Source organism: Pseudorca crassidens, chromosome 12, assembly GCF_039906515.1.
Source record: "Pseudorca crassidens isolate mPseCra1 chromosome 12, mPseCra1.hap1, whole genome shotgun sequence".
In the NCBI taxonomy this organism is placed as follows: Eukaryota; Metazoa; Chordata; class Mammalia; order Artiodactyla; family Delphinidae; genus Pseudorca; species Pseudorca crassidens.
This window is the reverse complement of record NC_090307.1, coordinates 23,322,483-24,415,774: the sequence shown is the minus strand read 5'-3', so window position 1 is coordinate 24,415,774 and position 1,093,292 is coordinate 23,322,483. Positions and strand designations below refer to the sequence as shown.

The window sequence follows — 1,093,292 nt, the reverse complement described above, 5'->3', positions numbered from 1 at the left end:
AAATCCTCACTAACTCCGGGTTCCCACAGTCCAAAGTCTAGAGTGCAGAACACTCTGTCATCTGCGCCCAGCTGTCCTGTCCAGCCTCATCTGCCTCTTTGCCCTCACTTGGATCTTCTGCCCACTCTCTGCCACTCTCTGCCCACCTCCCCTACCCCCCGGCCCCTGCCCCCAGCTCACCCGGGTGTTCCACAGGCCATCAGTCCCAGGTGCCGATCTTGCCACAGGTGTACCTGCTTCCTCCTCAGACACCTATCACATCCTACCAGCCCACCCAGGTCCAGCTCTGGGAGACCTTCCTCAGCCGGAGGTGATTTCTATGCATTTCCCAGGAATGGTGCACTGTATCATTCATCTCTGCATCCCTAATACTTAGCCCGGTGTGAGGATTAAACACAGTAAGATTTAGCTGAGGAAACAAGTGCACGGATGATGTATGTCAGGAATTGGGCACTCCACCTTCTGAGTGTTTTTCTTTATGGACGCACATTATCAAGCTAACTTATGAGTTCACAGAAAGCGCTGACACTGCATTTCTCACCTTTCCATACCTCACAGCATACAGCCCGGAACCTTGTATGTGGAGGTGTTCAGTGACAGATGTGTTTTGATAATGAGGAGGACAGACACTTTCCACTCTCTAATTGGGACCATATACTCCAGCCAAGCCCGTTTCTTCACTGTCTGCCGCCCACTCCCTGCTCACCTGGGCTGTCACACCTGTGCTCACCCCAACCCCTACCTGTTGTTCTCAAGGTGAGATTGAACCCCACCTCATCCATAATACCTACCTCTAAATCTCATATAAGTGGGAAGACTCTCAGTTCGCCAACTCACGTATGCAGGTAATAGCATAGTTCTTTACTTTCTGCCAAACTGTTTGTGACAGTGAATTATATATGTCAACTTGACTGTGCTAAGGGACGCTCAGAAAGCTGGTAAAATATTATTTCTGGGTGTGTCTGAGGTGGTGCTGGAAGAGATTAGCATTTGAATCAATAGGTCAAGTAAAGATGATGCCCCTCGCCAATTTGCGGGGCACCATCCAATCCACTGAGGGCTTGAATAGAACGGAAAGGTGGAGGAAACATGAGTTCACTCTCTCTGCTTGAATAGACACTCCTGGTTCTCTGGGCTCCATATCTGAAGTGAATTGCACAACCAGCTTTCTTATTTCTCCAGCTTACAGAAGGCAAATCCCGGGACTTCTTGGCCTCCACAATTGTGTGAGCTAATTCTTATAATAAATCTTTATCTACTTATCTATCTATCTATTTATCTATCTATCTATCTGTCTCCTACTGGCTATGTTTTTCTGGGGAACCCTGACCAAACACAACTTAATGTTGACTTCACATTCCCGTCCTACTGGGATATCAGGAAATTCAACCGAAATCTTTCTCTGGTCACTACCCGATCCGCCACTGGATTGGGTAAAGTGTTTAGGCCCCCTTGCCATGGGTCCGTATTGATCACAGGGGAGAAGTCCCTACCCCAGGTGTGGTCTCTGCAGGTTTTTCATCTTGCTAGTCACCTTTGGGTCATGGGCTTCTATGGTGATCCCAGAGCCCAGGATACCCCAAACCACTATTCCTTCTGAGGGTCTCTCATTATGGGGTGCCTTTAGTGAGCAGGTTGCAAGTTCCAATTGATCTTGTGACCCATAGACCACGCCCCACCCCTGGTTTTAGTCTAGGAAATATCCCTCTCCTCAAACTCTATTCTCTTCAATTGATCTGTGTATTTTCCCTGTCTCCAATACCACGTATGTGTATTTTTAATTTTAATAAACATGTTTATAGTATATTGCTAGATTGTTTTCCAGTCTGCCCAGTTTATTTTTTCAACAACAGTGTGCGAGAGTGTCCTTTTTCTGCGTCTTTACTAGCAAAGAGTATTATCATACTTTATTTTTTGCCAATCTCCTGGGTTAGAAGTGATTTCTCAGTGTTACTTCAATTTTAATTATTTTCTCTTGATTAGTTCTCTTTATTATATGGGGGAAGTGGGAGGTGGAAGGAAAGGGCAGAGGGGAAGTGAGCTAACATAATCCTGCTACGATTCAGAATTTCAGCTAGGTAATTCTTTTTCTATGTTAAAAAATTAATACACAATGTACCCTTTTAACCATTTTAAGTGTACATTCAGCAGATACTAAGGACATTTATAATGTCATGCAACCATCACCACTTTCCATTTCCAGAACATTTTCATCATCCAGAATAGAGACTCTGCACCAATTAAATAATACCTTCCCCACCCTCTCCCCAGTCCCTGGTACCCTCTACTCCACTTTCTGTAAATAGCGCAGGTATAACAGTGGGATTTGGGCAGGCTGAGAAATACGACCCTCAGCGGGTCATTGTGGAGCAGTGGGAACGCCCATTTTTGCTTAGAATCTCTCTGAGTCTCCCTTTCCTCACCTGAAAGGTAGAAATAATGATACCAGCCCTGCCTAAATCAAGTTTTTATACTGAGAATCGAAAAATAACACAAATACATTTATAGCCAAACGTACGCGCCTTTTTAGGTTTATACCCCCCAAAATTGTGAATACATTGATGCTAAGTAAAAATTGTACCTTATACGCCCTAGGAAAGTTGTCTCTTCAAAGAAGTTCCATAATTAATTCTTTTGTTAAGTGGAGGACTGTCGGCAATGTGCTTTGAACACTTGTTTCTTTCTTAGGACCAACTGTGTAGAGCACTGACCGGCTGACTTTAGGAAGAGTGGATGGGCCACTGAGCTCGGAGAGTAACTGCTCAGACAGGGCAGGTTGGTGAGAAGCCCTGTGAGAGGCTGGAACTTGTCCTTTCGCTCTCCCCACCCTTCTTCTATAAACAGGATGAGTGGACTGGCCTTCCACCTGTCTGGGTGGAGACAGTGTGGAGCTTTGCCAAGATGAGGAACCAAGGGAAGGGAAGGCACATTTTCTGGAGGCTCTGTGCCTTGTGAGCCCTTCTAATGGGCTCTAGAAATTTCCTGGGGAAGCTCAATCTTTGTGATCACACAGCTTAAGCACACTTCTCATGCACCTCTGGGGACCCCGGGGCCAACTTGGAGGAGCTGGGAAGGCATGTGGGGTACATGCTGGCTAAGCCTGGGTTTACTTTTTCTTCCCTGGAGATTTGTCTCCTCCCGCTCCCCCCTGTTCTTCCCCAAGACCCTGGGTCACAGGGGAGAGCTGGGAACAAGCAAGGAATAGCAAGCCCCAGACACCAAGGCGGTGGGCAGGGCCGCCAGATGAAATGAGGCGGCGTCCCTTTAAGCAGTCGCTCACTCGCTTGGGCCCTGCCAGCCAGACCCCTCGGCCAGCCTAACTTGGCTGCGGTTCCCTCAGTCACATTGCTCCCGTGTCTGGGCTGCAGCTGTGCTGGTGGGTGCAGTCAGCTTCCCATGCTGAGCCTGGGCCTGGAAAATGTCAGCCCGTGACCTACCGTACATGAACAGCCAGCCGCTCCTGGGCCGAGGACAGCTTTCCACTCACCTTGCTCCAGATTTCCAGGGCCTGTGTCTGTGTGTGTTTATGTCTCAGCCTTGTGAGTGAAGTCTCCTTCCTGAGAAAGCCTGTCCCTGGGGGCCAGAACCTGTGACCACCTACTCCCCGCAAGATGAGGGGCTGGACAGTCACACCTGAGCCCTTCAGAACATTCCAACCCTTTTTAAGGAGGCAGCCAGGATCTGTCCCCTTGGGCTAGATCAGTGCTGGGTGGGGGCCAATACTATGGGCCCAGTGACGATGTGATTCAAACGGTGGTAGAATCGTCCTGCCCAAATACATTTGCCCTCTCCTACGTTGCTTAGATTTCTACCAAAATGTGACTCCGATTACAGTTACAGTAACAGTACAGTTACAGTAACAGTAATGACGATGCTTCTTGTTTGAATTGTGCTTTCCAGGTTTCATTAGCTCTTTCAGTCTCCATGTCAGCTTCACAGTAGGTGGGCCAGGAATTGTTTCTACTCTTTCACAGATGGGGGCACGGGGAGGGTCAAGGAGAGGAAGCAGGCTCGGACTGGAATCAGTTGGCCTCAGTCTGTCACTGTCGCCGTCAAGGAGAACAAGTGACTCCTTCCTTGAACTTAGTTTCCTGATTTAAATGTATTTTGTAATTTATGAAAGTCTGTTCAGTTAAATATGACATAGTTAAACGCAGACCTTTATGTACTGATATGAAGGGTCTCCAAGATAAGGTGCTAAGTACAAAGAGTAACATGTGGAATATGGGTGCAACCTACTGCTATTTGAGATTTTTGAAAAATGACCATATATCCACACGCATGTTTGACTGTGTTTGTGCATCACCATCACTAGGGGGATATACAGAGCATGCTGTTGGCAGGGGTGGAGGGTGGCAGGAGGGAGCAAATCAGGGGTAGGTGGGAAGTTGACTTTCTATTTCTTTGTACCTTTTAATTTTCTGCCGTGTATAAACAAATTTTTAAATGAAAATATCTTACGTTGGAAGTCTTAAGGTTTTCTTTTGGAACAGGTGGGATGATGTAAGTGATATAAGACATTTTATGTGCATAAAGGGATTATTATTATTATATCTAAGGGGGTTCCTTAGAAACTATTACCACTATTAGACTTGACAACATTGTGTATTGGACAAATTATGGGTTTAGGAATTGAGTAGACATGAGTTAAATTTGCCCTCTGGTTTTCTCATTTAAAAAGTTAGGGGAGGGCTTCCCTGGTGGCGCAGTGGTTGAGAGTCCGCCTGCTGATGCAGGGGACACGGGTTCATGCCCCAGTCCAGGAAGATCCCACATGCTGCGGAGCGGCTGGGACCGTGAGCCATGGCCGCTGAGCCTGTGTGTCCGGAGCCTGTGCTCTGCAGTGGGAGAGGCCACAGCAGTGAGAGGCCCGCGTACCGCAAAAAAAAAAAAAAAAAAGTTAGGGGAGAGACGGGGAATCACATGAGTTACGAGAAATAAAATGTGAATGTGAAAAACCAGGTGCAACATACAGCATGCTGTTCTCCCTTCCCATGACCTGTGCCAGCCAGACTCTGGGGAGATGCAAAACTGTTCTGTGTTTCAGGTAAGTTTTGATATCAAAGAAGGTCTTAGGGCAGTACTACCCAAAAGAAATATAATGCAAGTCACATATGTAATTTTAGATTTAAAAAAACTACAAAGAAACAGGTGACATTAATCTTAATAATATATTTTAATTAACCTGCATTTAATTGAATTAATATTAAATCAAATTTAATATTAATATATTAAATATATTAATATATTTAATATTTTAATTAATATTAATATAATTTAATTAAAATAATATATTTCAATTAACCTGCATTTAACCTGCATCTGCATTTAATTAATTTAATATATACTTAATTAATATATTTAATAGAATATATTTAATTAATTTAATTAATAATTACATATATTGAAATGTAATTTTTGCATGTAATCAATATACAATTATTCCTGGGATATTTTACATTTATTTTCCGAGTGAGTCTTTGAAATTCACATGTAATTTACACTTACTGCACATCTCCATTCCGACCAGCCCCATCTCAGGTGATCAACATTAGCCCACATGGGTCTGACAGCTGCCTTTTGGAGACAGCAGATGGAGGGTGTGGGCTCTTTGCCAGAGATGACTGGACAGAAGGCTCCAGATTACCCAGGGGTGTGGGGCTGGAGGAGGGTGATGGAAGGGAAACCAGGGTTGCCCAGTCCAGGCTGTGATGAGGTAACAGAAGCACAGAACATGCTTGAGTAAATAAATAGGGAGCTTTACTGTTGGCCCTGTGAGGCTGTCCTCCCATCACCCCAAGAAGGTCAAGTACTTTCACTGTAGCAAACTGGAAAGGGAAGTGGACAGGAGGCGAGGACAGGGACAGGGAAAGCGCTGGGTGCTGTCTCTTTGTGTGACTGCCCGTTGTCCGCTCCCCTGGCCTCTCGTCCCTCCTCCTTAGTCTTTGTCGTGAGCTCTTCGTCTGCCCGAGCCCTTAATATTGGTGCTCCTCTGGTCTGTTCTGAGCCTCTGTTTCCCCCCACACTACACATCACTCTCCTCCCATGGTGCCAGGTCCTTCCCTGGGCTCACTCTCCAGCCTTGAGAGCTCCCCTGACCTTGAGCCTCCTGCATCGAGTCCAGAGTCTCCTTAGCATCTCTGCTTGGGTCTCCTATCTCCTTCCTTCCCACCTTGCCACGTGCCCTCATTCAGTTCCCTTACTCAGAAACCTGAGAACACAATGTGGCTCCTTTCCTTCTCCCTACTTCCAAATCACCACCACACCTTGTCAGTTCTGTCTCCCAAATACCTATTAACTGTCAAGAGATACATCTCACTGAATTACTGTAAAGCATCCGACTTTGTTCTTCTCTATCTGCCCTCCATCCCGCAGGCAGCATATCTTTCGAAAGCTTACATTCTAAAACGCCTCCACCTCTCACCAGTGTCCCTGGATGAAGTCTGTGTGTGTCCTCAGCCTACCTCTGGGAATCTCATCTCTCTCCACTTCCACCCTTGCCCTCTGTGGTGGGTTGAATCATGACCCCCAAATTCCCATCCCAGGGAACCTCAGCGTGTGACTTTATTTGGAGCTAGGGTCTTTGCAAATGTAATTAAAGATGGAGATGAGCTCATTCTGGGTTAGGTGGGCCCTAAATCCAATGCTAAGTGTCCTCATGGGAAGAAGAGACACAGAGAGAAGAGGCAGAGATTGGAGTCATGTAGCTACAGACATCAAGGATTGCCGGGACCCCACAGAAGCTAGGAAGAAGCAAGGAAGGATTCTGCCCGAGAGCCTTCAGAGGGGAGTTTGGCTCTGATGATACCTTGATTTGGACTTATAGCTGGCAGAACTGTGAGAGGATAAATTTCTGTCATTTTAATCCACCATGTTTATGGTAGTTTGTTATGGCAGCCCTAGGAAACCAAAGCACGACTTCTGTTTCAGCTGGAACGCGGTTACTTGGATTTCCTTGTACTCGCCTTTCCTTCAGGGCTACCCTGACTCCCTTCCCCTTCAGCCTGACTCATGGGAACCTCTTGATGTGTGTTCTCAGATGGGTTACTTGTGTTCCTTCTGTGTCCCCGGAGCACACGGCTCTCTGCGTACTAACTGCCTCTCTACTTGCTTGAATCCCTCCTCTACTGGGAGCCCTGAGACAGGGGCATCTTAGGGACACAAACGTTCTCCCCTCACGCTCAGATAATGCCTCGTCTGCACCAGATTCTGAGCAAACATTTGTGGGAGGACTGAGTGCCAGTTCCTCTGTCAGGCATTATTCTCTGTGGATATCATTTCCAGTTACCTTTGCAAAAGCCTTGTGAGTTAAATAGTACTAGTATTTATTCTCTATTCAAGACATGGAAACCAAGGCTAAGGGCCTCCAGGGGCTGACCTGAGGGGCATCAAAGTCTGTTTACAGGCCTTGTAGCCAACAGGAGTTTGGAAACTGATTTTGGGCTCTACACGGCCTGGCTGTCAAAGCTGTATTTTTCACTGTCCAAAGTCCAAAACTCAGACTTCGCTGAGGAACGTGCTTCTGACATCAAGTGGGAAACGGCAGTGGTCATTGCTGGGGGTGGACTGGGGCAGAGCGAGGCCGAGGGAGGAACGCCAGCCTGGGACCCCAACACTAGGAGACACGCATGGGCAAGTGCTTGGGCGCCCGTCCTCCACAGGCACGTGGTTGCTATGGGGAGGAACTGAACTCCAAGTTAGGAAGACTTAGGGGAATCCAGGCCTCCCTGCTAGCGGCTTTGTGACCCAGAAAAGTCCTTTCATCTCTCAGGCCATTGTCGGTCTTCTTCACCCCTTCCAGACTAACTGAAATGGAATTTCTCGAGGAGGGTCCACGTCTGTTTTTAAGGGTCCCCTAGGAGATTCTAGTGCTCAGGAGGGGTTGAGAATCAGTGGACGGACAAGGGCACCTCGGAGTCTTGAGTGCTTAGATAGAAGGGAACCCGCAAGGGGATAGAGGGTGAAGATGGGGAAGCTGCAGGAGATGAAAGGCAAACTTGGCTGAGCTGTAATTGTGCCCTGAGTTGGGGGTGGGGAGAGGGGCTGTCACAGCTTCTAGAAGGAGAATATTCTCAGAGACTTGCCCCCTGGGCCTCTGTAAACCATTGCGCCTACCCAGCCCCCTTCACCCCCCCTCTCCAAGAGGAGCCCTTTCGCAGCTCCTCTCTCTCACCCAGCCCTCACCTTGGCCCTAGGGAGCTCCAGGCTCACCTGACACTGGGCCCTGGTTTCTGCTCACCTGTCTCTCCCTGGAGGCTGAACTCCTTCAGCCTGAGTCTACACCTTACCCTAATTGTTCCACCCACGTGCGTCCTGTCTCTTGTGCACGTTTTCTGCCCTGGAGAGCTGGGTTAGAGTCCTACAGTGCAAAGAGCATGGGCTTTGGAGGCCGCCCGTCTGCAAGAATTGTCACTTATTGGCAACATAACTCTGAGCAAATGATTAACCTCCCTGCCCAGCCTCCACTTCCTTGTCCATGAAACGGGAATAACAATACCTTCCTCTTAGGGCTGTCGTGAAGATAAGATGAGGCGATGTGTAGAATGTCCTTGGCGTATAGTAGGTGATCAATAAACTCATGTTGATTAACCAAGCCACGGGATAATCACTGGCATAATCATAACTAAGGTCAGGGAGCACTTGTTTATTTTCTCTTTTAGTACAGTCAGCCTGTGGGGTTTTATTAGCCTCATTTTGCAGATATGGCAAACGAGGTTCAGACAAGTTATCAAGTCCTCAAGGCCCACTCCTTCTAAGAGGCACGTCTGGGGCTGCCCTGAGGACAGAGCCCCGTAGATCCTCCACTTTCTCTACTCCATTGCTCCTTGGATGGATATGACAGGCTGTTTTGGCTCTGCTCTTGCGCTGAGAGCACAGTCTGTGGTTCAGGCCCCCTCCAGAGTCTTTTTGACAGAACTCAAGCTTGGCAAGCTTGGCCGATGCTTCCATCTGCCGGGCAGCTGGGAAGGCTCTGTCATGTTTGGCTGCAGGCTCTGGTCATTTGCAAAGGTACAGGGCTGTGTTGTGTTTTGGTGTGTTCTCCTGCGTGGAGGGCATGTGCAGCCCTCCAGCTGATGTCCCGGGGTGTGGCTGGGGCCAGGCCCACACCCTGTCTCTTCTTCCTCTTGGTCCTTTCCACGACTGGCATCAGGGCTGCCAGCGTGGTCTGGAACATCTTTTTTTTTTGCAGCAGTGCACATAGTCACATTGGCTTAGTGCAGGAGTGGAGAACAGGAGGGAGGCCAAGGAGGGGGAATGATGGGGTTGGGACTTTTCTGACACGAGGAGACTGGAGCCACATGTGCTTCTGCTGGGACTGGTCTGAGGCCCCATTGATGGGAGGCCAAATGGAGGATCCAATTCAGAGTCTGGGAAAGATTGCAGTGGGGCCTCCAGGCCAGGAGGCAGGGCTGGTGCTGGGGTCTTGGCCTCCCTTGCCTGCAGGCCCTGGTGAGAAGCATGTGGAGTTGCCAAGCTGCCATGTCCAGGCTGGGGCCTGGCTTCCTGGGTCGGGAATTTAGTGACACTCTTTCACCATTCCCTGACCTGGCTCCCCAGGTTTTGGTCATAGCTACAGAAATGATCTGATGTGGGTTTTTTTTTTCCTTCAGATTTTCTTTAGACCTAATTGATGGCTCTACCTTGGCAACCCCACCAATGTCACCCACCTCTTTTTCCCCCACACGCCCCAGCTGTGTTCTTAGGAAAGCGGGTGCCCCAGCTCTGTTCTTAGGAGCCTTAAAGTTGCTGACACACTTAACAGAGTGTCGGCCCAGAGCTGTGTGAATATTAGCTCCCAGTGTGATAAACCCCAGGTGTGTGAAGCCAGGGAACCCAGAGGTGTTTGAAATGACTAAGAACCAGGCCACATTCTTCACTATAAATTTTATCTGCACAGATAGAGTGTTTTTAAAGCAACTTTATCTCAGTCATCTCTTCTGTTCTCGTCCCATTCGTTTTCCCAGGGTTGTCTTGTTTATTCTTTTTTTTTTTTTTTTTGCATTTTTAATTGATTTTTACTGTGATAAAATATACATAATACAAAATTTATAATTTTAGCTGGTTTAAGTGTATGGTTTTGTGACATGAGGAACATTCACATTGTTGCATCACCATCGCTACCAGCCATCTCCAGAACATTTTTAAAAATTGATGTATAGTTGATACAAAGTGATTCAGTTTTATATGTATATATATTCTTTTTCAGATTCTTTACAATTATAGGTTGTTACAAGATATTGATTCAGAACATTTAAAAAAACTGAGGTATAGTTGATGTATAATATTATATAAGTTACAGGTGTACAATACAGTGATTCACAATTTTTAAAGGTTGTACTCCATTTATAGTTATTATAAAATATTGATTATATTCTCTGTGTTGTACAATATGTCTTGTAGCTTATTTTATACATAATTATTTGTACCTCTTAATCCCCTACCCCTATGTTGCCCCTCCCTGCTTCCCTCTCCCTACTGGTAACCACTAGTTTGTTTTCTCTGTCAGTTTGCTTCTTTTTTGTTATATTCACTAGTAGTATTTTTTAGATTCCACACATAAGTGATATCACACAGTATTTGTCTTTCTCTGACTTATTTCACTTGGCATGGTGCCCTCCAAGTCCATCCATGTTGCTGTAAATGGAAAAATTTTGTTCTTTATTATGGCCGAGTAGTATTCCATTGTGTGTGTGTGTGTGTCTGTGTGTATATACACACACATTATATATATATATACGTATATATAAATGTGTATATATATATATATACATATATATATATATATATACACATCTACTTTACCCATTCATCTGTTGATGGACATCTGAGTTGCTTCCATATCTTGGCAATTGTAAATAATGCTGCTATGAACATTGGGGTGCATGTACCTTTTCAAATTAATGTTTTTGTTTTTTTCAGGTATATACTCAGAGTGGAATTGCTGGGTCATATGGTAGTTCTATTTTTAGTTTTTTGAGGAACCTCCATACTATTTTCCACAGTAGCTGCACCAATGTACATCCCTACCAAAGTGCACGAGGGCTCCCTTTTCTCTGTGTCTTCACCAACATTTGTTATTTGTGCTCTTTTTGATGATAGCCATTCTGACAGGTGTGAGGTGATATCTCATTGTGGTTTTGATTTGCATTTCCCTGATAATTAGTGATGTTGAGGTTCTTTTCATGTGCCTGTTGGCCATCTGCATTTCCTCTTCGGGAAAATGTGTATTCAGTTCTTCTGCCCGTTTTTAAATTGGGTTGTTTGGTTTTCTGATGTTGAGTTGTATGAGTTATTTATATATTTTGGATATTAACCCCTTAGTCATATCATTTGCAAATATTTTCTCGCATTCAGTAGGTTGTCTTCTTATTTTGTTGATGGTTTCCTCTGCAATGCAAAAGCTTTTAAGCTTAATTAGGTCCCACTCTTTTTTAAAAATATTTATATATATATTTATTTATTTGGCTGTGCTGGGTCTTAGTTGCGGCACACAGGATCTTCATTGCAGCGTGCAGGATCTTCGTTACGGCATGCAGGATCTTCAGTTGTGACATGTGAACTCAGTTGTGGCATGTGGGATCTAGTTCCCTTACCAGGGGTCAACCCTGGGCCCCCTGCTTTGGGAGTGCACAGTCTTAGCCACTGGACCACCAGAGAAGTCCTCCATTTGTTTATTTTTACTTTTATTTCCTTTGCTTTAGGAGAAGGATCCAAAAAAATATTGCTACAATTTATGTCAAAGAGTGTTGCATCTGCAGAACATTTTTATCTTCCCAAAGGGAAATTCTACATCCATTAAACAATAACTCCACATTCCCCCCTTCCCCCCAGCCCCAGGCAACTACCATTCCACTTTCTATCTCTATGAATTTGACAACTCCAGGTACCTTATATAAGTGAAATTATACAGTATTTTTCCTTTTTGTCTCATCAGCTCTTCCTGTTGGTTTTAGTTACGTTTATTCAGTCCTGGTCTCATCCAATATCTATTAGTCGCCTACAGAAATAACCCCAGCTGCTGTTCACTGGGCACCAGCTTGTGCCAGGCTGGGCACTGAAAGCTCCGCCGTGTGTTATCCTTTAATCCTCAGCACCACCCTGGGCAGGAGGTCTTAGTGTTAAGCCCATTTCACAGATGATGGGCATGAGACCCAGAGCTGTGGCACAGCTGAGGATGGTGGGCTGCGGGTGGAACCCTGGTGGTCCGACTCCCACTTCCTCCTCTCCAGCCAGGTCCTGGATTCTGGGCAGGAAGCTGAGCCGTCTAGCCCGGTGCCTGCTTCATGGCATCCTGACTGTTTCATAGGACCCTAATTGACCTGACCCCCTTCTTTTCCAAAAATGCTGTTCCTGCGTGTTTCAGTGCGGACAACATCCCAGTCCCTCCCATCACTTCCCGGAGTCAGGAAACGGGAGATCTTTTTTTTTTTTTTTAACATCTTTATTGGAGTATAATAATTGCTTTACAATGGTGTGTTAGTTTCTGCTGTATAACAAAGTGAATCAGTTATACATATACATATATCCCCAGATCTCCTCCCTCTTGCGTCTCCCTCCTACCCTCCCTATCCCACCCCTCTAGGTGGTCACAAAACACCGAGCTGATCTCCCTGTGCTATGCGGCTGCTTCCCACTAGCTATCTATTTTACATGTGGTAGTGTATATATGTCCATGCCACTCTCTCACTCCGTCCCAGCTTCCCCTTCCTTGAGCCTCTCCTCCAACCATCCATCTTGCTCCTGGGATGTTTTCTCCTCAATGACTTGCAAATTGAAAACTCCCCCCCACCCCACCCCCCAACCCCCTCCCCACCCAAGACTAGCTTCTTTTCTTCGGCCTGAATTAATGTGGTAGCCTCTGAACTGGCCTGGCTGCTCCCAGCTGACACCCTTCCAGTCCGCCCTGATGAGGAAGCCGGGAGCAGCTGGGTCCACAGTCTCCCAAGGGAGCCCCACTCATACGGGCTTCAGGCAGAGTGCATTCTCGCTCCTGGGCGGAGGCAGAGCCTTGACTGTGTGGAGTCCAAAAAGCAAATCTGATCATTTTATTCCCTTGCCTGATATCGTGCTGTGGCTCCTCAGAGCAAAAGGCCACAGTTCTCTGCCTGCCTTTGCAAAATCATCTACTGATGCTCCCACCTCATCCCTGACATCTCAGCCAACCCAACTCTCTGCAGTTCCCAATGCCTGTTGCCTTACTCATCCTGTTCCTTCTTTCTGGAGTGTTCCTGTTCTTGGCTTGTTGAGCTCCCATGAAGCCTCCAAGACTAACTGACTCACAAGTGAGGATTCCTCCATTCTGAATTAATCACCTCTTCTGGAACTTCACTGCCTGTCCTTTGTTTAACAGTGAATTCCACGTTGTATCATCTTTATATCCTGGTGCCCAGCAAGGGAGTCGGCACACAGTGGTACTCTAAGCACTCCAACCCATGGGGTCCATCCTTGTGGACTCCAGGCAAACATACAGCCCTCCCCTGTGACCCTAGTCAGCTCCCCTCTGACTGCCTAAAACAAGGGCATCATTTCCTTCATTCTAAGACTCACTCTTAAAAAATATTTTAAAGAACCTTAATTAAGATGTGTCTTATAACCTATGTGTACATTTTTAATATGACAGTGCTCCCTGGCAATAACCTGCTATTAGATTGATGGCATTTCTTCTAATTCGTGTCATCTTAGAATCAAGGAAACATTTTAGCTCAAACTTTACCTTTTCCTCAAGCTCTCAACCCACTATTTCCAAGTCATTTTAGCAGAATTTGCATCATCTTATTTCTCAGACAAAAAGAGGGCTTTCAGAAACTCCTTCAGGGGCTTCCCTGATGGCACAGTGGTTAAGAATCCGCCTGCCAATGCAGGAGACATGGGTTCGAGTCCTGATCCGGGAAGATCCCTCATGCCGTGGAGCAACTAAGCCCATGCGCCACAACTACTGAGCCTGTGCTCTGGTGCCCGTGAGTCACAACTACTGAGCCCGCGTGCCACAACTACTGGAGCCCACGTGCCACAACTCCTGAAGCCCGCATGCCTAGAGCCCGTGCTCTGCAACAAGAGAAGACACCGCAATGAGAAGCCCACGCACGGCAACCAAGAGTAGCCCCTGCTCACCGCAACTAGAGAAAAGCCCACGCACAGCAACGAAGACCCAAAACAGCCAAAGATAAATAAATAAATTTATTAAAAAAAAAAACTCCTTCAATTTCTTGCCATACCTGCACCCCCATTCTCTGCACCCCACAGCTTCTTCACTCCTTCACTGCTCTAAGTGGATCAGATTCAAATCCTGGCTCTGGCCACTTACCTGCAATGAGACTGTGGGCAAGATGGAATGTCCTTATCTGAAGTATGTGAGTGAATAGTATCTACCTTAGAGGTGCCAAGAAAGTAAACAAGCCATGTAGTTTCCAGGATCAGGTCATTAGGTGTATTCATTTCCTGTTGTTGTAGTAGACAATTTCCATAAACTTGATGGCTTAAAACAACACACATTTATTGTCTTATGGTTCCGTAGGTTAGAAATCTGACACGGGGCTCACTGAGCTAAGATCAGGGTGTCAGCAGGGCTGTGTTCCTTCCTGGAGCCTGTAGGGGAGAATCTGTGCACCTGCTTTTTCCAGCTGCTAGAAGCTGCCCGCATTCCTTGGCTCACGGCCCCTTCCTCCAGTAACCTAATCATGGAAGTGACATTCCTTCATTTTTGCTGTATTCTATTCATAAGAAGGGGGTCTCTAGGTCCATCCCACACCCAAGACCCCACCTGAGCTCTGCCAATGTTTGCTGAGTGGATTGATTGCAGAAAAAGGCCCTCGAGACTTCCCTGGCGGTCCAGTGGTTGAGACTTCCCTGGTGGTCCAGTGGTTAAGACTCCGTGCTTCCACTGCAGGGGGCGCGGGCTGGATCCCTGGTCAGGGAACTAAGATCCTACATGCCACGTGGTGTGGGAAGAAAAAAGAAAAAGGCCCTCGAGTGAGAACCTTAGCAAGGAAGAACAGTGCCTCTAAGATTCTCATGGGAAGTATGATTATCCAATGAAAACTCATATCTGATCTGGGCTCTTGCCCTGAAATACAAATGACGTCAAAAGTAAACGCATCTAAGGCAGCGGAAATATTTTGCCACATGTTGATGGGAACCGATGCCTGAAAACAGGCATAAAACCTTTATCCACATGAGATAAAGAATAGAGTTGACTCTAAGATCATAATCTGGTCCTAATACATGAATCTGCTAATGATTTTCCTTGCTATAGGCTTGCCCGAAATATTAGGTGTGCCGTAAACGTTTTTCCCTACCATGTGACACTTTGCTTCTATCTTCATGTCTCTTTCAGCTTCAGGAAGTAGGTTAAAAGTGAGAAATCAGGTCAGAAAGAAAGAGTGTGAGGTGTTAGCTAGAAAGTGAAGGGTATGTTTGCAGGAGAGCTTCACTAGCAGGAATTTCTACCTGAGGCCCCTCCTCTTCCCCCACAGGTGTGGGCCACGCTCCAGGGGAGCCTGAGAGACGGCACCTTAATCGGGGAGAGCTGTGTCCTGAGAAGCGGGAGGGAGGGTGCCTGGGTGTGTGGTTTCCTGGAGCCTGGGTGCGCAGACACTTTCACTTGGATGACTCATTAGCCCAGGTGGGGCTGGGGCAGCCGGCAGCCAAGGTTCACTTCCTTCCGGAGAAATGTGCTTGCCCGGGGCTCACAGGCCTCCCTGAGACTGATAGGCAGAGTCGATTACATAGCGCTCTTTAAGAAGGCAAACAATCTCCCCTTTACACAAACACTCAAGCAAACCAAACCTGGGGCTTCTTTTTTTTAAAACCAAAACATTCCGTTTTTTTGTTTTTTTTAAATTTTATTTATTGATTGATTTTTGGCTGCGTTGGGTCTTCATTGCTGCATGCAAGCAGGAGCTACGCTTCGTTGTGGTGCGCGGGCTTCTTATTGTTGTGGCTTCTCTTGTTGCAGAGCACGGGCTCTAGGCGCACGGGCTCTAGGCATGTGGGCTTCAGTAGTTGCAGAACGTGGGCTCAGTAGTTGTGGCTCACAGGCTCTAGAGAGCAGGCTCAGTAGTTGTGGCGCACGGCTTTAGTTGCTCCGCGGCATGTGGGATCTTCCTGGACCAGGGCTCAAACCCGTGTCCCCTGCATTGGCAGGCGGATTCTTCTTTTTTGCAGTATGCGGGCCTCTCACTGTTGTGGCCTCTCCCGTTGCGGAGCACGGTCTCCGGACGCGCAGGCTCAGCGGCCATGGCTCACGGGCCCAGCCGCTCCGTGGCATGTGGGATCTTCCCGGATCGGGGCACGAACCCGTGTCCCCTGCATTGGCAGGCGGACTCTCAACCACTGCGCCACCAGGGAAGTCCCAATCTGGGGCTTCTAATTGTCCCCCTGGCTTGGATCCAAGGCAGCAGTTTGGGCTTATCTTTTTCTTGGATTAATCTGGAATAACTCCCCCTATATCTCCTCTTACCCTCAATCCCCCAACATACTCTAGAAGCTAGAGCCCCACCACTACTCCCACCAACACTCCCCCCACCACTACTGGATGACTCTTTGCTGTGGGGCTGTCTGTGCCTTGTAAGTTGTTGAGCAGCACCCCTGACCACTACTCACTAGATGCCCACGCCACTAGCACCTCCCGAGTTGTGACAACTAAAAACATCTGTCGACATTGCCAAATGTCTCCTGGGAAACAAAACCACCCCAACCGAGAACCACTGATCTCCTTAAAGCCTTTAATGCCATGTGTCAGCGTCTCAGAGTTCAAACTAGTGGCCTGAATTTGATTAAAGATCAATTCAGAATGAGGAAAGAGTGACAGGGTCTAGCAAACTGTGTGTCGAGCAGAGCACGATGAGACCAGCTCTACAGTGAACTAGTCCCACAGGCTAGGGCAGGCTAGCTGTCCTTCTGGAACCTTCAACGTGCTAACCCCCAATACAGCAAAATAGCAGTCTTTTCCTAACCGTGCAGGTGAAGATAAGGGCCATAAAATACCAGCCAGAGCTGGGAGCTCTTTGGAGAAATTTGCATGGCGATAAGACCAGCATTACGCATTTTTACTATCCTTCTGCTGGAACCACCATTGGGTCAAGCTGTTGGCCTAGAGACTTATGGAGACTATATAGACAGGTCTCCATGAGAAACCTGATTTCAAATATTCTGTCCCACAGTCCCCACGTACCTTTGAAATATCCCAGGAATCCCACAGTTGTGTTTCTCAGCCTGCCTCTGACCCCCTGGGGAGTGGGAAGCAAGGGGAGAGCTTTGGTTGGACCTCGTGAGCTGCTTTTGGTCACTTTCCTCATGAGGTACGGCCCAGCATGGAGGCTGACTGGGGCCCTGCTGCCCTCTTGAGTTGAGGGACTATGTGACATGGATTGAAAATGGGCAAGAGGCAAATCCTGTGTCCTCCAAAGACGCAGACAGGCCTTGCTCACGTAGACATTCCTTACATTGTAGACATTCTTGCCTTAAATGGATCAAGAGTGAAGGGAAAAGTGCTTTACTGTGAGTCAGGAACCTGGAATTCTGGTCCCAACTTTGCTGCTTCCTCTTTCTGGGTCTTGCTTTTATTATGTGTAACGTGAGAGAGCTGGACTAGATACCTCTAAGTTTACTTCGAGCTATGACATTATCTAGTTCCTGATAACATCTGCCTGCAGAAAGCAGTATAGGCAGAGGGTGTCCTCCAGGAGTTCAGATTCTGATTCTGGGTGCTTGAACCATTTAATCCTTAAACCATTAAGGATTTGGGGCCAGGCTCCAAGCAACTGAATCCTTACAGGTTGTGTGATCTTTCTAAAGTTATTTAAACACTTAGTTTCTTCATCTATAAAATGGGCCTAATCCCAGTAGCTAGTCATAGGATGGGTAATGTTCTTAGAACAATGCCTGCCATATAATAAATTCTCAGTATGTGTTAGCTATTAATCTTATCACAATACAGTGTGATCAAACCATAGTAAAGATGTCAGCAGAATGCTGGAAATGCCTAAGTGAGGAATGTTATCCAAAGCAATCCAGGGAGGCTTGTCTGTGTGCATCTCTGCGGGTTTAACAAGTCTCAGAAACCAGGAATATCCAAGTAAATCCAGTTATCCAGCATCCTATGTGGCTTTTCCCAAGCCTGTGGGCTGTCTCCCAGAAGTGGGGAACTTGGCTCCTCAAATATGGCCTGGGCCCAAGTTCTCTTGAGGTCACTCCAGACTTACGGAGCTGGGAACAGCTGCTTTCAGGGTAAAGTCAGTGGTATGTTGAACTGATGGAATTTTCGATCATTTTAATTGTTTATGGAAAACAAATGGCCAGTGATTCAGAGAAATAATATTTGGTCCTGGTGCTGAAAAAAACCTGAAATTTCTGGACAACCTTGGTGAATACAAAGCCATAATTGTCTTTTACACCCAGGTACAACTCAAAAACATCAAGTCTGGAGAACAGACAGAAATGACCCCAATGATAGGACACCACTGGATATGTAAGTCCCCGAGAAGAAGTATTGGTACCGTGGGCATGGTTATTAATGAATCCTACATTTCACTTGGCTCTTAGCATTTTTGGGGGGTCTTTCTGGCAGTTATATTGAATGTAACTATCAAGTGCCAAGACAATTCAATGGAGGAAATGGATAGTTTTTTCAACAAATGGTGCCGGGACAACTGAATATCACATGCGACAGAATGAAGTTGGACCCTACCTCACACCATATACAAAAATTAACTCAAAATGGATCAGAGATCTAAATGTATGAGCTAAAACTGTAAAACAGAAGAAAACATGGGAGTAAATCTTTGTGGCCTTGGAATAGACAATGGTTTCTTTGATATGACACCAAAAGCACAACTGAAAAAAGAAAAAATAGATAAATTGGACATCATCCAAATTAAAAAAATTTTGTGCTTCAAAGGACACTATCAAGAAAATAAAATGACAAATCATTGAAAAGGAGAAAATATATATATATATTTTTTTTGCGGTACGCGGGCCTCTCACTGTTGTGGCCTCTCCCGTTGCGGAGCACAGGCTCCAGATGCGCAGGCTAAGTGGCCATGGCTCATGGGCCCAGCCACTCCGCGGCATGTGGGATCTTCCCGGACCGGGGCACGAACCCGTGTCCCCTGCATCGGCAGGCGGACTCTCAACCACTGCACCACCAGCGAAGCCCAGGGGAAAATATTTTCACTCAAGAACTTGTTCACAAATATTCATAGTGGGATTATTCATAACAGCCAAAAAGTAGAAATAAACCAAATGCCCATCAGCTGAAGAATGGATGGATAAACAAAACATGGACCATGTAAACAATGGGATGCTTTTCACCTACAAAAAATGAAATGACACATTGTTCCATGCTACAATGTGGATGAACCTTGAAAACATCATGCTAAGTGTAAGAAGCCAGACTCAAAAGGCCACATATTGTGTGATTTCACTTATATGTAATGTCCAGAATAGGCCAGTCCACAGAGACAGAAAGTAGCTTAGTGGTGGCAGAAGCTGGGAAGAGGAGGGAATGTGGAGTGACTGCCAATGCATATAGGATTTCTTTTCTGGGCTGATGAAAATGTTCTGGTACTAGAGAGTGGTGATGGTTGCACAACGTGGTGAATAAGCTAAAAATTGCTGAATTGTACACTTTAGAAGGGTGAATTTTGTGGTTTGTGAATTATACCTAAAAAAAAATAATAATGTAGCTATCAAGTGACACCTCTCTCTCCCTGCCTGTCACATCTCTCCACTCATTTCTTCACCTGGATTACTTCAGTCCAAGTATTTCTGTTCTGTATTTTGCAGCTGATAATTTTTAATATGGCAGAAATTTATTTTTTCCCTGTTACATTTCATCTTGTTGTTTTAGCCCATCGTTTTATCTTTCCAAAATCTTGCTGAACATGTAATTCTGGCATATGAAAGATCTGTGATATCTTCAAGTTATGTATTATCTATACATTTGACAAATGTGTATCTTTCACTAAGACTTTGATTAAAAAGCTTTGAACGGGAATTGGTCTTTGACAGAATGAGGCATTTTACCTTAACAAAATGTTTCTTGGAAATTAAAACAACCCTATGGTATATATGTGACAATTCTATTATCTGAAGTGATTGGGAGTTCGTCTGCTGATTTTCACTCATGGTGGCTTATTTCCTTGCATATTTTGAATTTTGGATTGTGAATTCATGTTTTGCAGGGTTTCATCTGTGAAATTCCTCTGTGGTCTCTGGAGAGCAGTATTGCATTTAAATCTCACAGTGCTTTCAGCCTGAGATGTTAATCTCTTACCTGGGGCGAGGTGAGGGCTTACTGAATCATACAGATAGTATAAATGTGAATCCCTGATCTAGATAAAGGTGGGTCCCTCATTATAAATTATTAGGGGAGATATATTTTCTATTAGAGCTCTGGACAAGATAGACAAGCCACCTTATTATCTCTCTTTGTAAGTGAGCAGATTCCTCACTCCCCACCCCCCACCCCCGTCATTGTTTTATGGAGGGTAAAAGCTTTAAAAGGGCTTGGCTCTATGTGGGAATTATAGTTCCAGTGCATGCTGGCCTCAGGCCCTGTTCCTGTCTCTGTTAATGGCCATTAAATCTGAAGCTCTTTGGGTCTCAAGACTGGCAGTCTCCACTGCCCCCACCACCATCCCACCTCCACCCCACCCAGAACAGCCACAGTATCACTCCTACCTTCTTCTTTGGCTTCACTTTTCTTCTCTTTCTTTTTGGCTGCAGGATTTTCTTTTATTTATTTATTAAAAATATTTTTTTAGGGCTTCCCTGGTGGCGCAGTGGTTGACAGTCTGCCTGCCGATGCAGGAGACACGGGTTCGTGCCCCGGTCCGGGAAGATCCCACATGCCGCGGAGCGGCTGGGCTGGTGAGCCATGGCCGCTGGGCCTGTGCGTCCGGAGCCTGTGCTCCGCAACGGGAGAGGCCACAACAGTGAGAGGCCCATGTACTGCAAAAAAAAAAAAAAAAAAAAAATATATATATATATATATATATATATTTAACATCTTTATTGGAGTATAATTGTTTTACAATGGTGTTTTAGTTTCTGCTGTATAACAGAGTGAATCAGCTATACGTATACATATATCCCCATATCTCCTCCCTCTTGCATCTCCCTCCCTCCCACCCTCCCTATTCCACCCCTCTAGGTGGTCACAAAGCACCAAGCTGATCTCCCTGTGCTATGCGGCTGCTTCCCACTAGCTAACTAGTTTACATTTGGTAGTGTATATATGTCCATGCCACTCTCTCACTTTGTCACAGCTTACCCTTCCCCCTCCCCGTGTCCTCAAGTCCATTTGCATCTGTGTCTTTATTCCTGTCCTGCCCCTAGGTTCAGAACCGTTTTGTTTTTTTTTTTTTTAGATTCCATATATATGTGTTAGAATACGGTATTTGTTCTTCTCTTTCTGACTCACTTCACTCTGTATGACAGTCTCTAGGTCCATCCACCTCACTACAAATAACTCAATTTCATTTCTTTTTATGGCTGAGTAATATTCCATTGTATGTGTGTGCCACATCTTCTTTATCCATTCATCTGTCGATGGACACTTAGGTTGCTTCCATGTCCTGGCTATTGTAAGTAGAGCTGCAATGAACATTGTGGTACATGACTCTGTTTGATTTATGGTTTTCTCAGTGTATATACCCAGTAGTGGGATTGCTGGGTCATATGGTAGTTCTATTTTTAGTTTTTTAAGGAACCTCCATACTGTTCTCCACAGTGGCTATATCAATTTACATTCCCACCAACAGTGCAAGAGGGTTCCCTTTTCTCCACACCCTCTCCAGCATTTATTGTTTGTAGATTTTTTGATGATGGCCATTCTGACTGGTGTGAGGTGATACCTCATTGTAGTTTTGACTTGCATTTCTCTAATGGTTAGTGATGTTGAGCATCCTTTCATGTGTTTGTTGGCAATCTGTATATCTTCTTTGGAGAAATGTCTATTTAGGTCTTCTGCCCAACTTTCGATTGGGTTGTTTGTTTTTTTAATATTGAGCTGCATGAGCTGTTTATATATTTTGGAGATTAATCCTTTGTCCATTGATTCAGCAAATAATCTTTTAAAACATGATTTTTAATGACTACAGAGTATTCCATTGATAAGTTATTTAATCAATTCCATATTAATGGTTACCTGGTTGCTGTCAGTTTTTCGAAATATAAATAATGTGTTGATGGCATTCAGGTATATACATATCTATGCATGCCTCTGATTATTTCTTAGGGATAAATTTCTAGAAGCAGAATTACTTGGTCAAAGGTTCTGCTGATTTCAAAAGCCTTTGGTGCCCTGGGTCCTAGGGAAGTTTTTGAGTAGAAGAGTGATCTGGGAAAGTCTTTCTTTCCACTTTTGCTGATCACTTTTAACTTTTTTGTGGAAGACGATCCCTGGGCACCCTGCCCAGCCTCCACTCCTTTCCTGAGAATGATCCAGGGTCCACTGTCTCTGATGAAGAGGGACTCTCTCCTTCATGATCCTGCCGCACACGTCCTCTCTCTCTCCTCCCCATCCCTGGCCAAGACCTATGGGGCCTGGGGTTGGTCAGTGCTTGGCAGGAGCTGCGGTCACAGAGAACTGAGCATGGGACGGGGGGAGTGGGGCATGTGCCTGCTAAACAGAGCTCCCCAGCCCCTTGACAAAATAAGTAAGTTACAAGGATGTAACGTACAGCACAGGGAATATAGCCAATATTTTATTTATTTATCTGCTCCAGGTCTTAGTTGTGGCACGAGGGGTCTTGGTTGTGATATGCGGAATCTAGTTCCCTGACCAGGGATCGAACCCCAGCCCCCTGCATTTGGAGCGTGGAGTCTTAACCACTGGACCACCAGGGAGGTCCCTAGCCAATATTTTATAATAATTTTATAGTGTAATCTATAAAAATATCAAGTCACTATCCTGTACACCTGAAACTAATATAACATTGAAGGCAACAATACCTCAATAAGAGGGTCTACTCAACACTCACTCCACATCCCGAGGATGGCTGATGCCCTCCCCATGATTTCTGCCAATTCCAGGGCTTATGTATCCTTGAGTCACCTCTGACTCCAACTTCCTGCTTCTTCTGAGCATTCCAAATCTTCCTTTGCCTCTGCCCCTTCCCTTTGACCCCTCACGATCTACTCTACCCCCTCAGGGAAGCTAAATGTCTTGCTCTAGAAAATGTAACTGGCCCTCCAGGGATTTATATAGGGGGAGTTTTATTGCAGCATCACATAGTGGATAAATTAAGACAGAACATTCCTGTCTTCACAGCCCACACCCCGACCCTCCTCCCCACTCCCATAGTCCCAGACACCCACACTTCTGCTCAGCTCAGCACTTGCCACCCCCTCCTTCTTCCACCTTAGAGTCTCGGGCTATTTTCCTGAGAGGAAGTTGGGTGGCAGCAAGGTAACATTTACACTCACCCTTCTACCTTCTGTTCCATTAAGAGTTTCACACAATGCTGCCCACAGCCTTGGGGCTCCATCCGTATTAGGTGGCCTCTGAGGGGCCCAGGACAAAGTTGGGGGAGAAGGGAGAGGAAATATTCAGACCAGGAAGGAGCAGTCATCTTAGTGTGACACCCTGCCCCGTCATGGAAATCCTTCCCGGAATCTGAGTGTTCATGGGAACTGGCACAGAGACCCCGTCCCAATAAAGGATGTTTCAGGACTGGCTTGAGATTGAAGGTGATGTGGTACCTCTCCTCTTTACCTCACAGGGCTATTGAGGGGTCGAATGACATCATGGAAAAGAAAATGCCTTCTAAAACACCACATAGGGCTTCCCTGGTGGCGCAGTGGTTGAGAGTCCGCCTGCCGATGCAGGGGACAAGGGTTCGTGCCCCGGTCCAGGAAGATCCCACATGCCGCGGAGCGGCTGGGCCCGTGAGCCATGGCTGCTGAGCCTGCGCGTCCGGAGCCTGTGCTTCGCAATGGGAGAGGCCACAACAGTGAGAGGCCCGCGTACCGCAAAAAAACCCCAAAACACCACATAAATACAAGAGCTTGTTATAAGATGGTTTTTATAGGGAAATATAATTTGAGTTCCAAACAACCACTTTCAAATGAATTCTCGGAACATAATTGTAGGGGCCATCTGTTGTTTTTGGTCTGCCCAAAGACCTTTTCGCCTTCTTCTGATAACAATACCACCCACCCCTCTTCCTCTGCAGAAGTGGTCCTCCTCAACTCCAAACGTGTGATACTGCTGGGGCTGCCATTGCATTATCCCACTGCCAGGGCACAGGGATGGACATGTGACGCAGGCTTGGCCAATCATAGTGGTCACCCCACTCCACTCACACAATGATTGGTCCATGAGATCCATGATCCTTAAAGTCTGGCCAATCACTGTCCTACCTGGACATTTTGACATGCTTAAGCATAGCGAAAGGTTCTTTCCTTCTGCTGGGGGCTCCTGAGCAGGGGTGACATGGGCTGTTGACAGTCTTGTCTTACCCCTGTCCTGCTTCCCACGCCACTCAGAAAAAGCTTTCCACAGTAGGAGAGAATCAGGCTGACCTGGGGGTTGATGCTGGGAAGCTGAGTCAAGAGTAGGAGGGAAAAAAAAAAAAAAAAAAAAGAGTAGGAGGGAGACTCCTGGTGCATCATTGGAGCCCCTAGTCTCCATCCCTGAGACAGTTACTTTCCTGTCTCCAGACCAACACATCTCCTTCCCTTCTGCCACAGCAGACGTTGTGTCTCTGGTATCTGAAAAAATCCTGATCAACACAAGTTAACCTATTGTGAGTGGGAGGGGACTGTTCATGAGCCTCAGGCTACTTCGTGTGTGAATATCTTCCTTGTCCAAAGAAATGTGAAAGGTCTCACAGGCAGGAGACGGGTTTGAGGCAGGGTAGTCAGCCAACAGTAAAGACATAGCTATTGAATTAAACTGAAATGAACTAGTGATCTTTACAAAGAAAGCCTGCATCTGCCTTACTTCCTTTTCAGAGCACAGTGGGGTATAAAAAGTAACATCTAATAGACTCTAAGTATATACAGTTTGGTGAGTCAATGAATAGATTCACAATTAAATTAAGGAAAGCTCCTCGTTCACTTTATCTCTAACTAGAGGCAATTCTGTTCACTACACAGGCTCAAGAGGCAAGGCCTGTGTGCTGTGGGGAAGAGGCAAGGGAAATTGGAACTCTTTTTTCTGTTCTGGGATCTTGTTTTGAACATTGCTTAAAAGACTGGTTCTTATCCAGGTACTGGTAATCATTTCTTGAGATTTCTGCCCAGAGAAGATGTGAACTGTAGATTGGCCCCGTTGACTGGAATGTGGAGTTTGAGGACACACAGCGATATGTAAAGGGGTGCAGTTTCTGGGTAGAGGTGAGAGCACCAGCTGGCAGGCAGCCCAGCACAGCTCACTTTTTTGAAAAATCAAAACAGAACAGCGTCGCCCACAGCATAACATAACTTCAGCAAGGAAGTGCAGCAAGGAGCCAGAAGGAGCCTGATGAAGCAATTCAGGAGCTAGGACGATGCTTGGGAATTTTAGATTGCTTCACTCTAGTAGCAAAAGTTAAATGAATAGGTTTCAATTAAAGTCTGGCCTTATGAACCTAGATTTATCCTCCCGTTGAAGGTTAATAAAATGTTTCATATAATAGGCTCGGGAATAAGTATTCTGTCATCACAGAAGCTGCAGAGGCCCTGAGGTCTGAACAAGAGCTAAGTGGTGGCCAGAGGTAGCAGACAGAGCTGGCGTGCACAGCACTCCGAGGCTGCCAGTTCTGGCTCTAACCACTTGCCTGGCCAGGGACCTCGTTCTCCATTTTTCTCATCTGCAAAGTGCCCTTCTTGCCTTATAGAGTTGTTTTAAAGATCAGATGAAATAGTGGATGAAAATATATTTTGAAAACTGTAAATAACTACAGAAATATAAGATCTACATAGGGAGAGGGGAAATCGACTCCAAGAAGAAAAACTATAGAGTCTAATAGGAAACTAAAACCAGGGTCTGAACAATAGAGAAAAGAGAGAAGGACTTTAGAGGACCGGTATTGCCCACCCAGGAGGATGCTACTTTTTGCTGACCTGTTGGAATACAGGTTGTTATTAGGATCCAGGCAGAGTGTTGCAAGGGTTAACGGCCTGGACAGACCCTAGAGCCAGACTGTCTGGGTTCAAACCCCAGCTTCACTCCTTATCAGCCACATGACTTTGGTTGGGACACAGCTGCTCTGTCTCAATTTCTTTATCTGTAAAATGGGTATAACTACACCCAACTCAGAGGATGGTTGTGAGACGTAAGTGAATTCATTCATGTAAAGTACTTGGAACAGTGTCTGGTACACAATAAGTGCTCAGTAAATGGGCTATCATTATTTATTATCAGGTAGTAGTCCTGGCCTTGCTAATAATTACTTGTGTGATCTTAGGTGGATTACTGGACATGTCTATGATAAGATGATGCAGCAGGATTCTCGACACTGGCACTATTGACATTTGGGGCCAGACAACACTTTGCTGTGGGTCGTGGTCCTGTGCACTTAGGATGTTTGACAGCACCCCTGGCCTCTGCCCACTAGATGCAGGGGCAAAATTACCCTCAGCTGAGGACACAGGACCACAGGACTAGAGGCAGAGTTCCTCAGCTAGGAATCTATAGACCTTGGGGTTCCCAAAGATAAGTTGAGAGGTCCGTGAACCTCCTGAAATGGTATGTGAACTTTGTGTGTGTGTGTGCGCACGTGCACGTGTGAGAGGTACAGGTGAGTGAGCTCAGATGCATTTTTCTCAGGGGAGAGCTCCAGTTTTATCAGGATCCCAAGGCAGTTTGTGACCCCCAAAAGTCTTCAACCACTGTCCCTGAATCCCTTCTAGCTCTGATGTAAAGCTCATTTACCTTTCAGTCACTGTGGGAAGTTCCCTGGTCTTTCTCTCTGAGCCTTTCTGATAACTCTCTGCCTCCAACCCCCCTTTCTCCTCCACCCAGCCCCTCCCTTCTCTCCCATGTCCATGACTTCCGGGGATTTTCTTGGGAAGTCTGAGTTCACTCTCCAAACGGCCAGCTGCTCTGTGCCTGCTCCCCCCCGGGCGCCCTCTCAGCTGTGAGTAGATGGCAGTGGAAGGTAGCAGGCTGGAGAAGTGTGGCTGGGGAGACACAGGATGGGGGGGTCATAGGACCCCCCTTTCTGGGTAGCTTCAGTCCTGTGCTGGCTTTGCTCATGCCCCTTCCTTGCAGGTGTTCTGGTCCTTGTCACCTTGGGCAGAGCCAGCAGCTTCTTGCCCAGCGTCACCCTGCTGGAGAGCTAATCTATATTTTTAAAATTTTATTGAAGTATAGTTGATTTACAGTGCTGTGTTTAATTGCTGCTATACGGCCCAGTGATTCAGTTATACATATATATATTCTTTTTCATATTCTTTTCCTTTATGGTTTATCACAGGATATTGAATATGGCTCCCTGTGCTACACAGTAGGACCTTGTTGTTTATCCATTCCCTATGTAATAGTTTGCATCTGCCAATCCCAAACTCCCAATCCTCCCCCACCTCTGCAGCCGCAAGTCTGTTCCCTATGTCTGCGAGTCTGTTTTTGTTTCGTAGATATGTTCATTTGTGTTATATTTTAGATTCCACATATAAGGGATAGCATATGGTATTTGTCTTTCTCTTTCTGACTTACATCACTTAGTATGATAATGTCTAGGTCCATCCATGTTGCTGCTATTGGCATTATTTCATTCCTTTTAGTGGCTGAGTAATATTCCATTGCGTGTGTGTGTGTGTGTGTGTGTGTGTGTGTGTGTGTGTGTGTGTGTGTATACATACACCCCCCCCACACATCTTCTTTATCCATTCATGTTGATGGACATTTAGGTTGTTTCCATGTCTTGGCTATCGTAAACAGTGCTGCTATGAACACAGGGGTGTACGTATCTTTTCAAATTACAGCTTTGTCTGGATATATGCCCAGGAGTGGGATTGCTGGGTCATATGGCAACTCTATTTTTAGTTTTCTGAGGACACTCTATACTGTTTTCCATAGTGGCTGCACCACCAACAGTGTGGGAGTGGAGAACTAGTCTTTCTGCTGCTGTTGGTGTGGGAGAGTAGCCTATCGCATCTGTGGCGGCAGTGAGGCTCAGCCCAGGAGCTCTTCATGCCACGCAATCGGATCGACTCCTGAGTCTCCCATTAAGAACTTGGCTCTTGACTAAAGAAATCTATTCTCCTTCCAAATCGAATCGGAACCTTCAGTTAGACTGGATCAGGAGTGGAGAGAAGGGAAAGGAGGCCAAGGCACTAGAAAGGTTTCTGATCATGTCATAGTTTAAATAAATGAAGGAGGATCTGGATGAGACAAGCAACTATTCAAACACTATCAGCCCATGCAGGTCGCCCTCTAAGGAGCTAGGCATCCATATGGGGGTGTGTCCACTCTCTGCTCCTAAAGTTAGAGTTCGGAAGGAAAGCACCCACCGAAGACAAATCCCGTCCCCTTCCCTGCCCTCCCACTTCTGCTTGAAGGAATGGATTAGAAAGACTCATCCTGCTCCAGTGTGAGTCTCGACCTGAAGTATTTGTGAGAGATCAAGACTGAAGAGAGACAGATGTAGACTGGAAAACCATCTGGGTATTTGTCCAAGTCAGCTGGCCTTGTGATTCCCTGCGTCCACTTTGGCTTCAACAATCTGGGTTTTTCTCTTCGTGATGCCCTTGGATCACGTGGGCATGGGGCAATCTAGACTGGCAAAATAGATAACATTGGGCTAGTTATTCACTTCCCAATTTAATCTTTACTAGGAAAAAAAGGAGTCACTGAAAGGTTTTTAAAGGCAAATTCCCTGTGAACATTTAAAAGGATTTGATTTGTACCTAACTTCTCTAATTCACTACATTCTTTACAATTTGAAGAGTCAGGCCACTTAAGTTTCCAACAGCATCACCATCATCAACCAATACTTATCAAAATTGCCCAAAGGATTTTGCAGTCTGGCTCTTCTCCCAGTCTTCTGGATCCATGTAATGTATGTATACACCCTACATAGGAGAAAGAAAAGAGCTGTGAGATGCATGTCAAGCTCCCTTTCCACTCCTGGTAAATTAGGACAGACTGACTGAGCACCCTCAGAAGGTCATCAGGGTCAAAAGAGACCCTAAATGTAAGAAGGCACTTTTTTTTATGGTGACACTAAAAGTGTAGCTAGAATAATACAGAGATCAGATTGCACATTGTGTTAACTTATTTTGACAACTTCAATACTACAGAAGAGATGAAGGGAAAAAAAAGTAATAATTCTACAGCAGTCAAAATAAGAAGATTAAAGCTACCATTTACTAAATGTTTTTTATGTGTAAAGTGCTATACATATAATATAAATATGTAAGTACATATTTACATATGACAGGTTTTTTACACATATTATCTCCCTTAATTCCCGCCCATGAGGTAGTAATTATTATCATCATTTATAAGGGAGGAAATGAAGGCTTGAATCCAGGTTACAAATGGACCTTCCAGAGGCCAAGTATGAAGTGTATAACAGTTACAGGGACGCCCCTACACAACAGCGCCGCCTCCCTCAGGACCTACTTCCACGGCTCTTGGAAGTTGGGTACTGGGTCTCCAACCTACAGCAAACCAGATGGTGGGTGATGCTGAGAGGGCAGGTTTTATGGTAAGGAGAAAAGATGGTAGACAGCCCAACAGTGGGGCAGTGGCAGCAAGTCTAAGAAAACAGGCCTAATAACCAAAAAAGCAGAGTGAGCTGGGCTAGTCAACATAGGGAAAGGTACCACCTTGTTCATGATATCAACTCTGAGGGCAGCCCTCTGTCACAGGGCAGGATGCAAACACATGTTCAACAGAATGGTCCTTACCCAAGAACATGTTTCATTTTTAAAAAATGGAAAAGTGTGTACGTTCATTGAGGAGAGTTTCCGGAAAACTGGTTTGAACACAGAGGATTTGGAAGAGGATTCTGGAATCAGAATGAAACCATCTACCTCCTTGGGTGGTGGGAACATGGAGTGGCTGGGAACCAAGGGCTTGACGATCCAAGGGGAGATTTGTAGACTATGTGTCTCCTCTTGTCTTGTCCACGACTAGCCTACACTTGACCTAAGATCTGTGAACGAAGAAGAGTCTACGTTCTGTAACCAGCAGAGGTCTGAAAAAGTACATGGGATGCCAGGATTTGGGGTGAAAGAGACTTCGTATCAGACCGAGCAGTGGTTTTGAATTAAATGGTGAATCAGAGGCCTTGGGGACTTAGGAGCTCAGATAACACTTTAGGAAAACCACCACCACAAAATACCTGGGAGCCTTCCAATGAAAACAGGAGTTAAATAAATTGGTCAGAGTATTCCAGAGAAATAGGACCCGTAGGATGTCTATGTCTGTATCTATTTCTATCATCTATCTCTCTATCTTTATCGAGAGAGACTTATTTTAAGGAATTGGCTCATGCAATTGTGGAGGCTGGCAAGTCCAAAATCCGCAGGGCAGGCCGGCAGGCTGGAGACCCAAGGAAGAGCTGCAGCCCAAAGGCCATCTGTTGGCAGAATTCCTGCTTGCCTGGGGAGGTGAGGCCTCTTTCTATTAAGTAAGACCTTCAACTGATTGGATGAGGCCCACCCACATTATGGAGTGTCATCTACTTTACTCAAAGTCCACCAGTTTAAATGTTAATCTCATTAAAGAAAAACACACTTTCACAGAAGCATCCAGAGTAATGTTTGACAAACTATCTGGACTTTGTGCCCCAGCCAAGTTGCCACATAAAATTAATCACCACAAAGTGAAAATGCACTACCGGCCTGTGGAAAGACTCTATTGGCTGTGTAAGGCTTGGGAACATGAGAGTAGCCTCTGATGGACTCCAGGTGGCCTCGTGTTCAGCCTCTCACTGGGTGGGAGATAGGAGCAATTTCCTTCGTCTGCCTCTTGCATGTCCAAGTTCATATTCTTTCCTCTTGATTGAGGATGGTAAAAGAAGCCTGAATTTGCTCAGTAAGTTGTCTGTAAAGTTCCCATCTCTGGCCTGAGCTTGAAAGTACAGTCCTAATGAGGTAACTTGGCCACTTGATATCAAGGTATTTGGAACTGACTTTCTTTGCCAGTGTAACACATGGCAACCATTGGACAATAATTTTATGCTTATGTGCAGCCCAACTGTGAACAATGTGGGCAGTGTTATGAATTCATGAATAGAAGCCCTGGCGCTATGACTGCCCAGTGCCTATCCCCCAGGCATGGAAAAAGGAGCCCTTCTTTGGAGCAGAAGTGGCGGAACAGTCTTAGCAATTCTACTCACAGGGTTGAGGGTGGAAACGTTGTCAATAGATGGCAACACCATGTGAACTGTTCAGCAGGTTCTCATGACCTTGTAACTCCTGAAATCAGGCTTGGAATGACTTCCCAGTGTCGCCTGAGAGCTCTGGGGAGTGGGGCAGACAATTTCATAGTGGGCAGGTTCCTGGCTAATCAAAAAGTCCCCCAAGAAGGGTAAAACCTGCATGTGAGAGACACTGACATAATAAACATCCAATCACTTCAAGACCCCGTCATGTGGCTGAGAGAACAGCGTCAGGCTGATGGTTTCACCAAATGGTCATTTAAACGACCACAGAGTCCCAGCTCTGAGCTGGGTCCTTCAGCCTGAAATTCACCAGGCAGTGAAAGGAACAACCCCTCTCCCACCAACCCTTCCACCAAAGCCCACCAAACAGACTTGGTCTGGCCACTGGGAAGCCCTTCTTTAAGGCTGGTATGAAGGGCAGACCTGCCCCCTGCGTTGATGGACAGTTCCATTTGATCAGGCATTTATGGGGCAGGGTTATATTTCAAGAGTGATAGGGTGACCTGAAAACCAGGGGATTGTTTTAACATGATGTGTGGAAACAAAGATGTACTGAGCACCCCTCATGCCCACCTGCCGTTGTTTTCCTCTTTAAACCAGCATTTACAGTCCTGCAGTGTTACCTTCCAAAGGCCGTTTTTTCACGTGGAGCTCCAGGGAAATGCTTCTGCCCCCTACACATAGCCCACCAGGACAAAGGTCCCCTGCCCGCTTTGTAAATATTAACACAATTTACAATTAGCCAGCTAATTCCTTGATTATGAACATTGATCAGACAAATTGGCTAGTGAGACCTGCCAAAGAAGAGATAGGGATTAGATATTTTTGGTCATGAAAAGAACAGACTTAGCATTTGGTCCAGAGAGTGACAGAAGCCTTCAGTTTTGTGCATTGATTACAGTAAAATTATATATTGGTCATGAAATAAAATTGCTCATTTGCTCTTGGGAAATAGCATGGTTTAAAGAATTGATCCAGATCTATCTGGATTTCTTTTCTGTTCTGTTTGAATTTGATCTTCTGATTCTGTTCAGTTCAATGAATTGAATTGTTGGATATGTGTTATTTGGAAAGGGAAAAAAAGAAGAAAAGATGATCTCCTTCCTTAAGGAGCAGATAGAATTATAAGAGCTACCCTAGTGAAACAGTCAACAGCAACATAAGCGTCAGTTTGGATAATGCAGTCACTTGGTGTTATAGAAGTTATAAAAAAGAGAGAGAGAGAAAGAGGAACGTGGAGTGGGGGATGCTTCATTAAAGAGATGAGTCTTGAGCTGGTCGTTGGAAAACAGGCAGGACTTGGCTGGAGGAAAGACATGTGTAAGACACTGCGGGTTTAGCAAATAATGCAAAAGCCAGAATATGGAGGGGGGTGAACCAGGCCTGCGTGGGCGAGGGGAGGCTCAGACCCAGGCCAGCGTGTCCAGAGTTGCACGTGGACTTTCTGGAGAAGCAGCAAAACTGGATGTTAAAAGTGACATTGACACAAGATTCCATAGTGATATAAATAAATGATCAAATAAGTGAATAAATGCAGGGGAACTTCTTCCTTACAGAAGTTCAAACAATATATGTCAATATTCCCACCTCCAGGAGACGGGGCCTTAATCTACTGGAGTCCCTACCCCATGTGTGGGCCAGACTTAGAGACTTCCCTCCAGAGGACAGACATAGAAAGGGGAGAGTGGTAGCCTCACACAGTGGGGAATCTGGCAATCACCATCTTAACCAGGTTATTAGGGCTGGTGATATGGATGTCATGTAGCCCCTTCTATGAATCAGGGTTCTCCAGAGAAACAGAACCAGTAGGATACATAGAGAGAGAAGGAGGAGATTTATTACAGGAATTGACTCACATGGTCATGGAGGCCGAGCAATCCCGCAGTCTGTAGTCCACAAGTTGGAGAACGGGGAAGCTGATGGTATAATTCAGTCCGAGTCTGAAGGACTGAGAATAGGGGGCAGATGTTGTAAGTCCCAGTCTGATTCCAACAGCTCTAGAACCACATGCACTGATGTCTGAGAGCAGGGGAAGGTAGATGTCACAGCTCAAGCAAAAGGCAAATGCACCCTCCTCCAACTTTTTGTTCCATTTGAGCTCTCACGGATTGGGTGATGCCCACCCGCGTTGGTGAGGGCAAACTGCTTTACTCACAGATTCAAATACTTGTCTCTTCTGGAAATACACAGAAGCAATGCTTTACCAGCTATCTGAGCATCGCTGAGCCAAGTCAAGTTGACGCAAAAAATTAACCATCACACCTGATATGTGATGAGGACACTTCATTTCCATGATATTCTTTTCAGAAGGTCTGTAACCTCATGTCTAATCATGAAAAAACATCAGACAAAATCCCAAACTGAGGGCATTCTGCCAAAAACCTGAACAGCACTCTTTAAGACTGTCAAGGTCACAAAAAACAAGGAAAATCTGAGAAACCGTCTCAGCTCAGAGGAGGCTAAGGAGACATGAGGACTAAATGGAATGTGAGGTCTTGGATAGGGTCCTGGAACACAAAAGAAGAACACTGATCGGAAAACTGGAAGATTCCAAGCAAAATTTGGAGTTTAGTTAATAATAACGTACCAATGTTTGTTTCTTAGTTTTGACAAATGTATCCGTGAAAGATGATAACACCAGGGAGAACTAAAACTATGAGGAGTGTGCAGGAACTGTTTGTACTATCTTTGCAACCCTTCTGTAAATCTAGTACAATTCCCAAACAAAAGCGTTTTATTAAGAAAAATAGGACATCTACCATAGAGCTAAGGTTTTGTAACTTTTTAGGTTTGTTGGCTTTTTCCCATCCACGTGATAACGGGATGAGATGAATGTTTGTAGTATCCATTGGTTGAGCACAGAGCAGCATGGTGCAATGGTTCAGAGCCCATATACTGTGGTCAAGTCCTGACTGTGCCACTCATTAACTATGTGGCCTTGGGCAAGTTACTTAGCCTCTCTGTGTCTCAGTTTCCTCATAAATAAAATAGGGATAATTATAATAATTGTACTTTTCTCCTAGGCTATTGTGAGGATTAAATGAGTTGATACATGTAAAGTGCTTAGGATAGAGCCCAGTAAAGAGTAAATGCTATGAAAATATTATCATCACCAAAAATCACCCAGGTTTTTCAATGAATTTGCCTTTTGATGACAGCAATATCTCTATACATTTAAAATATATGTGTGAGATATACTATTTATTTAGTTTGTAAGAATTATGGTTCAAGGATTTATACATTGAATAGTAGAACCAGGTTTACATATGGATTTTCAAGTCCTTTACAGTAAAGCTTTGCCTCACCTTACCCCTGCCCCAGGGGTTGTCTGCACAGCAACATGATGACATCAGGCAGGGGACACTGACACCCTGGTTCAGGTGTTAGGGAAGCAAGGACTTCAGAGAGCATGGGTCTCAGTGGAGAAGAGAATTACAGTAGCATTTGCCCATAGTGGCCTCCAAAGCCATACTTGGCAAATAGAGTCCTAAGGACTCTCAGTGAACTGAGAAAGGGAAGGGAAGACCAGGACTCCAGGATGAAGATTTTTTTTACTAGAAGGGAGGACATGGCCTCATGAGTCATACATTTCATCCCACCATGAAATGAACCAAGATCCACCAAGAAACTCTTTAAAACAATATCAGCCTTGCACATGTGGACACACATTACGCCACCCTCACCCCCCAAAAACTTGCCTTTCTTTTTTTTTTTTAATTTTAGGATTTTATTTATTTTTTTATACAGCAGGTTCTTATTAGTTATCCATTTTATACATATTAGTGTATATATGTCAATCCCAACAAAACTTGCCTTTCAAAGACTGCATCAAAGACCTAAATACATTTCCCTCTTTCTGGGAAGGTCAAGGAGAACATTTAGGTCAAGGTCAAGGAGAACATACCTCTCTGGAGGTAAATGCCCAAGTCTAATTTCTAGCTCCACCACATCCTGTGTGCCCTTGGGCAAGATTCTCAGCCTCTCTGTGCCTCCATTTCCTCCTTTGTTAAGTTTGGGCAAATAACAGCACCTTCCTCATAGGGTTCTTTTGATGATACATTGAGATAAAAACTGAAAAGACCTTGGAAGGCTGCCTAGTGTAATAAACTTAGGATAAATATTAGCTAGTATGAGTGTAACCAAGAGCGTTCAGTCTTTCAAAGAATTCAAGGGAAAGTACAATGGAGATGTGGTCATGGGATTTGTCCTATACAGGTCCAACCTAGGCAGCAGTTTTAAAAAAATATTTATTATTTATTTATTTGGCTGCGTCAGGTCTTAGCTGTGGCACGTGGGATCATTGTTGAGGCATGCGGGATCTTTTGTTGCAACACACAGAGTCTTCGTTGCAGCACACGGGCTTCTCTCTAGTGGCGTGCGGGGTTTTTTTCTCTTCTCTAGTTGTGGCGCACTGGCTCCAGGGCGTGTGGGCTCTGTAGTTTGCGGCACGCAGGCTCTAGTTGAGGCGCGTGAGCTCAGTAGTTGTGGTAAGCGGGCTTAGCTGCCACGTGGCATGTGGGATCTTAGTTCCCTGACCAGGGATTGAACCCCCGTCCCCTGCATTGGAAGGCGGATTCTTTACCACTGGACCACCAGGGAAGTCCCTAGGCAACAGTTTTGCGGGCTGGTGGTGGATGGGGCTAGAGAGCCAGATTGTGGGAGATGAGCAGTGAGTGAACACACTTGTTCCCTCCTGCCTCTGTGGTTTCATTCCTGCCTCTTGGATGCCTTGATTAATCCCCCTTTGAAGTTTGATGGAGTGCTGCATTTGTGCCTCAGGCCACATGCACACATGATATTTTGATTTTCTGGTTGATACTGTAAATCCTTGGTTCAACAAACATTAGGTTTTTTGCAGTTACTGCCCCAGTTAGAGATACCAGGGGCCATAGCAGACGTGAATGTGGGGCCCTGAGGATCAGAAACTTCATCTCTGCCTCTCTTCCTGCCTTTCTGGCTGTCCCCCCTCCCCGGCAACCAGTAGTGGCCACATGAGCTTGGCCACATGGGTAATAGGGAAGGTAAACTGAACCAGAGGGGGCAGCAGGTAGCAAAAGTGGTTCAATGATGAAAGAAGAAGGGAAAGAGAAGGGCCGAGCTGCTTTAGTGCCCCCCAAAGAAAGCACAGGCCATTTCCAGCTCTTGGTAAGTTTTCCCTCAGAATTCCTCCAGGTTTTGGGGAGAGTACTAGATCTTTCCTGGAGTATTGTAACCTCCAGGGTCTGATATATCCTCCCCTTGAATGTGACTGGGTGGTGAACTAAAAACATGGCTCCTGACCTGATTATAAAGATTTTCAATATTATTTAAAAATAAAAGAACACATTTTTGAAAAACAAGTTCAGGTGGAGAAGGGGATGGGCAAGTGGTCCTGTAGGTCTGGGTCCCTGGATAGATCATCTGGGTCAAGTACCAGAGGGAGCTGCAGCCCGACCTTAGAGCATCTGTAGCTCCAGGAAGAGACGGTGGAGAGGACGAGAGTGGGGTGTACCACCTGGACCCTGAGAGCTAAGGAGACGGACACTGAGCTCTACCAGCTGCTGCCCGAAGCCTCAGATGCCAGCCGGACAAGCAGAATCAGGAAGAGAAGGGACATTGCCTTGAAGGGAAAGTAACTTAGGCCATCATGCCAGAAGATGCGACTCTTCCTGCAGCCATAAGGTGGCTTAAGCACCTTCTTCTGCCACAAACCCATCTGTCACCTTAGGATGGAGCAGGGAGGAGTGACTTCAGAGACACAGTCATTTTCTTTTTTCTAGAGAGGTACACATTTCTGGAGAGGTCGTTTGAATTCTTTTACTGGATTGCACTATATATATGCCTCTAATATCCCCCGGCCCCTCCACACCACACACTGTGCAGAAAATTTGAGTTCATGAAGAGGACCAGATCAACTATACTATAGTGTTCCGGGTTAAACTGTGCCCCCCCTCAATTCGTACATTGAAGTCCTAACCCCCAATACCTCAAAATGTGACCTGATTTGGAAGTATGATCATTAGAGATATAAGTAGTTCAATTAAGATGAGGTCATACTGCAGTAAGTGGGCCCCTAACCTAATATGACTGGTGTTCTTACAAAGAAAAGGGACATTTGGACACAGGCACACCCGTATACAGGGAGAACGCCATGTGAAGATGAACGCAGACTTTGGGGTGGTGCTTCCATAAGCCAAGGAACAGCAAAGAGAGCCAGCAAACCACCAGAAGCTAGAGGAGAGGCCTGGGACAGAATTTCGCTCACAGCCCTCAGAAGTAACCGGCCCTGCTGGCAATCTCAGACTTGTAGCTCCCAGAACCATGAGAGACTACATTTCTGTTGTTTAAGCCACCCGGTTTGTGGTGCTTTGAAATGGCAGCTCTGGCAAACTAACACATTTAGAAGACAAAGAGACTGCATTTTCCACGTGTTCCGTGAAGCAGTGACTGACCTGATCTGCAAGTCCAAAGTATCCCAAGACAGTCCCGCTGCAAGAAAGTCCCCCCTCAGTGAAGCTACCAGTGATTTGGGTGGCAGCACTGAGAGGGCACAGTGCCCCACCGCCAGCAGGAGCCCCACAGAGAAACCAGGAGTGGGCAGCAGGGCAGCTGCATCTGAGGAAGCCTGCTTTCTGTCCCGTCTCTGGGTGCTTCTCGCCTTTGCTCTCTGGGACCTGCTCTGCTTTTAACAACAGCTTCATCTGCTTTGGGCTGTTTGTCTTTCTGGCAAAAACTGGGAAGGAAGAAGACAGCTAAATTATGAAAGAAGCAAAGTTTGCATCTGTAAACGTGACTCTTCTATTCTTATCATGAATTAGTGGAGGGTTGTTGACATCAGCTGGGAGTCCTTTTGCATTTTTCCTAGAGGAAGTGGGGCCACATTTGTCAGGTTAACCATTCAAGCTCCATCTGTGGAAGCCCTAGCGGGCTTCTCTCTCAATAAACGCCTACAAACATCAATCAGTTCTTTCCTCTGGGTCTCTCAGGCACTCATTCGCATGTACTGTTTGTTTCAAAGCCTTCCAGAAAAAGCCAACCTGTCAAATAGTCTTGGCCAGCTCGGGCTGCTGTGACAGAACATCACTGACCAAGTAGCTTATCAAGAGCAGAGGCTGGGCGTCTGAGGTCGGCGTGCCAGACTGGTTGAGCTCTGGTGAGAACCTGCTTCCAGGTGGCACACTGCTGACTTCTCAGTGTGTCCTCACATGGTAGGAGGGCTGAGATTCCCTTTTATAAGGGCACTAATCCCATTCATGAAGGCTCCACCTTCATGACCTTATCACCTCCCAAAGCCCCACCTTCTGATACTATTACACTGGGGGTTAGAATTTCAACACATGAATTTTCAGGGGACACAAGCATTCAGGCCATAACACAAACAAACAACACCTCACCCGCCAGGTACTGGAAGGAGATCCATTGAGCCAGACTGGCCCAGGCTGAGATGGGGTTGCTCAGCAGACAGAAGCAGGAGGGCATTGGGATAGGTTGGTGAGATTTACCAAAGGCCAATCTTCACATACAAAAGTCATGGAGTGAAGGAAAAGCCACAGGACCTGGAGAAAAAGAGGGTGGGGCAAAGGTGTGAGCACGGAGGGATGAGAACAATTGAGGTTATCAGCAGAAGCAGCAAGGAGTCTGGTGCTCGGGTGGTGAGCAGCAAACAGTCCCAAGGTGAAGTTGGTGGTACATGGTGATCATGAAACAGAAAACATTCTGACTCCACTGACTTGGAGAGAAGAGGGATGAACAGCTGCCCATGCTACCCCTCACCTGGGCAAGGGGAGAAATATGTTTGATTTCGATACATAAGTATAGCTTCTTGAAACATCAGAATCACCCAGGGTGTTTTAGTCAGATGATGCCTGGGTTGTGCCCCAACCCACTGACCCACGGAATCTCTATGGAGTGGGTGTTTTGGGGTTAGGGCATTTCTGCTACACAGGACATTGTCCACATGTCCACTTGCAGCTGTAGCGAAAGAACACTGTGATGGTTGATGTTTGCAATAATGGTCTTAAATGATCAGGAACAGATTGTTTTCTGTGTTGATCCTGTACACAGGAGGATAGGATGGCAACTGTACATAGTACTTTTCAGTTTGCAAAGAGCTTCTGCATAATTGCCTCATTTCCTTCTCATCACAACCCTGTGAGATACAGATTATTATATCTTTGGTCTGCAGAGGAAGTCATGCACCTTGCACAAGTTCGTAGACTAACAGCTACCGTGTTCCCTGGAGCCAGATCTTTCTATAAAACGCTATGTGCAAAGAAGTATCACTATAGGAAAGTCTGCATTAAAATGTGTTAAATTAAAATCATATTTCCTAAAGGGCTTACTCATTCATTCACTCCACAGATATCACTGAGGGTCCACTGTGAGTCAGGCACTGTACCAGGCGCTGGGCTGCCCCTCAGCTATCTGGTAGACCCGGTTATCCCGAATGTCACTCCCCGTATGCAACAACTTCTCAACAGCTACAGCTGCTGCAGATTTATTGATAAAGTCTCACTGGGAAGTGGGTGGAGGTCATTTCCCTCTCTCTAATCAACAGTAGCCTCCATTAGAACAGAGACGTGTCTTCGAGTTCTGGTCTGTTCTCTCCAGCCCTGAACACAGCTCCTGACTGATCTGAAGATTCATGGGGATGTGTTAACCCTCAGATGCTCTCTTCACAGGGAAACTTACCAGGAAATTTCCTCAACTCTGGTATTTAATTAGTCTGGAGAAGGCCTGTTTATTTCCTACTTCTCAGAGCTCTTAGGGAATCCCAGGGAGTCTTTGAGATGAGGTTTACCCTATGATGGTGTTTGTATTTGGGTCAGAGGGTGACATTACCAGGGGGAAGGGGACGTGCCTAAGGCAACAGCAAGTCAGTGAGTGAACTCACGACTCCTCTTACCTGGAGTCCAGAGCATGTTCCTGTGTTTGGGGTACATCCCAGTGTGCTGGGTTACAGTTTCCTCCTTTTCAGATCTCAGAAGCACAAAATGTCTGAGCCAGAAGGAAATTCAGGGGTTATCAATTCCAGTTTTATTACTTCATTCTTCGGGAGATTGAAGCCTGGAGAAAGGAAGGACTTTTCCAAGGTCTTACTGGTGGTTTCAAGGCAGGACTAGAGCTAGAATTCAGATCTTCCCAAGGCAGGTTCCATGTAGCTCACCTACACTGGTTTCCACCATCTCTACCTCACTGCTTGTTTGCTTAAACTTTGATGAGGTAAAAACACTGTCATCAGGAGCCTTTGGATGGGAAAAGAGAGAAGATCCAGTCTGGGCATGCCGTCCTGAATTAACCTTTAGCTGAGCTGTCCGAGAATCATCCTCAGACCTTATCTAATTAACAATGTTGATTTATATGGGACCAAAGAACAATAACCACTTGAAATTCAAAACCACACATAAGGCAGTGCCATGTGCTGGTTTGTGCCTGGATTACTCTGGTCAACAGTCTACTTCTGAGATGTGTATATGTGTGTAGATATTCACCATGTTCCAGGCTGGGGCAACCTTTACAAAACAGCTGGGCAAATTGTTGGGCTGTTGACCTGCTCAGAATTTTCCAGGTGTAGGTGCCTCTCTCATTTGGAACCATCCAACAGAGCAGGCAGACTTCCAGGCAGATAGTCTGAGGCTGCCCCACACTCCCTGCCAGAGTCTACAATGCCTGGGCTGCGTGGTCTAAGGCTAGTCACATGACCTCTCTGGGCCAGTGTTCTTCTTCTCTGAACACTGGGGCTTATGATACTTATGGCTGTTGGGAGGACCAAGTGAGGAAATGATGGAGAAATGTTAGAAAAGAGTAAGTGTCAGCAAGTTGGATGGGCGGACAGCCCTCCTGTTCATTTTGATGTTCTGCCCACTGTTAGATGATTAGCTGTGGGCAGAGATAAGTCCTGCTAGCTCTTACCAAGAGTCATTTCTCAAGTCAAAGTTTGTTGTCCTTCCTGAAAACTTTACAACGTGGAGGAGGAAGGTCCCATTGGAATCTGGATCCCTGGGCACTGGGGGTAGTAGGTTAAAGGTCAGAGACCAGGGCCTGCCAGTCTCCAGGGCAGGACACTGGGGCAGCTTGGTCTCAGGTCCTGGCTGGTGCTGTTTCTCCTGAGAGGCTGGGGACCCTGAAAAGAATGTGAGTTGGGTAGGAGCGATTTCAGGGACACAGGGGAAAATATACCCGCAATATGGGTCTCCTACCTGACTTGATATACTTTGAAAATGCTCACTTACAAATGTGGTTCTTAGCAACAAGGATATATTGTACAGCACCAGGAAATAGAGTCACTAAATTTTTTTAATTTTTAAAAATTGAAGTATACTTGATTTACAATGTTGTATTAATTTCTGCTGTACAGCAAAGTTAAACAGTTATACATATATATATATATATATATATATATATATATACATTCTTTTTACATATTCTTTTCCATTATGGTTTATCATAGGATATTGAATATAGTTCCCTGTGCTATACAGTAGGACCTTGTTGTTTATCCATTCTATATATAAAAGCTTACATCTACTAACCCTAACCTCCCACTCCATCCCTCCCCCAACCCCCTCCCCCCAGCACCCGGTCTGTTCTCTATGTCTGTGATTCTGTTTCTGTTTCCTAGTTAGGTTCATTTGTGTCATATTTTAGATTCCACATATAAGTGATATCATATGGTATTTGTCTTTCTCTTTCTGACTTACTTCACTTAGTATGATAATTTCTATTTGCATCCATGTTGCTGCAAATGGCATTATTTCGTTCTTTTTTATGTAGAGCCATTATTCTATAACTTTAAGTGGAGTGTAATCTATTAGAATATTGAATCACTATGTTATACACCTGAAACTAATATAATATTGTAACTCAACTATACTTCAATATAAAAAAAAGCACCTTACTATGCTAAAAACAGTGTGGTTCCTGGCTCCCATTAAAGCTTAAATCCCCTTGGAAGCAGGAATCCCAGATACTAGTATGAGTTGCACACATTTCAAAGTTAATGAGTTTGTCAGCTTCCTTTTGGAGTAAGAGCTTAATAGTTGGGGAGGAGAGAGGGAAGGTAGGAAGAGCGAGTAAGGGAGAGGGGAGAGAGGAGAGGGCTGGGGTATGAAACTTAGACCAAGGACAGAATTGTGCACTTACAAAAGGTTAGTAAGTTTCTGGCCTAAAATAAGACTTGGGGATTATTTATGACCTGAAAATGGCCAAGCTCTCCTTTCGCCTTTGGATCTAACAATTTAGAGTTGATTGAATTTATCCTGATATTTTGCTGTGTCCATTAATTTTTTTTTTTTTTTTCCGGTACGTGGGCCTCTCACTGTTGTGGCCTCTTCCGCTGCGGAGCACAGGCTCCGGACGTGCAGGCTCAGCAGCCACGGGCCCAGCCGCTCCGCGGCATGTAGGATCCTCCCAGACCGGGGCACGAATCCGTGTCCCCCGCATCGGCAGGCGGACTCTCAACCACTGCGCCACCAGGGAAGCCCGTGTCCATTAATTTAATTTCCAAGACATACTTTTTTCCATTTTGAGGAAACATCAAATTCATTTCTTCCTACTAAATGATCTGTGCATTCAGTGCATGCATGCTATTTTAGACAGTGTTAGCATACTGATTCATGTTATCACACATTCTGAAAAAACTCCCAAATGATTTTTCTCCTTGAGATTCTTGCTTCATTACATAATACATATTCTATAATTTTTAAGGTGATACCCATGATGATGATGATGATGACTATGATGTTGCTTTACTTAGCCAACTTCCTAATTCATTTCTTTTTAATTGATCTTTATTGGAGTATAATTGCTTCACAATACCGTGTTAGTTTTCGTCGCACAACAAAGTGAATCAGCCATATGGATACACATGTCCCCATATCCCCTCCTTCTTGAGACTCCCTCCCAACCTCCCTATCCCACCCCGCCAAGTCATCACAAAGCACTGAGCCGATCTCCCTGTGCTATGCTGCTGCTTCCCACCAGCCAACTATTTTACAGTCGGTAGTGTATATATGTCAAGGCTATTCTCACATTGCCCCAGCTTCACCCTCCCACCCCACATCCTCAAGTCCATTCTCTATGTCTACCTCTTTATTCCTGCCCTGCAACTAGGTTCATCAGCACCTTTTTGTTTGTTTGTTTTTTAGATTACACATATATGTGTTAGCATACGGTATTTGTCTTTCTCTTTCTGACTTCACTCTGTATGACAGACTCTAAGTCCATCCACCTCACTACAAATAACTCATTTTCGTTTTTTTCATGGCTGAGTAATATTCCATTGTATATATGTGCCACATCTTCTTTATCCATTCATCTGTCAATGGACATTTACATTGGTTCCATGTCCTGGCTATTGTAAACAGTGCTGCAATGAACATTGTGGTACATGTCTCATTTTGAATTATGATTTTCTAAGGGTATATGCCCAGTAGTGGGATTGCTGGGTCATATGGTAGCTCTATTTTTAGTTTTTTAAGGAACCTCCATACTGTTCTTCATAGTGGTTGTATCAATTTACATTCCCATCAACAGTGCAGGAGGGTTCCCTTTTCACCACACCCTTTCCAGCATTTACTGTTTCCAGATTTTTTGATAATGGCCATTCTGACCAGTGTGAAGTGATACTCATTGTAGTTTTGATTTGCATTTCTTTAGTAATTAGTGATGTTAAGCGTCTTTTCATGTGCCTCTTGGCCATGTGTATGTCTTCCTTAGAATTTTCCAGGTGTAGGTGCCTCTCTCATTTGGAACCATCCAACAGAGCAGGCAGGCTCCTGATTTCTTCCTTTTGTACCCTGCAACCTTACCAAATTCATTGATTAGTTCTAGTAGTTTTCTTGTGGCATCTTTAGGATTTTCTATGTATAGTATCATGTCATTGGCAAACAGTGACAGCTTTACTTCTTCTTTTCCAAATTGTATTCCTTTTATTTCTTTTTCTTTTCTGATTGCTGTGGCTAGGACTTCCAAAACTACGTTGAATAAGAGTGGACATCCTTGTCTTGTTCCTGATCTTAGTGGAGATACTTTCAGTTTTTCACCATCGAGTATGATGCTTGCTGTGGGTTTGTCATATATGGCCTTTATTATGTTGAGGTAGATTCCCTCTATGCCCATTTTCTGGAGAGTTTTTTTTTTTTATCATAAATGGGTGTTGAATTTTGTCAGAAGCTTTTTCTGCATCTATTGAGATGATCATATGGTTTTTTTTCCTTAATTTGTTAATGTGGTGTATCACATTGATTGATTTTTGTATATTGAAGAATCCTTGCATCCCTGGGATAAATCCCACTTGATCATGCTGTATGATCCTCTTTTTTTTTTTTTTTTTTTTTTTTTGCGGTACGCGAGCCTCTCACTGGTGTGGCCTCTCCCATTGCGAAGCACAGGCTCTGGACGTGCAGGTTCAGCGGCCATGGCTCACGGGGCCAGCCGCTCCGTGGCATGTGGGATCTTCCCGGACTGGGGCATGAACCCGTGTCCCCTGCATCAGCAGGCGGACTCTCAACCACTGCGCCACCAGAGAAGCCCTGTATGATCCTTTTAATGTGCTGTTGGACTCTGTATGCCAGTATTTTGTTCAGAATTTTTGCATCTGTGTTCATCAGTTATATTAGTCTATAATTTTCTTTTTTTGTGATAACTTTTTCTGGTTTTGGTATCAGGGTGATGGTGGCTTCATAGAATGAATTTGGGAGTGTTTCTCCCTCTGCAATTTTTTGGAAGAGTTTGAGAAGGATAGGTGCTAGCTCATCTCTAAATATTTGATAGAATTTGTCTGTGAAGCCATCTGGTCCTGGACTTTTGTTTGTTGGAAGATTTTTAATTATGGTTTCAATTTCATTACTTGTGATAGGTCTGTTTATATTTTCTAATTCTTCCTGGTTCAGTCTTGGAAAATTGCACCTTTCTAAGAATTTGTCCATTTCTTCATGGTTGTCCATTTTATTGGCATATAGTTGTTTGTAGTAGTCTCTTATAATCCTTTGTTTTTCTGCTGTGTCAGTTGTGATTTTTCCTTTTTCATTTCTAATTTTATTGACTTGCGTCCTCTCCCTTTTTTTCTTGATGAGTCTGGCTAAGGGTGTATCAATTTTGTTTATCTTCTCAAAGAACCAGCTTTTAGTTTTATTGGTCTTTGCTATTGTTTTCTTCATTTCTATTTCATTTATTTATGCTCTGATCTTTATGATTTCTTTCCTTCTACTGACATTGGGTTTTCTTTGTTCTTCTTTCTCTAGTTCCTTTAGGTGTAAGGTTAGATTGTTTATTTGAGATTTTTCTTCTTTCTTGAGGTAGGTTTGTATTGCTATAAACTTCTGTCTTAGAACTGCTTTTGCTGCATTCCATAGGTTTTGAGTCTTCGTGTTTTCATTGTCATTTGTTTCTATGTATTTTTTAATTTCTTCTTTGATTTCTTCAGTGACCTCTTGGTTATTTAGTAGCACACTGTTTAGCCTCCATGTATTTGTGTTTTTTACAGTTTTTTTCCTGTAAGTGATTTCCAATCTCATAGCATTGTGGTCAGAAAAGACGCTTGATATTATTTCAATTTTCTTAAATTTTCTGAGGCTTCATTTATGACCCAAGATGTGATCTATCCTGGAGAATGTTCCATGTGCACTTGAGAAGAAAGTGTATTCTGCCACTTTTGGATGGAATGTTCTATAAATATCAATTAAATCTATCTGGTCTATCATGTCATTTAAAGCTTGTGTTTCCTTATTTATTTTCTGTTTGGATAATCTGTCCATGAGTGTTACTGGGGTGTTAAAGTCCCCTACTGTGATTGTGTTACTGTTGATTTCTCCTTTCATGGTTGTTAGCATTTGCCTTATGTATTGAGGTGTTCTTATGTTGGGTGCATAAATATTTACAATTGTTATATCTTTTTCTTGGATCATATCTTCTTGGATCATATCTTCTTTGATCATTATGTAGTGTTCCTCCTTATCTCTTGTAGCAGTCTTTATTTTAAAGTCTATTTTATCTGATATGAGTATTGCTACTCCAGCTTTCTTTTGATTTCCATTTGCATGGAATATCTTTTTCCATCCCTTCACTTTCAGTCTGTATGTGTCCCTAGGTCTGAAGTGGGTCTCTTGTAGACAGCATATATATGGGTCTTGTTTTTGTATCCATTCAGCCAGTCAGTGTGTTTTAGTTGGGGCATTTAATCCATTTACATTCAAGGTTATTATCGATATGTATGTTCCTATTACCATTTTCTTATTTGTTTTGGGTTTGTTTTTGTGGGTCTTTTTCTTCACTTGTGTTTCCCACTTAGAGAAGTTTCTTTAGCATTTGTTGTAAAACTGGTTTGGTGGTGCTGAATTCTCTTAGCTTTGGCTTGTCTGAAAAGCTTTTGACTTCTCCATCAAATCTGAATGAGATCCTTGCTGGGTAGAGTAATCTTGGTTGTAGGTTTTGCTCCTTCATCACTTTAAGTATATCCTGCCACTCTGTTTTGGCCTGCAGAATTTCTGCTGAAAAGTCAGCTGATAACCTTATGGGGATTCCTTTATATGTTATTTTTTGTTTTTCCCTTGTTGCTTTTAATATTTTTTCTTTGAATTTAATTTTTGTTAGTTTGGTTAATATGTGTCTTGGTGTGTTTTTCCTAGGGTTTATCCTGTATGGGACTCTGTGCTTCCTGGACTTGGGTGACTATTTCCTTTCCCATGTTAGGGAAGTTTTCAACTATAATCTCTTCAAATATTTTCTCAGACCGTTTCTTTTTCCCTTGTTCTTCTGGCACCCCTATAATTCAAATGTTGATGCATGTAGTGTTGTCCCCGAGGTCTCCGAGATTCTTCAATTCTTTTCATTCTTTTCTCTTTATTCTGCTCCTCGGCAGTTATTTCCACCATTCTGTCTTCCAGTCACTTATTCGTTTTTCTGCCTCAGTTTTTCTGTTATTGATTCCTTCTAATGAATTTTTCATTTCAGTTATGGTGTTGTTCGTCTCTGTTTGTTCTTTAGTTCTTCTGGATCTTTGTTAAACGTTTCTTGTATTTTCTCAGTCCCTGCCTCCGTTCTATTTGTGAGATTCTGGATCGTCTTTACTATCATTACTCTGAATTCTCTTTCAGGTAGATTGCCTATTTCCTCTTCATTTATTTGCTCTTGTAGGTTTTTACTTTGCTCCTTCACCTGTGACATATTTTTTTGCTGTCTCATTTTTTTAATGAGTGGGATTGTGTTCCTGTCTTACTGGTTGTTTGGCCTGAGGCTTCCAACACTGGAGTTTGTAGGCTATTGGGTAGAGCTGGGTCTTGGTTCTGAGATGAGGAACTCTGTGAGACCTCATTCTGATAAATTTTCCCTGGGGTCTGGGGTTCTCTGTTAGTCCAGTGGATCATACTCAGAGCTCCCACTGCAGGAGCTTCGACCCAACCCAGGGCTCGTGAACCAAGATCCCTCAAGCCATGTGGGGCAGCAAAAAAAAAAAAAACAATAACAAAGTAAAAAATAAAATTAGACTAGGAAACTAACAGATATGTTAGAAAGAATACAAAAATAAAAATACAGATGAATCAACAACTGGAAGGTACATCAGTACCACAATAGTGAAAAAGAGGAGGAGGGAAAAGAAAAAAAAAAAAGAGAGGGGGAAAAGGCCTTGGCTGTGGAGGGCGAGGTCTAAGCAAGGGCAAGGTTTGGTGGTGGGCGGGGCCTATGCTCAGGACCCACAGGGCTGGAAAAGGCCCTGGGGGCTGTGGGGAGTGGGGCTTAGGCTCAAGGAACAGAAGGGACCCAGACGGGCCCCCCACCGCTGGTCTTAGAGGGCAGGGGACCTCACCTGGGAGCACAGCAGGCTTCCTGGACTCGAGTGGGTGGGGCAAACACCCTCCTCTCCTCTCCTGCTCCTCCCCTCTGGGAGGGCCCCTCCCGCCTGCCTCTGCTGTTCGCCTCTCGGCCTCCTTCCTATGCCCCCAGGACCCACACAACGTGGAGGGGTTTTGGAGGGCAGGTGATCACCTGGGAGCTCAGCAGGCTCCCTGTGCCCGAGTGGGCAGGGCAATCACCCTCTGCTCCTCTCCCGCTCTTCCCGGAGGGCTCCTACCGCCTGCCACTCCTATTCTCCCCTCAGCCTCCCTCCTATGTCCCCAGGACCCACGTGGCCTGGAGGGGGCTTTGGAGTACAGGGGGGACTGGCCTGGGAGCTCAGCAGGCTCCCTGGCCTGATTGGGCCAGCCGATCGCCCTCTGCTCTTCTCCCTTTCCTCCAGGAGGCCCCTCCCAAGTTCCTCTCCTAATCTCCCCAGCCTCAGGGGCTCCAATCCTGTCTGGCCTCCACTTCTCCTCCCCCTTCAGTCCCCCTACATCCTACCGGTTCACTTTGGGGTTCCTCCCATCTCCTTGGGCGTCAGAGTTCCCCACCAGAGGCCGGCAGATGCCCTAGTTGTGGGGAGACGCTAACTCTGCATCTTCCCACACTGCCATCTTGACTCTGCCTCTCGCTAATTCATTTTTAAACAAGCTTTGGAAAATAAATATTTTAGTTATTTATTTATTTTGGCCATGCTGTGCGGCTGGCAGTGAAAGTGCTGAGTCCTAGCCACTGGACCGCCAAGGAATTCCCGAAAGGCTTTTGTTTTTTTTTTTTGGCCGCATTGCGTGGCTTGTGGGACCTCAGTTACCCAACCACGGATCAAATCCGGGCCATGCAGTGAAAACCCGGAATCCTAATCACTAAGCCACCAGGAACTCCAAAGTTTTTGATCTCAGTCTCCTTCACCTACTTTGATGGTTAACATGAAGCAGGGAAACTGTGGGTACACCTGGCCCTGCCCTTCGCTAACGGCCTGAATCCATCCAAATGACTTCCTCTCTTTGGGTCTCTGATCCCTTATGTTAAAATGATGGGATGGGTTGTGATGCAATGGACACCATCTCAGATGGCTACAAGGGCCAAGAGGCAAAGGGAATGAGTGAAACAGGACCAGTGGGGACTGTGGCCAACTGGAGAGGGGTGGTGGCTACTGGATTCCAGATAGTTCCTTTTAGGAGTAAGGGCCCAGGAACTTCCCTGGCGGTCCAGTGGTTAAGACGCTACGCTTCCAATGCAGGGGGTGTGGGTGCGATTCCTGGTCAGGGAACTAAGATCCCACATGCTGCATGGCCAAAAAAAAAAAAAAAGGAATAAATCAGATCTCTCTTTCTTTCTCTTTTGTTTTCCCAACAAAATTCAGAATTCATATTTTAAAAACTCATCTGATTTTTAAGTGTTGGTGACTAATTCAGATTTTTTAAAAGTACTGCAGGCCAAACAAAACTCAGACTGAGAGTTGACGGCTTATCATGTCTGAATGGGTGAACCAGAAGGCCCCTCTCAGTAGGCAGGCGGTGGGTCTTTGGATAATATTAACTCAAGGTAAGAAGGGAGATTCTGATCCCCTTCTTAGTCTCAAAGCTAAAAGCTCAGCACCTGCAAGGCCAGGAGAAAGGGCTGAAGGCTCCATCCTTGCTGATTGTCAGTTACCGAAGGAGTCTGACAAATTATAGATTATGAAGCCCTACTGCAGACCTACTGAGCAGGAATCTCCAGGAGTGGCACTGAGTCATCTCTTTTTAAAAAGGTTTTCCAGAGGATTGTGATACAAGAGGTTCATGGTCTACACTTTGAGAAAGACTGCTTGTGGACACTCAATACTCTAAACACTCACTACTAACCCATGGGACAATTGATGACATTTAAAAATCATCCATATATCCACCCATCCATCCCTTCATCCATCCATTTGTCAGTCCATTGTCAATGTATACATCCAACCACCTGCCATCCAAAAAAATCTTTGTTAAGCACCCACTGTGTGTGCCAGGCACTGCTGTAGCCATGGTGGTAGAAGCCTCCAGGGGCAAGGTCAGGATTGGCTATTCCCGTGTGACCCAGAGGCACTCCTAGTTGGCCATTTACCAACAGGCTGTGGACTCTGGTTCTTGTAAATTTTGATACCCACTAGGCAGGCCCTAGATAAAATTGTGAAACAAGAGAGGTTCAGAATATTTAGATTCTGGCCACTGGCTCATCTCCAGGAAGTATGTGCAGAGAGCAAGTTACAACCAATTACCAGTCCTCTCTAGGAAGACTTTGTCATGTTAGGCAGGAAGAAAGCTGTCTCCACACCAAGACTGGCTGCCTGGAATTGAAGCAACAGGGGCATGATTTTGGAAGGGCAAACAGGAAATACCCTTTTGTTTCTAAGACATGTCTGTGGAGTAACATTTGGGGTCAGACACGGAGGCTTCATATCATTTCACCAATTAGTCATAGAGACAATCTCAACCAAGTGAAGTAGGGGACACAAGAGGAGGAAAATATAAATTTAGGTCCCTGCTCATGAGACAGCTAAGGTCTTACTGAGGCCCCACATTTTTATGGAGAGAATGATGCAAGGAAGGATACAGTCAAGTATGCAGTGTATGTGCAGACAGCAATGCTAGAAACTTGGAAAACTTCATTTATAACTGTATGAGGAAAATGAAATACTTTAGGATAAACCTTGTTAAGTTTATTCTTGTTAGAAACATGCAAAATCTAAAAGAGGAAAATTTAAAATTACTTCTGAAAAACACAAAGATAGACTTTAACAAATGGAAAAGACATTTGTTGTTGTTGGATAGGATGACTCAACATTATAAAGATGTTAGTTCTCCCTATGTTAATTTATAAGTTTAATGAAATGACAACAAAAACACCAACAAGTTTTTTATAGAATTAGACAGGTTGATAAAGTAAAATTCATGTAGAAAAACAAGAATACAAGAGCAAACAGGAAAACATTAAAAAAGAAAAGAAAACTCCTGAGGGGAGTAGCTCCACTGGGCATTAAAACATATCACAAAGTGGCCATAATTGAAACATCATGGTATTGGTGCTGGAATAGACAAATAGACTAGTGGAAGAGAATAGAATAGATCCAAGTACACGTGGAAACTTAGTATATGAGAGAGGTAGCATCTCAAATTACTAGAGCTAAGATGATCTTTTAAATAAAAGGTGCTGAAACAACTGGAAAAAGATAAAAGTAGATCCATACCTCACTCCATACACAGGAATAAATTCCAAATGGATTAGCAATAAATGAAAATTAGGAAACCAAAAAAGTATTGGAAAAAAAAGCACAGTTGAATCCCTCTTAACCTCAGTTAAAAGGTTAACTCAGTTAACTCTGACTCAAAACCCAGAGACAACAAAAGAAAACGCTGATCAATTTGACTAAATTAAAACAAAACAAATGACCAAAAACCCCAACCAACCACACAGCAAAAATTCACCATAAACAACTCTAAAGTCAGCTAACGGGGAGAAAATATTTGCACAATATACTACAGACAACATCAATATTCCTAATACACAAAGAACTCCTAAAGGAACAAAGAACAAAAAACCTTAAAAAAAATTGGGGAAAACTTGCAAACACACACACACACATATATATCTGTATGCAAATGCTGTACTCTAGTTAGTAAATTTGTTTCTCATGGGGTATGGGTTAGCAATTCTGAAACTACTTTATGTCTATACTAAGGCTGAACAAATAGGCAAAAATACTGTGGATAATGAAAGCCAGGTTTTTTACTGTTCAAGAAAAGTAACAAATAAGGAAAGGTGGAAGGTTAGAATGAAACACCCATGCACAGATTGATGGATACAGAAATATAGATGTGTGTGTGTGTGTGTATGTGTGTGTGTGTGTGGTTTCCTAGGTGTATGTGTATGTGTGTGTGTGTGCTGAGGGGCCCTAGAAGAACCAACACCTCATTAACAGTGAGTACATCAAGTGTCCAGATCTTGGTTTCTAAACATTATTCTCAAATAAAAGGAACCAGAGCTCATTGGAGCAATGGTTGATTCCAGGGCTGGGGATGAAAAGATACATTAGCCTGAAATATCTTATGGTACCAGAAAGTAAAGAAGTGCTTAAAGAAAATAGGGTGTCAAAGGACACAGGAGCCAGCCTGAAGGAGTTTCTAATGCCAAAGGTAGAATAAGTTTAGTAACAATATAAATAATGATAGTGATATATTATAACTGATGGAATAAAATAAATATCCATTAGTTCATACTGTTATAAATAAATAACTAAATACAGAAATATTGGCGAAGGGATAGCTCTGTCGGACAGAATTCCAGTCAGTAAATGTAGAGTAAATGAAGAAAATAGAAACTGAACACGGGGCAAAATCACACTAAGAATGGTTACAAGCAATAAAAGAACCACTGATGGGTACTAAAATCAGTGGACAAAAGTATGATGAGAAACAGAATGTTTGCAGAGTCTCAAAATACCTTCCCATATGATATTAATTACAGAGGAAAAAAATGGTAAGTTTATAGTGGAGCGACTTTACCACCTTAACTAAGTGGTCAGGGTTAACATCACCAGTGATAATACATATTGACATCATATACTCCTGATATGATGCATGGAGAAAGGCACGGCATCACTTCTGTGGCATTCTTGCCAAAATGCATAATCACAATCTAATCACAAGACAACACCAGACGAACCCCTAAACTGAGAAACTCTGCAGACCAGAGTAGACTAACCAGACATGATGACTAAACGCAGTGTGGAATTCTGGATTGGATCCTGAACAGGAAAAAGGACATTAGTGGGAAAACTGTTGAAATTCACCTAAGATCTGTGGTTCAGTTAATATTGTATCAATGTCAATTTCCTGCTTTTGATAATAGGAGTGTTTGTGTTATGTAAAATTTAACATCAGGGGAAGCTGGGTGATGGGTTTATGGACACGTATATTATTTTTACAATTTATTCATAATCTAAAATTACATTTTAAAAAAAGTTTTGAAAAATACCACCTACGTATTTGCTGCACCAAAGATCCAAAGTCAAATATAGGTAAATCCCCCATGGCTTCCCGACCTCCTCCTAGCACACCCTTGCTGAGCTACTACACAGAACTCATTTTTGCATTATATGTCCAGTTTGTACCCTCTGTGTACTCAATCCTAGAAGACAGAAGTTAAAATACAATCATGCATTAAACGTTTTCATTCCCCAGCGGTGAAAAGACTCTAAAGGAAAGCAGAATAAAAAATTTGGAGGCAAAACTTAAAGTGGCTATTGGTTTAACTTCTTCAGAGATAGCATAAAAAGAGAAATTGCTTCTGCATTCCAAGGCCACAGTGACTCAGAAAACTAAAAGCACTGGAGTGAGAAGAAATGAATCCCATCTGAGTCATCTGAATCAGCTTGGTTTCCCGAAACGTTTTGTGTAACAGACCCCTGCTTCCTGATGTTCTAGCTAAATAATTACTCCACTCCGACCCCGACCCCCCAGTGAATTTGCTATCCACACCAAACAGGAAGCAGCTTTGTCAGAATTAGTTGGTTGTAGCTACGGTGAGGGATAAAGTGGGGGAAAAGCCTGCAAAGGGGAGGAAGGTGTGGGGATAGAAGACCAGAAGGACCTTGGCGGAGAGCTAGTGGTGTCTTCAGACCTACCCGTAGGAGACTTCTGCAGAAGTTCTATGTAAAGGAGGCATGGTAGGGGTGGGGGTGGGGGATGGGATGGAGGGCCGCTACAAGCTGGCCAAGGGTCTCTTTGAGGGAAACAGAAGTTAGGGAATTCATGAGCCTGTTTTTCTGGAGCATGGTCAGAGTTACATATACTTTTGCTAGTGGCCCTATAGCCAGAAAAACAGAGGGTGTCAGTGTCCTGTCTGGGGTGGGGCCTGCTAGGAAATGGACCAGGAGCCCCACTGGGAAAAGATGCCAGTGGCTGGACCGTTAAATGAGCTCCAACCTGAGGGACACCTCTGTTCTGCTCCTGCAGGCAGGTCATGGCAGCCCAGCCTCAAGTCCATCACTTAAGACAAGTCAGGTCCACCAGCCTTATGCCCAGGGGCTCTGAAGGTCACCGACTTCAGAGCTTGCCCATGAAGGTCACAAGCTTCGTGGTATTTTGTTCATCAGAAGGCATGAAATACCTACCACCTTATGGCTTTGTTCCATTGGATTAGTGCTGAATGGGTGTATGATGGGTGATCAACTTTTAGGCTTATGAGGTGGCTGAGTTACCGCTCCCAATAGGTCAGTTTCAGTGGGAAAAGAGGTCAAGGAGTTCAGAGGAGCACAGGCACTGTCCAGGATGGGCATCCCGGGTGGACACTGAAGGGGGTCCCTGGGCAGCCTGCAGGCAAGAGGGCTTCAAGAAGGAGCCAGGCATCCCTGGACAGGGAGGGAGGATGCTGACAAGGACAAACCTGGCCCAGGGCAGTGACCGTTCAGGGCGGACTTTGGCAGCATCTTCCAGTGGGAGGCCTCTGCGGGGGCTGTGGAGTGGCCCAACACAGCCAGAGCACCAGTCTGGGCAAAGGCAGGAGAAAATCTGTCCACTACAGGGGAGACCTCAAGCTTCTGGAATTGGCCCAGGGCGGGTGTTGCCAAACTAAAGCCCATGGACCTCTTCTGGCTCACTGCCTGGATTGTAAATAAAGTTTCAGTGGAATATAGCCACCCTGTGTCCAACTTTTGGTGTATCGTCCATGGCTACTTTCATGCTTAAATGGCAGAGTGATTAGCTATGACAGAAGCCATATGGCCTGCAGAAGATAAGATATTTATTGTACGCCCTGGTCTAGGGCATGTTGGGTTCTGTCTGTGCTTTCTAAAAAGATAAACCCCCTCTCAAAAAATAAACTCCTTTACAAGGTTCCCCAAATTCTGCTTCGACTGTTCTACCAAACATTTTAGCGGCCAATCCTCCTCATTTCCCTCCAGCACCTAAGGAATTACGTCATTTCTGTGAGCACTGACCCCTTCATGTAGGGGCCAGACAGAGAGCCGTCTCTCAGGGCACTTCAGTGAACAAGAGTCAGCAAAGGAGGGAGGAGCCAGGAATAAGAGGAATTGTGTTCCATGGTGTGAATTCTGTGAAGCTGCCGGTAGATATGCACCATTTTAATCTTGAACTAATTGTGCTTTCCTCCCAAAGTGACAGCCTTTGCTAACAACAGTAGCGCACTGCAGACAGACCCTCAGTGCAAGTTAACTTGTTTGATTCTGGGGATGCCCAGGGTCCCAGACAAGAGGCAGAGCCTTTGGAAGGGAAGGTGTGAGTTAGAGTGGAGAACAGCAGACTTGTGAATAGAGTTTCTGACAGCGCCCAGCTGTGTAAGAGTCTCCAAAAGAAATTAGGCTTCCAGACAGTCCGAGCTCTTTCTAAATTTAGACCTGCAGTCTTTGATTGGCACAGGTGAGAGATTCCAGTCCTATGGTAACCACTGGAGACTAATACAAATACTTAGTCTCTAGAATTTTTACAAAGCCAACACATACTCACCAGGCCTTGGTCCTAGACTGGGCCATTGTGAAAGCCAGTCACAAAGCTACATATTAAGTGGGATACCAAGAAGTTCTTAGCCACCACTTTCCTCCTCAAGGGACATCTAATCCCACTAAGAAAGAGATATGTGAGCATAAAAAGATAACATAGCATCAGTGTATATAACTGAGATTAGTTTAGCTGTAACTAAATACCTCAAGAAAAGATAGAAAGTCCACAGATGTACATTGTCAGGCTGGTTGGGGAGCTCTGTCCCATGGAGCCCTCAGGGACTCGGACTCTTTCCCCTTAGCCCTCCACCATCTCTAGGTCCAAAGCGTAGATGCATTCTAAGCAGCAAATAGGAGGAAGAAACTAGGAAGGACAATTATCAGAAAGACAAGAAATAACAAGTGCTGGCAAGGATGCGGAGCAAAGGGAACCCTTGTGCACTATAGGTGGGTACGTATCAGTGCAGTCATTGTGGAAAACAGTATGGAGGTTCTTCAGAAATTAAAAATAGAGCTACCGGGCTTCCCTGGTGGCGCAGTGGTTGAGAGTCCGCCTGCTGATGCAGGGGACACGGGTTCGTGCCCTGGTCCGGGAAAATCCCACATGCCGCGGAGCGGCTGGGCCCGTGAGCCATGGCCGCTGAGCCTGCGCATCCGGAGCCTGTGCTCCGCAATGGGAGAGGCCACAACCGTGAGAGGCCCGCGTACTGCAAAATAAATAAATAAATAAATAAAAATAGAGCTACCATATGATCTAGAAATTCTACTTCTGGGTATTTATATGAAGGAAACAAAACGCTAACTCAAAAAGGTATCTGCACCCCCATGTTCACTGCAGCTTTATTTACAGTGGCCAAGAAATGGAAACCATCTGTGTCCAGTGATGGAAAATGGATACAGAAAACTTGGAGATATATATATATATATATATCCTGTTGTTTGTGACACATGAATCGACCTTGAGGGCATTATGTTAAGTGAAATTAAGTAAAGCAGAGAAAGACAAATGCTGTATGATCTCACTTATATGTGGAATCTAAAATAAGTAAGTAAGTAAAAACCAAACTAATAGATACAGAGAACAGACTGGTGGTTGCCAGAGGTGGAGGCTGGGGGTGGTCCAAAGGTACAACCTTCCAGTTATAAGTCCTAGGGTACAACGTACAGCATGGCAACTACAGTTGATAGCACTGTATTCTATATTTAAAAGTTGCTAAGAGAGTAGATCTTAAAAGTTCTCATCACAAGGAAAAAAGGTGTTAACTCTGTGTGGTGACGGATGTTAATTAGACTTATTGTGGTGATCATTTTGCAGTACATACACTGTCGTGCACCTGAAACTAATATAACATTATATGTCAATTATATCTCAATGAAAAAATCCGGTACAATATTGAATCGCATTGAAGGATGCTCACAGTGTTCATGAAAAAATGAAACAGATATAAGATCCTAAAAAAGAGTCTGAAATAATTTTCATTGAATATTTTGAAGAAAACTTGTATTTAGTCTACAATTATAGCATGTATAGTCTACTTCGCTAGTCCTCAATCAAAATATTATGAGATATATTATAAGTTAGTTATAACTAATAATAAGGAACTGATTATGTTGAATACTTTCCTTTACAAAATTAGAGAGGATTCATGTTATTCCTCTGTGATGTCACTCTTGCTCATTTAATTCAACATCCTTTTTTTATTTATTGGGGTATAATTGTTTTATAATGTTGTGTTAATTTCTACTGTAGGGTGAAGTTAACCAGCTATATGTTTACACTTACCCCCTCTGTTTTTGGATTCCCTTCCCATTTGGGTCACCACGGAGCACTGAGTAGACTTCCCTGTGCTATACAGCAGGTTCTCATTAGTTATCCATTTTATACATATCGGTGTATATATGTCAATCCCAATGTCCCAATTCATCCCCCTCCCCCTTTCCCACCATAGTGTCTATATGTTTGTTCTCTGCATCTGTGTGTCTATTTCTGCCTTGCAAACAGGTTCATCTGTACCATTTTTCTAGATTCCACATATATGAGTTAATATACGATATTTGTTTTTCTCTTTCTGACTTCACTCTGTATGACAGACTCTAGGTCCATCCACGTCTCTACAAATGATCAATTTCGTTCCTTTTTATGGCTGAGTAATATTCCATTGTATATATGTACCATATCTTCTTTATCCATTCATCTGTTGATGAGTATTTGGGTTGTTTCCATGACCTGGCTATTGTAAATAATGCTGCAATGGACATTGGGGTGCATGTGTCTTTTTCAATTATGGTTTTCTCAGGGTATATGTCAGTAGTGGGATTGCTGGGTCATATGGTAATTCTATTTTTGGTTCTTTAAGGAATCTGCATACTGTTCCCCATAGTGGCTGCATCAATTTACATTCCCACCAACAGTGCAAGAGTGTTCTCTTTTCTCCTCTCCAGGATTTATTGTTTGTAGATTTTTTTGATGATGGCTATTCTGACCCTTGTGAGATGATACATCAATACCTAGGAATAAACCTACATAAGGAGGTAAAAGACCTGTACTCAGAAAAATATAAGACACTGATGAAAGAAATCAAAGATGACACAAACAGATGGAGAGACATACCACGTTCTTGGATTGGAAGAATCAATATTTTGAAAATGACTATACTACCCAAAGCAATCTACAGATTCAATGCAATCCCTATCAAATCACCAATGGCATTTTTCACAGAACTAGAACAAAAAATCTTACAATTTGTATGGAGACACAAAAGACCCCAAATAACCAAAGCAATCTTGAGAAAGAAAAACAGAGCTGGAGGAATCAGGCTCCTGACTTCAGACTATACTACAAAGCTACAGTAATCAAGACAGTATGGTACTGGCACAAAAGAGAAATATAGATCAATGCAACAGGATAGAAAGCCCAGAGATAAACCCACGCAACTATGGTCAACTAGTTTTTGACAAAGGAGGCAAGAATATACAATGGAGAAAAGACAGTCTCTTCAATAAGTGATACTGGGAAAACTGGACAGCTACATGTAAAAGAATGAAACTTGAACACTCCCTAACACCATACACAAAAATAAACTCCAAATGGATTAAAGACCTAAATGTAAGTCTGGACACTATAAAACTCTTAGAGGAAAATATAGGAAGAACACACTTTGACATAAATCACAGTAAGATCTTTTTTGACCCACCTCCTAGAGTAATGAAAATAAAAATAAACAGATGGGACCTAATGAAACTAAAACCTTTTGCAGAGCAAAGGAAACTGTAAACAAGATGAAGAGACAACCCACAGAATGGGAGAAAATATTTGCAAACAAAGAAACTGACAAGGTATTTATCTCCAAAATATACAAGCAGCTCATGCAGCTCAATATTAAAAGCCAAAACAAAACAAACAACCCAATCAAAAAATGGGCAGAAGACCTAAATAGACATTTCTCCAAAGAAGACATACAGATGGCCAAGACGCACAGGAAAACATGCTCAACATCACTAATTATTAGAGAAATGCAAATCAACATCCTTTTTTAGGTGTCAGTGAATGTGTAAGGCAAATAGCTTGAGCACTAGACATTGTACATAATGGACTGCCTAACTTCTTTATGACAAAGCTCTTTCAGTACATTATAATGATAATTATCAGTTAGTTTAGTGTTTTCTGTCATTGCTACATGGCTGTAGGTTGGATTTACCAACAGTATTAATTTGTATATTCAAGAAATATTTACTGTGCTTCTACTATGCAGAAATATAGATCAATGGAACAGGATAGAAAGCCCAGAGATAAAGCCATGCAAATATGGTCAACTAGTTTTTGACAAAGGAGGATTGGACAAAGGATTGTCCAATGATGAATAAAAGAGACATAGACCTGGCCTCATAAAAATTAACTTATAGCAAGGATAATGGACATTTTAAAAAGGTTAATATCTATGGCACATTGACCGCACCTGTTTCTGTAGCAGTCATCACAGAAACTGGACCCTTTTGTGGGCTAATGCTCTGAGGGCAACAGAAGAATAAAATCTAACTTAAATATTCAGCAGGTTATTTTTTCCAGAAGAAACCAACTGCACAACATTTGATGGACAAGTAGCTGCTACTTGTGTGTTCTTTGCTTTGGATATGAAGCAGAGAATTTCACAAGAGGAGAAAAATTCAGACCAGAGGATTCTTGCATTTGGGTGTAACTTTTTTGAAGTGGCCCTGACTAATACTGTGACTTTCCTAATTTTGGTGAATTTCCCGGTTCAGTTCAGAGCTACTGATTCAGCAGATATTTGCTGTCATGTCAGACCTTAGAGGAAATCAACATGTGATTGGTGCTGGGCAATTTCCTACACTCAACAAGGGATTTGTACAAGAGATGAATGCATGAATATTCACACTAATCAATTCTTTTTCTGTCCTTACCTCCTCCTTCCTTCCTTCCTTCCTTCCTTCTTTCTTTCTTTCTTTCCTTCCTTCTTTCTTTCTTTCTTTCTTTCTTTCTTTCTTTCTTTCTTTCTTTCTTTCTTTCTTTCTTTCTTTCTTTCTTTCTTTCCTTTCTTTCTTTCTCTCTCTCTTCTCTCTCTCTTTCTTTCTTTCTTTCTTCCCCTATTCCCTTTCTCACTCTTTTAATTTCTTCCCCACTCATGCCCCAGTGCTTCTCTCAGACACATGGGAATTTTATGGTCCTGCTGGGCTTGAAAGATTGCTGACCCCCCAAAGTCCAATGACGTGGTATCAGAAGATCTATGTTTTTTTCCCTTTTCTCTACCTTTTAAAGAATTGTGTCGTAATTTCCGCAGCAGAAGTGAAAGCAGTTAGCAGCTACTCAAATGTTTGCACAGGCACAAGAATGAGAATGAGGGGGGAAAGGGAGCAAGAGACGAGGAAGAGGGAATTTTTGAAGGTGACAGAGCAAACATTCACATTAGTTCTGACCACTCAGTAGAAGGAAATGAAAGCTTGTGTTCAAGGACATTTTGCCACTGATTAGAATTCTCTCATCAAGTAGGGTGCCGCAAAAAAAAGTTCATTCTGACTTGTATACAGGCTTATCTCATTTTATTGTGTTTCACCTTTATCACGTTTTGCAGATATTATGTTTTTTACAAATTGTAGGTTTGTGGCAACTTCGTGTCGAGCAGGTCTATTGGTGCCATTTTCCAACAGCATTTATTCACTTTGTGTCTCTGTGTCACATTTGGTAATTCTCACAATATTTCCAGATTTTTCATGATTATTATATTTGTTAAGGTGATTGTGACCAGTGATCTTTGATGTTACTGCTCTAACTGTTTTTTGGGGGCCACGAACCACACCCATATAAGATGGCGAACTTAATCAATAAATGTGTGTGTTCCGACTGCTCCATTGATGGTTGTTCCCCCATCTCTCTCCCTCCCCTTGGGCTTCCCTATTCCCTGAGACACAACAGTATTGAAATTAGGCCGGGGACTTCCCTGGTGGCGCAGTGGTTAAGAATCCATCTGCCAACGCAGGGGACACGGGTCTATTATCTGGTCTGGGAAGATCCCACATGCTGTGGAGCAACTAAGCCCATGTGCCACAACTACTGAGCCTGTGTTCTAGAGCCCACAAGCCATAACTACTGAGCCTGCGTGCCACAACTACTGAAGCCCGCTAGAGCTCATACTCCGCAACAAGAGAAGCCACCGCAATAAGAAGCCTGCGCACCACAACAAAGAGTAGCCCCTGCTCACCACAACTAGAGAAAGCCTGTGCGCAGCAACAAAGACCCAACACAGCCAAAGATAAAAAATTAATTAATTTTTAGAAAAGAAATTAAGCTGATTAAAAATCGTACACTGGCCTCTAATTGTTCAAGTGAAAGGACTTCACACATCCCTCACTTTAAATCAAAAGCCAGAAATGACTAGGCTTAGTGAGGAAGGATGTCAAGAGCAAAGACAGACCAAAAGCTAGGCCTCCTGGCCAAACAGTTAGCCAAGCTGTGAATGCGAAGGGAACGCTCTTGAAAGAAATGAAAAGTGTTACTCAGTGAACACACAATGATAAGAAAGCGAAACAGCCTTATTGCTGAAATGGAGAAAGTTTTCATGGTCTGGATAGAAATCAAACCAACCACAACATTCCCTTAAGCCAAAGCCTAATCCGGAACAAGACCTTAACTCTCTTCAATTCTATGAAGGCTGAGAGAGGTGAGGAAGCTGCAGAACAGAAGTTTGAAGCTAGCAGAGGTTGGTCCATGAGGTTTAAGGGAAGAAGCTGTCTCCATAACATCAAAGTGCAAGGCGAAGCAGCAAGTGCTGATACAGAGGCTGCAGCAAGTTATCCAGAAGATCTAGCTAAGATAAATAATGCAGGGGCTTCCCTGGTGGCGCAGTGGTTGAGAGTCCGCCTGCCAATGCAGGGGATGCGGGTTCGTGCCCTGGTCCGGGAAGATCCCACATTCCGCGGAGCAGCTAGGTCCGTGAGCCATGGCCGCTCACCCTGCGCGTCCGGAGCCTGTGCTCCGCAATGGGAGAGGCCACAACAGTGAGAGGCCCGTGTACCGCAATAATAATAATAATAATAATAATAATAATAATAATGCAGGAGGCTACACTGAACGGCAGATTTTCAGTGTAGACAGAACTGCCTTCTATTGGAAGAAGATGCCATCCAGGACTTTCATAGCTAAAGAGGAGAACTTAAAGCTTGGTTTCAAAGCTTCAAAGACAGGCTGACTCCCATGTTAGGGGCTAATGCAGCTGGTGACTCTCAGTTGAAACCAATCCTCATTTACCATTCTGAAAATCCAAGAGCCCTTAAGAATTATGCTAAATCTACTCTGCCTGTGCTCTATAAATGGAAAAATGAAGCCTAGATGACAGTTTATAACATGGTACACTGAATATTATAAGCCCACGGTTGAGACCTCCTGCTCAGAAAAAAAGATTCCTTTCAAAATATGACTGCTCATTGACAATGCACCTGGTCACCCAAGAGCTCTGACGGAGATGTACAACGAGGTTTATGTTGTTTCCATGCCTGCTAACACAACATCCATTCTGTACCCCCTGGATCAAGGAGTCATTTTGACTTTCAAGTCTTATTAGTTAAGAAATACATTTCTTTCTTTAGGAAAAATCACCTTTAGTATCTAAGGACCTTCATAGTAAGAGAAAAATGAAACAGTCTTATGTTTTATTGTCACCAGCATTAAGCTTTAATTTTCTACACTTCCTAATTCTCTAATTATAGTACCAGTGTGCCCCAAAAGTCAATTATGGCTATTGGGCTCATGCAGCAAATTAATTGGAGAAACTGACTACAGAGAAATATTCTATGAGGAAACACTACAAGGTCCTGCTTTGGGTCTGATCTGCTTGCCGGGTACCATAAATCTAACTGCAGCTCTGACGGCACAGGGAGAATGCATGTAGGTGACATGCTTGTCAGCTTCAGCAACACTTATGTTCATAACACACATTAGGTGAACAGATAGGTCCCATAAAATATTAAAAACACAAGTTGTTTAATCTATAAAAATTTGATTCTCAAGTCATCTTTAAAATGCTACTAATGTTTCAAAAGACAGATCAAAACTCCACCATGATGTTATGTCAAACATGAAAATTCTTCCTGAAATAACAGGAGCACATTTCAGAGAACTGATAACTTAGTAACTACACATAGTGAGGATATGGGGATACAAGTGTATGTATAGCTGATTCACTTTGTTATAAAGCAGAAACTAACACACCATTGTAAAGCAATTATACTCCAATAAAGATGTTAAAAATAATAATAATAAAATAAAATAAAGAGGGACTTCCCTGGTGGCGCAGTGGTTAAGAATCTGCCTACCAGTGCAGGGGTCACAGGTTCGAGCCCTGGTCTGGGAAGATCCCACATGCCACAAAGCAACTAAGCCCATGCACCACAACTACTGAGCCTGTGCTCTAGAGCCTGCAAGCCACAGCTACTAAAGCCCATGCTCCCCAACAAGAGAAGCCACTGCAATGAGAAGCCTGAGTGCCGCAACAAAGAGTAGACCCCGATCACTGCAACTAGAGAAAGCCTGCACGCAGCAACAAAGACCCAACGCAGCCATAAGTAAAGAAATAAAGAAAGATCTCTGGTGCAGAATTCAAACCTTTATGCTGAATTGTTATTTCAGTTAAAAGTCATTATTGATTTCATGAAGTTGGAAAATGATTTGAACTGACTTTTAAAAAAATGTAAAGAAGGAAAATGCTAACAAAAGATTGGTTATTAAAGATGCTTCTTCCAGTCTCCAAGTGTTACATTAAATATGGCAGATCTAAACATTAAGTAACTGATTACTGTATTCCTTTATTCCTGGTGTCTATAAAAGAGTACTTGTTTTTTAAGTTTATATAGATTAAGTACAGCTCCAGTGAAATACCTTTACCTTCGGAAGAGGAGAACTAAACCTGCATTTCTTAGGCTAAGTAGAGGACTATTCACAAGGTTCCCCCACCCCATTTATTCTACGTGCTGAGCTTTTATTCAGTGAGTCCTTGGCACCCAGTGATTAACCAGTGACAGCAGAGGGAGTAACCCAGAGGGATGGAGAGAATGAGGGTGTAAGACAGCACGTAGGACAGGAAGCCGTTGCATTTATGGAATCACTGCTTTTTACACTCCTTAGCACTCTAACAAGGCATTTTTGGTTCTCGAAGATTAAGAACAGGCCTTACATGAAGCCAAGTTTTAAACTAAAGTGCAGTAAAAAGCAAGTTACACATAATAAACAAGTTTAAAAAGAGGCAGCCACGGACTCAACTGGTTTAGACTGGCCTTCCAAAGCTAGTCAGCATGTGGGTTGTTGAAGGGTGTGGTCAGGGATGTCATATCATGTAACTCTAGCTGGGAAGGAAGGGAAAGGCACAGCTCTGCGTGGACACCTAAGAGAAGCCGGGACGTGCAACGTGGAGGTCGAGGGGATCATGCCGACGACTTGGGTGGGGACGTGCTGGGCAGCGGTCTTCGCCCGGGGGCTGTGCCTCGTCCTGCCCAGCGGGCGAGGAGAGCTCCGCGCACAGGATTGTTTAGGGCTCAGAGTGTGTTGTGTTTCCAAGAGCCTTTTAAGCTGAGAGGCTGAGTAAGAGAAGGTGGCGGGGTATGGGGGCTCTACTTGTACTCTGTGGAGAAATTTTTTCTTCTTGATGCAACATAGAGGCTCTTCTATGATTTGCAAACACCATCTGTTCCTGTCATGGGAGCAGCATACTGTTACCATCTACCACTGGGCCACGATGATAATCCAGTTTCACTCATTGTTCTATCTCCATCCCCATCCCCTCCACTTCCCAACAGATTTTACATAGGTTCTGGGGTCTTAGGCTGCACCAAGACATCAGGGAAGGCCCTGCCCTCATTAGTAGCCTATCCCCATTGAAGACTGCCCAGACCCCCCTGTCATAGCTGACATCTTGCTTTAGGTCCAGCAGCTCTCATTCAACTGGGTGAAAAAAATTCTGGAAAGACTGAAGCTCTCCATGCCTGCACACCCACCTCCCTAGAGCTCCACATTGCCACACAGATGAGGCCTGAACTCCTCCGTCCCTGAACTCTGCCACTGAGGGGGTGTGGCTCTGCTCTTAGATTCACTTCCACTCTCATCGCTGACTTCTCTTACTCTGCGTGAAATCCCTCCCTCCGTTGCTCAATCTCAAAGGCACCCTCTCCTTTCTCTTTGTCTTTTGCCACCATTTCTACGGCCCATTAAATTCTAAATCAGAATAATGAACAATGGAAAAAATTAATTTCCCTCCCTTGAGGGCAAGGAGCTATTAATCTTCCAATTTTTCAAGGATGTGAGAGAATATTAATTATATTATATTATTTATATATATATTATTATAATATTAATTATATTTCCTCTACAGATTAAGGCTTTTGTCCCATAGTGGGGATGGGGGAGAAACATCTGGGTGGGGTTTCGTGTCCCTTCCATGGTGGCAGATGTTCACTGCCCCCAGGCCTGGATCACAAGAGATGCTTTCTCAAGGACTCTCCCTCACCCTGGGGTCTGGAGAGAAAAGCAAATTTCCCCCTTGGGCTTCACATATTCTTGGCAGCCCACACTCTGTCTCTACTAGTCTGTTATGCGTTCCAGCTGAATTCTTACTGCTGTCCAGCTGTGTCTACCCCAGGTAAGCCAGTACTCATTCCCTGTCTCTCCCTGAGGGCACCTGTTTCTTCTTGGATTTCATTCTACTTGGTTGCCCTCAGCTCTCTCATGGGTTCAATAAAAGTTGTCAACTTGCCATTTTTCCAGCTTAAAAAAAAAATCTTTGCAGTGGTGGAAACAATACGCTTTCCAGGTTGCTGCCTCTAGGACAGAAACTGGGAGACAGAGTTGCGTTACTTTTTAAAGGGAAAGAAAAATAAATCATTTTGCTCACTCATGTGTGTAGACTGAAGGGTAATCACTTCTCATATAGTAAATTGCCATTTTGTTCTATTTTTTTAAGTTTTTTTCCCTCCATTTAAAAAAATTGAAGTATGGTTGACTTACAATGTTTCGGGCATATAGCAAAGTGATTCAGTTATATATTATATATATATATATTCTTTTTCAGATTCTTTTCCAGTATACGTTACTACAAGATATTGAATATAGTTCCCTGTGCTATACAGTAGGACCTTGTTGTTTATCTATTTTATATATAGTAGTGTGTATCTATTAATCCCAAATTCCTAATTTATCCGTCCCTCCCCCTTTCCCCTTTGGTTGGTTTGTTTTCTATGTCCATGACTCTGCTTCTCTTTTGTAAATAATTCATATCATATTTTTTAGATTCCACGTATAAGCAATATCATATGACATTTGTCTTTCTTTGTCTGACTTACTTCACTTAGCATATCATCTCTAGCTCCAACCATGTTGCTGCAAATGGCATTATTTCATTCTTTTTTATGGCTGAGTAATAGTCCATTGTATATATGTACCATATCATCTTTACCCATTCATCTGTTGATGGACATTAAGTTGCTTCCATGTCTTGGCTATTGTACGTAGTGCTGCTATGAATATTGGGGTGCATGTATCTTTTTGAATTAGAGTTTTCTCTGAATATATGCCCAGGGTGGGATCGCTGGATCATATGGTAGCTCTATTTTTAGTTTTCTAAGGAACCTCCATCCTGTTCTCTGTAGTGGCTGTACCAATTTACATTCCCACCAACAGTGCAGGAGGATTCCCTTTCCTTCACACCCTTTCTGGCATTTATTATTTGGCCATTTGGTTCTTATAATCCTGTGAGGTAAGTAATTACTATTCCCATTTACAGATGAGGTTTGGAGAAGCCATGAGAAGCAGCTGGGATTCCATTCGGTCCTGCCCGATTGCCCAGGCACCACTGCTCTGTGCTGCTTTCTGAGATCACGAGGTGCAAGGGTGAGATTAAGCAGGAAGCTGGTGTACTCAGGTGAGGTTTAAGGACTGAGCTGGGGAATGACAAAGGTGTTTAGGGTAAGGAGAAAGCATGGCATGGCTTGGGGTGGGCTGACGCTTTAGCTGGTGGGCTTCACACGTGGACTCAGTAGGAAGAAGATGCTGGCAGAAAGAGTACTATTGGTTGGAGAAATGTGGAAGGCTTTCTCCTGAGCTTTTTGCTGCCTGCAAGAGAGAGCGTGGAGTCCTCACAATCTTGGCATCTGGGCCCAGTACCAGGGTAGGGGTGGAGTTTCTGCCAGTGTTGGGGAATTTAGGCCTTGGCCCTGTGTGTGGAGCCTGGGGGTGGAGGAGTGTGTATGGGAAATCCATGATGGGGATGGAGCTGCAGGATAAGAACCCTGAAGCTTCTGCTCAGAAGCACTCCCGCCCCCATGACCCCAAGACAAAGTGTGGGCTTTAACACAGAGACACACACAGACACACACACACCGTATTTTTGTGAGTTCCCTTAGAAGGTTTTGATTACATATTTATCCGCTCATTCACTCATTTGTTCATTCATTTATTCATCAGTAAATATTCATTATTTCCAGGCCCCGTACCCTGTAACCTGATCTCTCTGAATAAAGGGATGGGGGTGGGGAAAACATGCAGCTGAGTGGCCCTTGCTTCTCTGCTCAGAGATGAACCCAAGTCAGGACCTGCATATGAGACATTAGTGAGGCTCTGTTTTCCAGAACCCCCCACAGATGAGTAACACCCTGGTGTTACCTGGGCAGCTAGCCTGGCCCCAGATCCCTGCTCGAAAGCCCCCTCTCCCCACACAAAAAGCCACAGATCCTCTGCGTCCTATTTAGGACACTGTGCTGTTCTGTCCTAACCTGCTTCTCAGCAGGCCACTCTGATGGACCACCTGGTCCTGAGACAAGCTTTCCACTTCCAGACCTCTAAGTCTTCCTTTCATCCCTCTGCCCAGCCAAACCACCACACCCTTCAAGGCCCTGCTTAAATGCCACCTCTTCCAGGGAGCCTGCTGTGAATCCTCCAGTTGGGACTAACCTCTTGGCTTTCACATCAGGTTGCTTGTACCTCTGTTTCATACTTGACCTCCTTTGGTCTTGTTTCACCAGAGGCTGATCCTGGAGAGCTGGATTATCACAGTCCTCCCTAACTCCCAGGTGTGCTCAACTATGTTGAAATATGACCAGGCCTTTCCGGTGGAAACCCCTCTGGCCTCCCTTGGCACTGGAGACCAAGTCTGAGCCTGCCTGCAAGACTCTGCATGATCCGGCCTCTCTCTCCCACCTCAACTGTAAACTGCTTGAGAGTAGGGACCAGAGGAAAACACACTGTATGCAAATCATCTCAAACAGCTGGGCAAACAGAGGTGAAAGGGCTCAGCTCTCGTCCTCAGGCTTGGTGCTTACGGGGTCTGCCAGGCTGGAGTGGCCTAGAGGAAAGGACTTTCATTTTCCTTGCAGGAGGAGTGAAGTAAAGAAATCAACAAGGACCTACTGTATAGCACAAGGAAACCTACTCAGTACTCTGTAATGACCTATATAGGAGAAGAATCTGAAAAAGAATGGATATATGTATATGTACAACAGAATCACTTTGCTGTACACCAGAAACTAACACAACATTGTAAATCAACTATACTCCAATATAAAATAAAAATTAAAAAAAAAATAATATGAGCCCCCAGAGAAGCCTCCCCTCTCTCCTACGGGAGGGTGAAAGACACACAGGAACAATAAGCCCTTCCCCTCTGACACTGTCTGGCTCAGATTGACTCAAGGGCCTCTAAGTATAATTCTCTGGAAGAGTGCTCTGCAGTTGTGGAAAGTCTCCACAGTCATGACCCCTTGGCCTAAATTGTCTGCTATATCCGGCTTCACAGGCTTTTAAAGGAAATGTCCACGTATTTGAGATATGATTCTCTCTGATGCCAACCTGATACTACTAGCAGCTCCCACACTCCCCAGGGAGGTGGAAGTCATGAATGGGAAGAAGCCAAGGTCACTGACCTAGAGTCCCAGGCCTAGGAAGGTGCAGAGACATCCAGTCTACCAACCTTGGCCGTGGGCTTTTTGCAAACTCAGTTTTCCTTATCTATAAAATAATGGGGTGGGGTAGTTAGAAAGAGTTGGATTCTCAAACTTTTTTCTTCTTGGCTATGGAAACATTTCTTCAACGAAAAGCTGACAGGGGTAGCCAACCATGTGAGGATGCCCTTGGAACTTCTGCTGTGTTTGAAATGGAAACTGGAACCCTGGGACCCTGCTCCTCCCTCAGCTTAAGCAGAAACCCCAGGGCTCCTTTGGGGTCTGTTTAAAAACCCATGAATATAATAGCTAGGTCATGGAAGCAACCCAAATGCCCATCGACAGATGAATGGATAAAGAAGATGTGGCACATATATACAATGGAATATTACTCAGCCACAAAAAGGAACAAAACTGATCATTTGTAGAGACGGGGATGGACCTAGAGTCTGTCATACAGAGTGAAGTAAGTCAAAAAGAGAAAAACCAATATCGTATATTAGCGCATATATGTGGAATCTAGAAAAATGGTACAGATGAACCTGTTTGTAAGGCAGAAATAGAGACACAGATGTAGAGAACAAACGTATGGACACCAAGGGGGGAAAAGGGGGGGTGGGATGAACTGGGAGATTGGGGTTGACATATATACACTAATGTGTATAAAATAGATAACTAATGAGAACCTCCTATGTGGTGACCTAAATGGGAAGGAAATCCAAAAAAGAGGGGATATATGTATACATATGGCTAATTCACTTTCCTGTATGGTAGAAACTAACACAACATTGTAAAACAACTATACACCGATAAAAATTTTAAAAATAACAAAAATTAAAAAGAAAAAAACCACGAATATGACCCAGCCATTGTACTCCTGGGTATTTACCAAAGAGAAATGCAAACAGGTTCATACAAAAACTTGTACACAAATATTCATTGCAGCCTTTTTGGTAATAACCTCAAACTGGAAGCAACCACCATGTCCATCAACTGAAGAATGGAAAAACAAATTATGTGTTTGTACAATGGAACACTGCCAGGCGATGAAAAGAGTGAATGAATTATTGATATGTGCAACAAAATGAATGGATCTCAAATCGTGATGCTGAGCTGAAGGAAGTCAAACCAACAAAAGTATACGCTATACAACTCCATTTGTGTGAAACTCTAGGAAACGCAAACTAACCTATAGTGACTAAAAGCAGATCAGCGGTTGCCTGGGAAGGAAGGCAATGATTCCAAAGGGCACTAGTAAACTTTGAGGGTGTTGGAAATGTTCCACATCTTGATTGAGGTGACGGTTTATAAGCGTGTATGTATACCAAAACATATCAAACTGTAAACTGTAAATTTATTGTATGTTAATTATACCTCAATAAAGTTGTAAAAGAAAGAAAAAAAAAAGGCCACCAGATTGTTCTATCTTGGAGAGCTAACTTACAAAAGCACAAAAATTCTCACCAAAACTAGTCCTGGGACCTTGTTCTCGCCAGAGCCTTGTGACCAATGTTGGACCCAACCCCTGTCCTGCTGGCATTCAATGACCCAGCTGGCGAGAGTCTGCAGAGTTTCCAGGAGGCCACCGGAGAAAACCTCTTTTGCCTTTTGCTGGCAAAAAACATTAGAATCCACACTTTTCTATTTTCAAGTGACTGCCAGCAAGAGTTCCATAGTCTAACTTGCTGGGTCCTCACCAGCAGGCCTGGTCATGCTCCCATTAATGAGCCTTTCAAAAAGTACTCGACTCTCACCTCCACCCTCGTAGAGTTTTATTTCTGATTAAGGTTTAAATCGTCTTCTTGAAAGGGCTTGTTCCCACCTGGGGCTCGCTGAAGACAGTATCAGAGGACCTGTGCCCTGGAACCGCTTCTCCAGAGAGGGGGTCATCATGCGGTCAGCAGATGGAGCTGGGTTCTGGCTCATGGATTTTCCAAACTGTGGAATGAAATGGAAAATACACACTTGTGCTGTCAGGTGGAAAACAGAAGCAAGGCAGACATTACTTCCTTCTCTGCCGCGAGCCTCCAAGTCCCCAGCAGGACTCAGATTCACCAGGAAAGTACTCAACACGCAGCAAGGTGTTGGTCTGATTGCTTTAATCTTTGCTTTTGTATCCTTTCTCAGGAACTTTAGTGCCTGGTGCTGTGCTGGGCGCTGGGAAACACACAGGAAGCTCATGATTGAGTGAGATGATGATCCAATCAGAGGCAAGACGGGGGTAATGAAGTTCAGTGCTGGGGCAGGGCAGTCAGTGCTACTTCAAGCCCACACCAAAGACATTCTAAGTCTCCTTATGCCTCTAAAATGTTAGGAATTAAAGAAAGGGGAGAGGGACTTCCCTGGTGGTCCAGTGGCTAAGACTCAGTGCTCCCAATGCAGGGGTCCCAGGTTTGATCCCTGGTCAGGGAACTAGATCCCACATGCCGCAACAAAGACCCCCTCGCCACAACTAAGACACGGCACAGCCAAATAAATAAATATTTTTTTAAATAAAGAAACGGGGAGACCCTCTGGCCTAGAATCATCAGGCAGGGAGGAGAAGGCTAAGCCTTAGAAAACATGAAGGAGAGGAAGAAATGGTAAGAAAGTCCAATGATAAAGGCAGAAATAAAGGTAGTAAGACAAATAGAGTGGAATTTAATTTGATTGGACACAATGCTGAGTGTGACAATAATTATGTGAAAATTGAAAAAAAAAAAAAAACGGAAATATGTTAATTCTATAAGTAAATGTACCCCACTGGAAATATACATAAACTACCTGCAGGGAAATTCCTCAGACTGAAAACAAGGGTAGTGTCTGATGAGAGCGTGGTATAATCAAGCAGAACTTTGGCTTTATCTATATTGTTTAAATATTTTATAATTAACTCATTCTAAGATATCTGTGAAATTTTCCTTTATTATTTATTTTTCAATCTTTTTTATCGTGGTAAAATATATGTGACATAAAATTTACTGTCGTAGCCATTTGTAAGTGTACATTTCAGTAGCATTAAGTACATTCACATTGTTATACTACCATGGCCACCACCTACCTCCCAAAGGTTTTCATCATCGCAAACAGAAATTCTGTACAAAATTAAACAATTACATCTCCCAGCCCTGGTAACCAGCATTCCACTTTCTGTCTCTTTGAATTTGACTACTCCACCTCATATAAATGGAATTATACTATATCTCTCCTTTTTTGCCTGGCTTATTTCACTTAGCATAATATTTTCAAGACTCACCCATGTTGTGCCATGGGCCAGAATTTCATTCCCTTTTAAGATGGAATCATATTCTGTTGTATAAACAACACATTTTATTTATCCATTCATCCATCCATGGACTTTTGAGTTGTTGTTACCTTTTGGCTATTGTGAATAATGCTTCTATGCACACTGGTGTACAAATATCTTTTCAAGACCTTGCTTTCAATTCTTGTGGGTATGTACCCAGAAGTGGAACTGCTGGATGATATGGTAATCTATGTTTAATTTTTTAAGGAACCACCCTATGTTTTCCACCGCAGCTGCAGCCCTTTACCCACCAGCAATGCACAAGTGTTCCAATTTCTCCACTTCCTCACCAGCTTTTGTTATTTTCTCCTTATTTTGGGGCTAACAGCCATCCTAATGGATGTGAAGTGCTATCTCATTAAAGTTTTGATTTGCATTTCACTAATGATCGGTAATGATGAACATCATTTTATGTGGCTCTGTGAATTTTTAAGTAATAAAATATTTAGAAGATTTCAGCAATGAAAAGGGGAAAATATAATGGAATACCAGGAGAACCTCATACATATATCTTATCTCTTCAAATATTTCCAATTTTCAACAGACATGATGTTTGCATTTTTGTCTTTCGCCACATGGAGTAGTTCTGGATGGTGGTGAGACAAATACTGCCACGTCCATCTCTGAAATGTGATCTTTCTGCGCAGGCGTCAGTCTCCAGAGAAACTTTGAAGCTGTACTGCTTCTCTGTGTTGGTGGTCAGACAGAGGTGTAGGGGTCAGGGATTTGAGAAGGTAGAGGAGAGGTGAGAGAGAAGGAACGTCCTATCAATGAACATATTAGATAAGGAAGTTAGAACCCCCCTGAGCAATTCACAGCTGTTTTCCTTCTAGGTGGGTCTGAATAGACCTAGATGAGGCTGGTCAGCTGCCTCGTGCCTGGAAAGCAGCCTCTGCACAGGTTAAGGGCAGTTTGCAGGTGGGGGACCTGCTTGTTTCTAAGTAGTGGTGAAGACACAGTTTGGGCTGAGTTCAGACTTGCTTGGTTTCCGGAGAGTTTCTAGAAATGCCCCTAAACAGCTGTTAATTAATCCACAGAGTTTAAAGAGACTTTCTAACAGGGTGTGGGCAGTCTGGCTGTCTTCACTTTATTACGCTTGCCATTTGCAGAGTGGGTTCAATAGCTTTTTCTCCATATGCCCACTCACCTCCATCTCCGGTCAGTCCTGTTACCAGGCTTCTGACTCAGGGAGGAGCTATATGTGAGATGCAACCAAAGTCAAAGTCAGCACTAAGACTTCTTGGCTATCTCTGTGAGCAAAAGTTCAAGGTATTTCAGTAAAACGACTCTCTCTTGATATAACACATTCTTTACTAATTTTGTTCCAACTGGAAGTTGAGCTGGAAAACTCAGCTTCGCTGACTTCAAAACCTAATTTCAGCCTCCTGGGGTATTGTAGTGTTTATTAGTTTTAAAATAAACGAAATCCCCTTTAAGTTCCCAGAAAGAGCATGTTACTGTACTGGGAGATTTCCAGTTGAGGAAAGTGACCTCAGAGTCATTTACTCAAAATCTTGGCATGATTGCAATTCAGTTAAAGAAGTTTGAAGAGCCCGCCTTTGAGGGCCTTCACCCCACCATTCCTTCTGAGGGGACGGTCATCTTCTCTCTGGCAAATCTGCCTTTCAAGATCTGGCTCAGGCATCATCTCTTTGTAAAGCCTTTCTTGGCTCCCCTGCACAGTGAGAAACTCCCTCCTCTCGGCTCATACAATCACCTTGAGAGCGCTTAGAATATCCAAGTCTGTTCCGGTGGAGACCTTTCCTCTCTCCCACTAGCCTAGAACCTTGCAAAGTGTCTGGCACATAATAGACCTTCAGAAATGTGTTTGTGAAGAGTTTTCACTTCATGCCATGGTTTCTGATTGGGTATGAACCAGGCTGGACCAGGCTCCATATTTTTCGATCCTGGTTTCCTTTGAGGACAGGAGACTGGGAAGAGGCCACCAGCAACACCGTTGCTGGGATCCACCGTGTCCCTGTGCCCTGTCCTCATAGGATGCTGCTTCCACAGTCAGCTCCTTTCACTCCCATAGTCAGAAGGGGGAGGTGGGGGTTATATACTGAGAAAAACCACAGCCTATAGTTCTAGGCACTTTGCCAGAAACTTGATCCCAGGACAGCATCCTGCCTGTCCAGCTCCTCTGGACCAGGGCGACTCTCGGCACTTCCTGGGGGCTTCCTGACTCTGGGAAAACATGAGCTCCCTGGTGCCAGGGCCAGAAAAGGGCTGGAGACTGCCAAGGGGCTGCCGGGAAGCTGCTGTGCAAGCTCCTTCTCTGCTCAGATTGTGGAGGGGAAGGCATGTCAAGGACACAGCTATTTATGGGATGCTTGCTGGCTGCCTGCCCCCTGCTCTGTCCGTTTAGAACCATCAGCCTGTTGCCTGACTCACTGTAGCCAGCTGATCCTACCATCAGAATATTAGTTTATCCACCTCCAAATGAACATCTCATGCAAGGTGCTAGATGTGTGCCTGTGCGTGGAAACAGCCTGATTTTACGACAAAAGGTTGTATAGATTGCTTTTACGCAGGCTGCTCTTGGCAGAATCTGGCCTAAGACTTGCTTGTGTTGTAACATGCCACCACGGGGAGAAATTGGGGGAAGGGACCGATGGCCTCTATCTACTTCCCATTCTTAGAGGTTACTGAGAGAACATGCTGGAAGACCAACCAAATTAGCTTAGGTCATTCCGGCAATCATGGAGTCATAGCTTATCCTAACGTCAGAACGAAAGTAGAAATTAAAAATTGCCTTTGAAAATCCCTTAAATTTCCCCACAATTACACCACACATAGTTTTGTGTATGTAGGCCGTCATCAGTTCCTGTCATTGTTAGTCAAGGCGTCTCTAGGACCTGTAATTTATTATTTCATTTCTTCTTCAAGGACCTTGGCAAAACCATCACCCATCTGCTTGGCCACTTGCAGACAGGCTCCACTCTCTTGGCCACTGGTCAGGAACCACTCTAAATGACCCATGCTTTCATTTCCCAGGCCTTGCAACACTGTTCCAGACCCGACGGCATCCACTGCTGTCGACAATAAACGCTGCAAGAGGAGTGATGTCTAGAGGTCAGGTTTAAAGGAACAACTTCTGTGCCCTCCCTGTGGAGTAGCTAAAAGGAAGAGCCCTGAAGAAGCAGGGACTCTCTAGAGACCTAGATACCAAAAGCCAAGATGAAGACAGCTAAACGGGACATTCAAAACTGGGCACAGGGAGACAAAACCAACACTTTTTTTTAATGAATAGCTCTCCTGAAAGTAAAAGTTTAAAACAAAGTAAGGAACAGTGTTAAAGATATTCATCTTTTAATATTCTACAAACACTAGAATGATTGATGGTGACCACAGAGTTCCAGGGAGAATCTGTTAATGGCACAATGTGAAAGGGAAAAAGCCACAACGGAGCCCACGGTATTTTACCTTCACTCTGACATGAGCTAAGTAGAGCAACAAAACTAGGAGAGAATACACCTGAATGGTTGTGTTACAATGATGGGATTATGAGTGAACGATCTTACCTCTTCTCTGTTTTCCCACTGTCTGCAATATGGTTATATTATTTTAATCATTCTTTAACATTACAAACATAGGAAAGGTATACAAAGAAGTTAGAGGAAAACAATAATAATGGTTAAATCCAAATTACTGAAAGCAGCCACTGGATTTTGTTAAAAGTTTTTGATAAATACTGTTCCAAATGCAGAGAGAGACAGAGAGAGAGAGAGAGAGAGAGAGAGAGAGAGAGGAACTTGGTCCTTCAAAGCTGATGTATCTTGCAAGGGTTGCTCTAGACCTAGGCAGTACTCCAGAGGGGCTAGGTCTGGTCTTGCAAGGGTGGTGGGTATTGTAGTATTTTTCTGGCTAACCACATTCATTTCCCCAATAAAAAATTGTTTTCCAAAATTTCTCTGTTAATTATTGAACCATTTAGATTGCCAAGACATCTGAATCTTGCTTTCACCACCTCTGGAATGTGGACTGCTTCAAATGCTAACTGGCCACGCCTAGGATGTGCATTAAAGTTAGCTTACAACTGGAAATAACAAAATGTGCACCGATGGGATTCCTTAAATAAAATGTGGTACCATTGTGTAATGAAACACTCTGCTGTTGAAATGAAAGCATTAAGCTGGTCTGGGAACTGGTGCGGAAAGACCTCCAGGATGCAGGATTCGGTGAAATGAGCAAGGTGCAGCTGTGGAGGTGAGGAATATGTTTCGTTTTGTGTATGTGGAGGTGGAGGGGAATGAGAATTTATATTTGTTTTTGCTTATAATTGCGAAAAGAGTCTCTGGAAGGATACACAAGAAACTAATAAGTTCCCTCTGAGGATAGGGTGGGAAAGGGGATTGGAAATAGGACCAATAAGTGTAGGAGTGGAATCAAGACTTTTCGCTGTAATACGTTTTATACTTTGATTTTTTTTAACCATGTGAATGTATTACCTATTCTAAGCATAAAAATATGTAAGCTGATTTTCACATACCTACATCCTACTGTTTATACCAAAATATCATAAACAAATTCCAACACAGGCACTATGAGAGTGGCCCTCAATCCTGGTGTCACTTTTAAGACAGTTCTTCTCGAACCAGGGGGGCCAGGTACACAAACTCACAGGACAAACATCTTGCTGGAAGGACAACAGATGTAGGCATCATTGCAGAGTAGAATGTAGCTTTGCTAAAAGCCCTCCTGGCAATCTGCATACAACCAACCGTTGGCCTTTGGTCCTGTGGGGTGGAATGAGCAATGATCAGGGGGTCTCTCTGTGCCCAACATGATGTGAGGGGCAGTTCCCTGTGAGTTTCATCTGTGTGGGGTTTATGGACTTCCTAAAGCCAATTCCATTTGGTCTCCACAGCACCTCTGGGAAGTAGTAAACATTATCCCCACTGACACAAGAAGAGACTAGGACTCAAAGCCCACATGATTGGATTAAAGTTATTTGACTGAGGTAACTCCTGGATCAGTCTTTTTATTTTGATCCACGACAATGCCTATGTTCTGCTGCGAATTTGTGTATTTCTGCATTTAGTCATTTAAGACAAGAGCTATATTGTCTTGCTCTTGACCTTTGTTGGGTTTTTGCTTTTATTTACACGGTGAATTTTCCTGACGGTTACGAGGAAAGTCTAAATACACAGGAAATCTGGGGGAAATGAAAGAAGAAAAGATAAATCGGAGCCAAGAGTCTTCACTCCCTGCAACCCGGGAGCCCACAAATGTGACTCTGACCTTTCTCACAGCCATTGCTAAGTTCCTCCTGCCTCGAGGAATGCTGGTAGAATGGCAGGAGGGCAGCACTACGACAGCTGAGGGAGCTAACGTCGCCATCTATAAGGAGAGATTGAAAGAAAGTCCGGAAGTTGAGAGGCTCTTCCTTTCTTATAGTGACTCACAAAGGAGAAACCCTGGACTCTTTCCAGGAGCGAGGCAGGGGTTGAGCTGTTGATTGTTGCTCCTTATCAGTATTTCCGCTCTGACTCACCCACCTGCAACACTCGGTCCAGAGCAGTTGACACCCTGTAAAGGGTGGGAGCACACAGGACCACCTCCCTGTGCCATTTGCCCCCTGATCTCAGTGGCTCACATTTGAATCACCCTGATGCTCACCCAGGAATCAGGACATGGCTTTTTCTCATTAGACTCTTCTTTTTTTAAAAAATAATTAATTAATTTATTTGGCTGTGCCGGGTCTTAGCTGCGGCACGTAGGATCTTCGTTGCAGAGCACAGGCTTCTCTCTAGTTGTGGCCCGTGGGCTCAGTAGTTGCGGTTCATGGGCTTCGTTGCCCCGCAGCATATGGGATCTTAGTTCCCCGACCAGCAATAGAACCTGCATCCCCTGCATTGGAACTCAGATTCTTAACCACTGGACCACCAGGAAAGTCCCTCGTTTGACTCTTACATTAACAGGAAGAAAGGTAAGACAGGTGAAAAGCATTGCTTTCACTGGAGGGAAATCAAGACCTAAAGCAGGAGACGGAAAGGACCTCGCTTGGCTTAAGGCTCTGTCACCATCTTGAAATCCTTAATAATTTTACCTTTAAAAAGTTATGGTGGTAAAATATACATAAAATTGACCATTTTCACCATTTAAGTTTACAGTTCAGTAGCATTAAGTACATTCACAATGTTGTATAATTATTGTCACTATCCATTTCCAGAACTTTTCCATCACCCCAAACAGAAACTCTGCATCCAATGACTCCCCATCCTTCCCTGTCCCCAGCCCCTGGTAACCTATATATCACCTTGTATCTCTGTGAAGTTGACTGTGCTAAGAACCTCATCTAAGTGAAATCATACGGTATTTGTCCTTTTGCGTCTGGCTTATTTCATTGGGCACAGTGTCTTCAAGGTTCATCTATGCTGTAGCATGTGTCAGAATGTCCTTCCTTTTTAAGCCTGAATGATATTGCATTGCATGGAATATATACTAAAGTGCATTTAGTTTATCCATTCACCCCTCAGTGGACACTTAGGTTGCTCTCACCTTTTGGCTATTGTGTATAATGCTGCTAATTACTTTGGTGTACAAGTTGCTATTCGTTTTTAATTATTTTTAAAAATGGGGTTATTTAATAATAACCGGAATTTGATAGATAAAAACCTTCAAAACCCAAGGCCAATTGACAGAAAATAGCAAAAAAGATCGTGGGTGATAAAAATGTAAGGAAATTTGCTCAAGGGCAAGGTTGTTTCCTGTTTGATTTTCTTCCTTGTTCATTTGTGTCAACCTGTTCCTCCTTAACCAGTTGTTAGACACCTTGTTAATTTAATAATAGCTTTGGCCGGGGAAGGAAACACTGTATTAAATATACCCACTGACTATAAATGTATCCCAATTTCAGAAATGCTCTGTGTGGATAATTGTTAAAGCTGGGTGGTGGATTAATGGAGATTCACTATATTATTCTACTTTTTAATGTTTAATATTTTAATAAGAAAATAAAGAATAATTTGAAAAACATAAAAAATGTATCTTGAAGTAGAGGAAAGAGGGTTCATTCTACTTCCTGACTTAACCCACCTTTCCTGGCTCAGTCTCCATCCCAGAGGTTGGAGGTTGGAGACTGGTTTGCGTCCCCGGGTCCTAACAGAGTGCTAGGTGCCCCCAGGAGGCCTCCCGGGGACCCGGAGGGGTACAAGCAAGTTGTTCCAGACTTATTCCCCTCCTCCTCAACCTCTGGCCCCATTTACTGTAGTGAAAAGAATTCCAGTAAAATTAACATCCTGGATGGAGAAGCAAGGAGAAGTGGAGGGGGAAGCACCCCTAGCTCAGCACCTGAGGGGGCCAGCAAGAACCGAGCTGCCAGGGAGAAGGGGCAGGGCTGTACCACAATGCTTCCTTCAATCCCCAACCTCCACTTCCTTATATTAGGAATGTGGACAAAAGAAGGAACATTAAACCCTATAGTAATACTCTGCCAGCCTTTCATGTGGTCTGGGAACATCTGCTTGAGAAACCACACTCTGCGGGGTGAGTCACTGGGGTCTGGCCTCGCATTGGCTGAGAGGATCTCCTGATGCCGGAGGAAAACTGGCCTTTCTCCTATTGGAAGGGAGCAGCCCCAGAGCCTCCAGCGATGCCTTGGCTCGGGTGATGCTGCAGCTCATCGCCACCACCGTGGCCTCCCAGCTTCTCCTCAGCCCCTGGCAGTGTGCACGGCTTCCCAAAACTGTCTGCGGAGTTCAGAAGAGGTTGGAAAAATGATAAAGACAGCCGCAGGGTGGTCAGCAAAATCTGAGTGTGAGGGTCTGACCCTGAAACACTGAAACACCGACCACTACCCCACACCTCGTTTAAATGAGCTGACTGGTCACTCCTGGGGGTGTCGGTCCTGATGTGATTGAAAATGTGTGGTGGCTTCTTGATCCCACAGTAAAAATCTCATTTTCCATAGTAGCAGCTCATTCCTGGTTTGTATGTTAAGATTTGGGCCTGGCAGGCAGGTCCCAAAGCGGCCCAACAAGGGCAGGGTCCTATGTGAAAACGTGTGGCCTCGGTTCTCTGAAATCCTAGACGGTGGATTCACGGGTTCTCCCGTGACAGCTGTCTAGAAGGGGCTGGCCGTGGTTACAACAGGCTCCCATTTTCAGGACCAGTTCTGAGCCAATGCTTCTCCCCTCCATCTCTGCTGGCCACCTCCCTCTAGTTACCATGGATACAACTTTTCCATTTTCTGGAAACATATTTGAGAAAAAGAGTAAAGAAGTCGTCTCTAATACCTTTGCATACAATGTGTTTGGGACAATATCGAAGTTCTACAGGCTTCGTGAAAAGTGCTTGGAGAAACCACAGCAGGAACAATAACAACTGTTTTGTTTTTAGGTCAGTATATAAAAGTCTCGGTGCTGAACTTCCATGGACTATTCCATTTAACCCTTTCCACAAACTGCCTAAGATAGTATTCTAATTGTACAGGTGGAAGCCGGTCCAGCAACTTGTCCGAGGCCACACGTGTTGTAAGCGGCAGACCTGACCTTCACACTCAGCCCTGACTGAGCCCAGACCCCTGAAAGACCTCGAGAGCACCAGCTTAGAGCTCACTGTTCAGCGAGGCTGAGGTTCCCAGTTCTAAAGCATTTGCTTGAGGTCACACAATTAGTTAACCAAAGAGCTGGGATGAGAATCAGGTGTCCTGCCTCCTAGGCCAGGGTGACATGGTTGAAAAAGCTTGTACTGACAGGTAACCGTGGGCTGACTAGCATCTCCAAACTCCAAGTTCCCCTCTGCAGAATCAGCGTGGAAATCCCTACCTCATAGTTTGGAGCGAAGAGCAAATGCCATAGTAAATGCCATACAAAGCCCCAGTGTTGACCCTGGCACTCGTTAGGACTGAATCATACTACAATTACTAATATTATTATTTACCCTGGCAACGGTGCTGCCCTGTTTCACTCACAAAGTTCCTCCTCGTCTGCTGAAATAATAAGCAGGCCTTGTTTCCTTAACCGGACAGGGACACAGCTGGGAACAGCGCAGGCCCTTGTAGATCCTTAGTCTTACCTACCCTGGTTTTTTTTGTTGTTGTTTTTTAATCTTGGCTGTGCCACGTGGCTTGTGGGATCTCAGTTCCCCAACCGGGGATTGAATCCAGGCCACGGCAGTGAAAGCCTGAATCCTAGCCACTAGACCACGAGGGAACTCCCTCAGCTGGCCTATTGTTCGGAGTAATCATCCAAACCCAAGGTTGGGTTCTGAGAACTGGGCTGAGATCTGGCCCAGAGCTGACTGACCTCTGTGAGTGAGGAGGTGGGAGTAAAGTGACCAATGTCTTGGTTTGCTCAGGACTGAGGGGTTTTCTTGGACATGGAACTTTCAGTCCTAAAGCCAGGACTGTCCTGGAAATGGCTGGCCACACAAGATGGCAGCAAGTCTAGGCCAGAGTGCATATCCTTGGGGAGCTCTGGGCATTTTGGGGGGCGCTGATCTGTTGGCACTCACAAGGGTGGCGAGGGATTTCCTCAGCCAGTTGGCAGAGGTCCTCTCTCTCTGGCCAAGAGTAAAGAGAATCCACCTTACTGTTGAATGAGGCTTGATATCAGGTAACTTAAGTATGAAACAATCGCAGCAGCTATTGGAGGACACGAAGGACTCCTCGCCCCTCGCTAGGCCTTCGGGGTGCCCTCAGCTGCTCTGCTCCTTCCACTAGGAGCACCAACCAGCCACTCCCTAGAGAGAGGCAGCTGCAGAGAGGACCCCAGTCTGCTGGGACCAGGGGTGCAGGCTCCTCATTGGCAGGGCCCCTCCTAGAGGCTTGGGGGCATTTTGTACGTGTGATTTTGCATTATTTTTCTTAAAGAAGGTCCTCAAACTGCATAAGCTTCCGGGTCCCTCAAAGCCTGGATCCACCCCTGGCTGAAGGCAGTGGCTATCAGGGCTGAACTTGGACCTCAGCAGGGCAGGAAATTGCTCCCAGAAGAGAGTTTAGGGCATCTCCAGCCTCAGAACCTGAAGCCACCCTTGCAGAGTCATTGCCCAGTGAAGGTGAAGGAATTTGGGTAATGAAGACATCCCTGGGGAAAATAGCTATGATCCAAAACTCCCACAGGGCAGGGCCCATGGGATGGAGGGGTTACAGAGAGCTAAGGGAACAATGCCTTGAAAAGAGGGAGACTGGCCCCTTACTGCCCCTGGACTTCTGGTGGGTAGCATCTTCCTGGAAGCTTTGTTCTCAGCACTGGAGTCCTGGAAAGGTGAGGCTAGCTGGCGTCCCCTAGGGCTCAAAGGCTGGAGTGTGGCCGCTGAGGAAAAGGCACTGTGGGCCCTGAGCTGTGCGGCCCTGGGCAGGATGCTTCCTCCCCCATCTGCAAAATGCCTGACTCTTAAGAACCCGCCCAGCTGAGAAATTTGATGAGACAAACTAGAAACCCAGCCTGCTACTCTCTCTCCAACCTCTGCAAGAACTGCCCCATTCCATCCAAAAAAAAAAAAAAAAAGGAGCAAAGTTGTCCAAGGTCATGGGGTGAATCTTTTGTCAGTCTGTGCATCTGTGCAAAGCAGGAAACCCAGGCAGGAAAGAACAGTCTTGACCTACAGCTGCTCCCCTAGCGGTGTGGCAAATAGAATGGGCAGGAGTTTGGGAGACCAGATCTCAGTCCTGGCTATCACTGTCCTCTGTCCCCACGTCTGTCTATGCCCTTAAATGCTGGTGGCAGGGGGAGGAATGCCACTAACATTCTTATTCTGATTTTTTCGGAGGGTGTTGTAAGAATCAAGTATGAAAGGATAAAGTTCCACTCATACTTAAAGGGTTATTGTTTACTTAATTCCTTGAAAGAAAATCACAGTGAGAACTTTCTCCATCCCAGGGGGGCTTAGTTTATTGAGAATGATTTCAACACCCTCCAGAGTGGCTTTCACACCTGGCCTAGCCTGCTGGTAAATGCTCAGCCCGGAGACCTTTCAGCTGGATCTCACTGTTATGTCAAGGGACCAAATACGGCCTTAGTGTATTGGCCTAAAATGTTCCCGTGTTTATTGATGGGTCCCCATGTTTATTTAATGTTCCCATATTTATCACAGCAGGCTAGGGCCAGTAGTCCAAAGCCTGTCAGCGCCAAGCTCCAATTGTGACACATCTAACTGCTTTAAATATACTCCAAAGAGACATTTGTAGCTATTTAGAGCCTACCTACATTGCATACGCTATGAAACTGCACAGAACATCTGCCAACCAGAGATGATCTGACCCAGAGAACTGCCCCCCCCCCCAAACCTTGCTTCTGAGCGACACCACCTAAATATGTCAGCACCCTCTCCGCCCTCCGCACCCGCCCTGCCCCGGAGTTCTCTTGCCTCACGCCCCTTCTGGGTGGTGGCCTTTTGCCAGGGTCTCTAGAAGGTCTCTTGCTGGCAGGGCCTTCACCTCCTATTGTCCAAGTGTCACCCAATAAAGCTTACGTGTGGCTGCCTCTCATGGTCCCGTCTCTTCCTCGATCAACCCTAAAGTCCTCGAACTTACCACGCTCACTCAGCCCCAACCCGAATCAGAAAACCTCAGACATTTCCCCAGGGGTCACCTTAGGTGTTTGTACAGACATCAGCAAGCCTCCTAAGGCTGAAAGTTCTCCACACAGGACTTCACTGCTCAGCACTCAGGGCCTTTGGGGTGGCAGCAGCTCCTGGAAGCCAGAGGGGCAAAGCCCTAGCACTCCAGGTGTCAGGCTTGTAAGGAAACCTGGAGGTGGGGATGGCTCCAGGGTCCACCAGGTGTGTGCCTGGGATAGGATCCAGGCAGACAGGGCTCCAGGGTGCTGTCGCTGTAGGTTAGAACTTGGCCGGTAATTTACCCAAGAGACATCACTGAAGAGTGAGCACTGAAGCTGGAGGGATCTCTCGTGGAGACCAAGTGCAGCTTCATTTTACAGAGAAGGAAATTGAAGTCTGGGAAGTTGTGGGAAGTGACTTGCCTGATCACATACTAATTACTGACGGGGCTGGGGAGCCTAGTCCATTACTTTTCAACCACAATACCCTACTTAAACATGCACAGGGCCAAATTGTACCAGTGAGCTACTTACGTGATGTGCTATGAGAACAGTACCTGCAGATTGGCCGTTCACGTTATCTGACAGCTGTAAGATCAGAACATCTCATTTCCCAGCTACAGTGACTGGTTCAGGGTGAGAATTATGTCAGTCGGGGTATGTCCTCTCTAGCTACACACAGACCTGGGCAGTGTGGGTCTAAACCTGCCGTGGATCCCTTGCCTCACGTAGAGAATGAGAATGAAGACTGGAGATAGAGACTGAATCCTGGCAACATTGTTTGAGCTTCTGGATCAAGCCTCACCTGAAGTTGTCCCAGGACTTTTCAGTCATGAAAGACCTGGAATATCCCTTCCCTACATAACAAATCTGAGTCAGATTTTCTATCATTTGCGGCATACCCTGGAGTGGCAAATCGGCCGTCTCCCTGTGGTTATTTTCTACCATCATTCTTTGGCTACGGTCCTTCTGATCACTCGTGTGGATGCAGATCAACCTCCTGCAGTTCCCTCTTGTGATGCTCTCAAAGTTCAGCTCCGTTTGACAGACATTTACTGGACTTCTACTGTATGCCAGGCCCTGTGTTATGCTTTGGGAAAGAAACAAAATTTTTAGGACACAGTTCCTGCTTTCAAGGAATTTATAGACTCAGAATATATTATTAAATGAACTGCAACACGCAGTGATATGTGCACTTTTGCAAGTCCCGAGCAAGACCCAGAAAGAGTACCTAGGAGGAAGAAATTCAGTGTCAGGAGCTGAGGCAGTTATACTGAACGATAAAGTGAGAGTGACTTGGAAGCAAGAGACTCTTGGATGATGACAGCTTTTTCCTAACCTTAGCTGGCCTGGCTTTAAGCGGTTGTGGGTCCTTAGTACCCCTCCTCCAAGACTAGTTCTTTCCAATGTGTGATGCCTTCCGGAAAGAAGTTTAGATTAAGTACCTCAGGGTCTGAGCTAAGGGCCATTTGGCCATATGGGCTACTCCGGGGTTTTCAGGTTGGAGAAGAGATGAATATTTTCAAATGTATATTTTGATGTTTATGTTCATATACTTGAGGATATATGGAGAATAAGAAAGCATTGCATTTATTTTATGAGGTCTTAGTAAACTGAGACAGGACCAATATGGGCAGATGTTACGAGACCCTTTATAAAACCCTGGCTGAGCTGTCTAGCCTTTCCTCCTGCCATTCCTGTCCCCCTCCTCCCCCCCCTACCCCATACCTGCCACAGGGGACCCCTGAGCAAAACTGAACTACTTCTTGTTCCCAAGACACACTGGGAACTATGTGTTCCCAGTATCTCTCCACGTCTTCTTCTTCCAGGAAGGCCTCCTTTTTCACCAACACAGGGCCTCTTCATCCTCTGCACTTCACCTAAAACCTTCCCACCCCTTCCTGGGAGACCCACGTTTTCCTTTCCACATCTGTCCCACATCCTTTGTACACACCCTGTGGAGGGAGGGGAAGAGAGCAACAGACCTAAAGACAGGAAAGTGTGAAATTGAGAAAACAGGAAGCTCTGCAGGGCCCAGGCCAGCAAAGCTCAGTCAGACAGGTCGTCCTTTTCTCTGCCGCCACTGAGGGCCACAGTTAACAGTGGTCAGCTCTGTCACCCATTGGGACTTCTATTTAGAATGACATCCTCTGTGCCCCAAGATGCTTTCAAGGCCCTTCTGGAAGGATCTAGCCCAGCTGGACAACCCCCACCCAACCGCTGAAACCACCCATAAGCCACCTGCTACCCCAAAAGCACAGCTGTCCTCAGATTGTTATTGGTGGCAGGGATGCCTCCTCTCTAGGTTGGATGTTTTTTGGAACAGCAGCTGTATATTCTCATTTTTCTGTCTTCGATGCCTAGCACACTACCTTACTTATAGAAGATACTCAATAAATGTATGTTGAATGAGTCAGTGATGAATAAATGCAAGAATGAATGAATGAACACTTCCCATGGATGAAGACTTGTGATTTAAAAAAAAAAAAAACCCACTGAGTTCTGATTATGCTAACTACGGGCTTTGGAAGCCTTATCTTTCTCACCTGAATAATGAGGACAGTGGGCACCTGTGTTCAGGCTCAAAACTGTGGATTCTACAAAAAATGGACAGAAGATCTAAGGAGACATTTCTCCAAAGAAGACATACAGATGGCCAAAAAGCACATGAAAATATGCTCAACATCACTAATTATTAGAGAAACGCAAATTAAAACTACAATGAGGTATTACCTCACACTGGTCAGAATGGCCATCATCAAAAAGTCTACAAACAATAAATGCTGGAGAGGGTGTAGAGAAAAGGGAACCCTCTTGCATTGTTGGTGGGAATGTAGATTGATACAGCCACTATGGAGAACAGTATGCAGGTTCCTTCAAAAAACTAAAAATAGAACTAGCATATGATCCAGCAGTCCCACTCCTGGGCATATATCCAGAAAAGATGAAAACTCTGATTCAAAAAGTTACACACACCCCAATGTTAATAGCAGCACTATTTACAAGACATGGAAGCAACCTAAATGTCCATTGATAGAGGAATGGATAAAGATGTGGTACATATATGAAATGGACTATTACTCAGCCATAAAAAAGAATGAAATAATGCCTCTTGCAGCAACATGGATAGACTTAGAGATTATCCTACCAAGTGAAGTAAGTCAGACAGAGAAAGACAAATATCATATATCACATAAATATGGAATCTGAAAACATGATACAAATGAACTTATTAATATTTACAAAACAGAAACAGACTCACAGACTTTGAAAACAAACTTATGGTTACCAAAGGGGGAAGGTGGGGGAAGGGATAAATTAGGAGTCTGGAATTAACCCATACACACTACTATAAATAAAACAGATAATCAACAAGGACCTACTGTAGAGCACAAGGAACTCTACTCAATATTCTGTAATAACCTATATGGGAAAAGAATCTGAGAAAGAATGGATATATGTATATGTATGACTGAGTCACTGCTGTATAACTGATACTAATGCAACACTGTAAATCAACTATGCTCCAATATAAAATGAAAATTAAATGGAAACAAATGTGGATTCTAAGAGTACTGAACTTTCTTACAATGACAAGCTTCCCCGAGTGAAATCTGCTGCAAGAGCTCTTAAAATGCTCTTTCAGTCTGATGATTCCCATTGGAATCCTGCACGGGCTGGAGGACCAGGTGCCACCACCGCAGCCCCTTCTTAACGCAAAGGCTCTTGTGCTAACTTGCCCAGGGTGCCATGCTAGTTAGGGTAGAGCTGGATACCGCATCCAGTTCTCTTTCTACAAGACCACCTGCCCCATCACACTGATGACAGCTAGAGGGCTGCAGACATTTAAATATGTCAAGTGCACGCCAGAGAAATCAGTGCAGTTGCTAACTGAAACCTGGGGCCGTAACTGGAGGGGATAAAGGGACGTTGGTCTCATCGGAAATGTGAAACCAAGAAAGAGACTGGCGAGACTTCTTGGCACCCAATTTGGGTTAGAAGAAGTGAAAGAGAAACTGGGAAACGGAAATGAAGGGAAGAAAGAGTTTGAAAGGAGGTTATTATAAGACACTGGCCAGTTGGACTAGGGGCCAGTTTCCTTCTAGTAGCTCTGTGCCATTCCCAGCAACAAGGGGTGGCTCTTGGCTGGGGTGCCTTGCTTGGCTGTGGTACAGGAAGAAGAGGGCTATGGGCTTGGGGTCACTGTGCTTCAAAGTTAAGGGGGCAGAAGGTTATAAAGCCCTAATCCCACCTGACTCTCTTGAAGAACTGGTGGAAAAGGAAGGTTCGCGTTCCTGGCAAGAAGATTTTAGAATATGGCAGCGGTAGCTGATGCATGATACGTTTCAGCATCCAGGAAGCCTGCTCTTCACCCCGCGGTTGAGACCAGAAGCTGTTCTTCAGAGCGGGGAGAAACAGAGAAGACTTTAGTGTCAGATGTCTATGCTAAAAATGTAGGAGTTTAATTTTCCTGGTTCTGTTACCCCAAGAGATTTTGGCTTCACCGGGATTTTTGGAGGCGTGTTTCTGTGGTTAGATGTTAGAAGCCCAGGTGGAAAAGTTAAGCACATTTCTTTCAGGCTGCATGCGGCGGACACTGTTTCTTGGCTACCCCCCAAAGTCTCTCTCAACTCCCTTCTGCCTTGCCATTTCTCACTCTCAAGGTTAGAATTTGTCACATATTCACTTCCACACTCTTCCTTGAAGATAGGGGTGAGCATATGACCCTGTTCTAACCCATGAGATATAAATGGAAGCCTAAGAGGGTAGAACTTAGGGGATTCTGAGAAAGTTTATGCCTTCATAATAAACATAATTATCTATCCAATCATAACATAATCATCAAAGTGATAGCCTATCACCTTTGCTATATTCTAGTCCCACAAAAATTGCTTTTGAAAAAAATCACACCTCAGTTTTACAAGTTTGGAATCGCTACATATTCGCTTCCCTTCTTAGAGATTCAAAATACACACAAGCATATTAAATGTACTGAGAAGTCTTGGTTATCAGTTATGAAGACATTCACCTGCAAAAGCAGAAAATTCAGCTGCTTTTTTAATAGGGCTTTTTTTTTTTTTTTTTTTAAAGACAAGAAGCATGGAGAGACCTTGGTTCAATGAACTAGTTGTGCCAGAGCAGATGTCACTGCAATTTTCTTGGTCTTCCCTCACAGTGATGTGATGGCTGCTGTAGTTCCAGCTATCACGTTTGTATTTACAGTAGGTAAGAGGAGGAAGGGAAAATCCCAAGTTGGCCCTCTATTTTGTTTATTATGAAGGCAAAAATGTACCTTATTTTACTGTGCTTTGCAGATATGACATTTTTTATGAATTGAAGATTCAGGGCAACCCTGCATTATCAGATGATGATTAGTATTTTTTAACAATAAAGTTATTTAAATTAAGGTATGTACACTAATCATTAGAGAAATGCAAATCAAAACCACAATGAGGGGGCTTCCCTGGTGGTGCAGTGGTTGAGAGTCTGCCTGCCGATGCAGGGGACACAGGTTCGTGCCCCGGTCTGGGAAGATCCCACATGCCGCAGAGCGGCTGGGCCCGTGAGCCATGGCCACTGAGCCAGTGCGTCCGGAGCTCTGCAACAGGAGAGGCCACAATAGTGAGAGGCCCCAATAGTGAGAGGCCCGAGTATGGCTAAAAAAAAAAATCCACAATGAGGTATCACCTCACATCAGTCAGAATGGCCATCATCAAAGAATCTACAAAAAATAAATGCTGGAGAGGGTGTGGAGAAAAGGGAACACTCTTGCACTGCTGGTGGGAATGTAAATTGGTACAGCCACTATGGAGAACAGTATGGAGGTTCCTTAAAAAACTAAAAATAGAACTACCATATGACCCAGCAATGCCACTGCTGGGCATATACCCTAAGAAAACCATAATTCAAAAAGAGTCATGTACCACAGTGTTCATTGCAGCACTATTTACAATAGCCAGGACATGGAAGCAACCTAAGTGTCCATCAACAGATGAATGGATAAAGAAGATGTGGCACATATATACAATGGAATATTACTCAGCCATAAAAGAAATGAAATTGAGTTATTTGTAATGAGGTGGATGGACTAGAGTCTGTCATACAGAGTGAAGTAAGTCAGAAAGAGAAAAACAAATACCGTATGCTAACACACATATATGGAATCTAAAAAAAAAAATGGTTCTGGGCTTCCCTGGTGGCGCAGTGGTTGAGAGTCCACCTGCCGATGCAGGGGACGCGGGTTCGTGCCCCGGTCCGGGAAGATCCCACATGCCGCGGAGCGGCTAGGCCCGTGAGCCATGGTCGCTGAGCCTGCGCATCCAGAACCTGTGCTCCGCAACGGGAGAGGCCACAACAGTGAGAGGCCCGTGTACCACACACACAAAACAATGGTTCTGATGAACCTAGGAGCAGGACAGGAATAAAGACACAGATGTAGAGAATGAACTTGAGGACACTGGGAGGGGGAAGCAGAAGCTGGAAAGAAGTGTGAGAGTAGAATTGACATATATACACTACCAAATATAAAATAGATAGCTACTGGGAAGCAGCTGCATAGCACAGAGAGATCAGCTCGGTGCTTTGTGACCACCTAGAGGGGTGGGATAGGGAGGGTGGGAGGGAGACGCAAGAGGGAGGAGATATGGGGATATATGTATACGTATAGCTGATTCACTTTGTTACACAGCAGAAACTAACACAACACTGTAAAACAATTATACTCCAATAAAAATGTTTAAAAAAAAGTAAAGTATGTACATTGTGTTTTTAGATATGATGCTATTGCATACATAATAGATTACAGTGTAGTGTAAACAACATTTTTAAAATAAATTTATTTATTTATTTATTTTTGGCTGCATTGGGTCTTTGTTGCTGTGCGGGCTTTCTCCAGTTGCGGTGAGTGGGAGCTACTCTTGGTTATGGTGCACGGACTTCTCACTGCGGTGGCTTCTCTTGTTGTGGAGCACAGGCTCTAGGCGCGTGGGCTTCAGTAGTTGCGGTACACAGGTCCAGTAGTTGTGGCTCGCAGGCTCTAGAGCACAAGCTCAGTAGTTATGTGGCACACGGGCCTAGTTGCTCCGTGGCATGTGGGATCTTCCCAGACCAGGGCTCGAACCTGTGTACCTTGTATTGGCAGGTGGATTCTTAACCACTGTGCCACCAGGGAAGCCCAGTGTAAACAACTTTTATATGACCTGGGAAACCAAGAAATTCATGTGACTCAATTTATTGAGGTATTTGCATTATCGTGGTGGTCTGGAACCAAACCCCAAATATCTCTGAGGTATGCCTACACTGATTTCTGACTCACAGATACTGTGAGGTAATAAATGTGAGTGTCATTTTAAATGCTAATTTTTACACCACAATAGGAGACCCCTGGGAAGGTGCCAGCTCTCAATATAAGACTCTAGCTTGTAGGTTGGTTCTGGTACACGGTGTCTGGGGCTAATGGTTTTCCCATGTGGCCCACTTACTTTTCTTGGGTACTTTTCCTCCAGCAAAGGTGTTCTAATCTAGCAAGCTCTTTTACATATAAAACGCTCAAAAAATGAAACAGTTCCAAACACATGATGTTCTTCCATGAGTTTCATCACCTCTTATTGGTCTTTGAGTCTTTAGAAATACCTCGTATGGAGCGTTCATTCCAGGTTTCATCGACTTGCAGAGAAATTGGCTGACCTCACTGGGGGTTCTGGGTTTCTATGGAGGGTTCATTCATAGGCAATGATCAAATCATTGGTCACTGGCTACAGATTCAACCTCTAGCCCCTCTCCCCTCCCTGGAGGTCTAAGGGTGGGACTGAAAGTTCTAACCCTCCAATCACAGGGTTGGTTCCCCTGGCAACCAGCCCCCATCCTTAGGTGACCTAGGGACAATCCCAATTCATTCATTCACATAACAAAAGACACTTTGATCCGTCTTACCACTTAGGAAATGCCAAGGGTTTTAGAAGCTCTGTGCTAGAAATGGAGATGAAGACCAAATATATACTTACTATAAATCACAATATCCCAGTCTACTCCCTGCTCTTCATACATTCATCCCTTATAGCAAAACAATCATAAAGGTCTCAAAAGACACTGGCACATTACCAGAATCTCATTCAGTCATTAATAACTATCCAGCCCGTCATCATATCGCATGAAAGTGTCTCCCCGGGCAAGGCCACTTGGGTTTCCAGGCTCCCATTCTACCTTGTCAGCTTCCCAAGGCAGGAGCATTGTCTGCTAACACAGCTGCACGCTTTCAGGCACCGGATATGACTGAACTATGAGTCAATATCATCTCTTCTCTGAACCTCTCTCAAGGTGTTAATGTTGGATTTCCCTTATTAAATAACCCATCCATTCATTCCCTCACCTTCAGCTACTCTTTTCCCTTTTCTCCATTTATACCCAAACCATTCCACCTTCAGAAGGGACAACAGGTGGGGTCACTACACTGGTCTACACTGTAGGCAGCAACACTAGTCTAGCAAGTGCCTTCCCCTCCGCTCATGCCTGTTACACAGGCCAAGAACCTTTACCATCTGGCAATATGACTGCATTCACTGTTCAACCCAATTTTGCCAGGTGGGGTGAAGGCACATCCCACCCCATCAGGCCCTTAGAAATTCTGTCTGACATAAAGGTTAAAAACATACTTACAGTCTCTTGCTGAGGAATCATCCCCGCTTCCAGCCCTTGTAGGTGTAGCCCTGGTCCTGCCACCACAGCATCAAGTAAGAAAGAAAAATTTGAGGTGATGGGGGGGCTAGAAAGAATACCCACATTTTTCCTCACCCCATCCCCAGATCCACCAGAAAAACAGAGAAACCTGTCCAGTGGGGACACTCCTTTAGCGCCACTCATGTTCACGTTGAGTGTGAGCATAGGCTCGTGAAGGCATCTGAGCCAGTCCTTCATGCTTTAAACTCCCGGCTTTAGACAGCCAACGTTTGAATTGCCTGTTCCAATTCTCTAGCAAACCAGTACTCTGAGGACGATCTTGCTCTGTGTGTTTGTTGGATATCGTGGACCATAAAGTGTGTTCCTTGGTCTGAAGACACGGAGGTTCAGCCATCCACCTTGGTGCAATAATACCTGTTCCGGTTCTTTTATAAGACCCTGAGCATTTGTATCTCCCACTGGGTGAGAAAACCTCAGTCTAGCGTCAGTGTCTATTCCTGTCAGGACCTATTTGCAGCGCCCACACCCCTCCCCCTCCGCCTCCCCAGGGCTACCAGCATCAGTCTCACTTGCCAGCTATGTTCAGAGCCTTCCCACCAGGGAAATCGGCCACACAGCCATCTGCAGCCTCTGTCTCTTCTCAACTGAAAGAAGATACACAATGTGAGAATTTTGAGTTAAGCTTTAGTCAGCGTCTTCCTGAGGACTATAGCCTGGGAGACAGCCTCTCAGTAGCTCTGAGAAACTGCTCCTAAGAGGTCAGGGCTGGTGGCGGGGGGGAAGCTAGTTTATAAGTGATTTTAAAAATTTTGAGGGGGTCGCTACAGAGTACATGCAGGCAAGCATACTTCTTGGTAAGAGATGACTGCTGGTCGCAAAGAACAGATATTTCAAGTTAATGATTGTAGTGCTTTTCTATGTGTGGGAAAATGCAAGAAGCTGGGTTCATTAAAATTCTTCCTGAGATACATGTAACTCTCTAAGGGGCCTGTTGGTCCAAAGCACAGAGCATCCTGTCCTTAACTTCCTCTGTCTGAATCACAGAGTGCACTGTGGGTCAGTGACTGAAGTGGGTTCATCTTTGTAGACTTGCTCTCTTGCAAACTCTCTTTGCTCTTCTTTCTTGTTTGCAGTCTCTTGTTGGCAGACAGAACGGTTCTCATTGACATTGTGTGCCTTAGAGTGTATGGGAGAACTACATCCAGACTCAGCCCATTCCTGCATTGCTGAGGTGCCCACGACCCACTTTCAAGGGCGCAGGTAGCCACCTTAAGTGAGCACATGGGGAGATTTTCTTGTTGACTGCAACTGCCTTCCAAACCTGGGCACCAACGTCCCCTTCTTTAATGTACCCCTCAAATTTCTATAGTGATTTCCACAGGGCTGTGTGCCGTACAGACACCCCTTTAATAGGCCAAGTTTCTGTTGCCCTTCTGCCTGACCGTACGGCCAGGCCATTGGCCACTGACCATGCGTCAGTAAAAACCCAAACATTGGGGCTTTTACCGCTACTCAATTCGTACCGCTGCTAGGAAAGCATCATGCAGTTCAGTGCACTGAGCTGATTTGGTTTTACCTTCTTCAACCAGAGTGGTGGCCTTCCAAACCGGATGTTGTCCCTTTACCCTGGAACTGCCATCCCTAAACCAAGCTGCAGTTTGCTGTTCAGTCAATAACCACTCATAGGGCTCTGTCCACATGGAAGTTGGTTCCAGCAGCTCCTCAGGTGGCTCCAAAGTCAGCCCTAGAGCCCTAGAGGCTCCCTGATAGTATCTCCTCTTTGTCTTGCCTAGACAGCATGATCTTGTATTAACCATTTACATATTATTATGGAACTCTTCGGAATGCTGCCATCCCCATTAGAGCACTTCTCCAACATCACCCTAGACATTGTGGGTATTTCAGATTTCAAGATCATTTTCTGTCCTCCAGTCATAGGAGTAGCTTCAATTAATAATGTCCAGTAGCAAGGTAGTAACTGCCCCTCAAAGGGAAATTCTCTAGTCCAGAGCCCCAGTGGTCCTCACCGTAAGCCCCAGTCTATGCTCCATGTAGGGCTATGGCACAGAGGATTGGTCCCTCCCAGCTCTCTAGCTTCTGTCCTACACTGTGTGGGCAATTCTCATTTAGCATATCTAATTAATACTTCTTGAAGGGAGGATTTACATGTCTGCTGCTTTACAATATTAGGTAGGGGAAACGACCACTTCACATAAAACCTGTTCAAACATACCCGTTCTCCTACAACCTTTTACCTTAATTGCATCAACACTTATGTTTCTACCTGTAGCCTCCATTAGGACTCTATCAACAAGTTTTGGCATTATAATACTAAGTAGGGAACGTGTTCCCTGACTAGACATGATATCCATTCCCATCAAACATCCAGGTAAAGGAGCCATAACTGCTTTACATCATACCTGCTTAAACATTACAACTTTCACAATCCTATCCATGCTTACATTTTTATGTTCTGTCAGTCTAATTGTAGCCTGAACCTGGGCTTCACCAATGGGTTTTGGTACCATAGTGTCTGGGGCTCCGGTATCAGGGAGTCCTGGAAATGTCTCTTTTTTACCTGCTGACCACTTTATCCACTTTTGTGCAAAAGGCTTTGGATCCCAGGTGAGGGGTTGAGTCAAGGGACCCTGGCCCTTTCATCAATCTTTATCTTGATGACTCAGCCTAACTGTTGCCACAAGCAATCGCTGGTCAGGTTTTTCACTGGAATCTCTGCCTTCCAGACTTTCAAATTTCTCTGTAAATAGAGCAGACTTGTTTGGGGCCCTTAAAGTTGGGGGACCAGAAGGGGGTCTCTTTGGTAGTGCTGTATTAAAAACTGTTTTAATCCCATCAATGTCCGTTTCATTCTTTCCATTTCATGATAACCCTCTAAAGATTGCCATGCTGCGGGGATGAGTCCCATGACACTCCCCTTTTTGTTTCATTCCTATCAAAAGTTGCTTAATTCACCTTATTTCTTAATAACTGTTTAAAAGTTTCCACCTCCTGGGGAAGAGTCTCTTGAAGGTACCTTTGGCTTCTTCTCATTCTCTTTTTATTTAACCTGTCTTCATTAGCATCTGTAAGACCCATGAGGGGAAATTGAGACAACACATTTGATAAGGCTTCCTGGACTGTTATTCAGTTTTGCAACAATAAGGTTACATGGGGCGTCCACGTGAAAGGGGTCTCCTTAACCACAGTATTTGCCATGACTGTTGCCAAAATCTTGGCTTTCTGTGCACCGATGCCAAACAGAAATTTGGAGACAGAGTTATGGAGGAAAAAGGAAAAGTGGCTTTATTTCTTTGCCAGGCAGAGAGGGAACACAGTAGGCTACCACCTCAAGAACTGTGCCCCCCTCCCTGGGGAATAGGGAGAAGTTAGATAGTCAGGACTCGTGATCAGAGGTGTGTGATAAGGATCAAGGTAGTAACAGTCTTGCATTCTTTCTTTGGCAAAGCTTCCCAAGGATGGCGCTGCTGACAAGATGAGGGTGTGTGCAGGGTCTCCTAATCTTGATGAGTTTCTCTGGTCCCTTTAATCTTGCCTCAGGTGGCTGCTCCTCTCTTGATTAGCAACTGCTCGAATCTGCCCTTTGGAACTTAGGGAAGGTCATGGAGGCTGGAGTCTTGCCTACAAGAAATGGGGGACAAGACCTCCATGCCCGGAAGCCCCACAGGGCCCTGCTCGGCATCATGAGCTGGGTAAAGGGCATATTCAGGGGGTGAACATCGCAGTCGGTCATTTTAAAGCCAGTTCTAGGAGGCTAGCATCTCAGCTGCTTCGGGTGCTCTCCTTTGGCATTCATAGGGGGAAATGGAGAGTCCCTCTTCTCAGGGTAAATAGACCCTACAGTGGCTTTTATCCAGTCTACCAGGCTGGCTGTTCCCCTGGGAATAACCTCGTGTTCACCTGAATTTTGTATCACCATCTGGGGTTGTTCAACAGTGCCTTGTGTGTCCTGAATCAACCCAAACATGCTCTTACCCTCCACAGCATTCAAAACCGAAGACACAGCCCTCAAATTAGTTACTCCCACAATCCATTTCAGTAACAGTTCTTCAGGAAGCTGATAATATCTATGATCAATGTTATGACTCTTTCACACTGATGAAATCAAATTCACATTTTATGGCAAGACAAGAAAAATTTAAACATAAAATTTTTCTTTGCCCATTGGGACCTCCTCCCTCCCCTTTAGTGTGTGTTGTGCATCTGCATTAACCAGACCTCCTTAGGAGATAACATTCTTTCTAATCTTGTAAAGGGTCACATCTCCTTAGGAGATAAACGTCCTCCTTAATCTTGCAAGGGGCTGCGATGACCCATGACCCACTACTCGCTTTGTACATGTAGATATGGATTGTGTAAACTGTCAATAATACATGGTGATTTAATGTACAGCCCTCTGTCTCAAAGACATATATAACTGTGCTTTGACCTCTAATGGGCGGAACGGTTCTGATTCTCGGAGCTTTCCGAGAGGATGCTCCCAGGTTATGACCCTCCGTTTGGCTTGAATAAAAATTTCCATTTCTTTCTTAGATCAACTGATTAGTTTTTTTGTCAACAGCCCTATACCCCCTGGTTTCAATAGTTTTTTGGTTTTGTCCTTCCCCCACAACCGACTACCTTCCTGGAGACCAGAAGTCTTTGAGGTCCTTTCTGTTTCCCTGCAAAACTTTTACCTTAGAGGGTGGCTGTGAGGCTAGTGACCAGCTCAGACTGACCAAATTCCGAGCTTGGTCTAGTACCAGGATCTGAATCAGCTCTCTCTTTCAGTTTCATTTAGGCACTGCAGAGTAACTGATTGCAGTACAGCAGCTACTCCATACCACCGGTGACCATGTGGTCACCCAGCAATCAAAGGTTCTTCATCCCTTGCCCCGTCATCCTTTCTCTTTCCAGACCACATATTTCCACGAGCCAAGGCCATTCTAGCAAATTCCACTTCTCTGACACCAACTAAAGATCTGGTCACCAATTTCACTATGCGTGTGTTGGGGGGTGGTCCCCACACCAACAAGCAATTCTTCAACACCAGCTGGGTGTCCTGCAATTTAACTTAATTCTGATGCCATCTGCCTGAGATGGTGTCAGATCCCATAGGTTAAAGGCTCAGTTGTACAAGAGGCTCTCCACCCCCTTTTCCCAACACACTTCAGAGGCCCGTTGTAAGTCCAGGTTGTTACTTGTCCTTCTGACCGACTTGATATAGATTGGAAGCTCCAATGACTTCCTCCTTGGGCTCAATTAATTTGCTAGAGCAGTTCACAGAACTGAGAAAAGCATTTACTCGCTAGATTACCTGTTTATGATAAAAGGATATATACTCAGGAACAGCCAGCTGGAAGAGATGCTTACGGCAAGGTATGGGAAAGGGCGTGGAGCTTCCATGCTCTCTGAGGGTGCCCCTCTTCTGGAATTTCCACTGGTCTACCAATCCAGAAACTGTCTGGATCCTGTCCTTCTGGGATTTTATGGAGGCTTCATTACGTAGGCAACGATCAAATCATTGGCCATTGGCTATAGATTCAACTTCTAGCCTCTCTCCCCTCCCTGGAGGTCAAAGGGTAGTACTGAAAGTTCCAGTTCTCCAATCACGGAGTTGGTTCCCCTGGCAACCAGCCCCCCACCCCCACCCCCGTTCTTAGTTGATTTGGGGGCATTCCAAATGTCATTCAATTAACATAACAAAAGACACCTTGATCTGTCTCACCATTTAGGAAATTCCAAGGTTTGGGAACCAGGGACAAAGACCAAATATACATTTCTTATTATAAATCAATATCACAGCATCCCATTAGAAAAACTGACAGAGGACAAGATCATGTAAATCATGGAAGAAGAGATACAACTGACTAATACTATGAAAAGATAATGATAGTTAACTGTTAATCAGAGAAAGGCAAATCTAATTTCAATTTTAGAATCCATTTTGTAAGTTTTAGGTTGGCAAAGATTAAATAGAACAATAAAACCTAGTGTGGTCAAGGTCTAGGAAAGTCGGGCAATTTTATACTCTGTTGTTAGGATTGTAAAGGGATAAAACTAAACAGGAAGCCAATGATTTAAATCATGCCTATGTTCAGTGCCACCATTTATGCAGATCTTTATCTATACATTCTTTTCATTGAGAGATATTCACCAGATATTGCTGAGTGGAAAACAGAATGATCCTTTATCTCGAACTGCATGTTGTAGATGGATGATTGTATAAAGTGTACAGTTCTGCCTGTACAATATACAGACTAACAGAAGGGTTTAGAAAGTCGGTCATACGCAGACCTACTAGAGAATGGACTTGAGGATATGGGGAGGGGGAAGGGTAAGCTGTGACAAAGTGAGAGATTGGCATGGACATATATACACTACCAAACGTAAAATAGATAGCTAGTGGGAAGCAGCCGCATAGCACAGGGAGATCAGCTCGGGGCTTTGTGTCCACCTAGAGGGGTGGGATAGGGAGGGTGGGAGGGAGGGAGATGCAAGAGGGAAGAGATATGGGGACATATGTATATGTGTAACTGAGTCACTTTGTTATAAAGCAGAAACTAACACACCATTGTAAAGCAATTATCCTCCAATAAAGATGTTAAGAAAAGAAAAGAAAAGAAAGAACGACGGTCAGGGCTTCCCTGGTGGCACAGTGGTTGAGGGTCCACCTGCCGATGCAGGGGATGCGAGTTCGTGCCCCGGTCTGGGAGGATCCCACAGGCCGCGGAGCGGCTGGGCCCGTGAGCCATGGCTGCTGAGCCTGCGCTTCCGGAGCCTGTGCTCCGCAACGGGAGAGACCGCGGCAGTGAGAGGCCCGCGTACAGCAAAAAAAAAAAAAAAAAAAGAAAGACGGTCATAGTAGTTCTGATCTCGGGTGGCCTTGGCCTGCGTCGGCTTGAAGCAGGACTCTGGTTCCCAGACAGAGATTGAAGTCAGGCCGCGGCAGTCAGAGTGCTGAATCAGAGTCAGTGGCCAGTGACAAGGTCCTGGCCCTTCGGCTTTGCAGAAATTAATTCCCATAAAGACAGAAAGTAGTGAAACAAGTAAAGTATTTATTAGGAGGAAAAAGAGTATGTGTGGATAGACACAGGGGCTGACTCAGAGAGAGAGTCGCACCCTTGTCATAGTTTGAATCACTTATATGGGGTATTTCTTCCAGGTTTCCTTTGGCCAATCATTTCTATTTGCCTGGTTCTGAGTCTGTATTTGGTATATCTCAGGATCCTCCCACGTGTGTGTGCGCATCTCTCACCCAAGATGGATTCCAGAGAAGAGGTCTATGGGTAGGTTGACGTCACTCCCATTTTGATCTCCAAGGAGCTTTTCTGCGCATGTATAGTCGGGAAGGTCTCCTTGACCTCAAGAATGAGAAATATGCGGTCTCTATCTTTTATCTAAGTGGGGCTCAGCCTCCTCCCTCACTCCTGCTATCTTGGAGTATCTGTCCACAGGGGACAAACTCCAACTACTCAGCCTGGGCCCATCTATCTCCTGCCTCAGTTCTTTCCGGAGGGTGGGATTTGGGGTTATCTTTCCTCACTTATCAAGTTTGAGAGACCAGCATGTTCCCACGCATCTTCACACACCTCTGTGACAATAGGCCCAGGTCCTTGGCCCCTTTCCAGGCACTTGGCCAAACTGGATGCCCAGGGCACAGCCACCATGAGAAAGGAGGCCCTGGTAGTTGGGAATGCAAAGGAAATTGTAAAGGAAATTTTGGCCCACCGAGAGGAGAAAAGAAAAGTAATTCATTTTAATACTGAAGAACATCGCCTTTGAATCTGGGAGAAGCTTCCTGGACTAGGCTGCCCTAAGAAGACCACATATAGTTGCTTATGTAAATTTTCAGTACCTTTTTCTGGAGCGTTCGTCTATACCTCCCACTCCCTTATATTGTGAAAGAATGTAACTCAGCCAAACCGTGAAGTCCTCTACCAGATGGTGTTTCACAGCCCAGCCACCCTAAACAATGTTGACTCAGACTGACAAGGAGAGGTTTGGTGCCTGTAACCATAACTTGTACATCTGGGGATGGGGAGAGTTTCTCCAACTTTTCATCCTGTTTTCTTGGAAACAGTTGGACCTATTTAAACTGTGTCTGGATGGAAATTTTTACAAAAAACAAAAATGAAGATTTCCTTTCAAAAATCCTTTTTAGGTTTTGTTTTCCCCAGGCCCAATAGTCACTATAACGGGAAGACTAAAAAAGGAAAAAAACATGTGAACCTTGGGTTTTCTCTGGAGAAGGTGACAACTGATATTCTGCAGCTCTTCTGCTCAGAGGCTGGAAACCCCAAAGTGATGGCGCCAGGCTGATGTGGGGGAAGATGGTAGACCGAGAGTGTCCCCCCTTCTAAAGGGCTGGCCTAAACCCAGAGTCCAGAGTGTCACCTAATCCTCTGGTGTTTAAAAAAGGCAGAAATTGGATTTTCATGTCGACTCTCCCAACATGTAAACATGAGCAACTGATTGGAACAGTGAAAAACTATTTTATGAAACAGCAGGAGAGACCCTAGGGATCATCTTGTTGAATCCATCATTTTGGAGATAGACGTCTGAGGTCCAGAGGAACAAATGACTTGCCAGGATGATACCAGAGTCTAGACCTACTTCTTCCTGCTGTGATTTTATTAACTGGCATTCAACTGATGGCTCTTTTAAATAACCAGACATATTTAGTTAGGTGAGTTCTTTCCCTCCCTCTTCTTTTCTCTCTCTCTCCTTCCCGCCCTCTTGGTTCTTTCAAGTACTCATTCATTCACATATATCTCCTTTCCATTATTTTCTAGACAATTTAAGTTTTGAATTCCTCTGATTCAGGAGGTATTTACGAGAGTGCTTCTTAATTCTAAGTACTTAAGAGTTTAAAAAAAATGTTTATTTATTATTTATTTTTGGCTGCTCTGTGTCTTAGTTGTGGCACGTGGGATCTTTGCTGCAGAATGCAGACTCTTAGTTGCAGCGTGCATGCGGAATCTAGTTCCCCATCCAGGGATTGAAACTGGACGCCCTGCATTGCGAGCGGGGAGTCTTACCCACTGAACCACCAGGGAAGTCCCAAAGTACTTAAGACTTTTTAGGGTGTGCTTTTACCATGTATTTCTAATTTTATTGCCCTACGCTCAGGACATTCGGCTTGTAAATCTCCACTTTTATATTTCGTTGATAGGTTTTCTTTGGAGCCAAATATATGATCAATTTTTATAAAGATTCCAAGAGCAAAATAAAATAATGTCTATTTTTCATCAGTTAAGGCACAGAATTCTGTGTATGTACCAGATCAAACTTGTTGATTGTAATATTCAGATTCTCTAGTCATTTATTTCTGTTTTACTAGATCTGTCAAATTCAGAAGAAGTACATTAAAGTATTTCAATATGTATATATAGCGTGTGTGCACATGATTTAAATTAAGTCCTCGTATTTTTGGTAGTTTTTGTTTTACGTATCTTGTAACTATGCTGTTGGGAATATCAAAACTTATAGTTTTCTTCAAACTGTAGCTTTTACCATACTATAATGTTTCTCATAACTCTAATACTTTTGACTTTAAATTCTACTTTATCTGATGTTAGTAAATCTATCTGCTTTCTTTCTGAATGTCTCTGTTTGATATCTCTTTGTTTATCCCTTTATTTTCTTTAAGTATATCATTATTTTAATATAATCTACCCATGCTTATTATTAAAAATATAAGAAATACAGGAAAGTATAAGGAAGAAACACATTACCAAAAATTCTACTATCTAAAGGTAACTGATGGTAACATTTGGTTGACATCATTCCAGACAGCTCTTTATGCATATATAGAAAGAAGGATCCCGATAACGACAAAGATAGAGATATAAAAACAATTGTGTATTACTCAGCCATAAAAAGAAACGAAAATGAGTTTTTTGTAGTGAGGTGGATGGATCTAGAGTCTGTCACACAGAGTGAAGTAAGTCAAAAAGGGAAAAACAAATACCGTATGCTAACACATATATATGGAATCAAAAAAAAAAAAAAGGTTATGAAGAACCTAGGGGCAGGACAGGAATAAGGACACAGACGTAGAGAATGAACTTGGAGACACGGGAAGGATGAAGGGGAAGCTGGGACAAAGTGAGAGAGTGGCATGGACATATATACACTACCAAATGTAAAATAGATAGCTAGTGGGTAGCAGCCACATAGCACAGGGAGATCAGCTCTGCGCTCTGTGACCACCTAGAGGGGTGGGATAGGGAGGGTGGGAGGGAGACGCAAGAGGGAAGAGATATGGGGATATATGTATATGTATAGCTGATTCATTTTGTTATAAAGCAGATACTAACGTCCCATTGTAAAGCAATTATACTCCAATAAAGATGTTAAAAAAAATTCTGTAAGGATGGTATCATTCCATATGTGACATATTTTTAAAAATAAATGCTACACTTAACTTTGAATGAGTTTAATAGAAACAAATGCTTAGATCAAACTACTTAAGGTAATTGTTTGTTTGTTTTTTCTCTACAAGGGAAAAAATTTCCTAAAAGATGCCACAAAATGTAAGGAAATTTAAGAAGTTGGAGTCATTGTGGGTTTTTTAAAAATGTTAGTTTCCATATAGAGAGGATTGGTTGATTACTTGCTAGGAAAGATAGGGGATTAACAAATAGATATATCCTTTATCCTGACCTCTCCTTCCTCCGAATTTTGATGCTTATATTATTTTAACTTTGTCAATTTTGTCAGAGTTGTAACAATTTCATTCTGCATTCTGAAGCCATAATTATCTCAGATGTTTAATAGTGCTCCTATATCTAAGTGGATTCTGTGTTCCCCACCAGACCCATTTCTATGGCTTCAGAATAACAGGGCTCTTTATTTCAATTCATAGTTTAGTGAGTGAGATTTCGCCATCAAGTAGATTTCTCAAAAGGGCTCATAGATGCTGTATTTTCCGAGTCATGTCTGAAAATGTGAGCTTTTGCCTTTATATTGATACTTAAGCTCCAACCTGGCTGAGAAGAATCCACTTGGATCATATTCTTTTTCCTTGTAGACGTTTCTCCTTTGTTCTGGCACTGATTGCTACTGGAAAGACATGTGAAACCTGCACACTTTTTCTCTTTGCAAGCGAATTTCTTTTTGTCCTGGATGTGAAAAATATATACTTTTTTATTTTCTAAGTTTAATAGTTTAGCCAGAATGTGTCTGAAGGTTTACTATTATTGATTTTTCCTAGTAAATGGTGTGTGATTTCAATCTTGCAGATTTAGTCTTTATTCTAATGTTTATATGATTTCACTTTTTAAATATAGATTTGTAATCTATTTGGAATTTATTCTGGTGTATGGTATGAGGGATGGGTCCAATGTTATCTTTTTCTTAATGACTATCCAGGTGCTGTTTGTGGTGTGTTGAACGTTAAGTACTGGTGGAGCATGCAGATGGTGCTGTCAGTGGGCCATCGTGGCTGGAGGGGGAGGGGTCAGGGACAGAGGTACTGATTTAGGGTCATAGTGGGGATGTGCAAACAAGGAGACAAATGGGATTGACAGGTGTCAAAAATCCAGAAATGGCTAAATTAAACCCATCATCAATAAACAGTAATTGGTAAGAATTTATTGTGCATATAAGAGCTTTTAAATTCAAAGACTTAAATGGAGCTCAGGGTCATGACATTATAGGTTAGCTAATAAAGTGAAAGTGAGGAAGTTATTTAACCTTTACAATGACTGGTTATTTATGACGAGGGTTTCCAGACGGCAGGGGATTGGTTAAAAGTGATTAACTCGTATCATTTTTGGAAAGCTGACTTAAGTTTCCTTTATGATTATCAGGCATTTACAAGAAGTGGCCCAAGTTAAGTTCCGCTTGTTTTGCTGAATAAACTAAATTAAGTTTCACTTATGTGGCCTAAGTGGTTTTGTCTGCTCATGGAATTTTCAAGTCCAGTCTCCATTTTGTATTTAATTTTAACAATCCCCTCCTTTGGTCATTCTTTCAGCAGGTTAAGAGTATGAACAACTAGTATAGCATCACTCTCACTTACCACTGTTGATGGAGCTGGGTGGACGAATCACATAGTCACTGTTTCTGCTAGTTGAGTCTTCAGGACAGATGGTCATGAGTCACTGTTGCATTGCTATCATAGACAGGGAGGTCAGATCACTGAGTTCTTCCAGTTGTCTGATCCTGAGGGATTCCATTTGGGATGTAAGTGGCTGCCAAAATGTATTTAAAACCCTGGAGAGAATACAGTGCACTAGAGAGGTTCATATGATGACTATAAGAAAATAATAGCCAAGGACTGAAAAGTTCCCCAGAGCAGAGATTCCCAGGAGTCAAGATTTAACCAACTGAATAAATCAAAAAGTTACAATCTGATTCAGATTTTATCTTTCTAAGTCAATCTACATTTTTTTTGGGATAATTTGTAATTGGGTTTCCTTTTTTTTTTTCTGAATTATTTACATAGGAACACATGATAGGTGAGCAGTCACATGTCCTCATGATTACTTGGGACGGGATGAACATGAGAATGTTAATTTCAGGAGGCGGTGTTACAGGTGAGCTTCCACCTAAATTAGGCCTCTACTCGGAGTGAGCAAGCAGGTAATTTATAAGAAGCATTTCTATGGAAACAAAAGAAAAACAGAGGTCAGTAGTTGGAGCAAATTATAAACACAGTTTCTGAATTTGGAGAGCAGCAGTTGAGAAAATTTCTATATTTGAGTTTTGAGTTAGGATCATCTTTAAATAATGGGAAGAGGATGATAGTTTCAATCTGATGGATTGTCTTGGTTTGCAGTTGGACTGTCATTTTTTTTTTTTTTTTTTTTTTTTTTTGTAGTACGCGGGCCTCTCACTGCTGTGACCTCTCCTGTTGGCGGAGCACAGGTTCTGGACGCGCAGGCTCAGTGGCCATGGCTCACAGGCCTAGCCGCTCTGCGGCATGTGAGATCTTCGCGGACCGGGGCACGAACCCGTGTCTCCTGCATTGGCAGGCGGACTCTCAACCACTGCGCCACCAGGGAAGTCCTGGATTGTCTTTTATGATGAACTCTCTTGAGTGTCCCACACAGCAACAGGCATAAGGTTGTCCATATATAACCCATTGTGGTGGTTTCTCCGAGGTCTGCAGGTAGATGTCAAAACCTCAAAGACAACCAACAGAACTAGAATCTAATAACAGGTACACTATAGTTTTCTACTGAAACACAATTTTTATAGTCACCCTGTTTTTATCAAAGGTCATTACAGTGAAACTAATTTGTTTATAAAGTAAATCTAGTCTTACTAAACTTGGCTAGATTATTTATACAGTTATAGCAAGAATAGTAATTCTATGTATAGCCTCAAATATGACACTCCAGTCAAAGCTTTGGTAATATCCAAGGGGCTTTATTGGTTCCATAAAGTCAACCTTAGTTCCTTAAAATTGGTAACAAGGAATCTCATATTAGACCTTTAAAAGTCTCTTTAGGCTAAGAAGCCAGCCAAAGACTTGTCCAATTGTATCCTGTTACAAAGAGAACAGATTCTTTTTGGACTTATGTAAATACACATATTGTCTTGAGAAATAATAATATTTGATAAGAGTTTCTGAATTCTGGAGGGATCAGGCAGGGAGAAAAAGATAAATGTTTCAACTTTGGTTTACAAAAGTATACCAAATTGCAGTAAGTTATAGATAGATTAAAAGAGAAGAGAAAAAAGGGTTCTTTAATTCTGGAAAACAAACCATTAAAGAACCAGCAATGTTTTAAATTGTCATAAAAATTATAATCATTTTCATCAGTTCATTCTTTCCCATGTAATTAATTCCTGCTTGATTTTTCAGTTAGCAGTTTTATGAATCAGTCAGTTTTCCATTAGAATTTTAGAAATACCCAATTCAGTGTTATGATTTAAAACCTACAAGAAACCTGTATTCTAAAATACCTGTCAGGGTCATTTCCATGAATCTCTTTGAAGATTAAGCATTTTGACTGTAGTTGATTGTAAATGCTTTCAGAGAAGAATCAAGAGGAAAACAGGGGCTTCCCTGGTGGCACAGTGGTTGAGAGTCCGCTTGCCGATGCACGGGATAAGGGTTCGTGCCTCGATCTGGGAAGATCCCACATGCCGTGGAGCGGCTGGGTCCGTGGGTCATGGCCGCTGAACCGGCGCATCCGGAGCCTGTGTTCCGCAACGGGAGCGGCCACAACAGTGAGAGGCCCGCATACGGGGGGAAAAAAAAAAAAAAAAAAGTAAAATAATAACTGTCTGTGAATGACAAAAGATTAAAATTAGCCATAGTTAAAGACCTGGTGAGAATTTATTTTAAAAAATTATGCAATTGACAAGTAAATTTGATTAATTTTATGATATACAACATTTTAAGATAATAGGTAGAATTATGACTGATAACATTATACCAGGATAAAAAAGATTTTTAGAAATTTCATGTAATTTTTGAATTATAATATATACCCTTGTAAATATAAGCTAAGAAAGTTAAGCGTTACTTTTTATTTGACAATATTTCCCATGCAATTTAACATAGCAAATAAAACTAAATAAATTAACATTTCCCTTTTTATAAGGAGAGAGAGCACATCTTTTGAGATCTTCCAGGGGCCCTCTGAAAAATCCCAAAATTAGTTTGAGGTAAAAAAGACTTCATTTAGAATTTGGTTTTGGACAGTTTATCAAAAATGTCCAAAGATTTAAAGCACTTGATCAACTAGGAGCACAAGTCCGTATGAAACAATACATAGTTATTCATTCAACCAAATGACAATTAAAAGATTTTAAAGGTAAATGCAGAAAATTACATAGTTGTAAAAAAAAAAAAAAAAAACCCCAAACCTTAGCTTTTTTAATCTTGAAAAAACTCAGTTTTTCTAAGTAATCAAAGACTTAATAAAGACAATGTGAAGTGCAGGAAATATTTTCATAGGACACAATTCTTTGTTTCTTAGGCAGATTACATTAAAGGTAAAAAAAAATCTTTTTATAATCTTTTACCAAGAATAGATCAATAATCTAAGAAATTTTGTGACTTTAACAGAGAGAAAATTAAACTCTAGTTTTTTATCCGTACATTACTGAGTTCATTTAAAAAACCTTTTTAAATAAATTTATTCACTTTTAACCAGTTTTGATGTCACAACATAAAATTTCTTTTCCTCAAACTTTCTGCAATATTTTGTATCCATTTAGGCTTCGTCTTCTTCCTTTTCTTTTCTTATTCTGGAAAAACTAGTCATTTTATTTTAGGATAAAATTACTCTCTTTTTTCCTTAACAAAAATACATCCTATATTTCTTGTATACTCTTCATATAAAAATACATCCCATTTTCTTCCTAGAGTTGTTTCCCTTCACTCTTTGTGTCTAGTAGTTTTATTTTTATATATTGATTATAAATTTTAACTATCAGTAACCTTTACTTTTCAGTGAAAACTAGGAAGCAGACATTTGTGAACTGTCTATCATATCCTGTAGTATCCTATAGTAAATTAATGAATTTATAAAAATACAATTATAAAAACTTATAATTTTTTAGAGACATATGATTTTTATAGTGCAATTTTAAGGTGGCAAAGACATATTTATTAATGGATCTAAATATCTTTTGTCTCTCTGTAAAAACTTAAGAAGTCAAAAGTATATAAATTTATGTTTAGCAATGAATGTCTCAGCGTGTTATCTTATTTGCAAGTTATCTAGATATTCAAAGAACATCCATTATTTAGCTTAACTTAGTACAAACTTTTATTTGCACCTATTTAAATTACTTGTTTTAAACAATTATGCTTGGATTAAATATTAAACAGCTAATCATCATCTTAAGTTATTTTTCTCATTGACAAATTTTGTAACAGAGATAGCATGAGCTTATTTGTCTGGTAAACACAAGTAGAAAAAGTTGTATGATTGCATTACCTTTAATGCTAACAATTCTGAAGACATACCTGTTTTTATTAAATCAACAAACTTAAACTAGTTTTTATTTATCCAATATTATTGCAGATTATGTGAACCTGAAAAACATTTGGGTTAGTTTCTACAATTCTGAGGGTTTTAGTGGTAGTTAATTCATATAAGCTCTTATTTTGCTTTAAGCCAATTCAATAGAATTCTTTAAAAAAAATTTCATATATATAATATACATACATACATAGATATACAAAAACATAGACAGACACAAAAAGAAATCTTATAGCTTTCATTTAAAAAATTTAACCATGTCTCAGGTACAATAATGCAAAATTCACATGAGTAGCTGGGGCTTCCCTGGTGGCGCAGTGGTTGAGAGTCTGTCTGCCGATGCAGGGGACGTGGGTTCGTGCCCCAGTCCGGGAAGATCCCACATGTCACGGGGCAGCTAGGCCCATGAGCCATGACAAAAAAACAAAAAAGAATAGCTGGATCCAAAGTGTATTTCTGGCAGATGGACTAAGATTACCTGCTCAGATGACCGAAGTATTTTACTAAAATTTTTAAAGTTGTGCACTGTAAGGAATCTTTCAGATAAGCTATTTTTGGAGTCATTTTTGTCTATCAGAAGCTTCTTCACACCAATCAAAGAATGCATTCCACTGTGTCTGAGAGGTTTGGGACCCTCTCTTCTCAAGGGTGCCCCTTAAGGTGGATTATCTTATCTAAGTTAAAGATTCCTCAAAGTGGCCACTATAATTCCAAATTATCCAAAATTTCACCTGTTTTCCAAAAAGACACAAGATCCTGGTTTATAGAGGGTATACATATAGGAAGCAGGAGTTTTTGAAGGTGGAGAAAAAGCTTTAGACCAGGTAGACCCCCATCTTTACCTTTAGATTTCCCAAGATAACTTAACTATGAGCGGCCTTTTTTTTCAATAGCTGTTCCAAAATACAGGAAATAGCATGAACTCTCCACCCCCTTTGGAACAGATGAGGGTGACTTAACAAACAAAAGCTTCAACAAACAAAATACAGGTATGCACAATTAAGTCAGAGAGCTCAAAATGCAAAAAGGGCTCAGATCCAGGAGAGACCTGACCATGCACTCCACTGTTGTTGAGAAATCAGTGAGCTCAAAGGATTCTGTGGATACAGCACCTGGTTTGCTCACCAACCTCAGAGTTGCTGGAGTCGGGGTGGGAGAGTCTTTGGATCCCACCTCTGACACCAGAAACTGTCAAAAATCCAGAAATAGCAAAATTAAACCCACCAAGTCAAAAATAGTGTTTAGGAAGAAATTATTATGCATATAAGAGCAGTTCATGGACTGGGAGCTTTAAATTCAAAGACTGATATGAAGCTCGGGGTCATGACCTTACAGGATGGCTTATAAAGGGAAAGTGAAGAGCTGTTTAATCTTTACAATGAATGATTAGTTATTACAGTGGGGGTTTCCATATGGCAGGGGATGGGTTAAAAGCAATTATCTCATATCATTTTAAGGAAGATGACTTAATTTTCTTTTATGATTATCAGGCATTTATAAGAAGTAGCCCCAATTAAGTTTTGCTTGCCTTGCAGAATAAACTAAATTAAATTTTGCTTATGTGGCTTAAATGGTTTTGTCTGCTCAGGGAATTTGCAAGTCCTGTCTCTATTCTGTATTTAATTTTTAACACAGGAAAGGACATGTCAACGCCAATGTGAGCCAAGATCCAAATCTTAAGAAGCTTATTCACTTAGGGAATGCAAAGAAGGAAAGAGAGGAAGGGGGGGTTGAGGACGTAGGAAAAATATCAAGCAATGTTAAGGAAGCCAAGGCAAGAGGATTTCAAGGAGGAGGGAATCAACAGGGCCAAATGTTCCACAGAGGTTAAAGGGATGAAGATTGAGAAAAGACCACTGCATTTGGTCTTGAAAGACTGGCCTCCACGGGAAGGTAAGGGCAGGAGCCTGGTGCAAGGGGAAAAGGAATAAGCAGATGATATACTTGTGACAGCTCTTTCCAGAACAGTATGGAAGAAGAGGGAAAGATGAAGATGTTCAAGACTTAGCAGGGTAGAGGGGATGTTTCTTTTAGGCAGAGGGAGACTTTAGTACTTTAGCAGACTCATGAAAGGGGTCAGGGAAAGGAGAGGTGGAAGATAAAGGGGAGAAAAGCAAGGATAGAAAGGTAGGTGGCGGGAGATGGGATTGCAAGGCAGAGTGCAAGCAACAGAGACTCATTTTGGACCATTTTAGGAAAACAGATCAGTTATTGCCTCATGTAGCTGAAACGAGAGATGGGGAAAGAAGCAAAGGAAGCAGAACGAAGAACCCAAATGTTTCCAGATGACTACTTCCATCTTTCCTATCTGCTTTTCTCTGTAGGCTTTCCTCTGCAGGGGAACATAGCTACCAACCTCTGCCGGCCGTGTGTTACAGTTTCACTGTGAGAGAGGCATGAAGGGGAGGTGCCCAAGAATGCTGTTTCTGGAGTCAGACTGTCTGGGTTCGAATCCTTGCTCTGCCTTTATTTGGGCAAATTGCTTAACTTTCTGAGTCTCAGATTCCTTATCGGAAAAAGGGGGTAATCACAGAATCTACTTCATATGAACTAAAGGAGATAATACAACACAGTGCTGACATTTTAAAGTGTTAATCGTTAAAGCTGCTGTTATTATCAGTATCATCATCATTATTATCATGGTGCTGAGCCTCTCCCCCGACTCCAACATGAAAAACTTCAGGAAAGAATTCTGATTGACCCAGCTTGAGTCACATGCTCACTCCTGTGGTTATAAGCGGATGGGGAACCCTGATGGGTGGCTCCACTGGAGCCACATGGATGGTTGGAGATGGGGTGTTGGCACCTGAACGCAGGAAATTCTGCCTCCAGGAGAGGGACGTGTAATGAGTACTAACAGGAGCTGTCCACTCCTGGGAGTGAAGTTAGCCTGGAGAAAGGAAGGGACTGTCCTTTTGGAGTCTTCCCTATCTGTTCCTCTCATTTTGACAGCTGCATACATCCCTACTTCCCACTCAAGTGAATTTGACATGAGGTTTTCCTAAAGGCAGGGATCTGGTGTCTGCAGAATGTATTGCAGGTTTTTTTGATGATCTAGTTGCCACTTGGAGAGGAAGCAGGATCCCAGGGAGGTCAGTGATGTTGGGGCTGGTTGGCTGGGCGGAGAGCAGAGCCAGCATCATAGGGCAGGCTGGGCTTAGCCCCACTGCCAGCTGCTTGATGCCGCTCTTCTTCGCAGCACGCACAGAAAAGATGTCTTAGCAGCCAAAGTCCACAGTCCTCTGTCTCACCTGTGAACGTGGCACAGTGGAGAGGCCAATTTCATGCTGTTCCTACTCTAATGATGATTGCACCACCTCTTCTGGAATAAGGCCCATCTCAAGAGCTCTCTCTGACACACAGCACATTTGCTTTCCCTTCCCACCAATCTCAGTCCAGCTGTGTGTGATTTCACATCTCTGCAGACAGTCACACTTACACGCCCCACCCTTGAACAAAGATCAGGTAATAGCAAAGAGCGCTGTAGTCTTCACCATATGCCAGGCACTCTGATGCAGAGAGCAGTCACTGAGGAGAGACTTGCCAAGTCTGAGCCTCGCTTTTCTCATTTATGTGGAATACCTGAGACCCGAAGGGGGGAGATCACATGTTTACTGTCATACAGAAGCCAGGAGCTGAAGAGGACTGGTTTGTAAGTAGCTCACAGTGTAGCAGGGAACACACAGGCCCATGAACAGCTCGTTAGAGGGCGTTGTGACAGATGCTGCAAGAGGGATGGGAGTCAACCTGTGGCTGAACAGAAAAGGGAGGTGTTCGTTTTGTCCCTAGGAAAGAGCCAGCTGGAATGAGGGGACGAGCTGGAAATTGTAGACACAATGAAGAGGGCCTCAAGTTTGAGTAGGATTCTGCCACATGTTATGGGCTAAACTGTAACTTCATATATTGAAGTCCTCATCTCCAGTACCTCAGAATTTGCCTATATTTGGAGATAAGATCTTTAAAGAGGGAATTAAACTAGAATGAGGTCATTGGGGTGGGTCCTTATCCCATATAACTGGTGTCCTAATAGGAAGAGCAGATTAGGACACAGACACATATAGCGGGAAGACCTTGGGAAGACACAGGGAGAAGACGGTCATCTACAATCAAGGAGCGAGGCCTCAGAAGAAGCCTACCCTGCTGGCACCTTGATCTTGGATTTCCAGCCTCAAGAACTGTGAGAATTTTCTGTTGTTTAGCTACCCAGTCTGTGCTACCTTGCTGGGGCAGCCAGAGCAGACTAACAACTAAGTGGAGGAGGATGTACCTGGCGGAGGGCTCAGTTCAAATACGGTCCCAGAGAGCAGGGACCCCACGGCCTTTTTAGGGATTCAGCAGTGAGACTCAGGCACTGAGACAGTGAGCTGGGGCCGGAACACTAAGGGGCTTGAATCCCAGCAGGCAGACGTGTGATATAATTAGACTCATGTTCTAGAAAGATCGGGGACGGATGGGTGGTGCAGGAAGGGGCAGACGTGGCGCAAGGGGTACATTCCCGACACCCAGTTCATCTTTCAAAGTGTCTTTTTGATTCCCCCTTTTCTGCGCCCCCACCCACCCTGCTCCGGGCCTGTGTCAGCAGCACCTGGGTTAGCGCTTCCCCACCCCCGCCCGCAAGTGGTCCCCAGGCTCCAGGCCTTCCGGCCCCACTTGGAGAAGTACCTGGTTCTTGAGCTGGGTAGCAACATGTTTTTGTTTTGTTTTGTTTGTAAAAATGAATAGTAATGACAGGAACATTTTCACAGGCTGGGCAGTTTTAAAATTGCTCTTACAAGAAGCCCTGCTCTTAGGAAAAAAAAAGTGTAATCTATAATGGGGAAGACACACACTTGGGGTAGTACATTTTGGGATGCTTGTTTCAAAATTCAGTATCATGATAAGTTTATTCTGAGTCTTGTGAAAAGATGAATGCTTAGTAATAGCAGTCAATCTACAGACAGGACAGTGAGCCACGAAGACATTAAAATATAAAAGAAAAGGTATTTTATTGGTCCAGGAAAAGACAATTGGATCAATGGAACAGAATAGAAAGTCCAGAAACAAACTCATGCACATACGGGAATTTAATATTTGCTAAAAATATCATTTCAAATCAGTAGGTAGGGAAATACGATTCAGGGTCGAGATAGTTGGTTATCCTATAAGAAAAAAAAAAGCTGTCACCCTATTTCATATCAATCACAAAAATATATAAATGGGAGATGGATTCAAGACCAAAATCATTTTAGAATGCTTTAAATACTTTAGGAGAAAATGTAGAATATATTGATGATCTTGGGGAAGAGAAGGCTTCTACATAAGACACACACACACGTACACACACATAAGTGAGTCAAAAAAGAGAAGTGTGAAGTCTCATAATTTGATTACAACATTAAAAAAATCAAACACTTGTAAATGACAAATGCATGCAGGTGCGTATGTGTGCGTATGACAACAAATAACATTAAATAACAAGTGACAGTGAAGAGAACAGGAAAATGACAGGTTTTGTCTTGGAGGATAAGAAAGAAGCTGGTCTCATTTGACTGTGTCCAACCCTGCTAAACAATTCCCCACCAGTGATGGCAGCGTCGAGTTTCAACCCCAAGCAGTCATGCATTGAGCATGATTAGACTTTTGATGGTGGATCCCTCTGGTATAATTTTAAGAGGCCCTGCCAGAGCCTCCTGTCCACTCCACCCCTAAAGAATTCTCCTGCCTATTAGCTGATGCCCCAAACTCTCCTTCAAAAGCTACATCCTTACGTCGAGGCTTTGATTCCTGGCCACAGCCTCCTACAGTTGAAGAGGGCTTTACACTCAAGCAGGTGCTTTTCTGCCCACTGGCACATCAAATCCTCCCTTCCACCCCCGATAACTCTGTGATACAGAGTTATCCAAAGGTGGATACAGAGAGGTAGCTGGAGATATAGAGAGGTTAAGTGACCTGCCCAGGGTCAGATGAGGGATCCTTGGCAGAGGTGGGGGGAAAACCATAGCCAGAACAGTGGATGCCTCATTGGACGCCTGGTCTCTGGACACCTGGCCCCCCAGGGAGCCAAAGATGCAGGAAGACAAGATGAAGCCTCCAGAGCTGACTTCACTGACAGCGGAGTTCTGCCTTGGACTGGCTTCCAGGCATCAGTTGACTTCGAAGAACCAATGTCAGCTTGGTCTGAAACTCTAGCCTGCTCACTCAGGGACTATTCAGTGGAGGTGGGGTTCAAGGACGGACAGAGTCATTTCAAGGGCACAACCTTGCTCAGATACGTAGGCTCCCAGCCAGGCCTCAGAGCAGCATGGACAGCCCGGTGTTTGTTACTGAGTCGGCTCTCTCCTGATGACTGTCACTAAGTTGATGCCACACTGCCCCAATCACTATAGCTTTTCAGTAATTCTTGAGATGCAATAGGGCAAGTTGTTCTTCAAAACTGTCTTGGCTTACCTTGGCCCTTTGCTCTACATACACATTTTAGCAATAATATATCAAGTCAGGACTTTGATTAACATTAAATAAACTCATAAATTAATTTAGGCAGAATTGACATTTTTTATAATATTGAATCATCCTACCCGTGAGCTTGGCATATCTCTCTATTTAATTTCTTCCATCGTTCTCAATATTAAGTTTTATACATTTCTCCTTTAAAATTTCACACACCTTCAGTTAGATTTATTCATTCTTTACATTTTTGTTGCTACTGGAAAAAGTATCCTTTTTTCCAATACTCTTTTTTACTGAGGTAGAGTTACATATGTTACATATACAGACTACAGTTGTACAGTTTGATGAGTTTCCACAATTGCACTTAGCTGTGTAATAATCACCACCTCTAACAAAATGTAGAACATTTTCATTAACTCCAAATGTTCCCTCATGTCCTTTTCTAGTCAATTTCCCCCTGCCCCGAGACAATCACTCTTCTAATTTCTATCCAAAAATTTCCTTTTAAAATAGTTTTTAATTGTTTGTGGTTGTTCAATACATATTTTTGTAGAGTCCTAATCCTACCCTTTCATTTCCGTGAAGCACACATTTCCCCCAGTGCACGTGCTCATACGTATTATTGATGTTTCATGTGAGTTTCAGACACTCTCCTGAGAGTGTCTGGGGACTGGGGCAGAGAAGGCCTGTGTAGATGCTGGGTCTGCGGTGGAGATCTACACTCACGCTCTCGGCAAAGGCCCATGAAGGTTTTCCTTAGCTTTCTGATACTTAGAAAATCAGTGATAAGTATTGGTAAACTCATGCCATTACCCTTAATTCATGACCTCAGAGGAAGATAGGAATTTGGTATTATCATCCTAACATCAGGCTTATCTGCATGTAGCCACTGACTCAGACATCTGGATCAAGACTGTTCACGGGTGAATGAACACTCTTGTGGGTACAGACATCTAGTCATAACATACACTTGACTCACTAGCCCCCATTCTCTGGGCTGCAAGAAGGGGAGCAACTGTGGGCACTTGAGCTCAAGCTTCAGTTTCATGATCTGTGAAATGGAGATAATTTCAATTTAGATTTGGTTAGTGTTCAAGGTGCTTCTGTGGGAGTGGGTATTCGCCCCATTTTACAGATGATGAAACTGAGGCTTGTGGAGGTTAAGCAACGAATGCGAATGGCATCACAACTCCCTGCCCACTTACCGCACGGGGTTGCCCTAAAGACCAGGAGAAAGCACGGATGGGAAAGTGCCCTGAGCGGAGTTGAGTTTGCACAACTATTGAAGAGAGTCCTGGTGGGTTGTCTCACACCTGCCGTCCCTGCCGGCTCCCAGCCAAGCACGTAAGAAGAGAGGGAAGCATCTGCCAAGCAGATGTGCTTGTCAGCATCCGCATCACCCTTGCTGCCTCTGCCCTTGTTTGTTGCGTGCCAGCATTGTGCAAGGCCTGATCACGCGTTTGCTCAACTGGGAGCTGGAAGCCCTTTGCCCATGGCCGGTAAGGCCTGTAATCTGGCCACTGGCTGCTGCCAGTGGCCTCACTGACCCCAGCCTCTTCCATCCTCTCACTATCCAGCCTCAGAGCCTTCCGCTGGGCTGGGAATGTCAGGCAGGTCTGCGCCTCCCCCCCAATCCCGTGCTCCTCTTCCCGCCTGGGACTCTGCCCCCCAGGAGTTCCTGTGTCCTGCACTCTCACTGGTCTTTACTCAAAGAGGCTCTCCTGACCCCGTCTCTGAACCAGTGCTGTCCCCCGAGTTCCAGCTACTTTCCACCTCCTCACCCAGCTTTAATTTTCTTTACTAAACTTCCCACTGCCTGGCACGATAGTATATCCCCACCTGTGACTGTCTACTCCCCGCATAGAATGTAAGCTCCGTGAGGGCGGGGAACCAGCTGCATTTGTTCACTGTTGCTTCCCACACCTAGAACAGGGCCTGACATTGCAGGACCTCGATAAGTATGTGTTGTTGGTGAATAATAGCGAAATCACCACTGTCACTGAACACTATGGAATGAGTTCAGCCTCCATAACTACCAAATCACTGGCCCCGTGAATCTTATTTCCACTTACGCATCTTTGGGGGCTCTCAGTCCAGGGGGCCCCATGGAGACCCTCTAACGCAGGGAGAGCAGGGGACCCAGTGAATGATCTTTTTGGAGAGAACCGTGGCCAGCCCCTCACATAGGCTCTACTCCAGAGCCCAGCTAGGGTTGGAGGTGGTCCCATGCTAGACGTGGCACCTTGGTGGAAAAACTCAGAAAACTCCAGTATTTCTATCAGGACAGTTCATGGACCAGTCAAGTGCAGACAGCTGAACCAAAGAAAAACCAGTAAAATCAAGTAAGCCAGTAGGAAAGCAAGAAGTCATGTGAGTCAGTCCTGAGGTAGCCCTGAGAGAAACTGGCGACCTTTGGAGGGAGAAAGAAGCATTAAAAAAAAATTAAACTCAAATTCAAATCAAACATAAATATAATGGCTTTAATTCACCTTCTGGGTCAAGTGTCATCTGAGCCAGAAGAAAGCGTTTCAGGAGAGTTTCCCAGAACAGCCTGCTGACGTCATGAGGCTGGGGGGCGGGGCTGGATCGGTGTGTGTGTGTGTGCGCGCGTGCGCGTACCTGTATCAACTGCTTTCGGCTCCGGGGTCTCCAGGGCTCAGCAGACTCACCGTGGGCTTTATTTCGTGCATTGCGCCCCCCTGACAAATACTAAGGAATTGCAGTGGGGGAGGTGCAGGGGTGTCTGCTGCCTCCCCCTTCTCAGAGCCCTCCTGCTGTCTAGGGTCTGCCCTCTGCGCCCCCTCACTGAAGGCGGGGGAAGTGGCGGGTGTCCAAGGTCACTGTAACCCCTACTGGCATCACCTTTGCCTAGGCCTGTCCTCTGTAACCCGAGTCTCGGGACGGACTAGAAATCCCAATCTTCCTTCTCCTCCCCCACTACTAACAATTTCCAGAATCTACAGGATTGGAGAGTGGGCCTCTCTAGGAGTATATTGGGGCCTCTTCCCCTGCCTTTTATTTTGTGATTTTTTTAATCTGGTGAAATGGGGTTAAAATCAGTGTGACTCTGTGCTCCAGTTTGCCGGGAACAGGCCTGATTTATGCCTGTTGATAGCTCCCGTTTTACTTTCAGAGTGTTCCTGTTTCAGCAATATGGTCACCTTGGTTAAAAGGATTATCAAAGGCCACCTGGAAGGGGGAAGAACTTAGCCAAGGGCAGCCTTGGATGAGAGGGAAGTTTGTCCCACCCTTGGCCTTGGCCTGGCAGAGGGACAGGGTCTGATTTCTATGAGCTTCCTGTCCTTCGTGGAAAGAGCTAGGCGGGCCCACCTATTCCCATCCTGCTGCCCGCCTGTCACTGAGCAGCCCTGACGGTTCTGACTTGGAATCATGTTGCAGCCTGTGTGAGAGCCCGGGTCAGGAAACGCCCCACTGGTTCCTGGAATCAGAAGGTCCTCCTTTCTGAGAGCTTTGCCTCTTTGGCATTTTCTGGGGATCATTTTCTCCTCCATCCCATCTCCCTTCTGCCCTGAACTGCTGTGAAAATGAAACAGGAGAGCTGGGGACTGACTTGGGGATCCTCTTGGGACCCATTTTCAGACCAGGAGGTGAGGTTGGGAGAGGTCACTGACCAATGTCCCTCTGCCGAGTGTCCGCTGTGTGCCAGGCCCTGCTATCAGCACGGGCAGGGTGTTGAGTGGTGGTAAAGACAGACGCCCCTGCCCCACGGGACTGTCATTCTGGTGAGGCGGACAAACAAAACCAGATGCAAATAAGAAAACTGGCATCAGGATAAATGCCGTGGCGATCAGTCACATGGTGTGAAGTGGAGTGGTTGGTAGCAGGAGGGTGAGTTGAGGATGGTCTTGACCTTCCAGCTGAGACCTGAATGAGGAGAAACAGCTGAACGACAAGGGGGAGCTTGCTAGCAAGGGCAAGGGAGCAGCCTGGTCGAGGTCTGCGCCGGGACAAGCTTGATGTGCTTGGTGAGTAGAAAGAAAGACCTGTGTGGCTGACGTGACAGGTAGCAGGGTGGAGATGAGCGGGTAAGGGATGCAGCTGTCAGGTAGGCAGGGCTAGGGCAGGCAGAGCGTTTTAAGCCAGGGAAGTTTGGGATGTTTCTCTGGATGTGATGAAGAGTCTGGAGCAGGGGTTTGACTTGACCTCTAGGGCCACAGGAGCGGAAGCTAGGAGACCACCTTGGGAGGCTGCTGCGTGTCCAGGTGGCTTGGACTATGGTGACAGTGAGGGGACGGAAGAGGTCTGGCCTGGGATATGATATGGAGGTATGGCCAATGGGACTTAGAGCTGGTGGGCTGGGGCAGTAAAGAGTGAGAGGAATCCAGAGAGGCCCTGCACCTCTGCCTTGCAGATTCACCCTGTGGAGTAAAGCTACACGCATCACCATCACACCAGCCATACTGCAGTCAGCACTGGCCCGAGCCAGGACTGTGACACCCCTTGACCATCTGTCTTCTTTTTTTTTTTTTTAACCCACATTTGTTTATTTATTTATTTTTGGCTGTGTTGGGTCTTCGTTTCTGTGTGAGGGCTTTCTCTAGTTGTGGCAAGTGGGGGCCACTCTTCATCGCGGTGCACGGGCCTCTCATTATCGCGGCCTCTCTTGTGGCGGAGCACAGGCTCCAGACGCACAGACTCAGCGGCCATGGCTCACAGGCCCAGCTGCTCCACGGCATGTGGGATCTTCCCAGACCAGGGCTCAAACCCGTGTCCCCTGCATTGGCAGGCGAACTCTCAACCACTGTGCCACCAGGGAAGCCCACCATCTGTCTTCTTGCTCCTGCCCTCCAGGACTCTGCTGGCCTTCCCTTAAGTGGAAGCTCCATAATAGAAGAAACTAGTCCAGGATCCTGCACTAATAAGAACGGGCAACTTGGAGGGAATGTGTGTGTAGTTTTATTTGTGGCCTTTGGTAAATTTACCTTTTCCTAAAGTATTTTCCAGATGACAGTGATACTGTGAGATGCTCTGCAGTTACACCTGCACACTACTCCCTCCTCGTCGAGCCCATGAACATGTATCATCATATTCAAGGCTCTGAGAAGTTCTGCAGCAAGCGTGCCTATTTCTCTTTCCCAAACTCCATTTACCATGGAACCCCTTTTATTAACCGTGTATTGGCATCCTGAGGACCTGGTGCTCTGCAGACGATGCTCGGGAACACTGAACTAACCCATCGTTGCCCCAAACAGTCAAGCCCAAGGCAGAGTGGAGGCAGGCTGGTCCCCCAAACCATGCCTCCTACCGCAGGCTCGAGTACAGAGCCACGCTGTTGTCCTGAGTGGGGAGGGGAGATGTGCTCCTCCCCACCCTGAATCTGTCAGGTCAGCCCTGCAGCTCAAGCCCCTCAGGGCTGCTTGGAGAAAGTTCCGTTGGCTTCTGTCTGCACCATCTCCTCACAGGCTCACTTGTTGTAAGGGAGGCTGGAGAGCCAGCATCATCTCTGACTCTGCCCCTAAACTGCCTTGAGCAGGCATCCTCACCTGCTAGGAAATCTAAACTGTGCAAATAGACATATTGGGGTGCAGGGTGCTCACAGCCCTTCAGGAGCAGCCAGGACCCCTGCGTCGTGCATTCGGGATGCATCCGGCACCTGCACGTGTTATCCAGGAAGGACGAGGTGGCGACAGTGGGATTGGTGTCCTCTAGGCGGGTTGTGTGAGCCAGGTGGGGCGGCTGAGGGCTGAGCGGCAGTGGGCAGCCCTTCCTGCTGGCCTCTAATTCTTGCATTGCGTTCACATTCCTCCCCTGAAGCCCCTCTGGGCCCTGTCTGGTGGCGTGTGAGGGCACAGAGGAGATGCTTCTTGGGGTGGAGTCAGTCCCCGCCCATCCAGCTGGCCTTGAGTCCCACATCCAGGGCTGTATTCCAGGTCCAGTACTAGGGAAAGGCAGCTCAAAGTCCCTTGGGCCTGCCATTGCTGGTTGTGAGATGTCAGTTAGAGAAATCTGCAGTTATGCCCTCCGAGAAGCCAGGAGGAAGCTGTCCTGAGGCTCAGAACCCTGGGAGCAGCGGCAGCAAAGAGGACACTTCGGTAGCCCTGGGCAGCTCTGGACAGTCTGTCTCCGGTGCACTCCCGCCACACACCTGCCAAGCAGGCAGGAGGCGCTTACTTCCTGGTCTCGGCCCGAGGAAGTGGAAATTCAGGGAGTGACGATGAGGCTCGTGCAGGGCTGGAGCGGGGTCAGACCCGGGCTCTCTCACCCCGACCCAGAGCGCTCCCTCGCAGCCGTGCAAGCAGGAGGTTTGGCTAACAGGGGGACTGTGGGGTACCGTGGCCTCACGCAGCTGAGCAGGCAGCTCCTGGAGGAGGTCATGGGCTTGCGCAGTGGGTGCAGGGAACACCCTTATGCCTGACTGAGCATTACCCACAGCCCCCGTCCTCAACAAGAGCACATTTGCTTGGACCCCCTTGAAGGAAATAACACTGCAGAAAAACTGGAAATGGGGCCAATGAATGAGCCCTGGACCCAGCTTCTAAATGCTTCTGGGTATACCCACAAATAGGTGTGTGAGCTCGGAGAGATCACTTACTCTCTCTGGGCCTCGGTTTCTAGAACCAGCAAATGGCAGTAATATTTGTCCTAATTACGACACAGAACTATTGTGAGGATCAGAGAAAGCAATGGGTGTGAAGGCAAACTTCACAAGGTTCAGCATTTTCTCATTATTCAGGAGCCAGATGGCATTAAGCCAGTGTTTTCACAGCTTCCCCCACTACTATCCCCCCTTCCGGTTCCATTAAAATCAACTCAAAAGTTCCCAAGGGATGATTTCACTTCTTGATTGTCCAGAAACTTGACTTTATCTTTTCTCCTACTGGCTGATCTGGGGTGGTTTTCCAGAATGTAAACTTGCCCACAAATTGTAAACAAGTTCAAGTAGATCAACTCCAGGGCACAAGGTGGGGAACAGAGAGTGCGAGGGATTGGGTTGAACTTGCTGGGGACACGAGGATATGAAGTCTCAGGAGGTTTACGCCATCTTTGCAGCACTTCCTTCTGCTACTATACGTGGATGACGATACGTAGAGCCTCTGTGTAGGAACAGGACTCATTACAGTGCTCTAGGAAGTGTTTCTCAAAGCGGACTCCTTTGAAATACTCAGTGATAAAGGGTTTGTTCCCTGGTCACATCCCTTTGGGAAGCTTCTGAATCAGCATACTACCTCATCCTCTTACAAATGACCAGTGAGCATTTATCTTTTTAAAGCTCTGAGAAGTCCCATAGTTAAGAAACCTACACCTTTAACTTGGTATCTGCCAAACGTACTTTGCTAGGAAACCCCAGCCCATGCTTCAGCCCAGGAGCATCTGCGGAGGCGCTGGGGACCAACTGCGTGCACAGGATTTAACACCAGTCCAGCTAATTTGGGGTTAGGTTTGTCTGGGAATTCCAGACCGTAAATAGGCTCCTTACAGCTGGAGGCATCACATGCTCTGAGACCCAGAGACGGAGCTGACCTTACGTCAACTGTGTGGGCTGCTTCTGGGGGCTGGGAGGCTCCTGGGGTGGAGAGAGTGCTCTCGGGTGGCCTTGGCCTGCAGCTGCTTGAAGCAGGATTTAGGTTCCCAGCCAGAGTTTGAAGTCAGGTCGCGGCAGTGAGGGCGCTGAATCCTAGCCACTAGACCACCAGGGACCAGTGGCCACTGACAAGGCCCTGTGTAGGTCAGCTGTGTAGAAATGAATTTCCACACAGAGGTGGAAAGTAGTGAAACAAGTACAGGGTTTATTAGGAGGAAAAAGAGTACTGGGGGTAGACACACGGGCAGGCTCAGAGAGAGAGGTGCCTCGTGGTAGTTTGAATCACTTTTACGGGGCGTTTCTTCCGGATTTCCTTTGGCCAGTCATCTTGCTTTGCATGGTTCTGAGTCCGTATTTGGTTTGTCTCAGGGTCCTCCCATGTGTGCATGCGTCTCTTAGCCAAGACTGATTCTAGTGAAGAGGCCTATGGGTAGGTTGACATCACCTAATATGCGGTGGCGCCCCCTCTCTTTTTGACCTTCAAGGAGGCTTTCTGCACATGTGTAGTCGGGAAAGTCTCCCTGACTTCGAGAATGAGGAATATGTGGTCTTTTATCTCTTATCGGGGCAGGGCTCAGCTTCTCTTCCCGCCTGCTATTTTGGAGTACCTGTCCACAGGGGACGAACTCCAGCTACTCAGCCTGGGGCCCATCTATCTCCTGCCTCAGGAGGTTTTGGACTCCTGCAGTAGACAGTCCGTCTGGGACAGAGACAGGGGCTGAAGGGTGAGGGGGGGCAGGTGCAAGGGTCTGGTGGCAATGGTAGCTTGGTGGTGGGTCTGGCCGCGTGTTTAAATCCTGCCTCCGCTACAAGTGAGCTCTGTGAGTTTGGGCAAGTCCCTTCCACTCTCTGTGCCTCTTGTTCTTTATCTGAAAAGGGGGATGATGATAATAATAGTTCCTGCCCTACTGGGTGCTGGGAGCTCTGAGGGCCTGCCGAGCAAGGCTTCAATAGACGCAAGAAGGAAGAGATGTGGGAACATGTGTATATGTATAACTGATTCACTTTGTTATAAAGCAGAAACTAACACATCATTGTAAAGGAATTATCCTCCAATAAAGATGTTAAAAAATAAATACATAAATGCCAGCTATTCTCTTTGTGCAAATCCTTTTTTACTTTCTCTCCCACCTTTCAAGCAGCTTCCTCCTCAGGTGCCTCACTGGAATACCGGAGTCGGCCCATTTGGGGCAGCTGAGGGAGATGCCACTTTAGAAACCAGGATACGAAGTGGTCGGGAGGCGAGTGCCAGGCGAGGGCTAATCCCATCTCCCGCTGTCCCTTGTGAGGCCTCGCGCTTCAGGTCTAGCTCAGGTCGTCTGTGTTGCTGCCTAAGAGTGTTTTGTTGTTGAAAGAGCTTCTCACAGGCTTTCTGAGGTGCAGGTGCAGGCGATGTAGCAGCATCCCCAGGACGGCCGGCAGGCTCTCAGCCCAGGCCAAACAGCCTCCCTGCAACGCCCCACCACTCACATCATGGGGGACCCTTCACTGTCCTGTTGACCAGTGGCCCATGGAGAAGGACACCAGAAGAGAGGTGACAGGCTCTGCTCTTGTGGCTTCTGGTAGCTGGGACAGCCCTGAGCTGAGGTAGGAGGATCTGAAGGGGCCCAAAGGCTCTGTTAACTAAAACGTAGCCATCTAAGTGCCCAGAATTCCTCCGTTAGAAAGAATCTTTGGATTAAGGCCATTGGGCCTCCAAACAGGTCCTCGATGTGCGTACATGCACCAGGGCAGACAGCAGGTGCAGCAAAATATCACTACAGCTTCTGGGGCTGGACCAATGGGACACCGGCGGATAAATGCTGAGAACACTGCACAAGAATCAGAGGCGGAAGAGGCCTCAGAGGACAAGGCCAGGTGGAACGGCCCCGGTGGGGAGCAGGGGGCACCCAGAGGCCAGGGAAGGGGCTAGGAGGCCAGCTTTCCAGTTCCAGCTGTGCCATTATCTTGAGGGTGAAAAACTGACCCTGTGGGTCAAAGATGGGAGCCCCTCCTGGGTAAAGCAAGGCAGCAGTTCAGACCATCCCTAAGGTTAGACCTGGGGGGGACTCGGTTAACTCTCAGGTTTTCTGGTTCTCTGCGGCCAGAAGCACTGGGACAATGAAGCACCAGGGTGGCCGGAGGGGACAAGGGTGGGAGTGTGAAGAGGCTGCCACTGGGAGGTGATGGAGGCGATCATGGTCCGAGGGAAGCTCAAGGCCAGGCAGAGCCCTGGCAGGCAGGGCGCGGGGAGGCTCCGGGAGGCCCTGGCTGCGGCCCAGCGTCGCCTCTGCCCTGCCTACCCTGCTCCGGGCTTCCCTGGTGGCGTAGTTGTTGAGAGTCCGCCTGCCGATGCAGGGGACACGGGTTCGTGCCCCGGTCCGGGAAGATCCCCCATGCCACAGAGCGGCTAGGCTGGTGAGCCATGGCCGCTGAGCCTGCACTTCCGGAGCCTGTGGAGCAAAAAAATTTTATTAATAAGTTTTATAAAAAAAAATATAGATAGATATGTGTCACACTGTATAAAAGGCATTGAAAGCATGTGTATGGTTGTAGGTTCTATTTTCTCTACCAGATTAACCAGCCACGATGGAGTTAAGAGAGTCAGTATCATTCATATTTTTTTGGAATACTTCAAAGTACAAAAAGCAGTATTAATATTTTGAGTGCAAAGAAAGCTTATAATAAAATAGACTTTAAAAATCTGTACATCAAGGATATTTTTCAGGCCTTCCTGTGTGCATAGCACGGATATAGAAAGAGAAGGGGAACTGCCTAGAGAGGACCCATCACATCAGGTGTTACAGGTCTGGCCCATTTCAGCTTGCAGGACCATCTCCTCTGTTCTCAAGGGGAAAGTGTGGATCAAGTTGAAGAGGGCCACAGGCGTCACCAGGGAGACATAGCGCTACTTGCCCATGCCGCGCTTATCCACTAGCACCATACTGAAGGAGTAGAGTGGGATTCTCAGCGACAGCCTGAGCTGCAGAGCTAGGGCTGGAGGCATCATCTTTGCTCCCATCCTGCCGACGAGGGTCGGGAACACACCTGCCAGCTCCACTACGGTGATGTGTGGCAGATCCAGGGCACACTGTGCTTGCTGCAGCAGCCCCAGCTGCAGCCGGTAGAGGAGGTTTTGGGCTGTGGGCGTGGACGCAACGAGCAGTCTTCTTTTCTCATAAAACTGATCCAGAAGCGCAGCTGCTGTTCTGACGCCGACATTGACATTCGTGGCTTCAAAGCCAGCAGCATAGCATCTTCCAGCCTCTCTCCGGGCCCCTCCCGTGGCGGTGGAGGCCGGGCTCAGGTTTCCCGGGGTGAGCGGTGGCCCGAGGCCCACCGGCCAATCTCCGCTCGGCTCCCTTCGCGCGCGCCTCGGGGGCCTCTCCTTGCCCCGCCCGGCTCGGCCTGCTTCCCTCTCTCCCTTCCCTGCGCCCTCCCCAGCCCGTCCGCACCTCCTTTTCTCCGCATCTCTCTTCCTCCCCCATCTCCAGCGAGGAAACCTAAGACCCCATGTTTCCTGTCGTGGTTTTGTCCTCGCGGAGGGCAGATCTCCCACGTCCCTGTCCCTCCTGAACTCTCTCCCCTCCGCCCCACAAGCGATGGCCTGGCGATACAGGCAACCGCTCTCTCCTGACTGGGGGCCCGGCAGCCTGATGGGGCTGGGGGCTGCTGCTGAGCGGCCCTTAACACAGCTGTTCAGGACACCCCCAGGTGACGGGAAGGTGACGCACCCTGAGTTAGCCACCACAAAGAGAAACCCACGTAAGCTGAGGTTCTCCTGGGCTTGACAGAAATCGGGCTGACTTCCGGGAGGAGGAGGATCAGGCTTGGGCGGAACTAGACAGACCTTGTTGAAGTTCTTATACCAAACCTGGAGTCCGGATGTTTTGGGAGAGAGGTGTCCAAGGTTGGAACTTTTTGGGAGGAGAGTCTTGGGAGGTTTTAGAAGTGAGGTCCTGGGGCTCCCCTGGTGGCGCAGTGGGTGAGAGTCCGCCTGCCAATGCAGGGGACACGGGTTCGTGCCCCGGTCCGGGAAGATCCCACATGCCGCGGAGCGGCTGGGCCCGTGAGCCCTGGCCACTGAGCCTGTGCGTCCGGAGCCTGTGCTCCACAACGGGAGAGGCCACAACAGCGAGAGGACCGCGTACCGCAGAGTAAAAAAGAAGTGAGGTCCCTGTAGATTCCTTTTAGGAACGTCTGGGGCTATATTTCAGCTTATTTTGCTCAGCTATAAAAGGCATTCTGGGAGGTCAGCAGATGAGCTTTGAGAATTTACAAAACAGCAAGAGAAAGATAAAATACCACCCTACGAGGGGCGTGACCTCTGGAATGGCACCCCGTGCTGGAGAGACCACTCTGCCTACAGCCTGCAAGCCAGGGCAGATGCTTTCTGCCAGCTCAGCTGTTGATGGGAGCCATGATCTTGGGCGAACGATTTCCCTCTCTGGGTCTCAGGGTTCCAGGTGGAGAAGGGGTTAGGCCTTCCAGGCTTCCAAGGATGGAATTTCCTGTGGACCGCAAAGGGGGGTCTCTAACACGCCCCTCCTGGCCGATCACAGCCTCTGCATCTGTGCGCTGTTTATTTTTTCTTCCTTTAGAATGAACTTAACTCATAGGAATGTTGCTGATAATTGCCCCCCTTCTCCTGGGTTTTATTGTTACTTGAAGATGCTCATTAAGTATCTGGGGAATGAGGCCTGGCAGATGTGCAGGACTTGGAGGGTTGGATTCAGTGTTGGAGAAAGAGCCCTGGATGGAGCACAGAGCTGGCTCCTCAAGGGTTCTGGGTGCCCGCTGTGGGCCCTGGGCCTTCCATCACCTGGCCTGTGTGTGCCCGAGCTTCTGCCGCCTTCCCTGGTTCTCTCCAGGGCAGGCACCTGAGCCATGGGAGAGTCCGCTGGCCTGGAGCAGGGAGGGGGCGGCTGCTGAGACCTGCACCCCGTCTGCAGGTGGGGCAGCCTGGAGGCAGTGTGGGGAGCCTCAGAATGAGCCCTTGCCTGGAGCAGGGGTGTGGTGCAGGGCTCGGCTGGGAAGCCTGCAGCTGCAGTGTTGGGCACAGCATCCCAAGCAGGAGATAAAGATTTAATGACCATGGGCATCAGGCACCACTCTGATCCTCTGAGGCCCATCTCAGAGCCCATCTCCTCTATGCAAACCTCTTTTCAAGCAAAAGAAGAAGAGGAAGAGGAAGAGGAGGAAGGAGAAGAAGAAGAAGGAGGAGAAAGGCAACCCTTCCTTAGTTCTCAGCGTGACCGCAACTCTTCTCTGACTCCCATAGTCCAGACCAGATAGCATATAATTCTGTACCGTCTTGCATTTAATCATTTCAGGGCTTTTCCCATGGGTTCCCAGATAGGATATGATCACTCCAGGCACCTTCATGTCCTCTACCTGTATGAGAAGCAAAGGAGCCCCTTTCAGAAGTACTGGGGGGTATGCCTGCGGATTTGATGCTTCCACACGCGCACTCCCCACCGCCGCGCACCCCACTCCTCAGCCCCGGGCCTGCCCGCATGTCGCCCTCCTCTCCCTGTTCAGTTGTTCTCAGTACTCGTATTTTCCTTGTGCCATTTGCTTTTTCTGTCCTCTGCCGGTCTCTGGATGGAAATTAAACACACAGAGGAATTCCCTTCGTTGAATCTCTTCAAGGAGAAAACTACTGTCTCTGCTTCCTGCCTGCATTGCTGTCCACCGCTTGTCGTAAGGACACCGATAGCCCTGGAAGACCCCAGGGGCCGCCGATGGTCAGACATAGTCAGAGACACTCAAGCAATTTTAATCTTCGGTACATTTTATCGCTTTCTGATGCTTCATAAAATTAGAGCCATCCCAGTTCGCTGATTCTCTGATGCTCATGCTGTTAACATCTCTGAAGCTGGGATGCATCTCACTTAAATTGAAGGTAGGCTCTTCCAGAGAGGGCCGCAGTCACTCCTGCTGGGCACCTGAGTACCACTTTAGAGTCTTGGCTTCGGGGTGGTTTTTTGGACCGCATGGGAAGTGTGAATTCAGACCGCAAGCCTGTGTGAGGAGGAGCCTGCAGTTCAAATTTTCAGAGACTTCCTTCCCTTCCCTTCACTCAGTACCGGGATGAACACGAAGTCTCCTTGCTGTTCCCACCGTGAGGCGGGGTCATCACTTGTTACTGGTACACCGAGCCCTCTGCTGTCTCTAAGAGACTCTCCGTGTGGGTTTATTTTCTTTCTCAGGGGTGTGTGAAATAATGTTCATCTTACAGTTCCTGATAACTCTGATTTGAAAAAATATGGCTTGTGGTTTCTCTATTAATCAGAACCCCCATCCTCTGGCCATTCCGGGGAGCAGGACAGCTGCTCTGTTAGTAAATTCCAGCATGGCTGTGGTCACTGAGAATTCTGTGGACCAGCACGCGGGTCTACAGATCTCAAGGGGCAGCGCCCGGCAGCCCAGGTGTTCTGAGTCTCCCCAGCACATGTGGGCTGGGCGGTTAGGACCGAGCCCGGCCAGACGGGACACACAGGCACTTGCCAGACCTAGGCTGGGGGTGAGAGTCTGGAATCCCTGCAAGCCCAGCCCCACCCAGAGGTGGCTCAGGGTGAGGTGAACAGGATGGGTGGGAAGGGAACGCGTGTATTGGTTGCATTCTTTCAGGGAGAGACTCGTAGCTCAGCTCAGGTGATGGGGTTTGACCAGGGTGGTGAGAAAGCCCTGGGAGTGACCTCAGTAGCCATGTAGTCATCGGCCCAGTGGTGACCCTCCTGCTTTCACTTCTCCTTCTTGGCTTCCACTGCCATAACCTGCCTCCAGGAATGACTGACAACCCAGCGCCTCAGAGCAAGAAGCCGACTGCCAGGTCAGTTAGTCACTGTAAGTGCATAGCGTCCCAGCTGGGCAGGGTTCCCACCCCCTGCCACCCTGAGGGCCACTGGTTAGCCTACAAATGCCTGCTTTGGCTGTGGCACCAATTTCTGGCCAATCAGCTGTGGCCTGGGTCACATGATACATAGCATGGAACCTCCTGGAACCACTTTTTCTCAGGAAGGGGCAGTATTACTGCTCAGGCAGTGTGTTCACCCTAAGGTGTAAGTACAAGACCCTGGCAGTTTTGCATGTCATCCTTCCTTGGAGCTTTGAACTTTAGCGAGGGATGTGGAGTTCAGCATGCCGACTTAAAAAATTTATCTTTTACTTTTTAAAGAATGGAGATGTAATTGATATATCACATTATATTAGTTTCAGGTGTACAACGTGATTCAATATTTGTATATACTGCGAAAACGCTATCGTTGTTCCACTCTCCTTTTCTTAGATTTCTTAAGGCCCCTCAGTTGTGACCCGACACTTCTACAAATCCCATGGTTCCCACTTCCAAGGGCATCTTCATCGTTTTGAAAAATGGCACAATGGCTCTGTCATGAGTCCACCATATCAGGCCCATGATCTGTCCAGAAACAGTTCTATTCAAATGAGGGATACTGACATATGTGCCATGGAGAGGCCTGGTTAGCCACGGGTGTCAACCCACAATCTCCTCAAATATACTTCAGATACCCTTGGTTTACTTTAATAACCTATGCTGATTCTATCAGATATACACTTTGCTATATATTTCTTGAACATATCTCTTTTAAAATATGGCATTTAAAAAATAATGCAGGGCTTCCCTGGTGGCACAGTGGGGGCTTCCCTGGTGGCACAGTGGTTGAGAATCCACCTGCCAATGCGGGGGACACGGGTTCGTGTCCCGGTCCGGGAAGATCCCACATGCCGCGGAGCAGCTGGGCCCGTGAGCCATGGCCGCTGAGCCTTTGCGTCCGGAGCCTGTGCTCTGTAACGGGAGAGGCCACAACAGTGAGAGGCCCACATACCGCAAAAAAAAAAAAAAAAAAATGCAAAAAACAGAAACATGTTATAAATATTTGTACAATAAGAGAAAAATCACCTACCTCACCACTTATAGACAACCACTGATGGTATTTTTTTAAGTACATACAACAAGTACAGTAAAGTACACAAGCCATTAAGTATAGAGCTCAGTGAACCTTTACATATGTGCACATCTGTGTTACCGCCACCCCGATAACAATGTGGACGTTCCCAGCAGCCCAGTACACACCCTCATGGCCCTCTCAGGAGACACTCCTTCCAAAGCTAACCACATTCTGACCTCTGTCATCATGGATTAGTTTTGCCCATTTTTTGAACATCATATACATGGAATCATATAGTATGTAGTTTGATGTCTTTTTTCAAGAACACAATAGCTGTGAGATTCATCCATATGCCTATAGTAGTTTGTTTTCACTGCTGGGTAGTACTCCATGTATGTATTTCATAATCCCACCATCTTAATATGAACACCATTAGCATTTTAATGGCATTAGTTATCTTTCTTCTGCATGTGTATTTTTAAACAGTTATAAAGCAGTGTACTACAGCTTACAGTGTTTTTTGTCTCTTTATGCTTAACATTTCTGGTCTTAAGAATATTTTATTTTATTTTATTACTTTTAAAATTTTATTTATTTATTTTTGGCTGCGTTGGGTCTTCATTGCTGTGTGAAGGCTTTCTCTAGTTGTGGCGAGCAGGGGCTACTCTTTGTTGTGGTGTGTGGGCTTCTCACTGCGGTGGCTTCTCTTGTTGCAAAGCATGGGCTCTAGGCATGTGGGCTTCAGTAGTTGTGGCACGCAGGCTCAGTAGTTGTGTCTCGCGGGCTCTAGAGCGCAGGCTCAGTAGTTGTGGCGCATGGGCTTAGCTGCTCCGCGGCATGTGGGATCTTCCCGGTCCAGGGCTCGAACCTGTGTCCCCTGCATCGGCAGGCGGATTCTTAACCACTGCACCACCAGGAAAGCCCAAGAATATTTCTATTTTAACCCTGTACTGTGTCTTGAAGAAAAGTTGCTGGAGTTGCTTTACACCCATGTGAAGACTTCCTCCTATTTGTTGCAAAACAGCCATTTAGAAAGCTCAAAGGGGCTAAACACCACAGTATCCTTCATAACTTGGTCTGTCCTCACTCAGCCATTGTCTTTACACTTGGAGGTCTCGTTTCCTCCCCAGACTGATGGACCCAGGCCCACATCTGGGAGCTCACGTTCATATGGACACACAGAAGCCTGCGGAACAGAGTTCCTCCCACTTGGCAGATTGCCTCGTCTCAGGGCTGGGCGAATCCACAGTCTTAGGCTCTGAGCTGCCTGTGAGGACCAGACAGCAGGCTTGGTAATGACCGAGATGCTGTTGGTCCAGGGCAAGCCTGGGATGCTGCTTAATTGCTGGATGCTGCTGGCTGTCCCTGAAGATGCAGCCTTAGAGCCCTGGAGGATGGTATGACTGTGGTCCCAGCTCCCACGTCCCCTTCTTTCCCAGCACCAGGCACATGGCAGACCAGGCACAAATCTAAAGGCTGGCTGGGCTCTGAGTCCTATTTCATCTGCTGTGGGCCTCAGCTCCTGGGGACTTGGCTTCTCTTTGCAGCCTAGAAATGCAGTGTGAGGAACAACGTGTGTGTGTGTGCGTGTGCGTGTGCGTGTGCGTGTGCGTGTGTGTGTGTGTCAATAGTCAGCATAGCTTGCTCTTTGCTCTTAGTATCAGCATTTTCCCTCATCATGTAATTTCTGATTTTATCTTGTCTTGTGTTTCTAAAAGACTCCAGAGGAACTGCATGTTCAAAGCACAAGTCTGGCTTTTACTTCCCCGCCAGAACCCCTTGTCCTACAACAGCTTTAGGCCTCCTAGATGTGTCTGCATGTCGACTGTGCCAAGACCGGCCAGAGGATGGCTTTGGAGGACCCCATCACATTACTTTCCTTTGCTCTCACTTGCTGGAACACGGCAGAACTCTGGGGAGAGCGGATGCTGCCGAGCACAGGTAGAAGGGCCTCGTCTTCCTCTGGCCATGTTCCTGAGAAGTATTACATCCATCTTGTTTCCTTACCGAGGCTCTCAGAGCAGAGGCGCTGGGGTGTATGCGGAGTCTAAAACAGCGTGCCTATCCCTGGGGAAGTAAGGCCAGGGCACAGGACACAGATCTCCCCACTTGTCTTTGCTCTATGTGTCTGAGCTGCACCCCACAGCCCTCAGACCTCACTGGTTATGTCCATGAAAGTGTGGAGGGGAGACTAGAAGCAGCTCCCGGCAGCCCTTGTTCTGTCAGCCGGGAAAGGTTGGGGGCAGCTGGGCACTCTCGAATAAATACAGGGTCCACAGTGAAAAAGAGGAGCCCCCAGGCTCCAGGTGTCCACGACGGCGAAGCACAGGGAGTACGAATGTTGCCCCACCTTCTCTCTGCTCCAGACTGTGTCCCAGCCTCTCTCCCCGTGCCCTCACCTGGTAGGGCCCAGCGCTCACCACCTCAGTGGGGCCTGTGGTCTGTTACCAGCAGCTCAGAGACTGTGTAACACTGGACGCCCTAGGCCCTGCGCCTCTGCATCTGCCATGTTTTCACTGAGGAGAAATAAAGGGCGGTGTCCTTGGCCAGAGGGACCTGGAGCATTGGCTAGCAGGTGGGACAGATTTTTGGTCCCCCAGCTGCTGCCCTAGGTTTCTTTACCGCTGGCTCCTTCTCTCCTTTCAATTCCCAGGAAGTGAGAAAGACCAAGAGTTCGGCCAACTCTGCTGAGAGAAGCATCTTGGAGATGCTGCTGAGAAAGGGACCGAGGCAGCACAGGCCTGTAGCACCACCTAGGGGAAGAAACGCCCCTGGGCTCGCCGCTGGCGCAAGCAGACTCCTCATTGCAAATCGACGCAATTTATGAAAATGCAGGATTCACTTGAAGAATAAAAAATGAGATGGACAGAAAGGAAAAGGAGAGTCGTTGTTCATTTCATAAAAATTATTTCAATTATTTCTCAATTACAAAGGCATTCCTTTTCGGTTAGGGTACCTTTAAAAATGTATGTTCCCATCCTTCATTTTAAGTTATTCGATTTAGTAAGGAATTTACATTTTTTTTCCATGAAGGTTTAAGAGATGACACTTATATAAAATTATAAAACTGTGAAAGAACTGGATCACTCTCCAAAAGGGCAGTATAGATATACCTGGTTTTATAGATTATTCTTATTCTCATTAAAATTTTTAAGTCATAAAAATGAAAACCTCAGTGTTAATAGAAGGAAAATTTTCTTGTTTGAATCTATCTAGGATGGAGGCCACTAGTTCTTTTTTTTAACTTTTTAAATTGAGGTAGAGTTGACGTACAATATTATATGTTTCAGGTGTACAGTATAGTGATTCACACTTTTTAAAGGTTATTCTCCATTTATAGTTATTATAAACTATTGGATATATTCCCTGTGTTGTACAATATATCCTTGTAGCTTACTTATTTTATACATAGTAGTTTGTACCTATTAATCCCCGACCCCGTTTGCCCCTCCCCCCTTCCCCCTCCCTACTGGCAACCACTAGTTTTGTTCTCTGTATCCATGAGTCTGTTTCTTTTTTGTTATATTCACTAGTTTGTTGTATTTTTTAGATTCCACATATAAGTGATATCATATAGTATTTGTCTTCTGTCTGACTCATTTCACTTAACATAATCCCATCCAAGTCCATGCATGTTGTTGCAAATGGCAAAGTTTCATTCTTTTTCTGTCTGAGTAATATTCCATTGTGTGTGTGTGTGTATATATATATATACCACTTCTTTATCCATTCATCTGTTGATAGACACTTAGGTTGCTTCCATATCTTGGCAGTTGTAAATAATGCTGCTATGAACATTGGGGTACATGTATCTTTTCAAATTAGTGTTTTTGGTTTTTATGGATAGATACCCAAGTGTGGAATTGCTGGGTCATGTGGTAGTTCTTTTTTTTTTTAAATTAATTTATTTTTGCCTGCGTTGGGTCTTCATTGCTGCACGCAAGCTTTCTCTAGTTGTGGTGAGCAGGTGCTACTCTTTGTTGTGGTGCGCGGGCTTCTCACTGCGGTGCACGGGCTTCTCGTTGTGGTGGCTTCTCTTGTTGCGGAGCACGGGCTCTAGGTGCGCGGGCTTCAGTAGTTGTGGCACGTGGGCTTAGTTGCTCCGTGGCATGTGGGATCTTCCCAGACCAGGGCTCGAACCTGTGTCCCCTGCATTGGCAGGCGGATTCTTAACCACTGCGCCACCAGGGACGTCCTGACAGTTCTATCTTTAGTTTTTTGAGAACTGTTTTCCATAGTGGCTGCATCAATTTACATTCCCACCAACAGTATAGGAGGGCTCCCTTTTCTCCACATACTCGCCAACGTTTGTTATTTGTGTTCTTTTTGATAATAGCCTGACAAGTGTGAGGTGATATCTCATTGTGGTTTTAATTTGTACTTCTCTGATGATTAACAACATTGAGCATCTTTTCATGTGCCCGTTGGCCATCTGTATGTCTTCTTTGGAAAAATGTCTATTCAGGTCTTCTGCCCATTTTTAAATTGGGTTATTTTTTTGATGTTGAGTCATATGAGCTATTTATATATTTTGGATATTAACCCCTTACTGGTCATATCATTTGGAAATATTTTCTCCCATTCTATAGGCTGTCTTTTCGTTTTGTCTATGGTGAGGCCCCTAGTTCGTGATCACTTCCCGTTTATATGTCAATGGCTCTCTGATCTAGCTCCTTCCTAAAGCCAGATGGACGCTCAGCATCTCTGCTTGGATGTCTGAACTGAATTCCTGAACCTCCCCCCAGACCTGCTCCACGTGCAGCCTTCCTGCATCTCAGTGGCTGAGATGAAAGGCCCAGGAGTCATCCTTGACTCCTTTTTCTACCAAGCAGCAGCCAATCCATGAGGAAATAAGCTTCTATCTTCAGAACATAACCAGACTGACAACTTCTCACCACTCTATTGCTGACTGTAGAGCCGAGATGCCTGGATTACTGCAGTAGCATCCTAACCCAACTTCGTCCCTTTACAGTTCACTTTAATAGAACAGACTGAGGTGTCCTTCAAATGTGTCAGATGAAGTCTCTCTTCTACTCAGAAGGCTGCAGTGGCTTCCGTTTACTCAGAATAAAAGCCAAAGTGCCTGCAATGTCGTCTAAGGCCCTATATGGTACACACCCAGGGTGCTTCTCTGACTGCAACCCCTGTCCTCTTGCTTATTCTGCTCCCACCATGCTGGCCTCCTTGCACAGCAGGCGCGCTTCTCTCTCAGGGCCGTGCACTGGCTGTTTCTCCTACTCTTCTCGGGTACCTGTCACCTCCTTCAAGTGTTTGCTCATCTCCCAAGTGCTCAACAAGTCTACCCTGACTTAATAATCTTCAAATCCAACAATCACACTCAAACAGTATTTGTTCAGCTCTCTTGAATTGAACAAACACTGTTTGTTTATTCTTGGCCAGAATAATTCCAGTTTATACTCGTTGCTGCAGGGTAATTATTAACAGTGTCCCCTTTCACTTCCCAAAAATGACCTGGCTTGCATGTCACCAGGCTCCTCAGGAGCTGGGACCGTGCCTGGTTCATCTCTTCCAGTGTCTGGCATGTGAATGGTGACTGAACTGGACCGTGTCACACAAAACTACTCTTCTGGAATTGACTTCAAAGCCTACATCTTAGTCTTATAAATAAACAATCTCATGATGTTAAGTACCTGTCCTTTGAAAAAGTCAATGTTTTCGCTGCTTCCAGAAAGATACTGAGAAACGTGACAACAACCAGTGTGGACCCACAAAGGGGCAGCTTCGTACGTTCCTGGTGGAAACGTTATTTATACAAACTTTCTGTGGAGCAATTTGTTAGACATGGAAGACCTTTAAAATGCGGTTAATCTTTGATCTGTTGATCCCATTTCTAGGAATTTATCCCAGAGAAATAACTGCGGACATACAAGGATTTCCCTACAATGACGTTATTCTTGGTGTTATTTTAAGAAGTAAAAATGATAAACCACTGATTCTTCCAGTAATGGGGAACAGGTTACACCAACTACAGTGGAACAGCAAACAGACGTGACAAAGAACACGGAAAAACAGAAAGCATTTTCTGTAGCAAGTTTGAGAGGCAGGTTCTATGAGAGTATGTAGGGTAACCTACTTTGCTTTTTAAATAAACACAGGAACAATGAAGAATCTGGAGACACAGAGATATGTTCACAGCAGTTGGAGGCAATTCTCAGTGTAAAAATCCTGGAAGAGCACGTACAGGGCAGTGTGCATATTACACTGTCACTGAGGTAAAATGGGGCGGCATACATAAATGAGTTAACCAACAGGTACATGCCCATTTGCTTGTACACGTACAAGACATCCACAGAGGTGGACTCAAAATCAACGGGACCAGATGCCTGTGGGGAGGAACCATGACTTCACACTTTTATACTCTGAAGTTTGAACCACACGAACTTACCACTGCTCCAAAAAATAAAAACTGGAGATAAAAAAATAATGTTGAACAACAGTAGCATCATTTCAATTAGTGTGTGGTCTCTCAAGGAATTATTCTGAATGAATCCTAACTGATTTAGGGGGATGCTAGTTTTTAAATGATGCATTTCAGTAATGGTTAACTTTTATGTATGCAATGAACCACACGTTAGTATTACAACCAGAAAAGAAGTTTAAAATATAGAGTAATTTTAAAAAACTTAATTGTATCCTTTGACTTTTTTTTATTAGAAAATCTCTTTTTGGAAATGTATTCAGTTCACATTTTAAGCCACTTTTTGACGCTTTTAAAAACAGTAAAATTTGTCAACAATAAATTTTCATGTAAATACAACTAAAAAAAAAAAAAAAACACCTGGCTTGGATGGTAAGTTCTATGGTCGTCCTAGGGGCAACCTCATGCATTTGGGTTTCTCTCCCAACTCTTCTCTACCACATGTAGTTGGTTAGGTTCAAAGTAAACGGCCCAAGATCACTCTAGTGTTTCTATTGATCCTTAGTGCCAGGCAGCAAGCACCGTTAGAATCTCCCCGTTTTCTACCCCTTCTCTCTTGAAAACACACGGGCACACAGGTGTGTATGACCAGGCACACAGCCACTTCCATGATCATCTGTGGAGACAGAAGAGGTAAATTGTATGTGAGCAGCTACTTGCTGCTTGCTCTATTTCTCTGTGACTCTGAGAAAAATCTCTCATGCTTCAGTTTCTTCAATCATCACCCATCCATTTATCCATCCCCACAACATTACTGTGCGCCTATTTTGTGCCAGGCACTGTGCTGGGCACATGAAGTCCTTGCCTTCTTGGAATTTACAATTTAACAAGGGAGACGGACGATAAACAATCTAATAACGGAATACAAGCTCAGAAGAGTTCCATAAAGGTCTGGGGAGAGGAACTTAGGGGGAACAGAGAACACCTGCCTAAAGAGAGAGCATCTGAGACTTGATGGACGAGTAGGGAAGGTCCTGTCCTGGGAAGGCAGAGGAAACAGCATTGCAGGCAGAGGGGAGATCTGGCACAGTCCTAAAGGATGAGCAAGCATGGCATGTGAGGAGCCCAAAGAAAGGCAACATCTGTGAAGCACGGGGAGCCAGAGGAACAGTCTGAGCTCGGGTTAGAGGCAAGTGGAGGCCAGACCTCCTCAGGGGTTGGGGGTCACCATGAGCAGGCCACGGTGGGAAAAGGGTCTGGATTTTATTCCAAGCGTGATATAAACCTGTTTCAGGGCTTTAGAGAAGGGTGACCTAAAATAATTCGTGTTTTTAAAAGATGCCCCTGGCAGCTATCTAGAGAATGATGGAAGAGGGGCAAGAATGGAGGTGGGCTCTTGTAATCCAGGCAAGTGATTCTGGTAGCTTGGAGCAAAGTGGTGGAGGTGGAGAGAAGAAGTGGGTGGATTTGAGCTACATTCTGAAAGAATTGATAAATCTTGCTGATGGGCTGGATATGAGGGGTGAGGGAGAGGGTGGAATCAAGGAAACGCCCAGATTTCTGACCTGAAGTACTGGAACTGAGGAAGAAAGGACTTGAAGGAGGAGAGGGTTTCGTGAGAGAAATAAATGTCTAGAGGGCAGTTAGGTACAGGAGTCTGCAGCTAGCTAGACTCGGGATGGCATCACCAGGGAGAGCACACCCCCCCCCGCCAAGGACCAATTCTGAAAAACTCACGAGCAGAGGTTTAGTAGAGGAACAGCTGCAAAAACAGACCAAAGGGACGGTTACCTGTGTCATGTTTGGGAGAGGTCAAAGAAGATGAGGACAGAAAAGTTTCACTAGATTTGGCAATGTGAAGGCGGTTGGTGACATTCACAAGAACAGTGAAGTGGTGGAGGCGGAGCCAGGTTAGCGTGGTTTGAAGAATGAGTCAACTATTCGTGAATTTCTTAGCAACATTTGGAATACAAGGAAACTTCCTGACTTTGATAAAGTGCATCTATCTGCCACCTATTGTAAGGATCACACTGAATGGTGAACTAATATGAACATTTCTAGGTTTGTTTTTTTCCCCTCCCAACATTGCATTAGAGGTCCCAGCCTAATGCAAAAGGGTGATAAAAATAAATGAGATATCGTCTACATGATTAGAACTAATAAAAGGTTTGGGCAAGCTGCCTAGATACATAATACCCCAAAGCTATTCATTAGCAATACCCAAGTAGAAAATAAAATAGAAAAAAATCTCATAAAATAAATCCTACTCAAGACTTTCATGGGGAAAAGCGATAAACCTTTACCAAAACTGTGCTGGGAGATTCCCTAGGAGGGGGCTCTTTTCGGCTACTTGCTCAGTGACAATCTCTGTTGACGTGACCTAGGGAGCAGGTATCTGATACAGAATGAAGAAAAAGTTATTGGTATTCTGGTCATGGAACCATGAGGTCCTTGGCCAACTAGATGCTAAAGTTTCCGAGAATCAAGACATGATCTAATGATTTTTTAAAAGGTGACAGAGGCAGTGGTAATACAGTCACTGGAGGAAGGACCCGAGCATGAAGCCGGTAGACAGAAATAAAGAGAGCAGCAGGGTGGTATCATTAATCAACACGAACCTCAAAAGAGCACAGGGTTCTGCAAAAGGGAGGGGATGACTGCTCTGGGGGCAGCATGGAGGGCAGCAAGGCCGCTGACCCACACCCAGACCTGAGACTGTGGGGCAGGAGAGAGACGAGGCTTATCCTTGAGGTGTGCTGAAGACATCCCTGTTTATGAGGAGCTTATGCTTTGAAGAATTAGTAGCAGTCACATTTGTACTACTACATTTATCTCACCTTCCCAGCCTCTCCCCCGATCCTCAATATTGGTCTATATATAATCTCAGCAGGAGAATTTAGAAAGCTGAATACTTTCATATTAAAATGTGTGTGTGTCTGTGTGTGTGTGTGTGTGTGTGTGTGTGTATACATGTACCCATGTATGTGTATGAACAAACAGAACGGGGAGGTGACGTGAGAAGGGGATGGTTGGATTTAGGGTTAAAGGAGGATTTTTTAACAGTAGCACTCCTGACTTTTGGGGCCTGCTAATCCTTGGCTGCAGGGGCTGTCCTGTGTGTTGCAGGAGGTTTAGCAGCAGCCCTGGCCTCTACCCACCAGGTGTCAGTCGCAGCCCCTCCCCAGTCATGACAACCAACGAACCTCCAGATATTGCCAAATGTCCCCTGGGGAGAGGTGTGCAGAACAGGACGTAATTTAGGTAAACTGGGAAAGTTTAAGGAGAGGGATGAAATCCAGGCAAAACTTTGTTGTCTTCAGTCTGTGGCTTCTCTAAATTTTAGCATAAACCCATTGGTTTATAATAGCTACTTTCTACTGACTCACTTTCCCCATTTTAGTTGGCTAGTGTAATAAACATTAATGACAACATTCCTTTCTGACTGCTGGGAAGTGCTGGTGGTGGGGGAGAAGGGGTGACACAGGCCTTCTTCTGAGACTTGACTTGTAGCCTTTCTCAACTCCACATTTTCCATGTACAGATATGGTCCTTAAAATAAACATAAATCTTCCTTAAGGAAGCTATGCTCCGATTCAAATGTATTTGAGGAGTTATAATACATAACCAGCACTGTCTTTATTCAAGGGAAAAATTAATCTAATATGATATTGTTTATTAATATCAAGACTAAATTCAGTAATTTTGCTCCTTGGGCATTTATCTCAGAATGAATTATGAAACGTCACTCAATACACAAATTGAACTGGTTTCAAAATATTTTTATAAAATACAGGACAACTCAACAACAAAAAATAAAAAATTCAATTTAAAAAATGGGCAAAGGACTTAGATATTTCTCCAAAAAAGATATATGAATGGCCAGAAATCATAGGAAAAGATGCTCAACATCACTAATAATTAGGAAAAGCAACTCAAGACCACAGTGAGATATCACTTCATACTAATTTTTTTGAATTTTATTTATTTTTTTATACAGCAGGTTCTTATTAGTTATCTGTTTTATACATATTAGTGTATATATGTCCATCCCAGTCTCCCAATTCATTCCACCACCACCCCTCCCCCACCACTTTCCCCCATCCGTGTCCATACGTTTGTTCTCTACATCTGTGTCTCTATTTCTGCCCTGCAAACCAGTTCATCTGTACCATTTTTCTAGGTTCCACATATATGAGTTAGTATACGACATTTGTTTTTCTCTTTCTGACTTACTTCACTCTGTATGACAGTCTCTAGATCCATCCACGTCTCTACAAATGACCCAATTTCATTCCTTTTTATGGCTGAGTAATATTCCATTGTATATATGTACCACAACTTCTTTATCCATTTATCTGTCGATGGGCATTTAGGTTGCTTTCATGATCTGGCTATTGTAAATAGTGCTGCAAGGAACAATGGGGTGCATGTGTCTTTTTGAATTATGGTTTTCTCTGGGCATATGTCCAGTAATGTGATTGCTGGGTCATATGGTAATTCTAGTTTAATTTTTTTAAGGAACCTCCATACTGTTCTCCATAGTGGCTGTATCAATTTACATTCCCACTAACAGTGCAAGAGGGTTCCCTTTTCTCCACACCCTCTCCAGCACTTGTTGTTTGTAGATTTTCTGATGACGGCCATTCTAACTGGTATGAGGTGATACCTCACTGTAGTTTTTTTTTTTTTACGGTATGCGGGCCTCTCACTGTTGTGGCCTTTCCCATTGTGGAGCACAGGCTCCGGACACGCAGGCTCAGCGGCCATGGCTCATGGGCCTAGCCGCTCCGCGGCATGTGGGATCTTCCCGGGCCGGGGCATGAACCCGTGTCCCCTACATCGGCAGGCGGACTCTCAACCACTGCGCCACCAGGGAAGCCCCACGTAGTTGTTTTTCTGGGGTTTTATCTTGTTCCTTCATCTGATACATAACCCTACGCCTTTTCATTTTGTCTCTCTGTAAATGTGGTTTTTGTTCCATAGGCTGCAGGACTGCAGTTCTTCTTGCTTCTGCTGTCTGCCCTCTGGTGGATGAGGCTATCTAAGAGGCTTGTGCAAGTTTCCTGATGGGAGGGACTGGTGGTGGGTAGTGCTGGCTGTTGCTCTGGTGGGAAGAGCTCAGTAAAACTTTAATCCGCTTGTCTGCTAATGGGTGGGGCTGGGTTCCCTCCCTGTTGGTTGTTTGGCCTGAGGTGACCCAACACTGGAGCCCACCTGGCTCTTTGGTGGGGCTAATGGCGGACTCTGGGAGGACTCACGCTGAGGAGTACTTCTCAGAACTTCTGCTGCCAGTGTCCTTGTCCTCACGGTGAGACACAGCCACTTCCTGCCTCTGCAGGAGACCCTCCAACAATAGTAGGTATGTCTGGTTTAGTCTCCTATGGGGTCACTGCTCCTTCCTCTGGGGCCCGATGCGCACACTACTTTGTGTGTGCCCTCCAAGAGAGGAATCTCTGTTTCCCCCAGTCCTGTCGAAGTCCTGCAATCAAATCCCACTAGCCTTCAAAGTCTGATTCTCTAGGAATTCCTCCTCCCGTTGCCAGACCTCCAGGTTGGGAAGCCTGATGTGGGGCTCAGGACCTTCACTCCGGTGGGTGGACTTCTGTGGTATAAGTGTTCTCCAGTCTGTGAGTCGCCCACCCAGCAGGTATGGGATTTGATTTTATTGTGATTGCACCCCTCCTACCGTCTCATTGTGGCTTCTCCTTTGTCTTTGGATGTGGGGTATTATTTTTGGTGAGTTCCAGTGTCTCCCTGTCGATGATTGTTCAGCAGTTAGTTGTGATTCCAGTGCTCTCGCAAGAGGGAGTGAGTGCACGTCCTTCTACTCCACCATCTTGAACCAATCCTCCCACCTCATACTAATTAAGATGGCTATTATAAAAAAGAAACAGAAAACAGCAAGTATTGGTGAGGATGTGGAAAAATTTAAACGCTTGTGCGATAATGGTGGGAGTGTAAAATAGTATAGCTGCTATGGAAAACAGTACGGCAATTCCTTTAAATATTAAAAACAGAATCATCATATGATTCAGGAATTCCACTTCTCAGCATACACCTGAAAGAACTGAAAGCAAGGCCATGAATACATATCTGTACACCCATGTTTAAAGCAGCATTACTCACAATAGCCAAGAGGTGGTAGCAACCCAAATGTCCATCAACAGATGAGAGAAAAAACAAAATGTGGTTATCCATCTATCTATCTATAATGCAATATTATTCAGCCTTAAAAAAGAAGAAAATTCTGACACATGATACAACATGGCTGAACTTGAGAACATTATGCTATGTGCAATAAGCCAGGCACAAAAGGACAAGTGCTGTATGATTCCACTTATATGAGGGACCTGTTGGAGTCAGCTGCATAGAGACAGAAAGCAGAAGGTGGTTGCCAAGGGCTGCAGAGAGGGAGGAATGGGGAGTTGTTTAATGGGTGTAGAGTTTCAGTTCTCCAAGATGAAAAGAATTCTGGAGATGCATTGTGGTGATGGTTGCATAACAATGTGAATGTATTTAATGCCACTGAACTATAGGTTTAAAAATCATTAAGATGGTAACTTTCATGTTATGTGTATTTTACGTCAATTAAAAATTTAGAAAAATACAAGAAACGATAGGAAAGGATTAGCTGAAGTTAAGGCAGAATTTATTCAATTTCCCTGCAATCATATTATCTAAGACATAAGCGGTGGTTATTTGGCAAGGATACAATTCCGTTTAAGGCCTTCTATAGTTGGATTTTAGTTCAGAAATGCAGCATATTTGGTACAAATTTGAGAGAATTTATTCTGGCATGGGCTCTTGTTCATGATAAATGCATCTTTGCCTCACCATTCCTTGACCAAACTCAATCACTCTCAGTGCAGGGCATGGCATGACCTTCACAGCTTCGCTGAAGGTCACCTGGCGTACTGTGGCCTGGCCAAGTCATGTGAGCGTGGACGAGGGCAGGCTCCCTGCTCTCCTCAAGCTGTGTTCTCAATGATGACCGCAATTCCTTGGCCCCCTCCAATGCAGGCCGATCCTACAGCGTATTTTCCACCCCGACGCCTAAGAAAGAAAGCAGTGGCTGAAATCTACTTGAATAAAGAATGGACAGAATTAGATAATTAAGTAAATAGTATTTATAATGGTCACATTTGCATTATTCATTCTTGTTCAGCTCATCAGCTCAATCTTTTTTCCAGTCCTCAATATTGAAGAAAAGAGGAGAAAGAATTTGGAAAGCTGGATAGTCTTATTTTTTAAAAAAAAGTAGTAACAAAGAAGAGGGAGGCTGAAACAAATATAAAAGCTTAGGCTGCTGTGAGGAAGGAGTGACGACAGGAGGTAATTGGGATAAACTGGAAGTTGAAGAAGGGGGAGTAAATACTCAGTCCCTTTGGTTTATTTGTTTTAGATTTTTATGAACCTTAGAATAAGTATAATTACTGAAGTTCATCCATATGAAAGGTCAGATAATTTAGAAACATTTCATGTCCCTTTCATAAAAATCAGACACCTTTAAAGTACCATCTGCTCTAATTCTTCAGTCCTGATAGAATAACCTTGAGAAACCATCAAGGAATTATTTTTTGTGCACATCAATCACTCATTTCATCTCAATCATTAAGTGAAACAGGAGTCCCATTTACCTTAACTTCCCAGGGGGGCAGAGTGATTTTCTGCCCTGACATATTTGGTTTTGTTTGCAATTTCCCTACTAACAGAGCAAAATGATCCAAATTACACAGTACAGAAGGAGGAGCTCTTCCATTAAAACTGAAAAGTATCAAACACACAGAAGGCTCCTCCTGGAACCCTGGAAACAATGAAGGAAAAACTTAGCTCAGACCCAAATTGTCAGTTTGCTTAGGTTTCTTGAATGACAGCACCTAGATCAGTATTTTGTTTTCTTAAATAATTGTGTCTCAGTCCTATAACTGGCACTAGAATGCAAGTGCTATGAGAACCAGGGCCTCATCACGGGCTCGCTGCTCTGCACCAGCACCAGGGATGGGGCCAGATGTACACTAGGCCCTCAGTGAACATGTGCTGAGTGGCTGCACTGCGAATGTGAGTAAGAGCGAGCATCCCAAGAGCAGAGGCACCAACAAGTCAACTGAGTCATCTATAAGGTCTACTGAAAAAGGGGTCTCCAAATAACCTGTTCCTGGTGAGAAGTAGTGCGAGGCGGTACGAAGAAGAATGAAAAATGTTGGATTGTTCTGGGGAAACCCAAATTCGTGCCTTTACACAAAAGATGGCAAATCTGAAAAGCAACAATTTCTAGCACGTACCTTAATTCATGAACCAGGTGTGCAGTAATCCTTGATCCAGATCCCCCTAATGGGTGACCCAAAGCAATGGCCCCTCCATTCACGTTGGTTTTACTTCGGTCAAGATCCAAACTCTTTTCAACTGCCAAGTACTGGGGAGCAAAAGCTTCATTCACCTTAAAACAATCAAAACACTAATAAAAATGCTTATTCACAAACTTATTTCTGAGAACTGTCCAGTCCTGTCAATGGCTAATCATCCTGTTTTTTTTCCTACTTAAATTACATTGCAAGGTTATTTTAATTTATCTTCAATCATTCTTTGTAAAGATAACAGGTTTGAAAACGGGTATATTTACTAAGTGATACTTGAAGTGTAATATATCCCTTAGAGAAAAGAAATCCTCAGTGATACTATAAACGGATACTGGACTAGAGGCAGTAGGATACTGTAGAAAGCCCACAGGTTCTCCAGCTAGATGGACAGTTCAAATCTTGGCTATATGGATGTTCTTTAAACTCTCTTGACACTCAAATTTCTTCAGTGGTAAAATGTGACTGTCGTATCATCTTAAGAGTTATTGTTAAGGTTAAGTGAAATCATGGGTATTAAGTGTTTAGTGTATTATCTGACACAAGCAAGTATTCAATAAATAGTTGCTATTATTATTACTACTACTCAGTACTACTAGCCACACTTCCAAGAAACTGATAGACAATAAAGAATAAACCGTCGGGGGGGACAGCTTCAAGATGGCGGAAGAGTAAGACGTGGAGCTCACCTTCATCTCCACAAATACATCAAAGATACATCTACATGTGGAACAGCTCCTACAGAACACCCACTGAACGCTGGCAGAAGACCTCAGACCTCCCAAAAGGCAAGAAAATCCCCATGTACTGGGTAGGGTAAAAGCAAAAAGAAAAAACAGAGACAAAAGAATAGGGATGGGACCTGCACCTCTGGGAGGGAGCTGTGAAGGAGCAAAAGTTTCCACACACTAGGAAGCCCCTTCACTGGTGGAGACAGGGGGTGGCGGAGGGGAAGCTTCAGAGCCACGGAGGAGAGCACAGCAACAGGGGTGCAGAGGGCAAAGCGGAGAGATTCCCGCACAGAGGATCGGTACTGACCAGCTCTCACCAGCCTGAGAGGCTTGTCTGCTCACCCACCGGGACGGGTGGTGGCTGGGAGCTGAGGCTCAGGCTTCAGAGGTCAGATCCCAGGGAGAGGACTGGGGTTGGCTGCGTGAACACAGCCTGAAGGGGGCTAGTGCGCCACAGCTAGATGGGAGGGAGTCCAGGAAAATGTCTGGAACTGCCTAAGAGGCAAGAGAGCATTGTTTCAGGGTGTGCGAGGAGAGGGGATTCAGAGCACCGCCTAAACAAGCTCCAGAGATGGGCATGAGCCGTGGCTATCAGCGTGGACTGCAGAGACGGGCATGAGATGCTAAGGCTGCTGCTGCAGCCACGAAGAAGCCTGTGTGAAAGCACGGGTCACTCTACACACCTCCCCACCTGGGAGCCTGTGCAGCCTGCCACTCCCAGGGTCCTGTGATCCAGGGACAACGTCTCCAGGAGAACACAGGTCGTGCCTCAGGCTATGACAATGTCATGCTGGCCTCTGCCACTGCAGGCTCGCCCCGCATTCTGTACCCCTCCCTTCCCTTGGCCTCAGTGAGCCAGAGCCCCCTAATCAGTTGCTAGGTTAACCCCGTCCTGTCTGGGCGGGGAACAGATGCCCTCAGGTGACCTACACGCAGAGGTGGGGCCAAATCCAAAGCTGAACCCTGGGAGCTGTGCGAACAAAGAAGAGAAAGGGAAGTCTATCCCAGCAGCCTCAGGAGCAGCAGATTAAATCTCCACAATTAAATTGATGTACGCTTCATCTATGGAATACCTGAATAGACAACGAAACATCCCAAAATTGAGGCGGTGTACTTTGGGATCAACTGTAGACTTGGGGGTTTGCTTTCTGCATCTAATTTGTTTCTGGTTTTATGTTTATCTTAGTTTAGTATTTAGAGCACATTACCATTTGGAGATTTGCTTATTGATTGGGTTGCTCTTTTCCTTTTTTTTAAATATATATTTTTTTCCTTTTTTTCCTTGTGTTAGTGTGTATGTATATGCTCCTTTGTGTGATTTTGTCTGTATAGCTTTGCTTCTACCATTTGTCCTAGGGTTCTTTCTGTCTGTCCATTTTGTTTGTTTTGTATAGTTTTTAGCGCTTGTTATCATTGGTGGATTTGTTTTTTGGTTTGGTTGCTCTCTGTTTCTTTTTAAACTACTTTTAAATTTTTTTATTTTTAATAATTAAAAAAATTTTATTTTATTGTATTCTTTCTTTCTTTCGTTATTCCTTTCTTTCTCTCTCTCTCTTTCTCTCTCTCTCTCTCTCTCTCTCTCTCTCTCTCTCTCGTTCTCTTTCTTTCTTTTTTTCCTCCATTTTCTTCTGAGCTGGGTGGCTGACAGAGTCTTGGTGCTCCAGCCGGGCGTCACGTCTGAGCCTCTGAGGTGGGAGAGCCGAGTTCAGGACATTGGGCCACCAGAGACCTCCCAGCTCCATGTAATATCAAACGGCAAAAGCTCTCCCAGAGATCTCCATCTCAATGTTAAGACCCAGCTCCACTCAACGACCAGCAAGCTAGAGTGCTGGACACACTAGGCCAAACAGCTAGCAAGAGAGGAACAAAACCCTGCCCATTAGCAGAGAGGCTGCCTAAAATCATAAGTCCACAGACACCCCAAAACACACCACCAGACGCGTCCTGCCCACCAGAAAGACAAGATCGAGCCTCATCCACCAGAACAAAGGCACCAGTCCCCTCCACCAGGAAGCCTACACAACCCGCTGAACCAACGTTAGCCACTGGGGGCAGACACCAAAAACAACGGGAACTAAGAACCTGCAGCCTATGAAAAGGAGACCCCAAAACACAGTAAAATAAGCAAAATGCGAAGACAGAGAAATATGCAGCAGGTGAAGGAGCAAAGTAAAAACCCACCACGCCAAAGAAATGAAGAGAAAATAGGCAGTCTACCTGAAAAAGAATTCAGAGTAATGATAGTAAAGACGATCTAAAATCTTGGAAATAGAATGGAGAAAATACAAGAAATGTTTAACAAGGACCTAGAAGAACTAAAGAGCAAACAAACAATGATGAAGAACACAATAAATGAAATTAAAAATTCTCTAGAAGGAATCAATAGCAGAATAACTGAGGCAGAAGAATGGATAAGTGACCTGGAAGATAAAATAGTGGAAATAACTGCCTCAGGGCAGAATAAACAAAAAAGAATGAAAAGAATTGAGGACAGTCTCAGAGACCTCTAGGATAACATTAAACACACCAACATTCAAATTATAGGGGTTCCAGAAGAAGGAGAGAAAAAGAAAGGGACTGAGAAAATATTTGAAGAGATTATAGTTGAAAACTTCCCTAATGTGGGAAAGGAAATAGTCAATCAAGTCCAGAAGCACAGAGAGTCCCATACAGGATAAATCCAAGGAGAAACACACCAAGACACATATCAATCAACTAACAAACAAAAATTAAATACAAAGAAAAAATATTAAAAGCAGCAAGGGAAAAGGAACAAATAACATTCAAGAGAATCCCCATAAGATTAACATCTGATCTTTCAGCAGAACCTCTGCAAGCCACAAGGGAGGGGCAGGACATATTTAAAGTGATGAAAGGGAAAAACCTACAACCAAGATTACTCTACCCAGCAATGATCTCATTCAGATTCGATGGAGAAATTTAAACCTTTACAGACAAGCAAAAGCTAAGAGAATTTGGCAACATCAAACCAGCTCTACAACAAATCCTTAAGGAACTTCTCTAGGCAGGAAACACAAGAGAAGGAAAAGACCTACAATAACAAACCCAAAGTAATTAAGAAAATGGTAATAGGAACACACATATCGATAATTACCTTAAATGTAAATGGATTAAATGCTCCAACCAAAAGACATAGATTGGCTGAATGGATACAAAACCAAGACCTGTATATTTGGTGTCTACAAGAGACCCACTTTAGACCTAGGGACACATACAGACTGAAAGTGAAGGGATGGAAAAAGATATTACATGCAAATGGAAATCAAAAGAAAGCTGCAGTAGCAATCTTCATGTCAGGCAAAATAGACTTTAAAATAAACTCTATTACAAGAGACAAAGAAGGACACTACATAATGATCAAGGGATCAATCCAAGAAGAAGATATAACAATTGTAAATATTTATGCACCCAACATAGGAGCACCTCAATACTTAAGGCAAATGCTAACAGCCATAAAAGGGGAAATCGACAGTAATACAATCATACTAGGGGACTTTAACACCCCACTTTCACGAAGAGACAGATCATCCAAAATGAAAATAAATAAGGAAACACAAGTTTTAAATGATACATTAAACAAGATGGACTTAATTGATATTTATAGGACATTCCATCCAAAAACAACAGAATACACTTTCTTCTCAAGTGCTCATGGAACATTCTCCAGGATAGATCATATCTTGGGTCACAAATAAAGCCTTGGTAAACTTAAGAAAATTGAAATCGTATCAAGTATCTTTCAGAGTTTTTTTGTTTTTTTTTTTGCGGTACGCGGGCCTCTCACTATTGTGGCCTCTCCCATTGTGGAGCACAGGCTCCAGATGCGCAGGCTCAGCGGCCATGGCTCACAGGCCCAGCTGCTCCGTGGCATGTGGGATCCTCCTGGACTGGGGCACGAACCTGTGTCCCCTGCATCGGCAGGCAGACTCTCAACCACTGTGCCACCTGGGAAGCCCTCAAGTATCTTTTCCAACCACAACGCTGAGACTAGATATCAATTACAGGAAAAAATCTGTAAAAAATACAAACACATGTAGGCTAAACAATACACTACTAAATAACCAAGAGATCACCGAAGAAATCAGAGGAAGTCAAAAAATACCTAGGAACAAATGACAATGAAAACATGACGACCTAAAACCTATGGGATGCAGCAAAAGCAGTTCTAAGAGGGAACTATAGCACTACAATCCTACCTCAAGGAACAAGAAACATCTCAAATAAACAACCTAACCTTATACCTAAAGCAATTAGAGAAAGAAAAACAAAAAAACCCCAAAGTTAGCAGAAGGAAAGAAATCATAAAGATCAGATCAGAAATAAATGAAAAAGAAAAGAAGGAAACAATAGCTAAGATCAATAAAACTAAACGCTGGTTCTTTGAGAAGATAAACAAAATTGATAAACCACTAGTCAGACTCACCAAGAAAAAAGGAAGAAGACTCAAGTCAATAGAATTAGAAATGAAAAAGGAGAAGTAACAACTGCCACTGCAGAAATACAAGGATCATGAGAGATTACTACAAGCAACTATATGCCAATAAAATGGACAACCTGGAAGAAATGGACACATTCTTAGAAATGCACAATCTCCCGAGACTGAACCAGGAAGAAATAGAAAATATAAACAGACCAATCACAAGCACTGAAATTGAAACTGTGATTAAAAATCTTCCAGCAAACAAACGCCCAGGACCAGATGGCTTCACAGGCGAATTCTATCAAACATTTACAGAAGAGCTAACCCCTATCCTTCTCAAATGCTTCCAAAATATAGCAGAGGGAGGAACACTCCCAAACTTATTCTATGAGGCCACCATCACCCTGATACCAAAACAGACAAAGATGTTACAAAAAAATAAAACTACAGACCAGTATCACTGATGAACATACATGCAAAAATCCTGAACAAAATACTGGCAAACAGAATCCAACAGCACATTAAAAGGATCATACACCATGATCAAGTGGGGTTTACCCCAGGAATGCAAGGATTCTTCAATATATACAAATCAATCAATGTGATACACCATATTAACAAGTTGAAGCAGAAAAATCATATGATCCTCTCAATAAATGTAGAAAAAACTTTAGACAAAATTCAATACCCATGTATGATAAAAACCTTCCAGAAAGTAGGCATAGAGGGAACTTACCTCAACATAATAAAGGTCATATATGACAAACCCACAGCCAACATCGTTCTCAATGGTGAGAAACTGAAACCATTTCCTCTAAGATCAGGAACAAGACAAGGTTGCTCACTCCGCTATAATTCAACATAGTTTTGGAAGTTTTAGTCACAGAGATGAGAGAAGAAAAAGAAATAAAACAAATCCAAATCGAAAAGAAGAAGTAAAACTGTCACTGTTTGCTGATGTCATGATACTATACATAGAGAATCCCAAAGATGCTACTAGAAAACTACTAGAGTTAATCAATGAATCTGGTAAAGTAGCAGCACACAAAATTAATGCATAGGAATCTCTTGCATTTCTATACACTAACGCCAAAAAATCTTAAAGAGAAAGAAATTAAGGAAACACTCCCATTTACCATTGCAACAAAAAGAATAAAATACCTAGGAATAAACCTACCTAAGGAGACAAAAGACCTGTATGCAGAAAACTGTAAGACACTGCTGAAAGAAATTAAAGATGATACAAACAGATGGAAAGATATACCATGTTCTTGGATTGGCAGAATCAACATTGTGAAAATGACTATAGTACCCAAAGCTATTCACAGATTCAATGCAATCCCTATCAAACTACCAATGGCATTCATCACAGAACTAGAAGAAAAATTTCACAATTTGTATGGAAACACAAAAGACCCTGAACAGCCAAAGCATTCTTGAGAAAGAAAACTGGAGTTGGAGGAATCAGGCTTCCTGACTTCAGACTATACTACAAAGCTACAGTAATCAAGACAGTATGGTACTGGCACAAAAACAGAAATATAGATCAACGGAACAGGATAGAAAGCCCAGAGATAAATCCACACACATATGGTTACCTTATCTTTGATAAAGGAGGCAAGAATATACAATGGAGAAAAGACAGCCTCTTCAATAAGTGGTGCTGGGAAAACTGGATAGCTACATGTAAAAGAATGAAATTAGAACACTCCCTAACACGATACACAAAAATAAACTCAAAATGGAGTAAACACCTAAATGTAAGGCCAGACACTATCAAACTCTCAGAGGAAAACATAGGCAGAACATTCTATGACATACATCACAGCAAGATCCTTTTTGACCCACCTCCCAGACAAATGGAAATAAAAACAAAAATAAACAAATGGGACCTAATGAAACTTAAAAGCTTTTGCACAGCAAAGGAAACCATAAACAAGACCAAAAGACAACCCTCAGAATGGGAGAAAATTTTTGCAGATGAAGCAACTGACAAAGGATTAATCTCCAAAATATACAAGGAGCTTATGCAGCTCAATATCAAAAGAACAAACAACCCAATCTAAAAATGGGCGGAAGACCTGAATAGAGCTTTCTCCAAAGAAGATATACAGATTGCCAACAAACACATGACTGCTCAACATCACTAATCATTAGAGAAATGCAAATCAAAACTACAATGAGGTATCACCTCACACCACTCAGAATGGCCATCATCAAAAAATCTACAAAGAATAAATGCTGGAGAGTGTGTGGAGGTAAGGGAACCCTCTTGCTCTGTTGGCAGGAATGTAAATTGATATTGCCACTATGGAGAACAGTATGGAGGTTCTTTAAAAAACTAAAAATAGAACTAGTATATGACCCAGCAATCCCACTACTGGGCATATACCCTGAGAAAACCATGTTTCAAAAAGAGTCATGTACCACAATGTTCACTGCAGCTCTATTTACAGTAGCCAGGACATGGAAGCAACCTAAGTGTCCGGCAACAGATGAATGGATAAAGAAGATGTGGCACATATATACAATGGAATATTACTCAGCCATAAGAAGAAATGAAATTGAGTTATTTGTAGTGAGGTGGATGGACCAAGAGACTGTCATACAGAGTGCATTAAGTCAGAAACAGAAAAACAAATACTGTACGCTAACACATATACATGGAATCTAAAAAAAAAATTGCTTCTGAAGAACATAGGGGCAGGACAGGAATAAAGACGCAGGAAAAGGGGCAGGACAGGAATAAAGACCTAGGAAAAATGACCTCAGGATCATCAGAAGTCCCAAAGACAATCATGTCAGGGTTGTTGAGAGCTATGTCTTTGAGTGTTTATACATCTATAAATGGCGATGAACAGCTCTGCGGAGCTGACATATTTCAAGAGTTTTAAGTGTGAAATCTAAAGTCAGAAATTTAATGGTACTTATTTGCTAATACAAATATGGTAATTAAGCAGCCCCCTTTGAAGCTCTGAGCTATGACCACCAAAGAATGGAAGAAGAGATTTAAGGATAAACCATTCATCTGAAACCACAGTTACTTGGTGAGAGATTACCACAGAGGACGTCACACATGTGCCTAGAGTGAAAAGGCCCTTTCTCTATCAGTTTCAATAGAGAGATTTCCTTTGTTATATTAGTTATTTCCCAATATCAAGTAGCTTAATTACCTAAAATTTTCAAATACTCCCCAAATGTAGAATGTATATAATCCATTTTTAAGCATTTTCTTTATCCTTTCTTTTAATTGTACTAAATATTTAAGATGCCTTTGTTTTAAATTAACATTAAACAAATCACTCTTGCAATAAATTTAAGTTTCCAATGCCAAAAATTATGATAGGTGCATTCCAAATCAAGCCCCACTATGGTGTAAAAGCCAAAGGTAAGTCTGGGGGATGGGGGTGGTTGTGAACTTGGCAGAAGTGCAAGAATCTTTTAGATTTGGGATCAGATTATTATCAGATTTTTCTATTAGGTCAATTTTTTACCTGTATTTTTTCACTTTAATCCATAAAATAAGGGTAAAGTTACTTATTTCTCACCCACCTTATATAACATTCAATTCAATTCAACAGGAACATTAGTAGTCTAAAATGTAGTAGAATCTTACGACGTCATAAAAAGTTTCTAAGAGTTTATACTTTAGTAGAAGAAATCAGGCTCTTTTAATTAATTTAATTTTAATTAAGGCATTTTAATCAGGTATGGCCTGATTATATGCCAATACAGGCATGTAATGAAAGTAATATTTATTTAGATTCACATCATTTGGAAAGTTTAATGGTACTAAAACAAAAAGAGCTATAAAAATCAAACTAAAGCCATTTATGCAATAGAAGTTGGTGGTTTATCTGTGCTGTAAAAAACGTAGAACACTTACTTCTACCAAATCCATATCCTTAAGACTTAGTCCTGTTTTCTTCAGGGCCCCATTGATAGCAGGGACAGGACCTATATAAGAACAAAACCCAATTTCATCTTATAAGTATCAAATTTCTCCTTCTTTACTAATCAGGTAAGTAAGGAGGAAATAAAGTGACAGCTAGTAGCTGAAAATCTTGCCACCCTGATAGCACACAATACTAAATGATATGACAATAAAGAAACAGGAAATGGGACCAGGGTGAAAAGCTGTTTATGCAAGTTGTAGATGAGAGACTTAACATGAAAAGTTCTACCATAAGTGACTTTAAGAGTTCAAACAGCCAAAGGAGTCATATGGGGTTTTGTATAGATCATTCTTTTTTTTTTCTACAAAGTCTTCCTTTATTAATGAACTCCTATTTCCCTCATGGTAATATTGAGAGATCGAAGCTCATTGGTTCCACAAATTTATATACACATCTATGTACATACACACATAGGTGTTTTTTTGCTCTTTTTTTAATGTTTGTTTTTTTATTTTAGTTTTTATTTTAAAAAAATTTTGGCCTCTTTGTGCAGCTTGTGGGATCTTAGTTCCCCAACCAGGGATTGAACTGGGGCCACAGCAGCGAAAGCGCCAAGTCCTAACCACAGGAGCACCAGGGAATTCCCGTGTATACATCATTCTTAATACCAAATGGTAAGGCAGACTGAGCGCTCTCCTGGGATACAAATCATATGTATTCCCAGTACAGAAGTGACTGTGGCTGCACTGAATTTTCAGGCCCATTTGGACAAAAGGCAAGAAACAGCAGTAGTATCTCCATATGGGCATAGTAAGATAGGAAGCTACCAGGCACTTTAGGGAAAAGATATCTGAAGCAAGGAGACGTTTATAACTCCAATGGTAAGCAGAGATTTGAAGTAAAACATAACCCCCACTGAAGAAATGCAAATCCACCTTAAAAAACTTTTGAAATAAACTTTAGCTCCCAGATTTCTGATGATCACTAATGACAGTTTAATACTGCTCATAATTTTTAAGTAAATTGATATTTCTTTCCAAAAAAAAAAAATCTGGCTAGGGATGATTATCTACTTCTCTGTCGGTTCTTAGAGAATGAAATTGCCATAAATGTCTAAAAAGAAAAATATGTGGTTGTGTTTTGTTGAATTCAAGGAGTCAAATATTCTGTATCAAGTTTCACAAACATACCTAAGGTAAAATGGGAAATCAGTCTTTATAAGAAAAGCAAAACACAATCTAAATGCAATGTAATTAATTTTGTCACCTAGTTAAAAAGTTTCTTGGACAACAGCCTGCTGATTGGCAGGGCCATCCAATTAACACTTTTCGATTTAAAGCATCAGTTCTATACTGGCTACTGATTTAATACAGAATCTAATTCCAGATTCTTTTTGTATCTCTAAGACATGAAAATGGGATGGGTAGTCGATAGAAGAGCATCAGTTATCCAGCATGGTCAGGGGGTGAAGTATCCTACAGGGGTGAAAGATACATAGAACTAAAAGCTGAGGGTATAAAACCATTGTACATACTTCCATGTCTTCATAACCACAGTCAGCATGGCTAAATGTGTTCATATTAACTTAGAATCATTACACTCGATTGTAACAATATGCTAGGCCACAAGCTAATTTTTAAAGGACTGTTTCCATACCACTCTGCTATTTACTGGGACTCAGGAAGGTAGAGCATTCTTGTTGGGAAAAGGACACTTTACTCCTAGTGCTAGCTCCTACCACTAACAGCTGTGTAACCTTGGGTACCTTTGGGGGCTATAAGCGTCTCATCAGAAGTGCTTTGAGCTGGTTTTTAACTCATTTCTTTTGAAGCACTGGAATCCTTTCTACAGATGAAACCCTATAACAGATAAAGCAAGAGCTGCCCTGGCTGAAGAGGCATTTCAATGGCATTTATTGTACTACGGGGCAAATATTCAGGCCCTGAAATAGAAGGAAGAAAAACTACATTTTCTCGCTAACTATGTCAAAATGTATCAGAACCTCTTAAATGAAGCTAAACTGAAAACTATAAAATAACTACTTATCTATATCAAATAAATATGGTTGATCATTAAAACAATCAAGGTACACTGAAAAAAACCCACATTCCTAGGCTCTACCCTGGACCTACTGAAACAAAACCTTGGGGTGGAGTAGGGTTATGGGTAGATTCTGATCATCATTTGGGGTTGGGAACCCTAGATACCCTGCCCTAGATACCAAAATGACAAATGCCATACCAACATACAGATATTTAACTTTTCAAGCTACCTTCCATTTCTAAGATGAAAGTTATATTTTGCTGACAGCGGGTAGCTGAAAGCTAGTAAGCTTTTAAGACTGTAATAAAGAAAAAAAAAGACTCACATAGCAGTTACTAGAGTTGTGGGAAGATTAAATGAGATATATTAAGGACCATGTGTAAAACAGCCCGTGGGGTATCTTCTCTATTTCACCCCATGATTTTTCCATCTCACGTTTTCTTCTGTCTTATCAGTACCTCGTAATCCTTCTATGTTGTTTACCGTGTGTTAATTTTATGTATCTTAAGCGGACAACGGGACACGATTACTGCCCAGAAGGAGTTTACATGGTCTTGATCTTCCTATTATGCCTGGCACAGTTTTTCATAAAGATAAGTTGTTTAAATGATCGATTAACAATCTCCTTTTCTCTACAAGTGCCCTTGATTTGGCTACTGTTTCAGGAATCTGAATGCCAAAGAAGCCTTATCTTCAGAAATGTAACAGAACCAGTTTGTTTCACTACAAACTTACCAATACCCATGATAGCGGGATCACATCCAGACACAAAATAGCCCACAATTCTTGCCAGTGGTGTGAAGTTATGCTTTTTAACAGCATCTTCACTAGCTATGATAACAGCTCCAGCACCATCAGAAATCCCCTTGGAAACAAAAACAGATGTTAACTAGAGGGTAAAAGAATAGGGTTAATCAAGGTTTGAACTAATGGAGTGGTATTAGGATTATGGCAATACACAGGAAGCAGTGCCATAATTTGGGATACAAGTAGCATTAGTGGCACACTGCTGGGTTAAAGAGATTGTTTTAGGCACAGAATACAACCTCACTAAGGGAAAATAGGAAAGAATGTCAAGAAAAAGCTTATAACCAGATGTGGGTAGATGTAAGAAGAAATCTGATGAGTTGTATACATGAGGAAGAAAAACTAAAATAATAAGCCAGGTAGATTTCCTTCTAACATTCTGAAAAGACTAAGAAATTGGAAAAGTATTATATAAGGGCTCCTGGCTAAAATATTTTATTTTGGACTATGAAAACCCAAATTAATAGAATATGAACACTACTAGCTTAAGCTAGATAAGCAAAGACTAGCATGAAAGGTATCTAAAAGGTACTGCATGATTATTTTGCATTGAACACATCAGGAAGAGTTCAAGAGAATCCGTGGCGCTACCTACCGATGCGTTCCCTGCAGTGACGGTTCCTTCTTTCTTGAACACTGGAGGAAGTTTACTTAACTGCTCCAGGGTTGTTTGGGGCCGAGCGTGTTCATCTACCTGCACTGTCTGCTTTCCTTTCTTTGTCTTCACCTCAATTGGTACCATCTCATTATTAAAGCAACCAGCATCATTAGCTGAAATAGTAGAAAGACCATTCATAAGACAGGGGAAAAAACAACAGAAAGCAGAAAAATGAAATCAAATATACCCTTCAATTTATTAATTTAGGCTGCACCACACAGCTTGCAGGATCTTAGTTCCCCAACCAGGTGTGGAACCTGTGCCCCTTGCAGTGGAAGCACAGAGTCCTAACCACTGGACTGCCAGGGAAGTCCCTATATTTCAGTTTAATTTAATATTTCAGTTTAATTTCAGTCCCTATATTTCAGCATATCTCAGTCTATTTTAATATAAACCTTTATTACTTACATAACTTACCTTGCCTATTGGAGGATTTAATATACTATCATCCTTGCAGATGCGTTCTGTACCTTTTTAAAATTACAATTTCCGATTTTTTTTACAAGGTACTGCTAGACTATTAGTGTTTGTTACCTACAGGTGTAATGGCACTGAATGGATTTCATGCCCTTTTTTAACTTCTCTGGGTGAGACATGAAGTAATTAAAAAGTTACCAAGCTGCACCTACAGTCAACAATAATGTATTGTAAACTTAAAATTTTATTAAGAGGATAGATCCCACGTTAAGTGTTCTTACCACAATAAGAAAAAAAGTTACCAAGTTGTCTATGTCACCAAGTAATCTATGACTGAAATTTAATGACAGGCAACCTGAAGAAATTATACGTGCTATTACTGACACAATTCTAAGTAAAACAGCTTACCTACTTCCACCTCCACTGAGTGGACTGGACAATAGTAATAGAAAGCTTCAGAAATAGAATAAGCCAGGAATAATATGACCTTAATTTTGATATCACTTTATAGCAGGCTAACACTTTCCTTATTTGGTTCTCACAACAACTCTGTTAGGAAAAAAGGGAAGGCAAATATTTTTATCTCTGTTATTAGCTCAGTGAATAAATACTTGGTGAACAAATGACTTGACTGAAGTCAGGAAAACTGTATGTGGCAAAATTAGAAATAGGCTGATAACGCTTCACCTCTACACCAATACCCTTTCACTTAAATGTGTAACCAAAAAACAGAGGATGAGTTGGATTGGCTCCATTAGACTTATCCCTCTTGAAATGCTAAAATGAACTTTATCCTCACTATTCCAAGTATTTAATACCCCTAAATAAGAGTTTCTGCTCATTTATAATAGTTTAGTTTTCAAAACCCTTTCAGAGGACTAACAAATTTCTTCAACTCACCATACTGATAAAAGAATGGCTGTCATCTTGCTCGTTTTGGACTGGCTCACCAGCAGTGCGCAATGTTACACAAGGGCACCACGGCACCACATTTAGGGCCTTGGACTAGTTCTGGGTCTCTGAATCAGGCGCAAGGATTCTCAATTAGGAATGGGAGAGAGAAGTCATAAAAGGATACCCAATGGGTCTTTCCCAAACATATCATCCCCTTCTTGTGCATATGATATGCCTCTCGGGGGAGGACATCCTCTCTGTCCCAGCTGTCCCAGTGAGCCATCGTCTCTGATGGAGTGTATCATAGCCCTCAGAGTCTTCTGCTGACCAGTTTGGGGCAAAATTCAAGTGTTCAGATAGGGCCAATTAACCATGCTACTTTTTTTTTTTTTTTTTGCAGTTCACGGGCCTCTCATTGTTGTGGCCTTTCCCGCTGTGGAGCACAGGCTCCAGACGCGCAGGCTCAGCGGCCATGGCTCACGGGCCCAGCCGCTCCGCAGCATGTGGGATCTTCCCGGATCGGGGCACGAACCCGTGTCCCCTGCATCGGCAGGCGGACTCTCAACCACTGCGCCACCAGGGAAGCCCCAAAGTACTTTAAGTAGTATTCACATACTTCAAAAGAGAAACACCCAGTTAATTTGCAATTATAGAATATTTAATCATTAAAAAAAAAGGAATAATGAAAAACTGTGGTTTTCTAAAGGTATACTTTTAAACTAATATTATTATATGACCTTTATAATCTAAAATGATAAAAATCTTTCCTAGTTTTCTTTCTGTAGATATTTATAATAAATAATTTCACCGACCAGCTTTCCACCTCTGCTGTGACTGCAGGGCATATTTGTCGCTGTCTTCTCTGCTTATTTTATGTTTTGCAGCAAGATTCTCTGCAGTAATTGCCATTGGGATTTGGATATGCTGATCTGTTAATCCTGTCCACAAAGAGTCTTCCAGCTATTAAAAGAAATTAATAAAATGATCCGTAAAGCGTATCTTTTGAAAGTAATATGCTGTCATTTCTTTAAATTTAAATAATCAACAGTTCCAATAAAAATAGTAAAATTAGATTTTCTGATAAGCATTTAGTATTATGATTCATATTCGGTTCTGAGACATTTTTTTAAAACCATCCAACACCATAATAAAATGCACACACCCTCCTCTCTAAATGCAGGGCTCTAAAGAGAGCCAACAGTGCTAAACGTGCAGGGTGACACACACAGGAACTCACCCCACAATCAAAACTTAAACCCTTGTGGTTCCATTTTGTAAGACACTTCACAGAGTCCTCATGCAACACTTCCCTGCAGCCACCTTTGTAAAGCAGTTACAAGCCCCTTACAAAAGCATACGGCTCTGCTCTTTTTCCATCCCATGCCTTCTGTGGTAGGAACAGCTGGTTCAATCAGCTGTTACTACAAGGTTGAAAAGAGCCTGGAATAGGCTCCTTGAGTAACAGTTGGTATTTGTTATCCAATTAGTTAAGTCTCTGATAAACGTACTCCACCTGTTTCTTCTAGACTGCCTTGTCACCTTTTGAGTCACTGACCTGTCTTCCCAAAGGTTTTCTTAAACATATTAGGTATCTTAAATATTACCTCATATTTTCTAAGTCTTACTCCTTTCAACTTTCAAAAAGGCAAGGTGAGAACCTGGGTGAACGGGATAAATCAATGATTACAACTGGGAAATCCTAAGAATATACAATGTCATCAGTCCTTTGATGTGGGAAGGACAGCATACTATCACTCTTTTTTAAAAAATATTTATTTATTTGGTTGCACCAGGTCTTAGTTGAGGCAGGTGGGCTCCTTAGCTGTGGCACGTGAACTCTTAGTTGCGGCATGCGTGTGGGATCTAGTTCCCTGACCAGGGATCGAACCTGGGCCCCCTGCATTGGGGGCGTGGAGTCTTAATCACTGTCCCACGAGGGAAGTCCCTATCACTTTTTTTCAGTACTACTCAGGCAGTTCTCAAAGGGTCATTTTTTATCTGACTGATTTGGGACACTATAAACTATATTTGAGGAGAATGTTTTCTGTGATAAAGAAGAAATCTATTCAATGGAGATGGCTCCAGAAATAAAATTTCCATAAATCTTGGCAAAGATTTAATTATTTGGTTTACCAGTTATTCAGTAGAGAGATTAATTCAACCTTTGCCCATCTTTTTAATCCACTCCTTCCCTTCCTCTATCTCCCCGGGTGTTAATGCCACTACCAAAGATGTGCCGAGATAAAGTCTAATTTTATGTGAGTTAAAATGTCAAAATTAACAACTACGAAATAGTTTACAAATTTCAAATCATTCATATTTTGCCAATCCCCTATTAACAAAATTGGTTTAAAAATTTTTCTCTACCCCAAAATACTGTTATTGAAATTATAGTACAATAGCATAAGAAATAATCTTTAAAAATTTTAATGGTTCCAACCTTGAGATCTGATCCAAACGTAGTTCCAAAACGAATATTTCTGACATAGAAGGGAGCCTGGCTCATGCTTTCAGTTCCTCCACACAAGACAATTTCAGAGTCTTTAACACAAATTTCCTATTTAAAAACAAATGAATGACAACAATGAAACCTTTTATTGTGATAGAAGTATGACTTAAAAGTATGTATTAAGCAGTAAACCAATAGTAAAGCTAATAAGCAACATACCCTCGCTTAACAGTAAAACTTCCCCATTACAGTGTCTCAAAGGGAAATATTTGTAAAGTAATTGCAAAGCAAATGCTAAAATATCCATTCCCAAGATACAAGGAGAAAAAAAAAAACGAACAGACTTCAATCATTTGTGCAGAAGTAACAAATCCTACCTACATTTTGACAAGGAATGGTAATTCTTAACTCAATACAAATATTGAAAATTAGCATAGATATTAACGTCTGATATAAATGTACAGATTGCCAGCAGATAATAAAGAATAAATCCTTTAAAAAGGCAAAAGTAAAATTTACCCTATTAATGGATGAATCTGAAGGAGACCACAGATTTATAAGAACTAGGTTAACCTAGAGGACTCATAAAGAGGAACCTGTTTCATTCTTCCAAATTTTTCTACTATTTGCATTTCTCAGAAAAACAGCAAAGAACAACCCTCCAGGAGAGAGACCTTCAAGATGGCAGAGGAGTAAGACGTGGAGATCACCTTCCTCCCCAGAAGTACATCAAAAATACATCTACATGTGGAACAGCTCCTACAGAACACCTACAGAATGCTGGCAGAAGACCTCAGACTTTCCAAAAGGCAAGAAAATCCTGACGTACCTGGGTAGGGCAAAAGAAAAAAGAAAAAACAGAGCCAAAAGAATAAGGATGGGACCTGCACCACGGGGAGGGAGCTGTGAAGAAGGAAAAGTTTCCACACACTCTAGAAGCCCCTTTGCAGGCAGAGACTGCGGGTGGCGGAGTGGGGGAAGCTTTGGAGCCACGGAGGACAGTGCAGCAACAGAGGTACGGAGGGCAAAGAGGAGAGAGTCCCGCACAGAGGATCGGTGCCGATTGGCACTCACCAGCCTGAGAGGCTTGTCTGCTCACCCGCCGGAGCGGGCAGGGCTGGGAGCTGAGGCTCAGGCTTCGGTCGGAGCGCTGGGAGAGGACTGGGGTTGGCGGCGTGAACACAGCCTTAAGGGGCTAGTGCACCACGGCTAGCCCGGCGGGAGTCTGGGAAAAAGTCTGGAATTGCCTAAGACAGAAGATACCATTGTTTCAGGGTGTGCGAGCAGAGGGGATTCCTTCCCCATGTGCCCACAGAAGGCAGAGCACTGCCTAAGCGAGCTCCAGAGAAGGGCATGAGCCACGGCTATCAGCTCAGATCCCAGAGACGGACATGAACTGTGAACGCTGCTGCCGCTGCCACCAAGAATCCTGTGTGCAAGCACAAGTCACTACTCACACCCCCCCCCAGAAGCCTGTGCAGCACGCCACTGACAGGGTCCTGAGATCCAGGGACAACTTCCCCAGGAGAACATACAGCGTGCCTCAGGCTGTTACAATGTCATGCCAGACTCTGCTGCCATGGGCTCGCCTGGCATTCCAATTATGACTACCATACCCCTTCCTCTCCCCGGCCTGAGTGAGCAAGAGAGCCCTAATTAGCTGCTGCTTTAACCCCGCCCCCGTCTGGGCGGGGAACAGATGCCTGAGGGTGACCTACATGCAGAGGTGGGGCCAAAACCAAAGCTGAACCCCAGGAACTGTGCGAACAAAGAAGAGAAAGGGAAATCTCTCCCAGCAGCCTCAGGAGCAGCAGATTAAATCTCCACAATCAACTTGATGAACCCTGCATCTGTGGAATACCTGAATAGACAACAAATGTTCCCAAAACTGAGGCAGTGGACTTTGGGAGCAACCGTAGACTTGGGGTTTACTTTCTGCAACTGATTTATTTCTGATTTTTATGTTTATCTTAGTTTAGCTTTTAGTGCTTGTTATCATTGGTGGATTTGTTTATTGGTTTGGTTGCTCTCTTCTTTTTTTTTTAATTTTTAAAAATTTTTATTTGTTTGTATATATATATATATTTTTTTTTTTTTTTTCTTCCCTTTTTTTCCTTCCTTTTCTTCTGAGCCGTGTGGCTGGCAGGGACTCAGTGCTCTGGCCAGGTGTCAGGCCTGAGCCTCTGAGGTGGGAGAGCTGAGTCCAGGACATTGGACCACCAGAGACCTCCCAGTCCCACATGATATCAATCAGCGAGAGTTCTCCCAGAGATCTCCATCTCAACACTAAGACCCAGCTCCATCCAATGGTCAGCAAGCTCCAGTGCTGGATGCTCCATGCTAAACAACTAGCAAGACAGGAACACAACCTCACCCATTAGCAGAAAGGCTGCCTAAAGTCATACTAAGTTCACAGACACCCCAAAACACACCACCAGATGTGGCCCTGCCCACCAGAGAGACAAGATCCAGCCCCACCCACCAGAACACAGGCATCAGTCCCCTCCACCAGGAAGCCTACACAAGCCACTGAACCAACCTCACCCAATGGGGAGAGACACCAAAAACAATGGGAACTATGAACCTGCAGCCTGAAAAAAGGAGACCGCAAACACAGTAAGTTAAACAAAATGAGAAAACAGAGAAATATGCAGCAGACGAAGAAGCAAGGTAAAAACCCACCAGACCAAACAAATGAAGAGGAAATAGGCAGCCTACCTGAAAAAGAATTCAGAGTAATGATAGTAAAGATGATCCAAAATCTTGGAAATACAATGGAGAAAATACAAGATACATTTAACAAGGACGTAGAAGAACTAAAGAGCAAATGAAAAATGATGACCAACACAATAAATGAGATTTAAAATTCTCTAGAAGGAATCAATAGCAGAATAACTGAGGCAGAAGAACGGATAAGGGACCAGGAAGATAAAATGGTGGAAATAACTGCCTCAGGGCAGAATAAACAAAAAAGAATGAAAGGAATTGAGGACAGTCTCAGAGACCTCTGGGACAACATTAAAAGCACCAACATTTGAGTTATAGGGGTCCCAGAAGAAGAATAGAAAAATAAAGCGTCTGAGAAAATACTTGAAGAGATTATAGTTGAAAGCTTCCCTAACATGGGAAAGGAAATAGTCAATCAAGTAGAGGAAGCACAGAGAGTCCCATACAGGATAAATCCAAGGAGAAACATGCCAAGACACTATTCAATCAAGGTGTCAAAAATTAAATACAAAGAAAAAATATTAAAAGTAGCAAGGGAAAAGCAACAAATAACATAAAACAGAATTCCCATAAGGTTAACAGCTGATCTTTCAGCATAAACTCTGTAAACCAGAAGGGAGTGGCAGGACATACTTAAAGTGATGAAAGGGAAAAACCTACAATCAAGAGTACTCTACCCAGCAAGGATCTCATTCAGATTCGATGGAGAAATTAAAACCTTTACAGATAAGCAAAAGTTAAGAGAATTCAGCACCATCAAACCAGCTTTAAAACAAATGCTAAAGTAATTTCTCTAGGCAGGAAACATAAGAGAAGGAAAAGACCTACAAAACAAATCCAAAACAAGAAAGTGGTAATAGGAACATACATATCGGTAATTACCTTAAATGTAAATGGATTAAAAGCTCCAACCAAAAGACAGAGACTGGCTGAATGGATACAAAAACAAGACCCGTATATATGTTGTCTACAAGAGACCCACTTCAGACCTAGGGACACATACAGACTGAAAGTGAGGGGATGGAAAAAGATACTCCATGCAAATGGAAGTCAGAAGAAAGCTGGAGTAGCAATACTCATACCAGACAAAATAGACTTTAAATTAAAGGCTATTACAAGAGAAAAAGAAGGACACTACATAATGATCAAGGGATCAATCCAAGAAGAAGATATAACAATTGTAAATATTTATGCACCCAACATTGGAGCATCTCAAGGCAAATGCTAACAACCATAAAATGGGAAATCAACAGTAACACAAAAATAGTAGGGGACTTTAACACCCCACTTTCACCAATCATCCAAAATGAAAATAAATAAGGAAACACAAGCTTTAAATGACACATTAGACCAGATGGACTTAATTGATACTTAGGACATTCCTTCCAAAATCAACAGAATACACTTTCTTCTCAAGTGCTCATGGAACATTCTCCAGGATAGATCATATCTTGGGTCACAAATTAATCCTCAGTAAATTTAAGAAAACTGAAATAGTCTCAAGTATCTTTTCCGACCACAATGCTATACTAGATACCAACTACAGGAAAAAAACTGTAAAAAATACAAACACATGGAGGCTAAACAATACTAAATACTAAATACTAAATAACCAATAACTAAATACTAAATAACCAAGATATCACTGAAGAAATCAAAGAGGAAATCAAAAAATACCTAGAAACAAATGACAATGAAAACATGATGACCCAAAACCTATGGGATGCAGCAAAAGCAGTTCTAAGAGGGAAGTTTATAGCAATACAATCCTACCTCAAGAAACAAGGAGAGGGCTTCCCTGGTGGCGCAGTGATTGAGAGTCCACCTGCCAATGTAGGGGACACGGGTTCGTGGCCCGGTCCAGGAAATTCCCACATGCTACAGAGCGGCTGGGCCCATGAGCCATGGTCACTGGGCCTGCGCGTCCGGAGCCTGTGCTCCACAACGGCAAGAGGCCACAACAGTGAGAGGCCTGCGTACCGCAAAAAAAAAAAAAAAAGAAACAAGGAGAGTTTCAAATAAACAACCTAACCTTACACCTAAAGCAATTAGAGAAAGCAGAACAAAGAAGAACCCAAAGTTTTTTGTTCCTCAAACCAAAGAAGGAAAGAAATCATAAAGATCAGATCAGAAATTAATGAAAAAGACATGAAGGAAACAATAGTAAAGATCAATAAAACTAAAAGCTGGTTCTTTGATAAGATAAACAAAATTGATAAACCATTAGCCAGACTCATCAAGAAAAAATGGGAGAGGACTCAGATCAACAAAATTAGAAATGAAAAAGGAGAAGTAACAACTGACACTGCAGAAATACAAAAGATCATGAGAGACTGCTACAAGCAACTACTGTATGTCACTTAAATGGACAACCTGGAAGAAATGGACACATTCTTAGAAATGCACAACCTCCCGAAACTGAACCAGGAAGAAATAGAAAATATGAAGAGACCAATCACAAGCACTGAAATTGAAACTGTGATTAAAAATCTTCCAACAAACAAAAGCCCAGGATCAGATGGCTTCACAGGCGAATTCTATCAAACATTTAGAGAAGGGCTTCCCTGGTGGCGCAGTGGTTGGGAGTCCGCCTGCCGATGCAGGGGACGCGGGTTCGTGCCCCGGTCCGGGAAGATCCCACATGCTGTGAAGCGGCTGGGCCCGTGAGCCGTGGCCGCTGGGCCTGCACGTCCGGAGCCTGTGCTCCACAACGGGAGAGGCCACAACAGTGAGAGGCCCGCGTACCGCAAAAAAAAAAAAAAACATTTAGAGAAGAGCTAACCCCTATCCTTCTCAAACTCTTCCAAAATATAGCAGAGGGAGGAACACTCCCAAACTCATTCTATGAGGCCACCATCACCCTGATACCAAACCCAGATAAAGATATCACAAAGAGAGAAAACTACAGGCCAATATCACTGATGAACATAGATGCAAAAATCCTGAACAAAATACTAGCAAACAGAATCCAACAGCACATTAAAAGGATCATACACCATGATCAAGTAGGGTTTATCCCAGGAATGCAAGATTCTTCAATATATGCAAATCAATCAATGTGATACACCATATTAACAAACTGAAGGCAAAAACCATATGATCATCTCAATCGATGCAGAGAAAGCTTTTGACAAAATTCAACACTGATTTATGATAAAAACCATGCAGAAAGTAGGCAGAGGGAACTTTCCTCAACATAATAAAGGCCATATATGACAAACCCACAGCCAACATCGTCCTCAATGGTGAAAAACTGAAACCATTCCCACTAAGATCAGGAACAAGACAAGGTTGCCCACTCTCACCACTCTTATTCAACATAGTTTGGGAAGTTTTAGCCACAGCAATCAGAGAAGAAAAAGAAATAAAAGGAATCCAAATTGGAAAAGAAGAAGTAAAGCTGTCACTGTTTGCAGATGACATGATACTATATATAGAGAATCCTAAAGATGCTACCAGAAAACTACTAGAGCTAATCAATGAATTTGGTAAAGTGGCAGGATACAAAATTAATGCACAAAAATCTCTTGCATTCCTATACACTAATGATGAAAAATCTGAAAGTGAAATTAAGAAAACACTCCCATTTACCACTGCAACAAAAAGAATAAAATATCTAGGAATAAACCTACCTAAGGAGACAAAAGACCTGTATGCAGAAAATTATAAGACACTGATGAAAGAAATTAAAGATGATACAAATAGATGGAGAGATATACCATGTTCTTGGATTGGAAGAATCAACATTGTGAAAATGACTATACTACCCAAAGCAATCTACAGATTCAGTGCAATCCCTATCAAACTACCACTGGCATTTTTCACAGAACTGGAACACAAAATTTCAGAATTTGTATGGAAACACAAAAGACCCCGAATAGCCAAAGCACTCTTGAGAATGAAAAATGGAGCTGGAGGAATCAGGCTCCCTGACTTCAGACTATACTACAAAGCTATAGTAATCAAGACAGTACGGTACTGGCACAAAAACAGAAATATAGATCAATGGAACAGGATAGAAAGCCCAGAGATAAAGCCATACACATATGGTCACCTTATCTTTGATAAAGGAGACAAGAATATACAGTGGAGAAAAAACAGCCTCTTCAATAAGTGGTGCTGGGAAAACTGGATAGCTACATGTAAAAGTATGAAATTAGAACACTCCCTAACATCATACACAAAAATAAACTCAAAGTGGATTAAAGACCTAAATGTAAGGCCAGACACTATCAAACTCTTAGAGGAAAACATAGGCAGAACACTCTATGACATACATCACAGCAAGATCCTTTCTGACCCACCTCCTAGAGAAATGGAAATAAAAACAAAAATAAACAAATGGGACCTAATGACACTTCAAAGCTTTTGCACAGCAAAGGAAACCATAAACAAGACCAAAAGACAACCCTCACAATGGAAGAAAATATTTGCAAATGAAGCAACTGACAAAGGATTAATCTCCAAAATTTACAAGCAGCTCATGCAGCTCAATATCAAAAAAACAAACAACTCAATCCAAAAATGGGCTGAAGACCTAAATAGACATTTCTCCAAAGAAGATATACAGATTGTCAACAAACACATGAAAGAATGCTCAACATCGTTAATCATTAGGAAATGCAAATCAAAACTACAATGAGATATCATTTCACACTGGTCAGAATGGCCATCATCAAAAAATCTAGAAACAGTAAATGCTCGAGAGGGTGTGGAGAAAAGGGAACACTCTTGCACTGTTGGTGGGAATGTAAATGGATACAGCCACTATGGAGAACAGTATGGAGGTTCCTTAAAAAACTAAAAATAGAACTACCATACGACTCAGCAATCGCACTACTGGGAATATACCCTGAGAAAACCATAATTCAAAAAGAGTCATGTACCAAAATATTCATTGCAGCTCTATTTACAGTAGCCAGGACATGAAAGCAACCTAAGTGTCCATCAACAGATGAATGGATAAAGAAGATGTGGCACATATATACAATGGAATATTAGCCATAAAAAAAAACGAAATTGAGTTATTTGTAGTGAGGTGGATGGACCTAGAGTCTGTCATACAGAGTGAAGTCAGTAAGAGAAAAACAAATACCGTATTCTAACACATATATATGGAATCTAAGAAAAAAAAAAAAAGGAAGGTCATGAAGAACCTAGGAGCAAGACAGGAATAAAGACACAGACCTACTAGAGAATGGACTTGAGGATATGGGGAGGGGGAAGGGTAAGCTGTGACAAAGTGAGAGAGTGGCATGGACATATATACACTACCAAACTTAAAATAGATAGCTAGTGGGAAGCAGCTGCATAGCACAGGGATATCAGCTCGGTGCTTTGTGACCATCTAGAGGGGTGGGAGGGAGGGAGACGCAAGGGGGAAGAGATATGGTAACATATGTATATGTATAACTGATTCACTTTGTTATGAAGCAGAAACTAACACACCATTGTAAAGCAATTATACTCCAATAAAGAGGTTTAAATAAATAAATAAATTACTATCTTGAATACACCCATTTTATAAAGCAAAATGGACTCCAACCCAAGAATGTGAATATAAAATATTTTGTCCCATTGTAGTAATGAAAATCACGTAAGGTCTCAAAATTTATAGCTGTGATAAAATATAGACAGTAGCAAAGGAAAACTCTGTCTGATCTGTAATAATGTCAACCTCATTTAAGGAGGGATATAGTTATCAATATATAAGCACCACTTTCATTCTCTATTATGCCAATCTCTTTTCTTATATACTTTTTCCCTCTCTTGTCTTACCAGTCCTGCAATCACATAGATGATAATTGGCCAAGCAATTCATCTTTGCTATAAGCTTGGTGAAAAAGCAAAACATATGAGCTAAGTACGCTAAAGAAAGGGTAAAATTGATAGCAACAAAAGCCTAAAAACATGATTTCCTTGGTGGAAAGTTGTTCAAAGTCAATTTCACACAAATTTTCTTTCCAACCACAAAGGATTCAAGAGTAATAATCATTATTAGTGTTGTTGTTTCCCAATATTTAGTAAGACAGTGTATAAAATCTAAGTGCCTTGAAGAAACCACCAGAAATTTAAGACTTAAGGGCTCAGGAACAATAGTATTAAAACAAGTCAGAGCAATATTCTTCTTAGAGTCATACTTTAATATGAATATAACATTAATGATGAAACTGCATTTAGCCTAGTCCCTTAGAAAATTTAGTAATAACAATATTCCTGTGTTTTAAAGGGAAGAATTTAGTAGTGTTAGGCAGAGGAGTAAAATCTTACCTTGAGGTTACAGAAACATTTAATCATCTTGATTCTCTCCTACTCCGCTATAATATATATTACATTAATTAGATTTATATTCCTATCTATTTTTGAAAATGCGATTTTTAAGACATTTTCCACATTTTGTTATATCAAAACAAGCAGACCATTCATTTATATGGATTCAGAATAGGACAAGCCTAGTTATCATCCATAGCATTATGTTACTATATTTGACAATGATGGAAGCTTGTGTATGTAGTATGCCTATACCTGTAATAAAAGTAGATTAGATTAATTTGTTCCTAATTCAAATTTGATTCCATCTGAACAAAATTCCAAGTCATATGGCTCAGAACAAAGTCTATATTTGACTTCCACAATTTAAAAAGACATTGACAAAATGAAAAGTAGTTGAGGAAATCCCCAACTGTATATTTAGACCTAGTTCATTTTCATCAAGATCAAGATGTTATTTTCCAGACCGAGTTAAAGAATGAGTTTTCACCAGGGTCCAGCTAATATTTATTTTCTCTAAGGACTAAAAGAGAAAAAATTGGAACCTGATTCATGATGATTCAGATTAGAAAAAATAGAAAATGTTTTGAAATTTCAGTTATTAACTATCACAGTGAATATTATTGAGGCTGTGAATTTCCTTTGCATATGTTAAGATTGGCCTCCTTCTATCATCCGTGTGGGATAACATATACAGCTTTAGCTGCCAAAAGTTGTGCAGTGAAAATAGCTCCATTTAACATTGTGGTGTGATAATACACACTATAGTTGAGGATTCTGCATGGACCTTTGTTTTTTTGTTAATAAAGTAGATTCAAATTTTATTTTTAGTGTGAAATAATTAGAGAGATTTATGGAGTCATCTATCCTAGTCAGTTTGTTCTCTTTATTATATAATGGGTTAAAAAGAAAGTTTAATCTTTAAAAAAAATCCTCTAAGAATTCAAGATTTGCATGCAGCTCGTTGTGGTGATCTGTAGCTTTTGTGTACCCGGCTGTCTATGGTTATAATTTAAAAAAAAAAAAAAAAAAAAAAGCAGTATACAGATGAACCTGAACCATAAATTATTTAACATATTGTAAAGTTTGTAAATGTATGTTTTAGGAATGTTCTGTATAAGTTCTCAAAGAAAATCAAAGGTGAACTCATATAACTAGTTTTTGTACATTTACACGAAAAATAGCACGTTACACTTTGCAGCTTATCAATCACTTGTCTGCAGTTACACTCAACATGCTCCTGGATATTTCATTGCACTGGTTGTACATGTAATTGCTGTTATTTTTACAACAGCCATGCAGCACCCCAGAGGCTGAATTCAGGAAATGAAATTGAAGCTTATTGAAATTTGAGGAATGACTGTCCAGTAATAAAAAGAAACAAGAAAATAAGTTGATTTTGCCCCGTATAAATGAACAAAATTGATTAGTAAATGAGCCAAGTTGTCCTTCAATTCTGTATCAAATGTCCAGTGAAATTTCTGATTACTAAAATCTATGCAATTAAAATATTATAAACCCCTTGTTACATGGGTACACTATCAAAATATTTACCTCAATGTTATTTCAACAATAAGCATAATTAACAATTTTATAGCTCTGAGGTTTTACGTAGACATTAAAAATGCCTATAACAAAAATTAAAAAAAAACAAGGACTTTTTCAGTACCAATAATTAACCAAGTTTTTGCAAGTTAAAGATAAATGTACAATTTTAAATTAAATGGCAAACTAATATGGCTACTGATTCTCTTCCTCAAAGCTTAACCTGAGAGAGGTTCTAGAAACAAGAGAGGTTTATGAATCTTGTAACCTAACAGAAAAACTCTGATAACACAGTTATAAAATGAGTGTAAGTGTGTTCCGATAAAACTTCATTTATGGACATTTGCATTTAAATTTCATATAATTTTCATGTGTCATAAAATACTATTCTTCACTTAATTTTTTAACTATTTAAAAATGTAAAAAATATTCTTAACTTGTAGGCTGTAGAAGAACAAGCAGCAGGCAAGATTTGCCAATGGGCTGTAGTTTGCTCATCCCTAAGCCAAAAGGAAAAAGACCGGGTCTAAGGAGTCTTCCAAAAGTCATCAGGAATGACTGAGGAAGAAAGAATTAGAAAAAAGTTGAGATATGAAGTAAAAAATTATGTAATCTAAGTACCCAATTATTTATTTAAATATATATCTAAAATTCACACAGTGACCTTCTCTAGAGGTAGGAATTTAGGGTACTTTTATTTTTTTTCTTCTCTATTTTTCTAAAATCCCCATAATGAACATGTTATGTTTTTATTATTAGAAAATAAATCACTTTAAATCTGGAGGGAAAAAAGAAAACCAAAAAATCCTCCAAGAGCCTGATGTTTAAAATGATTGCTAGGAAAATCAGGGTCACTACCTGATATATTGTTACAGAAATAAATTAACCTGAAAGTGATTTATTCATTACAAAGTTTTATCTTTTATTTTGTAATAACATGAAGACGTTGACAACTTAGATTTTACTATATCCCTTTTCCTTATGCTCAAGGGAACAAATGTATTTGCCCAACTATCCCTTGAAGAGATTATGCTAGTTTGTACTTCTACCAACAGTATCATTCAGTTCCTTTGTAATAAAATACATTTCTTATCATCCTCTAAATTCTCCAGCTCCCTTCCTCATCTTAGAGTCTTTATTCAGTGTTTCAAACTACCTTGCCCGGCACTCTCACAGACCTGGGTTCAGATTCTTCCTCTATAACTTAGTAACCTTAATGCCTTTAATAATCAGTTTCCTTGCCTGTAAAATGGGAATAATAGTTCTTGCCTCATAGGACAATTGTGAAGATTAAATGAGATATTGAATGTAAATCTATGTGCACAGTGTCTGGCACATAGGAAGCACTCAATAAGAATGACAGTCATGACTAGCTTTTTAAAAATTGTGATAAAATACACATAACATAAAATTTACCATTCTAACCAATTTAAAATATACAGGTCATTAAGTACATTCACACTGTTATGCAACCAACCACCATCCATCTCCAGAAGTCTTTTTCAATTTCCAAACTGAAACCCCATACCCACTAAACACTAACTCCCCATTCTCTCTTCCCCACCAGCCCCAACAATCCCCATTCTACTTTCTGTCTCTATGAATCTGACCACTTGAGTGGTCACTCATATAAGTGGTCCACTCATATAAGTGGACTCATACAGTATTTGTCCTTTTGTGACTGGCTTATTCCATTTAGCATATGTTTTCAAGGTTCATTACTAGCTTTCAAGAAACTATTTTCTATGAATATTTTTCCAAGAAAAATTAAATATTGACCTCTCCTAATAAGTACTATAAAATTAAAGACCTACAGTGTTATATTGAAGTGAGGCATTTCCTCTAATAACTATTAATATTTTCAGAGAATTAAATGTTACCTATACCTGACATCCATTCACAATGGACTGGAAACCGGAGCCACAGAGCCTATTAACAGTGACAGCTGGGGTCTCTTTTGGGATTCCCACACGCAAACCAACATGTCTTGCCAAGTATATAGCATCTGAAGAAGTCTGGAACAGAGGGAAAGAAAAAGAATTTCCTCTATATATCTAGGAATTAAGAAGAAGGACACAATATAGTAAAATGTTTACAATTTTTCAAAAATTATAAATTATACGGCTCTAAGGTAGGACACAATGCATACAGGTACAGCATATTTTATATAATACGTGTTAATGATTTGAATAAAAACTGTAATTCGGCCAACTCGATTTTAAACAAAGTATGAGAAATCCTTATATTAAAATCTCAGTAGAACACAGAATTTCATAACAATTAGAACTGTTTAAAAATGGAATACGCTATCTCGAAGTAGTATGTTCTTTAACAGAGGAAGCATTAGAGGCTATGGTTCTCAACCTTGGCTGCACAGTGGAATAACCGAGGAAGCTTTATTAACACAGTGATGCTCAAGCTCCTAACCAAACCAATTAAACCAGAAAGGCTGGAGGTGGCCACAGGCATCAGTAGTTACTTTTAATAGCACCCAGGTGATTGTAATGTGTAACCAAGGCTGAGGCTGGCTGACCTAGGAAGGGGAAAGATGAACAATGGTCAGGAGAATAAGAGGTGGGACTAGACTACTGCTTCCCAAACTTTAAAATGCATACTGGGGCATCTTGTTAAAATGTAGGTTCTCAGTAAATAGGTCTAGGACTACCTGAGATTCTGCATTTCTAACCACTGCCCTGGTGAGGCCAATGTTGCTGGTCCAAGGACCACACACTTTGAGTAAGAAGGGATGAAACAACTTTTTTTTCTTTTTAACAATAACAACAGCTTCTATTGTAGAGAAAGCTAAAGCAAATTTGATAAAATGTAAAGTTACAAGAATAGTACAATGAACACCCTAAAGTTACCTTGATGGACCAATTCTTTACGTTTTATCAAATTTGCTTTAGCTCTCTCTACAATAAAGGTACATTAGTGCCTTTAACACCAAGAACCTTAACACCTCTCAAAATAGGCAGGACATAAATATATAAGTTCAAAGTATAGTCGATTCTTATTATGTGTAGATTATATACTTGCAAATTCACCTACTTGCTAAAATTTATTTGTAATCCCCAAAATCAATACTTGCAGCACTTTTGTGGTCATTTGCAGACATGTGCAGAGTGGAGAAAAATTTTAGCTGCCTGATATGCACGTTCCTAGCTAAGGATGAACAAGGGGACACTCTGCCTTCTTGCTTCAGCTCTCATCCTAGAAATAGTGATCTTCCTGCAGTCTATTTAGTTTTATGCATTTTTGTGCTTCTTGTGGGTGATTTTACTGTTTAAAATGGCCCCCAAGTATATAATGCTGAAGTCCTTGCTCTCCAGTACCCCTAAGTGCAAGAAGGCAGTGACGTGCCTCACAGAGAAAATATCTGTTAGATAAACTTCATTCAGGCATGAGTGATAGTGCTGTTGGCTGTGAGTTTAATGCTAATGAATCAACAATATATATTAAATACGGTGTCCTTAAATAGAAACATATATAGAACAAGGTTATGTACTGATCAGTTAACAAAAATGTTGTGACCGGAGGCTCACAGGAACCTCACCCTGTCGTTTCCCCTGGGAGCAGTGGTTCAATAGTTGCTAATTCGGTGTACACGGCAACTATATAAAACATAACTACTGTGAATAACGAGAATTGACTACCATGAACAGTTGTGTGCCAATAAATTAGATAATTTAGGTAAAGAGGACAAGTGCCTAGAAAGACACAAACTACCAAACCCAACTCAAAGAAAAATAGACAATATGAATAGACCTATAACAAGTGAAGACTGAATTAATTAGTAATCAAAACACTACTCACCAAAAAAGCCCAGACTGGCTTCATTACTGAATTCTACCAAACATTTAAAGAAGCATTAATACCAATTATTCACAAACTCTTCCTAAAAAATAGAAAAGGATCACTTCCCAACTCATCATGAAGCCAGAATTATCCTGATATCAAAACCAGACAAAGACATCACAAAAAAGTACAGATTAATATCTCTTATGAATATGGATATAAAAATCTCCAACAAAATACTAGCAAACAGAATTCAGCAATGTACAAAAAGAATTATATGCCATGACCAGTGTAAGGGTCATCCAGAAATGTAAGGTTGTTTCATCACCTGAAAGTCAATTAATATATCACGTTGTATCAACAGAATAAAAAACAAAACTCATACGATCATCTCAATTGACATAGAAAAAGCACTTGACAAAATCCAACACCTTTTCATGATAAAAACATTCAATAACCTAGGAAAAGAAGAGAACTTCCTCAACCTGATAAAGGGCATCTAGAAAAACCCATATAATCATACTTAATGGTGAAAGACTGGATGCTTTCCCCACAATATCAGGAACAAGACAGGGATATCCATGTTTTGTCTCTTTCATTCAACATCAGAGGTTCTAGACAGAGCAATTAGGTAAGAAAAATAAATACATAAATAAAAGAAATCCAGATTGGAAAGAAAGAAACATAACTATTTCTACTCTCAGATGACATAATGTTATATATAAAAAATCCTAAGTAATCAACTAGAAAACGATTAGAAGTAATAAATGAGTTCAAGGTTTCAGGATATAAAATTAATATATAGAAATCAATTGCATTTCTTTTTTTGAAAAATCAGCTGCATTTCTATACACTTGCAATGAACAATCAGAAAATGAAATAAGAAAACAATTCCATTCACAATAGCATCTAAAAGAATAAAATACTTAAGAATAAATTTAACAAAAGAAGTGCAAAACATATTCTGACAACTCTAAGACATTGTTGAAAAATTAAAGAGGATTTATACAAGTGAAAAAACATGCCATGTTCATGGCAATATTCCTTCAATTGACCTACAGATTCAAAACAATCTCTATCAGAATCTTAGCTGACTTATTTGTAGAAATGGGTAAACAGATTCTAAAATTATCAAACTGCAGGAGACCCAGAATAGCCAAAACAACTTTGAAATGAATAACTAAGTAGGAGGACTCACATTTCTTGATTTCAAAACTTACAAAGAAGCAATGATGATCAAGACAGTGTGGAACTGACATAAAAAGGACAGACATATAGATCAGTGGAAGAGAACTGGGAGTCCAAAAATAAAATCATGTGTCTATGGTCAACTGATTTTCCATAACAGTGCCAAGACCATCCAATGGGAGAAAGAATAGTCTTTTCAACAAATAGTGCTAGAACAACTGGATAGCCACATGCAGAAGAATGAATTTGGACCTGTACCTCAAAATATATATAAAAATTAAATCAAAATAAATCAAAGGCCTAAATGTAAGAGCTAAAACTATAAAACTTAGAAGAAAACATAGGGATAAGTCTTCATGACCTTAGATATGGAAATGGATTCTTAGATAATGACACCAAAAGCCTGAGCAACAACAACTGAAATTGGGCTTCATCAAAATTAAAAATTTTCATACTCCAAAAGATACTATTAAGAAATGAAAAGATAGCAAAGTATAGAAAAATATTTACAAATCATGTATCTGTTAAGGGACTCATATCTAGGATATATAAAGAACACTTATGACTCAATAATAAAAAGACAAATAACCCAATTAAAAAATGAGAAAAGGATATGAATTAGACACTCTCCAAGAAGATACGGCAATGGCAACAAGCTAATGAAAAGTTGTTCACATCATCAGTCATCAGGGAAAGGCAAATTAAAACCACAATGAGATACTACTTCATATTCACTAGAATGGCTATAATAAAAAGACACACAATATAACAAGTGTTGACAAGGATGTGGCAAAAATGGAACCTTCATACACTGTAGGTATGAATGTAAAATGTTTCAGCTGCTTTGGAAAACAGTCTGAAAGTTTCTGAAACAATTAAATGTAGAGATACCATATAGCCTAGCAAGGTATACACCCAAGGGAAATAAAAACCTATGTCCACACAAAAACTTGTACTTGATGTTCAAAGCAGCATTATTCACAAGGGACAACTGTGCACCTTTTTCTGAGCCTTATCCCAGCTCTAAGAGCTGAAAGCGCTCAGCACAGGAGGTGGCAGTAGCCTCAAGTCTTCTCAGCCTGCCTCACACCCTTCTCAGTCTGGAACCACCTTAACGAGTCAGGAGAACAGTGATTAGGGCCTCAGTACTGTCAGTGGCAATGCACTCAGTGTAGAGCCTCCGTCCCACCAATGAGGTCTGGGAAGAGTAAGACAGTCCCCACTTCATGGCCACACTTTGAAGGAATATTCAGCTTTCAATTACTGCAAATGAATCATCTATTTTGTACACCATACATAGCAAGGTAGAGGGTAAAGGAGCTTCTCATTTCCCACAAAACACTGACCAAGCTCCTACTGTGTGTAAGAAATGATGGGAGATGTGTTGCATTGCTTGGGTTTGCTACCCTCCTTAGTGGCACACAGAGAGAACCAATTTACTTCAAATAAGTCAAGGAGATTAATTTGCTATTTAAGAAGCAATAAAATGTATCCCAAGTCCCAGACAGATCCCAGATAGATATATAGTTTCTGAATATATGTTCTTTTGAATTATATACATCCTTTTGAATTATATATGCCATTGCTTCTGGAGTCAGAGGACTCCTCAAATTATGAATACCTTCAACTATTATTAACTAGTACACCATTACAACACGTTAAAGGAATTATTTTTAGAAACTGATAAAAGAAAGCAATAGGAATGAAATGTCCCTTCAGCCCTACTAACCTGTATGACGTTGCCTACAACGACACTGTCGATAGTTTCAGGCGAGACTTTGCCAGCAGACAAGGCAGCCCTGGCAGCAGATTCAGCCAAGTCAGTAGCTGTGAAGTCTTTCAGAAGACCTCCATAAGCCCCAAAGGGTGTCCGCTTAGCAGCAACGATGAACACACCTATTGCAAAGAGGAGAGATTTATGAGCAACTACAGGTTAGTCAGTGTCCCTAACATGCTTTAAATAATTTCATTGTGAACCTTATTGTCAAGTACAATTTTCAATTAAACAACTAAAAATCTTTGTCACATAATAATACATAGAATGGGTCACCCTCACAGAAGCAGTACTAAAAGTTATCATTTTGATCAACACCTACATGCTGGTACCAAGAACTGCACTGCAGGCTACGATGTAAATCCATTTTGGCTAGATGACATTCTTATAATCTGATGATTTGCAATGCTAGAAACATTTGTTTAAAACGAAAGGCTTCTTCTATTTGCTGGAGTATATTGCCTAGTCATAGAATCAAAGAATCTCCCACTAGAAGGTACCTTAAGGTTGTTTGAGGCCAACCACTCATCCTATAAGAACATCCTCTAGAATATTCCTGACAAGAGGTCCTCTCTAACTTCTGCTAAAGAACTTTCAGTAAGAAGGCATGCTCCATTGTGTGAAGCAGTGTGCCCGTGAACAGGCAACATAACCTAACGATTTTTTTTCTCGTACTGAGCTGGGCTTGGCTTACCAAGTGTTCCATCTACCAATCGTAGTTCTATCCAAATGCATGCCAAACTCAGACAGATTATATAGCTTCTAGAACATACACTGCTTTGAATTTGTATTACATATGTCACTGCTTCTAGAGTCAGAGGATGACTCAAATTACAAATTTCAAATAATGTGAACTATTATCTTTTACTCTTAGAATAAAATGAGCATAACAGATAAAACAGATGACCTTTATCATGGGTAGCCCCTCCAGTATCTGGAGTCAGCTAACCTGTAAAATTCCCCAGACCTAATGACTCTTTTCCCAAATACACAAAAAGCGTTCTTTCAACAGTTCTTTATTTAACATTAATTCTGGTTGTTTTTCCCTAAAGACACTCTCATTTGCTAATATCCTATTATAACGTGTCAGTTAGAATGTAACAAAGTTTCCTACATCTGACCTAACCACAAAGGATAGAGAGGAATTATCTATACATCTATTATTGCAAAGACTACAAATTTGCAGTATCACTATTGGTTCGATTGGTGTCCCTGTACAGATAAATACAAATTGTCCCTTCCCAAGGCACTCTACTGCCACCTGCCAATATATATATATATATATATATATATATATATATATATATGGTTAACAAATCTACAATGACTATGATATGAGTGGCACCCACTAGAGTTGTGAAATGCAAAGCCTGCATACTGGGGAACTACATCGGTTACAGCAGCTTCATCACACTAACATTTATTAGGCACCTACTGAGTACTAGACATCTCATCACTTGTCATATAGTATCTAATCTTCCCAACAACTCTGCAAGGTAAATATTACAGTTAACATACAGGGGCACTTCCTGTATGATGGACTTCATGCTTGATGCTTCGTATACACTAACTACATTTTCCCAAAGACAATCTGAGCACACATTTCCACATCTTGCCAAGAAACTGAGGGACTTTTAACAATGGGTTTGTACCCAGATATTGACCTATAATTGAGACCATGCAAACATTATACCACTATTGTTATCTGCGTACAATTCTCCTGTTTATGTCAGAGATCTCTTTCCATGGAACAAACTAAATCTATCCTAAAAAAAATTCCAGCTTCTTCTTTCATTCCTACTTTGAGAAATTTACAGTCTAAAAGAATGTTAGGAGCAACATATATAACTATACTTTAGAACAGATCCAATCAGTTTTTTACAGATAAAATATTCAGATACTTACAAAATGCCATAAATATTGGTTTGGTGCACTACAAATGTTTTCCTCTGAGATGGGTTATTCTGGGCCACTATGCCTTCCTGTAAACATCCTCTAATCCTCCTTGATTAATAGTCTCTGCCTATTTTTATACTGGTGTTTGCTTTATTTCATTTTTCTTTCCCCTTTGCTTGCCTTCTTCCTGATTTTGGTACAGTCCTGCTCTGGTCATCGCCTAGTATGCTCCTATTTGACCAACTCTCCGGTAGACACTGACGATATATAAGAATGGCTTCCTCAAGTCCTTGGAGAATGAACAAAAGTAGGCAGATGTAGAGTAGATATGGGAAAAGGGAATAACACAGGGTGAGTGTCCAAGTTATTTATAACCTCTAACTTGAAGGCCAGCAGCCCACGCTAAATAGAATGGCGAGAATTCAGAAACTCAAAGTCTTGCTGGCTTGAAGAATCAGAGAACTGAATTTATCGCAATCACAGATACTGGAAACTGAGGGGGGGATCTGTGAAAGAAAAGCGCTACAGTGGGGAGCCCAAATATCTGGCTGAATCCTTTATCATGAACCTGTGGGGACAACTACAACCACCTCAGCTAAGCCTAAATGAATTAGTTAGATCTGAGCTACTGCCCTCTACAGGGGAGACAGAGTGTGCAGTTTGAGTTCAGCCAAATTAACTGCCTGCAAAAATAGTTAACTAAATAATCGGTAAGTCAATACTTTTTGGAAAGTACCAGAATCCAGTCCCTACAATGGCTCACCTGCACTGTCCACCACACAATCCAAAATTTATTCACCTATGAAGAAACAAGAAAATACAGGCATATCTCAAGAGTTATTACAGGTTTGGTTCCACACTACTGCAATTAAGCAAGTCGCACGAATTTTTTTGTCTTCCAGTGACTATAAAAGTTACGCTTCTACTGTAGCCTGTTAAGTGTGCAATAACATTATGTCTAAAAAAATGTGCATACTTTAATTTAAAGAAGACTTTATTGCTAATAAATACTAACCATCATCTGAGCCTTCAGTGAGTTGTAATCTTTTTGCTGATGGAGGGTTTGAAACATTGCGAGAATCACCAAAATGTAACACGGACACAAAGTGAGCAAACGTTGTAGGAAAAATGTCACCAATAAACTTGCTCAGCTGCAGGGTTGTCACAAACCTTCAATTTGTAAAAAACTGCAGTATTTGCAAAGTGCAATAAAATGCCATATGTCTGTGTGACTCATTCTTGAGATAAAAGAAAATCAACAGCAACCAACCCCAAGATGACCCAGATGTTAGCATTAGCAGACAAGGATTTTAAAGCAGCTGTCTATCATAACTATGCTCAAGGATGTATAGAAAACTTTGTTCATAATAAAGGATAGGACATCTCCACAAAGAAAAAAAAAGCTTAAAAAAAAGAACCAAAGTGAAAATTCTAAAACTGAAAAATATCTGAAATAAAATATACACCAAATGGGAAAAAGCAAGTGTGAAAAAAAGAAGTGTAAAAGCAGAATGGAAGTGAAAGGAGTAAGATTCAGTGACCTTGAAAGAGATAAATAGACATTACCTGATCTGAAGAACAGAGGAAAAAGATGATTGGGCAAAACAAAACAAAACAAAAAACATGGGCAAAGTCTGACAAAGGAACAAAGGCAATTCAATGGAGAAAGGATAGTCTTTTCAATAACTGGTGCTGGAACAACTGGACATCCACACGCAAACAACAACAACAACAAAGTAGACAGACCTTACACCTTTCATAAAAATTAGCTCAAACTGGAACACAGACTTAAATCAAAAATTCAAAGACTATAAAACTCCTAGAAGATACCAAAGGAGAAAATCTAGACGACCTTTGGTTTGGCTTGGTGATAACTTTTTAGATACAACACTAAAAGCACAATCCATGAAAGAAAAATTTGGACTTTATTAAAATTGAAAACTTCTGCTCTTCAAAAGACATTACTAAAAGCACAAAAAGACAAGCCACGGACTGGGAGAAAATACTTGCAAAACACTTATCTGATAAAGGGCTGGTATCTAACATATACAAAGAGTTCTTCAAACTCAATAATAAGAAAACAAACAACCCAGTTAAAAATGCATAAAAAATGTGAACAGACACCTTACCAAAGATACTATACAAATGGCAAATAGCCATATGAAAAGATGTTTGACATCATGTTGTTAGGTAACTGCAAATTAAACTAACAATGAGATACTATCCCACAACTATTAGAATGGCTAAAATCCAAAAAACACTGGCAATACAAAACGTTGGTGAGGATGTGGAACAAAAGAAACTCACCCACTGCTTCTGGGAATGCAACATGGTACAGCCACTCTGGAAGACAATGTGGCAGTTGCTTCCAAAACTAAAACTAACCATACTCCACTCATAGGATCTAGTAGTCACACTCCTTTGTATTTACCCCAGTGAGTTGAAAACTTAGGTCCACACAAAAACCTGTATACAAATGTTTATAGTGGCTTTATTCATAATTGTTAAAACTTGGAAGCAACCAAGATGTTCTTCAGTAGGTGAATGGATGAACTGTGGTACACTCATACAATGGAATATTCTTCAGCACTAAAAAGAAATGTGGTATCAAGTCATGAAAAGACATGAAAGAAACTTAAATGCATATTGCTGGTGAAAGAAGCCAATCTGAAAAGGCTACACACTGTATGAGTCCAAATATTTGACACCTAGAAATGGCAAAATTATGGAGACAGTAAAAAGACCAGCGGTTATCAGGGGTTGGGGGTGGTAGGGAAGGAGAAATGAATGGGTAGAGCACAGGGACATTTTAGGGCAGTGAAACTACTCTTTATGATACTAAAATGGTAGATACATGCCATTATACATTTGTCAAAACCTATAGAACTATACAACACAACAAATGAACCTTAATGTAAACTGTGGACTTTAGTTAAAAATAATATATCAGTATTGGTTCATCAATTGTAACAAATGTACCACATTAATGCTGTTAATAATAGGGGATAACGGAGTGAGGCGAGGAAGTATATGGGAATGCTCTGTACTTTCTGTTCAATTTTTCTATAAAACTAAAAGATAAATTTACAGATTCAAGCTCAGTAAACTCCAAAGTGAATAAATGCAAAATACACGCACACACTCACTCATCTTGGCACATCACTGTCAAACTTCTCAAAACGAAAGACAGAATCTCAAAAGCCAGATAAAATGATATATTGCATACATGAAAATGATTCGAATTGAACGTTGACTTTTCAGAAACAATGAAGGCACGTTTCATTTGCTTCTCCATAAATTTCCTGTCATGAGTTTTTTCCTTGTATTTCATAACCTAAGAAAGCATTTTTGTGTGGGAAGTGCGTATGGTGAAATATGAGAAATCTACAAAAGAGTGTGCGGGTGTGAAAATGAAAATGAAAGCAAGAACTTCCCCTTTCCTTACATCACGTCTGCTTACTTGAAGCTCCCAGGCTGTAAAGGTTAGCATGAGCAAGGCTAAAACTGAACTAATACAATTATTTTGAGTGGGGAAAAAGCTATTAAGTGTATTTTTTAAAATAATCTGGCATGTGCAGGTACAAAGACTAGACAATCTAAAGGATTTTTTCCTGTAATTTCATAAACTGGATACCATGGCAATAATTATTTGATCTGATGTCGATTTTATGTGGAAGTTGAAAGGTCTAAAACTTAACAATCGGTAACACCCAGCTAAGATCTTGTGTATTTTAAAAGGCTCTGAAAATTCAGAGGTTAAAGATTTTTACTGAAAGACAATGAAAAGACATATTAATCCAGAGCATAGTGAGTCAGAAACACCAGGAAAGGGTCTGGCAATGTGGCAGATGTGACCACAGAGGCAATGTGGCAGGCAATGTGGCAGATGTGACCACAGAGGGAAAATAACACTAGAAGAGAAAGAGGAATTCTGCCTTCCTTTCTATTACATTGTTACGCAAATATTTACTCATTTAATTACAGCAACTGCAGACAGCAACCAAAGCTAACAAGGAAAACTGCTGCTTCTGTATCCACTTCAGTTTCAGGATTCATCTGGCAGCTCCCTGACCCCCGCCCCCGCCTGCCCACCTCACCTGCCTTGAAGGGTTGCACAAACATTCCCAGCAAAGCTAAGGAGCAGTAAGAGAGTTAATATTTGTTGAGTGCAACCCTTCTACCAAGTCCTGGGATTGGTGCTAATAAAAACCCGGGATATTGGTTCTACAGAAATCTGATAAATTAATGACAATCTTTACCAAAGTCAATTATGCTCCCATTCAAATGTGTCCTTTTCCCCACAAGAGTCAGTCGCACGTTCTCTCTTACCCACTAGTCCTGCAAGCACCTAGTATGCTACTTGAGAGAAGTATGTATCTGTAATGTATTCTAACCAACCAATAACAATCAAGACACTAACTACCATTAGAGACAAGCCATTCTACCTTTCTGGACATCAGTAAAACAGGGAAACATTCCCTGTAAAACAGTTTACAGTTTCCCTGTAAAACAGGGAAATGGATAAAAATACGATCACTAACTTTTAACACCATAGTGAATGGTATCCCAAATTTATAAACTTCATACTTCCTTAATGCAGGTGTTGATGTACATCCTTTCCCCTTCCTGGGTTCATAGTTTTCATCAAATTTTCAAAGGGGTCTGTATTAAAATAAAGTGGTCAGAACCCCTGATAAATTCTTATACAGAGAAATCAATAAAAATATAATTTCTTTTAAAGATGATAGCTCATGACCATGCAGCTTTTAAATAATTTGGGTTTTCTGAATACCTCATCTAAAAAAACTCAATATGCTGCTTTATTAAATTCAGAATTGTAAAGAGCGCTGACAAATTAAATTACATCCTCTTATCTCAGAATACCTATTTCTCACGTGAACTGTTCACATGTCATTTTGGCTCTTCTGAGCTCCAGATCCCCCTAACCAACTGCCTACCTGATATCTGCACTTGAGCACCTCAGTATTCTCTTACAAATCTGTCCCTTCCCCAGTTTTCCTCACTCCATAAGGAGTATCATCATGATACTCATGATATCATCAAACCAGAAACCTGGTCATTCTTGACATTTCCTTCTCATTGACCTGCCACATCCAACCTATCACCAAGTTCTGTGAAGTCCAACTCCAAATCTATCTCAAATCATTCCTCCCCCTTTTCCCCAACTCCACTGTCCCTCACTTGAGTCAAAACCATCATCTGATGTTGCCTGGGCCTTTGCAATAGATTCTTAAATTCTCCTTGCTACATGGACAGCCTCATAGCCCTGAGGAAATGGGGGCAGATTGGATATCAGATCCTGTTATTCTACTTTAAGGTAGGAGATTGCCTTCTTTTGAATTTAGAATAAAACCCCACCTCCTTCACAGAGCCCACAGGGCCCTGGACCACCAGAATAATGGTTCTCAGTTCCTGCCAAGTGTTCTTCTGCCCGGGGCCTTGATATATAAAGTGTTCCATTTGAAGGTTCGTCAAAGGACACATAAAGTAAGGATGAGCTTTCATCCTTATTCCACTGACTGCGACCATCTGTTATGAAAAGGGAGTTTACATTTTTTTTTTAAGTTAATAACTGTAGAATTTATGTACTCAATGACTGCACTCTTCTGGACTCACTCGAAAGAATAGAAGGGAAAAGGATTAAGGAAAGTCCTCCAACAGATCGCCACCAAGCATTGTGGGGGGGAACGGAAATCCATTGCCGACTGCAAGACAACATTCCTTCCTTTCCCCCAAGCCCCGCCCACCCTCTGACCAAGTCCGAGGCCGCCGGGCTCCTGGGAAAGGCACACCTCCGCCCCAGGCCGCCTCGTGCTTATGGCGCCGCCCCAGTCTTCCAAATAGCTAACCTCGAACTAGGTGGGTCACTACCGCGCGAAGGCAAATGACCTTCAAGGTCAGAAGCAAGTAAACCGTGGTCTCAACTCTCAGCTGGAAGTTGCCGGGAGATCACTGTCGCTAGTGCCTGACAAGTATGTTTTCTCCTAAACCCAAACAGTGCTTTCGGGTTGGGGTTTTATCAAGTCCCCTTTACTGCCTAGGAGGCCTCGACTCCCCGCCGGGACCGGGCCCTTCCCCACCCCCCACCAACCAGGGGCGAGAGAGGCGAGGCTGTAGGGGTCACCTCGGAGCAGGGCCATGGCGGCGGGCGGCAGCGCAGGGGTCCTCCTCGGCGACGCTGACGTACCGCCCCGGGCACCCGGACTTTAAGCGCGCGGGGCGGCGCCAGCGTGGCTTCGGCCGCGCCTTTTTACCTACTTCGCGCCGCTCGGCCAGGGCTCGCTCTCTCTTTTGGCACGACGCGGCCCTCTGCGCCACCCCGTGGGAACCAAGGGTACCAAAACCTCCCGGGGAGACCGGCCTTGGACAAGAGAACGTTCCTCGCAAGCGGATTTTTTTCCTCATATCGCTCTTTTTAAAGACTTTGTCTCTCTTGTCTCCCAATCAAGAGAATGATTTGACTCTACCCTGTCCATCCTATCTACGCCCCGCTACCCCAACAGGTAATTAACGTGCCTCTTCACCCCCACTCCTGACTTTTCTTAAACGTGTGACCAGGCGGCCGAAAGTGTGGAACTGCTTTTAAGGAGGTGGGGTGCGGCCGGGCGCTGCCTGCGGACCGGAAGTCGAGTGGGCGAGGCTCGGAAGACGGCGGGAGGGGATTGGCTGAGCGACTCCCGCAGGCTGGGGAGAGCGGCTGCGCAGACCAGGGGCAGAGGCCTAGACTGCGGGGCAGGCGAGGGGGACAGGCCCGGGGAGGTTGGCAGGCGTGGAGTGTAGCGAGTGGCGTAGGGCAGGGGCGCCCCCGGGTCCACGATGCAGCTCCGGATGAAGCCGCTGTATTTTCCTTATATGATCGGGCCCCATGGCTGGCGGCGCCGCTGGCGGAGCCTGAGAGGATTATGAAAACTTGTCAGGCGAAATGGGGCCAGGGAACCGGGGGCTGGGAGATTAGGGTGAGCCGGTTAGGCTACGGATGAGGGAGGTTAGGGATGCCTCTGCCGCTGTAACTGTGAGCCCTGGTCGATGATGACGTGACCACTGCGCAATCTGAGTTCTGGGAACCAGGTGATGAGTGTGTGCTGAGAACGGACTGAGACCGGGCGAGCAGGAGGCGACCCGGGCAGAGAAGGGGCAGATCCCCAGCGCCAGGGCTCGGAGGCTGGCCAGGCTGCCTCAGGCTTGATTCGCGTGGTCGGTGTGGTGTGCTGCAAGGACAATGAACAAGATAAACTAAAAGGGCCAACATCGCCGGAACAGTTACCAGACCCTTAATCACTCTGTCATGCAGCAACCATTGCAACATCTCTGAGCTTTCCCAAGCAGCATGCCTTGCTCCTTTTCCATACCATATACAGAAAGGTATTCATCCCACTGGAAACATGCAGATCCTACCCAATCAGCGGGTGACTCAGAAGTCCCTTTGTTCTCTGGCTATAAAAACAGACAAGCAGGGTATATGCCCAGTAGTGGGATTGCTGGCTCGGATCAGCTCACTGCCTTGTGACCACCTAGAGGGGTGGGATAGGGAGGGTGGGAGGGACGGAGACGCAAGAGGGAGGGGATATGGGGATATATGTATATGTATAACTGATTCACTTTGTTATAAAGCAGAAACTAACACACCATTGTAAAGCAGTTATACTCCAATAAAGATGTTAAAACAAACAAACAAACAAACCAGAGAAGGAACCCACGCTCAGGGTAGGCTTTCCCTGGCTACCAGGAAGTCGGCCAGCTGTTCTTGCAGCGACCCTTCTCTTTAATAAACTCTGTCTTCCTCACATTCTGCCTTGTGTCTGGAAATTCTTTTCCAGCCTGCGCTGGGACCACACAGTTGGGAAGGGGTGGTGGGAGGCACTGAGGTGTTCTGTGAGCTGTCAGGCAATGCCTGCCCTAGAATCCTGCTTTTCAAATGCCTTTGTGGCCCTCTCACATTGTGTTTGTTTGTTTAATTTTATTAATTTATTTTTGTCTGCGTTGGGTCTTCGTTGCTGCGCGCAGGCTTTCTCTAGTTGCGGCGAGCAGGGGCTACGCTTCGTCGCGGTGCGCGGGCTTCTCACTGCAGTGGCTTCTCTTGTTGGAGAGCATGGGCTCTAGGAGCGTGGGCTCAGTAGTTGTGGTTCGTGGGCTCAGTAGTTGTGGCTTGTGGGCTCTAGAGCACAGGCTCAGTAGTTGTGGTGCATGGGCTTAGTTGCTTTGCAGCATGTGGGATCTTCCCGGACCAGGGCTCGAACCCATGTCCTCTGCATTGGCAGGCGGATTCTTAACCACTGCACCACCAGGGAAGTCCCTATTTGTTTGTTTTATAGTCCAAAGTTTTTATTATGAAAACTTTTGAACATACAGGAAAGTGGAAAGACTTCTACAGTGAACACCCATATATTCACCACCTGTATTCTACAGTTGTTAACATTTTGCCATATTTGCTGTATCACTTCCCTCCATCTGTTCTTCCATCAAACCATCTTTTTTTTTTTTTTTTTTTTTTTTTTTAATGCAGATCTTAGTACACTTCACCCAGAAATACTATGACTCATGTTAGGAGGTCAGTATTTGTTTACAGTTCTTTTAAGGCAAAATCTCCATGGGGTCAAATGTACAAATCTTAAATTGGATGAGTTTCACAAGTGCATATACTCTTTTAACCCAAACTACTCTCAGCTTTCAAAATATAATTTAGAACATGTCCATCGTTACAGAAAATTCCTTCATTTCCCATTTGTTCTCCCAGTTATCCACAGTTCCCTTTTACTCACCATCTTTTGTAATTTGACCCTCTGGTTTATTCCTTTTCTTTCTTCTGTTGCTTTGATTTGAGCAAATCCAGGAAATTGACAGTCGTCAATTCAATACATGAATTCTGAGGCTATTGACTTTAAAAAGTATGTATGCTCCTTTTTCACAAGAAGTGTATATAGTCAGTGGAATTTGGACTTTGAATAAATCAAAACTTCCCACATACCTGATGATTTTTTTTCACCTTCATATTCTGGATGATGAGCAAAGAGCATAGAAAAATAAAAGCTACCATCTATGAGCACTGTGTGCCCACCATGCACCAGGCACTTATGTATGCTGTTTATAATTCATATACTCAGGCAATATGATAATTGTTATATAAAACTGAATAACATACAATTCATATAACAGACAAACCCAAATTAAGGCACCTTCTGCAACCCCATGAAATAGGTAAGAGTTTTTTCTTTCTCATTTTATAAATGAGGAAGCTTAGACCCAGAGAAACCAAAGAATTTGCCAAGGCCTCAAATCTAGATTTGCTGAATTATAGGTTTGAACTCTTGATTCTCAGAAGCCCAAGGCCCATGTTGTTTGTCCAGGGCTTATGGCATGTGGAACGTAGAAGCGGAGGTAGAAAAAGAGACAGGTATCATTAACTAAGGTATATGTTATAGAAAACAGGAAAGGAGGTGAATGTTAAGTTAATCTTCCTCGGTGGAAGAAATAAAGTAGTTGAAACCTTGGTAAAAGTAACATACTTGCATATGGTGGCTTGGATTAGAAGATTTATTTGCTTTTTTGGCAGGGGAAGGATCTAGGGGTATGAGGTTAAGTGTGGTTTCAGGTAGGTGGAGAAGTGAGGCAACGTGTCACTACTAGATGCTCTGCCTTTCTCAACCACGGCTCCTACAGAAAATGATTTGAATGATTATTTTCTTAATCCTTCCAAGGATGGTACAGAGCTGGTACCATTAGAGCATTAGAACTTGATTTATGTTTGAAAGCTAGTAACATAATAAAATTGAAACCAAAATGGAATTCATTAGGTGAGCCAAAACCAACACATTTTATCTCAAGCCGACACTCAGTAAACTTAAGCCAGTCAAATGTGTGTTTTGCAATGAAGAAAATAAAAATCAGAAAACATGTGCAGTGAATTATCTGTAAGTGTGAGATACAGTGGTGGAGGAAATAAACAGATCTTTAAAAGTTATGGGTTTTTCCATAAAAACTTTCTAATAGTCCAAATGCAGAGTAATTGCATCTGGTCTGTAGAACTATTGATAAGGGTATTAGCGTTCTTCAATAAGAGAAAAAGTCAGGTTCTATTCAATTTGCCCCCCCCATATATTTATTAAGAAAAGTTAAGATACCATCACTCTAAGTATCACGGTTTCCCACTCAATACCTTACAGATCACCAGCAGCAAGTCTTTCCAAATTTCCTAAGTTTTTTGTAACTAAAAATGTTATGAAAATGGATGGATTTTGAAAACCATTGGGTAAAAGTTTTACATATATAAAAAACATGTAAATCTATGTAAAGATATTTACGTAATCTCAAAGTATCATGAAGAGGAAAAGTTATCCATACACTAGAGAAATCTTGTATTACCATGACCAAGTGACCAAGCTTAACATTACCAGTAATGGGACAAACTGACATCATGCACCCTCTGGATACACTGAGGACACAACCTCACTTATGTAGGATCTCTCCAAAAAAAGTCTGACTTGAATCTAATCATAAGGAAACAATCAGACAAATCCAGATTGAGGGACATTCTGCAAAATAACTGACCTGAACTCTTAAAAAAATGTCAATGTTGTGAAAAACAAAACAGGCCAGGAATTGTATTAGATAGAGGAGATATGTGACATTTGAATGTAACATAGGATCTTTAATTGGAAACTGGATTTAAAAACAACAACTCTAAAGATCAGAATTGGGACAGTTGGGGGAACTTTCTATAAATTGCATGAGACGGTAGCATTGACATTACTTTTCCTGATTATGTTAATTATATTGTAGATATGGCAGAGATTGTCCTTTGTTCTTAGGAGGTACACACTGAAATATTTAGAGGTGAAGAGTCATGATGCTGCAACTAATTACCAAATAACTCAAAAAATGCATACATATACAGTGGCAGAGAAAGAGAGATAGCAGATGCGGCAAAGTATTACCAATTAGGGAACCTAAAGGTAGAGTATACGGTTGTTCATTGCTCTATTTTGACAACTCTTCAGTAGTTATTTAACTTTTCAAAATAGAAATTGGGAGGAAAAGTATCTTTCAATAAAGATGCAAAATTACCAGAAATAAATTATAATTAGTTCTTTTCATGTTTAACCATATATAACCAAGTATATATTGTATAACACTAAATATCTATATCAAAATTAGTTATTTTATAATTCTTAAAATCTAGACATGGGCCCTCATGAGATGTAAATGTTCTAAGACATTTAGCTCTCAGTATTTTTAGAAATGCCCTGTTATCATTTCTTTCTGTAATTATTTTTTTGAAAAAAAAAAAGGAGTAGATCAGCGTTAAGACTGGAAATCAGTGAATCTATTGTAAATCTGTAAATTCTAATGTGAAGATTTCATTAGGATTTCAGAAATAACCAGCCTCAGCCCTATCTTCTACATTTTGTGGATAATTTTCCTGTGCTTAAACTTCCTATAATACTCAAAATTAATGGTAGCTTATGCAGCAATGGCTTTAGAAGATTCAGTAACAGAAACTGGGAAAATTGGTGGAGTTGGTAGGGGCTAGGACAATGTTAACAAATGTGTAATGTAACAAATTTGTTACAAATGTAACGAATGAGTTTTCCCTCTGTATCTTAGGGAATGGTTACAGGAGGATACCAAAATCAAGTCCCTTATCTAAAATGACATGGTATTTGGATATAACCTACACACATTCTCCTTTAAGCAATCTCTGGATTAGTTATAGTACCTTATACAATGTAAATTCTATGTAAATAGTTGCTGGTACATGGAAAATTCAAGTTTTGCTTTTGGAACTTTCTGGAAAAAAATTTTTTTCAAATATTTTTGATTTGCAGTTGATTGCATCCATGGACACAGAGCCCAAGGATACAGAGGGCCTTGACTTTGAATAAATGAGACAGGTGAGTTTGCTAATCTTGAGTAGTTGGGCAAGTTATGTATGTGCACATTGTTAATCTAACTGCTTTGGTGATAACTTCAAATTTTGTTAATTAAGAAGAAGTTATTACCTTGGATGTAGTTTTGTCCTTATAACAAATACCTACTCTACAGAAAGTTCGAGTTGCCAAACAAGAACATCAGAAATGAAATGTAGACAGAAAATCGTAAATACAGACACTGATTTACCAAACTTATTTTAAGTTTACCCCAGGTCTAGGTGTGTTCCAAATAGCTTAAGATGTTGTCACAGACCTAAGTGAAGGATATATACAGTTGACCCTTGAACAGCATGAGTTTGAGCTGCACGAGTTCATTTATACGCAGAATTTTTTCAGTAGTAAATACTACTGTACTGCATGAGCAGAGGTTGGTTGGAACCTCCCATATGGAGGGCTGTCTATAAATTATATAGAGACTTTTGACTGTATGGAGGGTGGGCTCTCCTACCCCCCATTCAAGGGTCCAGTGTATTTGTCTTTGTTCCTCTACCTGTTTGAAGGTTATTTGCAGTGTCTATTTCCTTACCAAGCCTTAGAATTTCATTTAGTAATACAGGCATACCTCATTTTATTCTGCTTCACTTTATTGCATTTTGTTTTGTTTTGTTTTGGTTTGTTTTTCATTGAGTATGTGGCAGCCCTGCTTGGAGCAAGTCTACTGGTGCTGTTTTTCCAACAGCATTTGCTCACTTTGTGTCTCTGCGTCACATTTTGGCAATTCTTACAATATTTCAAATTTTTTCACAATTATTATATTTGTTATGGTGATCTGTGATCAGTGATCTTTGCTGGTACTACTGTAATTGTTTTGGGGTGCCACAAACCGCGCCCATATAAGATGGCAAACTTAATCGATTATCTTGTGTGTGTTCTGACTGCTCCACTGGCTGGCTGTTTCCCTGTCCTTTCCCTGTCCTCAGGTCTCCCTATTCCCTGAGACACAACAGTATTGAAATTAGGCCAACTCATAATCCTGCAGTGGCCTCTTAAGTGCTCAAGTGAAAGGAAGAGTCACACATCTCTCACATTATATCAAAAGCTAGAAATGATGAAACTTAGTGAGGAAGGCATGTGGAAAGCCAAGATAGGCTGAAAGCTAGGCCTTTTGCAAACATTTAGCGAAGTTGTGAATGAAAAGGAAAAGTTCTTGAAGGAAATTGAAAGTGGTACTCCAGTGAACGCACAATAATAAGAAAGCAAAACAGCCTATCGCTGATACAGAAGTTTTCATGGTCTGGATAGAAGATCAAGCCCATCACAACATTCCCTTAGGCCAAACCCTGGTCCAGAGCAAGGCCCTAACTCTCTTCAGTTCTGGGAAGGCTGAGAGAGGTGAGGAAGCAGTGGAAGAAAAGTTTGAAGCTAGCAGAGGTTGGTCCATGAGGTTTAAGGAAAGAAGCCATCTCTATAGCATCAAAATACAAGGTGAAACAGCAAGTGCTGATGTAGTAGCTAAAGCAAGTTATCCAGAATCTAGCTAAGATAATTAATGAGGGTGGTTAGACTAAACAACACATTTTCAATGCAGACAAAACAGCTGTCTATTGGAAGAGGATGCCATCTAGGACTTTCATAGCCAGAGAGGAGAAGTCAATGCCTTACTTCAAAGCTTCAAAGGACAGGCTGACTATCTTGTTAGGGGCTAATGGAGCTGGTGACTTGAAGTTGAAGCCAATCCTCACTTACCTTTCTGAAAATCTTAGGATCCTTAAGAATTATGCTAAATCTACTTTGCCTGTGCTCTATAAATGGAACAACAAGCCTGGATTACAGCATATCTGTTTACCACATGGTTTTCTGAATATTTTAAGCCCATTGTTGAGATCTCCTGCTCAGAAGAAAAGATTGCTTTCAAAATATGACTGCTTATTGTCAAAGCACCTGGTCACCCAAGAGCTCTGATGGAGAGGTACAGTGAGATTTATGTTGTTTTCATGCCTGCTAACACAGCATCCATTGTGCAGCCCATGGATCAGGGAGTCATTTTGACTTTCAAGTCTTATTGTTTAAGATATACATTTTGTAAGGCTATAGCTGCCATACATAGTGATTTGAGAAGATTAATTTTGAAAGATGTTCTACTGTGGGTAAAATGCTATCAAACACCATTGCATGCTACGAGAAATCGTTCATGAAAGGAAGAGTCAATAGATGTGGCAACTTCATTGCTGACTTTTTTTTTCTTTAATTTTATTTATTTATTTATTTTTATACAGCACATTCTTATTAGTTCTCTATTTTATACATATTAGTGTATAGATGTCAATCAGAATTGCTGCAGCCACCCAACTTTCAGCAACTACCACGCTGATCAGTCAGTAGCCATCAACAGAGGCAAGACCCTCCACCAGCAAAAAGATTAAGACTTGAAGGTTCAGATGATGGTTAGCATTTTTAAGCAATAAAGTATTTTTAGATTAAGATATGTATATTTTTTTTAGACATAATGCTATTGCATACTTCAGTATAGTGGAAACATAACTTTTATATGCACTGGGAAACCAACAAATTCATGTTACTCACTTTATTGTGATATTCACTTTATTGCAGTGGTCTGCAACCAAACTGGCAGTATTTCCAAGGTACCTGCCATAACCTGTATAACCTGAGGTGTAACCATGCAGGCCCCTATTGGTCCTTCCCTGGACAGGCCCGCCCCCTACCCCCACCCCCACGTCCTCCACCTGCCTCTTGTTGGTAGAAAAACTTTAACCGCCTAGGCCTTCCCTGAGTTCCAAAGAGCAAACTTAATCAGAGAATGAGAAAATGCAGAAACAAAAGAAAACAGTCAAGACAAAAATAATAACAGTTTAGCCACTGAACAAAGTCAAGGACCTTTAGTTCCTCCTCAAGGGCTATAGATAATATTCTGAGCCAAGTCCTTTGAGCTGTTTTGCAGATACTGAAACTGCCACCAGGTGGGAGAAGTTAACTTCGTGCTGCCCACAAGCACATAGACCCCAGACCAGCTGGAACCAGAAGGTTGGTGATGTTGACTCCTGATTACTTCACCACCAACCAGTCAGAAGAATGTCTAGGAGCGGATCAGGTACCCTGAGACCCTCTGCCTCACCCTGTCTTTCAAAGCCTTTCCCTGAAATCCATCTGGAGTTCAGGTTTTTTGAGCATTAGCCACCCATACTCCTTGCTTAGCCCTGCAGTACACTGCACTTTCCTTCCCCACGGCCCCATGTTGGTAGATTGGCTTTACTGTGTGCAGGCGAGCAGACCCAAGTTTGGTTCAGTAACGGTACCTCCTTGGTTCTAAGTTTACCCTGCAAAATGCTAATATTGGTGGAAGGGGACAACACTGTGTTGATGCCCTTCAGCCAAACGCCTCCTGGCACACACCTGTCTGTGAACAGGCTGGGTTTAACGCTGTTGCAACAGGAAGTCTGCACATCACGGGCACACCTTGGGGAAGTGAGGGGCAGCTCAGTGAGAGGGTGTTGGACGTTGGGCTTTGGTTAGGTGATTTGGGGAGTCCAGAGATGCAGAGGTTCACTCTGGATTGTGTGCTGTTCAGAAGTAGGGTCAAGTCTTTGATTAGCTATTTCAGCATGATCCTATCTAGAAGGAGGGAAGATTGGAGCTAGACTAAAGCTGCAACTGGTGAAGAAGCTGCAGTCACCCATTAGCCAGGAGAGGGGTGTTTGGTATCGTGTGGTTTGCACAGAGATCTTGTGTTTGTGTTTAGACAAAACTGTGACGTAGTCTTGTGTTGTCTCCCTTCATTAGTCAGAGTGAGCTTGTCTGATGTGGTTTTGTAAGATTGTGTGCAGAAGGAGATCACCAGGGCCTAGCTGGGAGCACCAGGCCAGCTTCTGCCACCACCCAGACCTACCTCTAAGTGTCAGACCAGGACCCAGATGTCGGCTGCTTTGTTCTTTCTCTACTGTTACTACATAAGTGTATGCTGTCTGAAATTTGGCTCTTGGCACACAGTTTTCCTGTTGAGGTCCTGAAGCTAGGCGCTTACCTTGCTGGGAATGAGGTGGAGGCTTTCCTGAAGAGAGGTTATTCTTCCACCAGCCACCCAGAAGTTTGTCCATCCTTAAGTTGGAAGTTGGGCTCCAGAGGTAACTTTTCAGCTGATCAGTATGTTGTGAACACATTTCTGTATCATGAAATATTTCAATAGGGTTCCCTAATGATGGGTGTTTAAGGGCACCTTCCCTGGAGATGTCTTATCCTGTACATTTGGGTGAGGTTGGTTATGTGAGTTCTTATAAAGATTTCCAGGTGATTTTTGTGTGTGCTCCTCTAGGTAATAAACAGTCTACCAACGTTTCCATACAAATGTTCAGTTTCTAGGCTGTCTGTTCTGCTCCAATGGTCAAATTTTCTATCTCTGTGCCAGTTTCCCTCATCTGAAGTTTTATAGGAAGTCTTGGTACGTACTAGGGAAAGCTTCCCCGCTTTGCTTCAGGAGCCTCTTCCTTATCCTTGGGCCTCTGCTCTTCCATATAAATTTTAGAATTAGCTTGTCAGTTTTCACCAAAAAAAACTGTAGTGAGATGGATTTTAATCTACGGACCAACTTGGGGACAACTGACATTTCTGTGGTATGGAGTCTTCTTATCTGTGAAATATATTTCTCCAATTTTTAAATGTTACTGTTAATGTTTTTCACTTATATATAAGATCCTCCATACAGATCTTGTAAATATTTTCCCCACTGATTTGTAATGCCACCTCTACCATTTACAAAGTTATACATATGAGTCTATCTCTGGGCTCTCTGTCCTATTCCGTTGATCCACTACACCAAAACTGCCTTGTTTGAGTTGTGTAGCTCAGTAAGTCTTATTTTATAGGGAAAGTCTCTCTCTACCCCAACTTGCAGGCTGTAGTTTGCCAAACCCTGGTTTAAATGATCATGAAGCATCTCTGAATATAGGCCCCTGAATAGTTTCTTAAGCATTAAAAATTAACTTTTCAGCCAATGTGTAGTTACAGAGTTTTAAATTTCATTTAAATTTGTCACACCACTTTTTTCAAAAGTATTTATTTCCACAAATTTTTATTCACAGCTGAATATTACAGTAACTAATACAAGCAATTTTTATAAACAAAGGTGTAGTTTACAGATTTGGTCAAAGTGGAAAAATATTTTTATTAGTAGTATTTCTTCTCCATTGTTAGATTCACCCATGAATATGATGGGATCCCCTTCAGTGAAGAAGTCCTTCATCCAAACATCAGTTGGGAGCAAAATGTTATAGTCAAATCTGGATTATTCTGATACGGTATCACTTTAGAAAGTAGTTTAAATTCATTTTTGATTGACCCCCTTTATTAAAATTAGAAATTTTTTCAGGAAAAGCAATCTTGAGTATCTATCTAATGACCTTTATAATAAGAAAAAGTCCTATGGTATTGGCATCCACCTCTAATTTCCTATACTCCCCAACTCTCTATGGTACCGATGTGTACAAAAAGTGAATTATGGCTATTTGGGTCATGCAGCAAATAATTTGAGAAACTGCAGAGAAATATACTATGAGGACAATCTACAGTGTCCTGCCCCATGCTGTCATACTTTAGTAACTGTTGAGTCATTGGGCATTATACAAGTGCTTCAACTTAGGATGCCCTTGGCGCCTCAGAATGAATGAAAACAGATTTACTGTATGTAAAAGAAATGGATTCTAATGCATTTGTTACTATAATCTTAATGCATTAAGTGAAGCTCTAAGTAAATATTTGATGAACTGATGGTAGCAGTGTTAATTTTTTTTAAGTTTTCCAAGTTCCTCGTTTTGTCTGTTTTGTTTTGTTTTTACAAAAGCTTTAAAATTTAGTACAGGAAAGGGAAGAAAGTCGTATTGATATGCTTCATAAAAAGGGGGGAAAAGCCTATTTTCCTTTGGGTCTGATCTGCTTGCTGGGTACCATAAGTCTAACTGCAGCTGTGATGGCACAGGGAGAATGTAGGTGATATGCATGTAGGTGATATGCTTGTCAGCCTCGCAACGAACACACATTACTCTAGGTAGACAGATAGGTCCCATATAATACTTAAAATACAAATTGTTTACTCTAAGTATTTGATTCTTAAGTAGTCTTTAAAATGCTTCTCATGTTTCAAAAGACAGATCAAAACACCACCAGGACGTTATGCTGAACATGAAAATTCCTCCCACAGAAACACTTATTTCAGAGAATTGATGTCAGTTACCTTAGTAACTGCCAAAGGCACATAGTGAGAAAAGTGACAACTAAATTTAAAATATTAAAATATAAAGACAGATATTTGGTTTAGAATTCAAAACTTTACGTTGAATTAAGTTATTTAAATTAAGTCATTATTGATTTCACGAAGTTGGAAAATGAATTGAACTGACTTTAAAAAAAATGCAAGGAAGAAAAATGCTAACATATTAAAGATGCTTCTTCCAGTTGCCAAGTGTTACATTAAATAGGGCAGATCTAAACATTAAGTAACTGATTACTGTATTCCTTTATTCCTGGTGTCTATAAAAGAGTACTTGTTTTTTAAGTATATATAGATCAAGTACAGCTCCAGTGAAATACCTTTACCTTCGGAAGAGGAGAACTAAACCTGCATTTCTTAGGCTAAGTAGAGGACTATTCACGAGGTTCCCCCACCCCATTTATTCTACGTGCCAAGCGTTTATTCAGTGAGTCCTTGGCACCCAGTGATTAACCAGTGACAGCAGAGGGAGTAACCCAGAGGGATGGAGAGGATGAGGGTGTAAGACAGCACGTAGGACAGGAAGCCGTTGCATTTATGGAATCACTGCTTTTTACACTCCTTAGCACTCTAACAAGGCATTTTTGGTTCTCGAAGATTAAGAACAGGCCTTACATGAAGCCAAGTTTTAAACTAAAGTGCAGTAAAAAGCAAGTTACACATAATAAACAACTTTAAAAAGAGGCAGCCACGGACTCAACTGGTTTAGACTGGCCTTCCAAAGCTAGTCAGCATGTGGGTTGTTGAAGGGTGTGGTCAGGGATGTCATATCATGTAACTCTAGCTGGGAAGGAAGGGAAAGGCACAGCTCTGCGTGGACACCTAAGAGAAGCCGGGACGTGCAACGTGGAGGTCGAGGGGATCATGCCGACAACTTGGGTTGGGACGTGCTGGGCAGCGGTCTTCGCCCGGGGGCTGTGCCTCGTCCTGCCCAGCGGGCGAGGAGAGCTCCGCGCACAGGATTGTTTAGGGCTCGGAGTGTGTTGTGTTTCCAAGAGCCTTTTAAGCTGAGAGGCTGAGTAAGAGAAGGTGGCGGGGTGTGGGGGCTCTACTTGTACTCTGTGGAGAAATTTTTTCTTCTTGATGCAACATAGAGGCTCTTCTATGATTTGCAAACACCATCTGTTCCTGTCATGGGAGCAGCATACTGTTATCTACCAGAAATATGAAAAAAATAGTAGAAGACTGTAAACAACATGTAGGATTTTCTAATTGAATGCTTGCTTTAGAAGAGACAAAAAATTATAAAAGTAGCAAACAAATAAATTCATTGTAATATTATCATTGAATATTCTTTAAATTTCCCCATAAACCCATTGAATATTCTTTATTCTTTACAATTCATTGTAAAATTCATTGTAATATTATCATTGAAACTTCTTTAAACCCTTATTTCAAAGCAGAGATATTTACAGTTTTTTGTGGTAAATTTGAAAAGTGTTGAAAATAACCTGAAAAGGGAAAGTTGACATAAGCTTCTCTCCCTTTAAAAAGAACACACACACCCACAAACACCCAAAAGTTTTGGATAATAATTTAATAATACCTGAACTGATTTTTAAAAAAGGCTTTTCAAATAGTCTGATCCTCAAGATGAAGTTTGTTTTCCTTACTCTTTTAGTTATCTGGAATTACTAGCGCATTATGTAATGTTCTTTTTGGAGGTATAATGGCAATAAGGGATTAAAGGCTTTTATCCTGACTTGTTTGGTTTTTAATCTGTAAATAAGACTTGTTATTCTTTTCTAACATTTAGCTTACACAGACTTTTGTGAAAGTTTTGTTGACTCAGGAAGTGCATGGATTAGCATCGGAAACGTAAAGAATATCTTTCTGTTTGCTCACATTTTTCGTTTGGGACTGCAGCATTTTTAGCGTAATTCTTCCGTAAATTCATGACTACACAAGTGGGTTTGAGTACGTTAGGGACTGAGTCTTCTAATTTTATTTCAGAAACCAATAATCAAACTTTTAGTCTGGAGGTCAATTACACCATTGTCTCTGCATCACCAGGCATTAAAAAATATCTTTGGGAAACTTCTCAGAAGGCCCAGGTCTGTATATTTGTCCTCAAGACATCTCCCCATAAACCCATCCACACCTACGGTTTGTTGACGGGGGGAAATGTCACTCACTATATGACAGTGTCATGGTTATTAGTACCATTATTTGTTAAAAGTCCTCTGAAGGCAGTTTATGTGACTTACATATGTTTAATATCATTTTACTTTGGGCATTCTCCAGCTATGTGCAAAGATCAAAACTAGGCAGTTTCCATTTTATAGACTGGCATCTTTTATATGGCCCATGGGGACTGCTTGGTGGCTGTAGATCATGATGTATATTTGTTTAGACCGAAATCATACTTTAAAAAAATCTTCCATATTTCAAGTGTTTTTATTCTGAGCAGTAGGTACAAAATAAAATAACAGATGTGTCTTATTCTGTATAGTTCACTCTGCACAGGTTCTCAACCTCTGATCTGATCTACTTTTATAGATTTAACAGATCCTTAAATTCACTTTACTGTACTGTATACTTCCTTCTGGCAATCGAGCTTTGGCACATGCGTTTTCAGACTTCATTGAGGAACTCCAGATTGAGACACGCTGGAATGTGGATTGAGTCCATGGTCAGAGAAGATGGATTAAATGGGAACAAAACGGGAAACGTGTGCTTGAAGTCTAACAGCAGGTGCTGAGGGTCATTCCGCTCTTGCAGTTGTGCCTGTGGGGAAGAATAAGATGACGTAAAATATTTCCTATGCCTAAAAATGGCCAGTTTTGGTGAACTCACAAAAATGAATCACAGGAATATTTATGTTACAATAACTGGGTAGGACTTCAGGAGAATGTGGTCTCCCTCTCCCTGAGGTATTTAGCAAGGAGCGAAGATCTGGTTTAGGCTTGTTGGAGATCATATGACTTTAACTCCTCTCCCAATTCTAGCATTCTTTAAAAATTTTCCATCTAAGGGAGAACAGAAAAATATAGTTCAGGTGCAAATCATATGGCGAGGCAGTATGGTGAAGTGGTTAAGGCCATGGGCTCTGGAGGCGGATAACCTGAGCTCTAATCCTGGCACCACCCTGGGTGAGTTCCTGAACCTCTCTCTGCCTCAGTTTCCTCATCTGTAAAAAGGAATGGGGAGACTGACATCACACAAAATGACAGAGCAGGAACCTCCAGGGGTCAGTCCCTCCACTGAAGCAACCACTGAGCTAGAAAAAGCAACTGGCATCAACTATCTTGTAACTCTGTAACCTGGCTGGACACTTACAACAACCAGGAGAGTGCCTGATGAAGGGAGAGCCTGCTCATCTTTGCTAAGAGATCAGTGTGCATCAGCTACCATCCCCCATTCTCCAGCCCCACTGCAGCTGTAGGGATAGTAACCCACAGTCCTGGAGCAGCTGGCTGGTGCCAGGGTAGGCAGTGAGATCTTGTCTTTCAAAAATCTGGGGTTGTGCACTTTGGTTGGTCTGGCAGTTCCCTGAAGGACTGGCACAGATGCCTGCCTTGATTTTGGCTCTCTTGGGATGCAGTAGCTCCCTCCAGCAGCATCAATTGGAAGATTTAAAGGGATAGAGCCCATCTCCTTTTCCCTTTATTTGGAGCCAGATATAGGAAAAGTATAATAACTAAAATGAAAATTTTCATTTAGTTCACTAAAGGGGTCTAACAGCAGACTTGAGCAGGCAGAAGAAATGACCAGTGAAACAGAAGATAAAGCAACTGAAATTCTTCAGTTTGAGGAGTGGACAGAAAAAAGGGTGAATAAAAATGAACAGAGCCTGAGGGACCTGTGGGACACCATAAAGTGTACCAATATATACATCCTAAGAGTCCCAGAAAGAAAGGGACAGCAAACTACTGGAAGAAATAGTGGCTGGATTCCCAAATCTGATGAAAGATATATTTCTCTCTATATATATCTCCAAGAAGCTCAACAAACTCCAAGCAGAAAAACCTCAAAGAGATTCACACTGAGACACATCATAGTCAAAATTTCAAACCCCAATGACAAAGAAAGAATCCTGAGAGCAGCAAGAGAGAAGTGACTTATCACATAACAAGGTATCCTCAATAAGAGTAAAAGTGGGTTTCTTATCAGAAACCATGGAAGCCAGAAGGCAGAGGTGATATATTTGAAGTCCTGAAATTTCTTCTTTCTGTCAACCAAGAATTCTATATCTGGCAAAACTATCTTTCAAGATTGAAGAATTACAGTCAGCCCTCTGTGTCCATGGGTTCTGCATTTGTAGATTCAACCAACCATGGATCAAAAATATTTTTAAAAACTGCAGGGCTTCCCTGGTGGCACAGTGGTTGAGAATCTGCCTGCCAATGCAGGGGACACGGGTTCGAGCCCTGGTCTGGGAAGATCCCACATGCCGCGGAGCAACTAGGCCCGTGAGCCACAACTACTGAGCCTGTGCGTCTGGAGCTTGTGCTCCGCAACGAGAGGCCGCGACAGTGAGAGGCCCGCACACCGCGATGAAGAGTGGCCCCTGCTCACCACAACTAGAGAAAGCCCTCGCACAGAAACGAAGACCCAACACAGCAAAAATAATAAATAAATAAATAAATAAATTTTAAAAAATTTGCAGAAAGTTCCCAAAAGTAAAACTTGGATTTGATACATGCTGGCAACTATTTACATAGCATTTACATTGTATTCGGTACTATAAGTAAGCTAGAGATGATTTAAAGTGTACAGAGGATGTGCATAGCTTACATGCAAATACTATGTCATTTTATATAAATGGCTTGAGCATCCACAGGTTTTGGTACCCACGGAGGTTCTAGAACCAATCCCCCCCAGGTACTGAGGGACAACTAAGTCATTTCCAGATAAACAAAAGCAGAAGGATCTGGTTACCAGTAACTAAAGTAAGTCCTTAGGCTGAAATGAAAGGACGTTAGACAGTAGCTCAAAGCCATAAGAAATCAAGCCATAAGAAGAAATAAAGAACACTCACTGTAAAGCTAACAACATAGGTAAATGTAAAAGCCAGCATTATACTTTTGGTTTGTAGCACCTTTTCTTGTATGATTTATACAAATGCAGAAAATAATTATAAATCTCTGTTAATGGGTACACATGTATAACAGATGTGATCTGTGACAATAACAATATAAGGGCAGAGGGATGGAGATGTATAGCAGCAGAGTATTTGTGTACTATTGACACTAAGTTGGTATTACTTAAACTAGGTCGTTATAAGTTGAAGATGTGAATAGTGATCACCACAGTAACCACTAAGAAAATAACTAAAAAATATACAGAAAAGGAAAGTAGGGAATCAAAATGATACACTCGCTACAAGAAATAAACACACAAAAAGGCAGTGATGGAAGAATTGAAAAACACAAAACATATTAAGACATCCAGGAAACAAGTAGCTAAATGGCAGAAGTAAATCCTTTATCAGTAATACTTTAAATGCAAATTTAAAGGCAATTAAAAGGCAGAGGTTGGCAGAATGGATTGAAAAAACATGATCCATCTACATGCTATCTACAAGAGACAGTTTAGACACACAAAAAGTTTGAAAGTAAAAGTTTGATAAAAGACATTCCAAATAATCAGAAAAGAGCTGAAATGGCTATATTATTGTCATACAAAATATACTTTAAATTAAACAAGTTTACAAAAGACAAAGGAGGACATTATATATCTGTAAAAGGCTCAATCTATCCAGAATATATAAGAGTTACAAATATACATGCACCTAGCAACAGAGCTCAAAATACATGAAACAAGAATAGACAGAATTAAAGGGAGAAACAGTTCTATAATAATAGTTGGACACTTCAATACCCCATTTTCAATAATGGATAGAACCACCATATGGAAGATCAACAGCAAACAGAGGCCAAAGAACACCACTATAAACCAGTTAGACTTAACAAACATATACATGACCAATTTGGAGTTATCCCCAGAATGCAAGGGTGGTTCAACATACAAAAATACAAGACTGATATTCCTGTGTATGTATATACCTCATGCATTGCTGGTGGGAATCCTTTGGTGTGTTTAACAATCCCCTTAAATTTACATTCTTATAGGTCAGCATATTCTGTCCTCACCACCCAAGTAAATGGTTTGCTTTAATAAGCAACTTGTATTTATCCTACATAAGGTTCAAGTACAGGAGGATGGCATGGATTGTCCGAGCCTTTCCTCTGAGCACTGTCTAGGGAGAAACAGAACATAGAACTCTAGCAAGAAAAACAAAACAAAACCAAAAAACCATTTTTTGAAAGAATTGCTGGACATGGGAATTGACTGCTAAGGAAGACTCAGAATCTGACTGTACATGTCTCCAGAGAATATCTGACCAACTTCCATTGTCTTTTTCCTACTTCCTTAATTCAAACCCAAGTCTGACTTGGCTCATATTCTTTGACCTTTGGCCTGAACTCTTCTGTAAACAGTGCCAATTTATAAGCAGTTATAGCTCTCCCTCTAATGTATGTTTCAGGTATTTAAAGACAGAAAAGACTTTCTAAATCTGCACTTTGCTTTGTGTAAATTCTCAACTCTCCATAAAAACAGTAGCGGGTCAGAGAACTCAATGGCTTCTGTCGTCAGTCTTTTCAGCAGCTGACTATACAATATCCGTGTTGGTGGCTCTCCGCCTGCTTCTCTGTGATCCCAGTCTTTAATAAACCACTGCATTTCCCCCACTGCCTTTAAGAGAACACCCTCCCTTGATCTTCAGCCTCTATTCTCTACTTATACATGATGCTCAAGTTAATTTATTCTTTTTCTGCCTCTTCCTCTGATTACTTTTCCCCATTTCATTTTATCCTTGTTTCATATTGACAATTACTTCACAGGCTAAAGAGGTTGTTTAAAAGTTTGAGAAAGTATTAGGTCTCCTCAAAATGTTACCCACATATACTAATGGGAGAAATGCTCCTCGTGTTTTGGGTAATCTTGATGTGACTCAACATTTACATGCTGTCTGCTACAGCGCCCACAAAGGTTAGGCACTCAGCCCAGATCACCTAGGGCTCAGCTTAGGCAGCTCATCTTCTTTTCTTTTTGAAATAGTGATCTTGGGGTCTTCTTATTTAGTTATTTATTTATTTTTGGCTCTGCTGGGTCTTCGTTTCTGTGCGAGGGCTTTCTCTAATTGTGGCAAGTGGGGGCCACTCTTCATCGCGGCGCGCGGGCCTCTCACTATTGCGGCCTCTCTTGTTGTGGAGCACAGGCTCCAGACGCGCAGGCTCAGTAGTTGTGGCTCACGGACCTAGTTGCTCCACGGCATGTGGGATCTTCCCAGACCAGGGCTCGAACCCGTGTCCCCTGCATTGGCAGGCAGATTCTCAACCACTGTGCCACCAGGGAAGCCCAGGCAGCTCATCTTTATGTAAAAATTCCCATACTCTTAAGACAGATTTAAATCATCATTTCCCGGAAATGTTTTCTTTCAAGCATATTCCTAAGGGCAAATATTGTAAGCCTTAAGAGTCAAGATTTAAGAGCTCAAGTTGTTTTCCGAAAAGAGTATTTCTTAGTTCCATTTGTGGGTAGGGTTGATATTCCTCTTACTTTGTTAATTTCATTTTGTGCTATAGTTTAGTAACATGCTAGTGGCAAATGAACTACTTAGACAATGTCTAAGATCTGAGAGGCAGAGGTGATTGACGTTCAGTCTTCTGTGCGTATATGATAAGCAATTCATGGGTGGTGTGGCTCATATTTACCTAAAGAGAACACCTAAAAATGTAAGGTCTTCTAGAATGTAACGTTATTTCATTAGTAAAGAGAAGCAAGGTTAAAATCTAAACTACCAATTCTTTTATTTGTTGTTCACTAGGACTTTATAAAATTGATTAATATTTTAAAACTCACCTGGATTGTTCGTATAAAGGCCACTGTTACCCGTTCTTCAAATTCATTCAGGGGAGTATAAAGGTTCAAAATTTTGACAATCTGTTGGAATAAAAACAAAAGTTCAGCACAGAGCTAAGTGAACATAAGACAACTTTTGAATTTTAAAGAACATATGACATTGGCACAGGAGGACACTTCTCTTTAGGCAAGATCCACAGTTTAGATACAGCTGGCCTGATGTTTAGGGGCCTACATTTAGTAAACTAGAGTCCGGAAGCTCTGCCTGGAAGATCTGAGCTCTCTTACCCCATTCCTCTCTCCCGTATACCTGCCCACCCCGCCCTCTATGCTCCATGGCTTATAAAGTAATGAGGATTTTAGGGAACTGCTGCCTGAAGCACTCAGCCTCTTATCCACGAGTAATTGAAAGGTTTCATTAAAAGAGTCCTGGGTATCTTACCTTATATAACAAAGGTCTTAACAAAGCCTTCCTACCTCCCCCCCCACCCCCAAAATCACTTACGAAGGAACAGATTTTACTCCTGTCTAAGTGGAAGCTAATCCTTTATCTGCTACCAACTGTCTGGGGGAAGTAGCCAGCCCAGGGGCAGAGCGAAGCCAGTTGCAGTCTAGGAGTAAACTTGTGAAAGCAACATTTTAAAAAGTTTCAAAACTTTCAGTGCACTTGTAGAAGGAAGCAGTTTTCCTAAGAGTTTGGGATCTCATCTCTTAGTAGTTAGTGAAGGAGGTAAGGGAATGTATGTTTACTTTGCAATGCTGAGTTTGGATTTTGCTGTTCTCTAGGTGCTGGGCAGGGAGAAGGTGCATGATTTAATTTGGAAAATCTGATTTCCTCATGCTGGTCTCATTCTGCACTACCACCCTGTGGAGGGCCCATTTCTAAACAGACACATTCATGACGGAGGGCAAGGTCACCTGTGTGTGGACAAGATTTATCTTTTTACAGACTGGTAATATCTCTGCAACCGAGTCCTAGTACAAATACAATTTTGAGGGGAAAAGGAAAGGAACATTTAAATGCCTCTAGCTAGATTCTCACTGACTTTATTTAAAATAATGTAAATGGATGCTAAGTGAAAACAGGACCATAATGGAATCATAGCTGTAAAGAAAACAATTTAATGCCAAATGCCAGATGCTTAAGTTTCTAGGTGAGAGACATTCCAGAATTCACTGTAAGCATTTAAAAAAGTGTGTGCCTAAGCTTGACGTTTTGTGGGTTGACTACCTTATCTTTCTACGTAAGCAAGAGACACCAGAGAGTTACTGGGAAACCGTGTCATCTTGTTTCACAGACCAAAGTAGCCTTTGGTTCATCCAGAACATCCCATCCTCTGGACCTTCAGGACTGTATCATTGGGAGCAGAAAGGGCCAGGAGTGCCACACTAAGAAACAACCACCGGCAGGAACAGACTTGAAATGGAAGCTGGGTTTGCTCTGAGGCCCTCGGCTGACAGTGACCACACCTGCTGGGTGCTGAGGGCGGTGCACAGGGAACAGATGGCCTCTGCATCTTCGGGGCTTTTCTTCTTTAACTGCAGGAGCTGGGCTGCTTGGATCAGAGGTTCCATGGTCTCAGCAACTTCCCTCTGGTGCAGGTTTCTTCCCCGAAGCCACTCCTCCAGCTGACTTATATTGTACCTTAGACACAGGAAAAGTGAGTTCTGTTAAACCTGGCCGCCTACTTCACTGGGAAGAGCTCACCTCTTGTGTTTATTTTGCAGGCCAGCTGCCGTTAGTGTTATCATTCTCCTCATCTTAACTGTCCCACATGGGCAAAAGCGTGAAAAGTACCTGGCACTCGATAACTTTTTGTGAAATGAGTGGGTGCTTAAAATCAAGCCAAGATGAAGTATCTAAAGTGTCTGTACTAAGTTAATGAGAAAAAAAGGCATTAACTATATTGAATTAAAACAACTTACCATTTAACATTCGCAAACATGTTTGTACTTCCCTGCGAGCCTTCGTGCCTCTTGGGTCATTCATTTTTCTCTATGACCTATCCACCTCATATTTACAACCTTCATATCAAAGTATGTAAGTGTGTTTAAGCGCTGAACTAACTTGTTTACCGGGTCACCATCTCAGTGTGTGATGAATTTCACCAACCGATAAGAAGGTGATGGATCTGAGTCTCATACTGACTGTGACAAGGACGCTCAGTTGCATTTGGATTTCAGTTTCAGAGACAAGTGTCCCGTGCCCGACTGGGGCTGGTGCGTGCCGGGCCAAGGCGCCTCTCGTACCTGAGCTGCATGCCTGTGCTCCAGGAGCAGACGTCCTTCCTCAGAAGCAGGTTGTTGAGCGTCACCGCGTTGATCATGTAGAAGAGCTGTTTGAACACCTGCAGGATGATCTCGGGGTCCAGGCCCTGGTCGCACATGACTGTGTGGAAGGAATTCATCTGGCGGATGACGGCTTCCAGGCAGTAGGAGTTATCTCCATCCGCCAGGCTGGAGGTGCGCTTCCGGTAGCCCGTGGGCTTCACCCCAGACAGACCCTGAATGCTCTCGTTCTCCAACATGGCAGACACTGAAAGAAAAGCATGATTAGAGAAGCTGCATGTTCCCAAAGAAGATCTGTTTTCGGGTCACTGAGATCACACAGTACTCAGGGCTTTGGCAGTGATCCCACCCAGAGGTGAACAAGGTCGACGTGCTCAGGAACTTACAGCATTTGGCATGGAATTTCTAAACTGTTGATTTCTACACAGAATAGGACTTCCACATAGAAATCTTGGACTAAACCTGTGGACCAAATTTTTGCGTAAATTTATTGGTGATGGGATAGAGGTAAAAGGCACGTACCGACTTAATTCTGTTCTGGCTTCTGTGCTGAGAGACCAAAATGGAGCAACTTGGGTGTAGTCATGGCCCAGCCACTGCCCTGGGCCTGGACCCTGAGATCAGCCTATAGGTGTTCAAATAGCTTTTCTCCATCAGCCACCGACCATGTAAATCCTAGGTGAGCTGGTCTGTCATACTTACTGCCCAGCACTTAACTACAGGTCAGGCACTTTATATTCAGTATTCCTTTTAGTCTTCCAACAACCCATTTCCTAATGAGGAAACTGAGGCATAAAGAGGTTAAATAACTTGCCCAAGGTCACCCTGCTAGGAAGTGGCAGGGCCAGGATTTGAACCCAGGTATGTCTGATTCCAGAACTGATGCTGCTAACCATCATCTTACCTGAGTCATGAAACATCCCCAGTTCTCCCTGTCTGGTGAGAATAAACTGGCGCCTCATAAGAGTCTCAGACAGGAAGAAGGATTTGGAATGAATCTTATCCCAAGGGGTATATTTCTGGATGGCATGTAGGACTCTGTCCTACTTGGAATTCACTTGTAACCTACTTGTGTTGTAAGAACCTGGGGAAAGAATTACTTACATGGTCCAGGAGACTATTTCCTCAACAGCCTGTAAGGAGCACAGTGAGCAATGCATATACGTGTCACTTTTCTCGTGACTTAAAAAATAACTGCTCTGATTTTCAAATCTGATTTCATGTTAAGTGCCCAAGTGTACTGCTTTGGACAGAATGTTTAATAAATATTTATTGCACGAGCGTTTACTACTGTGTTCATTTATATGAACATACTTAATGCGTTCCTTTCTCCATGAATAAAGTATATATATGGGCAAGCGGATTATATCTTTTCACTGTACATGCATTTACACTTTCTGAATTTATATTTATTACTTATGGAAATTAGTTTCTTTTGGGAAAAAAAAATACAGTATATTACAGAAAAAGAGATAAAGGAAAAGTGATCTATACTCTCACTACCCAAGCACCACGTGCTTTGACGGGCTGGCGCTGAAAAGTTCATAACTGCTTTTGAGCAGGTGGCACACACCTCTCCTCAGCTTCCTTCACTGGGAAGTCCTGGCTTTCTGGAGGCCGCACCTAAGATACCTGGTTCCCTAAATGTAGGGAGTGCTTACCCTCACTTCGGATCCAGTGATGAGCGCAGGAGATCTCCCGTGCCAGCTTACCTATCATTGGCTGCAACAGGCCCTCGGAGATTTTAATGAGCTGCTGGTAGATCTGAATGGAAAGGTCGCTCAGCACCTGGCGGTATTCAGTGAGGTCAAAATTCTTAAGACAGTGCTCATTCTGCTTCGCTGTATTCTGAGTCATGAAGCCCTGCAGAGGCAGATGGGTGCTGTGCTGAGGCTCTGTGGCCTGCCGTGCTCAGCAGGCCTTCTGGGCCTCCAGTCACTTTCTCAGAACCCTATTTGTGGGGCCCGATCAGGCTCTGTCTGCTAATATGATGTTCTACCAGACCCTGTCGGTTCTTTGAGGTCTCAGTGATGGCTCTTAGATTTGAAGGCAGTGTCAAAACTAAGCAGATAGAGGACTCGAAACTGCTTAATGAAAAAGGCCGCAGTCGTTTAGTCCAAATCCCTGAAGTTTCCCTAAGGTAGCAAAGTGAAGTTTGGTAGCAGGTCCAGGGAAAGAGGGAATCCATGCTTTCTGACTCTTTACCCAATTCTCTTCCCAATATACCAAGTTACCCTAAAATATTAGATTATACACAGTCCCTAAAGAAGTACCCGGGTCAGAGTATATGTTTTTTTTTTTTTGCAGTAGGCGGGCCTCTCACTGTTGTGGCCTCTCCCGTTGCGGAGCACAGGCTCCGGACACGCAGGCTCAGCTCCCATGGCTCACGGGCCCAGCCGCTCCGCGGCATGCGGGATCTTCCCGGACCGGAGCACGAACTCGTGTCCCCTGCATTGGCAGGCGGACTCTCAACCACTGCGCCACCAGGGAAGCCCACAGAGTATATGTTTTTAAAATGAGAAATTTATGTGGATTCTATCACTGAGTATCAGAATTAATGGATGAACTGAAACGATTCCACAGCTACAGCACTATGTCTTCTTAGCTTTCTATGTTAACAAGATGAAGTAACAGGCAAGTTCAGAGTTGCTAATATCAAAAGGACTCATGTGACCAACGTCTCTCTGTATTCAGGCCAAGGGGAACCAAGAGCATCCAGAAGGTCAGTGTTTTCAAAAGGGTAACTACCCCCGGCAAAGCCTCTCATACTGTGTCAAATCAGAAATCCATTTTTAAAGAAAACAAGAGCAGGCAGAAGGGACTACCCTGGTGGCGCAGTGGTTAAGAATCCACCTGCCAGTGCAGGGGTCACGGGTTTGAGCCCTGGTCCGAGAAGATCCCACATGCTGCAGAGCCCGTGTGCCAGAACTTCTGAGCCTGCGCTCTAGAGCCCGCAAGCCACAACTACTGAGCCCGTGTGCCACAACTACTGAAGCCCACATGCCTAGAGCCCGTGTTCCGCAACAAAGAGAAGCCACCACAATGAGAAGCCTGCACACCGTAAGGAAGAGTAGCCCCCGCTCACCCCAACTAGAGGAAGCCTGCACGCAGCAATGAAGACCCAACACAGCCAAAAAAAAAAAAAAAAGAAAAAAAAGCAGGCAGAAGAGGGGATAACAAGATAGCTGTTATTTAGGCTACATAGATATGGTTATGCTGTGGTTCAAGTCTTGTCCCTGGGAATATAAGCACGTGAAACAATAGCCTAACGTAATGGAGTTCTTGGTCCTCCCTAGCCCTATGTAATGTTCCCTGCAGGGTACAGACAACATTGGGTCAAGTGATGATTCTCAACGAGATAACCTTAAATGCAGTTCTCTGCTTAAAGTGAAAGCTTGTATATAATATTAGGGTTATGGAATAGAGGACATCTGGTTTGAAATGAAGCCCATTTCTTCCAATAATACAGTAAACACTATTTCTTTAATATTTAACCCACTCCCTCTCATAATAAAAGCAGCTGTATCAAAGTTCTGATTCTAGGAGGCAGATGGAGTCAAGTTCCATTCCAAGGGTGGCAACACTGACTGGCACGGCATATACCCTTTTACTCTCGCAGGGAGAAGAGTCTGTGAAAACTTGTTCTGGCACAAAAGATGGAATAAAGCTTTCAAAATTGTTGCACTATATTGATTTACACTGTCTTGGCCTTGGGGAGGGAGGGTGGAGAGTGAGATATGTGAAAGGAAGGGGAGAAGGAAAGTCAAGGAGGCCTGCAAGGCACTGGGAGTGGGCAGCGCCTGGGACGAGTTGGGATTCTCACCGGAGAAATTAGGGTGAAAATGGGCCGTATGTTACTAGGTCACTGGGCTGAATGCAGAGCATGGGAAAAGTTCTTTCGAGGACCAGCAGTGGGAATGGTGAGTTCTAGATAAAGCTGGACCCTAGAGGTCCAGAGCAGAACATTAAGTGATAGGGTGAGCTGGGCCTCAGGCCAAGAAACTGAATTTGGTGAGAAGCTCGAAGCTGGGCCTCAGGGTCAGTTTGCACAGATGTAGTTCAATTACATTGCGCCTCTTCTCTTGGACCATCTCTGTCTGTCTTAAAATGGACAAACTAATTGGTTGGCTTAGGAGACAGTCTGACATCCCAGACAGTTGAGCTTTCTGCATTCACAGAAATGGGGCTCTTCTAGGACTGCTTCAGAAAATTAAGGTCACAGCGTTTTCAGGGGGAGTCCCGAGGGCTCTCAGATGATGGATGGGTTTTGCAAATTCATTTCCCTACAAATCCACTTATTCATTCAGGGTGCTTTCCAGGGGCCCTTGGGGTCATCGAGGCCTGCCTTATTCCTGCTTCCAGTGAACAGGTGCCGAAGGCACGCCCAGAGCCTGAGGTCCCAGAGGGGCCCCAAAGGTCTCACACCCTCTCTTCAAGGGATACAGAGCAGCTCAGAATGACATTTGGACAAAACAGAGATGCCTTCTATGACCGAAACCTCTGCCCTCCTTCTGACCTGAGATCTGAGGTGCTCTGAAGTGGAACACGTGTTGCTGTGCCCAAGGAAACGAGGGCCTAACTGCTGAAGAACACAGGGCACCCTGACGGAGTTTAAGTGCACTTTAGGGGACTGGGTTTATCTTACACTCACCTCATCCCCGCTGTACTGCTTCAAGCAATGCAGGAGGCGGCAGGTATTGGACAACCAGAACGATGTCATCTCAAAGTCATCATTGTGCTTCTGTGAAAAGAAAAAGAGGTTCCTGGTTATGAGTCAGTGGTTCCCATCTGGTCAAATGCTTACCTGGTCCCTCCATGTCCACGTTTCCTTCTCTTACCCAGTAGGCCCCAAGCAGATCCGATGGCAAGCGGGCCCTTACTAATCACAGTCTCACAGAAGACAGCCATCCCCACGAGGCTGCGTGACTGCTCTTCCACTACCGGGGATGATTACGACCCAGCCCTGGTCCCCGATCAGTGGTCCACACACGTCAGCTGCCTCTACAGCTGACGACTACAAAGCCAAGTGACACAGACGAGCTTGACTCCAGCAGCCCCGGGCTCTGCTGTGAGCACTGGGCCAGCTGGCCTGGCAGGTTCTCACCATCAGTGATCCAACATAAGGGGTGTTGGGGAGCACGTGGTGAAAGATTCTGGTACCCTGTTTATCTAGAGGTCAGGTGTCACTTACCTTCAGACCTGGAGATTTTGGAGAACTTGTGATCACAAAACCCAGACAGAGAGAAGCAGCGGTGAGCTGTTGTCTTCTCCGAGTTCCCCACACACCACCCCCTTCGGCCTGGACACTGACCTTGAGGACCTTCTTAATGCCGTTGATGGTGGAGGTCAGCAGGGAGTGCACCTTGAGGTCGTCGTTCACGTAGTCCGCGTGCCTGATGCACATGTAGAGGATGTAGGCAGGGAGGCAAGGCACGGTGCCCGCCAGCGCCTGGGGCTTCAGGTCTACCGGCAACAAACAGCAAGAATTAGATGTATAGCCGATGCCTGGGGCTGCAAGAATCCTGGCCTGCAATGCCAATAATTTTAACATTTTCCTGTAGCTCCTCATGGGGGTTGGGAGAGGAGCAGGGGAGAAGCTGCCCTGATACACAGATTCCCTCTGACCTTGACTACCGGTAGTTTCAGAAACTAGTTAAAAACCCCAAACAAACAAAAATCATGTTCCTAATTGTTTAAAACAGCCTCCTCACTCCTCGTCCTTGCAACATGGGGAAAAGAATCCACAGGTGGCTCCCTGCCCGAGTTTACACACAGTAAGAAGGGCCCGCGGCCAGAGGCCAGCTGGAGACAGGAGCTGGCTCCCTCACCAGGCGGCCGGGGCGAGAACTTCCCACCCCTCTGCACCAGCACTTCCCGTGGGGGACACACGGGCCCTGCAGCTGCAAGAAGGCGAGGCCGGCTCCCGCAGACAGAGCCCGCGTGCCAGGGGCTGGGAGAGCTGCAGCAACTTCCAGCGCGTCCGGCGCTCGGTTCGGCAACTGCACGGCAGCGCCCGCCGCCCAGACAGCCTCGGAGGCAGCAGGTGAAGCAGGCCACTGACTGGCCACAGCCGCTCTCCCCTCCCCACGCCGCCGCCTCCCTCTTGGCCAGCGGTAGCCTGGCCACACTCAGGGACAGCTGCTCCCCCCTCCCCTCCCCCCAACTCCTCTCCTCTAAACGGCTACCCCGTGTGCTCTGGCAGGACCAGAAGCGGCTGGTGGGCCTCCCCGTGAACTGCAGACTCCTGCTCAGCCTTTTGGTCCTTTCCTGCCAAAGCCCCTGGAGGGCCAGGGAGAAGCTGTCAGACTGCTTTCCGTGCCAGAGGGGGCCCGGGGAGGCACAGACCAGGCCGAGAGCAGCAGTGCTTGGTGGGGGCCCAGAGCAGGAGGAGAAAAGGCCCAGGGACAGGCAAGATGAAAGGCGAGCACGAGGCCCGGGCACAAGGCTACGGGCCTCAGACTCCAGGCGTGCTCACTGCACCCCCAGGCCTCACCCCACACCCTCATGACCGCCACCCCCAAGCTCCACCCAGCCCAGGCCTCAGGAGCCACCTCTAGGCTTGGAAAGGCAGTGAAGGAGGCCACCTCCCCTCCACCTGCAGGGCGGCTGGGGGAGGGGAAGGGGCAACTCCTCAGATCTTCCGCCAGGGCGGTCTAGGGCCAGGGCGGTCTAGGGCCAGGGCCGTCTAGGGCCAGGGCCGTCTAGGGCCAGGGCCGTCTAGGGTTGGGGCTGTGCATGTGCTGCCAGCTTCTCCAGTGGGTACCCGGCCTCAAATACACCTACAGGCCATAATACTCTGGGTACCTGGTTAACATCTGGGCATCTCATAGGTTTAACAGATGACTGCGGATTGGCCTTTGGCTCTAATTAGAATGCCAATAACATTTATACAGAAAAATGTGTTTTAAGGCCCAGACTTCCAACCTACAGCTTCTTGCTTCGAGGCTGACCCGTATGCAGATTGCAGATAGCTCGTCCTGCCTTGGAACTTTCTATTGTGATTTGAGTCCCGTAGCAGCTAAAGGGTAGCGTCTTGGGGGCAGGGACCATGGCTCTACTTTTCTCCATCGTCCACAGTAACCAGCCAACACTGGGCCGTGATCAGTGGAATCCCGGTGTTCGTGTGGAAGGGTCTTTTGGAGGGAAGGTGACCAGTGCTGTGTGCAGGCGGCTTAGCAGGTGAGCTGGCCTGGGGCCACCTGAGCGATGACCGTGGGAGGGAGCCACCCACTGGCTGGCACAAGCAGCCTGCACCATTATTATTCTTTTTGCTCTGAAGCTCTGAACTTTGAGTTTCATTCATCAGAGATTAAAGGCTCATTCCTAACGGTGTTTGAACAAGATGCAGCCTGGTTAAGGAAATCTGAGGTGAACTTACATCACATTTAGTAGTCAGGCAATTGTGGGGAAATTAACCTTTATAAAAAGAGCAAAATACTCAGCTACTAAAAATACCCAAAACAAAGAGCTGAAGCAAAATCTGTGCTAGGCTGAAGCCATGCTCCATTCTTCCCGCAGCCCTTGGCCCAGTACTCAGCAGACTGGGACTTCGATAAACGTACACTTCTCTTAAGTAACGTTTACCTCTTACTTGAACTCCAGACACCCCTGCAGAAGCTACCACCTCTTTGAATTCCTCACACTCGAGAAGGGTTTCGCAGCTTTAACACAGCACTTTCACACTTTGTCAAGTGTGGGGTGGGCGGGGTCAGTATCCTCATCCCCATTTTACAGATGGGAAAACTAAGAGACTGGAGAATGGAGCTAGGAGCTCAGGGGCCAGAGGACCAGACCACCGAAGATCCCTCCTTTTTTGGTCCAGGACTCTTCCTGCCGGCTCTGCAGGCAGCTGATGAACTGGGCTGAACACAGAGCAGGAAGGCTGGCATGTTGCAGCCAGATGGGATGTAAGACCAGAGGGGTCGGAGCTGGTACAACTGGCAAACCAGGCCCGGGGCTGGCAAGGAAAGCAGCTCCCCAGAGCCCTGCATGAGGCCCCGGGGGCAGCCCACACACTAACCCCAGCATCACTATCACCTGGGAGCTGGTCAGAAGTGCAGCAGCTCGTGGTGGTGGCTGAGAGTGGCTGGGGGATGGAGGATGGGGGAGGAGGAAGAGGGCGGGGGTGTCTGTGGGATGGGGGGTGTGCAGGAGGTGCAGGAGGAGGGGCTGGGGGTGGGATGCCACAGAGGGCCTGACCTGTCACCAGATTCCGAATGAGCAGGGCCTCGTCCTCCTTGTGGTACTCCAGCATGCCCTGGAAGTCCTTCTCTTTCCGCTGCACGGTGACCTGCCTGGTGAGCTCGTGGCGCCTCCTCTCACTCTGGGCCAGTGCCTGGGCAGCTGAACAGGAGAGAGGGACGCAGGATGAACTGGGACCTCCAGGCTCAGGCTCGGGGGCGGGGTCATTTCAGGTGGGTGGGGTTGGGGCCTGGGGCCCCAGGGTTCTGGGTTCTCTGGGCTGTCACACTCCTTACATGGTCTGTCCCTGCAGCCTGGGCCACACTCCAAGTGTGACCAGAGGAGCTTAGCATCAGGCACTGGGGGCCACTCAGGACAGGGGCTGGGGAAACACCCAAAATGGCAACGGGCAGGTTTTGGACCAGAGAAAACTCGGGCAGGATGTGAGGCGCAGGATGTACAACCATCCGGCTGGGGAGCTGTTTCTTTTTCTCCACCCAGCTGTAAGAAAGGGAAGGAAGGAGGGAGAGGGAGGGAGGGGGAAGGAAGGAGGGAGAGGGAAGGAAGGAGGGAGGGAAGGGGAGGAGGGAGGGGGAGGGAAGGAAGGAGGGATGGAGAGAGGGAGGAAGGGGACAGGACAGAAGGAGGGAGGGGGAAAGAGGGAGGGGAGGAGGTGGGGGAGAAGAAAAAGCCTGAGTGACCAGGACTTTGAGAACTCTAGGAACAGAAAAGAGAAATCCAAAGATAGAGAAGGGCATGTGGGGTATGGGGGCAACGGCCCAAGCCTGAACAGGACACAGCCCTGCCCTCCTACAGCCTCGTCCAGAGCAGCAGGTGGACATAAGCAGGTGATTAAACAATACCTATGATGGGAACTGTGACGTAGCTGTGTGGTGTCAGGACAGCAAAAGAGGGGACTGGAACCCTGAGGACGTAACTCCTGAGCTGAGGTGGAAGGATGGGGGTGTATCCCAGGTGGTGAGGGGACAAGGAAAGGTTTCCTAGCAAGGCAGGCTGTTTAAAGGGTGGGGAGTGACATGATTAGATCTACAGCGGGGAGTCAAGGAAAGAAAACATTCTGGGGGTTTCTGGGAGACTGAGTTAAATCTCTGCCTGACCTCTCTGGGCCAGATTCCAGCTGGGAAGTTCAACCACAGAACTGACCTCTCTCCCTGACTACTGCAGCGTGGAGAAGGGCCCCCGTGGTTTGGGGCTTTATATCATGGAGCATTCTTTCGAACCAGAAGGTACTGTCTCCCAGCTCTCAGCCCTCTGAACGCAGGACCACAGGGCCACTGTCTCAGCTGCCCCTCCCCGCAGAGCTTGAGTCAGCACCCAAACACCTGCTAGGTTTGTGGGTCATCAGTGCAGGTTCCGGCAAACTGAGACTGGGGGAGCTCCCGGGGTCTGTGTGATTGTGTCACGTGACTGCCCTGGGCAGGGGCAGTAGCAGGTGGGGGAAGTGGAAGTGTCGGGCGGGTAGGCAGTCTCCTCCATGAGGGCGGCCGAGCACACCTGTGCCTCACGACACCCGCACTCACACCCTACCTTCCAGGTCCTGGACTTTCTTCATGTAAATCTTCAGTTGCTTTTTGAGCTTCTTCTCGTTCTTCTCCAGCTTTTCCACCAGTTCTTTAAGGTCCTAAAAGCAGAAGGAAGCAGTGTGAGAACAGATCTAATCCTGCCCTGGAGGGCAGGGGTGGGATCCGGGGCCCAGCCTGGCTCACAGGCAGCTATCGAGGAGGCCAGGCCCCGGGTCCAGCAGGAGGTCCGCCCCAAGCAGCCCGCCGCTCCCCAGGTCTGGACCCATGAAGTGGGAGATGGGTCACAGTGTTCTCTCAGCCCAGACGGCAGACTCCTCTGGGCTCAGGCTGCCTGGTGCCCTACCCAACCCACAGTTCTCTAGGCCGAGCCTCCTCAGGTTGCCATGCCAACCCCCAGAGACCCTCAGCCTCAGGGTCCTCAGGTGGCTGGGAGGTGCCCTGGGAAGGAATGGACAGGTGAAGGCATGAGAGCGCAGCGGGGAGGTGTCAGCTGGATGAGCCTGCAGGCCAGCGAGGTTACCTGGGGCCCAGGAGCAAAACAGGCTCTTGGCCCGGGCCCCCCAGTGGCTGCCTAACTCCTAGCAGCCACCACCACAGGGAGAAAATCAGCCCCCGGGACCTGAACAGCATTACTGTCGCCCTGACCCAGCTGGGCAGTGGAGGCAGGAAGCGCCACGACCGTCAGGGACACTGTGACTAGGAGTGACGCAGGAGACAGAAGCGAACATGCCCCTGTGGAACCTCGGAAAACATCCGGACCCCCTTTCTCCTTCCTCCTCTGCACGGGTGACGTCCCTTTCGTGCCTCCTGCCTCAGGTCAAGCCTCCCCTACAATTCTTTTTCTGTAATACTTGTTAATTCCATGTAGAATCATGCTTTTGGAAACACCATCTTCTTTCTCTTCTTTTTTTTAACATGTCTTGCTTCCCCTACTAGCCTGTTAGCTCTCTGAGGACACAGACTGTCTTTCATTTCTCTGGCATCTGCGCGGCTCCTTTGGTTACTGCCAGGATGGCTACCAACCATTCCTCCCCTCCAGCAAGAGGAAGAGTCCATCCCCATCACTCAATCTGCCCAGATTTGTCTTAATCAACAGAATGTGGCAGAAGCGACCCTGGGCCAGTTCTGGGACTAGACTTGAAGAGGCCTCCCAGCTCATCCTGTTGGAAGTCAGCTGCCGTGTAAAGCAGCCCATGGTGGTCCAATGAAAGACGGCCACGTGTGCAGAGAGCAGATCGCGTGGAGGGGAACTGAGGCCCCAGACACAGGACTGGGGCTGTCTGTGTCCTCCAGCCCCCTCCAACCACAGTAGAGCAGAGGTAAGTCACCCCCACTGAGCCCTGCCAGAATTCCTGACCCACAAAATGTGGTTGCTATTGCAGGCTGCTAAGTTTTGGGGAGGTTAGTTATACGTTAACAGATAAATAAAATAGCTCCACAAACACTTGCTGACTGTAGATTTCTAGACTCTCTACTCCTACCACAGGGCCAAGCACATGAACCTTGTCCATTTGGCGAAAGGCCACTCCTGGTCCCCTTTGCTTCTAGAACGTGACCTCCCAGAGCTGGGCTCCACGGGGCATGGCAACTCACCAGGTTCTCATTGGTCAGCCGGGACAGCTCCTGCTGGATGCCGAATTCCAGCTGGGCCTCTGGGGACAGCAGTAGCGTCTGGCAGAAGGTCTGCTGCTGCTCGTCCATCTCTTCCTTCAGGGCTTGCACCTGGGCCTTGAGACCCTCCACCTCCTCCCCGTGCTCACGGCTCTGAGCCTGCAGCTGGGCCTCCAGCAACCTGCACCCGGGAAGGAGGGCAGGTAACCGTGTGGCTTGCATCTGTGCCCCCAAGTAGGGGCCACACGTGGACACGCAACAGGGGAGCAGCCGAGCAGGGACACAGCAGCAGCAGCAACTGCATGAAACCAACAGGGGACGGACACGGAGGGGAGCAGATCCACGGGGCTGGGCGGGCAAGCAGGCCAGCCTTCCTCTGGGAGGACAGGGGATCAAGGCCAAACACGGCACCCCTTGCCTTAGGCCTTTTTCTCAACCACCCTCATCCCTTTGTTCTTTGTTCCTGAGCACAGTCTATTGGTCTGGGATTGAGAGACTGTCTCCATGTCAAAATATCATCAGCAGAAATAAACTTCTTACAGCATCTTTTCAGTAAAAGCGTCCACATCTGCCCAAAGTTCACAAGAAGCTCCTTGCTAAGACAGAACTCTGGTAGACTGAACTAGCTATATTACTTGCATATTTTCCCTTCAGTAGATTCTCTGCAAGTTTTAGAAAGATCCTTTCTTTTTACTTTTTTTAATTTTTGAATTTTATTCATTTTTTATACAGCAGGTTCTTATTAGTTATCTATTGTATATATATTAGTGTATACATGTCAATCCCAATCTCCCAGTTCATCACACCACCACCTCCAACTCCCTGCCGCTTTCCCCCCTTGGTGTCCACACATTTGTTCGCTATAGAAAGATCCCTTCTTTTTATTTACCTTATACCCACTTTATCTCTGGCCTTTTATATACATTTTTTCCCCAGTCAAAACAGAAACTAAGACTAATTGCAGATGATCTGGGGGGAGGTTTAAGATCAACTGATGTCATGACAAGAAGCAGAGAGACCTAGAGAAGATCTGGAGAAGGTTGGGGAGAAGCTTCGGGAGACTCTGGGCAATTCTGGGAGACACCTTCTATTATGAGGGAATGGGTAAGGAACTAAGGAAGGTTCCGAAGCAGCCTCCTCTTCAGGAAGTTAATTACTGATGTGACTATGATGCTGTCTTCTTGGGCGTAACTACTTGAACAAACTTTCATCAAAAGCCTCCTGACTTGGTCACCCCACCCTCTCCCTGGGATGCAGACAAAGACTGTGACCAGAGCTCAGCAGAGTCAGGACCATGGAAGTGCCTAGGAGACAGCTCCATGTTTCTGCAGTTCTGCTAGTTCTGCTGTCATTCTGGGAGGAGATAATTCCCACAAGACAGGAAGGAGCAAATCTACAAGGGAGCAAGAGAGAGGGGAAAGTCTACACCGGGAAGTCCCGGATGGAAGCAACCCCGTGTTCAGTCAGCTCCACGGCGGCACCAGGTGCAGTGCTTGGCCCCAGGGACTTCTCAGCAAAGTGACACAAATGAATGAAGAAATGACGGAGGGAGGACTGATTCACCCATTCATCACAGGCAGCATTACCAAAGGAAAACAACAATGCGAGGACTGTGCAAAGTAATTTGGTAATTGAATCAGCATTTTTAGGGGACACACAATATTTAGATAACATCCGATCTTGGCTACAATAAACTAAAAGTAATCACCAGTAAGTTATAAATTTAATGAGAGAAATAGACTGGAATGCTTGGGCTCTAGGAACTCTGACCGAAGGATTAGCTCCCGGGTTGAACTGTGAGTTTGCTGCTCACATCTTTCTTATCCTCCATGTAGACTGTAGTTGGGTGACTTAGTCCAGGGTTCTGTGCAAAGTCGGAGAACCCCTGACTTAGCAGGTGAGAAAACTAAACGTGAGAGAGGTTTGAGGCCACTGCCAGTGGCAGATTTGGTTCTGGATCTCCTGAGGCATTGGGCTGTGCCTTCTTTGTTTTATTAATGCATTCATTTCTTTATGTATTAAAGCACATCCTATTCCCCCTCCCACCCCAAAATAAAACAAACTTCTAGATGGGACAGGAATTTGACCTTACTCCAAAATAGCCACTATAATACAAGTAGCAGCTAATATTTATTCCATGCTTTCTGTGTGGCAGGCACGTGCAAAGTGCTTCACCTTCATCTATTCCTTGCAATGACCCGAGGAGGCAGGTCTGATTCTGATCCACATTCTACCAGAGAGGAAATGAAGCCAGATGTCATGTTGCTCACAGGTGGGGCCATGTTTGAACCCACAGCCGGGAGACATGCTGCCTCGAGAACCAGCTGACCTCAACTTTCTTCTGCCAAGTAGAGAGGCTCTTGATACTGTAATGGGACCTCCATGACGTCATCAGCAGGCAGAACTCGGGAGACGATGCGAGAGGCACCGGGCTCCCGCTCCAGCCCGCCGGCATCAGGCCGAGGGTGCTGGGCACAGCACTCACGCCACCTCGCCCAGCCTGTTTCCTCTTCTGGGAAACAAGCCTATTGTTGCGAATCTCAAGTGCACGAAGCTATGCCACAGCCCTGAAAAGCCACGCGCTGGCAGGAAACGTGCGATGTGATCGTCAGGTTGTGTTAATTCTGCGCACATCTAACTTCCTTTGCTAAGCTGATCACCCAGGGCTGATGGCCACAAGGGTTACGGATTCAGGCTCCAGTAGCAAATGGAACCAGGTTCACATTCTGGATCTTCTGCTCAAGCAGCAACTTCCTCACACCCTGCAAGCCCCAGTGTCTTTGCCCCGTGAGCGCGCGGTGAGGGTCAGACATGGCGACCCTGGAGCACACTGGGCGCTGGGCTGGTCAGCTCTTCGGAGGTCCAGGCAGTCACTGCAATGGCGACTGGCACACGTGCTGGAGGGCAGGCTGCCAGGACCCCTGGGCTTGGAGCACGGCCAGCAGCACAAATGCAGCCGATGCTCTTGACGGACCCTGCAGTCAGGATGGTCAGTGTGTAGCACGGAAGCGGCACAGACTCAGAAACCCACAGAATGAAACTCCCCCCATTCTGGAGAGCTGTGCACCTGCTGCCACGTTACCTCCCGCTGGTCTATTCCTTCAGCTGCAGAGTGAGTGAGCTGCAGCCGGTGGTCTCTGAGGTCCCGGCGAGCCATCTAGTGCTACCACCTTGACCCAAACAAGCAGCCTTCACACAAAGTGACAGACGACGACGCAAGGGGCTACCCGCCAACACCCCTCCCCGTCTCCCCCCCGCGAACTGTGCCCTTGCATCCACTCCAGCTGAAAAACAATTAAGCATAGACACAAGCGGACAGAACAGAGCAGACACAGGAAGAAAGGCACACATTTGACCTGGCAACTTGCTTTAGGCCTTGGTAGGCCAAGCCGAGCTCTCCATCTTCATTCAAGTATCCCCAATCCTCAGTCTTGCTAGAAATAAAGGACAGAAAAACAGGGCGTCCAGTGTAGAGGGAGAGAGAGGGCAGCAGAGAGCCCGGGGAAGAGATACTACAGCCAAGGTGTGGAAAGGCAGGAGGGAAGGCTCCAGAACACCCAGCTCCCCTCCTTTCCCTCCCATCACCAGCACCTCCTCCTGTGGGATCACTGATCACCCCAGGCCGGAAAGCATGCTCCTGAAGACAGAGCAGAGGGTGGCGCTTTTTCTGCTTATCTGCAGCACGGGCAGGGCAGAGGCATTTACCTGTGCTCGCTCATGGTCCTTCCCACTAGCAGGAGGATTGGGAAAAGAAAGGGAGAATCAGGAGAGATGCAAACAGGACAGGGAGGAGAGGACCTGCGCAGGGTGGAAGGTGCAGACACTGAGCAGGGGCTAACTGTACAGGGCGGGGTCGGCGGCCTCCCAGATGCCGGATCTGGGGAGCAGCAGGGCGGCACCTTGGGGACACCTGGCTCTGAGAGAACAGGGAAGGAGACCACATGTTTTGCCTGCTTTGTAATGTGTGTTTCCTTCTTGACACTTCTTAAGGGCAGAAAAGTATTAATTCATCTCAACTCCTGTCCTCACTGCAGTCTTGCATGAAGAAACAGTTAATAACAACTGTGCTAATAATAACCAGCATGATGAGCTGAGCTTTCTCCCCTTAACCTTGGCACCCAACTGCATTACTCCTATTTACTCAGCTGGGAAAGCAGGAGGCCAGATGCCTCCTATTTGCGAGTTATTTTATCCTCTCCATGTGCCCTGTGTTTGCCCAATGCCAGCAGCGCAGCTCCAGGAGACCAGGCACATGTCACATACTCCCCCAGCACGGACCTCCCCCAACCCTACACAGCCCCGGGCACACGTGAGGCCCTCGAAGGCCAGCGGGACTGAGTGGTGGGCGGCAGGCAGAGCCCTGCTGTCCCCACTAGATTTTGGCCCCTCAGTCCCTGCTCCCAGAGGCCTCTGCTCCTGCCAGTTGGATCCCAGTTTTCCTGGCAGGAATCACGAAGCAGGAGCTGCGTTCCCACTGCTTGCTATCAGGACCAGTAACCCCTTCCTATGCCCTGCTGTCAGGCTGTGTGGGAGGTCTGGGGGGTGCAGCCACCCATTACACCTCCCCCCAGCTCTGCCTCATGAGGAAGGGCCCAGCCCTTGTGGGGCTCATCCAGGCCGCTTCTTGGGCACAGCTGGCCACACAGACAGCAGGCCCGACTCTGGAGTCAATGAAAAGGAGCAGAGGGAAAGCTAGTGAGGAGGATGCTTTGGGAGCCAGTCCGTGGCCTCTGCTTCCTGGTAATGCTTGTTCTCCCTCCGGCTGGGTGCTTGCCCTGGGACCTCACACAGGCCTGGCTTCTCCAGATACTGCCTTTGCTTGTAGACTCTGCCGGCCCTGCCCTGCTTAGCTCTCAGCTGGTCTGTGTGTCCCATTATCCTTGCCAATCCACACGTGGCCTGGGCTGTGCGAAGCGGGGAGCCGATAGCTTAGGCCTTTCCCTTCCCAGCTGTTAACACTTATATTGAACTCAGGGCCTTTTAGCATCTACTGAGCTAGTGCTTTAACCCAGAGGGCGGGTCACTGGGAATAACTTCTGGCACAGTTGGGGTCATCCTTGGGTCGGGCCCAGAGGTGGGTGTGTCGTTGCTGAAGGGGCCCTCGGGGATCCCTTCCTCCAACTATGTCATTTCCACGTGTGCAGGGACACCAACGGGTAGATGACCTGCCTGACACTGACACCTAGGCTAGAACGCAGGTGCCCTGTCTCCCGGCCTTGGTCTCAAGCCCTTTCCTGCCTCACGCTGGCTGGCCCCCCAGACCACGAGGAGGGGCTGCCAGCCTCTGAGGGTCCCCGCACTCCTACGGCTCCCAGCAGACTCCCTCTGCAGGGGGGCACGCGGGTACTGCTGAGCCTTGCGGTGAGAAAGTTAGCATTCCTAATTCTGTAATAACATCCAGGCATGGTGCACAAAGATTAGAGTGCCGTGCAGCCCAGTTGTCCCATGGGGCTCAGGACGTCAGGCGCACTTGAGGACACGGGGAGGGGGAAGGGTAAGCTGGGACGAAGTGAGAGAGTGGCATGGACATATATACACTACCAAACGTAAAATAGACAGCTAGTGGGAAGCAGCCGCATAGCACAGGGAGATCAGCTCGGTGCTTTGTGTCCACCTAGAGGGGTGGGATAGGGAGGGTGGGAGGGAGGGAGACGCAAGGGGGAAGAGATATGGGGATATATGTATATGTATAACTGATTCACTTTGTTATAAAGCAGAAACTAACACACCATTGTAAAGCAATTATACTCCAATAAAGATGTTAAAAAAAAAGAAAAGAAGAAGAAGAAGAAGAAAAAAAACCCAGTCAACCAACTCCTGGCCCATCTTTTGTTCCCGTTGAAGGGGTCTCCCTCTGCCTCCTCCACACCACTGGGGGCCAGGGCCGGCGCGGGAGCGCCCCCTAGTGGTTTGAGAAGGAAACCCCCAAACAAGCTCACGGGAAATTACTTTTTAAAATAAAGCTAAGTCCTTGATGTAACTTAATACCAACCCATATTCATGGAGAACCTCCCGTGCATGTGCCCCTGTGCTGAGCCCTGTTCCCAAAGAGGCCAGAGACACACACAAGAGTAAGCAGCGGGCAGAGCCTCTGACAGCACCCAGGCAACGGCTCCCCTCGGCTAGGGAGCTCCTGCCTGGGCCAATCACCCACGCGGCCCTGGCCTCCGCCTTCACTGTGAGGGAAAGTGCTCAGCTGTGTCATGGGAGAGGTTTCTTCCAGATCGGCAGTATACAACCTAAAACTGGAAATGGCGTGCACCAGAAAAGGCCTGGGATAATATTACTTTCTCTCTGTGGAGACTGTGAAACCTAGGACCCAACCACCGGCCCTCTGCCCAGCGGAAGGACCTGCCGCCGCATGGACAGACACAGGCAAAGTTCCAGCCAGCTCGGTGTCCCATTTCTACAAAGACCGCTTTGTGCTCCATGGATGTTCTCATTTCTTTACTTCCCACCCAGACTTTCTACCCAACTGCCCAAGAGATTCGGATTCTCTGAGAAGTGGGAGGCAGCAACCCCAATACCAGGAGCAAGAGGAATGTTGAGACCACAGGCCTGGCCACAGAGGAGGGAGCTGTTCATGGATAAATATGGTTATGCCATGGAATTACAGGAGACAGAAGTTGTGCTGATGGCTCAGGACCAACAGAATTTGGGGGAAGATAAGGGAATGATCACCCCCTAGGAGAAAGCTGAGAGCTTCTAGGAGCAGCTGAGCTGGGTCTGTGAGAGAAGCTGAGCAGAGTCTAGCTGCCTCTCCTTCGCCCTGCCCAGCAGGACAGCCTGCAGCAGCTGGGGCTCAAGGCCAAAGGAACCGTAAACTCCAAGCCACCCTAAGGCGGCTGCACGTACCCCTTCCTGGTGAGACCAGGTCTCCATCCTCCTGCGCAGGCCCGTCAGGGGGTGAGTAATAACCCCAGGGTCAGCTGCCCAAGCCCAGGTGGCAACAGCAAACCTGTTCTCTGTGCCCTGGGCCTCGTGTAGTTTCCCAGCACCTGCTGGATGGAGAGGGCCTGCAAGGCGGTTTCTTGGGACCTGAGAAAAGGTCCAAGAATGCACCCTAAGTCTTGCTCTGGAGTTCCACAGACTTGGGAAGGCTTGGGTGGAACGGGCCAGCAGCGAAAGGAACATGTTCCTGGAGCCAGACCTGAGCCCCGGCAACACCCCTGCCCCCACGCAGCTCTGTGACCTGGGCGCATGCCCAGAGGCGAGGCCAGCCCGAGAGCAGCAGGAACCTCTGTCTCCCAGCCCACCTGCCCGTCTCTCCCGGAAAGACCCTGATGCACTTGGTTCCAGACAGCCCTGAGAAGACGGCCTCTCCAAACACCCAGCCTGTCTGCTGCAGCCCAGCTCTGGGGCATGGACCAGCCTTCTCTTTACCCTAGTTCTGCGTTGCTGGCTTCTCTTAGTTCCCCAGATGTGAAAACGAGAGAGTGTTTGGAAGCAGAAGTGCTCTACATATTCCTGTGGCTACTCTCAGAGCAGGCCCTCAACACTGGCTTCTTGCTCCAAATTTGAAAACAAAAGACACAGTTGCAAAGGTCAAAAAAGAACTCTATAAACTATGAAAGTTAGCAAGTGAAAAAGTTCCGAACTTGGAAACCAGTACTCTTATAGAGGGGCTGTGATTGGATGGGGGTGTGTGTCTGTACTCCTTCCAGAAATCAAAGCAAAATTCAGTGTATACGTTTTTCTAGGGAGACCACAGATTCTCCAATCGCCCCAACTCCAAAATCATCCCTGCATAATACAATTTACATTTCAACCAGAACACTCTCCATTACAGGAAAAGCAACTCTGTCTTCAAAGCACCTTTGCAGGGAGCAGTCCTTGTTGGAAAGGACGCCCTCGCTGTCTGGGCTCCAGGAATCACATCCTAATCCTCCTGCCCTGCCAGCCTGCCCACTGCTGTCCTTCCTTGCTGCTGGGATTCAAGGAATTGGAAGAGAGACAAACCCACCAATGTCATTTCCAGGTGCGGGGCAACTGGGGCACTGGTTCCTCTGGCTTCCCTTCCCCGAGGCAGAGGCTCCTTTCTATACTTAACTCGGTTTCACAGGCTCTTAATTCCCTATTGTACCCTGGGTTTGCTGGGAACTGAATTATTTTAAGACATAAGAAAAGCTATTTTTATTTTATCACCATCATCATTATTGCTGCAAAGGAAGACAAACCCAGGGTATTAAGCATCCCCTGGGAAACCTATACTTAGGTCTGGAGGCCTAACAACCATCTGGATGAACAAAAAGGGGGCTGATAACAGCCACGGCCCATGAAGATCAGAAAGCTAAGCACACTCGCTTGTCAGGACCAAGTTCCCAGTTTCCTTCTTCCTCTTAAAAAATTTTAAAATATCGCCTGTGTTCCTTTTTCTTATTCACCTCATTTCTTATCTTCACCCAAGGTGATTTAAAATGACTACATCTTGACTCAGTTTTGGCATTCAGAGATTCACCTTCATTTCCTTCTTTCCCTCCTCTTGAAAGACACTGAATTTCCTCCCGGGAAATTCAGGCCTGGGGGCCTGCTAAAATACCCTCACCTCCCGATCACCTACACAGTGGGCTGGGGGCAGCCCAGCCTGGGAGTCTGGCCTTCGGATTCTACCTGGACTCAGTTACAGGCCCGTCGTGTGCCTGAGTAGCTCGGTTTTCTCATCCGCAGAAAGAGGGGCCAGATGAGAAGATCTGGGAATCAAAGCCCTGGGAAGTCCTCACGTCGTTTGGTGACGCTCCTGCAAACAGGTTCATGCTGCACTCCCAGTGCCCCCTACTGACGACTTTCTGGGTGCACTTGCTGCTTTTAGCAATTTTAAACAAATGCTTAATGATGGATCAACATTCAGGAAGAGAGACAGGTAGCCAGGGAAAAGGCCAGCTCCGGTTTTACAAGTGCCCACAGAGGCACAGGTAATAAGAGGGGCTGTAACAACACTGATGTTTACTGCGTGCTTATCATGGGCAGGCACTGCTCTGAGGGCTTTGCACGGACTAACTCGCCTAACCTCAGTCACCCTATGTGGTAGGTAGGCTGCGGTGACCGTCCCCAGTTCACAGGGGAGGAAACCAAGCACTGAGCGGTTTGAAGTGTCCCTAAATAGCTGGTAAGCGAATGGAACCCCAGCGCACACTCGCAAGTGCTCGGCTGCACTACCTCGGGGGCCCTGCTCTGTCCTGTGTCTCGGGGCCCTGCTGCCTCCCTCAGTCACTCTCTTTTGCCTTAACCCTGCGTAGCTCCTCCTTGAGGGGGGACCAGAAGTGGGAAAGTTCTGGAATTTAGTCCAGGCTGAAGTCCAGGGAAATCTCCTTTTAGCCAATATGGTAGTGGTCACATTCTCCCATCCAGTCTCTGCAGTGCCTGGCTTGGGTTCCATGTCTTAAATGCCAGGGCCAGTGTCGCGTGCGTCCACCAGCTGGGCTGAGTAAAGCTGGTAGACGGGGCACACAGCTGGAGCAGCCCCTCCGATACTACTCAGATGGGCTCACTTGGCACCTGCTTCCGTTTCAACGAGCAAAGTTGCTCCCAGCCAGTCCTTCCCTCTCGTCCTGCCAAACTTCCCAGGGAAGCTCCCTTCCCTGGTGCTTTTCAGAGGATCTGGGTTCGGGATGTTCCAGGGGTGCTCGCTGGAGTCCCGCTGATGCTAACAGCAGGCTTCCTTAGCGCATGGGACTCACCGAGTCCTCTCCTCCTCATTTATCTCCTATAAAAACCAACACCCTGATGCTGAGCGCGAGGTCAGTGCCTGAGGAATGGCCCTCACATACCAGGCTGGGCAGGGCTCCTTCCCTGTCGCCCCCTCCAGGCACAGTGACTGCAAGGTGGGGCTTACCTGTTCGTCTGGCAGACCCCGTGATAGGCCTCGATGGCGTCTTCCTGATCCACGTGCTTTTCACTGTTAGGCCAACTCGTCCTGGCATTGATGTTTGGCTCCTAGAATGTCCCAGATTAAAAAATAAATAACTCTGGTTATACAAACAATTGTCAGGAAATGACTATACACAGAGGGAGAAAAACGAGCCTTTGGGAAAAGATAAAGGCAGCAGAAGGCTTCAGATAACAGCGGTTAATCCCCGGCAGGAACCGTGACTTTTAAAAATCACACTGGGGGCTTCCCTGGTGGCGCAGTGGTTGAGCGTCCGCCTGCCGATGCAGGGGACACGGGTTCGTGCCCCGGTCCGGGAAGATCCCACATGCCACGGAGCGGCTGGGCCTGTGAGCCATGGCCGCTAAGCCTGCGCGTCCGGAGCCTGTGCTCCGCAACGGGAGAGGCCACAGCAGTGAGAGGCCCGCGTACCGCAAAAAAAAAAAAAAAAAAAAAATCACATTGGGAGAGTCAGGGAGAATCACAGTCACAGTCAGAGGCCTGGCTATGAAAGGCAGAGAGGGTGGAGGGGAGGCTGGAGGAGGGAGAGGCAAGGATGGTGTCCCTGGAGGAGAAAGCTCCCTGAAGGCGGAGGAGATGACTGAAATCTGTCTTAGTTTGGAATCCTGCACACTCAGTGCTGCCCACCTGCCCCAGCTCCCCCGCCCCCTGGGCCCACGCCCAGAGCAGCCCAGGTGGCCTCTGGCCCCTCCCACCCGCTCCTCAATCTGTGCAGGAGAGGGAAACATTAGGAACAAACGCTAAGTTGCACTTGTCACCCTGGGAGAGCTGAGAGAGAAGGAAGGCTTTCTTTACCTGGGAAACAAAGTAAATAGCAAGGAGCAAGACCTGAGGTGAAAAAACCAGGCCAAGGGGGCTGCTCAGGCCGTGGCCCAGGTTTACTCTAATTCTGAGCCTCGTTCCTTTTGAGCTTGTTCCTACTGGGTAACTTCAGAAGATCCTAGAAACTTCCAGCAGCCTCCTGTGAAAAGGCATGCTGGGAGGACAGCTGGCACCTTGCTCTACTTTTAGAGGAGACTCTAAAGGACTCTGCTATTTTAGGTTGAAGGCCCTCCTGTGTAAAGAAACGTAAGAAAAACACCTCTCCCCCCAGCGTGGCCCCAGTGCCCCGCCCGCGGCCCCCTCTCCTCACCGAGCCCTTGCCAGCCAGGCGGCGCTGGTCGGCGCTCACGATCTGGGTCCTCAGGATGAGCACCTCCTCCTTGCGCACCTCCAGCTCCTCGTGGGCCAGCTTGAGCTGGTTCAGCAGGAGGCAGTAGCTGTCAGGGGTGCCGTGGGCGGCGCTGTGCTCTGAGGCTTGGTCGGCCACGGCTTTCCTCAGCTCGTTCAGCTCATTCTTCAGCTTCTTGTTCTCCGACTCCAGCTCCTGCCTCTGGAAGGCAGCCCGGCAACATACTCATCACTCCCTGGAGACCGGGCAGCGTACCCGGGGGGCTTCCTCCTCCACCTTCCTGAACCACCTGCCCCGTCCACCTGGGAAGCTAAGAGCAACCTTCCCGTGTTAACGACGGGACACACAGTATACGTTCTGACTATGTCAGCAAGTGGTCAAAGCTGGGGCCTGAACTTGAACCCAGACCCCCAAGTTATCGGTGTCAAGGATCTGACATGATGCCTGTATGGTCGCAATCCTCTAAGTGATTCAGTGGGGTTCGTATTTCTAGGTGTATCTGGCTATGAAACCCTTCTTTGTGGAAGTGCTGGGTTAACAATTTTAAACATGTTGTTAACACAGGACTTCCTGGAACCCTAATATGTGAATGTATCTTTTGACTTTCCAAGAGAAAACATAAAATGCCTGATATCCTAAACTTATTTGTCTAGAGAGGCCTCCTTGCCATTTTCTTCTAAGGAGCATCACATGGACTAGTGTTTTGGAGAACAGACCAAGAACATTGTTTTGGTCATACGGAAAGCCGTCAATCGCAAGTGCTAGCAGAGAAAACACTGCCTGTAGACAGAGTCAAAAATACCATTGAAACTCAGTTTTGGAATGTATTTAAAATTTTCTAGGTAAAATATTTAACTGTGTGTTTGAGATGAAATCAGATAATTTAAAGTCTGATAATTACACATAAATTGCTGATAAGGCTCTGGAATACATGGGATTCAAACTTTCCCACAGAAAACCAAGAACGTGGATAACTGGGCACTGGTTACACGTTCATCACAGAGCCACAGGATCGCAAAGCTAGGAGGTCATTGGGTAGAACCCTGTTACTTAATGAACGAGGAAGCTGAGGATGGAGCAGAGAAGGCTCACAGTGAGTTTACAGGCTGGTCCAGGGTCCTTCCCACTACTGCACCACACACGTGGTCATTGCTGGGAGATTTGGGACCAGGCATGGAGACAAGTGATTCTGCAGAAATGAGAAGGGCCCTGGGGTGTGGTGATTACTGGTGTGTCTAGTTATTAAGTTCAGGAGTTAAGACTCCACTCAGAGCCTGGGTGATTTTCCTTCTGCTAGCAGTGTGCACTCCCAGGACAAGCCAGCACTGCCTGATGAAGGTGCACTGGCTTGGAGGCAGGAGCCCTGGGTCCTCACTCTGGCTCGACGTACAACTTTGTACCCCTGGAACCTTTGCTTTCTCAGGTGTGGTTCAAGGGACTGAGACCAGATGGTGGATGAAGTTTCCTCTGGCTCTGACCAGAGTTGAGTGGGCATCAGAATCCCCAGAGGGTGTGTTAAAACCCAGATTGCTGGACCCACCACAGAGCTGCTGATTCAGCAGGTCTGGGCTGAAGCCCAAGAATCTGCATTTCTGGCTTGATCCCAGTGACACCGCTGGTCCCAGGACCCCTCTTAAGAGAACCACTGGGATAGACCATTTTATCATCTTTAAAATGAGGGGTGAGACTGATGTCCCGAAAGCCTAACAAGATCCCGTGTTCCTTTCCTTCCTCTGGGGCTAAGCCTCCCTCAGGAAAGGAAGCTGAAGGATGGTGTACAGAAAGCCCTGTAACAGGCGTTTGTCACAGCAAGAGGCTCCCCTGCCCCTGGGAAGGTGTTAAACCTTTTAACTATCACATGAGAAAGTAAGTCTAATCAATAATTGAAAAGAGAAAAACCTACCTAGCACCCTCTTCTTATACCATTAGTGTGGCCCTAGTTGTTCAAAAAGCTGTGGGAATGACTCAGGGCTGTTCTGAGCAATATGGCTGTTACCAGAGTTATCTGCAGTCCTGTAAGTGGGACGAGGCTGAGTGGCCCTGGCAGACTGCATAAATGCCCAACTCCCAAGTCTCTGGGAAAGAGGACAGGGGAGGGGGAATGCCCCATCTAACGCCCCTTTTCTGTACCTCCCACCCACCCCCACCCACACGCCGCATCGCTGCAGTAAATGCAGGCCGGCCTGTCCTCAGACCCGAGCGCTTCCACCCTCCACCTGGCCACCTCCTGCTGGGCACGCTGGGAGAGCCCTCGGTCTTACATATCTCCATCCTGGTCTGGATTGTTTTTCAGAGTGAGTCCACTCCACTGGCACATTTTACTCTAACTGAAACTGTATCAGGTAGGTAAGATACATGTGACATAATAATAAATACATATTTGGTCTCTGGCTCTGGTTCCTGGAAGAGCTTCTTAAACTCTTGTAACCTCCTGTGTTAGAGGTGAGAGGAACATCTTCTATTGTATTTGGTCTTAGCCCCTGGTTCCTGGCACAGAGCTCCTAAACCCTTGGAATTTCCTGAGTGATGAGGTGAGGGAAGTGTCTTCTGTTATTCATCGTAAGCCCCTTTCAACCACGCTGGAGTTTATGCTGAGGTAACTCTCGGAGGATGGGGGCTTCCGGAGGCCCCAAGCCTGGGGTTAGAGCTCCGCAGCCTTCCGCCCACCCATCGACCTTAGGAAAGGGGAGGAGGAGGGCAGGAGATGGAGTTAAACACCAACGGCCAATGATTTAACCCCATCATGCCTGTGTTAACGGAACCTCCACAAAACCTCTCAGGGACAGGGTTTGGGAGCTTCCGTTTGATGCACACGTGGAGGTGTCTGGAGAGGGCTGGACACTCCGAGTCCCCTCCCACACGCGTCACACCCCTTCCATCTGGCCTTTCCTGAGTTGTACCCTTCACAGTAAACCAGTAATAGTAAGTAAAATGCTTTCCTGAGTTCTGTGAACCGTTGTAACAAATTATCAAACGTGAGGAGGGGGGCATGGGAACTCATGATCGTAGCAGAGTCCTGGGGACCCACCGATGTGACTGGCATCTGAAGAGGGGGCAGTCCTGTGGGGCTGAGCCCCTAACCAGCAGGGTCTGTGTTAACCCTCGGAAGTTTGTGCCACAGTTGAATTTAATTGTAGGACTCCTAGTTGGTGTCCACAGAGAACTGGAGAATTGCTTGATGTGGAAAACTCATACATTTTGTCTCAGGGGTGTTTGGAGTAAATACAAATTTTCCTTCACTTCAAAGATGAAGAAACTCAAGTGCGGGAAGGGGAAACTGTGGGCTTACGGCTCCACTTATGCGTAGACGGAAGCTCAGGACTGGACTTGCCGTTGCCCAGCACCATCATCCGTCCTCCGTAGGGTGAGTTATGGAAGCCTGTCTTCCAAGAATCTTACCTTCAGACTATTGTAGGCTAGATCTGCATCCTGGTCCACATCTAAGTCACTGCTTGGCAGTTCCGCCTGCATGGATGAAGAGGCAAGGAGGTGAGCACGGGCTGCAAGGCAGCTGTTCCACAGGACGATTTCCCACCACGGTCAGGACGAGCTTGTTTTGCCCTTGCTTGTGCCCGGCACTCCCACCCTCTGTATGTCCGCCTCCTTCCTGCCAAGATGCAGCTCACTACCTCAGGCCACCACGGAGCTCCCTCCTGCCTGCCCACATCCCCTACGTAACTTTATTCACACGATCTTCACAAGCACCTACAGGTTGAACACAAATAACACTGTGTTATGGGTTGAGCCATGTCCCCAAAAAGATACACCGAAGTCCTAAGACCTGGTACCTGTGAATGTCACCCAGTTTGGAAATAGGGCCTTTGCAGATATAATCAAGTCAAGATGAGGGCATTAGGACGGTCCCTTGTCTGATGTGACTGGTGTCCTTAGAGGAAGGGGAGAAGGCCCCCCACCACCACCACGTGAACTGAAGATGGAGGCAGAGCTTGGAGTCACGCAGCTGCAGGTCGAGGAATGCCAAGGGCCGCCAGCAGCCCAGACACTCAAAGAGAGGCATGGAGCAGATCCTCCCCAAAAGCCTTTAGGAGAGCATGGCCCTGTTGACACCTTAACTGTTGGCTCCTGGTCTCCAGAACTATGAGAGAATAAAGTTATGTTGTTTTAAGCCATCTAGTTCGTGGTACTTTGTTTCAGTAGTCCTAGGAAACCAGCACCGTTAGACCTGTGTGCTTATTAGGAAGGTTAACATATAACAATGATGTACTTATTATGAGGTTTAAGAGCCCCTCTTCGGTTTTTTTTGGGTGGCTGGGGGGAAGTGTGTGTGTGCACATGTGTACTGTTTTCCCAACTAGGTCACTCAAGGCGCCTTGTGGAGAAGCCTGCTTCCCCTGTGTGGCTCCACAATAGGCAGTGTGACAGCGGGCCCGCCACGGAGCACCGTGAATGCTGTCTGGCTTCACAGCTCCACAGCGGGCGGGTGTGGACAGCAACAACGGGAGCACCAGCCCGTTAGGACTCAGCTGGGCCGATGACTCCTCTCACTGTTCGGCAGCTACTGGACTTGACCTTGACCTGTCCAATGAGAAGGGGTAGAAACACCTTCACAAATGGTTCACTGCTAGGCGTGATTTCAAGTAGTGAGTGATAGCCCCTGAATAAGATGGGTTTCTGGAGCTAAAACCTGACCGTGCTTAATCAGATATCCACAGTGCTAGCAACCTGAAGTCCAGCTGTGGCTGGATTAGGTGGGCCCCAGGCTTGGAGACTGGGGCTGGATCTGAGCAGCCCTTTCCAGGTCAAGGTCTGCGACACTGGCTGCACTGTTTCCAGTCTGCAACCTGGGAAAGCGACGCTCCAGGCTACCAGTCTCTGCGTCGTCTCCCACTATCCCCAGTGGTAGGGGATGTGACTGCTCAGGGCCGGCTCATGACCCGCCGGCCCGGGGAGAGGCCTGCACCTGTGTTCTACGTAGCACGGGCTTGCCACACGACCATGGGTTATTGTTAAGTGCGTTAGGTTCTTGGAAAATGGAGACCATCTATCCAAATCTGAGGAGCTGTACTAGGGTGGACCAGCAGTTATGTTTCTAAGTGGACAGCCCACTGGAATCCCCCTGATAGCCATGGTGACTTTGCCAGGCCCGGGGAAAGGGAGCCAGCTGGATGGGAAGTCAAACACACGGATGGGCTGTCCCAGAGGCCCCACCTCATGGCAGGCTTGGTGCCTCCCTCACTGACAGGCTCCCTACGGACCTCCCTGTCATCCCTCATCCAGAGCCTGGCCTCTCTCTATAGCCAAGACCTGGGCCATATCACTCCAGACCAAAGACCTAGGTGGCTCAGAATTTCTCTTGGGACCCAGGGCAGAACTAGAACAGGATCTCTGAAAGCTCAGTTTCAGGGTTTCTGCAGAGGGATTCCATACTCTGCCTTTCTTACCAAACTCTGGCAGGAACAAGGTCATTCTTCCTAAACAGAGATCCTCGATGCACGTTACAGGGCTGCGAGCCAAGCCTGCGGTTCTAACTTTTGCTCAGTGATTATTTTTTAGTGAAAGATATACCCCTTTTTATCTGGTTTCGAGACAAGCAGAAGTCCTAAAGCCAAGATTCCAAAATTATTTGGCATTTCTGCAGTGGGGAGCCTGGCGAGTGAGCCTTCAGGGACAGCTGGGCGGCCAGGAACTTTCACGTCAGGCATTGTCTGACGTCTGTGCAGCTTTTCATCTATTTGATTTGTGCTTGCCTGTCAGGGCAGATTCTCTTCTAATTGAATGAGTCATTTATAAACCTAATCCTTTCACCCTCCATTCTGAATCTAATCCACCTGAAAGATTTAAATCCATCAGCAAGATTTACCTCCCCACTTACTGCTCAGGAAAAACCCCAAGAATTTACCAGTAATACCGATCAACATCTGTATCACATTTGATTGGAAAGGGAAGTCGGCTGTTACAAAAGGAGAAAGTGTGTAGGGGTGGGGTGGGGGTAGGGCTGAGGATGCAGGGAGGGGGTCGAACCCCGCAAGGGGCAACTCAAGCCTGAGAACAGACCCAAGGCCTTTCACAAACCCACAGTGAGGTCAGCTAATGATGTGATCCATGTCTGAAACGGCCTCATATCCCATTAGAAGCGGTCCTCATAGCAAGTGGAGGACCACTCGCTCTCTATTCCTACAGCACCAACCTGTTTGTACTCAACCTGGCATTTATTTGAGCACTACCAATGTGATTTTTTATTCTTCACCCGTGTTATGTCTGGTCCTCCTGACCTAGATTACACATTGCTCGAATTTATAATCTAGTCAATGGGGGGATTTCTCCTCTGTTTGTATCTCCCTCATTTAATAAACACTTTGAACACCTACTGTGAGTCCGGCACCAGCACAGTGCTGAGCGCAGCACAGGTGCCCAATGGCTCCTTGGGATGGAGTGATACATCTGGAGACACTAAGGTTTCAAAAAATATCTTTTCAAGACCCAAGATACTGATGATAATTTAGATTGAGGTGAGGCTGCAGTCCTGGGTGACTGCAAACTTGGTCTGCCCCTGACCCAATGGGACTAAACTCAAGTCCACACCAGATTCCAGGTACAAACAGGCATCGGTTTTCTCTAAGATTTGACTTTCGCCTATATAGTCGACCCTTGGATCACATGGGTTTGAACTGCACAGGTCCACTTATTCGTGCATTTTTTCAATAGTAAACACTACAGCACTACACAATCTGTGATTGGTTGAATCCTCAGATGCAGAACCAGGGCCGACTATACGTCACAGGTGAGCTTCCAACTGTGCAGAGGGTTGGGCGTCCCTAGCCCGAGTTGTTCGAAGGTCAACTGTGTTTATACTCTAATTACGCCCTGGTTCTCTTTGCAAGTGGGTGACAATGACACAGGCTCCCTGCTGGCCTCAACACTGGAAATCCTTTACCCTGAAGGTACTGGGGAAGCTGACTCCTGTCCGACTGGCGTGGTGTGGGCACTTGCAGAGAAGATTCAATACGTCATCAAGACAAGATGACGCTCTTCCCTGAAACCCAGCCCCAGCACGACCTCTCGTGGTCACACCTGACCCCGTGAGCCCTGGCAGGAGTGAGCTGGGTCATTCTGACGCCAGCACCCTCAGGGTGCGGCCCTGCGGGCTCGCAGCTCCTTCACGCACCGGGATTTTCTTGCTGTCCTGCTGTTCTTTCTTCTCCAGTTGCACCTGCAGTTTCTTCCTCTCCTGCTCAAGCTCTCGCACCCTCTTCTGCAGCTTCAGGAACACTGTCAGGTCCATGGCCGCCTTCTCCAGGCCAATTTCCTTCCGAGGAAGACAGGGAGCAGGAAGAAGAGGTTTTAATAGCACAGATGCCTTAGGAGCGCACGGCACCCCCCGGGTCAGCTGTCTCCGTCGGCCGTCTGTCCTCCCTCTCCCTCCCAAACATCAATCCACGCCTCTGAGACAAAGCCAATGCCAACGAACTATCATTCTCATATTAAAGTTGGTGCTCCAGGCTCATTTTCTGTCACGTAACATCTGAGTCTCAGCCACTTATATTCCTCCTGTGTGAGCCACTTAAGATGACCAATCATATACTCTAGGAACAAATGGATAAGGACACAGCCTTTTTATTTGGAAGTTAAAAAAGAGCTCATTTCTGGAAAATGGTCTCACACAGAGAAGTTGTAAAACTCAGGATATAATGCTTCCTGATGAAGGATCAACGTGCTTACTAATCACTGTTAAACGTGCTGTCGAATACCACTGACTGCACCTTGAATCAAAATCAATGCTTGCTCTGCCAGGGAACCCGTTTATCCAACAGATCCTGCAGCATCAATTTCCCAGTAGATTTCTTCCTTCAGATTCATGCCTGGGTCTGTCCTCCAGGGTCTGTCACGTGTGGGTGTGCATGGAAAATTTGTATCGGCACAAGCATATCCACATGGATCTTAAAAGTACATGTTTGTACATAAGGGACAACATAATGTGGTTCAGCCAGCACTTAATGAATGCTGCTCTGGCCAATCCCAAGAACCAGCCTCAGCTTCCCGGAAGACCATAAGTCCACTGATGGAAGTGCTTATGCCTGCAGGTAAACCGTCACATATACAAACACCTGGGTGGTGCATCTGGAGTTCAGGCTGACCAAAGCCTCTGGGACCCAGACTCAGGAGACTGCAAAGCAAGACCAAGGGCCTTAAGCCAGCATTTATTAAATGCTTACTAAGCACATACAGCAGGCAGCAAACCACAGCAAACTGTGCAGCAGACAGACCTTTACCTGGAGGACCTCCTTTTCTATCCTTCCACCCTTTACTCCATCACTCGCCATCTCTCACCATCCTTCACTTTCCTTTACAGCACTTAACGGTACTCGCAATTGTATTATAAGCTTCTTCCGTCAACTGATTAGTGTCTAACTCTCCATCAGACAAGCTCCATGAGGGCAGGGACCTTCTCTGGCTCGATCACCTGTTTCTCCAGTACCCGCCAGCAGCGCCTGGCACCAGGATGTGATCAAAGCACATTTGTTTTTATAACCGTCCCTCTTCCACATCTATCTTCATGTGTTTCATACGGTTTTACGTGCTTGTGATTTTCTGCTTTTCAAATGCCAGAGGAAAAACTGTGTGTCTATGTACCTTTAATAAAATTACACACAGACTATAAAGACCACTGTGTGACTCTAAGAGGCTATTACTGACAAAGATACATTTCGTTCAGCAAATATCTGTTGTTTCAAATATTTGTTGCTGTCCTCTGAGTTTTAGCCAGATTTCGAAGTCAGGGAGGGAAATTTTCCTGTTGATATTACTATATGTGCTGTGATACTGAATGGGGTGATAAATTATATCCCTTTTAATGACTCAGCTGTTCCAGCTATTTCACCTCTCTGCAACAGGTCCTCAGTTTTGCAAGAGGAATCAGGGATCTTCCTTTATGGAGAGTGGGAACAATAATATATTGCCTTGCACAGTAAACATTAACTCCAGAGAACCGTCTATAAGTCCGCCGCAGTTCGAGTGACCCTGCTGTCAGGAATGAGCCCGGGGAACTGTGGTCCCAGAAACAGAACAGCGCTGGTGGGAGAAGCTCCACACAGGTCACAGACCCTCCCACTGGAGCACGGACAAAGAGCCAAGAGCCTGTCTTACTCACCTCCACCTGTTGGAGGGCATCTTCTGCGTCTCCGACCTCAGATGTCGAGATGGAGGGGTAATTAGAGTCAGATTCTAAGCTACTCTGGTTTGATGGGTTCCGCCTGTGGCCTGGGGTTTGCTGTTTAGGGAGAAACATGTGAAAACACATAATGAACTAATGTTAACAAGAACCATTATTTTTCAAATAACAGTAGATTCTAGAATTGGACTTTTGCCTCCTTTGTCAACAAGAATAGGTACCACTGTTTCTTGGAACGACGGCTAAGCAACAAAATGACACTTGGAAGAGAACACAGCTCTACAGCGGGTCTGTGCTCCCTGTAAATGAAATGCAAACCCCTAACATTGGGCCAATTTCTCTGAAAAGTCCTGGGGAAAAGACCCTTCACCCCCAAACAGCCTGAAGTACACAGACAGTCCTGTCACTGCCTCCCTCTTGAAGAGAACACTGCACACCGGCCCCTCAAGGCCCCTGCTTCAACCTACACTCCACCAATTCTGTTTCTGAAAATAGTAAGCATATTAGAAATAGAGCTTATCATCTATACTGTTCACTTAAAAATGACTCTTTTCCCCCCTTGCATCTGATTGGGCGCTGAGAGTAAAAACTGATCTTGGTAGGAAAATTTTAGATTTCTATATATGTTCCTACTCAGCTTCTCTTCCTGGTTCCGATACAATTAACTTATTCAGTCTCGTTTGAATACGCCTTTTTGGAGGGAATAGTTACATGGGGTAAAAGAGAATGACAAATCGTGAAACATGAAAACGTTCCCCTGTATCTGCGTGGCATCGAGGGTTAGGAGAAACCGTCAGACCCTTGCAGGCCCCCCCGCAGCTTGTGCTCCCCACGCCATTCCTGTTTCCACACAGGGATTCTCCCAGAGTAGGAAACAAGAAAGAGAACACATTTACATGGGTGGAATTTTCCTTCAAGTCCTAACCGAGATCTTCATAAGACCCCAAAGTTGGGAAAGGAGCTGCCCTTGGGAAGGACTCACTGCCCAGCTACTTGCTCGTGTGAGATCTACCCGCGGGAGGGGTGAGAACTGACACGGGGAGGCGACACTGTTCGTGCAGCACCGATCACCGGGCATCGCTGTGCCAGACGGCACTGCAGGGGCAGCGGCGCGAGAACAAGGGCTGCGAAGTCGGTGGGCGGGAGGACTGCCCTCCTTGCCTTTATGATGGTCATCTCGTCCCGGAGGTTGTCGTATCTCTGCTCCAGCCGGGAATATTCCTTCACGAGGTTCTGGTACCGGGAGCGTTCCTCCTCCAGCTCCTTCTTCATCAGGAGGTTTTCCTCGACGGAGGTCTGGGCAAGTTCATCTGGAAAGCAAGTGCACGGAGCTGCACGTCTGCTTGGCATGGCTTCCCCTCGAGCGTGACCGCTCATGCCTGCCGACTAAACTCTTGTTAAAAGGCTGCCCACAACAAGCTCACGACACAGATACTCGGCGAGTTTATTCAGCGACCTCACCCTCTGCAGAGCCCAGGGAGGAGTGCTCCCAAGGCTCGGCTGCAGTCTTCGGAGCGGGGGAGAGCCCACTCTGCCCCTAGGGGCTGGGGAGAGAAGCCAGCTGCACGCACAACTCGCTCGGCTAACATGCCAGACTCTCTCTTACAACAACTGTCACAGCAACCGCTGGCAGCAATGCTGGAAGAACCCAGGCTCTGTTCCAGAGTTTCTTCCTTATTCCTGGTCTTTCAGGTTCTTGTGCAGAGAGATTAAAGGAGATGCGAGGAGATATGGCCGCAGGTTAGGTGGGGGGAAGGAGGGAAGGCAAAAAGGTAACATGGGTGGGCTTTTCTCCCACCAAAACTTCTGATTCGTATCAGTGGAAAGAAACAATTTTTAAAGGGAAATTTAAAACAGTTAAAGACCATGCTAGGTGAGTCTGTGCGCTCAGGTGATTAAAACTCCTGAAACCAAATGTCGCGGGATCTTAAAGATCACCCTTCTTTTTCATCTCTCTCCTGATGAAACCCTTTCCCCACTGCAGCATCCGGACTAACTACACGCTTCGTAGAAATCTTTGGGGGAAAATTCGTGTGGAAAAGAACTTAAAATCCAAAATGAAAAGTCCTGCCCTCTGGTACCTACCTTTAGATTGGCACAGGATTTGGTTGTTAAGCTGTGCCTTCTCATCTTTCAGGAGGGCATTTTCTTGCTCCAGGTCGGCAACTCGCTGAAAGAGAGAGCAGGGGGAAGAATATTTGCCTGTGAAGCCGGGCAGAGGAAAGGCTCCTTTTGTGAGGTCTGAACTTCAGCTGGTTAAGTTTAAATGCTCTTTTTACTAAAGAAAATTGAATCGGCCAAAGCTGCTTTCATTTGGGGATTAAAATTGTACACTGAAAGAAAAACCCCATTAGAACAAGGCAGATGAGTTTACCACTGTTTGTGGTTTTGCAATGCCCACAGAAACCTCATGAAAAGTCTACGCCAAGGTCATATGCTGTGTTCAGGATCTTACAGTGATAACTGGCCTTCTTGTATTTAGTTCCGTGTCTTGGTAAATTCTGAGCTCTCATGTTTGAGTCTCAGGAAAGCCTAAAGCTCACAATGAAGAATTACCCCTGGTCTTCACCCGCCCCTGCCCATGTGTGTCTCACTGGACCCGCACAGCTCAGATGCTGGGGAAGGGAAGGAGCCTTGCTATTGACTTTCAACTAGAGGATGTGAATTATGTTCAGTGAAGCTGCTGTTTTCCTAAGCACAGTACCTTGTGCTAGGTGTGGCAAAAGACAAAAAAATGAGTGTAAGACAGGCTCCCAGGTTTTGGTCTGAGTGATAAGCATAAACAACCTCGCTCCCTTTGGTTGAAGAAATCGGTTCTGGCTATCTGTGGTACATTTTATGACCTACTGGGGAGAAGCTTCTTCCCAGCCTGGGTAGAAAGAGCCTCAAAATGCCATCCTCAGTACAATAACAGAACACGTGATGACCAGCCTGTTCAGAGTAGCTGAGACTAGATGGTGACCTACCAGAATTGCTACCTAGGAGATTGTGGCATGGAATCCAGGGGGAGAGAGGATCACACAGATCCCAGAGGACCCACCTGCACTCCCTTGAAATGCTGCTAGACCCCGTGGCAGGAAAAGCAGGAAAGGAGGCCCCAGGGATGCTGGCTAAAGGGCAGAAGCCTTGGAGAGGTTTGAGTTCCAACTAGTTATGTTTCAATGCCATCTTCCCTTCCTCCTGGCTTTAAAGATAAGCTTAAGGTACGAAGAGGTGAGTTAAGAGAACTGCTCCCCCCAAGCCCCAGCATCACGTAGAAAGGGTCAGGAGAGAACCGCAACGAGGCTGGAGTCCAGGACTGAGGTCTGCTGTTCTCCTCTTCGGAATTCAGACGGCAGTGGCTCCACTTAGGTGCCTTGGCCCCTCTGGGGAGCTGCTGACAGTCTGCAGGCGGCGTGCTCTCTAAGGATCCTTACAGAGAAGAGCAGACACACAGTACTGGCAGAGGCTTGCAAAAGGTCCAAGCCATTTGTTAACCCTCCATTAACATGACCCAACTCCTTCAAACTTCAAGGAGGTTTCAATCTCCTTCAAAATGTGGCTCAAAACTACCTTCCAGGACACTGTCCCATCCTGGCAACGGGACACTGCAGCTCCTTTGCAATCTCAGTTCAGATGGACTCAGTTTCCCTCGTCAGCTCATCTGCGGATGTGCTGGTGAGAGTTACAGGAATGAGGCTCTGACTAGTGAGTGCAATGCTGACACTACTCTAGGTCGAGAACCGCTGGCATTACGTCTTTATGTTCAGCAGACCCGTTCCCACCAAGTAGATTATTACCCCCTTCATGGTCAGGAACTCTCTCTATGGAGGATCAGGCAAAGGACCATGCTCTGCCCCCCCACAGGATATCAAATGAGATAAGGCTGGTAAATATGTATACACTCATGTAACTAATTATACCAAACTGTTATCTTCGTCGACAATTTATTTTTTATTATAATGAACACAACTGATGTTTCGTGTCCACAGAGAGCAAACCTGACTTGGCGGTGAGGGCAAAGTATAAAAGAAAAAGCATCGGGATGGACGCTGTTTTATCATCAAAGGCTCCCACTTGCGAAGCCTAGTTCTGGCCCAGGGGGTGACACAGGGCAAGGCTGTCACTCATCCATCACACACTTCCTGATGCGCTTCTCTGTACCAGGAGCCCTGCCAGGGGCTAGGGGATGCAAAATGAACAAGACTCAAGGTAGCTGCCCACAGAGAGGGCCCAGCCTAGCAGGGCTGAGGAACAGGTGGGTAACAGTGAGAAAGCAGGTAAGGGCCATAGCAGGTTTCCGTAAAGCAGGGTTTCTCAGTCTTGGCGCTACGGCCCTGCCCCCTGGCAGACACGCGCCTGCTCAGCCTGGACCAGAGGCCTCAGCAGGACCCAGGGGCCACGTTCCAGGCTGTCACATCATCAGTACCCGGCCCGACGCGGGCACCTAACGCTTGTTGAACGAATGAATTGCCCTGCAGATCCAGTTAAGGAGTCCAAGCTTTCCTCATGCAAAAATCAGGACTCCTTTAAAGGGTTTTTTGTTTTTTTAAATGTGTTTATCGTTGACTGAAACATCTAGAAGACATGAGCTTGTTTAATCAAATAATTCAATTCGGCTCAGGAGGCCAGGAAAAAAGCACTCTTTAAATTCATCTAATTTGCTGTTATTGGACGCAGTTCACCACCCAATGACCTCACGTGTGCCTTTAAATTAGCTTGGCAAATACTCAAAATAGCTTTCCCTTTTCTAGGTGTACAAGTAAAGTCAAACTGAAAACGACCAACAGAAGAAACCGCGTGGTGTGAACCTCTACAACAAAAAGCCCACGCAGGGTGCAGCCAGAGTGAAGCTCCACCTGGTGCCACAGTCAGGAGGGCAGGACTCCAGTCCCCCTCGGAGAAGCAAGACCGCAACCCCTGAACCAGTGGACCAGGGTGAGTGGCTGCTCAGATCAGGCTGTGAGGTAACCAGACCCTCCGTGGAACTAGGCCTTCCATTCCCTAAACCACCTTCTGTATACACGGGCAGCTCACAGAGCAGGTGGGCACCTGAGACGGCTTCCAGGATCACTCAGTGCTCATGACTGTCCTCTGAGCATCCTACAGGCCGGCAACGTCCCTCTGAAGTGGAGCGTGTCGTCTGCCCAGTAGAGGGCGCATGCCACCACCACGAGGCTGGACCTGAAACCTCCATTCCTCCGAATGCAGGCGAAGATCATGAAGCTTCTTCACAACCACCTGTGATCTAAAATCTCAGCCAAGACTCCAGCTGGCGGGGCAGCCACGGTTACGAGCGTGTACCCACTAAAAGCTGTTGTGCGGGCGCCTCATTTCTTTCCTCCGTCTCCCTCCAAGGCTTTGATTCCAAAAGACAGGCCTCTGATGAACTCAGCTTTGTTATTCTAAGCCATTCATCAAAGTGGCATTGGGGAGCTTTGCTTTTCTTCCTGCCTGAGCAGTTCTGGAGGTAGGCGCACAGCAGGAGGGATGGGCCCCATCTCAGCTCCACATCCCAGGCGGGGGCAGAGAGCGCTCCCCCAATCACACTTCCCCAGGTGCTGGCCATCCCCAGTCTCCCCAACCAGCTAGCATATGGAGAGTTTGTTGGCCGCCGCCGTTGTGGTGGGTGACAAACTTCTGCAGCCAAATGGCCTTGCTTTTGTTGTCAGGGACGCAGGCTGCAGGGGGAGACGCTAACACAGAGTCAGGCAGGTGTGTCCTCTCCGGTGATAAATAGCTCCCTCGCCAGCTGTGGCGGCTCATTAAACATCATTCAGCAGCTCCTTTTTTTTTTTTTTTTTGGTGGAGGGGTCTTTTAACTCTTGCAAGGCAATATTTTTGGGAGTGTTTCTTACCTCTAAAAGGTGACTGGGGACAGATCATCAGAACCAACACTGGTGTAAATCAGGCTAGTTTAGTCCCTGGTAAGTTAAATGAAACAAATGCCTCAGCTAAGTAACTGCCTTTACTAGTGATAATGTTTGGGGATACAATGTAGCTCTGGGCTTTTGGTTTTGTTTTGACTTAGTTTTTTCAAGTTGGGTTCTTGCACAAATGCAAGTCTTCTAGTAGAAAACCACAGCTGGCTGTGGCCCTGAGCAGACCGGGTCCAGCTCGTAACCACTAGGCCACCCTGCATCCTGACAGGTCAGAAGGCTGACACATGAAGGACAGGGATGTCGAAGCCTGGAGCAGGCCTCAAACACCTGGTTCCGACAGCAGAGTTCCAGGAAGGCGTTCGGGGCGGGAGGGACCTGGTGTGTGCTGCAGGGACCAAGTGCACCAGACAGACTTGCTCATCTCTCTGGAGGGTTCACGGCCAATGTTGCCTTCAAGGTCAGAAGATCCTTCCTGATGTGATCCCACCACCTTCCTACCCTTCTCCTTGCTCTGTCCACCTCAGCCCGATGGCCTCCTTGTTGGTCCTTGAACCCACCCAGCCTACTCCCACCGCAGGGCTGACGCACCTGCTGTGACATTTGTCACCTGTTCCCTAGAAGTCCCCATGGCTCATTCCTCACCTCACTCAGGTATCTTCTCAGCGGGAGTCTGAATGAAACACACCTGCCCTGGCCCCAAAGGTTCCCCTCTATCCCTTTACTCTGCTTTATTTCTCTTTATTGCACATGAGGGATAATTTGTATGATTCCCATCTGTATACTCTCCAATAACCCCCAAATATTTACACTCCCTAAGAATGAGAAGGACCTTTTCTTTTTTTTTTTGCGGTACACGGGCCTCTCACTGTTGTGGCCTCTCCCATTGCGGAGCACAGGCTCCGGACGCGCAGGCTCAGCGGCCATGGCTCACGGGCCCAGCCGCCCCACGGCATGTAGGATCCTCCCAGACAAGGGCACGAACTCGTGTCCCCTGCATCAGCAGGCGGACTCTCAACCACTGCGCCACCAGGGAAGCCCAAGAGAAGGACCTTTAAAATTGCTTACTTTTGCACCAGTGTGCAGAACAGTGCCTAACAAATACACTCAATAAATTACTGAATAAACGAAGGGCTGTGAGCTTCCATGATTTCTGCAGTGAGATAACGTCCTTCCATGAGACGCATGGGGTCCTCTTTCTAACAATCATCAGCCTCCTTATGAACCATGAAGCCCGCTGACAGCACAACTCTGAGTCTTAATGGGCCAAAGAAGTCCTGTTCTGTATCATTGGGGGGGGAAGGCTCAAAACATTCCACTGTGAGAACCCCCCTACCCCCAAAGGCAGATCTTTTTACCTCTATTTGGAAAAACAGAACACCTTTACATTGGAACTATCCAAGGTAACTATCTGCTGGTGGTTCGGTGGCCGATGACACAATGCAACACAGAACCCCAACTGCACCAGCCTGAACACTTGAGGCCTGCGGGGCTCACAGGTGTCAAGGACCCTCGCTCAGAGCCAGGGACCTAGCTGTGGGCTGCTCTTTCTTACCCACCCACAGCCCTGCTCTGAGCCAGGCCGTGCTGGCCTCACCAGCAGAGCAGATTCTGGATAATGAGCCATTGCCTCTGTGTCAAGGGCAGCCCTGGGACTCACGTCTCTCTCATCAGGGATAGGAAACAGCACAGCTGCACAAGTCTGTCAGCGCAGGGATCACTGATAGCTTTAAGAAGGAACAAAATACACATCCCACAGCTAAAAGGAAAGGAGGCTCCAGGCCGAGGTGCGGACCACTCTGGGGAGAGGCCCCAACAAAGACACCTTTAATAGAACGACTGTCAGCTAACTTCTGCAGCTGATGGGGGTGGGTCATGCCCAGGCTCTGCCCCCAGGGAGGCCTGGCCTCCCACAGTCCAAGGCAGCATGGCCACGTGGCCTGACAATGAGAATGCCGTCAGAAGCGGGGAGCCCCGAGTTTACCGGGTTGCCAGTTCCAATACAACATTTGCTGACAGAAATATCAAATCCATTAATTACACATCTACCAGCAGGCAGCTCCCTCCCTGCTTCGCCCACCTCACCTATCTTGTTCAGCAAGGAGCAGGCTGCTGGACAAGCCCGAGAAGAAACCCACTGTCTGATTATTCAGCGTTTGTTAAGACTGGACGTGGTACCTTTGATAAATATTAAACCCAGACTCGGCAGAGAAGAACCAGAGGGGGAAAAAGCCAGCCCCTACCTGCCCTACCCCACAGCCACCAGAATAAACGTTTGGAAGACCTTAGAGAAAGAGAAAAATTTGCTTCCACTTTTTCTCCTCCTGGAAGAAGATGGACATCGCACTTAATCATTTCACGCCAGTTTCTTAAGTTACCAGCTTGGGACTTGCTCATATTTGGAGTCAGGGAAGGTGCTTTCCTCGTTCTGCCTCTGTGCCTGCTGTTCCCTTTTTGGCAGTGTCCTTGAATTTTTCTTTTTTCTTGCCAGGACCAAGCTCTCATTGTATTGATATTTAAGACCCAGGTCCAGACTTCAATAGTAACAATTTTTCCAAAGGAGAGGAGGAGGCAGCCCGCTTCCTTATTTGGCTCATGGGATATTATAAACCCTTAGGCTCCCTGGACGGAGACATGGATACTTTAAAAGTACTGAGTCCCCAAATCACAGTGCCCCAGGGGAGGCAGAGAAGGAGCCTAGGGAGTCCATGAGTCAAGTGCCCTCTGTGGAGGCGGAGACCGCAGACCCCGGTTTTATGATCTGCTGGGTTAACTTCCCAGCGTCTCATGTAACCAGCACCCATGTGCAGGGAACCTGCTTTTCTTTTTCTCCCAGGGTCACCAATCTCAAGAGTCTCCAGTTCTGATCTTGGCCTCTTCTCTCTGCCTGTGGATTTCACTATCTTGTCTCTTATTCCCATACAACGGTTACTGTCTATCTGTTAGCAAGGATCCATCAACTACAAGTTTGGAATTCCACACTTTATAGGTTACAGGCTTGTAGCTACATTGTAACGGGGGTTTCCTTAAGCATGTGCTTTACCCCGAAGAATGAAGTCCACTCCAGGCGTGGTGGGTGAGCTGGCAGGTTTATCTGGGCAACAGGCTGCAGGGTGGCCTCTTTTGTGCCAGGCTGCCTGCACCGGTAAGTCCTATGTCTCAATTTCCTCGTCGCCTAATCCCCGTGTGGATCCCCCTTCTGACTCTGGGAAACCCCCTGGAATCTGGGGAAAGCAGTGGCTGACGGTGGGGAAGTTCTGCCCGGGACAGGAAGTGACATAGGCAAGCCCAGCAGGAGCTGGGTCCGCAGGTGGATGGCAGCCCCCCTATTTCCCGGTTGTGCCTGAGGGCTCAGCCCAGGAGAAAGTAACTGGGCACAGGAAGAGAGAGGCACTACAGAGCAGGGTTGGGGGAGGTTCTTTTTCCTTCTAGAAACCATCAAATACCATCTCATGGAGCTGACTAGCTGCAAGTAGAAGGGGCCTAAAAAATGATCTGAACCAACCTTTCTTCTTCTTCTTTTCTTTTTTTTTTTTTTAAATAGATGAGGGAACTAAGGCCAGTGAGACTTCCTGCATGCACTTGGTAATGGCAATGCAGGGAAGAGAATCTGGAAACTCCTGTGTCTACCTCAGGATGCTTTCTGTGGCAGCACTCAGCTTGCCCCAGTTTTTAAACACTGAAAATTGTTGTTTCAATGTTAGGAACACTGAGTCCTTCCCTCTTAGATTCTTAACCCATCGTGACTCTCCAGTGATGGACAGGAACTAAATAAGTGGGCAGTGGGCCATCTTCCCTGTGGCCTGTGGGTTGCCATAAAGATGGGGGAGAGAAGCAGCGTCCTGAGACCGTGGAAGGCTCCGCAGGGGCACGTGGGACTTCCCTGGTTTGAACAGCTATCTTGGCAGTGGAGAAGGGAATCTCTGTATCCTGACATTTGAGATGGGAGAGTGGGGTCCAATCCCGTTTTATGGGGTGGAGAGAAAACCTACAGAGCACACCAAACAGAGATTAGTCAACACTTAAACTTCAGGCAAATTCCCCAAAGCACCATGATTATGGGTAGGGATGCCTAGAGGTTGCCCCTAGTCCCTGCAGGCAACGTTAAGAAGAAAGGCCACTACCTCTGTACCGTCTCTCCTGCCAACAGGAACTCGGACTGCAGAGTGGACTCAGTGGCTAGTTCTAGACTATAAGGAACATGCCCAAAGGCACATGTGTGTAACCTTTCAGGGGATGCCATCATGTCCAGGTAATGGCAGAAACTCAATCAGCACTTGCCAGGTGAATGGACACGTGCTTGTGTGGGTTCCCCCAAAGCAGTGGCACTTTACATCTGAACGCAGAGGGACGGTCAGTCTTGGGCACAAGCCCCAGTAAAGTCCATGCCAGTGTAACAGCTGGAAGAAGAAACCACTTCGGAGGGGTGCTCTGTTAGCCAGCCACCACCCAGCTGCCCCTCTGGCCCCGACATACCTTTCTCAGCTCGTCCTTCTCCCGGGTGTGGGCGTCCTCCAGGACCTTACGCTCCGAGTGGGCCCTCTGCAGTTCTGTCCGCAGGCTCTTGACCTCCTCCTGCAGCTGCGGGCTGCTGTCCCCACCCTGGCTCTGCTGGTAGCAGGCCAGCTCCTCCTTCAGCTTCTCTACCTCCGTGGCGTGTGTGGAGGTGATGGCTGACAGCTGCTCCGACAGCATCTTGAACTCTTTGTTCTGGGAGAGCACCAGCAAACAGGGAGGGAGGAAACAGAGGTGGAGAGCAAGGTTAGTGGGACAGGAACAAACATGAAGGCAATTAAAAAAGGGACTTCCAAGGTGGAATTAAACCTCACAATCACCGAACGCTTGAGTGCTTTCTTGGCATCTCCCTAACAAAACTCTACTGTGAACCTCGGAGAAATAAAGGAAAAGTAAAAACACCAGTACTGACATTCAAGGAGTGTTTAGGAGCTGTGACAGAGCTGGAAGCTGGCCGACAGTGGTTAGCCTTCTGTGTCTGGCTGGAGAGATCTCACGCCCGGTTTTTAAGTTGCAGGAACAATGTTTTTGGCTTCTTGGAACTGCAGCCTTTGCTTTTCAGGATTCCCTGCTCCTTCACGCAGGGCCCTCCTGTCCTTGGACTCACTGGCACAAAGAGCTGCAACCTAATCGCTGGCTCTGAGACAAAGGACCTCTTCAGCATCCCCTCTTCCAAGGAGGTCCTCCATGGGGCCTAGGGATCCCTCCCACCACCTGTCAGCTTATCCTGTAAGACTCTGACTCCAGAAACGGATGCCCTGGCAGAACCCGTCCCTGCCGACGAGGTACCCAATCATGTACCCACTCAAGCAATAGGTAAGTGAGAAGCATTCTCCCGGGTGCCTGGCAGAGGTACGGAGGGGGGACTCGGAGGCAGACTGTGGATGAGCTCACACAGAGGAAGCCCTGAGGACCCAGGGCCAGTGTCAAGTGCTAGTGTAAACATGGGCAGGAAGTGGTGCTGCAGTTGAGCATATCAGCTCAAAGTGGTTAGCAGGGAAAGTGCAGTGGAAGAAGCAGGGTTCTCCCAGTAACCAAGCAAGCAAGCAACAGTCAGTGACAATTCTTCATTGCTGTTCTCTGCAGGAGCTCCAAGTAGAACAGAGCTATTGGCTAAGCTACCAACAAGCTGGGGCGTCAGGAACCAATGACTAATTCACACCAGCAGTGAAGCTTCATGGGAAGCAGCGAGGGGCGGCAAAAGAACAGCTGTGGGACCCAGCACAACACCATGAATGCCGTGGGACCTTAAGGCTGAGACCCACTGTTGGTGTCCAAGCGGTACATTTCCCTCATTGATACAGCACAGAAAGATCCTCCCACAGTCTGTGGAAACCTCCCAGTTATTACCTGACATGCCCTCATGTCTGGTCTGACAGTCAGCCTTGCTCTAAGTAATCACAAATAAAAAATCCAATTAGGCAGCATCTGTTTAAAAACCCCAGTGCCATCTGCACTGCCCACCCAGCTCTGGGTCTCCCAGGAAGCTGAAGAGTCTCTGTACAAGGGGGGTGGGGTTCAGGGAGGGAACACGTGTTGGACTAGCCACCTTGACTTTGTTCTGCTCTGGGCGGGAAGCAAGGTTCCTCCAGGTGCTGCAGCCTGGGTCAGATCCCCGGAAACGTGGGAAGGAGGACGGGGCTGCGGAGGCCTCTAGATGGAGCAGGTGTGGGGTGTGGAGAGGTACACAAAGTGATGGCGACATCCTGCTATGGGCAGTGATGACACCCCAGGACCCTCATGCAAAGATAACATGTCTAGGAGGCCAGCTCTTTGCTTTCATTGACACGCACGCTGAGGCGGGGCTCTGGGAAGTTGGGGAGTTAAGAGACTGGACCCAGACAGACCTGTGCTCAGACCGCAGCTCTATCCTGATCAGCTGCGAACGTGTGGTCAGGTCATTCCTCCTCCCTGTGCCTGGCTTCCTCATGTGTGAAAGACAGATAACTGTAACTCCTTCCTCACAGGGTTTTATCAAGGCTCAGGGAGATTAAGGGCTTCCCTGGGGCCCGGCACCAGGGGCACAGTTAGTGCTTGATAAAGGGCAGCTTCTTCATCATTCAGTTCTCTAGGGACCCCCTGGGAGAGATGCTACGAACTCTTTGCCGGCCGCCTGGGGAGTGGGTGGGAGATTCCTAACAGCGGCACATTTCCTGTTCCGGAGGCATGGTTTTAGAAAGGAGGACCCCAGAAGGGCCCAGCAGTTTCCTGCCTCATCCTCATGCCATGGAACCCATGGCCGTGCAGCCAAGCCTGGCACAGGGAGTGGTGAGGGGCACTTGCCCCTCATAGACCCCGGAAACCCTCCCTGTGACGGCAGGCCAGGCTCCCTGGAGCTGCCTTTGTCAGTGTGACTCGAGACCCGGCCAGCTCTGTCCTCCAGCGAGGGCCTTTTCCTAACAGCAGCGGGCTGGGGATTTCCATATGGACCCCTGTTCTCCTCGAGCTCCCCAGACATCCCGAGAGGATGCTTACTCTGCACCACTGCTCAAGGGCACTGTACTACATGATTCACATCTATTAACTCATTCTCTAGTCACAAAAATCCTATGTAGTAAGGCTGATTAATATCTCCATTTCACAGTTGAGAAAACTGAGGCACAGAGGACATAAAACTGTAACTTGTCACATACGATATTTCAAATGTACATGGATGAAAAATAAAATATTAACTAATGTTTACCGAGTGTGTACTAAGTACACTGAATCAAACTGATTGAAAAGGTTACTGACTTGTAAATAAGTTCATCTGTCCCTTTTTTTTTTAAGTTTCCACATGTAAGTGATATCATATGATATTTGTCTTAGAAATAGAGTCACAAATGTAGAAAACAAACTTATGTTTACCAGGGGGGAAAGAGGGGAAGGAGAAATTGGGAGATTGGGATTGACACATACACACTACTGTATATAAAATAGAAAACTAATAAGAACTACTGTATAGCACGGGGATCTCTACTGGATACTCTGTAATGACCTATGTGGGAAAAGAATCTAAAAAAGAGTGGATATGTGTGTATGTATAACTTACCCACTTTACTGTATATCTGAAACAAACACAACATTGTAAATCAACTACACTCCAATAAAAAATTTTTTAAAAATAGGAAAAAAAAGAATCTTAATATGTTGTAAAATAAATAAATAAATGAATAAATAAATAAACAAATAAATAAATAGAGGTTACTGACTGAATCCATACATTTGCATCATATTTTCATATATCAAATAAAATATATTTAAATATAGCCTTATACTCATAAAGGTCTAAGCAACTTGACCCTCATTGTAAAAATATTGTTAGCTCAACTGGCCTTCTCACTCTCCACGCTGTGCTTGAATAAAGCCAGATGGATAGAGCCAAGTTCATAGGTTACATCATTTTGGCTGAAAAATGTCACACCACAGGCCTACACCAGGAACACTGCAAGAAATCATCCCAGGAACTGTCACTGAACTTACTGCTGAAGGATACTGTGAAGGATGTGGTTTATTACATCAGATTCTGAAAACCCACAGGATACCTGTCTCAGCACCACGGACAGCTCCAAACCCTCCTCAACTCTTTCAACAGCTCTCAAGGGATCCTGTTCCCTTCTTTCTGTTTGCTTGGGAGCTTCGTGCTAAACTTGCATCTTGTCTCTTCAGTTGGGTGCACAAAACCTTAAACATGAATTTGGGGCACTAACCTTACCCTGCTTTTATCTTTCAGTTTCCTCCTTTGCTGACTTCTTGGCAGTGGGGATACTTTTTAAAAAAAGCTTCCCCTCGTGATTCTTCATTGCAGTCTGGAGCTGGAAACCACTTTATTAGCCACTTTATGGCATCAGTGAATTTTTGAGCTAGAAGTTAGAGATCTTAGGCCAATTGTCTCTGAGGAACTCAAGGCCTAATCAGAGATTCGGCCATAACCCCAAACTGTCAGCTCTGGTTGCAGGTATAACTGAGACAGAACTCAAACCTCCATCCAGCTGGGACTTTGTCCACCACACCTCATGCTGCTCTGACAAATACTCTGGGATGCCTTCGCCTATGTTGTTCCTGGCACACGTGTATCCTTTCCTCCTGGCTAAGAACCCTGCGTGTCAGGGGAGCAGCTGCCTGAGCTGTCTCCAGCCATAAAGAAAGAACAGAAACCCATTCATTTACAAAGGCCAGCCTTGCCTGCTAAGAGACTGCAATAAAACAAGTCCTGGTGCCACGGATTACGCTGCTGACTCCTCTCGTGACACAGCACCACACGTGTTCTTTGACACTGGGTCACACACCCCACTGTCCAAGGACGACGCTGTCTATGAGAATGAACCCCAAACAAAGCTAAGGGTCTTCCTTGTTCTGAGGAATTCTCACATGTCTGAAGAATCCCGTAATATGCAGATATCCTAAAATTTGGTTGGAGGCAGCAGAACATTCTTTGGAACCAAACTGCCAAGTTTCAATCCTAGCCATGCTACTTACTAGCTGTGTGGCCTTGCGGGCTACTTAACCTCTCTGTGCCTGTTTAAAATGGGAATAATGTTAAATCTCATAGGGTTGTGGTAAGGATCAAATGAGTTGACACATGAGAACAGCGCCTAGCACACAGTCAGGCAACATGGGGAGGGACACAAGAAAGCAAGATCTAACCCACCCCCTCCTGCCTCTTCTCCTTACCCTCTGCACACAGGGTAACACCTGCCACTACTCACAGATGTTTGCCAAGCAGGAAGCTGAAGGCAAAAAGCTCTTTAAAAATAGGCCTTTTAAATCTGCTTCTCTTTGATGTTCCAGCACATGGAGTATAAAATACCAGATTTATTCTTAACCTCTCAAGTCAACTTGAGAAATCAGCAATGCCAATGTAGGGCCCTATGGCTGGAACCTAGGGCCGAGGCGGCAGGGCAGTACATGGGGCTCCTGGCAGGGTGCAGCAGTGCCAACAAAATCTGCTTGTCCCTCTGACTATACCTTGCTCAGAAGGTTAATTGGCACAATGTCTTTCCTGGCCAGTCATCAACAGCCATAATAATAATAATAATAATAATGGCAATGATAATAATAATACAACCCTAGGTCCTCCTTGTGATTGTGTTTTCCAAATGGCTGATCCCAGAGTACAGACCTTTTCTTATCCACTCCTGATGCTCTGGGTAGATATGTCTTCCTCCCTGACCTGACCTATCACTGTAGGCCAACCAGGGCCAGGTATGTATTGAGTGTCCTCCACCCTGCACTGAGCTTTCTGTCTTGCTTCCCCACTAGGGAGCCAAGCCAAAGAAGACACCTGTAGAACTCACATAGAGACAGACACCCAGGGCCACAATTTCTTCTCCAGAAGCCGTCTTTTGCAAGAACAGAAAGGCAGGAACATTTAACCACTTTTGGGCTCCTGTTTAGGGCAGCTGGTTTAGGTGTAAAATGGCTCATTTATTTTCTTGCCCTATTGGGATCATGAGAAGCTTAAAAAAGTGCCTAGCATAGAATAGGTACAATAAAACCACTGACTGCCAAAGCCCTGCCTGGTGGCCCAACTCCAACTGTCTTCCTCCACACCACATACCACACGCCTTCAGCATGTTTCCCCCCTTCCTTTGCTCCATCTTCTTCTTTCCTTTCTCAGGAGGCACCTGAAACCCTCCAGGGCATTGCAAGAGCCTGGTCCTGAGGCCATTAATACCTTACACGAGCAAGGTACCAGTGAGCCTGCTTTCAACTCTGGAAGCCCATCTTAAGCCACGACACAGGAAAGGACCGACACTTTAGTGACATTTGGGGTTAAAAACACCAGCATCACCCTCATTATGGCTGTGGGATCAGAAGACCTGGGCTGGAGTGCTGGTTCTGGCACTTTCTAATTCTGTGACCTTGGCCAAGTGCTTGATGCCCCCGATCCACAATTTGCTTGTCTGTAAAATGGCCTCACGAAGTCTTGTGGGGATCAAATGAGAGCTCCCTGGGGAAGCCATGGGTCTCTCTCAAACATGCCCGTGGAGTCTCCCCACAGCCCCACCCCCTGGGTGGGAGCTCAAGACACCAACCTGGTCGTCGATCTTCCGCTGCAGCTGGACCACCTTGTTCTCCATGCCCACGTTGAGGCGTTTTAGGTGCTCTGCTGAGCGGGCCTCAATCTTGAGGGCCTTCAGCTCCCGCTTGGCCTTGAGCCTCCGGAAGCCGCACTGGATGACAACGGCCGCGCCCCGAAGCCGCTGGAAGCACCTGCGAGCCAGCCAGCTCCGCACGTGCTTCTGGATGATGGTGGCCTTGTGCTCCCTGAGGACCTGGCAGGGGACAAGCACACACCTGTGGGTTTGCACTGCAGGACGGGAGGAAGGGGCTCATGTACTGCTCTGGGGAGAGAGCCAAGGTCAGCGAGAGACAGCCTCCCTATGGCTTAGGGCTCTGGTGGCCATTTATTTTATGAACAACTTGTAACTAAGTTGGCAGCCTGTGTACCTACAGGAAATGAGCTGTCAAACTCTCCTTTCTAGTTTTTTGTTTTGTTTTTTAACTTTTTATTGGTTAGGAAACCACAGTCTAAAAACCTCAAAGTTGGAGGGGCTTAAACATTATCCAGCTGATAAGCCCCCCGTTCAACAGATGTGGATCCCCTCCTGGTGACGGTGAGCGGGAGAGATGAAGTGACACTGTCGAGTGAGGTTGCTGAGTGGGTTAAATGGCTTGCAGTTACAAACCTGGCTTGCAATTCACTGTTTGTGTTTTTTCCTATCCAGTTAAAAAACCACTCAGAAAATCAAAGCATCATCAGTGTTCTCACGCTAATGCCCTGCAAATAAGTATTTGTGGAATGAATAAATAAACATGTTGAAAGACTAACATGCCCAGTATCACAGCTCTGAGATGAGCTGGGTTCAAACCCTAGTGCCTCCGAAATGCCACCTGTCCCATCCATGGTGACACCACACAGATGTCACCAATCTCCCAGGAATATTCACAGCAGCTTTTCCCACGGGCCCGGGGGTGCTCCATCTGGTGCCTAACCACGTTTGCTTTTTCATTATCAATGTAACACTTTATAGTTTTATTACCGAGAAAATCACACCTTCTCTGATCATACATGAGGTAGACGTTCATTTTAGGAAAACAAAAGACCATTTTAGACATTTCGTTCCAACCCATCTTTCATCTTAGCATTGAGCTTCAGTTATGCGGGGGTGATCTGGTGGATGGGGTGTGTCCTGACGTGGGGCTACCTAACTGGGTCTTTCAGCTTCATTGGATAATGGCCCGGCAGGCAGGAGGTCAGGGTCCTTCTCCTGACCTCACCTCACTGGGCTTCGGGCTGCTAATCAGTTAAATGGAGGAGCTAGCCTGATGACTCCCAATACTTCCCCCTTCTCTCAAGTCTGTGTGAGCCCCAGATAGGTCACCAGACTCTGCCGTGGGCTGACCGAGTGCCCTTGGGCAGGTGAGTCAGCTGCTCCAAGCATCTCACAGCTCTTGAAGGGGTACAATGATACGCACCCTTTCTACCTGTGATACTTAATATGTGTCAACTTGACTGGCCACGGGATGCTCAGGTTAAAGACTGTTTCTGGGTGTGCCTGCGAGGATGTTTCCAGAGAGAGAAGTATTTGAGCCGGTGGGCTCAGTGAAGAGGACTGCCCTCCCCTGTGTAGTGGGCATCATGCCATCCACGGTGGGACTAAATAGAACAAAAGGTGGAGGAAGGAGGAATTCGCCTTCTTCCTGCCTCACTGTTGAGCTGGGACATTTCGTCTCATCTTCTCCTGCCCTCAGACTGGATGTGTACCATCAGCTCCCTTGTCCTGAGGCCTTCAGACTTGGGCTGAATTACACCCCTGACTTTCCTGGGTCTTCCAGCTTGTAGACAGCAGATGGGGGGACTGCTCAGCCTCCATGACTGCACGAGCCACTTCCTCATAATAAACACACACACACACACACACACACACACACACACAGAGATACACGCATGTCCTATCGGTTCTGTCTCTCTGGAGAACTTTTGAGACACTACACCTCATGAGACTTTGGTTAGGATTCAGTGAGAGCAGACTTGTGAAATTACTTAGAAAAAAGTTAGAAGCGCCCAAGAAACCTTTATGTTGGTGCCAACCCATTTGCTGCTGTTTAGTTCTGAGTTTACAGCCTGAGTCCCTCAGGGTGGCTACACACCTGGTGGTAGATTCTCCGTACAAACATGCCCCGAGCGAAGGCCTGGATGACGACGGTGGCCCTGCGGACCCTCTGGTAGGCCTGGTGAGCCCTCCGCATGCGGTACTGCTTCTGGAGCACCACGGCCGCCCGGGTCCTCCGCAGATGCTCGGCCAGCCTGGGGAGGGAGAGAGTGGTGGGCCAGACTGACGGAGGCCTCTGGGTCACTCTTGAATGCGAGCCCCTCCCCCCCGGCCCTGCCTGGACTCCACAAGGACAAGCCAACCCTCATCACCGTTACCGACTGTAGCAAGGCCTTGGGGACTTGAGGCTCAGCTCAGAACAGCAGAATTGGCTTCCTCCGTCTTGTGCAAAACATCTTTCCACATATTTACAACGCAGTCTAAGTCTGATCAACTCTGATCCTCATCTGTCCACTCCCCCACCCGCAAGCCCCTCCTGCGACCTGGGCAGTCCTCAACATCACATGTTCACACCCCTGTCTGGTCCCTGGAGCTCATCGGGTGTGGAGAGGTCAGGAGCCATGTCTCAAGCATCCTTGTACCCCTACATCCAGTACAGGGCCTGGCATAGTGGCACATGGTTAAGTATTTGCTGAATGAATAAAACCTTCTCAGACCTGCAGCGACCCCTCTTTGTTTTCTCATTTCCCAGCCCGTTCTGCTGGGGATACACTGCACATGGGCATCTACTTTCCTCTGTTTCATTTCTGCATTCTCCATCTCACCCCTCAAGACAGACATAAAGTCAGTCCAACACTTTTTACCCTCCTTCAGGGCTTTGTTTGGTATCAGCCTCATAGCGAATGCTCAACTAGAGAGTCAGAATATTAAAAGCTAGAAAGGACCTTGGAAATCATCTAGCGCAGCTCCAGAGTGGGAGGTGACCCACTCAGCCCTGCTCTACCTGCTGAAATGAGTCCGATTCCTGGTCCAGCTCTCCCTGAGCAGTCTCTCTAGAATACAAACACCCTGCAGGGAGAATGCAGGCCAGCTTGCTGCCCAAGTCAGAGCCCCCGGCACAAGGGTGCTCAGTGATGCCCTGACTGTGGATGATGACTTAGTGTTGATACTACTGACAACCTTCTCATTTCCATAGCTTTTGTTCCAGAGACCATCTCTCAGCTCTTCACAGGTAAATTAATGGCGTTCATCATCTCCAGTTCTGCTCGGATAAACAGCTAAACAGCAAGGACAGGAGGGGGAGCTGGAGTAATCTTCTAACTTTATGGTACAAAGGGTGCCTGCTCTGGGCTTGTTTTATATATTCAAGCAGAGATGCCTGAGCAGCCGCTTGTGAAACTTTGGCTTCCAAATGTCAGGCTTCCTGGCAATGACCGTCATTTCTCCGAGGAAATCCGGATCTGCAGAGGTCACTGATTTTGAACTAGGGCTGGGTCCAAAATCTGATGAGCTGTGTAAAGGTCCGGGGATGGGTCTGGTGGCGGGGGTGTCCTCCACGCCCATCCCTCTGCTCTCCGGAGATGCTTATACCGCTTTAGCGTTTCGTCACCAATGACATCACTGAGGAGGGGACGTTTACAGTAAAGTAGCTTCTTCTACACGGTGCTGGGCTGGGTCAGGGCAGCCGACTGGCTTCAGGCTCTGCCCTGAGGTAGCTGCTTGTGGTCAGACAAGGCTCGCCCTCTCTGTGCTGGCTGAGTGCAACGACTCATAGAAGGGACCTCCCCGGGTCTCGCCAGCCCTACTTACCAAACTCCCAAGGGATTGTGAAATTGGTGGCGTAAATCACAAAGCTGGGTGTATGTTGACTGTGACAGAAAGGCTGAAATTATCTCTTTTTCTAAAAGAAGATTGTTTTACTTAAGAGTTTAAGCAAAGGGCAAATGGAGGTTCTGTGGGAAAACCAGCCAGTGCTAGCCTAGGACAGGGACAGACTGGGGGAGGCAAGAGACCTGGGAACTAGACCTACATGCTCAGGTGAGAAGGGCAGGAGAGAGAGAGGCCCAGCTGCTGGGGGAAAGCCGGATGCAGACAGGGCCCAGCAGGAACCACTCGAACTACCGGGGCTGAGAGAGGCCAGCCAGCTCGGAGCTGGTCCCAGCCCCCTGCCCCTCCACCCTCACCGCCAATCTGCTACCTTAGATGTGCCCCGGCTCAGCTCACCTGCGGGCCAGGTGTCCTCGGCAGTACCTCTGCAGAGTTAAGGTAGCTGCCTTCAACCTGCGGTATTTCACCTTCTGCAGCCAGCCCCGGACGGTTTTCTGGATCATGATGGTGGCTGCCCGGAACTTGTCAGCCCGAAGCTTCTCCAGGTAGGCCACCTGGCCTGCCCGGAAGAAGATCTTGGTGCGGCCAAACTGGAACTTGTCAGGATCCTTTACAAGGCAGGGAGGGGAGCTGGTTCACCATCCGTGAGCAGTAAGGGAAAGCACCCTACCACCCCAGGTCCTCTGACGCACAATTCCCTTGCCAGGTGTCACATGCCCCTGCTCCTTAAACAAATGCTGAGAGTTAGTGTGTTAACAGACCCCGAGCCTGTCCCTACTACTGGTCAGACACTGAATGCAGCAGTGAAAAAGATCCCTGCCCGCCAGCAACTGACATCGCCGTGAGGGCAGCCGGACAAGCAAACAAGGACACAGTACATTTCAGGCAGTGCTGAAGATTACGGAGACAATAAACTGAGGGCTGGAGGACGGGATGGAGATGTTGAAATAGGCTAATCGAGGAAGGCATTTCTATGGAGGTGATGTTTAAGCAAAGGCCTGAACGAAGTGAAAGGAGGCAGGTGTGGGGAATTACGAATATATTGCAAATAACCCCCAAATACATTTTATTTGGTTTCTAACTATGTTGTGAGGTTTTTTCAGACATATAATTACTATCTTTAATTACATCTATTCAGGTTGAAGTTAACTGCCCTTCCCTGCGCTCACCCTGGTGGATAAGGGAAGATGACCCAGCCACGTGTATGCGGACGAGCCTGGGCTACAATATTCGATAGGTAACTCACGATAATTTTGCTCCCTTGGCATGCAGACCATAAGGAGGAGATAATGAGCCAAGGTCTAAGGAGAACACACACACGAGAATACACTTCACGTTGACAAATGGCTCTGAAATAATGCTGAGTCACCACTCTTCACGGCCAAGCCCTGGACGGCTAACGGGAACCTGGCTCCACGCACAGGAAAGCCAGGCTGCCTGAGCCATGGCTGAGCTGGGACACAGCATCTGGCTAGACCGTCACTGACTGTCCCCTCCATGGTCGGGCTGCCGGTGAAGCTGGGAGGAGCGAGCTGCGAGGCCCTGGTTCTCATCCCTGCATCTGCTCAGGGCCCTCAGCTCACGCCGGGAGGAACAGGGGCTCGGCTGGGCGGGGAAGCTCTGAGGCGGCCGAGGCCTTGCCTGCATCACTGCCCTGCTGGGGAGACTCCTCTTCGGTGAGCAGGGCTCCAGAAGCAAAAGGTGGGCGGCTCAGCCCTCAGTCGGGGGACAAGCCTGGCTACTGGGCCTTTAGCAGAGCTAGGGCCTGGGGGGTGCCTGCTGCATCTCAGGAACCACAGTACACAGGCTCCGTTTCCTATTCTGGAAAAAACCACCATGGAAAGGGCAGTCTGGTTCACAGAGCCACAATTTTTACAAATGAGGATCTCTCTGAAGGTCCTGCCTGCTACAGCCATCACCACTGCCCTGATGGCTGCACTCCCCTTCCCCCAGGTGTCTTGAGAACTTCTACCCCAGGCCTGCTTTCTGTAACCCCTAGAACTGGCTATACTCTTCACATACCAATCAGAGGTTATCTTTTGAGAACCCTTCTCCAGTAATCAGAGACTGAGGGAGTAGAAAGGAATCTTAGCAATCTACCCCAAGCCACTGCTTTTATTTTTACAGATGCCTAGAATGTTGAGGTGACTTGCCAAAGGTCTCACTGAAAATATCAAGGAATAGAACCCGAGACCCAGGACTCCCAGACCAGAGGTCTCTTACTACACCACGCTGCTTCTGTAATACCACCTCCTTCTCATACTCCTCACATACATATTTCCTCACGCTCTCTGGGTCTCAGGAGATGCTTGTTAATATGCTCCTTCACTGTCAGGATGAAGGTTCAGGTTTGCATGACGGCCAGTGATGTCTATAACCACACTAGATGACCATCTGTCCTGGAGGGCAGGGCCCACCTAGTACACTCTTTCAATAACCCTCACACTGACCACTCCAGGTTAGTACATAGGAAGAACTCAATAAACATTTGAGGAGTTAAAGAAAAAAAAATTCAGGCTAAAGATGGAGGTATTCCTACAATCCTTGCAGGACGAGACTATCAATCGTGAGCAACCTCATGATGCAGCCCCTGGCCCGTGGCTGCCGGCCAATGGATGTGGCCGGTGAGCGCCTACTGCCTGGCCTACAGGCCGCCTTCGTCACTGCTTCTCTCCTAATCACTCTGCTCTAAAATGTACTATGACATAAATCACAGCAAGATCCTTTCTGACCCACCTCCTAGAGAAATGGAAATAAAAACAAAAATAAACAAATGGGACCTAATGAAACTTCAAAGCTTTTGCACAGCAAAGGAAACCATAAACAAGATGAAAGACAACCCTCAGAATGGGAGAAAATATTTGCAAATGAAGCAACTGACAAAGGATTAATCTCCAAAATTTACAAGCAGTTCATGCAGCTCAATAACCAAAAAACAAACAACCCAATCCAAAAATGGGCAGAAGACCTAAATAGACATTTCTCCAAAGAACAAATACAGATTGCCAACAAACACATGAAAGAATGCTCAACATCGTTAATCATTAGAGAAATGCAAATCAAAACTACAATGAGGTATCATCTCACACCAGTCAGAATGGCCATCTTCAAAAAATCTAGAAACAATAAATGCTGGAGAGGGTGTGGAGAAAAGGGAACACTCTTGCACTGCTGGTGGGAATGTGAATTGGTTCAGCCACTATGGAGAACAGTATGGAGGTTCCTTAAAAAACTACAAATAGCACTACCATACGACCTAGCAATCCCACTACTGGGCATATACCCTGAGAAAACCATAATTCAAAAAGTCATGTACCAAAATGTTCATCGCAGCTCTATTTACAATAGCCAGGACATGGAAGCAACCTAAGTGTCCATCAACAGATGAATGGATAAAGAAGATGTGGCGCATATATACAATGGAATATTACTCAGCCATAAAAAGAAACGAAATTTAGTTATTTGTTGTGAGGTGGATGGACCTAGAGTCTGTCATACAGAGTGAAGTAAGTCAGAAAGAGAAAAACAAATACCATATGCTAACACATATATATGGAATCTAAGAAAAAAAGATAGTCATGAAGAACCTAGGGGTAAGATGGGAATGGAGATGCAGACCTACTAGAGAATGGACTTGAGGATGTGGGGAGGGGGAAGGGTAGGCTGTGACAAAGTGAGAGAGTGGCATAGACATATATACACTACCGAACATAAAATAGATAGCTAGTGGGAAGCAGCCCCATAGCACAGGGAGATCAGCTCAGTGCTTTGTGATCACCTAGAGGGGTGGGATAGGGAGGGTGGGAGGGAGGGAGACGCAAGAGGGAAGAGATATGGGAACATGTGTATATGTATAACTGATTCACTTTGTTATAAAGCAGAAACTAACACACCATTGTAAAGCAATTATACTCCAATAAAGGTGTTAAAATAAATAAATAAAATAAAATAAAATAAAATAAAATGTACTAAGCACGTTCCTGGAGAGGGCAGGGAGCTGGAATGTGCCATTTTAGTCTAACGTGTGGCTTTGCCGAGTCTCAGTTGCTTGAAGTCCCAAGTCACTTAGCATTGGTGACCAGAAGATGTGGTCCCCAAAAAAGGGAAAAAACAAACCAAAAAAGGAAATAGAAGGTCTCTAGGTAAGTCTTAAAGCACTGATCCTTATTCCATCTCTAAGAAGGGTAATTATACAGTGACATTAATTAATCAGTCAGACTCAGCGGGTGATGTGGTTTAGACTGTGGGGGCTCCTGAGTCGCCTTGGGCAATTTATATCAGCTGCCCGTGCCTCAGTTTTCCTCAGCTGTGAAATGGGCATCATGTTGTATCTTTCTCGTGAGGAAATGTTAGGATGAGATGAAGCGTGTGAAGCAGTTAGAAAAGTGTCTGACTCCTAGTAAGTGCTTAATAACCGTGAGCCACTGGTGGCAGGTTTCATCAGGACAAGCTCATGTCACCCATGCAGCCACCTGCACAAAGAGCAAAAGAGCTCACAAAGAGCTCACATCAGAGCTCCTGTGATGACCAGTTATTGTGCTAGGAACAAATGACAGTGGGGCCCTTGCCATTTAGTTGTTCAGAGTCTGGTGAAATGAAAAAGAAGCCCTTAACTACAATACAAGGGGAGAAATGCAAAAATGGAAGACAGAAATTGAGAAGTGTTAGCCAGTGACTAACTCCGACTGGGAGGCTAGGAACAGGCTTCAAAGATCAGAAAGCATTTTAGAGCTCAATCTAGAGGGAAAGTAAAACCTGGCCGGACAGGTAAAAGAAGGAAAAAGCACTTCAGGCAGAGGAAACAGTACGTATTCACATACTTTAGGGAATTCACCTGTTCACTCATTCCACAAATGTTTGGTGAGTTACTTCTGTGTGTCAGGCTCAGTACTCATAACTAGGGGAGAGTGTCAATACAAAGACCATCCTCTGAAAGAAAGGAGACACATCTGGAGCACAGGACAGCATGGTATGGGCTCAGAGAGCGCTGGATTGAGGAAACCAGGAGGGCAGAGTCGGCATGGAAGCTGGGCATTAACAAGCCAGCGGCCTGAGCGTATCACGAGCAGGACAGAGCAGTGGCACTCGGTCCTGCCAGCTGGAGGGAAGCAGAGTGGCGTAAGCTGAGTTAGCCAGTCGGACCTGGGCCCCCTCCAGAGTACCCTCTGTTTGGGAAGCAGCAGTTCTGCTGGAAACTTGGAGAAATCCAGGGAAGGCAGAGGAAGTGTGGAACTACAGTCTGGAGAAAGGAGAAGGCAGCCCCACGGCAGAGCAGGCTACTTGTGAGCCTTGATTACACGAAGAGGCTCCTGGTACCAGTAGAGAAGGAAGACTCCCGACGCTCCACGGCAACCAGAATCAGCTGACCCTGAACACATTTTTCTCACCCGTTGAAAGAGGACACGTTGAAATGTAAACACCGACAGATACACCACAGCAAAAACCTCAATTAACCAGAGTCCAGAGAACCAACTGCAACCTTCAATTAACGAGATTGTCATCCTTTTACTCTATGGAATATTTAGCACAGTACTCTGCACTGTCTGCAGCTACAGACTTGAGCTGCTAAGACAACGCTGAGGGTGACTGTGTCACTGTCACAGAATAACATATGACCTTAAAAGCGGATCACCTGGCAATGAGCTATACTCCAGACGAATAGATTTTCCTAGCAAAACAATACTTAGAAATTAAAAAATTTAGATGTAATTCTCTTACCTTCTTAAAGGAAGATTTTTGATATAATTTAGCCCTTTATTGAGACCATTAAGTACCATACTCTGCTGTAATCCCTGGATACTCTGGAACTAAGAAATATTCAAGGATCTGTCCCTCACTAAAGGCCCCCAAGAGCTCTGCTATAGTTCTCCAGTCCCAAGCGTCAGCTGTTGAGTTCAGATTGTTTCAAATAAAATGAAATCCCCTGCCTTATTTAAAACAAGCATCTGGGGGTGGGCCTGAGGCCGGCTCTGCAGTGAGGAAGCTACCAGAAGCACAGCTATCTTCCCCTTCGCTGGCTCCCAGGCTGTGTCCGGGCTCCAGAGCAGAGCCCCCGGGGGGGTGCACTGGTGCCGGCAGGCTGCGCTGTGGAGCCCCAGGCTTTGGGGAAGCCAGAGATCCCGGCCAGCAGCTTGTAGCCAGGAGCAGCCTCATCGTGACCCCCAGCGTGCTGTATAAACAATTTCATTTTCTATGTGAGCTGTGATGTGGGAAAGGCTAGAAAGTTCTCCAGGCAGGTGAAGGGGCTTCTCCTTTACAGTTGCTGACACAGGCAAATGGATTAATATCTCAGGAACAGTTTCAATACGAGGGGTGAAGACCAGAAAGGCAGTTAACAGCTCCCCCACGCCCCTAATCCCAGGGCACCGCGCTGAGCCTCCCCTGGCGCCCAGCAGTCGGGCCGTGCGCGACTCACCTTAATGAGGCTCTCCAGCACGGACTTGCAGATGGCCTTTTTGTCTGTGTTGGCTAGCTCTTTCTTCTTGACCAGCACCCGATACCGGTTGTAGAAGTCATGGTAGGCCCACCTGGAGGGAAAACCGGTGCATCAGGGGACACATCCTGCCTCTCGGCCACACGAGGGCCATGGGTGATCTCAGACAGCGCCCCATGGGGTCAATACGCCTGGCACAAAGCCCTTCTTAGAGCAGCAAAACACGTTCCGGGGCATTCTGTTCTCCCTTGATGCCTTCTGAGAATTTCAGTGTGTAGTTAAGTTATAGAATCATGGCTGGAAGACTGAAAGAAAAAGGAAGCATTGGAGGCTCCCCTGGGAGGGCTGACCAGAGGCAGAACCACTCAGAGGGGGTTTCTGCCCCAAAACGTGGAGCTCCACTCCACTGCTGCTGGAATGGGGGAGCCTTACCTGGAATGCAGCTTGATTTTTCTTCTTATAAAACTAAAACTAATATAGCTCATTGAAAACTTTCTAATGCAGGAAAGCATATGTTAGCAAATAAAGAGAGGCCATATTCTAACCCCTGGAGATACACTGTTCACACATGTTGGTATAGTTTAGAAGGAGCCATTTTTCTCCCGCAAGTAGACTTTATGATTCCACACCACCCCCGCTGTTTATTAGAGTAATGCAGGCCCACTGTAAAGAAAATGTCCATCAACGCACATAAAATAAAGAGCACTTATAATTTCACTACCTTTTTTTTTTTTTTTTTTTGCGGTACGCAGGCCTCTCACTGTTGTGGCCTCTCCCGTTGCAGAGCACAGGCTCCTGACGCACAGGCTCAGCGGCCATGGCTCACGGGCCCAGCCCCTCTGCGGCATGTGGGATCTTCCCAGACCGGGGCACGAACCCGTGTCCCCTGCATCGGCAGGCGGACTCTCAACCACTGCGCCACCAGGGAAGCCCTAATTTCACTACCTTTTAAGTAAGTGCTGTTCTGGTACATTCTGGAAGGAAATCTTTAAGAGAGCCTTGAGTTTATCCCTTGGCCTCTGAGGAGATCTCTACTTAAACAAATGCAGTCTTTTCAATGACCAAAGACGTCATTTTCCAGGCGGGCTCTGACCCTTTCTCCTGAAAGTGACCTCAGTTCACACGGACGCTCATATTCTCCTCGCTTCTCATCTCAGTTTTCAGGGGACGCTCACAGCCTTTGCGTGGAACTCACGTTCTGTTGCAGCACAATCCTACTCTATGGAGACTTTGAATTTGCAGTCTAAGTCCCTCTGAAGGTGAATTCGGCCCATCTGTCCCCACTCCTTCCGAGTCCTCGGAGGCATCAGGAGATGCTACACACACACTCTGTCTTGAGGTCCACATGCTGTCCACGGTGCCCATTTGGAAATCATGTAGGTGCTGCCTTGAGATCGTGTGTTACCATTTACCATCACCTGTGGCCTTGCTGAGTGACTGTCCAGTTACTCAATCTCCCTCATTCTAAAGTATTAATGCAGAATAAACGGATTGCATCCCTTCTCCTGGAGCACATTCGCTTTTAAAAGGGATCCTTTAGAAATTTTATCCAAAGAAATGAGTACTGTGGAATATCAGGGGCCACTGCGAGCTGCTCCCCTTGCCCTCCACAGTCGCATGCCAGTGTGGTCCTTGGGTTCCCCCTCCCTCCCAGGCCACCCATCTCCACTCCCTGGGACGAGAAGGAAAACAGACTGAGCTCAGAGCCTCTCCATGCCTTTGAAGACACTCGCCTGGTTTGGTGGAAGACTTCTAACCAGCCATGGGTGTCAGAGAAGGTGCAAATAACAAAATGGCTTTTTTTTCCATCTTTTTTTTTCTCTACATAAAATGGCTTGTGCCTTACCTTTTTTTAAATAACAGCTTGAGATATAACACACATACTGTAAAGATGTACCTTTTTAAAAGTATACAATTCAATAGTTTTTTAGTACCTTCACAAAGTCGTGCAACTATCCCCAATGTTGAATTCCAGAACATTTCCATCACCCCCAAACGAAACCCGACACCTAGTATCAGTCACTCCCTGTTCTCCCCTCCCCCCAGACCGTGACATCCACTAATATACTTTGTTTCCATGCCCTTTACCTTTTCAATGTGTCCTGTCTGTCACAAATGCAAGGTCACAGGGGAAAGACAGCATCTGTTCTGCTCGGAGCTGACCAGGTGTGCGCATGGCCCTGCTCCGCAGGCTCACAATGTGTGGGTTCCCCCCTTCGGGAGGGGGCGGCAGAGGGTGCTGGGATCGGGCCCAGGTAGTGTTTCTGCTGCTCTGTGCCCTTTGGGACCGTGAACCAAACCCACCTAATTACTGGAAATCTCTACCAGGAGGCTTTAAAAATGGAAACACTTATTATTTGCCCAGCTAAACGTTACTTCAATGATTTCAGTCAGGCACAGTAAATGTCAAGAAAACTCCGAAGCCCTGACCGACCTAATACTGGCGGCCCAGGAACAGAGAGCTGGATGGATAAGCTGCAAATTAGACGTGCATTTTTTTTTTTTTTTGGTACGTGGGCCTTCCACTGTTGTGGCCTCTCCCGTTGCGGAGCACAGGCTCCGGACACGCAGGCTCAGCGGCCATGGCTCATGGGCCCAGCCGCTCCGCAGCATGTGGGATCCTCCCGGACCAGGACACGAATCCATGTCCCCTGCATCGGCAGGCGGACTCTCAACCACTGAGCCACCAGGGAAGCCCCATTTTGTTTTTAATACATGCAAAGGCTGTTGAATTTTTTCTAGGCTCTTTCTGCACCAGCCCCCAAGTTTTAAACATAGACCATTCCGTTTGCTGATACTTCCACGTGGGGCAAGATGGATCTGGGCAAGAATCCAAGAGAATGAAAAGTGTCCTTACTCCCCACGCCCACCATCAGTGTTTCACCCAGGTCATGCACTCCTTCCTGCCCGCCCAGCGGGGTGTGGGCTCTCCCTTCAAGGTGGCTCAGCACTTTCGGCGTGGCTTTCTGAGGCCACTTTCCACCTCCTGCAGTTCGGTTAGCCATGTCCTCATCTGTCTGGTTTCTCACTATGAGTTTGCAATTTCTCTGGGGAAATAATTAGAGCAGCGTTTCACTGGGCTAAAAACCTTCAATGCTTCTAATTTGAAAACCACTTACTGTTGACAGTTCTATAACTCGGGGAGGTTACAGGCTCCAGGAGATGACGAGGGAGTAGGGAGATGTGACCGCAATACAGAAAAAACTTGGAGGACGGGAGCAGAGAAGCCCGCTCTGACACTGACTGGCAGTGTGACCTTAGGCAAGTCACAGACTGAACACCTCACCTCCCCTGTCTGCAAGTGGAGAGAACATCACCCACCTCACGAGTACCTCCCAGGACTTCAGTAGCCAGTGAGTTCACGGATGTGGAGGGTTTGGAAAGCTGCAACGCTTCCTAAAGACCTAAGTGACTCTCCCTTCCCATCCAAGCCCTGCCCCATTTCTCTGAAAGGCTTCCTCAGATGCCTGCATCAAGGTGACACCCATGGGGGAGGAGGATGCTGCAGAGCGCAGCCCTTCCACAGAGAAGGGCTTGGGTGGGCGCTCCCTCATGGGGTACCACAACAGGGTCCAGGCAGGTAAGTGTCCTTCACCAAAGGACCCAGAATCAAACGTGGATTCCGTTTTCTGTGGACCTCTGTGCTCTTAGAAATGAAATCTTCACAGGAAAGGCTCCCTCATCCGTAAGAGGAAAACCTTCCAAGGGAATCTAAATAGAATATGTGATTCTTTTTCCAAAAGTAGAATTTCTTAACAAGACTTTCTGTTTTGGCCGGAACATCTGGATGGAGGTTTTCTGTGCCCATGTAAAAGTTAGGGAAGACCGCTTATTATCACCACAGGTACCCAAGGTTTCCCCTGGAGCTTACGTACCACGAAACCTCTCTCTCTCATAGCATTTGAAGTATTCCCGTTTCCCTGGGGGACACAGAGCTTTCTGCGTTGTACTGTGGATATTCTTTTGTACATGCTAGGTTCTCTGCTGGATTTGTGCCTCCGGCCAAGCTCGGATACGTCTTCCCATACTTTTTTTAAACCTCCCAGCGCCTATCATGCATGGTATCTTTACCTGCAGTCACTTACTACATCTTAAAAACTCGGTATTTTCTGAGCTTTAAAATGGCTGGAACCCAGTGTTAAACTTTTCTCTCTACCAGAGTTTCTCAAGGAGGGCAGGAATGGCTCTGGGGCAGACACTTCCTCAGTGTGTGGGACAGTTCCCCAGGACACAGAGCATCTTTCCACCCTTACCCACCACCCCTTCATTAAGATATGCAAAAATGTTCCCAAACATGTGTGGAATGTGTATAACAGAACACAGTCCTAGTCCAAGGAACCTTAAGAACAATGGACCATGACTGCCATCCGTCCCGTGCCCCCCTCGTTGGGTGGCCCTGGAGACACCCTCTCCCAGGCATCTCTGTGGCCGATGGCCTGGGGGTGTCTTTTAAGCCCACCCTGGGCCCAGCTGCTCTTCCATTCTATTCCATATTAGCAGTGGGAGAAGAGCTCCCATCCTAAGTGTATTCCAGGCCTCAACTGTGGCCCCAACCCTGGGCTATGTGGAGTCGTAGGGGCCTCAGAGACAGGACTCACTCAGCCCTGTTCTCTCTGGATTCAGACTCGCATGCCAAGGGTCTGGCTGAATATCCCAGACTTTAATATTGTGTTTTCTCCGAAATTGAGGCCTACTTCACCCTATGTGTCTCTGGTCTGCTGGGGAGCAGGCATGCCAACCGGTAGAGCGGTCACAGCTGGGTGTGGGGAAAGCCCAGGACCTGTGACGGCTCCTGGGAAGAAGTGGGAGCAGGCATGGTGGATGAGCTGCCCCAGGTCAAGGGTTCAGCAGAGCCCACCAGTCTGGAAAGGTGCTTCCCCGTTACAAGCTCCTCAGGCCTCAAGACAGTGTGTGGTGGAGCACATGCAGTGGGGGGATGTTTGCTTGACTGAGTTCCCATCTGGAGCCTGATACTGTACCTAACATCTACACGTGGGGACGCCCCACAGAACACGCCTGCCTGCAGGGCCCCAGTGGACCAGTGTGTAAAATGGGGTGGATCTGCCAAGGTGGCCGCACTTTGCTTCCTTCTCTTGGACAGGCTTCCTCATGCGGGGACTGGCTGGTATAGACAAGCTCTGAATCTCTCCAGTAAGACCAGAGTATGAGGCTAAGTCCCACAACTTCTCTGACATCAGGCCACAAGAGGAATCCCTGAAGATGGCATGTCAGGTTATCACAAGGACCCCTAAGAAAAAGGTGACGAATCCATCAGGGCTTTTCAGGTCAGGATTAGGTGGGTTAACCTGTACTTTGACATACCTCACGGCCCTGTGACATTCAACTTAGGCAAAGATCCTGGTCATGCCGACACGGAACATAAGGGGTTATGCTTCTCTTCTAGTTTGAGAACCTTCAGGAGCCTGTGAGCTCCAGGGGCCGGGGGTGGGGGGCTGGTCCCCTCCAGTGTTTCACACACAGGCCAACAGACATTTGCGGGGCAGAGGTGTTTAGCCATGCTGAGATGCCCGTTAACCAGGACCAACAGAGTCTGTCTAGATACGAGTTGCAGAAACAATTTTCATGATAGACACCAAGCACCATACTCTTCTCTTGTTCTCTCTTTTGAGGAAACAACCTAGCGGAGAAATAAATGATGTTGCATGCAGGAGTTTTCCTTGGAACTGTATCAAGGATGGACCAAATTTTCCAAGGAACACAAGAGACCGAAGTCTGAGGAGAGGGCACTTTGTAGGAGACTCACAAGTGAAGGCATCCTTAACCCCTGGCCGTGTGGTATGACGACTCCACCCTTGCTATCTGTGAGGATTTAATCTGATCACTTAACTCTTAAGGGATCTGTTTTGTCATCCTAAAATGGGGTGATACCCCCTTATCTTGCCTACCAAGAGTCAATATGGTCTTTTCAACAAATGGTGCTGGCACAACTGGTATCTGTATGCAAAAGGATGAGGTTGGACCTCTACTTCACATTACACATAGATTAACCCAAAATGGATTAAAAACCTAAACCTATAAAACTCTTAGAAGAAAACATAGGTGTAAATCTCTGTGACCTTGGATTGGGCAAACAATCTCAGAGAAAAAAATAGATACATTGGACGCTTGCTAAATGAAAAGCTTTTATGCTTCAAAGGACACCATCAAGAAAGTGAAAAGACACCCCACAGACTGCGAGAAAATATTTGCCAGGCATATATCTGATAAGGATCTAGTATCTAGAATAAGTAAAGAACTCCTACAACTCAACACCAAAGAGACAACTAACCCAATTTAAAAATGGGCAGGTGATTAGCATACCATTTCTCCAAAGAAGATATATGAATGGCCAATAAGTACATGGAAAGATGCTCAACTTCATTAATCATCAAAGAAATGCAAATCAAATCACAGTGGGATGCCACTTGACACCCATTAGGATGGCTATAACAAAAAAAGACAGACAATTATAAGTGTTGGCAAGAATGTATAGATATGGGAAGCCCCATCCATTGCTGGTGAGAATGTAGAATGGTGCAGCCATGCTGGAAAACATTGGCAGTTTCTTGGAAGAGTAAAGAGTTATCATATTACCCAGCAATCCTACCTCTAGGTATAAATAGGAGAAATAAAATATACATGCATACAAAACTATGTGCATGAATATTCAGAGCAGTATTATTCATACTTGTTAAGAAGTGGAAATAATCCAAATGTCCATACAAAAACAAGACCCATATATATGCTGTCTACCAGAGACCCATTTCAGACCTAGGGACACATACAGACTGAAAGTGAGGGGATGGAAAAAGATATTCCATGCAAATGGAAATCAAAAGAAAGCTGGAGTAGCAATTCTCATATCAGACAAAATAGGCTTTAAAACAAAGACTATTACAAGAGACAAAGAGGGACACTACATAATGATCAAGGGATAGATCCAAGAAGAAGATATAACAATTGTAAATACTTATGCACCCAACAAAGAAGCAGCTCAATACATAAGGCAAATACTAACAGCCATAAAAGGGGAAGTCGACAGTAACACAATCACAGTAGGGGACTTTAACACCCCACTTTCACCAATGGACAGATCATCCAAAATGAAAATAAATAAAAAACACAAGCTTTAAATGATACATTAAACAAGATGGACTTAATTGATACTTATAGGACATTCCATCGAAAAACAACAGAATACACATTCTTCTCAAGTGCTCATGGAAGATTCTCCAGGATAGATCATATCTTGGGTCACAAATCAAGCCTTCGTAAACTTAGGAAAATTGAAATTGTATCAAGTATCTTTTCCGACCACAACGCTACGAGACTAGATATCAATTACAGGAAAAACTGTAAGAAATACAAACACATGGAGGCTAAACAACACACTACTTAATAACTAAGAGATCACTGAAGAAATCAAAAAGGAAATCAAAAATACCTAGAAACAAATGACAATGAACACACAACAACCCAAAAGCTATGGGATGCAGCAAAAGCAGTTCCAAGAGGGAAGTTTATAGCTATACAAGCCTACCTTAAGAAATAAGAAACACCTCAAATAAACAACCTAACCTTACACCTAAAACAATTAGAGAAAGAAGAACAAAAAACCCCCAAAGTTAGCAGGAGGAAAGAAATCATAAAGATCAGACAGAAATAAATGAAAAAGAAATGAAGGAAACGGTAGCAAAGATCAATAAAACTAAAAGCTGGTTCTTTGAGAAGATAAACAAAATTGATAAAACATTAGCCAGACGCATCAAGAAAAAAAGGGAGAAGACTCAAATCAACAGAATTAGAAATGAAAAAGGAGAAGTAACAACTGACACTGCAGAAATACAAAGGATCATGAGAGATTACTACAAGCAACTCTATGCCAATAAAATGGACAACCTGGAATAAATGGACAAATTCTTAGAAAAGCACAACCTTCTGAGAATGAACCAGGAAGAAACAGAAAATATGAACAGACAATAACAAGCACTGAAATTGAAACTGTGATTAAAAATCTTCCAACAAACAAAAGCCCAGGACCACATGGCTTCACAGGCGAATTCCATCAAACATTTAGAGAAGAGCTAACACCTATCCTTCTCAAACTCTTCCAAAATATATTAGAGGGAGGAACTCTCCCAAACTCATTCTACAAGGCCACCATCACTCTGATACCAAAACCAGACAAAGATGTCACAAAGAAAGAAAACTACAGGCCAATATCACTGATGAACATAGATGCAAAAATCCTCAACAAAGTACTAGCAAACAGAATCCAACAGCACATTAAAAGGATCATACACCATGATCAAGTGGGGTTTATCCCAGGAATGCAAGGATTCTTCAATATATGCAAATCAATCAACGTGATACACCATTTACACAAATTGAAGGAGAAAAACCATATGATCAACTCAATCAATGCAGAGTAAGCTTTTGACAAAATTCAACAACGATTTATGATAAAAACCCGCCAGAAAGCAGGCATAGAGGGAACTTTCCTCAATATAATAAAGGCCATATATGAAAAACACACAGCCAACATTGTCCTCAATGGTTAAAAACTGAAACCATTTCTACAAAGATCAGGAAGAAGACAAGGTTGCCCACTCTCACCACTATTATTCAACATAGTTTGGGAAGTTTTAGCCACAGCAATCAGAGAAGAAAAAGAAATAAAAGAATCCAAATTGGAAAAGAAGAAGTAAAGTTGTCACTGTTTGCAGATGACATGATACTATATATAGAGAATCCTAAAGATGCTACCAGAAAACTACTAGAGCTAATCAATGAATTTGGTAAAGTAGCAGGATACAAAATTAATTCACAGAAATCTCTGGCATTCCTATACACGATGAAAAATCTGAAAGTAAAATTAAGAAAGCACTCCCATTTACCATTGCAACAAAAATAAAAAAATATCTAGGAATAAACCTACCTAAGGAGACAAAAGACCTGTATGCAGAAAATTATAAGACACTGATGAAAGAAATTAAAGATGATACTAATAGACGGAGAGATATACCATGTTCTTGGATTGGAAGAATCAACATTGTGAAAATGACTCTACTACCCAAAGCAATCTACAGATTCAATGCAATCCCTATCAAACTACCACTGGCATTTTTCACAGAACTAGAACGAAAAATTTCAGAATTTGTATGGAAACACAAAAGACCCCGAATAGCCAAAGCAGTCTTGAGAAAGAAAAACGGAGCTGGAGGAATCAGGCTCCCTGACTTCAGACTATACTATAAAGCTACAGTAATCAAGACAGTATGGTAATGGCACAAAAACAGAAATATAGATCAATGGAACAGGATAGAAAGCCCAGAGATAAACCCACACACATATGGTCACCTTCTCTTTGATAAAGGAGGCAAGAATATACCGTGGAGAAAAGACAGACTCTTCGATACGTGGTGCTGGGAAAACTGGACAGCAACATGTAGAAGAATGAAATTAGAACACTCCCTAACACCATACACAAAAATAAACTCAAAATGGATTAAAGACCTAAATGTAAGGCCAGACACCATCAAACTCTTAGAAGAAAACATAAGAAGAACACTCTATGACATAAACCACAGCAAGATCCTTTTGACCCACCCCCTAGAGAAATGGAAATAAAAACAAAAATAACAAATGGGACCTAATGAAACTTAAAAGCTTTTGCACAGCAAGGGAAACCATAAACAAGATGAAAAGACAACCCTCAGAATGGGGGATAATATTTGCCAATGAAGCAACTGACAAAGGATTAATCTCCAAAACATAAAAGCAGCTCATGCAGCTCAATATCAAAAAAACAAACAACCCAATCGAAAAGTGGGCAGAAAACCTAAACAGACATTTCTCCAAAGAAGATATACAGATTGCCAACAAACACATGAAAGAATGCTCAACATCACTAATCATTAGAGAAATGCAAATCAAAACCACAATGAGGTATCATCTCACACCAGTCAGAATGGCCATCTTCAAAAAATCTAGAAACAATAAATGCTGGAGTGGATGTGGAGAAAAGGGAACCCTCTTGCACTGTTTGTGGGAATGTAAATGGATACAGTCACTAAGGAGAACAGTATGGAGGTTCCTTAAAGAACTAAAAATAGAACTACCATATGACCCAGCAATCCAACTACTGGGCATATACCCTGAGAAAACCACAATTCAAAAAGTCATGTACCAAAATGTTCATTGCAGCTCTATTTACAATAGCCAGGACATGGAAGCAACCTAAGTGTCCATCAACAGATGAATGGATAAAGAAGATGTGGCACATATATACAATGGAATATTACTCAGCCATAAAAAGGAACAAAACTGAGTTATTTGTAGTGAGGTGGATGGACCTAGAGACTGTCATACAGAGTGAAGTAAGTCAGAAAGAGAAAAAAAAGAAAATGGTCAGAAGAACCTAGGGGCAAGACGGGAATAAAGACACAGACCTACTAGAGCATGGACTTGAGGATATGGGGAGGGGGAAGGGTAAGCTGGGACAAAGTGAGAGAGTGGCATGGACATATATACACTACCAAATGTAGAATAGATAGCTAGTGGGAAGCAGCTGCATAGCACAGGGAGATCAGCTCGGTGCTTTGTGACCACCTAGAGGAGTGGGATAGGGATGGTGGGAGGGAGGGAGACGCAAGAGGGAAGAGATATGGGGACATATGTATAACTGATGCACTTTGTTATAAAGCAGAAACTGACACACCGTTGTAAAACGATTATACCCTAACAAAGATGTTAAAAAATTTTAAAAAAATCCAAATGCCCATCAACTGATGAATGGGTAAGATAATAAGTGGTGTATTCTTACAATAAAATAGTGTTATTTTAGCATTATAAAGGAATAACGTTCTGATGCATGCTACAAGATGGATGAACCTTGAAAATATTCTCCTAAGTGTAAGAAACCTGACATAAAAGGCCACATGTTGATCACATGTGTGATTCCATTTAGGTGAAATATCCGGAATTGGCCAATTTATAGGAAGATGATACTCATGCATGGGTTCCCAGTGCAAAGGTGACAGGGTGCTCACCCCGCCACGGATACCCCGTATTTGCCTCTCCCTTTATCCCCCACGTACGTCCTGGGCCTCTCAGGGGAACACAGGCTGAGACCCCAAGGTGGCCCTGGGTCTGAAGGTCGCTAAGCCCTACTGCAGGGGAAGGGAGACACAGGCCTTCCCCACTGGCTCCATGCTGGAGCCGAGACGCCAGGTGAGGACAGAGGCAAATCTAGGCGTCTCGCACTGCCCTCAGTCAGTCAAGTGGCTGCGGTTTACCAGGGGCCAACACTTCCCTCTGGGCGACAGCTGCAGGGCAGGATGCATCTAAAAATCACCTGGGAAATCTTGTCGAAGGCAGGCTCTGAGTCTGAGGCGGCTCCTGGCTTCTGGGAACGCTTCCACGTGACTGTGATGTGCAGCCGTGGTCAAGAACCCTGTGTCAGACCCTGGTGCCCGGAAATGAGCACAGCGCTCAGGGGAGAAAGGGCCAGAACTAAGGGCAGGAAGAGCCGAGATAAAAAATTATTTTGCTGCAAAATAAGTTCTACATTCTTCTTTCTCGGTAGGATTTTTAAAAGCAAGGCGAGTAACTATGTGTCCGTTTGTTTAATCATGATTAAATAGGAAGGTGAACCAAGCAAGTTCTCAAGCCTCCATCCAGTTCTCCAATCCTATGCTACTTAGTCCCTATGGGGCAGGGGGGTGAAGCTGGGGAAGGAGTGGAAGTCTTTTCGGAAAGCACCAATGAGTTTTTCTGACGTGACTGTGAGGTAGAGTGAAGAGTTACGGTGAGTTTTTTTCCTAGGATATAAATACTGCATATTCAAGCAGCTCCCCTCTCCGCCACCCCCTCCACACGCTTGTTTTGCTTAAGTGGAATTTGCTTCACAATTTCTCCAGGACACAAAGCTGCTCTGAAGCCCCCCGAGGAGGGAGACAGGTGACTGCACAGGCGTAAGACACCTCCTGGGGGGCGGGGCTGGGAGTCAGGTGCTGGGGGACGAGCTTGTCTTCCTGGACAGCGCATTTATCACGGCGCTTTATGGACGTGATCATGGACATTTTTCTTAGCCACTGTTGCATTTCAACTTGAGTGATACATTTTCATTTTAAATCAGACTCACAGAGGGCCATAGTTCTTAGGGAGGATAAAAACAGACAGGTATACTGAAGCCTGAGACCGGGGTGAGGGAGCGCCAGAGGCCGCGGCTGGCCAGCGACTCTGCCTTCATCCTCTCTGGCTTGGTGGACTGTGTGGGCACTGGCATCTATTAATTTCGGAACAGGGCTAAGAGCTCCACACCCAGGGCATCGGTAGGCTGGATGCAGGGACCTGGCCTGAGATCCCAGCTGAAAAGGGCTGCTTTTGGCTCGGGCTCCTTGGGGAAGAGCCCTCTGGACATTTCATCACACGTCCCTGCCACCCTGGACCATGCGTTCCCTTTCCCTTTGCCATGTTCTTCCCTGTAAAGTGATACCTGCCCTGTGGTCACAGAAGGAGAAATGTAGGCAAATGTTATAAGTTGTAATCCCCGTAATCAAAGAAGCCATTCAAGTTTCCTTTGGAGACAGCTGTGCAAAGCTACGGCTGCCTGACGAGCTCACGCACGTGGCATCACCTGGCTGCATGCGTCTCAGCAGCCACGGAAGCTGAAGGCTTTTTGTGATGACCCTCTGGTCCCACGAAGGCTCCTCGAGTCAGGTCAACAAAACGACTGCTCACCTCTACACTGAGGAGGGACACGTGACACCTGTGTGTTTCCCTCAGTGGCAAACACCTTGACAGGCACACAGTATCCGTTAAACCTCGCTCACTTCACCCCCAGACACAGCAGACACACACCAGGCTTCTGGATGAAGCAGTTAGGTAGCATTTTGTTTTCAACCAGCGAGGTCACTCCACGTGGCTACCAAGGCTGGCAGGTACCCAAAATCAGGCCACGTGCAGAGCCAGAGACTCCAGGTGTGGCGGTTTGCCCCGCAGCCCTTCCCTCTCACCACTCACCTTCCAAAGAAATGCCACCCGAGGTGCTGTGACTTGGCGGTGGGGAGAAGTTAGGATCCAACTGAAATAATATGGAGGATTCAACTCCGTCTCAACCCTAACAAAGGTGGCACAACACCATGGTGCCTCTTTCCAAAAGTTAGTATTTCAAATGGCAGTTTGGGGAGGAAATCCTCTCTTTGACCCTTCAGCAAAATCTGCTAAGATAGCAAACAGGAGGAGGATATGGAACGCAGTGTTCTGGATCTAATCCCAAACATTTAAATCACAGCATTAAGTAACATCTTCTGTGATACCAGAAAATACCAGGCTTTCTTTCCTTCCCTACAATACCTTTCCATCATCCAACTGTGTTTTGCAATTACAAAAGCAAGATGCCCTTGTAATTATCTGCTGGGAATAAGTCTGAAACAATTAGGGAGGAAGGGAAAGACACCCATCAGCTGCCGCGTAAGAGGCCAGCAAGTCTGTGGGCGTCTCCACTTCACTGGCAACTCTGTCTGCAGCCAGGTGGAATGAACAGCAGAAGTGGTTCTCCATATGAATGGAAAGACTCGGAGGGAATGCGTTCTCTTGGCTGCCAAGGAAGGGGCTGTCTGCATGACACCCTGGCACGCTAAGACTGGAGGACTGAGCAGGGGGAACAGGCACTGAGCTGATCTCCCCCATCACTGGACAGGAAGAGCAACCTACCACCCCTTCCAGACCTGGACCACACGCCGCGCCCTGACTGGCCGTAACCTCCCGCTGCCTCCGCATCAATCCGAATACTCCTCACCCTTCAAGGTCCAGCTCACGTCTTACCTCCTCCATGAAGACATGTTTCCTCCTAAACTTGCACCTACAACAGTCAGTTGTTCTCTAACTGCTTTAGGCGTGTAGCACTCACTCCTCCTAGACTGTGAGCTCCTGGTGGGCAGAGGCCATGCCTTACATCCTGAATCCCCTCAGAGCAATCAGCATGGAGCTAGATGCTCGATACAGGATGAGACATGCTGTGGAAGGACAGATTAACAGGAGAAAGGGATACCATGAAGGCAAGAAAACCTTCTCATGCTACAAAAACTCATGGGAGACCACAGGAGTAAAACGCTCTCCCCTTCCTCTTCCACCTCCAAAACAGATGGTTTTGTACTGTGTCAGCAAAACCAGCGGGTGGCACACGCTGTCACTCCGATTGCTTTCACAGTGAGGCTGCGAGGAAGCTCCATGGGTGGATCGGAGGTGACAGAGATGAGCAGGGGCCTCTGCCTGAAGCATGGTCTACAGTTCAGCATGTCAGACTCAAAGACTTCTAGCCTTTCCTTGACGTTCTCCAAGAAAAGAGGGTCATGCCCACTGCAAGTCATTTGTCCTACTATTAAACAATTCATTCTGTTAGAAAGTTCTTGGCGAAACAGGGGGCTCCTTGTATACTGAGACGGGTCCCCAAGCTTCCATCTACCTTAGACTATCTCATTTTCAGAGGGTCCCAATGTTCACGCCTCCCATTGGACAGGCCCAGCATTAGCACCCATTATATGTTACACAAAAAGATGAGCGCCTGGGTTTCTCTGCTTACCTCCAGACCTCTGCACTGTACAGCACAGGTATGCTTGTGAGGACCCATGATCCCTAAGTTTTCTGCACAGGGACCCTCAACAGTTTAACATGGGACATCTCAGCTCTACTCTGTTTTGACATAGACAATTCTTAGACTGACCTTTTCAATTGCTTGGAGAGTTTTGAGAACTCCAGAATGCTCTTTTGAGGCGACCAGGCACATCAGGATTTCACAAAAACAAAGCTAGAAATGTCTGATATAGACATGTCCTACCCTGATAATTACCCCAGAAGGATGCAGCTTCTCGCTCATATCTGGATGAGGAATAAATATGTTATTAAATGCTTATGTGCCTGGCACTGTGCTGAGGACTTCAGATGCATTACCTCATTTATCACAACAGTCTATGAAGTAAGTATGATCATTCTACTAAATAATGAGGGAACCCAGGCTCAGAGAGATTAATTTACTCGCCTGTGGTCACCCAGCCTAGGAGTCTGGGAGCTGACACTGAAATCTAGGCCTGACACCGAAGCCCAAGGCCCAACCACCAGGTTCTGATGGCTCCAGTCCAGGCTGCGCTTCCGCAGTCTGGTCTTTTATTTACAAGCTGGCGAGGGCAGGGAGCAGCTCCACACCAGGCCTCCAGCCGGGGCCCAACCCACAGGACCCTACCTGCCCCCTCACTCCTCCTGTTTGGAAGAAGAGTGAAGAAACGCTTCACTGACGTAAGCAGTTAAGATGTTTGCCAACCACCACCCGGCAGAGCAGGGCAGGGTGATTCTAGTCCAGCCCGAGCACAGCCAGCTGGTGACCCTGGGCAGCTCACTTCCTTCTCGGGGCCTCCCTCGTGAAGGTGCATGTTATATCAGGAAGCACCCACACCTGCACGTACAGCTAAAGTGAGCTCAGGCCACAACACACTTTCTGCCGCAAACTGCCACCTTCTATTTTCCATCTGAAGTTATTTCGTTAAACAAACAAGATGTTGGCCACAGCCCATTAAATTGCTTTCCTGAACCCCTAGTGGCTTGCGATGCAGTTTTGAGAGACACTGGACTCAAGATGGGGGATTAAAGAAACCTTTCCTGGAGCCCAGCAGATAGAAGAGCCAGGAGCCGGAGTGGGGCCCGGCTGCCAGTAGAACACGGTTTGAAAACCAGTGGCTCGACAGCTCCCTAGCGTCCTTGTCAAGTTCTTAAGTGGAACAAACTATGCCTGGTCTGAACCCTGTGCTTGGACCATCACTGAAAGGCCATCCAATCAGCCAGGCTACAATACTTGAACTCAAGATTGAGCCACTGTGCCCGCAGCCTGAGCCCCTTCCGCTAAATCAAAAGGCTGATGTGGACGCTGCAGGGCAGGAAGAAGGAGCACAGAGCCTTCACCTAAGAAGGGCAAGTGCGGCCCACCTCATGAATCGTGGAGTTGTCAGCCAGATGTGTTCAGACCCCAAGGTCCAAAAATGAGATGGAGCCCCAGGACACTCCTTGTCTGTTTTCTAAGAAGAGAGATGTGGGTGAAAGACAGTAATAGCAGCCTTCTACCTCCGGCTGGAGCAGATCATTCTGAGCAATGCTTGAACCTGCTGGGTTTTGAGAAGCTGCATGGGTGCTGCAGATTAGTGACAGTTCTTTGCACCTTCCAGGTCAAATGCAAATTCCTAATTCCATCAGCAACTTCGTTCCCAGGTGCAACATCTGGGAGCCGTTGATGGTTAAGTTGTTTCTGGGTAACTGACCACTGCATATGGATGTCTCCTCAGCTGCAGTGGGAAAGTGCCAGGTGGAGATGGCAGGAGGGGGGCTGGGCTGCCTCTCCTCCTCCCCATTTCTGGCTCCTTCCTCCTTCTGACACTTAGAGGACCTTCTTCAGACAGGTGGGTCCCTGTGGAAAATACCACAGGCTCTGGGTTGCTACAGTGCCCTGTTCAGCTCCAGTTCCTGGCAGAAGATGTTTGGCTTACGTGATTTCACGGGGGCTAGTTGGGCGTTATCTGCACCCCGCCCCTATTTCAGGCCAGTGTCCAGCAGAGGGGATCCACGGTCTTGGCACAGCTTAACAGACACTGGGGTGGCCCAACGGCCTATCCACAATGCAAATCAGATCGTGATAGCGGTCTTTTAGCTCAAAGAAATGACATTTTCCGTCATATATCTGATTCTATATTAAAAGGCAAAGGGGTCCATTGACAGATGAATAGATAAACAAAATGTGGTCTCTACATATAAGGGAATATTATTCAGCCTTAGAAAAGGAAGTTCTGACACATGCTACAACACGGATGAATTTTAAAGACATTATGAGAAGTGAAATAGGCCACGCACTAACAGACAAGTACTGCATGATTCCACTTACACGAATCATCAGTGTAGAGTCATCAAAATCACAGAGACAGAAAGTAGCATCTGGCTGCCAACGGAGGCAATGGTGAGTAGTGCTTAATGGGTACAGTTTCAGTTTTGCAAGATGGAAGAGTTCTGTGGATGAACAGTGTTGATGCTTGTACAAGTATGAATGGACTTAGTACCACTGAACTGTACACTTAAAAATGATCAAGATGGTAAATGTTAGTGTATTTTGCCACAATAAAGAACAAACAAGCAAAAGATAAAGAGGACAAGGTAGGACTTGGGCACAGGAGAAATCCCCTTGGCAACTCCAGCCAGCCTGACACCCAGACCAATGCCAAGTTGAAATCTGAAAAGCTGTCCAGGAGGATGTTACCGTTGACACCCATATTTCTCAGCCCAAACTGAAATTCTTTTGTCTGTCAGCGCCCTGCTTGAGCCCTCAGTGTTGGGGAACATTTCTGGAGGCTCTGTCTTGGGGGACAGCACATAAGAGGGTTCCCTGGGGAGCCAGGCTCCAGGGGCCGCGGTACCTGGACGGGTAGCCAGCCGCGCTGATCCGAATGGTCTCCAACACCCCGCACGCTCGGAGCTGCTGCACTGCTCTCTTCGGGTCAAAGCTGAAAAACACAAGACAAGCAGTGAGTGCCACACGGCAAAGGAGTGGAACAGGGGAGGGGGAGAGCCCACCCCCTCCTGCACAGGCACCCTGGAGCTCAAGGTCAGAGGCCAAGCACAGACTAAGGAACAGTGACTGGCAGCACACGAGCCATCTCAGCATCTTCAGTTCTGTGCATTCTTATTCGCACCTGGGATACTCCTCTTCTCTGCCCGCCACATTCTGTCCACCCACCAAGGCTCATTCCTGCTTCCTCTGCAGAGCCTTCCCTCATTATTTCCATACACAGGGGCATCTGTCTTAATTCAACGGCCAAATCACATACACTCGGCACCACAAGCATTATTTGGCTCCAGAGTTAAAAGGGGGAGTGTCTCAGGCCACGCAGACCTGGGTTTCAATCATGACGTGATCACTTATAGCTGCATGTGTGATTTGGGGCAAGTAACATAAACTTGCACGGCAGTATCTTCATCTGTCAAGTGGGGATCATAGAAGTATCCCTTTTAGAGGGTTAGTGTGAAGACGAAATGTAATGGCCCATGAGAGCAGTGAGAACAGCGCCTGGCAGAACATAAGGGCACACGTGTTGTTAGCTACTATCATGATAGCTGCCCAGTTAAGAATCATATAGATGAAGAACTTTATCTTCCTGTCTTTAGAGATATGAGCCATGACTTCAACAACTCACCCACCCTAAAATGCTACATCTAGCACTGAACACCCAGTTTTTATTCTGGGTATATGTGTATGTGTATGTCTGGGTATACGTGTATGTCCTACACATATACTGAGCGGGACACTGGAATAAAAAGTCAGACGTGGTCTGGATTTTCTAAGAGCATCCACACTTGAAGAGGAGAGAAGTGTACAGAAGAAGTAAACCACACGGCAGTATGTGATAAAGGTGGTAAACATGCTGAAAGAAACTGGAGGGAAAGATGTTGAGGTTGGCTGGGGTAATCAGGGAGTCTTCGTGGAGAAAGAATTAAGCTGAACTAGAATTAATCATTTATATTTGGGATGAGGAATAAGTGTTTCCATTTCTTTCTGGCTGTTCTGAAGCCTGGCTACAAGCCGAGGGCCTCTTGCTCCTTGCACTCTGGGAAGAGGGAGGGCAGGGGTGAGGCCCCCCCAGACTCAGTCCGGGATCCTGCGGATTGTACTGGCCTCAGCGCACGCCTGGCCGGGCAGTCGGGCAGCCTACTTGCCCTGTTGGGTAAATGCAGATGGCAGCTTCCTTACTCCTAGGACCCGGGAGGGCTCAGCAGGCAACCTCTCACCACATTTTTCTGCCACGCTCCCGGACAGCCCCAGATGCTCTTCTCCCAGCAGCTGGACCCACTCAGGATTCTGGAATTCTGCAGGAAGGACCTGGCCTGGGGTTGACTGCCCTCGATTCACATCTCTCCATGGGACACACCCTCTCTGTCCTCCCATCTCTACGACCTGCTCGGCCCCTGGTCACGTTGCTCTCTTATGCTGAGTTGCACGTAGGCCAGGGGCCCAGGAGTCCACTGAGGCAGATGGTGCCCTGCAGTGGCCTGGGCTCAGCGGGCACTTGGTGGTGGGGAAACAGCAGGCATTTTCCAAGTGACTGAAGACCGCGAGCTGACCTTCCCCGGGCACTCTCTTGGTTCCAATGCGCAGGGCTCGGCGTCCCAGGAGACGCCCTCGTCCTCCTCCAGGCCTCGGCTCACTCTGACTTCCTCCCGCCTCCCCCTGCCTGCCCCAGTCCTCCCCTCTTTGGACACCCAGCTTATCCATACAGTCTTCCTGATGACTCCAGCCCCAGGGTGCACATGGCACTTTGAGTGTGTAAGGCACAACTAAGCGCTGAACTCTGCAGAGTCCTGAACACCAACAGTTACTTCAGAGGAGTTAATTTCATCTTTTTTAGGCAGAGAAGAAGCTCCTTAGTGGAAGGGTCTTACAGGACGAAAGGAAACACTCGTGCCGAGACTAGACCGTAGGCTGAACCTCTTACTATGCCACCTACTTTGTAATTTTGCTGAGGCCGCCCCAGGATTCGGCTCAGTTCTGGGATCCGAGGAGGACCTTCATACGGGTGGTGGTGATCAGTTTCATAAGAAGCTGTACGTCCGAGGGACATAAAGGCTGCCTGTGACCTCGAGAAATCCAAGGCGGCCTTTGGGAGGCAGGCTCTGCCGTTTACAGGTTCTGCTCCTCTCGCCTCTCAAGTGGTCAGCTGGGCCCTGAGTCAGGAACGCAACGTGGACGTGCTTGTCCTTGGGAAAGGTTTTCTGCTCACAGCAGCCTCTCCCTCGAGGCACCCTGCAGCCGGGATCTCAACTGGCCATCGGCTTCTTCCCTTTGCTTGGCACAACTACGGGGTCAAGTTCAACCTGCTGCACATGGTGGGGACGGGCAGCATGCTTGGCGAGCATCTGTGACCTCTAGTCCTTTGTGAGCTGTGGGTCTAGCTGGGGTCCCTACTTCCTCCAGGACCTCCTGCTGCTTCCTGGGTGGAAAAATGAGCTAACTGTCACTGAGAGGCCCTTCCCTCCTTCAAAGGACTATTACTCTTCCCCAGCACCCCCATCTCCTCCTGCTCTGGACCCCGGTATCATGTCTGTGAAAACTGGGCATGCCAGCTCTGGGCCAGGTCCTGTCTGATGGCTGGGGAGCGGCTTGGGAACGTGACCCCCGCTCCCACGCAGTGCTGTGGAAGCTCTTTGGGGGAAACGTCTTCTCTTGGGGCCCACACACCGAGTTGGTCCCATGAAAGCATGCGGCAAATAATTTTTGAACTCAGCTTTAACATTCTTCCCTGCTTCTTGATGACCTCAGCAAAATCCCGTCCTTCTTCACACATCCTCTTCCCCGTGGTGGGGGAAACGAGCAAGGCTGAAGGGGAACTTGGACTGGCCTTAGCTCTGCCACCAGCAGCTAATGTCACCTTGTGCAAAACACTCTCTCTGGACCTCGTCTTCCTCACTCATTCAATGAGAGCTGAGAATATCTGCCCAACTCTAATCTACTGGTTTGTTGTAATGATCGAGTGACGTAAAAGAGAGGAAGCTGTTAGAAAAAACCCGAGAAGACAGTATAACAAGAAGATACTGCCATGCCCCTCCCCTGTCCACACCCCCCAGGGGACACGTAAAGCCTGCCAGCCTTCTGTACCTTAATCTTATCTCCCTGAGAGTAAAGAAAACTCACTGCTAAACTCTCTCAGTCTGCCTCCCTGCATTAGTTACCAGTAACTGGGAGTGAAGACCAGCCCTTCCACCTATTAAATTTGGGAGGGCCACAGTGCAGACAAGCAACACCTAAGTCTGGACTGAAAAATTACCAAAGATATGTAAGGGTCCAACTGCTGAAATGCAGGGTTATACTCTCCTCTCTCAGTAAACTGTGCAGGTTCAGCAGAGCCGGAAGCTTGCTGGACGCAGAGTGAGACCTCCTCCCGTGGCGCCGCCTGGCTGAGTTCCGCACAGGCTGCCTGGGGCTCTGCAGTGCTGTGCACGCAACACGCAGGACTCCGAGGTGCTCAGGACCGCCCGCTTCTAAGATCAGTGGACTGGCCTTCAGGAAACCTGGCCAGTTCCTCCGACGAGCCACCCCAGATGATCACACACACCCTAGGCCACCTCCTTCCTGGACACTTCATGCCCTCTCGCCTCTATGCTGCTGTGGCTTCTACAGACCCACTGACAGTCACTCCTTCCACGTGGTCAACAGTTATTTGTGGCTAGCAACTCCTTAAGGATGAAGGCTACGTCTTATTCACTGTCATTCCACCTGTCCTAGCCCAGTGCTCAGGACGGATGGTTTCTGAATACAGGAAGAGGTAGAGAGAAAGACTTTTATAAAAGAGAGGCAACAAAGCATTCAGTACAGGACAGCGGCGCTCCACTGGGGGAATTCTGCCCTCCAAGGAACATGTGGAGATGCTTTAAAACGTTTTTAGTTGTCACAATAGTAGGGATGTTCCCATCTAGTGGGCAGAGGCCAGGGGTGCTGCTAAGCTTCTTCCAGCGCACAGGACACCCCACAGCAAAGAATTCCCTGGGCCAAAATGCCAAGAGTGCTGAGGTTGAGAAAGCCTAGTTTTAGGGGATGGGAGGAGGGATATAGCACTTTCCTTCCAGAATATCAACATCACATATATATATATATATATATATATATATATATATATATTTTTTTTTTTTTGGCGGTACGTGGGCCTCTCACTGTTGTGGCCTTTCCCGTTGCGGAGCACAGGCTCCGGACGCGCAGGCTCAGCGGCCATGGCTCACGGGCCCAGCCACTCTGCGGCATGTGGGATCTTCCCGGACCCGGGCACGAACCCGTGTCCCCTGCATCGGCAGGCGGACCCTCAACCACTGCGCCACCAGGGAAGCCCAACGTCATATATTTTAATGGCATACATTTTTATGCGTGTCACAAATAATCCCCATTACCTCCTTGAATTCTTCCATCAGGATAATTATTTCTTTAACCACAATGAACAGATGAGGAAATGAGACTAAGAGGGTAAAGGACTAGTTCGGGATTCGCCAAATAACTGGTAGCAGAGAATCCAGGCTTTCTGACTTGGTTCTGTATTTCCCCCATTTTCTTTATTGGGAGGAAGATTTTGGTCCCGAAGGAAAAGGAGGGCCTTAGAAAAATGGGATATTAGGACTAGAAAGTCCCTTTGAAAGTCCCTAGTGTCTTCTCTCACTTGGGAGGGGAGACCCAGCATGAGAACTCGGCACATGGCGGGCGTCTGGTCTGACGAATGAACTGCCCAAGGTCGCGCTGGCTGGGGGGCAGAGCTGGTGCCAGCCCTGGACTCTCCTCTCCCGGGCCCAGCACTCCGCTCCTGCCCTTCACACATAATCTAAGTCTTCCGCACATGCTGTGTTTCTAACAGGCTCTTTTCTTCTGGAGGCAGCTGGTAAACAGATGCCACACGGCGGGGGGAATTCCTAAGCGTGTCTCGGAAACTTGGAGGAAGGGAGAAGAATGAACCGTCAGCACGCTTCAAAGAAGGCTGATTTGACGCTGTCTTCCTAACCTTTCTCAGCACAAGGTTCCTGTGAGTGGAATTCAAGCTTTATTAACTGATACAAATTGCAGAAGGCAGTTCAGATATTCATTCTGAGAGTCAGAGGTGCCAAAATAAATTATTTCACAGAAAGAAATTACGCCAGGACCAAAAAGGAAATCAGAAAGATGGGAGGAAAGTGCTTGAAAAATGTAAAAACATCCCTTCTCCGGCCAGAGGGAATAGCACATGTGGAGGCTCGGGGTAACAGAAGAAGAGGCTGCAGAGGTGAGTGAGAGACCATTCTAAAGGCGCAGGGCAGTATTCCAGGCAAGAGATGAAGAGAGTCTGAAACAAGGCCGAAGTGGAAGGGAGAGACGAGGGAGACCAGTGTGAGAAATTTTCAAGTGACTCCGTGGGACTTTGACAATGACTGGACCCTGGGGAGTAAGGGAGAGGGAAGAATCAAGGGTCACGCTGTCCAGTATGGTAGCCACTAGCCACTTGTAAGTAATTAAAATGAAATTAAGAATTCACTTTCTCAGTCACACCAGCCACACTGCAAGAACTCAATGGTCACATGTGACTAGCGGCTACCATGTTGGTCAAGGCAGATTACAGAAGAGTTCCATCATCACAGAAAGTTCTACTGGACAGCACCGGTCCAGAGAGACCTCAGGTTTCTGGTTTGGAAGAACGAACTTTGGCGGGTGGATGAGATGTCAGGAAATCATTATGCCATTTACTACAACAGAGACCAAGTAAACAGGAAACATTCAAGGGGGAAAGGATGAGTTTGGTGTCAGACACGCTGAATGTGAGGGGGCCAAGGAAGCTGCAGCAGGCCTGCAGAAAGGCTGGCTGGAACCTGGCACAACCCAGAAATGACAAAGGTACTGAAGAGTCACTGCTCCCCAGATTTGGGTGAAGTCAACCATGGGAGTGGTGTCAGAAATGGAAGAAAAATTTTAAGGTAGGAGTAGTGGCAGCATTTGGGTTAGAGTGAGGGGAAGGTGAGCAAATGTGGGTAACTCCGGAAGCCCAGCAGGAGAGGGGATGTGAGAAATGGGACCATCTGCATCGACACACTGCTTGAGGTTATGCTTCCTCCATCAAGAAGCCTTCCCTGACCACTCCGGACATGCTCCGGTCTCTGAACTGAGCAGTCACTGTGAGACGCACTATGTCTGCATTTAATGGCACACTTCTAAGTGGTTCTCGGATTCGTGGGCACATTTGACACCACTGTAAGCAACAGGGGATCGGGCAACTGGATCTTCTCATCCCCCTGAATCCTCCGGACAGCAGACAGGTGTAACCTGTATTCGGCATATAAACCATTGGGGAGTGCAGGACCAGCTACTCATCCTGCTGAAGACTGCAGACCTCTGAGAGGCTGTGCCTGCCCCTGAACTTGTAAGGCCACGTGAAGAGGCCAGCACTCACCGGAAGGGGAGCTTCTCGTCGTTGGGCTTGATGCAGCGGACGTAGTGCGGCGTTGTGGTGTTCAGGGTCTCCATGAGCAGGTGCAGGGAGGTGCGGAACTGGGGAGACAAAGATCAGTGACTGGTGATTTATTTGTCTTCAGCTTTGTGGCTGAATAAGGAACAAAAAGGAGCACACACAGACTGGTGGTAGTATCTGTCAATACTCTTATTGTTTAGATCATTCCTGTTTAACCCAGGACAGGGGGACACCCAGGGACCTGGTGTCAGACTCCAGCTCTGACAGCTGCCTGGCTGCATGACCAAAACCAAGGCCCTCCCACATCCCCGGCACCGGGGATCCTCAAAGCACGTGGGGAGAGACCGCCCGGATGCGTCTCATTCAGTGCCCTGATCAGATGAGATAAGGTGAGCAAGTGCTAAGAGTGTGAGAGGGACCATCGCTGTGAATGGAGGCCCATGAGTCCTAAACGTGAGGCCCTGGAGCCCTGACACGTGGTGCCCGGGCATCCCGGGAATTACTGCCTTATAGGAAATGCTCAGAGCCGGGAATCCATCGAAGTATTAAGGTCAGTGGCTGCCAGGGGCTCAGCAGGCACTCTCTTCTCTTGGGAGACACACTGCACATAACATCCCACAGCAAACCCACGGCAGGAGCTGTTTCTCAGTTTCTGGGTCCCCAGGCTATTGACCCCTCCCTCAACAACTGCACTTCTAGACTTCTGGCCTCGCCCACAGGTGTCTGTGGTCCGGCAACATCTACAATCCCCACAAGGATTAGACGCATCGTGTGGGGCTGGAGTCATCCTCGTTCTCTCTCCTGCCAGTTCCCTCAAGAGAAGGTTTCGCAGTTTCCTTCTTCAAAGGGCACAGAAAGACCGGGCTGGGCGCTGGGGATGCGGATGCCGAGGCCACTCTGGCCTCCCTCTGACTCTGCACCTACATCCTTCGTCTCCAGAGAGGCAGCCCCGCTACACGTGCCAGGGCCCACAGCTCCCGCCATGAGGCCTGGGGCTGACCTGGTGGCCCACGGTTTTCTTGTGCTCCTTGTTGGAGGCTTTCAGAGGGGGTCTGGCAGAGCGAACGCTGATCTTTGAAGATGTGGCGGCAGCAGGAGCAGAGTCTTTGCCGTCGTGGAACAAGTCAGCCACCAGGGGGAGCTAGAAACAAACACAGAGAACGAGTTCTTGGACTTTATGCTGCTTACACTCTTTCCAAGTAGCTTTCCAATACACGCCTGAGAGAACTGGAAACACACGTCCACATTATTCCTAATAGCGTTACACATGTACAGCATTGTTCCTAATGCCCACAAAGCAGGGACAACCCAAATGCCCATCAACTGATGGACAGATGAGCAGAATATGGTGAATACACGCGATGCAATATTACTCAACAAAAAACATAAAGGAATGACGTCCTCATTCATGCCACAACCTGCGTGAACCCTGGAAACACGCCAAGTGAAAGAAGCCGGACCGAGAGGACCACACAGTGTGTGATTCCACTTACAGGAAATGTCCAGGGGACAGCAGGTCGTACACGGTCTGCCAGGGGCGGGGGGACGGGCAAAGTGAAATGCCTGCTGACGGGGACAGCTTCTTTTTGGAGTGATGAAAGTATTCTGGAATTTAGCGCGGCGGTAGTTGCACAACTTGGTGAATACACTAAAACCACTGAAGTACACAATTTAAAAGGGTGAACGTTGGGTACAAGAATTATATCTCAATTTAAAGAAAGGAAAAAAGTAATTTTCCCAGACAATCTCACTTAACCTTTACGTACAAAGATGGGCAAAACTTCTTTCCCTTCTGGTGTGGTAGAAGGTAGCTATGTTCTAAGAAAACTGTTTAAATTTTTCCATACTTATTATTACTGGGTCTTGTAAAGTTATTTAACTTCCTTAAGCCTTATTTTCTTCATCAGTAAAATAGGGATAAGAATGTAGCCATTATGTGGAGTTGTTATGAGACTAAGTAAGAATACCTCTCTGTTAATGCACTGTGTGTACCAGGGTGAAGATCAGACCATGCGTGAGGGGCAGGTGGGACAGAGAGTCCCAGCTCTCCCCCGTCCCCTACAAAACTAGTCCTGCCAGCATCCCTTGGGGAAGTGGATGCTGGGGATAGAATCAAGTGTTGTAAGGCCACTACCACATGCCTGCATGTGGGGAGGGAACAAAAGGAGCCCCAGGCCCCACTCTCCAGCCCTGAGCCACTCCCAATCCCAACAGAAGAGAGGCTCAAATGCTTGTGCCTCCGTGTCCAGGCTCCGGTCCGTCACATCCCCTGCACCTTTCTTCCCACAGCCCCCGTAACGATGCTGTCTCCCATCTCCTCCCGCCAGTTCTGAATGCCCTGAGTCTGTCTTCCGGGGGCTCTGCAATCGGATCCCACTCACCCCCTCTCAGATAATACCTTTTTTCTTTAAATTAATTTTTATTGGCGTATAGTTGCTTTACAATGCTGTGTTAGTTCCTGCTGTGCAGCAAAGCGAATCAGTTATACGCATACATGTATCCACTCTTTTTAGATTTCCTTCCCACTTAGGTCACCGCAGAGCAGTGAGTAGAGCTCCCTGTGCTACACAGTAGGTTCTCATTAGTTACCTATTTTATACATAGTAGTGTACATGCATCAATCCCAATCTCCCAGTTCATCCCACCCCTGCTTCCCCCCTTGGTAACCGTAAGTTTGTTCTCTATAGCTGTGTCTCTATTTCGGCTTTGCAAATAAGTTCATCTCTACCATTTTTCTAGATTCCACATATAAGCGATATTATATGCCATTTGTTTTCCTCTTTCTGATTTACTTCACTCTGTATGACAGTCTCTAGATGAAGCTGATCAGTTTACTGTCACATAAACCAACACGCTTGTTATTCCCACCTTTGCTCACCATTATTCTTATCTGAAACACCCACCCCCTTCTCCTACCTTCTCTCGTCCCGAGAGCCCCATCTCTCAGGGTCTGGCCCTGCCTCCTCCACGACCCTTTCCCAGATCACTTCATCCACTCATTTCTGCCTCTCCCAGGCTCAGCCTGTGCCACCTGGGTACCACCTGAGTCTGTGCTGGGCCCTGAGCCCTAGGTTTGCTGAACCTACAGCCTCCTAGCCTTCCCCATTGATGGAGGATGAGAGCTGAAGAGAAGACTAAAGGAGAAAATCCACGTGAGTACAGAGAAGAGTGCCCGGCATAGAATAAGCACTCATACATGATCTAGTTTTATTATTTTTATTGGGGATATATATATATATATATATATATATATATATAAAATCTGTCTACATTGTGAAAGTACAGATGCCTGAGAAAGTTATATTTTTGAGCTGAAGAGGAAACAGAATCATAGAATTTAAATCTGGAAGAACCATAAAGATCAACCCTCAACTTCCTGTGGCAGGTGAGGAAAGAGCAGCTCTGGGAGGAGGGACCTACCAGACCCTGCTTCAACCCCCAGTCGCCCCACAGCAACCACGGCGGGCGGCATCAGCTCGACCAGGGCTGTTGGTTAATGGATGAGCCAGGGCTGGAAGCACTGACCTGGGCCTCCTCTCTGAAGACCTCTTCCCTGAGATTCAGCAGGTCCACATTCCTCCGACTTTCTGCCTACTTTTCCCAATGTGTTCTTTCCCAACACCTTTCGCTGGTCCATCTTCTGCACTTCTCTCCTTTGAGTTGCTGATCCCCAAAACTGCATCCTCACCACTTAATTTTTCTAACACTCATTCCCTGGACTGTATCCTTCATGCCTATGGCTTCAACTATCACCTTCAAGCCCGTCTCTCCATCTTGATTTTCTTCCACTACCACGGTCCATAGTTCCAACCATCTGCTGAATATCCTGCTTCTCCTCCCTCTGGGTGTTCCACTGGAAACTCCAAATTCAACATGGCCCAAACCACCGCCACTGCTGTCTTCCCAGATTTAGGTTAGAGATCCTGCCATCACCCTACTTCTCATCCCCATCAATCACCAAGTTCTGTCCATGGTTAAGTCTCAGCAGTCCTTTCTCGATCAACCAGAACATCGTTGCCCTGGTTCAGGTCTACCTGAGCTCTCTCCTGGGTCACTAACAGTCACCTACAAAACTCGAGTGCCCTACCTCCAGGCATACGTTCATACAAACACATTCTACCCCACAGCCAGTTTTCTCTAAATCCAAACCATACCCAGTAACCCCCTGTTTACAGACCTGCTGGTCCTCACTGACCATGGCAGAGAGCCACCATCACACATATTAACTGAGAACAGGGGTAGGGGCTGGAGGGGTGGGGGGAGAGGACAGCCCAGGCATGGGGACTCTGTAAACTGGTGCCAGAGAGCCAAGGCACACGTGAGAAAAGGTCAGGTGCCCAGGCAGAGTGGCGCCTAGAAATTTCCATAGGGAAATAATTAATGGGAGGCTGAAGCCAGGTTCACATTCTAAAGACATCAGTGATTCAGTCTGCCAAGTCTAAACAATATATAAACTGATTAAATTATTCTAATTCATATACTTTCAGAAACAGATTTCCAAGATGTTTGAGTCTTGGGTAGAAGTTACCAACTGCACGACTACACTGTTTAAGGGTCTAATGTACTGAAATCGTTAGTAGTGGCTTTTTCTGTGAAAAATCTGTTAACTTCTAAGGTCACGAGCATGTATCGGAACCACAGGGGGAACTTTGAAATCGGATTCAATTATAAGAGTATTTTAAAACGTAAGCCCCTTTCTCTTGCTTCAATCAGAAAAGCTGTGCCTTTTTTTTTTTAATTTGACATATTAAAGGATTTACAACTTAAGAACAAAAAAGGAAAACTTTTGTTCAAGGCAGATTTTAATCTACACTGGCACTGTGCTATAATTTGGGAACAACCAAGGTTTAGTCTGGAGAATCTGAACTTTATTTTAAAAGTTATGTTTTAGGGCTTCCCTGGTGGCGCAGTGGTTGAGAGTCCACCTGCTGATGCAGGGGACACGGGTTCGTGCCCCGGTCCGGGAAGATCCCACATGCCGCGGAGCGGCTGGGCCCGTGAGCCATGGCCGCTCACCCTGCGCGTCCGGAGCCTGTGCTCTGCAACGGGAGAGGCCACAACAGTGAGAGGCCCGCGTACCAAAAAAAAAAAAAAAAGTTATGTTTTAATTGTAGGTCCCTGCTATTGAGACCGCATTTGGAAGTGGTAGGGTCCCTGGGATGGAGAAGAAGATGAGTTTGTTGGGACTTTAGGGAGGAGGGGCAGGCTTTACATTCCATACAGAATTTGTATGATAAACTCAGTAAACGTACAGAGACATCTAATTTGACCACAGGACTGAAAGACGGACGGGCACCATGTCCAACCTCAGGCTGCAGGCAGCAGTAGAAGACCAGGACAAGGGGGCTGGGCCAGACACGGACCTCCTTGCCCCAGGAGTGTCCCAGCTGTAAATTAACCCCAAGTCCCAATGAAAAGTAGTTACCAAGTTCCTGTTTGAAAAAGGATTCATGCAAAGGAACACATTTCTGAGTGAGAGGAAAAAAAAAATTTTTTTTAATTGACTAACTCCAGTTCTGCTATTAGAGTGACTGGAAAGTCTATTTACCAGATGACCAACCAGTAATAGAAGTACTACAATTCATCTTAGGGCAGCCCTCAGAAACACGATCCACCTGGGCCTTTCTAAAAATTTACTCCCTTCAGTCTTGAAAACACTTAGATAAAACTTTCAAACAAACCAAGTACTTCCCTGATACTACTTGTCACTTATTTCAAAGTGTCCACAGGTACTGGCTTTCGTGTTCTCTGCTATTCAAGTCTATATATAGATTTTAAAAGCCTGAGGCAGACCTATTTGAAAAGGGATTAAAAGAAGTATAAAAACACTTTCTAAAGACCACTTGACAGTTTAAGAAAAATGTCAGTTACAGGTATATACATAGCTGTTACCTTGGAAATCACACCTATTCACTTCCATTTATATGAACATAAAATATCTTTTCTTTAAAACAGACATGTGAAACTAAAATAAGACACACTATAATAACCATTTGATTGGAATCTCTTGTCTAGAATCTTATCTTTAAAAGCTACGGCTGTAAACAAAGTAACAAACACATTCTCTTTTCAATCAATTCTTTTACATGGTAAATGCTACCCTCTGGGGGGAAAAAATATCAAACTTTTAGGTAAGAAATATTCTGTTTAAAGGGGTTTTGAAGAGGATTTGGAGGAAAAGTCTCAGTACTTCATTTGTTTAAAGAAGGAAAGGGGGACCTTCCTGGACTGCAGAGAATGATTATATTGCTTTACTGACTAAAGTTCTCTCTTACATAGTTACCTATTTATTCTAAATGTTGGTAGAGGCGTTTTAACTACCAGTACAAACTGATTTTAAACAGGAAGCATTCCAAAAACACTTAAAAGCAAATGTTATATAGTATGTTGACTCAAAGGTTATTATATAAAAAATAAATTAAAATTTAAAGCAAATGCGTTTGCTCCAAATGAAATGTGTGTATAACCTGTAAGGAAGCTAGCAGCACGGAAAGCAATGGAACGCATGCATTGTCACCCTTGATGAGCTGAAGTTGAGGGAGAACAGAGATGGGGGGAGATGGAGTTTGGGCCTTGTTGGAGCTACTCCATCCTGACTCCTGGACCTCCGGGATTGTCATGGCCCAGGGTAGGCAGCTTTGGGCTAATATGGTCTACTTGGCCTCTGGACCACATTGATCTCGAGATCCCTTCCGCTAGGATGGCGTGGAGAGATGGCATCAGGGCTGCCTGCCTAGGAACACGGCCCAGCGTGGCCCTCACTGCCCAGCACCTGCTGGCATAAACTCTGGACCCACTGCCTATCTCTCTGACTTACACTCAGCACTGCCCCAGAAGAGGAAATCTCCAGAAGAAAAAAATTCTCCTTTCGAGATTATTTTTTCAGATTGATAAAATATTGCTTTTTACAATAAACACTAAGAAGGAAAACCCTCCACCTTTAGCATCTAAAACAAATCAGTCTGTTAACCTGAAATCATGTTTTAAAGAGGCATCTCTTAAGTCTCTATTTATAGCTCTCTGACAGCTGAGAAAGCAATTAGCTATATTATAGCCTCTTAGGCAATGTAACTGGCTTTACTAATTACATTCTCACTAACACCGTTTTATCTCGCTGCTCTTAGTGGGAGCTCTTCAAACATCCTTTTGGCTGATAGGGTATATGGTAGTCTTCCATCCCATACTGCTTAATTTTTCACAGTAATTTGTTAATTTCTTATCAGGAATGCCACACAAAAGAAAAAAGCTAATAGGTCTCCCCCCAGATAAAAATACTTTAAGTAAAACTATGGGTTTACCTACAGGATCTAAGATCTAGCTGTGCTTAGTGAGAAGAAAACCAATAAAAAAATTGGGCATTAACTGGATACCATAGGCTTGCATCTTTCCAGGTCTTTATTTTTCTCTCTGCTTTTAAGTGCGCCTTAGAAACATAAACCTTGTGGGACTACTGTGAAAAAAATTAAAGAAAACAATAGAGGCTCATTTTAAACTATGAGTTTTAAAAATGCCACAATGACAGATGTCGCCAGAGGTGTCCATCTGTCCAAATGATTTAAAGCACATTTCTGATCACTCTGATTCGTAGCTGCAGTCTGTGGAAATCCCATCTGTAGGTTTATAGTGACCTAGTGTCGATCTCTGCTTTCCCTCCTCTGGGATGTCTGAAATGGGTCCAGGGTGGAGAGTTCTCAGCGCTCCCTCCTCCTGTTGGGGTCTGGTGGGCCTAGAAGCCTCTCTCGGTTCATCTCTGAGTACTGCTGGTCACCATCACAGCACCTCTGAGGGTTTGCTGGGATGGGGGTGCAAGGGTCTGACAACAAGGTCATTGGTTCTTTAGAAATGTTAGTTGGTGAAGGGGGAGGCTAGAGTTGTGGCAGGTGGACAGGGAACAGAAAGGAGTTGGTACCATTTAAGAGTAGATCACAGACCTATTTTACACTCCAACTTAGCAATACCTCTAGACTTTTGAAGTGCATATTCTTTGAACTGTCAATTCCATTTCTAAACTTTTACAGACATAACTATACAAGTAAGCAAAGATATATGTAAAGGGCATTCCATGCAGTATTAGTTGAATTAGCAAAATACCAATAGCTGTTTAAAAAAAGAAAAGAAGTGGATATGTACTCATGTGGAAAGATGGCCAAGATACAATGGTAAGTGAAAAATTAGAGAGGACAATATATAATGCAATTCATTTCAATCTTTTTTTTTTTTTTTTTTTTTTTGGCTGTGTTGGGTCTTAGGTGCTGCGTGCGGGCTTTCTCTAGTTGTGGTGAGCGGGGGCTACACTTCGTTGCAGTGCGCGGGCTTCTCATTGCAGTGGCTTCTTTTTGTTGCGGAGCACGGGCTCTAGGCGCATGGGCTTCAGTAGTTGTGGCTCGCGGGCTCTAGAGCGCAGCCTCAGTAGTTGTGGCACATGGGCTTAGTTGCTCCGCGTCACGTGGGATCTTCCCGGACCAGGGATCAAACCCGTGTGCCCTGCATTGGCGGGCGGACCCTTATCCACTGCGCCACCAGGGAAGTCCCCATTTCAATCTTAAAAAGATGTACCAGTATGTTTGTATCATCAGAATGGGTATTCATCAAAAGGGAGGTCAGGAATGGGAGAGAATACTTTCATTTTACATATTTCTATACTATGTGAATTTTTATAAGCCTACATTTCATTTCTAATGAAAACTCAATCTACAATGATACCCCTATTTAGAAAAGAGCTAACATGGCAGGCCTGAGACTGCCATCCTAGAAAGGCCTGCTTACAAGGTTGACCCTTGGCTGGTGTCTGGAAATGTGGATTTTGAGAGGGTTTTCAGCAGTCCCTGATAAGAATGGTTTACTGAGCCTAAACTGTTTATGCAAACAATATGGTTTATGCTGAATGAACTGCTTTCCTTCTGGGAGTCTGGACTTTCTGTATGTGCTAGGCAAAGGGTGCCCACGTCACTGACTCTCAGTAGGGGACACTAAATGCCCAGGCTCAGGTGAGCTGCTCTGGTAGACAGGTCACAGGCATCATCACAACTCAGTGCTGTGGGAATTAAGTATATTCAGTGCGACTCCAGCGGAAAAGGACTCTGGAAGCTTGCACCTGGTTTCCCCTGGACTTCACCCCATGCACCTTCTCCCTTTGCTGATTCGCTTTGTATCCTTTCGCGGTAATAAATCATAGCCATGAGGACTACAATATGCTGAGTTCTGTGAGTCTTCCTAGCAAATGGTTCAATTTGGGGGTGACCTTGGGGACTCCCAGCACATTCCTATTACTCTCTTCCATAGAACCTTCTTCTTGACCTTCACAGCATTACCAAAATTTTTGATTAAACTCTATATCTTTTCACTAGACTGTAAGTTCTGTGAGGTTAACTACATACATTTGTTACTACTACATACCACACAAATATTCAATAAAGTTTGTTAAATAAAAATAAGAAAAAAAATCTCACTGACTAATAACAGATGATCTGCTGGAGACAGAGTGTGAGAGATTCCCTTCTAGATTCTGGGATCCCTAAGAGACACTCAAATTAAGACAAAAATTAATGGCAGAACCAGATGCTGCATGCCCCTCACTTGTGCTCCCACCTGAAAGGAGAAACTTGTAACAAAAGTTTCTCAGCCCTCTAAGGCCAGTGTCACAGTAACAGGAGGTCACAGCCGTCTAACTTCTAAGACGCACACAGTGAGGACACGTGCTCCTCAGGGCTCAAACCATCCACTTCTACTCCCTCCCTGTGGCTTTTCTCCCGTTCCCCACCTCCCTTGCAAAGAATGGAAAAAGTCACGTCAACCACCATGGACTAGAGGGCTGGACACCTGGCAAGCCGAGGGGTTAATCTTGCACTGACATGCACATTTACCCAAAGCAAATTTGTCTTAGTGACGACTAATTCCCTGATGCTCCAGATATCGGGAGACGGCATGGGGCCGGGGTCTGCCCCGGGCCGCCCACATCGCTGGTACTGACTCAAATCCTCCCTACAACCCTGGCCTCGGGGCCACGTGATTTACTTGCCTTTAGGTGCCTGGGTCCATTTTGCGGGGTGTATTTTCTCCATTCCATCATCTCACCCTAACTGCATTCATCTAAAGCTTACCACAAAGAGAAATTAATCTGCCATTTCTAGTGTTATCAGGCCTCTGCAGTGAGTTCAGTACCATGTGGTCTGGTAGAAAGCCTCCTAAATCCTAGAGAGTCCTTTTCTGGGTTCCCTCTGAAAGGCTGAAGCCAGCAACGGCACCTGCATCGGCGGGGTGGCTTTCTGGAACAGCGGGGCTCACGCTCCCTGCGCCCCCACCCCAGCCAAACCTCCTCTCTTTTCAGGTACTGTATGCTTGTTTTTCTGCCCACTCACAGCCCACCAGAATGTAAACACCTAGAGAGTAGAATCTATCTTATTCACCTTTGTACACGGTGCATTTAGGGGCAGTGCCTCACAAGGTATGTGCTTAACAAATATTTGTTTAGGTGAATCAGTGCCTTGTTCCCTCTACCTGTAGAATGGACACAATATTGGCTATCTTTTTGTCATGCTCCTGAGAAGGAAATAACTGGAATTCTGGAGATAACAGAAAGTAACATTCCAAAATTGTAGATTTAAGTGTCCCTTGAATCCTATTATTCCATTTAAGTTTCTGGCCATAGGGAAGTTCCACTGACTGCTAAGCAGAAATTAAACACACTGATACTAGGATTTGAAGGGGTTTCAGTACTTTTACATCTGCACGTAGGAGGCGGAGGACAAATGACCCGATGAATGCCAGCAATGTTTTCACAGTTATACCTACCATCGTCTCTCCGATTGTCACTTCTCCTGTTCCCCCCGCTCCCCTGTCCTTCCATTAGCTGGCATCTTTCCCAGTCACCTCTGCCATCCCTTGCTTTCTTCCCTCCATCAGGCCGTTCTCAAATTCTCAGACTGAAATAACCTACAGACCCCTCACCTCCCCCTGCCCCACACCTCTGCCTCGGCCCCTCCAGAGTGGGGACGGCACCAACCACACCCTGTCTGGCTCTGGCCGTGGACACTCCGCCTCTGTCTCCCTGCTTCCGACGCTCTTTACCTTGCTGGCCTTCAGAATGTTGATCTGCTCTTCGTACACCGTGTCTCTGTTTTTCTCCAGAAAACTATCTGAAAGGTACTCCACCTGGAGCCACGGCAGGAAACAGAAACGGTAGTTAGTGCTCCAGCCTGACCTGGGACCCTCAGCAGCTTCTCCAGTAGTTTCAGCTCATACACAGCGTTTTCTGAAAAGAGCTGTGCGTACATGGGAAACCCACAGATGTTCTCATCCAAACTGCAAACCCAAGATGTGATCAGGGTTTACAAAGAGGGAGTTGAATGTTCATTTTGCGGAAAACCAAATTGTTTTTAAAAAGGAGTTCCTGGAAGATGGCCTTTAATAGAAGGCTTCCTTTGGGTGCTCTAAACGCAGCTGGTCAGCCTCACCCCAGATCAACTGAATTAGAACTTGCCTTTGAGCAATACCCCAGGTGACCTGCACACACATGAAAACTTGAGAAGCACTGGGCTAGCGCACACAGAACACAACCCACGTAGAGAAATTCTAAGTTTACGCCAGCTGCCAGGAAAGGAGCCACCTGAAGAAGAATCACTCTTTCTGCTTCTCTCTCAGGCTCCAGGAGAGTAGACAAGGCCCCACCCAAGAGACTCCAGGCCCTCTGAATTCAAAGGTCAGCTCCCTCTTAGCCCAGGAACCCCGAGTCCACCTTGGACAGGGCTCACGGAGCACCGGGCCCACCAAGAGGAGACCCACCTTATCTGCAAAGTGGACGACAATGAAGGCCGTGTTGGACATGCGGGGTTTCTGGAAGTGCTGGCTGCCGGAGTGCCGGTCGTAGAGCTTCTGAGCCCAGTTCTGGTCAGTTCCTTTGGGGACCTGTGGATCCACAAAATCAGGTGCTTTGTGAAGAGGGAAAAGGAAGCCAAGAGTCAAGGCAGAGTGATGGAGTCCGCCAGGAAGCTGACCTCATGAGGCTGGATTCAGCTCTGAGACCTGGATCCTAACTGGACGTGGAAAGCAGATTCAACCGTGAACACCTGGGACCCCACATGGCATCCCTCAACATGCCCTGTACGCTGGCACCCTGAAGGGGTGCGCTGAGCCTCAAAGAGCCTGCTGTCTGGCAGACGCTGGAAGAGTTGGGAGAGGAAGAGGGTGGAGGCCAAGGTCACAGGAGTAGAATCATAACCCACAGGATGAATCTGAAGATGCTTCTTTGCCCTGGTGGGGCCAGTGACTTCAGGGTCATGAACACACCACATCCGCCTCCAATGCCAAGTTCCTGCTCACTCAGGTCAAGGCCTGCAGCAGGAAAGCCCACTGTCTCTCTCTAGGGCCATCTGAATACCAGCGTCCAGGCTCAGCTCAAGTCTGTCCTTTTCTCTGGAGCCTTTCCTGACCACCCTTGATCTCGCTTTGGAATTCTTCCAATTTAGCTCTTACACATGCACTGCCTAATATTGTTCATCATTTGTTTTTTGTGTATTGTCTTGTCTCTATAAACTGTAAAGTAAGTTTGTTGGGTTCAGGAAGTATGACTTACTGTTTTTTTTCCTGTCCCTCAAAGAACTTAAAATTGGATTCCAGGGCTTCCCTGGTGGTGCAGTGGTTGAGAGTCCGCCTGCCGATGCGGGGACACGGGTTCGTGCCCCGGTCTGGGAAGATCCCACATGCCGCGGAGCGGCTGGGCCCGTGAGCCATGGCCGCTCAGCCTGCGCGTCTGGAGCCTGTGCTCTGCAACGGGAGAGGCCACAGCAGTGAGAGGCCCGCGTACCGCAAAAAAAAAAAAAAAAATTGGATTCCAGCCATGCACTGGGTGCTAAGTACCTGGTGATTGAGCTACGCAGTACTAACCTCTACCTCCCACAAATTTAAAGTTAGAGATTTACTACATTAATAATTCTGAAGGGCAGCCTCTTTTAATACCTTTAGAGATGGCTTCAGAAGTGAAAAAGCATCTTGCTTTGTTGAAAGCACAACACGAAGTCACTGTAACCACCACTCAAATTATCAAGAAAGATGGTGCCTCTGCTGATGGGAAGGTGCTCCCCACCACCTGTCATCCCTGAGCATCGCTGCACACGCACCTTCCTCAGCTATGGGCCACCAACTGCCTTTTGCCCTTTTCATTAGTTTAGATTGTATATTTGGATCAGGCAGGGTTGAAGGTGACCCTTGAACTAGCCATTTAAAAAGGGCTTTGTTTAGTAAATTAATAAAACCTGTGCCATAAGAAAAATGCTTACACACTTGAGAAGAAATTTCTCAAATACTTTGTAAGCAAACAGATTTTTCTCAATATCCAACTTGGTGTAACTAGGATTGAATATCCAGTGCTAAGTGCCACAGGATTTTTAAGGAAACTCCTTCTTGAAGGAGACTATTAATTGTGTTGGGCAGACAAAATAAAATCTATTTAATTGAGCATTTAAAAATATATTGTTTTATATTTGTCTCCAAGCATCCCGTGTTTAGAAACACCAGGTACGGGGGGAAGCAAGAGGGCAGCCTGGCGGAGCTGTCAGGAGGCGAGGCTGGAGAACAGGAACACAATGGACCCAGCACTGGCAGAACCGGGCAAGACAGAACAGAAAGGGTAGGGCTATGATGAGAAGCCCCGCCTGGTCAACACTTGTATTTGCCAGTATCAAAATCGTCTTGTCTTGACAATGAAATTGGACTTCTGTTAGCAGACTCCATAATTCCACATAGTCTCTAATTCAGACTTGCATAAATCAATGAGTGAGGGAGGCCAGGAGTCAAGGTCATAGGTATACATGTTTCCTGACAAGCGTCAGTCTCTCTTCTCACCCCCACCCTTGACTAAAAATAAGGGCCAGCAGGAATTCACAACCATTAAGAATCTCAGATAATAATCAAAGCAAATGCCCAAAGAACTTACTGCCAGGCAGTTCTCTATACATTTTCGATGTATTAACTATTCAATCCTCACAATAATCCCATGAGCTAGGTACTACGGCTGTATACATTTTACAGATGAAGAAACTGAGACAGAGAGGTTAGGTAACTTGCCCAAGGTCACACAGCTGGGAAATAGCAGAACTGGGGTTCAAACCAGGACAGGCTCTAGGGTATGTGCTCCTCACTATCATGCTTTCCTGCCTAACGAGAGAGTTTTAAAGGTAACCACAAAGGCACGGTTAGGCAAGATGTAGTTATTTCCAAAAATCCTTCCAAAAAGTAGATTTAGAACAGGCGTAGGAGACAGAAAGCAAATTTTGTATTTTGATAAAAGCTACAATAGATTGTGGTTATCAGTAGGTCTGGAATATGCAGCAAATCAAATCCTTTAAAAAAGAATCTGCCAGCAGCTTCATGCGAGCTTCCTTACTCTCCTCCCCAAAGGCACTGGACCAGGAGCCTGGACCCCAGCTCTGTCCTCATCTAGGTGGGTACTGTCCCTCAGAGGGCAAGTCCCCCTGACCTGCTCTGTTGGCCACTGGTCACAGCAAAAAGTGAAGGCCCCGGTCCCACACAGGCAAATCTCCAGAGATAGGAAGTAGATTAGTGGCTGCCTAGGGCTGTGGGGGAATGGAGAGTGACTGCTAAGGGGTTTCTTTAGGGGATGAAAATGTTCTAAAATTGATTGTGGTGGTGACGGCTGCATGACTCTGAATATACTAAAAAACACTGAATTGTGTATTTTAAACAGGTGAATTGTACGGTTCACTAATTCTATCTTAATAAAGCTGTTAAAAATGCATTAAACCTGACTTTACTCTTTGTTATTGAAATAAAACAGAGAAAACATGGGGGTGGGGGGAGGGGAATGAAAGTCCTCAGACTTACTAAGCCCCTCAACAGCTTGGGGTATAAACCCTGTGGCCCAGGACAACTTTTCACCAAGGTGCTCTCAGAACCTTGTCGGAAACCGTACTCTCCCCTGAAGATGTCTGGCTGCCATCACTGGCCTGGGACATCGCCAGGGGCCAAAGCCTGCCCCAGCCCAACAGTTGACAAGAGCTGACTGATAAGGACCCCAAAGCCAGTTATTCCATCTCCGCTCCTTGTCCCGCTTTCCGGGGCCACTGCCACGACGGCCGCCTCCCTGGTCACTATCTCACTCCATCCCATACCTCCGTGGGCTCCCTGATGCCCTCTCAAATGACCCTGCCCCCATCAACCCCGAATCCTCCTGCGATAGCTGGGCCTCCAGGACTCTGCTGTCCTAACAGCTCTGGGCGGAGGTGGCTCCTCCCTCCCCACCTGGCAGCCATCTTCTCCAAGGCCAGCTCCGGGCCTTTACTTTTCCACCCTCACAAAACAGCCTTTCCGCGTGCTCAGCGAGACGCTAATTCTAGAGCAACTCAACGACCCATCCTGTCCCTTCCCACACCTGGGTGGCTGGCTAAGATCACACGTCAGCTCCTCTTCCCTTAATCGACTCCTGCTCTTAAGTTAATATAATTTAGTATTGCCGCCAGAAAATAAAATCAAATTTCACTGTGAGCGTCACTGCCATGGAGTAAGACACTGTGCCCAGATTGAAGGGGAGAGTTGACTCCGACGACTCCCACATCTCACTTTATGGTCTCTGACCTCAGTAAACACATCTCTGCACTCGGTATTGCTCGTCCCTGTTTGTAGGACACCTTGTCCCCTCCTCCTCTGTTCTCTTCAGCTTCTAACCCTGCTGCGTCTTAGCAGATGCCTCGTTTCCTCCCTCATAGGGAAGCCAGCTGTCAAGCAGGAAACTTCAAATTCCTGCTCTACATCCAGAAACTCAGCTGCATCCACAGCCCTTCGATCCTTTGGGCCCTTCTCACGGAAGGGAGCGCTTCTTCCCCTAGCCGGCATCCTGCACACGCACCCCTGCCTCCTGGAGACCTGGATCCACCCAGCTTCCCTCTCCCGGAAGACTCTCCCACCTCTCCTCTCTCTCACCTCCTCCTTTTCACAGCTAAGCTTCCGGAAAGGAATTCAGACTTGCCATCTCCACGGCCTCACCTCCTATTCTCTCCTCAAGTTACTGAAATCAGGCTTCTGCCCAGACAACTTCCTTGAAACTGCTCTAAGCAACAACTCGCTGCCAGATGCAGGGCCTCCGAGGCCCTCACCACGGCTGCCCTCCCTCCTCAGCCCCTCTGCTCCTCGCCCAGAGCCCTCGGCATCTCCTCCCGGCTGGACAAGCGCAGCGCTGCCAGGGCACTGCTGACTCCTCCAGTCTCTCTGCAGCTTACGTTTCACACAGTTGCCAGGGAGACCTGTCGAAAAGTGAGTCACATCTGATCACACCTCTCCCCCGCTTCACACCCTTCCACCCCCAGAGCCTCCAGAGTCAAGTCCAAACACCTTTGCCCGGGCAGGCAAGGCCGAGCCTCATATTCTTGGACGGTTCCTCCTCCCGCCCTCGCCTGCCACCACCATGGGCTCTCTCTGGACAGACAGGACCATTTCCTATTCTGTGAACGTGACATTCCCTTTGCTCAGAACCCCTCTCCCCTCATGTGACCCCTGCTTACACAGCTGCCCTGGGCACGCTTTCCCCCTGAAACTTTCTTCTCAGTGTTTCCATTTCCCTGTCATCCGGGGAGATGATCTCAGTGCTTGCTCGACCCCCTCTGATGTGTGTTGAAGGGAACATGGGGTTCGCAGGGTGGATGAATGTGGGAAAGGCACTTCCCCCGCCTCCACCACAGGCTTCGAAGCTGCGCACAAGCCGTAGCCTCTGGGGTGACGTCCTAGGAAACCACAAGCCCTTGGCCTTGATCCACAGTAAACGCTCATGAGAGCAGCCCTGCCCAGGTCAGGAAACCGAAGGGTATTCACCTCCCCGTCTGCAGGCTGCTTTCCTTCTACTGCCTCAACAATAATACATTGATTAGGAAGGTCCATCCTCGTCGGCTCCGCAGGCTGGGTTCCATGAAACAGAGAATCCTAGTCAACAGGGCAGAGCTTGCCTCCCCGACCCAGGCCTTCCTTCGTGGGTCCCTAACACAGTCTCCTCAACCTGAGACGGTGTCTGTATCTTCATTCACTAGAATTGCTTCCAGGGGTCAAAGTATCATTTTCACAAAATCCCTGCTAAAATGCAAGTATGTGATTTATGAGGAAACACGCACTGACATCTCAAATCCTATCAGCCCTAAGCAGTTTGTTCCTCCAAGAAGGAGGGACTGATGACAGAGACATGGGGAGGGCAGGGAACTCGGGGTCTGAATTCGGCGTAGACGCACTTATGTCCACAGCACCCACAGCAGCCTTAGCGCCGGGGGAGGAGAGTTTTGTTACGAGCAGCCCGGAAGCTATCATTTTCCACAAGCAAACACCCCCTCCCCTGGCCGTGGTTACTGAGGAGCAGCTGTAGTTTGCGGCTCCGTCTGGGTCTGACGATAAAGTCATGACTGTAGCGAAGCTTTCCCACCCAGAGGAATCCGGAGCACTTTGCTGTCCTGGTCCCCACGCCTCCTCTGCAGCTTCCGGCACCCAGCACAGGCTGAGGAGACCCACCCTGTGTGCTGCCCCTTTCAGTCCATGGCTACCCCGTCTCCACGTTTCTCATTTAAATCTCAGCTCACTGGTCCCACCTGCCACTAGGTGTCTTCTCCAGGAGAAGTGGTTTTCCCGACGGCTGCTTCTTACTTCATGTGGCTTCGTGGCCTGTCGCATGGGGGTCGCAGAACCCACTTCTTCACAGCACGATCTCCTGATTCTTTCTCACCCTGCAGAGTGTATCTGAGGCAGCTCCACATCCAACAGGATGGCTCCCGAGAGACGCAAGCTGCCCAGGTGTGACCAATTCCATGGGGATCCCTAACCTGCTTAGGTCAGAGCCACGGGTGCTGCTAGAAGGGTGCAGCAGGCTGCCCTGTTTTCTAAAGTCAGATTTACAGTATGATTTCCAAACAGCCAAATGCACCCTCTTTAAGTGTACAGTTTCATGACTTGACAAAAATAATAACTGTTGGTTAAAACTCCATCTGTTACTAGAAGCTGAATCAGATTATGCTGAATGACCCTGAATTCCCAGAGCGGTTAAACCTGGTGGAAGATGGCGACCACACTGTGGGGTTTTGTTTTATTCCTTAACTTGGTGTTCAGCTTGCCTCCCCTGCTATACTTGTGACTGGCGGCTAGTGAGTTTGAAAGTGTCACATTCACAGTACTACCCCCAATCCAACGGGACACTCTAGTCCCCACCAGCTTGACTAGCAAGAAACCCAGGCTTATCCTCAGACCTTCCCTTCTAAGGAGCCGCAGGGATGGGGAAGCAAGGACCTAACAGAACTGCCGGGGCTGCGTGCAGCTCAGCACTCTTTCTGACTTGGTGTGCCCTGCCCTTGAGGTCACTCGGCTGTCACTCCGCTGCCCCTGCTGGGCTCTGGTCCCTGCCCACAGCCCTCTGCGGGCCCCTCGCCCTCACTCAGGCCAAGCTCTTCCCCAGCACCATCCTGTCCCTCTTCACCCTTTGCTGGCCGGCAGGGAGATCCCTGCCTCCACTCCTGAGGGTTTGCCCCTCAAGACCAGACATACAGTAGGGGCATCATACATTCTGGGTGTCTGGCAGGAGTTTGAGTTGGATACAGTCTTCGACTTAAATCACCTAATTTTACAAATCCAAACAGAAGGCACCACAGAGCATAAGGCAGAGACCATCCCTATAAACACAGCCGGATTTTACTTCCCCTTAGCTTCTTGAAAGTAATATAGGCAGCGTGCATTCTGTAGGAAGACTGAACAGAAACGTCTGGGGACCCCTACTGCCCCGGGAATACCCAAGGCTTCAAAGTCGAGGGATTTGGGGAAGTTACTTTCAAAACTGCTGAATACTTGCACCTTGGTCCTCCCTGCAACCACTGCCTACTTTTCGGCTGCACTGCTAAGCACTCCTCCACCACTCCCGGAACCACCTGCTGCCCGGCCCAGTGCTGCACTGAGTGCCCCCCACTCCCTCACCCAGAGGCCTGGGTCCCACTCTCTGGACAGCAGTCTGAGGTCTCCCACCTTGCACTGGGACCCGTGTTCCCACCGCTGTGACCTGACATTCCTGGGACGCGTTCCCTAGGGTAGTGGCACCTCTGAGAACCTCAAACTGTGAGCCAAAACAAACGCACAAGTAGTCCTGGATTGCCTGCCAAAGGCAGGAGAAATCAGGGACAACTGATTAGACAGCTGCTGAATTCACAGACTCAGTCACCCTGAGGCACTGGGCTGTTCCTATGAGAGGTGTGTGTAAGGCGCAAGGAGAGGCCAGGCCCCTGGGGCCGTGGTTTTGGTGTAGTCAGCGCTTCAGCACAGAGCCAGGTAGAGCAATGCAGAACAAGCCGCCTGCCTCAGAGCCCTGTATGACCTTGGACTTCACAACTGGGTAGGGGAAAGAAGAGCTGGAGCCCTCCTGGAGCCAGGGCCTGGGGGGCTGCGCTGGCTCAGCGGCCAGAACGGGACCGAGGACATGGGTTGGGGGTGTGGAGCTGGGGAAGGTTATGGAGAGGATCACAGAGGGTCACAAGGGGGAGGGGAGCGTGTTCCCCGAGGGTCAGAAGGGAGCTATTGGCCAAGAATATGAGTGAGTGGTGAACACCGGGAGGGGAGACTGGAAGGCCTGGGCTGTGACTTCTGTCATTGAGCCAGTGCCACTCGAGGCAGGGACAACTTCTTATCACCTTTACCACAACCTCACAGGTGGAGCAAGACAAGGCTCACCTCTGCCACACTGAGGAATTACCTGTTCCTGAACCTGACTCCAGATGAAGTCCCCAGCTTTGAAAATGTGCTGAAAACCATCAGATAAAAATGCGGGGGGGAGGACCTTCAAGACGGCAGAGGAGTAAGACGTGAAGATGAGCTTCCTCCCCACAAATACATCAGAACTACACCTACATGTGGAACAACTCCTACAGAACACCTACTGAACGCTGGCAGGGGAACTCAGATTTCCAAAAAGGCAAGAAAATCCCCACGTAACTGGGTAGGGCAAAAGGAAAAAGGAAAAAAAAAAAAGAGACAAAGGAAAAAAGAGACAGGACCTGCCCTTCTGGGAGGGAGCTGGGAAGGAGGAAAAGGTCCCACACACTAGGAAGTCCCCTCACTGGCAGGGCTGGGGGAAGCTTTGGAGCCACGGAGGAGAGCGCAGCAACAGGGGTGCAGAGGGCAAAGCGGAGAGATTCCCGCACAGAGGATCGGTGCCGACCAGCACTCACCAGCCCGAGAGGCTTGTCTGCTCACCCGCCGGGGTGGGCGGGGCTGGGAGCTGAGGCTCGGGCTTCAGTCGGAGTGCAGGGAGAGGACTGGGGTTGGCGGCGTGAACACAGCCTGAAGGGGTCAGTGTGCCACAGCTAGCCGGGAGGGAGTCCAGGAAAAAACCTGGGCCTGCTGGACAGCAAGAATCCACTGTGGCGGGCTGCGGGAGAAGAGGGGTAGGCCCACCAGAGGAGCTTCCTGCTCTGTGCGCCCACAGACGGCAGGGCAACGCCTACACAAGTGTGAGCGTGAGCCGCAGCTCTCATCTCGGAACCCAGAGGCTGCTGCCGCTGCCACCAAGGGTCCTGTGTGCAAGGCAGGTCACTGCCCACACACTCCCGGCAGCCTGTACAGCCTGCCCTGCCGAGGGTCCCGCGATGCGGGACTAACTTCCCCGGGAGAAGGCACAGCACACCTCAGGCTCTTGCAACTTCGTGCCAGCCTCTGCTGCTGCAGGCACACCTGCACGTTCCAATTGTGACTGCGGTATCCCTCCCTCCCCCCGGCCTGAGTGAGCAAGTGAGCATTTACAGCCGCTGCTTTCACTCCCTCTTGCCTGGGAGGGGAACAGACACCTGAGGGCAGCTCACACGCAGAGGCGGGGCCAAAGGCAAAGCTGAACCCCAGGGGCTCTGCGACCAGAGAAGAGAAAGGGAAATCTCTCTGTGCAGCTGCAGAAGCAGGGGGTTAAAATCCCTGCAATTGGCTTGGTAAACCCCGCATGTGTGGAATACGTGAATAGACAACAAGTGTTCCCACAATTGAGGCTGTGAACTTTGGGGACAAGTACACACAGGAGGAAAGCCAGATGAGAGGCTCAGCTGGCCCAAAAATGCCCACAGCAGAGACCTACCGAGAAGTATAAGAAGACTTCCTGGATGGGGAGGGACTGGCTGCGGCTCACTGGGGGGAAACGGACACTGACAGCTGAGGCCCCAGGAAAACACCACTACTTTTTTTTCTTTGTTTTGTTTTGTTCCATTGTTCTTTTTTTATGATTATTCTTTTAATTTTTATTTACTTTTTATTTTCTTTCTTATGCTTTTATTTCTAATATATTTTTAATTTTTTTCTTCTTTCTACTGTACTTTTTTGTTATATTGTGTTTTTTTCTTGTGTTTGTTTCTTTCTTTGTTTTGCTTTGTTTTCATTTTATTTTAAACTATATTATCTATTTTTACTTTACTACTTTGTTTTGTATTTTTTCCTTTTGTTTTCATGTTTCGTCTTTACATTTTTTTATCGTTTTTGTGTGTTTGCTTTATGCTTTCATTGCCTTTTTTTAGTTTGCTTTCTGCATTTGATTTGTTCCTGGTTCTGTGTATTTATTAGTTTACTTTTTAGTGTTTGTTTTAGTTTTTGAGATTGTTTATTGGTTTGGTTGCTCTCCTCTTCTTCATCTCTTTTTTTCTTTTCTTTTCGTGAGTGCGTGTGTGTATGTTTCTTCATGTGATTTTGTCTGTTTAGTTTTGCTTTTACCATTTGTCTTGGGGTTTTGTCTCTTTGTCTGTTTGTTTCTTCTTCCTTTTCTTCCATGCCGTGTGGCTTGCAAGGTCTTGGTGCTCCAGCTGGGGGACAGGCCTGAGCCTCTGAGGTGGGAGAGCTGAGTCCAGGACATTGGACCACCAGAGAACTCCTGGGCCCATGTAATATTAATCGGTGAGAGCTCTCCCAGAGGTCTCCATCCCAACACTAAAACCCAGCTCCACCCAAGGGCCAGCATATTCCAGTGCTGGACCCCTCATGCAAACAACTAGCAAGACAGGAACACAACCCCACCCATTAGCAGTCAGGCTGCCTGAAGTCATACTAAGCTCACAGACACCTGAAAACACACCACCTGACGTGGCCCTGACCATCAGAGGGACAAGATCCATCCCCACCCCCCAGAACACAGGAACCAGTCCCCTCCACCAGGAAGCCTACACAAGCCACTGGACCAACCTCACCCACCGGGTGAGAGAAGTAAGAGGAACTATGATCCTGCAGCCTGCTTTCTGACCTCAAACACAGTACATTAAATAAAATGAGAAGACAGAGAAATATGCAGCAGATGAAGAAGCAAGGTAAAATCCAACAAGACCAAACAAATAAAGAGCAGACAGGCAGCCGACCTGAAAAAGACTTCAGAGTCATGATAGTAAAGATGATCCACAATCTCAGAAACAGATGGAGAAAACACAAGAAACGTTTAACAAGGACGCAAAGGAACTAAAGAGCAAACAAACAGGGATGAACAGCACAATAAATGAAATTAAAAATTCACTAGAAGGGATCAATAGCAGAATAACTGAGGCAGAAGAACGGATAAGTGACCTGGAAGATAAAATATTGTAAATAAATACCACTGAGCAGAATAAAGAAAAAAAGATGAAAAGAACTGAAGACAGTCTCAGAGATCCCTGGGACAACATTAAACACACCAACATTCGAATTATAGTGGTCCCAGAAGAAGAAGAGAAAAAAAAAGGGTTTGAGAAAATATTTGAAGAGATTATAGCGGAAAATTTCCCTAATATGGGAACGGAAATAGTCAATCAAGTCTGGAGAATGCAGAGACTCTCATATAGGATAAACCCAAGGAGAAACACACCGAGACACTCATTAATGGAACTATCTACAAAAAAATATGAAAATCAGCAAGGGAAAACCAATAAATAACATACAAGAGAATCCCCATAAGGTTAACAGCTGCTCTTTCAGCAGAAACTCTGCAGGCCAGAATGGAGTGGCAGGACATATTTAAAATGATGAAAGGGAAAAACCTACAACCAAGATTACTCTACCCAGCAAGGATCTCATTCAGATTCAATGGAGAAATCAAAAGCTTTACAGACAAGCAAAAGCTACGTGAATTCAGCACCACCAAACCAGCTCTACAACAGATGCTAAAGGAACTTCTCTAAGTAGGAAACACAAGCGAAGAAAAGGACCTACAAAAACAAACCCAAAACAATTAAGAAAATGGTCATAGGAACATACATATTGATAATTACCTTAAATGTGAACGGATAAAATGCTCCAACCAAAAGACACAGACTGGCTGAATGGATACACAAACAAGACCCATATATATGCTGTCTACAAGAGATCCACTTCAGACCTAGGGAAACATACAGACTGAAAGTGAGGGGATGGAAAAAGATATTCCATGCAAATGGAAATCAAAAGAAAGCTGGAGTAGCAATACTCGTATCAGACAAAATACACTTTAAAATAAAGACTCACATGAGACAAGGAAGGACAGTACATAATGATCAAGGGATCAATCCAAGAAGACATAACAACTATAAATACTTATGCACCCAACATAGGAGCACCTCAATACATAAGGCAAACGCTAACAGCCATAAAAGCAGAAATCAACATTAACACAATAATAGTGGGAGACTTTAACACCCCACTTACACCAAAGGACAGATCATCCAAACAGAAAATAAATAAGGAAACACAAGCTTTAAATGACACATTAGACCAGATGGACTTAATTGATATTTACAGGACATTCCATTCAACTACAACAGAATACACTTTCTTCTCAAGTGCACATGGAACATTCTCCAGGATAGATCACATCTTGGGTCACATATCAAGCCTTGGGAAATTTAAGAAAATTGAAATCGTATAAGCAACTTTTCCGACCACAGCATTATGAGACTAGATATCAATTACAGGAAAAAAAAACTGTAAAAAATACAAACACATTGAGGCTAAACAATACACTACTAAATAACCAAGAGATCACTGAGAAATTAAAGAGGAAATCAAAAAATACCCAGAAACAAATGACAATGAAAACATGACAACCAAAAACCTATGGGATGCAGCAAAAGCAGTCTAAGAGGGAAGTTTATAGCAACCCAATCCTACCTCAAGAAACAAGAAAAATCTCAAATAACCTAACCTTACACCTAAAGCAATTAGAGAAAAAAGAACAAAAAAACCCAAAGCTAGCAGAAGGAAAGAAATCATAAAGATCAGATTGGAAATAAATGAAAAAGAAATGAAGGAAACAATAGCAAGGATCAATAAAACTAATAGCTGGTTCTTTGAGAAGATTAAAAAAATTGATAAACCATTAGCCAGACTCATCAGGAAAAAAAAGGGAGAGGACTCAAATCAACAGAATTAGAAATGAAAAAGTAGAACTAACAAGTGACACATCATAAATACAAAGGATCATGAGAGACTACTATAAGCAGCTATATGCCAGTAAAATGGACAACCTGGAAGAAACAAATTCTTAGAAATGCACAACCTTCTGAGAATGAACCAGGAAGAAACAGAAAATATGAACAGATCAATCACAAGCAGTTAAGTTGAAACTGGGATTAAAAATCTTCCAACAAACAAAAGCCCAGGGCCAGATGGCTTCACGGGAAAATTCTATCAAGCATTTATAGAAGAGCTAACAACTATCCTTCTCAAACTCTTCCAAAATACAGCAGAGGCAGGAACACTCCCAAACTCATTGCATGAGGCCACCATCACCGATACCAAAACCAGACAAAGATGTCACAAAAAAAGAAATTTACAGGCCAATACCACTGATGAACATAGATACAAAAATCCTCAACAAAATACTAGCAAGCAGAATCCAACAGCACATTAAAAGGATCATACACCATGATCCAGTGGGGTTTATCCCAGGAATGCAAGGATTCTTCAATATATGCAAATCAATTAATGGGATACACCATACTAACAAGCTGAAGGATAAAAACCATATGATAATCTCAATAGGTGCAGAAACAGCTTTTGACAAAATTCAACACCCATTTATGATAAAAACTCTCCAGAAAGTGGGCATAGAGGGAACCTACCTCAACATAATAGAGAACACATATGACAAACCCACAGCCAACATCATTCTTTTTTTTAAAACTTTTAAGTTTAATTTAATTAATTTTTTTATACAGCAGGCTCTTATTAGTCATCAATTTTATACACATCAGTGTATACATGTCAATCCCAATCGCCCAATTCATCACACCACCATCCCCACCCCCCAACGGCTTTCCCCCCTTGGTGTCCATACGTTTGTTCTCTACATCTGTGTCTCAACTTCTGCCCTGCAAACTGGTTCATCTGTACCATTTTTCTAGGTTCACATACATGCGTTAATATACGATATTTGTTTTTCTCTTTCTGACTTACTTCACTCTGTATGACAGTCTCCAGAGCCATCCACGTCTAAACAAATGACCCAATTTCGTTCCTTTTTATGGCTCAGTAATATTCCATTGTATATAGGTACCACAACTTCTTTATCCATTCGTCTGTCAGTGGGCATTTAGGTTGCTTTCATGACCTGGCTATTGTAAATAGTGCTGCAGTGAACACTGGGGTGCATGAGTCTTTTTGAATTACGGTTTTATCTGGGTATATGCCCAGTAGTGGGATTGCTGGATCACATGGTAATTCTATTTTTAGTTTTTTAAGGAACCTACGTACTGTTCTCCATAGTGGCTGTATCCATTTACATTCCCACCAACAGTGCAAGAGGGTTCCCTTTTCTCCACAACCTCTCCAGCATTTGTTGTTTGTAGATTTTCTGAGGACGCCCATTCTAACTGGTGGATGTGATACCTCACTGTACTTTTGATTTGCATTTCTCTAATGATTAGTGATGTTGAGCAGCTTTTCATGTGCTTCTTGGCCACCTGTATGTCTTCTTTGGAGAAATGTCTATTTAGGTCTTTTACCCATTTTGGATTGGGTTGTTTGTTTTTTTTAATATTGAGTTGCATGACCTGTTTATATATTTTGGAGATTAATCCCTTGCCCATTGATTCATTTGCAAATATTTTATCCCATCCTGAGAGTTGTCTTTTCATCTTGTTTATGGTTTCCTATGCTGTGCAAAAGCTTTTAAGTTTCATTAGGTCCCATTTGTTTATTTTTGTTTTTATTTCCATTATGCTAGGAGGTGGATCAAAAAAGATCTTGCTGTGATTTATGTCAAAGAGGGTTCTTCCTATGTTTTCCTCTAAGAGTTTTATACTGTCCGGTCTTACATTTAAGTATCGAATCCATTTTGAGTTTATTTTTGTGTATGGTGTTAGGGAGGGTTCTAATTTCATTCTTTTACATGCAGCTGTCCAGTTTTCCCAGCACCACTTATTGAAGAGACTGTCTTTTCTCCATTGTATAACCTTGCCTCCTTTGTCATAGATTAGTTGACCATAGGTGTGTGGGTTTATCTCTGGGCTTTCTATCTTGTTCCATTGATCTATGTTTCTGTTTTTCTGCCAGTACCATATTGTCTTGATTACTGTAGCTTTGTAGCATAGTCTGAAGCCAGGGAATCTGATTCCTCCAGCTCCGTTTTTTTCCCTAAAGACTGCTTTGGCTATTCGGGGTCTTTTGTGTCTCCATACAAATTTAAAGATTTTTTGTTCTAGCTCTGTAAAAAATGCCATTGGTAATTTTATAGGGATTGCATTGTATCTGCAGAGTGCTTTGGGTAGTATAGTCATTTTCAAAGTATTGATTCTTCCAAACCAAGAACATGGTATATCTTTCCATCTGTTGGTATCACCTTTAATTTCTTTCAACAGTGTCTTATAGTTTTCTGCATACAGGTCTTTTGTCTCCCTAGGTAGGTTTATTCCTAGATATTTTATTCTTTTTGTTGCAATGGTAAATGGGAGTGTTTCCTTAATTTCTCTTTCAGATTTTTAATCATTAGTGTATAGGAATGCAAGAGATTTCTGTGCATTAAATTTGTACCCTGCCACTTTACCAAATTCATTGATTAGCTCTAGTAGTTTTCTGGTGGCATTTTTAGGATCTCTATGTATAGTATCATGTCATCTGCAAGCAGTGACAGTTTTACTTCTTCTTTTCCAATTTGTATTTCTTTTATTTCTTTTTATTCTCTGATTGCTGTGGCTAGGACTTCCAAAACTATGTTGAATAATGGTGGTGTGAGTGGACATCCTTGTCTTTTTCCTGATCTTAGAGGAAATGCTTTCAGCTTTTCACCATTGAGAATGATGTTTGCTGTGGGTTTGTCAGATATGGCCTTTATTATGTTGAGGTAGGTTCCCTCTATGCCCACTTTCTGGAGAGTTTTTAACATAAATCGGTGCTGAATTTTGTCAAAAGCTTTTTCTGCATCTATTGAGATGATCATACGGTTTTTATTCTTCAATCTGTGAATATGGTGTATCACATTGACTGATTTGCGTATACTGAAGAATCCTTGCATCCCTGGAATAAATCCCACTTGATCATGGTGTATGATCCTTTTAATGTATTGTTGGATTCTGTTTGCCAGTATTTTGTTGAAGATTTTTGCATCTATGTTCATCAGTGATATTGGTCTGTAATGTTCTTTTTTTGTAGTATCTTTGTCTGGTTTTGCTATCAGGGTGATGGTGGCCTCACAGAATGTGTTTGGGAGTGTTCCTTCCTCTGCAATTTTTTGGAAGAGTTTGAGAAGGATCAGTGTTAGCTCTTCTCTAAATGTTTAATTCACCTGTGAAGCCCTCTGGTCCTGGACTTTTGTTTGTTGGAAGATTTTTAATCACAGTTTCAATTTCATTACTTGTGATTGGTCTGTTCATATTTTGTATTTCTTCCTGGTTCAGTCTTGGAAGGTTATACCTATCTAAGAATTTGTCCATTTCTTCCACCTTGTTCAGTTTATTGGCATAGAGTTGCTTGTAGCAGTCTCTTAGGATGCTTTCTATTTCTGCGGTGTCTGTTGTAACTTCTCCTTTTACATTTCTAATTTTATTGATTTGAGTCCTCTCCCACTTTCTCTTGATGAGTCTGGCTAATCAATTTTCTTTATCTTCTTAAAGAACCAGCTTTTAGTTTTATTGATCTTTGCTACTGTTTTCTTTGTTTCTATTTCATTTATTTCTGCTCTGATCTTTATGATTTCTTTCCTTCTGCTAACTTTGGGTTTTGTTTGTTCTCTTTTCTCTAGTTCCTTTAGGTCTAAGGTTAGACTGTTTTGAGATTTTTCTTGTTTCTTGAGGTAGGCTTGTATAGCTATAAACTTCCCTCTTAAACTTCCCTCTTAAAACTGCTGCATCCCATAGGTTTTGGATCGTCGTGTTTTCATTGTCATTTGTCTCTAGGTGTTTTTTGATTTCCTCTTTGATTTCTTCAGTGATCTCTTGGTTATTTAGTAACGTATTGTTCAGCCTCCATGTGTTTGTCTTTTTTACGTTTTTTTCCCTGTAATTCACTTCTAATCTCATAGCGTTGTGGTCAGAAAAGATGCTTGATATGATTTCAACTTTCTTAAATTTGCTGAGGCTTGATTTGTGACCCAAGATGTGATCTATCCTGGAGGATGTTCCATGCACACTTGAGAAGAAAGTGTAGTCTGCTGTTTTTGGATGGAATGTCCTATAAATATCAATTAAATCTATCTGGTCTATTGTGTCATTTAAAGCTTCTATTTCCTTATTTATTTTCATTTTGGATGATCTGTCCATTGGTGTAAGTGAGGTGTTAAAGTCCCCAACTATCACTGTGTTACTGTCGATTTCCTCTTTAATAGCTGTTAGCAGTTGCCTTATGTATTGAGGTGCTCCTATGTTGGTTGCATATATATTTATGATTGTTATATCTTCTTCTTGGATTGATCCCTTGATCATTATGCAGTGTCCTTCCTTGTCTCTTGTAACATTCTTTATTTTAGAGTCTATTTTATCTGATATGAGTATTGCTACTCCAGCTTTCTTTTGATTTCTATTTGGATGGAATATCTTTTTCCATCCCCTCACTTTCAGTCTGTATGTGTCCCTAGGTCTGAAGTGGGTCTCTTGTAGACAGCATATATATGGGTCTTGATTTTGTATCCATTCAGCAAGCCTCTGTCTTTTGGTTGGAGCATTTAATCTATTCACATTTAAGGTAATTATTGATATGTATGTTCCTATGACCATTTTCTTAATTGTTTTGGGTTTGTTTTTGTAGGTCCTTTTCTTCTCTTGTGTTTCCCACTTAGAGAAGTTCCCTTAGCATTTGTTGTAGAGCTGATTTGGTGGTGCTGAATTCTCTTAGCTTTTGCTTGTCTGTAAAGCTTTTGATTTCTCCATTGAATCTGAATGAGATCCTTGCCGGGTAGAGTCATCTTGGTTGTAAGTTCTTCCCTTTCATCACTTTAAGTATGTCATGCCACTCCCTTCTGGCTTGTAGAGTTTCTGCTGAGAAATCAGCTGTTAACCTTATGAAAGTTGCCTTGTATGTTATTTGTCATTTTTCCCTTGCTGCTTTCAATAATTTTTCTTTGTCTTTAATTTTTCTCAGTTTGATTACTATGTGTCTCGTCGTGTTTCTCCCTGGGTTTATCCTGTATGGGACTCTCTGGGCTTCCTGGACTTGGGTGGCCATTTCCTTTCCCATGTTAAGGAAGTTTTCCACTATAATCTCTTCAAATATTTTCTCCGGTCCTTTCTCTCTCTCTTCTCCTTCTGGGACCCGTATAATGCGAATGTTATTGTGTTTAATGTTGTCCCAGAGGTCGCTTAGGCTGCCTTCATTTCTTTTCATTCTTTTTTCTTTATTCTGTTCTGCAGCAGTGAATTCCACCATTCTCTCTTCCAGGTCACTTATCTGTTCTTCTGTCTCAGTTATTCTGCTATTGATTCTTTCTAGTGTAGTTTTCATTTCAGTTATTGTATTGTTCATCTCTGTTTGTTTGTATTTTATTCTTTTAGGTCTTTGCTAAACATTTCTTGCATCTTCTCGATCTTTGCCTCCATTCTTTTTCCGAGGTCCTGGATCATCTTCACTATCATTATTCTGAATTCTTTTTCTGGAAGGTTGCCTATCTCCACTTCATTTAGTTGGTTTTCTGGGGTTTTATCTTGTTCCTTTATCTAGTACCTAGCCTTCTGCCTTTTCATCTTGTCTTTCTGTGAATGTGGTTTTTGTTCCACAGGCTGCAGGATTGTAGTTCTTCTTGCTTCTGCTGTCTGCCCTCTGGTGGATGAGGCTATCTAAGAGGCTTGTGTAAGTTTCCTGATGGGAGGGACTGGTGGTGGGCAGAGCAGACTGTTGCTCTGGTGGGCAGACCTCAGTAAAACTTTAATCCGCTTGACTATTGATGGGTGCGGCTGGGTTCCCTCCCTGTTGGTTGTTTGGCCTGAGGCAACCGAACACTGGAGGCTACCTGGGCTCTTTGGTGGGGCTAATGACAGACTCTGGGAGGGCTCACTCCAAGGATTACTTCCCAGAACGTCTGTTGCCAGTGTCCTTGTCCCCATGGTGAGCCACAGCCACCCCCCACCCGTCTCTGCAGGAGACTCTCCAACACTAGCAGGTAGGTCTGGTTCAGTCTCCTATGGGGTCACTGCTCCTTCCCCTGGGTCCTGATGCACACACTACTTTTGTGTGCCCTCCAAGAGTACAGTCTCTGTTTCCCCCAGTCCTGTCAAAGTCCTGCAGTCAATTCCCACCAGTCTTCAAAGTCTGATTCTCTAGGAATTCCTCCTCCTGTTGCCGGACCTCCAGGTTGGGAAGCCCGACGTGGGGTTCAGAACCTTCAGTCCAGTGGGTGGATTTCTGTGGTATAAGTGTTCTCCAGTCTGTGAGTCACCCATCCAGCAGTTATGGGAACTGATTTTACTGTGATTGCGCCCCTCCTACCATCTCATTGTGGCTTCTCCTTTGCCTTTGGATGTGGGGCATCTTTTTTGGTGAGTTCCAGTGTCTTCCTGTCGATGATTGTCCAGCAGCTAGTTGTGATCCTGGTGTTCTCGTAAGACGTAGTGAGAGCACGTCCTTCTACTCCGCCATCTTGGTTCCTCTCCAATATCATTCTTAGTTGTGAAAAACTGAAAGCATTTCCTCTAAGATCAGGAACAAGACAAGGGTGCCCACTCTCATCACTAAAAAAAACGTGCTGTGGATTTCAGTGTATTTTCATTCTGTCTTCCACTGTCTTATTAATTGTTCCTTCTCACTTTCAAAGGCAATGAAACTTGGAGAGTCCTTCTGGAAGGGAAACATCTGCTCCTCCTAAACCATCAAGTCACAAGCCACCCTTTAGAGGGAAGACATGGGAGACCAGAAAGTAAACTCAACTGGGCTCTTTCGTTTCAATACTGAGAACCACGTGGCTTCTACACCTTTTAATTAGAGTTTCCATCACTGGAGGAGCTGGCAAACATTTACCCCCTGATCACCAAACACCAAACCAGGAGAAGTTTTGAAGATCATCAGATCCAACCCCCCTCAATTTACAGAGCAGAAAACCAAAGGCCAAAGTAGTTAGGTGATTGATAACACCCAGTTCCCCTGCCCCACATTTCCAAGGCTGCCTGTTTCTCTCCATGTTGGCAACTCAGGGCTCTTCCTGTTATAGCAGGTAGCATCCCTGACAGGCTACATGGGGGAAATCTACAGCTTTCACCTGCTACCAAGCACGTGGCTCTTATCGCTCCCAAGCCATCTGGCACGGTAAAGATGACCCTGTGCTCTTGACTCACACTCTGTGGGATGCCTGTCTACAAGTCGGGGTCCTTCTCTCAGCACCTAGGTGATGTGGGGCACCAAATCCATACCACCATCACATCATGCCAATCCGTAACACCCAGTCTCTGCCAGAAGAGGCACACGTTCACCAATGCAGCAATACCTGCCAGTCATACTCAACGTGTTACCTTCTGGTATCTTCTAGTATGCAGAACAGACACCAGCGCTTCTCCCAGCAAACTAAAGGCCAGCTAATCACAGATGAAATTCCAGCTTTGAGATCTCACATGTTCCCCTGCACCACAGAGCAGTCCTCTGCCCCACACCCCAAGCCTAGAATTGAACTGATTCAATGATAGCATCATCGGTTTTACCTTACATTCTTCATCCAACAGGTCCAAGATGCCCAGCTTAGCTTCTATGAGGTCAATACAAGGTTGGTTATCATAAAAATCAATCAAGGTCCAAGGGATCTGCTCCTTCATGTATTCCTCTTGCTCCAACTTGAATACATGCTGGTGTAAGAAGTGAAAGGTCAAGGTTAGTGAACTATAGACACACCTTAACTTTCAACTCCCCTGAGCTTCAACCACATGGGTTCTGAGCCCTGGAGGATGGTGCATACTCGCTAGAAAAGGTTTAGGCACAAGTCACAGTCATGAATGCAGAAGAAAAAAGCTCAGTTAGGTGATCCTCACTCCCAAGTGAACCCTTCCCTAGGACACTCCAATAATCACCTGTAATGTCATACCTCAACCAGTAGCGAGAAGCCTCATAGCTGGCTTTCAATTGCTCAAATACCATAGAAGCTCGGGGTCAAAAGAGTGGGAGTCAAAGCCAAGGAGAGGATCACTGACCTTCTTCTGAGCAGTGGGGAGCACCTGCCTAGAGCTGGGGCACCACCAGGAAACCAAGGGCAGGTCAGGGCGGAGCTAGAGCCCACTGACCCTGGACAGAAGAGAAGTAGGCCGGGCTGTCTGCCACTCCCTGGTGGGGAGAGAGGTCTCCCCCACCCGACATGTCCGGGTCCAGAAAAACATACCAAGTTGAACTGTTGCTGGAGCTTCTCATTCGCATAGTTGATACAAAACTGCTCAAAGCTGTTCACGTCAAATGTCTCAAACCTGCAGAATGGAAAGAGCAGAGGATAAAGTAAGAGACATCTACTTTTATCGAAGGAATCACTGGGACTTCAGCAAGGCAGCCCTCGTCCTCTGCTCCCACCCAGCTCTAGCCTTAACTCCAGCACACAATTCCCATCTGCTCTTGTGCCCAAAGAGACCACTGTTGCCGGCATTAGCACGACAGAGTCCTATTAAATAGGAAAGTAAGAACGTACATCTTTTTCGCAATTAGAAAAAGTACTGACAGCAGGACATTCGGAAAAAGCAGGTGTAAAAAAGAGAAAGTCACCCGTGATTCTATCACTCATGTTAACCACCAGTTACACTTTGGTATGTTTCCGTCTAGTGATTTTACATTTTTGAGAAAAGTAGAATTATATGTAAAATTATACCTATATTTGTCATTTAACTCCCCATTCGTTATTCAACATTTTCCCATGCCATTGTTCTTCAAAGGCATCAGTTTTATTTATTTATTTATTGGTTTTTGGCTGCGTTGAGTCTGTTTTTTGGCTGCACTGAGTCTTTGTTGCTGCCCGCAGCCTTTCTTTAGTTGCGGTGAGCAGGGGCTACTCTTCACTGCATTCTCTTGTTGCAGAGTACAGGCTCTAGGCAGGTGGACTTCAGTGGTTGCAGCATGCGGGCTCAGTAGTTGCGGCACGTGGACCCTAGAGTGCACGGGCTTCAGTAGTTGCCGCATGTGGGCTCAGTAGTTGCGGTGCATGGGCTCTAGATGCGTGGGCCTCAGTAGTTGTGGCTTGCGGGCTCTAGGGTGCAGGTTCAGTAGTTGTGGTGCACGGGCTTAGTTGCTCCGCAGCACGTGGGATCTTCCCGGACCAGGGATCGAACCCGTGTCCCGTGCACTGGCAGGCAGATTCTTAACCACTGAGCCACCAGGGAAGTCCCGAACGACATCAGTTTTAATGTCTGCCTCATGGACCCTCGTATGGATCACAGATGCTGCTTTAGGCCTGAGGATTGTACAGGTGCCCAGGTGAGGGGTCCAGTGGGGCCAGAATTTAGCTGATGCCCCCCTCAAGTCTGGGAGGGAGCATTTGCCCCAGAAGGGATGCCTTTTTCCAATTCACACAAAGGCTTCTCCTGGGCTGGCAGTGGTCCCCATGCAGATGAATCATAATTTAACCAATCACCTATTGTAGAACATTTTGGTTCTTTTTCCAGTTTTTAGCTGCTATCATTGCTGTGACAAATATTGGATATACATCTTTGAATTCGTGATCTTTAAGATGCTATTCTAGAAGGAAAATTACCATGTTGGAGTTTGTTTTCTTAAATAGAAGAAAATCACCTTCCAGAAAGATGGAGCCCATTGATGTTATCACCCTACCCCCACCCCAGCCTCCCAACGTATGAAAGCATCTTGTTCACCTAATCCTGGTTAATCAAGTTGTCTTTAAATTCATGTTTGACTTAGAGTTTATGTACGATAAGATGCACCAATTTGAAAGATATATTTCAATGAGTTTCTGATAAATATTATACTACCTGTGTCCACCATCACAATCCAGATATAGAACAATTTTTATCACCACAATCACCCCAAAAGTTCCCTTGTGCTCCAATCAGGTACGTTCTCATTGCCCCTCACTGGGAGTATTAATGCATCAGAGATCTTTGGTCAGTAACGTAGATTAACTTTTAAAAATCTTTGGTTAATTATTATACGAAAAATGTTGTTCTTTGATTTTTAATATCTTTATTGATAGAGCTCAACATTTTTCTGTGTGTGTGTGTGTGTGTGTGTGTGTACTAGTTGTCTGTACCTTGTGAACTGTCTGTGATTGGTGAAGTATTTTTTGGGTTTTAACTTTAAAAATGGACTTATTTGAGCTCTTTATACTTCAGATCATCAATACTGACATCAACTACTCAACTGAAATGTTTGCAATATGGCTCGATCACTGCTGGGGAAGGGAGTTGGAGAAGAGGTGGAGCCTGCAGAGAGGAGGGCAGGTAAGGAGACGAGACACGGCACGGCACAGCACAGCCGGGCACAGTCCCACCTGCAGGCCTTGTATGCTACACTTGAGGGGTTTGGATTTCACCAGGAGAAATGGGGAAAATTTGAAGGATTTTAAATTAAGAAATGACAACCAGGGCTTCCCTGGTGGTGCAGTAGCTAAGAATCTGCCTGCCAATGCAGGGGACATGGGTTCAAGCCCTGGTCCGGGAAGATCCCACATGCCACAGAGCGACTAAGCCTGTGTGCCACAACTACTGAGCTTGCACTCTAAAGCCTGCGAGCCACCACTACTGAGCCCGTGTGCCGCAACTATGAAGCCTACACACCTAGAGCCCAGGCACCGCAACAAGAGAAGCCACAGCAATGAGAAGCCTGCGCACCACTGTGAAGAGTAGCCCCCACTCACCTCAACTAGAGAAAGCCGCACACAGCAATGACCCAATGCAGCCAAGAATAAATAAAATCAATTTATTTTTTTAAAAAAAGAAAAGAAATGACAACCATACTTGCATCTTAGAAACACTGTGATTTGTGGGAAGGTGTGCGAGACTGAATGCAGGAGGTCGAGTAAGGCAGTTACTACTGGAGCAGTAATTCAGGAAAGATCCAATCAGGTCATGGCTTAGGCTGGTGGTGGCCAAGTAATGGGGATGTTCTAAAGACATTAAGGAAGGTGGAAATGAGAGGACTTCAAATGACCGATGGCGTGTGGAGATGAGATTCACTTGTACAACTGAACGGATGTGATCACCCCCCAAGCTGGGAGCATCATTATAGCATCAGCAGCTTGAGCTACAAATGAGTGGGGCCACCGTGTTCGCAGAGCAAAGGCATCAGGCTGAGGGGGTAAGAAGGGGAAGACATCGAGGAGGAAGAGGTACCTTCTTCTCATTCACGCACCGTGCTGAATGAGCTGGCAGGGACCCTGTAAATGAGCACCTATAGAGCACCAAGCCCCAGATGCTTCATGAGCTCCCTGAACACCCACAACAAACAAGAGCTCGGGTCTATTACTAATCCCATCCTACTGTTGAAGAAACTAAATAACCTGTCTGAAGTCAGAGAGTCAGTAGACAGAAGAGCCAATATTTGAATCCAGAGAGAGTGATTTCTGAGACCGCATTAACTCAGAAAGGAATAAAAGTTCCATTTAAGAAAGAATGAAAAATAAATAAGTCAAAAAAAATGGAAGGAGGAAGGAAGGAAGGAAGGAAGGAAGGAAGGAAGGAAGGAAGGGAGGGAGGAAGGAAGGGAGGGAGGGAGGGAGGGAGGGAGGGAGGGAGGAAGGGAGGAAGGAAGGAAGGAAGGAAGGAAGGAAGGAAGGAAGGAAGGAAGGAAGGAAGGAAGGAAGGAAGGGGAGGACGCCATGTGCCCAGGTGCTGCTGCTTTGGACAGGCTGGGCTTGAGAAAGCCTCAACATGCCTTTGGCTAGAGATTTACTGCATCCTTCCTTGGAAGAAGAAAAGAAAAAACATTAAAAAAAAAAACTGGCTGGTTCAAAGTCCAAATTCTTTATGGATGTAAAATGTCCAGGTTGCTACAGGATTACCACAGTTTTCAGCCACGCTCAGACAGTGGGGCTTTGTGTTGGTTGTTCAACAGTGTTGTGCCAGCTGATGGGAGGAAAGGCCAGACTCACAGAAGGGTGTTCATGTAGAAGACAGCACCACTAATGACCCACGCAGCTTCCTGAATTGTGTTCTATCACAGAAAGCCTTATCTGTTCAGTGATTCTAGTTCATCTACCAAGATGATGGAATTATGTTTAATTCTGTAAGGTATACGACAATGCTCTCCTATTTTGATGTCAGTTTTTCAATAAAGTTTTGATTATGAGCATAAATAAATAAATACATAAAGAAGGAAGAGATGACTAGGAAGGGCTGTGGAGGAGAGGAAAACTTCCCAGGGGAGGAAGTGTTTGAGCACGTGGAGAGCGGGAGAGGGGTGACACCGAGGGACCCCAGGCTGGGGACACAGGCTTCAGCCTTCATAACCTCACATCGCTAGCCCTCTCACTCTTTGTATGGGTGACTGAATTTTCTCAGTCTTACATAAATTTATGCCAGCGCTTCCAAACAGGCTGAACTACCACTCCCTAATAGAAATGTTGGAGCTGCCCCTGGTGGGGTTGGGGACGGTAGTGGTGGTGGAAAGGCAGCACCATAAGCAGCAGAACCAGCAAAAATAAATGCATCAGATGCCCAACAGGGTTGGCTCAGTGCCCAGAAAACATCAGGCTTCTCCTCCTCTGTGCCCACCTCCCCCACCAAGGTATAAGACGCGGAGAAGTGGGAAATCATCTTGAGATCAGAGGAATCAACTGCTTGGAGACAACCACATTAAAGCACAGCCTTTGGTCATGCCCACAGAAGAGAAGTAATTCTAGGTCAATAAAACACGATCAGAGGTGGAGGCACCCCAGACCATGCAGGAGGGAGGCACTGGCTCTTCCAGTCCTTACCCTGGATGAGGGTCCTCCCAGCCCAGAGGATGGTCCTATAGCCCGAGTTATGCCTCCTAGGACCGCATTTCCTCTCCCTATAATCCCGTCACACCCCAAGGAAGGTTGCTGGTGACAGCCAAGTCCCAGAGGAAATTTCATTAATAAAACCTAGAAGGAAGATAAAAGAGCTACCCTAGCAACCGGCCAGATAACAGCACACGGGTGTGCTTGCTGAGCTTGGACTGGGCTCCACAGATAAAGGATTTAAATATCTCCCACTTGTCATTTTTTAAAGGTTTACATTGGTAGCACTCCACAAGGAACATTCTCATTAATTTGAGAGGACCTGAAATTAGCTCATAATTTCTCTATTTCTAAGATATTATCTCGTAACAATTCCTCTGCCGTCTAGTGTAATTACTGTAATGCTGGAGGGCCAGACATGAATGAGGGGTTTGGGTAGCTTGGAAAATGTCTAAGAAAACCACAGATAGGGAGATAGGGCAACTTCTCTAAATTAAATTGTATTTGTAGTAATTCTTGCCATCAATAGAGATGACTTTTAAAATAAACACAATGGATCAATTTATAGTTCACAAGATTAAAATATCACAAAGAAATTTATATATGAGAGGGAATTGGATTTCTCTTCTAAAATCAATGTTGGGAATATTTAGAGTAGAATCCTTGGGTGGGAGGAAGGTCAAAACATGAAATAGGATTCGATCCTGGGACCTGAGATCTGTACTCATGGTGGTACAATTATCACCCCTACTTCAATGTTCCCCTATCTTCAAAAACGTAGTAGAAAAGTAGAAAATTCCCTTCTCATTCTACCTGACTTCAGGATGGGGTAAGGGATACAAGCACCTCTATAAAAATAAGGCAGTGTCTGTGGGAAAGTGAAACTGCAATAAAAAGAAGTCAACCTGTCACTCTGAGTTAATTATTAACCTCCACGAACCATTCATTCCAGAGCAGAGAGGCAATGAGATGCTTTGAAGGTTGGGAAACAGTTCTTCCCCTGGAGCACAGGTCAAAGGAACTAGACTTTCTTAGCTCAGGCTTGTCTTTCTATTTCACCAAGACCTCTCTCTATCCTTCTACCAAAGGTCAAAAGAAAAGATATGTGATATAGGTTAGACATAGAGGGGGGCTTCTAGGGAATGAGTACTAAAAGTCAAACAAGTCCTCTCAAGGTCTCTTTCCCTCCTGAAGCCCACGAAACCTCACAAGGGCACCTTGCAGTCTGTTAGGGAGGCCAATCCTTCTTATCTCTTTACTAAACAATCCTGGGGTGCCAGCTGCACCTAAGAATGGCAGGACTTGAATTCTGCTCACGTGCTTCTCTCTGTGCCCAGATGTCCCCACATAGGACTTGTCCTTCAGGGACAGCACAGTTCTAGGCACTGCTCACATCCCAAGGTCAAGAATAGTTCTTCTGGAGGACCTAAGTCCATTCAGTTTGCAGTGTGCTCCAATTCCCGGCTATTCTCCATGTCTGAAAATCTAATGTGGGACAGAAAGATGCCCACCATATGGTAACCCTCTTCCAATCCATCAGTCAACTGTCCCAGGAACTGTAAGGGCTGCAGAGAAGAGCAAGTCATGGACCCTGCCCAACAGAGCTATTAGGAGGATAACATGAAACCAGTATATGAAACCTTCCAACTAGTAGAGATTTTATGTGTTACAAGAATTTAAAGGAGGGTGAATTCATGGGGGTGCTGGCATGGACAGAGAGAAACGGGAATTTATCCAAGCTTTAAGACTATGTAGTGGTGTTTGGTTCCAGGAATGCTCCAAAGGGCTGTGTCAGAGCAATTCTGGAAGGTTGAGCTTGACTTTCAAGCACTCTGAGTTACATGGCTCTCCTGGGAGACTCAGAGATTCCAGGGAGAACCCAGTTGCTTCGGGTGATCTGCTGGATCTGAGAACACTGGGGCCAGCTATGCATGTCTACCCTGAAGAAGACATGTCCAGGAATCTTCTGGGCTGTCCAAGGTTGGGTCACTGTTCACAGGCTGCAGGGTAAATGCAATCACTGACTTCTCCCCCTCCATTCGCCATGAAACCTTTCCATACTAGACAGAGAGGGGATGGGTAGTCTTCTCCGAATAAATAACTTAGGATTGTGAAATTATCTGTAAGTCTATTTTGAAGAGTGAGACCAAGAAAACAAAACATAACAAAGACACAAAGAATTTCCATCAAAAAAAAGAAAGAATTTCCATCAAAATGATGAAGGCAAATGGTGAGCCTAAGAAATTTACTTAAAATATATCATTAAAGGCAACTTACAGAACTGTAGAACATGTTTGCAAATCATATTTCTGAAAAGGGGTTAATATCCAGAATATATAAAGAAATCCTACAACTCAAAAAAAAGTAAATAACTTGATTTAAAAATGGTCAAAGAACTTAAAACATTTCTCCAAGAAGATATATGAATGGCCAAGAAGCATATGAAAAGACCATCATAAATCATTAGAGAAATGCATATCAAAACCACGAGATACCACCTCATACCTATTGGGATGTCCACTATCAAAAAAACAGAAAACAACAAGTGTTGGCAAGGACGTGGAGAAACTGGAACCCCTGGGCACTACTGGTAAAAAGGTAAATTGGTGCAGCTACTATAAAAAACAACATGGATGTTCCTCAAATAATTAAAAATAGAATTACTATATGATCCAGCAATCCTACTTCTGGTTATATATCCAAGAAGTCTAAAAGAAGAGATATTTGCACACCCTTCCTTGGTCATTGCAGCATTTTCACAATAGCCAAGAGGCAGAAGCAGCCCAAATGTCCATCAATGGATAGATAAAATGTGGTACATGCATAAAATGCAGTATTATTCACCTTTTAAAAAAAAGGAAATCCTGTCACATGCTACAACATGGTTGAATCTTGAGGACGTTATGCTAAGTGAAATAAGATGGTCCCAGAAGATAGATACTATGATTCCATTTACACGAAGTCTGTGGAAGTATCAAAATCATAGAGACAAGGGCCTCCCTGGTGGCGCAGTGGTTAAGAGTCCGCCTGCCAATGCAGGGGACACGGGTTCACACCCTGGTCCGGGAAGATCCCACATGCCGTGAAGCGGCTGGGCCCGTGAGCCATGGCCGCTGAGCCTGCGCGTCCAGAGCCTGTGCTCTGCAAAGGGCGATGCCACAACAATGAGAGGCCCGCGTACCGCAAAAAAAAAAAAAAAAATCATAGAGACAGAACGTAGAATGGTGGTTGCCAGGGGCTGGGTGAGGGAAGATGGGAGTTGTTTAATGTATAGAGTTTCAGTTTTCCAAGATGAAAAAGTTCTAGAGATCTATTGCACATCAATGTGAATATACTTAACATTACTGCACTGTATACGTAAAAACGGTTAAGATGGTAAATTTTATATTGTGTGTTTTTTTTAAACTACAATTTAAAAATACTTTTTAAATCATTAAAAAGCACTGAGTAGAGCTGGATGCAAATTTAAAGTTAGGAAATACCATAAGAGACACAGAAAGTAACACAAGAACCGAGGAAGATATAAAATCCCAGCAAACCCCATTTCCTGCTCCTGGGGCCCAAACGTCCCTCGGCATCCTCTCCCTCACCATTCCTCGGCATTAGGCATGAATCTATCCCTGCCTTGCTCCCAAAGTCCCCTAGGCCAACTGTCCTCTTCAAGAATGAGCTGGCCATAGCCAAAGCCTCCTGCTGTCTCGGCATTTTGAAGGCTCAGGTCAAAGACAAATAAATGTGTATTCTTCCCAAATTGGAACCATTTATTTTGTCGTTGCCTCGAGGAGGAGAGAGGAATAAAGGGTTACGATTGTAATTAACCAAGCCTGTAGAGGCAAATGCTGGTTAATGCAACACGAGAAGGAAACCCCAGCCAAAAGCTGCCTGGCTCTCTCCGATTAATTCCATCCCCTGCCTGGTAAGAAATACCCTGCAGGCAGCTTCACAGATCCTTAGTTAAGGAACAGAGCTTGGCTTGGGTTGGCTAAATTGCCCTGGGTGTTGCTTGCTCTGCACTTTTTGGAGCTGGCGCAGGGGAGCGAGATGTAGGGAAGCCGTGCTTCTACCAGCACACTGGGTATCTGGAACTGTTCAGGAGAGCCTGAGAGCAGGGCCTATGAGCAGGGGGCTCACCACAGCTGCGGTGCAGGCAGCTGTGGCCCAAGCAATTTACGTAGGCGCTCACAGCCTTTTCTACCATCTGAACTAACTACCCTTCAGAAGATCATGATAAGGGGAGGTATGTATGTATGATGCTGGCTCACACACTGCTTGCTTATGTCTACAGAAGTGACTGTTTATTCACTCTAGCTGCTGATTCTATAGTGACATATTAAACATTTATACAAAAATCTGGAGTGGCTCATTTATACTATGAAACTCCTTCCAGCTGTCTCTAGAATGAGCCTGACTGGTGACCCAGTAACACTCTAGCTAGGTGCTACAGTTTATCTACGGACAGTCATCCCAGCTGAAGGAATCAGTACCTACTTGCAGGGGAGGGGGCAGCAATCCCACTCTCATTTGCTTGTTGCACATTCCCAACCTAATTCAGAGAGGAAGATAACTCCTTCTTCCTTTCCTCTTAATCAGTGGGCTTTAATGTATTCAGAAACCTAGCCCCACCCTCCTTCCCGCTCTCTGCAGCTGCCACACGCTCTCCTTTGCTCACAGGTGACAAGGAGGAGTAAGAACATTAAAAACGTTAGGTCATCCCAAGGGCACCTTCTATGTGCATCAAGGTATCCCCACATCTAGGGCTGAGAAACAACGAGCGAGACATTGGGATAGATGGTCTCCTCCCTCTCCAGAGTTTGGTGGTCAGGGATTTGGGTAGGAAACTCAAAATATTTAAAAAATGCTGGAGTTTTCAGATGCCATGGAAGAATCACTTCCCATAGTCATATTGTTTGTAAATAAAGCCTAAAAACAGGAATTAGTTTGAAATGAGAGGAGGTCGTTAGACAGGGTCACAGAGGTGGAGTATCAAGCATGACACCCACTTTCAAGTAACTGAAAACAAAAGATCCAGTGGGTTTCCGAAAGGTATCTTTTCTGAAGGTTTCTGAAAGATAGCTGGAAGGTGTCTGAAGCCCACAGGAAACAGGGCGGAAGAACACCATGATTGGGAAAGGGAGATGACAGTAAATAGTTCAATGTAAATCCCAGTTTCCACCAAATGTTGCCACTTTCTCCCGGATTAAGAAATAGTGTCATTAACCTGATGGATCAGAAAGAGTACTTCCAGATTCAAGTCACCTGCTTTCCTGTGAAGTTTTTGGTTTTAGTCTCCTAAGCGTTCATTACATACCTTCTTACCAGAAAAGAAAGAGAATGACTTCTCAGCAGACCAGAACGGTTGAGGAGCAGGTGTATGTACCTTCAGGGTGGTCTGTAAGTGCTTTTACTTGGCCACAAACGGCCCAGTTAGACAGCAGCTGGTTCACGCTGAGCCCACCTTATCTAACTTGCCATCCTGAACTCTGCCCACAGCATGTGAAGCCGGCACTGACTGGTCAGACGGAGGAGGAACCGTGCATGGCATTTCTCTCTCCCCAGGAGGAGATGAATCGCTTTCTAAGTATGACCGCTTTATGACAAGGTTTGAAAAAGTAAATTAGCTTCTGAGAAGGAACAAGGATTTAAAAAAAGAGAAAACAGCATAGCGCACCTGGAAGGAAGCAGAAGGGGAGGAGACTCCCCGAGAGTGCTTGTCTAGGGCCCCAGGTTGCACAGCCCCCCTGCGATGGGACCTGTCCTCGCTGAAAAGCTGTCAGATGTTCTCAAAGGAACCCACGGCCGCACGGGGAGGAAGGAGACACACAGGTCAGGCGCTGGCACCAGAAATAGGAGATGGAGTCCTACGGATCCCCACCCACCCACGGACAAGTGCACCTTCACACCAAAGACAAGTCTCCCCTGTGATCTATTTCTCCCCTTTGGGCGGGCACAGGATCTTAGAGCAAATAAACTCAATTATAAAAATTAAATGGCAAATATGAACACAAAATCCCAGCTTGCAGGGGCTCAGCTAACACCTCCAGACTCAGCAGCACCAGCAGCCCAACCCACAGAGGCCTTCCTCTTGCTGGGGATCCCTTAGAAGGGAGGAGCTACCTATTTAATCTCAAGGCACTGCTAAGACAGTATGTACCTATAGCAGAACTAAGGCATGATACTGTACGTATCAGCAGCACTGCAGTCATACTGCTTTTACGTGCCATTAACAATGGGGAGACCTTCAACGTGGCGGAGGAGTAAGACATGGAGTTCACCTTCCTCCCCACAAATACATCAGAAACACATCTACACGTGGAACAGCTCCTACAGAACACCTACTGAACGCTGGCAGAAGACCTCAGACCTCCCAAAAGGCAAGAAACTCCCCACGTACCTGGGTGGGGCAAAAGAAAAAAGGAAAAACAGAGACAAAAGAATAGGGACAGGGCCTGCCCCACTGGGAGGGAGCTGTGAAGGAGCAAAAGTTTCCACACACTAGGAAGCCCCTTCACTGGTGGAGACAGGGGGTGGCGGAGGGGAAGCTTCGGAGCCACGGAGGAGAGCACAGCAACAGGGGTGCAGGGGGCAAAGCGGAGAGATTCCCGCACAGAGGATCGGTGCCGACCAGCACTCACCAGCCCGAGGGGCTTGTCTGCTCACCCGCTGGGGTGGGCGGGGCTGCAAGCTGAGGCTCGGCTTCAGTCGGAGCGCAGGGAGAGGACTGGGGTTGGCAGCGTGAACACAGACTGAAGGGGGCTAGTGCGCCACAGCTAGTAGGGAGGGAGTCCGGGAAAAAGTCTGGAGCTGCCAAAGAGGCAAGAGACCATTGTTTTGGGGTGTGCGAGGAGACGGGATTCCTGCTCTGTGTGCCCACAGAAGGCAGGGAACCGTCTAAGTGAGCTCCAGAGACAGGCGTGAGCCGCGGCTATCAGCTCAGACTCCAGAGACGGACATGAACTGCTAACGCTGCTGCTGCTGCTGCAATTAAGAAGCCTGTGTGCAAGCACAGGTCACTACCCACACCGGCCGCCGGGAGCCTGTGCAGCCTGCCACTGGCAGGGTCCCATGATCCAGGTGCAACATCCCTGGGAGAACACACTGCACACCTCAGGCTGTTGCGATGTTAAGGTGGCCTCAGTTGCCACAGGCGTGGCCCACATTCCAGTTGTGACTACCATACCCCGCCCTGTCCCCAGCCTGAGTGAGCAAGAGAGTCCTAATGAGCTGCTGCTTTAACCTCCTCCTGTCTGGGTGGGAAACAGACACCCCTGTCCCCAGCCTGAGTGAGCAAGAGAGTCCTAATGAGCTGCTGCTTTAACCTCCTCCTGTCTGGGTGGGAAACAGACACCTGAGGGCAACCTACACGCAGAGGACAGACCCAAACCAAAGCTGAACCCCAGGAGCTGTGTGAACAAAGAAGAGAAAGGGAAATTTCTCTATTCACCCTAATGAGTAGCAGATTAAATCCCACAATCAACTTGATAAACCCAGCATCTGTGGAATACCTGAATAGACAATGAATGTTCCCAAAGTTCAGGTGGTGGACTTTGGGAGCAACTGTAGACTTGGGGTTTGCTTTCTGCGTCTGATTTGTTTCTGGTGTTACATTTATCTTAGTTTAGTTTTTAGTGCTTGCTATCATTGGTGGATTTGTTTACTGATTGGGCTGCTCTCTTTCTTTTTTCTAAATTTTTATTTTCTTACTATTTACAAAAATTTTTTTCCCTTTTTTTTCTTTTTGTGAGTGTGTATGTGTATGTTCCTTTATGTGATTTTGTCTGTTTAGTTTTGCTTTTACCATTTGGTTTTGGGTAGTATCTGTTCGTTCTTTTTTCTTCTTCTTCTTCCTTTTCTTCCAAGCCGTGTGGCTGGCAGGGTCTTCGTGCTCTGGTCGCGTGTCAGGTCTGAGCTTCCAAGGTGGGAGAGACGAGTCCAGGACAATGGACCACCAGAGAACTACCGGCCCCAAGTAATATCAATTGGCGAGAGCTCTCCCAGAGATCTCCACCTGAACACTAAGACCCAGCTCCACCCAACGCTCAGCAAGCTCCAGTGCTGGACACCCCATGCCATACAACTAGCAAGACAGGAACACAACCCCACCCCTTAGCAGTCATGCTGCCTAGAGTCATACTAAGTTCACAGACACCCCAAAACACACCACCAGACACAGCCCTGCCCACCCGAAGGACAAGATCCAGGTCCACCCACCAGAACAAAGGCACCAGTCCCTCCACCAGGAAGTCTACACAACCCACTGAACCAACCTCACCCACTGTGGGCAGACACCAAACATAACAGGAACTATGAACCTTCAGACTGTGAAAAGGAGACCCCAAACACAGTAAGTTAAACAAAATGAGAAGACAGAGAAATATGCAGCAGATGAAGGAACAAGGGAAAAACCCACAAGACCAAACAAATGAAGAGGAAATCGGCAGTCTACCTGAAAAAGAATTCAGAGTAATGATAGTAAAGATGATCCAAAATCTTGGAAATAGAACGGAGAAAATACAAGAAACGTTTAACAAGGACCTAGAAGAACTAAAGAGCAAACAAACAATGATGAACAACACAAAAAATGGAATTAAAAATACTGTAGAAGGAATCAATAGAAGAATAACTGAGGTAGAATAATGGATAAGTGACCTGGAAGATAAAGTAGTGGAAATAACAGCCACAGAGCAGAATAAAGAGAAAAGAATGAAAAGAATTGAGGACAGTCTCAAGAGACCTCTGGGACAACATTAAAGAATTTGAATTATAGGGGTCCCAGAAGAAGAAGAGAAAAAGAAAGTGTCTGAGAAAATATTTGAAGAGATTATAGTCAAAAGCTTCCCCAACATGGGAAAGGAAACAGTCAATCAAGACCAGGAAGTGCAGAGAGTCCCATACAGGATAAATCCAAGGAGAAACACACTAAGATCCATATTAATCAAACTATCAAAAATTAATTACAAAGAAAAAATATTAAAAGCAGCAAGGGAAAAGCAACAAATAACATACAAGGGAATCCCCATAAGTTTAACAGCTGACATTTAGCAGAAACTCAGAAAGACAGAAGGGAGTGGCAGGACATATTTAAAGTGATGAAAGAGAAAAACCTATAACCAAGTAAAGACCCACAAAAAAAGCCCCCAAACAATTAAGAAAATGGTAACAGGAACGTACATATCGATAATTACCTTGAATGTAAATGGATTAAATGCTCCAACCACAAGACACAGACTGGCTGAATGGATACAAAAACAAGACCCATATATATGCTGTCTAGAAGATACCCATTTCAGACCTAGGGACACATACGGACTGAAAGTGAGGGGGTGGAAAAAGATATTCCACGCAAATGGAAATCAAAAGAAAGCTGGAGTAGCAATACTCATATCAGACAAAACAGACTTGAAAACAAAGACTATTACAAGAGACAAAGAAGGACACTACATAATGATCAAGGGATCAATCCAAGAAGAAGATATAACAATTGTAAATATTTATGCACCCAACACAGGAGCACCTCAATACATAAGGCAAATGCTAACAGGAATAAAAGGGGAAATAGACATTAACACAATAAGAGTAGGGGACTTTAACACGCCACGTTCACCAATGGACAGATCCTCCAAAACGAAAATAAATGAGGAAACACAAGCTTTAAATGACATATTACACCAGGTGGACTTAACTGATATTTATAGGAAATTCCATCCAAAAACAACAGAATCCACTTTCTTCTCAAGTGCTCATGGAACATTCTCCAGGACAGATCATATCTTGGGTCATATATCAAGCCTTGGTAAATTTAAGAAAATTGAAATCGTATCAAGCATCTTTTCTGACCACAATGCTATGAGACTAGGTATCAATTACAGGAAAAAAACTGTAAAATATACAAACACATGGAGGTTAAACAATACACCACTAAATAACCAAGAGATCACTGAAGAAATCACAGAGGAAATCAAAAAATACCTAGAGACAAATGACAATGAAAACACGATAACCTAAAACCGATGGGATGCAGCAAAAGCAGCTCTAAGAGGGACGTTTATAGTAATACAATCCTACTTCAAGAAACAAGAAAAATCTCAAATAAACAACCTAACCTTACACCTAAAGCAATTAGAGAAAGAAGAACCAAAAAACCCCAAAGTTAGCAGAAGGAAAGAAATCATAAAGATCAGATCAGAAATAAATGAAAAAGAAATGAAGGAAACAATAGCAACGATCAATGAAAGTAAAAGCTGGTTCTTTGAGAAGATAAACAAAATTGATAAAACATTAGCCAGACTCATCAAGAAAAAAAGGGAGAAGACTCAAATCAACAGAATTAGAAGGCTTCCCTGGTGGTGCAGTGGTTAAGAATCCGCCTGCCAATGCAGGGGACACGGGTTCAAGCCCTGGTCTGGGAAGATCCCAACCCATATGCTGCAGAGCAACTAAGCCCATGCACCACAACTACTGAGCCTGCGCTCTACAGCCCACCAGCCACAACTACTGAAGTCCATGCGCCACAACTACTGAAGCCCACACGTCCTAGAGCCTGTGCTCCACAACAGAGAGGCCACTGCAGTGAGAGGACCATGCACCACAACAAAGAGTATCCCCCACTCACCGCAACTAGAGAAAGCCTGCGTGAAGCAACGAAGACCCAATACAGCCAAAGTAAATAAATCAAAAAAAGAAAGTTTATAAAAACTAAAAAAATTTTAAAAAAAGAATTAGAAATGAAAAAGGAGAAGTAACAACTGACACTGCAGAAATACAAAGGATCAGGAGAGACTGCTACAAACAATCATATACCAATAAAATGGACAACCTGGAAAAAGTAAACAATTTCTTAGAAAAGTACAACCTTCAAAGACTGAATCAGGAAGAAACAGAAAATATGAACAAACCAATCACAAGCATTGAAATTGAAAATGTGATTGAAAAACTCCCAAGAAACAAAAGCCCAGGACCAGATGGCTTCACAGGTGAATTCTACCAAACATTTAGAAAAGGGCTAACACCTACCCTTCTCAAACTCTTCCAAAATATAGCAGAGGGAGGAACACTCCCAAACTCATTCTACAAGGCCACCATCACCCTGATACCAAAACCAGACAAAGATGTCACAAAGAAAGAAAACTACAGGCCAATATCACTGATGAACACAGATGCAAAAATCCTCAACAAAATACTAGCAAGCAGAATCCAACAGCACATTAAAAGGATCACACATCATGATGAAGTGGGGTTTATCCCAGGAATGCAAGGATTCTTCAATATATGCAAATCAATCAATGGGATACACCATATTAACAAACTGAAGGATATAAACCATTTGATAATCTCAACAGACGCAGAAAAAGCTTTTGACAAAATTCAACACCCATTTATGATAAAACTCCCCAGAACGTGGGCATAGAGGGAACCTACCTCAACCTAATAAAGGCCATATATGACAAATATCACAGCCAACATTGTTCTCAATGGTGAAAAACTGAAACCATTTTCTCTAAGATCAGGAACAAGACAAGGTTGCCCACTCTCACCACTATTATTCAAAATAGTTTTGGAAGTTTTAGCCACAGCAGTCAGAGAAGAAAAAGAAATAAAAGGAATCCAAATTGAAAAAGAAGTAAAACTGTCACTGTTTGCAGATGACATGATACTAGACATAGAGAGTCATAAGGATGCTACCAGAAAACAACTAGAGCTATTCAATGAATTTGGTAAAGTAGCAGGATACAAAATTAATGCACAGAAATCTCTGGCATTCCTGTACACTAACGATGAAAAACCTGATAGAGAAATTAAGGAAACAATCCCATTTACCACTGCAACAAAAAGAATAAAATACCTAAGAATGAAACCTACGTAAGGAGACAAAAGCCCTGTATGCAGAAAACTATAAGACAATGATGAAAGAAATTAAAGGCAATACAAACAGATGGAGAGATATACCATGTTCTTGGATTGGAAGAATCAACATTGTGAAAATGACTATACTACCCAAAGCAACCTACAGATTCAACGCAAGCCCTATCAAACTACCAATGGCATCTTTCACAGAACTAGAACAAAAAATTTTACAATTTGTATGGAAACACAAAAGACCCCGAATAGCCAAAGCAATCTTGTGAAGAAAAATGGAGCTGGAGGAATCCTGACTTCAGACTATACTACAAAGCTACAGTAATCAAGACAGTATGGTACTGGCATAGAAACAGAAATATAGATCAATGGAACAGGATAGAAAGCCCAGAGATAAACCCATGCACATACGGTCACCTTATTTTTGATAAAGGAGGCAAGAATATACAATGGAGAAAAGACAGCCTCTTCAATAAGTGGTGCTGGGAAAACTGGACAGCTACATGTAAAAGAATGAAATTAGAACACTCCCTAACACTATATACAAAAATAAACTCAAAATGGATTAAAGACCTAAATATAAGGCCAGACACTATAAAACTGTTAGAGGAAAACATAGGCAGAACACTCTGTGACATAAATCACAGCAAGATCCTTTTTGACCCACCTCCTAGAGAAATGGAAATAACAAAAATAAACAAATGGGACCTAATGAAAGTTAAAAGCTTTTGCACAGCAAACGAAAACATAAACAAGAGGAAAAGACAACCCTCAGAATGGGAGAAAATATTTGCAAATGAAGCAACTGACAGAGGATTAATCTCCAAAATTTACAAGCAGCTCATGCAGCTCAATAACAAAAAAACAAACAACCCAATCCAAAAATGGGCAGGAGACCTAAATAGATATTTCTCCAAAGAAGATATACAGATTGCCAACAAACACATGAAAGGATGCTCAACATCACTAATCATTAGAGAAATGCAAATCAAAACCTCAATGAGGTATCACCTCACACTGGTCAGAATGGCCATCATCAAAGAATCTAAAGACAATAAATGCTGGAGAGGGTGTGGAGAAAAGGGAACCCTCTTGCACTGTTGGTGGGAATGTGAATTGATACAGGCGCTATGGAGAACAGTATGGAGGTTCCTTAAAAAACTAAAAATAGAATTACCATATGACCCAGCAATCCCACTACGGGGCGTATACCCTGAGAAAACTGTGATTCAAAAAGAAACATGTACCACAATGTTCATTGCAGCACTATTTACAACAGCCAGGAGATGGAAGCAACCTGAGTATCCATTGACAGACAAATGGATAAAGAAGATGTGGCACATATATACAATGGAATATTACTCAGCCATAAAAAGAAACAAAATTGAGTTATTTGTAGTGAGGTGGATCGACGCAGAGTCTGTCATACTGAGTGAAGTAAGTCAGAAAGAGAAAAACAAATACCGTATGCTAACACATATATATGGAATCGAAAAAAACAAATGGTTCTGATGAACCTAGGGGCAGGGTAGTAATAAAGACACAGATGTAGAGAATGGACTTAAGGACACGGGGAGGGGGAAGGAGAAGCTGGGACGAAGTGAGAGTAGCATCGACATATATACACTACCAAATGTAAAATAGATAGCTAGTGGGAAGCAGCCACATAGCACAGGGAGATCAACTCGGGGCTTTGTGTCCACCTAGAGGGGTGGGATAGGGAGGGTGGGAAGGAGGGAGACGCAAGAGAGAAGAGATATGGGGATACAGGTATGCATAGAGCTGATTCACTTTGTTATACAGCAGAAACTAACACAATGTTGTAAAGCAATTATACTCCAATAAAGATGTTAAAAAACAAGAACAGTGAGTCTCCACATTAATCTTCCCACACCGAAAACTCAGTAAAAATAGAAACTTGCCCAAGTAGATTAAGGGAACCAGGTCAGATGCTGCATCCTGACTTTCTCTAGCTCTTACATCAGAATGTGACACTAAAGGTCAGTTTTTTTGAAACCCAATTACCTGAAAATACTCATGGCAGAGGAATGAATGACACAGAATTAATTACTGACAGCTCGGTAGTATGTTTCCAGGGTGCACAGACTGTTCTATGTTGCTCTCCCCAGAGCAACTGGAAGGGCTGAGTCAAAAAGCAGGCACTCAATGGAGCAGAAGAGAAGTGGCATGCCCACAGTCACTCGGCTAGAACCCTGGAGAGCCCGGGGAGGATGCATTCTCCTGCCTCCCCCCAGGTCATCCTCCACTGTGCTCCGCATCACCTAGGAGGTGGCTTTTTTCCTACCATCTGGACTGTGCTCCTGTCCCAAAGGGTCTCCCCCCCCCCCCCGCCCGTGTTCTACTCTCTCCTTGAAAGATCGATTTCAAGCCTCACCTTCCACGTGAAGCTTTTCCTGACTGTGCCAACAAGCGTGCACTCTTCTGCCTTGAAACTCGTACAGCACCAAGTTTCCAAACCCTCAAACCGACCCTGTTACAATTTCTTCTGTTGTCTCTTGTATTATGTAGCTCGTGCATGTGACTTAACTCTTCAGCATGTTCTGGAAGCCTCTGTGATGCCAGAAATCAAGTTTACTGCCACAGCATGTGACATGATTTGATTCAAAGCCCAGTGATGAACAAGCGCATCAGAGATGGAGCTGAGCCTATCTTTGCACGGGAAAGCGGCCGCTTCTAGAGGAGGTTTTCCTTTACTACAGCCTCAACATGAGGCGAGCACCAGCTTGTCAGCCCACTGAGCAGTCGTTTCTACCAGAGTGTCGTGGCTGTTACAACTCTGCACTTCTAAGCGTCCAAAGTTCTATTTTAAGACAGAAACCATGACCTCTGTGATACAAAGATCCAGGAGGATTTCATCTATTATTAGCTTAAAGAGGGCAGGACATTGATCATAAAAGAAGTGCAGGTAAGGTTTCAGCCCAGTGCATATAATTTCAAGCAATTCTGGAAGGACCTGGAATGCACCTAAGAGAGACTTGTGGCTCAAAACTTCCTTTCAAGCTGTAGAAACTAAAGAATAGAAGGGCTGTGATCTGTAGAGGTCATTCAGCTAGCAGGGGACAGCAATGAGTCAGAAAGCCAGTCTCCCAGTGCCTAGTGAAGTACACTCTCTACATGCCAGGTTGCCTCTCCCTGTAAGTTACACTGTCATGAGTAACTGTCTTTTCCACTAGGCTAGAATTCTAAAATGCAGAGAAACTTCAGGAATGACCACACACAGTATCAATCTGTATCACAGCCCTGGGCACAGTTACGGTATTAAAACAATCACCTTGATTGGTAACATCGTGAATGAGGTCGGATGATAGTTTTAAATAAAACATAACTGAAGTAGAAAACCTGAATTTAAGTTCACAGAAACCTCCAGTCTGATGTTGAACAAGACACTGCCATCTCTGGGCCTCAGTTTCCCACGAGGACAAAGGGGTGTCTGTGGGGTTTCTCAGTGGGGGAGCTACTGGTGTTTGATAGGGTCCATTCTTCCTCGGGACTGTCCTCTGTATTGTAGGACACCTAGCATCTCTGGCCTTGGGCCACCAAGTGCCGGCAGAGACCCAGCCAAAAATGCTCCCTTCCCCCATATTTCACACTCCCCTGGTTGAGAACCACCAGGAAGGTCTGCAAGGTCCCCGCTGGCTCTAAAATGCCAGCAGGAAGACACCAGTGATCGGCAGCAGGAGGTACCGTCCTACCCGTAGATGTCCAGGACCCCGATGAAGGAGTGCTGCTTGAGCGAGGTGTGCAGGGCCTTGTTGACATGCCCCACGATCCAGCCAAACAGCTGGGCGTAGATGTGCTTGGCCAGGGCGTTGCGTGCGTTGACCACCTGCTGCAGGGACATGGTCTTGACGTAGGTCTCCGAGGTGGTGACCAGCTTGCGATGGCACAGCCAATGCTCCATCTGACTGTGCTCCACCCCCAGCAGCTGGCAGAAGTTGCTCAGGTGTTCATCCTTGGGCTGGAAGAGACATGGGAGAAGGGTTCAGGAGGGGCGTGGAGGACAGCCCACCACCATGCTCTAGGGAGGGAAGGAACCCAACTCTAGGCCCCCCAGAACCCCATTTCATCCCTAGCCACTGCCCCAGCCATCTCATGCACTCTCACACCACTAGGTGACAATAGGGGCCCAAAGAGTGTTGCTCAAACTGATAATACCTGCTCATGAACACATCAGCAGCAGGGCTTTAAAAAACAACTCTCCACTTTCCCTGTCCCCTCCTCCCCTGCCAGGGCCTGAAGGGTAACTGGAGGAGAGGGCTCCGGAGTGAAGGGTGCAGGATGAGAACTGATAACTTAGGAACAGATAATCTGTTAAGAATAAGGAGCCAGCGGCAAAATCCCAGTGAACGTAGCTTCCAGCTGCAGAGTTCCACGTGCAGTGCTCAATCCACAGCCCCGGAAAGGTCCTCGCTTTTGAGTGTTACCTTGGGCTCGCACGCGGTCTAGAGCAGTGCGCTCGGGACGAGCCCTGAGCTGACCCCCTTGGACGATGACAGCACACTGACATCACACCGTCCTAAGCTTCCAAGCAGATTTGCTTTCATCTTAGCCCCGGTCATACTAAACACATGACGGAACTTATTTACATTCTTTAAGCACTTGCCACTTGGAAAGAAAGCGAATCTAGGTGGAGAGCTAGGACAAATGGCAAAAAATAAGGAACAGATTTTGACTTGGGAAGATCACTTGGAACACTGTAACTGATATTCATGTTTAGAGCTGGGAAAAACTAGGGGTGCCTCCAGCATAAGTCCCTTCACCTACAGGTAAGAAACTGAGCCCCAGAGAAGTGTAAGAACGCACCCAGGTAGCCAGCTGCATTTCATCTTGACCCTCAATTACCCAAAGTACCAATCACATCACCTTGCCCTTGAGTCCCTGATAACCAAGTCACCCACACAGTTTTATTTCCCAAGTGTGTAGGTGTCCTGGGTCCCCCTTGCTGCCCATTCACAACACCCCACAGAAAACCTGCTTTTCCTCTAGAGGTTCTTCTCGCCCATTATTCATTCCCTCATCTAAATCCCCCAGGGGAAGTTGATAACCCAGCCATGAGCCTGCTGGAGAGCTTAATAACTCCGAGGCTGAAAGGGAATCCTTTAGAATGCCATGTGCCACCTCCTAATGGCCCTGAATTGCTTGTGGGAATCATTTTCTGATGACGCTGCCACCGCGTAAATGCAGGCTTGTTCAATGAAAATTAACACAGATAACTGTGCCATTTCCCCAGCCCATTTTTTCTCCCTCCTACAGATACTTAAAATCCATCTACCCAAATACACACAATTACAAAATAATAAAATGTCAGAGTAGGAAAGAACCTCCAAAAGTCATTAAGGCCAGTTTTTCCAGAGTGTGGTTTGTGGAGTTGGAGTAATAGTTACAAAGGCCATTAACTGGCTTTACTCAACAAAAGTGGGGGGGCCGGGAGAGGGACAGTAGGTTGAATGTGGTGGAACCGGCTTGCTAACGTACTCTGTAAACACACACACATACACACACACACACACACACACACGCACACACGCGCGCGCACACACACACACACACACACACACAGTTCCACAAGTGCTGGTACTTTTCAATCATCACCACAGGGCGGGTTCCCATCGGCTGCAGCAGGGAGTGGCCTGCCCATCTATTACCCACTCCTGACTGTTGATTAAAGACAGCCAGCATCATAGGCAGCTGATGAGTTTCGTGGGCCCATATTGCCAAGTTCAAGAAACAAGTTGCCTCTGGTGTCCAAGTAATCGCATGCTAATGCATCTCCAAGGTAACTCTGGCAGTTACGGGACATATATTCACACTTTAATTAAAAGTAACAACTACCAAGCAGAAGGCACACTGGACCTGGACAGACACCCCTCCACAGCAGGAGGTCCACCCTACGTACCCAAGGCATAACCCAAAATCCGTGCACCAGCACCCACTTAGCAAAGCATTTCTCGAGCGAGCACACACTGCGTGCCCGGCAGCGTGCTGGGCATGGATGGGGAACATCAGGCTAGTGGAAGACAGCCCGTCCAGAGGAAGGCGCAGGGCCGGCGGTGGCGTGGAGCAAGAACGCTGGCTGGGCTTTGCCATTAACTGTCATTGTGGCCTTAGAGAGAGAGTTTCCTCTCTCTGGGCCTTAGTCTTTCCAACCCTGTGAAGGGAGACGGATGCTCAGAAGGTCCATTCTGGCTCTGCCAACAATGATGATAACAGTCGAGAACTCAAGCCCTTGAGCCCTGTGCCAAGGTGGGTAATATCACCCCTGCCCGCAGATAAGGAAACAGGTAAGAAACTACCAGTAAGTGGCAGAACCAGGATTTGAACCCTGGCAGCCCCGACTCCAATTTCTCACTCTCAATTAGCTCTCGACACAGCCTTTAACTGGAGAACAATATGAGACCAGCCTAGACCACGTACCTGTGCTCAGAAACCTCTGACTTCCTGTCGTCTCTGAGAGTAAGGGCCTGGTGTCCAAGCCTCCACCTGTCAGGCATCCTCCCCTCCCTCCAGCACCATTTGTGTCCTCCGTTCCCCCCCCCTTTCCCCAAGTGTGCCCTGATAGCCCTCCTTCACACAGTCTTTACACACACACTCAGTGGGTGCCAGTGTGTGTCAGGGCTAGAAGAGTGAGCACAGGAGACACTGTCCTGGAGTTTAGTGGGGGAAACGGGCATCGATCAAATACCACCAGTAAACGTTCACTCTCCTTCTCACCTGAAGGTACCTGCAGAGGCTGGTGCGGAAGATCAGCTCTAAGATCAGAGAGACACTTCCCTGATAAGCCCAAGTCCTAGCTCTCCAAAGACGCCCTGGCCTCACTCAACCCACAGCCACCGGCGCCCAGGAACTCGCTGGCCCTGGTCCTCGGGCCTCACCGTCAGCCCCGCCCAGTGTTCATCTATTTGCTCACTTGCGTCACCCCTGAGCCTTTGGAGCCTCCATCATCCATCCATCTGCTTACTGGGCATCTACCAAGTCCTGGGCACCGTGCTGGGTGCTGGTGATACAACAGTGAGCAAACAGTCCCCATTCTCATAGACTTTGGAGTCTCATGAGGGAGAGAGACACACAGCAAATCATCCCATAATAAATGTAAAATTACAGGCATGCTGAGAGATACGGAGGAGAGGCATGAACGCTGTAAGAACCCACGACGGGGGATGTGACCAGGATGTGACCTTGAGAAGGAGGAGACTGGGGGAGGGGAGGGGGGAGGCCAAGGGAAATCTGTCAGCTTCCCTGCATTTGGCCAGCCTAAATCAGGAGTTCTTCAATGCCAGTGTTCCTAATCTCACCTGTCCCCGACACTAGGCAGCGTACGGTTGCCCTAAGGAACCGGGGGACATTTATGGGGACGTGCTGGGAAGGGAGGCACAGACCCTCTGTGCCCTTCTCAAGAGGGACAATGCTTCACTGGCCCTAAAGAGTGTCTGGCCTGCACTAGCGGCCCATCCGCCACCCCACCAAGGCACCAGGTTCTCCTCTGCCCACCTCGATCCGTCTCCCAGCATCACCACGGCCAGCCACACTGCCCCGCCACACACACACACACACACACACACACACACACACACGCAGACAGGCGCACACACACGCCGATGTCCCGGGGCACCGAGCGCTGCCCAGCTCCAGCATTCCCTGCTTTCACACTGGGCCCAGCGGGCGATCCTCTCACGAGGCTGCAGACTCCGTGCGGAGGATGGCGGCAGGCCTGATGGGGCCAGGGGTCCCAAATCCAAGGCTATTTCTCTTGTAGGTGTATGGGGGTGATGAGCTCGGCCAAATGCCAGCTACCATTCAGGACTTCCTCTCCCTCAAGGCAGGGCCAGGTTTAACTGGGTTAAAAAATGTCTGCACAATTGAAAGAAGATCAGCTTGTGCGTGGCCTGGACACATGCCCACATTCCTATTCTGTAACACTGTCTTCTGTATTTCCCCAGTTATTTAAATTCTAAGACCTTGGTAGCAAGAATCATACTTTGTACCTCCCAGGACTTGGCCATAAATGGACAGAGAAGAGGCCTAAAAGAAAGAAACAATTGCAGATTCCGTACTCAAGTTCAGAAGATCAGTTTTTTAGCCCAGCCCCACACCATCACATACCAGAGAGCACACAACATGCTGTCTATACTACTTGTAACCGGCAGTGTTCCCCCACCCACCCACTTAGACATTTTTTATCTCCCACATAGAAGGTACTACGCTGGGCACCAAGAAAGTAACAGTCATTAAGAGCATTTATGGAGCACTTCATAGTTTGCAATACTGTCATATAGATGTCTCAGTATTCTCTCCTTTGTACTGTCAAAATCTTGGCAACTGTGGTTATCTGTCCTGTCCACCCAATTAGATTGTAAGCTCCTTGGACACAGTGTCCAACACTCCCTCATATCCCTGCAAGCAGACCGGAAGTACTCATGAGCTGATAGCACTGTAGAATTCCATGGACCTCGGGTACTTGGGAAATCAAACCATCAGAAATAATTTATTGAGTAACCACTAAATTCCCTGCCCTCAGTGACAGAAACTGATGGCAGCTGATTTGAAAAGAATTTGTTGATTCCCCTTAAGAATAAATAACCTATGAATGTGCTCTAAGCGTAAAGGTATTTCAGTTGTATAAAGCTCTACGGACAGAGTAAACTGTGTACGTGTTATCTCCGGTGCCGGTGGGCAACTTACTGATATACTACAGGATTCACCATCGCGCTCGGCTTGAATCTCCACATTTCCAAGGTGTAGGATGGAAGCAATTATCTTAAAAATGTTTATCTGATGGGACTCTCTCACTCCTGGGGAAAAAAAAAATGAATGAATGGCACTCAGTATCCACGGTAGGATAGAAAGGATGTTTTCCCCTCTTTTTAAGGACTTAAGGAAAAATGTTTCATTTTCCTTTCTGGGCCAGTGACTCCTAAAACGATCCAGGCTCCTCACCAAGTAATTACCACTCACAGTAACAGCTCAGAGGGCAAAGGGGCTCCTTGGACTAAAAGAGAAATATCTTCACGGTGATTGTCCCGATCAGACCAGATGGGTCACACTACCATTTTCACTCCTCCAAGAGCAGAGGAGAGGCGGCAATCAAGCAGACCCACTTTGGACTTCATTGCAACCAACACTTTATGGATGTTTTTATGAGTTTAGTAAGAATGGTCATCTATCTGCAGTCATTTTTCTCCCAACATAATATCCTGCAAACATCTGTGACACACATCTGAAGCGCCAACGGAGAAAGAGGAGAAATTTCTCCTGGGGGCGCCGTTACGGGGCTGGACGGCCAGCCGGCCCCTGGCTGTTCCCCCGGGGGCTGTTGCTTACCACACTATATGCTCCGTCAGTTACAGACACACACACCTACACTGGCGGCAGATATCTACTGTCGATTTTATTATTTATGCATGTAAGTTATCAAAGACATGGATACTCTCTGAAAATTTATATTTAGCTTTAAGGCATTACCATTTCTTTTTGAATTACCAAATACTTCAGACTTAAAAAAAGGCTACAGACCAATATAGTGAACACCAGTTGACCTACCATTCAGTTTAAGAGATAATACAGTTGTTCTCCAAAGTCTTCCCCAGATGCAGTTACTTATTTTTAAGGCAATATTTTACTCAGGCTTAAAAAAAAAAAAAGTCAGTAACACCTTTATAAATGGGAGTAAAGATGTGTCATGTTAGGATTAAAAACTTTACTCAGATAATCAACAAAGTGGACAACCCAAGCATGAACTAGACAAATTAACTCTACACTTTCACAGTGTTAGATGACCACTACTGTGTAAACTTCATAGGGTCAGGGATTTACTTTTTAATTTTTATTATACAACATCTTCAAAATATACAAACTTAAAAAAAATTACAACGAATCCCTGTTCTTCCTTCATCATTATATCCCCAGTGCCTGGCACACAGTAGGTGCTCAGAAACATGAGTGACAGAAAGACTGTATTGATACTTGTTACGCAGACGGAAGTCCTTGCAAATGTCTACAGAAATGCATGCATTGTTCAAACATCTGGTTTTACTTAAACTAATAATCCAAAGAACAGCCAGAGGGTGAACAATTTAGGCACATGTCCTGAGTGTAACTGCGTAAGAGTGGCAAAAGAAAGACCAGTTAAAGCCAGAGGCTGAAACCCAGGACAAGACAGGAGGCTGGACGGTTATGCACCTGTATGGGGAGTAAAGCACTGTAGAGTGCTCTCAGATACGTCCCACAGAACTAGTCAGGAAGTGGGTGCTGGGCCCATCACAGGATGAGAGGGATAGATCACTTCCCTCTCCCCTTCTCTTATTCTTAGGAAACAATGCTTTGTCAATTTCCAAAGACCTAACCACCCTGTCATAGTAGGAATTTAAGTAGTAGATACTGGATGACTGACTACTGAATCCTAACAATAGTTAAGATTCCTATGCTATACTGACCAGAAAGTACCTTTTTAATACAGGATTCTCCGAATAAGCAGTACCTCTTTACAGGAAGCAACAAAACAAAACAAAACAAAAATCAAACACTAAATCTGAAAGGCTCGTAGCCCACAGCCTGTTTTTGTAAATAAAGTTTTATTAGAACAGTCATGTCTTTCCTTTCACATTTTGTCTATGGTTACTTTTGCACTACAATGGCAAAGTTAAGTAGTTGCTACAGAAATCGTACGGCCAAGAGGGCCCAAAATATTTACTATCATGTCCTTTAAGAAAAAGTTTGCCAACCTCTGGAATTTAAAAAATGGACATGTTTATTAAAGAGTAGGGAAGAATGGCTTATTAAATAATTAATTTTAAAAATTCCATTTGCTTTGAGAATTAAAGTACCTAGTCTCCTTAGGGCCTTGGAGGGAACAACCATCTCTTTGGACCAGCTTATGCCCACTGCTCACACCAGCACTACCTTCTCCTTTCTTAGCCGACTGCTATCCTCCTCAACATCGAGTCTCCTCTATACCTGCTCCCCAGCGCTGGAGAACAGAACAGCTCCGTGGTGCTGGGGAACTCAGGGACACCTGTACCCGGTTTATCATCTCTCAGCTTCAAATCTGCCCTCCTTTGCCCTGCTGTGTCACACCGGTGCTAGACCCTGTAAACGTTTCCCCTTGGCCTGCGGGTGGCACGTCACACTTGGTCAAGAGAGGGCACTGCAAGGACTTCACAAGGCGAGAGCAGCAGGAAGCCATTTCCATCCCTGGCTCTGGTCCTCCACAGTCATCAGTATTCATCTTGGGAGCCCAGCCACCCGCCAGGTGAGCTCCAGCTGTGTCTTCAGGCCACACTCCCCCATTAGCAGCTGCGTCTGAGAAGTTCTGGCTCCACCACACCCCAGGGCGCTACAGGCTGCTTACACGGACCAGGGATGGCCCGCACCCTCTGGCAGGTTCCTTTACCGCCAGAGGGCTTCCTGACCTTGGGGCAGCCACATCCTCCTAGCAGTGTTCGCAATCTCAGCCTGGCGTGGGCGGCTCTCCTAGTCAGCAGCTCCTGTACTGGCTGTTCCTCCTCTCCCTCGAGACAGCTCTTTTACACCCACTATTTCTAGACCCCTAAAATCCTCTTATTTATAGTTAATTATCTACTACTGCTCTTGTTAACAATTATAGTATTTTTTCTCTTTTGGAATAACCAGTGCAGTTTCTGTCTCATGGGTACAAAAGGCAAACCACATCTATCCACCAGTTATCCAGAGAAGTGAACAGCACTCAGACTGCAGCACATGCAGTCCTGACTTTCTCCCCATACGGAGATCAGGGCGTGTCCTGTTTGGCCATGCTTTATTTGGACATTGGATGAAACCTCCCTGATTCCCAAAGAACCTAAGAAATGCTGCTCTGGGTTGGTCACATGACTCAGAAGCCAAATGTCTGTCAGGGAAGGGCTGGGGAAAGCACCAGGTCCCCCGGAGCCACTTTGCGGATTTCAGGCTAACTTCCCAAGCTTCCCCTTTTCTGGCTGCAGGTCCCAGGAATTTACCACTTCAATTTGCCAGTTAAGCACAGACTGCCTTCCACTTTACCACTTGGGGGCTCTTTTCCCCCAAAACTGGCCGGGGAAAGGGGCAGTTTTCTCCAGCTCTACTATAAGGTGACCCAGAAGGACAGAGAGATCTTGATTTATAGATTCCACTGCTAAGTTCTATATGGAAACAGCAACAACAGAAATAACTCTGCATGTATGGCAGAGCTACTAGACCTCTGCAGTCTGTTTCCCACTTGGAGACCCTGACTGTGGAACGTGGGTGGTTTCGGTCCCTAAGGCATGTTCCTTCTGCTAGAACACACTGCCTCAGACCCTCAACACATAAAGACACGGCTCTTCTTGGCTTTCATCCATTGGTGTCAATGCCCTGAGGGAGTGAAAAGGAGTACTTGGCAATGCCTCAGAGATCAACTCTCAAATCCTATTGTTAAGAAAGGGCACCAAAGTTCCATGCCATAAGCTTTGGAGCCCAAGGGTTGGGATGGAATAAGAGTATGAAGATATTCACCAAGAGCAAGAGGGCTTCCCCACCAGCTCACGAAGGTTGGCAAGCAGAGCGGGACACTGCCATGCTTCTTCTCCACGCGATCAACCCTCTGGGCCTTTCTCCCCATCCCCAAGTTCCTTACCAAGGAGCGTGAAGGCTTGTCGCGTCTTCTCAAAGTCCTCAGCATCATCAACACCCTCGATGGACGTGTCTCCTCCCTGTGACGTATAGAAGAAGTCCTCGGCACGGGCTGCGGTGGGAAAGGAGGTGAGGCATCAGGCATGGGAGGGACGCTTCATCCCCAGGTTCACCACAGACCATGCCCCACGAGGATGTCCACCCCCTGAGCAAGCTGACCCGGGCCAGAGTTTATTCCCAGCTGGATGTGGAACTCTTTCAAATATCATCTTTACCGACAAAGGCAAGTGGGAGAGAAAACTGAGTAACAAAAGACAGAAAAGTACAGCACAGTGACAGAGCCTGTTGTTGCATTTGTGTTAAAACTGATATCTGAAAAACCAGGGAACATAAAAGTCACGGCAAGTTCAAGTCACAGGAGCATTCACCACAGACTTGTTTTATAAAAGGCTCTGGTAGACACAGTAAAATGTACACCCACCCTAGAACCAGACTTCCATGACCATCGATAATCTTAGTCTGACAACCTCGTTTGACACATGAGGGGCAACGACGTGCCCAGAGAGACACGATTTGTTTGTTTTAAACGTTGGGGCACCTTGAGCTATTTAAGCACGTGTACAAACATAGGCTGAGACTCTCATCCCCTGGCTTACTTCCTCTTCAGTCAGGCCTCTGCTAACAGCCTGGGGATGACTAGCGAGGAGGGGCCCAGGTTCCGTCATAGAATTCAGAGCCACCCTCAGCAGAGGGCAAAAGTGCAACGAGCCCTGGGGAGTATCTGAACTACAAGGCTTGAGAGCCAGCATTTCAGGTAACAATTGTACGTCATCAAAATCACCCTCGAAAATCACTTCAACTTTCCACAAACTATAATGCCTTTGTGTGGTACAATTCTGTCCAATGCTTGGCATTTCTAAGTGTAAAATGTTTGATTTTGATAAGATGCCAAAACTGGACACTAGCTGTTCTCCCTCCTCCCCTGAAAACACCAGTTAAATGATTTTCTCTTGACCTGGGCACATACGGTTGTGATCATGATGGGTCTCTTGTCCTCCAGTTTGGGTCTCTCTCTTTACTTTCAGCTACACATGCTTAGATGCAGCTTCATTGCAACTCCCAGCCCTCCTTCAACACTTTGTCCTCACAATTTGGTCTCCGAAGAATTTCTTGAGTCTCTTTCCTTCCTCCATCCTGACTGCCACTATCCAGGGTCTGACCTGTCCAGCATCTGTTGTCTGGGGACTGTTGCGAAAGACTCTAAGCCTTTCTCCCTGCTTCTGCTCCTGTCCTTTCTAAATCCTCCTTTAAACTTCTGGTAACTCTGATCGCACCACTCCCTACTTAAAGCCCTTTGGAGACACCCTCCTGTTCCACTGCCCTCAAGGCAAAAGTCAAACACCCTAGAAGGGCCTCCCGGACCTTTTGTGAAGCGGCCTCCTCCGACTACTCCAGACTCACACCTAGTCCTTCCATCCCCACCTCTATGTCCCAGATACACCGGCTTCCTTCCTGTCATTCCTCAGCTCTACCCCTGTTCATGCCGTCAATGGCCCTGCAGACGTCTCCTTCCTGGTCTCTCCCACTTCTCACCTTGATCCTATGCTCCAAGCCACACTGCACTGTTCCGCTAATTCCTCCCACCGCTCAAGTCCACGATACCAGGCCCAGCTAGGAAGTGGCAGAACTCAGCCCCAAACCGCAGTCTCACACACAACCAACAGGCAACACTGCACATGGGAATGAACAGCAGAATACTGGTCACGTTTTATGAGGGAAGGCTTCCTGGAGGAGTGACTTCAACCCACTCTGATGACTGCAGGCAGCTGAACTGGGAGACGAAGGACTTTGGCCCTGAGCTCACTCCCAGCCACAGCAGAAGCGAATTCTGATGAAGCAAGTCACATCAGGTCTTTGTGGAAGATGGCATGTTTGGATCTTCCATATCTAATCACCCTGGAAGCTCTGGCACGGAGTAATGTGACAACTTCAAGCGTTTAATAAAAGCATCAATTCTTTTTTCCCCTTTACACTCACCCTTCAAAACACCTCATCTGATGATTTTTTACTGTGTCCACATGAAGACGACTGAATACAGTCGTCCCTCTGTATGCACAGGGAGTTGGGTCTAGGACACCCCCCCCCCCAACAGATACCAACATTCACAGATGCTCAAGTCTCTTGTATAAAATGGTATAGTACAGTCAGCCCTCCACAACCATGGATCGAATTTCAGTTGGTTGAATCCACAGATGCAGAACCTGCAGATATGAAGGGCCAAGTGTGTATTTACTCCCATTTTTCAGACAGGCAAACTGAGCACCATAGGGCTTTAAGGGGTTTCCCAGGCTCACCCAGGGTTTGGCCAGGCCTGTGAGCCCATTCCTTGATCACCCAATTAAGGAGATGGTTATCTATGACATCCCATGACTTAGCCATAAGTACAACCTACATCATAATCAAAAGTATCAGTTGATACATTAGAGTCACCTGAGACTCCAAAAAGAACACAGCTTTCATATTGGAGGGAAGGAGGCATTTTCAGCATCAAAGACCTTTCATTGTCAAAGGCCAGGGCCCCAATGCCTGATGTTCTGAGTGAAACAGACCTCCCCACCCTTCCCTGCTTTGAGTTCCCAAACGCACATGCCCAGCAGAGTAACTTCTTCCTGCTCGGGTTCATCACTGCAGGGGCCACCCCAGCCAATCACAGCATTCTCTACTGAATGATATGAATCCAATCAAAATAATCATCTCCTTTCCATCTGCTTTAAGGCTACAATCACCTCTGTTAACGTCACTCCCAGACCCTCTTAATCAGACAGACATCCCAACAGGGTGCAGTCACTCTTCCCCTATTTGCTTTGCCTGCCTGGATCTCAGCTCTCCTTTTAGGCCCATGAAGCCAATCATCCCATCCCAGAGAGGGGTCTCTTGTCCTCCAGTTTGGGTCTCTCTCTTTACTTAGAATTCCCAAGGAGATATACATCACAAAATCCCCTGTTAACTGGCTCACTGGATCAGACTAGTGTACAGAAGGGTCGTGAAGCCAGTGATTAGAGCAATGGACCATCAGGGCCACGGCCCAGGGTTTGCACTTCACCTGGGGAGGCTGTACTCTGACTTGTGCAAGGCAAGAGAGGGTGGTTATAAAACTGTATCTATGCAGCTACGGAAATGAAAAAGAAGAAAGGATTTATTCCTCATTACGTGAAGGCTGCATTTAAGGGAATATGGTCCATTACACCTCTTTTTACCACCATTTATTCACACTCTAACACACTATTCACTGTATTATTTTGTTAAATCTCAGCCCGAGGTCATTTTAATGCAACAGACCACCAACCACAGGGCAGAGGCAAGTGGGGCTGTATGCACATCTGTCCACTTCATTCTCAAGACAAGTGCACAAAATTCCTGCAGGGCCAAGGGGTCCTACAGAGATTTCTGTGCATTTGAACAGCACAGTTTAGGTGAAGAAAAGAGGGAAGGAGGGGAGGCAGGTCTGAATATTCACTAGAAGTCGCTGGCTAGTCCTTCATTTATTTGATGTTTCCATCCATTCAACCAGGGTTATCTGTGGAACTAAAAATGTCAAGCTTCAGGGCTCACAGCCCATCCACCCACAAGGCAGAAGACAGCCTCATGCCTGAGCACGAGAGCTTATCAAAGGCTCTTCACTTCACTCCAAGATGCTCTCAGAGGGCACACGCAGGTAAGAATGCAAGAAATGGATCCAATCGGGTAGTTTTCAACGGCTCCAGCCAGGGGCCCAAGGAGCCTGCACCTTGCTGAAACACGGAGTAAGGAAAAGTCATTTTTCTCCTCAATGCACTCCTGTAAGTGGGGGAGTGGGGAGGAGGATTTCTTTCCTATTACCTGAAAGTTACATTTGGGATAAAATAGTCCAAATACAGCCAGATGGATCTTACCAGCATTCGTTCATTTTCTATAAAACTGACCCTAAGAAAAAAGTTTTCAACTCCCGCAGGTTGGCCCTGAGAAGTCCAGCTGGGCCTGTGGAAGGAGCGGGGAGGATGGCAGTGGCCCTTAACGTGGCCTGCCTTCCTGGTCCCTTGGGACTGTAAGCCAGCACGAGAGCCCCAAGCTGCCAGCTCAGGGCAGTGCCCATCAAACAAGGCTTGTAACATTCGCTCCTTGTCCGAGGAGTTTACGACTTCACTGGGGAGAATCAGACCTGCGAGCACGGAACAGCTGGAGGACAGCACAAAACCAGCCTAACGTGTACCATCCCAGGCTTCCTCCTTTGGGACCCCATTTAACACGACTTCCCTGAGCAGCTTCTGACCCACCACAACAGCGCTTCGCCTCAGCACAGCCTTCTCACTCCGTACTGTAACTGTAAGCGAAGCAAGGGCAGGACGCACATCTGGGTCAACACGACATCCCCAGGGCCTAATTGGCCTGCATGAGGCTTAATGAATGAACGGAGGAGCCAGTACTAAGCTGCATGGCACAGGCACTGAGTGCTGCCAGACTCCATATGCAAGTCAAGCGGACAGTGAGGAGGGCAGACCAAGGTTTGAACCACCTGATGTATTTTACCTACTGGGAGCACAGGCTGGAGTGGGCAGAGCTGGATCTGGTGATGGGTCCTTAAGATGGTGAGGATTTGGCTCTGGGACAGTAAAGCCTCAGAAGTCTACTTCTCTTACAGTTGCACAAAAGCCAACTAACCTCTGTCTAGACACCCAGCTCTGTACGCCATCTGCTAGTACTGGACCTACCCACACCTCCCCAAAATACAGATGACAGGCCAGAGACGGGAGCTGCACGGCCCCGAGGCGTGCCCTCACCACACGCACCCACCAGCAGGTGGCTTGGAGGACTCAGCAGCAGGACTCAGTCAATATTCCAAGATAGGGCTGCGCACAGAGAATGGGGAAGGCTCCAGGCCCAAGGGGCGGGGCTACTACGCTACGGTGTCAGGAACTAAAGCCTGCTCGTCCTTCTTGCTCTGTCCTGGCTCTCAACTCCACTAGCTCCAAGTCAACAGTCTCCAGGCACCTTAGCAGACAACAATAACAGAAACGGAGGGTGACTGGGACCCACTGAAAGGCTGTCTTCCTACCTGATGGCAGCAAAAAGCTGACGCATGCCCCTGGCACCCCACTCTGGCTGCTCCGCTCTGGCCTCCAGGCTGCAGGGTGGATGTGGGCAAGCTGCCCGCCTGCTTGCAAGGAACTGGAGCACTCCTGCCCAGCTGAGGCTCAGCGGTCCAGTTAAACTCTTTAAGTTCCTCTCTCACCTTCTGTGGGGCCTCCCAGGATTATCAACATGCCCCTTGAGCCAACCCCACATTACCCCTGCTTTATCCTCACCCCCTTCCTTCTTTTTCTTTGTCTCAGTCCTTAAATATGACTTAAAACACGTCGACCACAATTAAGTGATGCGCACTAGCTAAACCTCCAGATCCTCGTGGTTGAGACACATTTCTCAGGGCGTCTAGAATGAAAACATATTTTTCAAAACAATAATGCATGTCAATTCACCTGTGCTCTGCAAAACACTGTTCCACCCCCAGCCTCTTATCCTCTCATGTCCTGTGGGCATGAAACTCACAGAGGGGTGGGACTGTGCCCACAGGTGAGGCAGAGCTAAGAACCCGCGACAGAGGTCACCGAGCCGCGCACACCTTCTCCCTCAGAGCCCCCAGATGCGCCACCTGCGGCAGCAGCAGCCCAGCTCCAGAATGGGCACGCAGCCCGTTTACTTACTTAGTGCGAGCTCTTTAAATTCCGGAAGATTGGCAGCCGCACAGAGCTGGTAAAAGATGTGGTAATTCCTCTCATCATCTGCCTGGAGGAGGAAAACAGTTAAGCAGTGTTAGGGGCAGGGACCCCAAAGATTGTCCCCTCGCCCTTTCTAATTCCAGGGTGACAGAGGTCAAGGCTTTTCCTCCACGCCTCTGCCGCCTTCAATTCCCACCTCCAGGTTTTGCATTCACCGTTACGGGGCCTTCTGCCAACCAGAGGACTTTTACCTCTTGATTTATGCAGAACACAGGGGTTTCTTTTTCCTCCTCTATAGGGCATCACTGCTACCCCACAAGTGACGTCTTGGCGGATCAGCTCTTGTTCAGATAACCGAGCTGCCTGGCTCATGGTGGGCTGACCGTCACTTCCCTGCTGCAGCTCCCTTTCTCCTCTGGGAGGCTTGGAACTAAGTAAAAGCTATGCCCTTGCCCATCATGTCAGGCTGGGGTGGTCAGGAAAGGTCCACGACTGAGACAGGATTTCCAGGGGACAATGGGGCCAGACCTGCCTTAAACTGGCGGAGTGGTCATGGTGGTGGTGGGTGGGACGGGGGCTTCAGGAGGCCTGAGCAAGGGCAGCAAGGAAGAGGAAAGCCCACAGGGAGGCTGGCCAGAGCCGTGGCCAGCACAGCAGGCTGCTTGCTCTGATGCAGTGAAATGAAGGATGTGGGGTAGTCCAACCGAACCTGGGAGGTGGAGAGAACCGCTCTGGGGGTTGTGAACTGCAACGACCACCACCGAAGGCCAGGGTGGAGGAGGAAGAGGGTCACCAAGAGGCCAAAGAGTAGTTGGGAAGGAGGGAACAAAAGGCGAGCAAAGAAGAACTGAGTCACATGAGAAGCGAGAACTCCATTTATTTGAAAAGGAAATGAAGTAAGTGGTCAAGTAGGTTTTTTGTTTTTTTAATATAACTTACCAAATAAGATTCCTGGTGAAAGTTGAAATCCACAGACCCTACATGACATTCCCCTGATCACAAGACTCCGAAGTCCACAAAGAACACAACAGTCTTATTCTTCACTGTATCTCTGGTGACTAGCACAGGGCTAGCACATAACAAACAATATATGTTTGTTGACTGAATCTAAAATCAATGCCCTGGGACTTCCCTGGTGATCCAGTGGTTAAGAATCCACCTTTTAATGCAGGGGACGTGGGTTCACTCCCTAGTCAGGGAGTGAACTAAGATCCCACATGCCTCAGGGCAACTAAGCCCACACACCTCAACTACTGAACCCGCAGGCCACAACTAGAGAAGCCTACGTGCCGCAACAAAGACCCAGCACAGCCAATAAATAAATTAATAAATAGATAGATAAATATTGTGCTTGCATGGTATATGCATGGTATTTATTTATTTAAAAATAAAAAAAATAAAAAAATAAAAACAATGCTCACTGAAACATATCAATACTGAGTAAAAATTTTTCAGGTCTGATGCCTATAAATGAATACTTCTTAATGGAAAAAAAAAGAAAACCAAAAGAACAAGTCTATCCAAATCCAGGTTCAAGCAAGGAGATGTTCTTTGGGCATAGGGAGCAGAACATGGAGCGAGTAAAAATCCATGGGAAAAAATACAAGAAGGTCCAGTCACAGGGCTCACCTGAAAGACCACTCTGGACTTCTCCAAAAGGTAGGTCCTCATGTTGGCCCCAATGATGCGGTACCTCTTGTCAAAGCCAATCTGAATGTACTTTCCGAAACGGCTACTGTTGTCATTGCGAGTGGTTTTAGCATTCCCAATGGCCTGTGCAGAAAAAACAAACAGAAAGTGTGCACAACATGGCGGGTTTTCTTAAATTTCAGGACTGTATGCTCATGGCGGCACCTCTATTCCCTCCCTCTTCCTTCCTTCTAGAACCTCTCTACTATTAGGATGACAATGGGTCGAGCTAAAAGAAAACAAAACAACTTCATTTTCCTGCTTCCCTTACTCCTAACGATGGCCAATGAGAGTGATGAGTTGACTGATGGTCCCTCTAAAGGGGACTAAACAGCTGGAAGGTGCACCCCACTGACCTTCCTCTCTTCTTCCTATTCCTACCTGGAATGTGCATGTGATGACTACAGCTGCAGCAGTCACCTTGGGACCATGAGGGAAAGGTCTAGAGAATCACAGAAACCACTGCTCTGACCTCCTCGAGCCACTAAATCAATGCCAGCACCCAAGAGCTCTAGACTTTCTGTGAGAAAAATGAATCTTCTGGGGCTTAATCCACTTCGATCAGGTCTCCACTGATCAAATGTCAAATGTCATTCCCAACTGTTAAATGGTACTTCCTAGAAAGAGACCAAATGTCAAACGCCCCCCTCCCCCCAACACACACATCATCACTAGGACATATCAGGGAGCCATCAACCTCTTGGTACTATTTCTTACAAGGCAGCAGGGACACAGTTCAAAACACGAGACGATAATCTAAAAGACAAGTGGCCAAGTGACTGGCCTCACTGTGTGATTACTCCCTTTCTATAAAGCTTCACACTGCCGACGGGTTGCTAATGAACACACTAACACGGAAACCCCTTTCACAGGTTTACTTTTTAGGTGGTTACAACACTTGAAAAATATCCACTGTAACTTTTCAGCTGTCCAGGAAATTTGAGGCACAAAGAGGCTAAAAGCAGATCACGATTTCGGAGGCCCTGAGGGACCCAGCCCAGCCTGGCTTCTCATCACTCTTGCCCTCTGTCTCCAGCCTCTTATGATCCTGAACTTGCTTTTCTTTCTCAAAAGACCTGTGTTCTCTCTGCCTCCTCCCCCACCCCCCAAGTTTCACAGACATGGTTCCCTCTGCTGGGAACACTCTCTGCCCATGCTCCCTCCACCTCTTCTTTCTGGTCTCAGCTCAAATGTGGCTTCTTCAGGAAGGCCTACCCTGGCCTCATAAGCGAGGGGACCTCCCTCGCCACGTGCTCTCCCAGGCCTCACTCTGCACGTCCCCTTGTTTCCCTAACCCCCATCTCCACGAGACACCACCCTGGCTCCGTGAGAGCGGGGTCCGCACGTGTGCTTCCCCATGGGACCTCCCGCACTCACCCCAGTGCCTAGCACACAGCAGGTATTCAAAACATCTGAGTGAATGGAAGCATAGATGAACTTGGGTTTTGGTTTTCTTTCCTGTGAAATAAGAATTTTAAGTCCTTGTCCTCGAAGGTCACTTGCCTCTTTAGGTCCCTAAAATCTCATGTTAGGGTCATGAATACATATTTTTTCTTTTAGGGTTTAAAGTGTATACAGCAACCTACACCTCACATATACAGCGTGTACCTCTGCAGGAAAGTGGGGAAAGCGTAACCTCAGTACCCTGCGTTGCTCTGAAGGGAACCATGGAGCATGGAACATGCCCCTAAGGTCAGGGCGAGGCTGGAGCCTGGCCAAGCTGAAACGACCGTCAAGAGATGACTAATCCGAGGAGTTTATGTCATCACTCACGCCCCTCTGCATCCACCAACCTCAACGTCTCAGCAGAGGCTTCACCGCACCCACTTCCGAGGGGGCCCTGATCCTTCAAGGCACCATGTGACAAGCCACTGTCAGACTTCAGGGAGCCTATTCTGTTTGAAAAGTGGCAAGGAGTGCTGTATTCCCTAAAATGCAGGTAAAAATGATGGTTTCCCAGGCCTCCATCACAAGCTAGGTCCTGGGCTGGGATCCCGTTAGTTTCCCCGAATCCAGACAAGAATCCCAGGGGAGAGGCATTATCAAGTTTCCTCATACCTACGGGGAAACTGAGGCTCAGAAAGGGTAAGCAGTGTGCCCAGGGTCACTCGGCTGGGAAGCGCCAACACCAAGATATAAATTCAGATACAACTGAGTCCGGAGTCTGTGTTCATTCCCCTTGGTTTCGCAGTCCTTTTCCAGCTCTCCAAACTACTCACCACCAGACAGGAGCTGCCGCCCATGTGGGTAACTTCTTACATCTCAAAGAGCCAGGTCAAATCAAAGGATAAAGACAAAGACATGAATCCTCGCTTTTACCTTTTCATAAGAAAGGGGAGAAAAGCCTTTCAGAGGGTGGCAGGGAACCAACTCATTACTCTGACAACCAGTAGATAAGGAATCAGACATCCATCCTAACCTCCCTGTGTAAACTCTATCAGCGTAACTAGCTGGCCAGGAGAAGTTTCTCTTCCTAAACTTATTCCAGCTGAAAAATGCAAGAGGAAAAATAGAATGAGAACGTCACCATTTTGTAACTCCTGATGAATTAATAGATCTAGGCATAAGCTATGGCTGCTGACGTCACCAAAAGACACCTAAATATTCTGTGCGTCTTGACGGGAATACATACCACCACCAATAAAGGGTTCTTGGATTTTAAGAACAAACAAGCAAACAAACCAACCTAAATCTAATCAAGCCTCTGAATTTTACTACCCTTTCAAAGGATGCACAGAGGCCAAAGGAACACGTTAACAACATCAGGACGGTGCAACCAGCAAAGGCCAGTTTGTGTAAAATTCTAAAGGATTATCTAGTTTCAAACAAAAAAATCTCGATTCCAAAAGTTCAAATTCTGTCATTTCTAAAATGGCAACAAGAACCGTTACCATATCTGAGATCACTCCTTGTGGTAGCTTAGGGGAAGCTTGTCAACATTCTAAAGACCACTGCCAAAAGGTCTACCCTCCTTACCTCACTGGGCTGCGTTAAGAAGTGATGTAACGGATCTACAAGTACTTTGAAAGTATATAACGGTACCCACAAAGGGAAGGGGTTGCTTGTATATTACTACCAAACCCATAAACTCCACTCTGGGCATGAAGAACTTCCAACTTCTACACGTGTGTGAAGGACCTGCACGTTGTTCTTTATCTTTTAATCCCTTGCTAGGTTTTTTGTTGTTGTTGCTTATTGACTTAGAAAACATTTTGACGCATGAGGAAAACAAATCCAGTTGTTATAGATGATAAAAACCAAGGCTTTGACTCTGAGTCCACAGTCCAACAAAAGACACAGTTATGATACAAATAGTTAAAATTTGGAAAATGAACAAATGATGTATGCAGGGAATGCATGGAAGAAACTCACATGACCAATAAACATAAGATACCCAACCTCAGTGGAAATCAGAGAAATGTAGACAAAAATGACAGTCCAGAGTGGCAATAACTTTGATACTATGAAATAATGATGAGGATGTGAGGAAAAAGGAACTCTCATACACTGCTGTGATGTAAATGTAAACTGCAACAGCCATCCTTAAGAAGAATTTGGCATATCTAGTAAAATTGAACATGTATGGACCTAACAATCCAGCAACTGTACTTCTAGGTATTACCTAGAGAAACTCACACAAGTGTACAAGTAGGTGTGCAAAAGAATGTTTAATGCAGGCTGTATTTAATAATGAAAAATACAATCTAAATGTCTACCGGTAGGAGGAAGAGATAAATAAAATGTGGAATATTCATAAATGGGATGCTGAAAAGCTGTTAAACTAAACTAGAGCATGATGCATGGATAAATAAAAAAACAATCAGTGAAAAGCAAGTTGCAAAGTGGTTAACAGAATATGATACCATTTGTATGTGATATAAAAGAACTACCTTTTCTCTGGTTTATACATGTACAAATATGTAGCAAAGTAAAAATGGACTAGAACAAATCATTTCAATATGATTGGGATTATACAGTACCGAGATGCATATCAACCAGTGTGGAAACAGAGAAGGGAGAAATTCGCCAATGCTGGCAGAACAGGAAACGCTTTAAGAAGTGTAAGATGAAGTGGATCTTAAAGGGTGAGTAGAATTTTACCAGTGGGGAAGGAAAAGGAATTTTATTTATAAACATAGTGTAGGCAAAGGGACAGGGGTATGTGAGAGCTCCAACAAGTGAGGAATGGCTAGAGTGTGTTGAAACATGAGAGAAAGCAAGAGAAGAAGGTAAGGTATGTTGGGGGCAGATTCTTGTATGAGTAGGTTAATAGTTGTAGGCCTACTTGCTTCTTCAGCTTAAAAAAAAAAAGTCACACCCCGAAAATTACATAGTAACTGGTCTTAGTTTCTGTCAATTTTGCTCACTGTACCCCTAGCCCCCTTTCTTTCTCCCAGGTTGGGGGGAGTCTCTGGGGCTCCTAGAGTTGTATGCCTGCACACTCCAGTCAGCCCAAGAAGCCACGTGACCCCTCTGGGCTGGGCCTGGGTTCTGTCCCTGCTCTATCAGTCTCTTGACTAGCAATACCTTTTTAATCAGTGCAGACTTGTGAACAAATCACTCCCAGGATGCTGACAAGCTCTTGAACAGAATGGGGCCAGAGAGCTCTGGCGCTGACGATAAATCATCCCAATCCACCCCAGCCAACCCCAATCCACCCTCAAGTCACCTTCAATTCACACAACTGCCACTTAGCGCAGCCCACTGGGAATTCCGCCTCCTCAGACGGCCCTCAACTCTCCGACTCCCTAGGAGGCATCTGCAGCTGCTGGCCTGGAGAAATAATGAGGTGATGACGTGACCATAACTGATTGCTTCGCTGGGAGGTGCCAACCTTCCCCGGGACAGGACTGGAGTCATCAGTAATCAGCTGTGCCCTGATTAAAACATGACTTGCACTGGTTGTAACCCTCTGAGGAGCCACAAAGCTGACTGGGCTTCCTGACACAAGGGCCCAAGTAAGACTCTGAACTTGTGAAAAGTTGGCTTTGGGCAGAGCAGAAGCTGCTCTTTCTCTGCTTGGCAACACTCTAATTCCACCTAGAATTCTTGCTGGCAATAATTCTTCCTTCCCATGTTCACGTCCAGTGTTTCTCTCAAATGTAACACTCAATAACAGCTCAACGGATAGTCTCTATGATAACAAAACTCTGTATTTGACAGAATGAACCCTCTGGACTTACCCACATAATTTCCAAAGTACCAATTTGCACAACTTTAGAAATTTAATGTTTTGAGCTCAAACCACTGTAGCATTTGTTTACATGACATCATGCAAGAATAGGCTGGTTCATGTACACACTCCTCCTTCTCTAGGGGTGTGCCTGTTGCTCTCACACTTCTTCCATGCCTCCCCAGCAGTCCACCAGCCTACTCAAGCTATAACAGATACTGAAAACATTAGATCATTTCAGATCACGGTCATTTGAAAAACATTCCCAAAGCAGTGACCCAAACAGGTGCCCGCCAATGTTCACAGCAGCATTACTCACACTGGCCAAAAGGTGGACACAACCCAACTCTCAGCGCAGGAATGGATAAACAAAACGTGGTGCATACAAGCAACAAAATGTTATGCAGCCATTAAAAAACACACAAAGTACTGATGCGTGCTACAACACGGATGAACCTTGGAAACATTATGCTAAGCGAAATCAGCCTGACACAAGAGGACTGATGTCGTATGATTCCACTTGTATGAGAGACACCAAAGAGGCAAATTCACAGGGACAGAAATTAGGATAGAGGTTACCAGAGGCTGAGTAGAGGGGAGAATAGGACGTTACTGCTGAATGGGTACAGAGTTTCTGTTTGGATGATTAAAAAAACTTCCGGAAATGGATGGTGGTGATGGTTGCACAACATTGTGAACGTACTTAATACCACTCGACGGCACACTTAAAGTGGTTAAGGTGATAAATTTTATATTACGTATGTTTTATTACAACAAAACAATAAAATTAAAAAAATTAATTCCCCTTGTGTCTTGTACCTGCTTAATGTGGTGATCTGTCTTCACTAAATTCCTATCTTGTCTAACAAGAACTGTGTTCAGTCACCAGAGAGCAAACAGGTTTCTTCCCTTCCCTGTTTTGTCCAGAATAAGTACATACTTTACCTCCAAAAGAAGAGGCACTCTGTGTCTTTGCAATTTTGCTACCTAAAAGATGAACTGAATTTTGAAACTCAGAGGCAAAGGAAAAGCTGAAATCCTGGTCTCACTCCCACCTAAGATGAAACGTGATGCTAATCGCAGAGTGCTGTCTTAGCTGCCTCCATTTAAGTGCAGTAGACGGCCCAAGGGGGGTGTGGACTCAAGTCCATGATCGTCTCCTGAATCCAGGCCATGGCCAGGCCGCCACCTTGGGGCTTAGAATAAATGCTATGAGCAAAGAGGCTACCAACTAAATGTCTGACAAAAGGAAGTTAAATTACGGTAAAACCATCTATTAATGTATGTTTGCAGCCAATAAGTTTGTAAAAAGCTTAATGATATGGGGACAAGGCATATACTATAATCTTCAGTGAAAAAGCTGGAAGGAAATATACCAAAATATGGAACAATTATTAGCAGGCTGTAGGATCATGGGGGATTATTCCCTTTTCTTCCATATTTTCCAGTGACTCCTTCCTATTTTTTAAAATATTTATTCAACAAATGGTTCTCAAACAGGTGTGGGACCCAGATCCGCAGCATCAGGATCACCTAGGAACTTGTGAGAAATGCAGATTCTCAGGCCCTTCTGAATCAGAAACTCTGGGGGTGGTGCCCAGCTACCTGCTTTCACAAGGCCTCCAGGCACAGTTAAGTTTAAGAACAACTGTAATCTAATATAAGTGTTTTTTTGTTTGTTTTTATCTGTTTGGTAAAAATGCCTTCAACTGCATTGACCACTTCCCAATTCATATAAGAACAGATACCCAAGCTTGCTTTTGTCTAATTCTTAGTGAACACAGTGTGTCTGATTACTCAGCAGAGAGTAAAACCTCTCTGGATAATGCAACCCTGTAGGCAGGAGAGTTTGCCTGGATAATCAACGAGCTCCCATGAACTGACACTCAATTTACTCCTGCACTTGGTAAAGGAAGAGGGAGAGAGAGGGGACCTGGGAAGGTCCAGGCAGGTTCTTGTTCCCCCAGCCCCCAAATGATCTGAAGGACCAACCACACCGGTGCTTTGTGTCTTACTCGGCGGGGCTCACGGCTGTGCAGAGAAACCTGATGCTGTTCTGGCAGCTTTTGGCCTCAACTGAATTTCTTCTTCCTAAAACAAGGGAGCTGTTCGGGGCTGGCAGAAGGGCCAACTCCTACCAGACTGCAGCCCAGACAGTAATGAGGAGCCTCAGCTTCAAAAGCAGGAAATCAAAGCTGGCCCAGGGACTGTGCAGCCATTGAGCTCAACTCCATGAGAATGAAGCATTTACAAGGAGCGGAAGAAAAAGAGAGATGGAGTTCTGACCCTCTAACATGGTCTACTATAGCTAGACCCAAGGTTTTGGAAATATCTCTGGCCCTGCACTTGCATCGGCCGCTCTGAGGCCACCCAGCCGGGAGGTCGGGGTGGTGAAGAGACAGGCAAGACCTGTCCATGCCAACAAAGGTAACGTTTTCTGAGGATCTCAACAGATTCTGTGTCGTCACGTAGCTTTGGACTCTATCTCCCCCCAAAAGAGTCACATAGCTTTGGACTCCATCTCCCCGCAAAAGAGAAAACGTCCAAATATCTTTTGGGAAAAAGGGGAATCTTTTAGCTAGGCCTCCTCACCGCCATGAAGACGGCCCTCCCGACTCAGCGGACCTTCAGAGCATCAAATGGTTTTGGTGGGACACTGATTAGCTGACACAGGATGGCAGCAGTGGGGAGGAACACAGCAGAGACGGCGGTAGATGGGGGAGGACTGTCACAACAGTATTCAGCAGAGTCAAGGAACAAGGAAAACATGAAGAGGCCGCTGTATCCAATACTGGGGACCTGGGCTACCAGGTCAGAATATTCCCAGATCTGTGGTTTTAGGGGCACCTTTGAAATTCTCCCCTCAGCAGTGGACAATGGGTTCTCGGGGAGAGGCATGAATGCTGACTGTGTGAGTGGCTTCCAAGAACTCTGTGATCCGCCACGCAAGGCTGGACACTCAAGCAGTCTTAATGCCAGCAGAAGGGACTCCAGACAAGAAGGCCAAGGACATTTGGATGGCTTTACCTCCATGATGGGACTGGACGCCAGGACCTTCTCTTCGATGTTGGTGTCACTGGCCGAGCCACTAACCGTGGCGAAATAGCGCATGGCGTACTTGGCCGACACGGTCTTGCCGGCTCCAGACTCCCCGCTGACTATGATGGACTGGTTCTTCTCGTCTCTGCAAAGGAAGAAGCCTTGGTCAGTCGCTGGCCGTGGAAGGGCATGGTCGCCTTCCAATGACACTGTCGCCTTCCAGTGACACTGTTGACAAGGGCCCGAACCCAACCAGGAGCACCCCTCCCTCATTTAGGAGTAAATGTGAGGGGCAGCGTAAAAACAGCCCACCTTCCTTCACACGCTTGCTTGCACAAGCTGAAAGTGGGAGAAAGAAGCTCTGAGAAGGGCTTACAAATCCTATTTTATGACCTGAGGGAATGGGGATGTAGCCGTCGGGTCACTCTCCCAAGTTCTCTCTGGAGGCAGTACCCCATAGACCACTCCCTTCCAAAGACATCCCCTGAGAACTTACAGAAATATACACTTTCAGTTACATAATCTCGCCTTTCTGTTACATGCTCATCTTGTGCCACTTTCTTCAAGAGCAAGGTTCTTTTCTTCTCCTCTTGTATTTGAGCCTAGCATGCCAGCAGACACAGTTCTGAACATTTTTATTCATGTAGATCTACCACAAAGGGCATGCTACTAGCCACCAGGCTAATCTTGCCTCAAGCTTCCCAGAAATTAGATAAACAGCTATGGATTGCAATAAGAGGGAGTTCAACCAGACTACATGGGAGGCAGAGAGCAGATACTCTACATCAGATAAAATGTATCTGTATGTATCCCTTTGAGACAGATATGAGACAGACAAGTAATGGAAAACGCAGCCTATCTGGTCTCCAAGGAACATGGATGTTCAAGCAGGGAGTAAGAACAAACATCTGCGCCACGAGTCTGGGGAACGAATTGCTTGTAAGAGCTATGCTCAGCCATCTACCTTCAGCCACAAATCCACTGCCAGGAGGAGGGCAGGCACTTTGCTTTCAAACTGCAGTACCTTTAACAGTGCCTGGCATAGAGAATACACCCGAGATAAAATATTACGTTGGAGGAGAAGCCAACTTAGGGATCAACCAGCCCTCTTCCTTTCCAGGTGAAGAAACCGAGGAGTGTGAAGTCAGGTTTAGAACACAGGTCTCCTGGCACCAGCCCAGTACTCCTAACACCAGCTCCTGTGGCTTCCTGGGCAGGGCTGGCTACAGAAAGAACGGCCTGCCCCACCTTGGCAATTATCAGCACAGGTAGATTGTACCTGATCAGCACAGGTGAATGAATGTTGGCCCTGCTTCTGGGCCAACAGCTGAGAAGCTGAAAAAGTGGTGTGATGACACTGATGTTAACTAGAGGGGAACTAGAAAGACAGACAAAAACCGGCTTGAAAGGGGGGCCCCGGGGGAGAGTCAGGTGTGGTAGCCGGGCTGAAGAAACCTTAACCTTCAGCTGCTCTTCAAGGTCAGCGAAGAGCTGAGCAGTCTCAGCTCACACACCATCACTAAGTGGGGAGGGACTTGAGTGAATACAGATGGCGAGTAGATGCTATTGAGAAGATGAAGCTGAAAAAACCTCATCTTTCAAACTGGCTATACAACCAATTACCTGAAAAGCTACCTAGAATCTCACCTAGTATCTGGAGGATGGAACAAGAAGTGGCTTCCGGAGAGCCCTTGTACTTCCAGGATACCACTGTCGTGAGAGTGTTTCTCCTCTCCTTGGTTCTGTGAAATCTTCATACTGAAAGGGGGCCTCTAAGGAAGCCTGTGGATGCTCACAGTTCCCATTCTCATCTGTTGTTTAAATTTCATATGACATCCACTGGACCCTGGGGACCAGGACAGGTGTCACCCTTCCTCTTCTCAACACCATCAAAATCAACTCCTTAGAGAACTGCTCAGAAGCACAACCATCCCAAGGGACTAGGTGTCTAACAACCTGGGCTTTAGACCTATGAAAGAGAACCAAGTTTGATGCCACCTTTAAAACTACCTGAATCTGCAACAAGGAGAACTAAATTGCAGGAGCCATACCCAAACGTTTGGAGTTTTGCTCAAAGTCTGTATGTTTAACCTAAAAAGGATGAGCACAGGTTGTGTCTAAGACTTAGTCCTCCACAGAGAACCACATCGAATGGGGAGGTATATACTGTCCAAATAACTTAATAAGGATCCCTGGGAGCAATATGTGGATGCCAGGAGAGAATTAATCAGATTGGTGGGGGGCTGGGGGTCGTGAGTGCTGCCAGGCTCCCTGCGGCAACACAGCACACAGAGGGAACTGAACTGCGAAGAGACCCAGATAACATACTACATCTGGCACAAAAAAGGTGGCAGGCTTCCCTGGTGGCGCAGTGGTTGAGAGACCGCCTGCCAATGCAGGGGACGTGGGTTCGTGCCCCGGTCCGGGAAGATCCCACATGCCGCGGAGCGGCTGGGCCCGTGAGCCATGGCCGTTGAGCCTGCGCATCCGGAGCCTGTGCTCCGCAACGGGAGAGGCCACAACAGTGAGAGGTCCGCGTACCGCAAAAAAAAAAAAAAAAAAAAGGTGGCACAGACCAGTGACACCTGTCACTTTTCACTTGCTGTGTCAAGATAGGCATTGCCCTGCACATCACTGGGAAATGACTGAAAAGTCACATACTGCTCAGGAAAGAGAATGACCCACACAAGAGGCAGAAAACTTTGAGGGCCAAGCAGCCTATTCCAAGTGTAAGTGGCCAGAAAGGCAAAAAGGCAGGGCTACTTCACGTGACAACAAAGTGTCAGGACCTCACAAAAAGAGGGAATCAAAGGCAGGGAAACAAAACACTGGCAGGACATGGAAGCTAACTTTGGTGTTTTGATGAAAACGCATATATGTGGCCAAACTATTATCAGAGCTTATAAACATCCCCAAGTGTTTCAAATCTTTACACTCGAGGCTCTTGGGCATGAGGGAGTCTGGGCAACGACCATTAGTGCTAACTCCCAGCTAATATGGTGGATAGTCAAACTGATGCCGATAAGACTAAAGTTAGGGAAATTCAACTCTTCTTAGACCAACAAGGACCGTTCAACAGCTTCCCTTACTGAGACCAACTTAAAATATTTTTATAACTTGATGATTTTTATTTAGTTCTACTGCACTTCTGCACACCCTACCTCCTCCCATTCTTAGTCTACTATGTGGCTGGGTGCACACTACATATCTGTACACTATTTGTAACGGGATGATGTGCAAAAGCATCCTCAGTCCGTTCTACCCACATTAGCTTTGCTTCCAACTCAACTAGAGAACACAAGACCAGAATACGGGCAGTAAAAACAAACTTGATTTTGAACCTCACGTGCACTGGTTAGCTGTCTGACTTCAAGCAAGGGAGTTGCCTTCCTGACCCTCAGATTATCTCAGTCCAGTCTCTTATGACTTTGATCCCCAACCATGCTCATGCTCTTCTAGGTGGTCACCTTGACTTAGGGTCCTAGGTCTCTAATTCATCCTAACATTCCTGCCAGATTAAATGTCTAAAGCACAGCTCTAATCATGCTCTCCCCGCTCAAAAAAAGTTAACTACTCATCGCTTACCGAATCAAGTCCAAACTCCTTAGCTGAACTCCTCCGCAATGCACATCCCAACGCTAAAACCCTTGACAAGCGTCGGCATATTATGGTGCTAAGAACAGAACACCAGGCTTTTGGTCTAAGGCTCTTGTCTGAGTCCTGGTTCAGCCATCAGCAGGCTCTTTGTAAGCCTTAACCACATGACAGAGGATACCCCCATCTTACAGATTTGCTGCGAGATTATACGAAACGATCTCTACGCTTTGTATAAGATGAGGGTATTATAGTCCAGACAAAATGAGCTACGCGCCAGTCTCTGAAACTGCACACTTTCCCGGCGCTGCCATTTATGGTTTTCCCCCACCTGAAATCGCCTTCGACATACACCCTTCTGCTGAAGTCCAACCTGTCTCCGGCAGCCCGGCAGGCCATGATTTCTCTGCCTTCTAAAGTCTCACGTCATTTGCTCTGTGCCACTTGTGAGGCATTGTCACCTCTCATCCCACATTGATGTCAGGCCCTGTGTGGTCACTTTACTTGCTGTGTGACCTTGGGTCACTTCTTTTCTCTGGGCCTCTGTCTTTGCATCTTGTAAAGTACAAGGTTGTGACATGGACTCCCCCAGTGATTTAATCTGTCTCTGACATTCGATGACTCTGTGATCAAAATTGTAACAGAAGCGTGGGTGGGGAAAAGCTCTCAGTTTCAAACTTCCATTACTTAGGGCTGGTCGTGGGGGAGACATTTATGAGTGTGGAATTCTACCCAGTGTCCTTCAGAAACACAGCCAAGGTATGGCTCCATCCGTTCGGCCGAGTTACAGACATGACTTAGCTGACAACTTGGGTCCATGTGCTTTTCAGTCAGTCCTTTTCTCCTGAGCCCAGTGAGGTTCCCTTTACAGGCATTCCCTGGAGATATTGCAGGTTCGTTTCCAGACCACCACAATAAGGCAAATATCCCAATAAAGAGAATATCCCAATAAAGCATCACATGAATTTTTTGGTTTCCCAGTACATGCAAGTTATGTTTACACTATACTGTAGTCTATTAAGTGCACAATAGCACTATGTCTAAAAAAAAAAAATGTACATGCCTTCATTTAAAAATACTTTATTGCAAAAAAAAAGTGCTAACCACCATCTGAGCCTTCGGCCAGCTGTAATCTCTTTGCTTGGGGGGGCGTCCTGCTCCTGACTGATCAGAGTGGTGGTGCTGAAGCCTGGGACGGCTGGGACCGTTTCTTAAAACAAGACCACAGTGCAGTTTGCTGCAGCGACTGACTCCTCCTTTCACTTGAACACTTAGAGCCACTGTAGGGTTATTAATTGGCCTAAGTTCAATATTGTGTCTCGGGAAATAGGGAGGCCCGAGGAGAGGGGGAGAGATGTGGGAAGGGCCGGTTGGAGGAACAGGCAGAACACACAAAACATTTATCAATTAACTTCACCCTCTTACGCGGGTGTGGTTCGTAGCACCCCAAAATAATTACAATGTTCACATCAAAGATCATTGATCGCAGATCACGGTAACAAATAGAATAATTGTGGAAAAGTTTGAAATACTGCAAGAATTACCAAAATGTGACACAGAGACTTGAAGTGAGTAAAAATGGTGCCGACAGACGTGCTTGACACAGGGTTGCCACGAACCTTCAGTTTGTAAAAAAAGAAAAAAGGCATTATCTGTGAAGCACAATACAGCAAAGGGCAATAAAACAAGGTCTGCCTGTATTTAGAAAAATTAACCCACGGCCATGGCATTTCATGCCGTGAAATACCAGCCGTTACTCAGGCCCAGGCTGTCTTCAGGAAGGCAGCACCACCCTAAGCAGGAAAAGCCCCTTGAAGGCCTCTGCGTCAGGCAAAAGCACAGGATTCCCGGTCAGGTACCAGCCACTCTCCAGCGTCCAACACGTGCACCACAGACTTTCCCTGGTTCACACTGGAATCCCTGTCTTTGACATCTGAGAGGCAGGATTTAATCGCTGCTAAGCCACCTGCTCTTCTGGTAAAAGTTTCCCACCAAATCACTGCAGCACTTGAAGCTCCCTGAGCAAGGCCAACCTCTCTCCCCGTCCCCATTTTTGGAGAGTGGAAAAGGAGGCTGTCCAGGCACCTGAGGTCCACACTGCAGAGCACTGATCAGCCAGGGAGACACTGCGGGAACTGCGGGGACACCCCGCTGAAGGGCTGCCTTGCTCAGGTTTCCTGCAGAGAATAACGCATCACCCGTGGCCTCCCCATCAGCAATGTGCACACAGAACCATCAGGAAAGCACTGCTTCAGCCGATTCTGACTGAGAGAAGCCCTGGCTGTGACAAAGAGGCCAGGCCCTCCACCTGCGGACGGGTGCGGCACCACCATCCTCCCACCTGGAACCCCCTGTTCTAACTGCCACAGTGCGTCCACACGTCAGTCACTGAACTGAGAGCTCCCGGAGGGCGGGCACTTGCTTCAACCTTGAACCTGCAGGGCTCCTGGGGCCGAAGCCTCACCGTCACTTCCCGTGCCCCGACCCAGGCCTTCTCTGTGTAAGTGGCACCAGCCTCCACTCACCCACTTCAGCCAGAAACCTGGAGTCACTGTGGATTCCTCCCTTTCCCTCCAGACAGCATGCCCTATTGAATTCACCTCCCAGTACAGACCGCTCTCGTCTCTGGACCTCCTTGTCCCAGCCATCATCATCTCTGACAAGCATTGCAATAGCAGCTTTCTAATCCTCACTGTCATCCTGCTGTAAGGCAACCTTTTTTTTTTTTTTGCGGTACGCGGGCCTCTCACTGCTGTGGCCTCTCCCGTTGCGGAGCACAGGCTCCGGACATGCAGGCTCAGCGGCCATGGCTCACGGGCCCAGCCGCTCCGCGGCATGTGGGATCTTCCCAGACCGGGGCACGAACCCGTGTCCCCTGCATCGGCAGGCGGACTCTCAACCACTGCGCCACCAGGAAAGCCCTGTAAGGCAACCTTTTCATATGACATTTTGTCGTGAATATTGGATCAAACCTCTCCCCCTGCTTTAAGCCGTCCAATGGCACCCCTCTGCCTCCAAGCTCCCAGCTCTGGGATCATGTTCAATACCCCCCGTGAAGCAGCACCTCTCTTTCCAGCTTTATCACGCGCCACTCTTCTCTTTGTTCATGACGCTCAAGCCACACAGGGCTTGTTTCTTTATTCCTTCCTACTGCACAGCTGTCTGAAGCTATTCCAGTTCAAACTTCTTTTCCCTCTTTGACCTCACAACTCTTAATGCCTGGTACTCAATCCTACTCTGATGGCGGCTCACGCCTTACTACTTTTCACGGTAATTCATGACCACCACCTACTCACATCATGCTCGAATGGTGTACAAAACTCTTGGCCATGTTATCTCTCGCTTAGGACTCATGAGACTACTGGTGCCAGACTTCTCATTTTATTTATTTATTTATTTATTTTTTGCGGTACGCGGGCCTCTCACTGTTGTGGCCTCTCACTGTTGTGTCCTCTCCCGTTGCGGAGCACAGGCTCCGGACGCGCAGGCTCAGCGGCCATGGCTCACGGGCCCAGCCGCTCCGCGGCATGTGGGATCCTCCCGGACCGGGGCACGAACCCGCGTCCCCCGCATCGGCAGGCGAACTCTCAACCACTGCGCCACCAGGGAAGCCCAGACTTCTCATTTTAAAGAGGATAAAACTGAAGTTTGGAAAGGCCGAGTGATCTTCCCAGAGTTCTCAGCTAGTAAGACACCAAGTGCAAATTTGAACACAGGCTTCCTCACCCCTGTACAATTTCCCACTGGGTTATGCTGTGACATCTCTGTATCACCACTACAGCCCCTTCATGTATAATCAAGCATCCATTAGTGAAGCCCCCTAACAAATCTAGCCTCGGTTAAGACATTAGACATGAAGCAGGTGTCCTCAGTGCTGGCTGGCGTAGCATCACCTCCTCAGCTGAAACATCACTTCTTCAGAAGCCCTCCCCTGACCACCCTACTTTCATAGCATTCAGCATACAATTTACTAATACTTTACTGATCTACTTCGTAGTCCTTCTACCGTTGTCTTCCCCACTAGATGGTAAGTTCCATCATGGCCAATCTCAGATGCAGGGCTTGGATGGGCAGGCCAGCACCTGGATTGTGTCAAGAAAAGAGCCCTCGTAAGGGCTGTCATGTATGGTGGTCTATACAGGCTGAGGCCAGGGTCTGGTGCCCCCTAGAGATGTGCAACTTACCGCCTGCAAACCAAACTTGGTGGTTCCTGCCCTGAGTTCAGTTTCCCCAGCTCGCCCATGGGAAGGGGGCTGACAGCAGGGGCCTCAAGCCTCAGGCAGGTGCGACTCTCTTTCCCTGGATTGGGCACTCCCTGAGAGAGGTGAAGAGGTGGGAACAAAACCCGGACACACAGTGGAGGTGCGAAACAGGAGGGAGGGAAAGCCTGGCTCAGACACAGTAGGAAGGATGCCCTGTCTCTGAACACATCATTAAGTCCCTCCATCGTTTCTTCCTCCAGTAACAAATCATCTGAAAATTTAGGTGCGTCAGTAGAATATGTTCTATTCACTAATGGGATAATCAATCTACTGTCTCTTGCCTGTCTATATCTGTCTGGTCTCTAATGATATTTTCAACACCATCATCACAATGCAGGCCATCTACTATGGTTAAAAAAGAAAAAGAACTGCACCAGAGAATGGGGATACAAAGAATTTTTAATCAAGAATTTCTGGTGAACAAAGATATTTGTGTCAGTACCAGGGACAGAGTTAATAACTGGGAGACAGACTAAGAAAACAATGGAAATGAACCTTAGAAGCAATGCCAGCTAAAAAAAAATGACGGTACTATATACGGTATGACACTCTTAGAAACTCAACAAGAAAAAAGAAACAGGATGCTTAGGGATACAAACACAACTATATTAATACAAAATGATATCAAAACCCCATTAGAATGGGGGAAGTCATGTAACGCCAGGTAGAAGGCAGAATCAGATTGGCGGAAATAAAACTGGGTTCTGTGGGGAGGGAAAAGTAAGATCTGGGGACAGAGATAGGTGAGGATGGAGGTAAAGTTAGGTGAGAAGGATACAGAAAATTACAGTGAGGCAGTTTGGGGCTCAAAACAGAGTCATACAGTTACAGTGAGTCTAAAGTTAAAGATTTCCTCTCAAGGTTGGGGCACTAGAAAGAACAGTCCTGCTGTGAGAAGGGGCTGGGCAAGAAAGCTCCAAGCTAGAGATTCTATGAAGCCTGCCAACAAGAAAGCCTGGCTCAAAGTGGGAAGGAGGACATAGGTCCTGGCCAGCTAGAGGGAGGGCACCTATGTGAGGGGTCCTCCAGGCTCACGGCCCAAGCAGGCCCTGGGCTCTAGGTGTGAGGGAGGCAGACAAGCATCCCTGAGCACCTCTGCCATCAGGCACTAATGTCCTACATTGCCAACCTCCCAGGGAGCGTTGTGTGCTCACAGCCCAGAACTCAAGCCATTCAAGAAGGCGGCCATAAATATTCATGGAAAACTGCTTAACGGGTAGTGAACAGTCCGAGTCCTAAGTGTCTACTAAGATGAAATTGAACCTTCTTACAGTGCAGGAGCTAAGTACTTAGTGCATTTCATGCCCAAGTATCATTCTTCCTCTTCAATATCAATTTCACAGTGGCCTTCCGAGTGTTAAGTTCTGTTTATAAACCTCCTAGGTGTAGTGTGATACAGGTGGTAGCAAAATGAACGCATCCCCTTCCACTTACTCGCTGTTCCCAGGAGGGGCTGTCTCCTCTCAGATGTGAACGCACCACAGAAAGAGCCTCTGGGAACTCAGTCAAGCCCACCCCTCACTGGAAGATACGCAGGGCAGAGTGAGGCAAACTGGGCGGGGGGCTCCTGGGTGTGAACGGGGATGTGCCAACTTCTCCGCTTTTAAACGAAAGGGCTGGAAGATGATCCTTAAGACCTCCTGCTATTCCTGAACTCTGATTCTAGATCCAGGTTATAGCTGAGCTGTGCGACACTCCACATCAACTGCAGCTACCCGCTAATTTTGAAGATATACCTTGAAACTCAGAAATCTGTGGGTTTAGATGAAGGTGAGCAACAGAGGCAAATGTTTCCTGTGATTTTAAACTTTACAGAATTATTTTGTTTAATGTTATCATTAGCTGGGGGTAAACTATGATATACACATATTTGTACCCTACAGAACCAAATATGCGCTTTTCAAGCTCTATTGCATTGGGTGCTGGAAACTATTTTGCAGTGAAGGAACACATTCAAGCAATACTCAGGTAAAAAAGGCTTCTCGTTGGTCAGTAGTCCAGCTAGTTAGTATCTGAAGCCAGGTGCATCTGAGCACCTCAGTCTAAAGCTCATCCTCTTTCTCTACACTGCACTCTCTCTGCCAAGCTACCAGTAAGATACAAGGTCTTTTACGATTTCTCCTATAAATACTGCCTCATCCATTCATCTTTTAAATATTAGGGCATCCCTGCAAGTCAATTTCAGCATCTCCTCTCATTTCTCCAGGTTGCCTCTAACGTGATCTCAGCTTTCCTCATGACTACAACTGCCACCCAAAAGCTGTCCACACTCAGATATACCTCCCCAACCCAGCTGTCTCCCAAGAGCCAAGCACATCCGCACAACTGCCCTCTGGACAATGATACTCATCCTTTCTCTCCGGGATTCTTCCACAGCATCATAGCTGGTCCCCCTGTGCCTATTTTAGCCCCTACTCAATCCATTCTCCTCATTGCCATTGGAAAGATACTTCCAAAACACTCATTTGACTGTATGTACGTCCCGCTAAGCACCCTCTCATGAGACACTGTGGCCTGTGGGATGCCTTTAGCGTCTTCAGCATTCCAGGCCCTTGGTGATCTATTCCAAGAGGCCATTCCAGGCAGAGGTGTCAGGCTGTGCAAAGGGTGGGAAAGCACAAGCAGTGCTCAGGGAAGAGGGTGAAGTTTAGGGCACTAAGACCCCAACAGGCAAGTCACGGCCTCTGGCAACAATGTGACTGCAAAGAACCATCATTTGTTCATCAGCCCTGGCTGTATGTATATTAGAAACACCTGTGGAACTTACGAAACTCCCCCTCCTGGATTCCACAGCAGACCAACTGGATCACAGTCTCTGGAGGTGGGGCCCAGATATTTGTTTTTTTTTTTAATTCCACAAGTGATTCTGATGTTCTGCTACAACATTAGTTCTGCTACAACATTAGTTCTGCTAGGGTTAAGAACCACCGCTCAACAGCTTAATTAAATGGGTCACTATATAAATATGTTCAGGTACTCGTTGAAATTCAAATACCTTGTGAATTATTCATGGTTGATATCAGCCTAATACCATGTAACACTGAACGTAAAACAACGATTAGCTACACAGAGGCTCAGGGGCTACACAGTCCTTAATGTGTGAATTTATTAACCATTTTTCCTGGCTGCAAACGATAGGAGCCTTTACATTTAAGTCTACGCTCCAGCTAATGGCTTATGATAAATCACCTAGAAATCAAAGCAGAGTCTCCTCATTAACTGGATTTACATTGTTGATGCCCACAGAGTTGAAATATTAGTGGAGACTGGTTAGAAGCACGCAGATGCACACACACTGCAAGGGGTGTGCTGCTGCCTGCTAATGCCTATAGCTGGGGAAAGGAGACAGCTCTGCCCTATCCCTGCTTCAGGTGTTCTTTACCTGGGGCCCACACATTCCCAACAGGCCCATGAACACAATTCAGGGGGACCTGTGAACTTAAATGGAATAAAAAAAGCACATCTTTATTTAGTTTTTACTAAATTTTAACAACTTTAACATTTTCTTCAGTTAAGAATATAGCCAAAAATTATACAAGTGAATTTATAAAACAGAAACAGACTCACAGACATAGAAGACAAACTTATGGTTACCAAAGGGGAAAGCAGGGGGAGGGATAAATTAGGAGTTTGGGATTAACAGATACACACTACTATATATAAAATAGATAAACAACAAGGTCCTACTGTATGGTACAGGGAACTATATTCAATACCTTGTAATAACCTATAATGGTAAAGAATCTGAAAAAGAGAATTATATATATATAAAATGGAATCACTTTGCTGTACACCAGAAACTAACACAACATTGTAAATCAACTATACTTCAATTTAAAAAAATAAAGAAAACAAAAGAATATAGTCAAAAACAGAGAGAATAGGAAGAACCTGTGACTCTGACACCATATTACAGTTGCTGCAGATACCATTAAATATTTACACTCACCACTACTTCAAAATGATGGTTATTATTAGATCTGCCACTAATGCATTAACCATGCCTTATATTTATCACAAACTCCTAAAATATTTTGATAATTTCAATATAATCAGTCCTTTGTAATTGTGCATATTATATTTGATACATTTAAATGTTTTAAATGGAACAAAAATGGTGAAGAACCCCTGAACCTCTTTTCAAAGTGTTCTTCTTTTCTTTTCTTTTCCTGATTGCAAAATCCTGCCTCTTTACACAGCATTAATGACGACTTTCAAGGAAACCATGCTTACATTTCACCAGTCCTGCTGCATTTTCCAAGAGCCAATCAGAAACACCACTAAGTGTACTTGGTAGAGGTGGGAGGCAGATTTCAGAGACCCCCTAGGGTATGGGGCAAGGCTCTCTCCACTGGAAAACACTGTAGCTTAAGCCATAAAGTTGATATATAAAGTTTCAGGCCTTAAAACTGAAGCTTACTAGAAGACTAAGTGGCACTCTCACACTGTCTGCATCTTACCGCCCTTAACAGTCCAACACCGCCCTTTGGGAATGCAAGGATTTTGAGATGTACTTTCTAATAAGTTCCTGGGTGATGCGGATGCTGCTGGTCTGGGCACCCTGAGAATCATTATCCCTTTGCTGGTTTGAAATTTCATGATTCTCTTATGTGGCCATGAAATTATATCGCACCTGGGCCTGAAGCTGCATCTGCCTTGGTTATTTTGGGGAGCCTACTCCAGTGTGTAAGGAGCTGGCTCAAAAGGCAGCGTTTGTGCGCCCGTCTCCCCGCCTCCAGTTGCCAAAAGGGTCTCACAGGCCTCCGTTCGGAGGCACTCTTCACTGAGTTCAGCTCTCTCTGGACCCTTCCTCTCCTGAATGCAGCCACACCAGCCTCGTGGCCCAGAAACCGCTTGTCCAACCTTTCAAGTATGAAACGCTCAGCACCGGGTGGGGATGGGAAAGGAGGAGGACAGGTGCTCAGCACTGGGTAGTGTCAGGAACTGCCAAGCCCTAGGGCAGACGGTGGACATACCAGAGTCTGGTGCCGAGAAGGCATTCAATATTTCACGATGAAGGAACAGATACTGTAGGTGGAAAAAGAGAATGCGAAAGACAGTTTGGCTACAGAAAGGTACTGCTAATTGCCGTCATTTGTGTCAGCTATTTAATATTTATGCCCAAATTATCATGTAGCACAATGATTATGAACATCATTAAACATGTTAGACTAATTCTGCTGTAGGCTTTACTCAGCTACAAAAATAAATGCTCCACCTTCACAGTGTTTTCCCTATACAGCTTAAAAAAATGAGACCACTACTGCCAGGCACAAACCCACAGACCTGAGCCACGAGGAAGCTGACTGCCTTAGGAATCTCACTTATGACCCACTAGCCATAAACCAGAGCACCAAAGGCAAGTAAAGTAAGGGGGACCGTGCAGGTGTGGGTTTGACTACAATGCACTGGAGCCTGAGCATCAGTTAAGCAGGGCAGTAAAGCCTTTAAGAAAAAGACGTGATAAAGGAACCAGGGAAACTCAGGGCAAAGCAAGTCTCTGCAACTTGCAGATAAAGGCAGTGGAAACTACGGTTCCAAGACACACTGGATAGGGGGGTTGATACAGGATAGAGAAGTCATGCTTCTTGAGGGCAAAGGTCAGCGGGGGGCGGTCGGTGGCACAAGTGGGAAGCTAGCAGGAGAAGTTCCAGGGTCGATATCCATGTTCTGCTAACAGATCTATAAGGGAAGAGCTTTTCCATTCTTCGCCCTTCAACGGGGGCTCTAAGCAGGCAAGGAGTATGTGTATAGGATTCTTAGACAACACAGAACTGGAGAATAAAGGGCACCATTTGCTTTTCTATGTAGTTTCCTTTGATATGAAATGCAGTCTCCTATGACAAAGTAGCCAAGAACGTGGAGCACTTCAGTTACCTGTTTCCATAATGAGCTCTAGTTTATAAAAGAGCTTGGCTGTTGTTTACTTTGCTGTGTCTCCACCCTCACCATCCTCTTTCTTAGTGTAAACACACCCACGCTCCTTCCACTTCCTGCTTTTAGTCACTTCATAGCATCACCCAAAGAGGGTACAGAGTAGAACGCCAGGGAATATGGCACAGGGAAGGGCTTCACTTGACCGGACCAAAGGTTCTCCTCGGCTGCCTCCATCCCAGGTGGCCCAGGGAGCTGCCCCGGCACCAGGTTTGAGGTGGAATTCCCACCACCTTCTGCACTCTCCAGCCTCACCAGGGACCCCATGTCCAGCGGACCACACTGAGACAGACTGACACACAGGACTATGAAGAGCGGGAGACTAGGAAAACACAGCAGTCAGAGTACAGCAGCCAAGCTGTGAGAAATCTGAGCCGGGGCTGGGGCTGGGGCCAGCAGAGGAATCAGCCCGACCCCATGAGCTTCACCCTCCACCGGCAGAACCAGCACCACAATTACAAGTTGTAAGGAAGCTGCCGTCAGCTCCAAGAAACACAAAGCCTTTGTAGGTGCAGTCAAATGGCACTATTCATGCTCTCCCACATTCAGCCACACTTTCTTTTTACCTCTTTCTCACTGTATTTTTCTTTAGGGGGAATTCTCTCTCAGTCTCCTTCCCCCAGTTTCTTTTCTTTTTAAATGTATTTGTTTATTTATTTATTTTTGGCTGCATTGGGTCTTTGTTGCCGCGTGTGGGCTTTCTCTAGTTGTGGCGAGCGGGGGCTACTCTTCGTTGCAGTGCCCGGGCTTCTCTCGTTGCAGAGCACAGGCTCTAGGCGTGTGGGCTTCAGTAGTTGTGGCACACGGGCTCAGTAGTTGTGGTGCATGGGCTTAGGTGCTCCGTGGCATGTGGGATCTTACCGGCCCAGGGATTGAACCCGTGTCCCCTGCATTGGCAGGCGGATTCTTAACCACTGCACCACGAGCGAAGTCCCTCCTTCCCTCAGTTTCATACTCAAATCTTATCTATCCCTCCAGGACGAATGAAAAGGCCATCTTCCAGGAAACCTGCCCTGAAAATCCAGCTGGAAGTAGGTGCTGCTACTTTCCTCTCCCCCCATGGAGGAAACAGAGGCAAAAAAAGCTGCATGATTTGTTGGAAGCCACTCTAGGTTAAGTTGCAGAGCCCCAGCTGGACATCCAGCCCAGCATTCTTTCTACCACACCAGGTGTTCAACCACATGAGAGGCTGCTTCATAAAACAATCTGTTTCAGACTGAAGGCGTTCAAGCAAACACAGAACCAAACTCATGGCGTAGTAGATAATGTTGGTATTATCTACATGTAACTGCTGGGCTCAGAGCAAACACACAATGAATGGTCGCTCTGGTTATTTACCAAGAGCACGCTCATTCATGGGTCTCTTTAGTACAACGTCCCAAGTCTGTGCATCCTGGGATACCCACTGGGTCCCTAGACAGTTCTGAGTCCTCAAAAGAAAAGACTCACTTTAATGGGCTGAAGAAAACCTAATAATGGAAAGCAAGTCAATTATTCATTACGCTGTCAGGAAAACTCGCCAGCTCTCAGAAATGTCTCTAACAAAACAAAAATTGAGAAATGCTACTCCACTCTCTCGGCCCACATAGGCTTTTGATATGGTCTTAGATTTGTCTCATCTGGGAAATCCTCCCTGAAGGTCTAAATGTGCCAGCCCCACTCCTCAGGCTTCTACGGTCAGCCAAGGCATCTTCCCTACCTGCACTCCTTGAGATTTTAAGATGGCAGATGAAACCATTTTAATAGGTGGAAAGACTATAGCTGACCTCTGAGCAACAGGCTTGAACTGCGTGGGAACGCTAACATGCAGATATTTTTCAGTAGTAAATGCACAACTCATGGTAGGTTAAATGGGAGGAGCCGCGGGTGGGGAGGGCCAGCTCTAAGTTACATGCGGACGTTCAAACGCGCAGAGTTGGTGCCCCTAAACCCCATGTTGTTCAAGAGTCAACTGTACACTTATATTGAACTTCTGCAATAGCAGCTTCAGGCCGAAAATCTGCTACCTTCTGGAGAAGATCACTGGATCCTTCTGCTAGTGTGCTGGGTCAGGGAGTAACCAAGATCTTATTCTAACAGTTCCTATTGACTACTCACCCCCTGCCCTCTCTCAAGACCTTTTAATATAGCACAGATATAAATGGCCAAGAGGTAACAAAATAGGAAACCTATGTCACAGGGATAATCAAAATTCACAATAGTCAATATCAGTTCTATCTTACCACGTGATCACATCTAAAACTTCAGTCTACCCTTCTGCTGACAACATGAGGCAGATCAGGTAACACTCCTTCACCCACTTTACAGGCACAATAACGGGTACAAAGCAGAAGTAATTTATCCAAAGCCAGCGTTTCCTTGGCAAAGTCCCACGTTGCTCCTTCCCCCTCCACTGCCAAGCCCAGCAGAGGGTGTGGCACTGAACACTTCCCCCAGGTTAGAGCCCACGTGCCCTTCAACAGGGGTGGCGCGTCAACGTGGGCAAGAACCCAAGAATTAGAGTTCAACTTCCGAGTCGGGAATCTTTAACCCTTACTTGAGTGCCTACAAACCTCTCAGCATCAAGAAGGGGAGGGAAAAACCATGATGATTGGCATATAAGTACATGAAAACAGCTCCCTTGAGGGGCTGACACTCAGGGGGACACCCAGCACACCAAGAACAAAGGGCAGCGTTTGTGCTGGAATGTGTGGAAGAGACCGCCACTAGTCTGAAACTTCAGAGAAGGGAAAGATCCAAGAGGGCTGAGACCTTAGAGAAAGACCCCCAGAGAATCTTGTCAAATGTCAATGTTGACAGCCTTAAGGTGGATCTTGACCAAGAGCTGGAAGTTTGCAGCAACAGAAGAGAAGCGCAGAGACAGGAATTAGCTGTGCAATGGGTTCAGGGGACGGGGACTGGAGAGCTGAACCAAAGACAATTTTGAGGGTACAAGGTAATTATGTGAAAACCTTGCCCTCTGAGGGAAAAGAACCTCCGTCAGAACAAACTTCCTTTTTTTGTCAAAAATTCAAAACAGCGTCTCCCCACGAGCAAAGGGACTGTTTTAATGCAAACAACTGACTTTGGGGAGATTTTGGGTTCTGAATATTTGCAGGCTTTGGGGGATTGGGTAACGTAATTAAAGCAATACTCAAATATTCCCAGCACCAGAATTGGCTTGCTGTTTTACTCTTCAAAAAAATACATTCCAGGGCTTCCCTGGTGGCGCAGTGGTTGAGAGTCCGCCTGCCAATGAAGGGGACACGGGTTCGTGCCCCGGTCCGGGAAGATCCCACATGCCGCGGAGCGGCTGGGCCCGTGAGCCATGGCCACTGAGCCTGCGCATCCGGAGCCTGTGGTCCGCAACGGGAGAGGCCACAACAGTGAGAGGCCCGCGTACCACACACACACACAAAAAACAAAAAATACATTCCAGGATTTCCTTTAGTAATCTTAAATGCTGAAATCTGGCTCTTTTCAGTAATGGTTGTGAGAAGTCCCTCATCGGTTGCACAAATCCCAAATGGTTAAGTATTTTTAGAGCTATTTTTAGTGTCCTTTATCAAGATCCACACGCGTTCTAAATTTTAAGTTAAATACTGTACTGGAGCAGCAGGTGTGCCCAGGGAGAGGGAAGCCCAGCTTCCTGGGAGTAAGTTGCCAGTTATCTTTGAGGGCACGTGCAGCCACACCGTGTTCTCTCTCAACTACTAGAGCCCTCCTCCCTGCGCCCCCCCGCCATAAGCAAGCCCTGTCTACAGAAGGAAATGCTCCCGTTGGAAGCAGCACATTTTCCTTCTCTGGTCTGAGTGCCATGACTGTGCTCCATCCCATATTCGTCAAACGCTGATCTGGAGCATATTAACATTCTTGTTGATACCATGGTCACCTCCAGTCCGGGAAGCACTACAGGCTCCACGACTGGGGAGCTTACCTGGCCAACCTGCTCAGCAACCACAACTTGGTGCATTTTGCTGAGCCATGTTCAGGCTTCTTGACTAGTGGAGAAGGGACATAGGGAAAGGGCCAAAGGTGGGAGGCATCAGGCAGTGGGCAAGGCCTTCAGAGCCCAGGAAAGCAAGATCAGAGAGCGGGGCAACCTTGAGCTTGAGATGGGCCCTACTGCCCAGCTGCTGAAATGTTTCTTCTTCAATCCCCTTCTCTTCTTGCTTCATTTCTTTGCTGTCCCTGACTCTCAGTTCCTAGCCCGGGATCTAGTCCTATATGAACTCAAGTCCTAAACGCTTTCTTTTTAAATCCTTGTTTTATATTCAATGAAGCTTAAATTTATAAATCTAGCTTACGACTTGGAGAAACCCTCTCTTTTAAATAAAAACGTAGATTTATATGCATATTGGTTAGCCTGTGCGATACTGAATTCTTCTCCAGGTGGTGCGTACCTATTGAAATACAAACAAACCTTGCTGGACAGGATTCTTCGCAACATAACATTATTCACAGCTGCCCCCCTGTCCTCATGCCACCTGTCTCAACCTCATTTTATCAGGTCTAGTATGATAGTATCAAATGATATCACCTAAGAAATGTAGTTCCTTGTTCACCTTCTTCTCTAAAATAACATCTCTAAATCTGCTTTCCACCTTTTATTAATTCGGGGTGGGGGGTAACAGACAGCTTTACTGAGATATAATTCAAATACCATACGATTCTCCCATTTAAAGTGTACAATTCAATGGTTTTTAGTATGTTCACAGAGTTGTGTAAGCATCACCGAAATAAACTTTAGGATTCTGTCGTCACTCCATAAAGAAGCTCCCTGCCCGTTATCAGGCACCTCCCACCAGTCCCCCTAACTCTAGGCGTTCACTAATCTACTCTCTGTCTCTACGGGTCTCCCTGTTCTGAACTTTCATGTGACTGGGAACCATATATGACCTTTTGACTGGCTTCTTTCATTTAGCGTAATGTTTTCAAAGTTCATCCATGTTGCAGCACATGTCACTCCCTTTTATGGCCACACAATATTCTGCTACATGGATCCACCACTTTTGTTTATTCATTTTTCGGCTGGAGGACATCTGGGTTGTTGCTACTTTCTGGCCATCATGGGTAAATAGAAATATTCATGTACAGTGTTTAGTGTGGACATGTTTTAATTTTTCTTGGATTATAACAGTAGTTTTGTGGGTTTGTCTGAAGGATAGGCACTGAAAATCCCCTTTACTCAGAGCTGATCAGAATCTAACTGTTGTGTCAAAAGATGAGACATAGCATACTATTGAGGAACAATCCCAATCGCTTTATTCCCCAGTGAGTTATGTTTAGTGACTTTTTTAATCAGCTAAAATGGAGTAAAAATCCCTTAATTCTGAGGTGTTTTATCTGACAAATAAAACAGTACAACTTTTACTTCAAATATTTATCAAATAAAACACTAAAAAAACTGATACCCCTTGCAGTCGACTGATTTGCAGTCTAGCTCCTAAAAAATACCAAAACATTGAATTTTCAATTTTGGAAAATTCAAGTATCTCTTAACAGAGCATTCGATCTGGGGAGTTTAGTATGACTATTTAGGTAGTGCCTTTGTTTTGGTTTTTTGCATCTGACCTCAAATACGAGTTCAAGTGGGCTGCTTTAAGAGTGTTTTCCTTCAGTCACTCACATCCTTTTGCTTGATGATACTTCTACCCTTTTTAGTCTACCTTCCTAATGCCAGGAAGAACTTTACATTTCCATGTAGCATCTTCCTTTAAAAGTTACATTGATTGAAAACTTATGTCCACACAAAAACCTGCACAAGGATATTTCTAGCAGCTTTATTCATAATTGCCAAAACTTGGAAGCAACCAAGATGTCCTTCGGCAGGTGAATGCATAAACTGTAGTACAACCAGAAAATGGAATATTAATCAGCGCTAAAAGGAAATGAACTATCAAGCCATGAAAAGACACGGAGGAAATTAAATGCATATTACTAAGCGAAGGAAGCCCATCTGAAAAGCCTTCATACTGTATGATTCCAACTCTATGACATTCTGGAAAAGATAAAACTATGGAGATAGTCAGAAGATCAGTGGTTGACAGGGTTGGGGGGGATGAGTAGATGAAGCAGAGAGGTCTACTTAGGACAGTGAAACTACTCTATACAACACCATAATGACGGATACATGTTATTATACATTTGTTCAAACCCACAGAGTACACAACACCAAGCATGAACGCCAAGTGTGAACCTTAAAGTAAACTATGAACTTTGATTATGTAGTTATGACAAGTCAATATAGGTTCATCAGTTGTAACAAATGGACCACTCTGGTGGGTGATGTGGATAAAGAGGGAGGCCATACATGTGTGGGGACAGAGGATATATGGGAAATCTCTGTACCTTCCTTTCAATCTTGTTGTGAAACTAAAATTGTTCTTTAAAAAAGTCTTAAAAATAAAAGACGTTAATATTTTAATTTCTTAGATTGTTCATTCCTTGTACAGTTTAGAACTCATTTCTTTGAGAAGAGTCTCACATTCATCATATGACTCAATCTGATGTCCACCTTGGTCAAGCACAAGGAACGGTGGGCCTGAGGTCATCCTTAGTTCATATCAACACACACACACACACACACACACACACCCTGGGCAGATCTGCGGGTCTGACTGTGGCCGAGGGAGCTGGCCTTTCCACTGAAGCTTAGAAGGAGCCCTGGGCTTGGGGTCTGGTGCCATGGGGCCTCAGCACAAATTCAATGCAGGGCTTAACAAGTCCCCTCTCCTCCTTGGCACTCAATTTCATCTTCTGTAAAATAAACGAGTTAGACGGAAAAATATCTAAGCATCCTTGCAGCTGTCAAAGTCTGATTCTCTCTCTCTCTCCGGGTCTCTCTATCCCACCTACGACAAGTGCAAGGGAACCTGGGTGAGTGAGAGTCTGTGGCCACCGGCCAGGTGGAGGTGTCAGGTCCACAGAGATGTGACACCAATGACTGTCTTCAACACCACATGCCAGATCACCAAGTGCACCTGCCGCGGTGCCCTTGGAAAATGCTGCAGGGTTGTCGCCACCCCCTTATTCATCGGTCCCTTGAGAGACAGTCATCTCATCTGGCCGCCCACCTGCCTTTGCAGCAACTGGACATCAGTTAGCTGACGGCACACACGGCAGATTCCGGTACATGCGACTTATTCCTGTCCCAGGGATTCCCCCAGGCACATCTACATTATGAGAGATACTACAAAATCCACATGTAATTCATCTAACATGTCAGTACCTATCATGTGCTAGGACAAAAGGAGTCTTAGCAATCAAGGGAAAAGGCCTCGAACAGTTCAACTTCCTGCTACCACATCTACCAACCTTCCCGCCGCATCAGCACCCAGCTCTTCTCCTCCCTTTCCCTAACAACTGGAAAATCCTACCTTCTTGGTGGTAAATTTCATCATCTGAGCTCTAGATCCCAGCCCCATGTCCAGAATTCCACTCTACCGGTTATCCCCCTTCTCTGTCTCCCAAACCCCTCCCAGCTGGCAACCTCTCTCCCCCAACTAGCTCCTTCCCATCAGCATTTTAACATTCTGAAATCATTTACCAGAAAACACAAACACATACCACACACACACACACACACACACACACACACACACACACACACACACACACGCTCCTCTTCAGCAGCGTGGAGGATGGACTTGGGAGTTAAAAAAAAGAAACACAGGCAAGACTGAGGCCCATTCAGAGACTGCAGCAGTGACCCAAATGGCATATGAGGCCCTGAACTCAAGCTGTGGTGGCAGAAATCGAAGGCATTAGACTCGAGTTACATTTGAAAGTTGTGACATATATGACGTTTTCTCTCTCCGATACTAAGTATATTTTAATAGTTTTTTGAGTCATAGCTGAGAAGTAGGGTAACACTTTAAATAAAGTGATAGGCCACGGAGATAGATATTTTTAGGCAGGAGAATCTTTGGTCAGCCATCTAATCAATATTACATAGTTACTTGTCTACTCTGAGAATTTAGAGGGCTGCTGTCATCTCCAGGGCTGAAAACTTTGGTACCCAGAGCATTCCTGTAGGTCCACCTAGAAGTTGCCCACATACGCAGAGATGGGGCACGTCAAGCGCGCAGAGACATGACGAGAACAGGGAAGAGCAAAGAATATATTTGCCTGAAACCCACTGCTGGCTCCGCACTCATAGTACATACATGGGAATCCACCAAGGATGAATTATCACCTGCTCTACGGTCATCCACAGAGAGCAGTCCAGGTGTCCAACAGGTCTCCCGGCAGACACTGTCATTCAGCAACCATGAAAACTTCCCATGAGATGGAGCAAATTCATTAGTACAAGCCCAGCATCCCTGCAGAAGTTCAGCTAGATACCCAGGTCCTCCAGATTCAGTCATAGAAGGAGACACAGAAGGAGAAGAGAACAGCAGGAGCCCTGGAGCAGCAGCAAGAGAACTGGTTCCAGCACTAGTTCTGCCACTCATGAGCTTGGTGACTCTGGCCAAGCCCCTCAAGGTCTCAGCTCTCAACAGCCCATCCTTCCACACTCCTTGAGTTTCAAGTGAGGAGCCATGAGATAGGGAGGTTTTTAAAAGGCCTGAAAACTAAAGGGCAACATAAATGTGAGTGTCAGAAAGAATGTTAAAGATCATTTTGAGCATTTGGGGCAGAGCAATGGAAAGCAAGTCTTAGATGCACAGGACTGCCCCGCCTGTTTCAGGTTGTTCCAGACTCCTAACCAACATCTGGTCAAGGCAGTAACCCACTCAGTGCATTGCCCAATCAGCACAGTACTGCACACCCCCAGCCCAGCTGTGCCAAACAAAACTCCTACACACATTTCCAACTGCCCCCAAGAAGGAGGCATAAACCCATCACCTGTAAGAAGGGGTGATCATCACACTCTACAGGTTCTTCTTCAGACCAGATCTTCAAATGCTCAGTTTCCTCGGGGTTAGATCTGAGAACTTTTCTCAACAATCTCTCCCACGATGACATCATCCACTCCCAAGGCTTTAAGTCCCACCTATAGGCAAAGACCTCTCACCTCCATCATAGACTCAATAACTAGATAGCTTTATTTGGATGTCAGGGGTGGGGGATCCTGAATGAAACAGTTCCCAAATAAACTCATTTTCAACCCTTCAGAGTGTCTCTCCTAACTCCCTTCCCCCATCTTCCTGGTCTCATCAGATAGAACTTCTATCTACCCAGTTTCCCAAGCCAGAAACCCAAGAATCATCTTTTCCGGGGACGCAGGGTATCAAAGTGGTCAAGAGCACAGGGTTTGGAATTCGGGGGCCCAGGTTCATATCATCTCTGCCAACTGCCTGCTATGTGCCTTAGGCAAGATGCATGACTTCTGTGGTTCCGCTGACAAACCTATGAAATTTAGTTAGTGCTGCAATAATGATTAAGTAGTGCTCATACATCACTTACGATCTTAAGGAACATTCCATGTTATCATGCCTATCAATAAAGTAGGGAAATATTTTTGAGATACACTAATAAACTTTTTTCTCTTTTACATTTCTTTTACATGGCATTCTCCTTCCTCAACTCAAAGGATTAATTTGTCTCGGGAGGATTAGGATTGTTATAACAGGTAGGCGAAGACAAAGGAAAAGTGCCCAAGTTCACCTTCTGACTGTCAGAACATGATTTACGATTATGTTAATTGTCTTGGTAGCATGGTAATTGTCTTGAAGTTCCCTCTGCGGCTGTGGAGAAATGAACTAAAAGTGTGTTAAATTTCCATTCCAAAATCAAGAGCCAGGCCTGGGGGGAAGTGAACATCAGTTTCAATGTAAATCACAGACAAAGAAAACTCAGGATGTGAAGTGAGGGGAACCGGGAGAGGCTTCTGATGCGACGAGAAGAGCCTGGAGGAAGGCACACAGTGGCACCAAGGGAGGCAGGCAGTGTCATTTCTAACCTGGGCTCTTTACCCCCCACTTCCGGCCTTAGGGGAACCCTGGGCCAGCCTAAGGAAGAAGCCAAGCCTCAAGGGGAAAGCCCAGGTTCAGCTTTGGTATCCTTCATTTAAGACTGACAGCATGCCAGGACTGGTGGAAGAGGAAAGGGGTGAATCATAGGATGATGATGACGGAAAGCAGAATTTGCTTCTTATTCCTCAAAACTTAGAAGTGTCTTCCAGACGACTTCTTCAAGAGCAAACCACTCATTCTCTTCTTACAGACTTCCTAAGTGAGAAACTCTGCAGTGTTTTGTGAAACAGTCACTTTGGCTTAGTACCATGATAGCAAGGACATCTTTGATTAGTTCTAAAAACAATGCATCATCAGCCCAACTCAGAGAGAGAGAGGAAAGAGCACAGGAGAACAGGAAAACCTGGATGCTAAAATGGACACTGCCACCTAGCAATGTGATCTGGACAGGGTCTACAACCACGGTGGGTGGGTCTGCAACATACTTCACAATGGTTGTACCTAACTGTGATCATCGTCCAGGCCACAGTGTGGATGTATTTTGGTTGACTCATCAGTCATCGCAGCAAGAAACTATTAGTAAATTTCTATTAATGCAGCCCCCAAGTATTTATATCCCAGGAGAACAGGAGATGGCCACGGACTCCTTCTCTGGTCACTCTGGATCTACACTCTTGTCTTAATTACGGATGCCACATTTCATGGGGTTCACTGAAAAACTGGAATATACTCAAAGGAAGTCAATCAGAATTCTGAACCGTCACATGAGGAACACTAGCCAGACCAGGAAGAGTCTAACTTAGAGGAGAAAAGACTAAAGTGCATTCCCAGACCAATCTGTTCTGGTGGCTGCTCCAAAACGAGGGTGGGAGTAAGTGACAGCAGGATATCTGCTCACCTCTGAGTTTCAAACAGTGCAATGAGGGAGACTAGAAGTTTCCAGAAAGACTGGGTACCATAACATTGAAGATGCTGAAAAGGAACCCCTATCCCAGAAGATCTGACCTCAAAAGCCTTCCAGCTCCAAGAAGGGAACTCTTAGTTATTCTATGCATTTCATGAAATATACTCTGCAAAATAAAATAAGAATATCTACAAATACAAGGAAGTAAAATGAACAGCATTGTAGAAATGACAACCTCATGCAACTGGGAAGAAAAATCTCTGCTTTGGATTACTGAGCTAGAATTCCTACACATCAGGCAATTATGATGGACCAATATGTGCAATGATAAATGGAATAAAACTCTAGGAGCCCAACGACCCAGTGGGGAAGCAAAACCACGTGGAGTGAGCATATATCGATCCCCAATATCTTAACTGAAGACTGGTACTCCACATTTAAGCTAAACGCAGCGAGACTCCACACAGTTCACACACCTATATTAACAGGTCCCCAGTAACCTCTCAGTAACCACACCGTTAGGGGTACAGTACTGCTAGCTACTAAGTATAACTAATCGGAAGCCGCTGGATACTAGGATGTCCCCCTGCTCTTCATCCCTCTCTTACTAGGTACAAGGCATTTTCTTCTTCTTCTTTTTCTAAAATTTATTTATTTTATTTATTTTATTTTTGGCTGCATTGGGTCTTCATTGCTGCATGTGGGCTTTCTCTAGTTGCCACGAGCAGGGGCTACTCTTCGTTGAGGTGCGCAGGCTTCTCATTGTGGTGGCTTCTCTTGTTGTGGAGCACGGGCTCTAGGCACGTGGGCTTCAGTAGTTGTGGCAGGGGGGCTCAGTAGTTGTGGCTCGCGGGCTCTAGAGGGCAGGCTCAGTAGTTGTGGCGCACAGGCTTACTTGCTCCATGGCATGTGGGATCTTCCGGGACCAGGGCTCGAATCCATGTGCCCTGCCTTGGCAGGCGGATTCTTAACCACTGTGCCACCGGGGAAGCCCTACACAGCATTTTCTAAAAAAACATCCCACACTTCTAAGTACTCTTGGTACTTGCTCTTCTGAAGAACGTTAATTCCCCTTTTAAACAAAAGGGACACCTTTTTAAAAGCAAGTCATTGACCATGAGGCATCTTCTTCTGTAGTTCTGGGAATACAGAGGACCGAATTAATTTCCATCACCTTTTGGTGTAGGTGCCCCTCCTCTGGCTTCCAAAATCATTGATCTATGATGGGGACAGGAGCCAGGCGGACTCAAAAAGCATTTGCTTTTAAATCTGCCCACTGTGCTTCTAAAGGACATAAACACAGGGCCTTCTCCTGGACGTGCTGCATGGCCTGCAGGCTTTCTACAACGTTACCTGTGCACAGAAGAGTCCCTTCACTTCCCAACACTCTGCTGTTGACAAAGACCAGGTGGATCGCCTGAGTTACACAGGCGGTTTCAGCAAAGTTCTCAACACTGCTTCACTAAGACAGCACGTGGAAGTGTTTAGATCACCACCTGAGCACCATCTGATTAACTCAACCTCTGGGGGTGAGGCCTGGCCATGGCTAGTTTGGAACCTCCCTCGTGATTCTCCTGTGCAGCCAGGGTTGAGAATCACGGCAGGAAAAGCTAGGCATCTGCTACATTTGGAGGATCCTCTACCTTCTAACAGGCTTTCAAATTCTGTAACTTCTTTCCTTGATCAAAGTTCACTCTCAGAGCCTTAAGTCATACTGAGATGCTGAAAGCAACCAAGCAGAGCTTAAAGGCTAAGGAGACAATTAAAGCTTGTGACACGGATTCTTCTTGTGAGCACCAGCTCTGAATCCCCCAAATCATAGAGACTCATCTATTCTAAAAATTTCCCAAACGCCTGTCAAAGACTTACTCCTTTCTGAATCAGTTGTAGAGCTTTTTAAAGAGATAATTTGGTTTCACCCCTGAAATTCTGGTTCAGTAAAGCAGGTGTGTGTGTGTCTGGCGGGGGCGGGGGGGGGGGGAATTCTCTCCATGGTTCTGAAATGGAGTCATCTGGGGTAACCTCTGCTTACTCCCTCCATGGGCAAGGCCAGTACTAAAATTCAATTCTAACAATTTATCTCCATTATAAAGGACCTCCCCAAGGCTTTCTTCTTTTTCTTTTTTGAGACAAAACACTGTCCACTGTTATATGAGAACCTATGTTCTGATGTAATCAGAAAGCTACTAAAAGAGCAGTGCTCTTTAACTCAGTCTAGGAAAGTGACACTGATAGAGGAATAATGGCCATGTTTTCCTTATATGTCTCCTATGATGGGGATGGCTTGCACTGAGCCAGCCACCTTCTCTCACCTTCTTTCCACGGTAGCACACCAATAAGAACTATGGGGCCAGGGGACAGATTTCCTCTGGGGACCATGAACTAGTCCACAAAGACAACTGCATTTATGGGTGTAGACACTGCCCTGGACACGAAACTAGTCCTCTTTCCCCTATTAGGAAAACTGTGAGCAAGCTGCCCCTGAAGTATGTATTCATAAATTACTTTCTGTGCTACTGTACTAATACACTGTGCATATTATAAGAGATACACCAACAGAATTTTAAACCTTAAAAGATTGTGAAAAATAAAGTTCTAATATTTTCTTCCCACATGCCAGTGAATCTTCCAAAAACCAATGTGCCCCAGCAGACCGTTGCTCTAACCAACTGATGCACCACCGCAGGGACCAGAAGTGACCGAGTCTCACTTCCATCCACTTGGGAAAACCTGTGTTTTGTTTTTGTTTTTGTTTTTGTTTTTTTAACATCTTTATTGGAGTATAATTGCTTTACAATGGTGTGTTAGTTTCTACTTTATAACAAAGTGAATCAGTTATACATATGTTCCCATATTTCTTCCCTCTTGAGTCTCCCTCCCTCCCACCCTCCCTATCCCACCCCTCCAGGCAGTCACAAAGCACCGAGCTGATCTCCCTGTGCTATGCGGCTGCTTCCCACTAGCTATCTACCTTACGCTTGGTAGTGTATATATGTCCATGCCTCTCTCTCGCTTTGTCACAGCTCACCCTTCCCCCCCCCCATATCCTCAAGTCCATTCTCCAGTAGGTCTGTGTCTTTACTCCTGTCTTACCCCTAGGTTCTTCATGACATTTATTTTTCTTAAATTCCATATCTATGTGTTAGCATATGGTATTTGTCTTTCTCTTTGTGACTTACTTCACTCTGTATGACAGACTCTAGGTCTATCCACCTCATTACAAATAGCTCAATTTCGTTTCTTTTTATGGCTGAGTAATATTGCATTGTATATATGTGCCACAACTTCTTTATCCATTCATCCGATGATGTTTCCATCTCCGGGCTATTGTACATAGAGCTGCAATGAACATTTTGGTACATGACTCTTTTTGAATTATGGTTTTCTCAGGGTATATGCCCAGTACCGGGATTGCTGGGTTATATGGTAGTTCTATTTGTAGTTTTTTAAGGAACCTCCATACTGTTCTCCATAGTGGCTGTACCAATTCACATTCCCACCAGCAGTGCAGGAGTGTTCCCTTTTCTCCACACCCTCTCCAGCATTTATTGTTTCTAGATTTTTTGAAGATGGCCATGCTGACTGGTGTGAGATGATACCTCATTGTAGTTTTGATTTGCATTTCCCTAATGATTAACGATGTTGAGCATTCTTTCATGTGTTTGTTGGCAGTCTGTATATCTTCTTTGGAGAAATGTCTATTTAGGTCTTCTGCCCATTTTTGGATTGGGTTGTTTGTTTTGTTGTTATTGAGCTGCCAGAAACTATAAAACTCTTAGAGGAAAACACAGGCAGAACACTCTATGACATAAATCACAGCAAGATCCTTTTTGACCCACCTCCTAGAGAAATGGAAATAGAAACAAAAATAAACAAATGGGACCTAATAAACTTCAAAGCTTTTGCACAGCCAAGGAAACCATAAACAAGACCAAAAGACAACCCTCAGAATGGGAGAAAATATTTGCAAATGAAGCAACCGACAAAGGATTAATTTCCAAAATTTACAAGCAGCTCATGTAGCTCAAAAACAAAAAAACAAACAACCCAATCCAAAAATGGGGAAAACTGTTTTTCCGGCCTCCACCACACGCTCAGTTAGTGATATCAGGCAGGCTGTCTCTCAAGCAACTGCCTATAAAAGCAATCGAATAATCACTTGGTTCCTGCAGTGTATTGTATTACTTTCCTTTTGCTTAAGCTTACAGATTCCATCACCGAAGGGCAGTGGTGTCCACATTCTAACACTGTTCTAGGAGCTGCTGAGCGAGTAACAAACAGTGCAACTTCACTTTAAGTTCAAAACTCAAAGCTGTTGGTTTTCTGTATATGACAAAAAATAGGTTTAGACATAGTGCCACTGATGCTGTATTTCCTCTAGACAGATGAGCAACAACCTATAAACTTCTTTAATTCTAATTTCAAACACAAGCCTATAAATCCAAAAGAACATTGCTAATCACGTGGAATGGCCAGCCTTCTACTATTCCCTTGGGCCTGAAGGACCATCTGTTCTCTGAGGGCGACCTATAAAGGGAATCCAGCTCAGCCCTGATGTCTCCTTCCAGCACTTCTTTCCTTTGGACACTATGAAATGATAATGACATTACTTATCAAATCATCAGTATTATTTATCACCAGATTATCACAACCACCACTGTATCAGACACTTACTGAACACTTACTCTGTGCCAGAAATCATTCTAAGCACTTTTCATTTATCAACTAATTTAATTCTAACAATCTGGTGATTTAGACACTATTTATCCCCATGTTAAAGACGCAGGCACTGATGCAAAATAAGGTTAAGTGGCTTGCCAAGGTCACACGGCTCCTCTGTTCTGAGAGCCAAGGCAGTCCTGTCCCTGGATGCCGAGCTGCTGCGCTTTACGGCACCTTCCTCTCCTACTAAACTTGGGCACGTGAGCACATGAGGTCCACGGCCACTCTGTCTTTCGGGAAATAAATGTAAAGACACGCAGTTAAAAAAAGAGTAGCTAACGTGGTGTGAAGGCATTAGCATGATGTAAACAGAAATGTCATTTCATCCTGCTAGGCTTCATATTTTACCAGCTTTTTTTCACTGAAAATTATTTCAGACACCGTGTAAAACGAAATCTTATTCACATGTCAGCACCACTATGAATTCTGAAAGCAGCCCGTGTGAGGTGACGAGTGTGACTCTGACAGCAGAACCAGGCTGGGTAACGACAACGCGGGGGGAAGCTCGAGAGCGTGTCCACTGGGTCCTGCCCGGCGCGGGACAGCTGCTCAGGGGCCGGTTATCTCTTACAATAACCCGAGGACGGAAGTACACACGACGATCCTCTTGCTTCAGCTGAGGAAATGGAGGAACTCAGGTGAAAGAACATGACCAGGTGAAACACGGGAAGGAAGCAGTGAGGCTGGGCTGCTAACTGGGGTCTGGCGTGCCCACCTCCTCAGACATGAGCCCCTGAAAATCACGCCTGACCAACCTGGTGCGCACAGGTTTTAACACAATTTAAAATACAGGTAAGGACCTAAGTTTTTATTTCTATTAGATTAAATTATCAGTTCTTAGTCAAAGAACTGCTCCCAGCATGTTATAGCAATCCAGCCGGGTTAACATCTCCTCATCTATAGATAAGGACGGAAGCAAAAGATCTGTTAAATTTGCACATGCATCAAGCCAAGGAGACTTAAAATATCAAATGCAATAATCAAGACTCAAAGAGATATCCTGGAATATTGGAACACAGGGACAAAAGGTGAAATTTAATACAGGTAACTCTGAATCCTGCTCAGCATATAAAAAATCAATTGTGCAAGCTGCAGAATGAGGGAAACATATCTTAGAAGGAGAAACTTTTCGAAGTTAAGGGAATATTCATTACCTGGATCATGGTGATGGTTTCGTGGGTGTACGCATATGTCAAAATCTGTCAGACTGTACGTGCAATTTAATGTAACTGCACTTTCAATAGGTGCAGCTTATTGCTAGTCAATTAAACCTCGTTACAGTGGTAATAAAATAATTCTTGTGCATATGTGGGCAGGGGGAGGGGAAATAGGAATTTGACAGCTTGCAAACTTAGTAAAAATCAGCAATATGAAATGCCTGCCAAGTCAGTGCAATTGTCGGCTCTGTAACAGAAACTCTCTGTAAGGAGGAACTCTTCGCCTCTCCTGGCAGACCGCATTCAGAGACCACGGACATCAGAGAGAAAGACCGGATGGTGTTCAGGGGCGACCCACAGTGGGAGAGGGACTGAAAGCTATGCTCAGAAGGAATGGCTGTGGGAGCCAGGATGCTCAGCCAGAGTCGGGAGGGGGCTGCCACGTGTAAGGAAGTGCTCACTGTCCTGTGCGGCTGCTCAGGACAGAGCTCAGAGCCACAGGTGAAGGCGACTGGAGACGAGTGGAGTGCTGCGTGATGGAGAAATTCCCGACGATGAAAGCTGTTAAAAATGGAACACGCTTGAGAGACAGAGCTACGTGGACTAGGAATGGTCAAGCAGCACCCAAAGGACCAGTGGCGGGGATGCGGTCTCCAGTGTCCCTACAGCTTAGCCAGTTCCTACCAAATGACTGCAGGCCCTTTCCTAACATGACGTCATTCCCCAGGTAAGATAAAAAGTGGTTACTAACAAAATGAAGTATCTTTCAGCTCTATGATTTTTGATATGGGACTTGACTATTAGTAACATTCATGACCTCTGCAGTGTCACAGAAGTGATCCAGTCCTATTCTTTTCTAAACTCACAATTTTAAAAGGAGATGACAATATACACTTACCATCAATTTCTTTTAACACAGGGATGTCATAATTAGCCACATTCACTGCATACTTAACTTTCCCCTACACTCAAATCTAAATAATATAACTAGAATTTTAAACAGGGTAGGTAGAAATATAAAGAAACTATACAGTCTAAGAGATTATAAAGGATCAAATGATGCTATCGACCTCGGTGCTGGGGCATCCCGTGGGGAGGGAGAGGGGTGTACAGGCATGGCTGAGCAGGGGGGCATGGAGAGGAGATGAGGGAAGCAGGGAGGAGTAAGTGCAGGAGAAGAGCCTGGGGAAGACAGCACCCTGGGAAGAATCTGAACAAAGGGAACTAACTACCCAGGGCATGTTCGAGAAATGAGATAATGGCAGAGAGGAGACAAAGTCATTCCTGTGTTCAGACATCTTGAACATCTCCTATACCTTGTCCTAAAGCAACCTAGCCCTGACCCGAAATCATAAGGAATGGGAAGGAAAGCAAAACTGCAGCCAAAAGTCAGGGCTGAATGAAGTCACAGCTTCAGACTTTACTGTAAAAATCCAGGAAGTCACTGCTCCCTAACCACTGACCTCCCCAGCGATGCCGTCACTTGTGTTCAACGACAGCCAAGGAAGCTGTCCGTCAGCTTTAACATCAGCTCCCCCAATTTTTATAGCACTCAACGGGTTTTAAAGGTTCCTCATGACCTCTCGCAGGTCCAAATCCCTCTCTGAGGTGATGCCACTATTCTCCTTAAAGGGTGGACTCACTGAGAACCACAGGCCCCGAAGGGTTTGTGCATGGACACACAGTAGGTGGGAGAGACATCGCCAGGGACAGACCCCTGGACACTCCCATACAGCAAACATCTTACAGAGAAACAAAACCTGGCTCTGCTCTCAACACTGAAAACATGAGGCTCAATCAGAAAGTACTTCACATCCCAAACTTCCCCAAACTATACAACCCAGAATAATAAACTACCTTACATCAAAAAGGAAGAAAGAAACTGACATCATTCTAGTTAAAACTTGATCTCAAAGCAAAGTGTGAATTTCGGTCACTTACGTGCAGTTCTTTTTTTTTTTTTTTGTGGTACACGGGCCTCTCACTGTTGTGGCCTCTCCCGTTGCGGGGCACAGGCTCCGGACGCGCAGGCTCAGCGGCCATGGGTCACGGGCCCATGTGGGATCCTCCCGGACCGGGGCACGAACCCGTGTCCCCTGCATCGGCAGGCGGACTCTCAACTACTGCGCCACCAGGGAAGTCCCTGCAGTTCTTTTAAAAAATTATTTTCCCAAAGATCCAAATTCCACAGAGTCTGCAGCCCAAAAGAGATGCTGAAATCTCCTGAGTCCGTTCTTGTCTATCCCAGAGTATGCCACCCCAACGACCAGGAAGATAAAGTTGTCAATTCTATTTTTTCTTTTTTGACCTCTGAAGATGGAAAATGTAGAACTTTCTCATTACCTCTCTCCCTCTGCAACACATCTCCACAGTCAGGATTTCTCTTGGAGCACTCCCACAGGTGGGGGCAGGTTTCAATCGGCTGCCACAGGTGGGCCGAGCTGCACTTCCCCTCCCCGGGACCCCAAACAGGAGCGGTCCCATCTTTCACTATTAGTCACAGCTCAGCAGCACCGCAGAGCCAGATGGAAATGTGTGTGTTCTATTACCCTGGCTACCCGAGCAAATGAATTTGCTCTACAGTGTCCCCACTCTCTTTCAGGAAAGAACACAAAAGGTAAAAAAAAAAAAAAAAAAAAAAAAAAGGATCAGACCTGGGGAGCACAAGAAGGTGGCCCACTCCTACCAGCAGAGCTACAAAATACACCGAAACTCTAATCTCACTCTGGAATTTAGACACTTTTGAAACATTAAGGCAAAAGGTCTGTCCTTCGGTCCTCATGGTCCTGAGGACCAGAGTTTGCTCTGTTTTGGGAAGACTACCTGGGGCCAGTCGACAGGCACCAGTGATGGAGGGAGTACAGCTTCTCAGCAGGTACAAAGGGCTTCGGGGCAGAGACCGGGTCTGAATTCCAGCTTCAGCATCTACCATCAATCATTACACAGAGGTCATTGAAACAGGCAAGGTATTTCCGCAAGAATCTAAACTACTCATGAGAAGGTGTTCTCATCCTTGGAAATGGTATAGGAATATGGAGAGAAGGAAGCGATTTTGAAATAGGGCCCATCAGAGAAAAATTGGTCTTTGAACATCCCTTGTGTCATATTATCTCTTTATCTAACAGGCTCTAAAATGTATCCATTGCTCTAGGCCATCATTTCCCAAAGAGTCCTTGAAGACAGTTTTGTGTCTAAATATGATTTGCAAACCCAGCATAATGCATCCCCATCGTGGAGACTGGAGACTCCAGAATGCATGTCAACATAACTACCCTGAGAAGCCCCCTGCCTTGAAGGTTCACTTGATTAATCCAGGGTTTCCAAGAGTCGTCTGACCATCTCTGTACCCTTTGATAACAGAACACGCTTTTCTCCCAAAGTTCACTCCGGCCTTCAGAGGCCTCCACCGTCTGGCCACCCTGCCTCTAACTGTACCGTCCACACACCCCCGACGCAGACGCACTTACCACATAGGTTAAGCTTTCCTGGGTGCTGGTTCCCTAACCATGCCTTTTGTGAATAATAGCTTTTTTGAGATATAGTTCACTGAACACACGATTCACCCATTTAAAGTACACAATTCAGTGGGTTTCAGGGCATCTGCAGAGCTGTGCACCCACCCACACAATCAGCTGCAGAAAATTTTCATCACCCGCCCCCCACCGTCGCCACCACTTAAAAAAAACAAGACATCCTCATCAGCAGTCACTCCCCATTCCCCTCAAACCTCCAGCCCTAGGCAAATACTAACCTACCTCTCTCTACATATTTGTCTACTCTGGACATTTCATGTAAGGGGAATCGCACAGTACGGCTTCTTTTATGTCTGGCTTCTTTCACTTAGCATATTTTCAAGGTTCATCCCTGTATCAGTATTTTGCTCCTTTTCATGTACCAAATAATATTCCACTGTATGGCTATAACCACACTTTATCCATTGGTCAGCTGATGGATATTTAGTTTTTTCCCCACCTTTTGGCTACTGTGAATAATTCTGCTATGAATGTTTGTGGATGAGGTTCTGGGTGAACACGTTTTCATTTCTCTTGGGTACATACATAAGAGTAGAATTGCTGACTCCCGTGGTAACTCTGTCTAACCTTCTGAAGAACTGCTGGGACTATTTTACAAAGCAGCTGCACCATTTTACATTCCCACCAGCAGCGTATGAGGATTCTAATTTCTCCACATCTTTGCCAATTCTTGTTGTTATGTCTTTCTGATGACAAACATCCTAGGGGGTGTGAAGCACTATGTCACTGTGGTTTTGTGACCGCACTTGTTGATGCCCCACTGTTAGGGTATTGATCACTCTACTCCACCCACCTAGAGTTCTGCTTCTCACTCTACACATCCTACCAATTCATCAAGATCCAGCTTAAATGCTACAGTTTTCTTGGCCCAGGTGTGACAATCATCTCCAAACTCAATTCAAACAACGCCGAGCATGGCTTCAATTTACACTTCCTGCAGTTACAGGCTTTTTGGCCTACTGTGTCCTCTCTCTCCAACCAGACTAGACTGTTGGCGCCTTAAGAAGTGGGGAGTGGTCTCACATTTCTTAGTGTTCATTCGGGAAGCAGCCTATCAAATAATTGATACTTCACAAACGTTGGCTGATATGACTTAACACAGGAGCTGAGGCTGGAATCAGGGGAGGTATAAATGAGGGAATGGGCATTTCGGATCCTGAACAAGGGAGGAGCAGAAATAAAGCCGCGGTCAGTCTCCTTTCTCACGGGAACTATAGTCTCTTATGTGGAAGACAGAATTCACGAATTTGATGTTTTATACTAGCTTAGCCTTTTTATTCACTGTGAATCTCCGCTTACTCTCAAGCCTAGTCTTGAAGTCAACAGGGATATAGGGACAATGAACCAATCATCTTGTTATTGTGTCTCCTCAACCTTTCCATCCAGCACAAGATTCTGGGTGGAAACCTCAGGATGGGGATGAAGGTCTGGATTTATCCCTTCGAGCTTTGACAGACTCCTCCCACACACTCAAAGCATCAAGAATTGGAGTGTCCCAGTGTGAACGACATGAAGAAAGAAAATCCAGTCCCCAGTGAATCAAGAGAAAGAACTGCTGAGTCCAAGGCCAACTGACTCAGAGTCACAGAAGACTGGGAGTCATTAACTTCAGTTTCTTGTACCTTTATTTTGCCCAGCGGTTATGGAGGCTCAGATTCAAAGCAAACTGTGTTAGACTGTGGCTACTTGATCCACAGAACAATTATTTCAAAAACTGCTGACGAGTCAGGAAGAGCACAGTACAGTTGGCAAGTATTGTTAAATGAACGTGTTCTAGTATTCAAAGTTGACAGAGAAGGCCCATAATGGAAATGCAGCAAAAAACCGTCCCTGCATCTGACCAGTGGGTCTCCCTCTTTCCCTGCAAAGATTCTGCTGGGGCTTCTAATATGCCTCTCAGATCAATAGCAGGAACCATGAGCTGCTGACAACAGAACTTATACAAAAATAGCTCCTCTCTCCTGTGGCCACGTGTGCTGGCCTTATGCTTCTAATGCACGTTCATGAGCAAAAACTGCACAAGAATTTCAGCAAAATTATTTGGCTACCCTAGGACTCAGTGGGTAAAACGAATAAACCTTAGCACTTTAAAGAAAATCCTTGAGGAAGCAACTCCTTGTCCAACTTTAACATCCAAACCCCTTAATCATCAAATGCATTACCATAGGCAAGATCATATCACCACACCCTGGATGCCCACACCTGCCCTTTCCCTCTAACAGGTGTGAACAAGGACCCAAACAAGTGAAATAACCCAAGAGCACAGCTTCCGGCACAGAAAGGAAGGGAGGTATTTAATCAAAAGGATCTATGGTATGGATAAAAGTGGAGGCTAGATGTTTCTCAAAGCTGTAGGGGAGCCTCAAGAAGTCTGATAAAGAACAGCAACTTCTGATACATCTAAGTGCAACTGGCTAGAAAAGGAGAATGGAATGAAAAACAAACATCAATGACATCCATGAAAGGACAAGTCTCAGGGAGCTGGCGGAACTTTTAGCATGGAAGGAAGTCGTCAGAACCAGGCCATACTCACCTTCCATTTTAGAGCCATAAAGAAACCATCCATAAAGGAGGAAGGATAATCTTCTTCACATGAAGCAAATGATGACTTGGTTTAAGTGATCCTCCCAAGATGTAGAAGCCTGTCCAGACCCCAGGTCCCCCTCCACTGTGCATACACCTGAGCGAGGCCGTGTGCTGCATCACGCTACCCCTCATCCTTCTCCACACGTGATCTGACCTTGAACTTACACTTCAGTCCAGAGGTGTGTGCCTCAACAGCTTACCAAGCTAAGCGACTCCAGGTCAAGCCCTGATAGCAGATGAACATAGTGTGCGGTCGCTTTATGGCATCAGAGAGATCAAAGGTCATGACCATTTTAGCTCCACAATCTATAACATTTGGGAGAAATAAAATGGTTTTAGATCATTCTACTTATTATATTGCTGTTTTCCAATCACTGCTTATATTGAATACGGTCACTGTGTATCCATAAGGAAACAGACCTTTTACATACTGATCTCCACAGCCAGCAATAAAACATTATAAATTAGTAAGGAAACTTATATAACAGTCTTTCCTCATGGAAATTTTCATTGGGCTGAAAATTACACCCTGATATCCACCGAAGCACAGACCACCTTGAGTGGGATTCTTTCTCAGTCCTCTCACTAAATTAGCCTAAGCAGCCCTCCTCCCCACAAAGGACTCCTACCTTTCCTGCTAGCTCTGTAAGATATTCTCTAGAGGTGGCAAAAAAGATTTAGCTGAAAGGATCCAGCATTTTTCTGTTAATTGGAAAAATGCATTTCCACCAAAACTTTGGTAAAACTCTCTTTCCCTATACTATATGTTGACAGTTCAAGACCAACACTGTGGTGGTTAATTTTATGTGTCAACTTGGTTAGGCCACAGTTCCCAGACATTTGGTCAAACATTAGTCTGTTTGACTATGTTTACTGCTATGAAGGTGCTCTTTTCTAGATGAAATGAACATTTACATCAGTGGACTTGGGTGGGCCTCACCCAAGCAGTTGAAGATCATAAGAGAAAAACATTTGACATCCCCACCGAAGAGAATTCTGCTAGTAGAAAGCCTTCAGACTCAAAATGCAGTATTTTTCCCCTGGATCTCCAGCCTGCCAGCCTACCCTGCAGATTTTGGACATGCCAAGCCTCCACGATTGCATGAGCCAATTCCTTAAGATAAAAATCCCTCTCTTTACATACACACACACGCACGTGCGCGCACACACACACTCCATATTGGTTCCGTTGCCCTGTAGAACCCTGACCAATACACTCACCTAGCCCACCTTCTGACGAAACAGACCTGGACCTATCTTTCAGAGTTCGAAAATCAGACCTGCTTAAGTGCCTAAACAGAACTCCACTTCCAGGCTAAAAACCCGAAACCACGATGCATAACTGCTAATTTGAAATTTCTGTATCTGCCCCGAATGCCTGGCATCTCAAGAAGTTGTCAGAGTCCTGGTTCCTTCAAAAGGGAGCCTTCGGTGAGATCTGCAAAATGAATGGTGACGGTATAAAATGGATTCATTACACCTGGAGGGGAGGAGAGAAGGCCAAAAGAAAGTCAAGGAGAGATGACACACTAGGCATTAACTGCATTGCTCAAAACTGAAATAAGTCTAAGGAGCCACTGTTCTCCAAGCCAAGGCTCAGGTTCACAAGAAGACGACGAAGACATGAGGAAACGTGGTAAAAAAAGAACCTGAGCTGGTTTGGCTCCCAAGACTCTTCCTCAATCCCAGAATCACCACTCCACCACTGAGAAAAGGCAGCCGAAGAAGGCAGAAACTCCCTTTTCTTCCCTCTGACTCTACCCAGGAGGACTTCCGGGCTGAGGTTATTCTTACCTGGCCATCTGCTTGTAGGCTTCCTCGGCCACAGCGAAGATGTGAGGGTCCATATCCCCCATGTTTTGGCCACTGTAGGCATAGATGACATCTTGGCCATAGATTGGCAGCTGTTCGTAAGGATTAATGGCAACAAGCACGATCCCTGCAAACAGAAAATGCAGTCAGTTCTGAGAGCACGACGGCCTCGTGACAAGAGCTTTACAGGCCCCTGTTCATGTACATCAGAACTAAAGAAGGAAAGAGAACAGAATGAGTCTTAACCAATCACTCAACTAAATCTAGATGTATGTGTTTATCAGGCACTCTGCTAGGCCCTGATGGAGAAAAGAATGACAGGCTGGGCCTCCAAATGCCCTAGAGCATGGAATAAGCATAATATGCACGGGGACGTGCACACACACACACAAACACGCATGCACAAATGCTCAACAAATTGAATTCATAAAATACACATGTACAGAGTGTTGCAGGATCAGAAAGAAGAGGGTACTTAACCCGGCCAACAGGTGTTAGGCTTAAAAAAAAAATCTCAGAATTAAAATCTAAAAGAGGGACTATTAATTTCTCATTTGTATGTGGGCTGTCTTAACTAAAATACAAACAACTTGTGAACAGGAAATACGATTTACACATCGTAATGGCAAATCTCGGCTCAGCCGGTTACTTTTTATTTATTTATTTTTTAACATCTTTATTGGAGTATAAATGCTTTACAATGTTGTGTTGGTTTCTGCTGTATGACAAAGTGAATCAGCTATACGTGTACATATATCCCCATATCCCCTCCCTCTTGCGTCTCCCTCCCACCCTCCCTATCTCACCCCTCTAGGTGGTCACAAAGCACCAAGCTGATCTCCCTGTGCCGTGCGTCAGCTGATTATTAATTGTGTGACTTTGCCAAATTACTTAACCTCTGAGTGCCTTAGTTTCCCAGACTGCAAAATGGGGATAATAATTGCATTTCCCTGGTTATCCTGAGGGTAAAATGATTAATAGAGAGAACATTCACACCATTCAGACTTGCACAGTAAGCACTGAGTGTTGGCTATTTTTTATTGTCTCACATCACACTATATCATGCATTATCTTTCACTCCACTGTTTTTCCCATCTTGTGTGCCCAAAAGGACATATTGCAATGGTGGACTCAATAACTACATGTTGAATGAAGAGTTAGCAAATCCTCTCACCCTGAAGATCTTTTACGGAAGGGCAAGGTAAATTGATATTTGAGAATGTGAAGAGCGAGAAAAAAAACAAATTCAGTATTCAAGATAAGACAAATTCATGCCTTTTTCTTTCACATAAACATATTCTGGATCTCAAGGGAACCACTGATGGGTACAAAAAATGTGAGCTTTTCCAGTCGTCTGGGGAAGAGAAGGCAAGAATGCAAAGGGTCCCTGCCAAGATGGGAGAGCACCTACATTGTGCTCCCTTCTGGTGTGTGAAAAGAAGCACAGTCAAGAGAATGAGAAGACAAGCCACAGACATATCTGATAAAGGACTGTTACCCAAAATACACAAAGAACTCTTAAAACCCAACAGTAAGGGAATAAACCATCTAATTAAAAAACAGGCAAAAGACCTAAACAAACACCTCACCAAAGAAGATACAGAGATGGCAAATAAGCATGGGAAAAGATGCTCCACATCGTAAGTCATTAGGGAAATGCAGACTGAAACACCAATGAGATACCACTATACACCTAATAGCATGGCCCAAATCCAGAACACCGGCAAGGTCAAATGCTGGAGAGGATGTGGAGCAAAGGGAACTCTTATTTCATCACTGGTGGTAATGCAAAAGGGCACAGCCACTTTGGAAGCTCCTTATGAAACTAAACATAATCTTACCATATGATCCAATAATCACACTCCTTGGTATTTAGCTAAAGGAGTCGAACACATATCCACACAGAAACCTGCACGTGGATGTTTATAACAGCTATATTCATAATTGCCAAAACTCAGAAGCAACGATGTTCTACAGTAGGTGAATGGACAAACTGTGGTACATTGAATAATGGAATATCAGTGTTATAAAGAAATGATTTATCAAGATATGAAAAGACATGGAGAAAACTTAAATACATATTACTAGGTGAAAGAAGCCAATTCGAAAAGGCTATACACTGTGACTACACCATATGATATTCTCTAAAGGCAAAATTATAGAGACAGTAGAAAAACTCAGTTGTTGCCAGGGGTTTAGTGGGGAGAGAGGGACGAACAGGCAGAGCACAGATGACTTTTAGGGCAGTGAAACTACTGTTATGATACCATAACGGTGGCTACATGTCATTATACATTTGTCTAAACCCGCAGAACACACAACACCAAGAGTGGCCTAATGTGAACTATGGACTTTGGGTGATAGCGATGTGTCATTGTGGGTTCATCGATTTTAACAAATGTTTCACTCTTGAGCAGAATGGTGATAGTGGGGAAGGCTCTGCATGTGTTGGGAAAGGGGTTATATGGGAAGTCTGTGTACCTTCCACTCAGTTTTGCTCTCAGCCTAAAATTGCTGTAAAACGTAAAGTCTATTAAAAAGGGAAAAAATACGAGAGAGAAGGAGAGAGAGAGAAAGAAACGTGAAACTTAATAAACCACATTGCCCAAGTAAAGAAGAAAGGGCAAGGAGAGGAAAAAGATAAAGACAAAGTCCTCTCCAGATGAAAGTTTTCCTGAAAATACAACCTGGAATGAAAAATAAGGCCCAGAACTGAGAAAAACTCCAATTAATAAGAGAATTCTCCAAGTCATTCGCCGTAAAAACAGCCTCTCATGTTCTACTGGTTATTGAGAGTTGTCTAAAACCCTAATTCATCCCATTCAAATTTTGATATTTTACTCTGAGGTCACACATTTTCCTAAAATGTCTCAGCCCCCTCCACAGCAGGTAAGAGTGCTTCTTGATGACTTAGAATTCTGCGCTACATCAGTCACTCTGAAGGCTGAAGCTGGAAGAGCCAAGGTACGCTTGGATAGATGCATGCAGACACCCGGACCTCTCTTAGAAGGGATGCCTGTAAAAAGCGAAGCTGGTGGTCATTTATCCCTTTCTCCAAAAAGGGAGATTTTCAAAAATCTTTTTGAAAAAAAAAAAAAACCCCACTTACTGAGGGCTTCTTTCAAATAAAACTCTCACTAACAACTGGGGGAAAGGAGCTTTGGGAAACTCCCTCAAGCACTGAAATCAACATGGTATTTCCAGCTCCCGAAATCTGGCATAGAAGCTCACCCTAACTTAGCAGCCAGCTGGCCAATTCCAAACCAAAGTGGGATATCACAATGAAAAGAACCCTGACCCCCTGAGGGCTCACCTAGGATCACAGATAAGACCAAGGCACTGAAGGACAAATGGGACAACCCCCCACAAAGAAGCCCTCAGCTGCCTCTGCAAACAGATCCTAAAATGCTTTGCCCCTCAAACTAGGGTTCTTGTTTTCACCATAGCACTTAACAATAGTCTAAAAAAGAGAAGCCAAAATGTGGGATGGGGGAAATTGAGAAATTTCAAGAAAAATGTGAGAGAAGTTTTAGGACATTTCTTTAAAGCATCTGTCATGGCACATAAATCATACCAATGTTTTCTTGGGTCAGTCTCCCAAGACAATAGAAATAAAAACAAAAATAAACAAATGGGACCTAATCAAACTCACAAGCTTTTGCACAGCAAAGGAAACCATAAAAAAGAAAAGACAAGACAACCTACAGAATGGGAGAAAATACTTGCAAACAATGCAATCAACAAGGGCTTAATTTCCAAAATATACATAGAGCTCATACAACTCAACAACAGAAAAACAGACAACCCAATCAAAAAATGGGCAGAAGACCTAAATAGGCATTTCACCAAAGAAGACATACAGATGACCAACAGGCACATGAAAAGCTGCTCAACATCGCTAATTATGAGAGAAATGCAAATCAAAACTACAGTGAGGCACCACCTCATACCAGTCAGAATGGCCACCATTAAAAAGTCTACTAATAACAAATGCTGGAGATGTATGGAGAAAAGGGAACCCTCCTACACTGTTGGTGGGAATGTAAGTTGGTGCAGCCACTATGGAGAACAGTATGCAGGTTCCTCAGAAAACTAAAAATAGAATTACCACATGATCCAGCAACCCCACTCCTGGGCATATATACAGACAAAACTGCAAGTCAAAAAGATACATGCACCCCTATGTTCATAGAAGCACTATTTACAATAGCCAAGACATGGAAACAACCTAAATGTCCATCAACAGATGAATGGATAAAGATGATGTGGGGTGTGTCTGTGTGTATGTGTGTTTATGTATTTGTGTGTGTGTGTATGTGCGTGTGTATATATATGAATACTACTCAGCCATAAAAAAGAACGAAATAATGCCATTTGCAGCAACATAGATGCAAACAGAGATTATCATACTAAGTGAAGTCAGAAAGACAAATACCATATGATATCACTTATATGTGGAATCTAAAATATGGCACAAATGAACCTACCTATGAAACAGAAAAAGACTCACATATGTAGAGGACAGACTTGTGGTTGCCAAGGGGGAGTGGGGTGGGGGAGGGATGGAATGGGAATTTGGGGTTAGTAGATGCAAACGACTACATATAGAATGGATAAATAACAAGGTCCTACTGCATAGCACAGGGAACTATATTCAATATCCTGGGATAAACCAGGATATAGAAATTAACACAACATTGTAAATCAATTATATTTCAATTAAAAAGTAAATTTAAAAAAGCATTTGTCATGGTTTCTGATCATGAATTCAACAAATATTCATCAGGCACATGTTTGCACGTGGGCAAGTGAGAGGGTCAGACAGAAAGGCAACCCTTTCTCAAGCAGAAAACAAAAACATGCACCCGAATGTTCACTGCAGTTTATGATAGCCAAGACATGGAAGCAACCTAAATGTCCATCGATAGAAGAATGGGTAAAGAAGATGTGGTACATATATACAATGGAATATTACTCAGCCATAAAAAGAATGAAATAATGCCATGTGCAGCAACATGGATGGACACAGAGACTGTCATACTGAATGAAGTAAGTCAGACAGAGAAAGACAAATATCATGATATCGCTTATACACAGAATCTTAAAAAAAAAAGGGTACAAATGAAGTTATTTACAAAACAGAAACAGACTCACAGACTTGGAGAATCAACTCACAGTTACCAGAAGGAAGTGTGGTGGGGAGAGATAGGGGGTCTGGGACTGACACGTACACAATGCTATATTTAAAATGGATAACAAACAAGGACCTACTTATAGCACAGGGAACTCTGCTCAATACTATGTAACAACCTAAAGGGGAAAAGAATTTGAAAAAGAAGAGATACACATATATGTATAACTAAATCACTTCGCTGTACACCTGAAACTAACACATTATTAATCACCTATACTCCAATATAAAATAAAAAGTCAATAAAAAACAAAAACAAGCCAGCTGTACATTTGCATCAGTGCGCTCCACAGTGAGAGCAAACGCCTGAGCTGGCACATTGGGGTGGATTTACTGCTTTCCTACTGACTCCAGGAATGTGCCTGACCATCAAGCCACAAGGTGTGGCCCAATTCTTCCCTGCTTGAGCTGTGATTAACACCAGTCCTCCCACAGAGAGGTATGGCAGCCTAATTAAGCCACATTCACTGACTGCAAACATTTCAAGGGTCTCAGATGAGAGGCACTTATAATGAGAGTGAAAGTAGGATTCTTAACCACTGGAGTTTAACAGGTAAAGTCTAAAGACTGTAAGCACTTTCAAACACACACAGCCAATAGATACCCCACTTACCACAGTAAGTGTAGATATGGTTGGACTCCAGGAAACGGACCTTTAAGTTATGCAAAACTGCAGGCTCATGTAGATAGCTAAGGGCAGTTAGGTCATTTTCTCCCACCAGGATATCTGGATTCCGCAGGAAGGGAAGCTGGTTGCTTTGGACATCAATGGGGTATTCCCGAATCTAAGGAAAGGCAAGTGACAAACACAAAAAGGCACAGTTATGAAGCATTTAGCCGGTATTCAATGTCCTGTCTTGTTGGCTAGGATGGCTACCCTAACATGATCGTAAGTGAAGATAAATAACACGTTTTAAACAAAGCGAGTTGAACAAAATACCTGTGTTGCCATAAGTGACAAGCTCAGGTAGAAAATTTGCTGATAACATAATCCCAGTGTATCAAGGTAAAAGACTGAATGACATGAGAAATTCAGGAAGCACAGGTAGATTTAATAAAGTGTTCTTCTGCTTCTCAATGCAAATTACTGAGTCTTTAATTCTAGCTGCCGTACTGTTCTTTCTCCCATCCAGGAAAGCTTCTTTGGTTTGCCCAATGTGATGCTGCTGTTTCTTTACTCTCTCTCCCATCATCCAACGCACTCACTTTTTTTTTTGGATTACCTTACAACTAGCAAACTGCTCTCCATAATTCCATTCAAGTTGTCCACATATTTTTCCCCAACCTAACTGCGAGCAGTAATTTTACTTTAACCTAGAGTATAATAGGAGCTTGAGGGTGTGTGTGTGTGTGTGTGTGTGTGTGTGTGTGTGTGTGTGTGTAATTAGGGCCTATGACCACACATCGTAAAGTCAAATCTCAAATACAAGGTGTTATCCTTGTACTCTCAGCATACATAGCACTTGGACTACATAAATATTCAAAATATGTTTAGTGACAGGATATATAACTGACACCTGTACACATGTAATTAACACAAAGATGTAATTAAGAACAGTCAGCTCTACCCACCACCAGTCCCTCCCATCAAGCCTCTTAGACAGCCTCATCCACAAGAGGGCAGACAGCAGAAGCAAGAAGAACTACAATCCTGCAGCCTGTGGAACAAAAAACCACATTCACAGAAAGATAGACAAGATCAAAAGGCAGAAGGCTATGTACCAGATGAAGGAACAAGATAAAACCCCAGAAAAACAACTAAATGAAGTGGTGATAGGCAACCTTCCAGAAAAAGAATTAAGAATACTGATAGTGAAGATGATCCAGGACCTCGAAAGAGAATGGAGGCAAAGATCGAGAAGATGCAAGAAATGTTTAACAAAGACCTAGAAGATTTAAAGAACAAACAAACAGAGATGAACAGTACAATAACTGAAATGAAAACTACACTAGAAGGAATCAATAGCAGAATACCTGAGGCAAAAGCACGGATAAGTGACCTGGAAGACAGAATGGTGGAATTCACTGCAGCGGAACAGAATAAAGAAGAAAGAATGAAAAGAAATGAAGACAGCCTAAGAGACCTCTGGGACAACATTAAACGCAACAACATTCACATTATAGGGGTCCCAGAAGGAGAAGAGACACAGAAAGAACCAGAGAAAATATTTGGAGATTATAGTTGAAAACTTCCCTAACATGCAAAGGAAATAGCCACCCAAGTCCAAGAAGCGCAGCGAGTCCCATACAGGATAAACCCAAAGGGAAACATGCCGAGACACACAGTAATTAAACTGAGAAAAATTAAAGACAAAGAAAAATTACTGAAAGCAGCAAGGGAAAAACGACAAATAACACACAAGGAAACTCCCATAAGGTTAACAGCTGATTTCTCAGCAGAAACTCTACAAGCCAGAAGGGAGTGATATGATATACTTAAAGTGATGAAAGGGAAGAAACTACAACCAAGATTACTCTATCCAGCAAGGATCTCATTCAGATTTGATGGAGAAATCAAAAGCTTTACAGACAAGCAAAAGCTAAGAGAATTCAGCACCACCAAATCAGCTCTACAACAAATGCTAAGGGAACTTCTCTAAGTGGGAAACACAAGAGAAGAAAAGGACCTACAAAAACAAACCCAAAACAATTAAGAAAATGATCACAGAAACATACATATCGATAATTACCTTAAACATGAATGGATTAAATGCTCCAACCAAAAGACACAGGCTTGCTGAATGGATACAGAAACAAGACCCATCTATATGCTGTCTACAAGAGACCCACTTCAGACCTACAGACACATACAGACTGAAAGTGAGGGGACGGAAAAAGATATTCCATACAAATGGAAATCAAAAGAAAGCTGGAGTAGCTATACTCATATCAGATGAAATAGACTTTAAAATAAAGAATGTTACAAGAGACAAGGAAGGACACTACATAATGATCAAGGGATCAATCCAAGAAGAATATATAACAATTATAAATATATATGCACCCAACATAGGAGGACCTCAATACATAAGGCAACTGCTAACAGCTATAAAAGACAAAATTGACAGTAACACAATAATAGTGGGGGACTTCAACACCTCACTTAAACCAATGGACAGATCATCCAGAATGAAAATAAATAAGGAAACAGAAGCTTTAAATGACACAATAGACCAGGTAGATTTAATTGATATTTATAGGACATTCCATCCAAAAACAGCAGATTACACTTTCTTCTCAAGTGCACATAGAACATTCTCCAGGATAGATCACATCTTGGGTCACAAATCAAGCCTCAGCAAATTTAAAAAAATTGAAATCATATCAAGCATCTTTTCTGACCATAATGCTATGAGGTTAGAAATGAATTACGGGGTAAAAAGCACAAACATATGGAGGCTGAACAATACGTTACTAAATAACCAAGAGATCACTGAAGAAAGCAAAGAGGAAATCAAAAAACACCTAGAGACAAATGACAATGAAAACACGACGATCCAAAACCTATGGGATGCAGCAAAAGCAGTTCTAAGAGGGAAGTTTATAGCTATACAAGCCTACCTCAAGAAACAAGAAAAATCTCAAACAATCTAACCTTACACCTAAAGAAACTAGAGAAAGAAGAACAAACAGAACCCAAAGTTAGCAGAAGGAAAGAAATCATAAAGATCAGAGCAGAAATAAATGAAATAGAAACAAAGAAAACAATAGCAAAGATCAATACAACTAAAAGCTGGTTCTTTCAGAAGAAAAACAAAATTGATAAACCATTAGCCAGACTCATCAAGAAAAAGAGAGAGAGGACTCAAATCAATAAAATTAGAAATGAAAAAGGAGAAGTTACAACAGACACCGCAGAAATACAAAGCACCCTAAGAGACTACTACAAGCAACTCTAGGCCAATAAAATGGACAACCTGGAAGAAATGGACAAATTCTTAGATAGGTATAACCTTCCAGGACTGAACCAGGAAGAAACAGAAAATATGAACAGACCAATCACAAGTAATGAAATTGAAACTGTGATTAAAAATCTTCCAACAAGGGCTTCCCTGGCGGCGCAGTGGTTGAGAGTCCGCCTGCCGATGCAGGGGACACGAGTTCGTTCCCCGGTCTGGGAAGATCCCACATGCCAAGGAGCGGCTGGGCCCGTGAGCCACGGCCGCTGAGCCTGTGCGTCCAGAGCCTGTGCTCTGCAACGGGAGAGTCCACAACAGTGAGAGGCCCGCATACCGCAAAAAAACAAAAACAAAAAAATAAATAAAATAAAATAAAATAAAAATCTTCCAACGAAGAAAAGTTCAGGATCAGATGGCTTCACAGGTGAATGCTATCAAACATTTAGAGAAGAGTTAACACCCACCCTTCTCAAACTCTTCCAAACAACTGCAGAGGAAGGAGCACTCCCAAACTCATTCTATGAGGTCACCATCACCCTAATACCAAAACCAGATAAAGATACTACAAAAAAAGGAAATTACAGACCAATATCACTGATGAATATAGATGCAAAAATCCTCAACAAAATACTAGCAAACAGAATCCAACAATACATTAAAAGGATCATACACCATGATCAAGTGGGATTTATCCCAGGGATGCAAGGATTCTTCAATATATGCAAATCAATCAATGTGATACACCACATTAACAAATTAAGGGATAAATACTATATGATCATCTCAATAGATGCAGAAAAGGCTTTTGACAAAATTCAACACCTATTTATGATAAAAACTCTCCAGAAAGTGGGCACAGAAGGAACCTACCTCAACATAATAAAGGCCATATATGACAAACCCACAGCAAACATCATTCTCAATGGTGAAAAACTGAAAGCATTTCCTCTAAGATCAGGAACAAGACAAGGATGTCCACTCTCACCACCATTATTCAACATAGTTTTGGAAGTCCTAGCCATGGCAATCAGAGAAGAAAAAGAAATAAAAGGAATACAAATTGAAAAAGAAGAAGTAAAACTGTCCCTGTTTGCAGATCACATGATACTATACATAGAGAATCCTAAAGATGCCACCAGAAAACTACTAGAACTAATCAATGAATTTGGTAAAGTTGCAGGATACAAAATTAATGCACAGAAATCTCTTGCATTCCTATACACTAATGATGAAAAATCTGAAAGAGAAATTATGGAAACACTCGCATTTACCATTGCAACAAAAAGAATAAAATATCTAGGAATAAACCTACCTAGGGAAACAAAAGACCTGTATGCAGAAAACTATAAGACACTGATGAAAGAAATTAAAGATGATACCAACAGATGGAGAGATATACCATGTTCTTGGATTGGAAGAATCAATATTGTGAAAATGACTATACTACCCAGAGCAATCTACAGATTCAATGAAATCCCTGTCAAATTACCAATGGCATTTTTTACGGAACTATAACAAATCATCTTAAAGTTTGTATGGAGACAGAAAAGACCCCGCATAGCTGAAGCAGTCTTGAGGGAAAAAAACGGAGCTGGAGTAAGCAGACTCCCTGACTTCAGAATATACTAAAAGCTACCGTAATCAAGACAATATGGTACTGGCAGAAAAACAGAAACACACATCAATGGAACAAGATAGAAAGCCCAGAGATAAATCCACGCACCTATATATATGGTCAACTAATCTATGACAAAGGAGGCAAAGATATACAATGGAGAAAAGACAGTCTCTTCAATAAGTGGTGCTGGGAAAACTGGACAGCTACATGTAAAAGAATGAAATTAGAACACCCCCTAACACCATACACAAAAATAAACTCAAAATGGATTCAATACCTAAATATAAGACCAGACACTATAAAACTCTTAGAGGAAAACATAGGAAGAACACTCTTTGACATAATCACAGCAAGATCTTTTTTGATCCACCTCCTAGAGTAATGGAAATAAAAACAAAAATAAATGGGACCTAATGGAACTTAAAAGCTTTTGCACAGCAAAGGAAACCATAAACAAGATGAAAAGACAACTCTCAGAGTGGGAGAAAATATTTGCAAAGGAATCAACGGACAAAGGATTAATCTCCAATATATATAAACACCTCATGCAGTGCAATATTAAAAAAACAACCCAATCCAAAAATGGGCAGAAGACCTAAATTGACATTTCTCCAAAGAAGATATACAGATGGCCAAGAATCACATGAAAAGCTGCTCAACATCACTAATTATTAGAGAAATGCAAGTCAAAACTGCAATGAGGTGTCACCTCACACCAGTTAGAATGGGCATCCTCAGAATATCTACAAACAACAAATGCTAGAGAGGTTGTGGAGAAAAGGCAACCCTCTTGCACTGTTGGTGGGAATGTAAATGGATACAGCCACTATGGAGAACAGTACGGAGTTCCTTAAAAAACTAAAAATAGAATTACCATATGATCCAGTAATCCCACTACTAGGCATATACCCAGAGAAAACCATAATTCCAAAACACACATGCACCCCAATGTTCATTGCAGCACTCTTTGCAATAGCCAGGTCATGGAAGCAACCTAGATGCCCATCGACAGACAAATGGATAAAGAAGTTGTGGTACATATATACAATGGAATACTACTCAGTCATAAAAAGGAACAAAATTGAGTCATTTGTTGAGACGTGGATGGATCTAGAGACTGTCATGCAGCGTGAAGTCAGAAAGAGAAAAACAAATATCGTATATTAATGCATGTATGTGGAACCTAGAAAAATGGTACAGATGAACCAGTTTGCAGGGCAGAAGTCGAGACACAGATGTAGAGAACAAACATATGGACACCAAGGGGGGAAAACCATGGTGGGGTGGGGATGGTGGTGTGCTGAATTGGGCGATTGGGATTGACATGTATACACTGATGTGTATAAAACTGATGACTAATAAGAACCTATAGTATAAACAAACAAACAAGAAAAACACAACTAATACTAAACTTTCTTTGGGTTATTTGTATGGAAATATGTTAATATAAATGTTTCAGACATTACATGAAATTTCTAAAAATCTTATATGTTCTGGTATAATGTTATAAGTCCTAATTCTAGTTATTACTTTAAAATGTATATCTCAGAAATAACTAAATTTCCTTGTCAATTGCATTATTATGAACTTTCATCAAATCTTTAACCATGGTCATTTTTAAGTCTTTTGTCATTTACAGACAGTTCTGGGTGTACTCTGATGCTTCTGCAAATATGTTCCTATAAAAGGGTTTCATCTTCAAGGAATTCATGGAAAAGAATCTGACAAGTACACGTTTCTGGTAACTGACTATACTGCTGAACTGAATGAATAAGCATTTTTAGAACTCTAATGGAAAACTGATGAATTCATAAAAGTGCTAACAAAAGATCACGATGAAAAAAATAATTAATTACGTGGAACTGAGTGAACTGATGAGGATGATTATAATTTTTGTGACTTTCTGTTTGAATAAAAAAAAAATCCCACAAGGACTCAGATGTAAAAAGTATACAAATCAATTTTCACTGCAAAGTAAAGGAGCTGTTGCAGTGGAGGATTACTGGACTGAATGTCAATATTATGACATAGTATGAGTGTGTTTCGTGTTTGGTAATTATAATCATTGTTGCTTTTGTTGTGGTCATCTATTTACAATGCTTGGTGTCAGTTTATCTCTTGTAAAAATAAAATACAGTGTGTGTGTGTGTGAAAAAAGATGTAATGAATAAAAAGGTAGTGTTCTTTAATATTTAAACAGAAGGAACTTGACTGTTGTTTACCGTGTTGTATCTGAGTGTTAAGTTTCTTATGGTGTTCTTAAAAATCATCTGAGAGCTTGTAAGAAGAGTTTCCTTGGGACTTCCCTGGTGGTCTAGTGGCTAAGACTCTGCACTCCCAATACAGGGGGCCCAGGTTTGATCCCTGGTCAGGGAACTAGATCCCACATGCCGCAGCTAAGAGTTCACATGCCGCAACTAAAGATCCCACATGCCACAAGTAAGACCCAGCGCAGCTAACTAGCTAGCTAGCTAGCTAGGTAAGTAAATAAATAAATAAGTTTCCTCAACACAACTTATGTTCAGGAGCTCTTGGGCAGGGACCAGGAATATCAGTTGTTAAAAATCCCCATGTAGTTCTGTACTGGTGGCCTATGGATCATTTTTTTAAAATTAATTATTTATTTCTGGCTGTGTTGCGTCTTCACTGCTGCATGCAGGCTTTCTCTAGTTACAGCGAGCGGGGGCTACTCTTCCTTGCCATGCACGGGTTTCTCATTGTGGTGGCTTCTCTCGTGGTGGAGCACAGGCTCTAGGCGCATGGGCGTCAGTAGTTGTGGCACAGGCTCAGTATTCGTGGCTCGTGGACTCTAGAGCACAGGCTCAGTAGTTGTGGCGCACGGGCTTAGTTGCTCCGCGGCATGTGGGATCTTCCCGGACCAGGGATCAAACCCGTGTCTCCTGCATTGGCAGGCAGATTCTTAACCACTGCACCACCAGGGAAGTCCCTATGGATCATATTTTAAGAATCACTATTCTATACAAGTCTTTCAGTGCTCTCTCCTGTCCCACATTTAGAGGGACTTGTACTACCAGATATTAAGGTATATTATTAAAGCTACTACGGCATTGGTTTAAATTAAAGTACTGTGGTAATGGTTTTAAAATAGACAGATAAATGAAACATAATAGCAGGTCCAGAAATAAATGCAAGCACGTATGGGTAATTTATTCGTGATGACATCAAAATAGCAAATTAATGTTAAAAGGGATTTTTCAGTAGTGGTAGGTAAACTTGCAGCCATTTAGGAAAAAAAAATTGAGTCCATGTTCTATTCTCCCTCATATTAAAATAAATTTTAGATGAAAAAAAATAAAAATTAAATGAAAAAAGAAAAATAAAACCAACCAATAAGAAAATAGAAATTAAATGGGAAAAGAAAAATAAAACCAATAAGAAAATGTGGGCAAATCTTCGTAAAAGCTTTGAAAGGAAGTACCTTTAAGGGGTGAGACAAAAGCCAGAACAATGTAGGGAAATACTCATTAATTTGACTATAACCTAAAACTTTAAAACCATCATAAAACACACCATATGTAGAGTAAATTGAGAGAAGGGAACAGTTATTCTGCATTATTTAATAGAATACTCTTAACATCCAAACAGTTGTAAGAAATCAAAAAGAAAACCAATACCCTCACAGAAAACTGTGCACGGAATACAAGTCACAAAGTAAGAACTACAAATGGACGATATGTGAAAAACTATTCAACTTCACCAGTAACAAAAGAGACGCAAATAAAAGATTATTAGCACCACTATCCATCAGCTAAGCAAAAGTACATAAAACTACTGACACCCAGGATGGGTGTGAGCAAAAAGGGTTCAGACTGATTTAACTTTTCTGGAGGGCAGGTGGCAACACCTTGTCAGAATTTTTCATAAATATATTTGTCCTTGGCCCCAGGAGACAATCTTACAAATGAGCAAATGTATCAACTCCCGAAGCTGTAAATACAGAAGTAAAGCACGACACAGCCCGATATTTACGGTCAGGCAGCTACCCACGGCATTCTGCTGCATCTAACAAAAGGCATGTTACAGTATGAAATCTATGATAGGATTCCATTTATTTAAAACTGTATATTAAAGTCTGACTGGAATAACGTCCCGACAAAATATCAATGGCTACCTGTGTTAGTGAGGTTTTCTTTTGTACAGTTTTCTGTTGTTGGGATTTTTAAAATATTAATCAAGGCTCTTTTCTTTCTGTGAAAAAGCTCTTTTATTCTTATCAAACTTACTTCATACAGGAGACCAGCAAACAACTACCATGAAGATGCAGATAAAATTTCCAAGAGGTGGGAAACAAGTGGGAAATGGAGACTGATGAGAGTTGATTTTTATCTCATTAAACTCTAGAATTGCTCCCTCATCCCCTTCATCTCCAGCAGAGTGGGTGGTGTCACTGGGACTCTAACCAGATGTTCCTCCCTGAGTCCTCTGAAAGACTTCCCAATGCGGATGTCCCTCTGCCCAGCAGGAGCGCGTCTGCTCTGGTCTCCCACATGGCTCTCCACCCTGCCTCCCTGGTAAGCAGCACAGAGACAGCCAGGTGCAGAGCCACAGAGCTCCCCCAGACAACCCCTCATTTTTCAGATCAGAAAGCTGGGACCTGAGCCTGGTATCTTTAAACCCTGAGGCAGAAATGCTGGCATTCCATATTTTCTCAGATGAATCTCCCCTCAAAAGACTCTCCCCCCAAGCGTATGGAGGGAAAGGCATAGGCAGTTTTGTGAAAACATGGTCCAAAAATAAGTCAATGGTATTGGTTACAGTAAAATTGATAAGGAATAAAAATGCCCAGAGCAGCAGCAAAGAAGTGAGAGCTGCAAGCTCAGCATCCTAAAACTACAGACTTCTGGGGTTGTGTATATCCAGGGCGAGGGAGGGAGGGAATGAGAGCCTTAAGAACACATTGCTTTCTCTAACAGGTATTTGATTCTAACAGTGCTGCTAGGGTTGAACACTTACGGTTAATATGGTTTTATTTGAAATTAAAGGGTTTATGACACGATCAGAGACATTGAACTTTCTGCACAAAAGACTTCACTACATAATAACTGGGTCTTTGGAGGTAAAGAGGAGGCTGAATGTTAACACCCTTCACAAAATTAATGCTCGGTCACACACCTGGAGTGGACCTTCTCCTCTCCAAGGCCAGGAGCTGGGAATCAGGAACAGGTGGGGGTCTCCGATTGGTCACCATCTATCTAGAAAATGATACTGGACAACACTTGAGAATATAGAGGGTGGCATAAGGTAGAGGATTGGTCTAGACCTGCACTTGCCAATACATGGTTATTTAAATTGAATTCATTAAAGTTAAATACGATTAAAACTTCACTTTCTCATGTAGCCACATTTCAAGGGCCCAATAGCCACATGTGGCTAGTGACTGACATACTGGACAATACAGATAGAGAACATCCAACTGTAGCACAGTGTTCTCTTGGAGAGTGCTGGTCTAGATTGCTCTAAACTCAGTAGATCTGTGATTCTATAATGCTTAGTAGGTGCTTAAAAATACCAGTTGAATGAAATGTCTGATCTTTTCATGACCTCTCCCACACCTCAACTCATGTCCATGTTACATGGTACCACAGCAAGAGAACGTAATCATAAAAACATCGTCAAATGACAAATCCCAACACAAAGATTTGGAGCTACTAATCAGCATATATGGTAGAGTAGGAGAAACAAGTTTTCTTTATCTACCCATAGAAGAAGAAGATCTAGAGAAAAGATAAGCTGGTAAAAACAGAGTTAACAGGAGGCAAGCAGTTGGTACTGACCCTGAGGTGCCACATGGCTCACAGAAATGGAGACCGACTAGGAGTTAAACCCTGTATTCAAGTCCTGGCTGTCAGCTAAAGCAGTGGCTCTCAACCCTTCCTGCACCTTGGAATCCCATGAGGAGCTTGCAAAAAGATACTATGCTGTGTCCCATCCCCAAACTCTGATTTAAGAAGTCTGGTTGTGCTGGAGCTTTGTAAAAATTTTTTTAGCTCCTCGGGGGTTTCTATCATGCAGCCAAACTTAAGAACCACTGAACTTAACTGCTCTGAGGTGTTGAGTCCATCACTTCATTTCCACAGACAACAGCTTCCCTAATTGTAAGATGGGAGGACTGGTCCCAACAATCTTTAAGGGCCCTTCCAACTTTATTGGTCTAAAGGACTTATCTTAGGTCAGTCGATGTGGGTGTGTTCTCTTCTGTGTTCTCTTTCTGAGCTATCCTCCTGGAAAATAGGAGACCTCAAAGCTTGCATCCACTTACACTTACTATAATAGCAAGTGTGTGGCTCCAGGTTCATTTAGCACATACTAAAAGCCCAGTTTACATTATGTCCTAAACGAATACAAAAAACATTCACTTAATGAATGCTCTGCTGTGTCTTATTCTGTGATAGTTGTGTTTAAATCTTACAGCTCCATCTTCTCCAGTCTCCAAAAAGATCATGCTTCTTAAAAAGAACCTTCTTGGGCTTCCCTGGTGGCGCAGTGGTTGAGAGTCCGCCTGCCGATGCAGGGGACACGGGTTCGTGCCCCGGTCCGGGAAGATCCCACATGCCGCGGAGCGGCTGGGCCCGTGAGCCATGGCCGCTGAGTCTGTGCGTCCGGAGCCCGTGCTCCACAACGGGAGAGGCCACAACAGTGAGAGGCCCGCGTACCGCACACACACAAAAAAAGAACCTTCTTATTCTTCACCTCATATCACTTAGCCCAGGCCTAAGTACAGGCATGCAATTACTTGAAAAATAAAATACTCTGTGACTCATGTGAACTTCTTAGTTAGGAAGGGTTAGGTTATGAAGAAATAACAAATTAACCCTGAAATCTCAGCGGCTCAGTACCACAAAGGTTTCTTTCTCATTCATGCTAGGTACCCAAGGCTGGATGGGATGGAAGCTCTGCTCCACAAGGTCAACCAGACATTAACACGTGGCCTCCACCGTCACCAGGCAGAGGAAGAAGAGAGCATGGCAAACTCCCATAGGCTCTTCTATGCTTCTGCCTGGAAGTGACAGACAGGAATTCTACCTAGAGCTCTCTGGACGGAAGTAATCATGGGGTCCCACATAACCTGCAAGGGGGCTGAGAACCATGGTAGAACGTTTGCATGCCACCTCTACCATGGTAAGTGTCCCTGCTTTAGTAAGTCAGCAAGAAACTCCGAGGTAGCTGCCCAAGGGGGTTTCAAAAAAGTGTGTGGGGTTGGGGAGTGAAGACAGAGGGAGCAGTGGGGTAGAGTCAAGCACCTTACCATGTTTCTAATGGATTTCTAAAGATTCTTGGCCTTGAACTTTTCATATTCTAAAGCCTATATTTGTGTATGTATTACATTCAGTATAAGTTAGACTGAAAGCTCCACAAAGGTACAGATGTACCATTTTCACTGCTGTATAACCAGACCCTGGCATATAATAATTGCTCAATAATAACTGTTTCTAATGAATGAATGGTGATGCAAGTAATTAAAGGAAAAAAAGCACAAATGAAAATAGGCAATTATGAAGTTTAAATTATAAACAAAATTACAGCAGTATAAAAATGTGAAGTCAAAAATAATCTTTTGATTTCAATTTATTTCAGGGAAAACAATTTACACATTCTGTTAGAATATGGAATTATAAAAGTTTAGCTTTTAACATGGTGTCTTTCAGCAATGGCGAGTCCAGGACCATTTCCTCTACAGGCTTAAACCAGGGTTTCTCAACTTTGGCACTGTTTTCATTTAGGACTGATAGTTGTTTCTTTGGGGGAGGGACCTCTTAACAACATTCCTGCTCTCTACCTATCACTAGATGCCAATGGCAGACCTCCCTCCTCAGTTATGACAACCAAAAATGTATCCAGACATTGCCAAATGTCCCTTGGGGGCAAATATCACTGTTTCACCAACCTCTAAGCAGAAGCAGCCAGGCAAAGTATCCTAGCTGATGGAAAAGATCATGAATACAGCAGGGGAAGAGGTCAATGATAGTAACTAAGTAACAGAGATCCACCTGGAGATGGATGGTAGTGATGACTGCACAACAATGTAAATGTACTTAATGCCACTGAACTGTACTCTTAAAAATGGTGAAGACGGTAAATTTTATGTTATGTGTATTTTACAATATATTAATTTAAAAAAATACCACTGTAGACAAGATAACTAATTGTATTGGCAACAATATTACCAATAGATATTTATACGCAATGTGTTATTTTATAACTTTAAGGAAACTTTTTTTGCATATGTACGATATAAATATTGTCTTCCATATTATCCTTGCCATCCAATCAACAAAGTGTAATACTGTCTCATTGGTGTATTACTGAGCAATTGAGAACAAAATAAAGATAAAAAGTATCAGATGATCCATAAACCAATACAAAAGTAAAAAAGAATGGAAAAACCAGTAAAACAAGAAGAAAACAGAAATAATCAAAGTCACGTGCACTAAGAGGCTTTGCTGGTACCAGAGAAGTATCACCAAATACTCTCAGCTCTGTGCACGGGGTTTATGTGAGCTCTGTGAGCACTCTCAGGGTATGCGGTCTGAGTACACCAATGTGTAAGGACAACAGTCCTAGCTCTTCTGTGAGTCTGTCGCTTCTTGACTTGAAGAACCATGTTTGCTCTTTCCTCGCTATAATACCCTGATATGTTTGGTACCATCCTTAGACCTGAGCAAGAGGGGCCCTTCCCTGGACCGTGCATCTTAAAGGGCTCCAACATCACAAACGCAAAATATAACCTTATTAAAGAACACATGGTACCTCTGTCACCTGGGATCAGCGTTCAGTGCTGACACAGTGAGATCTGCAACCCTCAACATACACTCTTGTGACAAATGCCATCAGGCCCCAGGGAAATGCTTCTGCACACCTCTTGCCCTGTGTCCTTGAAATAAGACAAATGTGTCCAGGCACCTTGAAGGGTGGTGGGCTATAACATCACCAATGTCAGAGACAGACACTGCTTTGGAGCGTGGGGAGGCATTGGGCAGCAAAGACGTTTAGATAAAAGGAAAGACAAATTATCTTGTTAATCCTTCCTTCCAGATAGCACAAATGCAAAAAAAATTCTCACATAATGAAACACGGGTTCCCAGTTGGGTCGAATATCCAATGCCTTGCTTCTCTGCACATTCTAATTGTGGTTTCAGAGGTGCTCACAAATTAGTACAGTATTTGCAACCACTGCCAACCTGACTCATGAGGAACACCCTGCAGTACTGAACAAGTCACATTCCTCTTAAATTTGTTTATATGTAGGTACAGACATGACATGCCCAACGCAAGGTAGCAGTTCTTTATACTGGCAGCTAGATGGAGACCGAATAGTAGAGATTCAAGTACTTTCTTTTTAATATATTAAATGTTTTATTTTTTCAAGAATTAGAAATGTCAGATTTACCTAAATAATTCTGATAAAATATGCTTCTAATATTTAAACAGACATAGGCTACATCCCCATTCTTGCCCTGGCCCCAGAAACATTAGCAGGCTTGGATATGCACAGACACAGAAAGAGCACGTTGCTCTTCTTAAAGCTCACATCTCTCCATCCTTCTCTCACTCATGAACACTGCCAGGGCCTTGCACACAGGGAGTATTCGCCCTGGATATGGGATACAAACTTGTTTGGAAAAACAGAATTTAAACGCAAAACCATGGAAACGGGGAGAGTTTTCCCTGCCAGTAGAGGGCAGGAGGTGAGCAGTTTGTAAGGGAAGTGGGGGCAACTGAGAGAAGGTCTGCCAGGCAGAGCTCCACGGCACGCAAAGAATTAGGTAGCTGCATTTATCACAAAGGTCTGCATACACTGAGGTGCTTTACCCAGTCTAAACAGGGTACTGTGCTAAGGGTTGGCACACCCAGATACCTTGCACCCTTCACAGCCGTGGGGAGAAAAAGAGAAGACATGATGCCTTTCCCCCAAGAAGTTTCCCATCTTCTCACTGGCTTAAACAGAAAACATCTTACATTGGGCTGAAACAATCCAGGAACAAAAGGACAAGTATTATATGATTCCACTTCTCTGAGGTACCTAGAAGAATCCAACTCAGAGACAAAGGTGAACAGGGATTGCCAGGGGCTGCAGGTAGAGGGAGAAATACGGAGTTAGTATTCAATGGGTACAGACTTTCAGTTTTGCAAGATGAAAAGAGCTCTGGAGATGGACGGTGGTGATGGCTGCACAACAATGAACTGTGCACTTAAAAACGGTCGACACGGTAAATTTTATGTTCTGTATATCTTACCCAAATAACTAAACAAATAAATAAGAAGCAAGCAAGCAACAGGGGAAAAGAAACATCTTTAGAGGAACACTGGGGGGCCTGAACACCTCGAACAGAGCAGAGCACACAAGTTACTTACTGCTAAGGTAGAAGCCATAGGTTAAGAACTTTACTGTTTTAGAAGAGAACTAGTTTATTTTCAACCTTTGCTGATACAGTTAAACCCACGCTATTGGACTTCAGAGGGAGGAGCAGAGGGTGGGGAAAGAGACTCCAGGGTGGATTTTTCAGCCAACCTGGTACATCAAAGATGCTTTTAGCTACAGAGGAGTTTCTTCAAACATTCAGAGTGCAGCCATCCAACTTCTGTTCTCCTGCCTCTGGTCCACAGCTCAGCTGAGTCGCTCCTAATGACAGCCCAGAGCCAGCAGTGGACAAACCACAGCCCACGAGCGACCTGGACAGAGTCCGATGCTCAGAGCCCATTATTTCTCCAGAACTGCTAACCTCCAGCCCCAGCCATCTCTTCTGATTACAGCTGATGGCCATGTAGCAGGGGAGGGGTCCTGGGCAGCTGCCAGGATTAGTCACGCAGGGCAGAACTCATTCTCCACTGGGGAGGCAAGCATCTGCTCTGTTTTAGCAACACAGCAGACACTCCCTCCATACAACTCTTAAAAAAACACCTACCCACTTACAAGATCAACTGAAATGAAATCTGCTGGAGTGGAAGATACCATTCACGTGGGTGAACTAATTTTATTTTGTTTTGGGCATGGGGTGGAAAGTTATTCAACATGGTAAACATGATTCCATCTGTTGGGAATTTTGTTTCTTACCTCAAAACCAAGAGGAGGCTGGCAAAGTCTGCAGGCCAGGAAGGGGAAGGGGAGGTGAGCACACCTTAGTGTAAACAACTTCTAACAAACTAACCAACTCACTGTCCCAGGTTTACCAAGGGATGTGCTCAAAGTTGATACAAAACAGAAGTTAGGAGGGGGAAGACGTTCAACCTTCCTGCTAATCAATGTGTTAATCTCCACCCACTGTTAAGTACATGTGAGCAAAGCATTAAGACAAGGTCCATTTCTCAAGCGGGTCATTACTACCTAGAAAGACAGGACCAAAGAGCTTGGAAGAAGGAAAAACAGTAAGACAGTAAATGATCAAAGGCTAAGTGATGGGGGACAAAGTTTCAGTGCTCCTGCAGTTCAGAGAGAGGCAATAATCACTCCAGGCCAGGCCAGCTCTGCAGCCCCTCAAACCTGACCCATCCCAAAGCCAAATCTTGATTTTTTTGGCCACTTGGTTCAAAGCCTGTCCATCTCGCAGTCTCCCCTACTGTAAACCCTGCATGCACGACCTGCATCCCCAGCCTCAGGCTGTCCCATCTGTCCCCTTCTGCAGTGGCTTCCAGGTGCACTGGCCTCCCTTCCTTCCACACTCTCAAAGGGGACACACTGAGGCCTCGGGGCTCTGGCGCACAACTCCTGCCTGGACGCTCCCCTCCGCCCACCCGGGCCTGAGTCTTCAATGCTGGCTCCTTTCCACAGCCCCTCCCCGGACACCCTCACCTCAGCTCCCTCCTCACTTTCCTCCTGTACCTAGTCTACTGCTTCCGCGCCTACTGCAGCCTCCTTAGGCTCTTTCCCGTATCTCTGTGTTCACGTTCGCTGAGCCCTCCAGCACTGAGCTCCCACAAATGGCGGGGCCACAACCGATCACCCATAAACCCCCATGACCAGCACAGTGCAAGCCTTCAAATATTCATGAAATGCACAAATCACAGGGAAGGGTAGTGACAAAAGGCTCATGAAAAGGGAAACTGAATCAGATCTTCTAGAAGGAATACAATTTCCTGGTTACTACCTTGTCTTCCTTTTGAGCGAAACCACCTGAAAACCAACTAACGAAAAAACTCTCGGGTCTTCCCTGGTGCCGCAGTGGTTAAGAATCTGCCTGCCAATGCAGGGGACATGGGTTCGAGCCCTGGTCCGGGAAGATCCCGCATGCCGCGGAGCAACTAAGCCCATGCGCGACAGCTACTGAAGCCCACGCGCCTAGAGCCCGTGCTCCGCAACAAGAGAAGCCACCCCGATAAGAAGCCCACGCGCTGCAACGAAAAGTAGCTCCCGCTTGCCACAACGAGAGAAAGCCCGTACGCAGCAACAAAGACCCAACGCAGCCAAAAAAAAAAAACCTCTCACTGGAGCAAATAACATGTAATGAGGGCTTACCTGCCAGGCACGACTCTAAGTACATGCCACACAGTAACTCGTTTTATTCTAACGCGCTCCCTAGACAAACTATCACCCCCATGTCACAGATGAAGTAATAGGCACAGAAAAATTGCTAACTTGCTCAAGGGCACAAAGCTAGCAAGGGCCAAGCCAGGACCCCAACCCAGGCAGGCTGGGTCCAGAGCCGGTACTCCAACCACTGTACCAGGCACTGGCTCTTATGCTAAGTGGCTCCCCCTCACCTCCCACTGAGCCTCAACCCCACGGAGGGAAGCCTCCTGTGCCCCCCACCCCACCGAGAAGATTCTTGCCTCAGTCACCCGCCATCTCTCAGCTGCTAACACCAATGGGCACTTGTTTGTAATGGGCCATCCATTCAGCAGCTTCATGGTTTCAACTTTCACATACCTCACCATCAACAGCAACAAAACGGACACCAGGGGCTCAGAAGCTCCACCGTGCAGGACACGCTCTAGCCACAATGTAGCATCCAACCCTGCTCAGGAGAGCTCTGCACTCCCACCCCCAGCACTGCACTCACAGTTTCATCTTCCAGTTGGAGCTGGAGGCTCTTCTCACCCTCCTTGTAGTCCTTGGTTAATTCAGCTGAGCGCCACACTTCATCGGGGTCAGGGATCCAGACCCTTGTGTACTGAAAGATTAAAAGAGAAGAAACTTAGATGCTAAGAGGAGCTTTCAGGTATGCTCTCTATGAGGGGCCCTCAGAACTTTTAAAGTCATCTGCACACGTTTCCCTCCCTTCTCATTTCAAGGTACAAGGCGATTCAATACCACGACAAGAGACAACTCACAAGATTGGTTACAGAGGACTCCTTCTAGATCCTAACAGAATGTCACAGATCAATGAAATTCAAATTCTACCAGGGGAATGCCAAGCCTAGATTTGGTTATATCCAGAGTTTTACACCATTATCTCAAAAGGTGGTACAAAATTGCAATGTCAGAGGGAGTGTCTAGTGTGCTGCAAACAAAGATTAAGACAACACATGCAAAACCCAACAAGACAATGTAGCAAGTCTTCAGAGCTTGGGAATCTCTGCTTTGATATTCTGCATTCAGGGTCAAAGCCATTTTCCTGCAGAAGTGAAAGTGGTCAGCAAATTGAAACTGTTAATATATTCCTGAGTTGTCAGCAATCTCAGTTTAGTTGTGCATTCTTTAAGCCACGAACATACCCACAAATCTCATGCATCCTTCCCCAGCCCCCATCCGGATCAAGCGTCCGCAAGGTCATTAAGCTGGCCAAATCCTGGCAGGGAAGAACGCAGCCCTTGGTGAGTGGGAGGCACTGTCAATGTCACTCGGGCGCTCTCCGCCCTGACTGCACATTAGAATCACCTGGGAGCCTTGAAAAGACCAGGTCGGGGTTCACCTCAGACCCAAGCAGCATTTGAGGTGACATGAAAGCTCCAAGGTGAGTGTAACGTGCAGCTGGGGAGAACCACGGGTCTGATGTACCAAACGGCAGCATCTACTAGTGGCTGTCCCTCTCGGCACCACGCCCCTTACCTCTGTCAGACACGTTTTCTCAGTATTTGTCTCATAGGTATGCGATTTCCACAGGGCCTATTTGCTTGAGAAGCTGTCTGTGTACACGGGCACATACCCCCCTCCCAGTATATGTATTTTTAAATTTTTATATATAATTATATTTATATATTTGTATTTATGTATAATCATATATATACCGATAAAATGGCCACAGAATATTTTTAGCAAAATTAATACTCCTGAAATTAATAGTTCTTAAGACCAGAGGCCAGCCAGAATGTGTGCTTATGTCAGCACAACCCACCTCCCCTGTGGAGGGACAGCAAAGCACAGGCCCTGTGGCCGGTCAGTTGCCGACCTGATTGTGGTCCTGCTTTCTTACAGCAGTTTGCTCCACGTGATCATTGGCCGTTTTTAAAAGCAAGGCCCGGCCCCTGCTACACTTGTCTCTAATTCAGGATCGAGGAGTGAAAGTCGTGAGGCAAGAGATTCAGAACACCAGTTAATGGGAAAGCAAACCACCACCAACTTGCATCACTGATACCCCAGCTCAGGGTACAAAGCCAAAGTCGGTTGTTTTTGGTTTTACAATGAATCAGGTTCACAGGATTGTCTCTCTGCCTCTGAGCCTGCACTACAGCAAGGTTCTCCTATATCCTGAGAGGAAGACACTCTGTAGCTTTATAGTATCTGAGTGCTATCGAGTATCACATGAAGAATGTTGGAGGCATCTCCAGAGAAAACTGAGCGTTTCAACATTTCTCTCCCTTCAGGTGTTCTAACTTACCTTGTCCTCTACCATTTAAGCCCACCATCCATCCAGCTGTGGGGACTTTTAAGCTCCTGTCCCCCAGCTTCAAGTGAGTGACTTTTCTTAGCCTCACTACACTTCCTGTCCCTGAGTTAGGCCGCTGGGACTCCCCTTCCAGTCAGAGGGAGGACAGCGCACCCAAGAAGCTCTATTCAAAGCCAAGTCTCCACTCAGTGTAAAGTGGTGTCAGGAAAGGCTCAAGATAACAGAGTGACAAACAACAGAGAAGGGGGAAATGCCAACAGGAAGCGACTGGAGGTGGTGACGTGTGGACATCGTCAAGCTGCGTGATGTACTGGAAGCCAAGGAGCCCAGTCCCAGCTCACACGGCGGCTCCTCTGGCCTTAACCCTGCTGTCCACGTGCCTCTCACCGGACAGTTCACTGCACCCAGCACTGGGGAACCTCGCTGCCTGGCTCTGCTGCTGTTTAATTCTCACTCTGGGAGGGTCCATTTACTCTTCTACTTACATAGATCTCTTCTCTCTAAGCAGACTGAAAATACCTGGTAGGCAGAAAATTGTCATCTATATTTTCCTGAACCCACAGAATCCATCAGAGCATCAGGGGCATAAGGGAACCCTACTGATACTTTAGCTCCTTGCTACTCCAGGTGAGGACCTCAGCCTCACCACTACCTGGGAGCTGGTTAGAAATGCAGAATCTCACACCCACGGCATCAGAGTGGGCACACCTAAGTACCTGGTGTTCTGCTCCCGCAATATGTTCTCACTCTTCCCTGTTTTTGTACACAGGCCAGACTACAGCCCTGGACCAAATCTGGTGAGCCACTTGTTTTTATACAGCCCATGAGTGAAGAACAGTCTTTAAATGGTTAAACGGCTGGGGAAAAAAAAAATCAAAAGAATGATAATCATATGCTAACACATGAAAACTATATGTGTCAAATTTTGGTGTCTGTAAAGTTTTATTGGAACACAAGGACACATTCTACCTACGTATTGTCTGTGGCTGCTTCCACGTATCAGTGACAGTTGTAACATAGGCCCTATGGCCCCAAAACCTAAAATATTTACCCTCTGGCCCTTTACAGAAAAGGTTTGCTGCCCTCTACCTTTGAACATGCTGTTTCCTCAGCCTAGAATGTCCTTTCCTCATTGTCTATGTGGGCAGAGTCCAAGTTCCAGAGCCATCTCCTCACTGAACCCTTCCTTCCCTGTGCACTACAGAGGTAGCCCTTCCCAACTCTGGATGATCAACTCTTTTATCAACTTTTCTATCTTCTCGCAATCAACTCTTCTATGATCAAATTTCTTTACGGTTTTTGCAGTCGTTTCTTTCACGTCAGTTTCCTCTTACTACTCCAAGGTCTTTCAGATACACCATGGGGCATTTCTGTATCCCTGGCATGTAGGAGATGCTCAGGAAATGTTTACTGAGACAGGAATCAGTGAAAAGAGAAGGCGTGTTTATGGGGCACCTGGTGTATACATAAAACACTGTGATAAGCACCATGTAACCAAGTAGAAACATGAAGATCTGTACCCTCACGTTAAGGAACATACAGTCTAGTTGGATAGATAATTCATATAAAAAATATACTCTAGGGGGAGGTGTGACCAATTCCTAAGGAGAGTAACAGCTAATCAGTCGGGGGGGGCAGGCAAGGCAAGAGAAGGGAGGGCAATGATGGTAAATGCCAACTTAGAGAGGAAACAGGTGACCAGATTCTCCTACAATGTCTTAAAGGCTAGTGTGCATTACAGATCTGATCAAGCAAGCTTTAGATTCAAATCCAGTAAACATCTGAGTACCCACTCTGTGCTAGATGCTGTCACGTGCCCTCCATCCCCACAATGAAGACACATGTGGACATGCATTGAGATTACAGCAGTTCATTGTTAAACAAGAATGAAGTAGACCCTGTATTGTGATGGTACGGGATGGGTGATATCTGCAGGCAGGCCTCCCCACCGTTACGCTACTTCATAGATTCTCCGCTTAAGGTGCCTATGAGTTACTGAGCAGGGCTGTTCACCCAATGTCACATACGCTGCACTTGAGCTATTTATAGGACTTCCAAGGGCAATTTTAACCACAATCAAGTTTTGCTTTATGTGCTGACTGAGCCAACAAGCCCCTCCACTCAGACCAAGGAAGAGCCACTGCCCCTGTAACTGAGTACAAGGTGGGGCATGATCAGTACAAAGTAAACAGTCAAGAGAACAGACACACAAACGGAGAGGAAGGAGAGATAAGGAACACAGTAGCCAGCAAAGACTTGAGGGAGACATACACGTGGAATCTAAACAATAGTACAAATGAGCTTACCTACAAAACAGAAACAGACTCACAAACAGAAAATAAACTTACTGTTACCAAAGGGGAATGCAGGGAGGGATAAATTGGGAGTATGGGATTTACAGATGCACACTACCATGTATAAAATAGATAAACAACATGGGTTTACTGTATAGCACAGGGAACTATATTCGACATCTTATAATAAACTATAATGGAAAAGAATTTTAAAAGTATATATATATAACCATTTCACTTTGCTGGACACCTGAAACTAACACAATATTGTAAATCAACTATACTTCAATTAAACAAAAAAGACTTGAGGGAGGAAGACAGATGTCATCTGAGCTGTGGAGATGGAAAGAATTTGTGTGGTTTTTTTTTAATTTATTTATTTTTTCTTATTAGTCATCTATTTTATACACATCAGTGTATACATGTCAATCCCAACCTCCCAATTCATCACACCACCTCCCTCTACCACTTTCCCACCTTGGAGTCCATATGTTTGTTCTCTACACCTGTGTCTCAATTTCTGCTCTGCAAACCAGTTCACCTGTACCATTTTCTAGGTTCCACATATATGTGTTAACATACGAAATGTTTTTCACTTTCTGACTTACTTCACTCTGTATGACAGTCTCTAGATGCATCCACGTCTCTACAAATGACCCAATTTCATTCCTTTTTATGGCTGAGTAATATTCCATTGTATATATGTATCACATCTTCTTTATCCATTCGTCTGTCGATGGGCATTTAGGTTGCTTCCATGACCTGGCTATTGTAAAGAGTGCTGCAATGAACATTGGGGTGCATATGTCTTTTTGAATTATGGTTTTCTCTAGGTATATGCCCAGTAGTGGGATTGCTGGGTCATATGGTAATTCTATTTTTAGTTCTTTAAGGAACCTCCATACTGCTCTCCATAGTGGGTGTATCAGTTTACATTCCCACCAACAGTGTAAGAGGGTTCCCTTTTCTCCACACCCTCTCCAGCATTTGTTGTTTGTAGATTTTCTGATGATGCCCATTCTAACTGGTGTGAGGTGATTCCTCATTGTAGTTTCGATTTGCATTTCTCTAATAATTAGTGATGTTGAGCAGCTTTTCATGTGCTTCTTGGCCATCTGTATGTCTTCTTTGGAAAATGTCTATTTAGGTCTTCTGCCCATTTTTGGACTGGGTTTTTTTTTTTTTTAATATTGAGCTACATGAGCTGTTTATATATATTGGAGATTAATCCTTTGTCCGTTGATTCGTTTGCAAATATTTTCTCCCATTCAGAGGGTTGTCTTTTTGTCTTGTTTATGGTTTCCTTTGCTGTGCAAAAGCTTTTAAGTTTCATTAGGTCCCATTTCTTTATTTTTGTTTTTATTTCCATTACTCTAGGAGGTGGATCAAAAAATATCCTGCTGTGATTTATGTCAAAGAGTGTTCTTCCTATGTTTTCCTCTAAGAGTTTTATAGTGCCTGGTCTTATATTTAGGTCTCTAATCTGGAGATGGAAAGAATTTGTAAGGGAAGGGTTTCCTTTGCGATGATGAAAATGTTCTGCAACTAGATAGACATGGTGGTTGCACAACACTGTGAATGCACTCAATGCTGCTGAACGGTTCATTTAATAGTTAATTTTTTGTCCTGTGAATTTCACCTCAATTTAAAAAACAGAAACTGTTTTGGTTGCAGATGATGCGAACAGCATCCTGCACCTCTCTCCTGACATGGGTTCTCACTTCTAATATCTGGAAAAGCAGTAAGATAAAATATATTCTTTTAACAGAAAGCCATCATTTCTATGAGCCAGACAGAAACGTTCTAGAACCAAGGTTCTGTGCTGCCTCTTCATTTTTTCTCACCTTCAGGGAATTCCTTCAAACAAATCTGACCTCTACCAACTTTCCTGGAGGCAGCAGACTGTAGGAAAGACAAGCTCCCTCACAGAGTCCTATTACAGTACTACTCAATTTGTCACTGCGCTGTTTTAACAATACTTAATCCCATCATATCAAAGTAAATAAAATAACGTCTGACCTAATTGTCAAATAAAAACTGATTTTTCTTTTGGAAAGCGCCCAGTGTATTAACCGGAGAAGGCAGATGCCTCTCTGAAATGAAATGCATTAGTACTGAGAGCGATTCTCCAGCCGGAGTTCATTTCTCCCATCTCTGCGGCAGGCACAGAGGCAGCTCTGACCGACAGCTGGAGGGAGCGGCTGCCTCTGGCACTAGTGCTCAACCCTGGCGCAGGGGAGAACCACCTGGGGAGCTTTTAAAGCTTCCCCAGCCAGGTAACACCTCAGGCCAATTACATCAATCTCTGGGGTGGGAACCAGGCAGTGTTTTTTTAAAGCTCCCCAGATGCATCTGATGCGCAGGCAGGTCTGAAAAACAGCAGTCCCTGTGGTTTGACTTGGTAACTGATTTGCAGGGCAGCACAGACCTTCATGTGCCCGGAGGCCTCTCCCCACTGGCCTGTGGTCGAACATGAAATTCCAGTCCGAGGATTCTTTATCCTGAGCAGAACACTATCTGCAGAAAGCCCCTGCTGAAGTGTAAGTGCTACTGAGAAGAGTACAGCACTTGCCCATTTATACTAATGATCACGCAGTGCAGTGCTGTGGTTAAGTGCGCGGGCTCTAGAGCTAGACAGCCTGGGTAAGAATTCCAGCCACCACTCATTAGGCTGGGTAAGGTGATGAATGGGTCTGAGCCTCGGTTTCCTCATTTGAACAATCTGGGCAAAAGTTAGACCAACCTCATGAAGCGTCCTAAGAATTAGATGAGATCCCGCAGTATTGGTACTGTACGCATTAGGCAGTAGTGACAGTGGTGATGATATTAGACACTGTGCAGTCTAGAAGGCAGGATCCTCCTGGGATCCTGCAGACGATCAGGGAACGGGAAACAAACCCAAGGTGTTCCATGTGACTGGGATCCTTTAGATGTCCTGCAAATCATCATACATAGGTAGCCATGCTTTGCCTTAAAATCAGTAACTGGATCTAGACTACTTCAACCTCAGAACCCTGAGAGGAGTGACTCTCAACGCTGGCTGTCATGTAAGAATTCTCTGCAGATCTTTAAAAAAAAAAAAAAGACCCAATGCTCATATCCCACACTTGAATAATCAAGTCTGAGAGTAGGCCCCGAGCACTGTACTTTCACTTTACGCTTTCCAAGTGATGAATGTGCCAGCAGAGTTAAAATCACTGTTTCAGAGTGAGCCTCAGAACCGAAGTGGACTTTAGGGAAAAGAGAATAGGAACACTGGAAACATTCACTCCACCGAGTTATTAATAATGCCACCTCCATAATCTTACACTCATATAAGTAATTTAATCATTTCATCTAGTTTTAAAACGGAAATAAGATGAGCAGGGTTATCACTAATATTTCACAAAGAAGAAACTTGAGGGTAAAACATACTGGACAATTTGCCCACGTTCACAGTGAAGAGCCGAGTTCAGGGCAGAATTGAAGAGAAGATCTCAGACTCTAAGTCCTCCACTGTCTCCCCCCACCCATGGAGGAATACTGACTTTCTTACAGCAGCCCAAGTCCCACTGAGTAGGTATTTTATACAGTTAAAGTGTCTTATAATCACACGTGAAAAAAGTGCAAACACCCATTGACAATGACATGCCAAGTTAAGCCACTAAGTAGTTTTGGAGTTAAGAATCAGACGGAAGTTTTGGTCACAATGTAGTCCTGACTTGAAGCAAGGCAATCTGGGCACAGACCCCCGGGAATGGATAAGAGGGGACCCCACAGCCTAACCTGGTGACTCACTGGATAAACTGCCTGCCCATTCCTACCTGTGTTTAGGCGACAAAGAGCAGGCCCACTGTCGGCCTTATTCACGGCTGTACCCCAGCACTGACATGACGTCATGGTTAGCAGGAACTCAAATCTCTGCTCTATGACTGAAAGCGAGGCTCTGGTTAGGGGTGGGAGGGGAGTCCTTTTGATAAAACAGAGAAACCAGTCAACAGATTTACTCAGGGCGTGAATTTTTTTCTACAACTCATTTGGAGAAGATGCAAGATCAAGTTGGTCAACTTCCATCCCTCAAGGAGCACAGAAGCCACCAAATTTCTCCGTACAGGACCAATCTGAGATCCAGCACAGAAAGGAGCATCAACAAACAATAGTGCTTCTCAGCACTGTTACAAGTAAGTGGACAGGCTGTGGGTTTCAAGGGAAAACATAACTGTGAAAAGGTAAGGAGGTGAGACCTGGAACTCAGATGCCGCCCAAGGCAGGAAGGATCACACACAGCAAAAGGACAGCAAGCTGTTTCCCCAACCTTGCCCAAGTCCAGCTACAAAGTGCTAGGACGGCAGGCTGAGAACCACAGTGCTAAGAGACTACAAAACCTTCTAGGCCAAAAATCATGTGTCCCTTATTGAAAATGGGGCTATTCATAGCTCAGTTCTTTAGTGAGGTTAGGAAGACACCTAAACGCTTCTCCAAAATGTCATAAGTGATCCTCTGTGGGGGTAAGGGTCCATTTCGAAGCTTCCCCTGCTAAAGCAACAGTTCTTGGAGGGAAAAGAAAGACAACACACTTCCCTAAGCTGACAGTTTCATTTCAGCACCATCACAAGAGCAGCTTCCCCAGTGGTGTGGTGCCTGGCAGGGTACTGCCACGTTGTAGGAACTATGAAGACACCTTACCCAGCTGCCCTTATAGCAGGAGGTGGGTCACATTTCATTCTTTTGCATGTGAAGAGTCTAGAGGACAAAAGACTAGGCCTTTGACCACATCCTAGCAGAAGCTCCCACAATCCTCTGCACATCTATTGAAGTCTGAAGATCATGCTCATGTACCCAGATACCAACTGCATCCTGAACCCAGTGGTGGTGATTAGTCCCCCAAATCTGGGGGCCAAAGTCAAGGACATCCCCAGCAGCAAGTTGCTGGGCATCTTGCCTTCCCACTGACTGGGCTCCCGCTATGGGAGACACGTGAGTAGGAGGCTAAGATGCAGGTGTCAGGTACTAGCCTCAACCCCCATCACAGGCTGTTTCCTCATCTGTAGGGTGGAGAAATACCGCCCGTATTACAGTTGCTGTTAGGATTAAATGAAATGAAACATTGAGCACAGCATCTGTGACAGGAGTTGTTGTTACTGTGGCAGAAACTCGGGCCCTGGGATAGAGACACGGAAAACTCCCTGTAGGAGAGCACAGACACAACCAAATAATCCCAACAGAACCACATGCACAGAAAGTGTCATGGGAACACAGAAGCTCCAACTTCCTGAGTTAGTTACCTCCTCCCCTCCCCCCAGCACCAAGGCCAGCCTCCTGGTTTCCCTATGTACTCATTCCCATTAAAGGCTTCCTGGACCAGTAATAACCTTCCTTTTTCCCCAGATGCTCTGCACTGGGAAGCTCCCTATAACTTACAGCCAGAGGGAATTATATGTAAATATTCTGTTTGTCCAGAGCCAAGAAGTAACTGAAAATCCATGTACAATTCTGGGCCAATGAGGTAGGTTCCTGAGGCCCCACCCAGAACTCTTCCAAACTTGTTCCATGTCCTTTCCTAAACGGGAGAACCAAGCTAGTCCAAATGCCAAGAAGAACTTTAACTTAATGCAGAGAGACTGGGATAGCAAAAAGCCACTCAGCATCCTTGGTGTAAAAAGGATAGAACAAAACCAGAGAAGTGAGCTTTATTCTATAACATATAAAGTGCACGGTTAAACAGCAACGTTATAATAAAACCCAACACTTCCTGTCATTTAAATGAAACAAAAGTCAAATATACCAAAAGGAAGGTCCATCAACCTATTTCCTGCACCGACCATCACATCGTAGTTTATACATTTGCTACCTTATGTGCTTATAGCACTATGTCATCTCAACCCAGTCTTCCGAGGAGAGATTCAACGCTTTCTGATATCTGATTACATCATCAGTCACAATTACATCTTAATCCACATTCTATATCTGCCAATGCAGACCCAAGTCTCCACGTGGCTGGTGAAACAATTTATCTGTTTACTGCCCTGCAGATGCTAACAGAATAAGCAGTATGTCCTTAAGTGACAAATGGACAAGACGGGAGGCGCTTGGTGTTCGGCGGGCATCGCCGAGTCATGTTATCCACCCAGTTTATACCAGCAGCACATGTGGTTGATGGAAGCTACAGTGATACCAGAGACTTAGAAACAGCCATAAAGCAATGTGTTACTTTTGAAGGTTTGGAAAGACCACTGAAGTTTCCCTATTTAAAAAGGGTATGTTGATGGCAAGCCGGTTTTGTAAGCCTGCAATGTTAAATCCATTTAACCTGCTACTAAAGAAGTTAGAAAAGATTTACTCAAAGCTAGTACATTTCATGCAGCTAAATATATGTCTGAATCTTCTCGAGAAGCTAAAGCTTTGCTGGAATTCCACTTCCAGCAACATGACTACCGCTCCTAGACTGTGGACTCTCCCTGTACAGGGCAAATTAGTATGTAAATTAAATACTCCATAATCATATTATTACAAATCTTTAAGTCATTTAAGACAGTTTTCCAGAGCACACCACCTTCATATTTCCACCTAAGCTCTTTGAAATACCGCGACTTTCCAAATCCATATACGATGCCGTCACTGGGCGGCTGTTTCCCTCCTTCCTGCAGGTATATACTCCTGAGCTCCACAGTCGAAGACTACCGTATTGTTTTTCCCAAAGAAACAGTCTTAGTAGTTTACACTCACCACAATGCTTATTAGCAAGTCACAGTCCTAGAAATATTCACCAAGGCAAAGTTAAGCTTGTTTGCTTCCATTTTTTAATTTAAACCCTGTTCCATTAATAGACCTCTCTCTAAGAAACCAAAATCAGCACTGACTGAAGCCATTTCAGGCTAAGCTGGCTTCTGCAGACAGAACTTCACTGAGCAAAAATAAATAACTGAGAAAGCACTGGGACGCTACTCTTTTCTGAAGAGAACTTCTGCTCTTGCTTTGTCTTTAAGAGATCATCTATCTTAGAACTTAAATGCCTTACACACTTGCATTTGGGACTCAAGCCAGCTCCCAACCTTCCTTACCCAGGATAAAGCATTCCGGCCTTCCCGTCACCAGTATTCAAACACTTCATCTTTGAGGCTATTCAGTAAATACTCTTCAACTGGGACATGTCCCACATAAGCTACAAGGCCCCCCCGACCAGAACACAGACTCTAGTCCATTCATTCATCCATCAGTATTTACTGAACACCTGCCACATGACAGGCACTGTGCAAGGTGCTGGGACCCGGAAAAAGAAGACATGTCCCTATCTTCAAGGATGTCAGACCACATTACGCAATCAGTCTACTGTAATGGTCAGAACTGCTTGGACAGCACAGACATTCACAGCATGTAGCTGGGGGCCCTAACCTAGTCTGGATCATCAGCAAAGGCTTTGTTGAAAGAGCAGGATTCAAGCTAAATCCTAGATGGCCAAGGAGTTGGCTAGACATATTGAGGAGGAAGGAGTGTTCTAGGCTGAGAGGTTATCTGTGTGACAAGCCTGGAATAGGAAGGAAGAGTGCTCACTGAAGGACGAAAGAAGGCCAGTCTGGGTGGGACACAGTGCAGGAGGAAAGGGCTCAAAATGACGCTGGGGAAAGAGGCAGAAGGTGCTGGGGAGCCACATTTTTTTTCATATTATCCATGGCCAATGCAAGGGTTTTACACATGAGGAGGTATCCCATTTGTTTATTTTTGCTTCTGTTTCCCTTGCCTAAATAGACATATCCAAAAAAATATTGCTGAGACCAACATCCAGGAACGTACTGCCTATGTTTTCTTCTAAAAGTTTTATGGTTTCAGGTCTTCAATTTATGTTTTTAAGCCATTTTGAATTATTTTTGTGCATGGTGTGACATCAAAATAAAAAGCTTTTGCATAGCAAAGAAAACTATCAACAAAACAAAAAGGCCATCCACTGAATAGGAGAAAATATTTGCACACAATATATCCGATAAGGGGTTAATATCCAAAATATACAAAGAACTCATACAACTCAACATCAAAAAAACAACCTAATTAAAAAACGGGCAGAGGATCTGAATAATCATTTGCCCAAGGAAGACATAGAGATGACCAACACGCACATAAAACGATGCTCAACATCACTAATCATCAGGGAAATATGAATCAAAGCCACAAGGAGATATCAACTCACACCTGTCAGAATGGCCATCAACAAAATGACAACAAATAACAAACGCTGTCGAGGATGCAGAGAAAAGGAAACCCATGTGCAGTACAGGTGGGAATGTAAACTGGTGCAGCCACTGTGGAAAACAGTATGGAGATTCCTCAAAAAATTAAAAATAGAATTACCACATGATCCAGCAATTCTACTTCTGGGTATCTATCCAAAGAAAATGAAAACACGAATTCAAGAAGATATGTGCACCCCTATGTTCACTGCAGCATTATTTACACTTGCCAAGATATGGAAGCAACCTAAGTGCCCGTCAACAGATGAACAGATAAAGAAGATGTGGCACATATATACACAATGGAATATCACTCGGCCACAAAAGGAATGAAATCTTGCCATTTGCAACAAGATGGATGGACCCAAAGGATATTATGCTAAGTGAAATAAGTCAGAGAAAGACCAATACTGTATGATTTCACTTATATGTGGAATCTAAAAAACAAAGCAAATGAACAAACAAAACAGATATAGCATTATAGACACAAAGAACAGAGAGGAGGGGATGGGGGAGGAAAGAAATAGGTGAGGGAGATTAAGAGATACAAACTTCCAGTTACAAAATAAATGAGTCACAGGTATGAAATACACAGTGTGGTGAATATAGTCAATAACTATGTAATATGTTTGTATGGTGACAGATGGTAACTACACTTATCATGGTGATCATTTTGAAATGTATAGAAATATCAAATCACTGTGTTATGTAACAGGAACTAACCTAATGTTGTAGTTCAATCACACTTCAAAAACAAACTCATAGAAAAAGAGATCAGATTTGTGGTTATCAAAGGAGGGGGGTTGAGAGGAGGGGGAATTGGATGAAGGCAGTCCAAAGGAACAAACGTCCAGTCATAAGATAAATAAGTACTAGGGATACAATGTACGACGTAATATAACACCGCTGTAGGTTATATATGAAAGTTGTTAAGAGAGTAAAGCCTAAGAGTTTCGCCACAAGAAAAAAATTTTAATTTTTTCTGTGTCTTTAATTTTGTATCTATGCGATGATGGATGTTCACTGAACTTATAATCACCGCATGATGTATGTGAATCAAAGCATTATGCCACACACCTCAAACTTATACAACGCTGTACGCCAACTATATCTCAATAAAACTGGAAGAAAGAAAAGACTGGTACTTACAGACTGATAGATAAGGAAAAAGAATCCTCCATATGAGAGTGTAGTTAAATCTTCCAACGTGCCTTTCCCTTGGTCCTCACGTGAGCACACACGATGAACACGAAATCAACACCACCATTTATCCTGTCCCTCACCCCAAATAACCCATCCTTGAAATTCCACCCCTGTTCCTATTACTTCATTCACTCAGTATTTCCTCATTCCATACTGCTAAGCTGCCATTTCCACCATTCTCTTTTTTAGGGATACACTTATTCAGCTTTTGAATCTTCTTTATTCATTTATTATTCTATTTCATTCTCAACCATGCCACCCAGTCTTTTCCACTGTGTTTTGCCACGTGGAGCTTATTTGCAGTTTCAGAGAGTTGAGTGGAAAAGTGTGACACTAAGAATGAAGAGGGGATATTCAAGCTGGTATATCAGCAAACAGGCGCAATAATAGCATCTAAACTTCTGAGACCGCAGGAGAGAGGGAGAAATTGTTCCAGAACCGACAGACGCATACTGAGTAGCAACCATGAAACTCCTTGTGACTTTAGAGCTAGGAAGTTAAGTGGGTATCTGCTGTTTAAGTCATCATTAACCAAAGTCCTGACAATGATGCCTCTACTTTCCACCCTGGTTCTGAGAGGAATCACTGAGCAGCCACCATCAATAATGCATCCTGCCTATTTGGAACGGAATCATTCTTTGGAGAGTTCTATCCACTGTTAATATCAAACAAATCTACTGTGGGATAGCCATAGATTCTCTATGATGATCATGGCTAACTCATTTCCTCTATGTCGAAGGATTGCATTTTAGGGACCAGTTCGGATGTAGTTTTATGCTGAAATGTCACTTCTGGTCCAGCTGAAAAGTGAGTCTGCAGCTTGAAAGAATTGCTGACCTGACCCTGTGTTACTAACCAGAGAAAACTTAGGAGAGTTTTAGAAAAGGGAGCGAAGGACAGATGCGGTTGGTGTGAAATGCCCCATTTATATGCTCTATTCTTAAGGATTACGGGTGGGAAAGGTTCATCTCAAGTATAAACTGAGAGAATGTGGGTCATCTTCTCAATCTAAAACTCCTCCCTGCCCCCAAATAGGCATCATCATGAAAAACCATTTGTGGAGAAGGTATGAAATGAATGAGGGGACCAATGGTGAGGGGACCAGTGGTACTTCCTGTTCAATCTGTACATGGGAAATTCATTGTTGGGGCTAATTGTGCATGTAGAAGTGGAAGCCTTTGCCTGCTGCCACTTCAGCTCACCTGAGCAGCATTAATATACCATCAGGTGAGGCGTCTTGGCCCGCGAGCACCATGCGTCCTCCCCTAGGTTATTTCTGTCCTTCTCTCCCTCTCTCTCTCTCTCTCTCTCTCTCTCTCTCACACACACACACACACACACACACACACTCCCGTGTGCTCGCACACACGCACACACACACACACACACAGCCTCACACCAGTCTATACATTGGAGGAGAGAACACCTCCTTCACATTCCCTCCCTCTCCATCCAGACACGCCGAGCAGCTGCACGGTGGGAGCACCCGGATCGTCTGGAAATGTGACTCCTAAAGCGCTTTCTCGCCTGTATTCAGCTCCTCTGTGTTTGCCGCCTGGTCTCTTGGTGCTCCAGCCAGACGTCAAGGCTGTGCCACTGAGGTGGGAGAGCCAACTTCAGGACACTGGTCCACAAGAGACCTCCCAGCTCCACGTAATATCAAACGGCGAACATCTCCCAGAGATCTCCATCTCAATGCCAAGACCCAGCTCCACTCAATGACCAGCAAACTACAGTGCTGGACACCCTATGCCAAACAACTAGCAAGACAGGAACACAACCCCATCCATTAGCAGAGAGGCTGCCTAAAATCATAATAAGGCCACAGACACCCAAAAAAACACCACCAGACGTGCACCTGACCACCAGAAAGACAAGATCCAGCCTCATCCACCGGAACACAGGCACTAGACCCCTCCACCAGGAAACCTACACAACTCAATGAACCAACCTTAGCCAGTAGGGACAGACACCAAAAACAAAGGTAACTACGAACCTGCAGCCTGCGAAAAGAAGACCCCAAACACAGTAAAATAAGCAAAATGAAAAGACAAAAAAACACACAGCAGATGCAGGAGCAAGATAAAAACCCACCAGACTTAACAAATGAAGAGGAAATAGACAGTCTACCTGAAAAACAATTGAGATAATGGTAGTAAAGATGATCCAGAATCATGGAAATAGAATAGAGAAAATGCAAGAAACATTTAACAAGAAACTAGAAGAACTAAAGATGAAACAAGCAACAATGAACAACACAGTAAATGAATTTAAAAATACTCTAGAAGGGATCAATAGCAGAATAACTGAGGCAGAAGAACAGATAAGTGACCTGGAAGATAAAATAGTGGAAATAACTACTGCAGAGCAGAATAAAGAAAAAAGAATGAAAAGAACTGAGGACAGTCTCAGAGACCTCTGGGACAACATTAAATGCACCAACATTCGAATTATAGGGCTTCCAGAAGAAGAAGAGAAAGAGAAAGGGACTGAGAAAATATTTGAAGAGATTATAGTTGAAAACTTCCCTAATATGGGAAAGGAAATAGTTAATAAAGTCCAGGAAGCACAGAGAGTCCCATACAGGATAAATCCAAGGAGAAACACTCCAAGACAAGTAGTAATCAAACTACCAAAAATAAAATACAAAGAAAACATATTAAAAGCAGCAAGGGAAAAACAACAAATAACACACAAGGGAATCCCCATAAAGTTAACAGCTGATCTTTCAGCAGAAACTCTGCAAGCCAAAAGGGAGCGGTAGGACATATTTAAAGTGATGAAGAAGAAAAACCTACAACCAAGATTACTCTACCCAGCAAGGATCTCATTCAGAGTTGATGGAGAAATTAAAACCTTTACAGACAAGCAAAAGCTGAAAGAGTTCAGCACCACCAAACGAGCTTCACAACAAATGCTAAAGGAACTTCTCTAGGCAAGAAACACAACAGAAGGAAAAGACCTACAATAACAAACCCAAAACAATTAAGAAAATGGGACTAGGAACATACATATCGATAATTACCTTAAATGTAAATGGACTAAATGCTCCAACCAAAAGACACAGACTGGCTGAATGGATACAAAAACAAGACTCATATATATGCAGTCTACAAGAGACCCACTTCAGATCTAGAGACACATAGAGACTGAAAGTAAGGGGATGGAAAAAGATATTCCATGCAAATGGAAACCAAAAGAAAGCTGGAGTAGCAATTCTCATATTAGACAAAATAGAGTTTAAAATGAAGACTATTAGAAGAGACGAAGAAGGACACTACATAATGATCAAGGGATCCATCCAAGAAGAAGATATAACAATTATAAATATATATGCACCCAACAAAGGAGCACCTCAATACTTAAGGCAAATACTAACAGCCATAAAAGGGGAAATTGACAGTAACACAATCATACTAGGGGACTTTAACACCCCACTTTCACCAAAGGACAGATCATCCAAAATGAAAATAAATAAGGAAACACAAGCTTTAAATGATATATTGAACAAGATGGACTTAATTGATATTTACAGGAAATTCCATCCAAAAACAACAGAATACACATTTTTCTCAAGTGCTCATGAAACATTCTCCAGGATAGACCACATCTTGGGTCACAAATCTAGCCTTGGTAAATTTAAGAAAATTGAAATCGTATCAAGTATCTTTTCCGACCACAACACTATGAGACTAGATATCAATTACAGGAAAAGATCTGTAAAAAAAACAAACACATGGAGGCTAAACAATACACTACTTAATAACGAAGTGATCACTGAAGAAATCAAAGAGGAGATCAAAAAATACCTAGAAACAGATGACAATGGAGACACGACGACCCAAAACCTACGGGATGCAGCAAAAGCAGTTCTAAGAGGGAAGTTTATAGCAATACAATCCTACCTTAAGAAACAGGAAACATTCCAAATAAACTACCTAAACTTGCACCTAAAGCAATTAGAGAAAGAAGAACAAAAATTCCCAAAGTTACCAGAAGAAATCATAAACGTCAGATCAGAAATAAATGAAAAAGAAATGAAGGAAACGATAGCAAAGATCAATAAAACTAAAAGCTGGTTCTTTGAGAAGATAAACAAAATTGATAAACCATTAGCCAGACTCATCAAGAAGAAAAGGGAGAAGACTCAAATCAATAGAATTGGAAATGAAAAAGAAGAAGTAACAACTGACACTGCAGAAATACAAAAGATCATGAGAGATTACTACAAGCAACTCTATGCCAATAAAATGGACAACCTGGAAGAAATGGACAAATTCGTAGAAATGAACAACCTGCCAAGACTGAACTAGGAAGAAATAGAAAATATGAAAAGAAAAATCACAAGCAGTGAAATTGAAACTGTGATTAAAAATCTTCCAACAACAAAAGCCCAGGACCAGATGGCTTCACAGGCGAATTCCATCAGACATTTAAAGAAGAGCTAACACCTATCCTCCTCAAACTCTTCCAAAATACAGCAGAGGGAGGAACACTCCCAAACTCATTCTACGAGGCCACCATCACCCTGATACCAAAACCAGACAAAGATGTCACAAAGAAAGAAAACTACAGGCCAATATCACTGATGAACATAGATGCAAAAATCCTCAACAAAATACTAGCAAACAGAATCCAACAGCACATTAAAAGGATCATACACCATGATCAAGTGAGGTTTATTCCAGGAATGCAAGGATTTTTCAATATATACAAATCAATCAACCTGATACACCATATTAACAGCCTGAAGGAGAAAAACCATATGATCACCTCAATAGATGCAGAGAAAGCTTTCAACAAAATTCAACACCAATTTATAATAAAAAACCCTCCAGAAAGTAGGCATAGAGGGAACTTTCCTCAACAGAATAAAGGCCATATATGACAAACCCACAGCCAACATCGTCCTTAATGGTGAAAAACTGAAACCATTTCCACTAAGATCAGGAACAAGACAAGGCTTCCCACTCTCACCACTATTATTCAACATAGTTTTGGAAGTTTTAGCCACAGCAATCAGAGAAGAAAAAGAAATAAAAGGAATCCAAATCGGAAAAGAAGTAAACCTGTCACTCTTTGCAGATGACATGATACTATACGTAGAGAATCCTAAAGATGCTACCAGAAAACTACTAGAGCTAATCAATGAATTTGGTAAAGTAGCAGGATACAAAATTAATGCACAGAAATCTCTGGCATTCCCATACACTAATGATGAAAAATCTAAACTGAAATCAAGAAAACACTCCCATTTACCACTGCAACAAAAAGAATAAAATATATAGGAATAAACCTACCTAAGGAGACAAAAGACCTGTATGCAGAAAATTATAGACACTGATGAAAGAAATTAAAGATGATACAACTAGATGGAGAGATATACCATGTTCTTGGATTGGAAGAATCAACATGGTGAAAATGACTCTACTACCCAAAGCAATCTACAGATTCAATGCAATCCCTATCAAACTACCAATAGCATTTTTCACAGAAGTAGAACAAAAAATTTCACAATTTGTATGGAAACACAAAAGACCCCAAACAGCCAAAGCAATCTTGAGAACGAAAAATGGAGCTGGAGGAATCAGGCTCCCTGACTTCAGACTATACTACAAAGCTACAGTAATCAAGACAGTATGGTAATGGCACAAAAACAGAAATATAGATCAATGGAACAGGATAGAAAGCCCAGAGATAAACCCACACACATATGGTCACCTTATCTTTGATAAAGGAGGCAGGAATGTACAGTGGAGAAAGGACAGCCTCTTCAGTAAGTTGTGTTGGGTAAACTGGACAGTCACACGTAAAAGTATGAGATTAGATCACTCCCTAACACCACACACAAAAATAAACTCAAAATGGATTAAAGACCTAAATGTAACGCCAGACACTATCAAACTCTTAGAGGAAAACATAGGCAGAACATCCATGACATAAATCACAGCAAGATCCTTTTTGACCCACCTCCTAGAGAAATGTAAATAAAAACAAAAATAAACAAATGGGACCTAATGAAACAGCAAAGCTTTTGCACAGCAAAGGAAACCATAAACAAGACCAAGAGACAACCCTCAGAATGGGAGAAAATATTTGCAAATGAAGCAACCGACAAAGGATTAATCTCCAAACTTTACAAGCAGCTCATGCAGCTCAATAACAAAAAAACAAACAACCCAATCCAAAAAGGGGCAGAAGACCTAAACAGACATTTCTCCAAAGAAGATATACAGATTGCCAACAAACACATGAAAGAATGCTCAACATCACTAATCATTAGAGAAATGCAAATCGAAACTGCAATGGGATATCATCTCACACCAGTCAGAATGGCCATCATCAAAAAATCTAGAAACAGTAATTTTGGAGAGGGTGTGGAGAAAAGGGAACACTCTTGCACTGCTGGTGGGAATGTGAATTGGTACGGCCACTATGGAGAACAGTATGGAAGTTCCTTAAAAAACCAAAAATAGAACTACCATATGGCCCAGCAATCCCACTACTGGGCATATACCCTGAGAAAATCATAATTCAAAGACAGTCATGTACCAAAATGTTCATTGCAGCTCTATTTACAATAGCCAGGACATGGAAGCAACCTAAGTGTCCATCATCGGATGAATGGGTAAAGAAGATGTGGCACATATATACAATGGATTATTACTCAGCCATAAAAAGAAACGAAATTGAGCTATTTGTAATGAGGTGGATAGATCTAGAGTCTGTCATACAGAGTGAAATAAGTCAGAAAGAGAAAGACAAATACCATATGCTAACATATATATATGGAATTTAAGAAAAAAAAATGTCATGAAGAACCTAGGGGTAAGTTAGGAATAAAGACACAGTCCTCATAGAGAATGGACTTGAGGATATGGGGAGGGGGAAGGGTAAGCTGTGACAAAGTGAGAGAGTGGCACGGGCATATATACACTACCAAACGTAAAATAGATAGCTAGTGGGAAGCAGCCACATAGCACAGGGAGATCAGCTCGGTGCTTTGTGACCGTCTGGAGGGGTGGGATAGGTAGGGTGGGAGGGAGGGAGATGCAAGAGGGAAGAGATATGGGAACATATGTATATGTATAACTGATTCACTTTGTTATAAAGCAGAAACTAACACACCATTGTAAAGCAATTATACTCCATTATATATATATATGCCATCAGGTGAGTGGTGCTGCTTGGAAAGGCTGTTGTTGAGGGTCTGCGTTATTGTTGCTACTATTAATAACACAGTGACCCATAGGGGAAGGTGACAAAGAAGTACTCCAGTCTTGCTGGTACTTTGTGCCTTACCAAGTATACCATAAGCGTGTTCTAGAAAAGTTATGTGTACAACATTTTAAAATTGCAGACATTTTAAATCTAGAGTTGCCTAGAAACTCTGGGACAACATGAGTAAGTCCCATTCTTCAACAAAATTCTCATTTGCATACAAATGTCTTCCATAATAGAAAACTAATAAGCTTTTGGCAAATGCATTTAGTGGATTAATGGTTGGTATTGAAACAGGTGTGCAAACTCTATTTTCACAGGTGTACTTCCCAGGTCTTAAAACAGGTACACATGCAAGATGTTCAATCATCCAGGTTCCAGGCAAAGCCCGAGTCACACCATATTCTTTCCAGTACCATATAGGTGTTAAAATAGGGATGCATCCCAGGTCTACAGCTCTAGCCTTTCCCAGTGGCCCCGACCACGTCCCTGGTTCCAGGGCCTTCTTGGAGACCCAGCACAGCACAGATGAGGGCCCGAGGAAACATAAGAAACAGAACAACCAAAACTCCAACAAAGGTAACTGATGCAAGCAGTCCCCACCTTAAATGAGCTGAAAATGTCCAAAAGGAGAGAAAAGGAAAGAAAAGCAATCACCCTGGTTCTGGAGTCAGGCTGAGTCACAGTTATTCTTTCCAAGACAGCCAAGAACCCAGAGCTGGAAATGTCCAGCAAGAGGCACTTGTGTCTGTGGCGGACGACGTGCTGGTCTGGTGGCAGGGTACGAAGGGGCACGGACCTCCCTCAGCAACCAAACAGCAGAACTGTCTTGGACAAATCATTCAAAGCTCCAAGCTTGGTTTTCTCAATAAGTAGGCTGAACTAAAAAGCACTAAACACTATGCTGCGTTTATCGTTCCACCACCTTCCTGCTTCCCAGTAAGAGGGCTGCCTATGGCAAAAATCAGCCTCCATTACATCCAGGTGAAGATCATGGTTTGTGGTTCAACAGAAGGGCCTCCCTCTGATCACAGAGACTATAGGGGCCCATGAGTTCAGTGCTTTGTTTTCAGGTAAATAAAGTTCTCTCCTTATTTAGCAAAGGAGGCAAACAAGGCCCCCAGAAAAATCAGTGTCTAGCCCAAGAGCACACTGCTCTCTAGAGTTAAAAGTGTCCTGGGAACCAATAGGGAACAAGTGAAACACGAAAAGTTCCCTGGTAAAAACTAATCATGAGATGTTTAAAATAGACCACTTATTGGCCCTTCCTCCCCTGCTGTATCCACCATCTGCCTGTGTTTAACACATCACCTTCATATTTTGGTTGACGCTTAGTTCTAGAGTCTGTTTTACGGCTGACAGAAGGATGAAGAACTGCATCATGTTATGACAGAGTTCCACCATTCACAGCTGAGATGTTAATCACCAAAATGCAAGCAAATGTCTCCCTGACAAATGCCAACATCCCATCGCACATTCAAGGGCTTCATGAGCTTAACGAAGCCCAGCCTCATTTCTGCTAGCCCCCAGCTGGACAAGGCATCCGTGATCTCCTCCCTCTCCATTTGTGTCTTGTGTAATCTCATCCCCACTGCCCTCGCTCCTAAGCATGTAAAGAAAACAACTGTTCATTTAGAAAGTGTACTGCTGTTTTCAAAGGGCTTTCACAAATGTGAAGTCTTCGAATTCCACGAGATAGAGGCACAGGTGGTCTCAGACACATTTTACAGATGAAGGACACTGAGATCCAGGGATGTTAAGGGACTTGGCCAACTCAGGCCCCTAAAAAAGAACGGACCCAGCAACAGAGCTGACTCTCCAGCCAGGGCTCCTTCCACCCCTCCAAGCCATACCCAATATTCAGAGCTTAATTAAGGAATCCCAGTCAAGACTTGTTAGCTCAACCCCATTTGTTCAGGCACCTAGAACATGCCAGACACTGTCGACAGCTCCCTTGAATTCAGCACGTCCTCTCAATTCCTGCTCTGCTGCCTTAGTTCAGGACTTCGACTTTTATGTGAAATACTACAGTCTACTTCTAATTGGTCTGCCTGACTCCAATCTCCCAACTCCAGCTGGTTTTCTAGGCTGCTTGCTTCTGGAGCAGCAGTTCTCAAGAGGGGTTAGGGGGTAAACTTGTCCCAAGGGGACATCTGGCAACGCCTTGAGACATTTTTGGTGGTCCCTCTGGGGTGGGGGGGAGAGGGTGCTGTTAGCTTCTAGTAGGTAGAGGCCAGGGATGTTACTACACTGCCCAGGACTGCACCCCCCAGCGAAAGTGATGTAGCCGGAAACAACAACGGTGCCAAGGTTGAGAACATTTGTTCTACAGTTATCATCCTTAAAAAATATACCCACCCCCCTCATGAAGTCATCCCCCTGCTTTAAATGTCCATGCTCTTTACAGGATAAAGTTCATATTCAGATGGTTCGCAATCTGGCCCAAACAACCCTTCCCCCCACGCCCCGACCCTCCCCCGCACCTTTCCCTCATTCCAGCCTCACTAACCTTGTGTTTCCAAATACCTCGTGAGTTTCCCTGCTCTGTTTTTTCCTCTGCCTCAAACGTCTTCCTCCCCTCCTCCACCTTCCCCACTGCTATTCACCTTTAAGGTCCAGCTTAAATCTTACCCTCCTTGTTGAGTCTTTTTGCTCCTGCTGACCCAAGTGGTCCCTCTCTGTGTTTTCACTATAACAGCCTTTAACTGTACTACATTCACTGGTATAGATGTTTCCCTTCCCTCTGGCGTAGGAATAAAATGTCATTTATCTTCCATGCCATACACATAGGATAGTGCCTGGAAACTATTTCAGTACGTGCTGGATGAATGGATGAACCCTAGCACTGTATATTCTGCTGATTATATGCTGATTCTCATAGCAAGAAATTAGAGCTTCTCTCCTGCCAGGAACACTACCTATAGTCCTATCTAAATAACTTATCAGCTCGGGGCCGTCACCCAGCTTGAGAATATCTGGGCATGTGGAAGAGCAGCTCTGTCTTCGAACTCCAGTGCTGAGGTCTGACGACGCTGCACTTCTCTCTGCAGAGTTAGCACGACCGGAGCTCCTGTAACTTCTTAAGTCTTATCTGTCAGAACTGGTTCTGTGGGAATTTCTGGCCCCTGCAGATCAGAAAGCTCTGATGCAACGTGTGTGTAAGTCCCAGACCCCTGCCCTGTCTGTTAACAAGGGACAAATCAACACCTGACCTCCAGAACGCACTGCATCACACAGGCTATCGATCCATCTTCCATAACGAGGAATAAGCAACCCCCACAAGGCTTGGCCTGAAGGGAAACAGAAGTAACTAGAAGTCCTCAAGGTCTCCTTGGAACCCCTCAAAACCTCTCCATGGGCTTCAGAAAACACTGATGTCAGCCCTGCAGGAGCAGATGCTACGAAGGAAAGGCAGGCTGTGACTGCCGGGGGAAAATACAGCAACCACACGCTTGTAGCTTATATAACCAAAACCCATTATAAAAGAAAAAAGGTTAAACAGTGCTTAGCATTTGCCTCTGCCCTGTGTGGAAAGAGGAAAGAGGCCACAGTCCAGCAATGCTCTTACGAGCTTCAGGGATTCAGTCCAAAGTCTGTGGAGCATTGTAAGCTGGTGGGAGAGCAGCACAGCCTACGTAGGTGCCAACAGTAGACAGTGAGTGGTCTGGTGCTCAGGGAGTAGGGTCTGAAAGAAGGTTGGAAATGGGAGTTGGTAGTCTGAATGCTGGTTCCAGCCCTGTCACTAACTGCTGTGTGACCCGGGACGAGCCACGTCCTTCCCAAGGAAGGCCCGCTTCCTCTTCATTTTCCTTATTTGTAAGAACTGCCTGTCTGACTGTACAAGGGCGTGAAAGGAGAAAAACTCCAGATATTAAACCCCTCACGTGGGCAGAAGATGACACTGCCAGGCACACCATGGGAAGGAAGTCTTCTAAGGCATGTTTTTGCCCTTGGAGAGCTAACAGCACAGTTAAGCAGACAAAGCATAAAAAAGGCAACATTCACCATCAATTAAAGGTAAGTGGCAAGACGCAGAGTTACTGGAAAATCAACACAGAATTAAACGAGTGAGTGGGACCAGCCCTCAGAGATGCTGAAACAGGAGCGCTCTCTTGCTGGAGTCCCTGAAGACAACCTGACCCGCATGACCAGAAGCAGATGTGGGACAGGGCTGACCGTCCAGGCAAGAAAGTGCAAGCCCATTGGCTGGGTTCAAGGCCAGGGACTTGTGGGCAGGTGTGATGGGAGGGAAGTTCAAAAGGCAGGTCAGAGTCGTGTCATAGTAGAGACTTAATTCCTAGCCAAGGGATTCTCACCTGATCCTTTCCCCAGAAGCAGCCAGAATGAGTGTATGAGTAGTTGGGTGGTGAGTGCCAAAGTACATTTGCAGCTACCAGGCGTTATACAAATGCTAACTGTCATCACTGCTATTCTTGGCGCCCGGCACTGTGTAGAGGGTATCCAGATGGCAGAAGAAAAACATTAAAAGATAGACCAGTGAATAACTTATATCAATTTAATCACTTAACAATACTTTGCACCCAGAGGGAACGGGCAAGATAAAAGCCAAGAACCTCTGGAAGCCAAGTAACCACATCAAACCAAGGTGCGTTCAGAATGAAGTCTCCCGCTTCGTGAATGCGCTCTTAGAAGGCAGTTTCCAAAACAACTTAGCTTTGCGGACCACATTCCTGGTCTTTCTCCTTCCCTGGCCTCTTCACTGTTTAGTTCACTGACTCCTCTCCTCCGCCCACCTGTAAATGACGCAGGGCCCCGGCTTCTTCCTTGGCTCTCCCTTTACACACACACCCACACACACAACACATGCAGCCCCTGATGTGATCTTGTGGCTGTAACCCTCATATAAGTAACAGTCCACTGAGATCTAGATCCACATGTCCAACTTATTAACGTCTTTGTTTTGGTATCTAATACGTACATTAAACGTTTAAAAGACCAAACTGAACTCTAGAATCCTACCCTGCCCACCACCTGTTTCTTTCCTAGCGTTTCCCATCTCAGAAAATGACGCCTCCGTCCACTTGATTGCTAAGCTGAAAGCCTAGATGTCCCGGCTTCCTTTCTTTCCCTCACATCCACATCCAACCCATCAGCAAGTCCATTAGCTCTGCCTCCAAAAGATACCCTGGATCTGACACTTCCCATCTCACCCCGCCCCTTCCCTTCTCTCCTGGACTGTGCCTGCCCCCTCTTACCTGGTCTCCTCTGCTTCTACCCTCAACACTAACCAATCACTCGCTGAACAGCAGGCAGAGTGCTTCTTTGACAAAGTACATGAGATGCCACTCCCCGCTTAAAGTCTTCCATCACATTAAGAATAAAGTCTGAGTTCTTCATCGAGGCTGTCAAACCCTGCATGTCCTCTCCACAGGCCCATCCCGTTCCATCCCCAGCATACTACAATCCAGCTTCCTTTACCTTCCTCGGGGCCTTTGAATTTGCCACCCTGCAGCCCCTTCCACCACACGGCTCTGCCTCGTCACTAACTCTCAGCTTAAATATCACCTTTCTAGAGAGACTCTGCTGAACAATTAACTTAAAAACAGGCACTTTCTACCATACCCCTTATTGTATTTTCTTCATTGTATTTATCTGAAATGATATTGTTCATCTGTTGCCTGTGTCAGGCTCATAAACATAACAGTGAACAAAACAGATAGCTCTCTAACCTCCTGGAGCTTACATCTCCAGTGCCAATTGTGCCTGATATACGGCAGGTGCTTAGAAACTTGCAGAGGAACCAAATCTGAGCTACAAACCATGTGTACTACAGGTGCTCTGACTCTGGAAGAAATAGGAGCACTCCCGTTGACCTTGCCCCAGTGCTAAGGCTCAGACTGGAAAGGGTGCTCTGGAGTCCATGGGTCTGGGGAGATAGGAAAAATACAGGATAGAGAAGCAGGAAGATCTCTCAGGTACAGGCCAGGACACTGAGGAATCCAAGTTCTAAGCATCTCCTGGATGGTGAAGAGCTGGGTGAGGGAGGCTGATACAGAGGAGCAGTATCACTGATCCACTGCTGGCGTGGACCAGTCTATCATCTCCCTTCTCCATAGCTGCAAGAAGAAAAGGGACCGACTGTTCTGATCACCACCACGAGTCAGTCATCTCCCCAGGTAATGTTTTACCCATTGCCATTTAATCCTCATAACTCTTCCAGTGAAGCACTATACCCCTCGTATCTGTAAATGCTGGGGGCTGCAGCCCACTGAAGGTGCATCTCTCTCTGCCCAAGGCCATGCAGCAAAGGCAGAGCAAGCCTGGATCCCAGGATGTCTGAGGGCCTTCCCTTGCCATACACACTGCACTATGGTTCCCCAAGACAGACCAAGAGCTCTAGGCTTTTGGATTCAAGGAGACAAGCGCCAAAAGGGGAGTGAGGAACACAGGACAGGAAGCCCTAGTTCTCTCTAAACAAGCTGTGACACTCAATTCAGATTGAGGAGGCAAGCTTGCTTCCATAAAACGAGCATGGAGCCAGAAACCTGGGCCAATGACTTCTGGCTCCCAGCTCTCTTTCCTGCCACCACCACCCCGTTTTTCAAGATAAATATCGGTGGCAAAGTGAGGCTCTACCAGGAAAGGTACATCAGGCCGGGGCAGGCCACACTGCAGAACGATCAGAAGGGCTGGACTTTGGCTCAGCAAGTCCGTCTGCAAACTGCACTGTGAATCCAAGGATACCTCCAGGATAACCTCTGTTAACCCTCCCACTGACGCCTCCTGGATGAGCTCATGATTTGAAAAATCATATCAAATAAAGCCACAGCTGTGAGGGCAACCAGAAGGAAGGGCGGGCAGGATGTTTTCTTTAATTGCCGAAGATGCTTCACCCAGAGGCCAAGCTCATCCACTGCCTAAAGGAAAGCACTCGGGGTGAAGTCAAGACCCGCCTCTGGCTGTGGGAACTGAATGGAAGAGAAGCCCAATTACCAGCTTATGCACTCGAGGAGGCAGCAGATGGACATACCGTGTTCCCTCCCAACACCCTGAGAGTGAGGGCACTAGGAATCAGAGAGGTATGACTTGCCTCAATAGGATGGAGGCAAAAAGAAGGAGGGGAAGAAGTGGAAGGAGGGGAGAAAAGGGAAAAGGACTAAAAAGGAAATCAGAAGAAAAGTATATTAATTCCTAGCAGTGGTGTGCCAGCTAACTGCCACCGCCTCCTTTCCATTCGGAATTGGTACACATGGGTGAAGATTACAATAAGCTAGTTCAGGGATCCGCTTATTTGGATGTTAATAGCCTTCTGCGCTAAGGAAATGAAAAAAGCAAGGGTACCAATGACCCAACCCAGCATACTCTGGTTCTAAGGCACACTTATGTCTATATGATTGCAGTTTTCCCCAAAATCTTTCATTAAAATTCACATTCTAGGAAAAGGTGCCACACTTAGCCCGCGGCTTCTTTTCCTCCGCAGGATGCTGCCACATACCCCCAGGTATGAGGTGGTGGGGGTAACAGAATCCCCTTGGACCAAGCACTGCCTTCCTCCACCTAAAAGCTAGACGCTCTGCCTAGTAAAAGTCCTCCTAACGTCCCCCCTCTGGGTGTGGCCCTCTCTGTAGCCCTGGGATACAGAAACTCATTCACTTTTAAATACCTGCCGGCCTCACTGGCACTGGAGACCACGAATGGATGATCACACGAAGGACTGCCGCCTTGTCTATACAGCCACTTGCTGTTCCCTCAGGTCTCTGGAGACGCCAGACCTCAAGGGAGCTGGCTTCAAGAGAAGGCGTGGGACAGATGTGAATCTCGGTATCGGTGGAATCAGACTAAGTTTGGGGCAAAGCATTCGTTACTTCACCCCTGGGCAATGGTCCAGCTGGGGAGTCTCCAAAGGCACGCCTGCCCTTGATCCTGCCTGTGAGAGTCTACACTGGGGCAGACAGTACCATGCGGTGTCTCAGCAAGCCCCTGGGAACAGCCTGACACTACGGTGGTCTGGTGCTGTGACAAGGTCAACCAGGCTAACTACCCACAGTTAACTGCCTACTTACTATAGACTGAATGCTTGTCCCCCTGCCCCAGATTCACATCAAGTCCTAAGGCCAATACGATGGTATAGGAGGTGGGGCCTTTGGGAGATTATTAGGTCATGAGAGTAGAGCCCTCATGAATGGGATTAGTGCTCTTGTAAGAGACCCCAGAGCACCACCCGGCCCTTCCACCATGTGAGGCCTCAGCAAGAAGACTGTCAACCAGAAAGCAGTCCCTCACTAGACACTAGAATCTGCTGGTGCCTTGATCTGGGACCCCCAGCCTCCAGAACTGTGACAATTAAATATGTGTTATTTAAGCCCCCGCCTCAACCCCCCAGTCTATAGTATTCTGTCACAGCATCCCCAAAGGTCCAAGACACTGCCCTTCCTCACAGGCTCTGCATCTAGGCTCAGGGAGGAAACCTGTGAAGAAGCGGAGAGGACTTAATGCCCTCACCTCTCAGGGAACCATCAAAGCATCCACCTTCATCCCAGCAAGCCTGCCAGAGAGCCTCTCCTAACTTCCACCTGTCCTTTCAAAGTTCTCAATGCACATGTTACTCCAAAGTGGACATTTTCATAAGTTATATGGGGGGAAGCTAATGATGACGTGCCCCACAGCCTCCCCCAAGAGTCAGGCCACTTATAGGCCATCCACCTTCAGTGGAAGTCTCCTGAAGTATTAGTGTTAGAATAAGACAATGGGATCAAAATCCTCACTGGAATTGTGCTCAACAGCACCACTTATGGAACACTGCCAAGTACAAACCACTGTGCAAAACACTAGGATGAACCAAGTCCCCATGTTGAGAACACTTCACAACAGGCACAGGGTCAAAGTCAATGTGATGAGGTGTCCATGTAGCAGGGAGAAGGTATCTCAGGGGTCTTTGATCATGAATCACTTGTCTGCCCATCCTAGTCTGTCCAAGGGCCTACATTTCAAGTTGGTGTTTCTTTAAAACACTGAATTTGATTATTAAACTGAAAAATGATCAGGAGGCGGCAGCTAAGAAAAATATTTTCACGCAACCAGTGGCAAGCTAAACTTGGAAGAAAATTATGAGTCACTTGACACTCAAACATGCCTTCCAAGAAAGCACCACTCTATGCTCTCAAGTGGCTTTGCCAGCATCCCCTTCCTCCTACTTCACCTTTCAACAGGCCGACAAAGCCTGCATTTAGGTCAACCTCTCCAGTGGTTCCCTCCACTGGGCCAGCCGCCCTTGGGATAAATTATCCTAATCCAAACTCACCAGGGGATTGGATGGCAGTCCTGGGCAGAGATGACCTATTCCCAGAGCCTAAGGGACCCTCCAGCCCATTCTCCCAAATGGGAATATCCTCAACTCTTAGGAAAACAAACACTTGCTATTTTTAAATAACTTTATAACAGCAACAAAAGCTGACTGATGGCTCGGGATGCTGCCAACTGAGTCATACACTCTACACACAGGTGATTCATCCACCAGTTATTGTACAGGTGGTGGGAAAGGGGAAAAAACCACGAGAGGAAAACAGCCCCATTGTGAAGGTGTGCAATCCCCGCGCTGTAATAAAATAAAATAGCTCTCTCCAAAACAATGCGCTACCACGCTCTGGGGCTGGCTTGGGGTTTTTGTTTTAGGTTTGTTCTTGATCAAAGTACATAAATCACATGTCCTGGGATATAAAGACCCGAATGGGGAAAAAAGTCTTATTTCTGGGCAACTTTTTTCAGGGCAAGTAACATCTACTATTACGATTCACACTTGCAAGCTTCTTTATCTTCCCCTCTGTTGTGTAAGCTTTGTTAGAAAATAAAATCCGGAATCTAGAAATTCACAACTGTATAGAAGCAACTGTGGAAGGAAGAAGGGTTTAAGGCTAGTCTAATGGCCCTTCTTGCCCTGTTATCTCTTATTTCACATTTCCCAAATTCTTGGTTACAGAATTGAAATCACCCAATTATTTTTTTTAACATCTTTATTGAAGTATAATTGCTTTACAATGGTGTGTTAGTTTCTGCTGTATAACAAAATGAATCAGCTATACATATACATACATCCCCATATCTCCTCCCTCTTGCGCCTCCCTCCCACCCTCCCTGTCCCACCCCTCTAAGTGGACACAAAGCACCGAGCAGATCTCCCTGTGCTATGTAGCTGTTTCCCACTAGCTATCTATTTTACATTTGGTAGTGTATGTATGTCCATGCCAGTCTCTCACTTTGAAATCACCCAATTATTGAAGTTTATTGGAATTTTACCAAACAGTGATTCATTTGGTTTAATAATATTTTCTGAAAACACAAATACACTTCTAAGAGGAACATGGTATTTGGTGATTCACACCCTTATAACAAATCAGTTCACTGCCATTTGGAGGAAAATAGTTGAGAAACAGCTGCTCAAAGGAAACGTCTTTTCACCACTGTCAAGGCGACCCAAGTATGATGGGGCTCTGGGTCCACAGATGCACCAAGAGCTGGAGGAGGTTTGAAAAGGTCAAATGCAACAGGAGGTAGGCAAAGTGCCAGACATCGCAGTCACCCCTACATCAGGAACCACGCCCTATACACCATGGTTAGCAGACCCCAGGGCTCAGGCCTCACTCAGTCTCACACTGGGAATATTATAGCTCAAGGGTAGTATGGACCAAACAGACTGACCTAGAAACACAGACACCCGCAAAAATATTCCCAGTGGGAAACTGCATCCTAAAACTCCAAACACCTGGTCAAAGAAATGTTTTAACCTACTGATATTATTAGGGCCTATCTACATTTAAAATGCATTCTTGAAAACTCAAACCAATTCAGATCAAGGGCCTCACTCTTTACTATGTTTAAAGCAAAGACATCGGTGAAATATACTAATATCACACACAACTTATTCCGTCCCTTCTACCTCAAGGAAATGTCTAGCCTAATACTAACTGTAAGATTAAGACATATTTCACTCACAATACCCTCTCCCCAACTTCTGTGCCTCCTAAGAGCTGAGACCATTAGTCACTGAGATTCATTTTACTTTAGCTAAGAACCTGAAGCCATCACCCCAATAAAATAGAAAGACTTTCAGATTTGAGGAAGCAGCCAGTTTAGGCAAGCATGTTGCATGCAGCATGGGATGTCAGAGCACTGGAGAAGCAAAGACAAAGCAGAGAATTCATTCCTTGTTTGGGGACGTCAACTCCACTTTCATTCACAGCCTCAGAGGGTTTTCCTACATCTGGCCAGCCGTTCTACAAAGATGTGAGCTCAGTTACAAGGCTGGTCCCCAAGGCCACATACCACTGGGAGTGAAGGGAGGTACATCCCCTAGTAGGAGTCCCCACACTGATCCCCAAGGTCAGGAATCTCAAACTCATTCATCCTCAGGCACACCACTCCAGTACACCACAAGGGAGATTTATAATTAAAAGCAAATTACAGAACATGACTGTAACTTCCCTGAACAACCACCATGGAAATGCCACAGTAAAACAAACTCTGGAGCCAGACTGCCTGCCACGGAGTAGCAGTGTGACTTGGGCCAATTATATAACCTCCCTGGGCATCAGTTTATGATCGGGTCCCTCCCGTAGGGTAGGTGGGAGAATTCCATGAGTAACGTGTAGTGTTTGTAAGATCAGTGCCTGGCACCTGTTAGCCAGTGCTTACCAGCACACACCCTCCTCTTCAGCCTCAAATTTTCTCATCTGTAAAATGGGAAGGAGAAAAAACAGATCTGTGTTTCTTTTAATCCATCATCCAGGATGAATCAAGTGTCAATTCTGAGAGAGTGGAATATTTGTCCTCTCTTAGATTTCTCTTCCTGGGTTATATTCAGTTGTTTTTTTTCCTAAACTCTGCTTTAACCACCTTTATTGTTCTCTTTGCAACCATTATGTTTTCTATGCCTCACATAAGATTGGTAAATAGAAAAATGTGTCCATAGGGAATCTAAGAGGGAGAGGACCTTGGAAAGGAACTGCCTACTCAACTTTCAAACCCCTTCTTCTGAATCTCTGGCAAGAAGACGGTTACCCAATTTAGGCTTAAATACCCTCAGGGCTGGGGAACTCATCACTCACACAGCAGTTCTTTGCCTTGCTGGCGACTCCCCACGTCTTCATGCTCTTACCTTCTGGAAACTTGTGACAAAATCTATATAGCTGACCCTTGAACAACGGCAGGGGTTAGGGGCGCTGGCCCTCTGCACAGTCAAAAATCCACATATAAGTTATAGTCAGCTCTCTGTATCAGCATCATCAGATGCAACCAGCTGTGATCATGTAGTACAGTAGCATTTACTATTGAAAATTACTCATGTATAAGTGGACCCACGCAGTTCAAACCTCTGTTGTTCAAGGGGTCAACTGTGCTGCCAGAGAATCCTGATGCCTGCCATGACGGTAATGACAACAGAACCGGATTATAGTTTGGAGGACTTGAAACTTTAGTTTGAACCTCACAACTCCTCTGAGAAGTAGGTAGAGTATTATTTCATCTCTGGCAAAGTACAGGGGCAGAGGAGGGGGGAGGCCTCAGCAAGTTTAAGTGACTTTGCCCACATTTCCCCTGAAACCGCAGAGCCGGGACTGGAACCCAGGTCCTTCTAACCCCAAGGCAGGGCTTCAGTCCATTGTCACCCACCTCCCCGTTCATAATTGTGACATGCCCGTGTTACCTGCTGTCGGTAAGGAGTAACATCAGTTCTCTCAGTCCTTGCTGCTTATTCTGTCCCAGTAATTCATTACGAGTGGTCGGTGGTAGTTTTCCCAACATACGAACTTGTGAGCTTGGCATGTTAGTTTAATTAGCATAACAGGAAAAGCAGTCACACATCGTATATTCTTTAGAACTTCACAAACTCTAATCTAAATCTCTAACACCCAGAGTAATGATTAGCTCATAACTAGCCCCATCTCCATTCCAAGGCTAAACAATGAATATTTTATCTAGTTATTTTTCCTAAGGACATCAGCCATTCACTTATTATTACCTTCTGGAAATTACACATAATATGAAACTGAGGTCATCAAACTAGTTAAAACTTTAAGTTATATGGTGATGGAATCAGCCATAAAAGTGCACAAAGATCATTTAACACAGGCAGGCTGTTGATGACAGAGCTACTGCCCACAGGGAAGGGCAACAACTCACAGTGGAGTAGAAATCTGCCTTGTTCTAAGTTCTTTTCTGAGAAGCTGTATTTCCTATTTCAGCTCTGAGCACCGTAACGGTTAACACAGTTGGCATGAGAAGGGGGAAGAGAGAGAATACAATTATCTTACCCATTCCCACCCCCCATAAACTGCAATGTCTCCAGAAAGCTTCGGCTACCTTTCTGCGGGAATGGGGTCCTTTGTACTTGCCAGCAGTCTTTGGGATGCTGTTTCTGAGCTGACGGTGAAGCACCTCACATCACAGTGCGGGTGGGGAAGAGGAGGGAAGCACTGTGAATCAAGCTGCCTGCCTGACGGTGCAAGGAAAGGGGCTGTGGCCACCAGCCCTGGGGAAGTTGAGGAAAACAGCCAGGCGCTACCACGAGCACATGGGTCTCAGATCAGAACTGCAACATCACTCACAAAGGAACCTCCAACAGCTGCTCCCAGAAAACTCCTCCCAGGTGAAAGGTCTCTTTCCAGGCTCTGTTATTACTTGTCTAAACCTAATAAATCATATTTTACTCTCAGCATACGGGGAGAAGGTCTCATCTGCATCCTGATTAACAATGCCACATTAATAAAACATTCCTGGATCCATTAATTCAAATAAATATTTAAGCACCAAGGTGGCAGGTGCCAGGACAGATGCATGGACAAGTAAGACATGGTTCCTAGACCTCAGAGGCACCAAGTCAAGTGGACCTGCACTTCCCAATGCTGGCCCATCTCTCCTCAGCCCTCTGGGATCCTACATAGTGCCTTTGCTGTGAGTATATATTAAACCATCTGTTAGACCCACTGGTGTTATAGGGATGGCAATAGAGATCCTCCTTAGAGAGATGTCAGAACAGTGGCATGACGAGCCAGACCCTGAATGTTCCCTGGCTAGCCCATGCCCACCACAGAGCTCGACTAACACAGGTAACGGGCCGTCAATATCAACGTGAATGGAAAACGATCAATCATATTTACCAAACGTTCTGGGTCTGAATATAATGCGATGACATGGGAGAGGGGAAAGATCAGTTGGGCGGGGCCACGTCATCTGGGTTCTAATCTCTGGCACAGAAGTGTGACCCTCATCAAGTCCCTGCTTAGCTTCTCAGTGAGGCTCACGACATTTATTTCTGCTGACCTCTGGTATATCACTGTCTTTCCTTTAAAAAAAAAATTAATATATTGCAGATTTTTTTTTTTTTAAAGTACAGAGGAGTTAAAGCAGACATCCATATCTCCAAAACTCAGTTAACGTTTTATACCCTATTCCTACTCACCTTGGATTTTTTAAAACAAATTTAATGTTACTGTTGAGGGTTCCTTCCCCCTGCAATTGCCCCCACTCTAACCCCCAAAGGATAGCCATTATCTTGACAGTGGAGCGATGCCCTCACATCCATGTTAGTACACCAGGACCACATAAATATGTAGCCAGAAATGCACAATATTGGGGGCTGGATATTTTAGATAAATGGTAGCATATACTAAATACTCCATAATTTTATTTTTTCTACTCAGCACTGATATCTATCCTTGTTGATACAAGTAGATCTGGTTCCCTCATTTCAGTATTCCACTGCGTGTGTACCATTATCTACCCACTCTCCTATTGGTGGGCCTACACAAGTGTTCATTCACACACTAACTCATCAAGTATTACCCAGTGTCTACTGTGTGTGCCATATACTAGGCAGGCACTGGAGACTTAAAAAGAAACAACATAATTTTTACATCCGTGTCAAAGATAAAGAGCTCCCTTGTGGAAATGCAAAGGTTGGAGGAATCCCGCGGACTATGCCAGCAGTCAGCTGGATATTTATGTCTAGAGCTCAAGGAGGGAGCAAAGGCTCAAGAATTAGCCTAGAGGGCTTTCCTGGTGGGGTAGTGGTTAAGAATCCGCCTGCCAATGTGGGAGACACGGGTTCGAGCCCTGGTCTGGGAAGATCCCACATGCCGCAGAGCAACTAAGCCCATGCGCCCCAACTACTGAAGCCCACGCGCCTAGAGCCCGGGAGCCACAACTACTGAAGCCCGTGTGCCTAGAGCCCGTGCTCCGCAACAAGAGAAGCCACCGCAATGAGAAGCCCGCGCGCTGCAAGGAAGAGAGGCCCCCACTTGCCGCAACTAGAGAAAGCCCGAGAGCAGCAACAAAGACCCAAAGCAGCCAAAAATAAATTTAGAAAACAAAAATAAATCATACCCTAGAAATAGTCTATTAAAAAAAAAATGAGCCTAGAAGTCTTATGCTTACAGGTGGAAGATGAAGCCACGAGAGCAGATGAGCTGGAGAGGGCACTCATGTGACTCAACCCACACAAACATGCGATGAAAATAGACTATTGTTTTTATGCCACTAAATATTGGGGTGGCTTGTACGCAGCAACAGATAACCGAACACAAAATCGCTCTACCAATATCCCCAAATTAGACGGACTGGGAATAGTGGCCCTCTATAGCAGATCATGCAAGATAGCCACAATGACAGCACAGCTGGCACGTCTGTGTGTGTGACAGCTGTGAACAATACAACAATCAGGCAGAGACGTCACCCAACACCATACAATCTTGTGGGCAGGGACACATCTTAGCATTTAGCTTTCTCCCCACATCCTGAGAGAGCTTCCTTAATCTACAGCTGGGTAGGATTCTGATGTTTCCAAACGATTGCCTCTTTACACCCCACAGCTCCCCCGGGAAACTCCCTTTGATAAAAAGACATCTTAGAGACTGCATTATAAAGCAGAATGTTAACAGAATCATATTATGCTTGTCTGCATGTATCCACCATCTATACACACATCAGCAAAACCCACCAAATGAATACGTAAGTATAGCAACAAAGAGGCCCAGGTGTTTACTAGTCAGGGTAAGTACTGGAGATGCCAGTTCTGATTCATGAGGCACCTTTTCTCAGGAGGTAAGGCCTCTTGTGTGGAAAGCACAGCTGATGTTAGGTGCAGAAAAACCAAGATGAGAAGGGCCTGGCACTCTGCCCTCTCTCCAGGGGAGAGGAGAAAAACTTCCTCAGTAACCAACAATACAAAGGAGAAAATACCAAGGGCCACAAGAGCAGGGTGGGCTGGATGCCACCAGGCTCAGAGGTGGCAGGGATTCTGTTAGCTGGAAAGATAAGGCTTTATGGAAGTACTGACATTTGAGCAAAGCTCTGAAGGGCATGCAAGATTTGAACATGCAGAGACAGGGACTACCAGGAAGAGACCCACATGTAGGACACACAGCAAGCTGTGTGGGTGAGGGGGCACCTGCAGTAAGGCTGGCTGTCGACTGGGTGTGCAGAGAAAGGCAGAAGGAAAAGGCTGGGAAGTCAGGGTTGTAGCGGACCGTGGAGGAACCCAGAACACCTTTCCAGGGGCAGAGGAATTCAAGCTTTAGGAACCTACTGAAAGTTTCTGAACCAGATAAAGGTGACATCAGAACTGAGCCTCAGAAAACTTCACTTGGCAGATACGTAGGGAACAGCTACCACACATATCAGAAAAATAAGTGATGTGGAGTCCACGCATCACCACCACAGACACTGCTTAAACACAGGTGGCCACACCGGTGAAAACACATAGACGAAATACTTTTCAGGTGACTAAAATCTTTTTTATATTTATTTATTTACTTTTGGCTGTGTTGGGTCTTCGTTGCTATGTGCAGGCTTTCTCTAGTTGTGGCGAGCAGGGGCTACTCTTTGTTGCAGTGCGCGGGCTTCTCATTGCAGTGGCTTCTCTTGTTGCGGAGCACGGGCTCTAGGCACACGGGCTTCAGTAGTTGTGGCACGTGGGCTCAGTAGTTGTGGCTCACGGGCTCTAGAGAGCAGGCTCAGTAGTTGCGGCACACGGGCTTAGTTGCTCCGCGGCATGTGGGATCTTCCCAGACCAGGGCTCGAACCCGTGTCCCCTGCATCGGCAGGCGGATTCTTAACCACTGCGCCACCAGGGAAGCCCTGACTAAAATCTTTAAAACAAAAATTGTGTTCCTTTCTGTGTAACACCAGGTTAGCTTATTAGGAATAAAATAGAACAGTGAATTTTTTTAATCTACAGTTTTACATATCCTCTCGCATAACCCTTTAGTCCTGCCCCTCTTCAAAGACCAGCTCGAGCCTGTACTTCAGAAATTACTAAATTTCTCCAATTGTCTGGATTATGCATTTGAGCACACTGCCATTTAAAATGCATGGATTCACGTATGTATAATTTATATCCCCCCATCTTCCAAAAATGATTTGTAGCAAAGTAATTCATTTCATACTGTCTTTTCCAGTCATTGTTTTGCGTATCTATCTTATCTACATGATAAACTTTTGAAGAAGCACTGTGTATTATACATCTTTGGTTCTTCCAAAATCCTCAATCCAGTAGAGGCATATGCTAGTGCCTGACAGATTCTTGTTGATTGATTTCTATTGCTCCCTTTCTTGGTAATATCATTTGGGAGAAAAAGTCTCTCTAAAATGTCCATTATTCCTGGCTAATCTTTATTATTCCTGTCCATTACACTAGCAAAAGCAATCTTCCAGAAGGCATACCAGTTTCCTTTTTAAGTACTATTTTTTAAAGTTTATCAAAAGCTCAAGTTATAGGAACCCTTATTCAAGTGTTAGAAATATAAAAAGCAAACCAAAGTTTCTCCTCTGAAGGAAACTAACAAAGGGTGTTCATGGAAGACAGACTTCAGGTCTGCCCACGAGAACGAACCCATTGCTTGCTGACAGGGTGATATAGACTGAATGTTTGTGTCTTTCCAGAATTCATTATGTTGAAACCTAATCCCCAATGTGATGGTGTTTGGAGGTGGGGTCTTTGGGAGGTGACTGGGTCATGAGGGTGGAGCCCCCATGAACAGGATCAGTGCCCTTATAAGGGGCTGAAGAGCCCAGAGTTCTCCCCTTCCAACATCTGAGGACACAGAGAAGATGGCTATCCATGAAACAGGAAGCACCCCTGACCAGACACTGAATCTGCCAGTGCCTTGATCATGGACTCACAGCCTCCACAAGGAGAAATACATTCCTGTTGTTTAAAAGCCGCTTAATCTATGGTGTTCTATTACAATAGCCCAAATGGACAGGGAATCCAGGAAACAACAGCTGTGGGATGTTACCTAACATCCCTTATTGGGTTTGTCTCCACATCAATCTAGAATTCAACAACCAACATTCATAAGCTCTACAGCCAGCATTTACAGGAAGCCAGGAAATCACCACCACCCCACCACGGGTGGGTTGCTGTTCCTGGTACTGATGCTGCCCCTTCCATTTTTATCCTTCTTTTAAGGCAATTTTCTTAAAACAAGATTTCAAAATGTAATGTTTAAAATCAAAGCAGAATAGTTTCCTAGCCTCTTAGGTACCAAAGTCTTCCTACAACTGACCTGGCCCGTGTTACAGTGCAACACAGCAGGGCTACTACCTCTTCGATCCATTTAGGAAGAACCTCATTGTATCGCCACTTCACTTATAACATGGTCCCACATCCTCCTGTAGCATTAAGTGAGAGTTTTCTTTATCAATATTCAAACAAGCTGTAATCTAAGTTCTAAGTCTGGAAGTCAGAATTCACTTTTTCCATAGAAACCATCCTAGAAGTGATAAGTTCCCAGGACATCTCACACAGCCGATATACCCAAAATATAGAAAACATGTTTCTATGAGGAAGTGCATTCAAATCACATATCAGCAGGTGTTCTTGGGTATCTCTGTGCCACCAGGATAAGGGAATTCTTAGTAAGGGCTCCACCTGTGCATGTGGGTACACTGCAGTCACTCACCACTTGGACAAAGAAAACTCGACAAAGTCCTATCCTATCATTCAAATGCACTGGAGGTTTAAAAAGGAATTGTTAAATATCTGGCAGCCCATCTTACAGCAGCTCTGATTGATCAATGAGTATTTAGTATATAAATGTTGTGTGTTCCCCTCCTACCCACAGGTTGATAGAAGCTCTCGCCTCCCAAGTTCTTTAGCACTTTATAGATAAAGTCTCCCAGTACATTTACAGATTTTACTCATATTCAACTTATTTTCATACCCATCCTTGTATTCTTGGTAATTCCGTCACCACCACAAGTACTAAAAAGCTATCATTACCATTTATAGATAGCACTTCCTAGTAGTCAGCATACACGAATCTTATCCCTTAATCCTTACAACCACCCCATGAAATGGGTAGGCTCAGAAGTTAAGGGATGTACCTAAAACAAAAAGCAACTGGTAGCCCCCAAACTGGGAGGGTTCAAATCTGGTTCCTATTTTGCCTTCTTTCCATCATCCAGGCTGCTTCTCTCCTTGTGCAGGAGGCTCTCAGGGTACACGGGCAGCCAGTTGTTTATCAAATGAGCCACATGCCCAAGGGCCACCTGACTTATCACCGCACCCTGTTACCACAGCTGAGTACCCCCAACCCCAACTTCTGTTCAGTGACTGCTTGCAGTTTCTGTAGATTTGAACTCCCATTTACACACAGGTTTGTACTGAAATTTTCCCAAACCCTTTAATACTAACACACTAATAGGAAAAAATGGGGGAAATGGGACTACAGAAGTCAAGGGTTTGGCCAAGGGGGTGAGGATGTACTGAGGCCATCCTCAAAAGTCTAGGAGAAACAGGGGATCTGGTCAGGTCAGCCCCATCAGGAGCTGTCACTGGAATTATAGTCAAGCCCTCTACCAGTGGACTTGGGCTATTTTGGGCCTGTTACTTCATAAGATTCTAGCATCTGCTATGCTTCTTCAGGTTTCTAATTTCAGCTGCAAAGACAGAGCCCAGGAAATGAGGCAGACACATCTAAGGGCCTGCAGAAACAAAGAGAAGAATCCAAATGAATAACTGCCTGCCTAAAGGGATTTCAAATAAGACGCTCAAAAGATGGAAAGAAAAGATCAGAAGAGGGAAATGACAGACAAGAAAACCACAGTAGCAGAGACACAGCCCTAAGCTGAAATTCAAAAGAATCATGAAACCAAGAAACAGTGACGGGAGAGGCATTAAAAGGGATGACTGAGTCCTGCATTTGAAAAATGAGTAGAGGACTCTAGAAAGGTTAAGTGACAAACCCAAGGTCACACATCTTAAAGGGGAAGGGAGATTAGCGTGGGGAGCTCCTGCCTCTGGGCACTTGTTCTAACAAACCTCAGGAAAGCAGGATGTGTCTGAAACCCACGACTTTGGCTGAGTCAGTTTTTAACGAAAAAGCACCCTGTCTGCTCAAAGATCCTTATGAAAGGGTTATAAAGGTGCCATGGAAACCAAGAGGTTCCTGGAAGAGGTTGGTCAAATGCTTAGCTGGACCATAACGCTCAGATTTTCCAAAAGGGGGATATTCAATTTCCTAAAAAACCGCTGTAATGAATGAACGCCTCTGACATACAGGAGCTCAAAGTGAAATTAATGAGGGGAAGAAATGATGTTTTAATAAGTAGGAACAGAACACATCAAGTAGATACTCTAATATTAGTTAACTTACTGCATCACTGAATAAATATCAAGACTGTTGGGCTCCAAAAATACTTGAAGAATTTCAAAGCCTAAATAAGCATGACATAAAATTCAAAATCCATAAAGGAAAAAGACAGATTTGACACCATTCTTTTTAAAGACTCTCCATAAACAAATTTAAAAACAAATGACAGATAAGAAACATTCACAAGGGACTTCCCTGGTGGTCCAGTGGTTAAGACTCCGTGCTCCCACTGCAGGGGGCCCGGGTTTGATCCCTGGTCAGGGAAGTAGATCCCGCATGCTCCAACTAAGCCCTGCCGCAGCCAAATAAATAAGTGAATATTAAAAAAAAATCTCAAATGTACAAAGGAAAGTTTAATACCTTATTCTCAAAGCTCCTATAAATCAGGAACAAAATATTAACAACCTATCGATAGACAATTCAAAGAAATTCAAAGAGCCAATCCACATACGAAAAGATGCTCAACCTCACTCATGATTCAAGGAATGACCATTAAACAGAAGGATACCATTTTTTAACCTAAAAGTTTTTGCAAAATATTAAAAGACGTGTAATGCCAAGAGGTAAGGAAACAGGCACAGTCACGCAGAACGCAGAACAGCAAAATGGATTAAACCTGGAGGGCAACTTGACCTCGTCAGGTCAAGTCTAGGAGTTCTCTCCTACAAAAACACTAGCCTGATGATGAAGTCAATAAATAGGGATATTAACTGCACCATGGTTTATAATTGTACAAATTGAGAATTGGCCTAAATTTCCATCAACCATGGGGTGGAAACATGTTGTACAGTCACCCATGTGAATCCTGTAGTAACTAAGATGGAGTAGTAGACGAATACGTACGATTTGGAAAGATAATCAAGGTATATTAAATGAAAAAGTCACAAAATGTATACAGTATGATGCTTATTTTGTTAAAAAAACAAACAAACAAAAAACAGGGATCTCTGGATACATGGTTTGTGCATGCAAAAGGCTAGTCTGGAAAGTTTACAACAAAACCTAACAGTTTATCTCCAAGCAGGTGGGATTAGAAGAAGGAAGGAGGAAACGTGTTAAGGGGAAGAGTGGTAAGATTAGGAATGACCCTGATTCTCTCTATTGTTTCCTGCATCTTCCTAATTTTCTATAATACTCGAGTTCTTTTGTAGTCAAAAAGAATTCAATGAAAACACTGAAGATTTCATAATGAAATAAAGAGAAAAGGGTAGTTCATTCTGAAGGGAAGGGAGAAGCCATCTAGGAGAAAACTACAGAGCTAACCCTCAATCTATACCACGGTCCCATGGGAACATTTATCAAAAAAAAAAACAAAAACCTCTATGCAGATCAGTGTTGTCTTCATCAAAGATTTAACACAGACCGAGTACTCTGGTGTTCTTAGAGCTCTTCATCCACACATCTGGTATGTAACACACAACGCCCATGACGGGGTACTGACTCTTCTATAACTATTAGGCTACCAAAAACTGAAGCTAGGACCTGTTGTCTGTGGACCTGTCCAGTAATAAAAAACCTGTCAGGTTTTTTTCTTTAACATCTTTATTGGAGTATAATTGCTTTACAATGGTGTGTTAGTTTCTGCTTTATAACAAAGTGAATCAGCTAGACATATACATACATCTCCATATCTCCTCCCTCTTGTGTCTCCCTCCCTCCCACCCTCCCTATCCCACCCTTCTAGGTGGCCACAAAGCACCGAGCTGATCTCCCTGTGCTATGTGGCTGCTTCCCACTAGCTACTTTACATTTGGTAGTGTATATATGCCCATGCCACTCTCTCACTTCGTCCCAGCTTACCCTTCCCCCTCCCAGGGTAAACCTGTCAGTTTTAAACACTTTGTATGCAACACTTCTCACAGCAGGACCCTCTGGAGTGTACCCATTTCAAAAACTGTGCTCCCACTAAACTATCTTCTACTATCATGGTCTGCCTGACAAAGCCATTTATCCTTTGGAGGATGATGCCATAGCATGGCCAGTAATTCCACCTGTGAAACAGAAGCAGGAGTAATTATGGGTTGGCCAAAAGTGCCTGCAGTTTTTTAGTAAAAATAAAAGACACATTTTTCATTTTCAACAAGAACTTTATTCAACAATGTATCCACCCTTTTGTTCCACTAGCCTCTGCCATTTTTCAAGCAACTTCATAATTCCATCTTTCCAAAACTGTTTATCTTTTTGAGCAAAGAACTGTTCCAGGTGCCTGTTACAGTCTTCCAGGGAATTGAAATTTTTTCCATTAAGAGAATTTTGTAGAGACCTAAATAAATGGAAATCCAAAGGTGCAATGTCTGGTGAATACAGCAGATGAATCCGAACTTCCCAGCCAAGCTGTAACAGTTTTTGCCCGGTCATCAAAGAAACATCCGGTCTTACGTTATCCTGATGGAAGATTATGTGTTTTCTGTTGACTAATTCTGGACGTTTTTTGTCGAGTGCTGCTTTCAGTTGGTCTCACTGGAAGCAGTGCTTGTTGGAATTAATCGTTTGGTTTTCCAGAAGGAGCTCGTAACAGAGGATTCCCTTCCAATCCCACCATATACACATCACCACCTTCTTTGGATGAAGACCGGCCTTTGCTGTGGTTGGTGGTGGTTCCTTTCGCTTGCCCCATGATCACTTACGTTCCACATTATTGTACAGTATCCACTTTTCATCGCCCATCACAATTTGTTTTAAAAATGGAACGTTTAAGTAAAGAATCGCATGCGGAAATACGGTCAAGAAGGTTTTTTTCGCTTAACTTAAGTGGAACCCAAACATCAAAGCGGTGAACATAACCAAGCTGGTGCAAATGATTTTCAAAGCTTGACTGGGATATTTTGAGTATGCTGGCTATTTCCCGCGTGGTATAACGTTGATTGTTCTCAATTAATGTCTCGATTTGATTGCTATCAACTTCAACTGGTCTACCCGACTGTGGAGCGTCGTCCAGAGAGAAATCTCCAGCATGAAACTTCACAAACCACTTCTGACATATTCGATCAGTCACATAACCTTCTCCACACACTGCACAAATCTTTTGCATTTCAGTTGCGTTTTTACCTTTCTTGAAATAATAAAGCATAATATGCCAAAAATGTTGTTTTCTTCTACCTTCAATATTAAAATGGCTACACAAAAATTCACCAATTTTGATGTATTTTTTTAAATGCATGCTAATGTGACAACTGTCACATACAATCTACCAAAATTGTTTCAAATGAAGTTAAAGACAACTGAGTGCTACTAGAGCCATCTTACAGAAAAAAACGAGCCAACCTTTTGGCCCACCCCATACTTGTATTTTCCTCCTCAGCACACCAGGGCCTGTAGTTAACCCATGAAATAAAGGGGGTGAAGCAAGATCTTGAGAGTAAAAAGGCTAAAAGCAGCTTTATCACAGTGCCATTTCTGATTCTCCACCCAACACTTGGTACTGGCTTCCATGATGAAGGAGGCAAGTGCACTGGGCTCCATGAGTGAGAGGGGCTCCATCCTCATACAGGTGGTGGGTCTGCACCAAGCCATGGACACACTCATGCCCAGACCTCGTTGTGAATAAGGACCAGCATCTGCGAGGCTGGCTGGCCTTGGGGAAACAGAGCCTATAAACCCTGAACAGAAGGGCATGAACCCCAGGGCCTAGGCTGACCAGTCGCTTACTCTGACCACCCGTGTGAGGAGGGTCCACAGTTCAGGGGGCCTCGTGTGCAAACACACCCACCAGAACTTACTCATCCAGATGTGAGTCACGTCACTCAAAGTAGTTTTCCAAGAGCCCGAACAATGGCTGTTACGGTTCCTACATGAACCACCTTCACGGGCTGTTGGTTTTCACATATCCTCAGGGGTCAAAGTGTGTTCCATCTTTACTGAGAATGGAATTACTTGCAAGTAAGGTGTGAGTCAGTCCCAAATTTAGGAAACAAGATAGGACAGTAACACCCACCTCCCAATTCTAATTACTTCTGGCTACTCTCCTGGTCACCAAGCTCAGAACCTTGGAAAAAACTTTCTTCTGCCTCATCTCCCGACCTCTAACTAAGATGACCAAGTAATTTACTACCCAAACTGGAACACTTCTAAGAGTGAAAGGAAGCCCTTTTAATATTAGGTTGATGCATATGAAATGGCCACCTAGGATAATTTCTGACCTACAGAAAGGCAGCTTCATATGATTCATCTATGCCAGGTCAACAGGCATAAACCATGCATCTCTGGTGCAAACAAGGACATATGGTCACCCAGCACCTAAGCCGTCACCAAACCCTTTCCCACCTGCTTCCCACACCAACCCTTTCCCTTTCCCCATTTGAATCATCTTGGTTCAGGCATTCTTTGCCTTTAAACTTAGGCTGCCAAGTGCTATGGTCTCCTTGCCTTCAGTCTCTCTCCTCTCCAACCCATCCTACCAATAGCTAGGAGATCCCCCTTCCTAAAACACAGGTCTGGCCTTTCACTCCTTGTTTGAGAAGGATCAATGGTTCTCAGAGCCTCTTTCAGGCTGTTATTCAAGGCCCTTGGTGCTCTCTGGCCACTGTCTCCACTCTCTCCTTTGTTCAGTCTGACCTTTATGAGATGCCCACTTCCCCAGCATCATCCCCACTTCTATATGAGTGTAAGTCCTTTGCCTCTGGCCTCGTTCACACTGAATATCCCTAAAAATTGACACACACACACCCGCACCCTGCCTTGCATTCCTACTTCCTGTCCTGTTCCCACCTCCTCTCCTCAGTCTCTAACTTCCCACTCGCCCAGGGGCCCAACACTGGATTCTATGCTGGCTCCTCAGCTTGGCCACAATATACCCCCCATCTCTGACCAACATCTGCTCTCAGATGCCCTGGGAGACCCCTGCTGAGCCAGCCCAGACCCTGAAGCCTCACCTGGCACCCACCCACGGGGGCCGGGGGCCGGTGTGATGAGGAACTGTCACTGCACATGCAGTCAGCCAGTCCAATGGAATTATCCCATTTCCCGAGCAAGCCCTGGACTTTCTGGTTGTTGGTATGGTTCCCTCTTCCTGGAATGCCCCGCCCTCCCTTATCTTATCCTCCTGAAATCCTCCCCATTCTTCATGACTTCAGCCTTCTCTGACTTTCCTCCCACACCCATTCCACACAGATGAACCTCCTGAATCCATGTCGCCTCCCTCATCACATGCCAATGCATCCCGCTTGTCCCAGGGCTGCCCATACACTTATATCAACCAGACTGTAGGCTCCACCAAAGCAGCCAGAACCATTCTTTTGATTCTCAGACCTACTGCGCTACCTGGCTCATCGAAAGTGCTCAGTAAAGACTTATTTAGTTGTACTGATGAAATGTGTTTGGTCCATGTGTAAATTATAAGATGGCTTGAATGCAATTAGAACTTCCAAAACTTCCTGAGCAATAGTCCTAAAATGACTTCACTCAGCTATAAAACTTGTAACATGTAAATTCTGATATATTTGTTAAAAATCATTCATCACTTTATAGCAGCAGAATATAGGGCTTATTTTCCAGGCAATAAGCATGATGGATTTGAAGATATAACAGGCAAAAAGTTTTAGGTTCCAAATTAGGCATCATCAAATGACACAAGCCAGTGGTCAGGGAGGGAGAGTAAAACTCCAACACAAGTCCCAAGCCTTGAAATGTCTAGAGGCAAACCCCTGACAGCTCATGAAGCAGCCGCAGGTGCCAAAGGACTCAATGCCAACAAAGAAACCAGGGCAGTAGATCACAGGCCCTGGTGAAACTGAGATTCAAGTGAAACTGAGATGGGGCAGTGAAAGAAACATGAAACTGAAGACAGCACAACCTGGGATTGGCAAAGGAAAGTCAGCAGCCACCGAAACTGATACTCAATCCTCAACAAAGGGGAAACTACATACAGTTTTTGCCTGAGAGGCTAGAGGTGTGAGCCAGGAAAGGACAAGACTGACCAGCCCCACTGAAGTCCAGGCAAGAGACCACCTGTCCAGATCAGAGTAAACGATTCCCTGCAAAATTAATGGACACTTCCTCCACGATGTAATTTACTTATTATAGCTAACATTCTCCATCGAGCAAGTCATTTGTGTGTTTACCTAGAGCTATACTTTAATAGTCAATATTCAGAGTTGTAGAGACACTACACTGCTTAAAATCCGTTGTTTCTTTCATTACTGCTCAAACTGTTTAAGGGCCAAGGTGTCAAGTAGCAATTGTTGCTCTGGAGAACAGGTTCCAAACCTAGTTGCCACATTCTCTGGATTCCAATTAAGTATAACATTCATATCACATGTCCCGAAGACCCCATCGAAATCAATATTAAAATATGTACCAAGTACCAAGCTAGCTATTATCATAAAGAAAACACAGATAAAGGGGAAAAACCATCCCTCACTTCAAGCAGCTTATAAACTACAACTCAATTTTGAAAAACAGTTAAGCCTCCGACAGCGTGGGTACAGACTGGAAGTGCTACGGGGTGGGGTTGGATTAACTGGAAAAGGCTGCCAGAGGTGGTGCGATTTAAATAGATGGAAAGGGCCAAACACTTAGAAACAGGAGTAAACCAATGAAGACCGTGGAAACATAAGGCAGACAATGTAGTAAGCTCTCCTGGATGATCAGTGCAGTAACTCTCAACTACCTGCTCCTGCGGCACGGGTAACTCAGGCACCAACAGAAGTCAACTGAGGAATGGCTCAGGGAAGAGATCTTCACCAGAGGGGAGCAGGTCAGAACATGGAACCCGACCCACACAGGCCCTGCAACTAAAGACGAAAAACCCCGAGGACACCAAGGCCATCTGCCCCCTAAGTACCTCCCTCAGCACCCAACTGACCGTCAGTATTATACACCTTTATCTTCCACTGAATGAATGTGAAGAATAGATAGCAGCGACCTCTAGATGAATGATCCAAGCACAACTCTAAGAGCAGAGTGACCCTTAGTAACTGCTTAGGCTTGAAACACAACTTTTCCATTTTGTTTGCATTTAATCCACCTTCTCTAACCATGGATGCAATACACATTCCAGCATGCCTAAATCTGGAGTTCCTTAATGAAGTTTGAAGTTGCACATTTCCAACTTAAGACATTTTCTATGTCCTTATCTTTTGTATCTAATGGTCAGAAGAAAAACAATTGAAATATGGGGAGGAAAAAGAAAACCTACCTGAAACAAAATGCATGTCAGGCAATAGTGGGAAATGGGTTTGGACAGGTCGGGTAAGGCTGATTTGGGAGGCTTCTCAGCACTAGAGGCTGTCAGAGGCTCCAGAACAGATCAGTGACATGTGAAGACCATGCTTCAGGAGTGGCTGTCCAGCAACAGTGATACACACAGCAGAGGCCAAGGGAGACATGAGAGAACTGCAGCTTGACAAGGTGTCTGAGTTTCCTTCCACTTCCGAAGTCCTGGCTTAGATACAGAGCCGGCAGCCTTGCCTCTTAGGTGAGTAAAATGCAGGTGACTCTTGGGATTCTCACCTCCAAGGGTTCATCCCAGAACACAACGACCTTACCCTAAGTGAGACGGTCTCAACCACGGGTGACATTTTTTTTTTTTTTTTTTTTTTTGCGGTACGCGGGCCTCTCACTGCTGTGGCCTCTCCCGTTGCGGAGCACAGGCTCCGGACGCGCAGGCTCAGCGGCCATGGCTCACGGGCCCAGCCACTCCGCGGCATGTGGGATCTCCCCGCACCGGGGCACGAACCCGTGTCCCCTGCATCGGCAGGCGGACTCTCAACCACTGTGCCACCAGGGAAGCCCCCTACAGACATTTTTGGCTGAGCTTTGAGCTGCTTTTAAGTGGCGGGCTGGAGCTGCACATCCTTTGAGCAATTGCCCCTATGTGCATTCGCAGAACGGTTAGCTGAGGAATACAAGATACCTTGCAGTTATTTTTCCCCTGCAAACCCAACTTGGTTCACTGATGCTAATGGGCCTCCAACATTGGACACATTAATGTTATCCTCTACCAAAAGGGCTAACTAAATACTGACAAATATTCAACAGGGCCCCATGTGCCTGCCATGAGCTCCCTGGGCTGGTTGAAGACACTGGACATAGGGCCAGGGCTCCATAGTCCACAGAGGCCCTCCGTGTCCTGAGCCCACCTGCAGGGATTCACCACCCATAACCCAGTACCCATAACCCAAACTCAGAGCCAAGATTCACGGCCCAGATGTTTTAGCAAAGCCCTGGCTGGGAACCTAAGGAAGAACATAAAACCACACGCAGGTGTGGTCCAATGACAGCAAGAGAGGAGCAAGTTTTCTCTTGTACATTAGCACATGTTTGGATATTCACTAGAGTAAATTCTTAAATGACTAATTCAGTTTCACTTTGTCATAGTTAAAGCAAAATGTTTTATGTGACATATGCTTCTGCTAAATCAGGATCTTGTTTTCTCCTGAGCTGCCACACTGAGGACAGTGACGCATGATGCCGCTCACGTGAGGGCTTGAGAGAATGCCTTTTCACACGTGGGAATCCCAGCTTCACTGAGCATCTCTGAAGCGTTAACTACCGTGCAGCAGTATGCCCACTGACAAGAAAACTTCAGCTGCCGTACACAGAGCTATCCTTAAATTATGTCCCAATAGGAAAAGGCCTGCATAGTATGAAAGGTGCCTACCACCCTCTCCACCTAGTTCCTCACTCTTCCCCCAAAGCACATAATACCAACTGGTTAGATCCAGGACATTGACTACTACTAGGACATGGTCACTGGCGGCCTAAGGTGACACACGGTGCTTCTCCCTTCTCTTCACCTTCTCTCCTCCAGGTCCAGGGATCAGCAAAACTGAACCGGAGATAAAGGCTCCTCAATGTCAGACCCTCTCTGCTCTCTCCCTCCTGTCTTTGCTTTGCAGGGGACACAACCAGAGCATGGTAAGACCCCTAGACACGGATGTGGCTCAGGTGAGCTGAGGCCATTTCCACCACCCAAAACACTGCAATGCTCCAACCCAGAACTCTGCTTTGGAAGGCACTGGGCTTGGGGCCAATCAAAATCTAGTGGAACTTTGTTTAGTATTTGGCAATTGTTCCTTAAGAGGGTCCCAGGGAAGAGTACAGGTGCTTACGAGGCAGTAGTCAGGCATCCTTGAGTCCCTGACCATATCATCTCTGTAGCATGCAATCTTCACTTTAAGTCCTAAGGCAATCTTGACTGCCACACACTACAGTTTTTTTTTTTTTAAAAAGTAACTTAAAAAACCACTCCCCCACTTTTAACATGGGGAAAGAAAGGCAGAACGTTCAGAGAGAATTCGCAGAAGGAATGTAACCCAGATGAAGAAGAGCCAGGTAACAAACCTTCCCAATGGTCCAGCGTTGGACAGACCCACTGAGAAGCTAGAGATGTAGAGATGGCCGCATATTAGGAATACTAAGCCAGAGGGAGAGTCTGCAATTAGTAAGTGACCTTGACACAGGGCAAAGGCTGTCATAGCAGTAACCCAGTCCAGCATGGCCCAGAGGAATGGATCAGAAGCCGGCTATTCCAAGTATGGTTCACACACCAGAAGCAGCAGCAGCAACACCTGGGAGCTTCTTAAAAATGAAGAATCTCCAACCCAGACCCAATGAATGAGAATCTCCATTTTAAAATATCCCCAGGTGTTTTGCATGCACACTATAGTTTGAGCTTTTCCCCAAATCACCAAGGCAAAAGAACTGCATGGCCCCAGGCCAGCCCAGAATTTCTCAAAGGCCTTTCTTTCCTCTCCCCATTTTCTGCTTCAGCCCATAAGAGTCTTTTCTGCCCTCTCCAGGGAGCAGTGAGGAAGCAGTCTTTTGTCTTACTTCACCCCAAACTCATTCCTCTCTCAAAGGAGAAGAGTAGTTAATCCAAAGGATTGGATGTTATCAGCAGGTGGAGTTATTACACTCTTGAAACAAACTCTGCCCTCTCTCCTGCCCCACCCCTCCTTGTCTGCCTGTGCTCAGGACTGCAGGTTCACCTTGGGCTTCCTGTAAGCATCCTTTGGTTAGCAGACCACGTGGCCTGCTTTGCAGACTCAGAGCCATCTTGGCATTTTGGCAACATCATGACCTCAACAACTTACCAACAGTCCTGAATCTGAGCATAACAGAGTGCTGACTAGCCATTCCTGAAGCCACCATCTCTAACTAGTTTTTGGTGTGGATATTCTATCAGCCCAAACCACAGAGGCTGGGGAGACAAAGACTCTCTAGCTCAACCCTCCCTGGAAGTTACTGTCAGCATCTCACAATCTTACTCTTATTCAAAATCCTTAAATCTCAATCCTTTTGGTTTTTCTTTATAAAGATTCCAGTCAAACTCCTAACAACGCTTTCTAACATTATAACCAGATGGCCCTTTGAAATCTGGTGGGTCCTCACTAATAATCTGCCACCAGAGCACGGAGTTCCAAATGGGCAGAGCAACCAGGAAGCGTCATTCTGGAAAATGGTTTACATGTTATGTAGTAAGCATCTCCTCCTTAGCAAAAAGTACCAGTTTGTTTTTTTTTTAATTTGACTTAGTTTAGGTTGGCACCATGAAAAATTATAATTAAATTTTTCATCTTTGTGATGGTTCTTATCTCTCCTTGGATGAAGAATAATGCTCCGATAGGGTGGGAATCAGGAAAAAAGGCATTCTTGCGTTTCCTACAACAATGAAACAAGTTCCTCACTAATAATATCATTAATAACAATCAATTACAGACCACGCTCTCTTAAGCTTCAGTTAAGTAAACACAAATCTTTCACAGCCTTTCCCAAGTTTAAAGATGATAATTCACACTCCTTGACACTGAACTTATTTCTGTAACACCACAGTTTTGACCTTTGTACCTGGCCTCACAGGCGCATCCTCCAATGTAACCAGGTTACAACCAGAAAAAATGTTACACAAGGATACACAAGTAGCTTGCAGCTTCTGAACAGAGGCTGAAGGTCACTCCCCCTGCTCCTCAGGGGACCACGCTCAGGCAAACAGGGATCAAGAACGGAGGCGGGCAGTAGCAGCCACCACACTCCAGGAAGGAGCGTCAACAGAAGGATTTCTCACCACAACAGGCTTTGACGCTGGAGTCACAAGCACCAGGCAGGAGCACCTCCAAGAGACTCAAAGGCCCCTGATCTATGAGATCTATTCGAAACTCTCCACGGTAGTGGCATACTCTTAGGAGTATACGGCTGTAGAAACCAAGCAGCACCTGAGCACCTAGTGCCTGCGGAAGGAAGAACAGAGGGTGAACGTATCAGACAAATAAGATCTGGAAAGAGAAAAGGAAAGAGGGCAACCCAGGTGACACACGGCTTTTGAATCCCACACCTAATGTGGAGACGGAGCTATTTGATGACACAGATGGTAAGAGGTGAAAATCAAGCCCATGTGGTGACAGGCTGCCACGTTATCAGCAGGCCGGGCCTCCGCGGGGCCCTGGGGGTCAACTCTTTGATCCAGAGAGTGCACAGACAGATGTGGACTCCAAAAGTAGCGTCTACCCTTACTGATCTTCTAACTGGAAGCAGATGGACAAGAGCCCTGCCAGAATGCACAGTAAACACCGGCAATCCCAGAACCACAAAAGGCCAGAGAAGCAGCACCTGTGGGCAGGCTGAGGCTCGGCTGGAGAGGCTCGAATGCAGCATTCTGAGGACCACATACCAGGAGGACTCGAGAAGAGGGCGTACCAGGGATAGCTGGTAGTAGGAAGCAAAGACTTGTCTTCTGAGGTTTAGGAAAAGAACTGTTTCCCTACAGACTGAGGTGTGGAAAAAAAGCAGGAATTCAGACCAGGATGAGGCTGGATGACGAAACAAGACCAAGGCCAGTCACTACCACTTGGGCATAAATGAGAGGTGCACTGCATGGTAAGAAGCAGAGAAACAGCTGCTGGTCCCAGGGCGTGTCAGAGCTGGGCGGGCAGCCAGGATGGATGGTGGGATCTGGTGGGATCTGGAGGGACTCTCAGTTGTGAAGATCGAAAGAATGTTGGAGCCAGGATGTCATTACAACCTGGAGTCTCAAACCATTACTTTCCATCAACCAAAACAGTTGAGCAAGGTCTCCTTAACCTTGAGCTCTGGACCAGCCACACAGAATCCCAGAAACATGAGGAAACACATCAATTAAGGACAAAGCCACCGAGTCACTTCCTTAAGTGCCACCCCGGCCCTCCCAGGCCAGCTCCTCCTGGTGACTCTGGCAGGACAACAGAGCTCTAGGCTAACTCTCAAAGACTCTCATGAGCTGGCCCATTTTTATGTAGTCCACCCTAGTCACCCTCCCCAGCTGTTTCTTACAGACTCTCCGACTTCATCCTATTCAAAACTGAGCTCATCTCCTCCCACTCTGGAGCCCCAAGCCCCCCTTGCTTCTGCTCCCTGTCTCAGAGAGGGGTGCCATCCTCCCAGGAGCCCAGGTAAAAAGCCTCAATACTCTACTGACTACCCCTCTGCCTTGTTAATGCAAGCAGACCCCCGATTCTCCTGAATCTGTTCACCGTTTCTCTTGCCCCGCCACACCAATACCCCTGCTCAGGCAGCCCCTTTTCTCACTTGGGTTAAGCAGTGGACCCTTGGCCTTTAGCTTGGCCCCCACATCAATCCATCCTCCTTAGTGCAGCCAAAGTGATGTTTCAAAATATAAATCTCATCATTTCCCTCCGTCGCTCAGAACTCTTCAACGATCTCTCCACGGCTCTCAGGATCGACTTCTCGTGCATCTACAAGGTCTCTAACCATTTCCACCTTGGAAGTAACACTAGTTTCGCTTCCCTGACTGCACCATGCTTTCTCTCCTAGGCCCTCCCTCTGCCTGGAACGCTCTCCCACCCCTTCCTCCCATTGTCTGGCTACTCCCACCTGCAGGTACTGCAGTCTGGGTTTCACTTCCCCTGAGAAACGGTCCAATTCCCAAGCCTGAGGTATACATCCCTCCTCCTCCGCACCGCCCCTTTCACAGGCCCCATGACCCCATGTTGTCAGGCAACATGTCTGCATCCCCCACTAAACGCAAGGCTGAGAAGGCAGAGCATCTTATTCACTGCCGCATCCTCAAGGCCTAGTTCACAGTACGAGCTCAAGGTCTGCTGTCAGACAAGTCTGTCTCCTCAGCTTCTCCTGGGTGAGGTGTGGTCCTGTAACCCTCCATCTCCCCCACCCCATTCAGCAAGCCCTGGAGAAATGCTCGCTGACCAAGCCTCACTCTGCTGCCTTCACTGAGGGAGGATTCAAAGGGAGGAGAACATCCCACCCTAAACAGCCCAGCAGTGGGAACTAACCCATTATGGGAACCAAGGCTGCCCTGATTCTGAATCATGTACTTTTCACAGCTGGAGGTTACCTTGGAGATCACTGGGTCCAGGGTTTCCTCAAACTCTAGGGTTACTCCCAGGGCTCCAAGAACCACCCAAGACCAGAGGTATGGGGGCTCAGACAACCCATCAGGCCACGACCTTCTTTCATCTTGAGCTTCACTTAAGATTAGGTTTGAGAAAGAGTTTCGATGCTAAAATTGGACAAACCCCAAATTCAATTCCACCCCCTCAACTTACAGATACAAAACTGAAACACAAAGAGGTTCAGAGACTGGCTCTGGTCACACAGCTTTTTAGTGCCAGCAACCAGCCTCGGGATTCCAGCATTCTCTCCAGGTTTTCACGTACTTTAAAGTTGTGTATGCTAGAGCTCACACAGCATACACACACGTAGAGAATAACTATTAGGAAGTATCTGTGTAGCTACAGCCCCAGCCAAGAACACTAGTGCCCCTTCCCCTAAAGGTGAACCACTAACCTCTTTTCAAATAATTCCCGCTTATATAAGAATCTCTGAATGACAGAGCTGAGCTTTGTCTATAGCTGAACTGCACAGAGTTCGTATTGCTTTGCGTCTTGCTTCTTTGGCTCTGCGTAAAGTGGGATCCACTCACGTCACTGTGTGTAGCTCAAGTTTGTTTTAGCTGTTGTGTCCATTGTATGAATACACCACAACGTGTTGATCTATGTTAAATATTGAAGGGTATCTCTCCTATGTTTTAACATCAACACTGAATCAACTGACTCCACACAATTTCAACATGACTGTAATGAAAATATCTGAGTATCCAAGGTAGGAACATGACCCCTTCTCCAAGCAGGCTTCACTGGCCAGATGGTTCTAAAAAGCCAGGAAATGGGGAATCGTGCAGGTGGGCCTCCTACAAACACAAATCCTCAGCAATCCACGGTGCTTCCTTAGTGGCCCACAGATCGGGTCCTAAAAATAAAGTCTTGCTATTTGCTAATAAATCTGAATCAATAAGAATAAGTAGTAACTCTACTGCTAATGATACCAGGTATACAGACAGAAACTGATAAATAACCTTCACCCTAACCAGTTCTGAATTATTCAAGTCTAACGTGAGGCTCCATGTGTTGCTTCCAGCACAGAGCTGGGCTATTCCCGTAAGAGAAGAGGTACGCTTTTCTTTCCTTTCACACAATACAGTGCACCTGGCTTTGAAGGGTCCCACGTGCTAGAACTTGATTCTCTCTGACCAAGGCTCCAAGAAGAATAAAGTCACTGGGTTGATGACTCTGAGATTAACTACATGGGCCAGGGCTAACTGGTCACTGGCACTAGTTAAGGCCCTAGAAACCCTGCCTACACTTAACCTCTCCCATCCACAGCTTCCACTGCTCTAAAAACCACGATGAGGAAGTTTCCAAAGTCAATACACAGGCACATGACAACTCAATCAAGACCAGAGTCTAAATAACAGACCACATACCTTCTTATTAAAGCAGAATGTGTTACAGGACCAGAGGGAAGAACCGTGAATGCTGGGCACCCAAGTAGGGAGAGAAGCAGCCACAAATCTTGAAAAACGCCCCCAGAAGAGTTAAGTCCTGTACAACATGCTCTCCAGATCAGCAGCTTGCCAACCTCACCCACACCAGGTCCACCCATAGTGACTTTTTCAAAGGTGGCAGGGCTTAGTGGACAAGAACAAGGCTTTCGTCCTTATCCTACTAACAGCAGCATTCCAGTGAATCGTCTTACAGGATGCCTACTGCATGCCAGGTGCCCTTCATACACAAATGCAAATTCTCAAAAGAACCTTAAAGTCATGTGAAAATGAGGACAGATAGTGTCATTGTCCTGCTCAAAATCTTCCACTTATTCCTCATCTTGGAGTAAAAGTCCAAAGGCTTGCAATGGTCTCCAAAACCCCACACGATCTGGCCTGTGCCCCCTCTCTGAGCTCACATCCTACTCTCCCAACTCAGCTCCAGCCACAGGCTTCCTTGCTGTTCCTCAAAACTCCCAGGCCCACTGCACCTCGGGCCTGGGCTCTTGCTGTTACTCTGTCTGGAATGTTCTTCTTCCAGATACCCACACTGCTTGCTCCCTCACCTGCTTCAAGTCTTTGCCCAAAGGGGAACTTCTCAGCACAGCCTCAAATCGCACCATCACTCCTCTCTCCCCGCCGCATGTTTCTCTTCTCACCTTCATTCCCCACCCCGACCTCACCCCAGCACTTAACAGTGTCTAGGAACTAAATACTTTATCTTGTTTGTCTGCCTCACTTTGATGTAAGCGCCATGTGGGCTAGAGCCATCGCCCACCATCGCAGTTGGTATTTGAATGAATAAAATAGTATTTACTCTCAGTTTACCTAAGAAAGTGGGGTAATTAATTGGCAAGATTAAGCACCCTGCCAAGCACACTAAAAATTACCAGCGCCAGGATTTGACCCTGGATCTGTAGGACTCCAAAGCAAGGCTCTGAATCCACCCTTGCCTTTCCTCCTGAGTCAGTCAAATGTGCTGTTTTTTTCTTTTTTTTTTGCTGTACGCGGGCCTCTCACCGCTGTGGCCTCTCCCGTTGCGGAGCACAGGCTCTGTACACGCAGGCTCAGCGGCCATGGCTCACGGGCCCAGCCGCTCCGCGGCACGTAGGATCTTCGCGGACTGGGGCACGAACCCGTGTCCCCTGCATCAGCAGGCTGACTCTCAACCACTGTGCCACCAGGGAAGCCCAAATGTGCTCTTTTTTAAAAATCCCTAAACGTGTCACTCAAACCAGCCAGTCCCTCTGTAAATGCAGACCCTTTATAGGATCTACTGAAGGTGGAAGTTAAGGAACCAAACCTTTACTCCATTAGTAAAGAATTTCCAAAGATGTTTGTAGCACAGATTGGTGAGGATGGGTTTATTAGCAATATTAACCACCTGGAAGACCTTGAAAATGTCAACAACAAAATTATATACACATACACACACACATATATATATACACACACACATATATATACAGTTTAAAATATGGTAAAGGGAGAAAACACAAAGCCAAACACCTCTGGATTCAGATTAGAGAATGCCTTACTCTACACAAATACATCAGAAAAAGATCCTACAATCATAGTGCACTACTAACAGAATAGCAGCAGATACGAGAGCTACTTTTAAATAAATGCTCACAATAATGAGGTTTCTACAATACTGAGATTTCTTTTCAGGATTATGTCACATATTGCCTCTGGACCAGCTCTGTTAAGATTTTCATTCTTTGGTGGAGATCCTATTAAGTAAGGAAATGGCAAAAAGAAGAAAGAAAGAATACTCAGATTAGATCAGCTCCAAGATTACTAGTGTGGGAACCGAGGCCGTGCCTTCTATTCACAGTATTGTTGGCACCTCAGTTTAACCACTACCAACTCAAAGGGACGCAGTGAGGCCAGTGCTAAAGGCATCACTACCATCATTTACAATCAGTAGGGTTTCTTGCTCGAGTTGTCAAATAAAAGGATTTAAACTGATTATTTTACAGAAGCAAATTCTATTCATAAAACCACCAAGTCCCTACCCTGCAAAGGGCACTGATTAGTCATAGATTGAAACAGAGATGCACCTGACTTCAAGACTATAATTTATATTAGTAGACAGGAGAACAGATCCTTCTGGGTTATGTCCTCTTTGCAAGCTCTGGTGTGAGCTCTCAAGACAGGTTGCATCTTTCCCTCAAATTCATGTTCTCTGGGTTAAATTAGTTGAGACGAACTCAAAAGAACCAGGAATCTGCTAAAACCCTATCTTCCTTAAGGGGTCAGTCATAACTAAGATCTATAATGGCCATTACTGTTTCATCTATTGCCGTATGTCTGCAGAAAGTTTTGCAATTACCACCAGTAGTTATTAAGGTCCTTAAATTCTCTGCGGTTCACAATGGTAAAGTTATCTCATTAAGGTAAAAGTGCAAGCTTATTAATATTAGGACTTGAGTTTCTAGCCTTTTCCACCATTTCTTTTTTTTTTTTTTTTTTTTTTGCGGTACGCGGGCCTCTCACTGTCGTGGCCTCTCCCATTGCGGAGCACAGGCTCTGGACACGCAGGCCCAGCAGCCATGGCTCACAGGCCCAGCCGCTCTGAGGCAGTGGGATCCTCCCAGACCGGGCCACGAACCTGTGTCCCCTGCATCGGCAGGTGGACTCCCAACCACTGCGCCACCAGGGAAGCCCTCCACCATTTCTTTAACCTACTGAAGAACTATCTCTTACCAACTCATCTCCCCTCTTCCTATAAGGCAACTTGAGCACACACAAGAGTCATCTGGAGACCTTCATGCAATGCATTTACGGAGCACCTACTATTTGCCAGGCAGGCCCTAGGCAATGGGGTATGAGAGGAGGAAAAGACAGGATTCCTGCACTCAGAGAACTCACATTCTAGTAGACGAGAGAGACAAAATCAGATACACAGATAGCTGCTACAGAGAGAAGTAAAGCATGGTAAGGGGCTTGGAAAACAACCCAAATGGGGGAACCAAGCGTGCTATTTCAGACAGAGTAATCAGAGACGGACTTTCCAAGGAAGTGACAACAGAGAGGAGACAAGATGGAAATGAGGTAGCAAGGCCCCAAAGCCCACTAAGGCTTTTCCATGGAGGAAAGCAAAATAAAGAGGACCAAAGTGCTTCTCCAGAGGATCTGGGATGCTTCTACGAGTCCACATTTCACAAAACCTAAGTGACTCTGTTACGGGTGCTCCAAGAACCTCACTGAGAAACACCGCGATAGGATAAACACGGAGTCCTTTGTACACGACAGTGACGGTACTGACCCATCACAATAAGTATAGCATCAACACTGAGATGTCTCACCAAGAGGCAAAGACAGGACTCCTACTGAGCCACCCATCCACCTGCACCCACCAAACTGGACTCCACAGGCAGACACACAGTAGGGGACACCCATGCACCCAGGCTGGAAGACGCCATGGCACCTTAACCAGCTGAGCACCGGCAGCAGTGTCTTCCTTTGACCACCCACTGTGTGTGATACTTGACAGAGTTATTCCCTGTGAAAACCCTTTTCTGTCTGCCCCAAGCAGATATCAGGCCCTTCCAGTCCCAAATACCCCGTATACATACTTCCATCAGAGAGATAAACTCCCCAGTGAACTGGATGTTTCTGAACTGGCAGGGAGAAGCTCAACTGTTTGATCCAAGACAACAAATAACAATGACTAATGACAATAATCAAATCCCCATTGTCAAGACACTTATGAAAATGAACCAATTTGCAACAGTGTAACGCCCAACTGAGTGGCTTTCTACTTGCGCTACAACAATGTTGTTGTATTAAAACAAACTGGGTCATTTATTTCAGTAAGACATTTATTAATGCAACAGCAATCACCCAATCTCAAACACCCAAGCATATTACTACCAATATTACACTTTCAAATCATTTCATTTAATTAAGGTTACATGGAAGCTGAGTGGCTGCTTATGAATAATGTACATTGGAGCCCTTTCCCATCACCAGGATTTAATAGTTGTTTCCCAAAGAGATTGTTTCAGCTGTGCCTCTAGCCCCCTGCCCCCACTACCAACACTGCTGAACGTAAGGAGGCACTTCCTAAAGCTCCCATGCACTCGCTCCAAAAAATATCTGCTCAGCACCACTGTGGCCAGCATTGCTCTAAGCACTGGGCATAGAACAGTGGACAAAACAGACAAAAGCTCCTGCCCTCAGGAAGCTTACCATTCTAAAGCCATTTCAAGCACTGCTCCGACATAACACCAGAAGCCTGACCTCTCCCAAGAGTCACGGATGCCTCCCTGCTGCTGCTGTAACAAATTCTGCCAACTTTACTGCAAGGCTCGCCATGATGTGGAGGCAGACAACTACATTTCACATTTGTGCTAAAGATGAGGGACAAATGAACTTCAGAGAAAAAGCTCATCACGGGGCTATGGAACGCTCGCTGCTCTGATGGGGTTTAATTATTCAAGTCAGAGAGCTGCTATTTCCTTTTCTTTATGTCTGAACATCAAGTGTGGCCTCATAATTATCAGGTTCAGGTAGGAAATTGCAATTTGTTTCTGTACATTAAAGAATGTCCCAAAATGCATCGACTACCCAGAGGTAGGTGCTGCGAGGCCCATGAAGACTGAGGTCAGTGCAGGGGTTCATCACGGCAGACTTCATCGGGGGGCGCCTTCTAAAGGCCCCGCCTCCCCACTCTCCTGCCTGGCTTTCATTATCGTCCTGGCTGAGAGCCAGTTCTTATCTCCCAGGCATCTCAAATGCTATTTTTCTTTAAGTACATGGGAGTTTAGCTTTTGTCCAAAGCCTAAAGAGCTGCTACACCAATGGAAAAAAGAGAACACACAATTAACTCATTTTATCGATTTCCCAAGCTAAGTCCTGAGACTGAACAAATGAGATCAGATTGCAAAAGATTAAACTTCCATCTCACAGCCCCATTTATAGCATTAAAATCTATCTGCCACTTGAGCTTGATTTCGTGGTCTTTGCCTCCTCTCTTTAAAACACCCAGCACACCAGGCTGTTACTTCATTTGGCCCTATGAAGCAAGCAGTGGCAATTATCACCATTTTACAGATGAATAAACTGAGGCACAGGTATAAGGAAAAGGTGGTAGAATTTGGTTTTTTAAAGCATGCTATTCTAATACTGAATTTATGCTACATTAAATTTGGAGAATTCACAGAAGTCAAGTCACAGCTTCCCAAAGGAAGAAAGAGAAAGGAAGCCCATGTCTCACATGGGGCCAAGCCTTCAGCTACTGGACTCCTACGAGGCCTTTGCCCACTCTCCAATCACTCTCCCCAGGCAGGCCTGCTGTCCCACATACTGACAGAGAGGAAGCGACAGTTGGCATCAGAAAAGAGGAAGGCAAAAGTGCCAACTGCCATCTCTTATAGATGGGCACCTGCACCTACAGAACCCATTTCTATGGGGGGGCGGGTCTGTCTTCCCCGAAACCTCAGCAGAAGGCATTACATTAAGACCAAAAAAAAAAAAAAAAAAAGACATGTTCAGTAAGAATGAGTGGCAATTGCTGTCATTTAGTCCAAGAAACAGTCTTCTCACTGCCACTTGTTCCATGAGCACAAACCAGCGAGGCAGGAGGAAGGCAGAAGAAGAGTGGGAGATGCAGACCCTCCTCCGCCATGAAGTCCAGGGCAGTGCAGGGCCACAGCTCAGCACTGGGAACAAACCTGTGGACTAGCACACGAGCCCCTCCCAAGCCCAGCCCAGCTCAGGGGCTCAGCGCAGGCCACGCTCTGAAGGCAGCAGACCTGATGTCAAGGCCCCACACTGCCCTTTCCCACCCGTTTGATTCTGGGTGGGCTATGGGCTCCCAAGGCCCAGATTCTGCATTTGTGAGCCAGGGATAATCGTCTCCTGGAGTACCACCCTCACAGGGAGATCAGAAGGATTAAAAAACATGTTCAGGGCTTCCCTGGTGGCGCAGTGGTTGGGAGTCCGCCTGCCAATGCAGGGGACACGGGTTCGTGCCCCGGTCCGGGAAGATCCCACATGCCGCGGAGCAGCTGGGCCCGTGAGCCATGGCCACTGAGCCTGCGCGTCCAGAGCCTGTGCTCCGCAACGGGAGAGGCCACAGCAGTGAGAGGCCCGCGTACCGCAAAAAAAAGTTCAAAGCAATTACCATAAAGCCTAACTGAGCATGTGATTTATGTGTGTTAACTATTATGATTACTAAATTCAAGGTAAGGCTTTAGGTGATTTAGACCTTCTCAAACTATCCCTAGTGAAGGACCATGTATTAAATTTCCAAACTATCATACTGATGTTTTTGGAAAATAATGATAAAAATGAATCAGCAGAAAAATCAGGTGCTGGAACGTCACAGCAACGCTGACTTGCCTGATACTTCTCAGTGCACTTTCCAAAGCTGCACTAACTCGTCCAGGTCACCAAGATATCACTTAGGAAGGCTCATCATGTGACAGGTACCCAAACAATACTCAAAGAGCCCAGAGGGGCAGCCAGGTTTCTGAGGGCAGCTGGCTTCTAATTAAGGGGTAACTGAGGCCTGGGGGAGAATCAGGTTTATGTAATAAAGTTACATAACCCACTCCCAATTCAGACATTTGTCCAAGCTGGACAAGCATGTTCAAGTGTCAGCTGACTCCTTCAGAAGGCTCAACTCACACTGCCCTAGAGGGAACTTGGCAAAGAGCTGAAGGACCAGAGCAGGAATAAGAGCTCATCCTTCTCGAGGGATCAGTGTCACCACATCTGGGAGCAAAAATGTGATGATAATGAAGGCTGGGAGGTGCCAGGGCGACCAGCAACGTCGGCGCTACTTCAACAGCTGGAGTATGTGGCCGCCTCCTCAGTGAAGCCCATGCGGTGCTTTCAGAGATCTACGGATAAATATCAATAGAACCTTCCTTAGGAGAAGATATACACGGTTAGCTACCTGCCCCCTTTCCTCACCCAGGAGGCTCCTCGTTGCTCCACAGGGCATTTGAAAATCACAGATACCGGGGGGAAAAAAAGGACTAAAAGCCAGAAGACCCAGGTTCTACTCTGGACTCTATCACGAACAGGTTGTTTGATCTTGTACAAGTCGCTTTCCTGCTCTGAGCCTCAGTTTCCTCACCAGTACAGAAGGGGAACAAAGCCGATGTCACTGTCAGCACCCCTTCGGACTCCGTGATTTGCAGGCCCACTGCAGGCCCCACACCTCAGTGTGCACTTACCTGTCATTTACACCTGACTCCACACCTGCGCCTCTGTCCTCTGCTCCACCATACCTGTCTTACGAGTGACAACAGCTCTCCACTGACCCTGAGGTGGGGTGACAGCCTAGACTGCTCATTGCAGTCTACTCTCTCTGCCTCAGGCCTTTCCCCCTCACTCCTCACAACACGCAGACAGGAGCGGGCCCTTGGCTAATCTTCAAAAGATGTCTGTGGAATTGAGTCTTAAGGCTAGACTCAACTAGCCTTACGTAAGGGAGGCTGACAGTTATGTAACCTCTTTCTTTCAAAGAGAACTTCTATTCCCATTTTATCAAATATGTATTGAGTACCAACCATGGCCATGCCCTGTGCCAGGCTCTAGAAAGACCATAGCAAAAAAACAGTGTCCCTAACCTCACAGACCTGACAGTTTACTGCTGAAGCCTAGTCATCAGTCTGGCTTCAAACTCTTACAGAACATTCTAGAACTACTAAATAACCTACTCCAATATTTAAATCACCATTATCAGATATCTGTTCCTGTAACATGTTGGGGGATTTTCAGGAGCAGCGAACAGATTTTCTGGTGAGGATTCTGCATGGGTATACAAGGGTGAGTCAGCATGTAATGTTTTAGGGGCGTTGTTTCCTTTTTAAAGATAACTATTAGCTGATCCCCGTCTACTCTGGAAAAAAAAACAGGCTTGGAATGTTTCCAGCTACAACTAATCAGAGATGACAAGAGGAAGAAATAATGCAACATCATAACTCCTTCCATGTCCCACCCAGACCCTGCCCAGCTTCCCCATGTCTCCAGGACTTAGACATTGAATTAAAATATAGTGATTTCTAATAAGCGCGATAATGTTTTCCTAGATGATTGAGAATGGGTCAAACAAATTTAATTAACAAAACTTGAAAGTCTAGGACAGAATCCTAAGAATAATCATACCACATTCCTGTGGTGCTAAGAGACCAAAGTTCTCAGCTACAGGACATACAACAATTGGTATCACTCCACGAAAGATGGGGCTACTTTTCTTTCACAAGCAATCTCCCGGTAACACGTGGAGAGATATGTCCCCATAACAGCCTTCTCCCTGGTGGCACAGTAGTTAAGAATCCGCCTGCCAATGCAGGGGACATGGGTTTGAGCCCTGGTCTGGGAAGATCCCACATGCCGTGGAGCAACTAAGCCCATGCGCCATAACTACTGAGCCTGTGCTCTAGAGCCCGTGCGGCACAACTACTGAGCCCGTGTGCCATAGCTACTGAAGCCCACGTGCCTAGAGCCCAAGCTCCGAAACAAGAGAAGCCACCGCAATGAGAAGCCCGCGCACTGCAAGGAAGAGTAGACCCGCTCACCGCAACTAGAGAAAGCTCACGCGCAGGAAAAAGACCCAACGCAGCCAAAAATAAATAAATTTAAAAAAAACACCTTTGCATAAAGCCAGTCTCCAAAGGCCTGGGACGGCACTTCCAGCCCCACTCATGGATCAGGAGCAAGCTTCCATGATCCGGGAGCCCAGGACAAGAAACAGCTCTAGGGACATCAGTAATAAAACCTGAAAAACTGGGCTTCCCTGGTGGCGCAGTGGTTGAGCGTCTGCCTGCCGATTCAGGGGACACGGGTTCGTGCCCCGGTCTGGGAAGATCCCACGTGCCGCGGAGCGGCTGCGCCCGTGAGCCATGGCCGCTGAGCCTGCGCATCCGGAGCCTGTTGCTCCGCAACGGGAGAGGTCACAGCAGTGAGAGGCCCGCATACCGAAAAAAAAAAAAAAAAAAAAACCTGAAAAACTTCGGACTATATAACTCTACACCATATACCATCACCCCCTTTCTCCTTGGGAGTCTGGTTTTCTTCCTCTCTAGAACCAAATCTTATAACCTATAAAATGGGAGAATTAGAATACCTGCTTGCTTCTTAAACGTTCTGAAAAGCCCAGAAAACTGTAAGTGCATGAAGAAAACAGGGCCATTTTGCTCTGTCCGTAGGCCCCGGCACTCCCAGCAGAGCAGGAGACAAACAAAAGCTACACTTGGCAAATGCCCAAGCGCTTCCCAGCTTCAGCTGACAAATGAAATGATTTTGTTACTAAGAACATCCCTTCCTCTTTCAGACCCCTCCCTGCCTTGGACTTGAACCCACAGAACAGGCCCCTCCCTGGCTTATATAATAACCCTACCACGTGGCACGCCACGTGATAACCACTTACTGTACAAAAGGAGTAAAAAACGAGTGCTGGGCGGTCCCATCTCCTCCCCACAACTGTGCTCCTGCACTGCCAGGTTCCATGTGGAGACGAAAGAAAGAAGAGCATAATGGACTTCAGCAATGACAGCCATACATTACCACAGGCTTAATGAAAATGGCCTTTTTATTACCACCTCAGCCTCCTACGCTCAACGCAATCAAGAAAATGTTTGTCAAATGATTCCAACTCCGTAGTACAACCAACTTTTTTCCCCTAAACCCTGAGACCAGCTAGGATGCCCAGTTGTCCCAGTTTGTCTGGGACTTTCCCAGTTTAGCACGTCTGGGGAAATCCCCTCTGTCTCAGGCAAAACAGGACAGGTGGTCACCCTGAGACCAGGAGATCCTAGGCTGCTGCTACAGAAAAACAAATATGTAGGTAGGACCACATGTTTCCATCTGAATCCCAATAACACAGTCTCGAGACAGGGTCATCACAGCCGTTAGCAACTTAAAGTGTCTCTCTGGTGACAAGCACTCAACTACTAAGAGCAGAGAGCCTAGACGAGTGCCAGGGTTTCAGAGTCTCCTGGAGGGCTTGATAAAACATACTAACCCCCAGAGATTCCGGTCCATAGTTCTGGCCTGGGACCCATGCATGTGCATTTCTACAAACTCCCAGGTGCCACTGAGGTTGCTGGTCACAGACCATACTAGGAAGAGGAATGGCCTGGCCTGCAGCTCATCTATTAACTCCCTGACAAAGCCTGAGTCAGCTATGGACCTTCCTGGGAAGCCACTGACCTTCCTAGGCTTGTTTCTTCATCTATAAGTATGCATGACCCCTACAAGTATATATGATCCCTAAGTGCTCCTCAAATGCTGTGTTTCTCTCACTTTAGCATGAAGAATCACCTGGAAGGCTTGTTGAAACAGATTCTGGGATCCCCTCTACCTACTGGTTCAACAGGTCTGAGGCGGGCCCAGGAAGCTGGATTCTACGAAGCTCACGGGTGATGGTGATTCTGCAGAGGGGACCACTTTGAGGAGTGCTGTTCTCCAACATACAAGAGGCCCTTGGGACGTACTTATGCCAATTGTGAACATACAGCCAAGTAGCAATTACCCTATGGGCTTTCACATCGTTCAGCTTTAAGTTTTTTTAATCCTCAACAAATTCTATTTTCTCTCCTTACTCATTACACCAACAGCTGCATTCCATCTCCCTAAACGTTTTATATGTGGATTCACAGATTGCTGTCGCTGCAGATAGAGTAATCTCATGGGCTACAGAAGTTTTCTGCTCAATGGCCCGCCCAGTTCCCGTGACAGGGTCACAGAGAAACTCAGGCGGAAAGGACAATCTCTTCACTCTAAAGATGAGAAAGACCCAGAGATGCAGTGGCTTGCCCCAAGGCCCAGAGTGAGCGAGCAGCAAGAATTAGTTCTCTTGATCTCCAGCTAAAGCATTTATACACATCTTCCTTTCCCCGCTAACGGAGGGGGTATTAAAGGGAAAAAAACCCACCAATATCAATCAGCCTGCTTAAGTCAGGCCCATCACTGAGCTCCGCTTCTGATCTTTTTCAATTACTTCTCCCAGGGCTTCTTAGAAAATTCTAAAAGAAAACAGGATTAGCTAGACAGGATCCTGCCAATGAAAGCAAAAATCTTTAGTTTGCTTTGTATACCTTCTAATAGGTAGAAATATTTTTTGTTTGTTTTCGTTTTTGGTTTTGTATTTTTTGCGGTATGCAGGTCTCTCACTGTTGGGGCCTCTCCCGTTGCGGAGCACAGGCTCCGGAACGCGCAGGCTCAGCGGCCATGGCTCACAGGCCCAGTTGCTCCGCGGCATGTGGGATCCTCTCAGACCGGGGCACGAACCCGCGTCCCCTGCATCGGCAGGCGGACTCCCAACCACTGCGCCACCAGGGAAGCCCAATAGGTAGAAATATTTTTAATGAGCTAATCGACTAGATCATTCTCATAGCTCTGAAGATGAATGTTGGGTTCTCCAAAAACATAATTCTTAAAATATCTACCTTCTAGCACACAGGGACTTCAAAAAGGTATAAATGAGAAACACCACTGTGTACTCCACAAACAATATTGTGCGTGTGTATACATTTGTTAAATTTCTTAAATATTTAAGCAATTCACTTCTACTTTGATGATAGAGAGAAGGAACAAAGGCTCATCGAGCATTGCTTTGCCGTCTAATTTCCTTCTGGAGACAGCGCAGGACATCCGAAACTAGTCAGCTTCCCGACCTTCACAGTCAGCATTCTTCTGGAGGTTTGAAGGCTGGGTCTGCTTGAGGCAGGCCTCATACAGAGTCCATGGCCCAAAGGTCACACAGCTTCCTACCCGGAAACAATCTTCCCTCCACCAAGAAGCAAGAGCTTGTCTAGGTTTCTGGAGTCTGTTTCCTGAAACCCTTCCCTGACTCACTAAAAGATGAAACGGAAGAAGACAGGGGGCAGGAGAGAGACCCCTCACTTCTCAGGGCAACATGAGTTTGTTGCTGGGACCCACAGAACCCTCGTGAGGTCCCAATGGGTCACGTCCTAAGGAAGCACTCCTGGAAAGTGGAGCATTGGTCCACCAGCCACCACCCTCCTCACCCAGTGTCATTTGCTCCCGGATCCAGCCCAGGCCCTCCTCTAACTAGGCTGCCTGGCCTTAAGGAGGTCACTTCACATGTGAGCCTTCATTTCTTCACATGTGAGACAGAGATAATCCCTGCTTGGCTGGGGGTTGGAGAATGATTTGTGCCAGGGTAAGGGGCTGCCTCTGCTTTCAGGTGAGTCCACCTACTAGCTAATACCTTGAGGTTGGCCCACCTTCACAAGAGTAGCTGAGGGGGGACCTTCAAGATGGCAGAGCAGTGAGACGTGGAGATCACCTTGCTCCCCACAAATACATCAGAAATACATCTACATGTGGAACGACTCCTATAGAACACCTACTGAATGCTGGCAGAAGACCTCAGACTTCCCAAAAGGCAAGAAACTCCTCACATGCCTGGGTAGGGCAAAAGAAAAAACAGAGACAAAAGAATAGGGACGAGGGCTTCCCTGGTGGCGCAGCGGTTGAGAGTCCACCTGCCGATGCAGGGGACACGGGTTCGTGCCCCGGTCCGGGAAGATCCCACATGCCGTGGAGCGGTTGCGCCCGTGAGCCATGGCCGCTGAGCCTGCGCGTCCGGAGCCTGTGCTCCGCAACAGGAGAGGCCACAACAGTGAGAGGCCCGTGTACCGCAGAAAAAAAAAAGAATAGGGACGGGACCTGCACCTTGGGGAGGGAGCTGTGAAGAAGAAAGGTTTCCACACACTAGGAAGCCCCTTCAATGGCAGAGACCGGGGGTTGGGTGGGGGGGGAAGCTTCGGAGCCATGGAGGACAGCACAGCAACAGGGGTGCAGAGGGCAAAGCGGAGAGATTCCCGCACGGAGGGTCGGTGCCCACCAACACCGACCAGCCTGAGAGGCTTGTCTGCTCACCCGCCGGGACGGGTGGAAGCTGGGAGCTGAGGCTCGGGCTTCGGAGGTCGGATCTTAGGGAAAGGACTGGGGTTGGCTGCGTGAACACAGCCTGAAGAGGGCTAGTGCTCCGCAGCTAGCCGGGAGGGAATCCGGGAAAAGGTCTGCAGCTGCCTAAGAGGCAAAAGACCATTGTTTCGAGGTGCACGAGGAGACGGGATTCCTTCCGCGTGTGCCCACAAAAGGCAGAACACCATCTAAGTGAGATCCAGAGATGGGCGCGAGCCATGGCTATCACCTCGGACACCAGAGATGAGCATGAAATGCTACGGCTGCTGCTGCAGCCACCAAGAAACCTGTGTGCAAGCACAGGTCACTATCCACACCTCCCCTCCCAGGAGCCTGTGCAGCCTGCCACTGCCAGGGTCCTGGGATCCAGAGACAACTTCCCCAGGGGAATACATGGCGCGCCTCAGGCTGTTGCAACATCACGCTGGCCTCTGCCGCCGCAGGCTCGTCCCGCACTCCAACTATAACTACCGTACCCCTCCCTCGCCTCCCCCCCCCCAACCAGCATGATTGAGCAAGAGCCCCGTAGTCAGCTGCTCCTTTAACCCCGTCCTGTCTGGGCGAGGAACAGATGCCTGAGGGCAACCTACATGCAGAGGTGGTGATAAATCCAAAGCTGAACCCCAGGAGCTGTGAGAACAAAGAAGAGAAAGGGAAATCTCTCCCAGCAGCCTCAGGAGCAGCGGATTAAATCCCCACAATCAACTCGATGAATGCTGCATCTCTGGAATACCTGAATAGACAACAAATCATCCCAAAATTGAGGCAGTGGACTTTGGGAGCAACTGTAGACTTGGGGTTTGCTGTTTTCTGATTTTTACGTTTATCTTAGTATAGTTTTTAGCACTTGTCATCATTGAAGGACTTGTTTATTGGTTTGGTTACTCTCTTTTTTTAAAAAATATTATTATTACAATTTAAATTTGTTTATTATAATACTTTAAAAATTTATTTTAATAATATTATTTTATTCATTTTTAAAATTTATTATTTATTTTCTTTCATTTACTCTCCCTTTTCTTCTGAGCTGTGTGGCTGATAGGGTTTTGGAGCTCCAGCCCGGTGTCAGGCCTGAGCCTCTGAGGTGGGAGAACCGAGTTCAGGACATTGGACCACCAGAGACCTCCCGAAACGACGTAATATCAATCGGTGAGAGCCCTCCCAGAGACCTCCGTCCCAAGGCTAAGACCCAGCTCCATCCAATGGCCAGCAAGCTCCAGTGCTGGACACCCTATGCCAAACAACTAGCAACGCAGTAACACAACCCCACCCATTAGCAGAGAGGTGGCCTAAAATCATACTAAGTTCACAGACACCCCAAAACACACCACTGGATGGGGCCCTGCCCACCAGAAAGACAAGATCCAGCCCCATCCACCAGAACACAGGCACTAGTCCCCTCCACCAGGAAGCCTACACAAGCCACTGAACCAACCTCATCCACTGGGGGCAGGCACCAAAAACAACGGGAACTATGAACTTGCAGCCTGTGAAAAGGAGACCCCAAACACAGTAAGTTAACCAAAACGAGAAGATAAAGAAATATGCAGATGAAGGAGCAAGGAAAGAACCCACCAAACCAAACAAATGAAGAGGAAATAGGGAGTCTACCTGAAAAATAATAAAGAGTAATGATAGTAAAGATGATCAAAAATCTTGGAAATAGAATAGAGAAAATATAAGAAATGTTTAACAAGGAGTTATAAGAAATAAGGAGCAAACGAACAATGATGAACAACACAATAAATGAAATTTAAAATTCTCTAGAAGGAATCAATAGCAGAATAACTGAGTCAGAAGAACGGGTAAGTGACCTGGAAGATAAAATAGTGATAATAACTACCACAGAGCAGATTAAAGAAAAAAGAATGAAAAGAATTGAGGACAGTCTCAGAGACCTCTGGGACAACACTAAATGCACCAACATTCGAATCATAGGGGTCCCAGAAGAAGAAGAGAAAAAGAAAGGGTCTGAGAAAACATTTGAAGACGGTATAACTGAAAACTTCCCTAACATGGGAAAGGAAATAGACAATCAAGTCCAGGAAGCACACAGAGTCCTATACAGGATAAATCCAAGGAGAAACACAACAAGACACATATTAATCAAACTATCAAAAATTAAACACAAATAAAAAATATTAAAAGCAGCAAGGGAAAAACAACAAGTAACATACAAGGGAATCCCCATAAGGTTAACAGCTGATCTTTCAGCAGAAACTCTGCAAGCCAGAAGGGAGTGGAAAGACATATTTAAAGTGATGAAAGGGAAAACCCTACAACCAAGATTACTCTATCCAGCAAAGATCTCATTCAGATTCAATGGAGAAATTAAAACCTCTACAGACTAGCAAAAGTTAAGAGAATTCAGCAACACCAAACCAGCTTTACAACAAATGCTAAAGGAACTCCTCTAGGCAGAAAACACAAGAGAAGGAAAAGACCTACAATAACAAACTCAAAACAATTAAGAAAATGGTAACTGGAATATACATATCTATAACTATCTTAAATGGAAATGGAATAAATGCTCCAATGAAAAGACATAACATAGAATGGCTGAATGGCTACCAAAACAAGACCCATATATATGCTGCCTACAAGAGACCCACTTAAGACCTAGGGACACATACAGACTGAAAGTGAGGGGATGGAAAAAGATATTCTATGCAAATGGAAATCAAAAGAAAGCTAGAGTAGCAATTCTCATATCAGACAAAATAGACTTTAAAATAAAGAGTATCACAAGGGACAAAGAAGGACACTACATAATGATCAAGGGATCAATCCAAGAAGAAGATATAACAATTGTAAATATTTATGCACCCAACATAGGAGCACCTCAATACATAAGGCAAATGCTAACAGCCATAAAAGGGGAAATTGACATTAACACAATCACAGTAGGGGACTTTAACACCCCACTTTCACCAATGGACAGATCATCCAAAATGAAAATAAATAAGCAAACTCAAACTTTAAATGATACATTAAACAAGATGGACTTAATTGATATTTATAGGACATTCCATCCAAAAACAACAGAATACACTTTCTTCCCAAGTGTTCATGGAACATTCTCCAGGATAGCTCATATCTTAGATCAGAAATCAAGCCTTGATAAATTTAAGAAAACTGAAATCAGATCAAGTATCTTTTCCAACCACAACACTATGAGACTAGATATCAATTACAGGAAAAAAACTGTAAAAAATACAAACACATGGAGGCTAAACACTACACTACTTAATAACCAAGAGATCGCTGAAGAAATCAAGGAGGAAATCAAAAAATACCTAGAAACAAATGACAATGAAAACACGACAAACCAAAACTTATGGGATGCAGCAAAAGCAGTTCTAAGAGGGAAGTTTATAGCAATACAATCCTACCTCAAGAAACAAGAAACATCTCAAATAAACAACCTAACTTTACACCTAAAGCAATTAGAGAAAGAAGAACAAAAAAACCCCAAAGTTAGCAGAAGGAAAGAAATCATAAAGATCAGATCAGAAATAAATGAAAAAGAAATGAAGGAAATGATAGCAAAGATCAATAAAACTAAAAGCTGGTTCTTTGAGAAGATAAAGAAAATTGATAAACCATTAGCCAGACTCATCAAGAAAAAAAGGGAGAAAACTCAAATCAACAGAATTAGAAAGGAAAAAGGAGAAGTAACAACTGACACTGCAGAAATACAAAGGATCATGAGAGATTACTACAAGCAACTATATGCCAATAAAATGGACAACCTGGAAGAAATGGACAAATTCTTAGAAAAGCACAACCTTCTAAGACTGAACCAGGAAGAAACAGAAAATATAAACAGACCAATCACAAGCACTGAAATTGAGACTGTGATTAAATATCTTCCAACAAACAAAAGTCCAGGACCAGATGGCTTCACAGGCAAATTCTATCAAACATTTAGGGAAGAGCTAACACGTATCCTTCTCAAACTCTTCCAAAATATAGCAGACGGAGGAACACACCCAAACTCATGCTATGAGGCCACCGCCACCCTGATACCAAAACCAGACAATGGTGTCACAAAAAAAGAAAGCTACAGGCCAATATCACTGATGAACACAGATGCAAAAATCCTCAACAAAATACTAGCAAACAGAATCCAACAGCCCATTAAAAGGATCATACACCATGATCAAGTGGGGTTTATCCCAGGAATGCAAGAATTCTTCAATATCTGCAAATCAAGGTGATACACCATGTTAACAAATTGAAGGAGAAAAACCATATGATAATCTCAATAGATGCAGAAAAATCTTTCGACAAAATTCAACACCCATTTATGATAAAACACCCTACAGAAAGTAGGCACAGAGGGAACTTACCTCAACATAATAAAGGCCATATATGACCAACCCACGGCCAACATCATTCTCAATGGTGAAAAGCTGAAAGCATTTCCTCTAAGATCAGGAACAAGACAAGGCTGCCCACTCTCACCACTATTAATCAACATAGTTTTGGAAGTTTTAGCCACAGCAATCAAAGAAGAAAAAGGAATAAAAGGAATCCATATCGGAAAACAAAAAGTAAAACAGTCACTGTTTGCAAATGACACAATAGTATACATAGTGAATCCTAAAGATGCTACCAGAGAACTACTAGAGCCAATTAATGAATTTGGTAGAGTAGCAGGATACAAAATTAATGCACAGAAATCTCTTGCATTCCTATACACTAATGATGAAAAATCTGAAAGAGAAATTAAGGAAACACTCCCATGTACCACTGCAACAAAAAGATTAAAATACCTAGGAATAAACCTCCCTAAGGAGGTAAAAGACCTGTATACAGAAAACTATAAGACACTGATGAAAGAAATTAAAAATAATACAAACAGGTGGAGAGACTTACCGTGTTCTTGGATTGGAAGAATCAACATTGTGAAAATGACTCTACCACCCCAAGCAATCTACAGATTCAATGCAATCCCTATCAAACTACCACTGGCATTTTTCACAGAACTAGAACAAAAAATTTCACAATTTGTATGGAAACACAAAAGACCCCGAATAGCCAAAGCAATCTTGAGAACAAAAAATGGAGCTGGAGGAATCAGGCTCCCTGACTTCAGACTATACTACAAAGCTACAGTAATCAAGAACGTATGGTACTGTCACAAAAACAGAAATATAGACCAATGGAAAAGTTATAAAGCCCAGAGATAAACCCATGCACATATGGTCACCTTATCTGTGATAAAGGAGGCAAGAAAATACAGTGGAGATAAGACAGTGTCTTTAATAAGTGGTGCTGGGAAAACTGGACAGGAAAGGAATGAAATTAGAACACTCCCTAACACCATACACAAAAATAAACTCAAAATGGATTAAAGACCTAAATATAAGGCCAGACACTATAAAATTCTTAGAGGAAAACATAGGCAGAACACTCTATGACATAAATCACAGCAAGATCCTTTTTGACCCACCTCCTAGAGAAATGGTAATAAAAACAAAAATAAACAAATGGGACCTAATGAAACTGCAAAGCTTTTGCACAGCAAAGGAAACCATAAACAAGATGAAAAGACAACCGTCAGAATGGGAGAAAGTATTTGCAAACGAAGCAACTGACAAAGGATTAATCTCCAAAATATACAAGCAGCTCATGCAGCTCAATATCAAAAAACAAACAACCCAATCCAAATATGGGCAGAAGACCTAAATAGATATTTCTCCAAAGAAGATATACAGATTGCCAACAAACACATGAAAGGATGCTCAACATCACTAATCATTAGAGAAATGCAAATCAAAACTACAATGAGGTACCACCTCACACCAGTCACAATGGCCATCATCAAAAAATCTACAAACAATAAATGCTGGAAAGGGTGTGGATGAAAGGGAACCCTCTTGCACTGGTGGGAATGTGAATTGATACAGCCACTATGGAGAACAGTATGGAGGTTCCTTAAAAAACTACAAATAGAACTACCATATGACCCAGCAATCCCACTACTGGGCATATACCCTGAGAAAACCGTAGTTCAAAAGGAGTCATGTACCACAATGTTCATCGCCGCTCTATTTACAATAGCCAGGACATGGAAGCAACATAAGTGTCCGTTGACAGATGAATGGATAAAGAAGATGCGGCACGTATATACAATGCAATATTACTCAGCCATAAAAATAAACAAAATTGAGTTATTTGTATTGAGGTGGATGGACCTAGAGTCTGCCATACAGAGTAAAGTAAGTCAGAAAGAGAAAAAAAAATACCGTATGCTAACACATATATATGGAATCTAAAAAAAGAAAGAAAAATGGTTCTCATGAACCTAGGGGCATGACAGCAATAAAGACACTGACGCAGAGAGTGGGTTTGAGGACACGGGTAGGGGGAAGGTAAGCTGGGATGAAGTGAGAGTAGCATTGACATATATATACTACCAAATGTAAAATAGCTAGTGGGAAGCAGCTGCATTGCACCGGGAGATCAGCTCGGTGCTTTTTGACCACCTAGAGGGGTGGGATAGGGAACGTGGGAGGGAGACGCAAGAGGGAGGGGATACGGGGATACATGTATACATATAGCTGATTCACTTTGTTATACAGCAGAAACTAACAACATTGTAAAGCAATTATACTCCAATAAAGATGATTTAAAAAAAAAAAGAATAGTTTATGAGCACTGCTACTTCCTGAGTAGCTAGCAGATGGTGACACTTACCCACGCTCTGCTTTACAAGTTTTAGGAACTTCTAGGCCAGACTCAGCAACTGACGATCTCTTGCTGTCCACCTCTGACCTGCCCTCCAGCTCAAAAGCCAGCCAGTGCAGCAACCCACTGGCAATTTAGCTGTAAGTTCTCTTCTCTGGGCCTCTGCATACACCACTCCCCATACCTGAAATGCTTTCCCTTCTCCCCAGGGGCTTTTCAAATTCCTCTAGGCCTAGTTTGGGTCCCCACTCTGCAAAGCCTTTCTGTTCTGAGAGTTCTTTCCCTTTCCTTCCCTGCAGATGCCTTCATGAAACCCCCTCTGTACTCTCCCAGTGGCACTGTCAGCCCCCACTGTGTGTGCCCAGTATGCACCCCTAGTGTACCTGCATGGTCTGTAGTTTGCAGTTTTGTATCTCCGTCCTCCCTTCTAGATGTATAAGCATCCTGAGGCCTCACTTATTTCTTCACCCCCAGTGTCAATCACCAAAGTGGTTTAATAAACCTTGTTAGAATACACGAACTATCTCTATATAGTAAGATAATTCAGTTACGGTATCAATGACCTTTTTAAATAAATTCCCAAAGCTGGTCTATCTCACACTAAACAAACAACATGTGAAAATCAGATTTACCTAAAAGATACATCGAAAGGGTTATGTACAACAGGATTCACCAGAGGACTCTTTTTCTAAATATCATCAGGTTCCTGTGCATTTATAATAGGATTCAGTCTGATATTTACTTTATTTATTTATTTATTTTTTGTGGTACGCGGGCCTCTCACTGTTGTGGCCTCTCTCGTTGCGGAGCACAGGCTCCGGATGCGCAGGCTCAGCGGCCATGGCTCACGGGCCCAGCCGCTCCACAGCATGTGGGATCCTCCCGGACCGGGACACGAACCCGTGTCCCCTGCATCGGCAGGCGGACTCTCAACCACTGCACCACCAGGGAAGCCCTGATATTTATTTTTTCAGGAACTTGCACTCAATTTAATTCAGCCAACATTTACTGAGAACCAGCTATCACCTAATGGAAGTTGTTCTTCAGAACTGGCTGTAGCTGGGACTTGCCCTATGCTCATCATTCCATGTAATTACAAAGTCTCTACTTAACAGAGTCCCTGAGGCAAGAAAGAGACCCTGTAGCCCCACAAACACAAGCAGGCACTCTCTTCAGGAGCCTCCAGCCCAGGGACACATCAGCACCTGAGGCCGCAACTCACGAATATATCAGACACCGCAGATTCTCAGGACCCAAACAAGCACCAACATCAGTCCTTTTTGATCACAGACTGTAAAGACTTTGCTTTTCATTAAAATATTTCAAATGGACACCATCTTTAGTTTCTTTTCCCTGCTCCCAAGATTCAAACTCCCCATGGAAAGAGCATGAGCTCTTGCGAGGTTTTAGAGTCAGATGGGCAGCCCTGAATTGAACCTCAAAGCTGCTACTTAGCAGCTATGCCACCTAGGACACATAAGTTAGCCTCTCTAGGCCTCTGCTTCCTTACATTAAAAAAAAGGGTGATTTGAGAACTAAACAGTGTGCAGAAAGCACTAGAATACTGGTACAGAGAAGGCATTCACTGCATGGCAATTTTCATCACCAAGTCACATGTCTCCTGATCACACAATTCACTCCCCGCAGGAAGTCTGCCTTGAGAGAAGTAAAAATATGGTTCTTCCTCGTGTTGCTTATTTTAAAAACAGAGCCCTAAAATGCAAGTCAATTCCACAATAAAATACCAATTTGCATCCACTATGATATCTAGAATTTTTAAAAAAATAGAAAATAAACAAGTGTTGGCAAGGATGTGGAGAAATAAGAATCCTCATATATTGCTGACTCCAAAGTAAAATGGTGCACCTGCTGTGGAAAAGGGTTTTGTGTTGACTGAAGAACCTGAACACAGAAATACCACATGATCCAGCAATTCCACTCCTAGGCACACACCCAAGAGAACTGACAACACGTACTCAAATTCTCTTCCACAAATGTTCACAGCAGCGTTGTGTGTGCACTATGGCCTAAATGGGGGAAACAACCCAAATGTCTATCAGGTGAGGAAGAGATAAACAAAATGTGGTAGATCCACAGAGTGGACTATTATTCAGCCATTAAAAGAAATGAAGTTCTGACACGTGCTACAATGCAAGGGACCTGGAAAACGTTATGCTTTGTGAAAGAGACTAGACATGAAAGGTCATATATCATATGATTCCATTTATATGAAATATCCAGCATAAGCAAATCCATAGAAACAGAAAGCAGATTTGTGGTTGCCAGGGCTAGTGGAAGGGAGAAATGGGTACATGATCTCCTTCACAAGTGACGGAAACATTCTGGAAGCAGACAGAGATGGTAGTTGCCCAACACTGTGAATGTACTGAACGCCACTGAATTGGATACTTTAAAATGGTCACCGGTATATTATGTAAATTTCACCTCAGTAAATTTTTTTAAAGCCTCTATAAGAAGATAAAAAAATTTCTACTTTCAAATAGTAGGATGTAAATGTGTCCCTGTTTGTTCAGGCATTTCTCAAATACCTAGTGGAAGCCTGCTGTGTGCCAGGCACTGGGCTCAATACCGATACCTGCCCTCATGTATCTCATCAACTTGTGGACCATTTGTATCATTAAGTAGGGTTTTTTTGTGCCTATACACAACACACAGACATAAGCCATGCACAGAATATAATGTGGTTTTTTTCCCATTCAAGCTCAGTCAGTCATCTGAGTAACTGGCCCGTGAACTGTGTATATATAAATAAGACCACTTCCACTATAGCATGTTACTTGCGCTTTTTGCTCTACTTAGTAAATTTAATTGAATTACCATCTAAATATTCAGCAAAACTACATTATGACCTGTGATTACCATGAGATTTCCTTGTATTCTGCAACACTAGATATCCCCTCTGCCTACTTAAACTGGTTTTTGATAACAGAAGTTCTAGCAACCACAATTTTATTCTCAAGGCTTTACAGACTTCACAGTAAAACTGTGAGATTCTTCACAAGTTTTCTGACACAAGTGTTAAAACATGCTTTCATCAAAATGTGGCTTCTTTAGTTAAACACTCATGCCCACAGGGGAGACTGGAGATCTTGTCCCAAGCACCGAGCGGCCCCATCCTACGCCCTCAAGACACAGTAGCATTTACATTATGGAAGCCATCACCATGTTCTTTCTTCTGTTTTATTAAAAGGTTTAGGGAAAGTGTGGATGTTTTTCTCACCTCTGTTTTCACGTGAACATTAAAGAGGAAGAAGAAAATTCTCTTGAACGATAGGAATACCACAGAACCAGAAAATGCTTTGAAACCAGGAGGAAAGATACATGTATGAACTACAAGGAAGCCCTGTGCAAATCTCCAATCCAGAAGATGCATAAACCTATGAGCCGAGTATCAAACCTTTACCATGGCGTCCTTCCCATCACTTACTCCATATATCACTGTTTGCTTCTCGCACATCCCTCCTGCTCCTTGATCATTTTGAATGGTATACGCTACTTTTTTAAGATAAACTTCAAGTGAACCTATTTCAAGAATGTTATACTATCCTTCTTGATAAACTACAGACATCCAAGTAAGAATGGAAAAGCCCTACTTTAATTTCCCCAGACTAAAAGAGGACAGAGGCAACACGATAAAGGTTAACAAAGAGACCGCAGCGCTGGAAACAGGCTCAAATCAAGGACCTGATGAGCAGACAGTCCAGGAGCATTCAGAAACCCAGCCTCCACGGCTCGGAGGTTACAGGGGCCCGACAAAGGCATGTCCCTTCTGAACTCCTTCCTGTAGGAACAGGCACCAGGGACGCCTGGCCATCTGGGTGGGCTTGGAGGGGGTCATAAAACTACTTCTACCCCTTTCTCCAAGGGTACGATGCTGTAAACCTTTCTAAATATTAAACTGAAAAGAAACTGACTGAATTAAGGGATCCATCGAAATAAATGAGGACACCTAGAGTTTGATTTTTATTTAGCAAATATTTATATTTAGCACTTGCTATGTGCCAGGAACTGTTCTAAGAGCTTTACAAGTACTAGGTTATTTAATCCTCTAAACAACCCTATGATTATTCAGCATCTAGGTAGATACCCAGAACAACAGAAAGTAGGATTTCAAACAGATACTTGCACACCCAAGTTTATAGCCGCATTAGTCAGAATAGCCAAAAGGTGGAAACAAAAACCAAACGTCCACTGACAGATGAATGGATAAACAGCAAGTAGTCTAATACCTACAATGGAAAATTATCCACACTTAACGGAAATTCTAACACATGCTACCACATGGACGAACCTTGAAGATACTACACTAAGTAACATAAGCAAGACACTAAAGGACAAACATTGTATACCCCACTCATATGAGGGACCTAGAATAGGCAAATTCCTAGAGAGAAAAAGCAGAATGATGGCTTCCAGGGATGAGGGGAAATGGGAATAGAGAGTTAGTGTTTAAGGGGTGCAGAGTTCCAGTCTGGGAAGATGAAAAGGCTCTGGAGACGGATGGTGGTCATGGTTGCACACAATGTGAATGTAGTTAACGCCACCAAACCCTACCATGAAAAATTATTAAGATATGGTTAAGATGGTAAATTTTGTCACGTGTATCTTACCACGATTAAAACAACTCTATTAGGTAGGCCCGTTACTGTAACGTTCATTGTCGAGATGGGGACCCCCGTCCACGTGCCACACCAGCCACTAGGGACACAGCAGTAAACACTACAGCCTCGCCCCTCCTGCCCTGACAGAGCCTACCGTCCACTGGGGAGACAGACACCAGTGGTCGTTTAATTACAACTGAGGCACAGGCCACAAAGGTGAAACCAGAACTCAGAGGGCAAATCACAGGGGAGCTGCAGCGGAGACTCTCTGGGAAGCAGCAGAATCCCAAGTTGTCTGAAATATCTGTAGTGAATCCAACATGTCATTCTGGTGACCAACGGCCTTGATGAGAGCTGCTGCACACATTCCTGCCCTCAAATCATACGCGGACCAGGCCTGGCCAACTCCCCGGCGGACAGCAGTCACACACTCGTCATTGCCAGGACCTGCTCAAATGAGTCTCAGAACAGCCACAGGGCTCTCAAGCTTCCTTCCGATGCCCTTCCACACAATCTTAAGGCATGCCACAGTGGGTAAGAGAGTGCTGTGCAACCAGCTTTCCTGGTTATAATCCCAGCCCTGGCGCTCTCCAGCTTTGTAACCTTGACCAAGTTATTAAATCTTTCTAGACCTTGGTCTCAAACATGGGAACGTATACACTTCACAGGGCTACGAAATTAAATGAGTTTCCACGTGAAAAGTGTTTTTAAGAACAGTGCTTGTCATATATAAAAATAAAGTTAGCTATCATCATCATCATTATTACCTTATTCCATCCTCACAAGACCCAAGAGGCAGGTAGGGCAAGACCAACCCATCTCCAGCTAACAGATGGGAAATGGGGCAAAGTGCAAGTTGCTTGAGATCATGTAGCTGGTTGGAGTCTACTGTTTTCCCCACCATGCCATGGAATCTACAACAATCCAAAAGCACATTATGAAAATTTCAAGCATCTCAACAACATTTGGATACCTACAGTATACCAAACACTGGCTACCCCTTCTCTGGTTGCCTGTAGGAAGAAAGATTCCAAGTTCTCCAAACCCATCATGGCGGTCTGTAATCCCAGGAGGCAAATTCGGTATCCTTCATTTCATCCATTGGGAAACAAGCATTTGACTGAGCAACTGGCATAGATCCAGCACTCTACCCCACAGGGGAGACAAAAGTGGTAGAACTTTAGGTATCTGTCCTTCAAACATGGTGGAGAAGGCAAGAGATACTCAGAAAAAAATATGGAGGGGTGGGTGCCATTCATTCTGAGCTCTGGTGGAGCCAACAAGAGTAAGAGGAATCCAGCTAGGCTGAGTCGAGCGTCAGCTCATATAGCCAGGAAAAATGTTGTGGAGCAAGTGGGATTTAAATGAGGCTTCAGGGATCACTACATGTGATAGTTCATTTTATGTGCCAACTTGACTAGGCCACGTAGTGCCCAGATAAGTGGTCAAACATTATTCTGGTGGTCTGTGAGGGTGTTTGTGGATGAGATTACCATTTGAATTGGTGGACTGAGCAGACTGCCCTCCCTAATGTAAGTGGGCTTCATCCAAGCAGTTGAAGGCCTGAATAGAACAAAAAGGCCAGGGGAGCGAATTTCTTCTGCCTGACGGTCTATGCGCTGCGACATCTGCTCTTCCTTGCCTTCAGACTCAAATTGAAGCATCGGCTCTTCCCAGGTCCCAAGTCTGCTGGCTTTTGGACTGGAACATACACCATTGGCTCTGCTGGTTCTCAGGCCTTTGTACTGAGACTGGAACTGCCCATCAGCTCTCCTGGGTCTCCAGGACCCAGCAGATCGTGGCACTACTCAGCCTCCCTAATCACATAAGCCTATTACACACACACACACACACACACACACACACACACACACACACACACACACACACACACACACACACACACACCCTCTACTGATTCTGTGATTCTGTTTCTCTGGAGAACCCAGACTAAATACACTATCATTGGCTCGGCAAAGAGAAAGGGGGAAGAAAGTTTCCAGAAGTCTAAGAAACAGAATGAAAAAAGGCAAGATGGTGGGAACAAATGAATAAGGAAGGACATGACAGAGTAGCTTTGAAGGGGGACAGGGGACAAACAGAGGAATGAGGATTGTGAGGTAGACCAGGTAACCTGAGGACAGCTGGTGGATTCTGCATGTGAACCTCCAAGCAGGCAGACAGACAGAATGCTGTTATCTTGGGATTCACACCAAAAGCTGAACTTTAGGAAAAGGAATCTTACAGAGATAAGAGTAGCAAAGATTGCAGCAAGGTGGCCACTATATTTGTCCAGGTAGGAGGAGATGTGTGTGTGTGTGTGTGTGTGTGTGTGAGAGAGAGAGAGAGAGAGAGAGAGAGAGAGAGAGAGAGAGAGAGAGAGAGAGAGAGAGAGAGAGAGAGAGATGGCAGTGTGTAGGCGCAGGCTGACAGGAAATCTCTTACTCCTTTCAAAGCAGGAAGACTCTCACACTCCCTGTGACTTAATCAGCTTGGGAGCAGTTCAACTCCCTGCCCAGGTACAAAGGCCAAACACCCCAGAGAGAAGGCCACCTGCCAGCACCTAATAATCTGAGATCACTTAACACTTCCTAAGTCCCTCAGCCCCTCTGGACCTCAATTTCCATATCTGTGAAATGGAGAACCAAGCTGTTTACCTCAGAGAAGGACTGTGAAGATAAAATGAAAGAACATCACGGCAGGAAGTGGCCCCGTGAGAGGGCAGGCACCAGTGGAAATTGCCCTGGTGTAAAGTCTGATGAAAGCACCAAATCAGCCTGTAGTCCACTGGAAAAGCAGGTTTTTTATTGACAAAACCTGCAGAGAATCGCCTCCATAGCAAGTTGTTTTTAGGCCCCTCCACCCAAGGCCTAAAAACAACTTGCTAAATCTCAGGGATGAGTCACTGCCGCACAGCCTTAGCCTCCCCACTACTGCCGGGGATGTCATGTTCAGCTCAGGTGAGATCACGTGGCAGGGAACACTCAGCCATGTTCAAGGAAACACCCAGGTCTTGCCCTGTGTGGGTGGAGGTGAAGGCTGTTGAGTGGGGACCGGGGGATGGGAGGCTTAGCCAAAGCAGGACACTCTGGAGGAGGCAAGGACCGAGTCAAACAATTCCTGAAACTGATGCTTGAAAGCCCATAGTCACAAACCCATAACAGCAGTCACCCCACAAACTCAGGGCATCCCCTTCCCTCCAGGGAACTCTATCATGGGCAAGATTCTGCCTATGTTAAGTCTCTGTCATGCACAACCACTGTAACAAAGAGACCATAAATGCTCCATGCCTGAATATGAAAGGGAACCGGAAATATCAAACTCCGATAAAGCAGAAAGCTCACATCACTGGTGCTGTTATCCTCCATTCGACTAGAGGGCGAGCAGACAAATGATCCATGAGCAAGTTAATACTGGAGCTGTAATAATAACAGCTACACTCCAAGAGCTTACCATGTGTCTGGTCCTGTTTCCTAGTGCCTTCCACATAGTAATTCCTTTAATTCTCGCAGCCCTCGAAGGTATCATCTCCATTTCGCAGATGAGGAAACCGAAGCTTGAAGAGGTGAAGTAAGTTGCCCAGGGTCACTAGTAATAAATGGAGCTGGGATTCAAACGCATGCAACAGTCTGTCTCCCAAATCTGTGCTCTTTAGAAAGTGCTGAAGTACAACCTAATATTCTCTACCTTCCATCTCTAAGGGGCAAAAAACAGGGCTGATACTACAGGAACCTCTGCCCAACAAGAAAGGTCAGAGGAGAGGCTTTATTTTGTCTCCTGGCTTTTCTGATTTTTCTAAAATGAACATGATACCCTTCTTTCAGCAGAAAAACAGAAACCAAACCTAACCAATTTTTTTTCAATGACCCCCTCCCGCCTGCCACCCTCCTGCAAACCCCTCCCAGGTAGCTCCCAGGAGATGAGCAGCACAGAGCTCACCAGACCACCTGAACACTCAGCATGTCCAGAGCAGCTCCTCAAAAACAGAAATGCAGATGCAACCCCAGCGAGGCTGAGGGCCAGGCAGGCTGCCCAGAGGCTGGGCTGGAATCAGCTGTCAGCTACCCAGTGATCTGATTTAAAATGTTGGTTAATGCTGGAAGTACAATTAAAAATACATCAGCCCCATCTTAAAAAACAACAACAACAAAACAACTCTCCTGTGACTTTTTCAAGAATTTATTCAACAAAGCAAAGAGCTTTGCTGGTTAACGATTAGCCAGCAGAAGGCCCCTGGACTTGTGATTAAGTCTTCCTGGAGGAGGGAAAAATGCCCCAGTTGCCGTAGAATTTGATGGATGATGGTCAACAGAGATGGCTCAGGCCTGAGAACATCCTTAGGCTTCCAGAGGAGAGTCTGGACAACCTCCGTAGCTTCTGGAAGTTACCCTGGTAAGTGCACATACACAGTTCATTTTCGTGGCTGCTACAGAAGGTCTTACTGAGCATTGGCAAAGGCTCCTTCAGAAGGAGACAAGGAGATGAGAACCAGAGGTATCTACCTCACCTGAATTGATGGGCACTGACACAAATCAGGAAACAAAAAGCACCCTCAGCGGATTTTTTAAAATCATGAACAACTTATAGGGCTTACCCGTCATAGGGAAGCACACAGAGTGTGTCACCCCTCCCGCCCTACCGGAGAAAAACTCTAAGCTGGCCCGAAGAGTGGTACAGATGGACCAACAAAACCCTCTATGCAGGATGCCACCTACCCCTCCCTGGACATTTCTCATCTGCTCAAGTTTGCAAAAGACTAGTTGAATAAAGTCACTGGGATGTGCTTGCTAATATCAAACGTTTCAGGAATCCTGAATGAACTCATCTCTGTGAGGCTTGACTGTAGCTGCCCTGGGGCCCTAGGACCCCGAGTAGAGGCTCCTCCACCCCTGTCCCTCTGCCCCAGTCCATCTGCTGCTGGCGCACTCCACAGCCCTCCCTCTCTGTTTGGAACGCCAGGTGTCATCTACCCCAAGCTGAACGGTTACATGGCAGGAGGAACTCTGCCCGGCAATCAGGAGCCCTGGGCTCGGGCCCCAGGCCTGTCATGTTCCAGCTGTGGAGCGTGGGGCAAACCTCTTCCCCCAACCTTCAGTTCTTGTAAGTGCTGGATGAGAAGCATGTTCTGCTCAGGTCACAGCGCTTTTTGTGAGAATCAACTGAAATGATGTAGGTCATGGCACTTTACAAACATCAAAGCGCTATGCTGGCCGGTATTAACCATTCATTGCGCTGAATCACAGAACGGACGGCATTGAAACTCAGACCTGAAAGGGAGTCCTGATACTAAAGTGAAAGTCAGGCTACAGGAGGAGAGACCATGGTCATACACTGAATGGAATCCAGTTCTCATCTGCACAGCAGAGGAAGAAATCAGGCGAAATTGTTCAGGGCCAAGCTTTACAGGGGGTTATAAGGAGATTTAGGCACCATCCCTCTAAGATGCACCCATCAACTAGCAGACTCTGGGTGATGGTTAAAATGCTACTGGCCAAACATCCAACACTGGGGAAAGAACTGGCCTGTGCCCCCCTGGGCAACAGACGTGCTGGGAGTGTGTCATCCCCAACACCAAGGATCAGAGGCAAAAGTCAGGCCCCCTGCGCTTGCCTGTGACACACACACTAAGTAGACAGAAAAAGCATATATTTCTATAAAAATCTTACTTAAGATTATACGAAAACAAAGATTACTTTTTAATAACCCCTAAAAAGATACAACGATTCCTTAAGTCACTGTTAAATGGCGGTATGGTCAACCAATGAATGTGTTGATATTAACTGACCGGTTAGGTCCTTTTCTGAAAGACACCCAGCTACTCAGCCTGGGCAATAGTGTCCTGCTTACCACACTGCCCCACAGGAAATCACCAGACCACAATTAAAAACTGGTTGGAACGCACACAATTATTCCCAGGCTCATCCTCTCCCAGCTTCCCACTGGCCCCAGCCTACCCAGTCATGCTCATTTGGTTTGCCTGCTCCGCCACCCTGTGACGCAGTGCTGGCCTCCTCCCTTTAGTGTCCCCAGAGGAGCCTGAGCATTTTCTCACTGCCCCCTGACTCCAAGTGACGAAAGTAGAAACAAGAATGCAGGACCCCACAATAAAGAGGAAGACCACAGCACCGATCCACCAGTGAGCCTTGAGTGTAGTCTCAGCTCTGCCCTTTAACCTTCTCTGTGACCCTGGGCAAGTCATCTGACCTCCTCCAGCTATAGCGCTGTCATTTGTAAGAGGAGGAGATCGGGTGAGATAACTTAAGGTTCTCCCTAGCTCCAACATTACAGATTCTAAGTCATGGTGTGAAATCTTCACTTTCATCTTTTAAGTTTCTTTCTAGGTTCCTCTGAACATGCCCAGTGATAAGTAATTTTCCAGAACCAACAATATCTTTGGTTGAGTCAACAATACATAGGGTTCTACATAAATTCCCACAAGAGGAAAGTGTTTCTGAAAGTCAGTTACAGGTCAGCCCTCAGTGAGGGTTGCTGAGGGGCTACTGCCAGCTCAAGAAACCTCAGTGAATCCCTCTCAGACAGCATCCTCTGTGACCCCTAACCTCCCAGGGCCCTGCCGTGGAGCTCACCACATGCACAGATGCCATGGATACACAGCACCACGTGAGAGCCCACCAGTACTTCTAAGGTCTTCTGTTTTCCATCACCCGTCCTCGTTTTCAGCACAAATTCCTGAAAATTCAAGTGGGCTGATGGGTAATTCTGTCACTCCACTACTAGACTTCTGTGCAAACGGCCTCCAGACATGTCCAGGAGGCACTTCTCCCGCTTCATGGAAGCACGTGAAACTACTCTCATACACCCCACCCCACATCATCCCAAACCCTTTAAACCCCCAGCCTGTCGACGGAGCAGCGAGCCTTCGACCCTGTGCCTTCAGGTCAACCCTGATCCACGGCTCAATAATAACTTAGCATCAATTTATCACCAGCTGCTTGACACGTTCATCTGATCTGTCCATCTAAACTGTAAGATTGGGGGCCAACACTTTTTCCTTATAACCCCCATGCTGTGCTGGGCAAGGCCTGGTGCTTCACTCTGGAGGCCTCAACCCCAGTGACTCCTCCCACCCGCTCCCTCTGCCTTTCCCTACTTCCCACCCTGTAGCCTCACGGACGACCCTAGCGGAGAAAGCAAACGATGCTTGCTTTCCTCCTCCTCCCCTCACATCCTGCTTCCTCCCACCACTGTCATATGTGACGATTTACAACCGATTACTAAGCTGCAGAGTGAGATAGACAGGACTGAACACTACTTCTTTGGAGCAGTGCTTGAACTATTTTCCTCCAGGGATACATCAATGCCAGGTGAGGTTCACAGCCTGAGAAAGACTCTCACAGGCATGTGCAGAGATAGAGCAATTTCTAGCTCCTGGTCCTAACACTGTCCCACCCACACCCTCTCAAGAGAACATCCTAAAATACCCGAGTATACTGATAAAGGAATGACATGGAATCAAGATACACATAAACACATGCAGCCAGAAAAAAAAAAAGTTTTGCTCTATTAACTATTACTGGAAAGAAATTACCTGAGAGAGTCCTCATAATTGATCACAATATATTAATGTTGAAAAGCAGCATTTTTCAAGCGCCAACCCTCCAACTCCCTGCCTATCACACCCAGGCTTTAGCTACAAGAGGCATTTCGCTCCATTCATGCACAGCTTGCACCACGAATCTTTGAATATGTCAGTAGGACTATAAGACCAGCAGCCAAAGCCCTATGGGAAATGGTCTCAAACCACATGCGAAATCAGTGTTAATGGAAAAGTAAAAGGTGCTGAGCCCCCAGCCCACCTGCCATCTCCTGTAAACGCCCACCAAATAAGCCTCCTTTCTGACACTGGCCCTAAGCATTGAAACACTGCCATGGCACTCAGCACAGTGCTTTGACTGCTAAATCGTCATCATAATTATTACTGTTCTTTGATAGAAAGGTAGGCTGAGCAGTGCTTTAAAAGCATTTGTAGCTCCAAAACCCATGGAAGCAACAGGCAATTTCAAAGCATTTAGCTGGATACTGAGATCAGTGCAGAAACCTATTTGTCACCATGACAGGAGGTGATAATGTGACATTTCACAAGTTTCAAAACAGCAGGGGAAAACCACCTCCCCTCTATCATTTGTAGCAATGCTGGACTTCCAAACACACTCTCTGCATGAACTATGAATCACTCTAATTATTCAGCAGGCTGAATACCAAACCAACCACAGTCCACAATCAGATCTGTGCCTGAACTTTTTGTGAAGACAACATTTTTAGCTTCTGTACCTGCAGTTTTCCCCACCAGCACCATTTTCCCCAACAAATAATAATTTGCAAAATCCTTTATTGAAAGGGGCTTCTGTGTCCACAGTGCGCACTGGCAAACAACACATTTCCTGTTTTCTCCCCTCCCCTAGCAGGCCAATACCTCCTCTCCACTTTAAGAACAAAATCAAGGACTCGATATTATCCCACAAAATCAAGGACAGAAAACTATCCCTGAAACCACCATCCACTTTCTGCTTTGAAAGACTGTCCACTGCTGTCCTTCAAGAATCCTCCAGAAATGTAAGAACAGTGAACATCAGAATATGCTTGGGGGAAAAGAATGTAGTGGCTATGTATCTGAGGCTCAAATCCTGCTTCTGCTACTTCCTAGCTGTGTGACCTTATCCAAGTTACTAAACCTCTCTGGCCTCAATTCTCTGTGATGTTAAATAGAAATAACAGAAACTCCCCTCCTTCCACAGTTGAAAGAACTGAGTATAAGATTAATATATATGTCAGGTTCTGTGATATGATTCACATCATAATGGTTCAATGTCAATTAATAATGCTAATAATCGATAATGCTCTTCCTAGGACTAACAAGCCTGGCTAATAGCAGTCTGCTGTAGGCTGGGGAAGAAAATGAGCATTAATGCTCACGTCACTGTACCCAGTAAGATGCTTATCTCTGCCACATCTCCCCCTTCTTCACCATCTCTCTTCTTGGGACTAGGGCTGCCTGCTCAGATTTGCTCAGTAACAGATTATGAGAGCTGTCATACAGCAAACAGCAAGAAGAAATAGGCATTAATTTATGTTTAAAAGGAGTTAAGTGGGGGTGTGAAACTCAGGAATTTTAAGTACCTCAGCTAAAACTTGAAGGGCAAGTAAATTCTATAAACACCTTTTAATCCCTTAAAATCATTAACATTTTCTTCCTTCACATCTTTCTCACAGCACCGTGGTTATACCCACAATTGCAACCAGTCACTCAAGATGTATTTTAAAAGTCTTAACCTAAATCAATTAAGGGTGGTGTTTTCTATGAATTTATAGAGACCCGCGGTCATAGTTATTTTTTAACGAGCCTTGAAGAAGATTCTCCAAGACCAGCCTATGCTGCTGAGGACAGAATTAATCCAGGATTTAATTGTTTTCTTCTTGAAAAAGCAAAAACCTCAGCAAGGAGGAGTGAGTTTCAAGTCATTCCTTATTCATGCCCCCTTAAAAGCACTCCAAAATGCACCACGATATCCCAGGCATAAGAAGACACATCAAACCCAAGACAAGCCCAATCTTCTTCCTTTATTCTCTATTCTCTCTATTTGGGGGCTCTGCTCAATTGGACAAAGGTAAAACTAAGCACAAAGAAGATACTACAGACCAAGATCAAAAAGGAGGTCAGGAGAATGCTCACTGCTCTGCGTGACACTAACGTTAGAGTCTCATTTCTAGTCCAAAGTATTGAAAGAACCTGCAACAGCACCAGTCATCATCTCCAGGTATCTGTGAGGAACCAACGGCAAGCTTATGTGAATCCTCTATAATAACCCATTACGAAATAATATAATATAATATATAATATATATTATATTATATAATTTTTTATTTATAATAATAATATTATATAATAATATTATAAATAATATTAATATTAATAATAATTTATAATATTAATATTTATAATTTATAATATTATAATAAATATATATAAATATAATATAAATAGAATAATTTATAATATTAATAATAATTAATAATATTAATAATTAATATATTAATATTATAATAATATAATCCTCAGAATCCTCTATAATAACTCATTACGAAATCCGGAAGGGAGAGCGAAGTCCAGTCCATGGTCTGCGATTTTCATCATTTGCCTTTTCAGAAATGTAAATACTTGCTTATCAGGTATTAGGAGGTTCCCGTTAGTGAAACTAAAACTTCAAAGATCAAGATGACTTCTAAGATCTTGTCCAACACTCAGTGGTAACTGAAAAGCACCATCCCCCCCTCACATCCCACACCAGGCCTGCCCCACGCTCCAGAGGGCTCCCCAGGTCTGCACGAGGCAGGAGTCCCTCAGAGATGGACAAAGCAGTGCAAGGAACAGCAACCTGCTCTGATCACACCCAGCTGTTAACCTGGAATAGTTACTTAAAAGGATGTAAAAAAATGCTCGGCTTCAGTAAATCCCCTGATACCACTGCATTTAATCACATTTCCCAAGCTTCACTTACTTTTTAAATAATCATTTATTCCTATTTCTACTTTCTACAGTCACACAAAAGAACCATTCGGGGGATTACAATTCCCACCAACCACTGCCCTGGGAATAAGCGTTCCAGGAGTGTTTGGCAGTGGGGGAAGGAGAGTGGCATCCCTTCGGCACAACTGAGAAAGGGAGGCTGAAAGAAAGGGAAAGGGAAGGAGAGGTGGAAAGAGACGTAGAAGAGACTCAAAGTTCATACGCTGTGGACCTCAGCAATGGAACCCAGAAGGCAGGTGCAAACAACTGTAGAAACTGCCAAGGAATGTACAACCTGCACTGCTCCTCAGAACCTAGAACCAAGGGTAGCTGCATAAACACATAAATCACTCCATCGCTCCCCACGCCTGCCCTGGTGTGTTGAAGTCCAGCTCCGATACCCTTTCAGGGTTTCCAGAAATTGGCAACTGCCTGATTTTTCACAGCACAGAGCAGTGCTTCTCCCCCTCTGGCCTTTTCAGAATTACCTGGGGAACGTGGTCAGCAGGAAAGGGCCAGGCCCTACATGACTCCAGGAGCCCAGGTTCCTGCGTTTACTATTAGCTTTCCAGGTGAGTCTGTCCACATCAGGTTTGAGATCCACCGCCATGGAGCCATAAAAAAAAATTTTTAAACAACAAAAACGCAGGAATCTTCAAGATACATTTGTTGAGGGGAAAAAAGCAAGTATATTACAGTGTCTTTAGCTGCCAAACATACAAGAGAAGATGGGGACTGAAGATGAAGGGAGAGGAGTGACATCGGCAAGACAGACGAATAAGATATCCTCTGCTCCTATACCCCCCTCCCCCATCCCAACAACAATCTGGCATCCATCCATCCACAGACAAAAATGCCTTGTGGGAGCTGCGGGGTCCAGCACCATATGCCAAGGGACCTGGGAGAGGCGTCACCCACCCAAGTGTCAGGGAATAAGCCTACAGACCTCAGTCTCAGCTGTGGACTCTGAAGTGGCCCATGAACTGGCTCTAGCCACCGCTGGAGAACACTGCAGAATCACATGCAGATGAGAGCATTCAAGGCAATCCAAAAGTCCAGTGGAGACGTTCTAGCATACCGCTGGAACAACAACAACAAAAATCTCCATTTGGACGCTTTGGAGAGGTAAGAGGACCGGTGTGACTTTACTCACATCACCCTCTCCCAAGGCAGCATAGCTCAGTGCCAAGAGAGACAGTCCCAGCAATGATTTCTCCCATGAGATGGGGGGTGAGAGCACGTGCATGAGCGTCCAGCTTCCCCCGCTGCGTGGGACGATTCCAAAGAGGTTCATTTCTCTCCTGCCCCATTCAGAGTACTAAGTCTAGGAGGCAGGAAGAGACTAGCAGAGCAGCAGACAGGACTCTCAAAGGGCGTTAAAGGGACACAGATCCTACTAACCAGGCTGCAGACGCCACTGAGAAGCCTGCCCACAAGCCGCTGGGGACACCTTGCCCATGGATCTCGCCAACTGGCACATGGGCAGCCCCAGCACTCCAAACTCCCCAGCCATGCACACCCCAACCCCGTGGTCAGCTCCCCTTGCACACTCCTGACAGCAGCGCAAGCAAGCTTTAGTAGATGGCTAGTGAGCCCACTCAGACCCAGCAAGTCTGCAGGCCAGGGCCCGACCACAGACCTGAGCCCCAGCACCACCCCTGGGAAGCAGAAAGGAGGCTGTCAGCACCTGTCCCGGAACACTGCAGGATACAAGAAGGCGCACAAGCTTAAGAATTCCGCCACAAGACGGAGGAAGAAATGTGCAGCACGCGCCTCCCGAGCTCTGAGAGCCCCAAGTCCCCAGCAGGGCTGACAGAAGGCAGTAAAGACTGAAGGAGGGGGCTGCCCTGGGGGCGCAGTGGTTGGGGGCCCGCCTGCCGATGCAGGGGACACGGGCTCGTGCCCCGGTCCGGGAGGATCCCACACGCCGCGGAGCGGCTGGGCCCGTGAGCCATGGCCGCTGAGCCTGCGCGTCCAGAGCCTGTGCTCCACAGCGGGAGAGGCCACAACAGTGAGAGGCCCGCGTACCGCAAAAAAAAAAAAAAAAAGATTGAAGGAGGTAACTACCACCTCAAATGTGAAGACAGCAACTTAAGACCTCAAGGAACATGAAAAATCAAGGAAACATAACACCAAAGGATCACAATAACCTTCCAGTAACCAACCCCAAAGACATGAAGCTGCAGTTTACCTGATAAAGAATTCAAAATAGCTATTTCAAGGAAGCTCAATGAGCTACAAGACAACAAGATACAAGAAAGACAATTCAATGATATTAGGAAAACAGGACATGAAAATGAGAAGTTTAACAAAGATAGAAAACGTAAAGAAGAACCAAACAAATTCTGGAACTGCAGAACAGAATGAAATGATAAATGCAATTAAGAGCATAAACAGCTGAATGGATCAAGCAAAAAAATAAATAATCTGTAAAAGTAGAAGAAAAGACCTTGGAAATTATCCAATCAGAGGAGAAGAAATAAAAATGAAGAAGAGTGAAGAAAGCTTATGTGAACTATTGGATGCCATCAGAGAAGCATCCTGGGAAATACTGGAGTCCCAGGAGAAGAGAGGGAGAGGAGGCAGAAAGCTAATTTAAAGGAAAAAGTGGCTGAGAACTTCCCCAAATCTGGAAAGAGATCTGGCCACCCAAGTTCGTGAACCACATACATTCCCAAACAAATTCGACTCAAAAAGATCTTCTCCAAGACATATTATAATAAAAATGTCAAAAATCAAAGACAAAGAGAGAATCTTAAAAATAGCCAGAGGGGCTTCCCTGGTGGCACAGTGGTTGAGAATTTGCCGGCTAATGCAGGGGACACGGGTTCAAGCCCTGGTCTGGGAGGATCCCACATGCCACAGAGCAACTAGGCCCGTGAGCCACAACTACTGAGCCTGCACGTCTGGAGCCTGTGCTCCGCGACAAGAGAGGCCGCGATAGTCAGAGGCCCGTGCACCGCGATCAAGAGTGGCCCCCGCTTGCCACAACTAGAGAAAGCCCTCGCACAGAAACGAAGACCCAACATAGCAAAAATTAATTAATTAATAAATAAACTCCTACCCCCAACATCTTCTTTAAAAAAAAAAAATAGCCAGAGAAAAGAAGCTTATAACTTACAAGGGAATTCCCAAAAGGGTATCAGAAGATTTCTCAGCAGAAACCTTAAAGGCCAGGAAAGAGTGAGACACTACAAAGTGCTCAAAAGAGAAACTGCCAACCAAAAACACTTTACCTGGCAAGCTTTCCCTCAGAAGTGAAGGAAAGATAAAGATGTTCCCAGACAAAGAGAAACAGAGAGTTCATCACTAGACCAGCCTTACAAGAAATGCTGAAAGGAGTTATTCAAGCAGAAATGAAAAGACACTGCTAGTAACACAAAAACATGAAACTATACCACACACTGGTAAAGGTAAGTATAGTCAAATTCAGAATACTCTAATACAGTAATTAGGTACTGTGTTGACCACTTAACTCTACTAAAAGAACAGAAGTATTAAAAATAACAATAGCAGGACTTCCCTGGTGGTGGTTAAGAATCTGCCTGCCAATACAAGGGGACACAGGCTCGAGCCCTGGTCTGGGAAGATCCCACATGCCACGGAGCAACTAAGCCCACGTGCCACAACTACTGAAGCCTGCGTGCCTAGAGCCCATGCTCCACAACAAGAGAAGCCACCGCAATGAGAAACCCACGCACCACAATGAAGAGTAGCCCCCACTCGCTGCAACTAGAAAAAGCCCACGTGCAGCAACGAAGACCCAACGCAGCCAAAAAAATAATAATAATAATAACGATAGCTGCATTTGCTAATGATGTTCGTTACACACAACATAAAGAGGTAAACTGTGACATTAAAACAAACAGAGTAAAAGGGTAGAGTCTTTGTATGCAGTCGAAGTTAAGTTATCAACACAAAGTAGACTGTTATATTAATAAGATGTTTATATAAGCCTCACGATAACCACAAAGCAAAAACCTACAGTAGATACACAAAAAGGTAAAGAGAAGGTAATCAAAGCATACCAACTATGAAAAGTCATCAATTCAAAAAGGAAGACAGCAAGAAAGGAACAAAGGAATTAAAAAGCGGCCAAAAAAACCCAAAGAAAACAAAACAGCATTAGCAAATCCTTATCAATATTACTCTAAATGTAAATGGATTAAATTCTCCAATATAAAGGCACTGAGTGCCTGGATGGATTTAAAAGATCTAAATATATGCTGCCTATAAGAGACTCACTTAGCTTTATGCACACACGTACACTCAAAGTGACGGGATGGAAAAAGATATTCCTGCAAGTGGAAACCAAAAGAACAGGGGTAGCTGTACTTATATCAGACAAAACAGACTAACTCAAAAGCTGTAACAGGAGATAGAGCTGGTCATTACATAATGATAAAAGGATCAATTCATCAAAAAAGATATATCATAAACCTATATGCACTCAACATCAGAGCACCTAAATATATTAAATACTAACAGATGTGAAGGAAGAAAAAGACAATAAGAAACTTTAACACCTATGTTCAATAATGTATAGATCATCAGGACAGAAAATCTGTAAGGAAATGTTGGACTTGAATTATACTTTAAACCAAATGGACCTAACAGACATAGAGGGAATATTCCAACAGCAGCAGAATACATATTCTTCTCAAGAAAAAATGGAAAATTCTCCAGGACAGATCATATGCTTGCCACAAAACAAGTCTTAGCAAACTTAAGAAGACTGAAATCATACCAAGTGTATTTTTCAAACACAATGGTATATAACTAGAAATAAAAGTAGGAAAATGGGAAAATTAACAAACATGTGGAAAATAAACAACACACTCCTGAACAACCAATGGATGAAAGAAGATATCAAAAGGGAAATCAAACAATGTCTTGAAACAAATGAAAATAGGAAAATACCAAATCTAATGAGCTGAAGCAAAAGCCATTCTAAGAAGGAAGTTTATAGCAATAAACAGCTACATTAAGAAAAAAGAAAGCTCTCAAAAGAACAACCTAAACTTATACCCCCAAGGAACTAGAAAAGGAACAACTAAGCCCAGAGTTAGCAGAAGAAAAGATGAGAGCAGAAATAAAATGAAATAGAAAAAAATCAGTGAAACTAAGAGCAGCTTTTTTAAAAAGATAAACAAAATGGGCAAACCTTTAAGTAGACTAAGAAAAAAAGAGAAGAAAAAATTAGAAACGAAAGGAGACATTACAACTGATGCCATGGAAATACAAAGGATTTTTATTACACACCAACAAACTGGATAACCTAGAATAAATTCCTAGAAACATATAAATTATCAACACTGAATCATGAAGAAATAGGAATTTTGAACAGACCACTAACTAAGGAGCTTAAAGTAGTAATCAGAAAACCTCTCAGGGCTTCCCTGGTGGTGCAGTGGTTGAGAGTCCACCTGCCGATGCAGGGGACACGGGTTTGTGCCCCGGTCCGCAAAGATACCACATGCCATGGAGCGGCTAGGCCCGTGAGCCATGGCCGCTGAGCCTGTGTATCCGGAGCCTGTGCTCCGCAACGGGAGAGGCCACAACAGTGAGAGGCCCGTGTACCGCCAAAAAAAAAAAAAAAAAAAAAAATCAATAGATGCAGAAAAAGCACTTGACAAAAATACAACCTTTCATGATGAAAACTCTTAACTGACTGGGTATAAAGGGAACACACCTCAACATAATGAAGGCCATATATTGGCAAATGCATAGCTAACCTCGTACTCAATGGTGAAAAGTTGGAATCTTTTCCTCTCTAAGATTAGGAATAAGACAAGGGTGCCCACTCTCACCACTCCTATTCAACATAGTTCTGTAAATCCTAGCCAGAAAAAAAAAAAAAGTTATCGAAATTGTAAAGGAAGAAGTTAAATTGTCTGAGTTTGCAGATGTCATGATCTTATGTATAGAAAACCCTAAAAACTCCACCAGAAACTGTTAGAACTAATAAACTAATTCAGTAAACTTGGAGGATACAAAATCAGGAAACAGAAATCAATTGTTTCTATACACTAACAATGGACTATCTGAAAGAGAAATTAACAGCCCCATTTGCAATACCATCAGAAACAATACTTAGGAATAAATTTGACCAAGAAGGTGAAAGTTCTGTACACTGAACACTAAGACACTGATGAAAGAAATTGAAGACAACGAATAAATGGAAAGATATCCTGTGTCCTTGGATTGGAAAAATATTGTTAAAATGTTAAAATTCCTTAACTACCTAAAGCAATCTACAGATTAACTGCAACCCCTATCAAAATCCCAATGGCATTTTTCACAGAAACAACAATCCTAAAATTTAGATGGAACCACAAAAGATACTGAATAGCCAAAGCAATCTTGAAAAGGAAGAACAAAGCTGGGGGGCATGACATACTTGATGTCAAAGTATATTACAAAGCTACAGTAATCAAAATAGTTTGGTACTGGCATAAAAATAGATACATATACCAATAGAACAGAATAAAGAGCCCACAGAATAAAGAGCCCAGAAATAAACCCTCACATATACAGTCAACTAATATTTGACAAGGGAGCCAAAACTACTCAATGGGAAAAGGATAGTCTCTTCAATAAATGGTGGTAGGAAAACTGATAACAAATGAATGAAACTGGACCCCTATCATAACCCACTCATAAAAATTAACTTAAAATGGATTAAAGACCTAAACATAAGACCTGAAACCATAAAACTCCTAGAAGAAAACATGGGGAAGAAGCTTCTCGACATTGGTCTTAACAACATTATTTTTTGGATATGTACCAAAAGCACAAGCAACAAAAACAAAAATAAGTGGTACTATGTCAAACTAAAAAGTTTCTGCATAAGAAACAAAATGAAAAGGAAACTTGTGGAATGGGAGAAAATATTTGCCACCCATTTATCAAATAAGGGGTTAATATCCAAACTATATGAGGAAAACATACAACATAATAGCAAAAAAAAAAATCCAATTTAGAAATATGTGGAGAACCTGAATAGACATGTTTCCAAAGATGACATACAGATGGCTAACAAGTACATGAAAAGGAACTAATCATCAGGGAAATACAAGTCAAAACCACAATGAGATATCACCTCATACCTGTTAGCATAGCTATTATAAAAAAGACAAGAGATAGGTGTTGGCAAGGATGTGGAGAAAGAGAAATCCTTGTGCACTGTTGGGGGGGAATGTAAACTGGTATAGCCACTATGGAAAATAGTATGGAGGTTCCTCAGAAGATTAAAAATAGAACTATCTTATGACCCAGCAATCCCACTTCTGGTATATATTCAAAGGAAATGAAAACAGGATTTTGAACAGATTATCTCCACTCCCATGTTCATTGACCATTATTCACAATAGCCAAGACATGGAAAGAACCTAAGTATCCACCAAGGGATGCATGGATAAAGATCATGTAGTGTGTGTGTGTATTATTACAATGTAATATTACTTAGCCATGAAAAAGAAGGAAATCCTGCCATTTTTGACAAAATGGATGGACCCTGAAGGCTCAGACAAAGACAAATACTATATGATATCACCATATGTGGAATCTAAAAATACCAAACTCCTAGAAACAGTAGAATGGTGGTTGCCAGGGGCTGGGGAGTAGGGGAAATGGGGAGATGTTGATCAAAGGGTACAAACTTCCAATCATAAGATGAATAAGTTCTGGGGCTCTAATGTACAGACAACGTGGTGACTATAGTTAACAATACTGCAGTGTATACTTGAAAGTTGGTAAGAGTAGATCCTAAATGCTCTCACCACAGAAAGATGGTAATTATGTGAGGTGATGGAAGTGTTAACTCACCCTACTGTAGTAAGCATTTCTCAGCACGTGTATCAAATCACCACATTGTACACTTCAATCTTATACACTGTTAAATGTCAATTACATCTCAATAAAGCTGGGGGGAACATGGGAGAAATAAATATTTTTAAAGGGTAGGGGTAGAGAGATTATATACATGTAATCGCAAACAAACTGATATCTATATAGATAAGAGACATATTTTATCTACATATAAAATATAAAGTAGACATTATACTATATTTTATATATAGATAAGGATATATATATATACGTGTGTGTGTGTGTGTGTGTGTGTGTGTGTGTGTGTATATAATCCCCAAGAAATGAGATCCCAGATCCCATCCGTCACCTTCAGAGAAAGGAAATTCCTGACTGGGGATAAAGGTGGAGAGAAACGTATCACCACATTCCTCTTAGTTGCTGGAATCTTGAACTATGTCAATAGATTACCTAACACACCTTTTCGTTGTTTACACTTTAAAGAGGGTTTGGGCTTAGGAGACAAGAAATATAAGCAAAAATAAGTAAAAACAGTGATTTGGGAACAAATAAAAGTAGCAGCCTCGGGGTTGCTGTCCCAGGGTTTCCAGGGTCCTCCTCTCGCCTGCCTGGGGCTGCTGCATGGGCTGCAGAAGTCAAGGTGGAGACAACCCAGCTTCCGGCTAAGGGGAATAGTGCCCCGGAAGTTCCTCAAGAAGCCCCTCATATGTCCTCTTCCTGAATTCTGTTTCCCACGTAGACTGTATACTTTTTGCAAGGAAAGACTATGCCTCAGCCACCTTAATATCTCCCTTAATGCCTAGAGTCAGTCCATGCCTCCAGCAGCTTACTCCAGAGCTCTCTTTGCATGCGATAGATCATTTAGACACAGACCCTGAGCTCTGGAATTAAGTTCTTAGAAGCTACTATAAAGGCTGCTTTGAATCGTTCTGCCTGATTATAAAGTATGCCTTCCTCCAAGAAGACAACGCCCTCCCCTTTTCCTCTTTAGATCTATACACCAACCCAGAAAAACGCAGGGGAACAACGGTCCTCATGACCAAGTTTCCAGGAAAATTCTGCCCTCGTGTTTGTCTTCTGCCTTATATTCCTGAAACCATCTCCCTCTTCTCATTCCCTCTACCCCTTGACGAGAACAAAACAGCCACCTTTCCTTCGAATTTCACTTTTCTCCTCCCTTCAAGGAAGCCTGCTTGAGGTTGTTCAAGCCACACTAGTTGACAAGTGGGGCCAGAACACAAAGTATAGGAGAAACTAAAAGACAGCAACTGTGTAATGACAACGGGAGAATGGATAACTCAACAATACCAAGAGCTGATCATGTCTGTCTCTGCCAGAGTCAAAGTCCCACTTAAAGCTTACTTCACTCCCACTTGTACACACACACACCTTTCTCTCGGCAGACTAGAACCCACTAGGTAAAGGGGCAGGGACTCCCGGCTGCCCCAAAGCCACCTCCCTGGGCTTGACAGTGTTAAAAATTCAGTTTGGCTCAAGCATTCTCAGATAGTAGAGAGAATACGTTTTTGAATTGCTGAGTTGGATAATTTTCTGTTTATTTCTTAAACATAAAGCGGGGATGTTAAAAATAACTTGGATTCCTTACACACCATTAGCCTCACTATTTTAAAAGCAGGCTCTGAAATGTCTAGATCCTATTAGAAACTGCTATGAAATAACTTGGATACCTTGTCCATGGACTTGGGAGGAAATGCTGCACAGCGCTAGGTGCTAAGGACACGTAGCAGGCCTCCGGTGGGTGTTTGTAACGGGACTAAGAGTTTTACAGCATGCCAGCATTTACATTTAAGTGCTTTTCATGTCATCACTTTTCATCCATACAAAAACCCCATAAGCTAGATAATGCTCATTATCATCCTAGGAATCGAGTCACAGTTGAAAGCAGATCTTCAGAGCCCACACTGAAAGGTTCTTCCACAGCATCACAGAGCCTCTCATCTGTGACCTTACAAGGTCAGCTGATTCAGGGGCTTCATAGAGAACGAAACTGACAACTCAGGTGGTGCTCCCAAGGTCACACAGCATGTCCATGGAGAAACCCTCCTGTGTTCTTGCCATTTAACTAGAGAAACCATTTCAACTGGAATACACCATTTAGGGGCTAAGAAAGCCTTACACCTGTATTACTATCTGCCTTCATACTCTGAAAGGACTGCATCAACTAATTTATATTTTTTTGTTTTTTTTGCATTTTTTTTTTGCATTTTTTGTTTAATTTGCATATCCATGCAAATTAATAAGAAAGAATCAAACGGGGTTGCGATTGTAATTTCCAGGTGGGATACAATTAAACATGAGGTGACAAATAGAAAGCCTGTGAGATGACATTCCCCCCAACCGCACTCTGGGAAGGCCCTTGCTCATTCTTCTCAACCTATTCAAATCTAAATCATACTCCAAGGCTAAGCTCAAAACTGACCTCCAGAAGGCCAGTGTGTATGCATGTGCACATGTGCGTGTGTGTGTGTGTGCATGTGCGTGTGTGTGTGTGTGTGTGTGTGCAGTGCAGTTCTGAGTGCACCCAGAATAGGTAGGGCAGAGAACGGAAGGAACACAGGCCTTAGAGTCCGAGACAAATTCCAACCCTGCCACTTATGGCTCTTTGGGAAATTAATATCCTCCTGTTTCAGTTCTCTCAAATGTAAATGAGGAGAAAACTTCCTACCTTGGAGGACTAGAGCAAAGATCAAAGGAGATAAAGGTTTAAGGCCCCTGGTACAGTGCCTGGCACATAGGTGTTTAATTAGGTCCACGAACCATCCCCAAACTACCCAAGTCCACAACGATCTCTCCGTCTTCAATTGCCAAAACATTCAGAGGCCCTGTTGTAGGCATTCATGTATTACAGCAATTGGTATCAACAGTTTATCTGCCCAGAAAGATAAAACACTCTGAGGGGGACAACCCTCAGAATGGGAGAAAATATTTGCAAATGAAGCAACCGACAAAGGATTAATCTCCAAAATTTACAAGCAGCTCATGCAGCTCAAAAACAAGAAAACAAACAACCCAATCCAAAAATGTGCAGAAGACCTAAATAGACACTTCTCCAAAGAAGATATACAGACTGCCAACAAACACATGAAAGAATGCTCAACATCATTAATCATTAGAGAAATGCAAATCAAAACTACAATGAGATATCATCTCACACCAGTCAGAATGGCCATCATCAAAAAATCTAGAAACAATAAATGCTGGAGAGGGTGTGGAGAAAAGGGAACACTCTTGCACTGCTGGTGGGAATGTGAATTGGTTCAGCCACTATGGAGAACGGTATGGAGGTTCCTTAAAAAACTACAAATAGAACTACCATATGACCCAGCAATCCCACTACTGGGCATATACCCTGAGAAAACCAAAATTCAAGAAGAGTCATGTACCAAAATGTTCATTGCAGCTCTATTTACAATAGCCCAGAGATGGAAACAACCTAAGTGCCCATCATCGGATGAATGGATAAAGAAGATGTGGCACATATATACAATGGAATATTACTCAGCCATAAAAAGAAACGAAACTGAGCTATTTGTAATGAGGTGGATAGACCTAGAGTCTGTCATACAGAGTGAAGTAAGTCAGAAAGAAAAAGACAAATACCGTATGTTAATACATATATATGGAATTTAAGAAAAAAATGTCATGAAGAACCTAGGGGTAAAGCAGGAATAAAGACGCAGACCTCCTAGAGAACGGACTTGAGGTTATGGGGAGGGGGAAGGGTGAGCTGTGACAGGGCGAGAGAGGGTCATGGGCATATACACACTAACAAACGTAGTAAGGTAGATAGCTAGTGGGAAGCAGCCGCATGGCACAGGGATATTGGCTCGGTGCTTTGTGACAGCCTGGAGGGGTGGGATAGGGAGGGTGGGAGGGAGGGAGACGCAAGAGGGAAGACATATGGGAACATATGTTTATGTATGACTGATTCACTTTGTTATAAAGCAGAAACTAACACACCATTGTAAAGCAATTATACCCCAATAAAGATGTTAAAAAAATTAAAAAAATAAAAAAAAAATAAATAAATAAATAAAATAAATGAAAAAAACACTCTGAGGGGGTGGTGAGGAGCCGGGAGAAAGGCTAATTCTTACCTTTGTATCCCTCACAGCCTCTTGTAGGATGCTCTTTATAATAGAGGCTCCGATATTTTGGAATGAGCTAATTCAAGGGAAAACAAGTTTCAAGCAATTACAAAAAGAACAGTGGCCACAAGGCAGTTTATCTACCAGTCAAAGATTTTGAAGATATACATACCATTGCACTCCCAGTGCCTCTGGAGGGTCCTCAGTGTTATCCACCAAAAGGGGAAATCCACACTCACATTTTCAATAAACATTCCTCAGCATGCTGTATGCCAGCACTGTGCAAGGCCCTAGGAGACCCAAAGATGACTGGGAAATAGGACGGACCTTCAGAGCCGCCTTGGCATAACAGAATGACATCTACCAAAGGTCACACAAAAAGTAAAGAAGCATAGACAAGGTCCTGTTCTTCCAAACTCCACCTGTTCTCTCAGCTGGAAATAGGAAGTTGGATAGATTGTCTCCAAGGTCTAGTGCAGCTCTGTCCACTCGTCTATTAATAAATTGCCTCTGGAGACGTGTGTCAAAAGTACACATGTATATTTCTACATGTAACTTAGTACTACATCGGTGTTAGAAGGAATATTTTCCATAATGAGCTGAATAACTGTCATTTATTGCCACAACAGAGATGTCAGGATTCAGCACTCTTTCCTGCCATCTTTCTCACCCAGGAAACGAACTGTTCATGGCAAGAAGCTATGGAGAGAAAGGGAACACGTAAAGTAAACCCAGTGGGGACAGGAGAGGCAGCAAATGGGAGTCGTGCTGCTGGGAGCAGGATCAGAGACTGCAGAGGAGCGGGCAGTTCAGGAGAAGACTAAATTAAAGAACAGCACAGGAATAGAATGCTAAATTATTCTGGTTCCATTTAGAAGAAGGATAAAAGGCCCAGCCTGCCCTCATTAGACCCTGAAGGAATCTCATCTAAACCACACTGAAACATTGGGTTTTTTGGACAAATCCTGAATCATCAAGAAAATAAGGTGAAATTATGCTCAGTAAACTCTATTTGATAAATCCTCCCAAAATAAAGTTTATGAAGCACTTTGATGCCTAAGTAAACTCTTAGTTGCCCATAAAATGAAGAAACTATTACTCTATTTCCTGATGGTTCAGAGGAAAAGTTTCCCTGTATTTGTTCTAATTTGTTTAAATACCAAAGCCCAGCCATTCTCCCTCGGAAAGATGAACATTCAAAGACCTGGGATATCAGTTCTGAGAAATGAGGGGCCTTGTGCCACCAGGCCCATGACAATGGCCAGCCCAGGGTGGATCCACAGCTCTCTCACCCTCAACAAGTACCTTTTATTTCCATTTTGCTAGGACCCTGTTCTCAACCAATAAACAAGCTAAGTTAATGCATGCTTATAAATTCCTGGTTACCCTTCCCAAATAACTTATTTATAATAATGTAAAAATGCTTAGCTAATTTGAGGAACTCTCAGCAGCATTTTGGGCAGACCAGAGTACAGGAAATATTTAGGTCCATGGGCCTTTGGAAAGCCTGTTCTCAAAATCCCTGTTCCTGTCCTCTGATTCTTCTTCTTGGAGACAAGGCTAGTTCCAAGGATGTTCGGTGTACAGAGGGATCCACAGGGTTGTAGCCAGGACCCTCTCCCAGCTTCACACAGTGCGTGAAGTTGACTCAGCCATTGTATAAAGGGGGCTCATATGGGGCCAGAAAAAAAATCCCTTGGTTTGGGCCCTAGCAGATCAAGACTCTTTCCCCCGGTTCCCCAAAAATGACCCATGAACATCAAACTATGATTTCCAGCTTAACCTGGCATTTTTAGAATTGGCTTTCTTCACTGTCGTGATCTAAATGCAGCCAAGTTACAGACTGTCAATGGAAAAGATTGCAGGTGAGTGACAGAAGTTCCTTAAGAACAGTGGTCCCAGCATTCCGGAAACCATACCACTGGCAAGACACAAGTAACAAGGGCCTTGGATTTAAGTGAGGATCCATGCTAGTCCCATCTATGCCGTGTCTTCACTCTTTCCTGAGAAGATGCAGCCCAACAGCTCCAAGGCAAAGCCAAGGTGATTCCAGCACAACTTGACCTGACACTGCTCCCTTTCACCTCCACTGCTCCCAGCCCACCAGCGACTTGACCCACTCTCTTCACAGCTTCTGAAACTACATACATAAACAAATCTACAGAAATGTATTATACAGACTTAATAAATAAGAATCAATTTAATAAATTAAACATATATCGTAGTTGATGGGAGTCAATTCTTTTCTGCTGAGAAGGATCATTCAGAAAGTTCCAGTTTTTTTTTTACAGTTAAAACCACCCTAGGGAAAAAGAGTAAAAAACCAATCAGCTGAACTACAAAGAAAATGGCATCAACTTAGATTATTGGATGTATAATTTTACACTCCTATTATGTGCTATGTGTGACATTTAGGTTCACTATAACTGTTAAGAGACCCCAAAATTTCACATTTGGTTCTAGATTGAAGATTTAAAATGACTTCATTCTGCTTTCTCTAGGCTATCTTTATTAGTTACCATTTTGGGAAAATGAGTGACTGCTTACTATTTGCAAGATGCCCAAGGAAAGCAACACATTTATCTTCTTTTTAAAACAAAAAGGTAGGAACGCTTTCCAAACACAGGGCTAAGGGGATGAACAGAGTAGAAAACTGAGGTGATGCCTCATGCACAGGAACTAATTTTTAATTGGCAAGAGTTATCCAGTCATTGGGTCTGTTAGGCAACATAGAGGCAAATTATTTCCCATATGAAGCCGTTCCACAGTCAGAGGGACTGGAGTGGTAAGTGTGCCTATTGTCACACCCGCTATAGGACGGAAATCCTCCAAGACCACAGAAAATTCTCAGTCCTTCCTTTCTGAGATTTGCAATCAAAACAGCAGACAGCCTTCAAAGGAATGGAAACCGATTCTTTCCAGTCAGCAGAGAGGTAGAAATAGGACCTAATGAACTCCTGAAGAGTCACGAAGCAAAGGGGACAGTGCCAAGAATTAGGGCCAACTGTCCCGTCGGAGGGCACACAGTCCACATGATCAGCCTCACTTCCAACATCAACTGCAAATTCAGAGATCCTCAGATTCAAGAACTCAGTAGGAGTCACTGAAAGCTGCTGTCCTCACTGTTATGATTTATTACAGGGAAAGATACAGACAAAATCAGCCGAAGGAAGAGACATGTGGGGCAGAGTCGGAGAAATACCAACTGCATTCCATTCCTGGCATTGACGTGTGACAATATACACAGAACACTGTCAACCGGGGAAGGCCACCCAAGCCCTGGCGTTCAGAGTTTTTACTGGGGCTCATTATGGAGGCATGATTGACTGCTGTGAAACAATAAAGACATATATTGGTTTCTGCCACCAGTTCCTAATATCTGGTCTTTGGCCCTGGTTCCTGACACAGAGCTCCTCCTAAATCCCTTAGAATTTCCTGAGTGATAGGACCACCTTTTGTTTTCACGAGGTAACTCTTAGTGGGCTCCTGTATGGGGGCTGGCGAGCAGAAAGACCAAGCCATAATTGGAAGCTTGGAACTTTCAGTGCCATCTCCTATTCTCCAGAGAGAGAGGGGGGCTGGAAATTGAGTTTTGCCTACACGACAAAACCTTGATAAAAATCCCTAAAGCACAGAGTTCAAAGAGCTTCTGGGCTGATGGACACATCCATGTGCCAGGAGGGTGAAGTACCCCAACTCCACAAGGACAGAAGCTCCTGTACTCGGGACCCTCCTGGATCTCACTCTATATATCGCTTCATCAGGCTGTTCATCTGTATCCTTTACTATATCCTCTATGATACACCAGGACCTGTGTTTCCCTGAGTTCTATGAGCCCTTCTAGCAAACTATCAAACCCAGCGAGGGAGTCGTGGGAAATCTGATTTTCAGCCGTTTGGTCAGAAGCACAGCTCACAACCTAGCACTTGAGACTGGCGTCTGAAGTGGAGGCAGCCGTGTGGGACTGAGCCCTTAACCTGTGGGATCTGAGGCCAACTCCAGGTAGACAGTGTCAGACTTGAATTTAATTGCTGGACACCCAGCTGGTGTCTGAGATTTGGTCAGTGTGGGGAAAAAACCTACACATCTGGTGTCAAATGTGCTGCGTGTGTAGTGGTTATGTGAAAGTAAAGGAAAACAGGGTGTCTTCCCCAGACAACTGCCTGTGAGGCTGATCTCCAGCCCCGCTGGGCATGGCTCAAAGTACCCCCCCAAATCGTTCTTGATCTTTCTGGCATGGCCACGCCCCATCCTAAGATGTGGCCAGCTTCCACCCAAAATCATACTGGTCTTTCTGGAATATCCAGCCCCTACCCCTGAATCACATCGTTTGACCATGACAAAAGCCAGACCTGGGCTTCCCTGGTGGCGCAGTGGTTGAGAGTGATGCAGGGGACACGGGTTCGTGCCCTGGTCCAGGAAGATCCCACATGCCGCGGAGCGGCTGGGCCCGTGAGCCATGGCTGCTGAGCCTGCACGTCCGGAGCCTGTGCTCCGCAACGGGAGAGGCCACAACAGTGAGAGGCCTGCGGACCACAAAAAAAAAAAAAAAAAAGCCAGACCTGTTTGTGGGCAAGGTTAAATTTCTTCACATGCAGAGGGGAAATGGCCCACTGTCATTTCAGGCATAAAGTCAGATATACTGACCCATTATCACAGAGTGAAGAAACCAGTCAGCCTCCTAGATTTGAAGCCAGCCACTGTTCCCTACCACACCTCTTTTTAAAAGGGGGTAAAGAGCAAGGCAGTGACAATGAGTTGGAAGCTAAAAAAATAAGGAAGGAAGGGAGGAAGGGAGGAAAGATGGGAGGGAGGAAAAAGAACTCCGCATACCATTTCTTCTTTAAAATGATAGTTTCTCCGTGGGAAATCCATTTTACTTCCAGCACCAACAGGACTTAGTTTGCTCTGGACTCCACCAACTAGTCTGCCAGCTACCTATGGGGAAGCTAACCTGGAAGCCTGCTAGCTCATCTAACACATCCGTCAGAATAAACTCGGCTCTACTGTGGTCACACACCACCCAAAGTCGCACTGGCGCACAGCAAACATCTGCTTCTCGCTTCTGCTCTGTGTTCGTCGTGGGTTGGCTGGGGATTCTGATCTACATCCGCCTCCTTCTGGAATTCAGGCCGATGGAGCACCTGCCTGGCACAGCGCTGGTTACCATGGCAGAGGGGACAAAAAGGGACTGGCAAAGTGTGCCACCTGAAACGTCACAAGTTACTTCCATTCACATTTTCTTGCCCAAACCAAGCCCTACAGTCATGCCCAAGTTCACCTGGGTGAGGAAGTACAATTCTACCAGGTGGTCAGAAGGGGAGGAAGACCAGATATTAGTGAACAAGCCAAACTCTGCTACATCCATTTCCCAACCAAAGAAGCAATGTCTTCATCCAAGTCTCTGACAGGATGAAGGGGTTCTGAGTGGGAATTTGGGAGTCTATGTTATTTGTTTGGGGTTTGTGCTCAAACCAAGGAATAGGGGGTGTTTTCTACTGAGTTCAAAGGGTAAGGTGGAACAGCTGCAGAAATAAATGTTTCGGTTTCACATGTCCACCTTGCTTTGCAATGTCAGTGCCAGATGTCCAAAGGCCTCATCACAGGAGGTTACTAGTCCCTTGCTTCCAAAAGGCTATTCCAACATAAGTCAACACAATGGCTAGAGCTGTACCAAGAGCTTAAGTGGTAACTTGAGTCTAACACGGTCAGCAACAAGGTACCCTCAACTTCGCCTTAATCTGCAAATCCAAGTGTACTGATTTACCATGTGAAATAACATCATCATTTTAGTTGTAAGAAATCACAGTGAAGACAAGCGCCAGAAGACATATGTTAGGTAAGTGTCTCTTTTCAAGAATGAAAAAAAGATGGATCACAGAAACTCTTGATAACTTAGCAACTCAGTTCAGTATGAGCTAAACTAAAACCCCATCGCTTCTTCACACAGTGAAGCCGAGGGGAATTCAGTACTTGCATTATGGAACTGCTGTAACCTAAACGAAGCACTTAACGTTTCTATTAAGTTTTATGTTGCTTGTTCCAATCCATCAAGGTAAAAGTAGCTAGCCCTGAGCACTACACACTAAGAACCAACTACACATAGAGAAGATCACTGGCAAACTAGCGAGTACTCATAGGAAGGAGAGGGTAGTGAAGGTCTGTTAAGTGAGTAACAGTGGAGGGGACTGGACAGGTTTATAGCTTGGAGGGGCCTTGGGAAGGTTGTTTTCTGTCTTGAAACCACCTGAAGAGCTGTTGTGTAGAATACGATAGGTGTTCTCCCTAACTCTGGCGGGCAGGCGTGGCCTCATAGGTGGGATTCAGGAGGAAGCATCGGCTACTGAGACAAGAACCACTTGTGGCAGCGTGAGCATTCCACGGGCTCAGAACCACAGCCTTCTACAGTACCTGGCTGACAGCAGCCCCAGGAAGGGGAGTTGGAGCGGTTGACCCATTTGGGGGTAAGGATTCTACATGACTAGTTACATCCGTATTCATCTGGATACATGAAGGCTAGGAATAAGAATGAAAAAATTCTGAAACGTTAGCACCAGGTCCAGAAAATCCCTGAAGGTCTCCTTGGAGGGTATCTAAAAGCACAAACAGCAAGGGCCTTTTCTGAAAGGTGCCACGGGAAGGACACAAGGTAAAGTCAAAACATAATGTGCAAAGAGGAAAGACAGTGTGCAGCCCTGGCCTACTGTTTGCTACGCATGCGCCCAGAGCCCTCAGGCGATCTGCTCAGCACCTTCTGCCCTGTCGCTGCTCCCACAGGAGTCTGACTTGGGGCTGAGCACACAGTAGGCATTTAGGAAACTATCCTCCAGTCAGACAATATTATCACCCTCTCACCCAAATGGAAGCTGACAAGAGGCACAGCTGTGATGGGAATGTGGGCCTTTATGACATTCATTCACGTTTCACTCTCCCATCCAGAAACGGGACTTGAATGGAAAATATGGCAGAGGTTTCTGGAAGATGCTCTGCATGAGCTACATACGTGCAGAACGGTAGCAAATAAACCTGGAAACAACACTCAAGAGAACTGAGGGGAAGAGAAATGGATTCCTCAGTGACACATGAGCACGGCCTAGGACGAAGGGAGATGCTGGTATCCCAACCCAGTGAAACACTAGGTTAGATAACCAGCAAGGGTCTACAAGAAGAAGCACGTGGATTATACATTCTTACAGCTCTTTGCCACACCTAGAAAGGACCTAAGAGATGCACACGGTTCATCCAAACACACCCCACACACATCCGCCAGGCCTTCAGAGGACAACATGCACGGGCTGGTTGAGTCCAAGTGCCAGTAAAGATTCCGGCAGCAGGACCCAAACCCACAGGCCCTCAAATCCCTCAGTGTCGAGGACACATCAGGGCTTGATACTTACTTTCAACAGATCTATTAGTTACCTTAAAATAGGGAACTCCAGGAGAGGTCGCAATTAAGTACCTCCCGCAGGAGAAAGTTTCTGCGGAATTTTCACGTCTTTCTCAGCACAGAGGGAAGTTGAAGCTCCCGCCAGGATGCAAATCTTAGAATGACTACAAAGTGACCTACTTTCAGGTGTCTTTAAAGGTTTTAAGAGCAGCAATCCCCTAGGATCATCCCCAAAAGTGAGGTCTTTAAATTAAAAATGTTGATGGAAAGAGCTTTCGAAATGTATTTCATTTGTCATAAAAAGTGTATTTTTCCATTTGTTTAAAAACTGTATTCTAACAACAACAAAATCTCTAAAAAGATTATCCAACCAGCCTTAACCAAAGTCATAAGAGGTTGGAATTTAACTTAACAGTGGAAGTCCCAGAAAAAAAGATTTCTGCAAACAAAGAAAAAATGTCATTTGAAGGATACTAAGGCATATCAGGGGGGAAAAAAATGAATGGTTTTCCACTATGGTGGTGTTTTAAAAACTCAAAAGCCGTTCTAATTAAACCTTCAGACTTGTTACACCATTGGCCTTCACTGGTGCCTGTGACACTGATGGAAGAAACCATTTACCAAAAACCGACACACTTCAAAACACTTCCTGCCTGGCTCTTTACATTTTTTTTTTAACTTTTTCTTTGCTTTTTAAATTAAAGGAGCAGCCGTTCCCGGTATACAAATTACCATACCACTTCCCTAGAAGGTAGAAAAGGTGATGTAAGACAGTAGCTCAAATAATGATTTACTGAGGGCAAATTACATGGTATGCGGTCTTTTTTCAATATACTTTCATGCTCAACCTTCACTCGGTCTAACCTATAGCAGGTAGATGGGCCAGCTGTCTTGAAATATTTGTGCCAGACACAATCTTAGAGATCTTGGTCCAAGCTTCTCATTTTAGATATGGAAAAACCAAAGCCCAGACAGATGAAGTCACCTGCGCAAGGTCACACGGCCCGTGAATGGCATAGTCTTATTGGCCAAGAAGAAGGACTCCTCTGGAAAGCCCTTTTCTTATAGGGGATACAGATGGCTAGAGACAAGCAAACCTGGGGCCTGCCCTCGGGTGACCTCGCTGCCTCTGGAGACCTCCTGCGTGAACCTGCTTCAGTTCAGTGCAGCCAGGAGCCCGGGCTCGCCTGGCAACCTCAGTGAACCGTGCACCACAACACAAACAGCAGGTAGGAAGGAGCCAGGCAGTGAAGCGGAGTGCAGGGCTACACTCCCCACACCCTGCGTCCACATGTGTTCAGTGAAGAAGCACAAACACCACCAAGTCATCTAGATGTTGCTGTTTTGGATAACACTTACAATTCTGTACTTTCACCAAGGGCTGTTAAATCTGAATTAACTCAGCCATGAGACTCAACCTGTATTTTTATGGGATCTCTCTAAATGTTTTTCTGCGTGACTCATAGATTCTTAGAACTGAAGGGGATGTTATAAAAGTCAAATCCATCTGGATAAAAATAAAAAGCACACATATTTAGGCTTGTTTAGGCACAGAAAACAGCTGGAAGGATATAGGACAAAATGTCTTCTGTAGCTACTTCTGGGGAGGGTATAAGGTGGGAAAGGGAAGGGGCAGACTTTTTACTTCATATGATTCCGTGCTTTTGTTTTTCCACAAGAGCGTGATCTGCTCCCCTCCCTCGGCCCCCCGCACTTACTTGTCCTCCCTCCATCAACATTTCACAGGGTTCCACTGGGGGCCGCCATCTTATCTCCGTCTACACACTCAGGGAAGTGACAGCTTACAGACACAGTTTCCATCCTACCTCATCCCTGATGAAACCCTAAATCCCCATTTCGAGCCTGGAATTCCTTCTTGTGCTGTAGAACTGGATGTCTAAAGGCCTGAAGGTCAGGACCACCAGCTGTTCCACAGACTTCTCGACCCAACCTGCCCCGAACAACTCACCATCCTCCCCCGCCCCTCTTCTTCCCCACACTGGGTTCCCTTCTTTAAGTGTCCAAGTCAGAATCCTGGGAGTCATCCTTGATTCTTTCCCTGTACCTGCCCCACCCAGTGAGTCTGCAAGTCTTCCTGGAACCGCTCTCAAAGCAGGTTTCTCCTCTAATCACCACTACTGCTCCCTCCTGAGTCACCTGAACTACTCCAGTGACTTCCTGATGAGCACCCTTGCCAGTGCCTCCAACCCCCCACACGGCACACGGCTCTGTTTACTATACGAAGCTCATGACGTTCACTGAGCAACTACTGTGTGTCAGGCACCATTCACGGCCCTGAGGATACAGCTGTCAACCAAACAGACATGGTCCCCATGCGCATGGACCCTATATGCTAGGGATGAAATTGACTCTAAGTTCCATTTAGGGCTCCCCATTGCTTCAGGTAAAATCCAGACATCTTAGGTAGCACACAAGACCTTTCCTGACCCCAGTGCCAACGACCTCACCCACCTCACTGGTTATCACTTCTTGCCCCCCATCCCTGAGACCCCAGATATTTTGGACCATTGCCACTTCCCTGAGTGCACATTGCTTTCTTATTTCTGTACATGCTCTTCCCACTGCCCAGAACACTCTTCCCTTTTCTGCCTAGTTACCATGTCCTCTAAGTCTCTGATCAAGTGTCTCCTCCTCCAGGAAGCCTTCCCTGACTCGATTCATTGAGATACCTTTCATCAGAACCCTGTGCAGGCCTCTGTCACAGCACTTGGCACACAGTCCCATATTTGTGGGTTTAATCTCCCCCACAGGATCAGAAGCTTCTTTAGAAAAGGCCCTGCTCCATCCCTCATCTCTCTCGCATATCTGGCACACGGACACATAAACACGAAATACTTAGGGATCTGCTCCTAAGGAGCTTGATAACTATGCTGCCAAATCCTAGGATCCTGTGGGGCAGACAAGGGGTGGAAACGGTTACCAGCACTGATGGGTGTGAAAAATGCCACTGCCCATAACCAGAGATAAAGCTATACTACTACGACTCTACAGCCCCCTGCCCACCTCTGCTTTCAGGTGCCCTCCATATATGAATACACTGTGCCCCTAAAAGGCTCACAGTCATTAGAAAGCACGTGCACCAGGTTTTAAAGTTAAAATTTCAAGTTCAGCTTTCAGGAGCCTGTCTGTGACCCCCTGGATGCCTGCCTTGGATGCTGTCTCCTAAAACAAGCTTCCAGTCTTTCCTTGGATCTGATTCAGAGACATCTTGGCTTCCTTTTTATTCCAGGCTTCAGTTTTGCTTTCGCTTTATTGTTCTTCCTAACCCCCCACACACACCTCCCTCCCACCCACCATACCTCCACACACAGTGAAAACAGCTCCAATAAAGAAACATGCCAAGACATCAGACTGGGTTGGCATGCCAGTCTGACATTCCAAGGATAAGGAATTTCCATCACACTATACCCACCGTGAATTCTTCCCGTAAACAGTGGACCGGACACCACCAGTTCTTCCCCTACTTCACCCAGAGGTGTCAGTCATTCTGGGTCTCAGCTCCCTCGTGAAGAGTCTAAGTCCCAAGGATCATGATTCAAGATCGAATCCTAAAATTCTATTATCAGGCCTTCCTGGATACTGGTGGGCTCTGCTGTCAGATCTAGCTCGAGCGACCTCAATGCCATCACTCCACGTGCAATCGTACTCTGAACCTCACAGGTCCACTCATTTGCAAGTGTTTCTTAATGTGTTGCTCTTCCTTTTTGTAAAAAGGCATTAATATGACTTGAAAATGTTAATTCATTGCTGTTTTCCTTTTTTGAACTATAATATTGTATTTGCTGATTTAGTTCATTATTTTTTCCCTGCCACAATTATACACATATGCGAAGTCCAATAAAAGAAAATTTTCAGTGTCACAGGAAAAACACTTGATCCTAGTAAGAGTTAATATGTGTTAGTTTCCCTTCTGAAACGCTGATTTGTTAAAAAGCCTGGGCAGAGCTAGGACTGGACTGTATCAGAGATCTCTGTTTTGGACCACTGGAGTACATAATTTTCAAGGGATGTGAGGGAGATCAGCTCTCTGACCTGGTCACCTGGCATTGTTGGGGGATCTGCTACTTCTTTGGGGAAGGGTCCACTCTGAATCCCACCAACTCCTGGGTTCCAGCTTCCTCAGCCTACCTTCCAGCTCCAGGGATGCAACAAACCGCCCCCCGCCCCCCCAGAGAGCCCGTGTCCCAGGGGAACACCCACCCAGTTCAAATCCTCCTTGGCCTCTGATCTAAGAAAGCTGGAGGCATGCTGAGAGCGGTAATTGGAATGAAGAATTATGTACACCGGAGAGCTGAGTCATCATAACGAGGAAGTTCTCTCCGGACCGCAGTTCTTCAGCTGAAGACCAACACGTTATACAGCAGTTCAATTTTCAGGACCTTGTGGAAAGCACAGCCTGCTGACCCCGTGTCCTGGTTGAGCGCCCCCTTATTTCCTGCTGAGATGGCAGGCAATTAATTAAAGCCACCTGCCTAATCATACAGCATAAGCTGCCTCACAGAATCTCAGAGGCTTCCCTGGGTGTCCCAGGGCTTGACCCACAGAGAAAGTACTCCCTCACTGGAACCTGTACGGAACATTCAGGGATGATGAGTCTGGGTTAAGAAACTAAAGACATCCCTCCTATATTGAGAGAGATGAAAGATGACAGGTAATAGTCTAGCAAATGAGGTGCCACTGCTTTCAGCATGATTCCAAGGATAGCTTTTTAGTGATTTTTATTTCAGATTTGACTAAAACCTTAAGCACTGAGACCAGAAAGGAGCTTAAAGCATTATCCGTTACCCCGATCACCACAAGACTGACTGCCCACAGGTCTTGACACCACAAGTTTTCCCAGGTAAGAACCACATGAGAACAGGTGATCCCTGTACACCACCACCCACAGGCCCAAACGACCAAAGAAACCTGCCTAAAATGTTTTACTGTGATTTATACCTTGAATTTACGACTCAGAAAAGCTAAAATAATCATTTCCTAAGTTCTGATACTGGGGTTCTTAAAACCTACATAGAGTGGGTGTCAAATCTATGTATATTAGTTGGTGTTCATCAAAAACACGTATTCTGCAAAACTAAAAACCAAAAATAACGTCACACTGGAAAGTTACTCATGCCCTTTGTTCATACATTGGTGAATTCTGGATTCCACTCTGAGGCAAGCAGCAACTAGAGTTTATTTCCCTTATAAAAGTGCAGGAACTCAAACTAAAATTATTACCAGTAGCATGGTAATGCAGATTTGAAGTAGTCGTCTCATTGTCAGGGCTATAAAGTAATTGTGAGTTTCTGATTAGGTTTCCACAAGAATATCGACGTCCTATGGTGCAAATTAATCACCTAACATTCCAGCTTACCCAGAAGGATAACATGGCACATTTGCATTTTATACACTCTAATTTCAGTAAAAAGAGTATGGTCATGTTCATTGTTTGGGAGGTTAAAACTAAGGATGTCTTACGTAAGGCACCAAAATATAATGCCCCAAGTGTTCACTTCAAAATAGTGACTCTCAAGCTAGGAGGGACCCCGTGTGCAATGAGAAATGTTATCTTAATAATAACGCAGGACACAGAATATTAGAAACTCCTAAAGGATGGAATATATTCTGGCAACTGATAAGCATAGCAGCAACCTGGGAAAAATACTTTGTTTTCCTTATAAAAATAAAACAAGGGCTTCCCTTGGCGCAGTGGTTGAGAGTCCGCCTGCCGATGCAGGGGACACGGGTTCGTGCCCTGGTCCGGGAAGATCCCACATGCCGCGGAGCAGCTGGACCTGTGAGCCATGGCCGCTGAGCCTGCGCATCCGGAGCCTGTGCTCCGGAACGGGAGAGGCCGCAACAGTGAGAGGCCCGCGTACCGCAAAAACATAAAAAATAAAAAAATAAAACCACGTCAGCCTGTGAGTGGGGATTTGAGCAAAGCCTGTGTACAAGACCACACTATCCTTGCCTCCCAACTCCTGCAGCCTTGGAACACATCTCCACCACCATCCGTACCTTCCCACCGTCAGGAAGCACATGATCAGCTGGTACAGCAAGATGCCCGTGAGGCCAAGGACCTGGCTGAACCCCGACAAGGGCAGTCAGCTTCCCTAGGCTCTGTGAACACGGGGGTCCCTTCAGGGCCAGGGCTCCATGGGTGTGCGGTCGCCTCACAAAGCCTGCCTTATTTATGCAGAACCTCCACACGTGTGTGTGTGTGTGTGTGTGTGTGTGTAGGGTGTGTGTGTGTGTGTGTGTGTGTGTGTGTGTGTGTAGGTGTGCGTGCCTGGAGAATTACAGAGGTTGCCTCTGAGAAAGGAGGGATATGGGCACGTGGGCTTCACTTCTTATTCCAGAGATCCCTATGTTGTTTGTATTTTTACCAAATTATATTGATTGTGTGAAAAATTTTAAAGCTTACCCAAAAAGTCAACAAGAAACGTCTGACAATCCACGACCACATGACACTGAGGGCAAGAATCCCCTTCTTGTTTGCTAAATTTGGCCCCCTTGGTTCTTAAACTTTGAACCGTTAACGCTCCCCCATGCCTTCCTTGATTAGTAACGGTAACTCCAAGCCCGCCAGCATGTTGGGGAGAAGCAGGCAGAGTTCAGGTGGTAAAGTCAAGGTGGGGCCCAAAGACCTTGGGAAGAGTCCTCAACCATCTCGGTGCCTTGTGTCTAGTCTACAAACATCAGTTTGAGTTCACATCTGTTACCTATTATCTGGAAGTACCATGAGGGCATTTAGTTCAAACTGCTTAACAAGCAAAAGCACAGATTAATAATCCATTAGCTTGTTTAATAAGCACTTCTAACTGGGACAGGCCACAGTGAGGTAGGAGTGACTGGAATTAGTCACAGCAAGGGCTGTTTGAGGCCCTGGAATGAATGCGTAAATTCTCACCTGTCCAAGGTGGTTCTGCTACAACCCTGCCTGACACTAGCTATTAAGTTGTACACTTAGGTTTATAAGGCCAGCACTCACAAGTCTGTCTTCCAAGTACTTTGCTTGTAGCACAGTAAAGAGGTAGCAGGACAGACTGGAAAGGTCTGCTGTAGAGCAGACAGACCTTAATCCCAATTGCAGCTCTTCTTCTAGTGGTTTTAACTCACAGACTAATGTAAAAAATAAAAGTTAGAAAAAAACACTTTTCCAAATTTATATGCGTCAATGTATATGTCTCTGACATGAGGAGACACTCCATAAACAGTAGCTGCAATCACTCCAGGTAAGAAGCAATCGTGTGGCACAAACAACTAGACTTCATTTCATGTATGCACAGTGAGCTAAGAATTATCTCTTCTGGTATAAATTTAACTAAATATATTTAGCCTTTAACTAAAACAAAGCTCTTTATTAGTAGAGCTTAATATAACTTTAACCAGTATTCTTACCATCATCTTTTAAAATACGACCCATATTAGGGCAAGATTTAAAAGGACTACAAGTGCCTGTATTCAACCAGCTATGTGTATCTTGGTAATCCTTGAGTAAAAGTTTTTTCATCTCACCCTCAATATTTTGAGTTAAAATCTTCCTAATGTTTGTACACTCACCATTGCTTCTAACCACCTTCCAGCAGTTTATTTACATTCTAATGAAAGAGTCCTGATGCTCCCAAATTATTCAGAGAAGAGTCATTAAGTTGCTTTGCCTGGCTCTCCCAATACACGCAGTGAGTTGTTTCATCCTATTTCTTCTATCAGAGCAGGTGCAAAAAGGAAGAGGAAAAAGCTAAGTGTGTTTACATAAGACTTGGCAACTGTCTTTTTACCAATCAGAAAAGTGACCTCCTCTCTGACTAGTTTATGAGAGGTAGAATTTCTGAGCACTAAACGGAATCTCAGAAACCGAGACAAATAGATCTAAAAATGCTTTATGAAATAGGAAGGATCGCAGTGTCAGAGATGACTTCGAGGTAAGTTTAAATGGTGGGTTTGTTTTGTCTTGTTTTGTTTTGGGCTACGTTGGGTCTACGTTGCTGCGCATGGGCTTTCTCTAGTTGCGCGAGCAGCGGCTACTCTTCGTTGCGGTGCGCAGGCTTCTCATTGTGGTGGCTTCTCTTGTTGCAGAGCACGGGCTGTAGGCGCGCAGGCTTCAGTAGTTGTGGCTTGCGGGCTCCAGAGCACAGTCTCAGTAGTTGTGGCACATGGGTTTAGTTGCTCCGCAGCATGTGGGATCTTCTCGGACCAGGGCTCAAACCCGTGTCCCCTGCATTTCCAGGTGGATTCCCAACCACTGCGCCACCAGGGAAGCCCCTAATGTGTTTTTAAAAGTTAACTTCAAGTCCTTTCATACTAACAGGCCAAGAGCAGGAACTAGAAGAGGAAGTAAATGAATAAAATGGCACCTGCTGTGGTCATGCACAAAGAGAGAGGTTCCAGTGAGGTCCCATGCCTTTCTGGGACCACAGCCTCAACAGAGCCTTCAGACTGTTCCAATTCAAAGCCAAATTAACCAGCACTCAACTACCCAGAGCCAGTCCACTGGGCTTCCAGAACTATTTAACATGGATTAAAAGAAGATATATTTCATATTTAAAATCAACTTTTAGGAGACATCTACCATCAGTACACAAGCACCACAATCTCCTATGCCTTCCGCTGCCTTAAGTAGACTTCAATTTTAGAGCAGCTCTAGATTCACAACAAAATTGAGCAGAAAGTACAGCGAGTTCCCATGTGCCTCCTGCCTCCACACACGCACAGCCTCCCCATGATCGACACCCTCTCAAGAGTGGTACATCGCATGTCAATGCAGGCTCATCAGCTGTTAACATCACTCAAAGACCAGAGTTTAGGTTTCACTCTCAGTGTTTTATGTTTCATGGGTTTTGACAAATGTATAATGACATGTGTCCACCATGACGGTATCATACAGAGTAGTTTCACTGCCCTAACCATCCTTCCCTTCCTACTAACCTCTTGCAACCACTGATATTTTCACTGTCTCCATAATTTTGCATTTCCAGAATGGCTTACAGTTGGAATCACACAACATGAAGCCTCTTCATATTGGCTTTTTGTTGTTGTTTTTTTAATACAGCAGGTTCTTATTAGTCATCAATTTTATACACATCAGTGTATACATGTCAATCCCAATCTCCCAATTCAGCACACCACCATCCCCACCCCACCGTGGTTTTCCCCCCTTGGTGTCCATACATTTGTTCTCCACATCTGTGTCTCTATTTCTGCCCTGCAAACCGGTTCATCTGTACCATTTTTCGAGATTCCACGTGTATGCGTTAATATACGATATTCGTTTTTCTCTTTCTGACTTACTTCACTCAGTATGACAGTCTCCAGGTCCATCCACATCTCTACAGATGACCCAATTTCGTTCCTTCTGTGAGAAGCCAGATGATGTGACCATGCGCTGCGCTCTGAGAGCAACCGGGAGCTGGAAGCCTGGGCTCTGCTGCTGTTGAGCTGGGTGACTTTGGATGGCACTTAACCTCTCTCTGCTTGAGGTTTCCTGGATTCCAAGTTTAGGCCCAGCCTTGGAAAATGGTTATGGGGGTCAAGGAGGAGAATAAGCATGTGGAAGCACTTTGAAAATGCCAGCTGGTTGGAATGTATGAAAAGTTTTCTGCAAGGACTGAAATCATTACATATCCGAGTCAGAAAGTGGAGGAAGGCATCTTTTTTTCTTTTTTTTTGACAACACAGGGAGGGAGGAATATATGTCGCACCAAAACCTGTGCCTGATTTCTTAGGTCTTTCCGAAGGTCAGAGGAGCTCTGCCTGTGCTTAGCTGTGGGTTTGGTTCACCTAACTCTGAGGCTGACTGTATCTCAACTAGGGTCTGTTTAGTTTCAGCAGTGAATGACAGCTCTAGACAAACCCATCTTACTTCCTTGAGAGTCTACCCAGGGTAATGAGTTTAAACTTTCTCTTTGTCTCTTGTGGTTGTTAAGTCTTCACGCATGAGAGGAGCTGTAGAATGACAGTGCTTTGTGCAGCCAGCTCTTCTCTGGAAACGCCGAGTAAGGGTGAGGATAAGAGCAGACCCAGTGGTGCACGTTTACGTGTAATCTGAGCTTCGTGGTGATCCATACACATTAACATTCTTAGCTAGGCATCAGATATTCGGCAAGCTTCTCCACACGCCAAGAGGTTATAACATAGCTCCTTCCTCAGAGCACACTGACTCCTTGGGGAGACAGTGACCAGGCAGGCTTAGATTGGGAGCTGGGCAACTGACATTCCCATTTTAGTGCTCTCAACCCTGGACTCTGACCTTGGCTAAATCTGTCATCTCCATGCGCCCTTGGGATTTTCCCTTCAAAATGAGGACTTTGGACCAGGTGATATTGAGGGGTCTCCCCAGGTACATTCCCTATTATAGGAGCCTGTCCATTTACAAAGGTAATTGATGATTAAATTGTAAACTGCATGAACAGTACATGTAGTAAGAACTTCACACAAGGGAAAGGCGTAATTCTGGTTCCTAAGGGTCAGAAATGGCTTTGCCAAGAAGATAGAAAAGGAGGTGGAAAGTCTAAATATATAAGAGCAGGGAGTAGAGGCTCACCTGCCCAGTTGAGGTGTTGGTGTAGGAAAGGGCAAATTTGCTTGAGGGTCTAGAGGTTCCTGGCAGTATCCACCTGTGAGCCAATGGGAGACTCAGTGATCTTTCTTTTCCCTACCTTTTTTGTGCCATAAATACCTGTGTATCTGATATGCCAGAGACTGTTTCTGCGTTAGACACATGGGTCCAAGAAGACCTTATCGTATCAAACTAATATAACTCGCTTATTGATGACTTTGAACTCACTACTTTCTGGTCCCTTCCCTCCTGGTCCCTGGTCCCTAGAACTCATGTTCTCAGGGAAATGGCTTTGTGTGCACCCTTCCACATTAGATATGCTTCTGCTACCCTTCATTTCCACCTATGAGAATACCAGCATTTAGTTGTGGGAACTTCTTTTGTTATACAGAGTAAAATCTCCGAAGTTTTTCCGTAGAGTTTTAGTGAATTCTGATTGAGAATTAAAAAACCAAAAAACCAAGCTCCTATTTGTTCAATCAGTTCTTTAACTCAACCATCATTTAAGTGCTTACCCTGCACCAGGCACCGGGTATGCACTTGTAAACAAAACAGACATGGTTTCTGCCCTCATAGCTTTGGGTCTAGTGGGCGGGGCAAACACTAAGTCGGTACACAGATAAATGTGAGATGATCAATTTGATGGGTGGCATAAGTGAAACAGAAGAGGATGACGCAAGAACAACAGGAGTACCTATTTCAGACCTGAGCGGGTGGCCTCATTTAGAAAGAAGAGATGCGAAGAAGCTCCTGAGGGAAAGGAGCTCAGCTGGAGTCAGGGAGAAAAGTCTGTTTCAAGCAAAGGGAAAAGCTAGTGCAGAGGCCCAAGGTAGGGAAGAGCTTGTAATGTTGAAAGAACTGTAGGAAAGGTCAAAGGGGCAGGAATGCTGTAAATAACAGTAGAGGGGGCTTGATATGAAGATAGGGAAATAGGCCTAAATAGGGTCACTTAGGGCCTTTTGGTGAGGTAAGAAATTTGGATCTTATCCTATATTCAAAGGGAATCAATTGTTCGTTTTTTAAAGAGGGGCGTGGCACGATTCAATATAGATTTAATTACTCATTCTGGCTACATTGTGGCGAGTGGTTGGGGGGCAGGAGTTGAGGTGGAGAGATCAGTTACAAGGGGGTCGTTGTGGCTTAGGTGAAAGACAGCACTGACTTGGACTTGAGTACAAGTGATGGAACTTGGCAGTGGCTGGGACGGCAGAGGTGATGGGAAGAGACGTCAAGGTAGACTCCTAGCCTTTGGCTCTGTCATCAAAATGGAAATGCTGTATACTGAGACACAGTGTGGAAACTCTTTCCTAGAATGTATTGGGGCACTTTATACCTAGGTAAGTAAAGCTAAAGGCATAAACTTTACTGTGAGATGTGGGCCTTAACGTTGCAAAACGGTGAATTTTATGTACTTGTTCGGTAGATGAAAATGACGTTAAGTATTTGGCTGTTTTTTTACAAAACCTAAACATACTCTTGCCATAGGATTCAGCAGCCGTGCTCCTTGGTATTTACCTAAATGAGTGGAAAACTTATGTCCACGTGAAAACCTGCACATGAATGTGCATAGCAGCTTTCATAATTACCAAAGCTTGGGAGCAACCAAGATATCCTTAAGAGAGTGAGTGGATAAATTCCAGACAGTGGAATATTAACACCAAAAAGAAATGAGCTCTCAAGTCTTGAAAAGACATGGAGGAAGCTTAAATACCTATCGCTATGTGAAAGAAGCCAATATGATACTGGGCATATACCCAGAGAAAACCATAATTCAAAAAGACACATGCACCCCAATGTTCATTGCAGCACTATTTACAATAGCCAGGACACGGAAGCAACCTAAATGCCCATCGACAGACAAATGGATAAAGAAGATGTGGTATATATATACAATGAAATCTTACTCAGCCATAAAAAGGAACGAAATTGGGTCATTTGTAGAGACGTGCGTGGATCTAGAGACTGTCATACAGAGTGAAGTAAGTCAGAAAAAGAAAAAAAATTCCGTATATTAACGCATATATGTAGAACCTAGAAAAATGGTACAGATGAACCGGTTTGCAGGGCAGAAATTGAGACACAGATGTAGAGAACAAACGTGTGGACACCAAGGGGGGAAAGTGGCAGGGGACGGGTGGTGGTGGTGTGATGAATTGGGAGATTGGGACTGACATGTATACACTCATATGTATAAAATGGATGACTAATAAGAACCTGCTGTATAAAAAAATAAAATTCAAAAATTCAAAAACAACACAAAACAAATGTAACACTATGAAGTTATGAAGTACAATAAAATGAGGTATGCCAAGAAAAGAAAAAGAATATCCAATGTAAAGACAGAAGCAGAAGCGACAGTAGGGTCTGCCAGGTGTGCACCTACATCCCTAACTTGGGCTCAATCCAGGATAACTGCTCTCCTGGCAATTCTATTTTATACGAACAGCTCTTTTTTTTTTAACGTTTAGCAGCCATTTACACCAGGCTCTCTAAGAGTCACCTTTACAGAGGCCACAGCCATAGGACCTCAGTGTTGAAAGGGGTCTTACACACAGGGCTTAGGAGGCAGCCATAATCTCTAAAGGAGAATCTATGGACCAGTTGATATTTACTTAACTTCAGAGACCGTCGGCAACATCCTCCAAAAGGATAGACATTTTAATCCCCCAAAAGTAAGGACTATCTCAGGAAAGAATGGTCCTAACTGAATACATCCTGTGGACAAGCCATGGAGCGGGTGCACTCCCCATGGAAGGCCAGCCAGCTCCCGTGTGAGCACTCCCAAGGGAGTGGTTGGTAGACCATTCCAGTCTTCTGAGAGTCGTGTCTTAGACTGGGCTGGAATCTCTCTCCCTGAGACTTTCACCCACTAGTCACAGCTGTGACCTCAGGGAGAGGAAATGACATCTTAAAGGCTGGCACAGAGTAAATCCTCAATTACATCAACTCTCCCCGTCCCTCCCCACTGCACTCAGTCCCACGCTAAGCTCAGAACATGTGGAGACAGTGTTCACACCCAGTGCCCACACCCAACTACCAACAGCAGCCCATTCTGAACTCATTCTCTAGAAGCAGCCCTGAAACATTTCAACCATTTCTCACATCGTTTGGTTTCCTGCCCCCCTCACTGCCCTGGCCTTTCTGCTCAAGATATGCTTCACTTTGTCCGTGTCCCTCTTACAGTACAGGACTCAGCATCTGGGGGTCCGGCACAAAGCACTAAAGTCACGGTTGCCCCCTTGTGGAGCTCCCAATCTGGCTGAGAAGAAAGATTATCTCACATTAAACGAAGAACCCTCTTTCCTCTCACCCCCGCCAAGAGCACACGCCCACACACTCAATTGTGTGACTAGACCACAGACACGGAAGGGATTTAGAGGAAGGGGATGGTAATAAGACCTGGTTTCCGGGAGCCCAAGAGTCACTGCTCCTATCATATCCCACCTCTCCCTCAAAAAATCAGACTGTGGAACACATGTGCAGCCCTGACGCCTCAGCTTCCCTCAGCCCCTGACGTAGAGACATCAGTGACCCCAGAAAGCATCCATGGGGACAATCAAGCTCTGGACAGAGTCCCCGCCGTGGGGCAACCAGGACGCAAAGGCCAAGAACTCCGGGTCCTGAACACTGTCAGACACGGCTCTGGGGACGGGAGCCCCCTCCCAGCTGCCAAACCAGAGGCGGAGGTGAAAGTTTCTAAAGGAAAAACAGAACATGAAGTGTTTTGTTGTTTTGTTCTGTTCAGAATTAGAAGATGCCCACTTGAGGAAGCTGGGAGGCTGAGGAAACTAGCCAAGGGCAGGGCCACCAGATTTTTGCTAAACTGGTTTGGCATCTTCTTTTTTTTTTTTTTTTTTTGGTTTATGGAAATGACCACATACAAGGTAGCCTGCAGGCCAGGCAGATGGCCACCTTTCCAGCTGCCGTGCTTCCCGAGAGGTCGCCCCTGGCAAGGAGGCTTCACACATTTTCAAATTCTGTGTTTCCATCTTGCAGGCAAGGGCCCTTTCTGAAACTGTTCTGCCTGGCCCAAACTCTCTTTGAATCAGGTTCTAACACTTCTGCACTTAACATTCTTCGACAGCAACTGCAAGAGTAAAACAACCTTCGGAACCACCCCTCACCGCCCCATCCCAAGCAAGTTCCTGCCAAACGCTAGCATATTGCTGAATGTCACCACCACTCAGGGTAGGAATCCCTGTGCCCAATTTTGACGCTGCACGTTAAGGACAGCAGAAGAATGTCTAATATGCTGTTAAACAATCTGGAAAGCCCACGCAATCTCCTAGTGAGGACAGCCTTTCCACAGAGGACGCCTTGCCTGTAAAGAGCAAATTTAGTTACGACTGCCAACACTGCTCAGCCGCAGCCCCGAGGAACCCATGAGAGAAGGCAAACCCCAGACCGTCAGGAAATCTGTGGCATATTCTAGAAGCCCTCAACCACATCACATCAACCCCTGAAGTACATCCCCTTCATGGGCTGATGCTGGAGGACGTCAGATCAGACCACAGAGGGTCCACGGACCCTGCACTGTGCCAGCCTTTCAGAGGCAGCATCGTCTGCAACCCAGAGGTCAGCAGCGCACCACCCAGGTGACTGGAAGATGCGTCTCCTGGCTGTGCAAACCTCTCACAGCTGATCCCACTCCACCAGGGCAGCTTCTCCCCCTCACATTTCCGGGTACAGCAACATCCACAGGCAAAGCAAAGGGCCCTTGGCAGAGATCCCCTTTTACAAACTGCTCAAGGCAACCACGTTTTACATTTCAATGATTTTTTTGGTCAGTGTTCACGCAACTGTAAGTAATAACAAAAATGACTTCATGGAACACAGTGCGTGGAACGCAGTGCAATCAGCAGATCCTCTGAAACAGATTGCTACCAAGGGTGTCAGCTTTCCAAGACCCAAGATAATCTAAGACCTCATGTAGTGAGACCTCCAGTGAACGAGAAGCCCAGCCAAGCCTGCTTATATTTACTCCTTTCTCCCCATCCCACCTGTTTACTCTCCAAAAAGAGGAAAAGTCACGCATAAGAATTAATCCACCCTGATGTAGAACTAGAGTGAGGGGTTAACGAGGTTGGCCCCCACTCACTCAGAGAGATGTCTTTCCCCTGTGTGCCCGCCACTCTCCCAGGAGATTGGCAAGCAGGGGCCCCATGCGTGTTCTGGTTTTTCCCTCCCCAGCATTGTCCAACGTCGGCCCAGCTCTGCACACTTCATTCGCAAGGCCATTCTACTTTCTCAACCCATCACGTCAAGGGAGGAGGCGATGCCCTGGCAGCACGTCTAGATGACTCTCCTGGGGCACATGATCTTAGTTTCCCCTCCTATCTTATTTCATTATCTTTAGTCCCCCACCAGCAGCCGAGGTGCCTGATACCTTGGGAAACTCTCTGCACTGCATTTCTGATAGGATTGTGAGCACCTTTCCTAACAAAAAAACAGAGTCCCAGGTCCGGTCAGCATCTCCTTCTAAAAAGCACTCCATTCAGCAGAGACCAGGCACCTCTCACAAACCAGGACTGTTCAGGCCGCAGCAGGAAGAACAAGTAACCCACGGAGCTGGCCTAGACTCTAGGTGGCTACTCTGCTTATATCAGGGACAAGAGGAGAGAGGAGACGTGAGCGTGATGCAAACTCAGATGTGCTCTGAGATCCCAAAACACAGATCAGATGGCCTCTAACGTCCCTTCCAGAGCTGAATTCTATAAACTTCATATGATAGCCATGTGGGCAGGAACAGAACCTACTATTTGTAACACAAACAGCATCACAAAATAGTTCACACTATTTCAGGTGTAACATTCCAGGCAAAGAAACATTCAAGGAAACTAAGTGTCTCTCTTCTGCCTGAAACCACAAGATGGTTTGTAGTGATGCTTTTAGGTTTTAGATGAAAAGGCCAATAGATCCTCATGCAGGACTTGGGCCACAGAAGCTGGCTGTCAGGGGACCCACCATTCCTAAGCAGGGTACCTTTTGCATTACTACTTGTATTCTAGTGATCTTTATGAGTTAGTTACTTAGGTCTCACTTTCACCCTCTATTCAGACCTCAAATGTGCCTTCTGAGGTCTGCACCTTATTATGGGTGGTAATCTCTTCAAGCAGTAACGCCCTAGCCGGGCCAATGGCACTAGTGGCATGGCTGCCAACACATCCCACCTGCAACTGGTATATCCCCTGAGGAAGACAGGTAGCTTAACTGACGACTGAGCACTCCCTGCCCCATTTAACAGGACTTTCATTTAAGGGAAAGGTCCCCTCGATAAGGTATCTATGTACATTATACAGAATGTCTGTAACTCAATGCTCCCTGTGGAATTAGATCTGTTTAATAAAATTAACAAGATTTTCAAATTGTGATGATTTTTTTAAATTTAGCTTCTTTTTTTTTAAATTTAGTTTCTATCAAGAGGGACAAATACAAAATGTACCTTCCGGTTGGAGCCAAAGCCGGGTTAAGAAACGTTAAGACCAGGTGTCAACTCAGCGCTGTTGCCGTATTTTGCTCCCTGGAGGTCCTCCCAACCCTTCTATTGGGCGGGTAGCGGGGCGGGAGCAGGCTGCGGCTCATCAGGTACCTGGCAGAGTTCTGAAGTATCTCTGGTGTGCCAGGCATGACCCTCACCTTGCACAGGGACCCCCAGAGGGGATGGCTGCAGGTTTACGCAACAGGGAGGCTAACTGGTAACCAACTCAGGAGACACACATCTACCAGAATGCCACTGATCAACATTTAACATAACTGGAAAATCAGCGCCAGCCAGATTCTCCTTCTCCCAGGGGTCTGCCCACTCAGAGTAAGGAGACAGCTGATGGAAGGCGGTAGACGGTTCCCTCAAGCTGCAAGGCTGGCACATGGCTCTCCTGCACCCCAAGGTTTGGATGGTTCATCCACAAGCAAACATTTTCTCCCAAAGTGATGGTTAAACTCTGACCACAACTTGTCGCTGTCCTCTTATCAGCTACCAGAGGAGTCATTACCTTTTGCCAGGTATCAGGTAGCATGCCATTCGCATCTCCCCCAGAACACACACTGGCCCCAGGACTTACTGGCCACACATTTTATGAGTGATCCCCCAGGTGGGTTCACCTAATGGGCAATGTTGGTCACAGAAGCCCAAATTATTTTATGAAATGGGCATGCTTAGTTTTCAGTTAAGCCACAGAAGACAGGTATAAGCACATCTGTTAAATTTTTTTAACCTGATGTTTAAACAGAAGTTAAAGTTCTAATAGATTAGAGTGTACCAAGTTAAGAATTACAAGCTCATTGCAAATAAATAAAATTTAACTGCTTTGTACATAAAATATGAAGTACAATTTCCCTCCTTACTCCCACTTCCCACCCCTACCAAGAGAAACCTCTTATTAGTTCAGGATTTTGATTGCATAACATTCCTCATCAGGAGATTAGATTGAGTTAAATGTCTCATGAAAACACCACTGATAGGGACTCAATGTATGGCTAAAGGGGGACACTGGAGCTTTCCCCCCAGGTGTAACCTACTGCATTCCCATCTTTAGCAAAACCAAGTACAAGTATGCAACATTTCACTTTTTGAAAATCACAGTCTTGGATCTCAAGTTTTATTTCATTTGGAAAGAACTGCCAATCTTGAACGCATACTAAATCAATGGTTCCAATCTTTTAAGTGAATAGAAAAGAAGCCAAGGAAGTTTGAAAGGAAGAACTCCCTGGAAAGGATATTAAAGACCTACACAAGTTAACTAAATCCCCTAAGCACATTTTTAGTGACTGCTACCCTGGCAAGCACGCCCCAGTGGGTACGTTTGAACAAAGACCAAAGAATTTACTATATTTTCTTAGGAAAATTCTTTCTGTGTATTGCACAAGGTTCCCTCTGCTTTCGCTGCCCTGTATGCACTCACAATTTGAAAGTTCAAAGGCCACTACTGTGCCCTCCTGCAGTGTGTTTGTATCACATGTCTCCAAATACTGAGGACGATTTTTTTTTTTTTAAGGTATGAGACTTTGTAGTACTGACCTCTGAAACAAGAAGCCTTGAGCTACTGATGTGATGGGTGTAAGGACCCCTGGCATCCGTTTCATTCATCCTCCCTCAGTTCCACATTGTGTTCCATACTATTCAACCTCCCTCTTTAATCTAGAGATTGTCAACTGTCCCAACCTCTAGAGGCTTGATCTATAGCACATGAGAAATAAGTCTTTGGAGGCAAATAGCAAATCAGAAGTGGATTACCCCATGAAAGGTCATGGAAATGCTTTTCCTCTGTTGTCCTCTGGTCCAAATCCTACTGGCTCTTTAAGATTTCATTGGAGATCCAATGCCCTCCAAGAAGCCCTCTTTCCCCCTGCTTCCCCAGCTGAGACAGGCAATGACCCATAATCAAGAGACAATCTCCTATGCCTAGGGCTCCTTTCGATTTTTTAAAGCAATATATATAACTTGAATGTTCAAGTCTCCAAAATAAATAAAGCCAAGCCCATCTGCCATCTGGCCCCATTTGTGAGGCAAAACCACTTTATCATTTGTAAAAAAAAAAAACCTATGTATAAAGGCCACTGCTGCCCTGGGGGCTTACAGTCTAGGTTAAACTAATAATTCAGAAATAAACCATTAGCGAAAGTTGTAAAATTTCACATAAAGCAAGGTTCTATGGTATTTAGATTGTACTTATATGAAGGACCACATGGGGCCTTGGCTGGCTTTTTGTTAATTCTAAATTATTCAGCACTGCATTGATAAATTGCTCATTAAAGTGCTAACCCCCTAAGGCACCAGCCCAGCTAAGAATGATCCTCTTGGTTTCATTACTATCTCTAAAAGCATGGAAGGCAGGACCTCTCCATTTGCCTTCCTCTCCTCAAACTTCCAGAACACACCAAGGGCCTTCATCCTTACACGTCAAACCTGTTCAACAGCTAAGGAAGTAGAGTGGGAAATCTGGTGACAAGGTGATTTATTGAGGTCCTTTTAGAGGCCTGCAGCTCCAGAAGACTCGGGAAAGAAGGACACTCCTGACACCTGGCATTTTAGAAGACAGTCTATCTCTTCCATGAATATCCCTACATCTCCTTTGTCTCTCAGGTTGGAAGGGCCAGCTGCCCCCGTTAGGGGCCCCTCCCCCAATTCCCCTTCCCCAGCAGTCTCTGCAATAAGCTGGGGCTTCCCCACCCCCCTGCTCCTCAGATACACCAGGACCAGCCTGGACACTAGGTAAAAACTAAGGGAATATGAATAAAGTATAGACTTCAATGTTTTAATATTGGTTTATTAATGGTAACAAATGTAGCATACTAACATAAGATGTTAACAGAGGAAACCAGGGATAGGGTACAAACGAACTCTAGTATCACAGTTTTTCTGTAAATCTAAAATGGTTCTAAAATAAAAGTTTATTTTAAAAAAGTAACCTGAAATACTGACAATGTGGAGAAACGGGCTCATTCACACCGTCTGGCAGTTCCTTAAAAGCTCGACATGCACAACCGTGGAACCCAGCAACCATACTTCTGAGCATTTCTCAGAAATGGAAACCTACCTTCACACACACAAAAACCTGTACACCAGTATTTATAGCAGCTTTATTGTGATAGCCATTAGCTGGAAACAACCCAGATACCCTTCGGTGGGTGAACAGTTCAACTGTGGTACATTCTTACCATGGAATAATACTCAGTAATAAAAAGGGAATGAATTATCAATACACTCAGCATAAATACATCTCCAGAGAATTATGCTGAGAGAAAAAGCCAATTCCAAAAGGTCACACACTGTATGATTCCACACATAATATTCTGACAAAATTATAAATGGAGAGCCGGTTAGTTGTTGTCAGAGGTTAAAAAGGGGGTGGGGGCAGGTGGAGACGGGTGTGGCTGTAAAAAAAAAAAAAATAGGAGGGGATCCCTGTGGTGATGGAAATGTCCTGTATCTTGACTGTATCGATGACAAAATACTGGTTGTGACACTGTACTATAGTTCTGCCAGACACTGCCAATGGGGGAAACTGACTAAAGGCTACAGAGGATCACTCTGCATTATCCGTTACAATTGCACGTGAATCTACAGTCATCTCAAAGTAAAGATTTTTTGTTAAGCCAGGAGGCCTGAACGAGCAGGTAGCCTAGAGGGAAGGGGTGAGGCCCAAGCAGAGATCTGCAGTCAGAGCCCAGATACAAGTGAGTGGGGGGTCCTCCAGCCAGGCTCGGCCCAGGGTTGAGACTCTGGAAGCAAAGTCCCCAGAGAAAGGGAGTACAAATATGGAAAGCAAGGCTGGCCTGGATTTGAAGGTATTGGTGTGGACTTCTATTTATGTTAAAACCCTTGGGACTTCCCTGGTGGTGCAGTGGTTAAGAACCCACCTGCCAATGCAGGGGACACGGGCTCAAGCCCTGATCCGGGAAGATCCCACATGCCGCAGAGCAACTAACCCCGTGTGCCACAACTACTGACCCTGCGCTCTAGAGCCCGTGAGCCACAACTACTGAGCCTGCACTCTAGAGCCCGTGAGCCACAACTACTGAGCCCACGTGCCACAATTACTAAAGTCTGTGCACCTAGAGCCCGTGCTCCACAACAAGAGAAGCCACCGCACTGAGAAGCCAGCGCACCGCAACGAAGAGTAGCCCCCGCTCGCCACAACTAGAGAAAGCCTGCACGCAGCAACGAAGACCCAACGCAGCCAAAAATTAATAAATTAATTTAAAAAAAAAAAACTAAGTGTACATGTGCATATGGGATTGTGTGTGTATACACAATCATTTCCTAGCTCTGTCCCCCTTAAAGGACCTGGGGGCAGCAACACTCCTGAGCAACCACTCAGTGCCCAGAAACTGGTTTCTAAGCGCCGCTCTCCACTAAAAGAACCAGACCTCCTTAGAGAAACGGCTGATTCTGGGCTTGGGCAGAGACACACAAAATGAGTCTGGAATGTGTTGTGGTGAAAAGTGATGAGAATGTGTCAAGAGGACACAGAGGTCAGTTTAAAGAAGCACTCATGGACCTCATCTGGGACAATCTAAACACCAAAATGAATGACCATCACGTATTATAACCCACTGAACAAAATACATGCTCACAAGCACATACAGGTAAGTGAATACATGGATATGTATGGGGAGAAGAGAAAGCGCTTCCTTACAACAGACGCCAACAAATAAATGGAGAAGGAATGAGGGTAATAACAAGTCATCATGTGGTAACCATAATATTAAAAATAAATTTAAGAGACACTGAGATGATAAGATTAGTAGATGAAAATGAGGCGAGAAAAAGAAATTTGTATCATCTCAAAGTATTTCTCACAAAATATTTATTACAAAAGGGAGAAAAAAGTAACTTCATGGAGGAGAAACCCAACCGACACACTCTTCAAGAAGTGATCAAAGTTACCACCACCAGAAACAGGACAAATCAGACAAAATGTGCCACCCAAGAGGCTGCAGTGGTCATCACAGTATCTGGCCCAAAATACCTACCCCAAATGGAGGGCCTTTCTAACAGTGACATGAAGCCAAGGCAAGACTGAGCAAACATTCTAGACTGAAGGTAACCACTGACAGAGTGACGAGCAGCAGGTATAACATGTAATCCTGGATTGAACCCTTTACTTTACTATAGAACACATTACTGGGTCACCTGGTGAAACCTGAAACCCAAGGCATACAGGAATTCCTTCGATTATTCTCGTAACTCTTCTGTAAGTTTGAAATGGTTTCAAAATGAAGTTTCATATATATCATAAAGGCACCTTTTGCTTGTCACCCTTCCACCTTCTTTCTGCCTGGAATGCAGGCATGCTGACATGAGGGTGAAGTCTCAAGATAAGTAAAGAGAGCAGAACAGTAAAACAGGCAGAACTGCCACATCAGCCCTGGGCTACCACCTCAACACTTCTTGTTATACACGGTGGAAAATAAACCCCATGATGGTTCAAGTCACGATAGCAGGGTTTTCTGTCACTCACAACCAAAGCAGTCATAACTAACATATTGAATAGGCAGAGGACTACTACTCCATTCCTATTTTCCCACTATCACTAATTGAAAAACCTACCAAAAAATAACAGAAAAGCAGTGATTTGCTCCAGGGACAAGGCAGCAGAGAAGCTGTGTGTTTTGGGCAGCCACGGGCACTAAGGAAAGCCTGGCCAGAATCAACAGCAGGTCCATTTCCACCTAAAGTCCTGTGAGTTTCCATCCACAAAGGAATGGATAAAGAAGGTGTGGTACATATATAATGGAATATTACTCAGTCATTAAAAAGAATGAAATAATGCCATCTGCAGCAACACGGATGGACCTAGAGATTATCATACTAAGTGAAGCAAGTCAGACAGAGAAAGAGAAATATGGTATGATATGGCTTTTATGTGGAATCTAAAAAAAAAATGATACAAATGAACTTATTTACAAAACAGAAGCAGACTCACAGACTTGGAGAACGAGCTTATGGTCACCAGGGGGAAGGATGGGGGGTGAGGGATAGTTAGGGAATTTGGGATTGACATGTACACACTACTATATTTAAGATAAATAACTAACAAGGACCTACTGTATAGCACAGGGAACTCTGCTCGATATTATGTAACAACCTAAGTGGGAAAAGAATTTGAAAAAGAAGAGATATACATATAACTGAATCACTTTCCTGTACACTTGAAACTAACACATTATTAATCAATTATACAATATAAAATAAAAAGTTTAAAAAACATTTTTTTTAAATAAAGTCCAGTGAGTTCCCACGCTCAGCACGAGGAAGAGTGAGGTTAGAGGCAGGACTCTGATGGACAGGCAATGAAAGAGGGACAGGAGACGTCTTCAAAGGCATTTTCTCAGAGAAACAGCTCTGTGCACAATCTGTGTACCACAGCAGCACCTGCTTTGGATACAGGGTGAGTTAAACAGGCTTTCAGTGCTTGCTTTTCAACTGGATCACCACTTAGAACACTGTCTCTGTGAGAAAGATCCTAAATGCTGAATGATACGGGCTGAATATTTACATCCCCTCCAAATTCATATGTTGAAATCCTAACCCTCCCAGGTGATGGTACAAGGAAGTAGGGCCTTTGGGAGGTAATTAAGTCATGAGGATGGAGCCTTATGAATGAGATTAGTACCTTAGAAGAGACACCTCACAGTTTTCTCACCTCCTTTCTGCCATGTGAGGATAAAAGGAGAAGACAGCCATCTGCAACCTGGAAGGGGGCCCTCAACAGAACCTGAGCATGCTGGTACCCCGATCCTGGACTTCTAGCCTCCAGGACTGAAAGAAATAAGTTTCTGTTGTTTATGAGCCACCCTGCCTATGGTACTCTGTCATAGCAGCCTGAACAGACTGACACTGTACTTAAAGTAACCTTCAGAATCTAACCTGGCAATAAACTGGGGACGTCTGTAGACACCTATTTCATTTATAATTCAACTTTATTTCCTAGCCATCAATTTGTATTACATTTTTCTAATCACAACTCACTTTTCTCATCATAATGCCTCCTACTGGTCTAGTACTCCTTCCTTACTCTTTAAAGTTCCCTTCATACCACGATTTTAATTTCATTCTTGCTCTCAACAGTAGAGTAAGGAAAACCCAATTGCCTCCATTTAACACGTAAGAAGACAAAGTTGAGGGAGATGAAGCCACTGGCCCAAGTCCTCACAGCAAGGAAATGGCATAAATGTAACAAGAATTCTGAGCCCTGACTGCCAATCCAGTGTTCTTTCACCTAAACCACACAGTATGTCATTAACAGCACTGTCAGTTTTTAATATTTCCTGTCTTACTTTAAGATTATACTACAAAAGGCTTGAGCGGGAGGGAGGCGCAAGAGGGAGGGGATATGGGGATATGTATATGTATAACTGATTCACTTTGTTATGCAGCAGAAACTAACACTGTAAAGCAATTATACACCAATAAAGATGTTTGAAAAAAAGATTATATTATAAAAGGCTAGAACACGAGGTCAGAAAAGAGTAAGCAGGAAGAAATGCACACATTCTACCTAATGGAAGAGTGTGCAGGAAATTCAGCACTCTTCCATCATCCTCTTCTTACTCCTGTTTCAGAAGTGAAGAGGTACAAGAATACTGCACCCCTAGTAGACCGCACCTGCCTCCCTGAGACTCTCCTGGCAGCCAGTCCCCCCTCGGTTAGAATGTTCCAGGCCCTTCAAAACTCCACAGAAATACCAGAATCTCAAATGCTTGGCTGCTCATCTCCATGCAGCCCTGCTCTTCAAATGAGCAAGTACCAAGTGCCTGTTATGTATAACACGGTGTCAGGCCCTCGGCGTGGTCTCTGTCCTCCTGGATAAGTCAAGGAGATGAGGCAAATACGTAAAAAGTTAAGCAGCCACCCAAGAAACCAACAACAGTGCAGACCAATGACAGGAGCAGAGGCATAAGAGGAAGATATGAGCAAGTGCCAAGACCAAGTAACGGATGGACAGCACTTACAGATGGACAGCACTTACGGATGGACAGCGCTTACGGATGGACAGCGCTTACGGATGGACAGCGCTTACGCATGGACAGCGCTTACGGATGGAGAGCGCTTACGGATGGACAGCACTTATGGATGGAGAGCGCTTACGGATGGAGAGCGCTTACAGTAACTGCTTCAGATTACAGAGAATAGATGTTCTTTAGGCTGAAGTAGGCAGGGTTTATGGAAAAAGCTAAAGTTTGAACTTGGTCTTGGAAGAATGAACTTAGAGAGGGAAAGCATATTCCAGGTAGATACAGCACGGATGCAGAAAAGCTCAAGGTATGTTCAGAAGGTGCTGAGTGGATAGATCCTGCCAGTGGGAAAGAGTGGACCATACGAGGCAATGATCAACTGACAGTACATCAGTCATGATGCTCTGGCTACGAGAGGCTTCAAACCGGCTTAAACAGAAAGACGCTTCTATCTCTCAAGACAAGAAGTCTAGAATTCTCGTGGGTTCCAGTGTTTTTTCAGCCCAAGGCACATGGCTGCGTGGGGGAGGGGTTGTGTTAAGACCAAACTTCTGTCAATAAGTCACAACGCGGGTGTGGATGATCCTACATGGGTAACCAGCCGTCACAAACGGTTACCGTGCAGCGAGTGCCGAGCACAGACCCACGCACTTCACCTTCGAAGCAAACCTGAGAGAGAAGATGACAGGGGAAGAACCAGAAGAGGCTCCTCATCTAACAACCAAATCCAAAACTAGATTTGGAAACGCAGCAATAGATCCTCCTCCTTGTGCCTATTTACCAAAAAATACACGTGGGTTCTAAAGGGGATCTAACCAGGATGGCTGCTCAAATCTGTTCAGTCAGCAAAGACCTTCACTGTAACGACCACTGGGGGCCTGTGTTCATTAAAGCAAAACTGCACTAGGACATTCCAACATGTTAGTGTGAGGGAATGAATGAATGAAGGCAAAGAGACTGGCCCAGAAGAGAAAGCACACTGATACCCAGGCCTAGGGAACTGGAATTCCCAATATATTCCTATACAGGGGGTCCTAGCACAGTGAGCTTTGGCCAGGCTCAGTACCCAAGCAGGACTCTCCTACTCAGTCATAGGGTCCATCTCCCTCATTCTAATCCTGAAAAATCTGTAACACAGGTTAGGGGAGTTGGCCAATTGCAGCATTACTTTATAAAGTCCATCTTTAATGTAATGTCATTTTATTTGTTTAAAAAATGTTTCTCAAGCACATTCTACGTGCTACACATGTTCTAGGCCCTGGTGATTCAGCAATGAGCGAGCAGCTGCTGCTCTCATGGACCAGAATCTAGGTAAGGAAGACAAGCCAACAAAAGAGCCAGGTACTGAAAAGCACAAAGAGAAAAATAAAACAGGGTAATGGATTGAGTGGGTGACAGAGAAGGAGTCTGAGGACCCGACTCAGCAGGTGAGCAGGTGCGTGATGAGAAGCCACCAGCGCAGAGACCTGGGAGAGAACATCAATGGAGAAGGACCAGGGCAAAGGCACTGAGGTGGCAAGAAGCCTGCAGTGTTCAGTGAACAAACAAGGAGGAGGCCAGCAGGGATGGAACCAGCCAGTGAGGAAGACGGAACACTAATGCGTCAGGACAAGCAGGAACCAGATTATGGAGAGTGCCCTGTAGGCGGGCCTAGCAGGGGGTTGGATTCTCTTCCAAACGCAAAGAGAAACAGCTGGATGGTTTCGAGCAAAAGAGTGACAGAATCCAAGTGACATTTTACAAAAATGACCTGACTACTGTGTGGAGAACAGACTGGAAGGAGACAGAGGAAAAAGCAGGGGAGCTGGTTAGGAGACTGTTGCCACTACCCAGGCCAGAGACCTGGGGGCTGCACAGGTCGGTAGTGAGGGGGTGAAAAGTGAGGCTCCAGGCTCTGTTTGGAAGTTGAGTCAACAGGACCTGCAGACAGACTGGGTATTGAGGGGAAGATGCCTGGATCTGGGGCCTAAGGATTAAACCCTGGAGGACTAATTGGATCATGCCACCTACTGGAACACAGGAGAGCATGGGGAGAACAAGGAATAGCAACAAACAACTTTGCTCCTAAGGGTCTGTCATTCTGAGACAGTCACTTTTGGAAATTCATACTTCCAGGTTGAACAATTTCCTTCTCTGAGTGGGTCAGGAAAGAAATCTGGAAGAGGCAGCATCGTTATTTTTTAAACGTACAGATTGGGACTCAGAGATTGACACTTTCACAGAATATTAGAGAGGGAAGAAGCGCAAGAGATCTGGTCCTACCCCCTTCATGCAGCAAGTGAGGAAACCGAGGTCCAGAGAGGTACGTGACACTGTCTCACTCGGGCGGGTCATCGACGTGCCACTATTTAGCGGCAGTTAGTGTCACGTAAGACATCACTCCAAGCGGAGAGTCCCGTGCTCTCTCCATCACACCACGCTGGTCTCTGTGCCTCTCACGATCGATATTTCTCTTTCAGTTGCTCATACAAATGCCTCACACAGGGTGCTAGTGATCTGCCTGATGCAGACACGCTGCGACACCAGAAGACATCTGACCTCAGACAGCAGGCCCTTTTCCTAGAAGAACACGCCCCATGCCAGGGCTCCTGTCAAGTGGCGAGCAGAGTGACGGCCGGAGGAGTCAGAAGGCAGCCAGCCATGCCAGACACACCACAGCAGCACGTCTCTGATCTGTCACTAGGAGGAGCTAAATCAGCAGCTTCCAGAGCATTATAAGAAACTGACATCTGAAAAAGGCAAATCAGGTCCCAGCCAGCCTCTCAGGGGATTTGACCCCGCTTTGCTACAAGCTGCCTTTCTTCTAGGACTGACCGGAGCATTATTCTCTGCAAAGGGGTCCACAGAGCACCAGCCCAGTCCATGGCAGAGCCCACGCTGTGCCCACCTACCTCGACTTTCACACTCGCCCTCCACCTTGATCGCCCTTCGTCTGATCTCCTTCATTCATTCTCACCGCCTTCCTGTATGCATCCAAACCTGCAACCTACACACAGCTTCTTCCTAAAAGAAAGGTAACAGGTGGTCCTCTTACACTGCGTTTCCACCTCCCACCAGTGAATCACCACCACCAAAACATGGAACTAAAGCACATTTTAAACTATTTTGTACTGAATCAATTAAAGCTTTGTAATTCTCATTCTTAGAATAAATTCAAGTGAGTTGGAAACTTATTTCTCTAAGAGAAACAAAAATCAGAAAACAAATTTCTTTAGGTTTCCTTTTATAGATGAGTAGAATCGCATGTGGTTTACTCCTTCCTTCCTTTTACTGTTCATTTGTAATTATTCCTTCTCACCTTAGTTTTATATTTTTCCTTCCGAAGAAGCAGCCATTGCTAGCCACCTTTCAAGGTGGGCAAGAAGTTAAGAGCGTATGGGTCAAATTCCCATTCTAAGGCACCCCCCATGGCATCCTTTGCTGGGTGGTGCCCAACCTGCTAAGATACCTGCAGAGATGAAGCCCTCACTTCCACACAAGGCAGCCCATTCCACTACTGGGGGCCATGTGCTTCTGGATCCCGAGCTCAACTCACCTCCCTGCACATACCCATTGATGATCACTATGACCCTCAGATGAACTCAGAGAGGAAACACATGAATTCCACATGACAGCCCTATACATTCCAGGATTATATCTCCTTTTTTCTGGCCTCTATGCCTGGGGCCCCCCAGCCGTTCTTCATGTGCCATAGTTTCCATGCACTTTTCTCTTCTAGGCAGCTACCTCTAGCTCTATTTTTAGAGATCCCTTAAAAATATGTCACCAACATCAGAACGTAGGGGAGTCACATCTTGGGGGCGGTGAGGAAGCTTGATTCTAAAGTCAATAATAAAGCAAAAATCACCAAGCAGTACCAAAATCACCTTTGAAAATCTCTCACACTGTCCATCACAGTGAGATGCTTCAAGAGGCTGACTTCGCTTCAGAACCTCTCACTTCGAGAGGCTCTGAGCTGCCTCAGGAAACAGATTCCCTCCTTCCATCTCACCCTCGCCCCAATGCACATCCTCACTAAGCAGGGTGATGACTCACGCAACTGATTTTTTTTTGTTTTCCAGTTGGTTGGCTTCTTGGCAATTGTTTGCCTTTGCCCACACACATGCTGAATACCTGATATTTCGGTGTATCCATGAGCCAGATTTACCCAAGCTCTAGGATTGCGCCACCATTACTCAGTCCTCTTCAAAGGACATCTGTTTTCTCACATCTGCAAATTCATCCTCCCCTCCACACCTCGTCCTCAATCCAGGCTGATACTTCATGATGGCCAACCAAGAGCCACCACCGGCACAGTTCACACAAAGTTCACACAGAACTTTGCAAAACTTCCATTTTGAACACTCACTATTGTAAATCATCGTCTTGATAAGAAAGAGGTTGTAAAGAGGTTAATGTGATAGCAATTTCACTACAGTACGTAAAATCCATAGCCTTTTCTAAAGCCTGCAACAATTTAAGAAACTACAATTTTTTGCCTAGAAGACAATTGTTCACTCTTATGATCATCGTTTATCATCCCAGGTGAAAAAGTTATTGGCACATGTTTCTTGCCTGTATTTCTGGTTATGTTTGAATCACCTTAAGTCAAGTTAGTGCACCAGTACCAGATAAACCATAGTTAACACTTATTTGTTAAGATTAAAAGTACTATTTTATAAGGGAGATGATGAACACCAAGCTTTGAGAAAACGTCATATGATACCCACTTAAAACAATGGGAAAGAGTAAAACTAAAACAGTTACATAAATCAAGATAATCCAAGTTTTATGGATACAAGTTGATGCTAAATTAACTTTGTTCTCAGGAATAAGCTGCAGAGGTTCAGCTCAGTGTTAGAGGCAGCTCTGAAAAGATTCATGCAAATATTCTTCCATACTTTGGGTAACACTGTATCTTTATGCTCCAAAAAGAAGACTACAATAAACATACCCTTATAACAGCTCATAAACATTTTGTTTGTTTGGATTTTATATACTCTCATCTTCACCTTCCTCCTCAAATGGCATGGTAATTTATGGGAAGCATTCTTTGACATCACTATTTGATGTTTTCTCCATCTTAAAAGGCTACACAAACCAAACTTCAGCCCTATCCTTTCCCATCCAGTCAGCTGGTTGGATGTCCCCTACATCCAACCAGCTGTTCTACCTGCAGACTTGAGCCCCTGAGGCTGGAGGGAGGAAAAGCAGTCTTCCAAGTGGACAAATGGGGCTCCCATTCCAGCGAGCTCTGAGAAGACAGAGCTCAGAGAAGGAACAGCTCTGGAGGCTGGAAGCCCCCGGGTGATGCGATTCTGAGCTTCATCACTACCCAATGAAGTGTGCTTCTGGGGCAGGGGACAGATATGCCCTTCCCCACGCTAAGAGGCAGGAGACAGAAGGGCCCGTTGAGGGACTGACAGGAGGGAAGAGGTGAGACTTCCTCCTAAACCGCTGTCTTAAGAGCTGCCATGACAGCCCAAGAACCTCAACAACTTCCTACTACACGGGGGTCACGTCCTACCACCCTTGTCCTCTTGGTAAGACACTTCCTTCATTCACTACTCCTGGATGGCGCTTATTACACGGAATATAATTGTAAGTTAACGAGGACCATGCGCCTCTTACATCCAGCGCTGTGCCTGACATCAAGAAGAGTCTCAAGTACTTGTATCGGTTACCTAACACTGCCCAACCAATTGAGACCAAGAATGGAAGACATTTCAGCTGTGGGTGAGGGCAATTCTGGCCATCATGATGAGCTGAAAATGGACATCTCCGCAAAATAAAGCTTCAGACTCAGAGTTCACAGCCCAGACTGGCACAGAGTAGCATCAGTGCTACTTCCCACTTGTGTAACGCTGTTAAACCAGAACGTGTATGACTGAAAACGATCAAACTTCCCATCTCAGTGCCATGAACTCAAATTCTAACCATTGTTTACCACAGCGAATAACTGAAGAATTATAATTTCTTAAGGTGCCCTGTAAATTCACAGGAAAAACCGGAGATGCATAAACACAGCTCATCAGGAAACTGCAACCACTGACCCCCCGCTGGCAAAGCACAAGAAACGTTAAGGCGAGATTTCAAATTCCAGCATTAAGCCAAAGTTGACTTACTGAGTGAGATAAAGTGGAAAACAATCATAGCCTAACTAATCATTTGGCTGGCACTTAGCTACGTCGCTTTAGATATAGGCTACAGCTCCAGGGCTGCTGGAGTTATTTATAGCCCTGGACACATTATTCTGCGGCCAGCATTTAAGGCAGTTTCTGATTTCTGCGATGGTTCACATTGCGACTTGAGCACAGTTCATACTGATACCCTTAGCGTCTGCCCCATTCAGTACGGGCTCTCTACATGGCTGAGCGTTGTGTAACCCTAGCAGCCTGGCAGTGGTTTCATACTGCCGGTCAGATTTCAGGGATATTAATGCAGTGGGCAATCCCTAGAGCTTTTATTAAGGATGCATTACAGAAGGTTAAGGAATGTGAGGCAAGGGAGGAGGGAGGAAGTAGAGGAAGCACTTGGAGAAAAAGAAGATGTAGAATACTTTTAGCAGAGGAGACACACCAAACCCAAAAAGGAAAAAAAAGTCTATTATTGGACTACTGTAATAGCTGTTTTAACATCTATGTTAATAGATGTTAAAGCCCATATCCCAGTGTTGTTTTTAGGGTCTAATAGCAGGTCAGATGTGGAAACCACCACCAGAAACCAAGGCAGGGATTGACAATAGTCAAAAACCAGATTAGAAACTCAAGCAGAAGGATCCAAGTACCACAAATAGCCATGACCTAGCAAAAAACGAAGCCAATCCCAGGCTCAATCCCCCAAATCCTACTCTACGGGGATGAGAAGCAGCACCTACATTTTTGCTAGTTCTCTGGGTCATTCCGATGCACCTGTAAGTGGGAAAACCATAGCCTGTAACATCCACAGCCTCTTCTGAGGGAGACACATGGTTCTCAGTGATGATCCATCTTCAGAAGCTCCTTGGACCAGGTGTACCTGCCTAGGAACAGCCAATCAAGAGTCTGCTTTCTACAAAAGCTTTAAAGCTTTTGTCATTAGTGACACGGGAATAACAGCAGATAGTACAGCCAATCTAAACTGGAACTGGAGATTCAGGAAGGGGTGTTTAATCCAAGGCAGTGGTAAGAAGACAGGGAAGAGGGCAGAGCCAAGAGTAACTGAGTCACATTAATGGCACTGGCGTGGAAGGAAATGCATCCCTGCTGCTGACAGGACAACCTGGTCCCTAAAGTCTCAGAAAGGGTGAGCATCTTTCTGGTATCCTAATACTGTGCTGATCTCTTAGGCCAGGCTGCTCAGATCAGCTAAGCCTGGTTCCTAAGAGAGCATCCTTAGAGTAGAGCCTACATCTTGAAGTGCCCTTGCAACCAAAATAGCCTAGAACGCCAAGTGCCAGGAAGAGCAATAGACAGATATAGACATCCGCCAAGTGCCAGGAAGAGCAAAAGACAGATGCAGGCATCCTGTTAGTGGTGTCAAGGTGGGATGCTCCTCCCGGTACAATCGGGGGCATCCACAATTTTAAGCTATAGAACAGTTAGGTCTGGAGTGCTAGGGTTGAAGATTTGAGATGATAGGTGGTCACAAAGCCAGGACTTTAAGACTCCTTTTGTTCTTTCCTTCCCCACACCTGAAAAAGGAAAAGCATGTGCACAGCCCTAGAGCTTCTCCACCAATGCTGGTGCTCTGCTAAATGAGAGGACCCAATCCAAGGCGGGCAGCCACATGCAGGAGTTGGAACCAGTGAATCAGCACCCACAACAACCTTCCCAGCCCTTCAGGCTCTCACCCCACACTGTCCTGCACTGGACTGCGGCTTCCCAAGGACAAGACCTTCTCCTAGCAACAGGATTAGCACCAACTAATACAGTTCACGTGTTCTCATTTTATGTCATCAACAAGCCTCTGAGGGCTGTACTAGCTTCTTACCCCTGTTTTACAGATAAATGAAGCCTAGAAGTTGAGCAACTGTCTAAGGTCACACAGCTGGTAAATGCCAGGGCAGGGTGGGCGGGGGGGGGGTGGTGTGGTACGAGGGTGACACAGACAGGACACCAATACTCAAAACCCAGGTCTATCGAGTCTAAAGGTTATACTCTTGACCACCGTATTTCCCCTGCCCTTTTCTCTCCAGAGTTTTTGTAATTGTGGTATAACACACATAGTTTACTATCCTCACCATTTTTAAATGTACAGTTCGGTGGCATTAAGCACATTCACATTGTTGTGCAGCGATCACCACCAGGCATCTCCAAAACTTCTCATCTTGCAAAACTGAAAATTCCGCATCCATTTAAACAACTCTCTACTCTCCCCTCCCTCCCACAACCACCATTCTGCTTTGTCTCTATGAATTTGACTCCTGCAGATACCTTTGTAAGTGGAATTACACAGTATCTGTCACGTTATAACTGGCTTATTTCACTTAGCATAATGTCCTCAAGGTTCATCTATGTTTAGCATGTGTCAGAATGTCCTTCTTTCCTTTGTTTTTTGTTTGTTTTTAATTGAAGGTCCCTTACTAGTCCTGCTCCCATGAGTGGCCACGACCGGGGAAAAAGGGAAGGGGAACCAGGCGGCACGGGGAGGGGTCATCTCTACAACACTGCATTTATATACAGAACTAAACACACAAGGACAGAGTCACTACTGCTATTAGAAGTTGGCAGCATAGGAAAGGGAAGGAACAGATGGGGAACTGGAGTGTTAAAAAATACAGTGCTCCTTCCCCCAGGCATACCCCTGTTTGAGCTTAATCTGCTTCAACCCAAGAAGATCAAAAGCAGTTTGGGGGCTTCCCTGGTGGCGCAGTGGTTGAGAGTCCGCCTGCCGATGCAGGGGACACGGGTTCGTGCCCCAGTCCGGGAAGATCCCACGTGCCGCAGAGCGGCTGGGCCCGTGAGCCATGGCCGCTGAGCCTGCGCGTCTGGAGCCTGTGCTCCGCAACGGGAGAGGCCATGACAGTGAGAGGCCCGCGTACCGCAAAAAAAAAAAAAAAAAAAAGCAGTTTGGGAAGGCCAGAACCTTCAGGGATGGAGGGAGGAGGATGGCCCAGGACGTGGGGAGGCTGTTTGGCAACTGGAGTGAAGGGATTGCCCGCCCCCTGCTGGGACCCCCCTCCCAGCCCCTCTGGTCTGGCAGGAAGGGGGCAGCCTGCAACCCCCGTGGGCAGGTCTGGGGTTTGCCCTCCAGAGAGATGAAAACGCTGGCCCCCAGGTTCTCTGCCAGGGTGCGGTGGTCCTTGACCTCCTCGTAGCAGTTTGCTTCTAATTCATGCTTGATCCCCGTCAGCTTCTCCTCGATGGCATCCTTGGAGCTGGCATAGATCATTTTGCTCTTCAGGGGTGCAGACTCAGGGGCCCAGGCCTCCTCCTCGCTCTCCTTGGTCTCACAGGCTGCATCACAGAGGGCGTAATGGCAGTCCTTGTGTGGCAGCACCTTGACAAGGATGGCATAGGGGTCGTCTGCAGTCTGGCCCACATCACCTACCAGCATCTCCTCACCCTCCTCCAGGATGAGGTTCTTCGTGTCCTCGCTCAGGCAGAAGAGCACCGCCTTCTTGCGCTTCTTCACATCCTCTGGTGAAGACGACTTACTCACCTTCAAGTCATTGAACACTTTGATGACACCAGAGACAGCCACACTGGAGACCACATTTCTAGAAGTGAAAGGGACATAGCGAGGAGAGCCAGAAAAGACAGGAGTCACTGCAGCCAGTGCCGGGATCCGACTGAACCAACGTCCTTCCTTTCTAAGGCTGAATAATATTCCTTTGTGTGGATGTACCCCATTTCGTTTCTCCATCCATTCATGATGGACACTGGGTTGCTTTCTCCTTTTGGCAATTGCAAATAATACTGCTCTGCCTTCCTTTCTTATCCTACCTGATGCATAGCAGGGGTACGAAGGTACAAAGAGCATCCTTCGGGACTTCCCTGGTGGCGCAGTGGTTAAGAATCTGCCTGCCAATGCAGGGGACACGGGTTTGAGCCCTGGTCCGGGAAGACCCCACATGCCGTGGAGCAACTAAGCCCGTGCGCCACAACTACTGAAGCCTGCGTGCCTAGAGCCCATGCTCCGCAACAAGAGAAGCCACCGCAATGAGAAGCCCACACGCTGCAACGAAGAACAGTCCCCACTCGCCGCAACTAGAGAAAGCCCACGTGCAGCAACAAAGACCTAACGCAGCCAAAAATTTTTTAATTTTTTTTAAAAAGATCATCCTTCTATCTACTTTCAAAAGAGCATTTTAGGAAATTAGGTGGAATGGGCTTTCCATGTGATTCTTAAATCAGTAAGTATTCATTAATGTTATTATACTTGTCATAACACTGAGGCAACTATATGCCATGTAATAAGTTAACATACATATATATTTAAATGGGACTATAAATCAGTGTTACTATAAAATGTGGTGAGCCTTTAAGTTTTTAACCAAACAAACCAGAACTGCTACATTCAAATGAGTATTTTCCTAACAGCCTGGGAGGCTCTACACTGATTGATCACTGAGAGCATCTGAAGCCTGACTACTTCTCCTGAGGATGACAGCTCGTAAGAGGCCACACACAACTGTCATCAGTACCTGCAAGTCACACTTTGCCTGTAACAGAAATATAAGTCAGTGAATTCCTACCTTACTCAACCAGCTTAGTTCTTTGAATAACTCTTGGCTGTTTCCAGAAAAGAAAGCATACCTTCCAGGCACAGATTTTGCCACCATACAAAGGAAAAAGAATGCATCATCAGATCTGAAGCCAATTTCAGAAGAAGTATTGATGAGCTCCAGTATCCCTGTACTTCTGCCAAAGGGAACATCCCAAAGGAACCAGCATTCATACAGGTAGGATCGGACGTGTTAGTCATAAAAAAAATCACATTTTAAGGGTATTCTTACCATTTCGGTGCACACAGCTTGTTACATAGTTACACACATGTATACACAGTAAAATGACCATTAAAAAAGCAAGCAGCTTGATAGCAAAGAAACACTAGTTTGTGGCTAAGGAGACATTCATTTTCCTTATTTCACAAATACACATTAGCTCTCATTAGCAAGTGTAAGCAAATTAAGAATTTGATTAAATCTGATGAAACAAGACAGAGCAATTTATATCCTTTTAATGTACAAATGCCTCCTTAATACTTATTCATACAACAAATGAACCACTGGACTGGAAGAACTCAAGGTCAAAGACTACTTTGCAGGGATGGGCTCTTCCTCTCTGCCTCATGCATGGGCTGTGACGCATCACTGCAGGTAGAAAGTGCTCTCTACAGGTGTTGGCCAAGTGATGAACATAAAAGATGGTATGAATCTTCAGATGAAAACCATGAATATTATTATTGCTCCTGTGGGAGAAGATGACTGAAGCAAACTCGATCCTATGTTTCCTCCCTGACTCACTGCTGCCTGCTTTGTTCGATCTCACAGGAAGGATGGAGTCCGTATTCACCCCCACCTAATCACGCAAGTATCCATGAGTCTTGATGAGACTGTTAATAAAAACTTGAGTTAAGCGAAAAAAATTATTATGCTTTTAATGTAAATGATAACCTTAGGAAGGTAAGAGCAAAAAAATACACGTGATCAAAACTGTGTGAAATTAGGATGCTCCAAAACAAGGCAGTTATATTGGCGCTGATGTCCACAAATGCTGCCTTGCTGTTAACCCACGTTCATACCTTGTGCCAAGCCTTTGCACACAACGATAAAAAAGAAGAAAAACAACATTTAATTATCTCCTGACAGGGGCTCCACATCCCACAGATTCAGGCAAGTGCCAGGGGATACAGATGGGCTTTCCACCAGGTACTCTAAGCCAAAGAGACAGATAACATGACGGTACATGTGGTTCCTTGGTGAAGAAAGGGCTTTCCTCGAAGGGCTACGGCCTGGAAACAGGAAGGGAGTACCGGTGGTCTTTAAACCAATTCAAGGGCATTTATTGAGTCCCTACAGTACGCAAAACCCTACCTTGGGAAAAGTGAGGGATGTGAGCAGAAGATTCAACCTACATCTTCAACGAGAGCAGCTGTGCAAATATACACACCCAACCATCGATTGCACGCAGTGAAACACATTCTAAAACTACCTACAATCTCAAAGCTTTTTAAACTTTGGCTTTGTAACTCACCCTATTTTCTGCAGAATCACCTTTTTTTAATATGTAATTGATGCAGCACAGCAATAAAATGAATACCCGTGAACCCGTCAGGAAACCTCGTAGCCCGCTAGCAGTGCTGTTCCCACTTCTGTTCCCCCGCCAGCCCCATCCTCCCCGGATACCTACTATTCTAGTTGCCTTTTCCCTCATTCCCTGGTTTTTACTCATTTTATCACATGTATGTTCTTCACCAATACTGTTCATTTTGGTGATTTCAGAAATTCATAAAAATGGTGTCGATTCTGTGTGGATTCCTCTCTGAAACACCTTTAGTGATACCTAAGCTGGGCATCATATGAAGTCAGGTAATAGGTTCTGAGCATGCATCTTACCATTGGTGGGACTGCACTGGGGTCTGGGTGGGCAGTTAGCAAAAGGAAATTAAACCAGAGTCTAAGGCCAGGGTACACAAAGATAGTTGAATACAGCACAATTTACCAATTCAAATATGTTACCTTTTCATCTACCCCATAAATACACAGTAGCCAGGTCACGATACAGTAGAACTGACAACCTACTGCCCGGTACCTTTTTTCTTGTGGAGTCTCTAAGCCAGGGGACCTGAATTGCTTAGTGCTGAAGAGATTATAAGCCAAGTCTTTGAATTCCATGCAGAAGGCATCTGGGTATTCTCATTCCTTTTAGGATTTCATGCCACTACACGTTTGAGTTTTATAATGGCAAAAGCGCTACAGGAAAATCATTAAGTATCTTTCCTGATGGGCCTCTTCATTCCTCCCCAAACTTCAGCAAAAGATAGAAAAGCCTACAGGGCCCATGTCACTATTAGAATTGTTCAAAGGAGAGTAATAATGCATAGGCCCTTGAATAAACTTTAAGAGGAACATTATATGCCATTAACTTGGAGCTCAGATACATAAGCTTGATCATTCCCACAACAAGTTAGCAAGATATACCAGTGCTCACCTACACCAGGACCCAGACAACTTGAGGACCTCCTCCGCATATCAAACCTAAAATGCTCCTGCTTGGAGGAGCTTCCAAAGTGCTTTGACAAAGTCCCTGACAAGAACCTAAAGTTGTAATAGGCAATGGTCTGGGTCCTGGGTATCCTCCTGTAAGGCTCTCCCCTCATATGCTGGGAGGAAGGGGCCTTGTCTCTGATGGTCAAGCTGACATCCTGAGTGAAGGTGAGCTCATTTTCCAAACACCTGTCCAGCCAATAGGCAGTGAGCAGGGCATACCCATAAATGTGAAAACCTTCAGCTAGGTGGGCAGATGGGAGAGAGCTTCCAGGAGTCTCAGACCTACTTCCCTGATCTTAGCTCAGAAAGGGAACGAAACGCCCATCAGACATCAAGCAGGATAGGAAAGAAGATGCTTCAGAAAGAGATGGAGACAGGGAAAGTGCTGGAAAGCAGACCAGTGCCCTGGGATGAAAGGAGGGTTAGATTTAGAATCAAGTAATTTTACACTGCTTGAGTTTCATGTACACCTTTTGATTGTTATATTTACCCCTTTTTGAAGATGTGATCCTCTTTCGGGGCTTATGTGGCCTAAGGAGAGCCAAAAACAAGGGTTCTGCCTAAATGTGGGACAGTTTTAAGAAGCACCAGGCTGTCTAGGGGCTGCGTGTGGTGGTGGAAGGCAAAGCAGCAGATCCCCGAGGGAAGAACTATGGGTCAGACCATCTGCCCTTTTTCTGTACTCAGAGACTTTCCTTTCTCCTTTCTCCCGGCTGCTGGCGGGCAGGGCAGTGCTGGTAGAAAGGACGCTCCATGTTAGGGCCTCTTTTATGCACAAATGATGTTCCAGACCCACCATCACTGGGACAGAACCTCGTGGAAGGCAGCAGAGCGGTCAGACGAGGAGTGTGGCTTTGGACAAGTAAGGCAGAGGTCCGTCGTTTGTAAATGAGGATGATGGGGGTGCCTACATCATAGTGTTATTATTAAATGAGTGAACATACAGCTCTTAGAAATGACCTGGCTCAAAAGCAGTTGATAAACGGTACCTATCATAACCAGTGCTTTTCCAATTGTAGGGCTGAGAGATGCGTAAGTTCCAAACAAGCGAGGGAGAAACTCATGCCAAGGTGCCTTATTTAAAATATGTATTTGTAATATTTTATCCTGAACATTCTGGTTTCCATGACTTCCTATGTCTAAAAATATAATCATTTAATGATTAAAAACAGAATTATAAATAATGTCTTAACAGAGGAAATACAAAGAAAACTACAAATGAACACACCAAGCATATGAAAAGGTGCTCAACCCTCCAATGTAAGTCAACTTTAAACAAAAATAAACTGTTCAGTGTCCGTTTAAAAAGAGGAAACAATGACCGGTGCCTGGGAGGGGTGAAGAAACAGACCAGTTCTTTTCTGGAGACTACTGGCCTTATCGATGAAGACTCATAAAAGTACATGCCAGGAATTCCACCTTGGGGAATTTATCCTAAAAATACTGAAAGGTTCCAAGAATGTTCTGCAACATTTTTCACAATATCAAAAAATTGGAACCAATTAAACATTCATCAAAATGGGAATGGTTAAAAACATTACAGCACAACCATACAGTGCCCAATTATGCAGCCATTAAAATGGTAAAACTGCCTTTATATGCTACTGGGAGAAAAAAGCGATAGTAGATTAAGATTTAAAATAACAAATAGGATCATGCCATACATATAAGTATATCCTGCATCGTGCCTAAGTCTAGAGCAGTACTGCCCGACAGAAATGAGGCAAAGTACATGTGGAATTTTAAATTTTCTAGTAGCCACATTATATCCAAAATATTATTTGAACATCTAATAAACATAAAAAAGCATAAGTGAGATATTTTACATTCATTTTTTGTATTGAATCTTGGAAATCTGGCGTGGACTCACCCAGTTTAGGGCAGCCGCACCTCAAGTGCTCACAGTCACATGTGGTTGCCCTACTGGACACTGGGTGCTAGTCCAGTACACATCAGTGGTTAAGAGGAACTGTCTGGGAAAGGGATTACAGAGCCTTTGCCTTTCTCGCATTGTATGAATCGTTTCAACAATCATTTGTATTAACAAAAAAGTAATAAAAGAACATGGTGAAAAATTGTTTTAATTTTCCTTTAAAGCTCTAATAGGAGACTGGGAAGCCCAGCTTAAATTTCAAGCTTCTTTCAAACTGCTCTTTCTCCTTCCCCAGGGGGCCGTGGGGGATAGGAACCTTTTCCCCTATGCCTTGGCTGTCTATTGCTCAGGCTGCTATGTATTTGTAGCAATTCTTCCCTTTCTCTCTCGCCAAGTCCCCTTATGACCAATACCCCTGCAGGATGGCAGGAGAGGGTTAGGAGAAAAGGCCACCATCCAGCATCACGACTGAAGGGGGAAATAAGCTGATGAACAGTTGCCAGGTGCATACAGTGCGCCAGACACTGCGCTAGGCAGGCACTTCACGTATGTCAGATCACATAATCCTCCAATAACCTTATAATGCAGGTACCACGCCAATTTTTCAGATTAAGCTATCAAGGCTCAGAAAGTATCTGCTCCGAAGTGTCATAGAGTTGATAATGTGTAACTGCACTACCCCCATACGGTCCACAGCAAGATCATGACCAAAGAGGCCAGACTGCCCATGCCAAGGTCATGATCTCATCTTTATTAAAATCATGCTGTAAGACAATTGCATTTCTTAGAGGAAAGCAAATACCTGGGCATCTTTTATTTGCAAGAACCCCAGAACCCATTTCTCCTCTAAGCTCGTTCATACATCCTCAGATGTAAATACTTCCACTTAGACAAACCATTGTCACCCCTAACTAAACGTGTCACAATCAAGCATTATCCTCGCCCCATCTCGACTTCTTTATTTCTGTCCATCCTCAAGCTGGAAACTTCAAGGTCATACATGACTCTTCTTCCCTTGGCTGCATAATCCAACATTTGAGTTCTAGGCTCAGTAATCCCTAAATGACTATTTAATAAACAATAATAAGCACACCTAGCACCCAGATCTTAGTTTCTAAATACCAGTCTTCAAGAAAAGGAAACTGACAGACATCGCCTTAACCAAGGGATCAAAGTGACACCATCAGTAATGAGACACTGATATCACCAATCTCCTGAGATGCTGCACTGAGGCACATCGCTTCTGTGCCACAAATGCATAACCTCCATCTAAGCGCGGGAAAGCATCAGACAAACCCAAACTGAGGTTCATTCTACAAAATAACTGACCAGTACTCTCAAATTGCCAAGGTCAAAAGGAGAAATTGAAACTGAGGAACTGTCACCAATCAGAGGAGACGAGGCAGCTGTGATGCTAAACGCAATGTGGAATGCTACATGCACTCCTGGCCCAGGGAAGGTCAGTAGTGGAAAACCTGGTGAAATTCCCATCAGGCTTGAGGACAAGTTAATAGTGTTGTACAAATGTTCATCTCCTGGTTTCAATGACCGCACCTTACTTATGAGGTGTTAACATCATGGGAATCTGGAAATATATAACAGGAACTCTGCTATTTTTGCAACTTTTCTGTAAGGCTAAGATTTTCATAAGAGTTTTAAAATACTACTGTAGTTACTACTCATGGCTGTCCATGCTTAACCTCACTCTACCATCTCCTACTGACAGTGCCCTTCTCAGTCTCCATGTGTATTCAAAGCCTATTCATTCTTCTGGGCCCACTCATGTCCCACTGCCCACCTGACCGATGGCTCTATAGAACGTCTGTAACTATGAGTATCTGCTCTCTGCTCGTGGCACATGGGTCATGTTGGATTGTTAGTTAACTTTGTGTATTTCGGTTTTATTGTCCAATGACGATGCAAAATGTGCTTGTGCATACAAGTACACCAGGGCACACGTGCTCCGCTCACTTTAAAGTGCATACAAGTACACCAGGGCACACGTGCTCCGCTCACTTTAAAATGGGCTGCTTTTTAATGTGGTTTTTGGGAAGCTACTGAATTACAAAACAGAGGTCAACTAGTATTTCAAACCCGTCCAGGTTTACCCTGACAATCCTGTCTGGATAGTGACAAATACTCTATCACTTAGGGAGGGCTGTATGTGGACTTATATATTATAAGCAGTACAGGTATAGCTAACTTGTACCACAGAAAATGACGGTATCAAAACACATACACACACATGCCAGAATTTAAAATGTCGATTTAGTTTCTACTCAGAGGCCCTCCAACAGCAAGAGAATGCTCTCTCTCTGCTGAACAAAATAAGCACAATAATATACTTAGACTCCAACCAGGCCTGGAGCTGTCAGACAGCCTTCTAACGGGTGGCCATCCTGAAGCTAATGAAATGAAATATTAGGAGCACGTCAACAGAAAGGAAATGGGAAGAAACTAGCAGCTGAAAAGCAAGCTCTCCCAAGTGGCCCCAGTGGAGAGGCCTGGGGCACGGGAGCTCTGGAAACTGCGTGGGCCTCACCAGAGAGCTGTTCTGTTCCCAGGGTGGAGGTACTGGAAGCTACAGCTGTTATACTCCCATTGGTTAAAGGACTGTCCCCTTGGGGGACAGCAATTCTCAGGCTCCAGGAACCTCTGACAGTGACACAGGTGCTGACTGCTGGCAGTAAGCCAGCGCCGGGCAGTGTGCTGGAGGACAGCACAGGGCAGGCGGAAGAGCACTAGCGGCCTCTGCTACCCTTGGCCTCCAGGTCCTCGTGTCTCTACCGGTGTGCACAGAGGGAACATGAGCCTCTTGCTGCCTTCCAGACTGAAACTTGGGAGAAGGCTGCACTACCTGATGCGCAGGTAAGGGACAGTTAGAGAACACCAGCCCAAGTTCTACTTTCCAAGGGATTGGCCCCAAAACAGTGCCCTTCGTAAACGCCCCTGAGCTCAAAGCCATCACTGACACACAAAGGGCATGTCCACTAGTAAAGTCACCTCCTAGCAGCACTCAAAAATCCACTGCTCAGAGCACCACCTGTCAACTAAAAACCAACCAGCATAGGGATTATTTGAAGGTGCTGGTCTCAGCCTGGTGATCTCCCGGTCACTCTGCTGGCTAGAACCAAAGCAGCATCCTGAAAACCTCATCACTTGAGAGAGCAGTGTTTAAATTTTTCATCCAGAATAACCCTTGTGTAGAGAAGAGTTGTATCATTCAGGCTGAAGGAGAGGTTATGTATTTTATACTTTAAGAACCAGACTATTTTCTGCATTTGTCATAATCAAATCATGTTTACCATGCTTGCACATGTTTGGGAATCTTCCTGGGACCTGGGCTAATTTGATTTATACAATATTGTCTTCTCCTGTGGGCTGGAAGCAAAGTACTAACACTTGTCACATACGTGCCATCTGTGACAAGAGAGCCCATCATCAGCACCACGTTTCTGTAAGGGTGGATGAGGCTGACTCACCTTGACATCACCCTCAAAGCATTGACTCTGATTCTCTTTTCCCACTGAGAAAAACCTCAGTACAAAGAAAGTAATTTCTCAAAGGCAAGGGGTTGGGTCTTCCAAAAACAGGAGTGCCTTTGTTATGGGAAGTGCCCTTTGCCAATGACTAAAATCAACTCCAAAAAGAAATCCACATAGCATATAAGCCTCCATTTGGAGAGAACAGATAGACAAAGAGAAGAGCAAGAAAACAGTTAACGTGGAGGGAGGAAAAGAAGAAAGTCTTTTCTTCGGTAACTGGGAATAGACTAAAATACCAAATTCTTACCTGAAACCACTTATAGTACTTACAGGCTAATTTATATACTTAAGTAGGTGTCTCATATTCCAGTAACAATATCTTCCTACCATGTCACTAAAGCAACAGGTATAATCAATAAAGGGTTTTAAAATTTCCATCCCACTCATAAATGCTGTTGGCATAATAGATCACTATTTCCATCATGCATAATACATTAAAGTGCATGCCTGGATCCAGTGTTCATCACATTAGAAAAGCCCACTAGCAAGTTAAAAATAAAAAGGAACATTGGATATTTTGATAATACACTAAAATGAACAAATCATCTCTCCCAAGAAACAAAGTGAATCTGAGTCACAGGCACGAGTTCTCTGTATAATTTACGATTCATGTGCATACTGAGAATCCAGCCTAGCAAGTGGGGTGATAGTGGTTAGGAAAGAACACAACTGCTTCTCGTAGTAAAGCATAAGTGTGTTCAACTCTGCCCGAAAAAGTAACAGCTGCTCAAGATGCGATCTGGCTGGAAGCTACTGCGTGGGACACAGAAGAATCTCAATTTGAGATTCATAAACCTAGAAATGATTAAGAACTAGAAACCCATTAACAGTGAGGTACAGTTCCTGGGCCTTAGGGAGAAATTCTAAGACTCTTTTTGGACTAAGTATGCCAAACGCTCACACCAACGAAGCTACTTTTTTTCTTAAGCACCTTGAGCGCCTTTCCAAGTCCTTTTCCTCATGAACCCTTTTTGTCCCTATATCCGTAAGTCAAGAAGAAGTACACTGGGGGACTTCCCTGGTGGTCCAGTGGATAGGACTCCGTGCTCCCAATGCAGGGAGCCCAGGTTCGATCCCTGGTTAGGGAACTAAGGTCCCACATACCACAATGAAGAGCCCACACGCCACAACAAAGACCCAGCACAACCAAAATAAATAATTTTTTAAAAGAAGAAAAAGTACACTGGAACTTTAGCTCAGACTCCCACTAACTCATCATTCCTAATAATTAGCATGCAGTATACTCATTTCTAACTAAAAATCAAATTGAGCGTTTGCCCTGAAAGTTGTCTTTAAAAGCAACGCAGTGTTCTTGTTTTTCAAAATCAGGGATCCAAAACTTAAGGGTTTATTCAATTGTCCTTTAGCTTCATATAATACAGCAATTAGTTACTGTCTGATAAGGTACTTTATGATATATTGCAGGTATACTGAGCGTGCACTCAGTATACTTTGTGCACTTCAGTGTGACAAAGCTTCCCTGCCTCGCTGGTTTCCAGCCTCCCGTTGAGGTTCCGGATAACTGCTTCAGGGAAACAACTTCGAGAGCTCCTCCCAAGACTCCCACGGGTAAACAGGATAGGGTGCTCTTCCAAAGCCAGAAACGCCACAGTTTTCACCCCTGGCTCGAACCTCACATCCTTTCCTCCCAGAAGCTGTCTTTCATCAGCGGTCGCTGCCAGGGGACCTGGTGGGGGCGGAGCAGGTGCACCAGGTTATGGTGACCCCGCCCCCAGCCAGGTTACACCCTCCACTGCCACCTCGCGTCTTCCCGCCTCGGCCCTGTCCCGCTCCAGGAGGAAGAAGGGATTCGAAAATTCCTCAAACGAAAAGGGGTGGCCAGCCCACCCAGCTGAAGGGCTCGCCCACGCGCGGGGGCAGCTCTGAGCAGTCGCCAGGTGAGGATGCAGAAGTAGCTCTTCCTCCCCCGCCCAGACCTGTTGGCCCGGGCCCAAGTCCTGGGAATCACACACCCACAACCCACGAGCGCACCGCGCACCCCTCTGCAAACGAATCGGTGGGCACTAAGCACTGTCAAACGTGTCCCGGCCACAGAGAAGAAAAACCGGCGGACGAGGTGTACAGACATCCAAAACTTATTTTTTTTAAGGGGGGAGGGGTAGCTTAAAGGCCCCTCACCCCCTCAACCGCCCCTCAATGCCAAATTGAAACCCGAGGGGGCCCGGGCGGCTGCAGCTCGGCTGTGGGCGCTTCGGGAAGCGGTGGCTGGTCTCTAACTTTAATCACAGCAACTGCTGCGGAAGCGGCGAGTCCTGCGGCCGCACCTGTTCCCGACTCTAAGGAAGGAGCCCTGCGCATCCATTCTGACCTTGAGGACATCCTGGAAATCCACACTCCACCCCCGAGTCAGCATTACTCCGACCCCCTCCCGCAATGACTGAAGCCCACCGAGTGCCCACCCAGAGGGGCCGCCTCAAAATGCCCACCCGCGGCAAAGTAAGAATGTGCTTCCCTGGGCTCTCTCCAGATCCCTCGAGCATCCTTAACCCACTGCTTACCCACCCAAGAGCCGCCGCGCCCCTCACAGCAGGTTGAGTCCCCTTCTCTCCCCACCCCCAAATTGAGGAATACCCCACCCCCAAGTTCAGGGTTCCCCCTCGTTGGCACTCGAGAGGGTCGCCCTCGGGAGCTCACGCTGCAGAGCACCGAGGTGGGGTCCACGAGCAGGCGACCACCGCGGGGGGCGGTCCCCGCGCCCTAGGCTCCGAGCTGGCGGGGGCACCCCCTCAGTTCGGGGACCTCAGCCGGACGGAGCCGGGACGAGGACAGAGACGGCAGAGCGTCGGGGAGCGGGGGACAGCCCTGGCCGGGGCGGGAGCCGCGGGCGGTCACCGCGGGGCGCTCCCGGAACAGCCAAACTTTCTCCGCCACCCGAAGTTCGGGGCGCGGAGGCGGCGATGAGGGGGAGCGTGAGAGGCGTCCCCCGCCGCTCCCAGTCCCGCGGAGCCGCAGGAGAAGGTGCCCCCGAGAGCCGCCCGCCCCGCAGCCCTCACCCGTACCCCGGGCCCGGCGCGGCCCGCACTCACCTGGCTGTAGAGCTCGCTGACCGACATGACCCCCGCGGGCCGGGCCGAGCCCGGACCCCGTGGCCAGCGGGCGGCCCTCGCTCGTGTCCCGGGGGCGGCGGGTCGCGGCTCCTCGCGGCCCCGGCGGCTCTCAGTCCACGGCCGGCCCGTCTGGCGCCATCTTCCCGGGCTGCCCGAGAGTTTCTCGGTTCTTTTCTCTCTTCCCCGACCTGCCCCGCCGGCTTCCTGGAGGCGCCGCGGCCGGCTCACTCTCGGCCCGCGCGACCTTTACTCCCGCGGCGGCGGCGGCGCAGCGGCGGCCGGGCGGGCGGGCGGGGAGAGGCCGCGCGGCGCCGCTCCCCGCTCAGGTATGGGAGGCGGCGCGGGAGGAAGAGGGCGGGCGCGCGTCCCAGGCGGCTGCCGGTGCGCCGCCGCCGCCGCCTTTGAGCCCTGCGGGGGCCGGGCCGGCCGCGCCTCCCGCGCCCCGCGCCGCAGCGGGGTCCTCCCGGCCAGGGGCGGGGCCGCGCGAGGAGCGGACGCCGTCCGCCCCCTGCTGGACACCGGGCTCTCGCGGGACAGGTGCGCGCCGGCTGCCGACACCTGCCGCGCGGCGCCCCCTCTCTGCGCAGACTGCGCTCTGGGAGGCTGGGCGGGGACCCATTGGAGACCAGAGAAAAAGAGGAGGAAGCACCAGAGAAGGGAGAAGAGGAATGAAAAGGAGAGATGCCTGCGGCCGAAAGGCTCCATACATTTTTCTCTGGGTTTTACGTGGGCATTAACATTTTCATTATTAAAATTCAGTTATGTGTAGACTGTTACTAAGGCGTTTTGGATATACTAAAGATTGTCTCCGCCAAACAGCTCCCTGCTCTGAAATCCTGATCAGAACGTGGGAGTCGTAACTCTTCTCCACTTTGCGGGTTTCACCCACAGCTTCCAGCTAGGCTCCTGGCCGCCCCCATCAGAAAATTGTTTGCTTTTCTGGGAAACCTCACATTTTCTCCCCTCTCTCACGCACACTCTCAATCCCTCGGTCGCTCCCTATCTCATTTACTTTTGTCGCTTCTGCCAGTGACGCTTGGCAGCTTCACTCCCTCTTCCACTTCCAACAAAAAGTAGAAATTTCAGCCAAAAAGGAAAATAATTGGCAGGAGTCAGTAAAGGGAGAGCAGGAGCTGTAGGAGGAGGCACGGTCTTTTGAGGTGGCATTTGTACCTGAATGAGGGATGGCCTCTGAAAGTGGTTCTCAGTCAGAGCACCCATCTCTACAGTTGTTCCGGAGCTCCACTCCCGGGAAGGTGATCCTTAGACTCATCCCATTTAAGACCTTCCCACTTGGAAGGTAGGATCCCCATTTAACCCACCTGCCACCCTCTCAACCATGCCTCCTCGGTGAGAATCACCTGGGGAGCTTTAACAGTTCCAAGGAAGGGACCCCCACCCTGAGGAACTCCAATTCACTGGTGAAGGGTGGGACCCCAGTATCTGATTTTTTTAAGTTCCTCCATAACTCTAAAGGATTGTGCTTCCAGTGTTGACAAATGCAGTGACCAAAGCTTGGGCAACTCTTCTTGGATCTCAAAGGGAGCTCTTCATATCACTGGCAAGAGCAGAAAGGATTCCATCATGTCTCTCTCCCTCAAAAATCTGTCTGCGTAGTTTCCTTCCCTATATTCTGATAATTCTTGAAGTGTGGCCCCCAGGGCCATCAGCAACACGTGGGAGCTTTTTAGAAAGACAAAATATGGGGCCTCACTGCAGACCTACTCAATCAGAAGGGCTGGAGGTGGGGCTCAGCACAGGGTGTCTTCACACCTCCTGGGGGAATTCTTCCCTCTCAGACTAAGAAAGACTCCTCGCTAAGGCTCATCCCGCACCTCAGCTCCAGATCCCCTTGCCTTCACCACCGTGCTCCATCATGGTCCCATTTCTCCACCAGCAACTCTCTCTCTCAGCTGGCTCTTGACTTTTCCTCTGTTCTCCTTTCTGGCTTAATTGTTGAAGTGGTAGCTTTTACTGCCCAGTCCCACGAAATTCACTGGTTCTCAACACCTTCTGCACATTGGAATCACATTTACAAAGACAAATGCCTGGCTCCCACTCCCAGAAATTCTGATTTAATTTGCCTGGGATGCTGCCTGGGCAAAGGGATTTTTTTAAGAGTTTTCAGGTGGTTCTAATGACAGTCAAGGTTAAGAGTCACTGCTTTAATTCCTTCCTAAGCCGCTCCCTCTCAGCCCCCTCCTATTGAAATTGCCTTCTCCCTCTGAAGCATGGGGTGGTAACTGACTCTCCCCACACTGTTGTCCACCCCTGTCCTCTCATTTTATCTCCTCTTGTTTTCCCAGCCTCGCTAACCACACCTTCTGCTTTCTCTTCCTGGTTCCTGAGTAAAACTGTGGCCTATTTCCCAGATCTCACCTTTCTTCTCAGCCATGCTCCCCTATCTCACCTCTTACTGCAATGTTAACTCCTAAATCCAATTCTAACCTTTAGACCCACCTTTCCACCTGCCAGAGAGGCAATGTTAGCGATCCCGCTAGGCCCTCGGACCAACCTGCGACTCGTGTTACCATCCTTTCTTCCCACCCCCAACCCAGTTCCAACTTTCTGGCTTCCATCATACCTGGCACAAATTAAAAGCTGAATTCATGCTGACTGAGCTGAATCACATCCTTGAGGAGCATATTACTCTTGGCCAGAGCTTTGTGGATTTCTAACCCCACAATCAGATCTGGGCTTTCCCTCCTTTGAATAATAATAAAGACATTTTGAAAACTTACTCTGTGCCAGGAAACTTGCCAAGTGCTTTACTTCTGTGATCTTGTCTGAGCCTCAGAGCAACCCTTTAAAGGAGGTTTGGACATTAACTCTGACAGATGAGCAAAGTGAGGCTGGGGGGTGGGGGGAGAGATGTTCTAGGTCAGAGAGCCAGTATTCAACCCAACTCTATCCCACTCTAGAGCCTAAGCACTTGCCAGTGGTTCCCAAACATTAATGGGTATCAGGATGAAAGGGATGGCCAGGGGATGCTATTCCAGTTGGTCCACATGTGGACCATGAGTCCTCATGTTTAATAAGTACCCCAGGCGGTATAGAGCCCATACTTTAAGAAACACTGCTCTATGCTCCATGGTGTCTCAAAGTAAAGAGAAGACATCCATTGGGAGTGCCTTGGTCTCCTTCCTCCTCCTTCCTGATGGGGCGTTCCATCATATACAAATGAGGAAGAACTCTGAACTTCCAAAGCATTCATCTGCACTTAAGAAGCTCCCCTCACTGCACCCTGTGTTATGTCTGTGCTAATATCCCTGGCTCCTCCTCAACACTAGGCGCTCAGAGCCTTGAAGGCAGGAACCACACGTGACCCATATTTGTATCCTCTGCACGTCCTAACACCATGCCTTGCACAAAATAGAACTCAAGAAATAGTAGGTGAATTGTGTGTTGGCTGGACCTAATGATTTGCTTATAGCCAATAAAACATAGCAAAGGTGATGATGGGACATCACTTCCATGATTAGGTTATATGACTGTGACTTTTGTCTTGCTGGAATTTTCTCTGGCTCTTCTCATATGCTTGCTCTGATGAAGCAAGCTGACATATTGTGAGCTGCCCTATGGAGCGACCCATGTGGCAAGAAACTAAGGGTGGCCTCAGACCCTCGAGAAACTGAATTCTTCTAATAGCTAAGTGAGTGAGCTTGGAAGCAGATTCTGCACTAGTCAAGTCTTCAGACTCGACTTGAAGAACCACAGCCCCAGCTGACACTTTGAGGGCAGCCACGTGATACACCCAGAAGCAGAGGATCCAGAAAAGCTGTGTCTAAATTAAACTGTGAGATAATAAATGTGTGTTGTTTGAAGCCACTAAGTTTGGGGGTAATTTGTTATGCAGCAATAGATGACTAATAAAATCACATACAAAAAGCGTCCTGTGATGACTGAGTCACTAGCAACTTCAACCTAGCAATTGTTCTCCTGCCCTTCATGGTAGGTTGGTTTCCCAAATGCTCTTACCTGCTAAGGCAGCATCTTCAAACTGGGGTTTGTGGTCCACGGGTGTATGCCAAGCCTTTTCAAGGAGTTGTTAGTCCGTAGTTTGTTTTAAGAAAATCAATTTCCAGATCCTAAGTGTCCATATCTAGTGGCAACTCTAAACACGACTTTGCCAGAAAACAAGCCTGAGTCCGGGGGCTCATCTCTGATGGCCCTTCTCACTTCTTCTCCCACTTTGCAGAAGAAAACACATTTCTCAATCCTCCTGGATAGTAGTGTGGTTCTTTCCTTGGGAAGCAAAAGCCTTCGGGGCACCAAACAAAGGACAATTGGAAAACTCCCTTGTTGACACTGACTCTGATGAAGGGACCACACATTCTCTTCAGGTTAGGTGGTTTCCAATTCTGTTATCACAAAATTGAAGGAGGAACTAAGCCATTGTCACCTGACAGTTTATTAAAGATAACCTTTTGCGCTTCCCTGGTGGCCCAGTGTTTGAGAGTCCGCCTGCCGATGCAGGGGACACGGGTTCGTGCCACGGTCCGGGAAGATCCCACATGCTGTGGAGTGGCTGGGCCCGTGAGCCATGGCCGCTGAGCCTGCGCGTCCGGAGCCTGTGCTCCGCAACGGGAGAGGCCACAACAGTGAGAGGCCCGCGTACCGCAAAAAAAAAAAAAAAAAAAAAAAAAGATAACCTTTTGATGGATCACCATGTGATTTTTGGCAACTCAGAAGGAATTCAAAGAATTAAGGGACCTGTTCTAACAAAAGTTTCTTTACCATCTACTTTTTTATGTAAGCAAATATATAACACTTATGTCTATAACAAAAATACAAATAGATTTTTGAAATTGTATAATAATAGCATTTGTGATGATTCATTTCAGAATAATTTTAATACTTGACCACTGCAAATTTTAAAAATATATTAATTTATATACATATTTTTGTTATAGATAAGTATTATCTGGTGGTTATTAAAGGAGTTTCTAGCATTAAAAAATGTAGGATAAAATTCTGTGGGGAAAGTGGAACAGAATTCCAGGCTCAAGGGAAAAAAAATGAATGATTTAAAGAATTTGTGTGGTTTTTAAATGGGCAGTGGAGGGTATCAAATTGTTATAGCAGTTAGAGTCCATTGGGTTCACTTGATATAAGTTTTATTTTAAGCTGACAATATTTACAATATGCCAGAAATTACATATTTTCCAACTATTTAAACATTAAAAATGTTAGTTATTAACCTAAAAATGTGTGACGACATACATGGTTTTTCAAAATTCCTTTAGAGAATTTGAGAACAAGAAAGTCTGAAGCCCATGGAGGGAAGGGCATCTGCTTCCGCGACCTCCCAAATTAGATCTTTATTAGAAATTCAGGATTTAAAATAGTGTTAAGAACCTGACGCTGTGGAACACTTTCACCTTTGCAGTTCATTCAATGATCATCTCCGAGTCCCTCTTAGGGCAAAGCAGACTTATTTTTCACCTTTTCTGAGTTAGCACTCAGCCTGTGTGCAGATTTAAGCCATGACTTCTGTCACTGTTTGTCAGGGAGAGACAGTGACATAGACCCCAGCCTGGATTTCCCACCGGCCACTCCTCTGTGGGATGCAGGTGGGGGGTGATGAGGGCAGAAGCCGTGACACATGAGGATGGTTGAAGACCACTGGGTTGGTTTGATTTGGGTAAGAAAAGACTCTGGGCGCTGAGGACTGGTGAGAGATTCGGACATCAAAACTATTTTCAAACACTTGAAAATCTGTCATGTGAAAGAGGGATTAGGCTGGGTCTGGTTACTGGAGGCCAGACCACAGGGAGGAAGTGTCTGGGTGATAGATATTGCACAACCATGAAGAACAACTTCTAATAAAGACTGTCTAAGAGAGGCATCTCATGGAAAAGTGAGCTTGCTGTCCCTGGGGGAATTCAAGCAGAGGCTGGATTATCACCGCCAAGGATGCTGTAGATTCTGCCACTGGGTGGGGGTGAGCTGTACCACCCCTGGGAGTCAATGGCTGTGCCCTTGTGGCTGCCCTTCATACACCTGGCTCACGACATCAAACAAAGTTTAGAGCTATTGTCACAAATGCTGTATTGATAACCTCAAGCAAAGAAAACCCCCCTGTCAAAGCTTGCTCCGTGGGAAGATTTGATAGCAATGCTTTACAACTCAGTGAGACCAAATTAGGGGGGTTTCATTTAAAGCTTGACTTTAATCCTAAATGGAATGAAAGGCTTTGCTTCCTACTGGGCATCCTGACTCTGCTGCAAAAGGGTTGGGTTCTTTTCTTGGGGGAAGTGGGAGAGAAAAGAGTGGAGTTTACACTTTCCCAGAATCTCCAAAACTTCTGGTCATGGAAGCTCTTCCAAGACCCAAGGGCTATTGAGTAAATAACTGTAATGACCCTCCCACTCCCTCCCCCCCACCCCCCTCCAGAATGGAGTGACCAATCTACTGGAGTTTGGATGGAGAGGAAACAGGAGAAAAATGAGGTGGTGTGGCTCTGAGTAAACACAATGTAAACAGCTGCATGCCCACAGGCTATGACCCCCCCCTAAAGTAACCCTGAGACTCTAGTCCTCCAATCACTGCTCATCTCACTGTCACTTGCTCTCCAGTAAGCAGCTGCAGGATCCCTTTCTGGAGGATTCCCAGGGACACGTATAGTTTAGCCCTAGCATCTTGCGCCCTCTTCTGGACACTTTTCCCAACGGCTAGTTTTATTTTTGCTTTTTCTCTCATTTTCAATATTCCATAATTTTCTGATCTTCCAAAGTCATAACTGGAAGAGCCTTAAAGAGATCAATATCCAACCTTCTCATTTTACAAATGAAAAAACTGAGGCTCCCAGAGGAGACAGACCTGCCCAAAGTCACACTGCTGATTGGTGGCTGAGCTGCTCTTAGCCTGGACATTTCTGGGAAGAACTAGGAAGTGGATAGGGGTTCACGAGTCCTGCTTGAGTAGCAGAGAATTTCACTCACAATCTCTACCCACTTGCCTTCAAAGCATACCCTTCACCCCCTCTCGCCCGTTAATAAAATTGAACCATTAAACCGAGATCTCACTGTGGGGCTCAAGTTTCTGTCTGATTCCAGATGAGACTTTCTCCTGTTCTGAGATTGAGAGGGAATCAGAACCAGAGGGTGGGCTGAGGATAGATATCAGGGTTTGTATTAATTACACAACCCTGTAAATTAATAAAAACTGCTTGGAATATGCTGTCTGCTTCCAAATTCTACCCATCCTTTAAGACAATGATTCTTGGGCTTGGCTACACGCTAGAATCACCTAGGGATCACTTCAAAAGGGATGATTCCTGTATCTCATCCCAGAATCTCCAGCTGAGGTCTTTACACTCCCAGGTCATTCTAAAGCAGAGCTACTAAACCTCTGCTTGTGGTCTTACCCCCTGTCCCACCTTCTCCATGAAGCCTTCCTCCACTGCATGGATACACTGTATATGTTTCTATTCTATTTGGTACCTGGGATTGACAATATACTTTGAAATGCTTCAGTACATGTACTTATTTTGCATTTTAATTCTAGGAGTAGCCAGGTAATATGCTATCAAGAATTTACATGGCAGGGTTTGGTCAGCTGGCATATCAGAAAAAGCCACATCCCATACACAGCCTACAGGTTCTTCTGCTATTCATATCTGGATCAATAACCAAGTCTTGGCTAATCAGCACACCAATGTCCAAATGAGTTGTTATAAGTTATCTCCCAGGAGCTGATCAAGGACCAGTCCTTTCTTTGGAATGTGTAGGGTTTGAGCACCCCGAGCCTGCTGACTTAACCCTTTACTATAACAATCCCCTAAACAGAATATACTCTTTTACTTACTCTGGCTTTAATGAAGCAAACTTATCACTAATAGTTTCAAAATCTACCTCTGGAGAAAAAATGAACCATTAAAGAAATACATTAAAACATGTATATAGGGACACACATTTTTCCTTTGGCCTCAGGCTCTAATCTGGCCCAGCCCAGCACTGTCAGACCTTTATTTAAAATGTTGAAATTTCATTCCTCATGGATTTTTGGCATGCATTTTGATTTTTACAAATATTATTTATCATGATTACTGAGTTTTTGGTGCCCCTTATGTTTTGCACCCAAGGCTAGTGCCTCACTCACCACACCCTAGTCCTGGTCCCCCAACAATCAAGGCTGTTGCTTCTCATTTTTCTTTCTTTCTTTTTTTTTTTTTTTGGCATCCATATTCCATTGATTTTAATACTTTTTCATCACATTATAGAATTATAAGACTGGGATGTAATGGGCAAACTATTATAGTAGCATAGAAAATCTACTGTTTCTTCTTTTTCTTTTTTTATATTCATTTTAAAAAAATTTTTATTTTATATTGGAGTATAGTTGATTAACAATGTTGTGTTAGTTTCAGGTGTACAGCCAAGTGATTCAGTTATACATTTACATATATCTATTCTTTTTCAAATTCTTTTCCCATTTAGGTTATTACAGAATATTGAGCAGAGTTCCCTGTGCTATACAGTAGGTCCTTGTTGGTTATCTGTTTTAAATGTTGTTGCTTCTCATTTTTCTAACCACAAATAACACCGAATCTGAAAGGCTTCCCTCATCACCCAGCCTATGATAGCACCCTCCTGTTTCGTTTAATCACTTCACACTCTGAAACTGCCTTATTCATATTCTTATTATTTTCTGTCTATCCTTTCCTCCCAACTAATATAAGCTTCATAAAAGCAGAAACTGTGTCCATCTCATTCACTGCTGAACTCCCAGACTTCAGAAGAGTGTCCCTCGCATAGTAGATGCTCAATAAATGTTAGTTGCTTTGAGCCTCTGCCTGGGGACTGAAGCATTTTTGTCAGGGTGGACACAAAAAGCGGGCACCCAGGTGAGGTTCCCTCTATTATGACTGCCAAGCTGCCCTCTGTGGCTTGGGGAGGGAGGGGCGTCCAGTAGCTGAAAGGACCCACAGAGACAAATCCAGATGGAACATTAGACTCAAAGGAAGCCTCTAGCTATTTCCAATTTTACCAGTTTAACAAGAGCTGTTTACAGAGCACAGACAAGTTGCACTCCTGTCAGAGTGCAGAAAACACCTTTCATAGTCAAACTTCACATCATTCAAATTAGCTACATGTATACTCTCCAGCTTTGCAGAAAACACCCCTTTCCCACTACCTCTGAGCTTATTAAGAGATACTTTGGCCTGTGGTCTGTCCTGGGAAAATGATTCATCCTTTCCTGGTGGTGATTTGTGTTTCTAGGCACCTACTATTAAAATACAAACCTCTAAAGGAAAAGGCAGGAACAAGTCATCAGATGTGAAAGTTTGCATTTTAATGCCTGTGATTCTGAGTCTTGTGTTGCTTTCTGGCTCTTGCCCAGTCGTCACCACCATTCTTTCCGGACCCAGAGCCCTCATGGGGTGTGACCCCATCCTTCTCCTTCTGGCCTCCTGCTTGCCTCTGCACGCTTCCTAACGCACAAATCTCTCCTTCTGTCCCCTAGATCTGCCGGTGCACAACCCTCTGACAACTTCCTGTCTCACTCAAGGTACCAGCCAGGGTCCCCCTCGCAGTGGCCTTGGCTCTGCTCCTTCCCGCTCTGCTCCAGCTGCCTGCCCTGGCAAACCTCAAGGCCAGTCCCCCTTGGGTGCCTTTTCCGTCTCCATGGTTTTCACCCCCTCACCTCCTCAGGGTTTCTCTCATGAGGTCTTCCTGTCTGTTTCATTTAAATCTGCACATCTCCTTGTCATTCCATATCCCACCCCCCCCTTTATTTTTCTCTATGCCATTATCACAGTATAGCATATTATATTTTTCCATATTTATTTGTTTATTGTTTCCCCTCCCCCCCCCCTTGTGCGAATGTTAAGCTGTTTTATTCTCTTCTAGGGGCAGCCTCACTTAATTCTGGTTCTTTCCAACATGAAGAGGTAGTCTGGGTGATGTATTAGTTCCCTAGGGATGGCTGCCATGACAAAGAACCACAAATTGGGTGACTTAAAACCATGGAAATGTATTGCCTCACAGTTCTGGGGGCTAGAAGCCCCAAATCTAGGTGTCAGCAGGGCCATGACCCCTCTGAAGCCTGTAAGGGAGGACCCTTCCTTGCCTCTTCCACCTTCTGGTGGTTTCCCAGCAAAACCTGGCATCCTGGGCTTGCAGCTGTATCCCTCCAATCTCTGCCTTCACATGGCCTTCTCCCTAGTGTGTCTGTGTCCCTCTGTGTCCTTTCCTCTTTTTATAAGGATACCAGTCACATTGGATTAAAGGCCGACATACTCCAGTGTGACCCATCTTATCTAATCACACTTGCAGTGAACCGATTTCCAAATAAAGTCACATTTTGGTACTGGGGGGATTAGGACTTCAATGTATCATTTTTTGAAGGGAACAGAATTCATCCCATAAAAGGTGACATCTCAGGATGTCCTCGTCCAGTGGCTGTTCTGTCCCATCAAGACAAAGACATGGGGTTGGAGACAATGGCTTCCTTCTTGTCTTCACCATTTATTCCACAAGGATTTATAGGGCCAGGCATTTGCTATCACTGAGACAAAAAAGTGACAGGCAAGCCCCTCCCCCAAGGAGCACCCAGGCTCGTGACAGCACCGACTGAGCAGCGATCACACTGCCGGTGTTTTGGTCCTGTGCAAGCCCACGCGTGAGAGGGGGCTCCTTCTCTCCATGGCCATCTGTCAGCAGCCACCTGCTGGCACCTCCCATAATATTTGCACCCCCAGCCTTGGCGGCTTTGCAGTGTGGGGAGGCATATCATTTGGGATTTCATCTTTATGCTCTAGCTAAAAGTTTACGGTCTACCTTCTCCTTCAACATGTGTTACTCCATAAATTAGGCTGTAAAATTCTCACGTACAGAGTTGTCTTTTGACTCAAGTGTTTTGCCACTCCTGCTTAAGTTGGTCTTAAAGCTTATTCCACAAGTGGCCGGGGAAATAACTGTCCAGCTCCTAGCTCCCCACTCCTCACAGCTACCACCAGCAGGCAAGCTCGGCCCTGGAGCTGCCACCAGTTTGAAGCCCAAAGTCAGTAAACTGTCCAACCCCGGTTCCAGCCATTGGGATGCTTCCTTGGAACTAAGCCTTGTCACGTTCTGGTTATAGGAACTGAATCCTCGTTTTGTCCTAGTGCCCTCATCTTTACCGAATTCCCTACATCACATCCTGGTTTTCCTGGGATGAGACTCAGCCTCACCCACCACAGTCTTCCCTTGATCTGTGACCCCATCCTTAAGCTCAGGTCTCAGGACTTTGTCCCAATATTTGCAGCAGTTCCCCCTGGATGCCTGGACTTGCCTACATCTTACTTCCAGATTCCCAATGCTGGGAGTCCCTCACCTGTCAGATCCCTGTGACCCACTGCTGGCACCCTCCCATACTCCCCGCTCCCCGCTGGGGGATCTGCTTGGCTTTTGGGTGAGTGGTTCTTAATCAGTGTCCCATGCCACACTGAGGCAGCACCGTGAACTGTCACTGTTGGGTCACCAAATTCCGATTATCATGTAAAATTGATGTTTGTTTGAAGAGACACGCTTTCGTGAACAGGATGCCATTTGCTGTGGTTGAGAGGTAAGAAATGAGCGAACACGTTTGCTGGCACGTTGCAGGCTGAGCGCGCGGACGGTGCAGTCAAGCGCTCTACCCCATGCCGGAGAGCGCGCAGCATGGGCTGGTCTGCGTGCTTTTACAGACACCTTGACACATCGTGTGGCTGCAGCAATGACTGTGTTGTAACTGCCGCCGACTTGTCTAGTTTTGTGTCTTTTGATCCTTTCAGATGTGTCAACAAATATTCTGGTATTAAAAGTATGACTTGAAACATACACAAAAATTTGAAGAACCCAGACAAAACTCTAATTTGAAAAGATGCATGCACGCCTATGTTCATAGCAGCACTATTTACAATAGCCAAGACATGGAAACAACCTAAACGTCTATCGACAGATGAATGGATAAAGAAGATGTGGTACATATATAGACAATGAATATTACTCAGCCATGAAAAAGAATGAAATAATGCCATTTGCAGCAGCATGGATGGACCTAGGGATATGATATCACTTATATGTGGAATCTAAAATATGACACAAATGAACATAACTATGAAGCAGAAAAAGACTCACAGACCTAGAGAACAGACTTGTGGTTGCCAAGGGGGAGAGGGTGGGGGAGGGAAGGATTGGGAAGCCGGAATTAGCAGATGCAAACTAGTATATATAGGATGGATAACCAACAAGTTCCTACTGTATAGCACAGGGAACTATATGCAATATCCTGTGATAAACCATAATGGAAAAGAATATGAAAAAGAATATATATGTATAACTGAATCACTGGGCTATACAGCAGAAATTAAACACAACATCGTAAATCAACTATACCTCAATAAACATTAAAGTTGAAGAAACATGACAGGGTCAGGTTCATCCTTCCCTTTTATAACATCCTCCCATCAATCAGCCCCTCCTCTTCTAAAGTTAATCAGTAGTGTGGATGGGAAAATTGCTGGCTGCTTGGCAATAATGGTCAAACATAGTAATGCACGTCTCCTTTGACGTAGAAATTCCATTTTAGGGATACACTTTCCTGATATGCTCATAAGTTCGTTCATGGCAGCATGATGTGAAATAACAAAAGACTGGAAGCCACCTGAATGCCCAGCTGCAGGAGTCTCCTGCTGGCATGAAGCTCTAAGGTTTGTCCATGGAGATATCGGTCCAAACCTGGGTGGTAGCCATCTCAGAGGTTTCTTTGCCAGAACGTTCTCTGATGAGGGGAGAGCATTGCACACATGAGAACAGTTGAGTCTGGGGTCAGAAAAGAGAGACAGGAGAGCTGGTTGTGGATGAGGGGAGGGGAGGTAGCTATGTGTCCTTGTGGGAGAAAAAGTCATGACAGACATGTCCAGGGGTGGTGGTTATGGAGGGGGACCCTGCCCACCGGGTGCTGGGCTGGGAGGAGAGATGATGTCATGGGGGGAGGGGGTCTGAAAGTGGACACACGACTGCCAGAGAGAAAACTTGATTTTTGAATTTTTTACTGTTGTAAGCCGAGGTGGCTTGGGTGACACCTCTTGCAAGAAATGTAATTTCTCTGCTAATAAATGGAAAAGACTCTCTTCTTCCTGACAGTGCAGACTCCCGTATTTAGCACCCATTTTGGAGAAAGCACATTCAGTCTGAGTGGTTCCCTTCCTAACCTGTTTGCTGAACAGAAAACAGGTTCTCGGCCCTAGACTTAGGATTTGATTTGCAGCATTTACAAAGAAGTGATTTGTTATTTTGTCTAATTGCTCCAAATCCTTATCTGGCTCTATTTTCCCCATCCCAGTTTCGCACAAATCACTCTGAGCTGCGTCCAGCTTCTCTCCCCCTGTCAGGTGCCAGACACTAGCTTCCCAGGGCTGGAGCAAGACTCTGCAGTTTGCCCTTTGAAAAAAAGAGCTTGAGTGGCCACAGCCAGGTCCTGGGAGCCCGGGGCCTGCAGGGGAAAAGAAATGTGTCTGGGTTTACAATGCAGGGTTGCAGGGAGAGGTGTGTGCCTATGTGCACAGCAGGGCTTTGGAATTTCACGATTAGCAGCATGCTAGATTCACACACACACACACACACACACACACACACACACACACACCCCTGGACCAGCCAACCATGTGCAGAGTGTTCTGTAGGGAAACAGTGGTACTTCTCCTCCTGTCTCACTCAGACTGTAACTATAAACACAGAGAGTTGAAGGACTGAATCCATCACTCCAGGACTTCTTCCATGTGAATCAGGACCATTAAGCATTTCTTCAAAGCCTGCCACGGGCACAGTGTTCATCCTGAGTACCTACCTACATTTTCACATGGTATTCCCAACAAAATGGGGATTTTATTGTTTGCTTTTATCTTTTGATTGAACTCCTTAGTTCAGCAGTTTGAACTAAGTAGTTCAAAATTCTGAAACCTTAAAAAAAAGTTCTAGAAAATACGGCTGCTCCAAAGTGGAACGTTAGAAAGAGCCCTGGATTTGGAGACAGACAGCTCCAGTTCTAATCCTGACCTTCCCGCTGCCTGACCTTAGGGTCTAAGGGACTAAGTCACTCTGGCCCTGAATTTCTTCATTTGTAAACTTTGTTTAATTATGTCTGCCCACGAGAAAATGGATAAATGAATTGTGGTACATTCAGACAATGTAATAGTGCCCAGCAAGGAACTATTGAACTATCGGTATGTGTGCAGAGCACAGAGGAATCACATACACGTTATGTCGAGTGGAAGATAGCAGATTCCATTTACATGAAGTCCAAGAGCAGGCAGAACTAATGGGTGATGATAGAAATCAGAATAGTGGTTATTTCTGAGGGGCCTTGACTGGGAAGGGGCATGAGAACCTCCAGGATTCTGGAAATGTTCCATATGTTGACCTGCTTGTTATACAGGAGCAAACGTGTAAACATTCACCACACCATGTGCTTCACAAAGTTTACTGTATGAATGTTATATCTCAGTTACAAAAAAAAGAAAAAAAATCCCTGTCAAATGCCTGTGGCTATGGTGAGGACAAGTAAAACTGGACATACTTGTAAAACAGCAAACACGTACGAACGGTTACTGTTAAGTAATAATAATGTGTTAGAAAGATGCTAGATTCTCGAGAAAGCCAGGTTGCTCTTGCAGACCAGAAGTACCTCGACTTGGAATAGAAACAGAGAGCTTCTGGGAAGTTACATCATTTCACTGGAAGGATAGGATACGTGTTGGGTCTGCACTATTTCTGATGTTGAGTTATAGCACTTGCCGTCTGTTGAACACTAACCCTTTCCTGTAGCATCTCACTTAATTCCCCAGCAGTCAAGGTGAGGGCTGCCCCTGCGGCCCTCAGCTCTGACCTTTCAAACGGTTTTGGAAGTCAGTCAAACACCCAGGCCCCAGCTCTCAAAGCTGCCAAGGCTTGTCAGGCACCCACTGCCTGTCACGTACTGATGCACCTTCTTATTGCTGAGGTCAACATTCCAAACGATTCCGTCACACGGTGTTATCCGTACCGCCAAGACTGTGCCCCTAGTGGGAAAGGAGGTGAGGTGTCCGCTCATGAAGCGCGCCTAAGCCGGTTGTGCAGTTACTGAAATTCTAAGGCAATACATTTCTATTGGAATCTGGTGACGTTTAGCAGATTTTCCTTTTACTCATTTGGAAAATAGGACTTTTTGGTCTGCCTCAGAACTCTCTGACCTCCTGTCCCCAAGACAGATTCTCCAGTTGAGTCGAGTGTACTTCTCACTATGACCTGCCCCCAACAGACTCCTCTCCAAAGATCCTCTTCCTTCTCCAGGTCATCTATAGTCCACACGACCTATAAGTCCAGCTCAAGGGCCAACTTTTCCTGGAAGCCTCCTTGATTGCCCCAGCCATAGTTCACCTTTCGCTTTGCCAAAAACCCAGAGCAGCAGTGATGTGGCTCTGAAGCATGACTTAGCTGGTACCACCCTCCTCCAACTCGCCAAAAGCTCCTCCAAGATCCTCCAATTAAACATAAATGGGGGGCTTCCCTGGTGGCGCAGTGGTTAAGATTCCACCTGCCAATGCAGGGGACACGGGTTCGAGCCCTGGTCCGGGAAGATCCCACATGCCACAGAGCAACTAAGCCCGTGTGCCACAACTACTGAGCCTGCACTGTAGAGCCCACGAGGCACAACTACTGAGCCCGTGCACCTAGAGCCTGTGCTCCGCAGCAAGAGAAGCCACCGCAATGAGAAGCCCTCACACTGCAATGAAAGAGTAGCCCCCACTCACCGCAACTAGAGAAAGCCCGCACACAGCAGTGAAGACCCAACGCAGCCATAAATAAATTTATTTTTAAAAAAAAACATAAATGCAAGGTAAGTCCAAAAGGGAGGGGATATCTGTATGTGTATGGCTGATTCATTTTGTTGTGCAGTGGAGGCTAACACAACATTGTAAAGCAACCATACTCCAATAAAAATTAAATTTTTTTTTTTTTTTTGCGTACGCAGGCCTCTCACTCTTGTGGCCTCTCCCATTGCAGAGCACAGGCTCCGGATGCGCAGGCTCAGCAGCCATGGCTCACGGGCCCAGCCGCTCCACGGCATGTGGGATCTTCCCGGACCAGAGCACGAACCCGTGTCCCCTGCACCGGCAGGCGGACTCTCAACCACTGCGCCACCAGGGAAGCCCTAAACATTAATTTTTTTAAAAACCCCATGAAATCTAAGCAGAGGCAGTGCACTGCTATTCAAATGCAGTTTCAAGACACACTTTCTAAGCCTGGCTTCCAACCAGGGGCCTCCCACCAGCCCAAGCTGCACAGGCATTCTGGAGCCTTTAAGAAGGCTTAGCAGTGAATCTGCTCCACGTACTTGATTATATTTAACGCAGCACTGGGTTATACGTTGCCTCGTAACGTTCACAATGATTTCTTGTGTCTGGGTCTTGACCTTCAACAAGACTATAAATTCCTCAAGGGAAGAAACAGTGTCAGTCTCATATTGTAGGCTTTGTAGAGTCTAGATACTAAACACTTTGAGATGCTCTGCTAAAAACATGCTTGACTTTGTAAATTCAGCAGATTAATTTTTTATTCATATTATTTGTAGTAGCAACGCTGATAGTCATAATGAAGAGTTGTGAGTGTTCTTATAATTTCATTCTTATTGATTTCTCCAGTTGTTAAACACAATTTATAAAAAGCCAATTGGAATTTAAACTACACGGCTGCTATTTTCCTAGGTAACATTGTGCATCTTTAAAAACTGTACTCAGCACATTCTGTAGGCTGATGGAATAAACTGCTCAAAAACAATGCCGGCATCCGTAGCATGCACATCAACAACGTTTTAATTCCAATCAGGCAACTCCCCAGTTTAGGTTAGTTATTTCTCATTCTGTTCAAATAGCCATTGCAGTTTACTTACACACCAGATAAGCAGTGCCTCCCATGGTCTTCCTCAAGTTGACACTTGTGGGCTTGGTATTAACCCCTTTATATAGCACAGGTCCACAATCCTTTATTCCAAAGTCTGGGGCCAAATATGTTTTGGAACTCTGAAGTTTTTAGATTTTAGAAGTGTAGTAGATGCCTGAGCCATAGCTCTTATAATGCATTTAGCCAGAGCTGGGGTGGTGCTCAGTAGTCAAAATCATTCATGGTTCTGTAGTAAACCCTACAGACAATCTTAAGTAGTTTTATACTTGTTCAGCTCAGATTTTGCTGCTAAATGAGGCTTAGCATCAGACTTTCTGGTCTCAGAGCTTTGTGGATATTTCTGTTGCAGAGGAGACTGGCGGGCTGGTCTCTCTCCTACAGTGTGCAAGGAGAAGGGCTGACCACTGGGTTTGTCAGAGATTCCAGACCCAGGGCACCACCAGCACCATGAATGCCTCATTTATTTGAGGACTACAGTTCAATTCAGTAAACATTTGTTAAGGGGTTTCCATGTGCCACTGTTCTAAGTGCTGTGAGAGATTTTCAGGGGAAAAAGATAGGGCTCTGTATTAGTCTTCTCAGGCTGTCATAACAAAATACCACAGGCTGGGTGGCTTAAACAGCAGACATTTGTTTCCTCACAGCTCTGGAGGCTGGAAGTCTAAGATCAAGGTGCCAACATGTTGTTTTCTGATGAGGACTCCCTTCCTGGCTTGAAGATGGTCACTTTCTTGCTGTGTCCTCACATGGCTGCTTCTTTGTGCACAACGAGAGGGCAATTCCTGTGTCTCTTCCTCTTCTTATAAGTGCACTAGCCCTATCCGATTAGGGCTCCACCCTTATGACCTCATTAAACCTAATTACCTCCCTAAAGGCCCTATCTCCAAATACAGTCACACTGGGGGTTAAGGCTTCAACATATGAATTTTGGGGAGACACAGTTCAGTTCATACCTGGCTCTTTCCCTCAAACAGCTCATAGTCTAGTAGTGGACACAGCTATCACAGCTAAACTGCACCCTGTGATAGAAAAGAGAAATAGAGAGCTGGGGGTGAACAACAGGGAGGTGAACCGCCAGGGAGTCTGGGGGGACTACACAACAGATGCTGTTTGAGTTGAGCTCACGGTGAAGGAAAGGTTGGAATTCCAAGGGGCATGTGGACCCTCTGAGTCCAGGCAGAGCAGTGGGGAAAAGTGCCTACGTGTGAGGAGGAGGGAGGGTGTCTGTTTGGGGGAACGGTAACTCTCAGTTCTGCATAGCTGTGTTCCTGATGCTCAGAGAATGTTATATAAAACAGCCAACCGTGGCTTCTGCGGATTAGCCCCTAGGTTATGTACTTCTTCACTGCAGGCAGAGACCTGTTAGTTCAAAAGCCTGTCAGTGCCAAACTTAAATTTTTACACATCCAATTATTTAAAAAACAGCCCAGACACACAAATGTTTAGCCATTTAGAGACTGTCTGCTTTGCAAACCCCATGAAACCTCACCCAACAGCTATTACCTGTCGATGAGATAGGACCTTGCAGTAATAAGGCCCCAAACGCTAGGGCGCCCTGGGAGTTCTTGCACCCAGAGAATCCCCACCACGCTGTTGCACAGCATCACCTAGACATGTAAGCCCCTGCCCGGTCCCTCTCCCCACTGGGAGGTCCCTTGTCCTCCTGCCCTTCCGGACGCTGGCCCTTGATTTCTGCAGGCCTCTGGATGGTCTTGTGCTGTGAGGAGTAACCTCTCCAGCAACCCTGTCCAAACACCACCCAACAGAAGCTGTGTGTGCTATGGCCGCCTTGTGGTCCTTGATCAGCCCCAAACCCACTGAAGTCCTGCAGGGAGGCAGAGGGAAATCTGCCACCAAAGGAGCGCCCTTTACTCAGTACCCAGAAGACACAAAGGGGCAAGATGCCTTTCCCTCAACCCCACTCTCTCCACATCACCCTGGCTAACCTGCTCCCAGCTCTGAGGAGTCTCTCCCCTGAAAGCATCTAGTGGCACAGCAAAAGCAGACGAGAGGGGACTTCCCTGGTGGCACAGTGGTTAAGAATCCGCCTGCCAACGCAGGGAACCCGGGTGCGAGCCCTGGTCCGGGAAGGTCCCACACGCCGCGGAGCAGCTAAGCCCATGCATCACGACTACTGAGCCTGCGCTCTAGAGCCCGCGAACCACAACTACTGAGCCTGCGTGCCACAACTACTGAAGCCCGTATGCCTAGAGCCTGTGCTCTGCAACAAGAGAAGCCACCGCAATGAGAAGCCCACGCACCGCAACGAAGAGTAGCCCCTGCTCGCCGCAACTAGAGAAAACCCGTGCAGCAGCAAAGACCCAATGCAGCCAACAATAAATAAATAAATTTAATTTAAAAAAAAAAAGCAGATGAGAGCCATGGTCACCAGCCTTGGGTGCATGGTCAAGATGGGAGTCTGAATTCTAGCTCCCCCAGAGGGGAGAGAGAGCACAAACACCTTACCCGCCTTTGCCTGCTCCATGTCAATGTCTGTGCTTCTGGAAGCTAAAGCCATTTCCTGTCCGGAGCTGGGAGCTGTAGAAATGTCCGAGTCTTGCTACCTCCGATGGCTCATCTTCTGGCCCAGCACCCACCGCTTCAGGTCTGGCTTGGCCTCTTCACCGTCACAGTTCTCTGCCTCCTGTCATCTCCGCTGGCTGCTGGCCATTTCAGGGCTGTCCCTCTGGTCTTATCCCATTTTAGCTTTGCTTGGCTCTCTTAGGTCTGGGTGCTGAAGAATCAGAAGGAAGGCTCTATGGTCACCCTTTCACTCTGGCCACTTAGCCTTCCTCTTTACCCCCAGAACAAATGAGGAAATATTCTCTGAGGGGCTGCTCTGGGCAGAACTTTTGCTGAAAGCTTGGATTCATCAGAGTTGTCTAACACTTAGTAACTGCTTTAAGCAACAGTGCCTAATTGGAAAGAAAACATACACACACCACGAAAATATGCAAAAAAAAAAAACCTCCTAAAAAAACATAGTTTTAGCTGTGTGCTGCAGGTCAAATCATAAGTCATCACTTCTCTGGCTTTGTTTCCCTCTGCCTCTCAGATTCCAGCCATGGTTCTGTCCAGGGCACCAGGGTCTGCCTCAGGTGCAGGCCCTGCATCATTCTGCTTTATTGTCCCAGGGCTTTCTCACAGCCTCTTTAGCCTACCATCTGTGGTGGGGAAGTCAAGGCCGGTAGGGGCACCCCTCAACTAAAGGGGGCGGGAGTGATAAAGGCCCCAGCCTCCACCGTGAGCAGTAGATACCTGTGAGGCCTACACGTTTCTTCAGAAGGCTCCTGAGTGGACTAAGACCCAGTTGCCTACTGTGATAACCACCCTGTAACACGTTCTTCCACTAGTTCCTCCCCTGCTACTCTGCCCACCCCATTCTTCTGCTTCCTGGGTCACCTACCAAAGAACCTAATTGCATCCAAGTCCTCCTAATGGGTTCTGCTTGCGAGGCCACCAAACCCCAGACACTTTCTCATCTATAAGGTGAAGGATTTGGACTAGACACCCTCTCAGGTCCGTTCTAGCTCAAGAAGCCCCTCAGTTTTTAGACAAGAGAATTGTAGCCCAGAAAGTCCTGCCAAGGTCACACAGCTGATTAATGGCACATTCGGGCAAAGACTTAGCATGAAATTGTCTTGTTTTATCAGTTTTCCCAGAACCATATCTACAAAGTCATTTCAGATAAAAGTCCCACATCATAATACTTGGAAGCACTAAGCTAATAACCCTCAGCTTCTATCCAAAACACACATCTTAGAACTTTAGTTCTCTAAAGTTTCTCTAAAGAATTCTCTAAAGAATTGAGATCTGGAGGAATTTTGGCTCTCAGAGCCCAAGATCCAGCCAACAGCTTCACAGGAGACATAAACAGAATCACATCTTTTACTGTGACCTGTACTAGGTGTGATAAAATACCCTTTCCAGTTACCTTGGGGGCTTCTCTATATAGGAAACTATTCTTTTTATTAAATGCAACTCTCATCTATATTCTGAGAAGCTGTTTGCCCAGTTTATATAAGGTAATCAAAATATCAGAAGAATGGTTTATAGAAGGAAAAATATTCATGCCCTTGTGTAATTTATGGAATGTGTATGCATAAATGTACTTGATGGACTTGCACCAAAATGCTATGTTAGCAAACATAAAGGTTTGGATAGAGACCACAAAGTGATGGAAATGGGGAGTGAAAATAGTCTCATGCTATATATTGCCTGAACTGCAAGCCTGTAGAAAGGGCATATTGGTGACTAAGGGTGCTTTGATAACAAACTGGATTTTGGTAAGAAATCATGATGTTATATAATGGAAAAAGTGCTGAACCAAGAGATAGATAGGAGATTTCTTTGGACTTCTGGCTCTTCATTTGCAAAGTAAACTAATTAAAGTATTTGTGGTGGGTTTTTAAGCTTTAAAAGTCTGAAATTCATTGAGTTTTGCCTGTTGTGGGGAGGCAGTAAAGCAGAGAGCCTGAAAGCCATGGGCTCTGCAATGAGACGGGCTTCAAATGCCAGCACCATCACTCACTGACTGGGTTTTTCCAACACCAGCCACCAATTCTGTGATTCTCCAGACACCAACATTCAACCATTCAATACCGTTCTGACACTAACGACCTGGAGTTAGCACAGACCCCACAGATTAAAAGCTCTGTTCCACAAGACTGCTCCCCCAGTTCAGAGGCCAGCCACAAGTCTTGGGCCACCTGTACTTCTGACCAACTGGCTATAAATCAGGAGATCCTACGACCCCTTCTTCAGGTTCAGTAATTTGCTAGAACTGCTCACAGCACTCAGGAACACTCTTTACTTACATTACTGGTTTATTAGAAAGGAAACAACTCAGGAACAGCCAAATAGAAGAGATACACAGGGCAAGGTATGGGGGAGGGGGAACTTCCACGCCCTCTCTGAGTGCGCCCCCCTCCGAGCTCCTCCGTCTTTTCACCAGCCAGAGCTCTCCGAACATCAAACAACTGTTTTGCAGCTCAGTCTCTAGCCTCCCCTTTCTCTGGAGCCTTTCTCCTTTCTGGGTGGGGCTAAAAGTTCCAATTCTCTAATCACTTGGTCTTTCGGGTGACCAGCCCTAACCTGAGGCTTCTAGGGGCCGCATCCTAAGTCACCTTATTAGCATAAACTCAGGTGTGATCAAAAGGGGCTCTTTGCGGAGAACAAAAGGCATTCTTATCACTCAGGAAATCCCAAGGACTTTAGGGGCTCTGTGCCAAGAACTGGGAACAAAGACCAAATATTTATTCTAACCATGTAGCCTTGGCAAGTTTTCTTAACCTGCCATGTCTCAGTTTCCTCAGCTGTAAAATGGGTCTGAAAATAATAGTACTTCCCTCAAAAAGATGTCATGAGGATTAAATGAGTAAACACATGTAAAGAGCAGTAGGGTAGTAGCTAGTATTCGGTAAGCCCTATGTAAAGTTTAGTTGTCATTATTTAATCTTTTTAATTAGAACTGAAAGATAGAGGGCAAGGTCAACCTGAAAAAGGAAAAAGTCAGAATGACTCAGGAAATGAAGTGCTGTTTATAAATGTATAAAGTAATTCAAATTAACTGTTAACAAAGTGTTGCCAGATAGCAGCTTTGCCAGGTCTTCATTAATAACTAAGTTGAGTCACCAGTAGTTAGCACTCTGGTAACTTATATGCAAATAGAAGGTGACAAAGTTAGTGAAAATACTTTGTCCTCTGAAGTATTAAACATGGCTTCTCACTATCTTGTTTATAACAGGCAGGTAGGGCCTGCCAGGGACAAGACAATTACGCCTACGGTTTTTCAACTGTGGTTAGAGGGTGGACATTCACCTGTGGGCTACATTAAATGAAGTATAATGCACGGATTGAAGGAGGTGATGGTCCCATTGTATTCTGCTCTGCAGACCTCTTCTGGATTGCTTTTATCTAATTCTGAGCATCCTGTTCCAATACAAACCTAGAAAAATGAGGTGAGACCACTAGAGGGCAAACTGATGATGAAGGGTCTGGAGTAGATGGACAAATTAGAGGTGTTTACCTGGAGAATAAATGGTAAGACACATGATAGTAGTCTCCAAACATGAGATTTAGTCTGGAAACCTCCAGAAACCAGCACAATGACCAATGGTAGCTATTTTGTGAAGTTTGGTTTTTTTTTTTTCACTCTTAATGAAAGTATAACACACATACAGAAAAGTACATAAATCTTAAATGTACAGCTTGAAGAATTTTCTCAAGATGAATACACTGAATAACCACCACACAAATCAAGAAACAGAACACTAATACCAAGTCCCCCTTCCACTCATTCTCTCCAAAAGGGTAATGACCTAACTTCTAACACCCAAAATTAGTTTTGCCTGCTTTTGAGCTTTTCATAAGTGGAGCCACATAGCACGTGTTCTTCTGTGTCTGACTTCTTTTGCTCATCATTCTGGCTATAAGGCTCATCCCTACTGTTGCAGGTAGCAAAGTTCGTTCATATACATTGTGTACAGAATTGAGATTTTCCGTTCTCATCTGGATGGGCATTTGGACTAGTTCTAATTTAGGTCTTTTTCAAATAGTGCCTCTGTGAACAATCTCACGTACGTCATTTTCTGCATATACGTATGCATTTCTGTTGGGTAAATACCTAGGAGTGGAATTTCCGGATCACAGTGTGCATATATTTTCAGCTTTAGCAGCCCAGAGTGATTGTTTACATTTATATTCTTACCATCAGGGTATGAGAGTTCCAGTTGCTCCACGTTCTCACTGATGCTTGCCTGTATTTTTCATTTTACCCACTTTGGTGAGTGTGTAGAGTTATTGCATGTGTTAAGGCCCAAGGCAGGCCATCCCAACATATGACTTAATGGTATATTGATTGCTTTGAGTTAAAGTTAGTTAAGAAATGACTGATGCAAGAGGGACATTTTGACCTGAGGCAGGAGATAGCTGGGCCCCAGGCTGAGCCGCTGGAACTTGTCTGCTGTTGACACTTCAAGATGAAGATAACAGCAGAAGCAGAACTCTGATTGAGTAAAAGATAAGGAGACCACATTTTTCTTGGGTCAAGGAGACCTCCCAGACCACATATACGCGGAAAAGATCCTCACGAGTCAGGGAAGGGAAGGGATGCCAGCCCATAATATGTCCTGCCAACCTCCTAGAAACCCTTGCACTGCAATCCATCTTGGCTAAAAGATATGCACGGACATCAGAGAGGACCCTGAGTCAGACCAAATATGGGCATGGAGCAAGATGATTGGCCAGAGGGAACCCAGAAAACTGCCCCAACATAAGCAATTTAAGCCACCCCAAAAGCGCATGACTCACTCCAAGCCCGCCTGTGTGTTCTTCCACATGTACTTCGCCTCTAATAAACACAACCCGCTTCACTGCCTCTGTCTCTTTACTGAATTCTTTCTTCAAAGAAGTCAAGGAGAGAGGTCCTGCTTCAAGCCTGCTGGCCCTCGTGGTCTAGTGGTTAGGATCCCACACTCTTATCACTGTGGGCTGGGTTCAATTCCCAGTCAGGGAACTAAGATTCTGCTTCAAGCCACTGCACCCCATGGCCCCGGAGATCGAACCCACCTCTCTGTCCCCCTGCAAGTAGGAAATAAATCTCTCATGTGAAAGGTGTGTAAGTGAGCAGGACCCTATGGGGCTTTCCTGGGACAGACTCCTGCCCCCATATCCTCTGCCTGCCTCTTCTTTGTAGAAAAGCCGTTGTCTCCCAGGCCTCCCCTGAGTCACAAAAGCCTGGCTCAAGAATTAATGATTGAAAGAATGTGAACACATAGTGACAAAAACAGCAGTTGGGCCAGGAGAACTGTCATTTTATAGATGCTAAAACCCCCACCAAATGGAAGAAGTTAACTACTTGATGACCATGAGCATGTTGTCCCCAGAGCTACGGGAGTCTGAGGATTGACAATGTTAACCCTTGTGACATGGCCCTGTTACCTCACCATCAGAGAATTGTGCGTGAGGCAAGTCACACAGCCCGCAACTCCCTTCCCTCACCTTGCCTTTAAAAATGCTTCCCTGAAGCCCATCAGGGAGTGTGGGTCTTTTCAGCATGAGCCATCCCCTCCCTTCTCCTTGCATGGCCCAGCGATAAACCTACCTCTGCTCCAAACTCCAACATTTCGGTTTGTTTGGCCTCACTGTGCCTCAGGCACATGCACTTGGGTTCGACAACAGGCGTACTCCTGGCATCTGGAGGTAAAAGGACACCCTATCACCAGAGATAGAGCGTTCAGGCCAAGAAGCCTGTACAAACAAAACTTGTTACTTCTTGAATTTACTACCCCAATCCCAAACTCTGTTTAGTTAGATTCTTCACAAATTTCCTGTCAATTTCTCACAAATTTATTGTTTTTATCTAAAAGATATGAAAGCTGCCTGCTTTGGCCACTTCTTAGGTTCCATTTCTATGAGACTTCTGTGTGCACGAATTAAAATTTGTGTTTTTCTTCTGTTAATCTGTCTTGTGTCAATTTTATTATTAGTCCAGCCACAAGAACTCAAGATGGATAAAGGGGGAAACCCCTTCCTGACACACAGTAGTTTTAATTTCATTGCCATGATGAGTAATAATTTTGAGCATCTCTTTCTCTGTTCATTGGCCATTTTCCTATCCTCCTTTGCAAAGTGTCTGCACAAGTCTTTCGTACATTTTTCTACTGGGTTATCTTTTTCTTATCGATTTCCCTGCACTAGGTGAATGGACTCGATAATAATGCCCATGTATGTATAACATTTTATGGTAAATCAAGTCATTTACACATACTTGACTTCATGTGACCCTTTATACCACCTGGAAAAATAACATTGATGTCTCTGCTCATTTTCTTAAATTCCTCTTTTTAGTTTTAAGCATGGCTTCCCAGGGGTTGCCCTGGGTGGTCAGTGAGTGAGTGAGCTAGTAAGCCTTCCACCTTCTGCTGATGGATATGTATGAGGGGGTGGGGAACACATTCAAAGTTTAGGCCATTAGCAAATCCGCCCCAGCTTTTACTTTTTGTATGTGCAAGGCCTCATGTGTGGCCAAGGATCAGTAGACTATGAGGGCCTGCTAGGTTTCTCATAAGCATGCATGTAGATTTTTGTCTAAGCAGTTTCCATATCACCAAGAATATGTGGGAGCTTATCAAAGCCCATAATAGCTGTCATGTTCCCCAGATATTCCTGTGAAATTTCTGGCTGGTCTGTCTGTTGCTTGCTCCAACCAGTATCACAGTCTCAAGCTAGCTGTGATGTTGGCATTCCCTGATTTATTGCCACCAAGATTGCTCTTGTTTTGACAATGTACCAAGCATGGATTATTCCAAATTTGCTGTCAATCAAGTCAACCCCCTCTGGCAGTGAGGCTGCAGGTAGGTCCTTACAACCTACTCTGCCCTGATAGAACCACTGGTCCCTGCAGCTGAGGGGGATCTGGAAGCAGCTCCAGGCCAAAATGCCATAGACTCCCACCATTCTCACCAAGGTTTAGTGGATTTTCTTGAATAAATGCAACATTGTAAAGTTGACAGCATCTCTGAGCTAATTTATAAACCCAATGCAATCTGAATGAAAATATTACTGGGATAATCAAATGATACTAGTATTGATCTGGGGAAAAAAAAAAAAAAAACGATATGATAGCTCTGAAAAAAAAACTGTAAAAGGAGACCAAAGTGGTGAAATCAGCCCTACCAGATAATAAAATGTCAGGAATCCAGACCCTTGCTCTGCCATCAAAAGGGCAGAAAAACTGGAAAAAAATGTTTGCATCTATATGATGAAAGGCTAGTTTCCTTTACATAAAAATAAGAAAAAGATAAACAGCATAATTCAACAATAAGTGATTTTTACTTTTGTTTTTAAACATTGCTTCAATCATCAAAGTGCAACGCTCTCTGGTAGAGAGTTATTCTGGGTTGGGGGCAGGGAAAGACACTGGATGGAGAGGTCATACTTTCTAGTTATTTTCTGGTCACAGAGTAGCAAAATAACCCCAAATTCCAAGTAGAATGAAAGGGGCACATTACTACAAACCCTTTAGAAGTTAAAATAATTATAAGGACATTTTATGAGCTACTTTATGTGTTTAAATTAGACAACTTAGATGAAGTGGACAAATTTGTAGAAAAACACAAATTACCAAAACTGACTCAAGAAGAAACAGAACATCTGATTAGACCTAAGTCAGTAAAAATATTAAATTAGCAATAAAAAATAATCTTTCCACAGAGAAAGCCCAGGTGGCATCCCTGGTGAATTCTATCAAACATTTGAGGAAGAAATAATAGCAATCCTTAACAAATCTTTCAGAAAATAAAGGAAGAGGGAATACTCTCCAACTCATTTTATATGGCCGATAATATCTTGATACCAAACCCAGACAACATCACAAGAGACCTAGATGGAAGATACACAACAGACCAAGATCAACACAATGACAAAAAAAGAAAATTAGCAAATGAAATGCAGCAACTTAATAAAAAAAAATAAACCATAAACCATGACCAAGTGGCATTTAACCCAGATATGCAAGGTTAGTTAATATCTGAAAATAAATTAATGTAATACACCATATTAATAGAACAAAAGAACAAAAATCACATGTTCAACTCAACAGGCACAGAAAAAGCATTTGATAAGCTCCAACACCTCTTTATATACAGACTCTCAATAAAACAGGAAGAGAAGGGAACATCCTCACCGTGGTAAAGGGCATCTATGAGAAACCTACAGATAACATCATACTTAATGGTTAAAGAATGAGCGTTTTCCCTTAAAACTGGGGACAAGTCAAGAATGTCTATGCTTTCTAATTCTATTCAATATCATACTTGATATTGCACTAACCAGTGCAGTTTAAGAAAGAAAAAGAAACAACAGGCATCCAAATTGGAAAGAAATAAACTGTCTTTATTTGCAAATGACATGATCCTGAATGTAGGAAATCCTACACAATCTCAAAAAAGAAAAAACAAAAAAACCCTACAAGAACTAATAAGTGAGTTTAGCAAGGTCACAGGATACGAGTTCAATATACAAAAATCAGTCACACTGCTATACATTAACAATGAAAAATCCAAAAATGAATTTGAGAAAACAATTCTGTTTCTAATAGCACTGAAGAGAAACACTTAGGAATAAGTTGAACAAAAGAAGCACAAGTCCTGCACACTGAAAACCATAAAATATTGCTTAAAAATTTAAACATGACCTCAATGGATAGGGAGATAGATCTTCAAGGGTTGGAAAACTCATTATTGTTAAGATGGCAGTTCTCCCCAAATTGATCTATAGATACAATGCAATCACTATCAAAATCTCAGTAGGCATCTTTGTAGAAATTGACAAGATGATCCTAACGATTATATGGAAATTTAAAGAAACTAGAATAGACAAAACAATTTTGGGCGGGAAAAAAAGAGAACAACATTGGATGCCTTACACTACCAATTTCAAGCCTTATTGAAGGCTACGGTGATCATCACTACAGTTTTGTGTTGGTGTAAGGACAGACAAATTAATGGAACAGAGTAGCATGTCTGGAAATGAATCCTTATATTAACGGTCAGTTGATTTTCAACAAAACTTCAATGATAGACTTTTTTTTTCTTTTTTTTGTGGCCAGGACTCCCACTCCCACTTTTGGATTAGAGATTAATGTTGGCCACAGGGAGGCTCGAAAGGATCCAAAGGAGGAGCTAGATTCCCAGAGCTGAGGTTAAGAGTGGATGAATGGGTAGAAAGGTTAAAGAAAAAACCTCTCAGAGATTCTAGCAAACAATTTGCTTAAATACATTTTAAACCTTCAGGGAGAATACCAACTGGCCCTGAAAATATTTCCCTAAAGAGTCTGCAACTCTAAAAACTTCTTTTGCAAATGTGGTGCTTGAAAGCAAAAGTATATAAATGTTTATCCCCTTTGACCCAAAAATCCCACTCCAGGGAACCGCATGACTCTAAGGAAACAATTCAAAGGAATGTTGTATAGAAAAATTTGTAATAGTGACAAATTTGAAATAAACTCAAAGTCTAATGTTTAATAAATTATAGGAAAAACAGTAGACTATTATGTAGCCATTTGTAAATGTGATAGGTGAAGAAACATGGCAGAGTATTTACAATGTAAAAATGAGTATCCATATAAAAAAAGCCTTGGAGGGAACTTTTCAAAGAAGTAGAAATAATTATAATACTGAACTTTAGGAATATGAACATGTCGATTTCTTTCTACCTTTCTTTTTTAACCAGTATATGCACACATTTTACATAGTGCCCAAGATTCAGGGTGGAAGGGGACTATACGAGGGCATAAACACATACTTCTGTGTGTACATTCTCTACATCGAGAATTATTAGGGGTCATCTTGGAGGCTGGCTACCACACTACCATCACCCCTAACCTGGGATATTGTGATCACTTCTTAACTGAATCCTTGTTTCTTGTCTCCTTGAAGTCTATTCTCTACATGGTAGCCAGCAACCCTCTTACATCGTATCACGTTGCTCCTCTGCTCAAAACCCTATAACAGCTTCCTATAGAAGTAAAAGCCAGTCTTTACCCTGGTTCCAAGGCCTTACATCATCTGGCCCCCACTACCTTTCCAATTAGTCTTCTACCACTCTCTCCTCACTCTCCTCCAGCACAAATGCAAAGCCTCATATGCACTAAGCAGACTTCTGCCCCAAGGCCCTTGCACTGGCTCTTCCTTCTGCCTGGGATGTCTTCCCCCCAGACAGCCACATGGCTGGTTCATTCAAATATCAGCTGCTCCAGGAGATCTATTCTATCACATATAAAATAAAATAGCACTCCTGCCACTTCTTGCCTATAGCACTTAACACCTACCTGGTTTCCTCCACTAGGATGTAATCTCCATGAGAGCAAGGGGCTTGCTTTGTTCTTGCTGAAGTCTCAGGATCCAGAATGGTGCTGGCACATGAAAGGCACTCAGTAAACATTTGTTTAATGACTGAATAAGCAGGTTAATGAAAGTGGCTGATAGTCCCAGCTCTTCCTGCAAAAATGCCCTGCTAATATTGTGAATTATGTCTGTGAGAGAGAAGAGAAAGGAGGCAAGAGGAAATGGGCATATTGGCAGATGGATGGAAGAAAGTGAAGCTATTAATAAATGAACAAGAAAGGGAGGCATGGAGATAAATAAGGAAAATAACTATGTGATAGGAAGTAGATCATTCAGATTTGTCAGTCTATGAAATCTCAAAAAGGAACAGTTTAATCTGTAAGAAGAAACTTTCGTGGCATATAATTATGCAAACTCAGTATAAAAGAACAGTTTATCCATGAGTTAAAAGGGATATACAGGCATGCTATAGTTTAAAATAGTAAAAGGCTGAGAAAAACTAGGTTGATGTTTATGAAACTATGGTGGAAGTTTATTAGGGCATGCTCTCCGCATGGGATGAATATTTCGGGGCAGCACTTGATGGGTGGACAGGATCTCCTGGATCCTGTCCTGGAAATTCTTCTCTGCTGTCATCCCTGCTTCAAACTCTCGGCGTTCCTCCTCCTTCTCCGCTTCACGGGCCTGCTGTTGGGAGCACATTTGCATCTGAAGTTGCTTCCTGTACTCCTGGGCTAAACTGGAGCGTCTAAGGTATCAGAAATGTCAAAGTATAAAACTGTCAAAGTAAGTATTTGGATTTATGTAGACCATTACACTTAAAATGTAATTTTTAAAGTCAAATTAAAATTCCCATTAAAATCAGGGTGAGTGGGGAAGAAATAGATGAAAAATTTAATAATGTGTTTATTACCCAATAATAATTAAGACAACCTTAGAACAAATTGATTTTAGCGAGGGAATGTCTCTTCTTCATTCAAAATATTGACTGCTATGTGGAGAGAGCCCTTGGCCTCTCTCCATCCCCTCTCACTCCCCTCCAAGGAAGAAGGTAAAATGGAACAAGTTGTTCTGCCTATTTCTTGTCCGCTTTCTGTATCAAAGGGGGCATATTCTCCCTGCAGGGGAGGCCTGCAGTGGTCTGGCACTGCTGGTGACTGGGTGGGTTGCTGGTGGCCGGGTGGGTAAGTTTGACTCATTCTGTTCAGTATCAACTAGATGATTTCCTCCATATATAAGCCACAGTTAAAAATATATAAGCCACATTTTAAAATTTATAGTGATTTTTTTTACTGTGGTAAAAAACACATAATGTAAAATTTACCATCTTAACCATTTTTAAGTGTACAGTTCAGTAGTGTTAAGTATATTCACATTGTTGTGAAGCAGATCTCCAGAACTTTTCGTCTTGCAAATCTGAAACTCTATATCCATTAAACAACAACTCTTTTTTGTCCCCTCCCACCAGCCCTCGGTAACCACCATTCTACTTGCTGTCTTTATGAATTTGACTATTCTAGGTACCTCAAGTAAGTGAGATCATACAGCATCTGTCTTTTTGTGACTGGTTTATTTTACTTAGCACGTCCTCAAGGTTCATCCATGCTGTAGTATCTGACAGGATTTCCTTCCGTTTTAAAGCTGAATAATATTCAACTGTATGTACATACCACACTTTGTTTATCCATTCACCTGTTAATGGATATTTGGGTTATTTCCACCTTGGCTACTGTGAATAGTGCTGCTATGAACACAAGTATACAAACATCTCTTTAAGGTCCTGCTTTCATTTATTTTGGATTTATACCCAGAAGTGGGATTACTGGATCATATGGTATTTCTATTTTTAATTTTTTGAGGAAACTTCATATTGTTTTCCATAGCAGTTTTACCATTTTACAATCTATAAGCCACATTATTAATATAAGACTTTATCAGAAATAGAGATTACAGCATGCATACGCCTCTGTGTGGCAGATTCCATTTTCCAAAGACTGCCACAGTGATATCGCCCCCTCTCATATGCTCTTCTGCAATGTGGACCTCTACTCCCCTATCAAGAGGTGGAGCTTATTTCTCCATCCCACTGAATCTAGATGGGCCCCATGGCTGCTTTTTTTTTTTTTTTTTTTTTTTTTTTTTTGCGGTACGTGGGCCTCTCACTGCCGTGGCCTCCCGTTACGGAGCACAGGCTCCGGACGCGCAGGCTCAGTGGCCATGGCTCACGGGTCCAGCCGCTCCGCGGCATGTGGGATCCTCCCAGACCAGGGCACGAACCCGTGTCCCCTGCATCGGCAGGCGGACTCCCAACCACTGCGCCACTGGCTGCTTTTTATGGCCAACAGAATATGACAGAAATGATGCTATAGCAATCCTAGATGTAGTCCTTAATTGGCCTGGCAGCTTGCTCTTCCTGTCTCTTGGAATGCTTGCTGTTGGAACTATCCCTCTCAAAACCAGCTACCACACTGTAAGAACCCCAGGCCACATGGAGAGGCCATGTGTAGGTGTTCCGGCTGGTAATACCAGATGAGATCCCCAGGCACAGTCAGTACATGCTACAAGCTATATGAATAGGTATCTTAGGTGTGCATTCCAGCTGAGCCTTCTCATGAATGTAGCCCCAGCCAGCATCTGACTTGAACCACATGAGAGACCCCAAGCAAGAACCACCCAGCTGAGCCTTGTCAACCACAGAATCATGAGACATAATCATAACTCACTTTAAACCACAAATTTGGGGGTGTGTTGTTATACACCAGTAGGTAACTGTAATACCTTCTGCTCACACTACTTTTCTTATTTCTCAGTTGACTCAAAAGTTGGGCAGGGGCTTAGGACCTGCACAGAAGGAGAGAGGCAGCACGTTGAAAGGAGGGCCTCTGGAGTGTGGAGGTCCAGAAGTTTGGAGATGGAGAAACTGAGGCATGGAAAATAAAATAGGCTGCCCAAGTTTGCACAGCTGCTGTGTGGCTAACAGGGTCTTGGTGCTCCTGCCAGGTGTTCGGCCTGAACCTCTGAGGTGGGAGAGCCAAGTTCAGGACATTGGTCCAGCAGAGACCTCCTGGCCCCACGTAATATCAATTGGCGAGAGCTCTCCCAGAGATCTCCGTCTCAACGCTAAGACCCAGCTCCACTCAATGACCAGCAACCTCAAGGGCTGGACACCCAATGCCAAACAACTAGCAAGACAGGAACACAACCCCACCCATTAGTAGAGAGGCTGCCTAAAATCATAATAAGGTTACAAACACCCCAAAACACACCATCGGATGCAGTCCTGCCCACCAGAAAGACAAGATGCAGGCTCATCAACCAGAACACAGGCACCAACCCCTCCACCAGGAGGCCTACAACCCACTGAACCAACCTTAGCCACTGCGGACAGACACCAAAAACAATGGGAACTACGAACCTGCAGCCTGTGAAAAGGAGACCCCAAACACAGTAAGTTAAGCAAAATGAGAAGACAGAGAAATACACAGCAGATGAAGGAGCAAGGAAAAAACCCACCCGACCAAAACAATGAACAGAAAATAGGCAGTCTACCTGAAAAAGAATTCAGAGTAATGATAATAAAGATGATCCAAAATCTTGGAAATAGAAGGAGAAAATACAAGAAACATTTAAGAAGGACCTAGAAGAACTAAAGACCAAACAAACAATGATGAACAACACAATAAATGAAATTAAAAATTCTCTAGAAGGAATCAATAGCAGAAGAACGGATAAGTGACCTGGAAGATGAAATACTGGAAATAACTACTGCAGAGCAGAATAAAGAAAAAAGAATGAAAAGAATTGAGGACAGTCTCAGAGATCTCTGGGACAACATTAAATGCACCAACATTTGAATTATAGGGGTCCCAGAAGAAGAAGACAAAAAGAAAGGGACTGAGAGAATATTTGAAGAGATTATAGTTGAAAACTACCCTAACATGGGAAAGGAAATAGCCAATCAAGTCCAGGAAGCACAAAGAGTCCGATAGAGAATAATTCCAAGGAGAAACATGCCAAGACACATATTAATCAAACTATCAAAAATTAAATACAAAGAAAAAATATTAAAAGCAGCAAGGGAAAAGTAACAAATAACATACAAGGGAATCCCCATAAGGTTAACAGCTGATCTTTCAGCAGAAACTCTGCAAGCCAGAAGGGAGTGGCAGGACATATTTAAAGTGATGAAAGGGAAAAACCTACAACCAAGATTACTCTATCCAGCAAGGATCTCATCCAGATTTGACAGAGAAAATAAAACCTTTACAGACAAGAAAAACCTAAGAGAATTCAGCACCACCAAACCAGCTTTACAACAAATGCTAAAGGAACTTCCCTAGGCAGAAAACACAAGAGAAGGAAAAGACCTACAATAACAAACCCAAAACAATTAACAAAATGGTAATAGGAACATACATTATCAATAACTACCTAAAATGTAAATGGATTAAATGCTCCAACCAAAAGACATAGATTGGCTGAATGGATACAGAAACAAGACCCATATATATGCTGTCTACAAGAGACCCACTTCAGACCTATGGACACATACAGACTGAAAGTGAGGGGATGGAAAAAGATATTCCATGAAAATGGAAATCAAAAGAAAGCTGGATTAGCAAGTCTTATTATCAGAAAATATAGACTTTAAAATAAAGACTATTACAAGAGACAAAGAAGGACACTACATAATGATTAAGGGATCAAACCAAGAAGAAGATATAACAATTTTAAGTATTTATGTACCCAACATAGGAGCACCTCAATACATAAGGCAAATACTAACAGCCATAAAAGGGGAAATCAACAGTAACACAAGCAAAGTAGGTGACTTTAACACCCCACTTTCACTAAAGGACAGATCATCCAAAATGAAAATAAATAAGGAAACACAAGCATGAAATGATACATTAAACAAGATGGACTTAATTGATATTTATACGACACTCCATCCAAAAACAACAGAATACACTTTCTTCTCAAGTGCTCATGGAACATTCTCTAGGACAGATCATATCTTGGGACACAAATCAGCTCTGGTAAATTAAAAAACTTGAAATCTTGTCAAGAATCTTTTCTGACCACACACTATGAGACTAGATATCAATTACAGGAAAAAATCTATAAAAGATACAAACACATGGAGACCAAAGAATACACTACTTAATAACCAAGAGATCACTGAAGAAATCAAAGAGGTAATCAAAAAATACCTAGAGACAAATGACAATGAAAACACGATGACCCAAAACCTATGGGATGCAGCAAAAGCAGTTCTAAGAGGGAAGTTTAGAGCAATACAATCCTACCTCAAGAAACAAGAAACATCTCAAATAAACAACGTAAACTTACACCTAAAACAATCAGAGAAAAAAGAACAAAAAAACCCAAAGGTAGCAGAAGGAAAGAAATCATAAACGTCAGATCAGAAATAAATGAAAAAGAAACGAAGGAAACGATAGCAAAGATCAATAAAACTAAAAGCTGGTTCTTTGAGAAGATAAAGAAAATTGATAACCATTAGCCAGACTCATCAAGATAAAAAGGGAGAAGACTCAAATCAACAGAATTAGAAACGAAAAAGGAGAAGTAACAACTGACACTGCAGAAATACAAAGGATCATGAGAGATTACTACAAGCAACTCTATGCCAATAAAATGGACAATCTGGAAGAAATGGACACATTCGTAGAAAAAGCACAACCTTCTGAGACTGAACCAGGAGGAAATAGAAAATCTAAACAGACCAATCACAAGCACTGAAATTGAAACTGTGATTAAAAATCTTCCAACAAACAAAAGTCCAGTACCAGATGGCTTCACAGGCAAATTCTATCAAACATTTAGAGAAGAGCTAAAACTTATCCTTCTCAAACTCTTCCAAATATAGCAGAGGGAGGAACACTCCCATACTTATTCTAAGGGCCACCATCACCCTGATACCAAAACCAGACAAAGATGTCACAAAGAAAGAAAACTTCAGGCCAATATCACTGATGAACATAGATGCAAAAATCCTCAATAAAATACTAGTAAACAGAATCCAACAGCACATTAAAAGGATCATACATCATGATCAAGTGGGGCTTATCCCAGGAATGCAAGGATTCTTCAATATACGCAAATCAATCAATGTGATACACCATATTAACAAACTGAAGGGGAAAATTCATATGATCCTCTCAATAGATGCAGAATAAACTTTTGACAAAATCCAACATCCATTTATGATAAAAACCCTCCAGAAACTAGGCATAGAGGGAACTTACCTCAACATAATAAAGGTCATATATGACAAACCCACAGCCAACACAGTTCTCAATGGTGAAAAACTGAAAGCATTTCCTCCAAGATCAGGAACAAGACAAGTTTGCCCACTCTCACCACTATTATTCAACATTGTTTTGGAAGTTTTAGCCACAGCAATCAGAGAAGAAAAAGAAATAAAAGGAATCCAAATCGGAAAAGAAGTAAAGCTGTCACTGTTTGCAGATGGCATGATACTATACATAGAGAATCCTAAAGATGCCACCAGAAAACTACTAGCGCTAATCAATGAATTTGGTAAAGCAGCAGGATACAAAATTAATGCACAGAAATCTCTTGCAATCCTATACACTAGTGATGAAAAAGCGGAAAGAGAAATTAAGGAAACACTCCCATTTACCACTGCAACAAAAGAATAAAATATCTAGGAATAAACCTACCTAAGGAGACAAAAGACCTGTATACAGAAAACTATAAGACACTGATGAAAGAAATTAAAGATGATACAAACAGGTGGAGAGATATACCATGTTCTTGGATTGGAAGAATCAATATTGTGCAAATGACTCTACTACCCAAAGCAATATACAGATTCAATGCAATCCCTATTAAAGTACCACTGACATTTTCACAGCACTAGAACAAAATATTTCACAATTTGTATGGAAACACAAAAGACCCCAAATAGCCAAAGCAATCTTGTAAAGAAAAATGGAGCTGCAGGAATCAGGCTCCCTGACTTCAGACTATACTACAAAGCTACAGTAATCAAGACAATATGGTACTGGCAAAAAACCAGAAATATAGATCAATGGAACAGGATGGAAAGCCCAGAGATAAACACATGCACATATGGTCACCTTATTTTTGGTAAAGGAGGCAAGAATATACAGTGGAGAAAAGACAGCCTCTTCAAGAAGTGGTGCTGGGAAATCTAGACAGCTACATGTAAAAGAATGAAATTAGAACACTCCCTAACACTATTCACAAAAGTAAACTCAAAATGGATTAAAGACCTAAATGTAAGGCCAGACACTGTCAAACTCTTAGAGGAAAACATAGGCAGAACACTCTATGACATAAATCACAGCAAGATCCTTTTTGACCCACCTCCTAGAGAAATGGAAATAGAAACAAAAATAAAAAAATGGGACCTAATGAAACTTAAAAGCTTTTGCACAGCAAACGAAAACATAAACAAGACGAAAGGACAGCCCTCACAATGGGAGAAAATATTTGCAAATGAAGTAACTGACAAAAGATTAACCTCTAAAATTTACAAGCAGCTCATGCAACTCAATATCAAAGAAACAAACAACCCAATCCAAAAATGGGCAGAAGACCTAAATAGACCTTTCTCCAAAGAAGATATACAGATTGCCAACAAACACATGAAAGGATGCTCAACATCACTAATTATTAGAGACATGCAAACCAAAACTACAATGAGGTATCACCTCACACCAGTCAGAATGGCCATCATCAAAATATCTACAAACAATAAATGCTGGAGAAGGTGTGGAGAAAAGGGAACCCTCTTGCACTGTTGGTGGGAATGTAAATTGATACAGCCACTATGGAGAACAGTATGGAGGTTCCTTAAAAAACTAAAAATAGAACTACCATACGATCCAGCAATCCTACTACTGGGCATATACCCTGAGAAAACCATAATTCAAAAAGAGTCATGTACCAAAATGTTCACTGCAGCTCTATTTACAATAGCCAGGACATGGACGCAACCTCAGTGTCCATCGACAGATGAATGGATAAAGAAGATGTGGCACATATATACAATGGAATATTACTCAGCCATAAAAAGAAAAGAAATTGAGTTATTTGTAGTGAGGTGTATGGACATAGAGTCTGTCATACAGAGTGAAGTAAGTTAGAAAGAGAAAGACAAATACCGTATGCTAACACATATATATGGAATCTAAGAAAAAAAAATGTCATGAAGAACCTAGGGGTAACACAGGAATAAAGACACAGACCTACTAGAGAATGGACTTGGGATATGGGGAGGGGGAAGGGTAAGCTGTGACAAAGCGAGAAATAGGCATGGACATATATACACTACCAAATGTAAGGTAGATAGTTAGTGGGAAGCGGCCGCATAGCACAGGGAGATCAGCTCGGTGCTTTGTGAGTGCCTGGAGGGGTGGGGTAGGGAGGGTGGGAGGGAGGGAGATGCAAGAGCGAAGATATATGGGAACATATGCATATGTATAACTGATTCACTTTGTTATAAAGCAGAAACTAACACACCATTGTAAAGCAATTATACTCCAATAAAGATGTAAAAAAAAAAACAAATACCATATGCTAACACAAGATATGGAATCTAAAAAAAAAAAGGGGGGGGGGAAAGGGGGGTTTCTGAAGAACCTAGGGGCAGGACAGGAATAAAGACACAGACGTAGAGAATGGACTTGAGGACACAGGGAGGGGGAAGGGTAAGCTGGGATGAAGTGAGAGAGTGGACTGGACATATATACACTAGCAAATGTAAAATAGATAGCTAGTGGGAAGCAGCCGCATAGCACAGGGAGATCAGCTCCGTGCTATGTGACCACCTAGAGGGGTGGGATAGGGAGGGTGGGAGGGAGACGCAAGAGGGAGGAGATATGGGGATGTGTGTTTATATATAGCTGGTTCACTTTGTTATACAGCAGAAACTAACACACCATTGTAAAGCGATTATACTCCAATAAAGGTGTTAAAAAAAAAAAACAGGACACTGGGTTAAATTTGAATTTCAGATTAAAAAATATATATTTACATACATTATAAATATATTTAATATTTTATAAACCTAAATAAATACATTCTGAAGCAAAACTGAAAAAAGAGAAAATAGACTCATGTACCATAATGTTCATTGCAGCACTATTTGCAATAGCCAGGACATGGAAGCAACCTAAGTGTCCATCGACAGATGAATGGATAAAGAAGTTGTGGCACATATATACAATGGAATATTACTCAGCCATAAAAAGAAACGAAATTGAGTTATTTGTAGTGACGTGGATGGACCCAGAGTCTGTCATACAGAGTGAAGTAGAACCCAGGGGCAGGACAGGAATAAAGATGCAGACGTAGAGAATGGACTTGAGGACACGGGGAGGGGAAAGGGTAAGCTGGGATGAAGTGAGAGCGTGGCATGGACATATATACACTACAAAATGTAAAACAGGTAGTGGGAAGCAGCCGCATAGCACAGGGAGATCAGCTAGGTGCTCTGTGAGCACCTAGAGGGGTGGGATACGGAGGGTGGGGGGGAGACGCAAGAGGGAGGGGACATGGGGATATATGTATACGTAGAGCGGATTCACTTTATGATATAGCAGAAAGTAACACATCATTGGAAAGCAATTATACTCCAATAAAGATGTTAAAATAAGAAAAAAATAAAAGTTGGGCAGGGAAGAGAGTTGTTATTCATTAAATTCCCTTCACATCTCCAACAACAGACTTTTCAAAAGTGAGAAGGAAGGACCTCCAGAGCAGAACAAGTAGAGGAAGTCAGTAGGGTCGGCCAGATATTGTTGGTAGTGCCCCCCAAGTAACAATAGGCTCAGGTATATAAACCATACTCTTCCTATAAAGAAGAGAGCTTATTTCTATGCACCAAATATGGGTGAGCCGGGGAACAGGCCCTAGGTACAGGGAGGGTGACCAGCAATTAGAGGAGCCAGGTCCTCTTTCTCCACCACACTGGTCACCTGAATTGGGTGTCATAGTCATCAGTGGGAAGGGACTGCTATGATCTGTGAAAGGCTGCAAGGAGGCATCAGCCAATTTTCTCTACCTGAGCCTGATTATGGTGATCAGAGGGACACTTGCCCGAGGAGGGAAGTGGTACATCTCAAAGCACCCAGAGCACTTCAGTTTTCCAGCTCAGCGAGGCTACAAAAAATCTTCCTGGGACATTTGCATGGAATCATAACCCCATAAGCCATTTCTGTTAATCTAACTAATTAGGTCATGCTGTATTTCCGGGTTTATTTCATGGGGGAAAAAACTTATTTCATTATGATTTAGGGTTGGTGCCTACTTTATAAAAAATGTTTCTAATTTGTTTTATTTTTTAAGATGTTTATCTAGTTTAATACCTAATGTGTATAATCAGAATTACACAATGTACAGAATTTAATTTTACCAAAATGGTTGTTGCTTATTTTTATATGAAATTTTATAAACTGAATTGAGCTTTTAGGACAAACGTAAGACTGATGTAAAATAACATCAATAATACATGAATTATGGCACATTGTCTTCTATGCTAAAAATCTCCTATTTTTGGTTAGTTAGTAATAATAAAGAAAACAAAATCATACCTTGTAAAATCCTCCCTCTCTTCACGGTTAAGCTCTTTAAGACCTTCATTTATGCATTCCTGTTCCATAGCACGTTCTTCCTGTTCTTTTGCTTTTCGTTGCACTAAGAAAGACAAAAGTAATTTTTGCTGAATGACTTTTTTTTTTTTTTGCGGTACGCGGGCCTCTCACTGCTGTGGCCTCTCGCGTTGCGGAGCACAGGCTCCGGACGCCCAGGCTCAGCGGGCCACGGCTCACGGGACCAGCCACTCCGCGGCATGTGGGATCTTCCCAGACCGGGGCATGAACCCCCCTCCCCTGCATTGGCAGGCGGACTCTCAACCACTGCGCCACCAGGGAAGCCCGCTGAATGACTTTTTCAGAAAAGACTTGCTGACATCTTTCAGGGCATCAATGCCATATTGTCTTTAGAAAGGCAGAGCTTAGAATCACTGGGCTGGATCTTAGCTTAATAAGGTAGAAGTAGTCATCTCCTTTAAGGAAAGAATAGGGTTTAGATTCATAAGTGCTGCAATCTACAGAGATTTTCTCTTAATCATTTGTCATTGAAATCTATGATCAGCCTTTTTCATACCAGATTACCACTGTTTGAACACTTCTCACCTTTCTCTTCTTGAGGACAAACAGTTCTATTGCCATTTATATTAATAGGGGACTTTATTTATTACAAAATAAGTATTGGAAAAACAGTATGTAAGTCTCTTATAAATTAAATAAGGAAAACTTAAACAACCCAGTAGGTAAAAAAATGACAGAACAGAGTTCACAAAAGAATAAATAAAACCAGGCAATATACATCTAAAATGTACATATCTTTGGTCCCAAATCCATTTACAGGAATTTATCTTAATCATATATGAGCCAAAAAACCTATGTACAGAGACAGTAACCTCCAATGCTAACACAGGAGGAAAAAGATTCAAAACAAGCTGAAGGGCCATTAGCTGTGTTTAGGTAAAATAAATTATGGTCCATTTTTATAATGGATTTCTAGGCAGCATTACAAATCTTACAACTGAAGAAAAATAACCTGGAAAAATGTTAATGATAAGTGGGAAATGCAGGCTGTAAAAAAATATATACAACAAGATCCTAATTGGTGAGGGGAAATGACATATATAATAAAAAATACTCGAAGGAAATACAGGAAGTTGTGAACAGTAGCTATTCCTGGGTGGTGCATTATGGTTGATTTTATTTCCTTGTTTATAGATGGTTCCAAATACTTAAATTTTCCATGTTTTCTCAATATATTCTAAAATATTTATCATGGGACAATACAGAAATCATTTTATCATAGAAGCTTTCTTCTCATTTCTTAAAACTCCATCTAATACTGGCTTAACAATTTTCAACTGCCATTATAATTCCTGGAGTGGAGAATTAACCAGTGGAACCAAGATGAGCTTTCTCTTGCAAAGACAGCTAGTGTGAAGTCCATAGTACCCTACTAGTAAATGTTTACATCTGGGTATAGAAATCCTCTCAACAAATATTTCCTTCTGTGACCAAGCACTGAAGCTGAGGGAATTCAGTGGTATGCTAAGAGATGTGAACAAGCAATGGTGAGAACCCCAGAAAGAAGATTTATTATGAATAGAGGAACACAGAGGGCCTCTCAAGGAATGAGATATTTGAGCTGGCCTTGAAGGATGTCCAGGATTTCTCAAGATCAAAAGTATCATAGGGAGAGAAAACTACACAAGCAAAGGCATGCAAGTATGGATGTATGGAGACAACTGCAGAAAGATATTCAAATATTCAATTAGGTAAGGTCCCTGCAAAGCAGCGATCTTGCCTTAATCCTTTTTACATTCTTCATAGTATTTCACACATAATACTTATTTAATAAATATTTTGGTTGCTACTTAAATTGAATTAAGGCCCAAATATAATATAATTATAATTAATTTCCTTACACTTTTCTTGAACTTGCAGTTTTCTTGTACACATGACCTCATTCAAAAGTTGTTTTCTTGCCTCCTTTTTAAGTCTCAGCTCCTTGTCCTTCTCAGCAATCTTCTTTTCCTTCTCTTTCTCAAACATTCTGTCCAGTTCTTTCTCCTGAGCTTTTTCTTCCTCACGCCGCTGTGCCAAGTACTGATGATATATCTTCTGTTCTCTTATCATATCTTCCTACATAACATAAAAATTACCTCATGTTGTTAAAACTTTTAGGTGCAATAATGATATAGAGGATAAGTTTTAAAATAATCTTTTAGAGCTACAATTCCAATATTTCAGAATTACATACTGAAACATTTACAGATATTGTAAAATATTATTTCTAGGGTTTACTTAAAAATGTTCGGGGTGGGGCTTCCCTGGTGGCGCAGTGGTTAAGAATCCGCCTGCCAATGCAGGGGACATGGGTTCGATCCCTGGTCCGGGAAGATCCCATATGCCGCGGAGCAACTAAGCCCATGCGCCACAGATATGGAGCCTGTGCTCTAGAGCCCGCAAGCCACAACTACTGAGCCCACATGCCACAACTACTGAAGCCCACGCGCCTCGAGCCTGTGCTCTGCAACAAGAGAAGCCACTGCAATGAGAAACTCGCACGCCACAACAAAGAGTAGCCCCCGCTTGCTGCAACTAGAGAAAGTCCACGTGCAGCAACGAAGACCCAATGTAGCCAAAAATAAATAAATAAATTTATTAAAAAAAAAATTCGGGTGACAGTGGAAAATGGGTGGGAGGGACAGATGAAACAAGAATAGCTATTGGTTGATGGTTGCTGAAGTTAGGAAATTGATGCATGGGGGTTCATTGTACTATTCTTTGCAACTGTTTGAAATGTTTTATAACACATTTTTGAACAGTTCAAATAGTAATTCAAATACTTTCTCAAAGAAGTTCCCAAATAATTTTCAATTATACAACTTTATTTTAATTTAGGTAGATGAAATATCAACCTGATAAAATAAGTCGCTACTATTATTACAGCACTGTCTTTGACTAGAAGATGAGTTAGTTGATAATTTACAACAGCAAATGTCAATCTTAGTTACACTTTGAAATCACCTGGGGAGCTTTAAAAAGTGCTAAGTCTCACCCCTCGAGATTCCTATCTAATGGATAGCTTTTAAGTTCCCCAGGTGATTTGACTGTGCAGCTAAGGCTGTGAACTAGGCTTTATAACACAGGTAATTTCAGTTGCCTTCTGTCTTTCATGGTATTATATTTGTGCTGTTCGATCCAATCTGTGATCTCTTTTGAGAATATCACAGATTTGAGGTAGAACTAGCAAGATCTGACGGTGTAGCTGCACCCTCAGAATGGCTTGTATACATAGTTTCATACTTTGGGGAATAATTTAACAAAAGAAGTGCAAACCTTATACTCTGAAAACTAAGAAGCATTACTGAAAAAAATTAAAGAAGACCTAAATAAATGGAAAGATATCCGATGTTCATGGATCAGAAGACAATATTGTTAAAATGGCAATTATCCCCAAATTGGTCTATAAATTCAAAATAATCCCTATCAAAATCCCAGTTGGTTTCTTTGCAGAAATTGACAAGCTGATCCTAAATTCAAATGGAAATTCAAGGGAGCTGGAATAGCCAAAACAATTTGAAAATGAAGAACAAAGTTGGAAAATTCACATTTCCTGATTTCAAACTTACTACAAATCTATAGTGATCAAGACATGATATTGGCCTAGGAATGGATATATAGATTAATGGAATAGAATCGAGAGTCCAAAATAAACCCTCACATTTACTGTCAATTGATTTTTGACATAGTGCCAAGACAATTCAATAGAGGAAAAATAGTCTCTTCAACAAATGGTGCTGGGACAACTGGATATCCACATGCAAAAGAATGAAGTTAGGCCTCTACCTCATACCATATACAAAAGTTAACTCAAAATGGATCAAAGGCGGGTACTTCTCTGGCAGTCCAGTGGTTAAGACTTCACCTTCCCATGCAGGGGGTGTGGGTTCAATCCCTGGTCAGGGAGTTAAGATCCCACATGCCTCGCGGCCAAAAAACCAAAACATAAAACAGAAATAATATTGTAACAAATTCAATAAAGACTTTAAAAATGCTCCACATCAAAAAAATCTTTAAAAAAAATGGATCAAAGGCCTAAATGTAAGAGCTAAAACTATAAAACTTTAAGAAGAAAACAGGACATCTTCATGACCTTGGGGTAATAAGAGTGTTTTAGATATGACACCAAAAAGCACAAGCAACAACAGAAAATATAGATAAATTTTACTTCATCAAAATTTAAAACTCTTGTACTTCAAGGGACTCCATCAAGAGTGAAAAGGCAACCCACAGAATGAGAAAAATATTTACAGATCACTTATGTGATAAGGGATTTGTGTCTAGAACATAAAAAGAGCTCCTACAACTCAATAATAAAAAGACAAGCCAGTTAAAAACTGGGCAAATAACTTGAATATACTTCTTAAGACTTCAGTAGCCTTTAGATAGATTACTCCAAGGAAGATATATAAATGGCCAATATGCACAGAAAAAGAGGCTCAACGTTATTACTCATTAGGGAAATGCAAATGAAAACCACAGTGACATACTACTTTAGACAAACTAGGATGGTTAAAATAAAAAAGATAGACAATAACAAATGTTAACAAGCATGTGGAAAAATCAGAACCCTCCTAAGTATGTGAGAATGTAGAACAGTGAAGCCACTTTGAAAAACAATTTGGTGATCACTCACAAGCTTAAACATAGAGTCAGTAATTCTACTCCTAGGTATATGCCCAAGAGAAACAAAAATATATGTCCAAACAAAAATTCACATATGAATGTTCACATTAGCATTATTCATAATAGCAAAAAAGTAGAAACAACTCAAATGCCCAACAACTGACAAATGTATGAACAAAATGTGGTATATCCATACACTGACATACTATTCAGCCGTATAAAGGCATAAACTACTCATACAGGTTACAACATGGATAAGCCTTGAAAACATTATGCTGAGTGAAAGAAGCCAGTCAGAAGATCCCATAATATATGATTTCATTCATATGAAAGTCCAGAATAGGGAATCAATAGAGACAGACTATTAGTAGTTGCTTAGGATTGGGGGTGGAGGGAGGGGAAGAGGGAAAGTGGGATAATAAAAATGTTCTAAAATCAACTGTGGTGATGGTTGCACTAAAATCCATTGAAATGTACACTTTAAATGGGTGAATTGTATGTTTTATGAATGATACCTTAATGGAGCTGTTAAGAAATTAATAAAAAAAATCCAATTGAGAAGAAAAAGCTCAATAGCAAAAATAGTAAGAAAGAAAGAAAGAGAAAGAAAGAAAGAGAAAAATCAAATAAGCAATCCAATCAGAAAATGGGCAAAAGATATCAGAAGACATTTGGTTGAAGAGGATATACAGATGGCAAATAAGCACATTAAAAGTTGGTCAGGGCTTCCCTGGTGGCGCAGTGGTTGAGAGTCCGCCTGCTGATGCAGGGGACGTGGGTTCGTGCCCCGGTCTGGGAAGATCCCACATGCCGCGGAGCGGCTGGGCCCGTGAGCCATGGCCGCTGAGCCTGCGCGTCCGGAGCCTGTGCTCTGCAACGGGAGAGGCCACAACAGTGAGAGGCCCGCGTACCGCAAAAAAAAAAAAAAAAAAAAAAAAGTTGGTCAACATCATTAGCTATTATGGAAATGCAAATTGAAAACACAATGAGATTGGCTGGAGGCTCAGTGTGGACTGCTCTGAGTTAAAAACTCTAAGGGGACCCAATCATCCAGGGGGACCCCACACTTTTGTGAGTTTTACCTCCTGTAAACTCACAAAACCTTACCTCAGGTTCTACAGTAAATATCAGAGAAAAATCCCCTCATGCTTATGGCAAGGGGAGGGGAAAATGAACCATTCTGAAATACACCAGAGCATTCTATTCTTCTTAATAAGGTTTGGCCTCAGGAGAAAGTATTTAACCAGAGCCTAACCTGCTGGGGTTTTATCAGAGCCTCACTGACCTGGGGGAAGGGAAATACCCAACTCTGGGCAACCTCTAGCCTTCCGTGTGGGAAAAGGGAAACACCATAATTGAGGCTTCCAATGACCAAGGAGAGTCCAAACCCAAAGGCACTAGCCCTAAAGGTATAGAAAGAGAATCCCTTCCCCTGTTTACTTGGATTTTTAACGCTTGGCACTGAGATCACCCTTCTACTGCGGTTATTACCACAAAGGTTCAAAGCCAATGGAAAACACTAGATGAGGCCTGACTCCCTCTCTGTAAGACTGGTATGGGTCAATGGATCTATCACTTCTTTGAACAGAGCAACCCAGATGACCTAGATTTCACCTCCAATCCTGAAGAGGCCCTAATTGGCCCCAAATCCAGATAATTCTTCTTACAGGGAGTCCCCCCCAAATTACAAGGCCATGTTCCTCCACTTTGTGAGGGGTTCAACCTGGCAGAGGCTCGGCACGGCCACTGAGGCCTCACTGTTAAAATGGAAATAGCACCTTCAGAAAAGGGCTAAATCTGATATCAAGGGTCTTTCCAAATTACAGGAAAGTGGTTTCCCCATGCCCAGCCCCTTGCTCACTGACATTGAGGTGCAACTAGTGGCACCCTCATGCCAGCCCATCTAGTAGTTTGGGGAGGCCCTTCCTTGCAAACAAAATCTGACATGGAAAGGGAGTTGGTATTCTTCACCATTGGCAGCACCACCATTGTACACATAGGCCATGGCACATCCCTAGTATAGGACAGCTTTCTTGACTCGGTCCAACTGGCAGAGTTAGAGGCAGTGTACCTTGATCTATGACAGATCATAAAAATGAGATTTCTAAGGGCACATATTTTTCCCTCACTCCTGGGAGGTAGCCAATGGATTCACAGTCTAGTCTGGACAATGGCAAAAGGATAATTTCATGATTCAGGGAAAGCCCATCTGGGGTGCCTCCATTTGGAAAGAAATGGCCAACTCACACATGCCGATTAGGGTCACTCGTCTCTGCACACACACACACACACACACACACACACACACAGCAAACACCAGAAGCATATAGTAACATTACAGACTCATCTAAATTACATGTATGAGCCCCCTCCTGGAGTACCAAAAGCGACCCTGGACACAACTATTCCTCAGTGCCATACCCACTAGCAGAGTGGGCCCATATTATATCAGGCCATAGGGGAGTGACAGCACTTACTGATTGGGCATACAGGTGTATGCCCTTTACTCCAGCTCTAGCCAAAGTGGTGGTAGATAATTGCTTCCTTTGCTCCCGAACAAATCTCTGGAAAGATGCTTGGTGGGGACACATGCCCCAAGCGACAGACTCTACTTCAGATGGCATACGGAGTTTATCAGGCTGCTGTTGCCCTCCATGAAATCTAATAGGTATGCAAACACCATCATCCATACCTTCACTGGATGTCTGCTGGCTGCTTCCCATTATGTGACCTCCTTCTTAATCAAGTATGTGCTCATCCCCTTTGCCCCACCAAGAGTAGATTCAGATCAAGGTACCCATTTCACCTCCCAAGTTGTTCCGTCATGGGCTCTAGAATACGGAATCTTGTGGAATTCTACTTAGCTTACCAGCCTCAAGCAGCTGGACTTACAGAAAGACACAATGGCCTACACATAGATATACTCCTCAAGCTCTTATACACTGTGTTGTCCCCCAAATGGACAGAAATTTGGCCCCAGGCTCTAATACTACTTAATTCCCAGCTTCATGTCTCTAAACACCACCACACGTACTACCAGTCTCCTCCAAAGACTCCCCTGTTAGTACTAAAAGGGAACCTCCAATCCTTTGACATTAGAGAGGATGCCACTCACATCCACTCACCAGGTGAATACTCTCCTTACCATTCTGATTATTCCATTGTCTCTCTGTCTTCCACACGCTGGCAACCCAGTCAGGGGCAGATTGTGCAATATGATCCTCTTATAATTGAAAGCCTGAGAGGACAAATCCCTACCAAATTCCTTAGAATCATGATTATACAGATTTTATTGACCCAGAAGATGACTCAGTACCAGTCACGAATCTAGGGCCACCAGCTACGACTCATTATTTGGGTTATAAAGGCTGGTTAATTAAAACAAATTCATCACAAATTTTGCTGGAGATTGAAATTATAGCTCCAGGACCCACTAGCTGAACTGTGTGGATCTCAGAGAGAGGAAAAGTGGCCCTCAACCTAGTGGTTGTCAACCACATTAGGAAATGAAATCCAAAAAGGATCCTGGGATCTAGCAGCCTCTATCAGCAGATGTGGGCTGGGTCCCTACCTAACCTTAGATGAAGAGGTAAATGAGTTCATGCTCCAAAGCAACTATACCCCACCTTTGGTCAGTATCCAGATTGCTGGCCCCAAAGGAGGCCTCTGCAAGTCAGTCAAATGTAAATGATCTTAGATGTGCCTATTACTCTTACTGTGTACAGCATGGATAATAGGATTACCAGTAGACCCCTCAGGCCTAACCATGTCTCAGGAGATATGCTGGAACAAAACCAGCCAGGGGCGCAACTGGATAGCAGAGCACCAGGTGCTGGCAGGCCCTGTTAGAAGAGTTTCTGCCAGTTTGCCAGCAGGCATGGATTCTGACCCAGAGTTCACCTCCCTCTACATTAAATGGTGCCAGTAGAAGCGATGCTTAAGTGAGTCACTCCCTTTTATACCATGCCTCAAATTATATCCCAGGCAGAATGGCCATCTCAATGTAACCAAATCAGACTCCTCTGGCTGGCAAGTTCATGCTCTAATGTATAGTTTTAATGGGGTGATCTCTGGATTACAAAGCTGCCATCCACAAAATGTCCCTAGGAGTAGCCTATCATTGTGCCCAGAATCTATACACATTGTGGTTAGAGTCCCCACAAAGCTTGGTCATGGACACCAAGTGTTCCTTTGCAAGGTATGCCCCTGATGACCCCGTGGAGTTCACTGAATCTGCTCAACTAGTAGTAGAGCGCATACTTGTAGTTTCGTCCTGAGTCAGGCCTCTAGCATTTATACTCAGAACTTAACACCAACCAGCCATTCCTACCCTTCATGACTCTCCACCTGGGAAGAGGCTAGTGTAAGGCTAGTGCAAGCTAGCCTCTGCCACCCCGAAGCACACTAGCTCCGCAGAGAACATAGCCCCAGACCAAGGGCTCACTGCTGGACATAACTGCACCTCAGGTGACAACACAACAACCCAATAGAACAAAGAGGGAGACAACGTGCCCCAACCTCATTGGACGTTGGGACTTTTGTCTCCCAGATCCCCTCCACACCAGGGGGTGATGACTGTGGTGACTGTTAACCTCAAGGCTGCTGAAACCAAGCAGGACCCTATGGGACCTTCCCGGTCACAGAGCTCTCTGTGTCCCCTGCTTCTTTTTTGTAGGAAAAGCTTTGGTTTCCTCGTCCTCTTGAGTTTTAAAGACCAGGCTCAATAAGTTAATAATTAGAGAATCGGGGTAATGCAGAAACAAAGAAAAAGCAGTCAAGCAAGAAAAGTAATAGTAACTTAAACAATAAGTCAGCCATAAAACAGAGTCAGAGGACTGTGGTTCCTCCCTGAGGGATCCAGATAGCAATCTGATACACACTCCTGAATTGTTTTTATAGACACCAGTACCCCACCAGATCCTGACGCCGACTATAGGAGAGACCCCCAACTGTGGGGAGCCAGAAGACTGATGATTTAGGTTCCCGAAACATTATCCTGTTGCCTCACCACCCACCAGTCAGAAAACTGTGTACGAGCTGATCATGTTACCCATGACCCTCTCCCTCACTTTGTCTTTAAAAACTCATCCTTGAAAGCCATCAGGGAATTTAGGTCTTTTGAGCATGAGCCACCTGTTATCCTTGATTGGTGCCCTACAAATAAACACTGTACTTTCCTTCACCACAATCCCGTGTCAGTAGATTGGCTTTGCTGCACGTGTTGGGCGAGCCGACCCAAGTGCAGTTCGGTGACAGTAACTGTTAACCTCAAGGCCAAGATGCAAAAACGCCTCCAGTGGATCAACCCAGAAGACTCTACAGAGTACTACTTTCCTGAAATAGCTAACTGCTTGCCTCGCGACCCTTGCCTCTATAAAAACCCTTGAAAATCTGTAAGTCCCCTGCTGACTGCCTGGCAGCATTAGACATCATTTCACCTTTATGGCAAGCCAAACAATGTATTCTAAACTATATGAGCCACAATGAGGCACCTCTAGCCTGACTGACCTGCCTAGACCCCATGGTCAGGGCATTCTCTGTGCTGTGTTCCCTGCTCAGTGTACTAGATTACAGCTTTTGCTTTCTACCTGATGTATCCACAACAGGCCTACTCCCCTCATTATTCCCAGCACCACCACCACTGCCAGCACATCCTCCATACCCAAAAAGCTACCTCCACACCTCTCTACATCTCATCCACAACTCCTTCCTGCTGCATGCCACGACCCTGCCCCACACCACAACCCTAGATCCTACATGACAAATATATTCATACAAACCTGCAAGGTGGCAGCTCAGGACTTGCAAGTAAAAAGATGTTGGGTCTGTGAGCACTCAGGGCGAGATGTACAGCCCCATGTCCCTACGTATCCTATAGCTCTTCCTGGTTATCAGACCCTTGTACTAATTCCCTCCAAAACACCTCGAGCCTCATTTAGGCTGGACCAAACCCTAATCTAGACCCTACACATGGCACCCTGTGGGTAGGCATCACAGTAACTGCAGTACTTTCTGAGGGCTACCAACTATACTCAGACACAAAGGCTGGACCTCACCCTGTATACTCATCGCCTCTTAATGATGAATAACACCTCATTCATAGTCTGTTGTGGATCTGACTCAAGGGGCTGGAGCAGGTCTACTTGACTCTGCCCAGTCTGCAAGCTATCCATGGAGATGATCCCTATTATTGTAACACTGTTACAGGCCAACCTCCAGATGTCGAGAGATACAGGTCATGCTTAATATCACTAAAGTATTTCAACAAATTCCCACATTCCGAGGTCCCTGATTTGTTCTCATGGCTCTCGACATCCACCTGAGGGCAATGGTTAAGACCTGGATTCCAAACAGTAGCAAGTCTATTTATCATAGGCTTCATCATTATTGCCTTGGTTAAATGTGCCTTAAGGTGGCTTCAGAAAACAATACTGGGACTTCCCTGGTGGTCCAGTTGTTGGGACGCCATGCTTCCAATACAGGGGGTGCAGGCTTGCTCCCTAGTATGGGAACTAGGATCCCACATGCCATGCGGCATGGTCAAAAAAAAAATTTTTTTTTAAAGAAAGAAAACAATACCTATGTCCTTTAACTTACCCACTACACAAGTGATTGTTATTCCTGATGACAAGGAATCACAGGATAGACTGTCAAGAGTTTAGCTAAGGGCTTCCCTGGTGGCACAGTGGTTGAGAGTCTGTCTGCCGATGAAGGGGACACGGGTTCGTGCCCCGGTCCGGGAAGATCCCACATGCCGCGGAGCGGCTGGGCCCATGAGTCATGGCCGCTGAGCCTGTGCGTCCGGAGCCTGTGCTCCACAGCGGAAGAGGCCACAACAGTGAGAGGCCTGCGTACCACAAAAAAAAAAAAAAAAGAGTTTAGCTAAGCTACTCTACTGCATCGCTGCCTCTGAATCCATATTGTTTGGCTAAGTATCCTGCAGGGATCTCAAATTGACACGAGCCCTCATGCAAGTGCATGCTCTAGATAGCAGTCCACAGAGTCACAAGCTAATGTAAGTTCCTAATATGACTTCCCCAAGAGCCCCTGTGATCAACAGTGCCCCACCTCCCAACATCTTCCCCTTATATACCTCTTAGATAAGACCCCTGTGGGGCTTACTGAAACCCCACACTTTTGTTTTGAGTTGACCAATCCAGCCTTAGACTGGGAACCACAAAGTACTCCACCCATGGATCCTAACAAAGGCATGTGCCTCAGGTCCTGCCTCTCTCTGTCTGCACTCTGCTTTGACTACTATCTGTGGTCCCTGAAGGCATGCCATGTACTTCCTCTAGAATATATATATAAATATACACACATGTATATACATATATGCACACACATAAATATAAGTAAAGAAAAAGATCTAAAATCAATAATCTATGGAGGAGCTGCAAGATGGCGGAAGAGTGAGACACGGAGATCACCTTCCTCCCCACAAAAACATCAGAAATACATCTACATGTGGAACAACTCCTACAGAACACCTACTGAACGCTGGCAGAGGGCCTCAGACCTCCCAAAAGGCAAGAAACTCCCCACATACCTGGGTAGGGCAAAAGAAAAAAGAATAAACAGAGACAAAAGAATAGGGACGGGACCTGCACCAGTGGGAGGGAGCTGTGAAGGAGGAAAGGTTTCCACACACTAGAAGCCCCTTCACAGGGAAAGACTGCGGTGGCGAAGGGGGGAAGCTTCAGGGCCATGGAGGAGAGTGCAGCAACAGGGGTGTGGAGGGCAAAGCGTTGAGATCCCCGCACAGAGGACCAGTGCCAACCAGCACTCACCAGCCCGAGAGGCTTGTCTGCTCACCCGCCGGGGCGGGCGGGGGCTGGGAGCTGAGGCTCCGGCTTCAGAGGTCGGATCCCAGGGAGAGGATTGGGGTTGCCGGCGTGAACACAGCCTGAAGGGGGCTAGTGCGCCACAGCTAGCCGGGAGGGAGTCCGGGAAAAAGCCTGGAGCTGCTGAAGAGGCAAGAGACTTTTTCTTGCCTCTGTTTCCTGGTGTGCGAGGAGAGGGGATTAAGAGAGCTGCTTAAAGGAGCTCCAGAGACGGGCGTGAGCCACAGTTAACAGCACAGACACCAGAGACGGGCATGAGATGCTAAGGCTGTGGCTGCTGCCACCAAGAAACCTGTGTGCGAGCACAGGTCACTATCCACACACCCCCTCCCGGGAGCCTGTGCAGCCCCTCACTGCCAGGGTCCCGTGATCCAGGGACAACTTCCCCGGGAGAGCACACAGCGCGCCTCAGGCTGGTGCAAGGTCACGCAGGCCTCTGCCGCCGCAGGCTTGCCCCACCTCCGTACCCCTCCCTCTCCCCGGCCTGAGTGAGCCAGAGCCCCCGAAGCAGTTTCTCCTTTAACCCCGTCCTGTCTGAGCGAAGAACAGACGCCCTCAGGCGACCTACACGCAGAGGCGGGGCCAAATCCAAAGCTGAACCCCAGGAGCTGTGCGGAAAGAGAAGAGAAAGGGAAATCTCTTCCAGCAGCCTCAGGAGCAGCGGATTAATTCTCCACAATCAACTTGATGTACCCTGCATCTGTGGAATACCTGAAGAGACAACAAGTCATCCCAAATTGAGGAGGTGGACTTTGGGAGCAACGATACATATATTTTTTCCCCTTTTTCTCTTTTTGTGAGTGTGCATGTGCATGCTTCTGTGTGTGACTTTGTCTCTATAGCTTTGCTTTTACCATTTGTCCTAGGGTTCTGTCTGTCTGTTTTTTTACTTAAAAAATTTTTTTTCTTAATATAATTATTTTTATTTTAATAACTTTATTTTATTTTATTTTCTTCTTTCTTTCATTCTTTTTTTTTTTTCCTGCCTTTTATTCTGAGCCGTGTGGATGACAGGCTCTTGGTGCTGCAGCCAGGAGTCAGTGCTGTGCCTCTGAGGTGGGAGAGCCAACTTCAGGACACTGGTCCACAAGAGACCTCCCAGCTCCACATAATATCAAATGGTGAAAATCTCCCAGAGATCTCCATCTCAACACCAAGACCCAGTTCCACTCAACAACCAGCAAGCTACAGTGCTGGACACCCTATGCCAAACAACTAGCAAGACAGGAACACAACCCCATCCATTAGCAGAGAAGCTGACTAAAATCATAATAAGGCCACAGACACCCCAAAACACACCACCAGACGTGGACCTGAAAGACAAGATCCAGCCTCATCCACCAGAACACAGGCACGAGTCCCCTCCACCAGGAAGCCTACACAACACAGTGAACCAACCTTAGCCACTGCGGACAGACACCAAAAACAACGGGAACTACAGCCTGCGAAAACAAGTCCTGAAACACAGTAAGTTAAGCAAAATGAGAAGACAGAGAAACACACAGCAGATGAAGGAGCTAGGAAAAAAACCACCAGACCTAACAAGTGAAGAGGAAACAGGCAGTCTACCAGAAAAAGAATTCAGAATAATGATAGTAAAGATGATCCAAAATCGTGGAAACAGAATTGAGAAAATACAAGAAACATTTAACAAGGAACTAGAAGAGCTAAAGAGCAAACAAACAGTGATGAACAACACAATAAATGAAATTAAAAATACTCTAGAAGGGATCAATAGCACAATAACTGAGGCAGAAGAATGGATAAGTGACCTAGAAGATAAAATACTGGAAATAACTACTGCAGAACAGAATAAAGAAAAAAGAATGAAAAGAATTGAAGACAGTCTCAGAGACCTCTGGGACAACATTAAATGCACCAACATTCAAATTATAGGGGTCCCAGAAGAGGAAGAGAAAAATAAAGGGACTGAGAGAATATTTGAAGAGATTATAGTTGAAAACTTCCTTAATATGGGAAAGGAAATAGTTAATCAAGTCCAGGAAGCAAAGAGAGTCCCATAAAGAATAAATCTGAGGAGAAACACACCAAGACAGACATTAATCAAACTGTCAAAAATTAAATACAAAGAAAAACAAAAGCAGCAAGGGAAAAACAACAAATAACACACAAGGGAATCCCCATAAGGATAACAGCTGATCTTTTTTTTTTAACATCTTTATTGGCGTATAATTGCTTTACAATGGTTAGTTTCTGCTTTATAACAAAGTGAATCAGTTATACATAGACATATGTTCCCATATCTCTTCCCTCTTGTGTCTCCCTACCTCCCACCCTCCCTATCCCACCCTTCTAGGTGGTCACAAACCATGGAGCTGATCTCCCTGTGCTATGTGGCTGCTTCCCACTAGCTATCTATTTTACGTTTGGTAGTGTATATATGTCCATGCCACTCTCTCACTTGATCACAGATTACCCTTCCCCCTCCCCATATCCTCAAGTCCATTCTCTAGTAGGTCTGTGTCTTTTTTCCCGTCTTACCCCTAGGTTCTTCATGATCTTTTTTTTTTCTTTCTTAGATTCCATATATATGTGTAAGCAAACGGTATTTGTTTTTCTCTTTCTGACTTACTTCACTCTGTATGACAGACTCTAGGTCCATCCACCTCACAAAAAATAACTCAATTTCATTTCCTTTTATGGCTGAATAATATTCCATTGTATATATGTGCCACATCTTCTTTATCCATTCATCTGTTAATGGAAACTTAGGTTGCTTCCATGTACTGGCTATTGTAAACAGAGCTGAAATGAACATTTTGGTACATGACTCTTTTTGAATTATGGTTTTCTCAGGGTATATGCCCAGTAGTGGGATTGCTGGGTCATATGGTAATTCTATTTTTAGTTTTTTAAGGAACCTCCATACTGTTCTCCATAGTGGCTGTATCAATTTACATTCCCACAAACAGTGCAAAAGTGTTCCCTTTTCTCCACACCCTCTCCAGCATTTATTGTTTCTAGATTTTTTGATAATGGCCATACTGACCAGTGTTAGATGATATCTCATTGTGGTTTTGACTTGCATTTCTCTAATGATTAATGATGCTGAGCATTCTTTCTTTGGGGAAATGTCTATTTAGGTCTTCTGCCCATTTTTGGATTGGGTTGTTTGTTATTTTGTTATTAAGCTGAATGAGCTGCTTGTAAATTTTGGAGATTAATCCTTTGTCAGTTGCTTCATTTGCAAATATTTTCTCCCATTCTGAGGGTTGTCTTTTGGTCTTGTTTATGGTTTCCTTTGCTGTGCAAAAGCTTTTAAGTTTCATTAGGTCCCATTTGTTTATTTTTGCTTCTATTTCCATTTCTCTAGGAGGTGGGTCAAAAAGGATCTTGCTGTGATTTATGTCACAGAGTGTTCTGCCTATGTTTTCCTCTAAGAGTTTGATAGTGTCTGGCCTTACATTTAGGTCTTTAATCCACTTTGAGTTTATTTTTGTGTATGGTGTTAGGGACTGTTCTAATTTCATACTTTTACATTTACCTGTCCAGTTTTCCCAGCACCACTTATTGAAGAGGCTGTCTTTTCTCCACTCTATATTCTTGCCTCCTTTATCAAAGATAAGGTGTCCATATGTGCGTGGGTTTATCTCTGGGCTTTCTATCCAGTTCCATTGATCTATATTTCTGTTTTTGCGCCAGTACCATACTGTCTTGATTACTGTAGCTTTGTAGTGTAGTCTGAAGTCAAGGAGCGTGATTCCTCCAGCTCCATGTTTCATTCTCAAGATTGCTTTGGCTATTTGGGGTCTGTTGTGTTTCCGTACAAATTGTGAAATTTTTTGTTCTAGTTCTGTGAAAAATGCCAGTGGTAGTTTGATAGGGATTGCATTGAATCTGTAGATTGCTTTGGATAGTAGACTAATTTTCACCATGTTGATTCTTCCAATCCAAGAACATGGTATATCTCTCCATCTATTTGTATCATCTTTAATTTCTTTCATCAGTGTCTTATAATTTTCTGCATACAGGTCTTTTGTCTCCTTAGGTAGGTTTATTCCTAGATATTTTATTCTTTTTGTTGCAATGGTAAATGGGAGTGTTTTCTTAATTTCACTTTCAGATTTTTCATCATTAGAGTATAGGAATGCCAGAGATTTCTGTGCATTAATTTTGTATCCTGCTACTTTACCAAATTCATTGACTAGCTCTAGTAGTTTTCTGGTAGCATCTTTAGGATTCTCTATGTATAGTATCATGTCATCTGCAAACAGTGACAGCTTTATTTCTCCTTTTCTGAATTGGATTCCATTTATTTATTTTCTTCTCTGATTGGTTTATCCTAGGTAGCAAGGCTGGTTCACCATGCAAAAATCAATTAATGTAATCCATCATATCAACAGGCTAAAGAAGAAGAACCACATGATCATATCAAGTAATGCAGAAAAAAGTTTTGGCCGAATCCAACACCCACTCATGTTAAAATAAAAAAAAAACCCTCTCAGTAAACCAGGAATAAAGGTGGGAATTCCTCAATTTGATAATGAATATCTACAAAAAACCTACAACTAACATCATACTTAATGACGAAAAACTAGAAGCTTTCCCACTAAAATCAGGTACAAGGCAAGGATGCCCCCTCTCAGCACTCTTTTTCACATTATACTGAAAGTCCTAGCTGAAACAATAAAACAAGAATAGGAAATGAAAGGTATATTGATTGGGAAGAACAAAATAAAGCTGGTCTTTTTTCACAGATAACTTGGTTGTCTATGTAGAAAATCTGAAGGAACCTATAAAAAACTCCTGGAGCTAATAAGCAATTAAAGGAAGGTTACAGGATACAAGGTTAACATACAAAAGTCAACTGACTTCCTATATACCAGCAATGAAGTAGAATTTGAAATTAAAAACACAATACCATTTACATTAGCACCCCAAAAATGAAATACATAGGTACAAATCTAACAAAATATGTACCAGATCTATATGAGGAAAAGCACAAAACTGATGAGAAAAATCAAAGAACTAAGTAGAGAGATAGTCCACGTTCATGAATAGGAATACTCAATATTGTCAAAATGCCAGTTCTTCCATTCTTGATCTATAGATTCAATGTAATTTAAAAAAAAAATCCCAGCAAATTATTTTGTGGAAATCAACAAACTGATTCTAAAATTTATATGAAGAGGCTAAAGACCCAAATTGGCCAACTCAGTATTTAAGGACACGATCAAAGTCAGACGACTGACCCTGCCCAACTTTAAGACTTACTATAGTAATCAAGACGGTATGGAATTGGTGAAAGAATAGATCAATAGATCAATAGAAAAGAACACAGGGCCCCAAAACAGACTCATATAAATATAGTCAACTGATCTTTGACTAGGAAGCAAAGGCTATACAATGGAGTTAAGAGAATCTCTTCAACAAATTGTGCTAGAACAACTGGACATCTACATGCCAAAAAAAAAAAAATAGAATCTAGAAACAGACCTTACACCTTTACAAAAATTAACTCAAAATGGACCAAAGATCTAAACATAAAATATAAAACTCCTAGAAGTTGTAAAAGAAAAAAAAAAAAAAACTCCTAGAAGATAACAAAGGAGAAAATCTAGGTGACCTTGGGTTTGGTGATAAGCTTTTAGATACAATAGCAAAGGCATAATCCATGAAAGAAAGAATAGATAAGCTAGACTTCATTAAAATTAAAAATTTTGCTCTATGAAAGCTCTGATCAAGAGAATGAAAGACAAGTCACAGACTGGGGGAAAATATTTGCTAAAAACTTATCTGATAACGGACTGTTATCTAAAATATACAGAGAGCATTGGAGACAAGATGGTGGAACAGAAGGACTTGAGCTCCCCTCCTCTCATGAAAACACAAAAATCACAACTAACTGCTGAACAACCATTAACAAAAAAAGACTGGGACCTACCAGAAGAGATATTCTACATCCAAAGACAAAGAAGAAGCTACAACAAGACGGTAGGAAAGGTGCTTTCGCGATAAAATATACAAAGAACTCTTAAAACTCAACAAGAAGAAAACAAACAACTCAAAAAATGAGCCAAATATCTTAACAGGCACCTCATCAAAAATATACAGATGGCAAACATATAAAAAGATGCTTGTGATATTATGATTTATAATAAGAAATATATATTTGGTCTTCATCCCCATTTCTGGCACAGAACTCCTAAAACCCTTAGAATTTCCTAAGTGATGAGAGCAACAAAGTTGTCTTTTGTTCTGTTAATGAGGTGACTTTTGGACCACACCTCTGGTTGCCAGGAGAACCAACCATGTGATTAGAGGGTTGGAACTTTCAGTCCCAGTTCCCTGACCTCTGGGGAGGGGAGAAGGTTTGGAGGGTGAAATCAATCACTGATGGCCAATGACTTAACCAATCATGTCTATGTAATGAAGCCTACATAAAAACCCCAAAGGAGAGGGTTCAGAATTGGGGAACCAGAACACTTCCACCATGCCAGGCCCCAAACTCCATGAGGACAGCAGCTCCTTTGTTCAGGACCTCATCCTATATGTCTCTTCATCTGGCTATTTATTTGTATCCTTTAATATACTCTGTAATAAATTGGTAAGCTAGTGAGCAAACTGGTTTCCTGAGTTCTGTGAGCTGCTCTAGCCAATCAATCGAACTCAAGGAGGGGGTCATGGGAACCTCTGATTTACAGCCAGTCTGTCAAGTAACAACTTGGATTTGCAATTGGCATCCTGAGTTTGAGGGGGAAATCATTGGAACTTCCAGTTTGTAGCCAGTTGGTCAAAAGCACAGGTAACCATCTGGGCTTGTGACTGGCAACTGAAGTAGAGGGAAGTCTTATAGAACTGAGCCCTTTCCCTGTGGAATCCGATGCTATCTCTGGGTAGATAGTGTCAGAATTGAACGGAATTGTAGGACACCCAGCTCGTGTCCTGAGCATTGCTTGGATACCACTCTACATATTGGAATTGGATTCAGAATCCTTAATGCTCTATATCACATGACATTAGGGAAATTAAAATTAAACAACAATGATATGTCACTACGCACCTAATAGAATGGCTCAAGTCCAGAACACTGATAACACGAAATACTGACAAGGATGCTGAGCAATAGGAACTCTCATTCACTGCTGGTGGGAATGCAAAATGGTATAGACACTTTGGAAGACAATTTGGCTGTTCTTACAAAACTACACATACTCTTACCATATGATCCAGCAATAACGCTTCTTGATATTTACCCAAATGATATTTACCCAAAGGTTATGCTGATATTTACCCAAAGGTTATGTTCACACAAAAATCTGCCTAAGAATGTACACAATAACTTTATTCATAATCACCAAAACCTGGAAGCAACCAAGGATGTCCTTCAGAAGGTGACTGGATAAATATACTGTGGTACATCCACACAATGGAATGGATGCAGTGCTAAAAGTAAATGAGCTATCAAGCCATGAAAAGATATGGAGGGAAATTAAATGCATATTACTTAGTGAAAGAAGCCAATCTGAAAAGGCTACATACTATATGATTCCAATGATATGACATTCTGGAAAAGGCAAAACTATGGAGACAGTAAAAATATCAGTGGTTTCCAGGGGTTTGGGGTGGAGGAAGGGATGAACAGGTGGAGCACAGAGGATTTTTAGCCTAGTGAAATCACTCTGTATAATACTCTCATGGTGGATAAATGTCATCATATGTTTGTCCAAACCTATAGATCTACACCACCAAAGAATGGACCCTAATGTAAACTATGGACTTTGGGTGATAATGTGTCAATGTAGGTTCATCGATTGTAACAAATGTACCCTCTGGTGGAGGATGTTGAGAATGGGGAAGGCTATGCATGTGTTGGGGCAGGGGGTATATGGGAAGTTTCTGTACTTTTTGCCCAATTTTGCTGTGAACCTAAAACTGCTCTAAAAAATAGTCTATCAAAACAAAACAAATCATAGTACCTTTAGGAAAAGAACAACACCCTAAAGAGTTCAATACAAATTTTAAAGAAACAGCTAAATAAACACTGGAATGATTTTCTCTACTCTCTTTGCCTGTCAAAACTACATATCCTTCAAAGTACAACTTGAACACCACTTTCTCAGTGATGTCTTCCCCAACTTCTGGACATACTTAGTCACTCCACTTCCTGCGATCCCATCCTGCTATCACAGTACTAACACCATGTTATAGAGTAGGAGTTCTCAAATTTTAGTGAGCATCAGAATCACCTGGGAGAACTTGTTAAAACAGGTTTCTTGTCCCGGCCAAGATCTGAATTTGGAGATTCTGAGTCTGAAGCCTATGAATTTCTGTTTCTAACATCCTCCCAGATGATGCTAATGCTGTTGGTTCGTGGACCACACTTACAGTAGCAGTTATGCTTTATTCTACACATGGCTGGCTCCCGTAAGACTGAGAGCTCAACAAGGAACCTCATCCAGCACACAGTAGGCATGTCTTACTCTTTTTTGCTTCTTTTTATCAGCCTCTTCCTGTAAGTTTTGAAGGGCGCTTTGCATGAGCTTCATGTTCAAGTCCTGATCTTCTCTGTATTCCTGCTGAATATGCTCCATCTTCTCTTGGAGGGCTTTTTGCAAAGCAGCCCTTATTTCCTGTTTTGTCTTCTGTTTCTTTAGCCTATCCTGTTCATTCTCAAGTTTCACCTGTGCTTTGTCATTTTCCTATGGCAGAACAATAGTGAAGATACTGTATCAGTACAGTTGGACAAAACAAAGAAGTTAATGCATTTCATTTAAGAGGTGAGAATAAACGGTTTCTTGGAAACACACACTCCTGGGTGAAAAGGTACTATAAGAAATAAAACTTGCCTTTTCTTTGCTGAATCAGCAATACGGCTTTGTGAAATTGCTGTCTGTGTGTGATTATAAAGTAATAAATAGTTGTGGAGTTCAAAATGCAGAAAAGTATAAGGATTAATCACTTTTATTCTTAATACCCATTCACCCGCTACCATTCTCAACGTTTTGGTGTATTGACCTTCCAGACTTTAGTCTTCTATGCACATCTGCACATCTAGATTTGGATACATTATTAACCAGCAACGAGAGTCCAGAAATGGAGATGTCCACATCAGCTAAACACAAAAGTAAATTAAGCATTTTGTTCTTTAAAAGCTCTCCCCCATTCCTCTCATTTTCTTATGTATCTGACCCTCCTGGCTAGCTTAACTGCCTGACTAATCAGTTTTAACTGGGGTACCACTGCTGTTGGGTGCTGTGAGTTTGGTATAAACTGAGGCATTTATCCTCCTGTCAAAGGCATTTGCACTCTCCTGGAGGGATAAGTCCTTGCCCAGTGGGGACAGGAGATGACACATTTATAGTGAGGAGGGATACAATTCCCAATTGACTTGATCTAACTGAGACTCACAACAGCCATGATTGTCACGATTTCTGGCTTGTGAGAGGGAAGTTATATGCTAGACTTTTCCATTAATGTCATGAGAGTAATTCCACACTGAATTGTGAGGGTCAAATGAGACAATAAAAGTAAAAATGCTCTGCAATATTTAAGGGAAAACAATGGATATCAAACATGAAAGCCAGTGGGATAGCAGGCCACACTTTTTATTTATTTATTTATTTTTCATTCATTTATTTATTTGGCTGCACTGGGTCTTAGTTGCCGCGTGCAGGACATTCGTTGCGGCATGCAGGATCTTCAGCTGCGGCATGTAAACTTTTACTTGTGGCATGTGGGATCTAGTTCCCCGACCTGGGATCAAACCTGGGGCCCCTGCAGTGGGAGTGTGGAGTCTTAGCCACTGGACCACCAGGGAAGTTCCAGGCCACACTTTTTAAAAAGTAAGGTTGACTATACCAGGAGGCAGCAATCAGCCAAATCAGACTATGAAGCAGGTAAAGATGGTATGGGGGGAGAACTGCTCAAAATTAAGAGACCTGAAAGCAGTTTACTATGTCTTGGTTTCCCCAGGATAGTTCTGATTTTACACTGTTGCGCTTATGTACTGAATTAAATGCACCCCTTTCAATCTCAAATGTGACCAGATTTGAATAATAAACAGTGATTCATTCTAAAAGAGACTTATAAGAGGACAACAACGTTTGGATCCTGATTTAAATGTCGAATAACTTAGACAGTGATGGAAATTTGATGCTGATTTTAGATGATAGCAATGAATTATTAATTTTTTTAGGTTTGATATTGGCATTGTATAAGAAAATATCCTTAATCATGTTGTTGAGATGCATACTAGAGATGTATTTAAGGGAGAAATGACATGTCTGGGATACACACACACACACACACACACACACACACACACATATATTTTTGGCTGCGTCGGGTCTTAGTTGTGGCCCACAGGATCTTTGCTGAGGCACGCGGGATCTTTCATTGCAGCGTGTGGGCTCTTTGTTGTGGTATGCGGGCTTCTCTCTAGTTGTGGCGTGTGGGTTTTCTCTTCTCTAGTTGTGGTGCTTGGGTTCCAGAGCACGTGGGCTCTGTAGTTTGGGGCACGCGGGCTCTAGATGAGGCACACAAGCTCAGTAGTTGTGGCACATGGGCTTAGTTGCCCTGCAGCATGTAGGATCTTAGTTCCCTGACCAGGGATTGAACCTGCGTCCCCTGCATTGTAAGGTGGATTCTTTACCACTGGACCACCAGGGAAGTCCCTGGGACATATTTTAAAACAAAAAGAGAAGCGGGTAGAATATAGGAAATCAACATGTCAAAATGCAACAGCTGCTGAAACTGGGAGATCAGTACATGAGTATGATCATTGTACTCTCCACTTCTGTGCATTTGAAAATGTGCATATTATTATTTAATATGACATTACTGTTATAATTATAACAAATGTTATAATTATAACATTAAAAAGGGTGGAAAAACATTCTTGAAATTACAAAATAATAGAGATAAAGAACCCATCAGTGGCTGCCAGGGGTTAGGGTTGAGGGTGGTGATGAAATAAAATTTATATTTTAAGGTAGGATGAAAATGTAAACATAAAATTCTTTCTCTCTCTGTTTGGGCCTCCTCCCTCCCCCTTTACAGTGCAATGTGCATCTTCATTATACATTAACCAGACCTCCTCAAAGATGGGAATGCCTACTTCACGGCAAAGATCAATTCTTTTTTCTTTCTTCTGACGCCAGCAATAGAACTTTATAGAAGATTAATATTCTTTCCCAACTCTGTAAGGGGTCATGGTGACTTACTGCTTGCTTTGTATGTGCTTACCCGGACTGTATCTTTGGTGAACTTATGTAAAATGTCAGTGTGTCATTGTGATGTATGATCCTCTGTCTTGAAAATGTATATGACTGTGCCTTCAACTACTAACAGGTGGAACAATTCTTAGAGCTTCTGAGAGTCTGTCTCTTGTATTATAATCCTTAGTTTGGCTTGAATAAAATTCTCTTTTCCTTCTTAACTTGATTGTTAATTGAATTTTCTTTGACAGAGGTTATAACAGTAAAGGAGTAGCTGGAAGGAGTTTCTTTGAATGATGGAACAATTCTATATCCTGATTCAGTAGTGATTACATAAATGTAGTGGTTACATATGGTAAAATTTCATAGAACTATACCCCTTCCTCCAAAGAGTGCATGTAAAAGCTGGTGAAATCCAAAGGAGGGTTTTTTAGTTTAGTTAAATAAGGGAGTAACTTTAGTTGAAAGTATTATATAAGTCTTTATAAGTCTCTCTATATAATATTTTGTCATGTAAAGGTATACAGAAACTCTAATATTTTTGGCAACTCCTTGTTAAAGTTATTTCCAAAAAAAATTTTTTTTAAAGTAAGGTAGAAATAGAGATAGCTAGGTGTGCTATAAAAAATAAATATTTTGTCTTTGCCCCTGGTTCCTGGCACATAGCTCCTAACACCCTTGAAATCTCCAAAGTGATAAGATTATCTTTTGTAGCCTAATGAGATGACCAGTGGCTGGACCCCCTAGATAGCTTCAGGATGGGAGATGATAACTAGAAAGACCAAACTATGTGATCAGAGGGTTGGAACTTTAGCTCCACCCCTTGACCTCCAGGGAGGGAAGAGGGGCCAGAGATTGAGTTCAATCACCAATGGTGATTGAATTAATCAATCATGCCCATGTGATGAACCCTCCATAAACTCCCAAATGATGAGGTCCAGAGAGCTTCTGGATTGAACGCATCAAGGTGGTGGGGGCATGGAAGCTCTGTGTACCACCCCACATACCTTCCCCTATGCATCTCTTCCATTTGACCATCTCTGAGTTGTATACCTTACAATAAGCTGGTAGTGGTAAGTAAAGCACTTTCCTAAGTTCTATGAGCTGTTTTAGTGAATTACTGAAATTGAGGGGGAGTCATGAGAACCTTGGACTTTGTAGCCAAGCTGGACAGAAGTGTGGGTAACCTAGGGACCCACTACTTGTGATGGGTATCTGAAGTGAGGGCAGTCTTGTGGGACTAAGCCCTTCAACTTACGGAGTCTGACACTAACTCCATATAGTATCAGAACTGAATCAAATTGTAGGACACCTAATCAGTGTCTGCAGAGCATCAGAGTATTGTCTGATGTGAGGAAAAAAACCACACATTTGGTGTCAGAAGTGTTGTGAGTAAAACTGGCTCACTAAGTATCTTACATCAGAGGAGGGGGTATATATAAGGCCATTTGGGGGCCACTATTTTGATTTTCTTAGAGATCTACTAAACTCTTCAAAATAAAACAATCTTAAACCCAGAGAAGATTTCTGGGCTCTGCATATACCTTACCTTTGATGTTTCTTATGGTTTCAAATTTCAATACTTGGGATTCTCCAAGAAAATACTACCATCTTCCTAAATTCAGTGGTATTAAAGTATCAGATGTTGAAAGCTTTATATACGTATAAAATTGCTACCTTTTTGAGTGCTTGCACATATTTCCATTGACAACGCTAATTTGTATATACTAGGGGCAGTGATCTTGTAGGAACAAAATTATTGATGCTGGTGGTCTGGGGGGTCACTGTAGCTGTTGTATAAGCACTTTATATAGGATTTGGAAACTATCAATTATCCATATCAAAGAATGGGGGGATGTTGCCAAATTGCCACTAGGCTTCATTGGCACTGCCGATGATTATCCCATTTCATCCTCACAACAAAGACAAGTGTCCTTTGCCTCATTTTGTAGATGAGGAAACTGAATCACAGTAGTGAAGTAACTTGCCCTATACAATGAGATGGCACTGTCAGCTGGGCCTTGAAATCCAAGGCTCTGACCATGGTCTGTTGCTCTGTGAATGAGCCTTGGCCATCAGGCAAACTACAGTAGCAGGCCGGCAAACTGTATTCTAGCCACTGAGTTCATCGTCCTATCACAAGCATTTCAAAAGACCCACCACAAGGCGCGCCTCCTCCTCCTTCAGCCGCCGCGCTGCCTGCCTTTGCGCCTGGATGCTGGTGATCTGGGCATTCAGCCCCAGCCGTGTGTTCTCCACCAGCTCTCTTTGTCTCCTCGCCTCTTTGGCTTCTCGCTTCTCTTTGGCCAGTCGGTCTTCCTCCCAGAGCTTTGAGAACATCTGCTCTTCCACCAGCTTCTGCCTTTTCAGCTCCTCATTAAATGCTATCTGTGCTTTCCGATCCTTGCTCACTGCCTTCTGATGGATACAGGACAACTCAACACGGAGCTCCTCACAGCGTTCCCTGAAAGGACAATTTTAAAAAGAAACCCAGCCTTTCATAAGACATTGGTCTCTGTAGGCACAAATCTGCACAGTCAGACACTGAAGTAAGAAAGTTAAAGACCTGGATGTAGGCCATCTGAACACCGGAAACACATGAGGGAGCAGCAAGGAGGCAGGCACCATGATGCCACAGACAAAGCACAGGCACTGGAGTCAAGCAGAACAGGCTTTGAAATCTGGTTTTGATATTTCCTATGTGGCCTTAGATCAAAAACTCGATCTATCTGAGCCTGTTTCTATATCTGTGAAAGAACTGACTTTCAAGGTTCTGGTAAGAATCAGAGCTAGATGGACATAAATACCTAGTAGGTAACAGGAACTCAGTAAATGGCAACTACTATTATTACTATAGAGGAAATAGAAGAGGGATGAGTCCCTGCAACATTACAAGTAGATTAAGGCTTTGGTAGAAAGAGACCCTGCACGTACATCCAAGAAAAGACCCAAGGATAGAGTTAGCATATCATGGTGATGTTTCCCCATTGCATCTAGATTCCTGGCAGGGCATACATCCACTGAAGGGGTTTCTGCTAGAGTTGAGAAAACAGCCCTCTTGTTGCCTTTTTACAACCAGGCTTGTGTCACCATTCAAGAAGAAATGCTATCTCAGTAAGTGTTTGGACCTCATCCTTTCTTTCAGCCTCAGTAATTTAAATTTCTTCAAATGTTCTTGACTGAGCCCATTTTTAATTTAAGAGCTGTGAAATTATTTAGGAATATTTTCAAAACCCTACTCTCCTCTTCCTCCCTACCCCCTCCCAGACCAGACTTGTTAAATCAGAATGTTTAACACATCTGTACTTTTTAAAAGCTCCTCAGATGGTTCTGACATATAGCCAAGTTTGAGAACCTGTGATGGAAGGCAATGTTTTTTATAAACATCAAGTCTTCCTGGTTTCTAAATCAAATTCTACACCAAGAAGCTAAAGTTTGGAGAATAGGCTCAATAAAGAACTTTTAAAGAAATTCGAGTTGTTAAGACTGAAAGAAAAGATGAGGTCTAAGCTCTTATTGCAAGAGTGGTCAATTTCACACAAAATGAAACCCCCAAAATACATTTTAACATTTAAAAAAACGAATTCAGCTGTCTGAAATTCATCACTGAAATTCTCAGAATTGGCCATGATAACTTATTAAAGTCCTTCCCAATCCTATGATTCATACTCTAACAAAGGTATTCAATTAATGGAAATCTAAAGCCTAAGGATAGTAAGTATGGCTTATATTTTTAAATTTTTATTTAAAATCAACTCTTTCTTCCTAAGTATAAAACTAATACATGTTCATTGCAGAAAAACTAGAAAATATAGAAAAGTATGAAGACACTAAAAATAACACGTAATCCTACTATCAGGAGATAATCACTATTAGCATGTTAATATATTTCTTTCCAGTCTTATGTATGTGCATTTTTACTAGAACTGGAGTTATTCTGCATATCTATATCTCCTTGTATGTTAATTTTTCCACCTACCATTATATTGGGAATGCTTCCTCATGAAATATTCTTTAAAACAATTCCTAACCTTAGAACTTTATTACAGTTTACTAAGCTGCATAACAGAGGTTACAGCCTATAAATATATCACAGTTTACTTAAACATTCCCCTATTTGATGAACATATAGGTTATGTCTAACTTTTATTACAATGTTGCAGTGAAGATTGTTTCTGTAGCTCTTTCTGTTTATTGCTAATGACTTTCTTAAGGTAATTCCTTCCTTAATATGAAATCTAAGAGTACAAAGACATTCTTAAGGCAGTTGATGATGCATGCTGCCAAGAATGCCAGAATTAACACATTATTGACCAGAGATGTATTAATACGTCTTTTGTTACCCGAACATTATCGACCAGAGACGTATCAATATGGTTTTAGAGAGTGATACAATTAACATCACCATGTGAAGTTGTTAGAGCTTAAAACTGATCACAACTTATGATTGTCATTATCATTCACATTTTGCTCAGTTAGGTTTTTGTTCCAACCCTGTGTGTATTATAAATGCAAGTTTATTATCATAAAATTTTCAAAAATAATGCATTGAGAAATTTTGAGTGAAGAAGAATTTTTCAGTGAATTTTATGCAGATACTTACTCTGATTGTCTGAGTGACATATATGCTAGTGTCTCAGAAGATGGTAGTTCTTCAGAATACAGTTCTGATTCAGACGATGTGAATATTAGACCAACAAAAAGACAAAAAACCTTAGTGATTGATTCTGATACAGAAAGTGAAAATGAAACTCACGGTGCTGGAGAATGCTCCTTTGCTTCTACAGAAGAGTGGACTGAGGACAACATTTCATAACAAAAATTAGAAGACTTTAGAGGTGTGTCAGGTATAATGATTGAATGTAATAACCCGCAAAGTATTAGCAAAATAACAGAATTAATTTTTGGTAATGACTTTTTCAAGTTGGTCGCTTCTCAAACAAACTTGTATCACCAACAGAATGAAAAATCATATAAAAAGTATGATAAGGCTTTAAAATGGACTGATGTAACCAATAGTGACATGAAGAAGTTTCTTGGATTAAAAATTTTGATGGGACAAATAAGAAAGTCACACTGGAAAGAATAGTCGGTTGATCCCTTACTTGAAACCTATTTTTCCAAAGATTATGACCAGAAGAAGGTTCGAACAAATAATGACATTTCTTCACTTTAACGATAACTTGGAAATTCCATTTCCTGCAGACAGAATTTCAAAAGTTAAAGCTCTTTTGGATTATTTTCTACCAAAATTTCAATTGATCTATATACTCAAACAAGAGCTATCACTTGATGAGGCAATGATAAAGTGGAGAGGACGACTCAGATTCAAAACCTATAATCCCGGAAAACTTACAAAATATGGAATTTCGGTCAGGATGGTTAGCAAAAGTGAAACCGGATATATATGCAACCTTGAGATTTACATGGGTGAAGAAAAGAAACTTCAAGAAACGGTTTCAGTCCTACAACCTTATCTTAGTTCATGGCACCATATTTACCAAGACAATTATTACAACAGTGTGTCCACATCTGAAATACTGTTGAAAAATAAAACCAGAGTTTGTGGGACCATAAGAGATAATTGTGGTCTACCAAACCAATTAAAGGATAAATCTAAAAATCTACAGAGGGGAGAAATGACATTCTTATGAAAGGGAGAAGTGATTCTTCTTATATGGAAAGACAAGAGGTTAGTCCGCATGGTGACAGTTATTCATGACGCCTCCATAGCATCTACAGGAAAGGAAGACAGGAGGAGTGGCCATCAGATAACTAAGCCCACTTGTCTAATAGAGTATAATAAATATAGAAGGAGTTGATCGATCTGATCAATGCCTGGAAAACTTCAATATCCTCTGGAAAACTCAAAAATGGTATAAGAAAGTGGGTTTCTATTTGAGTAATTGCGGTTTATTCAATGTGTTTAAAATTAATTGTAGCTTTAATGCACAGAATAAAATGACTTACAAGCAACTTTTGTTAGCAATAGTTAGAGAATGGGTAACTGACCATTCTGGTGAATGTAGTGGTAGTCCCGCACCTGGTCCTTCTTGTGGCGTTTCTAAAAAAGTCCCCCGCAAAGATCCACCTTGTCAACTATCAAGTAAAATAAAATAACGTATTCTAGAGGAAATAATATCTACAGGACTAAAAAAAAAAAAATGTCACCAGAAAGTGTAGAGTCTGCTCTTCCAGGGGAAAGTGCAGTGAAACATGGTATATTTGTAATAGATGTTCTGTTCCCCCACACAGAGGTGCCTGCTAGGGTCTATCGCACTCTAACGAAATATTAGAATGCTTTCATAAGACATGTACAAAGTTTCAAATAAATACATTAAGTGCAAAAAAAGTTGTTGATATTTACTCAAACGTGGGTGTTTCAATATTCACTTACAAAACAAATCTTTGGCCACAGGCATTAGTTTATGCAAAAATCCCCCAGTCAATAATGTGTTAACACTGCATGAATGAGCTCGTATCATAAACACTTCTTTAGATCAGTAGGTTTTCAAGCTTTTTTGATTACGTATGTCTTTCAGTAAAAAAACTTCTAAGCACCCACAACATTGTTTATAAATTATATGAGGTTATTAATATGTAACTATATCATATAAATTATTTATATGCAAAAATTAAAATAGATGAGCTAAAAAACATCAAATAGAATATCTATCTATTTTAATGATAATAATCATTAATAAGAGGAAAACATTTTGTCAGTGCTTCACATGGCACTTTCACACATAAAATCTTATTTCATCCTCATAAGTGCCTTGTAACTTAGATGGGGCAGCAAGTATTATCCCCATTTTAAAGTTAAAGAAATCGAAACCTGGCACTTCCCTGGTGGTCCAGGGGTTAAGACTCCACACTCCCAATGCAGGGGATCCGGGTTCAATCCCTGGTCAGGGAACTAGATCCCGCATGCCGCAACTAAAAGATCCCACGTGCTGCAACTAAAGATCCCGCATGTGGCAATGAAAATACCACATGCCACAACTAAGACCTGGTGCAGCCAAATAAATAAATAAATATTTTTTTAAAAAGACGGATTTCCCTGGTGGTGCAGTGGTTAAGAATCCGCCTGCCAATGCAGGGGACACAGGTTCGAGCCCTGGTCTGGGAACATCCTACATGCTGCAGATCAACTAAGCCTATGTGCCACAACTATTGAGCCTGCACTCTAGAGCCTTGAGCCACAACTACTGAGCCCGTGTGCCATAACTACTGAAGCCCGTGGACCTAGAGCCCATGCTCTGCCACAAGAGAAGCCATCGCAATGAGAAGCACATGCACTGCAATGAAGAGTAGCCCTCACTCACCGCAACTAGAGAAAGCCTGCGCACAGCAACAAAGACCCAACGCAGCCAAAAATAAATAAATAAAAAATAGTAATAAAAGAAAAGAAAGAAAGAAATAGAAACTCAGGGAGCCTAAGTATCTTTCCAAGCCACAGACCCAGGAGAAGTAATATTATTAGCAACAGTTATTAAGTGCTTATTATTTGCCAGGCACTGTTCTAAGCACTTTACATATTTGAACTCTTATGATCTTCATAACAACCAGTCTTGCAACAAACACTATTGTAAGCTAATTATTCTTATTATTTTATCCCCAGTTTACAGATGAGGAAATGAAGGCACAGAGCTGTTAAATATCTTACGTAATTTCATACATTCAATATGTAGTAGAGCAGGGACTGAAGACCTGGCAGTCTGGTCCTGGAGTTCCTTGGTACTTCATTATATCATCAAGTGTTCTGACCACACATCCTAGGATATTCATTTAATAAAAACACCACAAAATACTAAAAAGCCAAAAAATTCCTTCCTTAATCTGGGGTCCAATCACTGTGTACAAATATAGGACATTTAAAAAGAAGTCTGGGGCACAGAGGGAACATACCTCAACATAATAAAGGCCATGTATGACAAACCCACAGCTAACATCATACTTAACAGTGAAAAACTGAAAGCATTTCCACTAAGCTCAGGAATAAGACAAGAGTGCCCACTCTCACCACTTTTATTCAACAGTTTGGAAGTCCTAGGCACAGCAATCAGAGAAGAAAAAGAAATAAAAGGAATTCTAATTGGAAACAAAGAAGTAAAACTGTTTGCAGATGACATGATACTATACATAGAAAAATCCTACAGACACCACCAGAAAACTACTAGAGCTCATTGGTGAATTTGGTAAAGTTGCAGGATACAAAATAAATATACAGAAATATGCTGCATTTCTATACCCTAACAGCAAATTATCATAAAGAGAAATTAAGGAAACAATCTCATTTACCATCACATCAAAAAGAATAAAATACCTAGGAATAAACCTACCTAAGGAGGTAAAAGACCTGTACTTGGAACACTAAAAGACTCTAATGAATGGAATTGAAGATGACAAAATGAAATGGAAAGATACACTGTGTTCTTGGATTGGAAGAATTAATATTGTTAAAAAAGGATCATACCACACCCAAGGCAATCTACAAATGCAATGCAACCCCTATCAAAATACCAATGGCATCTTTCACAGAAATAGAACAAATAATTTTAAAATCTGTATGGAAACACAAAAGACCCCAAATAGCTAAAGCAATCTTGAGAAAGAAGAATACAGCTGGAGAAACCATGCTCCCTTTCTTCAGACTATACCACAAAGCTACAGTAATCACAACTGTATGGTACTGGCACAAAAACAGACACACAGATCAATGGAACAGAATAGAGAGCCCAGAAATAAACCCATGAACTTATGGTAAATTAATCTATGATAAAGGAGGCAAGAATATACAATGGAGAAAATATAGTCCCTTCAATAAGTGTTGGGAAAACTGGACAGCTACATGTAGAATAATGAAATCAGAACATTCTCTAACAACATATATAAAAGTAAGCTCAAAATGGATTAAAGATCTAAATGTAAGACCGAATACCATAAAACTCCTAGAGGAAAACATAGACAGAAGACTCTTTGACATAAACCATAGCAATACTTTTTTGGATCTGTCTCCTTAAACAAGGGAAATAAAAGCAAAAATAAACAAATGGGACCTAATTAAACTTAAAAGCTTTTGCATAGCAAAATAAACAATCGACAAAATGAAAAGACAACCTACTGAATGGGAGAAAATATTTGCAAATGATATGACTGATAAGGGGTTAATATCCAACATATATAAACAGTTCATACAACTCAACATCAAAAGAAAAGAAAAAAAAAACCCGATTAAAAAATGGGCAGAAGAACTGAAGACATTTCTCCAAAGAGGATATGCAAATGGCCAAAAAGCACATGAAAAGATGCTCAGCATGGTTAATCATCAGGGAAATGCAAATCAAAACCACAATGAGGGGATTCCCTGGTGGTCCAGTGGCTAGCACTCCATGCTTTCACTGCTGGGGGCCCAGGCTCAATCCCTGGTTGGAGAACTAACATCCCATGATGCACGAGGCATGGCCAAAAAAAATGAAAGAAACAAAACCACAATGAGATATCACCTTGCACCTGTCAGAATGGCTATCGTCGGGGGAGACCTTCAAGCTGGCAGAGGATTAAGACGTGGAGATCACCTTCCTCCCCACAAATACATCAGAAATACATCTACATGTGGAACAACTCCTACAGAACACGTACTGAACACTGGCAGAAGACCTCAGACCTCCCCAAAGGCAAGAAACTCCCCACGTACCTGGGTAGGGCAAAAGAAAGAAGAAAAAACAGACAAAAGAATAGGAAGAGGACCTGCACCTCTAGGAGGGAGCTGTGAAGGGGGAAAAGTTTCCACACACTAGGAAGCCCCTTCACTGGTGGATACAGGTGGCAGAGGCGGGAAGCTTCAGAGCCAGGGAGGAGAGTGCAGCAACAGGGGTGCAGAGGGCAAAGCGGAGAGATTCCCACACAGAAGATCAGTGCCGACCAGCACTCACCACCCTGAGAGGCTTGTCTGCTCACTCGCCAGGGTGGGTGCAGGCTGGGAGCTGAGGTTTGGGCTTCGGAGGTCGGATCCCAGTGAGAGGACTGGGGTTGGCTGCGTGAACACTGCCTGAAGGGGCTAGTGCACCACAGCTAGCCGAGAGGGAGTCCGGGAAAAAGTCTGGAACTGCCTAAGAGGCAAGGGACCATTGTTTCGGGGTGCATGAGGAGAGGGGATTCAGAGCACCGCCTAAACGAGTTCCAGAGAGAGGCGCGAGCTGTGGCTATCAGCGCGGACCCCAGAGACGGGCATAAATTGCTAAGGCTGCTACTGCAGCCACCAAGAAGCCTGTGTGCAAGCACAGGTCACTATCCACACCTCCCATCCTGGGAGCCTGTGCAGCCCACCACAGCCAGGGTCCCGTGATCCAGGGACAACTTCCCCGGGAGAACACACGGTGCACCTCAGGCTGTTGCAACGTCACGACAGCCTCTGCCGCTGCAGGCTTGCCCCGCATTCCGTAACCCTCCCTCCCCCCGGCCTCAGTGAGCCAGAGCCCCCGAATCAGCTGCTACTTCAACCCTGTCCTGTCTGGGTGCAGAACAGACGCCCTCAGGCAACCTACACACAGAGGCGGGGCCAAATCCAAAGCTGAACCCCAGGAGCTGTGCGAATGAAGAAGAGAAAGGGAAATTTCTCCCAGCAGCCTCAGGAGCAGCGGATTAAACCTCCACAATCAATTTGATGTACCCTGCATCTGTGGAATACCTGAATAGACAACGAACCATCCCAAAATTGAGGCGGTGGACTTTGGGAGAAACTGTAGACTTGCAGTTTGCTTCCTGCATGTAATTCGTTTCTGGTTTTATGTTTACCTTAGTTTAGTATTTAGAGTTTATTATTATTGGTAGGTTTGTTTATTGATTTGGTTGCTTGCTTCCTTCTATATATATATATATATATATATATATATATACACATATATATTTCCCCTTTCTCTTTTTGTGAGTGTGTATGTGTATGCTTCTATCTGTGATTTTTGTCTGCATAGCTTTGCTTTTACCATTTGTCCTAGGGTTCCGTCTGTCCCTTTTTTCTTTTAGTATAGTTTTTAGCACTTTTTATCATTGGTGGATTTGTTTTTTAGTTTGGTTGCTCTCTTCTTTCTTTTTTTAAATTACTTTATAATTTTTAATAATTTAAAAAAATTTATTTTAATAACTTTATTTTCTTCCTTTCTTTCTTTCTTTCTTTCTTTCTTTCTTTCTTTCTGTCTGTCTTTCTTTCGTTCTTTCTTTCTTTCTTTTGTTTTTTTCTCCCTTTTCTTCTCAGCCATGTGGTTCACAGGGTCTTGGTGCTCTGGCCAGGTGTCAGGCCTGTGCCTCTGAGGTGGGAGAGCCAAGTTCAGGACATTGGTCCACCAGAGACCTCCTGGCTTCACGTAATATCAAACAGCAAAAGCTCTCCCAGAGATCTCCATCTCAATGCTAAGACCCAGCTCCATCAAATGACCAGCAAGCTACAGAGCTAGACACCTTATGCCAAACAACTAGCAAGACAGGAACACAACCCCACCCATTAGCAGACAGGCTGCCTAAAATCATACTAAGTTCACAGACGACCCAAAACACACCACCAGATGCAGTCCTGCCCACCAGAAAGACAAGATCCAGGCTCATCCACCAGACCACAGGCACTAGTCCCCTCCACCACGAAGCCTACACAACCAACTGAACCAACCTTAGCCACTGAGGGCAGACAACAAAAACAACAGGAACAACAAACCTGCAGCCTATGTAAAGGAGACACAAAAACACAGTAAGTCAAGCAAAATAAGAAGACAGAGAAACACACAGCAGATAAAGGAGCAAGGTAAAAATCCACCAGACCAAAAAAATGAAGAGAAAATGGGCAGTCTACCTGAAAAAGAATTCAGAGTAATGATAATAAAGATTATCCAAAATCTTGGAAATACAAGGAGTAAATACAAGAAACGTTTAAGAAGGACCTAGAAGAAATAAAGATCAAACAAACAATGATGAACAACACAATAAATGAAATTAAAAATTCTCTAGAAGGAATCAATAGCAGAATAATTGAGGCAGAAGAACGGATAAGTAACCTGGAAGATAAAAATAGTGGAAATAACTAACGCAGAGCAGAATAAAAAAAAAAAATGAAAACAACTGAGGACAGTCTCAGAGACCTCTGGGACAACATTAAATGCCCCAACATTCAAATTATAGGGGTCCCAGAAGAAGAAGAGAAAAAGAAAGGGACTGAGAAAATATTTGAAGAGATTATAGTTGAAAACTTCCCTATATGGGAAAGGAAATAGTTAATCAAGTCCAGGAAGCGCAGAGAGTCCCATATAGGATAATTCCAGGGGGAAACATGCTAAGACACATATTAATCAAACTATCAAAAATTAAATAAAAAGAAAAAACATTAAAAAGAGCAAGGGAAAAGCAACAAATAACATACAAAGGAATCCCTATAAGGATAACACCTGATCTATCAGCAGAAACTCTACAAGCCAGAAGGCACAGGCAGGACATATTCAAAGTGATGAAAGGGAAAAACCTACAACCAAGATTACTCTATCCAGCTAGAATATGATTCAGATTTGACGGAGAAATTAAAACCTTTACAGACAATCAAACACCAAGAGAATTCAGCACCATCAAACCAGCTTTACAACACATGCTAAAGGAACTTCTCTAAGCAGGAAACACAAAAGAAGGAAAAGATCTACAATAACAAACCCGAAACAATTAACAAAATGGTAACAGGAACATACATATCGATAACTAACTTAAATGTAAATGGATTAAATGCTCCACTCAAAAGACACAGACTGGCTGAATGGATACCAAAGAACACCCATATATAGGTTTTCTACAGAGACTCACTTAAGACCTAGCGACACATACAGACTGAAAGTGAGGGGATGGATAAAGATATTCCATGCAAAAGGAAATCAAAAGAAAGCTGGAGTAGCAATTCTCATATCAGACAAAATAGACTTTAAAATAAAGACTATTACAAGAGACAAAGAAGGACACTACATAATAATTAAGGGATCAATCCAAGAAGATATAACAATTGTAAATATTTGTGCACCCAACATAGGAGCACCTCAATACATAAGGCAAATGTTAACAGCCATAAAAGGGGAAATCGACAGTAACACAATCATAATACGGGATTTTAACACCCCACTTTCACCAATGGACACATCAGCCAAAATGAAAATAAACAAGGAAACACAAGCTTTAAATGATACATTAAACAGATGGACTTAATTGATATTTTATAGGACATTCCAGCCAAAAACAACAGAATACACTGTCTTCTCAAGTGCTCATGGAACATTCTCCAGGATAGATCATATTGTGGGTCACAAATCAACCCTTGGTAAATTTTAAAAAACTGAAATAGTATAAAGTATCATTTCTGACCACAACGCTATGAGACTAAATATCAATTACAGAAAAAAATCTGTAAAAACTAAAAACACACGGAGGCTAAACAATACACTACTAAATAACCAAGAGATCACTGAAGAAATCAAAGAGGAAATCAAAAAATACCTAGAAACAAATGACAATGAAAACACGATGACCCAAAACCTAGGGGAGGCAGCAAAATCAATTCTAAGAGGGAAGTTTATAGCAATACAATCCTACCTTAAGAAACAAGAAACACCTCAAATAAACAACGTAACTTTACACTTAAAGCAGTTAGAGAAAGAAGAACAATAAAACCCCAAAGTCAGCAGAAAGAAAGAAATCATAAAGATCAGAACAGAAATAAATGAAATAGAAAAGAAGGAGACGATCTCAAAGATCAATAAAACTAAAAGCTGGTTCTTTGAGAAGATAAACAAAATTGATAAAATATTAGCCAGACTCATCAACAAAAAAAGGGACAAGACTCAAATCAACAGAATTAGAAATGAAAAAGGAGAAGTAACAACTGACACTGCAGAAATACAAAGGATCATGAGAGATTACTACAAGCAACCATATGCGGATAATATGGACAACCTGGAAGAAATGGACAAATTCTTAGAAAAGCACAACCTTCCGAAACTGAACCAGGAATAAATAGAAAATGTGAACAGACCAAACACAAGCACTGAAATTGAAACTGTGATTAAAAATCTTCCAAAAAACAAAAGCCGAGGACTAGATGGCTTCACAGGCAAATTCTATCCAACACTTAGAGAAGAGGTAACACCTATCCTTCTCAAACTCTTCCAAAAAAATGCAGAGGAAGGAACACTCCCAAACTCATTCTATGACGCCACAATCACCCTGATACCAAAATCAGACAAAGATACTACAAAAAAAGAAAATTACAGACCAATATCACTGATGAACATAGATGCAAAAATCCTCAACAAAATACTAGCAAACAGAATCCAACAGCACATTAAAAGGATCATACACCATGATCAAGTGGGGTTTATTCCAGGAATGCAAGGATTCTTCAATATACGCAAATCAATCAACACGATAAATCATATTAACAAATTGAAGGAGAAGAACCATATGATCATCTCAATAGATGCAGAGAAAGCTATTGACAAAATTCAACACCCATTTATGATAAAAACCCTCCAGAAAGTAGGCAGAGAGGGAACTTTCCTCAACATAATGAAGGCCATATATGACAAACCCACAGTCTTCAATGGTGAATAACTGAAACCTTTTCCACTAAGATCAGGAACAAGACAAGGTTGCCCACTCTCACCACTCTTATTCAACATAGTTTTGGAAGTTCTAGTCACAGCAATCAGAGAAGAAAAAGAAATTAAAGGAATCCAAATTGGAAAAGAAGAAGTAAAGCTGTCGCTGTTTGCAGGTGACATGATACTCTACATAGAACATCCTAAAGATGCTACCAGAAAACTACTAGAGCTAATCAATGAATTTGGTAAAGTAGCAGGATACAAAATTAATGCACAGAAATCTCTTGCATTCCTATACACTAATGATGAAAAATCTGAAAGTGAAATCAAGAAAACACTTCCATTTACCATTGTAACAAAAAGAATAAAATATCTATGAATAAACCTACCTAAGGAGACAAAAGACCTGTATGCAGAAAATTATAAGACACTGATGAAAGAAATTAAAGATGATACAAATAGATGGAGAGATATACCATGTTCTTGGATTGGAAGAATCAACATTGTGAAAATGACTCTACTACCCAAAGCAATCTATAGATTCAATGCAATCCCTATCAAACTACCACTGGCATTTTTCACAGAACTAGAACAAAAAATATCACAATTTGTATGGAAACACAAAAGACCCCGAATAGCCAAAGCAATATCGAAAACAAAAAACGGAGCTGAAGGAATCAGGCTCCCTGACTTCAGACTATACTACAAACCTATAGTAAACAAGACAGTATGGTACTGGAACAAAAACAGAAATACAGCTCAATGGAACAGGATAGAAAGCCCAGAGAGAAACCCACGCACATATAGTCACCTTATCTTTGATAAAGGAGGCAAGAATATAGAGTGGAGAAAAGACAGCCTCTTCAATAAGTGGTGCTGGGAAAACTGGACAGATACATGTAAAAGTATGAAATTAGAACACTCCTGAACACCATACACAAAAATAAATTCAAAATGGATTAAAGACCTAAATGTAAGGCCAGACACTGTCAAACTCTTACAGGAAAACATAGGCAGAACACTCTGTGACATAAATCCCAGCAAGATCCATTTTGACCCACCTCCTAGAGAAATGGAAATAAAAACAAACAAATGGGACCTAATGAAACATAAAAGCTTTTGCACAGCAAAGGAAAACATAAACAAGACCAAAAGACAACCCTCAGAATGGGAGAAAATATTTGTAAATGAAGCAACTGACAAAGGATTAATCTCTAAGATTTACAAGCACTCATGCAGCTCAATAGCAAAAAAAACCAAACAACCCAATCCAAAAATGGGCAGAAGACCTAAATAGACCTTTCTCCAAAGAAGATATACAGATTGCCAACAAACACATGAAAGGATGCTCAACATCACTAATTATTAGAGACATGCAAACCAAAACTACAATGAGGTATCACCTCACACCAGTCAGAATGGCCATCATCAAAATATCTACAAACAATAAATGCTGGAGAAGGTGTGGAGAAAAGGGAACCCTCTTGCACTGTTGGTGGGAATGTAAATTGATACAGCCACTATGGAGAACAGTATGGAGGTTCCTTAAAAAACTAAAAATAGAACTACCATACGATCCAGCAATCCTACTACTGGGCATATACCCTGAGAAAACCATAATTCAAAAAGAGTCATGTACCAAAATGTTCACTGCAGCTCTGTTTACAATAGCCAGGACATGTAAGCAAACTAACTGTCCATCAACAGATGAATGGATAAATGTGGCACATATATACAATGGCATATTACTCAGCCATAAAAAGAAACGAAATTGAGATATTTGTAGTGAGGTGGATGGACGTAGAGTCTGTCATACAGAGTGAAGTAAGTCAGAAGGAGAAAAACAAATACCGTATGCTAACACATATATGTGGACTCTAAGGAAAAATAATGTCATGAAGAGCATAGGGGTAGGACGGGAATAAAGACATAGACCCACTAGAGCATGGACTTGAGGATATGGGGAGGGGGAACGGTAAGCTGGGACAAATTGAGAGAGTGGCATGGACATCTATACACTACCAAACGTAGGGTGGATAGCTAGTGGGAAGCGGCTGCATGGCACAGGGAGATCAGCTAGGTGGTTTGTGACCACCTAGAGGGGTGGGATAAGGAGGGTGGGAGGAAGGGAAACGCAAGAGGGAAGAGATAGGGGAACATATGTATATGTATAACTGATTCACTTTGTTATAAAGCAGTAAGTAACACACCATTGTAAAGCAATTATACTCCAATAAAGATGTTAAAAAAAATACTAGCAAACAGAATCCAAAAGCACATTAAAAGGATCATACATCATGATCAAGTGGGGTTTATCCCAGGAATGCAAGGATTCTTCAACATACTCAAATCAATCAATGTGATACACCTTGTTAACAAATTGAAGGAGAAAAACCATATGATCCTCTCAATACATGCAGAAAAATCTTTCAACAAAATTCAACACCCATTTATGATAAAAACCCTCCAGAAAGTCGGCACAGAGGGAACTTACCTCAACATAATAAAGGCCATGTATGACAAACCCACAGCCAACATTCTTCTCAATGGTGAAAAACTGAAACCATTTACTCTAAGATCAGAAACAAGACAAGTTTGTCCACTCTCACCGCTATTATTCAATATAGTTTTGGAAGTTTTAGCCACAGGAATCAGAGAAGAGAAACAAATAAAAGGAATCCAAATCGGAAAAGAAGAAGTAAAGCTGTCACTGTTTGCAGATGACATGATACTCTACATAGAACATCCTAAAGATGCTACCAGAAAACTACTAGAGCTAATCAATGAATTTGGTAAAGTAGCAGGATACAAAATTAATGCACAGAAATCTCTTGCATTCCTATACACTAATGATGAAAAATCTGAAAGTGAAATTAAGAAAACACTCCCATTTATCATTGCAACGAAAAGAATAAAATATCTAGGAATAAACCTACCTAAGGAGACAAAAGACCTGTATGCAGAAAATTATAAGACAATTATGAAAGAAATTAATGATGATACAAATAGATGGAGAGATATACCATGTTCTTGGATTGGAAGAATCAACATTGTGCAAATGACTCTAGTACCCAAAGCAATCTATAGATTCAATGCAATCCCTATCAAACTACCACTGGCATTTTTCACAGAGCTAGAACAAAAATTTCACAATTTGTATGGAAACACAAAAGACCCCGAATAGCCAAAGCAATCTTGTAAAGAAAAATGGAGCTGGAGGAATCAGGCTCCCTGACTTCAGACTATACTACAAAGCTACAGTAATCAAAAGTATGGTACTGGCACAAAAAAAGAAATATAGATCAATGGAACAGGATAGAAACCCAATGATAAAGCCACACACATATGGTCACCTTATCTTGATAAAGGAGGCAAGAATATAGAGTGGAGAAAAGACAGCCTCTTCAATAAGTGGTGCTGGCAAAACTGGGCAGGTCCATGTAAAAGTATGAAATTAGAACATTCCCTAAAACTGTACACAAAAATAAACTCAAAATGGATTAAAGACCTAAATGTAAGGCCAGACACTGTCAAACTCTTACAGGAAAACATAGGCAGAACACTCTATGACATAAATCACAGCAAGATCCATTTTGACCCACCTCCTAGAGAAATGTAAATAAAAACAAAAATAAACAAATGGGACCTAATGAAACATAAAAGCTTTTGCACAGCAAAGGAAAACATAAACAAGACCAAAAGACAACCCTCAGAATGGGAGAAAATATTTGCAAATGAAGCAACTGACAAAGGATTAATCTCCAAGATTTACAAGCAGCTCATGCAGCTCAATAACAAAAAAACAAACAACCCAATCCAAAAATGGGCAGAAGACCTAAACAGACATTTCTCCAAAGAAGATATACAGATTGCCAACAAACACATGAAAGAATGCTCAACATCACTAATCATTAGAGAAATGCAAATCAAAACTACATTGAGGTATCACCTCACACCGGTCAGAATGGCCATCATCAAAAAATCTGCAAACAATAAATGCTGGATAGGGTGTGGAGAAAAGGGAACCCTCTTGCACTGTTGGTGGGAATGTAAATTGATACAGCCACTATGCAGAACAGTATGGAGGGTCCTTAAAAAACTAAGAATAGAACTACCATATGACCCAGCAATCCCACTACTGGGTGTATACCTTGAGAAAACCATAATTCAAAAAGAGTCATGTACCAAAATGTTCATTGCAGCTCTGTTTACAATGGCCAGGACATGGAAGCAATGTAAGTGTCCATCATCAAATGAATGGATAAAGAAGATGTGGCACATATATACAATGGCATATTACTCAGCCATAAAAAGAAACGAAATTGAGATATTTGTAGTGAGGTGGATGGACGTAGAGTCTGTCATACAGAGTGAAGTAAGTCAGAAAGAGAAAGACAAATACCGTATGCTAACACATATATATGTAATCTAAAAAAGAAAATGGTTCCGAAGAAACTAGTGGCAGGACAAGAATAAAGATGCAGACGTAGAGAATGGAGTTGAGGACACGGGGAGGGGGAAGGGTAAGCTGGGACGAAATGAGAGAGTGGCATGGACATATATACACTACCAAATGTAAAACAGATAGTTAGTGGGAAGCAGCTGCATAGCACAGGAGATTAGCTCAGTGCTTTGTGACCACTTAGAGGGGTGGGATAGGGAGGGTGGGAGGGAGATGCAAGAGAGGGGGATATAGGGATATATGTATACGTATAGCTGATTCAGTTTCTTATAAAGCAGAAACTAACACAACATTGTAAAGCAATTATACTCCAATAAAGATGTTAAAAAAAAAAAGAATGGCTATCATCAAAAAGAACATAAATAACAATGTTGGCAAGGATGTTGCACTATTGGTAGCAATGTAAATTAGTGCAGCCACTTTGGAAAACAGCATGAAGGTTTCTCTAAAAAGTAAAAACAGAACTACCATATGACCCAGCAATTCCAGTCCTGGGTACATATCCAAAAATAAAAAAACAAACACTAATTCAGAAAGACACACACACCACAATGTTCATAGTAGCAGTATTTATAATTGTCAAGATATGGAAGCAACCTAAGTGTCCATTAACAGATGAATGGATAAAGAAGATATGGCATATATATACAATGGAATACTACTCAGCCATAAAAAAGAATGAAATTTTGCCATTTGCAGCAACATGGATGGACTTGGAGAGCATTATGCTAAGTGAAATAAGTCAAACAGAGAAATACAAATACCATATGATATCACTTACATGTAGAATCCAAAAAAATACAAGAAACTAATGACTATAACTAAAAAGAAGCAGACTCAGATATAGAGAACAAACTTAGTGGTTACCAGTGGGGAGAGGGAAGGGGGGAAAGGCAATACAGGGGTAGGAGATTAAAAAAGTTTTTTTCATGATGTACCAACTTTTTCTCTGTGAAAGACACCCCTAAGAGGGAAAAAAAAAACAAGCTACAGACTAGGAAAAACTATTTCTAAACCACATATCCTACAAAGGACTCATATCTGGAATACACAAAGACTTTTCAAAACTTAACAGCTAATCCAATTAGAAAATGGGAAAAGATATGAAGAGACACTTCACCAAACTGAATGTACACATGGCAAATAAGCATATGAAAAGTTGTTCAACACCACCACTCATTAGGGAAATGCCAGTAAAGGTGGCAATGAGATATCATTACACACCTCTGCTGTACTAGTGACAATATGAAAAGCTGGCAAAGATATGGAAAAATTTAATCTTTTACACATTATTGGTAGAAATATAAAATCGTACAGCCACACTGGAAAACAATTTGTCAGTTTCTTACAAAATTAAGCATACATATAAGACCCAGCATATGGCAATTATCCTAGAGAAAGGAAAACTTATGTTCACACAACTATCTGTACACAAATGTTCATATCAGATTCATTTATAATAGTTAAAAACTAGAAACAATCAAAATGTACTGCAATAAGTGAATGATTTATAGAAACTTAAGTACATCCATGCAATGGAATACCACTCAGCAATAAAAAGGACAAACTATTGATACATGCAGCAATTTGGATGAAACTCAAAGGCAATTCATTGACTGAAAAGAGCCAATTTTGAAAGATCACATATTGTATGATTCCATTTATATAAAATTCTTGAAATGATGAAATTATGGAGATGGAAAAGGGATTAGACGTTGCCGGAGGTTAGGAATGATGGGGGTGACAGTGGTGGTTGTGACTATAAAGGGGAGCACAAGGGAGACTTTTGTGATGATGGAACAGTTTTGTATCTTGATTGTGGTGGCGGATTAGATGGATCTACACATGTGATAAAATGGCACAGAATTATATACATACATTATACCAATGTCAATTTCCTTGTAGGATACTGTGTTATAGTTACATAAGATATAACCATTGGAGGAAACTGGGACTGTAAGAATACATGACATTTTTGTACTATCTTTTCAATTTCTGTGAATATATAATTATTTAAAAATTAAAAAAATTTTGGGCTTCCCTGGTGGTGCAGTGGTTGAGAGTCCGCCTGCCGATGCAGCGGACATGGGTTCGTGCCCCGGTCCAGGAAGATCCCACATGCCACGGAGCAGCTAGGCCCATGAGCCATGGCCACTGAGCCTGCGTGTCCGGAGCCTGTGCTCCGCAACAGGAGAGGCCACAACAGTGAGAGGCCCGCGTACCGCAAAAAATAAATTAATAAATAAATAAATTTAAAATCACTGGTTATCTTGTCACTGTTATTCATTTCATTTCATTATTATTACTGAAAATAATTTTGCTGTTTGGAAGACCTGGAGCAATAAAAATGATCCGTTCTAGAGTGTCAAATGTTCTAGGTATGCCACTGAATATACCTAAAAGAAATGAATGTGCTTGTCTACCAGAAGACATGTACAAGAATGTCCACAGCAGCTTTATTTTTAAGAATAAACTGGAAATGACTGAAATGCCTATAACCTGGAAGATGAATAAATTGTGGTATATTCACACAATGGAATACTAAAAGGAAGAGGAAGGGAAAGGAGAGGAAGAGGAAAAATTTCATCTCACTTTATGTATACATTAAAGCCTCAATTATATTTTCAGTAATGGGGCCTGATTTAGCATCCTTGATCAAAATTTAACACTGCCCTTTCACCGTTATAATGAATTAAAACTATATTTGCTGCTCTGTATTAAAGAGTTGGTGGTATTACATTAAAAACACTGAAAACAGTTGGATTTCAAATGAATTATGATAGTCTCCTTTATCCACCATTTCATTTTCTACAGTTTCTATTACCCACAGTCAACTGTGGTCTGAAAACATTAAATGGAAAACTCCAGAAATAAACAATTCATAAGTTTTTCAACTGCACTCTGTTCTAAGTACTGTAATGAAATTTTGCACCCACTTGGGATCTCCAACCGTCAACGTTTTCTGCTCCTGACATCAACCATCAACATCGTCATTGATCAATGATCCAGGATCACCCGAAGCAGGTGATCCTGCTTCTGACGTGTGGTCAGAAGGCCAGTAGCCTAATGCTACATCACAACGTCTACATCATTCACTTCACTTCATCTTACTTATCACATAGACATTTTATCATCTCACATCATCACGAGAAGAAGGGTGAGTACAGTACAATAAGATATTTTGAGATAGAGAGATAGACCACATTCATGAATTTTATTACAGTATATTGTTATAATTGTTCCATTTCATTATTGTTGTTAATCCCTGACTGTGCCTAATTTATAAATTAAATTTTATCATAGGTCTGTATGTATTGGAAAAAACATAGTATATACAGAATTTGGTACTCGCCCCAGTTTCAGACATTTACTGCGGATGGATAAGGGGGGCTACTGTATATTGTTGCAGGATATAACTGTTTCTTCAAAAATTCTAATAATTCATCTAACTAGCAAGTTATACAACTTGAAGTTGTATACTTAGTTATATAAGATCTCTCTATGAAATCTGTAAAAATTGTTACCAAATTAATACGTATTTTAAGAGCACAAACCACTTATGAAACTTCATTTTTATTACTGTGTCAAAAAACTAGAGAGTGGAAAATATATTAATGGTTCATTGAAATTCACTTCCCAGTGTCCCCTTTGCCCCTTACAGCATCTTCTCCTCTAGCAGCCAGTAGGGAGAATCCAGATCCTGCCAAAGACAGGATGTGAGGCTATGCTTTACATACACTCGAGAGAACAAGAAGTGTAGAGCAGGTGCATCCATAGAAAAGGTCTGAGAAAGGTCTCAGAATCCCTCGCTGGGCTGATTGGTGATGGTATTTCTTTCCTGAGGCCAGCTAGTAAAAACTGGAGGGGGTAAATACTTCTTTAAATGCAAAGACAGCAACACAAGGCTTCGAAGCTTACAAAAAAATCAAGGAAACAGACACCAACAAAGGAACACGATGATTTTCTAATAACCAATCCTAAAGAAATAAAGCTCTACAAATTACCTGATGAAGAATTCCAAACAATTGTTTTAAGGAAGGTTGCTAAACTACCAGAGAACACAGATAGACAATGCAACAAAATCAGGAAAACAACACAGGAACAAAATGAGAAATTCAACAGAGATAGAAATCATCAAAAAGAACCAAACAGAAATTCCGGAGCTGAAGAATACAATGAATGAAATGAAAAACCCAAGAGACAGCACCAACATCAGGCGTGAACAAACAAAACAAAGGAAAAAAATCTGAGAACTCAAAGACAGGTAATTTGAAATCATCTAGTCAGCGTGTCTGAATGTATAAAAAACAATATCCAACAATATGCTGCTTACAAGAGACTTGCTTCGGCTTTAAGGATACACATATCTTTAAAGTGAAGGGATGGAAAAAGATATTTCATGCAAGTAGAAACCAAAAGAGAGCAGAGGTAGCTACACTTATGTTAGATAAAATATACTTTAACTCAGAAGCTGTAATAAGAGAGAAAGAAAGTCATTATATAATGATAAAAGGAGCAATTCATCAAGAGGATATAACAATTATAAATATAGATTCATCCCTTGGTATCTGCAGGGGATTTGTTTGAGGACCTGCTACAGATACCAAAACCCACAGATGCTCAAGTCCTGTAGTCAGCCCTCCACATCCCTGGTTCCACATCTGCGAATTCAACTAATCCCAGATCATGTAGTACTGCATTTATTGAAAAAACCACATTTAAGTGGACCTGCAGAGTTCATATCTGTGTTGTTCAAGGGGTCAGCTATATATGTACCCAACATGAGAGCACTCAAATATGTTAAGCAAATATTAACAGATATCAAAGTAGAAACAGACAGCAGTGCAGTAATAGTAGGGAACGTCAATACTCCACTTTCAACAGTGCATAGATCATCCAGACAGAAAATCAGTAAGGAAACACTGTATTGAACCATACTTTAGATCAAATGCACCTAACAGACATACACAGAACATTCCATCTAATAGCAGCAGAATACACATTCTTCTCAGGTACACATGGAACATTCTCCAGGATAGATCACATGCTAGGTCACAAAAAAGTCTTAACAGATTTAAAAAGATTAAAATCATATAAGTATCTTTTCTGACCACAATGGCATAAAACTAGAAACCAAACACCAGAAGAAAGCTGGAAAATTAACAAATATGTGGAAATTAAACTCATACTCCTGAATAACCAATGGGTCAAAGAAGAAATGAAAAGGGAAATCAAAAAATATCTTAAATGAAAACAGAAATACAACATACCCAAACTTATGGGATGCAACAAAAGCAGCTTTAAGAGGGAAGTTTATAGCAATAAACACCTATATTAAGAGAAAAGAAAGATCTCAAATAAACAACCTGACTTTAAACCTCAAGGAACTATAAAAAGAACAAACTAAGCCCAAAGTAAGCAGAAGGAAGAAAATAACAAAGATCAGGGCAGAAATAAATGAAGTAGAGACTAGAAAAATGATAAAACATATCAATGAAACTAAAGCTAGTTTTTTGAAAAGATAAACAAAATTGACAATCTTTAGCTGGACTAGCTAAGGAAAAAAGAGAGAAGATTTGAATAAATAAAATCAGAAATGAAAGAGGAAACATTACAACTGACACTGCAGTAATACAAGGGATCATGAGAGACTATTATGAACAATTATATGCAAACAAATTAGATAATCTAAAAAATGGATAAATTCCTAGACACATATAAACTACCAAGGCTGAATCATGACAAAATAGAAAATCTGAAAAGACCAATAATGAGTAAGGAGATTGAACCAGTAATCAAAAATCTACCAATAGGGCTTCCCTGGTGGTGCAGTGGCTGGGAGTCCGCCTGCCGATGTGGCGGATGCAGGTTCGTGCCCCGGTCCAGGAGGATCCCACTTGCTGTGGAGCAGCTGGGCCCGTGAGCCATGGCCGCTGAGCCTGCACGTCTGGAGCCTGTGCTCCGCGGCGGGGGAGGCCACAGCAGTGAGAGGCCCGCGTACTGCAAAAAAAAAAAAATCTACCAATAAAGAAAAGTCCAGGACCAGATGCTTTCACTGGTGAGTTCTACCAGATATTTAAAGAAGAATTAATACCCATCTTTCTCAAATCCTCCAAAAAAATTGAAGAAGAGAAAACACTTCCAATATCCCTGAATAACACAGATGCAAAATTCCTCAATATAATACTAGCATGGCAAATTTAACAGCACATTAAAAGAAGCAGATACCATGATCAAGTGGAATTTATCCTTGGGATGCAAGGATGGTTCAACATATGCAAATCAATAAATGTGATATACCACATTAACAGAATGAAGGATAAAAATTATATGATCATCTTAATACAGAAAAAGGTTTGACAAATTCATGATAAAAAAAAACTCTCAACAAATTACTTATAGAAGGAATGTAGCTCAACACAATAAAGGCCATATATAACAAGTGCACAGCTAACATCATGCTCAAAAGTAGAAAACTGAAGGCTTTTCCTCTAAAATCAGGGATAAGACAAGGGTGCCCACTCTTGCCACTTGTATTCAACATAGTACTGGAAATCCTAATCAGAGCAATTAGGCAAGAAAAAGAAATGAAAGACTTCCAAAATGAAAAGGAAGAAGTAAAATTATCTGTTTGCAGATGACATGATCTTGCATATAGAAAACCCTAAAGACTCCATCAAAAACTGTTAGAACTAATCAATGAATTCAGTAAAGCTATAGGATTTGAAATCAATAAACAAAATCAGTTGCATTTTTTACACTAATAATGAACGATCTGAAAGAGAAATTAAGAAAACAATCCCTTTTGCAACAGCTTCAAAAGCAATAAAATATGAAAGAATAAATTTAACCAAGGAGGTTAAAGATCTGTACACTGAAAATTATGAGACACTGATGAAAGAAATTGAAGACTCAAATAAATGGAAAGATATCCTTTGCCCTTGGGTTGGAAGAATTAATATTTTTAACATGTCCATACTGGGGCTTCCCTGGTGGTGCAGTGGTTAAGAATCCACCTGCCAATGCAGGAGACACTGGTTCGAGCCCTGGTCTGGGAAGATCCCACATGCCGCGGAGCAATTAAGCCCGTGAGCCACAATTACTGAAGCCCGTCCACCTTAGAGCCTGTGCTCCGCAACAAGAGAAGCCACCACAATGAGAAGCCTGTGCACCACAATGAAGAGTAGCCCCCGCTTGCCGCAACTAGAGAAAGCCCGCACGCAGCAACAAAGACCCAACACAGCCAAAAATAAATAAACAAAATAAAATTAATTAATTAATTTAAAAAAATGTCCATACTACGCAAAGTGATCTACCGGTTCAATGCAATCCTTATCCAAATTCGAATGGCATTTTCACAGAAACAGAAAAAGAAAAATCCCAAAATTCCAACTGAATTACAAAAGACCATGAATAGCCAAAGCAATCTTGAGAAAGAAGAACAAAGCTGGAAGCATCACATACTTGATTCCATCTATATTACAAAGCTATCATAATCAAAACAGTATGGTAGCTGCATAAATACAGTTGCATAAACCAGTGGAACAAAATAGAGGGCCCAGAAATAAATCCAGGCATATATGGTCAATCAATCTTTTACAAGGAGACCAAGAACACACAATGAGGAAAGGATAGTCTCTTCAATAAACAGTCTTGGTAAAACTGGATATCTACATGCAAAAGAATGAAATTGCATCCCTATATACACCATTCAAAAAAATTAACTCAAGGGCTTCCCTGGTGGCACAGTGGTTGAGAGTCCGCCTGCCGATGCAGGGGACACGGGTTCGTGCCCCGGTCCAGGAAGATCCCACATGCCGCAGAGCGGCTAGGCCCATGAGCCATGGCTGCTGAGCCTGCGCGTCTGGAGCCTGTGCTCTGCAACGGGAGAGGCCACAACAGTGAGAGGCTCGCGTACCACAAAAAAAAAAAAAAAAAAAACTAAGTCAAAATGGATTAAAAATTTAAACATAAGACCTGAAACTGTAAAACCCATAGAAGAAAACATAGAGAAAAAGCTCCTTGACATTGGTCTTGACAATGATTTTTCGGATATGACACTAAAAGCAAAGGCAACAAAATGAAAAATAAACCAGTAGGACTATATCCAATTAAAAAGCTTCTGCACAGCAACGGAAACAATCAACAAAATAAAAAGGCAACCTACAGAATGGAAGAGAATATTTTCAAACCATATATCTGTTAAAGGGTTAATATCTAAAATACATAAGAAACTCATTTAACTCAATAGCAAAAAAAAAAAAAACAACCAAATAATCTGACTAAAAAAATGAGCAAAAGTCCTGAATAGACATTTTTCCAAGAAGACATACAAATAGCCAACAAGTATGTGAAAACATCACTAATCACCAGAAAAATGCAAATCAGAACCACAATGAGATATCACCTCACACCTGTTCAGATGGCTATTATAAAAAAGACAAGAGGTGACAAGTGTCGGCAAGGATGTAGAGAAAACGACACCTTTGTACACTGTTGGTGGGAATATAAATTGGTATCGCCGTTCTGAAAAACAGTATGGAGATCCCTCAAAAAACTAAAACCAGAACTACCATATGGAAACAAACTAAGTGTCCATTGATGTATGAATGGATAAAGGAAGTATGAAATGGAATATTATTCACCATAAAAAAGAAAATTCTGCCATTTGAGACAACATGGATGAACCTGGAGGATATAATACTAAGTGAAATAAGCCAGACAGAGAAAGACAAGTACTGTATGATCTCACTAAATGTGGAATCTAAGAAAAAAAAGTTGAATATATAGAAACAGAGAGTAGAATGCTGGTTCTCAGGGGTTATGAGGTGGAAGAAATCTGAACATATTGGTCAAAGGATATAAATTTTCAGTTATAAGATGAATGAATAAGTTTTGGGGATCTAATATACAGTATGGTGACTACAGGCAATAATACTGTATTATATATTTGAAATATGCTAAGAGAGTGAATCTTATGCATTCTCACCACAAAACAAACAAAACTCCTCAGTATCTGCATTATGCGATGATGTATATATAATTAACAAGACTTAAAGGTACAACTACTGTGTATACCCTCTTAAGGCTACACTTTACTGTAGTTAGCTTTCCTAAATAATTTTTAATATACCAACTTCAGATTCTGTGTGTGTGTTTTTCTGATATCATTACCTGAATTGCTGGTCTAGCTTTTCAGCCACAAAATCCTGTCTCTCTTTTTCTTTCTTCTCTCTTAATAATCTGATTTTATCTCTCATTCTATCTTTTTTCTCCTCAATTGTTTCTTCTTTCAATTGCATTTCAATAAAATATTCATTTTCTTCTGATGCTAAAAGTTCACGTAACCTAAGTTCACAAAACAAAATGACAAGAGAAAAGGAAATTAAAACTATCATGCCACATTTCACTAACTGATTTTTATTTTGTTAAATCTGATTTCAGAAGTACACGTTCAGTCATAAATTTTGTAAGAAGGAAAGATCGTTACAGTATTCCATAAAATAAGACTAGTTGCCATTTAAAGCAATAAAGATACTAATCTATGCCATGTTTTATTTGATCACATACAGATGAGATATGTAATGTATATCTTCAACAAAAAAGCAAAATGAGCAGATTTTAATTAAAAATAAAGAAATCTGAAACAATATGTTCTTTTGCTTTCTATCAAACATAGGTTATCACAAGTGAAAATAGAAACAAGCAATAGCTATTGGTTTGGTAGGAATATGCATAGCTCAGCCATGATCCTTACTGTAAAAATTCACTTGATTTTTGATTGATCAATCTCAAACTGTGGTTTTAGGAATGTTTCAGAGTCTGGATCAGCTGGTTTACGAGCCTTACTTATTTCGTCTTTCTTCAGTATTGATGATAAACCCTTGCATGGCATCCTTGACTCTTGCTTTCACAAGACTGTCCACAAACTTGCGGTCATTGTGCTGGTCCCACTCAACTTTCAAGCGATCCCGCTCGTTTGACTTAATGGAAGCCAAAATAGCATGATGCTTCTGATGGCTGCGTCGGATTCTTTCCAGATGATGTTTAGCCCCTTGGCCTTTGGGAGGCTTGGCTCTCTGAAAACAAATAGCAACTATCACTTATGATAGACCCAAAATCAATTGCATATTTTCAATTAATCATGACCTCCACCAATACTCATATTAATCAAAACTTGGTATATAAAACTAATACATCCTGTTACAACTGCAAAAAACTTAGGTGCCTAAGATGTAACTTGTTTGATTCTTCGAACCTATACCTAAGATGTCATCAAATCAGTCTCAAATATTTCTCAAATGCCATTTGAGTAAAAGTTCATGGAATTATAAAGTTAAAAATTTGAACAGGGCTCCAGAGATTATCTAGTCAATAGATAATTGACTAGATAATCTCTGGATTATCTAGATAAGTTATAACTTAACAATAGATAAGTTATTTGCTCAAAGTGCTTTAAATAGTTAGGGCAGGCCTGGATAGAACAATAATTAGAGGTCTTCTAATTCCTGACCTTGATCTTGCCACCAACTACCCCACATTGTTTCTCAGGGGTGGACAACATAGTTACCAACATAAAAATTCTTTCAATTAAGAGACTACTATCTAAGTATAAGGATATATCAATATATAACAAGTTGTGACAATGAAAAACCCTTTACTAAGAGGGAAGCAAGGAAGATAGAAAGGGAGGGAGGGAAAGAAGGAAAAGAAAAGGGGGAAAAAAAAAAAAACCCTAGTGGTAGAACTTTTTTCCTATTTCTATTGTGCCCAGAAGTTTAATGTAAGAGCTGTGCTCCTGACATTTTGGGGTAAATTGAATTTCTGTAAATATGTTCATTTTATACAAACTTCCACCAGAAAGTTGGAAATGCATACATCATTGTGAATACATATTGACACATTTAATAAAATCATATGGACTATATCTTTTTCATTTCTGTATTCCTAGCAATGAACATGCCTACCAGCATCAGGTTCTCAATATGAATGGGAAAGATGAATGAATGAAACAATGTTTATGGGTGGGCTTGATGTGATTCCTGCTCCTCCTGGGCCACCATGAAATCCATGGTCTTGAGCTTTGTATTTTCAGCCAGTTTTATCAAATCATCCTTAGGTGAGTAGTGAGACTCTGGTGTGCTGATTCACAGTAACAAAACTTTTTTTTTTTGCGGTACGCGGGCCTCTCATTGTTGTGGCCTCTCCCGCTGTGGAGCACAGGCTCCAGACACGCAGGCTCAGTGGCCATGGCTCACGGGTCCAGCCGCTCCGCGGCATGTGGGATCTTCCCGGACCGGGGCACAAACCCGTGTCCCCTGCATCGGCAGGCAGACTCTCAACCACTGCGCCACCAGGGAAGCCCAGTAACAAAACTTTTAACTCATGTGGCAGAGTCAATCTGATCATTTACACTTAGAATTGGGACTTGGTAAGGGAATCTCCTAGGGAAAGAAAATAAACATGTGAAGATAGCTTCATGAAAAGATTCAGGGCTCAGGGTGTGTGTGTATATATATATATATATATATATATATATATACACACACACACACACACACACCTAGATTAGTTGAACAAGATAATACAAAACTGAGGTAGGTTGGAGACAAAGGATGATGTTGAGGGTTACATCATGGGAAGTAGCTAATTCATATCCAAATTATTTAGAGTCTAGATTTAGTTAACAAACTACTGTTCTCTAATACATAAAACATTTTATGAACGTGGATTCAGTGACAACAAAGCAGAGCTGGGTCAAGACTGCACCCTGGGCAGGATATACATAGGAACTCACGCTCCCAGTAGACAAATGGGCTGAGAACAGGAACCAAGCACCAAGGTCATAAGGAATCAATTGTCAAATTGTCAGGGCAAGAACCAGGTTCTGAGGTACATTTTGACTGAAGAGGGGGATGGGGGTGGAGAGAAACAGCCTGAGCAGTAGCTGGGGATTAGGAAGCACTTTAAGGCTTGGGCATCCTGTGTAGGACTTTGTGATCAGGAAGGACCTTATCTCTGGATGAACAGGTATGATCTGGAGTTCTCTAACAACGAGGTGGTGCCAATCCATGCAGAGTCTTATCATTATGTAATCAAAACCTGTCCTGTTTAACAGAAATATAATATAAACCAGATATATAATTTAATAACATTTTCTAGTAGCTGTATTTTAAAAAGTAAAAAGAAACAGGGGAAATTAATTTTAATAATATATTTTTATTTAACCAATATATCCAAAATATTATCATTTCAACATGTGACTCTACGCATAGTTCAAGTGCTCAAAAGCCATTTGTGGCTAGTGGCCACCATAATGGACACTGCAACTCTTAAACCATGCTAAATTCAGAACAAAGGGTTTAATAACTACTCTGTACTTTCAAGGTCACTGAAGGCTTTTGTTACTGCAACATCTCAAATTAGTTTCTACTATTACAGTTTACAGTTTAATGTCTTAAAGAATGATGTCTTACAGCCTAGGTTTAATCCTGGCCTCTACTGATTACTAATTGTGTGATCTTGAGCAAGTTACTTAATCTTTTTAAGTCTCAGTTTTCTCACCTGTCAAAATGAGCAAAATAAATGTCCTCCTAAAAAACTATTTCAAGAAGTAAATAACTGGGTTCCTAGGAGGCACTCACCAAATAGCCGCTCCTTTTGCTTCTCCATTACTTCAGACATTTCATCTTTCACCAACTTCTCCTGGAGGAATTGTTTAGCATCCAAGTCTCATCTCTGGTGGCTTTAATTCTTCTCCCACCACAACTCTGCAACCTCTAACATCCACACTTCTTATCACACTCTGACATCTGAGATACACCAGCTCTGACCTCTTCCTTTTCCCCTTTATTCTTCTATAAGCTTAAAGTATTCAACAGGCCTCCTTCTCCGGTTTGGTGGTAATTTGGTGGAACAGAAATCCTTATTGGTTCCCAACACAAGTAATATCACCTGACCAATGGCCCAGCCCCTGAGCTCAGTGTTCGCGTACAGAACCCAAAGTACATCAATTTCTGTCCCTCATAAAGTCTGTCTATAATGATCACCTTGAACCGTACAGACTGTAAAAGACTCCACTCTACTGATTTCCAAACCCAGATCCTACAGTCCCTGGACCTAAAAAAGAGGGGGCATTGAGAACTGCTATGCGCACTATGGACCATAATAAAACTGCACCCTTCATTATCCCTGATATTTCTTCCACAATGTTCCAACACAGACAGTATAGCACATCATTACATACTGTGTTAACCTTTGATGGTTTTGTGCATGAGCAAGTTGTTTCTGCAGTTAGATGATAAGCAACGTGAAGGCAGGGATCAGACTTCTAAAGAAGGGTAAACCTCCCAGGGTCACTGTATTCACCCCTGTATTTTCCACAGAGCTGTGCACACAGCAGGGGCTCAAATAATACCTCTATAATTGCCTGCCTACACGTGGTTTTCTAGCCTGTAGAAACCAGTGTGTAGAAACAAAGGTGCATGGACCAAGCTTCTGGGGTTCTGAGCAGGATCTGCAGCACGCAGCATTTCCCTGGCCTCCTACCACCTCCCCTGCCTTAAAGGCAACCAACCTCCTATTCCCAGGCCTGCAGGGACGCTTCTGTTATGGTTGAGTCAGCAGAGAAAGGGCTCTATAACCACTCACAACCCCTCACAGCCCAATACTCCTTCAACACACGATTTTCCTAGGCGTGTAGAACTAGCCCAAGACCGTACAGCTGCATCACTGCCAGCCCAGACCCCAGATTTCCTGCCGCCTGACCCAGCACCGTTTCCTTGACACACCCTCCGCATTGCAAAGGGACGACCTCTTTCAGCAGTCTTGGAAGACTGAAAACTCTCAAGATCTAAAGTGGTGTTTCTCCAAATACAGAAAGTAAATATTATATGACGCGGGGGGTTGGGGGGTAGGGAGGGACGGAGTACAAGAGCTAGGTAAGAGACCTTATCCTTCCCTCTTTCAAAATGCAAGCTGCTGCATCAAGCACCTGCTTCCCTCGAGAGAGCCCCTGCTGGGGGCCAGGGTGGGCTGCGCTGAGTTGGGGGAGACGCAGAAAGCGGTAGGGTCCCGCACACACATCCCGTGCTTACCACGATCACCACTTTGGGAGTGGGTCCCTTAACCTCCCGCTGTACGATGCCAAATCGCTGGCTGTACATTTTCGAGTCCCCTCGGGTTCGGGGCGACGCCCGCCGCGGTTCCCCAACCACAGCGACCTGAGGGACCAGATTCCGCGACGCAGAGGTCCGGTTGCCATGGTGCGCCTCGCGGGGATCAGGGCAGGTGAGGGGGGCGGAAGTTGGTCCCGTCACCATGGTGACCATAGACTCCAGCACTCACGACTTCCTCTGGGAGTGGAAAAGCTGAGTCTGCGCAGTCCTCTCCCCGCCCTCCGCCAGGCCTCCCGCCGACCTCACTCCCTTCTTCCAGGGTTCATCAAATAGCAGAAAAAGAGCCTCCTTAACCCGAAGTTTAGTCGAAGATCTAACTACATTCCAATTGACTTTTCTATTTATATCTTGTAATCGGTCTAAAAGCATGAGAAAGGTTAGTGGGCATTTTGTTGGTAGGCTAAAATTTGAGGCCATCTCTAAGTTAATCTTCATGACATAAATCATCACAAGACAACCTTATTCGCGTAGTTCTTTACAGGAATTTACAAGTTATTTTCACACATAAAACCTCTGAGCCTCACAAATATCTTACAAGATTGATGGAACAGCGGGTATTATCCTCATTTTACAACTAAACAATTAAAGCTGAGAGAGCCTGTTTTGTCAGCCAACTCAACCAGTAATGACAAATTTGTTAATAAAATCAGGAAACCGGGGCTTAGACTTGAGGTACCCTAGGATGGGGGGCAATCAGATGGGCTGGTACGGCAGTGACACGACCTGGCTGGGCACAATAAAAACTAGGGCCAGGGGTAGGATGTGGATTAGAATTGCAGGTGATCGGGCTCTGAGATTCCGGATCCCAGGCAGGAAAACAACACAGATCAGGAAACCTAGAAGGGGCCCTCAGCACAGGTGGAGACCACAGCTGTACTTCTGGTCAAGAGCAAGGTGGTAGTTAATACCTAAAAGCCAAATAACACTTTGGTACTCTTTCTATAGTGGGGGTGAACATAGAACCATCACTACAACACACAAAAAAATCAGCACCTAGTCGGTCACTGACGTGTAATAACCAAAGTACAAATAGTACTGTGCATCCCATCTTAAGACCGCAATTTACGGTAAATTAGCATTGCTTAATCATTTGTAATGCGCCCACTTCGGATTTTGTAGGCAGTAATGTTTCTAGGTTTGGACTCCATTTCCTGAATTGCTGGTTCAGGCTTTCAGCCACAAAACAGTGTCTCTCTTCTCTTTCAAACTTTCTTTTAATAATTCTCTCATTTTGTCTTTTATGTCCTATAAAGCTTCTTCCTTCAACTGCAGTTCGGAAAAATACTCATTTTCATTTACTGCTAAGAGTTTACGTAGCCTGAAACAAACAAAAAAGAAAGAAATTAGATGGTTGTCTCCGTTCCCTGGACACGGTCCTGAGGGCCAGTTCCTTGATCTTCGATTCCCACGGGTGCCTGGCCCGCCGGCTGGTCTGGGTGGAAGCACCCTGACACCACACCCTTGGGCAAGAGAAGCGACGAAAACGCCCTCGGCCTAGGAGCGGGTTTTGGTAAAAGCCACTGAGATCCTTGGGCGCCCGTCGGTAAGTAACCTCCGAGGTCTACAGCCTGGAGTTTTCAGCGAGACAGGGGAAATGGACCCTTGGCAATACCCGGCTGCCCTGCACATCCCAGCGTTGGTCCTGAGCTCGTCTTGCCGCGCCCTCACCCTGGGCGTGTCCCGTAATTTAATTCCGCTTCGGTTTTACCTGTTGAGCCACTTTGTGAAGAGGGGATTCGGCTTCCCACCGTGACGGCTCGGCTTGGGAACAGAAGCCTGGACCCAGCGGAGGCCACGCCCACGCCCCAGGGCCGCCCAGGCAGGCGGGTGAGGGGCAGCGTCTCCCGAGCCCCGGTGGGAGGACCGCGGTCCGGGCGCCGGAGCCCCCTGGCGGGCCTATTCAGTGGGTGGAGGGGCTGGGCCAGGCGCCAAGCCCGGTGAGACGAGGCTTTCAACCAAGTCTCAACCTCCTGGGAGGCCTAAGAGAAGTGATTCACCCAAGGTCCACGGACAGAACCTGACCTTGCTCTTGCCACCCACTATACCACTTTCTCAGAGGCAGTCAATCAACACTTAAGCACCATCAAGAGTCTCCAAAAGAAACACTAAGTGTATAAATCAGTAAACGGGACAATAAAAATCATTTAAAAATAATTTTAAAATAGAACAGCATAGAGATAGAAACTATTTATATTATTTCCAATGCCTATTGTGCCCCAACAAGGTTCACGCAAGGGCTGTCCTCCCAACAGTTTCCTGAATTCTGTGTTTTCACCATTAAATTCCACGATAAAGTTGGAAATCCATTCACCATTTGTAAATACATATTGATGTATTTAATAAAACTGCATGGACTATATCTTTTTCATTCCTGAATCCCAGTATTAAGTACAGTGCCTACCATGGGCCAGGTTCTCAATACTCGAATGACACAAAAATAGCCGAGACCAGCAAGTTTTTTCTGGGTGGGCTTGACAGAATTTCTGTACTTGCTGGGGTCACCATGAAATCCATGGTCTTCAGCTTTGCATTTTCAGCAACGCAGCTTTATCACGTTATCCTTTATCCTCAGGTGAGTAGTGAGACCCTTGGGAGCTGATTCATGGCAGGGTGGCTTTGTAACGTGTCACCTTGACTAGGCTACGTTTCCCAGTACTCCCTTCCCCGTACGCTTCCGGTTAGGATGGGCCACAAGAGACATTTTGCGTGATATCTGGAGGGCAGAAGTGAAGCAGCAGCACACTCGGAAGGTTGGTGCAGGGGCACCAGGCACTGTTGCAGTTCACACATGTCATTTATCTGCTGGCTCACCTCGTTGGTATGGGGCAGCAGTCAGGCCTGCAGCCAGGCCTGCAGCTGCTCCACCTTCCCCAGGATCTTCCTTCAGCTTCTCTAATTCCTGGCCCAGATGCATATTTAACTCTGTGATGAAGGGCACCAGCTTCTTCTGCAGGAAACCCACATCATCGAAGTTGGAGGTGGTGAGAGGCTGACATGGGTTCCGGGCCATCCGCGTGGTTTGCAGCTCGTGCTCGTGGGCGCCAGTGTCTCCTCGGTCTCCCACTCTTTACATCCATCTTCCCTTCCCGATTGCCTGCCCTGCAGACTTCAAGCTCCAGCATTAGATGTAAAAACAACAGCCTTACAGAGACTGTTCAACCAGCTCCCACAACTGCATAAGGTCAAATCCCTACAATAAATCTTTTAATATACATATTTATATGTACAAATACACATAAAATCTTTATATTAGTGGTGCTGCTTTTCTGACTGTATCCTCATACACACAATAACCAAACTCTTATCTCATGAATCAGAATGCTATTCAAATAAATTTCACTTAGGACATCACTGTCAAAATACCACTAGAATACTAGGGTTGAGTGGTTGGATCCTTGTTGGGGGGGAGCAAAACAGTATCAATAAAATTATCCAGTCTTGCCTCTGGCTGAAGTAGGCAGGGTGAGGCAACGGAAGGAGAAGAGGAGGGTGGCAGAGGGCTATGAGTTAAACTAGAGAAAAGTTTAATCTACATCTGAATTATCTAAAGCTGCAGAGCTGGGACTAGAGTAAGGCAAGCAAAGCACATAGGCTACAAAATTTAAGGAGGGAGGCATGCACTCAGTCCTGCCACTGTAAAGCTAACTAAGTAATGAATCACAGGTCTAATTTTCTTGGCACTTTATGCAGAGTTGGAAAGTGAGGCAGGGCTGAGCCAAGACTGGCCCTTAGGCAGGACGTGAAGCAGGAACTCGGACTCCTAGTAGATAGGGGCTGAGAGCAGAAACCAAGCACAAAGGTCACCAAGGGACAGGGGATTCGAGTTGTGAGGAATGATGAGCCAGGCCAGGAGCTTTACTTCTGAAGGCTGCTTTGGCTGAGGACGGGGAGTGACGGTAACAGCAGCACCAATGGGGAAAGATGCCCTTTGGGTTTGAGGGATCCTATGCAGCACCCAAGGCCTGGGAAGAACCCAGTCTCAGGAGTTGCGGGTGCTCTGATAAGGTGGCACCATCCACAATGGCTTGGTGCTCCCTAAACCACCCTAAGGGCAGCAGTGTTAAGGGATTTGTTATAAAGCTTAGAGTAATCCACCTCGTTTTCAAGGTCACTGGAAACTTGCGTTAATATAACATTATTACACACTATTAGATATAGGTTATAGTTAACAGTTCAGTGGCTTAACTTAGGACAAGGCTTTTACAACCTGGGTCTGATTCTAGGCTCTATCAATATTAGCTGTTCGACACTAGACAAGTTATGTAGTTTCTCTGCATCTCAGTTTTCCTGTCTGCAAAAATGGGCAAAACCAATGCCTTTCTAGAAAGATGTTTCTGAGGACTAAACTAGGTCCATGGGAGGAACTCACCAAATAGCAGTTCCTTTCCTCATTTATTCACATTACATTCCCAACTGCTGTCTCCCTGAGGAAATGTTTAGAGTCACAGCCAGGTCTCATCCAAATGTATTTAAAATTATTTACGATGATGGCTTGTTTAGGCTGAAGGTGGCTTTAATTACATCCCATCCCAACTCCCCCATCCTTAATATCCACACTTCTCAGGCTCTTGGGATTTGCACCGGTTGGAGCAGGTGCACCAACTTTCTACTCTTTTCCTTCCTTTTCTGCTTACTTCCTCTATAAGCTCAAAGTACTGAACAGGCCTGCTCCTCTGGTTTGGTGGTAGGTTTTCCCAGTTCCTACTGACTCCCACACAAGCCCTGGCAATCCATCTATGGTCCAGCCTCTGAGCAGATCAGTGTTGTCTCTCATAAAGTCGGTCTGTAAATATCACCTTGAGTCCTACAGTCTGCAGAAGCCTCCAGTCTACTGCTTTCTAGCTCCAGGTTTTTTAAGGTCCTTGGACCTAGAGAAGAGGGAGCAGGTCTGTATGTTGAATGAGGTTCCCTATGTGCAAAATGGAGCATCACAAACCATTCCCTACTCTTCCATTTCCCCTTAATTTTCCCTTCTCTCTTCTAAAATCTTCCATTACAGACAATGTAGCACATCAAGCACATCATTACCTTCTCCGGTAATATGTAATGACTTCATGCATAGGGGAAATAAGCCTCCCCAGTTGGATTATAAGCTCCCTGACGGCAGAAATCCTGTATCTTCTGAAGGATAAGCCTTCCAGGGTCATTGATTCACCACTGTATGCCACACTGCAGTGTACCCAGAAGGGCCGCAATCAGTACCTCAGTACTTGCCCAGGTGCAGGTGGAGAAGTCTCTGGCCTGCAGACACTAGTTTGCAGGAACAAAGGAATCCAGGAGTTTAGGCCAACAGGTTTATGTTGCCTGTGTCTGGGGCTCTGTTCAGGGCTGTCAGCAGTTCTGCAGGAGGCAGCATCCCCCTGTCCTCCTCCCACCGTCCCAGTCCTTACAGGCACCTATCCTGCCTTCTACTGCCACGCCTGCGGGGACAGTCCTGTGCAGCAGCTAAAACAGTAAATGACCTCAACGGGCTCTGGAAAAGCTGAAGAAACACAGCCTAATCCCTTCCACAGAGGATACTCCAGTTGTATGTGGATCCAGATCACAAAGCCATCTTAGGACCCAGGTCTCCTGCCCACCCACCACTGCCCAGCCCACCCATTCATCTTTTGGAGACTCCACAGGCCTTCAAGACCCCGAGTGATAATTCTCTGAATAAGAATTTATATATTAAGCCTGACCTCTGTGGATTTTCTTAGGGATATGGGGACAAGGCTTTCCTTTTCTTTTTCTTTCAAATCTCATCACAGGTCACCAAATCCTCTCCCCCCATCACCTCCCGTAACCCTCCTCAAGAACAGCCCTAACCTGGACCTCAGGAGAAATCTCTAAGGTCCTGTACAAACCCCGTCACTGACTGTGACAAGAGCAGTGGTGTGGGGCCTTTACCTCCCACAACACCATGCCAAAACGCTGAGTGTACTTTTAAGACTCAGGGCCCACATCTGACAGGCACCCCACCCAATCCCATCCCCACCCCTCCCTGTGGAGGGCACACCTTGGCAACCAGACTGCTGTGTCCCGGAGGCGGGATCCACCCAGGCTGAAAATCTCCGTGATCTGGGGAAGAATTAACACCAGGGTCAACATGGCTGGTGGGGCTAAAGCAGGGTCAGGAGAGTGATGTGTCCCCCAGCACTGACCACGGGCGTGCCAGCCCCTCCTGCCTCCTCCTCTGGGGCCAAGTCAGCGGTGGGGTCATCCTTGTTCTCCTCCTCCTTGTCCTCCTCAGGGTCAGGTGGCTCTTGCTTCACAGGTGGCAGGCCTGGGTCTACTGCCTGGGGGAGGTGGAAAACGGGCAGTTGTCAGAAGGGTAGGGCTGGCCTGAGGAAAGTGTCTCTATCAGCCAACATGTCACTGTGCTGACAATCCCACTTCTGTCACACTTGAGCACAGAAAAACCATCTCTCTGCCTACAAACCTTTCCCATTCCTCACAGATTTCCATTCTTCTGTTAGCTGGGCAGCAAAGCAGGCAAAACTAGTTGCCTGGGGAGGGTGGGGCATCTGTCAGACAGGCGGGATGATTCTGTGAGAGGCTGTCATCAGCACACTATTACTTTGCTCAAAGAACCACCATCATGGCTCACCATCACTCTGCTCACAGACCACCCATCACTGACCCCCACCTTGCTGGGGCAGCCAGGCAGCAATACAGGAGAAGTCAGGATGGCTGTGCCCGGTGTCCAGTCTTCCTGGGCATCCGCCTTCTCTTGCTTCACCTGGGGTAAGGCCACGACCCAACTCAGGCCAGGGCACTGGGCCTCCTGCGTGAAGGAGGATGGCAGCAGACTTGGTCCCAGCTTCCCCACACGAGGCTGGGTGGGGTCGGGAAGGGCAGGATAAGGTGGGACCCTCACCTGTAACAGAGCCGCTGTGGAGGCTGGAGCTGGGCCAGGCACCTGCACGGGACTGCTTGCACCCTCCCGTAAGAACACGAGGTCGGTGCCAGGCGGGGGCAGCACAAAGCCACTGCCTGCTTCCTGCTTCACTGGAGTCTGGGCACGGTCTGGCTGGGCCATGGGCGTGGCCAAGGGAGGCTTCGGGGTCTGACCCAGACGGGGCCTTCGAGCAGAGCCAGGCCTCTTTCGACGCGGGTAAGGTGCGGGTGGCCCGGCGCCATCCTCGGAACCTGCCCAGACACTTGGCAGCAGCCGCTTCTGTGAGGAGAGATGGGGTGTTATGGCCGCTGGGTACGATGGCCAACCACACTACCCTGCCCCGATCAATGTGCCTGTGACTCCGCTTCCCCCGCCCCCGTTAATCCCAGCACAGAGTCTCCTCAGGTATGAGCCCCTCGTCACTGAGCCTGCTAGTCTCCTGTTGGCAATGCCAGTGCCACCCAGATTCTTCATTTATCTCAGCACAACGTCAGCTAATTGCTGGCGGAACCCCTTGCCCCACCCACCGCTCCGAAGCTGCAGGACCCATCTGGCCGGTCCCCACCCACCTACCAGGCCGGCCCATCCCTCTCAGGCACCGGGGGGCCTGGCACTGATCGCCCCACCCACCTGACCCATCCTGCTGCACCCACCATAGCAAACTGCAGGCACTGGCGCCAACGACACTTCTGGCGCTTCTGGTTGCTGCCCCCGAATTTGGGCTTATCACAGCAGAAGTCGCAGTGGCCACAGTCCATCCGCCGCAGGCAGGCCGCACAGGCCCCACACTTGCGGTTCTGCCGACGGTTCGTGTAAGGCTGCTGGGGAGCAGAGGGACGGGGGACGCTGTCACTAGGACAGTTACAATGCTGCTCCTGTTACTCCTCCCCTAGCCCCACTGGAGGGAACTGGCTGGACATTGGTCTTAGCCTGACTCCCCACTAGTCACACCTCAGTGTCTGCTAGTCGAGCACCAGGCAGTATCACTGTACTGGATGGCCCTTGATACCACGAGGACTGTGGCTGCTCCAGCACGGTATCATCGTTCTATCTGCTAGTCCCCCACTAGCTACCAAGACAATGTCTTTGACCCCCATCTCCAGCAGGATTTTGCTGACACTCTTTTAGCTCCCATCACTGCACCTGCAACATCTGCTCATCCTGCGTGAACTTCAGTCACCATGTTCCTCTATTAGTCCCACTAGAGTGCTGGTTCATCCGACATTAGGTACTGTCAATTCACCTGTTGATCCCATATTAGTGCCTACCCCACTGTCTGCTCATCCCACACTAGCACCCATCACTGTGCCTTACTATTCCCTTATTAGGCCCATGGCAGCATCTGCTTCTTTGGGGTTAACCAAGTGCCCTGGGAGAGTCTAGGCTTGTCCAGGTAGGGTGAGGCCACTCACTAGCTCGTCCTCGTCTACACAGTAATAGATGAATTCAGCAGGTGGCGAGGGGGCCAGGGCTCTGGGGTGCTGCAGAGGCAAATGGGGTGGGGTCAGGGCAGGTAGTGGGTGAGGTTACGGTTGTGCCTTCCCCCTGCCCACCAGGGCCTCACCAGCTCTGGAGACTCTGGAGGCTGCGAGGGCGGAAGTGCAGGCAGTGGCTGGGTTCGGGGGGGGCGCCGCCGGGGAGCCACCTTGGAGTCGCAGCCTCCCCTGCGGCGGCCGTGTTTACCCTGAGAGAAAGCCAGAAGGACAGTTTAGGCTTGGTGGTACCAGGTAGACACAGGACCACCTGCTTCCCCCGAGGTGTGCAGAAAGCATGCATGTGGGACAGGCAGGCAGAGGGTGGGCCGGGGCACTCACAGCAGGGGGAGCCACAGCTAGGGGAGGGCGTCGTTGACATCGCTGATGGTGGCGGCGGAGGCGGTGTGCAAGGTGCTGGCAGACAGGGGCAGGCGGGGCCGAGGAGGTGAGCACGGGACGGAGGAGAAAAGAAGACATGAGGTGGGCAAGGCCAGGTTGGGAGGAAGCAGCGGCAGCTGTAACAGTACAGTGAGCTCTGCCGCGGCCCACCAGCGCCGGCCCCTCCAGCCTGACTCACCCGCAGGCAACGCCGCTGGACGCACCTCCACTGGCGCCTGAGACCAGGGCGGGGAGGGCGAAGGCAGACTCGACAACGGCCACAGTCCTCTCGGGTCTGACAGCCCCGGCACACTCCACACCCTCGGCTCTGTGGGGGGCCGGAGGTGTGACGCATGGGGCCAGGGCTATGAGGGTCAGGAGTGCAGGTGAGCCTCGGGCCCACCCCACCTGCCCGACTCACCCTTTCCACAATCCGGAGGCACCGTCTTCGCTCACACTTGCAGAACAGCCCCGAGGCCACATCATGGGGCAACTGCAGAAGGCAGGTGGAGCAGGCCCCACAGTCTTCTGTTACCTGGCAGGCCGCACACTCCCCGCAGCCCACACGCTGCCAGGAATGGGCGGGGCAAGGTCACAGGTCCAGGCAAAGTGGCTCCAGGAGCACTGCCCCTCGTGTGTCTACTGACCCCACACTGGCCCCCATCATCATGTCTGCTCGTCCCCCATTTGTCTCATCACTCACTGTCTGATGACTACTGATTAGCCACCATCATTGAGGCCATAATGATGTCTACTGTTCCCCTGTGAACCTCGTCACTGTGTCTACTGATTAACTCCCATTACTGTCAGCTGACTGTAGCTAGCTCCCTACAAAATGACTCTGACACCCTATGGATCCATCACTGTTCCTTCGAACTCTCACCAGCCCCTATCACATCCTGCTCCCACCGCACACTTGTGAGGAGGAAGCAGGTCGTGCTTACCTTAAACATCCTCTGCTCCCGGTTGAAAGCAATTCTCTGTGCTGCAGGGAGGAAGAGAGTAGAAGAGAAATGTAAAGGGAGCATCAGATACCTGACCTCATGACTGCCTCCATCCTGACATCTACCATTCAATCTTCAGCCAGACACCTGTGTCCTAGCCTGACGCCAAGCCTGCTCCGGCTCTACCTCCCAGTGCCCCAGGGGCCACTCACCTCGGCAGTCCTTGCACAGAGTCTTGAGCCGCTGCCGTCGGGTTCCATCCCCTGAAAAGCTGATTCCACAGTTCTCACAGCACCTGGGACAGGAAACATGGGCGTGGGGCCGAGTGCACCCCCAACCACAGCCCTCGTGGACCTGGCTCACTTGAGGCTGACACTCACCCAGGCGCAGGAAGTGAGGCTGGGACTGTGCCAGCATCAGCCTTGGTCTCATCCCTTGGGGCCTCCTTCCTGACTTCGCTCTTCGAAGGTCCAACCTGACGTTTCTGAGCCTTGGCTGGCTTCGAAGGCTTCTTCCGCTTCCTGCTGGGGATGGCCAAGGAATGGGCCTGGAGATAAGAGCAAGGGCAGGAAGATGTAAGTCAGCGGGTGGGTGTTAGGTGGCTCAGCCACTCCTGCCTGGGTATCCCACACTGTACAGTACCTTGGGGGCTGGATAGCACAGGATGCCTTGTTTGAAGTCAAAGAGGGTGAGATCGCACGCAGGGCCCAGGTATCGGGTCAGCTCAACTTTGCTTCGGATCCTGTCTCCTGTGGGGCTGGGGGTGGGCCAGGACGGGTTGGTACCTAGGTGGAACCACTGCCACTCCACCCCCACAACCCTCCCACTGGGCTGGTGAATAGGCCTGCAGAGCTGGTGGGATACAGGAGGCAGCCTGGGATCAGCCTACGAGCCCCGACCAAGTAACTACCCCAAATAATCCTGAACAGCAGGAAGATAAAAGGTGTATAAATACCAGCAAGTATACAGACAGTAATAAGTAATATAAATGTAAACAGATGTGCGTGTATTTATAATGTGTACTACTAGTGGTATTCTATATAAGTGAAAATAAACACAAATAGGAGCACAAATACATTGAATAATGTAACTGTGTTAGCATTACATACTAAATACATAGACAAAGAAAACTTATATAAGACACAAACAAATGTTTTAAATATAGCTGGCCCTTGAACAACACAGGTTTAAACTGTGCAGGTCCACTTATACATAGATTTTTTTCAAGAAATATACTGGAAAATTTTTTGGAGATTTGTGACTATTTAAAAAAACTCAATGAACCACGTAGCCTAGAAATATTGAAAAAATTAAGAAAAAGTTAGGTGTGTCATGGATGCATAAAATATATGTAGTACTAGTCTATTTCATCTTTTACCACCATAAAATATACATAAATCTATTATAAAAGTTTAAACATCAAAACTTATTTATCACACACTTAAAGACTGTATGTGGTACCATTCGCAGTCAAGAGAAATGTAAACAAACATAAAGATGCAGTATTATACCATAACTGCATAAAATTAACTATAGTACATATTGTACTACTATAATCATCTAACAGCCACCTCCTGTTGCTACTGCAGTGAGCTCAAGTGTTCTGAGTATCTGCTTAAAATGCCATGGAAGGCTAATCATCTCCGAGTGAGCAGACTGTTTCTCCAGTAAACTGCACATCACAGTAGAAAGTGACCCCTTGCAGTGGTTCTCATGTCATTTTCATCGCGTTTAGCGCAATACCGTAAACCCTGAATAACATCATGGGACCCATAACAAAGTGTAACTAGTGATGCTGGAAGTGCTCCCAAGAAGCAGAAAAAAGTCATGACATTACAAGAAAAAGCAGAATTGCTTGACATGTACCATGGACTGAGATCTGCAGGTGGTTGCCCTCCAATTCAAGATTAATGAATCCAGTTGTAAGGACTATTGTAAAAAAAAAAAAAAAAAAAAAAAAGGAAATTCATGAATCTATCGCTGCAGCTACACCAGCAGCTCGAAAACCTTGTATTTTTTGCAAAACACCTTTTTATCTCGCACTGAAAATGCAGCTCTTATGTGGATGCAGGATTGCTATAAGAAAGGCATACCTATAAATTCCAATATAATTCAAGAAAAAATGAAGTCACTGTAATGACAGCTTAAAGCAAAAGGAAGGTGAAGTCTCTAAAGCCAGAGAATCTAATGCCAGCAAAGGATGGTCTGATAATTGTAGAAAGAGGTTTGGCTTTGAAAGTGTCAAGATAACAGGAGAAGCAGGTTCTGCCAACCAAGGGGCAGCAGACAAGTTCCCAGACGCCATTAAGAAAATCATTGAGGAGAAAGGATACCTGCCTGAACAAGTTTTTAATGCAGATCAAAGTGCCCTATTCTGCAAAAAAAATGCCAGAAACGACATATATTAGTAAGAAAGAGAAGTGAGCAACACGATTTAAAGCTGGAAGGGACAGGCTAACCCTACTGCTTTGTGCAAATGCAGTCAGGTTTATGATCAGTACTGCCCTTATCTATAAAGTTGCTAACCCTAGAGCCCTGAAGGGAAAAGACAGACCCCAGCTGCCAGTCTTTTGGTTGTACAAGAAGACCTGGACAGCGAGAACCCTTTTTTTTATTGGTTCCATTGATGCTCTGTCCCTGAAGTCAGGAAGTACCCTGCCAGTAAGGGACAGCCTTTAAAGTTCTTTTGATATTGGACCACACCCCTGCCCACCCAGAACCCCATGAATTCAACACCAAAGGTGTCGAAGTGGTCCACCTGCCCCCAAACACAATGTCTCTAATTCAGCCTCTAGATCAGGGGGTCATAAGGACCTTTAAGGCTCATTATACACAGTACTCTACAGAAAAGACTGTCAACACTATGGAAGAGAGCCTTCATAGACAGAACATCATGAAAGTCTGGAAAAATTACACCACTGAAGACGCCATCGTTATAGAAAAGGCTGTGAAAGTCACCAAGCCCAAAACAATAACTGCTGCTGGAGAAAACTGTGTCCAGATGTTGTGCATGAATTCCCAGAATTTACGACCAAGTCAATCAAGGATATCATGAAAGAGATTGTGGATACGGCAAAAAGGGGGGAGCGGATGAAGGGTTTCAAGACATGGATCTTGGATTCAAGAGCTATCAGACACCACACCAGAGGAATTAACACAAGATGACTTGATGGAGATGAACACTGCCGAACCAGTGCCAGATGATGAGGAAGAAGACGAAGAAAAAGGAGTGCCAGAAAAAAACTGACATTAGACAATCTAGCAGAAGGGTTCCGATATTCAAGAATACTTTGACTTATTTTACAACATGGACCATTCTATGATATGGACACAAACTAAAGCAAACAGTGGAAGAAAGATTGGTACTGTGTAGAAACATTTTTGGAAAAGTGAAAAAGCAAAAAGGTCAAACAGAAATTACCATGTACTTCTGTAAAGTTACACCGAGTGTTCTGGCCCTCCTGCCTTCCCTTCCACCTCCTCTCCTTCTGCCTCTGCCACCCTCCTCAGCAAGACCAAACCCCTCCTCTTTCTCTTCCTCCTCAGCCTAATCAACGTGAAGACAACAAAGATGAAGACCTTTATGATGATCCACTTCCACTTAACGAACAGTAAATAATCATCAGGCTGTACAGTTAATACTTACCTATCATGTTTGTGCGTGGGTATCTTTGTGTGAAAACCTAACAACTGTACGGCAAGAACTGTATGAGGCGTTTCATCACCCAAGTATTCATCTGTGCGAGACTTGAAGTGGATTGCCTATACTTACACAGGCATAAGGTGAGAGATATTTAATATAAACTTAACATGTTAGTTTTCTTACTGTTTTATAACTTTGCTTTCAAAGAATTACATTACCATATGGTATGCCTCTCTCTCTGGCAATCAGGGAAACTGCCTATCATCACAGGTAAGTGGTTTTTAAAAATGTAACAATGTTCCCAATACTGTATTATGAATATGATTATAATACTGTATGCCATAAAAATTTTACAATTCATTCATTAGTGTACAGGTGAGGCTACCATGAAGCAATCCATGAAGCAATCGTATCAATTATAGTACCCTATCATAAAGCAATCATATTGCTCCTTCTTAGTTATCAATGCATGAATTGTTATACCTGTAAATAAACATAAATTTTTCAATTATCTTTTCATTTTTGATGTCTGGTATTAGTAATATGTATAATATCTACAATGTTTTGTATCATATAAGACAATATTGATGTAGGTACTGACATACAAGCAATTCATCTTGTAAACAGATGATGTAAACTTATGGTATTGATAAATACAGTACAGTACTGTAAATGAACTTTTTCTTCCTTATGATTTTCTTTTCTTTTGGCTGCACCACACGGCTTGCAGGATCTCAGTTCCCCGACTAGGGATTGAACCCGGGCCACAGCAGTGGAAGCCCAGAATCCTAACCACTAGGCCACCAGGGAACTCCCTTATGATTTTCTTAATCTCTTCTCTAGCTTATTTTACTGTAAGAATACAGTATATAATATATACAACATACAAAATACGTGTTAACTATTTATGTTATCGGTAAGGCTTCCAGTCAACAGTAGGCTATTAGTAGTTAATTTTTTTGTGTTGTTTTTTTTGCCGCGCCACATGGCACTCAGGATCTTAGTTCCCCCACCAGGGATTGAACCCATGCCCCTGCAGTGGAAGTGCACAGTCTTAACCACTGGACCACCAGGGAAGTCCCCAGTAGTTAACTTTTTAAGGAATCAAAAGTTATATGTGGATTTTCGACTGCACAGGGGATTGGCACCCCTAATCCCTACATTGTTCAAGGGTCAACTGTACACATATAAGTAAGTGTACATATAGATATACATACAAATACATATGTAAACAAATAAATGCAACTACATACAAAACCAAGTATAAGTAACTGATGTTGGGAGACAATATTCCACAGGTCTCTCACATTTCTACATGTCTTTCAAGAGCAGCATTGACTATCCTTTGTTATGAACTATCTTTTCAAGGATATGTGTACAGCATCAGCCTTGGAAGATAAGAGATAGGGTGTCCTTCCAGAGCAAAGGGAAGGCATCCTTACTGTCCTAACATTATAAAAGACTGGATTCCTTAAGCTCAAGGTTCCCCTCCTACAACACAACCCAGTGCGTGTGTAGGTGCTAATTAATTACTCTCTTCATGTCACCCTGTGGGAACTGGCATTTGGTGAACTGGCACAATAACGATGACATACTGGATACTGCTAATGCTGTGAGTAATAAACTGTCTTTCATCTCTGAACCAGAAGCCTCATATCTCCTACTAGCATCCACAGAACCGCGACACATTCACTTGCTATCTTGCCTTAATTAGGGTAAAATCTCTGGCCTTTTCAGTTCTTGATCATTGCACTTATATTTATAAATTTTGAAAGTTTTATAAAAATTGTAAATATGTGGATAAACGTACAACTAATATAAACATATAAACATTTAAAAAACACCATATGTTTATTTATAAACATATAAATAAGTGTAATTGTAGGTACAACTTTACTATATTCCTCCAAGGAAACAACTACTTACATACAAAAAAAGTTTAAGAAATTTAATAACCGTATCACTAACATATTCTAAAAGACCTTAAATCCTTAAATGTAACTGGTTTATAAAAATGTATTTTCATGTATTTACAGTCAATTCTCATTATTCACAGTAATCTGTTCTATAAAGTCACCTTGAACACTGAATTAGTGAGTACAGAACCACTGCTCCTAATGGAACTACAGGTTAGGTTCCTGTAAGCCTCTGGTCACATTTTGTCAGCTGATCAGTATGTAACCTTGTTTTACGTGTGTTTCTGTTTAAAGACACCCTGCTTAATACAGTCCTCTTACAAATAATTAACTGCATGGTCTTTGAATGATTTAAAGCCAGGAGCTTTGGAAGCCATCTGTGTTATATAGGTTCCTTTGTCGATGTAAAACAAGCCAGTCTCATCAGCACTGAAAACCTACTCTTCTACATAACCCTTTTCCTGTATAACACTTTTCAGGTGTTTTTTAAATTCTTCCACAGTCTCTTATCTGCAGAACCTGCCTCACTTGCAAATTTAACACATTTCACGATGTATCACCTTCTGAAACGTGTAAGCCAGCCAGCACTAGTTGAGACAGGCTTAACATTTTCATAACCCTGGGTAACGTGACTGTCAATGTCCTTTGCTTTCAGCCTCACAACGCTGTCCACTACACTTTAATCATCATCTCATAGTTCCGCGAATTCAGCCACTTTAACACCTTTTCCTTAGCTTCATCAGATACTATAGATGTTACTTTAGCACTTTCTGGAGCAGCCTCATGTACTAATTGGCAAATTTCCTCTTCTTTTTCTAGATATACTGCCTTTTTGATTTATTAACATTGAACTCACAGCCAACAGCACTGCAACTCATGCCTGAACAAAACTTATTTAATATGTATTTTCTGCATATTGCACATCCCCGACTTCTTGCACTTAGAACACTGGACAGCACTTCAACACTACACTTGGGGGCAACTACAAACAGCAAAATCACCATTAAAAAGTACAAAAATGCAAAAAACAGAACACTAAATAGACCTCAGAAAGGATACTTGTTTACAGTACAAGAGTTAAAATAAGAAAGCCTCGTGCAACCTCGGCTGGGAACACATGCATCAGGCGACTTATTTTTCGCTGCTCTGTGCATATCCACAAATGACCATGAAAGCACAGTGAGTATGACTTTGGGGGTACAAACAAATTTTAGTAAGCAAATTTGCAAATATGGAATCTGCAAATAATAAGGACCAACTGTATATGCATAATTTAACCCTACCCCCTGATTTCATCCTGCCTAACCAGGCTCAGCCCTAACCCCTGACTCTGTCCACAACCCACCCAGTACCTCTGGTAATAGGTGTCTGAGCGTCCACAGGTGGCACCTGACTTGCGAAAGACCTCACGGCGCTTCCAGCCAGGGCCCAGGGCCGGGCAGTCCAGCCAGTCCTCAGCCATGGGGCCACAAGAAGGAGCAGCGGCCTGCAACATGGAGGGGGCAGTGGGAGAAACTGAGGCTCTAGGGAGGAACATGTTGTGCCCCAGGCCGCACAAACCCACGGATCTATTAATGCTTGTTTAAGATCTAGGACCTGCCACAAGCAACTGGCCAATGTAAGGAAGAGAAAAACCCCCATCCCCACTCCATTCTTCCCTGTCCTGGGCCCAGGAGCTTGTCATTCCCCCCACTTCTTGACCGGGTAGCCCCATCCTCAACCTAAGGGTCTCCATCCTCAATGCACTCCTCACTCTCAGCGTCCTAATCCCCAATTCCCCCCCCAGTCTCAGCTTGAGAGACCTCAGTCCTCCCATCCTCAGCGCAAGAGGCCGCCATACGACTCGTCCCCAGACCCAGGTCCCAAACTCTCCCTCAGTATCCTAACCTCCCATTCATTCCCTTCCTTGACCCAGGAGTCACTAATCTCTCTCTTTCAGTCTTTTAACTCTTCCATTCCTTCCCTGTCTGCTGTCCTCTTATCCTGCTACCTCAGTATTATTGCCTCGACTTCCTCTGTGTCCTCTGCCACAGAGCCCCCAGCTCCTCCATATCGTTGACAACCTCGCCCACCTTATTTTCCCTCTGTCGGTGCTCTAAGCCACAATTTCTTCCCAAGCCCCCAAACCTCCCTATTCCCCTCTTCTGCAGCTAAAAAGTTCCCTTCAGCGTCCTCATCCTCCCATCAGCTTTAGACATCCCTTCCGCGTTTGAACCCCCCCCACCCCATTCCCCTCCTCTTGGGCCAGGATCATGCCATCCCTAACTGTCAGCGCTCTGACCCCCTATTTTTCATCGTCCTCCATATGAGACCCCCGTGCCTCCCTTTCAGCATTCCAACGCATTTCTCCCCGTCATCAGCCTGAGAGCCCCTCATTTCTCCCCTTGAGCGTTCTGGACCCCCATTTCTCTCTCCTTAACCTGAGAGGCCCCGATATCTGCCCTCAGCGTTCGGATCCTCCCCTATTCCTCTCCGTCCTCGTCCAAGACCCCGACACTTCCACCTGTCAGTCTTCTGAGCCCATTCCTCCCCGTCCTTCCCCTAAATTCCCCCATTACTCCCCTTCAATATTCCGACGCCGCCATTCCTCCCACTCATCGGCCTGAGGGCCCTTCACTGCTCTCCGTCAGCGTTCTGAGCCTCAATTCTTCCCCATTCTCCGCCTGAGCGGTCTCCATTTCCACCCCCACGACTGTCTCACCAGCTCGGCTCCCGGCCGGTACCTTCCACCGCTCTAGGTCCGCTGACCCATGGCGAGGGTCCCGCCTGTGGCTCTCGCCTTGCCCAGCTCCTCTTCTTCCTCCTCCGCAACCGCTTCCTCAGAAGCTGTAGCTGTCGCCGTCGCCGTCGCCGCCGCCGCCGCAGCCGCCGCCGTTCGTTGCTCCAGGAACCGGATATCCGCCGCCCAACTCTCGGGCTCCGCCCCCTGGCGGGACGCCTGCGCGCTAATACCCCGCCTGCGCGAACCCTTAGCTGGGAAGACTCCACGCCTGCGTGCTGAGTCCGGTGGAGGAGCGTGCTCCTTTTAAAGGGACCTGCTGCGCTTGCGCGCCGACGTCCCACTCAGGCCGGCGCCTCATCGGAGACTTGCAGCGCCTGCGCACCTCGCTTCGCGCCCCTCCGTCCATCTCGTTCTCGCCTGCGCTCTCCAGTCCCAACCTAAGGGGAGGAGGGGGATTGGGGTTCCTGGTCTCTGTTTGGTTGGCGATCTCCATAAGGAGTAACTGGGAGGGAGGAGCGGAGAATGCTGGGGTCGTGCCAGAACACTCCTCTCGCGCCTGTTACCTTGGTCGCGCCTGTGCTCTACCGTTCCTCCTGTCAAGGAAAAATTAATCAATAGTCGATCTAAAGAAGAAATAGAAAATTTTATTTGAGCCAACTTGAGGATTATAATCTGAAAGACAGTGTTTTGGAAAACTCTGAGGACTGTTCCATCTGTTAGAAATGGAAGGCACAGTTATGTACATCTTTGAGACAAAGGATCAAACATCAAAATGGCACTGACTTTTTTTTTTTTTTTATGCGATACGCGGGCCTTTCACTATTGTGGCTTCTCCCATTGCGGAGCACAGGCTCCAGATGCGCAGGCTCGGCGGCCATGGCTCACGGGCCCAGCCACTCCGCGGCATGTGGGATCTTCCCGGACCGGGACACAAACCCATGTCCCCTGCATCGGCAGGCAGACTCTCAACCACTGCTCCACCAGGGAAGCCTGGCACTGACACTTTACATTAAGTTAGCCAAAGGTGCTGTATGGCTGAACCACACTGACTCCATTTTTTCAGTTCCATCATAGGCCCACAGTCCTACCCTCCTCCCCTTTCTCTGTGAAGGAGCTTTAGCCTACTCAGAAGGAATGCACGAGCGCCAGAGAAGTTCTCTATCAGCTTTTACCCTTGCCTTCATCTGATATGAAAATTCGAAGAATGCCTTTTGCTGACGCAGATGGTTAATGATTTGTGAGGAATAATAGTCCTGAGACCCCTGGGAAGAGAAAAAACCCTGGTTCCCGTTGGCATGGACGTGCTTCTCCCTTAGTAGTGAAACGGAGGGCTAACCTGAGTAGGCCCACCAAATTTAACCTGCCTCACTTGCTTTTAGTTTGCTTTTAGTTGATTTTAAACTAAACTCCCACTAGCTTCCTTATATATAACATCCCTGACATATGGGTCACTGTAGTAATGGTTGCTTAAGTTGTTTTTCAGGAACTTGGAGCTAGTTCTTGCCCGATTCAGACCAGTTGAGACTACTGACAATCTAACTGGACCTGCATGATGACCTTTTAACATCAGAAGGCCCAAAACTCCACCCTCAGAACATGCTAACACTGCCAGTTTTTGAACATGTGTCCTATGAAGAACCATGAAGCTTGACTACACTTGCACAGATCACTGATTACCTCGCTTTTCTTATTTCCAATCACTTTTCCCCATGCCTCAGACCATCCTGTCTCTTTATCCCATAAATATTCCTAAAACCTATCTTTGGGAGGTGGATTTGAGATTAATCTCCTTGTTTGGCTGCCTTGTGAGTAAAGCTTTTCTCTACTACAAAGCTTGGCATCTCAGCATTTGGCTTGCTGCATACAGGCAAATGAATCTGGCTTGGTAACAGTAGTCAGATTCTATCCTTAGCTTTGGCCCCTTTAAATAATCCTGTACCACATTTGGAGGTGTATAGTGCAGCTGTGAATGATTCCGGATTGAAATCTGCCCGATCCTACCTGTATGTAACCTACCCACAATAAACTTCATAATTGTACTTTATGGAGTTGCCTGCTTTGTTTTTCAGTCTCAAAGTTTCTTCTCAGTTCAGGGGATTTATTCAATAACCCTGTCTTCAAAGAATTGGCGAGCCAGCCAGGAGACCAAAAATGAAATAGGCATGGGTAAGGGGACCATGTTGGGAGACAGCCTGTTGTCAGTGGGGGAAATCCCAGGATGGCCAGCCTCTTCCATGTGGGTAGACTTAGCCAAGTTTTTGGAACGCTTCACACTAGTGTGTGAGTACAGGGACACCCCCAAAACGCTATAAGGGTTACTGGAGATTCTAACCAAAGCAGTAGGTAAAGAGAAGCTAAGGTAGGAAATTGAACATGTTATAGCCGCAGTAGTGTGGCTGCTGCTTTGGGCCCTGTGACTGAGTGCAGAAAAAGAACTCCGACTCAGGCAGGAACTAGGGGAAAACTAAAGAGGCCCTGGCATTAGAAAAGGATCTAAGAGTGTTTGTTTCTCTAATTCAGACCTACTAGCCAAAAAGATACAACAACAAGAGGAACACCTAGAGGTCATGGTATGCAAAGTGGCAAAAATGCAAGGGTGGCACCATCCAACAGGGTGAGGACCATTATCTCACAGGAAAATTGGAATCCCAAACGATGGGATCTATGGTGTAATGATTTCTCTGAGAAGGGAAATATAGTTGTTGAAGGGGAAGATGACCTAAAGGCTTGCCCCCTCATTCAAACAAAGACTCAGGCAACCCGTGAGCCCAAAGATGAACAAGAAGTGATACCAACTAGCCAAAAGATAACTATGAGGGAGTATTCTTCTGCAGAAGTAGTTGAGTTGACAGCCACGTTCATACAAAAGACCAGGAAAGGAGTAACTGCATGGTTACTCTGCCTGTGGGACAGAGGAACAGATAGTATCATGCTAAATGGCCTGGAGATGTCTAAACTGGATTTGGTGACAGCACAGCCAGTCCTGAGACAAAGGTTATATGCTGCTGGAATGGGAGGGAACTGAGGATGGTGGCTGACTTGGTTACTTGGATTAGGGCTGGGGTAAAGCTGCCCTGGCCTAACAAAGGAGATGTCCCATCTCCTCCATTACACTGGAACTCCATGGAAGAACTACAAGACATCATTAGAGAACTGGGAATGAGACATGTTATATATCCAGACAACTTTATGGGGCCAGATGAAGAATAATTTATCTCAGGTATGAAGGGCTGCATCTTACAGTCTGCTCCTGGAGTTTGGTATGACACCTTAGTATCAGTTCTGGCAACTATATTCAGTAAAGTGGTAGCTCTGGTAGCTGCCATTATAGCAGATCTCAGTGAAACAGAAAGAGTCCTCCATGGAGGAAATAGAAAAGTAGAAAAAAATAAAGAGATAAAAGAGAAACAAACAAAGGGTGGAGAATAAGCAGGGAAAGGACCAACCCAGGTATCACATAAACAACTTTGGCAGGATTTAATGTTATCAGGGACTCCAAAGGAAAACAGTGATAAAACAATGACAACAACAGCAACAACAGCAAAACCAAAGAACAGAAAACCTAATTCAGTCCTGTCATCTTTGTGGAAGCCCCTAGCAGAAGACAAACAAATTACTCCTCTTTCTACTGACAATAAACATGTGGCAATGCATCTCAGTGTCCCCCGCTAAAAGTAGAATGCCAGGGGTGGATTGTCCTCTCACTGAGGAACTAGGTGCAGGGCCAACGTTTCCCTGTACTGCATGCAGCGTAGGAGTGACTGGAGGCTTCATGTAGAATTGACAGTTTATTGGTCCCACATAAACAAACAGTCTTAGCATTGGTAGATACTAGAGCTGAGTGTACATTGCTGTATGGCAAACCCTCTAAATTTCAGGGAGAAATATGGGCTACAGACAGACATGGGGGTCAAACTATTCAAATAAGACAAATCAGATTATATTTCCAAATTGTCTGTTTGCCAACCTGACTGTTCCACGTATACATTTCCCTGGTACCAGAATATATCCTAGGTATTGATGTTTTACAAGACCTAGATTTGACCACCACCACTGGAGAGTGTCGCCTTCACACCAGAATGGTGACACCAATGTTGGTAGGCCATGCATGTCCGTTTACCCACACCCCACTGTATTGTTAATGTCAAACAGTATAGGCTGCCTAGGGGCTATGAAGAGATTACTGCTACCATTAAAGAACTAGAAAGGGTGAGAGTTATCAGACACTCCCATAGCAATTATAATAGCCCAGTGTGGCTGCTAAAGAAGCCCAACAGGACTTGGAGGATGACTGTTGATGATAGCCAATTAAATAAGGTGGTCCCTCCCATCCATATGGCAGTTCCCAATAATGCTACTATTTTAGAATATCTCTGTGATGAAAATGTTTTATTGTATGCTTGACCTGTCTAATGCGTTTTTCAGAATTCCTTTGGATGCTAGCCCTCAAGATCAATTTGCCTTCACCTGGGACAGGAGGCAATGGACCTTTCAGGTCTTGCCTCAGGGTTGTTTACATAGTCCCACCATTTGTCATGGTACGGTCTCCCAGGACCTGGAAATCTGACAAAAGCCCCACTCTGAGTTGGAATTATCTTATACTGATGACATTATGTTAACCTGTGATGACTTATCTCTCCTCTCCTAAGCTGCTGCCCCTTTACAGACACATTTACACAAACCAAAACCAAGGATGGGAAATAAACGCTGACAAGATCCAGGGACCTGAGCAATCGGTAAAGTTCTTCAGAATTGTCTGGTTGGGTAAGACAAAAGTTATGCTGGCTGAAGTTATTGATAAAATCCGAGCCTTGCCCACTCCACAGTTGGTCAAGGAATTACAATCTTTGGAGGGGGGGCTTACTAGGTTATTGGCATCTGTTCATACCTCATCTGGCACTAATAATACAACCTCTATACTCTCTAGTTAAAAAGGGACAAAAATGGGATTGGGACTGCCCCCACTGAAACCTGCAGCAATAACCTCTGAGACATACCCCTGGTCACAGTGAATGAGCCTCTGACCCAGTGACCGGATGGAAAGTGCACTATATCGACCTACTACCCTTATCAGAGAGACACAAACACATATTACCACCTCTGGTCTGATGCAATCCTTTACTAGTAAAAGAGCAATTCTGGGATGGTTATGTGCTAAACATAATCAACTGGGACATACTGTTCCTTTTTGTAAAGAGGGACAAAAATCATACCTGGTTGGCCAGACATAAACATATGGTGTGGCTACCACCATCCTCTTGTTCTTTGTCCACCTGGTTTTACAAACTGAATGGACAGATCAAGGGGTTTGACCAAGTTGGAAAGTGTATAAGAGACCCCACTCACATAGATAGCAACCAAAGGACCCATTTCACTGGACATGATGTACAAGAATAGGCAGAAGCCTGTGAGATTTTATGAACCTTCCATCTGCTTTATAACCCAGCAGCAGCAAGGTGGGTAGAAAGAGTTAATGGGTTACTGAAAGAGACATTGAAGAGGACTTCTCTGGACAGGTCTTTAAGAGGATGGTCTTCACGACTGTTAGAGGCCATCCAGCTATTAAACACTGCAACCCACAGCAGGCTAAACACCTATTTATGAGACACTGACTGCACCTGCTCTATCAGCTAGGGCCTTAAAAGTACAGGTCTTGGAAGGAGGACTGCGACCCATCTAGCAGGATACGGATATTGTCCTAAGAGTGTCACAGGACCTCCCACCTTGGAGACTTAAATGGTATCCCCCTCCCAGGTGGCTTGGCATCCTTATATCTTTGTGGAAAGGGGTAGCCCCTGGTATAGTATTTCCCCAACCTTTCTAAGAGAAGGCCCACCCATAAACAAGGTGATCTCCTCCTTGAAATTAGATGGGGGACTGAAGTAGGGCTCCTCTTATGGGCTCTACCAGAAGTCCCACATAATATCTCCCTGCCCACTTCTGACATAAAGGGAAAAAATGTCTGGTATTGTCCTCTGGGAAAAGTGCCAAAGTCTGGGGTGATCCTGGTACATGGAGACCAAACTTCTATGGTGTTGTTTCTGAATGAGCATTTGCCTTTCTTGGCACCTTTCAAACGCTTATCATTCTTAGCCTTTTCCTTCTGGGATTCATGCCACCTACCTCCAACAATGTGTTTCTGTCCTGGGCCACCACCTATGCTGAAGTCCATAACTGCTCTGACTGTTGCGTGTACAGATTGCTGCCAATGTCTAGCACTGAAGGAATGCATGGGTCACTCTGCCTTTCAACCTCATGGCATGGGGACAATGGGTGGGCATGGCAGGTAAACTCCTGTTGGGGGCACTAGATGTCACCATGGCTCACATTTCCCCCTTTGACTGTAACGATAGTAAAAAGTATTTTCTCCTTGGCTTGTTCTTGAACCCAACTCCTCTAAACTTGACACTGCCTATCATGTCTGAGATGATCTTGGGAGGTTATATGCTATACACAGTCAACTGGGACATACTGCTCCTTTTTGTAAAGAGGGACAAAATCACACCTGGTTCGCCAGACATAAACATATCGAGTGGCTACCACCAACCTCTTGTTCTTTTGTCCACCTGGTTTTACAAACTGAGTGGACAGGTCAAGAAAATAAGATTCTCAAGGCAGGGGCTTTCTTATCACCCAAAGGTGCATCTGGGTACGTGACACCAATCTTTGGCCCTATCTCCCATATGGGTGGACTGGCCACTATACCCTTGCTTTTCCCTCTTTGTCAAGAAAGATCTATTCCTCATTGCCAGACGCTCTCAAACTTGCTGGCTCTCAAAACTAGGTGGAACCATAGTCTCTCCTGTTGTGAATGGCTGGTCTCTATCTTTCTCCCTCAATATGTAGGCATTCATGCTGAATTAGAAATAAAAGCCCTAGCCAAGTTCACTGCTTCTGTATTAAATAATTCTAGATAAAGCATTTTTCTACTAAATCAGGAAACTGCACAAATGAGGAAAGTAGTTTTACAAAACCATACGACTCTGGACATGTTGACAGAGGCACAAGGGGAAACATGTCCTAATTCAACAACAATGCTGCACTTACAGCCCCTCTTATGAATCTAACATCACTGATTTATCGTCTCATATGAAAAAGGCTATTAACCATGTAGGGAATATTTATTTTGCAGACGACTTCATCCGTTGGTTGACCTCCTTACCTGGCATATGGGGTATGGCCCTGTTAGGCATCCTTCCTTGTCTAGCAGGGATTCTTGGTGCTTGCTGTTGTGTATATTGCTGTTGTGGGTTAGGCATGCAGGTTACCTCCCAATATCTGGCCCTAGGGTATTCAAGGAAGAATGGCAGATAAGATTGTGTGGGCCATATAGATGTTGGGGATGAAATGTGTGGCTGAACCACACAGACTCCATTTTTCTCAGCTCCATCTTAGGCCTGCAGTCTTATCCCCTCCCCTTTCTGTGTGACTGAGCTTTAGCCTACTACTCACAAGGAATGTGCCCAAGCCAGATGAGTTCCCTGTTCAACTTTTACCCTTGCCTTCATCTTATATGAAAAGTGAAAGAATGTTGTTTAGTTTGTTTGTTTGTTTGTCTGTTTGCTGACACAGATGGTTAATGGTCCATGAGGAATGACGGTCACGAGAACCCCAGGGGGAGGGAAAACACCAGTTCCTGTTATGTGGATGTGTTTCTCACTTAGTATTCAGATTCTGTCTTTAGCTTTGGCCCCACTAAATGCCCCTGTACTCCTTTTAGCAGCACAGAGTGCAGCTGCAAATGCTCCCAGATTGGTAAGTCATCATGACCCCTTACAGGATTAGGAAAAGAAAGATTAATCTTCTAAGGAGTTACATTTCTGGCATGAGAAGAAGGAAAAAATGATCTTTATGGTTGAGCAGACATTCTTGCCTTTCAGGAGGTCTGGTTAATATATAATGCAGATGCACATTGCCCATTAGGGAGGGACCAATATAGGCAGGGAGTATGTTACTCTTAAATTTTCTTGTCCTGCCTCAAAACATAAATTTTATTCCATCGTTTCCCACTTTTGATCATTAATCTTTCGATAGAAAGTATTAGGTTATGAAATGCTTGGTCCCTCGACACCAGGGTGGTGTCTTACCTGCCCTGGATCTATCCGGTCCTGCAATACCAGGTCCCAATAGGCCAGTTTCTTCTATCTTTCAGGGGTTTATGTGTCAGTAAAGTACCAGACAAGGACTCATAGCTAATCTCATGCTGTTCAATAGAACTCATGCCAATTATTGTCCAATCTTCCTCCTATGTGCATTGTGCCTCTCCAGTATTTTATATAGAGCTATACGTATGATCAATGGTTTCAAGTCTTATAGACATCATTATTTTACTTGCAGGTTTGTATATGCAGCAAAAAGCACAATAGATTATTACTCTATAAATGATACAAAACACAATCAATATAGCCAACAACAATAATAAAGTCATAAGCAGAGATTTAAACCATGAACCCCCAGAGCTGAACCATTTACCCAAGATGTAACCTAGACTAGGAAGGGGATTCCCTAATGCAGAGATTTAATTTTTAATGTGATTCATTAGATGAGTTATACTAGAGGACAGATCTGGCATGAAAACACAACATTCAGTCTGGATTATAGCACACATTCTTCCTTGCCAAGCAGTTAAAATGTCAAGATCCATTTGGTTTGGCAACACTGATTTCCTCATCATAAAAACTTCAGAATTAAGCAAACTAAAGGGGAAATTAGTTAATTGAATGTAGTGAACAGCACAGAGATATATGCTAACAGGGAAACATTTTATAGGCTATACATGTTATCAATCATATTGACTTGTTGCACAAACATTGTATATGTACTTTTAGCAATAGAATTTAAGTGAGCAATGATACATGCCATGAGTAACTTGATAGCTAGGAAAAGAATAATCATACATACAATGAAAATAATAATCATCTGTAAAACAGAGGGAAAAAAATTAAAAATTACCTAGTCCTGTAGGGAGTGACCAAAACAGATTTTTTAAGGGTTTTTTTTTTTCAGTCTTACAACAATTTTGCCTTTTGGAAATTTTATCCAGGAGCATTTCTACTTCTGCAGAGGTATTGTTATAAGTTCAACAAGTAGTGTGAGCAATAGCACAAACAACTCCTTGACTAGCCAGCAGAAAATCGAAGGTGATTCTAATTATCCAATACTACTTGGGGTAAGGAATTGAGGGATGTCTGTTGTGCTGCAATGCATTTTGCAGTCACTCCAGGTATTTGACCAATGATTTGACCAATGGTGGCTGATAGATTTCTGACCATAACTCTCTTTACATGTACTCTTGCACTAGGAATCAAGATTCTCAAAAGACTTTGCTACCAGGTATCTTGGTATCCTAATAACATGGATCTCTTGATTCTGTAATGGAGAGAGAAAGGAGGTCCATCTGTCTCTTTTATATAGACAATGGGGTAACATAACATCCCAATAAGTATAAACTTTCTATCTGCCAGCTATTAAGATATTTATGTGTCCATTCTTGGGAAGGTGGGTCAATTCCAATACCACATATGAAGACAGAACCTGAGAGAGTGCAAGTGATCCTTCCAAGAGAGCTCTCATTGATAGCCTCATCAATTGGAAATTTTGCTAACATGGTATTAAACATGGTCATTGCTCTTGCAGGCTTTCCAAGAGCCATCTATATGGTATTTGACATAAGGGAGTTGCTGGTACAACTTGTCTTTTTCTCTTCAAGACATTTGTTAGGGACCTCCCTGGTGGCGCAGTGGTTAGGAATCTGCCTGCTGATGCAAGGGATACTGGTTCGAGCTCTGGTCCAGGAAGATCCCACATGCTGTGGAGCAACTAAGCCCATGCGCCACAACTACTGAGCCTGAGCTTTAGAGCCTGCGAGCCACAACTACTGAGCTTACATGCCACAACTACTGAAGCCCGTGTGCCTAGAGCCATGCTCTGCAACAAGAGAAGCCACCACAATGAGAAGCCCATACACCGCAACGAAGAGTAGCCCCCGCTTGCCGCAGCTAGGGGAAGCCCATGTGCAGCAACGAAGACCCAATGCAGCTAAAAATAAATAAATTTATGTGTATATATATATTTATTTATTATTTTTTATTTATTTAATTATTTTTTGTGGTACGTGTGCCTCTTACTGTTGTGGCCTCTCCTTTTGCGGAGCACAGGCTCCGGACATGCAGGCTCAGTGGCCATGGCTCACGGGCCTAGCCGCTCCGTGGTATGTGGGATCTTCCCGGACTGGGGCACGAACCCGTGTCCCCTGCATCGGCAGGCGGACTCTCAACCACTGCGCCACCAGGGAAGCCCCCTTTAATTCTTTTGGTGTCAATCAATAGTCCTTCTTAAGATATTAAGTAGCCCAAATGTTTTATAATAGGTAAGCAAAATTGGAGTTTATCTTTAGGCAACTTGTGTCCCTTAGAAGCTAGTTGATGTAACAGATGGATGGTATCTTTTTGAGAATCCAGTTCAATTTTAGAACATAAAATCAAATCATCTATATGTTGAATTAAAGTAGAACCATCAGGAATGTCTACATCAGCTAAATCAGCTTTAAGTATTTGAGAAAAGTAAGTGGGGTTCTCACTATAGCCCTGTGGCATGGCTGTCCAGGTGTATTGATGATTTTCCCATGTGAAGGCAAAAAGGTATGATTGTCCTTCTCTACTGGGATGCTAAAGAAGACACTGCATAAGTCTATCACTGAAAAATAACAGCTTTTAGTTGAAATGACTGAGAGTAAGGTGTGTGGATTTGGGACCAAAAGATGTCGAGGAATTACAATATTATTTATTGCTCTCAGATCTTGGACAAATTTCCAGTCTTTTCCATTCAGCTTTCTTACTGGCAGGATAGACATGTTACAAGGACTAGTACAGGGAACTAACTATAAGCCTTTTTAAAAGAAATTCCTGAATAACAGGTGATGGAATAAAATTTATGTTTTGAGGTAGGACAAGAAAATTTAAGTGTAGCATACTCCCTGTCCATGTTGGGCCCTCCCTAATGGGCAATGTGCATCTGCATTCTACATTAACCAGCATTCCTCAAAGGCAAGAATGTCTGCTCAATTGCAAAGATCATTTTTTCCTTCTTCTGACACCAGCAGTGCACCTACAGAGAAGATTAATTTTTCCTTTCCTAATCCTGTTAGGGGTCATGGTGACTGCTTGCCTTGTATGTGTAGATCTGCTCTATGTATCTTTGGTGAACCTTATATAAAACGTCAGTGTGTCATTTTAATGTATGATCCTTTGTCTTAAAATGTATATAATTGTGCCTTCGACTTCTAACAGGTGGAACAATCCTCAGTGTTTTCTGAAAGACTGTCTCCTGGGTTATAATCCTCAGGTTGGCTCAAATAAAATTCTCTATTTCTACTTTAGATCGATATTGATTACTTTTTTGTTGATATTTGCTTGGCGTAGTTAGCAGGATATCAGAGACACCCACCAGAGGACACCTGGAGTCTACTCTAAACCAGCGCTCAGTACCAGCACTGGCCCTTTGAGCCCCACCGGCTTTTTGGTATTCCTCAGTTGCTTTGGTGAGTTCTCCTGATATCTGGACCTCATTGCTTTGCATGATGATCCTGAATTTTATCCAATCTGTTAAAATTTTAGGATTTATAGTCTTAACAGTGTACCGGTACATTTCCAGGTAAAAGGGACGGAGAGGGAATTTCCTAGACAATGGGCTAGATGGAGGTTCCTAGAAGGGGAAAGCCAAGAAGGAACTCTGGAGTGAACTGGGTTGGCTGGTCTTTTTAAATTTGGCTCAAGTTGGAAAGATTGTGTATAAATGGTTTGAACAAACTGTTTGACAGCAGAACAAGAGACTGAACCTATTCATCTCTGAAGAAAACGGACATTTGCTCCTTCCAGCCACCAGGCCTTCTCTGGTGACTGAGAACCTAGAGGAAGTGTCTGAGGATTAATCCTTATAATGAGTAGCAGTCCCATAGGAAACGCCCTTTTAACACTTTAGGTAATTTACGGTGCTCCAAGCCCCCATGGTGGCTTTAGACAGCTTACAGGAGAAACGGAGACACAGAAGCTCTGAACCGACTCAAGGGTGACACCTTGAGGAGCTAAGCTCACAAGCAGCACACTTCTGACCCTGCAGCGCCCTTAGAAATTGTGACCTCATAATACAAATTAAACAAAAGGAAAATGGGAAATCGTGCTTCTAAAGCCTACCAGTTCCCAGATGGATAGCCACCCACTGGAACTTCGGCTGGCTTCATGTACAGTATGTATGGAGCTGATACTTGCAAGAACTTGGTAAAATGGGAGGCTCTAACTTAACTCTTAAATGGCCAAAACGGGGAACATTCGACTTACCAAAATTAGTTTACTTGCGTGCAAAATTGGAAAATGCCGGCTATAAAATTACATAGACACTGGGCTTCCCTGGTGGCGCAGTGGTTGAGAGTCCGCCTGCCGATGCAGGGGACACGGGTTCGTGCCCCGGTCCGGGAAGATCCCACATGCCGCGGAGCAGCTGGGTCCGTGAGCCATGGCCGCTGAGCCTGCGCGTCTGGAGCCTGTGCTCCGCGACGGGAGAGGTCACAGCAGTGAGAGGCCGGCGTACCACAAAAAAAAAAAAAAAAAAAAATTACATAGACAGGATGGGAAGCATATTTCAATTGGTACTTAGAAGCTTTGAAGCATGGTAATGATAAAATGACACCTTTACAGGAAACTAATTATTAGAAACTGTTGCTAAATTGGAGAAAAGCTCAGAAGCTACCCTATCCCTTTCTCCTCCTCCTTCCCCTCCTTTCTGAACTTTATACCTTCTCCTTTCTGAACGTCCATATCTCAACTTGTCTGTTCTACCTCCTCCTCCACCTCCAAAGGAAAAATTAACTGGACCCCAGGGAATAAATGAGAGCCCTAAAATCATTGCAGGTCCCTTTAAAGAGAAACCTACTGGAAGAGGTGAGCCTGAACTAATATATACTCCCTGGACTAGAGCTGAACTTAAAAATTTAACTAAGGATTTTCCAGGCCCTTTACAAGATCCTTTAGGGTTTTTAAGATAATTCATTCTGTAAGGATACATGAGCCAGGATACTTAGATTTGTAATAGCTTGAGCAATTGCTGGTATCCAAAAGTAAAGCCAAGTATGGCTACAAAAGGGAGAATGGAAGACACGTATGGAAGATTTTCATAAGCATGAGCATGCAGATGTCCACAGGTGTCGAGAACTTGCTTGTAACTTGTACCAAGCCATCCCCAAAATTTTTCCTGAGAAAATAGAGTGGGCAATGATCCACCAATGCAAGCAAAAGTGCAGAGAAACTGTTTTTTCCTTTGAGAGGTTTGAGAAAACCTTCAAATAGCACCCTGGAATGGCCCCTGAAAGTTTTCAAAATCATCAAAATGATCCAATTCTAAATTCAATCTTTAAGAGGGATTAGATGAAAAAATAGCAAAGCTAATTAAAAGACATGAATTGGAACGGGCCATAATACATTCTAACATGCTTGTCACTATTGCAGAGAATCTCTCTAAAACCTTCCAAAGAAGAAGAAAGAGTCACTAAAGTCATGAATGTACAACTACAGCAACTTAGAGGCCCTATTAAAACACTTTTCTTCTAACCCTGGCCCAAAACGAAATGCCCGCACTTGTTTTTAGTGCAAAAGCCATGGTCTCTTCAAATGAGAGTGCCAGACATTTAAATGGAATTTGGAACATGGCAAAACAAAAAGAAATAGGAGTGCTTGACAATTATGAGAGGGAACTTCCCCCAGCTCTTCACCAATACCTTAGGGGAAATTGAGACAACAATCAGAGGGGAAACTTCAAAGGCCATTGTAGCTACTGGGGCTACAATCTCTGGTCTTTACCCTACCCTTATTCATTGCCCTCTCCCTTGGAGTATAAGGTCAATTCAAATAGTAGGAGTTTCTAATTTACCTTTGCAAATTTTAAAATCAGAGTCGCTAACCTTTCAGTTAGGAACTATCACAGGGAAACTTGTGTTTCTCCTAGTAAAATGTGCCCCAATTCATCTGATAGGAAGAGACATTTCAGAAGCCAGCAATGCTCATATTGCCTTTTCACAAAAAGGTGAAATGCTTCTAGGTTTAGAAATTTTAATGCTGAGCAAAATCTAGTTACTGAAAAGTAGATGGTTATAAAAATCAGTGGTTCAAACAGACGAAGAAGAAATGAATGACCTGTTATTGCCAGTGCCTAAAGAATTATGGTCATCTTCTTCTTCAGATATTGAAAAAATTAAATTGGCTACTCCTGTTAAGGGGACTGTTGACAACTCCAAGCCTCTACCTAATATTTGACAATATCACTTAAACCAGAGACATTAAATAGAATAAACCCTGTTATTCAGGACTTTCTTAAGAAGGGACTTATAATTCCTTGTACCAGTCCTTGTCATACACACATATCTTACCAGTGAGAAAGGCAAATGGGAAAGGTTGGAGATTTGTTCAAGATCTGAAAACTATAAATAACATTGTGATTCCCGTTGTCCTGTGGTCCCAAATCCACACACTCTGCTCTCAGTCATTCCAGCCGATAGCTGCTATTTTTCAGTAATTGATTTATGCCTTCCTTAGTATCCTAGTAAAGAAGGACAGTCAGTACATTTTTGCCTTCACATGGGAAAATCATCAATATACCTGGACTGCCATGCCACAGGGCTATAGTGAGAACCCCACTTACTTTTCTCAAGTGCTTAAAGCTGATTTAGCTGATGTAGACTTTCCTGGTGGCTCCACTTTAATTCAATGTGTAGATGATTTGCTTTCATGTTCTTTTTTTAAAAATAAATTTATTCATTTTATTTATTTATTTTTGGCTGCGTTGGGTCTTCGTTGCTAAGCGCGGGCTTTCTCTAGTTGCGGCGAGCGGAGGCTGCTCTTCTTTGTGGTGCGCGGGCTTCTCATTGCGGTGGCTTCTCTTGTGGCAGAGCATGGGCTCTAGGTACGTGTGCTTCAGTAGTTGTGGCACACGGGCTTAGTTGCTCCGCGGCATGTGGGAATCTTCCCGGGCCAGGGCTTGAACCGGTGTCCCCTGCATTGGCAGGCGGATTCTTAACCACTGTGCCACCTGGGAAGCCCCTGCTTTTATGTTCTAGAAATGAATTGGATTCTCAGAAAGACACCATCCATCTGTTACAACAACTAGCTTCTAAGGGACACAAGTTGCCTAAAGATAAACTCCAATTTGCTGACCTGTTGTAAAACATTTGGGCCGCTTTATATCTAAGGAAGGACTATTAATCAACTCTAAAAGAATTAAAGAGATTTTAGCTTTCTCACTTCTCCAAAAAAAGAAACAATTGAGGAGATTTCTGGGTCTGACTGAATATTGTAGCAATTGGGTACCTAATTTTCCACTTATTTCTCAACCTTTATATGCATTACTTAAGTCTGACAAGCTTGATCTGGTTGAGTGGATGCCAAAAGGAAAAGAGGCCATAAACACCTTAAAATCCATCTTAACTCAGGCAGCCTATGAAAAATGGAAACAGGTTGCAGAGTTCTTAACTGCAGGTTGTAGTTCTACACCACTACCAAAACAGTTGGCAAGTATTAAAACACTGGGGCATCCCAAATCTGACATTAAGGAAGCTAAAGGAAATCAGCTTGCTGATGCTGCAGAAAAACAGACAACTTTAAAAATTCATCCTGTTCAGCTTTGAGAATTTCCACTGCTCTCTGTGAACCCTGCTAACCCAGTAAAAGATTTCCTTCCACGGGCTCAAGAAATCGCCACTAAAGAAGATAAACAGATGTGGCTACAAAAAGGGGGAATTTTTGAGCCCATCACACAAATATGCTTTGGACCTGATTTTAAAAACCTATAGTGTCTCTTAGAGCACAATGGCTGTTACTCCAGCACATATATTCTTTAACTCATTAGGCACCTGAAACATGGTTTTACGGGGGAAACTATAGTTTTGGAAACATTCTCCCATGGTGGCTCATAAAGTATGTACTCGCTGTACTCTGTGTCTTAAATATAATCCCAGAAAACCACTTCATGGGGCACAAGGCCACGTTCTTCTTCCTAAGGGACCCTTTGAGGTATGGCAATTGGACTTTGTCCAAATGCCACCACCTCGAGGATATAAATAATCTTGGTGATGATCTGTATGTTTTCACACTGGGTTGAAGCTTTTCCCTGCAGGAGAGCAAGGGGTATAACAGTAGGTAAATCACCATTGGAAATAATAATTTCTGTTTGGGGAATTCCTTCTGAGTTACATAGTGACCAGGGACTCACTTTGCCAGACAAATAATTAAATCTATTTATGACGTTTAGCCAATAATGCAGCATCTTTAATGCACTTATCACCCCCCTCCAATCTTCAGGACTGTTAGAAAGAACTAACAACACTATCAAAACCCAACTGACAAAACTCTCAGGGGCTTTTCATCTTTCATGGCCAGAAGCTCTCCCATTGGTGCTTCTCAACCTTAGGTCCACTCCTTTTGGTAAGCAGCAACTGTGTCCTTTTGAAATAACCGCTGGATGACCTACGTGCCCAGATGAAGGCATGTATGAACCAACATTGCATAAGGGCGTGATATGTTGCATTATCGTCAGGGACTCGTTAAGGCACTTAAAGAAAATGAAAAGCTGGCAACATTCCTTTCACCGCGAGCTCCCAGGAGGTGAAGACCTTATGGATCATGGACTGCAACCTGGAGATTTTGTCCATTGGAAAAGGCATAAATACAAGATGCTTTGCAGCTGTGTTGAAAAGGGCCATATCAGGTATTAGTACTAACCCCTGTGCTGCAAAGCTCAAAGAAGTAAACTCCTAGGTTCCTATCTCTCATTTTTTAAAAAGGCTTCTGCTCCTAAATGGACCGTGACCCCTGTTTCTGACACCTGACTTCAACTAAGACAAGCTTCACCAAGCTGGGATGAGAAGAAATCGACAACAGTAGCAGACAGCTAACCCAAGAGTCCAGACCAGCTCTTTAAGACCCATCCTACTGGTTCAGTTGTACTGTTTACCAACTGTCTGTCTCTCTGTCAACATTGAGAGTTATTGTTTCTCTTCTGGCTATACTTTTGACCCAGTGTTTAGGATGGAACGAAAATTCTTTAGTAAAGTTGTCACAGAGTACAGCTACTGGGGGCCATTTAACCGATTGTTGGACTTGCAACTTTGGGATCACTTGCATCCTCAGGTTTTGTCTTCATGTACGGCATTGGAATTGACCCACCTTCCCAAAACTGGGCACATAAATATCTTAAGAGCTGACAGGCAGAAGGTTTATGCTTATTGGGATGTTATATTATCCCATTGTCTATATAAAAGAGACAGATAAAACTCCTTTCTCTCTCCATTACAGAAGAGATCAATGTTATTAAGATACCTGGTAGCAAAGTCTTTTGAGAATCTTGATTCCTAGTGAAGGAGTATATGTAAAGAGAGATATGGTCAGAAATCTATCAGCCGCCCGTTGGTCAAATAGCCGAAGAGACTACAAAAAGCATTGCAGCACAAGAGACATCCCTCAATTCCTTAACCTAAGTAGTATTGGATAATAATTACCTTCGATATCCTTTTCTTTTTTCTAATCTTTTTTTGGTTTGTTTGGCCTCACCGCTTGCAGGATCTTAGTTCCCTGACTGGGGATCGAACCCGTGTCCCCTGAGTGGAAGCATGAAGTCCTGACTACTGGACCACCAGGGAATTCCCTACCTTTGATTTTCTACTAGCTAAACAAGGAGTTGTGCTATTGCTCACACTACTTGTTGCACTTATATCAATACCTGTGCAGAAGTAGAGATGCTCCTAGATAAAATTTTTGAGGCAAAATGGTTATGACATTAAAAGAAAAAAAAGACCCTTTTAACGATCTGTTTAGTTGGTTCTCCTCAGGATTAGGTAATTTTTTTTGCTCTGTTTTACAGATGATTATTATTTTCACTGTATGTATTATTATCCTTTTCCTAGCTATCAAGCTACGCATGGCATGTATCACTGCTTGCTTAAATTCTACTGCTAAAAGTACACGTACAGTGTTTGTGCAACAAGTCAATATGATTGATAACATGTATAGCCTATAAAATGTTTCCCTGTCACTATATACCTCTGTGTCAGCCACTCCTATTTAAATGACTGTTGACAACTCCAAGCCTCTGCCTAATATTCAACAATACCCACTTCAACTAGAGGTACTGAACAGAATAAGACCTATGTTGATGAAAAATTAATCGACAGTCAATCTAAAGGAGAAATAGAGAATTTTATTCGAGCCAACCTGAGGATTAGAACCACAGAAGTTGTTCAGAAAACTCTGAGGACCATTCCGCCTGTTAGAAGTTATATACATTTTTGAGACAAAGGGTCGTACATCAAAATGACACACTGACATCTTACATAAAGTTCACCAAAGATACATAGTCCAGATCTGCACATAGGAAGCAGCACCAGGTCACCATGACCCCTTACAAAATTAGGAAAGAATTAAGAATGTTATCGTCTAAGGAGTTACATCGCTGGCATCGAGAAGAAAAAATTGATCTTTATGGTTGAGCAGACATTCCTGCCTTTGAGGAGTGTTGTAGTTTATCTTATGACAGGGCCGAAAGTAAGCTCATCACACGAGATGAATTGTGCCGAAGCACAGCAGTAGAGGGCTGCCGCTCGCTCAGGCAAAACAGCGCCGTCTGTCCTGTTGTGGTAGCTTTTATTAAAGCATTATCTAGGTTTACACTTTACGACTTGTTTTTTTAACATTTCAGAAGTGCCAAAGCAGCAACCTATGTTTTTATTAATTATACAAGCAATAATTGGCTTTCTTGAGAACCTGCCGTGCTTCGTCCTTGAGCGCAAAAGCAGCACAAAGTTCCCACCATTATTTTGATTATACTGAAGTAGCACAAGGACGTTTCCTTGCGTTCCCACCACTCTGATTAGACTGAGGACATCTCATGGATCAGTGCCCAAAGCACTCAATGCTTCTTTGCAGGCCCCCGGTTTGCCGCGGGGGGGGGCGGGGGGGGCTCAAAGCATTCAGGACTGTTCACAGCTCTGGCTTATTCACATGCCCCCGGTTTGCTGGGGGGGGGGGGCTCAAAGCAATCAGGACTGTTTGTAGTTCTGGCTTATTCGTCAGCCCCCAGTTTGTAGCGGGGGGGGGGGGCTCATGGGTCATGTCTCCTTTCCATGTCCTCAGTTATTCCACTACATTTCCCCCTTTCTGTTTTGTAATTTTTGCAGCATCAAGGAGAACACGGCAGCATTACTCTCGATGCTAAACTACATGGAATTATTTTGCAGCTTGTGCAGCATCAAGGAAAACACAGCAGCTTGTTGCGATGTTGTATGGCGGGTGACTTTCAATCGTCGTCGGACTATAATTAAACATACGATTATTATTATAATGAGCATTAGCAATCCTGTAGTAGAAGCTGTTATGGCTATAATACCCATGACAGCTGCAATCAACATTTCTATAAATCTTTTACTTTTTTTTAATGTATCAGTTAAATATTGTAAAACAGTCATAGGAAGAGATTTTTGCCATTTCCTTCCAAGATTGACAGGAAGCCAAAGACCTGTCCAAGCTCGTAAGATATACAAACTTTCAGTAGATATGTTAAAAGATATACTAGAGGGCTTCCCTGGTGGCACAGTGGTTGAGAGTCCGCCTGCCGATGCAGGGGACACGGGTTCGCGCCCCGGTCCGGGAGGATCCCACATGCCGCGGAGCGGCTGGGCCCGTGAGCCATGGCCGCTGGGCCTGCGCATCCGGAGCCTGTTGCTCCGCAACGGGAGGGGCCACAACAGTGAGAGGCCTGCATACCGCAAAAAAAAAAAAAAAAAAAAAAAAAGATATACTAGAGTTAATGCAGGTATACAGAGAGCAATTTTTACATATTATAATACCTTGAGTCTCATTCCATACAGCTGGTCCCTTTAACAATATATAAGGTAATTTCACACAACTACGAGTATATCGAGTAACATTTTTATGAAAAGTCAAACTATGATTTCCAGATTTGTTAACCATATGTCCTACCCAGGCATTAATCTTTTTCAAAGCTGTCATAAGCTTCCATAAATCCTTTTGGATAGGATATCCATTTAAATGAGGACCAGGAGGAGAAAACCCTCCTGCATGCCATACTATGGTATCATTAATAGTATTGCTATAAATAGTGTTATCCTTTCTATGCCAGTATAAATTTTTCAGACCGCTTTTTCCTTGGGTGGAGCCAAAAGGGCTCCAATCAATGACGCTTCCCCAAGAAGTATTAACAAGAACCCGAGCCATATCTCCTCGGCATCGAGTCCAATGGACCCAATCCGATAATCGATCCACAAGAGGCACTTGGCATGGAGGCAAGTAAGGTGCGGAAACATTCTCATTAAGAGTGGAATTAGAACTTTCAAAACTATAAGCACTCAAAAGATATAACCCATGATATCTGCTTTTATTTTTGACACTTAACCATGTCTGATAATTCATTTTAAGGCAATGATCTCCCTTTCCCATACAAATAGGAGGTCCATTAACACCCACCGTGTAATTTTCTATTATCCTTCCTTCTTCTTCCGGCTTCAAAGGGCCTCTATCATCAAAAGGACCAGGCAACCATCCAGACTCATTTACATATACAAGAATTGGGGCATCCCACTAGGTAACCCCTATATTAAGAGGAGGGTTAGGAATATAAGTCCAATAAGTATGGTTAGTACAATTTACCTCATTGGTTGATATGTTTATTACTTTTGCAGACAACATTGCCAACATGGCTACAAAAAGATTGGTGCTAGTGAGGGGTTTACCCTGTGAAATGACAAGATTTTTGGCAGTGTCTGCAAACTTTTTTATTTGGCCCCAGGTCAATGGAGGTGCCTTCTTCTTTCCACCAAGTAGTAGTCTTGGCAAGCGCCTTTTAATCCTGAGGAATTAATATGTTTTTGGAAGCATACCTAAACAAAAGACCTTGAACATAATTAGAATGCATCCCATATGCATTAATGGCTTCTTTTAGCATTTTTTAAATTTTTACATTATGAGGGTTATATTTAACGTTCATATATCCATTCGGAAATTGATCATTAGCAGGCATAGCTTGTCTAACAATAGGGAAAGCAAAAAATGATTCAGAATATTGCTTTTCTTCTGTATTCATCTCTTCTTCCAACAATAGTCTATTAGATTTAGGTTTTAGAGGAAAGTGAAACTGACGAGAGGCTCCAACAGGATAAGCTGCTAATTCTAAAGGAGGAGCCGAAGGAATAGTAGGACATGGCTCCTGATATGACGGAGTGCTAGCATTATTTTTATTTTTTTCCAATTTAACCATCAAATTTTTTTAACTTTGAAAGTATATCAGAAATCTCATTCTGTTGAGAAAGTGGCATCTCATTTTGTTAGTCTGCTCCTAGCCTTTATCATCGTCAGAAAAAGCCCCTTCATACTGGAATCTGAAAAATCCTCTCCTGTCTTAGACACAAGGGGAGGAGGAGGCGGAGGAAGGTCCTCTATAGGAGACTCACGAAACAGAGTACGAAAAGCAGCAGAATGATCGGGAGCAGAATTCGGACGCTGACGGTGCGCCCCATTTTCATTTTCCGTCTCAGATTGTAATGGTTCCAGGGCAAGGGAAATTAATTTACAAAGAGACCAAACACGGACAGATATAGGGTCTCCATGCTGATGAGCTCTTCTTAAGGCTCGCATAACCTGTTGTCAAACTTTTAAATTTAACTGGTTATGACCAGTAGATTGAAACCAGTAACAATGTTTACGTACCAGCGCAAACAATTCATCAAAAGATTCTGGTTTCACTTTCACTCCTGAACTCCATAATAACTGTTTTAGGAGTTTAATGTAATTGAAATTCTACTGAATGGGAATTCCCCATTACAGTTACTCTACTGTTGCCAAAGGTTTTGCTTACTCTGAGCGGACCAATTTCCCCTTCAGTCCCGCGATCACGCGATTACTTACCTTCAGGTCCCTGTTCGGCCGCCAAATGTTGTAGTTTATCTTATGACAGGGCCGAAAGTAAGCTCATCACACGAGATGAATTGTGCCGAAGCACAGCAGTAGAGGGCTGCCGCTCGCTCAGGCAAAACAGCGCCGTCTGTCCTGTTGTGGTAGTTTTTATTAAAGCATTATCTAGGTTTACACTTTAAAACTTGTTTTTTTTAACATTTCAGAAGTGATAAAGCAGCAACCTATGTTTCTATTAATTATACAAGCAATAATTGGCTTTCTTGAGAATCTGCCGTGCTTCGTCCTTGAGCGCAAAAGCAGCGCAAAGTTCCCACCATTATTTTGATTATACTGAAGTAGCACAAGGACATTTCCTTGCGTTCCCACCACTCTGATTAGACTGAGGACATCTCATGGATCAGTGCCCAAAGCACTCAATGCTTCTTTGCAGGCCCCCGGTTTGCCGGGGGGGGGGAGCGGGGGGGGGGCTCAAAGCATTCAGGACTGTTCACAGCTCTGGCTTATTCACATGCCCCCGGTTTGCTGGGGGGGGGGGGGCTCAAAGCAATCAGGACTGTTTGTAGTTCTGGCTTATTCGTCAGCCCCCAGTTTGTAGCGGGGGGGGGGCTCATGGGTCATGTCTCCTTTCCATGTCCTCAGTTATTCCACTACAAAGGACGTCTGGTTAATGTATAATGCAGATGCACATTGCCCATTGGGGAGGGCCCAATACGGGTAGGGAGTATGTTACGCTTAAATTTTCTTATCCTGCCTTAAAACATCGGATCTCCCCCAGGGCTATTGTGTCCCGTTCTCTCTTCCCGCTGGAGTCACTAGAGCGCCTAGGGACATGTCATGCCTGGCAATGGCCAGAGCTTCTTCCACGAGGGGAGGGCTGGTGCTGCTCTGCAGGCAAACAGGAGGCCCGTGAGGGTGGGTCCAGGCTGGAAAGGTAGCGTTGTGCGGCTCACTGCACCTGACAACGAGAGGACAGGCTGGTGCGCCCGACAGAAACCCAGTGGGCTCCTGCTGTACACTCGTCCCGAGACAGGGGTTTCTGGGGAAAGAGGAGGGCCTTGTGTCCGTCATTTCATACAACTCTGGTCTGGAGACCATCAATAAGAGTAAATAAGAAAATTCCTGCTCACACAGGAATGATGAATCAGCCATACACAGACTGACTGTATACCCACTGTCACACAATGAGAGGACAGGCTGACAGTGTAGGTCCCTGGACTCTCCCTCAGCACCTCATATCCCCACAGACCAAGGCGGAGCCTGCAAAGCACAGAGTGGGCGCTGACTGGGTATGTGCAGCCTACACCTGTACTGCAGCCTCTCCAGAGTACAGGTGTGCCACTCTACTCTAGGGGCGCAGGAAAGCAGTTGCAATGGAATAAAAACTTGGAGACCGTCCATAGTTAGCTTTCTTGGTTCATCAAAATTTTATTAACAAAACCAGAGTGGGGGAGGCAAAGGTGCGGAGACTCTGCAAGCCCTCCCAGGCACAGAGAACAGAGAGACAGAAGAACAGACAAGGATGTGAGGAAGTTCTGAGGCCCTGTGGTAAGGGCAAACAGATGGTCAAACGGTGCACGGGCACAGGCAGAAACTCAGGGACCGTGGGAGGAACATGAATGGCAGACCAGACAAATGGGGGCTCCGGGGCCGCTCCCGCCCGCGCCGCAGGGCGGGAGGGCATCTGGACCGCTGGGGCTCAGCGGTCAGCGCTGGAGCGCAGGTCGGTCGTGAGCGGGTCGTGCTGGATGGTTTGGTGCAGCATCAGGGCCAGTAAGCCCGCCCGGTTGGTCATGGCAGTGCGGACATTGCGCTCTTGCTCAAACAGCTCGTCCAGCTTGTACCACTGCCGGGGGAGCAGGGGGAGCCGTGACAAGGGGATCCCCGAGCCACCCCCCCTCCCCCCGCATCCGCCGCCGAGACCTACCACGCGCACGCGCTCCAGGTCCACCTCGGCACGCCGCAGCTTCTCCCAGCAGTAGTGGCGGTTGCACTGGCGCTTGGGCAGGCGGCAGAACTCACCCGTGAGCTCAAAGACGTCACGTACAAGGGGGCACCCGCATACCTCGTCAGCTGGCACCTGCGGGGAGACCGGGGTGGGCGTGAGTGCGGAGCGGCGAGGCCGGGAGGAGGACAGGAGTGGGGGCCGGGGGGTGGGAAGGAAAGGCGAGGTGGGGGGAGTAGGAGGGGATGCAACAGGGAAAGGAAAGGCACGGAGGGCGAGGAGGCAGGGCAAGTGGGGGCTGTGGAAGTGGGCCGGCAGGAAGAAGGGAAGCGGGAGAGGGAGGAAGGAAGTGTGGCCCGGGGGGAAGGGGGGGGACAGAATGGGGAAAGCTGAGGGAAAAGCTTACTTTGGGGTCCCGTGAGTGCTCGGGGCACAGCACCTGGAGCCGCTTGCAGTATGTCTTGCTCTGAGGATTGTAGACGTCGCAGAAGAGTCGTGTGGCCCTGGGGGTGTGGAGCAGAGAAGGTAGCAGAGAAGGTAGCAGAGGAAGCGGAGGGTGGCGCCCAGGCCCGGCCCCGCTAACCCTCGCAGTGCCCACACTCACCCCTCGATGCGGGTCGGGTACATGGACCCAAAGGACGTCTGGCTTTCGTACTGGAGGGGTGAGCACAAACGGAGGGACTGTGGATGTGCGCCGCGTGCCCTCGCGAGACGGCACCCCCGCCCCCAGGGACCCAGGGATGTCCCCACACCGTCCACCCCCTCAGGCCGACACCCTGACCTTGGCGTAACAGCGCTCCATGTGGCGCAAGGCAACACGTGGGTTGATGGGGTGCCCGCAGGAGACACAGAAGATTTGCAGGTCCGTGTCATCGCTGTCACCCTCATTGCTCTGCACGGGGTGGAGGAGACGATGAGGCCAGGCGGGAGCAGGTACTGGGCCCTGCGCCGCTGCTGCACCCGTGCCCGCTCACCTCCTCGTCCTCGCGCACAGCCTGCTGTTTGGCCCGCAGGATAATGGCCTCGAGCTCGTGGAATCGGCGCTCCATTTCCTGAAGGCGGGTGCGGGCGCTCTGCTGCTCCCGGCGGATGCGTTCGAGCAGCTTCTTGCCGTGCTCCTCAGCAATGCAGGGGCTCTGCTGCCACTGCTGGATGCGCTGGGGGAGGATCTCGTAGATGCGGCTGCAGGGAGGCAGTGAATTGGGTGAGTAGAAAAGGAGGCAAGGCAGTAAGGTGAGCAGTGTGATCCAAGGGCGCAGAGCAGATGGGTGACTCAGTGGTGAAAGGTAAGGAACCAAGTGACTGAAGGGCAGATGACTGGGCGGACAGACAGACGGATGCGGGAGCAGGTGGATGGCCCGGTGGGTGCTGGGTGACTGAATGGTGACTGACTGGCAGACACACAGGGGGCTTTGGCCATGCCCCACCCTGTACTCCCTGACTCCCCTGAACCCTCCAGCAATGACTCACTTGGCTGCCAGCTTCATGCCGCAGTCGTCTGAGCAATACTTGGAGCCGGGCTGGGCAGCGCGCACACAGCCAGGGCCCAGGCACTGCGGCAGCAACGCAGGGTCCTTGGCGTCAGCGCGCTCCGGGTGTTTCCATTTGTCCTTGTGCTTCTGCTTCTGCCGATGCCGCTTGTATCTTTCTTCCTTCTGTGGGACAAGATGGGCCAGGGCAGGGCGCAGCTGAAGTCAGCCCCGCACCCCTGTTTCCCCCTGCACCCCAGCCCTTCAGCCCCTGACCTTCGCCCTCCCTCCCCACACCCACTGCACCCTCTCGGTCACCTTCTTCTCAGACTTCTTCTCCCGACGCTTCACGTGCTTCACTTTCACCGCCCTCTTCCGCAGCGCAGGGTCCAGGAACGGGGACTCCTCCGTGTCACTCATCCAGGGCTGCAAATGAGGCACACGCTGATTCGCCTGCTCCACTCGTGACTTCCCTACCACCTGCTCGGTCCCCACGTCAGTATTCCATACCCTCTGCCTCCTCTCTCCTCATCACGGACACTCTCTGCTTCTGTAACCACTACCCTTCCACATGGGACGCTCTGTCTGCTCACCAGGCCATGGTCATCAAAGGCCCCTGCACAGAAGTCCTGGTACAGGTCAGGGTCCAGTGGGAGGTCCTCGTCCGAGAGTGGCTCGGGTGTAGCCGTAGCCTCGGGCAGCTCCTTGACTGCTGCTGCTGCCACTGCCCCCTCGTCCTCGCGGATGCGCCCCAGCTTCTGCGACGGCTGTGGCTGCTGCTGGGTGGGCAGTGGCCGGCGAGGCCTTGACAGGGACTCTGAGGGCATCACCGGCGAGAGCTGCAGGGCAGAATCTCAGGACTGGCCCTGACCGCCCTGCCCGCAGGCCCCGCCCGCCCTGGGGGGCTGGACTCACCGAGGAAGGGAAGTACTTGTACGATTCCTGTGCCGGCAGGAGGAAGGCCCAGGTCAGCCCCAGGTGGATGGAGGGGGCCCTGCCCTAGCCCTTCCCACAAGTGCCCGACTCCACCAACGAGCCCCGCCTCGCCTCCCTAGACACACCAGCGCCCCCCGCCCCCCATTGCCAGGACATGCTCGGCCCTGCCCCAGCTGCGCTGACACGTCTGACCACCTAGGAACGCCTGGCCCTACCCTGCGCATCTGGGGTTGCGGACTCCCCTGCTAGCCCAGCACATCTGGTCACGACCCACTCGTCTGAACCAGCCAGGTCCCTCCCCACCTGTCCGTATGCGATTAGGCCCCACCTCACCCGGCCCACCCATCCTAGCCTCAATCAGCTCTTCCCAGACATCCTGGCCCCCCACCTGACCCTGCCCAGCTCTGCCCATGCTCACCCGGGCCCGAAGCTGGCACTGACGCAGCCGGCACTTCTGCCGGATCTTGTTGGGGCCCCCAAACTTCTTCATGTCTCGGCAGAAGTCACAGTGGCCACAGTCCTCGGTGCGCCGGCAGGCCTCACACTCACCACACATACGGGCTGACCGTTTGATCTGCTGCTGCTGCTGGTGATGCTAGCAAGAGGCGCCCGCAACACAGCTCAGGAACCGAGCAGGGCCTGAGATGGGATCACCTCCCCTAACCCAGCCATTGCGGCCACTCACCTGGCTGGGTGTGGCCACCAGGGGCTGTGGAGAGGATTTGTGGGGCGAAGCAGAGCCCCGAGCAAGCATGGCCCCAACCCCTGTCCCTGACCCCGCCCGGCGCTGCAGGTCCAGATCCGGGGCAGGTCTCTTGCGCCCTCCACCCTCATCCCGGGGCTCACTGCCGTCTCGCTCAGTGCTGTCCCGCTCCCGTGACTTCTTGTGCCGATAGCGGATCTCCAGCTTGGGGTCCTTCTCTGCGGGGCAGAGGGTGGAGCCAGCGTGGGTTGGCACCAGGGGATGTGGATGGCACCAGAACTCTTTCTTCCTCTTCTCTCCTCTTCGGTCCCACCCGCCTGCTCTGTCTCCCTACTCCAGGGCAGAGCTGTCCCTGCCGGTGGAACTTTCTATCACAGCTCACGATGGAGCCTCCATTCCGGCTTAGCACTGACCAACAATCACTCTGCCCACAGACGCAGATCACTACTCCCCGTGAACCACCCTCCCATTAAGGCTTCTCCTTCTCCTCCCTGGCAGCCCCAGCTGCCTGCCCTGTCCACTCCGGCCCCTCACCTCGGCACTCCCGGCAGTACCACTCCCGGATGGCCTTGGCCATCTTCTCAGTGATCCGGATGCAGTCCCCATGAAACCACTCATTGCAGTTGTCACAGCCGCTGCGGAGGATGGGGCGAGTGAGGGAGATGTGAGGGGCCAGACCCATCGGCCTCTCCCCACCCGGCCAGGTGTCCATCCCGCCCACCGCTCCGCGGCTCACATCATGAAGCAGTTGATGTCTGGTTTGCGGCAGATGCAGTAGATGGGCGCGTTTTCCCCGTTCTCTGACTTGCTGTCCTCCCCGGCATCTGGAGGCTCTGGGTCTGAAGCGTCCGCCTCCTGTGGGAGCCCCCAACATGGCTCCTTAGAGAACCCCCATCATGATGCCTCATCCCTCCAGTAGCTCCATCACGGCTCACCACAGACCTCAACAGTCTGCCAATAGACTTCCCACCATGGCTCCTCATAAATCTCCCCACCATAGTCCCCACAGACCACCCCCCCCACTCACCGCTGACACCCCCTTAGCCTGCTTATAAACCCCCATCACTCCGCCTCTGAACTTCCAATCGCTTTCCCCACTGACACCCCATCATTCTATTCACCCACTGGGCCAGCTGCTGCCCGTTACAGACACCGCATCACTCACCACATTTTGTCCTCGTCATGGCATCTCACAGACCCCCATCACCGGGTCTCAAGACAGCACGGTTCCCCTCAGATCCTCCGTTACTAACCTCACAGACAACCCCGCCCCCCTAGATCCCCCGATACAGACTCATCACGGCTCACTCCAGACTGCCCGATACACCACTTCGCAAACCCCTCATCACTCCGCACAAAGAACCCCCCATTCGGACCCCCAAGAAACTACCACTAAACTTCCATTACGGACCCGCATAATGGCTCATCACATAACTCTCAGACGGTTCACACACGAGTAAAAAAACCTGACCAGCAGACCCCCATCATTCTAAGGCTCGACAGTCCCCCGCCCCATTCTGCCCACTGACTCCCGTTATGGTTCGCCACAAACCCCCATGAGTCTGCCGATGGACACCACCATTTCCAGCCCCACTGACCTCTACCGCCGACTCCCTCCTGGGACCTCGTACTCACCATCTCTCCGCTCCCAGCGCACCCCTTCTCGAACCCCGCCAGCGACCCGCGAGCCTACACAGTCCCTCAGCGTCGCCCCCGGCCGTTGCAAAAGCGCCCACCAGCACTTCCGGTTTTCGTCGCGCCTCCCAGGCACTACTGCGCAGGCCCAGTGCGTCGGCTCCGCGACAAACAAGTCGGTCGCCCGCCTAGAGCTCCGACAGTCTCTCAGGCGCCGCCATCTTGACTACTGAGACCGTACGGCGGCGAGTCCATACATTCTCAGGAAATATGGCCACGCCTGTATTTCTGGACGCCTCCATCTTGGAGTCTGATTCCGTAAGATGGCGTAGTCCGTACGTTCACTGGCAACACATGGCAGCGTGCTAATCGGCTTCCGAGAGGGCGCCGCCATCTTGGCGGTCGATTCCGGCGCCAGCAGCTGGTACTGCCTAGATGTTTACAGGGAAAGGGGCCCGCTTTAGGAACACTACCTGGATTAAGTCGCTCTCATATCACCGTAAAATCATTTTTCCCTTCTGCATGTACTAATCGGCGCCGGCATACTGTGTGCCTTACGCTGGGAAGGAAAGCAGTCCCTTTGTCATATGCCTCCCACATTACCTCTGATTGAAGAAATCTTTGTATATTGGGGGCTGGGGAAGCCAGTCAGGCTTATACCTGATGTGGCCTGAACTTTATGTAAACTGGAACAGCCTGACTTACGGGCTGTCAAATATATGTTGAACATTTGTTTTAACCATTACAGTAAAGCATGCCCACTCTGACAATAGGGGGAAATGCTTCCCTTCCTATGACACCGATGCTAGTATTCCTTGGAAGATAAAGTTCCCGTCCCAGATGCCAAGGTCATGCTCACTCACTGTGTATCTGATAATTTGTAACTATACTTCTCCGTTGAAACCTTGAAGGAATGTACCTCTGTCATGTCTGATATATGTTCTTTGTTCTGACATGGTATAGAACTGCTGAAATGGGCTTCCCTGGTGGCGCAGTGGTTGAGAGTACGCCTGCTGATGCAGGGGACGCGGGTTCGTGTCCCGGTCCGGGAGGATCCCACATGCCGCGGAGCTGCTGGGCCCATGAGCCAAGGCGGCTGGGCCTGCGCGTCCGGAGCCTGTGCTCCGCAACGGGAGGGGCCCGCGTACCGCAAAAAAAAAAAAACAAAACTGCTGAAAACCATGCTTCTCTGGAGTGTTTTCTTCCTCGGTGGAGGCTGCACTCCTGGGCCAGTCCTCATCTTGGAGCAAATAAAACTCTCTTATATTCTTTAATATAGATTGTTTATTGATACCTGTGTTGCTACCTCCCACCACTCTTTCCAGCTGTCACACTCCTCCCAGCAGTTCCTTAGCCAGGCCTCGCAAGATGATTCAGCCTCTGGGCCTCTACAGCAGCATTCATCCATCAGAATTAGTCCAGAGCAACAATCGATGGCCATAAATGATGGTGACCTGACCATCTCTGGTGAGAATGGTTGGACCAAAGTAGACTTTGAAATCAGGGACCACCAGCTTCACCAAGTCTTCCTCTGACCACACACAATGGGTCTGTCACTTGGGGTGCTTAGCCAATGAACACACCAAGAACTTTCAATTAAAGCAGAAGCATTTATTACTTGTTTATTACTAGCGACAAGTAAGGAGACAGGGAGATAGCTCTCAAAAGCACTGTGTCAAAAAAAAAGAAAAAAAGGGACTTGCCTGCTGGTAAGACTCTGTGCTTCAAATGCAGGGGCCATGGGTTCGATCCCTGGTGGGGGAAATAGGATCCCACATGCCACGCAGTGTGGCAAAAAAAAAAAAAAAAAAAAAAAAAATCACTGTGTCCCTGGGGAGTTTTAAGCCTGGGGAAGGCATGATCATGATAATGAGGCAAAGGTTACTCTAGGTTGCCCAAAACTGCAAGTAAGTAGGTGCTTGGTTACTTTTTCTCACTGTGGTATCTTGTTGACTGGAATGCACTGTAACCTTTTTGGAACATCTGGTGTCTGCAGCTTTCTGCAAATTAATGGCTAGTTTCTTCAAAACAAAGCACACTTTGGTTTAATCCCATCTCATCCTACTGTTGCCTAGCTGACACCCACCGCTACCGGAGCATAGATTTCCTCAATTCCTGGTGATGTCCCCTTTGGTTCTCTTGTTTCATATGTATTTAGTATTCTCTCCTATAAAGTTAATTTTTAAATTTTTTAAAAAAATTATGTTATGTATAATCAAAAATCTGTACAGATCAGAGAGCTAGACGTCTCTTCAGGGTAATGCTAAACCTGGACAACCATGAAAATCAAGTGGGGTACAAAACGTCAGTACACCTGCCCCCCTCCACACACACACACACACTGGATACGGAAGTTGTGGTCATTATAAATGTCCACATGTCCATGTTCAAAGTCAAAATGACTTTCTTTCAAGTTGAGGAGATGGGTCTGGGGAAAATGAAAATTTTCACCCTTGGCTGAGAGTTTTTCTGGCTTTCTTGGCTCTGGACATAGTAGCAACTTTTTTGCTATTCGTGGTTTAGACTTGATTTTATTTTCACCTTTCCTAAACATTTTTACTCATGGTCTCTTCCACACTGTCACAGACACCAAGACACAGAGGCTACAACATGGGTACTGTGACCTCCTCCCCAAAGGGGTTTTTAACCCGCTAAACAGAGACCTTCAGATCCAGCATAAGACTTGCCACATTTTTATTTATTAATGTAGAATTAATCTTAATTGGATTGTAACTTATTTTAATTAATTTAATTTTTAATTTAGTTTTTCATTTAATGTATTAAATTAACTTTAGTATAGTTGAATATGTGTTGGTAAGGTACTTAGATAAATTTATTTTATTACCATCAATTAATGAATTTTATATAATTCAATTTTAATTTTATTACAGTTTGATGTAGGAAAATAAGTTTAAGGCAATATAGTTCAAGTTTAATTGAAATTTAATTACTCAAATTAAATTTAATTTAACATAACTGAATTTGGATTTATTAAATTTAATTTGGTTTGAAAAATTTAATATTAATTTAATGTATTAAATTCAATGTCTTGTGTATTTTAAATTTCAATTTAATTTTGGTTTAATTTAGTATATTACATTTTATTTCATATGGTTTAATTTAGTTCATTCAATTTAATTTTACATATTTAAATTTTAATTCAAATTCACCTTAATTCATTAAACTAAAATTGTATTATGTAATTAATTACACTGAGTTAACTAAATTTATAGTCAATTACTATATTTTTGAAATATAATTTATTAAATTAAATATGATTTATTTAATTAAGGAAAAACAGTGACAAAACATAAATTACCCAAATCATGAATGCAAAAGAGCCATCAGTACAGATCCTACAGATATTGACTAGAGAATATTATTCACACATTTATACTGACTTAATGTAATATATTTGACTGCTCAGATAAAATGGACAAATTCCTTGTCTTTAGTAAGACAATTTACCAAAATAACACATGAGGAAATAGAAACTTTGAGTAGCCATATAGATACAAAATTATTTGAGTTTCTGATTAAAAATCATCCCACAGAGAAAACTCCAGGCAAGTCCAGATTACTTCACTAGTAAATTCTGTCAAATATTTAAGGAGGAAAAATAGAGCAATCCTAAATAAAGTCGTTCAGAAAATAGAGTAGGAAGGAATACTCCCCAATTCCTTTTAGGAGTCATTTCCCTAATACCAAACTAGACAAAGACATTACAAGAAAAGAAAATGATAGACCAATATACCCCATGAATATAGATGCTGCAAAATTTGAGGAACAGCCTCCAAGAGACCATCTTTACTTCTCACATCATGGCAGAGTTTAAGGGCCTCCAAGACCATGCTTACTTCTGACACCAATTGCAAGTCTGGGGGTCCCCAACTAATTTGCTAGAAGGACTTGCAGAACTCACTGAAAGTTGTTATATCCACTGTTACCACAGGAAGAAGATACAGATTAAAATCAGTCCTAGGACAGAGTCCGGGAGGGCTCCAAATGCAGAGCTTCCAGTCATCCTCTCCATGAGGAATCATGGACAGGGTTAGCTGCTTCCAGGGACGATGTATGACAATATGCATGGAGAACTGTCTACCAGGGAAGCTCGCCTGAGCCTTGGTGTCCAGAATCTTTATTGGGGTTCCATTACATAGGCACTGTTGACTGCCCGTGTGGCTGATCTCAGTTTTTAGCCCCTCAGGAGGTCAAGCTGATACCATGTGACCCAAAGTCCTCCCCCTAAATCACACTGTTAGACTTATGGCCAGCCACAACCCTAAATCACATTGACTGTCGAGTGACTAAAGGTCCGCAGGCAAACAAAGAGACTCCTGTGAGGAACAGCATTGACAGGCTTAGTTAGCTATTACCACCTTAAGCCAAGGAGGGCAAAGGGCAGACCTCTCTCTGGACAAGGTTAAATTCTTTACTACATAGGTGAAAAAGTCATTAACAAAATATAAGAGAATTGAATCCAGCAATTTATAAAAATGATAACACACCATGAGCAACTGTATTTATGCCATGAATGATCCCAGGAATGCAAGGTTGGTTTAAGATTTGAAGTCTCTTGGAGGGATAGTTATACCACGGCACCCTGTTTACCTTCTACATCTCCATACAGGCCAAGTAAGCAAAGCTTAACTGCAGTGTAAATGAGTCTTGGTAGAATGCCCTGCATTCCCCCAAACCAAGGGAGACAAGCAACCTTAACAGAAATCGCCGAAAGACCATTTTTCATCCACCTTCTCAGTTGCAGCTGACTTCAAGACTTCATTTCACCTCCTCTTTGGATATGGCTGCACGTTATAGAAGCCCTCGGCTTAAGTTTAGAGCTGACTCTTCAGTGAAAGAATGACCACCGTTCTAATTACCCATTCTATGGCTCCTCTGTTTTAGTGTTTTCCATGGGACTAGGAATGCAGGAAATTGATATCATGATGATTGTGCTTTTGCTAACTGCAATGAACTGTCTGAATGTATTTGGGCTTGTTGTGTCCTAACCAACTGAGTCTATGGAAGCATGGTAAGCAACTGAACAGCTCTAGTAGTGATTCATGTAACCTCATTAACCACCACACTAGTGCTTAAGGAACGCTTGTCCAGTTGACAGTTTGGGGCAGGGAACACTAAGACTCCCTGGGATCCAGTCACAAATGCTCTTGCCTAAGTGGTGGGTGATGGGGGATTAAGTGTCCCCCATTGTCCAACCTGTTAATGAATGTTTACAGACTGGGCAGCAAGAAGTAGGATTGAAAGAAGTCACCTGACTGGTGCTTTGGTGGTTGTTCACTCACCTCCAGTGCAAGAGAAGAAAGCAATGTCATCAGGATAATGGGAGAGCAGACCCTGCTGCCTAGGTCAAAAGGCAGTGTAGGCTATGGGTAGTGAATTAGGGGATTGAAAAACTGAACATAAATAATGTCTGCAATGAGGATATAGAGCTTTGGGTAGACTAAGAATGTTATGAGTTTGTACGCTTAGCGTGAGCGGGCAGCTGCAAGAAGCTTCACGTATATGCACAGCCTTGCTTACTGGTGCTGAGCTACTCTCTCCCTCCCTGATCTCTGCTTTACTCTGACCTTAGCTGCTTTAAAAGGAAAAATGTCAAGTAAACTGGGGAATTCCTGGTAGAGGAAGGACCCAAATTTTTACTGAGTTGGATTTGTTGGATACAGGTGCCCAAGTCATCATCCTACCATGGTGGATGGGGGTGGGTGGTGGTTGAGGCACAGGGGTAGCTGATTGTACCAAGCCCTGCAGGACTAAGCTGTGGCATGTGAGGAGGAAGAAAGAGCAAGCCTCGGAACCCAGGTGCTCTCCAGACACTGGGAGATACACAGAGGTGGAGGACGCATCCAGTGGGCAAGGAGCCAAAGCATAAAAAAGGCTCCCCAGTTGCTCCAGCCAACCTCTACAGCCTAGCCTCCACCATCCTTCAGCAATCCTCAGGCTCTCAGCCAGAACGTCACATGATCTCCTGATAGAATTTGGGCAAAACTTACAGTGAAAAGGGGAAAAAAAATTAAAGTTACCATATAGGTGAGGGCCCTGGGACAATTAATCTACTGTTGCTATAGCTTCCTCTGCCAAATATATAATAAAATTGATGTGTTATAGGCTTGAACTATAAATGCTCATAAACTCCCAGGAAACATTCCCCTCTTTGGGGTAGAGCTAAAGGTAGAGAAGTATTATGGGACAAATTCCCCTGCCGTTGGCAGCAGTGCAAGTTCAGGATATAGCACAAGTGCTTCTATCCCGATTCCAAAGATTTCTCTTAATAGATGATAACCTGTTGTTTGGCAAATCAAAGTTTCAGTGTCAAGAAAGTCTCACCTTTGGGCTTCCCTGGTGGCGCAGTGGTTGAGAGTCCGCCTGCCGATGCAGGGGACACGGGTTCGTGCCCCGGTCCGGGAGGCTCCCGCGTGCCGCGGAGTGGCTGGGCCCGTGAGCCATGGCCGCTGAACCTGCGCGTCCGGAGCCTGTGCTCCGCAACGGGAGAGGCCAAAATAGCGAGAGGTCTGCGTACCGCAAAAAAAAAAAAAGAAAAGAAAAGAAAGTCTCACTTTTGCATGAAAACCTGGCAACTATGCTACAGCTGCTGTTAAAGCTGTCAGCTATGTAGAATCAAAAGCAGATGTCGTCACTGTGCTCCATGGGAAGAACTCAAAAGGCATTTTCATAGTTGCAACCAGTACTTCCCTTCAGGAACTCGTTTTGTTTTGCTTTGTTTACTGATTCTTGGGCTGTTTGGTCTGCCACTTAAGAGTACAGACTGGCAGAGTAAGACACTCTTCTCTGGGGCCATGAACAAACTGCAGCTGCTAATCAGACCTTCTGGTCACTCATGTAGATGCTCACAGTAAGGGATTATTATCAGATGAGATTGACTGTAATCAAGCTGCTGATCAAACTGCACTGCTCAGATCACCACCAGACACTGCAGTGCATCCACCATCTGGGATGGGCACAAAGAAAAAGACTTTGGCCCCATCTGCTCCTGATGGATTGACTACATAGAACTCTTGACTCGCTTTTAGGGATACCAAGGATGACCCACCACTCCTGACACTTTTAAGTTGACAGTGAGATTCCAGTCTAATCAGCCAACTCTAGCCATACCATTTGGCCCAAGAATTAATTGGAACCCTCATACATTGGTGGGAGTGTAATACGGTGCAGCTGCTTTGGAAAAGATTTTGGCAGTTCCTTCAAAAGTTCAACGTAGAACTACCATTTGATCTGGCAATTCCACTCATCCAAGATAGTTAATTATCCAAGATAATTAAAAATGTACGTCCAGGGCTTCCCTGGTGGCGCAGTGGTTGAGAGTCTGCCTGCCGATGCAGGGGACGCAGGTTCGCGTCCCAGTCCAGGAGGATCCCACATGCCGCGGAGCGGCTGGGCCCGTGGGCCATGGCCTCTGAGCCTGCGCGTCCAGAGCCTGTGCTCCGCAACGGGAGAGACCACAACAGTGAGAGGCCCGCGTACCGCAAAAAAAAAAAAAAAAAAAAAAATGTACGTCCATACAAAAACTTGTAGATGAATGTTCATAGCAACAAATAACCAAAAAGTGGGAACAATCGAAATGTCCATCAACTGATGAATAGACAAACAAAATGTATTATAGCTCTACAATGTAATATTATACCATTACATAAAAGAATGAAGTACTCATACACCATGCTATCAATACGACATGCATGGACCTTGAAAACATTGCTAAATAAAAGAAGCAAACACAAATGGTCACATATTGTATGATTCCATTTATATGAAATGTCCAGAATAGGCAAATCTATAGAGACATAAAGTAAACATCTTTGTTTTGTTGCCAGTCTTGAGGGAAAGTATTCAGTATTTTCCTATTAAGTATGATGTTAGCCGTGGGGTTTTTTGTAGATGCCTTTTATCAGGTTGAGGAAGTTCCCTACTATTCCTAATGTGTTGAGTGTTTTGTTTTTGAATCATGAAGGGCTGTTGAATTTTGTCAAATGCTTTTCTGTGGCTGTTGAGAAGATTAATATTCTATAAGTATTGATTTATAAAGATTAATTTTTTATGTTAAGCCATGCTTGCATTCCTGGGATACAACCCACTTGATCATTGTGTATGATCTTTTTTATATGTTGCTGGATTTGATTTGCCAGTAATTTATTGAGGATATTGTGTTTTATATTCATAAGAAATCTTGATCTATAGCTTTATTTTCTTGTGATATTTTTGTCTGGTTTTGGTGCCAGAGTAATACTAGCCTCTTTTGATAAGTTGGAACTGTTACCTCCTCTTGTATTTTTTTTTGAAGAGTTTGTGAAGAATTGACATTACTTAATCCTTAAACATTTGGTAGAATTCACCAGTGGAGTCATGTGGGCTGGGCTATTCTTTGTGAGAAGTTTTAAAAATTGCTAAGTCTCTTTGCTTGTTATAGGTCTACTCAGATTTTCTATTTCTGTTATAGTCATTTTTGGTAGTTTGTGTCTTTCTAGGAATTTGTCCATTTCAACTGAATTATCTAATTTATTGGCAATGATTTATACTATTTTTTAAAATAATCATTTACTTCCGTAACATTGCTATTTCGCTTCTGATTTTAGTAATTTGAATCACTTTTCTCGTGGTCATTCTAGCTAATTTGTCATTAAAGAAATCTTTTCATGGGAATTCCCTGGCAGTCCAGTGGTTAGGACCCCACGCTCTCACTGCCAAGGGCCTGGGTGCGATCCCTGGCTGGGGAACTAAGATCCCACAAGCCGTGTGGTGAAAAAAAAACAACAAATCTTTTCAAAGACATAGCTCTTTGATTTTGCATCTTTATTAATTTACACTTTAATCTTTATTATCCTTCCTTCTGATCACTACGGGTTTAATTTGCTTTCCTTTTTCGATTTATTTTAATCTGAAAATCTACATTGTTGATTTGAGTGTAATGGACTCTAAAAAGAAAAACTATATAAGTGGGCAATCAAAACTCAGTTTCCAGTAAAGCACACAATAAGATAGGCAGTAATGTGGAAATTCTAGGAAGCACGCCTGCAATTTGATAGAATGCTCAGCCTCATGGTTGGATAGGGGAATAAAAGACCCAAGCTGTCTCTAAGAGACCCAAACCACATTACTAACTCACTCTTCTTTTACTTTCCATGCTTACCCCTGGGAAACTGGGCTACTGGAATTTAACCGTGGCAAATAAGAGCAAGGTGTGGGTGAGGACTCAGATCTGGTGCTTCCTTTACCAGTTGGCTATGTTGTCCGAATGTGAGCAGTTGTGGGTATTGTTGACAATGATCATGCTTATGAAAGCTCTAATTTTATCATTGGCAACAAATGCCATCAACTGTTTTATTTGAAGTGATGGTCTCACTACTGTAGATTGTTTATTGATTGTTTGCCTCTGACAGTTTTGAAAGCAGGAAGTGTGAGTCCGCTAACTTGTTATTCTTTTAAAATATTGTTTTGGCTATTCTGAGTTCCTTAAATTTCCATACAAATTTTATGATCAGCTTGTTTAATTTTTCAAAGAAGTGAGCTGGGATTTTGATAGGGGTTGTGTTGAATCTGTAGATCAATTTGGGGCAGTACTATCATAGTAACAATATTAAGTTTTTCCATCTAGAAACATGGGATGTCATTCTTTCCCCTTAACGTGAGCCCTGACTGCAGGTCCAGCTGGGCTAGTCTGGGCCCAGGAATTGGAGGCAGCTGGACAACTTTCTAGGGTCTAGGACCCAGGTCATTAACTCCCTTCTTTCCCCTTTCCCTTCCCATGTCCAGCTCCCTGCCCCCCAACTCCTCAATTGCCAGGGTTGCCAAGTAGGGAGTGTCAGGCCTTTCACCCCCCTGTGCCCCAGAAAGCCAAAACGTTATCTTTACATTTTCAGAGCCCCTGGTACGTCAGCCGCCGCCACACTGGCAGGATGTCACAAATTGCAGCGACCAGTGAAGAGTGCTTCAAAGTTCGGCGTCCTGGTTGCCCCGGGCTACCAGCTCCAAGAGGACGGTGTGTGGCGCTGTGTCTGCGTCTGGCCGGAAATGGGCAGCGTGACCATGGGAACCTAGAACGCCGAGACCAGGTACTTGCTCTTGGCTCGAGGCTTCGAGATTCTCTCCTCCACCTCTCTGGATATTTTCGGGGTTCTGCCCGGAAGGCAAACCATGTTCTAGTACGTCTTTCTCCTTGGCAAAGTCGAAGGTCTAAATACAACTCCAATTTATACAACTAATTGTATCTTATAATAGGTATAAAGGTTTGGTTAGATCGCACCTGGTACCATGAGTGCACAGTTCGGGCTTTCTTAGCACGTCGGGAAGATTTGTGTTATTTTGTTGTTTATTGTACTGGCTTAAAATGGGGGTGGGCGGGCAGGAGTGCCCCTCCCGGATCAGGCGGAGGAGAGCGAAGGTCGTGGTAGCATCCCTTCCCCGCCTCCCACAGCAGCCGCGGCTCCGCCCCCCGCCGGGTCCCCTCCGCTCCCTGCGGGTGCCTCGGCTTTGGCATCGGCGGGAGGGGCCCCAACCGGAGACCTCGGGCACTCCAAGAGCTCCACAACCCGCCAGGGAGCCCCGGAAGTCGAGTCCCGCGTGAGGTCCGTCCGCCCTCTGCAGGTTTGTCCAACGTCTGAAACCGCTCCTGGGAGGATGGGTCTTCATATTGGAAATCCTGCATCCCCCGGCGATCAGCGCGTACCTGGAGCTGGAGGGGCCTCGGCTCAGCGACAGGAGGCCCGGGCTGTGCCCGAGCCCGGCACTCTCCTGGGGAGACTCTTCCAGACACTACCCACCGGCAGGGTAGCTCTCAGCCGAGCCCCGGGGACCGGGTGGAGGCCGGGCGTCTTCCTGGCCGGGTCTGCAGCCGGCCCCCGGGCGCCCTTCACTCTTACGGAGAAACCCATGTCGACATAACGGAGAGTTTAACTGAGCTACTACTCCTGGGTATTGCTGCCTCCTCATCCATTTTGTTTGGCCAAGTGGTTTGCAGGGACCTTAAACTGACACTAGCCCCCTCATGCAAGCGCACACCCTCCATGGCAGCCACAGAGTCACAGGCAAACAGAAGTTCCTGGTATGCCTTCCCCAACAGCTCTTTTGATCAACAGTCTCCCCCGCTTCCCAGCGCCTGTATGCCTTATGCACCCCTTAGATAGAACTCCTGCGGCTTACCAAAATTCTGGTTTGAATTGACCTATCGGATCCTAGCCTGGGAAGCCCAAAGCACTCCACCCAGGGACCCTAGCAAGGGCATGTGCCCCCGTGTCCTGCCTTCTTGCACTCTGCCTTGACCTGACAGCTGCTGTAGAGACGAAGTGTACTTTCTCCAGGACCTGTGAGTAATAAACTTCTCTAATTATTCTTGTGGTCCTGTTGTCACCAACCTGCACCCTGTGCCTCACTTAACAAATGTTAATTTAACAAAGTCACAAGACAGTGCCACTCTCACCCCCCTCAAGGACTCACCCCTCTGCCGCTGCCTAGGGAGAGCCAGATCACAGAGCCCTGGCCCAACCAGTTCAGATCCAGCGACAGGTGGCATGAAGAGCATGTGGCTTGGGAACTGGGTTGACCTCAGTAAGCCAGGAAGTGCATCACTGGTCCCTGGGGACCGTGACACAAGGAGAAGCAGGAGTCAGAAAACCTGCATCACTGGCTGGCTGGAGTTTGCAGCCCATCAGGGATAGGTGTCACCTGGACAGGGGACGTGAGGCTGCTTCCTTGGGTATCTGACTGCGTTTGTCAGCCTCCATCCTCCCTACCTTCTGTGGGCCATGAGTACTAGGATAGAAAGAGGAATCTCATCAGCAGTGGGAGATCTGCTGGAGGCCGCTGTGTGATAATTGTTATTCTCTCCCAGGCACCACCTTTCACGCCACAACTGAATTAAAAGTTACTATCACCACTTGCCAGATTGTCTTTTTTTTCTAGTATTGTGATATGACTTTGTTTCCCTCCTGTGTCCCCGACTGACCCTTTTCTTCTCTTGATGATTTAGGAAGATAAAACAAATGTTTGCAAGTTTCAGAATGTTTATGGTAGGCTACCATGTTATGTCTCTGCTTTGCGCTGTTTTAAAAAGTGTAATTGTCCCAACATTCTTTTGATCTCAAGCATAACAGGGAATTGTGTGAAAACAAAACAAAGAACAAAAAAAAAATTCTTGTAATTTCTTTGAAATAGTTTGGAACAGTTTTTACTGTTTTATCTTAATATAGATAGTGTTTTTGTTTGCATTTCAAAAAACAAATGTAGCTATAAAACATTGTATTGTTTATTCTTAAATGTATTATGTAATCTTTATGAATTTACAATATATGTGCTTATATTTGCTCATTAAATAAAGGATTTTTTGAAAAATCATTTGTAATACTACAAAGAAGAATGGCAAATACAAAGGTTACTGTTTTCATTTCATAAATATTTTCCTTTGATCTGACAAAAACGGGAGAGGAGGGAAGTCACTGACTTTTTTTCTACCATTATAGTATTTTAAGATTAGTTACAACTCTTCCTTGATAAGGTAACTGTTTTTAATCTCAGCATTGTACAAGCAACTTCTTCAATCCATCAGGAAGAATCTTTGGGCCAGACCCTTCCTTTTAGGGTGTTTGGAACTCCTTTGTTGCAACATGTTAATAATTATACTATTTATAATTTCATCTTTACCAAAATGTCATATAAAAGGAAACTTTTTACATGGGCCTGTTTCACTTGGATTAATACTTTTGAAATCCATCCAAGTTGTTGCATGTATCAATTGTTCCTTCTTTTTAATTGTGTTAGTATTCTTTGTATGAATGTACCATATTTTATCTATCTACTGAAAGGCATTTAGGTTGTTTTCAGGTTTTGGTGGTTATGAATAAACTTGCTATAAATATTTGCATACAATTTTTTACGTGAACATAAATTTTCATTTTTCTTGAGTAAATACCTACTTGGGATTGTAGGGTGATTTGGTAAGTTTTTTAAAACTGCCAACTTTTCCAGAGTGGCTGTACCAGTCTCATGAGCAATGTATTTTATTTATCTCATTGTTTTTTGGAAAACATCTTTATTAAGATATAATTCACATGTCATAAAATTTACCTGTTTACAGTGTACAATTCAATGTTTTTTTTGTATATTCACAGTTGTACAACGATTACCAAAATCAATTTAGAACATTTTCATCACCTCAAAAAAGGAACTCTGTACCCATTAACAGACATTCCCCACTTCCCTTCAACCTCTCCATCCCTAAGCACGCACTAATTTACTTTTTGTTTCTATAGATTTGCTTAGACTGGACATTTCATATTAATGGAATTATACAATATGTAGACTTTTGTGACTGGTTTCTTAGCAAAATTTCAAGGTTCATTCATGTGGTAGCATGTATTAGTACTTCATTCCTTTTTATAGCCAAATAATATTCCATTATTTGGATTACCACATTTTACCACTCATTCGTTGATGGACATTTGGGTTGTTTCCACTTTTTTAGCAGTTATGAACCGTGCTGCTATGAACATTTGTGTACAAGTTTTTACATAGACATATGTTTTCATTACTCTTGGGTATATACCTCGGAATGGAATTGCTGGATCATATGGTAACTCTACCTTTAATCATCTGATGAACTGCAAGGCTGTTTTCCAAAGTGGCTGCACCATTTTACATTCGCACCAGCAATGCATGGGATAATTGTGACCTCCTGTGTCTTCCGTCATACTGTACACATTGCAGAATCAATGTGGGGCTAAATCAGTATGTCTGTAATTGCATAAATGCAAATGGAGGGGTTACTAGAGTGTTGTACTGGTTAGGCAGAAACAAAGGAATTTGGGTGCTTATACCAACAATTCTACAGTGCTATGCAGAAATTATCAATATTCTATGGCAAGCAGCATTCCTTCCTCCAGTTTCCAGGTCTGCAGGGTCAGTTCCGCCAAGCATCTCTCAGGGTAGAACCGGTCACATAAAGCAGTCATAGAAGGCTGAGGGACATAGGCATGAAATCCACAGCTCCATCACATACCACAGACCACACTCCAAGAGATGCAGAACTAGTTCCATACCTCAAGCTGGTTAACAGCCAGCTCAGAGCCCAGATCTCCTGCCTCTCAGCCCTGTCTCTTGGGACATAACCTCTCAGCCCTGTCTCTTGGGACATAACCTATCACAAGTGGACAGCATCCCCGACCCCCCTCCCCGATGTACCTTGGACACTGAAGGACATTCAAGACCTCAAATTATGATTTTCCAGAGACATAATTTATATGTTGAGTCTGACTAGTGGGGTATATTTCTTAGGAGTAGGGTACGTAGTGAATTCACCTGCCAAACCGCCCTAGTGAACCAGAGCACAGTCCCCTCTTAACTGGAGCCCTGACTGCGATCCAGTTGGGTGCGCTAGGTTGGGCCTAAGGATGGGGAAAGCCGGAGAAATCTAAGGGTCTCGCACACTCCCGCCAACCCCCGAGTTTTACCATGATAACCATTGGGAGTGAGGCCCTACACCTCCCGCTGCAGGACGCCTATCAGCGCCCTGCGCTCAGAGGGGATACTTTCCAAGTAAGAGACCGGAAGCGGCTCTGTCTCCATGGGAACCGAAGACTCCAGGACTCGCGACTTCCTTGAATGGCTGAGTCTGCGCAGTTCTCACCTCACCATTGGTCACGCCCATAGGCTCCGTTCCTCGCTTCCTCTCAGGTTCTGATGGAAAGGTGCAGACGCTCAGGAAATCGATTATGGTAACTACCATAACAGTCCTTTCCCATGAGAAACTCACGATGTAGTTGGAGAGACGATATAAAAGCAAACACTTTCATTAAATTGTTAAAAGCGCATCAATAATAAAGGAACGCAAATTTCAGAAAAATATGACCTAGTCTAAACGGATCAAGGAAGATTCCCTGCAGAGGTAATTATTGACTTAAATTTTGAAAGATGATTCGAATTATTCACAGAGGATAAAAAGATTTTGTGGGCCGAAGGATATTCTGGACAGAAGAACGTGATGAACAGAAACTCAGAGGTATCAAAGAGCATGCTTGTACTGGTAGGGTGCGGTTGGAGGCACACAGAAGTGGCAACCTCCAGAAACAGCTGTTCGGGTGGGATTAACTGCTTGGCTAGAGAGGCTGGTTGCTGAGGTAGGCAGGAGCCAGGGCAACCGGTATGTCATACCAAGGAACCTGGGCTTTCCTTTGAAGATGATAGGGAGCCATGAAGGCACTTTTTTCAGGGGGAAAAAAAAAGTGAGTCCTGCCACAATCACCGTGCTCACCCATGACCATTGTGTATCAGACATTCCTGATCTGGTTCCCCTCCTGTCAGCTGAACTCCAATTCTGACCCTGTTTTCCGTTCTTTTCACTTAAAAATTTTTTTTATTTATTTTATTTAGTTTTGGCTGCATTGGGTCTTCGTTGCTGCCTGAGGGCTTTCTCCAGTTGCGGTGAGCAGGAGCTGCTCTTCCTTGCAGTGCTCAGGCTTCTCATTGCAGTGGCTTCTCTTGTTACGGAGCAGGGTCTCTAGGCGCACGGGCTTCAGTAGTTGTGGTGCAGGGGCTTAGTTGCTCTGCGGCATGTGGGATCTTCTTGGACAAGGGCTCGAACCCATGTCCCCTGCATTGGCAGGCAGATTCTTAACCACTGTGCCACCAGAGAAGTCCCTGACCCTGTTTTTCTAATCAATAACAAATCTGAGTGTGATGAGGATATTGTTGTCAATTCCAAATTTGTCATGAACATTTTTGCGGCAGGCCAGATGAAAGGGCAGGACCTCCAGGAGCTGGTCAAGAACAGAACAGCACAGTAGATCATGGGCCAGATAATCCAGACATTTCATTTTGGATGATAAATAGCTTAGCAATAGAATGTACAGGGATAGCGGATCCTGTATTGCACTGCCCTGTGGGACATATTCCCCCAGCTGCAGGTAGTGTTGTTAGAAAATTCACCAAGAGGCTTTATTGAGGGTCTAAAACATGCACTGGGAAAAATGTTCATGGAAAACAATGCTAAAAGCAAAATGATTAAAGGCTGGGATATTTAGTTGTATAGAATGATTTACTGATTGGCTGATTAATTGATCTGAGCTGGGTTTTTGTTTTGTTTTTGTTTGTTTGTTTTTTAAATTCAAGGGGGAGGAGGTTAATTACATAGCAAACAGAGGGCAGAATCTAATGGGCAAAGTCCAGGACAATGAGGGGGACGTTGGTCCTTAAGGGGAGGTTGTTTGTTTTTTTGCTATTGAGCTGCATGAGCTGCTTGTAAATTTTGGAGATTAATCCTTTGTCAATTGCTTCATTTGCAAATATTTTCTCCCATTCTGAGGGTTGTCTTTTGGTCTTGTTTATGGTTTCCTTTGCTGTGCAAAAGCTTTTAAGTTTCACTAGGTCCCATTTGTTTATATTTGTTTTTATTTCCACTTCTCTAGGAGGTGGGTCAAAAAAGATCTTGTTGTGATTTATGCCATACAGTGTTCTGCCTATGTTTTCCTCTAAGAGTTTTATAGTGTCTGGTCTTACATTTAGGTCTTTAATCCATTTTGAGTTTATTTTTGTGTATGGTGTTAGGAAGTGTTCTAATATCATTCTTTTACATGTAGCTGTCCAGTTTTCCCAGCACCACTTATTGAAGAGGCTGTCTTTTCTCCATTGTATATTCTTGCCTCCTTTATCAAAAATAAGGTAACCATATGTGCGTGGGTTTATCTCTGGGCTTTCTATCCTGTTCCATTGATCTATATTTCTGTTTTTGTGCCAGTACTATACTGTCTTGATTACTGTAGCTTTGTAGTATAGTCTAAAGTCCAGAAGCCTGATTCCTCCAGCTCCGTTTTCCTTTCTCAAGGTTGCTTTGGCTATTCAGGGTCTTTTGTGTTTCCATACAAATTGTGAAATTTTTTGTTCTAGTTCTGTGAAAGATGCCATTGGTAGTTTGTTAGGGATTGCATTGAATCTGTAGATTGCTTTGGGTAGTATAGTCATTTCACAATGTTGATTCTTCCAATCCAGGAACATGGTATATCTCTCCATCTGTTTGTATCATCTTTGATTTCCTTCATCAGTGTCTTATAGTTTTCTGCATACAGGTCTTTTGTCTCCTTAGGTAGGTTTATTCCTAGGTATTTTATTCTTTTTGTTGCAATGATAAATGGGAGTGCTTCCTTCATTTCTCTTTAGGATCTTTCATCGTTAGTGTATAGGAAAGCAAGAGATTTCTGTGCATTAATTTTGTATCCTGCTACTTTACCACATTCATTGATCAGCTCTAGTAGTTTTCTGGTGACATCTTTAGGATTCTCTATGTATAGTATCATGTCATCTGCAAACAGTGACAGCTTTACTTCTTTCCAATTTGTATTCCTTTTTCTTCTCTGATTGCTGTGGCTAAAACTTCCAAAACTATGTTGAATAATAGTGGTGAGAGTGGACAACCTTGTTTTGTTCCTGATCTTAGAGGAAATGGTTTCAGTTTTCACCATTGAGAACGATGTTGGCTGTGGGTTTGTCATATATGGCCTTTATCATGTTGAGGTAAGTTCCCTCTCTGCCTACTTTCTGGAGGAATTTTATCATAAATGTGTGTTGAATTTTGTGAAAAGCTTTTTTTGCATCTATTGAGATGATCATATGGTTTTTCTCCTTTTTTTTTTTTTTTTTTGTGCTACGCGGGCCTCTCACTGTTGTGGTCTCTCCCGTTGCGGAGCACAGGCTCCGGACACACAGGCCCAGCGGCCATGGCTCACGGGCCCAGCCGCTCCACGGCATGTGGGATCTTCCTGGACCGGGGCACGAACCCACGTCCCCTGCATCGGCAGGCGGACTCTCAACCACTGTGCCACCAGGGAAGCCCCGGTTTTTCTCCTTTAATTTGTTAATATGGTGTATCACATTGATTGATTTGTGTATATTGAAGAATCCTTGCATTCCTGGGATAAACCCCACTTGATCATGGTATATGACCCTTTTAATATGCTGTTGGATTCTCTTTGCTAGTATTTTGTTGAGGATTTTTACATATATGTTCATCAGTGATATTGGCCTGTAGTTTTCTTTCTTTGTGACATCTTTGGTTTTGGTATCAGGGTGATGGTGGCCTCGTGGGATGAGTTTGGGAGTGTTCCTCCCTCTGCTATATTTTGGAAGAGTTTGAGAAGGATAGGTGTTAGCTCTTCTCTAAATGTTTGATAGAATTCACCAGTGAAGCTATCTGGTCCTGGGCTTTTGTTTGTTGGAAGATTTTTAATCATCATCTCAATTTCAGTGCTTGTGATTGGTTTGTTTATATTTTGTATTTCTTCCTGGTTCAGTCTCGGAAGGTTGTGCTTTTCTAAGAATTTGTCCATTTCTTCCAGGTTGTCCATTTTATTGGCATAGAGTTGCTTGTAGTAATCTCTCATGATCCTTTGTATTTCTGCAGTGTCAGTTGTTACTTCTCCTTTTTCATTTCTAATTCTATTGATTTGAGTCTTCTCCCTTTTTTTTGAGTCTGGCTAATAGTTTATCAATTTTGTTTATCTTCTCAAAGAACCAGCTTTTAGTTTTATTGATATTTGCTATCATTTCCTTCATTTCTTTTTCATTTATTTCTGATCTGATCTTTATGATTTCCTTCCTTCTGCTACCTTTGGGTTTCTTTTTTTTTTTTCTTATTTCTCTAATTGGTTTAGGTGTAAAGTTAGGTTGTTTATTTGAGATGTTTCTTGCTTCTTGAGGTAAGATTGTATTGCTATAAAGTTCCCTCTTAGAGCTGATTTTGCTGCATCCCATAGGTGTTGGGTCGTCGTGTTTTCATTATTATTTGTTTCTAGGTATTTTTTGATTTCCTCTTTGATTTCTTCAGTGATGTCTTGATTATTTAGTAGTGTATTGTTTAGCCTCCATGTGTTTGTATTTTTTACAGTTTTTTTCCTGTAATTGATGTCTAGTCTTATAGCATTGTGGTCAGAAAAGATACTTGATATGATTTCAGTTTTCTTAAATTTACCAAGGCTTGATTTGTGACCCTAGATATGATCTATCCTGGAGAATGTTCCATGAGCACTTGAGAAGAAAGTGTATTCTGTTGTTTTTGGATGGAATGTCCTGTAAATATCAAGTAAGTCCATCTTGTTTAATGTATCATTTAAAGTTTGTGTTTCCTTTTTTATTTTCATTTTGGATGATCCGTCAATTGGTGTAAGTGGGGTGTTAAAGTCCTCTACTATGATTGTGGTACTGTCGATTTCCCCTTTTATGGATGTTAGTATTTGCCTTATGTATTGAGGTGCTCCTATGTTGGGTGCATAAATATTTACAATTGTTATGTCTTCTTCTTGGATTGATACCTTGATCATTATGTAGTATTCTTCTTTGTCTCTTGTAATAGTCTTTATTTTAAAGTCTATTTTGTCTGATAATGAGAATTGCTACTCCAGCTTTCTTTTGATTTCAATTTGCATGGAATATCTTTATCCATCCCCTCACTTTCAGTCTGTATACAGCAGATATATGGGTCATGTTTTTGTATCCGTTCAGCCAGTCTATGTCTTTTGGTTGGGGCATTTAATCCATTTACATTCAAGGTAATTATTGATATGTATGTTCCTATTACCATTTTCTTAATTGTTTTGGGTTTGTTATTGTAGGTCTTTTCCTTCTCTTGTGTTTCCTGCCTAGATAAATTCCTTTAGCATTTGTTGTAAAGCTGGTTTGGTGGTGCTGAATTCTCTTAGCTTTAACTTGTCTGTAAAGGTTTTAATTTCCCTGTCGAATCTGAATTAGATCCTGGCTGGATAGAGTAATCTTGATTGTAGGTTTTTCCCTTTCATCACTTTAAATATGTCTTGCCACTCCCTTCTGGCTTGCAGAGTGGAGATAAATGAAATATAGAATAGAAAAATAATAGAGAAAATCAACAAAAATAAAAGTTAGTTCTGAGGAAAGATTAACAAAATTTAGGTAGAGAGTGTGTGTGTGAGAGAAAGAAAACACAAATAACTAAATCAGAAATGAAAGTGGGGACCTTACCTCTAATCTTGCAGAAATAAAAAGGGTTGTCAGAAAATACTATGAACAAATTTACACCAACAAATTAGATAATCTGTATGAACTAGACAAACATCTACAAACACAAAAATTACCAAAATATCTCAAGAAGAAATAGAAAATCTGAAAAGAACTATAATAATTAAAGAAATGGAATGAATAATTAAAAAATCTCCCAGGTAGTTGCCAGCCGCTGGGGAGGAAGGGAATGGTGAGTTATTGCTTCATGGATGCAGAGTCTCACTTTGGGAAGATGAAAAAGCTCTGGAGATGATGGTGGTAATTGTCACAGAATAATGTGAATGTATTTAATGCCGCTGAACTCTATATTTAAAAATGGTTTAAATGGTAAATTTTATGTTATGCATATTTTACCACACAAAGAAAGTGTGAAAATTCTTTTTAAAAAGTTTCCCAACAAAGAAAAGTCCAGGACCACACGATTTCACTGGTAAATTTTACCAAACTTAAAAGAAGAATTAACACTAATTGTTCTCTAACTCTTCCAAAAAATAGAAGAGGCAACACTGTCTTAGTTATTTGTGCTGCTATAACAGAATACCATAGACTAGGTGACTTATAAACAATAGAAATTTATTTCTTACAGTTCTGGAGACTGAGAAGTCCAAGATCAAGGCACCAGGAGATTCTGTGTCTGGTGAAAGCCTGCTTCCTTGTTCATAGGTGACAGTCACCACGCCGTGTCTTTACATGGTGGAAGGAGCAATGGCACTCTCTGGAGCCTAAGAGCACTAATCCTGTTCGTGCGGGCACCACCTCTTGATCTAATCACCTCCCAAAGGCTTCATCTCCAAATATTGTTACATTGGGAATTAAGTTTCAAGATATGAACATTAGGAGGGACACATTCAGTCTATAGCAACTTCATAACTCATTTTATGAGGCCAGCAGTCCTGATACCAAAGTATAACAGGAAAAGACATCACAAGGAAACTACATACCAATATCCCTTAAAAATATAGATGCAAAAAATCCTCAACAAAATACTAGCAAACTAAATTAAACAGCATATTAAAAGAATTATACACCATGATCTAGTGGGACTTACTCCAGAGATGCAAGGGTGGTTCAACAAAAGAAAACCAACCAATGTAATATGCCACATTAATAGAATGAAGAGGAAAAAATGGTCATCTCAATTGATGAAGAAAAACATTTGACAAAATCTAACACTTTTTAGGCTTCCCTGGTGGCGCAGTGGTTGAGAGTCCGCCTGCCGATGCAGGGAACACAGGTTCGTGCCCCGGTCCGGGAAGATCCCACATGCCGCGGAGCGGCTGGGCCCGTGAACCATGGCCGCTGAGCCTATGCGTCCGGAGCCTGTGCTCCGCAACGGGAGAGGCCACAACAGTGAGAGGCCCGCGTAACGCAAAAAAAAAAAAAAAAAAAAAAATCGAACACATTTTCATGGTAAAAACACCCAGAAAACTAGGAATAGAAGGAAACTTCCTCAACATGATAAAGGGCATAGCTTTGAAAAAAATCCACAGCTAGTATCATAGTAAATGGTGAAAGACTGAAAACTTTTCACCTAAGATCAAGAAGAAGACAAGAAATGGCCACTCTCACCACTATTTTCAACATTCTACTGGAATTTCAGAGTTACTAGGCAAGAAAAAAAAATCCAGATTAGAAAGGAAGAAGTAAAACCATCTCTATTCTTTGATGATACAATGTTATATATATAAAATACCAAAGAATTCACAAAAAATAAACTATGAGATATAATAAACAAATTAAGCAAAGTTGCAAGGTACAAGGTACAGGATCCACTTTTTAACCTGATAAAGTGCATCCATAAAAAAAAATCTATAGCTAACACCACACTTAAATAGTGAAAGACTGAATGCTTTTTCCTTAAGAACGGGAACAACGCAAGGATGTCTGCTGTTGGGAAACGCAGTCACGTGCAGCTTCTTGCCCCTTGCACAGTTGTATAAGAGAGGCCTTTGACCTGGAACATTTCCTAGCAAAGAGATAAAGAGCCCTCACAGCCCAAGCTAGGCATATCTCTTTGCTTGGGAATATCTTTCCCTGTTCCTGGCTTAATGCGTACATCTTTGTTCTGCTTATGGGTGTGTGTCCTATAGCACCTGGCCAACCCCATTGCTATATCTGTTCTTGGAGGGGAGGTAATGGATTCCAGCACAAGAGGGGTGCATGCAGACCATTTCCTTGTGTCAGCTGCTGGGCAAGCCCTGCTGGCTATGAGGGACAGACACTTACTATTGAAGCTGATCTTGCTCTGTCTCTTCTCTACGTGAGGAAAGCATTGTTCCATCCGACGCCTATGAGAGTCATGTCTTTCTCTGCTATCCTGACATTTGCAAACCATGAAGGGTTGACACCCTGGGATTGTTGCTGCTAGCCAACAGGTGTCACTTGCTCAACATCTGCTCTTACCATTCCTGTTACACATCATACTTACAGCCTAGTCAGTAAAATGAGAAAATAAAAAGAAGTAAAAGGCATACAGATTGGAAAGAAAGAAATAAAACTTCCCTTATTCTCAAACAACATGATTTTCTATGTAGAAAATCCAAAAATAACTTTAAAAAAAGGCTTCCATAACTTATAAGTAGTTTAGTAACACTACAAGATAAAGGGTCAACAGACAAAATTAATCGTGTGACCATATGAACATCATACCAACTTGAAAGCAAAAAAATTTAAATAATACCATTTAAATAACTCCAAAATAATGAAACACGTAGTATAAATCTAACAAAATATGTGCTGTATCTGTATGCTGAAATCTACAAAGTGCTAATGAGAAAAATAAAAGAAGATGTAATTAAATGGAGAAACATGTCAGATACGTGGGTTAGATAATTCAATATATTTAATATGTCAGTCATTCCCAAGTTGAGCAACAGATTTAACACAATTCCAATCAAAGTATCAGCAGAATTTTTGGTGTATATATACACAAATTTATTTAAAAATTTTATGGAAACAAAGGAACTAGAATAGCCAAAACAATTTTTTTTAATTTATTTATTTTTGGTTGCATTGGGTCTTCGTTGCTGCATGGTGTGCGGGCTTCTCACTGCGGTGGCCTCCCTCGCTGCAGAGCACGGGCTCTAGGTGCTCAGGCTTAAGTAGTTGTAGCACGCGGGCTCAGGAGCTGTGGCGCTTGGGCCCAGCAGCTCTGCTGCATGTGGGATCCTCTTGGACCAGGGCTTAAACCAGTGTCCCCTGCATTGGCAGGTGGACTCTCAACCACTGTGCCACCAGGGAAAGCCCAAAACAATTTTTAAAAGAAGAAATTTGGTGGGTTCACACGACTTCATCTTAAGACATGACACTATAGTAATTCAAACAGGATGGCATTAGTGAAGGGATAGACATATACATCAATGCAACAGAATAGAAAGTCCAGAAATAGACTCACTCAAATACAGCCAATTGATTGTTTGCAAAGATGAAAAGGCAATTCAATGGAGAAAAGATAGTATTTTTCAACAAATGATGTTGGAACAGTTGGACATCCACATGCAAAAAAAGAAGAACCTCAGCCCAAACCTCACATCTTATGCAAAAAGTTACTGAAAATGTACCATACAACTAAATGTAAAACATGAAACTATAAAACATCTAGAAGGAAACATAGGAGAAAATCTTTATGACCTGGAGTTATGCAAAGAGTACTTAGACATGACATCAAATTAAGATCCATTAAATAAAAATGTAGAGAAACTGAAATTCATCAAAACTCAAAACTTTTGCTCTGTGAATGACATTGTTCAGAGGATGAAAACACAAGAAGGGCTGGGAGAATATATTTTAAAAACACATATCCAACAAAAGACATCTATCTAAAATATATAGGGAACTTTCAAAACTCAAAAGTAAGAAAAGCTGAACAACCCAATCTTAAAACACAGGCAATAGATTTGAACAAACATTTCACCAAAGTTGAATTTCTCTGTGACATCTCCTCAGGTGTCAGTGTTTCACCTGTATTTTAAAATGACTGTTATAAAATTAAAAAATTTTTTTCCTCGTTTGGTACCTACTGCTGTTGTTGTCACAAGATTTGGTATCCATGGTGAGTACTATGAATGGTGAATGTATCCTTTCACCCACAGTGCCAACAAATTTCAAAAAATAGCCATTATACATTTAAAAGGGAAATTATGGTTTAGGTAAGGTTGGATCAGAGCTGGGATTATGGTTAGGTTTGGGTAAAAGTCATAATAAGTGAGAGAAGAGGAAACCATGAGCAGAGGGTGTTTACAGAGAATGCTGGAAATGGTCCACATTTACGCATTTTATCCTAGGAGTAAGCACGTGGACCTACGTTTGTTTCTGACAGGTGGAGTAATGAGAGTTTTCATTTTATTCTTTATACTCTTCTGTGTTTTTCAAATTTTCAATTAAAAACATGTGCTCCTCTTATAGTAGAAAAAGCGAGTGCTAAAAAAGAAGATAGTGAAGTTTAATTTCATAAACTTTTAGAGCATGTTGACTGCCCATCTGTGGCCAAGATTCCCTAAGTTTGCATTATGTTTTGCTGATGCCCTCAAAAGAATGGTGTGCCCTGACATCTAGTGACCATGTGGCAAGGGAGCCTTCCAACCAGCATATCGGTAAAGCCAAAGTCTGTTTTATCAAGTTTGAAGAAGACAACAAATATACTGTGTTCTAGGTAAAGCTTTGATTTGGTTGAAGCCTTAGTGGTACCAAACACAGATAAAGTATTCTGTTTCGTGACAATACCTCATCTTTTTTGCATCATCTGGGAATACAGTTTTCCACTCAAAGCTTAACTCTACATTACTACATAAACATTAAATGAACATTCTCACTCAATTCTTAAACTGAATATATTGGACACAACAACCTATCCTCTGGAGTTCATGGTCTTTTGAAATGATACATAGCTCCATCATCAGGAAGAACCCAGGCTTAGTTGTAACTAATCAGTAAATCCAGGGCATGGCTGTAGCAATTTCTTACAGTTACGCCCTGTGTTGGTTTGCTAGAACTGCCATAACAAAGTGCCAGGCTGGGTGGCTTAAACAACAGAGATCTGTTGTCTCGCAGTTCTGGAGGCTGGAAGTCTAAAATCAAAGTGTTGGCAGGTTTGCTTCCTTCTGAGGTCTGTGAGGAAAGGATTCCTTCCATGCTTCTCTCCTTGGCTTGTGGCTGGCCGTCTTCTACCTGTGTCTCTTCACTTCATCTTCCCTTTCAAGGGATCTGTGTCCAAATCTCCCCCTTTTAATAAAGAAATCAGTCATATTGGATTAGTGCCCACTTAATGACCTCAGTTAACTTGGTTACCTCTGAAAGACCCTATCTCCAAGTAGGTCACATTCTGAGGTAGTGGGGTTAGGACTTCAACATATGAATTTGAGGGGTGGGGTACACAATTCAACCCATGATACCTCCCAATGTTACATTTCAGAAGGAGACCAGTTAGCCTCAGGTTGGTACCTGCAAATCCTCAGCTCCTTGGTTCTTCCCCTCTTCCTTTTCTTCTCCCTCAATAGTGTTTAACCCTGAAGCACATTAAAATTATCTGAGGAATTTTTTAAAAATTCTAATCATGAACCCTACCCATAGATCAGTTGAATCAGAATTGCTGGAGGAAATTTGCAAGGAAACCTAACCCAAATGAAGGGGTTCAGGAAGGCTTCGGATAGAAGCGGATTTATCTGCTGAGTTTTGAAAAATGAATGGAAATGCTTGAGGTAGAAAATAAAGAGGGACATAGCCAAGAACATCGTGAGCAAAGACAAAGGGGGTCAAATAACACGGATGGGCTGGCAGGGTCTGCGGGTGTCTTGGCAGGGCGCATACACAGGGGCACGGGTGTATCCCTACAAACAAGAGGTACTGGGAGATGAAGCTAAGGAGGCAGGCAGGGCCCAAGGGTGGACTTGTGCATCAATTTCAGCATTTCAGAAAGGGAGCCTTGAGACCCACCATGATCACTGCGCTCACTCCTGACCATCCCGTCCTTGCCTCCTCTATTTGGCTGCCCTCCTGTCAGCTGAATCACAGCTCTGATTCGACTTTTGTAAACAATAACAAGTGTGAGTCAAAAGATATGAAGAAGAATGCTGTTGTCACATCCAAAGGTGCCATGGATGGCAGTGAGTCAGGGTAGAGTGGAAGGGGCAGGACAACAGCTGGGCAAGACTCATGGAGCATAATGGATGATGGGGAGATCTGGACCCAGACAAACAATGGGGTGGATAGTGCAGAAATGCATTGTGTGGAGGGGAGAAGGAAGGTGAACAGCTGGGTCCAGGCATTGAGGTTAAAGACATGATAAGGACCCATGCTGGGTACAAGGGAAAAGGCAGAGGGGAAAGTCTGGGCTAGTGAAGGTCCTGGGAGCAGCTTCATTAGGATGTGGTGAAGGGGAGTAGAGCCACCCCACTGATGAATGCACAACTGCTAAGCTCTGGAGGGCCGAGCTTTGCTGCTCCAGGCACTGGCGTGGCGCAGGCACACGTGGGCTGGCGTGATTGTGCTGCTTGCTGTGAGTGCGGCCAGGAGCCCTCATCTGCAGTTCAGACTCCTGAGTGACCTCTCTCTCTCCTGAGTGAGAGATTCCTGGTGTAATTTGACCATTTTCTAGATTATCCAGGAAGTTTATCTGGAGTTTTGGGGGATGTAGTAAATCCTAAGAGTGCTCTGATGATTTCTGATAAATCTTTGAGGCAAAGATTGAAAACCTTGCAATTTATTATAAGCACCTTTGAAATGCATGAGTTATTATTAATTTAGATTTAAATAAGGCTTACACAAGATTTGTAAATGTACCTGTTATACAGAAGGTACTTCAGTATGTTTGGTTGCATCCACGCAGACAGAAGTTTTCCAAAACATGGCAATTACCTCATCATACAGACTTGGACATCAAAATGACAGTTAATAAAATGAAATTCTAACTGAGTTTTCCTTTTCATTGCTACGTTTTTCTTAAGGAGAAGAACTTTCAGAAGGTAAGCAAGAAAAACATCTTAGTTCCAGGAAATTAGAACATATTCAGCAAAATGAACACACTGATATAAATGATACCCAAACAGTCTTTTCTGGCTTTCCTGTGCCCTGTTATTAGAGATCTGATCGGCAGCCATTTCCACAATTGATTGATTCTGGAAAATGTGGCAAGATTTACTCTTTTCTGTCTCAAGAATCGGACAACTGCCCACTTTGTAAATATCAATATAATTATATCCTTTAAGTGCTTTGGGAAAAGTGTCTATCAAATAAAAGATACAGTTATGTAACATTACAGTACCCAATTTCAAATATTTATATATAAATATTGATGCCTGTTCTAAGAAATATTTTACCAAATTCACAAAGTATGTCAATATATGAATGCCGTTATCTAACTATGTCCTGACTGCCTTCCGCTTGCCCCTCAGTAACCACTCTCCATGGCCTTCCATCCAGCCCTGGACCCAGGGGGCCTGACCTATACAGACTACTTCAAGAGTTTCCTTTGCTTTCTGACTTCAGGATGGATGTAGCCAATGGGACTGGGAAGATCCACAGGTGGGAGGACAGTAGAGGCAGGTACTTATTCTCCCAGCTTTCTTCCTGCTACGTTCCTGACAGGTGTGCTCTGAACCTAACCAGAGGCCACAGCTCCTGCCTGGTGGCAGCTCCATAGAACTGTCTCCCCAGGCTCATGCGACCGTTAGTACTCGTGCTTAGAGATAATAACTGGTCCTTGAGTTTGTGAACGCCAGGGAACCTCGCCATCACTTGTTACCTTCTGTAATCTCTTTTGCGGTACGTGGGTCTCTCACTGTTGTGGCCTCTCCCGTTGCGGAGCACAGGCTCCGGACGCGCAGGCTCAACGGCCGTGGCTCACGGGCCCAGCCCCTCCGCAGCATGTGGGATCTTCCCGGACCGGGGCACGAACCCGTGTCTCCTGCATCGGCAGGCGGACTCTCAACCACTGCGCCACCAGGGAAGCCCTGTGGGTAGCTTTTTAATTAAATTCTTCTCCAATTATCCCGTTTGAGTTTTCAGTCTGATTCTTGCCAAGGTATTGAATGATACAATGTGGTTATTCTCCTCCTCTGTGTGAACTAAGCATATGCCCAAAAAAGTGCTAAAACACAACCTCTAATTGTGAAAAACTGGAGAAATTGTGTACTACAAATGTGCTCTATTAATATTTCTCTCTTCTTCCTTTTAAGTACTGATAGAAACCAATGCTCCAATTTCCAGGCAGCTCTGAGTCTCTCTTGAGGTCAGGTCACCCACAGCCTACCAGGATTCAAGGGATTATTCATACATTGCTAGTGTTTGCATTGGACATTTTATACCCCTGTATGCAGCAACCATTCTCTAGAATATGTGAATGAGAAAGAGGATGGATTTTCTTATTATTGAAAAATTATTAAGTAATATCTTTCATTTGTGTCCTTGTCCCTTCCTCTAAATAGGCAGCTGATCCTCTCATCTTATCCTACTATTACATATACACATTCTGTCACATTAAAATGCTAGAATCTAGGGATTTCCCTGGCGGTCCAGTGGTTAAGACTGCGCTTCCACTGCAAGAGGCGTGGGTTCGATCCCTGGTCTGGGAACCAAGATCCCACATGCCGCAGTTGAAAAAAAAAATAATTAAAAAAATGTTTAAATGCTAGACTCTAGAAGCCAGAGATATAAAAGATTAGCCTCCCAGTCTCAGTCGGAGACTGCCAACCTTGCTATGGACTGAATTGTGTCCCCTGAAAATTCATATATTGAAGCCCTAACCCAACATTGTGACTATTTGGAGATATGACTTTTAGGAGTCAATTAAGGTTAAATGAAATCATGAGGCTGGGCAGCTTAATTTGATAGGATTGGTGGCCTTTATAAGAAGAGGACGAGATGTCCCTCTCTCTCTCTCTCTCTCTCTCTCTCTCTCTTCCTCTCTCCTCATCCCTGCCCTACCCCAACCCAACCACTCCTGCCACTGGAGGACACAGAGAGAAGGTGGTTGTCTACAAGCCAGGAAGTGGGTTCTCATCAGGAAGCGAATCAGCTGGCACCTTGATCTTGGACTTCCCAGCCTCCGGAACTGTGAGAAGTAAATGTCTGTTGTTTAAGACATCGAGACTATAAATTTTGTTAAAGAAGCTCAAGCTAAGACCGTGCGTCCTTTATTTACGTGTATTGAAAATGCAGGGACAAAAATCCTATCACAGCAGTAACAGTGGCTATAACCACTGCTAGCCTACTTGCCATATTTGCTTCCAGTCCAAACCCCACCCTCACCCTGTTTAAAGAAAGCCCATACTGGTTTACTTTTTCATTAAAATGACAGATGCTTACATATAAAGATTTAAAGAGTACATCACAAGGCAAAAGTGAAAATTAAAATGTTACACAAAGGGCGAAATCTCGAACCGCTACTCTGGGTGCTGGGTGGGGTCTTCGCGGCTGGCCCCTCCCAGCATGGACCCTCTGCCCTGTGAATGAGCTGGAGGGAGGGCCACTGGGGCCCTAGTGGTCTCAGCCTGCCAAGCCTGGGGTGGAGCCTCTTCGTAGGGAGGGGCTGCGTAGAGGAAGGGGATCCCCCGACTTTTTGGTCGCTCTCACCAGAAATTCAGGCTTTTCAACTCAGAGTTAGAGGGAATGAGCAATACTGGTGGCTTGCCCTGCTGGTGAGATACTGTGTTCCCTGATAGAAACCCGAGGGGAGAGCGATCCCCACTGTCTTCTTGGCCACAACTGCCTGGAGTAGAGCTTCCATCAAGCTGAGCTGGAGCTGGAAAGACAGGAAGGAGGTGGTGGCTCAAGGCCCACAGACTTTCACTGGTCTTAACTAAGTATTAGAAGCCTTTATGAATAAATATTTCTTAATTTTCTGTATGCCCTTCAGACAACTTCCAGACATTTTAAATGGCTTTTTTTCCCTTCACAGTCTACACTAGTTATGTTTGTTCTGCTGGGGAGCAGGTCCTAGGGGCTCCCCACATTGCCATCCCAGGAGTGAAACCCTCACGTATTTTATAATTTCACCTGAGACTCCTTTTTTCACCCATGTGTTGCTGAGAAGTTTGTTGTTTAATTTCGAAATATTTGAGGAGTTTCCAGGTATCTTTTTACTATGGATTTCCAATTTAATTCCATTGTTGTCTGAAAACATACTATGTATTATTTCTATTCTTTTAAATTAGTTAAGGTATATCTTATGGCCCAGAATGTGGTCTCTCTTGGTGAATGGTCCATTCAAGCTTGAAAATGATGTTTATTCTGCTGTTTGATGGAGTATTCTATAAATGCTAATTAGATCAAATTGATAGTGTTGTTCAGTTAAACCATATGCTTAATGTTTTCTGCCTGCTTGATCTATTGGTTATTTGACAGGGGGTTTTGGAGTCTCCAACTGTGAGAGTGGATTTGTCTGTTTTACCTTTCGTTTCTATCAGTTTTTGCCTCATGTATTTTGATGCTGTTGTTAGGTGCATACGTGTTTAGGATTGTATGTCTTTTTGGAGAATGACCCCTCTATTATTATGTAGTGTCTCTGTTTATCTCTGATAATTTTTCTTGGTCTGAAGTCTACTTTGTCCAAAATTAATATAGCTATTTCAGTTTTCTTTTGATTAGTGTTATCATGGTATATCTTTACCGCTCTCTTTACTTTTAATCTATTAGATTCTTTATATATAAAGTGGGTTTCTTATAGACAACATATAGTTGGGTCCTGTGTGTGTGTGTGTTTTTTCTAAATCCAGTCTGACAATCTCTATCTTTTAATTGGTGTAATTAGACCCATTCACATTTAAAGTGATTATTGGTATATTTGGATTAATACTAACAATGTTTGTAACTATTTTCTATTTGTCACCAGAGGCTTATTTTCCTAACTTCTCTGGTTTTAGTTGAGCATTCTTTATTAGTAAACAATTATTCTTCTTTTAAAAAATTTTGGGTAATTCCCTGGTGGTCCAATGGTTAGGACTTGGTGCTTTCGCTGCCATGGTGCAGATTCAATCCCTGGTTGGGGAACTAAGATCCCGCAAGCTGAGCAGTATGGCCAAATACAAGTGGTTTCCCTAGATTTTGCAATATACAATAATATTTCTGAAGTACATATATATCACAATATGGCAAAATATTAACATTTGAAGAATTTAAGTGAAGGATATATGAGTGTTTGTTGCTCAACTGTTTCGATTTTTATGTATGTTTGAAATTTTTCAAAATAAAAAGTTAAGTGCAGTTATCTGAGGCACCCTGATATTTTCCCTTCTTGTAGCCAATTTGCTTTTTACCTTAATGCTTAAAGAACTCTTTATCTTTAAAGTTGAATAACTTAACTTGAATATTTCTAGCTGTAGAGTATCTCTTAGTAAATTTTCCTGGAATGCAATCTAGAGGCTCAATGTTTTCCCCCCCTAGGTAATCACCTTTATTACATCTTTTGGATTCTTCTGGCCCATTTTTGGTGAACTTTACATTTTGGACACCAGTTATCCTCATGTTGGATCATTTCTATCTTCTGTTTCTGTGGGCTTCTCTGTATGTACTTTACTTTCTTTTCTTTTTCAACTGCATGTACTGTAATCATCTTAAACTTCTCTTTTAACTTAATTTTCAATGGTGTCTTTTCTATTTCTTGCTATTTGTACTTCAGTATACTAGTTCTGTAATGGTGTTGTTTGGACCCTCAATTTATATTTTTAAGTCTAATGCTTTCCTTACATCTTTTTCTTTTGTTTCTGTTTATTCTCTTTTCTATGAGGTCTTAGTTTTAATTAATTAATATATATACAATTCATATGGATATAAAATTTCTTCCATTCCTTTAAATATGTATTCCTGTAGGTCATTTTCTTTATTTTCTTTGCATGGTTTCTTCCTTCCTTGCCTTCCTTTCTCCCTTTTTTCTTTCATTGTTAGACACCCTAAACCAATGTTCTGCTTTTCACAATTTCAAGTAATAGACAATTGCTTTGAGGAATAGCTCAAACTTTGGATCATTTTCCAATGGGAAGCTAGACTCAGTTAGAGAGAGAGCCATGGCCAAGAAGAGGGAAAAAAGAAAGACTATCCCTCAGGTGGTAATCTTCAGATTTCCTTCAATTCTCAGATATGTAGGTTCTCCAATATGATTTCCGGGGTGGTGGTGTCATTAGAAGCCAGGCCATGCTCTGCTTCTTCTCTCTGTTCCAGAATCTTGTTTCCCTCCTTGACATCAGTTTTAAATGTTTATTACCTTACATTATCTCTCTTTCTTTGTCTACAGTTATTAGTGGTTCTTTGGAAAGGGTTTTTTTTTTTTTTTTTTAAAAAAAAAAAACTTATTTGAGGTACATTTGTTAATAAGTAAGGAAAGGAAAATCCATGGGACAATCTTAGTTCTCTTTTCTAACGTAAAAGTCTATTATCCTTACCTAGTCATATTTATATTTAAAAAGCAAGTTACAGAAAGAGAGAAACTTTTTTTGAAGAAAAAAATGTCTGATGCTTTGAGCCGGATGTGATCTCAGAAGTGGTTCATTTCTCAAGTTCACAGAGCCAGTTAATGACTGAGCTGGGACTATGAAAAGGTCTCCTGATGGTTTTGTTTTGCATCTTCCTCTGTCTTACTATTGGGTGGAATTTTTAGATGAGAGAGAGAGGGAAGTTTTCTTGCTGGGGACTTTCCTTTCCTGCCTCTAATCACATTACATGCCTCTGGGCCTTTGTTAAGAGCAGCCTTCTGGCACAGAAATTGCGCTTGACTATAAAACTAAAAAATTATACATAAGATAAAGACTCAAGAAAGACCACTGGGGGAAAGGGTAAGTTTTTTTCTGTTTCCTCTCCTCTCTGGTTTAAAAAAACTCCCCTATAAATCGTTTTAGGGTATGAAACATTGTAAAAGTGACAAGTTTTGATTTTCTGGGATGACCTCAGCTGCTATGACAGCTAATGAGAATTGAGAAATAGTCGCTGTGGGATCTGTATTACAAGTACATGCTTTGGATTTTAATTTTTTCATCTAGAAAATGGCTTTTAAAAACAAGGCAACAGGGAATTCCCTGGTGGTCCAGAGGTTTGGACTTGGTGCTTTTGTTGCCGTGGCCTGGGTTCAATCCTTGGTTGGGGAACTAGGATCCTGCAAGCCACGCAGGGCAGAAATAAATAAATAAATAAATAAATAAATAAATAAATAAATAAATAAATAAAACAAGCTAAAGGAGAGTATTTTAATAGGTAAATGTAAAAACATAATCTGTCTGGATGTTATAACTCCTTAAAAGGTCAGACTTATCCTGTGTGATCAGTGAGGCATCTCAGAAAGGAAGACCCATCAGCGCTAGAGAGCTATGAACCTGTCCCAAAACTTATTGGACCCACTGGTCACTAGTCATCGGTCAAAACCAGAGGAATAAATATTTCCCAAGTTGCCTAGAAATGCAGAGGCCTGTTGCTTAACGAGATCTTTGATCTCTAGTCTACAGTGACAGTTTAGGGACATCCAGAGGTTAAGCTCGACATTTAGCTGCAAGAGAAAGACAAAGAGAAGTACAAAAAGTATGAATAAAGTCTTTTCTGTCAAAGTCAATTGGGTATCAAAAACTTCAAATTTATAGGTAATCTAAAATTGCTCATGTTGTGATATGTCATGAGGGAATTAAATGATGATGGAAGTCTATAGGTTCAGAAACACAAAACATGGGAGCAAATGACCCCTTTCTCCTGGGGAGGCAGCAGAGCATCATGGTAAAGAAGACAGTTCTGAGGTCAGGGATCCACTTTGCCATTTATTGACTTGGGCTTATAATTAAGTTACTTAATTATAAGCCTCAGTTTCCTCACCTGTAAAGTGCAGATCATAATTTAAGTATTCATAAATTTATTACAAAGGTTAAACAGGATAATTTATGTAAAATGCCTGAATTAGAATAAGTACCCAATAAATGTTAATTGATGTTATTGTTATTACTATTTTTCTCTGAAGACTAGGGTTCACATTACTTTTGCTCATATATCTTACAAGGAACAGTCCAGCAATTTCTTACATCTTGCTCTTTTCATTTTTTTCCCTCTCGTCACATGACTGTCCAGAGGTACTTCAACAGGAAAGGGAAGATAGGTGCAGGTCAGGACATTGCTATCCTGGAAGAAATAAATTATTGAGATTCCAAACACAAATAACTTTCTCTCAACCAACCATCTCAGCTTGAAAAAGAATGAAAAATAAATCTTCTTGACATAATGAAAGAAATGGAGATGAGAATGGATGAATATATAAAGGATTTAGAACTTGACAATATCAGTATCATAAGTAAAATCCTTCTCAGAACACTATGGAAGTGAATAGTGAATTGTAGCAATGGTTCTGGAATTTTTCCAAGGAATTATATCAGCAATACAATCATTCCAATGCAGAATAGCTCTCTTTCCTACTTGTAATTTGTGGATGACAATGGAACATAGCTTCTCTGTGGAAAGAGATGGGATACCAATAAATTTTAATTCCCCATAACATAATTTCTGTGAGGCAAGTTGTCTCCTTCACCTTGAATGAGTCATAACCCTGAAGAAGACAGGTTTTTGTTTTGTTTTTACTTCTCCCTGTCCCCTTTGTCTCATAAAAGCAGCTAGATTTTCCTGAGAAACTACCTGTGTCCTACTCTCAGACTTTGTGTTTTGGGTAGGGCTGTCCTGGCTTCCAGCTCCAGGCTACCTAGCGAATCAGACCATTTCACCCCTCCAAATTAGACTGATTGATTCAGAGTGGGCAGATGACCCAAGTCAGGCTGTTGAGATTCCATCCTGGGGTTTTTGCTAGATCTCTTAGGAAAGCAAGAACTGCTAACCATTGAGGTATAAGTCTGGAGGTACCAGAGGTCACCATAGGGAAAAGGCCGCCTGAGAAGGGAACCAACAGGGAGGAACGCATAACTGAGAGATGGGGATGGCTTCCTAATAGTATTCTTGAGTACCTGGGTTCAGCTGTAACTGAACACACACACACACACACACACACACACACACACACACTTTACAGTTTTATACGCCATATAAAGTCTTTTTCCTTGCTTAAGTCAGTTTGGATAGAGTTTCTGTCATTGCAGCTGAAGAAGTCCTGCCAAGTAAACCAGTCCCAGAAGGAAATAAGAAGTAGGCAGTGATCCAACTGCTCATTTCTGTATTTTTTCCACATTTCCCCCCTCTCGTCTTGTATTCAGTGCCTTTACGCTCTCTTCTTCTTGTTTATTTTCTCATGGGAAGTAATCTGATAATGTTTGTCCTTGATGCTGCAGGGTGAATTTCTGTTATTATGTTATTTTTCATAGAATGTTGACATTTTAAGCCTTACATTTAGTCCTACAATGAAAGGCTTCGTTCCTGCTAAAAGAATTTAGCTCTAAATAAGTAGGCCTGTTGCAATTAAAAGAGATTTAAGAAATGTATCAACCAAATAACAATGTGTAAATATTGCTTGGATTCTAATTCAAACAAATCAACACTTACAGAGTGTCTGAATTTACTGATTTGAGGTACGGCTTAGACACTGGAATTTGTAAACGCTGCCCTGGTGTAGCCAACTTGGAGACCCAGTTTAAGCGCGCGATTTGATCCCCCGAGCGCTTGGCCCTGGCTGCTGGACGGTCAGGATTGGGTGACCGACTGAAATCACCCGTTACGGCACGGAGTAGGAGGGGCATTTGTCGCGGCAGCCTTTCGCGCCCGAGCCAACCCAGCCCCGCCTTTTCCCCGGCCCGGCCCCGCACCACTGCCCCGCCCCTGGCCCCGCTCAGCTGCGGCCCTGGGTAAACCTGGAAACGCAAGAGGCCTCTAAGCAGTGTTCCGCGAGCGCTGATGTGCGCTTGCGCGGTACCAAGACCCGGCGGGCAGTTTGAATTTCGCTCCCAGAGCCGGGTCTCGCCATCCTGGGCTTCCGGTGGAGACAGGAGTGGTCTTCTCGCCTCGCGACCGCACTGAGTAGGCCCTTTGCTCCTGGATCCGCAAAAGGTTGGAGTCTGGTGTTGAGGATCCCGCCTTCGGAAGCGGGCGGAAGGCATTGCTTGGGCGGGGTGGGGGGCTCGGGGCGGTGCCGCGTAGGGCGGAAGAGAGGGCTTGACCTTGCTTCGCCCGGTTAGCCGGGGTGGAGGCTTTAGACCTCATAAACCCTCGGAGTGAATAGTACCTGATTTCTTTCCTCCCTTCCCTCCACGTCCTTACCGACCCCAAATAGTAAAGCCCCAAACCCAACAGCATGGGAGAAATGCTTACCTGGACCCGTTTCTTTGAACTTACCGTGTTTTTCCTTAAAATTCTTGGGTCTTTAAGTTTTCAAAGAAAATGCCAATGTTGTCTTTATGTGTAAGTAAAGGCATTTGTCCCCTTAAATCTATAAGGAAATGACACAGGCTTATCCCCTGTACCCTGGTTTGGGATGCATTAACCACAGAAAGCTCTAAGACAAGTCAGTGCTGGACTTTGGACAGAAACTGAATTTTGTAGAATTGAAAGATATTTCTCTTGAGTTTTTGTACTTTCTTTTCAAGGACATGTGACTTACTGGGTGTTTACCATTCTTGGATTTTGAAAGTGAATATAAATTTGTCTGGCTTCCCTTTTTTTATAAATGTATATCTTTTTCTTCAGAGGCTTAAAGGATGGCCTCCTCGGATCTGGAACAATTATGCTCTCATATTAATGAAAAGATTGGCAATATTAAAAAAACTCTGTCATTAAGAAATTGTGGTAAGTAAAACAGATTCCACTGACTTTGTACATACAAAATGCATTATGATTATTGTCCCACTTTGATATCTTATGCCTGGTTAAGTGAATGTATCTTAGAGAGGTAATTTTAAGTTTTGAATGGTGATTCTTAAAACAGTCTGCCCTCAGTATTTTGAATATTGCAGAGGATACTAAAATGTAAGTTACATTGAACAATGAACTAGCTATTAATTATATTTATTTACTTATGTTTTTCTGAGACACACAAGGCAGAATAGTAAGATTTGAAGGTTATTTAATGTTCCTAGTTCTAGAGCTAAGTAGAGATACGAAAAGACAAGGAAAAAACTAGAAGTGGAAAAGATCCACAGAGCTAGAAGTAGCCCATAACCCATCTTACAGACTGCTTTGGAGGAAGCTGATCAATATATATCACTAGGAAACAACTAATTGAAAATGAAGTTAATTTTTTGAACATCCAGAAACTTGTCAATTGTAACCATCTTCCAAGATATTTTGAAGTGCTGAAAGTGGATGATGCAATGGAAGTGCAGAGAAGTAGGAGATCCTTGTGAAGTCTGGAAAAATATTGTTTACAAAAATGATGTACTTCCCAGCCGTATCTAGGAAAGCTAAAGATTTATTGATAGGTGGAATTCCATCTGCTGGGAAGATCCTGTTGAACTTTTATTGTAGTTTGTATTATGAATTGATAATTTAAAAAAATTCAAATATGAAATTATACTGTTGGAATGTCCCTTCAAATTATACATGTCCTTCTGAGACTTTGATATTCTCCGTCTCTTGTTGGGAACCACTGATAAAGAGCCTCATCCATTTTACCGTTGGTGGCTGACATATTCTGTAGAAAGTTAAAGCTGAAGGGACTGTGGGTTCATCTTCTCAAGCCCCCTGGTCTCGCACATGAGGAAACTGAGGCTCAGAAGTCAGGTGACTTGCCCCGGTCCCCCAGCTCATGGGTAGTCAGTTGGAACTACAGGTTTTGTGTCCCGATTCCCAGTGTCGTACTTGTCTACTTCTATGCCACTTTTATTGAAAATCTGAAAAAGGACATTTAGGTTTTTAATAAGTAGTCTTCTTTAGATTCTCTTTCTGAGGGCATGATTACTATTGGAAAAATATAATTTAGTGATCTGTTAACGATCAAACCTTGAATTCAAATGACCCCATCAAAGCATGAAGCCTGGATGAAGTAGTCTGACCTGTTAGATAACTACACACTGGGTAACCATCATTTGTACGTGGAGAGAACAATTTGTCTGTTTGGTTCCATGGCCTATTTAGGAAAGCCTAGTAATTTGTTTGCCACTTTGGCTGCTGTAATTTACTAGATCACTACTATCAAAAGTAGTGAATTTATTTTACTATAAATCAGCAAACAAGGCCCTAAAATTTCGATGACGAAGTTATTTGAGATACCAGTATATCCAGCTAGTTGTTTTACCCCCTGCAATTAATCTCAGCAGAGACATCAATACTCTAATTTACTTGTTAATTTCTTTTAGTTGTTATGAACCTACTGTCAAATGCAATTTGCATTGCTTTATTAGATTACATCAATTAATAATAGTTTGCCTTTACTGAGTGCTTTACTAGGTTCCAAGCACAGTGCTCACCCATCTTATATGTACTTTCCTACTTCCCAGTAACCCTCTGAGGGCAGGTACTGGTGTCTCTGACTTTAGGCCTGGAGGCTTTAGCCATTTCTCTCTACTGCATCCGTAATCTATAGATGTGGTCACAGGATGTTTTCAGTTATGTGTATTTCATGATTTGGTTGCTAGAAGTGAAGATGGAAAGATTTGATTGTGAGGATAGTTTTCCTTTTTGTGCTTTTGATCTGCCCTTAAGAATTCTTTTTTTTTTTACTACTTCTCTTATTTCTAGGGTGGAGGGGACTCTGGTTTTCCCATCCTCGTATCTAGGAAGCTAGAGAGAGGGATTAGGAGGTGGGGTTGGGAATTTGAGAGCAGGCTACTCTCCGCCGCCTCCCACCCATTCTTGCAGGCCAGTCCAAACATAAGCTTATCTTCCTGGCCAGTGATTAGAATTTCTCAGGTTTACACATTCACTGAAGATATAGCCCATGAAGAGGGATCCTGGCCTCGTTAGGCATTCTCACTTTCAGCATCCTGTGCTTTGAAGTCCCAAAGCCTTGGCTCTTATCCCCATTAAAACCAAATATATTAGGTTGCTGAGAGTGACAGCCTCCTCTCTCCAGCATTCCTCTGTACCTCGTCCCCCACCCCCCCACCATTAGGGCTGCTGCAGCATCAGCTGACACGTACTGCCTGGTCTGTGGTTCGCTCTTCATGTGGAAGCCCTTGGTGATTTACCTTTTTCTCATAAGAGCTCGATTATGCATGTAAAGGGGTGTGTATTTTATCTAGCATTTCTAGGTGTTTTATTAGTGGAACAGTTCTCCAGAAGCAAAAGATTCAGGGGAAACAGTGTAATTATCTCTCCCTTCCTTTTTTTTCATATTACTTAGAAATGAGTTCTTAAGATTATCCATAGAGACAGTTCCTAGGGGCTGAAACAATAGTTCTTTCTCAACCCTCAGTGTCTCTTTAAGGTAGAGCTCTGTCCCAAGAGTTCAGTTGGATACATGTATGTTTTTTGCTTTTCTATACATTTTATTTTCCATTTTATCTTTGTTTATTAATAGGGCAAGAACCTACCTTGAAGACTATATTAAATAAAATAGGAGATGAGATCATTGTAGTAAATGAACTTCTAAATAAATTGGAATTGGAAATTCAGTATCAAGAACAAACCAACAGTTCACTCAAGGTAATGGTTTTCTAGTGAAAAAAACAAAATAAAAAGGCAATAGATACAGACTCCCTAATCACCAGGGAATTCTTAAGGATTCTTTAAGTTTATAATGTTCTTAGCTTTGTAAGTTATTATTAACGGTAAAGAGTGCCATTTGCATTTTATTTTCCCAGTATAAAGGACTCCAGAGTTCCAGATGTGTTTCTTCCTCCATGCTGGTAGCCAGTCTATTTACTAAAAAGGAATATTTCCTAAATAATTCTTTTTTTCTTTTTTTTTTGGCTGTGTTCGGTCTTTGTTGTGGTGCGTGGGCTTTGTCTAGTTGCGGCAAGCGGGGGCTACTCTTCCTTGCAGTGCGCAGGCTTCTCATTGCGGTGGCTTCTCTTGTTGTGGAGCACGGGCTCTAGGCGTGCGGGCTTCAGTAGTTGCAGCACGAGCGCTCATTAGTTGCGGCACTCAGGTCCTAGAGCATGCGGACTTTAGTAGTTGCGACACGTGGGCTCAGTAGTTATAGCACATGGGCTTAGTTGCTCCGTGGCATGTGGGATCTTCCCAGACCAGAAATTGAACCCATGTCCCCTGCATTGGCAGGCAGATTCTCAACCACTGCGCCACCAGAGAAGTCTCTCCTAAATAATTCTTGGTAGGTTTAATTTAAATAAATGATCTCCTGGGAGTGTGGTGTAGGAGGAATGCCTGCCCTGGGGTTTGGAGATGTGGATTCTCACCCTGGCTCCCCGAAGCACCTTCTGCCACCCTGAGAAGGTCATTTTTCCTCTTGGGGTTTCAGTGTCCTCACTTGAAAAGTAATGGGTCATACTGAACTATTTCTTGGGTCCCTTCTATTCTGCATTTCTCTATTTCTCTAGAATATAGTATAAGGATTCTCAAGCAAAGAAAAACTTGAGCCTCATTCACATGCACATTTTATTCTAAATAAGCCTTCACCTAATCAAAGTGATAGTGTACTTTCTGATGGGATGGGAAACTATTCAATCTGTACCATATGCTCTTAGAGCCATTGATATGGTCAAGGTGGCCTCTCTGGTCCTTTTCAAGCCTTATCATCTTCAATGTCTGTAAAGATTTTTCAGCTCTGGGACTGGGCATGATTGTGCCTATCCTACTATCAGTTGAAATGAAATTAGTATCTCTGAACATCATTCATCTCTTTAAAAGAAAGATGTTATACAAATTCAAAACAGAAACCAATAATGGTTTCACTTCTACCCTGCCCAAGAATGCCCAGGGTTAGGTGTGGGTTTTGAAAATGTTCAACTCAGGATTAAAGACTATTTGGAATTTTTGTTTACATTATGATTGAAAATCAGATGACGGGAATCCGAAGGTACAGAGTATTTTTCTTATTAAATTTGCGTGAGTTCATAACCTCAAGTTCTAGAGAAAGTTAAATAAAGACAACACAAAATGAAAGCGGTTATGATCAAGTAGGAATTTTCATTAAGCTGGAATATATGAAAGCCATTCCAAGCAGTATCTCATCGTTGCGTTCTGGGAATGCATTCTCACTCCGGTACTGGGGAACGTTTGCTAAGTCAACAAAAGCACTTTACCAGAATGAGAAACATAAATCTTTCATATACTTTTCAGTTGCTTCCCAAGGTTATTTTAGAAAGACATGAATGTCAACCCTGCCTGTTGTAATGTTATTCTAACAATTGTCCTCTGAAAAAATCCAGTAGAGAAAAATAATATATCGCCATCCAAAATCAGCTCGAGAACCAAAGGGCTCTTTTTAAATATTGCTGTATTCAGTGCTTTTTCACCGCTCTGCATTTTGAATACTCAGAACCATTGTGATTGTGGTACGTAGTCTTTCATGCTCTTTTTTAAAATAATTAATCAATTAATTAATTTGGCTGCGCTGGGTCTTAGTTGCAGCATGCAGGATCTTTGTTGCCGCATGCGGGCTCTTAGTTGCGGCATGCGGGATCTAGTTCCCTGACCAGGGATCGAATCTGGGCCCCCTGCATTGGGAGTGCAGAGTCTTTACCACTGGACCACCAAGGAAGACCCTTTCATGTTCTATCTAACATGTTAAAACACACACAGGCAGGACAGATGCTTATTTGTGAGCTTTTTCTTTTTTTATTTTAGGAACTCTTTGAATGTCTTGAAGAAGATTATAAAGATGTGAAACATCTCAAAGAAAACATACCTCCCCATTTGCCTCAAGTAACAGTAACCCAGAACATGTAAGTATGTTTGTAATTATTTTTACTATCTGGTTTTATCAAACTATTAAAACAAACACTTCAAATCTTTTTGCTTTTCTATATACTTGCAATTTTGTTAGTGATTATCCAGGGTTTTGTTTTGTTTTGTTTTGTTACTTATACAAGAAATAGTCTTTCCCCCATCTTTACCAGTTTTCTTATCCCACAGTCTCTGGGAAAATTGTCCCCCCTCTTTCCCAAGGGTAAGTCTCCTCTAGACTTTCTTTTTCTACTTTTTCTCATTTCTTTCCCTTAGAGCAGAGTTTGTCAACATTGGCTCTATTGGCATTTTAGGTCAGATAATTCTTTTTTGTGAAAATAGCATGTTTAGTAGCATCCCTGCCCTCTTCCAACTAAGTATCAGTAGCCTCCTCTATCCCCTCCCACCTCCACCCCTCCACCCAGTTGTGACAATGAAAAATGTTGCCAGACATTGCCATATGTCTTCTGCGGGGCAGAATTTCCCCTGACCCTTGAGAACCACTGCCTTAGGGTAAAACTAAAATTAATGAGCTTCCCATCTTAAAAACAGCTCAAGGAACAAAAACCTAGCTCTATTTTTACCCTCAAAGTACTGTCCTACCTCTGTCTGTTCACTGCCAGTGTATGTTCGTGCCTGCCCTTTTCCTGAAGCCCCTAAAACCTAGCCTTTGGCTGTTAATTACTACCATACTTATGAAAATGATTGCTCGAAGGTCACAAAGGGGTAAAAAATACCTCTTCTGCCCTGATTCTTCTCACATTTTATTTTGCTGCCCATCTTTTTGAAATTCTGTTATTTGCACTGCCACTGTGCTTTCTTAGTTGTCATCCTACATCTTCGACTAGGCTGCCTCCTTTTTCTCTGCCCTCTTTTAAATTACAAGTGTGTCCTAAAGCTCTGTTTTACTCACGCTTAAACTTAACACCATTATTAATGCTCTCAAATGTCCAACTCTGGCCTTGACATGGCATCTAGTTCTGTTTTAATCGCTTGCTGGGAATCTCATGAATGAGCTGTTCTCTCCTCCAGCTTTGCGTGTCTAAGACTAAACTGTCTCCTTGTTACCCACCCATCACCTAGACAGGAACTCGGCATCTTCAACCTGTCTCTCTGTCTCGTAGCCCCAGCGTCCATTTGGCCTCTGCGGGGTTTTGTCTGTCCCTGCCCTCCCTCTGATTGTCTGGCTCCACGAGATCTTCCGTCATCTTTTGTCTTCATGATTGGGGAGCTCCTGTGTTTTGTCTTTCCAGTATTTCTCCACTCCCATCTCTCCAGTCCTCTGCCCAAAACTGTATTTCTTTTATTCTTTAACTTTATTGAAGTATAGTTGATTTACAAAATTGTATTTCTAAAAGGGGGCTCCAAGTACGTAAAAACATTCCATGGCTAACTTAACGTTTTAACTTTCGAATGTATCATATATACAGAAAAGTAATTAAAGTAATTAGTGTAAATTAAAGTAATTAGTGTAAATTAAAGAAGCATGATAAACATCAGTGTATCCACCAGTCAGATTAAGAAATAGGACACTCCAGTACCTATAGCACTTTTTCTATTGCAGACCCTTTCTCTATCAAAGAGGTAATCGTCCTGGAGTTTATGATAATCACAGTTTTGTGTATGTGTTTCCACAAACAACATACTGCTTAAGTTTGAAAACTGAAAGGAAGGCACGAACCTTGCTGTGTAGGAAAAGAGCCATGTTGCTGCTGATAGTTGTAGGTCTCCAGGAACAGATAAGCTCAACAGAGTCCCTTGTATGTCAGGGTACCTTGGAATTTCACTCCAAGAAGAGAAAATTAGTGGGCAAGGTCATGAATAAATGCTAGGAACAGAGGTCATCATAGGATATCTGCCAGGGTTGTTGGACTGAACATTGGCTACCCAGCAGGAATATGGCCCGAGGAATAGGAGGAATTTTATTCTAAACTCACTATGGCCTAGCGTCAGCTCTTAGGGCCAGGCCACAGCAGAACCTTTCTATAGGTAGAAATGGTTATTTTCAGTTGATACACACAGCAGGGCCTAAAGATAAGCAAGTACAGGTAAGAATCAGCCAGGCTTACCGTGGAGTCTCAGGTTAGGATTCATGTAAGGATCGTGCTACCATAACATTGGGCATCTTCATCTTGACAACCCACCACGTGTCCATATCCTCATCACACCACCTCAGTCAGGCGTGGTTGCCCTCTGTGTCTGGTACTCAGCTGTCGTCTTGGGATCTCACTTCCCTGTCTTTCCTGGAATTCCCTTCCCTTGCTCCTGGGTTGGATCTTCTCTTTCCTGTATTCCATCTCCATTTATCGCTTGACTTGCTGCTGGCAACAGGGCTCCATTCCTTCCTTGGCAGTTAAACAACCTAAAGATACAGGCTATTTGTAGACTCTATTTGCTTGTGGGTAGGAGCTATATTAGGCTTCTCATTGACTCCAGAAATTGGGCAGGACTGAGCCAAGCGTGACCCATGCTCATTGCTGGCAACTAAAATGAGTCTGTAGCAGGCAGGATTGATATAGTAAGTCCTTACTTACGAACCTTCAAGTTGCAAACTTTCAAAGATGTGAACATGCTTTCGCATGTCCAGTCATGTTAGTTAGTTCATGTGTCTGGCATACATTGCCACATGTGTGCATTGTCACATGCGTGCATCCTCTACAAGTGGTTGTGCTTTTGTGTATTTTGCTGTACAGTATTGTATAGAGTACTGTAGTACAGTATCTTTATTTCAAGCCCGGGATATCCAGAAACAAGAGTAAAAGCAGCGGTGATATAGCTGGTACTGCTGAGAAGCGTCAGCTGTTGTACTGCACGACTGTACTTTTCAAGGCACTGTACTGTAAGATTAAAAACGTTTTCTTTATTTTTTGTGTGTGTTTTTTAGGTATTGTCTGTGTGAAAAGTATATAAACCTATTACAGCACAGTACTATATAGCTGATTGTGTTAGTTGGGTATCTAGGCTAACTTGTTGGACTTAGGAACAAATTGGACTTAGGAACGCACTCTTGAAACGGAACTCATCTGTATGTAGGGGACTTATTGTACTAGCAACCAATGGGATAAATTAGAAAGATAGAAATGTAAGGTGATTGATGTTTCCATGTCCAGAAATAGGGAAGTCAGGAAGAAAAGCCATTTAGAAGTTAAAATCAACTTTACGCATATTGACTTTGAGGAACCAGTGGGGTAACTGATGAAGATGTTTGGCGCATGTTCTACTTACACCATGTTTTGAGTGTGTAAACAACAATTATATTACTGAAGATTTAGGGACTTGCTTTTTTAACATTCTCACTATTCAGATCTTCATGAGCATTAGGGGTAGGGATAGAAAAAAAGGTTGGCTATAAACTTATAACAAGATGAATCATGTGTTTGATACTGATCATTTTCAGTTGCAAAGCTTTCTGGTATGCTGCAGAATTCTGACGATTACCTGTACATCTGTGCATCTCTATTCTGTAGTGTTAATGGATCAGATCTTGACCCTGAAGAACCCGTCAAAGTTGAAGAAGCTGCACCCACAAAGAAGCCCTCCAAAGAACAAAAAAATGTTAAAGAAATGCCATTTGTAACTTCTGATGAGTTTAGTGGCATTCCTGCGTAAGTATTTAAGATAAATTTTAAGATAAATTCAACTCTTTAATAATCAACATACATGTTGATAAGTATAAGCCTTGATTATATTAATTGTAACATGCTGTGTTCCAACATCGATCTTTTCTAAAATAGTTTTACATTGTACTGTGAAAATGCAGGAAATCTTTTGTTGAAGATGTTTAAAACTATGTTTTTTGGAATTCCCTGGTGGCACAGTGGTTGAGAGTCCGCCTGCCAATGCAGGGGACACGGGTTCGTGCCCCGGTCCAGGAAGATCCCACATGCCGCGGTGCGGCTGGGCCCGTGAGCCATGGCCACTGAGCCTGTGCGTCCGGAGCCTGTGCTCCACAATGGGAGAGGCCACAACAGTGAGAGGCCCGCGTGACGCAAAAAAAAAAAACACCTATGTTTTTTGTTTAGTTGTAAAACCTTTTCATAGAGAGATCTAGAGATGGATCAATTTGTTGTTGAGTCCTCTCAGGGTCATTTTATGATACAGATTTATCCAGTTACATTTCGGAAGTAGCTTCAGTTTTGCTGCAATTTTAAGGAAAGTGAGTGTGTTGTATAGGTTTGAGAATTAGAACAGAGAGTGCTGTGTTTGTTCGGTTTCCATTTGTCCATTAACTTATGCCACACACTTGTTTGAGTCTGTGCTGAGGAAAAGAATACAGGGTGAATAAGACAAGATGCCTCCCCTGAGAGAGGGCTCCTTTGCTCTTCACAGATGACATGGGGAACCAATTATGGAAATACGTGTTTTTAAACTCTCATAATTCCAGGGCTTTACTTAACTTCTGGCTTTATATTATTACATTCCTTGTTACTTTCTTATACAAATAATGCACGTTGTTAGAAAATGTTTGTTGTTAGAAGATAACTCATCTGTAATTCCACCACTCAGACAAGAGAGAGTATTTCCTTCTATATTTTAACTTCACCTACATAACAAGTTGTTTCTGATTGTCATTACAACAATGTAGTTATTCTGTGAATATAGTTTACTTACTTTTTTTTAATCATGAGCATTTTTCCATCATTAACTATCATGGAAAACTTGGATTTTAATAATTGTATAATAGTTATTAAGTATAAAAGTTATTCTATAAAAGTTATTAAGTATTTGGGTTGATTGCATTGTTATGAAGAATGGTGCAATGAAGTTTCTTTTGGACAAGTCTATTTTATAATTCCTTATTTCCTTGAGTTGGTGTCCTAGGAGGAGAATCCCTGGGGCAAAGGGCATGATTATTTTACTTGTCTGAGAGTTGTCCATCTGGATTTTGTTGTTTGTTTTTTAATTAATAGACTTTATTTGTTAGAACAGTTTTAGGTTTATAGAAAAATTGAGCAGATAGTACATTGTTCTCATACCTGAAAACAGTTTCCCCTATTACTAACATCTTGCATTAGTGTGGTACATTTGTTATCATTGATAAACCAGTCTAGATACTATTAACTAGATATTAACTAAAGTCTGTAGTTTATATTGGGCTTCACTCTTTGTGTTGTACAGTCTATGGATTTTGACAAATGCGTAATGTCATGTGTCCACCATGATAAGAATAGTTTCACTGCCCTAAAACTACCCTGTATGCCACCCTTTCATCTCTCCCCGCTGAGCCCCTGGCAGCCAGTGATCTTCTTACTGTCTCTATAGTTTCCCTTTTCCTGGGTGTCATATAGTTGGAGTCATACACTGTAGCCTTAGTAATATGCATTTAAGGTTCCCCTCATGTCTTTTCATGGCCTGATAGCTCATTTCTTTTTATCACTGACTAATATTACATCGTGTAGATGTAGCACAGTTTGTTTATTCATTCATCTGTTGAGCAACATTTTGGTTACTTCCAGTTTGGGGCAATTATGACTGAAGCTGCTGTGAACATTCACGTGCAGGTTTTTGTGTGGACATGTTTTCACCTCACTTGGGTCAACACCTAGGAGTATGATGGCTGGATCCTATGGTAAAACTGTTTAACTTTGTAAGAAGCTGTCCAACTGTCTCCCATAGTGGCTGTACCATTTTGCATTCCCAGCAGAATGAGAGTTCCTGTTGTTCCCCATACTCCGCTGTATTTAGTTTTGTCAGTTTTTTTCTATTAGCTATTCTAGTAAGTATAATGTACCTGATTGCTTTACTTTTCAGTTTCCTGATGACATAGGATGTTGACCATCTCTTCATATGCATAGTAGCCACTTGAAGAATATCTGGCAATTTCACTGTTCTGAGACTAGGAATGAGGCTGACAATTCTCTTTAGTTTTTTTGTTTGTTTGTTTGATTTGGTCACTTGGTCCTTTCCTTTATTGACAGCTTTATTGTCGCTAAAATTCTGTTTGATGCTATTCGGTTTTTTAAATTGTCGTTGTTATTGTTGTTGCTCATCGGCTGAGCTAAAGGGAAGAACAAATGGCTGTGAGAACATTGGAATAGAAGGGTCTTCAGAAAATGCTTCCTTGAAGGAAGGATATTAGAATAGTCATGGTAGAGTGTTCTTTTTTTTTTTTTTTTTTTTTGCGGTATGCGGGCCTCTCACTGCTGTGGCCTCTCCCGTTGTAGAGCACAGGCTCCGGACGCGCAGGCTCAGCGGCCATGGCTCACGGGCCCAGCCGCTCCGTGGCATGTGGGATCTTCCTGGACCGGGGCACGAACCGGTGTCCCCTGCATCGGCAGGTGAACTCCCAACCACTGCACCACCAGGGAAGCCCTAGAGTATTCATTTTTAAACTAAGGAGTTATTTAACGAATGAGAGAAGTTAGAAGATTAGGATAAGGAAGAATGTGTTCCAAGCATAGGACTTTATTTATCTTTAAAAAGTTAATACAGGGTTTCCCTGGCGGCGCAGTGGTTGAGAGTCCGCCTGCTGATGCAGGGGACACGGGTTCGTGCCCCGGTCCGGGAAGATCCCACATGCCGCGGAGCGGCTGGGCCCGTGAGCCATGGCCGCTGAGCCTGCGCGTCCGGAACCTGTGCTCCGCAACGGGAGAGGCCACAGCAGGGAGAGGCCCGCGTAACGCAAAAAACAAACAAAGAAACAAAACAACAACAAAAAAAGTTAATACTGAGATGGAATTAAAGTAGAAAACATTGGAACTTGTTTTGAGGAAATTAGGAAATAGTTCACATGATTTAAAGGAATTACATTGTGTTGAGCTGTGGCATCAACTGTGGAAATTGTGGTTAGAAAAATGAGTGGTGAAAATGAATCTAGAAAGGAAGGGAGTAATGAAAATGAATGGGTTTTGGTCAATATGAACATTTTCCTTTAAACATATTTATATATTATTTTATCTTAAGGAAGTTTCGATTAGAAAACTGCCCCTTTGAATAGAGGCAAAGGACAGAGTTTAACATAATGAATCCATGATTTATTGAAGGGAAAAATTGAAGCAGATCATGAAAATTTTGTTTTTGGTCTGTACAGACCACTCAGAATCAAGGGTCTCCTATTCTTATATTCTAAGACCCTGATGACTGGGAGGATGGGCAGGAGGGAAATTGGATTGGAAGAGTGGGCTTTAGCGTGAAAGAGACAATGCTTAAGGGCATTTGAGTTCAGAATGAATAGTGAGCTGTCCGTGGAGGCTGCCTGTAGTTCTCCTCTGCCGGCCAACTGTGCAGCTTAACTTCTGGGCCCTTTTGTCCCTTTGCAGCCCCTGTACCATCAGTTCTTCTTCGTCTCGATCAGCATGGTCATCTTTGTTGTCACATTTGTCATCCTTCATCTCCTCTTCCCCCTCTTCCTCCTCCTTTTTTCTTTTTCTCTCTGAACAGATCCATTTTTGCAGGAAACTAGAGTGGTATGAGTTATATAATTTATTAATATTTAAATTTTTCTTTCCCTTGCTCACAAACATTTAAAAATATTTAAGTAAACTTCTATTTGCAATTAATCAGTCTATTTGAATCAGAGTTTGAAAACCTATTTTAAATTGTAATGTTAATTCTGTAGGTGGAGAATAGGAATTTATGTATCCAGACATAACTAGGGAAGATAAGCACTAATATATTGTGGTCTCTAATTTTTCAACGGTTGAGATGTGTCTGGTTTATTTGGAAGTTGGTATAAAATTTTTTATATAGAGTACTAATAGCTTTGCTACTGTATAAAGTCATCATATGTAAATGTTTTGCAAAGAAAACAATTGTGTATGATGATTCTTTAGAAAAATTAATCATTTTCTTTTTTACAGGTACATGAAATCACGCTTAACCTATTGTCAAATTAATGACGTTATTAAAGAAATCAACAAGGCAGTAGTTAGTAAATATAAGATCTTACATCAACCAAAAAAGTCTATGAGTTCTGTGGCCAGAAATCTCTATCACAGATTTATTGATGAAGAAACGAAGGAAACCAAAGGTAAAATGAGGGTATATATATGTGTACATGTCAACTGTTTGGAATGTAACTAAACATGAGAAACAAGATTAATTCCAGAAACTTCTAACTCTAGAGAGGTAGTTCTCAATCAGGGGCAGTTTTCCCACCAGGGAACATTTGGCCATCTCTGGAGACATTTTTAGTTGTTATAGCTGGGGTTGGAGGTGCTGCTGGCATCTCGTGAGCAGAAACCAGAGATGCAGCTGAAGTACCCTATAATGCGCAAGACAGCCCTGACAAAAAATTATCAGCCTAAAATGTCTGTAGTGCCGAGGCTGAGAAATACGGCATTAGAGTCTATTATGGAATGATATCCAATATTTTCAGAATTAGAATAGTAATGATGACAGTCGTTCATGCTTATACTATAGCGCTTACTGTGTGCCAGATAGTGTACTAAGGGCTTTAGTCCTCACAGCATCCTTATGAGTTGTGTACTATTATTATTACTGTTTTTCAGAGTAGGCAAAGAAGGCTTAAGTTACTTGCCCAAGGTCATTCAGTTAAGTGATAAAGCTGCTGTGGGTTTCATTCTCTTAACCACTACCATATCGCGTCTTGAAAAGTGAATTGTTCAGAAGATACCAGCAGATAGCCAGTGATATAATAAGCAGGGCTACATTTCTGAAATGCTACAGTAAACATTATGCAACTTCAGTTTAAAGAATAATTATTATTTTAGCAAGAATACCAGTTCTCACTGTGCTTGGATAATGATAGGAAAAAGTGATTAATGCCATTCATAGTCATAATGTAATACATTAAAGACTCATCTTGAAAGTTGTCCTAATAAAAATTAGCATTAATATCTTTATTTTCAGGCCATTATTTTGTAGTGGAAGCTGACATAAAGGAGTTCACAGCTTTGAAAGTTGACAAGAGATTTCACGTGATACTGAATATTTTACGACACTGCCGGAGGCTATCAGAGGTCCGAGGCGGAGGACTTACCCGATATGTTATAACATAAGGCCCTTGTGAGCTTTTGAACCAGCCAACAGTAGGGGATAGAGGCTATTCCTATAGTTTCCTTATATGTAATTTCTTTATATATAATTTCTTTAGCCGTTTCATTTTCTTTGTTTCTTGTAAAAATAAAACTTAAAAATAAATAAAGCATGTATATTTTAAAATCTACTTCCTTACAGTAAATATTTAATCACCTACCATGTGAGCCTCTGTTCTAGGCATAAAAATGTTCATATTTAGTTTTTGTGCTTAGTGACAGTGCTGCTGACCCCAGTAAGACGGTTGCAAATGTGATAATAAAAGTCAAAGTTCAAGAAGATAAGATCAAGGATATCCAGGCTCTTTGGAATTAAAGGTCATTAGTGTCTAAATTCCACTAATGATATTTCAGTCTATAGGCAAAAGCTGGATTTGGAGGCAGCCCATCCACGTGGTTATTCTGCTTTCCCATGTGTGGTTAAGGAACAGCTTACCTGAAATGCGTTCAGTGTAAATCAGTCTGTAAACATTGGCCTGTAATGAAATTGTAATAAAAGTATTTTGAGATGAAAAAGATGATAAAATAAGACATGTAAGGTCATGGAAAATGAGTGGTCGGATTGTAAGAATTTAATGGAGTTTCTTTTGCGCACTTAGGGAGGTTGTTAGTCTATGTCTTAGTGAGCGTTCTCCAGAGAAACAGAACCAAAAGGCTATCTATGTATCTATATCTATCTCTATATCTATCTATCATCTATCTATCTGTCTTTCTATCTATCTATCATCTATCTATTGACTGTCTCTTCTGTCTCTATCTATCTATCTAATTCTCTCTCTCCTATCTCTTCTATCTATCTCCCCAATCTATCTATCGCTCTGCCTATCCATTCTATTTATCTGTCTATCTATCTGTCTATCTATCTGCCTATCTATCTATGGAGATTCATTATGAGGGATTGGCTCATGTGATCATGGAGGCTGAGAGGCCCTCAGGTCTGCTGTCCGCAAGCTTATGGATTATGGAGGCCCAGGAAAGCTGGTGATGTCATTCAGTCTGAGTGTGAAGGCCTGAGAACCAGGGGAGCCAGGCCAGAGCAGATGAGACGAGATGTTACAGCTGAGCAGTGAGGCAGGAAAAAAGAGCAAATTCCTCCTTCCTTCCTCCACCTTTTGTTGTGTTCACGTCGTGGATGGATGGGAGGATGCCCACCCACACAGGGGAGGGTAGTCTGTTTCACTGAGTCCACTGATTCCAATGCTTATGATTTGGTTTAGCTGTACCATCTGGTTTGTAGGAAACACAAGGAATAGAGAAAAAAGTTAAATGTTATCATCATGAAGAAGCAATCAGACAAATCCAGATATGACATAAGTAAGGTGATGTCTTAAACACAAGTCAGTAACAGAAAAGAATAAAGGGCTCCTGTTCTAGATTAAAAGACTAAGAGCTTAGTCAAATATAAACCGTGAACCTTGATTCCGTTTGAAAAAAAGATTGATGGACAATTATAGAAATTTTAATATAGGTTGTGTATTAGATGCTGTGAGAGAACTAGTATCTGTTTTCTTAGTTATGATAATAGTCATGGTTATGAAGGAGAGTATCCTTATTTTCTGCAGGTGCATCTGAGGTATTTATTTAGGGATAAAACAATATGCTTTAAAATGGCTAAGCAATATAATTGGATACATACACACATAGAGCGGATATGGTCAAGTGTTGTTTGATCTAGCTGATGGTTAGAACAGCATTCGTTGTATTATTCTCTCTAATTTTATGTGTTAACATTTTTTTCCTAATAAAATTTAGAATACTTGTGAAACAAATGTACTGAGTAGATATTTACATTTCATGAAAACACAGATCAGAACTTGCAGGCTGGTGACGTGAAGCTGGGAAGGAAGGATTGTGAACCATCAGTCATGAGCTCATGTGCCCCTTCAGGCACTTGTGAACGTCAAGTTCCTGTATCCATGCTTCCCAGCACTGCTCACTGAGCCCAGGCTGGGTGTTTGAACTTGATGCGTTAGATGAAATTTCTTGAATTATGCTGGATGTAAATATTATTATGTTTACACACAAAGCAATGTGTTGGGCATCTAACTTCTGCACTGAGTAATAATGATGCACAGTGTACAAAGCTTGATACCTGGGAAATGTGTCACTTTTAGTGAACCATGTTTTCAAATAAGCTTAGGCAGGACGTATGCTCTGCTGTGATGAACATGGACAGATGTTCATTTCTAATGCAGGTTTAACTCGATGAACCTACTTGCCTGTCTTTTTAACAACTGTAGTGCAGTTTCAGACTCATATTTTAAATCGAGGATCAATGCAGCAACTCACAAAGCTCAAGTAATTAAAATTCCCTTCCTCTGATGGGTCAACATGACAAATGTGGACACTTCTAATTACAAAAGTTTTCTTGGCAGAGTGATTGTGAGCTGTGCCTCAGCTGTATACTAAAAATTACAACTCTAATCCTTAATCGTGACTCAGAAATCAGATTATTTCTTGGGGATACTCTCTTTAACGTTACCAAATAATTCAGCAACATGGTGCATCAAAAAGAAAACTTAAGCCTCAGAAACCTGGTTCTAGTCCTACCTCTGCCATTTGCTCTCTCTTGGTTCTACCTTCAAAAATTTGACCCCTTCTCAGGGACTTCCCTGGTAGTGCAGTGGTTAAGAATCTGCCTGCCAATGCAGGGGACGTGAGCCCTGGTCCGGGAAGATCCCACGTGCTGCGGAGCAGCTAAGCCTGTGCGCCACAACTACTGAGCCTGCACTCTAGAGCCTGCGAGCCACAACTACTGAGCCCCTGTGCCACAACTACTGAAGTCTGCATGCCTAGAGCCCGTGCTCTGCAACAAGAGAAGCCACTGCAATGAGAAGCCCGCGCGCAGCAACGAAGACCCAATGCAGCCATAAATAAATAAATTAATGATATAACCATTCTTCAAAAAAAAAAAAAAAAAATTGACCCCGTCTCACAAGCTACCACCCTGGTTCCAAACATCTCCCCTGGATTAATTCAAAGCTTCCTAACTGGTCTCTGTGTTAATTCTTGCCCTACTGCTGTCTATTCTCCACATGAACCAAAGTTAGATTAGGTCACTCCGCTACTCAGAAACCTTAAGTAGCTCCCTATTTCTTACAGAGCGAAAGCTGAATCCTCACAAAAGCCCATGAGGCCCTTCATGGGTCCCTCGTCAGCACAGTGGCACCGTCTCCTACTCGTCCATTTCCCAACTCTGTTCCAGCCACTCTGGCCGCCATGCTCTTTCTGGAACAGGCCCAGCATGAGTCTCCCCAGACCTTTGCACTGGCTGTTGCCTCTGCCCGGAAAGTTCCTCATCCTTCACCCATGTGACCCTCCCCCTTACCTCTTTTATATCTGCTCAAATGTCATTTGATCCCTTAGGGCTTCTTGGACTACCTTACATTTATATTTACATCTCCCTCTGCAACACTTTCTCTCCTTCCCTGCTTTATTTTCCTTCCTAGCACGAATGTCTATCTCACGGTTTATATATTTTACCAATTTATTTGTCTTTCTCTTCCCACTAGAATATAAACTACAGACACTAGGAGTTTTTGTCCCTTTTATTCACTGTGGTGTCCTCGGCCACTTTCGCAGGGCTTTCCAGTAGAGGGCGCTAAATAAACATTTCCTGTACACACAGTAACTGGCACTGTTTGTGGCCATGGGCAAGTGATTTCATCTTTCCAGGCTCCAGTTTTCTCCTGTATATATTGAGATGGTTGAACAAAAATTTCTCTCAGGACCTTCTAGTTTTAATATTCTATGGTTCTAATATTCCCAGTTATTTCTGGGAAATACACTTATGATGAAATCCTCTCTGACAGGATTATAAAAAATTGTAAAAAAAAAATTCTGCTGATAAGTACATGGAACGCTTATCTTTTACCCAAAGAATCTGTAAAGTATTAAGCTTCAAGAAATGCTGAAATTCTAAGTTACTAGTTAAATAATAAAAAGAAGCTTCCATTGACTAAGGAAATTTATTAAAATTTTTTCGGCCAACATCTTTAGTTTTCTAATTAATTTTGCTTATTAGAAATAGTTTTAAGATTTCACAATTTATAAATGTTACGCTTGATCATAATGGAAACTTCTGTGGTATGTTGAATAGACCTATATGTTATAGAACGCAGTTTTGCTTCATAATATTAAAATTTTTTTTAAAGTTTTCTCCCTTTTTAATTTTTTTTTTTGGCCATACCACGTGACTTGTGGGATCTTATTTCCCCAACCAGGGATGGAACCCAGGCCAACTGCAGTGGAAGTGCAGAGTCCTAACCACTGGACCACCAGGGAATTCCCAAATGATTTCTTTTATGAAACATTCCATCTCCTAATAAATGATTGCCATTGTTCCATAAATATATGTATTAATACAAGTGGCATACAAGAAGTGTTACTCAAGATATTGAGGACTCTTCCTGGATATATTTCAAACAGTATTACTCAAACTGGTTCCAAGACTATATGCATGATTAGAAAGTAGAAATAATTTAATATAGTATCAGTTGGAGTTTGTTCAAGTTAAGTCTCTAAGGAACACACACGAGAAATATTTATCAGAAATTATGGTATGGGCTTCCCTGGTGGCGCAGCGGTTGGGGATCCACCTGCCAATGCAGGGGTCACGGGTTCGAGCTCTGATCCGGGAAGATCCCACATGCCGTGGAGCAACTAAGACCGTGCGCCACAACTACTGAGCCTGCACTCTAGAGTCTGCGAGACACAACTACTGAAGCCTGTGTGCCGTGCCTAGAGTCTGTGCTCTGCAACAAGAGAAGCCCGAGCACAGCAATGAAGAGTGGCCGTTGCTCGCCACAACTTAAGAAAGCCTGCACTCAGCAACAAAGACCCAATGCAACCAAAAATAAAATAAATTTATTTTAAAAAAGGAAATTATGGTATTTAGCAAGTTGTACCTCAAATTCTTTACTGTGAGCACCCTTTTGCTCTGCTGTATTAAAAAGTAGTAAATTAGGTGGTTAGGAGGCTACATGATTTCTTTAAAATTGAGATCAAATTCACCTACAGTAAAATGCACAGATCTTAAGGATACAGATCAGTATCGACCAGTGCATATACCCATAAAAACTACACCTGTATCATTTTTTGTTTTTTTCTTAAACTTTTTATTTTGAGATAATTATAGGATCACATGCAGTTGTAATAAATAATACAGAGAGAACCCTGTACCCTATACTTTTTACCTCAATAGTAACATCTTGTACAATTTTTGTACAATATCAGAACCAGGATATTGACATTGATACAGTGGAGACACAGAACATTTTCATTACCACAAGGAATCCTCACGCTGCCCCTTCATAGCCACACCCACTCCCCTCCCACCATCACCTCCTCCTTAGCCCCTGACAACCACTCATCTGTTCTCCATTTTTTGTAATTTTATCACTTCAAGAATGTTATATAAATGAAACATACAGTATGAAACTGTTTGAGACTGGCTGTTTTCACTCAGTATAATTCTCTGGAGATTCATCCAGGTGGTTGCACATATCAACAGTTTCCCTGGTTAAGAATCTACCTGCCAACGCAGGGGACACAGGTTCGATCCCTGGTCCGGGAAGATCCCACATGCCACGGAGCAACTAAGCCACAGTAGTTGTGAGCCACAACTACTGAGCCCATGTGCTGCAACGATTGAAGCCCATGTGCCTAGAGCCTGTGCTCTGCAACAAGAGAAGCCACCACAATGAGAAGCTCGCGCACTGCAACGAAGAGTAGATCCCACTCGCTGCAACTAGAGAAAGCCCGCATGCAGCAACGAAGACCCAACACAGCCAAAAACAAAAAAAATAAAAGTTAAAAAAAAAACCAAACAGTTGTTCCTTGTTATTGCTGAGTAGTGCTCCGCGGTGTGGATGTACCATAGTTAGCTTAATCGTTCCACCTGTTGAAGTATAGCTGCCTTGTTTCCAGTTCATAGTTCTCATGAATTCAGCTGCTACAAACATTCATGTACAGGTTATTGTGGGAACGTAAATCTTCATTTATCTGGGACTGCAATTCCCAGGAGTTCAATTGCTGGATCCCGTGGTAGCTGCATGCTTAGTTTCTTTCTTTCTTTTTTTTTTTTTTTGCGGTACGCGGGCCTCTCACTGTTGTGGCCTCTCCCGTTGCGGAGCACAGGCTCTGGACGCGCAGGCTCAGCGGCCATTGCTCACGGGCCTAGCCGCTCCGCGGCACGTGGGATCTTCCCGGACCGGGTCATGAACCCGTGTCCCCTGAATTGGCAGGCGGACTCTCCACCACTGCGCCACCAGGGAAGCCCATGCTTAGTTTCTTAGTTTAGTTTTTTTTTTTAACTGACAAATTGTCTCCCAACGTGGCTGTATTGTTTTAAATTTCCCTCTGAGCACTGCTTTCACTGCATCCCACAAATATTGGTAAGTTGTATTTTTATTTTTCTTCCTTCAAAATCTTTAAAAGTTCATCAGAATTTCTCTTGAGACTCCTTTTTTACCCAGGTGTTATTTAGAAGTGTGTTGTTTAATTTCCAAATATTTTGTGATTTTCCAGCTATCTTTCTGTTATTGATTTTTAGTTTAATTCCATGTTAGTCTGAGGACATACTTTGTATGATTTCTAGTTTACAAATTTGTTAAGGTGTTATTTATGGCCAGGGATGTGGTCTAGCCTGGTGACTATTCCATGCGAGCTTGAGAAGAATATGTAGTCTGCTGTTGTTGGATGAAGTATTTTATAAATGTCAATTAAATCCAGTTGATTGATGGTGCTGTTCAACTCAACTATGTCCTTACTGATTTTCTGCCTGCTGCATCTGTTGATTACTGAGAGAGGGATGTTGGAAGTCTCCAACTATAATAATGGCTTTGTCTATTTCTCCTTGAAGTTCTTTTTGCCTCATGTATTTTGCTGCTCTGTTGTTAGGTGTATACACATTAAGGATTGTTATATCGTCTTGGAGAACTGGCCCCTTAATCATTAATGCCTTTTTTTTTTTTTTTTTTTTTTTTTTGCGGTACGCGGGCCTCTCACTGTTGTGGCCTCTCCCGTTGCGGAGCACAGGCTCCGGACGTGCAGGCTCAGCGGCCATGGCTCACGGGCCCAGCTGCTCCGCGGCATGTGGGATCTTCCCGGACCAGGGCACGAACCCGTGTCCCCTGCATCGGCAGGCGGACTCTCAACCACTGCGCCACCAGGGAAGCCCATTAATGCCCATCTTTATCTCTAGTAATTTTCCTTATTCTGAGGTTGGCTTCGTCTGAAATTAATATAACTACTCCACCTTTGCTTTGATTATTATTAGCAAGGCATCTCTCTTTCTACTCCTTTACTTTTATCTGTCTTTATAATAAAGTGGGTTTTCTGTAGACAACATATAGTTGAGTCTTGATTTTTTATCTACTCTGTCAGTCTCTATCTTTTAATTGGTATATTTAGACAATTCACATTTAAAGTGATTATTGATATATTTGGATTAACATTTGCTGTACTTGTTACTGTTTTCTATTTGCTACATTTGTCTTTCATTTAAAAAAAAATCTTCTCTTTTTTCCTGCCTTATCTGGTTTTGAGTGTTTCATATGATTCAATTTTCTCTTCTCTCTTAGCTTGTAAATTATACTTCTTAAAATTTTTTTTTTTAGCGATTGCCCTAGAATTTGTTAACATACATTTGCAACTAATTGAAGTCCACTTTCAAATAACATTGTAACAGGTAGTGCACGTAGCTTATAAGAGAATATTTCCAATTGCTCCCTCCCATCCCTTATAACATTGGTGTCATTCGTTTCACTTATCCATAAGCTATAATCACCCAATACATTGTTGTTATTTTTTTAACATCTTTATTGGAGTATAATTGCTTTACAATGGTGTGTTAGTTTCTGCTGTATAACAATGTGAATCAGCTATACATATACATATATCCCCATATCTCCTCCCTCTTGCATCTCCCTCCTACCCTCCCTATCCCACCCCTCTAGGTGGACACAAAGCACCGAGCTGATCTCCCTGTGCTATGCAACTGCTTCCCACTCGCTATCTATTTTACATTTGGTAGTGTCTATATGTCCATGTCACTCTCTCACTTCACCCCAGCTTACCCTTCCCCCTCCCTGTGTCCTCAAGTCCATTCTCTACGTCTGCGTCTTTATTTCTGTCCTGCCTCTAGGTTCTGAAGAATTTTTTTTTTTAGATTCCATATACATGCATTAGCATACGGTATTTGTTTTTCTCTTTCTGACTTACTTCACTCTGTATGACACGCTAGGTCCATCCACCTCACTACAAATAACTCAATTTCATTCCTTTTTATGGCTGAGTAATATTCCATTGTATATATGTGCCACATCTTCTTTATCCATTCTTCTGTTGATGGACACTTAGGTTGCTTCCATATCCTGGCTATTGTAAATAGTACTGCAATGAACATTGTGGTACATGACTCTTTTTGAATTATGGTTTTCTCAGGGTATACGCCCGGTAGTGGAATTGCTGGGTCATATGGTAGCTCTATTTATAGTTTTTTGATATTGCTATTTTTATTTGAACCAACAGTTATCTCTCAGATCAGTTAAAAATAAGAAAAATATAAGATTTTATCTTCATTTATTTCTTCTCTAAAGGCTCTTCCTGTCTTTATGCAGACCTGAGTTTCTGACCTGTATAATTCTCCTTCTCCTTGAAGAAATTCTTTTAACATTTCTTGCGAGGCTGGTCTACTGGCAACAAATTCCCTCAGCTTTTGTTTGTCTGAAAGAGTCTTTATTTTCCCGGACCGGGTCACGAACCCGTGTCTTGAAGGATAATTTTTACTGGTGTTTTTTTTTTTCTTTAAGCCATCTCCTTAAATATGTCACTCCACTCTCTTCATGTTTGCTTGGTTTCTGATGAGAAGTTCAATGCAATTCTTATCCTTGTCCCTCTCTAAGTGAGGTATTTTTTCCTCTGACTCCTTTCAAGATTTTCTCTTTTTCTTTGGTTTTCTGCCATTTGAATGTAATGTGCCTGGGTATAGATTTTGGGTATTTATCCTGCTTGATGGTCTCTGTGGATCAAGGATCTGTGGTTTGGTATCTGTCGTTAATTTTGGAAAATTCTCATGAATTATTACTTCAAATATTTCTTCTCTCTTTCTTCCCCTTCTGGTATTCCCACGATGTGTATGTTCCCCATCCGTTCACTCATTAGTCCTGGGACATAGGCTGTTTACTCCTAAGGCCCTTTTGCCATTTCAATGGAAAGCTAGCAACGTTTAGTAAAGCCCTCTAACCCGGGAAGATTCAATATCCAGCTCTGTCTCCCCTTTATGAGCAGCAGCTGATAGCTTTACTCGACTTTTTCATCCTTTCAGCTGTTGCTGCCCACGTGCTCCTCGCAGACCCCTCCTTTCCTCAGTGCTCAGCAAGTGCTTGAGTGAAATGTATGAGTAGATCTGGGGACTTCTCCCTCTGTGGCTCCTTCGTTTCTGGGATTTCACCCTTTTATTTCCAGCCCCTCTGGCACTCCCAAATTCCTTCCTTTGATACCTTGAATCAAGAAAAGGTTGCAGCTTTCTATGTGAATTTTAGTTTACCTGCACACAGCTGGGGAATACCTTTGGGGAAAAACCTCTCTAAATATGGAAGTTACCCAGTGCAATTCCTTTTTTCCAAGGGGCCTAGTCCTTCCACTTCTCCCTGCTTTTGGTCATTTTCCAGAGCCTTCAAACTGTTGTTTTTCTTTAAATAACTTGAATAGAGTTGACTATTGTTATCTGTGGGAGAGTTAGTTCATTTTATTCCTCCATTACTGGAACTAGAAACTAGGAAGCTGTCTCGACCTTTTTGATGAGAACAGCAAGGTAACCTTCTAGGATATAGACATATTACATGTATTATTTCCCTGGATCACTAGTAATAAAAAATGTCATGTGCCTGCTGTGTGCTCTGAAGGATCCATTAATATTTTCCTACTGAGAGTAAAGAGTAATGAGAGCCACAATCTTCTGTTTTAGACATGTGTATTTTGGATTTAGGAATTTCTTCCAGCAGGACACATATATACCTAGACTTAATCCTGGCCTGTTTCTACAGCTTGGAAGAATATTGACAGAAGTGTGCTTCTGTTTATACTTTTATTATCAACTCTAATAATTGAGGAATGTACATTTGCCAGCTCTCTCTTCTTCTCTGGTCCTTTGTGTTATCAGAAGCAGCTCTTGGTATTAATAAGCTAGAAATAATGATTCATTTCTGTTAATCCTTTCCAAGTTGGAGACCATGATAGATCACACAATCATTTGTTTCCCTAAATTGGAACACCCAAGCCTTGCTGTTTTGTGTGGGCAGGGCATGGAAGTGGGCGGTCCTCTTCTATTCTGAGGTTCTCCTCGGAGGTGGGGTTGGATTCAGAGACGCTTATTCACAAACACCATTGCCATTTGTGAGTGTGAGCTGACTTCTGTCTTGGGGGAGTAGTGAGAAGGGCATTTACCCTTTCTGCCTCTTTGACCTGCTCTGAGTCAGAAGAGACTCCATGCCACGTGAACTGCCATGTTTCCAAGATTCTGAAGCCCAGAGCACCAGTTCTGAGATGAGTTAACAGCCGTGTTCTGACCCTACAGGTTGGGAATTCATGAGTCAGATGTGATTTTCTGCTTGTGTATACCACCAGAGCAAGGACACAATGATAAAAACAATCTTCGTGTTTTTAAAATATTTGTTCACAACATTAAGAGATCGGACCCCAAGAAACTTGGTGGAGTATAATGTTTAATTTTATAAAAGGTGGACCTCCTCTAGGTGACTATAATCTTAGATGGTGAAATACGTCCCCTGCCATAGTGGATCGTGTGGATTATTTATGAGGATGGAAAGTGATTGCCCAGTTTTCCTAGCTACTAATTTCTCTTTGTTATCTGATTGGATCTCCTAGCTTGGCCATCTCTGAATCATCTTTTGTATCTACCCTTTCGCTCACTCTGCATCTATTCCTAAACCCAACCTTATTTTCAGCCTGTTCCGGCTGCATGTGGTCTGAACCCTTAGCCTCTTGAGGTATGCTCCCTCATGCCCCTTTCAGCCAGTATGGCTTCTATGGAAGATCCTGCGAGAAGCTTTAGCACAGTGGTCCTCCATCTTTTTTTTCCCAGTCTGATAGACAAGATAGATCCGCTTCTCCAGTTGACAAATATTTATTGAACATCTACTTTGACTCAGATGTGTTAGAGCCTGGAGATCAGTGATACAAAAAAAAAGATATGAGTTTTTGCTTCCGTGAAGCTTCTATTCTAGGAGGGATTACAGCTAAGTAAGTGAAAAATATTAGTGCAATGAATGCTTTGATGTGCATGTACAGGATATTGTAGGGACACACAGAAACACCAAACATAAATGTATAGGGATCAAGGAAGTGTTCTGGGAGGAGTGATATCTAGGTCAAGGCCCAAGGGTGATTAGGAGGAGAGGGATCCAAGCAGAAGGATCATGTACATCCTCATGTAGGACACATGCCCATGAAGGATCCAGGGGTAATGCCTAATCTCCAGCTACCTCCTCTGCCCACCCTTTTCTGTCCTGCTTAAGAGAGTACATAGACTACAAGGGGAGCAGTAAAGTCATTGTGGGGATAAATCAGAATCTGCTCTTTTTAAAAAGATAAATCATAAATTATTTACAAACCGCCTGCTCACTAGGAGTCCAGGTATGATCCATAGTTGAGAAATGTACTTCAGAAATGGTTTAATGTACCAGATGTGGTGCCTTACACAATTAGCAATTAGTAAAGAAAACAAGAAAAGTCATTAGAAACTGCACCCCCTCCCAAAGATAAACACTGTTAAGAGTGGGGATACATTCTTCCAGTTATTTTTTTCTTTCCAGCTATATGTTAAGTGTATAAAAGAGTCTTGTGCAATATATGTATAATTGGTCCTTTTTATTGACTAGATCATAAGTATTTTCCAATGTTGTTAAATACTATCCTACAACATCATTTAAGTTAGGTACTCTTTCATATGATGCATTTATTTAATGAGTTCCGTATTGTTTGGCATTTGGGGTGCTTCCAAATTTTTCTAAACAACATTATAGTATCTCAGAAAAGTCTGTAAGCTATGTTGCTAAATCTTTTTAGCTTTGGAACTTCTATAAAGTGATTCTTCCATTTCTTAAGTTAAATGTGAGATTCACTCATCATACAATGGGGTGAGTGATACAACAAAAGAGTTTTTTTTGTAATTTGAGAAAAATTGGTTGTGAAAGCTGCAAGATTAAAGGAAGCATTATGATTTTCTATTTCATAAATCTAGATAAGGTTCTCAATCTATGTCTGCATGACAACTTTATCATTTGTTGATGATATTATTTACCAAGTTTCTATAGAACTTTGAGGAATAAAATGAAAAGCCATGGATAATGGGTTTAAGCATACAATTAAAATCATAATGTTTTCTTAAAATGTTTACCATCAAAAACGTAAGGGGGGCTTCCCTGGTGGCGCAGTGTTTGAGAGTCCGCCTGCCAATGCAGGGGACGTGGGTTCGTGTCCCGGTCCAGGAGGATCCCACATGCTGCGGAGCGGCTGGGCCCGTGAGCCATGGCCGCTGAGCCTGCGTGTCCGGAACCTGTGCTCTGCAACGGGACAGGCCACAACCGTGAGAGGCCCGCGTACCGCAAAAAAAAAACAAAATAAACAAAAAAAAATGTAAGGGGATAATTAAAGAAAATTGCTTTCGTAACTTGTAATCAAATTTGGTAGAAGACTAATACTTCACGTAAATTCAGGGGAGGGGGGCTTGAACCCCTTCTAAGATCAGATTAGTTATTTTTTTAAAATATAAATTTATTTATTTTGCTGCGTTGGGTCTTTGTTGCTGCGTGTGGGCTCTCTCTAGTTGCGGCGAGCAGGGGCTACTCTTCGTTGCAATGCGCTGGCTTATTGTGGTGGCTTCTCTTGTGCAGAGAATGGGCTCTAGGCGCGCAGGCTTCAGTAGTTGTGGCTCGTGAGCTCAGTAGTTGTGGCTTGCGGGCTCTAGAGCACAGGCTCAGTAGTTGTGGTGCACGGGCTTAGTTGCTCCGCGGCATGTGGGATCTTTCCAGACCAGGGCTTGAACCCATGTCCCCTGCACTGGCAGGTGGATTCTAAACCACTGCACCACCAGGGAAGTCCCAGATTAGTTATTTAAGGCATTTTAAGCTACTTAAACTTATTACTGCTTTCCTTATTATAATACTATCACTGATAATGTGAGTTTATAGTCATTGGCGAATTCTCAGTTAAGTCATAGGGATTTATGAATCCTTTAAAATGTTAATTTTAAAAAGCTGAAATATTATTATCTTGTTAATGTCCACCTGATTTTGAATTTCTCTTAAGTCTCTGTTTCCTCCAAGAACCAATATGGTTTATACCACCTTGAGATCATTAGTAGTTAGATCAAAGAAAATTTCTTGCAACATAGATATTTGATCATCTAGAAGCACCTACCAAGAAGCCATATAACGTACTTAATTTTGAAGGAAGTGCTAAACCTTTCATAATTCTATCTGGGTCCACAGTTTTTCTTGCTGGAGTTAATAGGACTGTTTGGCAGTCATAGCCGGCTTATTACAGGTTGATTCCAGGCTGGCCCCTGCTTTCCTCTCTATCCTATTTTCCAGACTCCTCTCTCTCTCTCTCTCTCTCTCTCTCTCTCTCTCTCTCTCTCTCTCTCTCTCTCTCTCTTTCTCCACCCCACTCTCTCCCCCTCCCTCCCTCCCCCTCTCTCCTCTGTGGGCTGTTCAGACTCAGCACAGAGGTCTCTCCATCCCCTGAAGGCTGGGCTGGTTATCAGAGATTTGTGTTCCCACAGGACACCTTCTCACTGGCCTCACTGTTGTCACTGCCCCCGGGGCCCGGAGCCATGGAGCAGGTGGCAGAGGGTCGATCCTGGGTGACAGTGGAAGGCACGACCATGGGGGCTGAGGCTCCAAGTCCCTGGCACGTGCTCCCCTGTCCCATCAGACTTCACTTACAAACCACAAGAAAATCAAAGATAAAATCGTTAAGAATTCCAAGATGGCAATGGGGGAGGGTGAGTGGGCATTAAACCTCAAGAACGAGGCCTTTCTGAGGAGAGGTAAGGGGGTCTGTGAGACTGTACTGGTCACAAACCAGTGAAGCTGGTCCTGCATGTGTAGATTCATTTCATCCTCCTTTTACGGACGTGGAAAACAGTGCACTGAAAGGCTGAGTTACCAGCCAGTTACCACGGAACTGAGATTTGAACTTGGGTGATTTATCCTTGTAGTTTCTGCTCTTAACCCGTACGCTGGCCTGTGAAATGTGAGTCAAGGCCAGGGTTCACGCTCTGGGAGGTTGGAAGAATATATGTGCTGCTTAGGTGGGTGAGTCTCAGTTACCTGGGTCTCTGGTCCCTGCTGAGGATGGATGGCGTCTCACCTACTCTTTATATTGGACGATGTTAACAATAAAAGCAGTGTGTCCTCTATCAACATTGTTCTTGTTTTAAAAAAAGTTATTCTCATTACATGTGTAAAATGTTTCTTTAAAAAAATATTAACTTTGCTGTTTTTGAAAAAATTGCATCTGCATTGCTCTCCAGTGGCCGTGAAAATGTAAAAAGGGAAATGGAATAGCAAGTGGAATAGCAGCTGTGTATTATGTGCCATCAGAAAAGCATGAATCATGCCGCTACCATTTACTGCTTGTGTGCAGACACACAGGTCCACAGCGACCAGATGGGCGACGTCACAGGGATGTGGGCTGGGACAACACGAAACTGGACAGCACTCGTCTAAAAGGGGAAGCTTCCAGTGGGTTACAGCCTCTGGTTGCCTGGGAGAAGGCAGGCCCAGTTGTTAAAGAAAAGCCCCAGATCCATCTATTTAGGTAAAAGGTCCCAATTTTTCAGTGCAGACAATTAGCTTAAAAAAAAAAAATCTCTGTGTGGGCCGTAACATTTCCATGAGCTGGATTTAGGCTGCAATAACCGCTCACTTGTGACCTTTGGTTTATTGGTGCTTATGGCCAGTTGGGCCCTGTGCTAAGGCTTTCATACAAGTTCCCGCTTCAGTTTATAATATGGCCCCAGGGTGGTTAGCCCCCATTGCATAGATGAGCAAAAGGCACAGAGAACTGACATAAATTGCCCAAGGTCCCACAGCTGGGATTTGAATCCAGCTCTTTCGGACTCAAAGTCCGTGGTTACTGCCCACCAGGTGGTATGTAAGATTCATCCCATTAAGAAGAAATATATATTAAATCACTAACATATGCCAGAGACTCTTCTAGGTGACAGAGATACAGCAGGGAATACTGCCCTCGTTGGAGTGTGTGCTTGTGTGAATCTAATGAAGTAGAGAATGAAGGGGGCAAGGATTTGTTTTGAGCCACAGGATTCCCTGGTTTCCACCCCTTTAGGGCCCAGTCCCATGTTGGCCTCAGTTTATTCCACCAGTTCTATATGCTCTGCCCCCTGTCCAGCCGGCATCCGGATTCTCTGTGCTTCTGTCCAGCCTGGCCCACTACTTTGCTTCCCACTGTTCAGCTCAGAAGTTACTCCCTCATCTCTGCCCTGCACATACGGCCTGGCAACAAAGCAATGCGGCCTTCGACTTGGCCTTGGGGACATGCCTCTCAATCCCAGACCCCACCCCTTCTCAGACATGACCCTGTCAGGGGTGTCACGTAAAATGTCCTGCTTATTAAACTTAGGGACACTTGTGCCGTAAAAGAAAGGGCGATATCACCCGAGCCAGCTATTATTCTGTCCAGAAAGTCACACATATTCTTAACATGCTAAGTTTTGGAGTTTTATTTCACTTTTAGTTGCACTTTTTTTTTTTATTGTAAGTCAGGTTTATTGAGGTGAAAATTAAATATGGTAAAAATTTCCCCTTTTAAGATGTGTACTTCTTTGAATTTTGACAAACACATACAGTCATGTAACTTCCACCATAGTCAAGACATGAAACATTTCTGTCACCACCCCTGAAGTTTCCTCCTGGCCCTTTGCTGTCAGTCTCCTTCCCTCATCCTCAGTCCTGAGACACCACTCATCTGTTTTCTGTCCCTGTGGTTTCGTCTTGTCCATAATGTCATATAAATGGAATCATACAGTTTGTGGCCTTTTAATTGTTGAACAGTATTCTTAATTGTTCTTGAAGACAAGTGTTTCCTCTGTGGCAACATTAACTTTGAAATTCTAATGAAGACCAATGGGAAATAATGGAAACTTTTGTCTTACAAACCACTTTCAAGAGCAGGCCAATGTTATTACATGAAGCATACCTGAATTCAATAGCCTCTATTGGTCTATGCATATAATTCATGGACATACGAGATCAGGCCTCGCCAAACTAATACCTTTCTTGGGGATTGTGGTGGTGTTGGGGTGGGTAGAGACGAGGGAACTAAGGAATTACTGTGGGAATTTTTGCTAAACTTCTGTCATTCTCACTCCACGTAGAGAATTGCAGATATTAATGCTTCAATGTGATGCATACTGCTAGTGTTTAATCAGTGCTGCTGCTGAAGTAGCAAGACCAAGGACCGTTGGGTCTGCATAGAAAATTAGTGGTTCTGGGGCACCTCTGTGCATAGGTTGATTGGAATTAGCTTACCTGAGTGACTCAGAGGCAAGTTTGGTGAAGAGAGGAGAGAAATCATTTCAGGCAGGGTGAACAGCACGTGCAAAAGCCCTGTGGCATTGTGCTACGTCCCGGTTAGCATCAACTCAGGGCTGACCTTCAGCTGTTTGCACTGGTCAGACCGTCAAGATGGTCAGTATTCATTCTGACTGGTGAGAGCAAGGGCCTTACCACTTGTTAAATATTTTAAAATCATCTCCACTGAATGCCCTTTGGCCAGTTAGCCTCAGGCAGTTAGGCTGTTGCACATTTGAGCCCAACTAGAAACATGAGCCAGAGGAAAGACAACTGAACCCAGAGACTCTTGTCCATGTTACATATTTAGGCTGAGAGCTGCTCCACACTAAGACTTCCTAGAGAAGCCAGGCCTGTGTAGCTTAACAGTAATAAGTGCCATGGGCAAAATTAGGTCCCCGGAGTCCTTTTCTTGGGGCCATCAAGAAAACAAGCCGAACTAAAATCACTTATGAAAGTGCCCAGCGTAAAGCAGGTCATCACTAAATATTTGCTGATCTGTTGGCAAAGGACATTCAGGCATTTCTGTTATTTACGTTTTTTTCTGCAATTGTCTCTCTGATTAATACCTGTTTTACTACAGTAGGTTAGGTTTATTAGGTTTGGTTTAACAGAATTCCATTCTGATTTCTGATATTTAGAGAATATTTAATCCAACTCCAATTTTGCAAATGAGAAAGAAAGTAATTTGACTACAGGATCCAGCTAGACAGTGGATGCCACTGGGATAGAACTCAAGTTGACAAATCCAAAGTCAATTTACTCTCCTGTTTTAAGAAAAATAAATCCTCCTCCACACCCCTCACCCGACCTTTCCCCTAAAAAAACAAAAGAAAAGTGTGTTGTGCTCCTGGAAGCAAGGCAGATTCAATTGCTGGGGGGTTTATTTTTGTTGTTTTTCTTTTTTTTTTTTCAATTGCTGTTTTCAGTCTCAGTTCAGTAAGGTCCTGGTTTGGCCTACAGCAGCAAGTAAATGTCACAGATGAAGTGGATATAAAAAGAAAAAACCCACACACCTCATAAAACTTCAGGACAGCATCTCCGAGAGGCTGACATCCAACAGTTTTATGACGCCATGGTTGGGGCAGGCCCTGCATCCATCCCTGGATCTGTAAGGGGGTGGGGGGAGGTCCTGATGCTGCTCACTGATTTTCCAGGATAAAGAAACTGAATTAGGATTAATCTAGGTGAGTGTTATCTCAATGTTGCTAGAATGTTCTTTACTGCCTAAACGACTTCCTTTTATTATATTTTCCTCCTGCACTGGTAGGAAGAATAATTTCCAGAGTGTTACATGTCTGGTTTTTGTGACAGAAAAATGGGTGACTGCTCTAATTTCAGTAGTAGAAGGAGAGGAGAGCATCACTGCAGCAAACAGCTGGATTCCTTGCTGAGCGCTTTTGCAGTCTAATTAGGGTGAGTTACATAAAATGTAATTTGAACTGAGCTGCCTTCTTTGCAAAGGTAATTTAGACTTTCTGCCTAATCTTAGCCTTCAAAATGAAACTGAATGGAGAACTAGAAATTAGTGGATTTAAAAACAATAGCTTTTTGCCCTTTTTGAATTAACAGAAGATTAAGTGAATGCATAAAACCCAGCCATTAAAACCTTCTGAATGGAAAGCATCTCCCCCTGAAGCCGTCGATGAGCCCGTCCTAGGGTGCTGGTGCCTTTGTGTTCCGTTTGGGCAAAAGTGAATAGCAAAGTAGTAAGGGCCTTGTTTTGGGGTCTGACATTTAAACAGTCCTTACAGGTGCCTGAGAATCTCTAGAAGAACAATAGCATGCAGGCAGGGAGTCTTTCTCATTGTCAGAGAAATGCCATGGCAACGTGTCTGTGAAGCTGCGCGTGGGCGGATGGGCCTGTGTCAAGTGCAAGTTCACCCCGTGTGTGTGCTCGTGAGTTTCACGCGCATCACCCTCCCTGGTAAAGCCTCATGTAACCATATGTAATCCGTCCCATATGCTTATATCAGCTACCCCAAAGCAGCTTCGAATCGGTACTTCCAGCTAAGAACAAGGAGAGAAACCGAATAAATTTATCAGTGAGGGGGACGGAAAGCCTGCAGACAAGCCTACGCTGTGTGAATGAACCTAAGAACAAAAAGGTACTTCTTAGCTTAGAGCCTGGCCTTTGAGAGTGATTTGATTCTTTCTGCAGGTAGAACAAAATTGAAAAGTCTTTTTCAACTTAGCAATTTAGTTTTGATTACAGAAGATTCGGAGTAACTAAAGTTTTCACAGTTTAGTTGCTGCAGTAGTTGCCACCAACTGTGTTTCGAGGATTTATAAAATATCCTTTAGCTGTTTAGATGATATAGCTGAAGACCAAGAAAGGATCAGACATGAGTTGGGAGAATAGAGGAAAAAAAGCTACAAGGAAATGAATAAACATGTACTGATCTACTTCTTTATGCCATAAACTCTGATGTCTGCTTTACATATGTGCTCGTTTCATTCCTCATGGTGATCCTTTGAGTAGCTGGAGAAACATCTTCAATTTCTTTCATTTATTCATTTGACAAATATTTATTATGTGTTTATTACACTCAAGGCATAGGACTAGTCCCTGAAATACAATGTTGACCCAAACAGATATGGTCCTTGCTCTGAGGGAGTTTATATGCTAGAGGGGACATGCATATTAATCAAATAGCCATGAAAAGATGATAAATAATGGGAAGGAGAGGTAAATGATACTATGAGAATATTTAATAGTGAATCAGATAAGCCTTCTTTAAGAAACATACTTTAGCTGAGATCCTCAAAATGAAGAAGAAATAATTCATTCATAAAGTGAGAAGAAAGCATGTTCCAGGCAGATGGAAGAAAACGTGCAAAGGTCCTGTGGCAGAAAGAAGTATAGTGATATGAGGGAATAAACTATAGCAAATCTATTACTCAGGGTTCTTTTTTTTTTTAACATTTCTTTTTAAAATATTTATTTATTTGGGTATAATTGCTTTACAATATTATGTAAGCTTCAGGTGTACAACAGTGATTCACAATTTTTAAATGTTACAGTCCATTTATAGTTATTATAAAATATTGGCTATATTCCCTGTGCTGTACAATATTTCCTTGTAGCTTATTTATTTTATACAAGTTTATACCTCTTAATCCCCTACCCCTATCTTGCCCCTCCCCGTCTTCCCTCTCCCTACTGGTTTGTTCTCTGTGTCTGTGAGTTTGCTTTGTTTCTTGTTATATTCACTAGTTTGTTTTATTTTTTAGATTCCACATATAAGTGATATCATACAGTCTTTATCTTTCTCTGACTTATTTTGCAAGGTATAATACACTCCAAGTCCATCCGTATTGTTGCAAATAGTAAAATTTCATTCTTTTTTATGGCTGAGTAGTATTCCATTGTACGTATATACCACACCTTCTTTAGCTATTCATCTGTTGCATGGACACTTAGATTACTTCCATATCTTGGCAATTGAGAATAATGCTGCTATGAACTTTGGGGTGCACATATCTTTTCAAATTAATGTCTTTGTTTTCTTCTGACATGTACCCAGGAGTGGAATTGCTGGGTCATACGGTAATTCTATTTTTAGTTTTTTGAGGAGCCTCCATACTGTTTTCCACAGTGGCTGCACCAATTTCCATTCCCACCAGCAGTGCACAGTTGTTCCCTTTTATCCACATCCTCACCAATGTTTGTTATTTGTGTTCTTTTTGATGACAACCATTCTGATAAGTGTGAGGTGATATCTCATTGCAGTTTTGATTTGCAGTTCTTTGATTAGAGATGTTGAGCATCTTTTCACGTGCCTGTATGTCTTCTTTGGAAAAATGTCTATCTGTGTCTTCTACCCATTTTTTAATCAGGTTGTTTGTGGTTTTCTTTTTGAGTTGTATGAAGTGTTTATATATTTTGGATATTAACCCCTTATTGGCCTTATCGTTTGCAAATATTTTCTCCCACTCAGTAAGTGGTCTTTTCATTTTGTCTATGGTTTCCTTTGCTGTGCAAAAGCTTTTAAGTTTAATTAGGTCCCATACTCAAGGTTCTTAATTGAAAATAATAGAGATCTGTCCTAGAGTGCTGTAGAAGCAAGTCCAGTAACAATGTCCAAAATAATTCCATGGAGCTTGTGCCAAGAAGCTACCACTTACACTGGTGTCACTGGAACCATCAATACTGGGCCCTGGACAATGTTGTAACCCCTGGAAACTGGACATAGCCTTTCCTATTGCCACCACCCTCACAAGAATAGATTCCTGCTTTTTTTGCATTAGTTGTTGAGTAATATGCACTCTGGTATGTCTAATTGGCGGAGCCTGGATTTACATGTACGTACTCTGGGCACAAGGCAGGCTTAGAAAGCAAGGCAGACGATGAGATGCGCAGCTTCAAGTTCTGCCTGTTATAAGGAATTCCCTTCTGTATTGACCTTAAAGCCCATCATGTCATTCCACTGGTGCCTACATAACATATAGAGTGTTCCGAAAATTCAAACTCGCTAGCAAACTCCCCATTTGTTGAGGGAGGGGTGTCACTGTGATGGGTGTAAGCCCTTGGGAATGTGAGCTTCCTCATGACACTTACGTGTGACTTTAAGAGCTTTTCAAATACACTATGCTGTGTATCAGTTATCTATTGTTGCATAACAAACTACACCAAGACATAGCAACTTAAAACAGAAAACATTTATTATCACACACAGTTTTTGAGGGTCAGGAATCTGGGAGCATCTTAGTCAGGTGGTTCTGGCTCAGGGTTTCTCACAAAGCTGTAATTAAGGTGTCATTTGGGGCTGCAGTCATCTGAAGGCTGGACCAGGGCTGGAGGACCCACTTCCATGGTGGCTCTCTCCCACGGCAGAGGGCAGGGGGTCTCAGTTGCTCCCTAGCTGTTGGCAGGAGGCTTCAGTCGCATGCCACGTGGGCTTCTCCATAGGCTACTTGAGTGTCTTCATGACATGGCAGCTTAGTTGTCCCAGAGCAAGTGATCCAGGAAGGAAAACAAGGCATCAACCACAATGTCTTTTATAATCTAGCTTCGTAAGTTACATACCATCATTTCTGCTGTATTCCATTGGCCATACAGACCAACCCTGATACCATGTGGGAGGGGACTACATAAGGCATGAATACCAGAGGTGGAATCATTGGGGTGAGTCTGACTACCACATATTGCTTCTTTTTGCTAATGGAGTGCTACCGGGCACATCTGAAATTATTGCTTAGTATATCAGAAAACCCCCAGTTAATGAGGAGAAACTCACACTCTATGTCACATGGCGAACAGGTACTCAATCACTACCAGTGTCTAGTAGAAATCCAGGAACTGTTTCTCAAATGTAGAAGTTACTTTCTAAAGAGGGAGTGGTTTTATTTCAAAACCTTTCAGAGCTGTGGCTGAAATTGCCCACTGGGGGCTTGCTATAGGTTCCTTATGGCATGCCGATCTACCATAGTTACTCAGATCTCCTTGGTCAAAAGTACCACATGGCAGAGCTGTTGATACAGCAGACTGAAGCAGCTGAAGAGACTTCTCTCAGTGTGGATTCCACTCAGAGCTGGAGCATATAAATGGGTCAGAGCAACATAGCTACAAGAAAACCGTAGGACAAATCTGGAAAGTGCAACATTCTACAAAACCGTTAAGGTGGGGCTTCCCTGGTGGCACAGTGGTTGAGAGTCCGCCTGCCGATGCAGGGTACACGGGTTCGTGCCCCGGTCCGGGGAGATCCCACATGCCGCGGAGCGGCTGGGTCCGTGAGCCATGGCCGCTGAGCCTGCGCGTCCGGAGCCTGTGCTCCGCAGCGGGAGGGGCCGCAACAGTGCGAGGCCCGCGTACCGCAAAAACAAACAAACAAACAAAACAAAACAAAAAAACTGTGAAGGTGTATTGCAGCCACTGACAGGAGAAAGAATTTGCTTCAGGCATTTTCTGTTTTCTTGGGGTTTTTTAGGATAGATTTTTATATAACACCCACTAGATCAACAGCTGCATACAGGTTTCTGGAGACTGTGTTAATATGTTTTGATAGAAACAGCGTTTGGAGCAGCAGTCACAGATGCTATATCACTTGACTAAGCTAGTATCATTTTTCTAAGACTTAGCTGTCTTTTATACTAACCCAACATATGATTAAGAAGGTGATGCAATATGAGTTTTTACCCCTGCACCTTTCAAAAGATCTTCAGTTCTTCTAGGGATGCAGTATTGGTTTGGGTTTATTATTTTAGGAGGACAGGGAGATCTAGGAACTTCCTCTAGTTTCTTCCTACCATAATGGCCCTTCTTCCTCAGATCAGGGAGTCAATGTGGAATTTCTGCCCATTGTAGAGTATATTTTTTCTAACTCTACTCTCGAGAATGGGGCAAAAACCTTGAATCAGTGTTGGAGTCCCACTAGAACCACCATGAGATGAACTTGGGCCAGATTTCACTCATCAACTGACCACCACAAGTTCCCTCTGTAATCGATGACCCACTGTAGTATTCTGGGACCTTAGGAACTACTGTTAGCTCAGAACCTGTGTTTGATGATCCCCAAGAAGTCTGGATAATTACCATTCCCCAAAGTCCATTTACCCTAGTAAGTTGCCACAGTTCCCTTTGGCCAAGACTAAAAGGAACAATTGGAGTGTATACTCGGGATGGTCAGCAGGATGTTTCCCTGACAACGCCCCTTCATTCAGGGCACTCGAAGTCTAAATGAACAAAGTCTGGGATGAGGTGCTTTAGTAGACATTGTGGGTCTACCCACATCCCCTTGGATCCCTTTTAACATTTCTGTGAAACCCTCCCCTGATTCGGGGGTTCTTGTGCTTCTGATGTCCATATCTGCAACTGTCTTCAGACACCTGTCCTTCGGCTTTTGGAGCCACTTTGGTCACATATACAGAGAGCCGGAAGTGCCTGGGAGCTTATGACTCCCCCCTCCTGGGACTCCTGGTCTATGACTGATTGGAGCAAGAGTGTGAAATCATAGCCTCCTTGCCTGGAGCTGGGACACATTCTGAGATCATTTAAACTCCAGATTTCTTAGTGGGATCAGAGGCTGAGACTTTGCCGGAAATTGCACCTTGCTTGGTTTCTTTTCCTTTCCTATCATGCTTTCTCTGTCCTTACCAGTCTCTCCTGGGAGCACTTCCTTAGTAAATAAGTTGCATAGAAATCTTCATTTCAGGGTCTGCTTCCAAAGAACTTGACCTAAAACAGGAGTCATAACAATTTTGGTGGCTCAGGTCTCTGTTATCAGAATTCGATTTTGTTTGTTCGTTTGTTATACTGAAGAAGGAACTAAATGGACTGGCCATTTATTTCAGTTCTAAAGAGCTCATGGTCAATGACCATTGCCAAAGGTCCCCACGGGTCAGACTCTTCTGTTACATTGGTCCCACATCCTATTCAATAACCACCTCTACCTTGTCTCTGGGAGTTGAACACTGCTCCTAGATTTTATCCACCCTGGAATCCCAGCATTGCCATTGAAATCAGGAAACTCATTTCCATGGCAGCATCTCCCACCAGCATCCTCAGCATGTAGAGAATAGGTCCTACCATTACTTTTGAAGATGACGGCAATACTTTCACCAATGTAATTCTCAAGAGCTTGGTAACGGAAGGACATTGTGGGTTCTCTTGAGGTACATGGGAAATGGATGAGTGGGATGCCCATGATAATTCTACCCCAACATTCCTGTACCCCAAGGATGAGTGAGATGCCCATGATAATTCTACTTCAACATTCCTGTACCCCAAGGCATCGGATCCTTTCTCTGTATCCTCACAGCTCAAAGTATACGAGGAACAGGAATACTGGCATCACCTGGAGCCTGTTAGAAATCCAGAATCTTGGACTCTCTCCCAGACCTTACTGAGTCAGAATTTTAACAAGACCTCCACGCTATTCGTGTGCACGTTACAGCTTGAGAAGCAGTAACTTGCAGTTATGCCAGCGAATTTCTGGCATCTCGGCATCTTGCAGTTAGGCCACCCCTGAGCCCAGGTATCAGTCACCTAACTGAAAACACAACGAAAATCATTTCCACCTGCTTGACCTGGCGTATTGAATTCAGAGCTTTGGGTACACACAAATACCAGTAACTTCAGCCTGATGCAGCATTATGTTTCCCTCTCCTTGGTCTGGACCCCTATTCTACAAGGTTTTGAAAATAAAAATTAGCAATATCTTACATACCTTTTGGTGTGTTCATCTTCTCCTGGGTTTGTCATTGTAATTACATCCCAGGCTATGCAGGTACTGAAAACTGGAATCTAATCAAAAGCCTGGAAACAAATAAGGGTGGCAGAACTGAATCATAAGGAGAATGGGCTCCCTTAGCAAGGTACCCACTGAGAAGTGGAATATTGCCTGCTATATCAGTAAACAAAGGATGTCATGGTCATCAGCCATTGCAGCCATCACCTGCTGGTGAGCTGGTGAGCCCTGAGGAAACTCAGGATATGAAAACACAGGATACTGGCCCCAGATAGCTGAGGTACATATTAAAGGAATGATTTCAGTGAGCCTAGACACTTGCATTTTCCCATACATAAAAAAGTGCTAAATTTCTTAACTTGAGATGCTTGGTTTTCTTTAATTAACAATCATCTTTTGCCATTCAGACTACCTGCCCTTTGTTGCAAAACTATATATCCTGGCTCCCCTGCGTCACCTCCTTGGAGCAGTTCTCTGTCAGGGTTACCTGAGATACTGCCTCCCTGGCTTGAAGTCCTAAACATTTCTGCTGAATAAAACCTAACTCTCAACTTTTAGGCTGTGAATATTGTTTTAGTCAACACCGCCTCAGCCATGATCTTTAGGGATCCTTGGGCGAGGAAAGGATAACCTCATCAGAAGGGAAAGGAAAGGCTCCTTCTGAGGCTTTCAGATACTCCCGTTATATCCATCTCATTTTATATGCCCAAATTTTTACATAAGAATGAATGAGGCTGTGAATTCAACCAATGTTGTAATTCAACAACCTAGATCTATGGCCATGTGACCTGATATCTGCCAACGACAGACAAGAGGAGACCAGTTGTCGGGCTTTGGGGAGTTCGTCCTTGCTCCCAAGGAGAACCAAAGGGAAAGATGGTTTCTGTCTTCCTCTGGAAATCTGAGTCTAGATGTGTTACTTGGTTCTGCTACAGCTCACTTGCTATCAGCCTGAGCATGTAAACATCACTGAGAGCGACAGAGAAAGAGAGATGCCAGGAACCTGGTGCCTTGGAGACATTGCTGAGTCTTTGATTCCGCTAACCCTGGGGGCTGTTTACCTCTGTATTTCCTGTTATGTGAGATGACATCTTTTTAGCCTATTTGAGTTGGGATATTTGTTACTGTGGGTAGAATCTGGGCAGAGGAGGACAAGGGTGCCCGTTTATACCAGATCCCACAGCAAATAAATGAGAGGCCCGGGATTTAAGTTGGTCTGAAGGCAAAGCCCGTATTCTCGGACTGTTGCCCTGCATACAGAAGGAACATTGGGACTTTTATTAGTCGTCTCCTGGTGGTTCTAGGGCAGGTGATGGCAAGGGCCAGGTAGTAAAGGTTTTAGGTTTTGTGGGCCATATGGTCTCTGTCCCAATTACTCAACCCTGCCCTTGTAGCAAAAGTAGCCATAGACAATATGCAAATGAGTGGGTGTGGATGTGTGACAGTAAAACTTTATTTACCGAAACAGGTAGTGGACCTATGGGTTGGTGTTTGCCCATCCCTCTAACAGAGTAAAATGTTCTGGAATTAGATCCTACATTTTCATTACAAGTGTCATTGTATGAAATATTGACTGAGTCTAATTTAAGTGTTTGCGACAAAATGTAAAACTTCAACACAGAGCCAAATCCCGCGTTGCATTTCTGGGAAGCTTTTCTCTATATCCTTCAATAGCAGGATTTGGGCCAACATAATGTGAGTTGATTTCTAAATACTGAGCAAGTAAGAAAGGTTCGCAAATGAAGGGTTATGACCAAGCGCCCTAGGGTATTTGGAAAGGCAGCCCTGGGAGGCTGAGTGGACGTGGTGCCTGCCTGAGAATTCTGGGAGGTGAGGTTGTCTTTCCCTCTGATTCCATCTACTGCTTCCCCTATCCCCCTAAGGCAGCGACTCAGACAGATACTCTCTAGCTGGGAGCGCTTGTGGCATAGGGCACTGTGGGTGTGGTTTAGAAGTGGGGGTGGGGAAACAGATGAGGGGTGTGTGGACCAAAAATGTCACCTGCCATATCAGTAAACTAAAGGTGTTGCAGCCATCAAGCCATCACCACTGCAGCCACCCCCTGAGGGGCTCCAGGACGGAGAGAAAGAGGACACGGGCCCTAGCTGGTTAAGGTGCATATCAAAGGAATGATTTCAATGAGCCCAGACTCTTGCATCCTCCCATATACAGAAACAGGCTAAATTCATTAACTTGAGATGTCTTGTTTTTCTTTAATTAACAATAATCTTTTGATGTTCTGACTACGTGGGTTTTTTGTTTGTTTGTTTGCAAAAACTCCTATATATCCTGGCTCCTCCCTTACCTCTTTGGAACAGTCCCTCAGATCTATCTGAGAGGCTGTGTGCTGGGCATAAATCCTCAGCAAGTCCACTGAATAAAACAATTCTCAACTTTTAGGTTGTGCTTTTTTTTTTTCAGTTGACAGTGGGGATCCCTCCCATGTCTTTTCCCCAGAGAGTGTTCAGATAATCCTAGATAACCAGAGCTTTTGACTTGTTCTACCATGACTATCAGTGAATTAAATGGTCTTTGTTGGGAACCTGTAAGGTTTTTGGTCTATGGGAAGAGGAACATTTATAGCCCTCTTTACTTGGTTTCTATCCTAGGGCTTACAACAGCAACTGAAGGGTGCATCAGTCAGGGTCTGGATCAGGGTGTTGGCCAGAGTTGGGGAAAGAGCGAGGAGACTAGAAACTGAAACTAGAGATAAAGAACAGCACTTAATGAGGTTGCAGTGGCTGAGGATAGGGAAAAATGAAAATGCTTCCATTTTCTGCATAGTGGACATTCTCAGGAGAGGCACATTTTAAGACTGATTCTCTACAGAGCAGAGTATTTAATATGTCAGCCTAGCAGTAATACCCGCAAGAGTGCCACTTTTCTAACTGCCTTGATGAAGGCCAGCTCTGGCCTTGGCTCAGACAGTGTGTTTGTGCCTGGCCCGTCCTCCTCAGCCTGGGAAGCATTGAAGTCCTGGCTCCTGCCTCAGGCTGGCTTCCTGGCATTCCCTCTGAGTTGGTTCATCTTGTCAGTTACTGCTGGAGAAAAGCTCCCTGGGGCTGCTGGCCTGAGCAGAGGGAACCCAAGACACAGTGGAGCTATTCCGGCTCCCCACACGCTGGATGAGGTCCCCATCAGTGCTTGTTAATTTCAGCCACGGGGTCCTCTGCTCGTGGCTCAGGAGGGAGGGTCGTAAAGCAAATGTGACAAGCATTTCATTTTACGGGTTGCCTTCCGAAGCCCTTGCTAGAAGAAGAGATTTCAAAAGACAAAACAATGAGCTGCATGTCACAGGTGTTGACGAGGCAAAGCCACAGTCCGGAACCGCCACAGATCTCAGAGCTCGGGGGCCCGGCCGGGAGCACAGAGCAGCTGCTTTCAAAGGAGATTCTTAGACAGAAAGTCATAACTTATTCATGCTTCATAAACACACGCAGGCATTCGGGTCCCTTAAACACAGTATGTCACTTCGCTTCAATGAACAGCGAAGTGGTACCACTTGCAGCACAAATTCTGCCAGCTGCCGGTGTAGAGAGCGCGCCTGCGAGGAGGTGGCTAGCTGTCAGGCCCAAAGCTCTAGTGACTGATTTGAATACGGGAAATGCTGGCCTCCTTGGCCACAGGAAAGACATTTGGGGCCATTTTGGGTTTTTCTTAATTTGGTGCGATTTGTTGTGATAAACTAGAAAGTCTTAGTATCTGAACTTTCTTGATAGCTGAGAAGAGGTACAAATTAGAAATAGCAAACCTACTAGAGAAGGTGAAGAAGCAGCAAACTCGTTATGTTGTAACTGGATGTTCTGCCTGGTCAGAATCAAGAGCTGGGCTGTCAAGAGTAACCTTTTCCCAAGGCCTAGATGGCTTCAGTTCAGCACTCTGTACAACTGTAGGCATTTGGATGGAACAAAACATCAACATTAAAACATCGAATACTCCAGCACACCTGATAACCAAGTAGGTCTTTATTGATAACGCTCTTGCAAGCCCTGTTGACACAGCACACCTCATATACTTCAGAGGAATAGCCTGGGGACAAGCCTCTATCCTAACATTTATCAACTAGAATCATGACTGGAAGGCCCGTTTGGACATCACTTAGTTCAGTGACTGAAGTCACTGGAGTAGTATTACCCCACTCTCCCCTACCCGCCCCCCACGGGGCATCTGGAAATGTTTGGAGGTGGTTTTGGTTTTCATGATGACTGTGGGTGCGGCCTTATAACTGGCAGTTAGAGCCCAGGAATTCAGGGACCTTAAACATCTTGCCACAATGAGCAATTCTTCCCAAGAAGAATCGTCCCAACTAAAAGGTCAGTAGTGTTCAGCTTAGACTGTCACATTTTACAGATGAGAAAGCTGAGGTTCCAGGATAGGAACCTTTTGTCCTATCTTTTGTCCAAGATCATCCAGGTTAGTCCCAGAGCTGGGTCCAAGGTCCCAGATTCCTGACTCCTGCTTCAGAGTATCCTTTGTTAAGTTTCCAGCAACTACATTTCATAAAATTAAAAGTAGGAGTGTGTCTGACTAGTAGGAGAGCACCTAGGACAGCAGGATAGCATTCTAAACCAGGATGACCCTGGAAAGAGCCTCACAGCTCTGCATAAAACAGACATGGTGCCTGGGCTCAAGGGTCTCACCGGCTAAGATCTACCATTAAGAGGGCAGTCTTGGTGAGCAGGGCTAACAGTGGAGAGCCTCCTTTATCACCAGGAAAAGGAGATGCTGTAACTTCAGGTCATCTGGGCTAGATGCTATGGTGGCAGCAGACCCTGCTCCCCAGAGGAAGAGCCTCCTGCCCATCAGTGGGGTGGAACTTGCTGGGTTCCACCGGAAAGAAGAAAGCATAAAGCGGCTGGTTCACTCACCATAGGTCACGGGCATTTGACTCTCTACAGGCATTTGTGTTAAAACACACACAAATAAAAACAAAAACGGAAGCCCTGAGGTGGGTGGTGTCAGTTTTTCAGATAAGAAAAGTTGTTTATAGAGCCTGCAATTTTCTGTTGGTCCCTCCAGCTCGAAATGCTTGACCTGCCCTGAATCTCCTGTACTTTGAATCTTCCATGCACTTATCACGTTCTGTTCCTCCTTTGTAATATTTCTACCCATTTAGTGGCTCCTTCATTAGATGCAAGCTCTCCGAGTGCAGAGACTCTGTCGGGTCACTGCAGGTGCTAAAGATGCTGCATACGGTTAAGCACATGGTAGATTTTTCATAAATCCTTGTTGCACAAGTGCAGGCTGACCAACTCAACCACGGAGTCTTTTTTCTTCTGCTGCTGCTACGCCGAGCGCTCACACGTATGGGGACCATCCCATTCTCCTTTCATTCTTTGAGGTATCGAAAAAGTTAGGAGTCAGACGGTGGGGTTTTGAATCCTGCCTACACCACTTATGGTGTGACCTTGGACAGTCACTCAGGGACACCTCTTTGAGCTTCGGGGTCCACATCTGTCCAGTGAGCGTAATAATAGTACTGACCTCGCAAGGCTGTTGTGAGGATTCAATATGGGATAATATGTGTCATTCTGGGGTGTTTTTCAACACTAACAACCAATTCTCCGGACACCAACTGGGTTCCCAATAATTCTTCAATTATGACACTACCACAGATTTAAGAGTTTAGTCCTGAAGTGGAAATTTGGCCTCTATGCACCAGTACTGAATTGAATCTCGGAGACAGAGTTGTGGGTGAAGTAGAAAAGAGTAGCTTTATTGCTTTGCCAGGCAAAGGGGGCCACAGCAGGCTAATGCCCTCAAAACTGTGTCCCAACCCGGGGGGAGGGAGGGTGGTTTGTGAGGACTGTTATGGTCAGGATTGTTGAATAAGGATCAGGGTGCCTGCAGGGCCTGCATTCCTCCAATCCAGGGATCATCTGGCTTCTGTTGTTCTCAAGGTTATCGAACTGTGAACTTCTCCCTCCCCTCTGGAAAGAAGAAAGAAGTTAACATCAAGTGGTTAACATCTTCCATTTGGTGGGGGTTTTAGTTCTGCAGCAGAGCTCAAAGATATTGTTATGTGTATCCCTTGAGGTGGAACCAGGACCCTGCCCCAAAGCTGCACTATTGTCTCTTAACTGCTCTTCCCTTGTCTCTGCATCCCCTCCCTTCCCAGATGAGCAACTGTTCGAATCTGCCCTTTGGAACTCAGGAAAGGTCATGGAGGCTGGAGTCTGTTCCCTACAAACAAGAAATGGGGGACATGGAAAGGCTTCCATGCCCAGGAGCCCCTCAGGGTCCTGCTCGGTTTCACTATCATTCAGGAAATTCCGACTGTTTTAGGAGCTCTTTGCCAGGAACTGGGGACATAGACCACATATATTTCTTTCTTTCTTTTTTTAAATAAATTTTATTTATTTTTGACTGCATTGGGTCTTTGTTCCTGCGCGTGGGCCCTCTCTAGTTGAGGCAAGCGGAGGCTACTCTTTGTTGCGGCGTGTGGGCCTCTCATTGCAGGGGCCTCTCCCGCTGTGGAGCACGGGCTCTTGGTGTGCAGGCTTCAGTATTTGTGGTGCACGGGCTCAGCAGTTGTGGCTCGCAGGCTCTTGAGCAGGCTCAGTAGTTGTGGCGCACAGGCCTTGTTGCTCCGTGGAATGTGGGATCTTCCCAGACCAGGGCTCAAACCTGTGTCCCCTGCACTGGCAGGCGTATTCCCAACGACTGCACCACCAGGGAAGCCCCATATATTTCTTCCTATACCACAGTCATATTTAGCATAGTGCCTGGTGCCTCAGTAAATGTCATCTGTCATCATCGTCAACATCACCATTACCTTCTTGAGTTAGGCCTATTCTCTTGCAAGTGAGGAAGGTTCCTGGGATGTAGATTGAAGATACAAATTATTGTTTCTAATTAAAATAGGAAAGCAGTCAGAAAAATACAAGGGTCGGTACACTGAGACTTGACATTCAGAATCTGTTAATTCTAAACAGACTGTCTCTGCCTGAAAGGCCACACTCAGGGCAAAAGACCATATGGTGGCTTGGTTGGTGGCATCTGACAGAGTGCTGAAGAACTACCCTTTGACCCAACTCTTTTTAACTTAAATGATCTGGAAAAGAGAATAAATCACACATCATGGCCACCCAAAATTGTGTCAAGCATTAAAAACAACTCAGAAATAAGAAGTTGCAAAATTATTAGTCTCCAAGATGGAAAATATGATTTGATGAAGAATGTTGGCAATGCCAATCTATGTTAATTCACATAGGCTTCTGTGTCCCTGGCTTGATAGAAATAGTTTTCAGGCAGGCTAGGATTTTTTTTTTTTTTGTGGTATGCGCGCCTCTCACTGCTGTGGCCTCTCCCGTTGCGGAGCACAGGCTCCCGACGTGCAGGCTCAGCGGCCACGGCTCACGGGCCCAGCCGCTCCGCGGCATGTGGGATCCTCCCGGACTGGGGCACGAACCCATGTCTCCTGCATCGGCAGGCGGACTCTCAACCACTGCGCCACCAGGGAAGCCCCAGGCTAGGATTTTAATTAAAGTGAATAAAGGCTCACTGCACTCTCTCAAGTGATCATTATCAACCAAGCTCTCATAAGATTGGAAGAAACTGGTGAGGATTTGCAAGAGGAGTAACTTTGCATAGAACTTTTGATGGTCGTGGGAGTCCTTAGAAATTATTTAGTTTAACACCATTATTTTACAAGAAAAGAAACTGAAGCCTAAGGAGGTGATATGACTTGCCCACATCCTACGCAGTAAGTGACATAACTCAGCTCCACCAGCCTCCATCCAGGACTCCCCTCACTACACCATTTTAAGAAACTGTAGAAATTGGTGATGGTTCTCCTATCTCTGTTTTTTTCTACTTCTAATCTTAAAAGGAGAAAGTTTTCAGATGCTGAGAATTTCTGATATGCTCATTATATAATATTTCCTGAGCTTTTTTATGCTTTGAACACTTCTATATAATAAAATGATCTTCCTTCATGGGAAATGATGTCATGTTTTTCTCCCAGAATCTTCTCTGTGCAGCATTCTGGATAGGCACATTAACCTACAAAGAGAGAGTTGGTCAAGCCTAAGGCCAAGGTCCATTCCAGTCCCACAGCTGTTGTTCCACATTCACTTTCTTTAGAAGCCAGGCTCTGCTCTTGCAAGCTGACCAAACTGGCTGGTGTCAAATAGATTGTGCAGCTGAATGAAATGTGGAATAATCGCATTTTCCCATTAATCAATTATACAAGACTCTGAGTCATCTTTCCTCTAAAATCCAATTACTTCCATGGTGGAGATTTCTCCCCCTCCATCAAATATGTCAGAAGTTAAGCTGGAAAGAAATCACATGGGCTCATATATCAGTGAAAGAGAAGTTCACTCATACAGGACGATGGGAGTGAGAACAACTTGAAACAGCTCGAATGCTGACAGACCAGTTACCTACTGTTTCTTGCTCTGCAGAAAAGAAAACACAAATAATCCCCATTTATTAATGATGGAAGAAAGAGCACAGTCAAGAGGCTTTCTTGGAGAAAATGCTCCAGGTCCTCTTGCATTCCCAAGATTAAGTTCTATCTTCGTTTATTGTAATATTATTGACAATGATAATGGTTTGAATTTTTTCCATTAGGTAGGTCCAGATGCTTTTCAAATGTCAAGTCCTGCCACCAGCATCATCATCATCATCATCATCACATAGTGTTCATCTCTGCATCCCATTCAATGATGCCTTAGTCCATTTGGGTCCTATAACAAAATACCACAGACTGGGTGGCTTATAAGAAACAGAAATTTATTTCTCATAGTTCTGGAGGCTGGAAGTCTGACATCATGGTGAGGGCCCTCCAGTATATGAAGGTGCTAATTTCTCCACATCCTTGCCAATACTTGTTAGTATCTGACTTTCTGATTATAGCCACCATAGTAGGTGTGAAGTGGTATCTCATGGTTTTAATTTGCATTTCCCTGATGCTAATAATGTTGAACATCATTTCAGGTGCTTATTGGCATTTTGTGTATCTTCTTTGGAGAAATGTCTATTCAGATCCTTTGTCTATTTTTAATTAGGTTATTTAGACTTCTCACTGTATCCTCACGTGGTGGAAGGCGTTAGGGGGCTCTGCAGGGTCTCTTTTATAAGGACACTAATCCCATTCATGAGGTCTCTACCCTCATGACCTAAGCATCTCCCAAAGACCCCAACTCCTACTGCTATCACATTGGGCATTAAGATTTCAACATATGAATTTTGTGGGAAGACAAACATTCAGACCATAGGAGATGGTGAGAACACTGTGTTTTTTACCTATTCTTGAATTAAAGGCCAGAATGGTAAGTAGTGTGAGCTGTTTATGGCAATCAGATGGACTCTTGGTGTGAAAATTCAACTCCACAAATTAGTTCAGAGACCTTCCTTTCCTCCTTAAGGCTTCCTGATCAACCAAGTGGGCACAGCTGAGTACACTTGGTGAGGTCAGACTCAAGACAAACTGAGGAATCTTCAGTCCTCTCAGAAACCTGCTGTCTCCATCCAACAAGCTGGAGTCTCCCTTCCTGGGAACCTGTGGAGGGGCCTCTAGATCCACATGGGATTCTCTACTTTTCGGTTTCCAGTGACTTGGGTCTTAAGCACACCCCAAAACGGATAGGGAGCGTCCCTAGGATCTGAGAGTAGGGGATCAACTCCAGGGATCCCCCTTTCTGAACAGGTTTTTAGTGGGAGGTTTCCAGGACTGTATTTAGTTGGGGAACTGTGGGCATCGTTTACTAACGTGTCTATTCTAAAAGCTCTCAGAGTGGTGTGGGTAGCAGTAATATCAACAGTACCATAGAAGCCATTTATTGAACGTTTATTAAGTGCTTGGAACTGTGTTAAACATTTCATGGTCTTTCTTATTTAATTCTTATAACAACCCAGTGAGGTGGGTATTATCCCTCTTTTACAGGTGAGGAACTTGAAACTCAGAGGTGAAATAATTTGCCCAAGGTCATACAAGCAAATGACAAAGCTAAGATTTCTGAAATCTATCTCCCCTTAACCTGGCCAGCCTCAAGCAGGCTGGCTCCTAACATTTGTGGGGTTGCACACGTTGCAAAGGGTGCCCCACATGACTAAATATATAAATATTTTAAAGTTATAAATCCAGCTAACAAATTGTTAAAGAAGCTATGTTGTGTATTTATTTATTTATGAAGTATAGTTGATTTACAGTATTAGTCTCAGGTGTACAACATAGTGATTCAATATTTTTATAGATTTTTATAGATTATATTACAATATTTTTATAGATTATATTACATTTAAAGTTATTACAAAATAATGGCTATATTTCCCTGGGCTGTGCAATATATCCTTGTTGCTTATCTATTTTATACATAGCAGTTTATATCTCTTAATTCTCTACCGCTATCGTGCCCCTTCCCCCTTCCCTCTCCCCACTGGTAACTGTTAGTTTGTTCTCTATATCTGTGAGTCTGTTTCTGTTGTGTTCCATACATTTGTTTGTTTTATTTTTTAGATTCCACATATAAGTTGTAACATGGAGTATTTGTCTTTCTCTACCTGACTTATTTCACTAAGCATAATAGTTTCTAGGTCCATCCGCATTGTTACAAATGGCAGAATTTCATTCTTTTTATATTTGAGTAATATTCCATTGTATAAATATATATACCACATCTTCTTTATCCATTCATCTGTTGATGGGTGCTTAGGTTGCTTCCATATCTTGGCAATTGTACTAATGCTGCTAATGGATATTGGGAGCAGAGTGGAATTGCTGGATTATACAATAGTTCTATTTTTAGTTTTTGGAGGAAACTCCATATGTTTCCACAGTGGCTGCACCAATGTACATTCTCACCAACAGTGCACGAGTGTTCTCTTTTCTCCATGTCCTCACCAATATTTGTTATTTGTGATCTTTTTGATGATTGCCACTGTGACAGGTATGAAGTGATATCTCATTGAGGTTTTGATTTGCACTTCTCTGATGATTAGCGATGTTGAGCATCTTTTCATGTGCCTGTTGGCCACCTGTATGTCTTTGGAAAAATGTCTATTCAGATTTTCTGCCCACTTTTTGATAGGGTTGTTTGTTTTTTTGATATTGAGTTGTATGAGCTGTTTATATATTTTGGATATTAACCCCTTATTGATCAAGTCATTTGCAAATATTTTTTCCCATTCAGTAGGTTGTCTTTTCTTTTTTGTTGATGGTTTCCTTCGTTGTGCAAAAGCTTTAAAGTTTAATTAGGTCCCATTTGTTTATTTTCTGCTTTTATTTCTTTTGCCTTAGGAGACAGATCCAAAAAAATTGCTACAGTTTATGTAAAAAAAAAGTTTTGTTTCTGCCTTGACAAATATACCTTCATAAACCCCAAAACTGAATAATACATATGTGGTATAATAAAAAATAACTATTTGGTCTTTGTTCCTAGTTTCTGGCACAGAGCCCCTGAAAGCCTTGAAATATACGGTCTTTTGTATGTTAATGAATGGCGCCAGAGATGGGGGGGAGGGGCTAGATGCTTTGGGATAGAGGCTGGTCGTCAGGTCAAAAGTACCACACCATAATTAGAGAATGGAAACTTTCAGGCTTATCCCCTGACTTCTAGGGAGTGGAAAGGAGCTGGAGCTTGAGTTTGGTTTGTGGCCAGTGATTCAATCAATTATGCCTATGTAATGAAACCTCCATTAAACAACAGGGTTCAAGGAGCTTCCTGGTTGGTGAACACCTCAAGATGCTGGGAGGATGATGTGTCCCATGATGGGAGATGGCATGTAATCTCTGAGACCCTCCCCCTATACCCTGCCCTGTGCATCTCTTCCATTTAACTGTTCCTGAGTTTATCCTTTATAGTAAACCCATAATAGTAAGCAAAGTGCTTTTCTGAGTTCTGTGAGTCACTCTAGAGAATTGTTGAACCTGAGAAGGGGGTTGTGGGAGGCCCCCAAATAGTAGCCTATCAGCCAGAAGTATAGGCCCCTGGGACTTGTCGGTGGCATCTGAAATGGGGGCTGTCTTGTGGGGCTGAGCCCTTAACTTTGAGGTCTGCACTTATTCAGGATAGTTAGTGAAAGAATTGAATTGAATTGTTGGACATCTGGTTATTCTTGGAGAATTGGAGAATTGGTTGTTGGTGCTGGAAAAACCCACACACATTTGGTGTTAGAAGTGGTATCAGAAAACACCCCACAATGTATAAAGCTGTAAATCTCCTTAGTCTTTTAAATGACTAAGTTGAATGACTGAGACACATAATTTTGATTGTGTGTGTGATGTGGGTCCTTGAAAGCACAGGCCCAAGGCTGGGGTCCCTCTTGTCCAAGCATAAGGGTGGTACCGGCCTAAAGGGACATAAGGGATGGTCTAGCGTAAATCTAACTCTTTGAATGGAAAGCATGGCTCAAACAGTATACGCTTTATAAAAGACAACTTACTGTGATTTGGGGGTGATGAATTTGAATGAAGCCATAGTAGAGCTTTAAATTGAGCTCTGTGATTTGATCTCATTTTTGCTGTAATAATTCAGTTATATATATATATTTTTAAATTAATTAATTAACCTTTGGCTGTGTTGGGTTTTCGTTGATGCGCACAGGCTTTCTTTAGCTGGGACGAACGGGGGCTACTCTTCGTTGCGGTTCGTGGGCTTCTCATTGCGGTGGCTTCTCTTGTTGCGGAGCACGGGCTCTAGGTGTGCGGGCTTCAGTAGTTGTGGCTCACAGGGTCTAGAGCACAGGCTCAGTAGTTGTGGCACATAGGCTTAGTTGTTCCGTGGCATGTGGGATTCCTCCCAGACCAGGGCTCGAACCCGTGTCCCCTGCACTGGCCACCAGGGAAGCCCAACAATTCAGTTTTTAAATTACTGTTTGGCATGGAATTACTTATCCCTAAACTCAGAACGATTGAGTTTTCTTGTGTGTGTATTTAAACTCTATTAGGCAATCTAGGTTTGAGCTTTAAGACTTAACAGAAATACCGTTTTATCTTTGGAGAAATGTGTTAGTCACTTTTCAACTATGCAGAAACACCCCTTTGCCTTTTGAAAAGAACACTTCCCCAAAGGGAAGTAGGATTTCTGATTTTAAACATTTCAGGTCAAAGACAAAAGGTTAAGCATTCCTGATATATATAGTGTTTTTCTTATAAGTAAGATAAAACTGGAAATGCAGTAGAAAAACAGGAAAAGGACACGAATCAACAATTCACCAAAGAAATATAAATGATCAACACATGTTATGAAAATATACTCAACCTCACTAATAATAAAAAACCCACAAATCAAAACAATAGGCTGTTTTGTGGATTATCTTTTTTTTTTAAACCTGTTAGACTGGGGGGAACGATTGACAATATGAGAAAACAGACTTTCTCAACCTGCAAGATGAAGTGTCAATTGGGTAGACTATTTTGGGGCATGGGGTCAGTGTAGCGTAATCTGCTATAATTGGAAATGTTCAAAAACATTGACTTGACAACTAACTTCTAGGAATTTATCCTAAAGAAACATACCACTGTCCAAATATATATGAAGAAGGATGCTCCTTGCTACAGTGTTGATTAGAGTGCAAAACTGTATATTCAAGAGTCCCCGATTCCACCATCTGATCTGATACCAACTGCAGGTTTGGAGAGCCCCAAGATCACCTTCAGTTTCAATAATTTGCTGGAAGGACTTGCAGAACTCAGCAAAGCCATTACACTAACAGTTACATTTATCATAGCAGAAGAGCACGGATTAAAATCAGCCAAGGGGAGAGGCACACAGAGCAGGGTCCAGGAGACCCCAAGCACAGTTTCCAGTGTTCCCTCCTGATTCCTCAGTGGAGTCATGCAGGCAACACCAATATCTCCCAGCAACAGTATGTGGCAATATGCATGGCATTTTGCCAACCAATGAAGATAACTTGAGCTCTGGTGTTCAAAGATTTTGTTGGCGTTTGGTCACATAGACCTAGCTGACCACCTGCACGGCTGACTTTAGTCTCCAGACCCTCCAGAGGTCGAGTGGCTCCTGTGTGACCTAAGAACCCTCAACCATAAATCACATTGTTAACCAAGGCTATCCAGCATGGCCCAAGGCCTCCAGGTAAACAAGGACACTCTTAGCAGGCCAGAGAGTTAGGCAGAAGGTGTCTAATCGAGGGCCCATGTCACACTAGGGAACTTAGATTTTATTCTGTAGATGGAGAAGATTCATTGAAGAATCTTAACAAGGGGCTACCAGGAAAAGATGTGTGTTGCAGACAGAACATTCTGGCAGCGTTAGTAATGAACAATTGGAGTGGAATAAACCTGGAGGCTGGGAGGCCATTGTATGTATCTGGTTAAAGATGCGAACATGATCTCAAAGTTTGTTCATTTCTACCCCTGGCAGCACTGCTCCCAACTGAGGCCCAGCCTCACATGCAAACCTGAACTGGCTGCCATTATATTAAAACACTCAGCTCCACTAATGAGCGGGGTCTGGAATGGGTCTAGTTGCCAAGAGCTTAGTGTCTGGGGTAGGTAAGGTGAGTTCAGGGAGCCCAAACCTTCCCCTGGGTGCATCATTTTTTTTGCCTCATCTCCATGATTGTGCCCACCTCTGTATCTGTTTCCTGATATGTGCTCCAGGTGTCCAAAGGTGAGCTGTCCTGAGCTATCTACTGTATGACCAGCTGCCTTTTCTAGGCCCTCTCACTCTGGCATGAAGGACAGAACATCCTTCCTCATCTTCACTTCTGGACATGATTCTGCTCCTCACAGAAGGATCTCCTGGAACCATGAGTTCTGCCATTCACCCAGCTCCCAGCACTGTCCAGAGAAGAATGGCTAATGCATGCTCTCTCCCCACTCCCCTGGGCCCATGCGAGCAGTGCCGGCGAGCCCAGCAATCTTTCCCACTGTCGTGGGACGGCTTCAGGATTGTTTCTAGGCAGTATTCCAGGAAACCACTCAAGAATTAGCACTGGCCATCAAGATGAAGGCCATTTGTCGTTCTTCATGGAGGGCCCTGCCCCCTCGGATGTTGATACTATCCAGGGTGACTTCCATTTCACCACAATCCTCCAGTTTGGGTTGTTGGCATTCCTGGGACCTCATCTGGTCTTGAGTCCACTTACTCCTGGTTTCTCTCTTCAACTTGGATGTCTTGAGGCCAAGTCTACCTGAGCCACAACAATTCCAAGATATGAATTATGGAGACAGTTTATGCTTCTGGGAATTTGGAGGCCCAATCAAGCCTTTGGTCACCCAATATATTGAGAAGTCCTGCTCTCCCCACAGCACTGGGTGCAGCCCAGGTGACACAGGCTTGCTTCCCCAGGAGCTTACTAGCCAGTTGGAGAGAGATCATATAGCGCCATTAGATGAACCTAAAACTCCAGGCATCATAAGCTAAATGCTAAATGAACAGGGAGAATGACGAGTGCTGGAGGAATTCAAAACACACAGGAGCAGATATTTTCAGAGACAGCACACAGGGCTCCACCCCCGATGCATCAGCCCGTCACTGGCACTGGTCTCACAAGTGCCAGATGATGGGGAGGCAAAGCCAGATGATGCTGCGGAATGAGCAGGCAGGAGGAGATGGTGCCCTGCCAGCCCGGCGGGGCCCACAGGGCTTTGGGGATGCCTCCTGGTACTGGTGGAGGTTGCAGGAGGCCGGCAGGAGTGGGCGAGCAGAAGGAACGCCAGACGCCAGGAACATTCACGCGGTTCCCTGCCATTATCCGAAGTAAACTCAGCTGCACCCACGGGGCCCTGAAATCCCTGGGAAAGCAGCAGGCAGAGGAGACATTTCCGGGTCAGGGAGGCTGGTACGTGCTCTGCGAGGTTTCCTGGTGGCTTCACAACCGCTGGGGCCTGTAGGCTTAGGAAAATGGAGAACAGGGGCTGGGGCAGCGGGAGCAGAGCCCCGGCTTCCTACACACTGGCCCCAACCGTGGACTCTTCTGGGGCTTGGGGCCTGAGCAGAGATACGTCCTTGCCTTACCATTTCCTGGGAATTGCCCAGGCCTCCGTGGGGCCTCAGGACAGGAGCGGGCCTGGTTTTCAGTGGACTCCTAGGGATTTGCCCCAGACCGGTCTGGGCCAAGACCATTTTGGAGTGAAAGACAAAGATGCGAAGAGGCTGAGGTAAATCACGTTAGGTAAAATTCTACCTTCCCCGCAATATTTGTGTCTAGTGGTTAATCAGGCAGATATGAGCCGAAGGAAAGATGGACTGAGGAAGACACGCTGAGAAGTGGAAAGAGGCAACCTCACCTCTTCACCTTGGGGATCCCTCTCCTTTCCCCCAAAGAAGGCTCCCTGGTGCAAAGCTTGGAAAAGTGTCTGTCACTGGGCCCAGCAGGAAGGGCAGGTAAGAATCACGGGATTGGAGATACACGAAACAGTAGCCAATATTCAATTCATGAGTCACTCGGTGTATTACACACAACACAGTTTAGTCAAAGTAGAGGAAAGGGAGTAATGGACCACCTCAAGGAGAAGTCCGGGAGGGAGGTATCTCAGCCTGAGCAGTGATCTCCGGTCCGGCAAGGGGGTCTCATGACCAGCATGAGTGGAAAGTCGCTTTATGCTCCAGCAGGGCTCTGACAGCTCTCAGCAGCATGGGGTCGGGTCCTCCAGCAAAGAGCCTTCAAGTTAGTTGGCTCCGTGGTCTCTTTTTTTTTTAAAATCAGGGGTGATATTATTATTTATTTATTTATTTATTTATGGCTGTGTTGGGTCTTCGTTTCTGTGCGAGGGCTTTCTCTAGTTGTGGTGAGCGGGGGCCACTCTTCATCGCGGTGCGCAGGCCTCTCACTATCGCGGCCTCTATTGTTGCGGAGCACAGGTTCCAGACGCGCAGGCTCAGTAATTGTGGCTCACGGGCCCAGTTGCTCCGCGGCATGTGGGATCTTCCCAGACCAGGGCGCGAACCCGCGTCCCCTGCATTGGCAGGCAGACTCCCAACCACTGCGCCAGGGAAGCCCCGTGGTCTCTTTTTAAGGAGCAAAAGTTACCCCAGGGGAGGGGGTCTTGGCTCAATCAGTTGCTCCTTCTGTTCCTGTGACATAACGTGAACCATCATATTTCTTATCTAACGCTCTTAGTTTATCCATCTAAGACACTCACGGTCCTACGGTGCACATTTCAAAACAACTACCATGGAAGTTCACCTTGATCACCATGACTCCATTTTGGACCACTTAACATGCCTTAACATAGGTTAAATCTCATACGTTTCACACAAGATGAGTAGGAATCATAACACAAAAGAAATCACATCATAACAAAAAGACTTAAGGAGAATGCAGAATATCCTCAGAGGAGGTAACTACAGAAAACCAGGAAAGCCACACCCACCTCCTGGAGCAAACTTATTAGAAGGCTTGTGTCCTTTATTTCCCGGCTCCCCTCCCCGACATTGTAATCATCTCCATGGCCTGTGGTCAGATGTTGAGGGGGTCCTGTCTGGGGTACCTTCTAAGCATCTGGCAAATCAGTCCCTTCTTCTCCATCTCTGTTGCCTGCCCTGATGGAGGCCATGGCCTTCCCTTGCCTGCACTGCCCCCTATCTGGGCTTCCTGATTCTAATCTTGCCCCATAAACAACCTGGATTTTATATTTCCCTTCTGGGAAGGTGATCTGTTAGAAAGCTGTTTGTGTCACTCTCCTGTTTAAATCCAAACTCTAGATCCCAGCTTTCACACCTCTAATTGACCTGGCACACAGTTCCACACACTCCTGGGACGCCTCCTCTCTCCTGCCGCATTGCCCTTCACTCCGTTTCTCAAGGGCACCTAGCTTTTGGGATTTTGCACATGCTAATCCCATCGTCAGGAATGATTTTTCTCCTGTTCTGGGCACTGTGGACTCCTTCCCAGCCTCAGTACTTGGCTGAAATGAACAAAGGTCTTCCCAGACTGCCTTACCCACTCTGTATCATTGGTCATAAGATACCACCAACTGTAAGACATACCATTATTCCATGTACCACTCAGAAAGTAAAAATGCCACTCGTTATCATCTAAGGTCTCATCTATGATAAGGTGCATCTTGATTTCAGAAACATTAAAATGTTAAATAAAAAAGCGTGTCTAGAATCAATGATATATGGCCAGTAGGTTTTTCCTGTTATTCTCTATCATTGTACCTTGTTCACTCCCATCACAGCACTTAGCCCAATTTTTAATACTATGTATTATTATAGATATGTTATTCATTGGAGAGCTGGCTGTGAACTGAAAGGCCCATGATATCTGTCTTGTCATGACTTACAACAAGCTGCCACCACACTTCCTGGTCCACAGCAGACACTTCATAAATGGCTGTTGACTAAGCAAGTGAGAGTACAGAGCACTGGCCTGGACTCTGAGAGATGGGGACTCTAATCTGGCTCTGTCCTTAACCTTGACCCTGGCCAAACTCTCTGCTTCCCTGGGCTCCTCATGTATAAAATGAAAGGAATGAACTTGGAAATGCCCCATGGCCTCTCCCAGCTCTTACTAACATGCCATTGTCAACTGAAAAAAAAAAAAAAAGCACAACCTAAGAGTTGAGAATTATGTTTTATTTGATGGACAAAACTGAGAACTTAAGCCCACGGGACGCAGCCTCTCAGATAGCTCGGAAGGACTGCTCCAAAGAGGGAAGGGAGGAGCCAGGATATTTAGGAGTTTTTGCAACAAAGACTAGGCAGTCAGACATCAGAAGGTTACTGTTAATTGAAGAAAACCAAATAGCTCAAGTTAAGGAGTTTAGCACTTTTCTATGTATGTGAAGATGCAAGAGTCTGGGCTCACTGAAATCATTCCTTTGATATGTACCTCAGCTATCTGGGAGCTGTGTCCTGCTTTTCTCCATCCTGAATCCCCTCAGAGTGCACAGTTGGCATGACTGCAGTGGCTGAGGGCTTGGTAACGGGCAGCCTGTTTGTCTCCATTGTTTGTCTCCAACCTGAGTTCCCTCAGGGCTGGTTGTAGTGGCCTGATGACTGCAACATCCATTGTTTACTGATATGGCAGGCAACATTTTTTTCACTCACACCGTGAACTAGTGAAGAAAGTTTTCCCGTTGTTTAGGTCCCATAGAAAAAGTGTCTTATTCCCATAAACGCAAGAGGGACCCTTGCACACCTGCTCCCCTTCAGCCACTTTATCACGTTGGTTGATTTCTTCAAATCCAGAGAAATAAAACAGGAAAAAAATGCAGGGCAGCAGAGAAGACCACTGTCGTGCTGGCTGGGGCCACCCTGTGCTGCTCGCACACCTGCTCTGCAAGAGCATTAAGAATAAACGAGATTGTAGCAATCTTTTCTTAGGTCAGTCTCCCAAGGCAATAGACATAAAAGCAAAAATAAACAAATAGGACCTAATCAAACTTACAAGCTTTTGCACAGCAAAAGAAACCATAAACAAAACAAAAAGACAATCTATGGAATGGGAGAAAATATTTGTAAATGAAGCAACTGACAAGGGCTTAATTTCCAAAATATACAAACAACTCATTCAATTCAACAACAACAAAAAACCCAACATCCCCATCGAAAAATAGGCAGAAGACCTAAATAGACATTTCTCCAAAGAACACATACAGATGGTCAATAGGCACATGAAAAGATGCTCAACATTGTTAATTATTAGAAAAATGCAAATCAAAACTACAGTGAGGTGTCACCTCACACCGGTCAGAATGGCCATCATCAAAAATTCTACAAACAATAAATGCTGGAGAGGGTGTGGAGAAAAGGGAATCTCCTACACTGTTGGTGGGAATGTTAAGTTGGTGCAGCCACTATGGAAAACAGTATGGAGGTTCCTCAGAAAACTAAAAATAGAGTTACCATATGATCCAGCAATCCCACTCCTGGGCATATATCCAGACAAAACTATAATTCAAAAAGATACATGCACCCCTATGTTCATAGCAGCACTATTCACAATATCCAAGACATGGAAATAACCTAAATGTCTATCAACAGATGAATGGATAAAGAAGATGTGGTACATATATATTGTACTATGGAATACTACTCAGCCATAAAAAAGAACGGAATAATGCCATTTGCAGCAACATGGATACAACTAGAGATTATCGTATTAAGGGAAGTAAGTCAGAAAGAGAAAGACAATACCATATGATATCACTTATATGTGGAATCTAAAAAATGACACAAATGAACCTATCTACAAAACAGAAACAGACTCATGGACATTGAGAACAGACTTGTGGTTGCCAACAGGGAGAGGGTTGGGGGAGGGATGGAGTGGGAGATTGGGGTTAGCAGATGTAAACTATTATGTAGAGAAAGGATAAACAACAAGGTCCTATTGTGTAGCACAGGGAACTATATTCAATATCCTGTGATAAACCATAATGTAAAAGAATATTAAAAAAAGAATGTATATATAGATATAACTGAATCACTTTACTGTACAGCAGAAATTAACACAACATTGTAAATCACCTACACTTCAGTAAAAATTTAAAAAATAAAAAATTTTTAAAAGAAGTAAATGAGGACCGTTCAGCAGGCAGGTGCCCACCCTCTGCTCTGCAAGGCTGAGGGAGTGTGGGTTTCCTGTGGAAGGACATGGTGAGATGGTGCTCTTAGGTGGCGTCCTATTTCAAAAGCACTTGTTTAGTTATTCTCTGGGCCATCCGAAACTTTCTGATAAGGAAATTATATGTGGGGACTGGAATTCCAAGGTCAAAAGGAGTCAGGACATGAGTCTAGAACAGGGAGCAGGAACTTTTGTCTATAAAAGGCCAAATAGTAAATATTTCTGGCTAACTAGCGACCATGGGCCACACAGTCTCTGTAGCACCTACTCAACTCTGCCGTTGCGACATGAAATAATATGCAATCGATGGGCATGACTGTGTTCCAACAAAACTTATTTACAAAAACAGGTGGTGGGCTGGATTTGGTCTGTGGGCCATACTTTGCCAACCTCTGGTCTAGAAATTCACATTCAGAGATCCTCGGGGATTTTGTGTCGACTCATTGGGCCACTTCTTGGATCACCCAATAGCAAATGTGCATCGTGGCTTTCTTAAGGTCACACAGCTGGTAAACAAGGCTGGGATGGCAGTCCAGGTCTCCTGACCCTTGTCCAGTGCAATTTTCACTGCAGGGGGCAATGCCACCTCATGCTGTTCTCCTAATGTACCTACTATACTGACAACCCCAGCCAGTGGGAAAATACGTGCTCTTAGGCACAGAGAAAGGAAGAAGGGTTGATTAAGATAAGCCCTTTCATCCCCATTTAATCAGAAAGTTTAGAAAAAAAGATCAGTCACTCTGAGTTGCCCTGCTTCTGTAAGTCCAGCACGTAGTGACTCTGAGCGGGGATGAGGGTCACCCTTTCCTTGCCTCCTGGATCCACTGGATACAGGGAACCGGTATTCTATGGGAAAACTCGCTGTGGTTCACTTCTCAGTCCAGCTTTCCTGGCAAGGACAATTTTGCTCTAATCAGTTGAACTGTTGCTCTAATCAGAGCAGAGCAGGCAGAACAAGGCTTGTGTTTGGGGAATTAGGTTTAATTCCCCCATGGCCCATGAATGGTTCCATTTGCTTGGAGTTATTAGCAATCACTTTTCTGGGATGAGCCTTCTGGAAACTTTATATTAACAATGGCCACAGAAACAGCGAGTTAAAAAACAGCTTTAATCCCCAAAAAGCCAGGACCCCCTGGATCCGTTACGTGGTAGTAATGGATTTCTATTCAAACCCATTTGAATTTCATGAAGCAAAACCGATTCCCATCAGGTGTGTTAAAGCTGGGCTTTAATTAATAAATGAAAACTGAAAGTGGGAAAAACCTATTAATGATACAGGATTCTGGGAAAGGGTACTAGAAGTAGCTCTATTTTCCCTTTTATTGCATCTCAGTTTTATTTCCAGACACAAATTTTCTCAGTGGAAGTGCCCACAGCTCAAAGGTTGGAGACTGGCCATGAATCTCTTTTTAGTGCCTTTTCATGGTTAAAAAAAAAAAATCTGGTTTGTTTTCCTCAGCTGGCCTGGAAGGGGCTTCCCCCTTCCTCCTTCTTTGGAGCTGCATTTTAATGAGACCCCAAGGGATGGCTTTGGGGATGCAGGGAGCCAGCACTCAGTTTAATTTAAGAGACTGGCTCTTTTAATTTTATTTTTTTCCTTCTGGCTCTTGGGCAGTGCTGAGCGCTCCAGCTGAGTTTTGCTCCCCATTCTGAAGCATCATTGCTGTGGTTCATTGAAAAGTCCTGAGAAGACTCAGGGACATAAGAATGATGTGTGTCCAGTGACCACAAGGCTGTCTTTAAAAGAACAGTTTTATAGAATAGGGAACTCTGCTCAATATTCTGTAATAACCTAAATGGGAAAAGAATTTGAAAAAGAGTAAGATACATGTATATGTATAACTGAATCACTTTGCTGTACATCTGAAACCAACACACATTGTTAATCAACTGTACTCCAATATAAAATAAAAAGTAAAAAAAATAAAAGAACAGTTTGTCAGTGAGGAAAATTCCACCTCTGCCACCTGCCCTGTGCCAACTTCAAGGCCCATTCAAGTATCCAAGTGTTCATTCAGCAGCACTTTTTTTTTTTTGCGGTACGCGGGCCTCTCACTGTTGTGGCCTCTCCCTTTGCAGAGCACAGGCTCCAGACGCGCAAGCTCAGCGACCATGGCTCACGGGCCCAGCCGCTCCGCGGCACGTGGGATCCTCCTGGACCGGGGCACGAACCCGCGCCCCTGCATCGGCAGGCGGACTCTCAACCACTGCGCCACCGGGAAGCCCCAGCAGCACTTTTATTAAGCACCTGTTAAGTTCCGGAACTTCAAAGGTGAGCAAGCACAGAACTCATTTCTATTGAGCCTTGCTGTCCTGTATATGATAAACATCCAAACAGACCACTATAAGCAGACTGGAGGTGGCCAAACACCCATGATGAAGGAAAAAAGCCAGGAGCAGACCAGCCTAATACCCACTCCCATCTGAGTAGCAAGAGTTATTTATACATATAGAGCGATATAAGACATATATGCTTATATATGCAGAGAACATTTCTGGAAGTATAGAAGATAACTGGTTATTTCTGGAGGTTTGGCTTTGGGGAAATAGGCAAGGAGAGAGAATTTTACTTTCCACTTTATACTCTTCCATATGTTCAGAAAACATACTTTTTACAATGAGCATGCATTACTTATATAATAAAACAACAACAACACACTGTGGCAGTGCCACCAAAGAGGTATATATAGCGAGTACTGGAAGCAAGTTACCAGATCTAAACTGAGGAGTTTTCTTGATCACCGTAACTGGGATCAATTTTTTTCTGTCTTCTGGGCTCTCACAGGCTTTTGCTTATACATTTATCATACATGGCACCTATTATTCTGAACCAGTGCCTCCTTCCCCCTCCCCTCCTCCCTCCCTCCCCTCCTCCCTCCCTCCCCTCCTTCCTCCCTCCCTCCCTCCCTCCCTCCCTCCCTTCCTTCCTTCCTTCCCTCCCTCCCCCTCCCTCCCTCCCCCCTCCTCCCTCCTTCCCTCCCTCCCTCCCTCCCTCCCTCCCTTCCTACCTTCCTTCCTTCCTTCCTTCCTTCCTTCCTTCCACAGGAGTTGATTGAGATTCTATTATGTGCAAGACAGATGATTCAATATTGTGTTATGATCAAGCTTGGCTGAAAGTGACAGAAAGAAAAAAAAAATAGTGGCTTAAATACACAGAAGTTTATTTCTCTCACACATAAAAAGTAGTCCAGAGGTAAGCATTCCAGGACCTGTATGGTAGCTCCAGAGTCATCAGGAACCCAGGCTGCTTCTAGTTTGCTGTCCTATCATCCTTGGCATGACAACTCAGGGTCTAAGATAGCTGCTGCAGCTCCAGCTCTAATGTCCAAATCCAAGCAGGCTGAAAGGAGGAATAGAGAGAGACTCATATTCTCCATTTTTAGGAGACTTCCCTGAATTACCACACCATGCTCTGCTTAAATCTAATTGGCCGAGCTTAGTCACATGTTCACATCTAGCTGCAAGGGAAACTGGGACCTGAAAGAAAGTTGGAACATGTAAGGAAGCTGGAACATATAGCTGGGTGCATTGCTGCCTTCAATAAATCTAGGATTCTTTTTCTAATAGAAAAGTGGAGCCCAGATATTGGGAGATCATTAGCAATCTCTGCTACACATGGGAGTCAAAACAGAGAGTCCCTGTCCTTATGATGCTTATACTCTAGTAGGGGAATTAGACAGTAATCAAACAATCATGAAAATAACACTAAAATTGCACACTGCGATAAGTGAGATAAAGAAAAAGTTCACTGGGTTCTAGAAATATATAATCAAAGGACCTGACCTACTCTTGGGAGAAGCCATCTCCAAGGAAGTGTGTAATGGAGCTGGAGAAGTGGGCAGAAGTCAACCATGCAGGGCCTTGTTGTCTATGTCAAGGATTTTGCTCTTTATCCTAAGACAAAGGTCAACCATTGTAGGGTTTTGAGCAGGCTGTAGGGTTAAATTATTACCCTCCTATGGTTATGTTATGAAAGATCTTTTTGACAGCTCCATGCAGAATGTGCTAAAGGACAGGAGGAATGGATGTGAGGGAGGAGGTTGCCCATCAGCTGAGGGATGACTGTAGTCCAGTTCAGAGTGTCTTCCCTTTTTGGAAATTGGCAGTGGTCAGTGGTGGGGCCACTTGGGGTTGTGCCATTTGTCTTGTCTTGTCCTATTGAAGCAGAGAAACAGAGGAGAGGGCCTACAACCACAAGAGAGGAAAGTCTGCATTGAGTCATGTGGGGTCATACGTTATCTACACTTTCCCAGGGAGAGCATAGCCTGGTGAACTTGGTTGGTTGCCTACACAATAACTATTCCACTCACCTATTTCCTGCTGAGTGAACCCTGATTTACTCAATTGCATGGTAAACTCAGTAAGGTAGATCCCTCCTTCACTCCCGGGGATAACTCATGATTGGACAGATATGGTAATCCTATACCTCTTCCCAGATACTTTCCCAGCCTTCCTGTAGCTAGTGGTGAACTTATGACTCCATGAGATTAAAGAGGGGAGTTTCTTGCCTAATTACCCTAGCTAGACCCTCCAGAACAATATGGAAAAAATGTGGTGAAAGTGGGCATCTTGCTTTGTTACTAATCTTAGAGGGAAAGTATCCAGTCTTTCACTATTAAGTATGATATCAGCTGTGGGTTTTTCATAGATGCCCTTTATGGAGTCAAGGAAGTTCTTTTCTATTCTTAGTTTGTTGAACAAAAAAGCACTGGATTTTGTCAGCTGTTTCTTCTGCATCGATTGAGATGATCATGTGATTTCCCCCTCTTCATTCCATTAATGAGAATTACGTTGATTGATTTTCTAGTGTTGAGCCATCCTTGCGTAGTTGGTCACAGTTTATAATTCTTTTTATATATTACCAGATTTGGTTTGTTAGCATTTTGGTGATGGTTTTTATATGCATATTCATAAGAGCTATTGATCTATAGTTTTCTTGTTATGTGTTTGCCTTGTTTTGATAAGACAGGGTTATACTAGCCTCATAGGATGAGTTGAGAAGTGTTCTGTCCTCTTCTGCTGTTCTGTCCTCTTCTGCTGAAGAGTTTGTGAAGAACTGGAATGAATTCTTCTTTAAATGTTTGGTAAAATTCACCAGTTTGTGAAGAATTGAAATGAATTCTTCTTTAAATGTTTGGTAAAATTCACCAGAGAAGACATCTATCCTGTTTTTCTTTGCGGGCAGTTTAAAAAATATTTATTATTACTAATTCAGTCTCTTGTCTATTCAGATTGTCTATTTCTTCTTGAGTTAGTTTGTGTCTTTCTAGGAATTTGTCCATTTCATCCAGTTTATCTAATATTTTTTTTGCATATGACTATCCATTTTCCATACATTTCCTATATAATCTATATTATCTTTGTAAGTTTGGTAATAATGTCCCCTCTTTCACTTATAATTTGAATTTTCTGTCTTTTTTCTTGGTCAGTCTAGCTAAAGATTTATTAATTTTATGGATTTTTTTCAAAGAATCTACTTTTGGTTTCATGGTTTTTTGTCTGTTGTTTTTCTATTTCCTATTTCACTAATTTCTACTCTAATTTTTATTATTTCCTGCCTTCTGCTGGCTTTAGGTTTTTCCCAGTATCTTTAGATTATTGATTTGAGATCTTTCTTCTTAATATAGGCATTTACAGCTATAAATTTCCCTCTAAGCACTGCTTTTAGCTGCATCCCCTAAGTTTTGGTAGGTTGTATCTTTGTTTTAATTTGTCTCCAAAGTATTTTCTGATTTCCCTTTTGATTTTTTCTTTACCAATTGTTTATTTAGGAGTATATTGTTTTTCCACATATTTTTGAATTTCCTAAAGTCTTTCGTATTCTAATGAATAGAATATGGCAAAATTGAGACAATATCACCGTTGGGATTAGATTTTTTTAAAAAAACTGGTACTTCCATCTTGTTTGCAAAAACTTTTTCTGGTTCTCCCCTCTTGCTTTTTCTATTGAAACAAGCTGCCAGGTTATACACTGCTAGAGAGGCCCAACTGTCAAGAACTGAGCGCAGCCTATGGCCAACAAGCCAGAAACCTCACAAACAGAAATGAATAGAATAAAATTTCTGCTCTTAGAGCTATTAGTCCAGAACTATTATCTGTATGGGATAAGTTTGTCTTTATAGACCATCTCATAATTTGAAGTTCAATTGCTAAGAATCCACTAATTTTTTTTCTCCACACTTTCCCCAACCCATCCTCCTAAATTATAACGTCAGGAAGTCTATATTTTTTCATTTTAGCTGCAGTCTTGGTGATGGGTCTCTTCTGAGGCCATCCATCTGGTTATCTCCTTGGCTACTAGTCCTGGAACAGAGGCCTGCCCAAAAGGAACTCTGGGAAGCCCTCTATCAGCCAACATGGTAACTTGGTGCAAATTAGAAAAAAGCTCCTGAACATCAAGTCACTTCACAGCAATTGGTCTCAAAATGTTCACAATAATGATACAACTCTATGACATCTATGAGGTGAATTTTCCCCCACGGTTGTACAATATACGCTTGCACAACCATGAGTGGTGTACAACTTGTATTGAGTGGGCCAAAATTTCATTCAGTTTTTGCCATAAGATGGCTCTAGTAGCACTTAGTTGTCTTTAACTTCATTCCAAACAATTTTGTTAGATTGTATGTGACAGCTGTCATCTCAGCGTGCATTTAAAAAAAGACATCAAAATTGGTGAATTTTTGTGTCGCCATTTTAATATTGAAGGTGGAAGAAAAAAAGCAACATTTTCGGCATATTATGCTTTATTATTTCAAGAAAGGTAAAAACACAACTGAAACGCAAAGAAAGATTTGTGCAGTGTATGGAGAAGGTGCTGTGACTGATTGAACGTGTCAAAAGTGGTTTGTGAAGTTTTTTGCTGGAGATTTCTCGCTGGACGATGCTCCACAGTCGGGTAGACCAGTTTAAGTTGATAGCGATCAAATAGAAACAATAATTGAGAACAATCAACGTTGATACCACATGGGAGATAGCCTACATACTCAAAATATCCAAATCAAGTGTTGAAAATCATTTGCACGAGCTTATGTTAATCGCTTTGTCGTTTAGGTTCCACATAAGTTAAGTGAAAACCTTCTTGACCATATTTCCGAATGCGATTCTCTACTGAAACGTAATGAAAACGTTCCGTTTTGAAAACAAATTGTGACGGGTGATGAAAAGTGGACACTGTACAATAATGTGGAATGGAAGAGATCGTGGGGAAAGCGAAATGAACCACCACCAACCACACCACAGGCTGGTCTTCATCCAAAGAAGGTTATGTTGTGTATATGGTGAGATTGGAAGGGAATCCTCTGTTATGAGCTCCTTCTGGAAAACCAAACGATTAATTCCAAGTACTGCTCCCAATGAGACCAACTGAAAGTGGCACTCGATAAAAAGCATTCAGAATTAGTCAACAGAAAACGCATAATCTTCCATCAGGATAACGCAAGACCACGTGTTTCTTTGATGACCAGGCAAAACTGTTACAGCTTGGCTGGGAAGTTCTGATTCATCTGCTGTATTCACCAGACATTGCACCTTCGGATTTCCATTTATTTCAGTCTTTACAAAATTCTCTTAATGGAAAAAATTTCAATTCCCTGGAAGACTGTAAAAGGCAGCCGGAACAGGTCTTTGCTCGAAAGGATAAGAAGTTTTGGGAAGATGGAATTATGAAGCTGCCTGAAAAACGGCAGAAGGTAGTGGAACAAAAGGGTGAAGACGTTGTTCAAGAAAGTTCTTGGTTGAAAATGAAAAATGTGTCTTTTATTTTTACTTAAAAAACCGAAGGCACTTTTGGGCCCACCCAGTACAATTGTAGGGAGCAGGAGTGCTACGGGGAAAGGGTCTGCTTGATGTGGACGCAGGAATCCGGGGATGCTGGAGAGAGAGATGGAGCATCGGTGCAGGACGAGGACTGAGAGGATGGCCTCTTCCCAGACCTCCCCACCACGTGGGCACATGATGCTAACCTTAACACAGGGATTTTTTTTTTAACATCTTTATTGGAGTATAATTGCTTTACAATGGTGTGTTAGTTTCTGCTTCATAACAAAGTGAATCAGTTATACACATACATATGTCCCCATATCTCTTCCCTCTTGAATCTCCCTCCCTCCCACCCTCCCTATCCCACCCGTCTAGGTGGTCACAAAGCACCGAGCTGATCTCCCTGTTCTATACGGCTGCTTGCTAGCTCACAGTTACTACCTTTACAACCACAGGATTTTCAATGTCCCCCAGTTAATTCTGCTCTCAGGTACATCCCAGACCAAGTTGCCTTTTGCCTCCTCATTGAGTGCCCCAGCCCTCCAGCCACTTGAGGGCAGTATCTCACCACTGCAGCTGCTGCTGGGCCTGCACTCTGAGACCAACGACTGCCCCTTGCTTAGGCTGCAGCTTCCTGGGCAAAGCACAGCAGAGCACTGCAGATGCCAACACTCCAGTCTGTGTTCCCTCTCGTCTCTGTCCATCGAGAGCCACACTGCGTCCCAGGCAGAAATCTACAACCCAGACCTACGCTGGTCCTGGCTCCCAGGCCCTTCAGCAACCATGCTTGTGCCCCAGATTTCATGCCTCCCCTCATGCAAACAGCACCCCAAGGTCTTCTCTCCTCTAACATTTCCTTCCTTGAACTTTTACTTCCAACTTCTTCTCCACAGACTAACAATCGCCTCCAAGCATATCAACTGGTGCAGAAGGATGTCTGGGCATCACTGTTCCACCAGTTCGTTAGATATAACCAGATTCTGAATACCCGTCATGGGGTGTCAGAGACACTCAGAACTTCCTACTACAGTAATTCTGGGAAACAGACCTTTACTTCAGGGAAGTGATCTCCAAACTTTTTGGGAGTTAGAATAGCACTGTTTCCCCCTACAGCCATATTACTACTGGTACGAGAGGTGCATATAGGGTGAAGAGGGCGAAAATCCTTGGGCAAGTTGTGTTTTACGTGACCGTGTGTGTGAGATGTTGACCCGCATAAACCTTAATGCAAGATTAGAAGATTGGAATGGAAGCCCCTGCCAGCTTCACTCTTTTCTCTACCGGAAATCCCAGCACACCTCTGGGTCCAGGTTGGGGATGAATCACAGCAAGATGGCTAAGGACAGTAACCAGTTTCCAGAGCAACTGGATGGAGCTTTGGAATCTGCCCTGAAGGGGTTTCTGTGCTGGACACATAAGCTGTGTCCGGGAGACTAGCTTCCAACCAGAAGAAAACTCAAAGTTCAGTTTTCGGGTGAGTAAATCACTATGGACAAATACGTCAGTCAGATGCTTGACTGAAAATTTCCTGGGTTTTTCCTAGTCTCCTAAATGCCTCCAGATCTTTCCTTGAACTTTCCTAGGAGGTGAATGCTTCTATTCTCACAATGAGTTAACTCAATTAAAAAATGAATGAACGTTAAAAAAAATTAATGAATGAGCCTGCATAGGGGGAGGGAAGGATGGAAGAAAAGAAAACTGAATGAGCATTGGAAGACCATGGCTACAGGCTTTGTCATTAACTATTTGGGTGACACTGTGTCTTCATGATCTCACCATTAAAATAATGGTTAAATTAGCTGTTCTTTAAGGCAACTTGCAATGCAAGTATTCTCTGAGGACACCCTCTCCCTTTCTGCCTTTCCTCCCGCATTTCTCCCTTCTTGCCCGTTTTCCCCTGTGCTGTCTCCTTTCACTCTTCCTTTTCTCTTATGTCTGTTGTTTTTATTCCCGGACCTTTACACAGGCTCTTTTATTTTCCTCACCAGGCTATTTGTGCCAATGAGTGTGATGCAAATAAAGTTAGACAGGATTTTGGTTCTGACTGAACAAGAATTGCTCCACTTGAATTTTAAAAAACCAACCCAGTCCCTCTCAGCTGATTCTATTGAAAGTTTCTTGGCTTCTGGATTGTTCGATCCACCCCCTTCCCCGTGAGTGACCTGCACGCAAAATGCATCCCTGGAAGAGTGAGCAAACTCGGAACAGTCTTCCGAAGTGAAGACTTTCCTCTCACCTACCAGATCAGAGAACCCAAGTTCAAAACTTAAAAATTCTATGAAGCCAAGTCTATCTAATGATAATGAGTTGAGGATTCTCAGGAACATTTAGTATTTTCTGGCGCACACACACCAGGCTTGGACCACTGCTGTCAAAACAGACTGGAATTAGCAACTTCGACTTTCTAAATGATCTCTCTTGCTTAGAGAAACAAGTGGCCGTGGTGGGGTAGTGAAATCAGGAGGAATAAGAAGAGCCACAAAAAGATGAAGCATCTGAACTTCCTAGTATGAGTTAGGGGGAGAATAGGATCCCGCTGCTTGAGGGGGGATGACATAATATGAACAAATCATGGGAATAAGACATAATTCTACTGCTTTTCACCATTTTTATCAAGGAGATGGAAAAACCAAATTGAATCAAATGGAATAAACAATACCTTTGTGCCGAAAGCCCAAGACAGGTGAGAAGAAATTAAGAGAGCTCCTAGTTGCCCTGATGAATTACCTCCCAGGCAGTTAAGATGGACATACCGTCTTAGCAGATGTTTCGATGCCTTGTCCCATATCTCTGGGACCCACCTGAGTCTGCAGCTGAAGTGAGCAGTTCCTGCATGTGCCAGCCTCCCAACTCAAGCACCCAACCCTCTCTTCTTCTCTGTGTGATGGGTTTCTCTGTCACCGCCAGGCATCATCTGACTGCTCCCAGACACCACCCAGAAAGCAAGAGGGGCGTTAATGCCCACAGAGGCAAATTTCAGACCAATGGGGAATAGGATAGATGCTGCAACCTTCCCATCCTCCAGGGAGATGCTCTTAAGTCACGGTCCACCTGGTACTCAGGATCAGGCAGCAGTTACCCACAGAAGGCTGCTGCCTAATGCTTCCCTGCATGGGCATTTTGCTTTCTTGGTCTCGCTTTCCCTGTTTCCTCACTTGAGCTCCCTGGCTTCACTTCCCAAACAACCTAAACCCAAGTCCTTGTCTCCAGATCTGCTTTTCTGGGGAAACTGAGGCTCCACTATGTAATTTTTTTGAAATTGTGGTTAAAACATACAGAATATAACATTTACCATTTCAACTATTTTTAAGTGTATCTTCAAGGTTAAGTGGCTACAAGTTTCATCCATGTTGTGGCATGTGTCGGAATTGCGTTCCCTTTGTTAATAAATTCAAATTTATGGAGGTACATATAGAAACATTCACCCTTTTGAGGTATACAGTTCAATGGGTTTTGGCAAATGGACACAGTTGTGGAACTGCCACCATAAGTCAAGATATAGAACATTTTCATCACCTTAATGTACAGAGGCATTAAGTACATTCACATTGCTGTGCAACTATCGTCACCATCCATCTTCAGAATTTTTTCACCTTCTCAAACTGAAACTCTTGCACCCATTAAATAACAACTCTTCATTCTCCGCCTCCTTCAAGCCCCTGGTAGCCACCATTCTACTTTCTGTCTCTATGTATTTGACTACTCCAGGTACCTTGCATGAGTGGAATCATACATTTATTTGTCTTTTTGTGGCTGGATTATTTCACTTAGCATAATGCCTTCAAGGTTCATCCATGTTGTAGCATGTGTCAGAATTACATTCCTTTTTAAGGATTTACTGAGGTACAAGTTGCATATAGTAACATTCACCCTTTTGAGGTATACAGTTTAATGGGTTTTGACAAATGGACACAGTTGTGGAATGGTCACCATAAATCAAGATATAAAATATTTACATCACCTCAGAAAGTCCCAGTGTGTTCAGATAGCCAACACACACATAAAAAGATGTTCAACATCACTAATCATCAGGAAAACGCAAATCAAAGCCACAAGGAGATATCACCTCACACCTGTTAGGATGGCTCTTATCAAAAAGAATTTCTTTCCTTTTTAAGGATGGATAATATTCCATTGTATGCATATACTATTTGTAAACTTTAAGAATTCATGTTAAACACTAGAAATGTTGAAAGGCTGTGGAGGGACTAGTTTTCAAAAAGGAAAACATATTAGTTTTTGCTGCACAGCAAGCAACCTCAGAATCTCAGTGGCTTACGACAACAAACATTTATTTTTCTCACTCCCAGGCGTGCAGGTCAGCTGGGGCAGCTCTGTGTCAGGCTGTGGGTCTGGTTCAGATCAGCAATATATCTCTCATTCTTTGTGGACCAGCAATCCCTGGGACAGGTGATTTTCATGGTGAATGGCAGGAGCACCTGAGGAGTGAGTGGATGCATAATGCATCTTGTGTGTTTTACATGCCTGCATCTCCCCCAGTCTCTTCTGCTGCCTTCCTCCAATTGGCCAAAGCAACCACATGGCCACGCCAACGTCAGTGCTGGGGGAAAATAGAAGCTTCCAGCTCCTGTGGGAATCCTGAAACATCACACAGAAAAAGACTTAGGTACATTATTTTAATACAGGAGAGTGGAGAATTAGTAGCAATAATCCAAGCTACAACAGAGCTGATTATGGAAAATATAGGGAAGTAAACCTGATATTGGTTCCCAGTAAATTTCAAACGGGGTTATTTAATGGGTGGTTCTTGAGTGTTTAAAAAGGAGAATGGTGGCTATAAGGATTCAGTACAACTTCATTAAGAATATATCAGGTCAATCTAATTTCTGATCTTTTTTCTCCCTTAGATTTGCTTTACAACCAAATCAAGGGAATATGGCAGTTTTACTTAACTTGGATTTTAGAAAGGTACTCAATTTTTTTTTCTGCTATATTCCGTGTGTTGTATAATACATCCCTATGGCCCATCCTACACCCAATAGTTTGTACCTCCTACTCCCCCACCCCTATATTGCCCCTCCCCACCCTCGTAACCACTAGTTTGTTCTCTGTATCTGAGTCTGCATCGTTTATGTTATACTCACTAGTTTGTTGTATTTTTTAGATTCCACACATAAGTGATATCATACAGTATTTGTCTTTCTATGTCTGACTCATTTCACTTAGCATAATGCCCTCCAAGTCCATCCATGTTGCTGCAAATGGTAAAATTTCTTTCTTTTTTATGGCTGGGTAGTATTCCATTGTGTATATATACCACATCTTCTTTATTCATTCATCTGTTGATGGACACTTAGGTTGCTTCCATATCTTGGTAATTGTAAATAATGCCGCTTTGAACATTGAGGTATATGTTATGCATCTTTTCAAATTAGTGTTTTCATTTTTTCCAGATATATACCCAGGAGCAGGATTGCTGGGTAATATGATAGTTTTATTTTCAGCTTTTTGAGAAACATCCATACTGTTTTCCACAGTGGCTGCACTAATTTACATTCCCACCAACAGTGTACGAAGGTTCCCTTTTCTCCATATTCGCCATTTGTTGTTTGTGTTCTTTTTGATGATAGCCATTCTGACAGGTCTGAAGTGATATCTCATTGTGGTTTTGATTTGCATTTCCCTGATGATTAGCAATGTTGAGTATCTTCTCATGTGCTTGTTGGCCATCTTCATTTCCTCTTTGGAAAAATGTCTATTTAGTTCTGCCCACTTTTTCATTGAGTAGTTTGTTGTTTTGATGTTAAATTGTATGAGCTGTTTATCTATGTTGGATATTAATCTCTTATCAGTCATATCACCTGCAAATATTTTCTCCCATTCAGTAGGTTGTATTTTTATTTTGTTGATGCTTTCCTTTGCTGTGCAAATGCTTTTAAGGCTAATTAGGTCCCATTTGTTTATTTTTGCTTTTATTTCCTTTACTTTAGGAAATGGATCCAAAAAAATATTGTGGTTTATGTCAAAGAGTGTTCTGCCTGTTTTCCTCTAGGAGTTTTATAGTATCTGGTCTTACATTTAGGTCTTTAATCCATTTTGAGCTTATTTTTGTATATTGTGTTAGAGAATGTTCTAATTTCATTCTTTTACATGTAGCTATTCAGTTTTCCCAGCACCAGTTATTGAAAGACTATCTTTTTTCCATTGTATATTCTTGCCTTTGTTGTTGTAGATTAATTGACCATAAGTGCGTGGGTTTATTTCTGGGCTCTCTATCCTGTGTCTTTTTTTGGTGCCAGTACCATACTGTTTTGATTACTGTAGCTTTGTAGTATAGTCGGAAGTCAGAGAGTGTGACTCCTCCAGCTCTGTTCTTCTTTCTCAGGATTGTTTCGGCTATTCAGGGTCTTTTGTCTTTCCATACAAATTTTAAAATTACTTGTTCTAGTTCTGTGAAAAATGCCATTGGCATTTCTATAGGGATTGAACTGAATCTGTACATTGTTTTGGGTAGTGTGATCATTTTAACAATATTGATTCTTCCAGTCCAAGGACACATCTGTTCGTGTTGTCTTCAATTGGCAGTTATGCTTTATTTGGATTTTAGAAAGGCATTCTAATTTTTTTCCATAATATTCTTGAAGATAAAATGGAGACATACAGATTATATAACAGTATGGTTGGACAAAGCTACAGATGTTTATACAGTTATTCTTAAATTTTTGACTAATGGGTCATGTGTCATTCTGGGAGGGAATCCTTTATAGCATACTACAGAGAGAAAGCTCTGTCCAGGCCACCATTTTTTATCAGTGATTTGTGTGAAGATAGGTATGGGAGTGAAGCAAGCACAGACTGGAATTACAGATAAAAACCAAAAGCTTGAAATTTAACAGGAATAAATGCCAACTATTATACATATACCTTTTTAAAAACACCAAACAAACAAAAATCAACTACAGGAATAGGAACCCCATGAGAATGACACAAGGGAATGAAGAAAACTTTAAAACTCTACTGGGGACCATAAAGGAAGACTTGATTAAAGGGAAAATATAGCTAATTCTTACACAGGAAGAGTCAATGTTATAATGATGTCAATACCCCCTCAATTGATATACATTTTAATAAATGAGTTTAACTCATTCATATTTGGGGGAATTACTGATACGTTTGGAATTCTTTCTCCTGGCTTTTTAATCAGGGCAGGGAGCACATGTGAACTTCCAGGGTACTGGCAATGTTCTATTTATGGGCCTGGGTGGTGCTATATAAACGGGAAGCCTGCTTGTGTCTCTTCTTTACACCCATACCACTACCAACGCTTCACTTCACTTCTGACACCAGATGACACTATCTTATCTCTTAGAGACACACACTGAAGTATTTAAAGATGAAATGATATGATGTCTGGGATCTACTTTAAAATAATCCATTAAATTATTTTGGGGGGAATGCATGAAGAAAGAATAACAGAAATTTGTTGATTTGGCATAAGGGGGTGTTCAACGTTTGTGTGGGTTTGAAATTTTCCATAATGAAAAGTTAAAAAATAAAGACAGCCTTTGTAAAGCATCCACCTCTGCTCGTAGGAAGCACTCAAACCTGTTAGCTAAAATCATAGTAACCACAAGCATAGAATGTTAGAAAATACTCTACCAATTTTTACTGACAAAGTTAATAAAAGACACTGAAGCTGATAATACGGATGTGATTTGTGTTAATGTATATTTTAACTGGGAGAAACAGACTGGATTAACTAAGGGCTCTGACTTCCAACTTAATATATTTACTTAATGTCTTGAATACTGCATATAAATAAGTTCTTGGACTGTGATTAAGAAACTTAAAAAAATAAAATTCTTAAGTTAGCAGTTTAAGTTTCCTTGCTTTAATATTTCTGGGCGACAGTTTATTCCTGGAATTTCCTGCTTAAATAATTTATTCCTTTTTCTCATTAATATTCTCACACTTTCAAAACTCAGCATAAAGCAAGTTAACAGGAATCTTCTTTTCAAATTACCGTTATGAGATAAGAAGCAAAATGTCTTGTGTGATAAATGGATATGAGGTCTAATTTTTTCACACTTTTGGGCTCATTTCATACATACTCTCTCAATGTACAATTAACCCAATTAACTTCTGATTAGTCCCTAATAGGTTGGGAGGGTTCATTACATTTTGAGGGCCATTTGCCAAACAAGGCAAAAAGAAACCTTCCTGTAACCTTCCTCCTCATGTGTAGGTACTATAACAAAGTAAGGATAAAGAAGGTATATTGAGATAACCCTATGGTCCAGGGATCCCAGATGCAGTCTCTGGAAATACCTTCAATGGGTCATGTCCTGGCAGGTCATATGTGAACCTGACAACCTTAGAGAAGCTCAGGGTAATCATTAACTTCCAACTTTTTGAGTCCAACACCTTCTGGTGCTCCTTGATATTTTGAGAAGATAATAGTGTAAAGAAGGGGAAAATACTCTTCAAAATCACAACTGCCTTCAAGGTCAGACATAGCAGAGTCTTTGTCAGGCTTCTGTGCTAATATGCTAATGAGCCCTATTTTTCAACTGATGACTCTTGATATGATCCTGGTGCTGGGTTAAGGACTAGGGGCTGAAGAGAATTGAAGTATAGGTCTTAATAAACAGCAAGAATTTGTAGTTCCTGGGGACAGGATTGGGGGTGGAGTGGTAAGGAAAAGAGACCGAGGGGTAAGGAAAAGAGGCAGCCAGCTAGTTGGCATAAGGCCTTGAATGTAGGGAGTCCAGCCAGTGAAACATCTGGTAGCATTAGTGGCCAAAATGACCTTTAGGAAGAGGGAGGTCTAATACACAATTTAAAACTGTATTTCTGCAATGCAAATAACTTTGGTTTCCCTAAACACTGCTATACAAAGGCCTTTATGATCAGACTGTTTATTTCTTGTTTGCTTGGTAGGAGAAGGGTAAAGAGAGTCAAAGAAACAGGTTAAGTTTCCTATCAGGATGGATCCAGCATAGAATAATGTGAAGTTCATAAACTCAAGTAATTCATCAGGAGATAGAAATTAGAGAGAGATGTGATTATGAAAACCCATAGTCTTCTGAGAATTTGCAAAAATTGGGGGTAAGAGCTTAGACTTTTTACAAGTTGTGGTGTGGGCGTTTGAGCAAACCTACTCTAGCTCTTAAGAGGCAGGGCTCCCTTGGCTGATAAGGAACCACACTGTTAGGGGAAACACTGACTGAAACCACCCACCCCAGCCAGGCAAAGACAGTAACAATTTGCACTGAGTTATTTTATGACAGGAGATCCTGGTAAGGAACATGGAACTAACAAGCCACCACCAAATGGAAGAAAATGGGAAAGGTCAAAAGGAGAGAGGAGACACCAGTCAACATGTCCTACCAACCTCCCAGAATCCTCCTTGCTGGAAACCATCTCGGCTGAGCGATGTGTGCGTCACCAGCAAGGACCCTCAGTCAGATTGGCCAGAGACAACATAGAAACTAATCCCATCCCCATAAAACCCAAGACTGCGAGCCGTGTCCCCTGCATCGGCAGGCGGACTCTCAACCACTGCGCCACAAGGGAAGCCCAACAAATATACTCTTAATGCTAAGTATTAATACATCCTTTCACAATCTAAGCCATAAAGTTCTTGATATATCTCACACACACACACACACACACACAGAAGCAAAGAAATTACAGAGCAAGCTCCTTACCCACCTGTCAAGGCACTCACTGGTTCTGCCTGAATGGCTAAGTCTGGGGGCCACATGCTGGCTCTTGGCTCCACCTTGGTTTCCCATTCTCTCATTCTTGAACATCCAACAGTTATCACCTAACATTTATGGCCAAGCACTCGCAAAGAACCGAGCCCTACTCTTTGTTCCTCCTCTATTTTTTTCTTAGATGTGTCCTTTCCTTGGGCTTACTCCTTTTCTCCTCTTCTTCCCATTCCTAAGAAGAGCAAGTATGACCTATTTATACATTTCTTTATCTTTGTTGTCTAAATATCAGTAACCCAATTATAATAACATACTCCATCTGTTACACAAAGCAAGCCGATCAAAGAGCAATGGATTGGTTACACCAAAAATGTATAGTTGGGAAAATGAACAGTTGGGAATAATTATAAGGCTTTTTAAAAATAATGACTTTTCCTTTTTATAAAATAATAAATGTTCACTATAGAACTTGGCAAAACGTATGAATAGCCCTAAAACCCTTTGTTGGAGATACCTGATTGTGCATTTGGTTGTAGGACCCAGATGCAAATGAATGTTGTCTTAGCCTAGAACATCTTCCTCTTTACATGGTACCCACAAAGGAAGCAAGATCAGGAAGGGTGACTCCTTACTACTAGGAGGGGTTCTGGATCCGTGTCCGAAACTGGACATGCACTGGAACACATGGAGTCCTCCTTTTTCTGAAAATAATTGGGCTTAAATGGCTTTGAACCGAAGTAGACTATAAACTGCTCCATCTGGAGCCTCCGGTCTTAAGCCCAAGGGGAGTGATGTCTTATTGGAGCCAAGGGGAGAGAAGAGTCAGGACAGGGGCCACCTGTCCTGGACTAGCCCTGCTCTGGTGGGCAGTAGCCCTGGGCCCAGCTGTAGGTGGGGATTGCATGGCATCCCACCCCAGCCACCTGTGCTGGCCCAGAAAACAAGGCCCCTTGGTGACCTGGGATCTGATGAGTGCAGATCCCTCTTGACCTCTTGGGGATGGGGTAAGGGGAGAATGGGGGAGGGGTGGAGAGAGACGAGGAGAAGTAGTCTTCCCCCAGAGACCTTCACCTTTGACCCTACAACCCCACTCCAGGGATTGTGTCTAATGAAATAATCAGGTGCATGTGAAATCTTTGGCGATAACAATGGCCATTACAGCCTTACTCATGATATTTAAAGTAATTCAGATGTTAAATGTTAAATAAATCATGACAACTAAATTATGAGGCTCTTAAAGGGTCCCTCAGCCTATCAAAGCCATTTTCAAGGAGTTCAGCTCATAGCTCAAGAATACTTATTTTTCTAAATTTCACATGATTAATCTGTTTTCCCCACAAGTAAAACATCAGAAAAAAAAAAAAAAAAACCAGTGAAATGCCTTTCACAGATCCAAAGAGTAGTGAAAAAGCCAAAAATAATACTGACATTTGGAGCCGGACAGCACTTTAGAGATAATTTAGTCCAATACCTCTCACTGTGCAGATGATATAATTGAGCCCTGTGAGGCGACATGACTTACTTGAGATGGGGTCAGGACCAGAATCCTTTTCTTGGACTCCCCCCAACCCAGGGCTCCTTCTGCTGCCCCTCCGAGGCTGCAGGGCCCTTTGCATTCTGGGAGAGGTTTGGATCAGACCCTTCCAACTGACGTAAGCTCTGATTAAATTTGGCATTCAAATAGAGTTGCTCAATTCAGCAAATAGGAATAAGGACACCCAGTAAAATTTGAATTTCAGATACACAACAAAAGTTTTTTAGTATAAGTATGTCTCATGCATATGTGTACAAATAAATATGTATACATATATACTAAAAATGTATTTTCATATATTTATAAACATCTATGTTAGTATATACCTATATATATATTTAGTATATATATGTACACTAAAATTATTTATCTAACATTCAGATTTTACTGGACATATATTTTAAAAAACTGGATATATTTTTATTGCTAAATCTGGCAACCCCACACGCAAAAAGAGATAGGAGTGAGAGGTTGTTAGTGTAAGAAAGGATGATCCATTTCAATTTCCTGGCTTTTACAGATGAGAAAACTGATGAGCAGAGAGAAGCTGTGACTTAAGGTTCCAAGGCTGTAGGAGGACCAAGTTGTTACCTGTACCATTCCAGGTAACACGAATGGTACCTCACCTCCATGGAAAGGGCAATAAAAGCAGATTTCAAATTCTGGCTGGATATTAAGGAAACAGAAATTAGGATGAACTCCTACAAGGATAGATGTGTGGTAAGCAATTTAATACAGGGTTCTGGTTTCCTCTCTACCTCTCAAATACCATGCCTGTGACTCCCTACAGGGAACCCAGTGGAGGTCAGGAATAAACACTTGTAATACATCCTAATAAATGAGACCACAGTGAAAAGCAGCATTGGTGTGCAGGATTTCAGCAGTGAAATGCAAGGCAGGTGTGTCCCTCAGGCTTTCTCACTGCCAGGTTTCAGAGGCTTCAGGGAGCTGGGTGGATACATTCTTGGGAAGGGGTTGGACAAAGACATGCTATTCAGAAGACCACTATTAAGCATTGGTCAAATTGATCTGCTAGAATCAACTCAGCAGAAAGCCTGAGCAACCAGTCATGTGGTAATGAGATATTTTTACTTTTTCCTGAGTTCAGAGGTTGAGGAAATTAAATAGCTTACCCAAGATCCAGTAGCTCTAAGTGGCAGATCTCAGACCTGGACTGAGGTCTTCTGTCTCACCATCCCATCTGTTGTCCACGCCAGCCCACTATCATGTAGGAAAAGTAGTTTGATACAGAAAAAGATAGGCAAGAGAAGGGAGTTTATCTTTGCATTCACAATTAATGAAGAGGATCAGAGTCAAGTCTTTCCAACTGTAATTGGGCTGAAGATACTATGGATAGAGTAGGTGAATGAGAGAGCATAAGAAGAAGGAAGTAGAGTGGCCTAGAACAGAAGGCATGGAGGGTGGTAAAGCAAAGGGGAGAAATGATGAATAAAAATTGTAGGAAATATATATATATATTGTAGGAATTATATAAATTGTAGGAAATATATATGTGTGTGTGATGTGCTATGTGACAGGCACTCTTCTAAGTGCTTTACCTACACAAGGTATTTATAATTCATAATCCTACAAGGTAGTTAGGTGGTCAGTTATTAGATAGGTGGTCAATTATTGTTGTCATTCTACAAATGAGGAAACCAAAGCACAGAGGAGGCAATTAGCTTGTCCAAGGTCACATTGCTCAGTCACATTGCCAGCAAATAGTAGAGCTTGTATTTGAACATATGGAGTTTTGGTCCACCCTCTGTGCACTTACCTCTGTGCTACCTCAGCCTTCCCAATGAGTAAGTCACTCTGAGAATACCACGGACATGGAAGGAATACTGACTTTCATGAGGTCCAGGTAAAAATGGTCCAGGTGGGACTGGTTGTCAAAGGGTAGTGGTGCAGGATGAGCTCAGCTGGTGGAAGAGCAGAGTGATGCCTTCCTATAACCAAGGTTTTGAGCCAGTGTGTCCGAGTCGAAGGAGTGTGGATTTGGACCCTCCTCTGCCTCATGTGAGCTGGGTCATCTTGGACAAATCCCATAGGATCTTTAGACCTGGATTCTTTATCTAAGTGAGGAATCCGATAGAACCCTTATAATATTAGACAGGTAGTAATTAAACAATATTGCCCTATTGCTACCCCTAGGGATATTTAATGGTGTTTCAGAGAAAGTATCTTGGAACTGAGTAACTGGGGATCGAATTTTGGATCCCTCTCCAATCCAGTTAATTCTTCTCCCCAAGAGAGATTTTGAACACTCATCCCATTACGACCACATGCAGAAAAACGTTGGCCCTGCAGAAAGGAAGCAGCCAGCAAAGAACACAGAGATCCAAATCATCCATAGTAGACGAGCAGAGAGGGACTACTTTATTATGGGAGCAGCCAGCCAGCATCTCACAGAAGGTATTGGTGCAAACAGCCTTTATAGAAACCACTTGGTAAAGGTTGAGCTTAAAGGGATGTTTACTCACATGCCTTGGTGGGAAACTTACTATTGAGGGCTTAGCCTAAAGCATGAAATAGGCATCTCAATATAGCAGACTGAGCAGACACACATATATAGCAGTTGTCTCAGACTGGCCCAACAGGACATGGTCTTGGCTGCACTGATAAAGGCTTATCAACAGTGCCTTGTGAGAGAGCCAGGATGGTATCAGAACTCATGGTTGCCTTCATAGTCCCTTTGTATGTAGACATATCAAAATCTATAAATCAATCCACCTGTAAGTATATGCTCTTCAAAGAGTATGATGCTCGGGCTTCCCTGGTGGCGCAGTGGTTGAGAGTCTGCCTGTCGATGCAGGGGACATGGGTTCGTGCCCCGGTCCAGGAGGATCCCACATGCTGTGGAGTGGCTGGGCCCATGAGCCATGGCCGCTGAGCCTGCGTGTCCGGAGCCTGTGCTCCGCAACAGGAGAGGCCACAACAGTGAGAGGCATGCGTACCGCAAAAAAAAAAAAAAAAGAAGCAAGGGAAAAGCAACAAATAACATACAAGGGAATCCCCATACTGTTAACAGCTGATCTTTCAGCAGAAACTCTGCAAGTCAGAAGGGAGTGGCAGGACATATTTAAAGTAATGAAGGAGAAAAACCTACAACCAAGATTACTCTACCCAGCAAGGATCTCATCCAGATTTGACGGAGAAATTAAAACATTTACAGACAAGCAAAAGCTAAGAGAATTCAGCACCACCAAACCAGCTTTACAACAAATGCTAAAGGAACTTCTCTAGGCAGGAAACACAAGAGAAGGAAAAGACCTACAATAACAAACCCAAAACAATTAAGAAAATGGTAACAGGAACATACATATCAATAATTACCTTAAATGTAAATGGATTAAATGCTCCAACCAAAAGACATACACTGGCTGAATGGATACCAAAACAAGACCCATATATATGCTGTCTACAAGAGATCCACTTCAGACCTAAGGACACATACAGACTAAAAGTGAGGGCATGGGAAAAGATATTCCATGCAAAAGGAAATCAAAAGAAAGCTGGAGTAGCAATTCTCATAATAGAAAAAATAGCCTTTAAAATAAAGATTATTACAAGAGACAAAGATGGACACTACAGAATGATCAAGGGATCAATCCAAAAAGAAGACATACAATTGTAAAAATTTATGCATCCAACATAAGAGGACCTCGATACATGAGGCAAATGCTAACAGCCATAAAAGGGAAAAACAACAGTAACACAGTAATAGTAGGGAACTTTAACACTCCACTTTCACCAATGGACAGATCATCCAAAATGAAAATAAATAAGGAAACACAAGCTTTAAATAACATATTAAGCAAGATGGATTTAATTGATATTTATAGGGCATTCCATCCCAAAATGACACAATACACTGTCTTCTCAAGTGCTCATGGAACATTCTCCAAGATAGAGCATATCCATAGATAGATATACCCATATCTTGGGTCACAAATCAAGCCTTGGTAAATTTAAGAAAATTGAAATCATATCAAGTATTGTTTCCGACCACAACTATGAGACTAGATATCAATTACAGGAAAAAATCTGTAAAACATACAAACACATGGAGGCTAAACAATACACTACTAAATAAGCAAGAGATTACTGGAGAAATCAAAGAGGAAATAAAAAAATACCTAGAAACAAATAACAATGAAAACACAACGACCCAAAAACTATGGGATGCAGAAAAGCAGTTCTATGAGGGAAGTTTATAGCAATAAAATCCTACCTCAAGAAACAAGAAACATCTCAAATAAACAACCTAACCTTACACCTAAAGCAATTAGAGAAAGAAGAAGAACAAAAAAAAAAAAAAAAACCCAAAGTTAGCAGAAGGAAGGATATCATAAAAATCAGATCAGAAATAAATGAAAAAGAAATGAAGAACACAATAGCAAAGATCAATAAAACTAAAAGGTGGTTCTTTGAGAAGATAAAAGGAATTGATAAACCATTAGCCAGACTCATCAGGAAAAAAAGAGAAAAGACTCAAATCAACAGAATTAGAAATTAAAAAGGAGAAGTAACAACTGACACTGCAGAAATACAAAAGATCATGAGAGATTACTACAAGAAACTATATGCCAATAAAATGGACAACCTGGAAGAAATGGACAAATTCTTAGAAAAGCACAACCTTCTGAGACTGAACCAGGAAGAAAAAATATAAACAGACCAATCATAAGCACTGAAATTGAAACTGTGATTAAAAATCTTCCAACAAACAATAGCCCAGGACCAGATGGCTTCACAGGCGAGTTCTATGAAACATTTAGAGAAGAGCTAACACCGATCCTTCTCAAAATCTTCCAAAATATAGCAGAGAGAGGAACACTCCAAAACTCATTCTTTGAGGCCACCATCACCCTGATATCAAAACCAGAAAAAGATGTTACAAAAAAAGAAAACTACAGGCCAATATCACTGATGAACATTGATGCAAAAATCCTCAACAAAATACTAGCAAACAGAATCCAATAGCACATTAAAAGGATCATATACCATGATCAAGTGGGGTTTATCCCAGGAATGCAAGGATTCTTCAATATACACAAATCAATCAATGTGATACACCATATTAACAAACTGAAGGATAAAAACCATATGATCATCTCAATAGATGTAGAAAAATCATTCGACAAAATTCAACACCTATTTATGATAAAAACCCTCCAGAAAGTAGGCACAGAGGGAACTTACCTCAACATAATAAAGGCCATATATGACAAACCCACAGCCAACATCATTCACAATGGTGAAAAACTGAAACCATTTCCACTAATATCAGGAAGAAGACAAGGTTGTCCACTCTCACCACTATTATTCAACATAGTTTTGGAAGTTTTAGCCACAGCAATCAGAGAAGAAAAAGAAATAAAGGGAATCCAAATTGAAAAAGAAGAAGTAAATCTGTTACTGTTTGTAGATGACATGATACTATACATAGAGAATCCTAAAGATGCTACCAGAAAACTACTAGAGCTAATCAATGAATTTGGTAAAGTAGCAGTATACAAAATTAAGGCACAGGAATCTCTTTCATTCCTATACAGTAATGGTGAAAAATCTGAAAGAGAAATGAAGGAAGCACTCCCATTTACCATTGCAACAAAAAGAATAAAATACCTAGGAATAAACATAACTAAGGAGACAAAAGACCTATATGCAGAAAACTATAAGACCTTGATGAAAGAAATGAAAGATGATACAAACAGATGGAGAGATATATCATGTTCTTGGATTGGAAGAATAATATTGCAGAAATGACTATACTACCCAAAGCAATCTAGAGATTCAATGCAATCCCTATCAAACTACCAATGGCATTTTTCACAGAACTAGAACAAAAAAATTCACAATTTGTATGGAAACACAAAGACCCTGAATAGCCAAAGCAATCTTGAGAAAGAAAAATGGAGCTAGAGGAATCAACCTCCGTGACTTCAGAGTATACTACAAAGCTAGAGTAATCAAGACAGTATGGTACTGGCACAAAAACAGAAATATAGATCAATGGAACAGGAGAGAAAGCCCAGAGATAAACCCATGCACATATGGTCACCTTATCTTTGATAAAGGAGGCAGGAATGTACAGTGGAGAAAGGACAGCCTCTTCAATAAGTGGTGCTGGGAAAACTGGACAGCTACATGTAAAAGAATGAAATTAGAACACTCCCTAATACCATACACAAAAATCAACTCAAAATGGATTAAAGACCTAAATATAAGGCCAGACACTATGAAACTCTTAGAGGAAAATATAGGAAGAACACTCTATGACATAAATCACACCAAGATCCTTTGTGACCCACCTCCTAGAGAAATGGAAATAAAAACAAAAATAAACAAATGAGACCTAATGAAACTTAAAAGCTTTTGCACAGCAAAGGAAACTACAAACAAGATGAAAAGACAACCCTCAGAATATGAGAAAATATTTGCAAATGAAGCAACTGACAAAGGATTAATATCCAAAATATACAAGCTGCTCATGCAGCTCAATATCAAAAAAACAAACAACTGAATCCAAAAATGGGCAGAAGACCTAAATAGGCATTTCTCAAAAGAAGATATAGAGATTGCCAACAAACACATGAAAGGTTGCTCATCACTAATAATTAGTGAAATGCAAATCACAACTACAATGATGTATCACCTCACACCAGTCAGAATGGCCATTTTCAAAAAATCTACCAACAATAAATGCTGGAGAGGGTGTGGAGAAAAGGGAACCCTTTTGCACTGCTGGTGGGAATGTAAATTGATACAGCCACTATGGAGAACAGTATGGAGGTTCCTTAAAAGACTAAAAATAGAACTACCATACGACCCAGCAATCCCACTACTTGGCATATACCCTGAAAAAAACATAATTCAAAAAAAGTCACGTACCACAATGTTCATTGCAGCTGTTTTTACAATAGCCAGTACATGGAAGCAACCTAAGTGTCCATCGACAGATGAATGGATAAAGAAGATGTGGCACATATATATAATGGAATATTACTCAGTCATAAAAAGGAATGAAATTGAGTTATTTGTAATGAGGTGGTTGGACCTAGAGTCTGTCATACAGAGTGAAGTAAGTCAGAAAGAGAAAAACAGATAACGTATTCTAAAATCTAAAAAAAAAAAAAGGTTCTGAAGAACCTAGGGACAGGACAGGAATAAAGACGCAGACATAGAGAATGGACTTGAGGACATGGGGAGGGGGAAGGGTAAGCTGGGACAAAGTGAGAGAGTGGCACAGGACATATATACAGTACCAAATGTAAAACAGATAGCTAGTGGGAAGAAGCTGCATAGCACAGGGAGCTCAGCCCCGTGATTTTTGACCACCTAGAGGGGTGGAATAGGGAGGGTGTGAGGGAGTTGCAAGAGAGAGGGGATATGGGGATATAGGTATACGTATAACTGATTCACTTTGTTAACCAGCAGAAACTAACACAACATTGCAAAGCAATTATACTCCGATAAAGATGTTAAAAAAAAAAAAGAATTCAACCAGAGTAGATAATATCTATAAAGTTTTGTCCAACCCTAATTCTACCATGCACGGGTGAACTCTGTTCTCTGCCAGCTCACAGCCTCTACTCAGGACCTACTCAGGACCCGGCAAGGTTATCATCTGGGCTCCTGACATCTGAGGGCCTTTTGAGGCTGAGGTTCCATCTACTCCTTTTCTTTCACCTCCCCCACCGAGGAGCGGTGATCGATACATAATAGGCTCTTATAAATAGCTAACAGTTGTTAAATATGAATAATTAATAGCTTTCAAATTAAATACACGGGGAATGCTTTCATAAGATCTGATTTTAAGCTGTCCTTTTTTTTTTTTTATTTGCGGTACGCGGGCCTCTCACTGTTGTGGCCTCTCCTGTTGCGGACCACAGGCTCCGGACGCGCAGGCTCAGCGGCTATGGCTCACGGGCCCAGCCGCTCCGCGGCATGTGGGATCTTCCCGGACCAGGGCACGAGCCCGTGTCCCCTGCATCGGCAGGCGGACTCCCAACCACTGCGCCACCAGGGAAGCCCTTAACTATTTGTTTTTATGCACACATACATGCGGTACAGTTTCATTTGTAGTGAGCTGAACTTGGTGTTGCCACTTGGTTTCCAGGCCCCCTTCCGATGCTGAGAAGCTGGAGAGCCTTTGCCTCTCTCAGGCTATTTGATCCCCCATCAGTCAGCTGGAGACACCTGGTTGGCTTATCTCACAGGATTGTACGGAGGAGGCTCAAGTGAGCTGGGTGTACTTTGAAGCTCTTAGGACAGGTACCAATACAAGAGGCTTAATTAGATGTGACTTCTCTCCATTGTTCCCTCTGGTGTGAAGTTTTGGCTGTTTAACTTTGATCCAGCCATTGGATGACAAAATGCAAAAGACAGAGGTACTCCTGCCCTGTCCTTGAGAAAGGAAATCAGCTCACTTTGAAGCTCTTCAGGGAAACACTTTGTACGTGAATGGAGAGCAGGTTGCAGATCCCTTGATACCTGATGATAAATTTAATAGAAACTTATTGGAGGGGGAGCAGAGGTCACGCGACACTGAGATGCCATCCAACAGTAGCACTTGCTGTGAGGATCCTTTCGGAATGAGGCAAATCATCATTAACTCTCAAGAGGTTTAAAGAGCCACTCTAGCTAAATCACATCTTTCTTGTGTTATAGATGTGCACTTGGTATTTCAGACCAAAGTATAGGACTTTATATTCATCCTATAATTTTATTCTATTTTGTCCTTTGGGAAATATAAACAAATATGGGCTCAGTGCAAGGATAGCTAAATTTCATGGTGACAGTTTGGGGACAGGAGCAGGCTGAAGCAAGAACCCTGAGGAATGTCTCTGGAACTCTACCTCCAGGTGGCGATGGTGCAGATGTTTTGCGTGGATGCTCTTAGGTGTTCATAGCGTCCAATACTTTGCAGAAACCCAGATGCATCACCAGCTGTGTTATCCTGTTTCCCAGCCCAGTATCCCTGCTAAGGAAGAAAATGAGGTTAGGGTTTCTATTCAGGTCCTGCGATCACTCCTTCCTTTACACTCAATGACCACAAACCATGCCTTTAACAGTCTGAACTGACATCAAACCCAGCCTGTTTCTAGTCTTCTAGCACCTCTCCCCTTCTCAAACGTCCTCAGAAGTTATGACTGGGGCTGATCCATCTCGTTCATGGGTTCGTTTATTTCCCCAGGAGAGAGCCCACCTAGGCTGGGAGGCTCGAGGTGCTTGGACCAGCTCATCACTTTCCAGACATGCTCTTTACTCATCCCTGACTACCTGGCCTCACCCATGTTTGTTCTGCCCTTTGCAGTCCAAGGCTTGTTCTCTTTGATGGAGAAAATCGAAGCGAATGAGGAAGAATTGGGAGTCTATTTGCTCAATGCCATTCCCCGCACATCATTTTTAGTTTCAGACAGCTTATGGAAACAATTCTGCAGTACCCCTCCTTGATACCTGTTTTCTGCAAGAAAACCAGAATTATGTCAAACTCTTAGAAAACCTGTGAGGTTGATGAAGGTTGTCTGTAGCTGCCCTCCATCTCCTGTGTTAGCTCCCACTTCCCCTCACTGTGGCCACTCCTTCTGGTGCCTGGTCTTTGCAGGTTTTCTATCCCACTTTTGGGGACCCTGCCTGGCACATACTGAAGCTAAAATAACAGAGAGGTCTTTCGTGATAGAACTAGAGGCAGATAGAAAAGAGACATTCTCTTTAGCATTATAATGTCCAGGAAATAAACTGGCAGGGGGTTAACCCTGGTAGGATGGGTGATCTGATTGCTTACCCATATCTCTCCCTGAGGTTAGATCATGATGAGGGTTTGTCACCTCTCCCCTCCTCTCTCTACGTCTCTCATCTGCTGGACCCCACCTGGTAGTGATCGTGGATGAAGCTGAATGATTGACAGCTGACACTGGCAACCAACCCCAAGAGGACATGGGGCTCCAGAGTGGACTGGGGATGGATGGGGACTATAGGAGGAACAAAGGAATTTAAAATGACTCAGAGGCTGTGGGAAAGGAGTTAGGAGAGAAACAGGGAGGATTCCAGGACCAGATGTTTCTCTGCCCCTGACAAGGGGGTGGCCACCTGGGGAACCTGAGAATCTAGAGAAAAGACTCTGAGTTGATTGAACAGTCTGGGAGGTCAAGTTGAACAGAATGGATAATCCACTCCCTAAATTCCACTGTCCTGGGAAGGCTGTGTGTGCTGTAATAGGACACTGAAATGAAATGAGGAGTGAAGGACTGCTCATACGTACATTCCTCTAGGATCCTGAGTGTGCTTGGCTGGCTCAGAATAGGGTTCCTTGGTGATGGATGCCCCATCCCAATTCCCATGGCCCCACCCTGGTCCTGCGATAAGTAGCATAGAGCTAGCAGCACACCTGGTCTACATTCTTTCCCTGGCAGGCTGTCAGCTCATTCTTACTAAGGTGCCAACTGATTAGTAAGGTGCTATTGGTAAGACCTAATTGCATTCCATAATATTAAGTCCACAAATAGATATGAACCCCCTGCCGTACACATGGCACTGTGATTGGTACTGGGGCTACAGCACTGAATAAGACAGTACCCGTCCTCATGGGTCTCATATTTAGTGGGGGGTCAGATATTGAGCACTTGATCGCAGGAATGGTAAGAGTATGATGTACTATAGAAGAGGACCCCTGGGCACTTAGCCCTCACAGGGGGACTTCCCCCAAGCCTGGGAGGGCCAGGCAGACTTCCTTCAGGAAGTGACCTTTCATCTGAGCTCTGAAAATGAGTAGGACTGGGTAAGTGCAGAAAGGAGAGGACATAGAATGTTCTAGAAAGACACGAGCATGTATATGATTGCCCTGAGGTAGTGGGAAACAGAGAAGTTTCCATGAGGAGTGCAGTGACTCAGTGGGGAGGCTGGTGAGGTGGGCAAGAGCCAGGTCACACAGGACTTCGCAGACCATTGCAACACTTGAGGATTTTATTCTAAGAGCAATGGGAAGCCAATTAAAGGCTTTAAATGGGGGAGTGAAATAATTAGATTAGCATTTTAAAAATGCACATGGATAGAGTAGGGGAAACAGACTGAAAAGGGTCAAGAGAACATGTGGTGAGGCCAGCTGGGCATCTGTTATTAAACAGTACAGATAAGGAATGGGGACATATTGAATGAAGGTGGTGGTAGTGGTGATGAAGAGAAGTAAATCGATTTGAAAGCCATTTAGGAGGTTAAATATCCAGACATGGGTGTTAACTGGATAAGGTGTAAACAAGCTGTCCAAAATGGCATGGGGAAATGTCCTTTGCTGAGGTAGGGTGATGGAGGAGGACAAGTATGGGAAGAAATCGGGGTGGGTTTTGGACATGTTGCATTTGGGAGATGTTGGAAAAAATCATGCATTTCATGGGACAGTCTGAATCCGCCATCAGGACCCATGGGCAAATGCCATCCAGAAATAGGCCTCCAACTACAGACCAGTTTATGTAGCGATCCTAGCTGACCTGGGATTACTGAGGTGTGTGTCTAAAGACAAAAGGGGAATAGCTGAGGAAATTTAGAAAAATGACTTCATTAAACTGTATCAAAGCAAAGCCCCAGCATACTGCTTAAGAATCCATTTTGCTATGAGCCTTTTATTTATTTCTTTTCTGAGGTAAAATTCATGTAACAGTCACAATTTTAACCATTTAAAAATGTACAATACCATGGTTTCCAGTATAATCAAAATGCTGTGTAACCATCACCACTATCTAATTCCAGAACATTTCATCATCCTGTACCCTTTAAGTAGTCACTCCCTATCTTCTCTTCCCCATGTTTATTTGCATGCTTCATAATTTTTTGTTGAAAACTAGACATCTTGAATGTCATAATGGGCCAACTCTAGAAATGGGATTCTCTTCCTTCCTCACAGGGTTTCGTGTTGATGCTTGTGGTTACTGTTTGTTTTGTGACTTTTCTAATTAAAAAAAAAAAGCCCTATTGTTTGTCATGTGTGGCCACTGAAGTTTGATTAGCTTAATTGTCAGCTAGTGATTCAACAGATTTCCTGAAATGCCCAGAATTAAACACAGAAAAATATCCAGGTCTCTGCAGATGTGTGTGTGTGTGTGTGTGTGTGTGTGTGTGTGTGTGTGTGTGTGTGTGTGTGTGTGTGTGTGTGTGTGTGTGTGTGTGTGTGTGTGTGTGTTGGGGCATGCTACCCACTGTGCACTGGGCAGTTTACAACCCTGCCTTAGCCTTCACTTCCTGCTTCTGCAGAACCTGAAGGTCAACCAGAGGTGAAAGCTTAAAGCCTTCTCAGGTCTTTTCTGAACATACGCCCTGCCCTGGGCATGTGTGTGGCCTTCGATTCCCAGGAATATGTGGGAGCTTTTCAAAGCCCTTATTGCTAAAGTATCTCACTCTCCATCCTTTCCTCCCAAGCTCTTTGGTATGTGTATTGTGCGCCAACTGTTACCCCTTCCCCTGGCAGCAGTGGCTAATCCATTTGCCTTTAAGTGTTTCTGACAAATACCCTTTAGCTGCCTCTCCACTCTGTGAGAGTTCCAATCCAGGCAAAAAAAAAAGCAAGCCTTTTGTGCCAGTTCAGGGAGCCACCATTCAGGTGAAACCAAACAACCACAGTTATTTGAGCACAACATCTGCTCTATATCCAGCCCCAGGAGCCCACACCGGCAATGAGGGTTCCATCTTCAAGACTGCAGCCGATCCAGGGAGGTGGGGATGGAGCCAGGATAAGCTAAAATGTTACAAAGATTTCCTACCAAGATTCAGCCACCTTCTTCTTGTTTAAACATTCAGCTGGCTGCTATAAACCTTTGACGAGTCCCCAGAGTTCCAATAAAATTGATTTTGACAATATTCCCCAGTTTATTCACTGTTTTTGTAGAGAGATTGTCTCTTGGAATTTCCTACTGCACCATTTCACAGGCATCTTAACAGTGTGTCTTTGCCTAAAAGAATGATAGGCTTTGAGTGTTGGCAGAATTCATGACGGTTGATGAGAAACACAGAGACAGAGAAGCTAAATATTGTCATTAGCTTTCTTAGGACTGGCAATGTCCATGAGGTATGACCAGGGCACAGAGGAGGAGCAGATTCATTGAGTACACACATAATGGATGGGGTAAAGAAATAAGGATGGGAAGATCCAACTTTGATCTTTGATCAACTGTTTCCCCTCACTTCTCCTTCACATCATCTACCTTAATAAATAATGATTGTTAAATATTATGTGGTTTAACTCTTGTGCTAGGCACTGTTTAGGAGACCAAAGAAAGAAGAAACTACATCTGGGCTCAGAGGACATGTTTAATTTTGCTGATGAGATGTCATTCATTTGCCTTAAATGGTTCTGGAACTGATGCAGTGAGGTGAACGTAGGTTGCTGTCACGTGATTAACATTAGGATTTGCAGGGACTTCTTTAGGATTTGAAAGGACTTGACCTGTGCTCTCCAATCTGAAAGTCACGTTCCTGCCTGCAGTTGCTCCTGTGGCATTGGCTGTTCCCACCGACCACAGCTGCAAACACCCACCTGGTGCTCCCAGGCTGCCCCAGAGGCTGCTTCTCACATGTTGTCCACAGAGCGGACGCGGTGGCCCAGAGACGGGCACCATGTCCGTGCTCCACGTGGTTGAATGTGCAGGGTTAGCCGCCACGGCATTTCAAAACACTTTCCAGGAGGCAAACAAGACCTCAGTTATTTCTCTGATCTTGATGTCCATTGTTTCCCTACTCAAAGCCTCTCGGAGAGTAAGGTTACCCCTTCCACTGCCTCCACATCCCAGAGTAGTTCCTGCTTCCTTGCCTTTGCTTGTGCTCTCCCTGTCCCCTACGTCTGGACTATCCCTCTCTTCTGTTTAATTTTGGTGCATTTTTCAAGTTCGAGGTCAGCTTGCATCTCCCGAACAAAAGCTTCCCCTGACCTCTAGCCCCAAATCATCTCTCCCTCTTTCAACTTCTAGCGCTTTTCTTGAGACCTCACCTGTCACTTGTCTCCTACTGCCTTGTGACCTCATCATTCTGCTGTGTCAAACCATTTAGCTTTTCTACTGACTTCTGAGTCCCTTCAGGGTGAAACCATGAACGGAAGATCGCTTTATTATTTTCACCCGTGTCTAGAATTTACTATGTACATAGCAAGGGTCCAGGAAATACCTGTGGAATGAATGAGCAACTAACTCTTGCTCTTTTCAAGATGTGGTGGCCATGTGAGTGAACACAGAAGGTCACTGTCACACAGTTTTGACTCCAAGCAAGGCTTTTTTGCATTGTTTCCTCACCACATGGCTTCAGAGTATCCCTGATTCACTCATGTCCCAGCAGCATTTGGAGCCCCTTTGCTCTTTTTCATCAACCATCCCCCTTTCGGCAATGGCGGCTCTAGGACAGCGCTGTTGTTCCTGCCCTCAGCCACCACGGCCCACAGTCCAGAGCGGCTCACTCTCCCCTGCTTCTCCTCTCAGATACCCAGGTTCCAGGATCAGTGCTTTACTTGAGGAGTTTCTCAATGGCCTGGAGTCAAGAAAAGTGAAATGGGACAGAGTATCCACTTTAGACTTTGGCTTCTCTGTAGAGCAATAATAACAACAATGACCTACACTCATACAGCTTTTCATGGTTCACAAACACTCTGCATATTAATAATTTCATTTGACCCCCATAACCACCCTGTGACTTGCACCTGGAAATGTTTGTCATGGGAGGAAGGGGAGAGATGTCCAGGCTTGGCGTTGGGTTCCTTCCCTTGCCTTGCTGCAGGGAATATCACACCTGGCCCATGTGTGCCTATGGAAGAATTAGATTTAAATACTATAATAGGATGGCTGACAGCCAAATAACATGTTCCTCATTTGTTCTTAAGGAAAGCCAGAGAATGTTCTACAATGAAATCTATTCAGAGGAAAATAACTTTTATCACTCATGAGCCTTGAGGGCCCAAATAACTTAACCTAAGGCATAAGAGCCTGGGCTTGGGGGGCTGCTGGGAAGATGTGCAGGGAACAAGAGCTATATAACAAAGAAATGCTAATTTTGAAACATAGAGGAAAGTATAAATTTAAGAGGTTCTCCCATAACTTTTGATATTTTAATGTATTTCTTTCTTGCCTTTCTTTTGCATATAAATAATATATTATACACAACAAATTTATAATTGTATTTTTTACTTAATTCATTACGAATATTATTCCACTCTGTTAAAAAATTATTTCAAAATATCACATATATTGGCTGGAACAATATTCCAAGATGAAGGCATACCATAATTTATTTCACAATTTTCCAATTTTGTGATATTTACATTGCTGTCAACATTTCTCTATTATAGATAAAACTGCAATTATCCTTATGCCTAAATCTTTTCTGTGTCTCTAATTATTTTCTTTGAATAGATCTCTAGAAGTGAAAAATATAGGTCAAAGCTCAGCAACATTCGAAGGCTCTTGGTACATAGTCAAAACCTCTTGAAAGAACGGTCTACATTTGATGTATCCATCCTTGAGTTCTTTTCGTCTTAGCCCACTGAAATCTGGCTTTCGCCCCATCAGCCTCTGAAACGGCTCTCATGTAGTTCACCAGTGACTTCTTACTTGACATGCACGTTTTCCAGTCTCATCTTCCTTTTGATTCCTCTGTAGCATTTGTACTGTCAGCCACTACCTCCTCCTCAAACTATACCCTTGACTTCTGAATCTTTGTCTTATGGTTCCTCCATCACATCTTCCTATGCTCAGGAGTGATTTTTGCTATAACAGAAAACCCTACTAACAGTGGCTGAAATAAATAAGCCCTTATTTTTCCTGCACACAAAAAGATGAAGTACAGCTGCTGACATTGGCTTAGTAGCTCAGCGATGCTAGGATCAACATCCCTGTGATTCTCTTGGCCTTCTTCCCATGCTTGTTGCCTCAAGATCACAATACAGCTGCTGGGGCACCAGGCATCACATCTATCAATACATTCAAGACAGGAAGAATGAGGCAACCTCTGTCTCTTTGCAATCTTTTAATTCAGGAAGGGAGTTCTCTTTAGCAGACTTCCTGCTGTGTTTCATTAGCCAGAACTGGGTCACGTATTGGTCTTTAAATCATCATGATTCATCCTCTGGAGGTCTGGGAAGCTATTAAGCTCCTGAGATCAAGGGATCTCAACCTCCTATCTGAACAAATCAGTGTTGTTTTAGTAGGAAAAAGGGGGACAGAAAGGTGGAGAATGGCTTTGCATGGGCAATAGAGTTGCTGCACTTGGTGATTTAGAGTCTCTCTTCGACCCTCTGTTCACTTGACTTGCTTCCTGGGAAGCTGAAACACAAATACAAATTCTTTCCTACCCACATTTTGATGACAAGTTCAAATCCTGTCTCTCCAACCCAGAGTCCAGCTACCCTCTTGGTTTTTCTCCTAAGATTCCTCAGGCAGTAGTGTTCCCTGCAGGTGCATTCAGAACCTTCCATCAAACTCATGTCCCCTCTGTAATGACTTCTCCCAAACGTGCCCCAACATTAAATAGTCCAAGAGCTTTCAAATGTGTTTCAATGTCTGAACTTTTTTGTTTTAAATGAACCTCACATGGAAAGACATATGAAACGGAAGACTTGCCTTGCAGTCCTCCTCTGCCTTCACAGGGTGGGTGCGAGTGGGGGCTAGACTCCTTTGAGAATCTTTAGGACACTGAGAAAGAGTTTGTCTTAGTGTCTTAGCTTGGGATCCCCAAAGCAGATTCCAAGACGAAAGCTGATAGGTCACTACTTTATTAGGAAGTACAGCCCTGCCTGGGAAGCTGGAGTGAAGGAAAAGGGAGCAGGGCAGAGAGGAGAGGAGAGAAAATAAGCAAGCATATTCAGGAGCCAGCTGCCACTCATGATCAAGTGCAACTGACTGTCTGATCTCTTCTCTTCTGAGAGGCCACATGAGCTGTTGCACCTCAGAATGATCTGTCTTGGGGAGAAGGTGAAAAGAATTTATCTGCCGGCTCCCAGAACCCATTGGTGAAAACTGTACCCAAGCGCCTTAACATTTCCTGTCCATTATATGCAAGGGCACCCAGTGGGTCTTGTGACATCTCACAGCTCAGAGGCAGCAGGTGAGCCCCAGGGCAGGAAGTGAGAGGCCCACAGTATGAATGGGAGGTGAGATGCTGTCAGAGGTCCCTGTACAAGGACAGTCCCTGAGGTGGCCAGCCAAAATAAGACGAGGCCACAAGGATCTGAGGCGGTGCCCAAGGAGTGTTTGACATAGTGGGTGAGCACTCCCATTTCACAGATGAGAAAACTATAACCCAGCAAGGGGAGAAGCCTTGCCCAGTGTTATACAGCTAGTAAGCGGCAGGAGCTGCACACCAGACTCTCAATCCAGTGCTCTTTTATCATGCTCTGTGTCATTAAATGGTTTTGGGGGCTCTTCTTCCTCCTGATGTCTCAAGAAAGTGTAATCAAAGCCCTGACCCTTCTCATTTGAATTTCTTCAGTGACTCTGGCACCAACTCCATCCATGACAGACTGTGTGCACATCTTAATTGGAACATTATTTTTTTTTTTGTCAGCCGGTTTCCTTTAAAATAGTTAGGAGAAAGCAACTCTGTAAAATCTAAGTGGAAGTCTATTCTTATCAGCCACATCTGCCAGTATTAGTCAGGGGCTTTCCTCATCTTTGCCAGAATTGAATAGCAGCAGGTCTTTATTTAATAAAATACTGAGAATAACTGTAAACCAAGACTGATTACCAAAACTCAGAAGAGTGCTTTATAGCTTCATATGTTTTATAATATTGCAAAGTGCCTCCTATCCCTTTCTGTAATCAACAGGTTATAAATCAGGCATAACTATAATAATCATAAATAGATTTTCTTCCAGAAGACAAAACCAAACTGGAGAGCAGGTATTAATAATTCATAAGTCCACTGTGTGCTTTTTTCAGCACTATCAAGCAATTCTCCAGTTCTCAGCAGACACTGACTGGGTGTCCTGCAACTTAACTCAATCCTGACACTGCCTACCTGGGGATAGCGTCATATCCCACACGTTAAGGGCTCAGTCCCACAAAACTGCACCCCCCACAGGCCCCTTCAGATGCCAATCACAAGTCCAGGTTGTCACCTGTGCTTATGACAGAACAGCTATAGCTCAGAAGTTCCCACGACCCTCTCCTCAGGTTTGATTAATTTGCAAGAGTGGACCACAGAACTCAGACAAACGTTTACTTATGTTTACCAGTTTATTAGAAAGGATACAGATGAACAGCCAGGTGAAGAGGTATGTAGGGCAAAGCCTGGAAGGGTCCTGAGTACAGGAACTTCTGTTCCATAGAATGGGGGTGTTCCACCCTCCTGGCATGTGGATATGGTCACCTACCCAGCAGCCCATCTAATCTCATCATTCATGAGTTTTATCTGTAGCCATTCCCCCTGCCCCTTCCCAGAGGTCGTGGCTGGGGCTGAATTTCCACTCCTCTAATCATTTGGTCTTTCTGTTGAACAACCCCAGCCTGAGGTTATGAAGTAGCCTCACCTTAAGTCCCCTCATTAACATAAACTCAGATGGGATGAATGGGTCTCCTTATGAAGAACAAAAGACACTCCTATCACTCAGGAAATTCTGAGGGTTTGAGGAGCTTTGTGCTGGGAACAAAGATCAACTATTTCTTATTATACCACAATAAATGAGTCATATTTTTAGTTCTACAGAGAAAGATGGTCATTTGCTACCTCATTTGAGACCCTGGACCTTCCTTAGACCTGTTTCTCTGTTGTCTAAGTCTGTTCAGGCTGCTATAACAGAATGCCAGAGACTGGGTGGTTTATGAACAACAGAAATTTATACCTCACATTCTGGAGGCTGGGAAGTCCAAGATCAAGGCACTGGCAGATTCAGTGTCTGGTGAGAGCTACTTCCTGATTTATAGATGTCTGTCTTCTTACTGTGTCCACGTCTGGTGGAATGGATGAGGGAGCTTTCTGGGGCTTCTTTTATAAGGGCACAAATCCCATTCCTGAGAGCACCACCTTCATGACCTAATGACCTCCCAAAGGCCCCACCTCCCAATACCATCACTTTGGGAGATTAGGCTGCAGCTTATGAATTTGCGGGGGACAAAAACATTTAGTCTGTAGCATCTGTGAAATGATTTCCTGAGGTTAGGTGCCTCCTAGGAAATGATGTTTAAGTAAGTCACTCACTTTTAGGGAATTCAAGTGCAATCCCCGTAACTGACAGGCAACAAGTAACGGACACATCGGAACTTCTGTAAAAACAAAGGGCAGTAGTTACCAACACGCAAGCATACATTCCTAATAAATTCACTAATCTTTGCTTTCATTTCTGGTAAACATATATCCTGACCACGAGATACCCTTTATGTGGACTCGGGTCTGTGCTGCAAATTCGACTCACAAAATAATGGCACTTCCTGAGAGATTTAGGTTGTTATATTCTTGACTTGGTTGAATAGAATGTGTGTTCTGGTCTTTGATAATTGACTGATTGCCCTAGAGAAATAACTGGAATTCATTATGCTTTCATTGGAGACTTGTGTGACTGTGTGTGCTATTTATATTAAAAGTATTGTTATTAGAAACACATTTGTGTTTAATCTACTCAGCCACAATTTTCTTTTTCCATGAAAATTACTCACACAAGCTGGGCTGCTCAACTCTCATTACTAGTAAAATTCCTGATGCCTAGGCAGAGGTTGGGTTGGATGTATGCTGGGGTCACAGAAACTACAGTCTCCTCTTGCGTACACATTTTATGATGCTCTTCATAGAGCCAGAGACAATGTCTAATAAAGAAAATATTATTTCAGCACTTAGAAAGAAACCTCATAAATGTCTCTTGAGGCTTTTTTCATTTATGTAAACAACAACAACAACTACAAAACCATTTGGGGCTCATTTGCAACATAGTTGTGTGTACCTCATCCTGGCATTGGGAGATGGGGATCTGGGGGATAGAGATCCAATTCCACATTTACTAAGTGCTTACAGAGATGGCGAGAGGCTGGTGCCCCCCATAACTGTCAAGTCCATAATCGTGTTCAGAAAAACTAGGGCCATGATAATACCAACCTGAGGGAGGAGAGGGAGAGGGGCAGGAAGAGAATAAAGAGATCGCGTTTTTAAAGTTAGGCAACTCACAGTCTTTGTCCAGTGGGTTATAACTATCAGAGTTTAAATACAGAACATTATTCTAAGTGTGTAGGAAGCACTTGGTAATTGATGGACTGAGGCAAATATTAGATCAATTGTCTTCTAGATCCTGGATGCTAGGGACCTTACCAGCCTGGCATAATGTCTGTTCAGCAATCTAGCACAACAATGTATGCCTAATGAAGGCTTTTGGGATCGGAGGATGAAGTTTATGGACCATTCTGGGGCTGGCAAGCGCAATTAGGTACCAACAAGGCACAGGTGATGAGTTTTCTGTCCTTATGGGTGTGAGCTACTCATCAAATCACGGGTCACTGTGACAAGCGTAAGCCACTGTTGGTGATGAGGAGAAAAACCCAAGTTAAGCACCATGAGTAGGGGATAAATTCCAATATATTATATTAACAGTGTATTGTTTATATGAGATAAATAGAATATTTTAACAGGTTAGGAGGTGAATAAAAATGACTTGGAGAAATGAAATGAGGTGAGGCAGAAGAGTCAAATCTCAGTGAGTTCAAATGTCTACACAGAGCAGAAGAGGGAAGGAAGTAGAGTAATGAATCTCAAACTTTTTTTGATCATGACCCATAATTAAGAAAACCATTTAGTGGTGTGACCCACGGTTTGTGTGCTCACACTCACATCCTCATCCCCATACAAACATATATATCTGAAACTAAAATGTCACTAAGTGATACTCTTATCGCAGTGAACTGTGATGTTTTCTATTCTATTTCATTGTTCCAAAAATGCTGGCAGGATCTGCTAAATTGATTTCACAACTCATAATTATTGGGTTATGTCCTATAGTTTGAAAAAACACATGACTGGGTGAAGTAAGGACAGAGCAGGGAACATGCAGTTAGAATTTCAGTGAGGTCTTATCGCAGGCTGAAAGAAGAGAATGCTGGGATGGTCCAAGCCAGTCAAGAAACTGGTGGGAAGTTAGCAGGCTGAGAGGTTGGCCCTGCCTGTGGGAATCAGGCCAGCGTCAAGATCTGCCCAAATCACTTGATACCTCATACCTGGGCTGACCTGCCTTGAAGGCACTGCGGGATTTCCATGAAACCTCTAAGATAGGGAGCTTGTTGGGGATATTGGTGGCCAGTATCACTGAGTGATGCTAGGGACAAAGGATGGGTGGTAAGTGCTGCCCTGCTTCATGGTTATAATCTTTGCAGACCTTACAGATGACATAGTTTACATAGTAGGTACTCAACTCTTCCCAGTTTAAAATGCCAAAAGAGCTTTCCATGACACTTAGGATTAAGGCCAAAATTTTTGCTATGGGTCATACAGCCTTGATGATTTGTGCCCTGACCCTCTCTCTGCTGCTCTCCCTTCCACCCACCCTGCCTTGAAGCCTGTGACAATTTCAAATGCTCTTACTTTTTCCTCAGCCTTCCCTCACACTGTTCCCTCTGCTCAAGCCACTTTTCTTGTTCCACATACAACTTAATTTTTGCTCCCCCATGTAGCCTTTCTTGACCACTCTTCACCCAATGAGATTAGATCTGCCAGTTAGAACTTTCATACAAGGAAATTCAATTATTTGCATAAGTATGTATTTAATATATATCTCCCCACTAGACCGTGAGCTCCATGAAAGCAAGAACAGTATCTGATTTTAAAAAAAGGCTAAAACAATCAATTTAAATTAAATGTCTTACTAGAGAACTGCACTCAATTTTCTTTGATCATTTAAAAACTATCTCTTCAATCTATGCTTATGTTACCTTTCTCATATTTTTTTCTTTCTTTTTTCCTTAATTCTTCTGAAATGTTTACATATTTTATTGTCCTTCTCAAAGAACCAGTTTTTGGTTTTATTTATTTTTTCTACTATTTCTAGCCACTGTACCACATACTCATTAATTCTAGTAGTTTTATTTAAAAAACAGCTAGAGTCCTGAGGTTTTTCATTGTATAGTTACAGCATCTACAAATAAAGATTTTTTTTGGTAATTTTCTTTTGAAGAGTTGTATCTACTATTTCATTTTCATGTCTTATTGCTTTATTTTAGCCACCTAAACAATGTTAATAATAGTGATGATAGCAAACATCTCTATCTTCTTCCTGAATTTGGTGGAAATGGCTTTAGTACTTTTCCATTTTTTATGCTGTTGGCTGTGCTGTTTTCAGTAGCTAGCATTTATTGTTCCCTGAGGGGTCAGTAAGGTTGAATGCAAACCAGAAGTGTCCTGGGAGGCAAGTGAAAACAAAAAGTATTTCAAGAAGACAGGCATGATTAACTATGTCAAATGTTGGATAGGGCAAGTAAGATAAAGCCTGAGAATTGATCAGTAGATTTAAAATCATGGAGGTCACTGATGAACCTGACAAGAGCATTTTCCATAGAGTAGTGGCTAGCACTGGTTAAAGAAAGAATGGAGGAGAAGAAGTAGGACACTGAGCAGATGTAAGTTTTGTTTTGCCAAGATTTGTTATAAAGGAGGGAAGAGATTTGTTATAAAGAGGGAAGAGATAAGGGAGAGCTGCTGAAGTGGAATAGAGTCAAAAGAGTTTCTATTTTGTTTTGTTTAAGATTCAAGACATTAAACCATATGGGAAAGCTGCTGCTTATGACCTCATGAGGAAAAATAATTATCAAAGAGAGAGGGGAGCATTTATAAAGTAATATCCTTAAATAAGTGAGAGGATGGGTCTTACACATAAGTGGGAGGTGACTTTGGATACAGCAGGGACAGTTTATCTACAATCAGAGGAGGGAATGCAGAATATGACAAATGGGGACTGACATTAGTGAGTGGGTCACTGTAGTCACCTATTACTTCTTTTTCTCAGTGTATTTAAAGATTTTCCAGGTGATTCTAGTGGACATGTAGGTTTGGAGTCACTGGCCTATAGTTAAAACCAAGCAACCCAAAGGGCCTATTGCTTTCTCCTCCAACTCTATGCCTGTGTCTCATTTTTCTGCTGGTGAGAAAAGACATTTCCAGAGCATCCTGGGGTGATGGTGAAGAGAGAGTTGCCTCTAATTTGTCAACCTTAAGTCCCAGCCTGTGAGAACAGCCCCAGGCCTGTCTCACCTTCCTAGCTGTACAAGCTGCACATATGAGCAAAGAGAAAGGAGTTAGATAGATAGTTAGATGTATAGATGATAGTCTATAGGTCAGATCTCTCCCAAAAGAGGGAGTAGAACACCTGGCATAGCACAGGCTTATTTATATGCCCCTGCAACTGGGACTCCAGCTTCTAGAAGTCATGGTCCAGTTAATTCCTTAACCATGGCCAGTCCATACCACCAGGAGAGAGGCCACATGCAAAGTCATGGGCCCTGATGCCAAGTTCTTGGCATAGAAGGAGTGGGGTGGGGAAAAACTCTTTGATAAATCTAAATTGCCTCCCTTCCTCCACCTAGGACCAAGTCAAAAATGGGTGTCAGAAGAGATTAATTTGGCTAGCACAATTGGCTTGGTCCATTTGGGCTGTTTAACAAAAAATACCATAGACTGAGTGGCTTATGAAAACATTTATTTCTCGTAGCTCTGGAAGTTGGGAAGTCCAAGATCAGGGTGCTGGCAGATTTGGCGTCTGGTGAGAGCCAGCTTCCTGGTTCTTAAACCACTGTATTCAACCTGTGCCCTTTTATAAAGGCACTAATCCCATTGCTGAGGGCTCCACCCTCATGACCTAATCACCTCCCAAAGTCCCTAAACACCATCACATTGGGGATTAGATTTCAACATAAGAATTTTGGGGAGACTCAAACATTCAGTCTATAGCCACAGTATTTTTAAAAATTATATCCATCCATCCTCAGCAAGGCAGGCATGGCATTCTCCTGATCGATGCGGCTACTCCCTGCCTGTGTCCTCCAGGACCACCGCAGACATTGGCACCCTGGCCTAGCCACTTAGGTACAACTTGTAGTATCTAGTCATAGGCAGTGGAGAAATGCTGGTACATTCTTCCCCCCCCAGAAAAAAATAAGTCCAAAATGACCGGGTGACCTTCCCAACCCCTAAGCTCTGTATGGTTATTTTCTGCTGATTTACCCCTACCTAGGCCAGCTGTTTCTTTAGGAGTCTTCTCTTGGGGTAAAAATAAGGAACAACCTGTTTCTTGATAGCAGCATCCACAGGAAAATGACACCATGTGATATAAATGTGATGGAGGGTGCCTAGTTCCCACTCATTCCCCTGGCATTGTGCAGTAATGGACTCTAATATTAAAATGCATATTTCACACCCTTGTCCCGTGATTTGGAGGATGGCAATTCACTATGCATGAGCCATTCACTCATGCTCATCACACAGAGAAAATTACATTTTCCCAGTTGCCAAATGGAGGAGATAAATTATCTCGCGTGGACAAGCACTTTGCTCCCAGAGCAGTTTCACAGACCCAAGACACTGATCTAAAACACCCAGGACAGAGACTGAGCTTTCCTGGGGTCAACCTGGTCAGCCTCTTCAGGCCCACCAGGCCCTTGCCCCAGTGAGTTTACTGTGGTGGGACATTTGCCCTTCCAGCTTTTTTGGATGAAATGAGCATCCTTGAGGCCTCTTATTCTTCCTTCCTAGGAAACATGTTATAAAAATGAATAAATCAACACAAGAACATTTCATACTTATGCATACCCACTCAATTGATAATACTTATTTGAAACGAAAATTAAAGAAGCAAAATGTTAAAATGTTCTCTTTGGGGAAGATACATTGGAATGTCTTACCACTGATGTACACACATCTGCTTGTTACACACTCTCTCCTTATCCTGATGTTAATGAAGGTCCAGATTACTGCTGTCTCTAATTTAGCATCTAATCCTAAACCTATTACCTACATACATATAATTAATAGCAATTGTATCTACACAATAATTACAGCTACCATTTATTACCCTTCACATCACTGTTCTAACCACTTAATACATTTTCCAATATGATCCCACAACTGAACATTTTTATGTTTTTGCCCACGTTACAATTAGCACAGTTATATGATTCACACATTAATTCTTTCAACAGTTATTCAGTGACTATTACACACCTGGAATTGTATGAGGCCCTGGAAGTAGAGGTGGGCGTGAAGCAGAAAGAACCAGAGTACATAGCAGACCCTACGAAGTGTTAAAGTGGAGTTCTCACACTGAATGCTTTGGGAGTTGGGAGAAGGGAGGGCTCATGGGCAGCTAAAGCCACTAGTGACCTCATTATACAATATTTAGGTTATCATATTTTTCTCTGCCTAGAAAATCGGCTCTCAACCATTCCACTGCGGTGCACGCATTAAGTGACGCCCCTAATCGGTGTGGACGACTTTGGATTTGCCAGAAGGCACCACCTAAACACTAATTATTACCAGTGAGTGTTATGGGTCTAGTGGCTTCTGCTTTCCTTTTCTCTGACTTCCTAAGTGTTGCTTTCCTTCTGTTAGTTTTATCTCGGCCGTGCAAATGAGCACAGATTCACACCCCGGGCGCCAGGCTCTGCACCCGTGCACGTGCGCTCTGCGCCCCCTCAACCTTCGGCAGGTCCCCGCTCCCGCGCCACCCGGTCCCCGCCGGCCACTTCTCCCTGGCGCCCCCGCCTCCGGCCGCTGCAGCAGAGCGGGGCGGACCCGGCAGAGAGGCCGGGATTTCGGCCGGGGCGCAGGGGCACTCCGCTTCCCGCCGCCCCATCCCTCCCGGGCAGAGCCCGAGGGGTCCCCTCCCCTGGGCAGGAGTGAGGACGAGCTTCAAAGGTGAGGGAGGACTCTGGGGAGCCTGCGCCCAGGCTGGAAGGCCAGGTTACCCCGGGACCTGGGCTCGACTCAGAAAACGCGGGCGCCCGGCACCCCAGGTGAGGTTGCCTCCGAGGGGGCTGGGTCGGAGAAGGCCCGTCTACACTGCACGCGCTTGGCTCCGAAACAGCGCGGCCGAGCGGCCCGGGGGCTGCAGGAGAAGGAAGCGGGGCGCGCTGGGGAGGCAGCCCCACCCCTGCCGCCCAAGGCCGGGCTCCCCCGCGCCGGCCGCCGCAGCAGGTGGGGGCCCGGCGGGCCGGGGGCGGGGCCCGGCTCGGGGCGGAGCCTCAGCGGCGAGCACTGGGCGGTGCGAGCGGGGGTAAGGGCCGGAGCCGCAGCCGGAGCCGGAGCCGGAGCCGCGAGCTGGGCTCTCCGGGCGCACGCCGGAGCTTGCAGCGCGCCGGGGCTGGGACCGGCCGAGCCGAGCGCGCCGGCGCCGCGACCGCAGACAAAGGCGCCGCTCGCTCCCGGGCCGCCGCGCTCTCGGGCTCTGCTTTGGGTAAGTGGCTCCCCCTTTGCTTTCTTTCTTCTGCCGGCTGCCTGCTCCTCTCGGAGTTCCACGGGCTCCGGAGAAGCCGGAGAGAAAGGAAGAAATGATACTTCCCCTCTCTCTCTGCAGCCCCATTTCACCTTAAAAAAAAAAAAAAAAAACCGAAACAAAACCCCCAGCAAATTTCACACTAGCGAGTTTCCGAGCGGTGGGAGGTCTCCCGTGGGATCGACTTGGCCGCCCTCTGTGACCCCTTGCTCCGCCGACTGCGCGCGCCTGGGTAGACCCTGGATCGGCGATTTGGATGGGAATGTTACCGCTGGGCTTCCCCGGGGCGGGAGGTATAGGGGAAGAGGCTACAGGGACCGGACGCCGCGAGGGGACCCCATCCCCAAGGACGGTTCGGCGCGTTTTGGGGCGCCCAGGGGCTGTTCGTACTGCCAGTTCAGATTCGGATCTCGGTGATGGGGTCTGCCCCAGTCCTCTAGCATCCTCCCCTCCAGCCTCCTTCCCGTCTTTTTCAAGGGTTAATATAGCGCCCCCTACGCCCCACCCTACCGAGGCTCACACTCTGCCCCTTCGCGGCCCCAGGGAGGAGGCTCGGGGCGCCCGGGAGAGCGGGGAGGGAGGGAGCTCCGCCGCTTTTCCCGTTGGGTAACCTCAAACCCGAATCTGCGGGGAGAGCGGGAGGCTACGGGCGGAGAATCGGGTTTGACATCACAGCGCCGTCCCGGGCGGGCTCCCCCAGCCTCTTCCCCGGCTGCTCTCCGTCAGAAAAGCAATCGGAAGCCCGGCTGGCTTTTTTGCTTTTGTTCTGTCCGTAACTCTCCGGAATCCGGGGAGAAGCCGGGGCGGGCGGATACCCCGGGAAGGGGACCCTGGCGGAAGCTCCAGGTGCAACCCCAAAGTGACAATTGGAGGCGGCAGCTGTTTCCCGCCCCCTGGGTGGGGAAGAGATTCCGATCGCTAATCAATGCTTGGGATCTGGCAGTGGGTCCGCTGCTTGCTAAAGAGCGGGGTGTCCGCCGCGGCCGCGCGCCGTCACGCGCCTCTCCAGCACTCTCGAAAACGCTACCTCGAGACGCGCATTTCCATTCATGGATCTGTGCCTGGGACTTGATTAATGTCACCTCTGCCCAGGTTCTCTAAGGAGCGAGTGTCTGCTTCTATTCAATTTAATAGCCATTTATAGGGGCCTACTATGTGCAAGGCAGCAACCCTACGATTATCTTCATTTAAAAGATATTTACGGAGCACTTACCATGTGCAAAACAGATGTGTTACAAACTTTTCAGTTTAGAGGATTTTTATTGAGTACTTACAATGTTCAGGGTACCTGTGCTCTGACCTTATTTTAATAGATATTTACTGAGCATCTACTGAGTACAAGCTGGGTTTTTTTCCCCGCTTTTTTTCTGAAGGTTTGCCCAGTGTATCTTTTGAGGGCAGGGATATGGAGCAAGGAAGCCAGAATATGTCTTCGAACCCTTCAGTTCCTTTCGTAACCTGCATTTTAACCTTTCCAGACAGCTTGCTGTGTGGTTTTAGGAAGAGCTGGTCTTCTACACTACAGCTTGAGGGTTTCTCACAGGGGAGCAGGGCAGAATAATGAAAAGGCTACTGTGGGACCTCTTTCTAATTCAGTTTCCTCACATTGAAAAAAGAAAAGGGAAGCAGTTTCTTTGTGCAAAGCACCGTGCTAGTTACTGCAGGCAATCAAAGGTTAATGAGGCAAAGCCTTGACACTCAAAGGGTGGAGAGTCTGTGGTAGGGCCAGAAAGACAGACAAAAGACAATCAATTAAACCAGGAGGGCGGGGGGTTGGGGGCATGAAGATAGGGCCAGCATGGACCTGCCAGCCGCTAGCTCCAAACTGGTGACTGGGTTGAGAGTGGCTTTAAAATCCCATCATTGTGGTGTCTGGGGACCTACAGACAAAATCAAATGGTCTGAGGGTCCTACCTACTAAGAGATTAGATGACTCTATTACTCTGATACTCCTGGGATCCTGAGACACGCTGGAATATCCAGATTGGCAAGAAAACCATGGGTCCTCAGCCTCTTGACAAATAGTTGTTATATATAGGCTGTTATCAAGGAAATGTAGTCTAGTTGGTAGGATTGTAGTCTAGTATGAGTTCTTGAGATAAACCCGTAAACTGGCTGCTCGGGCAGCATACATGAAAAGCCAGGAGCAAATTCCTCCCAGAATTTGATGTCGAAAACAAAATTCTGTCCTCATGGAATTGTGCCTTTCCTTTTATCAGACGGCGAGAACTTGCTCTGTCTAGTATGGTTATCTTTTTAACTTGGCGTCCAGAAATTCCTAGTAAGTGCTTTATCCTAGCTTCTTGGTACAATGATCTTTTTCTTCCCAATTTATTTCTGATCTCCCTTAAAATTTTTTTTTCTTCTAAATACTGCACTGTGTTATTTTTTTGTTATGAACCTGAAAGCTCCCCTCAAATCTTTTCTGGAAGATACCTAGGAAATATGGTAAGCACTAGATGAATGACTTGGAGGCCCTGTACTTATAAGAAGAGGGAGGGAAAAAAAGGCCAAAATCAGGAATGTACAGAGAAAACATAAAGTGGCCTTGCAAGACGGAATAGGATTCAGATAGGAAAAGAAGATGAACAAAGATCTCCCTCCCAAATTGAGGGAAAGGTTGTAAGCGAAAGTGTGATGGAAAACAAACCATCTTTAGAGCACTTTAGGAATTTGATAGCTATTCATCTGGAAGAGTTTCCATTCATTCAACAAAGAAGCACTGCCTGAGCATTTAACTCTGTGTCCACGACTTTGCTAGGTGTCAGGTAGGGGCTTCACCCAGCACTGTCTGGGGTTCACTGTGATTCCCACAGCTGGTGAGGACCCTTGTCTCCTGTTCCAGCGGCAGGGATAGCACTGCATCCCTACCATTCTTTGAAACATTCCTAGAGTTTTTCACCTGAGCTGAACTGTATTGTAATCTTCTTCAAGGCCAAGAATGTGACTTTGTTTTTTTTCTCTGCATCCTTCCCTGCCTACAGGATCCGGCATAGTCTGTAGAGCAGGTGACATTTATTCCAGAACCCTGGATTGCCCATTCCTTCCCCCTTTCCCTACCTCGTCAGGGCCTGGCCTCTATTCCTCTCCACCGCTTTCAGCTGCCCAAAGCCTTTCACTGTATGAAAATGAGGGGCAAAAACAATCTGTCATCAGTCACTTTCTCTTGAATATGAATGTAGGTCACTGTTCTCTCTTCCAGGGGTCCTTGCACTTTAAGCCTCATTATGGAAGGAAAAGATTTGTCCACCATGAGAAGATTTCAAGCATAGACAAGTGGGTATTGGAGGTATTGGTAGGCGAAGTGCCTTTCCTGGTGCTCCTGAAATTATGCTACCACCTCCTCACGTAGGCCCTCTCGGCAAGGGTCTCTGCATTCCCACAATCCATAAAAGTCTGGAGCCTTCATTGCTTCTTACCGTGGCATGATGGTTGAGGTCAGAGAGCAGCTCTGCCTGAGCTCCCTGTCAACCTGGCCTCCACTCGCTCTGTTCTTCAGACGGTCATCATTTTCTAGACAGAATCTTTGCTTCCTTCCCTACAGGTGCCATTATCTTAAGGCTGGGATTCTCAGCTTGGGCACTCTTGGTGTTGTGGTGGGCTGGATAATTCTTCATCGTGGGGAGCTGACCTGTGCATTGCAGAATGTTTAGCAGCAGCCCTGGCCTCTACCCACTAGATGCCAGTAGCACCCCACACCCCCTCCCCAAGTTGTGACAATGAAAAGTGCCCCCAGTTATTGCCAGATGTCCCCTGGGGAGCAGAGTCACCCCGATTGTGAACAGCTGTTCTGAGGGGTACTGGTTGCTCTGTATCGTGCTACGTAAACATTCCCACTTTCCTGGGAGAGGGCTTCTCTAATGTAACTTGGTTGGCAAGACAGGTGACTTGGTAAGTGTGTACTATACATTGTGGAATTTCCATATGAATAATTTCATAAATCAGAATAAATGTCCTTTGTCAGGACACATATCCTAATCTGGTCATCACAATAAGTCAATCTTTGGAGGCAAAATAACAATCACCACCACAACCCTCCCCCGCCCCCGCCCCCAAATCTCTCAAATTCATCCCCTAGCATGTGTTTGATTTATATACTAGGAATGCAGGTAGTAGGACCACCACTGGCAACCAGGGTTACCCACAGGGTCATGCCCAGCCCACTGGGCAGCAGTGAGGGAGGGAAGTGGCAGGCGAGGATCCAGTTCTGAGGAGTCCTTTTTAAGAAAAAGACAAAATAACCAGGTGAACGTGTGGCTGCTAGAGCCCCTCCCCAGCGTTGGGAGGGGTTCTGAGGTTTCGGTTTCATTTGCTTCAGGTGAAGCTGCCTCTGGACGTTGTTGTGAGGAGTGACTGACAGCACAGCTGTGGCTGCAGGAACGGGAAAGCCGAGACTTTCTTCTACTCATGACTGGCAAGAGCTAAGAGAAGCTTCTCAGACTTGACTTCAGTAGAGCACAGGGATCGAAATAGAATTGTTAAATACAGGGTAGCCGGTACTTCTGTTAATATCTGCCTTCAGAAGTAGAACTTTCATAGCGTCAGCGTCATCACCTTCTTTGCAGGATGGAACAAGGGGCATGGTTAGTTCAAGCTTAGCAGCAGGATCCTTGAGTTCTTCTAGTGGATGGAAGTAACTTAATGAACCTTGTAAGAGTGATGTTGGCCTAGTGCCCACGTTATTGCTTCCCAAAGCGAGTGAACCTCTTTTTCAAGTCACTGTAATGGTATTGGGAAAGTTTACAGATTTCATTGATTCAAACTTCTATTTTGGAATACCCAAGCGTGGGGTGAGACTTTTCCTTTCATTGAAACAGGCCAGCTAGGAAATACCGTTTGGCGGCAGGGTGGGCAACTAACTCAAGTACTCAAAGACTTAAAATAATAAAACAACCAAACAAAAGCCCTCTATATTTCAGACTTTTCATTCATTCACCATCTTCTTCCTTAGTCTAAACGGACCTATTTTCAAGGAGGAAGAGAAGGTGCTATGATTAGTATCTTAATGTGCCTGCTGTGCGTGAAACTGATCTGCCAATATGCCATTGTCTAGAGTTAACGAAAATAAAGACTCTCTATTGGAACATTTGCTGTAGGAGGGATTCTTTAAAAAATTAGTAGTTTTCTATTTGTCTTTAAAGTGATTTGATTTTTATAAAACTTTTCAAGAGTCAAGATCAATTTGGAGATTTGGAATCAAATCTACACGTCATCACAGAGCTTAGACCTGCAAGGGATCTTGGGAATCAGTGACCAGCTCTCCTTGCCCCATTGTGTAAATGGGGGAACTGAGGCTGAGAGAAGCTAGGTGGTTTGCCAACGTCACACAGAGGTCAGTGCTGAGGCTGGGCTAGGAGTCCGGAGTTTGTCCTGTTCCCTTTGATACTCATGCCACCGGGGTATCTTTCCATCTTTCCAGGTGAATATTGGTGGAGGAAGAGCCAGGAGGAAAAAGAGTTTGATAACTTATCTTCTTTCCAGGTCATCTAATCCAGATAGAACTAATCATTGATTCAGACTGATTACATCTATGCCCAAGGTGTGTGTGCATACAGGCAGCACTGAGGGAAAACTGGGACAGTTGGATTAGTGGCATGAGATTATTTTATAAAACTTTCTATGTACAGCACGGTGACTATAGTTACCAGTACTGTATTATATATTTGAAAGCTGCTAAGAGAGTAGATCTTAAAAGTTCTCATCACAAGAAGAAAATTGTAACTATGTGTGGCAGTGACTTACTGTGGTGATCATTTTGCGATATACATACAAATATAGAATCATTGTTTTACACCTGAAACTAATATAATATGTCAATTATATCTCAACAAAAATTTTGAAAAAATTATTTTAACTTCCTTTAATGTTCTTTTATATTGTTTTTACAGTAATTAGTTAGAATGAAACATTTATTTCCCTATTTGGGAAAGTAATACAGATTCATTGTGGAAAGTAGCAAGATGAATGAAAATAATCATTCTACCTGTGATTGTTTGATCTGATCATATTGTGCTGCGTTTATTTTTAGTGTTCTTTTCTCGGCTCGTTTTAAAACACAATTCGGATCATACTGTACCTATAATTTTAATTTTTTATCTTGCTTTTCTCAGCTAATATTATAACAAACAATTTCCATGTTATTACAAACTCTTTGTAAACATAATTTTTAATGACTACATAATTCAGTACTTTGGAAGCCTGTTAACTTATCACAATATTTTGTTACTAGTGGACATTACTTGCTCCCAGTTTCTGACTACTGTGTCATGGCAATGCATAGCCTTGTGCCTATACTTTTCTACAATTCGGATTGTTTTCTCAGTAAACATTCCCAGATAGTGAAATTACTCCACCAGGTGTGGAAAGCACCATGTTAATAAATTGCTTTCTAGAACTGGAAATGATTTCACCACATCATTGACAACATAGGGTCTTTTATTTTTTTAATTATTTATTTAAGATGAAAAATATGTCATGGTTGTTTTCATTTTGGTTACCAACATGGCTAAACATTTCTCTGTAGGATTGTTACCCTGTTTGTATTTTTTGTTAATTATCTATTTACCCTCCCTCCCCCGCATGGATATTTTATGAAGAGTCCCATCTAACCCTGCTGTTCCACACTTCCAATACTTCAAGGGCTGTGTTTCAGGCTGAGCTCTTTTTGTCTCAGTAATGGAGCTGCCTGGTCCATTCCTGAAGCAAGCTCGGGTGGACGGGGAGCTCCATCGCCTTGGTACTTGGTACCAGGCAGCATACAGTGAGTACTTATTCAGTGCTTCCCACGCATTAATTCTCAATCCTGACCTTGTGAAGTGGGTACTGTTTTACTATATGAGGAGAGTGAAGCACAGAAAGGTAAAATAACCATAGTCACATATACTTTGAAAAGGGTTCTGATCACCAATTCCAGTGTATGTGGGGTTTTCCCCACATATCCGAGCAATTCTCTGTGACACCAGCTGGGTGTCCTACGATTCAACCCAATTCTGACACTATGTACCTGAGATAGCATCAGATCCCACAGGTTAAGGGCTCAGAACCACAAGGCTGCCCTCCAGTTCCAGTCGCAAGCTGGGTTGTCACCTGTGCTTCTGACCAACTGGCTATAAATCATGACTCCCTCCTTGGATTCAGTTAATTTGCTGGAGTGGTCACAGACTCAGGAAAACCCATTTACTCACTAGATTGCTGGTTTATTACAAAGGATATTAAAGAATACAAATCAATAGCCAGATGAAGAGATACTCAGGGCGAGAACCCGAACAAAGGAGGTTCTGTACTCGTGGAGTTTGGGGCCCAGCACAGTGGCATGTGGAAGCGTTCTTTTTCTCCAACCTGGAAGCTCTCTGAACCCCTCCTTTTGGGTTTTTATGGAGGCTTCATTACAAAGGCATGATTGATCAAATCAGTGGCCATTGGCAATTGATTCAAGCTCCAGCTCCTCGCCCCAACCTGGAAACCAGGGGGTGGGACTGAAAGTTCCATCCCTATTTCCATGGTTGGTTCCCCTGGCAACCAACCCCCATCCCTATGTACTTTCCAAAAGTCACTTCATTAGTATAAATCCAGGTGTGGTGGAGTGGGGCTTGTTATGGATACCAAGACACCCATTTCACGTTTTCGGCTCTAGAGCAATTTCAGGAACTGAGGACGAGAGACCAAATATTATAACAAAAGATATTGCCATTGCACTTATCGCTTAGGAAATTCCAAGGGCTTTGGGAGCTGTGATATGAAGACCATATATATGAGAAATATATTTTGTTCATCTGAATGGCCAAATACATATTTCTTATAAATCACAATATTGCAACTTTTAACCACTGTCGTACTACCTCTGGATCTTTGCTAAAGTGACCTGCCTCAGTTGTGTAGTTGGTCTTCGAGGGAGCTGGGTTTAGGAAAATTAGCAACTTCCTCTGAACTCTATTGCCTGTTACTGGGAGAACTTTGTGGTATGAGGTAATTTTGCTACCGTAAACTTATTCCTAACTTTTATATCTCTTAGCCTCTCTTCTGTTTTTCCATCCTTTTTATATCTCCTAGCTACATCTGGTCGTTTTTCTGACCTATCTTCTAAGTCCCACCATGTCGCTTCAACTGTATCTAATCTGCAGTTAAATCCATCTGTTTCTTTCTTAATTTCAGTTACTGAATTTCAGTTCTAGAATTTTTAGCTCTTTTTCAAATCTTTAATGTTACTTTATATAGTCCTGGTTCCTTGTTCTGAAATTTTTAAGCCCAACTTCTATCTCCGTAAGCATAGCAACTATAGTTGTCTTACATTCTGTGTCTGATAATTTTTCCATCTGGGATGTGTCTGTTTCTTCTGTTTGTTGTTTGTCCAGATTCTCATGTTGGTTCATATTTATGTCATCATATGTCCTCGTGCGCCTTGTTGTCTTCGAATGTGTGTTAGATATTGTTTTGAAAAAAAAATTGTATAAATGCCATGTCTCATCAATTAAGAAATACATCGTTTTCACATTTTAGTCTCTGAAATTCAGATGTGGTTTACAATTGATCGAGACGTACATTTATAGTTGGTAGTATTTTTCTCTTTTAATTGGCTCGTACCTAAAAAAAATAGTGCATAATACAATTAGCAATATTGAAGGTTGATGAAATGAAATAATTTGAGGCTTTGAATGATGATAAACATGACAAGAGTTCTAGAGGCCTTTTAAATAGCCTCTGTGGGCTCTTTGGGTACCAGCAATCCCAGATCAATGTGAGCGCTTGAGATTTTCTAGGCCATCCAGATGACAGGAAGCCAGACTAGTTTATTTTTTGTTTTCTCTTACTAAAAAGAGGGCCTATGGGCTTGCCTGGTGGCGCAGTGGTTGAGAGTCCGCCTGCCGATTCAGGGGATGCGGGTTTGTGCCCCGGTCCGGGAAGATCCCACATGCTGCGGAGCGGCTGGGCCCGTGAGCCATGGCCGCCGAGCCTGAGCGTCCGGAACCTGTGCTCCGCAACGGGAGAGGCCACAGCGGTGAGAGGCCCGCGTACTGCAAAAAAAAAAAAAAAAAAAGAGGGCCTAGCTCTTTGAGGTCCCAGCCACAGGTGTGAAGTGGCTTACCAGACTTTAACCTTAGGGATGCCTTGGGTCCCTGACCCCGTCAGGCTGTGAAACGTGCTGCTCAACTTCCCAACTTTCTCTTCCTGGTTGACAGATTACCCCCCAACTGGGTAAGTGTGGCTCCTAAGGCCTAGGGCCACATCTAGGGATCTTCTCCCGGATCTTAAGCCTGAATCCCCCTCTCTCATAAGCTCTTTGGTGCTTTTAAGAAGAATTTTAAAAAATATTTCATCTGGGTTTCTTTGTTGTGTTTGCTTGGAAGTTTGGTTCTAATTATGCGGTTTATCACTGCCGGAAGGAGGCGGTAGTGAATCTGATCTCTCTTAGAGACTGACTGAAGAGCGCGAAATACCAGCTGCTCTTTGCCAGCTCGTGACTAGAGAACTTTCTCCCTCCACTCCTCATATGTCATCCGGGTTGCAGCTGGAAAGTGGAAGTTGGGATGAATACATTTCTATAAACTGGACACAGCTAAATATAGATATATTTCCGTATATAAAAGAGACTAATTCCTCAGGTTTTTCCTAATAAGGCGGGTGACGTAGCAGAGAGAGCAGTTGCAGGAGTGGTATCTGAAGCCCCATCAATCGTCAGTCTCCATCTGGTCTCTTCCTTCTCATCTGTGCTGTCCTGCAGAAAGGTGGGGATTTAGGACCAAGGGACCTGATGAGGGAGGAAGATGCTCTTTATTCCAGCAACCGTTGAGAAGTAAAAAAAAGTAGACCATATTTTAGCTAGGTAAGATTTCTTCCATTCATGTGGGCCCCTGACATTTCCATTTGGAGAGCTGAATTTCTCACCCATGGCCGAGGCTATTCCTGTGGAGACTAAACTATTGTGTGGCCTTTCCAAGGGACTCTTCTTAAATCTTATTTTTCAAAAGAAGATTCCTTTCTGGCTTTTCAAAGACATATGCTTACCTATGTGTTCTCAAAATCAGCAGCCCAATGTATTTTCCTCCTACCTTGTTCCAACTCTCATAGATGTTTTCCCACCAGCTTTCATAAAGCCAGAGAAATTTACAATAAGAAAAATGTACATGTTGAGTTTGAAAAGGTTGGGCAAAGGGGCACAGAATGGCGGGAAGCCCTCCCTCCCACCTTACCAGAGCCTCCATTGGATTTTTTTTTGGCCGGGGGGGGGTCCTTACTTTTACTGGGGGCTCTTAGTTTTATTTTCTCCCTGGAAACCTCAAAGCTGTCCTCTCAGAAAATTGCTATCTGCCCAGGGAACTGCAGATCCACTGTCACCCTTCAAGGAGTGTAGCCACTGGGTAAAGTGAAGGAAGGTATGGTAGCAGGGATCTCTCTCTCTAGAAAGGGCTTGTTTGGGAGGGATATCCCCACCAACTTTTTGGAGACCACCTCATACCTTTTATGTATCTATGATGATTTATCCATCTTATTTTTATTTAATTTTACAATATTTCACACATAGGAAAGACTACATATAACTTAGTCCATCTATTGCTAGAAACGGAAATCCTCCAGTTAGGTTTTAATAATTGTCCTTAAAGGAACAAATCTGTCATTTCACTCCCAGGTGATTCTAGATTGTGACTGATACCTTTGGAAGAAATGATTAATGACTTAATTTTGAAGAAGCAAATTTTCTATTCTCCCGGAAAATGTACCTTTCCATGATTGTTTTTGGAGGCAGAATTACTAGAAAGCCCCACCAGCCGTAAGAATTTATGAACCATGATGTCTGAAAACTCTTCAGCCTGAAAGGAAGTACATTAATTCCTCCAGTGTGATTCACTTTAGGTATAAAACAAATTCCTCAATTTATCCATAAGTTAGGCTCTTAAGCTGATTTTTCTAAAGAGGCATAATTATTTTGACATCAAGGCCGTTTTCTATATTTCTATCATCAAATTTTCCATTGATTTGAATTTGAGGTTTTTCCCAGCCATTGTGAGACCATTTTGTCTGCTAATAAGAGATCATATGCTGTGATTTCACTAACATGTGTGAGAACCACAGGGAGTTCAGACAAAGTTAGCTGAGCAATTTCTGTACTTGTCATAGAGACCAGGACATTGCGTTCAGGATGTGGTGGCAATGGTACTTTTTACCAAACAGAACTTTGTAGAAGACTCGCAACAGTAAAGTATGATAGCTCTTTCAACAGAAATAAAAGGGAGAGAGAAATTCAGAAATCTGAAATGATTTTATTTGTAGGAGGAGAATAAGGAAGATGATTGCAGTAAACCACTCAGAAGAGGTGAGAACTATATAACAATGGCGTAACCACAGTGACTCCTTGAGCTTTCCAGATCCGAGGAGAGAAAATGAAAAATGTCCTGATCAATTACTATTAAAAACCCACCCATCTGCTATGTAATAAAGCCAGTGAAATATGGGCCGTCAAAATGACAGGGAGAACTTTAGGATATACAGAGTAAGGAAAGAGACTTTTTTTTTACATTGTGAGTGAGAATACGTCTGGTAAATAGTTCTGGGCATGTCGTGACCTAAATAACTGTCATTTTCCTATACTTTACCATTTTCTTGAGCTGAATGGAGACTAAAGACAAATAAAAGACTTAGGTCCTTATTAATTTTGTTAGGTCTCTAGATGAAGGATGATAGGGAATATGAGTCCAATAGGAAAATGCTCTTAGTTTATGAAAGTATTTTAGTTACAAACTTGATGTCTCATTTCTAAATTTTTGTGCATGCTTTCATTCTTCAAGAGTTATTCAGTGAGTTTGTTAATCCTGTAAACCCCCTTTTTGTGAGCAGTCTTTGAAAGTGAACCTGAAATACATTTATGGAACAAGAGGAGGTAAGAAAAATCCTTTGGCTTCTCTCTTCAATTTATTCAGAAGCAGATCCCCACAACCAAAGATTTATCTATAGATTTATCTATATTTAACAGCTGACTTTTTATTTCACCAACAAACAACACAGTGTTTTTGCTTTGCACTCCTGAATTGAGTGTTTGGCTTCCATAATGTTTAAATAAACTTCTTGTCTTCTGATCCACCTTTCCTGTTGGTAAGAAATAATAAGAACGTTATTATTTAATTATCACCACTAGAAGCAACGTCAGATTTCAGTAATCTAAAACTATATTGCCTTAAACTGAGATTATTTGAAATAAGATCTTTCCTCTCCAGTAATGGATACCTAGAAAAGGAGGTGTATAGGTGTAGGCACAGGGAGCAGATACAGGAACATATACATATACAGTGTGATTATGGGGTATCCATAAGCTTTGTTTCTGGAAGGACACATAAGACATTGTGAGTAGCGGTAAAGTAAGAAGTACCTGGTTATTGAGGCGAGGGAAATGATTTTTTATTTTATACCTTTCCATACTATTTCACTTTTAAAATAATCACATATTTTTATTTAATAAGTAAATAAGGGGAAAAATTAAGTTCAGGACTAGAAGCCAAGTTCAGTGTTCCTTGAACCCTGATAAAATGAATTTTACTATTTATTTTGGACATTAAAAAAAATACTCCAAGCTGCCTCCTCGCTGGTTTCACGCTGTAGCATCTATCATTCTGTCTTAAATCATGGTTAGATGTATAACTGTTTTCCTCATTAATTTTTATCACCATAGGCTGTCTCTCTTCTTTCTGTAGCCTTACTGTGTCTAGTCCATTATGGTGCCTATATTAGTTCCTTAATCTTTGTTTTATGGAATTGGATATTCAAGGTACTTTCTCCCAAATAATCATTTCTAGGAAAACAAAGTAATAAACGTAGCCATTTCCACAAGACTAATGTCATCGTCCACAAGAGAATTCAAACCACATAATGTCTGAGCTGGAAGAAAACCATCTTTGCGTGTATTTATTCTCTTGTTTTAGAAATGAGGAGCCTGAAGATCAAATCACTTGCTCAGGATCACACGGGGAATGAGAGGTGACTTGATACTCAGAGCCCGGATCTCTTCCAGCCCAGCCCTCCTCCTGCTGCAACAATCATTACAGACAATCATTCTCTTGGTCATCAGGCGTTTAGATGAACGGTCAATGCTGGCAAAAGAGAGGTCACACTCAATTAAAACAGCAACTGTGAAGAGGTAACTTCAAAAGGAAGAGGAGGTATTGAGCTGAATTTTTCCAAGTATTAATGAACCATTTTGCAGATTTACCTCCTTTTAAAGCAAATTTGCTATATAAACGTCAGCATTTCCACAAAATGATTGACAGTAGGAATCTTTTAGATGACAAGTATCCTAACCATGAGCGTTCGATAGAGTCAAATCACCCTCACTTGTTGGGCACATCTAGGCGCAGAGTATCAAAGCTGTGAAATGAGGAATTAATTGTGTTTTCTGTCTTACCTGTTGGCTTTTTAAAATTGGAGCCACGTCTGGCCTGGTGAATAAGCCACCTGTCAGCAAGGAGCGATGAGCCCTCCAATTCCTAAATTCACCCCTGGGCACCGGAGCACTCAAAAGCCATTCCCAGTTTTCAAACATGCTGAGAAGGGAGCTGGAAAGACTTTTTTTTTGTCTGACACTACGCAAAGGAGAAACAGAAGGAGAAATTCCAAAGAGGAAGACAGTACCAAAAGTGTAAGGACTGGGGGAGCCCCGAGCATCGGATTCACTAATGAGGAGACAGAATGCCATTTTTCTGAAATATGTTCTTTTTGTGCCACTTCCTTTTGGATTCATACCATCCTAGAAGGCACTAGCTCCAGTAGGCATAGTTGTAAAAGACACATCTTTAAAAAATTTAATTCAGTTCAACAAATATTTAAGTTAGGTTCTGTAGGAGAGTTACAGTAAAAATAGCAGAAGCCCGGCCCAGTTCTTCTGGAGCTTGGAGTCTGTGCTGCGCTTTCCAAACTTGTCTGCACGTTGGAATCATCTAGGGACCTTCAAAACACACTGGTGTCTGTGTCCAGGCCACCATCCCTGAGCGAGCTTGTGATCCAGTTGGTTTGTGATGTGGCCTGAGGTTTGGAATAGTTTAAAAGATAATTCTAAAGTGCAGACAGATTTGGCAACCAATGATCTATGGAGTGGTTCTCAACCTTGACTGTATTAGAATTACCTAGACTCTCTATGTGTGCAAGTATGTGTATATATGTGCATATGTATGTATATGTATATATACATAAGTATGCATGTGTATATAAGCATATATAAGCATAAGCACAAATGCACGTGTGTATTATGCATGTATATGCATGTGCATATACTCACGTGCATAATATACATATACATGCGTGCCCAGGCTCCAGCCTTAGAGACTCTGATTTACATGGTTTGAGGTGAGGTAGTCCCCACCTCAATACTATTTCAGTACTATTTCAAACCATGGTTCCCCAAATTGGAGTTTTAAAAATGCTGATGTCTGAGTCCCACTCCAGACATTCTGGTTTAATTGGTCTGGGGTCTGATCTAGGCATCAGAATCTTTTCGTAGCCCGCCGTGTGATTCTAACATGCAGCCAAGGTTGTGATCCACTGGGTTAGTGAGGAAGACCGGGCTACCTTGTGCATAGTAGGTTCTCCAGAAAAATGATTAACCATGAAATGAAAACTAGACAGAAGAACTTGTAAGAAAAGTCAGTACTAAAAAATTGTACATTCCTGGTTCTTTGGGCGTTTCCCTAGGCTTGAATATGTTATGCAGTGTGATTTGGGGATGGAGGGGTTGTCAAAACCTAATTCAGCTCGCGACCATAGCCTTTGTTGTGGCTACCAGTGAAACTTTCAGCTGAAAGTGACAGCCAGCATCTTCCTAACTGCTCTGTTCCATTATATCTGCTTGTAATGGGTGTGGCAGATCTGCCTGTCATACTTCTGATGTGTCTAACGTTGTGTTTGGAAGAAAAATAACCAGAAACTTGCTTCTGTGAGATCTCGGTGCTCCAGCCCTGCATTTAGCCTGAGGTGAACTCTGTCCTGTCCAGCAAGCATCTGTGAGGGCCCGCCCCGTGCCTGGGGTTTGGGAGAGCTCCCTGGAACACAGAGCAAAGAGTTGCCTCGTTTCCTTTGTTCCCTAGGTGATTCTTGATTAGTCCAAGTGGTTCAAGGAGGGGAAGTATTTCCGCGTCTGGCCCCAGTGAATGCAGCTGCTTTCCGCCTTGGAGAGGCTCCACCGCCCTGGAAAGGGGAATACTGCCAAGCAGGGAGTTCACCACAGCTGCTTACTGGGCAAAACCTGAACTTCTCCTATTGGTCTTTGAAGACTCTAGGGCACTGGTTCTGAAACTCGAGTGGATCAGAATCCCCTGGAGTCATGTTAAACTACATACCTCTGGGGCAGACCCCAGATTTCCTGATTCGGTAGGACTGGGGTGGGACCCAAGAACTTTGCATGTCTAATACCTTCTGGGCAGTACTAACCTGGCTGGTCTGGGGACTGTCCCTTGAACACCACTGCTCTAGAAGGAAGGACACAGATGGCACCTGTGTTGTTTAGTAAAAGGATATTACTTGATTGCTGCAAATTTACCTGATGGTCACAAGATCAAGAATTGAAACAACCTCCAACTATAAGATTGATAGATTCATTGATTGTTTAAATTATGAAACACCTGCTACGTGCTAGGTGTCGTGCAAGCTTTGTTGCTATGAGGAAGGGGAAGATGTGGCTACGCACTAAGCAGCTAGTCTGGGGGAGTAGGTGATGCCTCACTAAAGGGACCCCTTTGTGCTCTGTAGAGGGAGTGCCCAGGCTTCCATGGGACATACGTGGGCAGGAGGAGTGTGGCTCAGAGGTGGCTTCCAGGAGTAGGTGATTCTGGGGTGGGATCTCGGGGCATGACTAGGGGTTCGGCAGGTGAAGAAGGTGAGGCTGCGTTCCAGGGGCAGCACGAGTGAAGATGAGTGAGCCTGGCACGGGGAGCCACACGGGGTTTAGGGTGACTGATGGGGAGAGAGCACTTAGTCTGGATAGGCAGGCAGACGCCGGATCCCAGGGGCCTGTCCTCCACATGGAGGAGCCTGGGCTGATCCAAAACCCAGGGAGGTCATTGAAGGGTTTATTTATTGATTGATTGATTGATTGTACGCGGGCCTCTCACTGCTGTGGCCTCTCCCGTTGCGGAGCCCAGGCTCCGGACGCGCAGGCTCAGCGGCCATGGCTCACGGGCCTAGTCGCTCCGCGGCATGTGGGATCTTCCTGGACCGGGGCACGAACCCGTGTCCCCTGCATCGGCAGGTGGACTCTCAACCACTGCGCCACCAGGGAAGCCCATTGAAGGGTTTTAAGTAGGTGAGTGACACGATCAGATTTGCCTGCAGTTTGGAAAACGGGCTGGAGGGAGCATGTACCTGCAAGAGGCACGGGAGACTATCATGGGAGTCCCCCTGGGAAGTGATGAGGCCACAGGGGACGTGCCCTTTCCATCACATTGTCCTTGCATCACCCTCTGCCTCTGCTCAGTATTTGAAACCTTTCAAAGCCGTTTCCAATGGGCGCATTAACTGGCTTCTTGAGCGTCTGCTGTGTGTGCTTTCGGAGTGGAACCACGCAATGAGTCTTGTGGCTCCCCGTAAAGATGCTGTGTTTCGAGGAAAATTAAGTTAAAGTGAACCTTGGAACAGGTGAGCCTCAAAACTGCAACCGCGTGAGGGGCCTGTGTGGAAGGGATTGGGCGTTTCAAACCGTTTAGCCTGGGTGGGGTCGGGGAGGGATGGTCTCTCTGCGTGCTGTGTGTCTTTTGTGGAGCTCTGAGTTTTTCCTTTTTGGTTCTAACTGGGAGTCACACTTCCCTCTCCTGCTCTTACCTTGAGCGCAGATTACAAATCTGAGTCATAGTCCAGCCCCCTGCTGGCAGCCACCTTCCCCCACCTCCCCGCCCTTCCATTGGAGGGCTTACCCAGAGCGGTCTCCTAAATTCCTAGTACCCCAAGGTGGCTAGAGTGCTGGGCATTATGGAGAGAAAGGGATTTCCAAAACCGATAAGACCCCAATCCATGCCCACCGCGGTTGTGAACGAGTTGTGCGTGTAGAGAACCATGGAGAGGGCTGCGGTGAGCTAGCCCTTGGGTAGAGACAAGTGCAAAAGGGGTTGGGGAGAGGAAGTTCTCATCTGTCCCTGACCCATCTTAAAAAGAATCAACACGGATGGATTCCTCTTGTGGTCCTTTGCACTTCATCTGGTAATGAAAATTCGATTTGTGGTTTCCTCTCATAGGGCTCTGCATCACAGCATAATCGATCCATCTCCAGCAAGTGGCTCGTGAGGAAATCTGTTCCGACAGGTCTCATCAGGGTCCAGAGAGCCTCCCGGGGATGCTGGAGGCTCCGTCTCTCCTGTCGTGCCCCTTCCTCCTGCAGGCTGTGGGGTTTCACCATCGGCTGAGTTAGGGGCTCCCTCAGAAGCCTTGAGTGGGCTGCTGCTGGGAGAGGCAGGGGTCACACTGTATAGACTGATGGCCAGCGTCAGTGAGCCGTCTGTGCTCTGAGGTAATGGCATCAAGGTTTATAGGTCACAGACACCAAGGTGGACTTGCTGCTTCAAACCAACACAGTGGGTGTGAGAATCGATTGCAGAATGAGTTGCTGGCAGCCCAACTCAGATTGCAAGAGTAAGAGCAGAAAGTAATGGGCATGACCCTCTGTTGGTGTTTGCCCTCGTCTCTGGACACTGTCCAGAGACACAACCTGAATGCCTCCGTGACGACTGTCCCAGGCATTTTGCTAGTGACATGTCTGACTGGGATTCTCTTGCTAGAGGGTTGCTAAAAAGGTTTGCCAAATGTCCAAGGGAACTTTCCTCCACCTTTGGCTAGTTAAGGCAGAGCTGCTTTTATCCTGATTCCATCTGCTGTTTGTCTCTGAATGAAGCTCGCCATGCAGTGGGTACCATCTTGGAAGTCTGTTCTTGGGTCATTTGAGGGGGCTCTGCCTTCTCTCTCTCTCTCTCTCTCTCTTTCATGTTGTTTCCTGCTGGCCCTGCTCAATGGACCAGAACTAGAATACAAATTGTTTTACTCTCTAATGACATCGATTGTGCTAGTCAGATGTTTAAGTAAACCTTCAAGGCAGGAAAGTAAACCAATTACCGAACTTCTTTTCTACCACCCTCTTGCTTTCCATTTTGCCTACCATCACACAATAGCTGTTGTGTAACTGGATGCTTGATCGAGGTGACTGAATTCCCGTTGGCTCTGAGTCAATTCATTATCCAAACATGTCTGCCTTTATACTGCTCATGGGGCCTTTAGCCTTATACTGGCCCAGTAGGAATGCTTGATGCATTTATTTATCCTTCACTCTGTGACCAATAAGGGTCATAGTTTGCATATTCATTCTGGGTCCTCTTGTTGTGCGAAAATACACTAGTGCTTTTACTTAAAAAGTGAGGAAACAAGATGTATTAATTATCTATTGCTGTGCAACAAATGGTTCCACAATTTGAAAGCCTAAAAGAGCAAACATTTATTATCTTACAGTTGCTATGGGTCAGGAATTTGGAAGCGGTGTGGCTGGGTGGTTCTAGTTTAGGGTCTCTCATGAGGTTGAAGTCAAGATGTTGGCTGGGGTTACAGACGTCTGAAGACTTACCTTGGGCGGGAGGGTCTTCTTCCAAGTTCACTCGTGGCTATTGGCTAGCGGCCTCAGTTCCTCTCTGGAGAGGTCCACACAACATCGCACCTGCCTACCCCAGAGCAAGTGATCCAAGAGAGAGCAGCCAGGAAGCTGCATTGCCTTTTATGACTTAGACTGAAATTGCATAGTGTCATTCCCATTTTCTTCCTATTCATTAGAAGTAAGTCACTAGGTCCAGCCTACACCCAAGGGGAAGGGGAATTATGCTCTACCGTTTGAAGGGAGTGTCAGATAACTTTTGAACATGTTTTAAATCCATCACATAAAGTATGGTTCCTGGGTCTGACCAAATGGATGAGCAGAGATGGCTGAGTCCATCCTCTGCTAAGAACTCACTTCTTCCTGTGGGTGACTTGGCGCCTGCTCTAGGGAACTCCATGAGCTGTTGAGGGTGGAAAATGGTTGGGATGCCCAGGTGTGGAATTTAGAGTTACTCTGATAACAGTTATTGACTAGGAGATATATCAGTACAGTCACTGCAGGCAAGTATACTTCTATATATTCTTGGGAATAGGAAACTCATTTTTCATTTTTTATTTAATCTACTTTTGGGATTGTGGCCGGGGTGGTGGTGGTGGCTCTGTTTATATGCCATTGCCACCTGGTGGTGAAACCCTCAAATTGCAGGTTTTTCTTGAGATAACGCATATATCTTTTTAAATATTTCAATTTGAAAAGATAAAGCTACGAAATGACCGCTGGTAGAAAATTTGCATCATACCTTTCAAAGCTCATTTAACATACTCTACCTCATTTGGTTACTACCAGAAGTCTGTAAAGTAAATAGAACAGATGTTATAATTTATCTCCGTGTTACAGATGGGAATCAGGCAGAAGAGATTGAATGCCTTGCCCAGAGTATGGACTAAGTCAAAAGTGAGAGCTGGAACCTAGGCCTGCAAGTCTACACCAGCAGAGCTTTCCTGGCACCCCATTAGCTGTAGCCCCTACATGAAGGTGGTAGATGCTTCCAAAGAGTGTTTATCAAGTGAAGTGGGAAGCAGAGCACATAAAAGACATTTAACTTCCCAAGACTGCTGCTGAATACAAGACTTCAGCTATCTGCTGCACAGAAGGGTTTGAAATTCTCTGTCCACATGGCTGATGATGTCATTTGTGTCAGTATTTCTGATTGCTCTTTTCTGTGGTAGAATGAAGAGACACTGCTGTTTCTGTTATTTACTGCTGTATAACAAACCACCCCAAAACTTGGTGTCTTGACACAGCAGTGACTTACCATTTCTCATAATTGTGTCATTTGGGCAGTGCCTGGCTTCTGCTTCTGCTCCGTGTGGCATCATATGGGGTCACTCGTTTGGCTGCTCTCAGCTGCTGACTGAGTTGGGCTGGGCCGGAAGGTCCAAGAAGGCTTCCCTCACATGTCTCACACCTCGTGTTCCTCTGTGCAATCGCTGTATCTGGCTTGGGCTTCCTCACAGCATGGTGGTGTCAAGGCAGCCAGACTTCTTATGGAGAGGCTGGCTTCTGAGGGAGTAAGCAGAAGTTGCCAGTTCTCTTAAGATCCAGGCTCCAGAGTCCCAGAATGAGCATCATTTCTACCACTTCCTGTTGGTCAGAGCAGCTCCCAAGGCCAACCCAGACTCACAGGGAGGAGGAACAGACTCCGCTTCTTGGTGTGCAGGGCGACATGTACAAACAATTATGGGAGGAGATGTTGGTGGCTAAATTAGGAATTTATCTATTACAGTAACATTCACGTGTCCACTTGCTGAGAGAAACTCAGATATTTTTACGACTATGTACCATCCATAGGTACGAAGAAAACTACCTGTTAAATCCACCACGTGTGCACAAGGCATTTGTGAAAATCCAGGAACAGCAAGTTCAGCCCAATGTGAAGATAAGGTGGGGGAAGAGCCCTGGCGCCTGGGTCCTCTCTCTGCCTTTCGGCAGACCAGGCCCCCATTTTCTGGGACTGCCCGTAGCTCCAGGAATTATGGCCTTGGTCTTAAAGATTACTTTATGCATCTAACCCAAACTCAATTCAGACAGATATTTATGAATAGAGGAAAAAACTTGGAAATATGGCCTAAAAGTTAGCCTGTTAGATGGTAGAAAATATGAACTCTAAATGTCATGATAATGGTATGTCTAAAGCCTTTTTTTTGGATTTGAATTATGGTTCAAATCCAAATAATGTGCTCAAATACGCACTGCTCCAATCTTTTCTGTCTGGAGAATGGTCCTCTCTTTTATGGTCCTCCATCCACCTACCCAAGCACATCCTTACTTCCTGAGCAAGCTTTTGTTAGGTCTTAATTGCGTTGAGAGAACAGGGTAGGGAAGTTCAAATTGCAATTAACAGAATTCACAGCTGGAGCTTCTATTGTTCCATGTGGCTGTTCTCTCACCTGCAAATTGTCACTGCCAATATATTTGTAAAGCTCTTAATTTTTTTTGAAGAGCTTTCAGATGCATTATTACATTTTATTTTCATGGTAATGCCATAAGATAACACTGAGTAAGATTGTTCCCCTGGAGGAAGAAGGAAATATATACAAGCCCAGGGATGTTAAGAATATGGTCAAGGAGTGGCAAAGCCAGACTGACATCCTCTTTTTCAGTGTTTTTTCCTCTGTTCCACACATCCAGCTTATAATATGCCTACCCTAATGCCCAGAGCACGGTGACCAGTCATGATGAAGGAGCAATTCTTAGACTAAAACATCTGTTAGGGGCTTAATAATAGCCTTGGTCATGAAGTTAAGCTGCAAAGATATGCATCTTTAACTTGAATTTCAGTTAGTCGTGTGGAAACTTGCTTTTTGCAGTCAGTGGAGGGACCAGCAGGAAACATGTTTTTACCAAGCCCTGATGGAGGCTTTCTCTTTGGAGGGGGATTTGCGCTCATTCCCTTGTGGACCTGAGCATCCTGTAGGAGAGGGATCAGGGCAGCACTTGCCTCAGCTGCTGGAGCACTTCCACTTTGCCACTCGGTTCAGAGCTGCCCAGGAGGCGAACAGTTTAGGGCCCCATCAGCAGGTCCCGTGGTGCCGCCAGCCAGCTCAGAGCACTGCACACAAATTAGGGAGGAAACTTTCTTTTAAAAAATATGTATATATATTTATTTATTTTTGGCTGTGTTGGGTCTTCGTTTCTGTGCGAGGGCTTTCTCTAGTTGCGGCGAGCGGGGGCCACTCTTCATCGCGGTGCGCGGGCCTCTCACTGTCGCGGCCTCTCTTGTTGTGGAGCACAAGCTCCAGACGCGCAGGCTCAGTAGTTGTGGCTCACGGGCCTAGTTGCTCCGCGGCACGTGGGATCCTCCCAGACCAGGGCTCGAACCCGTGTCCCCTGCATTAGCAGGCAGATTCTCAACCACTGCGCCACCAGGGAAGCCCCGAGGAGGAAACTTCTTGATATCAATGAATGGGCTTTCCTGCTGTGCTAAAATTAGAGCTGAAAGATAAACACAGATATATCATTGGAGTGCAATAATAATGTTATGCCATATGGGAAAATTCTAGTGCGGATTAGTGATCCTGTTCTCCTTGGAGTTCTTCAAAACTTTGTTATGAGCTTTGCAGAGATGGGGGGACAATGCATTCTGGTTTGCCGGGGACAGTCTCAGTACAGTTTCTCGTCCTTGCATAATTGTTATGTAGTATGTTTCCTCTTACTCTCAGAAGTGTTCAGGTTTGGGTGATAAGTTATATGGTCCCCCGAAGCATAGAGCCCAGCACTGAGTAGGCGCTCAGGGAAGGTTAGTCTCTTTCCTTGACAAGCCAATAACATCTGCAGGGTAGTAACCACACAGTGTTTATTTTGTGCTTTTAATGAACTTATTCTTGACACTAGAGGTAGAAATCAGGGCTTTTCCCTTGATTGAGCTCTTCTTTGTAGAAGTGAAAATGCTGATTCGAATTCCTATTGGTACAATAATTGGCCTGACCTCTGCTGGCTTTGGATTTGGTTGAGCCCATAGGAAAAGCCGTCTCTGGTTCTTCATAGATGAATCGGTAACACCCTCATAATAATCTCGTCCGCTGTATTTATAACTTGGTAAATTATTTCTCATGCATGACTGTATCTCACAGCAACCCTATTCAGTGGAACTAGAGATACAGAGGGGATCCCACACCTAATTAGTAATACCACCAAAACGGGAACCGAGGCTCCTCCCACCTTTTGATTCTACATCCTTCCCTTAATCCCGCCCCTTGCAGATGTTCCCAACAGCGATGTCTGGCCATAGCCGTGTTGGCTTAAGGTGTCTCTTTTAACACCCAGTAGAACTTAGGACCCAGTGACGTGGGTGAAGATGTAGCGTGCTGACCTAGGTGACAGTGCAGAATGTGGTTACTCTGGAACATGCATTGTTGCTAGTTCACTCATCTAGTGTGGCCGAGGGGCACCCTCATTAAACAAGCCTTCTATTTGTTTAGTGCTTTTATGGCTCACAAGGCATTTGTTTCTGCGCTGTTTGCAGCATCTGTTTGATGCATCAGAAACATAAGGCGCAGGTTAGAGGTCTTGCGATCACTTTTTTCCCTAACAGAGGAGGAAAGATGAGGCTCAGAAAGATGAAGTGGATTGCTCAAGGTGACACAGCAAGTAAATGGCAGCGCTTGGCCCGGAGCTCAAGTATTTCTGACAGTTGACCCCCTACTGGCCCCTCGTTCCTGATCTCAAGGAGCTTTTCCAGCATGTTGTTAAACTCGGAGAGATGGTTTGACTCTAGGGCCACAGGGCTCAGAATGAGCACCTCATGAAAGGCTGAGGCGGATTCTCCGCTGTGAAGGACAAGTATGGTCTCTCTGACACCACAGTGGTGGGAAATGCAGTGGCCTCTTCCAGGACGTGGATGACTTTAATCGACCAAAAAGGCCTGAGAAGTTAATCAAGCGGCTCATTTTCGAACGGAGCCAAGTGGACAGAAGGCAAGCAGAGAAAGGCAAAGGACTCAGGACGGAGAGAGTTTTTAAGGCTTGCAGACCCTGCCTGTCATGAGTGAGAAATGGGGTTAAGAAAATGCTAGAGGCACACAGTGGTTGGAGAAGACAAAAAAAAAAAGGCCCAGGAAAGGGTTCAAGGGCAGGCCAGTGGCTCCTTCCACAGGGAAATTGTGTTGGGTTCCTCATTTGGATCAGGGAGGACTCAAGGGCAAGGAATTTTAGACAAATACAAATCGATAAAGACCAGAGCTAGAGGGGCTTGCCTGGTGGTGCAGTGGTTAAGAATCCACCTGCCAACGCAGGGAACACGGGTTCGAGCCCTGGTCCAGGAAGATCCCACATGCTGCGGAGCAACTAGCCCATGCGCCACAACTACTGAGCCCGCATGCTACAACTGCTGAAGCCCGAGTGCCTAGAGCCTCTGCTCTGCAACAAGAGAAGCCACCGCAATGAGGCGCCTGTGCACTGCAACGAAGAGTAGCCCCCGCTTGCTGCAACTAGAGAAAGCCCGCGTGCAGCAATGAAGACCCAATGCAGCCAAAAATAAATAAATAAAATAAATTTTAAAAAAAGAAAAAAGACCAGAGCTGGAGAAGAAACAGTCCCCAGTGTGGAACTGAGGACAGAAATACTCACTTGCTCTGAGTTAGAATAATGCCATTCCCCCTCACCATGGACTTCAAAAGATCTCAGTAAGAGATTCAAAGACACACCAGAGGAAGCAACCAACTCATGTTGTGAGCAAATTAATTATAGCTCCTCTTCTTGCTGTCCGTCTTTTCTTTCTATTTTATCTTCTGTCTCCCTTGTGTGACTGAGGGCACAGACTGATTTAGGTTTTCTCATACCAGTTAGAGGCTTTTGTTTCCAAGCAAGCTGGGAATTTATCGATGGAGTGAAGGGAGAATGAGCTGATTGGATGAGGTGAGAGGGTGGTCATGCCTGTTGTTTACTTCCTAACTTTTGAAGGAGTTGACTTAGAATCATTGGATGTTAGAACTCAGAAAAGGAACCCTAGAAACTATGTAGTTCAACTTTTCATCTAATGCAGGTACACTGAACTTTTCTGCAGCTATGTAAGTAGGTGGCAATTCAGACGTTTTTGGAACACTTTTCAGAGAGTCAATTTACAGGTATACCTCATTTTCTTACACTTTATTGCACCTCGCAGATGCGTTTTTTACAAATCAAAGGTTTGTGGCAACCCTACATTGTCAGATGATGGTTAGCATTTTTTAACCATAAAGTATTTTTTAATTAAGGTATTTACATTGTTTTTTTAGTCATAATGATATTGCATACTTAATAGGCTACAGTATAGTGTAAACATAACTTGTATGCACTGGGAAACCAAAAAAAAATTCATACTTTATTGTGATATTCACTTTATTGCTATGGTCTGGAACCGAACCTGCAGCATCTTCAATGTATGCCTCTACTGTCTCAGCAGATTGTCCATTCCACTTCTAAATTTTTTAACCTGTTAACCTTGACATAGCATCTGTTGTGTACCAGACACTGACTGATGTGAGTCCTTTACATTTATGAAGTCATGGAGCTAACACAACTTTTATCCCTATTTTATAAATGAAGAAATTGAGACAGAGACGTTAAGTAACTTACCCAAGGTCACACAGCCAGTAAGTGACAGAGATGGTTTTGGAACCCAGGCAGCCTGACTCCACAGTCTGTGCACTTAACCACCAATTTTGTTACCTCTTTGATAAGACATCTTGAGTAATTACTGTTTTTTTCTTATTTTGCATCAAATTGGCCCCTTGCATTTTCTATTCCAGGGTCTTTCATGTGATTTACATGCTCCTGGTGCTTCTTCTGGTTGCATGCAATTTCCTGCATCCAAGAGCCTGGTGAAAAGCACCTGAGATTTAAGATCAGACTCACTCAGGAAGGAATCTCAGCCTCCTTACTTGCTAGCTGTATATACTTGTGCAGATATTTTATCAGTCTTTCAGAGCAGAGGGCCCTCCATTTGTGAAGCTGGACTAATTCTAAGATTCCTGGGTCATCACAGAGATGAGCAAAGGATAGGACTCATAGTGGGAGCTCCATCGAGGGTATCTGTTACTTTGTTGTAACTATATAGCTATAATGACACCTATATTCATTCCCCCAAAATTGATCTGTAGATTCATACAATCTCAATCAAAACCTTAGCAGACTAATTTGAAGAAACTGACAAGCTGATCTAAAATTTATATGAAAATGCAAAGGATCTAAAGTAGCAAAACAATATTGAAAAAGAACAAAGTTGGTGGATGTCCAGCAGTAAGTAATCCACCTGATTTCAAGATTTACTATAAAGTTATAGTAACAAAGATAGTATGATTCTGACATAGGGAAAACAAGTAGATCAATGAAACAGAATAGAGACTAGAAATAGACCCACACATCTACAATTGATTGATTTCTGACAAAGGTGCAAAGTCAAGTCAAGAAGGGCCGTTTAACAGATGGTGCTGGAAAAAATTGGTATCTATCTATAAATAAAATGAACCTTGATCCCGGCTCCACTGTACACATCAAAACTAATATTAGATCATAGACTTAATGTGAAAGCTAGACATAAAACTTCAAGGAGAAAACACAGGAGATTATCTTTAAGATTTTTGATTAGTTAGAGATTGGGACACAAAAAACACCAACCATAAAAGAAAGAAAGGATATATTGGACTTAATCGAAATTGGATATTTCTGTTCATGAAGAGATGTTATTAAGAAAATGAATAGGCAATCTACAGACTAGGAGGAAATATTTGCAACACATATAAATAAGACTTACTTAAAATGCAATAAAGAACTCCTACAAATCAATAATAAGACAAACAACCTGAAGAAAAACATGGGCAAAAGACTTGGACAGATATTTGACAAAAGATGATATACAAAGGCCAGTAAAGAGTTTGCATCATTTGTCATAAGGGAAGTGCATATTAAATGAGATGCTATTCATGACTGTGAGAATAACTAAAATCAGGAAGGCTGGCAATATCAAATGTTGGCAAGAATGTGGAGCAACTGAGATGCTTGGACAATACTTGTGGGCATGTAAATGATACAACCATCTTGGAGAACTGTTTGACAGTTCTTATAAAGTTAAACACACCCTATGGCCCAGCTATTTCACTCTTAAATCTTTACACAAGAGAAGTGAAAACATATGTCTATATAAAACTCATATGAGAATATTTGTAGCAGCTTTATTCATAATAGTCCCAAACTGGAATCAACCCAAGGGCTCATCAACAGGGACTGAATTGTGGTATGATAATGGAAAAGGGAATAATACTCAACAATAAAGAAGAATGAAATACTGATACACACAACAGAATCTCAAAAACAAAATAGTGAGTGGGGAAAAAAAAGGCAGAAAAAAACCGGTACTTCCTTAATGATTTATTTACATGAAGTTCAGGAACAGACAAAACTAATTCATGGTGATAGAAATCAAAACAGTGGTTGCCTTTGTCAAGAGTGGGTGGGAATTGACTGGAAGGGGCTGTGAGGAAATTTTCTGGGGTTACAGAAACATTCTGTTTCTTGATTGGGGGATGGTTATACAGGTGGACATGGTCATCAAAACTCATTATGTTAAATACTTAAGGTCTGTGTAAATTCTACCTCAAATAATGATATCTGAAATTGAATATGTTATGATTTAAACAGTAACAACTGCATTGGGGCTGTTATTTCCATGATTTAAACTTTCTGCTTCTATTAATGTGGTCTGAGATTGCATTCGCTTTTTTTCTTTTTTTTTTAAAGCGGCAACTTCATTACACTCTTGCCATTTATGGAATTTGTGGCTAATGAAAACTGCCAAGTCTCTCTTCCTTTTAAGCGTGAATTGCTACCAAGCAGTGCTCCTTTCTGAAATACTTCCTTTGTTTATCTAAGTGGGTCTATATGTAGCCCTTGAAGGAATGAATAGAACTTAGATAAACAAAGGAGGTATTTCAGAAGAGAGTAATACTGTAAATAATAACAATCGCTTCAAATGAATGCAGCAGTGCTTACTGCTGGATACCCTTCTAGGGATTTACACATATTCGCCAATTTAACTCTCAGAACGACTCTATGGGAGAGATGCTACTATTATGCCCATTTCATGGATGAGCTGATCTGAGGCACAGTGAGAATAAATGACTTCTCGTCCAAGGTCACATGGTCAGTAAGGGATGGTACTGGAATTCAAATCCTGGTTGATCTGATGCCCAAAACTGTGCTCTTAGCTCCTGTGCTACACTCTGCCTGATCCCTAGTTTGCTTCTGCTTGATGTTTGGACTTGTTGACCTGATCTGTATCTGGCTAATCCTCTTAGAATAGCTCAACTTAGGTCACTCCCCTAAGGAACATCAAAGCAAGAGCACTTCATGAATTCCTTATGTGACTCTTGTGGGAGAACCTGTCTATGAAGGGGCAGTGAGGGGAAATGTCACTCATGATCTCCAGACCTTATTCCAAGCCCAGCCTTCGCAGTCTCTCTCCATACACCAAAGTTCCAAGGAATTCCTTAAATACCGTCAATTAGCCTTGAGGTGCATGCTGCTGTTCTACGTATCTAGCCAATAGACATCAGTTACATAAAGTCAGGTCAGAATGTGCTGCCTGGTAGCAACTCATGCCTGAAAGGAAGAAAGACTTGACGGTTATCGTCAGCCACAAATTCCATTAATGGCAAGAGTGTGATGATGCTGCTTAAAAAAAAAAAGTGAAATCAAACTCAAACCACATTAATAGAAGTAGGATGTTCAGATTATGGAATAGCAGCCCCAAAGCACTCATCATGGTTTAGAGTAAATCTTAAAATGTTCAATTTCAGATGTCGTTATTATTATTTTTTAACGTTTAAGTAGATTTTACACAGGTCTTAAGTGTTCAGTTTAATGACTATGTCCACCCATGTGACCATCACCCCAATCAAGATACAGATGTTTCTATTACCCCCAAAAGTTTCCTCATTTCCCCTCTACTCAATTCCCGTCCATCGTCACCAAAAACATATTTTGATCCAGAGAGAAGAGGTCTTCTGGACCAGGTTGGGATTTTTGTTTACTAATCTTTACCAAGCACTTTGTACACCTCCCAGACCCAGAGGAAGAGTCCATCGGAAGGGGGTGGCATAGGTTGGAAATAGCTTGTTGCAGAGGCAGATTTGATCTTACCGACTGGGAACACTGCTGTCCATCCCTCACAGCCAGTCCTGGAGGATGCTCACCTGTGCTAAAATCATGACTCTGTCCTGCTCATTTTCTTTCTAGACCAGTGGTCCCAGAGAGTCTTGCTAGATCAAAGCATAAGTTTCTGGTTTCACATGCCAAAGGAAGCTGTCATGGAGCATTTAATTAACTAGAAAGTTCCAGGTGGTGAGTTATAAGCCTTATTTAGACCTTTTAATGATCTACATTCTTAATAGGCTATGTCAAATTGGCCTTAAAGTCAGACAGAAAGAAGACATGAGAAGATGTTGGACCAGGAAGCACCCACCGGACACAGGGTGATGTTATATTTGGGAGATATGCCTAGTGCGTATACTTGATTGACAAGACATACCTGGGTTTTCCCTGGGGCTCTATCGTAGTTCAGCTCTGCATACACACTTACTTTCTTTGGGCTTCAAAGTCCTCAACTGAAAATTGAGATTAATGCGGTTTTTCTATCTCAAGGTTATCAGTAAAGGTTAAATGAGATATGAAGTAGCTAGAGGTCTGAAAATGTAGAAAAGTGGTGTGAAATTAGGGAGCATTGCCCATCAAAGCCATCAATATGGCTCCTTGAAGAAGCTGAGCTAGTGGAAAAACAAAACAATACAACAGTCGGGTTTGGGACCGTCAATCAAACAACTTTTTCAGTCCCTCTGTGTTTGAAAATTCACCCTTAGTCATTCATTCTTCAAGGCTCCCTCCCCTCCCAGCTAAAACCTCCTGAGAGATGTTAGACTCTGAAACTGGATCTTCTAAATCGAATCAACGGATGTTAATATTAAATATCTACTGCATGCCAAGCACTGTGAAGTTTATAAAAATGAGTAAGAAATAGCTCCTGCCCTCCAAGAATTTACAACTTGGTCACATCCCTAACATCAGGAGAAGAATCTCAAACAAATCATGCCCTCCTGTTTCATTCACTAACCAACACTACTGGTGTTCTTACTAGTTTGTCTTGATTTGTCCGAGTCTCAGCTTTTCCACACATTAAATAATTCCTGAGTTTCCTTTCTACGGTGAGTAATGGCCTAGCCAAGAAAAAAATCCTATCCTGAACTTCTAAGACAAGACCAAAAAAAAAAAAAATTTACTATATCTTTCGAAAGAGACATAAGTAAACTTGATATTGTTGTGTTCTCCATTTATGGATGGTTTTTGTTTTAAAATTTTCCATACACCTTTATCTTCATCATTCATGCCTTGAGCTGACTCTTTTTTTTGTTTGTTTTTTTTTAACTAAACACTGTACTTTATTTGGATTTCACCAGCTTTTCCATTAATGTCCTCTTCCTGTTCCAGGAGCCAGTCCAAAGTAAGGCATCACACTTAGTTGTCATGTCTCCCGAGCCTCCGCTGGTCTGTGATCATTGCTCAGTCTTTCCTTGTTTGTTCATGACCTGAGCAGTCTTGAGGAATACTGGCTCAGTATCATGTCCCCCCGTCTGGGTTTGTCTGCTGTTCTTCTCATGATCAGACTAGGGTTGTAGGGTTTTGGAATGAACACCACAGAGGTGAAGTACCCTTCTTGTCACATCGTCTCGGGCTGCAGGACATCCACAGACATCACTGATGGTGTTAACCTTGATCATGTAATTAAGGAGAGGTTTCCCACGTCTTCTCCACCATAAAAAGCGACTCTTTTCCCCTTTCCATGCTCTCTTTTTTGGAAGTGGACCACTTAGTCCAGCACACCCTAAGAGTCACCTCCTGCAGCAGAAAGTATCTGCATATATTGGGTGAATGTTTCCCGAATGGAATTAATATTCAGCCTCTCTACAGGGGTACGATTCAACCTTGTACTACATTTTTTCCTTGCTCTGTGCTTTGAGAACATTAGCTAATTAATCCTAATTAGGCATTATAGCAGAATCTCACTAATTCTCACTTCACTGATCTGTAAATAGAACAGTTTTTCTAAAGACCATCTGTCTTTACTTCACTTCTAAGCTGAGATGTATATCAATGAAGTCTGTATCTATGAATGTATTTCTAAAGAGCTTATCTACAGTCTCAGCATGAGTAACTTTCCACAGATATTTTGTTATTTTCTGCTTTCCTGTGGAGCTTTATCTTTAAGTCATTTAAAAGAATATGTTTGTGAAAATAGCCTTGGGTTTTAATCTCTTTGTTATATTATGAACTCGAAATGGAACACCTTTCTTTAAGGAGTGCAAAGCCGATTATGATATATAATTAGGTAATATCTTCACCCTCAGAAAAACCCAGTCTCCTTATGACTTGGTTTCTAATAGAACACAGTTTGGTTTAGGATGAATCTGTCTTGGATTCTGTCTAGTAGAATATATTATATTTGGTACTTAAATACATTGCCTTGTGTATTATAATTATTTTCCATTTATAGGCATCTGTGCTTTAACTCAACCATAACCTAAATGTTTTGAGAGAGCAGTCTGTGACTTATAACTTTGTCTCCTGTAGTGACTAGCTTGTGGCATTATTTGTAGTCGATGTTGTTGGTTGCCTATCCAACAACCATTTGTGCCGTTCCTTCCAGTTTACTCAGGTACCCTCTCCCCTTCCTCAACCAGGCATCTCAGGAGAAACAGACCCATCCTTAGCTGTGAGAGCAGATCTGATTGGTTTAAGGGCATGCATCCTCCAGGCTTATGATCGACTTAGGATGTGCACATGACCCCAAATAGACCATGAGAGGGCTTGCTGGGAGCTTCTGATAAAAGTTTTCTCCAATTAAAAAAAAAAAAGCTACAGGGAGATGTGGGTTGGTCCCTCTGCCTATGGACATCGTCGTGTGTAACTATGAAGATCAGCGCTGCAGGGGCCGCCCACCTCCAGTGGGAGCATGAAGCCAGGAGAATCTCAGGGCAAGGGCTGAGGCTGGTGCCATGCTGTGGCCTCTAGTTTTGTGAAACGATAAATGTACTTACTGTTCAAGCCACTTTGAGATGAGTTTCTCATTATTTGCAGCCAAAGGCATCCTGAATGATACCGAATTATCCATAAATATTTTTATTTGATTGACTTTGGTTCCTCTTTGGAAGAAGAGATTAAAATTGAACAAGAAGCACTAGTTCACTTTGGGAAAGTAATTTCATACCAGTTAGAAAATTTTAAAGAATATGTAGTTTTTGTTCCTATTCAGTCCTTTTTCATAAATGGTTTCATTACATGATATTTTAAACTTGGTATTGTTCGTGGTTTGATGCGATAAAATAAAATCGTTGGGGTGGAATGGATTGGTCTGTTTTGTTCTAGTGTGCTAGTAGCATGGGTCTGGGGTCATGAGCAGGCTTGACTGTCACCTCCTCTGAATCCCATGCAACGCTGTCCTCCAGAAGTTGTCTGGTGTCAATCTCTTCCGCCCTTGCGCTTGGCATCCCTTCTCTTTCCCTTTCCTTGGGCCAGCCTCATGTGGGTAGATGCCCACGGAGCTGTCTTCCCTGAGGCAGGGTTAGCCTCAGCCCCTCTGTCTTGGGAATAGGATGCGACCTCCCCTAGATTCCACCCTTGCTCTTCCCCCACGATTTCTTGGAGATCCTATTTGCTGCTTCATGGCATTAACTTACGACTTTTATTTATTGAGGCTCTGCAAGCTGACACCTATAGGAAGTCAAGCCCAGGAATATTGTTTCTCACCTTTACCCATATTTGCTTGATCACCAGGCACATCCTACACTCTACTCATCTTCCTTTGCCTTACCTGCTGCTTCCACAGCAACTCACTGTGAGGGGGCTTACGAGGAAAGCTCTCTCCATCTCCGGGGACACATCAGTTTGTTTTCCTTCCGTCCTCAGGAAAAGACCCATTAATTTGGTATCTTAAACCTTAGCCCAGTAAGTACATTTCTTTTTTCTCTCCAGCCAGCAGCCCGATATTTCCCAGCTGGGATGAGCCAGCTCTAGCCCCTCTATTTTTTATACTGTGTTTCTTGCATTATCTTCCTCAGAGTGTTGTCCCTTAAGGTGCTCTGTAGAAAAATGGTTCCATAGATTAAGTAATTTGAGAAATGCTGCAGACCTTCCCAGCGAGTCCCCGGACATATTAGCACATTATAGGTCCCGATAATCCTGTATAAAGACAAAAGACAACTGCTTAACTTATTTGACTGTAACTCCCCTCAACCCCTTCTTCCCTTGGTACCTCCCCTCCCCAGTTTATTCAGTAGCCTGTGGATCCCACTGTGTAGAAGTTAGACTTCTCTGAACCCATCTGAGCTTTGCCACCTCTAAGCCTCTGCTTTGGGGGTTCCTTACCTGGGACATCCTCACTCCCTGTGTCTCCAGATGGCTAGCCCTGACCCAGAGCCTGGTGCAAGTGAGTGTGATAGTTTACTCTAAAATATTTCCATACAAAAGTTGCAGCAGGGGTGTGGACACAATTTAACTCCAGTCTGCATCTCAGGGGTAAGTGGGTACCCTAATTCAAGGTACCCTGTTCAAGGGACCCTAATCAGGAACTAACATTCCAGAGGTAGTTACCCAGCATTCCAGTCATCCCTGATATCTATCCCTGTGGGTTAATTAGCATAAGGTTTGTGAGAAATGATTTTTCACTGGTGTACTGAATGGTGTTTGGGATCAGTGATTAGTTAGAAAGATTGTCTAGGCCACGCCTCCTGCATGAAAGAGATAAAAACTGTGGGCCCTGGTGTTGGATGCTCTGGGGGTCCTGAGGTCCCTGCTTCATGGAGGACCCCTGCTGCCCATGTTCAAAACAGCCTCCTGAGAAGCAAGGTGCTGGCTGAATTGTCAAAGGGCCAAGATGGGGACTTTTCTGAGCTACCGGCACTCTTCACGTGGCTTCGTTTGCAGACAGAGCTGAGAAATGTTAAACAATTGGCTGAATTTCATCTAAGGTTTGCTTCAATCGTATCCTACTAGCTGGTACTAGCTCTTGTGTTCAGTCTTATCTTTGCTGTACCTCAGAGTCTGTACCTGCAAAATGGGTATTTTTTTTTTTGGCTGAAAATGTTAAAAATGATGTTGGTAATCTGGATAAAAATATGACGTGTTTAGAATTATTCCACTAGACAAAGATGTATAAGGGAGGGGACCAACAGGATGCAGAAAAGGCAGACTGAAAGAATGAAAGGATGAGGAAAAGTATCAGGTAACTGTCATTATCAAAAGCATCACAGGACAGTGAATACTAAGTACTGCTTTTTAATACCAACTTAGGGTGCATGTTTTAAAGCTAAAATGACAAAAGGGGGTTAAAAGTTCCATGAATAATTCTTAAAAGACTTTGTATTATGATTTTCCCGGGGCTAAAGTCTTCCACTTATTTGCATCTCTTTAAACAAAAAGCTAAACCAGAGGCTACTGAGAGTTACCAGAAGAGCCTCACAGACAGGCTGGCTAGTCAGCAGAGGGGTCAGTCCCCGAAGGTGGTGACAGCAGGCTCAGTCCCCACCCACTCCGGTGCTCAAGGTGATGCTGAGCAGGGCAGAGAGTCATCACCCCAGAGCTTTGCCAGCCCAATGGGCTTCCGTTTCCCATCTCTCCTTTGTCCCACAGAGTAAACGTGGCTCCATCAGGGACCTCTGAGCAACTGAGGCACTCAGTTAAGGGACACCCACATCTCCTTTTCCCCTGTGACCACCACGAAGAGGGGACCTTTGCACTAGGAAACCACACACAACTGTTCCCTGCCGGTGTCCTGCCCTTCTCATCCGCCTACTCTGTCCGCCACCACATTCTTGGGGTTCTCGCAGGAGCCTGTACCAGGAGATGGCACACCGTCATGCCTCCAGAACCCAATCTTCCACTCTAGGCCCTTGTGCTCAGTCTTACCTTTGCTGTGCCTCAGAGTCCGTACCTGCAAAATGGGTATAATAATAGTATCCCCTTCATGGGCCTGTTGTGTGGGAAGCTAGCTCGTATATGCAAAGGCCCTAGAACATTGTACATTAGTACCTGTTCATTCTTCTTCTCCTTTCCCTCCCTCCCTTCTTTCTTTCCTTCCCTTCTCTCTCTCTCTTCCCTCCCTTCCTCCTTTCCCCCTCCCTTCTTTGCTTCCGTCCTTCTTTCTTCTTAATTATCAAAGCTTCATCTTAACAGGCGGGCTCGTTACACGGGTGGGGAATAGGTGAACTTCGTTCCTCCATGGAAGCTTGGATCAGATTTCTATTAGCCAAGATAGATGTCACAACGACCGTGTACTAACCTTCAGTTCTTTATTCAGAAACGAGTCCCTTCAGCCTTACTTAGAGCTTATTTCCTCTTGGTTTACATGGAGTTCTAATAAGCTTAATTTGCTTTCCGACTTCATAGAAGATTAGAAATGACACATTAGAAGGAATTTGTGGCAGGCATACTCAAAGCAGCAAGACGTGACTGCCGGTAGAGGAGGAAGAGGCGTATACATATAAAAAGCAGACAAAAGAACTTCTAAACTCTGGGATCTTTAGGGATAGAAAAGAGACGCAAGAGTCCCATAGCTCAGCAGTTCTTGAATAGTGTCATTGTTTTAAAGCCCCCTGGAGTGGTTGATGTTTACAGTGATGGCCCTGAGTTATCGGGACGATTAATGATTGTCAGCGTGCTTTGTTTAGTGGGGCCGAAAGGTATGTGACAAGCTTTAGAACTTCCAGCAAAGTGGTAAATGTTAGTTTTGACGCTGATAGTGATAAATCATCCTTTTATTTGTCAAGGCAATTTATATAACATACCCAGTGCCCAGATCATACTGGATAAGTGAGGCATCACTTTACATGGTTACAGCAGTTAATGTTTATACAATATCCCCTAATTCAGGAGACACAAGCTCGGTTACTTTATTAGAGAAACAACTCCCAACTCTGACTCCTGCCAGATCTGAAGGAGTTTTACAGACACACGTGAGAATACACAGAGTGTGGAGGATAATGGATCCGAGGAAGAGACTGTTGCCTGTAAATAAAACAGCTCTTTTCTAACTTCTATTTTTAACTTCTGCTTTCTGTCTTGCCCTAGAAGGCCTCATCCACTGTTATGTTTTGCTAAGTTGGGAGCAGATACATTTTAGAGGTACCAGGGAAAGGCCTGTGGAATCTTTCGCTTTGGGCTGCAAAGACTTTCCTGGTCACTGTGCTCAAGTTTGCCTTGGCCTTTTGGGAGCAGCTAGTCTCAAGGGTAGATGGCCTGGAGCAGGGGTTTTGCCCCACCAGTGACTCAGATGTGACCCAGTCTGGATTCTGATTTGTGTCTTCTACAGAGATACGTAAGTTGGTAAGTAGGTAAGGGATTCGAAGGTCTGTGACAAATGGTATAGCAGGAGGCAGAGACTTAAATTCCTGAATATGCTTCCCCATTAAGGAGGAAGATGGTAATTATAGCCCGACATTACTGCCATGGCCATTTTCCACCGTACCAGGCACCATGCACAGATCAGTGCTTCAGCTCAGATACTCTCAACCCTCCAAGGCAGGTACTTCGTAGAATGAGAAGACTGAGGCTCAGGGAGGTTAAGTGACTTAGCCAAAGTCACACAGCTAACTAGAGAAGGAACTGAAGTTGAAATCCAGATCTGTCTGCCTCCAAGGGTCATGCTTTTCACCATGAGGCAAGCACCTGGGGACATTCCCTTCCCCCGGGACCAGCCCAACCTTGGTCTTTGTGTAGAGGAAGGAGCCAGAGAGGGCTCCCAGGAGGACGCAAGTACGCTCTGAGGGAGAAATGGCAGGGACAGAGATGTGGAGCCACTTGGCTGGGGCCTTGGTGGAGCACTGCCTGGTCCTAACACTCCTCCCGGAGTGGGCCCCGTGTTCTAGGAGCCAGAACAAGGCACAGCAGCGGCAGGAGTGTACCCACCCACCGCATAGGGAAGCTCTCTGTGCCCCTGTGCCCATGGCCAACGTGTCCCTACTCAGGAGCGTGTTCGGGGTCACCTCTGCCTGGGCAGTCTCATTGCTGATCTCCTTAGGTTTTTTCAGTTCAGGCTTCACGTTGTTCTCCCATGGGTTGTCTCTCAGGGCAGCTGAGCTGCCATCTGTCCCAGGAGGTGGAGAGGAAAGGGACCAGCAACCCGAGCTTCCTTCTGGAGGCTGGGCTGTCGGGACAGGATGCCTGCTCTCCTGGTGGTGGGGGGGGGGGGCCCGGGCCCTCCGTTCATTTTCTTTCCAGCTGACTCAGCTGCTGCCCTGCTTCCCTGGGTAACATGGCAGCTTCTGTCCATTGCCTCAGCCTGGCGCCAGTTCCTCCAGATCGTCTTGTTTGTTAGGTAGGCGGCAGTCAGAGGGAAAGGTCAGAGGGTGGATTAGGGCCGTGATCTCAAAGGGAAAGAGAGGTGTGGGCAGACCATCGCTTCATCCAGTGCTCTGTAAGGCATTCTGGGCTGCAGCAGAAAACGGGGGATTGTGTTTCTCATGGGTCCAAGAAAAAGGAAGGAAGGGAGGGAGGGAGGAAAGAAAGAAAGAGAGAGACAGAGAAAGAAAGAGGGGAAGTAACAGGTATCGTGGTAACATAAGAGTACTTGGAGAGGACAGGCCTCTGCCCTGGAGTCAGACAGACATGGGGATAATGCCACCTGTCCCTGACTATGTGGCCATGGACATTTTCTTAGTTTCTGAGAGAGATTAGATAGATAGAAGCAAAGGAATCCTGGTTGGGAATAGTGGGGAATATCATAGGATGGGTAATATATATATATATGCCAGGTTTTTGAGGATCTTGAGTGTCAAGGAGAGGGGTTGGAATTTTATCTTTTATATATTAGGGATCCAGTGAACGTTCCTGAGCAGGGACATCACCCAATGAAACAGTGCTCCGGTGAGATTAGCTCAGCTGTATTAGTTCCATTCAAATCCATGCCTGCTCCTGGAAAAAGAATTGCTGCCATTTCAAAAAAGCTGCCCTGTTGGTGGCTTGGTAAGGCACTAATGATAGACTATAGTGTTGTCCACCAAGTATTTCTAGTTCTCTGTTTTCCGGGACCATAGTAGGATTCTGTTTTCGTACTTCAAAGTTAGGTGTGACTGAGTGACTTGCTGAGACCAACGCTGAGGTCAGTAAACTTTTGCTTGAAGGACCAGAGAGTAAATACGTGTTGTCAGCTCATGGGCCCTATAGTCTCTGTTGCAACCGCTCAGCTCTGCTGCCGTAGTGTGGAAGCAGCGGCAGAGAGTACGCACAGGAGCAGGTGCAGCCATGTTCCTATGAAACTTTGTGTAGAAAACCAGGCGGCTGGCCCGTGGGCTGCTTGCGACCCCTGGATCAATGCATCGCGACCAGGAGTGACCCTTTTGGACAGAAGCTCTGATCATGGCACGCGGTGACCGTGGAAGCACACGTGCAAGTGAAGCCCCTGCCCACCTGGGACCCTAAGTGAGCACATGGTGTGCATGAGACATAAACTTGGCAGTGGGAAGCCGTGGAGATTTTGGTGTTGCTTCTTACTGTAGCATAACCTGTCTCTGCCGAGTGACACGGCATCATCTTCGCATACAAAGTATCACCATCATCAATCAGCATCTTCGTTCTAGCCCTCACCACCACAGCTAATGTTCACAAGCTCTAGGGGGAGGTCTTTACCAACTTTGTTTCAGTAATTCCTTCTCACAGCATGCGACATGAGTACTGTTATTATACCCATTTTTACAGAAACAGGAAAGGGAAGTTTAGAGAGGTGAAATAATTTGCCCACGATCTCACAAACGGTTAAGTGTGGGAACTGGGATTTGAGCCCCAGTCTTCTAATTCTAAATCCTAAATTCTTAACCTCTGTGTATCCTGCCTCGGGTTCAGGTCTTTGGATTTTTTTTTCTTTTCTTTTATCCCTTCACCTCTTTGATCACTGCTCTCGGCAGTGTGTGCTATTTTGACATGACCCACGGTGGCCCTGGCGGCAGGGTGAGAGGGAAGAGACTTGCTTACAGAAAAGTGCTGGTCTGAGCAGTTGGAGGAGGTAGATGGAAATAGCCAGAGCGATGGATTGGGTTGGCAGCTCAGACGCTCACAGGAAGAGGACCATTTTGGGGACTGACAGATCTGAGGAATCGCTGTCAGTCGTGTATTCCTGTATTTCCATCAGTCATCTCGAAGGCACGCTGTCCTCTTTCCATTCTCAGCCATGTTCTTGTCTTTCTTTGAAGGGAAAAAGTAATTTATATTCTGGAACATCTTGAGAAATTGTGTTACTCTCCTTCCTGGCCTGACAAAGCCCTGAACAAGCTATCAAGCTATGATTGTCATCTTTGATGCTTTTGCAGGTAATTTACCAATCTGGTGTTGCAAAGGCCTAGCTCTATTTGATCAAGTAATAAAAAGCCACGTAATGAGTCCTTCTAACTTCTGAAGACCTACCACTGAAGATACTACCCGTGTGTTATTCAATATTTCTTATTTAAAGTCCCACTTACTTAAATTTCTCTATTTAGTGTCATGGAAAATTTTCTCTCACTAAAATGATCGCTTTCCCTAATCAAAAATGAGGATTACATAAGCGATTATGTTTCCCTTTTTACCTTGGCTGTTGGGAAACAGGATTTATTTGATACTTGGAGATAATACCCATTTGGACTCAGGATCAGAGTAGATTATCTGCCCATTTCCCCCTCCTCCTTCACCTCTGGGTTCAGGTCTCTGTTTCTGACTTTAAGTTTTAAGTCGTGGTTGGTTGTTTGGCCTGAGGTGACCCAAAACTGGAGCCTACCTGCGCTCTTTGGTGGGGCTAATGGCGGACGCTGGGAGGGCTCACGCCAAGGAGTACTTTGCAGAACTTCTGCTGCCAGTGTCCTTGTCCTCACAGTGAGACAGAGCCACCCCCCGCCTCTGCAGGAGACCCCCCAACACTAGCAGCTTTTGGGATCTCAGTTCCGCCACCAGGGATTGAACCCAGGCCATGGCAGTGAAAGTGCTGGATCCTAACCACTAGACTATCAGGCTCTTGGTGCTCCAGCCAGGCGGCAGGGCTGTGCCACTGAGGTGGGAGAGCCAACTTCAGGACACTGGTCCACAAGAGACCTCCCAGCTCCACGTAATATCAAACGGTGAAAATCTCCCAGAGATCTCCATCTCAACACCAAGATTCAGCTCCACTCAATGACCAGCAAGCTACAGTGCTGGACACCCTATGCCAAACAACTAGCAAGACAGGAACACAACCCCACCCATTAGCAGAACACACCACCAGATGTGGACCTGGTCACCAGAAAGACAAGATCCAGCCTCATCCACCAGAACACAGGCACTAGTCCCCTCCACCAGGAAGCCTACACAACCCACTGAATCAACCTTAGCCACTGGGAACAGACACCAAAAACAACGGGAACTATGAACCTGCAGTCTGTGAAAAAGAGACCCCAAACACAGTAAGTTAAGCAAAATGAGAAGACAGAGAAACACACAGCAGATGAAGGAGCAAGGTAAAAACCCACCAGACCTAATGAAGAGGAAATAGGCAGTCTACCTGAAAAAGAATTCAGAATAATGATAGTAAAGATGATCCAAAATCTCAGAAATAGAATGGAGAAAATACAAGAAATGTCAAACAAGAACCTAGAAGAACTAAAGAGCAAACAAACAGTGATGAACAACACAATAAATGAAATTAAAAATTCTCTAGAAGGGATCAATAGCAGAATAACTGAGGCAGAAGAACGGATAAGTGACCTGGAAGATAAAATAGTGGAAATAACTACTGCAGAGCAGAACAAAGAAAAAAAGAATGAAAAGAATTGAGGACAGTCTCAGAGACCTCTGGGACAACATTAAATGCACCAACATTCGAATTATAGGGGTCCCAGAAGAAGAAGAGAAAAAGAAAGGGACTGAGAAAATATTTGAAGAGATCATAGTTGAAAACTTCCTTAATATGGCAAAGGAAATAGTTAATCAAGTCCAAGAAGCACAGAGAGTTCCATACAGGATAAATCCAAGGAGAAACACGCCAAGACACATGTTAATCAAACTATCAAAAATTAAATACAAAGAACAAACATTAAAAGCAGCAAGGGAAAAACAACAAATAACACATAAGGGAATCCCCATAAGGTTAACAGCTGATCTTTCAGCAGAAACTCTGCAAGTCAGAAGGGAGTGGCAGGACATATTTAAAGTGATGAAGGAGAAAAACCTACAACCAAGATTATTCTAACCAGCAAGGATCTCATTCAGATTTTATGGAGAAATTAAAACCTTTACAGACAAGCAAAAGCTAAGAGAATTCAGCACCACCAAACCAGCTTTACAACAAATGTTAAAGGAACTTCTCTAGGCAGGAAACACAAGAGAAGGAAAAGACCTACAGTAATAAACCCAAAACAATTCAGAAAATGGTAATAGGAACATACATATCGATAATTACCTTAAATGTAAATGGATTAAATGCTCCACCAAAAGACATAGATTGGCTGAATGGATACAAAAACAAGACCCGTATATATGCTGTCTACAAGAGACCCACTTCAGAACTAGGGACACATACAGACTGAAAGTGAGGGGATAGAAAAAGATATTCCATGCAACTGGAAGTCAAAAGAAAGTTCGAGTAGCAATTCTCATCTCAGACAAAATAGACTTTAAAATAAAGACTATTACAAGAGACAAAGAAGGACACTACATAATGATCAAGGGATCAATCCAAGAAGAAAATATAACAATTGTAAATATTTATGCACCCAACATAGGAGCACCTCAATACATAAGGCAAATACTAACAGCCATAAAAGGGGAAATCGACAGTAACACAATCATAGTAGGGGACTTTAACACCCCACTTTCACCAATGGACAGATCATCCAAAATGAAAATAAATAAGGAAACACAATCTCTAAATGATACATTAAACAAGATGGACTTAATTGATATTTATAGGACATTCCATCCAAAAACAACAGAATACACTTTCTTCTCAAGTGCTCATGGAACATTCTCCAGGATAGATCATATCGTGGGCCACAAGTCAAGCCTTGGTAAATTTAAGAAAATTGAAATCGTATCAAGTATCGTTTCTGACCACGCTATGAGACTAGATATCAATTACAGGAAAAAATCTGTAAGAAATACAAACACATGGAGACTAAACAGCACACTACTTAATAACCAAGAGATCACTGAAGAAATCAAGGAGGAAATCAAAAAATACCTAGAAACAAATGACAATGAAAACACGACGACCCAAAACCTATGGGATGCAGCAAAAGCAGTTCTAAGAAGGAAATTTATAGCAATACAATCCTTAAGAAACAGGAAACATCTCAAATAAACAACCTAACCTTATACCTAAAGCAATTAGAGAAAAAGGACAAAAAAAACCCAAGGTTAGCAGAAGGAAAGAAATCATAAAGATCAGATCAGAAATAAATGAAAAAGAAATGAAGGAAACAATAGCAAAGATCAATAAAACTAAAAGCTGGTTCTTTGAGAAGATAAACAAAATTGATAAACCATTAGCCAGACTTATCAAGAAGAAAAGGGAGAAGACTCAAATCAATAGAATTAGAAATGAAAAAGAAGTAACAACTGACACTGCAGAAATACAAAGGATCATGAGAGATTACTACAAGAAACTATATGCCAATAAAATGGACAACCTGGAAGAAATGGACAAATTCTTAGAAATGCACAACCTTCTGAGACTGAACCAGGAAGAAATAGAAAATATGAACAGACCAATCACAGGCACTGAAATTGAAACTGTGATTAAAAATCTTCCAACAAACAAAAGTGCAGGACCAAATGGCTTCACAGGCGAATTCTATCAAACATTTAGAGAAGAGCTAACACCTATCCTTCTCAAACTCTTCCAAAATATACCAGAGGGAGGAACACTCCCAAACTCCTTCTACGAGGCCACCATCACCTTGATACCAAAACCAGACAAGGATGTCACAAAGAAAGAAAACTACAGGCCAATATCACTGATGAACATAGATGCAAAAATCCTCAACAAAATACTAGCAAACAGAATCCAACAGCACATTAAAAGGATCATACACCATGATCAAGTGGGGTTTATTCCAGGAATGCAAGGATTCTTCAATATACGCAAATCAATCAATGTGATACACCATGTGAAAAAATTGAAGGAGAAAAACCATATGATCATCTCAATAGATGCAGAGAAATCTTCTGACAAAATTCAACACCCATTTATGATAAACACCCTGCAGAAAGTAGGCATAGAGGGAACTTTCCTCAACATAATAAAGGCCATATGTAACAAACCCACAGCCAACATCGTCCTCAATGGTGAAAAACTGAAAGCATTTCCACTAAGATCAGAAAGAAGACAAGGTTGCCCACTCTGACCACTATTATTGAACATAGTTTTCGATGTTTTAGCCACAGCAGTCAGAGAAGAAAAAGAAATAAAAGGAATCCAAACTGGAAAAGAAGAAGTAAAGCTGTCACTGTTGCAGATGACATGATGCTATTCAGAGAGAATCCTAAAGATGCTACCAAAAAACTACTAGAGCTAATCAATAAATTTGGTAAAGTAGCAGGATACAAAATTAATGCACAGAAATCTCTGGCATTCCTATACACTAATGATGAAAAAGCTGAAAGTGAAATTAAGAAAACACTCCCATTTACCATTGCAACAAAAAGAATAAAATATCTAGGAATAAACCTACCTAAGGAGACAAAAGACCTGCATGCAGAAAATTATAAGACACTGATGAAAGAAATTAAAGATGATACAAATAGATGGAGAGATATACCATGTTCTTGGATTGGAAGAATCAACATGGTGAAAATGACTCTACTACCCAAAGCAATCTACAGATTCAATGCAATCCCTATCAAACTACCACTGGCATTTTTCACAGAACTCGAACAAAAAAATTCACAATTTGTATGGAAACACAACAGACCCCGAATAGCCAAAGCAATCTTGAGAAAGAAAAATGGAGCTGGAGGGATGAGGCTCCCTGACTTCAGACTATACTACAAAGCTACAGTAATCAAGACAGTAGGGTACTGGCGCAGAAACAGAAATATAGATCAGTGGAACAGGATAGAAAGCCCAGAGATAAAGCCATACACATGTGGTCACCTTATCTTTTATAAAGGAGGCAAGAATATACAGTGGAGGAAAGACAGCCTCTTCAATAAGTGGTGCTGTGAAAACTGGACAGCTACATGTAGAAGAATGACATTAGAATACTCCCTAACACCATACACAAAAATAAACATAAAATGGATTAAAGATCTAAATATAAGGCCAGACACCATCCAACTCTTAGAGGAAAACATAGGCAGAACACTCTATGACATAAATCACAGCAAGATCCTTTGTGACCCACCTCCTAGAGAAATGGAAATAAAAACAAAAATAAACAAATGGGACCTAATGAAACTTCAAAGCTTTTGCACAGCAAAGGAAACCATAAACAAGACCAAAAGACAACCCTCAGAATGGGAGACAATATTTGCAAATGAAGCAACTGACAAAGGATTAACCTCCAAAATTTACAAGCAGCTCACGCTACTCAACATTAAGAAAACAAACAACCCAATCCAAAAATGGGCAGAAGACCTAAGTAGAGATTTCTCCAAAGGAGATTATGATTGCCAACAGACACTTGAAAGAAAGCTCAACATCATTAATCATTAGACACATGCAAATCAAAACTACAATGAGATATCATCTCACACCAGTCAGAATGGCCATCATCAAAAAATCTACAGACAATAAATGCTGGAGAGGGTGTGGAGAAATGGGAACCCTCTTGCACTGTTGATAGGAATGTAAATTGATACAGCTACTATGGAGAACAGTATGGACGTTCCTTAAAAAACAAAAAATAGAACTACCATATGACCCAGCAGTTCCACTACTGGGCATATACCCTGAGAAAACCATACATTCAAAATGAGTACATTCAAATGAGTCATGTACCAAAATGTTCATTGCAGCTCTATTTACAATAGCCAGGACATGGAAGCAACCAAAGTGTCCATCAACAGATGAATGGATAAAGAAGATGTGGCACAGATATACAATGGAATATTACTCAGCCATAAAAAGGAATGAAACTGAGTTATTTGTAGTGAGGTGGATGGACCTAGAGACTGTCATACAGAGTGAAGTAAGTCAGAAAGAGAAGAACAAATACCGTATGCTAACACATATGTGGAACCTAAAAAAAAAAAAAAATGAAAAAGTGGTCCTGAAGAACCTAGGGGCAAGATGGGAATAAAGACGCAGATCTACTAGAGAATGGACTTGAGGATTCGGGGAAGGGGAAGGGGAAGCTGGGACAAAGTGAGAGAGTGGCATGGACATATATACACTACCAAACTTAAAACAGATAGCTAGTGGGAAGCAGCCGCATAGCACAAGGAGATCAGCTTGGTGTTTTGTGACCACCTAGATGGGTGGGTTAGAGAGGGAGGGAGGGAGGGAGATGCAAGAGGGAAGAGATATTGGAACATATGTATATGTATAACTGATTCACTTTGTTATAAAGCAGAAACTAACACACCATTGTAAACAAGAAAGATGTTAAAAAAATGTTTTAAGTCGAATAGCATTCTATCGTAGGTTACTGAAAATCCTTCTTGGAAGTAGATGGGATATAAAATATGATGGAGACTTCACATGGCCATGTCGTAGCAAGTCACTGAGTTAAATTGAGAGCCACTGATCACCTCATCCTAGAAGGAAGTTCTTGTTGTGAATCGTCTAAGATGGTGGTCAATCAGAATTTGAGGTAGGGTAGGTTCACTTCCTTTTCCACAATGACAACTCAAGGTATCCTTGTTCTAAACTCATTGCGTGCATGTAGCAGTGATCTAGATGGAGGTTTGGGTCCAGCAGACTTGATTAAATTAGTAACAGGAGAGAAACCTTTTATTCAGCACTTGCTTGCTGGACACAGCGTTTTACATGTTCTATCACATTTCCTTCTCAGACTGAGAGATCTGTCTTATGATGGGGATGGGGAAACAGGCTGAGATAGGTAAAGTAACTTGCCAAGGACACACAGTGAATAAGGGGCAGAACCAAGATTTAAACACAGACCTTTGTTTCTAAGAAATACGTTGTTTCTACTATGCTGCTTCTTGATGGTGATGACAGTGATACTAGGTACTTTTGTCCTACATTCCAGGTACTATTTTAAGTGCTTGATACCCACTAATGCATCACGATATACTTATGATAGGTTCTGTTACCACTTAGGTTTTACTGATGGGGAGACTGAGGCACAGAGAAGTTAAGTAACTTGCCATAGGTCACATAGCTAGTAATTGGAGGCAGGATTTGAATCTAGGCAGTTTGGCTTCGAAACCCACTTGATTGTTATGCTGTACTATCTTTGATCCTATTGGTCTATAGATGTGGTAGTTACAGTGGGGAGAAAATTAGGATTTGAGATCATGAAACCTGGTTCCTGGTACCAGTTATGTCACTGAGTGGCCAAGAAATATTGCGCAGGTGACTTCCTTTCTGTACAAGCCAAGATCGCGTGAGAAGAGCAGAACCCCACCAGTTATTTTAACAGAGAGAGTTTAGTAGAGGGAATTGGTTATACAGGTGTGAGAGGTCTGCAAAGGCAAAGCAAACCTGGAGGAAACACACAGAGGTAACCACAGAGAGCACCCCCCCAGGACAGTGGAAGTAAAGGAAAGAAGCTTGGGGAGGGGGCCTCATGGAACAGGGCCTCACACTTCAGAGGATGGTCCCCCACTCCACTGGTCTGGGTATCGTAGGTCCTTGGAGAAGGGCCTCTCAGGGCTGACTCTGACCTTGGAGAAGCGGGCCCTGCCCACATGCTGCTGGTGCCTCCGAGGGGTGTGGTGAGGCTGGTTCTGGGAGTGTGGGACGCGGGAGACGAGCACCAACTTCCAGTGCCTGGGTGAAGGGCCTTTGCTGGGGCCACGGTGCCAGGAATAGCCCTCCTCCCGCCTTGCAGTTTCGTTTCCCTCCAGTGCCCCCTGTTGGCCGTAACTGACAGGGCACCTGCTGTCAGAGGAGCCTTGTGATTTGCGTTTTGCTGATCCCCAGCCCAGCACCACTGAGCAGGGTATTGACATGTGGTTCACAGCTGAGAGACAAGCGCTTCACTGTAACAGGTACACCCTCTCTGCCCCTACTTCTTTATTTATAAAGCGATAAGATTGAACACATGGTGTGCAGGGGGGCGAATGGCACTCCGTTGACCCCTCTCCTAGGCCTCGATCACAGAGAAAGATGTAGCCAATCAAGTTTTCATCCTCCCCTCCTCCCCTCTCTACTCTGGGCAGTGAGCAATTTGAGGCCTCATATGTCTTTTTTCCCCGATACTTGCCTAGTGCCAAGAGCAGTGCTTGCAGGGGACACTCATTATATGCTTGAAATTTTGAATTATTGGATTTTTATATGTATGTAAGTCACCAAGTATTCAATAACCACAGACTGTGTACCCAGCCTGGGGCCAGAGACCGTGGGGAGTAGGCCATGCATGAGGCATGGCTTGGCCATGAGTGAGCTCACAGTCTTGTTATAAAGTGAGATAAACCCAATAAGCAGAGAGCAGGTTTTTTACCTTTATGATGAAAAGTCTAAAGTTTTAGTATATTCAGGTGGAGTTTGAGTTCACAGAAGGGAAAGGGATCCACATTGCTTGGAGTAGGAGGTTTTCAAGAGTAGGAGGTTTCTTACCCAACTCACACGTACTAACCTGGAGACATAATTTCTCCAAAAACATGTGTGCTTGGGAGAAGGTATTGATTCTGCCACCCCTGTCAGGTGGCATCGCTGACGTTCTGCTTTTCCTCAGCATCATCTTCCCACAGTGAACCCAGTAGTTTGTGACTTCCTACATCAAAAAAAGTGAATGTTTGAGATATCAAGAGAACATCCAGCATGGTTACTTACTCATGGCTGCTGAAAATCTGCAACGGAGAAATCCCCTTGGGAGTAGCCCTGGATTCATCCTTGCGTACCTCTACCAAATAAGTGAGCAGAGCAGACCTTTTGCTGAAAGGTGTCACAGAGCTCCTCATCCAGGCCTGGGCCAGAGTGCAACCTTGCAGATGTCACCCCAGGGAGAGCTGCACACCTCTCTGACGGCTGGGGCATTGTTCCCTGACCTCAAGGGAAGGCTTCAGGGACTCATTTAATGAAGCAGCACTTGATCTTCAAGGTCTACAGACAAGGATAAATGGCCCAGAGGAAATGGTAGCATTCTTTCAGCAGCACCTGTCCACGTCAGCAAGATGTGGGAACAAACACTAAGTTAACAACTAAGGAGGAATCTGATGCTGCATCCCTTTGAGATGATCACACTGTTGACACCACTTTCCCCGACTCCTTGTACAGGAATGGGGCTGTGCTCTTTACACAGAGCACTCAGGCACACTCCCCTCTCCCCTCTTTTTAATTTAGCTTTTTAAAGGTTGAAGTATGTTGCATAAAGTAAAGCTCATGAATCTTCAACGTACAGCTTGGTGAATTTTTTACATGCATATACACTATGCAAGTAGATAAGACTATAGACTATTTCCACTACCCTAAAAGGCTTCTTCCTGCCCCCTCCCAGGCAGTTCTCTCCACTAAAGATTAGCTTTGTCTGGCTTTGAACCTCATATAAATGGAATCATAGAAAAAATATTCAGTTTTGTCTTTTTCTTTTGCTGAATGTTGTACAATTCCATTTTTCTTTCTTTCTTTTTTTTTTAATTAATGGAAAAACTAGAAACAAGTTCAGAGAAGTGGCATGGCTTTAACAAGGTTTGACACCTTCAGTCCTATTCTGTTTACCATTGCACAGCTCATTACCATCCATCCATCCATCCATCCTTCCACCCATCCATGCAAACTCATGTTGAAAGATGGCTCTATGTCAGGGGTGGTTCCAGGTACTGGACATGTAGATATGAGTAAATCACCCTGCCCTCAAAGATCTCCCAGTGTAATGGAAGTGAGATATTTTAGGAGGATAGTTAAGGTTTAGAGGGTGTAGAACTCTGTACAAGGAGCTGTGTATTTATGTGGCTGCCTGGAGGAGGAGGAGGAGAGGGAGGAGAAAGAGGAGGGAAGGAAGAGGAAGAGGCAGTGGCTATTGCTGGAGGGCTCAGGGAGAAGGAAATGACATTAGAACAGAATTTCATTTCTCCTGTTTTCTCATCAACAGGGCTGCAAAATTTAAGAAGACAGGTAGTGTTGGGGTCATCTTCTGTGTATATCTTATAGGGCCTTATGTTCATGGAGCTAGCAGGCATTCATGACCCCCAATCTCCAAACATTACAAAATGTCTTCTCTAAGGGCATGAGTAGTACACCTAGAACTTTCTAACTAGGCAGAGAGCAGAAAGCAATGGGTTACCATCTTGATTTGATTAGACACCTAGAAAGATCTATGGCAAACAACAATGACAGTTTCAGCAGAGTTCCTGGAGTGGAACTTTCTAGCTAGGGTAGACATAGGGCCCTGTATGAATTTCTGAAAATTATGTACATCAACTTGCTTCTCTAGGTATGTAGGTAGGAAGTTTTTCAAGATCTCTCCCTTCTGTCAGAACATAAGAATACACACTGTGGCAGACATGGTAAGGTGACCGCCAGTGAGTATAACCCCTTTATAATACCCCTGTATAATCCCCTCCTCCTGAGCATGGCAGAAACTATGACTTGCCTCTAAGCAACAGAATATGACAAAGGTGATTGAGGGTCATTCCCTTGATTAGGCTACATTTTATGGAAAGATGATAGAATGTCTCTCCCATAATTATGTTGTGTTATATAAGACTGTGCCTTAGCAGACTAGAGAGAGAGAGAGAATCCTGTTGGCCTTGAAAAGGCATACAGCCATATTGTAAGAAGGCCTGTGAAGAGAGCCACTTGGCAATAAACTGTAGGTGGGGTGGCCTCTAGGACCTGAGTGGCCTCCAGCCAACAGATGGTAAAAAGCTGGGGCCCTAAGTCATACAGCTGCAAGGAAATGAATTCTACTAACAACCAGAATGAGCTTGGATTCTTCCCCAGTCAAGCGTCCAAATGAGAATGCAGCCCATTCAGTACCTCGAGATCTGAGCAGAGGACCCAGCTAAACTGTGTCTAGACTCCTGACCTACAGAAACTGTGAGATGATAAACACGTGTTACTTTAAGCTGCTAACTTTGTGGTAATTTGTTACACAGCAGTAGATAACTAATACACATACTTATCTACAAACATTGGTTGTATCAAAATAACCCCTCAGTGACACATGGCTCTGCAGACACTCTGAGTCCTATATGCTGTACAGAGGATGTAGAAGTGGATGCAATGAATTCCTTTAAGGATTGCCATTTAGCATTTTACTTTGATACTATTATGGGCTCTGACTTATCTAAGAAGTAAACAAGGGCATTGCATAGGACATAAGTTTAGTTGTTCTGAGACAGACCCTAAATCAGCCCCTTTTCTAACATTTGTAGGGCCTGGGGCAAGAATACAAATGGATGATATGCCATATGTCTAAAGAATGGAAAGTTATAAATCACTATTATGTATAATATGTTCTGTTATGTTGACAAATATACTTTCATAATAACAATATGTGTGTAAAGGTCTTTATATCACTGAAAAATGGCAAAATATTAAAGATAATGGAGTATAATGATTATTTTGCATGCTTGGCTACTCTGCTGATGGAAAATATTTGAATAGAGTAATAAAATAGACACTTAATTCATATATTCCATAAAATATATTTCCTTGCTTTCATTTCAGGAAGAGGTCACTAATTATTTTGTTTAACATAGTGGGTGCTCAGTTGACAGTAAGAATCTAAAGGATTGAAAAATAAAATGTGTGCCAAACTTGAACATTATATTTTCATCAAAATATAAATTTAAAGTAGTCGAAAATTTCAAGTTTAAGTTTTCAAAAAGTTTCTTCCAAAATATTCAAAAATCTATTAAAACTAAACAGAAAACATACAAATTATAAATAATAAAAAGCTTAAATTTGTTATTTAAATAAGGCTGAATTGTTAGTTTCTTGAACATTTAGTTCAAGATCTTATTAAACATTCTTATAAAAATAAAACTACTTGTAATTGTAGCCTTTAAAGTCCATCTAGATGCCAATGTAAAGAATCAGGGTCACATTTCACATATATTATCTCTAGACCCTCATAGATGTGTGTAAATTTAAGAGTTACATGAATTATTTAATATTGCAAACTATTGCTCCACTTTCCATATGGAACTCTTGTAAATCCCACTCCAATCCAGTGGTACTGATGGAATCAAGAACTAGAAGATGAAGAGAAGCAAAAAAACAGATATTCTGCCCTTCTGGGAAACAATACTTCTTCATCAAGCAGAAATCTGTTGCATTGATGCTATCAGCGAAGAAGGATTTGATGAGTTAATACCCCAGTGCTGGCACTGTTCAAATTCTCCACGTACTCTGAAGCTGCATCTGTCCCAGATCCTGGCAATGGCAAAGTCCCCAATCTTTCGCAACATTTGGACACAGTGGCCTTTTGATTGAGCACTAGGGTACGAGATGTGGAGAAATGTTTCCCTGGGGCTTGAATGATGTTAGTCACGCCAGCGGATGTTTAAGGTACCGATCGTGCTGTGTCAGCACTGAGTCCTGAGTGATTGGAGCACCCACGTGTTCTTTAGTGTGTGTGTGTGTGTGTGTGTGTGTGAGAGAGAGAGAGAGAGAGAGAGAGTGAGTGAGAAAGAGAATTGACGCAGGGCTTTCAGAAGGGCAGGGCCCCATGCAGGCACCCTTCTTGTCAGAGTCCAAGGGGGTGCTTGCTGCTCCAAATATTTTTTAAACAATATAGCAGTTGGTTTCCTTCTCACATAAGCTTGCAAGCATAATAGTCCTTGATGGGATGGCAGCTCCACAGTCTCAAGGACCCACTTGCTCTCTCTGATTGTTCCCCTTTCCCTAAGATGTTGCCCTCATCTGCATGGCTCAACATGGTTCCCCCTGTGTCTACAATCCAGCCAGAAGGAAGAAGAAAGGAGAGAAGCAGGGCATGCCCCACTTTAAGGGTCTGAACCTGAAGTTGCACACACCAATTCTGCACATATCCCACTGTCCACAGACGGCTGAGAAATGTAATCTTCCACTGGGTGTTCTTGTGTCCAACTAAAAATTTTATGTTTCTATGAGAGAGGGAGAGGACACAATTTGGGTGACAGCTGGTAATCTCTGCCACAGGTGTATATTTTCTTATATAAGTTTGGAAGGAACGATGATAATTTAGAGTCACGGATACAAGGTTGCCCAAGTCAGTTATATTTCATCAAAACAACAGATATATAAGAAAGAGCTTTGGATAGTTTTAAGCACATTTCAGGCCAGGTGCTACCTGGAATGTTAAGCTGAGTGGGTGGAAAACTGAACTGCGTTCAGACCCACAAACAGCCACAAACTACTAAAGTGACCTCGATCCAGTTACATTACATCTCTTGGCCCTAGTTTGCTCTTCAGTAAAATGAGGGCTTTAGATTAGACTAATGGGTTTACAATCTGGGTTCCATGGAAACTTACGGTTCCTCAGTGTTGCTTCAGGTGCTGGGGGTTGGCTCTGAACTTTTCTTCCCTATGTATTAGTCATAGCAGCTCCATTTTTATTGGTTGTGTGATTAAAAAAAAAAAAAAAAAAAGGAAGAGGGCTTCTATTGCTAAAATGAAAGTTTGAAAATGCCTGGACACTGGGGTGACTGGTGGAGGTAGCAGGCTGTGGGGTCAGCCTGCCTGCATATATTTTTTTATTTATTTAACATCTTTATTGGAGTATAATTGCTCTACAATGGTGTGTTAGTTTCCGCTTTGTAACAAAGTGAATCAGCTGTACATATACATATATCCCCATATCTCCTCCCTCTTGTGTCTCCCTCCTACCCTCCCTATCCCACCCCTCTAGGTGGTCACAAAGCACCGAGCTGATCTCCCTGTGCTATGAGGCTGCTTCCCACTAGCTATCTATTTTATGTTTGGTAGTGTATATATGTCCATGCCACTCTCTCACTTTGTCACAGCTTACCCTTCCCCCTCCCCGTGTCCTCAAGTCCATTCTCTATGTCTGCGTCTTTATTCCTGTCCTGCCCCTAGGTTCTTCATAACCATTTTTTTGTTTTTTTAGATTCCATATATATGTGTTAGCATATGGTATTTGTTTTTCTCTTTCTGACTTACTTCACTCTGGGAGAAGTCAGAAAGATCAGATCAGAAATAAATGAAAAAGAAATGAAGGAAACAGTAGCAAAGATCAATAAAACTAAAAGCTGGTTCTTTGAGAAGATAAACAAAATTGATAAACCATTAGCCAGACTCATCAAGAAAACAAAGGGAGAAGACTCAAATCAATAGAATTAGAAATGCCTACGTTTAAACCCCATCTTTGCCACTTACTCTCTGGAATATCTCAGGCTGAGGTATTTACCTTTCCTGAGCCTCATCTCAAAAATGTTGTCTCCTCATCTATAAAATATTGTTACTATTATTTGCCTCTTGGGACTGTCTTGGGCTTAAATGAGATAATATGATTGAGAGGGCTTATTTTTGAGGGTCTGATGTAATGGACATGTTTAATAAATGGGAACCATTGTTATCATTGTTACCATCACCAACCTCATCTCTAAGGCTTCAGCTTTGGGCTCTAAGGCTTTGTGTTTCTGTGAATTGTACAAAACTAAGGACCTTTTTATGAAATGAATTACCTATCAGTGGGCATTTCTCTTTACTCCTGGATTTTCACAGGTTTTCTCCAAAAGATGCACATTAGAGTTAGCCCATCCTGGGTAAAACAATTTAAACACAAGTAAGATGTAGGGTTCTGTAATTTCAGAGGCAATATTAAAATAACTCTTTTGCGACAGAGAAAACAATTTCAGTCTTTTAATTCAAGGAGAAAATGATTCAATTTTTTGAGGCTGCACATGGCAGGAAATAACACGCAGAGTTTATAGCACTTGAAATAGTTAACAAGAAGGATAAGCAGGAAAATCCCATGATATGACTTTTTGTCAAACTTGACTTTCCAGGGATTAAAGCTGCTTTGAGTTTAGACCTATGCTTATTCCAGTTTGTTTAACCCTTGACAGCTCCAGTCTGTTCCACTCAGTAGTTCCACATGAGGGGGTCATATGACAGAGCCGATGAAGCGACAATATAGAACTGTGTGATCGTGGAACTGAGAGGCCAATCGATGTTCTACTTAGAATCGAATGGAAGAAATGTAACAGGGCTTTGGATCCACCCACCCAGCTTATGATTTAAAATCCCCTCTAGCAAATTCCTGTTAAATCTTTACTCCGACTTGTAACCGTAAGACCTTTGATATCCATCTTGTTTTCTAGCTCTGTAATGATTCTTGTTTATAGAACCTGAAAATCTTAGCGCTGAAGTGATGCTCAGAGTTTATGCAATGCCAGAGTCTTATTCACATCATCCTTGCTGGAGTGTTACTGCTCCTTCCTGACCATGTCCCATGATGGGGAGCTCACGGCTTTGTTAGGAGGCAGCCATTCCTTTGGAGGAAAGAACCAACTTACTTGAAAACTTTCTCTTTTGCCCTGAAACTTGCTTTTCTGATATATGTGTATTGTACATGTGTGTATATACCTGACAGCCTTTTTTACCTTCCAGATCAATGCCATATAAATTTGATCCCTCTTTGCATGTGGTCTCTGAAATATTTGAAGCCACCCCACCTCTATCTTCAGCCTTAACATGCTCTGCTCTCTCAGCATCCCTCATACATCATGATGCCCTTTACCCTCCTGGTCACTGCCCTCTGGGTTTCTTTGGTTTTGATGAAAGTATTTGTAGAAGTGAGTGAACCAAACCAGTTATACCCTGTGCCTACTCTCATTCTTCTTTTTCCATTTCTCCCCATTTCACTTTAAAAGCTGTATGTGATACCCCCAATAATGGCTTGATTCATGTTGGGGAAAATAAGAGGAGGAATATATACAGGCTCTTAAGTTCTATTTCTCTGCATACATTTCTGTATCAAGATGGCTTCTAAAAATAGTTTTGTAATAATAATTCAGATGTAAATCTGGGGTCTGCAAAGTCTCTCAGGCCTTTTCCAATGGCCATTCCTGTATTTCAGATCTTTATCATAAACCTGGGGATAAATGCTGCATCTTTTATTTATCCTTACTACATTTCCCTTGGCTCTGAGGATGCTTGTGCTGGTGTTTTTTAATTACCTCTAAAATGTATTAAGGTACTTTAAAAATCTGTTGCTATCTTTAGAAATGTTAGAGATCACAAGCAGTTAGGCACCATCTACAAGCCTGGCGAGAATGCATTTGCTTCGCTGATAACAGTGTCATCATCGAAATGGAGTGAGCCCCGTGTGGGACAGGTGTTTGAAGGGATGGATCAGTGTAAATAAGACCATCCCAAACCTCGAGTGAAAAGGCAAAGACTGTGCTCTACAAAATACTGTCTAAAAGTCAGTGTGTGGGACATTTGACCCTTCTGAGATTCAGGCTCCTAGCTTGGGTAACTGCCTTTCTATAGTATGTCTTTCTATGACCCAAGCGGGTCAAGGTCATTACATGTTGCGTTTAAAAAAAAAAAAAAAAGAAGGTGAATGGAAACTGAGCTGAGAAGTGCAAAATGTATCATTTTAATTAGGACATTCCCCTGCAAAAAGAAAGACCTATATGAAGGTCTTTCTTTTGTGAAGACTCATCTTTCTGTAAACCTGGATTAACATGACCCGGCTAGAGATTCCTAGCCTAAGGTGTATGAGATGCTATATTATATACCCATTAGTTTGTAATTATGATATCTGAAAAAATAGTGAAAAATATTCATCAGAAAAAAATGAAATGATCAGCCATGATGTGTTTTTTAGTGAGTTATTATATTTACATGAACTGTCTCATCAAAATTCAGGAGTTTACATTCAACTGGACCTAGAATCCTTGACTCACCCGATGAGACAAGCAAATCTGAATTATCATTGATGACTGCCTCTCTCCTGCTGCGTCTTTGGAGTAACCCTTCCGTCCCCAAGCAGTGAGCACATTTATACTCAGGGAAATCTTCTTTTAGACATTATTTTTAACTACTTCATCCTTTTACCAAAACTGAGAACCACAAGCTACATTGATGTTTCTCTTCCTTCTCCACACAGGGCTTTCTTTCTGCAGTGTTGGTGAGATAGGAAGCACAGCCTCAGGCCGGTCCACGGGGGCTTGGCCTAAGTAGGGATGCTGGATGCTGCAGAGTTGCCAGCCATGAAACAGAACCAGGGGCCTGGCTCTCCCGAGGAAATGCAGGCCGTGCAACTTCTCTGTTTGGGTTGGCAACAGGAGTCATGTGCTTTACTTTTGCTGAGGCCTGATCACTTGCTGAATATTTATTTGTCCCCAAGATTATTTAGTTATCCTCAGGAATCCAGGCTCTCCGGCCAACTTTTCTCCTTTGGCATGGGTTCCCAGTGGGGAATGTGATTGACCCCTTCTCCTCTCAGAAGGGGCCTTAATGCTCATCAGGTTGGAAGCATTTTAGTAGAAAAGCAAAAGGGGACCCAGGAGGACACATGACTTGCTAAAAGATAGCAGCAGTACTAAGACTAGAGCTTGGATCTTCTGATCCCAAATCCAGAGTTCTTTCTAGAATCTCTCAAACTCTGGGGAGCATATAAGTGCCTGAGGATCTCATTTAATAAAATACAGACTCTTAGATCTCCTCTTTAGAAATTCTGACGTGGAATTTTCCTGCTGAACACGAATCTCCGTGATCCGAGATGGCTTGTGTGCACTAGGTCACACTGGCTTATCAATGTTTACCTTCTACTTGCATTCACCCTGTGACGTTACTCAGTTAAATATGAAGATTGTTGTATTCCCTTACTTATTAAAAAAAGAATACAGCACAAAGAACATGGTAAAAACTTTAAAATAACTTACAGAAAGAAAAAAACCTACCCATCAGTCTGTCTATCTACCTACCCTTTCTATCTATCTATCTATCTACCTACCTACCTACCCATCACTCTATCTACCTACCCTTTCATCTTTGGAGATGTTATCTATCAACCCAATAATTCTGTTATCTTATTTTTACTTAAGCCAAGTAGCCTGTGTTATTTGACTTCTTAGGAAACAGGGTCCTCAAAATCTATTAAAGTGGAAAAATACTATTAATTTTATTGAGCATATGCTACATTACTGGGTACCGTGCTCAGTGTTTTACATGTATTCACTCATTTAATCACACTGGCCTTATGAAGAAAGTCCTATTATTCCCATTTTCCAGATAAGAAAGCTGAAGCTTGGAGAGGCTAATTAGCTTATGCTAAGTTTTCTGGTTAGGAAGCAATAAGGCTGAGATTCAAACCCTCCGACACCAAAGCCTATGCTCTTCCTCACCACACTGCTTTCCAGGTGTGCAGACGAAAGTCAGAGATGCCTGAACATCAGGTCCTCACCTCCATGAAGAAAGGAGACATTCCTAAACAGAAAACAATCAGAGGACAAAAATAACAAGTGTACTTAATTTCTAAACTGTGTGCTAAAGATATATGGTGCTATAGGGAGTAAGAGTACGGACGTATCCACTGGGCTGGAAGCTTTGAACGCAAGGGAGGAAAATCTCACTTTATACTAATGGCAGAGGGTACTATGATAGGCGTGAGGGGCAGGGAGTAACTCAGTGAAATGAAAAGTCCCAGAGAGCCCCAGCCTGCCACGAAGCCATCCGTTTTGGCTGACTCTCCAAGCAGACCCTTTGCCAGAGCCACTGAAGATTTGGGATTTGACTCTTTTCTTCTCTCTAGAGCTGTTAATCAGCGCAGACAGGACCCCAAATGAGAGGAAAGAGGGATGACAGGCTGGAGGTTTGCGCTCTTAATAATTCAGGATATAGTGCTACCAGGAGAAAAACTTTCCCCAGAAATGAAATCTCCATTGTCCCCAGTGAGTTAAGTATTATAAAAGCTTTTCTTATGATTTCCTTGGAGTTTCTTCAATCTCTCCCTCCTCTAAGTATCCACTATGCTTTCTTTTGGCTTTAGCTTTAGACACGCCATCGTTGCATGTGCTACTTATCACTGCCAATGATGTCAACTGACATTTACTGTCTTTTTTTGAAACTGAAGTATAATTCACTTACAATATTATATTAGTTCCATCTGTACAACATAATGATTTGATGCTTTTATACATTAGAAAGTGATCATCACAATAAATCTAGTTACCATCTGTCACCACCATTACAATATTATTGACGGTATTCCCTATGCTGCATATTTCATCCCTAGACTCATTTATTTTATAACTGGAAGTTTGTACCTCTTAATTCCCTTCACCTATTTTACTCATCCACCCCCCTCCTCTCTGGCGCCCTCTGTATCTCTGTTTCTGTTTTGTTTGTTTTGTTTTTTAGATTCCACGTATAAGTGAAATCATACAGTATTTGTCTTTCCCTGACTTATTTTACTAAGCATAATATCCTCTAGGTCCATCCATGTCACAAACGGCAGGATTTTGTTTTTTACATGGATGAATAATATTCCATTGGATATACATACCATGTTTCCTTCATCTGTTTATCTGTTGATAGACACTTAACTTGCTTCCATATCTTGGCTATTGTAAATAATGTGGCAGTGAACACAGGGATGCATATGTCTTTTCGAATTGGTGTTTTCGTTTTCTTCAGAAAAATACCCAGAAGTGGAATTGCTGGATTGTATGGTATTTTTCATATTTTGAGGAACCTCCCACAGAGGCTGCCCCAATTTACGTTCCCACAAACAGTGCACGAGGGTTCCCTTTTCTCCGCGTCCTCGTCAACACTTGTTATGTGTGGTCTTTTTTATAATGGCCATTGTGACAGGTGTGGGGTGATATCTCACTGTGGTTTTGATTTGCATGACCCTGATGGTTAGTGACGCTGAGCTTCTTTTCATGCGTGACAGTTACTGTCTTGTACACTGCACTGTGCCGGGCACGGAAGATACTTAAGTCCCTGCCATTGGATGTTTAAGCCCTGTCTGGGGAGATAGGACCCGTCCATAATACCAATTAGCAGCCCTTAGAGTTCACTGTGATCTCAGTGGACTTTATTATAAAGGGAGGAAGATGTAGGCAACAAATTAATAGGACAGACCAAAAGTGAGCCAGAGAGTAGGAGGAAGGAGAGGCCCTGAGGACTGGCATGGCCTGGGGTGGGAGGGACTCATCTTCTAGAGAAGGCAAGCCTCAAGAGGGGGCTCTGCTGGTAGGACTGGAGTTATACAAGAGGCTACAGTGAGGGTGCTTCCAGCAGCTCTGTCTCCCTGCCTAGACCACAGCCACTGGGAGGGGTCCGGGTTCCCACCACATCTCCCCTGGGGGCCCTGCCCCATGCGTTATACATCAGAGGCAGTGGCCATTGGGGTCCCCTGGGAAGCAGGCTCTGTGACAAAGATTTGTGTAAAGGGCGTTTGTTAGGGAGGGCTCTTGGGAAAGAAGAAAGAGGGACGCAGTGTTGAGGATAAGTTGGGCTGTGACGCTGCCCCAGTGACAGCCTCGTCTGACGCCCCGGGGACTTCTGCAGCTGAAATGTCCTTCAGAGTTGCCCCAGCTTGGAGGCCTTTATACTCTCCTGTCATCTTGTCCTTGGATGTGGGCTCTCCCGGGAGGGAGCACGACCTCAGCTCTATTCAGCAGAGACAGTTCCAAACGGGGGCCGCAGCCCCTGCAGCCAGTGCAGTAAGTCCTCTGTTCCTGAAGGGGGCACTAGGCAGCGGGGCAGATCCATCCCATGGGCTCTCCAAGAGCACTGGACACCTTGACTGAGAACAGCTCTCTCAATAGCCCTGGGTCTCTGACGGCACTTGGTCCCCGACTTGTGGCTGCGACATAGACAGAGTAGGGCTGGAATTGCAGCATTTGTTTAAAGAATACTAATTTTCCAGGCCAAGAAAGACCATTTTGCAAAGGGTTGAGTAGCAGCCACCACAAATGGCCAAGTGTATGGGTTTCAGGCTTCAAAATATCATCATCATTTGTAATGAGAGGGAATGGCAGTGTTCCCAAGCCAATTAGTGATTGTTGGGGAGGAATTAGTGACCTGTAAAGTCAGGCAAATGGTATCATTTCAGATACTGTTCCCCAAAGATTTTTTTTGAGAGACAGAGAGGCCTTGGAGTAAGATAAACATCTCCGTGTACACAACTGTTAGTTAATTCAGGAGCCAGCCTAGGAGACAAAATAATTTATGGTAAGCCTCCTTCCGAGGAGTTGAAATACTTTGGGTATCATTTCTCAGCCTTTAAGAGAGCGGTAGGAGTTAGGAAGGGGGCACTCACTCTATTTATTTTGTTGGAGATGGGGAATCTCCACAAGGTGAGGTAAATTCCCTGAAGTCTCAGGTGAGGAAGTGGCTCATTCTGAGGCAGAACTTGGATCAGCCGGGTCTCAGTGCTTGAAGCACCAAGTTCCTTGGAGGCAGGGCGAGAATGGATCTAAAAAGATTGATAAACATTGTGCCGCAGGGTAGAGTTTTCCACAGACTCATTTAGACTCCAAATCTGCATGTCCCCCAGACTTTCCCATTTGTGTAAATGGTAGTATAAACACCCAGTCAGTCAAGCAAAATCATTAGGAATCTTTCTTATGTTCTTCCTGTCCTCATTCCTTACAGCTAACCTGTCAGCACATCTTATTAGTTCCGCTTTCAGAATGTACCTTGCATCTCTCTCCACCTGCCACCTGCACCCTGACATCCAAGTCACCATCATCGCCCACCTGGAGCACCTCAGTGGCCTCCTTGCTGGTCTCCCTGTTTTCATGCTAACCTCCCCCTAATACATTCTTCACATTTCAGGAATCAGCCAGAAGGAACTTATCAGCATGCAAATTAGATCACATCACTCCCCTATTGAACACTTCATGGCTTCCTGGTACACTGGAATAAAGTTGAAATTGCTTATTATGCAAGACCCTGTGGGTTCCTCCTCTTCAACCTTGTCCCACACTGCTTTTCTTGCTTCAGCCCCACCAGCCTCTTTCCTGAATATACCAACCTCTTTCCTGCCCCAGGGCCTTTGCACTTGCTGTTTTCTCTGTGTTGCTTGCTCTTCCTCCAGCTGTTTACATGGATGACTCCTTCTTCTCTTTCAGAACTCAGCCCAAATGATATCTTTTCAGAAAGGCCTTCTAGCTAAAATAACCCTCTCCCCTGAGATAGTTGTTACATCACCTGTCTCTACTTCCTATAAGGCCCTTATCACAATCTGAATTTTTTTTTTTTTTTTTACTAAATCACAGTTTCCTTATATGTTGTCTGTCTTCTCTCACTGCAATGTAAGTTCCATCAGAGCAGGGACCGTCTGTTTACTGGTTTATTGTTGTATCTCATTGCTAACACAACGATGGAACATAGTAGGCATGTAATCAGCATAGGGTGAAAGAATGAATGAATAAGTAAATATATGAGTTTTCTGGGGCCTGTTGTACAAATGAAATCAGAATACAGGAGCACCAGCTAAACTGTGATTTCCTAATTACATTACTAGAGGTTTGTACATTAAGCTATAATTTGCAAATATTTTATTTTATTATTAATTTTTATTGGCGTATAGTTGCTTTACAATGTTGTGTTAGTTTCTGCTGTACAGCAAAGTGAATCAGCTATACATATACATATATCCAAGTATTTTATATAAGGTTCTAGAAGGATACACTATCTAAGGGAAACCAACACATGAGTAGATTGTAGTACTCCATAGTATGTTGCCATGGAGCTATTAGATGATGCAGCATCTCCTCTTATAATTTCTTATAGTATGTTGCTTATAAGATAGGATATACCGTATGATCCTATTTTCCTTTTCAAAAAAAAGTGTTATTATATCTATACAGCAAAGGCTAGAAGGACGTTACCAAAGTGTTAGCCAGGATCATCCGGAGTGTTCTGGTTTTCCTTTGTTTTGTTTTTCTTATCTTTCTTATCTTATTTTTTTATTTTTCTTTTTTGTGGTATGCAGGCCTCTCACTGTTGTGGCCTTTCCCATTGTGGAGCACAGGCTCAGCGGCCATGGCTCACGGGCCCAGCTGCTCCGCGGCATGTGGAATCCTCCCGGACCGGGGCACGAACCCGCGTCCCCTGCTTCGGCAGGCGGACTCTCAACCACTGTGCCACCAGGGAAGGCCTCTTATCTTATTTTTATATGGTGAATTTATAATCTTTTTAAAAGCAGCAACTGTTTTTGTTGTTTTTCTTCCTAAACATAGGAATGGCGAATCCTTCTGTGGAGTAAAGAATGAGCGTCCTCTTTGTCTTTTTCCTAAATCCAACTTTTCATACCTTGGTTCACTTGCTTTTCATTGAATAAGCTGTGAATTAGGAGTTTTGTGGAAGTGATAGTGGTGGTGTCATTGGTGACAATGTTGTTTTAAGAAAAAGCCCTTCTCAGGTGTGCGTTTCCTCCCTGGAGGGCCCTGTCTGGTACACTCTTCTGGTGCGGCCTGCTGGGAAGCTGCGGCTGCCTTGGGGCCTCCGGAGAACCTGCTGTGTTCAGAAAAGAACTCTTGAGAGCGCCTGGTGGCCTGCTGAAGGAGTGTTGAGTCAGCCGTAAGTTCTGTCAAAGCACACAGCTGAGCCAGAGCCGCATCCTCTGTGGCTCTGAATTCCATTTGGATTCCCTGGGGTACCAGCGAGAGAAGCTGAAGGCCGCCCTAAACACTCAACCAGCTCTGTTCCTCCCTGAGCGGACTCGAGCACAGGAGAAGGTGAGGGGCGGGTACAGGTCAGGAGCAACTGACACTGGCCCTGGAAAGGCACGATCCGCATCGGGGAGGCCTGGCCTCCGTGACCTCAGGAGACCAAGTCTCGGGTGAGCAGAGTCCTGGGATGCTAAGGGAGGACAAAGGTGCTGGGCGTAAAATGCCGTGAGGTTTTTCTCCTTCCTCCCTTCGCCCTTGCCTCCTATCTTGATCTTTCTGCTTTCCTGGGCCCCCGGCATCATCCTCTGAGAGCCCCTACCTAGCCTCCTCCCTCCACAGACCCGCAGGAGGCGAGAACCAACATTCTGTAAAGAAATGCGCATCAGACGCTTAGCAGATGAAAGGGCTGCGACACACGCAGCAGATGAGGCCAAGGGGCAGAACTGCCCCTTCGTCATGGAGATCCACTCGAAGGAGAGAGGACAGAGGTGCCGGTGCGGGCAAGACGAAGTGCAAGGCACGGACACCGGGTAGAAGTGAAGCAGTAGATGCCCACATCAAAGGCCAGGCTGGATCCAGGACTGGGGAGGCCTGAGGCTTCTACCACATTGGAGGCTTTCTCAGAAAGAGGAGAGATGAGCTGCTAGGCCCCCTCCCAGGACTCAGAAAGGGGCCCTTGCAAGTGAGGAGCTCTTGGCTTGAGCTCTGTTAGTTTCCTGGTGTGATAGGGTTCTCCGGAGAAACAGAGCCTATAGAATGTGTGTGTGTATAAATAAAAGTATATTTAGAGAGAGAGAGAGAAATATATATATGTGTGTGTGTGTGTGTGTGTATACATACACACATATATATATATAAAGAGATTTATTTTAAGGAGCTGGCTCACTTGATTTTGGAGGCTGGCACGTTCAGAATCTGCAGGTGGGCCAGCAGACTGGAGACCCAGAAAGAACGATGTTGCAGTTGAAGTCCAAGGGCCGTCTGCCAGCAGAATCCCCATGTGCTGGGGAGAGGTCAGCATGTTGTTCTGTTGGATGAGACCTGCCCGTATTATGGAGGGCAATCTGCCTTACTCAGGGTCCCCTGATTTAAATGTAAATCTCATCCAAAACACCCTCACAGAAACTTCCAGAGTAGTTTTTACCCTAATATCTGGGCACCACGGCCCAGCCAAGTTAACATAAAATTAACCGTCACACCTGGTAAATCCTTCTCTGAACGTGAGGTCGGCAGAGGGAAGCAGCTCTGTGGACCGAGCCATCGGAGAAGGCTTCTTGGGCGTGACGGACTTGAACCAGCGTTAGTGGACGGATTGGCTTCATGGGGCCGGCTGTCCTTGTGTATCAAACCATAGGAGGGACTGGGGGGGCGTGGTGTCTGTGTCTCATGACCCTCTACCAGACACCTCACCAGAGGCTGCAAGGATTCCGGGGTGGCTAAAGGGGTTGGTGGCCTTTGGCTCAAGTGGTCGTCAAGGCCATTTCTTGTGGCCTATTTGTCCCTATACCGTCCCACCATGGGAACCTGGTTTTCCTTTTTCTTGTCCTCTTTCCCCTCTTTTGTCTTTCTCACCTTTTCTTCCTGTCTTTGCCCTCCTCCCTCAGGTTAAACCTCAGACAAGACAAGGCCTGTCTGGCTCACCAGACGTCACGAGAGGCTCTAGCAAGTTAGCTTCATTCCAAATCCTTAGAATGAGCCACAGCCTCGGTCCATGGTGTCACTCATGCACCCGGGTCTCCTTGATGTTCAGAGAAAGTCTTCACTGGGTTTCCCCCACCCGGTGCCCGAGTGGCTCTTTGCTGATATAATCAGTGTGTGATGTCATTCTTCATGCAGGTGTAGTTTAAGGGAGCCTCTCTGTGTTCCCTGTACAGGGAAGCCAGCCTCCTGGCTCTCCCAAGGCCCCCATCAATCTGCGAGACAAATGGGTGTTTTCATTAAGCCCTTTACCTACAGGAGGGCAAAGCATTCCAGCTCGGCACTTTTGTATCCCCCCCTCTAGTCTTGGCCAAAGTGGCTTCTATTTCAGCTCCTGTTGTATTTTGGCAGCTGGGTCCTGCCTGGACCTCCCTCTGGGGGGAGGTTCTAGAAGCAGAAAGCTGACAAAAATCATCTGAGGAGGGTACAATGGGTAGCAATGGCCCAGTGAGGAAGAAGCCACTCCCTTCCAGAACATTCCTTCCTGCTCCTTGCCACCAGCTTCAGAGTCAGCCTGGGGTCCGGAGGAAGGAGGGGCTTCAGCCACACTTTCTCCTTCTTCCAAAACCCAGCCTTGAGATCCTTCTGATTTGAGAAAGAAGTCAAAACACTCCACCACCAGGGTGCCTTCAAGGCAAAGTCGTCTGGTTGTAATGGTCCCTTGCCTGCAGTTTGTACTGACAGCGTTCGCCACTCTCCTCCACAGCACCCTGATGAGGAGGACAGGGCATGTTATCACCCCTATTCTGGGGAGGGGAGGGGAGGCCCGTGAGTGCCAGGACTTGAACGAGATCCCGTGGCCAGTGCTGCCTGCCCAGGAATGACGCAAAGGGCAGGGTCTCCCTTGGACGGTGTTTACAGGCTGCTCCGGAGTCCTGGCTGCACAGGGTGATCTCTCCTAATTTCTTGGGGCCTGATGGAAGAATCTTTGTGAAGTCAGTGAGACAAGTCTGGGGACGGCAGCATCCCCTGTGAGGTATTAGACTCTGAGTGTGAGCCTCAGGGCCCGGAATGAGCTTCCACCAGGCCACCTCCATGCCTCTGTCCCCTGTGATGACTTGTGACTCTCACGCTGAGCTACGGTTCCTGGGGGATGGGGTCCGGGGAGGAGGGAGGGCTGGTCTCCGTTGTAGCTCTCCCCAAATGCCAAGTTGCAGCTAGCTCAGCTAATTGGCAAGAGAAGGAGAAGCAAAAATAGTGAAAATCTGTGAATTAATAAAACAGCCTTGAAGCAACCGCCAAAATGTGTACAAATCATGAAGTAATTAGAAGTGTGAAGAATTCTATCGGGTTGGCTGTTTCCAAATCCAGCATCTGATTGCTTGAGGAGGCCAAGGGCTGGCAGGCCAGGGGAGTGGAAATTCTTTCCGTTGCATTATGATCTTGCCTCCTTGGAGCCTGGGTTTCTTGAAACCCTTTTGGGGTCCGGGCAGTTGCTCAAATCAAATGTGCACCTTCCAAAGGCCCATTAGCACATGCAAGACCTAGTAACTCCAGTAACATCTTATAGTTTAGAATAAAACTTTAAGGTGTCACGGAGTAGTTGTTGCATCAGTGGTCTTATTTAATCTCACTATCGCGAAATATTTTTATGTCAGTGTTTTTCAGAGGAGGAAACCCAGGTCCACAGAGTGAAGTGATATAAAGCCAACTCCAAGAGCTAACTAGCAGCAGAACTAGGGCCAGATCCAGGGTCTCCTGACAACCCCGCCAACCCTTCCCTCTCCCACCCACGTTCTTCCTTTGGACCCTGCTGTGTCTCCCAGCAGTGCTAGGTATTTGTATCTCACAATTCTCATGGCTAGCGGCTAGCTGCAGTTCTGTTTGGCCATGGTGTTAAATTTAGATAAGATGCTTAACCCATTTGTTTGATTAATAAACTAAGGCTCAGGCACAGTTAGCTGTTTGTTGATTTTAGTTTCATTTTATATCCAGATTAGAGTGGGGGAGGAGAAAAGGATCCATTTTTCTTCTCTTTTTGGAAACACTTTATGGAGAGAGGTTTCAGGTCTTAAGTCTTGTCATATACCCTGTGAGGAGGGATAGAAACAGTTTGTGCTTAGAGTTTCTTTGTTTGGGCTTGTTCTTTCTGGGCTGTGGGGACTTTAAGAGTAGGTGCTGGGCTTCCCTGGTGGCGCAGTGGTTTAGAATCTGCCTGCTAATGCAGGGGACACCGGTTCGAGCCCTGGTCTGGGAGTATCCCACATGCCGCGGAGCAACTAGGCCCGTGTGCCACAACTACTGAGCCTGCGTGCTCACTCAGGGTTGAAATGCAGCCTGCTCAGACTTAGAAATTCTGAGAGCAGAAATCAGAGCAGAACCCTGAGAGAGTCATGTAACGAGCTTGACGTGTGTTGTTATTCCCCAAGCGGCAGCGAAAGCTCCCGGGAGGATGGGGTTTACATCGTTTATAGCCAGACTGAGCAAACAACAGTGTGATTAAGTTACATGCATTAGTGGGCTCCATAATCAGAATAGAAACGTATGTGTTAATTTGGGATGGAAAGTTTTCAACAAAGCAGCGGCCGCTTGCACAGACTCGTGGGAGAGGAAATGGGGAGTCAGGAGCGGTACCGGCTCTGGAATTTGAGGTGCCCAGTGCAGAAGGAAGATGTGGCCCCTTGTTTGAAGATTAAGAACTTCAATACAGCCACAGCAGACGTTAAACCACGTGCAAGGTCCTTCTGAGCGTGGGTGGGGTACTGTAGGGCTGCATCGGTCCGAAGCCCTGGAAGCCACAGGAGAAGGGAGGTTATGAGCCGGGGCTAGAGGGTTCTGCGTGCACCGAATGGCACTGCCTAGAAGGCCAGAGATGAAAGTTGTTCAGCGTATATTTCTGGAGTCACTCGGATGCCCCGACTCGGTTCCGAGCTGCGGGGATTCTGTAGGGAACGAGCAAGAGCTGCCAGGAGTGTGGGTGTTTCTGCGGACTCTGGCATCAGACCATCAGCCCAGAGCGCTTCAACCTAAGCTTGTTCCTTTCCTCTCTGTAAATGGGCTGAATGATAAAACTCGACCTCTGCTGTGAGGACTAAACACATTACCAGCTATCATGTGCAAATGTGTGGACACATCAAGGGCTTTAATGAATGTCGGCAAAGAAGACGGGCAGGTACACAGTCATGATGCCTGATGGGGTGCACACGGGAGGGAGCCGGAGGACGGAGTTGGGGAAGGCCGCCCTTCCAGGCATTCCATCTGCCTGGATCCTGGCTTGTTCCCTTTGGATGGATACTGAGACTTGGGGGTCTGACACCACAAGCTATTTCCTCCTCTCACTCCCTCTAGACCAGCCTCTCATTGCCATCCTGGGGATCCAGGGGTGCTCTGGTGCTGACCAGACCTGGCCTCTGTGTCCACAGAGCCATCCTCTCCTGACTCATCCTTGAAGGTCCTAAAATTAGGCTCTTTTCTTGTCCTGCACTTGCCAGGTTCTCTGTGATCTCCTGGATAAAGTTTTATTCCTTATCCTAATATTCACAGCCCTCCCCCATCTGACCACACCTGTCTTGCCGGCCATGCCCGCCCATCACTACATTATGCAGAATCAGCTTCTCACCCTCACTTCATCAGCTTCAATCATTTTCTTCACCTGAGAGCCTCCCTCACCTGTGTTTGCAGTCAAATTCAATTCCGCATAAGTGGACTGAGTGCCTCTCCTACGCGCCTTCGGTAACAGAGTACAGCTGATCCTTATTATTCACAGATTCTGTATTTGCCAATTCGCCTACCCACCAACATTTATTTGTAACCCTCAACTCAGTATTCCTGGTGCTTTCGCTACTCTTCACGGTCGTGCAGAGCAGAAAGGCAAAAATTTGCGTCGCCCGACTTGCACGTTCCCAGCCGAGATCCAGCAAGGTAACACTGCCTTCTTGTTTCAGCTCTCAGACTGTAAACAAGCATCCTTTCTGCGTCTATTTAATGCCACTTTTGTGCATGTTGGTGCTTTTTTTTTTTGGCGGTCCGCGGGCCTCTCACTGCCGTGGCCTCTCCCGTTACGGAGCACAGGCTCCGGACGCGCAGGCTCAGCGGCCATGGCTCACGGGCCCAGCCGCTCCGCGGCATGTGGGATCTTCCCGGACCGGGGCACGAACCCGTGTCCCCTGCATCAGCAGGTAGACTCTCAACCACTGCGCCCAGGGAAGCCCAGTATGTTGGTGCTTTTGTCGATGATTTCACTGTTTAAGTTCTCCTAAGTGTAGAGCTCAAGGTCTGTCTAGTGTTCCTATGGGCAAGGAGACTGTGATGTGCCCTAAGGAGGAGATACATGTAGCACACATATGATGGGCGTCCTTCAGGCATGCGTTATGGTGCTGCTGACCCTGAGTTCAGTGTTAATGAATCCACAATACGGTACATCCAGAAAAAGGAAGAGGAAATTCAGCAAAGTGTATGTAAGGCCGCTCCATAGTTTTGACCAGAGGCTCCAGGGGGCCCGACCCTGTATTTCCCCCGGGAGCAGTGGTTCTGTAGTAACTAATTCAGTGTCTATGGAGACGTTGTAGCACGTAACTACCACGAATAAAGGGAGTCAAGCTTGCTGCCCCCGCCCTCCCCTGAAAAAATGTTGTGTTTCTACTAAGCATCAGACATCATTCAAACCCCTCTGGTACTTTGTAGCTTCCTGCTTGATCCAGACCAGTGCTTTCTCTGTCCTGTGAGCTGATTTTGCATCAGTGTCTGTGCATTTTATTTAATACTCACTCAAACTCTGCCTTCTGATGCCCCATCATGGTTATTCTTAACTTTCCAGGTATGGCCCCCAGGTGGACAGTAAGTCCCTTTAGGGAAAAAAACCATGGACCCTCACACTGTCCTTCCCGGGGAGGCGGTCACTGATGTTGTGCTGATGCCAAAGGTGGAAAAATTGTTAGAGTGGAATGTGCTTGCAGAGAGATACTAGACACAGCGGGGAATAATACAGCAGAGGCTTTAGCTGCAAGAAAAACCTCAGAGCGCCTGCCCCGGCCCCCAGGGATGTGTGAGAATCAGAGATGTTTGTAAAATCACTAAGTAAACTTTGAAAGTGCCACGTGAGTGTTCTGTGCTGTTGACATCTGTGGGTGGCCATAGGAAGGGATCACTGAGAGTGGGGGCTGCCTGGGGTCTCCAGGCCAACAGGGCACTCGTGGGACCTGGGAGGCTGACTCGGCGCTTTTCCAGCCAGGATCCCACCAGATACTTGGCAAACCTGCCAAGTATCTCGTGCTGCTGAGGGGAGAAAGTGAGATTTCAGATGGCCCTGAGTTTGACGTCCTCAGGCTGCTGCCTGCCGGAACTGCTGCCTTCCCTCTGGTAGAGGCCATGTATTTCCTGTCCACCTTCCCGTGGCCTGGAGTGGTCACAGGTAGGGGCTCGGCTGCCCAGTCCCTGCAGGGATTCTTGGGAGCCTGTAGGCTGCTGTGGTGGGCGGCACATACGCCTGTGTTTCTTCTTCTATTCATTTGAGAGAGGTCAATTTTTCTTCTTGTTGTTTGATTTCCACGTAATTACATTTGCAAGGTTTTTCTCTGCGTTTTGTCACAATCTACTGTCCTGATCTTTCCCTTTCCACTTTGGGGTGCCCTCTGCCCGTGGCATTTCCTCTACCGGTTCTCTTGGATTCTTTCACATTCCGTCATGTGCTGTCTCTCGCTAAGGATCTTTATGAATGATATTAAGCACCTTCTGGTCTTTAATCATTCCTTGAGGACAGAGACTGGGTCTGGTACAATACCAAGAAAGTCATAGGTTTATTACTGTGATCTATTGAACTGATGGAGTCATTTAATGAAAACCTTAACAAAGGTTAAGGTTCTACACTTGGGTCCCTGGGGCAATAAGGAAATGGACTAACTCATGTTCCTCACCTGTCCCAGGTGTCTGTGCGGCTCAGCTTAGCTCTTTTCTACCCTGTGGTGAGGGGAGAGGCTGCTTGTGGCATGAGAGAGGTGGGAGGGACACAAGGAAGTCCCTGCCGAGTCTAGAGACCCTCGAGGGCACTGGGGGATCCTTTTCATCATGAATCTTTAGGAAAAAGAGACATCCATCTGCCTGGAACGGTTGCCTGGAAACGGGGACCTGCCTGGGAAAGGACAGCTGTTCCCAGGCAGCCTCGGCTGGGCCCCGTGGCCTGAGCTATTGTGGCAGGAGAGGTTGGGAGGTGCTGCGTCCCGGAGCAGTGAGCAGGTGTCCTGGTTGACTTCAGTGTCATAACACGCACTGGCTCAGAGAATGTTCTCGTGCATCTCTAGGACACTTGACCACACGTGGGCTTCTGAGGGTTTGATTCTTGTCAGCGGCCTCCCTTTGTGCAGTGGCTTACCGGGCCAAGCCACTTGGTCACGGTGCTGCTAGGCTAATCTCACTAACATACCTTGATCGTATCACTCAGAAACCCTCAGTGACTTCACACTGACGAAGGGATGAAATCATAGCTCCTTTCATCTTACTCTAAAATCCGTGAGGTCAGGGCCTCTCTCTGATATTCCTTACTGGTGTCCTCAGGACAGTGGATATGGCCGGTGATGGAATGCTGAGTGAGTGATTTGATCTGTGATCACTTCTGGAAGATGGCCGGACTCTAGAATGTTCTGTGTGTCTGCCGGCTCTCCATCCTAAGGTAGAAAGCACAGTCCAGCACGGTCAGGGTTTCACTGTGCCACGTTGCTTTGTTTATAATCAGGTGTGGGTGTTAGGAAGAATTCAGGGAACACTGTGCACTGAGCAGACAGTGTGAAGTTCGGGCAGATGGTGGGGAACAGCCGTTTTGTTGGAGGTTGAAGTTCAGGTTTGTTTTTTCTGGGTCCCTGCCGCTCCCGCCTCTTCATATCTCCCAGGTGCATCATTTCTTTCCTTTGCCGACAGGCCTAATGAAGCCCGGCGCCTCCCTTCCCATCAGCCTGCAGCAAAGATGAGCGGGAAAGTTCTGAGCAGTGCTGGGCTCTGCTCCTGGAGAGGGCGGGATGTGAGCCCCTGGCACCATTGCTGACGTGGGGTTTGCCCGACACGTGCTACTTGTTTTCAACCTGGCTGTCAGGTTTTTTTCTCTTCAAGAAAATTGAGGAATGTGTGCTTTCAGAGTGAGTTCAAGGGCAAGGTGAGTTCAGTTCCAGGAGCGAGAAATCTGAGTGGTCCCTTGTAGTGACTTGGAAAGGAGTACAGCATGAGAAGGCCGACATTCTTTGGCATTGATTTTGTTTCTAGATATTGGCATGGATCACATCCTGCCTTATGTCATAGTTGACTTGCATCTTGTATTAGCGCATCAGCTCTTTTAGAGAAGGGATTATCTGTCATCCATCTTTTATTCCACCATAGGCATAAGAGGTGTTTCTGTGTGTCGTGGAAGAAGCTCTATGATCTGAGATAGCCAGGCTGAGTTCCTTAATAAGGGAGCCAGGGTACAACTAGGAACCAGGAATTGCTAAGGATGAAAATATATTGGCTCAATATCCAAAGAATATTATCCCTATTACACCCGTGTGCTTTAGTATTTCTGTTCTAAATCCTTAAGGCCTAAGTTCTTGAGTCATTTTGCTACTTCCCCAACCTGTGTGACTAGACTCAGGTCATTCTGGATCTTTCATGCTCCAGAGAGGTGGTTCTCAACCCTGACTCCATAATAGACTCATCTGGGAACCACCCCTAAACACTCTGATGCCCAGTTAACTGAGACTCCCTGGGTAGGATCCAAGCATCAGTAGCTGTCAGACTCCCAGGTGATCCCAGCACGCGGCCGAGGCTGTGCATGAGCTATTTGAAGGAGGGGAATCTGTTTTATTAAATCATTTTATCTCCAGGGCCTCCTAGAGTGCTTGGCACAGAGTATTCAGCAGATGTCAGTGCCTCCTGTCACCATCTCCTCATGGAAGTCACGTAACTTCAAACAACGTGATTCTAAGACCAAGCTCATCCCTCTTCCGGGGCTTCCCCGTCTAGTATTTGCATCCCTGTCTGTCTAGTAGTACAAGCCAGAAGCTTGGGGTTCGTCTTTGATGCCCCTCTCTCTCCTTCCGCCACATCCCAGTCCTTCACTGTGTTTGGGGATTATACACACTATATCTCACAGCTGTGCGTTTGTTTCCATCCTCACCAGCACATCCTCATCCACAGTCCTATCCTCGATCCCATGAACTACCTCAGAAGCTCCCTAGCCAGCTTCCTGAGTGCAGCCCAGCCCCACCAATCCACTCTCCACACCACAGTCAGAATCATCTTTACAAAACGCAAATATGATCTTGTGGCCTGTTGATTAAAGCCCGTCAGTGACTTCCCACTGCTGTTGGGGACCAAACTCTTTAATCCGGTTAACAAGGCCCTGTGGTCTGGTCCTCAGATCCCAGTGGTCTGGTCCTCAGGTCTCTGTGGTCTGGTCCACTAGACCCCAGGGTCTGACCTACTTTCTCAGTCTCAGTTCACTCCACTCTCTGCCACAGCTTTGCACTCTTGCTTTCTTTCACTTCCTTGAATCCCCCGCTCCCTCCAGCCTTGGGGCCTTTGCACATGCATTTAAGGGAACGCTTTCCCGTCTCCCTCTCCCTCCTTGCCTTGTTAATTGCCCCTGACCCTTCAGTTCTCAGCTTAAGAACCCTTATCTCAGTGAAGCCTTCTCAGGCCCCAGCCCGAAACTTCTTTGTCCTGTGGTCTTGTGGCCTCAGGCTCGCTTCTCCATACTCGGTTACCTTAATTTGTAGCTCACCTTCCATCTGGGTGATTTTTTGACCCGTGTCTCTCTGCGCTGCCTGACTGCAGCCCCACGAGGGGCGGGGCTGCGTCTGATTTTGCTCCTTCTACCCCCAGTGCCGAGCAAAAGTCAGAACACCTAGAACGTGCTCAGTAAACCCTTGCTGACTGAATGCCTGGACACTCTTGCAGAGCAGCCCTAGGCATCTTTGGTCCCAGAGCTCCACGCCCAGGAGTAGCTGCTGGCTTCTCTTGTCTCCTCTTCTCTTAGGCAGGGGCTGCCCCTCCTGCCTGAGACCCTGTGCTGGTTCCTAACCGCACAGTCATATGAAAGATTCCACGTGACGTGTCTGCTTTGCCCTATTTTCAGCAACCTCCTAAAGATCAATGAATATCCATGCCCATCAATTGCTTTTCTATGGGAATCTTTTGATATTTCTTAACCTTCTTAGAACTTTCCCAAATCTTAATTTTTAGGGTTTAAGGTGTATCTTCTCTCCTGCCCTGTGGCTCACAAGGGATTTCAGGAGTTGCTCTTTTTAGTTTTGAATCCCGTCGCATAGTGTCTTATGTCATCCAGGTGCTTTCAGATATTAGTGTTTGTGGCCCCACAGTGATGCTCGGGGGGCTGAGTGGGGCGCGTGAGAGGATCTCTGTTTATAGATGAGAACACGAGGTCCAGGACCGCAGCCTCCCAATTCCCATCACAGCCTTCTGATTGCCTTTAATCCGCTGCACACCCTCCCCTCACTTTAAAAGCCACTAGAAACTAAACCCTGCATCCAAACATTTGTTTCTCTGAATCTCCCCACAGCAATGGATAGAACATTAGACTCCCGATTACCTGGTTTTGTGACCTTCTAAGACATTTCCCATCTCTGGACCTCACTTTACTGATTTTGAAAAATGAGAAGCTTGGATCAGATTATTAAGGATTCTTCAGTAATAATAACGGTGATGGTAATAATAACGGTGAAAATTAGAGTAATAATAATATTAGCTAATATTTATCGGGCACTTACCATGCGTCAAGTACTAAGTATTTTACACTGTCTAGGAAAAATGCTGTGTTTTTCTTTTGTTCTTTTTCACAACACTTTTGACAGCAGACTGTATGGGGTTTCCTCTGACGCGGACCAATTCTGTGACACCAGCTGGGTGTCCTACAATTCAATTCAGTTCTGACACTGTCTACCTGGAGTTAACATCAGATTCTACAGGTGAAGGGCTCAGTCCCACAAGACTGCACCCATTTCAGACACCAATTGCAAGTCCAGGTTGTCACCTGTGCTTCTGACCAGCTGGGTATCAGAAGTTCCCTTGACTCTCTACTTAGATTCACTTAATTTGCTAGCACAGCTCACAGAACTCCAGAAAACGGTTTATGTACTAGGTTTCTGGTCTATTACAAAAGATATGAAAGGATACATAGGGTGAGATCCAGAAGGGTCCTGAGCATAGGAGCTTCTGTCCCTGTGGAGTTTGGGGTGCTCCACCTTCCAACACTGGGATGCATTCTTATTCAACAACCTGGAAACTTTTCAAACCCATACTTTTGGGATTTATGGAGGCTTCACCACATAGGCATGATTGATTATTAACTTCCCTTCTAGCCCCTGTCTCCTCTCCAGAGCATGGCAGGTGGAGCTGAAAGTTCCAGGCATAGCAAGGCTTAGTCTTGTTGGTGACCAGCCCCCATCCAGGAGCCCACCAAGAGTCACCTCATTAGAACAAAAGATGCTCTTATAACTCAAGAAATCCCGAGGGATATAAGAGTTCTGTGTCAGGAACCAGGATCAAAGACCAAATATTAGCAGGAACCAGGTTCAGAGACCAATATATATATATATTTCTATTATATATATTATTTATATATATATAATTAATATATATTATTTCCCATACATGTATAGCTCAGTTTTAAATTCTTTAATCCCCTCTACAAGCAACCAAGTAGGGATTTCTGTGGCTCACTTTTACAGATGTTGAAACTCAGAATTTAAGCAACTCACTCAAAGCCACAGAGCCAGGAAATGACAGAGCTAGGATGTGAACGCAGGATCACTGGCTCCAAAGCCCCCATTCTTCACCAGGTAAAGTAGAAGGCAGAGACCAGGCTTTGGAGTCAAAGAGATCTGGTTTGAGGACTGACTCTGCCACTTACCAGCTGTGTAATCCCAGCCAGGGTACTTCTGTACATCTGTTTTCCCATATGTAAAATGGGAATAATACCTGTAGCAGGTGTATCAGGTTGCTTGGGCTGCTATAACAAAATACTACAGACATTTATTTTCTCACCATTCTGGAAGCTAGAAGTCCAAGATCAAGGTGTCGGCAGCTTTGCTTTCTCCTGAGGTCTCTCCCCTTGGCTTGCAGGTGGCACTGCTCACTGTGTCCTCACATGGGTTCCCTCTGTGCTCATGCATGTCTGTGTCCTAATCTCCTCTTCCAATAAGGACATCCGTCATACTGAATTAGGACCTACCCATATGATTTTATTTTAATCACCTCTTTAAAGGTCCTGTCTCCAGATACAGTCATATTCTGCAATCCTGGGGGTTAGGGCTTCAACATATGAATTTAGGGGGGGTATGCAATCCAGCCCATAACAAGAGAGTTTTGTGCACCTTCAAGGACATCATGTTGGACAGAGTGCCTGACACACGTAGGCACTCGGTTAATGCGGGGTCCTTCCCCTCTCCTCTCACTGCCAGTTCTGACTGCGCATCCACCCCTATTTTTCCTGGGTAATGATGAGACGTGATGCTCTGCTGGCAGCACGCGAGTGAGCACGGGGTGGAATCTATCTGTTTGGCAGATACTTTTAGGGTGGAAAAAAAATCTCTCCCTCCTTTTAGATTGTTTAAGGCAGGGTTTACAGCCCTAGAATTAACGCCAGAAGCCTTGAAGTCTTAGAAAAATGTTATGATAAAACACAAGCCTTCAAACTTGCATGACCTCCTTTATCCAGGGATGGTTGCTTACCTTTCACATGTGAATTTCTCCTTTTCCTCCAGTAAGGCAGCACCTCCCTCCTCTTGCAGCTGAATAGCTGAGGCAGTAACACTTTGCATACAAACGGCAACAGGCATCTTGGAGCTGCCCACCGCTGTACCCTGGTGGTTCCTGTGTTTGCTTCCGGCCTCCTTTCCCTCCTGAGAGCCCACCTTTCCAAAGTCCCAGAATGTTGGAGGTGAGCTGCCCGAGAGGAGCCAGGAGAGCGGAAACATTAATTTAGTGCTGCTGACTTAACGAAGATGCTCTAGCATGGTGAAGTGGACATGAAAAGAGATGTGGGAGCCTTTAGAGAAAGACCAGATTCTTCCCTTGAAGGAAGAACCGAGAAGCAGCAGCAACAGTATGGTAAAAATATAGCAGCCAGTGTTGACGGACTGAGAGCCCGTTATGTGCCAAGCACCGAGCAAAACTGCTTCGGTGAATTATCTCCACCCTCAGAGTAGGTTTAATGATCCCCTTTCTTCAGACAAGGGACTGAGGCCTGGGGAGGCCAAACAACTCATCTGAGGTGTCACAGCTCATAAGGAGCAGAGCCAGGATCCAAATCCAGGTCTGCTTATCTGCAAGAGCTCAGCAGAGGAGGAAACCTGCTCAGGGACTCCCCAGGGCACAACCTGGGAAGGTCACGTAGATGATAGGATGGGGCAGAACAGGGAAGGTCACGTAGATGACAGGATGGGGCAGAACAGCTGCCTCCTAAGTCAGAAGGGAGTACCTGGTGCCCGGAGCTGAAATGACCTTGTCCCTTCAGATATCCAGGGGATGGCGAAAAACACAGCTCAACCTCCGCCTGTGGGGAGAGTAAGAAGCAAGCAATCTTGAAGAAACTAAAGTAATTCCTTCAGGGCTGGTGCCAAGCTTGATGACTGGAAATGGGAGTAAACCTGGAAAGCAGAAGTTCTTACACTTGAGCCAAATTATCTAAATTCTAAAATAGCAGTTTGTTCTCTGCCTTTTCTGTGTGTACCGTCATCCCTTGGTAGCCTCAGGGGATTGGTTCTAGGACCCCAGCGGATCCAAAATGCACAGATGCTCAAGTCCCGTAGTCGGTCCTTGGTATCTGTGGATGCAGAACCTGCGTATATGAAGGGGCAACTGCAGTTTGCACCCTGAAAAAACCCTATTCTCTAGTTGCTGATTTGAGTGGGCTCGGAGAGCTTGGTATTTTATTAAGAGAGGTTGGGAAGAAATGGAGAAAAGCTGTAGTCTCAATGTCAAACCACTTTTGCTTTATTAATTTTTTTCTGGTTGTAAAATTATGATTATTGCAGGAAATTAGGAAAACACAGGAAATTATAAAGGAAAAAAAATTCTGTAATCTACCACTTGCAGATAACCATCAAAAATTTAAAAGACTATCTTTTTTCCAGTCTCTTTTCTATACAATTTTAAAACAACGAAAAAAGAGATCATACTTTGCATCATTTAGTAAACTTTTATCACTTAGTGCTCTATCATACACATTTTCTAATATCTTTAAATGTTCTTTTTGAACAGACATTTTTCTCCCCCAGTGGGTGATATACCATAATCTAATTCGTCCTTCCTTGTTGGTCGAGAGTTTCTTCCCTCTATTTGCTCACCTGGTAGGTGACCATTAGGGACCTCCCAATAGCAGAACAAGGTGGGAAGTCTATGCTATTTATATACAGTTCACTCTGTTAATAGTTATCTCTAATATCAGCTAACAGAGGTCTGAACTAGTGTCAGTATCTGGTATTTATAGCCACCTCACATTTTGTGTCCTCCTAATAGAAACAGTTCAAATGTGTCACAAACCTTTTATTCTGGAAGTGAATATTAGAGAAAGATGATTCATCTTGGGAAGTGCGGGCATAGCCCAATGTTCTTTATATACATCACACACACACATGTGATCTTTATATATACGCATATATAAAAGCAAAGGGCAAGTGGCAAAGACCACCATGTTGGGAATAGAAAAGTTCCTATGACAATGAGATGTGAGATGTTTTGAAGGAGACTGACAATGAGACATACTACAAAATGGGCTTTTTATCCTCTTTGGGTGCACATCAGCAGTGTGGCCATTCAGAAGCGATGCTCTGCCACCTGGGGTGTTACACCAAGGAAATCCGCGTATTTACCTCAATCTCAAATGGTTCTTGTTCCCAGGACATTTCCCTCTTTGCTTACAAAAAAGTCATATGAATGACCTTGCCTTAGGAATAGGACTTGTGACTGCTTTCAACTCTTCCATTGGCCTTCACACACACACACACACACACACACACACACACACACACACACACACACTCTCTTACATAACACCTATGTGTTCGTGGCTGAGCAACCAGGGGAGGAGAAAAGAGGACAACTTACAGACCTATAGGTGGAGCAGCCTTCTATGAATGTATCTAAAAAAAGAAGGAAAAGGCAAATATCAGCAAACAAAAATTATTTGCAAATTTACAAATCAGTATTTTTTTTTTGTTTTACTTTGTTATTGCCTAAGATTATTATTTGTCAATTTCAGGAGAATCATCTGAGCTGCAATCTGAAAAAAATGTTGGTTGATTGAGAAATCCAGTTGTTGACGCAAAATCAGGCTCCATTCTTTTTCTTTTCGCTAGTTCACTGAAGACCCTGGGGGAGCCACTTTCCAAAAAATAATCTCTCTCAAGCGTTCCCTCTCTGAAACATGGAACATAAAAAGTGGCCTGGACATGCTGTCAGGAGAAGTTGGTTCTAATCTCACCCTGTCACTAAATCCCTCTGTGGGGTTTGGGCAAGTCTTTCTTGCCCCTGATTTCCTCATTTGTAAAAAAAAGTAGTTCATATAGATTGTAGCTTTTGTGTTTGAAGGTGCTTTGGTGTTGCATAGATGTTTGATTTGAACTTCTTTTAAAATATAGTTTTAATTTCTTTTAAGAATCATAGGGACTTCCCTAGTGGCACAGTGGATAAGACTCTGTGCTCCCAATGCAGGGGGCCTGGGTTCGATCTCTGGTCGAACATGCATGCCGCAACTAAGAGTTCACGTGCCACAACTAAGGAGCCCACATGCCACAATTAAGAAGCCTGCGAGCCACAACTAAGGAGCCCACCTGCTGTAACTAAGACGTGGCACAACCAAATAAATGAATATTTTAAAAAAAGAATTATAACTCCCAAACCACACTCAAATGTGTTGTTTATAATACAGTCAATGTGTTCATTTGAATTTTAGCTCACCTGAAAGTTTATTCTGCCATCTCTTTTTAATTTAAAAATAATTTGAGGTTGTCAGTGTGAACGGTATTTTTTTAAAGCTATTACACATTTACTATAACTTACCTCTATGAATCAGGATTTTTCAATAATATCAATTTAACAAAATTTAGAAATAAAATGGGTATTACATAAGAATCAGGTTCAGTGTTCTCATTGATTGTCTTTATAATTAAATGATTAGAATTTATACTAAAATGGAGTAAATTAAATAGCATAGTCCAGAGTCTGTCTTGCAGTAGGTGTTGTTAGCAGTTATTTAGAATGTTCGCAATTCTCCACTGTATGTATTTGGTTTCCTGTAAGATCTTGTCTTTTATTTTTTTTAAAGTTCTGCAACATTACCTCTGAGAACCCCTCAGACCTGACATTCTATATAAATTACATTTTTACATGTAAAACAAAACGTACTTGTTGCCCTCCTAACATAATAGTATATACTAATGACCTTTAGTGGTTTTAGTGGAAGGCAGGGGATTAAAATAATTAAATGATAGCCATTATAAAAGAAGTGTAAGCAATATCCTAGTTAATGAATTTGCTAATTATTTTCCCCACCGCTTGGTTGCTATTTGGTTGTCAGCTGAAGCACATTATTGTATATTTGGGAAGAGGAAATTTACTTGAAGATTGCAAAGACTAGCCTACGAACCAGAGCTAAAGATTTCCACCGCAGGGGATTTTAGGGAATAGGTTTTGGACAATTGCCTAACTGATCATTCTAAATTAAATTACTAAGTACTGACTCCAGACTTGGTTTAGAGAAACTTCGCTGGTATATGCATTTTGTCTTCCTTATTTTATAAGTAAAGAATACTCCAAGAAATTGCCTAAGTTTGAGTAGTCAGGACTATCAGGAAATTGTTTTCGGGAGCAACTTTGCCCTTTAATATAAATTCAGTGAAGCATTAAGTAGAACTCCTTTTTAAGGCTGGTGTCCCTGGACAGAATGGATGCCCCTCATTTAATTACTATTTTAAGGGGTTAAATGATGCTGGGCATGAGTTCTAATGTGGCGTATGTGAACAGAGAACGCCATAGCCAGGTTCATCATACAGTGTTCAAAGCCCAAACGGTCCTTCTGTGATTAGTACCCTGCAGGAGGTTGTTGGTAATCAATCAGCCTCAGTCTTGAGCCTTCAAAGTGAGACTAGAGGGGCTATTTTGCCATCATTCTCTTGATGGCTCCCTTTTGCCTTGGGAAAGGGGTTTCTGCACCTACTCTCCCTCCTCCAAGTCCCCCTAAGTCAGTGGTTCTCAAAGGCTGGTCTTGAGACCAGTAACATCAGCATCACCTGGGAACTTGTTAGAAAAGTAAATTATCCAGTTTCTCCCCAGACCTCCTGAATAGGACACTCTGGGGGTGGGACCAGTCACCTGTGTTTGAAAGATCATTTGAAGTGATTCTGATGCTCACTCAAATTTAAGCACCGCTGCTCTGGGTCATGGCTCACCCAGGCAGGGTGCCCATTCAGGAGTCGGGTCTGGGGACTTCTGTTGATGTCATACCAACTGACCTGAGAGGAAGCGTGGGCTTACACCCTAACTTCATTTGGCTGTGGTTCCAGACAGTCCTCTTCTTGCTTACAAAAAATGATGTGGATGGTCTTGCCAAAGGAGCGGGAATGGTGGCTGCTTTCATTCCTTCCACTGGCCTTACGCATATAGACACACACAGACACACATGGACACACACGCATCTACCACAGCACTCTACAATCGCCTATAGTAGTGAAAGACTAGTTCCTCTCAGCTGTGTGCTACTTGGGAGGGTAGCCATTTTGCAAATCAGTCTTCATCTTCTGCTGTGGTCCTCCAACATGGCTGCATGTTGGAATCACCTGGGGATTCCCCGTCCCTGCCCTAGAAATTCTGGTTTAATGGTCAGGGTGAAGCCTGTGTATTGATATTTCTTTTCATGTTTATCTTTTTAGAGAGGTTTTAGGTTCACAGCAAAATTGAAAGAAAGGTACAGAGGTTTCCTGTATACCCCTGCCTCCATATATTCACAGCCTCCCTCATTACCAGCATCCTCCACCAGAGTGGTACATTTATTGCAGTCGATGCATCTACACTGACACATCATAGTCACCCAAAGTCAAGAGTTTTCATTAAAGCTTACTTTTTTTTAAACAGCAAATGTTTCTTCCTCACAGTTCTGGAGGCTGGGAAGTCCAAGATCAAGGTGGCAGCAGTGTCTGGTGAGGGACTGCTTCCTGGCTTGTAGATGGCTGTCTTCTCAGTGTATCCTCACGTGGTGGAGAGCAGAGAGGAAGTAAACTCTCTCATGTCCCTTTTTATAAGGACACTAATCCCATCATAAGGGCTCCACTTTCCTGACCTAATTACCCCCCAAAGACCCACCTCCAAATGCTGTCATATTATCATAGTTTATTCTTGACATTGTACATTCTGTAGGTTTGGACAAATGTATAATGACATGTATCCATCATTATGGTATCATACAGAGTATTTTCACTGCCCTAGAAATGATCTGTGCTCTGCCTATTCATTCTGCCCCCATTTCCCCAACGCCAGGCAACCACTGGTCTTTTTACTATCTGCATAATTTTGCTTTTTACAGAATGTCATATAGTTGGAATCATACAGTATGTAACCTTTTCAAATTGGCTTCTTTTACTTAGTAATATGCATTTAAGGTTCCTCCATGTGTTTTCTTGACTTGATACCTCATTTCTTTTTAATGCTGAATAATATTGCATTGTGTGGGCCTACCACAGTTTATTCATTCACCTACTGAAGGACTCTTGGTTGCTTCCAAGTTTTGGCAGCCATGAATAAGCTGCAATAAACATCTGTGTGCAGGTTTTTGTGTGGATATAAGTTTTCAACTTCTTTGAATGAATACCAAGAAGCATAATTGCTGGATCATATGGTAAGATTATGTTTAGTTTTTTAGAAATTACCAAACTCTTCCAAAGTGGTTGTACCATTTTGCATTCCCACCTGCAATGTATGAGAGTTCCTGTTGCTCCATATCCTCGACAGCATTTGGTGTTGTCAGTGTTCCAGATTTTGGCCATTTGTATTGGTGTATAGTGGCTGTTTTAACTTGCATTTCCAAGATGACATGATGTGGAACATCTCTTCATATCCTTATTTGCTACCTTTATATCTTCTTTGGTGAGTTGTCCATTAAGGTCTTCGGCCCATTTTTTAATGGGGTTGTTTGTTTTCTTATTGTTGAGTTTTAAGAGTTCTTTGAATATTTTAGATAACAGTCCTTTATCAGATATGTCTTTTGCAAATATTGTTTCCCAGTCTGTGGCTTATCTTCTCATTCTCTTGAAGCATCAGGATTTTAAAAAGTCTCCCAAGTGGTTCTAATATGCTGCTGAGCTTGAGAATCAATCGGTTAAAATGTCAAGGCACCTGTTGAAGGTGAGGAGGAGGATGGGATAGGCAATGAGGGAAAAGCCCAGTCACTGACAAGGGGCACAAGCTCTCAAAAGCTGGTTCTCCAGGCAGCTCTCACAGCCCTCTCTTCTTTCCAAAAGCAAGACTTGAACTGGGTCCCTCCCAACATCTTGTCTCATGGGACCAAAACAGCTTTCCGTCTTCCCACGTTGTCCTTGCGACCATGAAGTTGACAGTAAGTGGATGACTCCCTGGTCTTTCTCACTTTAATCAATGTAAGCCATGTTTTTTTTTTTTTAAGGTTCAAAAGGGACTCATAATGGAAAGCTACCATCATCTTTCCCATCCCTGACCCCAAACTTTCAAGCATTTCTTTCTTTAGTTGTTTTGTTGTTTAGTTTCATATCTTTAAATAATATACTTTACCTGCTTTGTTTTGTTTTTGCTCATTTTTGTTGTTGTTTAAGAAAAAAAGAACAAGGCAGAGAAAGGAGTAATTTAAATAGGGAGTGAAAATCTCATTTTCCGCCCATGAAATAATCTGATAGTATGTTATGTATTTATTTTTTGATGAATCCTTAATTCCTCTGTCACTAGAAAATAAGCATTGTGGTCAGCGTCTTTACTTGATTTTGATAGTAATTATCACTTTTTAAAGAGCTTATATTTATCCTTTCACTTCAAGCCCTTATATTATAGTCACTATCTTTAACTTCCTTTCTCTTTCCATCAGATTTCAGCAGTAGCTCTCAACTTGGTATGAGAATATATTCCTTTTCCTTCCCTCCTTCTTCCCTTCCACCTTCCAAACTTTTTTTCCTACTGGCTCTTTTCTTTACATGTCAAAGGTGATGACATTTACATTTTGTGGCCTGTTCACCTGTAGATTGATTCTAAAAGTTGAAAACCAGTAAATGTCAGATTCATTTGTATTATGAAAAAAATGTGAAACAAAATGTCCCCCCACCCTCAGTAACTCTCATCCCATCCCTGATTCTGCATTGCAAACAACAACAGTGGCCCCTCCGAACTTGGGGTTTAAGAAGAGGGTGGGAAGGGGGGGGAGGTAGGAACTACTTGCTTTTCTACACACAGCAGTGTGGTGGTGGGGGGAGGGCGTCCAGTGGTTTCACAGGCAAACCTTCACGGAATTCCACAGTTTCGGGAATTACTTCCCACCTGCCTTTTGACCTCAACCTGGGGCCTTTCCAGGTGTCAGTGGAGCTGGAAAGCATCCTCCTCAGCTGACCCTGCTCCTGCCCCACCCCCAGTGTGCATCCTGAGCTGAGACGTCCAAATTCTCAACTTTTCAGGAATGTGTTAAAATCCCTTGTCTTCTGGTCTTTCCCCTTCTGTTCTCTTCACGTTTATGGGTTTATGTTGATTTAAAGACCCCCTTCCTAGCATTTTAATGCCATCTAAGTGGAAAAGGAGCCGAATGCCTGCTTGGTCCACATCTCGTACAGCATCTGAGTTGCCTCCCCCTCTCTCTGCTGCTGCCTCCCAGCAGGACTTGAGTGCAAGAAGATTTGGGGTTTCTGCTTTGGAGAGGAGACGTTGCTTAGATAACTTTTCATTTGGGTGGGGGGAAGAGGGACTGGAAGAACAGAATACGATAGTGTAAAATAATGGCCACATTCGGTTGCCTTGGTAACAGCCTCCATCTGTAAATAACACCTGGGAGGTTGAGGGAGAAGGCGAGAGCTGATGTCAGCAGGTCTGGCAGGGGGATTGATGGGGGTGGGAGAAGGGAAGGTAATCACCAGGTTGGAACCACTCAGTGGCTAGCATCGGCTTGATGGCTGGGAACAACATCACACCTGTCACTGGTATCTGGAGGGCCCCAAACCTGTTCAGTCATGCAAGCAAAAGACTCAGGAGTTGTTTGAACAGGGAGGATGGGCAGCTGTGCTCTGGGGGGGTGGGGCACTACTACACTATCTTCCACCCCTCTGCTCAGAGGGGCTCCTTGACCCTCTCTTCTCCTTTTTCTCGGCAGCCCAGGAACTCGCTGATGTCAATTTACCATTCCCCTAAATAGCCAAGGGGATGCCTAACCTTTCCTAACTAGGACATGGGTTTTCATTCCCTGGTTAGAGATAAAGCTTAAAATGTAGATCCCCTGGGAGAGGGAACCTGGTGTCTTAGTCTCAGAGAAGTATAGACGGCTGGACTCAAACCCTTCTGTGGGTGCTAATGAGGAGGGGTGTGAGTGTTTGAAAAGGCAGTAGACAGGACACTGCAGAGAAAGAAAAGGATTAGAAATTGACTTTGGAACCATCGGATAGATGTTTCCTGACCATTTACCTATGACTGGCTGTTCCCTCATCCTCCCACCCACTCCTACCACCACCACCCACATCCCCTTCTCTAAACTCCCAAGTAGCTGTTCTGAGGGGATCTTGTTCAGAGTTACAGTGGAGAATATGGGATGGGATGAGGCTTCGCAGGGGAGAACCATCTAAAGAGGGAAGATGGGGCAGCAGGAAAGAAAGGTACTTGTGGAGGGAATGGGGTGGCTGGGAAGGAGTGGAGAGAGGGGTGATGGGAGGTGAGGGATCTTTCTGCTGCACATTTAAAGCTATGGGATTAAAGACAAGGGATGAATGCCGACGCGCCATCCAAAATGGCCCTAGAATTGGGCAGAGCACCACAAGCTCTCGAAGTTGGCAGAGACTAACTAGTTTGCTGCGTTGCGGTTGCAGGAAGGATGGGCTTGTGAGCATCTGTGTAGGATCTTGCTGCTGTGTGATTATTAAACACTGTATATAGCCATCTGATCCTAGCGACGGGAGCTAGTTACCTTTCTTGGGGTTTCCTACAATGAGCCCATTAATCTGACTGCTGGCCCTGGTCACAAAAGGAAAGGGAAGCAAGAGAAAGACAGTCCCTTGTCAAGGGGCACATAGCAAGCTAATGGCAATTTAGTGGTGTCACTTTGCACACGAGCTCCGTCCTCTGATTACTGGGACAGCTTTTAGCAGTCAGTGCCCTGGGGCATTTAATTTACTCAGGCAGCATAGCCTAATGGTAAGGGCGTGGGGTCTGGAGGCAGACTGCTGGGGTTTGAAGCCCTGCTCTGCCACTTCCCAGCTGGGTATGCTTGAGCAAGTTCTTCACCATTCTGTGCCTCAGTTTTCCTGTTTGTAAGATGGAAGCAATACATCAGTATTGCAGTATCCCAGTATGTTCCTGGAATATCATTGTGAAGTTAAGTGAGATGGAGTACATTGTTACCAGTTGTTATTTAGTGTGGGAAGGTAAATAGCGACATGATTATTATTTCAGCAGTCCTTGATATTTACTTTACACACTGCCTTCATGGCTGTTGCTTTTAACAAAAACCCTGTGAGATAAATATGGAAGGTATTAATATTCTAGTTAACAGATGTGGAAACTGAGGCTCAAGGTCACGTAATCTATGAGTGGCAGAGGTCAGACTTGAACCCAGAGTTCTTTCATAAGCCAGAGGCCCTCCACTGCACCTGACGGTCACCTTCCCCATCGGAGACACTGCCTCCTCCAGGCAGTTTCCGAAAAATTATACGAGGCTCTTCATAAAAATAAATGGGACATTACAAAGGTCGTTCACTCTTGGCTGTGTTTTGAGAGTCAGGTGATGTTGTTCATCCTCTGCACCTGGGGGTACACCTGCAGATGGTCAGTCAGAGTAGGGGGCTGCCGGGAACATGGGATGGAGGGGGGGCCACCTCAGCAAGCCCCACCCCATCTCGCTCGGACTGCCCGAGCATAGCCAAGGTGGACCCGAGGGCCATGGGCTTGTGCGAGGGCCACTCTCCCCAGGGTGTCCAGCCCAGAGCTCCCATCTCTCCACACCTACTGGGGAGCCTCTACTCACTCCTCAAGTCTCCATTTAAATGTCACTTCTTCAGGGAATCTGCCATTTTTCACCAAAGTAATTGTCTCCTTGTCACCCCTGCTCATAGCATCCTGAACTTTCCCATGATACGTTTATCACAGTTGTAATCATATGTACACGCTATTTGTGCCAATATTTGTGTCACATCTGCCTCTCCACCCCCAGACTGTAAGTTCCTGGGGACCAGGGATTGTGTCTGCTTGATTTGCCCTGGGTCCTCCCCACTGCCTTGTACAAAGTGATGCTCAGTAAATATTACATGAAAGTATTAAATATTAAAAATACATGCAAATGCTTTGGAGAGTGGAAAGTTGCTTTGCAAGTTTGTTTTCACCTTAATCTTATTGCTCTCTGTGGGACTACCACACAATAAAAGAACTATGGCACACTGTCTATGGCAGCTGAAGCTTCCAGAAAAATCGGGCAAGACAGTTCATGGGAAGACTCAGCTATGTGTTCTTTCAGCGTGGCTGTTGGTGAATGAAGGGAACTAGACAGATGGGCCTGAGGAGGTAGCCTTGGTAAACAACCTGAATTTAGCATCCCGAGCTTGTCAGTGTGATGATGAGAAAGCTGGGAGGAGAAAAAAAAAAAAAAAAAAGAACACCTAAGGGAATGGCATGCAGTTGCTCTCTGGGTTTATTTTTGCTTAAGCTGGTCTGTTCCTACCAAGCTGGTGATGCCCCGCCTTCGGGGTGATACCTGAAAGCGAGCAGTTACCAGGAACCTACCAGCAAAATCCCTTCTCTGATCCCAGTTCCTTTTGGTTCCGCCGGACTCTCTGCAACACTCCCACTAAGTCAACTATCTGTTTCCACACCTCCGCTCAGCTTCTATCTGACCTCACTGTCACCCACACCTTGGCGGGTGCTGCCCCAGTGCGGTCTGTAAGCCCGGCCCAGTCTTCAGTGCTCACCATTCAACTGCTCCCTTGTTCCTGTGACCATCCCGCTCTTGTCCCAGAGAACCGACCACACTTCCACCAGCACATCACCCCTCCAGGGGATGTGCCTCTATGCGCACTTCCCCCAAGCACCTCTTCCAAACACTTCCACTCTCAAGTCCCTGGCTCCGTTCCCACCCATCTCTTTATTTGTTCATCAACTTTTTATTGAGTAGCTACTGTATGCCAGGAATTGTACAAGGCTGGGGATATAAGGATGAACCAGCCACTGTGCTTTTGCTCTCAGGATTCCCAGTAGTGGGAAGAAGGACTACAGAGAGGTACAACCCCATGAGATTACTGCCTTAGGTGTAGGCAATATGCTTCATGGTCCTGGAGAAGAGAGAGTTTACTCTGAGGACGGCAGGGTGACATTAGGATAGCACTGCTTCAGGGACCCAAAGAGGACAGTATCGCCAACATACGGGCTGCATGTTCTGGGAAGGTGGCAAGTCAGGAACAATCGCCCCAGTCTGTGTGGCTGCAGCGTGGGGTGCAGTTTAGGGAGTGGTTGGACGTGAGGCGGGAAGACAGATCAGGTCTGACGCAGGGGCTGTGTGAGAAGCTTGGGCTTTAATCTCTGGGCAGTGGGGAGCTATTGAAAACCTTTTGAAAACAAGAGAATGAAATGATCAGTTGTGTTTCCAAGATAATTGGAAGCAGAAAGGAGGATGGATTGGAGAGGTTGCAGGAAGGTGGTAGAGAGACCATTTGGGGGCTGTTGGGACTTCATTCATTCATTCACTCACTCATTCTAAACCTGTTCACGGAGGGAAGCCACAGATGCTACAGTGCTCTCAGCTGCAGGAAAGCAAATGTGAATTGTCTCGCACCCCGCTGCTACAGTGGGGACAAAAGCTAGAGGTGGTGGGATGCAGACTCTGAGCATGTCAGCATATCCGGGACCTAAACTAAGGCAGTCTGGCTGAAGCAAAGGGAACAGATGGCAGTATTACCAAGACAGGGTCCTACCTCCTCCCACATGACCACCTCAACTCTGTTCAGTCTGGTCACAGCCCTCACCAGCTTCCCCTGGGAGGTGATCCCATAGGCGACCTTGGCAGGGAGTGGGAACAGAAAGGGCAAGTCCAGGCTCAGAGAACACCCTGAGCACAGGCACAGGTATCTAAGATTTTTTTCCAGACCTTAGTCCCAGTCATCTTTTCTGGAACTTCAGAAGAAATCAGAGCCAATCTTTGCTCCTTGAAGCCTGGTGAGCGTGGGGTGGAAGCTGGCACTCTGTCCCTTTCTGCAGTTGTGTCAAAGAAAGACGGAACAAATCGCTCCACAGGTCAAAAAGATGACTATCAAAGTCAGCGTCTGGTTTGCTTTTTGCTTTATTTCAAAGAAAAACTCGCCTTATAAAACTGAACCAAGGGATGCGGGTAGACTTTGGGTCCCGAACCCTCTACCTCAGTTCCGCTTGGTCAGGACTCTTGCAGGACCCCTCGGCTCCATCCTGATGAGACCCACACTGCACTTCTCTCCAGGCTTCCTGAAGCCTGGCCTCATGAGCACAGGCACTATATCCCGAGACTCTATCTGCCCGCACTTGGGATCCTAATTCATAGTTTGGGCAGTTGAAACAGATTCTAAATTAAAAACAAGTTACATTGTTGCTTGAAAAAAGAAAGAGATTTTTGTCATTGATTTTTGTCATTTTTGTCATAATATAAAGCCTTACAAGGTAAGAAGGTAAAAGCAACCTTCTTCCCACCTAGGAGGTTCTTATTGATGGGTGGGTAGCACTTCCTCCCACCACCCCCGGTGAGCAGGGGAGTCAGTCCTTTGCATCCATGGGTTCCACATCTGTGGATTCAACCAACTGTGGGTCAAAAACATTTGAAAACAATTTCCAGAAAGTTCCAAAAAGCAAAACCTGAATTTGCTGCACTCCAGCAGCTAGTAACATAGCATTTTTATTGTATTAGGGATTATACGTCATCTAGAGATGATTCGAAGTATGCAGGAGGATGTGCGTAGGGTATATGCAAATACCATGCCATTTTATGTAAGAGACTTGAGCATCCTCAGATTTTGGTATCCACAGGGGTTCCTGGAACCAATCCCCATGGATACGAGGGGACGACGGTCATCTCTCTCTGCTTACTCCGAGCGAGAAGTGACCAGTGCTGGAGGGGGCAGCTCCTTCCCGCCACCCCTTCTTACCATCTGGCCTTACCTCCTCCCTCATGTTCTGGAAGGCAGCTCTGTCCACCATGCCCACCCAGTCAACTGCCTTACCTACTCCTTTGAGCCCTCATTTGCCCTGGCCCTATAGCATTGGTAGATATTGAGGGCAATGTCTACCCAGTAGCCTTCCTCCCAAAGGGTGGCTTGGAAGCTGGATCTACCTTTAAGCCTGGGAGTGGCTGAGCCCTTCCCCAGGCAGCCCCCTGCCCATACCCATCGGCTTTTCTCTTGTTCCTGGCACCTGAGAACTCCAGCATAACAAGGACACAGAGCCTGGTTTGTGCTGGTTTTTCAGAGCTCATCAAATCCCAAGGTTCGTTTATCTGGAGTCTGCAGAGAATGGGAGAGGTGAAGGAATGCTTCCCTACGTCACTGTCCCACCCAAATGCTTACACTGTGTTGGCCTCGGTGCCAGCCTGATCCAGGTTTCCAGCTAATGACACTGAGCTCGTGAAATCCAGTTCCTGCCCAGGACCCCCTGTACCTGGGAGAGCTGTGGAGTTGGTGGCTGCTGGCACGATTATGTTTGTCAAGCTAATGCGCTGTATTGTGTTGGTCATACTGCTGCTTTTGTCAAGGTTCCAGCATTTTCTGCAATGAGGACTTTATTGATGTGTGTGTCTAAGGCTCCCGGGCTGTGAGGACGGTCTGTGTGTGCCAAGTGCTAACAACAGCCCAGCGACTCAATAAGGAGGCAGGAGTGGCCTCTGGGAGTGGGGACAGGATCCCTCTTTCTTCCTGTTACCCTTCCTTCTCTCTCCTCATTCTTACTCTCTTGCTTCCACTGCTTTCTTTCCCAACCTTCCTCCACTCCCCTCCCAGGCACTGGAGCCATCTGTCTTCTTCTCCAGGGAGTTCATGATCCATCGGAAGGCTGATCACTTCCTTCCCTCCCCCTTCTATGTCCGGTGGGGTTTGATGTCACTGACCATCGAACGTAAGAGGCTTATTTGCATGTGGAATCCCTCACAGGCTTGTGGGAGTTCATTGTTCCAAAAAGGCCAGTGACACTCCCTAGTATCTCTTCTGCTAGAGCGAGGAGGAAAATGAAAAACAAGTACCCCGTCAGCACATTTCCCCTCCAATGGGTCAGGTTCCTACAGTGTTATCTCTGTGGCATGGGGTTCTGACTCTTGGGGTCTAATAAGCTTTCAGTGAAGGAGGCACTCACAAGGAGAGCGAGGAGAGGGTGACGGATACATGGAGGTTAATAAGTGAGAGCAAATGGCCTCACCATGATGGACTTGGTCAGCCCCTTGGTGAGTATCTTAGTCTGTTCAGGCTGCTACAACAAAACCATAGACGGAGTGGCTTATAAGTAACAGAAATTTATTTCTTATGGTCTGGAGGTTGGGAAGTCCAGGATCGGGGCCAGCATGGTCGGCTTCTGGTGAGAGCCCTTTTCAGGATTGCAGGTGGCTGATTGTATCTACATTGTATCCTCACATGGTACAAACGGGGTGAAAGAGCTCTCTGGGGTCCCTTTTATCAGGACTCCCATTCATGAGGGCTCTATCCTCATGATCTGATCACCTCCCCAATGCCCCACCTCCTAATACCGTCACATTGGGGGTTAGGATTTCAACATATGAATTGTGTGTGGGGCACAGATACAAACATCCGGTCCATTGCAGTGATTCATTGTAGATTCATTCCTAGACACTCCATCCTGGGCTGGGTGTCTCAGTGTGTTCTAGGTCATAAGAGAAGACAGGGATAATTTAGCCTAAAGTTCCCCTCATCCTGCCCCCTGCCAAAAAAAAAAGACTCAGAACGATTGTGCAATGGCTAGTGAACCAACACTCACTTCTTCCCATGCAGAGGCCACTCACTCTTGGAGGACTGTGAAGGGATGAGAAAGGGTAACAGTTCCGACCCCCTAGAGCCCAGCTAACATCACTGTGGAAGTGGTTTAATTTTAGTATAATTGGTTTGTGGTCGTGACTTACCTCCAATTTGTGCGAAATACTTTTGGAAGTATATTCAGATCACCACCCTGTTCTGATTCCCACGAGTAAGTGGGGAAGCATGGTTATTCCCACTTCACAGATTAGAAACTCCTTGGTAGAGAGCTCCCAGGCAGTGGTAGGACTCGAACCCAGGCCTCCTGGCTCCCAGCCTATGGCTTTCCTCCTCAGCTATGGCAGTCCCGTGTGGGCCAGACATTGTTGCTGTCACCTGAGCTGTCAAAATACCACTTCTTCTGTCACTTGTGAACAGGGAGATGCAATCACCAGGAGAGGGGACATTTTTTCTGCTCTATGAATGATTTCTTTGTACCTCTGAGTGCAACCCCTGTCAATGATTAGCCTCCATGAGAATAGGAGGGAGTAGTGTGTGATATATTTGCTGGATAATGGGTCAGGAAACTGGGTGAGAAGTAGACCAGTGAAAGAAGTCAAGAACTCTATGAAATTTATTTAAAGGGACTGCACTGCACAGAGGATTTGAGTCAGAAAAGACTTGTGAAATTCTCACATCTGGTTGGCATCTCTAACAGGGAGGAAAGAAGTGAGTTTCACAAATTTGAATTTGTAAATGGTCCTCTGGAGCATGGGGCTTCTCAGAATGCATTTGTTCTGCCCAAGTATTATTTAATTATTGAGTAGGTTAGTAATTAGGCACTGGGGCTGGAGTGATGCCCATGAAGGGGTCCCTGCCCTCACCAAGCTTCCAGTCAAACACTGAAGACAAGCGATTAAAGCTGAAACAAAAAGGGAGAAAGTGATATGAGAGGGGGAGGTGAAGGACACAACCTGACAGATAAGCTAGTCTGGGGAGGGAAAGGAGTATCAGGGAAAGCTTCCTGGATGAAGGGGCATTTAAACTTGTACCCAAAGGATGAATAAGAATTAGCCAGAGGAAAAGGAGGGGGAACAGCATGTGTGGAGGCCCAGAGGCAAGAGAGAAGGTGACATCTTCAATGGGCTGAAAGACATTTTGTATGGCTGGTGAGTAGAGTCAAGGAAACTATGAGGTTAGAGGCTGAGACCTTTAGAAGCGATGCCAATTTCCAAGATGACTTAAAGGAGGAAAGCAAATTCTTCTTCTCCAAGGAACTGGGGAAACTAGAAAAACAAAAGCAAGCACTGAAATGTGAGAGGGATGGGGGTGGGACCCCCCATGACAGAAGTCCCCATGGGAGATGACAGAATGCACTGGCGTTGCAACCAAGCCTGGGTCAGGAAGCGGGCTCGACCCCTTTCTAGTGTGTGATCTTCAGAAAGTTGCTTGCGCTCTCTCAAAACGGAAGGAAGAGGAGGAAACAGGTGCCTACCATGCACAGATCACTGGCACAGTGTTCATTCATGTCAGGGAATAGTTCCCCACAGTGTGCTGTGAAAGTTCAAACATCACTGGACGTGTGTCACCGTGCCCAGCACATAGTAGGTCCTCGATAAATGCCAGCTGAGGCAGACCATGTGCCTGGAAGTGACTTTCTCATGAAACCTGGGCTCACAGAGAGTAATCTCGGAATTTAGGAAGACACAGTGGCCCGTGGGCACTCTGCAGTGGGTGCTAAAGCAAGTGTGGGAGAGGGCTTCCCTGGTGGCGCAGTGGTTGAGAGTCCGCCTGCCGATGCAGGGGACACGGGTTCGTGCCCCGGTCCGGGAAGATCCCACATGCCGCGGAGCGTCTGGGCCCGTGAGCCATGGCCGCTGAGCCTGCGTGTCCGGATCCTGTGCTCCTCAACGGGAGAGGCCACAACAGTGAGAGGCCCGCGTACCGCAAAAAAAAAAAAAAAAAAAACAACAATGTGTGGGAGAAATGAAAGATGCAGGCTCTGCTTTTGAGAAGCCTAGACCCTGGCTGGGATCTCTACCCTTTAGAATACAGTCCGGACAAAGCAAGCCCCAAAGAGGCTCACCTTATTTAGCCACTTAAGTCATAACTGTCCTGATTTAGATATTGAAAGAGGCCCACATCTTCTGTGATGCCAGGTTTCCTTCCTTTAAAAAAACAGAAAAGAAAGAAAAATGAGAAGTTTCCCTTTGCGTCTACAAAGGTCAAATGTAGGATTGTCTCAAATCAGAAGGATTTAATCGCTGGCACACACTCACACCCTCACACACTGGTGATCCGAAAGTCGGACTCCCAGCCTCAAGCCTAGGCAGGTACAGCTCCTGCCCCCGTGCTGTTCCCGTGGCGACCAGCACCCGCACCCCACACTCAGGGACCCAGACTGACTGCCCGCCCCCAGCTCTGCGCTGATGTGGGCATCAGAGCTCCAAATGAGGCCTCCGGAATCTCTCTCCGTGCTATTTCAGTATTGTTGGGAGGCTTGGGAAGCCTTTGTTCTCCCTGGTGGTTACGTAATTTTCAAGAGAAAAAGGCAGAGGAAAGACTGAACTGAATACACCCAGAGTTTGCTTTTGGGGGAGGCAGTAATCCCAGAGTCTGATGTTCTAGCTGCTCGTTTTTTCCTTCCAGCCCTCTGTAGCTCTCCTCCCATCCCCCCTCAGGGAGATGAGGATAAAACAGGTTCTCCTCCTGTTTCTTACTCGGTGGCACCCCCACCGGCATGTTCTGGAGGAAACCGTATAAGGGAAACAAACCAGGGCCAGTGGCCTCGCTGCCTCAAAGGGACGTTAAGGGAGTTTGCACATCTCAGAGGCGGATGCTCACTGGGGCGCCTGTCAGTGGCTCCCTGCTTGAGACACACATATTTTAGGCCAAGAAGTGCTTTGGGCCTGGGTTGGTTACTGTCCTGCCGGCTGGTGTATGAAGGGGATCCCGGGACCTCAGTTGGAGTGGTCCTGGGGGCAAGAGAGGCTCGGGACACTGCAGCCTGAGCTGGCCTCATGGGTGATAACACTGGAAAGAACCATCTGCCCGTGCATGTGGGTTTCCACAAACAGAAGGGGCTTCCAGACTCGGGTGCCTTACTGCCCATGAACACCTGCAGCCTGTTTCCCTGCTGGGTCGGGGGATTGGTACTTCACTTCAAGAGCTGGAAGACCAGGAAGACTTGTTTCTCCTGATTCCTGGGGGCCCCGATGCTAAAAATCAGAGGTAACACAGTGATCACTGCCTTGGGACTAGCAGTCCTCTCCTTGGTGGGGAAACGCCTCCTGGTCACCTCTCTTCTGGGGCTTGTGTGGCATGGTTGCTTGAGCCCCCTGCTTTATCTCCCACTCACCATGGAGGGGTTCAAAAACTTTCTGATCTGCGCCTCAGGGGGCACATTTTTTAAATTTGTCTTTCCATTTGGGTTATACTTTGTCATAATCCTAATCTTACCACACAACGTAGCCATTCCTGTGTCCACTGCTATTTATTTCTGGAATCCTCACTGTGTGCCAGACACAGAACTCACCCCCGGGGTTAAGTCAGTGAAAAAAGGGAGGTAAGATTCCCCCACCGCCACCCCCTGCAACAACCCTGCTGACTTCCCAAGGTTCTGTCTGGCTCTGGAATCTGATGGGCTCTAGGCCAGGTAAGACCCAGGACCCCATGCCCAAAGCCTCAAGATTTCAGGCCAAGTTTGCATCTTTTCCATCTTGGACGTGTCAAGAGCCGAGGTCTCTGCGTCCCTCCTCTCCGTTAGTTACCTATTGTCTATAATAAATACCCCCGTATTCGCTGGCTTAAACAGCATTTGCTGTCACACAGTTTCTGTGAGTCAGGAATCCGGCCACAGCTTTTAGCTGGGTGCCTGTGGTGTAAGGTCTCTTGTGAGCCTTCAGTGGGGCCGTGGCCACCGGAGAGGGCTGGAGTCCTCTCAAGCTCACTTTGGGGAAGATCCGCTTCCTGGCTCACTCATTTAGTGGCCAGCGGGCCTCAGAAGATCCCGTTGCAAGAACTCACCCGGGTCTCCCCTCAGGGCTGCCTCATGACATGGCCACTGGCTTCCCCCAGAGCTATCACCTGGGATGGAAGCCACAGTCTTCTCATAACCTGATCTCAGAAGTGACATCCCATTACTTCTGCCATATTCTGTTCCTTAAAAGTGAGTCAGTAAGTCCACACAGGCTTAGGGGAGGGGATTCCACAGAGCTGAAGCCAGGAGGCGGGGACCATTGGTGGCGGTCTTGGAAGCTGCCTTCCCCCTCCTCCAGGAGGCTTCTCTGACTGATCTTCCTGGGCCTCTTACTGCACTTGCAGTGGAACTATGAAGTTGGTCCCCAAATATTCTTGCACTGTTGCTGTCATTGTTATGTGGTCCTTCTCTCCCTATAGGAATATAAGCTCCTTGAGGTCAGGAGCCATATGTTCTACATCTCTTTATTTCCCACTTAGACCAACCATATACCTAGCAGGTTACTATCAGGTGGACAGTGACAGCTTCAGGTTAAAAGGAAAAAGACAGTAAAAATGTCTTACACAAAAATAGAGCTCGACCATCTCACTTGGCAAGAAAGCTGGAGGCAGGCATTTCCAGGCTTGGCTCCGCGATGTCTACAAGGCCCCATGCTCATCTGCCAGCTCTGGTGTGCTGGCTTGGTCTCCAAGCTTGTCCCCACATGGTGTGGCACCAACACCACTTCTTCCTACAAGTGCATCTAAGGACAGGGAGTAGGGGAAGAAAACTTTTTCAGTGAGGCCCCTCTAGTGCCTTTAAGGCTTATTGTCCAGAACTGGCTGCTATGATCACCTCTAAACCACCCATTATCAAAGGGGAGTTGGGATAGCACGATTGACTTAGATTCATGGCCCTCAGCAGGGATGCGTGTGGGAGATGTCATTGCCCTCTAGGATTGTGGCTGTGTGTGAGGCTGTCACAGGAACCAGGGGGCGCTGTTGGCATTTAGTGGAGCAAGGCTGGGGTTGCTAAACTTTTGGCGATACATACCCTGTACCGTATAGCTCAAACAAATAACTCTTCTGTGCAATTGCCAATACTGCTGGAGACTGCTGCTTCGGACCAGTGGTTCTCAACTAGGGGTAGTTTTGTGCCTTCTCCACTGGTGATGGTTTTCACTGTTTAGGGACATTTTGGTTGTCACAGCTGGGGGGGTGCTACAGTGCATCTGGTGGGTAGAGGCCAGGGATGCTGCTAAACATCCCACAGGGCACAGGACAGCCCTGCAGCTGAGAAGGACCTGGCACAAAATTTCAATCCTTCTGAGGTTGAGAAGCCCTGGTTTAGACCCATCATCTAACTATGAGTCAACCCTGAGTTGGGCTCAGCTGCTCAATGGCTGACCCAGACTTGGTTTCCGTTCCTTTGGAGGAAGTGGGAATGGTTCCTGGGCAGGTGACCAGTGGCAGCTACAGGACCAGCTGGGAGGATGCTCAGCTCAGCTACCCTCTAGGATGGCCAGTCCCTGCAGCCAGAGCCTCTGGCATCTGAGGTTTACAGTTAAAGAAGAGGTCAAGTACTGGTTGGAAAGCAGGGTTATGGCTGTTTGAACTTGGCGGAGGTTTTTTGTTGCTGTTGTTGTTTGGGGTTTTTTGGTGTGTTGTGTTTTCTTTTTGGTTTGGTTTAGTTTTCCTTAACTGTTAGTCTCATTTTAATGTTTTATTTCTCAATTTTTCTTTTTATCAAATGGGCTAATTAACTGTGATCTCCACACTGAAGCTAAACACAGACTGAAAAGGTAGCTGGCTGGCTTGTGCTTTAGTTTGAGAAGAACCACACGGTGTGCATCCCCCAAATTTGTCCTTCACTAGTCCTGGAAGTCACATTGGGTCTAGATGGTTCTTGGTGGGAATCACCTACTTGGGCTCAGCTGATGGGCTACAGTGATGAGAAGTGTGGGCTTTGGAGTCAGACAGACCCGCGTTTATACCCCAGATTCATCACTGGCTACTTGTGCGACTTTGGGAAAGTCATTTCCCTGTGGGGGCTTCATGGGAGAATGATATCAACCTCATGGGGTTCTTGTGAGACCCAACTAATCAGTCCCTTGGCCTAGAGTGAACCCTCCACGTGTGTAGTTACCCCATCTTCATAGTGTCATCTTCACCAGTTCCCCAGAAAGGCTCTGTTAAGATGCACATGGGGTTTGGGAGCGAGGCCCGTCAACAGCACCATAGAATCGCAGAGCTGGAAGGTAGCTTGTGGAAAGCAGAGAGCTGGGTCCTGAGGGCACAAGACCTACAGTTGAGCTGAACTAAGCCTGGGTGGGATCCCAAGCCCAGGGTTCCTCCCGGGGAGGGCAGGCGTGGGATAGTGCCACTGTGAGGGGCAACCGGGGCTGGTGGTAGGGGATTGAGTCCAGGAGAGAGGAGACGGTGCAGAAAGAGCCGGAAAGGGGCCCGGTTACCACACACTTCAGTGCCTCCTTAGGAACAAGCTAGAGGGCATTCCTACACAATCTAGAGCAGGGGTCTAGAGCAACTTACCCCCTGGCCCAATCCAGCCCCCCACCTATTTTTGTAAATAAAGTTTTATTGAAACAGAGCCATGCCATTCATTTGGGTATTGTCTGTGGCTGCTTTTGTGATACAAAGGCAGGGTTGAATAATTGTAACAGAGACTGTCCTACAAAGCCTAAGATTTTTATTCTCTAGCCCTTTATAGAAAAAAAATCGCCAATCTCTGGTCTAGGGACTTCATTCACATAGACTGCAGCAATTAGGATCATGGAACTTCGAGTCAGACAGACTTGACTGATATGAATGGTACTACCTGGAATTGTGCAGTGTACAGCCTGTGCAACTGTAAACATCAGCCCTGCCAGGGAAGGTTTTCCTGCAAGTTTTGGGGTGCTCAGGAGAGGGAAGAAAGCAGTATCTGGGAAATGTCCTCCAGACAAGGCCTCCAATGCTGGAGGCCTTAGTTCCTGCTGAAAGCCACCAGCCTGAGGTTTGGGAGGATCAGAGCAGGCAGAGGAAGTGAGTCTAAATTTACACTCTCCAAAGCCGCTTTGTAAACTAGAGCCCCAGGAATCCCAGAAAGGGACAGTTGGCACACACCACCAGTCTCTGGTTTGCCTCCACATGTTAAAAGGCTGGATGCATGAGAGGATAATTAACTGGCCTCAAATAAGAGACTGATGGAAAGTTGGTGAGAAATCAGTGGAGAAAAGAAGCACCATTGCTAGGAGTCCTGGGGTAGAGATTTCTACTCCTGTGTTTATTACGATGTTCACCATGGAATTGTGGGAGCCTTGCTGCCCTTGGAAGAGTTACATGTGTTCTTCTCGCTGACTGTCATTTGAGCACAGCTGAACCCATGACCTTTCCGCCTCTCAAGGTGAATGCCAGCTCCCTGGTTCCAAATCACACCTGTGATTCAGAGCAGCTGTGAGTCACCACCCCTAAATGGAGAATGACTGTGCTTTGCCCTGAGATGCTGCATCACACCAAGAGCTGCCATACTCACTCCTCTGCCCAGGTGGGCACATCCACATGCCGGATGCGCCCCTCTCCAGGGCTGATGGGCCCACGCCTCTTGGTACACCATGCAAGAAAATAGCCCTAATCCGAGACTTCTTAGGTAATTGGCATTTCATAATCAGTCCACCTGTAGGGAAAGGCAAAGCGTTTATGGTAGAAATTATAGAGGAATGATAGGGGAAAACTTAGAAAATAAGCAGGTTTGAGAAAAGATGAATAACAGTAAACTCAAATGGACACAGAGAAATGCTCAGATGAGGGCTGCCTTGTTCGTGTTGAAATGCTAAGAGAGGCAGCATCTAAGCAGATGGTACTGAAGTTCAGAGATATTGGTTTGTCTGGGCAGTTGGGGCTTGTGTGAAGATCCCTGTTGCAATGAACACGTTGCATTGGGGCAGCGATGGAAAGGGGAGGAGGCTGACCGTCTAGGGAAGGTAGGCATCACGGTTTCGTAGACATAACAAATGCACCTCAGGTAACTCCAATTCACAGTTATGTTCTAAGCACTACTTTGTGTCCTGGGCTTGAGAAACTTAAAGCCTAGTTGAGAGATGGACATGTATAAAAAGTTAAGGAACAGCCCAGATTAGTATATGGTAAATCAGAGAGGAAGTGAGACTTCATCTGGATTTGGAAAGATGGACAGGATTTTAACAAGTGGGGAAGAAGCAGGATATTTCAGGAACCAGAAAGGTGCAAGCAAAGAAGCAGGATGGGAATTAAAAGAGTGTACTTAGAGGCCATGAGGATGGTGGATTGGCTGGAATCGAGCCTTCCCAAGGTGACGGGGTTCCTGCTGATAGCATGTTGGGCAGACCACTGAGACACACACACACACACACACACACAAACACAGATATTTCCTCCCCCTGTGAGAGGAAGAAGAAAGAGTTTTAAAAATAAAGCCCCTCTTAATTATCCACAGATTATCTGCACTGCAGCTGATGTGGAACAAATCCTGCCTTCAGCTTGCTGGTGATGTCATCTCCCTGCTTAGGTGCTCATTCCTGTCTCTGTTTACAGCCCATGGGGAGCCGGAAAGGGAAGAAGGCTTCAGCATCTCCCCTTATAAAGCAATATATAATTTCCTCTGTTTGCTCTGCCCTTGGGAATCAGGCCAAGTATATGGGTAGAAAGTGAAAGGTGTTCCAGTTTAGTTTCTGTTACCAGACTTGGGTAGCAGGAGTTGGAGGAGGGATGGAACGGGGTCCCAGGTGGCTCTTTTGTTCCCCTAAATTAGGTGTCCAGGTGGACTTCACAGCACAGGCCATAGACAGGCTCAGTGGGTGGTCCCAGCACTGTCTCTAACTGGCTAGGAATCCTCAGAGTGAATGGTGTTCCTTTATCAATTCATCAAATGTTTACTGACCCTGTCTATGCTAGAAGCACTGAGCTGGTGTTCCCTGAGCTTCAGTGCCCTTATCTGTAAAGTGAGAACTCAGACTAGAATCGTAGTCTCTCAGTGGAGATGCTGGCATTTGGGGGTGGGTGTCAGTTATTCACTGATCGTGATGCTTGGCAGGATGATTGGCAAATCTGGCCCTGCTCATTAAAGGCCTGTAGTGACTCCTCGTCAGAGCAGCTAAGGAAGGCAGGACCACCGCCGGTTGAGGGCCACAGGACTTGTTTGTTACAATTATTTCCCAGCCTTAAGTTCTGATTATTTTGCTGCTGGGCCCGATAAAAACGTGCAGAGTAGAATTGCTGAAGATTGATGAAACATCAGAATATTAGGTACATCTTATTCAAGCATAAGGGAATTTTTAACAATAGCAACAACAGGTAACAACTGTTGAGCAATTACTATGTTCCAGACTCTTGGTAAATTTCTTTCATTAGTAGTCTTTAGAGGGCGTCTGATTATTTACTATTTCAGGTCATCTCTGTCCCCTAATTTGCCCCCTTGGTTTTAGAACATTGAGTTGACTGTTGTTTTGCTTCATTTATCATTTGCAGAGTTCAGATGTGAAAGTAGCCCTACAGGGGACCCTACAGGATTATGGGAATTAAGAAGCAGCCCTGGCTAGATTCAGTCCTTTGCGCAGGATATAGTGTTTGTTCTCTCTGTGTGTGTGGACTTTATAAACTTATAAAACCTGTCACTTCCTTAGAAGCTATGATATTGCCTTTACTTCAGAGGTCTGAATTTACATTGCTAGTTTTGCCATTTTTTTCTCCCCACTTAGGTCCTATGCCTGTAATTTGAGTCAGCAGCCACCAGGGAGCAGTCAGGATATGATTTGACTCATTGCTTTGAAGAGCTAGGTTCCCATTATCAAAAAGAATACAATTCAGCATGCCAGCCCTGGTGTCATGCTAAGAAGTCTGTGCCCTGCTTTGCTGTGCAGAAAATCCCTATTCCAGGGGGGCAATAAAATTTCCTTATAATCTGGTATGTATGCTTATGCTGCCTACATGGGCAGCAAGAGACACAAAGTAATTAAATCTCAGTGCATGGCAAATTCTCTCGAAATAGTCAAAGACATTTGCAAAAGAAGAAAGAAAAGGGGTCCAAGTAGAAAAACAAAATTATTGATCCTTTATTTTCTGTCTGCAACTAGTTACTTTTTACTCTCACCCTTCTCAGCTAGTGCTGCTGTGTATGTCTGGAGAGCATAACAAATGATTTTCACAAAGGTCAGAGCTGATCATTGCCACCCACAGTTTGTGCATATTAACCTTCGGGGAGCAGGCATTTACATAAAAGTCATACCAGTTGATGATCTTATCAAATCAATCCATCTTCTCTCCCTTCCAGGGGAGCGCCGCACACAGCAGGCGGTGTGGCTGGGCAGTGCAAAGCCTGGAATCCCCTGAGCAAGCAGTGTTTCAGCTGGCTGGACAGATCAAATAACACTTGGGCTGGTTAACAAAAGACACACAAGTGGGAAGGTGCTGGAAGCTGAAGTGTGGAAATTTACCCAACATTGTTTCTTTGACAGGAAAGGAGACTTGGTCTGAAAGATGCTGCATTCCTGCCAGCCCCTCTGGATCCAGCAGAACACTGTCTCATTCAAGGTAGTATGGATGAGGGGGTGACAGAGGATGCTGCCCACATCTGAAGCCTCCAGAGGATCCTGGCTGGACAGCTGAGCTGCCCTCAGGTCTGGGACTTCAGGTGTAACTTGGTGTAGAGCTCATGAAAGGCGCTTGGATTTCTCCAGCTTTCTTCACCAATGCTCAACAGACTGGTTTGGGTTTCAGAATCTAAGAGGAGCTGGTAGAAAGGAGAGCTGGCAGAGGTATAAAGAAGTCCCTACAAGCCTCTAGAATCCATTGTTGGGATATCTTCATACTGCTCGGGACACAGAGGGCAGCTCCCAAGCTGCTGAAGGCTGTGATACGACTGAGCTTTGGACCATTTAAAGTAAAAGAACACAGCTCAGCAACAGCACCACATTTCAGCAAGAAGGAGCCTCTTTTAACAAAGGATTTAAAGGGGAGAGTTTCTGCATCTCTACTTTGTGGTCCATCATGATGGAGAACTTTACGTTCACGTAGATAAAGAGACTGGTTTTTCTTTCCAATATGCTATATTTGAAAGAATCATGAGCCATTCTAAGCTTCCAGGGAGGCTCAGGATACATAGGAGTTGGTGGACAGCCTTCCCAGTACAGGTTAAGGAAACAGTCTGAGCCTCCAACTTCTGCAGCTCAGCGAGTATGGACATATGCCACTCTTGTCTCCAGGGAGCTGTTGGCAGTGACATCACCCGGAGAAGAACCATCCCTCAGCCTTGGGACTTGACAGAATGAGGTGTGCTGGGGAAGCCACGAGCTGGGACTTGGCCTTTCCTGACTGCCCCTTCATCCCATGGTCAGCCCCTGACCACTGAGCCAACGATGGCTGAGAAGGGCGACTGCATCGCCAGCGTCTACGGGTATGACCTTGGCGGGCGCTTCGTTGACTTCCAACCCCTGGGTTTCGGCGTCAACGGGCTGGTGCTGTCGGCCGTGGACAGCAGGGCCCGCCGGAAGGTGGCCGTGAAGAAGATCACCCTAAGCGACGCCCGCAGCATGAAGCATGCACTCCGGGAGATCAAGATCATCCGCCGCCTGGACCACGACAACATCGTGAAGGTGTATGAGGTGCTGGGGTCCAAGGGTGCCGACCTGCAGGGCGAGCTGTTCAAGTTCAGCGTGGCCTACATCGTCCAGGAGTACATGGAAACCGACCTGGCACGCCTGCTGGAGCAGGGCACGCTGACGGAGGAGCATGCCAAGCTCTTCATGTACCAGCTGCTCCGAGGGCTCAAGTACATCCACTCTGCCAACGTGCTGCACAGGGACCTGAAGCCCGCCAACATCTTCATCAGCACGGAGGACCTCGTGCTCAAGATTGGGGATTTCGGGTTGGCGAGGATTGTTGATCAGCAGTATTCACACAAGGTATGTCTGTCCAGAATGGCTGATACGCGTGGTGCATGTAATCCTCAAGAATGCTCAGTGTTCAAGAGGGTATTCCTAGCTCCCGTGGAATCAGAGGACTGGGGTCAGTATTTGGGGGAGGCTGGAGGGTGCTAGAAGGATCACGGGGCTGAAGTTGTTGCTGGGGGAGCAGGGAAGTTCTGGTTCTTAGTCTGGTCTGATGGTTCTGGCCACTAGTCATGGCTGTGACCGATGACTCAAGGCCGTACAAGAAGGGTTGGATTCGGTGATACGGCTCTAAACTCTATGGCTTTAAAATTGTGCTGCTGGGGAGTTCCTTGGTGGTTCAGTGGTTAGGATTCCGGGCTTTCACTGCTGTGGCTCGGGTTCAGTCCCTGGTTGGGGAACTGGGATCCCACAAGGCATGTGGCGCAGCCCAAAAAAAAAAACAAGAACGTTGTGCAGCTGGTGAATTGCCTCTAGCACCCTCTTCTTCCTGCCATCCACCTAACCACCTACCCTGCCTCCTTTCTGCTCAGGACTCCCTGGGAGGCTTCCCACCACTGGAATCTTTTGCTCTGGCTCATCTCACCCCCTCCTCCCATCAAAGCTGCCCCACTCTGTGTTCCATTCTCTCTGTCCGTGGACGGAGGCATAAACGGTGAATCTGATCAACTAACTCTCGGTGTACATTATCCAGCTCATGGCTCGGCTCTCCCAGGCCCCTGATATACTAGCCCCCTAGTGTGACGCTAAAGCCACAGGTGCTGACCCCCCATGGGGTGGGCGGCTAAATGCTCCAGCAGCAGCAGAGATCAGAGCTGACCCGGCCACACCAACCCTTGTTCTCAAGGCCCCAGACCTCTTCTTACCTAATCCACTGTGCCCTTCAGGAACTGGGAGTCCTCTGAAATTCTATTCCCCTTACCTCAGTTCCTGCCACTTTAGGGGAGTCTCTGAGCACCTCAGCCAGGCACCCCTCAACAGAGCTGTGGAGTGGCTGTGCTTTCCAGCCTCCTGCCCAAACTTTTGTATCGTGAATTTTTACTAGAATGAATACATCCCTCAGGAAGTAGGTGCACCGTGAACTGTTACCAGCCAAGGGGCTGGGGTGGGTGACGAGAGGGGAGGGGAGCTCTGACCTTGAACATGCCTCAGCTTTCTCCCTGAGGCCCCATTCCTCTGCTCTCCCTCGCCACCCTATTTGCCTGCAGCCAGGAGGTCACGGACACCAAGAAACGTGCTGACCTGCCTGGTACAGCTGCAGCGGGGTGGGGGTGGGCGGAGCAGGGCTCCCTGTCCCACCCTGATTGGCTGGAACTTGGGGTCCAGCCCAGATTTCAGGCCTCGAATCAGCCCAGCTGGCTCTAGTTCCCTGGTGCTGCCTTAACCGTGAGCTTGCCCTCTGTCCCCCCTCCTGCAGCCAGGCCATCTGTCAAAACTGACAGCCGACTCTGTAGGAAGGAATGTCCATGGTAAAAAAAAAAAAAAAAAGAAAATCATGCCCTTCTGTCTTCCTAACTCCCTGTGCTTTGTCTCTTTCTTCTGAGGAACAATGACCCCAAACAACTGAACCAACGGTTTTAATCCAAATCAGTTCTTATTTGGTAAAAGGACCAGAGAATCCATGACACTCTTATTTCTGGGATGCACAAAACCACCTTCTGAATTGGAATAAACCAGTACATTTGGGAGTCATAATAGGACCTTCCTCGATGAAAGGGTCTGATTAAGTGAAGTATTACAGGGAACGTGCGCAGAACAGCATGTGGTAAGCGTTTGGGAAAATCAGGGAAGGTGGTCACTGGGCCAAAGACTGGCTGTGGCAGCAATTCTTAGGACGTGTGTGGTTGTCTGAGAAGGTGATACTGTCTGAGGAGGCAGAGTCGCGGGCTCCCTTCTGACGGCGCTGACTGCGACGTGGACAGTCACCCTCTGCGAGCCTGCGTCTCCCCATCTTTGACGAGGATGATAATATGCTCCCTGCCTGCCCTGCTGGCCTGTGGTTGTGAATCAAAATGGAACATGAAAGCAAAGCCCCTTGTAAAGTAGTAAGGACCCCATCCGTTCATCTAATGAGCGTTTACTGAGTACACAGGGCCCGGGCCCTATGCTGGGAGCCCAGGAGGAGCCCCAGGTTCACGGACCACCGCAGGTGGCTGTGCTCCTGTCACTCAGTGGTGGGGAGCCACCTCTCCATTTGGAACTTTCATTTTCCTGACGCAGAGGAATTCAGATGCTCTGACTTCCTCTTCGTGTACTCTCTTCAGTAAAATTAGCCGTGGGAGGTTAAAAAAGAAATCACCGGAGCCAGCTACGATCCCAGTAGGTGTTCACATCAGCGCTGCGTTGGGCAGGTGTCCCGTGCCCCCACCTGCTTCCTCCCCCATGTACTTTCTTCTTTTACCTTCCTCCCTGCTCTGCCCCGAGTGATGACGAAAGCTTTATATGTGGTGCCTTTATTTATCTGATGTACATTTAAATCAGTTCTCATTTAATTCTCAAAATGCCGTGAGGCACTTCGGGCAAATGGTCCGTTTTAAAATGGAGAGAACTGGCATTCTCAAGCTTACTTGGCTGACTGTGGCAGAAGGGACGTGAGAACCTGGCCTTCTTGTTTCCTGATGGATGACCTTTCTGTGTGCTGTCTCCTTCACGAAGGCTTTCTGGGTCTCCAGTTGGAATGAGTCCTTCTTTCCTTTGAATTCCCCACCCCCTAACCTGGATCTTCTAGCGCCCACCATTCTCTGCTCTGTTGTACTGTGTGTGTGTCTGCGTCTTCCATGCTCTCCTAAGCTGAGAGCTCCTTAGTTCCTGATGGCCGTGTCATGTTCATCTTGGTTTCCTCCAGGGAGTCTAATCCCGTGCCTGAGACATGGCCCAGTTGATTGTGTTGACTGTCTTGAACTAATGGAAGAACTGTCATTGGCCAGCACGTTACAGATAGGAAGCTAGTTGGGCTCATTGATTCCATGTGCTTGGGAGGTTTGACTCTCAGAGAGAGAGCACGGCATTCTTCCAGCCAATGAATTGGTGGGGGTCAGACGTGTGCATTTGCTTTTCCTGGTGTGTTTGGAGGACAGTGCCTACATGTGAATGGCTCTAAACTGACCCCTCCTAAAGTTTCATGGATACTGTGCTTGCCTTGAAGAGGATCGTGCTCACCTGGGCTGCAGCTAGTGCCTTTGCGTGGGCCACAGCCCCTTGCCAGGGACGGGCTTTGTGATCCGACCGGGGGGCTGGACTCGGATGCAGCAGACGGTGTTCACTCTCCTCATTGTGACCTTCTCACGGGTGGACAGCAAGCCTCCTTCCCTTCCACATCCCCTCATCTAGCACAGGGCCTGGCACAGGGTAGGCGTCCACTGTGTTTGTCTGGTAAACGAGGTGCCGGAGGAAATGGCCTTCTCTAATGAACAGCTGGCAGCACTGGGGCTTTAAGTCACAGTCAGGGAGCATTCTGAGCACGTGTTCCCCTACCACACCATCCCAGGGGTGTTGGTCTTTGCAAGGCAGAGGGCAACTGGAGGCCCCGGTTGGCCCACACTGTCAGGAAGATGGCAGTGGGTGGCGACGGGGGTGCTCTGATGGCTCTCACTCAACAGACACGGTATAGAGGCCCCTGGTTTCTCTGTGTCATTAACTGCATGACCTCAGGCAAGTCCTTTTCCTTGGATAGCTTACTCCCAGAATAAGGGATCTATAAGGAGACCTCCCAATCACCTTGTCCATTCCTTCCATTTCACAGATGGTAAAACTGAAGCCTAGGAAGGGGAAGAGACTTGCTCAAGACCACATGAGGAGTGGCTGAGCCAGGAGTACAATGTCCAGTTTTCTCTGAGCTCCTTCTCAATTGTCTTATCTGCCAAATGGGGTCATCAGTTCCATTCTCCTTATTTCGCAGGATTCTTGTTAGAGTCACATGAAAGCGGGGATGTCAAGGGCTTTCAGATGTACGGGGAGCTAAATCATGAACAGAACCTACTTGCCCAGTAGATGCCATGGTAACACCAAGCAGACATCCACATGTCAGTTTCCCCTCCACTGACTTATGGACCCAACTCCTGACGTGATGGCCAAAGGGTGAGTCGTGAGGTCCTACCTGATGGTGGCTGCCCAGCCTGTGGTCCTGTCATGAACCCCTTTCTGCCTGCCTCCTGCGCAGGCCTGCTAATTAGTTCCTTGTGTTTGTGTCAAGAAGAGGCAGCTGAAGGATCAGAGCATGTTTTCCATCGAATTTATCCTATTAGGAAGTAGATGATCTCAAAAGAGAAAAAAAATGTAGTTTAAGACTTCACTAAGTCCTGTGTAAATTCTAAGACGTGTCAGGAGCCCCCAGAAGAGGGTGCAGAGGGCTGAGCAGCATGTTGACAGTCTGATTAGCTGTGTGAACGCGTCCGTTCAGGAAGGGGCCTGGGAGAGGGAACAACATTTTGGCCTTGCTGGGGCTGCCAGCGGACTTGCCTTTCCTGGGGGCAGTAAGCAGAAAAGCAAGCAAAGGAAAGAAAGCAGGAGTAAGAGGTCCATAAAGTATGTTTTGGTGGATCATCTGAGCAAGTCTAAGTTTTCTGCTAGGCTGGCCTGCCTTTGAGCCCTGACCCCTTTCTACTTCAGAACCCTGTCTTCTTACCTCATGGTTCATGATCAGAATGTTCTCACACGCTGCCTCCGTATCATGAAGATTCCTTAGAAATCAACTAGTACGGTGGTCCTCAAAGTGTGGTCCTGGACCAGCAGCACCAGCTTTACCTGGGAACTTGTTAGAGATGCAAATTCTGAGGTCCCATCTCAGACCTACTGAATCGGAAACCCAGTGTGGGGCCCAGCGAGCTGCGGTTTAGCCTCCAGGTGATTCTGAGGCCTGTGAACGTCTAAGCATCACTGACCTGAAGATGTGGAGTAGCTTGTCTGTGGACAGAAAGCGGACGCCCCTGGTGTGTCTGCTGCTGCTTGCGGCCAAGGTTCTCAAACTTGAACACAATGAAACAGGCTAGGAACTCCTCCCAGGTAACACAAGTGTGTTTGAAGTAGGTACCTTAACCAGAAGGGATAGTTAATGGTGGGGATATAAGGCACTGTGACGATGAATCGTGAAGATTGTCTTAGGCAGCATGGCTCTTAGGGCCTCGGTCACATCACTTGGAAACTGCCTGGTCCACCATCCCTTGAGCTTGGCAGAAAGCTGTACAGACCAGGGAACTCCATCAATAGGAGTGTTGGTTCTGTTTAGGTTTTACTTTAACAGGAGTTAGGCGATACGAACGATGATTTTAGAAAACATGCTTTTCATCCTGGTGTAAACTACTTCACTAGATGTTATTTAAAGACAAGACCTTGCTTTCACAGTTCAGTGAGATCGAGTGTTTGATTGAGGGCTCAGCAAATTACTGCAGTTTGGTAAGACTTGTGGTTCAAGGTCCCAAAGGAGGCAAAGAGGTACATGATGGAGTATATATCAGCCAGCTTCCGAGGGCTTTGCACAGAGCTTTGATCAGCTGTGTTTATGCTGGTTCAGTTGTGTTGATCAGCCCCACCTCCTGGCCACTCTGCCTTCCTTTGATGGCTTCTTGTCTATCTCCCTCTGCCTAGGCAGACACACAGAAAGCTCCCCTAGAGCACGGATTCCCTTGAAACTGAACCTAGGAAGAGGAATGCTCATTTCTGTGGCTGAAATAGAGTCTTGGCAGGTGATCAAGAGAATGTTCCTTTGTTATTCTGTGTGCCTGTTTTTTGCATGGTCTCCACGTTGAAGATGCAGGTCCCTAGGTGCTGGAAGGGAGGAAGGGCTTGCCTGAGATCCCAGAACAGGACTGGGGTCCACAGTGCTGGCATTGGGAGAGGCCTAGCCACTCTCGAGAGCCAGGGTTCATGACAAAATCGGCTCATTGAAGGACAACTTGCTGAGGGCCCAGCTAGAAGTTCTTAAGCCACTAAGCATGTTATTCCAAATCAGTGGAGCTGAAAAGATTTATTTAAAAGGCTATGAAATATCCCTTTTTAAAAGGGAAAACTATGACCTAGGGGATTAGAACAGAGGTTGTGCTAGAGAGTCAAGTGTCCCTGAACACTTAAGCCGACTTGGAAAAGCCAATTTTGTTGGCTTTCAGTGCATCCCCCTAGTTCCCACTGCAGCCCTGCCCCCAGGAGCAGGGTCTTCATTCTGTCCCTGGGCCTCCTGGGGTCCTCTTCTACCCACTCCCAGAACGCTACACCCAGGCCTCCCTTCCTGGGAAGCAACCCCACTTAGCTCCAGGGGTGATATTATAAATCATTAATAACTGGCATGGTTCAGGCACCAACCAATTAGAAAGGAAGCTGGCAGAGTCCTAAGGCAGGGTTCTGGAGGTGCCCTGCTTGCCAAAAATTGACCCTTTATTGCTGGATCATAGGGAGGTCTGGGAGTACCTGGGAATGAGACAAAGGTGATGAGCAAGGGAACCAGGGGCTTCAGCAGTAGCTATTTCCCAACCAGTTTGCAGGTATTTCATTGTTCTAACAGCTGGCCTAGCTGTACCAGTGCATACCAGTGCCTTCCTCTTCATGTCAAAGCTCACCCTTCCCACGTGCGTGTGGGTCTGGTTCTCCACTGGGGGTGAATGGTGGATTAAATAGTGCAAAGAGATCACTAGCTCCCTCCTTACTGTCAACACAAGCCTACTCACTCACCTACTCACAATTAAAGCTGCCACCTCCTGTGGCAAGCTCCAAAGCTCCAGCAGAATTCAAGAAGCAGAAAGTCAGCCCTCCTGCTAGGATTGCCAAAGGAGGAGCTAGTATTTCACGCAGTACAGGCTTGCTGGGGACAAATTCTTTGTTTATCTAGAAAGTGTCTTTATTTTACTCTCATTTTAAAAGTTTGTTTTCCCGGGATACAAAACTCTGAACCTATGGTATTTTTCTCTTTCAGTACTTAAAAAATGTCATTGCTTTATTTCCTATCCTTATTGTTTCTCAGAAGGTCTCTATTCGTATCATTGTTCCTCTGTATGTAACGTCTTTCTTTCTCTGACTGCTTTCAACATTTTTTCTTGACCTTTAACTTTCAACAGCTTGACTGTGATGTGCACAAGTGTGGTTTTCTTTGTACTTATCCTATTTAGTTAATTCATTGAGCTTCTTGAATCTGCAAATTGATTTTTTCCCCACCATATTTGGGACATTTTCAAAAATTCTTTTTCTGCCCCACTTTCTCTTCTCCTTCTGGGCTCTGATTACTGTGTTACTCAGCTTGGCATCATCCCAAAAGATTGTCCAATCTTTTTTCTCTCTTTTTTTCAGAATGGGTAATTTCTATGGTCTGTCTTCAACTTCATTGACCCTTTCTTCTGCCATCTTTAATTTGCTGTTAAGCTCATTTGGTGAATTTTTCATTTTGGATACTCTACTTTTCTAGAATTTCTATTTGGTTCTTTTTTATAAGTTTCCACTTGTGTGCTGAGATTCCCCATCTTTTCACTCATTGAGACCATATTTTTCTTTAAGTCCTTGAACATATTTGTAATAACTGCTTTAAATTCTTGCTAATTTGAACCTCTGGGACATCTCAGGATCTGTTTCCTATTTACTTTTTTTCTCTTGAATTTGGGTCACTTTTTCCTCCACATTTCTAGTAATTTTGGGGTGTTTGTGGATATTACAGTTGATACTCTGAAAGAAACTTGAATGATATTGTCTTCCTTTAATGAGTGTTGAATTTTGTTCTGACAGTGAGTTAATTTACTGATGGTAAATTATGGAATCCTTGATCCTGTTAAGGCTTGGTTTTATGCAGGCCTAGAGGAGATTTTACTCCAGAGCATGATACTTACTCCTATGGTATGACCTTTCTGTTGTCTCACTTGAATGCCTAGAATGTTAACAAGGCATTTTCCCTCTGGCTGGACTGAAACTCCCATGTATCCAATGTTTCTGCAACCTCTACTATCCCTGTTCTGCTATTAGTACCAAAGTAACTACTCTCTGTTAGGCCTCACCCTGTGTATATGCAGACCAGCCCTCATCATATGCAGACCAGCCCTCAGCCAGAGATCTATGGGGGAACCCCCTACAAACTTCTGGGCCCCTACCCTATGAAGCTTCTTCTTCTCCAGTATCCTGCCCCACCGGCTCCAGTGCTTCTGAAGCCCTGGACTCTACCTCCTCAACTCAGTAGGACAAACATGTTCTGCTTTGTTCCACCTCCCTGTGCTATGGTTGGGAAATCTACCCAGGCAGGGTGCCAGGGTGAAGATGAAGCTCACCTTATGTGTCTGCTTCCCTTCTCTCAGGGATCCTGCACAGCCTATTGCCCAATGACTGAAAACTGCTACGTATATTTGTTTAGTTTTATAGTTGCTTTCAACAGGAGGGAAAATCCAGTACTTGTTACTCCATCATGATCAGAAATGGCCAGTGCTAACATTTAATGATGTAATCGTCTGTGTGGCTGAACATCTAATGCTAGCTTGTAAGCACCTTGGAGGAAGTGTTGATGACTTACTTATCTCTGCCTCCCTGTAGCATGCTTAATGAATATTATTAAATGGAATTAAGTGGAGAGTCTGGGAGATAAGTGTTGAATTATGTGCTCCTCCTTCCTTTATACCTAGGAGATGTGCTGGGAAGGAAACTCCTTTCAGATAGCATCTTCAGTCTTGGTGGGAAAGATCCCAATTGCTCTATTCCTGGCTCCAGTCTCTCTACTTGGGAACTCCAAGGTTGTGAATGTCTCAGGAACATGACACTGTCTTATTCTATAGGCAGATATTCCTGTGTTTATACTGAAGAAGAAAGGTTAGAAAATTCGATCAAACCCTTTTAAATTTTCTCCTGAAATGTGTTTTTTTTCTTCATCTTTTACTTTGGTAGCCTGTTAAGAAGACAGTACTATAGAAATAGAAGGCTTGAGGGGAGTATCATATTGCTATGTTTATCCTTACTTTCATGGGTAGCTTATAATTCAGTACCACACTTCTGGGAGCTGGGAGAGACCAATCCTTATCTCTAGCCTCATTTGCTGCCACCCCACTCATCTTGTGCTGTGATATCACTGACTTGTCACCATTTGCTGGAAAATGCCATACTTGGTGACAGGTCTAGTCCCACACACTGTTCCTTTGCTCCCACATAAACTCCTACTTATCCCTGCAGACTCCACTTAAAAGCCCCACCTCTGTAAAGCTTCACCAGCTTCCCAGGGGAGAGTTTAATCACACCTTCCTCTGGTTTTCCACAGCAGTCATCTCCACACTATTGTGATTATTTGTTTGTGATCTAATATGTTTATGATTATGCCTCTTCCCCCAATAGATAGTAGGGCCCTTAGGAAAGAGTATGAATCTCATTCAGCTCTGTACTCCTGGCAACAAGCACAGTATCTGACATATACGTGCTCGTTAAATGCTTACTGACTAAATGCCTTTCCACTGAATCAAGCATGATCCTCAAGAACCTCCCAGGATAAATTATAATTTCTCTTCTTCAGGGCAGTTTTCAAATATCTGAAGTCATCTACCACGTCCCTCTAAATCTCTGGAGCCTAGAACTCCTTTGTCTTTACACAATAATATTTAGGTACTGTTCTAAGTGCTTGAAAGGTGTAGACCTATTTAGTCCTCATAACAACAATGTAATATTAATAATAATAATAAGTGCTGCTGTTCCCATTTTACAGATGAATACACTGAGGCACAGAGAGTAACTTGTCCAAGGTCCCCCAGCTAGTAAATGGCAGAGTTTGATTTCAAAGCCCAATAGAATAGCCACCTAATAGTGGCTTCAGGTCATGCTTTATCCACTGAGCATACTGCCTTGTTGACTATTTAGATGACAGTGTTTCCAGAGGTCACACTATCCTGACTGTCCTTTCACTGACCTCCTCCTACTTATTAGACCCCAGAGGGAGGGTGACATCTCTGCTCCATAAATGACTCACTGCTCATGCTGCTGGTATTTTGAGGGGCAATCATGTCACTCTGTTGGCTCATATTGAGATCGTACCCAACTTACTTCTGTTCAGTTTTGTATTCCCTATTTTACATTCGTATCATTGATTTTTAGTCCTAGTACAAGACTTTACCCTTCTCCCCGACAAGTTTCATCTGCTTGGCTTCAGGCAAATATTCCAACCTGACAAGATCTTTTTGGATCTTTGTTCTATCACATAATCTTATCCCATACAGCTTCACAATTCACAAGCCTATCTTCTATGACTTCACCCATATCACCAGTTTTAAAATGTGTGAAGAGATTCGGTGAAAGGCTTCATCTTATGGCCACCAGACTCCTCCCTCCAGGGTGACACTGACCCTAAGCCAGAATTCTTTGGGTTTAGTTGTCCAGCCAGTTGTGAATTTACATAATTATACAGTGGTCTGACCCATGTCTCTTCATTGTCCGCAAAGATGTCCTATGAGATTTAGCTAAATGCCTTATTTAGATTCAGGAACATTGTCTATAGAATCCACTCATTCTACCTCAGTACAATTTTAAACTCATCCCAAAGTAAAAAATCCCATTTCAAGCTTCATGACCAGCTGTGATTCCTAGATACACAGAACTCAGATATTGGCAAACAGTACCTCTTTACTTAGAGAAAACGTGATACATGAAAATTTAAACTTAACAAATTTGTGTTGGAGGTGAGGGCATGGCTAAATAAACTATGTTCACCCACTAAATGGAAAGTTATACAACCATTTTCAATGGTGATTTTGAAGAGTTTACAATAACATAGAAACTCTTTATGTAATACTGATTAGGTTTAAAAAGCAAGATACAGAATTGGATAGCTGGTATGATCATAAGTTTAAAACAAGGAGAAAAGAATGACATATAAAAAACAGACTAGAAGTAAAAACTCCAAAATGCTAATGATTTGACTACACATGGCTTTTCCTTCTTTTTACTTTTCTATAATTCCAGAAAAAGTACAGCATGAACATGCATAATTTTATCACAGTAACCTTTTCAGGTAGGAAGTTGGGGAAGTTTGCTGGGTGGGAAGAGTAAGTTTACAAGATGTTTATTGCAGAAAGTGGTAAACTGAGATTATTTGGTCCCTAAGAGAGCAGGGTCAAACACAGTGGCATCTGACCCAGGAGCCTGTGCATGCTGGCCCTCGACTGTATTCTGCCTTGAGGTGCCCATGGTGTTGCATGTGTAGGTCTTACCTCCTCACCCAGAGTGGCAGCCCTGCCTTGGCCGCTGTCTCCATGGGAACATGGGACAGGCTCTTCTGGGTGTGCCATGCCCCTGGGAAGCAGGACCACCCTCCTCATAGGTGGGGTGGGCATACACTGACTGCTACCATGGGACCCTGAGCAAGTTATGTAACCTGCCTCTGGCTGGCTCCATCCTCTCATGATACTAGATTCTACTTCAAGGGCTGTGTGAGGAGTACAGGAGATGATGTGTGTGATGTGTGTGTCAGCCATCTGGGGAGCACTTGGTAAATACTAGCTCTTTTCTTTTTTTTTTAACTATGATTATGAATCACCATTGGAGGGAGTTCTGATACCTGAAATTCAACCACTAATGATGCCGAAACCCAGCCTCTGTGCACTGGTGCCGAATCAAATCTCAGAGGCAGAGTTTTGGGTGAAGTAGAAAAGAATAGCTTTATTGCTTTGCCAGGCAAAGGGGGACACAGCAGGCTCATGTCCTCAAAACTGTGTGTCCCAACCTGGGGGCATTTGGTGAGTTTTATAGCAATCGTTCAAGGGTGAGGTTGCTGATAAGGATCAGGTTATGTGCAGGGCCTGCATTCCTTTAATCTGGGATGAGCTTGATGAGCTTCTGTGGTTCTCGAGGTTATCAGACTATAACCTTCTCTCTGGAATGAAGAATGCTTCATCAAGTGATTAACATCTTCCATTTGTTGGAAGTTTTAGTTCTGCAGAAGAGCTCAAAGATATTGTTATGTGTATCCCTTGAGGCAGAAGCAGGACCCTGCCCCAAGGCTGCACTATTGCTTCTTGACTGCTCCTCCCTTGTCTCTACATCCCCTCCCTTCCCTGATTAGCAACGGTTTGAACCTGCCCTTTGGAACTCAGGGAAAGTCACAGAGGCTGAAGCCTATTCCTATTCCCTACAAACAAGAAATGGGGTACACAGCCTTCTGTGCCCAGGAGCCCCTCAGGGTCCTGCTCAATTTCACTAACAGTACATTTTATTGAGGCAGTTGACCATGTTTTAGTTTCTCTTCTAAGATACAAACTGAAGGAATGAAGAAGAGGGGGAACAAGTCAGCAAGCCTTTATTTGAATGAACTTATCAAAATGGATGGATTAGGAAGCAGTGTGCTGGGGGAAGTGTGTTTAACCCAAAAGGGGACCAGAATAGGGAGCCTCCTGTCTTAATTTTGACACTTTGGCAATTTAGCCAAAGACTGATTCTAGTACTGAGGTTATACGCTAAGAGTGATATTCAAAATACTTAATAATTTCTAAGGTTTGGGACCAACCAATCAGAACTGCCATCGGTGATGACCCATCAGGATGGGTCCTGGCTACCGCTGCACACATCACCCTACAAAGCCTGGAGAGCAGGGCCTGGCCTCTCCAGAGGTGCTCATTTAGGTGTCCGCCAGTGACTCCACATCCAGACAGGCAGAGCAGCAACTGAGAGCCAGGCCCTTGTCCCAGAGCTGCCCCACACTTATTCCTGCTTCCTTCTCTCTCGTCCATGATACCATGTTTGCCCTCTGCTCTCCAACACACACCTGGCAGCAGGAAAAGTGAAGCCATTCCTTAGTCTCCTTTCTGGGCCATGCTGGCCCCTCCTGTGTCCCCAGATGACCTGGACAGCAGGTTTCCAGGATGTTGGGGCCTCTAGAGTACGGCCATGAAGATTTTATTGTTGCACCTTCTACACGGAACTACTACCATCTGCAGAAACCATGCATCCTCCTGATGGTAAGCTCAGTTAAGCAGTTGTGATATGCAGGACTTTTCCCATTTTAAACCCCTACCCCAATTATTTTGGAGTTGGAGTCACAGTTCCCTGTGTGGGAGAGCAAACCCAGGAGCACAGAATGACCGGCCTGGTCTGGCTTCACAGGCGTGAGGAATCACCATGGTGGAAAGAGGTTGTCCATAGATCACATGATGAATGCAGAGGAGTCTGCAGCTGGGAAGACTGAGTTTGTAAGTCTGGTTGTCTTTGGCTTTTTGTGTGAGCTCTGTTCTGTGCTCACCAGCTGCCCTCAGCCCTGACCCCAACCAATTCGCATATGCTGGGTGGGTCAGACGCTAATGAGAGTGCGTGAAGAGCCAATGGCTACTCTAGCTGGGGAACCAATATCATGATATCTACCCTGAAAAATTGCCTGCAATTCTCAATAGTACACCTTGGGGGTACTTTCCCATCAATGATAACTCTGGATCCTCACACCAACCCTCTGAAGGAGGCAGGTCACATTAATTATTGTTCTCACTTGACCGCTGAGGACTAGGGAGCCCCTGGGGTTGAGAGGCTCATCTAAGACCCACTGCTAATAAGCAGCAGAGCTGGACCAGACCTGCCTCCAGGGACCAGGAGCAGCTGATGCCACTGGGCTCAGCTTCAGAACTTGAGAACGCCCCTGCTACCTTCCATGATGAGATGAGGGAAGAGTCACGAAACAGGGGGCACTTGCTTCTGCTTTCTCATGAGGACATGTGGAGAACAGAGCAGTTCTGTGACCTTCCCTGTGCCCCACAGTGGGCAGAGATGGAGCCAGGACAGGAAATGATGATCCCTGTGTCCTTGGCCCTCCTTTCTTCTCTCTATGGGTCCCCACCTTCCCATGTCCCTGCTGCTGTCCCCCAGCACTCCCACACACCCTCTCCCTCCATCTCTCCCCACTGGAAACTTACTGAATCCCAGGACCTGCTTCTTTGGAACACAGGCTCCCACCGAGGGACCCAGAGCTCGCTGCCCCAGCATTCAGCCAGCTGGAAAAGGGCTACCAGCTAGCGTATCCCTTTCAGTAGAACACTGGTTTATATTTGCCTTTAAACTCTTTTTTTAAACGTTTTTATTGAGATAGTCTCAACATACCATACAATTCACCCATTTAAAGTGCACAATCCAATGGCTTTTAGTATATTCAGAGAGTCACGCATCTATCCCCAGAATCAATTTTAAAGCATCCTCATTATCCCAAAAAGAAACCTCACCCACCTGAGTCATCATCCCCCAAAGTCTCCATCCCCCCAATCCTAGGCAACCAAGAAATCTACTTTCTTTCTTTATAGATTTGCCCATTCTGGACATTTTATATAAATAGAATTGTGCAATATGTGATCCTTTGTGACTGGCTTCTTTTACTTAGTGTTTTCAAGGTCCATCCACGTGGTGGAAGGTTTTAGTACTTCGTTTCTTTTTACTGCCAAATAACATTCCATTGTATGGACATACAACATTTTGCTTACCTATTCCTCAGCTGATGGATATTTGGGTTTCCACTTTGGGGCTATCAGGAATAATGCTGCTATGAACATTCATGCACAAGTTTTTGTGTTTACAGAGGTTTTCATTTCTCTTGGATGTAGACATAGGAGTGGAATTACTGGGTCGTATGATATTGTTTGAGGAAATACCAGGATGTTTTCCAAAATGGCAGTACTATTTTGCATTCTCAACAGCAATGTATGAGGGCTCAATTTCTCCAAATTTTCACTCACCCTTGAGATCTTCTATTTGTTTTTATCCTAGCTATCCTAATGGGTGTGAAGTGGCATGTCACTGTGGTTTTGATTTCCATTTCCCTGATGGCTAATGATGTTGAACATCTTTTCATGTGTTTATTGGTCATTTGTACAGCTTCTTTGGGGGACTGTCTATTCATATCCTTTGCCCATTTTTAATTGGTGTTTTACAACAGAATTGTATAAGTTCTTTATATATTCTAGATACAAGTCCCTTATCAGATAAATGATTTGCAAAATTTTTTCTTCCATTCTTTGGGCTATCTTTTTACTTTCTTGGTGTTACCCTTTGAAGCATAAATGTGTTTCATTTTGATATCCAGTTTATATATTTTTTCTTTTCTTGCTATTGCCTTTGGTGTCAAAACTAAGAAACCATTCCCTAATCCAAGGTCATGAAGATTTAACCCATGATTCCTTAAAGTTTTATAGTTTTAGCTCTTACATTTGGGTCTTAGATGCATTTTGAGTTAATTTTTGTATAAGGTATGAGATAGAGGTCCAACTTCTTTCATATGTCTCTCCTTATGTCAGTACTACACTATCTTGATTACTGAAGTTTTGTATAAGTTTTGAAATCAGGAGTGTGAGTCTGACAACATTGTTCTTTTTCAAGGTTGTGTTGGCTATTCAGGTCACAAAAAGGATATAGTCTATAATATGGATGAATCTTGAAAGCATTATGCTAAGTGAAAAGCAGCCAGTCACAAAAGGCCACATATTATATAATTCCTTTTATATGAAATGTACAGAATAAGCAAATTCATAGAGACAGAAAATAAATTTGGTGCCAGGGGCTAGATGTTGGGAAAAATAGAGTGTGACTTCCAATAAGTATGAGGTTTTATGTTTGGGTGATAAAAATGTTCTTGCATTAGATAGTAATGATGATTGGCAAGGTTGTACAATGTACTAAAAACCACTGGATTCTTAAATAGTGAATCTTATGATATGTCAATTATATCTCAAAAAATTAATAAACAGATAATTTGAACATCACTATATTTCTTAAAGAAATTAAATTTTTAGTTAAAAACCTTCCCACAAAGAAAACTCCAGGCCCAAATAGCTTCATAGGTGAATTCTACCAAATATTTAAGTACCAATTCTACAAACTCCTCTCAAAAAACTGAAGAGAAGGGACTACTTCCCAATTTATTCTAAGCATTACTGTGAAGCAAAACCTGACAAAAAACATGACAAGAAATGAAATATCTCCCATTAACTTAGATGCAAAATTTCTAAACAAATCTTTAGCAAATTGAATTTAGCAATATATAAAAAGGAAAATGCACATCAGTCAAGTATGTCTTCTCTCAGGAAGGCAAGTTTGGCTTAATATTTGAAAGTCAATGTTATAACCATTTGGGGAAATGATTTGGCAGTGTCTTTAAAAGTTACACTTACATCTACCATATGATTCAGACGTTCCACTTCTATATATTTACCCAAGAGCAATGAAAACATGTCCATACAAAGCCTTGTGTGTAAATGTTCATAGCAGCTTTCTTTTCATAGAGAAAAACTAGAAGCTACCCAGATGTTCATCAACATCCATGTGAACAAACTGTGGTATATCCATACAATGGAATTACTACTCAGCAACGACAGGCAATGAACCATTCACAACAGTTTGGATGGATCTCAAAATAATTATGCTGAGCAGAAGAAGCCAGACCAAAATGAATGAATGAAGCAAATACTATAAGACTCCATTTATACAGAATTCTAGAAAAGGTAAGCTAATCTGTAGTGACAGAAAACAGATTAATCGTTGCCTAGGGAATGGAGAGAGATTATAAAGGGACATCAGGAAACTTTTCTGGGTGATGCAAATGTTCATTATTTTGATTGGTGATGGTTTCACAGATATAAGTACATAAACTTATCAAAACTGTACACTTTAAATATGTACAGCTTGTTGTATTTCATTTATACCTCAAAGATGTTTTAAAGTCAAAAATCTTGGGACATCGGCCTAGATGGTGGAATAAAGAACCTGAGCTCACCTCCTCTCACAGACACACCAAAATCGCAACTATCTGCAGAACAACCATTGAAAAAGACCAGAACCTACCAGAAAAGATCTTCTACAACTAAAGACATAAAGAAGAATCACAACAAGAAGGGTAGGAGGGGCAGACTCCCAATAAAGTGTCATACCCTGGGGTGGGCAACACACAAAATGGAGAATAATTACAATTGCAGAGGTTCTCCCAGAGTAGTGAGAGGTCTGAGCCCCATATTGGGCTTCCCAGTCCAGGGGTCCTGCACCAGGAAGATGAGCCCCCAGAACAATTGGCTCCAAGAAGGGCCCCAAGGCTTAATTTTGGGAGTCCTAGAGGGCTGGGGGAAATAGAGTCTTCACTCTTAAAAGGGTGCACACAAAATCTCACACTCTGGGACCCAGAGCAGAAGCAGTAATTTTGACAGGCGCCTGGGTCAGACCAACCTGCTGATCTTGGAGAGTCTCCTGGAGCAGCAGGAGGCAACTACAGCTCACCCTGGGGACATAGAAACTGGTGGCATCCATTTGGGGGAGCTCCTTCTACCACGTGGATACTGGTGCTGGCAAGAGCCATTGTGGAATCCTCCTTCTAGCTTGTTAGCTCCAGGACCCAGCCTGCTCTGGGCCAACAGCCCACAGGCTCCAGTGCTGGGATGCCTCAGGCCAAACAACTAACTGGGCAGGGACACAACCCCACCCATCAGCAGACAGCCTGCCTTAGACCCCACCCCACCCCACCCCCCAAGCCCACAGCTGCCTCTGGACACAACCCTGCCCACCAGAGGGCCCAGGACCCAGCTCCACCCACCAGTGGGCAGGCACCAGCCCCAGAATCCCCTGGACCCTGGCCCTGCCTTCCAGAGAGCCCGCTCTAGACTCCGGACCAGCCTCACCCACCAGGGGGCAGACACAAGACACAAGAAAACTACAATCCCACAGCTTAAGGACCCAACCCACCCACAAGCAAGCCAAATCCTGACCTGGGACTGGCTGGACCCTGGCCCTGCACACTTGAAACAGGTCAATACAAGCTTCAGGATACCTCAGACCCTGTACCCAACTGTGTCTGGAACCAGCTCCAACCACCTGTGATCTGACACAAGCTCTGGGACCCCTGGGCCCTGCAATCAGACTGCAGGACCCAGCTCTGCCTGCCAGTAGGCTAGCACTAAGCCCAGGACCTGGCTTCACCTGCCAGTAGATGGACAACAGCCCCAGAGTATTCTGGACCCTGACTCTGCCCACCAGTGAGCCAGCACTAGTGCCAACCCCCACACACAGGGTTCCACAATCTGCCACCTCATGACCGGGTCCTGCCAACCAGCAGCTGGCAGCCTCTGCACAAGGCAGGGCCTGGCAACCAACTGGACCAGGGACAACCAAGCCTACCACACCACTCACATAGTCAGCCTGCCATAACAGAAGGACCCACGCAGCCTTCATAGGGTAACCAGAGGGGACCGCACTGCTGGGATGCACAGGATATCTCCTATAAAGGCCACTTCTCCAAGGTCAGGAAAGGTAACCACCTGCTGGATACATAAAAATAAACAAACAAAGAAAAAAACCCAGCAACCTAAGCAAAATGAGGCAACAGAAGAACGTGTTCCAGATTAAGGAACAAGATAAAAAAGCCCAGAAGAATAAGTGAAGTAGAGATACGCAGTCTACCCAAGGAGGAGTTCAGGGTAGTGATCATAAAGATGATCAAAGAACTTGGGAGAAGAATGGATGCACAGAGCAAGAACTTAGAAAGTTTTTGTTTGTTTGTTTGTTTTTACAAAGAATTAGAAAATATAAAGAAAAGATAAAGAATATAATAACTGAAATGAAAAATGCACTAGAAGGAATCAATAGTAGACTAAATGATACGGAAGAATGGATGAGTGAGCTGGAAGACAGACTAGTGGAAATCACTGATGCTGAACAGCAAAAAGGAATGAAAAGAAATGAGGACAGTTTGAGAGACCTCTGGGACCTCTGGGACAACATCTGCACTAATATTCATGTAATAGGGGTCCCAGAAGGAGTAGAGAGAGAAAGAAGCTGAGAACATATTTGAAGACATAATAGCTGAAAACTCCCCTAACCTGGGAAAGAAACAGACATCCAAGTCCAGAAAGGGCAGAGAGTCCCAAACAGAATTAACCCAAAGAGAAACACAAGACCCATTGTAATTAAAATGGCAAAAATTAAAGATAAAGAGAATATTAAAAGCAATGAGGGAAAAGCAACAAATAACATACAAGAGAACTCCCATAAGGCTATCAGCTGACTTTTCTGTAGAAATTCTGCAGGCCAGAAGGGAGTGTCATGATATATTTAAAGTAATGAAAGGGGAAATCCTACAACCAAGAATACTCTACCCAGCAAAGCTCTCATTCAGATTTGGTGAAGGGATCAAAAGCTTTACAGAAAAGCAAATGCTAAAAGAGCTCAACATCAAACCAGCTTTACAAGAAATGTTAAAAGACCTTCTCTAAGAGGGAAGAGAAAAGGCCACAACTAGAAACATGAAAAAATATGAAAGGAAAAATCTCATTGATAAAGGCAAACATACATTAATGATAGAAGATCAACCACTTATAAATTAATGATAGAAGATCAACCACTTATAAAGCTAGTAGGCAGGTGAAAAGACAAAAGTAGTAAAATCATCTATATCCACAATAAGCAGTTAAGGGATACACAAAACAATTAGATGTAAAATATGATATCAAAAACAGTAATCATGAGGGAAGGAGAGTACAAATGCAGGGTTGTTAAAATGCATTTGAAATTAAGAGATCAGCAACTTAAAACTATTACATATGTATAGAGATTGCTATATATAAACCTCATGGTAACCACAAACCAAAATCTATAGTAGCTTTACACACAAAAAAAGACAAAGGAATCCAAACATAACACTTAAGACAGTCATCAAATCACAAGAGAACAAAAGAAGGAACAAAAAAGACATACAAAAACAATCCCAAAACAATTAACAAAATGGCAATAAGTGCAAACATATCAATCATTACCTTAAATGTAAATGGACTAAATGCTCCATTCAAAAGACATAGAGTGGCTGAATGGATACAAAAACATGACCTGTATATATGCTGCCTATAAGAGATTCACTTCAGATCTAAAGACACAGACTGAAAGTGAGGGGATGGAAAAAGGTATTCCATGCAAATGGAAATCAAAAGAAAACTGGGTAGCAATACTTATATCAGATAAAATACAGTAAGTCCCCTACATACAGACCTTCAAGTTGTGAACTTTCAAAGATATGAACATGCCCCTGTATGCTAGCTGTTGCACAGTACTACTATACATTTCAAGGTACTGTACTGTAGATTAAAAATGTTTTCTTTTTTGTGTGCGTTTGTTGTTTATGTATTATTTGTGTAAAAAGTATTCTAAACCTATTACAGTACAGTACTATATAGCCTATTTCACAATAGTTGGCTACCTAGGCTAACTTTGCTGGACTTACAAATAAATTGGATTTATGAACATGCACTCAGAATGGAACTCGTTCATATGTAGGGGACTTGATGTAGACTTTAAAATAAAGACTGTTACAGGAGACAAAGAAGGACATTACGTAATGATCAAGGGATCAATCCAAGAGGATATAACGATTGTAAATATATATGAATCCAACGTAAGAGCACCTAAACACATGAAGCGAATATTAACAGACATAAAGGGAAAATAGGCAGTAACACAATAAAAGTAGGGAAACTTAACACCCCACTTACATCAATGGATAGATCATCCAGACAGAGAATCAATACAGAAACACTGGACTTAAATGACACATTAGACCAGATAGACTTAATTGATATTTTTAGAACACTCCATCCAAAAGCAGCAGAATTCACATTCTTTTCAAGTGTACATGGAACATTCTCCAGGATAGATCACATGCTAGGCCACAAAATAAGCCTCGGTAAATTTAAGAAAATTGAAATTATATCTAGCATCTTCTCTGACCACAATACTATGAGACTAGAAATAAACTACGAGGAAGAAAACTGCAAAAAAAACCCACAAACACATGGAGGCTAAACAATATGCTACTAACCAACCAATGAATCACTGAAGAAATCAAGGAGCATCAAAAAATACCTGGAGACAAATGAAAACAAAAACATAATGATCCAAAATCTGTGGGACACAGCAAAAGCAGTTCTAAACAGGAAGTTTATAGCAACACAAGCTTACCTCAGGAAATGAGAAAAATCTTAACCTAACCCTACACCTAAAGGACCTAGGAAAAGAAGAATAAACTAAACCCAAAGTTAGTAGAAGGAAAGAAATCATAAAGATCAGAGCAGAAATAAATGAAACAAAGTCTACAAAATAATAGGAAAGATCAATGGAACTAAGGGCTGGTTCTTTGAAAAGATAAACAAAATTGATAAACCTTTAGCTAGACTTATCAAGAAAAAAAGAGAGGACCCAAATCAATAAAATCAGAAATGAAAAAGGAAAAGTTATAATCAACACCACAGAAATACAAAAGATCATAAGAGACTACTACAAACAACTGTGTGCCAAAAAAATGGATGACCTATAAGAAATGGACAAATTCTTAGAAATGTACAATCTCCCAAGACTGAACCAGGAAGAAATAGAAAAATGAACAGACCAATTACCAGTAATGAAACTGAATCAGTGGGGGGGGGGGGGGGGGAACTCCCAGGAAACAAAAGTATAGGACCAGATGGCTTCACAGGTGAATTCTACCAAACATTTAGAGAAGAATTAACACCTATCCTTCTCAAACTATTCCAGAAATTTGCAGTGGGAGGAATGCTTCCAAACTCATTCTAGAAGGCCTGCATCATCCTGATACCAAAATCAAAGATACCACACACAAAAAGGAACATTATAGGGGCTTCCCTGGTGGCGCAGTGGTTGAGAATCTGCCTGCCAATGCAGGGGACACGGGTTCGAGACCTGGTCTGGGAAGATCCCACATGCCACGGAGCAACTAGGCCCGTGAGCCACAACTACTGAGCCTGCGCGTCTGGAGCCTGTGCTCCGCAACAAGAGAGGCCACGATAGTGAAAGGCCCGCGCACCGCGATGAAGAGTGGCCCTCCGCTCGCCGCAACTAGAGAAAGCCCTTGCACAGAAACAAAGACCCAGCACAGCCAAAAATAAAATAAAAATTAAAAAAAAGGAACATTATAGGCCAATATTACTGATAAACATAGATGCAAAAATCCTCAACAAAATATTAGCAAACCAAATCCAACAATACATAGAAAGGATCATACACCATGATCAAGTGGGATTTATCTCAGGGGTGCAAGGATTTTTAAATATCAGCAAATCAATCAATGTGATATACCACATTAACAAATTGAACAGTAAAAGCCATATGATCATCTCAATAGATGTAGAAAAAGCTTTTGATAAAATTCAACATCCATTTATGATAAAAACTGTCCAGAAATGGGTATAGAGGGAACCTACCTCAACATAATAAAGGCCATATATGAAAAACCCACAGCTAACATCATACTCAATAGTGAAAAGCCTAAGTTCAGGAACAAGACAAGGATTACCACTTTCACCACTTTTATTCAACATAGCATTGGAAGTCCTAGCCACAGCAATCAAACAAGAAAAAGAAATAAAAGGAATCCAAGTTGAAAAGGAAGAAGTAAAACTGTCCCTGTTTGCAGATGACATGATACTATACATAGAAAATCCTAAAGATGCCACCAGAAAACTACTAGAGCGTATCAATGAATTCAATCAGGTTGCAGAATACAAAATTAATATACAGAAATCTGTTGCATTTCTATATACTAACAACAAACTATCAGAAGGAGAACTTAAGCAAACAATCCCATTTACCATCACATCAGTAAGAATAAAATACCTAGGAGTAAACCTACCTAAGGAGGTAAAAGAACTGTACTCAGAAAGCTGTAAGACACTGATGGAAGAAATTGAAGATAACTCAAACAGATGGAAAGATATACCGCATTCTTGGACTGGAAGAATCAATATTGTTAAAATGACCATACTACCCAAAGCAATCTACAGATTCAGTACAATCCCTATCAAAATACCAATGGCATTTTCCACAGAAATATGACAAGTAATTTTAAAATTTGTATGGAAACGCAAAAGCCCATGAATAGCCAAAACAATCTTAAGAAAGAACATAGCTGGAGGTATCATGTGCCCTAGATTCAGACTATACTACAAAGCTACAGTGGTCAAAACATTATGGTATTGGCACAGAAACAGACACATAGATCAATGGAACAGAATAGAGAGCCCAGAAATAGACCCACATGCTTATGGTCAATTAATCTATGACAAAGGAGGCAAGAATATACAATGGAGAAGAGACAGTCTCTCCAAGAAGCAGTACCAGGAAAACTGGACAGCTACATGCAAAAGAACGAAATTAGAACATTTTCTAACACCATATACAGAAATAAACTCAAAATTATTAAAAACCTGAATGTAAGACCAGAAACTATAAAACTCCTAGAAGAAAACATAGCAAAACACACTTTGACATAAATGTAGCCATATTTTTTTGGATCCGTCTCCTAAGGCAAAGGAAACAGAAGCAAAACTAAACAAATGGGACCTAATTAAACCTAAAAGCTTTTGCACAGCAAAGGAAACCACTGTGAAAAGACAAAATGAAAAGACAACCTACTGAATGGGAGAAAATATTTGCAAATGATATGACCAATAAGGGGTTAAATCCAAAATATATAAACAGCTCGTGCAACTCAACATAAAAAAAAAAATTTTTTTTAAATGGGCAGAAGACCTGAATAGAGATTTTTCCAGAGAAGACATACAAATGGCTGACAGACACATGAAAAGATGCTCAACATCATTAATCATCAGAGAAATGCAAATTAAAACCACAGTGAGATATCACCTCACACCTGTCAGAATGGCTATTATCAAAAAGAACAAAAATGAAAAATGTTGGCGAAGATGTGGAGAAAAGGGAATCCAATACACTGTTGGTGGGAATGTAAATTGGTGCAGTCACTGTGGAAAATGGTATGGAAGCTTCTCAAATAACTAAAGATAGAACTACTGTACGACCCAGCAATCCCACTCCTAGGTATATATCTGGAAAAAATGAAAACACTAATTCAAAAAGATACATGCACCCTACTGTTCATAGCAGCATTATTTACAATAGCCAAGATATGGAAGCAACCTAAGTGTCCATCAACAGATGAATGGATAGTGCAGATGTGGTATAACTCTGGAATACTACTCAGCCATAAAAAAGAATGAAATTTCACCATTTGCAACAATATGAATAGATTTGGAGAGCATTATGCTAAGTGATATAGGTCAGACAGAGAAAGACAAAAACTATGATATCACTTACATGTGGAATCTAAAAAATAAAACAAACTAGTGAATGTAACAAAAAAGAAACAGATTCACCGATATAGAGAACAAACTAGGGGTTACCAGTAGGGGAAGGGGCAAGATAGAGGTAGGGTATTAAGGAGGTACAAATTACTATGTATAAAGTAAACTACAAGGATATAGTATACAGCATAGGGAATATAGCCAATATTTTATAATAACTATAAATGGAGTACAATCTTTAAAAATTGTTAATCACTGTGTTGCACACCTGTAACTTATATAATATTGTATATCAACTATACCTCAATAAAAAGACCCCAAAATTAAAAATATTCAATCAACAAATATTTGAATGATAACCATGGTCAAGGTGCTGGGGATACAAAACCAAAACACAAGACTGTCGACAAGGTTCCTGCCTTCATGGAGTTTATATTTAAGTGGGAAGCTTATGCAAATTAGATGTTTTAACAGTCCCAGAGTTCACCAACACAACACTTTCAGCCCCAGATGGAGAAGTTCCCTCCCTTCCAGAAGTGCAGGAGAGTGGGCAGCACAGCTGGATGCAGGGCTGCATGGAGCTGGGGCTCAGCCCCAGAAGAACCATAGTTGGATTTTCTCCTTTCTCTCTGGGGGTCCCCCTTTAGGCATCTGACTCACCATCCGCTCTCCCACCCTGACCAGCAGGAAGGGGGTCAGGCATAGTGGTCGCTCTTGTCTGAGAGCAGAGCAGACAGCAGCCCACATGTGCAGATGGAAGGTGCCACGTGAAGAGGGAAGTCAGGTCCGGAGAGCTGGAGAGAGAGACCTCTCTGGTTAATGTTTTCAGTCCTTTGCGGACGTTACCCTCCCCCTAACCTCCATCAAATACCCTTGGAGGAGCCTCACTTTCTGCTTAAACTCCTTTGAGTGGCTTCTGTTATTGTGGCTAAGAAGAGCTCTGACTCCCTTCATTCCTCGGGGTGGCCTCTGTCTTCAGGAGAGCAGGAGACGAGGCGTGGTGGGCAGGACCCTCTGCCCTCAGCAGCACACGGGTGTGGGTTGGATCAGCTCCTTAGAGCAGCTCCCACTGTCCTCAGAGCAGCCACGCGGGAGGGAGGAAGGTCTGTCCTGAGGCGCACAGATGAAGGTAGGCCTGGGTGAGCACCCCACCGGGGCTCTAGGACCATCCTCAGGAATGTCCTGGGATGAAGCTGAATAGGATGGAGGCTGCTGCAGGGATAAAGAAGTAGGTTCTCGGCAGGCCTGTCAGGATTGGGGCCAAAGGACCAGGAGTGGGGTTGGGGTGACCGGCAGGCAGCGCCACATTTGTAGGCTTGGCTCCCAGGAGGCGGTCCCAGCCCGGCTCTTCTCACCTGCCATTCCTCCTTCCCCCCTCCCCCCATGCCTTCGCGGTTCCTCTGCCTAGCCTCCTTGCTCAGGACACTCGCAGCGGGCATCCCACACACCATCACGAATGCACGGGACTAAAGAAGTTGCTCGTTTGGGAACAAAACCCTGGCCTGAGATTCAGTCTGATTTCTAGGCTCCATTCCACTCCCAACTCACCAAGTGACCAGGAGCAAATATCCCTGCCCTGTGCCTTGGTTTCTCCAACTGGGAAAGGGAACAGTGGCTGCACTTCTTCCCTCCTGAGGGCGCAGAAGATCAGAATTTAAAGCAATGTGGAATCTTTTCCAAGACCGGAAGAAAGACCAAGGGGCTGGCGTCAGAGACCTGGGTTCCAGCCCTACCTCCCACGCATTACCTGTGTGACCTTGAGCAAGTCACCCCACCCTGCGGGGCTCAGCCTCCTCTCTGTAAATGAAAGAGAGAGTACACCCGCATCCCGCACGCACGCTGCTGCGGGCAAGACCGGAGATACGGGCGTGGCACGCATGCGTGCGAGGCACGGTGACCACAGAACACCACCCCCAGGCTAATTATCAAGCCAGTCAAGGACTCCCGTCCCAGGGCCTTCCCCTCAGTCCATCGCAAGACAGAGACCCCAGGATTTTAGATGCAAGGCTGTGCGAGATCAAAGCAGTCTTCATCTTTGATCGTCGGGTCTCTGCCCTGCACCTCCGCCTCCGACAGGAAGGCCGTTTCTGTTCACATCACCCTCAGACTGTGCTTGGGAGAAACAGCCAGGTTTAAAGACTCTCATCTTCTCGAGTGGTGCCAGATTATGGCCCTCGGCGTGTCCAGCTCCCCTGGAGGGCTCTGTTGTCACAGTGATGTAAGTCTGCTGCCTTCACAGCGCGTCCTGCCGCGGGAGCCAGCATGTCAGCGCTCGATGAGTTTCCTGATGAGCTTGGGGCAGGCGGCTGTTAGCAAAATAGCAATCAACGGGAACGCTCAAGTAACCAGAGCGGCCCGGTTCTCAGGGACACAGAATGTGAGGACCACGTTAGAGCCTAGATATCAACTCATCTCGCTACCCAGAAAGGACCCCCCAGAAAGTGACTTGCCTGATAGTAAAGTCTAGATTTGGCCCTAAGGAGCAAACAAATGACATCAAAATAAATACAAGTCGCATCAAGAATTCCGTTGTTCTTTGGATTTTCACTTCAATTCGGTTCTGAAGTCTGTGGACCAAATGCCAGATGTCTTCCACGTTCTCTATGCTTCTCTCTGGTGCCTGGCACCATAATGAACTAAAATTCAGAAAGTCCCGGAAGCGAAGAAAGTCATTCAGTCACATCAAAAATTGAATTCTGTTCCCTGGGTGCTATGCACCAAGGCAGGAAATCGAATGGGGACATTTCAGAGGTATTTCCAGCCGCAGGGGTTGAAACAAAAAGCCTTTTCTCTTAACCCTCGTTTAGCCAGAACACCAAACCGCCCCCTCAGGAGCACCGAAACTTTGTCTACACCATATTCTTTGCAACATTCTGCTTCCTTCTTGAACAATGGATTTTCTTCTCAGAAGTGGCTCCTGGTTTAAGCAAACCAAACTGCCCAACTCTGTGCTTGTTGGAGAGCTAAATAAGGTGTGTTTGTTCACATTACAAACCCAAAGTCCATTTTGCAAATGTACTTCCCTTTAAGCTTGTACATGTTAAGCTGATGGAGATCTTCCTCCATCCAGCATGGGCCCAAGTTTTCAGGGACACGTCTGCTCTATGCAATGAGACTTTCCTGAAATCTGTCTCTGTTATTTAGGGGCATAGGTGCCCAGGGCCATCCAAGAAAGGGATACTGCTTTTTTCAGCCCCCCTCTGGCTGATTGGAGGAGAGAGGAACAGAGTCAGGACTGAGGTCACAGATTCAGAGCAGTGAGATCAAGGAAGCAAGCAGGATGGATGTGAAGTCCCTGGCAAATCCACCTTAGACTCTGCCCCCCTAGCCTTCTCCACAAAGCCTGGACAGGGACAGCCCAGAAAGGAGGGGTGCGAGGCCTGAGTTAGCCCAGAAGGCTCATGTCTCCCAAGCTAGCTCTTCTGCTTCACCTGCCTTAGCTGTTTCAGGTCATTACATTGGCCTCTGCGGCCAGCCCCTCTGACCTTTCTTCTCTCCAGGGCCTCTTCGTAATAGACGGTAGAAAAGGAAAGTGGTAGCTGTCCCCCTATTTTAAAGTGATAACTGTTCAGGTTGGGCTCTCACATTCCTAACCCATCCCCACTCCTACTTATTCAGATCCAGGTGAGAGTTGATAGGTAAGTTATACTCATTTCCTTTTGGAAGGGCATCTTGCTGCCAACAACAGCGTGACACGGTGAGTTAACCTAGGCTGACATATTTCAGAGCACCCAAATCCCCACAGAGAACAAGGCATTTGGAACAAAAATGTAAGGGCTTTGAACAGAGATTATAAACGACAAAGGGATTCTGCACTCACTGTATAATCATTTAAAAAGCTCTTTTCATCCTAACGAGAAGTCGTCTGTAACTGAGGTGAAGAAAGCAGGTTAAGGTAAAGTATAATAGAATTATTTCATTTTTGGAAAGAAAGTCTGTGTGTGTGTGGATGGAGAGAGGAAAGGAAAAAACAGGACTTACGCTAAATTGCGATTCCCTTTAGGGTGTGGGGTACCCTGAGAATCAAGGAATAACTTTAAGGATTATTTCTTTGATGGCTGAAATTTTTTTAAGTGAACCTGTACCACTTTGCAATTGAAAAATAAAATAAAAATCTGTCCTGCAAGACAGCAAAATGAAAGCTCCAGAAGTGAGTCTGCCGGGAAGGCAAAGCATCTCCAGGAAGGGCAGAGCACCAGAGAGATATGGAAGGAGCAAGAATTGGACTTAACTCTATAAAGAAAGGATTTGTGGTCAGTTGAAATTTAACATTTTCTGCTTTCTGATGGAGGTCTGTGCTACTGAACTGAAATGCTGGGGCACAGTCTGTGTAAGAGCCTACTCTATGTATATATGGCAGGTGTCCCCAATCCCCAGACCGCGGGCCGCAGACCGATAGCGGTCCGGGGCCTGTTAGGAACTGCGCCGCACAGCAGGAGGTGAGTAGCCGGTTAGCGAGTGAAGCTTCATCTGCTGCTTCCCGTCACTCGCATTACTGCCTGAACCAACACCCCCCTCTCCCCGCCTCCGCCCCCCGGTCCGTGGAAAAATTGTCTTCCACGAAACTGGTCCCTGGTGCCAGAAAGGCTGGGGACCGCTGATATCGGGGACTTCCTACATACCCACACGTTGTCATTTAAATGCCCATGTGGCGTTCAAGTAGAAGCACTTTTCCAAAACCAATCATCCTAAAGTCAGAGCATTAAAAAAAAAAAAAAGCGCCTGGATAATTTCGTTGCAAAATAGGTTTTTATCACTCTCAGGTTTTACTTCAAGGTTTTCAATAGGCTCTTGTCCCATGTACCTTTGCACAGAGAGCACCTCCGATGGTTTAAGAGAGTGAGAGTGTCTAGAGCCAGGACTAGTTTTAGCCAAAACTGCCGGGCTGGTAGAATCTGTATCTCTTAGTCTCCTCTCTCTGCCTCCCTTTGCTCACATTAGAGCTTCCCTCCTCAGTTTCCCATCCCCCATCTCCTTTCCCATCCTTCCTTACATCCACAGGAGCACCACTGGGTGCTTCCTCCTTTTCACAAAACCCCCCATGGGGCTTCCCTGGTGGCACAGTGGTTGAGAGTCCGCCTGCCGATGCAGGGGACACGGGTTCGTGCCCCGGTCCGGGAGGATCCCACATGCCGCGGAGCGGCTGGACCCGTGAGCCACAGCTACTGAGCCTGCGCATCCGGAGCCTCTGCTCCGCAGCGGGAGAGGTCACAACAGTGAGAGGCCCGCATACCGCAAAAAAAAAACAAAAACAAAAAACAAAAACCCTCCATGGATCTTAAAAAGGGAAGATGGTATCAATCATTTACACTTTAGTATGAATGTTAAAATATGGCCACAGAGCCAGGAGATGTTTATATTTTAAGTTTTACTCTTTTTCTTTAACATCTTTTTTTTTTTTTTTTTTTTTTTTTGCGGTACGTGGGCCTCTCACTGTTGTGGCCTCTCCCGTTGCGGAGCACAGGCTCCGGACGCACAGGCTCAGCGGCCATGGCTCACGGGCCCAGCCGCTCCGCGGCATGTGGGATCTTCCCGGACCCGGGCACGAACCCGTGTCCCCTGCATCGGCAGGCGGACTCTCAACCACTGCGCCACCAGGGAAGCCCTTTAACATCTTTATTGGAGTATAATTGCTTTACAATGTTTTGTTAGTTTCTGCTGTATAACAAAGTGAATCAGCTATACATATACACATATCCCCAATATCTCCTCCCTCTGGCATCTCCCTCTCACCCTCCCCGTCTTACCCTACTGGGTGGGCACAAAGCACTGAGCTGATCTCCCTGTGCTATGTGGCTGCTTCCCACTAGCTATCTATTTTACATTTGGTAGTGTATATATGTCCATGCCACTTCGTCCCAAAGAAGATGTGACACATATGTACAATGGAATATTACTCAGCCATAAAAAGAAACGAAATTGAGTTATTTGTAGTGAGGTGGATGGACCTAGAGACTGTCATACAGAGTGAAGTGGGTCAGAGAGAGAAGGACAAATACCATATGCTAACACATATATATGGAATCTTAAAAAAAAAAAAAAGGTTCTGAAGAACCTAGGGGCAGGACAGGAATAAAGACACAGACGTAGAGAATGGACTTGAGGACACGGAGAGGGGGAAGGGTAAGCTGGGACAAAGTAAGTTTTACTCTTGACTGTGAAAGGAAAGGTTGAATCCCAGGGAAAGGAATTTTCAGCCATCAGCCAGCAGGCGGAGGCAGCATTTTTCAAGCAACTTCCCTGCTGCTCCAGAAATCACACCACCTGACTGCTGCCTAGGTCTTGGGTCTTCCCACCCAGAGCCTCAGTACAGGGCCTCCCCCAGTCCTGGGGGGGCCCCCTCTGCCCTCCAGAGGACATCTTTCATTGTTCTCCACAGACTGAATGGAGGTTTCTGGCGCAGACCACTCACCTTTTGTAGGAGAGAATCCGGACACCCAGGATGCAGCAGGGCCTGGGATTCACTGTTGAGAGCCCAGGAGAAGGAACTCTGGAGCATAGCAGTCAGGGTTCCAGCCCTGATTCTATTTCTGAAAAATTGTGCGACCTTGAGCAAGCTATCCATCCTCTCTAAGCTCAGTTTTCTTACCTGTAAGAAAGAAACAACAGCATCTGTTTTTCTCAGGTTGTGTTAAGGATGGATTGAGCTAAAGAAGGCAAAGTGCTCGGCACCAGGCCTGGCAGGGAGGGAACCCTCAGGAAATGTGAGTTCTTCTTACTCGGTGGAACAGAGCAGGGCATGTGGGAGGAAAGAAAACCAAAGGCCCAAAGGCAGCCAGAACCTGGGGTCAGAGAACTTGGCACAAAGACACCTGTTTCTGTCAGCGCGGCTTTGACCCGGCAGCCTCCTGTGGGTCCTGCAGTGGGCAAGCACGCATGAGGGTTGGCTGGTGGCTCCCAAGCCCAGCACAAGTTTTGAAATGATGACTGAGGACGGCAGTCCCTCTGTCTTGCAGCCTCATTCATCTGAGGCATAGGCAAGACAGAAGCTAAAAGATCTTTAACTGCCGAACAGATGGTGTATAGCCCGTGCACGAGGTTTATTATACATTTTACCTGAGCCTGTTCGCTTTATGCACAGTTCTCATAAACTTCATTATCCGGTTGTCAAGTCCACAATGGATAAGAGGCAGCAAGCTAGGGACGAGACAGGCACCCGAAGAGCAGAGAGAAGTGACAGTCAGTAGTCTGACAAGGAAGGAGACAGAAAAAAATAGAAAGACAGACAATAGGATTAACTAAGAGTCACAGCCGTCAGGCTCACGAAAGGAGTTTCTGCCTCTGATTTCTGAGAGCTGCTGTGTGTGATGGCTCAAAATCATGACGTTCAAATTCTTGACCCTGCCGAAGGATGTTCAATCACATTCAGTGTATTTTAAGCAGCCAGTGGTGTGTTTAACTTGAAGGACAATAGAACCTTGGGGGGGAGGCACTTTCAAGTGTGCAAATTCTTTCCACATATTTGATTATCATTTAATTCCTATGATAATCCTGGGGTAAAGGCAGGGCTCATGCTATCGTCTCCCATTTGACAGATGAGGAAATGAAGGCTTAGCTTGACCAAGAGACTGGTCTAGGCTCACGTGACTTGTGCGTGGTAGAGCTGGGCTTCCCTCCAGGACTTCTGACTTGTGGTCCAATGCTGTTTCCACCACAGATGCTTTCACAGATTGTGTTCCTTGGAGCCCCCAGGGTTCTGCCCAGGGGCTGCTGCAGGGATGCACGGGGTGGCCCCCTTTCAGGGCTGTGACTTCCCACCTCTGATTCAATGAGGAGTGCTCAGTATTTGTCTGCAAGAGACTTCAGATGGGGAATATCAAAAGGTCCTGCTGCCTAGAAAAAAAATTGAAGAAAGAGAAAAAACTGTGAAGCTACTGAAAATGTTGCCCTAAATATTTTGGGAACATTTCTATCCAAAACTATTAAAATCGAAAGAACATCATGGGGCTTTGTGCACACAGGGCAAACTTTCTGCTCTCTGGAAATCTCAGCTGGCCAGAATGACTTCCCCCAGGGATGTCCCAGTCCTCTGGGATGCAGGTTCCCTGAGGGCTGCCCCAGGTGGGCTCAGCCACCGACCTTAGATGGAAAGTTCTCAGCTTCCACTCTCTACTTACTCTCCCTCCACCCACCACGCATGTACGCAGGGTCCTCAGGCCACCCAGGGCCATCGATGCCCTCTGCAATCTCTGTCTCATGGGCCAAACAGGTCCCTCCTCTGCACCTCTGGTGTCCTGTTCTCTCAGAGTCCCGCTGGGAGACACCTGGCAAACTCTTCAACGATACTCCACTAACAAAGCTTACCTCACGTGGTGTCCTCTCTCCCCAGCAAAGCACGTAGTAAAGTCCTTAACACCAGCTCATGTCTGTATGTGTCTCCCCAGCTGTGAACATGTAATACTTGTCGAATGAATGACAGGTATCTTTCTGCATTTTAACAAGTGGCCTCTTACGCACCAGAATATCACCCCATGTCATTTATCTGAAGGTGGGAATATCAGGCCCCACGACAGGCCCCCAGGAGAGTTATCTGCTTAGACTGGGCTTCCGCGACACCATATTGGTGGCCACTAATTCACCCAGGAAGATCTGGCCCTGCTCGCTTTGTCACTCTGCACCCACACCACCCTGAGAGGAAGAAAGAGTGTGAGAGTGACAGCCAGAGGTTAGTCATTAACACGTCTCCGCTGCTGCCACCAGCAGACACTTGCTGAACGTGGAAAATCTGCGCTGGGTATCTTAAGGAGGAAATTATACTACTTCTCCTTCACCTGGCCACTCTAAGAAATCAGCCTGAATGGTAAGTGCTTGATAAATAGCAGTGTTGACGATGACTGCTGCTCCCTGCCTGTTGGGAGCCAATGATCCAATGGCAAAGACAGGAGATAGACTAAAATCTTAGCAAATCAGACAAGGTGGCATCTAGTCGGTGTGGAATGAGTGACACAGATGAGATCCTTTGTTGAAAACTTTCCTTTCCCTGCTTCCCTTTCTGGCCCATGTTTCCTCTACGTTAGAGGTCATTTGGAGCTGAAGGGGTCAAAGAGGACGTCCTGAGGAGGTGGGGCGTGGGGTGAGCCTTGGGGGTTGTCAGGATCTAAATAGGAATGAGGGAAGAGCCATTCCAGGCGAGGGCTACTGCAAGAGCAGAGGCGGTGGGCATCTCATCCACAGCAGAGCGTGACCCCGGCGGGAGAAGTGGGAGAAGCCTGGGAGAGCAGGCAGGGCAGGAAGAACCAGAGGGCGTAGGCTGGTGCGTTTAGCGATAACACAACAAGCGAAAGAACTCTTGAAGTCTCTATCAACACAGAGATTGAGAAAGGGAGGGCAGAGGAGCATCTGTTCAGAAGTCGGTGCTTCTCGTATGTTCCCATTGGGCCCTGACAGCGACCTTGGAAAGTATTACCTCTGTTTTGCAGATGAGGAATCTGAGGCTCAGAGGGGTTAAGAAAGCTACTGCGAGTCACCAGCAAGTAAGTTTGCTGGCCCAGGATTTGCACCCAAGCTCACGCTCTCCACACAGATACCCAGCACCTGAGAAATCTTTGTCTGGCTGGGCAGTGCAGGTTGCACTGGATGAGGCCAGAGCCAGGTCCTCCTGCTAAGAAAACCCAAAGATATTTCAGTGCACTGTACCCAAGAGTCAGGGCCCCAGCAGAACAGAAACACCCAAAAGGATTTGTAAGGAATTTGATTTTTGCTATTAACAACAACAACAAAAAAAATCAAAGTAATCATTGTTGGAAGAAAATTAGACCCTTGTCGGACATTGTACTAGTTTGCTAGACCTGCTGTAACAAAGCACCACAAACGGACTGACTTGGACAACAGAAATCTAATGTCTCCCAGTTCCGGAGGCTGGAAGTCCAAGACCAAGGAGACGCCAGGTCTGGTTTCTTCTGAGGGCTGTGAGGGAGAATCTGTCCCGGGCCTCTCCTCTAGCTGCTGGGGGTTTGCCGGCAATCTTTGGCGTTCCTTGGCTTGTGGAAGCGTCACCCTGATGTCTGCCTTCCTCTTCTCCTAGCATGCATGTCTGTGTCCAAATGTCTCCTTTTTCAAAAGACACCAGCCATCCTGGATTAAGACCCACCCCAATGACCTCATCTTAAGTAGTTACATCTGCAATGACCCTATTTCCAAATAAGGTCACATTCTGAGGTACTGGGGGTTAGGATCTCCAGATACGAATTTTGGAGGACACAATTCAGCCTCAAACAGGCTTCCTTACACTTATTCTATAGTTTGTGTGGATTTTATTTGAATGACATACAGGAAAGGAGCACCGAGATAGATCAGTCCTAAGGGCCTCTAAAACTTCTCCTGGCCTTGGGGACCCACCGAGCAGAGGAGTGTGGAGAGAACAGACCATGAGGTCCTGACCACGAGTCGGGATGAGGCTTGGACACTTGAGAGCCAGGAGAACAGCATGAGATAGTGCTCCCTGGCATTGAACCCCAACGTCCAACCACAGGGGCTGCTTGAGGACAGTGTGGGCTTCCCTGGAGAGACACAAGAATCATTCTGCAGAAACTGCAGATTTGAGAAAACAGGACTCGGCCGTACTCACTCTGTGTTGGGCTGCACCCTGCAGGGCTGCAAGCTTTGTATAACAGTTGCCCAGCTTCGAGACCAAAGAAAGAGCCCAGAGACAGCAACAGAGACATCGATCTTACGATGTCTTACGCAAGAGACGGGAATCTTAAAAGTCAGAGACAAAGGGTCCTGGAGCTACATACCATCCTGTGCGGCAGGCAGGACGTAACAGCAACATCGACTGCTTGCGGGAGAAGGAGGCTACTGTTTATAGGGAGAATTGATGTCAGGGCTTATTGGTTACCAGGGGCTAATTAAGCCCTATAATTAAGAGCATTGGATAGTCATGTGAGTGAAGCAGGGCTTAGTCGAGCAGGGGATGTACAGAGAACAAGAGGACAGGCATCTCAAGTGGCCTAACCATATACCCTGAAAGATTATGAGGTTCCAATCCGGGGTCTTTTCTGGATCCAGAGACCTTCTCAACCGACTTAGGGCCAAAGCAGCCAGCATTAGCAGGTGTGAGTTGTGTGTGTTGCCCATAACACAGCCTGAGAAATCAGGTGCAGGAACAGCCCTTTTTCCCAGCATAACTTGTTTACTTGGAGTGTGAGAACATGTTTAATTAGGGTAATTATCCACATAGACACAGATGATGATGGCGGCGCACACCAGCGCTGGCTGGCAGCAGTGGGGTTGAGGTCCTGGGAACGTGCGGGGAGTCGGCCTGGTATGGGGCCCCTTGCGAGGAGAAACACGGTGAGGAGAAGAGGAAGTGGGGTGTGCAAGAAGCAGCGAGGAACTCAGAGTCCTGGTTCTGTATACAGAGCAGTGGTTTCTCAAAGTGCGGCCCCTAGACCCATAGCATCAGCATCACCTGGGAACTTTTTAGCGCAGCCTCTGGCCCTGCTCCAGACTCACTGAATCAGAAACTCCCTGGGGGTGGAGCCAGGGATCTGAGTTTAACAAGCCCTCCAGGTGATTCTCATGCCTGCTTCAGTTTGAGAATTGCTAATGGAGAGCAAAGCTGTTCAAAACAAGACCTGGCTTATCCACAGCTTCGCCACTTAACTAGCTGGGTCGCCTTATCTTTTTCTAAGCCTTACTTTACTTATCTGTAAAATAGGAAGAAAAAAACCTCCTCTACAGGAGTAGCATGTGGACAGCAGAGGTGGGAACTTACCTGCTTTGTTCACTGCTCTGTCCCAGCGCTCAGAAAAAGTAGCTGGAACATAGCAGCTCAGTAGATAGTTGCTGTATTAATGATTTAACGAGACTCTGGTGAAGTATTCATTGAAGTTCTTTATGTAAAGTACTTGGCAGGCATCTAGTAAGGGCTTAGTAATCATGGCTGTTGTTGGTAATGGTGATGGGCAGGAGTTCCTCTTCTGCAAAATGAGAGGCTTGATTGAAATGACCTATAACATCTCTTTCAGAGGAAGAGTCAGAAGATCAGATCCACAGCCTCTGAGGGTTCTAACTGTGCACCAAAGTATCTAAATGGGGAGGAGAAAGGAGGTAGGCTGTCCCTTCATCCACACAGGGGAATAGAAGGAAGCAGAATGATATTGGTCACCTCTGGCCCTTGGGCCCAACAAGTACAGAGCATTCTCAGCCATCTAGAGAGTTTTCAAGGTCTCCTGAGCAGCTTGGAAGTTTCACTGGCCCGAGTCATTCCTATCAGCTGAGTCTGAGTCCTAAATGCTCAACATGAGGCCCCAGACAACCTGCAGGTACAGGGGTTCATGGGCCCTGCCCAGTGAGCAGTTTCTCAGAGCTGCCTTAAGGGATGGACTTGTGAAGCCTTCTTAACTCAGTTAGAGGAGATCACCCATATTCCTCTGTCACTCTAAAAAGTACTCAACCATAGTAAGACCACACAAATGAGCTCTTAAAAGACAATAATACTCTTTCCCTCTGGGAATCAAAATGACAGCTGATCATGGTTTTCATTCTCCTGAAGGAAGGAAGGAAGAAACCCAGTCAGGGCCTAGGTTATATTATTGGGTCATGCCCCCAAACACTGCTATATGTGGTACATCTTTGATCAACATGAAATAAAATCAAATCGGGCAGGAAGTCGCAGGCTTCAGTGTCAGCCTTCCACAGACAGGCGAGTGGCCTCTAGGATCAGACTATCCCAACAGCCCTAAAATAGCAAAGAACGTAACCACAGATGCAACAGATTCAAAACTAAGAGAATACTATGAACCCTATGCTCATAAATGTTCATTTATTAAATAAATATATACTTATATTTTTCTAAGAATTTATTCATTTCATATAATTATTTAATAAATAAACATATAATTTTATCAAATTTGACTCAAAAAGAAGTAGAACACCTCAATAATGCAATAATCATTGAAGAAACTGAATCAGTAGTTAAAAATCTCACAACGAAAACCTCAGGCCCTGTAGTTTACAGGCAAGTTCAACCAAACTTAAATAACATACATATAAGTCTTATCAGCTCTTATAGAGAATAGAAAAAGAGGAAATATTCTGCTACATTAAAAGCTTGCTAACAAAACCAGAAACAAATTAAAGGAGGAAAAAAAAACAAGAGACCACATGATCATCCCAATAGATGCAGAAAAACATTCTGGAAAATTCAATATCTATTCAATATCTGTGAATAATAAAAACTCATACCACGGCTTCCCTGGTGGCACAGTGGTTGAGAGTCCGCCTGCCGACGCAGGGGACACAGGTTCGTGCCCCGGTCTGGGAAGATCCCACATGCCGCGGAGCGGCTGGGCCCGTGAGCCGTGGCCACTGAGCCTGCGCGTCCGGAGCCTGTGCTCTGCAACGGGAGAGGCCACAACAGTGAGAGCCCCGTGTACCATGAAAAAAAAAAAAAAAAAATTCAGTAAAAACTCATACCAACTAGGGATAAAAGCATTTCCTAAATGCTTAGATGGTTTTTCCCTAAACCATCTAAAAAATGGTTTCTACCAAAAATCTTCAAAAATGTTATACTTAACAGTGAAATGTTAAAAGCCTTATTTATTTATTTAAGCCTATCAATAATTTTTTTTCTCATTTTTTTTAACATCTTTATCGGAGTATAATTGCTTTACAATGTTTTGTTAGTTTCTGCTGTATAACAAAGTGAATCAGCTATACATATACATATATCCCCATATCCCCTCCCTCCCTCCCTATCCCACCCCTCTAGGTGGTCACAAAGCACTGAGCTGATCTCCCTGTGCTATGCGGCTGCTTCCCACTAGCTATCTGTTTTACGTTTGGTAGTGTATAAATGTCCATGCCACACTCTCACTTCGTCCCAGCTTACCCTTCCCACTCCTCGTGTCCTCAAGTCCATTCTCTATGTCTGCGTCTTTATTCCTGTCCTGCCCCTAGCTTCTTCAGAGCCTTTTTTTTTTTTTTAGATTCCACATATATGTGTTAGCATACGGTATTTGTTTTTCTCTTTCTGACTTACTTCATTCACTCTTTATGACAAACTCTGGGTCCATCCACCTCACTACAAATAACTCAATTTTGTTTCTTTTTATAAAAGCCTTTTTTAAAAACAAGGAACATGCTGGGGAATTCCCTGGCGGTCCAGGGGTTAGGACTCGGCACTTTCACTGCCAAGGGCCCAGGTTCAATCCCTGGTCGGGAACTATGATCCCATAAGCCAAACAGTGTGGCCAAAACAAAACAATAAAAAACAAAAATCTAGGAACATGCTAAGATTGCACTAGTCCTGGCAAACAAAATAAGGCAAAACTGTTATTATTCACAGATGATTTGACTGTCTAAATAAAACCTCAATCTACAGCCAAATCAATAGATCTAATAAAAAGACTTTAGTCTTTTTGTTGCTGAATATAAGATCAATATACAAAAGTCAACTTCATTTCTACACACCAGCTGAAAGCAGAAAACATAATTTTAAATAATATACCATTTATAATAGCGATCCAAAAATATTTGGTAATTTGGCAATTCAGTTCTTACCCTTAGTTAGGACAAACTTCACAGGTTAAGGGCACTCCCCGCCACAGGACTGCCCTTACTACAGTCATCAACCACAAACTCAGGGTTTCCCAGGCCACTTGCATATCTGATCAACTGGCTACAAATTTGGGGATTCCCACACCCCCTCACTTGAACAATTCACAAAACTCAGGAAAACCCTATACTTAAAACTACAGTGTTATTATAAAGGACACAGATCACAACCAACCACAGGATGAGACCCATAGGGCGAGGTCTAGGAGGGGTCCAAACGTGAAGCTCCTTGGTCAGCCTCTTGGCAAACTGACGTGTATCAGCAACCAGGGACACTCACTCAAGCTTCAGTGTCCAGAGTTTTAATTGTGGTTTCATTACTGGGGTGTGGTTGATTGGATCATTGACCACCTGAATGAACTCAATCTCCAGCCCCATAATCCTCTAATCATCTGGTTGGTCTTTTGGTCTAGACCCATCCTGAATATGTCTAGGGGTCCACCATGAATCACAAAGACATTCCTATTACTCAGGAAATTCCAAAGGGTTTCGAGTCTCCCTCCCAGGAACTGGGAATAAAGACCAGCCAAATTCTTTATTATAACCCTTTTATTAGAAGTAAATCTAATAAAAGAATACCTAGTGCCTCTTCACAAACTCCCTCTATAAAGGTGTTGGAATACTATACAGCTATGAAAATGAATGAACTACAGGTTCACACATTCACTGCTGTATGAATTACAGTTTTGAAAACCAAATTCACTGGCAGTGCTTTGTAATAAACAGTGAAAGAAAGATCATCACTCTTTTGCAGAACCAAATTCCAAAGGTGGGCAGGGCCCACCAAGAGGGGTGGTGGAAAATTGGGAAGAAGGCAGACTTTCTCTTTGGGACCCATTCCTACCTCCTCCTGTGCCCCTTACCCTCCACAGCCCCCTACCCCCTCTCTCGACTTGTCCAGGGCTCTTGTATTCTCTTACCTCCCTTAGCTCTCCAAAACTTTCCAGAGGCATTCCTAAGAGTAGAGGATAAAATCCTTGCATATTCTCTTCCAGGCAGCAAGGAATTTACTTTGCTAGCTGTTCCTCTAACAGTGAAACCAAGGGGTTTGGGCCTTTGGTAGATGGATTTAAGGGAGTGAGGTGGTGAGGGAACATTTTTAGATGGCCAAAAAGTCAGACAGACCTTTTCTGATGGCTAAAAATCATACCAGCTTGTTTGTCTGAGGAGGGAAGGAAACATCCTTCAACCCCCTGTAATCATTCCCTACACCCACATTCCTCCTAGGGCCTCTTCTCAAACTCTCTGGATGACCAGCTCTCTAGACAGTTTGCCTCGGCCGATAAGAAGATGGGCCCTGCCATGGTTTACTTCTGAGAAGTTTCCTAGAATGGGTACCTGGTTTCCTATCTTGAAAATCCTGGCAAGATGCCTCCCTGTCCTCCTTGGCCACTGACCCCTTCTTTGGCCTGTTTTACTCCTGGTGGGGGTCAGAGTTACCATGGAGCTTGTGACTCAACTCAGGGCTTCTCAGTTGCATGACCACCCCTGCACCCAAGGCCTTGGGAAGAACCCTAACGATGTATCACGTATCTTTGTAATATTTGCAAATGTAAGATATTTGGGCAGCAATTTGTTAGGAAGTGGTCTATTCCCGTTCTGACTTGCCCTTCCTGACACTTCCCCTTGTGTTGGATGGTGCTGGTGTGACTGGGCATTCAGAGAATCTGATTTAGGGTAGGTTGGGCTAGAGATGCATTTAGTTTGGGTTTAATGGGATATGTTGATATGGTTTGCAGCTACTTCTATATAGAGTTTAGTTAGTGCCAGCATCTCGGTGTAGGAATAACTTCTAGGAATCCCTCTGTGGCCCACCAAATCAACTCATGGAGTGTCATGACAAAGCAGCAGGACCCACCCTACAGCTCATAGTACATGACAGCAACTAGGACATCACGAACAGCCTGGTTGATGAGTATCATTGATTCAAACAGATGTTTAGTCACCACGTAAGAAAACTGGAAATACCCCCAAATCTTACAGCTCATCAACAAAAGAATACCTAATAAGGTTTTTCCCAAATCTGACAATAATCCTGAAAATTTATATGATATACTGGTAACTAGTTTTGAAGGTGAAAGAAACTTCTAGAATATCAACCATACTGAAGAATTGACTGTATTAAAGGAAAGACTGAGTTATCTTTTCAATTATCTTTCAAATACTGAATTAGCTTTAAATTCTGTCTGTAAAAAATTATGATCAGAGGTTATGCAATCCATTCACGTGTTTGCTACCCACAGTCTGCCAAGCAGCTAATTAGTAAAAATGTTATTTTTATGAATGTTGTGATGTTTGTGGTATTTGCCAGCCTTTTATAATTTTTAATTTGCTGCAATTTTCTGATTCAAAAATAAATATTCATTTTCATACTTAATTCTGTGTTCATAATTTCCTATTTTTATGCACCCCCCCGAGCCTGGATCCACCGTGGCCCCCTTGCTGTTTCATTGTTCACTTGGTGACTGCCCCATCCTCCCTCCCTCACCCAGTGTTGACTTGTCGCTGATTAAATGATTGCAGTTGAACCAGCCAACTCACTGCCCAGAATTGGGTTGTAGTCTCCTTGAGGACAGTTCCCTGACTCAGAGCGCCACACACAGGGCCAGAAACACCAGAAACACTTAAGAAATGCCTATCAAAATACCTGTCTGAAATGGGACTGGCATTCCCTGGATCAGGTGACCTGGGCAGCCTCTCAGTGCTGGGGCACTTCACCTGGGCCAGGGACCTGCAGTTTTTCTATGAAGAGAAGTGTTTCCACAGAGGGAGGCTGTGGCCCATGTTGGTAATGTGATCCGGGCTGGCTGCCTGGTCACCAAGGAGAGAAGACCCTTCTCAAGGTGAGTGCTGGGCAGGGTTGCTGAGCCTGGACTCACACCCTGACAGAAGCAACATGGCAGAAGGGCTGGAGTTGGTCTCAGGGCCTTTCTGCTGCCTCCTCTCCACCCATGCAGCCTGTGCCCCGGAGAGACGGGTGGAGTGGCCTCGATGCTATTCACCCAGTGGCCTGCAATCCCCACATTTCTAGTGGCTTTTGTAACATGCAGCCACGCTGCCTTCAGCCTCATCTTCCTGCAGGCCCTGGAAGGTGCAGCGAGCCCAGTGGTCCCTGACCTCGGATACTCAGAGATAAGATAAGCGGAGGAGGTGGTGAGTTTCCATCCACACAGAGCACACTCTGCAGAAGCCAGGATGTCAGTAGTCTTTGCCGATGTAATAGAAGACAATGGACAAACGGGTCAGTATGTTTCCTCTCCCAGGTAAATGTGCTAACAAGGACCTTACCTTGCATTTCCCACAGTGGATCCTGCAGAAGATTGGTCCCCAAGAAGCACCTAGAAAAAACAAATGGTTATGTGGACAAAGAGGTGTGGCAAGTACTGCATCCTTAATCTCTGAGGCTGTAAATAATCTTGTTGGTTGCTGCCCACCTGTCCCAAGGGTATTTGTATGCACACCTGACCTGCCCCTAGTAGCATCTCTGGGATGTGGACCCATTTAGGGAAAACTGCCTTAAGCAACTGTGGGTAAGACTTTCACCAGGACAGGTAGGTAGTCACATTCAGCAGTCGCAGGGCTTTTCTGGCACTTTCTATCAAGTTCTGCAGGCAGCAACTTCCTTCCTACATACAGGCTGGACCCTGGTCAGGGGCCTTCCTGCAGCAGGAGCCCTGAATGACCACCACCTCCTTCCCCCAGACCCCTGCCCTTCTCAGGACCCTGGGAGAGAGGGACTTGTAACACCTTTAGGTAAGCATGCTTGAGCCCAAAGCCTGTCCCCTCCCACAGCCATCTGTGTAACGAAGCCACCTGGGGGCTCTAAAATCTGCCCTGCTAAGTTCCACCTGATCCTGAATGAAAACAAGCAAGACAGCAAGGGATCTCTTATTTTTCTTAGTCCCTTGAGTCCATCTTCAATAAAGGTGGTGCTTTATACCCCAGAGCCTTCTGAGAAGGGGGTAGCCCAACAAAGTGCCTTTTATTCTTCTGGACAGTCTCTCCCTGCAAGCTGAACAGGGGAGAATACTAACCCTCTTGTGAGGGGATGAGGTATGAGCAGAAATGGGGTAGCTGCTAGCAGAAGAGGAACTTTGGGGACTGAACTGTCTGCTGGGGGATGTGATGACCTTGGCACTGTGTCATTGACCTTCTGCCTCAGCTCTGCACCCCTTCCCATCAGGAACAGTAACAGTGCCCACCTTGTGAGGCTGATAATCAAATGAAAGAACTCAGAGAAAGGTCAGGTGCTAACGAGGACGTGGTCAGCTCCTGGCAAACATTCATTATTATTGTACGCATCACTCAGTAGTGCTTTGGGATGAATATTCTCTTTCTTTTTGAGAGTGAATTAGAAGGGATGCACTAAAGCCCTGACCTCCATCTTGGCCCCAGGCAAGAATAACAGCGCCAAGGGCCCAGCTACCAGCATCAAGGTCGGGTCAAACAGAAATCCACAGCCACACCCCACAACTGAGGGAGCCCCTAGATTTCAGGGTGCTGGACTTGAACACGGCAGCTGCCTTTGTCCTGCAATTCAAACATGGTCAACAAACTTCAAAACAGAGAAGCAAGAAGAACTACAATCCTGCAGCCTGTGGAACAAAAACCACATTCACAGAAAGATAGACAAGATGAAAAGGCAGAGGGCTATATACCAGCTGAAGGAACAAGATAAAACCCCAGAAAAACAACTAAATGAAGTGGAGATAGGCAATCTTCCAGAAAAATAATTCAGAATAATGATAGAGAAGATGATCCAGGACCTCGGAAAAAGAATGGAGGCAAAGATTGAGAAGATGAAAGAAATGTTTAACAAAGACCTAGAAGAATTAAAGAGCAAACAAACAGAGATGAACAATACAGTAACTGAAGTGAAAAATACACTAGAAGGAATCAATAGCAGAATAACTGAGGCAGAAGAACGGATAAGTGACCTGGAAGGCAGAATGGTGGAGTTTACTGCTGTGGAACAGAATAAAGAAAAAAGAATGAAAAGAAATGAAGACAGCCTAAGAGACCTCTGAGACAACATTAAATGCAACAACATTCGCATTATAGGGGTCCCAGAAGGAGAAGAGAGAGAGAAAGGACCCGAGAAAATATTTGAAGAGATTATAGGCAAAAACTTCCCTAACGTGGGAAAGGAAATAGCCACCCAAGTACAGGAAGCGCAGAGAGCCCCATACAGGATAAACTCAAGGAGACACACACCGAGACACATAGTAATCAAATTGGAAAAAATTAAAGACAAAGAAAAATTATTGAAAGCAACAAGGGAAAAACGACAAATAACATACAAGGGAACTCCCAAAAGGTTAACAGCTGATTTCGCAGCAGAAACTCTTCAAGCTAGAAGGGAGTGGCATGACATATTTAAAGTGATGAAAGGGAAGAACCTACAACCCAGATTACTCTACCCAGCAAGGATCCATTCAGATTCGATGGAGAAATCAAAAGCTTTACAGACAAGCAAAAGCTAAGAGAATTCAGCACCACCAAATGAGCTCTATAAAAAATGCTAAAGGAACTTCTCTAAGTGTGAAACACAAGAGAAGAAAAGGGCCTACAAAAACAAACCCATAACAATTAAGAAAATGGTCATAGGAACATACATATCGATAATTACCTTAAATGCTAATGGATTAAATGCTCCAACCAAAGGACACAGGCTTGCTGAATGGATATAAAAATGAAACCCATATATATACTGTCTACAAGAGGCCCACTTCAGACCTAGGGACACATACAGACTGAAAGTGAGGGGATGGAAAAAGATATTCCATGCAAATGGAAATCAAAAGAAAGCTGGAGTAGCAATACTCATATCAGATAAAATAGACTTTAAAATAAAGCATGTTACAAGAGACAAGAAAGGACACTACATAATGATCAAGGGATCAATCCAAGAAGAAGATATAACAATTATAAATATGTATGCACCCAACATAGGAGCACCTCAATACATAAGGCAGCTGCTAACAGCTATAAAAGAGGAAATCGACAGTAACACAATAATAGTGGGGGACTTTAACACCTCACTTACACCAATGGACAGATCATCCAAAATGAAAATAAATAAAGAAATGGAAGCTTTAAATGACACAATAGACCAGATAGATTTAATTGATATTTATAGGACATTCAATCCAAAAACAGCAAATTACACTTTCTTCTCAAGTGCACATGGAACATTCTCCAGGATAGATCACATCTTGGGTCACAAATCAAGCCTCAGGAAATTTAAGAAAATTGAAATCATATCAAGCATCTTTTCTGACCACAACGCTATGAGTTTAGAAATCAATTACAGGGAAAAAAATGTAAAAACACAAACACATGGAGCCTAAACAATATGTTACTAAATAACCAAGAGATCACTGAAGAAATAAAAGGGGAAATCAAAAAATACCTAGAGAAAAATGACAATGAAAACACAACGATCAAAAACCTATGGGATGCAGCAAAAGCAGTTCTAAGAGGGAACTTTATAGCAATACAATCCTACCTCAAGAAACAACAAACATCTCAAATAAAAAATCTAACCTTACACCTAAAGGAACTAGAGAAAGAAGAACAAATAAAACCCAAAGTTGGTAGAAGGAAAGAAATCATAAAGATCAGAGCAGAAATAAATGAAATAGAAACAAAGAAAACAATAGCAAAGATCAATAAAACAAAAAGCTGGTTCTCTGAGAAGATAAACAAAATCGATAAACCATTAGCCAGACTCATCAAGGAAAAATAGGGAGAGGACTCAAATCAATAAAATTAGAAATGAAAGAGGAGAAGTTACAACAGACACCGCAGAAATACAAAGCATCCTAAGAGACTACTACAAGCAACTCTATGCCAATAAAATGGACAACCTGGAAGAAATGGACAAATTCTTAGAAAGGTGTAAACTTCCAAGACTGAACCAGGAAGAAATAGAAAATATGAACAGACCAATCACAAGCAATGAAATTGAAATTGTGATTTAAAATCTTCCAACAAACAAAAGTCCAGGACCAGATGGCTTCACAGGTGAATTCTCTCAAACGTTTAGAGAAGAGCTAACACCCATCCTTCTCAAACTCTTCCAAAAAATTGCAGAGAAAGGAACACTCCCAAACTCATTCTATGAGGCCACCATCACCCTGATACCAAAACCAGACAAAGATACTACAAAAAAAGAAAATTACAGACAAATATCACTGAGGAATATAGATGCAAAAATCCTCAACAAAGTACTAGAAAACAGAATCCAACAACACATTAAAAGGATCATACACCATGATCAAGTGGGATTTATCCCAGGGATGCAAGGATTCTTCAATATACTCAAATCAATCAATGTGATAAACCATATTAACAAATTGAAGAAGAAAAACCACACGATCATCTCAATAGATGCAGAAAAAGCTTTTGACAAAATTCAACACCAATTTATGATCAAAACTCTCCAGAAAGTGGGCATAGAGGGAACCTACCTCAACATAATAAAGGCTATATATGACAAACCCACAGCAAACATCATTCTCAGTGGTGAAAAACTGAAAACATTTCCTCTAAGATGAGGAACAAGACAAGGATGTTCACTATCATCACTATTATTCAACATAGTTTTGGAAGTCCTACCACGGCAATCAGAGAAGAAAAAGAAATAAAAGGAATCAAAATTGGAAAAGAAGTAAAACTGTCACTGTTTGCAGATGACATGATACTATACATAGAGAATCCTAAACATGCCACCAGAAAACTACTAGAGCTAATCAATGAATTTGGTAAAATAGCAGGATACAAAATTAAGGCACAGGAATCTCTTGCATTCCTATACAGTAATGATGAAAAATCTGAAAGAGAAATTAAGGAAACACTCACATTTACTATTGCAACAAAAGGAATAAAAATACCCAGGAATAAACCTACCTAGGGAGACAAAAGACCTGAATGCAGAAAACTCTAAGACACTGATGAAAGAAATTAAAGATGATACAAACAGATGGACAGATATACCATGTTCTTGGATTGGAAGAATCAACATTGTGAAAATGACTATACTACCCAAAGCAATCTACAGATTCAATGCAATCCCTATCAAATTACCAATGGCATTTTTTACAGAACTAGAATAAAAAATCTTAAAATTTGTATGGAGACACAAAAGACCCCGAATAGCCAAAGCAATTTTGAGGGAAAAAAAAAACGGAGCTGGAGGAATCAGACTCCCTGACTTCAGACTATACTACAAAGCTACAGTAATCAAGACAATATGGTACTAGCACAAAAAACAGAAATATAGATCAATGGAACAAGGTAGAAAGCCCAGAGATAAACCCATCACCTATGGTCAACTAATCTATGACAAAGGAGCCAAGGATATACAATGGAAAAAAGACAGTCTTTTCAATAAGTGGTGCTGGGAAAACTGGATAGCTACGTGTAAAAGAATGAAATTAGAACACTCCCTAACACCATGCACAAAAATAAACTCAAAATGGATTAGGGACCTAAATGTAAGACCGGACACTATAAAACTCTTAGAGGAAAACATAGGAAGAACATTCTTTGACATAAATCACAGCAAGATCTTTTTTGTCCACCTCCTAGAGTAATGGAAATAAAAACAAAAATAAACAAATGGGACCTAATGAAACTTAAAAGCTTTTTCACAGCAAAGGAAACTATAAACAAGATGAAAAGACAACCCTCAGAGTGGGAGAAAATATTTGCAAACTAATCAACGGACAAAGGATTAATCTCCAAAATATATAAACAACTCATGCAGCTCAATATTAAAAAAACAAACAACTCAATCCAAAAATGGGCAGAAGACCTAAATAGTCATTTCTCCAAAGAAGACATACAGATGGCCAAGAAGCACATGAAAAGCTGCTCAACATCACTAATTATTAGAGAAATGCAAATCAAAACTCCAGTGAGGTTTCACCTCACACCAGTTAGAATGGGCATCATCAGAAAATCTACAAACAACAAATGCTAGAGAGGGTGTGGAGAAAAAGGAACCCTCTTGCACTGTTGTTAGAAATGTAAATTGATACAGCCACTATGGAGAACAGTATGGAGGTTCCTTAAAAAACTAAAAAATAGAGCTACCATATGACCCAGAAATCCCACTACTGGGCATATACCCAGAGAAAACCATAATTCCAAAAGACACATGCACCCCAGTGTTCATTGCAGCACTATTTACAATAGCCAGGACATGGAAGCAACCTAAATGCCCATCGACGGATAAATGGATAAAGAAGATGTGGTACATATATACAGTGGAATACTATTCAGCCATAAAAAGGAACGAAATTGGGTCATTTGTAGAGACGTGGATGGATCTAGAGACTGTCATACAGAGTGAAGTAAGTCAGAAAGAGAAAAACAAATATCGTATATTAACGCATATATGTGGAACCTAGAAAAATGGTAGAGATGAACTGGTTTGCAGGGCAGAAATTGAGACACAGATGTAGAGAACAAACGTATGGACACCAAGGGGGGAAGTGGTGGTGGTGGTGGGATGAAATGGGCGATCGGGATTGACATATATACAGTAATATGTGTAAAATGGATAACTAATAAGAACCTGCTGTATAAAAAAATAAAATAAAATTCAAAAAAAAACCAAACAAACAAACTTCAAAACAATCTCCTCTTGACTGGTGGTCTGTGTCTGAAATTCCACCATGGGCATATCAATCATTCCTTTGGCTTAGATTTTTATCCAATTCATTCACCGCATTTAAAGTGAGCGTCTACCCTGCACAGCAGAGACAAAACAGCCGGTCCCTGCCTTCAGGGCCTCCCCTCCTATGGAGCTGTGATCTGGGGGTGAAGGGGGCCAGGATCATAAAGGCTTACCAGCTAAGCCAGGCAGAGGAGAGGGGCCTGCAAGAATTTCCCCACAGAGAAAATGAAAAAATAAATACTTACCTTACAGGGTTATCAGGAGGTCAGCTGAGCTAATGCTGGCACAATCCCTTGTGCATAATGGGGGCTCAACAAATATTAGTTCCCTCCCACTTCTAAACTGTTCTCATTTATTTATACGTGGGGATTAATCAGGGACTGAGACGAGGGCTTGCTGGGTGAGAGGGGAAGATGAAAGAGCTGCCCCCATTTGGGGACAGGAGTTGGGGACAGAAGGCGAGGCCTTGGGGCTCAGAGATCAACTTCTCTGATGTTCTTCCCCGACACGGCCGCTCCTTTTGATTCACTCTGTTCTCTGCTCACATGTCCCCTTCTCGTAGAGGCCTTCCTGGGCCACCCACTCAATCCATCACTGTATCTCCTTACCCTGCTTTATTTTTTTATTCTTCACAGTCTCTCCTCCAGACATATTATCCATCCATTTGTTCAGTTGTCTTTCCTACCAAAATGTATGCTCCATGACTACAAGGGACTTTGTTTTGTTCCCTGCCAGGGTGGATTCTCAGTGCTGCCAGTTAGTATCTAATTTGGTTTTTCATCTCTCTATACGTTTTTCATAGGGTCCCTTTGACGATTAAGTGCACTGATAATAAACTAGCCCTGGGCACAGTGCCGAGCATATCCTAAATTCTCAATAAATAGCAGCTGTTGTTATTATTGGTTATTTGCCAGTAAGTTTTTACTTCCTGTGGGTCAGATGTCTGGAGACCACTGTGGCTACTCAAGGAATCATCTCGTCTTGAGTGGAGCCAGAAATAGAAGGCTGCACTAATTGGGGGACTGTGAAAATACTGCTTACCTTTCCATAGCTGACGAGCTAAGGATCCCCAGGATACCGGTTCTCAAATATGGCTGCACATTGGGGTCATCTGGGGAGTTTTTTAAATGACTGATGCCTGGGGCCTCCCACAGAGATTCTGATGTAATCAGCATGGTGGGTGGCCTGAGAGTTGGGATTTTTCTTAAGTTCCCCAGGTGCCTCTAATGTGTATCTGGTTTGAGAGCTGCTGCTCCAGTGTGCTGCCAAATGTCCCCTTGAAAGTCAGCAAGACAAATGTCTACTTATGGCCTGGTGGTTGATGTATCTTCCTAAAAGGAGCCATTTGCTCACAGACCGGCCCATTAAAAATGAATCACTTTGGCCCAGCAGGGTCCCTCACTCAGAGGTTGTTAGTGACTGTAATGCAGAATCCTAGGACTCTAGCGCCCCACAGAGGAAAGCTTCGAGACCAGCAGCACAAGCAGATGGGGAAACTGAGGCTGAAGCAGCCACACGAAGCCTTCCCTCCACCCAGCTCTCTAACCAGCCCAGCCCTGGTCCTAGCGAGGACGGTGGGATTAGAGCTGGCGATCCCCGCACATCACCGAACAAACAAAACATTTGATCGTGTCTTCGAACTGTAAGAGAATTCAGAGTTGATGACTTGGACCCCAGGAGGCTAATGTCCAAAGCTTTTATCTGTGATGGTGAGCTCTAGTTGAATTAGAAGACATTTCAAGAAAGTGCTTGTTAAAAAGAAGCCCAACTCCATTGTTTCCACTTTCCCGCTGTTTAAAAGTCAGGAGAAGTACAGTATGCTGAGTGAAAGAAGCCAGCCACAAAAGGATAGATACTATATAATCCCACTTAGATGAGTAGTCAATTTCATAGAGCCAGAAAGTAGAGTGGTGGTCGCCAGGGGCTTTGGGGGGAGGAGTATGCTAAGCTACTGTTTACTCAGTTTTGCACGTGCTGGTGATGGTTGCACAACATGTACTTACTACTACTGAATTGTACACCTACAAACAGTTAAGATGGTGAATTTTATGTGTATTTTACCACGATTAAATATAAGTTGGTTTTGGGGGCTTCCCTGGTGGCACAGTGGTTGAGAGTCCGCCTGCCGATGCAGGGGACGCGGGTTCGTGCCCCGGTCCGGGACGATCCCACATGCCGCGGAGCCTGCACGTCCAGAGCCTGTGCTCCGCACCTGGAGAGGCCACGACAGTGAGAGGCCCGCGTACCGCAAAAAAAAAAAAAAAAAAAAAAAAGTTGTTTTTTAAAGCAATTCTACTATAATTTTTTTTAATGTAAAACGAAGGGACCACATGGGGGCTGCAGGCCTATAGGAACTTAACTGGGCTTTTGGTTGATTTCCATGGAAACTGTGGAAGAGATGAATTTCATTGGACAGGATTCCCCACAGCATGGAGTGGGGAAGGGGCAGCCCCGAGAAAGGAGGGAAGCAGATCAGCATTTAAGGGCATCTTAGAAGTTAATGAAAACTCAGTGCAGCTGATTTAACAATACTGTTTCTTCACCGTGTGTATTTTAGCTGCACAAACAGAATGTACCAGGTGACTTACCAATCATTGTGTTGTAATGGTGGGCTTTTAAGATTGTGTGTTCCTTCCCTCAACCTGAGAGATTCCCTGCTGCATATATGCATGGAAATGCGTTTAACAGAATGAGTTTAGAGTCAGCAATAAGAAAGGCGATTCCGCCGTGGTGTTATTTCTTTTTTAAAAGGCTTCTAACGTACATGATATGGATATTGGCACAAATAAGAATTATACCTTCAGGGGCTTCCCTGGTGGCGCAGCGGTTGAGAGTCCACCTGCCGATGCAGGGGACGCGGGTTCGTGCCCCGGTCCGGGAAGATCCCACATGCTGCAGAGCGGCTGGGCCTGTGAGCCATGGCCGCTGAGCCTGTGCGTCCAGAGCCTGGGCTCTGCAACGGGAGAGGCCACAACAGTGAGAGGCCCGCGTACCGCAAAATAAATAAATAAATAAATAATTTTTATAAAAGAATTATACCTTCAGAGGAAGGAGGCTGTGGAGAGGGAGGCCATATATTTCTGCCTAAACTGGGCCTCTGGGAGGGTGTTGTTTTTCTAAGTGATCTTCTGATGTGTGTCAAAGAATTAGCCCCTATTACAGGTCACTCTGCTGCTCAGTTAGAGCAATCTGCCTGGCCTGTGAACAAGGCAAGTCATAGATCCCTCAGGCAGGGCAGGATATTAAAGATCATCCAGGGCTTTGCTCGTCCAAGTTCAGTCCCCTGACCTGCAGCATTGGCATCACCTTGTTGGACTGACGAAATGGACTCTACATGTATTCAGCCCGGATTCCCAAGAATTCGAGTGCATGCCAAGGTCTGAGGAGCTGCGCTCTGGAGGGTGGTGCTGGCGCATCTCCTACGAGCTTGCCCATTCTGTGCTTGCCCACCTCTGCCTGTCAGGAGCCCAGCTCTCCTTGAACAGCCCGGTGGCTTTCGAGGGCTCTCTTTACTTGAAAAGCAGTAGAGCTGCATGTTCACATCAAAGGTGCTACATCAGCACAACCTAGGGTTGAATCCCAGCTGTGCCACTTACAGCCTGTGTGACTGTGGATAGGTTGCTTACCCTCTCTGTGCCTCAGATGCCTCCCTGTCAAATGACTATAATGAGAGACCCTACCTCATGGGGTTGTTGCAAGAATGAAATGAGTTAATCCATATGAAGCATGAGAGCAGTTCGAGAAGCTCAATAATGTTAGGTATTATCAGCGTATTGCATGGATTTCTGCCTTACGCTTTGGCGCATGTCTGTCCCAAGAGCCTCAGAGAGCAAGCTTAGCTCCTGGTCCGAATGACAGCCTTGCATGTGTCTAGAGGCAGCTTTCATGCCCCCCACAATGTTCTCCAGGCTCAGCGTGCCCTGTCTTTCCCATTCCTTATGTGATGTTCCTTTGGTTTGCACAGCACATCCACCAGGAGCTCTTCTGGGAACTTGCACCTCCACAAAATCACAGCAATCGTGCAACCACCGCCATTGACCCCCTAAAGCTCAAAGTTTTCACTTCTCCATAGCCTGATTCCTTTCTCCCTTGACCTAGTTTCTTCTAGATCAGAAAGGAGTCCATGTGTGCGTTCCTACCCGCTTTCAAGGAAGTGTGGTACCCAGGGGCCTTCCCGAAGCCTTTCTGAGACTGTTAACCCCCTGCTATCTGGAGAGCAGCATCTTTGCTGCCAGTCCAGCTTGCAAGGCTCTCCAGCTTCCAGTGACAGGTGTGCTGAGCCTGCAACTGCCACGAGTGCTCCAAGAACGGCCCTCCCACTAGTCAGAATTAGCAGGAGCCCAATCACAGCCACAGGCCTGCCCAGGGCTTTCCACAGCCTACGCTGAAAGCCCCATCCTACCCACCATCCCTTCTGCCCCACTCGGCATCCCTCCACAGCTTCCTGCATCCTTCCTGGGGTTCTCAAAGTAGGAGGGGCATAAGGGTTCCTTTGGGAGCTCATATGAGATGGAGATTGGAGGACTCTAAGTCAGCTTTGGCCAGTCTGCACATCTCACAAGCGCTTCCCCTGATTCTCATACAGGAGGTCCTTGGGGACCGCTGACCTTCATCCTGAAGGTCAGTCTCCTCAGCCCCTCCCCATGTCCCATTTGTCCACATGTACAGATGTCTGTCCTCTGAGCACATTCTAGGTCTCGCTGGCCCCCCAAGCTTTACTCACACTGGCTCCCCCTGGCCACCACCCCCTCAGATGTTCCCCAGCACAGCTATCCAAGATGTCCCCAACCATGAAGACCAACTGAAACCAACTTCTTCTCATGAAGTCTTCCATGCCTCTCTCACTTCACCCCAGCTTCCCTCTCCCACCCTGTGTCCTCAAGTCCATTCTCTATGTCTGTATCTTTACTCCTGCACTGCAACTAGGTTCATCAGTACCATTTTTTTTTTTTTTTAGATTCCATATATATGTGTTAGCATACGGTATTTGTTTTTCTCTTTCTGACTTACTTCACTCTGTCATACAGACTCTAGGTCCATCCAGCTCACTATAGATAACTCAGTTTTGTTTCTTTTTATGGCTGAGTCATATTCCATTGTATATCTGTGCCACATCTTCTTTATCCATTCATCTGTCGATGGACACTTAGGTTGCTTCCATGTCCTGGCTATTGTAAATAGAGCTGCAATGAACACTGTGGTACATGACTCTTTTTGAATTATGGTTTTCTCAGGGTATATGCCCAGTAGTGGGAGTGCTGGGTCATATGGTAGTTCTATTTTTAGCTATTTAAGGAAACTCCATACTGTGGTTGTATCAATTTACATTCCCACTAACAGTGCAGGAGGGTTCCCTTTTCACCACACCCTTTCCGGCATTTATTGTTTCTAGATTTTTTGATAATGGCCATTCTGACTGGCATGAGGTGATACCTCATTGTAGTTTTGATTTGCAATTCTCTAATAGTGATGTTGAGCATCTTTTCATGTGCCTCTTGGCCATCCGTATGTCTTCCTTGGTGAAATGTCTATATAGGTCTTCCACCCATTTTTTAACTGGATTGTTTTGTTTTGTTTTTTGATATAGAGCTCCATGAGCTGTTTGTATATTTTGGATATTAATCCTTTGTCTGTTGTTTCATTTGCAAATATTTTCTCCCATTCTGAGGGTTGTCTTTTTGTCTTATTTATGGTTTCCTTTGCTGTGCAAAAGCTTTTAAGTTTAATTAAGTCCCATTTGTTTATTTTTGGTTTTATTTCCATTACTCTAGGAGGTGGGTCAAAAAAGATCTTGCTGTGGTTTATGTCAAAGAGTGTTTTTCCTATGTTTTCCTCTAAGAGTTTTATAGTGTCTGGTCTTACATTTAAGTCTTTAATCCATTTGGAGTTTATTTTTGTGTATGGTGTTAGGGAGTGTTCTAATTTCATTCTTTTACGTGTTCTTGCCTCCTTTGTTGTAAATTAGGTGCCTGTATGTGTGTGGGTTTATCTCTAGGCATTCTATCCTGTACCATTGATCTATATTTCTGTTTCTGTGCCATACTGTCTTGATTACTGTAGCTTTCTGGTATAGTTTGAGGTCGGGGAGCCCAATTCCTCCAACTCCGTTTTTCTTTCTTAAGATTGCTTTGGCTATTCGGGGTCTTTTGTGTTTCCATATGAATTGTAAAGTTTTTTGTTTTAATTCTGTGAAGAATGCCATTGGTAGTTTGATAGAGACTGCATTGAATCTGTAGATTGCTTTGGGTAGTATAGTCATTTTCACAATATTGATTCTTCCAATCCAAGAACGTGGTATATTTCTCCATCTGTTTATGTCATCTTTGATTTCTTTCATCAGTGTTTTATAGTTTTCTGAGTTCAAGTCTTTCGCCTCCTTAGACAAGTTTATTCCTAGGTATTTTATTCTTTTTGTTGCAGTGGTAAATGGAAGTGTTTCCTTAATTTCTCTGATTTTTCATTGTTGCTGTATAGGAGTGCCAGAGATTTCTGCGCATTAATTTTGTATCCTGCAACCTTACCAAATTCATTGATTAGTTCTAGTAGTTTTCTGGTGGCACGTTTAGGATTCTCTATGTATAGTATCATGTCATCTGCAAACAGTGACAGTTTTACTTCTTCTTTTCCAATTTGGATTCCTTTTACTTATTTTTCTTCTCTGATTGCCATGGCTAGGACTTCCAAAACTATGTTGAATAAGAGTGGCAAGAGTGGACATCCTTGTTCCTGATCTTAGTAGAAATGCTTTCAGTTTTTCACCATTGTATATGTTGCTTGCTGTGGGTTTGTCATATGTGGACTTTATTATGTTGAGGTAGGTTCCCTCTATGCCCATTTTCTGGAGAGTTTTTTATCATAAATTGGTGTTGAATTTTGTCAAAAGCTTTTTCTGCATCTATTGAGGTGATCATACGGTTTTTATTCCTTAATTTGTTAATGTGGTGAATCACATTGATTGATTTGCGTATATTGAAGAATCCTTGCATCCCTGGGACAAATCCCACTTGATCATGGTGTATGATTCTTTTAATGTGTTTTTGGATTCTGTTTGCTAGTATTTTGTTCAGGAGTTTTGTATCTATGTTCATCAGTGTTATTGGTCTATAATTTTCTGTTTTTGTGATATCATTTTCTGGTTTTGGTATCAGGGTGATGGTGGCTTCGTAGAATGAATTTGGGAGTATTTCTCCCTCTGCAACTTTTTGGAAGAGTTTGAGAAGTACCGGTGTTAGCGCTCCTCTAAAAGTTTGATAGAATTTGCCTGTGAAGCCATCTGGTCCTGGACTTTTGTTTGTTGGAAGGTTTTTAATTACAGTTTCAATTTCATTACTTGTGATAGGTCTGTTTATATTTTCTATTTCTTCCTGGTTCAGTCTTGGAAAATTGTACCTTTCCAAGAATTTTTCCATTTCCTTGTGGTTGTCCATTTTATTGGCATATAGTTGTTTGTAGTAGTCTCTTATAATCCTTTGTATTTCTGTACTGTCAGCTGTGATTTCTCCTTTTTCATTTATAATTTTATTGATTTGCGTCCTCTCCCTTTTTTTCTTGATGAGTCTGGCTAAGGGTTTATCAATTTTGTTTATCTTCTCAAAGAACCAGCTTTTAGTTTTATTGATCTTTGCTATTGTTTTCTTCGTTTCTATTTCTTTTACTTCTGCTCTGATCTTTATGATTTTTTTCCTTCTCCCGACTTTGGGTTTTCTTTGTTCTTCTTTCTCTAGTTGTTTTAAGTGTAGGGTTAGATTGTTTATTTGAGATTTTTCTTGTTTCTTGAGGTGAGATTGTATTGCTATAAACTTCCCTCTTAGAACTGTTTCTGCTGCACCCCATAGGTTTTGGATTGTCATGTTTTCATTGTCATTTGTTTCTCTGTTTTTTCTAATTACTTTTTTGATTTCTTCAGTGATCTCTTGGTTATTTAGTTGCACACTGTTTAGCCTCCATGTATTTGTGTTTTTTACAGTTTTTTTCCTGTAATTGATTTCCAGTCTCATAGTATTGTGGTCAGAAAAGGTGCTTGATATGACTTCAATTTTCTTAAATTTTATGAGGCTTGATGTGTGACCCAAGATGTGATTTATCCTGGAGAATGTTCCATGTGCACTTGAGAAGAAAATGTATTCTGCCACTTTTGGGTGGAATATTCTATAAATATCAATTAGAGCTATCTGGTCTATTTTGTCATTTAAAGCTTGTGTTTCCTTATTTATTTTCTGTTTTGATGATCTGTCCATGGGTGTAACTGGGGGGTTATAGTCCCCTACTATTATTGTGTTACTGTCAATTTCTCCTTTCATGGTTGTTAGCATTTGCCTTATGTATTGAGGTGCTCCTATGTTGGGTGCATAAACATTTATAAATGTTATATCTTCTTCTTGGATTGTTCCTTGATTATTATGTAGTGTCCCTCCTTATCTCTTATAACAGTCTTTATTTTAAAGTCTATTTTATCTGATATGAGTATTGCTACTGCAGCTTTCTTTTGATTTCCAATTGCATGGAATTTCTTTTTCCATCCTTTCACTTTCAGTCTGTATGTAGGTGGGTCTGAAGTGTCTCCTGTAGACAGTGTATATATAGGTCTTGTTTTTGTATCTATTCAGCCAGTCTGTGTCTTTTGGTTGGGGCATATAATCCGTTTACATTTAAGGTTATTATTGATATGCATGTTCCTATTACCATTTTCTTAATTGTTTTGGGTTTGTTTTTGTGGGTCTTTTTCTTCTCTTGTGTTTCCCACCTAGAGAAGTTTCTTTAGCATCTGTTGTAAAGCTGGTTTGGTGGTACTGAATTCTCTTAGCTTTTGCTTGTCTGAAAAGCTTTTGATTTCTCCATTGAATCTGAATGAGATCCTTGCTGGTTAGGGTAATCTTGGTTGTAGGTTTTTCTCTTTCATCACTTTAAGTGTATCCTGCCACTCCCTTCTGGCCTAAAGAGTTTCTGCTGAAAAATCAGCTGATAACCTTATGGGAATGCCTTTGTATGTTGCTTTTTGTTTTTCCCTTGTTGCTTTTAATAATTTTTCTTTGAATTTAATTTGTGTTAGTTTGATTAATATGTGTCTTGGTGTCTTTTTCCTAGGGTTTATCCTGTTTGGGACTCTCTGTGCTTCCTGGACTTGGGTGACTATTTCCTTTCCCATGTTAGGGAAGTTTTCAACTATAATCTCTTCAAATATTTTCTCAGACCCTTTCTTTTTCTCTTCTTTTTCTGGGACTCCTAAAATTCGAATGTTGGTGTGTTCAGTGTTGTCCCCGAGGTCTCTGAGACTGTCCTCAATTCTTTTCATTTTTTCTTCTTTAATCTGTTCCTTGGCAGTTATTTCCACCATTTTGTGTTCCAGCTCACTTATTCATTGTACTGCCTCAGTTATTCTGTTATTGATTCCTCCTAGTGTATTTTTCATTTCAGTTATTGTGTTGTTCATCTCTGTTTGTTTGTTCTTTAGTTCTTCTAGATCTTTGTTAAACATTTCTTGTATTTTCTCAATCCATGCCTCCATTCTATTTCCAAGACTCTGGATCATCTTTACTATCATTACTCTTAATTCTTTTTCAGGTAGGTTGCCTATTTCCTCTTCATTTATTTGGTCTTGTAGGTTTTTACCTTGCTCCTTCATCTGTGACATTTTGTTTTGCCATCTCTCTTTTTTTTTTTTAATGAGTGGGATTCTGTTCCTGTCTTACTGGTTGTTTGGCCTGAGGCTTCCAACACTGGAGTTTGTAGGCTGTTGGGTAGAGCTGGGTCTTGGTGCTGAGATGAGGACCTCTGTAAGACATCTGTCCAATGAATATTCCCTGGGGTCTGAGGTTCTATGTTAGTCCAGTGGTTTGGACTCGGAGCTCCCACCGGAGGAGCTTTGGCCCGACCCCCGGCTCATGAACCAAGATCCCTCAATCCATGTGGGGTGGCAAAAAAAAAAAAAAACGAGAGAGAACAATAACAAAGTAAAAAATAAAATTAGACTAGGAAACTAACAGGTATGTCAGAAAGAACATAAAGATAAAAATATAGATGAAGCAGCAACCGGAAGGTACATCAGTACTACAATAGTAAGAAAGAGAAGGAGGAAGAAGGAGAAAAAAAGAAAGAAAGAAAGAAAAAAAAGGTGGGGGGAGGCCTTGGCTGTGGAGGGCGAGGTCTAAGCAAGGGCAAGGTTTGGTGGTGGGCGGGGCCTATGCGCAGGACCCACAGGGCTGGAAAAGGCCCTGGGGGCTGTGGGGCTTAGGCTCAAGGAACAGAAGGGGCCCAGGCGTGCCCCCCACCGCTGGTCTCAGAGGGAAGGGGACCTCACCTGGGAGCACAGCAGGCTTCCTGGACTCGAGTGGGCAGGGCAAATGCCCTCCTCTCCTCTCCTGCTCCTCCCATCTGGGAGGGCCCCTCCTGCCTGCCTCTGCTGTTCACCCCTCGGCCTCCTTCCTATGCCCCCAGGACCCATGCAGCCTGGAGGGGGCTTTGGAGGGGGCGGGTATCGGCCTGGGAGCTCAGCAGGCTCCCCGGCCCAAGTGGGCCAGGAGATCAACCTCAGCTCCTCTCCCGCTCTTTCATGAGGGTCCCTCCCGCCTGCCTCTCCTGATCTCCCCAGCCTCAGGGGTGCCAATCCTGTCTGGCCTCCACTTCTCCTCCCCCTTCAGTCCCCCCGCGTCCTACCAGTTCACTTGGGGGTTCCTCCCATCTCCTTGGGCGTCAGGGTCCCCACCAGCAGCCAGCAGGCGCCCTAGTTGTGGGGAGACGCTACCTTGGCGTCTTCCCACACCCAGGGCTTTTATTCTTGGGAGAGTGTTGTCCCTATTTAAATTTGCCCTACCTCTGCGAGGTGCCAGTAGGTGCATTAAAGGGTGAAGTGGAAAGTTTATGGGATCAAGCTTTCTCCTCCAGCCTTCTGACTCCCAGACCCAAGATATCAGGCTTGGGCCAGTGGAGGCACAGAGAAGGCCAGCTGAGCAGAGCTGAAGCCCACCCAATACAGGCTCGCCGGAGCAGTGGATGGGTGCCCACCCTTCCAGGGTGAGTTCGATGGAGGCTGCTCTGAATTCCTTGGCAGGCAGCTGGGACTGAGTGTGGTTTCCTTGCTCCTTCAGCAAAGAGAATGCTCAGCTTCAATTCTACCCTCCCTCTGGATCTGTGGGGGGTCCCTAATTACTCTCCTCCTGGGGCAGCTGCTACCAGATTATTTCCAAACACCTTTAAGGCTTTCAAAGTCAGAGCCTCTCACTGGCTGGACATGACTCCAGCACAATGGGCTGGTTGGAGTAATAGCTGAAGAAGCCCAAAGTCCCCATGGTGGGGTCTAGACAGGAAACCGTGTCCACCCCTCCCAGTGGTGCCTCCGGAGTTGCCTTCTCACCAGAAACACCAAGGGACAGGCTGGCAGGAGGACTGGGACACTAGGGAAAGGGTGATTCTGGTCTTGCCTCTTACGCTCAGGGGGTGACCCGAGGAGTGTCCGCTTCCCGTCTCCCCAGCGTGGTGATGAGACAACACGCCCTGCCTGTGCCCGCTGTCCCACCCACTGGTCAGCCTGCCGATGGGCGAGCCCCAGGAGAGACCATGTCTGATCACTGAAGACAGCTTCCTCTACATCCAAATGGAGCTGAAACTATCTTCACCCTGCAGGCTCCGGCAGGAAAGCCATTTAAGGATCTCTGTTGAGCCAGTACACTCACGGATTTATGGGCCCTTCTGATAAAACTGAGTCTCCACTCCTGGGTATCCTTAAAGATTTTTTTTATTCTAGAAAATTCTGACTTTTGCCCCATCCACTCAACTAAAACTCCTCTGTTGAATTCAGATCACCAGTATTGTGCGGTGGGCCCCAGTGCCTCTCCCACTCAGACACCCAGGGCTCATCTCAGCTGAGGGCAAGACCTCCAGCACCTCCCCGTGTCTGCCCCACAGACCCAGGAATGCAGGCTCCCCTCTGTTCCCATCCCCCCCTTCCCCAGGGCTCCCCTTGCTCCAGATCCCGGCAGAAAAGCCACTGCACCTTCCCAAATTCTCCTCTGTCCTGTGGCTTCTGAAACATATCAGTAAATCCCCTGACTTGAGGGACAAGTAACTTGAGGGAAGCAGCTAGTAGTTGACAAAAATCTGTCACGTTCTTGGTTTTCATTCAAAGGTAAGGAAGAGCCAGGGGTGAACTTTCTCAGCTGTTATCATGGCCTTGCCCATAATTCTGGCCCTGGGGCAGCCTTGCCCATACAAACATCTTTCTTTTACTTTCAGGGAAGGTGTTTCAGAAGGAAGCTCCCTGTGTCCCACTTCAGCTCCAGACTCTGCAGATAGGCAGGTGTTAATTATAGGGAATTCTGTCCCATAAAAGATTGCTCATTTACACATCAGAATAAACTCACCTTAAGTCACCTCCCCTCTGGGTACTCTGTCTTTCTCTGACACACTCACCCTCTGACTGGAAAATAAAATCGGACCATTCTTTATTTATAAGTCACCCACCCAGATGTGAGCTTCTACAGTCTGGCTTGTCTCTTTCCTTTCTAGAATCAAACTTAAACTCCTAACAGATTACTCTTCATACAGCAATGTGGATGAGTCCAGATGCATTATGCTAAGGGGAAGAATTCAGACGCAAAAGGCCACCCGCTGTGATTCCATTTATATGACGTTCGTTCTGCACAAGCAAAACTAAAGGGATGGAAAACAGTGGTTTCTAGGGAACTGGGGCTCGGGGGTGACCAGAAGGGGGCACGAGGGAATTGTGTGAGCTGATGGAATTGTATGTCTCTTGATTATGATGGTGGTTACATGATTCTACGCTTTGTCAAAACTCATAGAACTATACCCTAAAAAGAGTGAATTTTACTGTTTATAAATTATACTTCAATAAACCTGACTCAAAAAAAAAATTACTGGGCTTCCCTGGTGGCGCAGTGGTTGAGAGTCCGCCTGACGATGCAGGGGACACGGGTTCGTGCCCCGGTCCGGGAAGATCCCACATGCCGCGAAGCGGCTGCGCCCGTGAGCCATGGCTGCTGAGCCTGCGCGTCCGGAGCCTGTGCTCCGCAACGGGAGAGGCCACAACAGTGAGAGGCTGGCGTACCACAAAAAAAAAAAAAATTACTTACACTTGCCAGTCCTTTCTGGAAGAAGGCAAGGCATAAGGCAAAAACTGACAACTTTTCTAAACTCCTCATCCACCATTGAAAGTGGGAACTGGATCTCTCCATAAAATCAGGTCTGTTAAAGAAGGGGATCCGTGGTTCCCCCAGAAGGTGCCCCATTTTGAAGGGGCTCAGACCATGTGAGACGTTCCTTACTCATCCCTCCATCTGTGTTCATTGGACATTTCCTAGGAGGCAGACTTGGCAGTAGGCAATGCAGAAATGGCTGTGAAACAAGATACAGCCTCTGCCCATGAGGGGTGAATAGTCTAGTGGTCCTGGGGGTGGGATGGGTGAAGGTGGAACTGCAGAGAAGTAAAGAAACAGTAACAAGACAGGGATCATGGAGCTCCCGGGAAGTGGCATTCAACCTCATCCCAGGGAATTGGGAAGCTTCTGAGAGGAAGCAGGCCTGAGTGTGAGTTAGCCAGGAAGGACAGTGGGTGTGAGGACACCCATCCCTGGAAAGTACGCATGCGAAGGCCCAAAGGACAGAGAAAGGGGGCATATTTTAAAAATTATAAGGAGCTCATTTTGGAGCATTGAGGCTGGGGAATGGGTATACCTTAGTCTTTTCTTCCTTCCTTCCACCAGTCTGAGGACCTGCTCTAAAGAAATATGTGCCACAGAGGAGAGAAAACTGCTGTAACTCAGGGCTCTCAGGTTTAAAACATAATAAATCTTTGCTCAACAAGTGACGAGATTTCAGATTAATTGATCAAAAGCTCCTGGGTACTTGGGCCTCCTAACGTTTCACCTGCTTTTAACCTAGGTCTGTGATACTTTTTACATCAGCAAAAAGGAAAATTAGATGCTAAATTGGAAATTACAACAGCAAATAACAAAACCGTCCCTAGAATTTCTCACTGGATCCCCCTGGTGCTAATTATCTGACCTTGACCACCAAATAGGTCTATTTTTTCAATTTAGAGAGACCGTTCCATGTAATTCAACAGACATTTCCCAGATTCCACTGTTGGGCCAGCTTTGTGAATTACATAGAGAACAAGCTCCGAATTGCCTGGCTATACTTCCCTATCTGTGCTAAAGCACCTATGCTGTCACTATATCCCATAGTGAGGGATTCCACGCCAGACCGCACATTGAGCAGTGGCTGAAATCAGCTAGAACATCTATCCCCCCAAAGACACTCTGTAGAACTCCCAGAATCCTCTGGGCCAACCAAAGCTGTGTCCACTCTGCCTTTTAGGGCTGCTTCCAAAAGCCCTTCACCCGCACCCACTATGAAGCTGGCCTCATCCATTCCCAGCAGGGGCTTGGCGTCTGACACCACGGCAGAATTAACTTAATCATCTGCACCAAAGCAACTGGCTTGATTTAAATTTTACAGCTCTTTCTGACATTCAGCCACTGAATAAATCAAATCCCACTGTCTTGTCGTTACTCTGTTGATGGTGATAACACACTCAAGTATGGCTCCTCCTTTTCCATCTTCTTACGAGATGAGGGTAGAGTGCTATGCGTCATTACATCAAGATGGGCTGGGAAAGCACTGCTTCTTAAATAGTGTCATCCTGGATCCCTTTCTACAGAAGAGAACGCCAGGGCCTCATAAGATTCCCCCACCAAAGCCTCTGAGCCCCACAACGCTGCCTAAACCCCTCTAACCAGACAATCAATGGGAAAGGATGGAGAGTGAAAGGGGTCCTGTCTCCCTGGGAAGGGAAAGGAGGAGAGGCATGTGAGGGGGGGTGTCTACAAATGACTGATTACTGGAAGCCTGGATTTTGTCTTCCAGGGTTACCTGTCAGAAGGGTTGGTAACGAAATGGTACCGCTCACCACGCCTGCTCCTCTCCCCTAACAACTACACCAAAGCCATTGACATGTGGGCCGCTGGCTGCATCCTGGCAGAGATGCTCACGGGGAGGATGCTCTTTGCTGGTAAGCTGCTACCCAGGCACCTTCCTTCTCCTCTGCTGTAGCTCAATAAAAGGGGAAAACAGGGCTTCCCTGGTGGCGCAGTGGTTGAGAGTCCGCCTGCCGATGCAGGGGACACGGGTTCGTGCCCCGGTCCGGGAAGATCCCATATGCCGCGGAGCGGCTGCGCCCGTGAGCCATGGCCGCTGAGCCTGCGCATCCGGAGCCTGTGCTCCGCAACGGGAGAGGCCGCAACAGTGAGAGGCCCGCGTACCGCAAAAAAAAAAAACAAAACGTGAGGGAAACACTTGTTAATCACAGACATGCTAGTCTTTCTCTTTGGCGTTACCTCTGCAGCTTTTATGGCACCTGATTATCAACCATTTCAGGCAAAATACTGGAGAGGCTAAAAAAAAGCCTTTTGAGCACAGAACTTTCAAAATCAATAATCGTGTATATTCGAACATCTTGAGACTGACCCCTGAAAACACCCGTCCTACATTTTCAGCCCCTTCCTCTCCTCTCCCTGCCACTGTGAGAGGTCGGTCTGGAGTGCTCATTTGGAGAGGGGACCCCACAAGTCTCCCAGAGTCTCTGAACTGAGCCTACATGAGCCCACTGCAGGGAGAGGCCAAGGGACTCGTTCAGAGCAGATGCTGATCCGTAGGCACTTTCTGGGTCAGCGCTCACAGCATCCACAAGTGCTTAGTGCCGCACAGGGCATCATGGGGGACACGGAAGAGCCCCGCCCTTGGCTACCAGCTTCTGGAAGACTGGGACCCCATGGGAATCGGTGGTAAGGGGAGGGAGCTCTGTGCAGCTGGGTGAGTCAGGGGCATTTCTTCAGGAAGATGGGGCCTAGTTGGATTTAACCTGGTAGAGGTAAATGGCAAGGCTACTCATGCCAAAAGGGAAAATGGAGGAACTGGAGGTAAGAACAGCCTGGAAGTCAGAGGGGGCAGCAAGGATTCAGACCTGACCCATCCCAGCAGCGTCAAAGCTCTGAAGCAGCATCCGTGATGGCCTAAGCGTAGAAGAGGAGTGGAGTTTCCAAGATGCACAAAGCCTGAAGCTTCTTACAGATGAGGATGGTATTCATGGAGATTACACTCCATTTATGGAGACGACACTCCATAAATAATCATTTGTTGAATGAGTGAATAAGTGAATGAGTGCTTGAATGCTCAACTCCATCCTGTCCCACAGACCTGGCACAGTCTGTCTTCCTCCCTCTGCCCAAAGGAGCACAGAGGCAGTGTGCTCATGACACGTCCCAAGCTTAATTTGTTCTTCCTGACTTTTTTTCCTCCTAATGGAAATCCAAAAGGTAAGACTCATTCCTAGCCTTAAAATCACTTCCTTCCCCAGCCCAGTAAAGGACATGCACAGAGGCATATGGGAAAGAGCATTTGGAAAGCCTTGGGCCAGGCTGCTCCCATCACTTTAGCGATGGCTGACTCAGGCTATATGAGACTGGTCCATTCCAGAGGCACAGAATGCTAGGGGAACGGATGGGGCCCCAGAGACTACCCCTTCTTTCTACATTTGACCAAGCCCCAGAGATGGCAAGCAACTTGCCCACAGTCACACAGCAAGTTAGTGGCAGAGTGAACTCAGGTTCCCTGGCTCCCAGCCCAGCTCTGGTCCCCCTGCCCCAGGGTCGTAGAGCGGCCCGGGAGCTTCCACACACGCCAGCCACGTGGGCAGCACACTCAACCATCTGGTGTTTACCTCCCCAGGGGCTCACGAGCTGGAACAGATGCAGCTCATCCTGGAGACCATCCCTGTGATCCAGGAGGAAGACAAGGACGAGCTGCTCAAGGTGATGCCTTCCTTCGTCAGCAGCGCCTGGGAGGTGAAGAGGCCACTGCGCAAGCTGCTCCCCGAAGTGAACAGCGAAGGTACCAGAGTCCGACGGCCAAGCCAGCACCTGGAGGCAGCACTCTGGTTTCACCCTGGGGGGCTGGGGCAGGCAGTCCCTCCCAAAAGGACCAAACAGAGTCCCTAGACACAGAAGCTGGGGACCCCTGGCAGCGGGCATTTGCCCTCGCTACTTCCAGACTGAGCTCGGCCATCAGGCCACCCTCAGGGCAGTCACAGCTGGTCCTCCACACTCTACCCCTGATTTTGCTTCCTTTTCCTTCTTTCTCACTTGCCTCCCTCCCTCTCTTCCATCTCCCTTTATTTTTCCCTCTGTAAGGCATGGTATGGTTTCATCAGCTTCAAAGCCAGACCCAGGCTCAGTTCCCAGTTCCACCAGTGACTAGCTGTTTGGCCTTGGGCAAGTTTCTTAACTTCTCTGCATCCCAGTTTCCTTAACTGTAAAATAGATGTAATAATACATGACACACAGGGTCACTGTGACAAGTAAGTAAAACAGAATTTGTAAAGCCTTTAGCATAGGATAGTTGCTCCATCGTCTGAGATGTTACATTGCCACCAGCCTTCTACCTGCTAGAGGCTCCCTTAGGAAACCCCTATATCAGGTAGGATATGGTCTTGCCAATTGTAAAAGAAACCCAGATTATCAACAGCTTAAATAACATGTATTTCTTATTTAAGAAAAAAGAAGTTAACTTTATTTCTCTCTTATATAATAATCCAAAGTAGATAGTCTAGGGCCAATGTGGTAGACCTGCTCTACCAGGGCCCAAGCCCCTTCTGTCTTGTATTTCTGCCACCTTAGGGTGTTGCCCTTACCAGCTGGGGGAAGGCGGGGAAGGAGGGCAGTTCCCTTGACTTAACCTCACCTCCATTCGTGTCCTGTTGGCCAGAACTTAGTCACATGGTCCCACCTCGCTGCAGTGAGGCTGGGAAGTGGACACTTACTCCACTGCCACTCTGTGTCCATTACTATGAAAGAGGAGAACAGACATGGGGTACAGCTGTCTCTGCCACGCTCCTCTCCATCAAGAAACCAAGAACTTGGACTAACAATTTCTCTGGCCATGATCCCCATTCAATCTGTCTCAGTTTCCCCATCTTTAAGGGAGGGGGCAATCTGATTCCCCACAAATTAAGACTCAGCCCATCCACATTTACTTTGATTCCTAGGCCTCTGTAGAAATCCCACCATGTGACACAAGGTTCAGAATTCTCAGGAATTCTGGATCAGGGATGTGTCACCCATGTCCCCATCCCCCAAACCACCACACGCATAGCAGTCCCTCGGTGACTTGGCTCTGAGTGTGGTGGGCCTGTCTTGCAGAGATCAGAGACATAAGTGATGGTCTAGCTGGGAAGATGGAGTACACGTCAGAGATAAGCAGATGAAGGAACACATCCTAAGGGGCTAACGAGAGCTCTGGGTATTTGGGGAGGGGAAGAGAGCCACCAAGCACTGAGAGGGATAAAGAACCGGCCTGGAGGACTGGTGAGGGCTCAGATCAGCGGGAAGCTGACTGTAGGAAGTGAAGCTGGATAGGTGAGAAGGGCCAAGAGACTGCAGGGCTCTGAATACCCAGCAGACGTATACAGACTTGATCCTGTAGCCGAACAGATGTTCACGAAAGCTTCACCCTCCCAATGCGCCAGCTTCCACCACAGTTCTCTCGTCTGCCACTGGGCTTGAAAAGTGGCCCCAATCAGCCTGGCCTCAGGGTAATGAGGTATGGCTGAAATGAAACTTCAGTGGGAGAAAGGGTATCACGCGCACCTGTCCCTAAGAGTCAGTTGGTGACTCTCGGTTTGTCCTGGATTGTCCATGTGAGGCCCCGTAGGCCTGGGAAGAGGTGGGAGTCCTCTCTGGCTGTCACCCTCAGAGGCTCGATGGACAGAGTCTGGGTGGACTGTATCCCTCAGCAGCCGAGACAGCCGTCACACCACAGGTTCAGGACAAGGGAGCAGGCCTGAGACCACGCCAGGGCGTTCACTTCTGAGCTCCACTTACAAGAAGAAACTATATCACAAATGACAGAGCTGATGAGGAAATCTAATAGACAAAACAGGGAAAGCAGTCCTCTGGGTGCAGCAGGGGTGAGGGGTGAGGGGCCCTGCCCACCTGCCTCTTTATCTCCAGAGACGCCCCTGAGAATCCTTCCTGAGGATCCCTGGGGCTCTGAGAAGTCCAGCTGGGAATCCACTGGGGCCACAGAGAGGTGACGCAATTGTACAGAAGCCTCATTATATTAGAAGCACTAAAGAAAACATGTGGGAGGTTGAACTTAGAGAAAAGGAGTTGGTGGAGGCGGGGCGGTGTGGTTATGAGTTAAGGTGAAGCCAGTGCTGTAGCCCATAAACCTGAAGTCTCTGTGGCTTACCCGCTAGCCGTATATTCACTGCTCAACTCAAGTTCAGACAGAGTGGGGGAACCTGGGGGCCGCGCCTGGGATGCTGGCCATGTGACATCTTCAATCGTAACTTTCAAGGCTCCCCGCTACCCGCAGGGCACCAACTTCCGGCCGAAGACAGGCGAAGGGAGAGCAGACACTCCTGCAGGAGGTTTCTATGGGTCTGGCCTGGAAGCGGGGTACACACATCATTTCCAGCCCCTTCCCATTGGCCCCAGTCACACGGCCACACCGAACTGTGGGGGAGGCTAGGAGATGTAGGCCAGTTGTGTGCCAGGAGGACAGGAGGCTTGCGTGGGACATGACTGCTGCCTTGAAACATGATGGGAACAGTCATGGGGAAGAGAGAGCACGCTGACATGGGGGGACCAGAGAGGGCAGAGCGAGGCTCGAGGGCAGGAGTTAAAGGGGCAGATTTAGGTTTGCTATAAGGCAGGATTTTCTAACACTTGGGCTTCCCAGAAGTGTCTGGGCACCTGCTGGAGGACCAGCTGTCAGAGAGAGGTAAGGGGAGATTCTCATCCTTACTAGAGTCAGTGAAGCGGCCTTCGGGGCTGGCATTTTCCAACGTCAGCGTTCGCTGGGTCTTTCTTAATACTGATGATGATGGGGATGACGCCTGCCAACGTTTAGAGCTCCAACTCTCTCACTTCCTTGTCAAAAGGTTCAGGGTAGTAGGTGGGGCCGAGCGAGGGGCTGGGAGCCCAAAGAAGAAAAGACTTGCCCATCCTGGAGCTGGGCAGTGGCCGAGCTGGGCCCTGCACTGCCTGATTCTTCCCAGTCCTGGGAATCTGTGAGGCTGATTCTCTTTCAGGTCTGCAGCCCTGGGCCCAGAAGCATGCCCTGAGCCCCCGAGCACTGGGGAGGGATCAGAGTCACTGCTGCTTAACCGATCTTTCAGTCTAGGATTATGGAACAGAACTGCATCCTCCTGGGAGGCCAGTGACCTTCAGAATCCATCGATTTCCGGAATCACTGATAACTTTTTCCGCAGAGAGGTCCAGGGCTGGTGTGAGGGGCAGGGTAGTGGTGCAGGCTGAGGCCCACCCGGGAGCCCCTCAGAGGGCACAGAAGCCTGGCCCTGAGCTCAGCTGCTTTCCTCCTTTTCCATGTGGGCTGTAACCTGATTAGCCAAGCCATGGTTTAAGCGGAGCCTCCAGGGCTGAGAAGGAGTACAAACCTCCAGACCGGACTTGCCCTGAGATAACCCGGGGCTGAGCTCACAGGGCAGACAGGTGTCCCTACCCCCGCTCAGGACAAAGGGCACCTGTGTGCGGAGGTGATGTTCAGCCAGTGCACACCCACAACGCCCTACAGGTGGCTGCCATCTTGATATACCTTCATGCTGGTTGGCAAATAGCCACCGCACAGGGCTCCTGAGTGCCCGTTTCCACGCCCAGGTTCAGCTGCCAGGTCCTCCCCTTGATCTATAGCCACTGAAGGGTTACTGCCTGGCACAGCACGGGGGCTTCAGCCCAGGGGATAAATATTTTGAAGATGGCCTTTATTTGTCAAACCTCCAGGGGCAACATATGGTAGAAAGGGCTCTGGACTTAGGAGCGCTGGGCTGTCAGGCTCTGTCCCACCCGCCTAGCTCCACGGTGACCCTTCTCACTGAGGCTTTTTGCTGCTGGGTCCTCCACCCGCTCCAGCAGCACTCAACCCATGACAAATGAGGGTGGGGATGGAGATACTCCAGCTTCCCCCGCCCCGAAGTGGGACCATCTCTGAGATGTGTCCCATGCTGTCTCTTGGAGGACCCAGTGGAACGGAGCCCCAGGGGCTCTCAGCAGGAACGGTTCATTGGCACATCCTCTACTGGCTTCTTCCCCATTGCCCTACCGGTGCTTCCTGGCATCACTGCCACATAAACTGCCTCCACCCCATTCCTTGTCTCTGGGGAAATCCAGCCTAAGGCAGAGTTCTAGCCCTGGACCTCCTGTAACCTGAGTCACTGTACCCCTCTGGACCTCTATGAATTCATTAGCGAAGTCAAAAAGCAGCGTCTGCTCTGGATTTGTCCCTGGACTGTGGTGAGGATCCTGAGAAAGGAAACATCCGAAAGCCTTTTGACAAATGGAAAAGTACAAACACTAGGGGGTGTCCCCATGCTGAGGCGTCTTATTCTCAGCTTGGCAAGGGCACAAATGACCTTCCTGTCCTGCTCTGCTCTCCACAGCCATCGACTTTCTGGAGAAGATCCTGACCTTTAACCCCATGGATCGCCTGACCGCCGAGATGGGGCTGCAGCATCCCTACATGAGCCCGTACGCTTGCCCCGAGGACGAGCCCACCTCGCAGCACCCCTTCCGCATAGAGGATGAGATTGACGACATCCTGCTGATGGCCGCCAACCAGAGCCAGCTCTCCAACTGGGACAGGTGCGGTTCCAGCCCTGGAGTCTGGAAGCGACATTCCCGTCCTCTCATTTCTATTTGCCTCTGATCCTCCATGACCTTTCCTTCCGTCTCCCAAGTTCTATAGCCCATAGGGCGCTTTCCCCAGCTTAGCCTCCTGCCTTTCTCTCCTGTCCCCAGACATTCCTGGTAGATGACCAGCTATGACCTGCATGCGTGGTCGGGGCCTGCCTTTGTGCAACACTGGTCACCACCAGCTTTCCAACCCACCCCGAGTGTACTGCACACAGGGCTCAATACAATGTTGGGCAAGCATTTAATGGGCCCGCACAGCCAGAGCTCATGTCTAGTAGGCTGGGAATTTGCCCCAGAAAAGCAAAATGCAGCAACGCAAGACAAGAAAACAATGTGACATTTACCACCACACAACACCTTCATGCCGTTCACATCATTTGCACCTCCTGAGATGCCAGTAAAGGGGCACCATTATTATTATCGCTCATTGACGCACGAGGAAGCCACAGCTCAGAGAGGTTAGAGATTGGCATTGTGTCACACACCTAATTCCTGGCCTATGTGGGGCCCTCCCCAATCTGCACCCATGTCAGACACTGCTAAGCAATCACAGGACTCTTCCCTGCTAAACTGAGCCGGGCCTCAGAATCCTTCTCAACACAGTGTGCCCGGAAGTCACTACCAATGAATCAGAGTTGGATAGAAGATACAGTTTTTGACAATCTCCACATAAGCACACAATGATCTCCTAGGTCCCTTCCTGATCTGATGTTCCTAGATCAGGCACCTAAACAAGAAATCCCTGCAGTTTCAAGGACCCTCACGGGAGGAGGCAGTGTTCACCTCTAGGAGTGACCCCTACGTTAATGGCATCACTGGGAGGGTGGGGAGAACTGGGACCTTCCTGTGCCTCGCACACCACAAGGCGTGGACTGCAGCTGCCCGCCTGCCCGGTCACACAGCCAAACCTGCCTGTCCTTGGTTCTTCCTGTGTGAGCCCTAGGCCTCCTGTTCTGGGAGCGGCTGGCTGCTGCCTGAGGCTTCCCCTGGGCTCCCTGCCTCTCCCCGCCCCCTCAATTCTGCGTAGAACACCTGGCACAGGGAGGGAGGGCTCAGCCCAAGCTGATGGCCTGCCCACCTGCCCTTCATTTGCTCTTGGCTAGAAGACTTGGCTCTTCAGGGCCGCAGGACAGTTGACGGAGGGCAGAATTCCAAGGATCTCTGGCCTCTCCTGAGGGTGTCTGTAATCTTTCAGTACGCCCTGCCTGCTCAGCATCTACGCAAGGTGCTGCAGGGCCTCCAACCAGATCCACTATGGCAGGGGTTCTTAGCCCCGGCTGGAACTTAGAAACACCTGGGGAGGTTTGACAACCACGCAGATGCTGGGCCCCTCCCTGGACCTCCTGAATCAGCATTGGAGATGCGGGGCAGGCATGGAATTTTATTTTTAATCCCCCCCAACAAGTGATTCTAATCTGAGCCAAGGCTGTGAAGCCCTCATTAGGGCCCTGCTACTCAAAGTGTGGGCCAGGGACCAGCAGAGTCAGCATCACTGGCAGCCTGTTAGAAATGCAGACTCTCAGACCCTGCCTCATCTACTGGATCAGCAACTGCATTTCAACAAGGTGCCCAGGTGATCTGTGTGCACATCAAAGTTTGAGGAGTACCGCACAGGTGCATCCACTAGAAAGTACCATTACATGAGGAGAGGGGTTTTGTTTTGTTCCCTGCTGTGTCTGGTAATGCTCAGAACACCGCCTGGCACACAGGAGGTGCTCAAGAAATATTTGTAGGATATTCAATGAATACAAAAGGATACAAGAGTTAAGCCGGGCAATCAGTCCTTCTGCCTGAGCCCTGGAGGTTCACCGTTACTTTGTCCCATCACCCTCCCACCTTGGGAGGTGAGGGAAGGAGCTGGAGGGACTGGGAAGGAATGGAAAGCCGGCCTGTGGGTGGCAGACAGGGATGGGGGCGGGGGTTGGCTCCCTCCACAAAGCCAACCCGGTTGGAAGGGTCCAATCACCATCCTGTCTTACCTTTGCAGGTACCCTGTGAGCCTGTCGTCGGACCTGGAGTGGCGGCCCGACAGGTACCAGGACGCGAGCGAGGTGCAGCTCGACCCGCGCGCGGGCTCGGCGCCGCTGGCGGAGGACGTGCAGGTGGACCCGCGCAAGGACTCGCAGAGCAGCTCGGAGCGCTTCCTGGAGCAGTCGCACTCGTCCATGGAGCGCGCCTTCGAGGCCGACTACGGGCGCTCCTGCGACTACAAGGTGGGGTCGCCGTCCTACCTGGACAAGCTACTGTGGCGCGACAACAAGCCGCACCACTACTCGGAGCCCAAGCTCATCCTGGACCTGTCGCACTGGAAGCAGGCGGCCGGGGCGCCCCCCACCGCCGCGGTGGCGGCGGACGCGGGGCCGCGCGACGACGAGCCGGCCAGCCTCTTCCTGGAGATCGCGCAGTGGGTCCAGAGCACGCAGGGCGTCCCCGAGCGCGCCAGCCCGGCCCCCGACGGCCCCGAGCGCCGCCTGTCGGCCTCCCCACCCGGCCGTCCGGCCCCCATCGACGGGGGCGCCAGCCCCCAGTTCGACCTGGACGTGTTCATCTCCCGCGCCCTGAAGCTCTGCACCAAGCCCGAGGACCTGCCGGACAGTAAACTGGGCGACCTCAACGGCGCCTGCATATCCGAGCACCCTGGCGATCTCGTGCAGACTGAGGCCTTCTCCAAAGAAAGGTGGTGAGGGCGGCGAAGGGGCGCTCCAGGCCATCCCGAAGGCCGCCTCCCTGGCATCTCCACCACCCCTGCCGCCCCTCTCTGCTGCCTTGGGGTTAGCAGAACACAGGAAGGATCCGAGGAGCAAGAGGAATGTCCATTTCTTAAACTGCCTTAATAACTAGCCTTTAACCTCTGGGAGTGGGTTTGAACAGGAGCCGAGATTGGGGGTTGATCACTTTCCCAGTGAGGACGAGGCCCCTGTGCTTTTATAAGTGGCAGTGTACAGGGCAGAAGTATGTCTTAGCAGTCTGCAGGCCCCACCTGGGTGGCTGTGTGCAGTGGAACCTTGCAGGCAGAGTGTTGGAACCACCTGGCCCAACTAGCCTCAGCTGACAGGTGTGGAAGGACAGTGAGGCCCAGAGAAGCAAAGTGACTCTAAGTTCAGGGCCTAGTCAGTGTCAGGGAAAGCCTTGAACCCCAGGCCAGTGTCTGTCCACTAAACAGTGTCTTCCTCTACTGGCGTCACTCCGGCTTTTCGCTCAGAAAACTTGGTTCAAGATGTTTCTTCCCTGTCCATTACCATCTGACCCATTCTACATGCTTTTACTCAGAGCAATGCCCCTTGAACTCTGAAACTGGAAACTGAGCCAGCTTCTTTCCCTTAGTCACCAAGCATCTTTTTTTCTGGCTCCTCAAGTACGTAAATATTCCCATCTGCCTCACCCCTGTAGTATTTGCCTCACCCCGTGTGGTCTGAAATCTTGGTTGCAGACCAGCCCAGTTTGGGCTCTGTGGGTAAAATAACCCATTCTCCCAGGCCTGTGCACACACCTTTTGCAGAACTTCCTATGCACTTTCCTGACACACGCACAGACACAATGACACAGCTCTTGCTCCCAAGGGAATGTCATACGCGGCCGAGTTTGAAGACAGCAATTCCAAGAATCCCTCCAGCCTGCCCCACACCCCAACCCCCATACTCATAGCCCCACTCCAAGCCTACCTTGGGAACTCATGTTCTCGGCATGAATTGCTCATTTGGTGGAGAGCAGTGAGGTGCCTGCCTAGAGCAAATGTGTTAGGAGAGAAGATTTCACACAGGGCCCATCCGACTTCATTAATGCTGCCCTTGATTTTGATTATCCATTTAGCCCCAGCAAAGAGCAGGCCCTGAAAAAATGCATTGGAGAGCAAGAGGCCTTGGGGACAGGGAATCCGGAAGGGTAGGAAGGTATGAAAGGTGGGGTACCAACATTGAGGGCCTTCAGGGGTCAGGCACCAGCATGGGGACCCCACGACAAAAGAAAGGACTGGAGGCCACCATGTCCCTCCTAGCTTAGGCCAGGATGAATTCGGAGCACGCCAAACCAAAGGTGCACTTGTACACAGAGCCTGAGGGGGGACGGTGTGTGGGCACAGCAGGCCTTCTGCAGAAACATGGAGCCCAGTCCCCTGGAAAAGCTCTGCCATTTCCACCACTGGCGTTCAGCTTCCCCCAAAGATGCCCACAGGAGCCAGTCTGTAAACAGAGGATTCCTCAGTGTTGAGCTTAGGCTGGGTTCACCCTCACCTCAACAGCACCTTAAATCTAATCAGCTAACTAGGATCTGTGCGTTGAAACCTGCAACACGTTAGAAACTTATATTTAAAAACAACCATACTGACCAATTTTTAAATGGAAAATATGTAAATATGAAGTGTCTGGGTTTCTTTTCTTTCTTTTTTGTTTTAAAGAGAAGGAAATGTACACCACTCCTCATGTGCCATTTGTCCTCAAAGGGCGGCTTTACTTTTTTGGTATAGGAGCAAGCTGCTGACCTTGACCAGGAGTTCATATATAATTGTTATTACAGAGGAATTGCTATTACTTACTCATGTTTTAAAAAAATCTATTAAACATTATTAAACTTGATCAGGATGGGCCAAATAAAGCTTCATTGGAACATAGATTCGTTTGTTCATTGACTTACTCTCTCATTCATTTACACATTATCTGATCCCGTCTTTAACAGCAGATGAGCCATTGGAGCCTGGCTGGCTTCTCCCTGCACCCATGAAGGCCAGCGTTTCGAGGGTTTGCAGTTGCAGGGGAGGCGAGGGGAGAATCTACACAGATTGGTAGAAAGGGAAGACATTCCAGAATCACCTGGGTCAGGCCCAGTGTCCATATAGTAGATTTCAAACCAACTTTTGGAGCCCATTCCAAACCTTCTGACCAAGGATAGTCTGGTCCGATAGCTTCTTCCTAGCTTGGGGCTCTATCAGTAAGGAAAGTCAAATGGGGCACTGGCTTAGTTTCCTTCAGAAGCAAACTCTGAGACAAAGAATCAAGTGCAAATAATTTGGGGGTGGGAGGAATGACCTCAGGAGACACTGAGAGGTGATGGGGAAGTGATGGGGAGGGGAGAGAAGCCAACAAAGGGTGCGTGTCACCACTGTGGGCAAAGCAGCTTCGTTCCGGTGTGGAGCTCCATTAGGCAGAGTGGAAGGAACCTCAGGGCCTTCCCACCCTGCCCAACCTTGACTGATGAACACGCTCCTGGCTGTCACTTCCCCAGCACTTCTGGCCTGTTCTGCACTGCAGCACAGGCTCCAGTGGACAGAGAAAGGCCACAGGCAAAAGGACACAGGTGCTGGCAGGTGGAAGTTGGAGTGGCACGCACAGAAAGATGAGGACAAAGGGGATCTCGGTAGAGCACCAACTACACCCATAGGTGTCAACAACGGGATTTAACGTTGAAGAGTGTTCAGGACCCAGACAGAGAACATCTCCTAGTGTTGGCAATACACTCAGGCTTTCTCAACCCTTCCTATCCCGTCCTCCCAGCCTATAACAATTAAAACTGGTCACAGGGCAGGAAGCTGCACTTTCATAAAGCTTCAGCAAGTAGGGGTGAAAGAAGCTGGAGGTACTACCTAAGCTGGGTTGCTACCTAAGCTACCTGTGGCTTTTCCTTTCAACCTCCTAAACATCCCATGCCCAGCATCAGTGTCCCAGCCATTAGTCCCGCTCATCAAACTCTGGGATCAGCAATCCCTGTCACTGTTGAGAAGATTTGGTGTCAAACCAATGGGGGTCTTTGTGTCAGAACCTACTGGCAGGCCTGTGGTGTGAGCGCAGGAGCACTTTTCTTGCCTGTGCATAGGGCCACTTTGATCCCTGAGGCTTGAATTTTGCTTTTTACACTAAGAACTTCACGAAGACCATAAAAAACCCTTCCAGACTTTGACATTCTGAGTTCAAGTTACTTAATCTCCACTGATGTCTCTTTCTTGCTCTGCACATTCTTGACTAACAGGAACGTTAACACTCATAGGCCTTGTTACTTGAGCGCCCAGTGGCTAATTCCCATGGAAATGACAATGTGGGATCAGATTGGCCCTCAGAGCACCTACTTCACCCAGTCCCTCTGGTCAATCTTAGTTGACAGGCTTGTTGCAAACAGGCTCTGTTATGGGAAAGAACAAGTTTGTGTCTAAGAGCAAAAGCTCCCATCCAACAATTGTTCCACCCTCTGTCTGGACCAAAACAAGGCTTACATCTTCTCCACTTTAATTCATGGGCTCAAAACTAAGATAGAGCTTTAAATGACTCAGAAATTCCTTTTCAGAAACAAGGACACTGTGAGCCAGGCTGAGATGCATCAAAATATGGTTGTAGGGGTCCCAATGGCCATCAGAGCTTAGTCACTACCGTCTTGGCTTGGTTCTCAGGAATCCTGGGATGGGAATTCCTGAGTAAATGATTGATGGAGGGGATGCCTGAAGACAAGGGGGAGTATGGGATGCAGATTAGGGTTGGGGAAGAACACTCAGCAAGAACATGGTCCAGGCTAAAAACCAGCTTCAGCTCCACCCCACAGAGAGCTCTGGAGCACAAATTGCACCATGGAATTGACCCCACCTTGAGGAAAAGAGGACAGCCTTTTGTGCCTCCATGTCAGCGAGTCCCTGGTTGCAGGCTGTGAGGGTAAGGTGGAGGAGTAGAACCTATTCACCAAAAGCAGCTCTCCGAGGAGCAGCCGTGAGCCATTCAGCAGGCAAACCCACAGCCACTGGGCAATTGGCAGACTCACTGCTGAAGTGGACCTATCTGGGTAGGGTACCACCCACATCACAGAGCACTGCACTAGGCACTATGGGGGATAAAGAGGGAGAAAAGAAGAGGACTGCCCAGCAGACTTTTATGGTTTGAGTGGATAAATGGGGCAATTATATAAAACCTCTGAGGTGCAAATAAGAGACCTTCAAAGTTCCCCACCTGGTGAGCACTCCAAGGCCCAGTTCCAGCCCTTTCATTATAAATTTCCTGCTGTTAACTTTCCCAAAAGCAACCTCTCCACCACTGCCCCCTACCATGGAACTGTCAGCCAAGTGACTGTGTTGGGGGTCCCCAAGACCACCCTCAGGCTTGATAATTCACAGCAAGAAGGACTCACAGGATTCAGAGAAGCTGTTATACTCACGGTTATGGTTTATTACATGAAAGGATACAGATCAGCACAGGGAAAAGGTGCATGAGCTAAATCCAGGAGAAGCCAGGTTTTCCCTCCCAGTGGAGTTGCATGGGGACATGCTTCCTTCTCCCAGCAGCAATGTGTGACAACACATGTGAAGTATTATCAACCAGGGAATCTTACCTGAGCCACAGTGTCCAGGGTTTTTACTGGGGATCAGTCATGTAGGACTCTGGACTGATCTATGTTACTCAGTCTCCAGCCCCCCAAGAAGTCAAACTGATACAGCATGGCCCAGAGCCTCAGATATACAAATCATTCTTATCAGGCAGGGTATTCCAAAGGCTCAGAGATTATCTCTCAGGGGCCAGTCAAGGGCCAGTGCTTCTGAAGATAGGCCTTCCTCTGGAATGTACAGTTGATCCTTGAGCAACAGGGGTTTGAACTCCATGGGTCTACTTATATGTGGATTTTTTTCAATAAATGTAGACTACTGTACTACCCAATCCACAGCTGGTTGAATCTGCAAATCTGGAAAAACTGATAGAGAGCTGACCATAAAGTCATATGTGGATTTTCTACTGTGTAGGGGTCGGTGTCCCTAATCTCCACGTTGTTCAAGGATCAGCTGTACTAGGCCCTGCTGAGTTAACCCTCTACTGCATGGTGACATTGAATATATTTGTGTCTCCTGCAATTCTAAAGTCACATGAGAGTTTGTCTAATGTGAATATTACAGCAAAGCTGAGGCAACACAACTGCTTATAATAGAAATCTTATTTGGTAAAATATGCCTACTTATTTTTAAGAATATGTAGCATTATTTAAATATAATAATAGAGGCTTCCCTGGTGGCGCAGTGGTTGAGAGCCCGCCTGCCGATGCAGGGGACACGGGTTCGTGCCCTGGTCTGGGAAGATCCCACATGCCGCGGAGCGGCTGGGCCCGTGAGCCATGGCCACTGAGCCTGCGCGTCCGGAGCCTGTGCTCCATAACGGGAGGGGCCACAACAGTGAGAGGCCCGCGTACCGCAAAAAAAAAAAAAAAAAAAAAAAGATATATATATATATATATATATATATATATAAAATAATAGAAATAGCATGCATGCTGAGGCAGGCGTTAGGCAATCTAACACCTGAGATGCCTTTTCTTATTAAATCACCATCTGCTTATGAAAGCCCCGACTGTCACCAGATTTGCAAGCTAGCTCACTGCTCATTCTGTCAGCGTGGTTATTACCACTGGGGCAATTGTGCCACATGCATGATGTGTTGCTTTGGGAAGCAACCATTTCCAACGATACCCGATCTGCACTGGAACACCGTGCTGCAGCTGCGGAGTTCTGCGGCTGAAGGAGCTCTCTGGCTGTGCAGCTGCCTGAGGGATGACCATGTGAAGCAAGAGGCACAGTTGAGAACTGAGGATGCAACAGTCAGGCTGAGCCACGGCCAGCTCCAGTCCTCAAGAAGATGGTGCTCGGGGGGCTCTGGAGGTGAGAAGGAAGGGAAAGACCAGACTCTTTACCTACGGGCACCTACCAGGTGTGATTAGAGGGTGTAATGGTTAATTTTATGTGCCAGCCTGATTGGGCCATGGTGGCTGGGTATTTGGTCAAACATTATTCTGCATGTTTCTTTAAGAGTGTTTTGGGATGAAATTAACATTTACATCAGTGGGCTTTGAGTAAAGCAGACTGCCCTTCCTAATATGGTGGGGCCTTATTCAATGAGTTGAAGATCTGAATAGAGAAAAAACTGACCTCCCCCGAGCAGGAAGGAAATCTGCCAGCAGACAAGCCTTTGGGCTTAATCTGTAATGGCAGCTATTTGTGGGGTCTCCAGCCTGCTGGGCTACCTTTCAGATTTCAGGTTTGTCAGACTCCAGCCTCCATAATTGTGTGAGCCAATTCTTCAAAATAAATCTCTCTCTCTCTCTCCCCACACACACACACACACACACACACACACACACACACACACACACACATCTTATTGGTCCTGTTTCTCTGGAGAGCCCTGACTGGTGAAGAGGGCAGGGCTTTAAATGTACTATCCATTTTAATCCTCACCACAATTGAGGAGACCGACGTCATTAAACCCATTTTAGAAAGGAGGAAACTGAGCCACAGAGAAGTTAAATAACTTATCCAAGGTCAGTATAACATAGGGTTTCAGAAAAGGAATAATAGATCCAGACAGCCCGGGCTGGAATTCTAGCTCCACCACTCACACGCTGTGTGACCTGGGGCAAGTTACATAACCTTTCTATGACTCCATTTCCTCATCTGTAAAATGGGGATAATAATAATAATAGCTATCTCATAGAATCATTGCAAAGATTAAAGATGTTAAAATATGTCAAGCACTTTGTCTTTGTACAATACAGTGTTATATGTGTAGAAAGTGCTTTATAAGTGTTTGATTAGTAATTAAGGTAAACAAGATAATACCAATAGTAAGTGGTGGATCCAAATTTGTACCTAATAAATAACACTTTCAGTGTTATTTGTTCTCTGGGGTTTTTACATTATATCAAACATGTGGAAAATCCACATCTCCATTAAAAACAAAAGTCAAGAGCAAAACCCCACCATCTGAAGTATTTGCCCAGCCCACAACCTCCCTTCTCTGAGAAGTGTACTCCCGCATTCACAGGGGAGTCCTCTGCATCCACGTTTGTGTTTTGGTGACCTTCCTCCCTCACCTGTCCCACCTCCACCCAGGTGACTGGACCAGGGCACACACCTGACCTGAGTTGGGCCAATCACGTTCCTTCTCCTGGGAATTTAGATTTAAGATGCAGAGACATTTGTCAGTGTTTGCTGTTGCTTGAACTGAGGACAAACCAACCTCAGAACTGTGAGGTGACCAAGTTCACTGTGTATCTTTAATCACAAAGGGAGAGGAAAAAGCAAGAGTAGAGAGAGACAGAGAGACAAAGAAACTGCCCTAATGCTGGTGAGGTTTCTCCCAGTTTCAGTGTCTCGTGGGGACCTGACTGCACCTTCTGCCCCTGGTTCCCATCGGTTACCCCATGACCTTAGACTAACACCGCTTTATGTGCAACACCCTTGACTGGACTCTGGGGGCTGAGAAGAGCCCAAGCCTGTGCTGAACCTCCACACCTGACCTGGATGTGGAGGACCTGTATCCCCCAGCATCCTTTCACACTTTGGCACAGGTCGCTCATCACAGCAGCCTCCTATGAGCAGTGCTTTGCAGAAAAAGGGAGGAGACTGCGTGGTAGTTCCATGAAGTGAGGGGCTCTGGGAAGGATTTAGATAAAGCCCTCACCTGGGTCAGAATTGTGTGAACCCAACTGTGGGAGAGTAATGAGTGCCAGGTGGCAGGGAAAGATGTGGAAGGACCTCTGGGGCCAATTTCATCTCCTCTAAAATTCTGCCTGAGGCTGCTCTGAACTGAGCAGGGCAGAGGTCAGTCGATGGCAAGAGCAGCTCCCAGCTGCCAGCCCCACCCCCTCATGATTTCCAGCCACTTTCCAATTTGGTAGCCACTCACCACATGTGGCTACTGAACCCTTGAAGTGTGGCTGGTCCGTATTGAGATGTGCCGTAAGTGTCAAATACACACCAGATTTCAAAGATTTACATTCAAAAAAGAATGTAAAATATCTCATTCATAATTATGTTGATTACATATTAAAATCACATTTTTGATATGGTATTAAATAAAATATCAATATATTAAAACTAACTTCATCTGTGTCCCATTATTTTTTTTAATATGACTGGCTAATACAAAAGTTTTAAATTACGTATGTGCCCCACCTTTTACTTCTATTGGATAGCACTCTCTGACACTCTCATTGGGAACAAACTTCAAAAGATCAAGGACACCAAGCTGTTGGTATAATTAAACTTCTATCAAAATCTGTGAGCATGAGAGTTTATCCAGCCAACAAACGTCCTCTGACCATAGGAAGGAAAAGAGCCACAGCTGAGTTTTACCAAATGGAACTCATTAAATTAATTACATTACCACTGGACAGCTCATTCAATGCCCTCAAGGAGTTTTAATAAAAATCAGCAGTGTCAGGGCAGAAAGAGACCATCTACTGAATTTTACCCTAGAGATAAGGTTGTAGGTTCAGGGAGAGCTGGCTGACCAGAGTAAGATCATATAGCAAGATGGTGGCTTCTGGCTCATAATCTAATGCTCTTCCTTCTACAGCATGATGCCTTATCTTGGGGCTTGAAGCATTCACTGTGGTTGGCTATCCAGAAGTAATTTCCAACACCCTTTCCTCTTGTCTACGTCCCTAGAGGCTGAAAAACTTTGCTTTTCCAACCTTCCTGGAAGCATTCTACAGCCATGTGACCCAGTTCTCGTCAATGAGGTATAAAGGGATGTTCCCTGAGGATCTTCTCAATACATATGAGAAGAAAACTTTTTACCTCTGCTTCCTGCTTTTGAATTTGGACGCAGTGCTGGAACTGCAGCAGCCATCTTAAGATCATGAGGCAACAAAGCCAAAGAACAGAACAAAAGTTAAACAGACTGTGGGGGTGAAAAAAGAGGGATAGAAAGAGCCCAAGTTCATAATGATGTCATTAAGTTACTGAACCAGCCCTAGAACTGCCTTCTTTCAGACTGTTTGTTAAGAAAACAATAAATATCCTTGTGATTAAGCCATTAGTCTTCAGTTACAAGTTTTCTTTAACTTGCAGCTGAAAGCATCCCAGTGAATACTTATTTGAAGGTCCCTAATTCCTCCACTATCTTATTCTGCTTCATTCCTGTCACTGTTACAGTCCGGGCTCCTGCAGCTTGGTAGACTCTTGGCTGACCCCAGGGGCATATTTCTGCTCAGGGTTATGCCTTTTATTGCAAAGAACCTGGCTTTTCCTAGAACATACGTGCAAAAGTTCCCAACCAAAATGAGTGTTTGGGCTCTCTTGTAGATGCAGCCAAATGTTGCTCTCATCCCCTCCTGCCACCCAGGGAAACCTTCTTGCATTATTTATTGTGTATTTAACCTATAGTTCTCTAGCCATCCTGTTTCTCCAGCCTATTTCCCGAGATGTTTACTGGACACCTAGCTCCTCTCAGAAATAGCCACAGTCCCCGATTTACAAGTCCTCCTCCCTGGCTTTCATATCTGCTCCTATCTCCCACCTTTGTACTTCCTGGGAGAAGATAGACATCTATCCAGAGAAGTGCCCATCTGCAAGCCCCATTCCCTCATGACTTCCAGCCACTGTCCAATTCAGTAGCCACTGGTCACACGTGGCTACTGAGCCCTTGAAATGTAGCCGGTCCTAGTTGAGAGGTGCTGTAAGTGTCAAATACACACCAGATTTCAAAGATTTAGTACCCCCTGCAAAAGACTGTAGAATATCTCATTCATAATTATTTATATTGATTACATATTAAAATTATAACGTTTTTGAAATCATATTAAATAAGATATATTAAAACTAACTTCACCTGTCTCTTTTTACTTCTTTCAATGTGGCTGGCTAATACAAAAGTTTAAAATTATATAAGTGCCCCGCATTGTACTTCTGTTGGACAGTACAGTTCTAGAATTCTATGGACTGACTATGGCCTTAATTCTTCTACAATAATATTTCATTTCAGTGAGGTCTCCATCTTCTCAAACTAAAAGAGTGACCCCAGAATTCCAGGCCTCAAGCAGTCTATGTGGAACAGGTCTCTTTCAAATCAAATCAGATCATAAAAGTGTTGGCCTCTTGTCTTAAAGATTGTTTGCAGACCCACTTAAACAGCCCTAAACAAACAAACAAAAAAAAGTGTTTATTACACAGATACAATAGTGTCTCTTGAAATCTGAAGGCCAGAAGCAGAATGGAGCCTCATGAGGAACTTAAACAGAAGCCCTGGAGAAGCCAAGAATCAAAGTTCTTCTCTTCACCTCCCTTTGCAAAGCGTTTTATTATCTCATCTCCTGGCCCACCCAACCACTTTCATTTCACTTGGAGCCCTGAACCTGAACGTCCTTCTGCTTTTTCTGAGTTTAGCAAAATCAATCACTGAAGTCACCAGAACAGAGTGGAGGATCAAGATGACCTGCTTACCAGATTACAGGTAATTTATTTTACCTCCAGTGGCGCCAGAGACTGCATTTTACATTTGGATCCGGTCACGCTGAGCTGTGATTTATTTATTAGACTTGACAATGAGATGAGTCTGCCTGGTGCGCACAGAGGAAATTTCAGTCTGAATCAGAAAGCAGAAGGAGCTGTGCCAAGGATGGACACTGATTTAATGGTGGGTGTGCCTCCTCGCCATCAGGGAGCTTGTAAAATTAGGTCACAAGGGAGGGAACTCGTTAAGATAACTCATTATTACAAAGATCTGCATATGTGGAGGACTGTATAAACAAAACTTCATCCCTTAAAACCCTAATGGGACCTGGTCAGATAAAAAAAGCAGTCAAGGGCTTCCCTGGTGGCGCAGTGGTTGAGAGTCCGCCTGCCGATGCAGGGGACACGGGTTTGTGCCCCGGTCCGGGAAGATCCCACATGCCGTGGAGCGGCTGGGCCTGTGAGCCATGGCCACTGAGCCTGCGCGTCCGGAGCCTGTGCTCCGCAACGGGAGAGGCCACAACAGTGAGAGGCCCGCGTACCACATACAGAAAAAAAAGACATGCAACTGTTGGAGAGGAAAAACTTCTCCTCCCCCCTCTTGTGTTCTTAATCTGGGGTCTGTGAATTCAACTGACAAAAGACAGATTAACAAGACGAAAAGGCTTATTTGTGTAGACGTGAAAGCCAACAAAAGAAGTAACTGGCTTGGTAAGTACAGTGGACCCTTGAACAGCACACGTTTGAACTGTGAGGGTCCACTTATTCATGGATTTTTTTCAATAGTGAATACTACAGTACTACTCGGTCCAGGGTTGGTTGAATCCACAGGTGCAGACGGACCTCTGATGCGGGGGTCCAAATTATACACAGATTAACCCCTGCATTGCTCAAGGGTCAACTGTAGGTGAAGTTAGAGGATTATATACCTCTAGTAGGGGAAAGGTAGGGGAAGGAAAAGTCTTTTATGGGCTTTTGGAAAAAATAAATGAGTTTTTAGGAGAGCAATCAAGAGATAAAACTTGTGATAGTGTTTGTACAAGTATGAATAAACTTTCCATCTCCTTCAGGGCCTCAAAACTCCCCTAGAGGAGAGATTTAATGTGCATTTTATTCGCATTCTTCCTTCTGGGGGGTAGACCTGCCCTGTAGAAGAAATTTACGGCAGCCTTATTTCCCAGAGTTTGTTGCTTTTAATCAGATGGGGAAAGCAGCCCCAAGGAGGTTTCTTTCTGTATCTTTTGATTCTCAATTGTCTTCAGCTCAAAATAATCTTTATGCTAAAGTGGCATATTTTGGGGGTGGCGTATTCTGGTCTCCTTCACAACTGAGAGGGGACAGTTTTCAGCGACCGCCCCAGGATGAAGCAGCCGCACGGAGCCGTCGCGCTAGGTTTCCATCAAAGGCACCTTGCCCTCACCTGCCCAGAGCATCCTTCATCTTCCTGTCACTCCCCCGCCCCCCGCATGGCTCCCAGCTCCCTTTGGCTGGATGTGGAGGACCAGTGGGGTGCGAGGAAGAAACAGTGACCACTGTCAAAGGAACCATAGCTTCTACCTTTACTGCTGTTTTGTTCCTAACCAGCCTGGGAAGTAGTGGTTAGGGGTAGTTAGCTATAAAGGAATGTTAAGCAATTTTAATTAGGGCTTTGAAATGCGAACCCCACATACTGAGCAGAGGGGTTAGCAGTTCCAAACAGTGGGAGGAGGTGCATTATTTTTAGATATCTCAAGAAGCTAAGAATTTGCTGGAAAATACCCACAGAACCAGGGTCAAACGTGAGGGGCAGGGGTCGGGGGGTGTTAAGGAGAGGACCAATCCTCAGGTCAGGGCCAGAAGATGGCCTTCGCTATGCTGAGGAAGATGTGAAAGCGTAAGTGGGGAATCTGGCTGAGCCAGAGAGGGGCCCTGGGCGGCGTTTGTGAAATCCAAGCAGCTGAGTCAGGGAAGCAGGGCTCTGGGTGTGAGATGCAGGGCTAGACTACAGAGCCCAGGTTTAAACCTGGCACGGCTGGTCCAGACAGAGGGGAGGAGAGTGGATGTCCTCTCCAGTGAGGTGGACTGTGGGAAAGCAGAAATGTAAAGAAGGCTTGGGGCACATGCATGTATAGTAGTGAGAAGACCTCAGGGCCAGGAGATAGGAGTTTGGGTCCCTCGCCTGCCCACCTGTATCATGGCGAGTGTGGACCATGCCTTGCGTCCGTTGCACAAGATGATGGGTCCAGAAATGGGCCCTCTTATGAAGTCCTGCACATACGTGTGGTGGGAAAGATTACTTCACAAGACAGAGCTAAGGTGGACACACACCTGGATGGGTGGTTCTAGGGCCTCAAGAGGTTTCCTCTGGGCAAGTCTCCACAGCAACAAGAGCCTCAGGCAGGACAGGACAAAGTTAACACTGAACACGCTGAAGACGTCTGATGAAGCACTTTTATGGTGCTTAGAGCTGAGATGCAGCATGAACAAAACCAATCCACTCCTCCCCTAAAGGACCTGGCAGCCGGGTGAAGGGAGTTGGAAATTGATCCACCATGACTGCTTCTAGGCTTCGAGCATCTCCACTCTGACCCAGGGGAAGTCCCAAGCCAGCTCTTTACTTGGGGACTCTGGTGCCTTCCATCTGCCACTCCTGGGAAGCTGCGCACCCAAAACTGGATCAAATGCCTGGTGATGGAATTACTAGGAAGTGCAAGGAGGACTGGGGGTGTTGGGAGGGGGAGAAGTGAGGGCAGCAGGCTGGGGGCGGGGGGAACTGCCGAGGAGAAACCATCCAGCAGCTGCTGCAAAGATCTGGAGGGGAGGAAAATGAGATCTGACCCGCCTGAGCGAAGACAAAGGAACAGGCAGGACCAACCCCCTGTCCAGGCTCTACCGACCACCTGCTCCAGGAGGGAGGGGCGGCGGGAGGTCCCACAGGCCTGCAAAACCGACCAGATTTGCTTCTGGGCCGAGTTCACTGGGTCCCTTCCTTTCCCACCTCCCCAAATGCTTCGACTCAGCTGAATTCTGAATTTGCCAGCCTCGTAGGTAGGGTCTGTAGGATACGACTCCAAAATAGGCCCAAACACAAAAAAGCACCCCCCATTCCTGGGATGGGGGAGGAAGTTCCACCGTTAGAGACCCCTTTTCTCCTTTGGGGAGGAGGCTTTGAGATGCCTGTCACCTGACAAAAGGCCCATATAGGGCCCTCGGAAACCAACAGATTTCATGCCTTGTCGGCACCTCACGTTACTGAGTTTATCTTAAAGGAAGGGAGATACCCTGCATGGGTCTTGTCAGAAGGGCCCAAGGGAAGGAGATAAGATGCCCCCGAGACTGGTGGAGAGAGAGAGAAGGCAAGGAGGTGAGCTTACCCTGAGATTAAAGGAGTGGGAGACGGAGGGAGGCAACAAGAGGTGATGGAAAGAGACACAGAGCAGAAGGGAGTGGGGAGGGGTGCCAGAGAGAGAGAGAGACAGAGAGAAACTCCTGTCTGAATAATGACATCATATTTTCCACTTACCTCATCTGGCACCCGTGACCCAGGGGCTTGTTTTCATATGACTGAGAATGTCTCTCAGTTTGTTTTTTGTGTACTTACCCTCAAGAGCTATTTGTTCTAATCAGTGTCTCTAACAGCACACTCCCCAGCATCTCCCCTAATTCACAACCTGCCCTTCTGGAGGCCAAGGACAGACATCTATTTCGACATATGCGAAACACACCAACCAAGTGGGAAAACTAGAGGACATGCGATAGACGTGGAATGAGCCTTTCCTGCCCTTGGAATGAGGCCCCTGCGAGAGGAGTCTGCACCGATCCCCTCTAACTCCCAGCTGGTGGGTCTCTGCTCTTCTCTGCACTATTCGGCCAGGAATGTTCACTCCGCATCCAAGAGCCTGACCTACAGACCCGGCACCTGGAGCCAAACTTCCATCAGAATCAGGGAAGAAATGAAATGAGCAGGAACCGGCTGAATTGAGTAGAAAGAGATGCTGAGTTGACAAAGCCTGAGCGCTCTCGCTGCCACAGTTTGAATTTGATCCTCGGGCCTCATTGTTCCAACTGACATGGACAATAAGGAAGGAGGGCATCTGGGGGCCGAGACAATGGGCGATTCAGCAAGTGTCCATCTGAAACTTCACCTGTCCCTCAGCCCAGGTCAGGCCTCTCCCGCCTCCATGCCTCTACTTCCTGAGGTGCAAAACCAGGGCAATATAAAATCACTTCAATTATTCCCTCAATGAACAAATACAGAGTGAGGACCTACTATATATCCCGGCGACTGGGGCCGAGACCTGGGAAAACAGATAAATACTACAGACCTTCAACTAAAAGCACACGTGCCTCCCTATTGAGAAGCCTTCTGAACTTGCAGAGGGGGCTTCCACTAGGAGCCCGACACAGCCCAGGAGGGAGGCAGGAAAGTTTTAGATAAGAACTCCGAGGGAGGGGCCTTCAGCGCTCTGTCCACGCCTTCATAACTGGTCCATGGCTGGACTGGGCTATGGAATTGAGCCTCCAAGGTTGGAGGCCCAGATGGCCCAAAGGTTTGGAGGTAGACTACGATGGAGGTCTTGGGGGGAAAGTGGGTGCTATAGGCTGGACATTTGTGTCCCTCAAAATTCATGTTGAAATTTTAACCCCCTAGGAGATGGGGAATTTGGGAGGTGGTTAGTTCATGAGAGTGGAGCCATGAATGGGTTCAGTTCTCTTATAAGAGAGGCTTGAGAAAGCTCCCTTGCCCCTCCTGCCATGTAAAGTTACAGTGAGAAGAGGCCATCTATGAGGAAGTGGGTTCTCACCAGACACCAAATCTGCTGGCACCTTGACCTTGGACTTCCATCTTGCTCATTGGAACCTGTGCCCTCAGAGAACTGAGCTTCCACATTTGAAATTCCACTACCCTAAGACGGCATCCCAGAGAGACCACACGTGTGAGCTCTGCATGGCAGCCCCTGCCCACCCCATCCTTCAGAGAGACACCTGCTACATGAGCAAAGAAGCCTTCCAGCGACTCCAGAGTCTAACCATTCAAGTCTTCCCAGACCCTGAAGAGCAGAGGAAGCCCTGTCCTCTATGCCTGTCTATATTGCTGGCCCACAGGATCTGTGATATAACACGGTCATTGTTTTACACCCCGAGGTATCGGCATAGTTGTTTTGCAGCAATGAATCAGTCACAACAAAGACTTGAGCTGAGGACACTGGGCCAGCCCCAGGTGCTGAGGACGACTCTCCAGTGCACGGCAGGAGAAAGTGGCTTGAGCTCCAGTCATCCCAGCACCAGGAGAGACCTGCGGGGAACTTAGATGCTCTGGTACCAGGAAAGGTGAGGCTATGGGGAGGGAAGGACAGCTCGTAGGACTCTCGGACTTCCTGGCAGTGGCGAAGTTAGCACTCCCTGGGCAGGTGAGTCTCCTGGAGGTGCTCTACACCCCGCTCCTCTGGCCTTTCCATGGGTCTTGGAAGCACCCAACTCCCAGTATTAAATCCTTTTCCACGGACGAGAGCCAGAGTGGCTTCTGATACCTGCAACTGAATCGCGCTGGGGCAGAGTCCATGCACCCTGCTTAGACTACCAAGCAAACGTGATTCCTATCCATTTCAGAGACTGCATCCCAGCCTTTTCATTGACTCTCTCAGCTACCCAGAATCCTTCCAGTAAGTTCCCTTTACTTTGCCAAAATTGCTTTCTGTTGTTTGCAACCAAAGAACCCCAACTAAAACACCATTTAAGCTGCAAATTAAATGGATATGTTATATTTATCCCACTTTTCAGATGAACAGTATAGGAAAGAATGATGATTTCCATAGGAGTGGAAGATGTAATTATGAATTTTTTTTTAGTCTTTAGGAGTGGCTTTTTTTTTTTACAGAAAAGAACACTCAGGAGCTCCTTTGGTATTTAAAGTTAATATTCAAATCACTCAAAGTCCTGGTTCTCCTTAAGTTTTTAAGTGCAATTTAGAAATAAGTTCTATTTATAAATCTTTCAAATTTCCACAAAAATGTTTAAGGAGACTTTTATAATTTAATTAAATTCCTTTAACTATTTTTAACTATATGGATAAATCCAACATACTCAATTTCCTTTTTAAAGTTAGTCAGTGGCTGGCAAACCGAACAACTTTTCCAAGTACTTAAGTAATTCTTAGAAATCTAATAAAGTTTATCAATATGATGGTTAAGTTCTTCTAAATGTTCTGATGTTGTTTATAGACTACACGTCTTTTGCGCTTTTCAGCTTAAAATCAGAATTAATTGTTCAGTACCCTAATAGGCCAAATTCTCCAAATCCTTCTGGATAACTCTTGTGTCCCACCTCACATCCTTTGCACTAGTCACTGCTGCGGCCCCTAGCTTTGCACAGACGAGGCCTGACAGCATCTCCCATCCTCAGTCTCTCTTGCTTTTCACCCTTGTCTTGCATCTCAGACCCAAGGCCAAGGACCCCTTGGGAACCACTCTGCATTCATACATGCACAGACCCAGAAGTGTAAGGGATTTGATGTCATGTAGGGGAAATCCAGCGGGAGAAAGAAGCCAGTGCTTCTCTCCATGTTTTCCTCTACTGTTCCCCGGGCAGACAATTCTATGGTACATTCCACAAGGCTCCTCAGAGGTACTTGAAAGATGCAGCCTCAGCGACCCACAGCGATGACCAACTCAATCATGCACCCAGTTTTATTGTTTTCTTCCTATTCCCTGGGATTCCTTATCAAAACAAATTACCTGCCCAAACGCCATCATCATAGCAGCTCTGCTTCCTAGGGGTGATGCAGGCTAAGACAAATACCAGTACACACATATGATTCCCAGATTTCACACAGTAGTGATACCATGGGTTTGTTTTGCCTCATAATCTCCGTTCTCAATTCTAAATCATCCCCAGGTTTAAAGACCCACTGGAACTGCCATAACAAAGTCCCACAAATTGGATGCCTTAAAACAGTTGAAATGTATTCTCTCATAGTTCTGGAGGCTGGAAGTCTGAAATCCAGGTGGCAGCAGGGCTCTCCTCCCTCTGAGACTCGGGGTAGAATCCTTCCTCACCTCTCCCAGGCTCTGGTGGCAGCTAGCAATCCTTAGAGTCCTTCAGCTTGCAGCTTCTACGGTCTGCCTTTACCCGGCATTCTCACCGTGTTTCTTCACATCGTCTTCCCTCTGTGTGTGTCTGTGTCCAAATTTCCCCTTTTTATAAGGATACCACTCACTGGATTAGGGCCCACCCTAACGACCTTATCTTAACTTGGATAAATCTGCAAAGACCCTATTCCCTAATAAGATCACATTCTGAGATACTGGAAATTAGGACTTCCATTTACCTTTCTTGGAGGACGCAATTCAATTCATAACAACACTAAGGGAACAATTAAGTTATTCTAATCAATTTAGTGGATTTCCAAGCAAACTTTGAGGTTACCTTTCAGCTGACCATTTCTCAAATTGACCAGAGATTCTGGCAGGATGTGAGAACAGAAACTGTGGTTCTCCAGGGTGAGGAGACACAGAAACATCTTGCACAGTCACCAGGCCAGTGAGAATCCAAGTCCATGCCTTCTGAACGGAATTATGGAAACAGAGGTCATATCCCACACATTTTTTCATTCAGCTTTGGCTGGAAAATGGGGGAGGGGGCAGAATCTCTAAGACTCAGACATTGTTAAAGAAGATGCCTGAGAAAATGAGAGATTGTTGATACAGGTGCTCTGCAAACATAAGTCCTGGGGTAGCCATTAAATCTTATTAGGTAGAAAAGGAAATGGTAGTGAATATTTACACACCTGTGAACAGATAACATAAGCTAATGCTATGCACATTCTGGATCTTGTCATCACAGTTGAAATCCTGTCTAGTTTGCTAAAAAGTACGAAGAGCTTTGTTGTAGTATTAAAAGTTTTATTCTTACAGTTCCAAGGATTTTTGACTTATAATCTTAAGACTAATAGGTTTGTTTTGTGTAACTACATTTGAAAGGATGTTTATTGTAGAAAATGGTGTTTGTTCACTTGGAGTTATAAGCTGCACTTGTCGTAGGAAGTTGATTTTTCCCAACAATCTTGGTGACAAATTAATTCACTATGACAGCACTTGTCTGGCTCAAATGAACTCAACTCATAGAAAAGGACTGAATCAGTTTTCTTAACATTAGGCACATAGCTAAAGGGACATTTTTACTTGCAATATGCATTTATTAGTAAAGTGGTTCTAACGGATTAACCTTAACCACCGTTTGACAGGGTGATCCTACTGATTAAGTTGCTTGAATTCATCACACCTTACCTCATTAAATCTTAATGATTGTGTACCTAGATCACTGGCAGCCACTTGATGGGATTTCACTATCTATTTACTTATTTCTCCTGTGAATTCTTTTCATAGTCTCCCTACAACCCATGAATCCATTTGAATCCATCAAAATGACATTTGATTGGATTCTGCAGATCGCTCTGACTTTATGTAGCTTAACGGTAACTTCCAAGGTCATACAAATGACAGGAGAGAGGTCAACTTCTCAAAGAACTATTATCAGATGGGCACCCACTTTCACTGTTGCCATACGGAATTTCCAGGTGAAAAGACGGAAATGGAGGAGAGAGAGACAACCAGAAAATATCTAATATAGTTCAGCCCTTGGCTACCTGACTTCCATTTATGTCCTTCCTCTTGTAAGTACACTTTCTAAAACCTCAGGCCATATGCTGTATGCTCAGTCCCTCCCCGAGAGAGTATCTAAAGGTTGAGCTAGTTGCTTCATCCACCTCCAAACAGAGGATCGCTGAGATATGACCAATCCCCTAACAGGCCTTGATGGAGCAAATCAGTGACCAAAGGCTAAAGAAGAAGCAGTCTATCCCGTCAAGCCCAAAATCCAGCTATGAAGAGAAAAGGATAACTGCAATACGAACTCCCACTTGGAAAAAGAAAGGTAAACCACACACCGGGGTCCCTAGAATAGGAATAGCGAGGACTCCCTATCCTGGTGGCAGTCCAGTGGCTGCCCAGAGTTCTGCTCCCTGCAGGGGAAGCTTGTCTTCCACAGTCACGTCTCAGGTGGCCATTGGAAAGAACGTCCTTTCTGAGGATCCTACAGGTTGGCAGCCCTTTCTTTGTGAGCAACTTAAGAATTGACCCAGTGATTGTCTGCCAGCTCTGGAATTTCTTTGACAATAAAGCTTCCTTAAAAATTTAATAGAATGCCAGTCTATTTCTAGTCAGTCCCACATGCTAGTAACTTAAAACCAGAGTTCTTGGCTAGTTTTAATGTTATGGTCTAGAATTGGGCCTGGGATTGGCTTTGAAGTTCTCTCCACCCCCTTGGTCCTCAGTTTAACAGAATCTCACTTTTGTAAGTCAAACCTGAGCTGGGGTGACCGGGCTAGGAAATCATCATTCTTCCCTCCAGGCTGCATCTCAGCTACACCTCCACAATATAAGAGATTTTACCCTTTGTCTGGTGGAGGGCTGTTAACAGGAATTGCTTACGTGAGGTCTATGTGTATAGTTAGCGTATTTAAGTCCCTATTTTAGAAAGAGAAATATAAAATCAGTTGCATGGGTCTCTTTAAAATAGGATAAGCTTTTCATTATTTAAAAAAAAAAAAACAAAACTATGAAACAAATCATTTGGACCAGAAAGTACTGTGTTATTTATGTCATCAATCCCTTCTGGAAAAAGGAGTTAGAAGATAGAGAGAATATTTACAACCCAGGTAACTAAAAGCAAAAACAATTTGCTTGCAGGCTTCCCTGGTGGCGTAGTGGTTGAGAGTCCGCCTGCCGCTGCAGGGGACACGGGCTCGTGCCCCGGTCTGGGAGGGTCCCGCGTGCCTACCGCAAAAAAAATTTGCTTGCTAATCAGATTGATACAAGGTCTCAAGAAAGACAGTTTAATTATGTTCAGTTCAAATGACACACATTTCTTTTGTTTTTTCTGAAATTCAAAACAGAAAATAAGAACTCTTGCTGGCAAATTATTTCATTCCAGAATCATTGTTTACCCATCTGAAACATAAATCTAATATTTGTATCAATGTCAAGATTTGTAAAACACAATTTAGATAATTGTGGAGAATCAAAATATGGCTCATGCAAGGGATAATTTATTAGTTTTCTACTGCTGTGTGATCTTGGACAAGCAGTTTATCTACCTAAAAGCAATGAATCTCTCCTAACCTCAGTTTACTTATGTATAAAATGGGCTAATTAGACTCATACATGGATTAGGATGTTTTCAACTGAGGGTAAATGAAGATCAATTAAAAGTAACAACAATGAGAGATTTCTTTTCTTACGAGAAAGGGGGCAATTTCAGGGTTAATCTTACCCTTCAATATCTTCAAAGATGGGATTTTAAAAATTCTGTTCACTTTGGGGAGTTTGGTCTTGTGTTCAGCCTTATTACGGTTACAAGATGGATACTTCCAAAGTGGCGGTATCATTCTGCATTCCCATCAGCAATAAATGAGAATTCCTGCTGCTCCACATCCTTACCAGCATTTGGTGTGGTCAGTGTGTTGGCTTTTAGCCATTCTAGTAAGTGTGTATTGGTATCCCATTGTTTTAATTTGCAATCCCCTAATGATGTATGACTTGGTGATTGAAACCTGGGATTTCTGAAACTATGATTTCTGAAACTATGACGACAAGGTCAATGGAATATCAGTGGAAGTGGGCAGATACGGTAGGGTAGGGGAAAAATACTAGACTAGAAGAGGCTTCAGACCTGAAAGATCAGGTCATAAATAGAATTGTCTACATGGACACAGACATCACAGTATCTTAGACAAAGGCTTGGAGGGGAGCACATGGAGAATGAAAAGAGAGCATCAATGATAGTGACTAAGAAGAGTGACAAGGAATAGGAAAATAGAAGGGAAGCACCTTATTCTCAAATAGTCCGGGGGGCTTAAAAGCAAAGGGAATGAAATAGAAATGAGAGTCTAGAAACCATACATCTATGATCAACTGATTTTCAACAAGGGCGCCAAACCTTTCAATGGGGAAAAAATAGTGTCTTCACCAAATGGTGCTGGGACAACTGGATAGCCACATGCAAAAGAATAAAGTTGACCCTTGGACCCTTACCTCATAACAAATTAAAAAATTAACTCAAAAGGGGTCAAAGCCCTGAATATAAGAAATAAAATTATTAAACTCTCAAAAGAAAACATAGGAGTTAATATTTTTGTTACCTTAAATTTAGCAATGGTTTCTTAGATATGACACCAAAAGCACAGGCAACTAAATTAATTAATTAATTAAATGTCATCAAAATTAAAAACTTTTGCACATCAAAGGACACTATCAAGAAAGTGAAGACAACTCATAGACTAGGAGAAACATTTGCAAAGCAAATATCTGATAAGGTTCTAGTATCTAGAATATATAAAGAACTTTTAAAATTCAACCACAAAAACACAAAAAAATCCGGTTTTTTTTAAGTGGGCAAAGGATTTGATAGACAATTCTCTAAAGAAGATATACAAGTGGCCAACACACACATGAAAATATGCTTAACATCATTAGTTATTAGAGAAATGTAAATGAAAACCACAATAACATATCACTTCATACCCACTAGGAAAGATATAATAACAATAACAACAATAATAACATGAAATAAAATGTTGGTGAAGATGTGGCAAAGTTGGAACTCTCATACATTGTTGGTGGGAATGCAAAATGTTGCAGCCACTGTGGAAAACAGTTGGCTGTTCCTCAAAAAGTTAAACATGGCATTACCATAGGACTCAGCAATTCCACCCCTAGGTATATACCCCAAAGAATTGAAAGCGGGGACTCAGATACTTATACACCAATGTCCATAGCAGCATGATTCACAATAGCCAAAAGGTGAAAACAACCTAAATATTCATCAGCAGATGAATGATAAACCAATTGTGGTATGTCCACACAATGGAATATCATCTGGCCGTGAAAAGGAGTGAAGTACTGATGCAGGCTTGTCAAGAGTCTAGCTAAGCTACTCCTGAGTATTGTTGCCTCAGCAAACATTTCGTTTGGCCAAGTTGCTTATAGGGACCTTAAACTGCCACTATCCCCTCATGCAAGCACATGCCCTAGATGGCATCCACGGAGTTACAAGCATATGTAAGTTCCTGATATGTTTCCCCAACAGCCCTTGTGATCAAGAGCCTCCCCACTGCCCAGCACTTGTGTTCCTTAGGCGTCCCTTAGGAGAGACCCCCTGCGGAGCTTACCAAAACCCTACTCTTTTGTTATGAATTGACCAATCTGGCCCTGAGCAAGGCACCCCAAAACACTCCACCCATGTATATATCTGAAGGGAATTAAAACATTAATTCTAAAAGATACTTGAACCCCAATGTTCATAACAACATTATTTACAATACCCAAGATACAGAAGCACCTAAGTGTCCATCAACAGATGAATGAATAAAGAAGATGTGATGTGGTGTAGATATATACAATGGACTATTACTCAGCCATAAAAAATAATGAAATCCTGCCATTTGTAACAACATAGATGGATCTAGAGGGTATTATACTTAGTCAAATAAGTCAGACAGAGAAAGGTAAACACCATATATTATCACTTATATGTAGAATCTGAAAAATGAAACAGATGAATGAACACAACAAAACAGAAACAGACTCACAGATATAAAGAACAAACTAGTGGTTACCAGTGGGGAGAGAGGAGCGGGGAAGGGCAAGGTATGGTAGGGCATTAACAGGTACGAACTGCATTTATAAAATAAATAAGGATATCTTGTACAACACAAGGACTATGGCCAATATTTTATAATAACTTTAAATGCAGTATAATCTCTAAAAATATTGAATCACTGTGTTCTACACCTGAAACTAATATAATATTGTAAATCAACTATACTTCAATTAAAATAAAACTTAAAAAAAAAGAATTCAGGAAAGATGACATGGAATAATAAAACCCTTCTATGGCAAAACAAAAACAAAACAAAACAAAACAAACACTCCATCCATGGAGGCTAATAAAGGCATGCGCCCCGGGTCTTGTCTCTCTCTATCTGCCCCTGCCTTGACCCTCCCACATGGCCCCTTGAGGTATGCCATGCACTTCCGCCAGGACCTGTGGGTAATGAATGTCTCTATTTCAATTTCTCTTGTGGTCTGTTGAACTAGGGGACTCACCAGCACCCTGTGCCCCACTTAACAAATGTTCATTTCACAAAGTCATAACAACACTAAACATGGATGAACCTTAAAAACACTACACTAAGCAAAGGAAGCCAGATACAAAGGACCATATATTGTATCAATACAATTCCATTTACATATAAGAAATATCCAGAAAGTAGATTAGTGGTTGCCAAGGATTGGGTTGGAGGGGGGAATGGATAAGAAATAGGAGTGACTGTTTAAAGGGTATAGCATTTTCCTTTGCGGTAATGAAAAAGTTCTGGAACTATATAGTGGTGATGATTGCATAACATTGTGACTATACTAAATGCCACTGAATTGCACACTTAAAGTGATTTAAATGGTGAGTTTTATGTTATATGAATATGACCACCAAAAAAAAAAAAGCAAAACAAAACAAAAAACATATGGAAAAGGAGTTGGCACAGAGTGAGGGGGAGTTAGCCAGCCACGGGAAACAGGGAGAGGTGCTTCCCTTGGGGCAACCCAGGCCAAGGGGAGCCGCAGGGCAGGGACATCTCAAAAGCCCAGACGTGCACCTGCAGTTTCCACATAACAGCCTAAGGTGACCCTTAGGCAGTTGCCAACTAAGCACCTGAAAGACTTCAACAAATTCCTATTGAAGGGCTGGAGACAGAAATGAAAGAAACTTCCTGCCTTTGCGGTGAAGAATGATACTTTCCCGTCCCCACTTCACCTGCAGCAGAAGAACATATCCTTTCTCCCCTGAGAATTCCGAGTGTGCCCTGGAAATCCTAAATCATCGTCCCGCAGTCACCACCACCTGAAGAATGCCTCTTAGAAGGTGAAAGGCAGGGCGTTGTCGCCCTCCTCTGGTCACTGAGCAGCTTTGGTTTTCTCCCTCTGAGAAAACCACCGGGAAGGTGGTTACTACCCGCTGGCTGAGGCACCAGAGGTTCCCCCCTCACTCTGTGCGTGCATTCTGGGGTCTTGAGATGTTCAGGAAGCTTGAGGGACTGGGGTTGTGAAGGCAGCATAGCCTTTGCTGTCCCCTCACCCCTTCACATGCACACTCACACACACACACACTGGTGTCCTGCACCTTCCACCCTCCCATGCGGCAGGCTCCTGGGTCCCAGCCTGTCCTCCTCTCCCATCTGACCCTGCAGACACCCACATCCCTCTGCTCGCTGCTCAGAAGACAGGTTCACGCCTTCCTCCACGTTCACAGCTAATCCCTACTGAGAACCTGGAGAAATTACAAAGATATAATGCCTCTTACTTGTAGTGCCAGACTTCTCCTTTGTGGGGTGATAAATTGGGGATGACCCCAGCTCCCATTCCTAGGGAGGGAACTCCCCTACACTCTCTCCTTCAATCTGCCCAGACACAGTGAGGGCCATTGGGATTGCTCACCAAGAAGACTCTTCTTCCCAGGCCAGTGATGAAGACCAGACTGGCAAACAGGTGTCCCCTTTGTCTCAGGTGGTCTCATTTCATCTCTGAAGACCTAACGGGGGGCTGCCCAGACCACAAGAACTTCTGCCCTGGACCTTTTAGGTAGATAAAGAGCTGCCCGCTCAGGGTAACAGGAGAGATCACGACAAGCTTGCCCGCCCAAAGATACAGCCTCTACTAGCTGACCACTTTACTTTGACATATTCACAGACCATCAGAAACATACTCAATCTCACAACTGATAAGAGAAACGCAACATAAAATTGCAGTGAGATGCTATTTTTTACCACCAGATTGGCAGAGATCAAAGAGTCTGATAAGGAAATTCCCTGGTGGTCCAGTGGTTAGGACTCAGCACTTTCACTGTTATGGCCCAGATTCAATCCGTGGTCAGGGAACTAAGATCCTGCAAGCCGCACAGCCCACCAAAAAAAAAAAAAAGTTTGATAATTAACAAGTTGGCAAAGCCAGGCCGTTTCCTATTCACTGCACATGGGAGTGAAAATTAGTGCAGCCTCTATAAAGAACAACTCGGCAATATCTGTCAAAATTTTAAATGCACAGATGCTTTCACTCAACAATTCAACTTTCACGTATCATCAAGTATATATCCTTCTACATGGATGAAATGATAAGGATGTTTATTGCAATACAGCTCCTAATAACAAAAATGGGGAAATCTTCAATGTTCAATAGGAGACGGGTTAAATAAATCATAATACAACCACACAATGGAGCACTACGAGTTTATTTTTTTTACACTCACAACACATCTTAATTCAGACCAGTCATATTTAAAGTAATCAATAGTCATTTGTGGCTGGTGGCTACCATACTGGACTGCGTATACTAGAAGCCCAGGACACAATGCAAACATCCCTGAGGAGGATACTACTGCACAGTCACTGTTCATGTGTCATAATCCGACAGCTCTGTCTCCTTGGAGGTCAGAGGGAACAGGGCCCTTATGAAATAGGATATGGAATTATTGATTATCGATTGTAGTAGAGAAAAGTCAGGGCCAGACTAAGAAGTGTAGGTTCACCTGGGGCTGCTGCCACCCGCCGCTGGGCAGGGGTCCCACACTAGAAGTTCTCCCCCTGGATCCACGGTCTGAGATAGCAGGCCAAGGGGCTGCAAGAGGGTAATTACACCCAGGGCTGAGGGCCCCTGGCGACAACTTTCAGAAGAAGAAGTGAGAAGGGGTGTCACGGGGCCATACAGAGAAATGAGGAGGGCCTCACACCTCCATCCCCATCCAGCTAGGCTGCCTCAGCTGACAACATTGTTAGCCGTCATCCACTCAGAGCACCTCTCTTCCCAGGAACATTCCATGCAGCTGAAGTGAATACATTAGCTCATATCAGCACCACGTAGGCAGAATCCTACAGGCAGCACTTCCAAATGGGGTCCCAGGGAAAGAGAAGCAGTTCTTAATACAGAAGGCCTGCTTCAAGAGATCAAGTGGGCGCCAAGGTCCTGGATGGTCTCTAAGGGCCCTGAATGTAATGAATGGATCAGAGAAGGGATTTATCCCTAGAGCCCAAAAGTAGGTTGTCAAATCCTAAGTGCCTCAGAAGAAAAATTTGAGAAGACAAAATGGGAGCCCGGCTAGACTGGGCTATTTGTTGCGGTGGGATGGAGGTGTTTTTAGAGCAGCTGCACTGAGTTTTCCAGCACTCTTTGTGATACAGGTTCCTTAATAAGTGGAGTATGCTTGGAAGAGTTTTTCTCTCTGCAGTTACCCAAACATACCTTGTACACACACACACACACACACACACACACACACACACACACACACACATTCATGCCCCACCGATTTTTGGAATTAATACCAAAGAAATAGGTTTAAATTTGGCAAGAAATGACAGTCTGATGGCAGGAGGAGGTGTACAGCGATCCTAATTGACTATGCTTGCCTTCCTGGCAGATTCTGTGTGGTTAGTTCAACTTGTGCTGTTAAGTAGTCCTAGAAAGGCCAGGGCAGCGTGAGGAACTCGGAGTTCTTCAGGCAACCTTCAAACCTGCCATAACAGGCAGGGCTACAATGAATAACCCAGCGGAAGAGTGCGAAGCCTAAACTGAATACTAAGCATTCACTCCCTGAGCTGACCTCAAGCGGAAGGGCTGTGCTCAAAAGAACAAGGAAAAGTGCCTGATGGGCCCCCGAGGGCAGCTCTGTTCGTAGTGGGGAGGGAGGAGTTGAGTTTTGAGGCCAGAAACGATTTCTACCTTCCACCCAACAGACCCAGCAGGCAAATCCCATCCTAGTCAGACCCCCACTTCCGGTGAGCCCCCTATGTTGTCTTGTCCACCATCCCTTCATGCAAGGACATCACATGGCACAGAAACTGCATTTATTCAGCCCAGGGGAGCCAGGGGAGGGCCAGAAAGAGGGATGAACCAAAGAAGAGGCAAAGGGGGATGCCAGTTTGTTTTTTTATTTTGAATGGTTGTTTCACGCCCACGCACGGGAAAAAATTGCCGGATGCCTTTAATTGTTTGAGAGATCACCATTCACTGCTCTTATTAAAGAACGTTATAAATGAAAAAAGCCCCAAAGCTCAGTCCCCTGCCGTGGACTGTGGGTCATTTCCCACACCACGGGCTCCAGCTCTAGAAACACCTAGAAGCGTGAAGGGTAAGATTTGGATCCCCCTTAGAAAAGGTATAACCCCACGTCCCCGCTTCTGACACCTCCCCATGCTACAGTCTGAGAAGTGCCTTCCCAGGAGCCAGCTGGGGACAACCTTACATTAATGTTGGGGAAACCGGAAGTTACAACCTTTGATTTCTCAGGCAGACTTCACTTATTGACATGTAAGTTTAAATCATATTTGATAAAGAGCCTTGTGAAATCCAAAATGCGAGGCCAGCCATTACTTTTCTTGGGAAAGGTAGAGAGAGGAGGTTAATCAATAGTTAGGTCCAGAAATAAACCAAGTAGGGCAAAGGTCTTTTAAGTTTACAGACATACCTCAGAGTTATTGCAGGTCTAGACCATCGCAATAAAGCAGCTATTGCAATAAAGTGAGGCACATGAATTTTCTGGTTTCCCAGTACATATGAATGTTTCCACTATACTGTAGTCTATTAAGTGTGTAATAGCATTGTGTCGGAAAAAGCAACGCACATACCTTAATTTTAAAATACGTTCCTGCTGAAAAATGCTAACCATCACCTGAACCTTCAGTGGGTCATAATCTTTTTGCTGGTGGAAAGTCTGGCCTTGATGTTGATGACAGCTGACTGATGGAGGTGGTGGTTGCTAAAGGTTGGGGCAGCTGTGGCAATTCCTTAAAATAAGACGTATTGAGTTTGCCACACCGACTGACTCTTCCTGCCATGAACTATTTCTCTTAGCATGCAATGCTGCTTAAAAGCATTTTACCCACAGTGGAACGTCTTTAAAATTAGAGTCAATCCTCTCAAGCTTTGCCACTGCTTTATCAACTAAGTTCATGGAATATTCTAAATCCTTTGCTGCCATTTCGACAATCTTCACAGCATCTTCACCAGGAGTAGCTTCCATCTCAAGAAACCTCTCTATTTGCTCATCCAGAAGAAGCAACTCCACCTCCACTAAAGTTTTATCATGAGATGGCAGCCATTCAGTCACATCTTCAGGCTCTACTTCTAATTCTAGCTCTCTTGCTGTTTCTACCACATCTGCAGTTACTTCCTCCACTGAAGTCTTAAAACCTCAAAGTCATCTGTGAGGGTTGGAATCAATTTCTTCCAAACTCTTATTAATGTTCTTAGTGGCATCTAGAATGGTGAATCCTTTCCAGAAAGTTTTCAATTTACTCTGCCCTGATCCATCAGAGGAATCACTATCTATGGCAGCTATAGCCTTATGAAATGTGTTTCTTTTTTTTTTTTTTTTTTTTTTGCCATACGCAGGCCTCTCACTGTTGTGGCCTCTCCCGTTGCGGAGCACAGGCTCCAGATGCGCAGGTCCAGCGGCCATGGCTCACGGGCCCAGCCGCTCCACGGCATGTGGGATCCTCCCGGACCGGGGCACGAACCCGTGTCCCCTGCATCGGCAGGCGGACTCTCAACCACTGCGCCACCAGGGAAGCCCCTGAAATGTGTTTCTTAAAGAATAAGACTTGAAAGTCAAAATCACTCCTTGATCCATGGGCTGCAGAACGGGTGTTTTGTTACCAGGCATGAAAACAATATTAATTTCATTGTACATGGAGCAGCAGAGCTCTTGGGTGACCAGGTGCATTGTCAATGAGCAGTACAACTTTGAAAGGAATCTTTATTTTCTGAGCAATAGGTCTCAACAGTCAGCTTAAAATATCCAGTAAACCATGTTGTAAACAGATGTGCTACCATCCAGGCTTTGTTGTTCCATTTATAGAGCACAGGTAGAGGAAATTTCGCATAATTCTTAAGAGCCTTAGGATTTTCAGAATGACAAATAAGCGTTGGCTTCAACTTAGTCACTGGCTGCCATTAGCCCCTAACAAAAGGGTCAGCCTGTCATTGGAAACTTTGAGGCCAGGCATCTCTTTAGCTATGAAGTCCTAGATGGCATCTTCTTCCAATATAGGGAGGGCTGTTTCATCTACATTGAAAACCTGGTGTTTAGTATAGCCACCCACACTGGTTCTCTTACCTAGATTTTCTGGTTAATCTGCTGCAGCTTCTATATCAGCACTTGTTGCTTCACCTTGCACTCTGATATTATGGAGACAGCTTCTTCCCTTAAACTCCATGAGCAAACCTCTGCTAGCTTCAAACTTTTCTTCTGCAGCTTCCTTGCCGCTCTCAGCCTTCACAGAATTGCAGAAAGTTAGGGCCTTGCTCTGGATTAGGCCTTGGATTAAAGGAATGTTGGGACTGGTTTGATCTTCTGTTGAGACCACTAAAACTTTCTCCACATCAGCGACAGGCTGTTTCACTTTCTTATTATTCATGTGTTCACTGGAGTAGCACTCTTCATTTCCTTCAAGAACTTTTTCTTTGCATTCACAGTGTGGCTAACTGGCCTGAGAGGCCTAGCTTTCGGCCTGTCTGTGCTCTCAACGTGCCTTCTCACTGAACCTAGTCATTTCTAGCTTTTGATTTAAAGTGAGAGATACGTGACTCTTCCTTTCACTTGAACACTGAGAGGCCACTGTACGGTTATTAATTGGCCTAATTTCAATATTGTTGTGTCTCAGAGAATAGGGAGGCCCAGTGAGAAGGGGAGAGATAAGGGAACAGCCGGATGGTAGAGCAGTCAGAACACACACAACATTTATTAAGTTTGTCGTCTTATATGGGCACGTTTGTGACCCCTCCAAATCAGCTACAATAGTAACAACATAGATCACTGATCACAGATCACCATAACAAATATGATCATGAAAAAGGTTAAAATATTTAGAGAATTAATGTGACACAGAGACATGAGTGAGCAAATGCTATTGGAAAAATGGCACTCGTGGGCTTGCTCAACGCAGGGTTGCCACAAACCTTCAATTTGTAAAAAATGCAATATCTGGGAAAGGCAATAAAACGAAGCACAATAAAATGAGGTACGCCTGAAAACAGACTTAACTGTGTATATTCCATTATCAAGATAATATCCTTTCTTTGTTTACTGGTAGCTAATAAGAAGCAACACATAAATAAAATAGGTTAACCATCTAAACAAGTAAACTATGTTTAATACAGGAAATTAGATTTGCTCCCTTAGGTCATAAAATTTCTGTTTAGGGAATTGAATTCGTTTGCTAAGGTTGTAAGATGAGCTCACCAGTGAATTAATTTAACCCAGCATTCTGCACACGGTATGGATTTTATTGCTGGTCAGAAAATCCCCAATTCCTGGGTTCATTTTTCTCAGGCTTATAAGGGTCTAATAAATAAACTGTCACTCTAGCAGCTTTAAATCTAAACAGATTGAAACTTTTATTTTTCCTTAACAGAGTCATAAATGTTTTGAGTTAAATTTGATCCCAATATTCGAGTGATCCAAAAGAAAATCGCCATGATTTCTGAACATTACTCTTCCTATCATATAGAAAAGGTTTGGGTGTAACTAAATTGTACAAAATAGATCCGTGTTGAACTTGTAAATGGAATCCCATTTCACAGAGTAACAGGGGTACTTGTTATCTGGCAAAGCATGTTGATGTAAAGCCATGTAGTGGCTTTTTTTACTGTTTATTTTTACTGTTTATTTTTACTGTTTATTTTACTGTTTTTATATTTTTAAGATTTTTATATATGGATTTTTTTTGGGGGGGTCTGCGTCAGGTCTTAGTTGCAGCTCGTGGGCTTCTCTCTAGTTGTCGTGTGTGGGCTCCAGAGCTCACAGGCTCTCTAGTTGCAGCACACAGGCTCTCTAGTTGTGGCTTGCGGGCTCCAGAACACGTGGGCTCAGTAGTTGCAGCACGCGGGCTTAGTTGCCCCATGGCATGCGGGATCTTAGTTCCCCGACCAGAGATCGAACCTGCTTCCCCTGTATTGGAAGGCGGATTCTTAACCACTGGACCACCACGGAAGTCCCGATTGTTTGTTATTTTTAAATAGAAACCTGTGTTAATATTGTATTTCATTCTTTCCACCGCTTTTCCTTGTATAAATAGGCTACAATAATGAGTGGCTACCATGTAAATAACACCTCATCTTGGGGTAACATTTTACAGTTTACACAGACTATCTCATTTGATCATCAGAATATCTTGTGTGGTGAGTTTTCCTCCCACTTCACAGATGAAGGAACGGAGGCTCTGACAGATTATGTGACTTGCTGAAGGCAATAAGCCAGTAGGTGACAAAGTCAGGGTGCAGGTCTTCTGTTGCCAAGTCCTGTGTCCTTCCAGTGCACATGATGTCACATTTGGGAATCAAGTTTCTCTCTTTCTCCAGGGAGGCTATATCTGCTGATGCAGTCAATATAAGCACGTGGAAAGCTGTGGACTTCTGGTCATATTGTTGCTCTGGCAGAGGCTTGTGCCTCTAGTAGCACGGGTTAAGAAATGACATTTTAAATCTCTGATCTACATTTCTGAAAAACACTTCTTCTTGCAGGGAGACATTTGGGCCATTTCCTGGTTAACATTTGCAAAGTGCCGCAGGAAACTCATTAGCTTGAAAGGAACATGATTACAGCAGTCACATTTGGAAACAGAAGGTAAGGCGTTAATTATTAACAAGAGATCACTCCCAAGATACAGCACAGAATGATTAACAGAGCTGTTAGGACGGAATGAAGAGAGCCCTTGAAGCTATCTCTGGAGGAAGAAAAGACACAAGAAAAGGCCCACCTCCTGCTCTGAGCAGTCACAGCACCTCAGCAAGAGCCCAGTGGAAAAGAACAACTTGCTACTCTTATTCAGTTACGATTCTTTCTTATTAAGATGCATTAAGCCATTCCAACACCTACAAGGTGACAGATTCAGGCTTGGTTGAGGCACCAGCATTTGCAATTCAATAAGCTCAACCATCTTCACTGAATATGGGTGGTGGGCCAGGCTCAAAGCTACAGTCTTGGGGGCCTCATGAGCAGCAGGATGCACAGCTACCCCTGGGGCTCCAGTCATTCATTGGGGAGAATTGGGATAAGACTCACACCCCCATACTCCAGACCAGAGTGGGCCTTGCTGAAGACCTGGGTGCCTTCAGAAAGAGAAGGAACAATATCTGGAGAGCTGGTTGCAGGTGAGGAGCAAAATTACCTAGAGTTTCCAGAGCACCTTCTATAAGCCAGATTTGTTACCGTGTCCAAGCTCACTCTGCTTGCTGCACGACAGGCCAATAAACCGGAAGACGAGGTGTTGAGGCCAGGAATAGCGACCCTATTCGGAAAGCTAGGCATCTGAGAAGATGGCAGACTAATATCCTAGAGTACCATCTTATCAAGGTATGGATGCCAGTTTCCTTTATAGAACAGAGAGGGGGAGGAGGTGAGGAAGTGAAGGGAAAAGGCCATTAGTCTTGCAAAATATCTCTTGGCTTGGCCAGCATCAGGGAGGGGATGTGTTAATTTCTTCTTTTCTGCAGCCACTCACAGGTGGGCACTGTCAGAAAGTCTCCCTGTGAGCTGAACAAAGGCACTTTAGTTTAACATTCAGGCAGACGGGCAGGGTTCCCCTAGGCATGACATTATTTATGCCAACCGCTATAGACAACATCATTTTAGTGATTATGGTAACAAAAAGTAACAGAGAGCAAAGGTTAAATGTAAAAGAAACAGATCCAACATGGAGTCAGATTTTGTTCTTCCCTGTTACACAAGCACTGTGTGAAGTGCTCAGTGTTATTTAATTGAATATTTGTAGCACAGCAACTCTTTGAGTTGAGTTATTGTGTCCATTTCAGAGATCAGCAAACTGAGGCTTGTTGCCCTGGCTTACCCAGAGTCACATGGGTAAGTGGCAGAGCCAGATTCACACTGGGAGAGGGGGCAGGAGGGTGGCTAATTCCAGGCCCCATCCTCCCAACTGCTTTGTTCTCCCTCAGAAGAAGAAGGGCATTTGGAATCAGCCCAGGGAATGGTGGGTGGAAACAAGGACATGGAGGGTGAAGTATTCAGGAAGTAGGAATTTAAGAAGAGCCAAGGGAAATTAGAGGTTGCTGTCTCTGAAGAGTCTTATATGTCAGGCTTGGAAGTCTGTGCTTAACTTGGTAAATAACAGGGGCCTTTGAATATCAAACCATCTCTCCTCAGTAAATTGGGATGTATTGGGTTTATCTAGAACCCAAGGATTTTCTAAGAACATTTAACACATAAATAAATATAGAAACAAGAGACTTATTCTCCTATGGTCAGACTGGAAGAATGTAAATTCAGTATCATCAATACCCTGATAATTACCCATAAGCCCTTTCACTTGTCAACAAGTTATGTCATCAACAAGTTAAAACAAAAATGCCACGAAAGGGGACTTCCCCGGTGGTCCAGCAGTAAAAAAATCTGCCTTCTAATACAGGGGATGCAGGTTTGATCCCTGGTCAGAGAACAAAGATCCCACATGCCGTGGGGCAACTAAGTCCCTGCTCCACAACTACTGAGCTTGTGCACCTCAACTAGAGCCCGCGTGCCTCAAACTACAGAGCCCATGCGCTCTGGAGCCCCTGCACCACAACCAGAGAGAGAAAACCCGCATGCCACAACTAGAGAGAAGCCTGAGCACCACAATGAAGAGACTGCACGCCGCAACCAAAGATCCCGCATGCCTCAACAAAGATCCCGTGTGCAGCAACTAAGACCCAACGCAGCCAAAAAATAAAGAAAAAAAAATGCCCCAAAAGGACAAAGGCAAACACATACTACTTGAGAGTGAACAATAACCATCCCAAGCTTTCCAAACTATATCGCTTTACACACCAATAGGCATTTAATTTTTACCTTTAATTTTAAAAGAGCATTTAATTTTGACCTTTAATTTTAAAAGAGCATTTTGGCATGTGTTTTATGATTGTAAAAGTAATACATGCTTATTGCAGAAAACTTGGAAAATATAGAAGAGCAGAAATATGTGTCTGCCTTTTTACCAACACTACCTGCTGGCTCTCCTACTCGGCTGCCCATTTCTCTTTACAAACCACACTCTAGTGCTCTTATAACATGTAAAGCATTCCCTCAATTACTCTCCAGGATTCTGTTCACACCGATGACCAGTACTGATCACACTTGTTAGGTCCTCAACTTCCTTCTGTGTCTTTTTCTCTCCCTTCTCCTTTCCCTTTAAAAAGACCGATTTCATGAGAGACTTGAAAGCAGGGACCAAGTTTTATGCACACCCCTCCCTGACCACTTAGCATGGTAGCACTTGAACTTTCCTTTCTCTTTCATTCATTCAACTGTCCTATGTCTAGTGTTTCAAAGTAAGAAATGTCAAAGCATTGTCTTTAGGTTGGCATTCAAATTAAAAGGCATCTCATGGGGGAAGAAAAACTTTAAATACATAAGCATAAAAGTAACCTGTAAATCGGTTATAAGGAGAGAAATGATCACCCTCACTTGTCAAAACGGGCTCCTCCCAAGGGGCAATAGCTTCAGATGACTTTCTGGCTTTTCCCCCAATCAACATTCATTTACTAGCACCTACTGAGCACCTTTGAGGTCATATAGCAGATGCAAAAATATACAAGATGGGGCACAACCTTTAGCAGCTTCAGTCTAACAGAGGGGGAAAAGACCTGTAGGTTAAAAAACTTTCAAATGAGGTAAAACATGTTAAGTGGCAGAAGATTGCTAGAATATTCTGAGCATTCCGAGATGCGAGTTCTTCCCTGATTGAGGGGATCAGGCATTTGACCCAGGTCTTGGAGTTGGGACAAGAAATACACGCGAGATGTGCGTGTGTGTACGTGTGAGTGTGCCTGGGTGTGGGAGTGAAGGGATTCGAAGCAGAAAGTACAGACTGAGCAAAGGCAGGGAACCTAAGAGACCCAGCAGTGTTTAGGGAAGAGATGGGCCAAACTTCACTGAAGCAAAGAGAGTAACAGAAGAAAAAGCTGGAAAGGAAGCATGTGAGCCCATGGCTGAGAGCCCAGAATGGCAAACTAATGTTTGGACTCTATTCCCACTAGTTTGGAACTATTCAGTCATTTAGCAAATGTTTCCTTATCATCTGCTATGTGCTGGGTGCTGGGATAGATACAGTGAGATACGGAAATAAAAACAAGGCATGGGCCCTTGCTCTCCATATTGACATTCCATGACGACATAACTTTCTAGAAGTATAAACTCAAAGAGGACTTATTAAGAGCAAAACAAAACGGGCCAAAAGACAACACTAGTGACGAGGAATTTTTTTTTTTGGTTACTTATTGCTGAGTGACAAACTATCCCAAAAGTTAGTGACTTAAAATAACACTCACTTGATTACTTACTCACAATTCTGCAATTTGGGATGGGCTTGATGGAGACAGCTGGTCTCTTCCACAGGATGACAGGTGGAGTAGCTTGAACGACTGGGGTCTGGCTGGAACGGCCAACTTGTGTCATATGTCTGGGTCTCAGACCTCACCATGGGTTGGTGTTGGGCTGCACCCCGCAGGCCTGCAAGCCTTGTAGTTGCCCAGCCTTGAGGCCAAAGAAAGAGCCTGGAGACAGCGGCCGGGACGTTTATTGGACAGGGGGATCTTACACAAAGGGTCCTGGAGCAACACCCCACTGTGTGCGGCAGACTCCAGGCAGGACCTGCCAGCAGTCTTGCTACTCAGGGGAGAAGGAGGCTACTATTTATAGGCGGAATTGACATCAGGTGGGCTCATTGGTTACCAGGGGCTAATTAAGCCCTATAATTAAGAGGATTGGATAGTCGTGTGAGTGAAGCAGGGTCTGGCCGAGGAGGGCATGTACAGAGAGCAAGAGAAGAGCCATCCTGAGTGGCTGAACCGTATAGTTGGGTTCCTCAGTTCTCCTCCACGTGGCATCTCTGGGTGGTTCGCTTGGTCTTCCTTCCAAAATGGAGACTTCAGACATTCTTCCTCATTTCTGGTAGTCTGGCTTCTTACATGGCAGCTGGCTTAACCCAGACTGCAAAAGAGGAAGCTGTTGGGCTCTTAAAGCATAGCCTAGAAGTAGCACATGGTGCTTCCAGAACATGCTAATGGTTAAAGCAGGTCCCAAGCCAGCCCAGATCTGAGGGGAGAGATTTACACAAGGACATGAGTATCAGGAGGCATGATTCATTGGAGGCCACCAAAGCAACAGTCTACCACACGTCTTAAAGTCAAATAATTCAACAGCTTCTTCCACAATTTTAATCAACTGAGGGGCATTCAGTGCACAGGTGTTTGTACTCTAGGGCATGTAACCTGCCTGCCCCACTCTACCCCTACCTTTTTGAATGCTGGCAGAGTGCAGTCATTTCTCACACCACTTACTGATCACTTACTAGAACTGCATCAGATTCTAGAACAAACCAACCTTGCAACATAGTTTCAAACAGGCCAACATCTAGGAAGGAAGAGGGCTGTTAGCTCAGAAGCATCTTACCAGCTCATTCCTGAGCCTGGGTCACTCCCAAGAGCTCCTGGTCAAGTACCCAAGCTTCAAAACAGGAAGAAAGAAACCCCATTCATGTCTGGCTCCAAGTGCCCCTTCGGCCACCTCCCACATCCCATCTCTTCTAGGACACACCTCGCCCCTCATCTGTGTTACATGGTCCTGTCTCTGGAGAGCTACGGCAGAAACACTGAGCTCCTCGCTCTCAAACTGACATTAAGATCCCTCTGTAGCATGTGTGACCTTCTTGTGTTTTCCATTTTCAATACTGGACATAGTTGTTCCAGGTATGACCCAAACGCCAAGTTCAGTGGTAGTAACAGGATTTCCGGGAGAAGCTTGGGTAGCAATCTGGTTGGAGGGAAGGTGAGAGGGACTATGAGAGATTTCTTGAAACTTTTTATAAGAGTAATGTGACCCTACTTATAACTAGGATTGATCACCCCAAAATTGACATAAGAGCCGAGACATGATTAATAAAAATATACACTTAGCTCACAAATTAAATAAAAATGTGTACTTAGTACATACAAAAGCGAAAGTTAGTTAACTGAGTCAAACAGAAGAGCAGAAGTGGCGGGTGTTTAAAATTTCTTTTATTTTTTTACATTTTTAACCATCCGTCAATTATTCCATAACAAGGCAGTATCACATGATGACTGAACGTAGGCTCCAGAAATCAGGGTTTGAATTCCAGCTCCATCAATTACTGGTCATCTTGGTCAATTTCCCTGTGCCTTAGTTTTCTCACCTACACAATGAGGGTAGTAATAGTACCTTTCTCACAGCTTGCTGTATTAAGTAATACTCGCAAAGCGCTTAGAGAGTGCCCAGTAAACTACAAACATTCTTAATGTATGTTATTCATTATTATTATTCCACACATTACCACTAACTTGAGGTTTTTCAACACATGTTCATCGATTTTTTTTCTCTTTATTAATTCTTGTTTGGAATGATCTTGGAGGCACTGACTGTTGAAGATGATGAGAAGCCAATGATCCCCCTCCACACCAATGTCTTGGTACCTTGGCCAACTTTAAATAGGTCTCGCCAAGAAAAGGTGTTGGGCTTCCCTGGTGGCGCAGTGGTTGAGAGTCCTCCTGCCGATGCAGGGGACACGGGTTCGTGCCCAGGTCCGGGAAGATCCCACATGCCGCAGAGCGGCTGGGCCTGTGAGCCATGGCCACTGAGTCTGAGCATCCGGAGCCTGTGCTCCACGATGGGAGAGGCCACAACAGTGAGAGGCCGGAGTACCGCAAAAAAAAAAAAAAAAAAGGTATTAATAGCAAATGCCAAAGTATCAATAGCAGATTAAAAAAAAACAAACACTTCAGGTAGTAGTTATTCTCCTAAGCCTTAGAAATTAAAAGTAAAATTAAAAATAAAAATTGGTGACAGAGATATCCTTAAGAAGAAAATAGCTGAGAAATAAGCACTGAATCTACATATACTTTAAATGTTTTAAAGCATGCACCTTCTCATCAAATTTCTGTGGGGAGAAAATGAGACATATAAAAGCTATTTAGAATGTACTTTGGGTGTAATTATACAATTCCACAGTATTATTTTTTGCCATCAATTGCTCTCCCAACACCCCCTTTTCTATCATAATCACAAGAAGCAGCAGAAGTATCCAAAGAGTTAAAAGGGGGAATATCAGCCCCCAGCAATGTGTTCACTGGAACCATTTCCCTGCTGCTCTGTGTTTACAGGATTTTGTTTGCATAGAAGAACTGCAGGAGCTCTGGATGATAGTGGCTCTGAAAGAAATTGGCAAAGGGACACGTGAGGAAGGAAGTCAGTAAACCTCCTTGACTCTAGAACGAGCAGACAGTTGTCAAAGGCAGAGCATGAGGATAAACAATCTTCAGATTCTCAGCGGAGGAGGCATCATTATCCAAATGATGATCTAAACCGCCAATATATTTCACCCAATGATCTAAGCTGGAACTGCCAATATATTTCACCCAATGATCTAAACTGGAACTGCCAATATATTTCACCCAACGATCTAAGCTGGAACTGTCAATATATTTCACCCAATGATCTAAGCTGGAACTGCCAATATATTTCACCCAACGATCTAAACTGGAACTGCCAATATATTTCACCCAACGATCTAAGCTGGAACTGCCAATATACTTCACCCAACGATCTAAGCTGGAACTGCCAATATATTTCACCCAATGATCTAAGCTGGAACTGCCAATATATTTCACCCAATGATCTAAGCTGGAACTGCCAATATATTTTATGCATAATCCTCTGGGTGTTTTGCCATTTACATCGCATTATGGGTCAATTACAGTTGAAACATACTTGGTCTGAGTCGTTTTAGGTGGGTAACTCCCTGGTGTGCCCAGCCACCTTCTGCATTAACACTGGGAGGGCAGGGAACCTGGGAGAACCTCTCCTGCCCTTTGCTCACTCACCAGCTGCCGGCAGAGTTTAGGGTTCCTTTGGTCCTCTTCACTCTGGAAGCTGTAGTTCTTCCTTTGTCTCAGATACGGAGAACAGGCTCGAAAAGTTGTTTTGCAAGCCTGAGAGAAATAATATTACCATCTTATTGTCAAAAATGTTAGAGAGTTTTATAATCCCAAGCAAGGAAAAGTGTTGCACCCAATCTGTGGTCTGGGGGCCACTAAGAGTGAAAGTAACTTCCAGGAAGTTTGAAAACTTGAATCTTAAAGGATTTATGCTTATAAAACGACCATGTCTATACTTTGGGGCTGGTGGGGAGGGCAAAGCTTTACACTTTATCACAGCCCTTATTGTCTCATCAAAAGTAGTGCTGGATTCCTAAATTCAATCTCAACCTTTCTCTCCCTCTCTCTCTCGCCCTCCCTCATGCATGACCTTAAAGAAGGCAGGTGATTTGGTGGAACCTTTGCTCCTGGTGGTTTTGAAACACTCACCTGCTCCAAAGCAGCCCTGAGGTTGATCCAACCCGGTTAGGACACATTTTCTCCAAGAATAACACAAAAGCTTCATAGGAAACTAAGAAGCCAAGGGTGGGAAATCTGTACCAGGTGCAGTGACAAAAGCTAACTGGGCATGAATAAATCTCCTCTGATAGGAGGTGCTGCCCCACGGAGCAAGCAGCACCTCCCTGCCCCCACCCCCCCACCCCCATTAACCTGAGTGTATCTGGCATTTGACAGGTGCTGGGACCGGACAAGTGGGGCAAGAGCAAATGGAAAACAACACTCCTGTTCGGAGAGAGATTAGCCATCGACGAGGCACTTTCTCCAGGATTCACATGGATACACGGCTGAGTGTCCGTAACTGAACTGGCAGGAACTGAGGGCCTGGCATCTCCACGCGGCAGGGCTGCGTTCCAACTCCCTTGAGGAATGGCATTGAGGTTTCATGCTGCTGGCTAGCGTCACGGACTCACCTTGGCAACCTGGGGATTCCTATCCTGTAAATGGCTCAGGAGAGAATCCTGAGTCCGCTTCACCTGACGGGTGAAAAATCTCTTCCATTTCCGCCCAGCAAAGGCAGCCAGTTGCCCAAACAAGACAAAGGCCGAGTATCTCAGGCTGTCATTCTCCTGTGGGTCCCCCATGAACAAAACAAGAAACCTCGGGTCAGTGCCAAAAGGCAGCTGCATCAGAGAACAGCACAGCCCTGGTCCCTTGCTGCATGTTACAGGTGGGACATTAAATCCAGTCTATGGCACTCAGCCAGCCAGGCTCTGGGACAGAGTGGAGACGGGCTGAGTCTTCAGTGAACCTCTTCTTCAGCAGACGAGAGGGTTAGACTGGGGGCTCACTGGTGCTACTCCCAGCTTCCCAGCTTTTTTCTTCATTATTTAACATTTTGGAGATTGACTATATTTACTTGGTTCGAAATTCAAAATAACCAAAAAGGTTTATAAAAAAGTAAGTCTCCCTTCCTACACCTCTCCACCCGCCACCAAATTTCCCTCCCCACAAAGTCATAAATTTTGTGTGATTCCTCCAAAAACTAAAGAAGAAAAAAATGAAATATATATTACATAGCCCTTTCCCACATTTTTAAACCAATGGATGTGGACCATCCCACTGTTATACACCTTGATTTTTCACCATTCTCTCTGGGTGCTCTTTCCATGTCAATACGTAAAGGGAGTTTTTTGGGCTGCACCCTAATTCATTCGACCCATCCCCTGCTTACTACTTCCAGCATGTTTGCCAGGCCATCTCTCTTTACCCTGGTCTGAGTTTCTCCCACCTGCAGCAGAAATAACAATTCTGTTTCTTCCCTGACGCCCTGCCAGCTCTCCCTGCTTTGGGTCTGATTCACTGGTTTGTCCCTGACTGCAAGTCAGTGGCTTCGGCCCTTCCTCCCTCTCCCAGGGGAGCTGTCTGGTCCGAGTATCTCCCTGCCCAGTTAGGGAGACAGAGGCTCAGGGCATTTCAGTGATTCACCTAGAGTCACACCATCAGGGAACAGCGAACCAGGGTAGCAACTCAGCCTCCTGACTCATGGTGAAGGGATTTTTATATCAGTGTTTCTTGATCTTGTCCAGCTCCAAGTGAACCAGAAGGGACTGGTCTGGGACAGGCCTCCTCACCTAGAAATGGGGGTCACAGACACTCAGCAAGAGTGGAGACCACTGATCATCTTCTGAAGTATTTAAAACAATTTTTTAGCACACATGACACATGCAGAAACTGCTTTCGTGTTGCACTTTCTTCACTGTTCTACGTGTGTGTGTATGTATGTGTTTAATTATATGTGTTTAATTCAATTCAACTAGCACTTATTGAGACCTAACTCTACCTGAAGCATGACCCTAATGCTGTGAGATGTACAGAGATGTGTAAGGGGTTGCCTGTCCCCCTGGGAGTCTGACAATCATGTGATGGGGCACAGCCCAGGCAGGCAGTGAAGAACTCTACGACAGGGATACAAACTGTCAGAAACAGCTCCCCATGAGTATTCCCAGGTTTCACCATGACAAGGAGTTCCTGATCAAACACTACAGTCGACCTGGGTTTAAAAAATACTTGCATGGCAAACAAGCCCTGGCCATTAAGATGACGCCTCCAGAGAGATTTAGAGACGCTTGCCTGGAGATATCTGCTTATATTCCAGGGAGGTGGAGTAGAGACCTTCCTCTCCCAGCCCCAGAGAGGGCCGGTTTACATCCCAGAGCAAAGGCCTCTCTGCCTCTCTGAGCGGAAGGAGAGGCAAATGTCCCAGCAGCTCCTCTATATGCTCCAAGTTTTATAATTTCGAGGTTTCTCTTCCTCCCGTGAGGGGCAGGCACCTCGCTTTCGCTGGGTTACTCCCGGGGAATTAGGTGTTGGGAACTCACGCAAGACGCTCTGTGAGTAAACGCAAGTTCTCTGTCGCTCTGTTCCCCGTTCTAAAGGTCTTATCTTTCTGTGTGTGTGTGTGCATGTGCGTGCATGTGTGTATGTGTGTGTGTGTGTGTGTGTGTGTGTAACTGGGGTAAGCTAACTGATTAGCTTCTGAGTCCTCGCGTTTTCTGTATCTGTGCACTTTTTGCTCTACCTGCCTTGTCACCCGGCAGTTAAGAGTGCAGGCCCTGGGCAAAGGGCCTGGCTTCATATCCACTTACCGGCTCTGTGAACCGTGGGCAAGTTACCTAACCTTTCTAGGCCTTGGTTTCCTCCTCTATAAAGTGAAGATAACAGTGCCTGCCTCACAGGGTTATTGGGAAGATTAGATGAGACAATCCATGTAGATTGCCCAGCACTGTGCCTGGTACACAGTAAGGGCTCACTAAGTGCAAACCACTCTTACTGTTACATTTATAAGAGAGCATTGAATACACATGAGCATCACCATCAATAGTGTACATGTACTCACTGCTCCATGACAGTGAAAACTCCTTGCAGAGTGGTGATGAAATCCTACATGTCTTTATATGTCTTCCATAACCCCCAGCACGGTACCAATCTCTCAACAAGATTTCTTAATAAATAGTGAACAATAGAGGCCTTGTTTCCTGAGCAACACACCAACCAGGGCTCACATTTGACTTTAAGAACCTGGAATCATCCTGCGTTGTCTCGCTTACATCATCTAACAAAGTCCTGGTCTGAAGGGTGATGTCTAGGAAGAAGGAGCCAAAGCCTTTCCCCTGGATCTTGCCCAGCATGATGGTCAGGGTCTTCAGGCTCTCGTGGATGACTTCAGAACTCATGGGGTCATACAGTCCATGCACCAGCAGGTCCAGGACAATCATTTTATACTTTCTCACCTGTTACCAAGGTTTGGAAAGCAGTAGCAGCACAGGAGTTGCTCCCCATGAGTTGAAAAGTATCTCCACTCCTAATCTTCCAATAACCCGGGACTTGGACTAAGAGGCCGTGGCTTTCTTCAGCACCTGCTGCCACAACTCTCAGCAAAGTACAAATGCTTCCGTTAACCCGACCCAAGAGCCCAATTCGGTCTTGGAAGGAGAGCAGTCTGCAGCATGGCCTATGGGTAGGTGAGGCTGGGGAGGGCACGTCAAGGAGGGTGGTGGACCTGGACGATCCAGCGATCTGGGTGTACTGGGTACCTTTACAGGGGATAAGGCAAAATGGTCGCTTAAGTTTACAGATGCTGAAGGAAGAGGTGGGGAAAACATCTTTTACTAAACAAGCATTGATTATTAGAAACACTAAATTCACTGGAGGGTGATGTCCAGCTGTGTGTTAATCCTACCTGCAGCTCTGTTTCCCAAGGCTGATGGTCCTGAGGTGTGATGACCCTAAGATGACCCCAAATGAGTCATGTGTGCCTTTGTACAATCTCCTTCCCTTGAGTGTGTAAGGAGCCAGTGACTTGCTTGTGGCCTCTCAAACATGACAGTGGTGACGGACATCATTCCCACGGTTCCCTTACATTATATGAGACTCCATCTAGCAGACAGGAGTGGGAGACACTCTCCCACTGGCCGTGAAGAAGTGAGCTGCCGTGTTGTGAGAGGGTGGCCTCAAGGAGCTGAGGGCGGCCACTCAGCAAGGAAATAGGGACCTTAGTCCTACAACTAGAAGGAAATGAATTCTTCCAACAGCCACATGAGCTTGGAAGATGACCCTGAACTTCAGAAAGGAATGCAGTCTGGCCCATACCTTCATGGCAGCCTTGCAAGACCTTGAGTAGGGGATGCAGCTAAGTGGTACCTGGACTCCTGACCCAAGGAAACTGTAAGATAATAAACGCCAGGCCCCTGATGGACTGTTACACAGCAGTAGACAACTAGTACATGAAGCCCCCCATCCCAGTGCTGAGGACTCCAGGCCGTGAGGGCTGGCCAAGTGCCCCCTGCCCTTCCTACCTTGTCCGGGGTCTCACAGGCCATAGTTCCTAGGCTTCTCATTGCCATATGACGCTTTTTAAAACTGGGGTCCCAGGCTCTCTCTGCCAAGTTGAAAGACACATTCTTCAGAGGCTCCTGCTTCTGGAGGCTCAGTTTCCAAGAGACCTGGGTGGTGAGTCAAAAATGTATTGATTTGGGAGTGTTCAGAGTCACACCCTACCCATCGCCAACCCTAATCCCTCCCTCTAAAGAAAATCCTGTGTTGCCCGCTCAATTTTAATCCTTATTTCTCCACCTAAAGACATCTGGTTTTTGCTGGGAATATATTAGTTTGATCTACATAACGAAGAAATGGATGGAGGAAGGGGAAAGGGGTGGAGAAAAAAAATGCAGAGCTAATGTTGAGGTAGGTTTGGGGGCATTATGGAGAGAGGTGTCTAGGCAGTTGTGGGTGTGACAGAGCTGAGAAAAGGGGGCTTTAGAAGTGTTGATGTGATCTGAGAATAGGGGTCCCTTAAAGAGGACAAGGTAAGCTGTGTTCCTCCTGTCGCAG

General features: G+C 44.5%; 9 protein-coding genes, 2 long non-coding RNA genes, 2 other non-coding genes and 1 pseudogene across 71 annotated transcripts in view; 6 read left to right on the top strand and 8 right to left on the bottom strand.

Moving 5' to 3' along the window:
* Positions 1–143,336: 143,336 nt before the first annotated feature.
* On the bottom strand, positions 143,337–186,873 carry ACAA2 (acetyl-CoA acyltransferase 2). Its single transcript, XM_067699126.1, has 10 exons — positions 186,735–186,873; positions 178,649–178,815; positions 173,823–173,951; positions 161,386–161,502; positions 159,758–159,905; positions 157,572–157,747; positions 156,905–157,034; positions 154,117–154,187; positions 144,987–145,141; positions 143,337–143,757 (listed from the first exon to the last, which is right to left on the bottom strand). The coding sequence occupies exons 1-10, from the start codon at positions 186,748–186,750 to the stop codon at positions 143,673–143,675; spliced, it is 1,194 nt and encodes a 397-aa protein (XP_067555227.1). The 5' UTR covers positions 186,751–186,873; the 3' UTR covers positions 143,337–143,672.
* A 91-nt stretch (positions 186,874–186,964) lies between these two features.
* On the top strand, positions 186,965–210,192 carry LOC137203295 (uncharacterized). 7 transcript variants are annotated; one of them, XR_010933032.1, is made up of 5 exons: positions 186,965–187,113; positions 192,433–192,498; positions 195,437–195,519; positions 196,320–196,616; positions 207,410–210,192. It is a non-coding gene; the product is annotated as an uncharacterized lncRNA (long non-coding RNA). The 7 variants fall into 7 exon arrangements; XR_010933031.1 differs by having other exon boundaries at positions 195,437–195,586; positions 196,483–196,616; XR_010933035.1 differs by lacking the exon at positions 196,320–196,616 and adding an exon at positions 194,349–194,446 and having other exon boundaries at positions 195,437–195,586.
* On the top strand, positions 187,413–187,553 carry LOC137204277 (small Cajal body-specific RNA 17). Its single transcript, XR_010933507.1, has one exon. It is a non-coding gene; the product is annotated as a small Cajal body-specific RNA 17 (non-coding RNA).
* LOC137204268 (small Cajal body-specific RNA 18) lies at positions 187,631–187,712 on the top strand. The gene has a single exon (XR_010933503.1). It is a non-coding gene; the product is annotated as a small Cajal body-specific RNA 18 (non-coding RNA).
* On the bottom strand, positions 201,133–587,734 carry MYO5B (myosin VB). Of its 2 annotated transcripts, XM_067699124.1 has the most exons (40): positions 587,429–587,734; positions 430,614–430,724; positions 412,694–412,865; positions 406,872–407,016; positions 368,475–368,631; positions 360,215–360,358; positions 358,571–358,652; positions 352,837–352,944; positions 348,912–349,021; positions 343,925–344,190; positions 323,823–323,904; positions 323,155–323,295; positions 302,891–303,013; positions 302,177–302,260; positions 292,110–292,250; positions 291,092–291,189; positions 284,561–284,647; positions 267,090–267,201; positions 261,071–261,282; positions 258,945–259,101; positions 256,826–257,065; positions 250,770–251,003; positions 242,521–242,605; positions 241,597–241,745; positions 240,415–240,534; positions 238,432–238,572; positions 234,705–234,770; positions 231,267–231,506; positions 230,081–230,181; positions 223,605–223,682; positions 220,231–220,429; positions 218,642–218,735; positions 217,112–217,255; positions 214,224–214,375; positions 213,564–213,653; positions 210,625–210,775; positions 208,874–209,159; positions 208,094–208,268; positions 206,624–206,704; positions 201,133–201,481 (listed from the first exon to the last, which is right to left on the bottom strand). In XM_067699124.1, exons 1-40 carry the CDS (start codon positions 587,453–587,455, stop codon positions 201,329–201,331), a joined length of 5,538 nt encoding a protein of 1,845 aa, XP_067555225.1. In that variant the 5' UTR covers positions 587,456–587,734; the 3' UTR covers positions 201,133–201,328. The 2 variants fall into 2 exon arrangements, with proteins under 2 accessions (XP_067555225.1, XP_067555226.1); XM_067699125.1 differs by lacking the exon at positions 223,605–223,682.
* On the top strand, positions 327,307–327,717 carry LOC137204102 (small ribosomal subunit protein eS27-like pseudogene; annotated as a pseudogene).
* Positions 566,404–586,755, bottom strand: LOC137204201 (cofilin-1-like). Its single transcript, XM_067701448.1, has 3 exons — positions 586,667–586,755; positions 574,971–575,468; positions 566,404–566,458 (listed from the first exon to the last, which is right to left on the bottom strand). Exons 1-3 carry the CDS (start codon positions 586,753–586,755, stop codon positions 566,404–566,406), a joined length of 642 nt encoding a protein of 213 aa, XP_067557549.1.
* A 29,978-nt stretch (positions 587,735–617,712) lies between the features above and the next one.
* On the bottom strand, positions 617,713–684,931 carry CFAP53 (cilia and flagella associated protein 53). Its single transcript, XM_067699123.1, has 8 exons — positions 684,698–684,931; positions 680,451–680,680; positions 679,776–679,949; positions 653,682–653,985; positions 648,786–649,004; positions 629,731–629,947; positions 627,812–627,914; positions 617,713–617,952 (listed from the first exon to the last, which is right to left on the bottom strand). Exons 1-8 carry the CDS (start codon positions 684,929–684,931, stop codon positions 617,724–617,726), a joined length of 1,710 nt encoding a protein of 569 aa, XP_067555224.1. The 3' UTR covers positions 617,713–617,723.
* A 306-nt stretch (positions 684,932–685,237) lies between these two features.
* MBD1 (methyl-CpG binding domain protein 1) lies at positions 685,238–702,932 on the bottom strand. 42 transcript variants are annotated; one of them, XM_067699100.1, is made up of 18 exons: positions 702,716–702,932; positions 701,367–701,500; positions 695,098–695,212; positions 694,836–695,002; positions 694,668–694,750; positions 694,456–694,496; positions 693,933–694,079; positions 693,711–693,839; positions 693,473–693,547; positions 693,223–693,342; positions 693,071–693,139; positions 692,312–692,479; positions 691,638–691,937; positions 691,407–691,544; positions 690,922–691,056; positions 690,777–690,838; positions 689,575–689,646; positions 687,743–687,877 (listed from the first exon to the last, which is right to left on the bottom strand). In XM_067699100.1, exons 2-17 carry the CDS (start codon positions 701,474–701,476, stop codon positions 689,607–689,609), a joined length of 1,899 nt encoding a protein of 632 aa, XP_067555201.1. In that variant the 5' UTR covers positions 701,477–701,500; positions 702,716–702,932; the 3' UTR covers positions 687,743–687,877; positions 689,575–689,606. The 42 variants fall into 42 exon arrangements, 41 of the variants coding, with proteins under 41 accessions (XP_067555191.1, XP_067555189.1, XP_067555182.1 ...); XM_067699099.1 differs by having other exon boundaries at positions 687,746–687,884; XR_010933025.1 differs by lacking the exon at positions 689,575–689,646 and adding an exon at positions 685,238–686,096 and having other exon boundaries at positions 687,590–687,884; positions 693,711–694,079.
* Positions 702,933–720,953: 18,021 nt separating this feature from the next.
* On the bottom strand, positions 720,954–725,971 carry LOC137203292 (uncharacterized). Of its 2 annotated transcripts, none has more exons than XR_010933028.1 (2): positions 723,256–725,971; positions 720,954–722,527 (listed from the first exon to the last, which is right to left on the bottom strand). It is a non-coding gene; the product is annotated as an uncharacterized lncRNA (long non-coding RNA). The 2 variants fall into 2 exon arrangements; XR_010933029.1 differs by having other exon boundaries at positions 724,693–725,971.
* Positions 725,972–726,106: 135 nt separating this feature from the next.
* Positions 726,107–731,544, bottom strand: CXXC1 (CXXC finger protein 1). 2 transcript variants are annotated; one of them, XM_067699077.1, is made up of 15 exons: positions 731,387–731,544; positions 730,488–730,606; positions 730,286–730,386; positions 729,734–729,969; positions 729,467–729,643; positions 729,028–729,054; positions 728,706–728,951; positions 728,431–728,538; positions 728,114–728,298; positions 727,618–727,825; positions 727,425–727,535; positions 727,248–727,297; positions 727,050–727,146; positions 726,626–726,778; positions 726,107–726,544 (listed from the first exon to the last, which is right to left on the bottom strand). In XM_067699077.1, the coding sequence occupies exons 1-15, from the start codon at positions 731,387–731,389 to the stop codon at positions 726,398–726,400; spliced, it is 1,968 nt and encodes a 655-aa protein (XP_067555178.1). In that variant the 5' UTR covers positions 731,390–731,544; the 3' UTR covers positions 726,107–726,397. The 2 variants fall into 2 exon arrangements, with proteins under 2 accessions (XP_067555178.1, XP_067555179.1); XM_067699078.1 differs by lacking the exon at positions 729,028–729,054.
* Positions 731,545–746,053: 14,509 nt separating this feature from the next.
* Positions 746,054–782,231, top strand: SKA1 (spindle and kinetochore associated complex subunit 1). Of its 9 annotated transcripts, XM_067699069.1 has the most exons (12): positions 746,054–746,291; positions 750,389–750,476; positions 758,368–758,385; positions 758,815–758,965; positions 760,374–760,481; positions 768,008–768,106; positions 770,778–770,902; positions 771,061–771,105; positions 773,006–773,103; positions 776,572–776,709; positions 780,904–781,073; positions 781,916–782,231. In XM_067699069.1, the coding sequence occupies exons 6-12, from the start codon at positions 768,019–768,021 to the stop codon at positions 782,062–782,064; spliced, it is 813 nt and encodes a 270-aa protein (XP_067555170.1). In that variant the 5' UTR covers positions 746,054–746,291; positions 750,389–750,476; positions 758,368–758,385; positions 758,815–758,965; positions 760,374–760,481; positions 768,008–768,018; the 3' UTR covers positions 782,065–782,231. The 9 variants fall into 9 exon arrangements, with proteins under 9 accessions (XP_067555170.1, XP_067555171.1, XP_067555169.1 ...); XM_067699070.1 differs by lacking the exons at positions 758,368–758,385; positions 758,815–758,965; XM_067699068.1 differs by lacking the exons at positions 758,368–758,385; positions 758,815–758,965; positions 760,374–760,481.
* Positions 782,232–872,598: 90,367 nt separating this feature from the next.
* On the top strand, positions 872,599–1,050,357 carry MAPK4 (mitogen-activated protein kinase 4). The gene is made up of 6 exons (XM_067699066.1): positions 872,599–872,759; positions 974,311–975,756; positions 1,038,910–1,039,054; positions 1,040,770–1,040,931; positions 1,045,499–1,045,700; positions 1,047,739–1,050,357. Exons 2-6 carry the CDS (start codon positions 975,211–975,213, stop codon positions 1,048,433–1,048,435), a joined length of 1,752 nt encoding a protein of 583 aa, XP_067555167.1. The 5' UTR covers positions 872,599–872,759; positions 974,311–975,210; the 3' UTR covers positions 1,048,436–1,050,357.
* A 35,707-nt stretch (positions 1,050,358–1,086,064) lies between these two features.
* Positions 1,086,065–1,093,292, bottom strand: part of MRO (maestro) — a 20,750-nt gene continuing 13,522 nt past the window's right edge. The window contains exons 3-7 of the mRNA XM_067701409.1: positions 1,092,758–1,092,904; positions 1,091,510–1,091,692; positions 1,088,873–1,089,028; positions 1,087,908–1,088,015; positions 1,086,065–1,087,235 (exon numbers count right to left, since the gene is read on the bottom strand). Coding sequence (XP_067557510.1) covers positions 1,087,182–1,087,235; positions 1,087,908–1,088,015; positions 1,088,873–1,089,028; positions 1,091,510–1,091,692; positions 1,092,758–1,092,904 — 648 coding nt within the window. The 3' untranslated portion in view covers positions 1,086,065–1,087,181. The remainder of the gene's footprint in view (positions 1,087,236–1,087,907; positions 1,088,016–1,088,872; positions 1,089,029–1,091,509; positions 1,091,693–1,092,757; positions 1,092,905–1,093,292) is intronic.

Coding starts and splice junctions, on each gene's coding strand:
- ACAA2 (XM_067699126.1), bottom strand. Junction 161,503..173,822: donor CCATTGTGAATGGATGTCAG/GTATAGGTAACA, acceptor GTTTTTAAATAG/GAAATTTGTGTTAAAGACTC. Junction 154,188..156,904: donor TCCCGCTATCATGGGTATTG/GTAAGTTTGTAG, acceptor GTTCTTATATAG/GTCCTGTCCCTGCTATCAAT.
- LOC137204201 (XM_067701448.1), bottom strand. CDS start 586,755: ATGCTGACTCGGGGGTGGAGTGTGGATTTCCAGGATGTCCTCAAGGTC. Junction 575,469..586,666: donor TTCCTTAGAGTCGGGAACAG/GTGCGGCCGCAG, acceptor TTTCACTTCTAG/AAATGTGGTCTCCAGTGTGG. Junction 566,459..574,970: donor CCCCAGACCTGCCCACGGGG/GTTGCAGGCTGC, acceptor CTTCTCTCTCAG/GTTTGCTTCGAAGGTGAAGT.
- MYO5B (XM_067699124.1), bottom strand. CDS start 587,455: ATGTCGGTCAGCGAGCTCTACAGCCAG. Junction 344,191..348,911: donor GTGAATCCTGTAGTATATCA/GTAAGTTGCCCA, acceptor TGTCTCTTCCAG/CCCAAGGATGAACACCTGAG. Junction 220,430..223,604: donor GGCCTAAAGCAAGTTGCCAG/GTCAAATGTGTG, acceptor TCCCGGGTGCAG/GTTGCTGGAGGCCCAGCTGC.
- CFAP53 (XM_067699123.1), bottom strand. CDS start 684,931: ATGGTCACCATGGTGACGGGACCAACTTCCGCCCCCCTCACCTGCCCT. Junction 679,950..680,450: donor ACTGAAGAAAGACGAAATAA/GTAAGGCTCGTA, acceptor TTGTGAACTTAG/GTTACGTGAACTTTTAGCAT. Junction 629,948..648,785: donor ATAAAAAGAAGCAAAAAAGA/GTAAGACATGCC, acceptor TATGTTATGTAG/GAAGATATGATAAGAGAACA.
- MBD1 (XM_067699079.1), bottom strand. CDS start 701,476: ATGGCTGAGGACTGGCTGGACTGCCCGGCCCTGGGCCCTGGCTGGAAG. Junction 694,751..694,835: donor GCCTCACTTCCTGCGCCTGG/GTGAGTGTCAGC, acceptor TTCCTGTCCCAG/GTGCTGTGAGAACTGTGGAA. Junction 690,839..690,921: donor GAGGGGCTGGCACGCCCGTG/GTCAGTGCTGGG, acceptor ATTCTTCCCCAG/ATCACGGAGATTTTCAGCCT.
- CXXC1 (XM_067699077.1), bottom strand. Junction 730,387..730,487: donor GACATCAACTGCTTCATGAT/GTGAGCCGCGGA, acceptor CATCCTCCGCAG/CGGCTGTGACAACTGCAATG. Junction 726,545..726,625: donor ACCTGGAGCGCGTGCGCGTG/GTAGGTCTCGGC, acceptor CTCCCCCGGCAG/TGGTACAAGCTGGACGAGCT.
- SKA1 (XM_067699074.1), top strand. CDS start 768,019: ATGGCCTCCTCGGATCTGGAACAATTATGCTCTCATATTAATGAAAAG. Junction 768,107..770,777: donor TCTGTCATTAAGAAATTGTG/GTAAGTAAAACA, acceptor GTTTATTAATAG/GGCAAGAACCTACCTTGAAG. Junction 773,104..776,571: donor GTAACAGTAACCCAGAACAT/GTAAGTATGTTT, acceptor TCTATTCTGTAG/TGTTAATGGATCAGATCTTG.
- MAPK4 (XM_067699066.1), top strand. CDS start 975,211: ATGGCTGAGAAGGGCGACTGCATCGCCAGCGTCTACGGGTATGACCTT. Junction 1,039,055..1,040,769: donor GGGGAGGATGCTCTTTGCTG/GTAAGCTGCTAC, acceptor TTACCTCCCCAG/GGGCTCACGAGCTGGAACAG. Junction 1,040,932..1,045,498: donor CCCCGAAGTGAACAGCGAAG/GTACCAGAGTCC, acceptor TGCTCTCCACAG/CCATCGACTTTCTGGAGAAG.